General features: G+C 37.7%; 27 protein-coding genes and 2 long non-coding RNA genes across 64 annotated transcripts; 15 read left to right on the forward strand and 14 right to left on the reverse strand.

Annotated features, from left to right (window-relative positions):
* Nucleotides 1-1,974: 1,974 nt before the first annotated feature.
* LOC119782003 (rap1 GTPase-activating protein 1-like) lies at nucleotides 1,975-34,447 on the forward strand. Of its 18 annotated transcripts, none has more exons than XM_038282688.1 (25): nucleotides 1,975-2,077; nucleotides 5,033-5,126; nucleotides 14,012-14,047; nucleotides 15,125-15,172; nucleotides 15,582-15,620; nucleotides 16,674-16,865; nucleotides 18,238-18,341; nucleotides 18,687-18,765; nucleotides 18,853-18,906; nucleotides 19,645-19,728; nucleotides 21,856-21,956; nucleotides 22,111-22,240; nucleotides 23,781-23,936; nucleotides 24,024-24,095; nucleotides 24,192-24,278; nucleotides 24,363-24,503; nucleotides 25,587-25,709; nucleotides 27,302-27,379; nucleotides 28,139-28,248; nucleotides 28,756-28,869; nucleotides 29,019-29,148; nucleotides 29,275-29,386; nucleotides 31,570-31,646; nucleotides 31,746-31,793; nucleotides 31,940-34,438. In XM_038282688.1, the coding sequence occupies exons 1-24, from the start codon at nucleotides 2,043-2,045 to the stop codon at nucleotides 31,752-31,754; spliced, it is 2,205 nt and encodes a 734-aa protein (XP_038138616.1). In that variant the 5' UTR covers nucleotides 1,975-2,042; the 3' UTR covers nucleotides 31,755-31,793; nucleotides 31,940-34,438. The 18 variants fall into 18 exon arrangements, with proteins under 18 accessions (XP_038138616.1, XP_038138618.1, XP_038138615.1 ...); XM_038282690.1 differs by having other exon boundaries at nucleotides 1,976-2,077; nucleotides 29,037-29,148; XM_038282687.1 differs by having other exon boundaries at nucleotides 1,977-2,077; nucleotides 28,753-28,869; nucleotides 31,922-34,447.
* A 2,491-nt stretch (nucleotides 34,448-36,938) lies between these two features.
* aurkaip1 (aurora kinase A interacting protein 1) lies at nucleotides 36,939-38,980 on the forward strand. The gene is made up of 4 exons (XM_038282642.1): nucleotides 36,939-37,047; nucleotides 37,891-37,995; nucleotides 38,202-38,656; nucleotides 38,829-38,980. The coding sequence occupies exons 2-4, from the start codon at nucleotides 37,944-37,946 to the stop codon at nucleotides 38,943-38,945; spliced, it is 624 nt and encodes a 207-aa protein (XP_038138570.1). The 5' UTR covers nucleotides 36,939-37,047; nucleotides 37,891-37,943; the 3' UTR covers nucleotides 38,946-38,980.
* A 2,981-nt stretch (nucleotides 38,981-41,961) lies between these two features.
* On the forward strand, nucleotides 41,962-52,285 carry LOC119782038 (matrix remodeling-associated protein 8-like). Its single transcript, XM_038282780.1, has 10 exons — nucleotides 41,962-42,116; nucleotides 46,878-46,904; nucleotides 47,007-47,321; nucleotides 47,604-47,705; nucleotides 47,773-48,234; nucleotides 50,962-51,129; nucleotides 51,233-51,263; nucleotides 51,343-51,422; nucleotides 51,521-51,574; nucleotides 51,662-52,285. Exons 1-10 carry the CDS (start codon nucleotides 42,089-42,091, stop codon nucleotides 51,679-51,681), a joined length of 1,287 nt encoding a protein of 428 aa, XP_038138708.1. The 5' UTR covers nucleotides 41,962-42,088; the 3' UTR covers nucleotides 51,682-52,285.
* A 1,902-nt stretch (nucleotides 52,286-54,187) lies between these two features.
* LOC119781999 (segment polarity protein dishevelled homolog DVL-1-like) lies at nucleotides 54,188-82,477 on the forward strand. The gene is made up of 15 exons (XM_038282678.1): nucleotides 54,188-54,357; nucleotides 62,297-62,366; nucleotides 63,929-64,050; nucleotides 66,392-66,510; nucleotides 72,242-72,380; nucleotides 74,377-74,470; nucleotides 74,618-74,687; nucleotides 74,774-74,913; nucleotides 75,404-75,480; nucleotides 76,426-76,493; nucleotides 76,956-77,033; nucleotides 77,122-77,256; nucleotides 77,493-77,660; nucleotides 77,747-77,962; nucleotides 80,870-82,477. Exons 1-15 carry the CDS (start codon nucleotides 54,188-54,190, stop codon nucleotides 81,364-81,366), a joined length of 2,163 nt encoding a protein of 720 aa, XP_038138606.1. The 3' UTR covers nucleotides 81,367-82,477.
* An 8,193-nt stretch (nucleotides 82,478-90,670) lies between these two features.
* tnfrsf9a (tumor necrosis factor receptor superfamily, member 9a) lies at nucleotides 90,671-94,311 on the forward strand. Of its 2 annotated transcripts, none has more exons than XM_038282681.1 (7): nucleotides 90,671-91,045; nucleotides 91,704-91,823; nucleotides 91,915-92,052; nucleotides 92,140-92,212; nucleotides 92,323-92,444; nucleotides 92,533-92,703; nucleotides 92,819-94,311. In XM_038282681.1, the coding sequence occupies exons 1-7, from the start codon at nucleotides 90,910-90,912 to the stop codon at nucleotides 92,926-92,928; spliced, it is 870 nt and encodes a 289-aa protein (XP_038138609.1). In that variant the 5' UTR covers nucleotides 90,671-90,909; the 3' UTR covers nucleotides 92,929-94,311. The 2 variants fall into 2 exon arrangements, with proteins under 2 accessions (XP_038138609.1, XP_038138610.1); XM_038282682.1 differs by having other exon boundaries at nucleotides 92,536-92,703.
* Nucleotides 94,312-99,086: 4,775 nt separating this feature from the next.
* On the reverse strand, nucleotides 99,087-121,474 carry ccdc187 (coiled-coil domain containing 187). Of its 2 annotated transcripts, XM_038282679.1 has the most exons (13): nucleotides 121,103-121,474; nucleotides 120,701-120,792; nucleotides 108,189-108,251; nucleotides 107,732-107,870; nucleotides 107,526-107,616; nucleotides 103,617-103,695; nucleotides 101,679-102,980; nucleotides 101,117-101,238; nucleotides 100,365-100,427; nucleotides 100,133-100,267; nucleotides 99,951-100,045; nucleotides 99,770-99,864; nucleotides 99,087-99,687 (listed from the first exon to the last, which is right to left on the reverse strand). In XM_038282679.1, the coding sequence occupies exons 2-13, from the start codon at nucleotides 120,747-120,749 to the stop codon at nucleotides 99,539-99,541; spliced, it is 2,382 nt and encodes a 793-aa protein (XP_038138607.1). In that variant the 5' UTR covers nucleotides 120,750-120,792; nucleotides 121,103-121,474; the 3' UTR covers nucleotides 99,087-99,538. The 2 variants fall into 2 exon arrangements, with proteins under 2 accessions (XP_038138607.1, XP_038138608.1); XM_038282680.1 differs by lacking the exon at nucleotides 101,679-102,980 and having other exon boundaries at nucleotides 121,103-121,465.
* A 3,834-nt stretch (nucleotides 121,475-125,308) lies between these two features.
* LOC119782013 (urotensin-2-like) lies at nucleotides 125,309-127,381 on the forward strand. Its single transcript, XM_038282733.1, has 4 exons — nucleotides 125,309-125,547; nucleotides 125,925-126,014; nucleotides 126,168-126,208; nucleotides 126,941-127,381. Exons 1-4 carry the CDS (start codon nucleotides 125,442-125,444, stop codon nucleotides 127,052-127,054), a joined length of 351 nt encoding a protein of 116 aa, XP_038138661.1. The 5' UTR covers nucleotides 125,309-125,441; the 3' UTR covers nucleotides 127,055-127,381.
* Nucleotides 127,382-129,715: 2,334 nt separating this feature from the next.
* camta1a (calmodulin binding transcription activator 1a) lies at nucleotides 129,716-548,545 on the reverse strand. 9 transcript variants are annotated; one of them, XM_038282722.1, is made up of 24 exons: nucleotides 548,400-548,545; nucleotides 544,176-544,277; nucleotides 531,948-532,051; nucleotides 375,038-375,105; nucleotides 322,899-323,034; nucleotides 221,881-221,952; nucleotides 182,415-182,568; nucleotides 175,033-175,173; nucleotides 165,972-168,238; nucleotides 163,961-164,087; nucleotides 163,338-163,472; nucleotides 145,454-145,647; nucleotides 145,097-145,293; nucleotides 144,910-144,988; nucleotides 144,473-144,821; nucleotides 142,276-142,751; nucleotides 140,577-140,755; nucleotides 138,718-138,961; nucleotides 137,902-137,973; nucleotides 137,792-137,812; nucleotides 137,502-137,701; nucleotides 137,105-137,179; nucleotides 135,545-135,575; nucleotides 129,716-133,510 (listed from the first exon to the last, which is right to left on the reverse strand). In XM_038282722.1, the coding sequence occupies exons 1-24, from the start codon at nucleotides 548,422-548,424 to the stop codon at nucleotides 133,478-133,480; spliced, it is 5,481 nt and encodes a 1,826-aa protein (XP_038138650.1). In that variant the 5' UTR covers nucleotides 548,425-548,545; the 3' UTR covers nucleotides 129,716-133,477. The 9 variants fall into 9 exon arrangements, with proteins under 9 accessions (XP_038138650.1, XP_038138659.1, XP_038138653.1 ...); XM_038282731.1 differs by having other exon boundaries at nucleotides 135,522-135,575; XM_038282725.1 differs by lacking the exon at nucleotides 548,400-548,545 and adding an exon at nucleotides 547,440-548,351.
* A 2,529-nt stretch (nucleotides 548,546-551,074) lies between these two features.
* dnajc11a (DnaJ (Hsp40) homolog, subfamily C, member 11a) lies at nucleotides 551,075-565,331 on the forward strand. The gene is made up of 16 exons (XM_038282732.1): nucleotides 551,075-551,210; nucleotides 552,714-552,843; nucleotides 552,970-553,043; nucleotides 553,643-553,744; nucleotides 555,911-556,036; nucleotides 556,120-556,242; nucleotides 556,355-556,428; nucleotides 556,522-556,711; nucleotides 558,165-558,250; nucleotides 559,427-559,543; nucleotides 561,484-561,639; nucleotides 561,776-561,845; nucleotides 562,121-562,178; nucleotides 563,426-563,568; nucleotides 563,690-563,819; nucleotides 564,941-565,331. The coding sequence occupies exons 1-16, from the start codon at nucleotides 551,139-551,141 to the stop codon at nucleotides 564,964-564,966; spliced, it is 1,677 nt and encodes a 558-aa protein (XP_038138660.1). The 5' UTR covers nucleotides 551,075-551,138; the 3' UTR covers nucleotides 564,967-565,331.
* A 2,076-nt stretch (nucleotides 565,332-567,407) lies between these two features.
* On the forward strand, nucleotides 567,408-569,096 carry LOC119782051. The gene is made up of 3 exons (XR_005280628.1): nucleotides 567,408-567,671; nucleotides 567,805-568,087; nucleotides 568,203-569,096. It is a non-coding gene; the product is annotated as an uncharacterized LOC119782051 (long non-coding RNA).
* Nucleotides 569,097-570,427: 1,331 nt separating this feature from the next.
* LOC119782045 (F-box only protein 44-like) lies at nucleotides 570,428-578,094 on the forward strand. The gene is made up of 6 exons (XM_038282797.1): nucleotides 570,428-570,702; nucleotides 576,256-576,505; nucleotides 576,886-577,000; nucleotides 577,071-577,166; nucleotides 577,262-577,397; nucleotides 577,489-578,094. The coding sequence occupies exons 1-6, from the start codon at nucleotides 570,649-570,651 to the stop codon at nucleotides 577,633-577,635; spliced, it is 798 nt and encodes a 265-aa protein (XP_038138725.1). The 5' UTR covers nucleotides 570,428-570,648; the 3' UTR covers nucleotides 577,636-578,094.
* A 6,123-nt stretch (nucleotides 578,095-584,217) lies between these two features.
* Nucleotides 584,218-589,094, forward strand: LOC119782044 (F-box only protein 6-like). 2 transcript variants are annotated; one of them, XM_038282795.1, is made up of 7 exons: nucleotides 584,218-584,379; nucleotides 584,598-584,734; nucleotides 586,622-586,898; nucleotides 587,756-587,870; nucleotides 587,956-588,051; nucleotides 588,153-588,288; nucleotides 588,371-589,094. In XM_038282795.1, exons 2-7 carry the CDS (start codon nucleotides 584,678-584,680, stop codon nucleotides 588,515-588,517), a joined length of 828 nt encoding a protein of 275 aa, XP_038138723.1. In that variant the 5' UTR covers nucleotides 584,218-584,379; nucleotides 584,598-584,677; the 3' UTR covers nucleotides 588,518-589,094. The 2 variants fall into 2 exon arrangements, with proteins under 2 accessions (XP_038138723.1, XP_038138724.1); XM_038282796.1 differs by having other exon boundaries at nucleotides 586,649-586,898.
* An 865-nt stretch (nucleotides 589,095-589,959) lies between these two features.
* Nucleotides 589,960-594,575, forward strand: LOC119782006 (F-box only protein 6-like). Of its 2 annotated transcripts, none has more exons than XM_038282708.1 (6): nucleotides 589,960-590,183; nucleotides 592,102-592,351; nucleotides 592,438-592,552; nucleotides 592,660-592,755; nucleotides 592,918-593,047; nucleotides 593,113-594,575. In XM_038282708.1, exons 1-6 carry the CDS (start codon nucleotides 590,103-590,105, stop codon nucleotides 593,257-593,259), a joined length of 819 nt encoding a protein of 272 aa, XP_038138636.1. In that variant the 5' UTR covers nucleotides 589,960-590,102; the 3' UTR covers nucleotides 593,260-594,575. The 2 variants fall into 2 exon arrangements, with proteins under 2 accessions (XP_038138636.1, XP_038138635.1); XM_038282707.1 differs by having other exon boundaries at nucleotides 590,146-590,283.
* LOC119782007 (cell division control protein 42 homolog) lies at nucleotides 593,692-598,685 on the reverse strand. 2 transcript variants are annotated; one of them, XM_038282709.1, is made up of 6 exons: nucleotides 598,568-598,685; nucleotides 597,888-598,029; nucleotides 597,727-597,799; nucleotides 597,133-597,242; nucleotides 595,605-595,802; nucleotides 593,692-594,832 (listed from the first exon to the last, which is right to left on the reverse strand). In XM_038282709.1, exons 2-6 carry the CDS (start codon nucleotides 597,990-597,992, stop codon nucleotides 594,743-594,745), a joined length of 576 nt encoding a protein of 191 aa, XP_038138637.1. In that variant the 5' UTR covers nucleotides 597,993-598,029; nucleotides 598,568-598,685; the 3' UTR covers nucleotides 593,692-594,742. The 2 variants fall into 2 exon arrangements, with proteins under 2 accessions (XP_038138637.1, XP_038138638.1); XM_038282710.1 differs by lacking the exon at nucleotides 593,692-594,832 and adding an exon at nucleotides 594,928-595,437.
* A 6,728-nt stretch (nucleotides 598,686-605,413) lies between these two features.
* mfsd4ab (major facilitator superfamily domain containing 4Ab) lies at nucleotides 605,414-609,268 on the reverse strand. Its single transcript, XM_038282640.1, has 10 exons — nucleotides 608,915-609,268; nucleotides 608,633-608,831; nucleotides 608,247-608,492; nucleotides 607,988-608,150; nucleotides 607,701-607,816; nucleotides 607,383-607,556; nucleotides 606,130-606,277; nucleotides 605,979-606,049; nucleotides 605,748-605,868; nucleotides 605,414-605,634 (listed from the first exon to the last, which is right to left on the reverse strand). The coding sequence occupies exons 1-10, from the start codon at nucleotides 609,142-609,144 to the stop codon at nucleotides 605,531-605,533; spliced, it is 1,572 nt and encodes a 523-aa protein (XP_038138568.1). The 5' UTR covers nucleotides 609,145-609,268; the 3' UTR covers nucleotides 605,414-605,530.
* A 28,681-nt stretch (nucleotides 609,269-637,949) lies between these two features.
* lemd1 (LEM domain containing 1) lies at nucleotides 637,950-646,193 on the forward strand. Its single transcript, XM_038282646.1, has 9 exons — nucleotides 637,950-638,082; nucleotides 640,434-640,808; nucleotides 642,761-642,866; nucleotides 642,989-643,141; nucleotides 643,233-643,291; nucleotides 643,445-643,504; nucleotides 643,598-643,753; nucleotides 645,239-645,312; nucleotides 645,588-646,193. Exons 2-9 carry the CDS (start codon nucleotides 640,617-640,619, stop codon nucleotides 645,775-645,777), a joined length of 990 nt encoding a protein of 329 aa, XP_038138574.1. The 5' UTR covers nucleotides 637,950-638,082; nucleotides 640,434-640,616; the 3' UTR covers nucleotides 645,778-646,193.
* A 2,789-nt stretch (nucleotides 646,194-648,982) lies between these two features.
* Nucleotides 648,983-655,468, forward strand: pm20d1.2 (peptidase M20 domain containing 1, tandem duplicate 2). The gene is made up of 13 exons (XM_038282644.1): nucleotides 648,983-649,254; nucleotides 649,350-649,436; nucleotides 651,411-651,646; nucleotides 651,761-651,847; nucleotides 651,931-652,064; nucleotides 653,048-653,167; nucleotides 653,286-653,361; nucleotides 653,442-653,503; nucleotides 653,592-653,670; nucleotides 653,749-653,820; nucleotides 653,897-654,062; nucleotides 654,131-654,230; nucleotides 654,489-655,468. The coding sequence occupies exons 1-13, from the start codon at nucleotides 649,041-649,043 to the stop codon at nucleotides 654,616-654,618; spliced, it is 1,563 nt and encodes a 520-aa protein (XP_038138572.1). The 5' UTR covers nucleotides 648,983-649,040; the 3' UTR covers nucleotides 654,619-655,468.
* A 2,701-nt stretch (nucleotides 655,469-658,169) lies between these two features.
* LOC119781980 (acidic mammalian chitinase-like) lies at nucleotides 658,170-662,568 on the reverse strand. The gene is made up of 12 exons (XM_038282645.1): nucleotides 662,431-662,568; nucleotides 662,231-662,291; nucleotides 662,121-662,150; nucleotides 661,841-662,045; nucleotides 661,590-661,646; nucleotides 661,339-661,504; nucleotides 660,917-661,041; nucleotides 660,569-660,692; nucleotides 660,298-660,480; nucleotides 660,056-660,172; nucleotides 658,615-658,747; nucleotides 658,170-658,527 (listed from the first exon to the last, which is right to left on the reverse strand). The coding sequence occupies exons 2-12, from the start codon at nucleotides 662,253-662,255 to the stop codon at nucleotides 658,265-658,267; spliced, it is 1,428 nt and encodes a 475-aa protein (XP_038138573.1). The 5' UTR covers nucleotides 662,256-662,291; nucleotides 662,431-662,568; the 3' UTR covers nucleotides 658,170-658,264.
* An 11,842-nt stretch (nucleotides 662,569-674,410) lies between these two features.
* LOC119782019 (acidic mammalian chitinase-like) lies at nucleotides 674,411-683,164 on the reverse strand. Its single transcript, XM_038282744.1, has 12 exons — nucleotides 683,064-683,164; nucleotides 682,930-682,988; nucleotides 682,821-682,850; nucleotides 682,525-682,729; nucleotides 681,725-681,781; nucleotides 681,480-681,645; nucleotides 680,948-681,072; nucleotides 680,592-680,715; nucleotides 680,317-680,499; nucleotides 680,081-680,197; nucleotides 675,927-676,059; nucleotides 674,411-675,848 (listed from the first exon to the last, which is right to left on the reverse strand). The coding sequence occupies exons 2-12, from the start codon at nucleotides 682,952-682,954 to the stop codon at nucleotides 675,508-675,510; spliced, it is 1,506 nt and encodes a 501-aa protein (XP_038138672.1). The 5' UTR covers nucleotides 682,955-682,988; nucleotides 683,064-683,164; the 3' UTR covers nucleotides 674,411-675,507.
* Nucleotides 683,165-686,348: 3,184 nt separating this feature from the next.
* nfascb (neurofascin homolog (chicken) b) lies at nucleotides 686,349-703,903 on the reverse strand. Its single transcript, XM_038282800.1, has 27 exons — nucleotides 703,695-703,903; nucleotides 702,823-702,950; nucleotides 702,080-702,185; nucleotides 701,806-701,996; nucleotides 701,304-701,426; nucleotides 700,352-700,570; nucleotides 699,979-700,090; nucleotides 699,654-699,841; nucleotides 699,436-699,567; nucleotides 697,320-697,463; nucleotides 695,918-696,029; nucleotides 695,672-695,835; nucleotides 695,439-695,586; nucleotides 695,192-695,316; nucleotides 694,988-695,089; nucleotides 694,679-694,876; nucleotides 692,882-692,952; nucleotides 692,585-692,807; nucleotides 692,090-692,205; nucleotides 690,128-690,338; nucleotides 689,864-689,986; nucleotides 689,432-689,605; nucleotides 689,213-689,344; nucleotides 688,952-689,021; nucleotides 687,103-687,114; nucleotides 686,916-686,951; nucleotides 686,349-686,808 (listed from the first exon to the last, which is right to left on the reverse strand). The coding sequence occupies exons 2-27, from the start codon at nucleotides 702,896-702,898 to the stop codon at nucleotides 686,577-686,579; spliced, it is 3,540 nt and encodes a 1,179-aa protein (XP_038138728.1). The 5' UTR covers nucleotides 702,899-702,950; nucleotides 703,695-703,903; the 3' UTR covers nucleotides 686,349-686,576.
* A 4,480-nt stretch (nucleotides 703,904-708,383) lies between these two features.
* On the reverse strand, nucleotides 708,384-720,315 carry LOC119782046 (calcium-independent phospholipase A2-gamma-like). Its single transcript, XM_038282798.1, has 9 exons — nucleotides 719,720-720,315; nucleotides 716,770-718,169; nucleotides 715,451-715,603; nucleotides 715,193-715,350; nucleotides 711,908-712,002; nucleotides 709,975-710,146; nucleotides 709,815-709,872; nucleotides 709,516-709,710; nucleotides 708,384-709,257 (listed from the first exon to the last, which is right to left on the reverse strand). Exons 2-9 carry the CDS (start codon nucleotides 718,021-718,023, stop codon nucleotides 708,799-708,801), a joined length of 2,544 nt encoding a protein of 847 aa, XP_038138726.1. The 5' UTR covers nucleotides 718,024-718,169; nucleotides 719,720-720,315; the 3' UTR covers nucleotides 708,384-708,798.
* A 1,549-nt stretch (nucleotides 720,316-721,864) lies between these two features.
* On the reverse strand, nucleotides 721,865-725,177 carry LOC119782047 (uncharacterized protein At5g50100, chloroplastic-like). Its single transcript, XM_038282799.1, has 3 exons — nucleotides 724,864-725,177; nucleotides 723,579-723,767; nucleotides 721,865-722,373 (listed from the first exon to the last, which is right to left on the reverse strand). Exons 1-3 carry the CDS (start codon nucleotides 725,008-725,010, stop codon nucleotides 722,173-722,175), a joined length of 537 nt encoding a protein of 178 aa, XP_038138727.1. The 5' UTR covers nucleotides 725,011-725,177; the 3' UTR covers nucleotides 721,865-722,172.
* Nucleotides 725,178-732,644: 7,467 nt separating this feature from the next.
* slc16a7 (solute carrier family 16 member 7) lies at nucleotides 732,645-736,355 on the forward strand. The gene is made up of 5 exons (XM_038282648.1): nucleotides 732,645-732,782; nucleotides 732,892-733,122; nucleotides 733,280-733,423; nucleotides 735,037-735,888; nucleotides 735,966-736,355. The coding sequence occupies exons 2-5, from the start codon at nucleotides 732,906-732,908 to the stop codon at nucleotides 736,196-736,198; spliced, it is 1,446 nt and encodes a 481-aa protein (XP_038138576.1). The 5' UTR covers nucleotides 732,645-732,782; nucleotides 732,892-732,905; the 3' UTR covers nucleotides 736,199-736,355.
* Nucleotides 736,356-756,132: 19,777 nt separating this feature from the next.
* On the reverse strand, nucleotides 756,133-757,154 carry LOC119781982. Its single transcript, XR_005280623.1, has 3 exons — nucleotides 757,089-757,154; nucleotides 756,887-757,019; nucleotides 756,133-756,502 (listed from the first exon to the last, which is right to left on the reverse strand). It is a non-coding gene; the product is annotated as an uncharacterized LOC119781982 (long non-coding RNA).
* A 118,515-nt stretch (nucleotides 757,155-875,669) lies between these two features.
* Nucleotides 875,670-886,617, reverse strand: LOC119782025 (chemokine-like protein TAFA-2). Of its 2 annotated transcripts, XM_038282754.1 has the most exons (6): nucleotides 886,225-886,617; nucleotides 885,483-885,599; nucleotides 883,641-883,796; nucleotides 883,280-883,404; nucleotides 882,988-883,078; nucleotides 875,670-877,272 (listed from the first exon to the last, which is right to left on the reverse strand). In XM_038282754.1, exons 1-6 carry the CDS (start codon nucleotides 886,250-886,252, stop codon nucleotides 877,232-877,234), a joined length of 558 nt encoding a protein of 185 aa, XP_038138682.1. In that variant the 5' UTR covers nucleotides 886,253-886,617; the 3' UTR covers nucleotides 875,670-877,231. The 2 variants fall into 2 exon arrangements, with proteins under 2 accessions (XP_038138682.1, XP_038138683.1); XM_038282755.1 differs by lacking the exon at nucleotides 882,988-883,078 and having other exon boundaries at nucleotides 877,189-877,272; nucleotides 886,225-886,609.
* A 1,839-nt stretch (nucleotides 886,618-888,456) lies between these two features.
* On the reverse strand, nucleotides 888,457-895,401 carry LOC119782023 (NEDD8-activating enzyme E1 catalytic subunit). Of its 3 annotated transcripts, none has more exons than XM_038282750.1 (18): nucleotides 895,282-895,401; nucleotides 895,152-895,190; nucleotides 893,975-894,098; nucleotides 893,813-893,893; nucleotides 893,639-893,721; nucleotides 893,217-893,297; nucleotides 893,070-893,113; nucleotides 892,924-892,988; nucleotides 892,643-892,798; nucleotides 891,099-891,201; nucleotides 890,889-890,999; nucleotides 890,720-890,773; nucleotides 889,566-889,602; nucleotides 889,406-889,487; nucleotides 889,208-889,308; nucleotides 889,060-889,123; nucleotides 888,930-888,984; nucleotides 888,457-888,821 (listed from the first exon to the last, which is right to left on the reverse strand). In XM_038282750.1, the coding sequence occupies exons 1-18, from the start codon at nucleotides 895,299-895,301 to the stop codon at nucleotides 888,733-888,735; spliced, it is 1,389 nt and encodes a 462-aa protein (XP_038138678.1). In that variant the 5' UTR covers nucleotides 895,302-895,401; the 3' UTR covers nucleotides 888,457-888,732. The 3 variants fall into 3 exon arrangements, with proteins under 3 accessions (XP_038138678.1, XP_038138679.1, XP_038138680.1); XM_038282751.1 differs by having other exon boundaries at nucleotides 895,128-895,190; nucleotides 895,282-895,378; XM_038282752.1 differs by having other exon boundaries at nucleotides 895,096-895,190; nucleotides 895,282-895,378.
* Nucleotides 895,402-896,918: 1,517 nt separating this feature from the next.
* Nucleotides 896,919-901,894, forward strand: LOC119782024 (PRA1 family protein 3-like). The gene is made up of 3 exons (XM_038282753.1): nucleotides 896,919-897,143; nucleotides 897,408-897,625; nucleotides 899,924-901,894. The coding sequence occupies exons 1-3, from the start codon at nucleotides 896,962-896,964 to the stop codon at nucleotides 900,097-900,099; spliced, it is 576 nt and encodes a 191-aa protein (XP_038138681.1). The 5' UTR covers nucleotides 896,919-896,961; the 3' UTR covers nucleotides 900,100-901,894.
* A 316-nt stretch (nucleotides 901,895-902,210) lies between these two features.
* lmod3 (leiomodin 3 (fetal)) lies at nucleotides 902,211-905,535 on the reverse strand. The gene is made up of 3 exons (XM_038282749.1): nucleotides 905,037-905,535; nucleotides 903,360-904,928; nucleotides 902,211-902,660 (listed from the first exon to the last, which is right to left on the reverse strand). Exons 1-3 carry the CDS (start codon nucleotides 905,322-905,324, stop codon nucleotides 902,613-902,615), a joined length of 1,905 nt encoding a protein of 634 aa, XP_038138677.1. The 5' UTR covers nucleotides 905,325-905,535; the 3' UTR covers nucleotides 902,211-902,612.
* Nucleotides 905,536-910,244: 4,709 nt separating this feature from the next.
* frmd4bb (FERM domain containing 4Bb) lies at nucleotides 910,245-949,011 on the reverse strand. Of its 3 annotated transcripts, XM_038282757.1 has the most exons (24): nucleotides 948,792-949,010; nucleotides 929,769-929,834; nucleotides 929,087-929,181; nucleotides 928,901-928,993; nucleotides 927,688-927,772; nucleotides 927,332-927,388; nucleotides 927,222-927,244; nucleotides 924,945-925,028; nucleotides 924,550-924,615; nucleotides 922,009-922,066; nucleotides 921,842-921,928; nucleotides 920,503-920,579; nucleotides 920,174-920,312; nucleotides 919,936-920,077; nucleotides 918,811-918,944; nucleotides 918,523-918,639; nucleotides 917,978-918,206; nucleotides 917,843-917,896; nucleotides 916,817-916,961; nucleotides 915,692-915,859; nucleotides 914,746-915,530; nucleotides 912,185-912,323; nucleotides 911,858-911,977; nucleotides 910,245-910,596 (listed from the first exon to the last, which is right to left on the reverse strand). In XM_038282757.1, the coding sequence occupies exons 2-23, from the start codon at nucleotides 929,832-929,834 to the stop codon at nucleotides 911,860-911,862; spliced, it is 2,961 nt and encodes a 986-aa protein (XP_038138685.1). In that variant the 5' UTR covers nucleotides 948,792-949,010; the 3' UTR covers nucleotides 910,245-910,596; nucleotides 911,858-911,859. The 3 variants fall into 3 exon arrangements, with proteins under 3 accessions (XP_038138685.1, XP_038138686.1, XP_038138687.1); XM_038282758.1 differs by lacking the exon at nucleotides 924,550-924,615 and having other exon boundaries at nucleotides 948,792-949,011; XM_038282759.1 differs by lacking the exon at nucleotides 911,858-911,977 and having other exon boundaries at nucleotides 948,792-949,011.
* Between the last annotated feature and the right edge of the window lie 12,926 nt (nucleotides 949,012-961,937).

Here is a 961,937-nt window from a genome sequence, read left to right on the forward strand (position 1 = left end):
TATAGTAATTAAAAACCTCTCCAGTCAGGCCTTCTCATCCTGCACAATGAGCTTTATGGAAGTTGCAATGCTTGTTCAACCTCTGGGAGTTTGATGTTAAACATAACAGTCCTATTCAGGTCACATTGTTTTAAACACATTATACTATTATACTTTCATTGACAAATGTGGGGAAATTTTATTGAAGTTTCAGGTAAACACATGTAAAAGAAACCTAAAATCTTTTATTGCAGCAGCATAATCTCAATCTAAAAAATTTTGACATTTTCAGCCTTTCAACTGAAATCTCAGCTTGTGAAACATTCATTTTTAGCAGTTGACACATTTATTGGTGCCCTAAATATAAACATTTAACATAAATGTTTACATAACTTTTAAAAGTTCATCAGTTTCTAATTGGTAATAAGAAGTAATCTGTCTGTTTTACTTGAAAATGAAAAGATCAACTCATTAAGTGCAAATGTTATAGAATCGGCTGCCATGATATAACTTGCATATCATGGCAACGATCATATAACACTGCTTTACTTTCCTTACATGCTGGATCTTTGAAAAACTAATTTGAATCTCTTTCGCTTTTCATCCAAATCTTTCCTATTTTCATCTTATTTTCATCTTTGTGAAAAAACAAGCAAAAAAACCCTGATGAGAAAAAAATGTACAGCATAGTTTAACTGATCCTGATTTTGCAGAATGCTGTTAAGTTCATACCCTAACACCAACTTACCTGCACAATTTACACCATTTCTTTCCATCGCTGCATCATTCCACTAAGTCACTGTAAATTGCTGCTGCAGGCATCAACAGCGGGAGTCCATCCCCATGGTCAAATGTTCAACTTGACTTAACTTGAAATATTGCATTTAACTATATGTTACAATCCAGAATGCTTAGTATGACTTGGAAGTATATTGATATGTCACATATGATTTAATGAAATATCAATGAAAAATACAACTATTGCAGCGGTAAAAATAAAAGGTTTGGTAAACCAAATAAATACTTCAACTGAAACTGTTTTCTGGTTAAATTAGACTAAATTTGACTTTCAGCCACAAATCCTCTGGATGGTTCCAATTTCAATTTCAATCAGTTTATTTATATTGCGCCAATTCACAGCACATGTCATCTCAAGGCACTTTACAATTCAACCAGATCATACAGTCAAATTGATTCAAAGGTTTCTATCTAAGGAAAACCAGTTGATTGCATTGACTCATTGACTGGAATGCAATCCCTCACACTAAGCATGCTTGTTGCGACAGTGGAGAGGAAAAACTCCCTTTTAACAGGGAGAAACCTCCAGCAGAACCAGGCTCAGTGTGAGCGGCCATCTGCCAATGCCAGTGTAATAGGTGAAGATGGGGGCAGCACATTAATCCCACTATTAAGTACAGTAGAATGTTGGTGATGCTGTGGGCCAGTTTCACTTTAAAGTCCCCGGAGACCCTGTTAGTTTGCAAGGCTTCATGAACTGTGAGAATAAGAACTTATTGAAAGTGTCTTGTAGAGATGAGATTGACCCAAAAATGGGAATGGATAGGATTCTGCACAATTGTCTTTCTGAACAGTATAAACAGCAATGTGCTTATTATGCATCTCTCAATTTTGATAAAAAGTTTCTATTTTCCTAACATAAAATCCCCCCCATTTGCAAATAGATTTCCCCAAAGTTAAATTTTTAAAGAAATTTCCAATACAATGAACGGTTAATTTATTCCAAGGCTTTTTTACTTAACCAACCAGTAGTACCAATACATTTTGCTGTATTACAATCATCAATGTTCATGTATGTGTCTTTTTTATTAACATGTATGTGATGTTGGTTGCCCTAGCAACAGCTCTTACAAGCTCATGAGACAGCATGGGATTGAAAGCAAGCCCCTTTCCCTAAATAATCCCCACTTTCTCTTTCAGAGCTGCTGAAATGGGGGGAGGGTCGCTACTTTAAAGGGGATATGGGTTTTAGCGAGGGTTAGAGGCTCAGTGGGAGTGTTGAGCAGAGCTTCAGGTTTCAGAGATGAACGAAGGATGTACATGTTATGGAGAAAAGGACAACTAATGAGTGCAGATGTCTGTGAGTATAAGAGAGAGAGAGAGAGAGTGAAAGGGAGAAGTGGAAGGTTGTGAGTGGGAGGGTTGAGAGGAAAGGAGGAGAGTAAGAGAGGATGCAGGCTGGGAGTATATTGCAGTCTGAAGAGCTGAGAGTGGACGGCAGGTGAACGACGGATGAGGAGCAAGTGAGTTAGCAGAGAGGAGCAGCAGAGACAGAAGAGATAATCGAGCTCAGGGAGGAGGAGGGGGAGGCTTAGACGGTGAGTCATCAGTCCAGAGTGTAGGTCGCTGTCCGGACATCACTGGGAGCACCTGACGTTCAGCATCCACTCAGTGTGAGTAAGTTTGCAGCTCTGCTCCGTATAGAGCATCAGGCCGTCCTGATGATTCTCTGTAGTGTCTTCACTCGGATGATTTTTAATGCTGCTCCTGTTACCCAGCTGGGGTGTGTTATGTAATTTGAGGTGGTGTTTGTTCAGTGAACAAATCTGGGCTTTTGTGTGTCAGCTTACGCTAATGAAAAAGGAGCTTGAAGTTGAGAATTTTTCTGCCACTTTAACTCCTGCTGAATAAAAATTCTCCCTAATATTTCAAGAGATTTTGTCTCCAGAATGCCTGATACCATTAGTGCTCTGATTTGCAAGTTTTATTACACCAATATTCTTAACACAAATTATTCTCTAATTTGGCTGCTATGCACAATGTTTGTGTCTTTGTGTTCTCCATCCAGCATCAGTTTATTTAGTGTTCAGGGCAGCTGATGTCCAGTAGTATGGAAGTCCCATGTGGAAAACTAGTACTGGAAGATTTGGTTTTCTTTTATCTTGAGAACCGTCTCATATTCAGAAAGGCTCTCATTTCATTTGGATGCTTTTTTGATTCCATATTTTCTGGTTGTGTAATATGTTTGAAGCAGGATATTAATGATTCATGGCTGTTTTCATCACCTAAATCCAAATCTGAGTGCTCTCCATAAACGCTAATCAGATTTAAATCACTTTTTTTCATTTCCACAGCTTTAACAATAGCTCCAAACCTCCCCTCTGCAAAAATTCTTTGTTATCTTATTTAGTAACAATATGCTTTTGAGTCATGTTATTAATTTCTCAAGGGGTTATCACATGCTCTTAATATTACTTTTGCTGGAGTGCACCACACCTTTTACATGCAGAAATATTTTACACTTTATGTGCTACAGATTTTTCTCACATCAAAGACAAAAATATGTAGATTCAGTTTCTAATATATTACTAATGCATACGAATTATTTCAGGTCTGCATACATGCCTATATCTTTGTGTTTGAAAATAGTCTCAATTAATTAAACAATGTCAATGCAAGGACCGCCATTCATCAAAGGATTTGTGCAGGCAAAAGCCAACCTGGTTTAGTTTAGAACAAAGGATGTGTGACAAAGGCTTTTCCATTTGCAATTTGCAACTTGACTGAATTGAGGAGGAAAATATTTGAATAAACGTGAGAGCTATTTTAATTGTGTCCAGATACCTGAGACAGTTTTTTTTGTTTGTTTTTTAAAGCAGCTCTTTAGACTAAAAGAGATGTAATAGATTCCTCCTGGAAATGTTTTAAAATCATCTAGGTCATTTTATCTAAAGATATTTTTTGTGTGAAACCCACATTAATGAACACTGTTATTCAACTATAAAGGTCTATAAAGGTGATAAAAATTAAATTCAGACAGTCATCAATCAGATTTTTGTGGCTGATTTCTAATCTGCAATTTTCCATACGTTTCTGATTTCTCTTTTCCAACTAAAAATAATAGGAATTTATAATAACAGAAATATCTTTGTGCCTTTTTACCACAAGCGGTTATTTTAAAAGCAGAGGCAATATGACTCCACTGGAAGAACAGTTGCTGTTCTGATTTATTCTAAAACAAGTCACACCGGCTTTAGCATTTCCGTCTTTCATAACACTGCACAACATTAAGACAGCTCAAATATTGCAGCAATGATTTAATAACAGGTTTAAATAATCTGATGTAACACTTTATAAACAGTCCAGCTTGATGAAGATGAACTCACCTTAGGATGCATTAAGCTGAAATTGAAGTAAAGGCATCATCGATCCCTAATTAATTTAGCCAACAATTAGCTGACAACATTATAAAGCAATGGCATTTTATTTCCCAGCAGTCAGACAATCATTAATTATGAAAATATACAGGGTAACATTAAAGCAAGAGTGCTAAACAATATTCTGCCATAATTTAACAGTGAATTCTGCTGAAAGACTATTTAGATTATGGACTCAGTAACAACACAAACACTACATGTACACAACTTGATGTTTTACAAAATTAGCTTAATTGCCTTCATTTTTGGCCCATTCTTTTATATGCCATAATAGGAAAAATTGGAAAAATACGACTCTAAATGAATCCTTAAATCTAAAGTTTCTAATAGACTGCTGTCATTTCTAAAAGGATAAAACCAACTATATTCAACCTTCATGTCAAACTCTCACTTCTTTGCATTCTAAATGAGCAGCAGACATTTCACATGTTAGAGAAAATGCAGTTTTCTTTTATAAAGCTTGTTTTAATTTCTGGTGTTAACTCTATTTAATAAACCTCAGCGATTCTATAAATGTATGACTCTTCTTAACTGAGTATGTCCACAGCGGCCTGATGGGGCTTTCACTGTGCAGACTTTTAAATCTATGCCCAGAAGATCATTTTGGGTCATTCTAGTTCAAAATTGTAGGATTCCAGTCACCTGCTCTTTTCTCAGCATTTAGTTAACAATTTTAGATAGTTATTATTCGTTAAATAATTAATTATATGTTAATTTTATATTTTTATATAAATTAAATTCATAGTTTGTGTGCATACATTATAGAAGAAAGCACAAATGCCTGTTCTTGTGACCTTCCCTGTGATATTACCTTTTGTTGCTGGCTCTCAGACTAAGTGACCTTTTCTGACCAAATCTTTTCTTTATTCCGATTGTAGGAAACAAGATGGGGCTGACCCCCGACTTGCAGCACCACTAGAACCCCAGCTGTTACAGCCTGAATTGAGACACAGCACCTCCCCTCTCCACAAGGTAAGGAGTGGGGCATTAAGTTGCACTTTGACCTGCTAACCTTATCTAATTCCCATTTATGTGACCCTGTGTTTCTGTGATATTTGGTCAACAGTCTATTGATGTCCTATCTCATGTTCTCTTTGCTCAGGTTTTTAAGGTTATTGAAACTGAGCCATTTAAGCTGCATTTTATTGATCTGCTTTTTATTCTTGCATACAGGTGCTGGTCATAAAATTAGAATATCATGAAAAAGTAGATTGATTTCATTAATTCCATTTAAAAAGTGAAACTTGTATATTATATTCATACATTACATACAAACTCATATATTTCAGATGTTTATTTTGTTTAATTTTGATGATTACAAATGACAACAAATGAAAATCTCAAATTCATCATATCAGAAAATTAGAATATTGTGAAAAGGTTCAAAATTGATGGCCCCTGGTGCCACACTCTAATCAGCTAATTAACTCAAACCACCTGCAAAAGCCTTTAAATGGTCTTTCAGTCTAGTTCTATAGGCTACACAATCATGGGGAAGACTGCTGACTTGACAGTTGTCCAAAAGACGACCATCGACACCTTGCACAAGGAGGGCAAGACACAAAAGGTCATCGCTAAAGAGGCTGGCTGTTCACAGAGCTCAGTGTCCAAGCACATTAATAGAGAGGCGAAGGGAAGGAAAAGATGTGGTCGAAAAAAGTGTACAAGCAAGAGAGATAACCGCACCCTGGAGAGGATTGTGAAACAAAACCCATTCAAAAATGTGGGGGAGATTCACAAAGAGTGGACTGCAGCTGGAGTGAGTGCTTCAAGAACCACCACACACAGACGTATGAAAGACATGGGTTTCTGCTGTCGCATTCCTTGTGTCAAGCCACTCTTGAACCTCAGAAGCGTCTTGCCTGGGCTAAAGAGAAACAGGACTGGACTGCTGGTGAGTGGTCCAAAGTCATGTTCTCTGATGAAAGTAAATTTTGCATTTCCTTTGGAAATCAAGGTCCCAGAGTCTGGAGGAAAAGAAGAGAGGCACTTCATCCACGTTGCTTGAAGTCCAGTGTAAAGTTTCCACAGTCAGTGATGGTTTGGGGTGCCATGTCATCTGCTGGTGTTGGTCCATTGTGTTTTCTGAGGTCCAGGGTCAACACAGCCACATACCAGGAAGTTTTAGAGCACTTCATGCTTCCTGCAGCTGACCAACTTTTTGGAGATGCAGATTTCATTTTCCAACAGGACTTGGCACCTGCACACAGTGCCAAAGCTACCAGTACCTGGTTGAAGGACCATGGTATCCCTGTTCTTAATTGGCCAGCAAACTCTCCTGACCTTAACCCCATAGAAAATCTATGGGGTATTGTGAAGAAGAAGATGCAATACACCAGACCCAACAATTCAGAAGAGCTAAAAGCCACTATTAGAGCAACCTGGGCTATCATAACACCTGAGCAGTGCCACAGACTGATCGACTCCATGCCACGCCGCATTGCTGCAGTAATACAGGCCAAAGGAGGCCCAACTAAATACTGAGTGCTGTACATGCTCATACTTTTCATGTTCATACTTTTCAGTTGGCCAACATTTCTATAAATCCTTTGTTTTTATTGGTCTTCAGTAATATTCTAATTTTCTGATATGATGAATTTGAGATTTTCATTTGTTGTCATTTGTAATCATCAAAATTAAACAAAATAAACATCTGAAATATATGAGTTTGTATGTAATGTATGAATATAATATACAAGTTTCACTTTTTAAATGGAGTTACTGAAATCAATCTACTTTTTCATGATATTCTAATTTTATGACCAGCACCTGTATTTTCTACAACTTGTGTAACTAAAGCACACACACTTTAGTGGGAGCAATTATTATGTTTGACTGGCTAAATTAATTAAGGTCTATTTTTAGAGGGAAAAAGTCGGCCTCACTCTGATAAATTTTTACTCCAAGCATGATTTCATCAAAGCCCACAAATCACAGCTTATAAGAGTAATTGTGGTTTTATTTTCCTAAGAACAACTTCTTTCACCCATAACATCATCAGTCATGTGGAACCTAAATAGATTCATGCTGAGACAGATTGAGTTCAGAGTTCAACTGATTGTCAATTCCAAAAATATGTTACAAAAGGATGTGTGATGGTTTAAAATTAAATTGGCTCATAGCAGATTAACAATCTAAGAAAATCCTATCTTTAATTCAGGCAAAAAAAAATTTAGGGGAAAAAAATACATAAAGTAGAAGAAGTGATGCAATCCCTTTGGTCTTAGTTTGAATGTCAGAAAACAAACACTAAAAACTACGATTGTAAATAAAAAAAAAACTGAAATTTTTTAAACATTACTTTAAAAACTGATGTGTAGGTGGTAGAGTATAAACACCTTGGTTATCCCCTAGACTAGAATACCCTTAGTGCTCCTTAGGGACCCCATTCCTGCATGCTTTAGGTCTCTCCCAGCCACACAATGGGTGATTAACAGGTTTCTGGCAGAGGAGGAGCAGTTATTTGAATCAGATATAGAGCAACAGATACGCATCTAAAACATGCAGGGAAGGGGTCCCTGAGGAGCAGTGTTGGAACCCACTGCCAGGACTACAGATCAGGCTTCAGAGGTTCCACTTAAATGATCCACATAAAATAACGAAGCAGACTTGAGTCCTTTAATAAACTCAGGTCCTCTAGTATTTGCTTCAAGATAATGCAGATCCATTAAAAATATTTAATTAATAGTTATAATAGTTATGATACGTTAATAATATGTTCTGCAGTAAGCAGCATCAGAGCCCATTAAAAAAACAGAATCAGATCAGAAAAATGCTAACTTTTTTCTTTGGATTGCTCTGGGACCTCTTGTAATTATTAATAAAATGAAGTACATTAGAGGAAAAAGATGAGCATTATGTTCCTGAGATGGTTATACAACAGCAAAGTGTCTCCAGTCAAAATCCTTTTTATATCTATTGTAACACAGAGTACTTCTGCAGATATTTTATGCCCACAGCCATTACCATCTGTAATAGTTCAAAATGACTAAGATACTCTCACACACTAAAAAATTTATTTTTCTTTTGGGATCAAAGGTGTTTTAATTTGAACTTATCTTTTGGCACGTGCAATCGGCTATGGGGAGAAAATAAATTAATCCTGAGCAGCAATCCAAAAATAACTTCTATTGCTGTTATGCTGGTTTAGTCAATAGCAACCAGGGCTTTGGTAGAAATATTTAAAGACTCATAATGCATATACCAACTAGACATATGGTTAATCATAGGTTAACAAAACAAAGAATCACCTTATTCCATGGCCATATCACCCAACATACTGAATCCTGCAAACTCTGTATAATGAGCTGAAGATAAGTGAGGACCTGGACTGGGATTCTACAAATCATTGAGGGATACGATTTATTAAAACACTGATTCATTTGTTTAGAAAAAGTATTCATTAAACTAGCATTTTTTTTTAAATCATTATATAAAATCACTCAAATTCACTCAAAAAAACAAATAAAAAAAAACATACAGAAAAACAAAAACATGATGAGCTTCTGCAGCTGCAAACCTCAGGGAACAAAAATATTGAAATAAAGATTTTTACAAATTGTTCTTGAGCTGAGTAGATATATAGTGATATGCTGTAAGACTCGTAAATTAGCAAAGCCAGACTGCTCATTTTTATTATCAAACCAAACACAAAAGGAACTTCTAAGCATCTTTGACAGCAGAGGAATACTGTAACATGTCTTTGTGAGAGTAAACATTAATGTGGAACAAATATGTATGGAGATGTCATTTTTCAGTTTTACAGCTCCACGTAAATCCATCAAAACCGCTGATATGTCTAAGCTTATCTTTTGCACACTGAGTAAATGATATGTGGAAAATAAAACCTGCCAGGGGTATATTGGGAAAATAAATAAATAAATGGATCCACACTGTGCCTGGATCATAAGCGGATAACATCTCAGTTATGTCGGATTGGTTTTTCTAAAGGATTCTCACACTATCCTACATTTCAAAAAAAAAAAAGAAAAAAAAAGAAAAGGGATTATGATTGGTAGACATTTGAAACTGTTTTTTTTTTAACAGTCACTCTTGATCCATGCAGCACTTTGAAGGTAGCTCACACCTACTAGTCTGTTAGGTAAAGGGCAAATATGTGAAGGCTCTTCCTTATGCAGACTGATAGCAGTTATTTTTTTTTCCTGTGCAGTTAAGAAAAAGGAACAACTATAGAAGATAGTATTGTTCAAATTATATAACACGGCCTAAATAGCTGCTTGATTGAACGTGAGTAAAATGAAAAGACGGCACTGATATACGGTATAATAGTGTACAAAATCTGCACAGAGGATGGTATCAGTTTGACTACAGCCCTGTGAAAACCAGGTCAATCTGCAGTTAACCCAACCAGGTCGTACAGTCTCCGCCTAGTTGAACTACACTGCCAAACTGTCATGTTCACAAACTTGGACATTTGCAAGGAGACAAACACACCATCTGGTGTTTTCTTTAAGAGATGACATGTCAAAATCTTTGAATACATTTTCTTTTGCAAAGTTGAGGCATACATACGCCTTGGATTTTAACATCTGCAGTTGTAAATCAGGCTTTTCCAACCATTGTGGGGAAGTCCCTATAAAAACATGACTCATCTCTCTTTTATAGACTGATTGCACCTGATTAGTTTTTACAATCAATCTATATCAGATATTAGATAAACAAATTGCGGAAGCAGCTAAATATCTTTCCCATCAAAGAATAATATTCAGAATCAGAATCAGAAATACTTTAATAATATTATAATATAATGATATTATTATTATAAAAATTATATTAGAATATATTATAATATAAATTAATCATATAATATTCAACTGGATCCACTTCGGGAAGCAGCTCAGAGCCCTAATGAGCTATGTTAGGACATAGCGAGTCGCAGCTGAGATGTCTGAAAGGGAAGAGGAGGTGTTCTGCATTTGATTTGTGCGTTGTCATAATGACAATCCTATTAACTCTCATAATGAGAGGTCTCAGCTCTCACACCTGCTCTCTATGTCAGCCCTTACTCCCCAGGGACCCTCCCCCACTTCCTCCACCTTGTCCACTGCTGCAAATTGATGCTGCAGTACACTGAGTTTTATACATACAGTGCCTTGCAAAAGTATTCACACCCCTTGATTTCTTCTTCATTTCATTATATTTACATAGTAAAAAGCAATGTATCTAATGAGGATTTTCTTGTCAACATGAAGTAGAACCCAGTGCGAAAATTGTCTTAAAAATGGTTTTGCATAAAAATGTATACAGCCACTTTTATTCTAAAAACCCTGAAATTAAATCCATTGTAACCATCTGCCTGCTGAAGTCACTAAGTATATAGAGTTCCTGTGTGTTGGACCTAATTTTGGTATACAGTACTGTTAATCCAACTGTGAAGGCTTTGGGGATTGGTTAAGGATCATTAATCCTTCACCATCATGAATCCCAAGAAAAACACCAGACAGGTCAGAGATAAAACTGTTTAAAGTTTGTAAGGTATATTAGTATATAAATGAAAAATCCAAAACAAGTAAATCTCACATGCATTCAAAAGTACTTGTAGTAACTCTGGAGGAGCTGCTGAGATCCATTGCCCAAGTGAGAGAATTTCTTAATAGGATAACCAAATATATAACCAACCAGCTTCCAATTTGTAGATCTCCTCAAGTAATACAGGATAAAAAATTGTAAGACGATAAAAATAAACCTTTTTTTTTTGCTTATTTACAAAATGTTATCTAAAATGACACATCAACCCAAAACGCAAGATCTACTGTAAATAATGATGGTAGCACTACCATGCTGTCGGGATAGTCTTCTAATCACAGATCAACTGTAAAAAAAAAATCAAGAAAATAAATAAAAACAGGGATTCTGCGGACAAAACCTGTTATAATCTTTACTGGGTTAAAGGTTTGCCACCCAGCAGGATGAACCTTAACAAGCAGAGCGACAATGGAATATGGAGAATATTTTGAAAGCCATCAATCATTTTCCTTCCATGTGTCACTTTTTATTTACCTATCACGTGGATGTCTATATTTTCTTTGCAAGATAGTTTAGAATCTCAAAATTTCTAGTATCTGTTACATTTCTTCCTTCTTTTCTTGGTGGTAGAATATCTCTGTGCTTTTGTAGGAAGCAAACAGTGTGATTTTACAGCAGTTTATGATAGTAGAGAAATTGGACTCCACCTCCAGCTGACAGTCAGGATGCATGTGATCCTGATTTCATCCTGTAATGTTCCAAAGAGTAAAAGACTAGACGAGACACCTTTCACTTCAGGCAGAGGATTGCTTATCTAGATTTTTGCCAAGAATAATTGACTTTCCTCTGCAACCTGGCGGATAACACAGCGTGAATTTGCCTGAGGATCTCAAGTCTTTGTGCAGCCTAGAGGATGAAGCTTTAGTTCAAGATGCAGTTTCTTCTTTGAGTTTTCAGAGAAGCTCAGCAGTCAAGTAAAATTTATTGTTTTAAAGTCAGTTACACTGATGTGTTTGAGCTGCAGGATTTTAATTTACAGTGAGGCAAAGAGAAAATTATGGCTAAAAATCTTGACAAACAAAATCATCATTCAATGGTGACGAAGAAGCACTGGAAGAAACCCAGCAGTGTAAGTAACTTTATTTTGAGAACATTGAGAACAACAGAAATGAAAAGTAATTCCATGGATTACAAGTACAGCATGCCTCCCTACATACTGAATATATAAACATAAATAAGTGCATTTATTCTCTGTGAAAGATAATTTCTTCAAACTAGATGAAATTCTGAAGTTTTAAGGCTTTTAACGCTTTTATTTAAGACCAGCGAACAGGCAAAAGCTCTGAGCCACAGCTTTTCTACCCCTAATCTCTGGTTACAGCCAGAATTGTTTACTTTCAGGGTTTGTGGCAGACTATTGTTTGCTCATGGTGGAGGACTTTACTCAAACTCACACAAAGCTTAAACACGATTGCTCTGTACACAGAGTATTTGTGTCAGGTTTTAAGAGTTGAACCTTTCAGCTGTCTCTTAACTACACCCGGCTGATGCGGCCTTGCATGATAATGCAAGGCGTTGCAAGTGAAAGTTCCTCAGCTGCTTTGCATGAAGCATGTACAGGGTAAGGCAGCGCAGAGGAGATAGGACATTTCACTTTTGTTTCTAAAAGGTGAAATGTCGGCACAGATATTAAAAAAGGTTGTAGCAGTGTGAAAAACCATCTCTTTTTGATAAGGCACCTTTCATTAAATGTACTTTTTTTCTTTCTTTTATCCTTTCCTAAGTATTGCTACTGCTAACTTTTTTTACATTGCAAAAACAAAACTCATTGTATGTTAGTTAGATATAATGCAATAGACTAAAACACAGTATTGCATAACTGCTAAAGTGGAAAAGAAATTATTCAAATTCTTTAAATTCCTTCACAAATACAAAATCTGCATCGTTTGCATTTGTCTTCAGCTCACCTGAATCAATCCATTGGAGAGTCATCTTTGACTGTAATTACAGCTTTGTGTTGTTTGAGCTTTGTCTCTCTGAGCTTTGCACGTGCAGAGACGGAGATTTTTGCCCATCCTTTGTTTGAAACACTGTAAAAGGAGAGCATCTGGGAATGGTATTTTACTTTGACTAGAACATTGTAACACATGAATATGTTTTAATATGGTCCATGCCGCTATATTTTTAGGGTTATTGTCCTGCTGGAAGGCAAACCTCAGGCGTTGCCTCAGGTCTTTCAAAGCCTTTGATAGTTTGTTTTTTTTCCCATCAACTCTAACTGCCTTTCCTTTACTAGCTGTAGAAAAGGGTCCCCACGGAATCACGCACGCAACATTCAGACAGATGATGCATTCAGACTGCTAGTGCTGCCTTTCATGTTATCTACCTGGTTTTTGGCAAACAACATTTTTTCCATACAGTAATGTAGATTATTGAGGTACATGAATTGAAGCCCTTGCTAACCGCTTCTCCCACCGAGGTAGTGTATCACTGTTCATTCCTGTCCTTGACCCTCCAGCTGTCCTTTTAGTTCTACTTCCCGATTGATGGGAATTGATTCAGATAGTTGGAAAGATGCACTCCACAACTAGACTTCGTTGACCTGTCTGTGTGTGTTTTTGGATCTTTATGATGCTGTTTTTTCACTAGATGTATTCAAACTGAGTAGAAATTATACACAGGTTGACTCCATATAACTTTTATCTACTTTTTAATTAGCCTGCCACAAGCAATCCTGCAAAAGAAAAAAAACCCAAACACAACTTTTTAGGTGATTTCTGGTGGCAGTTGACCAGACTGTATAAATTCTGAAGTATTAGGGTAAAGGAGGGAGAATACCTATGCAGAATACATTTCAGATGTTTATTTTTCTGAAAACTATTTTTTTTCATGTATTTCTTGCTTTTAGTTGATTCTGTCTCATAAAATCCCAAAGAGTCAATTTTGTTATGCTTTTTTTTCAGTAGTATTAATATCAAAAGTTAAGGCACATATTAAAGTCACATGTGGATGTGACTGTTTCAATGTTTCAACTTTAAAGTAATTTGCAACAGAATATATAAAATCTTCACAATGCAATAACTTGGACTTAGACCACTTTACCAATCCCATCAGGGGCAATTCCTTTGAGCAGTAAGAGCCAATTATGCAACATTTTCTAAAAAAGGTTAGTAGCATTAATTTGCAAACATATAGCAGAAATAATGTTCATAACTCATGATTAGCAAGTAAAGGCAGAGCTTTTAAGATTAGATAAAATTTCAAATCCCTGAATCTTACATAATTCTGATCCACAATGGTACCATGACTCCTGTTAAACTCAAATTTCAAATCTATCAAATGAACTCAGACATTTCATCTCCTCTCCCCAGACCACAGATTTATTTGAAATGATTGAAAAGATGCAGGTAAGATGATGCACATATGGCTGTATTTTTTTCCCCGCCTCACTAAGCTGAAAAGACTAACAAATCAGTCTGTCTCTTTCTAATTCTGCTGCGTCTGTTGCTGGCAATGACACTCCTAATCTTTTCTTTTTTTGTAACTGAAAAGGAAATTGAGTCTTGGTGGTTTCAGGCAAACTGTATGTTTTTTCCTCAGCATCTCTATAAACGTTCTGGTTGTTGAGACATGGCTGACAGCAGTGTAAGCTTATCATCTCACTTCAAACACTATCTCCTGGTTTTCTGTAGGCTTTGGAAGGATGTTTTATGAAGTCATGAAATCCCACGCATAAGAGGCTAACAATTTTATGATGGAGCTTATCAAAAGACACGGCAGTTCTATGTGTTTGCTGTCTTTGCCCTAGTGATGGAGTACACACATAAGTCATCTTTTTTTGTATTAAAAATTACTGCAAAGCAAAGTTTCACATTTTTTAATTTTACTGTAATTTTTGTGCAAATCAATTTTGTAGTTTGTTTAGAAGATGGTAACAGAGCTGGATAAGATGCATTTTCCTCATTAAAATTTAGTCTTGATATGAACGCAGTTTCTTCTCTGCATCAAACTTCCCCATCTTATCTCTCTCTCTCTCTCTGTCTCTCTCTTACACACCCCTACGATTCACCCCCACAGAAACACACCCACACCTGAGAGGGAATAGTTGGGAAGTATTTCCACCCAACGCTGCATTTTTTTAACCCTCCACAGCTTATTTCCCACACTCCTGCAGTCTGTTTACAACACTTTATATCCACTCCCCACCCTCCACTGTCTTCCAGTCTTTCACTATCCCTTCTCTGTCTGTTGAGCGTATCTGTTTCAGTTTTTTTCCATCTGTCCCTCTTTGATGCTGCTTTGCTGCCTGCTCCTCCTGGGAGAACTCTGTTGTTATATAACGAATTTGATCCTTTTTTCCCAGTTTGTTGTGCTTTATTTTTAGACTATGATTATAACACTGCTCTTCGAACATTGTTTTTGGACATTTCCTTTTTTGTGATTTTTCTCCCTTGTCCTCTTATGAACCTTCTTACCTGTGACAGGGCAGTAGGATGGATGAGCAAAGGTGCACCTTTCCTCCTACTCTGAAGGTAAATTTCCTACTATTACTATTTTATTTTGTTAGAATCTAGATTAAAGTATATTTCAGTTAAATGCTTTAGAATAAGGCTGCTCAGTGGCGCAGTGGGTAGCTCTGCTGCTCGGCCCGGGATCTTTCTGCATGGAGTTTTGATGTTCTCCCTGAGCATGTGTGGGTTCTCTCCGGGTACTCTGGCTTCCTCCCAGAGTCTAAAAACGTAACTGTTAGGTTAATTGGCTTCTCTAAATTTTCCTTAGGTATGAATGGTTGTTTGTCTTGTCTGTCTCTGTGTTACCCTGCGATGGACTCTTAAATATACTATAAATAACAACAGCTATGTGGTTACTGTGTATTTGCATATTTTGAGATTTTTAATGAGTTCTTGTTTACAACTTTATTGTTTATTGTTTTTTTTACAGACTGAGGAGGATTACATTCCATACCCAAGTGTCCATGAGGTAAGAAAAAAAAAATCCTCCTATTAACATTTAGAAAAAAGACTTCCTGCTGATTTTCAATGTTTTTTTCTCTTTCATTGAACTTAAGTTTCTAATTTTCACTCTGATGTTTTTTATTGAAGAGAGCCATATCCGCCACCCACATAGTAGTGTATGTAAATGCAGTAACAACATCCACCCTTAGAGCTTCTGGCCAAGCATTTAATATTTGCTCGGGTTATCTTTTAAACACAATATAAAAGATATCTGAAAGAGCCTGGGCACCAGAAAAATATTGGTGTCCCTTTGTTTTTGCAAAAACTTTCTTCATCTCACCTGACCAAACTTCTGATGCATCAAAGAGTGAGAATAATTGTGAGAAAGGGACAGGCGTCAGCCAACACATTTCACATGATCGTCTTCACCTCACAAGGCTCAAGTTCATGTTTTAAATTCTAGACACAGCGAAATGATTATTTTTAATTAATGTATTTTATTATTTTTTTATATTTTCACAAAGCTAATTGCTGATGATCTTGTTGCCTATGTCATCTTGATGAAGTTCTGCTCCCTGATGCCTGACTTTCTTTAAAAGCCCATTTTTTGTCATAGTGATCAACAGGCTTAAAAGAAAGAAAGAGATTTTTTTAGCCTGCTGTGCTTTATATCATAACAAGTAGTGATCTTGTTAAACAAGTAGTGATCTTGTTAGATGGGAGCAACAAGTTTAAAGATGCCAGAATTATGGCTTTGTTTTACAGGACAAAACACTTATTTCACACAATAATATCTAAGACATGTTCAACCTTTCTTCTATTGTTTTTATATTCTCTTTGAAAGCTTTGAAAAAGCTAATATTAATGATAATGTCTCAAGAGACGTGTACTTCTGTTTAAGTGAAAACAGTAGCAAAATCGGCAGGAAAAGAAGTTATTATTTCCTCCTCAGTAAGGTGCACATCCATGTTTTTTCAGTTTTAACATTTGGAATAGAATAGAATTCAACTTTATTGTCATTACACTGTCACAACTACAAAGAAGCTAAATGTCTGAAATTTACCTCTCTTTAAATCAGGTTTTGGGGAGAAAAAGCCCCTTTCCTCTCATCCTGCTTCCACAGTTTGGGGGTTACTGGATTGAGGGCATGAACCATGAGTTGAGTGAAGCTGGAGACCCGGAGCACCACCGGCCTCCGTCACCCAACAGCCGCACTAAGCTGGAGTGTAACACAATGGCTACACACTACAGGAAACACTTCCTGGGCAAGGTCAGCTTAATAACATACCAATTGCTTTTGTCCAATGTGGTGTTGGTATAACAAGGATTTTAAAAAGTCATTTTCTATTCAGAATTACATAAATTAAATCTCATAAAAAAGATTAAAAGTGTTATAAATGCAAATGAAGTTAAAACATAAAAAGTTAAGACAAACTACTAGAGTTGTCCTGATCTGGATATTTTGTCTATGGGTCTGTTACAGATGCAAATCATTTGACAAAAATAAATCTCTTAATACTAAGCCTGAATTCCGTAAAAATTCAAAAAAAGCCTGAATCCAACCTTTAATTACAATCAATGCAATGTAAATGCTGAGAGAACCAGAGCTAAAAAAAACAAAACAAAAAACAGTATGACATTAGGTCTACCTCAATAACTTGACTGGGTAGCATTTAATCTAGACTCTAATTATATGCCTGGAGCTGTAGCCTTCAACAGGCTGACATCTTGTTCCAACCCCGTTTCTGCTGGTCCACCTCACCATGCTGATTCAGCATCGGGTCATTCAAGTCAAGGAAGTGCTTTAATTGTGTAGGCTTACTTGAAATGTGTTAATAAACAGGTGTTGGAAGTGTTGGCCTAGTGGTCAAAGCAGTACCCTTGTGCTCTGAGAAGGTTGTAAGTACCTGATTCGATCCCCACAGCATCCACTCTGGGTTCCTGAGCAAGACCCTTAACCCCACACTGCTCCGCGGGCGCCACACAATGGCAGCCCACTGCTCCCTAAGGGGATCGGTTAAGTGCAGAGAGTGAATTTCCCCATTGTGGAAAAATTAAGTGACTGACAGATTTTTACAGTTCTCCAGACTAACTAACTAACTAAAGTCAGCAGGAGACAAACATGAGTTTACCTTCAGTAAACTCATGTTTGTCTCCTGCTGACTTTGGTCTGATCCAGAGCAGTTAGGGTAACGTTAGCATGAAACTTGTTGGAACTCTATATTACAGTTTACTCAGTCAATAGCATGAGTAAACATTTGACATTTGTCTCTGCACTAGTTGGTTTTGTTTGACACCTTGCTGATTGGAAATTGGATTGAGTGAAAGTGGGAGTAGAAAGGAACAGCTTTTTCCCTATTTCCTTAGCTCTATTTAGACCTATCTAGATGTTTTCTATCAAATACAGTATTGCTGACAATATTAATCTTACAGCAAAATAATTTTCTCATAGATGTGAAAAATCGCCCCAAAATTATAGTTCATTCTAGCATAATCCAAAAACAATTGAAACAAATTAAACTAAAGTGTTGGTATCCTTAACAATCCCAAGCAGGATAAATTAAACATTTTTAGCTTGTGATTTTTTTTCAGGTCAGATTATGATGAATACCTACAATGTTCTGCTAACTCTGTATCCTCAGGAGCACTTTAATTACTATTCACTGGACAGTTCCCTTGGACATCTGGTGTTCTCCATAAAATATGATGAGATCGGTGACCAGGAACATCTACGCCTTATGCTCAGGTAACACTCACTATGCATATGTGACGCCTAAAGTTATAGTCAATAGCTGGAAGAGCTGCAGCAAATGCAGGGAAATAACTTTATCCTCTGAAATGCCCAGTACAGTGATAATGTGTGACTGGATGCACACATCCTCCCCAGGTGTTATTGCAGCAGTCATAAAGCTAAAGAGAGTGTCAACAGAAGTGTAATTTCCATGGCAGAGTAACAGATGGACTATTTAGGCCAGCGAGGGTGTGATAGAAAGGGAGACTGAAGGCAAACACATGGATGGGCGGGAAGTTTGATAATATCTATTGTTTTATCATACCTAATAGATTAATTATTGTTTAATGACCCCAACAGAACCAAGCTGAAAACCTATTATGATGTGATCCCCATATCCTGTTTAACAGAGTTTCCTAATGTGGTCCAAATGGCCAAGGTAGGATGAGATGCTCTTTGAACAATAACTGATCAGCCTCAACGGTCGTGTTTTGACATTTTCTTTAATTTCTCATCTTTACCAAAGCTTGTCTGTGAGGAAGTCAACGTGGACCGCTTTTATCCTGTGCTCTATCCAAAAGTAAGCTGGTAACCCTCGTCTTTTATTCCTGTATCTGTAACAGTTTAAAATCAGAATAGTTAAGGAACATATTTGAGGTTTGTTTGAGAAGTGAAATTGGTAGGCAAACTACTTACACCCAATGGACTTTTCCAAATTCTGTCATGTTACATCCCCAAAGCTTGTCGTACTTCACAAAATGTTCTATAATAAAAAGAATGTAATCTTAAAACAAAGTAATAAGAACCCCTATTAGTTTTTTCTCTTGTCAGATGGGACCAAGTTTGAACATTCTGGCCTAAATGCAAAGTTCTATCCATGGCAGTAAAACTAAAAACAAATAATAATAAAAAAAACACTGCAAACTTTCTATTAACATTATTAACACTTTCTATTAACACTTTATTTTCTGAAACACAATAGTAGAGGCATCATGCTGGGGAGTCTACTTTCCAGCTTGGGCAGGGATGCTGATGGTTTTGGGTTTACCCCAGCATTTTAAATTCGAATTATAGAGACCCTCTGTAAACTACCTGCTAAAAATTTCATAAAGTAGCAAAATTCTTATGTCATTGGAGGAAAATAAGCCCAAATTAACATTAAATAAAATGTGGGAAACTGTCTATGAATGTTATCCGTAAAAAATAACTAAAAAAAATATTACAGCTAATTAAGCTTGGTTAGCTTGTATTACACAGCCAAATAAAGCTCAGAAAGAAAATGATTCTTGAAAATATCTTTCTGCATGTGTTTCTGCAGGCTTCAAGACTTATTGTCACATTTGATGAACATGTGATCAGCAACAATTTCAAATTTGGAGTCATCTACCAAAAGTTTGGACAGGTGAGTTAGCGCGTTTTTATGCTGGTGGTCCTTTGCTACAGAAATGCTTAGAATTTCAGCTGTTGGACATGTTCATCCTATGAACAATGAATATTCACATTTAATAACATTTTTCATTTCCTCTAGGAAGCTGATATCGTCCAGCTTTTATTGTAATAAATTTGTGTTTCTATAAAAGTAATTATCTTGCCTTTAGCTCATCCTCTTATTTTTTTTCAGCCAATCGGTGCCTTTGTGTACTCTTGTCAGGTAGCAGAGCTGCAAGGAGATTAGCGGAGCAAATCTATATGTTCCAATAGCTCTGTTTATAAATGCTTAAATGCATGCCCCTATAAAATACTATGAGAAAAACCAAAAAGGAGTCGTTTTTATTTTGAGAAAAATTTGCAGGTTAAGTAGACATCCAGGGACATAGAAGAAGATTATATAATATTTCATCGACTTCTCAGGTATTTTTCTATCCTGCCTGTTTTAAGGCTGATATTTTTTAATAACATAACCATAATCTCTCACTAACTTTCTCACTAACAACTTATAATCATCTTTTTTAGCAAGGGTGATTGTAGCCACAAGCCTCCTGATCTTTGATTCCTCTAAGTAGTCTGCAATATTAAAGGTCTCTGGGTTATCTGATAGACTATTACAAAGCAGCACATTATTAAAAATAAAGAGAGAAAATGATGTATAGCTTCTATTTATTCCCAAATGGAAACCAATGAACTGTCATTTGCTGTAATGTTCATCCATATTTAATCAATTTCCCTTAAATAAACTCTAGTGTAACCTGTTGCCTTAGGACGGTATGAGTTTCTTAAATGCCTCAGAGGTTTTGTCAGAGATTAGTGAATATGGGAAATAAATCACAACACTAACTTTATAATTGGGCAGGTTAGTGAGAAAGTTCTGGAGAAGTTAAAGGCATAGTATTTGTTAATCTCCTAAAAATGGAAAGCATATGGTAAACTGAAAACCTTGAAAACATGGTCACCCACCTCGGCTGAGGAAGGGGACTATTACTCAGAGGAACATCCAAGAAGCCTGTGGTAACTTTGGAAGAGCTGCAGAGATCAATTGTTCATTATGGAGAACCTGCTGACAATTAATAGTCTCAAATCTTGCCTTAGTGTTAGATTGGAAAGAAGAAACATGTCTTTTAAGTTTATCAAATCTTCATTAATGCGGGTAGTCCAACTTAACCATTCGATTTTACTTAAAATATCTGTTTGATACATTTTGTACAGAAGAAGACTTATGACAAAACAGCATCGAAGTGTTAAGAAAAAGACAAAATTAAGAAAAAAATGTACATTTTGGAACAATAGCTAAAAATTTCTAACAATATTCCAAGATTTTTAAAGGAGAAAATAAATAACCCAGAGAATTTTAATCCAACAACTTCCTGGCGAAGATTATACCCAGCTGAAGGTGCAGAGAAAGAGAAATGTGCTTCGCTTAACTGTGTCCTGCAAGATAAATTTAGAACTGAGGTGCACCTTTGATTTCCACCAAGACAAACCAGAGCTACAGTGAAATGATTCAGTCTAAAGCAGATTTACATGTTAGAATGGCCCAGTCAAAGCCCAGTGCTAAAAAAAACTGCAATATTTGCTGCTATGTCACTTAAAGGCTGATCCACACATATTCAAGGCTAAAGATTTTCATTGAACTTAATATCCAGAACAATTTTAGTTTGCCACTTGCAACTGGTCAAGTTCATAGATATGTGTGATGGTGATGTCACAGCCTGTTAAAATGTTTAACCCTTTAAAGCCCGATCCAAGAATAAAACAAAACAGAAAATTACTTTTTTTGGTTTGAAGTCCTTATTTGTCCTTTTAACAAAATATGTAAAAAGAAAAAACAGAAATAAATTTTTGATATTAATAATTTATTATTATGCGATAAGTCAAGATTATTTTTTGTGTATTCTTCTGCCCTCTGTTATCAGGCATATCTGATTCTGTTCAATAGGATTTTGAGCAAAGTTTTTACCATTAAATTATGCAAAAGGTGTCAAACGCAAAACATTTCATAAACCGTATGTATTAAATATGATACATTTGGGATTACAGGGTTAATGGTCTCAATGTATGTTATTTCTTTGATTGATTTTTTTTTTGGCTTCAGACATCAGAAGAGGAGCTGTTTGGCAACAGTGAAGAAAGTCCTGCCTTCGTAGAGTTCCTGGAGTTTCTTGGAGAAAAGATTGAACTACACCATTTTAAAGGGTAAGAGTCAAACAAAGCACTAAACTCTACCATCATCACAAAGACACAACGTCATCTCTTATTGACATCCAGTCATGCACACTATAGGCATAATAGTCATGCTTCTGCAGTGACGGTGGAATATCCTGTTCGACATGCTTCTGTTTGCTTGCAGTTTCCGTGGAGGGTTAGATGTGACTCATGGGCAAACTGGCACAGAATCTGTCTACTGCAACTACCGCAACAAAGAGGTCATGTTCCACGTGTCTACGAAGCTGCCTTACACAGAGGGGGACACCCAACAGGTAATTCAACACCACAGAACAATGACACAGCTTTCATAATTCACAGCAAGCAGTCAGACAGGTTCCATCTGAGCCTAACAGTACTACAGCTTACTTGTTTATCCATGCTGGGCTAGAGAACAGCAGTGCTTAAAAAGACTACATTGGTTGTAAACATGAACTGTTAATGTGTGCTTAAGTGAACTCATTGTTCTTTTTGGTTTAATGCATCCTTCTGTTTCCTTAAACAGTGATTAATGATTGCTACTGTACGTCTAAACAGTCCATGATATCAAGCTTTTACAGACACAGATGGGAACGTCTGTCTTTACATGCTCAGCTTCCAAGCCAGGTGTAATGGGTGTTATATGGATATATGCCACGTTGACCTCAGACAGTTAACTGTTCTTTAAAACTAGCAGGGAAACAGTGCCTCTCTGTGGTGCCTTACAAATCCCCTCACTGTAAGCAGAATGCATATGATACTTATTGTCCTTAATCTACCATTTGTGTTTTTAACTTAGGTTTTCACATAAAAAAAAATAGTCATTTGTTTTCTAGTTTTACATGTATGGATATATTCAAGTTATGATAGCGCCTTGTCTCTGCATCAACAGTAAAGGCATTTTTTGTCATACTTTCTTATCCATATAAATTTGACAAATACACAGCCATTGATCTTTTGCTTTTTTACAATATATTTAAGCATTGTAATACAGATCCTAGCAGAACCTTTTCTCAACCGCCTTGAACTTCTCAATAGTTTTACAACAGCAAACCTCATTGTATATCATTGGGATTTGATGCATTAAATACGTGCAAAAAATTGAATAGCTTTCAATTTGAAGAAAAATGTTACATGTTTTCATGCTTTTCTTGTTCTTCTTATTTAGCGGAAAATGTTTAGGTGCATTTTTACCACTTACTGCTGAGTGTAACAGCTTCGTTAGGGGTTCTGGATTCAACTCATACATTTGTTTTTCTTAAAAGTAAATTAGTTATTTGTTTTTGCAAATTTGCAAAGTTTTAACTTTGCAACTTGTGTTCATAAGTTATGCATTTATTTTCTCGTAGATTAAACATCTGATGGCACATGTACATATGAATTGACAAGAGAAAAAAGTGTACAATTACAAATTCAAACACCTTTGCGCACATTTTTATTGACAGTTATCCTACTTCATACATGTCTGTCTTGCAATTATATTCTCCATCTTTAACTACATCTGCAACCTACTAAAAATTACTATGGGACTTGTATCTACTTTTCTGATCAATGCAGATTTTAGAATAAACATGGTCCTATCGGAAAGGGATTTTGGTTCACATTTCATGGCATCTTTATCCCTGACCTGCCTGTGTTCCTTGGTTTTCACTCTCTGTTCTCTAACAAAACCCTGAGACCTTTACAGAATAGTTATTTTTATGCTAGACACATTGAAGTCTTCATCTATAAAGTGACAAAATGAGATAGCAAAGTACTGTACTAGACTTGCATTTTCTCTTACATATTCACACAGAAATGTAACCATAAAGTTTTCCTGCTGATCTTCTGTTTTAGTTGCAGAGGAAAAGGCACATAGGGAATGACATTGTTGCCATTGTATTCCAAGAGGAAAATACTCCCTTTGTGCCAGATATGATTGCATCCAACTTTCTTCATGCTTATATTGTGGTCCAAGTGGTCAACCCCTGCTCTGACAATGTAGTCTATAAGGTAAGTCCTCCCCACCCTTCCTTTCCAAAACTTTAAAAAGGAAGTTTGAGCAACTGATTCTTCTTTGGCCTTTATGTTTGTTGCTAGGTTTCAGTGACAGCTCGGGATGATGTTCCTTTCTTTGGCCCAGCCCTCCCAAACCCTGCTATATTTAAAAAAGTAAGAGAAACACAAAATTTAATTATGATAAAATATCTTTGCCTTTTTTATTAATTGCAACTGCTTATTTTCTCCCTCTGCTTTGCTTTTCTTTAGGGTCCTGAATTTCATGAGTTTCTGTTTACAAAACTAATTAATGCAGAATATGCATGCTACAAAGCTGAGAAGTTTGCCAAATTGGAGGTGAGTTTTGGGGCATACCATTACTTGGTTTTGTTGTTCCTAAAAAACAATTTCCTTTCTGGTATTTGTGTGCTTGGGCGTCAGGAGCGAACACGATCGGCTTTGCTTGAAACCCTTTATGAGGAACTCCATCTGAACAGCCAGGCCATAATGGGAGTTGGAGGCGAGGATGACAAACTGGAGAATGGGAATGCAGGAGGAGGGGGCTTCTTTGAGTCCTTTAAGGTAACCAGAGACTCACATACAGAAGATTCAACACATCCTCGAACCGGTACCTTAAAAATTTATAACTGTTGGAATTTAGCAAATCTTTTCCCCAGTTGAACATACATCAGCATGGATTTTGTAAGATTTGAAAGTTTTCCTTTTACATTTTAGAATAAAGAATACATTTTCACCATCCATTTTGTATTGATCTGCAGGCTTTGGAATTGCTACTGCAATTAGCTATTTGCAGACAGCTCCATGTTTCTCATTATTTAAGCCTAGATAACCTGCTACTGCCTGTAACTTTGAAAGCAAACAGAATTAAGCAGGCCATTGATTTCCTCCATATTTTATACCACATGAAAGGAAAAACTTGTGTTTCTAAAAACGTCAGTCTATTCTGATGCTATCGGTTTTACAGGTATAAAAGTATAAAAACAATGTTACTCACAAAACACTGACTTTTTGTGACCTTTCTTTTCTACTTTCTGTTGAATTTTTCTTAAGAGACTTTTCTTTGGCAGTCAGGGTTCTTCACATTGCTCACAAGCTGAGCTATAAGAGCTTTATCACCGCCTCACAGTCGGTTTGAAATCTGAATGAAGCGGATTTCTGCAGCTCCGTCCTCCTCTTTGCTTCACAGCTTTTCTTCCTTGTGCATCACAACAGTAACTTGATACTGTTCTGTCTGCATGCTGCTGTGCCGCCACCCCTCGCATATTTTTCATGATGCTGTCATCTCTTTGTGTCACAAACTGGGGGTGAACAGATACATTTCAAGTGGCTTTACCTCTCCCATCGGGTTACAACCCAAGACGTTACACTTCTTTTGGCTACTTGGTGGTTTGACGTCTCCTTACTCTTTCTTTTCCTGCCACTTAAGTAAAAGCAATGATTCATCTGAACCACACAATCTGCACACAAACTCTGCAGGGTTCTCTGTAACTTTCTTTCCTGTCAGCAGTAGTCAGAGATGTGGTGCCTGTTCTTGTAGTGGTCAGAGTTCAGGGGAAAGCTCTAAGGCTCACCTCGGTCATGCAAAGAGGCTGAAAGTGTCAGTATCATCTCAGTGTATCTCCTCCTCCTCGTTTCTTTCCGTAGCGGGTGATTCGCGGTAGGAGCCAGTCAGTGGATGCCACGAGTCTAACTCTCAAGAAGCAACACTCAGTCTCCAATAACCTGAGCAGCCACAGCCCTGCAGAGAATCCTAAATTCCCTGGGATAGTAAGTAAAGTGCCTCTTTTCGCCCTAAGCAAGGCGCGCCTCGCTACCTCTGCCTCCTCCAGCCCTTCTACTAGAGTATTGCCTTCCTTCCTTACGTGCTTGCAGCATTAACTTCTCACACTGATGTGCCATGCCCTCGGCCAAGAGGAGCAATAACGGATAGCTTTGGTCTGGAAGCTGACTTTCCTGATAGTAATTAGTCGCACACTGTCTGCAAGATGGAGTGGGAGGATTCTGACTGGATTCTACACTAATGGTGATGGTTTGGGGTTAAAGCTGGTGTTTGCTTCTGATTCCTTTTCAAACCTAATGCAACTGCTTTCTTATTATAAGACTAACACAATTTTTTAATATGATCCAGTATTTTGTTGTTGTGCTTGTTATGTGTATGATACTTTAAGCATCGGTCTTGAAGGGATAATCACTAACAAATGTTAAATAAAGTTAGGAGTGAAAGTTTTTTGTTACTTTAATTAACTAATTGCAAATTGCATCATAATTGTTCTAATTCTTTAATCAACAATTGTAGTTTTTTTTTTTTTTTTTTACATAGTTTACATACATCCATAATGGGCCTACCTGTTTTGATAATGTACGGTTTCTTAATTATTTATTTGTACCCTATCCTTCCCTGGATTTGACAAAAAAAATTTAATGTTTTTATTTTCTGGGAATTTTGCTCAGATCCACACAAAGTTCACCCAAATGTATGATTCCCCTGCTAATATTTTGTTAAATGTTCCTTAACAATAGTACATCCAGTATTCCATTTTTTTAGCTATCAACACCACCTTTAGAAATTAATCTCAAGATTATTTATTAATACTATTTAAATATATGGTATAGTTTTTTTCAAGTGTGTTATTTGTTGGCAAAAAACAGGCTGTTTAGCTTGAACTTTATCAATAGAAACGTAGGAAGCCGGTTGCAGAGGCCTAACAAGTTAATCAAGGTTAAACAAGTTTTATTCTCTTAAAACAGTTGTATTCAAGAATTGTTCAAATGCATCATTAAAAACTTCATAATAATGTAACATTCATTGCCATCATGGCTGCATGCAAAACTTTTGTCCAGAGCTGTATGCTGTTCATGCTATTTTATAAATATGGGTTAATAATCAAAGAAAATGTATACATTCCATTGGATTTATTTTTAAAATACAGTAAAACTAACTGATTTCCTGTAATGCAATTACAAAACTCTTTAATGGAGTTTACCACGATAAATGTCCTATGTTGTTACGTAAAGAATAATTTATCGAGTTCATGTCTCGGCTGTTTTTTTAATCTCTTCATCATCGTCTTCCTCGCAGGCGTATGTGGCTTACATAACCGGTTCATCATTTCTCTCTCCCATTCAGCTGCCTGTGTTGAACCCATGGAGCCAGACTGTCTCCATTTGTATTCTCTAGTTAAATATTGTTTGACTGACATGACTTACTGCATGAAATCTCACATATCTGTATGAATCTCATGTTTTCTTTTCTCCTCCTCCTTCTTTTTTTGTCATCTGTCATTACCATCATCTCCTCCTTACTCTTTCTTCTTCTCTGTCTTTTTCTCTTTCTTTTTCTCTCTCCCTGTCTACCTCAGTCATTGCTTGTCCCAGGCAAAAGTCCCAGTAAATATGGACGCCGTGGCAGTGCCATAGGGATAGGAACAGTAGAAGAGGTTCATGTCTAATTACTAACTACCTTCTTACTTATGTCTTTTTTCTGTCGCTTTTATGTGTCTGCATGGCGCCACTGCATCAAGGTCAAATGAGTTTTCCTGCACATTTCAGCAGCTCTTACCATTAGTTCCTTTTTGTGAAAAGTGAAAGCCTTTACAATTTGCTAGAAATTTGCTATCTTAAACTATTTACTAATGACACACTTCAGTCAATCATTTTTAGACTCTTTTTTTTTTTTAGGTCTTCTATGCTTTAATGCAGCAGGTGCTTATTTTCTAGAATGTTTTATGATAATTATCTCCTTTGATTATTTCCAATTATTTAATTCAATTAATTTAATTCAATAAGCCCCCCCCCCCATGCAGAGGTTATACAAAGAAAACTGAATTGCTAATCTCTAAAGCCACATTAAAAGAATATCTTTGTTTCTAATTTGAGACCTTTAAATTTGAGACAGAATGAACAAAGCGTCTCTGGAGCCTTCAAATCCACCTTTTATCTCCTGCTTCAGGGCGCTCTGCACTGACAGGGGGGGGGCTGTCACCTGCTCTTGGCATGACATGCGTATTTCTCCTTTTTCTTTTCTCATTTTTGTACCAACTGAAAAGCAAGTTATCCTACATATTATCCCAATAACTCAGAGAGATGTGGTTTCAAAATCCTTTTTCTTTTTTTTTATTTATTAGCCTAGTTGGATCGGGACAGAACTTGCAAAATATTCCCAGAGTTTGACAATGCTTTTCTGCTCTCCCTGCCAGTCTTTGATTATCCCGGGAAAAAGCCCCACAAGGAAAAAGTCAGGTCCTTTCAGCTCTCGCCGAAGCAGTGCTATTGGGATTGAAAACATTCAAGAAGTCCACGAAAGAAGGTGAATGAAGAGTTTAGTTGATTTTTCACTTTGCCTTGAACTGTTCTACATTTGATCACATTACAACCAGAAACGTTAGTTTTATTATTGTGATTTAATGTTATAATTTGTGTAACAGTGAATAACTTTTAAGTGGAAGGAAAATGATACATGGTTTACAAATATTAAAAACTAATGGATGTATTTGTATTCATCCGTAATACTCTATTGCTCCTAGAAAAACCCAGTGAAGAACTGCATCCAGAATTCAGATATAAATGTTCTTGTGCTTTTAGTTTCATCTTGTAAAAAAACTCAGTTGTTTCACTAATGCCTCTAAGGTTGACTAGATAAAAGTAGTTAATAAACAACTTCATCAAGACCAAGGATCAGATCCACAGCTCTGGGGATTTTAGCACTTTTATGAGGCATTGTACACACATCACTGTGGGTTGTTTTGTGGGTAGGTAGCATTTTATAAGCATTGTGGGAAATATGTTATTTTTTGGTATATTTCTATTGCAGCAGAGATGCATCTCCACACACTCAGAAGACACCTGACAGTGGCCACGTTTCTCAAGACCAGAAATCTGACAACTCAGATCAGAGCTCTCCTGAAGTCCTCACAACCACCAAGAACAGGTAAGAGAGACCGACTGAAAAGAAATAAGATCAATGAGAATTTATACTGTCATGTGTTAAATTCAAGCAAGGCAGCACCTTCTTTTGTCGTGTCTGATGCATTTGAGGTCAGAATTAGCTGACCTCTATAGTGGTAACCCAGGGTGTAGCTCTTATTTCTGTGGCAGGACCCCTTCCATCCCTGAGGGCCAAGACCTCTCTCGCTCCTCCTCCAATGCCAGCAGCTTTACCAGTGTGGTAGAGGAAAACGAGGCTCCAGAAGACTATGACACTGGCATGGTTGGCACAAAATTTCTTTTCATAAAGTGCAAGAAAACAGAGCATGAATTTTAAATAAAACATATATTTTCAGTTGCCTCTTTCCGTTATGCATGATTCCACATGTCTGTTATGTATCATTCCCAGGAGAGTCTGTCTTCAGCTGGAACACCTCACAAGCGAGACTCTCTCACCTACAGCACCTGGTTGGAAGACAGCATGAGCTGCACCAGCAGCAACAGTCGTGGCAGCTCTCCAGGTTTGTAGGCATATAATACTTGTTTTACAATTTCTAGAAAACATGCAACACTATCACATTTTTCTGATTAATTTGCACCCTTTCATGAATATGAAAGTATGTTTTTTGGATCAGCAACAAGTTCATTTTGGATACTATTCTGTGTTATCATAAGATAAGATAAAACATCGGCTCAACAGTCAAAAGAAGGTGAAAAAAGGAGGAAAATGTGCATGGAGTGTATACAGTGCGCAGACATTTATACAGTGGATCGAGAGAAAAAAGAAACGAGGCAGAGATTTAAGGTGACTTATATACATTTAGGGTGACTGATTCACATTTGGATTTGGCTTTGATCATTAAAGTGCTACCAGGTAAAGAACAACAGTGAGGTGGTGAGATAAGTGTAATAGCTGAAGTTTCCTATTTAACAGGGTTATTGCACAGGCTATTTAACAGAGAATTGAATTGTTATTGCAGATTAGTTATTGTGAAAGTTATTGCAGTTATAGTGCCACATTGTAAAGTCTGATGGCAGCAGGGATGAATGGCCTGCGGTAGGACTCCTTTTTACAAACAATGTGCAAGTCTTTTACTAGAGGAGCTGCTCAGCTCCTCTACAGTCAGGGGCAGGGGGTGAGAGGTGTTGTCCATGATGGATGTGAGCTTGGACAACATCATTATATCAGCAAATATCACAATTTAAAAAAATCCTAGTGAGTCCTAAAGATTATGTAGCAAAGAGAAGAACCTTTTTCACCTGAAACACAGACAATGTTTTCACAGAGTCCCTCTTGTGGCATCATTATGAAAAGTTAGCAGGCTTCAAGATAAATTACTAACTCTGATTTCCTTTTAGAACCTGCAAAAAAGGAGAAAAATAAGGAACATTTTTTTCACAGCATAGATTACAAGTATAGAGTAGAATAGATAGATTTTTTATTGTCCTTCAGTGTGGAAATTCAGGTGTCCCAGCAGTAAAGCAAAAGGCAAAAGGAAGCATGATTATTCATACAAAGATTAAATAAATCATATCTCAGTCTTATGTTTATATTTGACCACCATGTTTACAGTTTATCACTGCTGCACTTTAAGAAATGGAAATGTCTTGAAAGCTGTACTGAACGAAATTTCGTTTTGTACTGTATACACCCTGTGTGTACAAAATGACAATATAGATTTTCTAAGTCTAAGTCATATCTACATTATACAAAAGAATAATGGACTGTGCAGAGAGGGATAAAAGGGTGCAGCTGAATAGGTTAATTAAAGAGAACTGTGTAAAATACACATATACGAATGTGCATACTAAACAGCAGACTATTTACAAGAAATGAAACTGAACAAATAACAGCAGGAATGCAAACTCACTGGGAGGAAGTATCTTCAATAACGATAATGACTGCAAGCAGTCTGTTGCTACAGTTATGGATATTAATTTCCAGTGTATCATTTTTCTACATAAGGAGAAAATGCCAAGATATGAAAGTTTACTGCACCTTCCAAACATATCTAGAAGCGTTGAATTTTCACATTGTGCAACTTGACAATAAACTCCAATATGTTTACTGAGATGTTATGTCATGGCTTTTAATTTCATTAATTTTGAATTTTTGTTTTTAGTAAAAATCAGAAACACGGCATACATACATATTCATATTCAACCCTTTTTTACTTCAATACAAATCAGTTGTTCTGTGAAGGAGCTGTAAATTCTTCCAGGGGTTTGGATCTAGCAGCACTATAGTGAGCTGAGAAAGTAATGAAATAATTTAGATTTTTTTATTCTGAGCAGGGATACTTCTAAAATATGAATATTGTCATGACAACAGAGGAGGTAAAAGATGATTGGGACATGATAGAGTTAGATTTTTGGTATTTCAACTGTAAGAAGCTGAAAGAAGACAGAAGATGTCTAATATTCATAGAAACATTTCAGCAGAGACTGCAGTCGCTTTAGCAGTAAAAGGTGTTTCTACAAAGTCTTGACTCAGGTGACTATGTATTTGCCAGCTTCTCATTTTTTAAAGAAAATTGTCAAAAATACTTGCCACTTTCTAATTTGTGGGTAATTGTTGCAAAAAAATCACAGTAAGATAGCATAGACTTTGCAGTTTTGTTGTGTTTGAAGGTAGTAGTAAATAAAAAATGGCGAATAAGAACAAAGTGAGTTTTTTTTTTATTCCTGTTTTCTTGATCCTCAGGGCATGGTAAATCTGATCGAGGGAAAGCCACCGATATTCGAATCAAACTAGAAAAATCACATGACCATCAGTCATCAGTGAGTCCCCCTGTGATTATTTTAGATTTTTAAACTCCATATTTCAGCTCCTTTCTGTTGGACTTTATTTGGTTTACATTTGTGCTTCCCTTTGTGCAGAACTGCTAGCCCTGCCCACAGGATTTTATCCTGAATCGCCATCTTCAGGTTTGACTTTCATTTTTTTCACTCTTATGGTTTAATTTAACAATCTTACTACAACCAAATAGACATATTTGGATGAAAACACGAGCTACCAAATGAAGCCTTTGAACATGTTTTATGTTTTTGACCAGATGTCTGTCTTCTTCCAGAAGCAGTCCCATAAGTCACTCCTTCTGAGACCCATGCTTTTGACATGTCGAGTGAAGAGGAGGAGGATGAAGCTGAGAAAGGAGCATCAGATAAAGCCTGCAGTCGGCTGCTCAGGGAGGAATGCATCCAGAAACCCAGAGGACACAAGAAAGGGTTATGCACAATAAGGCGCCAGCTTTTGGTTTCATTGCCTGTTCCCACATTTGTTGCTTGGTTGTACTTTTATTTTTTAAACCGACCCTTGGTTGTAAAAGTGCTTTTTTTTTTCATCTGAAAATATAAATGTTTGATCTTTTAAAGATGTCACTTGTTGAACTCATGTTGTGCTGGCTGTTTGAAAAGTACAGATTGTATAGGTGTCCTTGTGATGAAACCTTCCGCTTAAAGATTATGTCATAAATCTATTTAAAATCAAATTAAATCATCACATTTACAGGTATATCATTGAAATTGAATCAATTTGATTTGTCACAGTTAAATTAAGCTTTTTCTCTCAGCCAAGCATGCAGTTACAGTAGCCGAATGTGAAAACATTACACATTGAACCTTTAACACACTCCATCTTCAGTGCATGACATACTGGTCACCTAAAACATATAGTCTCCGGCTTTACCACAAGCCCAAAAGGCAAAGATGCACTAGAGATTTTTTTTTTTTTCCCATGAGAAGGAAGAAGTCATGAGAGAAATATGGTCTCAGAGCTGCAATGTGTAACACTGTTATTCGCCATTTGACAAAAATCATAAACCTAAAATCCTGGCAGCAATAAGGAGTCTTTGTGACTTCTGCTCCAGTTCTGAACATTTAAGTGCCAGCCTTTTCATTTCTCCAAACAGTGAAATTACATTAAAATACCTGTAAACCACACTTCCCTTAAATATTTGATCCACACTTAAGATGTAAGAGAGTAATGCAGCTGTCTAAATGCCGCCTCAGTGGTTTGCCTGCCGACTCAACTGCAACTATCTTTGCAGCTTGGGCAATAATTGTTTGTAGTCATAAACACTGCCAGAATTATTTTCCCCCTTTTGTAGACAAAATTTAACCTTTTTAATTTTATTGTTGTTGTTTTTTTTAAATGTAGCGACTGAATTTGGTGCTGACTGCATCCTCTGATGCTTGCAGCATCCTCATCAACGTTTCGTGCATGAATAATCTCATGGGAAAATATGCTCACTTAATCTTTACTGTGTTGCTATAAAGGGAGCAAACATTCGATTTTTTCATTTTCTGTGTGCACCAACTGGCTTTCACACTCAGGATCTGGAGGACATGTTTTCACTCTGTTTATGTTAGTGCCCATAAGGGTACTTTTTGTCTATGAAAAAAACTGTTTTAATGATATTTGCCTGTTTTGAAAATCATTGGTGTTTTCATGTTTTCTGGCTCTAAATTTTGGGAAATGTTGTCCTTTAAGCAAAATTTTTGGCTTAATTGAAATGCCAAAATTGAAAGTTTTTTTCCTAAAAGGTTTATCGGAAAATGTTTCACCTGTTAAATTGATAAATTTATTATATGGCAGGTAAAATTTAAACAGGAGAACATGTTAGCTGCACTAAGACACTTTCTCCGATTTCCATTTTTTCTCCAAGTTGTGCTTTTTAACAACAAATAACAGCTTACAGGAAATAAGCCTCTCAGCAAACAGCCTTAGAACTTAAACATGTCTTTTTTTTTAAGTATGTGTTACCTCAGTTTTCCCCTCCACATTTTTATCTACCAAAGCAAATCAAAGTTATTAAATTAAAGGCTTATCAAACTTTATAACAAGTGCTTCAAAAACAGGAGATGATTATTGGTTTAATCGCCTATTGAACTCAGTCACTCTTTGTATAACAAATATACAGATATGGTCATCAGTTTTATTATTTTTTTCCTAACTTCTCTTCTTCTTCCCTAACCTTTGTTTTTATTTATTTATTTTTTCTGGTAAGTGGCAGTTCTCTCTATGGTGATAACACTCAGTGTCTTGTTATGCAGCTTGTTTATGTTGCTTTTTCCCTAAATATGATCTTGACCTGTGACATCTGGCTTATTTCAAGAGTCAGATCTTGTTGAGTGCAGTAAGTTTGCAATGCAAATATGATCAAATCAAGTATATTAATTTGCTTTAAAAGTTACTAAATCCAAACTAAACAACTGGTGATGTGTAAATATAATATTAACTGAAGAAAATATATGTATAGCCAGTGGATTTTAAACTGGAAGGGACAACACAAAACAATTACTGCCAAGGTTAAAAGTGACTGTTGTTTTATGTCATGTATTCTTAATTTCAGACTTTATTTTAAAAGTTTTGTAGATTTTTAAAGGTTTTCAGACTAAAAGGGAAAATATCTCTGTACATCCCATTGATCATTTCAGTTGCCTTATGTCACACAGTGATGGTGTAAGTCGAGCCAGGAGAGCCAGTAGTTAATTCATCAGAATTTCCAATATAATGAATGTTTTGTTTTTGCTTGTTTTTACTGTAAATAAATACCCTCAGAAGTTCAAAATCTTCTGCACATCGATTTTTTTTTTACCATTCAAAAGAAAAAAATCCTTCTAAGGCACACTAAAAATCATTGTTATTAAATAAGAATAAAAGACAAAGGGGGGTTTATTTCCCTGTATCATTATAAAAGCCAATAAAAGATTATCCCAGAAGTCAGTGACTTGGTGATGCTCCGCTGTAAGACATTATTTGCGTGTTGTTGTAATTGAAGGCAAGTGACTTACTTTATTTGGGGTATCTGATGTATAATTACAGAGCTTTCTGTGACTGAAACATTTACTGCTTTTGAACTATTAGATATAAATATGCAATGATGTTAGAAAAATTTTCAGGTAATGCTCTTTACTTAGCTGCATTTATTTATTTTAGGAATAACTCTTTTTACCACACTTAAGTCATGCATTTTAGGAGTGGGATCATTGATATTGGGGGGTTACAACACATCCTAAAAGGCCTGAAGTCACCAGACCCGATTTACAATCCGATCCAACTTAAATTCTGATTACATGAGGTTGTGGAGCTAAGTCCCTGAATATTAACCTTCTTCAGATCCCAAACAAAATACATATGAACAAAGAAGTTCCAACAAAGTTAAAAGGTTGTTTGTGCCACTCCATTAGCCTGGAACTCAAACCCTACTCCAGACATTTTGAATTGAGAAAGCTTCCTGGATGGGAAGTGAAACATCTTCAAAATTGGAAAACAAAGTCCAGTGTTTTTAGTTTTTTTTTACTTTGTTAAATTTGTTGGAATGACTATGACCTGGATGAATGAGAATTTTCCCCAGTGGAGAACAAAGAAGTGGAATGTATACCACACACAATGAACAAAGCTGTCTTAATTTCCAGATTTTTGTAAATACTGACCTGGAGAGCATAAGAAAGAGATCCGATAATGGATTGTCAAGAGAGAATGAGCAATAAAAATAAAAAATCAGGAAAAACCTTTTTCTATTTGCTCCAAACTTGTAAAATGATAAGGGATGACTAACGGATGCTCTTTTGAGAAAAAAGTTTGTTCTTCACACATGTTTTGGCCGAGGTGCCAACAAATGTGTCATCCCCTAACTTTGAATGTAGTTTATACCAGGATGTAAATATTCACTGCACAGCTTTTCTTCCACAGATGGTAAAGGAGATAATGATGACACTGTGCCATGGTGTATAATAAAATAACTATCTTTAAGGACCAAATTATGACTCATTATCATGGAGACGAAATAAAAAATTAATACAAAAGTGAAATTTTGTCTCAAAATATAACTGAATAGCAATACTCAACATAACTTATTTGTACATAGTGTAAAAATAAGTAGCAGTCTAATGGTCAGGGCATAGAGCTTGAAATCCTGAGGTTCTGAGTTCGAGCCCCACTCCCACAGACTGCCACTCTGGGTCTCCAAGCAAAACCCTTAACCCTTGACTTGAAAAAAGGTGCACTCTGTGGCATTTAAAATAATTATTGGCCAAAGAGCTAAACAGTATGAGTATTCAAATAGAATGCATTCTGCCCGGCTGTCTCACTGTGTGGTGTGGAAGCTGCAGCGCCTCAGACTGGAAGAAGGTGAGAAGAGTACGGTGAGAACAGCAGAGAGGATCGTCCTCTTCCCTCCATTAAAGACATTTCATCCCAGCACTGCGTGTTCCGAGCCTGTAACATCAACAATGACCCTTCACACCCCCACCATGGACTGTTCTCCTTGCTGCCCTCTGGAAAGAGGCTTCGAAGCATCCGATGCAGGTCCCGCAAATTCCATAACAGTTTCTTCGCCCGTTGCCATTACTCTGCTAAATGTTATGTAAAATTGGTTATTTTATTTATAAAAATAATATTAAAAATTATAGAACTGTAAACATACAGTCATATGTTTATATTACAAATTTTTATGTATTTATTACTGTTTTCAAGGCTGCACTTTTAAAAATGAAATTCTATAGAGCTGTTTTAAACGGAATTTGTTTCTGTATACACTTGTGTATACAAAATGACAAAATAAATCTATCTATGTCTAAAGCTAAAGAAAAAAAGTTTAATTTTAGCAGGCTTTCTATCTGTTTTTATGGAACATCTGGATGTAATATCCACTACAAGAATATTTTGAAAATATATTTTTCTCAGCTTTAAGTTAAAAATCTTGGTGTTTTTTTTTTTATTTTTATTTATTTATCATTTATTTATTTTTCGTTCATTTGAAATCAAGTAATTCAATTTCTAGTATTTTGAGTATTTTCTAGTCGCAAAAAATACTGTGGATCTACATTACTGTTATATTTTAAAATATTATTTTCCTTGTCAGCAATATAAAACAAATTCAGAGAAACCTAAAGTCTAAAAAAATATTTAAAGCTCTCGTATTTAAAGATCTCGCAAAAGATTTGCGGGATCTCGTAAAACTTTATTTTTTCCCTGCATGTCCCTTTAGGGGCTCCGTAAGCAGAAATCTATTTATTTTAAATGTTGCTCGCTGTCTGATTAAAATAGTCCAACAGTTTCCCCGGAACCTTTGATCCCTAGGAGAAAGAGGAAACGCTGCATTAAAGTGTTACACATACCGGAAATTAGTTTCCTAAGTCACATTGAGTAAAAATCCACCGGTCACGGAAACATTTGGTAATGTAGTTTTAATTATTTTCTTTGTGTTATCAGTGTTGGCCTTCTCGTTCAGTTAAATCGGGTTTTGTTTCTCGTGTCTGTTAATATTTGGCATTATGGGAATTTATATGTCTGCGTTCACAATAAGCTGCAAAACTAGCAGAGAGGCATAGTATAGTTGATAAAAGACTTCTGCTTTCTGTATAATTTAATTTATTTATTGTCGTATTTTGTGCTTGGTATCACCTACCTGATATTTTTTGCAGTATTAAAGGACGTCCATTTCTACCTGTGTGTCATTTGGCTTAGTGGTCTAAATGTAACCGCACTATTCCAGCTTTTCTGTATATATTGCATTATCTTGTGTCCGTCAGTGTCGCCTCGATTTGATTTCTCTGCAATCTGGCTTATTTCATGCACAACCTTCATATCAAAAAACAGCTAACCAAATATTTCGAGGAAGAGAAATGTATTAAAACCAAGTGAGAGCTGGATCCAAAATGTGCTGGCCTTCTCATGTAAACCAGATGCACTCTTAATCGCCCTTATTGAACTATTATTTTTCTGACTGTTGATAAGTAATTGTTCTGTGTGTTTGGATGTTTCTTTTGTCTAAAACACTCGAATCAGATCAATCTTAAGCACATTCTTACTGAACATCAGGACAATCTGAGGAAGGAAGTTCAGCCATCTGTATCATCTGTGTTGCAGCAGGGATATATTTAATGCAGACAGGATGATGCCTTTTAGGATCAATTCAGTTTTACCTCTAATAACCTAATAATAATTATTTTTACTGTTCCATTGGTGTATAATTCTCTTACATTTGAGTCTAATTCAGCTCCATCTTCTTGTTTTCAGGACCTTTGATGAGTCACTCCAAAGCTGATGACTTCTTTATCTGATCATTGAAAATGTTTGCCTTGAGGATCGTCCCACGACTTTCTCTTCTCAGTAAAACCTCTTGTATGTATCAACAAAGAAAAATTATATATTTTACTATTCATTTAGTATATATTATTCTTATGTTTGATTAGAGAAAAGGATAGCACAGGGAAGCTGTATTTCTTTGTTATCCTCTGTAGCTAATACCTTGTAAGACCTTCACACTTCAGGTTTTTGAACATTTATTGGAAAACCATTATAAATTATTTTTTTCCTTCAATTTCCAGATGGACATGGCGGGATTCGAAATGCATACGTCTCATCAGTCCTCCCTTCTTCCTGCTTATCACTACAGCAGAAATTACGAAATTACTCAACAACAGCAGACAACACGTCTCCCCCGCGATGGGTCCAGCTTGAGCCAGAGTTGGAGGAGGCTTTGGTACCACGGAAGCTATCAGTGAGTCCTCTGGAAAGCTGGCTCTCGCTACGCTACTCCTTACCTCCCCTGCTGGAGTCTGCCCAACCACAGGGAGACATAGAGCTGCTGGAAGAGAAGTTGCTACCACCAATCTCTGAGCCTGTTTTGGAGGATGGGGAGGGTACAGCAACACCCATGAGATGCAAGAATGTTTTAGAGATCAGACGGCGGAAGATGAACCGGCATAAGTACAAGAAGCTGCAAAAACGGACCAAATTCTTGAGGAGAAGAGTTTTGGAAGGCAGAGGGAGAAAGAAGCAGGTGAGCGACAAACAAAAAAAAAAAACAATGTTTGAATGAAACTCTTATGTTCTTAGCTATTTTTTGTAGACTGTTGGTTTTTCTAATGTATTCTTATCAAGATGCTTTCAAGAGGAATTCAAATTATACATTTTGACATGTGCATGTCTAACTATGAGTATATTGTTTGCAGAAAAAATTTGAGGAGGATCTTAAAAGAATATGGATGCGAGCTGGACTGAAGAAGGCTCCGGAGGGATGGGCCACACCTAAAATCTTTATTAAACAACAGGGGAGCAGAAGGAACTGAAAAACACTGAAAACAAATGTTATTTCTGTTTAGCATCCCCCCCATTGTCTGACCCTGAACGCCACTCTTCATTGACCAGTGGAACAACTGCTCTTGGCCCGCCTCATCTTCAATCAGTATGTACAATAAAGTTTTGTGGAAAGATAATCTGAATAAAGATTTCTCTGCCAAACTTCAGTCATACTGTGATGTTCATCATTCCTTTTCTTTACATGCATACAATCATTAAGAACCCTCATACTTTTTTGTATTTTGTACCATTACAACCAGACTGTTAACTATATTTAATGCCATTCAGCAACACTAGGATAACTTTGATGTGGAAGAAATAAGGTTGATGGTGTGAATTTATTTTTTTATAAAAATGTTAAAAGTCATGACTAATCTATGTTCAGTCCACATTAGTCAAAATATATTGAGCCAGCTTTTTTTTTATCAGCTTTGCATATTTAATATAACCATCACTATCATGGAGGAAGTGGACAATAAATACCTTTGTGTTCACCTAGACAACAGGGTATTGTGACCCCCTTGTGTCACAATAAATTATGTATCACAGAATATAGTGTAACAATGGCTCTGTTCTGGGACACCCTCTTTGACCTCTAAAAGAGCTTTTACAAAAAATAATTGTTCAAAGAATAAAAAGCATTACTGACGGCCGATAAAAAAAAAAAAAAATATCAATTGGTCTTACACCAAATGAGAGTCTTCAGTCAGAGACTTCTTCAGACCTACTGTAAGGCAAACCCTACTGGAGATCGCTTTTGGACAACAACTGTTGGTACTCCTTGTTTAAGGAAAGGGAAAAAAAAAAAAAAAAAAACAGTAAGATGGTTAAGTTGATGGGAAGATGGATGGAGCCAAATACAGGAGCATTCTGGAAGAAAACCTTTTGGAGCCTGCAAAAGGCCAACTGGGACGGAGATTTCTTCCAACAAGGCCATGATCCAAAACATAAAGCAAAATCTATAATGGAATGGTTTACAGATAAACATATCCATGTGTTAGAATGGCCAAGCCAGTTGAGAATCTTGAAAGAACTTAAAACTTTACTAAAGCTCTCCATCCAACCTCACTGAGCTTCACCTGTTTTGCAAGGAAAAATGGGCAAAATTAAACCAATAGATATACCCAAAGCAACTTGCAGCTGTTATTGCAGCAAAAGGTGGTGCTACAAAGTCTTAACTCCAGGGGCCTGAATAATCTTGCACACCCAATTTTTTCAGTTTTTTAATTACCGTAGTTAAAGTGGAACACATCCCATATATTTTGTTCAACTTCACGATTGTGTCCCACTTGATTCTTCACAATAAATACAATTATATATCTTTATGTCTGAAACCTGAAATATTGCAAGACGTCAAAGTTAAAGGGGGCTGAATACTTTCACACTGCACTGTATGTCAGGACTCAAAGAAGACCGCCTTATCCCCAAACGAAGCAGTCCTGAAAAGCATTGTCTGACTTTTATTTGTTTATTTTCATAGAATGTTTGTTTATTAATACTTAAGTGAGATTTAAGTTATTTCTGTGACCACTGTTGTTTTTTCTTTCCTTAAACGAGAGGTACAAACAAAATTGTCAACGTATCCATTGTTCTACCTGCAGCTTTCAACAACCCATACAAGAAAACTATCAGTTTCAAAAACATTTAATTTACCTTTGAAATCAACAAAGTATACTTTTTTTTTTTAATTGAGCTGAATTTAGTCTAAAACATTTACAAATTCTTTGCAAAATAGCCTAAATTCAGTGAGACAGGGTGAAGTCCTTCTCTGAACAGCAGTAATTTAATAGTGTGGCAGATTTTCCATCAGGACTTTGGCTTTGCCAAAATGTTTTAGATGTGTTGTGCAAACTTCTTAACATTTCCAGATAATAGATGTGCGCTGTTAGATGTTTAAAGCTTGGTATAAATTGTTATGACCTAATCTTGCCACATATTCATTAAAAACTAATCCTGACCAATCTGTCATAGACTCTGCATACCATTGAAAACACCAAACCAAACTACCACATATTTGCACCATATATTAATGCTCTGAACTTCCAAATCAATTTGTTTTTTTCACCATGTTTTTTCTTCTTCATCACTGTTTACATTTGATCACTGCTGACCTTTATGGAATAGAAATGTTCATTTCACTGCTAAGCAAACTACATTTTATTTTGTATACACTCTATGTGTACGAAATGAGAATAAAAGTCTGTGTCTCTGGGGCTTCACAATGTTCATTTAATTGCAAATCTCAGGTTCCTTCAAAGATAAACTTTATTTATCCAAAATTCTAACTAAAGGGGATATTAGCGTACATGAGGCTAAAAAGATGCATGTAAAAAAAAAAGTATTGTTATGAGCTATTTTTGTTAGTGTACCTGCTCAAAACCCTGAAAAAATATTTGTAGCAGGAAGTAATTGTTTAGGTGATACACACTAGATGGCAGTATTTTACCGTTACATAAAATAATTAAAAATGACATGCGTTTTTGTGGTTCTTGGGAACCATCAAAGAGAATTGTGCTAATTCTTAGAAAAATAAATAAATAATAGATGTTGAAAAAAATCAGAGAAGCTTTTTTTCCCCTTTGATCTTTAGTCCTGAATTCCGTCTTGCTTCAATAAAGGGATACAGTGGGAAGAAGTTTTCCCAGAGGGTAAAACTTTTTTGATGGAAATATGCATAAAAATAAACCATTAAATAAAGCATGATTATAAACACCTATCAGGAAGATTTGCTGTGTATATATTTTAACAGACTCCACGCAGATCAATGACAGGGAACTGTCCTGGAGTGAATTCATATTTGTGTATGAACCCAATATCTAAAGAGCACAAAAGGAAATACATAGATGCCTTGTAAGATTTAAGCTGTTTTCATGTCTTTTCTGTTTAGCTAATTTCAGACTTTGTTTTTATTACTACATCCATTAAAAGGGCAGTCTGCATGTCTGTGTGAAGCTTAGCAGCCCAAAACTAAAAGCAGTGTTGAATTTCATGGCCTGGTGGAGGTGGAGCTTCTGAAGACTAAAGACTGCAGCAGCACGAAAGGACCTCAGCAGCAGCTTTGCAAACTTTTCAGGGGTTTAATAACTGATGTGAATATCACCACCTCTGACGGATCCACATATCTGAGAAGAAGATGCACCTTGATATGAATCGCCTGCAGAGTAAGTTTTCTGTATATTCTGTCATTTAAGAGCAATTCTATCTATCTATCTATCTATCTATCTATCTATCTATCTATCTATCTATCTATCTATCTATCTATCTATCTATCTATCTATCTATCTATCTATCTATCTATATCTATCTATCTATCTATCTATCTATCTATCTATCTATCTATCTATCTATCTATCTATCTATCTATCTATCTATCTATCTATCTATCTATCTATCTATCTATCTATCTATCTATCTATCTATCTATCTATCTATCTATCTATCTACCTACCTACCTATCTATAATGATGCCTTTTAATGCTTTAATCAGCCAAGTTTGCCTTTTAATGCTTTAATCAGCCAAGTTTATAAGTTCATAATAAGTGGGTATTTACCCAGACGGCATGACTAACCCTGAGGGTCACACATAAACTTGTGTTTTGCGTCTAACAATATGGTGGTTAGGAAAGCTGAAAATAATACACAGGAGGTTTCCATCACCTGATAACTGTGATTTAAAGCAACATGTTTAATTTCTATTTGCTCATAGAAGACCATAGTTTGATGTGTTAAAATCCAGCAGCTAAACATTGCAAAATACTAAAAAAAAGTGTAGATTTCTTTCTCTGGTTTATCAGTTATGGTCAAATACAAACTTTTTTTTATATTGTAAGCCATATGTTTTGAATCCACTTTGTTTTTGTAAAAGCTTGTGATTTATTTGGCATGTTTTTCATTCCTATTGCGTAAGCTTTTTTATTTAGCTTCATATGGTCTTGATCTAACAGAGAAATGTGGACATTAGGGTTTAAATTGATTTATTCGGTTCCCCTAAATAAACCTTATTTAGGGGAACCGATCTAATCAACCCCTACTGTCAGTATCCATCTTGAAAAGTTGTGCAGAAAATAGGAACGTTTTTCAATTAAGTTGTAAAAGCAAGCACCACTTACCAGAGCTGAAAAAGACAAACTTTGTTTACAAATAGAGGATATTAAGAGACTCAATTATTTGTTCAACCTTGTATTGTTATTTTCATTATTCATAAATGTTAAGATTAAATATAACTTTGTAAAGTTTGCAGAATCCTTGAATTCTGTTTATTTCTCTGGAAAATACTATCCTCTACTGATTTTCTGTTTTGAGTAGAAAATGGATCCTGTTTTTATAAACAGAAGAGAATTGCAGCCTTCGGATTGGCTGTACTGGCTCCATCCTGTTCAGGCAGTTTACAGTGATCTGAATGTGGCATTTTTTAATGGCTTCAGCCCAATGTGTTTCCAGTTAACTGCGGTCTAAGAGCAGGAGTCAGCACAATCCAGCAGCCCATCATTATACGTGTCAGTAATGAGCGTTTTACCACGAGTGGGACGTTTTGGGTCTGGGGCAGCGTGGAGCAGGGGGAGGGGGCTCCATCCCGAGCATGTTTATGATGGTTAGGCCTGTTTTAATGATCAGCCACAAACAGCAGTGGGGTATGGAAAAGATGAGAACTGTTGTTTTGATTAGAACAAGCATGGCTGCATGCAGCTTACTGTCGGAGGCAGAAAATGACAGGGCTTAAAGAAGGAAGAATACGTATGTTTAGAGTCGGAACAAACCAGTCACCTTTGAGCCCACTTTGCCCATCTACAGTAAGAATGGCCCACGCATTGCAGCTTGGTTTGGTTTTAATCTAGTTACACCAAGATTCATAAAATTATTAGCACACTTCTTAACAAAGTGGCACAACTGCCTGAAAATAATTGAAATAATCATACAATTGTTTATCTATCTTACTACTTCAATAAAGTTAATTCTATACACTTTACAATCAGTGCACATATTTCTGATATTTATTTCTTTAAAATCTGGAGATTGTAGGTTATATATAATAGAAATTAAAATTCAGAATATTGCATACAGTTAGACAAATGAAAATTCACTAACCAGTTATCTAGCAGACAGACTGTATGGAAAGACAATGGCATCATAAGACCCTTTTTACAAAATGCTGGATCCCAGCATATCGTTAGAAAGTTGAGGGGAAGAAAAAAATGCATGGATGATTGCAGCCTTAAGAAGTAAACCTTACAAATAAATAAACCTTAGAGTGTTTATAGTTTTCATTTGTTAAATGGGATATTCTATTTCAAAGATTTCCATTATTAAGCTGACTGTGCAAAAATATTTGACTTGCTTAGACTTGTGACTACATGCGAAATAAAGCAAGCACAAACAAAACACTCATGAGTAACAAATGTTCTGCTTACTAATCAATTGAATATTTTTTAGACTGACACACCTCACTTATTAAACCTTATAAGATTTCCTTTCTTCATGATACGGTTTGGACGCCAGCAGTCCTTTGCTAAATACCTATTATTATCACCGGCAATTCAGTAGCACACAGTTAAGTCCTAAAACAGTCAGATGAGTCAATAGCTAGCATGTGTTTTATAAGAGACAATTACAGGGGCTGAGGCACTTTATTTAAATGTTTTCAACATTTGACAGGAAAGTACCCAACAGTGAAAGAAAAATAAAAGTCACTCAAGTTTTCCAGGATGAGTTGTCCTCTTTGGAATCATTGTGGCTGAAAAAGCTAGAAAAAAAGGACCTCACAATAACAGAAGCAAAAACCATTGTAAAATAAAGTTTTATATGCAAAATCCACCATATCAGCATATTCAACATACTGGTCACACCAAAGTCACCAAAAATGATTCTGAAATGCATGAAAAGGCCTAAAATGATCTAGCTGTTGTTCTTTAAGCCTTGGGAGTGTCTAGACTGCCATATAAAACGTTACAATGAGGCATGACAGCTAAGAGGTTAAAGAAAACTCTATGAAAAAAAAAAAGAAAAAAGAAAAAAAGTATAAATATATATATATATATATATATATATATATATATATATATATATATATATATATATATATATATATATATATATATATATATATTCATAGATAGATAGGTATCTTTAAAAAGTAACTTTTTTTTATCCTTGTGAGCAATGGTAAAATAGCAGCAGTCTGCTTTAACTCAGCCGATTGGAAGCAACAATTGGGAGTCAGGCATTGATTTATTACTTATATACATTATATAGACCACTAAAACTCCAATCACTAAGATATGGAATCTTGCAGCTTATTAACAAATTTTCCAATGCTACCTGGAAAAACAAATAAAAACAAAACTTTATCAGTTTAGAAGTCCAATTCTTAAATAATGTCATTAAAAATGAGGTCAAAAAATGTATTTTGAATTTTATTGTCATTGTTCTTAGTTTAATATTTCTTTCCTCAGTTTGATCTGAAAAACAAACTTTTAATAAAAAAAAATGACAATTTTTTTTTCAAAACTAGAATATTTAGTTATTACATTTTAAATCTGCCCATAATCAAGCTTTAATGAGCCAGACTTTAACTACTTACAAAATTCAAAACATTTAATAGTTGCTTTACCTTTTTTTAGTATACATTGACAATGAGAGCTTCCATAAAACTCTCTTGCTTTAACTTGTTGTTTTTATTTCTAGTCAAGAGGAAACTCACAGGTGTTTGGTCAAGTTCCCAGACTTTGAAGACAGTGAGCTGAATTTAAACTTACCTCTCCGTCATCCCTCCAGGATCATGGCCCTGCAAAAACCCATCAGTAGCCATGATGAATAGAGCCTCTGTATGCTTTGGCAACATAGTTCTCTACTGCCCTTTCAGTAAACAGACAGCCAAAAAAACACTGAGGGAAGAATTATTAAAAACAGCAACGGGTGTAGGAAAGTCACCAGAAAAAGAAAACACAAACAAAAAAATTTCCATTAACATTGTCCTACACCATTGTGGAAAATTATTTTCCTCCCTTAAGAAAATCTTTGCTTTCATATCAGTCAAAGATAACTTGAGTAAATGCAAAGACTAGTTTGAAGAAATATACATGGCCCTATGTTACAATATGAATTAATGGATGATTGCATTTATTTCAAAAGTTGGATTCAGTTCTGCTAGACATTCCTAAATGCTGCCTGAACTATAGAAAATAGAAACTCCTTAAACAGAACGTGTCTGATAAGCTGATTTTATATAAATATATCAAATCATAACAAAATCAAAAAATCAAAAACAAAGTAATTGGCATCTGGAAAGAGTTACAAGGCAATTTCTGAGGAGTTCTACTTCTAGTAAAACCAAAAATAGAACCATCATCCACAAAAGGAGGAATCAAAAAGTGACCCTTCTAAGGGTTGGCCTTCCTGAATTATTCAGGTCACAAAAGAATTCAAAGTAACATCTAAGGTAATTGTGTTATGAAGCAGGAAAATTATTCAAAGCTCACCAGCAAATCTACAAAATGTCAAGGTTTTGGAGGGGTTTTATAAAGTCTGGAGCCAAATCCTTCAACATGGCTGGATTAAAAATATCATGTTAACAAGAGTGGGTCAAAATCTTTCAAAGGAATATAAACACCAATGGATAGTTATTGCAAATCCTTTATAGCAGTTGCTGCTGCAAAGGGTAGCTGGGTCAGCTATATAAAAGGCATTCACATTTAAAAATAGTTGTCAATCCATTAACTTTTAATGGATAACAGATCGATTGAAAATTGCCTTTTGTGCTGTCTTTGTCTGATTTTACTCTTTGATAACTGATGTTGAATTGATAAATGTGTTAAAAAAAGACCTAATTAGAGGCAAAAAGTTTTTCAGTGAAAATGGAAATAATACAGACAATTAAATGAAAGGAGCAAAAGCTAACCATTATGTCTTTGGGTTGTTTTTTTCAGTTCTTGCTGTGCTCTTCCTGCAAGGAGGTAAAATACTCATGTTACTATGAAGTGTCTCAATAAAATACCCATTTATACTGGAGTTTTTGTGCACTATATTTATTTAAATGTCTTTATGTGTTCTGACAGCTTGGGGTCAAAACAGCAGCAGCAGCGGTGGTGGTGGTGTGGTGGTGGAGACCAAGAACATTACCCTCCCTGCAGGCTCCAGGGCCGTGCTGCCCTGTCAGAGCCCCCGCATGGTGTGGACCCAGGACAGACTGAAGGACCGTCAGAGGGTGGTGCACTGGGATGTCGTCTATAGCAGCCCTCCATATTCGGTGGAGCGAGTTTTGGACATGTCACCTGGAGCTCGTCGGAGGGTTTACAACGGCTTTAATAAGGGCCGCGTTTCTATATCAGACTCTGCTTTCACTGATGGAAATTTCTCGCTTTTCATCAACAGTAAGATTATTTAGATTTCCTGTAGCAATAGTGTCTTGTGGAATTAACCATATAGTCCATGTTTGTGTAACACAAGGATAAAATAGATAATGTCACCTAAACTGCAGCTCCTCCGACCTTACCATCTCTTGACTGCTTTTCAGATTTATGCTCTTTTTTTTTCCTTGCCTGCCTGTTTAAAGCTGTCTTGTTTATCCTCAGAAGTCTTCTCTAAAAATCTGTGACATGAAAATATACTTTAGTGAACTCCCTACTTATCTATTGTTTTTCTTTTTTCATCAGATGTACTGACAAGCGACAAAGGAGTTTATACTTGTAATTTGCACCATCACTACTGTAAGATTCACCAGTCCATCCAGATCCAGCTCAATGTAACTAAGTCAGGTAAGGCTAACAAGTGCAAAATACTTTAATTTATTGGCTTTGATGCATAAGGATTTTTTTTTTCCAGCTCGGAAAGAGAAACGCTACTGGGATGGAGAGAAGACTGTGCTTGTGGTCCTGTTGGGAAGCTCAGTTATGCTGCCCTGTGTGAACCGGCTTGCCCTGTGGAGAGACGGAGTGCAGGAGGACCAGCAGCAGGTGGCCCACTGGGACTTCCAGCCTCCTGGGGTACGTCCCAACAAGGCGGACCGACTGGTGGACCTCTATGCCTCTGGAGAGCGAAGAGATTACGGGCCACTGTTTGCCCAGAGGAAGATGAACGTGGCAGAGGATGCTTTCACATACGGCGACTTCTCACTTTCCATCTTTGACCTGAAGCCTGCATATAAAGGCCTGTACTCCTGCCACTTGCACCATCACTACTGTGGTCTGCATGAGAGACGCGTCTTCAGGCTCACTGTGGGACCTCCGGTTCCACTCGAACCCACAACCGCTCCTAAAATCTATGTGAATGACGAGCAAGAAAAAAGTGAGTCTGACTTAAAAGGCACAACAATTTCACTTGAATTGTGATTTTCTTGGACATAGCTGATTGTTCTGTGCTCTTAGGTGAACTCAGACTGTGTTCCTGGCAATGTTTCTCTTCAGGCCTCCCTGTTTTTCAGTTTGAGTTAAATAGGGAGGAGGCACTATAGAAGGAATGTGGGGGCCAGTTGAATGAGGGAAAGAGGGTAAAAGAAAAGACAAAACTTTCCGTAGCTGGATGACCACTAATTCAGGATTTTTCTGGAATGCTTTTTCTTTTGCTTTAAACTCCTTGCAGTGGAAGTGGTATAATTATTCCCGCCAACTCTTTTATATTTTACAGCTCTTTGTGTAGCTGCACACACTGTAACTGCATCAGTTTATAGTAGACAAAAATGTAAAACATTTTGAACTACAGTAGGGAGGGGATATCTTGCTTTTTTTGTTCTCCTTTTACCCTGATTTTCCCAAAAGTCCCTTCCCACTGTCTAGACTGCTGTGGTATCTGCTTTGGTGTTTATTCTTCCTAAACCAGCCTCTGCTCTGCTGCTTTGCTGATGTGTATCAGCTTTTGGCAGGGCCATGTTTACTAGCAGCCTGAGGAAGTCCTCCTACATCTGTTCAACATCTGGCCCAGCTGTGACATAAAAGAACAAAGGTAGAGGGGTGAATGTATGTCAGGCTATTGATTTTCCTCCCCCCCTCGAGAGCTGCCATCCCGTTTAATTACACCGCACATTATTCAGAGAAGAAATGCTCACATGGAATGGTAGGATCAAGCTCATTTCAGTACATTTCTACACGCTATCCAGCTTCTTTTGTCATATTGTCGATCTTGTCTTGGACTGAAATCAACGCTTGTGTTTTCTCCAAGGTTTTGAGTGTTTTATAAGATAAAATATTATGCAAGCTTTTTCTTATTATGATCCAATTCCTCCTGTCAAGCAACCAACAGATTAAGAAAGCTGTTGACAACTTAGATAATATCTCAGTCTTTTAAAATGATGATGCTTTTCTTCGCTTCATTGAAATGCAAATGATTCATGGCCCACTGGGCGAAACGAAATAGCACAAAAAAAGAGAAGGTATTCTGTGAGCAGCATATGTGAAATACCTATTGACACGAACAGGCTTGTTTGATCCGTCAGGATGATGTTAAAGGGCTGCTGGTGTAACGTGGCTCTGGGCAGGTCGGTTGTCCTCCAGAGAGAGAGACAATGACCTAAGACATGTTTCTATTTACATGCATATTAGCTACATTATACAATGACAGCTGATAATTAGTCTAACCAGAAGGGGGTGCGTTTCTCCTTTTTTTCCCTCCATGATGCAATGTCTTTTTTTAAAGCATGGCCAGAGGAAATGAGTTATTCATTTTTTCCCAATTTGATTACTTAACTCTCTCTATATTTCAAAGGCAAAAGAAACAGATCTGTTCCACCATCTACTGATTTGTTTTCAACACAAAAATACCTAAATTTTTTTTTAACCAGTAGGCATGGCTGTTTACTTCTCAGCAATTAGCTAAATAATTTACTTTTTTTTCTACACACCAACTGGATTTTAGTGTTTGTGACAAGATCTGAAAACCGTACTGAGTGGAAAACTAATCCCGACATGCAGACAGACCACATTAGTGAAATTTCCTCGGCTTGCAAACACGTCTCCTCTTTTCTGGTCAGTGTGTGTTTTTACTGAGAGAAAGAAAAAAATAACAGCTGCATGACATCAGGTCTGGAAGTCATTACAGCCGAGCAGCTTTCTGACATTTCACTCTCTGCTTTCCCTTCTGTCTTTCTGGAAGGAACAAGAAATAGCCTTTCCATTTTCTTTCTAAAGGTATTCTAATGTTTTTCACTTATTTTCACAGTGCAGCAAAAATTCCTCTAAAGTGTATTTTTATAGGATTCTTTTAAATTTAACACAGTCTAGTGGAAAATTATAAATGAACAAACAAGATACATGATTTACTTGATTTTCTTAGAAGTATAGATAAATAGTTTACCATGCATTTTCATTTAGCTCATCTTAATCAATACTTTGTGGACCTACATTTAGCTGTTGTCACAGCTGTAAGTCTTTTGAATGGGGTCTCTACCAGCTTTTCAAATTTAGGCTTTCTCTTTGCACCCTACTTGTTTTCTAGTTTTTATGATCTCAGTTTTAAAGCCTTGCCACATATTCTTCCAAGGGTTTAGGTCTGGATTTGACTGGGCCTTACACAGGCTTTGATCTAAAGCATTTTATTGCAGCTCTGGCTGTGTGTCAAGGGGCATCGTCCCTGCTCTGTTCTTTTTTCCGGCTATAAGAGTTTTTTTTTTCTGAGAATCCTTTTTCTTTTAGGTTCCTTCATCTTCACCTCATCTCTGAATAGTCTACCAGGTTTCTCTGTGTTAACAACAAAAATAATAAGTAGCACAAGTTCTAATTTCTACCACAAATAAACTTTAACATATGGTTCTTGTTTGGTATCATCTGACCAGAGCAGCTTGGTTCAGATTTTATCTTTACTAACTTTTACACGCCTTTCTACTTATTAATTGACATCTGGAGGAAAGGCATGCCACATATTTCACAATGTATTTAGGTTTCAGATTCTGACACTGAAAAAAAAAGAGATCAACCATAGGGACAGGAGATTGTTACTATCATCACTTTATTGAAGGCTAATAAACATAATTTTACATTCCCTTCTTTAAACGTGTTGATTTTGTCCCTTGTTTGCTTCCAGAGCCGGAGGAGGTCTCAGGGGAAGATGGTCCACGCGTGGTAAACGTCTTCCTCCCTGAACAGCGAGGTTATTTTGTCCAGCATTTGGGCTACTTCCTGGCAACCTTCCTGCTACTGGCCTTCATTGTCTTCGCTGTCATCATGCTGACTAGGCGACGGAAGAAGAGAGGTAATTTGTTCCTTTAGCTGCTGTATTTAATTTGACAATTTTAACTTCTTTCTTCCGTATTATGAAGTGCATTTTCATTACGATCACTGCTTGTCTGTTTTAGGACTGGAGTATGAAATGGGTAGATCTGTTAGGTGAGATATTATTCTGTAAAACATATCAATATAATCTCCATTTTATGTTGCATCACTAATTTTGGTTATCCACATGCAGGGCCAGCATAATCAGTGGAGGTGAGATGGCATTAGAATGCACAGAGCTGAGGACTTACAATCAGGAACCTTTGAATTCAGGTATACTTAACCTAAAAACAACAAATGACAAGTAGTTTTTTATACCAATGCAATTTTTTTTGTCTAATTGCCCATTTTTTTTGCTCCCAACAACGCAGATTACAAAAATAACCTACTGAAAGAAAGAGATATGGTTAAAGAGTGTAATAAGGGTGAGAAGTTCTTCAGTGAAATTCAATGAATAGACAAACTAACATGTCATAAAGCTGAAGATTTTGCTCCAACTCTTTCTCTTGCAGAATTCGATGGCAGGATGTGAAGTGAGTGTGATATTTCTGAGATGCTGCTGGCAGGTCCAGGGCAAAAACCGGAGGCGTAGAGGATGACAGAGAGAACGGAGGAGAAAATAAAAAATAACACAGGAAATCAAGGAGAAAACACAAGAGGATTACTCCCTCTGCTGTAACATGAGAGAACAAAGCTTTTTCAGTTAAAGGCTTAACTTTTTCTTTTGACTTTTTCTTCCTTACACGTATAACTTGCAATTTCATCAGCATTACTATAGATACATTTTGTCCATATACCTGTATGTTTCATTTATTTCAGTTTTGAAACATTAAGTTTATGGAAATAAGTTCCTAATGTTAATTTTTTTTTGCACAAATTCAGTTTGCTACAACATATAACTCAAGATATTTCAAAGGCTATTTTCTTAATATGGGCAGTGTGGCTCTCAGCCCAGGGTGGGATCTATTTTGGAGCGATATGAGGACTTTGTCAATTCCACCTAAATGAGTTTTCTATTGCTTGTTTTGCTTGTACAGTCCACTGTGTTGTGAAGGCATGCCAGTGTCGTGCAACTACTTCTGAAACTTTGTTTCCGTTAATGTAAAAATAAAATAAATAAATCTTTCTTTCTCAAATGTGGCATCCTAGATTTTCCTATGCACTAATAACAAGCAAGACCACCATGCCTCACTCCAGGGTTTTATTGTTTTAATGACCTAGAATGCTTGGTTGTCCACAGTCCATTTTGTTGCAATTGCAACTAATCGTCCAGCCCTAATTCAGGTAAATAAAGCCAACTTCATTAAGAAGTTAAATAATCTTAGCATTTTAAAGAATAAGCTCACCTTATTTTCTTCTCCTACATTATTTTGTTTAAATCCACATACAGTCATATCTTTTTAATTGTTTATTTTATTTATAATGATTATGTCATACAGCTCATAAACTGTCATATTTCAGTTTTTTTGGAAAATATAATTTTTTTAATTAATCCAATAAAAATAATACATGCTCTCATACAAAAACTTTCATACAAATTTTAAGGAACACAGAAAGATGGGATTGAAAATATCCCAGCACACACGTTCTGCAAGTAGGAAAAGTTGAGTAGAAGAAAAATGGTGGGGGAAAAAAAAGCAACAGGCAAGAAAAACAAAGCCCATATGGTGAATTTGGAGGAAATGAACAAGATTTGGACTGTGTCCACCGGTCAGGGTCAAAAATGATCACCCAGAGAAGTAGCCGTGTCATGGGCTGCAAATGTGAGCTTCTTTGTGCTACTGTTGAACCAAACACAACATCAGGACTGTCTGAGATGAGTCGGAAAAGGACAAGACCCTTAACAAATCCTTTCTCAGTTAAATCAAAGTTAGCATTTCATTTGGAAATAAAAAAAAAGCATGGAAAAAGAGTGGAAAGGCACAAACCCCAGTAACACGAGGTTCTGCTGTGAAGTTTTTACACTTTGGGTTAAAAGCCATGGACCAGAGAGCTGAAGACATTAGTCTGGTAAGCTCTAATGAGATGCTGATTTCCATCCATCAATCCATCCATCTTCTCCCACTTATTCCATCAGGGTCACTATGGTGTGGGTATCTATCTCTGGCAGTGTATAGGCAGGGTACACCCTGAATAGATCACCAGTTTGTCACAGGGCAACACAGAGAAACACATACAAACATGAACACACACACGCTCACTGCTAAGGACAATTTTTAAAGATGCCAATTAACCAAACAGTTATGTTTTTGGATTATGGGAAGAAGCTGGGGTACTTGGAGAGAACCTATGCATAATGCCAACGTGCCCTTAATAAAGTACTTCATGCAAATATTGCACAGTGAATGGGATACTTTTGAGTCAGCTGATATATCTGCATTAAAACTTATTTCCATTGACTATATTAAGCATTTATATTTTCTGGAAAAAAAAAAACAATGTTTTTAATCAGTAAGCCACCATGTATGACTGTGTAGTGAATCTATATGATTTCAAATAATATATTAACCAAAATAAGTTGAAAACGATTTCATTTAATTATAATGTCTCTATGTATTTAAAATCTTTAAACAATGATCTATCTGTGAGCGTTATTAGTCTGAGCTCCCCTCCCTTTGTTCCCAGTAATCAGTGTGCAGCAGAAAGCTGAGGGTTGTGTAAGGCATCCAGAGGCGCAGCTCTAACGCACCACTAGATGGCAGCACTATCTAACCAATCAGACCAAGAGCAATATTCCCAACTCCCATATCGCAAGGATGTGGACTGTCCCTTCCTGTTTTAGTGCCGAGAGAGCCACCGTAGCGCCTCAGACAGTAGCAGGAACACAGGCGCCCAGAACGCGATTATGTCCGGATTTTGGCTGCGTTCGTCGCGCAAACGGAGCCGCATTACGCGCCGCGGGCAGCAGAGCTTCCTCTGTTAAGGAGCTATGCTGTTATGCTGATCTCCGGGTAGCTGGTAACAGAGCAGGCCTATTTATTGCGCTGCCAACCCTTGTTCCTTTCCTGTGTCAATGATTGTCCTCTTCTCAGTCTCTCATGGCGGAGACTAAAATAATATATCACATAGACGAGGAGGAGACTCCTTATCTGGTCAAACTGTCCGTTTCTCCAGAGAAAGTCACTTTAGCGGATTTTAAAAATGTCCTCAACAACAGACCCGTCAATAGCTACAAATTCTTCTTCAAATCCATGGATCAGGATTTTGGGTAAGTGGCCATCGTCGGTAATTGTCATTATTATTATTGTGTTAATACTAATAACCAGCTCAGGTTGTTTAGTTTCTGGGGCCAGACATTATATCAAAGGATCCAGGTTGCAGCCTTGTTACCTGCAGGTAAAGTGGAGCTGTGTGTGTCTCCATGTTCCTCCTGGCACCTGCTCATTATTCCAGGCTGCCCTGCGCGCAGCGGAGGAGGCACACGACCTGTTTGAAGTGATACCAGATCCGTCCGGAGCCCTAATGACGTAGCCCTGCACTGTTCACACTCACTCACACCAGATCTCACTTAAGTGACAATATTCCAATCAGCTGCAGCAGCCTGACAAAAGGTCCATGCCCAAGTTCTCAGGTTTCACAATATTTGGCCTTTCTTTCACTTTCTCCTGCGCGTTTTTTTTGGTCACACTATGTGGTATTTCCCCCACAATATTGCCAGAGAGGGGTTTGTTTTACTAATTAGTTATTCATGTGTCCTATATGTGAACAATAACCTGGCATCACATTTGTTTGCCTAAAATATTTTGAATATTTTCTGTTTTATCTTTATTTTTAAAAATGTGCTTTATTACAGCAATGGTTTTTAAAGCTGGATCACACTAATTTAAATATCTATATCCAGTTTTCTTTGAGAACCGACCTGCAGCTTCTGATTCTCACACTGCATATACATCGTTTGATGTAAAAACAAACAGATTTTGTTTTCAATTTCTATTGGAGCATTTATTCTAAATATAAACCTGTTTCAGACAAGAGTGATAAACACTAAAATAATCTGTCCTAAATTAAATGTGTGCCAGTTATTCTTGAATTGTATTTTGCTGTGTGAACCATAAATAATTTGTAAACTAATTTTGTCAGCTTTAGTTTATCAGAGCTGACAAAAGTTTTTTTTAATCTTTGCAAATTATAAAATTGGTTAAGATTGTCAATATTTCCGTTTTTAATTATTTGGACACAGTTTGTTTTTTCACCAGGACTGTTAAAAATGAGTGCTTTTAACTCCAAATGTGACTGAACCAGGAAAATACAATAACATTTCAAGGTTATAAACATTTCTTCATTAAATATATACGGTATATATTTTTTTCTGAATCTGAAAAAACAAGTGCATGATTTTTTTTAGTATGTTAATAGTGTAAAATATTGAGAGATTTTGATGTATCATTGGATAGGAGGAACAAATGTAAGTTTTCATTATTTGCTGAATGGTATAGTCTAACCTAATCTCATGATTCAAATGGTACAAATGCATGTTTGTTCTTTTTAAAGAAAAAAAAAAGTGTTGGATGCGCATCCCAGCTTTCTGCTTATTGTCTTTTAATGCTGCTCTGTAATCTAGTTACACCCTAAACACTATTTAATAGAGAGGAACCATTAAATGGATATAACATGAAGGATCTTGAACAGACACATGAGCAAATATAATGTAGAATCTCCAGTTTTGTAAAGCCCCTTTTAATTTCTCTTTATTAATCAAAGAAACATCTGAAATAAGCTATAAGTATATATATATATATATATATATATATATATATATATATATATATATATATATATATATATATATATATATATATATATATATATATAATTTTATTTTTATTTTTTTTATTCTTTCATTCCTTTAAGGTCTCATCAGTTCTTTGCAGGAGCAAATTTAATATCACTCTGCTTGGAAAGAAGAGTCACTTTAACGGACTGTTTTATATTTTTCTTAAAGCGAGAGTAATAAGTGATCGCTTTTAGCAATTAACTCTGCTAGCAGGGCCAGCCTTACTAGAACAGCTTCTGTGAAATGTACACCATTACCTTAGCTCTGGAATTTCTTAAAGAGTTTCCCAGGTTTTCTAAATCCTGCTTAATCCATAATAGAGCAGACAGATGTTAAATGCTTGAAGAGATTTTTTTCAGGCAAACTTTGTTGTGTTCAATTTAGCGTTGTTTTTGTTTTTTTGTCTGAAATTTCTTTCTTTCTGTCTGTCTGAACCACATACATGTTTCCACATATCATAGAAGACACAGATTCCTTGAAGATAGTTCTTAAGCTTTTGTGCTCTGCTGACTTTTTATAACACCTCAATAATACAGAAAATAACTTTTTCCATGCATATAGGTAGGTTGGACTATTCAGTAGATTGTCCTCCAATTTTCTGACTTTTTTTTTTTTTGCCTTGATATCATTAATGTTCATGAGCATCCTTCATAACTTCAGTAGATGCAGGTTGCTACGACAACAACAACAACAAAAATCTGCCTTCTTGTCCTCCCCCTGTAAATTTGTCATGGTTTTCAGGAATAATGCCAAGTCTCCAGTTTGCTTGGTCAGCCAACAAATGACATAATGTGTCCGTCCAGTTTGAACGGTCATCTGTTGGCCTGGCTCACATTTATATGTGGCATTGGGATCACGGGCAAGATCGAAGGAAATGATCCCACTGAGCCAAGCTTCACTCATTTCCACATTGCATTCTGACCCAGAGAGGGAAACTGGCTCTTCCTGGTTGGTGGACTGCTTTGTCCCCGGCTCTGGCTTCCTGCCTGTCTTGCATTGCAGGCTGGGGTTCTTGCTGGGCCTCAGGTGATCGACAAGCAGATTATGGAAACAAACAAAGCATATTTGCTCACTCCACATACTGTAGAGACATGACTCCATTTTCCTGAGCACCTTGCTATGAATGCCAAATGTTCTTGCAGGATTGTGCAGTGAGCGCTGTATTTCCACACTGAGCCGTTTTCCACTGATCAGAAACGCATCTCAGCATTCTCTGCTGCCTTTCAGTTAAGGGTGAATATTCAGCCACTCTGAGCTCCTTATGGCACTGGCACAGTATAGAAGCAAAGCCAGTCAAAGGCTAAGAAAAAAGCGGCACTTTGTGGTAGCCATACTGCCTGTGCTGCATCCAGCCAGACAGTATGGCTGCTGGAGAATTAGCAACCACGGAATAAGACTGCAGAGGAAGGAGGGAAAACATCAAATCCCTTGTAGTTATATTCAGTGTTTGAAATGTAAATGAGCAGTCAGTGCACGGTCCTCTGTAGTAGACCCCCTGTTGAGCGGCAGGGGAAAAAAAGCCATTTTCTTAAAGGATTTCTGGACTACATTCATGCTGTCCATATCAGCTCTTAAAGCAACGGCCACACAAATTTGATAAACGCTTTTTTGTGCTCCCTGAGCATATAAGCTCACCACGGCGAACATGCCATTTCAGTGGCATTTACATCAACACATCAGAGAACAGCAATATACACAAAACATTTTGTACAGACTTCATATTTTGATGTTTTCGCAGTCCCAGTCCTTTATTTGTCAGTATGCATGAAACAGAAACAAATCAAGCTGAGGTTTTAGTGGAACAACACCTCTTTTATATTTTGGAAACTTCAAGCGTGTGTTATGGAGCTTTTCCACCTCTGTCGGTGGTGAGTGGGTTCGAGACCTCACTATAATTCAAGTCACTGGTACTGAGGAAGCAGCCAAGCTGAAGGTCTGAAAGAAACAGGCTTGTTTGTGAATCAGAAAGTAGAGGGGCTAGAAGGGGGGTCTTTTTTTTTTATTTAGCTGAGACTGTGATGCCTTTGTAGTTCAAAAAGATGGGATTCTGCAGTGTCTTACACAGATGCACTTTGTCTCATTTGTTTTTGCTAAAGATGGTGACAATTATAAAGGATGTCCAGCAGTTTGCTGTCATGTTGCACTATCATCCATTGCCATAATAGTAATGTAATCACATTAGTGTTACACAGAGATGCCAAAACCATTGCATTTTTGAAATTGATACAGTGAACAATGTCATTATATAACTTATAAGTACAGATGCAGCAGCTCTATGTATATAAAGTGATTTTAAATGATTCATCTACCACATTTATTTTAATTACTCAATTTTTTATTCCATTTTCTTTGTTTCATTAGTTTAAAGGAAATGTATACCCTGTCCTTGAATTCAGTGCATTTATTTATCTGCCAACTTAGGGAAAAGTGTGGGATTTGTTCCCAGATTTTTAGTGCATCTCTATTGATACAGTTAAAACTAAAATAATTTGCAATCCTTGCAGATTTATGTGTGAATTGATTTTCTGTCTACCATAAAGTTGCTGTCAGGTTGGGAGTCACCAAAATATTATTAAAAATGTAAAGAAAGTACAGAAATATTTGGATGAATATCAGATTTTTCTATTTTGACTAATAATAACATGTTGATAATATATCCTCAACCGCAATAAAAAAAATCTATTACATTAATCATACTTTTCTCATAATTGCTGAACAACTTATTGCATGTTTCTGCTGATATTTAAGTAAGTCTGTAAGGCTGGAATGCTGTTTTACCATCACCTTAATATTTAACTACCTCCAAATATTTCTTTATAAGATGATCTGGACTCTAAATCTTACTTTATTTGCAGTCAGAAAGTTAGTCAAACAACAATATTAGTTAATATAAAAATAGTAATAATTTGGGCCTAACTGCCCTCAGAATGGTAAAATCTTTATTCGATAGTCTAATGTAGGTGTGATAAGTTTCTAGTCATGATAAAAAATTTTAATATATCATCTAAATGTTAAACTAGTAACTGGAGGAATTGTACATTTTTATCTTTCTTTTTTTTTCATTGGGACATCAATAAAGAAAAATTTAAGAATTTTATTAATTGTGGTTACTACAACTTGTTTAGGGATATAAATCCTACTTTTTAATGTCATTGGTGTGCTGAAGAAGCCACATTTAAATGTGCATATTCTATTATTTGTTGTTGTTGAGCTGCAACTGTGTAAAGCAGTCACAGCAATACAGTTACAACTCTATAGGTAATGACGTAACGGTGTTCGTTATCACAATAATATCACCCAATATTGTGATAAGAAAAGTGCATATCAACCCAGCCCTACAGGGGTCTGCAACTTTTTAAATACTTTTGCTCTTGGTCCAGTGAAATTGACCTGGTTTTGAGCCGATAAAAACAAACAAAAAAATTAGCAAAAGTACATCAATATGGGATGTTGATTTATATGATATTTGTGAAAAATATAAAGGACAGGAAAAATAAATTAAATTGAATATTACTGGTAGTTCTAGAGTCATTCTCTATTGGAAATTCTCTTCCATTTAATAAATTCCATAAAATTAGATTTGTTAGAATAGATAGATTTTATATCTTTAGTTGGTTCTTTACTATTTTTATTATGAAGTTATGAAGAGCAATTGCTGTAAGTCCAAAGAACAGTTTGCCACCCGGGAGTTTCAAACCCCTCATCTAATTAGGCTTCGGTTTATATCTGTTTTTAATTCTTTGACATAGAATTATTCAGCTTTCCTGTTTATGCTGTCATTACCTTCAGCCTACCTTAAACTGCCGACTGCTGCTGTGAGCTGATTTCTACCTCCTCCTGGTATTTGTTTCAGGCTCAAAGTTACCCACCATGTTCTCCTATCAAAGCCCAAACAAACACATTTAATCTTCTCCAGCCCGACAAATATCTGCAGCAGAATTTTTTAGAGTTGTTTTGGGTTTGTTTTGTGTTCTCAACCTGCAAAATCTGTTAAAGGTGTCCGCCTTAAGAAGTCAGAGCAGCAATGACAGCGCTGCACCTCCAACTGCATGCCTCAGTACACATGGTTTGTTTGTTTTTGTGTGTGAAACATTTTTAGTGTCTGAGCATGTTTGCAGTTTAAGAGGGCAACACGAACCGGTCCTGATATCAGATGAAGGTTGTTGAAGATGTAATCTGGTATTGATTGAGTGCTTTTAGCACAAAATGTGTCATGGCAGAAAAAACAAAAACAGCTGGTCATCTGTTTGAGTGGAGTAGCTCAATCCTGACAAACGAAGGGAAGAAGCATGTCTGCCATGTTATTTATACAGACCACTCCCACATCCTCACAAGTCACCTTATAGCTTTAGAGAAAAGGATGCAAGCACTTCCTACCTAGCAAGCCACTGGTCTAGGAAATTTGGGCCCTTGTCTCCCTCCTTTTTCCTCCTGTTTGCAGCCGCAGTCTTCGCTTAGCAGCTCCAGCCACAAGGCTGTTATCTCTGTCCACCACTCCCTGCTATACAGCTCCCACAGCAGCACACACATTCAAAAACCCATCTAACTTTTCTAATCATTTTAGTAAGCAGGAAAGTTCTGGCAAACATGGAGTTCTGGAGAAAAAAAACAAGCTGTAAAGTTGCTGCCAAGACACCCCTGCTTAAAACCTTCTTAGGATTTCCTGCTGCTCTCAAGTTGTGCCTCTCCTTTTTTATAAATCCTGTTCAAAGCAAAGTGACTAATGTGAAATCTCCACAGAGTTTTAGAAACACTTGGTTGTAACAGATCAGGCAAAAAACCCTAAAATAAAATAAGATAAAGACATGAAGGAGGAAACGAAAACTAGCAAATATATTGAGACCTTAGTGTAAGCCAGTGCATGTCCAATCCTTCATGTGTGTGACACAGACCAGGCAGGTGTGGCGACAGCTTGCTGCTGAACTGTGTCCCAGCAGGTCGAAGGGTAACTGTCAGGTATTTTTGTTGGAAATTTACTGCAGAATGCACTGAGGGAGCCTCTCATGCCGGATGACTCTATTAATACCCAATGGTGCTCCCTGACACCCTGCCGCCACAGCTCTGTCTCATCCATCTATCCATCCATTTATGACTCAATGAATACTCAGCAAAAATCTACCCGCAAGATTGAAATGATACACTTCTACAAGATAACTTTTCTTCTCACCTTCTGACATTATTTAAGTCACTGGTTTTCTAGTTTTATCTAGGATTAAACCTTAAGTTATGTGTATTTGCTAAATGTTAGAATAATGATTGAGATGGATGGTATAAAGGACTTGTTTGCCTGTCTTGAAATTAGGAGGTCTTTCTATTTGACAGAAAAGCCTTTGAAGCTGTCCTACTTTGGCCACAAGTTGATTCTAACTCTAAGTTGGCCGATATGTCTTTCAGTCTCACCCAAACTCATGTAACTGAGTCACGTTTGTATGCCATATTGCTTAAACTCTGCAATCTTTCTATAGGACTGAGGTCAAGCCTTTGAGAAACACTGAGCTCTCAACTGTTACCATTTAGGCGGTATAATTTGGATCTTTGCCCCTTTGGATGAACCAGTTGTGCCCAAGCTGTAATCGGATGGATGACTTGAGATGGTTCTGAAAGCTTTCTACAGAATGTATTTTTATTTTCATGCCATCTATTTTACAAAGTATGACTATCCTATCCTACAGAACTGGAATGGTGTGTTAGGCTTACATGCTTCCCCCTTATTTCCTTCAAATTCAAATTTAATTTCAGTTTGAGAACCAGCAGCATCAAATGAGAGGGTGTCTTCCAAGAAAGAGACTCTATAATTGATACTTTTAAACTTGAATTAAATATACAATTACCCACATAGATGAGCCAAAGCGCCTTCCCTGGAAAGGTTTGACGAATACTAAAGATTAAGCTGTAACACCACAGAGTTTAGAGGGAGTCTAATGTTGGCTCTTGATATTTGACCGCAGCAGTAAAGCATGGCAGTGGTAGCATCATTCTGTGGTGCTCTGTCACCGCCAAGTGCTCAGGTCTTGGAGTAAATATTATGTGTGTACAGGGCAATCTTAATTTTAACATTAAAATTCTGAAATAGCCTTTCTTCAATGGTTATGAAAGCTTGTTGCTACAAAAACACCATGGAACGTTCTTATTACATTTGTCCTGTAGGTGCATTTTTATCCATCTTCATTGGGCTTTCCTTAATTAAAGAAAAGTTTTACAGTTTATAATTTCTAATGTATGACAAACTAGGGCCTTTTACTTGAAAAATGTGCCTGTAAGAGTTTAAATGTAGCCCTGCACCTGCCGGCGGTGCAGTAAAGTAATATGATTACCTTACATTGCATGGTTGAAGTGATTGTGTATCTTAGCCTGACCTCATGTCTCTCCCCAGCGTTGTCAAAGAAGAGATTTCCGATGACAACGCCAAGCTGCCATGCTTCAACGGGCGGGTAGTGTCCTGGGTAAGTGAGATGGATGTGACAGCCTCACTGCCCCACTCTCCCTGTCTGTTTACTGTGAGGCCTCAGCTTTATGTAAAACGTAGATCATTCAGGTTATGAAATGTAACACCTCCTCAGAGGCTTTCCAAAAAATTATCTCAACTTTCAGCTGTAGAGTTCAGTTTAAGTGCTGCCATTAGATATAAACAGCCTTCCCTTTTACATTTCATGCTGTAGCTCTAATCTTATCAGCTAATGCTTTAGTGAATTAAGTACCCCTTTAGTGTTTTGTGGTCATGGATTATAAACATAGTCATAAACCAGAGCTTCCCTTTGGGAAGAAGAAAAGGCTTGCTACACCGGTGAGAGGAGGATTTACATCTTCATCATTGTTTTGTCCCACAGGAGAAAAGACTTAGGTTAAAGCTTTACTTTTTAATATCGATCTGAAACCAAACTCAAGGATGTATAATATAGTTTGACACTCTACTTATTCAATCAGCTTCATGGATTTTTTTTGTGTTGCTGTTGAATTTAATTTTATTTAGTTACTTTCCTTCATTGATTTCTGATGAGGACACCATTATTCTGCTACCCTGGCTCCATAGGGAGGTCAAAGGTCAAATTTAACCACAATGTCGTCTGTCACTTGTTAGAGACTGCCATAGTCAATAACCGTTAACTAGCATAGACGGCCACCGACAGCAGCGCATCAAGTATCGACTCTACCCTGAATCTTTGCATTTCAACGTCAGATCTCCTTCATTTATTTGACTTTATTTATGACAGGCCACTATGCTGCCACTGAAAGCTGAGTATTTGATGTGCTGCACATTGGCAGTCTAGACTTTAGTTTATATGCAGAATATTGATTGGTTATTAAAAGCTCTCAAGTTAAATTGAGATAAAACAATAAAAAAATATGTACAAATTCAAGTAAGTAAAAACTACACATAAGTACACTGGCTCTACCCATAAGCACTGCCAGGAATGAGTAATTTAATAAAAAATACTGCAGTTTGACAGTATATGCTGTGAAATGTAAAACCAAAATATGAATTATATGACATGATTTCTTATATTTATCACTAAGTAAACCTTAGATATGTTGTTCTGCTCCCGAATAGACAGTAGTGACCATTGTTTGTTGTTAAACTGACGAAAAAATTTAGCAGGTTTTAGTAAAGTAGCTAACCGGCAATCAGCTTCTTTACTTCTATGCTGCTAGAAGCTTGTCTAATGTAGCTTTGAAACAGTGATACCTTAATAAAATGATTAGTGGCACTTCTTTAGTTTGCACACCATGACAACAATAAACAGCCTAATAAGCAAGTAGAAAGTGGGCAGCTTAACATCTTGGGGTTTGGCATATTAGAATAATCATAGTTAAAGTTGCTGATCTGTGCATTGTGCTGGCTTCTTTTGAGTCTATAGTTTTGAAGCATTATACTGTATTTATTTTGAAACATTAAATAGATTGTAGCAATAGTGCTATTATAATTTTTGGCTACTATATATGTTACCTCAGTAGCTAAACTGCAAATCAAAAATAACTGATCATTTCTTTTTTTACTCCTCCCCAGCTGGTCCTGGCAGAGAGTGCACACTCTGATGGAGGGTCTCAGTGCACAGAGAGCCATCCAGAGCTTCCCCCTCCCCTTGAGAGAACAGGGGGTATCGGAGACTCACGACCCCCCTCCTTCCAGTAAGTAGGCTACTTGCCGTGTGTCCTGTGTGAGGGGTTACACGCAGGCGTGCTGGCAGATGTTTTCAAGCATGCAGTCACATGTGGTGCCTGAGCTGTTTCTGCTGCAGCCGGCCCATATGTGCTAATTAAAATTCATCATCATCATCCTCATCGACTCGTATGGGAAGTGTAGGTTGTGCTCATGCCGAGGTGTGATTATATCACAGGATGAAGTGTCCTGAATCTGCAATAGGTGTGAGAATTTCTCCCACTTGTTTGGCTGCTCCCACCCACCCATACACTCATGAAGCAGGGAGTTGGTCTACCCATCTAAGTAAACATGATGCGCTCGCCGTCAGTGCTGCCGATGCTTGAAATAGCCCCTACAGCATAAACGTCTTCAGGCAAATACTTGCTCTCAGTGAGGCCTATTGTGTTCAGTCACTCAGAGCATTCATCCGTGCACTGCTAATAAAGACATACAGGCCCCCAAAACACATGCTCCAAAGGTTAGAAATGGGGATTTGACTGCAGCCACCTCGGCTTAGATGTTGACTGAAACCTGACAGATTATAAAATATCACACCAGCCGCCAAGTAGAGGTCCCTTGCTAAATTTAGCTGGGAGGGCAGTAGAGGGGTTTGTTGCCATTACAACACTGCAGGAATAAGACTGAGACTCTATATTGAGAACATGCAATCTGTCATGTCTCAGTCTATGTCTTTATCCACTATTTGACATCTCAGCTCGCTTTTGCCCTCTATGGACTGCTCCCCACAGCCTGGCTGTCAGCCTTCCTGATGATTTTATTGTTCCCAGCCAGCTTTCACTGCTGCCACCTTGTGGAGTGAACCTGTAACATGCTGCCATACACCACTACCCCCTTCCGCTAAGCCTCATTTCCCTCCTCCCCCCTTCCTCCTGCGCTCTCCCTTTCTTTTTCTCTCTTTGAGGCATACCGGCAGGCCTTTCTCTCAAAGGACCAGTGTGGTGCGTTACCTATGCCAAAGCTACCTTCTTTCTGAAATGAATCCTGCCTATTCTACCCTTTTACCTCTCTCTATCTCTCTCTAGAATATTATTACCACTTCATTTCTTCTTTGTGTTTTATTCATGCATTCCATGTGTTTGTCTGGATGAATAGCTTTATTTGAAAAAATCGGTGTTTGGGGCTGAGAAGGGACAAGCAACTGATGTGCCTCCGCTTGCTAATCCGGATTAAAGCACGCATCTTTATTTCCCAAGAGAGAGGCAGTGACGACTGGCAGCAGTCTAGAGATGGAGGGGCTGGAGGGGGGCAGCATTTGTTCACCTCTGTAGCAGAGCCTCGCTTCTGAGATAATCTCCCTAGAGATCAGCGGCCATCGACACCTTTCGCTGCTATCTAATCGTCTCCCGATGGATGGGGTGCAACGCTCTCCATATTTGCATGCAGGCACTGACCTGTGCCAGGTGCACCCATTAGTCCTGTGCTGTAGTTGTGTGCAAACACACCCCATTGAGCTCTTCATTCCGCTAAGTGAACACAGCAGAAGCAGAGTACTGTCTGGCCTGTTACGTCTAATTTGCATGGATTATCCACACACCACCGCTGAGGTATGAGAGGATATTGTTTTTTAAACAAGGCTAGGTGATGTTTATGCCACATATATGAGTCTGTCATTTGAGAATAGATGCATGTATTCAACTTTGTGGCTGTTCATGCAGGTGTTTCTCACCTGTCTAAGTGTGTGTGACAGACAGAACGAGTTGAGCTGAGTTCTCACCAGCTTCAGGTTTCCAAGGAGCCCAGTGGCTGTTGAGTCCTTTAACCCCTGGTGCCTGAGGCCACTGTGTTTCCAGCCCTCTGACAAAAAAAACAATCTGCCTCGACACTCCTCCTAGACCTCAAGGACACAGGCCAACTCATTGCTTTGCCCACAGCTGATCTACCACTTCGTACTTTTTACACGACCTGTCAATCTAACCTCTCTTTCTCTCGTTGAATCATGCTCAAGGCACCATCTGGGCTTTTCAATAGGCCTCATTAATGCCACCATTGTCCAGAGCGGCTCCCTCTCAGGCTATCTGGTCATTAAGGACGCTTAGTGCAAAACACATCACATATCGTAAAATAACATATCTGCTACGCTCCCTTCTCTCCCCCACAGGAGTGAATTTGAAACAGTATAGCAATATGAGTAGGATATCCCCCTGAGCCAGGATGGCTGAGGAACTGATATGGTAACTGACAGAAGGATGCTGTAGATGGAGATTCTGGAAGGGAGTGTAGAGCTGGCTGGAGAGTTACTTCAAACAGTCTTTGTGGCAGTATTGTTGAAAAAAAATCCCCAGAAGTTTTGCTATGTGTGTGTTGCAGTGCCAATGCAGTGAGCAGCCGTGACGGCCTGGACACAGAGACAGGGACAGAGTCTCTGCTGAGCCACCGCAGAGAGCGTGAGAGAGAGCGAGCACGCAGGAGAACTCGAGAGACTGAGCGTAAGTATCAGCAGCCAAGACTGGACTGGTTTATATAGTTAAAAAATAGGATTTTTTTTGGTGTGCTCACCTATACTTACACAAATGGAGCCTTTTACCTTTTGGCATTTTAAATCACTACCTGTAATTTATTTCTTTGGTATTTGATGTTGTAGAACAAAGCCAGTTTGCCTGAGCCTCCAGACTACCTATCTATGTAAAGCTGTCCTTGCCAGTTCTGCTGGTTTAGGTTTGCATTTGTGCCATAATTGTCCCATCATTACCTCGGAAAGTGCTCCTTAAGATGTTAAAAGCAACTTGGTGCCTGATTCCAGTAGTCATTGGGCAAGATGGAGGGAAGACCCTGAACAGGTCACCAGCCCTTATAGGGGTGACAAAGAGTTACACAGTACAAACGACCAGGCTCTTATAAACTTACATTTATGGGGTACTTTGAGAGACCAGTTTACAGTCATAATTTTTTAACTGAAGGAGGAAGCTGGAGTACCAGGGCAAAGCCTAAACATACACAGGGAGAGCATGTAAATGAACCCAGTTTGATATTCAAAGTAAGGACCTTCTTCCTGCTAGGGTAGGGTAAGTCATTGACAGGTTCTCTGCATTGGATGTGTTAAGCTTTATCAAGTGGTATCAGGTTAAATAAGAATCAATACAAATGCCCCTTTTTTTAACCTTTATTTGTAAAAAGAACCACATATGATTAGCTTCCCAATGTTCCACACTACGCTACTTTCTATTGGCCACACAGGATGCTTTGAAATTAAATGACAATTTAGGCCCTTTTATGAGAAAACTGATGAAGCACAAAGAGCATTAATACTTTTACAAAACAGTGTGTGTCGTGAAAGAAGCCTCCTGGCATTGAACGGTTCATCTTGTGCAATCACCAGGGCACACCGAGAATCACATCAGAATCAGAAGTGAATGAGTTCACTGTCCTAAAGTTACTGGAATTTACTGCCTTGCCCGATAATCCTCTGCTTTCTCTATGTGTGTCTCAGGATTATGAACGGAGGGTGATTTCCTTCTGCCAGTCACACTCAACTCTGCAAGCATGGTTAGATGCTGTCATAGAACTGTTTTTGGGGAAATCTGTGGGAGTTGTTTCTAGAATACCGACCACTCTAAAATAGTCAGTTTGGAAAATATATTCTCAACTAAGGAGACAATGTAGTTAAAACATGTTTTCATGTCACAGGTTGGGCTTCTCCTACTCTGTGGTTGCTGTTTATAGCTGAACTGGATCTCCCTCTCCCTCTGTGTCTGCTTCCCCCTGTCCTCTCTTTGCAGTGAGCCTGGCTCCTCGCATCCTGCGCTGCTGGCTCATTAACCGAATACTCATTAATTCATGTGGTGCAATTAGTGTAACAGAGCTCAGCGTCAGTTTGGGGTTGTAGGAAGGGCTTTCATATGCTGAAATCACGTTCAGCCATATTCTTAAGTGTTGTTTTTCATGTTTTACCGTGTTTCAGCAAAAACTTCCCTGCATTTTATTTGAATTTTATACAACGAAGAAGAAATGCAGAGGATAATTGTAAAAATGGATAGAAAAAAACTTTCATCAGTTTTTATTAAAAAAAAAAATGTGGCTTGCATTTTTTACACTTTGATCTTATACCTTGAAAATAAAATGCGGTGCATTCAGATATTAGCTAGTCCACATGTGTTACTTATTGTAAGATCTTGAAAACTAAGAGAAGGTCTCCAAAGTGTTTTAGAGAAACTTACTGAACAAACAGCATAAAGGTACACACCCTAGGATAAATTTAAAGCAGGAACAAGTCATACAATCAGTCAAACATTTATGAAAAAATTATGAAAAAGACTTGCTTATCCACATCAACTGACAAGCTAGATAGGTAGTACATTACTTAAAGCCAAGAGACTCATGGTAACTCTGGAGAAGCTGTAGAGATCCACTGCCTTGGAATGTATCATTCTGCTAAATCTGATCCTCATTAAAAAGTGGTAAGACCTAAAACCACTCACAAAGGAAACCTTTAAGTAGTTTTGTATACAGCTTATCACAATCCATTTAGAGGAAACAGTAAATACATGGATGAAAGAAAAGTCCCATGTCAGATGAGAGCAAAATGTGTCTTTTATCATCTCAACATGTAGACATCCACTCCACTGAAAACATGGTGCTGGCAGCATCATGCTGTTGGTATGATTCTCAGCAGCAGGGACAAGGGAGATGGTTCAGAATTGATGGGAAGATAGATAGACTTGAATACGTATCGATCGTGGCAGAAATATGTTAGAGGCTGCAAAGGGATGTGGACAATAACAATACAGCTAAAGCTGCAACGGAATAATTGGGCTGAAAACGTTAATAACCTTTACTGTGTTTTGTTGCTGTAGAAGTATATTAGCTGTTTGCTATGGCCTACACGGGTTTCTCATGTTGTACAATTATCCTCTCCCACATGGTCTTGGTTTGTAGAAAAGAAAAGAGTTGGTTTATTCCATTCGTGTCGTAAAAGCAAAAATACAAAGATTCCAGTTTAAGCAACTTTGCTTGATAACATCTTAACATTCAAGACATGGTAAGAAAACCGCATGGCTCCACAGCTAAAACAACATCTACCGGTACTTGTTTCTGTTAAACACCTTGATGTCTTAAAGCCACAGTGCACAAATATCTAAGAAAGAATTAGCTCTTTTTTTAGTTTAAAATGTTAAACTCAACTGACACAAATGAAACTCTAATATCAAAAAGAAATACTTGTTTACTTTCTTTTATAATACGGATCAAATAAAGACAAAGTCTTAAATAGTACACAACATATAAATGAATACTAAATGAGTTTGCCTTATACACTATGTTACAGTCACATTCCAGCCCTAAATCTAATTAATAACATGTTGTAAGCCTTGAAAAACGTTATTCACAACTGCTGTATGTATAACCTGGCTGATTCAAAGCTATTTTACAGAGGATAGGCCAAAATCTCCTTCTGTAGAGCTATAAAACAAATAGAAACACCTCAATTCAGGACCATTTACACTTCAGATGTTGTTCTTATTTAAAAAATACAAAAATAAAATTTTTTCTTCATTCCCTTTAGGAAGGAATACTTCTATAGGGGCTCTTTATCTCAAATTTTTTTTCTTCTTGTTTAAAGGTTCCGGATTTGGCAGCAGATTCCTTATCACTTTTGTTGGAAGTGCAGTGAGCATCTGCTGTTTTGTTTTTTAAATGAAAGATAAGCAAGAAAAAAACAAACTGGACATCTTCCTGTGTCCTCGTATCATATAAGCCCCTCTTTCCGTCTTGCTGCCCCTTATTGCCTGTAAGTTTGTTAGAGCTAATTAAATGAAACCAGCAGAGGGAGCCAGGATGGCCCCTTAGGGCTCACCAGCAGCTCATAAATCTGGCGAGCAGGGTCTGGTGAAATGTAATTTAATTTGGCTCAGTGTAGAGATGTGAAGACATATGAAGAAGGAAGTCACGGGGCCCCGCCTCACTGTCCTGCTGCCTCCAGCATCGTGATCATCAGCAACAGCAGGAATTTCCCTGACACATTATCCTCATGCTTTAGGTGATTCCTCCTCAGATTGAGTGATCACTGTTTTACAGTGTTTAACCACAGTAAACATATCCCTTCACATCTGAAAATGAAAAATGCAACAGCTGACATTTTCACAGGTCATCTACATGGTCTGGAGAATACTCATATTTTACAGTTGTGAAAAAGTATAAACAAATAAAAAAAAGTTTGGAGAAATACAGTTCAGATTTATTTCCAGAATTATAAAGATGCTTTTATTTTTGCTTTACCCTTTTCTGATGTTCTTTTTTCTCTTCTTTTCTGCTTATATCTTTTGAATCATTCCTTTCTGCGTCCTATCCCCTTTTTTACTGTCCTACCTTCATTTTGTCTTTCATTCCCAACTTAAATGGCATTACTCTTCACCCTCGTGTTCAGACACATATTTTGTTTCCTTCTTTGCCTATGCCATTGCATGCTGCTTTTCTTCCTGCGATTCCATGTGTTCTTCCTCTTGCCCCATCTTGTGACCCTTCTTTCAGCTTTCTTTCCCTCCGTGTGTCCCTCCTTCCTCTTTTTACTCCTCCTTCCTTCCATCTTTGTGTCTTTCCTTCTTTCTTTCCTGTCCCTCCTTCATTTTGCCATGAATTATTTCCCTCCTCTCCCAGTTTATGCCCTTACTTTGTTCCTTTTATTATTCCTTTCTTCCAGTTTCTGGATCTTACAGGTGTTTGTTTTTTAAATTATTGTATTCTCTATTGGATTCTATTGGACCGAAAGATAGTGTGAAAGCACCGTGAGTTTAGGATGTGTCTTATCCGAAGGACAACGAGGGATCGGGGGGAGAATGAACCTTTTTAAGAGAAAAAAATGGTATTGAGAGTGTTTTTGTCACATTAACAGTAATGATTTTCCCTCTGCTATCTGGATTGAGGTCAAAGAAGACACAGCAAAGCCAAAGTACTTATGCCAGTATTAAAGTATTAACAGGAAGCAGAAAAAAAATTGCTGTTGAAATTAAACCTCTTTTTTTGTTTTTAATTGAATATTGTGTTGATTGTGATTTTTAGGATTTATGTGGTATGTAAATATTTCCACTAGAGTTGTTTTTACCTGAAGAACGAGGGTAAACGATACAAAGTGGTCTTAAATCCTGAAACCAATGTTCTCTGATGGTGCCTGGGAGAATCCTGTCATCTGATTGGTTAGAGGTGGATTAGTATGAGGGGCTACTGTATAGTTGCGTGACATATGAGGAGCTAGGGAGGAAGGGAGGAGAATTTATTTTTTTCACTTTGTCACTTTGGGATGGACTGTTGATGAGGTGAGGTCTCGTCTCGTTAAACCTTCAGGGTTTATTTACTGTGATAGCATTTTCATTATTTAAGAGTAATTTTTTTGTAACCTGTTAATCATCCTGTTTTATTTTAATATATATCTTAAAATTATGATTTACATTTTTAAAGTTAATGTCTTAATAAAATATCAATATTTGTTCGAGGGACATTTGATGATTTTAAATTAAAAGGGTGATCATTTAAACTTTGGTGGTTTGTTTAGTTGAAAAGTAACAGCCTTAAAATTCTCTCTTGTTTTTGGACGACTTTCTGCTTATTCTGTCTTACTGTCCCTGTCTCCATTGTAGATAAGCTGTGAAGGCTGTGAGCAGACAGCTGGTGGGCTGAGGCTTAGAGAGCGGCTGGCACCACAAACACACAGATTTTCAGGCTGGCTCCTTGAACTTGTGCATTTGGGTTTTTTTTTGTTTGTTTTTGTTTTCTCTGGCGGTAGAGAGAAATATGTCTTGGTGAGAAAGCTGGTGCTGTTCATGTGCAGTAGCTCAGTTTACATAAGGGTGGAGCTAGTCATGGAAACCCCTGCGTTGCTGGAATGTTTTGCTTGCTCAAGGCAAAAACAAGGTAGGCCACGCCCTTTTCGCCTTATCACACCTTTCCGGCAGATCCGCTGTCACCCTGAGACAGCGCCACGCCAAAGGCAATGTACGTATGGATGAGGGCAAGAATTCATTTTAAACTTTAGGGGCTCTACATTTCCAGCTTCCATTTCTGTCCGATTCTTAGTTTAACAGGTTAAAGCTTCTCCTCCTGCAGATCTAGATTTCTCAGCAACCTAATAAACCCCATCCTGTTCTCCTTCTCCTTTTTATCCGAGCCCACAGAGATCAACATGACCTCAACATCTGACTCACAGCTCTTCTGCCCTCTTTTTCTCTGCAGTCCCTCGCATCAACGGTCACTCTAAATCTGAGCGTACAGCGAGGGACTCGGCCATGGGTTACGACAGTGCCTCAGTAATGAGCAGCGAGCTGGACTCCAGCTCCTTTGTAGACAGCGAAGAGGATGAGGATGCCAGCAGGTAACATACTACATCACTTTAAAATACCTACTTCCAAACCCACAAACAAAAAAAACTTTGTGCTGAGATAAGAGTTTACAAAAGTAGTGTTTTTTTTCTCTCAATTTTTTTAAATATAAAAAAGAAATTAATATTAGACCAAGATAACTAGAAGAATATTATTTTTTAACCTCTCAAAACGGGTACCAAACGAGCACCAAAGCACAATTAACACAGCCACAACATTCAAGCATGCCTTTATAACTGCTGTTCAAAAAAGACCTATTATTTTCGAGAATTAAAAAAACTACTTTGAGTCTTGTTTGAACTGATGCAGCTTGGGCTTGATGCAGCTTGGGTGTTTTGCTCACCCAATTTTCATGTATAAATTCAGAAACTGGAGGGTGTTAGCTTTCAAATAATGTATCACACATGTAATTTGGGCTTACAGTCCCTAAGTTATTTGCTTTTCCATTTGGGTATGCAAATTAGGTGAGAATTTCCCAAAAACAGGTGGATATTAAGAAGATCAATAATTTATGAACAATTTCATTTAAATTTAGGAGCTTTCCAGAACAACCTGGTCGTGTATAAAAAGTAGTTTTCCCCCAAACCTAAGTTCCTGAGCTAAAGGCAGCACGACAAATGTGGAAGAATTTACCAGAGGATTTTTGTGATATGAATAGTCATGCCATTATTTCATCTGGATTTAAATCCAGACTAGGTCTCTCTTAAATCTTTTTTTCTTAGCCATTAAGAAGTAAGCCTGGTGAAGCTCTTCAGATCATTACCCTAAATCCAGGTTTGGGTCACAAGCTGATAGTCAAACATTCTCCTTCAGGGTTTTCTACTAAAGAGCATAAATCATGGATTCATCAGTTACAGCAAACTGCCGAGCTCTAAAGCAACAAAGCAGGCCTAAACATTCACACTGCCACCATCCATGCTTAACTGTCTAAATATGTTTTTCTGAAATGTTGTTACTTCTGCATGAAATGTTACTTTGTTCATATCTTGCAAAAGTTACCCGTTTTGTTTTCAGTCCATGAAATATTTACCAAAAACTCACAAGGATCACTAAGATGCTAAACATGAGCTGGGCCTTTGTTGGTTTTTGGTTCGGCAGTGGTTTTCTTCTTGAAACATGAGGCCATTTTTAACAATCATAAACACTGACATTACTAAGACAAGTGGGGCCTGCTCTAGATGCCAACCTGTGTTCTTTTATTACACAACATTAGAGTTGTTGATGCAGTCTTGCTGTAATTTTGGTAGCTGCTTACTCTATTTGAAGGTTCACTAATGCTAATAATTTGTTTATAAAGACTTTATTAGCACTTCCATAGCGATAGATTCTATTGGCTTTGATTCTAATTTAGTCTTCAATGTATTTAGATACTTCATGTTGTCAGTTAGGTTCCATTTTAGTGATTTTTGTTAATACTACATGATGTTTAAATAGTTGAATTGATCTTAAATTTTCAGAGTAATATGGTGATTAATTACATTTGCAAAGAGAAAGTCCAAAGCCTGGAGTCCAAGGGTTGTGGTGTTCTCTCAGTGCATTTCCTGCATTCTCTCCTGGTCTTCTTAGTTACTCCTAAAATGAAAATAAAGCATCTTCAATGATTGTCCTGTGTGCATGCATGTATAATTGTCTTAAATGTCTCCATGTTGCCTTGTGAAGGATGGACGGATGAGCTGTCCAGAGCTGGTGTAACATTTCTTACACACTGTAATTGTTTTTTAGGATCATCCAAGTTTATTGTTTTCCTGTGGTTTCTTGCAAACAAAACATTTTCATATGTCTCCTCACTATTGCCTCTCCCAATTATGTAATGATGGATGGAGTTTGCTCAGATACAAAATGTAGCTTAGGGACTTTAAACAATCTTAGGTTGACTTGACTTTTTCTTTTCTACTTCAACCTTGGTTTGAATCTGCTCCATCCAAACCCCCCCCCCCCCCCCCCCCCCCCCCTCTTTTTAACCTACTGTTTTCCTTCTGTGTGTTTCAGGCTCAGTAGCTCCACAGAACAAAGTTCTTCTTCACAGCTCATGCGCAGACACAAGCGACGCAGACGGAGGCACAAAATGGCCAAGATAGACCGGGTAGGCACTTCAAAGCCCATAACTGCCTGAGCAGAAATGAATGCTGATGCCGAGCAGCGGAAACAGATGAGAGAGTTGATCGATATAGACTTCATGCCGCTTTTTATTTACCCTGTTCTCACTGCAAACCTCCTCTGCCCTTTCTAGTCTTCATCCTTCAGCAGTATCACAGACTCCACTATGAGCCTCAATATCATCACTGTTACACTCAACATGGGTAAAATTAGTTGTGTACTTTGCCTTATTTCCCCACAAGAACTTACTTCTTTTTATTCATACTTGTATTTCTTTTGCTTTTTGCAGAAAAATACAACTTTCTGGGCATCAGTATTGTAGGTCAAAGCAATGACAGGGGAGATGGAGGCATTTACATTGGCTCCATCATGAAGGGAGGAGCTGTGGCTGCTGACGGCAGAATAGAACCAGGAGACATGCTTCTGCAGGTATGCTTCTACATTTACAAATTCTGGTCAAAAGTGCAAAATTATGATGAATACCAGCGTTTTCACGAGTAGGGATGACTTTTTTAGCTGTCACTGTTAGTGCGTCACAAAAGAGACTAGAAGATACTAGTTTGTCTCTGCCTGTGGTTTCTGAAGCACGTCAATAACCACATCTTATTCGCTTCCGTCACTAGACTTTTATGTTGAAATTTTCCTTTGTGCGGTTTTTTGATCTCTGTGTGACAGTTCTATTATTACACCTCATATGAGGCACGTGAAGGCTATTCGCATTTTCTGTGATCACTGCATTTACGTGCATTTGATACAAAAAGGTTTAGATTTATAGGACCTGGAAGTCCCTATAGCTCTGTAGAAATGATTGTAAGAAAAATAACAGCTTAGACATTTCTCTAACTCCATTAAAAATGATATCAAATTTCTAAAACCTATACAGTGTAACCTGACCATAATGTTTCTGTATGTAAACCAGGTAAATGATGTGAATTTTGAGAACATGAGCAACGATGATGCTGTGAGGATCCTGAGAGAGATAGTTTCTAAAACGGGGTAAGAGCATCAAAGTCACTCAGACCGGTTAACATTTGAAAAGATCACAGCACACTGTTTTGTTTGTGCTTTGTAATATTACATCTTAAAGACTACATTTAGTATAACAGGTTGCAGAATATCTACTTTGTCACAGAAAGTTTCATTAAAAAAGTTGGAAATGCTTTAATGTCAGCAGCTATGTGTCAGATTGTCATATTTTGTTATTTTTCAATACTTCAGTTGTCAGCAGCTTTATGCCACTTACATATTTAAGGCCAAGATTAAGATTTTGTTAAAAGGCTTTAAATTATTTCATCTTCCCTCCAAGCCTCTTGTTTTCTGTGCAACATGGCAAAGATAAATTTATTCTGGAGTTTGTAAGTTCCAGATATTTGAGCAGTTTTTTTTTTTTTTCTTGGAGCCATCACCTTATTCATCAAGATCTCATGTGTTTTTTGTTTTTTTTGTTTTTTACCGATATTTAAGAGAAATATATTTTGGTGTCCCACCATGTTTGTACCCTTTGTAAACCGTAAACAGTAATTTCCTTGAAACTATGATCCAAAAAGAAACATTTAAGTATGAACACAAAAAAAAGTTTAGTTATGTTTGGTTTATAGGAATTGTTTGAAGTCTAAATAATTTCAGCATCATAATTTTTCCAAAATTTTCTCTATAATGATTCTTCAGTCTTAAGTTAAGGTTGCAGCGGTAAGAGATGGATTTTTTTTTTTGGAAAAATAAATATGAAGGGAGCTGTTAGTTGATAAATCATTGCAGTTTGTACACTAGAACATTTTAAAGAATATTTTTGCAATTTACATGTCGTTATACTTAAGCTAATAATTGAAACGCCTTTTAAAAAGTATTTCATTAATGAGGAAACTTGTATGTTAATGCAGAATACTGTTGGGTTTTTTTTTTTCTCCTGCATTAATTTATTCTTAAACTCTTATTTTTTAGCCCCATTAGTCTTACTGTTGCCAAGTGCTGGGATCCATCTCCAAGAAGTTACTTCACTATCCCACGTGGTAAGAGCTTTTTCAGTCATGTTGGGGGTGATGATCATGCACTTCTGGCAAAAGTATACTCACTCCTTGAACTTTGTCACATTTCAACCAAGCAGTTCATTCATCTTGAATGTACAAAGTAAAGGATAAGTTAAGTAGTAGCAAAATAATGCAAACAATTCCAAATTGGGTCAATTCTGGTAGCTGTTTGGTGGCACTGGAATTTAATTAGAGGTAATATAGTAACGTGGAGTTAAAAAGAAAAATCATAGTTTTTCTACCGTGTATCATCACCCACTTTATGCTGGTTTATCATTAAAAACTCCAACAATATATATATCAAAGTTTTTGGTTGTATTGTGACAATATTTGAAAAAGAGGTGTAAATTCAGGCTACTGTATCGGATAAAATCTGAGCTCAGCAATGTTAGTGTCTGTCACCTTGAGTTTCTTATTATTTATCTGTTTGCTCATTGTTCCCAGCGGAGCCAGTAAGACCCATTGACCCTGCAGCCTGGATTTCTCACACCACAGCCTTGACTGGACCATATCCACATTATGGTAAACACTGCCAGAAACTTATTTACCATTGTATGACAACTTTGTGTCAAATTCTGGTAGATTTTTATTCCCTCCTCCTTTTTCTCAGAATTCGATGACCTGCCTCTGTCTGTTGGTAAAACAGACATGGCAACCATTGTAAAGGTGATGCAGCTTCCTGACTCAGGCCTGGAGATACGGGACAGGATGTGGCTGAAGATCACCATTGCGAATGCAGTCATAGGTGAGGAAAGCTGAGCAAAGCAAAATGTTGCAAGCACACACTTTTGTGGTTTTAAAGGCAGTTTACTGTAAGTCACACAGAAATGCAGTAGGTATACGCAGCACTCAAAGCTGGTGCCTTTTATGAGCTGGGGTAGTATTATTATAGTGCTTGCACAACGTGTTTGCTTGTACCTTTCTGAGTCACCTAGTTGTGTAAGCAGTTTTCCCACCTTAAATGTGTGTGTTGCTGTTTAGGTGCTGATGTGGTGGACTGGCTTTACTCCAGAGTAGAAGGCTTTAAGGATCGACGAGACGCAAGGAAATATGCCAGCAGTCTACTGAAACATGGCTACCTGAGACACACAGTCAACAAAATCACCTTCTCTGAACAGTGCTACTACACATTTGGGGATCTCTGCCAAAGTACAGACCTTTAGTTTGTGTATTAACAGTTTATCTCATGTTTTTTCATATTTTGTTATGCTCATATGATGCTCTTCTTCTTTAAGACATGGCTTCTCTAAATTTGAATGAGGGATCCAGTGGTGGGGGTTCGGAGCAGGACACTTTAGCACCTCTACCTCCCACCACCAACCCTTGGCCTCTGGGAGGGCAGCCATTCCCATACCCGCCTTTTCCATCTGCGCCCCCCTGCTTCCCACCGGGATACTCCGACCCGTGCCACAGTTTCCACAGCGGGAGCGCCGGCAGCCAGCACAGTGAAGGTGAGCAGCGAGGAAGGCGCAAGACGGGCCCCCTGGTTTTCCATCAACAAATCATGAATTAATGTAATCTGACTCAAAACGGCATCAAACCGTCTGTCACATGACATCAGTGTTAGCAGAGTGTGACTCACGCTTAACGTTAGCTGTTCTGGCCCTTTGCTTTGGATTTCCTTTTCCATCATTGAGTTTGTGTCTCCTAAAACGCATCCTGTTGTTGTCAAGGTCAGTCATGAGCATGTTGAGTCACGCAGTGGGCAGCTCTGCAGTACTGGGTGTGTAAAAATACTAAAAGACATCTGATTAACCATGTGATTTGGAATCACAAGCAGTCCCATCTCCTCCCCTATTAGTTTTCAGATGATCTTTTTGTCATTTTATTTTAAGTCTACATTTGACGGTGCTGCATGGTTTTTGCTTTGAAGCAGCGTTGAAAGATTGGCAGGGTTAAGTTATCAATTTGTGTTTTCATCATTGTGAGTGACTCATCCAAGCATGGCCACATCTTGCTTTCAGCCATTCCTTTCACCAACCTTTGCGAGGAAATAGATGGAAAAAAAAATGGTTTTAAAGTAAAACCCAATTTCTTCAATTATTTGCATGTGATCCTTTTATTGGAATATAAGCCATCCATTTTATTAAGCTTGATAAAAAAAGAAAATGACAAAAACGTGTGTTAGTTTTAAAGGTAATAGAGCAGGTTCAGAATGTCAGTCAGTGTGGGGACATCTGGCCTGGGAGGTGTGTGTAATTCTGTTGTTCCCTCTGTTTCTGCTGGGCTACGGTAGACTGAAGGAGGAGGTAGTCCCAGGACACTGGGGGAACCGGTAAGCCTGCTAACCCCCCTCTCCTCCTCCTCTGCTGCTCTTTTCTTTTCACTCACCATCGTCTCACTGTCCCTCTGTGCTCTCATCTATTTATCTTGCACTCAGCATTCTCCACCTATCATATCGCAGCTTTAAGGTTTCTCCTTTTCTCGTCTCCCCCTGTCTTTTGCCAGCTCCATGATTTTTTTTTTTCTGTCTCTGTGTATCCCTAACAGCCGACTCTCCCCCTCTGCACCTTTGGGCATGTGTTTGTACTTTGCTTGGAGGTGCATGATACAGGATGGTCAATCTTAAGGCTTGTGCTCATAGGGTACAATCATGCACCACTTTACCCAGTACTGTTGGGCTCATTGCAGAAGTTAAAATGTGTGTTTTGCAACTTTTGTTACACCTCCATCAGATACCACGATGATACTGAAACCGCCTGTTTGATGATTGACTAATATGTTTTTGTGTAATTTTACCAATATACATTTTTCTGATGCTGGTGTATTCTGTCCACATGTGCAGTAGCTTGCAGATGTATTCAAACCACTTGGACATATTCAGGTTGCATTACAGCGAAAGAGAGAGAAAAAAATAGATTTTACCTGAAAAAAGTAGCAATAAGTAGAATATAACTAATTAGGGATTTTCAGTTTTGAAGGTGTTCATTGAGAACATCAACCTCTGAATTAATACTCGGTAGAACCCTTTTTGCTCCACTTCCCGTACTGAGAGTCTTTTAGAGTGTGATTCTAGTGTTTCTATCAGCTTTTGTTTTCTAGAAAATGTATTTATTGCCCTTTGTTCTTTTCAAAATGGCTCATTAATATCATTTGGAAAGTATTTCCGTACATCAGTTCTCCAGCCTTGCCTCAGATTTTCATTTGGCTGTAGGTATGGATTTTGACTGGGCCATTCTAACACACAAGTATGCCTTGATCTAAACCATTCCTTCTTAGATGTATGTTTAGAGTTGCTGTCTGATTGGAAGGTACTCTGGCCCCTTTCTAAAGGGTTTTTAAAATTTTTCTATTCTGTATTCAGCGCTGACCACCTTCCACCACAGCACTATACTGCTGCCATCAAGTTTAAACATGCAGACAAGGGTAGTGAGGATGGTTTACTGTTTCCATCTCTGCGAAAACATTATTTTTTCATCTCATCTAATTAGAAAACCTTTTTTTGCATCAGTTGTCTCTACCTCTGGTACTTGAAAGCATTTGTCTAGATACCTTTAGATGCAGCACTGTTTTGATACACTGAGTCTCTCATTAAAAGGCCACTGCAGAACTTTGTATCAGCAGTTTGATCCATGTGTGTTGGAGATGGGATCATCTAGAAATCATAGGACAGTGGCTCTCAAGGATTGGGGCTGAAGCCACCTTTTTGTTTGCATTTTTCGGTTTTGTCTTCTTCACTCTTGCTGGATTTATAGAGCACGTATCTAACAGCTGTTATGTTGATAGAGTATCCCACCTGCGCTCTGAATAGTTGCAGCTCCTCCAGAGTTACCGTGAAAATTTGTATCATTTTCAGATGATGCATTCTAAAACTATTTACCACTTTCTCGCCATTTAACGTAAACTCATAATAAAATACAATTCGTTTTTTTGGTGGGAAATGTAACAGTATGTTAAGAAAGTTCGAGTGGTATGAATATTTCTCCAAAGCTCTGTATTAGCTGTTAATGTTTTGGTGTAGAAACATCAGTTGCAATATGATTGTGATTCTTGCGGTGGATCTTTGACTTAATCATTTGCAATCATGTTTCCTGACTGGTGGCTCTTTTCTAGATTGCTTAAGAAACAATCTGGTCACATCTTAAACAAAAAGCTTTAACATATTTTTTCTATGCATTATTCAAAGGTCTTAATGTGTCAGTTTTAGAGTTACAGTTAACTAAAATTCTGTTAAGCTATTGTTTAATGTGTGACCTTTTACTTTTTTTCCTTCGATCAGTTTCTGGTTCTGAGTCAGCTCTGGTTGATCTGTTGCAGCTGCTCTCAGAGTGTTTTTGGGTTGACTCTGCAAATGCTGCAAAAGCTCTAACTGATTCAACCCTTTTTTTCTTATTTTTATTTGTTTGCGTTGTCAACAGGAAGCCGAAGCAGTGGATCGAACCCCAGCGCAGGCAAAGACAGACACTCCCCACAGGAGAAGGTTCAGAAGCCAACAGGCCGCGAATCTGAGTCGGGCTTCCGTGGAGGGAAGCGAGGGGACAGGTCCATCAGCCAGATGAGCCATCACAGCCATGCTAGGTCCAGCCTCAGTCACAGCCACTCACACAGGAGCCACTCGCTGCCCCAGAGCAACCATCCCTCCTTCAGCTACAGCCACACTCCCTTCACCCAGCCGGGGCCGGGCTCCTGCACGCAGAGCGAGAGAAGCCATGCCTCCTCCTATGGCCCCCCAGGCTTGCCTCCTCCGTATTGTCTAGCTCGACTTGCCCCCAAAACCTCAGTGAGCAGTAGCACACCCCCTGGAGCCCCTCCCGGGAGGGAGCTGGCGACTGTTCCTCCCGAGCTCACCGCCAGCCGGCAGTCGTTTCAGCACGCCATGGGCAACCCTTGTGAGTTCTTTGTGGACATCATGTGACAGAACAGTGCCTTTGAAAACAAAGTGAGCACAAAACAATCCTGCTAGAACTCACTTGCATCTTTTTCTTCTTTCTCCTCAGTCTTTTGAGCACCCCCTAAGTTCAGAATGTAGATACTACCTGGCCCCCCTGTAGCCCTCTGCTCTACCTACGATGTCCACAGAAAGGAATACAGGCTGCTTTAGCACAAAGGAAGGATTCCTCTCAATCACAAGCACAGGTGCTCCACCTGAAAGCCTCTTTTTTTTACAGACATGTACAGTTTGTGAAACGTGAGTGCTGTTTGGTGTGGTGATGTCTTTGAAGCTGCCATGCAGACATTCTCGGGTACATCGTGGATATAATCTGTTCAGCAACACCTTTAACTAGGCTGGAACTGGATATCAATCCCCCAGACCCAGACTGAAAACTCTTGTCAAAACTCCTAGGCCCCTTTCTCCACCGGTTCTGGGGCTTTGTCTAAGCTCTTAGTGCCAACACTAACCCTGATCTGTGGATTCTTCAGCTTCAGGAGGAAAACCCCATCGCCTGCTGCCAGTTTTAGCGAGGCTGCACAGTGCATGTCTGAACTGCTTTAAAGAAATTTTATAATTTAATTTGTTTAAAGTATTAACTAAACCAGAAGAAGGAGGCTCCCTCTCGCCAATGTTCTAAAGGATAAATCCGTACACTGGATGATTTTGTGATGTTATTTATGTGGTCTTGTTGCGTCTATGATGTTGTCGCAGTTTGTCTCCTCCGGCTCCCTGACAGACAATCAGACGTCATCATTTGTGTGTCAGAGGCCAGTTCCTGCTCTCTCAGCTGTTCACTGTCAAACATACAGTGGATGTAAAAACTCAACACCCCTCTGGTAAATGACAGGGTTTTGATTGATATAGTTTTGATAACGTTTTCTTCCTTTATTTAAAATATTTCCTCTTTATTATTCAAAGGTAAAACAAATATGTTAGAGTGGGGAAATATACACATGAAAATGTCTTAAGAATAAGAGCCTGGCTGCATAAGTGTGCACAACACCTGTAATCAATTTCCGCTTTGCCTGTAGGATATTCCGCACAAATTTCCATCCTTTGGCTAACACAGCAGCTTAAGGAGTGAATAAAAAAAGTTAAAAAAATATATATATCTGGGTATAGAGAAATTAGTTAGGAGAGGAGTACCAAAAATTATAAAAGTATGTTTACTAGCACAATAAAGAGTTTGTAAAGTTGGTAGTAGTTGGAGAATTTATGGAACATTTATGGAGCTTTTCTAGGTGCAACAATAATGTCCTGTTTTTGAATGTCTGATCTAAGAAGAACTGAAAGACAGAAGCCTTTTCTCAAAGACACATCAAAACAATTAGTGAATCTACGCAACATTTGTTAGATTAAATCAAATTAACAATCTCTAGATCTAAGTGGTGGTGAAAAACACAACTGTACACCAAAAACCATTTACAGCACAATACATTAGTCAATTGGATCCAAAAACTTTAGGTTTCTGTTTTGCAAAAGCTGAACGAAGATTTCGTTTTTTTGTCTGTTCTGAGTTCAAGCATACATCAAAGTCAGAAATTAGTTTTAATTTGGAATGGCTGGGCCAAAAAAATTTAACAGGGAGGTGGGCGTCATCTGAAGAAAGCTATGAAGAAGAAATGTCCTCAGAATTAGAGAGATTTGGAGAACTTTTTCTAATATAATATTCACTATTACCAAAGAAGATCAAACCCTAAAAGATGCATTAGCAAAGTATTGCTTTCAGGGTGTGCACACTTATGCAGGTTGTTGAGCCTTTTAGCTTGAAGTGTTAAGGAAGTAAGTTATATTTAAGATGGAAAACATTTGGTAGTTGTTGATCATATTTTTTCTCTAAATAACTGAAACCTGGCTCTTTGCCAGGGGTGTGTAGACTTTATATCAAGTACCTCTATTCCCATCAGGTTAGCTGAGTAGCTGAGCTGATAACACTTTGATTTGCACAAAGAACATTAGCAAACATGTAAGCACAACTATCAGACTTAATGTGTCAAACCGGCTGTGAGAACATCGTGATAATTCAGTGGGAAGGAAGCCAAGACCTCATTTGTCATGGATCTTTACCCATGATGTCGGAGCTCTTTATATTGCCCTTTCATGTTTTCTGTTTTTTGTTTTTGTTTGTTTGTGATTGTCATCCGTTTTTTGTTTTTTTTCTCATTTCACGTAAGGTTAAATTACCTTCAAGGGGAATCCTGTCCAACAGCACAACCTTCCCCTTGCAAAACGACAGCAAACCCCTGTTGTAACTATTTAAGGAATAACTACAACAGGGAAATAACACTCTAGTTTTATGAGCACTTTCCCATTTTGTCTTTCCCTTTAAGTATGAAACACTGTTTTCAATCAAAGCTTTCTCTTTAATTTTGTTTCATTACAAAAGAATAAAATGTACATAGAAATTTATTATATATAAGAATTAAAAATATATCTGTTCCAACAGTTTGTCTTTATTGGTGGACGCTGTGTCTTTTAATGTTCTGCCCATAAAAAGCAAATCACTGGAAATCTCATCACCAATAACCACTCTGCCTTCAGGATTGTTCATGTCCCAACCAATTGGTCTAAGATTAAAAACAAACACATTTTCACTGCTAGAACAGACCTTATTCTTGTTTCCTAAATGTATCAAAACTAAAACTTCCAAATCTGAATGAGTTTAAAGCAATTACAGATGAATACATTTAGAGTGGGGCTTAGTAAAAATACAATAAAGACTAACTGCTAAATAAAAGCAAGGTTTAAAGAGATTTTGTCTGTGTTATTTCATTATTTATAACTGAATCAGCAGAGGACTGTTTTACAAGAAAACAAGATAATGGATGAAGCCATCAATTTACAGACGTTGCTTATTAAAGCCCGGACTCTTTCACAAAAGCACTAACATAAATCACAAAGGTGGTTTATTCTATGCAGCTAGCCTGCTCCAGACCAGGTTTAGAGCCTGGTTTAGTTAATCCAGGTACCGTAATTGCTGAGTCAACATCACACAGATCATATACCAAAATATATGTTTATGAAATGTGTGAGTATTCCGTTTTCTTATGTTTTCTGCTGCAGTAAAATACCAGTAAAACATATTATTTAGTCAAGTACTCTAAATATTTTAACATTATAATGGTAGTCTCTACCATTATTGTTTAGTTATCCATGTGAACATCGTTACTGTTGGATTATTGTTTTAGACATTTTGGTTTAAGTTGGACAGAAAGGCATTTAATAGACTATCACGTGTGTTGGGGCCGGTAATAGATAAATAGTTGATAAATATGCAAAGGTGTCCATTAAGGCAGGGCATAAAAGTAACTCCAAACACATGTATTTTCCTTTACAATGGTGGGTCTGCTTTTGATTTTTTTTTTCTCAAATTACCAGCAGGAAAATTACTGCTTTTCTTGGGATAACATCCACTATCTACAGACTGCTGGATACCAAGATTCAGCAATGCACTAAACAAAACCCTGCCTTGAGTGTTACACAGATGATCTCTATTGGGTGTTTTTTTTTAGCTATTTGTATGCTCCTGTATGCAGTAGGATGTGCTGAAAAATCTTAACAAAGCCACTATTTGCTGTAGCAACAGAAAATTAGCTACATCATGTAGGGATTCTACAATATGATAGGTAAATGGATTAGGGAACATATCACAAGCAAACTTAACACTGGCAAACTTTTCTTTTTTATTGATCCATGATTCCCAAATGTTAGAGGTGTTTTGGACTGCAAACACATTTAAAATAAAGGTGATTTTGTTAACAGAAAACCCCAATGATCAGTAGTCAACTTCAAAAATTTATTAAGAGCATATTGTTACCTTGTTGTTACACCTTATTGCTTTAGGTGATCTGTGATGCTCACTGCATCTTCAGAAGCATCAAGGCAAACTGGCCTTCCTCAAGCTATGACACTGACCTGTCCCCTCTATGACAAGCCTTCTAATTGTTTTAAGTTAAGGGAAAGCTTTTCTACCACCCCTGGTGCCAGACACATGAGCCTTTTTTAAAACCTGAAATAAATTAGATAATTAAATATGTGTGCAAGCACCATCTAAGTCATTAGTACAAAACATTTGTACATTGTGTTTAACACTTTATCCAGATATTACCAGTCTGTTCTGTATGAAAATTGACAGGATGTGTGAAAAAAAATAGTGATGAGTCACCCCCATTGCTTGACAAAATTTTATAAAACCACTCTTGACATAACTAGGATTTAATCCTGAATCCTGCACATTAAAGACAGAGACTTAATCACAGGAGAATTGAATGCCAAGTCATAATCTATCAATTGTCACATTTGAGCATGTTACAATACTAATTTACATGGTTAGCTTTTGTTTACAGTTGTTTATTTCAGAAAATGGCAAGCAAGTCCTTGAATTATGGTGTTTTCAGTTAAAAGAAGAGTTCAGTTCAGTTACATTTATTTTGATTACCTATCTGTATATGAGCCATAGTGGACCAGATAAAGTCAGGATGCACTGTAAAGCTTGGCTCTATCTCTTATACTTGATTTCTTAATTCTGCTTTTGTTATCAGAGAAAACTGGGAGAATAATCTAAAAGCTTTTGGGCCGTTAATTCATCAGTCCCGCCCTTGTTGCTGGTTATTCGAGGCTGTGTTGTCAAGGAAGAAAACCTAGATATCTTCATCCCCCAAAATACTATCAAGCTTTCTTGGGGACCTCAGGTGTTTCCATGCCAGAGAATCCAGACATCCATAGCAAACCTCCATGCACAGGCATCCTAGATGACCAACGGTATTTAGATGTGAGCAGATTATGCTAAAGTCCTTCTATAACAGCTCAAGTTAGAAAGGCTGATCCGGCAATTTATATCCAGGATCTTGATGAACATCTAATAAACACTAATGAGCATAAAAACAGATGATTTGATAAGCGATGAGATTTCTTCACATCACTGCAGAAGAGGCCCCACTGCAAAGAGTGATTATGATTATTTCTTTATTAGATGACATGTTGTATATATATATTAGTAAAAGGAAATTAGAAATATAAAGATTTATACAAGTTCAATGTTTGATGGAAGGATCTGAGCAAATGATGACTCCTCAGTAACATAAAAGCTGTTTTCATCTTGCTCTTGTTAGTATGTATAAAAGCTGCTCCACCAAAGGTACATTACTAGAGTTATGGCTGTTTTAATCTCATTGATACCTGGACTGATACCTGGATTGTCAATGAGCTACACTATATTTTGCGATTTGGCCAAAATAACAACCCACTACTGCTCGCATTGGTCTAGATAAATAGCTAAAGATGTTCTGACAAAAAATTACCAAAACACACACCACATTACAGCTTCCTTTTGTATGGATTGCAAAATCCCATACCACATAAGGTGTCTACTTTGATCCCTAATATTTCCCACAAATAATAACTTCTGCTTGCCATCGTTTGAGAATTTACTTTCTCATATATTTATTTCCATACTCAATTAATGCATTTTATTTCATACTCTCTTTCAAGCATATTTTCATGGATAGGTTGGCTTTAGAGGGGCACCAAAAATTCTAAGATCTTAGTCCAGTAGATCTGTAGGATCTAGAGTCTAGATCCTACAGATCTACTGGACTTAGATCTTAGACTTTTTTTATCTAGACCATTTTAGAATGGTCTAGATTCTAGATCAACATTGGATTCCCATTTTTATACCATTTCTCAGGGCTTAAAGCAGGGGTGTTCAACGTTTTCCAGGCCAAGGACCTCCAAACTGATGGCGAGATGGAGCGGGGACCCCCTAGTTATTTATATTGTATGAAATTGTGTTATATTAAACTGGTCCTATAGCCACTCTATTAAAAATTTTAGTATTGTAACGAAAGTAATTCCGTGCTGGGATTATTAAAGTATTTCTGATTCTGATTCCTGGTTGATGGGACAGGTGTTGTGAATGAAACGGTGCCCAGCTTGAAAGAGCTCCTGTGTGTCACTGAATGTGTGCATTGATGACTGAAAGACATCTTCTGCCTCCATTTATCTGCTTACTACATTGTGTTGAAGTCATGTTAATGTGGATTTAAAGACATTTCAATTAGTAGAAAAAAATAGAAGGAGGAATATAAAAAAAAGCCTAATAAATCAAAACTTTTGCGACCCCCATGCAGTACCCCCAAGGACCAGGGGTCACTGACCCCCTGTTGAAGACCTCTGGCTTAAAGGATTAATCTTTGTCATTTTGGTTCCAGAAACTACAACACACCTCAATGGGACCAAGGAGCGATGTAGTTCGCATTATCACCACTAGATGGAGACGTTGAGCGTTACGAAACCAGTAAAATAATTAATTTTAACAAATTTGTTTTGGGGGTCTTTAGAGGGTTATTTCCATTTGACACTGATCTAAAACGAATGGATGATTTATTTATGATATGTCATCAACTGTTGGTCAAAAAGGAGGCAACAATGTTCTCAAAGGTTTGACGTCTGAAACCGACTGCGGATAAAATGGGGGTTAAAAAAAAAAAAAACGTGCCACAACACCAAACTTGTCATCTTCGACAGTTCACGTTAACGCCCCCTGCGTGGAAGTTCCGAACATCAGCGACGTGTACTTTCCCAGTGGGTTGGCAGACGTTACTTTCACAATAGTCAAACAACACATCGCAAACTGACAGACCCCCAGCTCGGCTTGACCCCCCAACCACACACACACAGACACACACACACACACACACAGCTTTACGGAAGGTAACTCCACGCTCCCACTCAAGAGGGGCGTCAGAGGTCAGGAAGGAAATGACGTCAGGGCCCAATATTTTACCTCTGCTGAGGAGGCAGATTAAACAGCACATCAGAACATCAAAAACGACCTATTTAAAATGTTGCCTCTGAAATGAAATGCTCAAATAAAGAGGATGTCTATTTCTACAAATCATAGATTAAGTCTCTAACTACCTACATGTAGCTGCAGAGGATCATTTACCAGCAGGCTAAATACAGTATTACTGCTGCCTACCAAACCAGAGAGAAGTACTTCCCCAAGATGCATGTTAATTTGGAGGGGAGGGGGTTACATTCCCTTCATAGCTGCAGTCAGCTTTGGGTTGGGGGCGTTTAGGGGTAAGTGTAGGAGGTGTTTCTTGGCCAAGTGTGTTGGCATGCAGACCTTTGACATCATATATTTGTGTAATCTGTACAAAGTAGGAGATGAATCAATACTTGTGTGTTACTTTAGAAGTTCAAATAAGAGCCACGCTTAAATGTCAGGGAAAGGTTCTATGATGATATTACCTTGTGAAAATGACACAAAGGTTGTGTTGCAATTAAGGCAGTTTGCCTGGTCATGAGAGCTAGGATGAGCTAGAATATTTTTTTCTTATGTGATTATAAGTCAGTAAATTTTCCCAAACTAAGGGCACTTACTGGAAGGAAGCAGTTCCCCTTTCAGAGGAAATAGATAAACATTTGTTTTGGTTAGCCAAGCAAAGATTACTTTTCAATTTAAACAGAACGTGTTATTATTTTCAGTTTTGTTATTGGCTCCACAACATTATTTGTTTGTGATGAAGAAAGAAGATGGAAAGTTTTGTAACTTTTCAGAGCCCTCCAGCATTAATCAGTTACACAATGTTAGGAGCAGAGGTTGTTTTTTCTTTTTCACATGGCTAACCGGGATATATATTGTATATAAAAAGACACTCACTATATATACAATTTTATTTATTTTTTTTTTTTTTTAGATCTGTTTGATATTTTTTATGAAATTAAAGTCTTTAACTGCCTGTTCACCCAAATGGTTGACCATTTGATTAAACGCAGGCTGCAGGTTGACAAGGCAGTTAAAGAGTTAATGCAGTTGGACAGTTTGCAGGTCCATAGCCATAAAACATGGACCCATCCCTAACTCATACCTGAAGATAAGTAAGAGAGAATAGGGAACCAAGCAGTCATGTGATTGGACATTGGGAGGAGGCAGGTGAACTTTAAACTTTGTTTAAAGGAGCAGTTTAGGCATCCCAGCAGCAGGAAAAAAGCTATGTGTAGGCAACAGAATTATACATTTCTAATTGTTTTAGATTTCAATTATCTACAGTAAAACTAAAAGTTTAAGACAGTTATTTTTAGATATAAAGTATGAGGTGACTTGCGACCTGTCCAGGGTGTACCCCGCCTCTCGCCCATGCTGCTGGAGATAGGCACCTGCACCCCTCGCGACCCCACTCGGGACAAGCGTGTCAGATAATGGATGGATGGATGGATGGAAGTATGAGGTGGTAAGTTTGTCAAGTGAGTTCAGTAAATAATAATCAACAAAATAGGCTGAGATCGTAAATGCAACCTATAGTTCCAGGTATGCTTTTGAGGATAATCATCATAACAAGTGAAAACACAGTCCATTCTGGAATCTGTGTGATAAAAACTAGCTAGATACCAATCAAACGCTAGGCTGGCAGAGAACTATACTACTTATGTAATTAGCCCCACATCTAACATGATGTTAGATGTGGTTCTGTTAAATTGCTTTCTGGCATGACTGTTCTGCATGCATGGCTGTTTGCTTTAAAAGAAAATCTAACTGAAGTTTTATCTCAGGTCTCATCTTGGGGTAATGAGCACCATAAAGCTAAATAACAGCTCCAGGCTCTGAGTAATGTCTCCTGACAAATCTTAGGTGATCTCCAAGTGGTTTATGCAAAAGCAGTAATCTTATCATTTAGATAAGAGGTATATTTGATGCACTCAAAAGTCTTTTCATCTGAGAGCCAATTATGGTTTTATTACGATTTACAATTCTTGATGCACTTAAGTTGAGTTTTTTTCTATGTGGTGACACACAGGAATGTGACATCGGAACTTTCAGGTTAAATTATGCGAAGCTTTTATTTCACTGTAAAAGACTTGCAGGCAATGAGATCCTACATCAAAAAGATTAATGACCACTTTCTGAACTTTCCGGATGTTACAGGATACACAGTGAAACAATATCCATGCGGGAAAACCTGGAAGCAGAGGAAACTGTAAAAAAAAAAAACGTAATTTAAAGTTATAAGATTTGTCGCAAAGAATATGATCAGAAATTAAATTTCTTTTGACTACCATTAACCCTGCAGGCTGATTTGCGGTGATCTTTGTTCTGCTTTTTAAACTCCAACAAAGTTAGATATCTTTATGACTTTATTGGATTTTAACAGAAGGGGAGAAGAATTTAAACATGTTCAAACAAGTTACATTTCTTTTTATCTTATTGTCTTTTGGAGATTGAACCCTGTCAACCACAAAGGATACGCCCCTTTTGAACAGAAACTATGTAAAGCAAGTTCAGCTGGTGGTGAGCAGACTGCATGTCTGAGCATAGAGGCGCACAACTCAGACAAATGCTTGATTGCAGCTTCATCTTAGTGACAGGAATTAATTAAGCATCATTGTTAATTTAAATGACTTAAAATCTGATCTAGATAAACAGATTTATTCAGTAACAGCAAGGAATTTTCTCTGTTGATCTCCTGTATTATTTCTTGGATTTCCTCTCTACCTCTGAGGATTGGGAGCTTATAACTGAGGATGGCTCGGATCTTCTGGATGATGGGTTTCGTTCTGCTCCCTCAGGGGTTCTTATATGTCCTTGGAGAAACTGGAGTTGGCTGCAAGAAATGGCGTTCAACTGATGAAGGTGTTTGCTGCGATGAATGCCATCCTGGTAAGTGGAACATCAAAAAATTATGAATTATGTAAATTATGAATATAACAGGAATCAGGCTCTGAACAGTGAAACTTCCATATAGATCACATTTAACATTAAATGTATTGTAGATGTAGAGTTTATAATCTATCTATTCTTAAATATGTGTCAGGTTTGACTGATGATCTCTGCATAGGGATTATTATATACGCCAACCTATGTGTAATTAAAGGCGATAAATCCAAATGCTGAGAATGTTTGATGAATTTAGTAAAAAAAGATGAAGTTCGTCTCATACTTGAATTGTTCTGTAATCTTTAACTTTAAAAATGAAGTAAATACAAAGAAGAAGAAAAAAAACAGAATTCCTGCTTTGGGGAGTTTCTCTGTGGTGGCTGAATGCAACCGCTTATAGTTTCAGTGGTTTTTCATCTAATCCCACAGCGACACTTAGCTGATACAACTGATTAGTCCACTCATTCACAGTCTGGGATGGCTATGTCTGAGAATTTGGATACACACCAATTTTACAGCTATGACTACTTTAATTGCTCACAGCCATCATAGTTCTGGTTACAGCTGATTCACTGGCGCAGACAACCAGGAATGTGAATGCTACAGTAACATGAGTCAAGTTTAGAGCTTTCCGATTTTTGATGTATGGATTTCTTTGCAGGGAATCGTGTGGTGAAAAGATGTGGCCCAAATCCAACAGAACTCTGCACTCCATGTGAAAGGGACCATTATACTCTAAAGACTTTGTCCAGCGCATGTAGCATTTGCTCTCAGTGTGTTGGTATGTCATAGTATTGAGCAACAAAACCTTTCCTTTGTAGCCCAAACACAGCCTAAACTTACCTGTTATCTTCATCTCCATCCTTTTTCAGGCGCTCTTGTCCAATTGAAAGCGTGCACCCGTACAAGCAACACGCAGTGTGGGTGTCCAAAAGGACTGCTATGTGGAGACAACCCCTGTACCTTCTGTGTGGACGAGTGCTCCAAAGGCTTTGAACCTAACATATATCGTATGTAAATCTGCAAATATTTGATTGTTGTATTTAGAAAGCTGAGTGTATCACACATCAGCTTAACATCTCCTAAACTCATCACAGGTTCTTGCACTCCTTGCCCTAACGGGACCTTTAATGACAAAATTCATCAAAAGTGTAAACCTTTGAGTACCAGGTAAGTGATCTTTCTTTCTAGAACTATTTTGTTCTTTTTTTATTCAAGACAAATAAAAAACAAAAAACAAACCCAACTAATTCTTGTTTTACTTTTAATCAACCCCAAAGCTGCAAAGATCCAAACCATGTTATGGTTTTCAAAGGAAATGCTTCTTCAGACATTATATGCAAACCACCTTCAACTACAACATCTACAAAAACTCCACCTCTAAACAAATCCAGGAGACCTGGTAAGAAAAAGAAATGTGGCAAAGTTCAAAGTTCATCAGCTTTATAATTGTTTTCATGAAGAGTGATGTGCATCCTTCTTTTTTTAAGTAGAGACAACAGAACAGGGATGGCCAACAGTGTTATTTGTGATCATCGGAGCATTTATGATGTGCCTCATCATCTTTATCACCCTTGCATCTTTCCTAATTCATCACAAAGGAAAAAAGGAGAAGAAACAAAGAACTCTCTCGAAAACCCCTATAATTGGGACTCCTACAGGTAATGATTAAAAACTAAGAGCGCAAACGTTATTTTCAAGCCAATGTCAGGCAGCAAATCGCAAATCCGATACAGAGAAAGTACTAACTGTGTTTAATTTACTCCTCTTATTTAGATGATCCAAGGACACTGATTGCCATTGAGTGCAGTTTTCATGAAGCTCAACAGGAACAGGGAAACAGCACAGAATCATTAATCTCCAAGGACTCTGGAGGTACTGTGTAAATGGAATCGAACAAGACGGAACATGACATCGGCAGCTGAAGAAAACAGATTTGTCCAAAAGATGGGATTCTGCATTTTACTGAGCCATGAGCTTAAAGAGGCTTTGTTCTTGCATCAATGTCCCTGGTTCCTAATGCAGGAACTGTGATGCTCCTCTACTGTTTGCTTAATAGTAATCCTTTGATGTCTCTGTACACATAAACAGGAGGAAGGGGAATTCTGTGATGGTGGAAATAACCAAGTGGACTTCATTGACTTTGTTCATCATGTAAATGACAGCAGCCACTCTGTTCTTCCCCCAAATTACCAACCAAGCAGAGTTCACATGTTTTAAAAGGTCATATATGTTCAGTATGAAACACTTACAGTATTAGTATACTTAGTAATAAGTAGGAATTGTACATTTACTGAAGCAAGTTACTGTATTAATTATTATTTTAGTGGGAAAGAGAGTTAACGTGTTCTAGAGTGTTGTTCACATTGAAAGTACAGTGCAAGTGGGTTTTTCAGCTTTTAGTCATTTGTCATTTCAAGCCCACATACGCCTCCTGGTGCAAGCGCTAGCCTTTACCTTCGTTCCAATGTTCAACCTAGTAGTTTTTTTTTTTAAGTTTTCTTTTTTTTTTTTTTGCTGAGTGTGTTGAGCAAATTGTGTGGTTATTTATAGTGTGAGTACATAAATGAGGCCAAGCAAGAGAAGCGCTGCTTTCGGTTAGTATTTAAATATCTTCTATAAAAAGACAAGACTATTTTCTACAGCAGCCTGACAACGAAAGGAACATTTCTTGTTTTAGGTCAGTCAGGGTTGTTAATGTGTTATATATGTTAATGAGAAAATGTGTTCTTTTATGTGGCACCAAGATTCTATTTAAAGTATGAAGAATTGTTTTAAACAGTCAAGGGAAATCCAGATAATGACGGCAGGGCTCTGTCGGTTTCTAATAGGTTGACTCTAAGCATTTCAGGTGAATGGAGGTATACTTGTGAATGCCCTGTGAAGGATACCTCATACAGTAATTTATTATGGAAAAAAAAAAATCCAAGTCATCAGGAAGAGAATAATGAAACTTCAATATCGAAAGAAATCAGACAGACTTCACACTTTTGGAGCAAATGAGCCTTTTAAGAGGACAGAGGACCAAAGTAATCCTGTAATTACCTACAAAGTAGCTTATATACAAGAAATCGGTAAATCCCAAGACCATGATCTTAGCCCCTTAATTGAGGTGTGAAGAGAACCTAGAATGTGTGAATGTGAGCAGGATGATCTGCAATCCTCACTGTTTTAAACTGTGGAAAGATGATCGAAATGTTTGACCCAAGACAAAGTTTTAAAGCCACCTCTGCCAAGTATTAATGAAATATATGTATGCTGCAAAGTAAAACTAAAAATTTTTCTTACCGTCTGGCCTTAAATTTGAAATTTAAGGTCAGACGGTAAGAAAAATAAGTTATGTCTTTTTAAAACAATATCTGGTTTCATCAGTACAACTTGAAGACATTGTGTTTTTAATATAACTCTGAAGGGGTCAAATAACTAACTGTGAAAGTACTATTGTAGCTTGGTTTTATAAGCAATTGGGCAGCTTTGCATGTGATATTGATGAAATCTTGAGGGATTTCCCTGCTGTTGCCTAATGGGTCAAGAACAAAAAACAAAAAAGGCCTAGAAAAGGGTTTTCCCCAGTGTTGGTATTTTTATTGGTAAACCAGCAGGGATTTACTTAGTTGTAAGAGAGGAATTAAATAAGCAGATGTTCAAAGAGGTGCTTTTAAGCAAGCTGAGTCATGCCTCTTGCACAACTCTAAACGCCACAGGGCTACAGAGAAACCTTTAATAGCGTGTTTTCTGTGAAACGTATTTGTGCAACAGTTCAGTGGCCTATTGAGATAAGACTAGCCGGATGTATTATTTTTGTTGATGAACTGTAGCAGGCGTATTTCTTTACAAAATGGAACAAGTAAGAAGTATACAGTGTGGGCTTATGGTGGAAAAGATTAGCCCACATCTATTGTGATTTATCATACAAGCATGTGGACAATGAGTCACAGCTCACAGGTGTCATCCTGAAAGCAGCTAACAAAAGCATGACTGTAGCACTTTATTTTGTCTACCATCTGCTACCTGAAGCAAATGACACACTTGTTTGAAGAAACTTTTAATGTAAATGTATTTTGTTTCTGAACTGTGTTCAAAGTTTTACATTTTAATTTCATACATGTTTTAAACAGCTAATAAATATATTTTTTAATTGTTGTGCTTTTATACAGGACAGCTACAAAAAGGCTACACTCCAGCAAAGCGGTGGCATTTGACATATGTAAGAAAAAGAAAGGGAAGAGGAAATAAAAGCATAAAGCATAATCAGATAAGGAAAAAAAAAATAAAAAATTCCAGTCTTATCATCAGGATGAACGTTATTGTTTGGTATGAGGAAATTCCCCCAACTGATACGACTGGAGCTTATCCTGAGAAAAAGTATTTTCACGTTTCTCATGTTAAAACCATAAAAACATTAAAGCATGTTGAAGATATTTTACGAGCAAATAAAGTAGCATCTCAAGATATAATCTCCCCTTCACCTGGAAACTATGAACTCAATGGATTATCTGTAAAGTGTAAACTGAGAGCATGTTAAAGTCAATATACACAGTAGTCCCATTTTTATACGTCTTAATGCCACATCTGCTGTTAGTGATCTGGTAGAAATAAACTGCCACTCCCAGTCAAACGCCGGCTGAATGGCAGCCCTCTTCCCTCCAACTCCCAGCGAAATCCCCTCCGACTTCAAGCCACTGGAGTGACCCCTCTTGCATATTGTTTTACTCTGACTCCAGCCTTTCACTGAATTACAGGATCTGACCAGGAGATGATGCTTCTCTTTAGATCTTAATGTCCACAAATAAACATTTCAGTACAAATATAGATGTTTAAAAAGGAATTGTAGGGGACCAGCCAAGGGCCCATCAAGGAAAGTGGGGAAATATCGAATGACTACTACTGTGAAGTGCTCTTTTCAGCTATTGGTCCGCTTTTCCTGGCTCTGCTCTCTTTAAGCCTTCCTGATGGACTTGTTGCTGCTCTGCTGATGGGCCTCATCCATCATTTTTACTTTTGTACATTTAAGTTTTTCTTATGTGCTCTTTCTTAGCTTTTCTTGTTTGCCTCATTTCTACTAAATGCTATCCACCTTTACTTGTGGCATTGTCTTCCATTTTTGTTGCGATATTTGGTTTGAATCATCAAACCAAATAACATACTAGACCGATCAGTGACAAAAGTTGTGGAAAAGTTTAAAACAGATTTCTCCTGTAAAATAAGAAAACTATGAACATGTCAAGGGGCCGGATCTATCAAAGGTTTGCGTGTATAAAAACGTGAGCTATTTCACTGCGCACGCTAAAAAAATGTACAAACTGATCTATCAACAGCGTGCTAAAAGGATTTGATCTTTTAAACGTGCTAAATAGCGCCTCTTATCCATTTAGTACTTTTTCTGCAATGAATATGCAATATGGGGCGTTTACATGCAAAAGTGCGTCTTGTGGGAGGAGAACATGTAAATATATAAATTTAGCACTCGCAAAGAGATTTATCAAACCTGAAAGCAATTTTGCTAACGCTATCTGACTCTATATTTAACACGTTTCAAAAGAAGGTGCAAATGGTCTGTATGCGTAATTGCGCACACATGGTAGCGGTTATTGTCGCAAGAAGGAGACATCGGGCCGGATTTATCAAGATCAAATTTTGCGTGCAGTAATTTGCGCTCGCAAACTGGAATTTTGCGCGAGGGGCTGAACCATGGTTTGCGGGTGATTTAACAAGAGCGATTGCGTAACTGGTGGCAGGTGCAAAACTGTTGGAGACGCCCTATTTAAATGATGGTTTTGCGCGTTTGGTGGTTTGCGGCATGACGTGTTTGGACAGCAGAAAGCGCAAAAGGAAATTCGACCCCATGGAAATGGAGGTGTTGGTGGATGAAGCCAACAAACATTTAAGTGAGCTACAGCAAAAAAATTGTGACTGTCACACAGAGGAACGATATATGTGAACAAATCTGTAATAAAGAAAACGCTGTTGGTGAAACCTTGCGAACAGTGGATGAAGTATAAAGAAGATACCAGGATATTAGAAGGCGAACCAAAGAAAAACTGGCATATAACAAAACATCTGCGAACAAAACAGGACGGGGCACAGTAGATGAGATGCCTCTGACCAGCATTGAGGAACAAGTACAGCTGACGCTCTGTGAGGAGCAAATCACTGGAATTGCAGCTCCAAAATGGCAATGCTGGATAAACGATATGTTTTGATGATCGTTTCCTCGTTCATTCCAAAAATATTCACACGGAGTGAAAAAATGCGTTCTCTGCGTCTCCTTGCTTTATTTCCATGTCTCCTTCTTGCGACAATAACCGCTGCCATGTGTGCGCAATTACGCATACAGACCATTTGCACCTTCTTTTGAAACGTGTTAAATATAGAGTCAGATAGCGTTAGCAAAATTGCTTTCAGGTTTGATAAATTACTTTGCGAGTGCTAAATTAATATATTTACATGTTCTCCTCCCACAAGACGCACTTTTGCGTGTAAACGCCCCATATTGCATATTCATTGCAGAAAAAGTACTAAATGGATAAGAGGCGCTATTTAGCACATTTTAAAGACCAAATCCTTTTAGCACGCTGTTGATAGATCAGTTTGTACATTTTTTAGCGTGCGCAGTGAAATAGCTCACGTTTTAATACACGCAAACCTTTGATAGATCCGGCCCATCGAAATGAAGCAAGGAGACGCAGAGAACGCATTTTTTCACTCCGTGTAAATATTTTTGGAATGAACGAGGAAACGATCATCAAAACATATCGTTTATCCAGCATTGCCATTTTGGAGCTGTTGGGGGAACTCCGAATGGATTTGGAGCCAGGCACAAGGAGGACCCACGCAATACCAGATATCACGAAACTCCTTGCAACATTGCACTTTTTTGCATTTGGGTCATTCCAGCGTACAGTTGCAGCGAGAGCTGGGATCTTTTTCAGAAGTGCTGTCCGACGGGGTCGGGGTTCTCCCCCTGCGCCTGTGGAGCAACGTGCCAAATGCTGCGGGGATCTCATCCACAGTCACAGGCCAATACAAAACACCTGTTTTTTTTGTTTTTTTTTTTTTTTACTGCAGCACATACCACCTTAGGGAATAAAGGTTGTTAATTTATATATATATATTTTTTATTTTTTTTTGTTGGGGGTCACTGTAAGATTTAAATTTCTTAATGCACTAGTTTGTACAGACTACAAACTACTTTGCCACAAACCACAAAACGCGCAAAACCATCATTTAAATAGGGCGTCTCCAACAGTTTTGCACCTTCCACCAGTTACGCAATCACTCTTGTTAAATCACCCGCAAACCATGGTTCAGCCCCTCGCGCAAAATTCCAGTTTGCGAGCGCAAATTACTGCACGCAAAATTGGATCTTGATAAATCCGGCCCAAGGAGTACTGTTCAGTCAGTTGACTGAAAACGAAAGATCATGGCAACATTGCAAACCTACAAGGACAACAACTTCCTCTTAAACTGACAGGTCAGGAAAGGAGAGCATAAGTGAAAGAATCAAAAATCAAAAACGATAACTGAGGGAGCAACAGAGATCCAAAGCAAAGGTGGAAAATTCTGCTTAAAATGTAACTATCAGTTGTGTATTTCTGGCATCTTGCCTGGTTGTGCAGCACAAGAATGTCAGACAAGGAAAATGGCCACATTCAAACAGGACAACACTAAGGTACAGTCAGAGCAGGAACAGAAAGCCCTGTATTGGTCTGATGTATAGGATCAAACTAAGCATTTAAATCCAACTGCAAAACAGCAGCACGACTTTCAAGCTACAGCATACAGCAGCTTTCCATCAGATCTGCGCATGAGCTCTAGATATGTGAAAGATAGATGGCAAGGATGTATCAACTCAGAGGGGGGTAAAGAAAAATGGAAGGAATACCTTATAGGTTTGCATTTGTAAAACTTCCAGAAAGCTATGCATCATTTCATATCAAAATCGCAATAAAAACAAAGACTTTAGTCATGCCATCGAGACAAAAACCTAAAAATGTTTTAAAGAGGTACGGATACTTCTTTATAACATTCTATTTCAAGACAGTTTAATGATAATTTGTATTTTATTTTCATTTTGGGCAAATTTGTTTGATTGTCAATATACCATTATAAACAGTAAAACCTGAAACAAAGGTAGGTTGTTGGAATAAGTAAAACAAGCTCACATGCCATCAAAATAGTGTCACTTCTCTGTTCTAAGCAAATGGTGGGTTTGAAATAGACGGTGCAGTTTCTGGTTTTCTGAGAACTTCACAATGTTAATGTTATTATCGTTTAAAGACTAAATATACACAATTAGTAATTTCCCTTATAATTTCAGTGTTGAAAACATGATCATTCTTTATCAAATGAATCCGTGTTTGTTTAACTGACCCAAAGTGCCTGGCTGGGTTTTCCCTTTCATTTTTAAAATAAAGCAATACGCAATGAGAACTGTAGTTAGACAGATAATTTTTTTGTACATTAAATTATCCCAACAGCTCAGTCTGTTTAATATCATTGTTGCTTGCATCCTTCTCGTTTCTCTTTGGCTTTATTTCGTCCAGATTTATCCGTCTGTCTCTTTGTCGGTGGTATAAATGTGGGTTCCTCAAGGATGTCCTGTGAGCCAGATGGTGCTACAGGGAGTGGTCCACTGGTTTGACCTGAAAGGAAGGAAAACAATGTGAGGATAAAGCTATTGTTCTGACAGTATATAACAGGAGTCACGTATCCTGTTTTTAATACCAGTTTGTCCTGCTCGAAAGCTCTCTGGGACATGGCTGTGGGTTGGGAAAGTAGGGTCCAGCTCCTCTGCAATGTTTCTCATCTGCTGGGATTTTCTGTCAAAAACATTTTACAGTTGGAAAATGTATATTTCACAGGAGATACAGTAAATATATATATATATATATTTTAAATTTCTTACGGTATAGCATGAATAGGGCTGGGTGGTTGGTTCTCTGGGGAACATTCTTCAGTAGGTGATGGAAGACCCTCTGAGTCAAGTCTCTCTCTTTGGACCTGAAAATGAGGACAAAGTTCCTTTATTTCCTTATGATCGTTAAAATATCTTGCAGTTTTGTTTCCCAGGGTGAAGAGCACATTTACCGGTCTCTCCCTGGCAGCTCGTCTTTCATAGTGACTAATCATGGCTCTGTGCTCGTGCCAAGACCCCGGCCCTTCCAGTTCACGAGATCTTCGCTCTGCCTTCATTTCCTCCTTCTGCATAAAGTGTGCAATTTCCTTAAAAAAAAAATAAATAAATAAATTATCATTCATAAAGGTAATGCCACTAAATAATTTATTGTTATCGACAATTTATAGACTTTCACAATTATACCTCATCTTGTGCAACTTGAGCTACTCTGAAGTCCCCCTCTGGGTAGGAATTGCGTAAAGATGTCTGTAAGATTTGTAAAAAAAAAAAAAAAAAGAAAAAGTAAAAAATCATTTGTCTTTCCACTTTGCTCCTGAAACAAAATCTGTGTCTATGGCGCTTTTTAATTATTCCCAACCCTTAATCTGTCTTCACATTTTTTCAAGTCATCCACTCAAACTCAAACTTGATGTGTTTCATAGGAATTTTAGGCAAAACTCAATAGTGCAGAATTGAGGTGAAAAGATTTCAATACGTAGTTTAAAAGAGCTTCACAACCTTATTTCTGAAGCGTGTGATTTGTTCACCATCGTCCTTAGACAACTTCACAGAAAATCTCGATTTGTATTGAGATTCAATCAAACAAAAGTGCTCCGTTCACTGACTGAATGATTTCCCAGCGCATTTGGTAGAACATAGGTTTATTTGAGGGTATCTTTGTAAAGGGGCTTAGTAAACATACTGTGTTAAGAATTCTATTTTTTTAAATGCTAAAACATACAAAAAGAATGCTTCATTTTTAAAAACCATGGATATTTTTTCTTTCGCATTAATTATGCTTGTCCATCCCATAATACCCCACTAAAACATGATGTTTGTGATTATAGAATTATAGAACGTCAACATTTTTCAATTGAGTTGAACACATTCGCAAAGCACTAAATACACTAAATACAAAGCACTGTACTAAATTCAGAAGTTCTTGAATCACTTGCCCTCCTTAACTCCTTTTCTTCCTCCTCCTGAAGTTTACGAGCCAGTTCTTCATCTTGTAGGACCTGATGCAGCTCTCCAAGGTCCAGTCCTGCCTCTCTTGGTCCTGGTTGGAGTGAGGCCCCTAAGTATAAAGACTGACTATGTCATTTCAAAGGAGTTCAGTGCAACTTAAAAAAAAAAAAAAAAAAAAAAAAAACTAACACAAAGAAACAGATGATTTCTTTTTTTTTATAAAAGTGGTTTAAGTTCAATAATAAATTTGCAATCAAAGCAGCAAAGATCCACAAGCCCAAAAATTGTTTGGAATCACACCAAGAAATGAGAAGGTCATTTTGCAAATCAAGACTATTGCTAAAATGCCACAACCCAAGAGACACTAAAGAAGTAAGAGTTTCTAGAGTGAAAACAGAAATGTCCCACTGCAGATAAAGGCCAAAGTCAGAGCTGAAGCCAACTCCCACAGCAATGATTGAAGAAAGATTAAGAGACCGGATAGAAAGAATAAAGCATCAAACGTGTTCCCCTCTGCAGGTTACAGAGGGCTGCAGGTTCAGGTGTTACCTGCTGCTATGTGCTTTGACCTATGTGTGGTCGAACCCCTGCTGGTGCTGAAGCTTTGGCTACGGTGTAGGGCTCTTCTTCTCGGACGCTCTGCTCTTCTCTCCACCTCCTGCTCCTCCTCTGAACTTAATGTTTGCTCTGGGATCTTATGCCAGTGCCTGCGCTCACTTGTTGTCCTCCTTATCCGGGGTTGATTTGCATTTCTTTCTCTGTCATTGTCAGTGTTTGCATATTTGTGCTCTTTCCTCCTTGTATTGCTATCTCTTTCTCTATGAATCTCAGAAACCGCTCCGTTATAATGGTGCATGTCTTGGTCTTCTCTGTAAACTCTCCCAATGTTTTCTCCATTTGACAATCTCCTTCTCTGCCGGATATCTCCATGGAAACTATGCCTGGTGGTGGCAGCTCTGTAGAAGGCTCTCTGATGTGGTTGGGAGTCACCATAGGAGACCTCACTCCCATGAAGCACCTGGCTGTCTCTGCTTTGAGGCCTTATCTGTAGTGGTGCCCCGCTGTCACTAACCTTCACAGGCACACCCCTCTCCTGCAGGATTTGACCGAGCATCTCCCAAACCTTCCGGCTTTCATTGTTCTGCCTAATAGATCTCCTTTGGTCATCCTGGAAGTGGACGCGCTTATCAGGGTTCTCCTTGTAGCTCCAGGTTCTGGCTAAGTCCCTGTTTCTGTGACCTCTTTGGTCATGTATGCGCACCGATTCACTGCGCCGGCATCGCCTTTCAGAAACCTTCGCTGACCTCCTGTCCAATTCCTCATGTTCGTCTTCATATGTATTTCTGTTCTTCCTTTCAGTATCCACGTTTCTAGGCACTCTCCACTCATTTTCATAGCAGTCTTCTGCACAGTTCCCTGTCTCTTCCTCCCAGCTTTTGAGGTTCTGTGTGAAGCTGCTGCGAGTGCTGAGACTTCTGTAATTCCTCTCTTGTGGGGGTCTAGAAGAGGCCTGCTTTTGAGGGGGGGCAGTGTTTCTGTGATACAAGCGCCTGGCCCAAAGAGAAAGCTGTTCAGTAAAAACTGCATCCAAGTCGTCTGAATCTTCATTAATAGTCTCTCTCAGTTCCGCCCCCCTGGTGTCTACCTGTCCTTGATTTGACCATGAATTTGTGTTGCTCTGAGATACTGCTCCCCTGGGAGAACTAGTCTGAGTCCCAGTTAACACAGAGCCACGGTGAGAGGTAGAATGTTGCCACCTGGTGGTGACAGATAAGTACTGCTCCTCTCCTTGCAGAGGGCGACTGAACGTGTGCTGGTGAGAGGAGGGCAGCGCAGGGTCACTGGTGCTGCCTTCAGCATTGATAAACATGCAAACAAAAGCAATGAAGACGGGTGAGTCTGTTAGCGGATGGTGCAAGACAAGTAAAGTTAATACATTCTCTAAATAGCTTCAAGCAACATGAGTTATAACTAGTTTTAATTGCTTTAAAGGAATGTTTTTGGAAACCTTAAGGCTTTCCAAAGTGTTTGCATATATTAATATGCGCTAAAAAGTGCTGGCATGCTTAAAAAACAACTTTCTATAAAGAAAATGGATTTAGAGCGAGCCACTAAACTATAAATCTCTTTTGAAAAAAAGGGCATGCATTGTTAATGTTCGTGTGGAAAAAGGGATATTTTTATGCCATCACACTCCGATTCAGATTTTCCACAAAGAAACTGAAACAAACATTTGTACTCTGATAAAAAAACAAACAAAGTAAAAATAAATAATCACAGGATTTCTATTCATTTTTGCAGCTGAACATTAAACCAAGCAATATTGACTTAACTGTCTAAACCTAATTTACACCTAACCCCCCAAAAAAAGCATTCCATATTTAAATATCGGTTTTTACATATCAGAGAGCTTGTAAGGAGGTAACAAAAACACAAATAAAACAATGAAATCACTATTAAATAATGGCAAGAATAAAAAAAATGAACCTTCATGAAAATCCTCTTGGCTTTGGCTCCTTCTCCTGATCTCCTGCTCCTCCTCTTCCTGTAGCCGTTTAGCTATTTCCTGTAAAACCACAGAATAAAGTTTGCAAATTTACACATGGACACATAATATTTTTGGAGACAATATGTGTCAATAAAAACCAAAAATAATGTTTTTGGCCAAAAAGACATGCGTTGCATTTGGAGGAAAAAGAAGAAAGCTAGAAGCATTGTGTTGTGGAGGAGTTTTACTGCAGGAGCAACTAAAGCATCGAGGAGCGTAGGTAATACAATGAGGTGTAAACCTTACATAGATTTGGTAAACCAACATCCCAAGATGTGGAAGTAGAAGCTTGTGTCCAAATGGACAGAACTGCTGTGCCTCATTATAAAGGGATTTGGTAAATATACATCCTTTTTGTAATCCATACAGGAATAAATATATAGTTAGGTTCTCAATCCTGAAAAACTGGCCCTAAAAAGCTCCTAAAAAACATGTGGCAGGATTAGAAGTATAAAAAGCATGTCAGCCACAGAGCTAAATTTGTTGAAAAGTAAACAAAAATAAAGTTTTTTTGGGGGAAAATTTATTTTGATTTTGATCTAAATCTTAATTTTCTTATAAGTCACATAACTTCTTTAGTGTAAAGGATTTTCATGTTAAATAAAGGTTAAACAAATAAATAGATTTTGGGAGGTATTTTCACAGAAATTCTATTTATAAAACTGACTGCCTTTTTCATACTGACCACGAAAATTGCTAATATTTCAAAAACATTTATATGTATGTTCTATAAAACCATAATTCTCTGCTGCAATATTAAGGGCGTTTTTCTCCTCTATGTGTTTTTCTATAAATTAAAAACAAACAAATGATGCTACATAAGATTCACCTCACATTAAGATCAGCCAACAGGTGGCGCTATACTATAGACTGTCACAAGAAACCAACTTGATGTGCTTTATCTACTTTTTAAACAAGAACAAAAAACACATTATATATAATTTGTGTTGGGTTATTGTTTTACTTAACACAGAGAAGAAGCAATTTTTTTTCTTCTTTATTTTATATCTTCTCTGGAGACTGTTTTTGAAGTGCTGTGCTCTGATCTGGATGACGATCTAACCTTTCAACTCTCTTACTGCACAAGGGAGGAACTCACTTTTCACATATAAATATGCTGGATAGTTACAATAGACTAAAAAAGTTTAAAAAGTCCACTGTAGGGTCTCCCTATGGAAGACTGCATCAGATGTAGGTACAGCTTTTCAAAAAGGGAACCACTGATTATCTCCTAAATATCAGTAAATTGTATTTCTGCATTACATGAAAAAACAAACAGCAAGCCCAGCTCCTTTTTGTCTGTAGTCAGGGCAACTTTACAACATCAGCACATCATTAGCAGTTTACCATGACAGGCCAGGTATGCAGAGCCACAGCGATCTGGCATTTAAAACTGCACACCCCAACACCTTCTGTTTCTTAATTAAAGACAACCTAATGGGAGGTAAACATGTGTCATCTATTTCAGCCAGTTATTAAATAAGGTATTAACAGAGCACCAGTGCAGATGATTTGCTTAATTTCAAAATGAACACAAACCAGACCATAAGGAAGGAAAAAGACCAACACCAACAAATCTACTATTGCACACCACTGAAACTACATATTCAAATATGTATTTTTGTGAATAAAATGTATTTTGATTTGCTAAGGTCTAGAACAAGACTTGCTGAAATATTTTGTTTATCTTTCCTTATGCATTTTTCACAACAATTTGTTGTAATTTTGATCTTTCCTCCTGACATATCTACTGCAGCTGAGATAAGTGCTTTGTTGCACCCACTCCAAAACACTGACTTTGTCCTTCCCCAGCCACTTAGGAAATCATTTCCCTGTATCACAGGAGTCAATGTCCATTTGAAAAATCTATTTGTGTCAAGGTGTTGCCTTGAAATAAATCCACAGGCGTGCCAAGGGTTGTGAAAAACGTATCTGATGCTTCATACCTATTGCATCATCATCTAAATGTTCTAATCTTATTTGAAGTCACGGAAATAAGAGTGTTTGTAAACTTCTAATTTTGAAGGTAACATGATTAAAAAACTGATAAATATTTGCTCACTCTCGTAATTCTAAAATTAGAAAAAATTATATTTTTGTAACTATTTAAAATGCTTCTATTACGGCTAAATATTTTTAGCGAATTACGGTAAACTGAAAAGTCATTGAGATGCACCTGCCTATTCTGTTATTTGAACTTATTGAAATCTTAAAACAAGACTGAAAGAAAAATTATTTTAATGAAAAATACTAAAGTAGGACACTGTCATTAATATGTTTAGGAAAATCTCAGTTTTACTGAAGGCTTTTTTTGTCTATTTTAACATCAAACTAAGTGCATAAACACTAATCTAAAAAAAAAGCTCACAGTTTTGAAACAACACAGTTTTATATGCACCCCATAGAAAAAGAAAGAGAAGCATAAAGAAAACATTATGGTACAGTGGCCTTGAGGCACAGATTGCTGGGCCAGATGGTGAGGTTAACTGCAAAGATCACTCCTTTCTTAGCATCTTTGCTTCTTACAATGTAGCTATTATTTTCCAATGTGGGCAATATTTCTTTTTATAGAAGCTCTTTTAAATAATTAATGTGAACATAAAGGCAAGTTTTAGGATTGGCCATCAGCCAGAAGATGAAAACATCTGAGATGAGATTGATGGTTGCCATCTGCCTGCACCACCATATTCAGGCTGCAAGATCAAACATTCTGTCTCCTGTGGGACTTTTCCCTTTTTTTTTAATAACACACAAACTGTTAAGTTGTTAAAACTGACAAAGCATGAATTATTTTCTCACCATTAATTATTTATTAACGCAAAGGTTGTCCAGATTAGAAACATTGTGTAGAAGAAAAAAAATCAGTGTACCTAATTGTTAAGTTAATTGCCCACCAATGTACATTTAACTTTAAAACCTTGCAACACCAACTGAGAATACTCTGAATTAGCCACCAGAGAAACTGCTTCAGCCATCATTTAATGAACACCTGAACGGTTTGACAGCCAAGACCTTTACGTGGTTTCTAAAAAACTTAAAGCAAAGTTAATCGCTATTTTTTTTTTTACTTTTAGTCCAACTTTTAAATGTGTCTGGAAACATGAAAAAAAAAGATTTATTAAATGCATTGTTTTGCAGCTCCAATTTTTTTGTGTTTGTTTTCTAATATTAATAGCATAACCACTCAAACATCAGTTTCTGACTAAAGGATAATGTACTTTTAATCAGTGTTGTAATGCTTGAAGTCATGCTTAATAAGGTACATCTCAAAACAACCTTTTTTTGTACATTTTGTGCTTTGTCAGTAAAGTGAAGTTTGGCGTTTAGCATGAATATATTCCTCAGAGGAATTAAACTCTCCTCCATGACATGATGGTCAGAAGCGAAAGTTGCAGTTCATTAAAATTTGACCTGAGCTCAGCTACAATAGAAGCCCTTTCAGCATTAGTCTCAAATAGCATCTCTAAGCAGACTAAACACACACGTTTATCATGAAAGTCATACAGTTTTCTCCAATTTCTCTTTGTCACTCTAGGAAAAACCCAGCTGTGTCTGTACTTGAAGAGCCATCTACTGGTCAAGAGTATTATTACCTCTTCGCTGTCACAGAGACATTTTTATATTTTTTAAAATGAATCTAAGAGTCACTTTAAGTAAGGTTTAGGGGAGTACATGGCCTGGGGATCACCACCAGTTTCCCCCGCTCTAAAATATCTCCTCTCTGCATAAGATAAAAGTTTGTTCAACAATACGTAGCAACATAGTTATTTTAAATAAATAAAAGTATAATATTTGTAGGATTTAAGCATGCTTTGGCAAAGAACTGTTAGTGAGAACACAAAACTCACCTCATCATCTTGCTCCCTCCTCTTTGCCTCCTCAGCACAGCGTCGGAGGTCTTCTTGAATCGCCCGAGCATATTCAAAGTCCCGTTCCTCTCTGTTTAACAGGAAAGGAAATGGCTTCTTACACTGCTGATTTACCAAACAAATACACTGGTCTAATAGAAAGCATGCCTGTTGAAACATACATTTCAAAAGCTGTGGAAACTTACATTTGTCTGGAAACCTGTTTGAGGGCGCTCTGCTGAGCCCGCCGCTGCTGCTCCTCCTCATGCTGCAGCCTCCTGGCTATACGGATGTCGTTTTGCACCAGCTGATTCTTCTGGATATTGGTGGTATAGTATTGCTCAACTAAAGGCAATGCAAAGAAAAAGAATATATTATAGTAGTTTTGCCTGTCACCTTCAAATTCATCGTGAAATGTATTAAAACCAGACAAAAAGATCCTTTTAGTGCAAAGACTCAAAAAGTAAAAGCAAAAGGGAGTCAAACCAAATCCAGAAGATGTGCTACAAATGAATGTTAATCTAATGAAAACAGTTCAGTAATAAATTCTACTTCTTTAAAGCCTTTGTATTTTCAACTCTCGTTGGTATTGTAAAAGAGGGGGCCGTTTTTCAGGCACTTAATAAGAAGCTGTCAAACGGGCAAGACTCATTTTATACTTACTCTCCTGCTCTTGCAGGTTGTGTGCCAGAACGCCATCCTCCAGCACAGCAAAGGTCTGGCAAACTGAAAGAAAAGACATCAGCAAAAGTTCAGGTCTCTACGAAGAAGAACTAAATGCTCAACAACAAATGAAAGAGGGAAAAGATGAGAGATATTCTAAGAGGTATAAGTAAAACTGAACTGAGAAAAATTGGCAATGGCCTCCATTGATCCGATCTTTCATCTTCTTTAATAAGGGTTAGGTTATAGTCATAAACAAAAATACTCCTTAGGTAGATAAAATGTTTGAACTTTCCTCTGTAGTTCTCGCCCATTATGAAGGAAGAAATTCAGAAATTCTAAAAAGTGTGCGATCCTATTAAGACCCTAAATATATTTTAAGTCAAATCATTGTCAGAAAATTATGAAAATGAGTTTAAAGAAAATTGTTTGGAACACATTCTGCTGAGCCAGCATGGAGCTTGTCTTATAACATCTGTTAATCGGCCTACAGCCTCCTCTGTTGATTTAGTATGTGTAGAGATAATAAAATTTTGTTCAAACAATAAAAGATGCTGCTCACAGACTACAGATTAATTATTAATATAATCGACAAATAAACTGAATAAAGAGCTCTGTGGGACATCTGCTGATAAATGGATTATATTTGCAGCTTCATATAACAGCATATAATAACTTACCTAATGCTATGGTAGTTGTGTAAATAGGCCTAAAACTGACAAGATTAATAATTAGAGTAAGTAATAATTTTGGACATTCAGAACCAATGTCCATGTTTCATCTTAACATGATCACTGGAGAAGAGGGTGCAGTTTTACTCATAAAACAGCTGTGTGTGCTCTCTTCTCTGCTCTGCAACCCCCTATCAGCCAACTGGCTCTGCAGGACCCCTGCCATAGAGGTGTCCCTTGTTGGGACAGAGGACATGGACAGAGGTTTCAGGTCTGGTACAGTTAGGGACAGAATCTAGATAAACAATACATCTTTTAAAGACAAAGCTAACAGGATGGACTGCATGTTATGCTGCAGTAATAGGTTTTGAGCTGTTGTTGAAGCTTTGACAAGCTTTATTTTACTGAGGGTTTAAACACTGATACAACATTAGTGTTCATGTGTTCCTCAGATGCTCATTACATTTCAATTATCCAAGTATGACCAAGAGTCATTTAATAGAATCCTGATGTCTATTTGCTGCTAGCGATTTCAAAGGGTAAAGAATCCTTTGACTAAAGTTTACTGCTTCCTGATTAAGCAAATTATTTAATAAAATGTATTTCGCCAAATAATGTTTTATTCACCTCATGCATTTACATTGTGAATTGGTTTGAAACCATTCAAATCACTCTAAATTAGTGAAAAGCTTATTTGATCATATCCCAAATTCTTCCAGATAAACCAAAGTTTATCTGGAAGAGTTTATTTTAGTTTAGGTTTTTAGTTTTTAACTGAAATATGTTGTATAATATATATATATATATATATATATATATATATATTAGTCCTGAAACAATCAATCGTGATTAATCGATTATTGAAATAATCATCAACTAATTTAGTAATTGAATAATCATTAACTGGAGTGCAGAGACTCTAAAACGTGCCTTTAGCTGACAGATCAACCAATCCCTGAGCAGCAATTATAGCAAAATTGTAAAAAAAAAAAAAAAAATATGTAAACATTTTGGATTTAAGATAAACATATTTTTCATCTAGCAATATGTTATATCCACAACCCCTCAAGTGGAAAACCTTTAACACTTTTAAACTTAAAACTTTTAGTTTGACCTGGTTTAATTTCTCAAAAAGTCTTTTAGAATTTTGGAATAATTTTTTAACAGCAATTAAAATCATTATTTTATTTTACAAAATTATTATTTGCCATATTTTTATTCATCATTACTGTTAAGGTTTGTGGGTTTTTTTTTTAGCACAGCCGTATATTGTATTTTCTAAATGTCAGTACTTTACCATTTGAAATATTGTTCAACAAGAGCAAGTGAAAATCAATATTAAGAGTCTGGCGTTGCTTCAGGATAGCCTAAGAAGAGCTCCTTTTTTGCATGTGTCTAAGATTAGAAACCATCCTAGAGTCATTTACTTTATAAAGGTGTTTGTGGACTGCAGTTTCTCAATTTAAAACAATAATGTTTTTGCTGGGAAACTCCTGAGAACTAAATGATGGCAGAAACAATAGATTGGATAAACAAATGCTAAATAAAAGAACTACAACAGTCTACCTCTAAGAGAAATGTCTAATGAGGTCAATATAGAATCCCTCTAACCGTATAGGTTCTGCCTATGGCATAAAGGATAACACCTCTATAATTAGAATATTTCCTTTTTTATCCCCTTTGTTTGTTTAAAGATGTGGATGAGACTAAATACAGAATTTTAGCCAGTCTGAGTGTTTACACATCTGTCAAACAAAGTAAAGAGTAAGTCCAGAGAAAATAAACAAACAGCCCCATTGTTGTGTTTTCTTCCTCTCCATTTCCAAAAAACCTATAACTCACTTTGATCTAATAAAAGTGCCAAACTAGCTACCGGGTTTCAAGAAAGCAACCTCCAGGAGGTTTCCATCTACAATAGAGGCTTTGAAATACAAAGTGAGTATACAAATGACAAGATTCAATCAAAGGGTGATATACTGAGCTTATTATGTGCAGACAGAAGGACCCATCTGTGCAGTTCACTCAGGAGTGAAACATCAAAGATTGGGATTCATTTTCAACGTTTGGTTTTTGCAACAACGCTGGCTATGTTTTACACTTCTACATTCACCGACAACTACAGCGGCCCAATACCACAGCCATAAAATGCAGACGAAAAAACAGAGTCACATAAAACTAAATTAAAGAGAATGCACACAAAATTTAGAGGGAAAAGAAAACAACAACACAAAAATGGTCCAAGAAGGATTTTTTTTTAAGAATATCACATGTTCTTCCTGCTGTTATTGTTGCTTTCTGTTGTTTAAGGCCAAGCTTTTTTGAGCATTTTGTCTTTGGGTTTTAGCGGCCTAATGGTTAGGGCATAGAGCTTGGAATCCCGAGGTTTTGAGTTCGAGCCCCACTTCCAAAGACTGCCACTCTGGGTATCTGAGCAAGAGCCTTAACACCACACTGCTCCCCGGGCGCCCCACGATAACGGCCCACTGCTTCCCAAAGGGATGGGTTGAATGCAGAGGCAAATTTCTCCAATGTGAGATCAATAAAGTTCAATTAGTACCCCCTTCAGTCAAAAGTATTGCTGACTGCCCAGAAGTGGAGCGTGCCGTAACTAATTATAAAATAGAAAGTATTTTATTTAATCTTTTAACTTAAGCATTTAATTCTTTGGCATGTTATTCTTTCCAACTCAATTAAAAAAAGAACATAAATATGTTGCCCAGAAGTTAATAAAGAATCAAAAATAAATACAAAATAAAATCATATTATAAATCTGCCTTTATAAAACCGGAGCTCCTCTGAGTAACTCACATTTAAACTTGATAAATTGGAAACAAATTCAGAACAAAAATTATAGTCAGACTTGTTTTTATCATTTAATATATCTGACCTTTCTTTGATCAGGTGCTGAAAACGCAGCTGATCTCAGGCTGTTCTCTACTTCCAGCCTGTTCATCTGCTTGGTTTGGATGTGTGTCAAAGCTGAAGGTGAACTCAAACATATAAGAAAAACTTGCTTTTTGGTTGAAAAAGCTTTTTTTTTTTTTTTCTTTTTAGTTGGGTCCACAAAGTAGAACAGTTGCCAGCCCTATTTTATGATATTACCTGAGGGATAAAATATTTTCATGTACCCCTTGCAATGCACTCATGGACTACTAGGGGTACGAGTACCTCCTGTTGGGAATAACTGGTTTAAGGAACCATAAAAATGTTAGTTATTTCCAGATTCACACTGAAATCAGTTTCGACATCTTCTGAATAATTGGTTTTACATTTCATAGTCATCTCCTTTTAGAACTTTGATTAAAACCAACAGCAGATATTTGTTTAGAGATCAAGGTGAAGTATATAAAAAAAGAATATTAAAAATCTATGTAAATAGATTTTTAATATTAATAGATCTAAATGTCGTCTTATTTTGAATGAAAAATACTTTGCAGATCATAGTACCATAGAGGCTGTAGAAGAATAGATCAGAAAGGGAGGGGCGATGAACATATGGTTTAATCATAGATGTCTTTTTCATCCAACATTGCAGCTACTTTTCTAATCTTGTGTGTGCCTATTGTTGCTAAGAATGCATGTACACTTGCAAAAAAGCAAAAATAAAAAGCTTGAGCTGTGGGGGATCAGCCTAGGGATCTGTTTACATCAAAAATGAACCCCCACATGCCGTGGAAGAGTTCCACTATACCAACAGAGACATTCCTTACCATTTACACCTGTTGTGGGGATTAGGAGGATATCCACTAAATGGATCTCAAGTCTGTCCATCAGCGTTGGAGGGGGAGAATTAAAGTCTTAGCTTTATCTGACAGGGCAATGTGACACAGTTCTGTATAAATGCCAGGAAGACAGAACAGCAGCAGGTGGGCAGATGGAGAGATGGAGTAAAAAAAAAAAAGTTTCTGGCATGCTCCTCCATGAGGGTGTGGTTGTGTCTGGACTGCAGTTTAACTTGTTTTTCCAAACTCTTTGAAAGTATGGCCACTTTACTGCTTCTGTGCAACAATGGCTGCTGAACAGGTTTGGAGAGAAAGAAAGTGAGGCATGCAGGCCTGATGGTAAAAGAAGGAAAACATATGTCCAGGGCGACTACTGTAAGCTTCTTAACAACGGCTGCTAACAGGACTGCATCTGTTTTCTAAGAGGGTATTAAGTTAAAAAGCTGTCAGAAAACAGAAACAAGGTGTAATGTTTATACTCTAGAGATAAGGGTTAGACCCTCTTTATAGTTAGATAATAGCTGTATAGGAAGATATGCAGATGAACAGCTCGCCCCTATTGGGGGAAATCGATGGCAAATCATTCAGGACAAAAATATTTAAATTATGACAGGCATGCAGCTTGAGGGAGCAGTTTAGCACAGCAGTAGGGATATTTCTCTTCCACTGATACTTGCAGAACTGCAGTGGTAAGCGCCTGGCAACAAAGAAAGCAGCAAAAGGAGAAAATGACAAGGGTTCTATTTTCAGCCAAAATGTCCTGCTGAACGCCTACACTCTCTCTCTCTCCACCGCTCAATGTTCCTCCTCGCTTTTTCCTAATTCTGAAAAATAGAAAAATTCACCACAGACAGCCAGTCTGTGCCACAGCTCCAAGTATCTTGTTGAAAATTCTGCCTAAGCAGCTCAAAAAGTAGACCTCGTTGTCAAGAGAACAAAGAGGGGTGAGGGGGTAAGAGACTTTAGGGGTCAGCTGGTGAGAGTAAAATTAGGAATGAGTGGGCGGTGGGGGAATTCCTGTGGGAGCTGTGATCCCTCAGCCCATAAGAGCTATAACAAGGAGCCAGAGGAGGGCCAAAACAGGAATAGATAAGGGGGTGCAATGAAAACAAAGAGAGCTGACTTAGCCAAGACAGTGCTCTGCTGGAGAAAAAACACAATGTAGGTGAAAAAGGACAAGGCTCCTGGGACTGTCGAAACATAAGCAGCTGCTTCAAGATGTTAACCAAACAAGCCTGGTGCCAGCAGTGCAGTTTGAATGTGCTTGGTCTAAGTAGATAATAACAGAGGGAAAATGGGCCTTAACAGACATCTGATTTACATACTTCTATTGTTCCGCTGACAAGTTTATCGATGCTATTACCGGCTTTGTCCATGCATAAAAACTGCAGAGCTGCACAGAGTTCCCTTTGTGTGTGGAAACTAGAGAGGAGTGCTGAATTATCTCCCCTGATAAAAGACATGTAGACCTATTCCTAACCCATTCATTAGTGTAGACATGCCAAAGACTGAGCCAGCCATCTTTATCCAGGCCGCAGCTCAGAAATTCCTAACCACTGAATGTTTTCCTAATCACAGACAAGCAAGGCCAGCATTTTTTAAATCTAGCTTTTAACCACAATGTATTTCTAAATACTTTTAATCAGTATTTAGTCAATGTCTGTGCAGTGCCTTGCAATAATATATATACTACTTCAAAAAAGACACAAACTTAATCAGAAAAAAGAGTTTAAATTGTTCTTTATGTCATATGTGGTGCATATTTATGACATGGAGGTAAAACAATGGACAATTACAAATATTATTTGGGTGAAATAATCTGGAAGGTGTGGCACACATTTGTATTAAGCTCCTACTCACAAACAAAGCTATTCCATTGTAAATTTTACACTTTTTTTCTGAATTTTTCTCCAAGTTTTTAAACTGATGAAGATTCTCAGTCATCCAGGTCATAGTCATTTCGTAAAAGTTAAAAAACAATCCACTGGACAGGGTTTCCAAGGTCTGAAGATGTTTCACTTCCCGTCCAGGAAGCTTTCTCAATTCAAATGTCTGGATTCGCAGTGAGTTTGAGGCTTTATATAGACAAGACCTTTAATTGCTTGGAAACATGCAAATTGAAACCGGTTACAAACTAATACATAAAGGATGTGGGCCCTGGAGGACTGACTTTCTGCAAACTAAGCCATCCCATTGTAGCTATCAGTATGTGTAGGGTCACTTCCCAAATGAAAGGTGATCCTTCACACCAGTCTTAAAGGAATAGTACACCCAAAACATGATTACGGTAGCCTTTATTTTCTACTCACCCCCATGCTGAACAACACTCTGGAGTACTGTTTTGATATCTCAAATGCATCTGGAGATCTGAGAGGCTTCTTGCTGTCTGCCGGCTTCCGTAGCGTCGTGATCGCGCATGTGCGCGCTTTCAGGAAATCCTATACACTACTGTTTATGCTCTAAAAACATTCTAAATGACTTCGTTTCGAGTAAATTCTGGATGCTACCCACTCAGGACACTTGGAATACATTGGACGAGCAGTATGGAGGAATATTGACACGTTTTTGTGGACTTTTATGGACCTTTCTGTCTCGGATCACCATAGACCTCCATTATTTGAATGTCAGCAGACAGCAAGAAGCCTCCCAGATCTCCAGATGCATTTGAGATATCAAAAAAGTACTCCAGAGTGTTGTTCAGCATGGGGGTGAGTAGAAAATGAAGGCTAATCATGTTTTGGGTGTACTATTCCTTTAATGCTCTAAATTTGACCTCTATCTGGTTTCCTTCCAGAATTGCCATGAGTTTAGACGATGGCGTCACAACCAAGTTTCACAGTGTAGATTACTACAGAGTTATATGCACTTAAAGTTGTTCATTATCACTACATAGGCTACTTTACATGTAGGCCAGAAACTTCTTATCTCATTAGGGCAACTTTTTCTCCATCTTCTACCTTTTGTTGTTGCAAAACAGCCTTCTTGCTTTCATTCAACACGTCTCCTGTTTGTCGTTCTTTCATAAAGGCCATATTGTACTGCTCTCCTTACAAAGCAAGTCTCAGTATCCACATCTAGATAGATGTGCAGTTATGTAGCCTGGTTCTGCTGGAGGCTTCTTCCTGTTAAAAGGGAGTTTTTCCTCTCCACTCTCGCTACAAGCATGCTTGGTGTGAGGGATTGCCTTCGAGTCAATGGGTCGATGCAATCAGATGGTTTTCCTTAGATAGAAAACTTTGTCTCTGTAAAGTGCCTTAAGATTACATTTTTGTGAATTGGTGCTATATAAATAAACTGAATTGAACCAAAGCTGTGGAATGCCATTTGTATTTTTAGATGATAGAATAAACAGTTATCCTCAAGAGGGTCTGCATTTAAGCTAATGTTCGTAAGACAAAAGTCCTCTAAATTTCTTCACAACCTTATTCCTGATTGTATTGTTTGTGCTTTGTTGTGCATTGTGCTGTCCTGAAACATTGCCATACCGTGTTTCATTTAGGATTATCAAAGAAAAGGGATCTAAAAGATAGAGGAGAAAATAGATATTTGTACAATATTCCTTTGCCTCTGTATTTATAACTTAATTCAGAGGGACTCACATATAAGAACCCTTAGGTAATTTTTATCCAAAGCATCCAGTGCTGCAGAAAGTACAGCTATCTCCTAATGTTTATCTACCCTCAGCATACCAGTGATGTCAATGACAGACACAGTTGAATCAGTGAATGTCTATGTGGAAAATTCCCTCCTACTTGAACCCACACATATGAACTTCTTCCTGCATAGATGGAGCCAAAGACTCAATCCACAGCAAGTCTAAACTGTCCTTTGAAATTCGTCTAAACATGGAGATAAACAAGAATGCTTATGTCTGAAATGCATGCAAATCACTGTTAGTTATTTTAACGGTATTGTTTCATGTTAGTGAAATACTTAGACAACACATACACTGTGTTTAGGTGATAATAAAAGGTCAAAGTTAGCATGTCACTGTCGGCAGATGTACGTCTTCTTTTCGTGCTCCACTCATTTTAGTTGTAGCTCTGAAACTGCTGCTATTGTTCCTGTACAACTATTCCCGATTAATAACATTGTAGTAATAATGAACCAATTCAGCAATTAAACCATTTGGAGTATATAGACTTTAAAAAATTTTATTTGCTGAAAGAACAACTCACTCAGAGCAGAACTTAGGCACAAACTGTGAAAAAAAAAAACATACGTTTTTGATTTCAGACTGAAAACTTCTTGTCATCTAAAAAAACAAAGATCGGGTAAGTTAGTACTTATGTATATGAAAAGGGTTCTAAAGTATTTAAGCGACATTTTGCCTTTTGATGATAGAAAATTGTCTTCTAAAATCCAGAAAGCAGTATCCAACCAACACTTTTTCACACCTTTTTGTTTGTGACCTTTCTCAGCTGCCACTGTATTGATGTTAAGTGAGCCAGAAAACGCTAAACGTTTGACATGTTGATGTTAGAACTTTTAACTTTAGCTGTGGCTGCACTCATGACTTCAAATGCTATAGTTTACACTAAAGAAATCATATGTTACATATCATTTGTTATTTCTAAATTTTTTCATGCATTTTTGTTGTTCATAAAGCAAGCTGAAATAGATAAATACATATATCTGCACAAAGGGCCAGTTGTTTGTCCAATAACTCGATTTTTAACCTGAACAAAACTGAATATTTGATTATAAGAGTAATTATAAAATTGCAATCTTATATTAAAAACAGCTTTTTATTTAGTATTTATTGATTATTTTTAAGAAATCCCTACTGATATAATGAATTAATTTTGACTAATATCTGAGTTTAGTTTGATTTGTGCTTGATAAGCCTTTACAAGGTCTGAATATCATTTACAACTTGATACATTTATTTCAATTTTAGAGTTTAATCTTTAGTTTAACAAATAATCTAAGCTTATATTACATTATCTCGTGTTTTTAAAAAAGATACATTCTACAGTTATCATGTCACTTTGGGCTGAATGAAAGGACTATTAAAATACAGACACTGTAAAAAAACAAAACAATGTAGGCTGCTCATTAAAGATAGATACTGGGCCTTTTTTTAAGGAATTACAAAAAATGTGGGTATTCCACACATGCCTCTCACCCATAGACAACTGGAGATAGGCACCAGTCTAGAGCTCTCACTGCAAAAACAAACTAGAAATAAATAAAATGTTCTTGAATTACGTTTACATGCCCTTAATTTGTGTAGGTAAATAAGATGATTTGCCAATGGAATGAGATATTTTACTTTAAAAAAAAAGATAATTAGATAATATACACTTGAAATATGATGATGCAATTAATTTTCTTATTTTAATTTTGAATTGTCTTGTTCAATTGACAGTGTCTCATTTCCCTCAACTCAAGAAAAAAAGTTTCCTATTTTAAGAAAAAAAGACTTGAAGGCAATCATTCACACCAAAAATGACTTAAATTTAAATTTTTGCAGGGCTGTCAAAAAGTCTCTTTATTTGTTACCACCAAAATATCATATGGCAAAAAAAAAAAAAAAAAATCTATGTTTTTAGGAACTAGAAAAGGTTTAATACAGCCTGCTGAAGAACAAAGTGAGAGTCAGAATGTGATGTAACTGACTTCTGGATCTGTCATAGCTGTTAGTACAAGACTGACTAGTCCAAGTATTTCAAACGCTCCAGATTTCCAGATTTTTACACACAACCAACTCCTGGTTTTACTGAAAAAGGTCAGGAAATGGGATGATACCAAGAGAACTTCTGTTGTATGGATGGAAATGCCACATAATAGTTGAGCTCTAAGGAGATTGGGTATTCTGGTTAAATATGATAGAAGGCTGTAGTGGCTCAGGTAACATGAACAACAAGGTAAGCAGGAGGGAATCTCTAAATTCAAAATAGTGGAACTTTCAAACAGATACACTATATTGCCAAAAGTATTTGCTCACCTGCCTTGACTCACATATGAGCTTAAGTGACATCCCGTTCCTAATCCATAGGGTTCAATATGACGTCGGTCCACCCTTTGCAGCTAGAACAGCTTCAACTCTTCTGGGAAGGCTGTCCACAAGGTTTAGGAGTGTGTTTATGGGAATTTTTGACCATTCTTCCAGAAGCGCATTTGTGAGGTCGCACACTGATGTTGGACGAGAAGGCCTGGCTCTCAGTCTCCGCTCTAATTCATCCCAAAGGTGTTCTATCGGGTTGAGGTCAGGACTCTGTGCAGGCCAGTCAAGTTCATCCACACCAGACTCTGTCATCCATGTCTTTATGGACCTTGCTTTGTGCACTGGTGCACAGTCATGTTGGAAGAGGAAGGGGCCAGCTCCAAACTGTTCCCACAAAGTTGGGAGCATGGAATTGTCCAAAATGTCTTGGTATGCTGAAGCATTCAGAGTTCCTTTCACTGGAACTAAGGGGCCAAGCCCAGCTCCTGAAAAACAACCCCACACCATAATCCCCCCTCCACCAAACTTTACACTTGGCACAATGCAGTCAGACAAGTACCGTTCTCCTGGCAACCGCCAAACCCAGACCCGTCCATCAGATTGCCAGATGGAGAAGCGCGATTCGTCACTCCAGAGAACGCGTCTCCACTGCTCTAGAGTCCAGTGGCGGCGTGCTTTACACCACCGCATCCGACGCTTTGCATTGCACTTGGTGATGTATGGCTTGGATGCAGCTGCTCGACCATGGAAACCCATTCCATGAAGCTCTCTGCGCACTGTTCTTGAGCTAATCTGAAGGCCACATGAAGTTTGGAGGTCTGTAGTGATTGACTCTGCAGAAAGTTGGCGACCTCTTCGCACTATGCGCGTCAGCATCCGCTGACCCCGCTCCGTCAGTTTACGTGGCCTACCACTTCGTGGCTGAGTTGCTGTCGTTCCCAAACACTTCCATTTTCTTATAATACAGCTGACAGTTGACTGTGGAATATTTAGGAGCGAGGAAATTTCACGACTGGATTTGTTGCACAGGTGGCATCCTATCACAGTTCCAAGCTGGAATTCACTGAGCTCCTGAGAGCGACCCATTCTTTCACAAATGTTTGTAAAAACAGTCTGCATGCCTAGGTGCTTGAATTTATACACCTGTGGCCATGGAAGTGATTGGAACACCTGATTCCAATAATTTGGATGGGTGAGCAAATACTTTTGGCAATATAGTGTATATGACAAGCAGCAGAAGTCTACATCATGTAACAATTAAGAAGAAAAAACTGGTACTAAAATAGCTTGGCAGAACAAAACTGGACTGACTTTGAACAAGATTATATATATATATATATATATATATATATATATGTTGTTAAAGCAATGGTGACATATTGATGGAAAGATCAGAAAGTGAAACTGATGCATCCTGCTTTTGAATTTCTTAACACTTTTTGGCCCCTTTGTAACAACTGAGCCTTGTTTCAAAACCATCTGAAGATTATCTGATGCTGCTGCTATTTTTCACATATCTACTACTGTAAAAAATGTCCACAGCTGTGTATTGGCTATTTATTCTCCAGGAGCACAGTATCTATATTGTAAAAACGCTTTACAGTACAGTATTTTTTTTTCACCTCTTCACTAGTCTGTTATTTTTATACACTTTTCTAGGCTCCACAGTCGTGTGACCACTTTTGTTATAGTCTTTTGCTGCTGTAACAACACAATTTCCCCATTGTGGGACATATAAAGGGATTTTCTATTCTATTCAATCACCGCTGATGGTGTTCATCCTGCTGGCTCTGATGGCACCAAATCATCTGAAACTAAAGTTAACGTCTCTTTCAGTTCGCTGTACTCCAATGAGCTCGCTCCATAGTTACCGACTCAGTAGAAATAAGCACCATGTGGGGAGAGCGGTAGGTTAGTATCATGAGAGTGCGGGGGATTTGGATCTTCTGAAATGTAACAAAACCTCTGTTTTATCTCCATGTCACTAATAGTGAACTTCTCTGAAGGAGGAAGAGGCTCTGGTTCTGCAGTTGCAAGGTGTAACTAATAAAGTGGCCATAGCTCTGTCTGTAATTTTGGTTTCATTGCAGCTTGACTTCTTTCCAGCACCTACTTCTCATGCAGTTATGGATCTATGAAGGCTGAAGTGATGTGTTTTAGTGGGATTACCTTCTTGGACACGTGGAAGGTTGGATTGGTCAATCTCCAGCTCTGCCATCTCTGCCCCCTGTTCTCACTCCTTCATGGTGTTATAGAACACCCTGACACATTACAGAGATTACACATTACACAAATATGCAGATCAGACTTAGAGCTATAGAGAAATTTGGTTTAAAACAAATATATCTAGATTACATGGCTACATGGCTGTTTAGAGGTTACTATTTGAAATAGTTGGATGATCTTGTCAGCAATGAGAAGCAAAACAGAAAGGATTATATAAAAGCAATTTAAATATAATCAGGTGACTGGCAATATTACAGGAGAAAACAGATATTTGTAAGATATAAACAACTATATCCGCGACGTAGCAAGTTTATAATAGAAAGAGGTCAATTATAAGCAACCTACCAGCTTCCAATTCGCTGCCCTCACAGGCTGCAGTGTCGTTTATATATTTATAAACACGCTGCTTATTCAATAAGTCCCAAACATAACTAAAACTGTCAACTTGTCCAGGCTCCGTCCAGTTTCAGTCCTTCTTCCGCTTTTCCTCTTCAGTGGATCTCAGGAAAATAAAGTGCGCTCTTGGCGCTGCGTCTGGCCGCCTCTAACGCACCAACTTTGGCTGTGAATCCTTCAGGATAGAGACGGAGCTTCACCCTGACACAGACAAAGAGCTGTTGGTTCGGTGACAGAAACCAGACGGAAGAAAAGTTGATCCAGCAGTGGGTCCGTGGGTTGTTCCTTCACAGCTCCTGTTGAGCTGCGTGGGCGGTCATTGAATGCTGCCTTCACGTACACACCTTCAGGCTCCGTCTTTTTACTTCCACAGCACCGGGTGATATTAGTGTGAAGCTTTCACACCTGATTAATAAAATACCCTGGAATATTAGAAACCTGCATATTTATAGAAATATTCAATTTAACCGTGGTGGCAAAATCAGGCTACTCTATTGAGACTATTGAAGCAAACACTGGAGGTAGGGTTTGTCTGGGCTGAATTATCTAAATAAATTGTTTTAATTTTTTTATATTTACTTTATGAGCCTTTAACAAAAACATTACATACATCTTCCAGTCCTCGTCATTTTATAGATTATTGATTACGTCTAATAGTTTGTTCAATCTTTTTTTTCCCCGCATGTTTATATTACAGGCAGAGGCGTAGCAAGAACATTTTTATAAGGGGGGCCAAGCAATAACCAATGTACAGGAAAATTAATGAGCAAAACATCCATATTCTCTAAATAAAGACAAACTATCCCTTAGAAAAAAATAGTTTATTAAAGTATACTAAAAGTGCACTAATTTCATACTTAAAACCAGGCAGTTCACTTAGAGTTTACTTATTTTATACTATTGTTTTCTTTATTGTTTTCTAAAGTATACTTTAAGTATACTTTAGTAAACTCAAAAATGTCCAAATTTAGTTTGAAGAAGTATTACTTTAGTAATACTTCAAGTACACTAAAAGTACATTGTTCAGTATACTTTCGAAACTTACACTTATACCTAAGTATTCTTAATAGAATTTACTTCAAGTATACTACTTTTTGCAAAGGGACATTTTGCCACAGTCTTTGCTAACAAATAGGTGAATATATTCAAACATCGTGCTTTCTAGATAAAAGGTATAGTAGATAAAAAATTTTCAGGTTTCAGTTTTGGGTGAACATCTTTTCCATTGTCACTACTTACATACCTTTATTAGTAATCATTCTGCATAAAATTGATATTTACAAGCAATAATATCTACATAAATTGATTATTTAATAACTTTTTATTAAAATAGTTATTTATTTCACTGAAGACTCCTAGATTACTTTTCTCTTTACCCCATAAAAAACAAAATTTATTTCTGCTTGAAATCTGTAATTATCATCTTTGATGTTAGTATATTGATGTGCATAATTAACCACAGTGTTATTGATTACAGGTCACGTGAGACAGGCCTGTACAGGTGAATCTCATCTGACAAAACTTATAAATATAAAACTTTTGAAAAATCAATCTTTGAAATGTTTTAATCATAAAGTTTATCAGTTAAAGAATGACATTTAGTTTAAAATAGAAATATGCAGATCAGACTCAGACCTATAGAGAAATTTGGTTTAAAACAAAGATATGCAGATTACATGGCTACAGTTGTATTTGCACCCTGGTTACTATTTTTTGATCATTTGGGGTCTATAAGGTATTAGACCACATTCGCGGTTTTAAACTTGGATATAAAAGGATGAGAAACAAACAGCTGATCAGTAAGATAATCAGTTCTTCCGCATTGGAACTACTGGATATTTACTTTAGTTTCCTAAATAAAATGTCGCCCTCTGGTGGTTACATTCAACAAGCTTTTGAGTTCAACAGATAATTAAGTCTGCAAATGGAAAAATACATGAATAAATACATATGATAATCCATATGAATACATTTAAATACATACGATAAATGATAAAATTGTCCTGGTGTTCAATACCAAATGTAAGCAAATACCAAAAGTTGTGATTTAACTAGTACACTGAGATCATTTTAGGTTGTGTTGTCAAATCTAACCATACAGTATTATTTCCCATTTAACATCTAATTTTTGATGGAAATTTGATCCTATTCCATTGTGATACCGACGAACAAAAAAAAAAGAAAAAAGAAAAGAAAGGGAAAAGCCTTGATTAATAATTATATATAAAAAGAAAATCTTTCTTTAGAAATCTGTCAAACCTTCCTGTGGGTTTTTTCTATGCAGAATTTATTTGTTAAACTGGAATAAATGTTATCCTTCTGTTGTATTGCTGTGAAAGCATTCTATCGCAGGCTAAACTTTAATTTGTAATATGCTTAGAGGGCTATGGATTTTTAACCACATTGGAGGGGCACAATAATTATAAAAGTATTTGCAAGCAGTTGTCAAAAACAATTAATTTTTTATAGGAAAAAAATTATTTCTATCTTGTGATTTTAACCATTGTTTCTGTCTATTTTTGTGATAACCTGCAGTCAAAATGGAAAATGGTTCTCATTTTCTAGAATTTTTCATACCTTCAGAAGTATAATACCTGCATATTTTTACTACTTAAAGATAACTAGCTATACTATACATGTTATCTTCAGCAGCTATAATATTTTATCTATCTATGCTGAAAGTGAAAGTGAATGTCATAATTTCAGTCATGGAACTCATTATTAGACCTTGTCTTTTTCCATTTTTTGTGCATGGTTCACTTCAGGCAATACATAGTTTGAACAAGAAATTGAGGAAATTAAGGTGGTCTAGTAAGGTGTTTTTCATGTATGAATTTTAATTAAATCTTTCTTAAGTCATCAAATCAACCTGCCCTAACAGTGCCACAGCAACTTAATTTATTTGCCTCAGAAAGAGTGTCTGATACCAAAATAGACAGGCACAAAATATAAGATAGATACAAAAAAGCAACAAACAAACAAGGACAACCCTATCATTGAAGGCATGTTTTTTTTTCTTTTTTCATATAAATCACTTGGGATTTTCTTGCACCTTTATAAAAAAAAACATGTCTTACACATGGCTGCCTTCATAGTATCATTTTAATCATTTTCTCTTTCAGCTCCTTCTACATTTATTATTCATTAGTAAACTGTTTTGCACAGGATCAAGCTTCATATATCAACAGTTTTAAGATAAATCTAAATTATTGCAACTAAAACTGAGAAATCAAAAAGTAGAGCTTTATTTATATTATTTAATTTAAAGGATTTAAGAACATTGAGGTTTTTTTTTCGATAAACAGTAGATTGTATGAGTGAGATGTTTTTTGTGAGAGTTGACATTTAACCAGCGAACAGTAATTATAGCACAACTGATGTGTAACTTTCCATAGTTACACATTATTATATGGGAGTTCAAAGGCGTAATTTGTGTCGCTGATAAATATTTCAAGCACAGGTGGGAAATGTAACTTTTAAATAGCTGCTTTTCAGATTTCTGATCACTAATAAAGCTTCTATTACACGATGCAGCCATATTGGATGGACTCATAAAATTTGGTTTGTTGCATGACTAAGAGGAGGGGGAAGCACAGAGCGAGCAGAACATCACCCTGCCTTACCGAGGATCTACATTTTGTCGATCAATCAATTTAATTCAGTGACCTGTGAAAAATTTCCTGCTGCTTTAAATTGATTTCAAATGTCAGACAGCTCATAGAAAAAGGCTTATGATCATTTAAGCCTGCCCTGAACCTCTGATGAAGTCATTACTTTGGTTTATTAGAATCTCTCTCTGCTTTGTATGCAATAAGATTTAGGCGAAGACAAGTTACATGACCTGAGAATTTAACAAAGTGGCAGCATAAAAATAGAAGTGATTGGTCTGCACTGTTTGTATGCCACCTGCTGCCCTCCAATGTTGTTGACGTGACAGTCTACCATCTTGCTTTAATAACATTTATAAACTCTGGAAAATTGGTTAATCAAACCAAAGAGCTGCTAAAAAAAGAACTGGTGCCTTGGAACACAGGCCAGTGCAATGTCTTTTTATTAAGCCCGTAATTCACCAGATTCTCCCTGCTGATTTACAGCATCGACAATGGATGGGACTCGGCTACTCTGCCTACTGCTGATGGCTGTTTCAATAAAAAAAAGGCGTGCACGTCTCAAAGTGGACTCCAACTCGAAGTACATAAAACAGCTGGGGCCGCTGAGCTTTTAGAAGTCTTCACCACAGGACCTTCGTGCAAATCAGAACTACTCCTCACAACAGCATCTGACAGTGATGAAGCGGAGCCATCTCTTCTCCTGGGCCATTGTGCTTGTTGCCTCTGGCCGCCTGCTGGCCCATCCCATCACAGAATCTGCTGAAATACCCTATTCAGTACCAGGTAAGAAGAAGAGAATATTATCTCTATTAGAGTTTTTACGAAAAATAATCCATCAATTAGGATATCGGTAATTAGTCCTTTCAGTCATACAATTTAATTTCTAGAGATTAATGATAGCACAGTCTTAACCTGGAGCCATAGAGTAATTACCTGAGTGCTGCAATGCTCAGCAGTGATTTTTCTGCTAAAGTTCATACAGAGGTTCTACTAGCTGGTGATAAATGTGGGTCTTTCTACTAATGTAGTTAAATGTCTGTTGGTTAGAGGTCAATGTAATAGTTTGTGAAAATTATATTTTTTAATATATTTAAGCCTCTTGTTTGATGTTTCCTTTAATTATTATTAAATAATACATATTTTTTTGGCTTCTGCATCAGTGGAGGATCGAGTTATCGGCACGTTGGATGACGACTCTCTTCCTGAGCAAACGTATTCCAGTTTTTTATCCGGGGAACTTACCAGAGATGGTAAGGAGTGCTTTTAAAACTTGTATAAGAGATGCAGAAATGTGAAAATCTAAACATTTCCTTTAAAGAAAAATATGTCTGGCAAGATAATTATAATTACAAGGCTTTGGATAACTTGAGTAGTTTTAAATCAGTTACGATTCTATTCCTCAGGTATCAGGACGAGTCTGCTGCCAAGAGGTCTCAAAAGAGAGGTGCGTAATTTTAAACATTTATTCCAAAAATACTAAAAAATTATCAGCTAAATTGCATTTTGCTCTGATTTTTTTTTTTGGCAGACCAACAAAAAGTGCAATAATATAAGGTGAAAGGAAAATGATACACGATACATAGAAATATTGGGTCAACCCAAAATTTGTAGATTTCCCTTCTTCCCTGTGCCAAATTTCAGAGTTACTCAGTTAGAATAGACGCATGGATTTGGCCAGTCAAACAAAGGTCTACACTTTGATCCTTAAAAAAACATTCTCTAATCATGGTGCTCCACCACCATCACTCCTCGTTGGGATCATGCGTTAGATTAGAAGAACATTGTACATTTTGTCAATTGAAAACATACCTTTCAAGTTTAAATTTGACTAAAACTTATGTTGAAACTAACATAGAAGGAATCTACTAAAGGCAATTGTTTTGGTTAAGTATTAGAGGGGCACGAATGCAAATACGAGCCACACGTTTGGAAATGTTATTCTAGCAAAAATTTTTAAAGCACTTATCCTTTTCTGTGCCCCTTACTAGTCTGCATCATTATGTCTTTATCTATCACATGAAATCTCTGTATAATATATGGACATTCCTGATGGATAAGTGATAAATATTAGGTATAAATACAACCCATTATGTTGTAATTGTGAATGAAAACTGTGATACGTCCATAAATTAGGCATGGTACTATTGGTATAAAACTATTATTTTCTTGCTTTCAGGTCTTACTGGACAAACAAAGTCTTTTGAAACCTTACAGCCATCTGCTGAGCATCCGGAAGCAGTTCAGGAAGAGAAATGGAAATTCTGAGTGTTTCTGGAAGTACTGTGTCTAGAAGCTAACATATAGCACCATGCATGCATTACAGTTGACTTTCAGCTATCACACTTACACTTTAATTTAGCCAATCTAAGCTTTTCAATTAATTTACTGGAGGATTTACTTCTAAACTTTTAAACTGTACATATTAAAACATAATTTTAGATGTAAAAATCAAATGTTATAAAGAATAAAAAAAAAAGTAAACATGACTGTTTGTTGTTGTGTAACACTTTGGGAAAATGACAATAAAAGTGAAGGACGAAGCAAAAACGGATAGGAAAATAGGATCTCAAGTTTTCTTCATTTTTTCCTTTTTTTTATTATTTTACAGCAGAAAGAATATAAAGCATTCAGAAAACATCTTCCATATTTTAAGGGCAATTCAAAATGTTTTGCATGGCTTCAGCAGCAGAAATCTCATTTTTTTAAACATATCCATTGAGTCAGTGACGCTTGTACATGCACAATTACAAAAATAAAACTTACAAACAAGAAAAGGGGAGAAAAAGGAGGAAAGCGTAACACATTAGGAGAACTGAGAGCAGATGGACATTTTTTAAGGGTGGGGAGCAGAGAAAACTTGGATCACATAACAGGGAAAGACAGAGAGAAAGACAGCTATAGAGGAGAGGAAAAGAGATCTAACACTAGTTCACATGCAAAGTGTCGAAGACCCAAGACTTTCTATCAAAGCAGGGCCTTTTTTTCTTCTCTTCAGTTTGAAATTGATGAAAACGTGCAATTCCGTAAAGGGTGCCATATAATTGCTGTCAATAAACTACTGAATGCTTGTCTTGCAATACTGGCATTTGCATAAAGAGTAAGTTAACAACACGTGTCCCCGTCATTTTAAACTTTGCTAGGCCTGTAGGGCTCCACAAATTAGTATCTTTATTGCTCCATTTCTACACGTGGATCATTCTGCAAAAGTGGTTTCTGTTCTGTTGCCCCAATGTGCCTACCTTTCTGTGGTTTGGGTGCTTTGGAAAAAAAGAAGAGGAGGAAAGGCAGATTCTCAGGTCAATTCGCAGAACATCTTAAAACTGATAAATGTTAAACAAGTGTGCCTATTGTCTCACTGAGAAATGGCAGTAAAAACAAGATTTATAGTTGCAGTTGTCATTGTATGACTTTAATTATTTAATACCCTCTAGATTTTGCGCTTATATAAATGAAAGACATAAAGAAGAATGCATCTTTTTAAGAAAACAAATCATTCAATTCAAAGAGCCGCATACGAATAGACTCTATTTCAGGTTTCCACCTATTTAAGGTCACTGAGAGGAAATTCATTTGATTAATTCACTTTCAGGATTTTTTTTTAAGGAAATCATTATTTCCATTTACTTTATTTAGTTTTTTTCAGCTTCTTCTGATGTAAAACATATGTCCTGCTATGTTTCCTCCTCCCCATTTTGGCACCCTGAGTAAAATACAAAAGGGAGGTTAACCAACACTAAATGCTTACGTTTCCATTTATCCTAAAAGTGAATTTGGTGGTACACTGACTCAGTAAAAATGAAGAATAAAAAGCAAAGGAAACATTTAAGAAACTTGTTGTGAAATATAACTGTGTCCTCAAGCTCACAAAAACATCAGTAGCTACAGAGTACTGATCATTGCCTTAATTTGCAGGTTCCCCCCTCCTTCAGTCACAGTCTCCCTTCTGTGATGCTCTAAACCAGCTGCTAACTGTTTTGCAAACATCATGTCTCCAACAAGTCTATCTGACCATCAGTCCAAAAAAAATAAGCATGCTATAGTTACAGCTCTGTCACCCAGTTAACTAGTTTACCATGCAAACATTAAAAATCCATCTCCCACTTTGTCCCCAAACATAGCATTGGCTATGCATTCTAACCACAAGCTAGATGATGAGCGCAAGGCAGCAAACCCTGATCATGGTGAAGCTAAAAAAGTCAAGCTGTTACAGTAGAAAATGGAAGAAGCAGGGAAAATGAAAATAAAGAAATAGCATGGACAGGCTGGAGAGCTCTAATTCTAATGTGCAGGGGAGTGAGTGTAATGGTACAATGTTGGTGATTGTGTCACATACTCCCTCAGGTACACTGATTGCATTCTGCAACTGGTGTTAAGAGGACATGAATAGGCACTTTCTACATAAACACTGCAAATAAGGTAAACGCACCAGGTGACTTGGAAAATAAAAATACAACATCCAGTCCATCCAGGACATAAAATCAAAGATATCTAGCTATCTACCTATCCTAAAAAAATAAATAAAAAATAAATACATACTTAAATAAATATATAAATAAATGAAAATCAGGTTTTCTGTGGCACTTGGCTGAATTTTCACATGTTTGGATACAGAGTACACTTTCTGGCAGAACTATTTCATGAAATAAGAATTAGACAGCAGCCAATAGGCACCCAAAAGTTCCTTTTTTTCTAAGCACCCCATGTTGTTTTGATATTGTCCAGTGTAAGATACACAACTGCTATAATTTACACACAATATTTTACAGTCATTTTAGCTTATTGACTTTTCATGGACATGTATGGGATCTTCCAGTGCTGCCCTAGTATTAAATGAGCACCTTCAACAGTTTATTTTGCAGGTGTGCATTCAGAAAAACACATTCATGTACCATTCACCACCGGTCATTCAACTCTAGTGTTTTTGTTGTGTCTTTTTTAATATATATATATATTTTTTTTATACAGTGGATCATACATTTTACAAACCAGTTAAAATGTCAGGGTGGAGTGACGTGAAAGATTTTGACCATGCTATATAATTTCTAATCTTTTCCCACCTCTAACGTGACTCATATCCAGTAACATTCAACTGAAAAACAACAAAATCTGACATCATGAGTAAAACAAGATCGAACACCTGGGTCTGAATCCTTGTAACCTTGAAATAACATACGATATGGGTTCTAGGTAATCGAATTAACCTAAAGTAAAGGACTTCTGTAACATTTTGGCTACCTTTGTCTTTTAGCAAAGGCCACGATTTGCAGAAAGGTAAAACAAAAAAAAGATTGAGATGTTCCCGTTGAAATGATCCCATTGTATAAATTTATCAAGTAGGGTAATATTAAAAATAATTCGTAGCATCTTACAGTGTTTTAAGTGTAGGCTGCCCATGCAATGCCAAGCTTGTTAGCAATGTTATACTGCAGCAATATAAGGGCGCTTTTAGCTATAGGTTTGGGATTTTCTGGATGTTATCTGCATCTTTAGCCCAAGCATGCATGGATTCTCTCCTGATACTCCAAATTCCTCCCACAAACTGTTAGGTTAGTTGATTACTCTTTATTTTGAATATCAGATAGATCATATTACAGCGGATCAGCTTTTTGCATGTTTTACTGGTTGCCTGATGATTTATTACTTCCAGTTATAAGAAGCATGTTATTAAAACCTAGAAGATTACTTTTCACCTAATCTGTCACTGGTATGAATAATTTGAGCACAGCTAAGTATAAAAAATGGCACAATGAGGGCAGTGATCAAAAAGGGAGGAACTGTAATTTCACTCTGATAGGTTTTTTCAAGGCTTCAAATAATCATGGGCCTCCAAGAGACCTACAGGAATATTGAATAAATTTATGGAATTTCAAACAGAAACCTGCTGACTTCTACATGCATAAAAGCTTAAATAGACCTTGAATCGATTCTCTTTATTTTTGGACTAAGGATTGTTAAACAATCTTTTCTTTCAAATAAAGCAGTCAGTCCTGGTTAAAATCTTCTTAAAACCCTCTGTAAGAATATTAGTACAGTATAATGAGAAGAACAAAAAGAATTTCTTTACCTGATTAACAAATTGTATGACTTGCACAAAAACAACCTTACACATCACTGAAAGTACAGTACAGTAAAAAGACTGGATGCCTTTTCTTAAGATTTCCTAGATGGAGCTCTGGCCTGAATCTGAAAGAATGGGCAAATATGAACTCAAATTGACTTTTGATTCTGTTTCAGCATTCAATTCGGCACAATGTGCATAATATTGAACATCGGAAATTATATTCATCATGGTCCCAATTTATTTTTAACATCACAGAGACCAAAATCACACTGCAGAATACCAGATATGATTTTGCCAAACATTACTGGAAAAAAAAAAAATCTTTTACACACATGCTATGCATCATGTCAATCCTAATAAATACTGCCATAATTTGATGAATGTCAATCTACGAGTTGTGAATCAAGGCTTGGTGGACCAGCTTGCACAGGTGAGATGATGAATTCTATCTGGTTGAGTGATAGGGAGCAATACCGCGAGGATTGGTTTTTGGGATCAAAATAAGCAAGGCTTCCATTTACAATCTTTAAGTTCGAACACGATACCGCAATAATCATCACATTCTTTTTTTAACTGATGAAAATGAAGTACATACGTATTTGATATGGTATATTAGGAGATGAACAAATGCTCTACATATACAGATGGCAGAAACGCATTAAACTTACTAAACTAAAAGGCCCTCCGTTTGAAAATGAGTCCCTTTGCAAGTTCTTGTTTCTTCAATCCTCAGCCAGTTGTGATATTATGGTTTTCATTCCTTAGAGTGTATTTCACTGTATGATTATCTGTTCTGCAAAAATGAACTTAAATAAATTCTTAAGCTTCATAGCAATCGTAAACCTTGGCACCGTTGGCAAAAGTTTCTTGGGAGCCTAAACTTAACAGATTATGAAAAAAAAATGAAAGTAACTATAGTGGGTTTAAGATAACTTTTAAAGACCTCTCCTAACACTAAATACATTATTTTTTTTTTACTTTTTCATATGCAATAATATCATGCTTTAGCAAAATGTTTGTCTCCGGAACAATCAAAATAAATTAAAATACTCTAATAGTGAAATAGTTTTTAATTTTACAGAGCATAGCCACTACTGCTTTAGTTTCCTCCCCCCTTTTAGCTCTGTTCATAATTTTCATGCACTTAGCTCATCTTTATCCCAGATATTTACACTATATACAAACAATAGAACCATACTTCTTCAGCATTCAAACAAAACTATACAAATATTCTGTTTTTGTCTTGTACCTGTTTTTGACCCATTTTTAATGAATAAAATAATATATTTCTAAAATACAATCCCTGTAAGGGAACATGTTTATTTTTCCCCCTACATACTTGCAGCCTTCTTTTATATACAGAAAATCACTCAATTGTCAAACAATATGGATTTGTCAAACCCCTATTTTGGGACAAACTTAGGGACCCCACAGGGAATCTCTAAGATGTCAAGGCAATGTATGTGATCTTCCCCTCTAAAGCCTGCAGAGGCTCCGGAGTTCAACTTAAAAGAACAATGATAACCTGCATGGCCAAACGGGTTACAACACAGAATAAGGAGGTGCTTTCCTCATGTAGAGAGACAAACATGAAACAAACAAGTTACCTGGGAGAACATAGAGATTAATTGCAGAAATAAGAATGGCTCTTATGAGGGTAGAAAAAAAAGGATAAACAGAAGAAAGACCAAAAGACTAGACTATAATCACACAAGCAAAGACTTTTTTTGTCTAGAAGTCATGCATTTTTTTCTTGGTAGGTTTTAACAACATATAGCCTGAAGATACAGCTCACCAATACATTAGACATGATGGAAGGAATACATTGGACAATATGAAACAAATTCAAGTAATAAAGGGACTATATATATACAATAAAGCATAGTATCTTTTTAAAAGAAAATGTTTTTAATCCCCAATCATCTTCAGTATGAATGTTTAAACCCCACTACATTCAATTGTAGCTCCACCCGGATGGGCAGACTGGACGGGTAGAGTAAAGCAGGACTGGAAAGAACGCTAAGCTATAACGGATATTGTTAAATCGCCAGCAGTGGGTTAAAATAGACATGTCAGTATGGTAAAAAAAATCTGTCTTTTAGTGATGTGTGGCCATAAAAAAACTAAAAAAATAAGATGAAATACAGTAAGAGCCCAGAGTGTTTCTGCATGGTCTCCTTGTCCTTTAAGATTTCCTGCAACAGCCCTAACTTTCATCTTTTGAGGTCCTCTTGTTTGACCGACCACCTGTCCTCCGTCATCTCTCATCGCTGTCCAAAACTTCTTCCTAGCTTAAAAAAACAAAACAAAACACAGAAAACCAGTCCATGGAAAAGTGCAAAAAATGCCATGAAGCCAATGTTCTGCACCCGTTGCCCCTGTTCTTTCAGTTTATAATTCTGCAGAAGTCCCCAAGTCAGTGGAAAGAATACACATGTTGAAAAAGAAAAATTGCTGTTGTACAATGTAATAGTAGTCGAACCTGTAACACTGCTTTAGTAGTAATAATAACAGCAGTGCTTGAACTGATGTTTTTCTTTTTTTTCCTTTTCTTGTTCTGTTCTCTTGTAAAATGTCTCAGGTACAAACAAAAAAGAAAAGAGGAAGCAGGGGGAGTGATGTCACATCGCAAGGGAGCTCTTCTGAGGCGTCTCATGTTCCCTGGCCTTTTTCAATTCTTTCACCCTGGAACACAGAGAGGGATTACGATAAATTAATGTAAGAGGTAAATAGAGAGAAAATAATCAGTAGACATCCATAGGTAAGTCAAACACCTGACTTGTAACTGAAAAAAACAGAAGCTCAGGTCATCAGGAGATACTTTCTTTCAGGGGAAAGAAAACCAGCAAACCCTTAAAAAGTAAAGATCATTGCTAAACTAACGTTTGAACTAAAACATAACCAAGAACGTAAGCTGTCTTTAAACGTCAGTTGACCACTCTTCTTCTTGCAATCATTCTTGTTATTTTGTAAATGCAGCCTATTGCTATAATTATTTTAAAGAAAAAAACAAACATATTCTATACCTCTTTTAATTCTTTCTTAAATTGTAAAGTTTCACGTTTATAACTGGGATCTAATGTGACTGAAAACACAAGAAGCATCTCTAAACAGCAGCATTTGTACTATTGGATTTGAACTGGATTAAGATACAGTATTATGCTGAAAGTGTTACTGTAGTTTTATTCAAACCATTAGAATTCAACTGTGTTATGTTGGGTCACTGCTCTCCTGGAAGGGGTAAAACTCTAGAATCAAATGTTTTTAAGCTACTAACAACTTTTCTTCAGGGATTTCAGTGTATTTAACTCTACCTGTCTTCCCCATCACTTTTAAGCATCTCTATTGTTTTCATTGTTCTTTATCATGCTTTTTGTTTACTATTATTCTAAACAAAAATTACCTCTGAGACCTTCACAGAGTGTCTGTATTTATAGTAATTAAATGACACACTAGCAGACTATCTAAAAAAAGAAAGGTTTTCACTTAGGCGACAGACAATTGCACTGGTTTTTAATTAGCTGTACCAGAGTAAAGGGGCATGAATGTAAATGCATACAATAATCATTTGTGGGGGTTTTTTTTGTGTGTGAAAAATGTGAACCATTTATCACTGTCTTTAAGCCACTACTTTATGTTAGTCCATCAAAAAAGTCAAAAAAAATACAGACTGTTACAAAAAAAAACTAAAGGGATATGAAGAAAGTTTTCTGAGTGCACAAGCAAAACACATTCAACCTAAGATAAATAACAAATGCACCTGTACCTCTCAATAAAAGCTAATAGAGTCTACCCTGCTTTATTATTCTTAACAAAAGATAAATGCCACAATACACTGAAGAAATGTGAGCTCGCACACCAACAGAAAATGGGATTTTGTTTGTGAAATCCTTGAAACATGTGATGTTTATTCTCCAACCCCTTTTATTATACTTTATAAAGAGTACCTTATAATGGAGCTGTCTTAATTTTGATAAATTTCAATGAACTGCTTGACAGAAAGCAGAAATTGAAGGGGTAACAGTTCCCCTCGCAGTCAGTCGAGTGGCTTCAAACAGAGCATACAGTCAGTCAGTCAGCCAGCCAGCCAGAGAGAGGACTACTAGAGAAACAGCAGGTTCATAGCATGCCTAAAAGTAGAAATGCAAGACCTATAGTTGTCACCACTTGACATGCAGAAGGATAAAACAGATTTAAGAAAAGGCTTCCTGTAACGTAAAACTTGCAATTTGCAAAAACACAGAAAGCTAAATTAAAAAAGAAAAGAAAACAAACAAATAAGAAAGTGCAAATTTTTGAGGAGAGAAAGACAGAAAAAAAGAGCATAAGGCAAGTCTCTGGTAGGTGTTGCAGTGACATTGTCATTCATAAGCATTTTGTTAGTTAGGGAAGGCTCTGATCTATGTCTGAGCCTCTCAGTCCACCTGTGGCTCCAGTCGGCAGCCTTCATGCAAGCAAGCATCAAGCAAAAGTGATGGGAAATGGAAAAGACTGGGAGGGAGAGAAAAGACCATAAGAGAGGATAAAAAGGGTAGACTTCCCAAGAAAAAACTTCAGAGGGAGATAAGAGTTTTATTAAAGAGCGAGAGTAAAACATAACAGATGTTTAGGAAGAAAAGGTTTTACAGAATAAACAGGTGAGAGATAGATAGAGAGAGACAGAGACAAAGAGCAAGAGAGGAAGGGAGTCACGAACTGAGTTGCTGAGGCTGCACTCACCCGCTTGAACAGTCTATGGTCCATCAAGGGGCTTGGCATAAACAGCAAAACAATACCAGACAGCTATTAGCACACAGTAAGCACTGTGAAGGAGGGGCGAGGACAGCTGAGGGCGGGAGGTGGAGCTTAGGGCTGGGGGTATTTCCTATTATTGTTCTCAAGAGGATAAAGAAATACTAAATCTAACACGCTAAGCAACAGAACAAAGAGATGGATAACATTATCCGGTTAGAGCAGCATACAGTGGGTGAAGGAACGCCACTGTGCAATATCACCAAAGTAGGAAATGATTGAAAGTTAAGTGATATTAGACAGGGGTGTACTTGCTGCTGTTTTGTACAGCTAATCAAACTGTGGCTTATTGATGATTTAAATTCAAACTTAATTCATAAGGCATGATCCAGTAAAAAGATGCTTTGTTTTTTTTTGGGTTTTTTTTGGTGCATGGAAAATAATTCATATTCTTTCAAGCATTTTCAGTTTGTCACCTTAAAACCACAAACTTCAATGCTTTTATTGGGACTTAAAGTGATAAAGACAAAGAAGCTCAGAAGTATAGTGGGAAATGAAAACAAGAATTTATAAAAAAATATAAAATATAGGTTTTTTTTTTTTTTTTTTTTACATAATTCACTGCCATGACATGATGCACAGGGGAGTTTTTGTCCAATCAGGTTAAATGGAAAGTAACCATGAAGACTTTTAAGTCTTGTGTCAGATTCTAAATTAGATCAAAATATTCGATTGGATTCTCTTAAGAAGAATTCAACTTTGCTGTTATTGTCACAAGTACAAAGCAATTAAATTAACTCTCTGCATTTAACCTGTCCCCTTGGGGAGCAATGGATGCCATTGTGCCAGTGTATATATACTATTGAGCAGTGTGGGGTAAAGGGTCTTGCTCAGGGACCCAGGCTGGCAGTCTATGGGAGTGGGGTTTGAACTCAGATCCTCTGGGACCCATGCACAATGCCCTAACCATTAGGCCACCACACCCTTTCTCTCTGTATGTCTGTGGTGATCCTCTACCCCATCTCAGGAATTTTGCTGCATCAACTTTTCTACCTGGATTTCTCCTGATTTAGCTTCATAATTATTTCCTTTTTTTCCATACTAAGATGATGAATGATGGGAAATGTATTGTGTTCCTCATCTCACAGGTAGCATGGCAAGAAGACAATTTAGTTTCATTTTTGTGTAAAAAAATAACCAAAGCTTCTTCATTTGTTTAGTCCCAATATTACTCGCTGCAAATTATAAACTTAACTTCTGATAGTTTTCCTTTAACAATCTACAGTCTACCTGCCACTGTCTTTAAAACTTGTCCAGTTGTTAACTGGATCTCAGCAACTCCTCCAGGTCTCTTGGCTGCTCTGGGTGAACATTAATGCCCTCCACAGACTCTGATACTTAGTCTTGTATCAGATAAAATCCCAATAAATACAGTGAAGATGATGTTTGTAGCTTGGTAAACTACGAAAGGATTCAAGTGGTATAAATATGTTTGAAAGGCACTTGATGCAGAGTGTAAGTTAGTGTTGGCTCGGTGTTTGGACCTACCTGTGGCGGCAGCGTCGTAGGAACCTCATAATCTTCCTGGCAGCCTGATCCTGCCTCTTCGTGAGCAGACTCCCTCTGTGAAACAGCCAAAACCCTAAAGTTAATTTATCCTTCGGCAAAAAAAAAGAAATCACAGGGTGTATTCTGAATCACAAAGTATTTAATAGGCCAACAGAGAACGAATCATCTCTCCAACTTATTTTGCTAATGATTTTCTTTTTGATAAATGACCCAAGACAACCAACATTTTTCAGTCCTGCAGACAAGCCTCCTAATTTAACTGTCACTTTATCAGTATGCAGCAAGATGAAGTAGTTCCTCCTTCAGCCTGCAGTCTCTACCAGAAGTAATTTATCCTATTATTTGGTCCAAATACCCCCTGTACTACGGTGTTTACCTAAGTTTGTGCTGTACCAGGGCAGCAGCGGCCCCACGGTGATGGGGCTTCAGCTTGCCAAACTCCTTGTAGCTGCGGTAGTATTGCTGAATTAGCACAGCCGCCCTCCTGCTCTGCTGGAACTTCTTCTGTTCGTGGTAGCTGCGAAATTTACTCTGGATAAGGATGGCGGCCTGCGTCATCTTCTTATAAAGTGCATACTGAGAACAAGAAAACATCAATATGTCATGTTGTTTTAGATGAAATTGCTTTGACTTCATGCTGGACAAGAACGTGACCAAAACATTTACCTTTAGGGCTATCCATGTTAGCTTGTAAATGGAAAAAAAGACACATTTCGAATGTTGCTCTATAAATGCCTTAAAGCAGGGAACTATTTTTGTGGTTATTGTTGACCTACCTGTTTGTATTTCTTGTAGCAACGTTGTATAACAGCAGCAGCTACTTCCTGTTGCTCTCGGAGCGGCCGTCCCTGTTGGGAAGTAGAATGGGACAGATAAAAAGTTACAATAGGAGTTCCTGACGGCCACAAGGGATACTTGTAGGTTGCTGAGGTGTTGTCAGGGTTAGCACATGAATCGGCCTCAGAAAAAGAAGCACCCTTTGTGGACAGACCACCTGTCAAACAGTGGAGGAAGTGAGCTGCTGCCCAACAGAGAGCCACTTCAGAATCAGCTGGCAGATGGGCTAAAGGCAACTGTGGACGACAGTGAACAGTTTGTGATAATTAAACTTATTGAAAGTATCTCAGAGGTGGGTAAGAAGTTCAGGAAGGGACTGGGCAATGAGAAAGAAGACAAAGACAAAGTGGGAGCTCATTTGCTTCATAGATGTGTCTAAGTAATGCAGGGATACGGGGTCAGTGCAGCTCCCCTAAGCAAGGCCATGCTCTGCTCAAGCCATCCTTCCCATGCTGGAACCACAGGGACATATTTGTGTTTTTTTGTCATAATAGTAGACATACAGAAAACTCGACAAATATTAAGAATAAAATTAATCAATTGAAACCATGATGAGAAACAGTAGGACACAAGACAAAGTAGGTAATAAGGCACATTACATATGCTGAACTTCAATCCATAGGCAGATTTAAGTGAATCCATCATCCCTATAATCCAAAGAACAGATCCGTCCAGTTATACCAGCCCTTAGCCTGTAGCTCTGAGTCTGGGCTACAGAATAGACAGCTTTCAGGGCCTGAACACCAGGACTGTACCTTGTACTTGCGGAAGGCAGTTTGGACCAATCGGGCAGCCTCGTAAAGCTCTCTCTGCTCCGGATCTGACAGAGTCAGCTGGGCCAGGTCTCGCTCCACTTTACTGTTGGAGGCGTTGATGAACTCACTCCAGTCAGACGGAGAAGGGACAGCAGACCTCTCCAATGGACCCTCTCTAAGCGGAGATCCCCGAGGACTCAGGTTAGGGTTAGATGATGGTGTCAGAGGTTCATTGTACAGAGATCTATCCAAAAAGTAAAAAAAAAAAAAAATCTTTTTTATATTTTCTTATTTACAAATGTTAATCACTGTTTGTAAAAGTGTATGAAAATATTCATTAAAGTTCTTGCAAACTTAACATAATAGTTTAAATGTAATACTGTGTGTTTCCAGCTTGAGATCTCATTGTTTTTACCTTTCTTATTACTCAGACATGAATTATTCAATAAGTATTTTGTTTCAGTTTAGCTTGCTGCATGTTTTCCTATAGAACTCCAGCCCATTGAAAAAAGTATTTGCACCCTCACAGATTTCTTCTATTTGCATTTGATGATCTGAAACCATACATAGACTGTCACAGAAATAGACAAGTTTAAAGAAATGCTGGGACGGCTTTTTAAAGACGTAATTCACACATAAAATGCCAGACAAACCGATTGAAAAAAGTTGTTGAGCAAAGGTTGTTTTGGGAAGTTGATGGGGTTATCATGATAAGAATACAGAAATACTTTATAATAAAGGAAATCCCATGGATCACATTTTCGTGACCTTGGTTGAATAACACATGGTTTACAGGGCTGAGTAATCCTTGTATAATCTGATCTCTGAACAGCAGCCATTATTTCTCTGTCCGGAAAAACCGGTGCTCATCACCGTTCTATCTCAGATTAGGAAGCGACAAAATGCTTTGTTCCAACTTCTGCTAGAAGCTGAGAGAAGGTGTTTTTTTTTAGCATCAAATCTACACAGTGACAACAACTCCTTTTTCAGCTTTAGATAATGCCTTAGTAAGGAAAATGTGGTTAAGACTGCAAGAGGTCTTGGACATTTTTTTTTTCATTATAAAAAAGAATCTAATTGGCATAAGTGAATTGATATCAAGCTATAATGCTATGAGGGGATGTCATGAAATTGGCTGTCGAAAGGTAAGCAGCTTTCTTTGGGGTGAAGAAAATATCACAAGAACTAATGTTTCATAACAAATAAGTACACCTTTGTGTAAAACGCCCAAATTTCAACATATAAATGCCTATAGCGGTTTTTGGAAGGCTTTAAAAATCTTGATATAGCACCTTTAAATTAAAGCATCATTTATACAAAAGCAATTTGTTTATTCGTGGATTTGATCTTTGTGAGGAATTAAATTCTGCTTGATAATCTGTAAAATTGATGTGGGACAAAAAAGCAGACATAGAGAACCTCTAAGATGACCTCTTAGGTAAACTAACTCTACATTCTACACTCTACTTTACTCTACTCTCTATGGCAAACAATTAATCCCATTCTGCCTCTTACTTTAACATTGATTTTCTTCCTTTAAGTTGTAGAGGAAAAAACTCCTTAAATTACATCAATAGAAATTGTGAAACAACAATACAGTTTTTTTATGGTGACTGTTTAGTTTTTGAAATTTTAACTAGTTTGTTCATGCAAGATGGGTAGATGAGATACAATCTAAAATTTAATGCATATATTCTTTGGTGGTCTTAACTTATCTACAAGATTGTATTGATTATACAATGGATGTAAGAAGTATGTAAACCTATGACAGGTTTCGGCAAAAAAGAAAAAAAAAATCTTGTTTAACTTAGTGTGAACTTTGTTGAGATCTGTCTTCCCTCCCCAATGGTCCTCCTTACCGTAGGTGTATGATGCTTGGCAGCTGTTCTACATCTCCCAGGTAGCTGGCTAGCCAGTTCATGGTGGTGCTGACTGCTGATGTGTCTAAGGGCCCAGAGTCTGCAGTGCTGAAGTTCTCCCTTTTGATTCTCTCTGGTGTTGCTTCAATGATCTGCTCTGCCAGAGTTATCATATTGACCTATTGTTTTAAGAAAAACAAAGGTGACTGATGTTATCACCTATGTGGTAAAACTATATCTGCATACAGTCTACTTATGCTTGCTTTTATAATGGTAAGGGCTTGAGACAAATATTAGGGAGTTATTGCAGGACACAAGATAACAATAACTGCTGCAGGCTAAAATACTTCATTGAGCACTTCATCTGTTGGAGCAGTAATTAGACAGATATGGATGCCTGGAAGGAATTTCTTGGCTGTTGAAGAAGATCAATAAGCCCAGTTTATTATGCAGTGATGGTCACTGACAGGGTGCCAAGCTGTTTTGTTGTAGATCACCTATCAAATAAAAGGCTCTGTTCTGCATACAGCCTCAACCTCTGATAGTAAACAATCCTTGCAGCAAATCAATTTACATCTGCACCTTTTCACTGTGTTTTCAAGAGGTTGACAAATATGTTGGCACCACGTATAAAGAATTATGATTTAAACTGCTGGAAATACAAGTCATTTGAATTAAATTTGAAAAAAGGAGTTTACATTTTTTTTTATGTTACAAAACCAACCTTGATTTTTACTCTTGTAATGGTTATATAGTAGATAGGGCCAAACATACTTGGGAGCTTCAACTTAAAAGCAAACTTGATGCTGCCCTTTATTATACTTGGCTAAATAAAGAAACTTTCTTTATAAAAAAGGTATCCATATAAAGATTTGCTGGTAGATTGAAAACTTGCGCTGATTATTAACTTTGTTAATACAGCAGACGTCTGGGAGATATGGGTTTAGTGTTAGAGCAGCAGCCCTGTTTACTTTCATCAAACAAACAAGTTAGATATCACTAACATGGAACCATGTCCAACAAACCCAGACAAACACTCATTAGTGACACCATACAAACTCACCAAAATTATAAAGGAGGGAAAAAAATCTTTACTTAGTTGGAGAACTGAAGACAAGAGCGGAATCTGGGGGGTCAATATGTTTCCATAACAAACATTGACAGCAACTATATCCCAAATGGAAGGCATTCCTGGAAAAATATCAATTCTTACCTTCAAAGATTGCTAAACTCTACTGGAGCTTAAACCGTGAGGTTATTGTCAGATGAGACTAAAATTACAATGTTCAGAAACAAACTTTCCAGCTAGATTTGGGATGGTAAAAAAGACATATCAGAGGGACGGTCAAAATAATGTTCTTGAGGTTTCACAAAATATTGAATAGAAACAGTTTTGCCACCAGACAAAACAATTATATCTTAACATGTTTTCTTAGAAATCAAATTGAAATTTAATTTCCTTGGAGGGTACTTTTTTACTTCTGCACTAAAATATGAAGTTTATTTGAAGGATTTTCAACCATTTCTATCTGAGGGTACAAACAAATATAGTTTGCACTGTCGATGTTTCATTTGCTGTACAAGGCTGCCAATCAAATCTGATATAAATCTATATTGAAGCTGACTGATCTCTTAAAATTGTGCCCCTGCTGTGCTAGAGCCAGTCACAAGACGATTGTTGAACACTTTTCCTGCTCACCTGCAGGTTATCCATCTGAGTGAGACAGTCCTGGTTTTCCAGATCCTCTCGATATGATAGAAGTTCTGAATCTGCCATTTCTCTGTCCGCCATAACCAGCATGCCAAGCTGCTCTCGCTGCCGTAGTCTGTTAACCAGTTTCTCTTTTCCTAGACTGGTGCCCCCACTGATCCCCACAGCCTTCTTCCCCAGGCTGCTGTGGGAGAAGTTCTCTCTGGACGTCCATCTGGTGGTCCCAGTGCTGCCTCCTGTTGGTAGACCTTTGTCTGCACTCAGGCCTTCTGAGGACACACTCTTTGTGATGGAGGACAGTTTATGGAGCTGTTGCTGCTCCAGGCTCAGAGGGACAGACATGGGCTTGTCGGGCCGATTGTGAAATAATTCAGGGTTGGGTTTATGTTTCTTAGCTAATGGGAGGTCTCTTTGGCCATCACTGCTGTAGCAGTTAGAAGGCTCTGATCTTGGCCTTCTTAAATCTGCAAAAAAAGAGTAGTGATAATATTAGCTGAACACTTTGACACCATCTTTCACTTACAGTAAAACTACAGTGTCTTGCAAAAGCACTTCTGCATGTTTTTCACCTTTTCTCACTGACCTCTCTGTATAAACTTAAATGTACATATCAATGTGACTTTGAGTGGCTTTGTTTGACCTTTTTAACACATAAGTGCTCTGACCACAACATTTTAGCTCCAGTTTTCTGTTTAGACTTATAATCCTGCTGACAACCAAAGGAAACCATAATCTGAAGTTATCTTTAACTGATTTGCCCTGTTATTAAACTAATTCTACATCTATTCTGACCAGCTTCTCTGTCCCTGAAAAAATAAAACATTCCCACAGCATACTGTTGCCATTATTGTGTTTATCCATGATGATTTCCTGTTGGGGAGAGTGATTGACATTCTCTGCATGTTTTTGATGTCCCCTCAATGACTTTTGACAAACTACAAATTACCCTTCTTTCCAATAATGGGTGTCTTCTTAACAGTATTCCCTAAAGACCTTTTGAGTTGTGAAACATTCTTTAACTTGAGCCCTTCCTCTTTTATTCCCTCCTTGGCTGGTCTATCACTTAATAGTGTTTGCTGTGAAGTTCTGCCATATTCTTTGCATTTTGGTTACAGTAGTTGACTAAAAAGAGATTAATGATATTCCTTCATATCCCAAGCCTGCAACATTATCTCTGATGTACATGGTGTGTGAGTAACAAACTTCTGCACCATTTACAGTTCAGCTTTATTTTTTCTGAGATTAACTCAGCACACATATGGAATGTACTAAGGAGGCTAAATCCCCAGTTCCATTGGATCAATTCTCTCATTCAGTGAATCAAGAAGATGCAACGTTACCCTATTCCACCGGGAACGTTAACAGACTTTGCGCTGGTGGACTCAGATCACATCAGGACTGCATTGCACTATAGTAAAGCCTTTAGGCTTTAAATATTACAACATCCCACTAAAGGCTTAATTTTGCCAGTACTGCCAACGTCTACCTGCTCTTACCTAATTACATCATCTTTTGTTTTATCTATCATAGATGAGTTCAAATATTTAGTTTTACATTTTTTCCCTCATATAATGCCTGTATTTATTATAATTGCGGATTAACAGTAGGAACAGAATTTTCTATTACATAAAAGTCCAGAAAATGCGATCCAAAATATGCACATGTAGTCTTTTACTTGTGAAATCAACCAGATTCACTTTGCTTTTCATTAACTGACTTCCTGGCCAAAAAATCTGATCTGCTTTAGATTGATGTGGAGTTGGTGCAGCAAGGGGCAAAAAGTAGAAAAGCTGTGTTTGGGATGCTTCAGATATGCAAAGCTGCAAACCGGGTGGAACCACTCTGACTGACTATAATTACTGCGATCTGCTGCGGCGGCCCAGTGAAGCCGCACCGCTGCAATGGAACCAATACATAAAGAGGCTAAAGCAGGATAAAATGAAAAATGTAAAGACTTTTTTAGATAAATGAAAGCATACATTTTTCTTTATTGTCCTTTCCCTCCACTATCATTTCTACCTAATCACATTCAATTTCAAACAAGCACATTGGTTTTTGTGGCAGTAATGTGTCAAAATAAATGTAAAAGAAGTTTATAGGGACAGAAAGAACTTCTGCAAGGCACTCTATTCGTCCCACACCTTCAGGTTACACAGTATTATGCAGTTTAGTTTATTAAACGAACCTGGATTGGTGCTGGTGGTGCTGGGTGTGGTTATTGTGTTAGCAGGGCCTCCTTTCTTGCCACTGGGTGCTACTATGCTGTCGTTTGCCCAGCTGACCATCCAGCTGTCGGAGGTGGGCGCATCAGGGGTGGGGGAGAAAGACATGCAAGTTGTGGCCGGCAGAGAGGCTGGTGGTTGCTGCTCTTCCCTCTGCAGTTGCTCAAGACACTCAGCCAGCTTGGTATGGCCTCGAGAACGAGCAATTGACAGAGGCAGACGACCCAAAGAATCTGGTATGGCAAGGGCCCTTCTGTCCCATTTATATAGGACTACTGCTGCCTCTAGATGACCAAGTGCACATGCCCACATCTAGATCGAAAACAGACAAATGAACAGCAACAAACAAGTTAGAATATTTGTGACTCATATCTTCTTATCAAATAGTTTTGGCTCTTACCAGAGGTGTGCATGAAAAGTGATCAACATTTAGAGGGTCCACTTCCAGCTCCAAGTCAATACTATCAGCATGTTTAGTACTGCATGAGAAACAGAAAACGATAAGCATCTTTAAAATGTATTACGGTGTAGCGTTTTGAGCAACCACAGTTCTGATTAAATATTTTGCTGTATAATATCATTCTCACCGCCACTTGATGAGTGTCTGGATGAGGGTGGCGTAGCCCTGGCCAGCAGCCAGGTGAAGGAGTGTCATCCCTCTGAAGGTCTTAGAGTGGATTAAATGTTTGGACTTGGCCCAGCAAGCTCTGCTCATCATCTTTTCACAGACCACTACAACACGACTCTCAAAGGAGCTGCTGGCCTGCATCTGGCCAGATGCACACTGAAAGAAGAAAAAAAAAGAACAGATATTATAAATTATTTTAAAACTTATGTTTCTATGGTTTTCAGTTTTAATCAATCAGTGATATAAACATACATCAAATGGGCATGATGTTCTCAGATGTACAATAATAATTTTCAAGCATTATGTGGCTTTTTACCTGTGACTGATTGTTGTTCCCTCCTCCACCCCCTCCTCCACTGCCTCCACCCGTTCCTCCCCCACCTCCACCTCCTGTTCCTCCTCCTGCTCCGCCACTCCCTGTACTGCTCGTCTGCTGCTGGCTGGCCATCTCTGCCATCCTCCTCTCCATCTGCTCCAAGCGCTCCAGGATTGACATTCTGAACTGGTTGTCTGGACAAAAAAGTGGGAAACAGAACAAGAATGTGTCAGCACACATATGTAGCATCAGTTGTATGAAAACAAAACAGTTGTTCCACATCGCCTGAAACCCAGAAAATGCCTTAATCCCACAAGAACAAATCATCAAACAGTATGTGCCATAAGTTACTGTATGTCGATATGAACTAAAACATCCTCAGGCTTACTATCTATTAAGGGACAAATACACAAGTCTGTTTTTCATCAGCAGCATAGCTGATTAAGCTACGTTATACTTTAAAACAACAAAAATATCATTTAATAAATAATTTGTATGAAAAATATGCATGAATCATAAACCTCTTCAAAGTAAAACCCTATTGCACGATTCGATTTGACCTTTCACCTACAAGAACTGCTTTTCTCCAGGCTACTTTGAATATCTCTTTTAGCCCATACAAAGCAACTTCTCATTTCCCTGGGTGATGTTGATTAACCAAAATGTTAGCATATCTGGTACTGTTGTCTTACGTCTGTATTGAAATGCTCCAAGGGACACAGGCAGTAAAAAAGCAGCTCCTAAATTCCAGGCGTCTCACCTGCAAGCCTCCGATATTAACAAAAACTCCAGCATACAGAACAGGTGTTAAGAAAAAATAAGAAGAAGTTTGATTTTAAGCTTCTTGTAGTTGCGATGACATGTCAATGCATAAGACAATGAAAATTTCCCCTACATGAAAAATCCTACTTATCAAATTTCACAAGATGGAATATCCATCCTTATACAGTCATTTTTGTTCTTTCACAGTTTAAAAAATGCACCTTACAAAAACAATAGGAGTCTAATTTTTATTGGACATCCCTTTCTGGTCTCTCAAAATGCTGGATTTGTTTGGATAAAAGGAGTGGGGGAATAAATGTCATAAAACCATTGACAGGGTCTTTTGAAAAATTTTAGTTTTTAATTAGTTCAGATAAAAATATTTTAAACATTCTACTTTCTAAACATACACAGTTAGTCTGTAAATCCTTTGTTAAAAAAAATAAAATAAAATATATATATATAAAATATATTACAGCCACCCATTAACAACCATCAGAGAGCCTGTAATCATTTCCCCATTTACACTACTCTTTTGAAACCGTGCCAAAGATAACCAGTTAACCAAGATAACTGTTGGGTGTAAATGGCACGCAAATTGAACCGGACTGTGCCAGACACAACCAAACTACGCTAGTACTATTTCAACAGTATTGCTCGGTGTGGTTCAGCTGCCATAAAACAGAAGAAGAAGAAGAACTGTAAACAACAATTGAAATCTTCTCAACACTACATTTTATAAAATGGCTTCAAAGGGGCATGGTGTGACCTGGGATGATGCTGAGACTGCCTTCTTCGTCTGACTCTCCGCAAACAAAGAAATATCACAATTATAAACAAACATAAGGAACCGGTCAGCACAGTAAACTGATCCAAGCTCAATCTGAACTAGAAGATCACCCATTTATTGCACTTGCAAGTATAATGCTAAATATACAAGGGTGGATTCTGACTAACATATAAATCTTCATAAAATATTGCACAAAATCCTTGCTTTTATAAGGGAATAATAACAGAAATAAGAAAGAATCTATTCATCACAGATTTTGATAGAATATGTGACTCATTGATTTTTGAACATTAGAATAATCTGACCTAGGTTAGTCACACTACATCTAATCTGTCATTTGCTAAACACTTTCAACATTAAACTTTTTTTCAGAGCAGTTAAACCACAGTACATGGATAGAATCTGAAAGACAGGAAAGACTTCAGACAAAACTCTAGCGATACCACCTTACTGAAGGTCTTTTCCAGCTCATTAAATAGACCCTATTATGGCCCTGCTCCCTGCACCTGTTTGGAAAAGAGATTAAGAAGCTGGCAGCCCAAAATAAATCAGAACCTATTCGACTATCCCAGGTCCTTGAGAAAACAGTCTTTTCACAAATTTAGATGGATGGAGGTGCAATTTCGGACAAATATAGGTCTGTGGCATTGAGAATGGTTTCATTGCCAAGGAACTGCCATCTGCTCCAGAAAAATTATAATAAATAGTAAACAGATGTTTAAAATAAAATAGGACCAACTGTTAATTTCTATATATTTAAAACATCTTCAGAACTAAGATTGATCTACCAGTCTTTTTTCCATGTTTATCCTTTAGCCTTTACAAAACCCATTAAGTCTTCTTGGCTGTATGAACTCTTCAGGTATACATTTGTTCATGCAAAGTAGCCACAAAGTTGATTTTAACCTCCCAGCAATTCTCCTTAAGCAACATTTTATATTATTCTGCCTTTGATGAGTTAAGATAAGGCTTAAAAAAATCATATGAGTCCTATGAAATAAATGTCTTTTTAATTAAGATTAAAAGGTCAAAAACCTGATTTAAGTGCTTCTTAAATTACTGACATGTATAGTAGGCAAGTAATGGCTTTAGCATCATAGTAAAAAAAAAAACTTCACCCAACAGGAGACAAAAGGCTATATTTAGCACTTAACTTCTTCAAGATGAAAACATAAGAAACATAAAAACAAAACAAACAAAAAGAATATACTGATGAGATGTTGAATTACTAATCAATTTTATAGAAATGTAGGTAAGTGCTGAAAAAATATCTTCTTGTATTATATTGTAAATGATGCATTCACTTACTCTGCACAGATAAAGACCCCTCACCTTTGCATTCTACATGCATGAAGTGAGAGCAGCCTGACCTACGTTCTGATAACTTTAGCAAATAACTATTTGAAAACATGGGGGATCACATACAAGATGAAATCTTTTTTATAAACATAAAAAGCTCAGGCAGACTTTAGAACATGCACTCCACAAAGAACATAAATATTTGTGTGTGGGGGAAATACAAAAATACAATGGATGTCGATTAACATAGAGACAATAAAAAAGTTAATTGTCATATTTATGAATGAAAGTTATTAGAACCTATGAACTTTGTATCTACTGCAGAATCTCAGATGTTTTTTTCAAAAGAATGCTTTGTCATATGTTTAAAATTCTAAAATATTTGTTTTAACTCTTCTAAAGCACTTCAGTCTTCTAGACTTTTCATATATCGCAGTCTCAGTAATCCAGGCCTCTTTAAATACTCAGGTATTTCACTTGAAAACATCTCAAACTAACTTACTAATGACATGCCTACCTGGAGTTATTTGTTTAGATACATAACATTTTTATCTTTTTTGACAAAATACTATGGCGATTAGTGGTTGCAGGACATTTTGCTGCTTTGAAAATTGGTAGGCTATAGTTGTAGGTATGATTTTTTGTTCCCAACCTTTTTGTTTAGAGAAAAGAGCTGTCTGTTATTGAGTATGTTGCCCAGATAAACTTTCAGTTTGTGTTGTTTGGCAGTTCATGTAAATTCCTACAGGTTTTGACTTTTAACAGGTTGCAAATAAATGTAAGGACCTGCAACAAATGCATGGTCTCTTTACAAAAAGAAATCACCTAAACAAAAATAAATAAAGGCAGTCATGAGCATGAGTGTGCATTTACACACACATAAGGTATGCCATGTACAGACAGTGGGTTGGGATGGGCAGTGAGAGCCCACTGCAGCAGGGAGTATAGAAGACTGCATTAGCATTCCCCATTTAGCTACTATGAGGCCGTTTCTGTGGCAACCTGCTGCTGAGTGGTAACTAGGCGACAGGAGCATGGCTGTGTGTGTATGCCCTGCCTGTGTGCTATTGGCTTATTGATGAAGGAGAGGAGAAGGACCCAGTACACAAGACAAAAATGTGGATAGACAATGAACATAAGCTAAAAATCTTTCCATGCATCCCATTCACTCAGTGGTGATGCCACAGGTAGGGACCTCTAACTCAATGTGGGGAGTCTTTACAGCACAACCCGTTGACATTTGCGCTTTATAGTATCTTGGCAGCCCTGGCTAAAGGCTCCATAGAGAGCTAATGTCACAGAGAGAGACACAGAAAAAGAGGTCAAGTAGCTTCTATCATTGGAAAAAAAGCATAATGCCACAGGCTAATAAACTGCTGGTCTCTGTGACAGTATGCTTCACTGTGAAAAATGGGCCATATACCTCACAATGTGGCCCCAGCCTTTAATTCCTCTGTTGGCTGTATACTACCTCAGTGACCAAACTGTCAGATTAGCAGATCATTTTCAAAACAAACAACAAACTGTTAAAAGTGTTTGTAGAGTGTCCCATTAGGCAAAATGTATCTTTATCCATCAACATATTGGCTTTTAGATGGTGTGGGGGGGGGTAAGAGTTGCCTCTGGTCTGAGTGCATCAGTTGAGAGTGGAGTCAAGAGGTTGAGGTACATGCCTTCATATAAGGTTGCGCTCTCACTTTGCTCTTGCCTGATATGTGAGAAGATGCACAAACACAGAGATAGAGGGAAAGAGTTGGGGATAGTAAGCAGTAGGCTGACATGTCTTTGTTCAGACCCAGTGCTGCAGTGTGCTGCAGTGCAGATGATGTCATCTCCACCTGCTGCCTGCTGCTCCAAATGCGATGCACGTCCACTGCAGAGGGAGGATGGGGTAGAGACGAGTGGGAGGAGACAGAGAAGGTGAACAGCCAAACAGTACTGTAAAAACACTGTGACGCAGTAAGGGCCCTCCCTCTCTATGGTTTACCCCTAATGAAAGTGTGTGGTTGCAGATGTGATCCTTGTCACACATTAGGGCCAGATTTTGACAACGTATTTTAAAACAGCGATGGCTGCAAAAACTAAAAAAAAGACAAAAACAATTCACTGTGAGAGGAGTTTAAAGTTTGCTTTTTAAGCCAGATACATTGAACAACAATTCAATGTAATCTTTAAATATTCATAAGTTTTAGGCTTTTTTATGACTTTTAAAGTAACTACAATTATTCAAAAGTACCTTAGGGATTTGAGTGATATCTGAATCAAAAATCACTTGTTAATGGCTATGTAATCGCATTATGGATTAAAATTTGAGGCAGGATTTTAGAAACACCAGAGATTGGATAATTATCTAGTATTCTTTAGGTCAGTCGTGATTTCAATATGATACGGACATTGTTATCAAATAATAGATTCAGACCCAGGACCTGGGTCTGAATCTAATCTAAAAGCCAGTTAAACCATTCCATTCCCATTCCACATGTGTTTCCTGGGCCTGGAGAAAGCATTGGACCATGTCCCTCATGTGGCCTGTGAGTGATGCTCCAGGAGTGTGGAGTCGGGGGGCCCTTTACTAGGGGCCATCCGGTCGCTGTACAAGTGGAGCAGGGGTTTGTTCCATTAAGTCGAACCTCTTTCTAGTGCATGTTGGACATCAAGGCTGCAGTCTCTCGCCAGTTCTGTTCATAACCTTTATGGTCTTGGATCAGCCAAGGACCGGAGATGGTCCAGTTTAGGTACCATAAGATTATGTCCCTGCTGTTAGCAGATGATGTGATTCTGCTTGCTCCCTCCTGCCATCACCTGCAGCACAGCTTTTGATTTCTGCAGCCTAATGTGAAGCTGCCAGGAGGAAGATAAGCTCTTCCAACCTGAGGCATTGGTCATAGACTGGAAAAAGGTGGCTGCCCTATTCAAGTTGAAGGAGAGTTCCTGCCTCACGTGGAGGAGTTTAAGTATTTTTAAGTCCTGTTCATGAGTGAAGGGAGAAAGGTGCAGGAGATTACTGTAATGGACAGATTGGTGTGGCTGCAACTATAATGTGGACGCCGCAGTGGTCTCTTGGGTGAAGGCCAGAGCAAATATGCAAAGCTCTCGGTTTACATTTCTAACTTCCCTGATGGTCATGAAATCTCGATCATGACTAAAAGAGCAAGATCCTGGATAAAACCAGCTGAAATGGTGACTGGACACTCCCTTAGAGATAGGATGGGAAATTCAGCCATCCAGGAGAGGCTCGGAGTAGAGCCGCTTCTCCTACACACCAAGAGGAGTTGGCTAAGCTGACTCGTACATCTGCTTCAGATGCCCCCTGGATGCCTCCCTCATGAGGTGTTACAGGCATGTCTCACTGGAAGGAGGCCCTGGGGCATGGCCCAGGACAACTTGAAAGGACTTTGTCACTTGGCTTGACTGGGAACGCCTAAAGCTTCATGAATGAAAAAATATGTACCGTAAGGAATTATACTTTGAAAAGTCATGATTTATTAGAGGGAAGCGTATAACTAGTTCCAAATTGCTGCCATTTAGGTTATTTAGGATTTATAATTGGTTGTATTATAGCACAACTGAGGTAATGCTTCTAATAGTAACTTCTATCAAAACACAACTGGGTTGAGAGAAGCAAGGAAGAGAGAAGCATGGTATAATCCACAGAAGTCTACCGTATCTGATCAACAGTATCTCTAGGACATGACAACAGATCCTCATGAAGCTGCATAATGTACTCAGTGATAATAGAATGAAGGAAAGGGCTGCTTATTAAGACCAAGCAGAGCTTGATGTAAGAGCAAAGGAGCCATGAGAAGAAGGAAGATGGCAAGGGAAGGACCTAAGGCTACAAGAAAAGAGAAGGCAAGAAAATCATGGCGAGAAATAAGAAAGAAATAAATAAATGAAAAGAGCAGGAATCACAGAGCATGAACAGACATGCTCTGCTAGTGAAGCAGGATGGAGATTTTAGTTTACACTATTTAGAAATGTTAAGGATGAGGACAGGAGAACTATAAGTGAACTATATCTGTGGCATAGCTGCGGTGTCTAAGCACAGAATTAAAGATCTTGCCTCTGTATTATTTTACCAATGAATCTGAAATCAACCTGTTTTCAGTGCATAATGTCAAAACAAAACACAGAACAAAATTCCAGACATTCAAATTATCCCAGAGTCCCTTTAACTCACTCTGTCATTTCCTCTCGCAGAGAATTGGGTTTGTTAATAAGAAAGGCTTTTACCATTCATTCTCAAAGAGCGCACTTCTGATTGACCATGACAGAACATCTTTAATCCTCACGTCCCAACCTCTGGTCCCATTCATGCCAATCAAGTTCAGAACTGAACCTCATTATCTTTCTGCAGCTAGTCACATTCTCACATGGAATCCTATGGAAGGAGCAGAGGCTGGCCTCCCTCTGGGTCTTTGTGTGAGCTGATTGACAGGGGCTGGTATTTGTGACCACAGAGAGGAAGAGGCCAGGCCATCTGTCAACCACCTCCTCGCTGAAAGACATGGCCCCCATGCTCATCAAATACATACTATTGTTTCTTTAACATATTTTAAGAATTACAGCACTAAATATAACGTGCTGAAAGAATAAGTCTGTTTGCCATGTCTGACATGTATGTAATTTAGTTATAATCTGATTTTTCCATTCATCTGCTATTCGATTTATTTATGTACATCAGAGTCAGGATGTGGATGGGACACGGGCCACACAATTAAAGTGCTTTGCAAAAGGATTCCTGTCTTTAAACATTTTTGATTTTTTTTATCTAAATGATGAAAAATGGAAAACTTGAGATCTCGAGACCCTGCAAGTTTCCAAAATCTCCAAGCTGGATCACCTGATTAAAACAAATGAGATCAATCTTACCATTGAGACAGTCGTCTACAGTCAGGCATGTTGTATGGACATTTAAAAAACATGCAGGAGACCAGCCTCTAAAGACTATAGGCGTACACAGAGTTGTTTAGAACTGTGAAATGGAAGTGATACATGTTTTAATTAAAAATTCTTTTGAGGATTTAAATATACATCCCTCTACCCTACCGTATTACTGTACTTCTTGGATAAAATCCAGTGTAGTCACTTGCATTTAGATGTAAAATAATAAATGAGGAAGGTACATCACAGTTAAACTCCAGCTGCTCCAGGAAGCAAACCTTAACCTTTAAGCTTAACTAACATAATTAAGTCGACGGTGGACCAGAGAGTAGATGAGCCGTCATGCAAGGGCATGGTCGGAGGTTTGATTGCATTTTCCCCCTGGGTAAAAAGCGCCAAACCCCAGGTTGCCTACTTATTTACGTTTTGGAGTGTAGTTGAGAGATTTTGTCTTTAGTATAAAGCACTTTAGGTGATCAGTAGAACAATAAAATGTTCTAACATAAATTAAGAGCATTTACAGTTCGGTGAGCAACATTTTGAAGACACAGGAATACGTTGGACATTTAGGTCAGAGACAAAGTTGTAGAGAATTTTAAATCTGGGATGCATCACAAGGCAAGCGTCTTAATTTTCATCTCAAACTAACTCTTCTTACATGAGACCAAAACGTGGCTAGTTCACAGCACACATTTACAGTTGTTTTCACTTAATTAGATTAAGTGATTTGATGAGGATTGTTTGTTAGACTGAAGTACTTTTTAAAGTATATTTTAAAAATATCAAATAGTTGCCCTGTTGGCGACCTGTCCAAGGTATCCCTGCTTGGGATAAGTGTGACAGAAAATGGATGGATGGATGGGAAAATATCAAATAGTATTCACTTAGTTCACATTTCTGTTTTTAAATATTGTTTGGGTAGGTCTGTTGTAATATTTGTTGTAACATTTGTAATGTTTTTAATGCTGTGTTTTATTTAGTTGTAAGTGTGAATTATCCAAATTAACAGAAATTAAGTGTTTTAAAATTCTGTCCTTGAGCAATCAGTCTATAAAATTTGTTTTCTCGTTGAATGGATTACTGTAATAAACTAATCTTTCAATGATGATTCCAATTCAAGGGTTTGGTCTGTATGTAGGCCAAAAAAAAAAGACTAATAAGTCCAAAATTGTCCTTCCTATTGTTAAACATGGTGTGGAATTGCCAGTAAGGGTTATAGGAAGATGGATGCAGCTAACCAAGGGCATCCTGGAAGGAAACTTATCAGAACATTCAAACAACTTGATACTGCAGGAAAGATTTACGTTACAGCAAATAATAATAATAAAACAACACCCAAAGCATTAATGCAGAAGGCAACTAGAATTGTTTCATTTAAGCTATAATGTTTTCAAAAGGCCCAATCGAAGTCCAACACTAAGTACAATTGAAATTCTGTAGCTAAAGTTGATGCTTGAAGCTCATATAGTGTGAGCCCTCCATCCAATCAGAATTAGCCTGATAAAAAAAAGAAAAAGAGGAAAACATCTAAGTTTGTAGAAGTGTGAAGCTGTGCAATACAACCCCCAAAATGTGCTTTTTTACTTGAGCAAAAAGGGGTTTTAAAAAGTTTTCATTGATCTTATATAAACATATAAACACAAGCCTTGCTTTACAGGTAATTGGTAAAAAGGCTTACTCTTTTTTGCCTCTACACAGTTACAAAGCATCAGTGTAGGTTTATCACATGCATCTCAGTAAATTAATTAAAAGTTGTGACTGAAAAACTACAGAATACAGAAATAATTAATGTCAAAAATAAAGCACTAGAAATATTTCTGAACGGTCTACTATGTTTCTTACTTAAACATAACAATTATAGGACAAAATGAGTTTCTCTAACAAACAAAATGTACTGTTAGAATTGTTTTGATCCAAGAGAAAACCGATATTGAGCCACATTTGCTTCATTTCACTTGTGCATAAAAAACTGGATTTTTTTGTGTTGAGTTTCAAACACTCACTAATAATCCAAGATCAAAACACTAAAAAACATATTTTGTTCTTCTGACATTTATTTAGTCATACAACTCAATATGAGTGGAATCTGGACAAAGTGGATTGAGTGTGTCACACTAAAGGTAAACTGCCAAGAGAGGTGGCTCTGGGGATGTACTGTCATCTGCTCGTACTAATAGAGTAGCTGTATTGGCTTTTTGCCTTGGCCTGTCTGTAAGACAAGTTGCATTTTTCAGATGTTTAGTTTATACAGTAACAAGTGGGTTTTATATAGCTTCCCATTTGTGAAAACAGGGAGCTAGGGAAGATAACTGCGTAAAAAGGTAGATGCATACTACAAATATAAAATGCTTGAAGTATACATTAACAGAAAGAAAAGAGTGAGATGTGAGCAAATTTATGATAAGTGAGAAATTAATGAAAAAACAAACACAAACAATCGAAAAGCTCAAAGGGAAAAAACTTCTATAAACACTGCTAGTCTAAAATCAGTAATATATGTTTAATCCTTATAAGACTTTCAACAACTCATTTCAAATCTTTGCTTAATGATCTGTATTACTTTAGAACAACAAATAGACAAGAAGCGCCCACAGATTGTGGCTATTACACAAGTTATGTTTGGAAAATCTAATGAGTTAGCTCCTCATTTTAAATTAAATTACAATGATTCACAAAAGGAAAATGAGCTATAAGTAAAAGAAAAAAGAACCTAAGGAAGATTAATAAATCATATTTAAGTTTACTGACATATTTTAATTAAGGCATGTCCTAAAAAGCACACAACTACGGAGATAAAACCACAAATAAATGTGATAATCTTCATAGAAGATTATCCTTTAACCATAACTAAGTCAGAGCAAAAGTCGTCTCATTGTGCTATAGAGAAAATGTAAAAAAAAAACTCTATCTTTTGTAGGGGTGGTGCTATACAGTGACAAAAATTATGGACTATTAGCCCAAGAGAAGTCAGCTTTAGCAAGAAAACAATCTTAGACGAATCAGAGTTAGTTGGGCGCATGTGAAGTGAAACAGATCTATTTAAATTTATAGCACCTTTTAAGAAAGCTCTAATCCAAAACATACTCCTCCTCCTTTGCTGTGAGCTATTCCCAAATCATTGCTGCCGTCAGTGAATCTAAATCCACGTTTAACTCCTTTTATCAATACAAGTAAAGCCACGTGAGAAGGTCTATGAACTATTACTGCAACTGCTTACAATCCCTAAGAGCTTGCTAAAAACTCTAGTAAGCCATACAACTCTGGAAAAAAAGGTAAGAAACAAATGTCATTCTTTTTTAAGCAACATCTCTATAAAAATACTTTGTACTGTTCTGGTAAGTTACAACACTGACAAAGAGTTCACATAAACTGAGGAATTCAAAGGACTGGTGGAAAGCATGACAAGAAGCTTTTCCACCAGATATTTATTTCAAAATCTACCAAATGTTTTTTTTTTTTCTTCAAAATTCCTTAAAAAAGTACATGGACATCTTTACAGTATTTGCACTTGAAGATTTTTTTTTAAAATACCACTTAGAAAGTGGTTTATTTTTATTTTGAATGAAGGGTGTCAGTAGTTAATAAAAAAAACAAAAAACTAAAAAAACTAACAAAAAAAAATCAATTAGAATTTAGCAAGGAAAAAAAAGAAGCCAAATATTTTAATGATAACTTAAATGTTTTCAAAGCTTTGCTTTTAAAGATATCTTTATCTCCAGCTGGTTCTTTTATAGCAAGAAAACGGATTCTCCCCAGAGTCAAAGTCTATAAAGATTATTTCCATACTGAATTGATTAAAAAAAATAATAAGAACCATGCAACCTTGTTATTGCTGTCCCAGAGTAAAGTAAATGCACCTAGTTTACTGCAACATTGCAGATAAACATGACATATAAGCAACAGGTAGGTAATTCACAAGAACAATCTCCATTAAAATAGTTTGGTAAAAGTCTAAAAACACAACAAAAACTTTGGAGCTCAAGCTGTTAAAGTCGCTGTCCATGCCTCTGTGGTGCTGAAAGCGAGAGCATTTCAGCACCACACACATGGCCCAGATAAACTCAGCAGAGCTTTTGGATGCGACAAGCTTCCAGTGCGCTATATGGTTCAACAACACGTGAAACTGCACCTGGGTCACTCTGACCCTTTTGGTTAACAACACCAAAATACAATCACTCAAAGGGGGACGTATGTGGAAAAATCATTCAACCCCAAATATAACTTTATGAAGAGACTAAGGACGTATCTAAGTTTCGTAGGTCGCCCTTAAAGCACGAAGCGCAAGTCGTGAGTCAGGAGTTGTTTAGCCTGAGCGCTTTGACGCATGAAACAGTTGGTAAGCATGTGGCCGAAACAACTCCGCTACAACACGGGCACTATAAGAATACAGTAAGACAGAATAACTGCATGCGGTGCTTAAAGAAGAAGAAGAAGAAAAAAAAACGTGGAACTTGTGGCATACACAATAAGCAGCCCAAATACAACACAATCACAGACAGCAAAGCACTACACTTAGGGTTGAGCTCAATACTTCTAACCTTCTATTTTATTTTCCATTGGTAGAATCCACCTTAATGCCAAAAACACAGCCCCTTTGTCTGTTTGGAAATGCAGGTGTCATTCACTGGCATCCTGACCCAGAGAAGTCCAAGAAGGGCTGCGTTTCTTTCAAATTGGCCAGACTAAAGCATGCTGCTACACGTAGAAGAAAAAAAATATTTGAAAAAAAGAACAGCAAATATATCCTTGGTGTAGACTGAGTCTGACTCTCAACAGAGCACTCGCCAACAATAGAACAAAGTGAAGGAAGAGAGCGGCGCGCAGAAAGGAGAGGAAGACCGCTCATGCTCTTCCTCCTCTAATAGCCCTCTCCTCCTCATGCTGCTCTTCTCTTCACTTTGTTTCACCTCGCGCACATGCACGCTCCCCTCGTGTTTCTAGTAGTCGCTGCGACCCCCTGCCTGCAGTAAAATGACAAATACCACCGCGAGGAAAACGTTGTGCGCACGTGCAGCCGGTAAACAGACGCCCTAAATCCCGCTTTGTTGGTTCTTCAAGAGCCGCGCATCCTCGGCTCAACACTTCGCTTTTTCTTTTTCTTTCCAAAATTCTGGCTATTATCAACTTTTCTTAAATATTGTATATCGAATAGATTAAATCAACAGTGTTTTTACTTCTTTCATTAACAAACACACGAGGTCCCAAAACTGGAGCGAATGCATAAAAAGTGTATTTTGTAGCAGAGTCTCTGATGTTTTAAAACTGAACCACGTCTATCCGCGGGAGTTTTCCATGTTTATCCAAACACGCCCACTCTTCCTCGGCGCCTTCATTGTGTGTAAACGCTCTGCCATTTGTCATGCCCCGGTACTGTCAATAATTCCCTAATCACTGACGGTCAGCCCGATTCTATTCAATCGGCTACTCTTCGGGCAGGTGCATCTGGAATCGGGGGGTTTATGTGGCAGCGGCTCTGCGGCCCCAAGAGCTTTTCTGTCCTGCCTATGGCTCCGTACCTGCAGTGCTGCAGAGAAAAGGCGCCCCTTCCCCCACTCTGCATTATGACAAATCAAGGCAGGCAGGCAGCTGTGCCATTAGCACATCATAGCACAGTAAGTCTTCCATGGGAGAGGAAACCGCACACCGCTATGGACTCTTACTAAATACTGATATACACGCCGCCTCACCTGTCCATAACAGTGTATTAACCCAGAGGACTGACTGGAACCCTGAACAGGAAACAGAGCTGCCTCATTATCGTTATTGAAAGTCACAATCAACTAGCCCGTGCGCTCTAACTGATCCCTATAGTTGTAATCAGTGCAAATAGCGACACCCTGCCCTAATTTTAAAAGAAGTTATGCTAAAACTCGGAATAAATGGTTAGGGGAGCTTTATCATGTGGATTTTTAATTGCGCTCAGCGTTGCTGTCCATTCACCGTGGTGCTGAAACACTGTCTCATGCACGCTGCTTTCCAGAAACCTTTTATTTTTTGACATAGTTTTAGCAATTAAACATCGGCAATATCCCACGGTATACTAAATACATTTCTACCATATAATTAAAGGTAGTTTCAGCGAGATGCTACAGTAGGTGATTTTCTCGAACTATATGTAGTGCAATACAATGCCTCCAGTTGTCCTTACCCAAAATTTTACAACACATTTCCAGCCAGCAGACCTAAAGTAGGCTTCTACACGTTGCTCAAAGTTACAAGAGCGACTAATTCATCACCCTGGAAATATTTCAGGTAGCAAAAAAAAAAAAAACAGACAGTGGTGGAGTGGAAACTAAAGTGCAGTCCATCACACTTTTCAGGGGAACACTGTTTAAAACTACTTTGACACCAAAGTTAGTTACTAACAGCAGAGGTGTCAAGTAACGAAGTACAAATACTTTGTTACTGTACTTAAGTACACTTTTTAGGTATCTATACTTTACTCCATTACTTATTTTTCTTCCTACTTCTGACTTCTTCTGATTACATTTTCACACAAGTATCTGTACTTTCTATTCCTTACATTTTTAAAACAAATGTTACTTGTTAATCTTGGCTTTGGTTTAATGTTTATAAATATTTATTTCACGTCATGTGCGCCATCCAATGCAGTTCATTGGCGCCATCCACATCTATTGAAAACTAGTGTAATTGGATGAGTCATATAACGCTAAACAAAATCATCAGAAGCAAGCAGGTGTTCTTCAAACTGCATACGCGAATTCTCTATGCCATGCTACAATGTCGGATTCAGAAAAAGATGTTGAAATGTCTGAAAGGTCAGAAACAGGTGAGAGCGTATCGGGAGATGGAGACGGAGACCAACAAGACCTCCCTCATCCTTGGCTCTATCTCAAAGAATTGTTCGAAATAGTTTGGGTTCTTCCAATAAGCAAAACATGGGAAAAAAATAATAAAAACATGGTGGATATCTGTCCAGTTTTTAGGATTTGATAAGTTTAAAAACATGACAAACCATGCAAACTGTTGAATATATTTGAATAATTTTAGAAAAACACATTTAAAAATTTTTCTTGAGTTGATTCAGCTTTTAAAGATTATTGTTTCAAAATTTTATAACGAAAGAATCAAGCTTAAATAAAGAACAAAAAACTATTAATTTCTAATCATTGTTTATTATAACACACAGCTGTTCTAAAAATAGACAGAAACAGGATGTTACACAACGAGACATGGTGTTTAAGGAGTTAATATAAGTAAAGTAATAGTGTGGGTTGTGTGTTCCCTGAGACAGTCAGCTCCTCCTCAATAGCTTCTGTGAATGGGCAGTAAGGCAGCAGGCTATGAATGGCGGAGGGATATAATGGTGCTGCCATGTATGTAAGCTGTCATGCAGGTCTCTATTGCTCACTCCCACTCCTTGAAGGTCTGTCTGCAATGCAGCTGTCCTGTGAGCCCGTGGTTCATCGTGCCCTACTTTATTCTCTCAGTGTTCAAACACTGCAGCAGTACCTCTGCCAGCACCCCCCCACCCCCAAACCCGACGCACACACCTACACACAAATACACACATTTGCAAACACTAAGTGGCTTTTATGTGTATAACATTCTATTGCAAATGTCTACAGCAGGCATGCTCATACCCAGACATGAGGTTTTTAAATAAATATATATTTTGAATATATAACAGCAATCCACCTTATTTCAGATATTAAATGCATGCATAACAGATCTAGAGAGAACAAATAAAATAAGGTCCTTGTAAAATATGAAGAAAATCAATTTTCCTATGCTTCCTCTCTATTTTAAAGCAATTAATCAGTCAATTACCCAACAAGTTCAATTTGAGCCAAATACAAAGAGCTTGGATTTCTCTTTTACAGCGGTGTAAAAAGCGAAATACATCAAAGAAAGTAATAGAAAAAACAAAACAAAAAAAACACTGAAAGAATAACATAGATCCCTTAAGGTTTAGGGTAGCCCGCAACAATATATAGCTTAGTACACACCAGCACATGATAAAACATAAAATAAGCATTCTAACACACAATGTCAGAGCCAAAGCTGAGTATTGAATGCTAGAGCTAGTATATATTAGAAAATGCTAAAAAAGAAAAGGGATTTAGCCATAATGCAAATAAATAAATAGACATTTACTATTACAGACATAAAGATCAGAATATAACTATAGAAAATATGTTAAGAGCATAGATGGAAATAAATGTATTGAGAAACTGGTGAAATTGTAAGATTGAATGCTCAATAATTTCAGCATTAACATAAGCTATAATTAACAAAAAAAAATCTTGCCTACATTTACAATTGTAGGCAATGTAAAAGTAGGCAAGATCTTTGTTGTTGTTTTGATTTTTTTGTTTTGTGTTCTCCTCTGATGCAGGCTAAATAATCAGCTGAGGAAGGACAGTTAAAAAGTAACACAAAATAGATTAAAATTCACATGTAAACATGCCAGAGACAGCAGATAACAAATCAGGTCAAACCAACTTGCAATTGATTAGATAATAAAAGTTACAGTCAAAACCAAATTTTTTTTTTGTTGAATCATCAATTCAGTTTTTAATCCAATGACCACAAAATATTTTTTAAAGATAAAACAGGATAAAAACCCTTTTGCTGTAAAAAAATAAACAGCATCTATTTTGTATGGTTTGTGGTTTTGTTCTTGTTATGATTACAGCTGTATGCCCAACATATTTTATAGACAATGAGAATTTTCTAAGTCATAATGTAAAAACCACATCCAGTGGATTGTGGGGTCATGTCTCCAGCATCTGGACTCAGTCAATGCTGTACGCTCCTAGAAAAGGGTCAGAAGCATTGGTATACACCCCACAAACCCAGGCAATCCACTTCCATCAGGTAAACAAGCTTTAAACCAAAAACAAATAAAATACTCAACAGTGTTTCTCCTAAAGCTATAAAGGCAATGTCCCCCTGCAGTCACCTTCACATGGACAAATGGACAAACACACTTTTCTCCTCAGATAGACAAAATTCAATCACTAACACACATAATCACTCCTGCTGACGATCAAATAAACCACCAGTCCATGCATAGCACAGCTACTATTTATATAAATACCAAATGCTATATGTCTATACATGTTTTTTCCATGGATGGAAGAAAGAGTTTAATTTTTGATAAGTTTTGTTTTTCTTCTTAAGGATGTTTTTCTTTTCATTTCTGCAGTCTCTACAAAGGATTCTTACTCTTGTGTTTCTAAAAATGTCATTAAAGTTACATAATGACAATAAAGACTCTTGATTCCATCAGATGGACATGGTCAGCAACAGGTAGGTAGTGGTCTTACCCTTACAAGGTCACATAGCAGCTGGAGCCTGTTACCAATAATTATAGGATGAGAGGCAGGACTCACCCTGGGCAGGTTGTCACTCCATATAAGGGCAACACAGAGAGACACAACCATGCACACAGACACTCACATAAAAGGGAAACATAGAGATAAAGTCATGTTTTGAACTGTGGGAGTAAGCCAAAGTGAATGGATTGAATCCACACACACGGGCAAATGTTCAAACTCTATGTGGAAAGACCCCAGGCCGGGGTTTAAATCTAGGAATTTCCTTCTGTCAGATGTAAGACAACAGGGCCACAAACTGCTTCCCCTTGCACACCAATAGCTGATAAATCCATGCATTTATGTCGTTTAAGCCAAATTCTGACTCTACTATTTCAATCTTGTAGCTGAAGTCTAGGTTTTCCAATCAGTTATTATCCAACTTTGATGAGTCTGAGATGGAGCATCAATTTAAAATCTTGCATCCTAAATGATTAGCAGCCTCCATGTTCTTCATCTGTTGTCACCTACAAGCTTCAAAGTTTGAAATGTTTTCAATTTAGATTCTTATGTGCTAGCGAAGCTTTTTGTTACACTTTAAAAGTCTACTCTCCTCTGACAACAGTGCAACAGTTATAAACAAATGCTGCTCACTAGATAGCTCCTCTTTTTCGGACCATCTTAAAACATTATTCAACGCTATTAAGCCACATGGAAAAAAAATAAGAAAATGAGAAAAAAAGTAGATAGCTAGGACTTCAAAGGGGGTGTTTACAAAACAGGCTTGAACATTTGGAAATAATAAATAATTTTAAAAAATCGCTGCAACCAACTAATACAAAGGAAAGAAAATGTAAAAAAGACTTACCATCCAGAGAAAGCCAGTCATGCTGAGAGGATGGCAGTGATGGGAGAGCCCGAGCCTTGTACTCAAATACCACAGAATTGGAGATAATCTGATTACTGATGGCCACCTGTAGCGTCACCAGACCTGTATCATGAGCTGATCATGGAAGGGACGATAAGAATCTATTAGAGTATATTCAAAGTATCACAAACGCAATCTTTATCAAAAGAGCAAATAAACACTACCCTGCATGGATACTTCAGAGGTTTCAGATTTAATTATCTAGGGTTATTTTTACTGGATTCAAAACAGGATAAAGGTATCAATTAAAATGCTAAACATTGTAGCACCAATATACCAAAATTAGATATTCATGGAGACATCATCCAATAGACAAATAAAAAGATTTACTAAATGTACAACAGTGACTCTTTTTTTATAATGTGGACAGCTTTATAGTGATGGTTTTCAATTCATTTCTATTAAAGTTTAGCAAATTTAGCAAGCAAATTATGGCTTAATGCAATCTGCATTAAGAAGGGTCTCTGCAGTAAAAACAACAAATAGGTTAGATTACTGTATAGCAAAAACTGTAAAGATAAATATTGTTATTATAGAAATATTGCAAGTCTCCTCTTTGCTACCTGGGCAGTAGCAACGCAGCACTCCTGGCTGGATGAGAGAAGCAGGAACCGAGATCTGGTCAAACAAGCAGCTGTAATTTGAGCTGGCTTCCTGCCAGGGACCAGTGATCAGCACCTTCACTCCACCCTGAAAACACATCTAATTAAAAAGTGTGCAGGCGTATTTGGACTAAAATGTTGTACGGTTAACCTTCCAGCTAGAGTACCAACATGTAGAAACTCATGCAGGTGGGCCAGTCTATGGTATGGTCATTTTCTTTTCTTTTTAGAAATGCTTTTTATAAAACAATGAAATAAAAAAGTGGCTTTTTGATGAAGGATGTTGTTACTTATTTCACAAGAGCACCAAATGTGACAGGGTGCAGATATGACAAGAATGTCTGGAAGGAAGAAGATTTCTGCATGAAACTCAGGACCTAGGGGTTTATCCTTTAACCAGTGGGTTCCACCTCCTGCTCTAACCATCTCAGTTGTTGTGTCATTGGGCAACACATTTCACTGCCATGCCAGTTGGTGGTTCCAACTGTATAGCAGCACTGATTTTGTTAGTCTGTCCAATTCTGCTGTGGCCACAACGGAGGTTACCAAATCAGCAGGTGAATGTTTTTCAATGGATGAAGGCTTGATGGTAGCTGCTTAGCAGTCCTCAGTCTTGACGGAAACATATGCAAGTATATTTAATCAATTTTACTGAAAAATCTCCTCACGCTTCTTGCAGAACATGTTTGCAGTCTTCCACTTAATTGTGATATTTGCTTCTTTGGATGACAATCCTTATTTGCCATGTCTAAATTCACAACTGAGTAAAGTTCGGATGACATTTAATCCTTGGCTATAGCAACAATGGCTCCCTGTCATGTTGGTGCTGTTGTTAAGTAGGTGACCACATCTGGTCTCTAAAAATGAAATGTTTAATTTCTATTTTAAATTAAATTAATTTTATGTTAATCCAAATAAGAAAACAAACCATAACTCAAACTTGCTCATCCCTTTTTGACAAAGAAAAACAGAAATGCTTTGTGTTTTATTTCTGTATTTTAAAACAAAAATCATACAAACACGTCTTTTTTTGTTTTTTAAAATCAGTTAATAAAGAAAACATGAAATGACCAAAACATAAACTGACCCAGGTGGCTAAAAACTTCATTCCATTATTCTTTGCTGCCATCATGTGGAAATCCATTGATATTTCTCCCCCAAAATCCACCAAGTCTGACTAGATGGGCTGTGGTGCCCTCTAGAGTTTACATTGAGGTATTACATAGGCAAAGCAGCACCTTAAAATCATTCATAGTAACTAATCCTTGAGAAGCTATTGGTGAAAAAAATCCCAAATTTTGCAAATTCTACAAATTACGGTTTGCAACTTAAAGGTCTATCACCACTGTTACCTCTATATATTCTGTCTGTCCTATATATAAAAACATGCCCTCATTATGTAACATACTTTCTCTCTTCTCAGCACCCCACTCAGTTGGGAGAACTCTAGTTCTCCTGAAGCTTCTTCCCACCAACATGTTTTGTCAAATGCTTGTACAGAAGAAGGTATTTTAAAATCAATAACATGATGCATTGATAGGCTTCCTTTCATGAAATACTTTTAACCAGTTGGTCTCATTGCCAGAGTCAGAATGGCTGTTATTTAGTAAAAGATTAGAAGTTTCGTTATTAGATAATCTAAGTTAGTAGACTAATAGTGGAAGATAAAATTTTAAAAGTTAGTAAATGTATTATTAAAGACTTAATAAGAACAACTGGGACAGTGTGATCATTCAAATTATGGCTACTGCATGGAAAACTAATATTCACTGAGACATTCAAAATAAAAGTTTGCAAAAGAAAGTAAGAGTCAAAGGGGATGTTCACCAATGCTTTAGTTGTAAATCTGATATTATTTTAATTCCTCTAATACTGACTAAATAATTTGTCTTTGATTTCAGATAAGTTTGTTTTCCCATACAAGAAACAATGAAAGAAAGAAAAAAGAAAAGGAAAGAGTAATATCACTCACCTCAGGGTAAGACCACTCTGGGGAGTAGTCAGTGACCATGAAGAGGCGGCCAGTGGCCTGCAACATTCCCAAAGCCCCATGAGCAACAGCTGCAGAAACAACCTCTGCAACATTCATGTAGGACAATGATCCAGCTTCTCCAGTGTTGCCCCCTGCTCCTACACCTCCACTTAGAGACTGAGGGCTACAACAAGGTTGAAGGCAGAGCTCTGAAGGGCTGTAGCCTGAGCCTCTGGCTCCTCCATCCTCCTGTGTGGGCCCACTTGCTGTGTTCTGATTTTCAGTGTTGTGAGATGTGGCTAACTGGTGAGCATACAGGGCACTGCCAGCAGCCATGGCTGTTCCACTACCATCCACTGAGATGAAGTCATTGATAAGGTCAGAAAACTGGTTACCAAACGATATGTCAAAGTGGTCCAGACTGATCTCCATGCCACTTCCACCTGTTCCTCCATTATTAGTTGCTGCACTCAGACCTTGATGAGCCCCCACTGCATTGTAGAGTCCTTGCACCATACTTGTGCCATGGAGGAGAGGCTGTAGCTGCTGGGTGCGGTTGGCGCCATCACTATTTCCATTATGCATCGTAACTCCTTCACCTGTGGCTCCAGCCCCTCCAGTGGCACCATCTGAAGCCTGTTGCAGGTAGTGCTCCGATCTCCCTCCTTCTCTGTTTCCTGTGCCACATGCTTGAATGTGATCCCCTGGCTTAAGGAGGTTCTCGCCTCCATTTTCAGTGGCTCCAGTCTGAGCTGAATTCACATTACCAGATTGCTCTAAACCAACAACCTCTTCATGTTCTGATCCTAGTCCAGGAAAGGGCCCCTGGTACTGAAGCAGCTGTAGAGAACTTGCTTGGCCGGACCCTTCTGTGGGTGAACCTCCATTGCAATTTGCCCTGTGCTGTGTCTGGTTCTGGTGGTGATGATGAAGGTGGCCACTGCTACCAGGGGAGTCAGTCTTTACCACTTGCAGCCCCATATAAGCTCCAGAGTCATGGGTGTTGTGCTCCATCAGATGTGATTTCTGGCTAATGCTGGACCTGCCCTGCTGCGCTTGGTTGGTTTGAGAAGCCTCCTGAAGGAAGAAGCTAGGCGAACGATTCTGGTGTTGCATATGTGGACTAGGAATTGCCTGACCATAGCTTACTGGGGTAGCACTAGAAGTATATTCTTGCTTGGCATCAATGGCACTGAAATCCATCTGCTCCAAAGTGGTGCTAGGACTGAGTCCCCCTCCTGAAGGAAGCAGCGTGCCTGTTGGTGTCAGACTAAGACTGCCCTGACCTGATCCAGTACCAGATGACACACCACCACCACAGTTCACTACTCCTCCGACCTGATAACCACTTTCTTTCATCTGCTGCTCAAATGAGGTGTCTTCTGTCTTGATGTTTTTAACGAGAGCTGAATTGAAGGGGTAGCTATTGTCTGACATGTTCGGGGAGCGCTGGAGACTCCCATTGGTGCTACTGCTGCCATTGGAGGAAGAGGATGTTGAGGACGAGTTACCCTCTGTCTTCAGAGCACTGCCCCCATAGGTCTGACCCTGTTTGGGGTTGTTCAAGAAGCAGTCGGGATCAAAGTTCATATTAGTCTCTGGAATCTTGATGTTTCCAGTATCGAGACTGCTGGTTAGCACCAGTTCTTCAGAAACACCAGCTGTGGACAACATAGACAGACTATCCCCTGCAGTGGTAGTCCCAGGTTCCCCTACTCCTCCTCCTCCAGGGAAGGCAAATTTGTGTCGATCAGCAGTCATGGACAAAACCAACCCTTGTGAAGTGGCATCTGCACCCATCAGATGAGCATTTGGACCCCCAGCTGGAGACATGCTATAGACAGGTTCTCCAGTAACCTCAGACATGAAGACACTCTGAGACAGTCCAGACATGACAGAGGGAACATGGCTCATTCCTGTCACAACAGGGCTGTCAGCCATATCCGGATCACTGTTGAGGCCGCTGCTGATGGACACTGGGGAGTTCTGTGTAGTGTCAGGGACTTCCACCTGGTTGGTGGATGACACTTCTGTGCTGTTTTGGTGCAGGAGGACAGGCTTGTGGACCTTGCCATTGCGTTTCTCCCTGGCAGTGCCCCCTCCGGATTTCCCTCCACCATGGGCACTGTGTTCGGTCTTCCCTTCAGACACATCATTGTTTTGAACCTCAGAGTGTCCACTGCTATAGCCAGAACGGGGGTCCACCTTGGGGGAGATGATACGATGTTTGGCGCTGTTGCATTTGTGGTGTACACTGCTCCCTGCACCTATATAAAGGAGCAAAGAGTAAACAGATTAAAATCATCATATTTTAAATGTTGATCAAAAAAAAAAACATCAATAAGACAGCTACAGTACATGATCAAATTGTAGGATTATTGGAATTCATGAATTCTCTCTGTGAAAATGGCACAACCTGCATTCTGAATATAGCAGAGAGCCATGAGCTGTGAGCCGCCCGTTCTCAGCTGGAGGAGGGGGGGTGGGGGCTGGCAACAGACATCCCGGAAGTTCTGTAAGTTTCCTTGATATAGATATGCTGATGAAGGTTCTCAGTCTACGACCTTAGATAGATAGTTATTCACAAATGCCCATGAGTCGGATAAATTGTCCCGGATGTTAGACTATGCGAGGTGGTGTTTTTTTAATGCAAGTGAGAGCATGCAGGACCAACAATAATTCCTGCACCATGTGCGGATTTGAACTACTTCGATTGAGCAGACAACAAGAGAGGGAGGGATGTGGGGAGGAGGTTGCTTGTGAAACCTGTGTGTATCTGTCCAAATCGATGCTCTGTTCAACAAGCGTTTCAGGGGACTGGTTGTCAGAGAGTGCGCTGATTGGATTAGTCAGAAAAATAACCCAATTAGTTTTGGTTTCCTGTCTGACAGTCACCTAGTTACCACTCAAAGCTGTGAATCCCGTGAAATAGGTTGAATCCTCCAGGAAAAAACGAAAATGTATTACTCATTTTACAGCAGAATATACTAACGTATGTCCATGTCTAGTGACATACATTAGTATATTAATGATGACGTGTGTATATATGGGTCACGGTGCGTGGCGGTTGTCTTTGGCGGTGGTGGTGGGCGGTTTGTGGGGGTGTGGATGGGGGGTTGTTGGTGGGGGGGTTGGTTGCACTGTAGTCGACCAACATCCTAAAGTCGACCAACATTTTTTTTTTTGGCATGATTAATAGGACATGACAGGGAAAAAGAGGACGTCTGGTCACCGTACCATGAGTGCGTGTTGCTATGATGCATCTTTGCTCAACAGCTTCGCTTGTTGTAAACAAACCAATCAGCGCAAGCTCATCTAAATATTCATGATGTAGCATAAAAGGAAGTAAACCTATCCTTTCAATCTAAGGCTCTTAACCAGGCTTGCATTAGGGCTCATAGAACAGCAAATATGCCATTTTCAGGCCAACCAATGTTATACACCCTATTCAGAGACCTTAAGGACATCGGCGTCGCCAGACCCCATTTACTGGGGCACGTGCCCCAGTATAAATGAGCTGTGCCCCAGTATAAATCTCATGAATATTTGCAACAGTATTACATTTTTTAATGCATCAATTTAGATAATTCCAACGCGCAGCAAGTGTGTTGTTAACTCCAAATTGAGGATGAATTAGCGCCCCCACGTCAGCGCATGTCACTGCATGAACTGCAGGTAAACTAACACACTGCTCTCAACTGTTTTGGATGGGACACTGTGCGGCCGCGACGCATTTTTAGTTCTGGTAATGTTTTTTACCTGTCAATTTTAATATTTTCCCAGTGAAACCACATGATTTATAGGCTACTAACTGAAAATGACTGCATTGGTTTGTAGATGGATATCAGGAAATTCCTCACACGAAGCAGAGACAGGGAAGCAGTAAAACAAGATGAGAGAGAGGGAGGTAAGGTCCCATGATGAATTAGTGATTTAAGCTAAGCAGTTACATTAGGGACGTTATAAGCAATATGATTGATATTTACATAATTATAGATTTACGTTTTTTTAATGTTTGCTGTAGAGGATGAGAATGAAGGTGCTGGAGTAGGAAAGGGAGGATGAGGCGAGACTGACAGGCAAGGGACAGGTGAGAGACATGAGAGACAGGACCATGAAGGTGATGAGGATGCAACAACCAGCCTCCACAAATAAAAGGGGACATTAGTGACTTAGGGGGAAAGCATGATGGTCCTAAACAAGTGAAGTTGTCCCACTATCCCCAGCACAAATTTGGAGTAAAAAAACGTTTGTTTAATTCAAAATGGTTTGAAAGCTTTTTATGATTGAAAAAGAAAGCCTTGTCATCAAGGATATGCAGTGTGTTTTCAACTTGCTTGATAACATCATATTCCCAACACTAACGCAGGTCATCCAGATCTCCCTCACAATCCCAGTCAAAAGCTGTAGTTATGAAAGGTCATTCAGTGTGTTGAGAAAGCTCCACACTTGGCCAAGGTACTCAATGGGACAAGACAGGCTCCATCATCTTGCTATTTTATCAGTTGAAAAGGAAGAACTTTCTAAGCTGAGTCACAGTCTAGTGATTGACCGCTTTGCAAAAATGAAAAATAGGAGGTACACTTTAATGCTCAAAAAATTAACTCATCCTGAACTTAGTTCAGGATGAGTTAACATTTCCCCTGAACTAAAACTCTGAAACCTAGAAATTAATGATTACTTCAGAATGTGTATAAGGAAACGTTTTATTTTTAAAGTTGGTAATGTCTTATTTTTTATAGCTGCAATGTTGAAAATGTTCATGTTTGTTAAAACAAATATGCTCTTACACTTATTACTATCTCAACTGGTAATTTTGGTTGGAATGTATCAGGGTTGGGCAGTGTGCTTGTCTGTATTTGTGTATGGAAGGAGGGGCATATGCGATAGGGGGCCAGTGCCCCAGTAAAGCTTTGTGCCTAGCAACGCCCCTGCTTAAGGACCAGCACCAAATAGCCTATATAATCATTCTATGACCCCTTTAAAGATGAATGCATTATTTTGCTTTTAGAAAGAGCAAATACAAATAGAAAATGTTTTGTTAAATATTGATGGCACAGACCATATCAAATAGAGATGTTAAGTTAAGTTTAGTTTATCATATACAGGTGCATTGTATAAAATTACAAGTTATTAAAAAGCTGATATACCTATTTCAAGAAGCTCTCTAGTTTATTAATTTTTCTTTCAATTTAATTATCAGTTACAACTAATTAAACATTTAATAGTTGTTCAGCAGACAGCCACTGACTGTTTTACATAAAAGACTATTGCTTAATAAACTGGTGACTCACAGATCTTTTTACCCGAATAAATAAACTGAAAATTTAGTGGAAGGAAAAATGTAATAGAAAGTGTACAAAATAAATAGGAATAACCACAGCCTTGAGATTGGCTAAGTGGTCCAAGGCCATGTTTTAAATGCATGTGCATTTATGTCTTTTAATTGGAATTTAAAGGAATAATGCAATTTAATTCAAAGATAATTTATTAATCTCAAAGGGAAATTAAATGTTGCAGCAACTCCTAGGTTGTTTTTTATCCAAATGTTGTAGATGTTGATAGCTGTAGGCAGGAAGGATCTCCTGTAGTGGTATGTCTTGCACCGGGTCTGGAGAAGCCTCTTAATGAAGACACTCCAGAAGTTCTAGAGGAGTCCTGAAAACAGAGCTAGCCTTCTTAATTAGCTTGTTGGGCTTTTTACGTCATTAGCTCTAATACTGTTACTCCAGCAGAGGATGGCAAAAGAGTTCACACTCTCCACAACAGACTTACAGAGGTTATGTAGAATCTTCTTGCAAACGCCAAAGGACCTAAGCTTCCTGAGGGAGTACAATCTGCTGTGTCCCTTCTTGTAGACAGCTTCACAGTTGCATCCCCAGTGTACTATGTTGTCCTGATAAACACAAAGGTATTTATATTCTTCCACCACCTCCATTTCTTCTCCCTTGATGTTAGTAGGATTTATCTTGTTCCAGTTTCTTCTGAAATCTACAATCATCTGCCCTGCCTTGCCTTCAGAATCATCTCTGTATTTCTGCAGATGACAAGACTTGTTCTGGTACTGGAAGTCTAAATGAAAGTGGATTTTTTGAAGAAGGTGTATGATGGCATCTTTAACTCAATCAAAGCGATAAGCAAATTGCAGGGGGTCCTGCTACATACACAGTGTGTAGGCCCGGCTTATAGCCTTATAGGGTTTCGTCGTACAGCGTGAGTTCACAGGTCACGATGTATGTTCTCACACTGTGCAGCATGACGCTCTGATGTGATCTACCTGCTCACACTGTATGTCTAAAAACCAAGTCAGACTGAGCTCCGCAGAGAGATGACGCTACTTGGACTCATCTATCCCCTGTACACTACACTACACTGCACAATCAGGCTGAAAGTCGGGCTGATCGAAAAATTCTTGCACGACTGGAAAGTCGCCCCGAAAAGGGCAAAAAAAATCGTACAGTGTAAGCCCGACTATATCTGCTTGTTTGCTTGCTGACGTGAACCAACAGAAGTCTCTATAGGACCTTCATGATGTGTGATGTCAGAGCAACAGGTCTATAGTCACTGAAGACTGTTGGCTGAGTCTTCTTTGCCACTGGAACAAGGCAGATGGTCTTCCACATCACTGGACCTGTATCCAGAATCCCACAGAGATGCTCTGAATGAGTGACTTACTATGAATCAGCCTCTCCTGTTGCCTCTTTACTTGACTTCTAGAGACAGACAGGTGAAAGTCAGACGAAGCAGCACCATCTGCAGACTTGGCTGACAATAAAATCAGAAGTAGGATTCAATGCCAGAAGAGGGCAGGATGTCCATGTGAGTTTGGGCAGAAAAGGATGCTGAGGTTGTTCCTGAACTGAGTCTGTTGAATAATGTATTCAGTTCATCGGCTCTGTCCAGACTTCCATCTGTCTGATCATCCCTCTGCTTGAAGCTTGTGATCTTCTTCACGACTGACCACACATCTCTGATATTGTTTCCCAGCTTCGTCCTGTATGCTTCCTTGCTTCCTCTTATCTTGACCTTAAGTTTCTTCTGTCTACATTAAATTTATTCCCTGTCTCTGCTTTGTTTTTTTTTTCTAGTTGAACAGTTGCTTCAGATCACTTGTGATCTATGGTTTATTATTTGGAAAGCATTTTGCTGTTCTGGTAGGGGTGGTGTTATCTGCACAGAAGTCATGTAGTCACTCACACACTCAGTCCTTGTATTGATGTCCTCTCTATGTGGCTAACACAGGACATCCCTAAGCGGAGGGGCACTGAGTTCCAATTGCTTGAGATTCAATAGGAAAATTTAACCATCAGTTATTATCTGAGGAGGTATTCCATCCATGCAGTTTCTTAAGTCTAAGGTGATAGAAGCTTTCTGCAAGGAAAATGTAGGAACTTTCTGCTTCTCTTTGCCAACAAGCATTATAGATATGATGATTTCAATATCCAACAGGACTTGGCATCTGCCCATACAGCCCAAAGTACCAGTACCGGGTCTGTACTACCACTACCATGGTTAATATGCTTGACTGGCAAGCAACAGCTCTGACCTAAGCTCCACATAGAATCTGTATATTTTCAAGAGGAAGATAAGAGACAACAAGACCTATAATGCAGAGGAACTGAAGGCTGCACATGAACATACATATTTTCTAGCATGCCCATGTTTTTTAATTCAAAACCTCTCTTTAAATTTCTTTATGTAATCTTAAAATCAGTGTAATTTTTTTTTTAAATATATTGAATTTATATTAGGTATCAGCCATAATCTACAAAAAAATGTAATAAAAAAATGCATCTTCTGTTGTAATAACTATTTTCAATGTCATGCATGTTTATTTCTTCCAATTAAACCACTAAATACATTTCCATCTATGCTCCTGTACCCTTTAAATAGTGAAATGCTAAGCAACAATATGAAGCTTTGTCAATTTACATCAATATAACCTACATTGAACATTTCTTTTTACAAGTAGTTTGAGTGTAACTATAATGTATTTAATAACTGACAAAATAAAACCTTATGTTAAACACAGACAACTTTTTCTATCTTGGAGGCAAAATGTTCACAATTTTTTTCTCAATACCTTAAAATCAATAAGGCACATTGATGACTTATAAAATGATATATCTGTAGTATGATTTATGTATTGAGTTATAAACATTCAGTGTTTTGTTACATTACATAAACTGTGAAACACAAAATTGAATCTCAGCTGCTTTAATGAAAAGCAGCTGACAACACCTTTGACTAAGATGGAAGTTACCGTAGAAGCATGTCAGGTATGTTTTAGACAAAAAAGATGTTAGATAATAGAAGAAATAAAACAGTAAATAAAATTGCATCTTTTTTACAAAATAAAGATGTAACATGATTTGACTGTTTTATGTTTTTTCTTTAATCAAAATAAGTGAAATATGTGAAACACCTTTTGCCCCTCATGTAGTACTTCTTCTTTGTACTCTCTTTTATGCCTTCCAACAGCAACATCTCCTGTATTTTATACTAATAATAAAATTTTTAAGAATTTTCTTAGAATATATGCTTGGATTAGGCGACATTTTAGGGCCCAAGTAGTACCTTCTTTATCACCATTAAACGCATACCCGCTATTTCCACCTTCACACAGTGTGGAAAAGCTATGGCTTTTCAAGCTTTCTACATGTAGATTAAACTTTTGCTTCAATTTCTTCCCACAATTTGCTTAATTATCCCCAAATCGTAACCTTCTGGGTGTCCACTTTTTTAGATATATTTTAGATATATATATATCAGAGTTAGAGATATTTCCCTGGTTTTATGATAATCCCTGCTCCCACTAGGGCTGATTGCTAGAAGTTAGTCCCCCATATATATATATATATATATATATATATATATATATATATATATATATATATATATATATATATATATATATATATATATATATATATATATATATATATATATAGCTCACACAACACCTTTTATCTATCACACAAACCATTGTGTTGGGATTTGTCTGCAAATTATTGTTCTTTTTTTTTAATAAAAGGATAACGCCCCGCCCACTAGCCCTTACCCAGGGTACCCGTGCAGAGGCAGTTGTGAGTCCGGGGAGGTGGCTTAGTTTGGTGGCTGTCCAGAATCTGTTGTACTAGCTGCTCCACTGAGAAGCCAGAGCTGCTGTTCCCATTGCTGCAAGTCCACTTGATGCCATGAACTGCCGGGAGAGAGGAGGAGACAGAGATGTCAGCCAGTCCAACAGACCACCAGCCACGCCAGCCTTCCACCCCCACCCACTGCCCCTGTCTTTCTGCCAGTTGTCCCTACTGTTCAGTTACAACACCTTTCTTAAAGCACGCAGTGGCATAGTAATGCAGAGACCTCCAAGTGTCTAACTTGGTGTTGTGATTATGTTGTTTTAGGCAGTTTTATTTAGCTAACTTTTCCTTATAATAAGAAGCCTAACAGTTCTGGTAAGAAGTACATTTACTCACAGAGTTTAATGCTCTTAGGATTTTATCTAAAAAGATACATTTGATTGGATAGTTATTTTAGCGTGAAATGGTTTTACAACAACTTGACTAATGGACAATGAATTTTTAAAACAAGAACTGGCCCACCGTTAGAGTTCATAGTTGTGAATGTTCTCTAAGGGTCAGGAGCATACATACAGGCCTAAAAATGATCCATTCACTAATATTTGGAATAATGCACTTTAAAGAGTTGTACTACATTCACAGTTTTTGTAGCCAAATAGCTTTTGCCCTCATTCTGGATATTGAGTGCTATTATTGGTGATGGACTTGTAAGTAGGTTGATTGTATGGCACAGACCTGATTGTAAACCACATTAAACAAACTGTGAATAGGGTTTATGTTAGGGTATTGTGGGAGCTTATTATCAGACTATATTATGTGTTATGAAACCAGTTTTGTTATTTTAATATTTGCCTTGTTTGAATAGGTTCTATTACATCTCTAGTTAGAGTGTATAACTTCTAAGAAAGAAACACCAAAACTTACTCTTCCAAGTCTAATTGATGATAGAGGATGCCATCTGCACCACTCCTGGAGAGACTGACAGTAAAGATACTGAACATAGGACATCGAAGCACCACCTGCTGCTGACCACGTACAAACAGTTGAAGTTGGTCCCCATCTTTCTGCAGCCCCAATATTGGCAGTCCACATGATTCCTGCACCATCTAAGACAACTTAACCTTTAAATCAGCAGATGACACCACCTTATCTCCAGAGGTGATGAGACTGCTTACAAGGAGGGGGTCCAGTGGCCAGTGCTGTGTTCTGAGAACAACAACTTGGTCCTAAACAAATGGAGCTCCAATAACTTGGCTGAGGAAAAGAAGGCCAAACAGCGGCCCCACTGTCTGAGAATCCTTGAAGAGGGAGCTGATGACTGCTTCTACAGCAGCTTTATTGAGTGACGTACTATAACTCTGAGTAGCTTGTAACACTGTGGCACATAAAAAGTCACAACAGAGGGTTATTAATACCAACCAGAGGATTATTTTCCTTCCCCATCTCTCTCTCAGGGACCTCCAGAGAACCTACTGTCTCAGAAGGGGAGGCAGCATTCAGAGAGACCATACACATCTATGGCAGTGGGTGTTACAGCTCCCACCCTCTTAAAAGACAAACAAATAAAAAGATAGACTGTTTCTGACAGGTTTGCAACAAGGGGAGAACTACACCCTGATTTTGTTGTGCTTGTCTACACTTTACCTATGTGCAAGGACAAATTCAGGTGCCCAAATAGTCAAATCAAGTGCCGTACGAGGAAACTTCCTCAGCATACAAAGCGAGCCACGTGACTTTAATATGAAGCATTGTTCTAACAGGACAAAGATCCAAAACAGTATCTGAATTTAATACATTCAAATTGTGTGTTTAATAATTTAAAATAAAAAAAATAGGTGCATTTTATTAAATATCAAGCCCTATAAAGTCTCGTTCAGTGCTTTTGATATACCCATGTTTTGTATTATTTAGAATGATGAGTTTCATTATTCTGTTGCATCAAGTCGAGGTATAGGACTTTTTCCATGATACAATTGTGTCGCTTTATTATTATTTAGGTAGAATTCAATGACTATCTGAGGATTAAAGTGTAATCCACAATGAAAAAGCCCAAGTGGCCAAATTTAATGAACAAAACAGAAAGTTCTCTGTCTGATCAATTTATTAGGTACAAGGCCAAATTCTCCTCCAACCTTCTGACCTGCCTTATCTTTTATTTGTATTACTTCAGAAATGTGGAAGAAACATTTTTCAGATACTCTGGTTCATATTGATGTGACAGTGTCACACTGTTGCTGCATTATTGCTAGCTCTACAATAATGCTGAGGATCTCTATTTTACCAAAACCCACAGAATCAGATGACTACGAAGATTGCAGGACTAAAGTTAACTCATCATACTGGTAGCGGTTTCCCAGTCTGGTGAAAGGTTTGTTCCTCTACTGCTGTTTCCCATCAGATAGAAAACAAATCTACACAAAAATTTCCAATTATGCTAAGAGGCTTGCTGATGCTTTAAAAATGACACGCTCTCTGTAACTTTGTGAGGAAGATTTTGGCTAATGTTAGTTGAATGTGCGTATGTATTTTAGAGTGCATAAATAATATCAAGCCTGTTGGGTTTAGACTTATATTAAATAACCAGTATTTGGTTATCCCTCAAAATCATGGTTTTAACGCATCATACCTATTTAATGAGTTACAATTTTAATAAAGACGAAAAAAAAACCCTGTTCAAATAATTTACAGAAAACCCAACTTATATGGCATTGGCACACATCATGATGAAGAGTATGAAGGGTAAAGTGACATGTCTCATTGGGGCACACTTTTTAGTTGTAATACTTCTTTCTCCATTCACTTGTCTCAGTGTTTGCCGCTCTGCTACAGGATTCTGCACATAAGCGCTGATGAAACTGATGAAAACTTGACCTCATCTCAACCTCCGCCCAGATTTGTTACTTTGTTCTTAAAACCTGTGGGGAGGAAAATTACCAAGCAGCTGCTGCTGTACCAAGTGAGAAAAGAAGCCTTTCTCCAGGAAAGTTTACCTCCCTCCTTCAGTCATGGCTCAGTGGGACCTGCTAATACTTTCTATTGCTCCACTTGTCAAGCCGACATGATTTCTGATGGGATAGACAGTGCTTTTTAGTGGCCATAAAAGCCTGGTAGGAGACACCACTGAGTGCTACAGTGCTCAGGCTCTCAACCGTAGAAAAAGGTAATATATCAGAGTAAAAGCATATTTAGACTATCAGACAAAATCAAGCAAGCTTTAATTTAAGTTCTTTACACTTCAGCAGCTCTTTGGTTAAAAAAAGAAAGAGAAAAATATATTAGGAGAGAGAGAGGCTTGGAGTATTGAGAAAAAGCTAAGAATTAGCTGTTTTCATTTTAAGGCTAAAGGACACGGGAATCAGATAATAGGATGAACTGTATAGTGAATGAAAGAATAAAATGTTAAATTAGGTGAATAAATGGGGAAAACATTATTGAAGGCTGAGACGAAGATCAGACATGAAAGCTTTAAGATCTTCTGGTAGATTACAAATTATCACCAGCAGATGTAAGTAGAGCTGCCATGATCAAGCTGAAATCCCCTGATAATTCAGTGGGGTAGGTTATAAAAACACTAAGATTAATTTAGGCTTTATTTCTAAGTGATTGGTGAAAAAATTATAGATAACCAATGTGAAAGAGAAGTTTCATCTAATATCAAATTAATTACTGCACAAATAATTGTTTGTCTGGAGGTTTGACTAAACGCCAAGGATTCACTCACCATTAACCTTGTGACAGATGCAATGCAAATTGCACAAATGAGTGGATGCTTAAATCACTAATAAAGACATTATGGGAATCGCAGCATAACTAAAATGTTTCTGTATATGTTCATGGGGAAACCTGTGTGCATGCTGCAGATTACGGAAGTGTCCTTTCTGCTAATTTGACTCTAACAATCTAACAGCAAGTGCACAACACAACAAATTCTATACCCAAAGAAGAGCTATACCTTTGCCCTAACAATCTCATCTCTCTTTCCTAATCGCTAGTGCCAGATTGCCACAGTCCTCCTCATCTAGATGAGTGTCACCCCTGAAGGCTCTGGGTGGCTGATGTACAGTTACCCCCATGTCTGCCTGTCTGCTCTTCTCACTAACTGTTTTATTCCAAAGCTGACATGACAGGAGCAGCGCCATTACGCTTAAACTTAGGCAGAAAGAGTAGAGGAACCAAGCAGCAACCAAGTCTGATGATAATTTTGATGAGTGCATGATGTCATACAAATGGCAACATTTTACACAGAACAAATACATGGATACAACACTTCCAACAGAAGCTATGATAGTCCATCCAGTTTTCCTTTACATCTCTTAGCCCAAATCATCCACCCAGCAGGCTGTTCTGCCTGTCGCTGTTTGTTAGCACTGCTGTCAGTAAAGCTGTTGGGCATAGCTGTAGAACTGGGTGTGTTTGTTTTAGCAAATGTAAAAAGGAAATCAAGCTAGCTGTGTTGGAACTGATGCCAGTATATACTCCGTCTCAATCCCTGATGCAGCCTTTATTTAACCAGAGCTTGTACTTGAACTTCAAGGCGAGAGCATCGTTAAAACTGTTCACAGACAAAAAGCATAAGTGTTTTTACCAAAGTCAAAAAGAGAAGGATCCTGTTTATCTGGTGGATCAATTCTCTCACTTTTTTCTTTCGTTCAGTCAGCTATTTAATGTAGTTATGAAAGTCAAGATAATATATATGGTACAATATGCGATATGATAAGAACATTTTGGTATAAAAGCAACACTCTGTTCACAAACAAATAGCACCGCAGCAAGTAAAGAGAATTAATTAGAAACATATTAATACTTCCTAAATGTTATCATATCTATCACTTTAAAAATCACATCGAAAGCCCCCAATATGTTGTATTAAGTGGGATAAAATGACAAATTGATGTTAAAATGTCCATCCTTTAAAAATTAAAATGGTAAGTGTTTTGGGGTATTTCTCTACCACCTATTGTGTTGGGGAATACTTAGCCATTAATCTTTGGAAAATAGCTCAGGCTTAGTAAGATTAGAAGATGAGCCTTTATAAGCATCAGGTTTCAAGTCGAGCTCTCACTTTGACTGGGACATTCTAACACATGAATACTGTTTCAATCCAAACAGTACCATTAAAGCTCTTCTATAAAAGATTGTCTTCCAGGACTGATCAGTATTCAGTATATAGAGGATAGTTGACTCAGGGAGGTGTTATGTCTTAGTTTTCTGACCACCTAAAGGGTTTCATGTGAATGCTAAAACGTCTTTTTTTCTCTTGTGTCCAGAACATAGTGGCAAATAGTAATTATGTAAATATTTTGGGGGTTTATTCCTGCCACTGTTTCATAAAGTCCATATCAGTGGAGTCATGACTAGCTGATCGATGGATTTTTCCACCTAAGATGTCAATTTCTACAGCTTCTCTGGAAACATCAAGTTTCTCCTCACAGTGGTTCGTGTTCTTTAACAACTGGCTGATACTCTCACCGAAAAGCAGTTTTTAAACTTAGATTAAATTACACGTGGACTGTTTTAGGCAACTTCGAAAGTCTCTTAGTAGTACTATTTTTTTTCTCAAGGGTTCCAGAGTATAAGAATATGAATTTCCTTTTACTTTGCACTCATGCAGTTCTATGGCACTGTCTATTAAATACGACCTAAAGCTGTTATATCGTAGATAGTTGTGAAAATAAAATAAATGGTGTAAAAAAAAAAAAAAAAAAAGAAAAGTTAAAGGGCAATAAATACTTGTGCAGGATAGCATGACCAAAAATCTGATTCTCTACAATGGATGCATCAAGATTTTTGCATTTCATATGAACTTGTTAAAGCTCTAATAATATTGGACAATTCTGATAATGAAGAAGGATCTGTACTTTATATATATGTATGTTTCTAGCCTTTTTTAGAGTAAATAAACTATTTTAAAGCCAAATAATTACAGAAAATACATAATGTGTAAATTTGAAACAATATATTTCTCTGATAAAAGGTACCCTGTAATAAGGTTCAAGCTAAGGTTTAATATCAGACAAAGTAAGGCATGGTCAAGTTAATGCGCCCCAGGTAAAACTATAATTTGAAAGGGGACTTGATATATCATATCACCACTAGATGGCAATGTTTCTCCACGAATAAGAAGTACGTTGGCACGCTCTGTCTTTGAGAAGTAAGGGGTAAGGAAAGGGAACAGAGGAGAAGAAGAAAGACAGACAGCGAAAACAGAAATAAATCAGGAGAGGGAATTCTTGCTCTTTAAACCCCCCCCACCCCCATGTTGCCTGGCAGCTTGAAGGCATCTTACTCTCAGACTCTTTGTCCCAACAACCGCAAAAGTTAATGACTTCACGCATTATTGCAAATGGAGCTTGATTTGTACATTAAGCCACAGATGTAATGAATATAGTGGATCTTTGTTGCTCTGACGCTGTCCTGAGGTAAGACTTTATGTTGAAACATCTTAAAACTAATGCAGTGTTGAGGGTGACAATATAGCCGACATCTCACTGATGATGGCTTGGACTGCCTACTCAGTATGCTGCCGGCATGTGAGTGCACTTATAAAGCTGCTGACACCTTCCTCTTCACCTGGCCACATCGCCAATAATTGGCCATTGGAATATCAGTCACAGCTCTGCTGGCCCTTGACAGACACACCAGAATCACAGTCTGGTTGTTAAAAGGAATCTTACGGGAACTAAAAGTTTTTTAATGCCTCCATGAATTCCCCTTTTGAATATAATAATCATCATCAGACAAAACTCCTGCTTTTTCCAAAGCCATACATCAGTCTATGCCCAGATGTATCGTCATAAAAGCACACAGAGCAACTTGCTGATCTTTTGTATGGCTCATAACAAAGGGAAACAATCCATTCAGGAAGGAAGGAGACAGAAAGAGCCAAGGAAGGGGTGGCAGGGGATTTCTGGTGAGTCTAATATTCTTCCTCACATGCACTAACATGAATCAATAACCAGCTTGTTGCCCCTACTATGCCTTGCCTGCTTCTATGGTCCAGACAGAGGAGAGTTGCTGTCTCAGACTGGCCATACTGTTGTCAGAGGTCAAGGAAAGAGCTGAACTTTGACCCAGAAGCAGCAGAAAGCTCCGGGAACTGGATACTGTGATAAAGTATTTAAGGAATATCGGCTGGAGATGCTTGCTAGAGTTAGGTGCTAAGGGCACTTACTGTAGAGATCCAATTATAAGCTCATAGGGGTGGACATAAAATCCTGCTTAAAAAGCCAGTCCCTCTCCAACTGAATAGAATGTATCCATTAAGACTGTTCTGGGCATATTTTAATCAAATCGAACAGCTAAAGTCTACATTTCAGGTGACAGAAATTGGTTAAAATACGTTCTTGGTGCAAATACTAACACATGGGCTTTAGCTGTCCAATCAGCTCTTCTTTGGTCCATTTGGCCCATTCCTTCTTGTCTGTATTGATGGAACACAGGATCGGTCCGCATGGTTTCCCACAATCCTCGATGGCTGGAACATTCAAATAGTGGACAAGCACGATGTCTGGGTTCTAAAGTAAAAACAGAAGAAAACGGAGAGCAGATTACCCAGAGTGATCAAACAATAGTCTGTTGTATTGTTTCTTAACACATGTAAGATTAAAGACATCATATTATTCTCCTACTGTATAGGAAGGGTAACCATTCCCGTGTAGTAGTGCATAATTAACTGAGTAGAGATCTGAGTGCTTTTGTGGGAAAAAGAAGCTGAGTAATGTGAGGTAAATGTAGCTAAGTGTAAAACCCTACTCTGGTAAACCTCATACCGACAGAAAAGCCCAAGAACAAGAAGAGGAAATGCTGATCCCTAAAACCAAGTAGCAGAAACATCCAGGATCAGAAATTCTCTAGTATGTGTCTGGCTGTATCTCTGATTCTGCAAATGCATGTGATTGGACGTGCCTACCAGCGGGTGAACTAATGTGCACACATGTATTTGCACGTGTGTTAATTACAATGTGTGCCAGCATAACACACTTATGGCATTTTGTCAAATCCTCCCACATAGTGCGATGATGCCCTCAATTAACTCTGCCCGTATTTACCAAGTCAAAACTCAACAATTTACTTCATACAAATGATCACTGGGTTACCTCGACAACATTTTCTAAATTGACAGCTTATGAATAATAGGTAGCGTTTAAAGGAATGTTATGCAGGTGTGAATAACATCAATTCACTTTATCTGCCCAACACTTATGGAAGGTATGTCCCTTTTACAGTGTTTATCACATTTAACTCCCACTCAGCCAACTAATTTAAGACACATATACACCAAAAGACATGCGTTGTCTTGCAAAAGTTATGATTGTCCTTTGCAATATTTTACATTATGTAATGTTGTAACCACAAACCTCTATGTTTTCAGTGTTTCATGGAGTGTTTTATGAAATGGAATGTGCATCACTGTGAATGGATGGGGAAATGACAGATACTCTACAAAAAATGAAAGATAAATACATAAAACAAAACCAGAAAACTGTGGCATACATTCAATTCTGACACTTGGAGGAAAAACACTTGGTAGAATAACCTTTCACAGCATTGAATGTTGAAGTAAGTTTCCACCAACTTTGCACACCATTAGACTCACATATTTTTCCTCTTTCTTGTAAGTTGAATCTAGCCTTTCTATATTAGTTACACAGTCCTCTATTTCTGTAAACAGTACATTTCCAACCTTGTTACACTACTACACTTAATAAAAGGAGACCCACCACACAAGTCTCAATTCTTTTTGACACACTGACAAGCCTTCTTCCAGGATCTACCTACGTGGAGCTCCATCTAGTCACCACTAAAGAGAAAGAGCATTTACACAGCATGATGCTGTCACCATCATTTTTCACTGTGGGGATAGTGTGTTCTGGTTGACATGTAATGCTAGCTTTCTGCCATACAAAGGATTTTGTATGCAGGCCAAAAAAATCTGAAAGAGCACCTTCCTGCCATATGTTTTGTGTCCCCTATGACTCTGTTGTGCCAACAGATTCTCACACCTGATATCAGGACCTTTGCGGCTTTAGTTACCAAGGAGCATACAGCTGTTTCTTCAGTTAATGCTGTTCTTTCCTCTCATGTTTTTTTTTTGGTTTGCTTAGTGACATTTTCAAAGCTTAAAATCTTTCAAACTGCTGCAGCTTTCTGAAGGACTTTTTAGGCAAACCTATGAAGAAACTTTTGCAGTAATCAATTCTAGTAAAGATAATTGCATGCATTTTTTTCTAGATCATGCTTGGACATTAGTCCTTTAATCCCGGAAATGTTCTTCAGATGATAAAAGCGCTTTTATGTGCCTCTGAAGGTTCAGGTCTGAGTCCATCATGACACCAAAATTTTGCCTATAATCATTGGTTTCTAGCTGTAGCAGTTGAAGCTGTAAGCTAACTCTGGATCTTTCCTCATTTGATCTGAAGATTATTAAGTTTTGGTTTTATTCAGTTGGAAAGGTAAATGAAGCATGTAGTTGTTGAAGAGGGGTAGCCCTAGAATGGAGCCTTTAGGAACCCCGCAAATGATTATTAAAGGTCCCTACTTACACATAAAAGTCCCTATCCTTCATATAGGATTTAAACCAGTCAGATATTGAAAAGATTCAAAGTCACCCAGGAACACTTTTCTACACTTTAGTGAATGATTAACCAGAGTAACGAGTCTTCCCCCTTTTTTAAACAGTCTGTTCTGACGGAGAAGATTGTAATTGGGAGGTGTGGTCTCCAATAAAATCGGCATCTCCATATTTTCATTAAGCCATGTCTCTGTTGGAAATATAAAATTAAGATTTCGCTGATTAAAAAACATTTTCCTGAGAACACCTGAATTTATTCTGTAGTGAAATTATATGTACAGACAAAAGGTAGTTGGACTCTTTTCTTTCAGGGTATCTGACCAAATGGTTTTAAAATCCCAAATTTTCAGATAAAAAAATCTAGGACTGTTATATTAGGGACTACTTTTGTATGGATCAGTCATTTTGTAAGGTATTTTAGAAACATGGTTCAGATTATTTGAGGTAGATGTTGAAGAAGATCGAGTAATTTATGCAAGTAAGCACAAAATCCCCACACCCTCATGTGTGCACAGCCTTATAGCTAAACAAGATGCAGGAATAGATGAACCAACTTAGACATTGATCGAGAAAAATGTTGTGACAATGCATGTTAGTGTATGTGTGTCTGTGCGTGTGTGTGAGTGCAGTTTGAGGCTTCATCAGTACTAAGTGGCAAATAAATCACAGTGTTGCTACTGTAGGTCTGTGCTCCCTCTCAGTGTGAACCATTAATCTGAACCCCCCAACACACACACCTTCCGCTTCTCTGTTATATCAGACAGAGGCTGGGCTGTGACACAGATACCAAAGTATTGTAAAAAAAAAAATATATATAAATATATTTTAAAAATAAAACCAACTCCTGGCTCTCTGATGTGGCTGCGTCTCTCTGGCTCAGTGGTTTGTAAAGCAGGCTCAAGTAGATAGATGACCTTTCCCGCAACTTTCCAGCACGAGCTGGAGCTGGACATATCAGTGGTTTATGTTCCTGTTTTCTGTGTCCCCTGTCATCACTTTGGACACTAGGTTATGACTGATGCCCTGACTGGTTGGTAATATCACATACGGTATGTGGTTCCCCCAGATGGTCGCGCCAGCTGTGTCAATAGGCAAGAGATGCCCTCAATCTTTACTTGGATCAAAACTGTAGACAGCTTTGTTTAATTACAAACGGTTGTACATGTGTAGATGCAGGTGGGGTTTAATATGCACACAGACACATGGTCCATAATTAAGCATTTAAAAAAATACTAGTATGTAAGCACAAAAATGCTAAAAACTGATAAAACTATTTAGCGTAGCATAAAAGAACCTTACGCACTCATAGGATGGACTTGGGCTTGATGGAAACAATCATTTACTGGGTTTTCTCCATTCAACGCCCACTCTTCTGATTGTCTTCTACTTTTCACCGAGAGCAACACAGGTATACAAGCACACTAACAAAACTCAAAAATATGACCATGTGGCATTCCCATTTTGGATCTCTGTGTTTCACTTTTTAGAATCTTCTTTTATTTACAGGCCAATGAGGGAGCTAGAGGTGCATGACATCTGCAACTTTTCATTCTCTCTCACAACTCATTTTACTCCTCTCTCTCTCCACTTACTTTACAGCATATTTAACAGTTCTTTCCCAACTCAGGTGCACTTCCACTCGGAGACGAAAACAACACAATGAAAATGTAAAGCACCACATAAATCTATCAGGATGGTAATTTAATTTAATTTCTTGCAGCCTGCTTTCTTTTCCACATTGTACTACCAGGAGTTGGTTCTCCAGGAGCAGTGGGAGAGGCTGAGGGTAACTTTTTGCCTTGATAGTCTTTTTCCAAGGAAAATGAGATCTCATTAACTTATTTAATAATTGTGTAATGTAGTCTTTTGGTTGTTTTTTTCCCTCTCATTTCCCATGTGAATTTCAGGGCAGCTTTCCAGCCTTGCTTCTGCATAGCTGTGGAGAAGTGGGCAACAATTACAGGAATATGCAATGTGGAAAGATTATAAATATCTTTTTTTCAGCAAGGGTTTTTACTCTTAAAATGTTTTTAATTTCTTTTCTCTTTTTTTTTAAACTTTTTAAATAATATAAAAAAGGATTCCAGAGACAGTCATTCACTCAAAATCATCATATTCCAGAGCTAGAAAAAGACACATATCAAGCAGTCATTTATTCCTGCCTGTCTAAAATTGACATGCATTAACAAATGCTTTGTCATAGTCGAAATAAATCCCTTGATTAATTTCTTGACAATTAGAACATACCAATATGTTTGTGCAAAATCTAAGTGGCAGAATGACGACCCTTACCTGACATAAACAGAAATCAGGCTGAAGTTTATGAAAGCAAGAGGAAAAGGAAATTTCTTTTAAGAAAGGTTTATCAGGTAAGTCATACCTTGACTTTAAATGAAACAATAACACCACAGCAACAAGTGCTCTTGGAATGAATAGCTAAAACTTCAACACACTGGTAAGTAATATTTGTAAGCATTGAATATTAACAATAAGAAAATGCATCATTTTGGTAAAGTTTGTCATATTTTAAAGTTTCTGATGAAATGTTTGCCAATGTCTAGGGATCAAGTTATTCATTAAATCAATAAAAGCACCTTAAAAATTCTGTAATTAGACGCAGAAGTATTATTATTACCTAAAAGAAAAACACACACAAAGAGGAAAGATGGAGTATGCATCTAGACCTACAACAAACAGCTACAGTATCTAAATTCATCATATTTAGCCAGGGTATTGTGTCTAAGTCTTAACATATTTATTTGGTTAAAAATTTATAATTTGGCTAAAGACAAAAATGTTTTACTTATCGTTGATATTTTCTCTAGATTACAACCCTGCATTTCCTTAAAAAAGTTGCATTACCTTATGATCCTATGCCAGGTTCACACTGCATGGAAACTTGTTTGTCAACCATTTACATAAACCAAAACCTGGATATACCATGTATGCATGTGCGTGGTCAAAATTTCAATGTGGCACTGTTGTGTTTATGTTTACAGCACCTCCCTCGAACAGATGGATAGATGTTGAGCTAATTACTAGCAGAGTCTTGGGGAGTCAGCCACGGGGGCGGAAGGCCTGCTGAGTGGGTGGTGTTGCGCTTTCCTCCTTTTTACCAAATCTCACTCACAAATACTGGTAAACAAAGGCAGGCAAGCATCTTTAAGAAAACTCATATTTTGAATTTGCTGAAATCTTCAGAATAAAACACAAAATGCACAACATGCATAAAAGGTTTATGTGTCAACACCTGCACACACATTGAAAAACACACATCCATGAAGATATGCAAGACATCGCCATCGCAACCAAAGATAAAGGTGCTGTTGTAGCCTGGCAACCGGGTTTCTCTGGCATGCACACACTTGAAGGAAGCCAGAGCACCAAAAATTTGTCAGTGATTACCTACATCGTCCTGGATTCAAACTCCCTACTCCTTTACCAAAAAACACAAGCAGGGAGAGGAGGAACAGAATCACTTACTCTACCATGCAAAAGACAAAGACATGTTAGATGTTGGTGTAGACATATACTGTGACCTTCTCCTTCATGCACTCTATATCATAAGTTTGAAGGGATCTACCTTACTAAGAACTGATTAAGTGAACATTTACTGGTAGAAATGACACTGTGGTCAAGCCATGTCTTAACTGGCTCGTTAAATCTCTGTGACCCTGCCACTTTCTCAGAACTATTCTATGTAGCTGCTACCTCAAAGGCTGACAATAGCTCATTAACAAGAAAAAACAGCCAAAGAAAGGAGACAGAGTTTTAGACAGAGATCTGTAGAAAGAAAAAGACAGAGACAGAAAGCAGAATGAGGGTAACAGCTCTTATATTGTCGTTCAGGCGGTTCTGCTTCATGATTGTACTCTACCGTAGAAGGCCTCGCTTTCACAACTCGTGCACAGAAGAAATAAGAACACCATTAACATGAAAGGATCTTAATTGAGAGGGGATGCTTCATGGAACGTGGATGAGCCTGGGAGTGCATGGGGAAACCTTGTTCCAATGCGATAAAACAACCCACATGGGGGCTTCAAAAGGCCCATCCGTACACAGAGAAGACAGAGAAACACAGAGCAGACACTAACCCGGGTTTGGGGAATGCCTGGATTTTTCCACCTTAATTCAGAGCTAGGAATATTAAAAACAGAAAGAGGAAAGAAAATCTAAAAATTAAAGCAAACGGCCAATTAGACCCATTTCAATTTAAAAAAAGAAAGGAGGATGAGTCTATTGTCTCACTATAAACACTGCATCAGCTGAAGAGGAGGAATATATCTTGACTTGTGTTTTGTTTATGAAGGTTTATGTGCTTTTATATTTTTGCCTGCCTACATAAAATTATAAATAGCATATGAATGAGTGTCAAGAGAGAAATATCTGTATGTTAGCTGGTGTAAGTTCATCAGTATGCATGCAGAATGAGTGAAATGAGCTGTGAGTCTGAGGGCATCGACTGCATATTCATGCTGTTTATGTGCGTAATGCATATTAGAATTTTTCAAGCGTATCTCCACATATGTCTGTGTAGTTTTTTAGTGTGTATGAAACACCTGGGAATCACTTCAATGCATTTCATTCTGGTCTGCCGAATTCTGCAGATTCAAGACGTGATTAAAGTCTTGTGCACTTGGCTGTACAGGGGCAGTTGCACTGGCAGTGGCACAGTGATGGATAGCATGGTGTGCCAGTCATTAGGCTGCCTCCTGGCCTCTGGCACTGAGGTTGCACTCTTAAACACTGCCCTCCCCCTCCTGTCCCCAAACACCCCTGCTCATTTCAAGGTCAACTGCATCTGTGGTGCTGTAGGTTCACCTCTACAAGTCACGAGACTTCTTCTTTTTTGTAGGGAACGTTTATTGCTCGGTGCCCAAGGGAGTGTTTTGAAATGTGGGGGTGGCTGGCTGGCGCATTGCCTCGTGCCAACACACAGTAACAGAGTCATCCATATGCAAAGCATCAGCACACATGCACAAAGACTTGCATGGGAACTGTGGTAAACAAAACTGCATGTCAAACCTTCCAAAAAAAGGCAGCAAACAGCCTGAAGCTCCTGCTGAGGAGACAGTGCAAACCCCTGTTTGAACCCAGTTCTCTCAGGGTCGCCTGTGACAGTCTTTTTGTTTAAATGTTCCCAGTTTAAAATACAGACACCCTAATTGGAGTGTGGAGTCGATATGTTAAAGCTTATTGCAACACTTTTCCCTCTGCTGCACTCAGCTTTGCACCGTGCACAATACAGCTAAGCAACATTGCCCAGGGGTTACTACCAGGCTAGTGGCAAGGGATTGCTCAAAGATTTATTTTTTAAGGTAAACTTATTAACCACATTTTATTAGGTATATCTTGCTAGCACCAGGCTGGAGATCCTCTCTGCCCAAAGAATTGATCATAGACAAGGTTCTTGGGGTTCTGGTATATTTCGCTATGTAAATTAATACTCTGCTTGACAGGTGGTGAAGGTAACCAGTTTTGTGATGGCTTGTTTCTGTTTAAAAAGGAACATCTGATCAATCTTACTATCATGTTTGGGTTTAGCAGAGATGTTACATGCGTTTTTCTTAGTTCTAAACCTCTGCAAATCCTGGATGGAACGAAAGTCAGCTTCAATGATCCTCTCCGTAGAGGTAATTGTTTAGTGCAGTCTAGAGCTGTTCTGTTGGGTGGATGAGCCAACCAGACAGAAAACTTTGTATCAATTTGACTGTATGATCTGGTTGAACTGTAAAGTGCCTTGAGATGACATGTGTTGTGAATTTGGCGCTATATAAATAAACTGAATTGAATTGAATTGAATTAGATAGATGTGGACAAAAACAGACCACAAAATGGCAGTGTAAAAGACGATTAGCCGCTCTTATGGAATGTTGTCCTTCTTGGGTTTTTGTAAGGAGTACAGTCTCAATTGGGCCTTCTTCCAAACTGTCTCTGTGTGAGGACTGTCTTAAATCTCAGGAATTTAGATAGTAAACTCATTCAGGACTTTAGAATGCTTGTTTAATTGTTTTGATTGAGTAAAATGAATAAAATTAAATCATTACAAAATAAATAAATCTAATAAATTGCACCATGAGCATATAAGTGTATTAAAGTGTATGAAATGTAAAAGGGGTAACAATCAGACCATTGCTAAGTGGGGTGAGGCAGAGATTCGACCAGCATTAATGCTCCACCTCTTTTCTTTCACTGTTTCATGTTCTAGGTGGGAGACACGGGAAGCATTGCTCAGTACTTTTGAGGAACAGGAAGAGGCCAACATGTTTGAATGTGTTTCATTGGAAGCCAGGGGCTGAGGCCTGTGATGTTTAATTCAACAGCACATAATCACTCCGATGGAGCAGAGTGAGGCTTTAAATAACTCAGCTTAGAGGGGTAGAATTGTTTCACCCTGTGTGAGGTAACACAAGGCAGAACGTGCATGTGTATGCATGTGCAATTGCAAATGCAATGGGTAAAAGTGTTTTTAAGGGGTTGCCCTTTATAATTCTTGTGTTTGTGAGAGCACACAGGAGCAAGCAAAAGAGCTCTGCTATTTTAGTATGTGGCTCCTCCGAAAGTTGAAATATATTGCTTCGCAACACACAGCAGTTAAATGTGTGCATTTGTTGCTATGGTTAACATCTCAGTGCATTACAATAAAAGCACAAAAGTCCAGTACTTGCATCCCTGTACAAAGTGGAAAGTGAGGCATTGGAAGCCCTTTACCTGCCACAACTCAACTCACAGTTTACAGCCTACTTATTTATCCTAAAGTCTTTGCAGACCTCACTGGCTTCTCTATTAGCTGTGGTCCCAAGTGAGAGACTAGGCAGTCCAGTGACAAACTACGAAAGGGCCATCATGAGTCCATTTAGCCTGTCATACTGGCTTTAACACAGCCCATAACACTGATGCTAATATTCAGTGACTGAACAGGTGATACTGACTCACGCAGGAGTAGGAGGAGGTAAAGCAAGTCACTAATTCAACCGTACGGTCTCTCTTCATGCCTCCTATGTTTAGTCTCAAACTACCCTCTTAACCTCTGGCTTTCCTGGAGACTTTTTCCGCTTTCTTGCTTTCTCATTTTCATCTCTTTCTCTTAAGGCATAGTGCAATTCATTTAGTGAAGGAAACACAGCAAATGCCAAAATCTCTCTCCTTCTCTCTCTTTCCTTTAGCTTTCCCTCTTCTGCTCTCACTTTCTTTCATATCAGTGCTGAGTCTGATTTGTTTGTGTGCGTTGTTGGTCTCCCGTGTGCCAGTCGACAAGGCACGCTATTTATGTGCCTCTGCCCATGTCTGTGAGCGAATCAGGACTTCACAGGAACAGCCCAGGGAGTGAGATGTGCTGGTGCATTTCTAAACAGGGAGTCGCGGGGAGGACTGAAGTGTGTCCAGTTATGAGATAGGCCAACTTGGCCACTATCTGCTTTTGCATTACCTCACTGAACAACAATAGATAAAGCTGCTTGTTGGCAACAACAGTGGTAGGCCGAGTCTCTAACAAAACTCACCTGGTCATGACCAGGACATAAATAAAGAAATATGCAGATATCGGAACTCACAAAAAAATGCAAGAGGAAGCTGAACACAGTGGTTTAGTAAGAGTACAAGCACAGAAACATTTATACCAAACATATGCAGCAAAAGGACTAGAGAAAATTAGCTTTATTGCAGCAGAAAGTTTGGAAAATGTTACAGTTTTGAGTACATTTACTAAAATCTATTTAGAAAAATAATATTTTACAAAATCACCAGCAGCACTGTCTATGCTGTTAATACTGTAAACATTTCATTTGCCTTAATCATTTCCTGTAACATTTTAGAAACCTGGGAGCACACAGCAATCTGGATCTCTGACATTATAAATATTTCAACACAATCTTCTCAATCACCCAGACTTCTGGAACTTTCTGTATGCTGATAGAGATGATCATGAAGGAATGTTCACAGCTCTCTGATTCTCTGATTGACCATATGTTTTATGTAATTTCTCTGTGAAAATATCCAATAATTCATTTTTGATTTATTGTTTTAAATCTTCTGATATATCAAACTCTCTGTTTTGGTATTTTTACCTGTTAAAATGACAAAACATTTATTCCCAATGATTAGTGGGATAAAACTGTTTAAATAATATTGTTTTATAAATTAATGTCAATATATTGGAAAGTACAGAAACACTTACTGATCTGAGATAAGAGTGATTTTTGAGTAAATAGAAGTATTTCAACAGATAAAATATTTATATTTGCCAGGGGATTAGAAAGTGCACCTCTGTCCTTTAGGTGTGACTTTGGTACAGGGTTAAAAAATTAGGTGTAAGGGGTGAAAGGTGATACAGACTTAATTTCGCCTGACCAATGCCTATTGCTGAAATCGCAGGAGAGTTTTGTAAACTCCATATTTTTATTTATATATATATATATATATATATATATATATATATATATATATATATATATATATATATATATATATATATATATATATATATATATATATATATATATGTGGGTGCAGTGTGAAATCATGCTATTGCAATAAAATGTATTTTTTTTAACAGATTTTACACATCTTCAACCGTGGTACCAACAAATGTATCTGTTATGGTTTGTCCAAAACCTTCTGCTGAGGCTGTGTACTCTATCAAATGTGGCAAACACCTCATTATCATTACTGGGATGAATACTGGAAAAGACCCTGAGCTCAGCTTTGGTAAGACCTCTCTGGAGACACACACACACACAATATAAATGGGTAATCAAATGTCTGCCCTTGTGGCAAAAAATAAAGCCTGAATGGTTTCTAAGCAACCGATAGTGTATATTGGTTCCAGATGAAAAATGAAAAATAAAGAAAGCATGTGCGGTTTAGAGTGTGACAGAATAAAAGAATGAGTTTGAGATAAACAGCGCACATTAGAGAGAGATAGAGGCGTTTATGGGATGAACTACAGCGTAGTCAAAGATAAGAGACTATTTTATTTGGATATGAAAGAGACTGAGAGAAAAAGGTCTGCCAATCTGATGGACAAACTGCACTGCCCTGCTCCTCCACAGGGGCAGTGTTGACTGCAGGTTGAGCTGAGATCCACAGATAGTTAGGGGACATGGAAATATGTGATCACACAACTTAAGAGATCATCAGGGAAATAAATAAGTAGCTTACACTCTGTTGCACATGTGCAATGCTTCAGGGGGCAGATTATGCTAGAATCAAGGAACAGGCTGCAGGAAAAAGCTCTAAATATTGTCCTATACGTTACTACAGGTTCAATTGCAGAGGGACTGTCCTGTATCACAGGTGAAGGTAAAACTTGTGATTTGTATATATGTTAAAGAGCAGCATGTAAAGAGGTGACGGCATTTTCTGATCACTGTTGAGCTTTGTTACAAAAACAAAAACAATTCCACTATAAATATGATTTAACAAACAGAAAGAGTTGCATTATGTTTGTTTATCTGTGTGCAAGCGTGAGAAATGCAAGAAGTCAAACAGCGTGTAATAGTGTTTGTGTGTGTTTTTTCCCTCAGATACAAAATTGTGATGGCATGTGTGCATATTTTGTACATCTGTCAAGAGTAAAGTGTTAGCTGGAAAGGAAAGCAGTATCTCAAGTCAGCAGCTGCCACAGAAAGGCTTCCCAAAACAAGCGCCGGGACGTGACAGAGACAGAACAACCGCAGCCTTCTGGTGGTGTAATAGGAAATTAATTGAGACCATCAATATGGTATTAATCATTAAAGCACAGGTGCTGAGGTGGCACTTTGCTGATTACTCTACTGTTGGCAGCACTTATATACACAAAGAGTGAAAGTTTAACCTGCTGTTTTGCAAAGAAAATGTAGTAGGGGGCAAATTGAGAAAAGTAGGGACAAAGGGTGTGAACTCTCACTTACAGCTAAGAGTCACTATTTGCTTTAAAATGAGACAAATCACCCTTAGAACAACATGATCAGATTGCCTTCTTGCTCCTCTGTTGTTTAAAAAAGGTATATAGGCACATGCCTCTGGTGACATCCGATAAGGTGACTTTATATAGGTTGTTTGATTTCATCCTTTTTTTTCCTCCTCTTTATTCAAAAGTGTGGTTACATTTTTTTCAAGTGTTCTATTCGCTGCAGCACAATGTTGTGAGCAAGCCTAAATCTTCATTCATCACTTTATACCAAGTGGTAAAAAACATCTGCTCTAGAGTCTCCTTTAAATAAATTTTCAATGACGTCTCTTAGAGTTGCTGCTTTATTGACTACTTTAACCAGAACGTAAACCGTGTGTTCCAAAATAAACTCAATCTCACCACTTGGTCTCACCACGCTTGCACCTGCACTACAGCCAGTATCTGCCACCTGCAGCCTTTACCACTCAGAGTACATTTTTGACCAGGTCTGCCAAATAAAGTTTGTCTAATATGAAAAAAAAGCTCCTACAAAGCATTAAACAAAAAAACTAACAAAAAAAAACAGCTAGGCATAGAATTAACTATTTTTATGCTTTTCTTAGAATGTCAAAAATTCAAGGATTGGACTTCAATCCTCTGTAAGCACAAATACATTTAGTAAATTAAACAACTTATTAGAATTTTTCTTCAGCTATTAAATAGATTGGTTGATATAGAAAGGGAAAAGGAGACCTGAATGTTTATCCTAAATGTAATCAAATTGTCATGATGGGTTCACTGAAGGAGACCCAGTTATGCAGAACACCGCTGACGGACACAAGGATGAAAAGTAGAACAGTTTATTAAAGCACAAAACACACAGAATGTACTGATTCTGGTTCGGGCCTGGGAACTGGTTCACCGGAGTCTGCGTGAGAGACAGCACAGTTAGTGACTGCTGACAGGGTTTGATTTCCACTGGTTCACTGATAGTACCTTGAGGGTTCTTCAGGTTAACCTTGGGAGAGTCACTGTTGGTTCTGGAGAAGGGTTTGTCAGCAGAGTCCGTTTGCTGCTTCAGCGTCTCACGTCTTAGCTTGAACAGACCTTGGCTTAGATTTCCCAGCTCTAGTCCTGAGCTGCTTGGGGGTTCTCTGTGAATCTTCAGGGTTTGGCTCAGAGGGTCGGCTCGGCAGGTTAGCTCTTCCAGAGATCTCACAGAGGAGGCACGGGTTTCCTGGAAAACAGAGACAGTTGTTAGAATCCAGACTGGATTTAAAGTCATGGAGATACACTGAGGATCTAGGCTTTAGCGCTGACCAACTGGAACAACACTGCGGCGTTGAGGCAAGGTCTGAAGACAGCTTATATAGTGGATCTTCTGATGATCCTTGACGAGCTGCAGCTGTGCAGGAGGCTCCCTCAGAGGATCCACGGCGGACTCTGCTGGAGAAAGATGGAATTTCTCCAGCTCCCAACAGTACCCCCCCCTCAACGACCGCCCCTTGGCGGTCCGGAAGAGGTAGATGGGCAGGAACGCTCGTACTCCTCGATGAGTGCAGGATCGAGGATGTACGAGCCTGGGACCCACTGGCGATCCTCCGGTCCGTAGCCCTCCCAGTCGACGAGGTACTGCCATCCGCGACCTCGTCGACGGGAGTCCACAATGCGGCGCACTGTGAAGGCCGGATGGCCATCGACCTCCAGGGCGGGTGGTGGGGAGTCGGATGGTGGGCACAGAGGGCTCGAGGAAACAGGCTTGATCTGGGACACGTGGAAAGTGGGGTGGATCCGGAGGGACTGAGGTAACTGGAGACGGACAGCTGAGGGGTTGATAACTCGAGTGATCCGGTAAGGTCCGATGAATCTCGGGGAGAGTTTTCGAGACATCCCTTTGAGGGGGATGTCTCGAGTGGAGAGCCATACCTCCTGGCCCTCAGAGTACTCGGGGGCGGGACGTCTCTTGGCGTCGGCGAAACGTTTTGCAGATGCTGAAGACTGGTTGAGTGTGGCGATGGTTTCCCTCCAGATCCTCTGACAACGACGGATGTGATGATTGATGGACAGCACCGATATCTCTCTGTCATCTGCGGGGAAAAGAGGCGGTTGATACCCGAGACTGACCTGGAATGGGGATTGTCCAGTGGATGCAGAACGGAGGGAGTTGTGGGCATATTCAATCCATGGAAGAAATTGGCTCCAGTCCACGGGGTTATTTGACGTGAGGCAGCGGAGGGTGGATTCCAACTGTTGGTTCATGCGTTCTGTCTGACCATTCGATTGGGGGTGGTAACCTGAGGTGAGAGAGGGTTTGCAGCCGAGAGCAGAGCAAAAAGTCTTCCATACCTGGGAGATGAATTGAGGACCTCTGTCCGAGAGGATCTCTTGGGGGATGCCATGAAGCCGGAAAACATGTTTAATCAGAAGTTGAGCAGTCTGGAAGGCCGTGGGAAGCTTTCTGAGGGGAACAAGGTAGCAGGACTTCGAGAAGCGGTCAACAATGGTGAGTATAGTGGACATGCCTCGGGAGACTGGGAGACCGGTGACAAAATCAATGGCGATATGGGACCATGGACGCGAGGGAACAGGAAGTGGTTGAAGCAGGCCAGAAGGACGTTGGTGTGAGGCTTTGTTACGGGCACATGTGGGGCAAGCCAACACATACTCCTTTACGTCCCTGTGGAGAGTGGGCCACCAGAAGCGTCTGGAGATGAGAGCTATGGTTCTACTGACTCCTGGATGAGCAGAGAATTTGGCGGCATGCATCCACTGGATAAGACGGGACCTGACGGAAGATGGGACATACACTATATTGCCAAAAGTATTTGCTCACCTGCCTTGACTCACATATGAGCTTAAGTGACATCCCGTTCCTAATCCATAGGGTTCAATATGACGTCGGTCCACCCTTTGCAGCTAGAACAGCTTCAACTCTTCTGGGAAGGCTGTCCACAAGGTTTAGGAGTGTGTTTATGGGAATTTTTGACCATTCTTCCAGAAGCGCATTTGTGAGGTCGCACACTGATGTTGGACGAGAAGGCCTGGCTCTCAGTCTCCGCTCTAATTCATCCCAAAGGTGTTCTATCGGGTTGAGGTCAGGACTCTATGGAGGCCAGTCAAGTTCATCCACACCAGACTCTGTCATCCATGTCTTTATGGACCTTGCTTTGTGCACTGGTGCACAGTCATGTTGGAAGAGGAAGGGGCCAGCTCCAAACTGTTCCCACAAAGTTGGGAGCATGGAATTGTCCAAAATGTCTTGGTATGCTGAAGCATTCAGAGTTCCTTTCACTGGAACTAAGGGGCCAAGCCCAGCTCCTGAAAAACAACCCCACACCATAATCCCCCCTCCACCAAACTTTACACTTGGCACAATGCAGTCAGACAAGTACCGTTCTCCTGGCAACCGCCAAACCCAGACCCGTCCATCAGATTGCCAGATGGAGAAGCGCGATTCGTCACTCCAGAGAACGCGTCTCCACTGCTCTAGAGTCCAGTGGCGGCGTGCTTTACACCACCGCATCCGACGCTTTGCATTGCACTTGGTGATGTATGGCTTGGATGCAGCTGCTCGACCATGGAAACCCATTCCATGAAGCTCTCTGCGCACTGTTCTTGAGCTAATCTGAAGGCCACATGAAGTTTGGAGGTCTGTAGTGATTGACTCTGCAGAAAGTTGGCGACCTCTTCGCACTATGCGCGTCAGCATCCGCTGACCCCGCTCCGTCAGTTTACGTGGCCTACCACTTCGTGGCTGAGTTGCTGTCGTTCCCAAACACTTCCATTTTCTTATAATACAGCTGACAGTTGACTGTGGAATATTTAGGAGCGAGGAAATTTCACGACTGGATTTGTTGCACAGGTGGCATCCTATCACAGTTCCACGCTGGAATTCACTGAGCTCCTGAGAGCGACCCATTCTTTCACAAATGTTTGTAAAAACAGTCTGCATGCCTAGGTGCTTGAATTTATACACCTGTGGCCATGGAAGTGATTGGAACACCTGATTCCAATAATTTGGATGGGTGAGCAAATACTTTCGGCAATATAGTGTAGGTACGATTAGAGGGACCGTTACCTGGATCGGGTTCAGTGGCCAGAGCTGAGTTGATGAGGTCAGTTATTTCCCAGTTGACCACCCCTACGGTACAGGAAGCCGGAAGAACAGGTTCAGGAGTCTCGGGATGATCGACGGAGTAGAGACGAGAGAGAGAATCGGGCTTCACGTTCTTGGATCCGGGTCTGTAGGAGATGATTAGGTTGAAACGAGAGAAGAAGATTGACCACCTGGATTGGCGAGGATTAGCTTGTTTGGTTGACTGGATGTAAGCCAGGTTCTTATGGTCGGTCCACACAAGAACCGGGTGCTCAGCTCCCTCCAGCCAATGCCTCCATTCTTCCAACGCCAGTTTGATAGCCAGGAGCTCTTGGTCACCCACATCATAGTTTTGTTCAGCGGAAGAGAGCCTACGGGAGAAGAAAGCACAAGGGTGTATTTTCTGGTCTGAGTCGAGCCTCTGGGATAGGACAGCTCCAACACCGGAATCTGAAGCATCCACCTCTAGAATAAACTGCTTCGCAGGATCAGGTTGAATAAGGACAGGTGCTCTGGAAAACAAGGATTTTAATCTTTCAAATGCTGCTTGAGCCTCGGGAGTCCACTGAAATGTGCGTTTAACAGAGGTCAGGGAGGTTAGAGGAAGGGCGGTCTGGCTGTAGTTTCTAATGAACCGACGATAGAAGTTTGCGAATCCTAAAAACCTCTGAAGTTGTTTTCGGTTCTCAGGAACTGGCCAGTCTAAGACTGCCTTGATCTTGTCCTCTGAAGGTTTTACCTGGCCGCCCTCTAGCACAAACCCCAAAAAGGTGACAGAAGGTTGATGAAATTCGCACTTCTCGGCTTTCACGAACAGCTTATTCTCCAAAAGTCTCTGTAAGACAAGACGGACATGTTTCTTGTGTTCATCGAGGTTCTTGGAGTAAATGAGAATGTCATCAATGTACACGAAAACAAACACGTTGAGAAAGTCTCTGAGAACATCATTTACTAGAGCCTGGAAGCAGGCTGGAGCATTAGTTAAACCAAAGGGCATCACTAGGTATTCGAATTGGCCCAAGGGTGTCTTGAAGGCAGTTTTCCATTCATCGCCCTCACGGATCCTGAGGAGATGATAAGCGTTTCGTAAATCCAGTTTGGAAAACACTGTTGCACCCTGTACTGGTTCAAAGGCAGAGGCGAGAAGAGGCAGTGGGTATTTGTTTTTGATTGTAATCTGGTTCAAACCTCGATAGTCTATACAAGGCCTCAGGGAACCATCCTTCTTCCCCACGAAGAAGAACCCGGCGCCCAATGGAGAGGATGAAGGACGAATTATTCCAGCAGCTAATGATTCGTTGATGTATTTTTCCATAGTTTCTCTTTCGGGCTTGGAAATGTTATACAATCTGCTGCTAGGAAGAGGAGCACCAGGTAAAAGTTCTATGGCACAATCGTATGGTCTGTGTGGAGGTAGGGACGTCGCACTGACCTTACTGAAGACAGGGGCTAAGTCATGGTACTCAGAGGGGACTGAAGAAAGGTCAGGAGAGTCCATCTCCCCCCCACCTCTAGGAGACCCCAACACGGGGGCAGCAGAACGAAGGCATGTTTCGTGGCACCTAGTGGACTATGATTCCAGATGATGTTTAGTCCAGTTAATGTGAGGGTTATGCTTCTCCAACCATTCGAACCCGAGAACCAGCGGGGAACATGCAGATGGAAAAACAAAAAATGTTATTGTCTCTCGATGGTTACCTGACAGAAGTAGCTCGAGGGGCTGGGTTTGGTGGGTAACTCGATGGAGTCTTTTCCCGTCAATAGCGGATACACAGAGAGGCTGAGAGAGAGGAATGGTTTTAATCTGGAGTTGCTGGACGAGGTTAGAGTCGATTAGGTTACGTTCACAGCCTGAGTCGACGAAAGCAGAGAAGGAGAGGCTTTGATTATCACAAAAAAGCGTGGCAGGCAGTAACAGTCGAGGAGATTTCTTCGTGTTTATTTGGCCCGCCAGACTCCTCAGATCCTCTGGCGGGCCCCGGCTTTTAATTTAGCCGGGCAGGAGGCGATGAAGTGTCCACTCTCACCACAGTAGATACATAGTTTGCTAAGAAAACGCCTCTGTCTCTCCTCTGGAGTGAGCCTGGTGTGTCCCACCTGCATGGGTTCGACATCCCTTTCGCCCGAATGAGAGGCCTGAACAGGCAACGGTAGAAACTGGGGCTTAGACCTCTGAGTGGGCAACTGCTCTGTAGAGGGAGAACAAACAGTCACATTATGTGAGGCAGAAGAAAATGTACTCTGCTTCTTAGAACTGTTTCTGGCTCGAATTCTATTATCTAATCTGATGGAGAGGCGAATTAGATCTTCGAGGGTGGCAGGTTCATCGAGGGTTGCGAGTTCATCTTTAATCTGCTCGTTCAATGCCATGAAAAAGGCTCCTTTCAAGGCGCTTTGGTTCCATCCGGAAGCTGCCGCCTTAACCCGGAAGTTAATTGAAAATTCAGCCACCGAAGAATTTCCCCGTTTAAGGTTGAAAAGAGCTCTAGAATCAATTGTTTGGTCAGTTTCTTGGTTGAAGACCTGGGTAAATTCAGCAATGAAATCAGAGTAATAGCAATTTAAACTGTCGTCAGCGGCAAATCTTGCCTGAGCCCATTCCAAGGCTCTTCCTGTTAACTGAGAGAGAATGAAAGTTATCTTCTTGTGATCCGTGGAAAAACAGCCAGGGGAGTTCTGAAAGATCATCCGACATTGAAATAAAAATCCTTTGCAATCCTTCATGTTGCCTGAAAATCTTTCTGGGAGACTAGGACGGAACTCTGATGACGTCACAGCCTGTGACCTCGGAGGTGGGACTGGACCCGGAAATGGTTGCTGTACAGACGCAGCATTAGCGCTGTTCACGTAGTTAACATAGCCTTGAATGGCTTGATTTTGTCTTTCTATGTGGGTGTTTAACTCACGTAGAGCCAGGCCGTGTCCATGAATTTGGGCTGCCTGTTCCTCTAGTCGACGGAGATGGTGATCTGCTGGGCCTTGAGTTTGGCCGCAGTGTTCTGTCATGATGGGTTCACTGAAGGAGACCCAGTTATGCAGAACACCACTGACGGACACAAGGATGAAAAGTAGAACAGTTTATTAAAGCACAAAACACACAGAATGTACTGATTCTGGTTCGGGCCTGGGAACTGGTTCACCGGAGTCTGCGTGAGAGACAGCACAGTTAGTGACTGCTGACAGGGTCTGATTTCCACTGGTTCACTGATAGTACCTTGAGGGTTCTTCAGGTTAACCTTGGGAGAGTCACTGTTGGTTCTGGAGAAGGGTTTGTCAGCAGAGTCCGTTTGCTGCTTCAGCATCTCACGTCTTAGCTTGAACAGACCTTGGCTTAGATTTCCCAGCTCTAGTCCTGAGCTGCTTGGGGGTTCTCTGTGAATCTTCAGGGTTTGGCTCAGAGGGTCTGCTCGGCAGGTTAGCTCTTCCAGAGATCTCACAGAGGAGGCACGGGTTTCCTGGAAAACAGACAGTTGTTAGAATCCAGACTGGATTCAAAGTCATGGAGATACACTGAGGATCTAGGCTTTAGCGCTGACCAACTGGAACAACACTGCGGCGTTGAGGCAAGGTCCGAAGACAGCTTATATAGTGGATCTTCTGATGATCCTTGACGAGCTGCAGCTGTGCAGGAGGCTCCATCAGAGGATCCAAGGCGGACTCTGCTGGAGAAAGATGGAATTTCTCCAGCTCCCAACACAAATATTATCGTGTGTGAATTAGAAAACCAGACACTTAGACCATTTGCTCAAAAATATTTTCACAGAGATAATTTTTTTGCATCCATTTTATTTGATAAAATAAATAAATTATTTGTGCACTTAATGTGTGACATTAGTTCTCAAATTGAGAGGGGCCACTCATCTCACCTTATTATGAAAAATATCATATTCATGCAGTCTCACAATGTACTCGCACACCTGTGGCCACAGGGGTGACTGGGAAGCCCTGCAGCACTACAGATGCGTTTTAAGAGACAATAAAAAAACATCCAGACCAACAGTCATTTAGGCCTGTAACAGATCGGCAGTTTTTAGAACCCTCATGCATTTCTCTATAGCTATTCTGCATTTGCTTGCCAGAGTACCACTGTAATTGTTCCAGTCATCACACGATGGATAAAGTGAGAAAATTTGCCTGCACTATACAATGGAAAAGAGAAAAAATATTTAGCTTAGATAAAGAAGTCAGATTTAAGGGGATATCTCTGACCAAAAATACACTCACTGAGCAAAAATAGATGGAAAAGACATTGAAACGAAATCATGATTTACTTCAAAACAACGTTTACATTTGGTTGAAAAGTTAAACATTAAAAACCATAATTTTCAGATCAATGAAAAGTCATTGAAATCTGTGTTTGCAACGTCTTTTCAATGTGTTTTCAATGACTTAAGTAGGACAAAATCAGACCAACCAAACACACTAATGATTTTTGGACTAAATCAAGCCTATGACGGAACATACAGATATAGCCATAAAAAAAAAAAACGTTAAAAAAAACACATTGATGTCTGGTGTTTGGGGGAAAACAAAGCAGAATAAGCAGTTCTCCCGTTTCCTTTGTAAAAAAAAAAAAAAAAAAAAAGTAGTTGCAAAATGTGTCAAATTTTGCAGCTACTCCACCATTTGTTACCAAACTCTGGTTAGATTACCAGTGTACATTTGCTAATCAGAAAGGAAATACAGCAATACATAGTATCTTCAAAGGCAGTAAGGTCAGGTATACAAAGGACAAAAATACCTCACTATAATCAAATTATCCAATACAGCTCCTTAAACAGTGAGTCAGAAATGGAATGGTAAAGGCTAATCTGAAAGGCATTCATATCAGAAAATGTCAGGTAAACTCCCCAGGAAGCCATGTTTCTTACAACATCTAATCCTTCGTGAGGCAAAACACACTGAGGACTAGAGTGCCAGTGTTAATCAGCCAGAGGAGAACCAAATTGCAGCAACTACATTAAGCCGTTAAGCACACCACGTCTCCAAATTGTTGAAGGTGCCTTACTCAGATAAATGTTTCTTCTTATGAATAATACATCACACATATATACACAGATAAAACCAGGCGTATCTATGTTGTGTATGTGAGTATAGGAATGGGGGAACACACAAAGCGTGCGTCCGTCTCATTGACACAGCTTGACAGCTGAGCAGGATGGCAAATCGCCCAAGTGGCAGAGTTCAACCCTTTCTTCAGGCAGAGTAAAGCCCAGCATCAGTTGGCCTCCCAAGGTGGCCTGCAGCAAAGCACCTCTCCACGTCTGTCGGTGTTAAGGATGAGCTTATGAAATGTTTATGATTCAGGAAGTGTAGATAAGACGGAGATTGATCTGGACTGAAAGGCAAATAAGACTGCCAAAACTTAGAGTCAGCTGAAAGCAGGCACAAGGAGCGAAGTGGAGGGAGAGACTAAACTTAGAGTGGAAAAATGCATTAACACGGAGGGCGGGCCCTGAGAGAGTGGAAAGTAATAAATACTTCCTTTCAGCTCATGCCTTACTGGACGTAAAGAATAAACATTGACACATCATCTCAGTCAACTGACTGGTGGTCATGGAATGTATTTGAATTTTATCCTTTGTTTGATGGCTGCCATGTTTGACACATGCAGCTTTTTACTACTGAGAGAGCTAAAGTACCATTAGGAGCGAGTGCAGCAAGTTAAAGAGACCACTATATGTGTTTTTGTAATCTGAAAGGAAACTGTTAGAAAAGCTACTTATGCATGAGGGAAACATGCACTGCTTTGTTAAAAAAATTCAGTGTGAAGAGCAATTAACACTGCAAATCATCCTAAATACCCAATCCAGAAGTGAAACACAGTGATGGCAGCATCATGATGTGGAGGCACTGTTTTTTTATTCTATAAAAGCCGATAAATACACAAGATGAGGTTTTAACATAAATTAATGTGAGTTCAAGGAACGGGAATGAACATCTCTGTGAGTCACAGTATCTGTTTGAGAAAAAAAAAAACTTTTTTTAAAGCAAAAATGTCAGATGGAAGTGCCACATTACCATAGATATTTGTCTGAAGCAGATAATTGGACTTCAGTTGAGAGAAAGCAGGACTTGACTGTCTTTAGAATCCTGGTGCTAATATATCAACTTTAATTTACGGCCTGTAACACCACAGCGGAATGAGAAAGGATTTCATCAAATGGAGCATTTTTCAAAGGCCAGAAGTATGTGTATGCTTGCATTCATCTGTGTATTTGTGTGTCTGCAGCTTGGCCAGATAGAGGGATAAGACCCTTTGATGAATTTCCCAATGGCCCTGGTCAGCTTGCAGGAGCGGAACAGAGAAGAGGCCACCAGAGAGTTAGGGTCCAAGCTCTAGGGCTTGTTTGCTCCCTCCCTCTCTCAGTCAGCCTTCCCTTTACCTCCTCTGATCAATACTAGTTTCTAATCACTGAGGACAGTACGGTAGTCCCCTCTTTCTCTCATCTCCTCTCTCAGTTTTTTTTCTTCTCACTTTTACAACCCCTGTCTATGCCACAATATTGCCAGCTAGCATAAATTAGACGCACTGGCTATATGCGTCCCACTTTCAGTCATGCACTTTCTGTCTGTGTTTTTCTGCATATTTGTGAAAGGGAATCAGTTAAAGTCTCTGTAAATACACGAACAGGCTTATACAAGGCTCTTAAAGTGTTTGCACTTTTTTGTGTCTGTGTGCAACAAGATAAGATAATTTAGAAAAGCAACACAAACATAAACCCTGCTGAATAATGTGCAGCATGCATAAACTTGAATAATAACATCCTCTCATTTTGGTGGCTTTATCCTAGTTATCTAATTGCCTGCGTTTTTTTTTTCTCCCCTTTAATAAACTAATGAATGTTATGTGGTGGTCTGGAATCATGTGGGCAGGAATAAGACTAGCTCCTCTAAACCCCCACACTTCATCAGAACAGCTGAATAAATTGTGGAGGAAATAATTACGGGGCAGAAGAGCAGGCATCATCCTGGAACACCGACGGTGCCCTCGCTGGAAACTACCTCACCCATAAGCCAAGGCTCCATTAGGTATTGTCTGGGGCCTGCAGGCTAATTTGTTTGCATCAATAATACATTCAAAGGATTTATCTAACTTGCAAATGAGCATTCGTTTACTGGTTCAAGAGGCAAGGAGGAGGGTAGGCAGCAGGAGAGTAGGTGTGAAAAGCTGAAGCAGCTGGTCGGGGCTATCTGGGACATAGTTAACTCTTTATTGGGCTATAGAAAAGGGGTCCATATTTAGCTGTTTGGTTATATTTAAATGTTTGTTTCTGATACTCAGTGGGAACAGCTACAGTTTATGTAGGACAGGGATGGAGCCAGGTGTGAGTAGCCAATCCTTGGAAAGACATAAGAAATGAACCAGAGTCCCACTGTAGTCCCCTCATATTACCTGCTGAACCAAATGCTCTCTAATATTATGCCAATGATGCAATAATAAAGAAGTGTGTCCATGTCTCTCTTAGAAGAAAAGGTGGGGATATTAGTTGGACATGGTAGATTGTCCTTGGGGGACATTTTGATCCCCAGGGGCCCTTTGATCTCTCTGCTCTCATTCAGTGGAGCTGGTAGGGTGAGGAGGGGGTCATAGCTGAAATGAGCTAGCAAGAGAGAAAAAGACCAGAGAGACAAGAGATTGGAGAGGAGGAAGGAAGCTGGCCACAAACATATGCTGCCGCTCAGTGCCAAGCCTCGCTGGCTCAGGCAACCCACACATACGCTGCACTGCTGCTGCTGTTAGCACTCAGGCCCTCTCCAACACATACACCATGGCACTACTTAGTCAAACAAAGCTGGAGAGATGACTCTGGAAGGAGACAGGGTCTCCCCAGTCTCAGCACTGCCAGGACAGGGTGACAGAACACAGTCTGATCAAACACATGCTTTATTACCAGCTCAGAGTACCAGCTCAGAGTCTTTTACAGGCTCCTAATGTCTTGGCTTCTTCCCCTTTGATTAATTATTGGTGGAGGCTGCAAAATATTAATTTGTTCATACCAGACGTTAGAACTGAGCAATACAGTGGGAGATAAAAAATACATTCTGAGTTCTTCTTTTGCCAAACAGGAACTCAAAAAAGAGGGAAATCATGACCGTGTGGTGTCTCAGGGTTTTAAATTTTCAGACTACGAATCCCCATATCTATCTATCTATCTATCTATCTATCTATCTATCTATCTATCTATCTATCTATCTATCTATCTATCTATCTATCTATCTATCTATCTATCTATCTATCTATCTATCTATCTATCTATCTATCTATCTATCTATCTATCTATCTATCTATCTATCTATCTATCTATCTATCTGTCTGTCTGTCTGTCTGTCTTATTATTGCAGCACATAACGCTAAAGAAAGTAGTCTCAAACTCAACACAGTAAGATTTTACATAAATTATTTTTACATTTCAGTTAATTATCTTTCTGTAAAATAATGGCAGTAATGAACTGCTGCTTTGTGGCTGAGAGGTATCTGTAGAAATGTGTCCACTGAATAGTTTTAAAAACAAACCTCCATACTGGGATTAAAATCAAGGGTATCTTGCTATATGTAGTTAGTTGTGGGTTGACTGGTTGTTCACTCCAATTGACTTTGATTGATTTAATACATTTTTAACCTTTTCTATGCCCTAATCTTGACAATAACCCTAACTCTTTACTAGTTAATACCTCACCCTAACCATAAACTAAATCCAATTTACACCTTAGCTCTAAACTTAACCATTGGAAAAAATAGGTCATGAGGACCAGCAAGATGTCCTCCCTTTATAACAACTGGTCCTTAATGTGATGGTGAAATTGCAAAAATGGTCCTCATAGTGATGCCCAGACAGGAGCAAACTCACTCACACATTTCTATTCAGATTCTATATTAACCCACTTGTAGTGTAGAAAACACAACAGAATTCAGAAGTACAAACACCCTCAAATGCTGAGACATGCGATAACAAATTCTTGTATAACATACAAATCAAATTCAGGGTTCATCTTGCAATCTGAGCCTCACAAACCCAATTCTGCTCTGCTGCCTATGCACCGTGTGTTTCATGCCTTTTCCATGTGAACGAATGGGGTCAGTATCGTCACATAAACATCGTCCTTTGCTTTCCCCTCCTCCATTCTTCCACCCCCTTTCCTCTGTGAGTGGATGCTGAGCACTGGTGCATATCTACACAGGGATGGCAAGGGCACCAAGGAGAGAAAATCAATACTATATCTCACCACTAAGCACAATCCCAACCAAAAGCAGCTGGAGTTTGCAGGTTACTCCATAAACTGGATGGCTTCATCTGCCTCGCCACCGCTACAGTAATGCACTACAGCCCAATAGTCTGGGCCAGAACCTGCCAGACACAGAGGTGTATACACACATACACTCAAAAAGAAAGTACACACATACACAGAGACAAACACTCCCAGGGGTTTTGGAATTGCAACAGCAATGAGAAAAACTCTCGTGAGGCAAAAGCAGAGTTGACAAATACTCTCTCCTTCCGTCACATTGAAGGAAAAAGGCCTCTGGACCATTTAGCCCACCCTAGCTGTCCCTGTGTAAGGCCACATGTGCACACACATTCGCAGACGAGTCATAGGTTTACATCCAAACAATGAAACAGTCCCCAAAATACCTGTTCTAAAAATAACTGAGGGGAAACAGAAGTAGGGATATTATGATTGCACGCACGTCCTGCTTGGTCCCACCAAGGAAGGGGAAGAGACTAATGATTTTCCTGGTGCAAGCAATTAAAAAACTATTTGTCACCTGCCAGGCTGCATATGACGTTAGGAGTCTTGGCAGAGAAGCAACACCACGTAAAGAGAAACATACACACACACATAAAAGTGGGTTGCACCATGAAGTGGGTGTATAGAGATAAATTATGTTTTTGAAACAGTTGAAGCTGGGATGTGAAAAAAGGAAGCAGGGAAAAAAATTAAGTAAGGACAGAGGAGACAGAGGTTCCAGAAGATGGGACGACATGGGGATAAAAGGCAAATTTATTTGGGCAGGTTAATACAGGCCAGTCAGAACCTCAGACAGCACACTGCCATCAGGAAGTCATGTAATATTTAAAACGCAGCCAGTAAAAGTAATTCTCCTGCTGCTCGGCTTCCGGCTAAAATCGAAATGTATATTTCAACGACCCTTCTCAAACGTTATCAGCATAAACAGAAAAAAAAAGTTCTGCTACATACCTGTAAATTCTGCCATGTCTGGCTAGATCACACTTTTTTGGCCCCCCGAACAGCGCAAAATGTGCTTTATACTGAGCTGCTGAAATCAGTTTTATAAATCTTTAGAAGAAAAAAAAAATATTCGCATTGACAAGAAATTCTAAATTTTTACAATGTTTCACAGTTTCATAAGGCAACAACCCAAACCCATCCCTTGTTAGTTCAAAGATCAGTTTCAGCTGAAATATTGTAATTTCATTAAGAAAGGTAATAATTTTCATTGTTGCTGTGTTGTGCCATGTTGGAGTGCGTCAGGAGGTAGATTTGTTATCTGTACACTGTGTGAGGTTTAAGATTCCACACAATGGGCACTAAGGCTGACTAATATATTACAGAATTTCCTAAAAAACGTACTGCGCCATGCTACACAACAAAAATACTCTGCTCTTGTGCAATGGGGGAAAATAAATATTTTTTAAAGATAGCATTATACCTTCCTTTGCAGTATAGACATCCCCAGATCTTGCTTCAAGTGGCTGCCTGGCCACTGCAATTTAAGAGGCAGCTCGTTAACATTAGGTGATTTGCGCTGCTCATTTGCTCCCTCTCATCTCCACCAAATGATATTATCCTCTACTTCTAATCTTCTAATTCTAATCGCCATTCTCGGAGCACCCCGTCACCTCTTGTTTCTCTCCCCTCCCGCCACATCAGTTCTACCAGGCTCGCTTCCTTCCACCTCCTCGCTGGCTAGAGTGGGCGCATTTTGAGACGGGGGAGAGCAGACGGAGATGGGAGCAGAGCTCTACCACTTAAGGGTGTTCATGCATTTGAGTTCAGTATGGAATGTACTCACTTCAGAAAAAACTAAAAGAAGGCTGACTCTGAAGGCTGAATGTGCCCTCGCAGTAACTTTTTCCTGGGTCAAAAAAGAAGAGCTTTGTTTTTGTTTTCTTACAATTTATAGAGGAGAAACAGATCAACAATGTTAAGGATTTAGTCCAGTATTGCAAAATAAAAACAAATGAAGAGGTGGAATGGAGGTGGGGGTTGACTGGTAGAGAAATGTTAAAGAAAAAGTGAAAAAAGCAAAAGCAGATATTTTAACCATTTTACATCTGAGAAACAAATAGTCAATGTTTTTGCATCATAACCAAATACTGTTGAGCCCTGTTTGACTTTACTTTCTCTTCAGCTAGATAACTGATTGAGCTACATTGGCTGAGCTTTTTTTTTATGTATATCGTTCTAAACACAGGGCTATATCTTTATCGGTAATCCAGAGAGAAATCAGCCTATTTTAAAGCAAAATGCAAGTACCCTCAGAGACACAAATTTCCACAATAAAATTGGCAATTATAGAAATTTCAATCAGAGCCGGTTAAAGTGGTGGCTGGTTAAAGGGGAGCTGAGATCAATAACTGACTGAATGCAAAGTGGCTCTAGTGACTCCAGTCTTGCAAAACTCAGCTTTCATAGCAACACCTTTCTGCTGATCTTAATTGTTGCTCAATGCTCTCCCAATCTTCTGCCTTCACTTCACCATCCTGCCTCATCCCTCCCTCACATCCAAGTGATTTTGTCGGTATGTCGGGCCTCATCCACAACTAATTGGGGCTCAGAGGAGTAATCAGGGCAGGACAAATCAGACAGTTCTGGTCATTAGCTGCGACCAGTGTTCTCTGGGAAGCTGGGAGCCACGTGCGCAGCTCTGCCATCACGCCTGAGCGTGCAAAAATGACACAGGCAGACTAAGGGCTCGACATGAGCAAGAAGCAGCATAGCCTTGTGACACAGATTGTTTTTGGTTGCTTTATGAAACACACACACAGATTAATAAATCACAATAAAGGCCTAAGAATTTCAGGGTAGACATATAAATAAATATCACCCTGAGCATACAATTGATTCTGTAGATATAATTTTCTATAGAGGAAAAGATAAAAATAGAGTTGATGAAAAATAGATAGTACAGAATACATGGAGGAAAACAATTTTAGATGCTGATAAAGACTTGAGTCTGATGTAGAGGTTAAGTGTACAATGGAATGCAACAGAAGGCTTTAAATAAAAAGTATGTTATGTGTTAGAATAGCCCACTGGATTAGAGAGTTCTTCATAGGAAAGAATATGAATTACTATTTTTTTAAAAGCTGCAAAAAGTCAGACTTCAAATATCAAGAGCTTAGAAAGTAAAACCTCAAAATAGTTGCTACTGTAACTGTGGCATAAGGTAGTTCTAAATACCTTTTTTATTAAGGGGGATTAAAAAAAAGATGCACATGACACTTAAGTTGCAATAAAGATAATAAACACCATGCATAACTTTTATTTTCCTTTACAAGTATATCTTTAATTATAACAGTTTTAATAACTAATAAAATGGGGGGGGGGGGGGGGGGGGGGGGGGGGTCAAATTTGTGATTTAGGCTTTGGTCCAGTCCATGTTGATGGCTACTCTTACTGAAAGAGGAGCAGGACTCTGGAGCAGAATGAATGTCAATTTGCCTTACTGGCAGAGCCTTAACCTTTCAGGAGAACTGAATTATTTAAGAACCACATACCTGTTGGGGGACTGTTTTTCAATCTGGACCAAGGCCGGTTAGGAGGCTGCATGAGCCTTTGGCCACGCAAGCCTCCTTGGCTGCAGAGGGAAAATGGCAAGACAAATGCGATGGGGGATTTGTGATAATTGGCCGTGCTGGTGGGCCAGGCAACGAGCCTACAGAAAAGGTCGCAGGCACTAAGGAACAGATCAGACTGCCATAAAGAGAGAAGGCTCAGTATGCCTCCAGAGCTTTACCCAACTTCTCTCTCTCTTTCATTGTATTGAAACAGGGTGCATCAGCTGGGGCACTGATAATTAAGCAGGCTAGTGACATTCTGTTTGTTTGGAGGAGACACGGCCCAAAGTCACTGCTTTGGGAACAAACTAGGTTAAAACTAATCAAATGATTTTTAAAGTGTTTAGAGAAGATGGAAAAGTTTAGAAATAAATGCACAGGATGGAGAGGAGTAATGTTTGCATGATAGCGCATAACGAGAGGAAGACGGAGACATTGGAGCCACAGGGACGTGGCTCACACCCCAACATGCTCCGGAAACAGCTGTTCTCCTCATGGTAGAGAAAGAAGGGGATGCCAAAAGCAGCATGCTGCTGAGGCCTCTATGGTCTCCCACCATAGAGCAGCAATAGAGCTCCAAAATCTAAAACACAAACACAAGGATGTACAGACACTGACAGGTAGGCAAATACACAAGCATGTACCACCACCTGTTCTTATTCAGTCCAGCGTTGAAGTTCTGGTATCAACGGTAATGTTGACTAAAGTTAAAGTCAGACACTATAAATCTGAAACCCTTCTCCACTGAGGTGCATTTCCATTTGATGCAAACAACAGCCTGCATAGCTAAAGGCAATTATATTTCTGCAGCCTTCGTTTGCCCCGAGGTTTCAGACAGCCAGTCAAAACCTCGCCAGGCTTTACCGATTCTCTACCCTCTCAGTGAAATCAACAGAACAGTGCCCGGCCTCATTCATGATTTATCTTTGTGAAATATTCATTGTGTTGCCTTGCATAGTTTGGACGCATCTGATGTGCATCTGGACCTGACAGCTCTGCTCCGTCATCACACATCACCTGAACGATTCTGAGTCAGGCACCTGTCTTCCAGCGCTCAGCACAGAGGCAACTCAACTGAAAGAATAGAGGACTCTGATAGATATAAAATATCCATCTGTCTGCCTTTAGCCTGCAGGCATGGACCGCTTTGGATATCCTGCCAGCGCACCTTAACGATGGACCCGCAGAGCAAAGCAGCTTCTCAACATTTCTTATTCAATTAGTCAGACGAGAGAGGCCTCTGTCTTTTCTGGAGCAGAGGTGTGAAGCAAGATGAGCACACATGTTGGTCCCTGTTCATGATCTGCTGACTGGTTTTAGGTAGTTTGATAAAGTAATACAGCACAACATTCAGGAATAGGGGGGAAAAGGGAAAGAAAAAATGTGCACAATGTTTCAGCACCATGGACAGCAGTGCTCAGCTTAGAGCGCTAAAGGCTCTTCTTAATCACAAAGTTATCATTCTGCCTGTCCAATTAGGTAACCTTTGAATTAGTCTATGAATTAAAATTGCTGAAATACTGTCTGATAGTAGTGAAATGATCAGGAGGACAACAGTGACAAGTCATTTTCCAACATAATGCTAATTCAAGTAGTTCCAAAGTCATTATAGTCCGAAGGACTAATGTAATAGGACAAATGTAACTGCAGTGAATGATGGTATTATTAATGTATTCATATGAGACAGACTAGAGCAAAGTGGCCTAAGCTGCAAGGGGTAAGACGGGGAAAGTGATAGCTCTGAAGAAACAAGGTCGTCAGCATTCCCTCCTGCCTTACGAGTCATTTCATTATCTCATTCCTCTCTCCTCCTCTTTAAAAGTAGGGAAAGCAGGGATAGGCTATTGACCCCTCTCTGTGTTCAAGTCAGGCAGCAGGAAAAATGAAGTTTTTCCTTAGAACCACCCTCCATAATAATATCATAATTATCCTCCACCTTTGTGGCCCTGCAAGGTAGCACAAGAACACTTTGCTGTCTGTTTTGAAGTAGAGCCACGAGCCAAAACCTACATGCGATTAGCACTAAACAAGAGAAAGGGACTACCAAATCAGTCAGTCGCTCATAGACATACAGTTTTTTCTTCTTTATTTTGATTCTAAAAAAACAATATCCTGGAAAACGTAATTTGTCATCAGTATCTATTGATACATTTTAATTCATTGATTTATTTAAGACAAACTAATGTATTTCAAGCACTTACTGTACTTCTGCTAAATTTGATAATTACCCCCTGCAGCTAAATCAAATCCAAATAAGAGTTTCCTACAATTACCCTTTAAAATGAATGTTTCTATGTCAAACATCAACACTGAAAAAGTATTTTCAAGTACTGTGCAGTGTGTTTTGTCAAAGTTGGTCATTCTTTTGCATGAATGACAGCATGAATGTGGTGTAATGAAATTATTTTATACCTCTCCAATATCCTCCAGATGTGACGTTAATCCCCCACCAAGCAAAATAAAATTTTAGATGTAGTAAGGTAATTGATACCTTGTAAATCTCCCATACAACAGTTATACCTGATGCTTACACAACATTTTCTGCTAAGCCCTTTTCCTTTCACACAACCTTCTATTAATATGCTTGGATCTACAGTATCACCCTGAACAGCAAATGTTCAGGGTGATACTTTAGCAAATGACTATTGTAGAGACTATCATTTACAGACTGCAACTGCTTGACCATACAGTAACCAGTGTTGTGTTTGTCGACGATGATGAAATTATTTTGTTGACGCTTCTTTTTTTAAATAATGGTAATGAGAACTGACGAGCTAAATGAGGATCTTTGATGATGAAAACGTGACAACTCATGGGTTCTGTCAGACGTATTAAATGCATCACTGTGCTGTAACTTTTTAGACAAGCTAAGAAGTATAAGCTGTGCTGCTGCATCCTGTTTGGACCACAGATGGACCTCGGCAGCAGCTGCAGGGGTGAAATAAGCCGGAATGGTCTTGTACTGCATGCTTAACTTCTTCCAAATAAGCTTGTGCAGAAATGTGTCTCGAGAAATGTGCATGTCCTCAGTCTGTGCTTTACGCTCCACAGTCATGATTCGCTCTCAGCAGCATTGCACTTCCTGCTCTTGCTTCTTAATAAACTATGTGGCTGATCATAAAGAATCCTTTTGTCTAACTATCGATATTTTATTTCTTCCAGCTCACAACAGGTGATGCTAAACATTCTTTATTTTCTACCAAAAGGAATCACTAAAATATATCCAAAGAAAATATTTATTTGCACACTTACTATCTTTATATAAAGACCCAGATAAAAAGGTAGATAGATCTTTGAATATGTCTTTCTCATAGTTATTGTTCCTATCTATTTCAATATAATGCAAATGTTTGCCTTGTGTTGTGATTAAAACATTTTTTTGGTGAATATTTTTAAAACTTTCAGTAAGCACATTCTTTAACTGTAGGTCCAGATTAAAATTCCATTACAAGGCAATTATGTAGATTCTCTCTGTATTTTTTTTTATATATTAAACCCCTGTGAATTTAAAGCTATTTTGACCCCAGAGCAGTGGTAACAAAGGGGCAAATTGAAGAAATAAAGCCAAAATTGCCAAAAAGAAAAGAAGACTGTTTTTGTTCTTGCAAAAACATTATTCAATGAAGATTGATTGATCTCTGTGTAATGCATAATTCAAAGTAAACCAGGAATTGTTTGCTTTTGGATGGAAACCTTGTATGTCTGAACCATTCCTTTCTTGTACATTTTGTCAGCTTGTCCGCAATTTTAACCACTGAGATCTGTTGAACTAGATTTAGCTATTATATACCCAACTTTTGTGACACAGTTCTGTATAAAGAAGGGCATTAATTCATAAAGAAGTTTATTTTAATTCTATTAATGAAAGTTTTCTGCCCAAAAGCAATGATGAACTGCACGGCAGCATTGTATACCCAGCAATTGTAGTATCCTGGCAAGAGCTGTCAGTCTGGTAAAGAATCTGGCTGTTATTCTAAATTTTACAGGTTAGCTGTTTTATGATGTGCAAAATAAAACTACACTAAAACCTTTCTGAGTTTAGGCCGACTAAAACTGACTAAAACTATCGCATATAGTAATGACTAACATGCAACTAAAACTAATAATGTTTTTTTGTCCCTGAAGACTAAAACTAAGACTAAATCTAAGGTGTCTGTCAAAAACAACACTGACGGTAACGTTACATTTCAGTAATGAAAACTTTTTATTTTATAAAGTATGATACTTTTAAACAAACAAAAAATGGGGCTCACAGTATCACTGAACTTTGATAGTTGATTTGTGAAATATCAAACTTCTAATGTCTCCCTGTAAGTATATATATTTAAACAGTCTTCCTTTTTAATTTATTTAAATCAGTCTTTTGTTTAAATTCAAACGTTCATAATGCACCTGCGCATTACATTAATTCCTATCATGTTGTGCATTACATTGGCTGTATATGCACATTGCTGCTTCAGTTAAATAGATTTAACATGAGAATATGTCATAGTAGGATTCGTTTGCTTACTCCATTTTTTTATTTTGTGTTTTTGAAGGGGTCTATGGATCATGTTTCAGTTAAAAGCAAACCCACACAGACCATTACAGACAGATTTTCTTCGTAGCGGCAATTTGGGTTGATTGTTTTCAGCCCTGGATGTCTGCAGCAGTTCTTCTTTTTCTCTCTCGGTCATTTGCTGGGATGGGCCAAACATTCTGAAAGGGTCTAATGCAGTCAGGAGGTGGAGGTGGTGCAGGTGGAGGATGAGCATATTGAGAGTGAGAGGTGAAAAGAACAAAGACAATGAATGGGCTGAGAGAAGACCCCTTCACAGGTCTTTATTCCTGTCCCCTGTCTCATTACCCAGGCTTTGACTCAATAAAGAGTGGATGAGGAGTGGATAAAGAGGCATACACACCCCTGGTTAACCACCCCTCCCATGTTCCACAGAACACCTATTACTAACTTTCCTCTGTCTGTCTTGCTTCTCCCTTTTTACACACACTGTGCTTCAATCTTTAAAATCTACCCCCCAACTCTGCTTCCTTTGTATTTTTTTTTCCAGCCAAACTTTTTAAAAGTTAACTCCATGTGACTCTTCCATTCACAGTCTGCCTCTACCCTTTCTGTCCTCTGCATTCCCTCCCTGTCGGTGCTGTGTAATAGGAGTTATTTTCATCCCTTTCTCTCCATGACTGTGGCTGCTGGATGGCTGAATATTTACATTTTTCACTCACTGCTGACCTTTCCCTGTTGCCGCTCTGGGAGCTCCAGTCTCCATGCAGCTATGATGTTGACAGACTACTGCCTGCAAATCTCATATGGACACAGCAAATGGTACATAGGGACCTAGGAACAGAGTGGCTTTAGAGCTTGGTGGAATTTGGAAAATGAGAGGGAGCAAGTGAAAAAGACACTGTAGCTGAGCTGCTTGCACTGGCTTCTGAGGACAGTGTTAGTGGTCCCCAGCTGCAGGAATCTGTATTCTAACTCCTGTGGTTTCTATTCCAAGGCTGTATGGTCTGACACTCATCACGTCCAAGAAAATGTAAGTCTAGTTCTCATAAAAGGCGATATGTGTGAGAAAAGGCCTGTTTATGAGATTGTATTTGGCAGCTTTTAAAAAAAAAAGAAAGTATGTCTTAGTTACACATCTGCAGCAGCTCAGAGCCTTGGGAGATTCAACAGGAGATTCACTGAGCTGTAAGATTGGTGACGACCAAGGATATCCTAAGCATTTTATATTTGATGCTCCTTCATGGTAGAGGACAAACGAGGTGAATGCCCATTTTAAAGTTTAACAATTATTTGTGGGTGGGCAGTTTCCTTTGACATTGTTTGGGACAATTTTCCATAAATCGTAACACATCGTGAGGACCATCTATTCTAATGAGAAACGATGCCTGGTCCCCATCAGTACATCTGCTATTTTAGGGTTAGGTTTTAGGTGCAGGACTGTGTAAATTGAGTTTAGGTTGGGGTTAGGATTTGGTGTGAACCCGTAATGGTTAGATTTAGGGTAAAGGTCACGGTTAGGCAGTAAAAATGTATTAGAAATGAATGGAAGTTAAAAGAAAGGGTCAGCAAGGATGGAGAAACGTGATTGTGTATGTGTGCTGAAATGAAGATTGTAACATGACCCTGAGTGATCCCAAAACTCATTGCACTGGGTTTGAATATGTTTTTTTCTATGTTTGAGTGTCCCAGTGGACAGAGAAACTCACTACTCAGTACTTGGCTCTTTACTAAGCTTCCACACTTTTTCTGTATGGGTTCACAAATATTATTTCCAAGATAGCCATGAAAATATGTTGATCGCACAACCTTGCACCATTTTTATTAATGGACAACAGTTGTGTGAAAGTTTAGTTTTTAAGATCTGGATATGTTTTTTTTTATCTCTCAAAACCCACAGGGTCCACAAGATCCACTGATTAAAAGTAATCCAGAATATAATATTTTTTCATGATGAAAGAGTCACCAGTCTCACTATTTTTTAATAGATTTTTAAGTTATTTCAGGTTTATAAATTCTACATTTTGTTATATACACTGTTTCTGGAAAAAAGTGGAACAATACTTGCTTTATAAATGTTTTGTGTCCATCAAAATGCTCGCACAATTTGCTGAAATTTGGGGACACTGGTGACACAAAAAGTTAAAAGCCCCACAGCTCTGGAACTGTTGTAGCTAAAGGTCTGAAATTTTCTGAATTTGTGGTTGACATGATGTAGAACAAATGTAATGCAATGAGACATGGCTATTCTCAAGCATGTCTTTATTAAAAAAGACCTATTAATAATAAAAAAAAATTCTTTATATTTTCAGAAACTAGAAGGCTAATGGTAATAATTAATTATAATATTTTACTTGGGTAATTTGGACTTACAGTTCCTCATTTATTTGCTTTTCCATTTGGGTATGCAAAATAGACAAGGATTACTTCAATTGAGGTGGGTGTAAGAGCTTCGCTAGCACATTTACACTCACCGGCCACTTTATTAGGTACACCTGTCCAACTGCTTGTTAACACTTAATTTCTAAGCAGCCAATCACATGGTGGCAACTCAGTGCATTTAGGCATGTAGACATGGTCAAGACAATCTCCTGCAGTTCAAACCGAGCAACAGTATGGGGAAGAAAGGTGATATGAGTGACTTTGAACGTGGCATGATTGTTGGTGCCAGAAGGGCTGGTCTGAGTATTTCAGAAACTGCTGATCTACTGGGATTTTCACGCACAACCATCTCTAGGGTTTACAGAGAATGGTCCGAAAAAGAAAAAACATCCAGTGAGTGGCAGTTCTGTGGGCGGAAATGCCTTGTTGATGCCAGAGGTCAGAGGAGAATGTCCAGACTGGTTCGAGCTGATAGAAGGGCAACAGTGACTCAAATAACCACCCGTTACAACCAAGGTGGGCAGAAGAGCATCTCTGAACGCACAGTACGTCGAACTTTGAGGCAGATGGGCTACAGCAGCAGAAGACCACACCGGATGCCACTCCTTTCAGCTAAGAACAGGAAACTGAGGCTACAATTTGCACAAGCTCATCGAAATCGGACAATAGAAGATTGGAAAAACGCTGCCTGGTCTGATGAGTCTCGATTTCTGCTGCGACATTCGGATGGTAGGGTCAGAATTTGGCGTCTACAACATGAAAGCATGGATCCATCCTGCCTTGTTTCAACGGTTCAGGCTGGTGGTGGTGGTGTCATGGTGTGGGGAATATTTTCTTGGCACTCTTTGGGCCCCTTGGTACCAATTGAGCATCGTTGCAACGCCACAGCCTACCTGAGTATTGTTGCTGACCATGTCCATCCCTTTATGACCACAATGTACCCAACTTCTGATGGCTACTTTCAGCAGGATAATGCGCCATGTCATAAAGCTGGAATCATCTCAGACTGGTTTCTTGAACATGACAATGAGTTCACTGTACTCAAATGAACTCCACAGTCACCAGATCTCAATCCAATAGAGCATCTTTGGGATGTGGTGGAACGGGAGATTCGCATCATGGATGTGCAGCCGACAAATCTGTGGCAACTGTGTGATGCCATCATGTCAATATGGACCAAACTCCCTGAGGAATGCTTCCAGCACCTTGTTGAATCTATGCCAGGAAGAATTGAGGCAGTTCTGAAGGCAAAAGGGGGTCCAACCCATTACTAGCATGGGGTACCTAATAAAGTGGCCGGTGAGTGTATGTCCCTTGAACTAACTTGCACTTACACTTAATAAAATTGTAACAATTGTCTCAATGGTATTTCTTGAGCTATACTAATACAAACCAAATAATCAAGAAGTAATTGTTTATGCACAATCTAAAAGCTTGGACATCAATTTACTTTTAGCTCTGGTCACTCTCGGACACTCCTGAATTAAATCCTACCAAACTTTTTGCCCTTGGTGTAAACAAATGATTGTCTGTAATTCAGTCTCAGTGAAATGCATCTGTAAAATCCAATACCATTACAAACATTAGAGTTTAAAGCTGTAATTTGAAAAAATTTTAAACATTTCAAGGGTTACAGATGCTACATCAAAGTACATACTATTCAAATGTATGGGGCAAAGACATGACTGGAAGAAGACAGAGATTTAAAAGAATAAAAAAGATTTTTCTTTGAAACATTTCTTAATAACTCTAAACACACCGTCCAATAAATAAAACTTTATTACTTTTTGATATAATAAAATTATAATCAAGTGGATGCACAAAAGAGAAAGAAAAAAAACAACATAATTAGATTTGCATACTGAAATACAAATGCTTGATAGGGGAACACACAGGACATAAAAGAGAAAAAATATATAATTTTTTAGGGATAATGTAGATTCTTTGTGTTATAATTTTTCCTTAAAGTAATATTATATCCAATCAGTTAAAAAAAATGAAAATTTTTAAAATTTACCACAAATTTGAAACAAATTGATGCATTTTATATTTCCTTTTATTTTATCAATGTAAATCATGCCTAACACTTATTGTAGCTACCTGAAAACAACACCAATTACAACAAAATCTCTATGTAAGGAAAAGTGTGTTTTTGTTTTAAGATAACTTAAATACTATTATAATATTTCGATTAAATGCCCTTCACTTAGTCTAAATAGTGGCCTTACCTTGCATTTTGTAAATGTGGGGACTAATCGTTTTTCTGTGAAAACTTGTGTTTCTAATCCAGTGCAATAATTTCCACAACAAATCAGGTCCCTTTTTAAAGCAGTGCTGCCCTAAGGCAAGAAAATCACTACTATTCAGCATTGTTGGGAGGCTTTTTTGTCTTCTCCCTTGTGTTTTGCAGTTTCCCTTGGTACTCTGAATCTTTTATGAATTGCTGAAACAAATATATTGAAATTCATTATTTTTCCAGCAATTCTTTATCCAGAACATTTATCTCAATCCCATGAATAAGGGTATTTCTTTATCTAGCCCTCTGTAGGATCTGTTACTAGACTATAAGTGTGTAAACTTTTCAGAAGTATTCAGACAGGTTGACCTTTTGACATAACAACCAAAGAAATTTTGTTTAGAAAGACGGAGCTAATGTGATGCAAAGCTGTGAACTGGAAGAGAAAGCATACATTTGTGAAACATTTTGTAGTATAGTAGTGACTGAACATGTTGCTTATGTTTTATTTCAAGGAACAGTGAATCCAGCTACCAAAAAAATTACTAACATGTAGAAACTTGACTTTTTAGTGTTTGAAATATAATACTCTACAACATTTTGCGTTCAAGCAATGGGTTTCTGTTGTGACTTTGTACACACTGGTATTGTGATAATGACTGCCATTCAGTGCAATGTGCAGCCCATTTGCTTGTCCATCACATAACGTCCCAATAAGACTAAAAGGGAGTTGACTTTAATGCCAAAAAATGAGTTTGAAGGAGTTTGAACAATTATGCAAGTTATCTAAAGTTAGTAAGACCTCATAAGCCCTTATTCTTGGTGCGTGTGCTTACAATCTTAAAACTGTGTGTCAGTGGCTCTATCATACACTCCCTAACTGTAATGATTGCTATGCTAAAGGAGAATGACGAGATGTATTGGGGGGGATCAAAGGATTGCTATTTACAACCACTTTCAGGCTGCAGACTTGACGACCAACGGAACGCACCGTACTGTACAGGGAAAGCTCTTCCATCAGGCTTTTACTGCCCATCACTGCAGCTGTTAGGCAGGGGAGATGGCAGAGCTTTTAGCAGACTGAGATAGCGTCCTGCTGGACGGCTTGTATGGGCAATGCCATCAGAAAAGTGAATGACTGGGAAAGATAAGGGAAATGGAAGCCAGGGAGGGAAAAGGAAAGGAAGAAAGAGGGAGGTGGAGGAGGAATAAGTTGATGTCTGCCTGCTGGCTGTCAAAGGTAAACGCTTGGGCTTAATAGAAACTGATATCCGGTGACTCATTCAGGTTTTAGTGGATGGAAAGGAGAGTTTGGGAGTTAAATAAAACAGAGTGAGCCGTTGAGGACAAAAAGAGGGGTCCTTACCTGGAGCAGCCAGTAGCACCTGCGGTGGAATGTGGGGATGATAGAGGAGTGGACGTAGCAGCCATACAGACACTGGAGAGAGAGCGAAAAAGGAAACAGCATTACAGGAAGAAAGAGGCAATGGTTTGACCTCTCATCTGACCATGACATCTGGTACTTTTGAACCCACAACCTTTCCTTTCTATATCATATCTCCCAATAGAACCATTGTTCTTGAAAACAAAGACTATCACCTTGAGGTGGACAAAGGGTGAGTTTAAACTATGAACTCTTGAACTTATGTCCTCGTATTCTGCTTCTGACCTTGTATCTTTTCTTTTTATTCCTAAACTTATAACCAGCCTTTATCATATTTGTATTATAGTACTTTAACTTGTTGTAGAGGATTTTATTTCCCCCCCCCCCCAAAAAAAAAAGAAATCAAATCAGATCTTATAACTGAAGATGTGTGGAATCTTACAAAATTTTTATTTTTGGGTTCTGGCTACACAAAGACACAATGATGTGTAATAGATGAAGGTGTTGTCAGGTACAGTCAGCTTCTACCAAAAAGCTGGGTTGTGTCATTATTCTTAGGCTGTCTCTGTCAAAGCTACAAAAATCATTACTGTCCTTTTCATAAACTTTGCACCAACAGCAGAAAGCTTTCAACCACGAAAAAATACAACATCAAATTTATAAAGCATCTAACACAGCAGCACAGCAGCAATGTTGTGTAAAGGTATTAAACAGACAAGATCTAGAGAAGTTTGTCCCTGCCTGTGCCTTATCGGGATTAAGAAGCTTCAACATCTGCAGCTATTCAGTTTGACTGTTCATGCCCTAGTAAAGTTATTATTGTTTAAACAAAGTAAAATCAAGTTGTCAGAAATGAGTACATTCATTATTAGGATAAATGTTAGTTTTATGTTTGCCTTGTAAGGATGTATTAGACACCCAATTTAATAAAGTAGCTGGCATTAAAGGCTCTCCTCAAAGTCCTGATATTAAACCTGTGAACAAAGCTTAAAAGGAAAAATAATAACTGCATACACAAAATTCTGCAAATAAAAGTTGCTATTTTTCTTACCGCCCCCATTAATAATGGAGGATATATGCATATAACTAAATCATGTATTTATACTTTTTGACCCTGCATGTATTAGAAATGAGTATTTTGATGGCTGTGTACTCAGTTCTTGTTTCCAAATAATAATTGTAAACTGGAAATATAAACTGAATCAAAATACCAAAATTAATAACATCATGTATACATCATGTTTATGATGTATACTTTTACATGGAACATTATAAATGAAGATCTAAAGACTTTCTGAAAGAGTGTCTACTTAAAGGAACAAAACAAATACAACAATAGCTGATTTTATTACCCCAATTCTGGCTAAATCTTGTCCTGCTTTAAAAGACCTCTTAACAAATACACCCTGCAAAAGAGCCCAAAGCATAACTGAAGTGCAGTGTTATTAATATCCTTATCGTAAACAGATAATACTACGTCTTGGGGCTCATTACTGTGGAAAGAGCAAGGCAGGACTGATAACACCCCCTGGTATCTGGCAAAGAGGCCAGGAGACATTCTTCAGCAGCCAGAAGGAGAGGTGAGTGCAGTAAACCATCACACACCGAGAAAGAGGAGCACAGCTGCAGTGCATTCTTCTGTTTTCTCCCCACCTCAGACCTTTATTAGTTTTATGATCTTGACCCCACGACTTGATCAGGGAGCTTTTTATACATATATATCTATATCTATATATATCTATATATATATATATATATATATCTATATATATATATATATATATATATATATATATATATATATATCTATATATATATATATATATATATATATATATATATATATATATATCTATATATATATATATATATATATATATACACACACATAAATTAATTCATGCTGTGAATTGGCATTGAAGTTACTTGCCAAAACTTGAGCAAGTTTCAAGTTAACGTAATAGCTTTAGTGAGGTCATTGATGGACATTGACAATTCAGACATTCTGACATGAATATCGAAGCATTTTCATCAGGGCTGACTTTCCCCTGCAGACTACCGCTTCGATGGAGTAGAATACCACAAAAATCAGACAGGCTAAGTAGATCCGCTTAACAGAGTTTAAATGTTTGAGCCAAAATAGACTCAGATGATCCAGAGGCCATAGCTGATTCTAACACAGATGCAGATGAGGACAGAGATGAAGACGAGAATAAAAATCAACACAACAGTGTATGCACACTCTGCTGGTATTGACTCAGTTACCACTGTGACGGATCATTGTACTAAAAATTATTCATATCAGTACATATGGATAAAACATTTCTTTATCAACCAAATATTTTTGTATCTGATAAAAAAAAGAAAAGAAAAAAGAGAGACACAGATTTATCTCAAATGATAATGTAAAAGAAATATGAAGTATGATAAAAATCATATATATTTTTTTTATTATTGTTTTAATAAGACCTGGCCTCCCTGATAATCAGTGCCTGTTTTGACTAAGATTACAGCAGTAATCTTCTTCTTCTTTTAGAACCATAATAATGCAAGTTTCGACTGGTATTTTGAATACTCATTCAGCAAGGTTTTAAAAGTAAGAATGTCTCCTTCCCATCTCTAATATTAATCTTCCTCTACAGATAAAAAAACAAACAAAAAACAAACAGTAAACCTCAGACACCCATTGTCCTTGCTTGGCTTATCCCAGCCCATCATGCACATAAGAAACTCCCCACATGAATATCTAAAGCATTTTTATCCATACCTGGACCAAGCCAAGAAGAATATAAGTAAGTCATATGAACAACAAAAGTGGGGGGAAAGAAAAAAAATAAATAGTTGTTTTTTAAGTATATAATAGCTGTACTCAGCAAAAATCTGCTTGTGAAGACTCGCCTCTTAAAATGTGTATGTAAGCAAGTTGGCCTAAAACTGTGGTTTAGTCAAACTTGTGTCTTAACAGTAACGCTACAAAAACAATCTAAACATAAGTACAAATCTCCTAAATTAAATGTATTTACTCTTAATTTGAGTAGGTAAATAAGATGATGGAATTTGTATTTTTACTCTAAGATAAATAGATAATATGCAGTTGAAATTAGAAAATGCAATAGTTTTTTTTCTTTTTTTAAATGTAAATTGTCTTGTTCCATTGGCAAAGTGTCTCACTTACCTCCTCAACTCAAGAAAAAAGCACTTTTTAAAGAAAAAAATGACTTACTTAGATGTCATCATTTGCAGTGAAATGGGTTTATGATGGGTAACAGATGTTGAAAGAATAGGTATATAATGTTTGTAAATGTTTGGTTTAAACTGCATACTGACATGAGGTGAGTGTAATAAATTTTGCATCAAAACCTGTACAGTACTTTAGAGACAAGAGGTTTTCCTCCCAGTGCAGTAAAATTAAACAGGCGGAGTTTGACAGAATTTAGTTTCAACTAAATCTTCCTTGGTTTGAATGTTTGATAAGAATGTATTGTATCTACAAAGGTCTACTCTTCTCTTCTACACCCAGACTTGCAAATGGACTGACTAAAGCAAGCCTCATTATTCAGGAGCTGTACTGTAAATGTTCAATAAGTCAGCCAGGTTTCCTGGGGCCCTGGGAATGAGGGGCAAGGGGACAGGAACAAGAGGAGGAATAAGGGAGGGTGTTTTAATATTGGGATGGTGGGCTGCAATGCTTAGAGGCCCAAATGATAAATAGATGCCTGAAAGTGTTCTTTGTGCTTGTCTTGTTTAATTAAAACCTAGTTAAAATGAGAAGGGCTTGCTGAGGTGGATAAACATTGATTTGCTAACATCAAACCCTCTGATGAATGTACAGCTACAAAGGCAAGGCACACAAATGGCAAGACGCATAACACAGCTAAGAAAGGGCTTACAGATCTCAGAGATGTGCAGGTACAAACAAATGCATTTATGTGTGCATCCAGCTCATTCACAATAAAGAGAAAACAATTCTCAAACAACATCAACCCTTTTCTGTTTCTCCAGGTGTTTCATTGTTCTATTCACATCTATTTGTTCGCTGATTTCAATACCACCCAAAGTGTGTTTGTGAGAGTTTGAGATGCTAAGCTCCAGCAGACTGCCTCATTTTCTTATGTTTTCAGTGAACTCATCCATTACAGCTGTCTGGTATAGGATGTATGCCTCCTCCCACTCCTATAACTCTGCCATCCATTACTCTGTGCTGGCAATGGACAGAGGCTGCCTCCCACAACAGTGGAACTAACATCACGTTAGAACCACAGCAGCTACACACATTTGTACTTTGCAGCTCTGTGACTATTTATGTCATAAACTGGGCTTTGTGAGCTTTCAAGGGATTACCGATGCAAGGCTGTGCACTGATCTATGAGGCATAAACTGTTTCACTGTCATCATGTGCTGCAACAGTTTTAGGGAAGGTACTTACAAACAGAAATGCCAATGTTTCTCTTCAACACTTAGCATTATGTGCCGATGCAGTGCTGATACAACTCCAAATTTGATTTCTCTTCAAAGCAAATAGGCAATAAAAAATGTATGTTGTAGGTTATGATCTTTTATGCAATTCAAGTTTTTTTTTTGAGTCTTTTAAATGTATTTAAATGGTTCAATTTGTTAGTTTTATAAAGACACTGTTCTAAACGGCAGAATCTGGGTTCCTTCACATGTTTACATCAATTTTTTGCTAATTTCAGGAATCCAGTATCATACTATCCTGCTTTAAACAAGAAAAAAAAACAAACAAAAACAAATGAAAGGCTGGCTGGCTGGCTGGCTGGCTGGATTACATTACATCTCACAATATATGTTATGAAAAGGAGTTACAATTTTTCATTAAGTACATAAAAATAGTCTTAACTATTAATTAAAAAAATTCTCTTAGTCTACATATTTTCTTGTGGCAATCTGCATCATAGCAACTCTACAGAGACTTTGCATGAATAAAACACTAAATGACAAAGAAGGTTGAATCTTCTTTAGTTATACTAAGGGATGGAAAACTGCATTTTAAATGTTTTGTCTCCTTAATTCTGACTCTTGAGTAGTTATTCATAGCTCAAACCTAGCACTGTTTTAGCTATTCGGCCCCTTTGAGAGTGACCTCCAGCTGGACAGTATGATGCCACTTTGACATGCTCCTCACGACTGTCAGGTTTTCTGGAACAACAGGCCTAACCGACTAGTGTGACTGAGGGATTGAATATATTAGCCCCTGGGGCTGCTCTTCTTCCCCTCCATTTGCCCCCAAAAAGCAAAATGGCAGACAAACAAGCAGCTTAAAGCGTAACACAGTTGTTGAGCCTGTCAATGCCTATATACAGTAAAGCTTAAACAAAAACACCAGCCTTCATTGTACTTTATTCCCAATTTATGCAATATACCAACGCCAAGAAGCAAAATAGCCAAGAGGCCCACAGTAACTCTCAAGAAGCAGAGATCAGCAGTTCAGATGAATTCGACAAATGTAAACTTTTTCTTTCTTTTTTTTTTCAGCTTTGTATTGTCATTACACTGTCACAATTACAGAGCAACGAAATGAACCCGCTGTGTGTGGGAGTGGGGCTTTAACTCAGAACCTCTGGATTCCAAGCGCAATGCTCTAAACACTAGGCCGCCACTCCCCTGTAATGCAAGTAAATGCAAGTAGAAAGTCTGTTAAGAGAGTAGAAGAAGCTGTATTTCAGTTTACGACAATCTACCACAAAGTGACATATAAAACATGCCTATTCAACCAGACCAGGTGTTTTTCTTAGGTACAATGAAAACCCATTACCATAGATGATCTATTCCCACAGTGAAAGATTTTTATGCTGTGCCTTTCTTTAACAGGAAAAATGAACAAAGATGACTACATTAACTTCAGCAAAAGTTGGAGTTGACTCATTTTAAAATTAACAACATTTACGTCAAAAAGATATTGACTTATTCAAATCCATACAATACTACTCATTTTAGACTTTTACATAAAAAGAAAATAATTATCAGCACGAATTTCGTCCCTTCCAGTTAACATATATTTTACTTTGTTATTCTCTCATTTAAAAACTCAATATACTATAATAAAATGAATGTAACTCAAAAAGATGCAACAAAGTTCAAGAGCTACCAATCATTTTGCCATGCACTGTACAAAGAAAACCACACCCCCATATAAGCAAAGCTCATAAACCCTGGCACTTATCAGTAATTCAAGGCGCATATCAGTTGTTGGTGTTTTTGCTGCTTTCTGCATGCTGAGCGTCTGGGTGACAAATTGACGGAAGAAGAACCATCATTTGCTGTCTATGGGCTTTGACAGATGACAGCACATCGCAGGGCAAGCAATTAAACAATAATTATACACACACATATTCTCTAATAAAAGCTGCACTTTCCCAGCATGTAATTTAGAAAAGCTTCAGTACAGTGGTATAAACACACTGAAACAAATACATGTACGCTCAAAGAGATTATCCACACACTCAAACATCTCAATGTATTGTTAGTGTGTTATCATGTGTGCAAATGAGACACAGAAAAATGATTAAGAACAATTAAAATAATAATTTACAAGAAGTATGACCATAATGTATTTCTTACCTGTCAGTGCAGACAGAATGAAAAAAGAATTACAGTACTGGGTGTCCTCATGGAGCAAAATTCATTATACATTGCCACTTAAGCAAGTGGTCAAGGCAATGAAATGGTGATGAGACATGGCGTAAGGGTATTATTGCCCAGGATGAAGGTGTCCATTCCTCCTTCCTCTTGGGGAGTCATTTTGAAAAGAGCTGGATCCCGGTTCATGCAGTGCAGAAAGAAGCCTTAAAATAGAGCCAAATATCCTGTTTGCTACCTATAAAGACACTGCTACTCCAAGCCTGGCAAGCCCAATGCCCTAATGTTACTTCGCTTACATTAATCTATGAATGCTGGCAGGTGTCACGCACAGAGATAGGTTTTTAAAATGAGACATTGGTGGAGGGAAGTTGGCAAGCTAGTTAGCGTGAGACTGAAACAAGGGAAACTCTCATCAGACTATAATGATGTGAAAAGACAGTCCTAATCAGAGCGTGGCACCTTATTTATGTTGGTAATTTGTTGTTTTACTGCTGTTTTCTAAAACAAGTACTCTCAAATCCTGAAGCACATCTGTCTTTTGGGTTGATTGATCAGTTCATTTAACAAAAAAAGAGTAGATGCACTGATTTTATTAATACACAAATAAAAGAATAGCTTGTTTAACATTACAACCAACATGAACAAGACATAGCTTTGCAAAACCACCTCCTTCAGGATAGTTCTGCACTTTGAAACATATTTGATTTATGTCCAGCACATCAGCAGTATGAAATACAAATGATCCCAAGTGGATAATTAGAATGTTTTTAAAATTTACTGCATTGAATGACTTGATTTGCACCATTAGATATAGAAATGGACATCCAACTGGTAAATTCACTTCGTACTCACTGCTTCATTAAAGGCAGCATTTTGTTTTTGTGTGTGTGTGGATACCTCAGTGTACATGTTTGCATATGTCTGTTCACATGGATGCCTGGGGCAGGTGATACAGCCTGGGGCGCGACAGCATAAATAGAGCTTACACTGCAGCCAATCAGACGGCACTATCAGACTCTATCCGCAAAGGCAAAGCAAAATCCATACACAATAGAGATTCATGAACCATGCAAAATTCAAACCAGTCCGGCCATCGACAGCATCCATGATGACTATTGATCAGCCCACGATTTCTAGCTCTAAACAGATGTGATTAGATGACTTACCACAGAAAAGTGCCACTTCCAGTTTGGAGGATGAGCTCATTTTCGACTGATACTATAATGCTCTGTATTTCACCTGCTGTCTTTATAGTCAATACACTCTGATGTATTCTCTCCGATCGTTCAGCAGGAATCAAATTATCTATAGTGTCTGGTAAGGTGGCACTATGCCCAGAATGCCTATAATATGCAGGATATTGCTTACATTTTGATTTAGAGAGATATGGGCAGTTCTGGAATGGCTCAATGGAACTTAACCACCAACTACCTACTTATTTTATTTTTTAGATACTTTAAGATGGGCTACAACTTGTGGAATACTACAGTATAATTTTTCAATGCATCTTCAGACTTAAAAAACGGTTGATGAGACATTATACATTATAAATCAAAGGAGGCTTAGATTTATCTCTCCAGTCTTCTGTATCTGACCAGCTGCAGCCTTTAAATCAGTCAAGACTGTGCAAGCTACTAAATGAATTGGCAGGCTGCTGCTGATATGAACTGAAAGAAGTGGAGAACAAACCAAAATTCCTCAACAAAGCAAAACAGATTACACTTGGGACGGAAATGCATGTTTTATGGAAATGACTTTCCATACAAATAGAAATCTAATTGTAAAATAAACAGAAATGTGTGGTAAACAGACTCAAAGGAGGAGAATTAATTAGCCATGCTGGACATGTAAGCATAGCTATACATCAAGTTCAAAAAGAAAACAAACAAGGCGGACAGAGAGAAAACCCTGACCACCTGTAGAGCAAGAAACCATAATTCTGATTTACTTTGTTTCTGAGGCACAGAAAAAAAGACCAGCTAGTGAATAAACAAAATCAAATGGAGGCACTTTGGGTTAAGGAAAATAGTAATGATGGAGTTGTTTGGAGATTTTAATGAGCTGTGAAAGAAACATGACATATGAGAGATGGAGAAGAGGGACAGAGAGATATAGAAGATTGGGGGATATGGAGTTCACACTCATGCCTCTGTGCATGCAAGAGGAGGCTCATGCACAGGCCCATGAACGTCTGTCTCCCTGACTGAAGACACAGTGTCTGTTCATGCTAATGCTAGCCAGCTGGGCTCCCAGCCAAAGGCATTAAGTGGAATCGAATTCCACCAAACTAGCTTTAATCAGCAGGTTTTAAGGTTAGAATTACTTTCCCTCTCCTACAGCCTGCTGGCCAAGGTTAAAGCAGATACAGACCGGGGATAGCAGGCTGTGCCACCATTCACCAACATGCCAGTACATGCATACACAAAGATGTGCTTACAGTAAGATCAGAAATCAAAAACATTATAAGCAACAAAACAGGGAACAATATTTACAATAGGCTCATCCTGAAAACACATACCTTTGATGCTTCTGCTAGCATCATGAGCAAGGCAAGGAACAATTTTATCCTTATTTTAAGTATATGTCAGGATTAATGTCACAAAAACTGAAATACATGGATTTGTATAAATTCCTGGAAAATTCCACAGACCAGTGCCATTGCTAGTTCATATATTTTGCAGAGGAAAAATATTATGCGTTAGGGACTACTTCCTTACCTGCAAATTGTGTTTTTGATTAAGTAAAATCTAGTTTTTCATGAAAAATCTATGGAAATAAATGAAGAATGCTTTTCTAAGCTGGGAACCATGGGATCAATTAAACACGTTTTCCAAAATTAGTTGTACCATAGTGTATTTTGTCTCTGAGACTTTGTTCTAATTAAGTGTATATCAGAATGGTTATTGAGCACTATAACTATAATTGTGTATTGTTGTTAAGTCATAAACCATGATAATAATCTTTGGATATAGGGTACTGACGTCCATGCTGGTTTTATTAGAAAATTGAGAAAGTAAGATACAGTTTTATTGTATTTTTTCACCACCCTTCTCCAAAAATAAACCCAGAAAATCCTCCCTGGGACATGTCATGCTGCCCCCACCATGCTGCAGATAAAAGACTCTGCTCACAAATTGCCCATTCTCTTTGACCATGGGATTCCAGAGAGAGATATTAGGGAGAGGAAAGACAACATGGCTAAATCGACTTCATTCTTCAACCCCTGTTCAAGTTAAATAGTCCTCAAGCCACGTTCAGATCCAGATTGCTGCAAAACAGACTGTCTGTATCATTCTCCCTGAGTCAGTGTCTCTGAAATCCCTTTCCTGGATCCACAAGGCTACAAATGACAAAGCCCTCTCAGCTAAGCCATCAGAATAGAGACCTGTCCAGCAACACAGCCTGGGCTAAGCATTCGTGAACATTGGAAATGCCTTAGCTTACCAAAACAGTTATCAGCAGAGGTTATAAGGTCTGGAGAAATTAGTGAAACATTTTTTTGAGCAGTTTATTTAGAGCTAGTTTGACCTCCTTCCAAAGTCTTTGATAAACTTTGGTTCTCAAACATAAAATCCATGCTGTTAAATGATTATATCATTTTAATGATTAGGGATTTTAACCATTTTCATTTTTTCTTCTGAGTCAACATAATCTTATTATAGTTGAGTTTCACTAGTATAGTAAAGAGTTGTTTATTTAATATGTTTCACTTAGCAATTAATCGTTTTAATTATTATATTTTCTATAGATGTGGTTGTGAATTCCATATGTGTTTGGTTGACTGACTGTGAATTGTGCTCGATTCAGACTTTCAAAATTAAATGAAATATAATTCAAGATTAAAAGACTAAAGAATAAAAATTACAAGATATTAAAGGAAGTAAATGGCAAACACCCATCATAGCCCATAGTAGGAATCTAAATCACTGTACTTTTGTTTTAATTCCAAATGTTTAGGGTAGGGGAATGCCATGCAGTGTAATTTTCTAAAATGAAAAAAGACGGAGAAAGATCTGTTTATTTTTTGGTTTGTTTTTTTAATCTCCAGAGTGTGCTCAGGGCCTTTCAGTTAGTCAAAAAGAATCTTGACAAAGTAACACAGAAAGAGAGTTTAAACAGCTTCTGCAGACTAGTGAATATGTCATGCTGATTTCTTTTTTACACTTCACAAAGAGTCCAGTAAGGCCTCGCCTTGACCTCAGCAAACTACAGCAGTCAAGGCATTGATGCCTGTCAACAAAAGAAAGCACAGGAAACCTTGCAGCACTTCTGTCAGTTTCTCAAAAGTCAATCTGTGTTCTTCTATAGTGCCCACACTGTGCACAGGGTCTTATACATGCAATGGTAAGAAATGTTCCTTCTCCACTTTCCCCTCTCGTGTTCTTTATTTTATCTTTCTTCTCTTCTTATTGACTTTCCTTCACATGGAATAACACAGACTTACTGTAGGGATGAATTATGAACTAAATCAGCAGCTATGCTGCCATGGTCAGCATGATAATTGCTAAACCTTTTTCATTGTTTTTCAGTTGTGCAAGATATTTAAACCCTGAACATTATACAAAGCAAAATAGCTTTGCTTATTAATTGGAGTTTTAGAAGCCTATGAATTTGACAAATGTGGGATTTCAATCCAATATTAGGTTTATACTGAACATTTTGTGTTCTCCTGGTCTGGATTTTTGGTATTGTTAAAGTTTTTACTTTGTTTTCTGTTACACTTTGATTTATGTCTTTCTGTCTTTTCTGGTCATTAGTTTCATTTTCTTTTAGTGTCATTTCATTTCTTTACCAGGTATAGCGACGTGTGTCCTGAGCCCATAACATTATAAATGACCCCTCACACCCAAAACATGGACTGTTCTTCCTGCTACCCTCTGGGAAGAGGCTTCGAAGCATTCGATGCAGGTCCACCAGATTCCAGAACAGTTTTTTCCCCACATTAGACGGCTAAATGTTATATAAAATGGGTTATAAAAAATAAAAAAAATAACTCTGAATGTTGGAACTGCAACTATATAGTCGTATGTTTACATCACTTTTTTTCACCACAGTGTTTTTATTACTGCTGCTTACCTTTATTAAGACTTTAAAAAATGAAAAGGTCTAGAGAGCTGTACTAAAATGAAATTTATTTTTGTATAAACTTGTGTCTACAAAATGACAAAATAAAATTTGTCTAAGTCTGAAGTATATAGCTCTAGATTCTGTATTCTGTATATATATCTAATTTGTCTGCACCATCAACACCGAGTCAAATTCCTTGTAAGTGCAAACCTACTTGGCAATAAACTTGATTCTGGCTCTGATTCTTCTTTTCCTGATTAGTTATTTCTGGATTGATGCGTCTGTTACCACCACTCTGATTATTAAATATGCAAGAAATCACCTCAGCCCCTGTCTCTGTATTTGGATCCTTCTCTCTATTACAGAAAATATAAAAAAAAAACATACGTCACAATGATCTTGCCATTAATATAATACAAATTTTGGATGTTTAAGGATGTATTTCTATCATACACAATTTCATTGAATCCACTCCACAATTTCACAAGTTAAAATTCATTGTGGATTTTCTATTATCTACAGTCACTTGTATTTAGTTAAAAGTATAGAGAAAGCAGACACTATATTTAGCCATCAGCAAGCTTCAGGCAGTAGTTCTAGCAGGATAGTTGACCATTCAAATGGAAGGTCATTCAGGATGGATAGTATTTGTCTGCCAATTCGATGGTGTGTTTGGGTAAGTATTTCATAATTGCAACCAGCCCAACAAAATGATGTTACTGAAACTGTGCTTGTTAACTTGTACAATAGCCTTACATCAACAAGCCTCAACTTGACTCTTCTCAGCTCTTTTTCATTGAATATACAGTGCAAAGCCTGTGTTGCCTAATAAGGAAACTTTACTCAACGAGGCATTTAGATGCAAGACTGTGTTGCTTTGAAAGTTCTTCTTAGTGAGTGTGTTAGTCCATGGTAATGCTAATGCAGTTTATTAGTTGTTTTTGCACATTCAAACCAAAGCTGAAACTCACACATGGGCAAAGGTTGAATCCATTTAAATCTCTGTGGACTATAGTTAAAAGCCTGGTTAAGAAGAAAAGCCAAATACGCACCTTAAACTATGCCAGAACGTCTTTTTAATGGTTAAAAAAAGTATTTGCTCTAAAAAAAAAAAAAAATTATAATATTTCAAAATGCCACTAAAATGGAATCACAATATTTCACAATGCCCCTGAAATTACATCATAACCTTTACAAAAAAAGTGCAATCACCTCCACTTACCCATGTTAATTTGATAGAATAAATTGGTGGATATAAAAAAACAAAAAATGCCAATGTCTCCTAAACGGTCCTTTATACATTACAGTAGTAGCCTTTCAAAATTTCTGCCTTCTTCTAGTCAGACCCTTTGATTCAATGAAAGGATGGATTTAGAGTAAAAAAAATATGCACACCCAGGAGAAGGAGGGGGTCACTCGAGTGGCTGGAAGTTGGAGAGGATTTTGCTGGCAGTTCCAGGGAAGGGCCATTATGAATGGGTGCTACTGTACATTTAAAGTGCAGAAATAACCCCTGAAATTTTTTTTTCCCAAAACAATTTGTAAAGTATTAATAGTTTAATCTTTTATGTAATTTTGCCAATATATAAATTAACAGATAAGTCACAATAATTCCAAACTTGTGTGCTTAATTTTTGTACTCTAACATTTATTGAAATTTTGTGAAATTCCAGCCAAAAAGGTGAACAGTTACTGTAAAACAAATTCCTCACAGCCCAGAAATAGGAGCATTCCTCTCCATAGTGAGCAGTATACATTTGACAGGAACTGTATGTAAACGATGAAACTGCAAGAGGTTTGAGATTGCTATCTGAACCCAACCCTTCCTTATCATCTGACCTTTGAGCTGACCTACAGATCAACCGTTCTGAAGGTGACATGTGAAAAATGTCTTGCAGCAAAGACTTACGGGCATCTCTTAGCATTGCAAGCTAGGTCAAATACGACTGGCACTTCATTCCATTAAAAAGTTGAGTAATGGACAGAGCACAGAGGCTGCAGAGACAAGGGGTCAGAGGTCACGTTTTAGCTGTCATTTTTCAGCGGATGCTGAAAACAGCTGAGCATGGGGAGAATTTCCTGAGCCTGATATCTTAGTGAAACACAAATGCATGTGCTGGAGAACAGCCAAATAGATGTCAATGCAGAATCTGTATTCATGTACCTCAAAGAACAACAGGAAAGATGACTGCAGGTACAGATGTGTTCACAGTAAATCAAAAACTCAACAAAAGACAGGCATGTTTCTTATCTTAATAACAAATTAGTTACACCGTCACTCTGTGGGACTGAACCTGCTTATTAAACTCCAATGGTGTTGTCTGAGTCTGTCAGATCGCTGATTAACCTTCACTTCTGTTGGTAAAGGTAAAGATGGAAGTGTGAGAAGGGGAGTGTGTCCATTGCATTAATGAGAACAAACATCAAACTCATTTTTCTCCCCAAAAACACACACACACACCAACATATGGTGGAAACCTGCTGAAGATGACGTCAGGGACTTGGCTTCCCTGCCGCGTATTATACCAGGCGGACATGCTGCTTAATTGACAGAGAGAGCCCAGATTTGTAATGCTGCACCGCTCTGTTAGGGCTGATTAGCAGGCGCTCATGCCCTCTCCCCCCATGGTGATCTATAGGCACTCAAAATTTCTAATATCTCCAGTGTAAGCAAGGAGGAGCTGAGAGAGACCGTAAATCATGACAGGTCCTACTGAGTGCAGGAGTGAAAATAGAAGGAGACGGATGGAGAGAGAGACTCAGAGTGAGTTATAGAGAAAAATGTTCAGCCTGTATGGAAACATGAAGGAGGGAGAGGAATAGGATGGGGGGGGGGGGGATGCAACGGTGCACATATAGGTGGAGAGGAGCACACATCAAGGAGACATGAAAGAGTTAGGGAGGAGAGAAGAAAGAAAAGAAGAGGAGATATGATTACCAAGGAAACGGCGAGAAAAAAAAAATCCAGCTGGGGAGAAAGAGACGGAGTTCACGGAGTAGACAATGAGGAGAAAGAGCATGGGGGGAAGAAAAGGAGTAGTAGGACATAGAGACACAGAGACAGAGGGAGACGGAGAAAGAAGAGGATAGAAAGAATGCTAACAGGGAGCCCAAACCCAGTGCTGAGGCTTTATCCTTCACAGGCGGAGGAGCAACAATCGCAAACACATTTTCTCTCGCCCTGGCCCTAAGAGAGATAAAAAAGCAATTTGTATTCTATTCCTATTCAGCGTCGCTTGGCCTGTTTCTCTCCCTGCATATTTGTAAACACAGCTTTGTCAGAGCAGCTTAATCTTCCCAACACAAACACAGACTACAGGAAGGAGGGGCGAGGGAGTGTGAGTGGGGAAGAGCAGTGATGAGAGGGGGGATAGGTTTGGTGGATGAAGAAAAAAGAGAGAAACAGGATGGGTGAAAAGGGTAAACGGGGTGAAGAAAGCAGGTAAGGGGGCAGTTTTGAAGGCAAGAGAGGGGTCGTAAGACAAGATATGAATCATTCTTGTTACTGTCTGTGGAGCGTTGTGATGTCCTCATGTCAACTGTAACGAACCTATACTTGCACTCGCTCATTATTCTATCCACTGGACAACAATTCAACAGCCTGGATCACTGAGAGGGCCAATCCCCCCACCCCAAAAGAAAAACATGCACGGCATCTTTGGAAAAGACAGAGTACTTTTCCTTCTCCAACTGTCACCGTGACTAAATAAAGTGGTTAGTCTGCACATTCACCCTGACATCTAGCTTTCCAGGCTTGGACTCTGAAGCTTTCAGGGGAACCAGAGTGCATGCTCAATACAGAGTCATGTGGATGGGCAATCGCTTCGCTGAAACAGACTGGATATACACCCAAACACAGACACAGAGAGAAAGAGACCAATGCATAGATAGGGAGAGGGAGAAAGAGAGGCGACTTGGAAGTGGTGATCGTCTGGGTGAACATTCGCTCACAGAGGCGTGAAATTAGGCAGAGCGACACCTGCCAATACGCATTGCATTAAAGCCCGCTAGGTTCACTCCACTCTCCGGCCTCTCAAATCACTCCATGCACTCTCTCATTCCCCCCCTTTCTGCTCCGCCCCGCTTTCAGATCTCTTCATTATGGCCCACAGCGCCCAATTAAAGACTGATAGCCACCCCATTCACTTCCAATACTCCGTCGTGGGTGAGATGGTGCTACACTTCGAAGCGTTGCAACAACCCCCATCGGTTTCTGTTCAATTTTGTTACTATTCACACTCTATAGACCATGCCTTAGTTCAATGACAAGGCAGTTTAATTAGAAGATGTGAGATTAGTTATAATGATAATGTCAATCATGAAGGCATTAAATGGACAGTAGCAGTCTTGCTGAAACTGAATATGTACACTACCTTGCAAAGGCATTCATGTTCCTGCAATATTTTTCTGATGTATTTTATTGGAATTTTATGGAAGAGACAAAAGAAAAAAAAAACATTGCATCAATCCAAAGTAAAGAGAAAATGACACATGGTTTCAACATTTCAAAAACATAAAAGCATTCGGTATATTAGTATTCCTACATTTCAAATGATTTCTTTCCGATGTTACCTAATTACCAGATCCAAATGATGAGAAAATAGATCTCAAAACTCTTCTATTGTTTAATGAAGGTGTCAGATAGCATCATATATACCAGGAACACAGCACGCAGGTCATGAATTATATTATAAAAAGGTTTAAAACAAGTTTAAGGTTAGAAAATATATTTAACCACTTTCAACAACTGTATTAATGTCTTTCTGCTTCCTGTTTATTCAACATATAGAACCCAGATAATAAATTCATATCCACAGCAGCTACTAAGGATAAAACTTCTTTTTCTCAGTATTGACATAATGGGAACTGTCCAACATCTTGCAATCCCAATCCTACCTGCCTCTTAGGGAAAAAGATTTAAGAAAGTATTGGCCTAAAATAACACTGCACACTGTCCTAACCACATCACTTCCTCAGTAAGAAGGAAGGATAGGGAATGGGGCTTTTATTATTCGCAGAGATGGGAAGGAAAGAAAAGAATGAGTCTAATGCACAAACTTAGAACATTTTGAGACTGCAAAGGACAAGAGCTTTCATACTAGAGCCTTTTAGAAGGACATGGACACATGGAATGGACATCCAGGTGTTAGATTGGCCCAGTCAAAGTCTAGACAGGAAAAAAAAATAGACTCTGGGGAAAGACTTGAAAAATCATCTCCAGCACTACCTATTTAATTTTACTGAGCTTGAACTTCTCAGAATAGGGCACAAATATCAGTTGATATATTTGCGAAGCTGGTAGAAAAACTTCCCATGCAGCGACAGGTGTTTGAATAAAATATTGTTTTAGGGGGGCTAAACACAAATTCAGACCACAGTTTCGATTTGCATCATTTATTTTCCACTTGAAATATGCAATATGTTGTTTTGGTGTATTTCATTAAAGAGTAAAATAAATTGGATGAGGTAATCAAGTGAGAAATTGTGAAAATGTGCATGATAGTGTTGAAAACTATAAACCAGCTATAGAACTTCTGCAGACCTGTCTTCGTCTCAAAACCAAAGATGATATTGAAAAGTCAGTCCATAAGGTTATTTCTATTTTAAGAGATGTATTTTTAAATTTAGGCCTGAAATAAGGTCAGCAGCTCCGGTCTGAGCTATCAGCTAGTCGCTCTGCTACAAGCAGGTGTACTCAATATTGCCACAAACTTGTTAAGTCTGTTGCTTGTTTGCTGTGACAGCAGTTTCAACAAGTCTGGATCCAAGACAACTTTTCTCTTTTGTGCAATATTTATCTGTCTGTACCCCACTGTAGATAAGTAATGCTGGCAAAAATCTCTTAAACTTTCCCAGTGCTCATACTTATGCCTGTATGTGTGTGTGTTGAGAGGCCTGCAGACAGAGACACAGACAAGAAACAGATTTGGAGAGACAGGGATTGCCACAAACAGACAGAAATGAGCAAAGAAAGACATGGAGAACACGCAGCAGGCAGATGGGAGAGTCTGTGAGCCCCCAGGCAGGCCTGTGTTGAAGACTGTGGGGAACGCGACTGAACGAGACCGTATTATGTGCAGATTTTGAACAGGGGAGGAGGCTGGTTAAGCGAGAGAGGCGAGCAGACAAGAGAGAAGGAGAAAGACAGAATGAGAGAGAAAGAAAAAAAATCAGCCAGTGAGCCAAAATGAGGGAGAGGAAAGCAAATGAGAAGTGACACTTTAATTCAGGGGGCTTCTTCTGGCTGAGTTATTATGAGATGTTTGTAAGCTGACTTGTTCATGCATCTCCTGGCCTTGTGCCTGACTCGAGCTCACTGAGGAGACCTGTGGCGCTAACCTGTGTTTATCTGAGCTGCACAGCAGGGGACAGCACTCTGCCACCATCCTCAGCTTTGATCCTCCCACTTTCACAATGTCTTTCCCCCCTTGCATCCCTCCTACACTCTCTCCCTCATCCCCACTCATATGTAAAAAGTCTTTGTACCAATGCTTCTTTTGATATGTCCAGAGTCATCCGTGCTTCACTTCACTGTTAATTGCTATTTCTCTAATCTTGGAAGCAAAGGTTAGCTTTGGCTTCACTGAAACACTTCTGAACACAGCAGTGTCCACGCTTCATATGAAGATAACTACGAGAAGAGAGCGAAGCAAAATACATCTAACAGAGTGAGGGTGTGTTTGAGAGCCAAGACACTGAGAAATAAAGAAAGAATCACAACATGATAGTGTTAGAAAGACATAAACACATTCCAGCTCGGAAAATCTGGAAGTCTGGATGTGAGAACCTGACCCAGGTACGAGATTTCCACGACAAGAGAAGAGAAGACCCATAAGGGCTTTTCTCAGGAGGCAGCTACAAAGCAGGCAGATAAAGCAGACAGGCAGATAAAGGAGACAGACAAATAGAGGAAGAGTTGGAGCTTCACAGAGCCAAGACGTGGCAGACAGGTACAACCTGGCAGCCAAAACAGACGAAGATGGGAAGTGGAAGAAAGGGAGCTCTGAATGAAGGAAATTTAATCAACCAGAGGGATGCACACACACACACTTACAAGTTCAATACAAATACATGTAGAGCAAGAAATACTAGAACAGGAATAGATCCATTTAGGAATATGGAGAATAAGCATGATGAGAAATGCAACAGAGGAGCAAGAATGGATAAAGAACCTAGAGCAAAGTCACTGTAAACTAGAGAGAGAGGAAGAGATGGAGACAGACGGAGAAGGTGGTGGAGGGGGGTGGTAGTCAGCTGGAGTGCCGACAGGTCTCTGGAGGTTGTAATATATAGCAGCATTTCAATCTCTCAACAGCAACTCCAGCCCTCCTTTTTCATATCCTTCAACAGTCTGAGGACGGAGAGATACGTCTGTCCTTCGGAGCCAAATCGGCATTCGGGATGATATAATGTGCACATTTTTTAACATTATATCCCAAATCTGGATAGTTATTTATAACTGGATGAGCGGGCCGTCCCCATTCTCTTTCGAGATCTCAAGGTTACCAATGGTAAAGAATGGATATAAAATGCTTATGTCAAAAACGTTTCTATGTTTGTCTTGTATGTTTCCACTCTTCCTGAGATCTCCCTGATAGGCCTGAGTCCAAAGCTTGATTTATCTGCTGCATGCGCCATTAATCCTGCGACCATGCATGCCTCTGTTGAATAATTGATCTCTATGCTACTGTAACTAAATCCGTCAAAAGACTGACATTCCACCTCCATCCTCGATGCCTTCACTTCCTTTTTGGCTCTCTGGAAACAACTGAGCTTCAATATAAAACTCAAGCTGCCCAAACTAGCAAATATAGGTAACATTTCTACACATTTTAGTTAGCAACAGAACTATGGAGAAAACAGAAAATTATTTGTTGCAGTGATACTATTCGCTCATTATGGCTGATTGTTATTTTTGACTTCATTCAGAGGGAGATTTAAAGCTTTAGATATTCTACAAAGAAGCAAAACAAACTACAAACACACGCAAGTGTGTAGCCCTCTATCCTTGAGAGGACTTTCCATTGATTTTCATTCAGTGTGCATTTATTTCTATGGCAAAACGTAGACACTTAGCCTTCCCCGAACATTGCCAATACATAGCTAACCATAATCTCCAACCCAAGAAGAGAACATTTCCACAAGGAGACGAGTTGCTGGTTCCAACAAGTACCTGTAAGTAAGTCCCCAAAATGTAGCATGTTCCTTAGTAATTGCCTCCTCCCATCCACACGCAAACATAATATTCACATTTACAAGGCAGTTTTGAAGTTCTATTACCATGGCCAAACTGAGCCAGGGATCCAAGTAGCAATGGCCTCATGTGGTGGTAAGTTCCAATCCCTGTCGCTAGATCTCAACAAAAGCTTTCTAGAGCAGGAGAGGAACAGTAACCCTCAATTTATGCCCTCTTCTGCCTATTTCTCTGACTTATTTTTTTGCATACTGCATTTAAAGTAATAAGTACAGTATCTCCTTGGATGCCACAGCACTATAAATCAGGAGAAAATAGACCTGTCATCTTAGTAAACAACGCATGCGGTGGGTTATCATTAAAAAGAAAGAGTTCCGGCGGATGCCTAGCCATGCATGGGGATGAGTGTTAGACCAATCTCCTTGGCTTGCCCTAACTTTCAGTGGAGCTGTGCTCAAATATGGCCAGGGTTCAAATACAGTGTTACAAGGCACTTTGCTTTTATGGGCACCTATAGGAAAGTTTAGTAAATAGCCTTAAAATACACACATTTTAGGTTGCAGCACAGGTGAGACAACTTTGTTCAAATAGTACTGAAAGCTTAAAAAAAAAGAAAAGAAAAGAAAAAAGAAAGCATTTCAAACAAGGAACTTTAAAAAAAAAGGTTTATAATCAAAAATAAGTTTTGTGAATAATTCATAATGGTAATAATGTGCAAAGTTTAACAAATATGTTTTAATAGTTAAAAATTATTTCCTATATTTAGTTTTTTTTCTCTCTTTTTCTTAATAGCCAGAAAATCACTTTTTACTTTTTAGAAAAATGTATTTCTAGAGTGATTGTTTCTGTTGGTTAGCTTGGACACAAAGTGTGTATCTACCCAGATGAACAATATTGCCATGAGTGACAGTGCCGTGTCCAGCACAGTACAGTACTAAAGTGGTTGGTAAAACATTCCTAAAGGGCTGTATGTTCTCTTCATTAGCTCCACGGGGAAGGTATGAAGCAAAGTAGCTAAAAAAGATAGGTTAAAAAGTCACTCCATGGACCTGCAGCAAAGCTGGCACCTTAGGGGTCACTGGGTCTGAAAAAAATATGTTTGCATTTTATATACCAACTAGCTACAGTACTTGGAAGAAAAGCCTTTTTCTAAACCTCACGTTAGAATGAAAAAAATACCATACACTGGTGGAACTAACCAGTATAATATGCTGTAATCAGATAAGAAAAAGATCATGAATTTTGGAAACAAAAAAACTTAGGTGGCTGTAGTGTGAAATGTTTGAAAATTGTAAAAAAAAAAAGTAACATATGTCAATTGTTACACAGGATAATATGTGATACAACAGATCTATTTTTGTTCTCCAAAGGCCATAGAAATCATATCAGAGTGGAACACTCTAAAAAACACCTTGACATTTTAGATAAAAATGAGCACTTCTCCAGTAGGAAGCCTGAAACTTCGTCATTTGCTCTTTTGGAAGACTATCCACATATTTTAAATCAATAGGATAATGATCCAAAACATATGGCAAAACTGACAGAAATGGTTCAGCAGGCACAAAATTAACCTTTTCAATGGCCATCCTAGTTGTTTGTCAGACCTAGAACCGATTAAAAACGTGTGAGGTCATCTGATAGAGGAGACAATATGTATCTTGTAACATTGTGAAATGTTACGCAGGAAAATACATTTCCTGTCATACTGGCCAAATTAGAGTTAAAAAAATATATAACAGAAGGGGGTCAATAAATGTGGATCTAATAATTTTGTACAAAAAAAACAAAACATGTATTCATACTAACAGTTGCTTTTTGTTAAAAAGGTGTTAATCCTCATAGAAACTGTATTGGAGGAATGTTGGGAAGGTTTTTAAAGTAAAGGTCTCTGTCACACATACGGTATGTGAATGTGAAACCTCAAACAAATATTAAAGAAGAAAAATCTGATCTTTTGTTGAGCAATTCAGACAGCAGAGGACAGGAAGACATTCTACCCTTGTCTTGAAATGTGATGTGCAGTTATGCAGGGTGACTGTTCCTTAAAATGCTGAAAATGTTGATTTCCCCAGAGCTTGAAGCACAGATAAAGGCTTCAAAAATAACATTCTGATTATGATATTTACACTATATTATGACTTCTTACGACAAATAGCGCACAATCATAGACTCATTCAATCATAACATGTTGGTCGAAGTGACATTAGTAAGATTTAGGTCACTGCTCCGAAAATGAGCCCTGGATTCAATTGCAGAGACGACATTGTTCAATGTCAAAACAGTGCCATGAAAATTTAGAATCATTTGTTATGTTGAGCTATCAATGTTTATGACAGCCAATCCATCCCCAAGTAAGCTGTACGTCAACCTTTGTGGCAGCTTTATGACACATGGATCACATGAAATGTCATGGAATGTCATCAATGTGTTTGCAAACGCCAGAGTACACGTGATGGATACAAGGGTCAAAGAGAAAATCACAGTCTTAAACACATGTCTGCACAGCAGAATTGGTGCTGGTGATGTTAATCAAGCCTCATTGTCTCTGCAACCCTGTGTAAGGTGGCAGCTGGATGGCCTCTGGCAGCTATTTGCATGCAGAGCTGCATATCACACAATGATCGCAGTGGCCCATCAGGTGTAACCGACTGCAGGTTACTGGTGGCTTTTTGCTCTCTCCTGCTTAAATGTGATTGGTTTGGAATCCCCATCATTGGTGTGCATACATGTCCTATTTTTTTCTCCATAGAGGGTAAAGACAGAGAGGATAGAAATCAGAAAATCATGGCATCAAAAAAGTATTAGTTAGTAGAAAAATGCAAAACGTTAACAGCGCTTTGTAAAAGATTTCACACACCTTGAACTTTCATATTTAGCACTTCAGTTACTGTGACTTATTGATCCATAAGTGAAGAATTATGAAATAGATAGAAAATAGCCATGATTTAAAAAAAAATAGCTGAATAGCGTGGTGTGCTTTTAGTTATCTTTATATTAGTATCTAATAGGGTTTTGATCATTTAGTACCAAAAACATTTTGCAATGTCTGGTAATAATCACAACATTGTATATCACCTTAAACACCATGGCCGCAGTATGATGTGGTTGCATCAGCATCATACTGAGGGAAATATTTTGTTCTAGCTGAGGCAGAGAAGCAGACTGCATTTAATAAAACAGTGAATTCATCAAAATACAGGGCAATACAAGATATCTTTTAGGTGTCTGTAAAAGACTTGAACCTGCTGTGGAGGTTCACCTATCACAAAGACTAGGAATTCAAACAAAATTGTCAGGGATGCAAATAAAATGCTTTAGCTTAATTATATGCTTTTTCAAATTATCCAGTTAAGGTTTAGATCTAAGTCCAACCGAGAAGCTGTAGAGGACTCTGAAACTGCTGTTCACATATACTCTCTAAGCAACCAAACGGAAAACTTAAAACTGTAGAGACACAACTTAGCAGCTGCAGCTGCAAATTCAGCATTAAACTATAGTCTTGGAGCAGGTTGATAAAAAAAAAAAACATGATATACATAAAGCATGGGGGGGGGATCACAATTATACACTTCATCTTGGCTACAAATTTCTTCTATGAAAGACAAAAGAAAGTTTCAGTTTCTAAGTTGCAATATATTAATATTTTGATAAGTTCATGTACCCACTTGCCAATATTATGAAGCATAATTAACACTTGGGTAGGAGGTCCTCCTCTAGCAGAGCGTGGCAGTGACAAAGGCCTTCCACTCACAGTCCTCAAAGTTTCTCTACAAAGGGCATAGAAGCTACAGCCCATTAATTCCACGAAAACACGCTATATCCCTGAGAGATACTTGATGAGAATGAAGATGGCCACATCTGTGTATAGCATGCCTACAAACAGGCCTCCAGCACTAGTTGTCCTATACACTAATAGGCTTCGGTAAGGCCAACAAAGTGCTGCGACTGCACTTTTAAAGTGGGTAGAATTACTCTGTTAGAGATATCATAAAAAGAGGGATAGACAAGAGAGAGGGGGAAGAAATCTGAGTCTCAAGTGTGACACAGTTTGTCCTTTGGAAGGAAGGACTCATACACATATAAACATGTCTTTGACAAACACAGACATAATTAAATTTCCATTTCAATCAGATGTACATGTTTCATCTTACTCTGCCTTTTGATAATTCTATTCATCCTGCCTCATAAGAGCCACTTGAGCTACAGAATGCGTGTCAGCTTCTGTCTACAGCTGCCATCGCTCAGACGTACTTGGTGACAGAGCGGTCCGGAATGTCATCAGAAGCCTGACATCCGACAATAGACCCTCCCACCGTAAATCCTGCCTTCCACTTTAGCCCTTTTCTTGAGAAGCCCCAGAGCTCTTGCCCTGTCTCATTATGTGGGCGAGATGTTTGTGGGTCTCTCTGTGCCATCCTGTCGCTCTGTCAGATAGCATAATGCCTCCCAATGGGCGCCAAGCCCCAGCACCACACAGCTCGGTTCTGTTTGTGTGTCTGTCAGCAAGCCTGTCAGAATGGTCTTTTAATCCAAAAAATTCATTTCCTCCACCACTGGATTCTTGGCACATTTCTCAAGAAGGGAGATGGCACAAAGAGTAGCTATTACACTTTAGAGAGTGTCCACACTCATGCTCGGCTCAAATGTCACTCAATTAACAACTGACTGATGTAAATACAATACCTGGATTTGTCTATGTGTGTTTTCAATTTGTTCACAGCGTTGAAGGGTAAAATTTAATTTAGTAGGGATATTTACACAACCAGATGACAATGGGGCATTGGGGAGTGCTGGTGAGAGTTGCCTTCCAGCCTGCAGATTAATAAAAGCTTGAGCAAAGATCCAAAGGATGACAAACAACAAGAACTAACAGCACAAAACAGCAGCGAAACAATCAGCTTCCTGAAAAGGCTTAAATGACATTTAATATATTTACTGGCAAACATAAACATAAATTGACACTGGAAGGCTGGGAGGAGTGAATACAATATCTGTGATTGCTATTACTGGCATAAGCAATGACAGCGTGCACTAGATTGGAGTGGTATATTGAATTTCATGTTCTTTGAAATGGAGTCTGAAATGTGAGATTTGTCTTTTGCCTCTGAATAGTTCCCACCAGCCACCCCCACCCCACCCCATCATACACGCCGTATTCACTCTCATTTGAAGACTGGCACATTCAGTTAACTAATGCGAGGTGTACGGCAATGCTACACTATTACCCCATTCTCTCAACCGCCTGTCGAAGGAGTGGAACATCAGATGTGATTTGGGAAGCTTTCTTCTTGTTTCTGTTTCACATCAGAAACATACCTGCTGGGAAGATTTTCCCTGTATAAATTTTTCCTATCTGCAGCTGAAACGCAATTCATCTCATTACGGTTGATTGGGATCCTCATTACATTTGAGGGTGCACGCACCAGCGTGTGTGTGCATGTGTGTTTTCATGCATGTAAATAAAGACAAGAGATAATGAGGAGAGAGAAAGGGAATGGGAGAGAGGGAGGGAGGAGTGTGTTAATGAGTGTGAAATGTGCTGAGGTCGCTGTGTTTGTTCTGTAATAGTGCGTTGCCGCAGAGCACTGCCACCTGAGGTGGGTGATTAGAAGTAATTATATAATTACACAAAATGTGATAATAAACAGCACAGAGGGAATCGGCTTCATCTACTTTGCTACATCTCATATGTATATATTTTAATACTAATTTTCTTAACTGCAAACATATAAAGAAAAAGAAAAAGAAATACTTCAAATTTTTAAGTAAATATTATAAGCACATGTGTAACCTGTTTTCATGCTCTTTGACAGTAAATCAAATTAAAGCTTTCTGTGGCAAAATTAGGACTGCAAAATCTTTGATTGATTAATGGCAGAACAGTGAGTGCAATATCTTTTTTTTTCTTTTTACTTTTTATCACCTTCTTCAAAGTCTGAGGTTCTCCCTCATTAATGTAACTACGTCTTCATTGCATCAGGGCAGATTGTTGTCCTTTACCAAATATACTGTATGGCATCACAGGGGAAAAAAACAAACTATCTACATAAACATTAAAGAAAACCTTTCAAGACCACACTCACAAAGTTAGAGTTTGGAGACGAATTTAAATGATTCATATTAAAAACGACATTTACACCATCAAATTAGTTCTTAAGAACTAGACTGATAATGTTTTTCTATAGACATCACAGAGCTCTGATCTCTGTCTCACAGAAAATTATAGGCAGCTACAAAGGTGTGTGCAAGGTAACATTACAGCTTTTGCCACTGAGGAATGGGCCAAAATTCCTACAAACTGCAACAACTGAAATTACATCCAAAACGTCTGTTTAAAATTAGTAGTTTATATAAATGCTCTATTAAAAAGAAAGCGAGATTAATTAACCTTATCAATTATTATATTTGTTTTTTTTTATTTAAAAGGTTGGTTTTAGACAGTTGACTTGGATTCATATACTGACACAGAAAACTTCACTGCCTATTGTTAAAGAAAAAGGGTGCTAGAGCCACAAAACTGAAGAGACAAAAAGACAAAAACAATAAATCTTTTTTTTAAAAACAACAAAGGTTTAGCCAGAAAAGGAGAGAAAATGTTGTGTCTTTTTATTTAGTGTGTGTAAATATCTAATTTCAGCTATACACGCAAACTCATGCACATTTCTGCACCAGCAGAGAGGGACGGACAAACCCATTCACACCCAGATAATTCCAACCTGATACAAAAAGTAATGGAACACTCACACTTGTCCTCCACTCACACCTGTGAGTAAAAACCGATTTGCTTCGTGACACATAGTAACGGCCAATAAAACAAGTGCTGACTCGCTCCCAAAGGCAGTCGAGGGGAGCGGGGGGACAAATGAACACAAACTGGGAGTAAAAGCTTCTCTCGGGAGGATTTTGCCTTTTTTGTAGTCCTCATGCTTCTTCCTGCTTGAGTGAGAAACACTATCGGGAAGGGCCTGCAATTGTCCTTCTCATCTTTGGACCGGCTGAGCGAAGAAGCAAGTGTGAGGGGGAAGAAAAGAGGGCCTGGCGGCCTGATGCATCCCTTGGCTCTGTTTAAGAGCAAGTCAAATTGCTATTTTATTTTTAACTCCACTTAGAGTAAAAGCAGAATGTGACTGGGTGTCCATGAATCCAAGTATGAACGCTAGTGACCCTCTGCTGAAGTATGCGGTTTTACATTCACTTTGAATGTTTCACCCAAAAGGAGCATAAAAATACAAACAGTTTAGGGATAAGAGAGTCAAAGTACTTGGAGTCAACGGGGCTGCAAGAAGTAGAAAACAAATAGGCATGTGAAAAAAAAAGTCAGAGAAAACATTACAGCATGGAGGCAGAATAATTACTACTAATAAAGCTCAATGGAATTCAGGTCTCGCATCAGGTGCAAGATGATATGATTACCGGAGGGCGACAGAGAGAAATTGGGAACTGATCCGTTAATCCCACCATCTTTTTGTCTGTAATTCAGAGAAAATATGTCTATCTATATGTGTCTTTCTGTACAAGATGAAGAAGTATGCAAAGTTAAATTTGGCACAGCAAGCACATGAGTTTAATATATTTAACATTCATAGTTTCAGAGCATAGAGGGCTCCGAATTTCGAAAGTGAAGCTCCAAATTGTATTAGATTGTATATTGGATTTTACTTTATTATTAAATGTTGGAGTGCAAATCACACAGCAGGCTCTTTTAGAATTGCTCACTGTGACCTGCACTGTCCCCTATACAGAGCATGGGCCTATCATTTCTCGGGTTCTTATGCTTTGTCTCACAGAGTGAGCAATGCAAGTTCAAATATTGTAAATATGTTTGCCTACATGCACCCTGTGTGAACTTTTCTACTGATTCTCTTTCTTCAGGCCTCCTGCTGATGACCACTGACCTTAGCAGAAAACTCACAGCCTGCCAGAACAGACAGCCCTTCCAATGGCTGAACAGATGGTTCAGTCTTGACATGATGGGGTGTTGTGTCAGGTTTATTGTTGGTGCAGAAATTAAAAAGGTAGAAAAAAATTCATTAAAAAATTTAAGAAATGTATTAATTTAGTTTGTGTGATCTTCTCAAATTTGTGTTTTATTAGCGAAAATTATACTGCAAAATTATTGTTAAATTATTGTTACATTTAATGAGCCTATAATTCTAGCTAATGGTCTGAATGACTGGAAGCATGACATTGAAGGTGTATAAGATATGGTTTCACACAATGAATCATGTTGTGGTACCAGCAAGTAAACCGGTGTTCTAGAAAGCAATTGAAATCATGAATGAGAACAATATGTAGATTATTTACATTCCACTTATTTCAGGAACTCAATGCTTAAAATTGCAACAGCAATGAAAGTTCTGTGATAGCAAGTTAAGCTAAGTGAAGCTCTAATTTGCCACTAGAAGTATTGTTGTGATTGGAATCTGGCGGCAGCTCCTCCTTGAAAATAAATAACTTCTCTTTCTTCTGGAGTACTTCCAACCTCCACCACGCAGAAGACGTAATAGAAAAACATCAAAATGTAGTCTCATTTTTGTTTTACTTGCCTGTCTTAATCTGGCACCCTATTTTGCTATAGAAAAATGCCAATAAAACTGTTGCTGATTCTATCATTATGATAAACTCCGTGTCAGGAAATAAAGCAGTTTTATTAAGTTGAAATTCATGATGGAGGAAGGAGAGCTGACTTTATTATGATACTGTTGACTGCAAAAATTGTGTTGCGAGCTAAAGTCTACTGGGATCTATGTATGTATGAATGCATGTAACCCAATATCAACAATTTGAGCTCATTTTGGATTTTAAAACAAAAAAAATATATATTTTAGCACCTAATACTGGTTTTATATCTAAGACAATATCTCCTACTTAAAACATAGATCAGATTAATAAAGTTTACGCTGTATTCCAAAGCTAGGTTCATATAAACTTGTTTCTGTATGAGGACAAGCATTGTATCACAAAACAACCAAAACAATCTGTTGCACTGTTTCCAATTCTAAAAATACTCAAACTCCTTTTTCAGATCTCAAATCTACCATAACTTCCACAATGTTTTCTGCTCTCCTCTGGCTTCAACATGGCCGCAGCTGAAAAATTATTACAGCAGGGTGAGCAGAGAACGGAGCGGGCGTCATTAGACCGGGTGGAGATGCTTTTCTCAGCCATCCTCTATCTCCACATAGCACCTGCTCCTTCTCTAGATGAGATCGGGAAGGTGGGGCAGTGGAGGGCAAAAGAAGGGTGCTGCACAGGCACACTCAAAGTAGGAAGAGAGGCAGATGAGGGTAAAGAGAGGAGATTGGAAGGAAGAGGGCTGTGCATGGAAGATATCAGCCCAATCCTTAAACCAGGCTCGAGGCGCCCGTTATCGTGGCTTGATTTCTTGCTACGCTGCTCCACATGCTCGGCTCATTGTAATGGCTCTTGGGTGTGAACATGGACGTGGCAGCTGCAAGTCAAAAGGATTAGCCACTTAAAGAGGAAAAGATGTCTATTTTCAGTGAAGCAGGCTTTCAGCACATTTATCAAAAAATAGGCTTTCATTGCAACAGGGAAATTATATCCCCTTTAGGAAAAATCTGCTTTCTTTATTTTTAAAAAAAAGGTACCTCCAGTGTAAACAAATAGGAATAAACATTGTTAAGGTACAGGTAAAGTCACAACCTCCCCGATGGGAAAAGCTGTGATCAGTAAATCACACTTTGAACACACCTTCTAACAGAAAACTACCTTTTTTTTCGTAGCACATATGGTTGGCTTTCAGCACTTACAGAACCAAGACCATTTTTCATCACCACTAGAAGATGAAAGACCCATATGAATCATTATGTTTACATAATAGCATATTGACCTTGTGTTGTAGGAGATAAAATACACTTCATTTCAGAGAGCAATATGAGACTGCTGTTTTCTTTATTTTACTCTACACAAAAGAACATGTGGCCCTGTTGCCCTGTATTATATCCTTGGTAATGACATAATTTAGCACAACTGCGGCAATGCTTACTCAAAGTTGTGAAAATGTGCTGAAGTGCAGCCATATGATCTGACATTTTATATTCTAACAAAGATTTTTTTTTTCTGGTGAAGGGAGTCTGCATTAAATCAAAGTACAATAATCTATCCTAAGATGTTCAGAACACGCAATGTTTACCAATGGAATGATCTAATTCTGTTTGTCAGAATGCCTGTAGGTACATATCAAAGAAGTTAATAAATTGATAAATCTGATTCAGCTACATTAAAACTCAATGGCCAACAGGTATTACCTCTATAGGGTTTATATACTTCATTATATAGAAAATTTTCTTCTAGATATTCTTTTTAGATTATTATACTACATCTACACCTACAAGTTAGCACAAGACAGAAAATTCTATTTATTATAGTTAACTCCAGACTATGGCACATTTGGTGGAGCTGTCTAAAGGTAAATTGGACATTCACTCTATTTGTTGATCAAAGCTTGGCATTGTCTTTCCTTCCGTTAGTGAAGCCCAGCTTATTTTAAAACTACCCTTTGACCATTTGGTGCTAAAATCTATTTAGAGATTTTTTTTTCCACATCAAACCATTTGAATCTGTGCCAGAGTTTGTTTTCTGGAGTGGACCATGCTGGTGTGATCCCATTACACATATCCACCTAAGAAGGACCATGGAACCGTACCCTGGTACAGTTTATCCAAACCCTGTAGTGGTTCCTTTGCCATGTAAATATCTGTCAGGCCATCATACCAGATGCAGGGGAAAAGGCTGTGACATAAGAGCAGTGCATCTGAATAGAAAATACAAAATAATACATCTTCACTAATGAAGATGAAATAGTTTTAAATGTCACATGGGGTTATTTGGAATGACGCTGAGGTGCAGGTATAGATACAGTTGAACACCAAAGTAGCAGCAGAGATGCTATAAGACAAACTTTGTGCTTCATTTTCATTGTACTTAGCACATCACACCCCTTAAAAACAATCAAGACAACATTGCTTTGTCTGGTCTTAAAATCTCTAAATATCAAATTTGCCTTTTTACTTATTAATTTTCCTTTCTGTTTGCCAAAAGAAATACATTCATTGTATTTAATTTGTAAACATTGTCATCCTTAAACGATAAACAGATTTTTTTGTTGTACAAAACAAAAAAAGTCTGTCGCACAGATTAACATAAAATGTATTTATGTATATGACAATTAGATTCATGAGAAGGATACAATTTCTTCATTTATAATTTAATATGGTGTAGCTATTATCAGCTGTTAAACTAAATGTATCCTGTTTTCCCTGCAACACCTGGAGATATAGGTGATGATTGTTGCAACTGTATGGGTCCTTTATATAGTTACACAAAGTTTGTAAAAAAGGTTTTTACTGCCAGCCAATCTCAGAGCTTGTTGTGTTTTTACAGGGCATCATCTCTACTTTTAGTGTGAGGGTGGGATAACATACTGGATGTTTATTAGACCTCGAGTCAATGCCCAGGCAGGAGTACAGCTATAAAACTGCCTGCCATTGCTGGCTGGAGGAGGCTGTCAACTGGGTCGCAAGTCTGCTCAGGCCAGATGCCACTGAGCTGCTAGGAGCACTTCTGCCCCCAATGCCCATTATCACCAAGTTGTCCTGGAAAGGTCTAGGAGTCACACACACACCCCCACACACAGGCATTGTCTGTTTTGTTTATTGTGAGATTTCTCAACCACTATGTTATAAAAGTAATGAATGTTTCCATTGCTTAGAAGCATGCAAAAAAAAAACATTTGTGCAGTCTTGCCAAGCATGTCTGTTTTTTTTAAGTTTCATTTCTTACATCAAAATTCAGCAAGAGCAAACTTATACAGCTAGCTTGTGTGGCAAAGCAGTGTCTGCTGAACTCTGATGGCCCTTCCTCAATTTATTTTAGAGTTCTTTATTCTTTAAAGAGAAAACCGATCACTGACCAGAAGCACTTCAGAGACTGCTGTGGTGGCGTGTGTGAGAAGCCTCACAGAAATGCTCAGGATCATGTACACATATCACATCAAAGACCTGGGGAGTGTGGTGAAATGCTCGGTGCTTAGGACCTGATGGACGCAGCCAGTCCCTTTCTCATCGATCTTTCCTCAGACCATTTAGCACCTCTGCTACTCAGGGCTCGGTGCCACAGCTGTGTCTGTGTGGCCTCACCCCGCTGTGAATACCACGAAGATCATGAAAGACAAAATATCAGTCTGCATTTGGGACGCATCTGATGCACTTTTAGGGAATTGTAGCTGTGTTATGGAGCCAAGGGGAAACCAGCCCCATCTTTATTGCCCTTTAATCAGAGGAGTGCAGGCTGGGTAAAGATCAATGACCTTTGAGTGTTAACATTGACTTGGGCCTACAACTCCCAATGAAGGGCCCCTCTTCCACCTAATGTTACATTTAATGAGCCAATTAGTCCACAATGGCGTGGCCGGCATCTTAAACTGTTGTTTACTCTGCATTCATTATTAATATCTCTTAGTTAGGTATGAATAAAATTAAAAGGAGCTGGGAGACCATTAGCTCCCCATGGTGGATGCTTATTAAGATAGGATGCTTTGTTATCTGAGCTAGGGGTGGGGTAGTAATTGTTCGTGGAGGGTAGGATATGCTGTTTCAGTAGCAAGAGCACTGTGATTTATGCAACCTTGGAGATGTTGTTGCCTGCATGTATGAGACGAAGTGGTGTGGTATCGCTCTAATGCCTCTGAGAGAAGAACAGCCTGCGTTCAATGGCTTCAAATGCTGCTTTAGTTCCCTCATAAACACTCTCTGTTCTTGCTCTCCTCTAAATTCCTTCTATTCCATTCTATACCCCCCACTCACACTTTAACAGACATATCTGTGAGGGAATATGCTAATTTGTTTTATGTCCCCTCTCTGTCATTGTCTGTCTGATATTTATTGTTTCATGTCCTAAATTTAAATATGTAGTGTAGAAAGATGGACAGCTACAGTGCCTTGGAAAAGTATTCCGACTCCTAGAAGATTTTTCAAATTTTCCTATGTTACAAAGTAAAACTTCAAAGTGGAGCATATTATAGTTCAAAGCTGTGCAAATGTGTGTAGTGGGGGAAGAATCCTACCGCACTTACAGCTGCAAGTCTTTTGGGTTATAGCTCTAAAGTTTTGCACGAGAAGACATTGAGAATTTGCCTTTTCTTTGCAAAAATAACAAGCTAAGTCAGCTTGGTTGGGGAGCATCTGCGACCAAATCCTTTCATTTCTTTAGTCTTGTGGTAAACTCTCAGAGCTCAATCTTGAGTGGTTCATTCTCTACATTACATCATAGCTGCTGAGTGGGAAATGAACATTGTCTCTCTGCTCTTCTTTAAGAATCTCCTTGTATTTCACTCTATCAACCCTCCCACGAACTTTGATCTGCTCTTCTGTTTCTCTGGAAGAATATGATCCCCCACAGTATGATGCTGCCAGCACAGTGTTTTCTGGTGAGTGTTCCAAAAAAAAATATGTGTGACCTATGGAGAGATATTTGTGCCATCGGTTTGAGCGCGCAGGAACCAATCCGAGCGCGCAGTGAGACAACACGCGCGCGCGCAAAACCGGTCTGGCGCGCGCTCAACTCTGAAAAACCCTCTCAACACACTGTTCTCGCGCTCAGTTTCATCTCTGCGCGTGCTCGAATCCGTCTCTGCTCGCGCTTGCTCTCCTGCTCTCTCTCCGCGCTCAACACCAGCTGTGCGCTCGGCTGTTTCTCCGCTCGCTCGACTCTCTGCGCTCGCAACTTCAGCAATGTATGTAAATGAACCATACCATCAGCCAATCACACTCAGCTTCTTTTCATCCAATGAAAGCATTCCTTCCTTCTTCTTCTTTTCTATCATGGCGGTTCGCAAGCAACTTCAAGGTGCATACCGCCACCTACTGTTCATGAGTGTGTAGCAACATTGTTTTACATCTATTAAATTCTATTTTTTAATTTTGCATTCTGAAGATAACTAAATAATGCTTTCCTTAATCTATAAACATCCTTTATATTTCCTTTATTTCCCAATAATCCTTTAAGACTCCATTCTTGGCCTGTCATTTCAACTACTCTTCTCAATTTTTCCCTTTCAGGTTCATATGTTTTACAGTTCATTAATATGTAAGCATTCGTTCCAAATACTACATCCGGTTAGATGAAAAAAAAAAAAATAAATAAATAAAAACACAATCAGGAAAATCAAACTACTCTTACAGTTATTTTGTCAACATTCCTAAGATAGTACTATAAAATATCTTGAATTATCTCAAATAAACTTCAGTAAAACAGTTATTAGATCATTGCCTCATCCATCTCTTTTACCTGCTATTGACATGGATTTAAATTTGCTGTTTTAAAAGAAAAATAAGGAGGATATTTCAGGTTCAAGTATGGTTCAACAGTATATAGATAATGTTTTGGATCATATTGGCCTTACTCTTAGCTTTTGTGGCGGGTGTTTCTTCTTTTTGTTGTTTTTTATGGAGGTTGGCAAACCACCAACTGAAAAATCCTGTTTATCAAATTATTCTTTTTAATATATATAATAAAGAATAACCCTCTTATTTAGAGTCCATCTGTAAAAGGTCTTCTAAATAATAATTGTTAAATTTCAGATCAGGTCTGCTGTCTGAATAATTGCGTTTAAATTAATATAACGGTCGCTGATCTAAAATCAGAGCAAACTAAACTTCTTAATGGAACGATTTCTTCAATCCATTGTAAGGCCAATATGATCCAAAACATTTCTCCTTTGTAGGCTGAATTCCATCACTGATTCTTTTACCCGATTTAAAAATAAATTATGAAACTAAAACAAAACACCATTCCTAATATTGGAATATTTTGAAGCATCCATAAAAAATTTAACATATCCATAATATTTTTTATCTATATATTGTTGAACCATACTGGAACCTGAAATATCCTCCTTATTTTTCTTTTAAAACATCAAATTTAAATCCATGTCAATAGCAGGTAAAAGAGATGGATGAGGCAATGATCTAATAACTGTTTTACTGAAGTTTATTTGAGATAATTCAAGATATTTTATAGTACTATCTTAGGAATGTTGACAAAATAACTGTAAGAGTTGTTTGATTTTCCTGATTGTGTTTTTATTTATTTATGTATTTTTTTTCATCTAACCGGATGTAGTATTTGGAACGAATGCTTACATATTAATGAACTGTAAAACATATGAACCTGAAAGGGAAAAATTGAGAAGAGTAGTTGAAATGACAGGCCAAGAATGGAGTCTTAAAGGATTATTGGGAAATAAAGGAAATATAAAGGATGTTTATAGATTAAGGAAAGCATTATTTAGTTATCTTCAGAATGCAAAATTAAAAAATAGAATTTAATAGATGTAAAACAATGTTGCTACACACTCATGAACAGTAGGTGGCGGTATGCACCTTAAAGTTGCTTGCGATCCGCCATGATAGAAAAGAAGAAGAAGAAGGAAGGAATGCTTTCATTGGATGAAAAGAAGCTGGGTGTGATTGGCTGATGGTATGGTTCATTTACATACATTGCTGAAGTTGCGAGCGCAGAGAGTCGAGCGAGCGGAGAAACAGCCGAGCGCACAGCTGGTGTTGAGCGCGGAGAGAGAGCAGGTCGAGCGAGCGCGAGCAGAGACGGATTCGAGCACGCGCAGAGATGAAACTGAGCGCGAGAACAGTGTGTTGAGAGGGTTTTTCAGAGTTGAGCGCGCGCCAGACCGGTTTTGCGCGCGCGCGTGTTGTCTCACTGCGCGCTCGGATTGGTTCCTGCGCGCTCAAACCGATGGCACAAATATCTCTCCATAGTGACCTACAAATAACATCATGCAAATGAACGAACAGCACAAATACTTTTTTTATATATTGTTCTTTTCAGTCAGAACAGGGATTCCTTCATATGTGGCCCTGAAAAATTCTAAAAGTTTCACTCAAAATGGAGGACTTATATTGAAAATTGATGTGACAAAATATGGACACGTTTAAAGTAAAGAAATATTTTTGCAAGGTGCTGCACATGTGGTCAGGCTGAGCCATTTGTAAACGCATTTTAACCATATCAAACTATTGATGAATTATCAGAACAAGAGGAGACAAACAAACATTCCAAACAATCATCATCGACTTGTTCAGGCAATTCCGGATATGAGTAAGGTGAGGACCAAGACGAAATCTTGACAGGGCTTTTTGCTTGTTTTGCTGTTCCTACTGACAAAGATAGAGTAAGAATGTGTGTATGGAGGCTGGAGCAGAAAAAAATAAATCAAAAAATCAATAAAACATTAAAATCACTTCAGTCAACAGAGCAAGAGCAAGCTCCATCCACAAGATTCTCATTCCTATCAGCCTCGGCTGATAGGAATTGCTCTCAGTATTTAGCGGATGAAGGCAGATGCTCACCTCAAAGGAGCCCTTATGTTTTAAGAAGAGAATAACTAGATTATTACATTTTTTCCAGGATGATATAATGGTTACTGACTCCAGGCTTAGTAGTTAGGACCAATTTTTTTAATTTCCTTTTAAGAATTTATAAAATTAAATGATCAGTAAACCAATTTAAAATGACTTTTGCCATCTTCAAGGCATATGACTTGAAAGATAGTGGCTTAAGGGAACAGTGATTAAATTATAACAAAATCTGCTAAAGGCCATAATGCAAGTAATGACAAATGGCAACATTTGTGTTAAAGTCCTCTTCACCTCTCCTCTATTCAATCATTCCTCTGTTCCTTTGTGGGCCCCAGTTAGAGCAACAAGGCAAGCCTTTTTGGTTCCACTGCTCTATGCTGCCGAAGCAGTGCATAATAACTCAGCCTACATTGTGCTGGAATGTGGAAGCAATTGCTTTCAAGCTCTGCTCTTAAAATAGTTGTGGTGGTAAGCCTGCTGCTTTAAATAAGCGCCTGAGCCTGTCTGGAGAGGATCCTTAATCCCAGCGGTGAGAGACTCTCCAACAGGAAGACACTGGGGTGAAAAAAACAGTCCAGCACAAGATAGACTGGAACAGTTTACAGCAGGTAACTGTGGGATGCAGGATTCACAAGCAGGACGTGATAGAGGGTGCAGCACAGCGCATGTGGGGGTTTGGAAGGGAACTGTACTCGAAATGTAAATAAGATAGCGTACCTACAAATACCCTCAAACCTGCACTCACTTGCTTCTATAATACATCTGTCAGCAACACCAGAGCATACATCTAAAAATAAAAATAAAAACTGAACAAACAACTGAATAAAGATACTGCAAAAAAGAGAAGCACACTGACACAAAATTTTATTTATTCCTCAAAATTTGTCCTCTTCAATCTTCAATTCACATACTGGGAAACAACTCACATGTGTGAAGCAGAATGAAAATGATTCCACATTATCTGACAGCTGCACCTTAAGACAATGGTTCCCAACCCTGTTCCTCAGGGACCCCTGTATTGCACATTTTAGATATGCCCTTGTTGCATTACACCAGAAAAGAATGGATCTACAGGCTTTTGCAGCAATTGACTGCAGAGGACGAGCCCTAATTTGAATTTGAATCAGGTGTGCTGGAGGAGACATATCTATAGCTTATTTCCCACTGAAATTAGCAGGTTAACCCAGGTTTTTCAAACATGGGTCGAACGGACAACAATAGGCATTTGGCTTCCTTCCCATTGGCAAAAAAAAGTTATGGAGGCCTCTTCCCCCCCGCCGCAGCATGTCTGGTGACACTATCACGCAGGGTTAGCTTTGATGATGTCACCACAGTGACAGAAATCAGGAAACCGGGGCTTAATGAGTCAGTGTTGTTTCACGCTTTTATCTATCCGAATCCCTCTCACCAGCACTGCGCAATGTTTATGAAATGTGAGCAGAGTTGTTTCGGCTTCTTAGATCAGACGCAACTGCCGCAGTGTTTTGAAATCTGTACATTGTGTTCAATTAGCAGGTCAAAACAGGCCTGGTGTTCCCACAGCATGCCGATCAGAGCAGAGGCGATTTTAACACTCTCGTATTACGAGTCATTTGACCTGGGTCAACACAGGTCTGTGAGCTGTTCACTCTGCGACTAAAAGCCAATTATTCCTGGGTTTAACAATAGGACTCCTAGAGTTCTGATACTACTAGAACTCCCACTGGCCGTCAATTTGACGGGTGACATTTTTCCCAATGGAACGCATGAGTAGTGATGATGTCATCAACTGAAATGCTTCTACAGTATAAACCCATTGTTGATAGGTAAACTTTAAACTAGGTCTAATATATATTTTTGTATTAAATGCTATTGCTATTTGTGGTCTAAATTTGTATTAAAATAAATTAGTTAAATAAATAACTGTTTTACCACACAGGTTCGAAGTTTGAAATTACAATTTTATTTACAGAAATGTATTGATTACCCCAGAACATTTCCCCCACACCACCAGTTGACATTTATGACAAACATCATATAAGCATGGCTGGCTCTACTGCGAGGGAGTGGTTGGTAACTTGCGGAGCGCATGTGGTTGGCACGCAACTGTTTTACCTGGTCAAGGTAAAGCCACGTTCGCATTGGAGCTTTTACAGAATTCTTTCTTATCATCTGAGCCAACATATCCATGCAAACCTTTGTGTGGGTAGCCCATGGGCTCTGGTTTGGCTTTTGTCCCGCTCAGTGTGCCGGCTGAGGTGTGGGCAGCGCTATCCAAAACTTGAACAAAAGTTTCACTGTTGTCTGATTGGTCACTGATACGTTTGAGTTTTCCCGTGGGTGGGCGATCATCCTCGGACTCGCTGTCAGAATCTGAGCCACTTCCTACCCAGTAGTCCTCATCGGTCTCACCCTCTCCGCCCGAATCGCTATCACCAATATTTGGAAGCATTTCTAAACCCTGTTTTGTTGTTAGATTTTTTCTGAAATCCATTTTTCTGTATTAGCCAAAGAGTTCTAGGTAGAATGTTGGTTGCTAGGCAATTTCACCAAACGTCAATCAACCATGGGAAGAATTTACAGTACAATGCAACTAAAAGAGCCATCAAAATGACAGCTGTGGGAGATCGAGTTAAAATTAACCATATTTATTTTTTTACGTTTTTATTTTATAAAAAAAAGACAACGTGAAAATGAAGGAAATATACAAACAGACAAAGTCAGTTAACATGACGAACATATAATTAATTTAAATAAAGTTAATTCCCTTTAAAATCTCATAACCGTGAAAAATGCAGGCCTTGGGAGTTCTAGTGTTAAATGGTCTCTCGGCCAGTGAGAAAGGGATATAAAACATGTGGGTTAGGGGTCTCTGAGGACCAGGGTTGGGAACCACTGCCTTGAGAGTATTTCTCTGCAAGATTTGAATTTATAATGATATAATTTTTTTCCCTTTATCATTAATTAAACAGATCAAATTCAGTCCGTTTTGGGGGCGTATGAGAACAGCAGACTGTTTCATGTTTCTTCTGGGTTGTGTTGCAGTTGATGCGTAGTGACTCCGGGTTTGGGGTGTCAACTACATTGCTTGTGCAATAACCGGATTACTTTAAACAAATGGCTTTTTTGTTGTTGTGGCATGTCATAAAAGGTATATGCAGAGTGCACAACTAATAACTTTCCTGTCAATGGTTCTTCCTACCTGAACCATGGATCTGTGGAACTCCACAGGGTAAGGTAATATGGATAAGGTTCCTACCTTTCAGTTTAGGTAGATAGAAATGTCATGGAAGCAATGCAGATTTTCTGCTCTTTTCATTTCTTAATGAACAATTAACAGGTAAATGGCTAAAGGGGTTATAGAATGCAAAACCAAGTTTACATTGTCATAGATGAATAACGATGAGTTATGGTCTGAGTCAGTGGGTGAAACGGACGTACAGCGAAGTTCAAACCTCATCGACACCTCCTCTCTATGCAAATCTCACAATTCCACACTTCCACCATAAAACAGGCGAAACCAAACGAAGCCCCGGGTTGATGTAAACTCAGGGGTGGTGCCTTATTTGGTTCTGGCCTGTACTTTTGCCACGCCCTGAAATTTACATAGAGACCAGCCCAGGTTCACTGGCCCAAGAACATGAATAGAAGTTGCGAAGATGTAAGACACTAGTTTAGCCTACAATTGAGTTTACTTCTACAAGAATTACAAGGCAGGCAGTTTCTCTATTGAAAATGAGCCAGAACCACGGGCGTAAATGCAGTGTTCCAGGCTGCATGGAGAAAGGTAACATTTTTCAAAATCTTCCCAAGGATTCGAAGACTCGACAGGAATGGATTATTTTTGTCTATCAGAAGATCCATGCAAAGTTTGATTCTCAGCTGTTCATTTGCTTTAAGCATTTTACTGAAAACAGCTTTCAAAATCTTAGACAGTGTAAGTAGGATTTGCTAAACTAAATAAACGTCTTTCTTTCTGTTTTTATTTTTTGGGGGGAGGGTGTTATGAAGTGTCGACTGCTGGGCCGCTGACTGGACCGGACCTAAGCAGGTTGGGGGGAAGCACGGTTCCGCCGGTGTCCAGGCTAACATCACCGGGTCAGGTTCGGTCGCTCCGTCCCCCACTGGCTACCTGCCCTCCCTGCTGGGGTTCCCGGACCAGCTTACAGCTTGGTTCGAGTGCCAGGTGTGTTTCGCATACGTGACGCACTGTAGTTGATCCAAATCCCGGACAATTTAGAAATTCCCCTGGACATTTTTGTATGTATGAGAAGTAGGACATGTCCAGGAAAAATAGGACGTCTGGTCACCCTACCATATCAACAATTTCAATGTTTCAGTGAGTGAGTGCTATTTGCTATGATGCGTCTTTGCTCAGCAGCTTCGCTCATTGTAAACCAACCAATCAGCGCACAGCTCATCTAAATATTCATGAGCATACCATAAAAAGAAGGAAACCTGTCTTTCATTCTAGGGCTTTTAACCAGGCTTGCATTAGGGCGCAGAGAACAGCAAATATGCCATTTTCAGCCCAACCAATATTAGACACCCTATTCAGAGACCTTAAGGACCAGCACCAAATGCCTTATATAATCATTCTATGACCCCTTGAAAGCTTGGAGCATAAACCGGTGAGGCCTTTACAGAGCAGCTGGCATCATGCAGATGCCTATGGAATCTATTTAATGAGGGTGACTTGTGAAGACAGTTGACACCGGATTTTATGAAGGGGTGTCAAGGTACTCAGAGTTATAAAAAATGCATGCAAAATGTTCTATATTTGTATTTGGAACAAGATTTAAACACTTAGTATCCCTTTTCTTCACAGTTATGCACTATGTTGTCAAGGGGGATCATATGATTCAACATATTACACTGTACTTTCTCCTTCAAACCCAAAAAATTTGAAAAAAAGCTTAAGGTTTTTAAATATGTTTGTAAGGAGCAGCAGTGATATAAAAATAAGCCAAAAAGGGAGAATCATAGTTCAAATTAGTCTGCAGTCTTCAGGTTCTGCTTGTGCTTTTCTTGTGTTTGTGCCAGACGGTGATGTGATACATGCTCCGTTCCAGCTAGGTGACATAATCTTTGGCAGACAGGAGGGTGGGTAGGTGATGACGTCAACCATTACCTCAGTCAGATCTTGCTTTAATATTTATACAAATACACAACGTCCACCTCCTTTCTGAGAACAGTGTCCATTATGAAAAGATTTTGGCTCGTCCCCCTTACTATTTTCATTCATTTCTTCCGTTACCGTTTCTCTGTCCCACCCTTAAATTCTGATCCTCTCCCTGCTCCATCCTACTCCCTAACCGACAACCCCCTCTCCACCCTCCACACACACTTCTTTCCCTTGCTGCCTGCCACCCTATCACTTCCGTCCTGCCGCCTTCCTCTCTCCCTCTGTACCTGAGGCTCTTGTTCTTTTATAGCAAATTGAACCTTTCACTCTGAAAGAAATAATTACTCTCTGGAGAGAAAGGGGACTGCCACGGAATGCTGATATGACACACAATGTCACCTTGCCACTCAGAAGCTGCCTGCACACCCAGCTCAGAGGGTGGAAGGTGGGGTGGGGTAGACAGATTTGAGGGAGGGTCATGGAGTGGGGAAGGGTGAGACCGGGTATAGAATAAAAGTAATAGAAAAGTAACAGAAAAGCGAAAAAGAATAAGCTAAGAGAAGGGCGACTAAGAGGAAACTCCTTGCATTGGTTAAAGAAAACATGAGATGGAAGCAGAAAAAACACAAAAGGACATGGAAGGTAATCAAATGGGGTGAATGAGTGAAGAAAAAGCCCAAAAATTGAATAGAGATGGAAATTACACTGACTGAGGAGACTGACAGTTGTAGATGGAACTGTACAGGTGAAGTGAAAGGAGAGGACAAGCAGGGATACGTGATAAAAGAGAGATAAGTAAAGTTACAGGGCAAAAGAGTGAGTGAGAATAAGATTTTCTTTTGGGTAGAAAGACAGACAAAAGTGCGTTAGAAAAGCCCTGACTGGGGTCAAAACATGGAAAGTGTTCATCTTCATCCACTAGTAAAGGCTGTTGAGCAGGAATAGCAAGAGCCGTGAGACAGATCGTCGCCAATTGCACTTATTACCCATCATGCCTTTCAGCATTGTGGTCAAGCGGTCATGCCCTGGCCCTAAGAAACAATGAACAGTGCTCTGTATGGTGGAGGGTGGAGGGACATAATTTGAGGATGATTGGATAGGAGAGGCCAATGTGTTATCCTTTGAAAGGGCCTAAAACAAAACCCTTAGCTGGATGCTTGAGATGTCAATAATTATATATATATATATATATATATATATATATATATATATATATATATATATATATATATATATATATATATATATACACATGTATTCTGAACTAAGTCAGAAATTGCGTTTCAATCCTGCTTTAACAGAATGCTTAAAAAAAATAAACTAATGAAACAGGCCAGGTCATAAATGACGCTACCCTAGAAAAGAAGAATAATATGACCAAAGTACATGTTAAATCAAGGTGTGTCCATTCATTAGCATCAAATATATCTACAGTCACTGAGTGGGTCTGCATATAGGGTTAGCAGTTACTGTGCTGTTTGGTGACATGGTGTGTACCTAACTCAACATGAACCAGAGGTTCAAAAAAAAAAAAAAACATGACCAGAGGAAATGAAGGAAAGAGTTTGCCTTCATATATAGACAAACATGTTAAGATGAAGGCTATAGACCACCTCTGACTAGAGTTGCACAACATTTTCAGAACTGTAAGACCGTAGGACTTTAGCCAACCTCCATTGATGTGGCTAGAGAGGGAAAAATGATGATAAATCAAAGAGATGCATAATGGGAATGGTAACAAAAGAGCCAAGAAAGTCTTCTAAAAAGATTTAAGGTGAACTTCAAGATCAAGGATCATTAGTGTCAGATCGTAGTACCATCCGTTGTTGTTTGAGCCAAAGTGGACTAAATGGGAGGTGACAATGTTAACGTTCCACAGAGTTTCTGAGGGAATGTCCTGTGGATAGATGAAAAAAGAAAAGAAACTTTCTGCCTAGGCACATCAGTTCTATGTTCACAGATGGAAAAAGAATCATATAAACTAAGAAACATGGAGGAGGCTCTATCATGTTAATTCAATACTTTGTTTCCTCCGGATCAGGGTGTCTCGCATCTCCTCACGTTACATTGAAATATATCAGAGGTGTCAGGTAATGAAGTACAAATATTAGTTACTGTACTCAAGTACAGTTTTTAGGTATCTATAGTTTACTCCATTACTTATTTTTCTTCCTACTTCTGACTTCTACTTATTACATTTCCACACAAGTATCTGTACTTTCTATTCCTTACATTTTTAAAACAAAGATTACTCGGCTTCGGTTTAATGTTTATAGATATTTATTTCACATCATTGTGCGCCATCCAATGCAGAGCATTGGCTTCATCCACATCTAGAGTCATACAACACTCATTGGTTAGCTAAAGGAAATCATCAGAAGCAAGCAGGTGTTCTTCAAACTTTAAACGTGAAGTGTCTATGCCATGCTACAATGTCGGATTAAGAAAAAGATGTTGAAATGTCTGAAAGGTTGGACACAGGCGAGAGTGTATCGGGAGATGGAGACCAACAAGACCTCCCTCATCCTTGGCCCTATCTCAAAGAATTTTTCGAAATAGTAGAACAATTGAGCTTTCAATTTATATAGTGGGATCTGGCTGTTATTTTTAAAGGTTACTTTATAGTTTTATACTTTAAGTAGTTTTTGGAGCACATACTTGTTCATTTTTACTTGAGTAAAGAGGTCAAGTTGATACTTCAACTTTTACCAGAGTGATTTTATACTACAATATGTACACTTCTACTTAAGTAACAAATGTGTGTACTTTTGACACCACTGAAATATATAGACCATGAGGTGATTCTACAGACAAAAGTGCTGCCAAGTTTAAGTTTTATAACTTAAAGAGACTAACAAGTAATGTCAAGAAATAAACAGAGATGCTTCCATCCTTAATTGTTTTACATTTAAATTCTCTATAGTGTTTAATGATATACTGTAAACTATATTCCAGTGCATTTTCTTGTAAAAAAAAAAAAGAGTTTGATTGATTTAAGATACTTGAATTAAACTTAACTAATGCCAGCCAGCAAACTGTGATAATCTTAAAACCTGACACTCCCCTATAAATAAAAAGTAAACCCATAAGAATAAACAGATAAACAAACAAACATATAAATTAAACCGTTCTTTTGTTTAATAGTTCTGAATTTAAAGATCTTTCCAAAATAAATTTTTTCATGACATCTGTCAAAGGAAACAAGAAAATAAAATAATGAACAATGCTGCAACAATTTCCTTAACTGTTTCAGTGGGGAAAACTGAAGGTTATTAAACAGTGACAAGAGACATTGCATATTAAAGCAAATTGACACAAACTAATTAAACCAGCACTGCACTGATTATGCACATGTGAATATTAGTTTGTGTAGTGTACAGGGTATCGTTCTCAGCCTAGGAGAACAGTTGTAAAATCTATTTTGTGGATCTGATAAGAGCTTCATTAAGTCTGAAAGAAAGTTAAATGATACGTCACAAACTTGAGTAAATGTTATATATCATCTAGATGCCTACACAGGACTAAATTACCTCAACTTTTTAAATCAAATAAATCATTATTATCAAAACCTGTAAAACCAAATGGCTAAAATGTATTGCCTTCATTATGATTCAACATTTAACTGTATTACACTTTAAAAGGAGATAGGTTACTATATAGATGACATATTTTGTTATATAGCAGAGATAAGCTGTCACTACAGAGAAAAACAATTCTACACAAAAAAGCTGGTTGTGCTTTCTAATGGTTGGCAGTTGAATTTCCATGGTAGATTATGAGATCTAGTCAGTGCTGATGCCTTGTGGTATTTATACAGCAAGTTAATCCTTCATAAGAAATATCCCGCAGTTTAGTGTGTACCTATTAAATCTTGGTTAATTAAGGTAATAGTTCACCACTTAAATGTTTCTGGCTAAACTAACAGTCACAGCTAGAGTTGATAAAGTAGCTTATGTAGCTTCATAACGTTCATGAGATAAAATCTAATAGAAAAATGTTTTTCAATAATGGTCAGTGATGTATTAAATGTGCCCTTACATAAAAATCATTAATCTGTTATGATATCAATGATTTAGCAAGCTGAAACAAGGGTGTGAAAAGAGAGATCTCTTTATGCACAGTAGTAGCACTACAAGAACACGGTAAGGAAAATACTGTTTAAAACTCTGGATGGGTAGAATATATGAGGACCATTGCTAACATCAATGTGTGTGGTTTTTTTTTATTCCCAGGTAATTATGTTTAAATGTTAAATTTTTTACTCTAATGTTTCTTAGAGTTACCAAAATAAAAGCTGAAGGTTGCTAAACTAAAATGTTTGACAATCTTAACTAATCTAGAGTACTCAAAACTTCTAATCCAGATCTTAAGCTCTAGTTCAAAATCTAAAATCCAAGACCAGTCAAACTTATACTGAATGTTCTTTTACTAAAATGGATTCTGTAAAAATATGTAATGTATGAGAACTTAATTATTTTGATACTTTTTTGGTGAAAAGTTATATTATAATTACAGTAAACTACACATAGCTTAACAAATACATTTATTTTTGCAATCCCAATTAAGATCTTCAAATTAAAAAACATACTTTGAAGAATCTACAGTCAGTAAGAGGTGATCCATATAATGTTTAACATGTTTTATGTAGATTATAGAATTGAAGCTTCTCAAAGATAAAAGTCTTTTCAAATTCCAGCAGAAATATTATTATGCATAGGCCTGTACACAAGGCAAGCATGAAAATATGCTGAAGAACAAGCATCAGTAGTGAAAAGAGAGGAATCCCCCATGATAATAAAGGCAGATTATGAAATCTTTGACTCTTCAGTAATCTCAAAAATCGATTTATTAAAAAGGCAAAATAAATATCTTGCTGGTTAACATTGATAGGAAAAAAAAAAAAAAACACAGCAATGACTTAAGCAAGAAACTTCACTTGATGGTTTGGGAGGCACTAATGTTAAAGGAACAATATAGAAATGGTAATTGGTAAAGATAAAAAGATCTAAGGGTGTATCTTTAGCTGAACTATGGTGAGACCTCACACACCATCTCTGCGTTTTCCTGCAGTCTCTTGTTTATATAGGCCGCTTTTCTCTTCCTGTACTGATAAGTAACAGCATTAAGTCAAATGTTTGTTTTCATCTGTGTTGCAGTCTTGTTAGACTTGTGTTGCTATGTTGATTTAATTTATTGCAAAGCTACAATTGTGGCATTTTGGTTAATCATTGGAGTTTGACCAGCAATGGATCAGGTTTTACTGTTATGTGAGGCAAGTAGCCGGTGGCCCAGCTAACAAAGTTAGTACTGCTTAATGTAGCCTGGCAGTCTGTGAGCTGCTCACTGATCCTCACATATTGTAGTATGATGTGATTAAAGATTAGTAAAAGTGAAATACTTAAACTCAAAATACTTGTGGTCGAAAACCTTAAATTTAAGTTGGTATTCAGCTCTAATTAGTTTGCAGACAGTCCAAACCCTGAGGCCGCCATTGCCAATGAACAGCACTTCTTAACAGCTGTTGCCAGGAAAACAGTTTAGGTGCCAGCTTATTAGAATGGATTAAAGCTTCTCCAAAGTTTCAGGATATACCTATTTTATGAGAGTTTTATGCATCAACAAACTTTTATTTTTCAAAGATGAAACATAAGCCAGTTGACTTTGTGAAAGAAATGGAAAGTGGTTGTTTCTTATGAATCAGTTGTCAAGGAGAACCCAGCAGAGATATCTGCTGTGAAAGAGGGAATTCTCTATATTGATAAAACTTGCTTTATACTATAAGGTAATGAATGCAGCCGTATAGGTTTATGTGATATTGAATGACCAACGCTTGTAGGTTTTAGATGCAAATTAATGAGGATTGTTTGGATTAAGTATTTTCAAATATATGCTGTTGGCTGTGAACTGCGGAATAACTTAGCAGATCGTTTGTACTTTCTTTTGCATTAAGTTATAAATATAAAAGTAATGCTTTGTCTAATATCTAAAAGCTAACAGAAACTAAATAACAATAAGCCCATTTATTTAGCTATTTCTAAATAAATGCATGCAAAAAGAATCTTACAATTTCCAAGAATTTAGTTAAGCTATTAGTTGAGTCGTGTCTTTATTTGCAGATCACACCTACAGTTAAAACCCCATTGAAAATTGAGATCATCGAACTGGAGCAGGACGGGAGAGGAAATGTTAAAAAATGGCAGATTTAAAAGTAAAATTGCTTTCTTTAACCAAGAGATATGTTTCTTGTACAAAATGAAACAGACATCTTTAAAATAACCCAACAGCGTCTAAAAGAGGAGTCCACTTTGTAAAGTAATCCTTTATCTAATTTTTGACGGGGCGTTAACCATAGAAATGTAACATTGAAAAAAGAAAGAATACTGTCTTTAATAAGATAGGACTTCATGATGGCACCATTATTTTGATCCTGTTGCCTAACAGCAAAAAGGCCCTGGGCTTAGTTCTAGGCCTGAGTTCTTTCTGTGTGCAGTTTTCATATTCTTCCTTGGCATACGTGCTTTTTCTGAAGGTACTCTGGCTTCCTTCCAGAATAAAAAAACATGACTGTCAGATTAATTTGCATCTATGTATTGGCCTTAGGTGTATTGATGTTGTGTGTGTGTGGGAGGAGGGAGCCACAATGTAAGAACTGTTTTAATGGTTAAACTTCTGTGATTATGTCCAAGTCTTTAAGGTTGGAAGGCCATCTTACCATCACCCTAATATTTTACCAGATTCAGGTTGGAACTCTGGCTTGGTCATGTTAATGATACTGAAAGTCTCCCAAGGGTATGCCATTTTTTGGCTCTGAGAACTCAGGAATTGCTATCTTTGAAAGAGTGGAGTCTTGAATTTCTGGCTGTAAATTAAGTTTATTATTTCTCTCAAAATCCTAAGCTTCATAAATTCACTCAGAAAATGGTTAAAATTTAAAAACATTTTAGTTTATTCTATAAAAAAAAAACAGATTAAAAGTATTTTTATAGAACATATATGTATGTATGTATTAAAAAATGTTATTTTATTAGTGAACTGAGAAAATCTGCAAGATAAAGCAAGTTCTCAGTTGTCAGATGTGACTCAAAAACAAGAGACGAAGCTAACGATTACTTTAGACCATCTGTGCACCCAAAATGGCAAAGGCTCCCCCAAGGCTCAAAGAAAGAGCAACAACAACAAAAAAATCCTTAAAACTCTTAAGACTGCAATATGTCGAAGTCTGATAGCATCTATAAGAAAGAGACCAATCTGCAGGCACCCAACAACCTAAAGGAGTAAAAAATAAAAGCAGAAGCAGTTTCTAGTATGGTGCCATTAGACACCCCAGGACTTTCCCTGATAATCTTTGTTTACACCCTGGCTGGTCAAAGAATTTTTCGGGGCAAAATGCAGAGATGTTTGTCATTCAGATTTTTATACACTATAGACAATGAGTATACACGTAATGAATGTTGTATACATCTGCAAATACCTATATTATCTGAGAACCCCACCTCCGGCACACATTTTATTCATCTTGGCTTGTGAAATGAGAGCTATTTTTAATATCTGCTTGACTGCTTTCTGAATAATGGGCAAATATTACTCAAGGTCACATCTCATTTGTCAGCCTGTGAGTTGAAGGAATGGCTCAATGCACTAAGGCTAACATTCAGCTTTTATTCCGCTGATAAAATTCATATTGGGTTTACGACTTTAAGCTGTTAAAAACAGAGAATAAGGACATTGGTATGTAGCCACACACTGAGAGTGGTGGACATTGCAGCTTCCCCGAGGAAGACCTGTGTTTGGTTCAAATTGGCAAAAATCTATCAGCTTATTACCTTGTGATGTTTAACAAAATGCCAACGGTGGCAGGAAGGAGTGACTCTGGGGATAAATCACGCTGCCTCTGATCCCATGACAGCTTTATCACAGAGATGTTCGCTTAGTGGCTGAAGTGATCAAACAGGAACATTGACGACTTTATCCAGATGTCACACACAAGGTACTACAAATACCTGGATTTTCTTTGGGCGATTTGATCCTGTGAGACAGGCCCATGACAAGGTATAACTAAATAGTTACTCTTCTGTCTGAGACACTGAATGACAAAACACAGTTTGCCTACTGTGTTTATAATGAATATAAGAGAAATGTAGCAGAAAAAGAGGACAGCACCCTGTCATGCCTTACAGCTATATTATTAATCATAAGGGTCTGCTGTTTACTGTCATACAACTGTAAACTATTACAGAGGACTGCCCATGTGTGCTTGCAGTCTCACAACCCCCGGTCTTAGGTTATTAAATCCTATAGCCCCCAGCATGCATCTCCAGCTATGATGCTTCCAACTCTGGCCTGAGACTTTTATCTTCCTCCCCAGCACAGGCATGGCACCTCCATGATGCTTTCAATTTTCTGCTCTGTGCTTCTGTGTTTTATGAGCCTGAGCAAAGGTTCCAGACTGACTGCCTGGGCTGACCTGGACTCCCCGCTTGTCGATGCGTGTGCACTGGCTAGGGTGACATCAAGGCCACCGGCCAACCAAGCAAAAGGCCCCGAGGCATCATCAGCCAACCACAGAACACCCGGACACCCCATTCAAAGATAAATATGAAGGCATCAGGCTCCACACATGCTGTCTTCTCTCACTTCTCCTCTCACACACAAAGAATATTCATTACACACACTATAACAGACCGCTGTGACAGTTGCTTTAGGTGCAATATTTTCATGAGGCTTAATCTTTGCTCTGAACAAAATTACAAAAAAAAATATATTCATTGGCACATCAAAATATTCTAAACACATCTTTGTTTTTTGTTTCAGTTCTGAAAAAATAGTTTATGTGAAGATGAATTGGAGAAATCTCAGACCTCTCATTTCAGAAGAGCACAATCCTAGGAATAACTGGCATACTGTGAAGAAACCTCAAGCTCCTATCCCTCTGTAGAGGACACACGCCTGAGATAAAGAAGCCTCACAGATTGCCTTGGAATTAAAAAATATATAGAGCACTCGTTATTCTTACTGAGATGACCAAATAATATATTTTACCTCAAGCTAACATCACCAGCATCATACAAATGTATCTTCTGCCTCAAATATCAGTTATTGGCTCCTGGCACTCCATGGATTTGAATCAAATCATTAGATGTGCTAAAACACTTTTTAACTTGCTATTTGTAAGGTGTTAATACAAGTGTGATGGGGGGGGGGGGGGGGGGGGGGGGGGGGGGGGATTCAATAAATATGATATAAAGCCTTTAAGGGTCAGTGATGGTCTAAAGCCAAGACCTCAAACTGAAAGGGAAAAAATAAATAAAAAGAAAAATTGCACTGCAAGCTCACCAGGTGTCTCTTTTTCTGGAGCATGACTTCCTTTAGCTGTTTGTCATGCATTTGTACCTGTTGAAAGTGGTCTGGTTTAAGACCTTGTCAAGCCTCTTCAAACCTAGAGGTTCACGCACTATTAAATATAAATCTCATGTGGTCTATGAGACAAGGATAGAAGACCTTAGCTCTCCTGAAGAGGCTTGAATAGCAAGCAGAGGGTTTTTCTGTGTAGGGGAACATGGTGTGATGCATTACATTTCACTACCCAGCACCAACAGCCTACCGCTTAGCTGATCTTTGAAAGATATTGCTTATAAAAGAGATGACTCTAGGCAACGGCCAAGTTCTGTAGTTTTATTACACCTTGGGGCTACAGCGGCCTGTCTTTGGAGAGATAAGGTTGTACCCTTTTCATTTTGTATCCTCCGGCCGATATTTTAAGCTGGCTTGTTAAGGGCAGGCGAACTGAGCGCTGGAACAGAGTTTGATGCATAGCTTTACAACAGGAGCCGGGCCCATAACGCTCAAAGGCCGATCATTACTGACCTTAATAGCCCAGTCTGCATCTGGGCTTGATTGATCGTGCCTAGCAGGTTGTGAAATGCACCATCTGGAAGGAAGTAAGGTGAGATGGGCAAAGACAGGGAGGGGGAGGCAGGCAACACCAGCCGAGCACGGAAGAGGAGAGAAGGTGAGTAAAAAAGCTAATCTGGATCAACTTGTACAGGGATTGATAGGCAGAGTGGGATGTTGTGGAAACTTAACTGCACTAAGAGGCCAACCAAGCACCATAAAAACTATACCCGACATAAACAACGACACTTAGCCAGACTATATCTATACAATATTCAGGAGAAGAGCTGCTGCTTGGTAACTCTAGTTCACATGTCTGGAGAGCACGGATAAAATCAACAAAGCTTGGGTGGGACTGCTGCCTGGTAGGATAAGCACAATATCAGTTATATCAATACCTGTAATTTTGTATGCATGTGAGTCCACTCAACAGTGCGTGAGAAACAGGAGGGGGTTACAGAATGTGTCCTGCCACCGTGCTTTTTACGACAGAGCCTGCATAATGTATGATCCTCGATTGGTGCAGATTACAATACAGCACTCAATATTCTGCAGCACAGCTGAAACAAAAATACCATTAGGTCACCACTTTCACTGAACCATGTACCAAAGAGATGGTGATGACTTCCACAAGATGAAAATTGACTTCATCCCATTCAGAAGTTCTTTTCATTGAGTTTGACATCAACATAGCTATCAGCAAGAGCTGCATAAAGTCTGCACTAGAAACTAAGGTCATCCTTAGAATCAGCCTTACTCTAACCATCCATGCCTCTTAAAATTTACTGCTATAAATATTTAACTTTGCAGAACCCCACAGAGAAGCTCTTTTGCGTCAGCTGAAGATCCACAGAGCCCATCAGGTTTGGATTTTCCATTGCTCTCTGTGAGTAACTAATGGCAGCTGGGAACATGGCAAAGTGAAATGCATCAGGCACCTAAAAATGGGAGACTCTGAAAGACTCCTTTTTTGCACTTCATTAAACCAATTATTTAGCTTGCTGAGTCATTTGACCCGGCCAAGTCATGTGAGTTATGATAAATGCAAAGAGGGACTATAGCAATGAGAAATTTTTAGCATCAGTGCACAGTCCTGTATTTCGTATAAAAGCCAGCACATTCCATACCATGTCGAACATCATAACTTCCCCATATAAAATTGTTTAACTGCAAATTTAGGTATGCTGTTATCAGCAGCATAAAATGTCTTTGGGGCCAAGTGTACACCAGGGAGGAGGAAACATCTGGTATCAGCTAGATTAACGGATAAAACAAGGGAGAGATAGGGAAGGAGGAAGGTTAGATATCTGTACCTCTAGTGTTATAACAACACAGTTGTAAAAGAATAAATAAACTAAGTTGGGCAACCATAGAGTCAGAGAATTTTCGGGCTACCATTTACTTATGCTTTGAGTTATTATTTTATTATAACCTGTCTTATGAGCTGTGGTATTATAGAACAATAAATAACAGAAGGAGGGAATTCACACACTGGCATTCACAAACAATCCCTGCCCTGCATATATATATATATATATATATATATATATATATATATATATATATATATATATATATATATATATATATATATATATATATATATATATATATATATATATATATATATATATATATATATAATAGAATGGACACACAATATTGTTAAATATATATATATATATATATATATATATATATATATATATATATATATATATATATATATATATATATATATATATATATATATATATATATATATATATATATATATATATATATATATAAAAACAATTCAACCTAAAAAGCTAAGATACTTTAGTCAACATAATCTGTAACTAGGATTGTTACTTCAACTGGAAGACTAAAAATTAAATAAATAAGGAACTTATAGAATACAGAAAGGAACAAAAGATTAAAACTTAAATAAAAACCCTAATAACAGCTCATTGCAAATAAGGTTGTTAAAAAGCTGTAGTAAGGCAACCTTGTTTGCAACTTGAAACTTTGTGGTATTTTATTTATTTTTTATTCTGTTGTGTTTTGTGAACTCACAAATGCACACAAATGCATCATGTTCGACTCCGACTTAAATTGTTCGAGTCTAACACAAAACAGGTCTATCAATCAAGTTGCAGTACTATGTTTAAGGCAAGACATTTAGCTATGACACAAGCAGGAGCTGCTGAGCCCATAGATTACTAAAATTTGAGAGCAAATGTACACGAAGATGTTGCTATCGCATCTGTTTTGTCAGAATCAAATGTTTCATTTCATTCATTCAAGAAGAAAAGCGGGCGCTTGAAAGCGTAAGTTGTGTTTTTATTGTGATTCCATTTGATTCCATGTTTGGCTTTCCCTGAACAAATTCAATGGGTTCAGTCACAGATTATACCTAATAATGTATAGAACTAACGCCAAGTGTCTCACATTATTAATCTGACTTGCCAGGTTAGCAATAGGGAGAAACCTGTTGACTTGGCTTAAAATGTATCTCTCTGTTTTACAGACTTCACTCCACAGCTCCTCCCCAACAATGACCTTCTATGAATGCTAAGGCTTTTAAGGGCTACAGATGATGGTGGAAAAATCTGGACAAAGGATAAATGTTAACTTCACCGAAATGAGACCAAAAAAGAACTCATACGGATTTGCTTAGGAAACACTTAGTGTAGGAAAAAAAACAGGAAGCACATCTTCCTTTATTAACCATCCCTCAAAGAACACTGCATCCAAAAGTAGAGTACTCTGTTGTTTGTAAAGACTGTATCCTAGTAGAAAACAAAACTAGCTGTCTAAACATTACTATTCCTGAAGTACTACAGGTAGATTCCCTTAGAAGGTACAGCAATCACAAATTTAATTTCAGTTTTCAGTTTCTTATATAGCGGCAGTCACATCTATGAGTACTCCTGGAAGAGGAGTGGAAAAAGCTTTAAACATATATTAGTATATTAACCAGTAAAAACCTATCTGATTTAGGATGATCATTTAGGAAACTAGGATATATTAAAAAATATCCAGCGGTAACATTATTGGTATACCTACCAACATAGTTACTAGCCCAGGGTTTTGTGATCAAGCAACTTGGGGCTCAGACATACAGCTGAATCAGATCAGGAGAAGAACAAGAATGCTGTGTTTTAACTGAGCCAAAAATTGTATTAATAAGATGGTATGGTACTAAGGCAAGGGCAGGCAAAACCTGCAGCTTTTGCATGCATCCTTTCTGCAATGCACCATAAATAAATAAATGCTTGGTGGCCAGCCCTCTGCTAAACTTATGGACATACCAAGGAGGCATTTGGCATGTAGTTTCAGGTGTGCTGGAGCAGGAATGCAAAGACTGCAGGATAGTTGCACTCGAAGATCTGGATTAACCATCTCTGAAAATTAAGGTAACTATAAATGGATACAACTATAGACTGCCCTGGTGTCCGGTTGTCTGTCCTGTGTTGTCTCTGCATTGCCCCGCGATGAACCATCTATGTGTCTAAGGTTGAACCCATCTCTTGCTCAGCAGACAGCAGAGATAGGCACCTGTTCTCCTGTGACCATGCCTGGATAACAAGGTATGGATGATAAAATGCTTTATCCAAACACAAATAATGTGTTAAAAATAAATGTTGACATTTTCAACATTTTTTTGTGTGAAATGCTGCTCTCCTCATAGAAGTTAAATATTTAAACATCTAATATTCAACAGTTAAATAAGCATCTGTGACTGGGTTTGTCTTTTGATTAATAATGCTAGTGACATTGCAAGGTTGTTGTGGACCTTTAAGTTGTGCTAGAGTTACAGAGCAGATACTGGGGAGTATGGTTACAAGGCAGACCTGTCATTCCTGATGTCAAACTCTTATGGTGTCTTTGCAAGGGAGCAGATTATCCTGATTGACGGCTATAAGATGCTAAGGATAGAGCTAGAAGCACAGCGGGCCTGAGCGCTGGAGTGGAATGGAGTTCATTCATGAATTACGAGTCTGTTTCAGTGATGTAGTAAAAGACAAATAAATCCTCCCAACAGCTTGTGAAAAAAATACAACCTGAGGCTTGTGATGGAGACTCATACAAGACAACAGACTGAGACACTGACGGCTGACATAGATACAGTTTGAGAGACAAGTATTTTTGTGCATCAAGCTACCATGCTATTTTACCTTCCAATCTTTTTACCTCTACTAAATTGTACCTTTTATTCAGACCTAAGATATCACTGAAAACACATAGGAGATACAATGTCACGCTGTCCTGTTAGGTCAACGTCTCAAGGAGAGTCTCTCCTGAAGAGGCCGAGGGAACCAACATAAAATCCTGAATAGAGAAGGTGGAAATTGATATAAATACCAACAGTTCAAAGACCTCTTCTTTAGCTCTCAAGGACCCAGACATGCAAGGACAAATAAGTGTTCCAATTGCCGTACCAGAGTCCCTGTGCTGAAAGAGGCCAGGTTAAGGTTGAGAGGACATAAAACAACCAACCACCAATGAGATTATTTACAAAGTCTTGTCTCACAGGAAATCTGAGCAGGGATGTGTTTTTAGGCTGAGATAACCTACTTGGAAAAACAACACAATCACAGCAGTTTTAAAACATTAACAATCAAAAAAAAAAAAAAAAAAAAAAAAAAAAAAAACAATTACATAAAAACAAATTTGGTTTGAAGCAGTATATTAGAAACTAATCCAATCTAATTCATTTTCCACTGTCACAAAAGAATGTTTCAGGCAAAGCACTGTAGAAGCTCCCTGTGGAGACCAAGTGTTAGGGATTAACATGTCATCACAGAAGGAGCAACATAGACATTTTGACAGTTACACTTGTGAGTTGAGACTAAATCTAACACCTGCCTCACACCTCCTGTCCAAAAGCACACCTGTTCTGACACAGTATAAGGCTTAGAGCCATTCCTGGAGCTATGTTTACACCTGTCCTAGCCTCAGGGAAACACACTGCCATGGGTCGGACTGAGACAGCTGGGCATCAGGAAGATCATGCTCTGAGAGAGATGCAAAAAAACACAAACAAACTGAAATTGATGGAAATTTCAAGTTAAACTAGGATAGAGAAATGGCAATGCCTGAGCACGCTCAGCAGCAATGTGGTGTCGAAGTAACATTGATGCATGGTGTGACCTTACTTGTAATGCCAGCCTTAATCTACGCAAGTGGAATAAATGAAGTGGGTCCGCTGCGGACGTGTCACCCAGACTTATAAAGACAAATCCATCGCTGCTCAGAGCTGTGTACACGTATTCATAAAAGTCAGTAAGAGATGTGTCGACCGAGCAGAGTGCCCGGTACTCTGCTGTGCTCCTGGTGACAAACACCAAGTTCTGGCCATTATGGAGGCTGTCATAAAAATACACAAAGCATGATGAGCACAACTGAGTCATGTATGCAATTTGATCACACATAACATCTTTTTTTAACATTCAAGACATTCATAATACATAAATATTTGATTCCTTTTTTTGATTTTCCAACCATAGCTGAAGTGGAAAGAACACAATTATTTTCCAGATCTTTTACAAATACACCTCAGAAATATTCTATTCTAAACACCAAAAACAAATCAGCTGCATAACATTACAGCTTTAAATTATGTCAAATTTAAGCTGATGTTGAGGCACAATCTATTAAACAATGTCAATACTGAATAGGTTTAATATTTTTTGTCAACCTCCCTTTCCAAGATTTTATTTGTGAAAAACAACGCGCAACTGTGTTTTTATCTATCATGTCAAATCCCCATATTAGAGTATGTGGTTAAAAATGAAGGCAGTGCAGAAAAATTAAAGCAAGTGAGACGTTTTGCAAGGCAAAAAAGTAAGTCAAAATGTGTCCAGAAGAATTATCCTCTTTAAAAATGCAGACAAATTCATAAATAAGTTGGAGAAAGGACAATATTTTTGGCCTTGCGCTCAGTCAAGATAAACCAATTTATTGCAAATCCTAATATGCTGACACTAACGCATCTTGTCATAACTGCTCATTACGGTTTAACGATTGATATCCTGACAAACAATCTTTCCAGCTGGATAGCCAACTGGCTTTCCTGTTAGTACTCAGTTTATACTTGGCTGCCTTTGGGGCATGTAGTTTGAGTAAAATGCAGTCATTGATCACTGTGAGTTAAGTCAGATTTCTGGGAAGTCTGTGAAGCATGGTTGACAGGAGGCCCTCCACGATGGATGCTGGACTGACAGTGGACATATGGATGCTGAGACCTGACACATGCATTGTATGCTGGGATAGAGGTGTGTCTAACATGCCAACAAGACTGTGCACTCTTTTCTCTCTGATCTACCTCTGCCCCCTGTCCAGTTCTCGCTCTTACATGGCTGAGATTAATACCCCTAATCTAGGGTGATGATAATAATGATCATAATTAATCAAGGGTTCTTCCTACACCTCTAGGAACTAACAGTGACCTGAAAAAGGCACCCAGACCTCCTTTCCCATGGTCCCCTCCTTCCTCTCTTTCTTCCTCTCCTCTTCCTTTCTTCTTCGTCTCACTGACAGGCCTGAACCCCAGGCCCGGCAGAAAGAGCCATGCATTATCCTGCCATCACCACTTCTATTTTTATCACACCGTCCATCACTATCACTTTACTCCCCTCCACCAGCCTTTGCTCCGCCCGCCTTCCCGAAGTGGAGTTTTCTTGATACTGCCCCATATTTCCTGGAGGAATAATGCTGCCTATGCAAATCGCCGTGAGTCAAACAAGGAGCGCCGGTGACAGTGAGAAACTAATATCATCATTTTTTTTGACATGCACAGATACAACACGCAAAACAAAAAGGACACCACCTCTTGCTGCCGGAGGCCTGGGACTCTCCCTCTTTCACATCAGTAGTGCTTTTCAGAGGGTTTGCCATGCTGTATATACTTGTTTTAAAAGGAATGAATTCTATACAGGAGAGCCTCTGACTCCCACATTTTCAGCATATATGCAACTGCAGAATGATATCTGAAATTCCTTGGTGGCTGTCATGTAACAGTAGCCTGAAGCAATAGAGACAGTTTTGTTTTTTTTATTTTTTTGTATCACCTTTTCTTTATTTCCCCTGGTGAGGAGATACAAAGCTACTTTGCTCATCTGAGCTGTGCCAGGCATTTATTCAAACCCACTCCCTGGTCCCCACGCTTCTCAAATCCACCTTGCGTATGACCCCATTTTTTTATTTTCATTACTATCATGTCAGGTATATGATATCTAATGTTGCTAAATGTGATAAACAGCTAAGTGCAGGTGCTGACCGTGCTAAGGCACTGACCATGCACTGTATAATATGAAAGTTCAACAATGACCACAGGCAGCTCAAATCACCTCAAAGCAATAGCAAACATCTAATCTAATGAGTTGTTTTGCTTTTGACCAAAGCAATATAACCATCATAACTAGGATTTGTCTCTCTGTTTATACTTTCTATTTTTCAAGGTCTTTTGAAAAAAATATTTCACATCTTTTAAGCTCATGTAATAGATATTAGAATGAAAGTACCAGTGATCTTTACAAGCATTTGAGAAATAATGTTTGCAAATGCTTTTCAGATTTTTAATTAAAGAAGCAAAAGCAAGTTTTCCTTTCACTTTGTAATTGCAGTCAAGCCCAAAATTATTCATAGCCTCAGCAGATTTAGGTTTAATTTATTTTCAGTTTTTCTTTGTTTTTGAGAATGACTGAGAGGGGTAATCCTGAATCGATAAATGTTAAGGGAGTTTATATTTAAAAAGACAAATAACAAAAAATAATACTATATTCTGTAACCTTTAAATAATCATGAAGAATAAAAATATAATAAAATGCATCAGATTGTAACTGATGAGCAAATGGCTCAGCTGTGAACCGTGTTGAAATTTCTGAGGTAAACCTACTTTTGCAAGTAACTCTATGCTCATTGGCTTTGTTCTCAGATAGACAGTCTACATTCTGAAATGTTCTGGAGTCAATCAGTCAATATTTAGGTCTGCGATACATTTTGGGTCAAATCTTTCTTATCTCCTTGCCTTGCCTCTGTGTCAAGCCTCAGTGCTACTTGTAATAAAAAGAGCATGTGGCATCTTTAAAAAAGTGGCACAGCTACACCCAGCCACAATGATGTGTGTAGAAAACTAATATTTAATTGGTTTTAAATTGTGTTCATTGCATTGCTTTATATATGACATCAGATGACTTTGATCTACAAAAGGAAAGTAAAAAAAAAGGCCATATATGTGGTACACAAACTGTTTTTAATCATCGTCATTGCTGACGTTCTGTGTGTATGTGCTAAAAATTCACCATAGATCTGGCTCAATTTGAGTCATAAAGCACTTTGCAGATTTACTGCATTTTTTGTTTTGATGCCAGAAAGCACAGTAATCTTAATGAATTCTGAGGTAATAAAATTAAGCTCTTACATCTCACCATAAGCAAAAAGTGAACAGGATTTATTAAACACTGCCTCAATGTGGCTGTAACTGTGTGACAGAAAATGTTACCGTAACAAACGCATAGTTAAAAGTAATTACAACCTCTTTGGTTCTTTTTAAGGCGATACTAAAGAACATGATTTGTGCATTAATACAACTTCAAATGAAAACAAAACATAGCATTGACATAATTACAAAAAAAACTGAGTATTCTGTTTCAGTTGATTGGATTTTAATCGTATTTGTTTCAGCATAACTGCCTTAAGATTCATCCTCATAAAAGGGGATTCTACCGCAATCCTACATTTTGTTTTACAGATATTCTCTTACAGATTTGTTCCTGTTTGATAATATCTATTTAAAAATATATATTTCGGAGCAGTTCCTATTTTGCTGTCCTGAGAAATCAAGATGCGTTTATGTTTTTGGCAGGTTCTTCAACAGTTACAGGATTTAAAACTGACCTTTTCTCTAAGTCTTAAAATAAGATAATTAGATATCATGCACCTGAAATAGGAAAACAGTTATTTTTTCTCATTTTAAATGTAAATTGTCTTATTCCATTGGCAAACTTACCTGCTCAATTCAAGAAAAAAAAGGCACTTATTTAAAAAAATGTTATTATTATTTTTCCATTGATGAGCTTTAAAAACATTTTGGCTGAGGCAAGTTTTCTTACATATCATTTTGATGGCATGAGAAAATTGGTCAAATTTCTATGAATTCACTATTCTTAGGTATTAATTGGTATGAAATTGGTAGAATTCAATTTGTAGTTTTTTAGCACCTGTTAACAACAAATACATTTTAAAGATTCTTTACAGGCTAAGCAGATCAAGTTCATATCCTTAAAAACAGTTTATCATCAAATCAATCAAATTCAATTTATACATATTGCATGTTTAAACATAAAATATATATTACAATTGCATTTTGATGGAGCATAAATATCATAAAAATGTCACAACAGAAAAATATTGAATGTTTATCAAAGTTTTTTTTTCTTTTCTTGAATTATAAATCATTTAGAAATAAGGGGGAAAAAACTGCTGTTTTGAAACCATAACTTTAAAACCTTGGTGAACCATCTATTGTATATTTCGGTGAATCTCTTTATATGCAGTAATTTCAAGAAAAAAGGGAAAATATTATAATTTCCTCCCTAGATAAACTCACTTTGTTGGCTGCCAGTCAATAATTGTCAGAGCTGGCTTTGTCAAGAGGTGTCAGCACAGAGGGTTTTTATTATCAGTGTCTTCTGGCGAGTTGCACTTTGAATTAATCTTGGTCAGAGTTTATAAAGTCAGATAGCCTGAGGAGAAATGGTCTGATGTATGGACAAGCAAAAAGAAGCTAGAAGAGAATATCAACAAGCAAAAAGAGGAGGAAATAGATAAATATATATCTGGAATAAGGGTTACAGCTAAGTCAGGCGTTGCTAGAAGCGGAGCAGTCATCCCCAGTTATTGTGGTGAGGAATAGAAGAGCCTAGAGGCATTTAGTCTGACACTAGTCCAGCAGGTGTGTGCTGCAAAGAGCCTAAAACACTGGCTGCTTATCGCTAGCTCTGCAGTTAATTTCCAATAAACACTAAGATCCTGCTGATAACCTTGCTGAACCTTATCTCTCAGCAGGAGGCTGAAAGCAGTGAGGCAATATTGACAGAAATGTTTTCAGATTATATTCTCATGACTAAATCAATACACATATGAACCATCCCTTCAGACTTGAGTTAGAAAAGAAGTCATTGTGAAGGTCAAACAGTTAGCCCATTAAAGAGGCTGCTAGGTGCACAATTTGGCAGCAAATCTCCACCTCCTCCTGCATGGCGTGGAGGTAACAACCTTGAGGAGTTGATTAGCGATAAAGACAGCTCCCACGACACAGGAGAGCCCCACCTCATAAAATCTTGGGCTTGGCAGCAGAACAAGAGAGCCTGGGAGAGGCGAACTGGAGGGAATTCGAGGTGGAAGAGCTGCCTGCCTCATCTTTTACAGGACAAATTAAAACCACAGCGGAACAAGTCATAAAACAGGAAATAATGAATTCAATTATACTTTTTAGTGTTTAGCGGCTGCTGGTGAGATGTGCTGAGTGGGCAACATGAGGCAGCGGGTACAGGCTGATGACTGTGTTGGTGGCGCTAAGCTTTGCTGAGGGCTGCGTGTGTGCTGACTGCATGTCTTCATGCCCTTAGGAGCAGTTTAGACCTCGACAGGGCATTCATTAGCAAATGAATGACTCTTAATTGCCCAGCAAATACACAGGATGCTTGTTGATTATACAGATTTTTCTCCCCATTCTTTTTAAGGCCCTTTGACAGACATTGTTAGTATTAAAATAACAATTTTATTTTTTTCCTTTTCCTTGGTCTAACTAGTATCTTTATTTGAATTAATTTAATGACTGTCTAAAGGCAGGACTCTGTAGAGCCCACCTTCAGTTCCTGTTTTATTAGCCCAAATCTAATGTGATAAAAACAATAAATCTGAATTCATTTTATGTCTTCATTACCATAAATTCATGTTCAATAAATGTAAAACAAGACCTTTTATTTTCAGGCAGATATCTTCCCTACATTTTTGTTCTGTTATACATTATAAACATATTGAATAATATAGAATATGTTTTGGTGTAGGTCTAAATTATAGCTCTACATTCTTTTTCATTCCTGAATTGTATTTCCTCAACTCATCAGTGCATTGCATTCCTGTCTTTACATCTCTTATCGCATTATTGACCTACAACTAAAACAGAAGTATAAAAGACTCCATTACTAATAAATGTGGAGAAGCGTAAACGCCTTTCAATTGAATTGTTTTTTACCTTTTCTAAAACTGTAGATGCATAATTTCCCTGCTCTCACAGCAGAAGTTGGCTGCCATCTGTATGTGGCCTTCAAATATTCCTCCAATATTTGAAGGCTGACTATTATTATGATTTTGTTAACCTATTTTTTTATGTAAAACCCATGGTTACCATTTTTGCAACTTTACTCTCCCTTGTACATGGACGAATACATTTGTTGTTCAGTTATTGCCACACAGATTATAGTTTGCAGGACTAAACTGGATAGCTCAGACTTCAGCAGTACTAACTGTATCCACAATTTAGTGCAAAAGAGAAATTTTGAGAAAAAAAAGAATATTGATGACGTTTTGGTCCCCTGTTCAAACTGAGTCAATGATTTGGTAATCATAGCTGTTGTCTTTTGGTTTTTATCTAATGGTCCACTTCTCTGATGAACAAAAGCAATCATTAAACACCAATGTGTGATAAAACTCCCAAAGGGCAACCTTTTAGTTTAGGCTGTCTTGACCTTCATGTCATTAGAATGTAAGACAACGAATGCTTTATCGGTTCGAAAGCAAGAGTATGACTTTTAACAAAGCATTCTGCTAAAACAAAGTCTGGGACATATTCTCTTCTTTCAGCCTATCTATACTGCTCTTGACTTCGCCTTCCGCCTCTCACAGTCTATTTTTTACTCTTTCTCAATCCGCTCTCGTTTGTCCCATGGCAGTAGTAACACCTCGGCAGAAGGGAGAATCATAGACAAGAGTCCTGGTGTCCTAGATTCAGCAGCACTGGTATGAGCACAGCTCACACTGGCCTTTCCTACCAAACAGCACTGAAAAGAAATCCATAGATAGCAGCACAGATTAAGAACAGTGCACAAGAGCACACAGGACGTTTACTCTATGTTCACATGCACAAACAGATGATGATAAAAGGGAAACATGTTTTTTTTCAGGATTATTTCATGTTTGTTGTATCAGTAATGCCATCAGCACACTACTTTATCTTTGTGTACCAGTGTGTTTGTGTGGGATAACAGATAGCACAGGGGTATAAAAAGAAAACACTAAGTAAAAAGCAAACATAGATTTATGACTTTATATATGAGGACTGGAAATAAACTCATAATGAAAGGAAAAATAACTTAGAGAAAAAAAGAGTGATAGAAAGAGAAAAAAAAACAACAAATAACTAAGTCAGTGTCTCCTCCACGTTCACCCACCACCAGCCTGCCAATTAAAAGCCTGATTAAAACCGACAAAGTGTCTCCAAATGAAGAAAGAGCTGTTGGAGGTCTTGACTGCCGAAGCCTGTCAATTACACCGGCAGGACAAAAGAGTAATGGAGGAGCAAAAAGGGGATGACAGTGGCATGAAACCTCTCACTGAATCCTCTGTGACCTTTCATGCTCCTCTACAAACGTTAATATGGAAGGTTTTTTTTTTTTTTTTTTATACTGTTTTTAGAGTTAATCAGAAACTCTGCTTTGTAATAATTGGACAATGCAATCAAGCAGTAACTCAGCATATAAACAAACTTTCATTCATATTACAAATAAATCAAATAAAAAAGAAAAAGAGACGTTATTTAAAAACAAGACTGAAAGCAACGCCTTAAAGAAAATAGAATGGATGCGAAAAGAGAATATGCATGCTAAACAAAAACATTGAATAATTCAAAATGAGAGCCTTAAAGCTACAATTATTTACAACTTTTCACCTAAAGCAGGGTTTCTAAATGTTGTGCATCTATGTTCTTCTTTAAAAAAGAAACTGGTTAACAAAATGGGTTTGTTTGGCAGTCCATGAAAAATCTTTCATATGAAACACCAGATTTCAAATAACTTTCTCAAAGTCAATGTATCACACATCTTCAAAATGTTGCACTGATGAGATTATGCTTGCATGTATTCAGATTTTTTGAAAGGCCATTCTTTTCTTTTAAGATGCTAACCACATTATTTGTAAATGCTAAATTATATTTTACCTAAATATTTGTTCACACAGAGATACTGAAGTCCAATTACAATAATCTTCTTCCCACTCATAAGGAAGCAACTGAAAGACTATTTAAAATGCATTGCTTTGAGAGTACAGCAAAACCATAAGTTAAGTAATCTGAGATAAAACTTAAAAAGACAATCTCTTTAAAGACATTTTTTCCCCATAAGTAAAATTTATGACCGAATTTGCGTATATTTTGATACCAAGCTTTTTTCAGATAGTTGGGTAAATAAACATTTTCAAGACAAACAAGACAAACGTGTTCCTTCATTTTGAAGAAATTCAAGTAGAAAAGGTTGTTGAAAGTATAAATGTGTCAATAAAGATGACAGAGCACCATGATGAACGGTTCCAATAGCTTTTTTTATAGGGAAGAATACTGCACCTACAACACGTCGACCCTTATCAACAAAAAATTTTACGTTTTTTAAAGAAACATTATTAAACAGACGTACTCATACTTTATGCAGGAAAAGTGTCATATAATGGACTTGGAGCGAATGACAAATCACATAGAGCAATAACACAATGTCCTTTTTGTTTCTTCCTCTTTCATGTAGCCGTTGTAAGTCACAGAAGCCCCAGAGTGATGGGCTCAACAGCAAAGCCCTCAATCCCTGATAAACCACCCACGGTGTACATCAGCTGCTAAAATATGATGGTATTCGTGAGGTCGTAAATCTTGTTTTAGTGGGATGGGAAGAAAAAAGAAGCACCAGTCTCCCCTGTGTAGTTGCAGGCGTATCCCTGTAGCCCATTCCACCTCCATTTAAGCTAAATGTCAACTTTTCAGCCCTTTTCCCCTCCTTTTCTGCTTCCTGCCGTTGTCATTTGTTTTAACGCTGGGTGAGGAAAGTAGGAAAATAAGTCAACAGGAAAAAAACTAAAAAAAGACTGTTGGCATTGGCTTTGGAGGCTGAGTGGATGGCCTAAAATTCTATAGCTTACAAAGTGGAGAGAATCCTGTGGAGGGGTAAAATGGATTCCCAATCTGTCTGAATCTCTAACCTAAGAGCCAATGATATGAGCAACAGAGTCTGCTGTTTGAAACAACAAAGTTCTGCTGCTAAACCAAAAGAATAATGTCACATCCCAGTGGAAATATCACTCTAATACTTCATATTCCTTTATTATTATACAGATATGAATCATCATTAAAGTCCCTTATGACATTCTTTGAGTTTAATTAAATTTAATCAATTTTCATCTTTATTTTTACTTGCAGTGCCAAGTAAATGTATTTCAAGATGCTGTAGAAAAAACTCGGTGAACTGCAGCCAGATGGTGGTGGATTAGTAAATAACTCCTGTGCAATGTCATGAGGAATGAATGGAAACACTTTGGCTGTACTATTGTCACTGTCAGCTAACTGCAATAAATCATCAACAGGACTCATCCACAGCAGCACTGGATACTCCTCCAACCAATATGGTGCTTTTGAAGGGGAAAGAAACAATCAGCCTAAAACTGCACGTGTACAGTACAGCAGGAAATCAAGGCATGTGTTCAATTTATTCAAGCTCTTTGCTTTTTTTGCAACAGTCACCTTTAGAAAGTTGTCATCTGGTAAAGGAAACAACAAACAGATGACAGGCTTTCATGGCTCATAAAACAGATCGCTATACAGCAAGCATTTTCTTTCAGCATATGCTAGAGAACCAAGCAAGAAGTCAGATCACGGGAGAAGGAAAAGCAGCTAATGCACAGGCCTTTTGATAAAATTAAATCTACAGAATTTCTGAAACAGGCTAGAAAACAAAAAAAATGCTTGGGAAAAGCAGGAGACTGAAAAAGACATAAAACCAAATGCAGAAACAATAAAGACAGAAAAGAAAGAAAAAAAACTTGATTACGAAGAAATCAAGTTCAAAGTCTAAGGTCAAACATAGACCTTAAGGAACATTTAAAACACAGCCTGATGCAAAACTGACACTTTACTCAATCGACTTATTCATGGGCATTGTAACTGCTTTAAATATTTCATTGAATGACCCACTAAAAGAAATAAGAATACATGTAACCCTCTAAGCCTCTGTCATCTCCACAGGCTTTGGCTGTCATGCTTCATAGGAATTCAACTGGAAATATTGTGGATTTGTGCTGCGCATACATTAACACATGGTGTCAGTGTCATTTCCAAACCTTTTTTTCTAACAATGTACCATGTAATGCAAAGTGAAGCTAAGTGTGACTAGGTCAGTGCACCCATTTACAGAAATACCCATTCTCAACCTATGGCTCCTTGCTTATGGAACTGCACAGTCCTCCATAGTCAGAACACAGACAAACTACTAAATACAGTAAATAAGAAAATATTATTAAAGATCGTAGCCAAATGTACAGTACAGTACATTAAAGTGTCTAAGACACTTTTGATATAATACAGTTGTGAAACAAAATAGGGGTATTACTTTATTAAAATGTGACAGTCCAGAGTCAAGCACTAAGCATGACATTAATTCATTATATAAATGTCACTTATATTCAGGGTATTGTTGCTAGGTTCCTGTCATACTTGTTAGTGTCTCTATCTGTTAGTGTCTTTTGCTGTTTTTCTGGTGAAAGTGTGCTTCCTGTAACAGAAAGGATATTTGCTAGTGGCTTGGCCAAACTGTGCTGCTGCACACCTGAAAACATTTCTCAATCAAGATGATTAGCGTGTATAGAAGGAGGTGAAGAATCATCCTTTTTCACTGGATGATTACCCCCTGATGGTATTCCTGCCAAACACCTAACCAGGAATATTTTTCTTGCTGAAATTTGTCTTCTTGTGAATCTCTTTAACTTGGCACTCTGCTATTGGGACTGTCTACCTGGAAAAGGTATTTCCTGAGTGCAGCAGTTCCGATTTCTCATCACCTGCCTGCCCCCTATCCAGCACAACATCTCTTGCAAGAATTAACGCTATCAGATCTCACTCACATTCCCTTGGATCTTTGAGGTGCAGTCCACAAAGTCTGTTGAATCAAATACATTACAAAGCAACCTCTCCATCTTTCAAACAAACCAGAAGGTTTAACTGACTTCCTGCAGTTCTATGCTTCGAGATTGTTGTTGCTTGGTAAAGCCGGGTTTACACTGTATGATTTTTTTGCCCTTTTCAAGCCGATTCTCCAGTCGTGCGAGAATGTTTCAATTAGGCTGACTTTCAGCCTGATCGTGCGTTGTGTAGTGTACACGGGGTAACAAGGGGCGATCAGCCTCTCCCGACCACCTCTCAATCAGGAACAGTGAGAAAATCAAACATGTTTGAAATTCAGTTTTGTTTTCTGTTTTACAGTAAGGTGATTGTGGGCAAATCACTTTGTGGGCATGCGCAAACAAGGATTCTTCTTCCTCTCAGACGAAAACACAGAAGCACAGCGTAGGTGCGAATGAAATGGAGTTCTTTCTGTAAAATTGACAGTCCATAGTAGCCATGTGTGCTCAGCCATGTCTTAGTTCAAATATGCCTTTTCTTTTTAGGGCTTTCACCACAAAATTGCAGAAATTGTGAAGGCACTGAATTTCACTCTAGCGAGCTTCATATTCGTCTTCTGCTTTTTTGGCTTTTGGATAGATGAGTCCGAGTTGCGCCATCTCACTGCTGAGTCCAACGTGGTTTTTAGACATACAGTGTGAGCAGGTAGATCGCATCAAAGTGTCAGGCCGCACAGTGTGAGAACATACATCGTGAGCTAAATAGGATAAGTGCTGCCTTGAAAAGACAGTTGTGATCTGAGGATCTGAGGATCTTTCTTCAAACTGCTTCTGACAGTAAAAGTCTGAATCCACCAGAGAGGTTATGTCCCTTGTCTTGAAATTTTACAGGAAAAACAAGGATATAAAGGCATTCCTTTTCTAATGCTATATACTACATCTAATGTGAAAAGCTCCCCGAAAAAAAGCTTGCCGTCACATGGATAAAGGTTCAGCATGTAAGAATACATCCTCGTTGCAAAAGTAACCTTAAATATAGGCAGTTATTTATTACAATAAATAAGTATGATGTATTTCTAGAAAACAGTAGAAACTCCACTGGTAAGAGGCTCTGCTCATAGAGGTGTCTCAGGGACATAGGTAAGTACAGAAGTATATGTTATTTGCAATTAATTAATTGCAGTATGTTAATTGATATCTATCTATCTATCTATCTATCTATCTATCTATCTATCTATCTATATATCTATATATATATATATATATATATATATATATATATATATATATCTATATATATATATATATATATATATATATATATATATATATATATATATATATATATATATATATATATATATATATAACCTTTATTTTCTTTTGAAGAATGCAAGTCCAGTTGGTATTGGATATAAACTGTTTCACTAATACATGCTATTATATACTATAAATATATAATGTAGACATACATACTAAAGATAAAGATATGCGTTAAAAATACAAATTGTACTTTAACACCATTTTAAAGGGCTCTTTAAACACCCCCCTTGTATTGTATGTAATAAAAGCAAACTATTTAAAATGTTATTGCATATGATATCTAGAAATAAATGCATGTGTAGAGATTCTACAATTGAAATTATAAACCAGGTAGTTTCTTTAAATCCTTAAAAAATCAATTATGTGTGCTGCTCCTCCTTTCTGCTTCACCTGTGTTTGTTTTACTGCTGTGTGGCGATGTTAACTCTGCTAGCAACTCCAAAACATACAGAGCTTCCTCTCCCTCTGAAACCTACTGAAATACATCCACTCAAACATCTGATCTGACTGCCATACATATCTCTATCTTTTTTAAGATTTCACAAGTACTCAAAAGAACGTTTTTCATCATATGTTCATACCAAAAATGCCAGAATTTTAAAAGTATAAAACTTGAGTCAGTCATCCATGACATTGGTTGTCAAATAGGATACTTTATTTCAAAAACCTCTTGACTGAAGCCAACTAAAAGAGAAATACATTACCATTTGTAGATGATTGCATGTTGTCTGAACCTGTATGGTTCTAACATGTAACTGTATATATGTCTAGTATTATCTTAAAGTATCGCTTTGAGGCAGCACAACATGTTCAATCAACCTTTATTAATATAGCGCTTTGCTGAACCAAAGTGCTTTCCATAAGTGCAATAAAAACAGTTTCAACACAAAATTGTAAAATATATATATATATTTCACATGTGCACTCAGCAGTCAAAGGAGATCTAAACAAATATTTTCAACACAACTTTAAACAGTGTCAGGTCATTTATGGCTCATAACTAAAGGGGCAAAGTGTTCAAGAGCTGAGGATCAGCTACTGAAAAAGAACAATCACTCCAATGTTATGTTAAGACAAAACCAACTCGCTTGATTATGTACTTCGAGTTGTACAACAACCAGTGTTCTTAGACCAAAGTAGGATAACTATGCACGTTACTATTGTAAAGTTAAACTCTCAAAAGTAAAACACAGAGTTAATAAGGGGGAAACATTAAGAAAGATAAGAGGAGGCCTTGAACTTCCCTTTTATATAAGGTATATGGTTGCTCAACTTGGACATAGGGACGTTCAAATGTCCATAGGTATAAAGGCAGAAATACTAGCTGAAACTATAACAGAAACATTAAGGTCCTGAAAGAAATATAATGTTTGATTTGCAGCTTTTGTCAAAAGAGGTTATTTCCTAATGTGTTGAAATGATGAGCAGGCTTAGACTAAGGCCCTACAGAGTAATTCTAAATCCTGAAGGTGCAGGTTTGTTAAGTCTACATGCCAATTCAACCAGACAAAAGGTTTTCTTCATTTCTGCCTTGTAGTTGATATATTATCAGTTTTTAGCTTTACAAACATGAAATTAGATCTGGACACTTTTGCCTCTTTTTGGTTTATTTTCATATTTTTCCTAGGTGTACATTTATCACTTTTTGTAGACTTATTGCTGCATAATTGGCCTCATTCTGAGTGCTTTAGCTCATTCACACTTTTTAAAAGGCCTCTTAATTTTGGACAGGTAAAATGTAATATTTATGATGCTTATGTATGTCCCTTTAATGCCTTGAAATCTCAAACCTAACTTAATGCTTTTATTTCCTAAAATGCCCCTTGCCAACAGGTATAAAATTAGATATGCTTTTTGCCTCTGAAGTTTACCTGAAACATTCAGCGATACTTTTCTGGCACGCCTAAAGTGGTAGTGGAACTTTAAGAAATAAAAGGATAAGCTGAATAGGGCCTTCAAAAGTACAAAAAATACGCTGTAAGAGGCACTTTGCTGACTGTGTCTACTGTGTGCCAGAGCACGAGGACAGTCCTTTGTGTTGCAGAAGTCTTGGGCCATTGAATTCCCTGTGTCAGCATTTCTTTGCAGGGGACAGATCCCTAGAGGTGTTGATCCTCCCTAGGCACCCCCACTGTGAATGACGTCCACCTTCTGTTCACATCTACAGGGGTAGAAATGGGCCACAATCTGACCCATTTCAATGACTCCCTCCAATGTGTGATCCCAACTGTCCTTAAAAGCCTAAAGCGATGATAGGAGAGGTCATCTATAACCACTAGCAAAGCAGGCACACTATTATCAACAGAAGATGGTCTAAGAAAGAGTCTCAGACAGTAAGTAACTTACGGACAGAGGACTACTTTGGTGAAAAATGAATCTCTGTACTCTCACTCTACTTAAAATTATAGTTTTGTACTTATTTATGGTGTCAGACAGGTTTTCTTTAGTTTTTTGTTTCTAACACATTCTTTACACTACACTTGATTCATTCTTATTTGTTTTATTTCTTTGCCTCTAACTGTTTATTATAGAATAGGACTGTAGGTTATGAGATACTCTCTATGAATCGCCTATGCATGCACATTGGTCTTTAAAAGAGAACCTTTGTTTTTCCAATCTATCATTCAAAGTAAGTTTCTCTCCTTTACATCTTACTAGTAACCAAGTATTACAGTTTTCACTGCTTGTCTTGCAAACAGTATAATGCTATAATGACTCTTTGTTCCGTGATGAGTTTGTTTTTGTTTTTTGTTTTTGTTTTTTTATCCCCTGTTATGGATATCTCTATTTTCTGGGACAATCTCAGACATCAGCACTCACAACATATGAGGGACAGGAATCTAGTTATATGTATGAATCTATTATATTTATATAGCACATAATAAGTATGCCAATAATCTGTCCCAAGTAAAGACATGCTGGCACTGGGATTGATGAACTACAGAAAATATTGTATACTCAGGGTTATTCAAGAGGAACAAACTTCTAGACCAGGGTTTCTTAAACCTGGCCCTCAGGGCCCATTGTCATTCATATTTTAGATGTCTCTTCTTAAGCACTTCTGATTCAAATGATTGGATCACTTCCCTGGCAGCCATCAAATGCTGCAAAAGCCTGTTAATCACCTTTTCATTCTGGTCAGGTATATGGAGGCAGGGGAGCATGTAGGACAGTGGGCCCTGAGGACCAGGGTTAAGAAACACTGGGCTAGACTTATGTCAAACACAAGGGTTGTCGGCCAAATCCAGCCCTTATTAGGGCAGCTCTGTTCATTTCTCTTGAGAGTGTCCAATAGGTCTGATATTAGATCTCAAAGCAGAACATGGTTGAATAGATAAACTTTGAAGTGTTTCAAATGCATCATCTAAAAATTCCTGAAAAATGTCAAAAAAAAGGAGTAGATTTACTGTAGTTCCCTCTTAAATGATGGAGCTTTTCACAATTAGGTAAAATGTTATCTGAAAGGTCCTTTCACGATTGTCTACTGATTATGTATCTTTATGACCCAAATTTTCTTATCTCACTTTTAGCTTTCAGTTGGTCTGTAAATAACTTTGTAAGACAAATTTTAGAATATTTTCTTTGTCTTTTCATTGACATAGACGTATCACATTATTCCATTAACATTCATAAAATCGAATAGATTTCTGCAAAATTTTCATTTTATGACTTCATTTGCATTGCATTTCTTGATTTAAGACAACATATACAACTTTATACTTGCCCCACTCTACTCCAACCATGAACAGTGTCATTTCACTTGTTGCATTATTTTCTATGGTGAACAAGGGGTGAGTAGCTAACAGTTTTGCATAATCTCTGATCCAGGCTTTAACTGGCCACTAGTAAAATGGCCAGTAAAAGTATATGAATACAATGACATGTGGCAGCAGGCTGGTAAACTACATTCATGAAGATCCCCCAACACTATTGTGAGTCTTCTCTAAAAATACAAACACATTCTGGCTTATTGTGCATGTGCAACCAGTCATTCGACCAATACCCAGCTTCTCAGTCATTTGACAGAACATTCTTCAGCTAGGAGCACAAAAAAATTTGCAGAACAAGAATGGAATGAGGCTCAGCGAATGGTTTACAAGCTGGCCTCAGGCAGAACATTGTGATGGAGAAGGTTACAATACAGGTCTGTCCCATTGAAACTTTTACAGCCTGTCTGGATGGAAATGTTTTCATAAGCGTATCAAATTCATCAAGGGACTATTTTATGGGGGTCGTAAAACAAAGAGTGAAAAATACCGAGCCACAGGCCAGAGAGGGTTTAACTTCCAATGTTCCTGGTGTGACCAGGAACAGGGGATGAGCATCTCTCTGCAGAGCACCTTATTTTTCTCTGGAGTAATTTCATGGTCAACATGGGTTTAGTTGCAATACTTTAAGCGATCATAACATAAGTGGGATGGCAGTTCAAAACAGCTTCTTCACTAGTGTGATGTGTAAATGCACACAGTCACAAAGGACATCTCCTTGTCTCTAACAAAAATCAACTAAAACCTAGCTTTATAAAAAAAAAATCTAGCTGGCACACTAGTTAATAACAATCAAATAAAATATACCTGTCTAGGGAAAAAAAAACATAAAAATACCATGACCTGCTGTGTGTTACTGCAATGGATTTAAACTCTCCTTCGAGTTTGGGCTTAAGTGACTTCAGGTCTTGATGAATGTGTTGCAGTTTTTCTTAGATGTCCCCCTGATCGACAGGCCAGACGTTATAAGATGACCGTGTGGATAATATCTTAGATCAGAGTGCAGCTGTAGGGGTCAAATGGAGAAGCGAAAGATGAGGAGAAGAGAGTTAGGGAGACACAGAGCGGCAAATGAATGCAGAAGCTGTAGAACACCTTGACAGGCAGATATCTCGCCATGCACGAGATTCACCTCGGGGGACGTCTGGCTAATTTCCTATGAAAACAGCAGAGTAGTGAGGCAGGAGGCAGAAGGAGGCAGTATAACAGAGAAGAGTGAAGAGATAAACTATTTTCAGATCAGAGACAAATCTAGTAAGACTAAGCTCTGTTGTCTGTATTTTCAAGAGACACATTAATGTGAGTCAACAGAGGAAAAACAAAATAACCGAGCCCTTTTCATGATTAAGCAGTCTCTTTAATTGTGTAGGTTTCATTTAATATCACTCTTCCATATGGTGGCTCATTTGCATGTTGATTGGGGTGCCATGACTGGATTGTACGTCATCTCTCAGCAGTTTTTAAACAAAGCCCTAAACAAAAAGAAAACACTCTCACTGCAAATACAATATCACTTAGATTAACTTTTTTTCTCCATAATATACAGCCTCAACTAACATTACATATGACAGCATCTAAATGGACAAAAGACGTCTGCAAGACAAAAACACGGAACCAGTTTCCACAAACTCTTGGTGTACAGCTGCTGCAAATTAGCCATGAGTCTGTAAATTTGGAATTACTTGATATTGCAATCATCTGCACAATATCACAGCACAAAAAAAAAAAAAAAAAATGGGGAAAGTCATCCACATCGCCTTGATTAGTGTAGAGCCCAGGCAGAAGCACGCAATTGTCTGTCTCCACTAGAAACACTCTTGTTTTCCTCCAAAGGCCTCTGTCTAATAGAGGCAGCCCGCTGAAAAATGTACACAAATATTCCAACTGGAATAGAGGCTGCTTATCAGTGCAAGGTGCTGATCAACAGTGGTGGTATCTGCTCAGTGAAACTGGAAAGAATGAAGAAAGAAAGAAGAAAAGAGAGAGGAAGAAAAAAAAAAGGTAAAAGAGCGAAAACAGAGGTTGCTCCCAGAAAGGTCAGGCTGATTGTCTCTGCCCAAATATGCTGGCCTTTTCAAAATTTACTTGGCAAAGGCGATATTTTCCACAAAGGCGGCATCATGAATCAAAGAAGCGTCTATAGTTCATCCCTGAAAGCTAAGCAACTTGCCTCCCTGCGAGCTTCACCCTTCTGATGGTCCACCCTCCAATATAGCGCTGACATCTCCAGTAATTATGTAATTAACACCATGGCAGGCCTGATTTTAGAGAAAGTACATTATAATTGCATTCAGTCTTTCATTAGTTTGGCTAAACACTTAATACACAGTCTGCATGTGTGGCAGAGAGCCAAAGGCTACTTGTTTTTTTGGAATGCAGTTGCTGTGTCAATGTCTTGATTGGTTCCTGCTTGATAGTGCTGACAGTACAGGTTTTTTTCTAATTCACCAATAATTACCCCTACTCTCTGATACAATAACAAAGTCACTGGTCTTAGCTAAGATAAACCAATAGCTGCAGTCCTTTTGTCCCCTGCATCATGGGTCCGTTTTCTAGTGTGAACAATCTCCAACAACTGGGTTAAAACTGAAACTGATATCAGGGACGATGAAAACAACAAAAATAAGAGTAAAAATATATTCCTGCTGCAAGTTTAGCCATATAACCTTTTTAAAACATAAGGTATATGATAAGCTATTTGTAAGAGATTCAAAAGCAAAAAAAAGCAAAAGATGATTTAAAATAGAAGGTTATACTGTAACTGCACAAAGACCATAAAATTGCTTAGATTTGTTTAACTGGAAAATAGAAGTAAACTATTTGTAAGTTTAACATGTTACAACATCATGTCACATATTTCAAAAGATATTTGTTCTATTTCAGTATTCTATAATGAAATACTTTTCCTTAGATTAGTGGATTACACCACTATGATGTCTGGTTAAGCAGACAGAAAACTGTGCCCCGGTAATACCATGTCTATCCCCTTCCCTGTGATGATTTCTTCAATTAAGCCTTCTTGGCAGAGGAGGCCAAATGCTTAACTAGGCAGAATTGGAGCTGCCACTAGCTAGAGGTAGCAATGGGCTCCACTTCAACAGCTCATTCATCAGCCCCGGCACTACCACTGGGCCACCTGTTCTGACACCATGCCGGGTTGGAGTCATTTGCATTCTGCTCTGAACGTCTTCTTTTGCCCTCCTCACTTTCTCTCTCTCTTCCTCTCTTCGTACAAGTTTTAAAGTTCCTCAGTAGCAAGTCTGGCAGATAATTGAATACCAGGGTTTGATTTAGTTTGAAATCAATTTGGGAAGGGGCTTTTCATTCATTATGCACCTTGGCTTTGGCGTTACATCTGAAATCCCTCAAACTTTGGCTCAGGCTTCAATGTCGTCAATTCAAAGTAAAATTAAGTAGCTTTGAGTTGGATTGACAGGCAAGTGATCATGAAGGGCCAGGGAGGCTCTGTCTTGAGGTGAAATGTGTGGACTTTTGTTTCCTTCCCTCTGCTGGGGTGTCTCTGTTCTCTGTGCTCTTTGTCACCACCAGGTGTTGCTGTGAAATAAGGAGAGAGGTGTCGACAGGAGGCAGCCATGCACATAGCTTGACATTTTAGCCGTCTCCCTGCAGAGAAATAAGGCTATTGTGTGGGTGGATGTGCATATTCCCAAATGTATAACAATTTATTTTGTGAGCATACACATGGGAATGTCTACAAGTATGTATTTTAAGTTCCAGACCACAATTCTGACTTGTGATGCCTTTGAGAATCCTACTTTAAATGTTTTGAATATTGAATATGAATAGAAAGTTATAATAATTCTGCTCTCATACTATGTGAATTTTCTCTTTTGATTTGAGATAGCAAGGTAATTGTGAAAAACTGTACAGTGTATCTCTAAAGTTGAACAAAGTAAAATACAGCCCCATGGTTTAAAGTTCATTTGTCACAACCAAAAACTTCAAAACCTTGGTATTGTTTAAGACCAAAAAGTGACATTTAGTGTAAAGCTGAAGGAAGAAAATGTAGCATGTTTAAAAAGAAAGGTTTGGTGTAAATTGTATTTAATATTCCAGAGTAGATTCATAATTTATAATGTGTAATGTATAACCATAAATGAATAACTTCGACGACATTTAGGTATGTCTACCACTTGACCAGTCAAAATGAGTCAGATCAGTCAACTTAGAAAGACAGAAGTTGATTTAGTTTGAAGTTTTGGCCGGGCCATGTTATTACATGAATATGTTTGATCTAAAGAGCTGGTTTCCCCCTCTAGTACTACCATGATGCAACCCATACATGCATCCCTTCATCAAAACATATGATTCACATGAATAACACATTGATTAGTGAATTCAGTCATTTTATTTACATGTTTTGGAGAAGGGATGCATCTAAAGTTTTCAGCTTACTAGGTCTTGATGAGTGGACTTGAGCATCCCTGATCTATTAGATGCTATTCTGGCTCTGTTTTTATTTGTGCATTCCCAGTCAATATATCTTTGGTGGTACTTTCCAGCACATTAACTACAGCTTCATAAATCTAACAAGCGTCTGTATTTATTTGGATGGCACTAAAAAAGGTTGACTTGGTCAGTCAGGAAACTAACTTATTTTATTTTTTTAGTTTAGCTTAAAATTCTGGACTGCTGTTCTGTTGAATGACAAAATTAATTCTAGTTATGGTCTCGCATTTGGCTGAATATATAAACAAAGCATATACAGTTCCATATTCTCCAGCTACAGCAACACATCAATAACTGACGGTTTTCCAGTATCAATGCTTGTGCAGCCAAACAAACCTAAGCCATAACAAAGCCTCTTACACATTTAACAGATGAGCTTTCTAAACACCTCCCCGTCATCTGGAAAGAGACCGATTTCTCTTTCAGCCAGGAGAAACATCTGTTCCACAATACTACACAACTGCAACATATTGAGAACATAGGTGGAAATTATGCAAATTATTTTCAGATTAATCATTCACAAGACAACCTCTACATCATGTCTGAGCTCTTCCCAAAAAAAGAGACCAAAATAAAATAAAAAGAACAAATACCACTTCACAGCCAATATCGTGGACAAATGTGCTTTATTGCTATATGCTTTCCTAAGTCTGTCTTGTCCATCGACTCCCTCATCTTGCTTGGCTCTTCATTCAGTTGTCATCTGGCTAACTTTCGGCAGAGGTGGACGGCTAAAGCCCATGGATCTGTTGCCTGCTTTGACCTTGGTAGAGCATGTTTGCGTGTGTCAGACCCCCTAATTCATCAGGGACAGGCCATTAACTAACTATCCAGGCACACAAACACATGAAGGAACAGGAAGGAAAGTTCTTGGGGAAACAGCAGCAGCCCTCCTTCTGGAGACATCATTAGTTACTGCCTTTCAAAACTGCTGAATTGGGACACTTACCTGACTTGGCCTATTTTTTGCACCATAAGAGCTGAGATGTTGATGAATGGATGCATGAAACTGTCACTTGCAGGAACTGGGAAGAATAGGGTTAAGGATATATCCTAGCCAAACACTGAAACTGAGAAGTATAAACACTAACTGGTGCAAAATGCAGTCCATTTTCTTCCTCCATTTACGTCTGTATACAAACTTAATATTTATTTAAATGGTTAGGATTCTTATCCTTTTAATTTAAGGCAGGATTAGGAAATGCATGACGAGGTATGTAAATTGAGCATTTTCAAACATTTTCAAAGACTGTAAGGGTGTAAGGGGCTGCCTCATGAGGTCAGTGATTCTGAACAGCCTCATATATCTAGATGCCAAGAGATATGGAATGGTAATTACTCCTGTGCATCTCTGTGCACAGACACAGCCTCTATCTTGCAAGCACCAATGATTGACAGCCTCAATAAGAGACTTGCGCCGCACCCCCTCACCTCCGCCTACTGTGACAAGTGGTCAAACCCATTGTCTGGTGCCCCCCAGGCGGGGCATGGGTGACATTACCCCTCTGATAATCCTGCCCATCACATCCATCATGCCACCCTACTCACCCCATGAGAGGGCACAACTGAGGGAATCTAATCAGGTAGTCTAATTGCAGAGCAGGGGTAGCCAATACTAGGCCTGAGAGGCTGGCTGTGCCTGGGCAGGCTCAGAGGACGTCAATAACACTCAGCGGGTGTCGATTCATCAAACCTGCTTAATGTCATTAGCCCTGAAGGGCTGGCTTTCCCCCCACTGCACCACATCCCCACCTACCACCAACCCACCCCCCAAAAAACCTCAGTCTTATTCTTTTGTGCATCAAATTTTCTTTCAATCACCTTGTCTTCTTGTTGCTACATCTATTCATTACCTGGTCACATTCATTTTACCTACCTTATATCAAATGCAAGATGTTTACTCCATATAATGAATTTAAAATCTGCTTAGATAAAAAATGCATCTATTTTTCTATGTTTGTGTAACTTCTTTAATGCCTCTATGTTAGTACAAAACGTCCTTACTTTTGAAGTTCTACCCTGCTTTGCTTTTAATCTTCAGCCCTCCTCTTCTGCCCCAATATGTTTTTCCTCCTGTGCTCCAACAACATGTGGCGCATATTCCAGCTGTTTATTAAACAATGCCAGAGCTTCCCAGGAGCAGGTGATGCAGTCAATTACTCCACAATTACCTGGGTAATTATGCAAAGGATGAAAGAGAAGAGTGGCGTCAAAGAGACGAAGAGGAGTTTGGCACAGGTGGATTGGCTAGGCTGGCTGTGGTTTGGGGCCCAGGATGGAAAGAGATTGAGACCTTGAAGTGACAGTGCCAGAAGCAATGCATCTATAAAGGACAATGCAATGCTTATATATATATATATATATATATATATATATATATATATATATATATATATATATATATATATATATATATATATATATATATATATATATATATATATATATATATATATATTGACCCAGGCACATCTGATATCCACTGGAAGCTTTTGGTAAACTTTCTACACCAACAGATGTGGACTGTGAGAAATTTTAATTTCTGCTTAGACTGACTAAAACATTCTAAAACAACAACCAGGAATATTCCTAATTTAAAATTGATATATAGTATTGACATAGCATGTTGAGTAACATCCCAAATGATCAGTTAATATCAGGGTCTGATACCTCTATGGTTACTATGTATATAAACTGAAGAGAACTCAAAAATAATTTTTTCTGATAAATTGATTTTGGAAACCAGAACTAATTTTAAGTTTTAATAATTATTCTAACAATCATTAATATTAATACGATTATAATGTGTCAAAATCAAAGATAATAAATATTTTTCTCTTTTTAAATAAATGTCAAGAAAAATAGCTTTTGTTATCTGTTGAAACTGTGATGTTGTGAAACTTTGTTATTTCTAATCAAAGTCATCATTCCTGCTTTAAAAACATTTCCTAACTTCAAGCAACCCCTGTTTGGTCTTTATGAATTATAACCAAGATATTATGGATTGTTCATTGTCTTTTAATTGGCTGAGTTTTTTAGAACCTACAGTACTACCTAAGATAGTTACCATATGTCTTTCTTTGTGTGTATAACTTTTCTTTGAACATATTGGTGGCCATTTTTTTGGAAGTCATTTCAAAATCTTTCCACGATTGATGCACAGTATTAAATGTTTCTTCAAGGACCTCCTGACACTTTGCCCTTGGTGTTGTGTCAAAAGCAGCTGTAATATATATATATATATATATATATATATATATATATATATATATATATATATATATATATATATATATATATATATATATATATATATATATATATATATATATTTATTTATCAGACAACTGTGGCTAGGCAAGCAGGCCAAGTGGCAAGTCAAGCCCGTATAAGTACATGGAGATTGGTAGAGACTGAGGGGGAAAAACAACCTGCAAATTAAAGGTTAAATAAGATTTGGCAAGAAAATCTGTGTGGAATTGCATGTAGTGCATGTCGTCTTCAGAGCAGATTGAATAACTAGAGAAGCTTCCTTTTTTGTTTTGGCTTTAAAGATCCTTGATGGTATACATGAAGAGCAGTCAGAATAGGTAGCAAGCACATGCTCTTTCTCTTTAAGAATACTCGCTGCTGCTAACAACCAGTGCTGCTCTGCAATCATCCATGTGGACTGTTTAACACATTGACAGTGAAGCTCTTGTCAAGTATGCCTGGCAAGCAAATCTTGGGGTAAACTGAAGCATACAGTGGCTACTCTGAAACAAAATGAGTCAGATGGGAGAAGAGGGTCTGGCATATTTTCTGCCATGAGTATTTTGTGCACTTGGACTTAAGATATTTTCACTGGCAGGGTGAATACTAAATTGCTCTGTGTCAGCTAATCCCTTATGGAGGATTGTTGGTTGGTATATGGCTTGCCCACACATGGTTTCTCCAAATAGCCTCAAGTCAGTCAAGCCTTCTTAACTCTCCCCAGAAATCTCAATGTGATGATGAGTCTGGAATTTAGCTTGCCTTTAGTTATAACTCCTTCCATCGAGAGATTGGTGAAACATTTGTCTTCAGGTTGCTAATACATTTTTTAAATCTCTGAAACATATGCAGGTAGTGAGATAATCTTTACATTTAGCCTTTTTATTCATTTTTTTATGGTTCAGCTTTATGTTCATAGTTTATGTCCTATGTGACAAAAGTAGGTAGTCACATGACCCTCATGTGTTAGTTAAGAGGGAATAACTTCATATCGCTGTATCTCAAATCTGTGGGATTAGGCTCCATTAAACATGGAGCCCCGTTAAAGCTTTATCTCTGGATTTTCACTCTGAGACAGACGAGAGAGTGTGGTGGGGGGTGGTTTGGAGCGAGAAGCAGCAATGAAATGTCCTTCACCTTTATCGACCAAATTATATTTAAAAAAAAGAGGGATGAGGAAAAACTGCTTGCCTGGTCAATGGTACAATGGTGGATATCATTCGTGCATAAAATGCTTAAATGTTTAAAGGGACTCTGGCCAGTACTTCTACAGGATTCCTAACAAACACACCTGTTTATATTTCCCTTGGCACATTGGCCATTTCAAAAGAAATGACCTCTGCTGATTATCTGTATCTCTTTCTTTAGTAGATAAAGACACTTAATCTTCCTTATCCCTGAAACAAAAATACTAACAAGTCTCTTAATATCGTTATTTAATAACATATATATATTACTATATTTTAATGCACCTAAAATGTTTCAAGCAGAGTCTTCTCACCCTGCCAGGACTTTATTTGTGTCTGCAGTTGCTTTTTCTCTGTAAAATGACCTACAGCTTCCCTATAACTAGAGCCAGAATAAGGTGACCATGCTGGGAGGTTGCAGGGTGGTCTAGTGATGAACACCCTCTGCGCCCCCCCACCCCTATCCTCTTGCTCTCTCCCTCACTCCTCTCTCTCCTCTGGGCAGTTATCGATTGGATCTGCTCCTCTCTCAACTGGAGCCATGATTCATGTTGTTCCGACCGATCTTCACTCACCACACACAGACACAGCTCAGTCATGCTCTTTCGTATCTATGTGTCCATCTGTCTCTGCCTCCTCTCCCACTCTCTGCCCTCAGGCAAGTCAACCTGCTGTCCATATATAAGGCCACCATGGCCTGGTTTGCTCTTAAAAGTTCTGTCTTTTAGAATTTGGTTGTCATTAATGAACCTAGGGCGTGATCTTCAGAGGGTTTGCGCAGGCAAACATGTTTGTACACACAGAGATGTTCAAAGAAGGCTCAAAGTGATTCACTTTTGCAATTCAGCAGACGGTGCGCAAAACTTTTTTTTGCCTGTGCAGATCATATTTAAATGACCAAACCATGCAATTCATGAGAGGAGGACATCCAAATGTAAGGGAAGGCAAGGCAAGTTTATTAATAAAGCACAATTTAGAACAAGACAATTCAAAGTGCTTTATATGACTTAAAAACTAAAATCGAAGAGGAAAAAACGCTAAATAAAAGCAAGTCAAGAGAAAAACATAAAAGAAGCATGTAGTAAAACAAATAAGTTGGGGAACAAAGCTTAAACTAATGATAACTCAGTTCACACTTCAAAAGTCAAATGTAGTTCTAAAAGACTGTGTTTTTTTTTTTTACTTTTACTTAAAGAACTCAGGCTTTCAGCACTTTAACAGTTTTCTGGGAGTTTGTTCTGGATAAGTGAAGAATAGGAAATAAATGCTGCTTCTCCGTGTTTGTTTCTGGTTCTGGGTGTACAGAGTAGGCTTGAACTAGAAGACCTATGTGGTCCGGGAGGTTGATACACTGACAACAAATCTGTTATGTATTTAGGTGCTGAGCCATTCAGTGATTTATAGATGATCTAGTGCAGTTTTAAAGTCTACTCTCTGAGATACAGGGAGCCAGTGTGTTCCACTAAATGTCACCAGCTGGATGTTTAGCAATGTTAATGGTTTAAGATGAATCTCAGTTTTCTTCATTCTTAAGCCAAACATTTCATAGTTTCCTACATCAATATTTCAGCTCCCTTGAAAATATTAGATGAAAGGCTTTTAGTGACTTTTAGTTTGCTAAGAACAAATTGGTTACAGTACACCAGCTGCAGAAGGGCATGTTGTCACAGTCTTGGTTTTGTTATGTTTATTTATAGTATTCAGCTTTACTTTGCTCCTTGTTTTAGTGTTTAATTATTATTTTGTTGTTTTCTTGTTAGTTCCTGTCTTCCAGGTTTTCCATTTGTTGTCCTCTGCTGCCCCCTTGTGTCCTCTATCCCTAGCTCTGTTTTCTGCTCTGTCCTCACCTGTTTTCAATCCTCTCGTTAGCCCTCTCTTTGTCTCTGTCCCCTTTAAAAGCCCTTCCTCTTCAGTTCCTGTTTGCTGGATCCTCGTCTAACATCTGTCTGCTTACCTCGTCTCTCCCTGGCTCCTAGAGTTTGATTTCCCCTGATGTCTCCTTGTTTCTGGTTTGTTTGTTATTTTTGTTGGATTTTTTGATTCCTGCCTCTGTACCTGTGGACCTCATTAAACCCTCCTAAATTCACCTCTGCCTACTTGCCTCTGCTTTTGGGTCCTCAATCCAACACCAAAATCGTTTAATAGCTAGTTGTTATAGAAGGACAATAAAGGGTTCTGCAGCAAAATTGTGAATAATTATGGCTTGAAACCTGAGACAACTACGCCTGTATAGCTACTGGTTTAGAAATAAGGAGTTCTAGTGTTCTATTCTGTCTTGGCTATGCACAGCAGATTAAAAACGCTGATCAGAACCAGAGTAGAAAGGATCTGACTTTCACGCAAATGTTCTTAGAATTTGAGCTTTTTGAATTGATGTTTTTGATTGAAAATGACAGACTTACTACTACTACTACTACCTACTGAAGAAAACAAGCTTAGACCATCTTTTAGCTGTTTTTATTCTATAAGGATTACACTTTCAGGTGGTATTGGTTTATTAAGTCTCTAAAATACTGCTCTCGGACAAGATACTTCCTCCTTTAAAACCTATAGGTCTGTTTTTTAAATTAAGTTCATGAATTAAAGTACAAGCAAAAGAGTTTTCTGCAACCAGTCATAAATGGACATTTTAATATGATTGAAAGCTGAGTTTGGTGTTCAGCTCCTCAGCAACTTTAGAATGCATTTTGGATGATTGCCTCATTCCTTTCAAATGTCCTCTTACACATTTCTAAATTTTTTACTTTTAAATCTGTGTTACTATTTTACTCTACAACTCAGCACACAAGTGTAAAACCAAAAGTTTTAAAAACAAGCATTAATACCTTGGCCCTTTGCAACTGTAAATAGCAATTTCTACCTGCATTTTCATAAACTATATATGACTGCTTTTACTTATGCTGATTAGGTACAATTTATTGTTCCTGTATTACAAAGGGTTGGGATAATATAAGTTATATTTTTATGAAAGCAATGTGCTGTTTCCAAATGCACAATGTTTTTTCATCTCTCAAAGTGTTCCAATCCATTGCAATGCTGAACGAGGATAGTTTTGTACATAAATATATAAATAACAAATACAAAACAAAAAAGAGAGAAAGAAAAAAGCTATGTAGAGAAAGAGATATGTATAGGCCTTGCAGCAGCAGAAGCACATAAAAGCCTAGCTTCAGCCAAGGCCCCTGCTCCAATGTGTAGAAATTAATTGAGTGAAAAAAATCTGCTGTTTAAGGTTGAAGTGGGTTATGGGAGGCAGTGTAACAATTGTTTTCAGTTTGCCAGAGGCTATATATCGTTCATTCCAGCTCTCTCTCTTCTCTCCGCTCAGCACTCTCCTCTCCCTCTCTGCCCTCCTGCTTCCCTCACTATCCATCCACCTTCTCAGTCTCTTTTGCTCTCTTCTTTCCTTTTCATCAGTCCTCTATTTTGTCCCCTCTATAGTCTTTTTTAATTCATTTTTTATCTCCCATTTACATCTATCATATAGGTTATGTTTTTGGTGTCCTTGAAAATAAATTTCCAGTTATAACTGCATGAATAAAAAAAAAATAAAATTTGCTAAATCTGCATATATGTTTATCTTGAGTGAAAATGCATTTAAGGGTGCGCCGTAATTTCAGGAAATACATTTTACCTTCCTGGTTGTGAAAGTGTGTCAGAAAAGGAGAGGAAGAGCATGCGTTTGTTACAGCAAATTTCTACATGGGTACATTGTTATCTAGTGACAACGATGGTACCAGGGGACCAGTGTCAACACACAGTTCAGAGCTATCTTAACAAACCCCTTGGGCTTAGACAAATGACTTGTTCTCTCATTACATTTAAATGTGCAAAACACAATCTCCTGCTGCATTTAATTTCAACAACAACAAAGGCTAACAAAGTCATTGATTATAATCAGCAGACAATGTTAAATGAGTCTTAAAAAAGAAGAATTATTATAAAGATACAAGAATATATCCTGCTTACTATGAACAATGTTAAAGAAGGAAGAGGACCCGATGGTATGAGGGGTAAAACTAGAGAATGCAAATAAAGTGCTATTTTAGTTTCATTATGTGTTTTAGTATTTGCTCTGCAGCCTGTAGCGAAGGATTTTAAACCTGTTTCCTATGTTAAACTAATCATCACCACCCTTTTATGTAAATATCAAACCTTGCAATATCACTGTGAGGAAAGCAGAGTTGCTCAGCCCATATACGTCTATATAAACACTTCCCCATTCTCTTTTAACTTTTCAGTTCAACTCATTATATCTACTTTGAAGAGTAGATGCTTGTGCGCTGGGTACATTTTGATTTTGTCATTATTAAATGCACCACAGAAGCAATTTATGTCTAAACTACTGTTTTTCTGGTTAATATTTCATGGGATGAAGCGCAGTAGCCAGCAGAAACAACCAGAGTTTATAATAAAAGATATGCATGTAGCCGCCTTACAAGATGCTTCTGTGTTGCAAATTGATCTTGCAGCAAACATCAACACAGAATATAAATATATAGATAGGGAATAAGCAAAAATAAGAATTTTAGACATTAAGGTCTAATGTCCAGGTTGTTTAACTATGAATATTGGTGGAGGTTGATGTAGTTTTGCTCGGCTGTATTCTTGTCCCCTCAAACAGCTACCAACCCCCCCCCTCACAATACCATCAAGAGACACTCCCACAAGGATATGCAATCCTGCCCTCCACTGTGCTCCGGGACAAAGGCATCCACAAAAACATTCTCATCCTTTTTTGCAGTGGCTCCTTAGCCAGCCTCATTGTAGAGACCCTATGAATGAAGGGCCATGCAGGGCACAGGAATGAGAACCTTCTGATGTTGAAAAAGTTAAGCTTCATCTGAGAGAAGAGGACATTAGCTTCCCCACTGCAGGCCTGACACACTGAACTTTCCTGAACTTTGGAGATGCATTACATTTTCAAAACAGAGACCAATAGATGTTGCAGGACAAGCGAAGTTAAGGAAAGAGTTTCCTGCTAAATAATCTGGGTTTTTGATGATTTTTTGATAATTAATGTGTTTACTGTTAACTAGCAAGATACCAAAGATGACCACACTGTACTCAGTGTCGGCATGTCTATTGTTGTTTATAAAGCTAAAAAAAAAAAAAAAAAATATATATATATATATATATATATATATATATATATATATATATATATATATATATATATTTCACCAAATGTTTAAACACTAATATAATGTGTTTCTTGGTGTGCTTACTGCATTTGATTGCCATAATAGCAGCAAAGAGTCCTTTAAGTTAAGATTGTCTGTAACATACAAGATCAATTGTTTAATAAGCCAGGCCTAAAGAGACTAGGTGGGCTTTACCTTTAATTATTCCCTCAGGACGACAGAAGGTTAAAGATCAATTAACTAAAGGTTATGGATTTCTGATATGAAAAAATATAATTCTACAAAATAATGTTTCATTCACCTCTTGGTTTTGCATTGTGTATTAGTTTGAATACCTTCTATTTGTTCTTAATTATTCAAAAGCTAATTTGACCTCCTTCCAAACTCTACAAGATAAACTTTGGTTCCGAAATATAAAAGCAATGCCGAACAGTGATTTAATCCATTACTTATATTGATTATGGTTTTCAACCATTTTTTTTCATTCCTTTTTTGTTTGTGTATATTTAAACTTAGTGTATTTGAGCTTTACTTGTGAAGTCAAAGGTTTTCAACTGAAATGCATTTAACTTGGAGTTAAATGATTTTTGTCAATAATTGTTAATAAATTAATTTATTTTGAGTAGAAGTTGTTGTGAATTCCATGAGTTAACTGTTTGACCATAATTTTCAAGTCACAGTCAGCCAGTTTGGAGTGTGGTCACAAACTAATATGAAAATATGTTTAAATTGCCTTGTTATCACTATACCTTCTTATTTTGACAAAAAATTGATTCAGAACTTCTGCTATTCATCTTCAAAGCACTTAATGTTCTTGATCCAAGATACTTGTCAGGATAGATGGTAATGAATGAGCTAAGCAGATTCCTCAGGTCTTCAGAAACCTGTCTAGTTGTGGCTCTCAGGGCCACAAGTTATCTTTGTGAGGTGATATTTATTATTCTATGGCCCTTGGCTCTGAAAAAACATTCCCTGAAAACCAGAGACTTAGAGAAGCTGTTTGTTTCTCTGAAGTAGGACTAAAACAAAAGCTTTTTATTTAAAGGATCGGAAGAATCAGCTTTTTAGAAAACTTGATTCTAGTATGTCTTTAATATCTGCATTTCAAAAGTGGTTTCTTCTTTTCAGTGCATTTAGGTCTATGCTTGGTTATTTGTGGTCTGCCTTTGCTCTTATATTCAGTAAAGTACTTTGAATTGCCTAAATGATGGTACATAAATAAAATAGTCTTGCCTAAATAACAGTTCTGAAGTTCTGTAATGGTTATTGTGTTCTGTTTCACCAACTAAATTTTAAGTAACCTCCACCTGGAGACACCTTCCAAAAATGTTCATATTGTAATGAAATCAGACATGGGCAATAATGACAGATGGATTTTAGGTAAAGATTTGCCCTGCATATATATCTATGAGTCATTTCATGAATCTCTTTCAACTGCTCTGGTTTCAGCCAAAAGTCACATAATATGTGATTATTTGGTACTAGCTTCTAGTCAGAAAACCCCAGAAATTTATAAAACAGGCAAATCTGGATCTAGATTGGTAACCGCATATTTTACAAAAAACTGCAAGAGATGTGAGCGCTTAAGCAATGCAGAACCGACCTGTGGGGATGATCAACTGCCACAAGAAATTATTTGATGAATACAGCAGAGTGGGCTTTCAGTGCATGAAACTGAACACTTTTCACTTGCCATGACTATTTTATGTGGAATATAAATATCTGAGGAGTATTTTGGCCTGGCCTTGTAAAAAAAAAAAAGTGATGGAAAAAGACTCGGTGAAAGGCCCTCGTTACCAAAAAACCAGGGCCCAATTTTGCCCATGAGACTGTTCTTGGGTCATGAGGCCAAATAAAAGCAGAGTTGTCACTGTGGAGCAAAACACTGAATCTGTTAACAGTCCACAATTTTGTTTTGTTCACCCTTTCCACAAACTCTTGCCTTGAGATGTTGGCATACTGGCCCCCATTTCTACTCTGACACTCCCTAAGGGGGCTTCAAGCATTAAACTTTGTTTATTTGACATGATACATATTAATGATAATGAGAAACATAAAGAATTTCTGTTTCTTAAAGTCAACTTATGTCATCCCGTGAACCATTATTCTTTTGAACTTCAATATTTTTATACACCCAGAAGGAATCACCAGTCTTCCATCTTATGCCTCATTCAAGCCCAGCTAATAATTGAGATGCAAAATCTCAAGTTCTTGAGTAAATTAAAACATCTTCCTGTCCATTTCCTTGAGGACATGTTTCCCTCCCCTTCACAGTATGTAAGGACCCCTGGAGAGATGCCTCGGCATGACAACACTACACGAGGCAACAAGTGGTAAATTAAATTACCTCAGTTGCTTTTAATGCACAGCTTCTTGACAGACTCTATATGCTTTATACTCAGTCTCTACAGCAACCATTCTAAAATTAGCCTCTCAAAGTTGGCTTGAAAGGGTGATAGCTAGGCCAGTATGAACGGCAGACCAAGGGTTTAACTGCTGCTGAGTGATTTGGCAATTGTAAGATGGAGCAGAAAAAAACTAATTACAGTAGGCTTAAAGAAAAAGCACAAGTAAAACTGACTTTCCCGAGAATGAAGGTAAGATGCTCATGTGGGAAAAATTCATTTCAGTTGCTAATAAATAACAACCCTCATTAAAACTGGGCAGAGCAAAGCTGACCAAGATAAAAAGCCAAAACTAGAATCTGCAGAAACATATGTTTTGTTCATAGAATGATTCAGAAAACATCTAAACCCTGTTACTTCACCATCATGTTCAGCAGCAACCCCTGTGATTTGAAAGCTCAAGGTAAGAAGTTACAGCCATGAAAACAGCCTTTAAAATACCACCCCCAGATTGGCTTTAAGTCCTCCACAATCAGGTAATTCAAAAGTGAGGAGCTAGTTGTGTACTTCTGGAAAACGGGGTGAAAAAAGTCAATATAAATGTCTTGGAGAGGAGATGAAATGATGGAACAGGAATCAATTTGCTGTCTTTGCAGGCATTCAGCTGTCTGCACACGACCAGGCAGACTGGAAGTCTGAATAAAAATGTAAAATCTGAAGTTTTGTTGCTTTGATCATTGCCTGTATTAGTGATCGGATCTTAATTTCACAGCTCGCTTGGATCAGGGGCAGAAGGTGTCACCGCACTCACAGAAATCCAGCTTTGCTTAGTGGCTTTACTCTCACATACACTCACAATTTGGTTTTATCAGCCATTCATCTCTATAACAGAGCTACAAACTGAATACACATATGTACACCCAGGGCAACTCTATTTCACACGTATGCCTTCAGTTTAATTATAAGTTACCAGCATCAGTCACCCATGTGGATTTGAAAATACTAAATGTTATAGCTGCAACCAAAACTTTAAACAAGCAGACAAAAACTGAGTGAAATTATCCACCAAGTTACTCCTCTGTATTTAGTCCAACATATTTCCCCAAACAGGGAAAATATGCAAGCGTTTGATTGGCTTCAAAGCAAAAGGCTGGACTGCTTGAACACAAAGGAACAAAGAGTTGAAGGTCATGTGATATTGAAAGCCAATGTGGTGGAGCATCCAGTAGCATCCACTCCATTATAACATTAGCAACTAATGTTTTGACATTTGTCTTCATTATTATCAATGAACAGAGCCGATTGAGCCACCAGCATGCTCCATTACCTTCTTTCATTGCACAGTTGCACAGTTGAAATCACACATTAGGCTAGATCCAACATAAAATGACAAGTTACGGGCCTAAGGATGCACCAGCTGATTATTTACGTGTTGAAGGGTGAGGGAGAGGTTGGATGAAAGGATGGCGGGGTGAGGCAGAGGCAGGAAGGGGAGTTAGGGAATTGGCAAAGCACTGTACTGGCATTAAGATCTGAGAAGCATGGAGGCACAGAGCAACACAGCACACCTTAAGAAGAGAAGCTCATTTCAATCGGTATAATTAGCCTCTGATAATGAAATAAGTCAGAGGCACTGCCACCTTCATTTAAGAGAAAATCGATCCCTGTTTGAGGAAGTTTGTTAAAGCTTAGTAATAATGGAGAGAAAGGATAGAAGGGGGGAGGGGAGTGCAGTAGATGGTAGTTGAGCGTACATTAACAGAAAATCAGCTAAATCGAGTTGGAAGCATTGGTATACTGTAGGAGCTTAACAACAGGCAGAGTATAGATCTGTTAGACAAGGCAAGTGCATATAGTTATTTTAAAATCTCTGATGTTTTATGTTATACAGACAAGAAAGGCAAGGGTAAAATGTAAAAAAAAAAATTCTGAGTCATCTCACATTTTTGTATTTATATTCCTATCAGCAAAACTTTGGTAATCTTTTCAAACTGTTTTGAGAAATAGTTCTAAAGGCTTTTGAATTTCTGGGGGAAGGGGGATCTTAGCTGCTTTTCAGGCGTTTAGTTTTAATAGTATTTTTTTTTTCTGCATTTTAAGACGCTTAATAAAGACCTAAATCCTAGGAAAGAACAATACTCCTAAATTCAAGAGATGAACTACTGCTTCGTCGACAAAAAGATGAAACGGAATGCTTTTGCAGATTGGACCTTTAGGGGATTTTGTACTAGAAGCATAGAAATAAATTACAAAATATGTTCTTTTTTTCTTAGTTCTAAATTTCAAAAACATACCAAAGATGGTCTTATACTGACAAGTGAAAACTAGTATGTCGGCTCCAACAAGGGGATTTCCAAAGACCTATTTATCTGAAATCTTACACTGATCAACTGAAGAATGATGCATCTCTACAGTCTTTTGAGTATTTTTTCAAAGTTTTGATTTGGAGATACATTTATATTAGGTTGTGATTGTTTTTTTTAGACTAATGGTTATTCTGTCCTTTGCTTATTCACTTGTTAATTTTCTGAAAGTATCACTGCAAGATGTTGGGCCATGGTCAAGCAAAATTAATTTGATAAAATGAAGAAAAAAAAACTTATTTTTGTAGGCAAAATAGAAGATTTGAAAACTTTTTGATGACCAGAACCAGTTGGAAGGATTTCACCCTGTAATGAGTATTTTTTTTTGTTTTGCTTTGTTTTTTCATATGCACAGTACTATTCAGCATGGTAATGTAGTGCCATGAAAACAAATCACTGCTCCTTAAACCTTTTCACTGATTGTGACATTTCAGTAACATATTTTAATGTGTTTTATTTGAATTTTGACTACAGATGACTTTTATGAAACAATAAAAAAAAACGAAAGGTTGAATTCACTTGAATTTTCTACTTGCTTTATTATTACTCCAAAATAAAATTCAGTTTAAGTAATTGCTTTCACAAATTATCTAAATAAAAAATAAAGTTAGAGTACTCCTCAACAACATACCTACTCCTTAAAGGACCCAGAAGTTTGTTAAAGGCTATTTAGTCAACAAACATCAAAATGCCGACCAAGGAGGACATCAGACCAGGCAGACGTAAAGACAGAGACATCTAAAGTGGGTGAAGCTTCTCCTAAGAGTTTGACGTCACATGGACAGTTTGATTAATCCTCCAAAAAGGAAGAGAGTAGGGGTGTGGGAAAACATTTATTTGGCAATATACTGTGATTTTTGGGTGCCCAAATTAATATAGATTTTTTAGTTCCTAATATCGATTTAAAAAAAAAAATTGACCTAAAATGAGGGAAAATGGGCTACCTCTGCACCGCCACTATGGCAAATAGAGCTGTGCTTTTGCTGTGCAGCGCAGCAACATATCTGTAGTTGAGGCACTCACAGCGGAAGACGTGGACTGACTCAAACCACTAACAGCATGGATACCAAAATACCTCAATGGTCAATACTGTCAGGGTTCTGCCCTCTGCTTGAGTTTATTTTTAAGTTTCTTTGTGTTCTGTGTCTTTGTAGTTTATTTCTACCAGTGCTGAGTTACACTCTGTTTTCCCCTTGTACTTGTTTTCCTTTGCCCACACATGCTCCCGATCTGCTGATAAGCCTGTCTTGGTCTAGTCTCCCATATATACGCCACCCCTGCAGTCACTCAGTGCTGGTTTGTTGTTTGTTGTTCCCTCGTCTTTGGATTCCCACATGAGTTCTCGCTGATGTAATCTTATTTTTGGTTCTCAATATTTAGGATTTTTTTATTTCTGCCACAGTTGCCTATTAAAGTTGCAAGACTAACCTCTGCCTCCTGATCTCTGGATTTGGGTCCTCAAAAACCCCCACTAAAATTGTGACAAATACCTTCTCATGATACCTCTATACATTTCATTTTGATAGCTGGGGAAAACATTGCAATATAAAGTGATATTGCAATATCATGATACTATCATATCGTAACGTAAGTATCGTGACATGTATCATATTGAAACACCCATGCCAATACTCACCTCTAGAAAAGAGTATGGTGCACTAAATCTAATAAGACAGGGAGTGTCCACTTGAACTGAAAGACCAGATCAGGAGAAAGTTATTCAAAGGGACTATCAAGAGGCATGTCATAAAACTGGAAGGGCTGCACAGATCCATTGTTGATCTTAGGAAACTTGTGACATAATAACTGTTGGTCATAAACTCCATAAATCTGGCCTTCATGAAAAAGTCACAAGAACTCTTGTCTCCAGTTATCTATAAACTATGTAGGTAACATGGCAAACATTTAGAAGAAAGTGCACTTTCATGGAAGAAAATCGCTGCACATCAACCTAAATACATGATATCCACTTTGAACGTGGTGTCAGTATCAGGCAGAAAGAACAGTTTTGTTCAGAACAACAAACAAAGCGCGGAAGAGAGTAAATGTTAATGGGATAATAAGTTGAGCTAATCATGTTGCAATCCTAGAGGGAAATCGATTGGGGGCTGCTAAAGACTTGAGACCCGGGCATTGGTTCACCACGCAACAGCACAACAGTTTAAACGACACCACTTGATGTGGTTTAGGTTTAAATATATTTTTGTGTTAAAATGATCCTGCCAATTTCAGACATAAGCTAAGTTTGAAAATAACCGGTCATATACTGTATGAGCTCTGCCAACCTGACTGAGCCAGGCCTATTTGGTGATTAAACTAACAATAATTTTAGTTTCTGAAATTGCAAAAGAAGTACAGTCTGGTCTGTCTCTTTTTGCAGATACCTTCACCATTGTGTTATCTGTCTAGTTTATTCTCTTCGATAATGCAGACAAACAGTATCCATCTACAAGAAAGGACAGAGCAGACTGTGCTTCTTGAGAAAGTTAAGGGCTTACTTGCAGTAAGATGCTGCATATCTTCTAAAAGTCTTTTTGGAAAGTACTATCTCTTTTGCTATCATCTGTTGGGGTAGGTATCATTTAATTTATTTTTGGATAATAAAGTATATTTGAATTTAATTGAATAACATGACTAAGTTGGATCACAGTAAGGAGCTATGATTATTATAAAGAAAGCACAGTGGTGAGATAACCACTGATGGACGTTTCTTCTGTGGTTCCCCAAATGCATGCCAGTTGATGTGAGTTCTACTTGCTCATTTATCCAGCCGTCTGGCCAACTCACCTGGAGTGATGGGGGAGACGTCAGGAAGGCAGGCTGCTATTTCACGGCCTGTTAAGCGCTAATGCCGCAACATGCCCTGCGCTCCAATTTTAGGGAACAGGGAGCATTACTGCTCAACTCAAGGTTCTGTCTGTGTGGACAGTGGACTCGGACAAATGTGGAAGGAGGGGGCAGGGACTATCAAACAGACAGATATACATGGGGGTAATAACTGCACTGAAAAGTCTAGCAGGTAAATTAAATAAAACAGAGGAGAAGAAGCACAGAACACTGTAAAAGGTGGAGACTTTTAAAGAGTGTGGAGAAAAAGCGTAGGGCTTCTGTTTACACGGACTGCTGAGCCAGCAATGCACAGCAGAGAGGACAGCAGCAGCACACACTGACATCTACTTCTGCTATGCAAGAATGCATCTCGCCATCCCCAGAAGGCCCATGCCCCTATACTCACAGCCTCTACCCCGCCAGAGCTACTGAACATCACTGGTCTGACCCATCCACAACACTTGTCCCCAATGTGCACTAAACCTGGCCCATGTAATAAGCACAGAGCCTCTATTAAGCACTGGGTAGCTGGGGAATCAGAGCAGCAACAGCAGAGCGTGAATAAACACCATGAACAGCGGAGCAAGGTAAGGTATCAACTCTTCTTCCGCTTGAGAATACATGGCTTTAATTATGAGCCAGAAAAAAACTTCAGGATAAAGTCTAGTGTGGAAATTGATAGCTCTAAATCAACTGTCATTGTATTTATACAGAGGGTAAAGATCCAGGCATTTGTATTTGTTGACAGTTAACATGACTGTGCACGATGGGTCACAGATTCTATCAGAGGCCAGTTTTGATGGATCAACTCACTCATCCCAATGCTCTGTCAGTCTAAGGGCTGAGATGTAGGACATGAGTCAGATCCTCAGAGGTTACAAAAGTTTAATGTGGATGCACACACCCACACAGGAAAACATACAGTAACTTGTGAAAGTATTCAGCCCCGTTAAACTTTTCGACCGTTTACCATATTTCAGGCTTCAAACAAAGATATAAAATTGTAATTCTTTGTGAAGAATCAACATGTGAGACACATGAAGTGGAACAAAATTGATTGGATATTTTAGACCTTTTAAACAAATATGTAATGTGTTCCTTGTTCCTTATGATCTCTCTTTAAAGAGACCTCAGATGCTATCACAGAGCAGGTGAATTTAGACATAGACTGGATTACACACTGGTGGATTATATTTATCATCATCAGTCATTTAGTCAACATTGGATCATTCAGAGATCCTGACTGAAGTTCTGGAGAGAGTTTGCTGCACTGAAGGAAAAGGGGATGATAAAATTTTACTCGCCCCACTCTTCAGTTTTTAATTGTTAAAAAAAAAATCTAAAATATCCAATAAATTTAGTTCAATTTCATGATTGTGCCTCACTTGTTGATTCTTCACAAAAAAATACAATTTTACATCTTTATGTTCGAAGCCTGAAATGTGCCAATAGGTCGAAAAGTTCAAGGGGACCAAATATTATTGCAAGGCACTGTATAGGCTAAGAAACAAAATTCAGCTTATTATTGAGGCACACAATACACATACTCACACAATAATAGCATGTGATGCTGGGTAAAGAATAAATGAATAAATTAATTTCCTTTTCAGACATTAAATCATCTGACAGCTGATTAAAGTGGTCATGTATGTTTTACAAGATTTAGATTTCTGCTATTGCCAGTTGTTCTATTTTGCAAAAAAGAGTTTGGGAAAAAGCCAAAATGTAAAGTAAAATCTCAGTTATTAATCCAGGTTACTGCATTATTTGTTCAATCGAATTCAATAATAAAAAAAAAAGGAACCCTAATATTCAGTCAGCAGAACTTAAATTATTGCTCACCTATGACTGAATAAAGAGATTAGCTAGAATAATTCACAAGTTAATGAGTGTGCAGTCATTATCGAAAAAATCTTCTTTAGAACTTCTGTCTTGATGCAGATTTTATTTTGACAAAAGATGTTTGTCTACATGAGGGAGGATAAACCATCTTAATCTACTAACTAGGTGTAAAAATGTTTAATGCGACGGCACCACAACAAACCACAAGGAAGTTACTCCAAACAAAACACAGGTCTGCAGGAAAACTGAAATCTGACTGAAAATCATAGTCACTATGAGAAGCCTGAAGGCTCCCATGACAGTAGACAACACGCATTTTATCTGTGCACTCTGGATCAACAAGTCTCCTGTTTTTCCTTTAATCTTCTAACTGATGAGGATGCCACTGGGTAAATCTCAAAATAAGATTTTTAATTTGCAGCTGCCGTTTGAAGGTTGGAGAGGTCATTTGATAACGAAAACATAACCAGAACATTGTCTGTTATGTTTGTTTTACTCTGCAGGGTACCATGGCCAGCAGTTATTGTTGAACATTTAGTCTAAAAAACAAAGCTCTGTACCTATAAACTAAATATTGGCTGATTTGAGGCAAGGGCATGTTTAATTAACCTGAGCAAGGACTGGAAATAATATCAATCTCGATTTCAGAATTTAAGTATAAGGTTTACTTTCAAATAAAGCCTCAAATTAAACTCTTTGATTAAAGACAATATTCTCCTCAAAATATCACATTCTACAGTAACAAACAACGAATACAAAAGAACAGAAAATTCCCACAGCTGGTGAAGGTTTATCTCAGACTACTTTACAATTGGGACAACAGTATAGATAAGAGGATTACAGCAGATGTTAAAATTCAGCCAAAAACACTACAAATTCACTTGTAAATAGCGGAAAGACTTAATTATCATGAACACTCAAAAAGTATATGACAACAAAGATTAATTATTACAGCAAAATATATATATATATTTATATAAAAATCTAAATGAATCTTTTTTGTCATATCGGGTCCAATCTGACAAATTTTACTTTTTTTTTACTCAAATTTTGTTTGAATATTAGCTTTTATTTCAAGATCTTTCATTTTCAATAATATGCTAAATTAGAAAAAAAAAAACAGTAACTCACTATAATTTATTAATTTTTAGTGCCAGCTGTATAAAATACTGACTGACAAAAAAAAGAAGAAATAAAACAGTGTTCTTACATAATTAACTTACTATACACATATTCATAAGATAAAATAGGAAGCTATTGGGTTACTGAATAAAAAAAACAACTTATGAATATGCGAAAAACCTATTATTATTATTACTATTATCATCAAAATTATTATTACATTATCATTACTATTTTTCCCAATGTATAGAGATCATTGATATTGCTTCGCTTTGCAGCATGGCTAAATGTGCACTATTTAGATATCTAAAGGAGTTTGTCAAATGTTTATATTAATTAACAGAAGTGCTTGAAGTGCATTCTTCATCATTTTCAGCATTAAAACAGTGAATGATAATACCAGATTGGATCGATTCATGTTGCATGCCATGGCTTCTCCAAGCCACCCTATTACATCGGGAGCGTTTTTAGAGTCTAGCGACTATGTGGTTGAACTTGGATCACATCAGGATTACATCATTGTGCTCTTGTTGTCTACTTGTGGGCTTAAAACCACCAGAGTTTTTATTTTATCAGTTCTATATGTGTGTCCTGTACCTGGACTATATCTATTAACCTTTCTTTTTGTTTGTTTTCTGCAGATTTTTATTTTGGTTGTGTTTTTGGGGGAGGAACAAATTTGAATCAAATAAAACCATCAATCAAAAACAGATTTTTAGCAGGTTATACGTCTAAATCCCTGAAAACAATGCATCTGGATAAATACTAAAAATACTAAAAACCTGCAAATCATGTTAAATGAAAAGAACAATAATGCATATCATATTTTAAGCAATCGAATTATTCAATGATAAAATATTGTCGTGTCAAGTTGTATCTGCAAATGTATGTAGAGAACTGAAGACCAGAACCAATAGAAAGGCACCATTAGAAATATTTGAACTGAGAAAAACAGTGACATGTATAATTCCTATTTTTCCAACTATATATATTCTTAGTAAGCCTGCTCTTATTCACATACTGTAAAACTCTGCTTTAATTGTCAGACAGAAAAATGCGTAGCACATTTTGACTGAATGTTGGGTGAATATAGCTGCAGTTGTAATTACAGTACTATAAGGTTGGTGTTCCTCTTTGATTTAAAATTCAGATCCTGTTTGAGCACATCGGCTGACAAAATTATCACGCACAGTAATTAAAGAGAACATCTTTGCTGCTATGTCAGCTGTTCTTAACGGTACAATTGTTAGGCTGAATAGCTAGGGCTGACAAACTGTATCAGGCATCTTTGCTACCTGCTCACAGAGTATAAACCATAACTGCCTGGAACACACTACCACCAATTAAACAGCATGGGAGCTTAACCTACAGTAACACATTAAAAAACATGTATAGAGAAAAACAAAACTGCTGTTTTTATAGTTAGGTTTCAACTAAAGGAAGAAGCATACATTCGCATTATTATATATTAAGGATGCTGACAAGTTCCTAAAAAAATAAATAAATAAAAGTGTAGATTCAGATAGAATTTTGGCAAATTTCACAAAAATTGCTCTGAGAATTACTTGCTACTGGCCTCATCCAACTATAAACGATTCCATGGTCTTAGTTGGGGCTGTGTTTCATTTTCTTTAACCATCATTTCTGACATATTTTGTATTAAAATCCACTCAGTTTTGGGAGCATTGTGCCCAGCCTGGTCATGATGCCGGTCACTGGCCTGCAGCTCTGCTTTCTTTGCATTTAGGAAAAGTGCCTCTAAACACTTTTGATTTTTTATTTTTTTTTTCAAATGTGGGATTTGGCTTTGGTTTGTCGAGTGGAGGGACAGCAGTGAGAAATGCGGGATTACTGCACAAATCAGGACACCTAGTCACCCTAGTACTAACCTTTCAATGCATTTAGTTTACTAGATCATTGAATGTGTGTTGTGGGCTCTTGCACCAGGATAGCAGCAGATTCTTCAATACCTGCAGCTGTGAGATGGTCCTCAAATTCTTCCTTCTCAAATAAATCCTGAGGAAGCATCATTAAACTGAGATCTGGTGGATTTGGAATTGAAGTCAACACCTGAAACTGTTGAACTGCTCAAACTACTCCTCATCCTTATTTACTTATTCTTTGCTTTGTAGGAAAGGGTGTCTTTTTCAGCTAAATAAAGGCTACAGTAATCAGATAATACTATTTTAATGTGTATAGTCCGTAACCGTTCTTAGATGCATGGTAAATGGTAAAGAGGAATATTGAGGGAAGGACCCAGAGAATAATACCCTAAACATCTTGCTGCACCCGTGAACTTTCTAAATATGATGTAAACAGGAGTCATGAGATACCACACTTGGCAGCGTTCTCTGCTAATGTGCATCACTAAGCCTTGGTTGCCAGTCTACGAATCACAATTTATCTCACTTACTTAAATGACTGTTTGACTATTTTTCTGCTTTTAAAAATGAACTTTACTCTCGTTATAAAAGACAAAGTAGAAACAGCAGAGAGAAAGCAATATTATAGTGTAAATCTTTGTGTCTGTATGGCAATGCAACTCATTACACTGTTAACAATAACCAAACTGAGCAAACCTTAGACAATGGAAAATATCCATATGGAGAACATTCAAACAGATTGGATTACAAGCTAGCAAGAAGTGCTAGAATCCATGCCTCCCAGGCTCTAGTGTCTAATGTTGTGGTTCTTACAGCATTTGGTTAGTCTGAATGGCATAGTGAAAAGACCTGCTGGATGAGTGAAAATTGTTATTTCTAACCAAAACATGCAGATATTAACAAAAGATTGACAACGAAGGTCCCCTAAGAACTTCATGAGCAATGGTTCCAGTAGCTGGAGGGCCGGAGGGAAAGTCTGGCAGCTCAGAGCATTCAGCAGCAGAATAAGCTGAATGATCTGAGATGAGGCCCACTTGAGATACAAAACAATCAGTGCCTAAAGAATACTTTGTAATTAACCAGAAATTACTGGATCTAAGCCTACATGATAAGCTTTATCACAACCATCAGGCTTCACACATCTATTTAACAATGGAAATGTGAGCTGATTCTAGAAGTGTGACTAGCTAAAAATATTCGTCATAGTCCAGCAGGATGGATGTCTGTAGTCTAAGCAGGTATCAAAACAACACAGATAACACTGAACTGGCTTTACAAATAAAGAGAACATTTTCTTAGAGTGACAGATATGTAGAGGAGACAGAGACAAACCATGTAGCAGAGCCCTTGAAGTTAGAAAGCCCAAGCTTTGTCTTTGTCACACTCCGTGACACCCAACATCACTCCCAGATGTGTGGACCATGGGTGTATACTTGGTGCAAGTGTTTGTACTGAATGAAAAGAAAAATCCCAAACCCCTCTCTTATCTCTGGATTGGCTGTCCCTCAACTCCTGTTATTCTGGTATCGCTGCTTGTTAATAAATCTGTCACACAAACCTGAATCCAAACATTTGTTCTGCTGAATGCTTGAAAAGACAACAATGGTTCTCGATTTGTCTCATTAACAGGTTTATATCAGACCATGGTCTTACATTACATAAAGGCCTACAGGTGAGCTGGGAATGATACAAATGGCCATTTCATGGCAGGAGCTGGTTTGGGCAGTGACTTGGTCTGAGGTGAGGGAACACTTGCTTTACAGTGCTGCTTTGAGCCAGCAAGATTAATGTAGGCTCTCTGGAGCAAAGGCAACAACCACAGCTTTAATAAGGTACAAACAATCGGTTCCACTCCACTGGCTTCCCAGGGAAAACTATTGTTGTGCCGCATTGTTTCTTGGTGCGGTTCCTTGGAGACATGTGTCTACTGCACTGTGCGACTGTCTCAGTTACAGCCAGGGGAGAACTCAGTGTAGACCTTCGTTTGTCTATGTCAGAATAAAGGCTGGCTCTCTACCCCAGCTCTGTCCCCATTTTCTCCTTTTACTGTCACACTCTGCTCCCGCCCCTTACTCACCTCAACTCCCTGCACTTTCAGCTTCATGTGATCCTCTCGTGTGGTCTTCCCATCTTTCCTCTTCTTCCAGCAGTAGCCATCCTTTCTATACTTCACCTTCTTCCTGTTGTACAGTATCATCGACCCATTCTGTGGCCTGGAACCACAAAAGAGAAAAAGATTAAATGAGATGAGAGGATACGCAAAGTACAGAGCAGCTCAAGAACTCACTTCAGAGAGGAACAAAGAGACCTGACACAAGTTATGGCAAACAGAGACTGCACCAGTAAACTAGATGACAAGAATAATTCATTGTGATTCTCATCAGTGACATTTATAGTTTGACAATGAGCAAAGCGTTCCTCCACTTTTGTGGAGTGTGTGCACTGTCAGACGTTACGGTAATATTCTTCACAGCGTAACTTATATAATGATTAGTGAAAGACAAGTGGCAGAACGGTGTGGAGGAGTGAGGTTCTAAAATCATCTCTCATTCATCCAACCTAAATGAGATGTGGTGTTGCAAATCCACAGGGAATAAAAGATTTTTTCCTACAGTCCATACATAATTCAGTCTCCCTCTATTAGCCTAACTGCCTGTTGCTTCACTATGATATAGTGTTACTGTTTAAAGATTATTTGTCTTTCCATTTATATTTGTAACGGAAGAAGTTGGCATTCTGTGTAAAGGTGAACGGACTGCGAACATATAATAAACAAAGCTGTTTTGAGCAATTACAGCAGATACAGGCGTTAGTGGTTTATTGGTGTTTGCGGAATAGCTTTGTGTCATCACCTCAAATCCATTCATTTTGCATTATTGCCCAATTCCAGTTTCTTGCATCATCCAGCACAAATGCTAGCACTGACTTAAGGAAAGACAGTCATTCTGCAGGGACAAACTTGCACAGCATTTCAGCAAAAACAACTAAATATGCATAAGACATACAGTTTCAAAAGGCACTTACACATACAATACCACAAATTTACACCCGTAGCACAGAAGGAAATTCTTAAATGTACATTTTACTATGATTAATCTCCCAAAAGATGGCCTAACAAAGAAAAGGTTACAGTTCTGAATTTAGGAAAAATATATAGATTTTTACTTTGGTAGTTTAATTTAAAGTTATGTTGAGCAGAAATATATTCATACACTTCAAACACAACTGAGACACATTAGGAATGGAGAGAAAAACTGATCAAATGATTATTAGGTTGGATATTCAGATGGATTGGTAACCTGTCCCTATCTAACCAAGCTACTGCTGTAGATAGATACCAGCATCCGACGGTACCTTGTAAGAAAATGCCAGCATAGACAATGAATGGATGGTTGAGTGGATGATTTGGTTGGCATCAGAGAGCAGCAATGCTGCCACACAGCACAAAATGCTTGGGCCCTGCTATACTATACTAGCAGCTGCCCTGTTGTTCCTACAATGGACCAGTCCATCTGGTTTTCAATGAATTCAGTGTAGAAATATAAGACTACTTGAAGCACTCATGGACTGGTCATGTAATTGAACTTTAATCCCAAGATGATTAGTTGATCTATAAAGAAGAGACAGTGATGTCAGCAGAAGGAACTCCTTGTCCTGTTGCAGTATTATTATTACAATATATATCTACCCCATCCTCCTAATAAACATATTTTATTAATGTAAGAGAAATTGCTACGTTATAAAATGTTTATTTATTCATACATAGACTTATGTCAAATCAAATTTTTGATCTGGAAAAATAGAAACAATGCTTTGGAAATTTCACCCAAATCATTACATTTGTGTTACAGAGGGGTGAGCACAAAACATCAATGTGCAACAATGTGGATTATTATTAGAACACAATGTAGTTAACAGAATAAAAGGACAATAAAAATACTAATATATGTTTCTTTTTATAAAAGTTAAGCATAAAAAAAGATTCTTAAATACAGTATCTAATTAGTTTTTTAGGGGCTGGGTTGTGATTTTTCAGTTCAAAAGTATGTCGAAAAATGTTTTCACTTTTACAGTCATCAATGATTTTCTCCAAAAAACAAGAAAACATTTGTACAAAACAATATTTGCAAATGAAGATTCACTTTACAACAATATACAAAATTTGCAGACTGGTCAGATAACAAAACAAAAAATATTATTATTGATTCTGCAAAATGAGCAAGAGGGATGGACACCTGCCAGAGCTGCAGATAAAGCAGGGCAACCAAGGGAGGCTTAAGCATTCAGGAGGCCTGTGAGCCTTGTTAGCCTTTCACTCATTGCTCCCACGCAAATACAATGTACACGAATACAAGCCCTCCCCCAACCGCCAACACGCATGTATGGCTACTACAACTAGAAAGTAAGACAATTTGAAATTCTCATATCAAAGTACAAAAAAAACATGACTGTTTTATGTATTCTGTAACAATAAACAACATTTAGGGGGAAAAATGTTGTTATGCATTGTATGGCTGTTTATTGTAACATTTGCTTTTTTACAGTGTTTATTTATAACCCTGCATGCATCATTTTGCAGGGCTGCCTTTGGGGGCTGTGGCGTGTGTTTATCTTAGAATCACTCATCAATCATTTTTTTCTTGCAGGATCTCAGGGGCCAGTGGGAAGGGAGGAGAAAGGAGAGGTGGGGTCCCCATGGCCCCCGCTTTGTGGCCCCTGACAGCACCTTCTAATGAGAGACGCCACTCATACACTGATGTGCTCTCTCCTTGGTGATCTCCATGCCTCTCTCTTCCCCCTCCACAGCCCCTCTCTCCTCCTCGTCAGTCAGCTCAGGCTGTGCACCAGGGAATGTCTCTGCACTGACTTCTCTTCTGTTCTCTCTCCTCTCCCGCTTGTTTCATCTGTCTCTGGATCCCTCACCTCAACTCTCCCACACCTCCCCTCTTTCTTTTGCCATCTTCCCCTCATCTCTTGCTTTGAGCTTTGAATACTTTGCAGGAAACAGCTATTAAGAAGACATTTTATTGGCCATGCTTGAGAAGTTGTTCCCGACCAGTCAAAGGCTGGGGTGTACACAAAATATAAATTGTGTTCTACTTTACTGGATCCCTAATGTCATCCACACTGGGGCAGTGATCATAAATAGTAGCTGAGATTTTTACAGACTGTTGCAATCAGCATATTCTCTCCTAAGGATTTGCATCCCAGATTGCTCAAAATACACAGAAGCACCCAGTTCAGACTCCTTGGGTTCAATCAAATTTGAAAGTGACCCATCTAACGTTTGATTCTTTTTATTTGTTTCTTTATTATTCTGCTATTTGTCCTTAAGAGAAGCGTGAGCCTCTTAAAATGTAACCCAGCAAGACACAAAAAGATGGGCGCAGATGAGGTAGGCAGAAAATCAAATGACAGAGGGCAATCTGATCTCCTCCACAGCACTGGAAATTGGGGTGAAGCTTCGGTGTCAAAGGCTCAGTGGCATATGTGCAGAAACTTATTCACTCAGCTATTATGGGGGGATTGTTTATGTAGACCCATTTCAAAATTCAAGGCACTTTGAACTGAAGAAAGAATCCTTGGCATTTCTTCTGGACAGCCGGTTTTCAAAATCTTGGCTTTGTCAACATAATATCTCTCCCTCCCGCCTTTTCTTTCTCCAATCCTTCCCCACTATTGTTTACTTAGGTGTTTCAATTAATTTTATCAGAATTAAACATATTTATACATGAGAGGAAGGCTAAAAGCTGTGTTCTCATGAAAAGCTTGACAGGTGGCCCCTTTGTCTCAGATACTGAAATGTGGCAGATTAAAATGGAAATGCGGGCCTCTGTAAAAGTGTTCCACATCTGCTGCGCCTTTCACTTCTTTGGACTTTGCAGCGATAATGAGATTTACCCTCAGGACGGTGTTAGGCCTTGTCCAGTTCTTTCAGAAACATTCATTTACTCAGGTAATGGCATTCGCTCAATCAGATTTGTTCATTTGAAGAAAAAAAAGTCAAATGAGGGTACTTTTTCTTTTTTTTGAGGCATTTGGTGTGCTCAGAATGTGTAACACAGTAAAAGGAGAGAAAGAAAATATATGTACCCTGGGCTTCACAAGCTTTAGGCAGAAACAGATGATATAAGATGAAGGAAAACATTAACATAAAAAGGAAAACAAATCTGTTATGAGAACAGGTTGGTGTAAAAAAGCACTCGTCCCAGTAATGTCAAAATTATAAAAAAAACGTGTATGTACTCATAACACTGCTTTCACGTGTTTTCTTATCTTGCCTTGTAGGTTGGCATATCTAAAAATGCATTTTAAGTGGATTTAAATGTGAATAAATGAAGCACATTTTGTGAGATATCAAATCATATTACCACTATGAATATGTCTAGCTCTTGATGTGTACCAGTTTTGTAAAGTGTGTGGGTTGCAAGGAAAGGTGAGAAAATGTACACTGTAATACTGCATCATGTAAGCAGGCATCACCTTTTCCCCGACAAAAATAGAACTGTTTGTTTTCTTTCTTTGCTTAGCAATGACCAAATTCTATTTTAATTTGGCACCTGAATTCCAAGAAGAGTTAAATATCTTAATTAATAAAGTGATTAATTTAATAACTGAATCAAGTAAAGAGGTCAAACTGATGCTGGTGGTATTAACTTTAGGTAACTGCCATGTTAAAATGGGAGAACTTTCACCAGTGTAACAAAACATCCCCATAGCATAACGCAAGTGTTAGTAAAACGATCATTCACTTATTGCTGTGACAGCTGAGCAACACTTGCGTCAGTTCAATAGATGCATCACATAGTGTATGTAAAGTATATGAGGCAGCTCATTGACATTATGACCAGGTTGTTGCAGCAGTGATTGATCTGGTGAAGATGGCTTCATGAAGGGTACACTGTGACATCAACCTCAAATGATTTTTAAGAGGGAGGGGGTTATTTTCCTGTCAGACAGGTGTTGTGAACTGCAGCCTTGTCTTGAAAAAGACCCAGTGATTATCTCACAGACCAGGTTTGTCAACGTAACAAAATGGAGAATTGAATGTCCCTTTCTTGGGGCTCCCTTTTGATGTTAATATATGTTGCACAAGAAGAAATATGGCCCTTCTATAGGTCTTTCTATTTCTTTGATATCATTTTATAGATCTTGGGCTGCAGTAGGCCTCAGTAAGTTTGCCTAATTATGCTAGATTTTCAGAGTCTTCACATGCAGCTTTTCAGATTTTAGGATCACCAAAGACCAACATAACTGCTGTTTACCACTTAACTCTCTTATGCCAGAGACTCAAGATTATTTTAGAAATAAGATATACATTTGCTTCAGCATCCAATCTTCAGACTGGAAGTCTTAGGGATGCTTTTGCATCTCAACCACCCTGTGATGTTCAAACATAAGGAGCTTTAAATTATTTTTGCCATCAAGGAGATGAAAATGTAAGTACCTAACAGGAAATAGCAGTGAAGGCAGGTTTATGAGTGGAATATAATTTATTGTGGCAAAGGTCTTTAACTTTTTATTAGCTGATAAGCAGCTATTTGAGTATTCAAAATGTCTCCTCTCACATTTTTTCCTCTTTGCATCTGGTTTTGATAATCCAGGTACAGTACAATAAATGATTAGGGTTCTAATTCCAATATTGATCCAAAATGAAAAGGTTCTCAGTGGGTGTTGTTTTGTGAGCCACAGTTTTGCAAAAACTACAGTTCTCTCTTCCATGATATTGGGAAGGTTTAATGAAATCCAGAATATCTGCATCTCTACTAAGTTTTCTTAGGTAACTCTTCTCTTCTAGAAGGGGATTTTATATTTAGGAGCTTTACAAACCTGAAATAGAGAGTTTTGGGGCCTGAAGCAGCTCAAGTGGGAGGCGAGGCATGCTATTCCTAATGACCCATCTGAGCCCTTATTTAAATATGTAAAACACCTTCACATATTGTACTCATCTATTTTAAAAGTCATGCTCAAAGTTTCTAGTGTCTCTGCTCAATGAAGTGGCAAGTAAAATACCAAACATAAAGAAAAGCAGTGGTTCTGATCATTCCTGTTTCTGTCAATCACATGTGAAACATAGATCACCCATGTGAAAATAAATGTGCGCATCTCCGGCTGTCTGAACTGAGTAGTGATATTTCACACCTAATGTAATTACATCGCAACCAATGCTGCTCTATTAGATGGCACATCATCTGTGAGTTGTAGACGTGCAAGGAGAGAGGTGCCGGCTTTATATTGGGAGCGCCTATCCGAACGTATCACGTGCAATTGATGACTCGCAGATATGCTGCTCCTTTCAGCCCTGCAAAAGCATGCATCAGGAAGTGGGGCGTTAGCTAAAACTACTTTAAATGTAAATCTGCCATGGCCTCGAGATTGAGATTCATCGTCTGCACTGCTCCGGAGCTCACCATCTCCCTCCCTGCCAGTGCTCCTACGTCAAGACGCTGCCGGTCGGCTTCCTTTTAGACTGCAAATGAGGCCTCAGCACCTGGTCACTGCAATGCCCAGAGTTCATAGTACTTTGGTCTAGAGTGGTCTCAACTCTCTGTGACAAATCCCTAATGGTAAATGATGAGTAAGGGTGCAAGTGGAAATGTGGTGCATAACTCAGCAAAAGTGTCATCTGTTTTGCAGATATTTAAAAAATATTATCACAAAGTATCTTTAACAAGAAAGAAAAAAATAAAATAAATTGCCCTATTTGTGCTGTCTACTTTATCTAGAACATTATCATTATGCCCACAGTATTTGGAAGAATTAGGAGAAAAAACAACAACTGACACAAATTAGTCCAGTGAATCATCAAGTTAAGTTTGCCAAACATGTTGAAACATACTGGTTTCCAAGCCTGTGCAGATGGAGCTCGATGTTTGTTTACCCAGCATGTTGAACTAAATACTATAGTAATGATGAGAGGGGCGAGCCATTGGAGTTGTAATTCAGAGTAGGAAGACAGATCGTACTCCTCCCTTTTCTCTCTATCTATACTGCTTGTGATTGCCATAGAGCTCCAGCCTCAGCCCCCTGCCTTCCAGCAGGAAACAGATGTTCCCTCCACACTTATCTCAATGAAAAAATCACAGACAATTTACAAAGAATATAAATTACGGTTGTAGCTACACATCAGTGTCTCTGTCCCAAGAAGACCTTGTAAAGAGGATAAGGGTGAATTGGCGTGTATAGGGTAGGTGAATTGTTGGGGGCAACATAAAGCGAATGAAAGCAGCAGGGGGGGAGGGTGGCAACTGCTCTTATCTGGTCCCCAGCAGCCAGGCAGAACGACAGGGCAGCTGGTGACTGGCGGTGATGTGGTGCTGATAGCACTAAGCTGGTTTCATGCACATTTCAGAGAGGCTGCCATCACGACTCAGACTTGAAACTCTCAGCTGCTGCCAGTGGATGAGCCTGGAACGCTATTTATAAATAGCCCATGTCATACACTGGTTACAGCTCTCCATTCTCTGTGTCAATGCATACTATCACACACAGAACACTAAGGACGATGTGGAGGCATGATGTACAAGTTCGCTGACAGTGAATTCAAATTTCACAGTTTGTAAAGTTCAGGACTCGAGGTCATTTGTTATTCATTCGAAAGGCATACTGTCAATGTGTGTTTGTGCGTAGGACTGTGTGGGATGAGCACATACAATGTGCTTATTTAAAATGTTGATGAGCTTCAGCTTTTAACTCAAAACACTTCATCATTCTGTCCCTTGGAAAAGCAATACATAATTTTTTATAATTTGATATTTTACAAGCACAAATGTCAATACATTTTAATGAGAGTTCATGACCAATAAATTGTTGTAAGGCATTCATGGTCTTCTAATTCTGCCCAGACTTTGATTCAGCCACTATATCATATGTGAAATATATGCCAATTTTATCAGGACAACAACCTCAAGCAAAATGTTTAGTGTAGCTCTTTTTCATACTCTAAAAACACTTTCTTGCTTTCTGTTGAAGAAGTATCCCTATAGAATAATCTGCCGCCACCATGTTTGATAGTAGAAATGGCGTATACAGTAAAACAATATTTTTAGTTTCATCATCATCTGACCTGAGGATTCAAATAACCTTAATTTAATTATGTTTATTCATATAGCACCAATTCACAGCACAGTCATCTCAAGGCACTTCCAGAGACAGTTTAACTAGATCATACAATCAGATTGGTTCAAAGTTTTCTGTCTAAGGAAAACCAATTTGAATTTTACTCATTGACTCGAAAGCAATCCCTCACACCAAGCATGCTTGTAGCGACAGTGGAGAGGAAGACTCCCTTTTAGTAATAGGAAGAAAACTCCAGCAAGACCACAAAGTGGCGTGAGCCCAACTTTAGTTTTATTAGAGTCTTATTAACAGGACCTTTCATTAATTTCTGCCTTTTTAAGACACTCTTGTGAATCACAAAACCTTGTGTCTTGTTATCAGATTCTTACATCCAAGCTGTTGATATCTGCAGGACCTCATGAGTTAACATTGTTCTGCATTGCAAAACAATCTACAAATAAGTAGAAATGTCTTAAAATAAGTGCATATACCCATACTTTGAGCTATTCAATAGGATAATTTGCCAATGGAATGAGTATTTTTAACACTTAGAATAAGATAATTAGATAATATTCCATTCATTCATATTTTTTCCATCACGCTTATCCCAAGCGGGGTCGCGAGGGGTGCTGGTTCCTATCTCCAGCTGTCTACGAACGAGAGGCAGGGTACACCCTGGACAGGTTTCCAGTCCATTACAGGGCAACAGAGAGACAAACAGGGCAAACAACCAGTCACGCTTACACTCACACCTAAGCAGAATTTAGAGAAGCCAGTTAACCTACCAGTCATGTTTTTGGACTGTGGGAGGATGCCGGAGTACCTGGAGAGAACCCACGCATGCTCAGGGAGAACATGCAGAAAGACCCCCAGGCCGGAAATCAAACCCGGAACAGTCTTGCTGCAAGGCAGCAGTGCTACCCACTGCTCCACCGAGCAGCCCCATAATTAGATAATATGCACTTGAAATAGGACATTGCAATTGTTTTTTTTTTTTATTATTATTCTAAATATAAATTATCTTATTCCATTAGCAAAGTGTCTCACCTCGTCAATTCAAGAAAAAATTCACTTATTTTGATTTTAACTTTTTGTAGTGTGTTGGCTGCTGCTATAATTAATGATGGACTGAAAGTTAAGATATTCAAAGCTTGGAATAGTATTTTATAACCTAACGCTGCTTAAAATTTTTCCACAACTTTTTACTTTTAAAGTGACTGTTTACTAAGGTTCCAATAAAAGTGTAAAAAAAAAAAAGCTGAAAGCTGAAAAGCTGTATTTATACTAATGGTGTTTCCTTCATCTAATTGTTTGAACCATATTTTATTTAGAGTTCTCAGACTCTGTACCAGCAGGCAAATGTAGGCCACATCTTGTGGAATTTCTAGTCAAATAAATATGGAAAACACTCTAATTTGCCTTCCACCTCACATAATGCTTTTATTCATCTCAATACATCTTTACTGTAGTAGCTCATGCAATACTCGGGATTGTAGAATTATGGTTCTGCAGCTTTGTATTTAAAAAGGCTTTTCCATCATACTGTATGTATCTTTCCCATTGTTTTTTATCTTTGTATATTTTAAGATGAAAAAGGGAGAACAGAGCGAATGATGCATGCCTCACATCCCTCTGCTAGTCTTTACAAATCATCAACGGAGGGTCTTAGTACATGGTGAATAAAGGTGTCCTAAAATTGGAGCTTTTCTAGAGCAAAGCCTCTTGACTTTACATATTGTGTATTGTGCAAATGCATGTCCAGCACAACCTTATTTTCACACTTCATAAAGAGGGTGCTTTTGTGTTTTCAATAATGCATGGCCTGCAGGGAATCCCATTCAGCATTATTTTGATTCATCCAGCAGAGTTGCTGCTTTAACAGCGGATGTATTAATGCAGTTAAATCTAAAACTAGCCTGTAGTAACCAAATGTCAGCTCTTGCTTATAAGAGGAAAACTATAATAATCTCTTCTAAAATTCAAAGCTTCTACATTTTATTACAAAGTTCAAAATAAGTACATATATTTTAGAGGGGCTATTACCTAAAATCTGTCACAATGTCTAAAAGCATACACTCTTACGGTGCTACATAAAGTTTATTGGTACCTAATGGAAAGGATAGAAAGCTACATGCCAAACTATAGAGCTAAAATGGAAAAAGATCTTTAGAAGGTAAAATATTTAAACAGTGCATATTTCTTTCTCTGAGTCATGTTTTTCTTGTTAAAAAAAAAAGACTAATTTGGTAAAATATAGTCATGGTAGCAGCAGATGATGAAGCCCACGTGTGAAGAAGCAAACTGTGAGTCCCCAGAGACCTGGAAAGCAACAGGATGGCTTGAGGACACACCACTTCCCACGCATCATGGCACATGCCAAACCGAGCATATGGATCACCTGGATAAAGCCGCTCCTTATCTCTCCTCCGTAGCACTCAGTGCCACTGAACTTCCACTATTGATTCGCTCAGTGACGGAGCACAGCTAAGGCCAGCTATTGAACCACTTATTATTAATTCACAAATCCTGCCTTGTCCACAAAAAAGTGAGAGAACAAAGCACACGCTGTAAGAACAAGCAGAAAGAAAGCAGGATAAAGGTCAGAAAACCCAACTTTTTCAAGTGACAAAGCCGCTGAGGTAGAAGTGATGCTTTTCAGTCCAACAAGTTCATCTTCAAGTCCCCTTTGTAAAAAAACTAACTCCATATAATTCTGTTAAGGTTGGGGTTGAGTATTTCAAAATAGAGATGAATAAAAATGGAGGGAATAAAAATACAGAGATGGATAGGAAAACAGAGGAGCAAAAAATGAAGCTATTTTTTTCTCCTCTTCTCCTAGGTCTCATATTAGACTGGAGGATAGGCCGATGACGATGAGAGACTAAAATTGAGCCGTAACTCTATCTGGGTGCTGGAGCGAATCAAAAAGTCTATCCCACCTTTCACCTGGGAATCACAGCTCTGTCTGTGTCCTGTCTGGTCACCATACCAACCAAAGCCAGGCATCATGGCTTTAATTGGAGCCAAGGTCTCGTGGCAGCTCAGGCGCAGATAGAAGGCAGGAAAAAGGACAGACATTAACCATAGCTAAATGATGCTGGCCATGCAGATCGAATCGAATTTCAGGCTTTGCTTGCATTGCAGGGCTGATACGGTCTTAAGGTAGCACTAAATATATTGAAGTCACCTTGCTAAAATGCTTGGTTTGGATTCGAGCTTGAAGCAAAGTTCCCTTTTTCTCTGTCAGTAAAACCTTGATACCACATTGCGAGTATACATAACAATCGACACAATGTGATTCAGCTTTGTAAACACTTAAAGTGCCAAAAAACAGGGTAAAGAGATCAGAACAACTACTGAATAAAGACATTTTAGACAGTATAAGACAAACCTGAACAGCCATAATACCGGGGTGGAAGTTAGGGAGGATGGAGAGGTGGAGACCGTGGGCTGCACCTGTACAACTAGACCTTACCTGTCACGCAGCCACACAGCTGCACTCCTATCACAACAGACTCTACACTATCCCAATGTAATTTGAAAATCAAAAAGTCCTTGTTCATTCATAACTCTTTCTCCATATAATTACTGTAGATATACACACACACTTAAAGACAGTGGAAAGGGCATATACATGCCAGAGGTGTGCAGGCTCTTTGTTACATGACTCAGAGACGTCAGCCAACAAGCCTGATTAAGCTCACCCTGAGCGAGGGTTACCTTTACACTAAGTGGCGAGGAGGGGGGTCTGGTTCATATTTCTCATTCTATAATAGCTGGCTGCTTAAGGGAGAACTCTGGTATGACACCTTGTCACGTGACTCTTATGACCTTATCTAGCCCAATATAGAGTTCCTTTCTTCAGCCACAACTCAGACCACAAACCATTACATCTTCGACTCTTCCTTTCGTATGCCACTAAACATTCTCTGAAAGATGCCGCCAGGAGTTCTTGGCAGAAGCCAACCAAATAGTGACCCTTACAGGTCTTGCTGGTAAACTTCTTTACAGCCTGAGTTGTAAACCAAAGCAATGAATTGAGCAAAAAAGGGCACAAACCTACGGTAAAATTATGACCGCACGGCTCCATTTAGAGTAAACAAGATGCAGGCTTTTCACAAATATGTCATTATTTTTAAAACAGATAGAAGAGAGTAACAACAAACAGAAAAGGTTCGGAGAAACAGGAATGTCAATCATAAAGTTCAAATGTAAACATTAATTAGAGTCGGTAATTTTATGGTTTTATATCCATTACCTAAAAGCCAAAAGTTTGTTTTCTTCTCATTATTTTACTTCATCAGTCTAACATTTTGCAAGAACAGATTTAATTTAATATGGAATAATGGAATAAAGCTATTTTTTGGTGATCTATTCATACTATCTTTCCATTGGTTAAGTACTGTCCCCTGTGTTTTCTGGGAACATTTTACCAGCATCACCGTAACCTGAGTGTCCACAAAGAGTAACTATAACTCAGCCTTAAGTGCTCAAAAAAGAACATGACTGGAAGAAACAATAACAACAGTGGACTTTATAGACAGTGAGATTTTATAGAATAGAACAACACAAATGGTCCATACTTGTGAAGTGGAAGAAAAACCATACCTTTTACTGATTGGGATATTCTAAGAGATGGTATGCTTAGATCAAAACCGTTACACTGTAACTTTGGCTCTATGTTTAGTACTGTATGTCCTGCTAGAAAATGAACCTCAGAGTTGGTTTTCAAAATATTTGCAATCTCCAACAGATTTTCTTCCAGCATCCTCCTTTATTAGCATCCATACATCTGTCTTCCCAGCTTCTCCGACAAACTAAGACTCCAGCTTTGCTGTTGGCAATTAGAAGCAAGTCATTTTATAAATACAGCAATAGTTATTTTATAAATACAGTGAATTTCTACAATAATTTCATGCATCAATGATCAAACTGAACTAAGACTAAAATCAGCAGAGCTGTGTGTGGGTTAAAACAGTATGATTCACCTTAAAAAAAAACTAATTAAAGCGCTGGTCTGGTGAAATGATCAGAGTGTAGTTCAACTGGGAAGTTTCCAGCTGAGATTGTGGAACAGTATGAATAAAACCTCTAAAAATGGTAGACCATGTTTAACACCCTTTGTGTCTTGTGAAAATTGAAAGTAGAAATGCCTTGCCTTTAGATCTTTACATAGCCCTCAGAAAGATGGTCATTTGGCAATGACTATAATAATGGTCATTGGCCATTAAAGGAGTTGTTCAAGCTGGGAAGATGGATGTCTGTCTTAGCAGATGCTCATAAAGCTGGAGCAACATGAAGAAAACCTTTCATCCCAAGTAAACATAAAGCATAACTCAAACGCAAAATTAGATAAAGACAAAATATAAACAAGTGAATTAAGGGATAGCATTAAATTGTTTTTCTTAGGTGAAGGGTTTTTATGAACATTTTTGCTTTTTGACATTGTTTCTATTCGACTGTTTTCGTTATGCTGGATCCTCTTTATATCATGGTTTTTCAGAAGAAAAATTGAGGTAAATATAGAAGTAAGTTGAGATGGACATAGGTTTGTGTGTGTTTGCAACTGTGTTAGTCATGTAGTCCCACAGGTCTCAATAGTGTCTAACACTCCATTTCTCTGGGTATGTGTATATATCATGACCCCTAACCTTTGACTTGACACATGTCTAAGATCACTCTGCTGTTTCTGATGCCGCAGCTGGGGGCTAGGACCTAACACACACTCTCAAACACACAGCAAGATAGAGTGAACCACAGGTGAAGACAACTCTCTTTAAGCATCATATTTCTCACTTCCATGATACCATGACAGTAAAGATAATATAACATAAACTTCCAGGGCTGTCTATATTTGCATGTACATCCATGCAGTAGTCTGAAAGGTCAAGCTTCAAATCATGGACACCACTAACTTTATGGAAAGGAGAAAGCTGTAACAGAAATAGCGACCATCGTATTGCCTGACAACTCATCCCACCAATCCACACTCATTGTTTCTACTATATTTCCGAACGGTACAATCTTCAAAGAGAAAACAAGAAACATGGTTAATCAAAAAAACATTTTTTTGATCAAATATTTTACAAAAAGAAAAATATGTGGTTCTTTATTAGGCAGTATTCACACATTAGCTTTGAGCTTGTTTTAATTAATTTATGTATTGGGGGATAGGGAAAAAAACAAGCTTATCAAGCTAAATTTAACCCTTCTAATTTCCCCAATATATATGTACCCACTTTCGATATAGATTTCACACAATGCTTCATTTTAAATAAGACCCCTGGACTTTGACTCAGCTCAACATTACTTGGTCCTTCCATTTCATAATCGTTAAGCAGTCTTTGGTGGATTTATGGGTATATTTTAAGTAACCTTTTGCAGTATCTAGAAGACCCTTACTTCTAGTCTCCCTACTGAAATAGGCATATTTCTCTCCAATTAATATTTTTCTTATTGTTCTTATTGTTCTGGACTTCATGTTTTTTTTTTGGTTTTTTTGACAACAAAGGGTTTCCTTCTCACACACATTATCTCTACACTCCCTTTTTAAAGGTAAATGCTTTTTCTTCTCAGCAGTAGAAATACATTACATTTTTGTGTTTTTAGAGACTTCTTTTGGAATCTTCCAGTCTGATTTGGGTCTGAGAATATTTACTTTTCAGGTTGTGGAAATACAACTGAGCCGTGCTGATCCTTTAGCAGACTTATAATCTGCTACAATCTTCTTCCTGAAGGTTTTTTATACCACTGCATTAGGTTTACTTTGCCCTCAACAGTCAGGAACTCCACAGATTAACATCTGAGCTTTAATTAGGGTGAACTTGCAAACACTGACTAATACTTGTAATTTGCAACTGAGGCAAATGGCCTGTGTGTTAAAATTGGATTTGAGGGAAAGTTTAAAAATTCTCAATAGTTACATTATTTGAGTCTTTCAAACAGTGTTGAAATACATATTTAATTCTTACAGTTGTGCTTGCAAGTTTTACATACCCTGCTAATAAAGAAAATGATAATTTCACAGTAGTAATTCAATTAACATAAAACTGAAAAAGTAATATAAAAAATTACTAAATGATAAGTTGGTAAAATGAAATATTGACTTAGAATTTTTATTTAAAAAAAACAGCCTGAGTAAAGTCATGTAGAGTGAACCAACATTACTATCCACCAGACATGTTCACAAGTCATTTTTTGCAAGTCCAAGTCAAGTCTCAAGTCTTGAGAGCTCAAGTCCAAGTCAAGTCTCAAGTCTTGAGAGCTCAAGTCCAAGTCAAGTCTCAAGTCTTGAGAAGGCCTGTCGCAATAATCAATTAATCGCACAAAAATTCTAATCACTTGATTCATTTAAAAAAGTGCAATAATTTTCATGCTTGCTTGTTTCTCCTTCTGTTTTCATCTCCGTCACTGAGACGGTATAGCTTAAAGGTCGCTATTATATCTATGGAATTATCATTATCTTGAACTGCTAAATGAAAAATACAATAAAAAAAAGCACACGCAAAATTTTTTTCCCAGATAAATTTTGCATTTTCTTACAGTATTTACCTGACATTTGTGGTTACAACTTTTTTTAGTTTTAGCAATACATGTCTGCTCTTTTATTGAAAATGAGGACTGTGGGGAAAAAAAACAATCACAATCCTGCCGTCCACGTACTGTTGCGTCAGTGACATCAGTGTGTTGCACAGGGAAAAATATGATTTATGGTTTTCTTTCATTTAAATGTTAGTTGTATGCTTTGCATGTTTGGAGAGGAAGATATGATTTGTTTTTCTTTGTATTTTCTTCTTGAGCTTTGCATGTTTTGATGTTTCTTTTTTATATGATTGTTTTCCTTTATTTTAGACTTTTGAATTTTTCCTGCATGTTGGGTTGTTTTGGTTTGTTTTTCCCTTGTGACAATCCATGCGCACTGCACTGAAGTAGTTGTCTGAGGAGGCGGAGTGCATTAATTGCGCTGCGTAATGCTGCGCTCAGGTGTGAGCAAGGGCTGATTAAAGCCGACATAAAAGGAGTCTGAAGGAAAGGAGAAAGAGAATGGAATCTGCAGGTGACAGAGACGGACGCGCTGCCAGGGGAGATGCAGGTGGGATCCGTGCGCCAGGAGGGCGCACTGATGGCCCAGTGAGAAGTATTAGGGCAGAGGAGGAACCTCGCCTGTAAGTAGCGCTCCCCCTCGCTTAAAGCATAAACAGGCATATATCTTCCGACGGGGTTTTGGCGCGTGGATGCTGGCGTTCTCCTTGCTTCTCTTTTTAGCTGGATCGGTCTGGAAAGGGGTGTGGCACGCCAGGGAGTGGAACAGTGCTGGAGCGCCGCAGAGTCTGTGGATCAGCCAGTGGGTGCTCCAGGCCGATCACTCGCACCAGAAGCAGCATAACAAGCGGAGCCCAACTTCCAGCCTCTGATTTTTAAGGAAAACTCTTGAATTTTAGGTTTTATCAGGAGAAGAAAAGGACTGTTTTATTATGCCACTTTTGCTGTGGCTTTTTGTATAAATAAAACACTTGAACTTGAGTGCTTCACGGTTTGGGTTTTTTTTTTTTTTTTTTTTACCTCTTCTGTGTGCGGGTAAGGCGAGCGGCGATCAGTCAAGTTAGTAAAACAAAAAACACTTGAATAAGTGTTTTTACACTGGAATAAAATATTGTTCACAAGTCGGAAATCACGAGTCTCAGTCGAGTCTGAAGTCCTTTAAATGCAAGTCTAAGTCGAGTCTGAAGTCATTAAATATGCGACTTAAGTGCGACTCGAGTACGAGTCACAAACTCGAGTCCCCATCTCTGCTATCCACAGGTACAGAAGTCTTGCATCGAAGTGTTGCTCAACAAAATTTTATTTGCGGCGCTCCATCAGGCTTGTTTACTTGTTTTATTTATTAAGATATACATACAGTGGAAGGATGGATGGATGGATAGTAGATAGATAGATAGATAGATATTGCAAATCAATGTCATGATTTTCCCTTTATCAGTTTTATTTATCCTAACTTTTGTCAATTTATTTCCTGACAGCTGATTTTTTTTCTATCTTGGTTTGAAAGGTATGTAAACCTTTAAGCACATCTGTATATGTACAAGGTCCTTTGAAAAACAGACACGTTTTTATACTGTTATTTTTCTTTTTACATGACTGTATAGAAACAGTTCATCCATCCATACATCCAGCCTAAACTTAAATTCCAGTTGTGCTACAATAACTTTATATAACTTGGTAGGAGACTAAACACCTAATCAATAAACATTTATTTCTACCTCAAAGCGAAGTACGATTTGTAACTATCTAGTTGTTTAACCCTTAAAAACATTTATCCATAGTGTGGCACAGTGACAAAAAGTTTCACACTTTCTGCTGCAGCATATCCAATCCACACCAGCATCCAGGCCTGCACACCAACCGAGGTGATTAACCATTTCCCACATATTTGACATACCGCTGAGACTACTTATCTGTCACCTTAGCAAGGAGATTCTAAGAGCCAGTACTGGGAGTCAGGGAAACAGCCCAGTAAAAGTTGACTTCTGACTATTTGCAGGATACAGTGCCTAGCAACAGTGGTATAAATCCTTGAATTAGAGCTATGTTTTACCTGTAGTTAAACACAGAGGCTAAGTGGAGAATTCATTTAGAACTCAACAGCTACTCATATTTCTTAAAAAGTAAATAATATAATGTGCAAAGTTGTTGAATTTAAATGCCTTCATGTGTGCCCAGATGTTCTCCCTACTCTGTAAAGTTTATGGGGGACAACTAGACAGCAATCTGGCTAACCTCAATGATGTGGCGAACCACTTTTGGAAGAAATCAAGGGAAATGACATAATCTTCTGACATTTGACTCCACACTCCACACACTGTGAGCTTTGGAGGTTTTTTCAATGCTGGGTTTTTGAGTATGCCTGCCTAAAAGTGTGTGTGAGATAGAGTATGCGTAATTAAATATCTTTTCCTGACATTTACCCTTTCCGTCCACATGGCTCTTGGCAGGAAGAGGCAACCTGGGAATGACAATCTTGAAACCTGCAACATATCACATTTGTGTGTGTGTGTGTGTGTGTGTGTGTGTCTGACTGTTTGTGTGTATTTGTGTCAGAATTGGAATACACAGTTATTAAGGGGGAGGCCTGCCACTCATGTGTCTCTAGAGGGTAAGGAGACCAGACACCATATATAAAGGATAAGGGAAAAAGAAGAATAAGGCAAGAAATAGAGAAGCACAGCTAATGAAGGAGGGGAGGGAGTGGTGAGGGTGTCAAGACACCCATTGTATCACAGGCCAGGAGCAGTAAAGACAAGCTAGTGGCCTCTGCAACTTTAAGATAGCCATTAAACTCTTGCCTTACTGGTGTTTATGGTTGGCTTTGTGTGTCAGAGGAGAAGAGGATCATAAAGCTGGGCTTTGTCTGTCTGCCATTGATTTATTTCCTTCGTTAGGTTGATGACACTGCCTGCTTATGATGTCCTACCACAGACTATAATTACAGAGCACTTCTGTCTTTATTGATGTCACTTTGTTAGTTTAATTAGGCTATATTGGGTTTTAGAGTCATGGCAAGAGCAAAGCTATGATGTAGGGCAAAAATCATCAATGGAACATCCTCTTTTGAAGATGCTGGGTGCACCGAGTTGGGAGATAATTATTTCATGGACACATAAAGTAGACTCTATGCATCTCAAGAACTACAAAGACAGAAAAAGGTAATCTGAAAATTAATGACTATTCCATCTGTGTTATAAGCAGAGACAGGGGGAGAAGGTGGTGTGTGTGATGAGGGCCTGAATGGAAATGAAACACCTGGGTTCAACCTTGAAAGCGACTGTTTACACTCTCAGTCTCCAGGTGCAGGAAGTGACTGAGAGTCGTGGAAAACTGTCTGTGGGTCTGTGAGTGAGAACAAATGTGTGTGTATAGACATTGTAAATATGACGGGATGGGGCCCTGGGAAAAGCAGTGCCACGTCAAGGTGACCGTCGAGTGAAAGTGGAGGAAGGAGAGGCCACCTGCTTGATAGCGATAGCAAAATGAGGGTGACAGCCATCCACCTGTCTAAGAACACTCTCATTTCAAACCCCATCTGCCCACCCCCTTTGGGATACCACCTCCCAAGGGGTACTCATGACCCTCACAACGTTTCTACTGATGGGGCCTCCTGTTCACTGTCCCTGAACCTGGTGGGAACAGCAATTGCTCACCTGAACATAAGCCATCCAGGGTTACTGTAACACTGTATAGCAGAAATACGCGTTTGAGTAGTTTTATTCAGCTTTTCCTTTTCTTATTTCAAAGAGTCATAGCCCCTAGGCTTCTCTTGTAAGAATGGGCAATAAGTCGTCTGGCTTGACTAAGCCATCCCACATGGCCAACAGGGAAGACTTTTATTTGTTCTCTTTTTTTCTTCCTCCCTGATGTTCTCAAAACAGAAAACTCATTGTGTTCAGTTACACAGATAATAGTTGGCTAACAGCAGAGTATTTTGGCAAGTCAAACAATGGCCACATATAGCACGCTGTCTATTTTTCATATAGTTTTAGCTCCCTCTGTGCCCGTTTCTTATGCTGGAGAGAGAACAACAAATGACTGGTGTGCTTTAGGGGCTAATCAACCCTGCAGATGGATGGCTTTCTTCAAGGGTGACTGTCTGACTGAAGTCAGGGGCCATTGTGTGACTCCCAGGGTTTCTGACTCATGATCTGGACCTGGGGCTGTGTTTGAACTTCCTCAATAGGTTTCAACCACATGAACAAGTACATTCTATGTGGAAAAGACCCAGCAGACTTTTGACATGTATTTTGATCTTCTTCAGTCCTTAAGGGCTAAAAAAAACACAATACTTTTGCTCTCTTGGCTGAGAAAATCTGCTCATAAAAAGGACTGAACGATAATGCACAGAATTAGAGAAACGAGGGGACTTGAGAAATGAAGAGAAAAAGAGGTTAGAGTATAAATTGAATGCAGTTGGGAGAAAAATGAATTTAGCCAGGAAAAATATTTAATACACAATGAATGCTTTAGTTCAAAAGAAGAGAGTCATTGCAGGCAAAATGTAATTTTGAAAATGTTGCAAAGGTTTGTAATTTAGAAGTACCCTTTGGTGTCATCTCAGGCTTGTAGATCTGTTTGTATGTTCTGCGTGAGTGCAGAGAGATTTATGGGTTACACAAACTCAGAATTGTCTTGCTCACTTTATCACTAGCTCTCTTTAAAATTATACACATTTCTAGTGGATGTCAGAGTCTGAAACAGAAAACATGCTCTCTTCACTTTTTTAGTGAGTTGGGCTGGAGCAAGCTGGTGTGTTACAACATCTGTTTACTTAATAGACAGATTTATTCATCATTATGTTTAAGGATCCATCTACAAATCAGTTGTATACCACAATTGGTTAATTTTCAGGTTGATAAACTGAGTCCAGTGATTACCATATTAGAGACTTGATGACCCTTGTTATTGACTGAAGAAAAGTAGTTAGCTATTTACATAGGAGTCTACATTCTCTAGAAAAATTATTGCCAATCTCTTGTGCAATATTTTCAGCGTAGGGATGGAAAATGTGACCTAAACTTATATCACAATACTTTTATTAATTTCGGTCGAAACGATAAAAATTTCTATGTATTGACCAAAAGCAGTTCTAAAGATCATCACTATTGCACTATTTTGGCTCCCCTCATTGAAAAAAATCTGCATTTGTTTGCCTTGAAGGAAGACATTTCCCATGAGGGCAGAGCATAGCGGGGTAAAATCCTGATCTCCTAGTCACCTGCAGTTAGTACGAACAAATTTTCTGTTTCAAGAGGCAGTGTGAAGTATGAATAGCAATGAGTCAATAAATCTAATTGGTATTAAACAATGTTATATGACAATGTGAAAATGACAAACGTTTAACTTTGGTTTTGTACCACATTACTACACCGCCACCACCCCACCCCCACTCTCCAAAACCAAAGGCTTCTTCAACAATGTTTTACACAGCACAGACTAAACCAGACAACAATTAACCGAGAAATGTCAAAAGAAACATATTCAGTGTTTTGTTTATTTATGTCAGGGGCAAGAAAATGCTTCAGGTTTAAGGACTAGAGATAGCGTATAGGTCAAATCCATTTTTAGAATTAAATAAGACAATGAGAAAAGGTATCAAATTGCTTTTTCTACAACATACCAATGACCAGCTCTCTGCAATTAAAGGTGCAATCATTAAGTGCCAATATTGTTAGCTTGTATCAGATAGAACAAACCGAAAGATATGTTGCTCTCTGACTTTTCCATTGCTTGTGGTAACAATTAAGTTTCTTGAATGGGAGTATGAGACACCATCAGAGTGCAGAAAAACAGATAATCATGCAAAACTCATCATCTTTGTGCATTATGCTTCAGGTAATTAGCATTTCTCAGCCATTAAACCTGCCAAGAGATAGACTTCTATCCTGATATACAAGTATACACATTTACATTCTCGGAAGTGCACAAGCACTTACTGGAACAAAACATCAAAATGCATATAACCTTGTATAGATGATACCTATTAGAATAGATCTGTGTCTCACTGCAGGCCCATTCCTGTAAGCTATCACAAATCCAAGTGAACAGGGACACATTTCTGGGGATTCCTAGGATAAAGCGTGGAGAATTGTATTTCAAAACCAAGATGTGTTAGGTACCCCAAAGACTTCTTTATAGTGCTAGAAATGATTACTGCTGTACACTTTGATCAAATTGTTGCTCCTAACTTATGGAGGACCTCATGGGGAGTCTGAAACAGCTGCCACTCCTGTGATGAGTTTATGCTGCAGCTCAATTCTCCTATAATCATCTGCTGATCTTCACTGGTGATTTAAAAATACACTTCTCATTAATCTTTGCTTATCACAAAAGCTAAATTGTCTCCCACAGAAATTGCATTAGTGCGTGTTTTGGCCAAAGGCAAAAGACAGCAATAGATAGTAACAGGGTTTGCAATAGGAAGGCGGAGAGTGTGGGCGTGAAAAAGGACACTGACAAACTGAAAATAAAAGAAAACCTGTAAATAAAGAACTAAGGAGAAAAATATAGGAAATTAAATCTAAAGAGAGAATGTATGAGGTTAAGAGAGAATGGGGTAGAGGAAGAAAGGGGGCAACAGAGAGAAAAAAGGAACGGATGGTCTCATTATGAGACAACCTTTTCTCTCCCTCCAGGTTTAGGTGACCCCAGTTTTTTACCCCTCTGCCTTTACATATAACCAATCATTAGGTCTTAATCACTAGGATATTGTCCCCCTTTGTCCGTCCCTCTCTTCCCCGTTCTTCCTGCCATGCCCTATTCTGTGCCCTAGCCTTTGCCAAGGTCCAGTCAATTGTATTCTAATTGGCTATGCAGTAGGATTGGGTCCACTTTGCTGACTGTCACCATCCATGCACATATTCATCCATGCATCATGTCCCTCTAACTGTCCTCTTACTTTCCGTTCCTTCCATTACTATCCTGCTATCTTCAAATCTTCACAGCTGCTCTTGTTTCACCATCTCCTCTCTCTTTCTTCTCTGCCTCTTCTCTCTTTCTCTTTAACTTTTTCTCCTTACTCAAATGTTACCCCTTCAGTCCCTCCGTCTGTCTTCATGTCGTTCACTGACAATGCAGTTGTGCCGCCGTTTTCCAATTTCTGTTCTCTGTCTTTCTCTTTCTCTGCCGTTGACCTTACATTCTGCCAGACAAAACAAATAGCCTTGAAGTTGTCTGCCAACAAAAAGCTTAGTGTGGCGGCCTTGATCCACATACAATGGAATGAAAGAAAAGTGGAGCTCTTCAATTAGGTAAAGCTGAGGGCGGAAGTTCCACTTTCCTTTTGTGAGGGAGTGAACAGACATGACAGATGATGGTGGAAAATAAATGAGAGAGAAGCGTTAGCAAAAAGTACAATTAGATGCCTGCTGGCAAATATGTACAAATAATCAAGACCCCAGAAGACTTCTAATTTTTTCTCTGTGATGCGACAACATACATTTAGGGTTCTTTACAGCACAGGAAACAGAATATTTGAATTAAGCCCCGAAACAAAACTTTTAAACAACAGATTTCATTGAAAACCTAAGGTACTGTTAATTGTTGGGTCATGTTTTCTCTCAAAAATTTATGTTTTACATATGTTCTTTGTCTTTTTTTGTTGTTGTTTTTTCCTTCTACATAAACTACCCAAAATGTTTTTTGCTTGGTTCTATTCCCTACTTGTCAGATTTAACCCCATAAAATGTAGAAGGTCAGATAAAAATCCTTTGTTACAGCCACTTGCACACAAAAAAACTCAACTTTTCTTTTCTCCTCTGGATCAACAGCTCCAATAAATTTTCATTACACCTGTGTGAAGTGCTTCAAATAGAGCCACAGAAGCAGAAACTAATTACTTTCTAATTTATTGACTAATGGCTACAGCCCTGGGAGACAGCTGCAATTGTTCTAACAGTCCTGCTGCTCTGACTGCACTCAGGTCCACTTTAGATTCATAACCAAAATAATTTATCATTACAAGCACATTAAATTGAACTGTATAGACCATAACAGTGGTAATTTATATCATTTTGTTGTTAGGGATGTTTATTTTTTCCCTTGTCTTGAAAGGATGCAACCTAGGCAACTAGACTATCGCAGGCAGATGATACTGGTTTCCCATTTTGCTTCAAAGATTACTTTGTTTGGTGTCTCATTATCTACCTACAAAATCTTACAGAAAACAGGATTGAAAAATGTCTTCTTTATCACGGTGTTCTCTGTGAAAAACCCTGAAATTAATTTGAGCTTGATCAAAATGACACATTAGGCACATTTAAGGAGCCACATTTCCTTTTTAGCCACGCATTATCTGTGCTGATAACAGATGCATTTCCTGTAAGTGCCCTATCCCCTCCTTGCTGGGAAAAATGGCCTCCAGGATGGTAATGTCCCCATCATCAAAACTCAAATGGTCACCTAGTGGTTTGAACAGTGTGATAACAACATTAGCCATGTGTCAAGCATTTCTTAATCACTATAATGGATGCCATTTGTGCATAGATGGGATATTCTGTAGCTACTTTGAGACGGTATTTTCCATTTGTGTCATTAACATAGAATGCCCATATGATCATGCTAATTAATTATGGAAGCACTGATTAGCACTGACCTTGCCCTCTAGGAGGTGAATAGTCCAAAATAATGACAATAAATCCCTGAGTACAGTATATAGTCTGCATTTAAACTTGCATTGCATTACACAAAAAGCTTAAGGATATCCTAGGTATCATCAAGAGGGCATCCATACCTTCAAGAGTGTATGGGATATTTTATAATAATCGTTGGTCAATTCACCAACGTGGTTAAAAAGCTCCTTGGTGGCAAGGCCCAAGGGGTTGATGGGATTAACCCTAAGTACCTTAAGGCTCTGGATGTTGTGGGGCTGTGATGGTTAATACAACATTGCAAGGACATCAGGGGCACTTCCCCTGGATTGGCAGACTGGGGTGGTGGTGCCCCTATTTAAAAAAGGGGACCGGAGGGTGTGTTCCAACTACAGAGGAATCACACCCTTACTACTCCCTGGTAAGGTCTATTCCAGGGTTCTGGGAAGGAGGGTCCATCAGATAGTTAAATCTCGGATCAGGAAGGCAGTCTGGTTTTCGTCCTGGCCAGGGAACACTGGATCAGCTCTACACCCTCAACATGATTCTGGAGGGGTCATGCGTGTCATGCGTGTTTGCCCCTCTGGTTTGCCCAACCAGTCTACATGTGTTTTGTAGATCTGGAGAAGGCATTGGACCGTGTCCCTCAGGGGATCCTGTGGGGGGAGTACCAGGCCCTTTAATAAGGGCTTTTAGGTCTCTGTATGACTGATGTCAGAGCCTGGTCCGTATTGCTGGCAGTAAGTTAGACTCGTTTCCAGTGAGGGTTGGACTCCACCAAGGTTGCCCTTTGTCACCGATTCTGTTCATAACTTTTATGGACAGAATTTTAGGCCCAGCCAAGGTGCTGAGGGGATCAGTTTTGGTGGCCTTAGGATTACGTCTCTGTTATTTGCAGATGATGTGTTTCTATTGGCTTCATTTGGGACGTGATCTACAGCTCTCACTGGAGGGGTTCGCAGCCGAGTGTTAAGCGGCCGGGATGAGGATCAGTGTCTCCAAATCCGAGACCATGGTTTGAGCCGGAAAAGGGTAGAGTGCCCTCTCTGGGTTTGGTTAGGATGTACTTCCCCAAGTGGAGAAGTTTAAGTATCTTGTTCACGTATGAGGGGATGATAGAGCGGAAGATTGGCAGGCGGACTGGTGTGGCATCTGCTTTGAAGCGTTCAACTGTACCCGACTGTTCTGGGGAAGAGAGAGCTGAGCCAAAAGGCAAAGCTCTGAATTTACCCGCTCCAACCCCATCTATGGTCATGAGCTTTGGGTCATGACCGAAAGAACAAGATCCCGGATACAAGAGGCCGAAATTAGTTTTCTCTGTAATGTGTCTGCTCTCTCCCTTAGACACACTACAGTGAGGAGCTCAGTCATCAAGGGAGGACTCCGAGTAGAACCGCAACTCCTCCATGTCGAGAGGAGACAGTTGAGGCATGTGATTAGGATGGTTCCTGGACGTCTCCCTAGTAAGGTGTTATGGGCACATCAAACCGGGAGGAGGCCCGGGGGAGACCCAGGACACGCTGGAGGGACTATGTTTCTCAGCTGGCTTGGGAGCGCTTTGGGGTTCCCCCAAAGGAGCTGGCCCAAGTCATGGATGGATGGATGGATGGATGGATGAATGGATGGATGGATGGATGGATGGATGGACGGACGGATGGACGGACGGACATTTCCAAAGATAACGTCTTTCCTATCAGACACAATCTCCTTGGGTAAAGGAAAATTATCAGAACTCTAAATAAGCAGTTATGAATACATTTTATCTGTACTATAACCCATTCTGTTGAAGTGGTGGATGTTTGTTTGGGGTTTTCCTGTTTGAAGGGGAGTTTGAGCCCCTGTTTTAAGTCTTTGTGGCCTCTAAAATTGCGTTTTTTTTATTTATTTTTTTATTTCAGCTAAGCCTTGTATTTGACAGTTTTCATCTCCCAATAGCTTTAAGTATCTTTCCTGTCCACACTAAATCAAAGCATTCCTAAAGCATAACTCTGCCATTACATGAGGCATTGTGTTAAAGATTATGTGCATCAAGTGATTTACATATATTCCAAAAGGTCACTGTGATAAGAAGAGCTTCCTCCGTGAGTTTATTCTGGTTCCAGAGAGGTTTTCTTAAGACATTTGTTTTCTCTTTTGTGTACTTCCATAAACACTGTTGATAAATTCTACCACTTGAACTGAGGATCTCTGTAGCTCTTTTAGAGTTTCCATGCCATTTACATGCCTTTGCAGGTAATCTCTACATTCTCAGATGACAGATTAAACATGAACTTAATTTAGAGTGTTCCTTGATCTTATTGGCTACTAATGTTTCCTCACTAAACTCACAGGCTTCTATTCAACAGCTGCATTAATGTAGAGTAGAGAATGACACGGGAGTGGATTTTCACTCCTGTCCCATCCCACTCCCACATAAAAAAATGGTGTCCCGTCCCGATCCCGGGCCAGAGTAGAAATCTAAATCCTGTCCCGTCCCACTCCTGGTGAAATTACTCCCACGCCCATCCCGCTCCCATTCAGAATGACTCCCGCTCCTGCACCACTCCCATTCTTGTTGTTTTTGAGCGCGGGTGAAAAACTCAGAGCGGAAGCACTGTTGGTTTTTGGGTCGTGTAGTTTTTTTGACCCGCATTATAGTGTAGGCTGCAAGGAAAAAAACTAAAAAATTGTGGCGCCAATACTGGATTTTTTTTCTTTCTATTTTATTTTATTTTTTGGCTTCGATCCTAGGTTTTTTTTGTTACTATTGGTTTGCTCCCGCTCCCGTCTGCTCCCGTTAATATTTAATCCTGTACCGTCCCAATCACGTGATCGCTACTAATACTGACTCCTATCCCACGGGAATCCCACAAAAAAAAATGTCAGTCTCTAATGTAGAGGTTAAATTGGAAACGGTGGATTCTGTTGATTAGGTGATATCTTGGTTTTTGTAAAATTGGCCTGAAACAGGTGCTACTCTTTTCACATTTTATTTGTAAAGAACTTTGATAACCTTGTGTTGTTTTTTCTCAATTTTCAATTATTTTTGTTGAGCTTAGGAAATCCTATCAGTGTTTATAAATACCAACAAAGAATGCAAGCCAAAAAGTTTTGTTGCTCGTACCTTCTTGATGAATCTTGATCTTTGCTTTCACACTCATAAACACACATAAAATAAAATAAAAATAAAAAATACAGAAAAAAATACCACTCTGCTTGTTTTCATCTGTTTTCTTCTACAAACATCAAAGCTTTTTACCACCTGATCAATAACATTCAGCTGGCCACAAAAACAGAGAAGATGGTGTGTTTGGAAGGCACCTCCTGGGACAGACAATAAGGACACTGAGAATAAAACGGAGACCAGAGGCACACAAACAGAAGCACACGGAACACATATATCCAACCTGTCCTAAATTTCCAAGTCCTGCATTTATGTCAGAGTCCTGTTTAAGACACCAGGCACTTAGTGGATCACAGCCAAGGCAGGGCCTCTGTTTTTGTTTTTTAGTTTGAGCATTTATCTGCTAGATAATTTTGCTATGTTGGGCCGACACTGTTGGCAGGAGACAAACAAATATAACAATGAGTATATGTGCGTACTGTATAGGGATATTATAAAGATCAGAAGCAAAAAACTTTAAATGCTTGGTTATACTCTTAGCAGGTTAAAAAGTGTGTGAGAAAATGCATGACATTCAAACCTCCACACTCTCCTCACTTGTGTCAGTGTGTAAGTAGCAGGACTAAAATTCTGTGAATTACAGTTTTTGGCCAATAGATATAGAGAGAAATCAATTGCAAGGCCAAGCATGGTATCAAGGACGCAGAAGGACAAAGCTTTGTTGATCTGTTCATATCAATTTGTTCCCTCCTGAAGATAGAGAATTCCACAGCATACAGAGCTGCATCTTTAAGAAATATCGCGCAGATAACAGTGCCATAAAACACATCATTTTACAGTTAAACCAATGCACTTGGCAAGGAAGCCATTTTCAAGCAACATAAAGTTTAACATAGCGCTACATCTGCCGAACGGCTAGCTTTCACACTACATGGGATGGAGCAATTAAATTAGAGAACAAGGAAAAGCAAAAGTGGCATTAGGCAGAGCCCCACCCTATATTTGGACCTGAACCACAGAATCCTAAGGTAATTTCTGGAAAAGCAAAGTGCAGACTGGATTATCATAGCCAGTGTTTATTATTCAATGTTTGTTAAATATGTACATGATTTAAAATGTTAAAGTTTAGGTTCTAACTTTGATTTGGTACTTTTTTTGACTGTTCTGTTACATTACAATTACAAACTTACTCAGTTTATGATTGTGTCATAACCTGGTGTGTTCAGACCAGACGTGGTGGCCACGGCGGGGTGTTTGCCTCTCTGCATTTTAGATGCAATGTGTTTACACCTTGGACCGCATCATCAAAACGGAGGAGATTTAGCTGTGTGAAGCTGACACCCCACTGATGTGAAGTAAACAAATAGACTGAATGGTTATTGCTTCTTTAGTGCAAATGAAAAAAAAAAAGATGTGTTCTACTGTTGTTTCAGAGATATACAGTAAAATATTATTTTTTAGGTCACCCAGAGGTCACTTATCCCCCATTAAGCTCTGAATTGAGTCAAAATGATTCAATTTGTCAGTGCTATTATTTGTGCAGGTAAAATTATCGTTTGTACTGATTTTGTTTTTAAGATAGAATAATCTTAATAACGGCTGTTGACGTTTCCATCCCACAAGACACTAATTTCTTGATATAAAACTATTGCATAACATCACATGTCATTCCTGTGCTGCTACTGAATATAACAGTGGGCATTTTTACCTTATAAAGTGGCTCAAATGATTGTTCCATATTTTGTAAATCACCACCCTGCCAGACCCTCTGCTTTGGACCTGATGTTACCTCTGGCAACCCCATGTCATAGCCTGTCCAGGTCTCGCTGTTGGCATTTCACAATAATAAAACAGGTGAAAATTAACATCAAGGACTGCTGCTGGATTGTTCTCAATGGCCAACATTTGAGTAGCTTTGGTGAGAGTAAAATTTTTTTTGAGAAGCCCCAAAAGCACTGGAAAAAAAATATCGACTGTGGTTCAACACGAGCGGCGTCTGGATGACGGTCGGATTAGGTGGTACCGCCTTGTAAATCTACCCCGAAAAATCACTGATGCTGAGCAGTGGGGTCTAGACTTAACAGTCCTAGGGCTAAATTAAAACGGCTTTTTTTAAAGTCACTTAAATAGCCCTTAAGAGCATTCCTTGTTTCTACCTTTTTTTTTTTTTTTTGTACATTATTTTCTCTGTATTCCACTCTGAAGAAAAGCTTAATGTACAACTAGTCCCCGATTGGCTGCCATGTCGCGATTTCATAGCCTTGTCCAGCTTATTTCAACAAAATGAATCACCACTCCGCTCTGTGCATACGGTGCTGCTGTTTCACAACATCTAAGCTCTATCTAGTAGCACGAGGTGAGGTCAGAGCAATGAACTCTCTCACCACATGGAGTTCACCACTGGCTGCTTCCCCGCCCTTCACCGTGTGGTTTTTATAGGGATTCGATGTGAATCCATTGCACTTGCCTCGGCCACCACATCAGGTCTGAATGCACCATAAAAGCTTACAATTTATAGCTTTAAATCTTTTGTGGCTCTGCATTTACAAGCTTAGAACATCTTGTGATAACAAGTCTTCTTAGTTCCCCTTGTAAATTAAAAAGTTCAACCTCAGTCAGATTAGACAGAGAATTTCTGTCAACAATGTTTAAGTCTCAGTACTGATTCCTAAATGGATTTTGGCTTGGATTTAAGTGGGCCGTGGTATTATAGATTTGTTTTTTTGTTGTTGTTGTTTTTTTGTTTTTTTTTACTCTTCCATTGTAACTCTAACTGGACGTTTTTGCTGCCCCTTGCGCCATGTGTAACTTAAGGTAAACTTCCTTCATGGAGCTGTAAGCAATGGCTTTGTTCATGCTTTTCCTCCATAAAGGCCAAATAAAGATTTGTAGAGAACAGCACAACTTGTACCTGTGATTATAACCGAATCTTCCACTTGACCTGTGGATCTCAGCAGCTGCAGTTGGGTTTCTTGGCTGATTGTTTTGTTAAATATCTCCTTCTCTGGCCTGCTAGAATCATACATTTAACAGATGATGGATTAAACAATATCGAGTTGAGTAAAAGGGCCAAATACATATACACACATCAGTTTGTAATTATCTTCCTTAACAATTATGGTTTACTTTGAGATTTAATCACATAAAATTCACTTGAGTTTGTGGATGTAAAATATTAAAGGGTGTGAATTACTTAGCAGGCCATGCCATTAGTCAAATAGATAGCCTGTCTTTTAAATTTAAATTCCTATGACCAAATGCTTTTTAAAAATCCAAATACATCAATTCATTCAACACCTAAATTCTTAAAGAAGAGAGTAAGTAATTTACCACTCCATGCAAAATGGCACAAGGCTAACTGTAGATCTATCGGTCTGGAAACGTGTGGCAAATCTACAATTATAGCATGCCTTTACCAATGATAAACCCATATATATAACATCAGACTTCCTCTTAAAAAATAAGGAAATCTGGAATCTTTGTTGAGGTTTGTCTGATGTCTAATGGAGTCTCACTCTACTGAGCTTAACAACTACCTGAGAGAGAGAAAAGAAATCATTATTGCACCCTAATTCAGAACAGTATGGATTACAAATTGTCTAGGGGAAAAGTTAGATTTTTACCCTGACCATCTAGGAGCTAATTCTCAATATACATTTAATGGATCAATGGAGGATTCTAGGGACCATAAGGCTTCCAATAGCAAATTAACATGAACAACCAGGAGCACAAAGCTGTGTGAAGCCATATGAGAGTGAAAAGATCCATACACAGCTTAGAACAATATTTTAGTAGTTTAAACCTTTCTTGCTTCTTAGAATTATATAAAAAGATAAAGTGAAAAATGAAAATAAATGACTTTATATAAATGTCTCTTTGTAAAGTTTGAATCCCATCTTTTCTCAATGTCTGCCCTGAAAGCATGTGAGCTGTTGGCTTTTAGGTAAGAAGTGAATAGCCAGATGAAGGCACAAAGGCAAATCTTCAATTAAACCGTAATGGGAATCAATTTGTTTGCCTTAATTACTTTGTTAATTTGTTGAAGCATCGACTTCAAAAATTCCTGCATCATAGTTTCTGCTGTGATAATGGAGCCGTGCAGGCAGGGAGGGGCGCTTGCTTGGGTTGAGTGCTTTTTAAATGGCTCACCCTCTGCTTCTAAACAAAGTGCTTAGTGTGTCTTAACACCCGTCTTAGAGTCTGTTTTAGCAGGGTGTGTCAGTAATGAGGCCCTCCTGTAGTGTTGCGCTCCACTCCTCGGTTGGTGCAGAAAAGCACACCCCCGCCATGCCCTGACATTCTGACAGATAGACGCCGTGAAAAACATATGGCCAACGCGACAATGCCCCCCTATGTCCTCCAAACTGTCGTAGGGCTCAGGCATAATGAGTGCTAGAAATATGGGACCAAGTCCTACGCAGAGACGACATTAGACATCTCATTTTTCCACACATTCCACAACTCGGCCAGAAAAAAATAAAATAACTCTTACCTTATGTAAAAGTGTAGATTTGATATGAGTTTTAAAAGGAACAGACAAATAAATTGATTTTAAAAGGAGAAGCTAAAGAAAGAGTGAACTTTAGATTTACAAAGGTTTGTTTGAACAAAATGAGTTTTTGCATAAACATTTTCAATGTAAGTGGAACAAATTTGAATAGTTGACCAGTTTGTTTGTGAGTTTCCTGTTACCTGCTGGGTTTGGGATGTGATAAGACATAAGGGTAAACCATAGGACCCCAGCATTGTAGCATACTCCGTTAATAAGAGCTGTGGCAAACTTTAAGTCATAGATACATTTAAACAGATAAAGAGTTTACTTTTTCTCTTCTGCTGTACAGCAATATTATTTTCTCAAAAGAGATGTTTGTCTTCAACGAAATGGCTTGAGTGAAGGTCACACTATAATGACGCTGCGTTTACCAGTGCTGCCTAATTAGTTGTTTGGTTATCAATGGCATAAAAGCATTACCTTTCTTATCAATGTAACTTTCAGAAAATACAAGATCCAATTTTAAAGCAAGGATACTGCACTCTATCTAAACTCTTTAGTAGTTTAAATATAATTTCCACCATACAGTACTATTAAGGCCTTAAATACAAATAATCAAACTGGTTGGACAATTTGGCTGGACTATGGGAGCTTGTATAATAGAGAGGCATGGAGGTTTGCATGTAGCTTGGCCATAATGGATAAGCTGTGAAAACTTGTTTGGTTCTGCCCTATTGAAATTAGTATACAGGCAATTAGTATACAGGGTACTGCAGGCAATCTGGGAGGGCAAATAAAATAATGATGTTCTGCCATGGATTTAGACGTAATAACATTAATAATTAAAAAATATAATACCTACATTGATCAAATGTTTATTGTACACTATTAATTCAAGTATCACTAGTACTACAAAAAAGTAAAAAATATACAAAAGATAAAAAAGCTCTGTGATCCAAACCACCCTCAAGAATTTATGCATGTACAAGCAAACATCTTTTTCCCCACTGATATTATAGTACTGTTGTTATTTTTGTCCAAAGGTGTTCACATGCACACAGAGCCTCGCTTCTTCTCCCTCGATTTGCACTTGATTCCAAAATGTAATAAATACAGTAGAGATACAAAATGTTTAGGATTGGCCATCATTTTGCAGGTGTTAAATTATTACATCTTTATTCTTTACTCACAATAATAAAATCATCATATATATGAAGGCAGAGAAGAAAGATTGCATCTACTGTCCCTTGCATTTTACACATGCATATGAATCACACCTGCTTGAGAGAACAGCTTTGCATGTTTTAACTAGTCAATCTATGTTTTGATAATCCAAAATGTTAGATTAGGCGCTAAATGGCTGGTTATATTCCCGCAGCAGTGTGTCGCAGTCAGTTTGTCGCAGGTATGACACAGATATTTTTGATTTATGCCCAATTTTGAAGCTTGGTCTGTGCTATGTTAATCCGCATCACAACACAAAAGGGACAATAATGATCTACTGTAGCTAAGGGTCTAGATACGGCCGAGGCGGTGAGAAAGTGAAAAACGCAAGGGGCAAGTTTTTGCAACAACGGAGGGACATGAGGGCGAAATAGAAAGGGGAACCAGGTGGAAAAAGGGTGCCAGTGTTCTTGCACACCTCGCACTTCTAGCTGGTTCATTTTCACCAGTCGTTTTCAGCAATGGCGGTCAAACAAACAAAACAAGCCGGTAAGGTACCAGACATGAAATATGCATAGAGTAGAGCGGATGTAGATTTGACCAATCAGAGGCCTCCTGTCTGCAGTTACCTACAATTTTTGAGAGGTGCACCAGAATATCTGCAGAAGGGGCGGGGGCATATCTGCATTAACTGCGACACACACGCAGACGACCTGGTTCCTGAGTATAAACCAGCCTTAAGTTTGTCAACAAATGAAGCTAATATGATTTAATTTTAACTGTAACATTTCAAACATGAATAAAAATGTTCAGCATATCCTCTCTCTACTGACAGCCTTATAAAAGAACTATCTTAATTGTGGCGTTGGGGGAAAAATCTAATTAGAAAAATCATATAATTAATTGGGCTGGGTATTTTCGCCAAAGTCCTGAATCAATTCGATTTTGATTAATAAAGTTCTAAATCGATTAATTTTGATTCGATCTGTTTTTGCAATAATGAAAGTGGTTCAACTGTGTTTCAAAATAGTCTTCATTTTATTTTTTCCTGTCATATTAAACACAAAGTGCAAACTTGTAAATCAGATAGTTTAAACTTGAGATGTGAACAAAGCTGTCTCATAATTGCAAACTTGTTTGTGAAAAGTGAAAAAGTGAAGCCTCACTCACTCAGACATGCATGAGCTGCATTATCTTCACTGCACAAACCATATTTGCAGCGTTGTCTTTAACAACAACAGGGTGTTAGCTGATCAGCCCCAATTTGTTAATGTGTCCAGTCAACCTATTGGCTATATATGCAGCTGTCTGGCTTGAAGTAATCTTGAGAGCATCTTTCCTGCTCATTTGAATCTCAACGTCATGTACTAATCGATCTCATTCCCTAGACATCGATTTTGCAAAAATGTAAAGGAATCGATTCAAAATCGATTAAATCAATTTTTTTAACCCAGCCCTAATAATTAAAGAATATTTTTTCAGTATAAAGGTTCGGCAATTAATTACATGAAAATAAGGGTACTAAAGTTATGACAATGTTTTTATAACCCATAAGATGGATAGAGATATGGAAAATAAACAAAATAAAGAATGTGGTCTTAACTACAATTGGAATTGTCTTAGTTTTTATTAAGAAATGGTTAGTAATATAGAAGAATTGATGTGACCCAACCAAATTACCTACAACTTCAAAATAAAGTGAAGAGTACAGACAGGTTAAAAACAGTCAAAGAGAAATTCTTGTCTGAAGGGGTTTAAAAGACTGTTTGTTTGGGGAGGAATTGGCTGTTTTTCATGTCAAGTGTCAGAGCTGTTAGCCTCTAGAAGCTGAGGTCCACACCAAATAGACGTGATTTTAGATAAGGCGCCCATTGAGCCATGCCCTCGACATGGACTCCCTCTGGCCCAGATTTCTCTGCCACTTTCATTCCCCTTCTCTATCTGGCCTGTTATCCTATAATGTCTAGACACATCCCAACATGCACCGCTCTAACTCAGCCGATTGGGGTTTCTCACTGTTTTCTTAAGCATTTCAAAATATCAACAAAAATCAGAAAACTGCAAAGCAATGCCAAGAATATGTGTCCCTCTTTTTCATTCAAGGCTGCTCTGCATCAGATTTAATAGTGACTTTACCATCTCAATCCAAGTCTAAGGAATAACTTATCAGACAGTCTCAAGTCTTGACCAAAACTGTATTGGCGCAATGCACCAATCATTGATACATGAGGATTTTAGCATGTAAGGGCCAGTGGGAAACTCAGTAAGCTTTTATTTTAGCAAAGAATTTGTGAATCTGGAGGCAATGAATGCCTCCAGATTAACAATTTAGTTATGTGGCTACATTTATCAGTTACAGGAATGTTCTGTGTGTTAACCCTACTGACCAATAAGTGAAGGGTGGATGCAACAGATTAATATCAAAGCTAATGGGATATCCTTTAACCCTGCTGCAGTAGAGAGCACTGGTTGCAATGAATTATCTTCCCTACACACAAAGCCAGAGCTTCACAATTATGACTGATCTCTATTAAATTACATGGATTGAATCAGAGATCCTTAATTAGGCCCCAATAAAAGTGTCATGTGGCTTTTAAAACCTCTGAGCATGCCGTGATTGAATAAAAATGTGAAAACATACTAAATGAAATTGGTGTACCGCTGAGCCTGCGCCCCATGACTCTTGAGTAGAGCTGCAAAGCAGGGGGAAATAAAGTGAGGAAAAATAAGAGGGAGAAGAGGGATGCAAATGCAAGAAAGAGCGAGAGCAGAGTCTCAGAGCAAGTCACACCTCTTTGCCTCAGAAAAGCTCTTAAATTCCATGTGTGACCTGAGGGAGAGAGCTCTAAAGAGACAATCCACGATCCTGTGATACAGAATATGACTGTTGCTTTGAGCTAATACAGTCTGCCATAAGCCTCACTAAAAGGGCTGTTAAAGGTGTGGCACAAATACCCAGGGATAAAGGGAAAAACCCTGTATATGAATGTATGTTTGGCATGGCAACAACAATCTATAGATAAAAGATAACAAAAAAAAGAATCCTAATGGAAAATTTATATTCATGTAGATTAGAAAATTCGATGTTGATTCAACTGTGTTTTATGGAAACAACACATTTCTTTGTTACAATAAAGATAAAAGAGACCTAAACACTGCAGCTTAATCACTGTGTTCCTTAGATGTCATGAAATGTTGTTTATTATATTAAGCAACTTGTGTAAAAAGGCTCTTGGGACTGTTTTAGTCTCTTAAGCTGCCTCTTCACAAGACTGCTAAAGACAGAAAGAAAATGATGGCATGATTCCCATGACAACACAATGTTGATCAGGTAAAAGGAAAGTGCTCTGGTCAGATTAGACCAATATTTCTTGGACCACATAAGTAATGCTCTGTGTACCAGTAAATTGACACCCTAAACACAGTGAAATGGAAGAAACATTATGCTGTCTGGATTGCTTTCCTCAAAATGCACAGAATTGTTGGTCAGAGTCGACGGGAAAATTATAGTAGACAGCAAAAGACTTGAAACTGGAGCAGAAGTTGACCTTCAAGCAGGAGATTGATCCTAAACAAACAGCCACACCTAGAATGGGGCTAATTAAATCAAGGCATTACGGGCCTGATATTCAAAAGGTTTGCATGTCTTAAAAGAGGTGCAAACATGTTTGTACACACAGAGCAGATCTTCAAAGAAGGTGCAAAGTAGTTTGCATTTCAATACACATATCATATTCAAATGACAAAACAGAGCAAATTCATGGTTAGAGGATTTGCAAATGTTAATATTTACCAAAGGTCACTTAACATTTGCAAAGTTATTTCCCAAATCCAAAACTCTGCCACAGTTCTTGCGATTTTTTTAGTGCTTCTAAAAGTCAGGTACAAACTGATATACAAAAATATATGTGGTCATTGTTGCCACTTTAGAGACATTGGTACAATGACAGAGGATGGAGAGATATTCATTGCACATTTACAGATTTGAATCTTCAAAAATAACAATGGCAGAATTATATTTATAAAGAAAAAAATCTATCCAGGTGGGCACAAATTAAGGCAGGGGTATTTTGGGCATTATTTTTTATAATCAAACCTCAGTACTAAAATTACTGAAATAAAATAGTGTGGCATGTCTTAAAAAATATACTAAGAACACTTATTTCGTATATGTTTGCACCTATTTATATCTTTAGGCTCTGGTGGTCTTTATTTTTGTCATTTTTTGAAAGAACACATACAGGAAATGGGATTGGCGAGAATGGAAGACATGCAGAACAGATCACCAGGTATATGATGGCCATGTCAAGGACTGTACACATGGGTCGCATGCTTAACTGCTGTGTCACCGCTGCGCCCGATTATTTTCTTATTTATTTATTCTCTTAATCATTATTATGTTACATCAACATACAACTCTCTGTTGGACAAGCAATATCCTCAAAGCGGTTTGCACGTCTTAACATTTGCACAGCAATCTTTGTAGATTAGCTCTTACATCCCCACTTATTGCATGTACTAAAAAGATATTGAATGTGAAAGTAAATACCCCTTCTTTGGAATCTTTGAATTTAAAGTCCTATGTCTTAATAAAAGACAAGACATAAATTCAAATAAGAATTGTAGCGAGACTTTAAAACAAGAAGTTTTTGTAGAGTCTCTTCATTGTATCTTTCAGCCTGAGTGATTTTGCAAGAAAGAGAGGGCGGAGATGTGGGCCTCTAAAAGTGCAAATAAGGTAAAGATTTATACAAAAACACTAGCAGTTGTAACTACTGCAAAGAGTGGACCTACCAGGTATTGACTCAGAAAAAAAAAATGATACAAAACCACACTTGTTAGTTGTGTATTTGCACTAACTTTTTCAAATCCATGTTAAATTTAGAATTACATGTTGTTTGCATTGGTTTACTCCATAAAATAATAGAAAACATCACTCAAAGTCGCTTTCTTGTTTTGTTTTTTTCTTGCTGAAACCCTCCTTGCAATGGCAGCTTCACTTTAAAACTGCATGTTCACTCTTCAATAAGTTCCTGTCTCATTCTCAGAGGACCTTCTGCTCTATAATTTAGGACTTGCTACTGAGGAAGCAGCCCACTGTCTTGGTGAAGATGGTGTTCTCCAGTCAGAAGACATCCTTGTCTGTCACACATGCAGACACTGCTCTGATGCAAATTCTGTGTGACAGACGAAGTGTAGTCCCCTCCATTCCTTCAAAGCACACCCTCAGTTTTCTCAGCTTCCTGTGCCCTCCTCCTCACAGTTTCCTTTGGTCCCAGGTTGCCTTTGAATACCAGGTGTGTAAGAAGAGGTGGAAGAAAAAGATTGCGGTGTTGCTGCCTTTTCCTAGTCTTGGTGGGATGGAGGAGCTGCATCCATCTTTAAGATCAAACAGAATAAACTTAAACATAGCCTGTTCCAGCTTAAAAAACAACTGACTGGTTGGTATGGCTGCTCATCTTTATTATCACCAGGATTCAACTTATTATGCATCCTAAACACTTTGTACATAAAAAACGCATAAAAATAAAAACTTCAGTGAAAAAGATTAAATGTATAAAATCACTGCAGTGAGCCATTCTGGATTTTTTTTTTTTTTCTTGGACTAAGGCGAATTCATCTGAGACTTTCTTCTTTCTAAAACTGGTACATAATGCTTCCCCACTCCCCTGGACCCACGCATTGCCTAATGTCAGGATGGCCAAAAGCTTTTAAGTGCTTTGAACCTCTGATAACCCAAATGCTTGGTCTCCCTCCTGTGAGCCCTGTGTTTGTCATAAAAATGAAATTCACAGAAATAAAAAGCAAAGATGGGGTATTTTCCGACATTTTGGTTGCTGGGGATTTGACATCTATAAAGGCATTAACGAGGCAACAGAGAGCAAAGAGGCTCCAAGGATGTGTTACATGATGACATGAAAAAGGAAAAACAGGGAAGTGTAAAGCTGAAAAACACATTGTGGGGAACAACACACACCAAGATTCCTTTTTTGCCCTTATGTCGTCTTGTATATTTGTTATGTAGTGTGTGATGTATTCTTACTTTTTGGAAATATGCAATCCTAAATGAAAATAGAAAAAGAAAAAAAAAAGGAAAGAAAATCCAGATCTGCTGCCACAATATGAAATGCGAAAACAAAAAACAGCCCCCAAACACCTTCCCACTCGCCTCTAATCCTCTCATGCCCTAATTGTGGGTGCAATCACCCCTGATTCACTTCTTCAGGAAGAGAAAAATAAAAAAAAGCTAAAGCTCTAGCTGAAAACAGACCTCCCTGTCTCTCTTTCAATATGATTCCTCGCCAGAGGACACCAGAACAGTAGGTGGTACTCTCTCTCCATTTCATTTCACTTTTATCTCACTTCCCCTTTGCCTCTCCATCTTCTTGTCATTTCAAGCACTCTTTTCACTCCCTCCTTTTCTCCTACTGTAAACCGCCTAGGGTGATTATGGATTATGATGGCAGTGGGTAGAGGAGGCAAACCCTGTCCTTTGTTTCTTTAAAATAAGTTTAATATACTATTATCAAACACATAGAATCTCCTTTACACTGTTAGCAGTGGGTTGATGGTTCAACAAAACTGACCCTAGAACTTGGTTATATGAATAATAACAGATAATGTAATAATTTCCTATGACTATTACTGTTCATTTAAAAATTCCTGCATTTCAAGTATACAAAGATATGTTAAAACTCCTCTTTAAAAAGAAAAGATTTCCATGACTGCCTTTCATGTGCCTGGGCTTATTTAAGATATCAGAAGGAATTCCTAGAAAGCTGGAGTCTGTGTTTGAACACGCATTACTCTGTTGGAACAGAGGGATGCCAACCATTTCTTTTGGTATGTAAATATGTCTGTCACACCCTTGTGCTCTCTTTTTCAGGGACAAAAAGGAAAATGCACATTGTGGGCGATGGTCCATATAAAAGCTTTGGTATAGCTGCATCATTATCTGAAGGCATCTAGAGCAGTAAAGCTTAGATCAGTTGGTTGCATTCACCAGAACACTTTTTTTTTTTTACCCTTTAAGCGGTGTCAACTTGGCTGTGTCACTGGATATGAAAACATAACCATTACATAACATAACCTATTCTGAAAGTATGGAAGACACTAACTTTAAAGGGTGAGATCAGTCTACTTTAGATGGCCAATTTAAAGAAATATCAAAAACTGGTTAATAAAAACTGGTAAATTTTGGCAAGAGTTATATAGATTTACATAAAGGCAGTGTCGTTTGTCTTATTTAAAAAAGATATGATGTTGCTATGACTTAATTTCAGCTTTTCTTCTTACCACATCAGGCAATATCATTTTAGACCAAACTATAAGCATAAGGAAACTACTGTGTAATGAGAAATCAATCTGGAGAAAAATATACTATTATAACAGAGTATAACATTTATAATTAAGATATTAATTTAAAAAAAGACAGATCAAAAGTGAAACGTATGTCTTCGGACAAACCCCCAAGAATTTAGGGAAAAACATGTAGGAGTCACTATAACATAAAACTGTTAAAAGAGACTTCTATCAATCTTAACCATTTTAAAAATAAAATCAATAAATATTTTTTTTTTTTCTGCCTCATTCTGAAGAAGACATAAATATTAATTAAACCATCTGCAATGGTTCTCACCTTTCCAACTGTGCATTTCACTGGAATGTGCATGACAAAAAGGATTGAATAATTTATCAATTGTCTTATATTTGAATTGATTAATTCAGCTATGCAAAATTAATACATGGCTTACTTGCCTGCACCATCCTCTACCATCTTTAGTGAAGTAGTTGAAGCAGTTTGGGCTTTATCTTGAGTAAAGAACTCAGCTGGGAAGAGGGCGGAGGTGTGCTGGCCCCTAGGTATCAACCTCATACTGATGGTTCATCAGAAACAACTGACTATCCTAAAGGATTAAGTTAAGAACTATCTCTGAAGAAGCTTTACAAAGAACAAATAAGGAAAAAAAATGTATAAAGTAGCTAACACAAAGCTGTTTAATTGTATAGTGCAATTTAAACACAAGCTATTTCATAGTGCTTTACAGGAAACTGACAAAACACCTAACAAAAACATATTAAAAACAAAGAATACAATCTACTAATATTTGTAAAAAGAATTTTCTTCTGTTAAAATCATTTGAGCTAGTGATAGGTCATGCTTTGTAGCCAATTGTGAGAGCCGGCCACCCTTTATTTTTCTTTTACTGCTCAATCATCTCTCAGTGGTTCCAGCCTACTTGTGGCAGAACAATGTTTTGACTGACAGCATAGTGGTCTTGTGGACAATCACAGGTGTGGGATCATACTATTTTGCAAAACCAGAGTTGATCTCTATTTCGGATACAGTTTTGTTCGGTGAAATTGTTTTCGCAGCGATTTGTTTATTTGTTTTTTATTATTTTGAATGAAAGCTAAAAGTTTCAAAGAAACTACTAAACAGTGAGAATGTCTCGTTCATAAAAGAAAAAAAATATATATACAATTACAAACACTTGATTTATTAACATACAAAACATTCCTATTTACCATTGTAATGTAAAATAAGATCTCACTGATAATCAAAAAGAAAGCCATTTTGGAGCTGAAAGACCCAGATTCATTTTGGGAGTTGAGCCAAAAGAAAATAGCCAAACTGAGCATCACTAGTTCCAGCATCAGATTTAAAATAACAAACACCTTAAACTAAAAGTAAATTGTTAGAAATCCTTTTAAAAAACAATAGATAACTGCTTCTCGGAATATAAGTGTTTGGGCACATTTTAGTGTAACTTACCCAGGTAATATCACTGTCCCAGTAGCCTTACTCCCAGTGGTGGTACGTTTTTAAGATTACCACATAATTGTTGTAGGGAAAGGGTTGTAATAAACACTTACTATAAAATACAATAGCTTTAAGATGCTTTGAAATAAGACAGTGGACCTCAGAATGCATACATTGCAGTCACTTTATCAGGAATAAAATTATTTTGATATTTAATTTCAGAGATTTCCGAGCAGAAGAGCTCCAGGCTGACAGGTCGCAGCAGTTGCAGCTTCAGCCAGATGTTCGAAAGCTTCTCCCCTCTAACTGCCACTTGATTTTGGCCCCTCTGTAATTCCTTGTTATCTGTTTGTCTGGGCTGAAGGTGAGAAATAAAAGGTTTATTATGTGTGGTGAATTAAAGTGGGGGTGCACATTTGCTAATCGAATAACAGCTAATACTAAAGCCGGTCAGGCAACATTAGGTTGTGATAACTGTATGACTGATACACCATTTTGATTTGTTCCACGCGGCAGCAACTATCTCATCTGGGTGTGGATAGTGGATTGTGAGTTTAATACAAGTAGGACACATTAGTGTGAGACAGACGCCAAAACTGACACAGACATGGCACCTGTAATGCAGTTCAGCACTTGACCTCTGAAGTTTACAGTAAGCATTAACACTGCTTGTGGCCTTTTATTGTGGGCAATCTAAGGCACACCTGTGCACTATTCTTGGTGTCTAATCAGCATCTTGAAATGGCACACCTGTAAGGTGGGATGGATTATCTCAGCAAAGAAGAAGTTCTCATTTTCACAGATTTAGACTGGTTTGTGAACAGTATTTGAGGAAAATGGTTATATTTTGTATGTGGAAAAAGTTTTAGATCTTTAAATTCACCTCATAAAAATTGGGGCCAAATCAAATATGTTGTGTTTATATTTTTGATTAGTGTATCTTTTAGCTTTAATTTAAAACAATTTCTGTTACTGTTAAGGTATTTAGGTGTGACAAAGTTATTAAACTGGTGAGCTGAACATTTCAAGTGTTAGGAGGGGCATCTGGCATAAAGAGTTTTCCATGTCTGTTTTCCGGCTGTAGCAATTTGGTCAAGCAACCCCTGAATTAAGGAGCAGGTGAAAGGAGTCACACAGCCGAATATAGCATCGCAATACTTCCTCAACTTGTGCATTTCTTTTTGTGGTAATAAGGATTAAGAAGGTCTTGATGACAGGAGGGGTATAAATGGTTTACAGTAAATGGGGTTTCTTGTTTAGTCTTTTAAATTTGAATCTACATGAATGTCAATCACATTTTAATTGCACTTTTGGGACAAGAAAAGTTTTTCATTAGCCCTTTAGATTCTGACCATCTACTCATAGATATTATGGACAAATATTAAATGGGGCTGTACTTTATTTTTTCTGCTAGGAAGAGATAGATATTGAATAAAGCAGACTGACAGCAAAGCCTTGGGAACCCCCTATACAACCATTAGATGCTTTCCAAGTAACAGAGATTCACCTTAAGTTTGCCAAATTAGATTTAAACTATTCAACTTCTACCAGATGATCCTTTCTAAGTCTATTACCGATTAAAGACAAGGCTTAGGGGTAAAATGACAACAAATGATTGAAGGAAATCAAATTGATGAATAGCAAAGTGTAGCAGCAGAAAAGATCTACAAACAATAATGGTCTCAGTACAACACACCTTCATGAGAAGGACACGCCCAAGCCAGGTGTCGGCACTTGTCTATAGATGGGCCTAAAGCTCTGAGCTGCCATATTACATTTCTAAACCATTAATGATGCCACATGGCAACTTATCATCCCATGTACTTCCTGTACTGAGAGACTCAGAAAGGGCGAAGAAATGGGACAGAATGTGTGTCAGTGTGTGTGTGTGTGTGTGTGTGTGTGCATTTGTGTTTGTACACTCATGTTGTGCTTGTTCTTCACTGGTGATTCACCCAGCTCTCTGGCAGGAAGCCAGGACCTATTTTCTCTTCTTTACATAACAGCAAACAATATCATTGAAACCGTGTCCTTTCCTTTCTCTTCCTCCACCTCCTCCTTCTGCTTTTGTTCCCCTGACGTTTCTCTGTCTCCCGTACCCTACCTTCCTATCTGTGCAGGACCTTATAAAACCTCACTATGTTTTTACACTCTGCAGTTCCACCACAGTAACATCCATGAAATCAAGATGTGACGGGTAAGGAACAGGTGTTCTCTGACCACACCCAAAGCGTTTTTTGGTAGAGCACAGAACAGTGCGTGGGATGTAAACCTGTTTTTTAACTGAAATGCCCCCTGGGGACTTCCTAAAGGCCTAGAACGCACTATCCGATACACCATATGCCTTCAGGACAGTAACCAGCTGGGTACCAGGGCAAGATCAGCCGAAAATAGGGATTCAAACGCAAAATTCTTACTGAGCTGGCCAACATACTGCCATTTGGCCTCAAGAGAGTACCATTATGACGTGGTAGAGAATGCTACATAAGGGGTGGAGAACAGAGGGGAGACGGAAATTGAAAATCAAAGAGGGAAAAAAAAGAGGGAAAACAGAAAACTTGATTTTAAGGTACACTTGGAGAGGAATCAGAGTGTTGTGTCAGGGTTTGTGTAGGAGAGGTGTAGGAAGAGAGTAAAGCCGGGATGGCTCAGTGACTCAGGTGTGAATAGTCATTGGGTACATCTTACACTACATGAATAAGAGGGAGCCAGAAGAAGAGACTGGGACAGTATATAAGGCAGTGATAGTTGGTATGTGTTTCTCTAGGAGGTAGATTCAATGTACCAATGGTTTAGTTCATGACAGCCAGCTTGCATGCTGCTCACTGGTGCAGAAGCGCTAATTGAATTAAGTCTTTATTATCAGGCTGCAGAGGCAGCACTTCTCCACATCTATGCCCGTTTGGCTGACATTTTCTCCTTGAACACCTGCTTGACATCAACTTCCTCCTCTATTTATTTATCCCCCTCTCCTGTGGCCAGTTACTGGCTACATTCCTCACACTCATCCATGCCGTTCTCCAAATTGGCATACTAAACAAAAACAGAGGTACAATTCTTTTATGCTACTTTTTTTATCCACACTCCACAGTGCTATTTAACTTAGAAGGTCTCTGTTAGATAACGTTATTAAAAAGCAACAGTTTAGCAATAACTGCCACCCAAAAATGGCAGATGCTTAAAAACAGCCTTTCCTGATCTTGTATTCCCTGGTCTTGATCAGAAACAGTTTTGAGCAGAAAAGGAACACAAGCGATTAAACTAGATGATTTTCTCTGTTCTGTTGAATGGCTTCCAGTGGGCAAACCAGCCTGTGTAGTATACAGGAGCCTGGATGTGAACTAACATATATCTAGTCTACTGTTCATTTCCACTAGCCCCAGGCTAAGGCTGCTTCCCTGGGTTGAGATTGGGCATTACTTTAGAGGACAGAAATACAGGAGCCACTATTAAGTTGGCTAGCAGTCTGAGGCTCATGAACTTGGCACGACAGTCACTAAAATCTATTGACAGTTTGATTCCTCTTCTCAGGTGCCCCAAACCATAGGACTTTTGTCTATCTGTAAGTTAAATCCATTGCCAACCTCCCACTACCTCTATTTGTTGTTTACTCACTCTTTTTCTCTCCTCATTCTTCCATCTTGTGTCACCTGAATCTTTCTCCATTCCATCTCCTTGCTCTTTCGACTATTTGCGTGAAAACAGTTGTTCCCTCACTCCTTTCCCCCTCTGCTCATCCATCACCATCCCTCCTATCTTCATCTCATCTGTTTGCTTCTTTTATCGACATGTTTCCATTTTCTAAACTGCTCCTGCTCAATCAAATTCACTCTTCCACCGTAGGCCATTTTTCATTTTCTCTTTCATTCACTCTTAGCTTTATGCTCCAGGTTTGCCTCACTGCTGTCCACTCAGCTCTCCCTGGTGGGCTTTATTCCACATAGCCCACAAGGACACCAGGTGGGCCTTGCTGTCCTTGTCACGGCTGTTGACTGGGTGGAAGCAGCGGGGTACAGTGTCCTTCAGGGCCTAATACTTTGAAGCAGCAAAATGTCAGCAGTCCCTTAGTTTAACTTTTACTGGATGAGTTTGGGATAGTAACGACAGTACAGGTGAAGGACAGGCAGAGGAGAGAGATGAATACACTGACACCAGGCCACGTTACTAAACTGTCTCTTTTCGTTTACTTGACATGATGGATTTATTTCATAACTGCAGCTTGGGTCAGTGCCACCAGGCCTTCTGTCCTGAATCCAACATAATTTTATCAAATACCTCTTCATCCTTCTTGCCTTTGTTCATGTTTGCATCGCTCCTCCTTTGTGCCATCCCATCTCTACATCCTAGTCCCACTGCTCCTGTCCTTTCTCCCCTCTCCTCTGAAACTCTGCCAGTGAGCCAGCCAGTGCCACAATGCATTAGGACCAAACACTATCAGACAAGCTTCTCAGGCACATCTTACACACCAGTCTTTCTACCCTTCCACGCATACATCAACAGAAAGTCCAGCCCTTCACACCATCTGCCGGAGTGGGTGACAGAGATTTAGTTTACACATAAGGCTAGGGGAAGGTGTAATTCACATTGGCAGACTTTACCCAGCACTACCACTATAATCTAAAAAAAGATAAACAAAAAAATACACAGCTCTATCAAAGAACTTTGCTGTTTATGTCTTACTGCTGACATTTTCAGGTATAGTAACGTGATGGCCTTACTTAATAAATGTAATAATAAGAAGGTAAACAAGATAATTATATATACATATACATATATCTATATCTATATATATATATATATATATATATATATATATATATATATATATATATATATATATATATATATATATATATATATATTTTTTTTTTTTTTTTTTTTTTTTAAGGCAATGGAAAATAAAACAAGTTCAGAAATTGGTGTTCTTAATCCAAAATCCACATACCAAAGTCTTCTAGTTGCAGCTCTGAAGATGTTGTGCTGCTGTGATCTTCATATATTTTAGCCCATTAAGCAATTTATGACTGATGTTTTGATAATATCTGAAATCATTGCAGTGATCTAATCATAAATCAAGGAATGACTAAAACCATAACCAAAACTGGACAGTGGATTTTTTTTCGTAGTGATTTTGGCATAATTATTTTGTGAGGCAATGAAATGTAACAAGAACATACCTGTAAAAATGTGTTCTAGCCTAGGTGGCCCTCAATTTGATGCTAGATTTGATGTTCTCACTCACATGCAGTGAGTGAAAAACCATCTGATACTGTACTGTATAAGCTCATTCAGGTCCATAATCCACTCTCCGTGTTCGTAGTGATCTGGTCAGTTAATTTATTCTATTTTCCTTTATTTCAAAGTGTTTTTCAACCTGTGATAAGAAATCCAGGACTTGCTATTCTCACAGCCCATTGTTGTTTATATTTATTTTGGCCGGGGAGTTGCACACGATGGCCCCAAAAACTGGAAATGGCATGCATTGTGAAGTCTAGTCACAAGCCTTATTTCATAATTCATGTTATCTTAAAAACTAAAGCAGCACAAATAACAGTTTTAATGCCACAAATCCGCATAAATGAAGCACTTAAAGAGTAGACCACTTTGGTTCGAGTCAGAGATTAATGGTGATATCATCGATTTAAATTTTAAATGATTATATCTTAAAGATGCTGTGCACACCAGCAGACTTCCTTTAGGTTCCAAAGTTAAGCTGTTTCTGCGGATTGAGGCAGGTTCCTCAGGTAAGAGCCACCGTACCGTTTTGTACGTCAAAGTGACAGAGCCACTGCCTGACCAAGGACAGAGGGGAACATTTATGTTTCGTATTTTCTTGCCTCTACTTGCAGTGGAGTGAGCTTTACCATATGTATAGCAGCTTGATAAACTTTAAAGAACCATTATCATTCAGAAAGTATGGCGGGGTAAGGTGGGGGTGCATCCACAATACTGCAGTGGATAATGAAAATAAAGCAATAATAAGAAAATATTTTCCATAATGCAATAATAAAGCTGCATTTCTTTGCAAATATCTTTTGAATAAAATAGATAAAACAATATTTGTGGCCATAGGCGTACTGTATCAGTATACTTGCATTTCCAATAAAACCTATACACAACCTTGTGCCTTGTGTGAAATCTTATAAGTTAAGTTTTTGGTTGTAACCTGACTAACGTATGGAGAAAAAAATAAAAGTTTAACAGTCATACTTTGCAAGGCACTGTAAATATCAATACACAAAGAAAAACACAGTTTCCTTTATCCACACACTAGATTCTGAATAAAGTCATAGCCTCTTTACACAATAGCAAACAAAACGATCATTAGTAGATTTCTGGCCTTTTAGTTCTGCTTCTTGCTGCTGTTGGTGTACCGGTGCCTCTGGGGTGGCACCACAGCTGTAGGTTTTAATAAAAGCATTGTCTTTGGAAGCTGTCTGAAGGGACTGGGTTTCATTTTGCTGCAGTTGCCGTAGATGTGAGAGGAGAGGGCTATTGTGCTGGGACACAGGGGCTACGAGGTTCAGTGTCATTGTGGGACCCTCGAAGGAGAGAATCTTATTGTTTGATAGTTTCAATATACAATCTGTTGTGTGTGTGTGAGAAGGAGAGAAAGTCTGCCCCCCCTCCATTCATGTAAAATGTCTGCTTGTATAAATTTGGGTAAAACTCAAAGCACATAGCTGACACAGTCAACTACATCAGCTTTCTAATAGGTTCAGAGCATGTTTTCATAAAAGAAAAAATGGAAATCATATCAATCACTGCTCACATGCCCATTAAGATCCATCTTAACAGGAAGGTCGCAATGACTTCTCTTCATCTTTATTTTATTCCTATACTCTAACCCAGACCTTAAATCTAAATCACTACCTATGTATATGATCCATATGTGATATTAAACATGAACTTAACTCATTTCAGAACTGAATGCTATGGCCACCCCTTACCCAAAACAGCCGTTTACTCATGGAAACCAGGCTTTAGTCCCCATAAGGTGGGTCCACCCAAGTAGTAGTAATTATTGTGATCTTTCAACTGTAACAACTATTAGATCACAAAGCAATCATACAAACAACGAAGAAAAAAAAAAATATATATATTATTTTGGATTTGAAACAGACTGCATTTAACCAGTACCATTAACAAACAGCGGACGCCAGAAATAATAATCCTTTGCTGTTATTTAATGAAACCATGCAGCAGTTACAGGATGCTCAGCATAATGAGTTGTCTCGCCATGAAACACAGGTGTCCATTAGGTCTTTGGGCAGACCAATCTGTGACAACGTTCAGTCAACAGTTACTCCATCTGTCAGCACTCAAATACCTTGGAACAAGACCCTCAAGGGGACATTTGTGTCATCTATGATGGACAATAACTGCCTGCTCTCAACAGGAGCACAATGTTACGCCTATGATGAGGTCAATCAAATGTTAATGTCTAGATTTGAAAGCGCAATTCTTTACAATGCTCCTGTTTTACCTCTGTTCCCACAGGTGCCTTCAGATACCATCAGTAGAAGCAACATGGTGAAATCTTGAAAGAGGCAAAAGAAAAGAATAAGTATGGCTATCCAGAAATCAGCAGTAGAGGAAAATTCTAATTGTGGCTATAAGTGTGTTCCCTCCTGCAGAGCGAAGGTGCAAGGTAACGGCCATCTTAAATCACAGCCTGGCTGTGGCCTTCATTAAAGCCATAATGCCAGGCTCTCCCTTTAATGGAAATGGAAGGCAGAGAGGCTGTTGGTGTAAATTAAAGTGTAAGCCCAGAGTAGGGAAAGATTTCCCCAGCTCTGACAGGTGCAGCCTGAATTAGCTGTAGTGCTGTTCGTGCAGTCAGTGGGAGAACACTGATATTGATTTTAAGCACTGTTGCACTTCCTATCTAAAAGGGGATGTGTATTACTAGAGTTAAGCACATCAATCACTCAGCATTCCACCACTGTCCCCTAGCATCCTTCAGATTTTGAAATGATAAAGAAAGAACAGACCAAAACAATAGAGGAGTGTGGGGTGCATCATTGCTTTACAGATGATGGTCATAGACATCAGCATGATTCTCACAAAATACATCTGTGCGTGCAGGCCATTGGTCCACTTCATTTAATCTTCCTTGTGTTGACAGGATGCCATCTCTATTCAGGGCATGTCCTGCATTGTGTGTCACCTTGGTCAAACAGCTGGCGTCAGCTCCTTGAGCTCTGGCTGCGGCTCACTCCTCTGTTTATGACCTGCATGTGTCAGAGCAGTAGCATGCGTGCAGTGCAAGCAGTGCAACACTGTGCTTCTCTGTGTATGACCCCGCTGCTTATCTCTGCTTTCCATCATACCCCACTGCCCCAGTCTAGAGATGCAAGCTGGGGAAGAATTAGCCTTCTTAGCCTACTCCCCACAGGGGTAAACACACTAACAGACATGCAGACAACACAGCCACAGTCTGACTCATGCACGTACCTTACAATGTGCAATGCCAAATAATACAGCAGAATTAAACCATAGGTGTCCTATGTGTGATCTACCAAAGATGACCTTGAACATGAAGCTTTTCACTTAAAAGCTGGCAATCTATCAGCTCCTATCAATCACAAACAAGATGTATTCTTTCACCCTGTAACATTCATCCCTATGATCACCCTTTCGCTGAAATAAAAAAAATAAAAAAAAACACCTTAAAACATTTTTTTCCTGTACCTACCACTACAAATATATATATATATATATATATATATATATATATATATATATATATATATATATATATATATATATATATATATAAATAACAAAAATGAAATACAAACACACACACACTGTGTCATGGATTGGTGGTTGTGATAAAGCATTTGATGTGTGGTCAGGTGTTTTGTTATATCTGTAAGTAGACTTTAGGACATACTCCCTGGTGACACATCTGAGCTACCACAACACCTGCACCAAGACATGGTCAACATGAGCCACCTGAGAATTGAGTAACAGACCCTCAGTGGAGACAGGATGTAGCCAGGAGCATCTTGGAAAGACTTTGTCTAAGAAGTCACAGCATCAAACCTTAGGCATTTTCAGGCTGTCTTGCCCTGTGCCAGGATTGGTGACGTTTTGATGTTTGGGTTAAAAATAAGGCAGCAAAGATTTAAACATTCAATTCTGTATACAAATTACCATATTACTGAATATGTGACATAAAAAAGTGCAAATGGAGACTGAAAATTGTATAATACTGTAGATGGTGTATACAAGATATAGGGATTACAACCTTACAATTACAACCTTTTTATACGTTCTCTCTAAGATCCAATGCAATACTTTTTGGTTTGTGTTTGTAAGACAACAAATTAGGGTAGAAAAAAGCTTAAGAAGTATGATTATTTTTGGAAAGCACTGCATGCGGCCCAGCATCTGAAGATGTTTAAGCTTTACACTGAATTCTAATTAATTGAGCAAGCAGTTCTACTTGATTAGTAAAAAAAAACAAAAACAAACAAAAAGCAAGAGAGCACAGGGGTCTTTTAATCAGTAATTATAAAAGCAAACATTTTCTAATTGGCAATGGCTTTATGCAGGACTCTTATCAATGCCTCTCGAAGGCAGAAACGGAAAGGCCAGGGTGAGCCACGGGTTCTATGTAAATATACCCAACATACATTCATAAATGTATAATGATTGTCTGAGGTACCAACATAGCAAGAAATGCTGTCTGACAAAAAGTAAAAGGTGTTAGTTTTCAGAAAATTTTGAAAAACTGGGCGATGGGCTGCAGCGATGATCGGTCGGTCTCACAGTTTTGGCAATAGTCATGACAGCCTACAAAGGGGCCAAGGTTGTGAATCCCGCCGCTGTCTGATCTTAGTAGATTAACCAAAACAACTCAAACAAAGAGCAATCTAGTGCTGTCAAGTGACTGTCAAGTCACATGCATTATTAATATTCATCCTGGATTTGGTGCATGCATACATTACACATTTTATTGCCACTAACACACAGCCTAACATTAAGTTTTATGGGTTGAAGTTAAATGAAGAGCCAAGGGGATATTTTTTCATCTATATGCATAAATTAACGAGCTTCATGAAGTGCAATCCAGGAACCCCTACACATTTCCAAATATCATAGTTACTCTTGGCATTTGATTCCATATGTGGGTGTAACTTGTGACCTCAACTGCTGCGAGCTGAGTGTGCTGACATATCCAAATGTATTAACACACCACTCAAAAGCAGATGTTGTGCTAATGCCTGTTATGTTAATTGGCATGCTAAAAGGCAGTTATTAGTCAGTAATAATATTCTGTGATGTATTTGAAAACTGTGAACTTTTTAAAACTGAAATCAGAAGCATGCAAAAGGAAAGAAATCCACCCTGAACTTGAGAGGTGTTGTGCAACTGCCTTAAGAAAATATGCTAAATTAAATACGGTCATTTTAACGCCTTTAAGGTAATAGTTTGTGCATTTTAAGAAATGTTTGTTTAAAGGAGTGCAAGAGGTTCATTGTCTTACCTTGTTTTAGGGGATGTCGTTAGCCACTCTTCATGCTTTTCAAATGTTATCAAGTAAGCTGCAATCTCCTGTGAAACAGAGAGAAGAGAAAAGGCTTGAATATGTCATCTTTAATAACTGTTCTCTTGTGTTTGTAATACGTTTGTGAAACTGCTTCATTGATATTCAGTCTAACCGTCAGAACAAACACGGGAAAAGATGGAAACAGGGGCAGTATCGGGGAGTTCAGGCAGGTAAACGCACCCGGATAGAAGTAAAATGAAAGACAGAAGTGGGATGCATCTGAGGTCAGATCATCTTCTGAGACCATCTTTGTTATGAAAGCTTTGATCAAGTTCTCCTCTAAGGACATCAAGGTGCTCTCAGAGAGATTGACATCTCTGTGTTTAAGAGCGAAGAGCTTTTAACATTTTAGGTCCGATCCTCCCCCAAATCCCTTTGATCTGCCCTTGACACTCCTCCATGGATCAATCCTCTCTTTAACCTTTGAATAATAATTACATGCAAGTCTCACAATATTGACATGCATGCATACTGCTACTTCAGAAAAAGCTGTAGATCCTTTAGAGTCTTTTGTGTACAGATGCTATAAACACTAAAATAGTGATAAAAAAAACCTAAACTGCCACAGGCACAAATAGAGATACTTCAAACACTTTCTTCTTACCCAATTTTACCCTGCCTACTGCATCACTCTGAGTGGAAGGATAGAGCACGTCAGACCATACCCAGGCATTTTCCCACCAAAACTAATCGACGGAAATAAAGGAACATTGGATAATGGTTGACAACCTAATAATTACTAGTGACAGCCAGCAATTCAATCTTCCCTAGAACGTTGGTCGGACTCTTGAATAGAACAAACTACATAGCCAGACTTTATGCCCCCTTGTATGCAAAGTTTTGTCTAATTTATAAAAAAAACATGTTTTCCTTACCAGAAAAGATTTTAAACAAAAGCAATAAAAAAGGAACCTTGACTTTTGTTTGAGTAACGGGATAACACTAAGAGTATATTAAGTTGGCGTTCCAATTTTTAGTTGGAAGATTGCATCTTACGTGTAACCTGTTCTTTTTAAGTAAATTTGAGAATAGAGACATTGCTTTTTTAAACCTGCGTAAAACACCTTTTTCTCATTGATTGTTGGTATAAGCTCCAAGCTCAATGCAAACCCAAACAGTACTAAATCTGATATAACATATTAAAACTTAAGATAAAACATGTTTCCATGAAAATAAAAAGGTATCATAAGTATCAAACTGTGTTTCAAGAATCTCTTTCCAGTGTGGAGAATCTAATTTGGTTTGAGAATTTCAACTTTACATGATAAATGCAATCTAAATTCCTTAGTAAAAATGAGCGAGGCCTTTTATTTCCTATATCACTATAGAGTTTTCCTATGACATGTACATTGTATTTGGAGGACTCTGTTAGTAACCCTTTCAGAATAGCTCCCTGGATATAAAACCTTATCATCTTCAGAGATGGCAAAAGTACTCACTTTCCGTACTTGAGTAAAAGTACAGATACTTGTGTTAAAAAATACTCTGGTAAAAGTGGAAGTACTGGTTAAACTTCTTTACTCAAGTAAAAGTAACAAAGTACAGGCTTGTAAATTTACTTAAAGTATAAAAGTAAAAGTAGAAACCACTTTTTTCATGCCGTTGCCTACATTTTAAATGGATGTCTGCCAATAGGACTAGATCTCTGTTGTGTTCATTTTCAATCATCTCGTTGTCCATACTACTATGCTAACGCCACCGCCACCAAGCTGCAATGATTTGCCGCCAATGAATACCGCAGAATCTGTCGATTCATCTTGTAGTGGTGCGTCAAATGCAACGTAGATTCCCATCCAATTAGATTGAATTTGGTATTGATGACGTGAAAAATAATAACTGTAACTCCATTGAAATGATTCAAAACTAAAGTAACGAGCCATTTTTTTTAAATGTAAGGAGTAGAAAGTACAGATATTTGTGTAAAAATGTAAGGAGTAGAAGTAAAAAGTTGCCATAAAAATAAGTAGTAAAGTAAAGTAAAAATATCAGAAAAATCTACTTGAGTACAGTAACGAAGTATTTGTACTTCGTTACTTCCCATATCTGATCATCTTCCAGACAATTGGTTGATTGTCCATATTTACTGGGATTTCATGAAACAGACAAACAAAAAGTAAAGCACTCCATAAAACAATGGAGGACAAGCAGCTGCTGTGAACTACAACAACAAAAACATATCAACCTCATTGCTTCTTGGCAATCCTGAGACTCAAAGAGTCTTCAAAGAACTTGGGTATGCACCACGGCAAAAGGGTTCCCATTGGCTCATCAATGGTGTGTCACATGTGTGACCTGGCAACGACTCAGCCGACTGGTGATAGCCTGTAGGGAGGCTGCAGGGTGTTGCAGTGTGAAGGGTTCCCAGGCTGGCAGGCGTCCCAGTGGAAGAGGGGGTGCTAGTAAGACTGGAACTGTTTCCTACAGGAGCAGACTGTGAGATAATGCAGCGCTGATTAACTTCCTATTCTCTTGGCTTAATGACCAGAGGCTCAAAACCATAACGAGAAAGGAGTGACTTAAAAAAGATAGTAAGGGGATAAGGGCTTACCGGAGGAGGTTCAATTTAAAAGAAAAACAGCAATAATAAACTTGAAATTAAGGAAGCACTACAATTTTGTTGAAAGAATTAAGGTAAAAAGGGAACACTTGGGGAATGTGTAAAGTTAGCCCTGACATGAGGGGACAGCTAATTAACTAATAGCAACATTACTTTCCTCTGCGTATTTGTAACTAAATCACATCAGTGATTAAATTAAATCGTTTTCTTCCTCTGTGCTCATTTTGGGAAGGATAAATGGCAAGAAGAAACCTGTTCAGTGACCTCTGTGCACCCAGCCCTTTCATCACTCTTCCTTTAAAATTGAGCCAGAGCTTCTGTCTCAGCGGACAGTGGTAATATAGAGGACCACATGGCTTCGTATTATGGAGAATCCAAAACAACTAGGAACTACAAAAAAAAAAATACACATCTACCTTCAGCTTTTTTTCTCCCCCCCTCTCTGGCTGAACAGATGCCAGGGATTATTCCAAGCCCCCGATCAGCCATAAAGGTGCAATAATCTTATGGCGAGGAAACAAACAAAAACAGACGTGCAGCCATTAAACAGCTGCAAGGAGACAAAGTTTGCAACGGGCAGCATTATGAGAGGCTAGCGTACGTTCAGGTTGAGCAAACACGCTTGAGGGTTAGAGCAGAAGGTGGGGAGGGGGGATACGTAAGCAGTGCGCTGAACACTGATGGCTCATCAAAGTCAAAGAAGCTGCCGTCAGTGCTCTGAACTCTATCTCCTGACCTCGCTGCCTCCGGCCTGCTCTGTCTTCGGGGAAATATTCAGCAGAGGCACTGTGAACACACACCTTCTACCTCAATTGCCCCGTAAAGTAAGAATCAACCTTATGTAAGATTGTTTCTACTTCACTTTTTTACGCCTGAGTCCTCCCATCTGATATGAGACTAACAAAAGTTTTCTCTCTAGATATTACCCCCCCCCCTTCCTAAAACAAGGCAAACTCCAATTCAAAGCTGATTTATGCGAAGAAAAATCAACATATGGTAGCAATGATGCAGAATGGGGGACCAGACAATACATCCTCCAACTTACACGGGGATTTGCAAGAAATGTGGTTTTCAATTTGCCAGAGGCCTCATTAATATGAAACGTTTATGATTGCTATAAATATTTTTATTTAGTTCTGGTGTCCCTGCCAAAGCTACGGCACTGACAGAAGTGACCACACCTGAAGGCGTAGGAGCAGTTGATGACTTAAGGAAGAGGCACAAGTCTTTGTTCTTCTATCTGCCATGCAACAACCACAAGGTCTGATTACTGGTTACCTACCTGAACATGGCACTTGATTAATATACTTTAAGTAGCTGACACTCCAGCGCTTATAAATATGCTCTCTGTTGCCATATCCTCCAAAAAAACATCATTGAAAACTCTACTTGAGGAGGAGTCTCTTTCCCATAAACGCTAAAGTGAAAAGGAAAGCCACCACAAGAAAATTTCCATTCCAAGATGACTGACTTTTACTGTCTTGCTTCTCAGATGATATTTCAACTCTGAAGGTGCAGCATTTCCTCAGGAGAGAATCACCTTTTGAAACGTCTATCTATTTGAAATCAGAAATGACACTGAAATATTCATCCCATTTTATGTCTTTGCATCAATGGTGGTTGGTGGAGGAGCAAAGGGCAAAGAAAAAATTTGTCAGTAAAATGTAGATGTTTAAAATCTTCTCATATCGTAATGGCATTATATTTTACATTGACTTTAACTGTAACTGTTACTTTCTCATAAGAATAACCTGGAAATTTTCCTAATCTGGTTAGTTCATACTTCAACAAATGTCATTGAAACATGGTGTCTGTTTTAGAAATATATATCAGTGTAGATGGACTATTCCTAGATGACCAGAGCTTTCTTATCAGCACATACTTTGATTTTTGTAAAAACAAAAGAATTTGTTGAGAGGAGCCTAAGCATTTGGATGAGAAGCCTGATCCCTTGAAACAACTGCCACTGAGTCATTAGACAGGAAGAGATGAGTCTCTTGGCATTATCTCGTTAATGATCAGACACTCTTAACACCATCCGTAATGTTTCTGCTTTCCTTCTGCAATTTGTGACTTTGAGTCGATCAGAACAACGCTGAGAAGGCAACAAAACCTTTTAACAAAGATATTTCTAACAATCAAACATTTTGTTTAACAAAAACTACATAGTTGCCTTATAGTAAATAAGAATAGTATAAAATAGTTATTATATGTTGACATTTGATTTTGAATTTGTTGTTATAAGCCCTTCCTGAAGAAGACATCAAAAGCGTCTCATCTAGACCAATGAGAGAAAGGAATGAAAAACTTCTGCTGACCAATCTAGAGTCCTTTTTCAAATTAAATTTTTATCCTTTTTTATTTGTTTTTTTGGGGGGAAATCAAGGCCCCAGAGCCTGAAGTGTTCAAAGGCAGTTATGAATTGGTCAGCCAGGTCATCTTATGGTATTCCCTTTTCCCAAAAGTCCAAAATCAACACTGCTTTCTATTGGAAAGAAAAAAAAAATAGCATTAACTATTGCTTCCCTGTGCTGAAAAGCCCAATGTAGATGTCAATGTCAGTTTACAGCATGAGTTGGCACCTGTGCTCACTGTCAAAGGTATAGAGCTGGTTTAATGAACCCAATGTCACTGTGCTTGATGCGCAAGAAAACTGGCCTAATCCAAACCCTTAAAATAAGCTATGCCATATTGTCAAGAAAAAGACGCCAACAAGTAAAGACAGCTACCAAAGCAACCCAAACCTTGATAATAGCTCAGCAGAACCCAAAACTGCTCAGCTCCATGCCATGGCGCAACGATGCAGTAACTAAGTGTTGTGGCCATTTATGCTACATTTTAGTAATTTCTTATTTCTAGCAATTTAGTTTTTGTCTTTTGGTATATAAAATATATTTAAGTTCATTTAGATTCAAATGTGTTATTTATTTTTTACATTTGGAATTGTTTGGAGTAAGTTCTTAATTGTTAGACCCTCCCATTAATTAGAGTGATTAAGAGCACACCAGGTGTTGGAGGATGGTTTGGTAAGTGTCTAGTGTGGACGGAAGGTTTTGAAAAATGATTTTTTTTTACCACTTTTTTGGGAGCTTAAAACATTAAATTTGGTTTCTACCAAGTTCCAATACATTTGTAGTAATTGTTTTTATATATATATTTTATTGCTTTTACAATAAGTCAAGCTAGAAGTGCATACAAAAACAAAAATCCCCTGTTACCACCCACGGCCTCCGTTGGAAATTTTTGTATTTTATTTTTGTAGAAACAGAAGGCTGTAATACTAAGTATTTGGTAAATATACTATACATTAGTGAACACAATTTTAAAAAAGCTTATACGTTTTGTGTTTGTAATTGTTTTTTTAGAAGTTGTGTGCAGTTTTCTAAGAAACAGAATTACGTGTTTTTTTTATGTTATAAGAAACATCATCAATATTAGAAAAATGTATGTATTACTTTGGGTGAAATGTTTCAATACAATACTGTATATGTTCATTTTTCTCTTTTACATTCTAATTTATCGAGAGTTGCATGCCAACTAAAAACATCACAATTTAAGGAACTTAATAAAACAAAGAATAATCAATATTTTTTTAAAGCCAACCAAAATCAGTCATAATTACCTTAAAGGCAAAAATATGAAAGGATCTAAAAACATATGTTAGCCCATTACAGTGTTGTTCCAGTTATACTGGTACTCTAGTGACACTAATGAAAAAGGCACTTAATAAACAGCCATATTAGAAAAACTAAGTTTAGAAACATTATTGATTGCAGTAAAAGCTTGAGCTAATGAAATGAATATGAGAGAGCAGAGTGATGTGAAAGAATAGATGGAGAGAAAGTCTGCTTAGAGAGAAGAGCACAGCGCCTCCAGCCTGCCTTGTGGTGAAGTCTGGGGAATGCATCCTCAAAGCTTTGACCTTGCAGGAGGGGTTCAGATACAGTGAGAGGAGCCCTCCCTGATGACCTGGGTTTTTACTGTTGAGTGCCAGGTCATCTGATATTTCCTCCAGGGCAGCCCAAGAAACCTACCTGAGCAGGGCCAGGCACAAATGGACTGGTGATGTGTTTGGGGAGGGCAGAAGGGTTTGCTGAAGCACCAGGCAATCACCATACTACACACACACACACATACACAGACACGCATGCAGAGACAAAAAAAAAATGCAATTAGACACAGATGGAGATGAACAGAGGAGAGGAGGATGAAGGAGGAGGGTTAGGGAGTTACTGAAAATAGGGGAAGATAATCAAAAAGAAGAGAAAAGGAAGAACATTTCTTTTTTTCACCATGAAAAACGGGATTTAAAACAGCAGAAGTGTGAAGGTATGGTGATTAAAGAAACTGTGCTTTGGTTCGATTCTGCTAGCAAAAGCAACTAAGTTTAATATCATCTCTCATTTTTTTGTTTATACTTCATGAATTCTTAATGCTCAAAGAATGATGTATCACCCTCCATATCTTTGCAATCTCAAATGGTCATATTCTTCTTTTAGAATAGAGAAAGTATTCAGGTAGCGTGGAAATAATCCAGCCACCTGTAACCTCCGGCTTGCCCCGACACCGTTTGAGTGTGTGTTATGGGCAATGCAAAGGACTCTCTATTAAGACAAATGGTCAGGTTAGGGGGAAAGAAGGAACTTAATGGAGGTGAGGTAGAAGAAAGAAAGACTAAAAGTGAGAAAGTTTGGAAAGTAAAAGGAAGCTACAACAGAGTTTCCTGTTGACAGATGCACTTGGCATCTGGTGGAGAGGAATGAGGCTCTTCTACGAGTCCCAGTGCTAGGTTAAAAATATGCCCTCTACACCATGCTGCTCATAAGGATCTGCATGGGGCCTCCCTCTCGACAGGGAGGAGTGGAAGTCACACTGTGTACACTGTTACTCCTCTGTGAGGAGGAAAAGAGTTGTTGTGCACCATCTTCCAAATAAACGGTAACCGTCCTGCATTTTGACGGCTAGTGAATCAAAAATTAGTACAGGTTGAAATCACTAAGGAAATACAAAAATATTTAAAGACAGTTTAGATTTCACAGAAAATCTCATATGTGCACATATCTGCACCTTAAGTAAAGATAATTACTAAACCTTGCAGGACTAGTATTTCATGTAATTTCATGTAATTTCACTAGAGCAACCTGTAGTTGTAGGGTTTATGCTTCTAAGAACATAGAATCCCATTGTCATAAGCCCCTAAATGACACACCAGTCATTCTCCTGGGTTGTTGGAGTCTGTTGCTTTGTATGGGTTTTGTGTTTAACCATAATCATAAATGCTCTCAACATTTTGGTTATCAAAGGTATATATATCATAGTTTTGTTTTCAGCTTACAAGCATTTATAATGATATTCTAGAACTCATTTCACACCTTGACCATCTTTATCACGAGGTCTTTCCTATATTCTTAAAACATAGTTTCAAGCAATATTACTCTGTGCATCTGTTACTTTTGATCTCCTGCCTTCCAGCTTTCTTTAGAATTCCAGAACATGGAGGCAGCAAGGCCAACCGTCCAGCCCTACATTATACATAGTTTTGAGATCAATTTGGAATTGATTCTGGATACTGATGCTTTCCAGTAGACGCCCAATGCTTATCTTCACCTTTCTGCTCGGCATGTTCGTCACACAGCTGTTGTAAAATACAAAAACAATATGGGGGGGTGGGGGGGTGGTACGACTCTTAGTTCTTAACACCTCCCTGCTTCCACAATCAATGCTACCTACAGCAGCTGACCTGCCAGTACTCTATGTTGTCATTTCCATGCTGCTTTTATATGACACACACACATATATATATATATATATATATATATACATATACATACATACATATATATATATATACACATACATACATACATATATATATATATACACATACATACATACATATATATATATATACACATACATACATACATATATATATATATACACATACATACATACATATATATATATATACACATACATACATACATATATATATATACATATATATATATATATATATATATATATATATATATATATATATACATATATATACATATATACATATATATATACATATATATATATATACATATATATATACATATATACATATATATATATATACATATATATATATATATATATATATATATATACAAATATATATATATACAAATATATATATATACATATATATACATATATACATATATATACATATATACATATATATATATATATATATATATATACATATATACATATACATACATACATACATATATATATATATATAGATATTTATATTTAAATATATAGATATATATGTGCTAGTGTAAATACTTGCAATAAGGCAAGAAATTGCAAAAGAACATTTTAACTATATGAGGCTTTTGTGGGATAACAACTGTTTGGTGGTGGGAGATTAATTAACATCAGTCTCTTTTATTGATTCTAGGCTCTCCCTGTCATTTGTGAGAGAAGAAAAAAATGAAAGAACATCTTTTAAGGGAATTCATTTGAATTGTAAGCATATTTACTCAACCAAAATCTAAGTTATAGCACAAGCTACAAGAAGACAGCAGATACCCTACCCCATCCCAGTATACAAACTGGGAGGTATATATGGGCCACACTTAAAGGTTTCCAGTGGGCAGCAAGATGCAAATATGTTCTTATCTGAACAAAGAGCCTTCTCCCTAATCTTGGCTGCAAGCAATACTCAATTCTGATAGTATTTGTGCATTTACATCTTGTACTACTCCAGCTTAAAGCATTCAAAACTGACCCAAAACTAGTCGGCCAATCATGCTGCAGTATTAAAATTTAAGGAAAGACATACAGTATAGCTGTGATAAAAGCAAGAGCTGCTGAGCCCACAGCCGAAACAAAAATAAATAAGGCAGCGCAAAACTTACACCTAGCTGCTGCTATAACGTCTTATAATATATAATGTCAGAATCCATGAGTTTATCTTTGAAAGATGAACACTAAGAGCTGGATCTTCAACGATTACAAATAAGAGGTCCTAACGTGGATGTGTAATTTTTCTTAGTACATGTAATACTGTATGTTGGAGTGTTGTGGATGATTGACAAAGATTGCTGCACAAATGTTAACACCTGCAAACCGATATGGTTCAACTGATTAAATGGGCAGATTGTTTGTTCTATAGGCAGATGAGAATGGATGTAAAAGAATGATGAGGTTCAAAGCCATGAAGATGAAAGTAATACTGATAATTGTTAACATAAATAGCATTGGTAAAACAAAATTATGTTTAAAGCATACCTCATAGCCAATTTCAAAGTGCTATGAACAGTACTAAAGAAAATAAAAATTAACTGTGCTTCAGGTAATGTTATAATTAATTAGAGAGAGAATGTCTCTTTATCAAGCGAGAATGTTCCAATGTCTTTTTTCAGGCTTTTCTTTCTTATTCTTTTTTTTAAATAAAAGGACATGATATCTAGGTTTTAGTCACCCTGTAGAAGAGATCAGGCCCCGGGAGCATAAAGGCATAATTTGTGGTTTCTCATGGTGTCTGACACTATTTCAATTATTACCATGATTTTAGCCAAAATTTAGGAGGCAGGGAACCCACGCTTAAAAAGTTCTGCTCAACATTCATCCTTCCCCCGAACGGATCCAAGAGGAGAAGTACCAGAATAATAATGTGTAGAACTAAACCTGGAGAGCTGCATATCATCAATCTGGTTTGCCAGGTTACCAACTTCCACATGTTTGGGACTTCATTCTCCCAAAACTGGTTTTCCTCTTCCTACTATAAGAGAGCTTTGGCTCAGTAGGAGTCTTGGAATGAGAAAATATTTGGGATTGATTCGAGCCATGAGTAAATTACTTGGCCTTAAATTCCTTACCACTCCACATATTGGTGTTTGAATGTTTGGATTGTGGCTTGTTGAATTAGATGAAAATCTGAAACTGTCCTGAGTGGTCAGTATAACTGGGAAAGTATTATTTTCACATTTCTCCATTATTAGGGCATATTCTTTTACTGGTTTCCTTGTACTGCTTACATATTCTCCCATCTGACTTTTGCAGGTCTTCCAGAGTTACATTTAAGCTGTTGGCTGCTTCTTTGATTAATGCTCTCCATCCCCCCATATGTGCAGGGCCATATGAATAGCATGAGCTGACTCAGGATCTACTTAACAGTTAAGCAAAAAGAAAAAAAAATACAATAGTTTATTAAAAGAGCATTAATTGGATATACTTTAGCAGCCTACAGTTATACAGAATTATTAATAGAAAAACAGCATCATTACATGTTAGTGCTCTTAAAAGTTAGATTTAACTTAGCTCTGATTTTCACAGTCTTCTGTTTATCAGAATGAGAAGCTGTCGCTTTTCGCTGATAGAAAAGATTAGATAATAAGACGGATCAGCCACAAGACCTGATTTTGGTGTCATGGCTTCTGTCTTTGATGATTTTTCACAGACCTCTAGCACATCTCTAACTTTAAAAACTCATAAGTGTGAATAGAAATAAATCAGCTGAGGGACAGACACTAAGAGAGGAGTCATCATAAATTTAACTAAGATGAAATACAGTCATCTTCTTGTCATCCATGATTAGGATATGCTGTTACTCAGTGTTTGTTACTTTGCATAAAAGCCAGATGGGACCACCCATTGCTATATCCTTGAGAGCCTATGTATAGTGATTGTTTCATAAGTCTTTCACTTTTATTTCTCTCCACCTCTTTCCAAAGGTCTCTAACCTCTAACATGTCTCTAAGATATGATGAATTACTGACAGGAACATGAAGAATTACATTCCTTCGAAAGCAGAAAAATTGCATAAAGGGCTTTGCTGTATGGCATAGCACACCCTGACCAGGCTTGTTTCCTGATGGCCCAGGGCTGCCTGACCTCTTGCATCTGCACTGCACGTCCTTTTCATCAACTATGCAGCAGGATGTGTGTTTCGCTCTGTTGACAGCCAAACCAAGGAGAACAGAGGGTGGCCAAGTCTGTGTGATCCTGAACTCCCCACAACCCCACTACCAACACTTCAGGCTGTTTAGCTGCCTCCATTTCCCAACTTTCCACCATCTACACAGTTCACCAGAGGACAGAAACACCGCAGGAGGAGTCAAAATTACAACATGTGTCTCCCCGATTTCTAATTCTTTCCTATATATCTTTTCATCTGACATTTGCTTTTATTTTGGTAGACAGCAGATATTGGAAGTGCTATGTCTGATTGTAGTGCCAACGGCAAGATGGTCTGTTTGATTCCTATTACACTTTAAAGTTTAAAGCAGTGTGGATATATATGTTACATTTGTTTCAAATTATTCCTATGAAAACGGTTTTACAGTTAGAATCCAAAGAGAAGTATGAAATGTCACCAAAATATGATTAATATATTATGGGTTTTTTTTCTACAGAGATATTGTGGAAATCCATGATAAAATATTACTAATATGTTCCACAAAAGCCAAGGAGAAGCGGTATTATGCATAAATCATGTGATAGAGGAAACCAGAAGGTCAACACACCACTTATCAATCACCTGATGTCAGCTTTCATTTTAAGGCTAACATTGGACTAATGCAAAGAAAGAAGAAAAGAGGAGAGATTCTCACACGTTCAACAAAAGCACATAGAATTCAGGCTTGTGTGATTCTGAAAGCCTATTTATTTCAGGCTCTAAAATCAATTAATGCTGGCATTATCCTTTGAATTCCGCTATTCACTGCAGCCAAATGAGCAGGGCATCCTTGCATGAAAGCAATTTTGACTTTTAATCCAAGTACCCTCCCCAACTAGAACAACCTACAGGTCTATCTCCAGAGCTATGGCTATCTATGAAGCTGGAGTCATGCATTTGTACAAGCTGGGTTCTGTGACAAGAATGTGTTTATGAGGTTAGTATTATGCATAGGGTTTGGGTGAAGTGAAGACAAATGCCCAATTGCTACTGGTCCCACACTGGCACCACATAAAGAAATTGTAGATAAACACAAAAATGATGAAGCATGTCTCAGGAGAAAAAAAGATATGTAGGGAGAAAAGAGAGCAGGTGGGACAAAAGAGGAAATCCAAGTAACAAAATCACAAATAAGCATTTTATGCATCAAATAGCTAAATAATAGATGTTTCTTTTTGAGGAGATTTAGACAATTAATTAATTATAAATAAAGTTTAATAAATATATTAAATTAAGTATTTATAGCCGTTAAACTTTTAACTCATTCGCCGCTTTGTAATCTCCAACATTAACTAAATGCATCAAGCAGTTTATGACAAGCCAAAAAAGGTGTACAACTGTGGAAGAAAATGGAATTTTTCTTCCACAATTACACACTCCCCTTTACTCTGATATCACTAGATAAAATCTAGCTCTACAGATCATCTTTACATTTCACCTAATTATTACATAAAACACACAAGCCAAGGTGATTTTGGAGCAATTAAGTTAAGGTAGTAAAATAAAACCTGAAACTCTGAAAATCGCAAAGAAAAACTATAAATGTTTGATAAGAAGGTACTTGTTTTTCTGATACTTGTTGTGATCATGATGAAAAGTACTTAAAGTCTAATAATAGGTTTTAAGCAACAATATTGTATATATTATATGATGCACCAAAAACATAGACCAGTTAAAAAAATCAATTAAGACTTATAGTCTATGAAATATTCTACTTCTGAACGCAAGTTATAATATGAATGGTTATTTGTCCTGTATGTGTTGCCCTGCGATAGACTGACAACCTGTCCAGGGTTCATCCCCCCTGTCGCCCATTGACAGTTGGAGATCGACCCCAGCAGGGATAAGCGTGACGGAAAATGGGTGAATGGGTGGATATATATAATATGGAACTAACAAAATTGATAGTTTATATATCTCAATAACAAAACCACTTCCACTGTAGAACAAGGTGGTGGTAGCATAATGCTGTGGGTATGCTTTTCTTCACTAAATACATAAAAATGCTTAGAGCTACTAGGAGGATGATTGGCACTAAATTAATGTTTTCCTGAAGAAATATTTGGATGCTGCAGAATGCTTGAGACTGGTATCTGTAGTTTTTAGCAATGCTAAAATGATAGAGACATACCCAAAAGACCTGAAGTTCCTTTGTTACTTGAAGCAGAATGTTTTCCTATAAAATACTGCCTCAAGGAGGATGGAATATAAAAGCACTTTTCAAGTTTACAAAAAGACATACACAATTTTGTTTTCCTTTCACTTCAGAACCTATGCACTATTTTAGGAGGTTCTACTATATCACACAGAGAAACCCGATAAAATTTGTGCTTCCACATCATGTGGAGAACTTTAGCTGTAGGAACACCTTGACCTGGCACGTATAATTATAACCATCCTGTCTATCCAGAAAGAGTGACATTCTGAGATCTTGTAAGAAGGAAAAATACATGAATAAAGGAGAAGTCTGAAATTTCCACCAGAGAGATGACCACAGCCCCGCTCAGGCCAATTAGCCAGCAGAAACTCTTTCCTTCCCTGAACAACTTGTCAGCATGAAAGGATCACCCTTTGTCTGCCAGAATCTGGCTTTTATCCTCTTTCGCTACGTCTTCCACACAGTCCAGCAGCAAAGTACAGGCACAGATATGTAACCCTTTAATTCCAACCATGAACAACTTACATTCCTGCAGCTCCCTTCCCTGTTCCTGTCATCTCTCGGTTTGCCTGACGGCGCACATGTCTCGCCAGAGCACACACACTCATGCTTTACTGGAAACTATAAGCACAGATACACATACAGTGGAGTACCAGTAAAATCCTCGCATGAACAGCTCCTACTGTTTTTTTCTCTCCTCAGATACTGCCATTTCTTTGACTTATGTGTTGTTAGTTCTGGAGGAGGACTTTTCTTTAATTGAAGGGGAGCATGCGTGCATGAGTGTGTTTTGTGAGTGAGGAGTGATCTGTCCAAAGCATCCCCTGACCATGGCTGTATTGTTTGGCCTATCTGACAAGCTGTCAAGCACTCCGCCTCCCTCTCTCTCTCTTGGCTTTCTGCCGCTTTGTGTTGACGTTACAATAACGCAAATGTGGGACTGTGAAGGTCACGGTTGCCTGAAGCCAAACCGGCAAGCAAGCCGGCGTTCACGTTACGTCTCCTCATGCCGGACACACATTACATTCACAATTCAGCTAAGATGTAGTCAATGGCCACTTAGCATGAGCAGCAATCCTGTTAAAGGACATTTTTCTTTACAGAAAAAGCTGAAGTGCATCTGTATTATGCAGCACTAAAGGGTTTGTTTTTGCTTGTTATATCCTCACCGAGCAAACTTCCCCTAACTTTTTTCCATCTATTGGCATACTGCCATCTGCCTAGTACACATTTTCCTTCTTTTGCACATATCTCCCCTCTGAATGTTTGGCCTGTTGAAAGAGGGTCTACTCACAGACGGTCAAAGATCGATCAAACAAGACACTCCGGTGTCCTGCTCCCTTTGTGAGCCCAATCTGGCTCTCAGCAACTCTTCTCTGTTTATCTCACTCATGTCTCTCGCTGGCTGCATGCTCTTAATTAAACATGCGGCATGGCTATTAATTGTCAACCAGATTCAATTTGTTCCCTGGGCATGCCATGAATGGGCCTCTCTTCCAGGAACAAAGGTGTCCGAACAACCATGTCAGAGTTGAACAAAGGGCCCACGGCATCACTTCTATCTAAAGCAAGAGGGGTTTGCCAGTGAGCTTCAAACAGCCACAGAATGAGGTGTTAACTACAAAGGTTACCAAGAAAAGATGCTCAGAGAAAACTACCATTGACAAAGTCACAAACATTATTTTGTTGGATTTTATACTTTAACATGTAGGAAAAAAACTTAGCTAATGTGTCTTTTTTAATTCACATAATTATTTCATAGATATTTTGTTGTTTGTTTGTTCTTCAAGAAAACTCTTTAGAGATATTTTACAATTAGGCATGGCCCAGTTACCACCATGAAGGTACAATTACCAGCCACTTTGTTTTTTGTACATCAGTGAAATTGCTTGTTAAAACTAATGTGAATCAGCCAATCTCATTGGGGAGTGGTGCCCTAGTGGTTAGAGAGCAGGCCATTAGTGTCCTAGAGAGGTCTAAAGAGATTCAAACCTAAGACTGTCACTCTGTTTTGCTCAGCAAGACCCTTAACCCTACAATGCACTCTGAGCGCTCAAGCTGTTCACTGCTCCCTAAGGGGTGGGTTAGATAGAGAAGAAAACTGCTGTAATATAAACTTGCAATGTGAAATAAAGAGGATTGCATTTTTCTGCTTTAAATTAACTCATGGCAACAACTTAATGCATTACAACAATATTTGGTGCAGGATCACAGTGAAGAGGCCATACAGTACCTCGGCAGACAATCTGTCTTATCACCCTGATAACAATTGTGTTTTCTGTACATTGGGGATACGGGGATGGAAGATAATACACAGGCACAATAGGCAGTTGAAAATTTCAAATAAAATGTGCTGATTTTTACTCTGGTAATGATTGAACTTGATTTTTGCCTAAAAATATCAATTTAAGATTGCCATTTACTGTGATTGACAATATCATTACTATAATTACTAGTCTGTTAAGAAATTTCAGCAGCAGTATGGGTTATTGCCACATTTCAGTCTTTAAATAATTATCATTTTATACCTTGTAGTTTTTAGTTTGTCAAGAGTGTGATATTTTTCCACAAGGTTTTCATACTCAGAGAATCTCATACCGGCTCAAGTCTATTTTACAAACAACAAATAAATAACCCAGTGATTGCTGAGAGGTGTAAGCACTAGCCAAGGCACGGTATAATTTATAGCCATGCATCGACATTAAAGGAGGCGGCTCTAGCATTGAGCCAGAGCCTACATGGCCAACATATCCACCCCCTTTGCAATTTCCTCAGCTGTCCCACCTCCTGGTCAACCCAGCTATCACCCCAATCATTGCTCACGTTCCAAAGTCAAAAATCTAAAGGCCCAGGCTGGTGCCAAAGAGGTTTGGCTTAGGTTACCATTTCACATGCAGGCATAAACCAACACCTTCTAAGCCTTCCAAGTCACAAACAGAGCAGAGCCCAAATGAAAAGCTCATATAAACTCGCACCGGGACCTACACTCAGTTGTGTGGCGAGCCTTGTTCAAACACTGTGTTGTGGAATTTTTAATGAGAGTTTGACGAAGGTGCTGTAGCATACTGAGAGAGGAGATCTTTTCCCTAGTGGGCATCTGTGCTTGCCTTTTCAGCAATCCCAATTTCTTTCTTTTTCTTTAGCTGCTGGTGGAATTCACAGAGCATTTGAGGAATTACTTATTTAAAAGATAAGGTTTCCTCTGTTGTCAGCAAAAAGAAGAAACACTTCTTGTCCATAAGCGGAGAAAACCAATGCAGTGTGAAATCAAAGGTCACCCAGAGACAAATAGCACTAACAGGCAAGAGCAAAGGTGACAAACGCTCCCTCTATGTTCTCTCCAAATTAATTAAGACCGGAGGTTTAACGTAGCATCTCTCTCACAAAGGAGAACAAGCAGGCGTGTTATTGTTAAAGCAGGACTTCTAAAAGAACAAACACTCTTCCTTTTTCACCAAAGTAATCACAACATGTTTACCTATGTCTCCTAAATGACTACTTCACTGGATTTTTTTATATGGCAGCTTGAGAGGTTTTGATCTCTGTCTAGGCTGTGAGACACCTCAGCCTGAACCTGCTACAGCTGCATTAGTCCACATGCTTTCAGCCCAGAATCCTTGGGGCAAAGCATTAAATGTCTTACCCTAGGCGGCCTGCTAATCCGCTGCATTTGCAGGTGTCTCTGTCTAGCCATGAATGGAAGATAAGCAAAAGCCTAAAGGAGACAGCAGCGGTCAGTAGACAAGAAGTCAACAGAAGAGTGTGTCTTTGCACCAATTCACAGTCCGTTAACCAGCTGTAGATACGTACAGGCTGAAAACAGCAGACCGAAGACCAGGACCAAATACTGACAACCTATATCTGGGAGCAGCCAGCCAGAAACATCTGCATCCCCCAGCAACTTCACAATCAAAACGACAAGCCGATCATTTACTGGATTACTCCACACTAAGCTGCCATCTAATCTTCACTTACAGATCAGTGCGATGGAAGTGTTTACACCAAGCAAGGTAAGACAAGTTGCCTTATTGTCACAGATAAGCACGTGAAACCAGCACGGTGGCCTCAGGGATGGTTTACGCTGCACTTACCTACAGTAGCATTGATTCCAGCTAAAATGTTTAGTCAACCAGTGATGCCACACAAATATTAGTCCAGGGTTAAATTAGTGCAAGAGAGTAATTTTAAGACTTTTTATTGTAGAACACTATTGCTACACTTAATGTATTGAAACAGTACTAAGATGGAAGCACAATAGTCTTTAAATACAGTCAAGGGCCTGAGTCAGAAAGATGATTTTCATTTCAGTAAATGTTGAATTGCTCAAAGTTTGGGGCAATTAATTTTACACAAAGTAGTTGACTCCAGATAGAAAGCCTAAGAGAAATAAAAGTTTGGCTAATTAGATTTCCTATCAAGGGCAGTCATTCCGCACTACATAATATCCAACAAATGTATTCCTTTAACAAATGCTTCATTTATACTGCATTAACAATGAGGGCTCGATGTCCTTGATGTTGGTGAAATATGGAGAAGGGAGCTCAGATTGTACCAATCATGTGTAAGGGCAGGTTTAGTTGTACCTTTTGGCCTTTTAATGGTCATTTATTGTTCATCAAGTGTGCATGTGGGTGAAAGCTTGCAGGTTCCAAAGTGTGTTTTATGAGTCGTCTCCCCCAGTTGGGGGCAGCACTGCCCTGGCCTTAGTGCCTCCATCCACTCATCCATCCCACGTCTTGTCTAATTAAACATCGTTAACATTCATCCCAAGGTCTTATGCAGATGAGCACAGAGGGATTGTGGTGCACTGCGCATTAAGAAAACAACTCAGGGGGTGGCAGGGAGGTGAGCACAGGGATAAGATGGGGTTGTAACCGAATTGAGACGTGTCTGGATATCTCCGATTTGACCTCATTCATCAATTAATTACCACCATTAGTAGGAGGTGATGTGGAACCAAAGCTGAAATCACTGCACCGTGGTATCTCCACCACCAATTTGTTGTCTGCATGTGTGTGCACGGGTGTGCGCTTGAAAGACAGGATCCCATTAAGAGTGATCCAGGTATGTCTGAGAGTGTCTGTGTGTATGTGTACCTATTCTATGACCAGAAAGGCAGATGGGTAGACAAAGTGACAGGCATCAGGCCAAACTCTGGCATCTCCGTCTCCTGAACAGAGCCGTGATCTCAGCTCAGTCCTGTCATGTGGCTGTCACTCTATTATTCCCAGTCATAGAAACGCCACACCATCACACCTTACCACTCTGTAGGCTTGCAAACAACCACCATGGCCTCAACTTAAAAGGCATGCTTTCTACTTTACAGGACAGTTACTTATAGAACCTTAGAGAGGAAAAGTTGACAAAAAAACTGTCACCAGGCCCTTTCTAACATCTTGAGTTCCCTAGTTAATCCAAGGAGTCATAATCCTGGTATTTTGATAATGAAATCATTTTAAGAGACAAAAAACACATGTTATTAGAAATGATAAGTATCACATTAAACCTGTTGTATTTCATTATCATAAATAAATGAAATGACAGAAATTAATGAGACAATAAAATATTACAAAACTTCCTATAAAAAAGTAATTTATTTAAAAGCTGAGTGGCTACATTCACACATGAGGTCTTTCTGCTCAATATAATTTTTTTTGCTGAGACCCTATTTTCTCCATTGTCCATTTATTGAACTGGTCTCCCCCTGGTGTTGCAAAGGTCTCATTTGAGCTTGTCAGAACGCAAAGCATCATGAAAATGTTTAAATATGATTAAAGTCAAATTAGAGATTTGATTCATTTTTTTAGTATAATATTATGATTCTGCAATTAAAAAATATTTTTACTTCTCTTCTCTGACAAGTTGGAAACTTATGAAAAACTAATTTGTTTACAATATTTGCTCCAAAACACAGAGATAATCTTTAAGAGTTTGTGCTCACAGACTTAGCCTAAAGGAATACCTTCCCAAGACTGGTATAACAGTCTTGACTTACATATTTTCAAGGCCAACTTGATGGCTGGCCATGCATGATTGCACAGCCTAGCACTTCCAAAGATCTTGTTTGTGACTGTCTTTGGAACAGGAGCCCAAGGGAGGAGCCTGGTTAAACTCACTCACCTTCACCGCTGGCAGCAGATGCAACTCTGTGCACAGCAGGTATCCTATGCACAAGCACCAAAACAAATGCACAAGTAAAAAATATATATTCTAGCTCACATAGACTTGTCAAATAGAATGTGTGCAAACACAGCACAGGGTCAGCACATCACATCGAGGCCTTTGCAGAAAGAAACAGTTTTCCTCAAAGGACAGTGACAAATAGGCATGCATGGAAAAGCACAAAAAGCACTTTGCCCCTTCATACATATCTGATGCAGGAGAGCCAAATATTCCTCCCACCAAACATCAATAAAGTCACCTTCAAGGAATACCAGCTTCTATTTGGTGACATGTCACCTCTATGGATATGCATTTGGAGATAAAAAAGGACATAAACACATTCGAGAGTTAAGTATGGTGGGGAAATAAACCTAAAAGCAGGGGGCGCTGTGTAGACAGCCAAGCACTGGTAATGAGCTTGAGCAGGCGGGCTCAGGAAACGATGATGAAGTGCAGCATTAGTGCGGTGATTAACTCCTTTCCTTGCTCTTCCTCCTCTCGTTCAGTCCCATTTCCTCCCACTGTGAGAAGGAAGGGGAGCCTCTGATCAGTGTGTGTGAGATTCCCTTGACACACCGTCCATCTGTGAGTATGAGCTGGCAAGCCAGCATGCCTTCTTCACCAATATTCTGCTGAGATGCCATCTCAAAGACTCTCCATTACAAAAGCTTCCCTCTCATGTTCTCAGAATAGTAGTAAAACTTTTATATGATGCGCCCCATTTAACAGAACATGAAGCACACAACTGGTAAGGCTGTGATGTTTGGGCAACACTAATCCATTGTAAACATTTTTTTCTGGGATTGATATAAACATGTTCAAGACCTAAACTGATAATTTAATGTTTTTCAGGCCCTCTTTGATTTACAGTGTACACACAAAAAATAAAATGGTGCAGAGAAGTGATATAGAACAGGATAGTTTGTATTTAGATATATACACATCGCAACTAGATTCTCACCCATAGCCAAAACTGGGCATTTTATGTCTGCTTATACTAACTCATTGTTTCCTCGTGTGTTTGAACCACTGAGTTCAGTTTCTGTCCCGTCAGGCCACAACACCTCATTTCCAGGTAATACCCAAGTAACCTTTAGAAAACTAACTACAAAATATGTTTGGATTTTCCTAAAATGTCGATTTAGAGTACATGCTCCTGGAATAGCACAGCAGGCTAATAGCTTCAATGTATTTTAAAACTTCTTCCACACCTTTACCCAATAAATACAGCAGGTGATGTACCGCATCGTCTTGAAAACAAATGAGAAGGTAGAACTTTCCTACTGTTGCTACAGCATATCATCAAAATAACAAACAGGAAATGCCACTAAAGTACTCAAGTTTTTGACAAGCTATGCAGTTAGAAAACAAAATATTACTAAATAACTTTTTCACAAAGTAAAATTTCAGACTAGTTATAAAATGTAAGCAAAAGCAGGTATTTCTATTTTCACCTCTACTATTAACTCATATAAAGAGCTGTCAGACAATATCTATCTTCCTACACATTTGAATTATAAAGAGGATTGTAATAAACTATTTGTAGTACCAGATATACATGCAAAAAATTATGGTTGCTGCTTCTGGTACAAAAACCTAAACTTCCTTGTCTGGATCCTTAAGTGTTAGATTGTGGTTCTTTATTCTTGTTCTCACAAGTTTCTATTGTTTTTATTTCTCTCTGTTCTTTGTCTTTTTCTTGGTTTGTTAATATAACATAGTTTTTTGTATTAATTCTGTTGTGGATTTGCTTGTAGTTCATTGTTTATTGTTCATTTGTATAATTTCTGTAAGATTTTCCCCTTATGTTTCTCCCTTCCCCTCAGCTCCCTCTACCTTCTTTAGTCTAAGCTGTTCCTACTATAACCCTCAAATTTTATGATTTGGGCTGTGATGATTCTATGCTTTTTTAGGGTGCATGTTTAAAAAAATTCCTTCAAAGTTTAAGATTATATTTAAAATATTTAGAAGCTGATCATTTAGGATATTGACTTCCATTTACAGAGGATGTCTTTTTCTTTTTACTAGTTATAGAAGAACGACATATAACCTCTTTCACGCACACTTCTACAGGCAAGAGATAGGAGGAAGTCTTTGTTTATGTAAATATAGTTTTTATTACTAGAAGTTAATGCTGTTTAAGGAGCATTTATCCCTCTTTCATGCTTCAAATAATTTCATATGGATTTCAGCCTCCTCAATAGGTAATGGGAGTGCTGTTGAACAGAGGTCAAAATATCATTCAGACATGGATGTCTGGAAAGCACTCAGAGGCTCCTCAGAGATTCCACTCTTATGCAGGCTGAAAATGATGCCTTGTGAGCTGCACGCAGTGGGTGCATTTTTATAATAGTTCAATAACATTTTGGCACAATCTGCTCCTAGAATAATCTGCCTGCTTGTAATTCTATCAAAACTTTGTATCATTTGAGAATTATCGCCTCTGTTCTCTGCAGAGAAGGGATAAAACCCATGAAATAGAGAGGCACTCACACACACTGGCAATCAATGTTAATCACAACAGCATTTACAATGTTTGTGAGATTTTGTAGACTTTCACCTGTTGTAAGCATCATTAAGTGCCCTTCAGTAAAGGTGATTTTTACAGTGGGCTGTATATCTCCTCTTATCTCTACTTCTCCCCTGAGCTCTTATAAATACTCAACAATTACATGCCAAGGTTTTTTTTCCAAGAGTAGAAATTACCTCTGTCTCCTCTCCTTTCTCTCATCCTGGCATCGCTCATCTATTATTCAGTTTTTAATTTGGCTATTTGAGGTTTGTTCCCTCGTTTGGCGACAAGTAAGCCTCTGCTAAACAGGCACCTTATCCATTACACTAAATCTAGCACAGGGCAGACAGCATTCTGGAATTGACCATTAGTGGGGTTATTGATATAACCACCATTCCCTCTCGTCATTATCCCTCTAATTTATCCGTAATTGTATAGCAGCTTTTTGGAGTTATTTTCACCTTGGATGCAAACAGAACGTATCATCACTTTCTGAAACTTGGGGGGAAATAAGAAAGAGGTCATTTTATAGGGGAGCAGTTGGAGAAAATTCCACATCTAGTTGAGACACTTTTGTGTGTACTCACAAAAGTTTAAAAATTGCACTGAGCTTTTAGTGAGGGTATCACTTCTGCACTTCTGGCCATCATAGGCAGATAAACCTCTTCAGACTCCTATAATCATATGCCATTGTGGTACAGCAAAAAAGAAAAAAAAACATGGCTCTTTAATGGGATCTATGGCTCATTGTATCTTATGTGTCACACGAGCCAAGGATCAATAGCACTCAATAGTCTATTAATAGGCAAGTCCTGGCTCTGTTCAGGCTGTAGCACCAGTCTGTCCACTAGAGCGGGCCGTGAAAAGAAGACAGTGCAATAGAAACCAATCCTCACTCCTCTGTTAGCAGCAAAAGCCTCTTAATCATCTCAGTTTCCCATTGACTTACCGCTTCTCTCCCTCTTGTTGAAGGCCCGTCTTAGAGGACTACTTAACCGACCCTCCCTTATCCCCTCCTTGCCACAAAGAAGATGACTCTGCCTATTGAGAAGCTTGGAGGAGAGGTCAATGAGGTTTCCCTCAGTTCCAGTTGCCATATCATTTTATTTGTTGCAGACATTTTTGGCTAATTACTTAAAAATATGCACCACATCCTGTATCACTACAGTACAATACCTAAATGATTTCAAAAACAATGAATAAAACACATTTATTTCACATTGACCCCCACCTTCATTCAGCTCTAATGATAATAAGCCATAACAGGCAGCTCATGAGTACTCGGACAAGTGCAAGTACATCTTCACTCTAAGTATAAGTGATCCACCTAATAGACCGTTGAGGTTATGTGACAGAGACACCACAGAAGCACTGCACTCTATCAGTCATGCAGGCAATCAAAGGACACCTGAGCAATATAAAACAAATACTGATATTGATTCACAGTCTTTAATTTCCTCCCACCTCTGATAATGTAGAACATAGCAAACAGAAGTGTGGGTTTTTTTCCGTTTAGCTTGAGACATTACAGCATCAATTTGAATTGTCTTTATTTTTTTTCTGTTGTTGATTGTCTTTTATTTTGGGAGCTATCATTAAAACATAGAGTTACATTTTTGAAACAAGGAAATGACTGCAGAGTGAAATTATCCAGGCAGCCTACTAATTCCCTATCCGTTTTATATCCATGCACTGTTTTATGATGCCAAATGTGCCATTTTAAGTGGACGGCCATGGTACGCCTGTAGTCATATGAAATGTGGTTGATGGTGCTATACTTGCTCAAATAATACAAGCTATTATTATGAGACCCGACTTTAAAGGGGAATGCTTTAAGCTTGACATTGAGTACGGATATATGAGATTTTTATTTTGTAGTTAGACAGGAGGTAGTTTGCAAAGGAATCTGTTCATGAGGAAAACAAACTGGATTGTTAATAAAACTAGGCAACAAACAACAAAAGTGCAACCACTTTAAATTCATACATGTATGTGTGGTAACATATTTTAAACAAGTATAAAACGGAAATAATAATTATGTGATAGACAACATTTTAACTGTTTGAAAACACAAGGGGAATATTACCACTCAATTACCATTAGGGAATATGTTTGAAATTTTCATCTCCTACAGAGCTTCCAGTTGGTGATAAAACAAAATGGAAATTTCATAGTTTATAAGAAATGTGAGCATCATTTCTGGTTCACAATTCAGCAATGAATTTGCATTAAGTAAAGATGATGCTCGCTGTTAAAGTTTGAGGTTCACAGCGAAAACTGATCTAAAAAAAGCCAAATTGTCTCAAAATGAATGAATTTCCCTTTAATTTGAGCAAGTAAATAAGATGATATGCCAATCAAATAAATATTTTAAGATAATCAGATATTATGACTTTGAAATAAGATAATGGAGTGTTTTATTATATTAAACATGAATGATTATGTTCTATTGTCAAATTGTCTTATTTACCTAATCAATAAAAGGAAAAAACACATGGAAATTTTATTGTATTGGATTATTTTGCATTGTTTTGGAAACTTGAATGTTCTCTCCAAAACAGAAAAAGGAGCATTATGAATACTTATTTGGAGATAGAGCCATCAAAGAAAAACTCACCAAACCAAATTAATATACAATATATGGACCAGTTAAACGTGGTCTGAATGACTTTTGCAATAATTGCAGATTGTTCAAAACATACTTTGTAATCTGTAAAGTCTTTAGTATATTTATAAAAACAGGAAAGACTGGATTCTGGTTTAAAAAAAACATTGTTAAAATCTGGATACATCATCCCAGCCCAAGTAGAAACAAAAAGAACAATGGATAGTAGTAGTCTTTCAATATCAAGTTGTGATGCATGTATTTTCTTTCTCATCATTTCCCTCTCTTGGTTCTTCTGTTACCACTAGCACAGCCGGTAGGGGCTGAGGCAAGGAAGAGGAGGTGGTCAGTGTCACATGATCTCCCTTTGGTAGTTGAGCGCCACCCCCCTTATGGGAGATGGGGGCTGTCACATTCGTCTTTGTCACAGTGCAACATGCCACCCATTCATCAGGTCTGCCAGCAATGGCATCCCTTTCCTCTGTGTGCCCGGAGAGTGGGCACGTCTGGGCCTGACTGCTTCCCAGATACACACAGAGAGCAAAACACAGACACTCTGATGGATTCATTTATTAGGCCTTTCATTACCCAGAGGGCCAATGGTGAATCGCAATGCACTAAATGCCGCAGCTTTGCACAGCTATGCAGCTGCCCTATAGGCCTTAAGCTATCATGGACAGGCTTTCAGAGGACGGACTAATCTCCGGCACTGTGACTCATTAGACAGTGGAAATTATTCATATGACTGACTTAAATGAGTAATTCAGAACTAAAAACATTGCCACAAAAGCTCATTTGCAGGGTTGATCAGTAAAAAGTAAAAAGTCCTTCAGAATATTATCCTACATTAAAGAATAAAACAAACCAAAAAAAAAACTTTTCAATTTCTCGCTAACTTCTTTCATTTTAGCGTGAGTCACTGTAAACAGTTCATGGCTTTTTCAAACCTTCATTAAAAATATAGGGCTGAATCAGATCTTTTGTCATGACAGCCTGCAAATTCCAAAGCTACTGGAGAGAAACCAACCACCAAGTAAATGTGTGAGGATAAAGTTCAATACTGCCTGCAAAACTTAGTATTATTGATTGCCCCGGATGGTAAATTCAATATAGTCTAAAGAAGTTAGAATTGTGGATCTACAAGCCAAGCAATTCAATAGTGTTCATCTCATGCAATGGTGAGGATCCAGGGTCTGTCTGATTCAATCCCAGAAGCTGTGGAAAAGGCTAGCAGGGATGAGAGAGCCAACAAATGCAATACACTGCAGCTTCAGAGGCGATCTGATGAGTCAACAAATTTAATAGAGCCACTTTATCCCCTCGTATGTTCGTGCAACTAGATTTAAAGTGTGGAGGTTCCTTCTGTGAAGTTCTTAGGAGCTAAGCAGTTTATCTTGCACAAAATGACATCTGTGATGCATCTTTCAGAGAGTCCAAGGGAAGCCTTTGTTTAATTATACGAAATCCACTGCATGTGTTCACTATGCATGTTGGTAGCAAGGAATGCTTTCAAAACTAAACACAATATCTGTCATTAATTGTGGCTCAGTGGATAGATTACTGGCTTACTGAGAAAATATGTACAGTACCTTGGAAAATGCTACAGCCTTAAATTTTAATACATCTACAACTGACAACCATTTGGCTGATTGATAATCTGTTGATTGATAATAATCAGATGGTAAAAGGTGCTTTATGGGAAATTGTCCAGAGAATTTGAACTAAGTGAAGCTAAAGCTTTAGCATCAGGGGTTCTGGGTGGAGCATCTCTATAGATGACGTTTTTTCATTGCAATTTAATATATATATATTTATTTGGGGGGGGAGGGGTCATCTCTCTTTTTGGCAAATATGACATACTCGGTATTAGATGCAGTCTTTTGCCTAATCGATTTCTTTTCCAAAACATCCTTTCTGGAGATGCATGAGAACATGAACAAATGCAGCTGTGCAAAGATTTGTATAGCTCTATGATATGATTGAAATTCCAGCTGTGACTCTTTGGTAGTTGTCATAAAAATGGGATAATGCTTTGCATTCAGAGGCAAAGAGATTTTACCAGTCTGTGCAGTTTAGTCCTTGTTCACTCCAATAGCACAACCCAACAGGCTGTTATGTGACATAAACAGCGTAGTGTGTAAAGTTAAAGATATCCGTGGAAGATTTAAATTAAAAATCATTTTTTATTCTATTAAGAAGTTTGTTTTTTTCTGATGGGAAGCAAAACACACAGCTCTTTAAACATAAACAATTGCACATTTTTTAGAGCTAAAAAAACGGCTCTTGTGTAAAGCACTGTGAGTGTGTCAGATTGAGTGGAGGTTTTCATCGTACCCAAATTCAGAGACGGAAGCTGACGTGGTTCCTTGCAGGTTTAATGTCCAAAAAAGTGCCAACAGAAGCAAAAATACAAAAAAACAAAATACAGTAAACCAAAATACATCAGGGAAAACAGACACGAGGAGCCAAGAAACAACGAGGAACCAACAAAGAGTAACTGAACAGGAGGTGTGTATATATGGAAGACAGAAACAATGGGATAAATAATAAGCAGACGAGGAACAGGTGTGGACTAAAGAATCCAGAAGGGATCTAGGAGCTAGGAGCTAGGGAGCAGGAGACTGACACAAGAGGGCAACAGAGGGTAAACAAGAGATACATAAGAATTCAAATACAACTAAAAACAACAAGAACAACACAAAATGGAAATAAAACCAATGAAAACTCAAAAAGAAAACTTAAACAGAACAAAAACCATAAGAGTGGTCAGTATAATCAGAAAAGTGCCCCATACATTCAGCCTTTTGCAATAAACCAAAACCTGGACTTATTTTTACATTAGTCTTGCCCTCTAGTTAATTACTTTAACCTTGTTAAAAGAAACTACAACCTAAGATGTAGACCTGTTCAGTTCCTCTAGAATTACCAAAAAATTCTTTGTTAAACTTTATTTTCTTTAGGCTGACTATAGTAAAAAAGCTGAATAGAAACACAAAATAAAATGTTTATAATTAAACACTTTAAAACAATGTATTTTGTGGCATGCATCCTATTTCAGTTATACACTACATTTTGTTTGTCTATTAAATAAAATCTCACAAAGTACATTAAACTTGAATTCTGCATTGTGAAAAAATTTAATATTTGTGTTGAATCTGTATTTTCTTAAGTACAGATTTTACTCAGAGGGAGAAGAGATGGAAGGAAACTGACTTTTACAACAATAAAGAAGTCTTCATATCATGAGAGAGATGGTTATTTTAAAAAGACTGTTGAGAATTTAAAATCGTGTAATCCTGCAAGACTATGCTCAACTCAGACAAAAGCATAATGGCGACAGGACTCATCTCACCCCGGACATTTACAATCAAGGCCAAATTAAGAGTGGCATAAATTAGCCGTAGATAACATAAACTGGCACAGAGGGGATGGAGAAGGGATATGATGTACACCACTCAAGAGGATATGATACATGTCTTTTCAATTAAGAGTTTGAACAATGTCAAAGCTTGGCTTTAAAATGGGCTGTAATAAAAGAACTAATTTGAATATTTGCTGTGTTCTCTCAAGATATTAAGATGAGGAATAACCCGTTAAAAACTGAGAAGCACATGAAGAAGCAAGGCATCTCTAATTGCTGGCATGTTTGTTTCCTTTTATGTGACCCATGACAGTAAAATTAGGTTTAAAAGCAAACAAACAAAAGAAAAAGCTGAAAAGGCATTAAAGTATACTCCAGGAGGAGGAGCAGACGTGCTAGGAATGCTCATATACAAATTTATCTGTGAGCAACTCTGAGTAACACAGGGGCTGGTTGTAATCCCAACACTACGCTGTGCTGCACTGTCAAGCAGCTAATAAAAGTAGGCTGGTGGCAGATCAAGTCTGTGATTCAAATACATTCAAAGCCTTACTTAACTGAACTGCAGAAATCCCCTTTTCTCTTATTTCTGACCCACCTCTCCCCTCGGGTTTCTCCCTCTCCCTCAATGCTTTCTTATGCTTCTCTTAACATCTCTCCCCATTTTCACTTTATCTCCAAGTCCCCCCTCTCGCAGTATTATCGCAAAATCTATTTGGAGCTGCCGCTGGGAGCAATTGACCAAAAATGGGTCTGTGCACGTTCTGAAAGCCACGTCTGTCATAAAAACACAAAGGGTTTTGCACAAAGAACTGGTTAAATATCATGTGTCTGGCCACTGGTATCACCTCAGGTGTCCCCAGCTAGGAAAACTGTTGACTTGGAACGACATCAGAGCAGCCCACCCATTGTACTGTAGCTTTGCTTAAGCAATGTGTATACTGCAAAAATCAATTCCTTGTCTGTCCGGGACTGGTATTTGTGCAGCACATTCTATTACCACAGTCTGCCATACAGACAGCAAGCTAGGGTGACCAGCATGTACAAATGTACTGCTATCATAATAACAATACCTCTGAACCACCCGCAGAACAGCTGCGCCCAGAGAGACATCGCACTCTCTCCTTTTGCCGAATCAAGCCGTGGGCATGGCACCATGTGACAGGGCTGCTTCCATTTGTTGGAGTGAGATAATATGACTTCAGCTAAAGCCTTCTGAACCTCAAAGAGCACGTTCATCTCCATGACTTTGAATTCATTACCTATCAAAGATAAGTCTCCTTTTCACACACAGAGCTCTATTTGTCAGTGTCACTACACAAAGGAAAGGGGAAACTTATTCATGCCAAACATGCCTCCAGTTCAACTTTTGGTTGCCCCTTTGAGCACTGTTCTTTAATTAAAAAAGCCCCCCTTTCTCACTTTCTCCTCACCTTCTCTTTCTTAAAGGAATGTCTCTTTGATAGCATTTTCCAGCGTTTTGAAATAGTTATGATAACATATCTTTCAATTACAGTTTTATTGTGACTACCATCTGGTTGTCATTCTACTCCTCTACTCAAGGAAATGTATACCTGCTAAAAGGGAAAAGCGATTGGTCCACATAGAAACTGTTCTCATTTTCAGCCATCACACATGCACACACACACACACACACGGGAAGGAGAAGGGCTACCAATAGCTGTTTTATCTGTAAGCTGAAGAAAAACGCACCACCTGGAGGGACGCTGCAGGGTGGCGGCAGATAGAGGAGGGAGGGCCGCAGACGAGTTGAACACAATGTGAGGGGACGGCTCGGACCCAATTCCCTTCATCCCAAACCTCTGCTGCTTCCCTCTTCACACTGACAGGCGGCTAGATTGAGGGCTAAGATTAGCAGCCACTTTCTCACAGAAGGCCAGGGAGATACAGTATTGAGAATGAATGGCCACATCATGTTGTCAATGTTGTAACCTTGGCAACAGACGGCAGTGCTATTTTCGTCACCATCATTGGCCACCAGGATAGTTGGGTAAGACATACCGAATCATCTCTTGTCATTTTCAGGATTGCTCATAGGCACTTTTGTATAGAAGAATATTGACAATATTTTTAGTAGAGGCATCATTCATTTACTTCGACTTAAATTACTCAATAAAAGAAAAAAAAACTTACTTGGTTAGAAATAGAGCTGGGCTATATTGACTTGGACTTGTCATTGCAATATGGATGTGTGCAAAATCACATCTGCAAAGGATTGAATTGATGCAATATTGTGTAGGTTGATATTTGAAGTCTCAAGTACTCACTGTGCTTATGCCGCGACAGATTTTTACAGCTCTTATTTACCACAACTAAGATGGACTTTAGAGCTCATAATCCTAAAAAAATGGAAAGTTGTGGCAAAATTTGAATGATGAAAAAAATTTCAGAATGAAAATTATGGCTTAACTTTTATGCATAAATGCAATTACATGTTGTTCTAATACTGATTTGCCCAACTTGGAAGTTACAGTTAGTTTGCTTTTCTCAATGCTCTTAATGGTCATAAATGTCCTAACTTAAAATCTAAGGGTTTTAAAGGGAAAGAACTTTATTTACATTAATCATATGTTGATCATGTTAACTGACTTTTCCTGTTTCTATATTTCCCTTATTTTCACGTATTTTTAAAAAATAAAATAAAAATGTAAAAGAAAAAATGTGATTATTTTTACCTGGACTCCCACGCCCGTCATTTTTACGGCTCTTATTAGGTGCTTTGAGTGTTTCTAACCGCTGAGCCAAACCACTATTAAAATCACACACAAGTTGGCGTAGATATGTTGGATCAGATGATTAGAAAGTATTCTGTAAAAGCTCCAACACGAATGTGGCCTGTGGCTGTATTTTACGATCTCCTGAACATAGCAGCTATAAACGCATTGGTTGTGTTCAGGAGCTGTTTGAACGTAACCGTCTCCTGCAGAGATTTTACCTTTGAACTGGTAAAACTGTTGCAGTTGCGTGCAAACAACATGCACTCCGCAGAGCCACAAGTTACTGAAACCCCTGCCGCAGAGGAGGAGGCTTTGGCGAGGCAAAGAAAACAGTGCCAGGTGCTTCAGAGCTGCACAAAAAATGCTCATATGCTGTTTGTCATAAATGTGAAAAGGTGGAGTGCTGGAAATGTTCGGGGGTAATCAATTTCTGTGAATAAAATTGTAATTTCAAACTTCGAACCTTTGTAATAAAACAGTCTTATTTATTACACTGATTTGTTTTAATACAACATTTACATAATACATTAATATTACATTTACATTACAAATATTAATAGCATACAATAAAGCCTTTAACAATATATTTTATACCTGTTTTAAGGTCTACATACCCACAATGGGTTTATATCTCAAACTAGAAGCATTTCAGTTGTTGACATCATCACTGCTCTTGCATTCCATTAGTTAAAATGTCACCCGTCAAATTGACGGCCAATGGGTGTAGATGGACAGAGTCTATTTGCATATTTTCTAAGCCATAACAAAGCTTTGTTGGGCTACTCTATAAAGCTTGTAAGTCAAAACTATTACAGACATTTTGAATTGAAACAGCTTCCTGGATGGGAAGTGAAACGTCTTCAAACTTTAAAACTTGACTTTTTTTTTACTTTTTTGGAATGACTATGACCTGGATGACCTGAGAATCTTCACTTTCAAGTAAAACAAAATTCAAGTAAAAGATTTTCATTAAGCAGTCTAAAGACTGGTACAATAACAATACACAGTTGGTGGCATTGGTGTAGCCTAAATCCTTGCTGGAATAATTAAATAGGTGCATTATCTTTATAACTTGCAAACTAGAAGTGGGTAGGTAGATATTTGAGCTTGTATGTTTGATGCTTTGTGAATTAGAAAGAAAAGTTGAAAAGCACTCAGTGAGTTCAGATCTCCAACAAGCAGCAAATTTGCCTCACATTGTGACATACAGTACGTATACTGTAACTAGAACTCGTTTGGCCATGCCTTTTGGAGTCTGATGCTGAAGCTGTCAATAGTCACTCCTGCCACCGTCTGATTTAGGGGGGAACTGCTTGTTTCCTCCATAAATCAATATCTCACAATGTTAAATAATCCTTTTTAAAAATCCTGTTTCCAGATTATGATTTGGATCATCACCAAAATTTGATGGATTGTTCATTGGCATGAGGCGCTCATCTGGTAAAAATGTCATGAAAATCCATTCATAACTGTTCTAAGTGATCCTGTACAAAGGCAGATAGACAAACACACAGACTCTCCTAAAAATATAACCTCCTCGATGGAGGTAATAAAGAAAAAAAGAAAGTGCTCACAATTAGAAAAAGAAAATCACATAAATCCTTAGAAAAAAATAATATGAGATAAGACTAATTATAAGGGCACCTGAACTGCAACATGCAGAAATGAATATAATCAAAGTTATGCAACAAGTCAAAGAGTCAGTCAGCAAGATACTAATCAAACCAAACTAATCACGCATAAACTCCAGAAAACCAACTGCACAAAATTCATGAAATAGTGAGATGGATTTTCTAACTTTTCAGTCATTGGAATTATTTGCATCATAGCACAAGTGCTCATTAAACCAAGACAGCAGTCTGGAAATAGGAAGTATTTAACTCCATACATTATATCATATTACTATGGTTCATATTTGATCTTAATAATCATACAGAAATACTGCTAAAAAAGAAATGTTCTAGAGTTCAAATTACTTTGAAATATTGACTTATCTCCTGCTACATAACAGAATGCAAGTTTATCTTGCTAAACTATAGAAGTTTTCATTATCAAGGGCAAACTCGCACACAGGTTGGTGTGAAATCATCTGTTTGGGTTGCATGAAGTCATTTTTAATTTGCTTCTTTCCTGTGATTGTTTTGCGTGCAGAGTGAAGTCAAAGCACTGTATTAAAATCTAATCTTCAAACACCAACCTGGCTTCCACTGATCAGCCACAGGCTATTCATCACTGCTATTACCTCACCACACATTTTTATCCCTTCCCCCTTTGGTGCTGCTGGCCAGCTTTGCTCCCTCTCTGTCTCTATCTGACTGACCTCACCTCTCTCCCTCTCAGTCCTGGTTTTGATTTACAGCCTGCTGTTCTCCTCATTGCTCACTTTTTCTTGCATCTTTTCGTCAGTTCATTCTTTTTTCTTTTTTTTTCAATCACTGTGTTGTTGCTTTTGGTTTACCCATCGAAGACTGCATCTCGTTTCAACTCCATTAACATCATTACAATCAGAGGATCACATATTGGGTCACTTTCTGTTCAAATACTATTATGAGATGTTTGAGAATCAGGTGCCATAAAAACCTGGGGATTTCTTGTGCAAGTAAAATCTGCTCATTAAAGCTCCATCCTGTCTGATGATGCAAATATAAGCTAACATTATATGACTTAGTGGGGGGCGGGGGTCCTGTTTGTTTGTAGTTTAGTTACACCATATTTGTCTACAAAACAGATTGTGTTTCTTTTCTTCTCATCATTTTAATCAATGGGGTACTAAACCACAAACTGCAAAAATATCTCCCAAATTGAATCAACACTTTCTAAAACAGTTTAAACAATAAAACCTTTGTGAAGGTAGGATTTATTGCGGAGTGTGACTTTATTGCAGTGAAAAACATCTCAAAATTTTATAATCTAGACATATCATTCATTGCAGTACACCTCAAAACAAATTGTTGGCTTCACTGGGAATTGATACATATTGCTTATTAACATAGTGTTGCTGCCTCCACATGCAGCATCACATAGATGCTGTTCAGTGCCTATAAAAATACCATTCTCTTCTGCCCTAGTGTGGCTGTGTGCACTGTCAGCAGGGGGGCCGCAGTTTTTACTTTTTGAGAAACTTAAAAATAGCACCACTTCAGGGCAATTTAGCCGCAAGTGTTTTCCCTCTACTTCTTGTCGGCAACTGAAAAATGCTCAAAAAACAGGCTGACTGCTGAATCTGGCGGATTAGGGAGACGACTCTTTGATCAGAGCGGGGTGAGCTCTGAGACGTTTTTTTCTTTTACTCTCTCTCTCTTTGTCATTCCTCTGCCTGCCTTCCTTTTCTCTCATCTCACTCTCTCACTCTTTTTCACCCCTCAGACATTTTATTGTCAATCCCCACTGGCATCCGAGAGCTCCCAGACAGGAGGTGGCAGTGTTACACAGTTGGGACAAAAGGTTCTACAGAGGATGGAGTGTAGATTGGAGAGAGGGAGGGACGGGAATTGGGACAGCACATGAACAACACATTTCTTGTACAGATGACATGAGGAATAAGTAATCCCCAGCCATTTCAGGTCTGACTCAGCAGTCATTTCTCTGTCTCCCCCCACAGGAGATAAGTCTAATGGAATCACAGCATTAGAAGTGCTGCATAGCCAGGTTTGGTAAAACTCACAATACGCCTCTTTCTGTTATGACACAGATTTGTTTGCCTTTTCTGCCTACCAAGGGGCCTGTGTTGGAGGCTGCTGCCCTTCTTTACATTTCAGAGTGGGTGTGAATCTCAGCATGGCAGAGTTGGTCTAAGGACAAGGTGGTTGCAGCAATTCCTTTATCAAACTTTCATCTGATTCATCCAGTGTATGAGGATTACTATACACTGCTATGTAATGGAAGAGAGCTGTGGACTCATGAGCAGTTACACAGACAGCAGCACATCTGTGTGCTGATGAAATATTCAGCAGTAAGACAGCTCTCAAGAGGAGCCTGAGCTACAACTCCTCCACACTTCCTCCACCATCGTTAATGATTTATCAATAACTCTACCCTCCTGCAGACTTGCCTGCGATTTTGGGCACACCTCATTAAAAAGACCTGCCCGAAAAGGGGAGGGAGTCCACATCAAAAATAGATCTATACTAAATATAAGAGCGGCCGCAAGTGGGCAGGTCCTGCCCAAGCAGAAGCATTACAGGAGGAGATAGGGAAGTTTAGCAGCCCCCTCTGCCCCTAACCACCCACTACCCCATTCCAACTGCAAAAGATAGCCCACAGTGCTGTAGGAGTTGCAGCCACTGAGTACATCTCATACTTCCACCTGTAAAGTACACTCCATACACTTCTCTGGGGCTTTGAGTCAGAAATGCTCACATAGACAGCGAGCCTTGGTGAGGTAAAGAGATGTTACATCTCAACATTAAATAATTTCACTACTTTGAAAAAAAACAGGTTTTACCTTCAGATTTTATTTTTATTGATTCAAAACGTAACATGTTTGGCTCAAAAGGGGTATGTTACTACACTGTCTGGCATAGCTATTCAATCTTTTACATTTTCAACCACCTATCATATTGAATTCGGTGTTTAAAAACAACATACGATAGTAAATAATAGAGTGTGTATGACTTGAGCTGATGTAAATCCCCTTTACCCCTAATAAAATCCAACGTAACCATCTGTAGCTTGCATTTGGATTCAGCCCCCAATGAACAACCACCTTTCACTGCTATTTAACAGTCAATATTTTAGGATATGTCTCCTACCAACTTTGTAAATCTATAGGTTTATATATTTGCTATATTGTTATGTTTCCAAAATAGATCAAACTCATTCTGATTAGATTTAAAATGCTGGCAAACAGAGTCATGTCTGGTCACAGATTCAGAACTTCATTCAGATCTGGAAGCTAACTGACAGTAAGTCATGCATTTTCCTCAATTAACAAAAAAAGTGCTTTCTTGTGTTGAATACTTTCCACCCTATTGAATCCCAAAATAAATGCATTAGAACTAGTAGTTGTAATGTAAGAAAAAGGGAAAAAGGTTGAGCGATAATGACACTTTTGCAAGAAAATGTTTCAGTCTTTCTATGATTCAAAAGTTTTACCTAAATTGATGCTGAATTATTTGCTTTACTCTACCATGACACAATGATTACTGTAATAAATCAGGTAATGGTTCAAGTACCCTTCAGATTTTCAAGGCAAAGACAGAGCAAAGCTGTATAGTATTAATAACTCTTCAAAAGTCAATAGAAACATCAATAATAGACGGGGTTAGTCTCTTTGCCTAGAGGAGTGTCCAGGTACAGCTTTGGGGAAGGGAATAAAAATACCTGGGTGTAAAAGTGAATGTTAAAACGATAAAAGCAGTGGGTCGATTCACAGGGAGAATAAAGGGAGGGTCTTGCACAGAAAGTTCATAACCATAGAGGAAGCCTATTAACCTTGGTTGGTACTTTAAATGTCATTATTTTGAGCTGACACAATAAAAAGGTCTGCAAGAGCTGTTCTCTTAGCGATGCGCCATGTAAATCACTTTCGCAAAAAGGAAATTACTTCTCGGAGCCCAGTGTTATTAATCTAAATTCTCTGGTTAGTCAAATTGTTGCACATAATAAATATGGAGCAGCTCATGATGCTCATCCGCTGTGACATCCCATTCTCGCCAAAACATTTTTTCCCCCCATTTTCTCTTTATTCATGTCTCAATGGCGTTCCTGAAAGAGACAGCTCTACTAAACAGCTCTAACACTGAGGGGTAGGATGGGTGGGAGGAGGACAGGGCTGCAGAGACATTCTGTCTCTCGCTCATCTTCTCATCTTTTGCTTATATGATGCCTGTCTTGGCTGGCTTCTCTCTCTTGCATGTCTTCATCTATTCTCCGTCTCAGACTGTCTAGCTTGACGCCACATGTACACACAAAGATTCTCACACATACACACGCACACACCGAAACATCTCCTCTACCCTATACCCTCTAGATGGCAGCTGCAGATCTGGTTGCCAATATAGAGCAGACCAGATAACTCACTATGCTGTCATATTAGAATAAGCAGCCTTGACAGAGAGATCATTTGCATGCACCCCATCACCAAATACCAAACTGTCTCATGTTTTCCACAGAGGCCATGCCATCAGAGTGGAGACAGGAAGACCCAGAGACACATAAGAAGGATGGAAGGGGGGTAGGGGGTGCAATTAGGGAAAAGAAAACAGAGGGAGGAGAATCACACTCAGAATCCCCAGAAAAGTCCCACTTTCACAGAAACTACTGAGTTTGTGGTTTTTATCATCTTTAAGCATAAAATCAGTGCTAAATAACTTAACCGCTTCTTGATTCAACATCTCTGGGATTGTTGGGATTGTCCAAGGGGCCGTAGGGTTGTTCTTGATTGCATGCATGTGTGCTTACATATGTAAGTGTGTGTGCTTGTGTGTCCTGATTATGCAGGTATAATTGTATCGAGGTAGGAAAGTGAAGTCTCAAGGTCAGGGTGGTGTGGCTCATCAGTTCTAGCCTCTATCACTTTAATTAACTCCTCCGAGGGGCTCAGAAAAAGGCCCTTGTTAAAAATTCCACACAATGGAGCTGACAACCATTGTAAGAGAGGAAAGGGGCAACATGCAGCTTGCTAAAAATAACTCCTCAAAGCCCAACACGTGACTACAAAGATGGGCCATTATGTAATCTATGGGCCAAGTTAAATTCATGTCAACATGGTCATTACCTTTATTTGTGGGCTACTAGCATTGAAACAACATCAGATATTGCTTGTGTTTTATTGTATGTTAAGCAAATTAGTTACAAGACTACACTAAATCTACAAGAATTTTCTCAGAGGGAGGAGTAGATTCAGGCTCAAGCATGGTAAGCCAGTATGACATGAAGCGTAGTGTTACTTAAGGACAAGGCTGCTGAGAGATCCTTTGGAGAGGATGAAGACCAGCATCTCTCAGCAAGAGGCTCGCATACAAATGGGGACAAGAAGAAATCTAACAGGATTGTCTGTTTTTTTTCTTGAATTAATAAACAAAAAAAATTATATTTAGTTGAATGAAAGGAGAATCTACAAAACCTTTTGATAAATTATGGAAAATTAAACTCGAAGCTGGAAAGAAGCTATGCAGTAAACACTTCATCTCAGGGTCTAAGCAACACATGTATATTTGTTCAAAGGCCACTTGAATTTAGATTTTTCAATAATCTCTTGTATGGGCTGCATGTTTGAAATGGTAAGAAGAGTTAAAGAAAAGAAATGTTTAACGAAAACATTTAAACTGTGACTGCATCCAAACATCCTCCCTAACCCCTAAATCCTTCAATCACTATAAAGAGTGGGGACTATATACTGGACTTTATAGTGAACTCAGTTTACTGACCGTTTGGACGGATGATCACTACTTTTTGCTCCCCGTTGGTCATGTAACTCCCCGCCTCCCCGCATGGTGCCTGCGCCATCTTTGTTATCTGTCACCACTGTTGGGTAGCAACAGACAGGCGACAGCAGACCGCTGTGACAACAAATCCTATGATGCTTTGCGAGGAGAGCTCTCAGCGCAAAGCATTCCAGGATATATCTGCTCGTCTAGTGACCATAGATGATCACTACTTTTCAAGGTGCATTGTGGTAAATTTTGAGTCCAGTACTTTTTCATCCACTAGACATTCGGACACTCATATAAAATGGTGTAACCACAACTGTTATGCTCAGTCAGATCAAAACTTTTGATCAAAACAATCAGAACAAAAATTTTTTGGCCACAATTTAACCGTCTTGGGAAACAAGAATTCATATCTATTAGCATTTGCTTAATGAACATTGAGGTAGTAGCATCTTGATAGGGGGTTGCTAAATGAAGAGAAGATGGGTTGTGCCCTGAAGTCTCACTACACTATTGCTGCTCAAAAACTTATAAGGTTATAGTTAAAGTTATAGTTATAGTAAAGCTTGAAAACTGCTGTACTTAGAGTAATCTTCTAATAAACTACTCTACATTATTAGTGGAACAATACTTCCTGCTCATGGAATTATACTTTACTTTCGGAAGTTGTATTACAGACAAAGACAGAGGAACATATCATTAAGAAATCTTTTTTTCTTTTTTAGTTTACTCATAAATCATAGGTCATGTTAAATCAATCCATTCTAACTTTGATTATTCTAGTCCATGATTACCAAAGCTTGTAAGTCTTTTACTTATTTATTTTATTTTTGTCCTATGATCTTGGAGTTAAAAAAAAGTGTTTGTGAATTCTCATTTTTGGGGTCTCTGAAACAAAATACATTTTTCATGAATCTGAAATATAATATACTATTACAGCAGAATTATCAAGTCTAACCAGACTAAGTATTATAAATTACCCGGAGAAGATTGCATGCTTTATAATGGATCTTTATTAAAGTGGATAGGATTTCATTTTCAGTGCTTTTAGCAGCGGCTGGTTTGCAACTCATTTTCTTTTCAGTGTTTACTCTTTAGTTGATCAGTTGACTTTGGGGAACCAGGTACCCCTTTTACTACTTTTCAAAGAGTAATTAACGTACAGTAAATACAAAAATAAAGTATATTAAGCTTAGAGCAACACCTTTATGTCCTTAGCTCACAGTAATAGGTGAAACATCCAGACAGAACCTGGATAGCAGTGATTCTGCATTATATCATTCAGTGCAAGTTGTCAATTTAAATTACCATAATCTTGTCTCACTTGAGTACCTTGACACACAACAGCTCCAGCCTTGGATAGCATTATCAGAGTTGTTGAAGCTCTAGAACACGACAGCTTAAAAAGGCCTCTTGGTGATGCTCTTACCTCAGGGTATCTCCAGATATTGCTAGTGTGGTTGTTGGTTAATATTTATTGATTTATTTTTTGACTGACATCTTAAAATACTCTCTATAATTAGAAGAGTTTTTGCTTAATTGGTGAAAAAAAAACTTATATGGGGATTTCAAGCTTTCTTGAAATATTTCAAAAATATGTTTTCTCACACCTGGGTGTCTCATAGAATGTCTTATTTCTTGGGCTAAATGTATTAGTGTGATGCATTTAGATGAAAGCAAACAAAAAAACTATAAAGAACACTAAAAAAGGGCAAACAAAGTCAATATAATCAAAAAATATAGTTTTAGATAAAAAGTTAACTGAGTGATAATTTTGCTCAGAAAAAAAATGGGCAAGCTAATTGATAGCAGAATACAACCTATCAGGAAACAAGGACAACTGTAGTTCTTTGAGACCATCAAAGGGTAATTTTCACAACAAGATGAGATGTGAAGCGTGGCAGAGGACAGATCTGTATCACTGTGTTTATGGATCAATTTGAGAACTTTAATTAGCCAAAGGGTCAGGGCAGCCACTGCAGCAGGCCTGGGTAAAGCTCATCAGTGAGGAGGCTTACAGGTGGCTTCAGCCCTAATCTCACCACCTATCTAGCTGAAATTAAAGCAGCAAATGGGAAATTGATTTCTAGCCCCCCCACCCCTCCCTGTCCATGGCAATATCTTTTTTGTCTTAAGGACATTAGGTTGGTTTGCACTTGCCTAAGCTGTTCTTTAAAACGTTCATTATTGATACTGAGGCTGCAGTGGCAGACTGCCAGGGCAGCTGAAGAGAAAATGAACCCATAAGGAGTTACGTGAACTGCTGACATTTTTTTTTAATAGCAACAGGTCATTCATGGAAAATTCTTCAAAACAAGTTTGAAGAAGACAAAGGCTTTGACCTTTCCACTCAACGATCAACCTGAGCTACTGCTGAGACAGCACCTACTGCAAGATTGAGAAGATTAAACGAGTCTGAGTGTGCTGGGCTCAGCCCTTCAAATAGAACCTCTCACTATCATCCAGAAGATCAACTTAAATCAAACACGTTAGTTCTAAGCTAAAAGAAAAAGCCCATTGGCTTTCCAACTTGAAAGAACACAAACCACCCCAATTCCAATCCATGAAAAGCTTATAGCGGACTAAAAATACAATAAAAACAAAGATAGAGAAGTGAGTCAGCAGAATCTTTAAAATGATGCGATGGTAAAGCCGTGGCTAGTGATATCACATACAATCTAATGGAGTCTAATTCATTTCCCTCCCTGCATGTCACTTCCCTCAGATCGCAAGATCGCAGTTTCTGTTGTGCGTGTTGATGTTTTCTACTTTATGGCAGGATGCTATTTGTCATTCTAATGAACCTCTCTGTGGGAAAAAAAGATCCCAGGGAACATTTCTCAAGATGTCAGGGAGCAGAGAATGTAAAGTGTGCAACACAGTTACCGTATTTTCACGACCATAAGGCGCACCGGACTAAAAGGCGCACTCTCAGTTATGTGTCCCATTTCTGTATTTAACACACACATAAGGCGCACCGGACTATAGGGCGCGTTTTTTATATACAGGTACAAGTCCTCTACTACCTTTAAATACCTCTACTGCGTATTTAAAAATACAGCGGGGGCAAAACTGAGTATGACTGTGCTTTATTCATGTATTTATTACAAAGTATTAATCAAACCTGGCAGCTGGCCGTGAGACAGAGACATCGCAGATGACACAGCGCTGTGATCACTCCTAAATTAACTTAAAATCCTGAAACCTGCTGACGGAATATGTTCGCTTTTATTGCCAGTATCCTGGTGCCTGCAGCTAAAATTATTTAGATGAAAAACACCTGCCAGCAGCCGCGGTGAACCCCAGGCTGCCCAGCCTAGAGGCTGCTGATGAAGAGATTTCTGCTGTCAGCGCACCGCTGGTATGTGGGGGTCTGAGCGCCTCCGACAGAAATAGATAATCTGGATGAACTGACTGCAATTATTAAGTTTTCAGGTGGACTTTCTCACTTAAAAACATATTAAAACTACTTTATTCCCACTGATCACAGCAAATATAGCTGCAAGATTTAGATTATTTAGATGAAAAACACCTGCAAGCAGCCGCGGTGAACGAAAGGATTTCTACTGTCGGCGCACCGCTGGTATGTGGGGGTCTGAGCGCCTCCGACAGAAATAGATAATCTGGATGAACTGACTGCAATTATTAAGTTTTCAGGTGGACTTTCTCACTTAAAAACATATTAAAACTACTTTATTCCCACTGATCACAGCAAATATAGCTGCAAGATTTAGATTATTTAGATGAAAAAACACCTGCCAGCCACCGCGATGAAGAGGAGGAGACGCGCCGGGGATGCTGTTGAATTAAGTTTTCAGGGAGAAAAATACAGCGGGAGCAAAACTGAGTATGATTGTGCTTTATTCATGTATTTATTACAAAGTATTAATCAAACCCATCAAAGTCATCATCCTCTGTTTCTGAATAAAACAGCTGCGCTAAATCAGACTTGCCAATTTCCCCTTCTTCGCTGTCAGTCACTTTCCGTACAGCGCGGCTCCTCAGAAATAATGCCGGCTTTTGCGAAAGCTTGAACAACAGAGCCAGCAGACACTTTAGTCCAAGCATCAACAATCCATCCGCAAACTGTGGCGTAATCTGCCCGGCGCTGCCTTCTTATCCTGAAACTGTGGTCTCCGTCTGTCATCCATCGCTCCCACGCCGCTCGCAGCCTTACTGTGAACGGCTGCTTCACACCGATGTCGAGCGGGTGAAGTTCCTTTGTCAGACCTCCCGGGATAACGGCGAGCACAGCGTTCATTTGATTCACCTTTTTTTCACATCGGCTGTGAGATGGGCACGCAGCGATGGTGATGCGTGGAAAAAAACCACCTAGTCTTCTCACATACACCTGCCTCAGCCACGCATCCATCCAGCCTTTTCCATTTGCGTTAATATCATATGTCATCAGAGCGCTGTCTGTCTCGCTGGCAGCTCCCAGATCAGCTTCTCTGATTGGTTGATGCGGCGCGTCCAGCAGCAAAACTTCAATTTTTCCATCTCGAGCAGCAGAAGCGCGGCGCTTCAGATGCTTAAACGCTCCCGACGTGCTGCACCAAAATGCGCTGCGGGACCTTTTGCTGCACCTATATGCGCGTCAACCATTGACTTTGCATGTAAACTCGCTGCTTCTGCTGCACCTGCTGGGTCCGGTTCACACCGATGTCGAGCAGCGTTAATTTGTTTCCCCATGTTTTTCACATCAGCTGTGAGATGGGCACGCATGGAGTTACATATTAACAGCGATGGTGAGGGGTGGAAAAAAAACACCTGGTCTCCTTACATTCAGCCACTCTTTCATCATCTCCTCAATGAGGTGGTCTCAAAAGTCGCAGTTACAACACACATAAGGCGCACCGCACCATAGGGCGCACCGCACATTTTGAGGGAAAAAAAAGACGTTTAAGTGCGCCTTATAGTCGTGAAAATACGGTAATTCAAGTGGGCCTGCCCTGCAGGGAGGAGGCCGCTATTGCTGGATCCGTTCTTAAGCGGGGACAATTCCCGACAAATTAGAGGAGGGAAATAGAATATTTAGGAACAGGGGTTGAAGGGTCTGTTTCACTTCATTTGGGAAAAATCTAAAGTAAAGCACAGCAAGAGCACCACGCAGTAAGACGAACAGGCCTTGTTTATCTGGGGCTGTAACACAGAACTAATAGTTGTGTATACACAGTGTAGCTTTATAGTCCCAATTATTCACAAGCAAAAGAAACCAAAAGTGCACAAAGTTAGTGTGAGAGCAGCAGAGCTCATTCTGCACCGTAGAGGGAAAAGGAACTAGCTTAGCTGTTGTGTGCACGTGATAAATCTGCTGGTATGCCAGGGCTCTTTTCTCATTTGTTAGGCAGCCATGTGTGAAAATGTTAATGAAGGCCCATATAATCTAGGAAATTCTCACTATTAGAATTTCCTTCACGTAGCCAAGCTTTCTGCTTACACACTGACTATTGTGTGCATCAATCCTTCTCCTGTCGTACTAATAATAGACCTAATTGCCTCAGTCAGCCCACTAGCTTTCTATGCTCTTCTATGCATCTCAAAAAGCAGAAAGAGACTGTCATATGACATCTATTAAAGGACCAAGAGCATGTTAACACGTATATGTATCACTATAACCAGAAAGTAAAAAAAAAAAAGATAGAATAACCTTCTTTTCTCACTGTCTAAAATTCAATCAGACAAAACGTTTCCTGTATTAGCGAAACATGATAAGCTAAATTATATTTAATGCTTATTAAAGTGCTGAAAAAGCATTTAAAGCATCCCTTCACAATCTTTTTATGCCAGTTTGCTGGTGTTTGTCCGATCATTCATCACAGTCAAGACATCAATAAGCTGGGTCCCCTTACCTGTACCTACTCCTTCATGTCAGCCCACTGATTTTTTTGAGAGATTGATCAGAATTTGTAATGTTCACCCCAAAATGTAATTTTTTTTTTATCCTCAAGAGATTATGTAGCTTATTTGCTTGGCAACTAGGGTTAATTTTTTGGTTTGGTAGACCCTTTTATGCCCAAACTTTATATTCATCCATTCATATAACAACTCTCATAATGCAGAATATTTTGTGCAGAGCTCCAGCCCCTCCTGCATCAAAACACGCAACATGATGCTTCCATTCCTAAACTTCCAAGTTCAGTTGTAATCAGTTAGCTTTATTTGTTCATTCCATAAAAAATAAGGACTTTTTCAATAAGTGCATTTTCATAATGTAATCTGGCTTTTTGTTTTAATTTTTTGAGTAGAAGCTTACTTAGTGGGCTTATTTCAGGCAGGCATAGTTTCTTTTACTGTATAAATTAAAAGTTGTGCATCAGTTTATATCATCATTGTGTGAAAATCTGCTTTTACTTTGCCATTGAAACACAAATGTTCTCATGGGGTAAATACATGCATACAATTGTTCAATGGGATAAATGTGGCAGCTTAAGGTATTTTGACATCTTACCCAAGACAATGTCAAATTGAAGTCCTTATTCTTCCTGATATTTTGCTTAACTTCATTGGACTTTTCTGCCATGTGACTCGCAAAGGCACTGGGTTTAAGGCCATGAATTAAAATACTTCCATTGACAAGCCTCAGATTATTGACAATGGATTATGGTACACAATTAACATCTTGGCTTTCCCAGTATATTAGGCCATGTAACCTTAAAATAAAACTACATATATATATTTTTTTCTTTTTTTGTTGTGTTAATGGTGATTAACTTAAACCACAAAAACATTAAGTCTAGTTTAATTTCAGAAAGTGCAGAATAAAAAAAATAATGCCACTATATACTTTCAAGAGCAGAAACAGTATCCATCACCTACCAAGCTTACATCATATTTCGTTCTAAAACAAAAAGCATCCAGATGTAAAAATATGTGGTGGGGTTGTGCCAGACAGTGCAATACTTTTCCCCCCTTCATCTCATTTATTATAAATATGGCAGAATAAAAGTAGGCATTGTGACAGGACGTCCCCTGCTCAAAGACCTAGTCTCTTTGCAGTGCCTGTTCAACAGAGAAGTCTTTCGGAGCACTGAGCAGCTCCTTGCTTGACAATGTTTAGCTAATATTTCACTTCATCCTGTCCTTGTACACATAATATGAAAATATGTAGATCCCTTTTGAATTTCCTGCTTGAATTAGCATTCAATGAATCTGAGTGCCTCTTCCCTCTCGTCGCTCACAAAGGCAGAATTGTGTAATTACACTAAAAGGAGAGGGAGAGGTGAAGGTTTGGCAGTCTTAATCTCTCAGAGTAGAGCCTCTTTAAGAGAGTAGGGGCTGCGAGGCGAAAAACATCCATAAACCTTCAGGGAACTACTAACACATCAGATCATGTTGGTCCAAGACTTCGACACAGCACCTAGCTTCCACAAAAACACTTATGTAGAAGGATGATGCTTTTTGAAAAATGTGTTTTGTTTTGAATGAACTCCTGACACCCATCTATAAGAAGAGGATTGGAAAGTTAAGACATTTATTTATGCAACAAAATTCAGTAATTCTAACTATTTTAAATCAAAGGGACACAAAAAATTGTTCTGAAGGGTTTGATTTAACCTCTTTTTAAAAGATTCAACACTACTTAGGCCACTTCAAAAAATTCAGGTCTGCGACTAGATGAGATAAATGTTCAGGTTATAAAAAAAAGGGTTCAAAGGAAAAAAGAAAAGTATATTTTAAAGAAAAGTAATTACAATAATCAATTAATCTTATAATAGATACTATGATTAAACTTGTTAAAATCATCTGAATAGGATTAAATGATTGTATGGATAATCACCTAAGATCATGATGTGATGCTAATATTCTAATTTCATATTTCTTAAATAAAAAAATATTTCTTAGAACAGAATTTGAGAATTATGGTCTATTAAATCTAAATAGCAAACATGGTGTCAGGGGCAATAATCAGATTTTCTCTCTTCTAAGACTTTAGATGATGATAGATATCACTAAGCCACAGCTTAATGGCTGTCAAGAGAAACCATTAATTCTGATAACCCATATTCTTCAACTACAAATATAACTCAATCTTATCTGATCAAACTTATTAAACTTTGTCAAATGTAGTAATCTTCTTTTCTAAAAGAGAGAAGATAGAGCAAAAAAAGATCGACCCAAAAACATAAACTATATGGGGATGCTGTCTGACAGGACAGCGATGCCAAATTGATTTATGCCAATGCTAAAGGGCCTGTTAAATAGATGGGATATAAATCATTCTAAAGAAGTTTCCACATAACACCTCATTAAGTTATCTGTTTATTTAAAGTGCTGTGATGAACAGTACCAAAATTCTGAGTTGCTTGTTCATACAACCAAAAACAACAGAAATGTGTAACTCACTTTAACATTTCTACAAGGTCAGAGTTGGAAAATGCAACTCTAATACCAAATCACTGCATACGCAGATAACATTCTGACCATAGTCTCTTTTGAAAACATGTTTAAATTGTTGCAATATATAAAAATTGTTCTCTTTTAGTTGAAGTTCATCAACTGACGTCGCATTATGCATGAGTGAGCATGGAATGATGTTCTGCAACTTTAAGTTCATGGTTCTAGGACACCTTAATTAAAAGAAAATGTCCGTTATCTTGCAGCTAGAAGGTCCTGGCTCTAATACCCAACCTGGGGTATTTCTGCATGGAGTTTGCTTGTTTGTGTACGCTAGCTTCCTCCCACTTTCCAAAAACATCCATTTTAGGTTAATTGGCATCTCTGAATTGCCCTTGGTTATGTGTGTCTGTGCATAGTTGTATGTCTCTGCACTGCGGCAGAATGGCGATCTATCCATGGTGTACCGCACCTTTGGCCATAGACCACTGTAGATATACTGCAAAAGAATATAAATCTAGATACAGTTAGTCATTTATACTTAAAACAAGTGCACTTTTTCTTGATTTGAGGAGGTAGGTGAAACATTTTGCAAATGGAACAAGACAATTTACATTTAAAATAAGAAAAAACTATAGAATTACCTTATTTCAAGGGTATATTGTCTAATTGTCTTATTTTAAGAGTAAAAGTACTAATTCCATGGGCAGATCATCTTATTTACCTACTCAAATTAAGGGTTAAATAAACCTAATTTTAAAAAATTTTACTTATTTCTAGATGTTTTTTGCAGTGCACCAGCCCTAACGAAGTTCACCAATTAATACAGTGCTTGATAGGTGGGGTTCTTTCATATTTGAACAATTACCAAAGACGAAGAATGACAATAGCATTATTATAAGCCTAAGGTTTAAAAGTTAACATTCTCCAAATATAAGGAAAATAAGTGATGTACAGTAGTAAACCTTATATTATAATGAAAACGTTCCTTTGGCTTGCTTAGGCTTCTGCAATATAAGTCAGTGTAGCCAGTTACCACCCAGTGAGTTATAGAACATATAAACAGGGCTGTCAGTGCTGTCAATTATTCAAAGCAGCATAAACTCTCAAGTCACAAACATTGTCACATAAAAGACAACAGAGTACATGAGTGTAATTAAATAGTTTGATCTGTGATACCAAAAATAGGTTGAAGGGGCCAATATAAAGTATTAGTGAGAGAGGCTGAGACAGTATTCAAAGTGACATTTCAAATACCGGTAAAATAAAAGTACCCAATGTTTTTCATTAGTTTGCAAATAAACATTGCAGAATCTTATGGTAAATCATTAAATGAAACAATGAGAACTTAATCCATGCAGCTATAAACCAGGTAAGCATTTTTAAATTGCTTGTTCTGTTCAGCTTAACAGCCCAAAGTCAAGCCTTATGCTTTATCAAATCACTTAAGCTTTTATTTATTTGTTTTGCTAATTTGTTTTCCTCCTACATTTACAGATACAAGATATATGTTGTTGTTTTTTTACATTTATCTGCTCCTGATTGCGAGGGAATAATTTAGTTTCCTTATGCACATGAAATGGTTTCTTTTGGCTCATATCATTTAATTTGCCCTCAGAAAATGTTCAATCTGTAAATCCCAACTGTCACCTCTAAATTCTATGTCTTATTTTCAATAATTCTATGGACTTGCACAAACACACTAAAATGGATTCATATCCTTTGGGCTTGTTTTGGATTTTATGAAGGAGACTACCACAGCAACCAGAGATAGATGAGCAGGTGTGCTAACCTGGGGGTCCAGATGCCTTCCAATTAAGACACATAGAGGCAAACACATTCTTCCAGACTGACCTCACCTACAAATATGAATTTCATTGAGACACACACTGACCACCTGTCTCTCTGAGCCATCCCTCCTACTGCTCCACCTAGCAGCTCTATTTACCAGAGTTCTATAATGAACCTGCTTTAATAAGCATCCAGCTGTTTGCAGGCACGATGTATGCAACCTATTGTTTATTAGTGAAAAACTACGAGTTTGATTGCAATGTATACATTGTGCTAGTATCTCTGGATCTGTGGTTTGCATTTACACATGCTCATCAAATGCTATTGTTGTAGTCACTCATCAAGACTGTACTTGCTGTCATCATCTTGCTTCCTCTTTATGAGTCTAAGCAGAAAGTGAAGCTCATGCTAAGCTAAATCAATGTACTGACATCTCACCAAATTTATGAGGCAAAAGGTGAAGACTATTAATTGACACTACTAAGTTATTTACCACTGCAAATATGCAGTCAAAAAGATCAAACTCAATGCAAAGTTAATGAGCCAATATACTAAAATACTTACAGAATATGGGCAATGTAGACAGAGGCAGCATATTGGGTACTTCTGTCCCAGGGAAGCTATAAGCTTCCTGGTTTGCATCCCAAAATCTGCTGCTGTGGATCCCAGAGTAGCGGTACATTGGCCCTAAAATGCTCCCTGGGTGTAGCTGAGAGGCAGCCAGCTGCTCCCTCAGAGAGGGTTAAATGCACAGGACAAATTTCACTGAAATGCACAGAAAGTTAAAATGAACCTAAAGATGGCTATCACTATATTATGCAAAAGTAATATTATACTTTATTTTTTCCAAATTTACCTTACCAAGTCACAACTGCCAAACAGTGCAGTCCACCTTTTTTTGGATTTGTAAGTTTACCTCAAGTTTCTTTTAACACTTTTGAAATTTTCCTCACTTAAGAATTAAGTTACTTACAGATCGGTACATTCACTGCAAAAAATTTTAATCTTAATAAGTAATTCTTTCTTAAAATAAGTGCATTTTTTCTGGAATTGAGGAGGTAAATGAGACACTTTGCCAATGGAACAAGATAATTTACATTTAAAATAAGAAAAAACAATTGCATTGTCTTTGTTCAAGTGAATTTTATCTCATTGTCTTATTTTAAGAGTAAAAATACTCATTCCATTGGCAAATCCTCTTACTTACCTACTCAAATTAAGGGTAAATACACTTAATTTAAGAAATCTTTACTTATATTTAGATTTTTTTTGCAGTGTTGATGTGTAATTGTGTTTGGATGAAAGAGTCTCATACTGTTAAAGAAGTCAGAGTGGTTGGTACAGCTAAAGGGCTTAAGCTATACAAGGTCAGATCAAGTTAAAGGGACTTTAATGAGCTTCACATGAGTTCACTCATCGTGCCATCTGTTTCACATAGGAATTAACGTGTTTCATAAATTAAACCATTAAAGACTTTTAAAACAACATTTCCATTTTCCCAAATTCCAATCACATGTACTCACATGGGATTTTTTACATCTCAAATTCAGTCAGACAAGGAATAAGTCAAATTAGTAAAATGCAATCAGTCTGTTTTACAAAACATAGACTAAAATATATTCTAACTGTGACACAGCAACTTGTCTTTGATGATGGAAATTAAAATCACAAACATTTGCAATAGTTTGGACATTTGGGATATGGATGATCTTTTTTAGCTAATGAAGCAGCATATTCTTTATGAGGCAGTGAGTCTTTGTATCCTAATGCTTAAAAGAACTTGTATATTACTTTATGTCTTGTTTTGATAGGCAAGATTTTTACAACAAAATACTAAAACTACTAAATATATATATGAGGTTTATTCTATAATAAACATTAACTAGTAGTTGACTCTAATTCCTGTTGCTGATATTTTTAGGAACAGGAAGCCAACCTTTTTTCTTTTGGAGGCTGTGATTAAAATCAATCTTATCAAAGTAATTTGTCTCAGGATTTGTTGAACATCTGCAAAATGCTCTTTTGTCTCAGCTTGAGTGACACTGTTTTCTGAAAGGTTAATTGCTTCTTGTAGTAATAAAAGGCCAGATTCCAGACTGTGATTGACACAGTTAGAGGTTCTTTCCCTCCATGTCGAGGTTTTCCTCTACATCCATACTAAATTGCCAGGTCAGTTTCAAACAATTGTGATTTATTATTAATGACATTCAGTGCACTTCCTGTGACATTCCTTTTATAGGGTCTTGTGCCTTTATGTGGCCCATCTAAGAGAGATGCTTGTCCGCCCATGGCCAGCTTTATGGCCTTTGAGAGAATAAATTTTTCCAATGTCACAGCCGGAGCTAATAACGACTTATTTGATGCTAAAGATCAAATGATTCATTCTGCAATTGTGCATGAAAATTTACTCTTAAGTAACAACAATAGAAATTGCAGCATAATAAATCCTTTCCCTCTCCGTTATGAGATTTCTCTCGGCCTGCACAGTCCTGGAGGTAAGACACAGGGACAAAGAGATGACATGGCCATTTACTAACTCAGCCAGCTCTTGAGAGATTGCTTAGGATATATATTAGGTAGAAGGAAGTTTAAAACAGCAAGAAAAAAAGTAGCACAAGCAGCAGCTGAGAAAAAAAAAACAGTAAGGCCTGATTTGTATTCAACCCTCAGTCCAAAATATTTGCTCGAAGCAGTTTTGTGGTTGGGAGATTTTGAAAGTTTATGAGGGAAAGTTGCACATTACATATAGCTGCAGAGGAATACAAGGGAAGAGCAGAGTGAAGCAACACCTCCAATGGCTCAGCATTTTTTTTTCCTTTTGTTTTTACACACATTTGAAAGAGAGCGTGCCAAGCCTGAAGGTCAGCCTGCCTCTTCATCAGCCCTTTTCTGAGGGCCACACAACGCACAAAGCAGCTGGAGGTTGGATGCCTAAGGAGCACTGCGGCCTGTCATTGACCACCAAACCCTGCATAATTGCCTCTCTGCCCTCTCCCAGTTTCCATAATGCCGGACTACCTGTAGTCTCATTAGAGCCCCTCTGACTGAAGCAACAAGCAAACACTGCTGGGCACTATTGGAAACAAATGCATAAGCAGGAAGGCTGAGCCAGACATAAGGAAACACATCTTACAAACTCACATCTCATCCGAGGCATATTAGTCATAAAATTCCTCCTTCACAGGCAGGTGTTGTAGTAGTGATTCATGCATACTGCATCCAGGTGATTAGTCCCCTAATGGGTATACTAAGTACACAGAAACAGTATCCAGCACCCTCCCACAACAAGCTCTGATTCGCTCCCATGCCAGCAGAGTTTCCTCGTCAGCGTCTTTGCCACCACGGCTGAGATGGAAAAAGCTACTTCACTTAAAGGTCTTATTTGTTTGCCTGTTTGTTTCCCCATGTTCACTTTCATCTTTATCTTTTATGACGGCCCCTTCTCCCGTCCAAGCTCCCCAGAGAGACAAGCGTGAAGTGTGGGACTTAGGAAGGCAGACGTGTAGGCAGGAGATGTTGGGGGGGGCTCCTTTGAAGAAGGTCGAGGAGAATTGAAAATGGCCTGTGTTATGAATTAGGCAAGACGAAGAAAGGCAATCTGCCTGCGAGGGCAAAGAAGTGGGAGAACAAGTTCGGCGAAGAGGAATAAGAGTGATTTCTGATGGAGAGCAAAAGTCATTTGGTGCCTTTTTGTTTTTGACAATAAGGAAATTAAGAGTAAGTGACAAAAAAAAAAAAAAACATTGATGCACCTTTAATGCAAAAATCCTTCTCCAGGATACCATTGTTAATTTAACACCAAAGGGCCAAGCAGTACACATAGGGGCCACAAGGAGGGGCTGTGACAGAAGATGCTTTGACAGGAAATTCACAAGCAGCCCCACACATCAGGCACGGTCCCTCCAAAGAAAAAAGATGTTTTACAAGTTGGGCCTAAAAAATATATTTGTTTTGCCAAAGCAACAATGATAGATGGAAACTGCAATTTAAATAAATGCTGATTTTATTGCAACTTTTTTTTACATTTCTTAGCTAAGGAAGCTGGGCATTACCCATTCACATGCAGATATGTCACTGAGGTTTCCTTTACCCTATGAAGCCCCTCTTATGTTTTAAATTAACAGTTTTATTATGATCTCTTGTTTGTCAGTATTCCAGGGTGTGACTGAAAGTAGAAAATAAATACCAAGAAAGCAGTAAAGAGTAAAAAATCCACACTGCACAGTAATAAACTAAACAGGAATCTACTCATACAAACACATTTATTGGCTTGCTAGTACTAGTTTGAATCTCCTTTTGTTTTAAGGAATTCATTAATTATTCCCAGTCATCCAGGAAATAGTAAAATTTTTCTTTTTTTTTATTAATACATCTGGACCTCCATTGTTGTAGTTGTTTTTTTCCTTCATATGTACATTAAAGCTGTCTCTATTCAAAGCTGTTGAAGAAAAGGTTTAAGGTTTTAGGCTTTTTGGGAAGTTTAATTTAAATTCACATGTAGACTGGACTCCACTGACAGTAAGGCAGTAGAGCTGCAAAGAGATGTTTGCACACCGTGAGATGATTGGTCACATTCCAGAAGGTGGGAATTTGTTTGAGAGGGATTGTATCAGCATCATACTGTACCAAACAACATGCAGTGTTCAAAATACTGTATATTTAGCATGTCTGCATTTGTCTCCTTGAACCTCGAGTATTCCAGCAGACCGCTGACACTAAGCTGATTCTGCCGAAGTTTTCTTCTTATTAAAACTGAAATCTTCCTCTTCACTGTCGCTGCATGCATGCCCATGGTGAGGAATTGCTGCACAGTCAACACACACAATGCAAGCAAATGTCTATTTTCACTACAAGTTCACCCAGGAGGACAGAATCCTGCAAGTAAATGACTGGATTTAATCAGCTGGGTTGTCTTAGATAAAAAAAAAAGTTTAACCATTCTGTTTGTATGATTTTAATTGTCTCTGTAAAGTACTTAGAGATGACATGTTGAGAACTGGCACCACAAAAATTAAATGAATTTAAAAAATCCAAACGCAGTCTCCCCCATTCAGAAGCAATCTTTAAACTTGAACAAGCTCTTCCCATCTAGGTAGCCAAATGCATTGAGTTCCTACCATGTGATTGGCAAATACCCTACCTGAGTTATCTCTAGTTTAACAGGTTTACCTAATTCAGTGACTATTGAGTATATACTGTATGCACATTTGGACTTTCCTCCCTATGTCAGGCTGCGTGTCACTTATTCATTTGCTGGTTAATTTTTTGCTCTTGTATACAGTACACTGGGGTGACAGTGTTGTCATAACGACTGAGGCGATTTTTTTTTCTCTCTCTCTTCCAGTGGTGTGCTGCCTGTGCTGTCCCCAATGGTTTGGGCCATATAGAGCCTGTAAGATGGAATTCAGCATATTAATCAAGATGTTGACAAAAGTAAAGCAACCCACATCTTGCCAAGTCCCAATGGTCACCATTACTTTCTTTCCCAAAATTCACACTGCTACTGAACACACCTTTTTATATGAAGATGCAAAACATGGGCACCCTTTTCTAGCTGTATCATATAGAGTAAGATGACTAGAAGTGCTTGCAAAGGGACTGCTGTTATATCTGACCTTGACTTACTCTGACCCTCACTCAGAAACATCAATCGCAAGCACAGCTAAAGGTCTGGGTGGGACTTGACGTGCCGGCAATAAAATAATTTTTAAAAACTGCCCTAGAGCATGTCATATGGACAGTTTTCCACTTGTATTGGTCGACACAGAGCCAGAGTCAATGTTTTATAAGAGTCAGGTGTGAAATACTAGGCTAGAATGAATCAAACAATTTCTTCTCTACTGTTCTCTAAAACCGGAGTTTTTCTCTGTAGCTGACAACTTCCTCCTAAACTTTTTTCCTTCATAATTTCCTCTTGCTCTTCCTCCGTTTCCTTTTTTCCTACCGTCTCTGCCTGTGACCCTTTTCACTGTTTTCCATGCTGCATTTCTTTTCCTCACTCCCTCCCAAGCGCTTTAATGTCCAAGGCTTTTTGAGAGGACCATTCCCCCCTGACGTTTACAAATGAAATGAATGAAAACCATCGGTACGTGACTCCTCTACAGAGAGAGGCGCTCCATTATGCCTTGGTTTACTCAAAAAGAAGTCTCCTATGATTGGCTGAAAACCAGGATACAGCCCTGAAAACTGTTACCAAAGATAGCAGGAGATTCAAGGAAGTGGAATAATGGTGGGCTTAGAGAGAGGGCTTTACCCAATGTTTTTTAGCCCTTTGAAAATTGATTTATTCTTACCGATCCAACAGACCCCATGTATTCTCAAGCAATGGATGAAGGATGAAAGGTATCATTTGTCAGAAACCCACTGGTCCACTGAGGAGAGCAGGAATTGTTTGTGAACATGGATAAAAATCCTGTATATACGCACACAGTTATGTGTCATCTCAGTCGCTTTTTTACCTCAACACTCCAGCTCCTACATTGACAAATTGGGTAAAGTTTTTTCGGGCAAGATATATGATTGTGCTTCGTTGTCCCTTTCGATAGACTTTAAATCAAACTGTTCAAACGGGCCACTATGGGATTACAATGTATAAATACCTCTGTTCATTCTATTAAAATATCTGCTCATATGTTTTTCAGAATAGAGTAGACAATTTTAACAAGAATAGTTAGAAATAACATTCCTTTGCTGTTGTTTAAGAGCTTTTGAAAAAGAAAACATGCATACATTTCTTTTACATTCTAGATAATAAGTGCTACCCCCTACATTTCCATATGACAATAATTAATGATTATATAAACCAGAAATATTTCAAGTTGCAGTATTTGTTTTTTTGTTTTTTCTTTTTGTTTTTTTGGTATGTGAGGAAGTGTAGTTGTCATTTTTAAGCCACCTTACCTGGGGAGAGTGCAGCCTAATATTTAAAATAAAGATGTTTGAAAGATAAAATTGATAATATCACAAAGGTTTTATTCAAACTGTTAAGAGGAAATAGATGAAATGGTTGACTGGTTTGTTTGCTTGTTTGGTGTTTTTTTTTATTTTTTATTTTTTTTATTATCAAATATTGAAATTAGCCACTTTTTAGGACACAGAGGGAAACATTTTCAACAAGCCTTGATATAAAAAATATGATATGAGGAAGAAGATGGAAAATGGTTATAGACTCCATGTTTTTTTCTATCCTTCTCTCTTGTTTGTTTTTTTGCATCTGTTTTCAACACAGTGTTTTACAAGGCATAAGCCTAAAGTGGTAATTTGAACAGTTTAATTTTAAATTATCTAATTTATTTATCAGCTAAGTTACTGTCAAGCTATATTAGCTTTAAAAAATATAACTAACATCTTCATGTTGATCTTCAGGACCACGAGACCCGTTTTTATTTTTGAAAGCTTATCCTCTTATAAGGAGCTCACACTGTTTCACTGGCTTGAAAAAAAGCAAAAAAAAAACTTCTATTATCTTCTGACATCACTTGACTTAAATGCACCTTGCTTGATTAATTATTTATCACCGTTTATTTGTCGAGCCGTGTGATTCAACACATGGTACATAATATATGCACTTCTTGTATTGACTAACTTTGCTCAGCTGTGTAGGGCTTTTTACTGAAAGGTCAAAAATATTTTTATTCTTTGAAAAACAGGGATTGTTAGCTCAAATTTACAAATTCTACAGTGTTTTATATTTCTCAATTTGTGGCATTTCCCTTGTTTACCTCACTCGATTCAGCATCTCTTTTCTACATTGGGGAAATCATCAACCCTCAAAGGAAATCCTAAAAGCGCCTTTTCTACCAAACTTTTTAGTGCCTTTTTTTTGTTTGTTTCATTGCTTGAATGCTGTAGGTTACTAATTTAATGTTGATGGAAGAGGCCAGGTTCAAAGAAGGCCTGTTCTTTGTTGTCCAGTTTAGTTTAAGGTTGTTGTCAAATACATTAAAACCCAACAACTGTCTTCAATTACTAACATATCACCAGAGTAGCTTTTTCTTTTTCAACTCATTCATATTTTGTGTTTAACAAGTGTTTAGCTAAAACTGGCCCACAATATTCTGAACGCTTTTAACTGAAGATACATTCTGTCTCCTTGCAACTAATCCAGTTTTTTCTTTCCAGATTATGTAAAAATAGATGTAAAATTTGCTTCTGTTAAATGTTATACACCTGTAGCCAACCCCAACAGTGTGGTATCTTTTGACTCATGATAAATGTGCGCTGTTATACACATAACAGTTAGGACTTTAAAAAAGGAAAATGCTCAACCTAAAAGGAAAAAAAAAAATATGAACAGCTCTGTTTTCTTTCATCTTGTTTCCCAGGGCGGCTGTTATGTTTCTCTCTGTTTTATCGACCTTGAAGCTTTGTAAACATCGGTTCAACACTGGAAAAAAAGGTATTTTATCAAAGGGATATTTTCTATGACAAAAATATCCTTTATCTTTAATTTAGCACATACACATCATTTCATAAATTTATTTTTTTTACTTAGCGACAACTCTGTTCATGCTGCTAACTTGACAAACAGACCATTGCAAATGTTATGACGTCAATCATGATTTTCAGGCCTTTAAGTCACCATGACAATATGAGTAGGCATTAAAAATATTCCAGCAATAATGTTAGTAGAGGTATGCTGGATTGGTCAGGATTAAAACCGGATGCCTTTGTGATGGAAGAAGCCTGACCAGATGTCAATCAAATACTTAGTAAGGCAGCCCTGAGTCCTAGGAGGGGTGTAATGGAGTTCAATGTGAAGGCAAGGACGCTTTCCTTCGTAGACGTCAAAACTGTAATACACAGAGCAGAGTGCTCAAATAAAACCGAATCAATTCAACCAACAGCACCACTGTGCTGGGGCAACACTCCCCCCTCCATCCTTTAGAATCCTGCCCTGAAAGCTGTCCTGCCAGCATCCTATGTTTCCCTCTCTCCCCAGCTCTCACTGTTCACATCCAGCCTCACTTCCTTCCATTATACAATCTGGATAAATCAACAAACGACTGTCTGGCATGCTCCATCTGTCTTCCTCACTCATGTACTGCTAGACAAAACCTATCTGCAACCCTTGCCTGCCAGAAGCTTGTCCTCCAGGCTGAGTTAAAAAAAGAATGAAAAGACAAAAAAAAAAGGCTGGAAGATCATGCTCAAAGTATACTGTACAGACAGCATGAGGATTCAGTCGTTTCAGTGTCACAGCTGATATTCATCTCAGTCACACAATTTTCTGTGCCTCTGTAAAATCCTAATTGTATTCTTCTGTGCCACAGCACAATTTTAAAACTTATATAAAATGGATAATAAAAATGACTGCATGTGCAGCCGAAGCATTGCGATTAAGAATTTCTTTTAAAAGAGTTACTTTCATGGATCTTTTTTTCTCCACACTTTAGCCCAGTCTGATAAAAGAAATACTATTTTTTTTAATACATTTAGATGTTTTTGTCTATTTGGTGAAATTTGGTACCATGAAGTCATGGCCTTAGCTTAGGTCCAACACACATAATAGGAAAGGTTTTCAACTAAATTAGTTTGAGAGGATGACAACTTGTTCTTGTTCTTGTACTCTACCTCTAAATGTTCATCAATTTTCTGTACCTGCAGTGTCCCGGGGCGAGGTATAGTACATCACAAGGTCTACACAGAGACAAACTCACTCCTAGAGTCAATTAAGTATCTCCAATTAACCTAATGAGCATATTTTCTGTCTGCAGGAAAAGAACTAGAGAAAACCTTTGCAAATATAGGGAGATGAGTAATATACAGTGCCCTGCAAAAATATTAAAAACCCACAGAAAATGTATAATAGTTGTTGAGTTTTTAACAAATAAGTGCAATGTCTTTTATTTTGATTTAACATGACAAACACAAGCTAAAAGTCAATTGCGGTTAGGACATAAAGCAAAGCATATTTTGCAATTTTGTTTCTACAGTGCAAATAAAAATCAGAAAATCTGGTGTGCATTCATCTCCAGAGCCCCTGAGTCTTTATATAGGCCCTGTACTAAAACAATGCTGTTGCTGGTAAACAGAAGGATTTTGGGACCACATTGTCCAACTTGGCACATCTAGACAGAGAAAGTTTTGCATTAAAATGCCTTTTAAAATATCCTACGTTATTTTATTTTTTTTATAGGACTTATGTCTGAAGGTTGATGAGTTCAATCTTAAACAAAATGCTTTGGTCAAGCCTGCAGTTTTGGTGCGTTGTCTTGCTAGAAGGTGAAAAACCAAGCGAGGCTCAGGGGTTTTTTAACTTCTAGTAAGTACTCTTCAAGGTTTGTGACTTATTTCCTTGTCAAACATGATTAAAAGATTAAATAAATAAAAACTTCCCCAAGCACCACTCTGCCAGCAGCACATCTTACTATTTAAATATTGTTCTCAAGATGTTGTGCTGTAAAAAGTTATCTTTTTAACATATCTATCCAGAGCAGGATCCTCCTCCTTTGCTGAACCTTAAACAACAATAACCTGCAAACAGGAACTATTGTGGCCTTTGAATAGAACAGATTCCTTTTTAACTCTCCTGCAGAAGGCCAGATCTGTAGGAGCCCATCCAACTCCTGGCCTTTGTTGACAGGTGATAAAATGTGACAAAATGTATTTTATGTTACTAACAGTGCAATTGATAATATAACATAGCTATAATAGCTTAAACAGCATGTCCATTGCAAGGAAAGACTATTGCTGTCAGGTTTTTTTTTAAGCAGATTAGCTATTCTATAAAAACAGTAATCCCTTTTCTAAAATGTCTTGCTAGATTTTAAAGCTTAAAAAGACATTTGAGAATTGATGAGTCAAACTGAAAGTTACAGTTTGAATCATTAAAAGGATAATAGGAAAACTGCTCTGATTTCAAAGTGGCATGAGCATGGATGCTAGTTTATGCTTCCTTAGAGATAAAAGCTGCCCCAACAGAACACAGCCCAGCAGTCCAGACTGGGCTCATTACATCCGACCCACCCTTCCAAACACTACCACTAGGGTCCAGACCCCACAGTGGGTCGACGCCCTGCCATAGGGGTTCATGTTTTAGCATTCAGCAGCGGGAAGAACAACAACACCAGTGGGCTCGTATCATCATCTGCCTCTCAACTCTCAGGGCCTGACACCTCCTCGCGGTGCTATTGTTTCGCCTGAGTGCTGCTCTCTTGCCCTTTTCTCTCCATTACAGCATGCGGTGAAAGGGCTGCACTATCAGAGGGTTGGGGCTTGTTTAGACAGCAGGGGACCCCAGCGGCACACAGTGGCAAACATCAACTAGGATTGGTCAGGAGAGGCGAAGAGAGTTTGACAGGAAAATTATCGGACCGATCACGGCCCCTGAAGTATAATATCCTTTGAGTATAACACACAGGGTAAGTGAGAGAGGAATAAAAAAGCTTTACCTGTTGATGACCATAAGAGCCCAAGAGGAAGCACAGACATGGAAAAAAAGGAAGGAGACCATTACTTTGTTTGCTTTGATGACTCTTTAAGAAATTCCTGCAATGCTTGAGTGTTAAAGCACATAAAGACATAAAGGGAATATAAATATATTTTTGGATTAAGAGACATTTTGATGAAAGAAACCTGTGAAGCTTCATTCTTTGAAGCAGCTCTGTGAGTTTGTGTTTTCTTTTTAAGCCCCTGTGTTCTAAAGTGTTTGATGTGGAGATGAGTGAGAAACTGTTTTCTTGCGCTGCAGACTGGTGAAAGATGCCATTTTTTCTGAATAAAATATAATGTGAACAAAAACAATATCGGTATAAAGTCTTGTGTTTAAGTTAGCATGCAGTTGTGCATGTCTGGAATTATCGTTGCCTTTTTAGGGGGAAAAAGTATAGCGGAGTGACCTTGATTTGAACTTGCCACTGACAATGAAAAGCACTGTAAGAAAGACATGCAATATACTGTATGAGAGTGCTGACATGCAATGATATATGAATGCACTTCCCATAACTGTACTTTTAGTCACTCTATAAATCATAAGGTCAGAACAGCTCCTTTTCTCAAGCTTAGGCTTTAAAAAAATAAAACATGTAAACTTTCAATACATGAAAAAATAAAACCACATTGTTGAAAATGTCCCAAATTCCAGCTGCTACATTGTTATCCAAACAAAGCATGTAGAAAATATCTCTATGGTGACAGGACGACCTGAGTTAAATGGCCTGTGTATGATTAGAAATGGAAGGCTGTTGTCTTTGGCTATTTGCACTCAGGCAGGTCAGGTCTAATTACGATAATCACAGAAGAAGTCACTGATGAGCTGGCTTTTCCGCATGACTTCCTCATGGTAAAAGAAAAAAAAAATGTTTGTTTCGTATTTCTGGTCTCTATTTAGTGTGAATGATAAACTGTATAGCACTGTGATTCTGTTACTTTTTTATGCTATTACAACTTTAAATTGCACAACATTACAGTAAGTTGATGCATGTTATGACATCTGATTTTAATAAGTTGCATATGTTAAAAATATTGCAAAAATATCCTTGAATCACCCTGTGCTCTATAAATATTAATTATTTCCTAATTTCCCATTAGAAACACTAAACAGTTCATCTAAAAGCTTCATTATCAATAAATGACTGCTGTTTGGAATATGTTTTACCATTTTTGTGTTTTTTATTCTGAAAGTTTTAGTTTTTTCACATAAAAAAATTCCCAGCAGATAGATGGACATTGCTGACAGTCGTCCTTTAAAACTCTTAATTCTCCTTGTTGAATATTTGTCAGAAATGTTGCATCTGTCCAAATGTAAACTTTTTTTTTATATTTACCATGAACCATGAATACTTTAATGTTCATGTAATATTATTTTTTATTACAATAAACCCTAATAGAATGTCTGCCTCACAGATTGTTTAGCTAATTCGAGCGTATCCCTTCAGATTAGACTACTCACACTGCATTTTTGTAAGAATTGCTTTTTTCCTATGAAGTTGGTGCTCCCGCCAATCTACCCCTCTTATCCCTGAGACATTTAGTTATTGCTTACGATCTATTACTGCGTTCCAGCAGCCAAGATTTTTATATGATGTGTGAAACGGGTCTGCAGACGGAACACCACCTGCCATCAACACAAACAGGCTGCCATCAACAAACACAAACTAAAAACTGTGTCAAACCATCAATGCAGGCTACTGATGCAAAACTGCATGTCTAGCCACAATCATGTTTGTACTCTGATGCTGTAATGCTTCTGTGGGTTTTTCTTTCCCATGGTTCTAAGAAATGGAACCAATTTACTTCTCTTTTACACATAATAAAGAAAATCATGATGAAACTAGCGAGGGTATTTGTGTTTTTCGCCTCTTGGAAGACAGGAGACCCATTGAATTTCATGAATAAATGAATGAATTGAAATTCATCTAATCATACCTAAGGAATCCTCCCTTGCAAACACCCCCACACCACTAGATTTCTGAGGAAGCTCCATCAGTACGTAGTACCACAAACAAATTTAATCTTGCTCTACAAATGGAGCTGGGTTCACTATGGTAACAGCACGTAACACCTTTCTCCATTCTGTCTCTTTATGCATGCTTCTTCATTAGGATTCATAGATCGGCAATGAAAACAATGCTTCCTCTCTAATTTGGCAACACACGAATAATTGTTAATTCACAAAAACACAAATGACATAAGGATCTATTATATTAAGACTTAATAACCTGGCATTAGTAGTACTTTGCAGAAAGAGCTAGATGTGTCTGATCACCTGATCAGCTATAACTTTAGCTGCTTTAAAACAGGTTTGTTTCTTTTTCAATACATTTTGTTTCCCAATCCAATGAATCTTTTACCAACAAATCAATTAAAACAGTATTTAAGTGCAGTTGCAGATTTGTATACTTTCATTTTTTCTGACAGCATTACACAGCAAGCTGTTTCAGAAGTGAGTTTGGAGACCACAACATGCCCTAATTGATATGACCTTTAGTTGTTCATCCAGTACAGCAGAGAAGAGGAAGACATCAAGCTGGTCCACAGTGGCTCTGGCTAAAGAGGCGATGTGTAGATTGGTCTACACTCTCAGGCCCCGTGGGCATAATTAAAGCTGAATAACAAAACACTTAGACAAGATTTCTGCTCTCCTGGAAAATATTTTAAACCTATGAAGTACACCAGCTGAGTGGAGTTCAAGCTGGTTAGCTGGTCAGAATAGGTCTAAAATGATAAGATGCATTGGCAACTTGAAAGAAAACCACGCATAAAACTCGGATAGTTGCTAATGTTTAGGGAATCTACTTAGTTAAACCACAATGGATTCAATGTCTTCTTTTAGAACTCCTCCTGCAAAAACTGATAAATTTGTCAAATTCTACACAGAACTAATATGTGTGGAAAATAGTCAAATATTTTAGAATTAGTGAGGTACCAATCAGTCGGCTGGTGATCAAAATTCTTACGCTATCTCCTCATTGACTCTGATGGATTGTCTTTAAATAAACTAAAACTTTGAACAATTTAGTCTGTATCAATGGTAAACATGTTCTTTGACACATTTATATACTAAATAAAAGATGCATCAGTCAGTAAGCCAGACATTCAAATCAGCTTTTTTTTGTATATATATATATATATATACAGACTAATTTCCTCTGATAATGGATCTGCAAGGCAAATGCTAACAATATGGATAATATTTTTCTTTTTTCTCAAATGGATAAAAAATAACAATTTTCTGTCCACCATCAAATGTAGTTTAATGCTGAGCTATGAGTTCAGTGATTATCAGATAGAGGCAAGAGACATACAGTATGATTTGATGCATAAAATGGGTTATTGACATATCAGTTAGATATGAAAAGCCTACAAACATCATCACAAGTAACAACAGTTAAAAGCCATTGAATATTAAAGAATTTCTGTATCTAAATAAAAGCAGAAAGTATCCAGATAAACGAAAGATACATTCTAAAATCACTCTTTACTGATATGAAACAGAAACACAGAGTAAATTATGTAGACATTGTACTATAAACCTACAAAAAATTATTATTTCTATTTATTCTTAAATGGCGCACAAAGTTGATTAAACACTCTGGATAAAGTTTGCAGACTTTTCATGGAGACCCCAAGCTGGGAAACTGAACTTTCACATGGAACAGGACATCACTAATTTATACAGAAGACCAGAAGCTTTGAGTGAGTGCTCATCTTGGAGTAAGCCAAAGGTTCTAGTGGTCCTCTGGGGCTGTGAAAACAGTATGTTTAACTACTATGTATTCCGACCAGCAGACTGCTGGTCACCACACCATTCCCCTGGACAGGCTCGCTGCTGGCCTTTTGCAAACCCCCATCATATCCTCCTGCAGTCTACCTACACCCCAGAGAGCCCCTGCCACAGAAGCCATATGAATGCAGGTGCTGGCTGTCCAGACGAGGGGCTCATTAGCTTTCCTGTGGCTCACCAGTTAGTGATTGCAGAAGCCTAAGCTGCCTTGCCTTGAGGGCGGGGACAAGTCCTGATTGAGAGCGTGCTTTATTACAGAGGCTTAGGTGGGGGCTTCAGGATTAACACATAAGTCTTCCACCTTCATGGGTGCGAAGAGCACTTGTAGTGCTCCATGCAGCTGGAGGCGGAGAGCAGCCCAGGGAGTGAAACAGCTTTTCTCACTTTGCATTGATAGACTGACCAGAGGCTTAACTCACACATCCTGGAGGTCGAGATGGATTTATGTTACTAACAGCAGTCAGCCGAAATCTCCAAAGGGCACACAGAAGTTTTTGAGATGCTAATTCAAGTTAATTAGTTTTAATAACTTAGGTTCCCCCGCATAAGCCTGGGTATTTATGCGACTCTAACATTTTTAGACATTGCTATGCAAAAGACCCTGCAGCGGCCTGTAATTGTTTCACTTTTTCCACCACAGGGGAGAGCTGGTAAGGACTGGCAGCTTATTCCCTTTCCTCTCAGAGGTCTCCTACAAGTGGGCAAACCTTAAGCTAGCTGCCCTTCAAACTCATGTTCCTGAAGAAGCAACATGTGTACAAAATTGCAATAGCTATATGAAATGCCTCATGAAGTTTTTCATGACATTATTGTGGCTACAATCAGCAGTCAACTGAGCACCTGATACCTTACATCCTTATGTGCCTAGGAGCATGTTTTACTGCGCTAAAATGCTTATGAAATACCTCAACGTTGAGACTCAGTAGACGGGATCTGAATTGCAGAAAAAGTCATTTGCATGCCTTTGTATTCACTAAATATACATGTATTTCTAATTTAACTTTGGTTTGCTTTCATGCCTGGTGTTTATAGTCTTCAAAAATCCCACACCTCTTCTTCTTATATTACCACAGCCACTTTCCTCAGATGATTAAGTGATAAGAAAGAAATTCAAAACAATAGTGGAACAAACAACTTTCCTCTGCTGAGCCGTTTGCATAATTATGATGCCTAAGGGCCAACCGATTCACTGAAATCTGCTCTCTATGGGGAGAGGGAAACCTAAAATAGCAGCCTCTGATTGTCACACAATTGACTTAGACTGCACTGTGCAGCTGTGCTCTAAGCCTGTCTGTCTGTCATTTAACTGATTGCCGCATGACTGCCAAGCTATCAGGTGCATCCTAACCGAAATGTGGGCCTGTGAAAAAATTTACCAAATGTATCCTCGGCTCCTTCCTGAAACATGGGGGTCAAAAAGCTGAGTGTGTACGGAGCACAATGTGCTGCTGCATTAAACAGTTTCTCTAAATGTATTCCAGTTTTGATTATCATAATGCCACAATGGCAGAGTTCAAAGCATGGATTGTACAGCTGCAGATATGAACAGAGACAACTCCCACCTTTCTATTGTTGGAGAGAAATAAAGGCAGTGGGAGAGAGAGGAGAACAGAGAGTGAATTCCAGGGCAGTCCTTGTTAATTACTGGGGTAAGAGAGTGATAAAACACTCATCCACATCTTAGGACTATTACTTTCTGCCTGTGTATCAAAAGCTCAAAATAAAATGCAGATACATACTGTAACTCCTTGAAGAAACTCATTGTTTGCAGTTCATATCTAAGGGTTGCTGAAGGCTAATTCACAGTAAAATTAGTCAAATTAGTCCATCCTCAGTTGTTTTAGTAAAAAAAGAATAATTTATCTGACAGGTTGGTATGAACTGTGAATAAAACTGAAATGAAATTGCAGCTGAAATATTTTTCATTACTGTGTCCCCTCATCAGTTATGGCAATTTTCCAGCTTTGAAGAGCGATAACAAATTTCAAATTCACAATAATTTTTCAGTTATAGCTTGTAGAACATTTGCTATAAAAACAAAGCTCAGGTATAAACTCCATTTTTATTGTCATATCTTAAATATGTTCAGTTGGTGCAATTGCAGGTCTTTGTTTTTTTTTTTTTTTTAAAGGGCGCTGGTGTGTGATTACAGGCTGTATCTCAAAATATTAATTAGTCTAGCCTGTGTATCTGATCACCAACCCGCCTAAAGTGAGAGTGATAAAAAGGTTGTGTGGTTTATCTGCTGCGCTCTCTGTTGAAAAGAAGTAACAGATAAAACCGGTATCATGAGGTTCATGGATGATGAATCATGTCCACAGTATTTTCTCTCCCTTCCGTAGTCAATAGGCCTGTAACGTGAGCACAGCACCGGGCTGTCCCTAGGCAGGCTGACTGAGCCCGCTAATGAAAACAGAGGAAAGGAAGAGAGAGAAAAGGAGATGGAGAGCTCTGTGTCTGAACAAGCACAGTAGGGATACCTTCAAGGTCATTTCAAAAGAAGAAATAGGAGGGGTGAGTTAGATGTTTAGAGACGAGATGAGCAAAGTGACAATGAGACAAGAATATTGCTGCCAAAGTGAAAAAAAAGAAAACTTTTCTTCTGTATGTGCAGGACTTTTACAAAAGTGTTCATACGCCTCTATATTTTTTTTACTTTTTCTTTTCTATTGCAACCCATTATGGGATGACTAACAAACTAGCGCATAACTTGAAGTACAAGATGCAGGATTCAAGGTTTTGCCTTTTTTGCGAAACTGAAAAGTGTGGTGTGCATATAGATTTAGCTCAATTTACCTCTGAAAATTGTCACAGAACATTAGTAAATAAAAAAAAAATCATGAAGACCAAGGACATGACCTAACATCTCAGAAATGAAGGACTGGGGAAGACTAAAACAGGAATAGATTATAAAAAACAATCCCAGTAGATTAGGATATCTTTCATAGCACTGATCAATACAGTATCTTGAAATTCTAAAGAGTACTACATAATATTAATCCTACCAAGACATGGTCGTCTGTGTAAATTCATAACACAGACAGGAATACCACTGGGGGAGCTGCAGAGATGTGAACACTGAAAAACTGTCGGCACAACAACTATTACTGGTGAACACCACGCTTCTGACCTTTAAAGAGTTGCGAGAAGAAACCCCCTGCTGACATAAAGTCATAAAAGTCCCTTTTTAAAGTTTGCTGTAACAAACAAGTACAAGTACTGTATGCGCCAAGGTCGGATGAGACCAAAATGAAATAATTTGGCTTCCTTGAAAAATACAACATATGAAAATAAACAGTACGTTGAACATACATTACAAACAATGTCACATAGGGAATGTTTTTCTTCAGATACCCAAAGAAATTAGAACATTTCAACTTAAACCATCTTCATGTTAGAATGGAAACAGAGAAATCAGAATTTGTGGTAAGACAAAGATAATATAAAGAAAATATCTGCTAGAGGCATATAACCAGACTTAAAGCTGTAATGCCAGTGAAGGGTGGTTCTGCAGAGTAAGGAATGATGGGTTAAACTGAGTTTAGAATATGCATGAACACACTTGACATTTCTATTTACATTTTTGTCTGCTCTATCACATAAACTTCCTACGAAATACATAACAAAATGTGCTGATAACACAAAGCAAATCTGAAGCAATACCAGTCGTATGTATATGTCTGTAAGGCTCTGTAATGATTTGGGCCAGTGAATGCTGAAGAAGTAGAAATAATTCTCTAATATTTTAACACTTCAGTTATCTCCGTAAGTGCAGAGGATTACATGGGCTTTATGGCCATAAAACAACACAGCAAGAATAAAACAGGCAGGCACTAGCTAGTGCAAATAAACAGGCTGTGTTTCATTTTTATGATTACTTTAACATTACTTTATCAATAACAAATAAGACATTTTTTGATAGCTCAGCATTTGAAGTAATAGGCAGCGAAGCAATCCACAGAGCCAGCTGGAAGTGTCGGAGTAAAATGGGCTGCAGCTCCACAGATGTGAAGCAGGAAAAGAAACGGGAGGAGGGCTGTCATGAGGACATCAAAAGCTGGGCTGTTCCAATAATGCCGAAGTGTGGACACACACTGAGGCGTGACGTTACAGAAAACCTATTATCTACTTTTCTGTCATTTTGGCCTTTCCACTTCAAACTTGGGACCACATTCAATTTCAGCATCAGAGCTGTCTGCCTCTACGACCATCACACTTGCACTCTTTTTCACACCCTCACTGATTGGGTGTGTCCCCTCAGGGAGAAGATGCTGGTTTTAACGGCGCTTCACCCAACCTTAAAAAAACACTTAGCACCATAGATCTAGAGTTGACTTTTTCCCACTATTAAAGGTGTCAGTGCTGCTTGCCACTAATCAAAAACAGGCCGACAAACAGAAATGCAGTGCCTAACACAATATGTCACAAGAGATAGTTCTCCAAATGGGAAACTTTTCAAGGGGGATACACTCAGGAATTTATGGTAAGAGCGGAGCGTGTATGTGTGTTGGTAGGAGATCTTTGGGGTGAAAGATAACAATTCAGTTTCAGAGATATGTCAAATAGGACGAGACAGAAAATATGCTGTTGATCTAAAAACGGGAGATGGATGTTCTGCTAACTCCAGACCCTGATTCCAATCTTTTCGTTTACCAGACCTAAAGCACACCACCTTTTAGCAACACAAAGCAAAAAGCTGGGAGGTAAAGGCACTGTTTAGCTGAACTATCTGTAACTGGACAGTGTTGTTTCTGTTAGAATTCTGTAGTTTCTGTGGTCCCCCACACAACACAGGGATATATGGAATACATGTCCACAAACATAAGCAATTGTAAACACAACCTTGTTGTAGCTCTCTCTCATCATGTTGTTTAATACAGGGATCAGTAAGTGCTGAGATGGCATCTCCAGTCAATCCATGACAGCTTGAAGCCAAGAGCCTTTTATTCCCTGTCTCCACGCTCCTTTGTTTCCAGGTGTTGTCGTTTCTCATCTCTTACGTTTTGATAGCCCAACATCCCACTCGATCAGCCTTTTTGTCAGAAGGGACCTCTGTGTTCAGTATCACATTCGCAGAGAGGAAATTAAGCAAAGGATGTTACACTGAAGAAACCCAAAGACTCCTGGGCCTCTCATTCCACTCAATCAATATGCAGGATAAGACCGGACAGCATTAAGAGGCAGACAGGAAAGGACCAATAAAGAAAAAGAAAAGTTCCAACCATTATTGCAAGCATCATGTAACTATGGTTGACTGCAAATGTATATGGTTGGTTAGTTAAGAATATATCAAATAATTATGCTAGCCAGTGCACTGTACTTATGCATGAACAGATCGATGCTCCTTATGCTTACTTAGCCTCTGCATAGTCAAGTGTTTTGTATGGACAGTGTTCTGCAGTTTGCACACAACTATATCTGCAAAAATACATGCAGGCTTTTAGTTCCTAAAGGTTTTGCTACTTTAGGTAAGGCTGTGCACACTCATAACCTGACTCAATAAAAATCTGTTTCTTGGATTCTCAGCTGGTGTGGCCAATTAGTGTGAAATTTAGTGACAGAACATTGGAGGAACTGGGACAGTCCTTGTGTAATTATTGATCTAAGTTTACTTGCCTGCCTGGCTACATGTGGGGAGAGGACGACACAGCACAGGGTTGTTCTCCTGCAGCGTCTAATTAATCGTGACATAATCTGATACCATAGCTTAAAGTTGTTCAGGATTTGTGATACCCCCACTGGTGCGTAGACTTCAGAGTGCTGCTCGTTGCACCATAATTGCAAAGCTTTTTCTTGGTGCCACAATTAGAGTGGAACCCAGTATTATTATATCCTCTATTATAATCTCTTCCAGACCTTATTTATCCCTGCTCTAGTTTGGTTTCTTTTCTTCTGACACTGTGCCAGTCTGCAAAGCACACAGACTCTAAGCCTTGTAGGTTTTAACAAAGAGTCAAACATTGTTGTCTTTTTGGTCAATCAGTTTCGGCTACAGTATTTTGCAGCACTATGGTCGACGTTTGTTTTAATGTTCTATCCCATTTGAATCCCATTTGAATTGAACCCTGTTCAATTCGACCCCATGTCGAATTGAACAGGGTTAGGTTAAAGGGATCTGTAAATATTAAACAGTGCCTATGAACAAAAAGCAACCTTAACAGTGGTTTATATATTAAACTCTTTAGGATTTATCATGCTACGACCACAAATGTTTATGTAAATTGGGTTTTGTTACAGTATGGATCCCCTTAAAGTATCATATAAATATAATTATGAAGTGAATATGAGACTTTAAAAATAAAAAGCTAGAGGTGTTCATTAGTTTTACCCCCTAAATATGATTCTTCGAAATAAAATCCAGTGTTTCCAGTTATGTTTAGAAGTCACCAAATAGTCAGGGCAGCATGGTCAATTTACAGTAAATTATGGTTTTGAGAACTAATTGATATATAATCTAAAAGCTGAACAAGTATGTTGCAAACACAACACGAGGGTGTGTGTACCCAAAGAGACTGCCCGGCAGAAAAAATTGCTGATGGGAGAAGTCAAGAACTACCAGAAATCTATTTCTAAAAGACTGACATTAGAAGTCCTGTTTGTTGTTTAACACAAGAAATGCAAGGGACCAAAAAAGTGTGTAGAAGAAACAGCTTTTGTTATATGAGGGGCTTATTTTCAGTATAATGTGTGTCTGAAAACTAGCACGGCACAATGATCTGAACATCCCACCTTAAGAATGTTAGAATGATAAGAGTTGTAATGTAGGTAATGAAATCTGGAAATTTGCCCTAAAAATTCATCCTTAACTACAATGGGCTGATGTAGATGACAGCGCATCTGAGCTTTAAAATTACATAGTCATGGTCTAAACCTAAATTCTTTTAATACTGGTGCTCTTTCTATTTAATTTCTTGGTGGGCATGGATGGTTTATACATATCCCAACAGATCTGTAGCTGAAACTACTGCCAAGGATGGTTCTATAAGGTACTGACTAAGGTTGCTAAAAAAGAAAAAAAAGTTCAAGGGATATGAAAACTTTTGCCAGACACTGTTTCCTAAGAAAAGCAATTTCCCTTCTTTTATCTTTCAGTGCTCCTATTTATTATAGCCCAATCACAACCCATTTGGAAATTAGAATTGTTATCGTCTGAAAAAGAAAACAGGTGGAATTAAACAGTAACTTCTACTTTTGATTCTGTGGTATATCTCTGAAGAAATGCTAACCAGCATCTTTCCTTTTCCAACCTCTCTCTGGGATTACTTCTAACCAGTCACTCTCTGTAGGCTCTTCTGCAGTGCTTCAGTCAGAAAGACACATAATATTTATCAGAAGAACAGAGAGGGCTGCAAAGAAAAAAGAGAGAGACAATTTAAGTGGTGTCTTTGATAAAGCAGTGTTTTTGAAGCACAGCCCGTTTAACTTCAACAGGACAAGAGGAAATAAGAATGAGAAAGCGTGTCTCGCTAAGGTGCTCCACATCAATACACACCACAGGTACCTGGATGCCTCCCAAACAGAGGAAAGACTCTAAAACCGCCTCTCCTCCCTTTAAACGTGGACTCTTTGATCCTCTCCCTCTCCAATGTAGAGATTGTTACTGCCTGCACCACTGAGAGTTCAAGCACCCCACAACCTCCACCACTTTCACCCAGCTTAGTTTCTACAGTGTCTACTTCTTTACTCTGGGAAAACTTCAGAAAGAGGGCAGATCAACTTTCCCTCATAGTCATTTTAAGCTATAAGCTGGGCTGCGAGTTAGCAAACACGTATGTTGGGGGCTTAATGGTACCATTTACTGACCAAATTACCACTTTCCTGCACTTCACCTGCTGCCATTTCTTTCTATCGATTTGAAGTTTCTCCTTTAGCTAATTAGGTGTAGAGGTGACATGGTTTGCTTTTAACATAATCCCACTGGCTTTAGCCAATTAACACAGTTGCAGCAGTATCAGTTGAGCGGCTAAATGTGACCCAACAGGAAGCTCAAATAACATATTCAGTCTCTCTCAATTTTAAAAACAGACAATCTTTGTTTATCAAAAAAAATTTTCTAACCTTTGCTTCTGTTCACTCTGGTGTGCTTGCAACAGAATATCTTAAAAATGCAGACTAGTTTTTTTTTTTTTTTTTTGGTTGTTAAAAATGTTGCCACATATTTATCATGACAGTCATTCAGGGCTAATTAAATCAGCTTTTATTCCTAAATGGACGTGTTTTATCTAATGTCCAATAATACTCACCTTAATGGGAAAATCTAACTTTAGTTTTACTTAATTTTTTTTTTTTTTTTTTTACATCCATTTCACTTTGCCTTAATGGCCAGGTTTCTGTAAAAAAAAATCAAAGCAAGATCAAATAGATGAATAAAAAAAAAAAAAAAACAGAGGGTTGAGGCACTGTATATAAAATTAGATTTTATCATTCGTGTTTTAGGTTTAGGCATTTGTTAAATGCATCAATAATGTGGGAGGGACTTTTTTAAAGATTTATTTCTAACTGTTTTTGAAGTCATATATTCAAATACAAAAATATCTATAATTAAAACAATTTGGGAAAATAGACAAGGACATGATGGCTCTGGTAGATTTTTCTTACATAATTTAAATAAACTAGCACAAAACAGTTATTTTAAAGCAGCACCTCAAACACAACTGGTCCATGAAATTCTATTTAGTGAGAGAATTACCATTATTAAAAGTTTCAAATAAAAAGGAAAACCACTTGCAATGCATTATGTGGAAATGCTGAAAAAATATCTCAATACCTCAGCCAGGAATAAAATCTACAAAGTGACTTAGAGACATAAAGTCAAAGTTTAGAGTAAACTTCTTAAACTCCAGGTTTTATACTGCAAAAATAACATGAGGATGATTTAAAAAAGTTTTTAGAAGCAAAGCAGTGATCATATGTGAAATACAAATAATTTTGGTAATCCTAAAACAATTGAAATGTATTCAGATTTAATGTCAATGAATTACAAAATGATGTCCATGCATTACAATGCAACCTCTTGTGCGGCTGTTCGTTTTTGAGTGTGCATTTGACGCCCAAAGCAAACCAGTCCCTGAATCTGACTGAGACCACTGCAACCCAGTCTCAGTTAAGTAGAAAGCACAAATTAAAACCTGCAGTAGATATGCATGGATAAGTGTTCAATTATAACAACTTGTTAGAAATAGTTTAAAGATAATTTATTCAGCCATGTAGCATAAGGTTTTAAGTTGCTTCCGGAAAGTTCAGAACATGTTTCAAAGAGTTAGAATATAGAATTTTCACACATGGCATGTTTCCACTTCTCTCTTTCTAAGGTTATAATTATTTAGTCGCTCATAACTTCAAACTCTCTTTCTGTGGCTGCGAGATACATTTTTTAAGGAGTGTGGGAGTCATTTCAATAAAAAGCCTGAAAGTTAAAAAGAGTTAACCAACCAAAAAGCAATGGGACTTTTTAAGGGGAAATGCTTAGTATATGAATGCTTTTTTGGGGGGCTAAATAGGGATCTCTCTGTATTTACACCCACATGTCTTACATTTTGCATCAGATCCAATATGTCAGTTATCAGTATATCAGTTTCAACATATTCATCCTCTCCTTTGTCACTCTTTTATTAGATTATTTAGCACTCAGTGGCATGTTTACAGGATTTTTTTTTTATAGCAAAATAGTTATTTTTGTGACGGCCAATGTTATTGTATTCTGCAGCTGTTATACTTTGTGTGACAAATTGCTATCCGTGGACGTTGTGATGGATTTTCCTTCTAACAGATTTGCTAGAAGTTCAATGAAGGCTTTTGGCTTGGCTTTCATGGATAGTTTGGTTCTATTAAATGTTCAGCGGCAAAAAAGACAATCCTTGGCACCACAGTGCCGCCTAACAACCACTATAAAGAGGACACAGTGGAGTGGTTTCACCATTCCCAGCCAACTGGAGGTGGGCGACAGTTAGGGCTCCCCCGTCTCATGAGAATAGAAACTGTTAACACAGCAATGGCTTCGGCATTGCTGAGTGGCACGAACGCAGGGAGGGGCTGCATAGTGAGAGGACTCACCTCTCTCTACCCTCCAGTTTCGCTCATCGAGCAAAAAAAGCTTTCTCTTGTCTCATGGTTTTGTGTAATGTGCGTCAAGATCCCAGGAATTCAATTATTGATCCTTTTTAGCTGTGCCTGTAATCTTCCTGTTCCGGTCATATGCTCTGGGTGCCAGCCAGTGTTGCACAGCTTTCCCAAAAGGATTCCTTTTGTTACCAGGCACTAAGAGGGGAAAAAACTGTAGCCAGTTATAGAACAGATCTGGATCCATTCAGCCTGTAATTTGCCTAAACCTATTTACATTACATTGGGGCAATGCCTCTATAAACTGTGGAGGTATAACAGCATACTCCCTAATGACTGTTCAATTAAACAGAGAACACCAGAAGGCATTGCAGACCCAAAAATGGAATGCTGCATTGCTTTAAATATAGTCTCTTCTTAAAGGCCATACAAATCCTTTTGTATGAAATCCTACATCTTTACTAACCACCAAGAGCTAAAAAGCAGTCCCTGTAAATTCCAAAACAACAACAAACAAACTGTCTGTCCTGCTTGTTTTATTTACCCTTTTCTACTTTTTATTTATTTGTTATTAAAAAAAAAGAATTTGTCTGCCAAATGATGTCTTGCACCAAACATGTAATTTTACTATCAGTTGGAAATTTCATCTTTTGGCAACCAATTATTTAAAGTAATCACCTAAATTTTAATAATAGTCTGTTGTAGGAAAGGTGTTGTTATGGAGGAACAGAAAGTCACGTAAATTTTGAAGGCTTTCATCAGAAGAGACAATGTTTTATATTTTGTTTTAGTGAATAGTTTGAAAAGACAAAGATCGCAATGAATCAGATATGTAGAAATGTTACTTTCAGGCTGCATTGCTTTTTGTTCAGGTTAGATGAACTTTTGCTAAGTGACCTGATGCTTCAAACAAAGTTAGGGGAAGAGCAGGGGAGGGGTTTGTGGTCAGTGTTATCAGCTCTGACAAACATGCAGTTGTGTTTAATTATCAAGTGTTTACTTTGCTGCCCCGCACGTCAATCGCACGGACCCCCGACAACCTGACACACTGTGAACGTATGCTATTAACAAGAGTCAACAGAGCAATGATCTGTTGCTGGTGTTCCTGTCTTCAGTTGGGTGAGGATATGTACCCCCACCACTTTGCTCCACCTGCCTCTCCAGTCTGTTGGAGTTAATTTATCTGGGTGATAAGCAGGTGGACAAGGGGTGGGGTGGGGGGGCTCAGACTGAGCAGCACTGTCAGATCTGGCAGACTGAGTGACAATGCTAATAACTAGGTCCCATTAACCTCACCGCACGCTTCACCTTTATCTACCACACAAAAGACTGTTTGTTTGCTTGTCTGATGATAATATTTGCCTCATGATTTGGCAGCTGCAGACATGACAAATATATTTGTGCATTTTGAGGAGACTATGTGATTTAGGTAAAAAAAAAAAAAAAAGGTGGTAGTGCTGAAGGGAGGTAGTGTTCTCTGCAGCTTTGGCTATGATAAGGCGTAATGTTATTTTCCTAATCGGCAACTTTTTAATAAAAGAATGCTCTTCTTTCTCTTTAAGGTTTTTTAAATGAACAGGGTGCTGGTATGCTATTATTCTATCATGCTCCTGGCGTATCCCTGTGCAGTTCAGCTCCATAAAACACAATGCATCTGCACATTGCCGTAGTGCATTTGGGCAGTTTATTCTCATCTTGGGGCCGTAGACTTATAATGAAGAAGTTGGGTCTGAGTATATGGGCGAGTCCTGTGGAGAGCTTAGGGCTCTTGAGCCAGGCGAAACACAGAGATATTGCTTTAATTGGAGAGTTACTGATCCTGCAAGGCATTTGGGTGCCAGACGCTAGCATCAATGCTTCTTGCTGTATTCTGCTGTGCAATCACAAAAATGATATTGGGGGGACAGCAGGTGATCCATAAAAGCTGTGTTTTAAAGCCTTGTTAATTATTCTTTCAGAAGTCTAATGAACAATGGGGATAAAACCTTATGCGGGGCAAATCTATTTGTGGAAGAGGAGGAGCCGGCCGATGCAGTCAGAGCTTTTAACCTTGTATCTGTCAACAAGATTCTTAGTATTAAGTTTAAACATGCAGGCTCTAAGCTCTGATCACTGATACATACAATACCTCATAGGCTTGATTATTAGTGGCATACTCTCAGAAAAGCTGTCTGAATGGGGATAAAGTTATTGGAAAACAAACTATATCTCTAGTTTAAGGATTTGAAAGAATTTGAAAATGTCAAAAATAACCTGTTTATTGCCAGGCTGTAAAATTGTTGCTTCAGTTTAAATTCAGGTGTACAAAACCTATACAACACTACATTACCATGTCTCAAAGATAAAGCAGCAAATGGAAAAGCTTTGTGAGAAATTAAGTACACCTAATGATTCAGTAGTCTGTAGAACCGCATTTGGCAGCAGTAACTTAAAGAAGGTGAAAATAATCTTGTTATTCTCTCACATTCTTGTTTTTAGAATGTTTTTCCAGTTTACTGAGGTTTGTGCTGTAGGTATGGACGATGCTCAGGAACCTGAAGATCCCTGAGCAGGATTAAAATGTATCCAGGTGGACTGATAGGTATAACTAGAACTGATTAATTTGACTGATTGAACACCTAATTTTTCTGTTTATCAGGCATTCAGTTGTAGATGTTCAGCTTTGTTTAGGATCTTTTGCCTGTTTCATGACCAGGTTTATATCAAGCATCAGCAGTCAGACATATCTCCATTCAATGACTCCAGAATTAAAGGCATGGATGATTCAGTGCCTGCTGTGGTCCTGTACCAACAAAACAAGCCCAAATCATCACACTTTTAACATGTTGATTGACAGTTGTATGGTGATGCTGTGTGTTGAGGTCTCTTCTTTGCTCTCATTCACACTAAAAGCATTATCCCATAAATCTTGTGGTTCATTTAGATCAGGGATCTGCAGCCTGCAGCTCATTAGAACGCCCACTGTGACTCCTAATAATGTCATCTAAAAATACAAAAAACCCCACATTTTTCTAAATGTAAAAATAATAAATTCCAATGTTCGCTTTAGCAGTTTTCCCCAGCTGTTTTAATGCAATATATGCTTACAATTTCCACAAAAATAACACTTATAGTGACAGAAATATTTATCTGAAGAGGAATATTTCTCTTTCTATCTCTTTAGAATCCAACTACATTTTTATATTACTTAATTTTCTATAAAGACTGAGCATTTATTGAAAGACAATATTTTCACTACCTGATATAGACAATAGCATAACCACTAGGGGTTGGTATCGCCAAAGAAGTCACGATTCGATTCGAATCACGATTCACAGGCCACGATGCGATTCTATCACGATGCATCACGATACTTGAATTATTGCGATGCATTGCAATATTTTCTCCTCCATGTTTTGTTTTTGAATGACTCGGCACAGTATCCCGCGGCCGGAAATGCTTGTGACACAAGGCAGCGTGCGTCAACACATTTGCAGCGACATCTACTGGACTGGAAGTGGTATTGCACTTGTTTTTGGCTGATGTTCGCCAACTATTCATGCAATTTTATTTATTCATTTTTTTTTATTAATAATCGATTCTTGGCATCAAGAATCGATGCAGTAGATCACGAAAATTAGAATCACGATGCATCATCATCACGATTATTTTGCACACCCCTAATAACCACGCTGGTGAAAACAGAAATTTTATCTGAATGAGGGTGTACTTACTCTTTCCCTTCACTGTTTGTGTTTATTGTAATGCCTTTTATGCAAAATGAAGCAGATGAGGAACATTTATAGTTTGGCGAAGTAGCTGAATGTGCATAGATTAACTTCAATTTGATAAAGCAGCTGTTGTCTCAGTATGAAGCTGTGCAGCACATCCCAGACGTAGACCAGGATCTATGCTTCAAGAATTTGGTTTCAATGTAGTTTTCCATAATTCCTTGTGAGAAACAGACATTGTATTGCATCTTTGGCTGGAGAAGGCTTAATACATCGCAGGCCTGCCAGCTCTATTGCTCCGTAAGAGATATGAGAAGAAGGAGATTAGCTCAGCTACCCATCCATGACCTTGATATTACGATGAAGACTGATAAGAGCTTTCTTCCTCCACCTGCTCAAAGCCTGCAAGGCTGTTTAAACAGCCGACCAGGCAGTGATCATCCATTTTAAACAAGTTTCTTCTGCTGGGGTTACATTTTTTAGCAGTTCCTTACAGTGTCCGCAGTAAATTAATGATGTCATATGCTAGCAGTATAAAACAAAATCATGCGCTGTTCTGGTGCCTTGAGAGAGATAATTATGAAAAGATGAGAAGCTTAGAAAAATTGCTATAGGTTTTTTTTTAGGTATTTTAGATTAAAACTAAAATTCCATTTACACAAATTTCCTTTAGAAGTTTTAGCAAAATTTGCTCCACTGTTTCCTAAGAACTTTGACTGTTTTAGGTTGTGACAAATTAATTCCTTCCTTACAATGGAATGAGATTACATTAGAGCATAGTGTGCCTGACAGAAAACAGATCAGAACCCAAAAAGACCATAAAGCAGCTGTTTAAAATAATGAGCAGGCCTAAAGTAATCTGAGCCTCATCCTCACCTAACAAAGAGATTAGAAAGAACGTGGAGCTCAAATGCCCCGAAATTGCTGACTATGCAGAAAAGAGCTTGGTTAAGTTGTTGCATCCGTAAGCAGGGACAAACTTTGTGTTTTCTTTCTAAACCAAATGAACTAAGAGGCCTTATTGGACTGGGGAAATCAGACTTATTCTAGAGTGATAACGAGATCTATTCGTTGGTATTACGTTACATTTTTAAAGCTTTCAAACTGCAGTGTTGTGCAAGAACGCTGTCAAATACACAGCAGACCAGCACCTACCCAAAAACTACTGCATGTTTTCTTTTCTACATAGAGCAGCAGCCAAGAAAAAAGCTCTGCATGTAGTGTGGACCATTTTAAATTTGCAGAACAAAAATCAGATGATCTGATACATAACCTGTTCTAAATGACTTGAATAGGAAGGTATCAAAAGCGTAATTTTTTACCTTTATGTTTAAATGTAAATGGAATCATACTCATTTGCTTTGCACTTTACCAGACATTTACTGTCATATAATCAGCTTGTTTTTCTGAAGTATTCATTATTTTTCTTTTACTGGAACCTGTACCAAACAAAGTAAGGGATCCCGTCCTTCTCAGATGTAGATTGGGTATTCATGATTGAATATCAGTTTCATCCAATTATCCACAGTCCATGGCTGCTTTTCTGCGCTCTATTGTAAGCTTGTTTTCTTCTGTGGAGTTGAAAATATAGCTTGTGTTTGGATGTCTTTGGTTCAAAGCACATTTCCTTTGACAGATTTCTTATATTTCTAACACAAACATTGGCTCCTCTTTCTGCCCTTTTGTTGTAGATTTCTTTTGTGTTGTATTTCCTTTCTCACGTATTGCTTTTAGTTGTCTGTCCTAACGATTTGACATCATTCTCAGTCTACCTGTATGTTTTCTTTGAACAACTTCCCATTTTGTTTGTACTTTCTCAAAATTTTAGACATATCTGACTGGGAACTGCCAAACGTCTTGTTAAGTAAGTTCTAAAACGAATTTAATAATCCTTTTCATTGTTTTTACTGACACATTATTGTTGATGCCTGTATTTTGTCAATCAGGCTGCAACAAAGGCTCATTAGCGTCTACCAGCTTTTAAAAATGAGAATTTGCATATTTTATAAATATTTGCATAAATTTGTTTTAAAAGTATAACTCATCTGGTAGTCCTTCATACCTACAGTAGTAATCATATTTCTAAATCTTTACCTGTTTGTGAAAATTTAGTATAACTCAAATTAGCTTTTTCCAACTTCTTGGCTCTCTATAAGTGAGGAAGCTGAATGACTGCACTCAAAGTGTACTAATCCAATACTTCCTGCCCTGAGGTTTATTCTGTGTGTTTTTGTCTTTTTTTTATCTCTTTGTTTTATGAGCTTGCAGCTCAGTTGGCAGTGACTTTATGTAACCATAGCAGTTGTTTCCAAAATGACTCTGGCTTATCCAGATGTTGCTTTGCATACTTGACACATTTGTGATGAGGTGTTGATTCTCCCATGTGGTGCCTTTGTGTAGTAGCAAGAACGCTGCAGAATGCTGTTTTATTTAAAGCTTTGCCTTTTAAATCATGATTTCAACAGTAACTGTTAACTGGCATTTGTTTATTGATGTCGCAGATTAATCTCAGATTTTAAGCACTTTTATAGCCAGTGACTTTCTTACACACATTCTAAACCTTTCATTGCTCTCCTGTATAAGTAATAAAGGCAAAGCAAGATTCCTTTTACATTTAGTGTACACCATGATCAAATGGAGTTCAACATCATACTTTGACAATGTATTCATATATATATATATATATATATATATATATATATATATATATATATATATATCTTTTCAACATAATTATGTTTCTTCAGGAGGAGAGATTGATGGAAATTTAACTCAACACATCTTGGTGGCACTCCATAAATAGAGAACTGACTTTACAGCCAACTTCGACTCTACATGGAAGGATTTTTGCCTTAATCTGTCCTTCAGCAAATATGTCGTTCTACAGACAGACAGAGAGACAGACGGACGGACAGATATTGTTCAATTGATCTGGAGTTTGTTGCCAAAGTATAGATTTGATATATATCTGTAAAGCCCTACATAGCCTTTGGCTAAAATATCTTTCTGAGTTGTTCTGACTTAGTTTTCCTGATCCCCAAAGAGTAACTGACGGCTGAAAATAAAGAATACATTTATATTCATATTGACATTTGTCTCTTAACATTTGTTTTTAAATAATACTTTTTCGGTGTTTGACAAGTTGAGCTATCATTTGAAGCAAACTTATGGGCTTTTGGTTTTTCATTGTTATTCGTTTGACGTCATACAGCTGTTTAGATTTCCCCCCTCTAGCATTGTATTAGAATTAATTGGACTGATGAATTTGGACTTAGTTTCGCTATAATAAAGCAAAATGAGTGAACCTCTCCTCCTACTAAAGAGTGGTTTGATGCTGTTTTCAATGAATTACTGCTATAAAAAACTGACATGAAGCCAAACTACTTTAAACTAGTTTGTTTTCTAGTATCTGTACAAAATGGCTTTGTTTAATAACAAAAAACAAATACCAACTTAAGACAAAATACCAACCTGTTAATTCATCTTTATATTTTTTCCAACACTGCATACATTACTGACCTACTAAAGTAAGCATGCGAACCCAGCCTACTCCCTGGCCTAGTTCTTGACAGCAGTAATTCCTTCCTCTTGTAAAGCCTGTGCCCTTAGAAATAGTGTTTCCATGTGTCTCCACTGCTATGACACCACATGTCTTTTTAGTACTCATTGGTTATTCAGCTTGGATTCCATGTCTACAGCTTACTCATTACCGAGTTTCACTAAAAGCACCTGCAATTTTCCACACTGGGCTGGCATGTCACTAAGGAAATGCTGAGAGAGCAAACCTTTCTTTTACTAGAAAGCACTGAGAGTATTAAAGAGATGGCATTAGGACATGATGAATAAAAAAATGTCTCTCTTATATTGGGCCAAGGAGCTGATGGGATTTTTATGCTAGACTGAATCTCTGATGCATTCTGCAGACAACAACTGCTCAGAACATATTTGTTTGTTGCTAATGTAGCGGATAGCTAATAGATGCTACTGTGCTTTAAAATAAAGTAAATGTAATGAATTTTGACACGTTTTTTTTTTTCTAGCAGAACACATTATCTTAAGGGAAAAAATGAAACATATTCAAGTATTTGTTTAAAAAATGGTAAACAAATTACAGAAAGCAAAACGCCCGACTGTCCACTCAGTTTCTTTTCTGAATCTAATTTGCTTTCAAGTCAAGAGGAGTTTGTTAAAGTCCAGAATGCTTTTTTTGTTTTTATGTAAATTTATGATTATAGTTGCTTTATTCATGCCCCTTTTTGTTTGTATAACACACATACAAAGATACAGACATTTTTAAATACAAATGGAAGCTCAGAAAGCACTCATCATGTAAGCTTGAAATGCACAGCAAAAAGATTATGTACTGTCCTTTGCATGACCGATTTATTTTAATATCTTTTAATAAAGCAGAGAATTCCCTTTCACCATTAAAATAACTATTCTTTTTTCTTTTCTTTAAAAAAAAATGACCGGAGGCTCATAGAGATGGTATGCTTTAATTCAATAGCGGAAAAAGGGATGGGGAAAGGGGGAGCTTGGAGGGAAAAAAAACAGAGGTGTGGATGGAAAGCAGGAAGCGATGGAGACGGTGGTGTGCCAAAGTTAAGCACTGATCCATGCCGAAACAGATGCATTTGATCACAGCAAATCTCAGGCTTAGAGCATAAATACATAATAAACAAAAATTAATAGAGGCAAGCTCCATGCATGTGTTTCATCAGCCTGTGAGTTACCACAACAGTGACTGGAGCAGGGCAGAGGTATCCATATGGATGCAGCTCAGACTACAGACTTGTTAACATATCGCTGCCTTGCAATGCTTTACATGGATGGAATACATTTCCTCCACATTGAATAAAAACAATTCAAGTCTACATAGGAGGAATTAATAAATAACAAGAAATGATAAAAGGGAAAATGTTTCTGCCAGACACGGTGTTTAAGCCAAATTGGATCAATATCTCGGAAACACTGTTGCCGTGTAGTGCAAAGTAATTACTGTAATGTGCCGTACAGGATAGATACAGAATACAGTGCCTCACACTGGAACATTGATGAAGAAGGAAATGCAACAAAAGCATTCCAGTCGTTTGACAATCCAGTGTCTGTAAAGACATATGTATTGTTCAGTAACAGCAGCTCAAATTTAATTCTGTGAGTGGTTAGAGTGCTGGAGAAGAAATGAAAATGACTCTGAGCTTACATCTGAATTCTATGGCATGCAATTAAACCGCCATTTTTTCCCAGTAGTCCAGCCGAAAACACAGGGAAGTCAAGGATGATGAATTAGTCTAATGATTTCACAGTAATATTGCTTGGACACGGAGCTGCAGGAAATTGCTGTTCCCATGTGAAGGGCCTAAAATTACCCCTTAAGATATGGCTGAACTTTTGCCATAGTACTCATGTTTTCCGTCATTATTCTGTTAAGTTTTTTAGCTGTTTTCTTTTTACTTATTTTTATGTTTGGACATCAGCAGGATGTACCTCGTTCACTACGAGCACTATGGAATTTATTTTCTGTTGCGTAGTCTCCCTTAAGTCCTCTCCTGTCATTGTGATCACATGCTAAAGTAAACACATACAGTATACCCTAATGGGATACTCATGTTTGGTACCAACTTCCTCTCTAAACTCTTGTCTCCTTGCCAGAAAGTGAATGACCGTCCCATATGAGGCAGAGAGAGACGCGTGACAGAGTTTGCAAGTTAATGTACAGACAGTCTCAGATGTCTGGCCTTTGCGGTCGAGGAGAAAGGGCATTGAAAAAGTTGATAGAGACCACAACACACACCCACGCGTAATGCCAGGAGGCCTCGGGGGTGAAGGGCAGAGGAGTCAACCCGGCAGTTCGGTGGTGAACGCTAATTAGCGCAAAGTTTTGACCTTGACAAGTTATCCTCTCTGCTCTGTCAAGAGGCAATTGTTGCCACAATCCAACACAGACTGAAAGAAAAGCCTGAGCTGAATGAGATCCATTGATGGCAAAGCGAGAAGCAAAGAGGCAAGGAGACAGGAATAAAAACATGGTTATAATGTTTGACTCATTCCCTCTGCAACTTGCTGTGACTTTGGCTTGTTGAACCCTTATTTAGATGCATTACACAAGTTCAGAAAACAAAAAACTAATCTGGCTAAATAAGGTCTGGGTATTTCAGGCTGTGCTCGTCTGGGACAATCACGTCCCTTTAGCTTGTCTGTGTGATTAACAAAGGCTGTTAAAGTTTTGTTGGAGAGAGCAGGGTTACATCAGGAAGGAGATACATCAAAAAGGACATAACAATACATTTGGGTTACAGAAGCTTTTGTGATTAAAGAAAGTTTGTTTTCAGAAAAGTCCTTGTTACATCAAACTAAAGAGATTAGGATAATAATAAGCAAAGTGAGGGTTGAATCAACATTTGTAAGATTTTCAAATAAACATACATTTTTTGTCATCTTAGACTCAATATAAGGCACAATTCCATTTAAAATCCTCAACACATTTCATGCAGCATTGTCGCTATCATTAATTATTTAGGGTGTAACATTCAGAAGAAGATCCATGAGAGCCATAAAGGGTTCAAAAGCAGAAAAGCATGTAATTTAAGTAACAATTTAGAAATAATAAAAAAAAAAAACAAAGACCCCCTTTAATTTTTTAGAACAAAAAAAGGTTTAACAAACCACAAACTGTTTTAGAGAATTTGTTATCAGAGTAGACTACTCCAGCCAAGCTTAGATAAGTTCTAATGTCAAAAAAGTTATTTAAAAAAAACAGAATATTTGCTTTTGTAAAGAGCATAAAGATTTTATACAGTTAAAACTAGTTTTAAAGAACTCTTTTTGTTATCCAGGTTTGTTTAATCTATTTATTATTGTGAAAAAGGCCTATAGCGCTTACAGGTTGGTCTAACATTATTGTTTATAGGAGAGACTAGTTAGCAACTGTGTACTTGTATCACCACTTCAGTTTTCTTTATTATTATTGATAGAGAGTTCCGGGAGTATTCTTTATCAATCAACTATCAAACTTGTCAAACCAACATTGCAACTATATTTTCACAAACATAGATTCAGGATGTTAGGCTCAAAGCAAATACCTTTGCATCTTAGAACCTAATTTAATTAGATCAATGTATTATGACATCTGCATTGTTACTATAATATTAGCAAGAGCAATGTTAAGCAGCTACTAATATCACAAATAAAGCATAAAGTACTATTTTTTTTTTATCTAGTCCTTTTGAAATCACAGACAGATAATGGTCATGGCATTATGAATACTTCTGCTGAGAGGGGCAACAGAGATAAACCAAAGAAATCCGTTCAGGCATTGTTTAAAGTAACCATTCTGTAGACTAGAACATCTAGGAGTAACATGTAACTCTGCTACATTGTGCAGTACAAGAAATGTTTGGGTGATCTTGACTTTATGAGAAATATATTTGGTATGTTTGACATGAGCTGCAACATTGCAATCCAGCCTTATCAAAAAGGGTAGAGAGTGAACTGCAGGCTTCTGTGCAGACTATCTTCTATCCACAGATTAGTGTTCCTGTCAGTTTTGTAGCCTCCATGTTTTATTTTTTTCTTAAACTTCCAATATTTTTTCAGATGCAAGAGTGAACACGGCCGCAAAACTGTTACTCTTACAAACTTACATTAACATCACTGCCTGTGGGAGCAGAAGCAGACAGATACCCACAACTACTAAAGAGATATTTGCCAACCGTATGCTTTCTACTGACGACAAAAGCCAGATGTTCATGAATATTGGTGGGTTTTATTGGCCTGTGGGAAAAAAGAGCAATAGATTGGAAAAGAAACGTTGAAGACTCCAGTCTTCAGAATTATGTTCTCAGCTAAGCAAAACATAAAAAGCATTTGACTTTGAAATAATGTATGTAAATATGCCGGTGTTAAATGCTGCACTTTGCTTTGGGATGGAGAATTGTAAAAATACTTTGATTCTCTCAATGCTCGTCTTTTTTTAAGAGTTGAAGAAAAATATATCCTCAATCACTACTTTATAAACAAAAATTACCCCTGCTGTCAGGTGGCCAATTTCTCAGCAGGAGAAATCATAACCAATTGAATGTGGTTTTGAATGTTGATTAAAAAATAATAACATTACACAAATGAACAATTAAGTTTAAGATGTGAGTCAAAAACTAATCATAACTCCAAAACTGCAACACGATTAAAAGCTATATAAGTAAAATTGCTTTACATTCAAAAAACAATATCTTTATTATTATACTTAAATAACCATGGGCACAATTAGCAATGAGATTCTAACAGTAAGTTAGCTCTAAGTACAAGTACCTTAGTTCTTACACAGGAACATCAAAACTATTTTAATATGAGCTACAAGGAAAACCTATTCCCTCTGCCACAAGAATTTACATAGATTATGATAAACTGTATATAGACTGATTTATCATTTGTTTTAAGGAATTTTATTGTTAAATAGTGTCAGTCTGCTTTAAAATGACACTTGTATTTTCTCTTAGAGGCTCCATCAAATTATTTCAGGAATCAGGATACATGGGACCCTTTTCTTAGATATTTTGACTCTTTGAATCTTCTTGACCCTGAGGATACTTGAATGTCTAACATGATTTCTACTTATCCATCTACATTTACATTCATGTCTACCCATTTTGATCTGTTTTTCTCTTTATACTTATTATTTATTTATATATATATTTTTTCTTTATTCATTTGTTTATTTATTTATTTTTTGGCCTGTGGGTGGGGTGGGCGGTCAGGGTGGATTGGGGGTTGACAGAACTGTGACATTGAGATTGTATTGAGACCTTGAATTTGTTCCAACAATGTCTGTTTTATGTTCAAAATGTTCAATAAACAAAGTTTAAAAAAAAAAATGACACTTGTAAAACAAGGTAATATTAACTTGTTGGTTGATCATGGTATCTGCTCATGTAGCTAACGCTTGTACGATCAGACATTAAATGTTGTTTGACAAATGACAGATGCCCCATTAGCTTTTTTTATTTGTTGCTGTTTTGTATATTTAATTTTTTTTTTTACATGAACTGGACAGCACTGCAAAACAAGTGGTGGTAGAGGGGACTCACTAATGCTCCAAACAGAGCATTAGTGAGTCCATCCTACAGTCATTGCAGGATTGATTTGTGGCGTTTTCCCTTAAAGGACTTTACAGATGGCGCAGTGCACACAACTCATGTACGGAGGCCTAAGTCCTCGACTCCTCGATGCAGCAGATCCGGGTTCGAATCCGGCCTGTGGTCCTTTGTTGCATGTCTTTACCTCTCTCTCATACCCCCTTTCCTGTCAGCCTACTTTCAGAAAAACGAGCCAGTAATGCCATAAAAAGTAAAAAAAAAAAAAGGACTTTCAGTGTAGTATCAAATAAACTGTTGGAATTCTTGCAACAGTGGCTATTTAAAACCATGTTAACCTTAAAGACCAGTAACGATTAAAAATAGGATAAATTATGATACTAAATATAATAAAATCCAAGGATTTTATGATAGTCTTTTTATTTTAAGATAGCATACAAAAATAATGTTACAAACAATGGGCTATACCTTTGTGCATTTATGCATTTCAGACTTTTGCACATACAATGGAGGTCAGGCAAAGTGGGAGGAATTCAAATTAAGAGTCAACCTTGTTAAAAGTCCAGTACTATGAGAAAGCTGTTTACATACTCAAGTTGTCCTGGTTTGACCCTAGTTAAAAATTCATGGTGGAAGATTTTCTATCTTTCAGTCATAACTGGAAATAAAATCCCCCAGAGCAAATGCGTGGCTGCTTTCTCATGCTGTCTCTCAGCACTAACTCAGCTCCCCTTTTAAGCTGTCTGTTTATGGTATCCTCATCATCTCTATGTCAGTTTCCAACTTCCAGTGGAAAACTGTCTGAAGGTCAAAGCGACACAAAACTTTAGGCCAATATCACCTAAGAGAAATAAAACACATGCAATCTCAATCTCACTCTGTTCGAAAGTGACAGCAGTAGCTGTTAACTAAACACAGCTTGTAACAAGTACATCAAAAGTACATTACCCATTTCAGAACTTAACTTTATGCGCTTAAATATTGCTTGCATGTTTATAAAAGCCCTTCCAGAAAATGTTCAGATCTATCCTCTATTCGATTAGGCTCTTTCTGTAGAAGTTAATGGGTGTCTGTGTGAAGTACAATAGTAATGCGTGGAGTCAGTCTTACGAGTAGGCAGCCATCAGGGAACTGAGCCATGGCCATGTGCTCAGCAGAGTGTATCAGGACCGACAGCGGCATGAAGGAGTGGCGACAAAGCCTTATGACGAGCACCAAGCGTGCTTCTGTGTAGGTGTTGGGGTCACTCTCCAGTTACAGGGTTAATGACAAGCAGTATGGGGGAGGCCATCTAATTCTCCCGTTGGCCATTCACAGCACGGCATTTCCCTGTCAGCACGGCTGTGTCTGAGATGGGGGGTGTTCAGTGCCACAAATAATGGGTATGAACACAGGATAAAGATTTATCATGCATAGCAAATCATAAGACTGGCCTTAGAGTATATTGTGTAAAAGGATGCACAGAACGTGGCATGAAAACAAAAGAAGGGAAAGGAAAGCATAAAAAAAGGAGAGCTGGGGCCTGAGCCAGCTCTCCCCCAGCTGGGATATAAAGATGACTGATATCTGCTCCTCTTCCAATCCAATCTCTTTATGCTAAAATGAGCCAAAGATTGGAGCTAAGAAAAAGCAGAGGCAAAAAGCAGAAACTACTCCTCTCCCTCCTAAAGTTTGTCTCAGTTGAGTTGCAGACTTTGCACTCTCTCCCTCATTTTATTACTCTCCCTATTCTTCTTGTTACCCACTATTTTCCCAACTAACTTAATGTTTGTGGTGGCAGACAGGCAGACAAACACCAACATCAGGTCCCAAGGCAGATGTGCTTCCCAGTGTTCTGCACAGAAAACGGATTGTTCAAATGCTGAATAATTACAATGATAATCATCTCTATCCCACAAGGGTCTGAAAATGCATACCTGACATCTGACATTTGGTACCCATGGCTCCTTTCTCCCTTTCTCAATCTGCATAATCATATTCATACCTAATTTCCATGCATATGTTTGAAAAAAAAAACATTGTGAGTGTTCTGCATTGAAACATAGGCTTCATAAGAACCCAACCCCACAACAGGGCATAAACAAAGGAATTTATATTATTGGAGGATCCTTCAGTTTTAACTTAAAGCGTACAAATAATTGATTTTGAAGTGGATAATCGTATTCTGATATCTATCCAATTTTCACGTATTGTTGAAAATAGTGTTAGACAAACCAGTTAGCTTTTAACAAAACAGTGACTGTAGAAGATCTTTACAAAGACCTAGATGTATTGTGCAAAACATTACTTTTAACCTGAAAATTCAATAACTCCTGTCATAACTGTAATTTTCCATAAGCTCCTTCCAGAAATCCATTTTACACCCTAAAAATACAAAGTGGATTCCCTGTTTAGAGAAAGCTGCATTTGGCCTTTTAAAAATACCAACCTATTAGTATTTAGTACATGCCAGATGTAAGCATTCATAATAGAATCAAAGACAGGGTTATTAGAGAACCCAACACATGGAATATGTTTTGGATATCTAGCATTTTAAACACAAATCTACACTGTGTTGCTTTTCAACAATAAAGATTGATTATACTTAGTTATAACAGCCGAGGCCATAGACAACTAACCTCTTATTAGTGCTTCACAATGTGTCAAACTTAATACCTTATCAAGATTCACCATGTTGGTTCCAATACAGAAATTAACAGACAGCCAATTTGCAAAACCTCTCTTTTCATTTAATATGGTGACTGCAAGCTGGACTCCTTAAGCAGGGCCAGTAGCTTAATGCATTAGAAACTTCATCTAAAACAACAGATTATGTCAATGCTGTAAAAGACAATGGTAAACTGAGATTTTTCTAATTGCCTGAATAACATGGTCCAATGATCTCTTCTGATTGGCTGATCAGAACTTCCCCTGCCCTCCCAACCCTCCAGTAGCTGGTTCCTGGTGAGGAGCAATGAATCCAAAGATGTATCATGAGAAGAACAACAACAAAAACAAGAAGGCAGCAACTATTTTTAGCAGTTAGGCTCCATTACATATAGTTAAGGTATATGGTTTAATAAACAGTGTTGGTCAGTGAAACCAGAACAGGATCCTGTCAATGGTTGAATCTGTGTTTTCTGCATCTATCAAGAAAACCTAAGATATGGTTTAAAATGAAATGAAACAGCTGAATGAAATCATGTCTTAATAGCATACACATATCAAAAGTAATAAGCTATGTTTGAAATATATCATTATTAATGTACTTATCTAATGTTAGATTTTATCCACATGGTATTGATCAAATTTTCTAATTTTTTTTTCTTCCAACTTAGAATTTTACACTTGAAAAATCTGAAACGGGTTAAAACAGGCACAACATAAACTTAAGGCAGCAGAAAAGAAGTTAACTAAATTGGAATAAAAGGCACTCATGTCCAACATTTAGTTTTACTGAATGTTAGAAGCTGTTGGCATTCAATGCTTGAGTAGATATAGAAAAACTGTATTATTCCTAAAATACTACACACAAAAAATGGCTTTATCAGGGTTTATTTCTGAATCACACAGTTATAACATTCTTGCCTTCCTGGTATGTGTTTCACTGCTAAACAGGATATCAGCTAAAATAGAAATCAGTAAGCTTCCTAAATGCCTACTAAGCATGTTCTCTCCACACATCGCAGACATTCATATGACATCAGGAGATAACAAGTTAGAAATGGTGAGAAGTGATTAGGCAGAGCATTTGACAGATTTAGGAAACACTGTTAGTCCTTATTTAGCACTTGTAGAGAAGGTATCAGTCTGAAGGTACAGCACAATGCCCCCCTCCCCACCCTAACCTATCATATATCCTCCGTTTTCCTGGGTGAAACACATGGCCTACTGACAAACCAACAGCTCTTCAGAGCAGCTTGGCTTCAATGTGAGCTCCAGTCCCTCTCACTCTGAATCATGCATGCTGAGATGAGACAGCAGTCCAGCCACTCATATTTCCTCAAAAGCACAGTCACTGATACAAAGCTTGACTGGCAGCCAATATCCATCTCTGTAGCTTTTTGTTGCCTCCACCTGAGAGAAAAGCCCTTAAACTGTTATGGCCACTCATTCCCTCTGAAACCCTATTATGGCTTTTATTACAGAATGGCTCAAGCTTAGGGTCAGTTCTCAGTGGATCATCTGATATGGTGTACTGTGCGGGATAGGGGTTTGGGGGGTTTACTTGTCAAACAAAGCAGACTGAACAATGTCACGCCTCCCATGTATCAGTTCTTTGTTTTTTTATTATTGAGCTAAATACAAATCAGGGAAATTTTGACTGGGATTTCTCTTTTTTTTCCCTCCCTTTTCTTTGGCAGTTACCCTTTTAAACAACCTGAGGGGAATTTTAACATGCTATTACCCTTTGACACAGTGCTGGTTTTAGAAGTAGGAGAGTTGTGAGCTATTTATCTGGGACTTCAGACAGTAAAATGGAAAGCAGGGAAAGACCTGCACTCTCCTGCAAGAAAAGATGGAGAAGGCGCCCGGGGGCAGCAGGGTTGGAAGGCCCCAGCCAAGGCCCTGTCCACCATAACCTGCCAGACACCGTCTGAATCCCATTTATTCCCTGTGACCTTAAATAAAATGCTGGCTACCCCTGTGGGCCTCATGTGAGGCTAAAACCAAATGGGCTGTGCTAGCCACACTTTCTACCCCACTGCTAGAGAAAATGAGCTTTATCTGTGGGGGAACTTGGGGGCATGTGACTCAAATGGCCCCTTCCCTGCAGGAGTTTCCCCACAAACCCCATTTCCAAGTTAATCTGCAAAGCTGTCGGCATTTAATCACTGAATTGTGGTATTAGAGTCATCCAATGTAGCAAGTATTTTACATTTAGTTTGCAAATTCTCCATAACAGCTGTACATTGCAAGGACAGTCTGTCTGTTGGTCATGACTGATATATTTTAATTCCTTATCATGAACGCGTCCAAACATTCTCATTTCAAACACGTTCTCCAAGGTGACACCGGGGCTGTCTGACAAAGGTGCAACTTAATTACAGCAAAGGAGCTGATAAAAGAAATATGTAATCCTAGTTGATTAAGTAACGTTGTTGAACCAGTGGGCGGCGACAAGTTGTTGAAAGGTGGGAAACTGTTAGATTAAACTCAGTGTGAGTCTCTCTGTGCTGCCAAGGACTCACGGCAGATAATTCAATGCACCACAGATTTAGATTAAGCTCCTACATGTAAAGTTAAAACTGGAACCTAATTGTGAACAGTAAGAGACATGATGCATGGTTTTCATAAGTTTTACATCCTGTGAACATAGACATTCTTTAGTTATTTCCCTCCTATTGTTCCTCTATTTCTATCCATGCAATTAGGATGGAAATATGTCCTTGAGTTTTCTCTATTTTCTTTTTAATATTTTAATTGTTTAGTTTATATTTTTGTTAATTAAGTTCTGAATTGTCCTATTTTAGGCAGTCTTAGAGGTTCTCCGTGTAATGTATTTAATCAAGCCCTTATGAGGTGGTTCCGAAAATATTCAGGTGGATGTCATGGTAAAACTGTTGTAACCATGACGCTTTAGTTTGTGTTAATCAGGAGTAAAAATAGCTGCTAATTTTTCCATGTCTTTCTTTCAACTAAAAGTACTGCAGATGTTGCACCAGCCTGAGTTACAGATTGGCTAAAAAAAATATACTATCTCTGGTAATTTTTGTTGCCATAATGCCACTAAATCCAGTGCTTTCCATTCTATTACTGTAAAGCTTGTAAATAGTCACAAGGTATTTATCAATTTATATGTTAAAAATGAATGGGTAAGAGAAAAATGCTGGAATTATGATAGAAATTCTTATGATAAAGAATGTCTGTGCATTTTTAATAGATTATATTAATCAAATATGATCCAATTCTAAATACTTATTTTAATATTGTTCCTTATTTTTTTTAATAATCAAAAATGAGAAGCTAAAGGTGATACAGGTCTAAATCTGAGAAAGGATATCTTATAAAATGCATGTAGGATGTAAGAAAACAATATGAACCTTTTTTAAGATATAGCTAAGAATACTTTGCAGAATAATTCAAACCTACTTTTATCTCTCAGTCCATTGCAAATATTTTGTTATAGAATTATCAGGAAAGCCAGTAAACCATGTGTATATTATCTAAGCATAAGTACTATAGTTTAATGAATGCATCAGAGGCTTATTAAGGACAAAAAAATTACCAAACGTAGTTAGAAAAACCAAGACCAAGGAAGGATCAAGATGTTAAAAATTGGACCAAGTTAAATAGCAAACAGTGAACATATCTTTGTGAAACATTTAATGCTTTATCGAAAAAAGTATGGCAAAATTGCAAAAAAATTCTTTTATAATTCAGGCATTATTCATTCCCCTGTGCTCTACTTGGTGGAGGAAGCATTGCTGCCATTCTACACCTGTGGATTTTAAAGCCAGCCACAATCACACAGTCATGGTAACATTTTTCACTGTACATTGAAAAAGTGGGTTATGTATCTTGACATAATGTGTTTTGTGCCCAGGCTGGTATTCGATCAGGCAACCTTCTCGTTTTAGGGAAAATGTCTACCTTCATTTTCACATCCATGACAATGCAGCGTTTTTAAACCCGCACACCAATCTCAGTGTGAGCTTAGACAGGTAAAACACTCCACATGTATCCAGCCTGGGGGGTGTGCTCTAAGGCAGGCCTGTACGGCAACACCAACTGCACCAAATGATCACAATTATTCCACTTGCAACTAGCTCAAAGCAGCATATCATTACCTACTGTATGAGGGCTGAAGAGTAAAATTTTAGAGTATGTATGTGGGACAAAATAACACAAAAACTGCATTAATAACTAACCAACAGATGTAACAATTGGCCAAAGCTTTTACAGAAATTTAGTGATGTAAAAGTGATGTCTTGCAAAAACTTCTACTGAAGTGAAGTACAATTCTTCAAACTGTACTTAAGCACAGCATTCAATTAAATTTACTTTGTTACCTCTGTGATAAGTTATTGTTGAAAATGTGGCAAAAGAAGTCATATTTTTGGGAAACCCAAACACGCTAGAGATTAATGCAAATTGTGTGGAAAGGAGGTCCTCTGTTCTGTTGGAACCAATGCTGAACTCCCTGGAAAATTCTGTTCATGGTGGAAAACTAACACTACATATCACCATGAGTGACCTTTAGTGCGGCACCATCATACTGCAAGAAAGGGATGGAGACACTAATTAAAGCATATATAACTATAGCTACTATTGAAATGTTTAGATTAAAGGATATTTACCTGTAAAAGTTCTGCACAGAAGTAGAGAATTATTGAGAATCTCTGGCACTAACTGAGAGCATCACGTCTGAAAAGATGCTCACAGCACAAAGTGGTTCTACAATGAACTGATTATGGAGGGCTGGATTTAAATGTATGTTATACTTTCAGATTGCATAAGGAAATTATTTTGAGGTGTATGCACAATTTTCACTGCCCTTCACACCATGAACTGCTGTTTGTTTGTTGTTTTGTTCCAATATGCAGTTACAAAATGATTACTTCTGCAAGGCACCATAAACAGAAAAAAATTCTGCAGGCTTCAACACAAAATATACACATCTCTGTATGTTATTCCCCACACTTTTTTCCTTGTATTATTAAACATGTTCTTTTCAAGTTTCAAGCCCAAGCCCATAAAGTTCTCCATCCTCTACATATAACCATGCAAAGTACTGGTGGTTCTCAAGTGCCCATTACACGTCCATGTGGAGCCAAAAGTCTGCATGAGTGACTCTAATTAAAGTGGAGTTAATCACAAATAGCTGGATAGGTCCACAATTGAGGCATATGTTAAGAATGAATTACTAATTAGAGCGGCAAGCGGTGAGTGAAGTCCCAGGCTGCTTGAAAAATCTCTGCACGTTACTAATATATGAAAAGGTATAAACAAACAGCAATCTGGTTGTTTAGCTCCTCCATCCCACTTACAAGGATCCAATTATGGCAGATCCCTGGAGCCGCCAATACAATCAGGCAGAAGTGAGTTGGTGAGATGATTAACTGGGAAAGCATACTCTCTCTATGGCTGTTTTATCAGCCAGCAAGCCAGCCACCCAGCCAGTCAGCAAGCTCTATGGGACAGTCGGGTTTTGGTGCTGGGTGAGCCCCAGGGCTTCGCTCCCAGGTCAGACCAGTGGAAGTTCCAACATACAACAGCAAGAAAGCAAACATCCAATACTGCATTTAGGTAGTGCTGTAAAAGGTACAAGCTAATTCCCTGGATGGATGGCTTTTATAGCACCCTATAGGGTGGTTCTACCAACAATTAACAGTTCAGATTTCTTGAACAATGCTTATGCTACTGATCCGTTAGCAGTACACACCTGTTCCTGAGGCAAGCTGGAGCGTAGATCACTTACAGTTAATAATTGAGTGTTTTTGTATCACAGCAGAGGGACAAAATGCAGCTGAAGCTTCCCATTAGGTCAAAATCCCACTTACAAGCTGATGGAAAATGATCAACATTTTGGACACAGCTGGTCGGTTTTAAGGCACGAACAGCAAAAGCAAAGGCAGCCTCGGTCAGCACTATGGCTGTAAAAAACCCCTCCAGAGTACACTGCTTCCAATACATCCAACTGTGCTTTTCACAACACGTTCAGCGGGAATATCAGTGTGCAGCCGAGAGGTAAGCTGGGCGATGGATGAAATGTGCTTTTTTGCCATTTATCATTCAGAGCTGGAGGTTGTGTACAGTTAGCCATCTGGATTACAGGGAGCTGTAAAACATTTTCTCTCACACCAAACTGCAAGGAGCAGCTGACCGACAGAAAGGGCAAGGAAGGAAAGAGGGACTGAAGAAAGGAATGGAGAAGGAATAGACTTTTAATTTCCTTTTTGTTAGTTTAGAGATATCTAAATGCTAACTGAACAGTTAATTTTCTCCCCAAAGAAAAGATGGTGACTTAAGGCTCATCTGTAAACCTGTGCAAATACCTCAACTTTCACATTGTTTCAAAAACATTAGAAACAGGAATATTTAGGGAGCTACAAGTGTTTAACAAAGCATTTCTAAAGGCTAGGAATCTAAGTCTTGTATTAAATTACCTTATGCCTAAAATAACACATGGAAATTTCATAGATATTTGTATCTAAAAACAATAAGTCCAACATGAAAAACACTGCTTTGGCCTGTTTTAAATCATGTTTATTTAATATTACATAATATTTACCTGATTAGATTTTTTAGTATGCATTTATGTTGAATTAAAAGTTACTGACGACAATAAAAATTGTAATAAAAAAGCTTTTTATAACATATAGTCTACTCATTCATTATATACTGCAGTATAAATGGTTCTGAGGATTCTCTTTCTTTATATAGTGTGACTTTTCAGCCATTAGAGAATGCCCCACATAGAGCATATTCTGGAAGCTCACATTTACATGCGGAAAACATCAGATCTTCAGACAAGAACACTGCAGACAAACCACTGGAGGTAAACAGCTTGATTAAGCCAAATTATACACACAAATTTGTAAAGACACTCACAGACACAAACTCAGAGCAAAAATGAATCAGAGATTTAGCCTGAGCACGCCAGTCTATGTTTCAACACAGTCCACCTTGATTGCCTTTTTTTCTCCACTCGGGTGTTAAGAAAGGCCTTACCGCCCACTTCAATTAGAAACACTGATTGGTAGCAGTCCTTGTTCCAGCAGGGGGATGCTCAACCTTCAGCTCAGTCTAGCTTTTTACTATTTAATCAAATATGGATCCACCTACTGCTTTGAGTCTCCTTTGGTCTCACTTAAAAATCTGGCTAATATCAGTGCATCCAGTATGCCTTTGTGCTTGTACAACCATACTTGGCAGCAAAGTATTTGTTTCCCCTTCCCTGGTGATTAATATGTAGCCCTGTGGTGGGACTGCAGGGAGAGAAAGGGAAGTTGGACCGGGGATTTGTTTGTGGTTTAATTAGTACATTCCTGGCAAATTCTCCTGCCATAATTATGGCCAGTGTTCTTTCTGACCTTTCTATGTTGTTCCGTGCATGCTTGGTTTTTGTTTGATCATGTTTTATTCAGGCCTTTGTTTTGTACAAATTGTTTAACAACGGTCACAGTAGCTGCACAAAAACAAAAACACTTAACAAGATGGCCAAACAACATTTACAACCTTTATCAGTTTTCTTTGAATGATTATTTACCTCTGAAATAATAAGATTCCAATGTGAAGTGATTGGGGTCACTGTGGTGATGTCTAACAAGCCTATCCAAGATGGAAGAATCCATACCTCTTAACACATCATTATTTTTACTTTCATAAAATTAGTTTTTTGTAGATGCTTAAAATTCTAAAAGAAATACCATCTTCGTGTATACATCCTCCAGCTGCCTGTCAGAAATTAATGTAGCATTCATCTCCCCCCTCTGACAGGTTCTTGTTGCATGGGGGTGGAGATGAGAAGCAGAATGATTTAGATGTGCATGTTAGCTGGAGAAAGACAGAAATATGATGAAGCAAAAGCTTTACTTAAATCACACATGACACTTTCTGTCTTAAAAATGCTATGTATTTCTGCAAATTAATTTTGGCAAACAGATAATCTTATAGAATAACTCTTCTTTAAATCTGTCTTGAAATCACAGTTTCTCCTATGATTTATCAAAACACATACCTACAAAAAAACAGATGCAACCTCACCCTATAGACACTAAAGACTCAAAGTAGGAGTGTCTGCAATATGCATGCATATATGCATGCACGGATGCACACAGATCCAACAGTAAGATCTACGAGCTGTCCCTATGCTGGGGGGAAATGTCTGCCGCCTGAGCCCCTGTAGGGTAGCAACAGCTTCCTGTTTTCAGGCTTTTCTTTAGTGAAAATGCTTAAAACGAGCCAAACGAGTGCAGTGCTTATCCAGCAAAATTGCTGCTAGATGGAGCAGAAAGTGCACAAATTTTCTATGACACCCCAGTAATGAGGTTTTATATTGACCCAAGCATTGAGTGGAAGAGCTCTGTGCTCCTCTTATCCCGAACTCAGTCAGCTCTCCTCGCCCTCTGTTTAGCTCCACAAGAGCTAAAAAGAAAAAACAAGATTGGGCCCTGAAAAAAAGCAACAAAAAACAAAACTCAAGCTGGAATAATGCACTCATAATTTTAACCCTTCTTTAACTGTAATAGAATTAATCTTGCTGTGATAAAATAATGTTTTTTTCTACTGAAACATAAATGTATGTACTTATTAATTTGCAAATTGGCTTAAAACATCCTCCTTTTCTGTACCGGTTCATGGCAAATGGAAGCTGACAGCTATTTTAATGTTGGAAGTAGAATGTAAACCCTTCCTGTCAAATCATATCAAATCTACTTTAACCTTGTTAGTGTTTAGGTTTCTTTAATTTAGCTGAGTTTTAAAATGTTTTTAAAAAGCCCCAAAACATTAATTAAAGATGATATGATCAAGAGCTCCCAATACTGGGGCAAGACACTTAAGATTAGGTCTAAACTGATGCTAAATCCCTATCTGATCCTAGAACAAAATTAGGATAATCAACTATATGCAAAATCTATATGGATGACCAAGCAGTCAGACAGATGATAGATAGATAGATAGATAGATAGATAGATAGATAGATAGATAGATAGATAGATAGATAGATAGATAGATAGATAGATAGATAGATAGATAGATAGATAGATAGATAGATAGATAGATAGATAGATAGATAGATAGATAGATAGATAGATAGATAGATAGATAGATAGATAGATAGATAGATAGATAGATAGATAGATAGATAGATAGATAGATAGATAGATAGATAGATAGATAGATAGATACTTTATACTGTACTTACAGTTCCTCTTTGTATGTTTGTGCTCAGCGTTGTCAGCCACAATTACATTTACATTACCACCTCTGTAATTTTATGTATATTGCTCTATGATGTTAATGTATGTTTGGGAATCTGTTAAATTTGGTATATTGCTTTAGAAAGTAAGCACCCTCCAGAGAAATTGTTTTTTCTCCCCTCTGTGAAGCCAGACTCAATGTTCCTCCCCCAACCATTAAACTGTCAACTGATTTTAATGAACGTGAGAGAAGTTGATGTGATTGGCCAATACTTAGGCCTGCACCCGCCGCACCTGGTGAAAATATTCGTCTGGAACCTAATTATATATTTCTTATTAAGGACTGTTTCTAGCCTACACATTTGGCATATACCTCTGATAAATATATATCAGAGAGTGTTTTTCTATATACACTCAAACAATTACAAGAACACCTTCAAAATAGTTTGTTTTATAAGCCAAACTCACTGTGAACTATATAAAATGGTTTTCTCTGATTTCATGTATTTGATTTGTTGTTCAGTGACTGAAATATACTTTAAGCTAATCCATAATGTATGAAGGAAAGAGGTGTAATCGTTGGCTTGTACACAAAACTGTACAAACCAAGTGCAGCAGCTTTGATAACCGTGCATGCTCTCTGTTTGATCAGAATCTCCCAGAAGAAATCCCCCCCACCTCAAGAATCCTGAGTGCCCAAGGCATTGGTCCATGATGCACAGCTCCATATCCTACAGCTAGAGCCAGTAAAGGTCAGCCCCGGATATTTGTTCAAACTCTGGGCACTGCTGCTCTCAGCAACTGCATTATATGATAACATGAACAACTGAAACCCCATATATTTACATATAATCTATACAAAGACACATTATTTTACTCATTGACTCAAGTTTTCCAGAATAAACATTTATTAAATTATGAAGGAACAGAATAGTAAACTACTTCATATATTACTAAGAGTAATGAGTGACGATTTTCTTTGATAGGTTTTATCACTTTTTCAAATTCAGACGCTAACATGTATATACAAGCAGCATTTATCTTTTGTATATTGTTGCTCTAACAGCATGGTTAGAGACAAAGATTTTTACAATTTGCTGGAATATTGGCCCATTCATTATGACAGAAATAGCAAAACTTCTCTTGTAGACCTACCTCAATAACAGTGGGGAAAGCCTAGGAAACTGATATAAATATTAGGGGATTCTTGGTGTTTACCTTAACAATAAACTAGGTTGGAAAAACAACAGTGATGATCTTTACGGGAAGCGCCAGAGAAGACTCTACCTGCAGAGGAGAATAAGGTCTTTGGAGCACAAGGGGTGAACATAAAGACCTTATTTTAACTGTGTGGTGGCATCACCCAATTTTTTGGTGTTAATCTGCAGCTTAGAGGAAACGGTGGATTCAGAGGAACTTTTAAAAAAAAAGAACATCACTGCTGGACGAGTCTCCCAAACCAAATATGAAGCTGTTGGAAAGGTGAAAAGCACTTTTAGTGACAGACTGTTGCATCTTAGATGTACAATAGATCACCTCCCAAGATACTTAATTTCAACAGCTCAGCTTTGAGCAGTTCCAGTGTTTCCAACCATGCTACTGGTTGCACATGTTCTTGATTTGATAAAGAATTGTTTACACGGTGTCAAATTTCCTAATATAAACCATTCAGTCAGTGAGGAACACCGTTGTGGTCCATTTGCACATATTTTCACTTGTTCTATTTTACAATCAGTCTTTGTTTTACAATCATTAGACAGGTTTTGCTAATCGCCCTTTTAACTGACTGATTTTCTTTTAAATGTGAACAATTGTACTTTTTTTTTACCTGAACATGCCTTTTTTCCATTACTAACTGCAAATTATTCTAACTTAACTTTTACTTTTACTTTTTTTTGTCACGTTTAACTCTCATATCTGCATTCTACTTGTTTTCTTATCTTAAACAAAATCAAGTTTGTTGACAATGTGGCTCCCTCACACCTTTTCAGCTGTACCCACACATTTTCTACAGCACTGAGATTGGCTCTTTGTAAAGGGCACTCCGAAAAAGGCTCAAGGTCATCATCCATGCTGAAGGCTTGAATATATAATGCAGAGGTTTTACTAATCTCGTCCTCTGTTTCCATTCTCTTTTCATTTTCTGTTCAGTTTAAATTAGGCTATTTCATTGCTTCCGTGGGGATTCTCATTTCCTCCCATTCAGTCTCTAACTTCACCAACACATCTTAAAACACCCCCCCCCCCCCAGCCTGATACTGCCACCAACAAACTTCAAAGTTGAAATAATATTGTCAAGTCTTGAAGCTTCCCCTTTTTTTTCTCTAAAAATAGAGACATTTCTCAATTTCAATTTGATCAGACCACAAAGTATGTCTCCAAAAGTCTCCGTATCGTGCCTGTGTTAAATTTGCAAACTAAACTATTTCTCTCAAGTTGCTTTTGTGGTAATGGCTTTTAATTATCCAAGAGGCCTTTGGGTCCTCTAACTAACAAAAAATGTAAAGCTGCAGGTTGTGAGCAGAAAACTAGCAATGGTGTTGTCCTCTGATTACCTCATCAGGATAACATGGAACAGGCTAATTTAAGAAACTGCGTCACAAATGACTACTGAAAAGTCAGCAATCCTCGGATGAATTAAAAATACATGCTTGGGTGGAAATCATTTTGGTACACACCATTTAATATGGAAACTCACCATTTTAAGAGATGTTTTTTTAATTGAAATGATCTTAGGAATATATAAAAAAAAGTTCATTCAAAGTGTCATCTGCCTTTGGAACTGAGAGTCGCTGAGACTAGGGCAATTTGGCGCCTGTTTTCTATAAATCTGTCTGAGGTGCCAGGATTCAGCATGCGCTTTCTGACAAACATAAGCTTTAAAGGCCACTCACAATGCATTAAGAATGTTTTCTTTTTGACAACATATCAAAATGTGACCTTTAAATGATTCTTGTTATCAGGGACGCTGAACACAAAAATCGATGAGACGCAGCTAGAGAGGTGGGATTAAAGCAAGGCAAATTGATCATTCCATTTCATTTTCATCATGACTTGATGTGCCAGCCATACACACGTAATCTGACCACAAGCTGCTTTTAACACTTCAGAGGGGCATCCTTTAAAGCCCCCCCCCCAAACAAGCTTCTCTGTTACAAAACCATCAGGGGAGGAGCACGATTATTTACTGACAGTTAACCTTAATAATAAAGAGCCTGTGTTTTCCTTTTCCTTTTTGTTGAATTTTTCAATGCTTTTATGATGCGATACAGTTCTGTTGCCTGCCTTCACTTCAGGGAATACACAGCGGCAGAGCTCATTGTCTTTTTCACACAGTTTGTGGGTCCATCAAACTGCAAAAACAAATACATTAATCATCAGAACACACTGATAGATCATTAATTATTGTACCTCACTGTTGATGTCACACATTGTTGAATCCTATCACGGCTAATCAGAGCACTTTGGAGGAACTTCATTAAACATCCAGTTAATTTACAAAGCCAGGTCTGGACAAGCAAGCACAAAGTCAGATGCAAAAGACAGTATATTTTTTCCTCCTTTTCAAAAAGCTTTCTGTAAGCATTAAAGGGAATATCTGCCGAAGAAGAATTGCACTATTTCCCATCTTCCTGCATGCAGTTGAGATTGCGAACGTATTACCGCTGAAATGGCAGAGCTCAACAGATAACTGCGATAACAAAGATAGCAAATCTGGGAAATGAAAAATGGCACTTCTCTTCTACAAGGAGATACATCAGTGTTTATTAAATCAATGCCAGACAGAGAAATCTGAAGGTAAAATAATGAAGCACTTATAAATTATCCTTGCTTCCCTGGGCCTTACCTGATCAGGCTGTTCAGGGACCACCAATGCGATGCATATTAGGAGAGGTCTATTAATCCTTGTGCTTCCTCAGAGCTGACTATAAAACGGCCGAGTCCTCTGTGGTTTGCTATGCACATCCTTTATAATTTTTCATTGTAGAAAAAAAAGTAAGACACACAACTTTTATTGATTGGGTGTGAAAGTTTGGGCTGTATGTGTGCACGGTTTGCACGAGTGTGGGTATTTCATTATGGCGCTTTGGGAAACATTACACAACTTGGCTACCTTTCACACAGCATCCATGGCAACTAGAGAGGCTCCTCTCCCAGCAGAAATGTGCTTTTAATTGAGTGACATCTAATCAGACAGTGAAATACAGCAGTAGAGTTAACAAAACAGGTCAAAGAAGGACAAGGACTACCAGCTGCAAGCCCAATCACGGCGTAACACTTAACTGGGGTGTGGACCAACCCACGTTAGTCAGGTTTTAATGAACAAAATTATAGGGTTGCATGTATTCTTCACAAGATCCTTGGGTGAATTTGTAATTGGGGATGATGAGCCCTTCTAAAGACTACACCAGCTTTGGGAGGAGGCATGTCTTTGATGTGCAGAAATTAATGGAGCTGAGACGTCTCACAAGCTGCGCCCTAACACATAGTCGAAAGGCTCAAAAGGATGACATTTTTTTAACATCAACTGTTCTTCTTATCCCTGTTTCTTTAGAATGTTATATATGCAGTGCCAGGCATGTTTGAATTTTAGTTTCCTTCTTAAATATTACATCTACATGTAACCAAAAACAGCATTATCTCCATATTATGGTAAAACACTACACTGTGGGACACCATCAGCTCCTTTCAACTTGGAATTATCAGTGATGACAGCAGTCTGCAGAGGCACACAGAGACAGAGGGGGTAAAGGCACAGGCCCAGCAAACTGTCTCTCTGCGCTTTGGGGAATCATTGGAATTCATGATCTTTTCTCAGTATACTAACAATAATCTTCAGCTGACTCGGTCTCGCACATCACTAGGCATGGCAAACACTTGTCTTTGCCGAGTCCCAGGCAGCTCCCTCTTCCCATGCAAATTCCAGGGCTCTGCAACTCTCTTTGTATTACAACAATGTCCTCAACATTTTTCAATCACTAGCTTCCTCGCTCCAAGATGACAAAACTGGTGCTCCTTAGTGGTTTATGCAGACGCTCTTACAAAATATTTTACTTTGATAAACCTGTAAGCCATAAACAGCAGCTAAATGGGCTTTTTAACACATTTTAACAGGCTCTAAATGTCTCCAATAAACAAATGCACCATCCCAGAAGTAACTACACCCTCACTAAAAGAAATGGGTAGAGGATTCTTTCTTGAATATGCTAAGCAGGATGTTATGAATGTTTCTGTAGTAAAGTTTGCTGTGTAATTCAAATGCAAGCGAGACTGGACTGTATTTCTGTATCACATTATTTGCAAAACTGCAAAAAAGGACTTCTACAATAAACATCTTTAATGGATTACACAAATCGTGGCCCTGCAGGCACTAAAAAGCCCTGCAAACGTATTCATTTAAACATACAATCACAAACTATGATCTTTATTTAAATTATATGTGATGGACACACAGTTGCATATTAGTGAAATCAAAAAATGTAAATTATGGGTTGTTTTTAAAAAATGTTTAATGAATATGTAAAAATGTTTATTTAAAACTCTGTCACCTAATTAGTGTACTAATTAGGTTCACCTTTGTGTTATGTGGTCTCAGTTTCAATGAAGCTGCTTTGTCAATGCCATTTTAGAGAATACTAGTAAACAAAAATTCCCATGGAGATCGAGAAATGAAGAAAACAGGCTAATGGTGGAGGTCTGGAGAACCTTCCAATTATTCAACATTTCAGCAAGTGTTGTTTAACAATCCAATGAAACAGCTGCACATGTATGGAGGTAAAGGAGGAATGAGAAATAGTTTATTAATTTAGACAGAAAGAACAGACAGTAATGTAAGAAACTACATGTATCTTATTACATGGTCTGTGGTACGATGCACTCACTGTCTTTCTGTGTTCTTCTTCAGTCTCTTGTTTATGAGCCAGCCGGTTCTGCGTGCATGTATGGCCACTCAGTGCTTTGCCCCTCCCTACTTGCTATCATCAAAGCAGTGCAGCATAGGAGCTAAATGGGGGAGAGGCTGTCCTGCAGATTATTTGCAAAAATAAAGTTATATTGTGAACATGGAAAATAAAAATAGAAACTACTTACTTCTTTTAACATGGCAAGGAGTGAGGGAAGAGTGGAAATGGAGGTCAGGGTGGGAATGTAGTCGGAGTGTTGTTAGAGAGAAGGGTAGATTGACATACTACTTGTTTTTGCTCTAGAGTTGGAGCTCAACAGCCCCACCTAGTGAGAAATTTTGCTTAAAGGGAACAAAGTGAATCAGCCACGAGGTCTATGGAAACTCAGCACGACTACTAGTCACATCTGTATCTGAAGGGAAATGGTGTAGTGGTAGCATCATGCTGTGGGTAAGCTTTTCTTCAGGAAGGTCTGGTCAGAGTAATGGGAGAGTGTTTGTCAGGACAATGACCTCTAATATGGTAGAATGGTTTATATAGAAATAAAGCAATGCGTGTTGATGCTGCAGTCAAAGTCCAGATCTTATCTAGCTGAAAGAAAGCAGCAATGTTGTAATATTGCCGTTCTCCACTTCGCCCAAACCAATCTGACTGAGCTTGAGCTATTTTGCAGAGCAAAATCAGATGGTGAAAGTTGGTCGAGAAATACCAAATATGTGAAGTTGTAAAATATACAAAAGATGGGTTTTATAATGAACAGACTTTGAACTTTTGGTTTTCACATGAAAAAATGTTCTGTCTTTTGCAAGGCACTTCAATTCGGTTCTGTTTAAATAACTAGTTTGTGACTCTTCTACTATTCATCCATTTTTTTACAGTCCTTGTGACATGGATTTTGAATAATGAAATCAAGGAAGTTATTAGCATCTGCTTCATTTATTGATGAAATTTGTTTACTGTTTTATGTATCGCTCACAGTTGTGTGTGCATTTGAAGACAGATTTCCCTTTAGGCGCAGTAAAGCTAAAGCCTGAGAGCTGAGGTAAACAGTAAAGATTAGAACAACAGATGGGTCTGATATAGTCAATTTGCAGCCTACCACTAAAAGAGGTGCTGAATATGTTATGAGTACCACTGAAGACAAATAAAGATATAACCATAAGCTCAACTCAATAAATTGTTTGCTGATGTTTTAACGGCTTTTACTCAATTTGCTGTCTCTCGTGTTTTAAAGATTTACATTAAGGTATAAAATTGCAACAACTAAGAAAAGAAGCATTTAGTAAGAATGAGAAAATGTCTAAAAAACTGTGTCTAGTCTCCCACTATGTCATCTCAACGTTTCTTCATTAACGTTAAAGCGGTAATTTGGAGACTATTTTATGATTCAACCGCATCTTAAATGCTCTAAAGCAATGCGTCTTATCTTGCTCGACAAATTATCACAGAACCATTACATCGGCCTCACCTCCAGAGTGAGGCTTTGATGGTGTCAAGTGGGAGACGACAACCAATTAAAAGAAAATCAGTCAAACACCTCAGGGTCAGATCTCAAGATGCTCCCAATCACTCATAATTTCCTGTTGTTATGCTGCCTTTCGACTGCTCCTGATTAGTCTGATAAGTTTGTGTGTACGATGGTCAGTGTGTCGAAACTCCAACTGTGCCTCATCAAAAACAAACTCTAGTGAGGATTCCTTCACCGACTAAACACTACACTTATCTATCCTCTCTCTGATTAAGTTCAGCAGCCTTCTGAGTGAGGTTATGTTAACGTAAACAAACAGGAGCAAAGGTAAGAAGACTTCCAAGCAACTAAACAGCATTGGCATGATTCTGCTTGGTTTGAGGAATGCAAAAAAAGCTTGAAGATTACAGGAAAGGCATGTGTGGGGTCTGGCAGGACAAGGCAACGGTCCTTATCTGTTCACGTCCAGCGCTGTTAGTCATTACTGTGTGCAGACGAGGGGTGATGTTTACTCTGCTGAGACAAGCAAGTCGACTGCTCTGGGTTGCAACCTTGTGACTTGCTTCTCCCTCCTGCTGCCAGCTCTTCGAACATCTAGCCCTGGCCCTGCCAAACCAGTGGCCTGCTGGCCTATTGCTACCTCTGAATGCCAACCGATTACAGAGACTTTTTTCTGTTAAAAAAAAAGACGCCTTTTTTTAATCTTACTGTCTGTGTGGTGGGTGTTTGGGTGATATTTCAGGAAATAATAGCATAATACACACAAGGGATGCAATTCTGCAAAGCACTGCTGTGCCACATTGCCTCCTTTTGTCTTTAGTTTCCTTGTGTTGTCACTTTCAAACATTACCTCCACCCACACACTCACACACAAAGAGTAGAGGAAAGGGAGAGATGGTGACAGAGACTTACTGCATTACACAATGTGTGAAATGGGGAGTTGTAATCCTTGGTAATAGATTTAAAAAAAAATCAATGGAAATATGGTTAGATGTTTTATCATACAAAGATGATGAAAATAAATGACAGAATGAGAAAGAAGTGAAAGATGTTTGCGATCGCACAGGATAGCTTATTTGTGAAACCTTAATTGCTAAAGGACAATAAAGCTGAGATAAATACAAAATAAAAATACATTTAAATCAATAGAATACAACACTTGAAATTTTACTCAATAAACTTAATATGATGGATAACAAAAGGAAAAGAGGACAGAATAAAGGACAGTGCCTTGCAGGAGTGTTTATACTGTACCCTTTAACTTGTTTTGAAACATTGGCACATAACCATAAACCAATTTCAGTTTATTTAAGAAGGTAATGAATAACTGTGAAGAAAATGAAAAATAGAACTTTTAATATTTTTTTTTAAAAACAGATATTTGAAAAGATTGTTGAACATAAATATTGAGCCCCTAATTATTAGTTTCTTTAACCAGATTTAGCAAAATTCCCAGCTGCAAGTTTTTTGGGGTTATCTTTCTGCTGCTTTTTGACCCACTGAGATAGATTTAACCCTTGTGTGATCTAAACCCTTCTGCAGCAGCACTTAGGGTTTGGGTGGAGGGGGAACCTCGGCCCAGGCCTCAAGTCTCTTTTCGGCCCCTAAATGGTTTCATCCAAGGATTTCAATGTACTTAATTCCATCCGCGCTCAATTGCTTCCATGTTCCTGGTAAAGATAACCAAGAACGTGACAATTCCATAATTGCCACAAACCTTGATTATAGTCCAGAAGAATTTGCTGTTGTTTACTTAGCTTGAGGCATATAAGAGGGGAATCCTGGTGATTCTCTTTCAACAATTCACAATCTTACCATGCTTCCAGAGAAATTAAGATTGAAATTGTCCAAATTCTTAATTCTCTCACAATAGATGGAGAAGTGCTCCATTCTCCATCTATTACTCCATGAGATGTGAAAAACTGTTGGTGCAATTTTATAAACTAACATCTGCATGAAGCTTCTCCAAGTGGGGAGTGTTGGCCTAGTGGTTAGAGCAGTTTGCAGACCCAGTTTGATCTCCACAGCCTGCCCTCTGGGTCCCTGAGCAAAACCCCTAACTGCTGATTGCGCCCCAGGTGCCGCACTGTAGAGGCCCACTGCTCCCCAAGGGGATGGTTTAAGATGCAAAAGTGGATTTCTCCATTGTGAGATAAAATATGTTCAATTTTATTATCATTATTATTATTATCAAAACCCTAAAACTGCTATAATCCTTGATCTTCATGATGCTGCTTCTGTTTTGATGGCTTCATTTAAGTAATGACTCAGATGTTCATTTAGACACAACAAGCTCCTCAAATTTCATCCATAGTGATGGAACTTCCACGTCACAGTGATTCATTACTTTACATTTTTTTCTTAAATATCAAATTAAATCTTATGTCAAGATTTTTCATTAAAAAAAAACGGACAGTATGAAGTGATAATAATCCCTTTGCAAGGCACTGCAGAAACAAACGACCATGTGAGAGAAAATGGCAATGAGTGTTTCATAATGTCAAAAAGGTTCAAATCAATCATAAAGCACCAAATAAAAAATGAAATGATTACCAAGCTTATGCAGGAGATCAGGGTTCAGAGGTCAAGTTCAATATAAACACGGAAGCCATTATGGCGTCTGCATGGATGTCTCTGGAAGAAATAAACAGGGAGGTGAAGTAAGTACACTTCTGGGTAAGTGCTGTTTAAGTCCTACAGCTACTTGACAATATGTAGCACTCAAATATTAATGTGACACAATGCTGTAGTAAGCACTGATTCACAGCAGTACACAACTGGTGGTGCTCAGTTTCCTTAAGTGGTGCAGGGCTATTTTAGAGTTTAGTGTTTCGCAGACACACTTATTCCAGCTCTTTAAAGCAATAGAGGGCATCTTTTTTATCATCCCATAACCATGTCTAGGCAATAAATTTATGTTTGCTCATTCTGAAACCTCTCAGCAAAATTAGGCGGACTAAGAAAGCCTCCAATGCATTGCTAACACATCACTGGTGCTCTTTGTGTCATGATTTCAAACCCTTCATTTCAAGCTACAGTTACACACATAGAGGAAGAACACATACAGTGCAGACACTAGTAAAACAAAGCATTCTTGGTTGCACTAAAATAAATAAATAAATACCAGTCCTATAGTAGCAGCAAAAAACAGCCTGTGAAGCTCCAGCACACTGAAAACAATAAAGGCATTACTCTATGCCAAATGAGGAAAAACTACACAAACGGCTGTGCAGTCCAAGCAGAAAGTGTTCACCTGTTTAAGGTGGCACAATTTTTTATCAATGTTTTGCTTCAGTTCTGTTGGAGTCAGTCCAATGAAAGGTTAAACAAATGCACCAAATCAATATATTCTCTAAAATATTAAAATACAAAATGCCACAGCTTATTTTTGCTTTAAACTTTAGTGGATTTTTTTTATGAACCATAATATCAGCAGGTTGCAAACATTAAAGAGATTCAGTGACATATTTTTCCTCCGTTTTCCATGGATTAATCGAGGGATAAGGAGTACAGGCCCTAATCTTGTTAACTGAGTGCTTTGTGAACACACAACTAAATAATAAAATAAAAAAAATGCAAATATAGTGAAGCATGGAGCATTTACTCAAATATGCATATTCTAATTAAGACCCATCGAACTGTTGCTTTTTACTAAAACATAAAAATTCATGCAAAGGAATTCAACAGCTCTGTTTACACGTTAAAGAAGAAAGCATAACATATATTTGTATCTGTTTTGTCGGTAGAGATATGCTGCAAGGTCCTCTTCACTGCCTGAAAAATGAAATCTTAACAATATCAGATGTAAAACAGCAGCTCTGTACACATTAAGCCTGAGGCAACATATCAGCAATGAAAGAGGAAAGGAAATGCCTTTCAAAACACCCCTTGGTTTTATCGGTGTGTAACACTTTACAATCAACTCTCAAGTAGGTGTGTTTTCAGATTCCTCTGTAGTGTAATGAAAAGAAGAGGAACATGGGGGGACTCAAGGACTGGGAAGACAATTTAGATGATTCTGCATCTTTGTGTGATTAGTTTCACTACCTTAGATAAAACATGCACAGCAAGTCAAAACTCATCTTAATCTGCGTGTCACATGGGTGCTGGGGGGAATCCTCTCAGAGGAAACAACCAAAACTGCTGCATGGCAAAGCATAACGCTGTACAAATGCCTAAATGGTAGCCCTGCACGTGTTCTCCACCCATCATTAATTATCTGATCTTTGTGGTAAAGGAAATGGCACGAGTTTAAGCAGACGGCGGTTCCCACCGGTATTAGTTGCTAATTGCCGTCAACGTTTGGAGCAGCCCTTTCTGGGGGAAAAAACAATCTATTCTTCCTTTGCTGCTTTGCAGAATTTCTTGGGAGTACAAGATAAATGTTTATACCATAATTACTACTAATTGCGCAAATAATTGCAAATTTCTTTTGCCACCCAAACTCACAGTAAAACAAAGGCAATCTATGTGGCTGTTGGCTGTGAAATTGAAACAGTCCAATTTCTCCAGTCTGCCTTCCAGTCATTCATTATCTGGCATTTGTATTTGCTCTGTGGTAACAAGCCAGACTTTGCAAGGAGGGGAAGGGAGATTCAGGGGGGCTGATGATAGGGATTCAAGGATGCTCTGGATGAAGACACTCTGTTGCAAGCATCTCGCTTCTCCCAACAAGACATCGGAAAAGCTTCAAAGCCACATCTGCTGATTACCCCCGTGGCTCCTCCATTTTGAACAGAAAAAAAAGGGGAAACAAACAAAACAGCATCTGTAAAACTTAATAGGCTTTTTACAAAGGTACTCTGCACCTAATCACTTTCATTCAGGTCAGTGTTGTATTAGTGCTTTCATTCTGTCGTGATGGTCAAATCAGATATCAAAGATTCTGTTAGCCTCTCAAAAAGGGAAAAGGGAAAAAAGACGGGCCAGCAGGGAGCTCCGGCAATCCATCTATTAAAGACCAGCCAATCATCAAAGACAAATTACAGAACACTTGACTGGGATATGCAAATTCCAAATTAGATGCAAGTCAGGAGATCAGCATAGCAATATTTTGATTTGGCAAGGGGAAAATATCTGATTGAGGATCAGCTTTTAATATTATTATAGGATGAAAATAAAAAAATAAAAAATGTGTTACTTATTTCTGTGAAATGTATACTATTTTTATTCTAACTGTGTTCAATGTAAAAATTATTTATATGTTTGTGTACAAAGTACTTGATTTCCACCAATAAAAAAAAATAAAAAAACTTTCTGATATAATTTCATCCTTTTGTCGGGGTTGCGATGCTTTTTATTTGTGAAAAAAAAATCTGCATTTCATCTTCATGTAAGGGCAACCACATTCTATAACTAGTCTCATTTTTAAAAATCGCTCTCTTCATTTAAAAAAAAGTATTTTGTTTTGTTACCTTGTTGTAGAGCATCGCTGAACATTTCAAGAAACATTTATTGGGAGAATATTAGTTTTACCTGTATCCATTATTGATTTTTGAACATAAAATAGAGATGTAGTTCCTCAGCCAATGCTCTGCTGCTTTTGAGTTCAAAATGTCCAACACAACAGTCACTGCTCCTTGAGTTCTTTAAACAAATTAACCAACACACAACTGCAGAAAATGTTTACAGCATACATTATATAATGTATGCTGTAAACTGAACAAAAAATTACAAAAATAATGTTTAACTGTCTCAATGTTTTTTTTAAATATGAGCTAAGGTCCATTGTGTAATAATCAGATATAGATCAAATACAAGACACCAACTTTGTCCTGAAGCAAAACATTCCCAAAGTGTGCCAGGTCCTCCCCTGCACCTGACAGCAATGAATCATACCGTTATCAAATAAAACCCATGAACTTACTCTCCACCACAGGAGTCCAGTCCAGCCATCCTCAGTGTAATTCTCCTCTGGTTCACTTCAGTCTTTACGTTTTTTCTTAAAATGCATGGGGGCAATTTCTTTTAAGAAAGTCCGCTATGCAAGCTTGCTGCCTGAGGCCATTAACGTGCAGCTGATGCAGACACTGCAGATGGACATGTACCATTCAGCTGAGCTGTCAGAAGAGGAACAGTCAAGCGCCTGTCACACAGACAGACACATGAAGAATCTTATCTTTGCAAGGAACGATACCCTGGGCCCCCCACTGAGGGGCAGAACAGAATGTGCCCCCACTGTTAAAATGTAGAGTGAGTGCTTTCTGAACTGCATATAATGACCTCATTTAATTTCTTGGCGACTGAAAAACGTAAATTACATTTATTTCCTTTTTTTAATTTCTTCAAAAAAATTACAAAGAATTTAACTTTGTAACTGGCAAAGATAGAAAAAAATTTTTATTACACCCTTAACAAATAATAGTGGCAATCCCACAGGATCAAAAACACTGAGTGCTTTACAGAACCTGGTATAGCCAAGTATGTGGTTTATATAGAGAAATTTGTAAGTCAGTAAAAAAAACTTTAAATGATACATATAAATTATTATGCATTAAATAAAATTAGCCAACATTTTAATACAAGATGTAATTTTAACCCTAAACAGTGAATGGGTTCAAACTGTGCCGTACAATGTGAATCAGTAGATGAGCACTTTATTGACAATTGGTAAATTATACAACACTGTAGTCAATAACCAACAGTAATTACATCCTGAGGTCATCAACTGTCAATGTATAATAGAAGGTTAATGTGTAATAAAAAGGAAAGATTCATAACGTTTCCTACAAATGTAGGTAGGAACATAACACAGAAACTCATTTTAGTGTATAGAAAATACGCTGGTTTGCATTAAAACCTTTGTAGCGGGGCAAATAACACAATAGCTCACACAATAATATATTGTTTAATTATGTTTTTTTTTTTTTTTTACTGTAAGTACAAAGCAATCCATTTGATGATGAGTTCTCAAGAATACAGATAAACACGCAAAGATTTGTGAAACTACTGTCTCATCAGTGAGTTCCACAACCTTCCATCATTCCTGTTTCCACTGGGTATTTGAGAAGGAAGACAGCCAACTAGTTAGTTAAAACAATAGAAACACGGACAGACAATTACCCAGCCCACAGGGAGTTACAGACTAAAGAGCTGGTCAATTATTCTGTGCAACATATGCATCAAAAGGCTGGGTCAGCTCATTCTCCAGCCGCTCTCTAAGAGGATCTTCACCCAATCTATGTCACAGAGTTAGAACAATTGCCACCTCACTGAGGTGTGAATACATTGATGAATTCACCCTTTACTTTTGACACCTGATATGTAAAAGCACGGCTTGTATTCAAAAGCAATGAGTGCTGCTTTGACAATGTCAATATTTCTCTCCAACATGCAGAGTAGGCATGCAGACTAATGACAGACCCGGTATATCACCAAATGAGTGCACAACAGGGGCAGAGGACTGGAATTAATAGCTACAGCAACAAATGACCTGACAGGACAACTGCAAACACACAGACAGACAAAACAGCATAAAAACAAACACACACAACCATGTCCTGTCACATACAAAACCACGGGGTATTTCTTCTTTAAAAAATACAGCAGCCAGCATAAGGATACAGTAAATCCAGAGAGGACTGCCAGCATGTCACTATCTGTGAAAGAGAATAATATTTGCAAGTGCTGCTGTGATTTCAAGGCTCTTCCATCAACAACATATTGCTGTCACTCCTCTGTGATTTTCAACTATGACAGGTATTTTTTTGTTTGTTTGTTTCAGGCAGTTGTGGTCAGGTAAACAGATTTTTATTTTTTTCATGTCTTCAATAGAGCCGGTACCTCATTTAATGCCCCCCCTGACACATTCCCCTCTCACTCCTTATACTCCCACTCCACCCTCCAAGAGCCAAAGGCTTATCATGAAAGCACAACAAGGATATATTGTCAGGAATTTTACTTTTAGGTAGGCCTGATTGAAAGAGGCTGCATTTGTTCTCTCAAGTACACCCTTCCTCTATACCCTCCTCCATGGTGCACAGGAGTACCATTATATTTGCTGTGGACCTCATCCATTCATCATTCTTCTCACCTATAAAGCAAAACATACATATATCAACCATAGCTTCCTTCCCACTTCTCTAAATCATGCTTTGTTCTGTTGCGTGTAAAGGAAACTGCCTTGGCTTCAGATATCAACATTGGCTGAGCCAAGTGAAAAGAATGGAGCCTTTTCCTGCACTGACAAAATTAAGGGATCATATTTCTGTATTCAATATACATCTTAAAAAAACAACATATTTTTTAAATGTGTAATGTTATCCACAGGTTTTATGGCTAGTTTGAATAATAAACTCTCATAAGTAAGTTTATTTTTGACAGTTTGCAGCTGGTTGTAGTTGTTTTGTAATTGTATACCTTTAACAGGGTTTACCCCTTAAGTGTTCTTGTGATTCCAAAGTCTGCAGGTAATATCAGGTTTTAATACAATTATTAAAGAAAGTTTCAATATAATTCACAGGAAATTACTCAAACATTCTAGGAAATTGCTAAAAAAAATTGAGAAAATAGGAACCACCAAGCTCTTAAAATTAGCCTAGATATTGTTCTGAAATGCCTACCGCTGGCATTTTGTTTGCTTGCAGTCATCAGTTTGATAAGTCTGTCGATTTCTAACTTAAACTAAGGGTTGATTGTTACACAAAATCACAAAATAGAACTTAACTTTCGTATTGCAGGATTACTGGTGGTTCTGAAAGTTTTCACTGTAAGACTGGATGCAGCTTTATCTTTTTCTGGGTCCAATTAATGTGTAAATTGCTCCCAGTTTTTCTCCATCAAGCAGACAACCTGCCTACTTTTAAGACTAGACTTTGAACGTTCCTATTATCATCTTACAAGGGGAATAGCTTACTGTAGGTTCTACTGATCTACACTTAGTGACCTCAAGATTTAAGCCACTTGTCTTTGCACACACATGCACTTTATTGGTCCCCCCTGTCAATACAAAATCTTTAATATGATATTGTTTCGTCTGTTACTTCAACAACTTCAGCTATGTGTAAAAGCTTCAAAAAATTATTAGTGTTTTTATAGGAATGTGTAACCACTCTTGCAGTAGGGCATCTGATAGGTCAAGCACAGATATTGGACAAGAGGTTCAGCTTTTACTTACAGTTTCTCTTTTAAAGAGGAAATCATAAATTCGGACAAAAAAGATATAATAGCAGCAACGCATATGTCCTCCTGCACTACCATGTGTATTTTGGTTCAACAGTGATCTTAGTGGCTCTTGTTTTTTTCATACCTATATGTCCCATGTCAAACCATAACGGGTTGGTATCGAACAGCTGAAACGGGTGCGGGACGAGATGTTTTTTTGTGTTTCTGAACGCACCAATGGCACTAAATTCAGCTTTTAGGCAAGGTTAGTGTTCTCCTGGGAATTGAGAAATCCAGACTTGCCCACTGGATTAGCATGATTCTTCACTCCAGAAATCAAAAATGCTCTCTATTCCAGTAGTTCCTCTACTGAATCCACAGTTTAGCTTTGAAGATGGTGATGCAATGCTTGGGTGCAGCTACTTGGACACTGACATACATTACATGAAACTACACACCTTTCTTCAGCAAATCTGTCAGGTAATAGGGTTGTTTATTCATTCTCCAGACAACTGCTAGCCTTCCACTGTTTTCACACACCCAATCTGTGTTTTTAGTGACTTTGAGCCTTAGCTAACAGTTGTTGTCCATTCTGAATGTGTTGCATAACTGGCATATGGAATTTATTGACTCCTGAAAATGACACATTCTTTCAAATAGTTTCATCAAAAGTAAGGTTGCTGATGTACTTTCATTTATAGAGCTGTTAACGTGGAAGTGATGTGAACATCTAGAGTAAGATAAGCAATTTGGATTGGGACCCATTATTTTAAGCAAAATAATATATCTCTGTGGTTTTGCTGTTGTAAACTAAAGCTGATGGAGTATATACCAACCACTTTTCCTTATTTCTCCATTAATGCATTGTTTCAGGCTAAAGCTATCTTTTCTCTCTTCATCTTCATCTCACAGAAGGTTCTCCGGGAAAAATGCTAACCATTTCTCTGGTTTAAAAGGTTGCTATTGCTTAATCCTGATATTGGCTTTGTGGTCTCTGGGTTTTGCCTTTGATTTTGCCCCTGTGATTCTTTCTTTGGCCGTGTCTCTTTGATCGAGTCACTCATGAACAACTTGACTTTTTTCTGAATTTGGCTCCAACTTAAAACCATTAATTTCACAACTGGGATTATTTGTATGACATGCCATTAATGATCAATTTGGCTACATTTGACTTTGGTGTATGTTAAAAAGGATTGGACTGTACATAACTGGATCGTAAGTTGTAGTAAAGTGAATTGGGCTGTATATATTTGGATGTACAGTACAAGCACAACTGGTTATTAAAATATATGGTTTTCCCTTAAAAAAAATTTAAAATCTAGAATTGTAACTCAAGCCAACAATTTGAAGGCAATCTGAGCTGCCAGAAAAACAGATATTGACAATTGTTGAGAGTATAATACATTTCATCTGGCACATTGGCATTCAAAAAAGCAAACATGTAATTTTGCTATAAACCTAAGGAGTCCTAAAAATGGGTGGGTTTCTTTGGTAAGATGTCACAAAAGAAACATTAAAAACAGTCATGATGTTCCATAACTAAATATTTGATAATGGTAAGAATACAGATAATCTACTTTAAATGTCAATCTACGTGTGCATTACAGTGAAAATCGACCTCTGCATTTAACCCATCTTTAGGGAGCAGTGGGCAGATTGGAGAGTCTGTGGAGCAATGTGGAGAAAAGGGCCCAGAGTGGCAGGATTCGGGAATTGAACCAAGTGCTTCCAGTCTTCTCCGAACATAAGCACGCTGCTGCTATTTTTTACCCTAAAATGTATTTGCCCTGATACAGTTAAAAAAAACACTGAATACTCATCACAGAAAAGCATAGTGGTGGAACAAGCAGACTGAATAGTAAACTTTTGAGCAATGACTGCAATGAATTCTTGTTGCATTACGTAATTGCCCATGCATAACCTCGAGCCATTGTTCATTTCAGTTATAGTCACAGTCCTTGGTTAAAATGTTGGCTTTTACTACTTTGCTGGAATGAAAAAAACAACAACAAAAAAGCAACTTCTTAAGTTTGCAATTTAAAAGCAAATCAGTTTAAATGTTCTCTAAACTACTACAATTAGAGCTACCAGAATTTGCATTAGAAAAAAGGAAAATATATGCAGCTAGGATATTATACAGATGTTTCACATTAGCTACTAATTAACTGTTTCTTTTTCTTGTTTTACAACATGTATTGACATCACAGATTTACCCTTTAAAGTCTAGAGATCTCACTGAGGCACAATAACAAGAAACCCGTTCTTTTGAAAGCTTTTGAAACTTTAGTATATTTAATAATCAGAACAAGTTTTTTTTATTATTTAACTCAGCTGGGCATCTTTTACTAGTAGATGGAGGATGGCTAGTTTGCATATTGTATGTATGAGAGAGTTAATTGTAGTGGGATTATTTGCCATTTATTCATTACACAAGCTTTTTCTGTTGCATTATTCATTTTCGAACAGGATCCAGGGCATGTTTTAATCATACTGAATGCAGATTGACAGTGCTGTGTCACCACTCTTTTCTAATGAAAAGCCAGCAGAAAGCTAGCCCATCTTTGTTCGGTGTTACAAATGCTAAAGCTTGAACAGATTAAAAAACTGTCTATGTGCAAATATCACTGAAAGTTTAATGAAAAGAAGATGTTTACATGTTTTTTTTCTTCCTTTTTTTATAAAAAAGGGATTGAGAAATCCTATCAGAATGGAGCGCTTTGCTTGTGAAGCAAGTTGCATTGCTGTGTGCATTTCTGTGATATATTCAAGTAACGCAGTGGGTGGGCTCGGTCCTTTAAATCTTTAATCCTTCCCCCCCTCTAAGGGGGAGGAGAGTGTGAGGATCAGAGAGCAGAGAGAAGGTATCCTCTACTGGACACAGACCAGCGCAATGGCTCTTCTCTTGTCCCGTACTGAAGCTGTCACTGCCGGTGTCTGGATCCATGAGGCAGGCAATTTCAGCATTGTGGTGTGAATCGATACCCAATCACATCACGTTCACAGGCAGCACATCAACCTGAAGAGGCCATAGCGCAATTTACAGCATATTGTTTTTGGCCCTGGAAGCAAACAGGCACTAGGAGCAATAGAAGCATCATGGCAGAGCAAGACAAGGCCTTGTCATGGCCATAACAGCCTTATCTCTGACCACAGAGGTACTCATACTAAACAGCATAGCCAAAGAAAGCTTGGGAACACACAGGGATCATAATGCATCCTCTGTTTAAATGCAGCAGGAGGATTAGGAATCATGGTCTTAACACAAGAGTATCATCTTAACTAGGACCATTCATAGTACATCCTTCACCAGCTTTATAACAAATGCACCTTAATTTTAGTAAATTAATTTCACTGACAAAACAGCTCTATTAAGATTTTTCTTCCATTGTTAAATTAAAACAAGCCAGATCAAAACTCTGAAGGACATAAACGGAAGATTGCAGACACATCTATACCTATAAAACAATATTAATAATTGAACATCCTCAGCAATCAAGGGTTAAGGGTCTTGCTCAGGAAGCCAGAGTTCAGGCTGTGGAGATCGAACCAGGTACTTGCAACCTTCTCAGAGCACAAACACACTGCTCTAACCGCTAGGCCACCACTCCCTCTAAAAGCAACAATGTCTATGTATTGATTTTGTATGACTTAATATGAAGTTTAATATTCAAACATCAGGAGCAGACATTTTTAAGGATCAGAATTTCTTGTTATTATAGACATTTCTCTTTCAAGTTTTTTTTTTCTTTTTTTTTTCAGGTGGCATCTTTCCACATGTTGAAACACACACATGCACACAAGTTTTAAATGCATAGGACAAGATTCACAAATGTATTTAAAAAGTATACACACATATGCCTTGATTTAGGAACTGCAGGTCATCTGTGAAGCTCAATGAATGTTTGTGTTGATCTTTGAGACAGTAAGTTGACTCAATACACAAATGCAGTCTTTAACAGGAAATGAGTTGACATCTCAACACGGCCTCATGCAGTGGAGTGATAAGAAAAAAATAATACTAAATTATCCGTTTTAACCAGTTTATGATGCCATATGAGCGAAATCTATAGCTGTTAATGTTTTTCCAGTAGCATTATAAAATTTGGAGGCACTAATGTGGCTACCTTGCTTAGCTTTTTAGCGTATCTTTATAGTTGCACAATAAATGGATTAACTTCTTCATCTACTTGTCTAGAGAGTCAAGTCATGAGTCATTTAACAACTCTGCCACTAGGCGGTGTATTGTTTGAGCAACTGAGCCTTCTAAAAGACCACACGCCGATGAGAAGGAGGGCGGATGAGGATCTACAACCCCAGGGGCAAAGAGAACGTTTATTCAAAATTGCTGCTTTGTGGGAACCTGTTTTGTAATACACTGGTTTATTTATGTCGATGCTAAGCTAATGAGCTTCTCAGTGTGCAGCAAAAACGCAGAAAAGAACAAATACGATTAATTTGTCGCTTGCTGTCAGGGTATGAAACTTTAACCCATCCGTGAACACAAAGGCAGTAAATGCTAAATAAATTTGCTGGATGTCTATGTCTAACTGTGAGTGCGCTGATGGATATATCATCACAAACACATAAAGATTAAAATATTGTTTTGCACAGCCCATGCCATTGGAAGACAGGCTATCAAAAGTATTTTGCACTTTTTTTTAATGAAATTTAATGAAATTCCAAATGACAATTTTATTCGATAAAGCTACATTACCTTCTATTGTAACTTTGTTTGCATTTAACACATTGCTTTTAGTGAAATAATATTTTACTTAAAAATATATGAGAGTAAATTATCATTTAATTGTTTATTTTTTCTGGCTGGTAAAAAAATATGCTGAGCCATGTCAATCCTCCAGTTCTGATGGCCGGTGACTCAAAAAGTTAATTTGGCCAAAAAACGAAAACACAAAAATAAGCTATTATGTCAAATATTAAATCCTAGCATTTTTTGGCTATTACATGTACTAACCCAATTAAAAACGTCATTTTTTTTTTTAAACTGAAGACGTTTCAAAAAAGTATTAACCATTCAATAACAAATACCCAAATATTTATTAACCACTGCCATCTTTTTTGTTACGCCCTTTGCTCACTGGGAAAATGTCTTGCGGTTTTTTTTTTAAACACATATAATATGGGACAAAAAACAGTTTCTGACCATAGAAACAGGCTGAGAACATTGCAGGTGGTATTAAATGGAACCCACTCTGCAGGGGTTGGGGGGAGGGGCACGACAGGCTCATCATTCAGTGTAAAGAACGTAATGTTTGTTTGTCTGCATCTTGTCAAGCCAACAAGTGGCTTCTATGCACACCTGCAATCACTATATGGTTCCACAGCAGGGTGTTCTTCAGTGGAGCCAGCAGCCGTGCTGTGAGCACCGTGTGTTGCATGGATTGGAGTAGAGACCTCATCGTATTCTCAAGATAAACACAGACTGAATGAAACCGCAAGCAATAAAAATACTGAAAGAAATGTGCAGTTTTTACCTTGAAGAGCAAATAACAGCAGAAAAAAGTCCATGATTGGAATTGATATAACTAAAAGAGAATTGAAATAGTACAAATAAAGTAAGATGCAAATCTGTCTGCAGGTCTGTCAAGTAATTTTTAAGAATGTGTTCTTTACTCAGTTAAACCACTGTCCTTTAATATTAAATCAGGAACCGTATGAGGAAAAGACAACAGGAAGCAGCCCCATTATTGGTAAAAATGCAAGACATATCACAGCTGTTTGATTGATGCAGCTATTTCCAACAGAGATAAAGCCTCGACTTTAGTCTCTACAACAGAGGACGACACAGAACACTGTACCTAAGATGGTTGTTATGGCTACGTAATTCTTTTTAAATGGTGCTTTTATACAGTGTAAAACTGACTGAGGCAAGTCAAGGGCATAACGATTAAAGCTTTTCCCCTAACAGTTCAAAGCTAAGCTAAGATTTTTTTCTGTGTTGTCTATTTGAAATGCAGTCGTGACGTGGGTGGGTTTTTTGTTCGAATGGAGAATCTTTTTGTTTAACAAAATCTATAAAATAAACACAGTTAAAACAGATTGCTTTGACATGAGAAAAGTCGGATCCTTATTGTTATCGATGATGTAATTGCCAGTGAGTTTTTGTTCCCAAATTTAATCAAATCAAGATTATAAAAGACCCTTGGAGGTCGTAAAGCATACTGAAAAAAAGGTGTAGAGGTCGCAGATCAGCCTCTAGGAATAAGAAATGTATTTTCAAATTTATTATATATATATCCAAGTTAAAAAGTCTAAGAGAAGGACAGGTTAGTTTTCTTCTTTTGTTCACCACTTAGTGGATAGTCACTGCTCCTTCCATTGCTGTCACTATCGCTGCTTCCACCCACTTATGGCCTTGGGGGAGATGTAGACTGCAACTCGTCTCTGTCAATAGTCATGAAGCGATGCCAGCGACACTCTTTCTATCCCATTCCTGCATAGGCAGCCTACACCGGTAACATGAGCAGGAGTCACTGATGATGCATCAGAAACAGTTGTTAACCTGCAAACATTGGGAGAATTATTATATATGCTCCTTTTAAAATTAAATAATATCATGCCTGAAATTCATCCTATTCTTTATTTGAAGTACATTTTCCACCTGGCTGTTACTTTTCTCACAGTTTTATTTTTGGAAACAAGACCAGTTATGCCAGTTTTATTGCAAAAATGAAAAAAAGTAATATCTTCTTAGAGACCTAAGTTTCTATGGAGCTACTTGCAGTAGCAATTTTTTTTATCATAATATTGTAACATAAATATGACTAAGCTTATGCCAAAAGAAAACAGACTAAATCCAAGAACAAACGCACTTATTTTAAGAAAAATAACTTATCTAGATAAACCTTTTCTCCAGTGCAGTGTGTCGCACTGAGCTTGTTGCAGATATTTTTTATTTAGGCCCAATATTGAAGCGTGGTCTGCGCTGTTATTCCATGCCACAATGCAAGAGTGTGGGTCTAGAAATGGCCGAAGCAGTGAGGAAGTAGGGGCAAGTTTGTGCGACAACGGAGGGACATGAGGGCGAAAAAGAGCGGGGCTCCAGGTGAAAAAATGTCCCAGCGTTTTTTCACACCTCGCTTTTCTAGCTGATCCAACTTTACGAGTCAAATTCTGCAATGGCGGTCACAAATAGAAAACAAGCCAGTAAGGTACCAATCATGAAATATGAATAGTGTAGAGCAGATGTAGATTTGACCAATCAGATGCCTCCTGTCTACGGCACTGTCTGCGGTCACCTACAATTTTGGAGAGTTGCACCAGAGTGTTTGCGGCAGGGGCGGGGGCACCTAAAAGGGGAAATCTATGTGTTGACACCTACATTTTTTTGTTTTGTTTTTGGAGTAACCCAGCCAGACTCATGAATTGAATTGAATGAAAATCAATAAGGGGAACTGAAGATTACAGTGAAGATTACAGTATCGGGGCCCCGTCCGATACCGGTATTGGTATCGGTGCAACACTAGTTAGTACACATCAGAGCCTAAAATGTCCTAATGTTTCCATTTTGGCCAAGAGATTTCATTTCGGTTAATCCCTACTGACAAGTATGATCTTTGAGGGGAAACCTCTTTGATTTTCAATTAGAGAAAACTTGTAGACAAAATAAAAATCAAATCTTTAATGCATCAAAACAATTTTGAGTTACACTGTATGACTGAACTTGAGTCTCCAACAATGGTTATAAAAACATATTCTTTGGTGTTTCCATCAATATGAGTATTCATCTAATTCAAGTCGCTCCTGTACTTTATCTAGTTAATCAAACTAAAAGGAAAAGAAAAGATCATTTTCTGCTCTAGAACACATTGTATTCTCATACCAGACTCAAATAACACAAACATACCAAGATGACTTAAAGAATCTAAAAAGTAATGGATCAGTGCCTTAGTGCTGACATTTTCCTTTACAGATAGCAACAGCTATTACCTTTTCTCTGATTAGAAGCTGTAATTCTTCCATTTGAATATCATTCAATAAAGTATGTACACTTGTGTACAGTGTGCAAGATGGCCAAGAGCAATGTGAATGTGTCTAGCATTTGTACATGCCCACAGAACCCCCCCAGCAACACACACACCCCTTTTATTACCACATTACAGACCGTCCGTCTTTTACCGCCACGGATGATCTCCACACAGAGATCAGTGGTCGTGTAGATATATATAAATGTGCATTTTCATCATATCCTGACGCCAAGAAGATTAATCAGCGGTGCATTCCCCTGCCAACCACACCTCATCCATATTCCGGCTGGCTTATTGCACAGGGAGTGGCTGGTGATAAAGCAGGATCGATATGTAGGGATGGGAATCGAAAACCGGTTCCTGTTAAGAACCGGTTCCGTATTTTCCGATTCCATGGCATCGTTTGGCAGCTCACTGAACGATTCTTTTTTCGATTCCCGCAGCACCAGAGCCTAGAGCGCCGGCTCTGGGGAGCACGACTTACGTCACGTTTTTTACGTAAGTTACGTAAGTTACGCAAGTTACGCAAGTTGGAAGAACTATTCGAGGAGGAAGACAACGAGCTGCGGTCACTTTGTGAATCAAAGCCCCGTCTTTCCTTAGCCCAGAGGGTAGATCAGGAAATCCAGCTCTGTAAAAGCTTGCCCTCCATCCCCTGCAGGGATAGCGCCACACTGTGGTGGTGGAACAAGCAAGATGTGCTGCCCTTGCTATCTGACTGGCTGAAAACTACCTCTGTGTGCAGGCTTCCTCCACCCCATCTGAGAGGGTGTTCTCCACGGCTGGAGACACCATAAGCCCTGAAAGATCCTGTATCCTTCCAGAAAAAGCAGATATGCTCATCTTTCTGCAAAATAACTGTTAATTTTCCCTACTACTGTTTTATAATTAGTATTTTTTGTTATTTAAAATAGGTTATTATCCCATCATTTGTTATTAGACATTGTTGGTTATTAAGTTTGTTCTTGTATATTTATTTTTCATTTAAACACAGATGTTACTCCAGTTTCACATTTCCTGTGGACATCTTGATCTTGTTGAGTTTGTAAGATTGTGCAATAGTTAAGTAAACAAAGTTGATTCTGATAATCAAACTGTTTGTTCTCCTTTTTCCCCCAAATTGGAATCGAAAAAAGAATCGATAAAGAATCGAATCATTTCATAGAATCGAAAAGGGAATCGGAATCGTGAAAATCTTTTCAATTCCCAACCCTATCGATATGCAAAGCTGGTAAAAACACAGCAAGTACAACAGCATGGCACACAGGTAGAAAACTAGAGATGACATGACAGAGAGGAAAGGAAGCTGTTAAAAAACTTCATTCACATCATGTTAATAAGAGAAGAAAAGGCATGGCTTTGCAACCTGTGTTAAAGGTAAAGACAGCATAAAATATTCCTATATCACTCTTTAGGCTATAGTGGTTAAGGTAATTTTATATTCATTTTAAAGCGTGTGGCTAAACCTCTATACATGCGTATGAAAAATCCATTTATACGTCACAAGGCCTCTTGAAAAGCCAGCAATTGAAGGTTAACTCTTCAGGCACTGTGTAAATCTTTTATATCCACACAGAGGAAAAAACAGTTCATAAGTGCTCAAATTATTTTGACTGCAAAAGTCTAGCTGCAGTATAACCTGGGACACGGTACCTTTAAACCTTTCTGACAGGTAAACCTGGAAAGGCATCAAAGGTTTTCTCTCTTTGTCATATCCCAAAACTGCCACCGAGAGTAGAGTGACAACTTTATTTCTCATCTGTTACATAAATCAAGGAAAAATACTGTGAAAGTCAGCTCTTCAAACTAAAAAAATTCCCAGTGCTTTCTAAGCTTCGGAGGATTTCTTTAACAAAGTTTCACATAGGAGTGAGAGAAAGAAAAAAAAAAAAAAAAGTAATTTCTTTGACAGGTAGACATTATGTGATAGAGGAGACTTTTCACTGCATTAAAGAATGGGGCTCCAAACAACAAAGAGATAGCAGCTGTTTAAAAGGCCAATTTTCCAGTCCACATTGTCATTGTCACACTCTTAACTCCAAAGGCAGACATGCACTCTGGCATCAAAGGCCATTGATTTTCTAATCAAGAGCAAATGATGATTAAGGCATATCTGCCCCCTTATCTTTCCGTTTAAAATCCTCCTTTCTGGATTCAATTTGACTTTGGCTGTTTTGCTAGTGAGGGGAATCAGGACAGTCAAAGACAAAGACACCTTGTAGAGACAACGGGCGGTGTCATGAATGATTAAGGCTAGAAGAACAGAAAATAATCATCCACCCTTCGCCCTAAAGGTTATTGGGATTAAATTTTAACCTTTTTATGGCCATTTTTCTTTATTAATAAGAAATTAATCTTAAATGTTGTATAAGTACAACTGAAGGATAACAAGCAACATTAATGTCACGCACATATAATTTATTAGGAGTGTAACAGCAAATACATTTGTTTCCAAAATGTTTTATAAGTAACTTTGAGTTTGGCAACATGAAAAATATTTGGTAATATAATTTCTGAGACATAAAGAATGTGCTTTCCTTAAAAACTGCTGTAAAATCCTATACTTCGCCTTTTCCTCCTAATAGATGATCTGATTACTATAGGTTTTATTCAAAGATCAGAGATGGCTGCTTATACCTTCAAAAATACAGTTTAAACATTTGCTACAGCATCTTTTGGAGTGAAATGTAGGCACTAAATAATGCAAATTTAAAATTTAATGTAAATTTTCTAAATATGATCTATCAATTTAAAGTATATATTGCTAATCAAATATTAGTTTTCAATCGAAATTTCTAATAAACAATGGAGTTTTATGAAGCAACAGATGTTGTATCTTCTTTCTCAGGCCTTACTTTTAATCAAAACTTTAACTTGCAGAAATACTGAATATTTTTGTACAAGTTAAATCAAGTTAAAGCACATTTAGAGACAAAATAAATAAATAAAAATAACTGTATTAAAAGTACTCCTAATATGAAAATTAGTTACCATAAAAGTGTACTTTTTTAATTAAACATTTTGATGTAATACTAAAGGAAGTTTTTTTCACATGGCAGCTGCAACAGTCTGGAACCAGCCATCTACTTGAGTTTTATACAGACATATTAAACATTAAAAATGGGTTGTAACTTTTCATTCAGTTGCACATATTTTGAAAAGTGAAAACTGAAGAAACATAATAACAAAAGAACATGAAGATCAACACAGAAACCCAGAGCCTGAAGAATCCCACCATTACTGAGGTCTGCTATTTGGGAACTATATTCCCAGTGAACTATTGTGGCAATGGAGAGAGAAAGACGGATAGAAGGAAAGCTTTTTGTTGGCACTGATAAACAGGGATCTGGTATGTAGCTGCTCAATGTATGTTTAGGTTCATTTATCCCCTTCTCCATTTGGCATTTGTGCAGCTTTAGTCTTCTGGCCTTATTTTTTTTTATATTACAGCTAGAAAAACTGACAACAATCGAAAAAAACACATCACATATGAGTCTCTAGATGAGCAGAGATGCAATAGCTGAGGGTCAATTCATCCTTTTGCCAATTCATACCTGTTTTGCATTTGTGCTGCAATTTAAAACCGTATTCCATTGGCAAGATCAAAGGTTTGAAAAACAAGCTTTAAGTCACAAAGGAACGTTACAAATTCCCTGTTAACAGCATTTTAGCCAGATTTACAGAAGCAAGTAGAAGTTATAGTTCAACTTATGCAAGGCTTCCACCATTGCACTCCTTAATGGTGCTAAGGGTAATTTTAAACAAGAACAGATAAAAATGAGGTACTGCTGATGTTCGAGGTGGAGAACTATAACACTTGTCATTTCTGTGGAAAGTTTATTCATTGTTAAATGCAGTACTGTAAGTAAAAAACCCTTTTTTCTTCCGTATTCATTGAATGCACAAAGGTATGTAAGAACTATGATTTTTACGTACCACTACACCCCTAATATTTAAGATTTATGGGAAAAGCAGCTTTGTAAAACTGCAAATATGGCAGAAACCTAGTTATCCCATTTTCACTTCATGTATTCCCACCTCGGTGCTTGCCTAAATTCCCAAACTGGGTAGCAATAAACAATGTTAAAAAGGTGGGGAATAAAATCCCCATTTCTTACACCTTGATAACATTAAGAAGTATTACCACAAAGCAGAGCTTCATAGCCCTAAGGGTGCAAATGCTCATTTCTTAGCTGACTTCAATTATCCAAAACTCTCTTCCCTTGTCGGTCTTCCTATGTATATGTTTAGCCTTTGTGCTACACCTGCCTGAGGATGAGGGATTAACTTCCATCCGGCTCTCTAAGCTTGGTTTGGACTTTGGGTTTAGTTGTCCTTCAGGACCAGCCTGAAGCTCGGCTTAAGAAAGACACCCAAAGCCTCCATCGCCTCAGCGGCCTCTCTTCCACTCACCCTCTATTTTCACCGTTCCAGCTTCGACCGTAAACACTGAAATGGAGGCAGAGAGAATCAAAGACAGATGGGCATCATCAGTCCCTGACCTTCAGGCAATGTGAGTTGAATATGCAAAGCAATATGTTGCGTTTTTAAATCCTTTATTCCCATAGTGGAAGCAGGGAAACTGAGACACACACAATATAGACAGACGGAAAGAAACACCTTATAAAACATGCAAGGGCCAATATTTTTGATGAATAGGGGTCATTGTGTTACAGCTGTTCATACTCAATACTCAATTTTAATGAGTTATTACACCAGGAAGAATTTCCTCACAGACAAATAATAAGAAGCAAGGACACTCATTTCCAGATCCATAATTTCCAGCTAGCAACTTATAAGTGTTCATCACACCTAAACCAGAGCGTGATTGGAGGGTCATTCATGGTGGGTTTTATTCTCTGGTGCATTCATTTTGTTTCCTATTAGCCTTCCCACAAGCCTCTAACTCTGTGATGTCACTATACCTAAAGCGATTGTGAAGCAGAACATCCATCATGATGGAGATGAGATAATTGTGGGATATCTTTGGCTGCACTGTGAGAGCTAACTTGAGAGGAAGAGAAACCACAGAAACAGGAGGCTGTTGTGTTCACAAAGTCCTCTCCAGACAGATGGTAAAACAGAGGGAACTACTCTTGTTCTTTTACTAGTTTCCTCTATTTTTGATGCCTACATATGTTGCCTCTCAGAGAGTAAAGATAAAATTATCCCTTCAAGAATTTCCTGACCATATTGAAAGTACTGTTATCTCTTCTTTTCAAAGCCAATGGCCTGGGTTATAAAGAAATTCATAAGTATAAAAGATATTCACATTTTGTCACCAGCAACTACTTATTCAAGTGGGCTTTAGTCTGATTTACGCCTCTAACTGTAGAATGAAAATAATAAAAAATTTTTAGGGGTTTTCAGATATAAGCATTTGAAAAGTGTGGAACTTGCTTTTAATGAAGTAGCAATTGAAGATATTTAGATTCTGTATGTTTCTAACCAGCACTACAAATCAAGCTCAATCAGACGGCATGAAAACCTCTGCTTATATTCCTTTATAGCTACAGTACGAGGGTATGTTTATGTTCACTTTCCTGCTGGAAAATGATCTTCCAAATCATCCTTATATGTCTGACACCTCAAACTAGCATTAATAATTGCATTAAATTCACTTTCATCCATTTTCCCCATCAACTCTGAACCGCTTCAAGCCCCAGCTAAAAGAGAACCTGCCACCATGCATGCACCTTCAGTTTTGCATGCCTTATAGTGTTTGAATGCAGGAGAAGAAAAACTGAATCAGGGTTCTTTTGTAACCTGTTTGCTGTATCCTCTTGTCTTTCTTTCTGTCAAAGATCCATCCAAATAGAACACCTCTGGAGCTCCTTCAGTTAGCATGGTTTTCTTGGTTTCTAGTCTGAGTAATGCACATCTTGCCTATCTTGTCAGTTTAAGTGCACAGTCTGATCTCAGCAGGTTTTCTCTTTTAAAGTTACAGACAGATTTACAATGCTCTAAAAGGGATTCAGAGCTTGGGATAATTTCTTCTATGTTTCTTGCTCTAGGTGATACCGTTAGTTTACTAATGGTCTCTAGCAAACCTCTGAGTCAATTGCAGAAAAGCTGTATTTATTGCATTTATTGAATTACACACATAGACTCATTACTAATGAGGTGACTTTTGAATTAAATTGGCAGTATTGCATTTTGATTAGTGAAACCATAGTAAAGGGGTTTAAAGAAAAATATTTCTAAGATGCACAAATGTGCACAAATCAACTATATTTTGTGAGTTATCTGTTGCAAGTTCATGACCTTGAAATTTTGTTAAATTAATTCAGAATTTTACTGAGCGGGATCCTTCCATCCGGAAAGTATGGACATGTGTAGTTTTGTTATTTTCATTGACATACTGCTGAACTATTACAAGTCCCTAATGATTAACTCTACCTGTCCTTATCATCGAACACGGTGTACTGATGTAACCTGCACATTCACTAGAGGAAGATTGTGTTTTGTTATGGAGAGGTTTCTGTAGATTTTAACCTTAATCCTATCAGCTAATGTGAAGGCACTGATCCGCAGCTGTCTTGAAGGTTATCTGTGCATGTTTCACACCCGCAGCATTCATTATTTACATAGCTGTTCCCCTGAGGCACCAACCACCACAGGAGGTGGAGATGGGAAATCTACCTCCCAATCTTCCAGTGACACATCCATATCTATACTGCATGGCTCACTGACTCAGGAGAATGTCGTGTCAGGATTATCATCCATTCCCTGGAAACTTCATCATCATCGGCAACAGAAGCCCCGTCAGCGGATCGAGTAGCGAGTTTGCCTTTTAAATCTGGGGTTCCCCAAATGTGGCGCCTCAAGGGAGTGCAGTAGGGAAGAGGGACTAGGATGCTAAACACAATGTAACAATGTCGCAGTAATTAAAGCTAATATGATTATGATGAGGAGGAAGCTCATCTTTTTGTTCCTTGTTATTTAGTGTCTATGTAGTTTTGGCGACTTTATTCTGCCATGGGATGCTTTACACCTATTATTCAGCAAGTTATAGCCCCAAGGGGAATGTTTCGTACCAGCTTGGACAAATGACAAAGACATTTCCAATATTCTATTCAAAAGTCTTCTGTTTAGAAATGTAGTTTTATGACTCAACTAAATTATATCTTCTAGCAGGTGATTGGGAGTTTTTCTCGTTTGATAGACAGTCATAATCCATTGTGTTTCATAGGAGTCAACTGGCCTTGATGAGAAATTACATTTAGAGAAAATATTTTTATTTTTTTTTATAATTTTTTTATTTTATTGTTTTTTTATTATTTTTATTTTATAATTTTAATTATATAAAAAAAAAACGTTTAGAGAAAATATTATGCAACCAAAATAAATATTCTGGCAAATTCTGTTTTTATTTGTTTGGCTTATCAAAGTACTTGAGTTCATAGAAAATAAAATGTTACACACAGATTTAGGTATCTGAGTACAAAAGCAAAGTATTTTAAGCTGTGAAATAAAGTAGATAAAGACAGCATATAAATGTCTATGTATAAAGTGGCAATGGGCAAACTGACCTCAGCTTATTTGGTAAAAAAATAATAAATTCTAGAAATGCTTTTATTTCATTTTGAATAATCCAAATGGTCAAATTTTCCAAACTGAGACTAAAGTGATTGATTTCTTTTTATACTTTCATGTTAAAATCCAGGTAACATTCAGAAAAATGTGGTCAGATAAAAAAAGTGAGGATTTTTATTTATAATTTGAAGTTTCATAAAGTAACCTAAAACCAAAAATGCATTTAAATATACTGTAAAGAAACATGACTATCCATTCCCCAAAATAACCAAAGACATTAACCTTTTATGTAAGTTTTCATTTTTTAATGTCCTCAAAGATCAGCTGAGATATCAGTGGGAGTATATAGCAACAAAATTAAGGTAATTATATTTTTGTTAAGGTATAAATGACTCATTCACCTAACACCCATTCACTTATCTGGAGTGGAATAAATGCATTTGCAGTTTAATGCAGCAGTTTCATTGCCTTATCCCCTCCACCCATGGATAATTAATTCTAATGATACTTTTTATCTGTGACAGCCATTACGATAAACATCAATGCACAAACCCACTCATGCGGATGTGCTATTGAGCGTAAACGTGACCTTTCAGGACCCCCTCGGACCTCCAGAGACGCGTGTGAAAAACACCCTGAACACCTACGCCTACTATTTAGTGTTCAGAGGTTGATTTGATATTAGTGTGAAAGGAGTATTTATAGAGCAGCAGAGAGCTTCGTTCCCACATCCCTTCACCACTCTGAACTCATTCCAGCCTAGACACTATTGGCAGACCTGCTCACTTACTGGAAAAGCCATCATGTCAGCAAACTGGCAGTGGATGGCAAGTTTGTGCTAACAGGTCTGGGGACCGCATCATGAAACCCAATACACTTTATTATTTCAGTGATAATACACTTTTGTTTCTTTCTTTGTTGTGTGATTGCACATCAGCATGACAGACTTTTGAAAATGTCACTTTGTATTAGTGTTATTTTTCACACCAGATAAAAACAAACCTTTGCTTTATTCAGCATATGACTGCAGCTATTGGTTTAAACAAAATGATGTAATCTTGAAAATCTCTTTTCATAAGCTGTGTATTTGGGCCTCACTCTTAGTTTGCACTGCATCAAAACATTTTCAGAAATGTCTGTGAGCGCGTTAATAAATGAGTAAGAGGCTTGTGCTTATAAAATAGTTATGAAGAGGGTGATCAGCAATCTTTACACGTAGAGTATGATTCATCCATTCATGTTGAGAGAGTATTCTCACTGGGAGAGTCCTTTGGTCCGCTTGTTTGATCCAAACCAAAGGTCAGGTTTCAATGTGGTTCACTTTTATATTGTTTCTATTTAGGTGAAGCATAACTTGTAATAAAGTCACATATGTGTAAATCATTGCTCCCATTGGACAGCATTAACCAGGGAAATGGAGTAAAACTGTCATGGTTTTCCTGAGTGTTGCATTTCTGTTCTGCATATATGCATATATTATCATAGCCGTTAAATTATTGTGAGTGTCAATGGCAGCTCATTTAATGCATCCCTACCGCGCTCTTTTTCTAATTATGGAAACAATGTTGGCGTCATGGATCAAGTACAACTTCAGTGCCTTCACCATAACTGCAGCCCTTCTGGGGTGGCTGGTTAAGTTCAAATAGGTGTTTGTTTTCTCCTGTTGTGGTATCAGCGCTCAATATGGAGTCAAATCAGATGTGAACAGAGATCACCTCACAACGTTTATCTCCGTCAGTCATTTGGCCTGGACCAGGATTTGCTTTATTTACAACTGCACAAAATGTCCACACCAAGAGAGGAAAACTAAATCTGATCTATGCATAGATATGGAAGTGTACATTTTCTTTAAAAAAAATAGCACAATATGTGCCAAACAGACAGAAAGATTGAAATTAGCTAAATAAGCCAAAGACTGTCAAGGTTTACATAAACCTCATGTAAAAATGCACTATCACCAACCAGCCTCACTTCTCAAACAGAATTCTCCATTTGATTTCCAGGTGTTACTTTATAGAGGAGCTTTGATCAGTCTATCAAAACAATTCCCTCTTTCATCATGGCGAATTTAATTTGGCTAAAGGGAGACTTGGGATCAAGGTTCAGCTCACCCCCTTCTCTTGTTTAGCATTTACGCAGAATCTGGTCATCTGGTGTGGATTTAATGACAGTTAGTAATATACATTTTTCATTTATGAAGAGTACCGATATCCAACAGGAGAAGAAAGAAAATTAAAAAACAGAAATGTAAGAAGTAAAAAAATAATTTAAAAAAAATCCAAAAAAGGTATAAGGAGTAAGTCTCATTATATATTTGCTTTTTTCCCTTAATTTAAAAGTCAGCCTTTTACAGATGTGGTATTGTCAGAGAAATTGAACTACCTTTTGGCTTCCTCAAAGGCATGTCTACATCTGTTTCAGCTGTTTATCATAGAAGGTCCGACAAGTGACTGACTGTAATCCTAGCTTTTACTGTTATCAATAATAATCAATTCAATACTCGGAGCAAATGTCAGACAACAGAAAATGATATCCAGTTATTGTTTTCGGTTTTTTGTTATTTAAACTATTTGAGAACTAAGGCAAGATCTCAAAACGTCTTCCGGCCTTGATCCAGGTAAAAATCCATAGTCTGCTCTTGTAAATTTTCTTCTGCCAATATCAGTACTGTGTGCTGCTGTGTCGGTTCAGAAAGCAGTGTCCTGAGGCACTGATAGAACAGTTAACAACTGTGCATGACATAAATTATTGTACAGTTTAGAAAATCAGTGAAGTATAAGACATTCCACTAAATATGATTGTGTCCTTGCCTTCAAGCAAAGTTGTTTGTGTGTGTTTTCTGAAAGCCAGAAGATTGATTCTGTTTTCCGACCTACAAATGTGCAGGTGTTTTATTAGCTGTACACTCTGTGAGACAGAGTCAAACCACAAAGAAACGCTGTTCCTGACCTCCCAGTTTGACCTTTTCAGTATTTTGAGTGTAGCAGGGAGAAATGAAAAGTTCCACTCCACTTTCTCGGTTTAATACAGTGAGTAAAGGTCTATTCTTGCGTTTTTGTTGCTCTGTGTGGAACACATCCATCTAACTTGGTGGACCGGACTTGTTTGGATGCCACTGACTGAGTACCATTGCAGATTAAAAGCTAAATTATTAAGCCACCAAGTCCAGTTGATAAATGTTGTCCTGTAGCTCAATACATTAAAGGCAAGTGTGGACAAGACATTCCCTAGGATTTATTATGCATAGACAGAGATAAAGGCCATTGATTGTCTCCAACAAGGTCACAATAAGGTCTCTTTTCAAATGGAAAGGTCTATCTCTTTTGGCAAGAAAACTTTTGACTAAATTGGTGATTCTGTGCATAAGTTTAATCATATTTGTGGGAAGAAACTATAAACTGTCTCACGTCTACCAGGGATTCAGAGTGATAATAGGCTGTATTTGTATGATGGGATATCTCACTTTTACATTATTCATGGAGCTGTGGAAAATGCAATGGCAGTGCTAATATAATATTGACCTAACCCCAACACTACATGAATGGCAATGGAGACACACCTCGGCACACATACATGCACACACACACACAAACACACACACAACCATTTGCAGAAAGTCTTACTGGAACGTCTCTTCCAGTTCTAATCAATTCTCAAAATCTACATGACAAGTGTAAACCCAATAGACAGGAAACTTATTTTAATGTGAACTTTTATTTGGCCTCAAAGACGTGTTCACTTCATTTGGGGCAGTGCTGCTTTTCTCGTGAGCTGTGTTGCACTCTGAGTATTAAATAGCTATTAAAAAAAATTACAGTGCCTTGCAAAAATATTTACACCTTCGAACTTTGCAAAATGTTTGTATTGCAAGAAATATCAGAGGATTCTACTTGAATTTGATAGCAACCAGAAATGCAAGTTAGCAAATAAAAGTAAACTGAAAGGAAAATTGTAAATTTAAAAATCTGGTTTGTGATTCTATGGAAGTCAATACTGCGTAGGGTAGAGAGAGCGTGGTTGCAGGGTCTCCTGCATTGATTGTGACAAACTCCACATAACAAGAATATCTTCATTGTTACAACTCATCTTTAAATTCAATTATAAAAAAAAAATTATTTGTTAATCTGAAAGAGAAATATTTTTAATGATTAGATTTATATGTAGATGACTAACAGTTATCTTGCCAATAGTGTCACCAATCCAGTGCCTAAATCTTTGCATCTCTTGCAGAGTTGTCTAAATCACGTTTTCCTTCATGTCTTGGTGTTGTGCTTACTATACAGTGATCAATAATAGCATAAGCATTATTTAACCCTCCCTAGAGCATTTTCTTCTGACCTGTCTGTTTTATTTCTCGTCTTTTTGATTGTATTTTCTATTGTATTGATTGCATTTTACACACAGGATGTTCACTTAACATTTTCTCAATTGCTGAAGGTATAGATAGTAATATTGATATAAACAGACGCCTGATCAACATCTATAGAAAATAATTCCATTAAAATGTTTTAAAATTTCACTAAACATGGATCCAGAACTGCATGGCATTCTGGGGGATGTAGGCCAAGCTAAGCAATGTTGATGATCGGCATGACCTCTATTTTTAAGGGTTTAATATTTCACTTTGGTCTCTACTGCCATTTCTTATTTCAAAAAGAATTACAAATAATAATCAATGTGAAATGATGGCTTAAATTATGGTAACTTTTACAGTGGTATTGCACAGCCGAAACTAAATGATTTTTCTTTTGGATTGCGGGAAACAAGGCAGAATATAACTGCACACCAAGCTATAATTTTTTTTTTTTTAAATAAAACATATGGAAACCATAAATAATTTTCTGTCGACTGTATAATTATGTACTACTTTGATTTGGCCAACTACATTCAACCCCAATAAAATATATTTAAGTCTGGGGCTATAATAGAACAAAATGTGACTTAAAGCAAAGAGTTTGGAGAGGCGGAATAAAATATAGTTTACATTTGGACATTACTACCCAAAAAACTACTATTCGTACACTTTCTTGCGGTGCGTCTCACACCATTGCACACATATAGCACACTCTTAGAGATAGTGCATGAAATGTAAACATTTGAGAGTGTGCCCTATTGAAAGAGTGCATAAGGGAAACAAGCATTCATGCCTTGGGTCCAGTCGAGATTTCTAAGCATTTTCATTGTTAGATGCCATCAAAGCACTTTTACTCCTTTCTACTTATAGTATAAAAACATGACTTTGAAAAACACCCTGCAGTGAGAGAACAGCAGAGCCACTGAGGGTCCATGTTGCTTCATCAACAAAGATTTCAAAAGGCGCTACAGAATTTCAATGGTGCTTCAAGGTTTTGCTAAAGGACAGGCTAGGGGAGGAAAAGGGAGTGGATGAGGATAGGTTATAAAAGAGTCTCACTCTACTCAACACATCAATGTATACGGCTGAACCGGAACTGCAAAAGCTAGGTGCAAACAACAGTGTAATATTTAAATGATGGTCAAACAATTCTGATAAACAAAACATAATAGAAAACAAGACAAGAGTTTTTATTCTGTCGAATACAAGTCCTGCATGGGCAAAAAAAAGAGAAAAAATCCAACTTATGTCATAGTTTGAGGAAAGTACTAACAACCTCTGCTTAATGTGAGAGCGTCGGAGTGCTGTGGTAGACATTTTAGCTATCTGTAATGTACATTCATTCCAAAACGTTTCAGGTTCAGTGCTTTACAAGCTCTGACATACAAGGGATTAAACAAGCTGGGTATCTAAAAAATACAGCACTGGAAATGTTGAAAGTAAAAATCCTATCGGTGTACTCTGTTTAATTAAAAACTTGTTCCCATCATTCACAAGTTTTATGTCTTCCTTGTAATGTGTTTTTTTTTTTTTTTTTTTTCTTGGATGATTTTTTAAAGCAACAGAATCCGTATACTGCAGTGAAGTATGACAAACTTACTTCTGAATATTGCTCATAATCATCTCCCCTGCAGTGACTCCATCAACATCGCCTGGCAGAGATAGTTTTCAAATAAGTTGCAAAGATCAGTTGTGGAAGACAGAAGTTTGCACAAGCACCCCAAAAAAAGCAAATTGGAAAGCAAAAAATATAAATAAGAAACAAACAAACACATCATTTGATTTTTTTGAGGGGGGCAGAATTGGATATAGAGAATATTTGCGGCAAAGAGGCTAAGATTTCTCATGGTATTCAGGTTCCTAAAGCATAACAGAGCAAACGAGGGTTGATTAAATCATTCCTGTCCTATATGTGACTTTTAAAAGAAAAGATAATTGGGAACAGCACAGGTTGATTTTTTTTTTAACAAACACTTCATAAAAGAAGACTGTTAAGAGGCTTCCTTGTTTTAACCTTTTCAGGGCTCAAAGGGATTTTGAAGAACTTCCTCAGTCCTGTTTTCAGGGGCCTATGGGACGGATCATACGTCCTTGTCAGGTTTATGTTTTGAAATTCAAACTATTTTCATTGATGTGTAAACATCTTAAAGAGGACATGGACTTCACATGAACAAAGAGCTCAAGGACTCTAAGCTAAAGAACCATCTCAGTCCTTCTGGACCAGGATACTACAAGCCATCTGAGTTGGTTGCTTTGATTAAAAAAAGAAGAAAAAAAACAATGAACTTAGACTGGGATAACCTTTGATATTGAAAGACACATATACTATCCAAAAGGTCAGTGTGACCTATGTAGGAGTTATGTTACAAAGTAAGATACATATATATATATATATATATATATATATATATACACTATATTGCCAAAAGTATTTGCTCACCCATCCAAATTATTGGAATCAGGTGTTCCAATCACTTCCATGGCCACAGGTGTATAAATTCAAGCACCTAGGCATGCAGACTGTTTTTACAAACATTTGTGAAAGAATGGGTCGCTCTCAGGAGCTCAGTGAATTCCAGCGTGGAACTGTGATAGGATGCCACCTGTGCAACAAATCCAGTCGTGAAATTTCCTCGCTCCTAAATATTCCACAGTCAACTGTCAGCTGTATTATAAGAAAATGGAGGTGTTTGGGAACGACAGCAACTCAGCCACGAAGTGGTAGGCCACGTAAACTGACGGAGCGGGGTCAGCGGATGCTGACGCGCATAGTGCGAAGAGGTCGCCAACTTTCTGCAGAGTCAATCACTACAGACCTCCAAACTTCATGTGGCCTTCAGATTAGCTCAAGAACAGTGCGCAGAGAGCTTCATGGAATGGGTTTCCATGGTCGAGCAGCTGCATCCAAGCCATACATCACCAAGTGCAATGCAAAGCGTCGGATGCGGTGGTGTAAAGCACGCCGCCACTGGACTCTAGAGCAGTGGAGACGCGTTCTCTGGAGTGACGAATCGCGCTTCTCCATCTGGCAATCTGATGGACGGGTCTGGGTTTGGCGGTTGCCAGGAGAACGGTACTTGTCTGACTGCATTGTGCCAAGTGTAAAGTTTGGTGGAGGGGGGATTATGGTGTGAGGTTGTTTTTCAGGAGCTGGGCTTGGCCCCTTAGTTCCAGTGAAAGGAACTCTGAATGCTTCAGCATACCAAGACATTTTGGACAATTCCATGCTCCCAACTTTGTGGGAACAGTTTGGAGCTGGCCCCTTCCTCTTCCAACATGACTGTGCACCAGTGCACAAAGCAAGGTCCATAAAGACATGGATGACAGAGTCTGGTGTGGATGAACTTGACTGGCCTGCACAGAGTCCTGACCTCAACCCGATAGAACACCTTTGGGATGAATTAGAGCGGAGACTGAGAGCCAGGCCTTCTCGTCCAACATCAGTGTGCGACCTCACAAATGCGCTTCTGGAAGAATGGTCAAAAATTCCCATAAACACACTCCTAAACCTTGTGGACAGCCTTCCCAGAAGAGTTGAAGCTGTTCTAGCTGCAAAGGGTGGACCGACGTCATATTGAACCCTATGGATTAGGAACGGGATGTCACTTAAGCTCATATGTGAGTCAAGGCAGGTGAGCAAATACTTTTGGCAATATAGTGTATATATATATATATATATATATATATATATATATATATATATATATATATATTATATATATATATATATATATATATATATATATATATACACACCCTTAAAAATGAGTAGTAAAGTGCCCACGCAGGACTGCAGATGGATCCAGGCATGCTTGAGGAAAACAACATTAATAATTCAAGAACGTAGTATATCACTCAAAAGATAAAGCATACTTGATTTCCAAAGAGTTGGATTTTGACTCAAATTGTTACTTAAAGATTTAAGAATGGATTCTGATGATGTACCAGGGTCTTCTTTGATGCTCCTTATCACTTTTAAATGAACAGAGAATAACAGTTGTCTCAGCTGAGCACAGACATGAGTATCTGCCACATGCCCAGGTCCCTCGTCTGGTCTAAAGAGGTCTGACATACACAGCCGTGGAGGACAAAATAAAATTTCAACATGGCCATAGTGTGTTGCCATTAAAGCAGGTTTTCTACAAGACTTGTAAAAAAAAAACTGCATGCATCAGCTGAACAGCATTTGTTCAATACTATATTGTTAGGCGTTACTGTAAATGATTAATAAATGTAAGAATATTGTATCTGGGTTTTTTTTGTTTTTTTGTTGCTAAAAACAAGGTCAACATTAGCCTGTGTTCCAGCTACCTGACAGCAAGGTGGTTTATTTAGATGAAGGCCTGATGTAGCTGGGATATAGAGGCATGGCCATGCCTGGAGCTGTCCATCAGATAGAAAAGGGCTTGATGGGCTAGGATCCAAACGGGCCCACAGAGAATCCCAGCCTGCTGTTGTTGCTGGCTCCTCATTCTCAAGGATCTTTAAAGATCAAAGACCAACGCACAACAGGAGAGACAGTAAGGCAGGGATGGGGATACAGAAAGATAGACCAAAGAGAGTGAGTAAGGAAAGCAGGAAGGATGCCATGAATCAGAGGAACCCATGTAGCCCTCCACTGATTAGGCCTCCTACCGAGTCCAAAGGGAACATTCAAAGGGATTTCCTGAAGACCGTCTGTGGAACATAAACTCTGAGTGAGGGCAGCTTTCCTCCATCCGGAGCCAGATGAAGCATCTTCCGATCTCGGCTCCATCCGAACGTGTTACATTTTGTAGAGTGGAAACAATCTGCTTCTTTGATACTAAAAAAGATCCTCTTCACTCTAAGGAATAGCCGAAGTAGCCTCTCCTTGCCTTCACTCTCAACAAAAATGGGACAAGCAACAGAGCTGAACAAATGCGGACATTCATGGAGCATCACTGAAAAAAAAAACCTAAGGACATCTAAAAATGGACAACAAAAATACAGCTGAAATAAAAAGAAAAAAAGCTCCAAAATATGAACTCATTTGAGCAAAGGCACAAGTTTATTGGAGATCCCCACAAGGTGTTAGTGTTGATGGATGTGATCAATCATTACAGTCTGCAGAGAGTTGAGTCTGAAACGGATGTGGTCAAAAACTACAGGTGATGGATAAATAACGGGAAATATCACACAATAAGCACTGCATTCCCGAATTGGGCTGTAATGGGAATATAAACTGAAGTTCATTCTTCCTTCTTCACTATCACTAATAAATAATAATTACTAATAAATCTTGTTCTCAGAGTATTTTATTCAAACTACAAACATTAGAACTGCAATGATCACACGAAACTGCTCATTTAAAACTTCCCCTGGGTTTTAGTCTACTCAACAATTCATGTGTTCATGGACTCCATTTTGCTCAACATTTTTAAACATACAGTATTAGAGTTGGACAACACTACATAATTGAAAAAAAGCTTTTTAATATGTTAAGTGGTATAGCAGAATCCAAAACATGATCTATTCTCTGCACTTTAACTGCTGCTTAACCTTATTATGTGCAATAACCTCTGCAAAGTGTTTTGTATCTTCTTCACATTGAAGCTCTGAGATTACTCGTTTGAGATTACTTGAATATTTGACAACCATTACTATCAGACAAGTAAAACTCTAGATAAATTGTTTGGCCTCTTCGCACATATCCCATATTTGAGTACAAACATATTTTTTAGCAGGATTGAGATCAAGGTTATTGCAAAAAATATATATATATTTCAAATTATTGCTTATTTATTCAGTTTAAGTTGGAATTGCGCCAGGAAACCTGCAAATTTCTCCACCAATTCTAAAAAAAAAAAAACAGCCTTTTATTATCATTGCATCCTAAAATATTAAAGCTTAAATAAGGCATTTGAATTCCAAAATGTATTCAACCCTCCTTCACATTCTGAATGCATGTAAGCTCCTGACAGGAACTCATACATCCAAGCTATTTATACTGTTCATCCTTGACAAGGCTGTTGAAGACAATGACAAATGTCATGAGGTTATACATAGGGAACATACAGAACTGTCAATCAAAGATTTAGCACAGAGTGTAGACCCATAAGACAAGCAGACATACTAAGCACATGTCCGCTGCTGTCGGGTCACATCAAACAACTGCTTATGGAGACATGGAGAAAATCTGATGCATTTGATATAAAAAAAAAAAAAAACTGACAAAAAGTACCTTTTACATTTTATAGTTTGTTTATCCTAACATGTAGGTGGTGAAATCTTTACCTGTCAAACATGTTAGGACATCAACCTTGTCTGATACTACAAAAAAATGATCTTTTTCACGTTTTTTCAAGATATAATATATGCAAAATGTGATCAATTTTCCAAATAATAGGTAACTCTTGAACAAAAAGCTTTGTTATGGACAACATACTGCAGAACTTAAAGTCATGAATCAAAAAACAGCAATTTCGTGCTTCAGTATTTTAGCAGAGGCTCTTTTATATGCATCTATTTCCATATGCATTTGTGACAGAACGTTAAACCACTTCTTAGTATTCCACAAGGTAAATGGGACTCAAGCTGCTTTCAGCTGGGTTGGGAGGTACGTCTCTGTGCATCCTATTTGGGGCTTCCCTTTTTGCTGAAACATGCTAACCCTTGTTTTCTTGCATTTTTTTCCATTACTTTAAAATTAGTCTGATTTAGTTTGTATGAAGTGAACAATGATGTTGGACAGAACAACTGCTTGTCTTTACAGTCTCACGCTTTATTCATCCCAACATGTTTGCTTCTAAACTCGGGTTGGAGAAGATCTTGAAGAAATCTTAGGTTTCCCTATAAGTTCATCCACATTGATCTTGATACACCAATGTTTTTATAGCACTACATTAGCTTTTGTGACTAATAATAGAAAATCCATCCGATGATTGATTAGCTAGGACAATGGTCTAAGACATCCAAAACTGTTTCTGCATTAAAACAGTTTGAAGGGCATCTGCAATGACGTCCATGTCTTAATGTAATGCAGCTGCAACTATGAATCACAATTAGTTACTTATCATGGAAGTAAGGAAAGGCAAGAAACCACTCCTGTAAAAAACTAAAACACACAGTAGAATCCAAGACACTAGCGAGAACAAACATGTTTATTGTACACAAACAGATTCAGTCAGTATAAAGTAAAACTTTTCGCATGCACTATGATTGCAAGTCCGTGATAAAAAATTCCAGAAAGGTATCAATTGCTAGAGGAATGATATACTGCCATTCAACTATTCCTGGCGAATGCAGGTATCATTCACATGGACACCTCTATAATGGAAATAACAGTTTATTGAGCGTGATGCGCACATCAAACTGCAGAACTCACTTTTCTATCTGTCAATTAAAGTTAAACTCATTACAAAATGGTTCTGCAAAGAAAATCCTGACAGCAATTCATAAGAATGGACAGACTTCACTATACCTGAATAGCTTTGCGCACTGTTACCTGAGGGAAATCGGAAAGGACGAAGTAAGTGAAAGGAGGGATACTGGAGGAAGTGAGAGATGGGACAGAAATCGAAGACACAAGCTTGGTTCATTTGAGGCTTCCCACAGAAGGTGGAGTGACCTGTATACGCTACAACAGAGTCGTCAATTTTGACGTGGCTACCACTGTCTCAGAGGTACTTAGTGACCCCTGCTCGATGTCACATCCAGAAAAAAGAAAAAAGGTCCTTGCAAATAATGAACAGCCGAATGACCTTGACTGTGGGTTCCCATTAAGCTGGCTCATTACACCGAGCTCGCAATTTGAACTTGCACAGTACGGCTACAACACTAGCATCAGTAAACTTAGCCAGGACGCTACAATAGTCAACTCCATAGAACCTACCAATTCCTTTCTTTGTCTTTACCAAATTTGACAAAAAAGAGAACCAGAAAATCTGCATTAAGTAGCTGTAATTGTGAAGTTGACAACTGTAACGATTAAAGCTGTTAGAACAAATCCCAGCAATATCAATTGCTGGGTGAGTTTTAAAAACAGTTTGAGAAAATGCAAGTGTAATTTCAAAAGCAATGCAATTTCGTTTCTCTGAAAGCTTTTATAACAGACTAAAAACTCAAAGTTTGGGTGAAAAAAAAAAAAAAGGAATTGAATCTTAGGTCTACAAACAACTTTGTAAATGCAGAACTAAACTCAACATTCAGTACCTTTCAAAAAAACATGACAAATAATGAACTTGAAATGATATTACATAGAACCAAAGGAGGACAAACATGACCTTTTATTATCCATCTGATTGCCGCAGAAAAAGTAATGAGTTCTGTAAACATTGAATTGTTGGGAGTTATTTTAATTACTTCCTCAAGGAATGTGGACGCAGGAGCTCAGATGAAGATAACATTTATCAAGCGTGGACCTTGGAGGTACGTCTATGTGATCCATATTTGCGGCTTCCATTTATTGTGAAACATGCTAACCCTTGTTTTCTTGCATTTTTTTCCAATTTAATTTAAAAATTAGGTCTGAATTTGTTTCTGTATAGAATGAACTAATGAGTGCAGTGATCATGAACAACTGAAATTTTGTCTTTTAACATACTTCAACTGCTTTTTTCCAGGTCTCTTCAGACATTTTGCCTTTACTTGAAACTACTGTGGAAATGAATCCTTAGAAAAAATCATATATATTTCCCCTATATGAATTATCCAATTTTCTTAAATAAACAACCCAAAGTTTTTAAGCACTACATGACTTTTTGTGACCTAATTAATAAAAATCCATCCTGATGATTGATTTTAAGCTTAGACCAATTTTCTATAGAAATAATGAAACTGGTTTCTTGCATTAAAAACAGTTTGAAAGGGCATACTGCATGACGTCTCCTGGTGTTAATGTAATTGCAGCTGCAGATATGAATCACTAATTTAGTTATTATCTTGAAAGTGAAAGAAAAATGAAGATAACCTCTCCATGTAGTAAAAAGTTAAAACACACAGAGGAATCCAGAGACACTAGGAGAAAAATCATGTTTTGTTGTACACAAACAGATTCAGTCGATATTAAAAAAACTTTTCAGCATGCAGCTATGAATTGCAAAGTTCCGTGATTAAATAAATTCAGAAAGGTATCATGCTAGAGGATATGATAATACTGCCATTCAACTATTCCTTTGGCTGACATGCAGGTAATCATTCACATGGACACCTACTATATATGGAAACAATATAACAGTTTATTGAAGCGTAGATGCGCACATCAAATGCAGAACTCATTTTCCTTTATCTTGTAAATAAAGTTAAACTCCATTACAAAAATGGTTCTGCAAAGAAAAATCCTGACCAAGCAATTCAGAGTAAGAAAGGCACAGATCTTTCCATCTATACCTGAATAGCTTTGCAGCTCAGTGAACACATGAGGGAAAAGGGAAAGGACGGAAGATAAGAGAAAGGAGGGAAACTGGAGGAAGTGAGAGATGGGGAAGAAATCGAAGACACAAGCTGGGTTCAATTTAGAGGCTTCCCACAGAAGGTGGAGTGACCTGTATACGCTACAATAGAGGTCATGCAATTTTGAGTGGATACCCCTGTCTTCAGAGGATACTTAGGACCCCTGCCTCGATGTGCACATCCAGGGAAAAAAGAAAAAAGGTCCTTGCAGAATAGAGAACCCCCCGAATGACCTGACTGGTGGGTTCCCATTACAGCTGCCTCACTACACCGTAGCCTCGCAATTGACACTTCACAGTACGCTACAACACTAGCAATCAGTAAAGCTATCAAGCTCACGGGACGCTACTATAAAGTCAACCAACCATAGAAACTCTACCAATTCCTTTTCTTCTGTCTTTTAGCCAAATTTGACAAAAAAGAGAACCAGAAAATGTGTCATTAAGTAAGCTGTAATTGGAAGTTGGAAACTTAAACGATTTAAAGCTCTGTTTAGAACAAACCCAAGCAGATATCAATTAGCCTGGGTGTTTTTAAAAAAGTTGAGAAAATGCCAAAGTTGTATTTCAAAAGAAATGCATATTTCCATTTTCCTCTGAACTGCTTTTTAGTAACAGACTAAAAACGTCAAAGTTTGGTGTGAAAAAAAAAAAAAAAAGGAATTGAATCTTGGTCTACAAGACAACCTTTGTAAATGCAGACCTAAACACAAACACTTTTCAGTACCTGTTCATAGAAATACATGACCAAAATAAAGAACTTGAAATGATAGCTTACATAGAAAACCTAAAAGGATGGACAAACATGACCTTTTATTTCCACTGATTGCCGCAGAAAAAGTTAATGAATGCTTCTGTAAACATTTGCAAATTGTGGGAGTTATTTTAATTACTCTCCTCAGAGGAAGTTGTGGACGGCAAGGAGCTCAGATGAAGATAAACATTTAATCAAGCGTGACCTTGAGTTCGATTAGGTGAATGCCCATAAAAACAACACTCTCAGTTACGGTTCTGCAGTGAAATTACCAAAATGTAACAGAATAGGAAATAAAATGTTAATTATCAGCTTATTTAGAGAGCTGGGTGTTTCTAACACAGAGCCACAGTAATCCATAAAGGAAAGCTTTTATTAATCTAGACTTATTTGGGGGGGTCGGTCGACAGGAAACAGGGTATGAGAGAGGGGGAGAGATATGCGGCAAAGGACTACAGATCAGATTCAAACCCGGGTCGGCCATGTCAAGGCCTCCGTACATGGGTGGTGTGCGCTAACCACTGCGCCACCAGAACATGTCCCATCAATCCAGACTTTTAAGGAGATGTTTCCTACACTTTCAGTTTAGGAAAAATACATTAAACACTAAAGAAAATATCTAGTGGTTTTATTATTTAAGACTAAGCTAGTATGTTTTGAAATAAGTGCAGAAATAATGTAATTTGAGGTTCTAAAAAGCATCAACGATATAGTAAGGAGGACTTTGAGAGTCACTACGAAATAAAACGAGCCATTTAGATTTAACATTTGAATCATGCAACCCAATTTGAAAAGAATTTTCTTATTGCACATTTTAAATTGAATTATTAAAGAAGAATTGTAAATTGGGTTTATTAATCCAATATTAAATACTGGTCTTTGGAATTTTCAAAATGAAGATTTAAAAAACTAAGTTAATAAATCTGATTATAAATACCTTTCCTAATCACACATTTAAAATGATTATGCCTTACTTATTTCAAGTTTGTTTTTCAACTTGCAATTACAATTCCATTTTGAAGTTACATTTAGTTTTTGCTTTTTCCACTCCATTTAGCTTTTCTGTGATCCTTCTGGTCGGTGATCACACTGGAAACCAATTAAACGAATCACAGTTGCTCTTAAGATGTAACAGGCTGCTGCATTGGTCATTTTGTTAATTAATTGTGGTAGTCAAACCAACAAGAGTTTGACTGATTTCCAGTGTGCAATTAGAAAATACTTTTCAAATTGGATTTTGAATTGCCTGATTCAAAGGTTAAATATTGAAATGGCTGGTTTTCTTTTTCAGTTACTCACTAGGTCCTCCATAATATAGATGGGTTTAAGGTTTTTGTTATAGTTTGCATTTGGTTTCATCCATCATTTCATCCACCCTGACTTTAATTTCCCTCTGTGATTATTAAAGTATGTCTGATTCTGATTCGGACTGAGATAAGCTGATTTTGCTGAATATCATCCCACAGCATGATGCTGCAACTTATAGGTTATCACAATAAATGGTAAATGGCATGTACTTATATAGCGCCTTTTTTCAAGTCAGTAGACTTGACCAAAGCGCTTTACACTACATTCATTCACCCATTCACACACACACTCACACACTGATGGTGGCAAGCAACATTGTAGCCACAGCTGCCCTGGGGCTCACTGACAGAAGCGGGGCTGCCGTACACTGGCGCCACCGGGCCCTCTGACCACCATCAGTAGACAATGCAGGTGAAGTGTCTTGCCCAAGGACACAACGACACTGAAAGTCAGAGCCGGGGCTTCAACCTTCAATCCTCTGATTTCAGAGCAAACTCTAACATCCAACGCCACTGTCGCCCCAGTGATTCTCAATGTTTGCTTTCAACCAAATAAAGAGTTCTGCAAATAAACAAATTAGTCAAACTATTGATTTCATCTGACCTGAGCACTTTTATCTAAACGTTTGTTTCATCCTCTTTATGGTTAGTGGAACCATGAAAACAGGACTTACTTCTACTTTCTTATAAAGCTAACTTTCTTCTTGAGTCTCTTCCAAAAGGCCAGATTTGTTGAGCACACGACTAATAGTTATGTTTACAGATTTAACCAAATGAGCTGAGGATAGATGGACACTATTTTTAATATTAAACAGATTTCTGAAGGTAAATTATTGCACCTGTTACAATATTTTCTCAATGTAGAAAATGTGAGAAGTCATTATTATGTATTCTTCCTCCAACTCACAACTTTGCTTTGTGTTTTTGAATCACATTAAGTCCAAGAATAATTCAGTTAAGTCTGTGGATTTAATTTGAAAAAACAAAATGCAAAGAGGTTCAAAGGATAAGTATATTTTTCCAATGCACTGTACCAATTAATCTCCATCTGCAATTAAAACATGACATTAGTGGAAAACAGTGCAAACCAAACAGGTTGGCTTTGGGCGAAAAACTACTGCAAAGGCATATGTTACTGTTTTAGCATTTGCATCAGGCAAGATGGGACAAGATAAATGCATGATGACCAAAACACTTTTTTTTTGTTTTAGTTGGTATTTCCTGTTTCTTTTTCTTAGCTTTGGTCACTATCCTGACATACAGCCCACAAAAACATAAACAAATGAAAAGTAGAAATGCAGTTTTAGGATGTAATGCTGGACCGTTAAAAAAAGAAAAAAACAGACTCTCCGGATTGGTGCAGTATAATTTTCCAACAGACTAGAGATACTAATTAAATAGAGCTCTTCCCACAGATAAGAACTACCCCTTTGCTAACTGGGAATGAGATCCATAATGCATATATGAGATGAAGAGCTTTATTAGTGGTATCTTTTTTATTCAAAATGAAAACATTAAAAAAAAACATTGAAAGGAGATGTTTCGTTATCCAGGGAACAGATGCATTTAGGAAACAATGATAAGATTTTCTCCTGACTGGTTGTATTCACAGAAATGATAGATGTCTAAAATGAAAACACCAGGGCCCAAGATAGCAAAGTGGCATGGAGGCGGTTAACACAAATTATGTTTCAGTCAGAGATAAGGAGTGAGTGATTGCACTGCACTGCATCCAGTTGTATTTGTCATTATTGCACCTACCCTCTACAGTGATACTGTGGATCTATCTGATATCATCCTTAATTTCATTTGTTGTGGTTTTTGATCACTGCCACCCCCGCCTGTTCCACCCGCTGCCTGGTGAGTCCGCTGAGTGTTTCTACTGGCTCTCCTGCTCTGTCCTGAGCGGTGGCATATTGCATGTAGGCACCACGCGGTGCTGCTGCTGGCAGCGACGTGAGGCAGAGAGGATTATTCCTGACGACAAGGGCATTAAATGTGTAGCAGGCCGGTGGAGGTCTGAGCTGATGCTCTCTTGTCTGTTTTGGTTCAGCACCAGTTCAGAAGCAGTTCCCTCTGAGCTGAGAGGAGGCTCACGGTACTCAGAGCGTTGTGGCGTTTATTAAAGGCTGAGGGTGTCACACCAGCTTAGACCCAGTGTCCTCCTTCAACCACAGCTTCATGCTGTAAGACTCTGCTTCTCCTTTAAAACAGAGTGCATTGGAAAACAGTTACTTCTCCACAACTGACCAGTTTTTCATCGTAAAACCTGTTGTTAAAAGCCTGCTGGACATTTACTCATACCAAGACTGCAACAGTAAATGATCTCCTACAGCATGCAACACTACAGTAGCAAATAAGAAATGATAGGACTCGGACAGGATAATGAAACTGGGATGTACAAATACTTTAAAGTATTTCATTGGAGTATTTACATCCATTGAACCTTTTTAACTTTTACCATTTGCAAACATGTTCAGATGTATGTCAACACAAATAGCACATCATTAGGTGCGGATTCTCAGTCTTGTTTTATAATAAATACTTACTTGGATATAAGCATACACTAAACATTCACATTAACATGCTTTGATCTAAACTATTACTTTGTAGCTCTGGTTGTACAGTATGTTTGGCTGCTGTCCTGCTTAAACATACATCTCATCATTTTCTGCTTCGCTTGGCAGAGTTTAATCTCTATATAACTTAATCCATCCTTTAATAATCTTAATCTTTAAAAAAAAAAGAATCCCCATAGCATGATGCTGTCACCACCATGTGTTAATGTGTAGACAGTGTGTTTGGGGTGAGGTGTTGTGTTACCCTTTCTCCACATGTTCATATTTAGTCTCGTCTGACTCCAGTGAAATGTTATTTAATGTTTGTTTTGTACTCTGCTTAATGCTAGCATGAAGGGGACATGGATTATAATTATGTGGACTACTTAAATTGCTAGATTTGTCAAGTAATAGTTGTCCTTTTAAAAAAAATCCTATCAAGTTGTTGGTAGATTTAAAGGGTGTTTAAAATGTATCTATTGTTTCACAATCAAGCATTTCTTTTAACTTTTATGCAACCTCATCACTAAGCTGAATTGTGTGCCATAGGTTTTAATGAACCGCGTTATGCACTAATATTCACAGATAGAAATTATTATCTTTCATACCCAGCTGTATTTAATTAACAACAAACAACAAAGTATTAATAAACTGAATCACACAAAGATGAACTTCTGCAGAAGTTTGCCTTCACTGGAGTTTCCTTAAGGGTAACAGAGAAAAGAGGGCTGAACCAAAATGCACCCCACCTTCTTTAAGCAAAATTAGTTAAATTTAATTATAAGCACTTCAAAGCAATGCACTTTTTTGGGTTTATCACATCAATTCTAAATGAAAACCAGTAAACTTAATAAAAGGACTAAAACTGAAATGCATTAAAGAGGTGTAGATAGTTTTTAAAGCCCTGAAGCTGGAAAAGTCTTCAACTTTAGCCCATTTAGATAAACTATCTTCCATTGCTATATTTAGTTTAAAGCATGCTAATCCAAAACAAACCACACAGTTAAAGGATCTTAAAAGCAGTTGTAGGTAAAATTGTAATTCTCGAGCGCATCTCCAGTCCTGCATTTAAGCCCAACCAAACATCATGGCCGACTCTGTTTGATCTTGAGAGGGATATAGTTTTAAAGCCTTTCCTGCATGAGATGTCCTCTTTTAAAAAAGATCCTAATCTTAGATGAAATGTCTGGCAAAATAGAGGTCGCTGTACTGGAGCACCAAACAGACAGTTGGCTTCAGACCTGAGGGGAATGCTGTGAAGATTTGCTTGTATGTGTCTCACCTGAGAGTCATGATGACATCGACGGCTGAAAGAGCAGTGACAACAAACAAGGTAAACACAGACTCTGAAAGATTTTCTGTTTGCTATGGTAACTTGCCTACAATAAGCTCTGCTGTATCGCCCTGTCACATTGTGAACATTAGGGATGTTCTGATCCAAAACAAGGTATTTTCCACTGATCAATATCAGAAACCCAGACTAATTCAACTACTTTGCCTCATTGCTTTTACTGGTTGTGATTTTATCTTAGTAGCTAACTATAGTTCCTGTTTTGTTTTTCTTCTAGGTTTTTCTTAGATTTCTTAAATTTGTTGTTTTTGATGCAGCATTTGGCTAACTGCTCTGTATAAAAAAGGTGTCAGCAGCTGCTACTTGAGTTAGTTAAAAAAAAAACAACAATAAAAGAACGGATATTGCAACATTAAGAAAACTACCATTAGAGAGTTACATTACTACACTGATATCATTGTTCATGTAAATCTGATCAAATCTAAGGTATTATTCTGCTGCACTTTAAACCTAGAGAGTTTTCAATCAAAGATGTCCACACATAGGTTAATATACCAGATTATTTTTATGCAAGAATATGGAGCATTTGTTTAAAATATTTTACAAAAAATGTAACAGAAAACAGAAATAACCATTTTTTTTTTTATTAACCAGGTTTTATAACTGTGCTTGACAGTTCACAGACTGTATCTTGCTTTCTGTTTCTTCATCTTGCCTTGGTAAGATTCTTTTGACGTTGCTAATTTAAATCAAGATGTTTTTGTTTTTATGGAGCTAATCTTATCTTAATTTCATAACATCCTAAATAAATCTTGAAATTAAGCTTTTTCAGCTCTCTAACAGACAGAATCAGTCTTTGGCCAACATTTACAGGTCTCTGATCCACCTTAGAGCATGATGCAGCCACCACCATGTTTCACTCTGGGGCATTCATTGGTTTGTTTATTTCAGTTCAGTCTGATTTAGTTTGATTATTGGTAGGAGTGAACTCAAAAATACGCACTATTGAAAAAGAATGAGAAGGTGCTTCACTATTGGATAAGTCATAATTGTGGACTAATGTTTGACAGATTTGGGAAGATCTACAAATTCTTGGTCATGCCTCGAATGAAACAGACTTTTTTTTTTCTTTTTTCCTTAAGGCCAAAACCTTCACTTTAGTATCCTTCTATTAATCTAACTCCGTGTCATGGCTGCATTCATATTTAACCTATAAAAGTGTTTTTCTACTTGTTTTAATTTCAGCATTGCCACCTGTGCTAGTACGTGCAGAGAATGAGAAGAGAGCGATGAGAAAACAAAAAGGAGGAACATTTTCCGCTGCAAATATATGGATGGAAGATAAAATGCTTAATCAGTTACGTTTCTGATTCAAATTGTCGCCTTTATTCCTTATGCCTGCAGACAGACTTTACTTAAATGTTTGCAGCAACAGCTACATTATCATGATCACAGTAATGCCCTTAAAGATAGTCATTAGTCTATGTTTAACCTTCCTTAAATTCTGAGTCATTGCATGATTTAGGCATTAGGTCGTCTGGACTGGTGTCACTAGTTATGTTTTTTTTTAAATAAAAAGCCCCCCTCAATATAAAAGAATATGTTTTCAGTTAGATTGTAAAGAATGACAGTATAAGTGGATTAATACATCACATTAACTTGATATTTTAACAGGGTTGTGTATGGTTAGGGATATAGTAAAGATTTTTATCAGCTTTAATGTTTCATCGCTTTGGTATTAAGGACCAAAAATGCCAAATCTCAAGTCGTTAACATGGAAAGAATAATCCATTGGACTAGAGTCAACAAATCTAATGGATTGGCCTCCTTACAGAGATAATTTAAACCATAACTTACACTGTATTAAAGACTAGGGTTGTCAAAAGTATTGATACTTTTTTGAGTACTGAAAAGTTGTATCCGGATACAATACTCATTTTTAAAAGTATCGATACAGTGCTACCACCAGTGGCACCTAAACAGTCATTCATCTTATGTGCAGATTAGAGGAAAATGCACTTTCTGAACACTGTGTGATTGAATAATTCCGTGCACTTTTCGGTTTCAGACTTTCTCTGTAACAGGTGCAGCTGCTGAGAATTATTTTTGTTTTTTAACTAGTTTGGCTAGTGTCATTGTTATGTGTGTAAAGCATAGCCAAAGAAGGAAAACTTAATTTTAATTTTGTAAGTCTTTTATCAAGCTTAATGCTTAATATTGTGCACAGCATACAACCACAAAATATTGTTTATTGTATTTATTTATCTATTCATTGTATTTTGTTTATTAATTAAATAATTTCTGTTGAATTTTGGAGTCTTTGTTTTTATCCTTGTGGTATCGAAAATGACATCGAGTATCGAATATTTTACGTAGTATCGGTATCGAGTTGAAAAGTTTTGTATCGTGACAACCCTATTATAGACAGAATCCAAATTTAAATGTTGTTATTGAATGTGACAATACTTTTTGGTGGAATTGCACTCTTTGGTCGGATCATATTATTCCGGACTGCGTTATCTTGTAAAAAGTGCCTGAGGATGGGTAAAGATGGCGGCCCCGTAAGGCCAGCAGCTGCTACAGCTCTTAGGCCCCATCCACACGAAGTCAAAACGAACACGAAACGCTAATATTTTCCAGAACGTTTGTCGTAAAGACGGAGACGTAAAATAAATGTGATCGTCCACACGAATGCATGAAAACGCTGCAAAATGTATGCCAGGCCTTAGGTGGCGCTGTGGTGCCAAAGCAAAAATAGGCGACGAAATGTTGGGCATGCGCACTAATATTTATACATGGTTGCCCTGCGGGTCCATTTTCGTGGTTCAGTCAAATTCAGGTGCTGAACTATGTCGTCGATATTGCTCTGTTCTTCCTGGAGATATTCCAGAAGAAGAAGATTCTGTTGTAAGCCCGACAGCAGGGTGAGTAGCATGAGCAGCAACCGTTCAACACAGTACAGCGCCATTGTTGTTGTGATACTGTGTCGCGCATGCGTGTTTAGAGGCGACGCTATGACGCATGCGTGTAAGAAAAAAAATGCGGTTAGAGCTTACAGATGGAAACGCGAAAACGGCGTTTCAAAATCTTCCCACTCTGAAGGCTTGATAAAAAAAAGATCGTTTACAGACCCCGAAACGCCGGCTTCGTATGGATGAGAGGCTGGTTTGGTGAAAAATTTGTGCGTTTAGGCCAGGGTTTGGCTTCGAGTGGACGGGGCCTTAGACAATCTGCGAGAATTTCTTCATATGGCTTTTGCACCATGACTTAAAACTGGTTTTCCGTTTCTCCTACACGGTCTACGTTTTTGATAACTGCTGCACTTTATAAATGTTAATGTTCATTTCACCGTTATAAGCTGCTTGTTCACTGTTGCAAAGCTGTATACATCGAAAAAGTTTGTGTTAGTCTAAGGATGATAGTGAACTGGACTAAAAGTAAATTGTGTTCAACTGAACCATTTAAAAAAAAAAATTCTTTAAAAAAAAGGTCAATCCAGATGGCAGGAAAACTTACACATAATAATTAATTTACAAGATAAATTAATATTAATCAATGAATTAATTGATCAATCATAGTAGCTTTAAATATTTCACACTGTTATTTGACCTGTGGGTTTGCAAAACGACTAATGAAGACTGCCTGAGGAGAAAAATGATCTTAAACACAAAATACCATCAAAGAGGAGAAATAATGATGATATACAGCATATAATAATGTACTAGACGACTCAGGTTTCTGAAATATCAAAAGGGGGAAATTAGTGCATTAAGCCTGCTGAGCTGGTGCCAGAAATATGCACTGAATTGATGAGGTGTCACTTTCAGTAAGAGTCACACAATTGCACCGACAAGAGCCTCTATGGTCCCTCCCCTCCAGCCTGTCTGCCACCAGTGAGGCACAAACACTGAGATCTGCATGGTCTGCATAAAAAAGGAATTGCCCTTGGTTTTAGGGAAGGTTACCTAGCTCTCCTCGGCCTTGGCAAACATTATTGGCAGGCATAACGTGACACCAAGAAAGGCGCTTATTTCAGTCATTTTTACTTCGCCTGCCCGTCAGCAGGCAAACATCGGCAATCTGAGACAGAACGAAGAGACGGTTTCGTTCTGTAACCGACAACCTCGCACGCTAACCACTGTGGCCGACAGCATTCCCTCGCAAATGCTTAGACTTACATTTTGAGATCAATTTCAAAACCATGTTAATTAATTTACACCGCTGGCAGCACAATGCAGGTCAAACAGGGCAAACAAGTTACAACATCAGCCAATTAGAAATACACAAGCGTTTTACATTTTCTTCATAACTAGGGCAGGTCTAGTGTGAGCCCAGACATGACAGATGGAAACTTACAGAGGATGGAGACCTAGAGGGATGTAAATCATAAAGAACTAGGCAAACCCCTCTACGGTAATGAGGACTGTTATTTTGTTTTCTTTACAACAGAGGGTTTCATTTTTTATTGTTTGCTAAACATAGACAAAATCAATGTGAAAAAAAAAAACGTTGTCTTTTTGAATATCCTGTTTCTTAAGAACAACCTCTATCTGGTGCCTTATCATCTGGTTGTTATTCACTCAATTAACTTTCATCACTGCAGATGACTGTATTTATATGGCTGCAATTTGTTAATCCCCAAAGCACGGATGGTTGATTTTTGCGCATTGGCCTTAAGATTTGTCATTGAGTGTATTTAGGTCTAATATCCTGCCAGTTTTTCTCTGAATAGAAGAACAAGATTTTCATCCATCAATAGTGGAAATGAAAGCAATAAATTCATCAAGCTATCCCATGAGGAGGAGAGCGGGCTGACAAATGAGTTCTGAGGCAAATGAAGCAACACAAGTCCCTGTTTGGGAATTACAGTATACCATGTTTAATACTTATGTCAACTTTCTTCTGGGCTCTTATAGTTGGAGAAAATGTATGTTACTCATTGAAAAATTCATCATAAAAACTATTTCCTATATCTTAACTAAATGATTTGTGTGGCGTGATGCACATACAGCTGTTAGAATGGATGTAATGGGCAAAGCTAAATATTTTTTAAACCCTTTACCCATATAATGTGACATTTATCCTAAACTGAAAAATAACCCCTGCTAGAAGGAAGAACGGGTGCAATTAACAACCATTAAAGTACGCTTTAATTTGATTAAAGCATGCTATACTTTTTGTTTGGAGTAAACCTGCATAACACATTTTGACTTTCCACGTCTCTCTGATTGGGTGGGCATGTCTCTTTAGGTGATCTAACTACCTTTATTTACAATTTAGCTCTGGAGTCAAACATGGTGGTTAGATTGTTTTCAAACATGAATAAAACCAGGATATCAGAACAGTTTATTTACTTTTCCTACACGTGTAACTCCCAATGGGATATCTTTCTTTTCTTTCTATTTACAGGATGATACCTAAAAATAAAGGAGAGAAATCTGTCTTCACTCATTGTAGCAGGTATGTAAACGTTGATGTGCCACTTTCAGTCACATGTTTATAGAAATTCATCATTTTGAGTTTGAGTAGTCGATACAATTTCATTAGATTTCAGATTTTTCTTCATCTGAATATAACTCAACTTTTTTTTTACCAATAATAAAATAAAAAATGAATTTCCTTACAAAGAAGTAACAGTTTTGAGCTAAACAAAATAAATGAATTCCAAGGTTTTCTCTATTTATGCATAAATGCATTTGTGCCTAAACTTGCATCAATGTGCATCAAAGCAGATGGTTGATATATACACACAGATTTTAAATGCTGGGAGTTCGTAGATTTGATTCATTTGATAAATAAAAACAAGTCGACATCAATGTCAATCTGACTGATCTGTCCAAATGTATTTCTATTTCTCTTTTATCTCTGCACTTAGAGAATAACTTCAGCCTAAATGTACCTTTCATAAAAGCTTTCATAGATGTGCAGTTTTCCTTAAGACATCAATTTATGTGTTAAATGAAGTATGTTATTATTTTCTGCCTATTATGCAGCCAAAATGCTTAATTACAATGTTTGACGTTAAAACAAGATAAAGAAAAATATAACTGTCCTTTCACAAAAAACAAGCATTTAACTAATATGTTATGCCTAACGGCGTTCTCTTAAAGGAAAAACCCCAATGAGTGAATTATAATAGAAAAACACAGCTGTTTGAAATATATCAGGATTCAGGCTGATATAAAGGGAATTTTTAAGCATTTTTGCCTTTTGCTACATTGTGCTTTATTTTTAAAAGTAAAACTGGAAAACACACTAACAAAGCAATAGATTTTCTAAAATAAAAGGGGGATTTACTAAGAAACAAATCAGTTTTTCCATCATATCTTTATAAATAAAGATAAATAAATTATAAATGTATAAACACTGCACTCACTTCTAAAGATGTACATTAACAGCACTTAATTGTATGAACAAATTCTAAAAAATAAAATACTAAAATCAGCAACTCAGAAACAGAGAGAAAAAAAAACCTAAGTGTGGTGATGTGAGCAGGATGCCTCTACTGTTTAAGAACACTTAGTTAGCCTGGGGATCCTGAAAGACCGCGGCGACATTGCTCTGAAGAGAGTTCACATGACTTACAAATCTGTTTCAAAAATGGCCTCTGAGAGCAGCGTGTCTGCTGGAAGGATATCTCTGCGCAGAGATGGATTTAGTGGAAGCAGGACTGATAAGCAGCGGCGTCCTTACCTCATTAGTGTTCCACCGGTGCCTCTCCTTCGGCAGCGACGTGCATTTTGGTAGACATTCAAGTAGCTTCTTGGGCAGGTATATTTTCAAATGTCCATGTTCATCTGAAACGAGAGAGCAAAACAGAAAAGAATATTAAGCACAGGCTTCAAATCTTATTGACTTCCTCATCTCCCATCTTTATCAGTCTATCAGTCTCTCAGCTGTAAAATGCTGACTGTAAAATAACTATCCCCAGCTGAATTAGGAAATTAATTTAAGAACAGCATAATGCATATATTTTAGTTTGTGGTCGGCTAAATGATCTTACTGTGTAATGCATTCTGTCAGGGGAGATCACTGGGAATTTTTCACTGTCAACTTGGAAAGGCTGTGTCTATTCATTATTTAGACACAATAAACACCCTTGAGTGATTTTATGGTGTATGGAGATTTAGTGCAGGAATCTGTGCAGCCCTAAAGAATGTGGGGAATTATTCTGGGAAATAATTGCAGTTACCAGGCCTCACGCTTACATCACAACCCGTGTATTTCGAACTACAATTTTCAAAGAGATATAAAAGGAAAAGATGTACAACCTCCAATGCCTCCAGGTGCTTATTTCATCTTATTGCTATTTTGTTAAACAAACATGCCATCTTAATTGGAAAATGCAGTCAGTCACATACATTAGATGATTACTGAAAAGTTAATTTATGTCAGGGACCCAATTAATAACTGATCAGCATTATTTAGATTAATTAAAAAAAAGCAGACTGATATTATCAAATTTTTATTTCTGTTAAAAAGTGGTAACGTTTTCATTTGGAGCTAATAAAAATCACAAAGTTTAAGATTGGAATATTACCAACACATTTTTGGCCTGCTTTAAGTTTGTAATTTTCAAAAGATCCTTAAAATCAAACAACCGAGCCTCATCTGACCCATATTGTGATTAATGGAATATGACTGTATATCAGTTTAGGAAAAACAAGAAATTAAAAATGCGTTTTAAATGGTTAGGGGTTTTATTCCAGTAATATGCAGTTAAAGCACATTCCACCAAAACACGTCTTCTTTGTGACTGGTTTGATGGCAGCACATTCACATGGAGCTTATAATTGCATATAATTATTTGAAAAGATTAACACCATTACCTTGAGGCATCCCAGGCTGTAACTAAAGTTGAACCAGACTTGCCTGAGATTTTTCCATTAGATCCTACAACAAAGCAGAGTGTGTGAGCTGCTGCTTTAGAAGACACACATAGGTGCCACCATTTCGCCTACAATACTGAGATATCAACATCTGGGCCTTTCCTAGTTGCTTAAAAGAAAAACCTCTGGATTTGAAGAAATTAATAAAACATATTTAAGGAATTCTCCATCTTATGCTTTAGATTTTAACAAACAGAAATAAGTTTTGGAACCCTAACCTAACTGATAGAGAGGAAAAACTTAGTTCATTTTTTTTTTTTTACAAAATGTATGTTAACATTTGTTTTTGGTTGTAAATAGTAATATTTTATCCAAACTACTGTAATGTACAACCTTCAGGTCAATGGCAGAGGTTTGTATAGGATTCCCTGTTATTTGGCTCAATTTATCCTCCCATAAAACACCGACCATCTCCCTCCCACAGCATTATGCTGCCACCACCATATCCATTCATCTGACGGCGCGGTCGTGGCGAATCGATGCACTGTTTCAGTTTTCCTTCACTCACTGCATCTTGCATTTAGGGCAAAAGGAACAGCTTGTACTGATCCAACCAGAGGACCTTCCTCCACATATCTGCACCGTCCCACAACATGGCTTGTAAAAAATTTAGTGGGACTTCTAATGGCTCTCCATCACAATGGTTTTCCTCCTCCCTCTTTTTATCAAAGGCCAGACTTGTAAAACCCAGCCAACAGCTGTAGTGATGACAGGATTTCCCCCCTAACCTGTGCCTCCTTCAGTTAAGTAAGCTATTAAATAACACTAAATATCATATCACCTTTAATATGAATATTGTAAGGAAATGTGTTATATCTTGAAAAATATAGCCTGAAGTATTGTAGCATCAAAAAGGCTGATCCTAACTTCTTACTGCCAGATGAATTTCACAGCAAACTTCTAGTTTTTTATAGAATCACGACCAGATTTATAACAATAAACATGATAAACAATATAACAATGCATTTTCTGGGACTACTTAATCCATATGAAAATGAATCTATTTTTCAGTTGTAATGTCTGCGTAAGAAACCAAATGTAAATAGATTTACTCAGTAAAATGCAAATTACTATTTATCCGTAATGCAATGAGGCTTTAGAACGAATTTAAACAAGAGAACAAACAAATGCCTGAAAATGAAATGGCCTTTATATATGTGAACAATGGGAAGAAATAAGCAATAAAGTGAAGGACAGAAAACAGAATGAATGTCAGAGCTGAGCATGAATCTCTTGAGATATCAACGCTTGGCTTAAGGAAAAGAAAGACAAAAGTTTTCAAAATGTAATCACAGAGATAGAACCTCTGTGGTTTGCTTGCTGCCTATCACACAAATAGAGAACAGTGTCGCTGTCCCTGAACATCCAGGAAAATCCGACCTGGTTGATCCGCAGAGACAGAGCTGGCATGAAGCCCCTGGGTATAATGTGTAAGGTAGAACATCACTACACCCAAAGGAGCACCAATGTAGATTTGTAAAATCTGCTACATCCTTCTGTCCCCCGTAATACTACATGTAGACTCCGTTTTTTTTTATGAGCTGCACACGTAATCATTGGCTTAGCCCAATTAAGATTCACATCTAGCATCTGTTCTGAGGTACCGGCAGAGTGGTTTTATCGTCAAAACTGGAGAACATGCTGCTGCTGAATAACACAAGCTGAGGGAAAGGAAGAAGAATATGACTGCCTTTATGTGCAGACTACACTACACACATCCACAACTTCAAATTGGAAGAGTTGGATGGGGAGCATCTGTGACAGCAATGTTCTTCCCTTTCAGAGACTCTTGGTTGGACTTCTGCCTGTACTGATAAAGGCTTATTTTATAAACTGAAAACAGACGTCTTTTTTAGATTACAATATCTGTAGCATCGAGGTTTGTTTGTTGGTTGAAAAGCACTACTTAGAAATAAGATTAAGTAGGTTTTAAAACCTATTTATCATAAAGCTCATAATTCTATATCAGGGTTTTTTTCTGTGATATGATATTCTAATCTTAAATGTTATATTTCCTCTTTCTCTCAGCAGAATATTATCCTTTAAACACATCAATCTGCATGTAACTCATTTATATAATTTCATCCATTTAGTGATGGAGTTACTGAGATAAACAAACTTCCAAACAATACTATTTTTTTAGGAAGAGTCTAAACCAGTCCGCTTTAGCTCCGGTTGTACGTTTAGGTTTGTTTGAGTGTGGACCTCTACCCCCACCTCAACTATTCTGCAGCAACTAACAGCTTTCCTTCCATGACTGACCTTCTTTTATCTCCATCCATCTTCACATCAACTCTGACCAGATTTTGTGTCCTTCCTGAAGAAAACCATCCCCATGTCATGATGATGCCACAGATCTATGTTCTTAGATGGATGTACCGTGTTAGCTTTCCAAGATACGTTTCAGCCGAGTTGTGGATCTCCACAGCTCTTCCAGCTTTATCATGTATACTCTGCTCCTTCCATCTCAGATGATGTTTTGAACTGTGCTCTGTGAGCCATTCAAAGATTGGCGTATTGTTTCAGAACCTAAGTCAGCTTTCAACTTTTACTCAGTTTTATCTCTGATCTGTCTGCTGTGCTCATTGGTCTTCATGATGCTGTTTGTTCAGTAATATTCAGTAACAAACCTCTGAGGAATTCACTGAATAGCTGGATTTCAATACTGAATTAAATACAAGCAGGTGAACCTCTGAGGGCAGCAAGTTAAACTAAGGTGAAGGAGGGTGAATACATATAAGCACACTACAATTCCCAGATTGTCATTAGAAAAAAATGTATTTCATTTTCCTTTTATTTCATAATTAGGAAGATCGTAAGGATTAATTTCTTCACTATGGCAAACCCTTTTCTGATATACTGAGCTCCATGAACTTAAAGGATGATTTAAACCCTAGATAAAATTATAAAAATGTGCTCACTCTTCTCACTTGCTAAAGCATTTAAAGAAGGGGGGGATAAACAGAAATACAACATTCTTTTATCAAGGGTTGTAATATTGTCTTTGTTTTAATCATATAGCCTAAGCCTCATTTATGTGCACTTGCTTTGAATATCAACTTCCCTTTCTAAATACTGTGCAGTAAAAAACTTTACTATTAGGTGGGGCATTATAACACAGCTGCATTTTTTTAAAGCATTACATTTCACTAACTAAAGTCCACACTGCGGCCCCATCATGTTATTACTAAAGCTGGTTTTAGATATTTCTAGCGTTACGAAGACTCTTAAGTCCTACCATTGTGTAATTCCTCATCACTTTCTTATTTTACTCCACATATGCCATCAAAGATAACAAAATTTTGCTAAAAAAGTTGCAAAAATATGAAAACATAAAACAACCTCCTTGTCTCTAGCCTCCCTGAGATCATATTAGTATGTATTAAAACAAGGTAATGTTTTCTTTCATTTTGGTTAATAAGGCATAATAAGGTTAGGAAATAATAGATTACCACTATTTTGAAACTCCCTATCTGTGCCATAAAGTTAATCTCCACACATCAATTTATTTCAAGGGGTTCTTTATTTTTCACAGCTACCAGTAAAAATATAAATGTAAATTCTCACAGAATTTCCACTGTATTCTGTGAAAAGATACTTTTTACAATTGCCTGGGCATACATTGCAGGCAGTAAAATGCATTTGGTATGATAAACAAACCCTGGGTTTAAAATGCTGACTTTCAGTATTTTTATACTCTCTGATGCTCCTGAATAGCAAAGTCGGTCAGCTGACCTCAGTCCAACTGAGCATGTGTTTCCCTCGCTGTAGACCAGACTGAGGGCAAGAAGCCTTCAAAACAAGAAAGATGTGAGCATGGTTGCAGCACAGGCCTGGCAGAGTATCACAGGCGCCCATGCCAAGTATCTGTTGCAGTCAGAGGATCATAAATTAGACAATCAAAACAAAAACAGCTCAGTCTGCAACTAAATATCAGACATATATCTAATGAATTGTGATGTCTTCCCTTTAACGAAGCATTCCGTCAAATCAAAGGACAGTGTGTTTGAGACAGGAGTGCATTTCTCCTGTCAAACAGGGCATATCACACTTTTTGTTGTTAAATACAGTTCCGATTATTAAGGTTGTAATTTCCTAATCCAGGAGTCCTTGTCTAACTTTGAAAAAAAAAAAAAAGGGGTTAGACGGCCACGGTTCTAGTGAAGCTCAAAGCTCAACGTAGAGGAGGGCTTTCTTTTCACAGCGATTCATTCTCAAAGCTTTTTTTTGTTCTTTCACATCTATTTATCCCCACTAATAATATCTGAACCGCTGTATGTCTTTGATTTCCTCCACTGGGCATTTCCACTCGTGTGAAGAAGGAGCTTCCAACAAAGAATTGCTTATTAATTAGAGCTCTGCCCACTGTGGAATGGAAACTACAGCGACTTGCACATCAGCAGAAAACAACCCATAGGAGAGAATACCTTAGAAGCTAAATTTGGAATACACTTAATAAAGAGTAGAGCTTCCAAATCAAATTGTATGATCTGATTAGTGTTTAAAGAACAAATACTTACATTAGCATAAGCTAATAATGCACTGAAAGAACTCTGCTCCTCTGCATTTTGCATATGAATTTCCCTTTAAAGGAATAGTACACCCAAAACATGATTAGCCTTCATTTTCTACTCACCTCCATGCTGAACAACACTCTGGAGTACTTTTTTGATATCTCAAATGCATCTGGAGATCTGGGAGGCTTCTTGCTGTCTGCTGACATTCAAATAATGGAGGTCCATGGCGCCCGAGACAGAAAGGTCCATAAAAGTCCACAAAAACGTGTCAATATTCCTCCATACTGCTCGTCCAATGTAATCCAAGTGTCCTGAGTGGGTAGCATCCAGAATTTACTCGAAACGAAGTCATTTAGAATGTTTTTAGAGCATAAACAGTAGTGTATAGGATTTCCTAATAGCGCCCCCATGCGCGCTCGCGATTCTACGGAAGCCGGCAGACCAAACCAGCGCATTCAGCTCGGCAAAGAACTCATGCTCTTCCTCAACACTGAAGTCCTCAGACATTTTTCTTTCGTTGTTTCTTTCTTTGCACAGGTAAACAGCACATTTCTTCTTCTACGCTTGCATTATCGGCAGACCAGACGCTGAATGCGCACTTTCTTCCGGTTTGGTCTGCCGGCTTCCGTAGCGTCGTGAGCGCGCATGGGGGCGCTATTAGGAAATCCTATACACTACTGTTTATGCTCTAAAAACATTCTAAATGACTTCGTTTCGAGTAAATTCTGGATGCTACCCACTCAGGACACTTGGATTACATTGGACGAGCAGTATGGAGGAATATTGACACGTTTTTGTGGACTTTTATGGACCTTTCTGTCTCGGGCACAATAGACCTCCATTATTTGAATGTCAGCAGACAGCAAGAAGCCTCCCAGATCTCCAGATGCATTTGAGATATCAAAAAAGTACTCCAGAGTGTTGTTCAGCATGGGGGTGAGTAGAAAATGAAGGCTAATCATGTTTTGGGTGTACTATTCCTTTAAGGTTTAATATGAAACTGAGATGAAACAGCAGGCTTAATAACGGCCTGTAGCTGCAGAAAAAATACACTGAAAAATACAATTTGGTAGTAACACTAAAGTGCACAAAAGTCTGATACAAGGGTTTGTTACATGATGGGCGTGCTGAGCTGAGCTGGCACACTACCGCCAATTACACTGCAGGTCTTGATGAGCAAGCTCACATACAAAAGTCTAACCAGAGATGGAAACCCTTCTCCAGTACAAAGGTTTGCTGCTTTTATGTTCTAATCACAGGGCGTAGCGGCCTCCTGCACAAGCTGCTCCATAATTTACATCACCCCGGATATAAAGATATATTTTTCTCTGCTGATGTTTGGATTATCACTGATCCTGGCTCCTAAGCAAACACTTGGGCTGAATTTAAGGGTATTTGTCATGCTTGCTTGCTCCAGCCCCGCCCTAGAGATGAGAGCGAGGGTCATGAGACTGGAAAGGCTGACAAAAACAAATCTTTAATCAATATCTAAACCCTGAACGCAAAACCCTCTCTCTTCTGTCTCTGTCTGGGAGCGCTCTGGGAGTGACAGTTTTTCTTTTTAATCTGTGCCTGCATTGTGGAGAAATTGCAAGCTAATGTTTTGGCTATAGATCACTCAACAAATCGCCGGTGGCGGTGCATATCTAAGGCAACTGTTTGAATGCAACCATTTTCCACAAAAGCTAATATGGCTTATAGATGTCAGGAGCTCTGTAACTGTGGTCCATCCTGAACCACATCACAGATAAATCACTTCACAACTAAAGCTCTGGATATGGACACTTTCATCTTTCTGTAACATAACTTTAATTGTTTTGCTTTTGTTTTTTATATATTTTTATAACAGCCACTGATTTACTAAGGTATTCTTCTGCTGACCAATTAGAAGAATGGGTCAACCTGAACGCTTTTTATTAGTAAAGCTTTTTAAATATAAAAAAAATAACAGAGAAAGTAAAATATTCAAAGAAAATGTGATAAGTAAAAAAAAAAATTTTTTAAAACTGAACAAGGAACAGTACAGACAGGTTGAAGAGTCTTGGATAACTTAAAAGGTTAGATCATAAAACCACATACTTCATGAAGCACTACTCAATGCATCATTTGAAAATGGAAATCTAAAGCAGCATGCCGATCAAGACCTGGTGCTCCACAAAATGACAGACCAAAGCCCATACGGAAGAAAATGGCATACATGATTCAAATCCATACTTTAACATAAGCATGTGGAAGGTCTTCTGGCCAGAAGATACCAATTTAAAACTTGCTGACTTTATATTAGGACAAAGTAATGCTGTCCTCCCTCTTAATGCAGTATTAACAGTGATTCAGTAAAACAAACACTCAGGGGAGCTGGATAAAAAAAACAAGCTATACTTAACTGATATTTACTTGCAGATAAGTTAGAAAACCTTCTATTGCTTTTCTTCCACTTTACAACTATTCTCAACTTTGTTATGGTTTTTCCAATAAAACAAATAGAAGTTTCTTGTTGCAACAGGAGAGTTGCGGTCAATTTTGCAAGGCATTGCATTTGCAGGAAAGTAATAATAATATAAAGAAACTTTCATCTATCCATCAAATAACATTTTACAATCTGACCCTATGTCAGTATCAGCTGAGAGATTCAGTAAAGAAGAATATGAGCACTCTGCCAGCATGAGCCTAATTATCTCAGATAATTGTGTTTACACAGTTAATTGTAGCCTACTTATTTATAAACACTTGATTTAAACTGACCAGTGAGAGGTGCTGAGAAATTAGTAAGGCCTAACTACACTGAAGTTCAGAATCATTAAACTGAATGACTTTCGCTGCACAAAACTGTTTTAGAATTTAGCTTTAAAGATTTTCCGACTATATCAGCTTTAAACTGTGAAAAATAATTAGAAGACCAAAATGATTTTACTTTCAAATAACAGCATTTGTCAGTTTGCTAAATGCAGTTGCAAAGTGTAAAAATAATCCATGAAATACATAAATATAATGAGATTTATAAGAAATATCAAGGACTGCTCTACAGCAGGTCAGAGATCTGAAAATGGACATGTGAAAAGAGGCATAAAGCAGTAACAAGTTGCCGGCAGAGGAAAAGAAACATTTAAAATGTCAAAGATGAGATGAACTCAGACAACCAAGCAGAAATGGTCAGCTGGTGACATGCTGCATCCCAAAGCAAAAAAAAAAAAATCTGACAAAGAGACATAAAAAAATGAGGATGAAGTGCAAACAGAGGCTTTAACTTTCATTTAAAAAAAAATACTTAGAAAGGATGTCAAACTTTGAGGGGAATTAAATTTAAATGATTTCCTCTGAAACTATAAAATCCTGAAACCCCTGCAACAAACTAGAGCAGGAGGCAGAGGTGAGCACTATTTTTCCCCAACAAAATAAAACTACGCCAAAAAGTGAGCGAGACATTTCCTCACTTTTTATAACCATGTTTTATGCCTTCAAAATAACAAAAACAAAAACTATTTCTCTAAAAGTGCCCCAGCATGTAAACACTGTTTATAACATCCCCAGAATTTCAGTTTTTGGCTTTACTTTTTCATTTCCTGCAAAATGCTGTCCTGTGGCACTGTGGTGCCATCTTGCTTGCACTGCTCATTTGAGGTCTGCTCATTGATTTTCAATTATGTTTAGGTCAGGGTATTGTTCAGGCCAAGGCCAAACCTTCAGCCTCGGCTTCTTGAGGTTCTCCATTATGAACTTTGATATTTGGTTTAGGAGTTTCTCCATTTCTCTCTTCCACAAACTTTTGAGTGAAATACTATTTTTGTTTACATGTCGATTTGATAACTTTATGCTACTTAGAAAAAACAGTCCTCATACAAACTGGTGTAATTCTAAAGTTGCAGCAAGGACGGGTATAATTTAATCTAATACAGGCTCAAACTTTGTGCACAGCTCTCCTCTGCACAAAACATTCCAGTTACTTTAAATATGTTGCTGAAATTATAAGGCTGAGCAAGTTTTTACTCTCCTAATGTGAATCATTCATAGACATATCTACTTACTGAAAAGTTCACTGCTGAGTCAAGTTCTGCTTATTTTCTTGAAGGATTTTTTGCAATTTAGATGTGAATTTCAGTGTGCCTCAGTAGAAATCCATCAAAGAATTTCTCAAAATGTTTGTTTTCCCATAACCTTGGGTTGACCTTCATCAATCATGTTAACTCGTCTATTAAAATGAAAAAAAAAAAATGACTCTAAAACCATGTGTCAGCTATCTTTTCAGGCCCTTTTTTTCTGCTGAGGCTTTGCTTCGCTGTCCATGGTCCTGATTGCTGTTGATGGGAGTACAGGGGCGAGTAAACAGACTTGGATTTAAAATATCCATACATTAGTGTAAGAATTATATTATATTTATCTTATGGCCTGTGGTCTGTTTGATAACATACTTTTTTACTGTGAAATTAACCATCACCCATAAGTGTTAAAGGCAAACAAGGAATCAGTGAAGTGAACTTTTATGTTGTGTTGATACAAAGCAAACCAAAACAAAGTAAGCAGTTTCTGCCCTCTAGAGATAGTGTCTAGGATGAGTGTTTGACCTGCAATGTACACAACAGCTGTTGGAAAAGATGGGAAGGGAGAGCCCTCCCCTCCACCACCACTGGATACAAGCAATACAGAAACTTCTGAGAATCTCACTGCACGTTATTTGTTATTTGTACTCTAAAGAGACATGAAGCTGTGTGTAAAGTAGCCCCGGAGCGCTTGTCCATAGCTTTACTTTTAAACATTTCAGCAGTGTGGAAAAACAGGACACACTGTCGATTTGTGTAGCATAATAAGGTAAGCCTGTCAAAAAGTCAAACGGCTAAAAATAAATAAACAAATAAAAAAAACAACATAGAAACGCCTCGGCCTATTAATGGAAGTCCAACAAATATGCACACATGGTTAACTGCCTGCAACAAACTGAAAATGACTCTTTATGTGTTCTCAGCCCTCAGTGAGCTCACCCATCCATAAAAATCCCATCTCAAGGAGAGCAGAGGTGAGGTCTCTCTTTTTCTCTGCCTCTCTCCTCTTCTTCTTCTTCTTCTTTTTCCACTGTTCTCCCTCTTGCTTACAAATGTGTGCACAAAAGAGACCCTTCTTTTTTTGTATCATAACTACTCCCACAATTACTCAGACGATTACTCAGATCAATGGTTTGCCTGCCTGCATTCAGACTGCACCCCCCACACCCCCACCCTCCCATTGGTTGGCAGAAAAACCTCCAGGCTGAACACATTAAACAGAGTGTGTGACACAGGGGACAGGATAGTGTAATATCACGCAATAACATGAGGGAGAATAGCAAGACTGGCAAAACATATTGTCAGTCAGAGCTGTCACACATGAGGGGGTAACACAAAAGTCTATCAGCTATGTATCTGTTACAGACTACAACCCTGTTTCATAGATCTGCACAAGCGCTCCCCTGCCATTAAATCTCTCAGACATTCTCAGTTAAAGAGAGCAAAACAATGCGGTGCCGTGGAGCTCTTCCAGGGGCAGTTATCACTGGTGAAGCACAGAGCCTAACAAGGGGTTAGGGTGATTTCATGCTCTCTATTTAGAAATGACAATACATGAGCACACTTAATTACGCAGCCTCTAGTCAAGATCAACACAGTCGTCCAGCAGTGAAGGGGATGGTGTATTCATTAAGAATAAAGGGGGCTCCTTTCTGCTGAGGAACAATCGGCTTCACAGAGGGGGACAGCTTCTCATGTGGCAAAAGACAGAAGCCCAAAAAAAGATCAGGCGTATTTTCTAAAGAGAATGAAAAGAAAGTCATCCAATATGAAGTCAAGGCTTTGGCCTATATTTCTGACTGATTTGTTTTGGTAGTGACGAAATAAAACGCTTGTGTGCAGAACTGGGAGTGCAGTGAGGCGGTTCGCTCAGAAGCTGGTTTTTACAAGTAATAAAAATCCTCTGTGATGCTTTTTTTTTTCTTTTTTCCCCACGTTCTTGTTCTTTGCCCCTCGCTCTGCTGTTTTCCCACAGCACAAATGCAAGGAGACGAAGACAGAGACAAATATTCATTCAATTTAAATATCACAGAATATTAACTTTCAGGAAATGCATGAATATTTCACTCCCCTGCCACGTAACCTGGACAAAATTAGAATTTATGCAGCTATTTTCTCATTGATAAAAGAAGCTTTGAGAAAAGCGGACAAAAGGCAAAGACATAATTGATGGCTAAGAGCTCAAGCTTTGTCTCTGAGGGTCTGCTCAGGTCCTGATCCCGTGGCCTCAACCTGAAACAATCACTCTTAGTTAACGACAACACTTCAGCTATTGACAGCATGATCCTGTAAAGCAGACACTTCAATCAACAGAGCAGCCGCAGGAGGTGTTGTGTTGGAGGAGAAAAAAAAAAAAACAAGGAAGGGGGCATGGGAACAGATGAAATCAAGAAGTAAATAAATGAATTGATGGATGAATAATAGATTAGCCAGCTAGTGGCGACTTGCAGCGGGAATGCAGTATTAATAACTGACTCTTACTGTTCGTCTCTGTGTCATCACTGATACTCTTAGGTGGACCATGGCCAGCATAACACACTGCTGATCTGTACATTCGATCCGGATTACGAACTTTCTTCAGTCCTTAAGGAGGCAAAGAGAAAAGTAGAGAAAGATCGAGGAAAAGTATTCTCTCAGCCTGTGATATCTAAACACAATCCCCATGCAGCAATACACAGAAACAACACAGAATATAATAAGAAAACACACTAAAAACATTCAATAATGATGTGGAAAGAGGTTTAACAGAAACCTATATTTTACTGCAAGTATAACAACTATTAAAAAATAACTTAAGTATGTTTTTCTTTGAGTGCATTTACCCTTTAATTTAACAAATTTATATTATCTTTTGTTTCATTAGAATAAATATCATTTCACACAGAGGCTTACTTCTTTTAGGCAATAATAAAGAAAAGAAGCCACACAGATTGAAGAAGGTAAAGGAAGTTAAACAAATCGGCAAAGCTCACAGTAAGTGGAAGAACTGCAGCAGTGAATAACATCATATGGTCACCAAGACCTTGTCTATGTCAATTGGCTGTTTGAGAGGCATGTGAGGAAAAAGCCTTTTCTGCCTTGCCATCAAAGGTAAACAGTTTACGAAAATTACTGGGTCTCCCAGTGGATCTCTGTGTTTGCTCAGATGAGCTTAAAATCAAACCGTTCACAACGCTTACTTCAGGAAATTCAGCAATAAAATACAAAATAAAACTGTCAGAGAGGACCTTAGGCTAAATGTTGAGTAAAGTGGAGGATCTGTGCTGCTCTGGGCCTTTGTCATTTTAGACACACTGGAGATGCTTTTTAAGCTTTATGAACTTTGTACAAATATCAGGTCATTATAAATGAGATCTAGTGAGTTTTTGAGAAAAAATTTGCAAAAATGTTGAGACGGAAACAGCAATGGCAAAGGATCCCTCGCTGTAAGATCCCTTCTTTTAAAAGGTTATATTAGAAGATGAACCCTTGCTGATAAAGTATTGTCAACAAGGGTTCTAATAATTGTGGCATCAGATAGTTAAAAACAATAATTTCTTAACCTATGTGCAAAATTGTACTCAAATAAAAGGATGGATGCTTCGATATGTTTCATAACATTAAACTGAAGGAATAAAATTATTATTTAGAACAATATTTTTTTACTGTCCTAACAATTTTCAAAGAATTGTGTCTAACACCCAGGATCTGTTTGGCAAAACATAAAAACTATGGAAATCCTTATTTTATCACATTCTGTGTCACTAATTACTAAAACAGATATTCTGAATCCCTACAAGGTGAAAAAATTTATAACGAGGGTCAGTTTGGGCGTGACCCAATTTGATAAAGGTCTTATACGTGCAGGAATCAGGAGCAATGCGTATCAGCAACATCCAACAGACCTTCCTGGTCCAACTAAAAGGCAGAGCAGAAAACTGAGCACCTGATTCACTGAAACAACACAGAGCCAGGAGAGCAAGCAGCCCATTTGACATCACGAGGTTCAAAAATAAATGCCTCTTTTTACAAAACAGCAGAGATATGTTTATATAATTGCTGCAAAAGCATTTTTTTGCAGTTGAGAGCAAACTCTGTGCTTGCTTGATCTTTTGCTGGCGCTCCATACTGAATTCTGATCAAATCAAGAAACTTTTTCAAATCTAAAGATAAGAAAAGTAAGCCTAAGTTATAAATTGGCCACCTTAGTTGACTGTTTTGATCCGAACTTCAATAGACTGCTACTTCATCCCTCTATTAGATTTTTGTTTCCTATTTTGAAATAATTTAAGCATGAAACTTTTGGCATACAAAAATATTAAGACAGTATAAAGATCCAAAAGAACCTCAGGCTTGCCTATAAATCCCCTGTTTACACTCCCACTTATGACTCTTGCTCTAAAATATTTGTCGAAGGCTTTGTCCAGGCAGATGTTTAAGACCGCAGGCTGTAGTTTTCTCCAGAGCAGTTTCATTGTGAGGCATATCAAGCCTGTCCTTTTAGTGCCCTCCTAGCCCTGTGCTTAAAGTAACACACACACTAAGATTTTTAGGAGTGTGAAGGGGAGTAAAGATACCCCCAAGGGTGAGGCTGAGACTTTGAAGAAATACACCAGGATGTAAACATTACACCACAGAGTGAGTCCAGGTCATGGCCCCTCACTTGTTATGGAGCTTTTATGAGACCTGCCAAACAAGTGTGAGCCATCAGAACTGCCCTGATGCCACAAGGACAAAAGGTTAAAGAATTAGAAAGTCCTGCTTTTTCAATAGCTGCAAAAACAGGTTCACCCCTTATGTAAAAAATAAAATAAAAACATTATTAAAAACATAGGTTCTACATAAACAAAGAGCTAACTAAAAAAAAAGCCATCTGACAGCTTTATATGAAAGCTGAAGATCAAGTCTGCATGAGAAGACATGGCATTTACATAAAGGTGTGAAGTAATCTTTCTCTTATGCTCTCCGTCCTCCTCCTTCTTTTTTTCCACTGACCGGCCTCTCAGGAGCACTGAAAATAACTTGACCGGCTCAGCAATGGGACATTCAATCCTGGGTTTTCAGAGAAAAGCCCATTGCATTGAAGATGCTTTACTATGTTGGGTTTTTTTCAGCTATAACATGTATTTTCAGTTCATTTATGCTAAGGAATACATTTAGAAAACTACAATAGAGAATAGTCATTACTATCTCCAAACAGATGTCTTAATTTTTTTAGTCCAAGCCCCAGACTAAGTCCAAAGATATGAGAGCCTCCTTAGCTCAATAGCATCCCCTGGTGGGACTCCTTTTGGAGGTTGGCACACTGACATCCAAACCAACCAGAAACCACCAGTGTTTCATCACTACTTTTTATATGACCAGAAACAATTAAAAATGTATCTCCATTCTGTACTAAAAGAACATATCTTTCAAGTCACTGACACTAAAAGAGCTCTTGTCTTTTCATCTCTGAAAGACTAAAGGAAGCATTCAATATTTGGACCAAACAAAAGACTAAAGAATCTAAAATTATGCATCAAGTATTAAAAGTCTAGCATCTCCCTTTTGCTACACCCCCCAGGCTATGAAAATACCTAAACGCCAAAAAAGAAATATAATGAAGATGGTGTTTCAGTGCAACAACATTGCACTCATTAGCAAAAAGTTAATAATAACAAATATTTGCATGCAGTCATAAATCCTTTTTTAACAGCTGTAGATTTCATACACATTGACATTTTTCAGCACTATTTATTTGATGCAGGATTTAATTTAATTACTCACCCAAAAAATCCATGGGCCTTTCTGAATGGGCATAGATTTCTCATGCATATAAGTTGTGATGAAATATTCCACTTTATTTTTAATTTTTTTTTTAAAGAAAGAATTAAGCCTGATGCATTTGGTTCTCAGTGAGAGGAGCGACTGGAATCAGCTGAGAAAGGAGGCGAAAGTCATCATGCTGTCTGTCCTATGTGTAAAGTAATGTTATGGGCAGGCTGCTCTCCATCCTCCCTCTTCATCTGCTGGTGTGATGGCATTTCAGGCGCGACAGGACATCTTACAGAGCTACACTTGGTTCACATCGAATATAGGGCAAGAAAAGTATTGGAGAAAAAAAAACATTTAAAAATAGATCACTGCTCGCTGAATGGCATAGAAAATTCCTGCGCTTCAAGGGGGAACTGAAGGACCTTCTCTAACTTACATATTTAAAACCAGACGTACTTTAATTATTATTTCAGAGCAGCCGAAAGAAGCGCTTAGAAAATATGTAAACTAAAACAACACAAATAAAGGGAGAAGTTGGTCGATTAATGACGTGTTGTCATTAACTTAGCCTTGTTGGGAACAACTTGCACTGCGCCTCGGTTTGACAAGAATCCGGATCATAATAAGCAGTACACGCGGTACTTTTATCCACGCTGATAATGCGTTCCTGTGGCGTTTTTTTTTCTTTTTCTTTTTTCTTGTTCTTATTATGCTGGGAATAAAGCGACTGGCTCCAATGAGAGCTAATATTAGCTGGCTAGTGATGTCTCCACGTTTCAGCTGCCTCTGTGTGAAGAAAACAGCGGCGCCGTTCTCCGCCGGAGAAAATTCGCTCTCGCCCTCGCGCTCGTGACATCCCCACGCGGAGTTACGGCCGCTCTGTTCAAAAAAGATGGAGGGGAAAAAAAATCCCCCCCTTCCACCACACAACGGTCACACTGGTAAATTTAATCCCATTCTATTTCTTCTTACCTTCCGGCTTGTTTTCGGCAGCCATTTCCCCTTCACGCGCAACATCCTCCTCCTTCCTCACGACCGTGGGTACCACGCGCGTGCACGGCGAGGACAGCACGAGGAGGGACCGGGAGCGGCACGCGGCGAGTCGGTCCGACCGAGGCGAACTTACTATTGGCTGCGAGATGGTGAGTGACGGAGGTGGAGAAGGAAAAAAAACAACACATCGCTCCTCACTTTGGCACCTCCAGCTTCGATCTTTCTTTCTTTTTTTTTTCCTGACATTTTTCATGCATCTCAAAAAAGTAAGATGCTTGTTACTACAATGACGGTGAAACAAACAAATAAACACGTAACTGTTGTTTTTAGGCGTCCTATTAAGTTATAACTGCTCGGAATTCGTTTTATTTTGTGTTTTTGGCCGGATTGTTCTCCCAAAGTGACAATAAAGTTGGTAAACGTCATGATTGAATGGATTGATGTGGAATGTAAAGCTGTTAGAACAAACTACAGACAACATGGTTGATATTTCCAGTCATAGTTTTATCAGTTCAATTCAGTTTATTTATATAACGCCAATTTACACACACAGCTCATCACAAGGCACTTTTCCAGTTTACCAGATCATACAGTCAAATTGATTCAAAGTTTTCTATCTAAGGAAAACCAGTTGATTGCATGGACTGAATGCAATCCCTCACACTAAGCATGTTTGTAGCGACAGTGGAGAGGAAAAACTCCCTTTTAACAGGAAGAAACCTCCAGCAGAACCAGGCTCAGTGTGAGCAGCCATCTGCTGAGGCTGACTGGGGTTCAAGGAGACAGCAGCAGACATACAAAAAGCAGCTGTAAAAGGCGGCCCCGTCCAGGAAACACACAGCCAGTTAGAGGAGCCTGTTATCAGTTCCGTTTTATTCAGAAGTGTGAATAGGATTTGGTTAATTTGTGATTTAGGTAAATCAAAATATCTCTTGAAGATGCTCTTGAAACTGGTGATACAGTATCATAACATCATCTTCATAATAATAATTGAACTTTATTGATCTCACACTGGAGACATTTATCTATACATTTTGACCCATCCCCTTGGGGAGCAGTGGGCTGCCATTGTGCGGCGCCCCAGGAAGCAGTATGGAGATTAAGAGTCCTGCTCAGGGACTCACATTGCAGGCTGTCAAGATCGAACCGCGTCCTTGTTACTTTCATAGCGCGCACTGCTCTAACAACAAGGCCAACACTTCCCTCTATCAATGATTTCATATAGTATTAATATACTATGTATATTGAAAAAAGTTATCCATGAACAAAGGTTGAAACGCAGCTCATAGAAGTAGGGGTAGAGGTCAACAGTTCAAATGGAATTTTTAAAAAGTAGGGTCTTTATATGTAGGCAGGGACAACCAGAGAGGATAGACACCCATTTACACACAGTGTTGCCGTTAAGGTGGTGGTGCTGAAAGAACAGCTCCCCCACTGAGGCTTGTTACTTTCATAGCGCGCACTGCTCTAACAACAAGGCCAACACTTCCGATTTTATATAGTATTAATATACTATGTATATTGAAAAAAGTTATCCATGAACAAAGGTTGAAACGCAGCTCATAGAAGTAGGGGTAGAGGTCAACAGTTCAAATGGAATTTTTAAAAAGTAGGGTCTTTATATGTAGGCAGGGACAACCAGAGAGGATAGACACCCATTTACACACAGTGTTGCCGTTAAGGTGGTGGTGCTGAAAGAACAGCTCCCCCACTGAGGCTTGTTACTTTCATAGCGCGCACTGCTCTAACAACAAGGCCAACACTTCCGATTTTATATAGTATTAATATACTATGTATATTGAAAAAAGTTATCCATGAACAAAGGTTGAAACGCAGCTCATAGAAGTAGGGGTAGAGGTCAACAGTTCAAATGGAATTTTTAAAAAGTAGGGTCTTTATATGTAGGCAGGGACAACCAGAGAGGATAGACACCCATTTACACACAGTGTTGCCGTTAAGGTGGTGGTGCTGAAAGAACAGCTCCCCCACTGAGGCTTGTTACTTTCATAGCGCGCACTGCTCTAACAACAAGGCCAACACTCCCCTCTATCATTGATTTTATATAGTATTAATATACTATGTATATTGAAAAAAGTTATCCATGAACAAAGGTTGAAACGCAGCTCATATGGGAAGAGGTCAACAGTTCAAATGGATTTTTTTTTAAAGTCGGGTCTTTATATGTAGGCAGGGACAACCAGAGAGGATAGACACCCATTTACACACAGTGTTGCCGTTAAGGTGGTGGTGCTGAAAGAACAGCTCCCCCACTGCCCGCAGTTTATGTCATTCCAGGAAAAGACAGCTCTTTACATCAGTAAATATATGTAAAAATACACCGTATAGAGGATTTTGCAGACAGAAATATATAGTGAGCTGTATTTTTTTATTTTTTTTTGCGTGGTCTGTTATATAAAATACATGCATTAAATTTAAAATTAAAAACATACATGTATTTTTTCCTTCTTTATTTTTTTCTTGTGTGAAAAAACATAGGAGAATTTAAAACTTTTCTTAAGAATCCTGTAGGTTTTAACGAATGACTGATATTTGAAAAAAAGTTTATGCATAACTCTATGTGGGTTTCTTTTCTTCTTTTTTTTCTTCTTCTTTTTCTTGTATTTATGCTCGTGCTTAACACACGGGGGCGACAGAGAGCGTGAGAGAGCCTTTTTCCGCGTATGGAAACACACGAAGTAGAAATGACCGGGGGTAAACATGGCGTCTGCCTTGGACGATGATGAGATCTGCAATGATGATTTCTATTCCCTTCTTAATGTCCGCAGAGAGGTACGTGGTAAACTTACCAAGTCGATAATCATTTATACGGATGTATGCTTGGGGAACTCTTCATTTCTACTGCTGATAGTTAGCGGCGGCTTAATGGTTGAACTGTATCTGAACAGGTAGCTAGCTTATGACCCACGACATTGATTAAAGTGCAGTGACACCCAAGTTGGAAACCGAGTAAGACATTCCGTTGGTTGTTAGGTTAAAGTTTTGCTAGCGTAATTCTTGTTTTCCGTGTATAAGGTTGAATAGTTTTGTGTCGTTATATTATAGTGAAGCTAGCTGAAAAGCATGTCATCATGGAATGTGCTAACTTGCTAGTGCTACCAATGAAACTGTGAGCTCCAACATGAAGTTCAAGAGCCCTCATGGTACATATGAAAGTTTATCTTTGATTCGAAAGAGCGTTTATTCATGTTTCTCTAGTTATTTTTTTCTGACTAACTTGAATGTTATTCCATGTGGTTATGACATATGGTCACCGTGGTCTTTATGGTTAAAGATGGACTCATTGATGAAGCCATTCTTTAATTATTAGCTGATTTGTTTATTTTCATACAGGGCAGCATTAGGAGGTTCATTTTAAGTCGGTGGTTAACTAAAGCAGATTTAAAACTAAATGCCAACTGCACTGAAATCTCTATTTTTAAAAACTAAAACATGATTCATTAAAATAAATATAAATTATTGACCTCTGATTAAATATTGACCTCTGATCCACACAATAAGGGAAGATTTTATGTAATGCTCCAGTTGTCTAAAGCAGTAATTTGGGAGGGAAAAAGATTGATATTTAGATAAAAGTGCTGCTGTGTTGTGATGGAGAAAATGAAATGTTCATGTATTAGACTTACTTGAAAACTTTTAACACTGCCAACACATTTTATGCCAGAAGTCTTATTTTTTATTTTTTTATTTTTTTGCTGTGGTTTGTATATAAATATAATAGGTTGCTTAAGCAATGATGTGTGTGATACCAACCAGTCAAGGCATGTTTGTTATCTGGCAGGAAAAAAAACGATCAGCATTTTCCCAGCCTAGGGCTCCACTTTTCTTTGGCATCTGACCAACCAAATTCAGTTATCAGTTTTGATATTTATGTATTTTGTTGTGACTTTAAATAAGAATAGCAGGAAACGTTGACAACTCTATATTGAGAGTTTTGATTAAGTACAACCTTCATTTAATTGAATTGCATTCTTTTTAAATCAGATGATAGTCTCCATAATAGTCAGTTGACTATAAATTCTGTGGAATCACCAAATATGAAGCAGAACCTCATGGAAAAGGATGCTCAAAGGCCTTTATTTTAAGTCTTTACAAAAACATTCTGAAAATTGGTCTTAGTAACTAGAGAAGAAAAGAAACAATGCATTTTGTTGATTGATGCAATTCGCTACATACGAGTGTCAAAGAAATGTAAACCATGAACGTGTAAAATTAGTTCTTTCTTTATTTTTTGCACTTACATTTTTTATTTTTTTATTTTTTGGTCTGCTTCAGGCAACCCAGGAGGAGCTGAAAGCAGCATACCGGCGCTTGTGCATGCTGTATCATCCAGACAAACATCGCGATCCTGAGCTAAAGAGACAGGCCGAAACGCTTTTTAACCTTGTACATGAAGCTTATGAAGGTAGGTCAACCTTCATTCATCTTTTACCGCAGCTCAGCTAAACAGAAAACAGTGAAGTCAACCTCCTAACACTCAGTAATGTTGATGAGTTCTCTGTTGTTGAAATCTGTATCCTTCTGTTTTTAGTACTTAGTGACCCACAAGCACGAGCAATCTATGATATCTATGGGAAGCGAGGGCTCGATGTCGAAGGATGGGAGGTGAGTATAATGAATATTGTGGAGGCAGAAAAGGCCAAGAAACTAATCTGAAAGCAACGTATGTTTTGTTCACAATGCATGCAGGAGAAGCCCTATGAGAAAATTGACAACTATTTTAAAATCCTCATACATATTTTAAAAATGCTGCATGTTAAATGTCACGTATATTGGTTGCCACATGTAGACTTTTCCAAATTCCACACAACAAAAACTGTGGATTCCTGCTTGGAGCTTCCATCTAAAATGCAATTAAAGCTTTTTACACAAGAAGAACTCATCTTCAGCCATAGTTTAATAACACTGCCGAATGTATTTTCACTTTAATTAAACTGCCTACAGAAGTAAGTTTGCATTGCAAACAAGGATAACTACCTTTTGGCAAAATCAAGACTGTGTAATTATTGAAAGGGTTTTGGTATGTGCTTTCTATTTCCAGTGTTTTACCTCTCTACATTTTTATGGTTATTAATAACGCTTACAAAGATGGTATAGTGGGAAAGTAAACATTATATTGCTTGGTGATTTTTACATTATTTTATTTTAACAAATAATTATTGTTTGCACTCACTTTGTATTCCACTCCTGTTCTCTTCCTGCAGGTGGTGGAGAGGAAAAGAAGCCCTGCCGAGATTCGGGAGGAGTATGAGCGCCTTCAGAGGGAGCGAGAGGACAGACGGCTTCAGCAACGGACCAATCCAAAGGTACCTTAGTATAGTATAAGATGATGAGCCTGCCTTTAAGTGTTGTACCGTATTTTCACGACCATAAGGCGCACCGGACTAAAAGGCGCACTCTCAGTTATGTGTCACATTTCTGTATTTAACACACACATAAGGCGCACCGGACTATAGGGCGCGTTTTTTATATACAGGTACATGTCCTCTACTACCTTTAAATAGCTCTACTGCGTATTTAAAAATACAGCGGGGGCAAAACTGAGTATGACTGTGCTTTATTCATGTATTTATTACAAAGTATTAATCAAACCTGGCAGCTGGCCGTGAGACAGACCCATCGCAGATGACACAGCGCTGTGATCACTCCTAAATTAACTTAAAATCCTGAAACCTGCTGACGGAATATGTTCGCTTTTATTGCCAGTATCCTGGTGCCTGCAGCTAAAATTATTTAGATGAAAAACATCTGCCAGCAGCCGCGGTGAACCCCAGGCTGCCCAGCCTACAGGCTGCTGATGAAGAGATTTCTGCTGTCAGCGCACCGCTGGTATGTGGGGGTCTGAGCGCCTCCGACAGAAATAGATAATCTGGATGAACTGACTGCAATTATTAAGTTTTCAGGTGGACTTTCTCACTTAAAAACATATTAAAACTACTTTATTCCCACTGATCACAGCAAATATAGCTGCAAGATTTAGATTATTTAGATGAAAAACACCTGCCAGCCACCGCGGTGAACGAAAGGATTTCTCCTCTCAGCGCACCGCTGGTATGTGGGGGTCTGAGCGCCTCCGACAGAAATAGATAATCTGGATGAACTGACTGCAATTATTAAGTTTTCAGGTGGCCTTTCTCACTTAAAAACATATTAAAACTACTTTATTCCCACTGATCACAGCAAATATAGCTGCAAGATTTAGATTATTTAGATGAAAAAACACCTGCCAGCCGCCGCGCTGAAGAGGAGGAGGAGACGCGCCCGCGGCTGTTGAATTAAGTTTTCAGGGAGAAAAATAGAGCGGGAGCAAAACTGAGTATGATTGTGCTTTATTCATGTATTTATTACAAAGTATTAATCAAACCCATCAAAGTCATCATCCTCTGTTTCTGAATTAAACAGCTGCGCTAAATCAGACATGCCAATTTCCCCTTCTGCGCTGTCAGTCACTTTCCGTACAGCGCGGCTCCTCAGAAATAATGCCGGCTTTTGCGAAAGCTTGAACAACAGAGCCAGCAGACACTTTAGTCCAAGCATCTACAATCCATCCTCAAACTGTGGCGTAACTTGCACGGCGCTGCCTTCTTATCCTGAAACTGTGGTCTCCGTCGGTCATCCATCGCTCCCACGCCGCTCGCAGCCTTACTTCGAACGGCCGCTTCACACTGATGTTGAGCGGTTGAAGTTCCTTTGTCAGACCCCCGGGATAACGGCGAGCACAGCGTTCATTTGATTCATCTTTTTTTCACATCGGCTGTGAGATGGGCACGCAGCGATGGTGATGCGTGGAAAAAACCACCTAGTCTTCTCAGATACACCTGCCTTTCATCATCTCCTCATCGATCCAGCCTTTTCATTTGCGTTAATATCATATGTCATCAGAGCGCTGTACTGTCTCGCTGTCAGCTCCCAGATCAGCTTCTCTGATTGGTTGATGCGGCGCGTCCAGCAGCAAAACTTAAATTTTTCCATGTCGAGCAGCAGCAGCGCGTTGGCGGTGCGTCAGATGCTTAAACGCTCCCGACGTGCTGCAGTAAAACGCGCTGCAGGACCTTTTGCTGCACCTATATGCGCGTCAACCATTGACTTTGCATGTAAACTCGCTGCTTCTGCTGCACCTGCTGGGTCCGGTTCACACCGATGTCGAGCGGTTGAACAGCGAGCACAGCGTTAATTTGTTTCCCCATGTTTTTCACATCAGCTGTGAGATGGGCACGCATGGAGTTACATATTAACAGCGATGGTGAGGGGTGGAAAAAAAAACACCTGGTCTCCTTACATTCAGCCACTCTTTCATCATCTCCTCAATGAGGTGGTCTCAAAAGTCGCAGTTACAACACACATAGGGCGCACCGCACCATAGGGCGCACCGCACATTTTGAGGAAAAAAAAAGACGTTTAAGTGCGCCTTATAGTCGTGAAAATACGGTAAGTACTTCTGTGTGCAGCGTCAATCTATGATCACTTTCCAGGGAACGATAAGTGTGGGCATTGATGCCACAGACCTCTTTGACCGGTATGAAGAGGACTTTGAGGATATGGTTGGAGGCATCCCACATGTAGAGATCAACAGGATGCAAATATCACAGTCTATAGAGGTACACGATTGACCTATTATTGCCTGACTTTGTCTGTCAGAAAGGGGAATGATTGAGTTCATGTTCTGTGCGATCCTTTGTAGGCTCCACTCACTACAAAGGACACAGCTATTTTATCTGGCTCTTTGTCCACCCACAATGGGAACGGAGGCGGCACCATTAACTTGGCTTTAAGAAGAGTCACCTCAGCTAAAGGGTGGGGTGAGGTAGGAATCATCCTCTCTGTTTCCTGCTCTGTTTTTCACTAAACAGTTTTCTGCCTCTGATGTGTTGACATGTCTAGATGCTGAGTCCATTTTGCTGTCTTTGTTTACACAGGTAGAGTTGGGAGCCGGAGACACTCATGGACCCCTCTTTGGAATGAAGATATTTCGCAACTTAACACCTCGATGGTATCTTTAGTTATATAAAAACTTGAAATTCGTGGTTTATTTTTAATGGCAGCAAGTGGAAAGATATTTTATGTTTTTTTTTTTTCCCCTCAGTTTTGTAACAGCTCAGTGTGGGCTGCAGTTTTCTTCACGAGGTGTTCGGCCTGGGGTGACCACGGTGCTCGCTCGCCACCTCGACAAGAACACAATGGGCTATCTGCAGTGGCGCTGGGGAGTTAACTCCTCTATGAACACCAGCATAGTGAGGGACACAAAGAGCAGCCATTTTACCCTCGCAGTCCAGGTTATTAAACGTTTGATTAACCTTTTATTACTGTTGATCTAAAAAGTCTTTCCACCCTTGTAGAAATTCTCCCTTTGTTATATTTAGGGATTGATTATGTTAGAAGATTTACAATCATTGAAGTGACTTTGCAACTCATTTAGAGCAACATCCTGGTTGCATAAGCATGCATACCCTTTATTTTGGTTAAGTAGCTTTTGATTTCATTGCAGAACTTTTTTTTTTTTAGGTGCATTGGAGTCTACCAACATGACACATGTTGACTTTTCAATAAGAACAAGAAGATAACTTAAAAACCAGAATATGAAAGCATATTGGTTATCCACACTGGGAAAACGGCTAATATTTCGGTCTTGGATTATTATTATTATTTTTTTAAGCAGTTTTGCTGATCTGGCTACAATTTTCTTGATCTGCTGTGTGTTTGGTCCCATTTTCCCATCATGTCCACATAGCCCCCCAGTGAAGCCTAATGGGTAGATAGAGGTGACAAAAATATGGCCCCAGACTGTGTGATGGAACAGACAGTAAACTGGTTTTGGAGGTTTGAATAAGGCTTTATTGAGGCCCCACTTTCCACCTTAAGAGAAACTGTTTTTAAAGCATAATACCACCACTACCATGCTTAACCATTGATGGGGGTTTTTTGGGAGGGTGGGGGGATTACAAGAGCTGTAATATCTTTCAGCATTACATACATTCAGCTATCTGCAGCAGAATGTAATACCTTGTTCTAGACGCTTTTTGGAAAGGCTAAGCGTGTGGTTGCTAAATTAATTTCCCCCTGTATGTTTATCTGTTTTGATTGGGTTTCCATCCTGCCACCCTACCCTGTAGCAGCAATAAATAAAGATAGCAATAGATTGTTGTCAATTGTGTTGTACAGCAGTTCTATATGCCAGAATTTCCGGTAGCTCCTTAAATTTTATTTTGAGTATCTTGGCAGCCAGTTTTCTTCTCGTCCTTGTCTCTAGTTCTCAGAATCATTACCCTTTTGCTGTTTTTCTTCTTCCCTTTTGTTTGTCTGTCTCCTCTGTGTTTCATGGTATGTTCATGGGCTTTGGCAAACCAGTGTCCAGACTGATGACATTGGGATATCTGTGATGCTTTGGAAGCTCCTGTCACTTGATTTGGCAATAGTGGAAGACACTTTAAATGATGGATTGTGTTTGCTGACTCCTATTTAACCGGAAGTTTAATACTATGCATCAGCATTGTTTCAGATATGTCCTTCAGATAGGTTTTTATTTGTATGAGTAATACTGAAATGTATAAATATATAATACTGAAATATATAAATATTTAAAATTTATGTATTTTTATTTTGCTTTTTTTTTTTTTTTATCATAACAACCAGTTTTTAGAGCTTTTATTTCCACTCTATTCCTCCTTTATCCACAATTTCCTGTCAAAGTTGTGCTAAAATGAAAATCTTCTCATTTCTTTTCCTCAGCTTGGCATTCCTCACACCTTTATGATGATGAGCTACCAGTACAAGTTTCAGGATGAAGACCAGACAAAGATTAAAGGCTCAGTAAAGTATGTTGTCAGAACTCACTACAGGGGATTTAATGCAGCTGTGAAATCATGTGAAAGATGGGAAAAGATGGAAAACTGACACTGAAGTTAACTTTGTGGTGTTATGGTTGTGTGTACCTTCTTGTAACATCTTTCCAGCTGAATTGTGTGACTGCAGAACCTATAAGGTTAAGATTAATATGTTAATAGCATACGTTCCAGTTACCCACTACAATAGAAAGAATGTGGTTGCTCCTTTCAGCAGTTGGTTATGTTCTGCTGTGATGATACAAAAAGGTCACTATTTAATGCAACAGAAAACTGTAGAAGTCACCCTCCCACAAAGAGGAGCTTTATAAGGCCGCTTTAACAGCTTAGAAATTAAACCTTTTTAATCAAAGGTAAGTTAACAAGTCACATGACAATTAAATGTTTTTTTAAAGTCTGAAAAAATAAAATTAATATGAAAATACGGATCTATCTGTATTCCTGCTTCTTTTATGTTGGCTTTAACTTTTCAGAAATAAGGCAACACAGCGAACAAGTTTTCAAATAAACTGCTCAATTTCAGACCACTAGGTGGCGCTCAGGGAAGCTTATTTGTTTGTTCAGTGACTATTGGGATTATTATATCCTTCTCGATGCACATATTTTACTGTCATGAGACTCCATATGTCAAGGGTAAGTGTGAAAATATGTCAAACATTGGCTTGCTGTTTATCTACCTCTTGCTCCTCACTATCAGCATATCACCAGAGGCCTGAAACTTTTGTACACTGCTGATTAAAAACGAGCAGATTAGGGTTCTTCTTTCTGCCATCATTGCAAACCAAGCTTGAATTCCTGTTATTCTTTTTAAATTCTAAACAAAAACATATTCATACTTTTATTTTCTTTCCTGTCCTGGTTAGCACACTGTGTATTAAAATGTGGGCAAGAGATACTCACCCTGAGCAACAACAGCCTTATATATAAACACAATTTTCTAAAATATATAATTCTGTATGTATAAGTTTTACTGAGATGTTAATTGCAAATAAGGTCTAATTTGTTGAGAGGGTAAACCTGACTGTTTGGAAATAAGTTGCTGTTTCTATGTTTGATAAGAGGCTGTTTTAATGCAGAGGAGCTACCAATGCATAGTGCTGATATGTGACTTTATTTTCTGTCTTTGTTGGCAACTCTGTAATGTGACAGATCAGGTTTCTTTGGGACTGTGGTGGAGTACGGCGCTGAGAGGAAGATCAGTCGACACAGTGTGGTCGGGGCCACCGTCAGCGTCGGGGTGCCGCAGGGTGTCTCCCTCAAGATCAAGTCAGTGATGAACCCTGTTCTACTTCTATTACCACAGATCTTTTTTACTTTTCTTATTTATTTTTCCACCGTGCCATTACCATGACACTTTAAGGAGTAAAGGCAAAATTCTGTTAATATGTAAAAACATCTGTTTGTCTGTATGTGTATAAGTTACCTATTTAGGACCTTTCTGAGTATATTTACTAACCTTCTGAGGACATTTCGGGACCAAAGGCTGGTCCTGATGTGTTTGACCCTGATTTTTAATGTTAAAAAGTCAGTTTAAAGGTATCATTTGGATTAAGTTTACGTGAGGACTGTTCCCACTGATGGGTGTATTGATTGTGATTATACTGTAAGGCATGGGTGTCAAACTGGTGCCAAGCAATAGCACACCAGACTCCATTCATCTCATCAAGTCATCATGTTAAGACTGGACTCACTTGATAAGATGACTGGAGTCTGGTCTGCTATTGCTTGGTTGGAAAGAAAACCTGCAGCCACGCGGCCCTTTCTGGAACCAGTTTCACATCCCTGCTGTAAGGGAAATAAGTATTTGAACACCCTGCTATTTTGCAAGTTCCCCCATTTAGAAATAATGGAGGCGTCTGAAATTGTCATCATAAGTCCATGCCTACTGTGAAAGACGTAGTCTTAAAAAAATAAAAACTAAATCACAATGTATGATGGTTAACAATTTGTATGATACAGCTGTAAATAAGTATTTGAACATTTGAGAAAATCGATGTTAATATTTGATACAGTACAGTAAATGTTTGCAATTACAGACGTTTGCTGTAGTTTTTCACCAGGTTTGCACACACTGCAGAAGGGATTTGGCCCACTCCTCCACACAGATCTTCTCTAGATCATTCAAGTTTCTGGGCTGTTACTGAAAAAAAAAACCCAGAGTTTGAGCTCCCTCCAAACATTCTCTATTGGGTTTAGGTCTGGCGACTCGCTAGGCCACACCAGAACCTTGATATGATTCTTCCAGAGCCACTCCTTGGTTATCTTGGCTGCATGCTTTGGGTCATTGTTATGTTGGAAGCCTCAACCCTTCTTCTATGCTCTGAGGGAAGCAGGTTGTTCCTCAAAATCTCACAATACATGGCCCTGGTCATCCTCTCCATAATACAGTGCAGTCGCCCTGTCCCATGTGCAGAAAAACGGTAACCTTGGAAACGGTGGTCCCAGCTCTTTTCAGGTCATTGACCAGCTCCTCCCATGTGGTTCTGGGCAGAATTCTCACTTTTGTTAGGATCATTGAGACCCCACAAGGTGAGGTCTTGCATTGAGCCCTAGTCCGAGGGAGATTTACAGTCATGTTGAGCTTCTTTGATTTTCTAATGATTGCTCCGACAGTAGACCTTTTTTCACCAAGCTGCTTGGCAATTTACCCGTAGCCCTTTCCAGCCTAGTGGAGGTGTACAATTTTGTCTCTAGTGTTTTTTGACAGCTCTTTGTTCTAGGCCATGTTAGTAGTTGGATTCTTACTGATTGTATGGGGGGAACAGGTGTCTTTATGCAGCTCACGACCTGAAACTGGTGCATCTAATTTAGGATAATAAATGGAGTAGGATGGACATTTTGAAGGCAGACTAACAGGTCTTTGAGGGTCAGAATTCTAGATGATAGACAGGTGTTCAAATACATATTTGCAGCTGTAACATACAAATGTTTGTGATTTCTGGATTTTTTCTTTTTCAGACCCCTCCATGATTTCTAAGTGGGAGAACTTGCAAAGTAGAAGGGTTTTCAAATACTTGTTTTCCTCACTCTATCTGATTATTACTAAATTATTTGATCCTAAGAATGTTTATTTGTATATGACCTTCCAACAGTGAAAAATTGTTTAAAATCGTTGTTACAGGGTTGATATTTCATTTCCTTCCTCCCTCTTTCTGTAGCTTTTTACAGTCTTCAATGTAAAATATGAAAGAATTCTCTGTCTACAGACTAAACAGAGCCAGCCAGACGTATTTCTTCCCTATTCACCTCACTGACCAACTGCTGCCAAGTGCGGTGTTCTACGCCACAGTTGGACCTCTGGTTTTCTACCTCGCCATGCAGCAGCTTATCATTCGACCCTACATGCGGGCCCAAAAGGAGCAGTAAGAAACCTTCTTCTTTGTCTCGGATGCTTCATACAAGCAATCTTGTTGGAAAGGTCTCTCTTTCATTATTATGGATGGATTTTATGACCTAATTTTATTTCTTCATCATTCTTTTTTTTTTTTTTTTATTCAGGGAGTTGGAGAAGCAGAGAGAGAGCTCAGCCTCTAATATAGCCAAGAAGAAACAGGAAGCAGAGGCTGCTGTGAGTGCTTGACAGATTTATAGGTGGTTGTGGTGCCAGCCCAACGTTATACTTGAGCTGGCCCCCCGAGCATGATGTTACAAACTCATGGGCTTTGAGATTAGAGATGTCTATAAATGTGTCTGACTGTTGTGAAATATTTTGCCTATCAAACAGTAGGCTGAAAGGCTGAGATTGAACTAGATAACATCCAAATGAAAAATAATGGAATTTATTGGCTGCATCCATACATTTGGAAAAATATGTGTCTGACTTGTTTTTCTCTACCTCTGAAGGTTTTGCTCATGCAGGAGTCTGTCCGCAGGATCATTGAAGCAGAGGAGTCTAGAATGGGTGAGAAAAGTTGGATTTAAGCAGGGATTTAGGCCTTTGAATTTGATTTAAAGACGATTTTTATATTGACTCTATTTGTGAAGTTAAGTTTGATTTTTCTTGGTATGATTTTTTTTTTTTTTTTTTTTACTGGCTCTTTGTTTCAGAACATTTCTTACATTTAGTGGTGCTGTTATTCAGACCTATGGCACTCATACTGTATCATCCTCAGGCTGAACAGGTTGACCAAAAATCGAAATTATGATTATTTTTTTTACCAAAATTGCGATTTTATTTAATTTTCCTTTGCACCAACCCCTAGCTTTTAGATCTTTTACCCCAGGCTTTCAGTTTTTGAAAGCTTGCTTACCCAGAGTCCATTGTTGCAAAGCTTTAACATAATCTTTGGGTGAAAGGGTATTTAATTGAGCTTGCATGCATTGATCTACATGCTAGCTGCAACTCTCTCTACCTCTCTGTGTCATGAAAAAAACCCACTTCAAGTGTTTTACCACAGCTTGAAGGTCTGGATTGAGAAATTAAGTGTCTTACTGTTGTTAAATTGTGTAATTAAAAATTTGTGCCTCTGCAATTTGAAAATTGCGATTATATTGCAAATGCATTTAATCTCCCAGCCCTTATCTGCCTCGTCTGTTCCTGTTTGGCTGTGACGCCGTCCTGGAGAGAAATATCAGCTGTGCTGCTTCCATCAACAACTTTGTTTATAGATGTTGAAGATCGGCCTGTTTTCCAGTGTAGTCCTGTTTACACATTTTAGTATAACTTCTCAGCTTTTAGTTCTTTTTCCTGTACAGGGATAAAAGGCGTTTCTACATTTACGTAAACAATAATTAACTTATGTCCAGTCTTTCTTGTTCCACTTGGTAGTTTAAACTAACATGGTTTGTGTGTCATCCAGCTTTATCATCAGTTGTTTTTGATGATTGTCCTAAAATCTATTGCTTCTCTGAGATGGAGTGAGTGAGACATGAATGACTGGAGAGACAGCTGTTTAATGTTTAGTTAGTCTCAACTTCTAAATAATGAAGAGATGAAGTGTAGGATATTGCCCTAACATGTTTAAAAACTTTACTGAACTGTATGTAAATAACAAAAATAAATAAAACTGCAATGAGATCCCAGTAACGGTTCTTGCTGTTCTGGGATCCTTTATCTCAGAATGTTGTTAGTTAATTTTGTTTGCTAATTGTTCTCTAGAAAGCATCATGTAATATCTGTTTTAATGTCACTGCCTATTCTTTAATCAGGTCTCATCATCCTCAACGCTTGGTACGGCAAATTTGTGACTGACAATAGCAGAAAGCATGAGAGGGCGAAGGTCATCGATGTGACCGTGCCACTTCAGTGTCTGGTGAAAGACTCCAAACTCATTCTCACTGAGGCTGCAAAGGTAAGAACTGTGTTCCAAAGCAGGGGCCAGAAGTCTGTGCTGCAAATTAGGTTCAACAGCTTCTGTTTTTCAGTGTTTACTGGTGCAGCTGATGGTGCATTGCTTTAATTTGTCCTTCCAGTCAGGGCTCCCTGGCTTCTACGACCCCTGTGTGGGAGAAGAGAAAAGCCTGAAGGTGCTGTATCAGTTCCGCGGAGTCATGCATCAAGTCCTGTCAGGAGACACGGAACCACTCAGGATACCAAAGCAATGTAAGTTTGCTGGATCGTGCAACATCTGGCAAAAACGTTTATAACCACTGAACTTCATGAACAACTGCAAGCTTCAATATATTTTTATCTGATAGACCATCACATGGCAACGCATAAACAAGGAATGAAAGAAAGTATATTTTAAAAATGTTTAATAGATATAAATCTAAGATGTTTGTCTCACATTAAAGGATTTTTTTTATCTACTTTCTTCTTCTTCCACATCTTTACACTTAATTTCTTTTAAGAATTTGCACCGATTCTCAGTTGGACTTCGGCTTGACTTTGACTGGGCAATTCTAATATTACTGTGCTGTGATCAAAACCATTCCCCAATCGTTTTTTGGCTGAAGGATTCTTTATGCTTGCCGCACGTACAATCTGCACAGAAAACAAGCTGCCTGTCACCATTTCTGCATCATTTATACTCTGTGTGGCTTTTTCCCCATTCCGGCTGACTCCACAGGGAGAGCTGACAACACATTTTTTTTCCCCAAGAGATTTTACACAATCTGTTGACAGTGGTGATATTTAATGGCTAAATCTCAGGATCTCTAGATGTTTACATATGGGTTGTGGGAGCCAAAACGTACTACTTTTTGCCGCAAAGACGCATTAAGCGTAAACCAAGCTTAACAGGTTTTCAATTGGGGTTAACAGTGAATTTTGCCACATCTGTTTTTTTATCACGACTGACCACCTCAGAATACATCCTACCAGCCTGATGGTGCCACCGCTACTGTGTTATGAGAGAAATATGCTTAGGGTGTGTGAAGTCTGTTAGAAATTGGAGACTGAGACACAGCAGACTGCCAAGAACAAAGCTTCCTTTTAATTTAAACACTTGCAAATGTAGAGTTCACAGAATCTTTCAGTGTGCTCTGACTTGAATGGTTCATTCCCCCTCTACATATAGATCATGCGTAGAAGAGGTTACAAAACATTAACAGAAACTCTTTTTGATCTCAACAGAGCAAAGAATCCTCTTCAACGTGTTTGCTGTTTCCTTAAGCCAAGCATTTCTACTTTTCAAATAGAGAAAAGCTGAAAGCTTTAGATATTTCTACTCAACTTTTTTTCTGTCATGAGCCTGTTGTTAATTTTCTCTTCTTGTTTTACAGCTCACAGGATTGATACAGACACATAGGAGTGCTTGTTCTGACCAAAAAAGGACTCAACTCTAGACTGTTGGACAGAAGATGGAGAGACCTATGTTTTAGATTCGACTTTGAAATCAATCTTTGTTACAGAGAAATTATTAATTTACCTGTTTGTTTTTTTTGTTTTCAAACCAGGATGCATAGACAGAGTCTTGGCCTGCTAATGTGACAAAAATCAGCTGCTGTCATCTTAAATCTGGGATCTGCTCTCTGCATCAGTTTGTTTTTGGGAAAGGCTGGTAATTTTAGACAGAGTTCTATGTACTGTATTAAACATAAACTGCAGTGCCTGTTGGATTGAGGACATGAAAGTATCTCTGTTTATTTGCCATATTAAAATCTCTCCCTCTCATTTTGTTTACACTAAAGTCTTTTTTTTATGTAATGTTTGTGGTTTGGATATTTCATTTGCAGAAACTGAAGTCTAGATTCCTATTACTGAGACCAAAGGTTTTAGTCAGAGTTTTGGACCCACACCTCTTGTGTAACTTCCTTGTGTAACTAGCCACTCGTGATTCTCAAAGCGAAAATTTATGTTTTACAGTTGAATCAACAGCCATATGGTTTGCAACAAATGGACAGTTGCTTATTCAATGTATGTCTTAGAAAGTATCATGAAAAACACTTGTAAGCAGAGGGGGAAAAAAAGAAGCAATGTTGCACCAAAACCAGCAGATGAGACAGCTCACCAAACCATCAGGGATTTTTTAATTCGAACCTTCACACTGGACCTCAGGAAACTCTGTGCCTCTCAGCTTACCCAGATTCAAGAAACCTAATTTTCAAACAAAATTGTACTTTCTTTACATAAATTAGACTAAACCACTACACAACAATCTAATGTACTCTTTAGGTTATACAAGATGCTGCTAAGTTACCTACCATTTAAGTGTGGTTTAACACAAGGAAAGCAACAGTTGCAAGCTGTGTTTATGCGGTCGCTCTGCTGGAACTCTTGAACCCTGTGAACTTCCCCCCCAAACACAGACTCGTCTAAAGGACTGTTCATCCATGTTACTAGTCCATTCTTTTCAGTTTTGCATTCACTTAATTTCAGTAAATGATTCTGTGAAAGAGTTTATTTTTCAGGATATCCTCCATAGCCTTCATGAACTACCTCCCATGTATTTTATTTCTGTTCATTGTAATATTTAATATATCAGTTACAATTAGGTTTTTTTGTTTAGTCATCATACACGTCTATCAGATAATTATTGAGATGAGACGGGCGGGGGATGCCCGAATGAGGTATTCATTATCCGTTTTTCCTTATCGGCACAAGTTCAGTCAGAAATTTCTCACAACCTTTAATTTATATATAATCTGTTTTGAGGTTAACTGGATAAGTTTAAAAAAAAACGCAAGAAAATATCAAAATAACCCAGTTTTTCTATAGACATCTCTAATGTCTGCAAGTATTACATTATACTATAATACTAAATGTTATAGCATTATCGTTTGTGCTATGTTCTTACCTTTGCTGTTGGACCACATATATTTGCCAGTGTAGGGTTTGTGATTTCAAATTAAGAGCTTTGTGTACTCACAGTGAATTACTGAATACCTTCATACATGACCAAAATAGAAAAATAACCTTTTATTTGCCCCCTCCCCCCAACGGCACCAGAGAAAACAGTAGACACAAAAAAAGTAAATTTTCTATTTATTTTCTTTTCTTTTAAGTGCTTTCATTTGCGAAACAGCAGATTTCAAAGCAAGACATAAAACGTCTAACCTTTGGCAAAGTTCTAACAGAAGAGACAGAGAACAGACATCCCAAGTTCCAAAAACTAATTTCAGGGAGATGGTTATCCCCACCCAGGGAAAAATGGACCTGCACCGTGCCCCATACATACACACTTAAGGCCAGCAACTTTTCAACAACTGTTTATTAGCTAACAGTAATTTCTTAAACACAAAACAGAACAGTATTGGTCTTTTCTTTTCAATTTTCAATACTTTTACAGTTTTTTTGGATTGCTTACACACTAAAGTTAAAAGTAGTACACTATTAGCAAAACCTTACACTCAAGAAGCAAAACATCAGCCCATATTTGCACAACTATAAGCACATTGTCAACCTCACACTTGTTGCAAAACTCTACACACAGTGATTTGCGAAACACTAAACACACTTAACATACATTACACACAAAAATCTATTATGAAACCACTTCCTTGCAATACCAAAGCACTGACTGTCAAATTACCACACCTTCCAACCAATTGATTCAACACAGTCATCAGGTGTGCAAACACTTGTTTGCTTAATTGTAGACACACCAATCAGGTGTATAAGCACTATAAAAAGCAGCAGGTGAGTTCATCGGTCTTCAAGCACAATAGAAAGAGTCAGAGAAATAGTAAGACGAGGTGGAGGAGAAGGAGGAGGACAAGGAGGAGGACGACAAGGAGGAGGAGGAGGAAGGGGAGGAAGAGGAATCAATGGAAGAGGAAGAGATGGAGGCCATGCTGGAGGTAGAGGAAGAGGAAGACAAGAACGTGGTAGAGGTAGAGGAAGACAAGAACGTGCTCAAAGAGGACCGAATCTGGCAAATGAGATCCGCGCAACACTGGTTGACCACGTTGTCAACCACGGCCTGATGCTGAGGGAGGCTGGACTGAGAGTACAGCCAAATCTAAGACGATACACAGTGGCAAGTGTGATAAGAACATTTTGACTGGAAAATAGGTATTGTAAAAATATCATCATATCAAAAACATCTGCACAGTTTCAGCAACTGCTTACAGTACTATCAGCACTTCTGTTACCTTTTCTTGTGAAATTACTGTACTATTGTTTACTGTTTTTTTTTTCTACATAGGATTGAGGGTCAGGAACGACGAGGTGGAAGGCCTCCTATGTTCACAGAACAGCAAGAGAGGGAGATAGTAAACATGGTTTTGGCCAACAATGCTATAACCCTCAATCAGCTCCAAGCTAACATTGTCAATAACCATGTCGGTTTCAACAATATCCATCAGGTCTCAACATCAACACTGGCACGCATCCTAATAAAAAACCATATTCAAATGAAGAAAATTGATCGAGTGCCTTTAGATCGCAATTCCAAAAGGGTGAAACGAGTGCGGCATGATTATGCAGAGGTATGTATTCACCTAAGCATTGTGATCTTGCATACTGTCTCATAATCTTTTACTGTACAGTAATATGTATACTAGATCTACACTGAACACAATTTTGCCTGACACTGTTCTTCAGAGAGTTTAACAAATGGATGGAGAGGAGATCCAGCATGAGTTCATTTACGTAGATGAGGCTGGGTTCAACCTGACGAGAACACGAAGGAGGGGAAGAAACATCATTGGCCACAGGGCTATAATCAATGTCCCAGGGCAACGTGGGGGTAATATAACACTCTGTGCAGCCATTACACAGAATGGGGTCCTCCACCGCCATGCCCATATGGGCCCTTACAACATAGCACTCATACTTAGATTCTTGGACCAATTGCACAACATAACAGCAGCAAATGAAATCGATCATATGCAATACATTGTTGTATGGGACAATGTGTCTTTCCACCGCTCTGCTCTGGTTCAGAACTGGTTTCAGCAACATCCACATTTCACAGTCCGATATCTTCCACCATACTCTCCATTTCTCAACCCTATAGAAGAGTTTTTCTCGGCATGACGGTGGAAGGTATATGATCTCCATCTCCAGGCTGAGGTACCCCTCATCCAAACCATGGAGGAGGCCTGTGACCAGATGGAGGTAGCAGCAATGCAAGGATGGATTCGTCATTCAAGACGTTTCTTTCCAAGGTGACTTGCTAATGACAACATTGCCTGCGATGTTGCTGAAATTTTCTGGCCAGATCCAGCTAGGTGAAGAGACAATGTCTAGTTTTTGTTTTGTTTTTTACAGTTAACTTGCAGTACAATACGTAAAGTGACATTTTGTTACAGTATTATGAATCTCCATGTCAACATTTTGGGCGTTTTGAGAAATAAATGAGTTTCTTCAGTGTGCAACATTGGTCTTGTGTAGTGTTTGGTGAATTTACATTATATTTGTACTTTGTTGATGGTAGCCAACTCTAATCATAGGGAAGTAGAAGTGCTAAAAGTGTTTTAGGTTTATCACAGCAGAGTGTAACTCGTGCAAACAGAGTATAGTATTGTGAAACGTGTGTGTTTCATATGGTAACAAAGTGTGGTTTTTAAACAGAAGTGTATAGTTTTTACAAGAGTGTTTAATTATGCAAAGGATCTGTAGTGTTTTGCTAATTGGGTGTGTAGTTGTGCTAATTGTGTGTAGTGTTTTGAAAACACGGGCCCTGTTTTGAAAATCGTGCTTAAGCAATCCCAAAAAACTGTAATCTTGTAGCCCTGAACATCGGTTGTGCTTTCTGTTTTTCATGGGACTTCAGCATACAGTGCACCTCGCCACCGTATCATCATTCCTCACCATGGCCAAGTATAGACAGGGGCCAACGGGGGCCAGTGCCCCTTTAGATCATGTCCTGACCCCTGTTATGGCCCCTGTAATGAAGACGTACTCCTTAAAAGAAATTCTAATGATGATATGTGCTGGAACAGACATGGTTACTGATAGGTCATTTGTATCTATTTCATTCTTTTTCTTTACAAATTCTGTTTTACAAATTATTCAAAAACAATAAGGTGATAGCTTCAGTGGTATAGAGATAGGATCCCAGTTTTCAACTGCTAAATGTTTTTTTTTTCACAACAAAAAACAAAATGCTCTAATTTTTACAGATGGTTTTTCTTGAGTTCTAATTCCAATTTTATAGAAAACAGTAGTTTTAACTTAAATTAAGTTAAAAAAAAATATGTAAGATTCCTTATAAATGTATATTGACCTCATAAGAAACAGGATTTTTATTGAACCAATTGAAAAGAAATTTCCTTCATGCTTTTCTGTGGCCCCCATGAAAACACGCTGGCCCCCCTCCTAGCCCCCTGCTACATACAAGTTTTTGAAACTTTGGATGTCTGAGATAATGTTGTAATAAGTATAAGAAAATCACCAAAAATTATGATAAAACACGGTTTTTTGGTATTCCAAGTGGGGAAAAGTGGGGGAAATGAATATTTAAGTGAGCACTCCTCTCAGAAGTACGGAAGAGGATTAGGGCCACTAAAAAAAAAAAAAAAAGTTAACTGATTTTTAAATTTTATTTCAGTTTAACATGACTGAAATCCTGACTTTTTTATTGTCAGTATTAAGTCAGAATTCTGAGTTTAAAGTTAGAATTCTAAGAAAAAAGTCAGAATTCTTAGAAAAGAGTCAGAATTCTTAGAAAAGAGTCAGAATTCTTAGAAAAAAGTCAGAATTCTGAGAAAGAAAAGTCAGAATTCTGACTTTTTTCCCCATACTAAACTGAAATAAAATTTAAAAATCAGTTAACTTTTTTTCCCCACTGGCCTTAATCCTCTTCCGTACAGAAGTGAGCCCTCCTCTCAGATAAAATCCCACGTGCTGCGCGCGCTGATCTTTATAAATAGACATCCGGTCCTGATGGGGAAGCTCTGCAAACAGACTCTATAAAAAAAAGCAACGGATTTGGTATGAAGCGCATAGCTGGACAAAATCAGGACGAAACAACTGAGACCGATCATAGAAAAAACAAACCCTAGCAAATCTGCCAGAGAGCCCTCTACAGCCGCCCAGAGACAAGATGTCAGTTTCTCAAGTTAACGGGAAATTCTCAGCTCTGCCTCACGACGCGGAAGTAAGTGATGGTCTACTCACATGTTTGTTAATATGTTTATAAACACTTACATCTTATATAAAATTAATTGCTAGATTCTTTTGGGACACAGACCCATAGAAACGTGATCTACATTAGCAAATGGCACACTGCTTAGTGCGCACAGATAAGGAAGCGTATTGCTGACACTTGAAACATTTTTTTTGCTCATTATATTGTATAAACGTGATAGTATATTGTATAAACGTGATAGTTATATTGTATAAACGTGATAACTCTATCCAGATGGTTCCGCTAATACGCCTTTAGTCTTTAGCGACCGCGAGACTTGTAAAAAAACAGTTTTTATTGAAGTTTCACAACTCAGAGAAATGTATTACAAATCCCAGGCCTGGTTTTCATTATTCTACAAATAGTTTAGAACAATCTAGTCCAGGTTAGACGTGTCTAAGTGTTGTAGTTTTTTAATTAGAGTGGATTAAAAATGCTGAAAATTAAAGTGGAATTGCCCTTTACTCATGTCCCGAAGCGGAAGCTGCAATCGGAAGCCAACTTCCACTTTCGTGGAAGAAATGAGGTCCAGGATCAATATGCGCCGCATCAGCCTCCTCCTCTGCCTTCGTTCCACACCCCTTGGGTCCAGAAATGATAATAGACCTCTCACTGTATTCTGAGTCCCAGCAGATCCATGTTGAACACATTTAAGGTGGTGAAACGTATATCCGTGCAGGCTTCCGTATCTCTCCAGCTGGTCAACGAGCATCTAGAGGAACTAATTGATGTTTTCTTCCATAGAGTCCCATTCTGTGGAGGATTCTTCTCAATATGTGCATGCTAATACTGATCTCCTCCACTGTGCAGCAGCAGCATCAGGATCTCAACAGTCTTAGACCGACAATAAAGTAAAACTTGATCAACTCCAGTAAACTCGCCATTGTGCTGCTGAGGAGATGACATGCAGAGTGAAAACGTCCCACGATTACCTGGATAAGGATGTCAGGATAGTTCTCATGTTCGATCAAACATTTAATTGGAGCCCCACCTTCATGTGTGACAGACAGTGACTCTGATGCGCTGCACTTTGGAAGGAATCTCTGTTTAGCCAGCCTCTCTCCACTTCCTTCAAAAAACTACTTAGAGCGAAAACATCTTCATCTTAAATAAGTCTCGCGGTTACTACTGAATAAAGCATATAAGTTATCACGTTTATACAATATAATTATCACGTTTATACAATATAATTATTACGTTTATACAATATAACGATCACATTTATACAATATAACTATCACGTTTATGCAATATACTATCACGTTTATACAATATAACTATCACGTTCATACAAATATACTATCACGTTTATACAATATAACTATCACGTTCATACAAATATACTATCACGTTTATACAATATAATGAGCAAAAATGTATTTTTTCAAGTGACAGCAAAACACTTCCGTACACAGAGCTTCAGTAAACTACAGTAATATAGATATGTTTATTCTGTATAAAAAAATAAAACATTTTTAAAAATAGATTTAGGGACATTTTACAAAACTAACTCATGATGAGAATTTCCATGTGTGATGCGAGTTTGATGCCACTACAACAAAGTACAGTTAAGTTATCCCTTAGCAAAAAGTAGTTTATTCAAGTATACTAAAAGTGCACTAATTTCATACTTAAAATCAGGCAATGCGCTTAGGGTTTACTTATTCTAAACTAATATACTTAAAAATAGTATAGTCAAGTGTACTTGACTATACTACCGTTTACTGTATTGTTTACTAAAGTATACTTTAAGTATACTTTAGTAAACTTAAAAATGTCCCAATTTAGTTCGAAGAAGTATCACTTTAGTAATACTTCAAGTACACTAAAAGTACATTGTTCGGTATACTTTCTAAACTTATACTTAAGTATTCTTAATAGAATGTACTTCAAGTATACTACTTTTTGCTAAGGGATTGCTCAATTTATACTTATTTTAGTGATTGAAAAAAACACAAAGAATCAAAGTCAGAGTTTTAGTATAATCAAGGTCATTTGTCTTGTGTTTGTCTTACTTATTTAAAATGGAAGCCCTTTATTCAAAGCTACTGGAGCTCTTTTCCTTGTCAAAATGATGTGGCTTTTTGTACAATATGTACCATGTGTGATGTCACTTCACAAAAAAAATCTGACTTTCATTTACAGTTTTTAGACCCTGTATACTCTCACACAATGAGTTAACTGCATGTGTCACTAAAAGGGGAGGGGTGTTCTTGGAAAACAATGTTCAGAGAATAAAAATGAGTCTTAAAGTGAAACTTAAAATCCACTAAGCCTATACAACATTCATTATGCTGCTTAATAGACCACTTTTTCCTTTCATTTTTGGCAGCAGAAGGCCTACATCAGGCAATTTGCTATTATGAATTTCCACTATTTGATTAAAAAACAAAAACAAAGAAGATCTTAGATCTCTAATGAGATGTTGATTCACAGAGGACAGAAAAAGAAATACTAAAAATTTAATCAAGCTAAAAATGAAATAGTTTGTGGAATTTAGTGTTGTCAGAGGGTTAAATAGTAACTGCTGCTAGGAGAAGTTTTCATTATTACACATTGTTTGGTGTGGTCAATGAAGCATGTAAGATAACATATTAACCCCCCAAAAAAAGCCTAACAGTGAGAACAGGGAATATTGGAGACAGATTGGATAGCTTGATGTCTCTGGCAGTTCCTCCTTAACATTTGACTGTATTTTTCTCAGTCCAGTTTCTGCAGAGGTGTAAAAAGAATTAATGTTTATTACTTAAGTAAAAGTATAAATCTTACTGTTTAATTTTTTTTTTACATAATTTATTGTATTAATTTATAGTATAAAGTAATGCACAACAAATGCTTTAAACCTTTTACTGGTTGCTGCACTACCCTATTAAAGGAACATATTTCTAATTTTCTTAGTTTTATAACTTGTAATGGTATCAGTGACAAATTTAGCATTGCTTCATCTTAAAAATAGTTATTTTGGTATTTGGCAAACAAAAAGTTGGTGCAGTACTGTTTCCACTCACCTATTAATTAAATATAACAAATAAAAATAATATTTTATTGAAGGAAAGGTATGACAATTTACTTGATTTTGTCATGGTTGTTAGCTGCTTTACATTAGAAAATCAACAATTACAAACATTCCCGAAATCCTGTTAATTTCTTCTTCTCTTCTCTTCTTTTCTTCTTTTTTCCCCTGTTGTTGGTCAGTCCAAGAATAGAAGTGGGTCTCATCTTGAGTATTGCTGATTTCTTTCTTTCCCTTTTCCGCTTTAGTTTATCTATCTGACAGTATTCTTTCCATGGAAAACAGCTATGGAGAACCGATCCTGCCATGATAAAAAACAGGTACAGAATTAAAGGAAGGACTTTATATTATAAAATTGCTTGAAAAGGTAGCTAATAATATGAATTTGTGTGCCATAAAATGTGAAAAAATAATAAAAAGAAGATATTTCTTCAAACTGAACCAGGACCTCAGGTATGGTGGCACCGTCGAGATGTTCCGTTTCTGATCTATTAAGAGAGGCTGCCAACAGTTTGGATGAGTTAGATGAGTTGCCGCCATACCTAAGGTCCTGGTTCAGTTTACCAATAGAGGGAAAATCCAAGCGTGCGCACTCCAGCTAAGTAACCATGTCCGGGGAGCCAGGCCTTGGCCAATAGTTGTAAAGCTTTGCCGGTGACACCGCTCCGCGCCCCCTCCCTTCCCGGCATCGTTTAAACATTAAAGGCTGCAGAAGACCAAGTGGAAATAGAGCAAGTAAAAAAACACGAATTAGAAATATATGAAGTGGAAAAAGCGAAGGAAATAAAAGGGCAGGCGTAAGTCCTTCGGGTGAAAAAAAAAAAAAAACTGAAAAGTTAGAGGTACAAATAAATAATTGTTTCAGAAATAGAGGGTTAAAATAAAGTAGAAAGAAATATTTATGGTGGAGTAAATATTTCTTTTAAAATGTTGCTTTAAAATATGAAGGAGAAATAGACGAAGTGGAAAAAGAGCAGAAGAAATGAAAGGGCAGGCGAAAATCCTTTGGGTAAAGAAACAGTTAGAAAAGTTAGAGGCAGAAATAAATGACTGCTTAAGAAATAGAAGGTTAAAATAAGATAAAAATGTATTTTTATGGTGGAGTAAAAATATGCTTTAAAAATTTGTTAAAAAAAGAAGTAGAAAGAGAAAAAGGGGAGAAGGAAATAAAAGTGCAGGTAAAAATCCTTTAGGTAAAAAAAAACAGAAAAGTTAGAAGTTAGTTAGTTAAAACAAAATGAAAAGCAATATTTACGGTGAAGTAAAAACATGCTTTAAAAATGTTTTGGTGTAAATCATTATGCGAAAAAAAACAACAACATCTTTTTAAAATGTTGGTTTGAATAAATATGAAAAAACAAAAAAGGTTGCATTGGAAATACTGAACAAAAAAAAAACCCTTGCAATAAATACATAAAGACAAAATAAAGTCTTCAATAAAAATGTATAACAGAAAAGAAGTGGGTTAAAAATACGTCATCATAAAAGCAAGAAGAAAAGTCAAAATAAAAGTGTAAGTTAAAATATGTTTTTTGATGAATAATTGATCTATTGTTGAAGAAATATCTTTTTATTATTTTGTCACATTTAATGGCACACAAATTCATATTATTAGCTACTTTTTTAAGCAATTTTATATTATTTAGTCCTTCATTTATTTCTGTACGTATTTTTAATTATGGCAGGATCGTTCCTTCATAAACAGCATGTAGCTTACCCCATTATCCAAGACATTATGACAAACGTATTACTCAGGTTACTCTTAGGTCATGGTAACTCATAGCTGGGAGCTGATTTGCCAATGTTGTGAGGAAGAGGAAGCCACTGCTGTCATGTCAGCAGAAAGAAGTTGCCTTTAACTGAAGTGACCAAGGCCTCACTGAATGCTCCTGTTTGGGTGTGACTCTATCCTGGAGAGAAATATCAGCTGTGTTGCTGCCATCAGCACTTTTGTCTATAAATGTTGGAGCTTGGCCTGTTTTTCAGTGTAGTCCTGACATCCAGTCAGTCTCTGACTGTGACTGACTGGATGTGCTCTCTTCGTCCTCTGATGTGGGAGCTGGCTCGCAGCTCGTCTGCATGGCTGTGTGTTTCCTGGACGGGGCCGCCTGTGGAGCTGGTTGACAGTTGCCTTTTGTATCTTTGCTTCTTTTTCTATGTCTGCTTCTGTCTCCTTGAACCCCAGTCTGCCTCAGCAGATAGGTGCTCACACTAAGCCTGGTTTTGCTGGAAGTTTCTTCATGTTAAAAGGGAGTTTTTCCTCTCCACTGTCACGACAAGCATGCTTGGGGTGAGGGATTGCTTTTTATTTAATGAATGGATGCAATCAGCTGTATTTCCTAAACTTTGAAGCAATCTGACTCTATGATCGGGTTGAATTGTCTCTGTAAAGTGCCCTGAGATGACTTGTGTTGTGAATTGGCACTATATAAATAAACTGAATTGAATTGAATTCATGTTCGTGATAAACCACTGAACAACAAAACATTTATTTCTTTTTGCCTCATCAGGTCATCCCTTTTCCTTTGGAAGTCTGGGAGAAAATCTTCCAAAATCTGCCCCCCCATTTTGTAGTCTGTGTGTGTCGGTTGGTTTGCCATAAGTGGAAAGATGTGGCAGACAGCAAGTCTTTCTGGAAGGAAAGATGTAGAAGAGAGGGATATCATCTCAATGATCCTACCAAAGTACCCAGAGACTGGAGGATGTTTTACTTCTTATCCAAGAACAGAAGAAATCTCATCAAAAATCCAAGAGGAGAAGGTAAAAACTTTAAAAATGAGCTGCAACTTATGATTACTCTACTAATCAGTTGATTGGTTGACTATTTTCTTTTTCGACTTTACAATCAATAAATGGTAAAAAAGAGATTTTTGCATAATTTGAAAGAGATTAAAGCTAACACTAAGCCAGCCAGTGAGTTCTGAAAGTGCATATTCACAGACCAAAAAAGTTTTTTCATCTTAGATACAAAATCTTTATTTTAAATACAGCTCTGAGCTGGTATTTTTTAGAGTATATATGATTAATCATAAGAGGGTTGATTGTTTGAGCCCTACAAAACGAGCTTCACTAAATTTCATTTAGTTGCATTATTTTACAGCTCTATTTAAAAAAACAATCTCTCATCCTTTGATGCTTAGATGGATTTCAAAGATGGAACATAGTGCAGAATGGTGGTGATAAGTGGTCACTGGAAAACCCCAGGTTACCTCACCCAAATCCTGCAGTCAAAAAAACCTTTGTGACTTCATATTAGTGAGTATTCAGTAGCTTTGAAAGTTTTTCACCTTTAATTGTAGTTGAAAAATGTTTTCGTTGTTTGTAGTATGTGCACGAAAGAACAGCTGATTGATTTGGAGAAAGAAGGTTACAGCCCATCATTCATGGATGAGATCCAGCCACACATCAGAATCTCAGACTGGTAAGAAAAATGCACACAGCTGATGGATGCTCTTTTTGTTTTTTTTAGTTGTGTAAAACAAAAGACAACAGATCTCTGAATTTGGGTGTTGTTAGGTTCCAGCCACGATCGGATTGTGGAAGTTTCTATGAGTGTTCTGTGCAGCTGTTAGATAAGAGGAAACATGTACTCCAGGAGTTTCGCCCTGAGAGGGTTTATTTTCCTCAGTGGAATGATCAGAAGTGGAATCAGGTACTGTAGGTACACATTAATAACATCACAGGAGCTGGTAAGGTAAAACGATCCTTGAATTACTGATGGGGGTTTCTTCTCTCTCTTTCAGATGGTGCATGTGTTCAAGGACTACGGACCAGGAGTGAGATATGTTAATTTTTGTCATGGTGGTCAAGACACAAAGTACTGGGCTGGACATTATGGAATTCGTGTAACAGAAAGCTGTGTTGAAGTATGTCCAGCATTGGAAAACTAGCTTATTGATGTAATGACCAGAAAGTGGGTTGGAATATCTTTGCATTCTTAACCGATAAAAACCTATTAGGCATTTTCCTACCTTCTAAGGTACTCCCCTTCAAAAATATGCTTTTTTCTGTAACATGTTAGATTTCTAAATCTGTTACTCTGCAGCTAAAAATATAATTGATGTCCTGCTTCACTGTATCTACTAACCAAATAAAAAGACCATCACCTGTTTAACAGTCCTCGCTAATTTTCTATAACATTACAGAATCTATGTAAGAACTGCCTTAATATATGTGTGTAAATGTCTGTATTACCCTGTAACCTAACACTGCAATGTTCCTCTTTTGTCCTTATATCTGCACTCATTTTATACCAATTATTTTCCTTAAAGAGACGTACCTCCTTCTGTATGTCAGCATGGAACGTGTATTGAGGTTAAAACAAATAAAAACTCAAATTTTGCACTTTATGAAAATGTATATTCTTGGTTTGTTAAAAACTTAATACAGTGATACAGGAAGGCAGCTTGGAATATTTTTGCCTACTTAACAGAGAAAAACCTTAACCTCACTACCTTCTAAGGTCCTTTCTTCAGAAATATGCAGCATGAAACTGAAAGACAGTGTGTAAGAACGTACAATATTGTGATGTAAGCTTTTATGTTTACATTTCCCAGAAAACCTTTTTTTTGTCATTCTCAAACTACATTCCAAACAGTTATGTCATTGTAAACTTTATAGAAACGCTCTACATCTGTTGCTCCAGATCTAAAAACATATTTGACATCCTGCTGCACTATGTCTTCTAACCTAATTGAACAGTCTTTCCTAATATCTGTGTGTAAATTACATGTGCTGTAAGCCCACTCTGCTATATTCCTCTTCTGTCCTGATATGTTTGATGAGGAAAGCTGCGCATTCTTTAAGTATCAGCAAATTTCCTCCTGATTTCCCTATGCTTAGCTTCACCCATGTTCCATCAACTCTTGCATGCCCTGATTCTCCTGAAGCAAATAGTCATAATGTTGCCATTACAATCTTAAACTTTTGAGATTTTACATACAGGGTAATATGCATTGATTTATGAATAAACATACTGCTTTTGTATGTAGGCCATATATTCTATTTCGTCCTCATCTGATCAGAGCACATTTTTTCTTCTGTTTATTGTTTCCTGTACAGAGCTTTGGCAAACTGATAGCACATTCTCTTTTTTTTATTTTGACTTCTTGCCAAATAAAGAACTGCTATTTGGAGTTGACATTTATTTCAGTTGGAAACTACATCTGAGAAAGGAAAAATCACATGTGGGTTCACCAAGGCTCTGGGTAAATGAAAGAAATCAATGCAAGGATGTTTCAAAACCTTCTACATCTGAATAAAAACAAGTTGAAGCAATAATTGCTTTTGACCAAAAGAGGAGCAATCAGGCGTTAGCACACAGATTCAGTTTCTACAGCTAGAAACTAGTGGTAAAGCTTGAAATGATTCAGACCGGAACCTTCAGAGGCACATTAAGACAATTGATAAGCCTTTAGTCACCTGAAGAACATTAAAGCATGAATGTCCAGGATTTTTGGAAACCTAATTCATGTGCTCATCTTTGGTCAAATTAATTACAGCAACTTTTTCTTCATGGGTCTCCAGAATATGTTGATCTGATAGCTGCAGTTGATCTAGAATGCCCCCATCCTCACTGCATCAAAAAGGACATTTTCTATTTCTAAACTTCTTCCACTGGCTACATGTATCTCACAAAATAGACTTTAAAACAGCCATCCAGATGTATCAGGGTTTCTGGCACAAGTCTACTCCACATTTCCATACAGGTGATCACAGAGACAAACTCTCCCCTAGAAAACCTAAAGGCGAATTCATAAAAGAGCAAGCAATCTGTATTAGTTCTCTTTATTTGCAGTATATTGTTGTAAATATACAGCGTTTGGTTAATATACCAGAATTCAAATGTCAATGTAGGAAATTTCACCTGATGGTTTCACTGCTGCCACCATCAGGCTTACAAGAGAACAGCTTGTTAGAGGGGGAACAACAAATAACCGGGTAGGGGTGATCATGGCACCCCTGGCCGTCTCTAGATCCACCCCTATGAGTATGAAAAACAAAATACCCTCCACCGAATGCCACAGAAACCAATTCTAAATTTAATATTTTTCAGATCAACCACTCCATGACTACAGACCTGGAGTGAGATATATTTGACATGCAGGCATAGATACAAGGTCATGGAAAGGGTGGTATGGAGTTCTTGCTGATTTCTGTATTGAGATTTGTCCAGCAATGAACATCATAGTTGGATCAGGCTTTGGGAGAACAGGAAAAGACATATCAAGAAGAAAATATCTAATTTATGCTTCATTTCTACACGGATGTCTGTGAATTTAAGGTGTGCTGTGCCAGTGTCAACATTAGAGAGTAACTTAATAGCTTTATAAAATAAAAACTTTAGGTATTTTCTTTAAAACAGGAGGGTTGTAGAACCAGAAAAGTTAGATTTGAGGTATAAACTGCTTGGTTTGACATCGGCTGCAAATCCCCAAGCTGTCAGCTATGATAGAACTGATGTGCTAGTTAGACACTCAGATTTTAAATATACTAACCCTGTAATTTCAAAGTAAACTGAGGAATAGTTCAACCTTACTAAGTTGAAATTAACTCATAAAAATAGCCGGGGCAATATGACATTAGTAAACCACATAAAAGAAATGAATAAATTAAAAAGATGATCTAGAATGTGTCTTCTATCCTCCTAGTGAGGAGGAGAGTCTTGCTGAGTGTTCAATATCTATGTCATCAATATAGCATGTTTCTGATTGGAGGAAAAAGGATGTTGAAATGTCTTTATTTAACCTTTGGACCCAGTGCTTAAAACTAAATGTTAGAAAAAAAACACTGTAAGTGAGGAAATGGTGATATCACAAATATAAAAGGGAAAATTGTTTTGCTAAATCTTTATATTTTATCTTATTGCACTCCTGTAACTCATCCTTGGTGTAACTAACCAGGGGCGGAGCTAGATGGGGGGCCAGGGGTGGCCATGGCCACCTTTAGTTAATCATTGGCCTGTGGCCACCCCTACCATTTTTTCCCCCTTTTAATACAGGCGGTGGCAGCAGTAATACTCTCAAGTGGAATATTCAAAACATTTACATTTTTCATATATCAACAATTACTTGACAACAAAAACAATATGTTTAATTATGCAAATCAACATTAAAAATGATAATTCATGCTCTTTTCAGAACTAGATTTTGTGTTATAGGGGGTAAAGAGAAAATTATGTGTCTCTGAAAGACATCTAGGAGTCTTCAGTGAAATCATAGATAATTAACTATCTTAATAAAAACGTAATAATCAATTTATGTAGATATAAGTGCTTTTAAAAATTAATTTTATGCAGAATAATTGCTAATAAAAGTAGGCAAGTAATGACAAAGGAAGAGATGTTTGCCCCAGAACTCAAAACTGAAAGAATTGTATCCACTATACCTTTTATCTAGGAAGCACGGATGTCTGAATATATTCTTCTATTTGTTAGCAAAGGTTGCTATGATAATAGTTTGTCTTAATTAGAGAATATGGATGTTGTGCTCGTTAATTTTTCTGTTGCAATAGTGTAGATTGACCGTGAGGTTCTGGCGCCTATCTACTTTCGTCCTGCTGGAGCCTATTAAGAATTAGATTAATTTATTTTTTGCAAAATTATTAATGTTAAAGATCTAAGGTTGTGTGAATGGTAGAGCTATTGTTCATTGGTTTATGTATTGGTTTGGCTTTGACCTTCCTTCTTGTCAGTCCGCCTCCTGCTGAGATTAACAAGTAGAAGCAGCTGATGAGGTGGATCTGATTGTTTGTTTGAAGGAGTGAGGAGTGCCACAGTTTTTTCATTCTCCACGAGTGCTTTTTGTTTTGTGAGTCGAAAAACCTCCTCCTAAGACTACTCTGGCAATTTTTGATTTTTTGGGAAACTATTTTGATGCAAGAGTAGCCGTAACGATATTGGCATCTTGAGAGTTGGTGGTAGGATAAACAAAAGTGCAATATCAATCCACAAGAAAAACCCGATCATTCTACCTAAAGGTTCGCATTTATCTAACCCCATCTTACAACAAATTCATCACCAATTTGGACATTCATGAAGGAGCCACATGCTCTCCAAGCTAAGGCAGAAATTCTGGCTCCCTCATGCAAACTCCTTAGCCAGAAAAATCATCAAGAGCTGTCTATTCTGTAGACGCATGCAGGCAAAACCTGGTGAACAGAAGATGTCAGACCTTCCTGAGGACCGTTTATTTCCAGACCTACCTCCTTTCAGTCATGTTGGCATTGACTACTTTGGTCCTATTGAAGTAAAAAGGGGACGAGCTCAGGTGAAAGGATGGGGCGTCATATTTACCTGTCTGGTGAGTCGAGTTGTCCACCTAGAGATGGCAAACTTCTTAACAGCAGATTCATGCATAAATGCTATACGCAGATTCATCTGTAGAAGAGGATCAGTGATGAGCATCAGAACAGACTGTGGGACAAACTTTATGGGAGCACAAAAGGAATTACAAGAAGCATTAAGAGAGCTAAATCATCAGAAAATCCAAAAGAATCTTTTAGTAGAGCGAATAAAATGGATTTTTAACCCACCTTTTGGGGCTCACCACGGTGGAGTCTGGGAAAGACTAATACATCTAATGAAAAAGACCCTCACATCTGTCCTTAAGGAACAAACACTGGATGATGAAACCCTATCAACAGCACTATGTGAAGTGGAAGCCATCCTAAATGACAGGCCAATAACTTTAGTGTCGAATGACCCTAATGATTTAGAACCACTAACACCAAACCAGTTATTCCAGCTGAAAGGAAAAGCAACCATACCACCAGGAGTCTTTGAGAAAACAGATCAATATTCAAGAAGAAGATGGAGACAATCACAGTATCTTGCAGATCTTTTCTGGAGACGTTGGACAAGGGAGTATCTTACACTCATGCAAGAACGAAGCAAGTGGAACAGCAAAAAGAGGAACTTCAGCCCTGGAGATCTGGTTGTTATTGTGGATAACTCGGCACCAAGAAGCGCAGGGACAATGGGACAATGTGATGAAGATTTTTCCGGATGCCAAAGGTTTTGTTTGAAGCGTTTTGGTTAAAATCAAAGCCAATGTCATCCAGCGACCAATAGATAAGCTCTGTCTTTTAATGGAGGCAGCTGGATGAAATAAGACTTTCTATGGACTGCTTTAAGCATTAGAAATGTTGAGAAGCTCTAGGTTACATTTATGGACAAAAGGATTAAATTTATGTAATGTTTTTGCTAGATGTTAGGCTCCTGTGAATATTATTTTTGTAATTGTTATTTTGCTAAGGCTAACAATTAGGGGCCGTGATGTTGGAGCCTATTAAGAATTAGATTCATTTATCTTTTGCAAAATTATTAATGTTAAAGATCTACGGTTGTGTGAATGGTAGAGCTATTGTTTATTGGTTTATGTATTGGTTTGGCTTTGACCCTCCTCCTTGTCAGTCCGCCTCCTGCTGAGATTAACAAGTAGAAGCAGCTGATGAGGTGGAGCTGATTATTTGTTTGAAGGAGCGAGGAGTGCCACAGTTTTTTCACACACATCACTTAACTTTATATTTAATTTTTTTGTAAGTCAACTCTGAGAATATTTCTGTTATTTTTTTATAAGTAAAGAAAACACCCCTTTTTTGAAACAAGAACATTCCCCACAAGTGCTTTTTGTTTTGTGAGTCGAAAAACCTCTCTACTCTGGCAATTTTTGATTTTTTGGGAAACTATTTTGATGCAAGAGTAGCCGTAACACGGCCACCCCTCAGTGCACATTGGTTATTGCCTGGCCACCCTTATAAATATTTTCTGGCTACGCCTCTTTAACTAACGCTCTAATGAAGAAACTACAAGCAGCATTTCACGAAAACTTTAGAATCCTCTTCAGGATTCAGAGATGGATATCTGTAGTCTTATGAGCAACATTCCTACTTTTATGCATTATTGAGGAACTATGTGTGTCGTCTTAATGTGTCAAACAGCTTCATAGTTAGAGCTCTGTCAATTCCAACATAGGGTAACTGTGCCAGTGGTCAGAGCGCCTGGTGGCACCTGTGTACTGCAGCCTCACTTATGCCAGTGTGTCCCAGGGCAGCTGTGGCTAAAATGTAGCTTGCCACCATCAGTGTGAGTGAATGGGTAAATGACTGAATATGGAAAAAAGCGCTTTGAAATCCCCTAACTTATAAGTACAGACCTTCAAACCACATATAAAGACACCAAATATAGACAATTTAGTCTTTTTTTTTCTTTCTTCTTTTTAAACACAGTATTCTTTGATTCCTGTTTTCGTTATTCTTCTCTTATTCTTTTTCCTGTTTTTTTTTGTAGCTCTCAAACATAAGGACTAATCTATGTCTGGAATAAAAGTAAGGTAGAAATATAAAAGGTCCCTTTTTTGGATTTTAAGATGTATTGTAAAAGAACTGTAAATATTAAAACGGATTTTTTTTTTCCTGCAGAGACAAAACTAGGAACGAAGCTCACACGGAACGTTTCTTCAAGAACACTTTCAAGACGTATTTTCCTGTTACACAACATTCCGTTTTAAAAGCTGCTGTCACGTCTTGTTGACGAGTTGCATCTGTGAATACTGCATGGATATCTAAGGCTAATAGAAACGCATACATGGATGTTTCTTTCATTAATCGTATTTTCTTTCCTCTACGTCGCAAAGGTAAACATATGACTTGAGATAAAATAGCCTACATTGGTGACAGGAAGTTATGACTCACTTGTCTGAATAAGTAAGGCGAAACATTTGAGCTTTTATATAATAATATTCAGTTGGATAGTTATTTTGTGAGTCAGTTTTAATTTAACTCCAATTTACAACGATAAACGTTTTAAGTGCGCACTTCCTTTGTTCCTCATTGTAATACTTTCGGTTTGAAGGGGATCTGCTGTAGGTTCTGGAGTAGCAGGTCTGCCACACATCAAGCTTTGGTTTAGCGAAAGAGACGAATAATACCACCATGGGTGCCAATCCCACACACAACGTTAACCCAACTGCTCAGAATTCAGGAGAATTGGTAAGTTCTGCTGGGGGAGACACAAGGAGCCATACAGATGCGAATTCATATGATTACTTAGGCTGATCTATTCAAGGTTGTTCATGAACGAGAAAATCACATTAGCTGTTGATAATAGACTATTCTAACGATTTAATGATAGTTATTTTTCATGGTGACATACAGTTAAGCCATGTTCCATCTGTGACTCTATATACTGTGACTCTCTCTCTCTCTCTCTCTCTCTCTCTCTCTCTCTCTATCTCTATATATATATATATATATAGATACTGTATGTATATATACATATACTTAATCTACTTACTTAATCTATGTATATATACTATATATATATAATTTAAATTCAAAATCAGATTAGTTTTCATTCTATCCAGTATAATTATGACTTGCTCCACCATAACCTAACAATGAATGGAAAAAAGGGGTTATTTGTAACAAAATGATTGTGCAACTTTGTGCACATGTGGGGATGAACTGGCCCTTTTTCCATCCTTTAAAGTCCAGGGCAGTTATTCAGTCCAGGGCTGTCAGCCTGCCTACATTACACTAAGTGCCTCAAACAGGGCTCCAACAGATGTCATGGCTCATTTCAGAATGCCAAGGAGCCTCGTATTCGTACTCATTGGAGCAGGTAGAACTGGAATAACCAGGCTGAAGCTGGAAAAACAACCAGAATGGATGAATTTGAAGTTGCAGCTAAACACTTTCTTATCCAACAAGGCAAGAATTTGGAGGTTTCGTCTAAAAAGCATCATAAAGATGCTTATAGAAGAAGAGAGAACAGAGTAACTTCAGCTACCTGAGCTAAAGGTAAACTTAAAAGCTCTGGCTGATAAAAAAAACAGCAGGAACCCACCCTGGGAGTATTGAAAGGTCCTTTGGATTTTCAAATATGTTGTTAAAGCTGCATTTGGTCCAATTCTATATGTTGACAGGAAAACGCGTTGTACAATAAACTGAGAAAATATAATGTATCTTGTGCCACGGAGACATGCAAGGTTTTCTCTTTCTCTTTCTTTCTTATTCCGGTATCAAACATAGAACTCTGGTTTGGGCTAGGTATTTTCGCCAAAGCCCTGAATCGATTTGATTTTGATTCTTACAGTTCTAAGTCGATTAATTTGGATTTGGTCTGTTTATACAATAATGAAAGTGCTTCTACTATGTTTCAAAATACTCCTGTATTTAATTTTTTCGTGTCATATTAAACACAAAGTGTGAACAAAACTGTCTCAAAAGTGCAAACTTGTTTGTGAATAGTAAAATAGTGAAGCCTCACTCTAGCAAGCAGACGTGACACAGCGGGGACACAGCAGACATGCATGAGCTGCATTATCTCCACTGCACAAACCATATTTGCAGCGTTTTCTGTAACAACTACAGGGTGTTTGCTGCTCAGCCCCCATTTGTTAATGTCATCAATCAACCTATTGGCTATATTTGCAGCTGTCTGGCTTGAAGTCATCTTGAGAGCATCTTTCCTGCTCATTTGAATGTGAACTTCACGCGCATCACTATAAAACTAATCTATCTCTTTCCCTAGACATCGATTTTGCAAAAATGTAAAGGAATCGATTCAAAATCGATTTTTTTTTTTTACCCAGCCCTACTTCAGTGTTAGGTAATTCTTATACATTTTTCTAAGGTCCATGTTTGTCTGACCAATTTTTTTCTATAATCTTTTTGCTGCCATATCAACAGAAGTTCCCCATTGTGGGACAATAAAGGGATATTCTATTCCATTCTATTCCATTCTATTCTATTCTATTCTATTCTATTCTATTACTGCTTAAGTAGACATCAATACTGACAACAAAGAAACAACACTGTTAGTGTGTTAACCACCCTTTGAGTTTTCCTGCTAATCTTCTCTAATGTTGGCGATAGCCACAATATGCTTCTTTCTCGCATCAGGTCAGCACTGTTCCTTTGGACGTCTGGGAGGAAGTCTTCCTAAATCTGCCCCCCCATTTCGTAGTCTGTGTGTGTCGGTTGGTTTGCCATGAGTGGAAAGATGTGGCAGACAGCGAGTCTTTCTGGAAGGAAAGATGTAGAAGAGAGGGATATCAGCTCCATGATCCTACCAAAGTACCCAGAGACTGGAGGATGTTTTATTTCTTATCTAAGAACAGAAGAAACCTCATCAAAAATCCACGTGCAGAAGGTAAAACTTTAAAGTTAGCAGGGCTGCAGCTGACAATAGATTTACTAATCAATGGATCTGTTTACTAATTGTTTGTTTAACTGATTAATAATTGCATTGTAAATGTGTTAAAGCTAAAACTGCCAGTTTGGCTTACAAAACTAAAAGGCTTTTAATCTGAATCTCAAAATATGTTTTTTTTATTTTTATTTTTTTATTATTAATTCTTTCCATTAATTATTTCTTTGTAAACATTGTTCTTTAAAGCTACAGTGTGTAATAATTACAGGGATATACACTCCGAAATGTAATATATTATATATAACTATGTTATTTATCATCATCTACGAGCTCAGCCTCTTAACCTTAATATTTGCGTTGCCTTAGAATTCGTTATTTATAATTACATAGGAGCGGGTCTAGCGATTGCGAGATCGCCCATTACGCTCGAAAGTAACTACGGCAAGTTGAGAGAGATGAACTGAGACGGTACTGAACAATAGATGGCAGTATTATGCCTGAGAATACTATCTGTAAAATTATCTATGTAAACAAACCTCATCACTTGAGAAGGTAGGTGATGCGGACGTCGTGGAAGACATTTTGTCCTGTAACGCTCGCCGTACTGTTGGGGGGGAGAAGCGGTGGGGGGGAGATGTTCATGTTGCTGCAGTCTGCAGTCTGGACGTTAGATGTCGCTAAAAATTACACACTGTAGCTTTAAGCACATGGCATGAGTTCTTATAATGCCTTTAGTAAAAAATTCAATTTATAACTGATTATTTGTGAGTTGAATAAGTTTCATTAAGTTGTATTATATTCCATCTGTTTTAAAATAAATTCTGCAGATACTAAGTCTCTCATACTTTGATGCTTAGATGAATTTCAAGGTTGGAAAATTGTGAATAATGGTGGTGATAGGTGGAAGATAGAGGATCCTATGGTGCCTCATCCAAATGCAGCAGTCCAAAAAAACTTTGTGACCTCCTATCAGTGAGTATTGAGTTTTGAAACGTTTTCATGTTTATTAATTTAATTTTTTGTTGCTAATTATGTTTTAAACATTTGTTGTCTGCAGTATGTGCACGAAAGAACAGCTGATTGATTTGGAGAAGGAAGGTTACAGCCCCTCACTTATGGATGAGATCCAGCCACACATCAGAATATCAGACTGGTAAAAAAAAGAAAAAAAAAGAAAGCAACTCTTGATTAATGGATATTTTTTTGTTGAAAACAAACAAAAAAAAGATCTTGGTATTTGTGCTTTGATGTTAGGTATGCACCACGATGGGATTGTGGAAGTATCTATGAGATTTCAGTACAACTGCTAGATAAAAACAAAAGAATTGTGAAAACGTTTTCCCCTAAGCACGTTTCCTTTCCTCAGTGGAATGACCAGCAGTGGAATCAGGTACATCAATGTTACTAATATAGGAGCTGCTAAGCTAAACAGATCCCTACATTACTGATGTTAATTTATTTTTTCTTTCAAGATGGTGCATGTGTTCAAGGACTACGGACCAGGAGTGAGATACGTCAATTTTTGTCATGGCGGTAGAGACACACAGTTCTGGGCTGGACATTATGGAATTCGTGTAACAGAAAGCTGTGTTGAAGTATGTCCAGCATTGGAAACCTAGCTTATTGATGTAATGACCAGAAAGTGGCTTGGAATATCTTTGCATTCTTAACCGATAAAAACTTGTTAGGCATTTTCCTACCTTCCAAGGTACTCCCCTTCAAAAATATGCTGTAGGAAACTTAAGGAAAACATTAAGGACAAGAGTTTTGCTTATATGTATCATATTGTATTTAAATGCTAAAAGGATATATCTTCAAATTGTTTTATTTGAAGTTTTGTGTATGATTTTGTAACATGTTAGATTTCTAAATCTGTTACTCTGCAGCTAAAAATATAATTGATGTCCTGCTTCACTGTATCTACTAACCAAATGAAAAGACCATCACCTGTTTAACAGTCCTCGCTAATTTTCTATAACATTACAGAATCTATGTTAGAACTGCCTTAATATCTGTGTGTAAATGTCTGTATTACCCTGTAACCTAACACTGCAATGTTCCTCTTTTGTCCTTATATCTGCACTCATTTTCTGCCAAATATTTTCTTTAAAGAGACATACCTGCTTCTGCATGTCAATATGGAACGTGTATTGAGGTTAAAACAAATAAAAACGGAAATTTTGCACTTTATGAAAATGTGCACTTCTTGGTTTGTTAAAATACAGTGATTTTTCAATGTTTCCCACTTATCTTTGAGCCATATTTTTATGTAAAGAGCAGGGTTATAAAATTGTTTAAAGTTACACAGGATACCTGTATGATCAAACAGATTGTGTTAAACCTGCTACTGATAGTAGAACGGGTTTATCACTGTATTAATCAAGTTCTAGTGGTTTTTGTGCCATTACCCCAAAAGGGATCTTCATTATGGATCATAGTAAAAAACAATTTTAATCCAGGCCAAGGGTATATAACTCACAGGCCAATGGTATAATGTTTAATACTGCATCTCTTTTTTTTGTTCAAAGTTGGACATGCTAATGACAAAATCACAAAAAAAAAAAACCCAATGAAAATCAAATGTATTAAATAATAGAGGCCTGGATTTTGAGTCACACACAAAATGAAAGTGAGACTCAGTATTGTGTGGCCTCCGCGTGCCTCTATGATCCTCCTTACAATGCCTTGGCATGTTGCTGATGACGTGTTGGATGGTCTACTGAGGGATCAACTCCCAGACCTGGACTAAAGCATCTGCCAGCTCCTGGACAGTCTGTGGTGCAACATCACTTTGGTGGCCTAGATGTGCTAAATCGATTTAGGTCTGGGAAATGGGGGGGGTCAGGTATATATATATATATATATATATATATATATATATATATATATATATTTCCTTTGGGATGTCATTCTATTTAATTACATTTAGTGTAATTGCATTTTTTGTAAAATCTTAAACTTTGCCACAATGTGTTGTTGTATACCCAATCAGAGCACTTCTTGCTTGCTACAATCTAGCAACAGACAGTTCTATTGGTCGCCGAGTCAGGCTGCAAACACCGGATGTAAGCAGCGCAGTTCCATTTCTGCACAGGAACTCCTCTGACAGACTTTGTGTGTTGTATTGCAGGCTTTTAGTCGTTATGTGCTGATTTAATAGATACCAAAAACACTTCTCGAAAGACAAGAATAGCAAAGCTACAAATGGGTGAAACGTTCAGCTCTAATTTACCGGTCAGACGGACTGGTTCATTTCCTAAATCGGGTTGGGATTCAACTGGACCTGTAAGTTCAATTTAAAATGTGCATAATAACGCCTTTGATGCTGAGTCAGTCAACGGAAAGCCAGAATGATAAGCAAAAAATGGCAATGGACATCTATAAGGTCTGTAAGCTTAAAAGGCATCATGAGAGAAAGACACATTTCAGTGTTATAGAAGTATTCAACCCCCCTCATTTGGCGATGCCATTTTCAACCCTAAATACTATTTTACTATCTTATATAGTTCTGACTTTTATTAAGTTAATAAACAGTTATCAGAAATATTTTATAAAGGATTTTTTTCTTTGAGTAGAACAAAAACAGCCATTAAAATCAGACAGCACAGATGCTCACATTGGTTTTCATGTATGCTATTTAGCATCTTGTTTCTGTTTAATTTGGTTCTTATGGGTGTGTTGCCTACTCTTGTCTCCAATACAGAGTATAGACCTTTATCAAGCCAAAGAACTGTGATTAAATGTAATTAAACATAGTATTATTTTGCTTTTATACGTTTATAGCCAGTTAACATGACAGGAAACATGAATGTATGTCCCATTATCTATAACTAAAAGGGCAGAAATGTTCCCCAGAATCAGGTATTCCACTGAATAAGACAAGTTTTTCTTTTTTTTTTTTTTTCTTTTTTACAATTTTAGGGGTTCAGTCAAGCCTGAAATGATTAATACATTTGACTGATAAAGGAAGGGAAGGGAAGGATTCTCCCTGCATACTTAAAAAGTGGAGATAATTGTGCTCTGTGTTTAACTCATTCTTTAGGGAGCAGTGTCCTGTTAAGAGAAGGAGCATCTGGGAAGCATCCTCAGTGGAGGTCTAGCCCAGCCCAGCAATCCCAGTTTTCTCCAGGACACACGCTACCTGCTCCTTAAGCACATAGGCCTCTACTCCATTTAAAGTGATTGCTCTTTCTTCTGCAACATGGGTGTTTTCACTGGAAAAGTTTAGAAGTGGCTGACCCAGAGTTCTGAAACTGATAGAAATTTGTTGGATGGAGCAGGTTTCTTGGTTATAGTAAAACGCTTCTTAATCTGCCATGGGTATTTATCATTGTTTAAGGCTTGACTGTGTCATCATTAACAATAATAGAAATAAATTACAGATGTTTGCAGTTTCCTCTATAAAACAAATAACAGTGAGATCACGTAAACGCTGCCATGAAGCTCTTCCTTATAAGGTGCTACAGATGTGACATAGCTGGCAAATCACCCTTGACAAACCTCAGTATTTATAATATCCTTGCTTTCTTTCTTTCGAGAACACATTCAGATACTATTTAATTTCATTAAAAGGGATTTAAAACCATAATGAATATTATTTAATAGGACAGCACTGCCAAAATTCCATCACCAGTTGGTCAGAAACTGGCTACAGCTTTTTTTTGTATCTGTATTTAAAATGCATTTACATTGAATAAAATAGTCTATACACCCCTGTGCACACACCAGGTTCTTTTTAAATTCAATTCAGTTCAAATCTAAAAAAAAGAATACTCTATTAATCCCAAAGGGGAATTAAATGATATGGTAAACAGGTGTTGATAGCTGTTTGCAGGATGTATCTCCTGTAGTGGTCTGTCTCACACTGGATCTGGAGAAGCCTCTTACTGAAGGCGCTGTTATTGTTTAAAAATCTTCTGAAGGGGATGCTTACTGTTGTCTATAATGTTCTTCACTTTATGAAGAATTCTTCTTTGTGAAATAATCCACAGAGGTTCTAGATGAGTTCCTAGAACAGAGCTGACCTTTATTATTAGCTTGTCTTGCTTTTATTTTATTTTCCATAATGGAACATTAGAATTTGAACCGGGGATTGTATACTTATCAAACTGAAGTTATTGATTGAAAAATGAATGAGAAACCAGTGATATTTCCTCCTACACTTAGATGCTTGCCCTCATAATTCAGCTTTTTGTCTTGCCAGGACGTACCTATTCCTCTGGACATCCTTGAAGAAATCTTCCTAAATCTGCCTGCCCAACAGGTAGTCTGTGTGTGCCGGTTAGTTTGCCATCAGTGGAAAGATGTGGCAGATAACGAGTCTTTCTGGAGAGAAAGGTGTAGAAGAGAGGGCTACCACCTCCGTAATCCTTCCAAAGTACCAAGGGACTGGAGGTTGTTTTACTTCATGAACAAGAACAGGAGAAATCTAATAACAAATCCAAGAGGAGAAGGTGAACAGATATCAACTTAGAAGAGAGCTGGACACACACCAAAGAAATTAGCTAATAAAAATGAGTCATTATTTTTTCTTGTGCAGCTGGACTGGATGGTTGGAATATAATAAAGAATGGTGGTGATGGATGGAGAGTAGAAAAACCGATGGCACCGCACCCAAATGCAGAAATACAAACCAACTTTGTGACTTCTTTCAGGTGAATATTTACTTGTAGACTCAAAATGGAATTTAAATGCAATTATTTTCGGCAGTTTAAAGCTGAGCTAAACGCAAAACCGTCCAATTTCCCATCATTTCTTGCAGTATGTGTACAAAGTCACAGCTAATTGATTTAAAGAAGGAAGGTTACAGCCAGGCTTTCATGGATGAATTCCAGCCCCATATCAGGGTATCTGACTGGTAAGAAAAAAATGTCAGAGAAATTATCACACTCAGGTGGCTCTGGTTTATAATCTAGATGCATATGAAATTTCAGGGCTGTCCCCCAAGTTTTTCTTTTTTCAGTGAGGATGTTAATGCCAGATCTGGACTGAATCTAATATTTTGTTTCTGTATCGTTAGGTATGCACCGCGCTGTAACTGTGAATACAACATATCTGTGAAGCTGCTGAGAAGCAACAGGAAAGTTATTCAAGAATTCACTCCTGGTACTCTTTACCTACCTGAGAGCGAGAATCACAGGTGGCAACAGGTATGTACAAAATGAACATATACATCCGGACAAATCCTTTGACTAAATTTTTATCTTTCTTCCAGATGATCCATGTGTTTAAGGACTATGGACCAGGAGTGAGATATATCTATTTTGAACATGGCGGTAGAGATCAGGTGTTCTGGGCTGGATGGTACGGCATCCGCTTAACAGAAACATGTATTGAATTATGCCCGGCATGTGACACATAGCTTTATGAAGCCTTATTAAAAAGTGAAAAAGTTTGTGAAATAAAGATTATAATCCTTTTTTTGATCATCATGCCAAAATTCATTTGTCTGTAACAGAGATTACAGGGCACTAAGAGATGAGGTATTCTAAGTAGAAGCATGTGTCGTAAATATAAAGACTGCAAATTACATAGTGCCTGGATATATATGTACTGATTTTAAGAAATGCTTTTTGTATACAACTGTTTTCAAAATCTTGATTTTTAGTTTGTCTAAAACATTCATGTATCTATAACTGAGTCTGCATATATATATATATATTATATAATAGTTTGTTTTTTGGAAATTGGAAAGAAACCAAATCTGCTTGTTCTTTGAACTACAATTCTTAATTTATCCCCCCCCCACACACACACACACATATTACACAATGTAACATCAAATCACAGAATGTTTAATTTGAAGATTTTGTCATAATACTGGTTTATTGTTGTGCCTTTTATCGCAAACAAGATACAGTACAACGTTTTCAAGTTGAATACAATTAAAGACATTTTTTCAGGTTAATTTGACTTCGGCTTCATCTCAGCTTCTTAAAATCTCATGAGTAATGAACAATTTCATTCAGTAAATAAGTTATTAATATATTTACAAGTCACTTCACCTTACGAATTAGGAATGAAAAAGTAAACCCCCATCATTGATTGGTTCAGTCTTTGAACTATAAGCTGTTGCTGATGAGACGCAGGTATGTTAAAGTTACCCAGCAACTGAACAGCTTTTTAAACTTCATCTTGTAAAGAGATCATTCATGTCGTTACGATGGACATTTTCTAACTTTGAAATATATGCTGGGAAAAATTTCCTGTGGCAATAAATAAAAAAAATGTCTAGAGTGTGAACTGCTAAAATGTATTTTAAGCCTCGCAAGTCAAGCATTTATAAGGCTCGGTCTGGGGAAAATTAGGACAAGGGTGGAAATATCCTGCATTGCATGTCATAGATCATCCTAAAGGCCATGCTGAAATGACTGAAAGACATTTTAAATGTAAAGAAACACAGGGATTATTATTGCTTTATGTAAAAAGCTGGTGATAGAATGTTGAAGTCTTAACAATTTAAGTCATTTTCAATGAAATGCAAAACAATTCCAACACTATAACAATAACTATGTGCAGGAAACTTTTAGTTATTCCGAAATCCTTCCATAAAATTAACACTGAAGTTAAATCGAGACGTTTCTCCAGTTTGTGGTTTGTTTAACCAGGCAGGAGTTCGTGAAGTTTCCAACCATCAGTGACATCAAAATTTCTTGCACAGCATAATAGGATAATCAAGTAAAAAAAAAAAAAAAATCCTATAACATTAAACATCTGCTTAGGTTAAGTTGGTGAGAAGGCTAAAACTTGATGACATCTCAACTAACGGTGGAATGTGCTTGTGCAGGAAACTGTATCAGTACTATTAACCGAGTTTGGGAAAACAGAAGTAATAGTGAAGCATCTTAGAGCAGAATGCATTTACGCTTTTTCTTAGGTTCAGGAGGTTCCAGGGCAGCCAGTATTGCCTCATCAAACACATTCTTTAATCCTTTCTGTGGAAACAAAATGTCATTATTCAAAACAAAGCCAATAATAAACTGCTAATTGATGTCAACTGCATTGCAAGCAAAAGAAAGCTGAGTAGAAATGAAGGGAGGCAATTAAAATCTTCCTTTATTCAAACATTAAACAAAAGTCTCATGTTGAATCTCTAAGCAAAGTCACTGGAAACTTCCAATGGGCCAGGAGAGAAAAACCTTCACAGTCCAGCACAGAATACAGCTTAAATGGTTTTGTAGAATATAACAGATGAGCTCAGTGCTGAGAAAACAGCATGTGCTTTAAAAAATGAAATCCTAGAAATGTCCAGGTACAGATGGACGAAAAAAGATTGGCACTCGTGTATCATTTTTCGGCAGCGTGAGTAACTGTGATTAGGCCAAGTTGAAAACAGAGCACAGAAGACAAAAAGAAAAAAATAAATCGGCACAGAGTTTTAAATTTAGTGATTTCTTTACAATGAAAAAGCAGCAGACAATGAAGAGGCAAAGCAAGATGCAAGAAGACATCAGAACAAACAGCATTTTCTCTTTCTCTGAGTTTCAGGGGGCTCTAAAGCGGCTAGGATAGCCTCATCAAATACGTTCTTCAGTCCCCGCTACAGAAAAAGAAAAACATAAAGAGGGAGAAACACATGGACACACACAGTGTTAGATGGCGTTTTGAGCTAAAAGCTGTTAGCAAAAGACAAGCCAAAGTATTTCTAGCGTTACTGTTAGAACAATGGTAAATTCATGCAAGGCTCCGACTAGAAATAGACCTTACCTGAGTTAGGGCTGAGCACTCCACATATTTAACTGCCTTGAGGTCTCGAGCAAGCTTTTCTGCTGTCTCAGGGGTGATTGGCTTCTGTTTGTTCTTAGCCAACTTCTCCACTGTGGAGGGGTCATCACGGAGATCAATCTGTGTGCCTACCAACAGGAACGGGGTCTTAGGACAATGGTGGGTGATTTCAGGAACCCACTGGAGAAGGAAAGTGACAAATTAAAACTGCTATCACAGATAATGTGTCAGAGAAGGCAAGCACATATTCTTGTAGATGTTTGTATGTCAAAAATAAGTACATGTACATATCAATGATTTCAAATATTTTATAAAAGGTATTTTCTGTAAACCCCTTTAAACGTCTTTCTATTCCCTCACAGCTTTTTATATTCTAATAGAGATACCTAGACGGAGAAATTCTGAAGGACACAACACACATCCTTACTACTTATTGAATTTTGCCTGTTTTCTTTCCAGTAAAATTTGAATTAACAGGGAAAAGAAAATCAGTCATAACCAATGCTAATTTACCAAAAGAGTTAAAAAGTGTCCTCTTTTTATTATATAAAGATTTGAAATTGAACAGTACCATTCATCACATGTAGAGAAAGAAAAATGAAGCTGTAGATTATGAGTATTACAGATGTGTATTTCTCTCCACATCATTAGGAGAGACATTAGATAGCTAAAAAAAAAATCATATATTGATAGACTTTTCTTTTTTTTTTTTTTTAGTTACAATCTCCAGCAATATTAAGACGATTTATTTGGATCAATATTGGTTGGTTTGGGGATCCAAACTCAACTCAGCAAACAGCTGCTCAGTGGAACGTGGTAGCTGGCTGCATAGAAATGTTATCAGTTGAAGCCTTTAAGCATTTTTTGGGATGAGTCTGGCAAAGAGATTGGTGCAGCATAGCCCAGACAAAGTGCATGCAGCCAGACTTCCTCTAAGCAAAGCATTGCCTTGCAGGTTTAGAAGCTGCATTAATTTATTAGTCTAAGGCAAAACGGAACAATTACCGCATTGCCTGCAACCTACTTTGTCTTAGTGAGTTTTTAATCACGCACAACACAGCAAAATATAAAAATTACTTCTGCATATCCTCAGGAGGGTTTGGGTTCAGCTTAAAATAGTTAGGCCAAGCTTATTGAACATAGTTATTCATGTTGTCTGAAGGCACTTTAAATATTCTTATTAATTAAGTTTGGAGAACTAGCTAGCCAAGAGTTGACTACACCTAAACTATGCACATTGTAAACTTTCTCATTCACTAAAATCATGTGAAGCCAAGAACTGGAAACTGCAAACTTAAATAAAGATATGTTAATTCAAGTTGGATTAGTCCAAAAATAAATAAGCTGGATGTAAGCCCCGTAAAACAACGGAGTGAATTCTTTAAAAACTGTTTATAATATCTGTGACCAATTGAGTGTTTTTTTTTTATTTTAAAAAGTGTTTAACTAGAGCTGGCCTTAATGTTTCAAGTGCAAAAAAGCCAGAAAAACACAAACTTTGTGTACACACCTTTTCTTTAACATTCTCAAATGAGGAAGGTGAAACAACTGAGAAACAGACTAGGAAAACATCAGTCTGGGGGTAGCTTAGTGGTCGTAACCTGTCGTAATCCTCTTGACCTGTAGAGAAACGAGGCAGAAATTTACACTCAGTACCATATAGCAGTAATGCTGAAGATTCTAGCAGGAAGGAACAATAAAAATCAAAGATGCAGCAGTGTTACTAAGCCTACAACACATTGAAGAAAGTACTTAAGATTTTCAAGAAAGAAACAATACAGCTTTATTTGCCTATTGCAACACAGTACATTTAACTATTTTGATAGGTATGCACTAAATTATTTTATTTTCCTTTAAAGAAAACAAGGTAATTCAATTGTTTACTACTCTGTTAACTAAACTCTGGTTAAAGCCCCTCCCACCATATAACAAAACGTGTGCACTGCTTAACAGGAAGATAAATAAGATTCAAAGGAAGTTTTTGTGTAAATATTAGACTTTAAATGTGCCCTATTTAAACAAAGAACATTAAGAGCCAATTATAATTTTATATTTTTTAATTAAAACTTGAGTAAAAAAAAAATAATAAAAAAAAAGAATATACCTGCTGTATCAAATAAGCCAAGGGTGTATGGTTCACCCCCGATCATTACAGTTACTGCATAGTTGTCAAACACCTGCAATCAAAGAGTAAAATGCTGGATCACAGTCAGATCTTTGGTATTTCTCGGGTTTATCTTTTGCATTTCGCATTACAAAACTTACTGTTGGTACATATTCAGAAGGGAACTTGTTGGTGGTGTATGAAATCAATAAGCAGGTTTTTCCCACTGCTCCATCACCCACCACAACACACTTGATAGTCTGCATCTCTGTGCTTTCGGGTTGCTGCTGACAATTGCGTTAGCTGCAGGAAGAAGGGGAGGAGATAGGTTAGGCCATAAAATATGTTCGACATAAGAAAATATAAAAAAATATATAATTACGATGCATTTTAAAATCCTAATACCAAAAGAATACATTGGTGTAATGCCAGGGAAAGGCAGCATTTCTCCGCTTTAACTTATTCAGTCACACCCCACAATTATCAAAACTGTCTGAATGCTAACGTTAGCTAAATAACAATTACTTGCCTGCTTTATAACTTTACTGGATAAAATACTTCAGAGTATTACTATAAATAAATGTTATACATTTATATTAAGTCAATAAGTTCAACATAAGATAAATGTTAGTTGTTTTTTTAAAGTAAGTTGGATACTGCAGTGCTAGCTAACGCTCAACAATGCTAATAGGAACGTTAGCTTAACCACCAGTCGGTTAACGGTAGTTTGGGTGTTCAGAGTTTCCTATTGCTAGCAAATTACCATATTAAAAAAAAGGGTTTACAATAAACTTTCAATATAATAGCTTCCAATAGTTGGGTAGTTTTTAAAGCCACGTACCTCTGTGTTTTTATCTGATAAGTTGGATGTTTTCGCCGGGCGTTGGCACCAGCGAGCAGAAACTTGGTTCAGCCACTTAGCCCAGTCCTGACGTCCAAACAACAGCCAAGTAAGCCCGAGTAATCCCGGAAATGATTTTAGAAATAAAACTCACACTACTCATTGTAAATTATAAACCAACACTTTACATGAAGATACAGTGAAAGTGACAGCTAAGTTGGAAGACTGAGTGTAATTCCATATATTCATGCTATTTATTTATGGATGTATCTTGTTATTCCGAAAACTATAAATGTTTTCTCACTTAGTTTTATTTTTAAAATCAGTGGTCTTTGGTAATGTTGGCTGACTTTCTATAACGTCATCTGTGGTTCCAAGTGGTTCCTGCAGCAGGGAGGGAGATGTCACCCCATATCCCCCTGACCTTGCATCCGCCCCATACTTCAGTAAAGCTCTGCTCTTAGTCAGTTTATTTACATGATATTTCCCATTAACAACGTTAAATGTTATTTTCCATCCAACTTGGTGTAAAAGTGCTTGATCTAATGTAACAAGTTAACTACTGGGCATATAACTGATTGCTATATATTAGAAAGATAAGCATCATTAGATGTAAATATAATATTCAGCTATATTTTTTTTATTAAAGCAAATGTTCACTAACAATAAAAACACAGGTAATCAAATCAGTTTAAACTGCAGGAAAAATGATTGCTGATTTTTCTGTCTTTATGTTGATGACATCACAGGAGGCACACGAAAAGTTCTGATAATAACCTGATTTTAACAAATTATATGATATTGATTCTGAAACATCTGAGATGTGTGTTAGAGCCAATGGTTTAATAGTAAGTGCATGGGCCCAGGGGCAGAGCTAGAGGGGGCCACCCCTATAATTTTTTCCCCATAATGCTACGTTCACACCGGACGCAGCAAGAGCAGCAAAATTGCGTCTGCTGCTTCCTTTTGCTGCTTGTACCAGTTTAGTTCTGACGCGCGGGTGAAGCAGCTTTGCTGCTCTGGCTGCGCGGTGAAAAAATGGGTCTGACCGTGTGGGTCGGAGCTACTCTATTCTTTATTTGCCTTGCAGCTATATTTGCTGTGATCAGTGGGAATAAAGTAGTTTTAATATTTTTTTAAGTGAGAAAATCCACCTGAAAACTTAAACAGTGTAGTCAGTTCATTCAGATTACCCTCCTGCCTTCCAATATTATCTGTCGGAGCCGCTCAGACCCCCACATACCAGCGGTGCGCTGTCAGTAGGAATCCTATTCAAAAGCAGCCTCTGGCCCGGTCGCCTCCTCGCGGTTCACTGCGGTGGCTAGAAGCGGTTTTTATGTAAACTGTTTCAGAGGAGTGATCACAGTGCTCTGTGTCACCAGCGATGTGTCTGTCTCACGGCCAGCTCCCAGATCAGCGTCTCTGATTGGTTGATGTGGGGCGTCGAGCAGCAAAAGTTCAGATGCTTTAACGCTCCCGACGCGCTGCTTCAGCTGCTCAGACGCGCTGCGCCTGCGGCTCAAAACGCGCTGCGGGACCTTTTGCTGCGCCTTGACGTGCGTCAACCATTGACTTTGCATGTAAACTCGCTGCTTCTGCTGCGTCCGGTGTGAACACAACATAATACTGAAAGTAGCAGCAGTAATACCGTACTCTCAATTTTCAAAACATTTTAATTTTTAATGGATTAACATTTACTTGACAACAAAAACACTGGTTAATTATGTACATCAATATACTAACATTTAATAGAATTCATGCTCTTTTCAGAACTAGATTTTGTGTTATATGGGGTAAAGAGAAAATGCAAGTCAGTCTTCAGTTAAATCATAGAATAATTCTAATAAAAATATAGTAAATAAACAAATTTTGTAGAAATAAGTGCTTGTAAATATCAATTTTATGCAGAATGATTATTGATAAAAGTAGGTAAGTAATGACAATGGAAAAGATGTTTGACCCAGAACTCAAACCTAAGAGAACTTTATCCACCATACCTTTTATCTAGATGGATGTTTAAATATATGCGTACATTTGTTAGCAAAGGCTGTAGGAAAGTATAGTTTGTCTTTATTTGGAAAATATGGATGTTGTGGTTTTTCATTTTCCTGTTTGATCAGTATAGATTGAGACTGAGGTTCTGGTGCCAATCTGCTTTCGGCCACCCTTCAGTGTAAATTGGGTATTGCCTGGCCACCCTTATGAAATTGTTCTGGCTATGCCTCTGCTTTAACCCTGGTGACTCACAAACCATGACATATCTAGTTAAGCTGAACAAATTGGGAGAAATATAGCAGTCTTAAAAAAAAATTTCATTTCTTTTTTATTTAGTTTTTCCATCTAATTGATTCTAATTGACAGCTTGAAAAGAATGTAACTCAAATATTTTCCTTTTCATTAAATAGCTAGTTTGTACGAATATAAGTGAAGTCTGAAGACAAAAGCTTATTTGAACGACTCCTCAATTTTGTACAGCATAGTGATGGATTATTTTTTCCTCTTTCCCTCTTTTGGCAGGAATGATGGTGAACACATATTCTGTAATAGTTGTGGATGAATGGTGTTAGCTAAGTAGTAATAGCTTGTCATAAGAGTGGCTGCCCAGCATAATTTTAGGAGGAAGAACTAGTTGATGCTGCACCAAAATCAAAAAATTATGTTACAGGATGCTCAGTCTAAAGTTTAAACATGACATGACATATGAAGAAAGTAAAAAGGTTTTCATATTTTCAAGATACTATCAGTGACGTACCATTTCACAAATAAATGCACACTGAGTGTTTAAAAAAGATGGCTATTAGAATGAAGATTCAGAGATTCAACATTCCTGGCACATCTTCACTAAATTCTATTTGTAATTTCTAATTTTATATAGCAGTTTAAATATTTTGTAAATTTATTATTTTATTTTGGGAAGATATTATTTGTGGTTATTGTCAGGTTGTGTCGAGATTTGAAGGACCCAAATACAGGGATGGAAGCTCAGGTGGTTTCTTGCAGGTTTAACAATACAAAAGGTGGCAACAGAAGCAAAAATTCCAAAATAACAAAATACAGAAAACTGAAATCCAGGAGACTTAAAGGATAACACACATAAGGGACAAAGAATTGAGGAGGAACCAGCAAAGAGTGACTGAGCAGATGGAGTATATATGGGAGACAGAAACAATGGGAAGACCAATTGGGAGATGAGTAACAGTTGTGGAAATCAGAATCTAGAAGGGAGCTAGGAGAAGGAGACTGACACAAGAGGGCAACAGAAGGTAAACAAGAAATACATAAAAACTCAATTAAACCAAAAACAACTAGAATAACACAAAATGGAAGTAAAAACAAAGAAAACTCAAAAAGAAAACTTAAACAGAGCCAAAACCATGACAGTTATGCTTTTAGTGCTTGCTATTTAAAAAGCTGCACAAAGTCACTCCTTCATCTACTGTTCTACAATATACAGGTAAACCATAATAGACAGGTATTCACAAAACAATAATTGCCAGAAATACCAAAATGCTGGAAAAGGCATGTTGGATGGAGAAAACAGCAGATTACAGTAAAACTACAAAATGTGTCCTGCCTCACTTCCTGTTTTTACTTTAGGCTGTTGGATCTGTGTTTTGTGTTTGTTGCTTACCCATTACCTCACTTAGCAAAGTAGTTTTACAGGAGGTGTAAATAACTTTGACTTAAGAATCCTTCTGTTGGTCAGGGTAATTTAATGAACTACAGTCCTATATAGAAACTTATTTTCTTATATAAAACTAAATAAATATTTTCCAATTAAGTGTGTGAACATTTACACCGTAATGACCTTTTTGAAGAGTTTCAATCACGTTTTAGGCAAAACCATGCAAGTGGGCGAGACAAGGCAGATTTATTTGTATAGCACATTTCAGTAGCAAGACAAGTCAAGGTGATATACCTGATTTGAAAATGAAAAGTACATTTCAGTGGCATAAAGGCAACCCGAATAATAAAGAAGAAAAAAAATTTATAACAAAGATAGGATGATAATATAAAAAAGAGGAAATGATAGGCATCAACGCAGCACTGTACTTTTAAGTCAGTAGTAATATTATGAATATGATAGACTCAAATCTGTACTTCTTGTTATTTTATACCACAATATGTTCTTAGAAAGCTTGAATTTTCTGTAGTGATCCAGAGAAGAGCAATACGCAGATTTAAGTCTTATTTAACCATCGGATTAAAGGCATACCGTGCAAAATTTTTCAGTTAATTAATGTGTTCCATAACGTTTTGGATGGTTAAATGAGTCATTACAGGTTGAACAAAAGTATTCTCGGCCGCCCTGGTGGTCTGTGGGGGAAATAACGCACTTGCAATTGCAGGAGCCATCGGCCCGCACCCACAGGCTCAGAAGTCTCGCGAGAGTCGGTCTTGCTTTACGGCGAGAACTGCTACACGCCCCCAGTGAAAGGCATGCTCGTTGCTAGCGCAGTGGCGATATTTGTACAGTTATCATGGCGGAACCAGAGAGAACAGTGAAAGCCCATGTCGGAGCAGGCAAGAAAGAGGAAAAGGGCTCTGGACAGAGAGGAGTCGTACACGGGTGAACATCGGGCAAGCTTTTTCCGAATGGCGAGAGGTAAAAGAAAAAGAAGACTGCAAGGCTGACGCGGACCTTGCGTTTCTGCTGATGCGATTGTAAGTAACATTGGAATGGTTTCTCTCTCTCTGTGTGCATGTTCATGCTTTCACTGTGTTAGTCATTCGTTGCGTTCGCCTGTCTGCTAAGCTCAAAACAACCGCAACTGGCTTGACGGAGAAACCAGGAGAACAGCTGAGCATATTTACGACAGTGCACTTTTACTTTCGCCTTCTGGGGGGAGCCTCGCTGGAAAATCAACCCCGGTTGCATAGTATACCTTTACAATTTTTTTTTGTCCATTTTGATGATAAATGTTCTTCAAATTCCACGGTTAGATGTGGAGTACCATAAGGATCACTGCCCGGGCAAATTCTACTTACTACACAGTGGAGAATAGGATGGCATGATATTGGCCTGTGGTAATTAGGTAAAAAAAAATAGATGAATGAATAAACCTGCTATTGTTCATTAGAACATGTCATATTAATAACATACAGTATTAAACTGGTTTCTTAGGTTACCTTCCTTCATTTCTGGTTTACAGCCACTATTAAAAACATACTGTCCAAAAGTGAAGCTGAAGAATGTGTCCATGCATTTGGTATTTCAAGGCTGGACTGTAGTAATTCTTTTTATTTAGGAATCCCAACACCTTTGTTATATTCAAAACACTGCAGCCAGAGTTCAGACGAAAATTAAAAAGATAATCTTTTGCCATTTTTAGTTAAAAATTCTTCTAACATAAAGTCAAAAGTAAGTTATAAGTCTTTACAATCATGTTGTTTCAAGACTTTAGAACGACATGCTGTTGGAACATCAGACCCGGGTTGACAAGTTATTTTACATAATTATTGAGTGCGATCTAAAAAGCCAAAGCAACTTTCCAAAGTTTACGTTAGATAAACAAGGGGCAGCACAGGTGAGAAGGATTTGTATGGATAAAAGAGCGAAAAAATAAAGCACATTAACAATGTCCTGGCTTTACTTCTTTAGGTGATATAATTGGTCCTATCTCTTAATCTTTTCTCACTCATGGACATAGTTATTGGCTAAGCCTTTATTATAACTTAGTCTTTGTACTTTCTTTCTATCTTATCTATCTTCTAGATCTTGATTCTGGCTCAGAGCTCATCTGCACTGCTGTGTTTTTATGGTTGAAGAAGTCAGTACCGTTTACCTTTATCTCTCATAGAAAGCATAACAGGATTAGTGCTTCTCTATTCTTTTTGCATGTCTGCACAATAAAAGAATCCCCCACTTGGTCTCGGAAGAAGGCGGTTGACACTGTGCGTGGTACTGTTGAAGGATTCTTTCTGTTAGAGGGAAATTTTCCTTTCGACTTTTACCACACACAGGCTTGGTATGAGATTGCTGCAAAGTCAGGGACACAAGTGACTGTCTTCAGCAAGTTACCACATGCTCATCCAGGAGGAGTTAATGCTGCAAGGCAATGACGAGATACAGTCTCCTGGAAGTCCTTAGAAAGACACCTTTTAATCATCTGCACTTGTAATAGTTGCTTGTATCCAAAACGTCCTATTGTTACACAACACCAGGCAGTTGAAAACTTAAGCCCGTCACTGCTGCTGTGTTGCTACCTTATTTCATGTACTCCCTGAAATATATGTATAACTGAATCAATTTGTGATTCTATTATACATATAAGTAGAAGTTTGCATCATTTTATTATCTGTTTTTTTGGGCTGAAGTCATAGTTTCATTGTCACCCAATGCTGGGTTACCCAGTTTAGCAATAAAAAATAACAGATCATGCAATTCCTCTTTTAGAAATAGACAAAAGCTTTATCTGAAAATAGTTAATATTTAAACAAAAAAAATAGTTTTACTTTTCACCTTCATTACAATAACTTTGTATTATTGGTATTAACAAAGATAAAATAAATATTTAATAGTGCGGAAATCCATGCATGACAAAATCTACAGCAAAACAAAAAGGTTTTTAAAAGAGATAGTCTAGGATTTTGGAAGGGAGGTTTTGTTAAAAGATTATAATAAGGTTATTTCTTACCTCCAGTATATATTTCCTGTTGTGTTTTCATTTTATATAAATCCAGATTCCTAGAAGCTAGAACTGATAGGGTCTAAAAACAAAGGTGCTTGCGGTTATAAACAGCGGTGATGTAAATATAGTGAGAAGGAAGACCTACAGTATGGGTAAGAAATTAACTGGTTATAACATTTTAATACAGCGCCACTTTAAAAATCTCAGGCCATCCTTTTGAGCGTTGAATATTTATTGCATTAATAACAGTCAAGTTAAAAAGGTAGACACTCCTGTGATTCAAAGACTAAAAAATAATATAAAAAACAAAGGAACATTTCAAAAAGCTGAACTATGAAATGGTGATTGTGTTATCGTGCACTGTTTGCTCTGTTTTGGCCGACCCATTCTGATCTGCTGCTGGCTCCTCTACCATTGCTGACTTCTTTGATGTTCCTGTTCAGATTTTAGGAGGATAAAGAAAAAAATTGAATAAATAAGAAGGATGACATAATAACTCTTTGTAAACCATAATCTACCGTGTTTAAGGATTCTTGTCGCAGAGTTACCTGTGAGGTAATTTCTGTGCATTCGATGAAACAGCAGGAGACCAATGAAGAGGATAAAACCGATGCAGGCGATTATCATTCCACACAGCAAAAAGCTGTAGCTCCCCGCAGTTTGTATGATCTGTTGATAAGACAGCACCATTAAACATAAATCCAAATAAAAACCTACGTTTGCCGAAAAAGATAGAATTCTTCTTATGTGTAGATTATCTGTAAACAAATGAAACTTACAGAACCAACTAGAACCTGCATCACCATCTCTCCCATCCCTGCACTTGTCACCAGGACTGAGGTGGCACATCCTGCAAGAAAAAAAAAAAAGGTTATTATTTCACTTTCCTTTCAAGTAAAGTGTTATCTTTATTTAAATGTTTTTCTATACCCTGGTAATCAAGAATATCTTCAGTGTAGGCAAGCATACAGGGGAATATACTGCTCAGGAAAAGTCCACATAAACAGGTTCCAACAAAGAGAAAGATGCTGCTGGTGTAGAAAATGAGCAACATCAACACTGTAACAATAGCTCCTGCCTGAAAAAAAGAAAAACAATTTTTAGCCCATTGTTACTTGTAATAGAGTTTAAGCCTGTGTCCTTTATTGTGTTTCCTGTGTACCGGTATTTATTTTTTTCATCTGGATATATTAATGTAATTTGTTGATCAATGTGCAGTAGAAAACTAACTTCCTATACTGTATACGTTTTGTCTAATATTTAACATGGTGGTGGCAGTATCATGATTTGGGGATGTTTTCTCTGGCAGCATAATGACCGTCTTGTGAGTTTTTTTTTTAAAAGACAAACAGAGCTAATTACAGGACAGTCATTTAAAGAAAGGAAGTAGGGGCTGCAAAAGGCTTGAGACTGGGTCAAAGATCACCTTTCAGTTGCTCTAATCATACAGCCAGAGCTACTATACTCAACTGCTACAGCTCAATGTATATTTACAGCATATGAAAAAGAAAATTGGATGATTATTAAACAGTTAATAGTAATTAATTCACAAAGTGACACGTGTAGGTATGACTTTAGTTATTTATGAATATATTCCACTTACAGCTCATAAAAAATAAAACTTTTAAAATTAGAATATTACAACCGACTAAAAAAGCCTTTCAATACAGAAATGTAGGCTCAATGAAATGCATGTTCAAATCCCGCCTAGGGGTTTTCATTTTCAGTAAGTGCTGATTTATGAATAGGACAGTATAACCACAACCTATCTCTGACTTAGGTCCTGTGATTGCTCATGAAAATTAATCTTCACAGGTGTTCTTCATTCAGTCTTACTGAGGCATACAATATGAATGGTATATGTTTCTGTCTCTCGATGGTTGCAAGAGACAGCACCCAAAAGATTTACAGCTGTAAATGCATTGAGAACCATTTTACAAAGCATGAGCTCAGCAGGATGAAATTAAATGCTCATCACAGTTCCCAGACTTCCTTAGTGAAAAACCTTTAAAACCATGTATCTCTTTTTCTGCCACTTTGGAATTGCTAGTTTATGTTGGTTTTTTGCACAAAGAAGTTTGTGATAAAAAAAAAAAAAAAAAAGAAAAAACGGGGGGAAATAGTGCAAGGTGCTGCGCTGTATTATGAGATAGTGTTCCAATAATTTCTTAATTTCAGCTTACCAGGTTGAACATCAGTAGTCTCACTGGTTGGAAACGATATGAAAGAGGAATAGACAAGAGTCGTCCAGCAGTGATTGCTGCCCAAAAAATACTAGCCAGGTAACCGGCCGTCTTGTTCGGCAATGACATCGGTGGAGCCACTGCGTAGGTATAAACAAAGCCGGCATATGCTCCCTGTGAAGAAAATCCAGCATCTTTCATGTGCCTTGCATTCTATCTTTTATGGGATGCATATCTTGTAAAGACCAGTAAAAGTTTATGTGGAAAATAATGAATGGGAAATGAATACAGTGTAATTTATCAGCAGCCTTCACTCACCACAATGCCATCGGTCATAAAGAGCACCATCCCTCCAAGGATATGAATCATAAAGAAGGATACTGGCAATCCTCGCAAGTTATCATTCTGACAGCAGCTGAAGATACTCCCATGACCTGTGGAAAAAAAAAAAAAGTTAGAAATGATATATCTTGTGCTTGAAGTAGCATTTATTGTTTTCTTTTCATATTCCCTGATAGAGCTTTCAATGAAAGTGTCTGTAATTTGTAAAGGAATATGAGATGAATTATAATAAAAGAAAAACAAAAAGTCTTTCCAGCATATACCTCCGGCTTCATGTTCCTTCTGCTCCAGGTCCGGGCCCCCAGCCCCCTGCTGGGTCTCCATTGCTAGTTCATCCTTGTCTAAAAGACGTGGAGTGCTGCCAGGGCAGCAAGGGAGTAACTTCTCCCGATACATGAGATATAGCACAGCAATGGGCACAGGAAGCTGAAAGAGCAAAATAGAATTATTTCTATCAAATAGAAAAACATAAACTAAAATAAATATAAAAAGCCACTAATGAATGACTGCTGAGTCTCTTACATTAATAAGTGCCATGATCCAGAAAGCGTACTGCACAATGGGCTCCTCTTTCTCCCCTCCATCATGTGGCAGGTGGCTCTGAGTTGTGTTGTGCTCCATAATCGGACTGTGTCTCAGCATGCTCCTGAAATGATGCATGATCTCGGTCTCATTCCCCGTATGATTCCCACAGCCTGTTTCGGAGAGGAAAGGATCTGCAATCAGTGGGCTCACCAGGGCACCGAACCCAATGAAGAAGTGCAGAGCCTGCAAGAATATATAAGGACAATGTACAGTCAAAATGCTGGAGTTTTTGTAAAACAAAAAACAAAAACTGCATATCTCTATCTTCTATTGTTTAAACAAATGTCTCCTTGCTGATAAAAAAAATGGTAGATATATTTTACCTGTAAGAAAATAGCTGAATCCCTTTGATAGATGGTCACCAGTTGAATGTTTGCAATGGTGTCGATAATACCCATTGCAAAACCAGAAACAGCCATGGCAATAGCCAGTACAAGGACATTATTGCATACAGGGATGATGGCGAATATTACAGAGATGAGAAGAGCTGAGACAAATAGTGCAGCTAGAGCACTGAATAACCTTTAAGGACAAAAAGGGATAGAGAAAAATACAGTTAAAGAGAAGGAGAACCTCTTGCAGCTCACTTGTTTTGTGATACATACGTTCTCTTGAAAATCCCACCAATAGAACTGCCAATCAATAAGCAGAACTGCTGAGCAAAGAACACCCAGGTAATCTGACTAAGTGTTGAGTTTGTTTGACATTGCAAGTCCAAAATTGTAGGTCCAAGAAAAGCAATGCAGAGTCCAAAGCTGAAGAAAACGCTCCAATAAGTCAGCGTGTGATGGGCATTTCGCTTGAATAGAGTTACAATCCGCTCATCTATGAACATCTTGAGTATAACTGACAGCCAAATATATTTGTTGAATATTACAGGTGGAGTATGCCAATGAAGATCTGAGGTTCTATAGAGTTCTGCAGCGGTGAATTTGGTTTATGGATCTCTTTTAAAGCATCCAGGTCTCTCCCTTTTTACATTGCTCAACTGAAAAGGATGTCCTCGAGTTAATGGATGAAAGTTGTTTCCTCCAACAATAATATGCCAATCTGAAAGGTATCAATGATTGACTGAGAAAGAGGCTCTTCGTTGAAATGCTACAAGAAAGTTAACAATTGTGTGTCAGTATCTGAGTCATTTTGATGGAAAATCTGATACAGGAAGCAACAACTCAGATTTCTCATGTACTGCATGATCTGATTTGATAAATGTAAATAATTCAAAGTCTATATTTGGGAATGATAACCATCATGACAGATATGATCAAAAAAATTTTCATTCATTCATTTTAAATTTTAAATTTAAAAAAATCCATCTGTTATCTCAGTGGTATAATCCCTCAATAAAAGGGTGGAAGCATTTCAAAATGTTATTCTGTATTTTATTTCTTTGAAATTAAAACCTCCCCTTAATAACTAAATCTTTTTAACAACTTCCCGGTTACCACAACTCTTACATGTGCTGTAAAAAATGCAGAACAGAAGTTTTATTTTAATTCCATTTACTCTCATTTAATCTCAAATTTTCTGGATTTATGTAAGACAGTAATCCTGATGCTGGTTCACCTTAGCCATCTTTAAAATAGGAAAGGAAGAATAAACCATTTACTTAAGGTTGGTGTGGTTTGTCCTACATAAGTCAGAATAGGCTTAAAGAAGAAAGCTTATTGGCTTAACTTGCCCACATCTGTGATCAAAGAAACCACCTCAAATTTTGAAAACAATCATTAGTAAAGAAAAATGCTGAGTTCTTTATTAACATACAGTCCAGATGGATCCGATGTAATGTAGGAGTCCAACGCTACAGAATATCTGTGATGCTGTGAGCCTTTCTAGTTTCTAGCTTAGAGATCAGTCTTGTCCAAGTATAGGACAACAGCTCTAAATTCATCAGTCTAACAGGAGTCCTTAAAGTATAGGGTTGTTTTAGAGCATAGCTCACACAGTTTTATTAATATATATATATTTATGTACTAATAATTTATTCCTCAATGGATGAATGCATTCAAAGAGCTAATTGAGTAAAAAATTAAATCAAAACAGTGCAACCTCATTTCACTGCATAAATGAATCCTTTTCTAAGGTTTCAATACCTGTGAACAGCATAGTACTAACCCAAATGCAGCTCCAACGGAGCCAGATAAATAAAATCCACACCATAAAATCCAGTTATTTATGACTATTCTAAAAAGCTTGCAAAGCGGTTACACTTAAATAAAATAAGCTAAAAAAAAGTAGGTATTTTAAGTAGTGCTACCCAAAGGTTTATTTTTAAAGTATACCTATACCAGAGTTCAAGGAACTAAAATAATTAACTATTTAGCTGTTGTCTTACTTTAGATGTACACATTTGTTACATGCCTAAAATATTCATGAATCAATCAAAAACTGATTCCAATCTTCTAAAACATTGGGAAATCCAATTATAAATAAAAACTAAAGGTAACAACACAGTTTAAAATGTTTTCTTTTCTTGAAAGATCGTGTTTAATGACATCCACAAAGATCATGCTGTAAAATCAGCAATAGAGTAAACACTTCAGAGGTATTTCAGCCAACTTTGGTAAAGTACAGGCCGACGGCCTAACAAAATCCCTAACAAAATTACGTAAACTTTACAATAAAGAGTACATGTGAAAAAAACAAACACAGAAACAATATGAGCAAATAACGGTCCAAACAAGAGATTGAAAAAGCCTCAGGTAGGTTCTAGAGATCCTTAAGAACTATGTGTCTGTCAGCAATGATGCCGTACAGTAGACACTAAAGGGAGAACTGATTTCGACCGAGTAGCACATCTTCATGGACAACAGGCAGACACTTGGACCAAGGACAACTTTTAATTTCATGCTGTTCACTCTATATTTTCGTTAGAAAGTAAAATCAAGATATTAGATTCTAGATTACACAGTAATAGCAATGTAAAAAAAATATTTCATAGTCCCATTTCTGTCATCTAATACACGTTCTTCACATTTAGTGCTTCTTTATAACAAATACTGTAGGAGCGACATGCTGACTATAAATTCTAGATCTAATCTAAGATATTGGGCTGCATGGTGGGCCGGTGGGTAGAACTGTTGCCTTGCAGCAAGAAGGTTTCTGGGTTCGTTCGGATGCATGGCCCGGGGGTCTTTCTGCATGGAGTTTGCATGTTTTCCCTGTGCATGTGTGGGTTCTTTTCAGGTACTCCAGCTCCCTCCCACAGCCCAAAAAACATGACTCCTAGGTTAATTGGCTTCTCTAAATTGTCATTAGGTGTGAGTGTGTGTGTGTGCATGGTTGTGTGTCTTTGTGTGTCTCTGTGTTGCCCTGCAACAGACTTGCGACCTGTTCATGGTGTACCCTGGCTCTTGATCATAGACTGCTGGAGATAGGCATGTGGTGACCATTTGCTCTCTGTGTTTATTGTGCATATTTAACACAAATGTTATTTTGTACATCTTATATAATTCAATAAAAAAGAAGAAACTTATAACTGTGCATTACCATTACCACTACAGTGTAGTGTAGTTATTTTTGCTTCTTCAATTCAAATAAAGTCATATTTTGAGTTTTTCACAATTTAAGTGACTTTTACTTCTCCAGCACAAATCATAATAGCAAAATCTTACTAATCTAGTAAAGTTAATTCATATAGAATAAATCTGGACAGCTACTGTGTCTCAAAGCACTAGGAAAGAAACAGTCAGACAAACTCTGAGCTGGTCTTCATGTAAAAAAAAAAAAAAAAAAAGGATGAAAGAGACTGGATTGCCATAGCAGAAAGAGAGCTGAACCCATAGCAGAGGAAACTGTATCATCTATAATGGAAGTTGCTGATGGCATCAGCCCAGCTGATTCCTCCCTCCAGGAATGGGGTCCCAGCTAAACAGAGCTCCAAGAAAGATGGAGCTGAAATAACACAGAGAATGCAATGTTAGAAGTTGAACTAACAAATAATTCAGAAATAGAAAGTAGAAGAACAGTGAAACAGTATGATGAACAGTGGTCCCTATGTCCTCCAGCAGCCTAAGGCTATAGCAGCATAATTAAAGAGACAGCTAAAGATAGTTTAAGCCACTGTAACTATAAGCTATACCAAAAAGAAAAGTTTTAACCCTAGATTTAAAAGTAGATAGGGTTTCTGACTCACAGACTAAAAATAGTAGTTAGTTTGTTTGTTTAATTAAAAGTGCTTCCTCCATTTCTACTTTTAGAATTTCTAGAAACCACTGATAAACATGGAAATTGAGAACAAAGTGCTCTATTAGAACACAAGGAACAATCCGATTTCTGTTATAATATGGAGACTGTTTTCTTTCTGTATATGTGAGAAAATTGAATGTTAAATGTTATTCTGGATTTAATAGGTGGCCAATGCAGAGAAATGCTGGTGAAGATTCTCAGTCACTCAGGTCATAGTCATTCTGAAAAATGTAAAAAAAAAAAAAAACAATCCACTGCAATTTGTTTCCATGTTTTAAGACGTCTCGCTTCCCATCATGAAATTCTCTTTAATGCCATCCCTTTCAGAGACATAGACAGGTATGGGGTACAGTCTGAATTTAAAAAAACGTCCTCGATGGGAAGCGAAACGTCTTGAAACTTGGAAACAAAGTCCAGTGAATTGTTTTTGTTGTTTTTTTTTTCAGAAAGAGATAAATATGTTTGTAGTAACATAACTATGATATTTTGTTACTTGGAAATTATGTGTTACACAGGAGTAAATTGGCAAGTTTGTTTTTCAATAGTTAAGCAAATTAATTTATAGTTCCATTTGTGATAATGTATAAGTAAGGGGTACATTGAATTCATAAGAGATGGAGAATGGATGTTGCATTGATTAACCTGAACAAAGTTAAATCTATGTACATTTGTGTGATGGAACATGTATCACCTGTGGATACAGGGTTACTTTATCAGAAATGGTGTCACTGATTTGGAATGATTATAGTGCTCCTATGATGAATCAAGAATTTGATAGCCTTTGTTATGCGTTTTTATCCATTCACTGTTATGCTCCAATTCCAGTCTATCAGGTTCCAGTTTTTAACATTGCAAATTAAGTTTTTTTTATTTCATCTGGGTTGTTTTCATTTCTTTCAGTGAAAAAATAGTTTATTTAGTTTATGTTCCTTTTTTTTAATGTTTCAATTTTCATTAATCTAAATGTCTGTGAGAGAACATGTACATAGGTTTGTATTAGATGTTAATATGGCAATCACACCATTGCAAACTCGACTTTAAAAAGTGGACTTAATACCTAATCTATTTCATGACCAATAAAAGAGGAAACTCTTCTGCTGTTTATGACCAAATATGGGCATCTGCCTAACTCTTAAAAGAGGCAAAAAGAACCATAGTCCTGCAGTTTTTTTTCTTAACTTGGAAGTTTAGTTTATTCATCTTTTGGGTGATGGTTGTGAAAGATTGTTATAGCAAGTTATTGACATCAATCTTCAACTGTTCTGTCTGTGCATCAGGTAATTCTGATGCCAGGTCATTTCCTTATGCTAGTTGACGGGTTCTTATCTTGCTTCTGTGATTTAATTTGCCTAAAACACAATCGACATGAGTCTATCAGCATTTTTCAGCTGCATTAAAACACAACAACAACATCTTTGCTTTCATTTTATGCAAAATATGTAATTTTTTCTTGAGATTGTATCTCCTCCAGCTGAGATATCTTTCAGAGTCAGCCAAGCAAAGCCTCCAGCTGTGTAACTGATTTGCCAACAGTTGAACATGTTGGTTATGTTCTAAACCCTTAGAAATATGTGTATTTTTAAAACAGACATTCATTAACATTTGCTTCCTCCCCTGGAGATACAGCAACATAGGTAGAGCTGTCTTTTTAACTGTCAACCAACATTATCATGGAGAAAAGTGTTAAAAATAAACAGCAAATTTGGTACCTAAAGTAGGCCATTTGTTTCTGAACTGAAACATACCAGTTTTCAACATCTGGAATTTTAAAATTGAATGTAAATGAAAAGCATCAGTAATCTATAATTTAAGCTCTGCGTTAAATTCAAATTTAAGACAACATTAAACAGAAGAATGTAATGTTCCATTAAAAAAAAGGAACAGTTTCAGCTGTATGCCATGATTGTTTTTAGATTTTCCAAAATGATTATTCTCCAAATAAGTTAAGGAAGATCTGTTATTGTATTTTTTTTTTTTTTAAGAAACATATGCAAAGTTCCTGTTCATATATTTGTGGATAGTTTGAAAGCATTATAATGGCATTTCTCTCACATGTACTTCTCAAAATGCATGTTAGATAAATGAAAAAGAGAATGTTAAATATTTACTATGTGACACCTCTGACCACAGGGAAGTCAGTTTGATCACCTCAGTACACATCCATGCTGTTGCAGCATTCACAGAATGTATTTCCTGAAAGCAAACAAATGCTTTTAAAAACCCAAATCATTTAGAATTAATTGTCAAATAAAAAAATTACCATACCAAATATTACCCAGTGAGATAAATACTAAAATAAACATTGACTGGATGTGACTTATAAGCTCTCTTGATCAGCACAGAAGTTTTTCCCTCTTGGGTATTTTTCTGTAGAAAGACTTAAAATGACCAATAGTCATTAGTCAAAGTCTTAGTCTTCAGGATGAAAACTATTATTACTTTTAGTCACATTTTAGTAATTACGTTATGAGATAGTTTTTGTCAGTTTTAGTCTACTAAAACTTAAAAAGGTTTTAGTCTAGTTTTAGTCAAATTTACGTTACAAAAAAAAAACAAAAAATGTTACAATTTCAAATAACAACCAGATTCTTTACCAGACAGTTCATGCCTAGATACTACAATTGCTGGGTATAGAATGCTATTGTGCAGTTTATCATTGCTGTTGGGCAGAAAACTTTGGTTTATAGAATTCATATAAACTTGTTTATGAATTAAGGCCCTACTTTATACAGAAGTGTATACAAGTGTATACAAAAGATAGCAGATCTAGTTCAACACATCATATTGGTTAATATTACAGACAGACAACTAACAAAACTAACAAAGTAAAGGGATGGTTTAAGACATGCAATGTTTCCATCCCAGAGCAAATACTTCCTGATCTACTTTGAATTATGCATTACACACAAATCAATCAATCTTCATTGCACCAAAAACTTTGGCAATTTTAACTTTATTTCTTCATTTTGCCCCTTGGTAACTGCTGCTCAGGGGTCAAAGTAGATTTAAATTCACAGGGGTCTGATATAAAAAAAAAAAAAAATACACAGAGAACCTATATAATTGCCTTGTAAATCCATGGCAATCCAGACCTAAATTGAATGAATATGTTCCTACTGTGTTAACATATTTAAAGGAAAATGTTTTAAAGACAATACAAGGAAACATTAACATCATATCCAAATAGATAGAAACAAGAACAATTAGAGAGAAACATTCAACATTCAAATTCACCTGGCTCTTTAACCAAAAATAAACAATATGAAATTAAATATTTCTTTGGATATTATTTAGGGCTTCCTTTTGGTAGAAATTAAAGAATGTTTAGGATAACATCTTGTGAGCTGGAAGAAATAAAATCTTGATAGTTAGACAAGGGAATTCTTTACGCTTGGGAAAGGATGATCAGCCCCATATAGTTTATTAAGCAGTATTTTCTCCCACACTGTTTACATTTGATCACTGCTGCACTTTATGGAATGGAAAAGTTAATTTACTGTCTGAATAGCTGTACTAAATAAAATTAAAATAAAAAAATGTTGGGATAAAATAAAAGATGTCTAAGGCTACGTTCACACTGCAGGCCTTAATGCTCAATTCCGATTTTTTTGTGAAATCGGATTTTTTTGCATGTCCGTTCACACTTCCAAGTATATGCGACTTGTATGTGGTCTACTGTGTGAACTGAAAGCGTTCAACCGAAGTGTCCCGCATGCGCACTCGAGGACGCGATGACGTCACATGTAGCAAGCGTCCACAGTGTTTGCGGAAGTAAACATGACTCGTAATACTGCAGCGTATATTGCGTTCTTTAAGTTCTTCTCCAACAGGAGCAGGCACATTACGAATGAAATCTTTTTAAGAAGATCAAAAAGAAAGAGAGCCAGATTTCTTGCAATGGCGTTTTGTGGGGCAGTAATAGCAACGTCCGTACAGAGCTCTCACTTTCTCTCCATTGACTGCTCTCTGTGTTATCTTCCGCCATGGTTGTTAGTTTTTCCCACCTCCGCTTAGTAGGACGCAGATTAGTAACGTTTAGTAACATTTGTCAAGTATCAATGACGTGTAGGTCGGATGAATGCGACCTGGCCGTACAGACACAGGTCGCATTTGAAAAGATCAGATACGTATCGGATTCAGGACCACATATCCAAGTGGCCTGGGTCGCATTTGAAAAAATCAGATCTGTGTCGTTCAGACTGTCATAAAAAGATCAGATACAGGTCACATATGGGCAAAAAAATCGGAATTGGGTCACTTCAGGCTGCAGTGTGAACGTAGCCTAAGTCTAACCAAGACTACCCAACCACCCAGAGGCATGGGCCAGTGTTGCAGGCTAGCAAAGACCTAAATGACTCCCCATTACTAAGGGGCGGACATGTTCTTCCGGTTTAATTTGAATGGAAACCATAACAAGGCTGTTGTTGGGCTACTCTATAAAGCTTGGAACTCAAAGCTAATCCAGACATTTTGAATTGAAAAAGCTTCCTGGTGGGGAAGCGAAACGTCTTCAAACTTGGAAAAAAAGTCCAGTGGTTTGTTTTTGAACTTTAAAAAAAAAACTTTTTTGAATGACTATGATCTTGATGAATCTTCTCCAGCATACCCAACCAACCAAAAACAACTAACCAGTGTCATGGTTTTGGTTATGTTGTGCTTTACTTTGCTCCATGTTTCCTAGTTTTATTAGTTTAATTCCTGTTTTGTTGTAGTTTTTTAGATTTGTTAATTCTCAGGTTTTTCTGTTGTCCTCTGTTGCCCTCTTGTGTGTGTTCCTTTTCCCTTTGCTTCCTCGTTGCCTCCTCTCACACCTGCTCCTTATCTGCTCGTTAGCCCTGCCTTTGTCTCAGTCAGCTATATATTCTCTCCCTCTGCTTTCACTCCTTGTTGGTTCCTTGTCATTGCTGGCTTTTCATGTTGTTGTCTTCCTACCTCGTCTCTCTCTGGCTCCTCGTGTTTGGTTTCCCCTGATGTCTCCATGGTTCTGGTTTGCTTTACATTTTTTAGTTGGATTTTTGGATTTCTGCCTTTGTTAAACTGTTTCTTCTAATTAAATCTACAAGAACTCACCTCTGCCTCCCTTCCTCTGCATTTGGGTCCACAAACACCAACCAAAACGTGACAACCAGGTATTGTTTTTGAATTATGAGTGTGTTGATTTCAGTTTAAGACTTCTGAAGAAGGCAGTTTTTGTGGGTTTTAGCTGCCTTAAACAACTATATCCCTTGAAACATTACTTTCTTGTGTTTTTAGATTGTCCTTATTATTTTTAAGTAATCATGAGCAATAGGTATTTAATAGCTCTTAGTTAACCACCATAAAGATATTAAGGTACAGTATTATTGCTGTTTAATCATGTTAACTTTCAAAGTATTTTTTTTCCAGAATAGTTAAAAACAAGAATTTGACTTTAATAGGCAACAAGTTTTCAAGATACCTATAGATCCCATTAGAAATGGTATCTTTGTTGAGTTAATTGTAGCAGTATGTTTTACCTTGAGTCTGATTTATCCCTAAATCTTAGATAACAGATGCATGGTTGTTGGAGGCCCGTACCATGAAAGGACCTAGCAGTTTTACTTCCAGTGTATTCAGTTATCCAACCCACAACAATGGCAATCAGGATAAGCAGAACCATATAGCTGGTGATCATCTTGGTAACTCAATCCAGTATTAATATATGGAACACCAACGGTATTTATCAAATTTCTGCCTTCATTTATGCTGCATGAATGCAGTTAACAGAGGAGATCATACACTAGGCGCATACATTTGGACATGTAAACGACCACGCAAAACAATCGGATTTCACACACACACACACACACACAAAAAAAAAAAAAAAAAAAATCAGAATTGAGCATTAAGGCCTGCAGTGTGAATGTAGCCTTAAAGACCAACATATAAACCATAAAGAGTTGTAGAGGAACTTTACAAGGTCAGGCCATTAGGCAGAATATAACGTTTGTCTTTATTCTGCAAAAATCCACATTCCTGTCTTAAACATGTTGAGTTTTCAAAGAAATTATGGCACACAATGCTTAGCAAAAGAGACTGACTAAATCTCTTTAGATACTTGAAGGTTAAATACTACCCAGAATATAATGCTTGTTGAACCACAGCAACCTCCTTTCTTATTTAAACTGGATCTTGCTCCGTAAATAGAGTTCTAGAGTCAAACTAGTTGCATGTTTACTAAATTATCTGTGGAGAGATAGTCAAACATCCAACCAGGTCAACAAATCAGATAGTCGCATCATTTTCAATATTGTGACACACCTCCTACTTCACTAGCTTTCTCCAACACCAGATGGCGTAAAAGAGCTGCCTTCATGTGTTGTCTACAATCTATCAGACCTAAACTAAAATCAGTTTATTTAGGTCTCTCAGAAATGTTTTAAATAAATGCAAAGAGGGCAATAAAGAGAAAATAACTTATAAGCATTATATCTCTTATTCAGTCTCTGTTTGGTTATTGCAGCCACATAAATGTCCAGAGCCTGTATGCTATATCTTTCTCTTATTTGCATATGCTGGCATTTATCCAATTCACAATCTGAAACCTGAAGCAGAGCCAGTACAATGTGACAGGAATTATGAGATGATCACTGCTTTTTTATTTACTTTTTCACACCCCTCTCCCCCAAAATTTTATATCATTTATAACATTCCTTTCAAACTGCCTGCAGAGCTTGTGCTCTGCTTTAAACAATTTCGACCTATAAGTCCATACATTAGCATTATATTTATTTCCAAGTCATCCATTAGTCATAAACACAAGTGAAATGGATTACCCAAAGGAGATGTGACGCAGAGCACCACAAGATGTTTCTGTCACTCAGCCACATTTCTGCAGCCAGTCTTAGTAGCTTTGGATGGAAATGCCCTGCAGAGAAGCCCCCCTCTACATCTCAACTAGCCTGACATAGAGGCAAGGAAGTGAGGTATGCAAACAGACATGTCTGCAGGGCAAAACACTGCTACTCTTTTCAGCTTGTTGCATCGTAAAAGTGAGAAAGGTAAAGTGGGGGTTATTGTACTTCATTAAGAAATTAAATGCTGTGACAGATATGAATGATAAGCGGTCTCTAATAAACAAAGATCACTTGTCTAAAAATGATGGGAGGATGGGTCTTAAAGCACATATGTTTATATGAGGGCCAGTGACAATAGTGATTTTAGATTTCAAAGGACTATAACTTTTTTTTACAGAGGGCTAAGTTTTCTGAAAACTCTTTGGTTTAAAAGATGTATGTGTTATAAAAAAAAGAAAATATCTGTGAGAGGGAAAATATTTTTCACAGCTTTATATATTGGAGGGGGATTTTCTTAAAGAGGCCTTACCCAATTTTCTAATGAAAAACTTCACTGACCAACACATAGAACTACTGCACTCCTCTCATATATTTTTCCAGTTTTTGTTTAACCTTACATAGATTTGCCATTGATGTCTGAGTTGAGCAGGATGCCGGTTGCTTTTGAGTATCCACAAAATCCTTCTTGGATATAACCCTTAGATTGATTGCTATGTCGGACTCATTTAAAATGGACGTGCTTGATGTCACATCCACAGAAAATCGCGGGAACTTCTGACAAAGTCAAATAGGCTACAGGCATCTGCACTGAACTACCTGTGTCAGTCTGCTCATCAAAAAATGTTTTAGTTATAAAAGCTGAAACAAAAAGGCTATTTTTTTGGATAATTCTCAGTAAAAGCTTACATAATGTCTCTTTAATGTGCTATTTAAGTTTAAAATCTATATCTACACAAACTCACTAAGAATTTTTTACTGCTGGAACATTTGATTCTAAAATCACTTGCACAAACTGTGAAATCCCTAATGGTTACTGTAAAGTTAATGCAACTGAAGCATTTTTTTTTCTTTTCGATTTTACGGAACTAGTGGCTCCTTTTTTCGACAGTAGGCTTACAGAAAAGGGGGTATGAGAGAGGAGAAAAGACATACGGCAAAGGATCACAGTCCGGATTTAAACCCGGGGAGGCCGTGTGAAGGACTAAAGGGGTGGTTTTACTCCCACAGCAGTGTGTCGCAGTGAGCTTGTCGCAGATATTTTTGATTTATGCCAAATATTGAAGCATGGTCTGCGCTATGTAATTCCACACCACAACACAAGAGAGACAATCATGAAGTAGCTGTGGGTCTAGATATTGCCGAGGCGGTGAGGAAGTGGGGGCAAGTTTGTGTGACAATGGAGGGACATGAGGACGAAAAAGAGCGGGGATCCAGGTGGAAAAAGGGGTCCCAGCGTTCTCGCGTACCTCTCTCTTCTAACCGCTCCATCTTCAAGAGTTGTTTTCCACAATGGCGGTCATACAAACAAAACAAGCCGGTAAGGTACCAAACAGGCAATACGCATTGAGTAGAGCGGATGAAGATTTGACCAATCATAGGCCTCCTGTCTGCGGCACTGTTTGCGGTCACCTACAATTTTGGAGAGGTGGACCACAGTGTCTGTTGCAGGGGCGGGGGCACATTTGGATTCACTGCGACACACACGGAGGCGACCTGGTTTCTGAGTATAAATCAGCCATAATTCCATTACAGTTATGTATTTCATTACTTTCATGAAAAAAATTGCTTTCAAACAGACTAGGGCACACATAATTCAAGTAATGCAACTTAAAATGAGGTCATGATGTTTAGAGTTCCATGTGTCTAGCAGAGTTCAGGCAGACACACTCAGATGGAAACAGGTAGGCTCAGCAGTTGAGAGGCAGAAACATGACACAACACCAGGAAAACCATGGAACTTTAAATTGGCTCCCTCCTCTTAGCCAAAACAGAAACAAGAGCCAGAACTACAGATCTTTAAACTAGCTCTCCCCCATCAAGCCCAAAACAGGTACAGGGTGCACTCAGTGGAAAATAGAGCCAGGACACGATCAATAGACGACAAGATCAACACTAACAACCCTCTCTAACCACTGGCCTCCAAGAATGAAAACTTGAACTAAGGAAAGACGCAGAGCTATCAAACTCAAACACAAACAGACTCAAACATAAATGATCTGGCCCAGATAGCTGGGCGGAGCCGTATATAAAGCAGAAGGAGCAAGCGGATAAGAATAATAATAATCAGTGATCAGGGAGGGTTCGGCAGGTTAGAGAGGTGAGCAATTAGATTATGTATAAGGGCACCAAACATGACAAGAGTAGCTCTTGAATTGACAATAAAAAATGTTTACAATGTAAAATATGTTTAGTCTACTATTAGAGCAAACTGTAAAATAAATAGTGTTTCTAAAACTAGCTGATTATAGTAGCTGCATCAGGGATTGATTAAAGAGGATCCTCCTAATGTACTCACAAGGACATCACCCCTGCTGGGCTGCAAAGCCTGTAGTTTGCTTAAAAGGAGATTCATTCTACAGAGGATGTTAACGCCTATGTTATATGGCTGTTAACGGACCTCAGTTCAGCCTTCAACACCATCCAGAAGCTCCCAAATCCAGCCTTGTCTTCACCGCTTTGCTTCTGGATGAATGACTATAACCAAAAGACTTAAGGTAGTGAGGATAGGGAAATGCATATCTGTTCCACTAATGCTAAACACTGGCACACCACAGGGGTGTTTTCTCAGTCGTGCCCTTTTCACTCATCCTTTTCATTCTCCAATTTCTTTATACACAAATGCTCTACTGGCAAATCCTGGACAGAATCTCTATACCTGATAATTCGGCCTACTCAAGAAGTAAGCATTCAGAGAATTTATTTTAAAATAAATCGGTGTTGCTGGCACAGGAACTGACTGGAAACTTTGGCACTGTGGCAAGGAGAACAGGATTAGTTGCTGACACCAACTAAATCCAGAAAACCAGCAACCCTCTTAGAAGCCAGGATGTTACATTGACTGCAATTATTAAAACTGGTTGCCCTATTTGGATGATTCATCTTTTAGATTGATGGATCCCAATCTTGATGGCTAAGGCTAGCAGGGAGTTGTAGTCAGTCCAGAAGTCATTCACAGAGAAGACGTCCACAGGCAGAGGTTTTCAGAAGGGCTAGAGGAGAGGGAAATATAGAATCCAAGTGGGAGAATCAGTAATAGGATGCACACTAATCGGGGAGAGGTTTCCCGAGGGACAGAGACAAGAGGCATCCAAGGTGCAGGGTTGGGTCATACTGTACATGATTGACAGAATAATCTAGACAGCTGCAGAGGCAAACAGACTTGGTCAAGGCAGGGGGTCAATCTCCAGATATCACAAGCTAACAAGAGTATACCACTGGGAACAAACATGGAATAAACAGGGGATAAACAGTAATGAGACAGATCAAGATTACAGGGTCAAAACAAGGATTGCTGGATGGTCTATTCATACGAACAACTTTCAAGAAACTGAGGTTAACCACTGGGAGAGCAAGGAATATATAGTTCTCTCAGTGCAGCACTAATTGGAGCTGCATACAGAAGTAAATTGCTAATGGCTCTTTATTGAAGCTGTGCAATTTTCACAAAAACGAGCGGCTAGTCAAAGAGTCCCAATCACACAAACAGGCAAGTGTCACAACACTCACACTACACGAGGAGTTCACAACTTTATGGAAAGCTCTTCATGCTGTTGAAGACAACAGTCATTTCTTTGCAGAATTTTATTTTTTTTCAGGAAGATCTGTATAGTGGTGAATTTATGGAAATCACAGGATTACCTCGATATTTAAAGTAAAAGACACCAGATCTGGCAGCCACCTTTGATCTCCTATAAAGTTATGTTGGTCCAATGGTTCAGAACTGGCAATTTATTCATCTATGGCCTCATTGTGGATGTAGTTATATAGTGCCTAACCCAATGCTTTCCATGGGGCAACCCACGTTGGACCTTAATGAACCATGTACGGTAGGCTTTGATATATTAATGGGTCCGGGAACAATGGTTTTTATTAATGTGAAATTGATCCACTTGATGCTAGGGAATGTTCTAAACTTCTTGAATCGATGGACTCCAACCACTATCCTCTACAGTTCTACTGTCTGCATATTAGATGATCCTGCTGAACAGCTCAATTAACAATGACTGAATTAAACTCAGCATACATCAAGTGCAAAAGCTTTAATAAGTAATTCATTTAAATGAGTGTTGTGAGTGGGGTGGCATCTAAAGCCGTAGGACTGCATACTCTTGAGGCCAGAGCTGGAGATAATGTACAGGTATTTGCACCTGCACAATTCATAAACAGGAGGTAGAGCTTCTAACCTATTTAACTAACTGGAAAAAACACAAAACATTCCATAAAGTGTTAGAGCTCTCTGAACCTATTTAAAACTACTGAAAAACACAAAACTCATTAAAACACTTAGTCATTTGTAGCATAAAGCAATATCCGTTTAATTCACAGCTACAAGTCTACCTGTTGATTCTGTATTTTATTTTTCCTCACTTTGAACCATTCAACAGCTTTTTGGATATCATACTTTATATCCATCATCCATCCATCCATCCATCCATGCTCCACCATCCTCCATCCTCCTCATCCACCCGTCTTCATCCTCCATCATCAGAGGTCATCCATCCACCATCATCACCAACCAACCAACCAACCAATCACCAACCACCAATGCTAACCAACCGGAACCAAACAACTAGTCATTTTATGTTACATTCTGTCTGTGACTTTTGTTTTATGTTTTAGATACTAGACTGAGCAAATGAGAAAGTAAGGATTGAAACGTATTTGCTGTGGAAGTAAAAGTAAATCAGAGGTTTCGACGAACGAAAATCAGGGTCGTGAGGTGGTGCATGGTAAGTGCCAGACCCATGTATGGAGGCGAGACCATGTATGGAGAATATGCGACCCGCGGCACTGTCTCTCCCCTCTCTCTTCCCCATTCCTTTCGCCTACTCTAAAAACAGCCACTGAAGTAAAAACAAGCAACACAGAAAAAAAGATGTTCTTCTCCTCCAGGTGGGCCAGGCTCAGGTGAAGAGCAGAGGAGATGGCGTCCTCAGTGGAGCGGTTTCGCCGGTAGGCAAACTGGAACGGGTCGAGTGTTGGGGGGAGACTGGAGACGATGTGTTCCTTTACCAGCCTTTCAAAGCACTTCATCATGATGGGAGTCAGTGCGACGGGCCGGTAGTCGTTGTAGCAGGTGACTTGAGGTTTCTTTGGCACTGGGATGATGGAGGCAGACTTGAAGCATGCTGGCACTGTGGCTTGCTCCAGCGAGGTGTTAAAAATGTCCGTGAGGACACCAGCTAGCTGACCTGCACACTCCTTGAGCACCCGCCCAGGTATGTTGTCGGGACCTGGGGCCTTCCGCGGGTTGACCCTCCTCAGAGTCTTCCACACGTCGGCTGTGTCAAGGCAGAGAACCTCCTCTTCCTGATGTGGGACAGCCTTCACTGCTGGAGTGCGATTTAGTGCCTCAAACCTCCCAAAGAAGTTATTTAGTCCGTTTAGGAAGTCAGCATCAACTTCATCCACCGGGGCAGGGGGCGTGTTGTAGTCTGTGATCGCCCGTATGCCTTGCCACATGCTCCTGGTGTTGTTGGCGTCGTGGAACAGATGCTGGATTTTCTGGTTATGGTTCCGCTTTGCTAACCTGATGGCACGGTTCAGGGTGGCTCTAGCTGTCCTCAGTGCCTCCTTGTCACCAGACTTGAAGGCTGAGTTCCGTGCTTTTAGCGCGTGGCGGACCTCCTCAGTCATCCAGGGCCGTTGGTTGGCTCGGGTGGTGATGGTCTTTGTTGTGCTGACGTCCTCGATGCAGTGGTTGATGTAGGCTGAAACAGTCATGGCGTACTCATCAACATTGATCTTGTTGTCATATGTTGCTGCTGATTTGAACATGTCCCATTCAGAGCATTCAAAGCAGTCCTGGAGTGCATCCATGGCCCCCTCCGTCCAGACCCTCACCTGCTTCACTGTAGGTTTTGCTCTGATCAGCAGGGGTCTGTATGCAGGAATTAGCATCACAGAAAGGTGGTCTGAGGAGCCGATGTGGGGGCGGGGGGCTGCTCTGAATGCGTCTTTTATGTTTGTATAAACTAAGTCCAGAGTGTTCTCTCCACGAGTAGCAAAATCCACGTGTTGATAAAAATGAGGGAGAACAGTTTTCATATTCGCCTGATTAAAATCTCCAGCAATGATGAAAACGCCCTCTGTGTGTGTAGATTGCAGCTCAGAGACAGTCCGATAGAGAACACTCATGGCCTCCTTTGTATCAGCGCTGGGGGGGACATACACCGCTGTGATGGTAACAACAGTGAACTCTCTGGGCAGGTAAAAGGGTCTGCAGCTAACAGTCAGAAGCTCTATGTCCGGAGAGCAAAAACTTGAGACTATTCTAGCATTTTTACACCAGTTGTTATTGATGTAAACACAGAGTCCGCCTCCTCGGCTCTTACCGCTGAGTTCTTTGTTTCTGTCGGCGCGGAAAGTAGCTAGCCCCTCCAGGCTAATGGCGTTGTCCGGGGTTGATGATGTGAGCCACGTCTCTGTCAGAATGAGAGCGCAACAGTCCCTAAACTCCCTCTTTGCTGAGAGCTCGAGTTGAAGATGGTCAGTTTTGTTATCCAGTGAACGTACGTTGGAGAGCAGGATGGATGGAAGCGATGGTCTGTGGGGGTTAGCCTTTAGCTTGGCTGCTAAACCTCCGCGACAGCCGCGTTTCCTCGGCCGGCTGCACCGCTTTCGCTTGGCTCTCCTCCAGCGTGAGCCGCTCGACGGGTCCGCTGCATCGCAGGCCTCCGGGGCTTGATCCCGGAGCACTCCGGAGTCACGTAAACAGTCGAGCGTAGTGGTGGTTACAAGTCCAAATACACTGCATGATCGTAACTCCAGCAGGCGCTGGCGGTCCAGTGATGATCTGCTAGGTAGATAAGCAGTTTGCAGCGGGTTTGGCGGTATATTTTTATGAAAATCTCCGCAAGTTGGTCGGAGCTGTATGCCAGCCGCTGCCGCCAGGGGCGCCGCCATTTTAGGTTAACCACTGGGAGAGCAAGGAATATATAGTTCTCCTCCCAGGTGCAGCAACTAATTGGAGCTGATGCAGGAGTAAATGCTAAATGGCTCTTTATGCTTGAAGCATGTGCAATTTGCACAGAAAACGAGCGGCTAGTCAAAGCGTCCCAATCACACAAACCGCAAGTTCACAACACCACACTACACGAGGAAGTTCACAACTTTATGAAAGCCTCTTCATGCTGTTGAAGAACAACAGTCATTTCTTTCCAGGAGTCTTTATTTTTCTTTTCCAGGAGATCTGTTGATAGTGGTGATATTTATGGGCTAAATCACAGGATTTCTCTCGATATTTACATTTAAAGACACCAGATCTGGCAGCCCACCTTTGATCTACCTAAAAGTTATGTTGGTCCAATGGGTCAGAACTGGAATTTATTCATATAGGCCTCATTTGGATGTAGTTATATAGGCCTAACACCAAATGCCCACATGGGCAACCCACGTTGGACCTTAATGGAACCCATGTACGGTAGGTTGAATATTAATGGGTCAGAACAATGGTTTATTATTAATGCTGAAAATCTGATCCACTTTGATGCTATGGGGATGTTCTAAACTTTCTGAATCAGTGGACTCCAACACTTATCCTTAAGTTCTACTGTCCTGCATATTTTAGATGTATCCCTGCTGAAACACAGCTAATTAAAATGACTGAATTAACACTTCAGCATACCATCAAGTCTGACAAAAGCTTGTTAATAAGTAATTCATTTAAATGAGCTGTGCTGGAGCTGGGGTGCATCTAAAACCTGTAGGACTGCATATCTTGAGGACCAGAGCTGGAGATAATTGTAGGTATTTGCACCTGCAACAATTCCATAAACAGGGGTTAGAGCTCTCTAAACCTATTTAAAACTAACTGGAAAAAAACACAAAACATTCCATAAACAGGGGTTAGAGCTCTCTGAACCTATTTAAAACTTACTGAAAAAAACACAAAACTCATTAAAACACATTAGCTCATTTGTGCATAAAGCAATATCCTTGTAACATTCAACAGCTAACAAGTCTTAACCTGTTGATTCTGTATTTTTATTTTTTCCCTCACTTTTGAACCATTTACAACAGCTTTTTGGATATCATACCTTCTTATATCCATCCATCCATCCATCCATCCATCCATCCATCCATCCATCCATCCATCCATCCATCCATCCAACCAACCAACCAACCAACCAACCAACCAACCAACCAACCAACCAACCAACCAACCAACACATTTTATGTTACATTTCTGTCCTTTGACTTTTGATTTTTATGTTTTATGATACTTAGACATGAGCAAATGAGAAAGTAAGGATTAGAAAGATATTTGTGTGGAAGTAAAAGTAAATCAGAGAGTATCAGAAAGAAAAATCAGGGCGTGCAGGTGATGCAGTGGTTAGTGCGCAAGACCCATGTATGGAGGCGCACGACCCATGTATGGAGACATATGGCCGACCCGGGCCGGCCACATGTCTCTCCCTCTCTCTCATATCCCCTTTCCTTTCAGCCTACTATCAGAAAAACAAGCCACTAGTGAAGTAAAAACAAAAAAAAAAAAAGAAAAAAAAAGAAAGAAAAATCAAGTACATTACAAAAAAAGTACATTCCGAAATAATTAATATTTTGTGGTAAGACCTAATGATGAAGGGAGTTACTACTTTGATAAAAGATAGCCAACTTCCAAAATGCACGGACACATTAACGATAAACATTTGCAGCCTCTGCATAATCTTGAAGCCTAAAATGATGTAACTTCATCAAATGGACCTTGCGGACGCGTCATGCATAAACCAGGCTTAATTGCTCAGACTTGATTGGTTGTGCAACAGAGGGAGCAGTGAGTGATCTTATCTTCGAAGGCCGCACAGGAATGTCATAATATTTTATGTGATAATTTTATATTCAATCCCCCCCGGTGAGGATGGCAAATATGTTATTTGGTCAAATAACTTAGACTGCCAGGTATTGTTATGTTAACACATGCCAAACTGGCTGTATGTTAGAGCACCAAATTAAAGAGTTCAAATCATGGTCAAACAATTAACTCCTCACACATTTGGAATGCATTCACATCAACTTTCACTCAAAATACAAGAATTTATTAACAAAACTCATTCAGCATATATTTCAGTTAATTTTATGAAAAGTGTTTTTATTGGATTTTATAACATACAGCTGCACACAGCAGGTAAACATCTAGGAACTCAACAAGAAGATCAAATACCCTGTACACATACCATAAAATGTATTGCTAAATCCTAATAAAGATAAATTGCCCCAAAAGCTCTAGAATCAATCAGAGTAAGTAAAATAAAACAGGCAAAAAGTACATAATTAAATACATAAATTTATAATACAGCTGAAATAATTTAGTCGAAAGGGAGCTTCTCAACATATAGTAGTAAAACGACTGCCACAGCTGTATGAATTTTCCTTCAGAGCCTTGAGTTATACAGTATATCCACTTTGAGTTAATCCACCATGTCTATCACCAACCAAACATGAGAAGCGGGTACCGACTTCTTCTATTTACCAGATATACTGTGCCTGAAGTGTGGTGAAGGACAGTGTGGCATGGGGGGAGATATCCTACATCCCAATAGAGGAATCACACCAAATAAAGCTTTAACAGGGTATGGCTTAATTGCTACTACCCACACTGCAGAAATGGTGTCAAAACTCCCTCTCAAAGGTCTTTTTTTCTTGGACAGCCCTAAAACATATGGCAAAGAGTGCCAGGATCACATTTAGGCTTACATCTTGGACAGCTTTCCCTGGTTCCTGGAAACATTTTGGCAAAGTTGATATTTGATATTTGAGTTAAGGTCTGTGCAGGACTTCAAAGTCCAGGCCTGACCCAAATAGATGGATTATACACCCAGTGAACTGCTTTTTCCATTCTGTTGCATATTTATGTTAAAAACTGTTTTCAAAAACTGTTTTCTTTTAACAAACTCTAAGTTTTGAAAGGTTCTCTAAATATCAGAATCAGTTTTGCAACTTACTTATATTCATTCATTATGAATTTGAACACCCAATTATCTAGTATGCATTGATCAGTTTAAAGCATCTTTATCATCAAGATAGCACAAAAAAAATCCTATTTTATACTGCATTCAGTAAATCAAGTTCATCAACTTTCAAACTTAACCAGCTTGGACATCGGTCCTCATTGTCCAAACATTAATATCATGGTTTATGCCATTACACCACCACCATGGAACTACACACAGCAGCTTCTCAAGCAGGAGCAGGTATCATTGCACCACTATCCAGACAAGAGATAAGGTTATGGATTTTGTAGACAACACCACCTTGGTGGCTCTCATGAGGAGTTTTCTATTGACCTTTAAACATAGTAGAGTCTCCTCAGCGGCTTATAAACTTCCATAGGGCTACAATTAATAGCATCCTGTGTCTTGGCATGGCATTATAGTGTAAGAGCTACAAGGCCCAGGAAAAGGACTTAGCCTAGGAGACTGGAGGAAACTATCTTTCAGATCTGGACTCAGTTTATGTTGCATAACTGTAGAAAAGGCCCAGACATTTTGACAGATCCAACTCACACAGGCAATGCAAATTTCACCCCCTCTGTCATCGGCAAAAAAAATTTGGCAACATCAAATCCAGAACAGATAGACCTGAAAAAAAAAAAGAAAAAAAAAGGCTTTTTGGCAGAGTTCTAAAAGCAGCTACCCCACCCTGTACACTCTAAACATGATCTCATATACACAGAAGAATTCCCGCTGAGATTAAAGACTGAACTGGAACTCGCACAGGCTGTATTTTATGTAAATATTACATTTCTATGTACATATTTTTAATTGTGTTACTTTATACCTTCTACAAGTGTTTCTAATTTTTCTTCTACAAAAATGTATCCACCTTTATTTTCTACACACCACTTTGTCTTTATCTTTGCAAACTGTTGATTTGGTTTAATATTGATAATAAAGATTCCTTATTATTTGTTCCAAACATCGACTCTGATCTAATAAAGTTAATAGTTTTTGCAGCAAGGCTTTATTTTTTTGCTTCAGGTATCACAGTTATGATTGTTATTTATTTAAAAGATGACTACAAAGCAAAGCATAAGAGATAATTGCTTAAAATTATACTCATATATTGTTTTGTAAAATAGATGCGACATGCATGCTCTTAAAATAGAAAGCTTACAGTAAATGAACCCAACATGTGAACAAGAGAGGACTGTAACCATTTTAATGGAGGAGATGCTGGGTCATTGTGTGAACATAGATGATGAGTTGAATATGGGTGGGGCATAATCTGAATGGATTTGATGAATGGGAAGAGACTGATTAAACAAGCACAAACTGTCCTTATATATTAGGAACAGTGTCACAAATGGAAAATCTTTCAACAGGTGATTTAGAACAGAACAATCCATACATGCAGATATCTTGTAATATGTCCTTTTTTACAAACAGCAGGACTGAAAACCACAACAGTGATTCATCATTTTGTATTGCAGTAATGTCTTTTGCTTTTGCCTTGCTCTCTGTTCCACCTCTCCTGACACAGTTGTAGGGAGCAGAGCAATGATCCGTGTCTTAGTGAAACCTGGTGAATAGTAATGAACCACGACTGTGTGTCTATTTGAGGGAAAGTGAGAGGGAGACTGAGTGGGAATGGGAAGGGTTTGAGGCTAAAAGAGAGGAGGGGGGTCCATTGAAAGAAAGGAAAAAAAGGCTTTATATGCAGCACTGGCAGCAAAGAAGTGACAGAAATCAATACATTTCAATGTTTCTATAATCATCACGCATTCTAACAAGACCAAGGTGACATCCCTCGTAAAAACCTCAGGTAAAATGCTGCTTCTTTTCACTGAGTGGCTCTCTTGTTTCTCATAAAACTGTGGCATTTTCTCTGCGCTAACCCCCCAGCATTACACAAAACACAGACAGGGATTGGAGGGTGCATTAGTCGAGATAATAAATTGAGGGAGGGAGGGGGCTTTAGAGAGCAGAATTGGCTCCAACACAGTTCAGTAGCACCTGCTGTCTTCAGCTTAGGATCATCTGGAAAAACTTGCAACTGACTGTGAAGAGGACATAAACAATAAAAAAACACAAGACCAAGAAACTCCAGCCAGAAAAATTTCTACAGTATTTTTTATTTAAACTACAGGATAAAAAAATAATAATAAAAGTTTGTTTCATAGCTGAGTGTAGAGATTGGCGGTGAACTTCTTTTAAAACCAACCTAGAATTTAGTAACTGGGTGCACAGATCAACTTGAATGCAAAAGCAGAAAGGAAGGGAACAAGCACAATAGAAGCCCCCCTCTCCCTAACTCAGCCGCTCTTTTATTCCCTCCATCCAGGACCCATGGGCTCTTTGCCAACTTGGAATCTTAAGAACCCATTCAAAGGAAAACCAAAGAAAGAAGCGTCTTGTTTAAAACCAGAACCCATTTTTTTCTTCACAGTCTGTTGTTTTCCCTCACATTTCCCACGTGAGGATGGATTTTCTGGCTGCCGTTCTCTCTGACCCTACCTCTGAGAGAGAGGAGGGGAGAGCAGAATTGCAATTCATGTAACGTTCAGTCAGATGTGCATTTTGAAGGTCTGTTTGCTCTCTCTCTTTCAGTTTTCATTCTGCTTTTACTCCGTCTCCTGCTTACATAGTAACTCCTTCTCTGAACCTACTTATTGTCCCTCCATACAGAATCAGGCTGATGGGATTCAACCGTCGGTCCAGAGACCAGAGGGAAAAGAGGAGGTAAGAGTCAGATTTGTAGAAGAGTCTGTCTAGTATGCATGTATTACATGTCACTGTTAGTTTTAGAAGTGGGGTATAAAGCTGTGCTAAAGCCTGTTTCTTTACATCAGGTCTAAAGCAAGGATGCCTCAGTGGTGCTCTGTTACTGTGACTCATGTACTGAATACAGTATTTAATAGGGTTTTAGCTGTGCTACCTGGAATATAAAGATGCTTTAAACTGATCATTGCATACTGGATAATTGGGTGATCAAATTAATAATGAATGAATATGTCAGTTGCTACACTGATTCTGGTATTAACAGAACATTTCACACGGCTTTAAATTTTTTTTCAAAGAAAGACCGATATAAACGTATACAGTTCAAAGCCTTTGACAACAAATAAGAAAAAAAACATGATTTTCTAAATTGGCTTCAGGCAGAGAGGAGCCGTGTACGATGTTTAGGGATTAATACTAATCCTGCCTGTGGCTGAGATTCACCTTTTCGTCTGGACAAAGTCTGACAGAGGAAGCTGTACTAATTTATGCTGAGACATGCATGAGCAGAGGAACCCTGCAGCTCAGTGGCAGTGGTCTCCTTTGAACCCAGAGTAGGCTTATTAAGTAAATTCTTTTCCCTGAACTGATGTGAACAAGAAAACATAGAGTAAACTTTGGTGGTAGCATTAACCATTACCAGTTTGTAAAATATCACAGTTCATAATATAACTTTGATCCTTTTATTCAAATAAAAGGTATTTTGATATAAAAAAAAAGTGTTTTCTTTGCTAAATGTTAACAGGTGCATACAAAGATGTTTGTATCTCACAACTGGAATGTAACTGCATATTGTTTAGGAAGCTTTGTGTCCTTGTTCAACATGGAGGGAAAAAAAGGGAGACTCTCAAAGGAGCTTTTGTTGTATGAGTTTGAGACAGCAAAAGTCCAAGAAACACTGACTGACAAATACCTGGCCTTGCTAAGCCCCACATACCTTGGCTTTGCACTTGATACAATGTCAACAAATGCCTCCTCTGTCCTCCATGCTAGCCCGTTTCCTCTCAGTCTGTGAGGATTTTTTCATGTTTTTATAAAGGCTTCTGTTTTCTGAGCAGACATCTGGGTGTGCAGAGTTGGCCTACATAGCATGAGTGCTGACTCTCTGCTATCATGAGCAGCTTAAAGTGGCCCAAAGCACTTTCAATAGTTAGCAATGCTGAACATTAGGGTAACTGCCTTTTAATTTAATTGCATAGAAAGAATAATTACAAATTAAAATTATTAGGATTTTAACTAGATGCAATTTTAAAAAGTATATAATCCACATCCATGGGAATCAATTTATCTTATTTTGCTGGAATTATTGCACTTTCTAAAGTGCATTGAAACCTAATTTTGGAATATATTTTTTACATTCAAAACTAGTAAGCATTTTCTTTTGAGCAGTTTAACTGTAGTTCAGGATTTATCGTTTTATTTCTTTCTTGAGAAAGAGTATAGAAAGTGTTTATGTAATGTCTTTTAAATGAAACCCCTTGATTTGCGCTTCACATTTTCTCTTCTGAGATAGATTCAAAACTACATGTTAAATCAAAGCTTATTCCACAAGTCCCCTTCCCCTAGAACTGCACAGTTTTAGCAAATGTTGTTGTAAGATTTGGTGACTTATAAAAAAAAAGGTAAGTTAATGTGAGTCTGTTTTGTGAAAAATAAATTTTTTAATGTTTATAAGCTCAGAAGACAGTTTCAGTTTACTCCCCTGGGCTTTAGATGAACTATTTGAGTCTCTTTGGTTAATTATTCATGTAAATGCTGAATGCTGTGCTGCTTTTTTGCAACTTTTTCATCTGAAATGCATGAATACTCCGAATGCATCTGAGTGCACAATTTTGTACCATCACCTTCAATATTAAACCACACATGCGACTTATGGCTTTCTATTCCTATGTGAGTTCTTTCTGACATATCATGTAGGGTTTAAAGCCATTGGATGCACAGTGGACTATCAACTGAGCAGCTCTTAAGAATCCAAGAAATTAATTGGTTTTAGATGTGCCTTTAATGTGAATCTCCATTAGCAACAGATGGCATATTAAAATAAATGTCTATTGAGGATTTTTAGGTTTATCTATGAAGTGGTCTTCCTTTTAATAGATTGCCTTTTGTTATTTACTGTTTAGACCAGTAAACAATAAAATTTGTAGAACATGTATGCAGAGGGTGTGCAAAAAATATTTCTGTTGTGGAAATGATTCTGTAAAGATGTGTTTGATGAATTGAGAGTAGAATTGTTTTCATTTGGCTTTTAAAAAAATAAATTCCTTCCTTCCCCAGCCTGCCCTGTTGATTGCCTGGTAGTCCACTGTGACCAAATTAGAGCGTTTCCACACCAGTGCCTGAGGAAATGACAATGTCTAGTTTCACCTAGGTTAATTAAAGTTTGTGTCGTATCATTATCCCCAGAACATAATGGCACCACATGTTGCTGCTGATGATACAAGACTCTGTCAGGGGTTTATAATGTATCTATGCCTATGTGAGTTTTTTCTTTACAAACTAACTATGTTTACATTAACACACAAAAAAGAGTGTGATTAAAGATAAAAAACAAATGGCCTTGAAAATGCTTTACTGATAAAACTGTACCACAATTCTTATAAGATTAAACTAGGCCAGCTTCAATACCTCAACAGGTGATTTTGAAAGGCAGTTGTGGAAGGAGTAGATTTTATTTAAAGGTGGCAGAGTAAGGATGGCCCAAAGACAAATATAATGAACAGAATTTCATTGGTAAAATGAAGGAAATCTTTTTTATGTCTACTTTTCCTGGTTTAGCACAAATAAATCCCATATATAATATTTCTTATTTTACTGTAATGTCTCGAAATTTTGCGTAAAGATTAAAGAGTGGTGAATATTTTTGGGAGGCTCATTTCCAAGGTCCTGTTGGTGCATAAATGAACTAAACGTGTAATATCACTATAATAGGCTGGATTAAAAAGAAGATAAAAAAAAACATTGAATAAAAAGGTTTTAAAGGAAAAAAACTTGTATAACTTCTCTCTTTTGTAAAAACCTGATACAGTATAGTAACATACTTTTTTAAGTCAAACTATGTGTGAAAATATCCATTTCTTTTCTTTTAGTTAATCTCGTGGTCATTCGAGGAGCGAAATAACTATCAATAAATATTTATCTAATGCTTCAAGAACCAATCATTAACTCAGTTAATAGATGTTTAATGAGAGCCGTTTAGATGTTGGGATTTTTTAATAATGCACGATTATGGTTCTGTTTAAACTACTAAAAGAAAGTCCTGGATTGAAATCCCAGCAAGGACTCTGCTGTATCGAATTTGCATCATTTCCCTGGACTAAAACATGCATGTTCAGTTACCATGCATATAAATAGGCTTTTTGAGTGAGTGTTAATATCGTCTTTTGTGCCCTGTGCTTTGACAGGACTAACCCTGGCTCTTACTCATCTCCACTGGAGATGTGAAAAAGCCCCTTTGACCATAAAATGATAAAATGGGTAGAGGGAATGTATGAAAAGCTATTTATTACACATTTTATCAAATGTTTGCCACAGCTGATGTTTATCAGGTCTAAATTTAGCCAATAATGAACTTATAATACTCCCAAACACACAGGAAATGCTATGTTGATTAGACACTAGAAAAAACCCAGCATTTTGGAAAAATTGTCTGTATGGAAACTTTAAAGTACATTTAAAAAAAGATGTCTGTTTCGATCGAAATATGAATAAATAGTGGTTGGGGATAGTCAAAGGGGATATCCAAACCTAACTTATTTGTTCAGAATAAACTTGGACCGGGCTTAAGGGCTGAGGACGTTTGATGTTTAACATCTTCTTAAGAGCTCTCTGTAAAGTGTTTGCATTTTGTTTGCCAGTATCTGTAGCAAAGATTGTCTCAACATGTTCATCTTTGGTTCAGTTTGCAATACTTAAGCAAACCTGTGTTATCTCCAAACCATTAATCCAATATGTTAAACAACCATTTAGGTTAAATTATATGTGAAATCCAGGGCTACATCTTATGCACACCACCAAGGAGATCTACAATCCATATCAACAGTTTAGTAAGATTTGCTGAGAGTAAAGAGACTGAAAAGAAAGAAACTGGCCAGCTGTTATCCAGTTGATTGATAATTTTCCTTATCATTTATATTTTGACAGGGATTAAGTCTTAAATCTATATTATCATAATACATTTTAATGATCTAGTAATTTGTTTAATGTAACACCAATAGAAAACAGCCATTGTAAACGTATACAGTAAATACATTTATGTCACATTAAGGATTTAAATGCAAAAAACTGTAAATTGAACGTTTTTCAACAAGACTACTATTGATTAAGTGTTAAGATTTTTCCTTTAATCCACTGTATAATATTAGCCTAAAGGGATTACTGTGAACTCTGAAAACAGAGATTACTGTTAGTTCTCAGTCTCAGATTATACATGTTTAAAAACAGGTCCATATTATTTTGAACAGACAGAAGCTTCTAATTTTATTCTTTACATTGTAATGCACAGATACAGTGGATTGACTGATTAATTGCTGTTTTAGGAAAAATGAAACCAATGGACTAACTTTAAAAAACACTCTATATGTACGTATATTTGTGCCAACTCATTAATTCAGCAACAACATTTAAAGATATTGATAAAGGGGAAACAAAAATGTAAAATCTAAGTTAGGAGCATCTCAATACATTAGAATAATACATTATAGATAAATATCCTTGGCATTCTTGCTTTTTTCATTCAGAGATCTCTTTAGGCTGTGGTTATCCTTCTTACTTGTGCACTTTTTACCACTAAATGTTTTCTATCCACTCAACTTTTCTTTACCATTTTTAAATACAGCACAATATAACCTGCCTGTTCCTTTAGAGTAGTAATGCTGATGCAATTGTAGCATCTGAGGTGGAATGTGAAGTTATGCATAATTCGGATAATATTCTGAGTTCCGGATAATATACATTTACAATGCCTATAAGTCCTATCAAATGCAACCAAAAGCTTAAAAAATTCACTGTATTTAAAGCATCCATATCATATGAGTTTTAGTCGTTTTTAACTGCATTTTAATTAACATTTTAACTTAATGAATTGCCTCTGTATGTACAGCCGATATTGGATATAGCTCATAAGCAGTGACCTCCACAAGAAATTTAACAAAATCTTCACATGTATTTCAAAGCAGCCTTTAATAATACAGCAAATTAAATTAAAAAACAATTTGGGTTTAAACATAGCTTTAAGTGGGGGAGTAAATCAAGCAACAAATCAAGAGAGCTATTCTGTTTCACTATATTTTCTGTTTCGTCTGAATTTTTCAAGAAAGTTCTATTAACTATGTTCTAGATTAATTTCTTTTTTTTAATATAACAAGACTGCTGCCAGATAGTGTTTAATTTGGTTCTGTCTATTTTGTTTGAGCAGAAACACTTTGTTTATGCACCACTCACATTTCCATTTTAATTACAGCCTAACAGCTACTTTTCCTTATTTAGCTGTCAATAAACAACTAACAGGTAGCAGAGACCCGCTCCAAAACACACGCTGCATCTTGATTGCTGATTTTTACAATGATTTGTTTAGTTAATTGCCTGCTTTTGCGCTTATGGTGAAGAAATTGACATTATGTGGTTCATTATATTACAGCTCACTTTTCAGATAATTTCACACAACTTCTATGTTCTGTTTTTCATCTTTTTGCATTGAAATAAAGGACCCAGCTCACGCTGTTCATGTAATCAGGACAGAGATACAGCTTCGGTAAAAATGGATCAGCACATATCAGAAATAAATGCGATTGAAAGAATAAGGAAGGCCTTGGTCCAACCCGGAAGCTCAAGGTATTAATAATGATGTTTCTTCGATTGTAACACAGTTTGAGGAATTCCAAATTGCAGCTCCACTACCACAGCATGTCTTTTAAATTTTGGGGTATCTGCCTTTGCCTGAGTACAGAGAACTCTGTTATATTTCATGATAGTATTCGTATTTGAGAGGGGGAATTTCCATTAGTAAATAAAACCAACCATAGATTACAGATGCATCTCAGGAAAAGGAATGACTCACAGGATGTTAGGAGACCTGCTGCATCTCTTGAATTACAACTCAACTACTGAATTCAGGGTGGTGGTTTAGAGATCTTAGTAAAAAGATTAATATTAATATTATTCAATTATTTTTTCCTCTTTTCAGACAAACAACTAAGCGGCTTAGATCCTACACTGGAAAAGATCAATATCTAGATAAGTCATTTTTTCTTAAAATAAGTGCATTTGTTCTTGAATTGAGGATGTAAAAGAGACATTTTGCCAACGGAACAAGACCATTTACATTTAAAATAAGAATTGCATTGTCTTATTTCATGTGCATGATATCTAATTATCTTATTTTAAGAGTAAAAATTTTCATTCCATTGGCAAACTATCTCATTTACCTGCTCAAATCAAGTACACTTCATTTAAGAAATTAACTTATTTCTAGATCGTTTTTCCAGTGTAATAAGTCCTCCTATTGTTTTGATTGTTAATTATTCCTCATTATGTTTCCCTTCAAAAAGACATCAACTGCTTTAAAAAATGGTTGGGAAGATGAAGAGGACAGATGTTTGGTGTATTGTTATATGATGATGTTTACTAACCAACATTTGTTTTAAACTTGATTTAGTTTTTTTGCTGTTTAGATTTTTTTCCCCCCATTACTGGTTCTATCAGACAAGCCACCTTTATTAATAAATTTTAAAAAAGCAAGCACTGAACAAAATGCTGAACATAGAGAATGAAATGAAAAAAAAATTGAATATAAACTGATTAAAAGTAGAAAAAAATGCCTTAAGTTGACAATAATATAAAATTAGCTGGAGGAAAATATGACATAGACATGAAAAAAAATCCAGATCAAATTCACAACTTAAACTGGGTCCAAAGCCAAAGACAACATAATGGAGGGCCTTCAGACCATATCTAAGATGGTTATTTTATGCAAACTGTTCTGTAATTTGCCAGCTGCAATGCCTTGTCCCTCTGAGTATCACTGTGTCCTTGACAACTCCATAAACAGCTGTTTGGTAGATCTGAGTGACCTAGAAGGGGAGTGAAGGTGCAGCACTTCATAACCATTTTATCTGTCTTCTAATAACATGTTATTTAATAGGTTAAAAACCTATTAAATTATGAATTTAATAGGTTTTTAATAAAAGAGTTATTCACAGTATCTATGATTTCACTGAAGCCTCTTAGATGACTTGCAGAGAAACATCATTTTCTCTTTACGGCATATAACACAAAATCTAGTTCTGAAAGAGGATGAATTCTGTACTAATCATCTCTAATGTTGGTACATTGATGTGTATAATTAACCACAGTGTTTTTGGCTACGTTCACACTGCAGCCTGAAGTGACCAAATCCGATTTTTTTGCCCATATGCAACCTGGATCTGATCTGTTCATGGCAGTCTGAACAACACAGATCCGATTTTTTTTCCAATGCAACCCAGGCCACTTGGCTAAGTGGTCCTGAATCCAATACGAATCTGATCTTTTCAAATGCGACCCGTGTCTGAACGTCATTAATACCCAACAAATGTCACTATTATGCGTCTTGCTATGCAGAAGCAGCAAGAAAAACAACAAGCATGGCAGACGATGATGCGGACAGCAGTATTAATGTTTAACCTTATTGAAAAGACTGTGTTTTTATGGTTGGAAAAGACCACTAGATGCGCACCGGCACTACCATCCATGTTTACTAACAGAAAAAAAGAGCACGCTGGCCTGTGACATCATTGCGTTCTCTACTGCGCATGCGGGACACTTGCGTTGTATGACTGCAGTTCACACAGGAGATCACATACAAGTCGCATTCATTTGAAAATATAAACGGCAATGCAAAAATAATCGGATTTCACAAAAAAAAAAATCCAAATTGAGCATCAAGGCCTGCAGTTTGAACGTAGCCTTTGTTGTCAAGTAATTGTTAATGTATATAAAATTAAACTGTTTTGAATATTCTAATTAAGAGAAAAAAATTGGTAGGGGTGGCCAATGATTGTCTAAGGGTGGCCATGGCCACCCCTGGCCCTCCATCTAGCTCAGCGCCTGGTGTATTCATAATTTCAATTTTAAGTTGTTTTTTTGCCATGCATTATTGTTTTTTTTCTGTTTTGTTTCGTGTACGCCTAAATGAACAATTATAGCCGCTGCCTCCTTTGCCCATATGCCTATAAGTCTGCTTGCTGTCAATCAAGCCCCAAGCCGCAGCTGTTCCCGATCCGTGAATCAGGCTCTCAGACCGGGCAGCCTGTGCACCTACAGCTTCAAAGATTAAACTAAGACAAACAAAACGTTTAGTTCTTTATTCCTCTCGTTGCTCCTGTGAAATGTCGCGTGTAGAGGACACTGCTCATCTGTCCAAGTCTCGTCTGAGGTCAGATTTAGTCAGCCACAATGTGGAGCTGCCGCCTGCAGGGAGCAAGAAAGAGGTTTACCTGAAGCTGCACCTGGAACACGTGGATCAGGGAAACGCTGCGGGCTTCTCCAGCGATGAAGAGGATCAAGTGCTTTATGCGCCAGTGAGTCGATACATTTAGAGATTATTTTTTACAATAATTTATGGATTATTTTTCACAAGTTTGCACAATAAAAAAGGGAAAATTAAACAACACAAACATAATGGTCTATAAAACTACTGTCGGCAAGGACAGACTAGAGTATTGTGAGGGAGGGGTTCCAGACTTCCATTTTCTCTAGCTGTAAAGACATGGCATAGATTTACATGCGTCTCTGTACTTAGCCCATGTCTCCACAGACATCAGCACCTGTCACTCTCGGTTACTTGCCAACAACAAGGGTTCCCCTCAGTGGAGGTTCTAGACCAAATGTACCAGGGGGCCATGAGGGGGCAAGAGTGTTTTAATGGGGGCCACAGAAAAGCATGAAATAAAAAACAGGGCAAGGGATTCAAGAGATTTCTATTAATTTAGGTTTAAGTAAAATTCTATGTCTTATTAGGTCAATTTAGATTCATAATTTAGGAATTTTACCTATTTTTGACGTTAAGTTAAACAAATTAAGTTTTCTATAAAATCTGAATTAGAACTCAAGAGCTGAGAAATTGAGCTGTAAAAATTTGACTATTCTTTTTTTATTTATAAAAAAAAAAAAAAAACATTTAGCAGAGGAAAACTGGGATCCTATCTCAATACCACTGAAGCTATCACCTTATTGCTTTTAAATAATTAGTAAAAAAAAAAAAAAAGAAATTGATCCAAAGGACTTATAAGTAACCATGTCTGTTCCAGTGCATATCATCATTAGAATTTCTTTCAGTATTATGTCTTCAGCACAGGGGTACTGGCCCCCATTGGCCCCTGGTTCCCCTTATTAGCTGCAGAAAGAAGAAATTTGTTTCAATAAGATGTATGTGGATTCCAATTCAGACTCTTGCTGAGTTTGAATTCAGGGGATGTGTCCTCCGAAGGCCAGATTATTTGGCCAAATACGTCATAGCGGGTGTTTGGATTGGAAGACTCCTCGTTATGCAGCCGAGAAATGCAGCCTTTTATTTGGTGCCCATTTTGAAGGATGGGTCCGCCTTATTATCCTACATAGCCTTGGATATCCCTTGATTCACTGCGAGTCCAAGCAAGCCAGCTACTTTTCAGAAGGCAACATCCCAGTATTTAAACAGAAAATTAAGTGAAAAGAAAAGGCTGGACCGGACAAAGGATAATCACAACCTTCAGAGGATTATGAAGTTTTTAATTTGTTACGTGTATTTATGTCAGGTGTTTTAGAAATATACAGAACAATAGACTGACTAATTTGTTTTATAATACAAGTCTGCATGTGACACAACTTTTCTTGAAGCCCAGTTTATTTATTTATATATATATATATATATATATATATATATATATATATATATATATATATATATATATATATATATATATATATATAATATATATATATATATATATATTTTTTTTTTTTTTTATTACACTTTGGTCATTGGTACTTGGGGATGTGCACTTGAAGTAAAATAACAAAAAAGAAATGCATTTTATCTTAATAAAAATTTAACATTTTTGAGTGAATATGAAAAATAGAAGATTAACTGAAGTTCAATGAACTTTGAAAAATATATGTAGCTAAATGACTTTGACCATTAGGGTGGCTCTACCCCACACTTTAATTTTTTTGGTTGGATTTTTATCTGCATCTTTTGTGTTCACAAATGATACATGATAATGCCTTAAAAATCAATATATTGGCTTTTCTAAATATTAATATCATTAATAGTTGAGAGCATTACTACTCACTGATGTATTCATTTTGTTACCATTACTTCTTCCTGTCATTTCCACATTTTCCTTTGTTAAAATATGTCATTTTTATAGAGCTATACATATTACTGTTGTTTAAGATCTCAACAATGGTTCAAAATACTTCTTTTTCATGCTTTTTTTAGCCGTTTTTTTTTTGCTTCAAAGATCTGTTTTGTTTTCTTATGCTTTTAAAGGGTGGGGATCGAGTTGATACAAAGATTCCTGACCCAACAGCATTATCAGATAAGGATCTCAAGGACTTGCTACTTAAATATGGAGTTAAAGCAGGGCCTATTGTAGGTGAGATTGCTTTTAACAATATCCGTTGCACTCAAAATATTCACGTCAGTGCTAATTCTGTTTAGTGGTTTTAGTGCAGTCAGAGAAATTCATTTATTTCAAATCATATTCCTGAATCTCAGCCTCGACAAGGGCCGTATATGAAAAGAAGCTAAGGAAACTACTGCAATCTGATGGGAACGAGGGATTAAATGAAGCAGAGACTGCGGTGCTGTACTCAGACAGTGATGAGGAAGGTGAAGAAAATGGGGACTTGGAAGACGAGAAGGAATCAGGTGGGACCAGAATTATTTAACTTGATCTAGACATTTATGGTTCATTTAACACAATAATTATCCTATTGTTTTGTTGCTTGCACCGGTTCAGAGGAAGAGAAAGAAAGAATTAATGAAGCACTGGAGCTGAACCAAAAACAGTGCAATGAGGTGAGAAACAACAAACTGCTGGTCAATGTGTTTACTTTTTCCTTTACCCACCCAATACTTGAAACAGCTTTTTCTAAGGCTCAAAATATCCCAAATTGCTTCAATTTGCAATTTGGGAACATGGTTTGAAAAAATATAAATGTATCTTTACAGAAAAATGTGCAGAGGCGTGACTATCCTTATTCACAGTGCTTTTTCTTATCATCAAAGCTGGTAATTTAAACTTTTTTCTTTTTTGAACAATATCCTGTCAAACCCCATGCGCTAAGCAATGTTAATAGCTGTTAAATCTTTGCATGGTCCTAGCGGCCTTGTCCTCAGGAAAACACTGCCTATCATTCCAAGAGGAATTTAGGGAGTGCATTAAAATCATCAGAGTGGACTCAAGCTCATCGCTCACAGATTCCAGCAGGAATTAACAAAGTATCCTTAAAAACCAACCATGCAGGATTAAGATCAGGGGTAGGCTGGTGTCAACTTTTACATTTCTTCAAACATTCTGTTTTTATTTTATGGTAAATAACATTGATTTTGAAGTAGTATAAGGGCATAATAATCCATACTTGATTGTAAAATGCTAATATAAAGCCTTACAGGTTCCCTCTGGATCACAGTCAATGGTGTCAAATGGTTGCTCATCATTTTCTCCAAAGGCTTTCAGCATCACTCAAATGGTCGAAAAGGGAAGTTGTTTTATACCTTGTAAAAAAAAAAAAAAGATTTTATATATTTACCGTTTATTATGTATGTATGTATTTAATCAATATTCACTCTCACTGGATGCCCATAAACCATAAAAAAAACAAAAAAAACAGGTGGAGAGTCGGATCTCACCCTCTGCTTGCTCCGACAAGGAGCTGAGCCACAGCAGTAACCTGGAACATTGGTCACACTCCAACAGGGTCAGTAGTGAGCAGATTGCTCAGTCACACTTCAAGTTTCACTTTGGTGCTGGTGGAAGTGTTTTCAGAAGAGCACTTAAAGAGTCAAATTGAGACAACAAAAGTCTAGTGAGTCATGTTCCTATATTTCCTTTTCTATAGCTGGACAAGGAGGTTGAAGAAAAGGATATAAGCATGGAACAGAAACTGAACAACACTCCTAGAGACTCTACTGGTGTAAAAAAAATCAAGGCATATACATCCCCTTTGACTTAATTCAAATCACTTATGTTTTCAATGTTGCACATTTTCTGTCTTTAATGTGATCTGCTGTTTAAGCTATTCAAAACCCCATCAGTTCTAACAAATTAGAAAGTTTAGATATTTTTATAATGCTTAGGGGTTGTTATGCAAGTAATGAGACAAGGCAAAAAAATTCAGGCTCCTAAATAAAAAAAAAATGTCATTAAAATATGGGTTAAAATGTAGAATGGATCAAAAGATGTTCTTGGGATTCAGTTTTAAAATCAGCCTAAAGTAGAGCAGGATTGTGGATAAGAAAATTGAGGACATAGTAAGTTTGACCCAATTTATATTCAGCAGAACTTTGAAGAATCCCCTTTCCCTGCTTTATGATACTTTAGGGATGCATTTCTGCCAGTTTAGCACAGCTAGAAATTAAAGTTCAACTTTATGTTTAGGGTTTTTATGTTCAGAGGGGAACCTTAACCCCTACCTGAAAGTAAAATATTGCACCTAAGGAAAACTTTAAACATCTGGTAGATTTGGTGTCTTTAAGTGCATTGGATTTTTACTTAATATTACAGTGGATGACCTAGATACAACACAGCCATCGAAGGGTTTTGTTTAAAACTTTCAGGCACTTCTTTCCCTCCCTTTGGCTTTGACAGTTTAGGTGGTTCAACACCCTTTGAGATTTCCCTAACTTAACTCACTCCTCTTTTCTTTTCCTCAATATCCTGGTGAAATGGCTTTTCTGGCACACACAGTACAAGCAAGTGTGTCCTTTCAAAAATAATAGTATTTTCCCCCCCTTCTTTTCTAGCATCTTCAGGAACCAGTAAAAAATATTTTAAAGGACCTCATCCCAGAAGCAAAGACCACACCCACTGGGATCTAGTAAGTGTCGCAACCTAAATTTAAAACTGTCAGAGTTGGAGAATCTTTAAAATTGTTCATAACCCATTTTCTAAAGGCTTGATCTGGGATTTGACAACAATGGCCAACTTTAGGGATTCTTGTAGAGCTCTTACAGCGCTCATCCAGTTCCTTATTGTACAAGGGAGCACATCCTGGTCTTGCTAGAATGTTAACTATCTCCAAAATCCCTCTTTAGCTGCAATGCATTTGAGTTATATTTTTGGATTGTTTGCTAATGTTTTTGTATATTTCAGTGTCACTCCACGAAGACCCATCAAGGGTGCGGCACAGCGGCCCATCCTGTATGGATACCCCGACACGCCGGTCAGTCCTACAACCTTGGAAAGACGAGAGGTGGAGAGACGTCTTGTACCCATCTCTGTCCAGATTTTGGTCTTCTTTATTGTTTTGTATATCCTTTACTTCATTTCTATTAATGTTTAGGACAGCATGGCTTTTTTTTGGCCTTGCTGGAGTGTTTAAACCTGTCTTCTGGTAGAAAAGAGGAATTTCACCTTCTGGTTGAGACATGGAGCAAACGGTTTGTCTCTCTAGATCTTTAACTGTTTCATTCACCAATGTTTGTTGACACATATATGTGAGCAGGCCAAGACATGTCTGTTGGTATTAAGAATCTGCCAGTCCACTGCAACTCTTTTTGTATTTTATCTTGTTTGACCCTAATATTGACCATTTAGCTAATTGGCAACACTGTTTGAAAAAAGGTACGTTTAGTCCTATTTGAAAAATGTTATTTAAATTGCAAACTTTGATGTAATTCTTTATGCCTTGAATTTGTATTGTAATACTTGTATGTTTTTATATTTGATGTTTAAATAAAGACTGTTCTGCTTAATGTTTTTATCTGATTTTAAGAAATTAAAATGAAGAGAAATATTTTTAATCATAAAATCAACAAATGTTTTGGAACTTCACTCTTAAGTAGTATTTCCTTTTTGTGCATTTCTGCAAAATGTATTATTTGTATGTATAACTGATGAGGTCAAGGGCAATAAAGTGGATTCATAGAAAAGTTGAGCGCACTATGCATGTTATACATTTGAAGCCCCCCAACCCCTTTTGATTCACTGTCTATATGTCATTTAGCTCCTTTTTTGTAAACGTATGCAAATACCTATGGAGGGGAGATAAATATGTATTTAAAAATGCAATTAAACATTTCACTGATTCTTTGTGCCCTACATCTATACATGTTGACATTTGTTTCTTCATGCTGCTATATATGTATTTAATTTTGACTATGCAAATCAAACTGAAAATCAACAGTTAAATTTATGAAAAATATCAGATAAAATGAAGCAGCAAAAGACCCCAGAGAAACTTCTGAAGAGATTATAAGGTGAACTTCAAGCTCAAGGAACATCGATTGACAGATCACACTATTCCTCATTGTTTTAGCAAAGTAATGGGAGATTACCAAGGAGGATATAAATCTTGAAAACAAATCATGAAAAGGTCAGACTGGAATTTGCAAAGCTACATGCTGACAAGCCGAAGAGCTTCTTCAAGAATGTCAAATGTGACAAAAATGAAACTTATTGTCAAGGCACATCAGCTCTATGTTCGTTGATGGGAGAAATTAAGCCTATCAACAGAACACTGAACACTGTCCCTTCTGTGAAACATGGAGGAGGTTCTCTTATGCTATAATTCATCTGGCACAAGGTGTCTGAATCTCTACAGGGTTCCAGCAAATCTATAGACTATCAAGGGATTCTATAGAGAAATGTGTTGCTCAGTGTCAGAAACCTTGGTCTTAGTCACAGGTCAAACCCCCAGTTGAGCCTTTTTGCAGTGCTTAGTCTTGGCTCTCTCATAGACACAGCTATGGGTTCTGCTCATACTGCAACTATATACGCTTTCTTTCACCCATTTTACATTAATGCCAGCTCAGAGCTCATCTGCTTATCGATTTCTCTCCTAGATAGAGTCATCTATGGGGTTAATTTACCATCCCATTTTCTATAGTGCATATGTTCCTTTTGTGTTTCTGCTTCTAACTCCTCTAACGCTCCTGTTGGCCTTGCCATAAGGCTGCTCACATCCAGCCTGGTTCTGCTGGATGTTTCTTCCTTCTAAAAGGGAGTTTTGCATTTCTGCTGTCGCTGCATACATGCTTGATGTGAAGGATTGCTGCAGTCAACTACAAAATGCAAGTGAATACCTGCCGCAAAATCATGGTCTCAATGCAATCAGCTGGTTATCCTTAGGAAACTTTTATCAAAAAGTCTTAACCTAATTTAGTTGTCTCTTAAAAGTTTCTTGAGATGACGTGTTGTGAATTGTCGCCATTTAAATAAACTGAATCGAAAACTGATATATTCTATTCAATAAAAAATTTTTTGCTTTAGAATTTTTTTTATCATTGGTCATTGGGAGGCATAATAGTATGTGAAATATCCATTCATTTTCTGTTACGCTTATCCCAGCTGGGGTTACTGGAGCCTATCTCCAGCTGTCTACAGGCAAGAGGCGGGTACACCCTGAACAGGTCACCAGTCTATCGCAGGGCAACACATAGACAGACAACCATTCACACACTCACATCTAAGGAGAATTTAGAGAAGTAAATTAACCTAACATTTTTTTGGACTGTTGGAGGAAGTCGGAGTACCCAGAGAGAACCCACACATGCTCAGGGAGAACATGCAAACTCCATGCAGAAAGACCCCAGAGCAGGAATCAATCCCAGGACCTTCTTGATGCAAGGCAGCAAGCAGTGTTACCCATTGCTCTCCTGAGAAATCTACAGAAGATAGAAGTAGAGCCACTGAAAAAAAAAGTTAACTGATTTTAAAATATTTCAGTTTAATATGGGGAAAAGGTCATTCTGACTTTAATCTCAGAATTCTGAATTTAATCTCAGAATTTCTTATCTTAATGTAGATGGGCACAATGAAGGAAGAGATGTGGGAGCACTCAGCTTCACTGACAAAATATGTGAGTTGTTTGAGAGGGCCAGTGACACACATTGGTGGAAAATGAGGGAATCAGGTGACTTTTTACGTGCCTGAGGGGTCCCCGGTGATGATATTTTATTAATGGAAGATAAGAAGGTGATTAAAACAAGAGAGCTAGTTTAGTCTCTAAAACAGACATGGCTACGGCTTGATGCTGACATGTTTGTTAGCTGCAGAATTCATTTAGAATTCTGAGAAAAAAAAGTCAGAATTGTGAGAAAAAAGTCAGAATTTTGAGGAAAAAAAGTCAGAATTCTGAGATAAAAGTCACAATTCTGAGAAAAAAGATTAAAGTCAGAACTGTGAGAAAAAAGTCAAACTTCTTAGATCAAAGTCAGAATTGTGAGGAAAAAGTTAGATTTCTGAGATTAAAGTCAGAACTGTGAGAAAAAAGTCAGAATTCTGAGATTAAAGTCAGAATTCTATATTAGTCAGAATTTAAACTTTTTTCTCATATAATACTGAAATAACATGTAAAGATTGGTTAACTTTTTACATTTTTTTCAGCGGCCCTAATCTCCTTCCGTAGCAATCCATGCATAAACAAAATATTTAAATTCTATACAGCAAATAACAAAATGCCTAAAACTTTTATGGCTGAATTTAAATTGACACACACAAAATGGAGCTAAAGCTGTTCGCCAGTAGGTGTCTCTTCTTCACACTGCAGGGTGTCATCTGTGCTGACTTCACTCTGCAACTTCTGCTGTCACAACGGACACAACAATGGCAGACTCAAAGATCCAAGCGTGGAAGTTTTTAAAGATAATTGTTTTCACTTTCTTTATCACAGTATTGCTGTTATTCACTTCGGCAACAATCCGGACTCTGTCTCTGGACGTAAATGTCGGACTTCAACTCGCACGCTGGGAAAAGTCGAACAATATCTCCCTGGTGATTGATCAACATCAGAGAGAGGAGCTTCTAGCCAAATTTAAAGGTAGTGTGGGTCCGTTAAGCTTTGAAGATTGGTCTAGTCCACAGAAACAGGTGTGGGGTGTTGCTAGATCATGGTGTGTTTGTTTTGTCGTTCAGAGGCGCTGAGGATCCCCACAGTGTCATTCTCTGAGAAGGAGAGCAACACCACAGCTCTGCGTCAGTTTGTCACCTTCCTCCGCAAAGGTACGACAACAGGTGTCCCCCTCAAACATCACGCCTTTACCCTCTTTTTCTAAAGGTTTCCTCAAAGAAACCAGGATGGTACATTCCTATACATGCTAGTAAACGAGCGTGTAACTGATACACCTACATTGCTGCTAACCTTATTGTTAGCTGCTAGCAAGAGCTAACTGATAATCATTAGCTTCATCGATTTGCTCAGAACTTAATGTCGTATAATCATTTCAAATATAAGTCAGTGGATATATTTGTACAGAAGGGAAATATTAAAACTGTCTGCTTGGCTTCATCCTGATAATAAAGCTAATAGCAACATTTTAAAAGTGTATGGTTTAATTTGGCTTTCTACTTTATAATTAACCCCAAAATATATATATTCAGCTTATGTGATTTGTTCAGTTTACATTCTGAAATCAAGCTATAATTCCAAAATTATAGGACCAAGTGATAACGACGTGTGACTTTTTCCACTACAATGTTTTTGGGATGCAAAAATATCACTCTTTTGAACACATAATGTTTTGGGAAGAGAAACGTTTTATTTCGCTGGGTCTAGCAAACCTGCCGGACTACTTTCGGCTTGACCAAAGCTGGACGAGAACTCTGCTCACAGGACGCTGCCAGGGGTAAGTCAGTGTGATTGCATGACACTGGTGATGGGGATGCCATACAGATTCATGTCAAAAATCCCAAACTATCCCTTTAAGGAAACTTTGGCTTTCCGATTATTGATCAATTAATTGAAAAAAATAATCAACAGATTAATTAATTGCAGCTTTACTCTCAGGTTAAGACTCATCTTCAAGTTAATCCCCCCCCCCCCCAAAAAAAAAAGAAAAAAAGAAAAAGGTTTTCCAATTATTCTAGTTAAATTCCTTTAGGGTCTTTAATTTGCAGCAACTCCTCCTCAGCAAACATGGTCCCTTTGTTTGCTGATTGGTTGGATGAGAGCATATGTTTAGAAGAGTTTTGGCATTCTATGACTCTCCTTAATGTTCGGTTAATTGACCGCTTTGGAAAGATGATGTCCTGTCCAGAACTGGAACTCCACCACAAATGCTGCACTTTTTCAGATGCTCTGACCCAGTCTGCAAATCGTTAAAGTTCTGCCTTCTCAAACTAATGCAAATCCTTATTCTCCAGTTTTTCCTTCTTCATACAACTTTTAAAGCATGATGTTCACTTTTCCTCAAGCAGATTCGCCCAATGGGTATTACAATGAAGAGATAATCGGATAATAATGGGAGTGGTCACAATGTGGTGCCAGATCATTGTTTCATTCCATACACACTTTAGCTCATTCTTTATTCAGATTATATTTCCTTAATGAATAAAGCTATTAAACTGGGGTTACATTCTACTTGACCACTATCAATCGTTTCGACTAACTAATTGCTTTTTTAATAGAAACATTTCCGTCCTGAACCAAATTATAAAGTTTGTTCTTTGTTATTATAGACTAGAATATTAAACAGTTGAAAGATGATTTATTCATTAATTTTCAGGAATTAATCTCAGTGTTTTAGAACCCTCATTTATTTTTTCCTCTCACTTCATCTCACCCCATCTAATACTTTTTGATTTTATTGTAAGTGAAAACTCTCGAGATAATTTTTAGCATAATTTGATGGTCTACAAGCTCATCATCTCTCTGCTACATGGCATTGATCTAGAAACTCAAGCAAAGGAGACCCGACCCTAAATATATTCATATTGTCAATTAGTTTCATACTGTATTTAGCTATACCTTTTAGTTAGCTGGTGTTTCTATATTAAACATTCTTTGCTTATTGGTCTTATTTGATATCATGTTTATTTTCTGATAAACCGTTTTAGTTTTCAAGACCAGTTTAATGTTTTTTTAACAAAATAATGCAACAATTAAACTTTTTTAAGATTTTACAATTTTTTTAAATGGATTGTTTTTAGGTAACATAGTGAGACTGTGTTTGTCATGTTATATTTTTTCTTTGTCAGCCTTCCCCACCGTTTTCTCCTCAAGCCTGGTTCATCATGAGCTGGTGGCAGATTACAGCCACCTGTTTCAGGTGCAGGGATCTCAGCCTGACTTGGTGCCATACCTGCTGCTGGCCCACATTGATGTAGTACCTGCCAGAGAGTCAGACGGCTGGGAGGCGCCTCCCTTTTCTGCCCAAGAGATGGATGGCTTCATCTATGCAAGAGGGACCATAGATGATAAGTGCGCTGTAATGGTAGGAGAACAAGTGCTGATGTATTGTTAGAATATTCTAGAACTAAGTTGCATAGTTTTTATATATCTGCAGACCAGGTTCATTGTGTTGTTTTTCATTTTTATGTTTCCTCAGGGAATACTTCAAGCATTGGAGTACCTGCTGCTTAGAGGCTATGCTCCACGTAGGGGATTTTACATTGGTTTGGGACATGATGAAGAGGTATTTTTCTGCCCTTTAAACTGCTGTTGTTCACAAAAAATAAAATAAAAATTCAGCTGGGCTCTTTGGTTTGTCATTTGCAGATCAGTGGTTTCAATGGGGCAATGAACATTGTACGTTTGATGAAGGATCGTGGTGTGAAGCTGTCATTTGTCCTGGATGAAGGCCTGGCTGTACTTGATGGAGTAATCAGTGGACTTGATGGACCTGTAGCTCTGTGAGAAATCCCCACACTCAGTTTGAGCATGATACTAAGGTGGTCGCATTTGCTAAGCCTCATAGAGGCGATGGTAAAAAAATGACAAATTAATCTCTGTCTTTTGGGTGTAGGGAAAATGTACCTACTCATCTTGGTAAATATGTGCGTTACTATGAATGTTTTTTTTAAATACTATTTTAAAGACTGTTATTTATGGGTGAAGACAGACTCACGCACTGTAAGACTATTAAAGTTCACTGAAGTGCTGTACAAAAAAAGATAGTGATTTAAAGTACAAAACTGAATAATTTAGACCAGATGACAAATATAAACAAAATGCAGAACAATAAAAATAAATGGTCAACTAGATTATAAAGAAAGTAAAATATCAAATTTGTTCAAATATATAACAAAATAAATAAATAGAAACATTTTAGCCATTCCCAACCCAGATCAAAACCCAATGAGAATTCATATACCTTTTAATAAAGATTTAACTATTTCACTACGCTCAGTCTCTCTGCCCCGGTAATGATTTTTTTGTGAACATGAGACATGATGTGACTTGGACTCCGGTCAGTTACAGAGTTTGCTAACTTTGCCAAACAGTGAGGGGAGGGGTAGAAACTGAGGGCTGAGCTGAGGAAGGCAGAGAGAGATTTGACATGAAACCAACCAACGGGTCGCTGATACCCCGTTATGCTTAATAAAACAGAAAGAGAAATCATTCTTTCTTGCACATAGATTTTGTAAATTAAAACAGGCTTGGGCGTCCTCTGTTTGTATGAAAACGCAACATTTTTAATGGAACAAAACTTTTTTTTATTGATTTCTCAAAATTAAGAAGAAGTCCTAACCCTTACACACACACACACACACACACATATATGTGTAGAGCAAATTTCTCTAACTTCTTTACCATCATTTAATTTTTTTTCAGACCTATGAAGGTTTGATGAGTGTATATCAACTGCTCACCATCAGTGTTTTTATTTAAACAGAATTGGGGTAAGTGAAAAGGGCTCAGCCAATGTGAAGCTTAGTGTGTCTATGGCACCTGGTCACTCCTCGATGCCTCCCAGGGAGTCCAGCATTGGGATCTTAGCTGCAGCTGTCAAAAGGTGTGACATCTTATTCTTCAGCTTTTTATTGCTTTGGAAAATTCTTTGATCATTTTAGAGGTTTCTCTGGTATGAAACTATTTATATAGTTTAAATTTTGGTTTTATAATTTCTGCAGACTTGAAGACAACCCTATGCCGAGGTTATTTGGTTATGGTCCAGAACGTGATACCTTTGAACATCTGGCCCACAAGGCAAGAGGAATCAATGCTTGCTAACTCAAGGTTTTCTGATGTCTCCACATTCTTAACCATTTCTAATTTTTCTCTCTCAGTTTGGTCTTCCTCTGAAGTTCATAATGTCAAACTTATGGCTCTTTTCCCCACTCCTTGGCAGGTAATAACAATATTTAAGCTGTGGTGTAAAGTGGATCAGGTGGCAGTCTGCTGCTTCTGCTCTTTTATTGATGTGCTTTGTATTGCAGAGTACTGGAAATGAAGCCAGACACTAATGCTTTTGTAAGGACTACCACAGCCGTGACAATGTTTAATGCAGGAACTAAGGTATGCAACTTCTTTTTAAATTGATTAATTCACTTTTTTTTTTTCAATCTCAAATGAAAATATTCTGGGTTCTTTTAGTCCAACATCATTCCTTCGCTAGCAGAGGCTACTGTAAATCTACGAATCCACTCTGCACATTCACTACAAGAGGTAAGGAGAGAAATGTTGCTGTTCTTTCTTATGTATGTAAAGATCTGTTGAACAGACTGTGTTCTGCCTTTTCCAGGTCTTAGACTTTATCCAGGATACAGTTGGGGACCAACGAGTGAAAGTAGAGCTTATTGATGGATTTGACCCACTCCCCATTAGCTCTTCTGATGAGCAATCCTTTGGCTTTCAGATCATAAAGAAAACAGTTTTGGACATGTTTCCCAAACTTACAGTTGCTCCAGGTAAATCTCAGATCAATGTAGTTTCATAGTAAAGGCACTTATATCTAAACTAACTGTTTGATTTTCAGGTATTTGTGTTGGAAACACAGACAGTCGACATTTCAAAGACCTGAGCAGTGATATTTATCGCTTTGCTCCAGTTTGGTTTAAACCAGGTGACGTTCAAAGGTAAGAACTTAAAATGATCCGATCCTTAGAACAAAAAGGAACCTTTGGCATAAACTCATTTTTTTTATATTAAAAACATTATTTATAAATGTGAGGGGGGTTTAGATCCTTACTGATCAAACACTGTACGGATATTTTTTCCTTTACTTCTTCAGTTTTAATGACACAAAGCATTTATACAGAAATAATAGACAGTGGATCTTATAACAAGGAATTTTCTAATTAACAAACCTGTTTTCTCTTATCTTTACTTTTCAGGTTTCATGGGATAAACGAAAGAATTTCCAAAAAGAACTATGAGGAGCTCATTGTGTTTTATTTTAATCTGATTCAAAACTGTGACATTAAGAAGCTTCCTGATCCACACAGCTCTGTTCATGAACTCTAAGCAGCTATTTAGCTGAATGCTTTATTATATCCTGAGTTTACAAATGATGCAAAAATAATTTTACATGAACATTACTGGGTTGACTTGAAGATTGAAAAAATAAATAATTGCATTTCTGTTGGTCGAGTCAGTTGAATTGAGGTGTTTTAAATGGGCTCTTGGATGAACTTGTAGTTCAATTTAAAAAAGAAAGGTTTATGATCTTTTGTTTTTGGAGGAGTTTGATCAAACAGATGACATTGCTGCTGTGAACTAATTTTAAATAAAAAAAAAATGTGAGAGCATTACTTATAAATTACATAATGTTACGCTGCTTTACTTTGACCAAAGACTTGTACAATCCACTGAAAGAACTATTCATTGAGTTATGTATTGATTTACTCTGGAATGAACTGAGATTGCACTATCTATTACTATGCTTATGTTATAAGTTTATTTAATTTCTAATTATGAGCAGATTTTCTTGTTATTTTGTTTTTGTTTAAAGAGAAATTTCCCAATGTATCAATAAAATACAATTTGAGTTTGCAAAAGTAGGTTTATTTGCTTTCTGTGGAGTATTTGTCAGATATTGTATAATGATGCTAATGCCTTAAAATACATATTATGATTGTTTTTATTTTATTTTTTCTACCATGATACTTTCTTTGAAAGATTCACTACATGCTTTAGTTCCCCTCAAAAAAGTTTGGTATTTGGAAATGTTCTGTTCATGACCCATGTTAAAACCACATATTATACTTGATCACGTTTTTGTACGTTTATCATTACCAGTTTGCTGTGTTGTTATGCAGAAAAAAAAATCATTGTTTATGGACTCCTTAGAAATAAAGATCAGTTAGAATTGGCTCATCATGGTTTTATGGATGCCTTGAAAATTCAAACAATTGTGAAAACATCTTGATAGCTTTAAACGCAGATAAGCTGTTTTATCAGATTAAGGACACTATTGCAACATCCACATAAAACAGATAATGATGGTATGTGGACCTTTGAGCTCATGATGGAACCAAAGCACTTATCTCATAATTCTAAGTTGCTGCACTTTTTTAGACACATAGTATTTTCTTTATTTGCAGACTCTGAAAACTGAGTGTAAAATTTGTATGTTTTAGTTAATAATGTTTATGACAAATCCATAATCTTGTAGAGCTTAGCCATTTGTTATGGGTTTTATCATATCCTCTTAAAATCAGAATATGGTAAGATTGTGCTGAAAAAGGGACTTTAAAGTCTTTGCATGTATTTTGGTCAAATCCATAATTGCACAAAACCTCCACATTTATCAGGATAAACCAAGGTGGGGGGTAAATTCTGCACCGCTAGTCAAACTACAAAATGTAATTGTAAACCATCAGATGTAAATATCCCTTCTGATAGTCACATTTGGTTTTTTAATGGTCATCTTAGGTTAAACATTCAAGGTAACTAGGCAATTGTGGATATTATGTGGGATGTTAAATTCAGTGCTACAGTAAAGAAAAAGCTTATATGTACCTAAGACATATAAAATACTTTAAAACTGGCTATTAATAAAATTTTATTGTCTGGCAGAGTAAAAAAAACTGCCAGTTTGCTTCTTTCTGTATGTCTGCTTCTGACTCCTTGAACCCCAGTCGGCCTCGGCGGATGGCCACTCACACTGAGCCTGGTTCTGCTGGAGGTTTCTTCCTGTTCAAAGGGAATTTTTTTTTTCTCTCCACTGTTGCTACAAGCATGCTTTGTGTGAGGGATTGCTTTCATGTCTATATGTTGATGCAATCAGCTGGTTGTCTTTAGAAAACTTTGAACAAATCTCACTGTATGATCTGATTGAGCTGTCTCTGTAAATCGCCTTGAGATGTCATATTGTGAATCGCCCTTATATACATAAACTGAATTGAAGTTATTAGACCTGTTGGGGCACTTAAAATTGATAAGTCCAGGAGCAGCTGGGACAGATGTGTGATGGCTCTTTTTTGTGTCTCGGGTGCAACAGTTTCTCACTGACTGTATCACCTCATCTTTCCCCTTTGTCTTCCTTGGTCTTGTTATACTATTTGTTCACAGATGTTTTTATCTTATTTGAGAAAAAAAAAACATTAACAGGGCTATGAACAAAGGCATGTGACTGCTTTCAGGTTTCCATTTGTAAATAGCATTTGTGTATGACACGAAATCGTAATAGAATTATTTCAGGTTTATTGTTGCAATGTAACAAAATGTGAAACATTTAAGGTGGAATGAATACTTTTGCACAAACCCACCCTGCTTTTATACCTAAATTTTAATACAATTAGCACTTAAAGCTAATTGAATTAGCTGGTGAGTAACTTAAAATTCCTATAAGACCTTGTTATGGGCTTAGCAAATTGTCTTCTACTGTATAAATTCAATAAATAATAAAGGCACCTTTCAATTCTGTGTCTTATGTATGAACTGTTGCCAGATTGTCAGACACATCTGCATCTCAGGAAATGTGATGAGTAATAAAGTTAATCTTATTTAAGGTAGAAAATTAAAATAAACTTGTTTTCTCCAGTGCTTATAGGCTATAAGGATGCTGTTTTAGACTAAATTAGGATGAAACGGATGCTTTCTCAAGCAAAACTAAGATATGAAAAAAATTGTCTGTAGAAAAGTTTTATTGGGTTGTATATATGTTTATTGTTATGACTGTATTTTGGCTTCCATGTAGAAATAATGGAAAACAACCTTTCTGATGAAATTTTTATTTTTATTTTGACCAGTTCAAGCAATAGCCAAGAAGAAATAGCCATGTTCTAAGCTGCTGGGTTAAGTTTACATGCAAATTACTGTGCTGCTTATCCCTTGTAATGTTGCTGACAGTCTCTCAAGGTTTGGATACTAATCACATAACCAGAGGTTTCAGTTTCCCTGACATTTCTTTGGAATGTTTTGGAATTTTAGTGATGTGCTTTATGCAAAGGACAAGAGAAATCTAAGTCCTCCCCCTTGGTTAGGGATATTTGATGTAAATGGCCTCTTTGACTCCTCTCAAAAAATTTCTTTTTGGTGGTCTAAAAACAAGCATTAACACAAGCTAAGTATATGGCACTGTTTGGATTCAGGAATCCACCTTCATCTCAAGGAAAGGGGCCACAAAATTAAGAAATGTTACATTCAGTCAGGACTACGAAGGTTAATGGTCTGTAGTCATTTAATGTGTGAAGGTGGAGCTTTTATAGGAGAGCATGTTACATTGCTCCAGTGACTTGTTGAAGATTTCTATTGTAGTTCCCATCCATCTTTTAAAAGAGATCAACACATTAGCCTTGATAAGGTTTCTTTATGAACTGCCCAAACCTCCATAACTGACTCTGTTTGATCAAGAAAATCTTTGTTCTTTAAAAACATTTCTAAGTATATCTACAGATTGTCCAAATAATTTAATAACAGTGAAAATGCAGCTGATACATCCTGGGTCTTTTCTGATCTGAAAAAAATACACTAACTGCTTTTATTTGTAAATAAAGCTACACTTACAACACCAAAGCTAGTGATAAGCAGGTCTTCAATCCAACATTAAATTCACAAAAAAATGGGCCAAATCACATGCACATCAAAGTATTTTATTTTAAGGGGAAAAATCCCGTTGTCTTCATAAAACAAACTGACATTACAGCGTCGTTGATATATGATATATTTAGGGCCAGTCACAGCATAAGCATTTCTCACTGTAAACCAGATTAGAAGGGCATCTCTGCGTATATGTTTTTCCATTGACACACTGATAGAAGGTGTTTTTGTCATCATCATTTGTGTAAATCCCATCAATCTTTCCAACACAGAAATTGTTCCCCGAAACAACACTTGTGGTAGCTGTGGTAGGGGCCGTCCCGGCAGCTGTTGAAGGGAGGATTTGGGTAACATTTGGTGTTGTTGTTACCCATGCATTTGTTTGGTTATCTAAAAACAGAGAATAAAGCATCTTTAAAGTAAAAGAAAGGATATTTTATGTCCTTATGGGGAATAACATTGACTAATATTGTTTACCCGAGTCCAAAAGAGAGCGGAGATAACCAATGAGGGGATAGGGTCCCTGACCACAGCTCTGTCCAGCAAAATCATCAAGAGCCAGAGACCAGACAAATGCTCCCCCATATTTGTTATCTTTGACATATTGTGCCTAGAAAATATAAAAGTTGCCATTAAAAATACAGATTATAATTTTTTTTTTCAAAATTACAATCAAAATGAAACACACCAGGACAAAAAAATCACTTGTCACAGTGTTGTTTAGGTCAAGAGACGAAGGCAAGAAATAGAAGCTGGTTACTCATCTGCATAAAGATGAGAAACCACTAATACATGTATCGGTAGTAAGTATAGTCTATTTATAATACAGAATTCTGTACAATATAAATCACAATTAATTTGTACACAGCCTAAAAATAGATATAAAGAAGCACATTTAGCAAATGACATAGAGAGCAAATTGGTTCAAAAGTGGTTTACCAGCCATAGACTGAAAGGCTAAGTAGGGCTGAAAGGATTAAAGAATGCAAGATGCATTGCGTGGTTAAAAAGGCATTGAAAAATAACAAATTTCAGATGAATGGCCATTATGTGCCCTGGAGGTGAATACACGCACTATAAACTGAATTCTAAAGATCTGCTGTGAACCATTGTAGAAAACATAAGTGGTTAAGAGTATTTGCAAAGTTTGGCTGATGAGTTCTGAAAAACTTGATTGATTGGCCTGATTGTTATTCTAGATCAACAACCTTCACAACCCAAAGAGTCATTTTCCCCATTCAGTTCAGCCAAATAAAAACTTTAAAAAAAAAATGGAAACACCTGTTTATTTAAAGACATCTACATCTTTAAAGATCATCTTTGTTAATCCTATTTCCACTATAAGGTAAAAAAAAATAAAAATAAAATAAAATGTAAGAGTATTTCCTTTTTTACTATTATCTATTAGTAAAGCAAAATGTTTCTAAGCCAGGTGAAAAACATAAAATAGATCTTAAAGATATTCCAGGTATTTTTACTGTCAGCCGGCTGGAAATTTTATGAAATCACTCTAAGAGAAAAGTTTGTCAGAACCTGAATTTGTTATATCTACTTTTCATTTAAAACTATTTGTTGACTTCTTTTCATTTTTAGTAAATGCTATCAAGAGCCATCGTGTAAAGTCCAAGGAGCCACTTGAGTCTCTGGATCCCTAGGTTGCATCCACCTTTTCTGGGTAAAACCTTAATCACTAACCTATTCAGTAGGTGGTAAAACATATCAGGTCAGGGGTTATATCTGAAATATTGTAACTATAGTGCCATCCTCTGGACAATTTTAATAACTAAAACGTACGTGTGTTTAATATCTGTATCAATATCAAATGTACATAATGTTTTAATTCAAAAGGCAAACTCAAACACTGTAAAGGACAAATTTATATTATAGCTGTTATTTGTTTTTGGATTTCATACATTACCTTGATTTCAAAGCTCTGTTTGTTGTCAAATCCCACCCACTCATTGCCTTTGACTGCATAGGGTACCTTTTGCTCTTCAATCCAGTGTGTGGTGGCTCCATTAAGGAAAGCGCAAACCTGTAGTTATAAACCAATACTCTGAGATTTAGGCACTATCCGATGTGTTGTTTTGGTTTTCAGTATTAATTTTTTCTTAGCTTAAATTAGTAATTTGGTTACCTATGCAAAATAAGAATTATTACCTCATAGTAAGACATAATTCCTGCTTCTTTGGTGTAGGGCCCAGCAGAGCCAGGCCCGCTGGCAGGTGCTCCAACACCAGTAGCTGCTGTTGATAAGCGAAATGTGCGCCCATATGTGGGAAAACCAACCAGCAGCTTATCTAAAGGAGCTCCTTGGTCTCTCCAGTACTTCATGGCAGAGTCCTGTGACGAAAATAAAGATCACATGTAAAACTGAAGATACAAATGCTGTTACTAAACATGTAACTTGCCTGGGTTTCTTTTCACTTACAACATTGTTGTAGACTTGGTCACCAAGAAGGCCTGATTGGGTGTAAAGTGGGCTGTTGTGGCCAGTGAATGCATCCCAAGCTCCATTGAAATCATAGGTCATGACACTTATAAAATCTAGATACCTGTTAGATACAACAATATTGCAAGAAAATAAGAAGCTAAATAAAGTGAATGGCATTCAGTGTATTTTTTCATAAAAAAAAACATTATGGTATTTTTTTCTTATCTGCTAAGAATTAATATTCTAAATAATTGGCTAAACAATTTGCTTTGTTTAATTCAGTTTTTTTGTTTGTTTTAAACTCAGATTAATATGATATTGTAGCATTACATCTCATTAACTTACTTTGATACAGCAGCAATCTCATAGCCTTTATCAATATTCCCCTTTCCTGCCGACACTGCAGCTGTGAGCAGCAATCTTGGCCTGTTGGTATCAGCTACTTCCTTTTCAAAGGCAGCAAGTAATTCCTAAATAAAAAAAAGGACATTTTCTGTGTTTATGCTGCTTCCAAAATTTGACCATCAAGTATAAATGCTTTGAGATCAGCTGTTGACCCAAGTTTCCCTTAATAGGTGAGTCACAATCTTAAAAATCAAATCTTTTTTCCAATTTGTAAGAACTTGGAGGTAACACTGACAGCAAAACACTTGGGTGTGGAAGTTTGTCCAAAATTCTGATCAATGATTTTCCCTCAATATTCAGTGACATTAACATGTGGCAGATTCATCCGCAGGTGACAGATTAGTGGAGGAAATATTTCTAACCTGGCAGAGCAATGTGAACCTGTTCTTGTCCTCAGGAGGGCTTCCTCGTGATCCAGGGTACTCCCAGTCCAGATCCAGTCCATCAAAGCCATGCTGTCTCAGTAATTTGATGGCAGACTGAATGAAGACTTGACGGTTGGCTGAAGATGAGGTCATGAGGGTGAATCTGTAAATAAACACATATGTCCATAGCTATATAATTTAGGTAAATAAGAAATGCAGAAAAGCATCTGCAGTTTTTTTTTACTCACTGAGCTGTTCCAAAGTTCCACCCACCAACAGCTAACAGAGTTTTCAGTTTGGGATTTCTGTTTTAGAGATGTATAAATACATAAAGTGTATAAATCATTTAAATTTGTTAATTAAACCTTGCATTCTATCTGAATATATAACCATGATCTGACATTATGTTCTAAAACAGTGCATGTAAACCTTACAACTTTCACATAGGTTTCCTCATCAGTGATTTCACACAAAACACTAAAGTTTATAATTAGCTCACCTGTTCTTCAGGGCATTGAAGGATTTATAGAGAACATCATCATTCCATTCAAAAGTAGATAGTTCATTGGAGGGATTGATTACTGAGAAAGCGTAGATGAGGTGTGTGCAGAGGTTTGGATCGATGTTTTCAGGGGTGTATTTACCAACTCCAACTCTGTATTGGGACCAGTTGGTGAAGTAGCACACCAGTTTGGTGGAAGAAACTATAAAAAAAAGAAAGAGATTAGAACTAAATTTGTATTCTGAGATTGTTACATAACAAAAATAATCATTCATACCAGTTTGAAGACACACCAGAAGTGACAATCCTGAAAAAAACAACAACTCAGCTTTATTTATCTTAAACTTAAATAACACAATAAATTACGATATACAATAAATTACCTACCAGCAAGAATTGTCAGCTGAGCCATGTTCTGCTGGATAAAGCCTTTTTTTTCCAGATTGATCTGAAAATATAGAACAGGTTAATGTAAAAACTATAAAAAGTTATATTAGATGTTTTAGAAGTCAAAATTAAAGGTTGTTCAGTTAAAGGCAGCAGCTGAAAAAAATATATATCCTAAAGTAGAAATAAATGTGGCGTACCTTTTCTCAAGTAGTTTGTTGTATGTCTGGCTGCTGCAAACGTTCTCCCTTATATATGTGTGGAGATAGAAAAGTCTGACTCCCAGTTTATTGAATTATCTGCTACTGAGTTGAACATAAGCCAATCAACCTTTGGTCAGTCTAACACAAATAGCCAATGACTGCCAACATTGTTACAATGCCATATTATCTGTGGATCCAGTGTACGCCCACTTCACCAGACTCTAGCAGAACAACCCCTGAAGTTTTATTCAGAGTTTACTTGCCACAAGAGGGTGCTACTGCTGTTAGTGAGATGTCTTGTTAACATCCTATTTTACTGCTGAGCTTCGGTGGTGCTGTTCAGGCTATCTCCATCTGAACTAAGTTCTTTTGTTAGCTTACTCTAACTTTCCAGAAGCATTTTAAAACACAGCTTCTACTGCTGCGCTTTTCTACTTGGTACGTTCACACAGTTTTACTAGTAGTAAGGAATAGGTAGCCTAGGCTAGCTCTATCTTAAAACTGCCATGGCTTCCTTCTCTTTCTCCCCTGATTCTTTTCTGTCTCTTTCTAACCTTCCATGCCTTTCTTTTGCTCTCTGTAGTGGATCTTCAGTAATTCCACTGCCTCCATTAGTGATAATGGTTTGTGTAATAAATGTAGTATTAGAGTTAAGAGTCCTGGCTTTGGATAGTTGATGACCAAGACCAGGGATAACCCCACGTAATGGTCCTCCATCAATGCCTGAGCAACCAGTCGACTGGGTAACGGCATAGTCGTGAATCTCTGCCCACTGGTCACCACTAACCCGTCCACGTTTTTATCCATTTCGGCCGCTCAGTGATGCACCCACCGGGAAGCCCATTCTGGTAATTGGCAGCTCCAAAGTCAGAAATGTGGCATTAGAGACACCAGGGACCATAGTCAAATGTTTGCCGGGGGCCAGAACACGTTAAATGCAGTAAGATTGCTATTCACGCTTCAGCTTCGCTATTGTTGCCCACTCATACTCTATCCAGACAGTGGCCATTTCTCAATTCGCAAGAATGCGAGTACTGATTTGTGTTATTGCCAAGTATGTTCTGGACAAGAACACAGGAAAGTATGGAGTTGGGGAGGACAGGAGCATGAAGCGTAAATATGGGTCAGTTGAAACAGAAGCGTACTTGTGACATCACAAAACGCTCGGCTCGTCTGGAGCTGCATTTCACCTCCTTTTATTAATAATCCCTAGATAATAATAAATTCTTACTTTTTTCATTTATTTTGGGAATAATGATTAACAAAGTCAGATTAACACAAATCATATTAACATTTTGCCAAATAAAACAAAAAAATCAGCATCAGAGCCAGCTGTATTTCATACATTTGCCGAAAGAGGGCTGACTCCAGGCGGGTTAAGGATATCCCTGGCTGAGGTTAGCCTCGGAGGTTCGCTGGTAGCCATGGTCCTCTCAACATTGGAACTTTTTTTAAATCCCGCACTAAATGAGAAAATGGGCCATACAGTGAAGCTTAAAGGTATAACGTTCTCTCCTTAAAAGATCTCAAAACTTAATTTTTATAGAAGAACAACAACAGAAAAAAGAGCTTTTAACTTAATACTCTGAGCTCTGTGAGCGCTCCATAGGAAGCTGCTGCTGCAGCGTTGCATGCAGGGACAGCTGTCAATCTCGAGAACAGACAAGTCTGTTCTGATGCATACTTGGTGAGAGGGAGGTGCGACAATAACATCCGGGGACTTTGTCCATTCTCTGTCTTGTGTTCTTGTGAATTGGAACAATACCTGGGTTGAGGCTGATGACCTTTCCTGAGCACATGAGAACGCACAAGTACACATATTGAGAAACGGCTAGTGTCTTGCCCAACAATTAAATAAAATGAATAAAAAAATAATCCTAAAGGAGTAAATCACGATAATCGAATTAAAATACAAAAATAAATCCAATTAGGGAACAAGTTAAAACTAGTGTTTGTTTTTTTAACACATGATCTGTTTCTTCAAAAAGTCTGTTGGTTAATGACTTGATTTGTGGTAGTCAAATTGATTTATGAAGCAAAATGCTATGAAACTGGACAGAAAATGGCACTCTATGTGCCTGCGGGCATCCTACAAGTCTGGAAAAACAGTTTACTTTTACAAAAAAGGACCTTTCATAAAGCAAGGGCAGCATATTTTTCCTCATTAATTTTTTCTTTTAAGTTTCTTTTTTAATACAGCTGCCAAACTCACCCAGAGCCATAGCTCTGTTGACTGTCCCTCCTACCTGCTCTTAGCACTAATGATTTTAAAAGGATTCTTTATAAATAACATTGATTCCATAAAAAATAAGATCAATGACGTGAGGTAACTAAACTGTTTACTCCTACACTGTTTACATTTGATCACTGCTGCACTTTAAGGAATGGAAATATCATGGAAGCTGTATAAAATGAAATTTCGTTTTGTGCACACTGTGTGTACAAAATGAAAATAAAAGTTGTCTAAGTCTAAAGAATCTGAGCTAGGTTAAATGTCAACTGTTTTCAACCAGTTGACATTTCAGAGTTAGCACTTGAGATAATTGCTTCAGCAAAGGGCACTCTCACTGAATATGCTTGCAAAATGGTAACAATTATACTTCTTGATAAGTAAATTGAATAATCCTAAATGTCTCAGATTTCCCTTAGGCCTACTGGATGAAATCTGGTCAAAATACTCCCATATAGGTGAAATCTTCTTCCCTACCTACTCACTCCTCAATCTCCATACTACTGTATCTCCATTTCTCACCTAAACTCTTCAAATAATCTGTAACCTATCCACATTATATACAAATTCTGTTATCCACATTTTAAAAAATATTTTTAAAACATGAATTAACAGTAGTTCTGCAACAAACCTTCAGACTGAATACTGAGGCCATTTAGCTTTTTGTCAACTCTCAGGGAGAATCTAAACCTCTTTTTTTGCAAGGTACAGCTAGGTAGCAAGGCTTTAAATGAAACAAGCCTTGGTACTTGCTAAGTTACTCGACATGCAACAAAGCCTCGGGTTATCTCATAACATTACTATTACAAGCAAAGCAAATGACTACCGTAATTAAAATATAACGTTTTTTTTGTCTTCTTTAAGTAGTGGCAAAGCTGATCAATAGGGGAGAATTCAGTCCTAGTTTAGAGAAAAATATAATGTATGTTTTACTTCAAAATCCATAGACAAGTGTAAATCTTAATTTCTTTGAATATAAACACCATTTGACCAGGGATTTCAGAGATTAGCTTCTGCTTCCAAAGAAGCAGCAGAGAAGCTGGCTGAAGCTGTCCTCTCAGCTTGTTAATCTTCAAAAGATGCATTCATGTGAGCTAAGTCACTGTTCTACATGCCATCAAGTTAAGCACACAGGAAAGGGCTGCTATAAGACATATAAAAAGACAAAATAAAATCAATAAAGCAGGCCATTTGCGTGAAAAAAACAGGTCATTTTAAAGCAAAGTAAACAAAGATGTCTATTAAACTGTGTTCTGCTGTGTAAACTGAAGTCAGTGATGAGGACAGCAATATCAGCAACTAGAAAAGAAGCCTATTGAGGATAAACCCTGGATAGCTATGTTATATTAAGGAAGTAATCACATTTGTGTTCCTAGGGATGTATTTTTCAATAGTTGATGTTTACCATATTCATGCTGCTAATGTATCTTATCTCATTGCTGATCTTTTGTAACTGGCTGTAATCTCTACGTGTGTGAGCAGTAATAACAATAAAGATGTGATCCTAAAGAAGAAATAGATTTGTTGTAAATAAAGGAAACTGTAACCTTATACTGTAAATGAGATGCAGTTTTGAAATGTACAAACTGTTTAAAAAAACATCTCAACCAACTACAATACAAAAAAAAGTATTGTAGTTGGTTGAGATGAGAATTTTGGGGGACGATATGGACAAAGCATTTACTGGACATGGGAGAGGGAAAGCTAGAGAAGAAAAGAGGATGTTTAATCAATCAATAATTGAAAAACAGAGAAGTACTTTTAACATCAAACATTAGAAGGAAGAAAACAACATGTAAAAGTGATCATTAATTAAATACCAGATTTCTGTCAGCTACGAGAAACTCTATAAAAGGAGGTGAAATAGAGGAACTGTTGACTGCTTATCGGAGAAGACTCTAAGCAGGGCAATATTTATTAGGTTTAGAAATCTCTGAACTCTGCCTGGTTTGAGCAATAAATGTTTGGAGGTAGAAGTTAGAGGAAGGGTTTAGCACAGTAGGCAACAGTGCTACAAACTGCACCGACAGGCTGTCTGCATATAACAGATAAAAGACAACAGATATAAAAGTAAAATTAAGCTCAATCACTCTCAGACACCAAACTCTGCACACATGGAATGGAATAAAAGGAATACATCACAACAAATTATATTTAAATATCCTAATTTATTGAGAAAATTAATTGAAATTCAGTTTAAACATATTCAGTTTAAAAGCTTTAAAGCTTTTTAAAGCTCATTTAAGCTAGTAAGCAACTAAAAGGAATAGGCACAACAGGAAATGGCTGGAAATCATTACCGTAAAATGATGCAATAATGTCATAGGTTAGTATGGATTTTATGTTTGCGAACCAAAGTTTACCTTTTAGAATTTGGAATAAGGTCAAATTATGTATTTAACTAATTTAAAATGGTTGGGATTTGTTCAAACCAGATTGATTGTAATCTTAGATTTTCTGCAAATATTTATCAGTTAATTTCTGTCTGCTTCCAACCCATATCCGATGGCAGGGGTTGACTAACTGATTGATTGAGAAATGAAAACTTCTCAAAACTGTCAACCTAGGCAAACTCGACCTAGTAGACCTAATTTGCATATTTTCTTACACTAACTTGCTGCTTTTTTTTCCTAATTGCAGCAGTTTTTCCTTTCTGTATTACTCTCATTTTTATGTTTGCTAGTGTATCTGTTTGTGTTTCTAGCCATTTTTTCATTTGCAGTACTTGTGTTTGCTGCACAATTATGTAGTAGCATCACGTTAGCACCCTTCAGCGACTTTAGCATTGACAGGTTCCTTTGACAGAATCTTCAAAGGATCTAATGACATTTAGAGCATGAAGGGGATTGCACAGATTAACGGTCAGTTGTACATGGGAGGATCATCTAAAACATGTTTTGCACAAATGCAAAGCTTAATATTAATACCAAGAAATGTCCCATCTCCTTGTAAATGGCTCAGTACCTGAGTTATATGATTGAAGGTAACAGCATTTTCCCTCAGTTCAGAGAAGTGGATGCAGTTGCTGTCGCACCCTTACCAAATATGAAAAAAAAAAAAAAAATTTATGTGCTGGTACTGTGACTAGTCTGTAACTGGGATGGGGTCGATGTTTACAAAGTGGGTAAGAACACTATTTAGATAGTTCAGATTATCTTTAGTTAAAGCTTATAGCTAAATTTGAACTCCTCCTGGCTATAAAGTGGCACACCTGTGCTTACCCACTCTCCTTCAGTACTGTTTGTCAGCCCGTTTGTTAGTGCTAACATAACCAAACATTTAACTTAACAGTTCCGTAAACTTACCTTAACTACTCTGTAACCTCTGTGTGCCCTCTGATCCCCTTTGTCTCTTTAACTTGGCAAAAATGCCAAAAGGCTTCACCAATGTTCACCGTTGTTTTGCTTCTTTTTGTAAAGATATTTTCTCAGCTCTGTCACAGAGCTACTAGGAACTGGAAGTACCTGAGTGTCATGTCACTTGACTTAATACTAATATTCATATCGGTGCAGAATTATTTCCAGTTCATGTTCGCATAATCAGAAGTAAATTTACATATTTTGGACCTGTCAAAATATTAAAAAGTATTTATTATAGTATTAGTTCTTTCCTTTTTATTAATAAATTTTTTTTGCAATAATACCAATATTCTGTGAATGCATTTATTTATCTTTTGGATGAATTTGTTGTAGCTATTATCGTTAACACTCTAGTTTTCCTGATTTAGCCATATCTAATCTTTCCTGCAAAAATTTACTATTCCTAGTTTGTTTTTTAGCTAGCATTTTACAGACTATTTACCCGAACCTCTTGGTTTAAATCAACTCATAACTTGTGTTTAGTGCACATTTGCCTGCACTTGATTGCATTGTTTAGAACTGTGCATTTATATTGTTTTGAATTATCTTTACTTACCCATGTTCTAGAAACAAAAGGAGGAACTGCTTCTTCCTTAAATGTATTTAAAACTTCCTATGGAAAGCTAGAGATCACAGGAAGTGATCTGGTGATGATGGGGAACTACTACAGTTAAATGTGATGAAGTAATATGGAAGTTTTGCATTTATCTTTTGCAGAAGTTATCTATTGCATTGGATGAACTAAAAAAAAATTCCCTTAAATTGCTGATAGTAAGTAAAGCTCAGTAATTTTAGGAGTTTTATTTTTCGCATAACGTAAATCAGGAGTGAAAGTAAGCCGGAACAGTAGGATATTGTGTACCATTAAAACAGCTAGTGGTTGTATGCAGTGCTGAGAAGGGGGGGAAATACTACAATAATAAGTGTATTTTTTTTGTGCTACCAACTTAAATGCACAGTTTTTTTAATCTAAACACAAAATGCTGTGCAAACTCACTTTTATTTCTGGCTTGTACACTGACATTTCTGTTCCACCAGCTGTATTCATATTTGACTCCGTCCATGCACATATGTGTACATAATATAACTTCCTAAATTTGGAAAATCTTTAGATATTTAAAAATTGTTGTCAAGTGTTTAGGGTATTAAATGTCTCTGCCCCGCCAACCTTAGAGGAATTTATTAAAGAAATAATTTGTGACACTAGGACGAGAAGCATAACGAGGGGGATTGTGAGATCCAGTTCAGGAAAGTACCTTTGTACAGAACATTCTCTCAGTCAAGGGATGCACAAGTTGGAAAGCAATACCCATAGCAGTCAAGCACAGCACCACCTTTGTTTCATTTAAGAAACAACCTAAGCAATGTCTGCTTGTTATCCAGATTTGTAATCACTAGGAAGTACGGTAGACACTTTAAAGTGTAGAATCTGAAGTATTTAGCAGTACCTTCCCTTATTTAATACAATGCATCCTAGTAGCAAAACACATAAGCATTATCTACCTCAATATCCAAAGCACCTGAAAACATTAGCCTTCTTCAAGTATGGAGTCCTGTTCACTGTGTGTTATATCATCTGTGGGTATTGCATTGTTTTTCTTCTGAAACTGTATTGTTTTAATGATTTTTGTGTGTCTTTTGTCCTTGATACATGTATATTTTTAATCTTTTGTCTGTATTTTTGTTACACTTACTGCAAGTTTTTCCTTGTACCTGCTTGCCCCTATCCTATGGGACTATGGATGGAAACTAGCCTTGAGCTAAATCCAAGTGTATTTACAGCTCCTGAAGGATGTTGTTTGTCGATGCGCAGAGTACTTCGAAGGCCTTCTTAATCCCACCAACACGTCTTCCATTGAGGAAGCAGAGCCTGGGGGAAGGGTCGGGTTCTCCCATCTCTGGTAATGAGGTCACTGGGGTGGTTAAAAAGCTCCTTTTGGGGAGGGCCCAAGGGGTGGATGGGATTCGCCCTGCGTACCTTAAGGCTCTGGATGTTGTCGGGCTGTGTTGGTAATGTGACTCAGCAACATTGCGTGGACATTAAGGACAGTTCCCCTGGATTGGCTGACTGGGGTGGTGGTCCCCCTACTTATAAAAGGGGACCGGAGGGTATGTTCCAACTACAGAGGAATCAGACTCTTAAAGGCCAATTTATACTTCTGACGCATAGAGTCTGAAACCATCAAATCTGTCTGCAACCATCATCCCGCACCTCAAAAAAATCCTGACTACATGTTGGACGGTCACAAACCCGTGCAGACCTAAAAAAAAAAGTGCGCAGACGAAAAGCAGCTGTGATTGGTCCTTGACATGCTTTTCTGGCTGTCTGTGTGGTTGTCCTTCTCCATTCGGTGCTGGGGCACGGCATTTTTAAAAACCAAGGAACAACTACAATGGACAACTATAACGAAAGGTTTATCAAGAAGGTTCAGTAGTACAATCACTTGTACGATGCCTCAGACATGTTGTTTTGGAAAATAAACACTCCCGCCGATGCCACCAAACGCCGCTGTATGCCAAAATCATCCGTATAAAGACAATAAAAGTAAAAAAGTATAAAATATGCCAAGATTTTGAGAAGGACCTGTACATGGGAGCAGGAAAGAAAGACCAGGCTAATCAGCAGATTGGGAGCAGGTGTGAACAGAGGAATATAAAAGCCAGCTAGGGGAAAGGAGACTTGCATAGGAGGACCACAGAGGGAAAACAAGAAATACATAAGAACTAAAATACATGCAAAAAACACCACAAAATGGTGAAAAAAACTAGAAACTAGAACTAGAAAAAAACTAGAAAACACAGAAAATCATGAATCAAAGTGAAACTCAAAACTCAAGAAGAAAACTTAGACAAAACCAAAAAGTGCAGAATAACAACACAGAATTATGACACTGAACACACCAGACACAATTTGGCATCCTAGTTAATGCAGGCTGCACAAAGAAAGGGGAGAATTTTCACAGTCTTCCCAAGGATTTTGTCCAACAGAAGATCCTTGCAAAGTTTGATTCTTAGCTGTTCATTTGCTTTAAGCATTTTTCTTTTTCTTGTAATTTACATACTCTCTGTAGTGATCTACAGCTGCAGGGTACTTTTTTTCATCTTTCCTCTCTGTAATAAGCTCATAGTAATAAGCTCAGAACATAGGACCCAGAATTCCGGCAACACAGAGCTGAAAGAAGATCAGATCCGAGCTGATGAAAGAAGACCGGATAATCCACAGGGTGAAGTAAAGAGACAGGTCCAGGTTCCATCCACAGAAGAATTGGACAGGAGTCCAAAGACAGGCAGGCAGGCTCAAATGTCCAAGTATAGAAACGGATCAGGATCAGACAATCAGAACACTATAGTTACACTTGAGACCTCTCAACAGCAAAGGTTCAAGAATAAGGTTGTGCTAATGGCTGGGAAACAGGCAGCTTGAATAGGAACAGGGCAGAGCTAGACAGGTGAAGGAAAGCCAGCCAACAGCGGTAAAATCATGTCACTCTCTCCCTTATAGAGAAAGTTCCTCTGAACAAGACTTTTGTGTTTCCTTGTTATCTAAAGAAAGTAGCTCATATTTTCATCCTTTATCTCCACCCAATGGTAGCAGAGCTCCAGCTTATTGTTTTAAGGCGGCTTAAAGCGGCTGCGGAGAGGGGGTTGGGGGCCTCTGTTATTGCACCACTGCAATCTGGAAGAAATGTCAAAATCTAAAGGTATCAATCATCTATTTTCTTTTTTATTAGAGTATTTCAATGGTAATTTTTTGCTTCCTCCTTCTATGATGGTATTAAGTTGGTGTTTTGTTACAGGAAAAACCAGCATCCAACAAGCTAGACTTAACAAACCCTCTGACTCGACGTAAAAGAGGCTCATGATCACTTTGCTTAATGATTGCCTCTCTGGCATTGCTGTCTAATACTATTAACAGTGGCTCTACGTATAATAGCAATGGTGGACCTGGTCTTTTAAGAAGTATCAAAAAGAGGTATTGCTAGCCTTTTTGCCCTCAGATGGCTGCAAGGGCATGGCTGTTTTAAATTTGTGTGTCTGTGCCTCATTTTAATCTGCCTTCTTTTATCTATTTTGCATATTGGGGAATAATACAGTTGTGAAAATATTACAAGGCTAGATCAGGGTCAACGGGTTGTATAAGCTTTAATGTATTGTATTTTACTATTAACTCTACTTTGAACAACTTGTTTGCTGCTGTTTCTAATGGCTTGTACTTTGTGGGAGTTTCCAGAAGCTGCTGTTCTATATTCATTTTGTTGTTTTGGTTTTTTTTCTTTCCACTTTGTGCCTGGTGTGCTAGACAGGTTACCTTGTTACACCCTCCTTCCAAACTCAAGCTTTTAAAAACTGTTTTGTAATAGTATCTATATATATATATATATATATATATATACTTGGATAATAAGAGTTAAGGTAGTAGTGCTGTCCTCAGATTCAGTGCACCTCCCTCTTCGCTGTCACATATAGGTGAAAATTGTGAAAGAACCAAGGCCATATGTGAGTTTTATTGAATGCATAAAGAATGATGAATGTATTGAATGTAAGTCACCGGTAATGAGCTGATTGCTCCTCTTTATTACCTAATAAAAATGAATGTGAAGAAAGGGGTATGTGAACTCTCAGCTGTTTTACACAGGATTGCAAATCCTTTCTGGTTGATAAGAGCTGAAAAAAACTATTGGTAACCATGGTATTTCTTGGTACACATCTAACAATCTCTATGTAAAGTGACCTTTAGTTTGGTATACATCACGGAAAGCCTTTCTTTTTTAGATATTCAGTGAACACAGGAAGTTATACATTTGTTGATGACATTGAAAAAATGTTTTATCCATTACCCAATAAATTTAGTATAATAATAAATGACTTGGATCAAACTGTTCTACACATAGTCAAATGTGTATATATAATTGTATGAATTTGTTTAGAAATACCCTGTAAAATAATCAAGACCATCACATTGAATGCAAAGTTTTTAGGTTTCATATTTGCTGAAGGATTTAAATTTTTTTAGTGTAGTATCCTGTCAAATTCTTCAAAATATTTACTGAATTATTTTTCTGTTTTCTTTTTCACTTTTTCTACTTATGAACTGCAAATAACTAAAACAAAACCATTGCTCATAATCTATATGAGATCGTTAATCATATCTGTGATCAGAGGGGGGCAGCAATAAAAACTGAATGTTCACAACAACAGCTCCATTTAGATATACTGGACCTATTTCTAGAGATAAGATGTCCTTGACACTTGATACTTTTATGATGTCACGCACCAGAACTGTTGGGATCTGAACGTATTTATATGTCTTCGTTCATATAAACTCAGATTTTTTGGTTTTTGCTAATAGTTTGATTGGATTTTTCAAAAGCAGCAAATTAAAGTGGATTATGGTGAGGAAATCATAAGTTACCACAATATTTGAGAAGGGAAACTTATGTGAAATCTTCTTTCCTTCAATCTCAGCATCAAAATATTGTTTAAAAATGAACAATGAATACTTAATATTTAGTTTTACTCTAAACTTTTTCAGATCTACATATCAAATCAAATTTGATTATTTTTACATTTCTTCATTTATGAGATATTTTTTAAACTAGAAACACAAATCCTGTTTTATTTATAGTACACCTAGAACAACTACAGGGACAATTTTAATAGAAACAATACAGTAATCAATACATACCCTGCTTCATGTTCTAAGGTCCCTAAAGATGCTTATCACTGGGTGAGCAGCTCTCACTAGCTCTCAGCTAATCAGAACAATGGGGGCCTCCATGTTTAGGTTAATATTTTCAAACAAGCAAACCCCCCAAGGATAAGTTATTTTACCTAAACATCAAACAAATATCTCCACTAATCCAAATAAGAGAATAAAACATTTTCCCTTTCTGTTTTATTTAACAGCTACATACAAAATGTGTCCCACACACTTTATTTAATATAGTTTGACATAGTGTATAGGGCTGTGTAAATGTATGAATCATACATGAGTACTAGCTTTTTTTTTTTAATTAGGAATTTATCTGGGAGCTATAATGGGCTACCTAACATAGCCATCCCATATGGAAAACAAACTGCAAAACAAATTAAATGGCTGCACTTTTATTTTTTACACCAGATCTAATATGATGCGAAACTTGTGGATTGTTGATGCACAGAATGTTTTCCCAAAAGTCTGTGAGAGACAGGTTATCTTTCTGATAATTTAAAATATTTAATTGTGAGCAATGAGTAACTCATATTTTCATTGCAAAATGGATCAGATTGTCATCAAAAATACCACTAATATAAAAAATAAAGTGCATATTTTCTTCTTTGAATTGAACAAAGATAAACATATAAAATGAGAAATAAGAGAGTAAAAATATTAGCACAAGATACTCTGTAAATTCATACATTCACAGATGATTTATTGCATGTAATGAAGGAGTCTTATTGAGGTAGAGTGTATCATAGCAGCAGCAGTGGCAGTTACATTATTATCACAGTTTGCGGTCATGGCAGTAACATTATTCCATGACATGAGTTTAATGAGTAGTAAATATGATTTGGATCTGGTGGTGTTAACGATATGAATTTGCAAATGAACAATAAAAATGAGACCATGAACAGAATCTTGCATTTACTTTTAATGTTAAACATTTACAAAATTGTGTAAACATGTTAATGTTTCCTTCTGTTAAGTATGATATTCATTTTAAATAAACAAAATCTACACTACTGTTACATTGAGACTATCCATCGTTCCATCCATTTTCTTCCGAATTATCTGGAACTGGGGTCCATGATCCCAAATCGTATTGAGACTATATGTAATATAAATACAGCAAAATCAGAAAATTATTTAAGTACACATGCTTTAAAGTAACCTTCTCAGCTTTTTTCAGTGGGTTTTAAACCTATGAAAAATGTACAACCCACACAACATTGCTCAAAACTAGTATTTAACTTTGTGTTTAGCCTGATAAGAAAAGTGACCTTTCCTCCACAAAAATGAGCCCTTCCTGAGCTTTGACTTTAGTAAACAAATGGATCAAGATCCATTGATGTCCATTGCCTACCAAAATGTAAACCCAGAATATCACCCAGCCGTGCAGCAAAAACATTACATATATGTGATTTTGCTGAACTGAGATTTCAAAAAACAAAAACTAAATACATACAATGTAAGATGCATCAAACCAAATTAAATTTCTTACAATCATACAGTACTATAAGTTACCTCATATTAAATCATACCAGTTTCAAACAAAAAAAATTATCCTTTTTTACATGTTCTCTACAAATTAACCCGTATAGTCCTAATTATGGCTTCCAAATATCTTCACAAATATTATTATAAAATATATAATTATGTAATATATTCAAATCTAATAATGTTTTTTTATACAATTGTCTTTGTAACATTATTCACTTCTGACCTAATGCCCCTGGTAATGCTGTACAGCCCAGACATGGTGCCTTGTTTGAGGCATGAGATGTTTAGGGCCAATCACAGCAATTGCAACTAGTTTTATAAACCAGACCACCCGGACAACCTTGCACAAAAGTGTTTCCATTGACACACTGATAGAAATTACTGCTATCATTGGGATTTACATAATTACCATCAGGCATTCCAACACAGGAAAATTCACCCCCAGAAGCAGTTGTGGTAGCTTTGGTAGTAGTTGTGGTAGCAGATGTAGTGGTGCTGGGCCGGTTTGTGGTAATGGCTGGTGTTACTCTTGCAGTAGTTGTTGTTGCAGATGTTGTAGTGGTGCTGGGCTGGTTTGTGGTAACAGTTGGTGCCAGTGTTGTTGCAGGGGGTGTTGTTGTTGAATCTAGAAACAGAGATGAACTCAATGCTAAAGTAAAACAAAAGGTATCTCATGTAAGAGGACATAATGCCTCTGACTTACCTGCTACCAGAAGAGAGCGGAGATGACTAATGAGGGGATTGCTTCCCCCACCACAGGCACGTCCAGTAAAATCATCCATATCCAGAGACCAAACAAATGCCCCCCCATATTGGTTATCTTTTACATACTGTGCCTGGAAACAAAAATATTTTTACATTGCAGATTTTATTAATCTTTCTTTTTAAATACATATAAATTGAAAAGAACACAATCACTTGTCAATTTATTTTAGGTCAAGACCAGAAGTACTATGATACTCGGATTTCTCCTATTTGGATTTGGAGGAAACCTGATGTAATGATCAGCAGCGGTTGAAGCCCTAACAAAGGCTGTGAACAAGCAAGATCAGGAGATGAACCGCATGCTGGCTGTGGTGGTTGAACTCAAAGGTGAGATGGGATAATATCTTGGATGTGCACAATTGCTTCAAGGCGGAAAAGTCCAACAAATTTGAAATATCACTCTCGCCATGTAGAGCAAGCAAGAGACATTTTCCATTAGACTCTAGGCTAATGGAAAATTCCTGGACAGCCTGCTCTCAAAGCAATAAGTGTTATTCTGGGTTCGGCCTCCTCCCCTTTATCTAATCTCTCCTGGATGTTATGGCGAAAGGGCACAGAAGAACTGCTATCCCCCTCCTCTACCCGCCAACATCTCTGGATGTGCCCAGAACTGTTGTCTCATCAAGGAAAATGGACTGTGGTCATTAATGGACATATTGAAAGCACTCATCATACACCCACAACTAATGTCTCAAATGTCAGATTGACTTCATGTGACTCCGCCTCCGATGTGACCCTCTGCTGAAATGTCTGACTCGTGTTACATGTGCTTTTCTTGTGCTGAGGTGTTTTTGAAATCTTAAACTGTATCCTGTCAAGGATAAAGTGTGAAATATGCTTTTTTTCCCCTTTCTTCCCCAATGTGGCTCCTATCTTTCCACAGAGATAAAGGCAGCTCTATAGGTAACCACATGGGACCTGGGAAACCAGGTAAGCGGTAGGAATCTAGCAAGCCATAAGAACACACCAAAGGCAGTGTTCTCTGGCATGCATGGCCTCAGTAAATCCGTTCCAATCTCAGCCCCCCCACCCCAATGTATGCAATGTATTGTGATGAACGGTTTGTACTTAAACTGATATCTCGATTGCAACATAAATTTTAGTTGACATTAAAGATTTAAAGATTGATTGATTAATTGATTGATTGATTGATTGATTGATTGATTGATTGATTGATTGATTGATTGATTGATTGATTGATTGATTGATTGATTGATTGATTGATTGATTGAGAAGGCAACAGTTGGAGGCTGGGTACTTCTAATACACAGACAAAGGCCTAACTGATAGAGTTGTTAAAAAAGATTAAAAAGTGCAGTTATAAAGTAATGATTACAGTCACAAAATTCTCTATGATATAAATCAATTTAGTTCAGTTCCTTTCATATACGTATAGCACAAATTCACAACACATAATTTAAGGCAATTTCCCTAATTCAAAAGTTTTCTATCAAAGTAAAGCAGCCGATAGCATTGAATCAAACCACACTGAAGTTTTTTTTTTAAATATTCTAAATGAAAATATAAATAAGCACTGAAAGAAAGTAAAAAGTCTTATTTTGCCAGCAGATAGCTTAAACTGTGCACAGAGCCAGGGAATGGATGAACCAGGCATAAGTTGTTTTACAGTTTAGAGGCCCTTGATTGAAAGGACCTGTTCCACCTTTCTTTTAGGTGGGGTTTAGGATCTACAAGCAGCAGTGTGTGGTTAAAAACTAAAATGAATATTCAGGTCACTAAGGGCCTTGTATGTGAACACAAGAACTCTAATCCAAGTTCTAAATTCTACATTAAGTTACAAGTACAAATTGTTCTTAAAAACTTGCAGATGGAAAATTGATGATTTGTCCAGTCTGTCTAAATAATATTCTCTGGATTTGCTCAGGAGACCATGTCAGTAGCTCACTCTAGATTAATAGAGAGGCACTCTGATTAAATTAAGGCACCCTCTATTACTTAATATATTGCATATCTATGTTTTACACATTTTTGCTCCTATTTTTTCCATTCTTAAGCATTTTCTCTATTTACTATAACAAGGTCACTTTAACCTAGCAAAAATTGTGCATGCAAATAAAATAAAAAGTCTGTTGGCTCATAGTTTTTTTTCTATAGTGTTTGGATCAAGTCCAAATAGCTCTGTGTAGGTGCAATATAATGCTCATTTATAACTTAAGGCTGATAATAGATGCATACCAAATCACTATAATGATATGAATATGCCCCACAAATGTATATTAGAAATACATGATACACACTTTGTTTGCAATCTAGGACATGTCGAGAAAAAAAAATAATAAGAAAAAGAGCCTGCTTGAAGTCTTTTCAATTTACAATTACAATAACTTTACAGATGAAAGAAATCTTGGGCTGAATCTTGATTTGAACTACGTTTCTAAGCCCTGTTTTTCACATCATAAACATGGTGTACATGCTTTTGAATAAAAACAGTAAATAAGTTAATAGTTAATATCGTATAAATATTGTAATACCAAATTTGATCTTTACAGGTTGTGCCTTTATAGTATGATAGGTATAGTAGCTCTAATTACATTTGGAAAACAGTGCCTTCCTTCAAATTGTAATTTAATGTATATGTAAGCCCATTTTGGGGGTAATTTTATACATCTGAGCAAAACACGGATAAGGCTGTCCTATATGGTTGGCATAAGAACGCTCTAAGGGGGACTCTTAAATACCCAAAATGTCAACCACTTCCTTCTGAAAAACTGCATAGGTGAAGCATGGTTTTTATAATGCCCTCCTGTGATGCTGGGCAATCTAAACCAAATAATAAGCAATGCAGCATCAATTACCAGCAGGTCAGCAGGATCTCTGAACACACACCCCCTCCCTTCCACTGGCAATGTCCTCCAGCAGTGCCAAGGCTGCCATCCCTCCACAAATACCCACTCTGTTGTGCAGATGTATATGTGATATTGTGTTAATTTTTTCCACCCTATGAATATAATCCCACTTAACCAGATTGGAATTATTCTGCAGAACCACCAGACATGTTTTTAAGTTATAATGAGTGATTCTCTGCTCCTCTGCACCCAGACAGGTTTGCATTTAAATAAAGGGATACTTATAGTTTAAGTCCAACTGAGGTTGTTTCTTGAGGTGTGCTAAATTATTGTATCAGGCTAAATACAATTGATCTTCATTATTTTGGTTTAAATTATAAAAGTTCAAACTTATTAAATGTTTTTTTTTTTATTTTCACTTCATTTTAAATTACCCAATTTAATTTCTTTTGGGTAAGTGCTAGTAATTTTTTATCGTTAATTGAAAAGCTATTGCAAATTTGCATGGAAGGTAAACGTTTTGTGTGAATTTTCAGACACTTTACTTTTATACATCCAGAATTATGTCTAAAACTTTTTACTTTACTTTTTTGTGTGTTGAAGGGCCTGATACGCTAGGCCCCCAAAGGTGTATGAATAGAAAATCTACCAACTTCCAATGGTAATTGCAGTGAAGCATCGTTGATGCTGTCTTGTTAATCCTCTTCTAAAGAAAAACACATTAATTTGCTTATTGGGTTTCCAATAAATGTTGTGGGCTGTGTTGGTCTGAGACTTCAGATAAAATATATTTCTCCCCTTCAAATTGGTTGGAATTTTACCTAGATATATTTTTTTCCTTTAAACAGACTTTTAAAATTAAAATCCATACTTCTCTGCTTACTATTCATTAAAAAAAAGAAATATGGGAGAGGCTTGGTTTGGCTGTAAAACTGGTGCCCCACTTCAAAGTCCTTTTGACCTTTATACAGCTATTCAGGATTGAAAATTCAGTTTCATGCTTCCAAACCCAATCTACCTTTTGTGGGTAATTACTGTGAGTAAAAGTTTAATCACTAACCTATTCAGTAGGTGGTCATTCTGTAAGGTCAGGGGCAATATTTGAACTATTGTAACTATAGTGCCATCTTCTGGCCAATTTTAATAACTAAATGTATGTGTGTTTAATACTCATCATCAAATGCAAATAATATTTTAATTCAAAAGGCAATCCCACATACTTTGAAGGACAGTGATGGATACATTCTTTTATAGCTTTTATTCTGTATTGGATTTCATACATTACCTTGATTTCAAAGCTCTGTTTGTTGTCAAATCCCACCCACTCATTGCCTTTGACTGCATAGGGTACCTTCTGCTCTTCAATCCAGTGTGTGGTGGCTCCATTAAGGAAAGTGCAAACCTGTAGTTATAAACCAATACTCTGAGATTTCAGCACTATCTAATGTGTTATTTTGGTTTTCAGTATTAATTATTTCTTAGCTTAAATGAATATTTTGGTTATATTTATAAAATTGTTACCTCATGATAAGCCAAAATTCCCGCTTCTTTGGTGTAGAGCCCAGCAGAGCCAGGGCCGTTGGCCGGTGCTCCAACACCAGTAGCTGCGGTTGATAAGCGAAATGTGCGCCCATATGTTGGAAAACCAACCAGCAGCTTCTCTGAAGGAGCTCCTTGGTCTCTCCAGTACTTCATGGCATAGTCCTGTGAAAAAAATTAAGTTCCCATGTCAAAACCGAAGATACGACATTGTTACCATACATATAACTTTGACAAGACTGAATCTTTTCACTTACAGTATTTAAGAAGACATGGTCACCAGACAGGCCAGCTCGGGTATACAGAGGGCTGTTGTGGCCAGTGAATGAATACCAGGCTCCATAGAAATCATAGGTCATGACGAAAATAAAATCTAGATACCTGTTAAATAGAATATTATTTAAAGGAAAAGAAATCAACATAAAATAAGATCCATATAACATTCAATATATTTTGGCAGTTAAATATCATAATTCTTTTATACAGTTTTGATCTGTTATTCTTTTTAAGATTAAATGTTGAAAAGTGTTTGTTAAAACATGTTATTTAGTTCACGATTGTGTTTTTACTTCAAAATAAGATTTAGCTGTATAGTAACATCTCATTGACTTACTTTGTAACTTCTGCAATCTCATAGCCATTGTCAATAAAACTCTTTCCAGCCGCCACTGCAGCTGTGAGCAGCAATCTTGGCCTATTGGTATCAGCAGCCTCCTTTTCAAAGGCAGCCAGTAATTCCTAAACAGAAAAGACATATCATCTGTTTATTGGGCGTCTGAACTTACCTCTAAGAGGAAATAATATGGAGATTGACTGTTCATCAGAGTCCCTCCAAGAACATTGAAATTACATTTTTTTTTTCCCAATTTCTGAAGACTTGGAGGTAGCACTGACAACATATAGTAACACTTGGGTGTAGTCGGCTCTTTCACTTCTTTTACTTAGGTAATAAAAATAATTTGAAAATGCTCCATCCTAACTGATACAGTTAGAGGTATTTTCAAAAAAATCAAAGAAGCAATGTTGGCCAAAAAATTATTAGTGATAATTTTACTTTTTTTTAATGCTAAAATATTGATTAACTTTACAACATCTGGGAGATTTGTACTGAGGTGAGACATTAGCAGAGTGGAAATATTTCTAACCTTGCAGAGCAATGTGAACCTTTGCTTGTCCTGAGGTGGGCTTCCTCGTGATCCAGGGTACTCCCAGTCCAGATCCAGTCCATCAAAGCCATGCTGTCTCAGAAATGCTATGGTAGACTGGATGAAGACTTGACGGCTGGCTGAAGATGAGGCCATAAGGCTGAATCTGTAAATATTCACAGAAGTCAATAGCTATCAAAGATAACATATTTATATGTTTACACATAAGAGTTTTGTAGACTTACCGTGATGTTCCAAAGCTAGCCCCACCAACAGCTAACAGAGTCTTCAGCTCTGGGTTTCTGTGAAGCGATGTAGAAACATATACATAATCTAAACCTCATCATTATACCGGCTTTTTCCATACAGGATCATAGGGGAGCTGGTACAGACCTCTAGGGGTCTACATACAAAAGGCGGGAATATACTATAGACATGTCGCCAGCAGTCACAGGGCAATGCAGAGACTTAAAACCATGTACACACACACACACGGGGGAATTTAAAGACTAATCAACTTGACAGTCATTTTTTTAGACTTTAGGGCGAAACCATGGTCACAATCAGAAAGAAGCCATATATTCAAGGGAAGAGCTTTGAAACCATTAAAAAAACGTAGTACCTGGTGATACTCTGAGCTTTAAGTTTGAATAGGATCACATTCTTAAGTCAGATGATAATACTAAAATTGTCCAAAAAAAGACAATGTATAGATTCATGACTATAGTCAGGAGCAGTGTAGAGCTGCCGGCTGAGGAGCCATATACTGGGAAGTATGTGTAGGTTCTCACAGAATCATTTCTGTTCATCTTTCCTGGACTTTGATTCTCCTGGATTGGTGTATCAATCTGTAGTGATATTTTTCTGATTGTAATAAAGTATTTACATGTTAAATTTTTTTTTTGTGCTAGTAAGTATTGTTTTCTAAAAATCAAGCTCTTTTAAATTCTTGTAACAATACAAGTCAACCTTCATGCTAAGGTATGGTTTTCTTCATTAATGATTCACTGTTATACAACAGCAGTTTGACTGATTCAAAGCTTACCTGCTCTTGACAGCATTAAAGGATTTATAGAGGTTCTCTTCATCACAATGGAAAGTAGACAGCTGGTTAGAGGAGCTGATTACTGAGAAGGCATAGATCAGATGTGTGCAGAGGTTTGGATCTATGTTGTCAGTTGTGTATTTGCCATCTCCTGTTCTATACTGGGACCAACTGGTAAAGTAGCACACCAGTTTGGTGGAGGAAACTGCAAAAAGAGAAGAAAATTGTAACATTAAGTTTGTGTTCAAACTATTCATGTGTGATTGCCAGATACAAATGAATATAAAAGATGATACCAGCTTGAAGACATATCAGAAGTATGAATCCTGTAAAGACAAAAAAAAAGAGGATTTATTAATCTTTTTAACACTTGAAATAAATTATGATATAAAATAATTCACATACCAGCTGAGATCGTCAGATGAGCCATGTCTTGTTGGATAAAGTTTTTTCCCCAGACTAATCTGAAAATATAGCACTGGTTAATGTAACAAATTATAAATAGGATATATTGGACGCTTAAAAAGCTAAAAGTGTACCCTTTCTTAGGTGGTTTGCTGTATGCCTGGCTGCTCCAACCATTCTCTCTAATATATATGATGAGAAAGTTATTTCTTTGAATCCTCTGCAATTGGGTTGTCCCTTAACCAATCACCTTCTGCCTAAGACAGTCACCATTGTTACCATTCTAAAGATTTCAGCTAAAACACTCCCACTTTACCTCACTCTGCAAGTATCTATCATTTGCATACCATTCAGCCACTCCTCTTTAGAATTTGTGTCTAATAGTTCAACTTGTTCTCTCTGGGTACACCGGCTTCCTCGCACAGTAAAAAACATGACTATTAAGTTTAATTAGCTTCTCTACATTCTCCTTAGGCGTGAGTGTGTGCGTGAATGGTTGTTTGTCCTGTTTGTCTCTGTGTTGCCCTGCGATGGATGGCAACCTGTCCAGACAGCTGGAGATAGGCACCAGCAACCCCTGCAACCCTGCTTAGAAGGTAGATGGAAGATGGATGGATGGATGGACAGTTGTACATAGAGGTTCTTACAATACAAAAATATCAGAAAACATGCTGTGGCCCCTTTATTCCAATAAGCAGAGTTCTTTTAAGTTAAAAACTATGAGTAATTAGAATACAAAAAAATTACATTTTGTTAAAGCAAAATGAGTAAGGGACAGTTCTATAGGAATTCTAAAGAATAAGGGACAAGAACTACATAATTTAAGTGTTATTTTCCTTGCCGGCAAAACAGTAGACAACTGTATAAGTGTTAATATCCTTTATGGAAGTATGCAACTTTAATGCTTACCTTAAGTGTGCTTCCATTTGTCAATCAATTTCATTTTGATACAAATTTAAAAAAATAATCATTTTATACTTTATTTGATTATGCAAACAAGGTTTCAGGTCCATGTAAATATGTACAGCAGCAGACCTGCACAATTTCTGTCTTTCTCTTAATTTTACATAACAGTTTACCTTTAGATCAATTGCACCTGTGGGGTAGGGTGTTACTGCTTCTTTTTGTTTTTATTTGATTGCTAACGTCAGTCTGCTTCCACGAGAACCTCCCATCCAGCCAGAAACTGACTCACTTAAGCTTTCCAGCTTTTACAACTTAGCTTTAAAACTCCTTCCAAATAATTTGCAAAGACTATCTCATCAACAAGGTGAACAAATCACAGCAAACAATAGACTCTAATGGCCAAGGGAAGGGCTGGTATGTCATTTATTTTCAAATCTAACTTGGAATGTTTAGGTGGATATTCCTCTTAAAAAGATAGTAGATCCCAAACTAGTTTGCTTGGTGGCAAGCCTCCAACTGAAACATAATAATCCTCGAAAGGTAACAAATTGTATTTAAAGAAAAAATCAGAATAACAGTAGTTTCAATGACACAGATTATCAAAAATCGGCTCAGACATTCAAACAAGTAGCTTTAGTGTATTTCGTTTGAGACATATGCTGTTGCAGTTTTAAGAGGCTGCTCACGAACATAAATGTAACCGGGTACTGTAAGTGTGACATCCTCTAGTATTTCATTTTATTTTGTTTCAGAAATACAATTTTAGTACTGTTAATATTACTCTAATGTATTTATACAAAAGCTAAGGTGTGTTGCCTAACAATTACAGGGTGACGAAAATAAACAAGTAACTATATTTTGACCACAGATTTTCAGTAGCATTTAACATATAGCAGCTAATAAACCATTTGGTTTGGTGATGGTCGTCACATGCTGTCTCAGAAATGAATTGGAATTCAGCCATACTCTGCCTTTGCAGTTCTTCAGTGCTGGTTTCATTGCTTTGCTCCCCGTGTGTTGTTTCTTCCAGGTGTTCTGCTGGTTTTTTGCTTTCTTTTTAGTGTTCTTGGATTTGTGTCCCTCTGTTGGCATGAACTTACCATTAAATCAGCAAACTCAGCTCTGCATCCTCTTCTCTGCATTTGGGTCCTAAAGCAACCCCCACCAAACCGTGACAGGCAGTAGTAGCAGTGGGATTAGATTTGAGCCAGAAGATCTTAGACCTCTGGGCAGTTGGTAAACTTATAGCAAATCTGTAATGCATTTTGGTGCTATACCATTAAGTGATCTATGGACTAACAGAAGTATATTATAATCATGTTGTTATTCTGTGTTCTCTCTCAATGCTCAAGGCTGCTGTTGGATGGTTCACAGAGTAAAACAGGTTAGATATGAGATGTTTAGCACCTGGTTTCTTTAAACAGAAACCATCTTTACTGAAAAGATGTCTTTTACCCCCCAAGTATTAAAGTTGTCAATGAAGTCGCAGGTAAAGCAGCACACATGCTTTAAAAAAAAATGTAATAATCACCAGAGGTTTCAAAAGAGTGGAACAGGTCAGCTGACAAACACCTTGATTTTGCAGTCAACAACTTTATTCGGCAGATGCCGACGCATTTGTGTGGCCACTTTTGGTATAATCTTTTGCTGCTGTAACACCACAATTTCCCCAGTGTGGGACAATAAAGGGTTCTATTCTATTCTATTCTATTCTATTCTATTCTATTCTATTCTATTCTATTCTATTCTATTCTATTCTATTCTATTCTATTCTATTCTATTCTATTCTATTCTATTCTATTCTATTCTATTCTATTCTATTCTATTCTATTCTAATTGACCCTAAAAATGTGTCTGCTGTTTAAACATTCAGTGTTAAAGACTGAATTAAACCAACCTTTTAGAAATCATTTTTTTTATTAAGTTGAAGATATTTTTTTGCTTCATACAAAGCTGATGTTAGATGTCAAATCAACACTGTTACATATAAATCACAAAGTCACAGATTAAATAATATTAGGATAGAAGTTCAGGATCCTTTAGTGAATATTCTACAGCATGTCTTCTATAATAAGTGGGGTGTTGTTGGCTTTTTAGTTTTAATAAATAAAAACAAACAAAAAAGGTACTGAACTAAAATTTGAGTCAACATTTGAGGAAAGTATTTTCATTTTCAATTTGAATGCCAGTTGTTAGGAATGAAAGTCGGAGATGAAGCTCTTATTAGATTCTTAAGAAAGAGATTATACAGTTACTCCCCTGACAGTGCAAGTGTAGTGTACGGTATAACAAATATGGAAATGGCAAGAACTCAGAATAAATAAAGTGCTTAATTTTTGAGTTACCAGAATGAAAAACTTTAACTGACCTACCCTTTTTAACTCTAGTTAAGGAGGGTAGGTCAGTCCTTGTGAAGACATTAATAGAAAGCTCAGTCTTTCACTATATTTCAGCTTATGTAAAGATATGAACTATATTGTATGTACAAAGTAAAAGGTCTTTTTTTTTCAACAAATAATAAAAATATATCTACAGTAAAGATAGAAGAGCCCAAATTCTTCACGCTTTCACCAACAGATCCGTGAAGGTTGAGTCTTGTAAAGATTTAATAGCAGCTCCAACTTCAGCTGTTCCCTCCTCAGACAGAAACAGATCCTCACTCCCTAAGAAGGAACCAACAGAAGGAAGTCCAAGGGCAAAAAGCTGACACACAGAAGGAATCGGTTCTTGAGGTTAAAGTCTCATGCCAGAGAGTAGATGGTTTTGATTGGTGAATGGAGTTCTAGATTTCCACCAAAGTCCAAGTCCCTCACATCTCTCCTTGTTCCGGTGTACTGGCCAATGAATGAACCATCCTCATTAAACTGAATTTCTCCTCCTTCTCCATATTCCACGAGGCTGTCGTCGCTGTCTGATCGCTTCATTATCGCATCCACAGATGGCTGAGCTCTCTGAAGCCCTCTTTCCTCCTCTCTGCCACAGAGAATAGGAAAGCATGGGGACAAATATATTATGAGGAGTCTGCCTTATAATTACTAAAATATAGTTAAGGATGAGAATTAGTGCATTACTGCTCATACCTCCGAGGATAAAGCAGAGTTGAGACACGTGCTATCCTGAAATAGGAAAAGATTTAATCAACAAAACAGTATAATTATAACAATTAAAAATAAAATGAAAAAAGACATTTTATTTGTTCATAAAACTATTTATGCTCAAGAGTAATGTCAGTTGTATCAATAAGTTAACATTTAGTCTTTTTCATACCTTTCAAGGGATCTTGAGTGGTTCAGTGGAAAATAAAAGAGAAAATTGAGATTTGGGAAAGGAAAGGTTTCAATAGAGAAAGATAAGTAAACAAAAAATAACAAACAAAACTTTTTTAGCAAAGTGTTACAAAAAATAAGATCCAAAATCTGATTTCCACAGTATCTGTGCTCATATGTGCTTAAGTATAATCAACACTGAGGACACCTTGAGAAGTTTTTACTCATTTGTAGCCAAATACAATCCAATGTGTTTAATCACTGCTTGTTTTTTCACAAGGGCACAAAGCAAAACAATCATTATTGTTATGGTAAGATTAGATTAATACTGTTAATTAACTTTATATATATATATATATATATATATATATATATATATATATATATATATATATATATATATATATATATATATATATATATATATATATATATATATATATATATATGTAATACTCAACACAGAAACACATTTTTTATCATATATTAAACTTGCATAAAGAAAACAAGTAAGGGCTAGCTATCACCTGCTTACAAACTAATTCAATGTCTTTTTGTGCTCCTCAAGATTGTCTTTCATGTTTATAGCTTTATTAACTTTCTGATTTGTTCCCTACATTTTATTAGGCCACGTGAGTAAAATAATTTCTAATTTCACATCACCAATTAGACATCATAAGAATATCAAATTGAATAAAGAAAAACAAAAACATTTGGGAGTAAAGTTGACAAACTGCAAACTGGCTGTAAACTAAATATTTGGTCATTGTTAGTTGTGTCCCATTTTAAAGCTGGCAACTCAAGCCAATGCTTAGACTCCAATCAGACCTAAACCTCAATGATTTTAGACCTTATTTGGGAATTGAGTTTCATAAACAGTATTTCCATCTATCCGTCCATTTTCTATCATGCTTATCCCTGCTGGGGTCGCAAAGGGTGCTGATGCCTAAGTGGAAGTGCTCAAGACAACAAGGGGGAAATGATTATAGAATCATATGTGACTAGACACTTAAGGCCTTTCCTAATTAATGTCTACTCCCTCCCTCTTTTAATTACACACTGTGCTTGCTTTGGAGCACCCTCGGAGCTGAACAGAGTCCTCTAGATGAAACCAGAGATGCTTTTGAGATGGTGTTCCCTTGTAATACCTGGACAGGAACCTGTCATCCCCATGGTAGAAGTCCAAGCTCTGGCAGCGGCCGTTCCAAGAGGTATCTATTATATTTTGGTTCTTCTAAGTCTTTAAAACACAAAAAAATGTCCTGTGGTTTCATATCCTGTTTATGTTTTTACTAGGGATCTTGTCCATTGACATTGATTTGTAGTGATATCAACAAGTGATGTCATCAAGATGTGGTCAAGATTGTCTTCTTCTTGTGTTTCTTAGCACTTCTACCATGCAGGGCAAGAGTCTACCTTTTTTTTTACTTGCATTTGCATTTTTCTATTAACGGCATTTTCCTTTGACTGTGTTTGTGTGTTTGAGGTAATGATGTTGTTTTGTATTTGAAATACTTTATGTATTTACAGCATATTTGTGTTTTTTTAGTACATTGGGACCCATCAGCCACTGTTCTAGTCCTTCAACCGTCTGATTATACCAGAGGGATTTGATTAACTGTTTATTTACTTTTGTATTGCAATGTGCCAACTTGTGCTTCAGCTGTGATATAACAGATTTTTCTATAATTTCTCACAATTTCACAGGCTTTCGTTTAAAAAAGCAAGTCATAATGCACAGACAAATGGCAAATTAAAAGGAACAATGTTTTTTAGAATATACATAGCACTCGTACAGAGAACATGCTACGATGTGACAGAGCTGTAAACAACTCTGTAATCTACCTTACCTGTAATCAAATGATCCCTCTTGATCTTTATCATCTACTGGCTCCAATGAAATGTCCTTTTTGTCCCGCACTAACAGACAGAAAAAGTCATACATGGTCTGCCAAGGAAGGTAATTCATGTACATATCAACAGGAAGTGCATAGAATTATTTATTGTTCATATCACTCTGATAGGAAGAGTTGCTTGATTTTCTATGCAGCCCCACAAACTATGGAACATTTTATATGTACGAACTTTTCCAAGAATTTTAACCATTGTACCTGGATATTTCCCCCCTCGGCTTCTCTTGATGAAACACACTATTAGGAGGATTAGCACGATGAGAGCCACAGCGCACATAATACCAATGAACCACCCTTGAGTGGAAATGTCCACCTGGTCCTGAGCATATACTACAACACAGAAAGACAGGAAATCAAAGTTCACTTCTTAGACCCCCAAGGCTCTTATGTCAAATACTCAGGAAATGAGTAGATTACTTTCTGTGGTGTAGTGGGGAGACTCCTCCGTATGCCACTCTCCCAGTCCAATCCTAGTTTGCGCAGCCACAGAGAATCTGTAGCGAGTATAGCGGTCATATCGTCGAATAGAGAAACTTGTTACATTTGGTGGAAACTCCTCAACTTTCAGCTCCTCTCCTCTGGTTGCATTCACTGTGAAAATAAACCCCCCCCAAACAAAAATGGATGTTTAACAAAACCCAACCAACCTTTGATACTGCAGCTGAAACATTGAACTTTAAAATAACTTGTATGGTTTTGAGTGAATGAAAAAGTGTTTATTATCCCCTTCAAAATATACTTTAGTAGTATTTCAATCTCCGCGTGCAGAATGTTACCAGCTTTTCTGGAAACACTGGCAGTAATTGACTTAATTTCTTTGGGTGTGTTTGGTATGTGTTATAGTGTTACCTGTTTGGTATTTTAGGCTGTAACCAGTGATGACACCATTAGGCTCTTCTGGTAGATCCCAGTCAACATAAATACTGTCCAGGTGTCGTTGTTGGATCCTGAAAGCTCTTGGAGCAGATGGTACTATCAAAAACAAAACAAGGAGATTTAAAGGCATGATGATGTGAAGTGTATAGATAAACAGCAACTTAAAACCTGCAGGTAATTGCAGATGACATGTTTCTTAGAATATTTATGTATTTTTGCATTAGACATTTTATTTACCTCCTTCAGGAGTGGAGAAGTGGATGTGATTACTTGGTGGTCCTTCATACCGACTGTTTGCCACTACAATGTACATCTTGTAGTTGCTGTAGGGAATGAGCCCAGTGAGTACACCCGAGGGTTCTGGATCATCATTTAAAAACGCTTTGGACTTCATGCCTCTATTGACCCTGTGCCACCTGAGCTGGCTGCTGTCTCTCCAGTAGTAGACCTTTAAAATTCAGAAAAAACAGTAATCAGTCTAAGAAAAAAAAAGAGATCTGAGCTTCTTGCTTATGTAGCTGACATTCTGTGTTTCTGGCCAGACTTCAATATCAAACAGTGAGAACGGTAACAAAAACTGAATAGAGATTCTCATAACACCAAGAACACCAAATAAAACTATCAGTACCGCAACTACATATTCAAAGGCAGCTAAAAAAGTAAACGCTGATTTAGTTTACCACAACGGTACATCACTAATTTCTCTAGGTTAATATGTTGCCCACACCAAGAAGCAAACATTCATACTTTAAACCATAGGCAACTTGGTTACCTTGCCCTGGATAATATTGGTATTTTCAAGAGGATGCTGGTGTCCTCCATATAACTTTTAAATTCAAAGATAACATCCTGTCTTGCAGAGAGAGGCAATTTTACAATTAGCAGTTGCTTTCAGAAAAGTATGCAAGCACATTTTTAGCAGCTAACCACAGTCATTCACCTCAAATCAAAGCGTGAACACCTCAAATCACTGTAACATTGTAAAATCTAAATATAGAGGATTAGTCGGCAAAAGTCATTTGGTTCAATTCTATTTCAGCTAGTTTCTGGATTCCGCTTAAATATGTTTCGACAATATTTCTCAATAATTTACATTAAAACATTAAACTATAAAACAGCTGATTATAGTCAGGTAATGATGAATTGGTTTCTTAATAAGTGTTAGGTAGAATGTTTAACTTTATATGTGGGTTCTGAATAAACCCTGACAAATGATGTCACAGATTTTAATGCATTTTCTCTTTGGTAACCCAATTAGTGAAAAACATTAATAATTAGGAACCAAGGCTTAATTAGTCATTACATGACCATTGACAACTGTTTTTGTGTACCCTTAAAGGAGAATATCTGCTATGTTTGGTTGTAGTTTCCATTAGTCAATTTAACATTTCCCAAAGTCGTTCCCTTGTACGGTAGTTCTTCAAATGTTGTATACCTTGTGTAAAGTTAAACCTCTTCATAAGCTATATGTGTGCTGCTGTACGTACAAAACATAATAAATTTCATTTTGCTTGCACCTATAACAATCTGCATCTCCTAAATCTATTTTCAGTGATAAAAAATGATAAGGGCATGTTTCTCCATTCTAGGCATTCAAACAGCAACTGGCAGATGGAAGGAGAAATAACTAGCAGGGGCAAACCTTTGGCAGTTTACAGGTCAGTGGGGCCAATTGTTCATAATGAGATACAGTCTGTCACAGATCCTGGAGTTTTTTTTATGGATTATAATATATATATTTTTAATTGCACAGTAGCCATAGTATGTTCTTTGGGTTGACGCTTCCAGTCTAAATGGAATTAGAAACTCTCAAAAAGTTTGACAATGCTTATGGTACCCATATAGGCTTTTTAACTTGGGCTAGTCAGGAACCTCTTCATTTCTATGTTGGAACTCTAACAGGTCAATATATTTTATATTTCCTACTTTGAAATTCTAACTTTAATACACAGATAACATGAAATTTTATATTTTTTTTATCCTGAAAATGTCCAAAAATCAGTGTTTTGTTTTTTGTAATTTTTATATATTACCCTTAAAAATGTTTAAGAAAACAGGGTGGAGGAATTTGCTAGTTTTTTTCTTTTTCAAAAACGTTATAAAAAATACACTTATTTCATAGTAAGATAAAGATTATTGGCATATGCATAGCTGCTGTATTAACATATTTAGTTTTTTGGGCAGTCATCATGGACCCACCTTGTATTCTTTCAGTTCTCCCATAATCGATTCACGTGTCACTGGGTCCCAGTGTACTTGAACCTGAGTGCTCTCGATGTCAGAGACTCTCAGGTTCAGGGGTGCTGCTATTGGACCTTAGAAAAATAGAAATTAAAAATACTAACTTATCTTACCTGTTACTAAAAGACATCTCAGAGCAGTTTTCTAGGCATGAAAAAGAAATACAAAAAAAAAAAAAAAAATGTGTGTGGTGTATTTTTCTGTGGGATGGCATGATTGACAGCAATATAACATGTGCTGCCCTGGGCAGAAATTAAAATGTTTAAATTATTTAGCAAATTAGCTTAAAATATCTTCTTAAAGGTCTTGATTAGCATTATAAAGTGGAATAAAAAGTAGGAATATTTTGGGGATTTTGCCAAGGGCTATGTTTTAGTGAATTTAACTGATGTTTAGTGGGTACTTTTTAAAAACTTCTCATAATTAAGTTAAAAAGCAACAGACAGTACTCACGGTCTTCCCCAGAATAACCAATGACCACAGGTGACTCTGGTCCAAGCCCAAAGTCATTAACTGCCTGGACTTTGATCTCATAGGGGGTGAATGTATCTGCGTCATAAATGTAATACTTCAGCCACTTTGTGGTGGCGTTTTTCCACTCCTCCCTGGAATCTCGCCTTCTCCACCACACCAGATATTTCAAGTGTGGTCCATTCCACTCTCTCCATGTAAGAGGCTGGGAACACATGGAGTAATTGGTGAGGATAATAATTCTCTCTGCAGGTTAAAACACTTTAAAAAATTTGTTACCTCCCAGCTAATTTCCATGTTATTTCTCCAGGTACCCACACCTTTCACATTCTTTGGAATGACATCCGGAGCTGCAGGAGAAAACACAATCTGTAACTTTGACATAGAAAGATATGTTAAAGGATGTGGAACATTATACATTTTGTTAACCATTAATTTAATGCCAAATATTGAGGGCTTTGAATTTGCAAACTTAAAAGTAAGATTTTTTTTTTTTTGTGGTTTTCTTTGGTATCTTCATGTGGAGAAGAGTGGCTTAACTGGAATGTCTACTAACTCTGTGGTAACCTAAATTAATCCTTAAGTAGAGCAGACTGATTAAGAGCCTGAGGCATCCGTGCGCACCTTCTGTCAGAGGAGACGCATTCTTAAAATATAAGAAGGAAAGTACTAACACTGAAGAGTACAAATATAAAACTATCTTTAATATATTTTACTCAGAATAATAACATTGTTACTTTATTGCTAACTATTCTTTTCCTTGTAGCTACTTTTCCAGTTTTCCATTCTTACATTCCTGTACTGTGTCTAAGTTAAACTTGTATACAAGGTTCATCAGATCAAGTGATCAAAATATCACTCAATTTATATAGTAACTTTATAAAATTATTATATTGACAGTACCAAACCAAATTAGCAGGAATGATTTGTATAACAATGCTCAACTGTGCATCTATCACTTTCATGGGGTGCTTTATTTGGTTCTGATATCACAAGTAAAGTAATGCAGACTAATTGAAAAAAATGTCCTTAAAATAAGATATTGACAATTGATCTATGCAAAACTTTTTAATTGATTGAGAAATTTAACTGAAGGCTGTAGAAACAAAACTCCCGTCAAACCTTGTGTAGAAGAAGCAACATGTTATGATAACTTGAAACTTTTTAATTACATTAGAACATTTTTTTTTCTTACATAACATTTAACAGGGGTAGGTCATACAGAGCTGCATGTCTGTGCATTCTTTATTATTTCCTAATTTCCTTGGGTACTACAGAGGGACTCTATACCGTTTATGTCTAAGAAAAAAAATAGCCATGGAAGGATATTGATTTTCTGTGTGGTAACATTTGGATTTTATTTGACTATTATGTATCTTAAAATGATAAAATGAGGAATTTTCTTGCATTCTTAATTTAATTGTAATAATAATATCTGTCATTACTTATAAACATTCTGAAGAAATAAATTCTGGCAAGATTACATTTCAAATCCTTTACTTAACTTTTCAATGGTAATACTTTACTAATCTACATATATATCCATTTTTTATGTCGTGAGAGTTTTTTTTTTCCGGAAAAAACATTGTCTTATCTGACCAATATATTATGATCTCATTTAATTCCCAGGTAAGATTAAGTATTCTTTTCATTTTACATTAATCATTATAGGCCAGAGACAGCCTTTTCTAGAAGGCCTCTTGTACTACAGGTTGGGATGTGGATAATGGTTAGTAGTTGCTGATTTTAACAGTAGAGTGTCTGGTGCACTAATTACATTACATCTCTACCATAAGAAAAGAAGCATGCATTGCTCACTAAATGTCTACACAAACAAAGGTCCTAAAAATAAAATGTTCTTCAGTTCAAAAATATTAGAAACTATGCTGCAAATATTTCAGTTAAAATGTATTGTTTTAGAAAATGATTTAGGTGTAAGATAATTTAACACTGTTTTACTCATTAACCATATGAATCAATACATTTAGAATTAATTATTTTTCCTTAAAGCACTAAAAATGTGTAAAACAAATGTTTGCAAATTTAGAGGGAAAGAACTACAAGTGTGAAACCCACGTGCACCGCTTGTCTGGAAGCGCTTAGATGGAAGACTTGGACGACTGGACCCAATTTCATTTATAGCATTGACTCTAAACTCGTAGTAGGTGAAAGGTGAGAGATGCAGAATGACAGAGTTAAGGTTTCCTGGGTATGTTGATAGGTTTTTCCATTTTCCTGGTATCCAGTCATCATCATCATACTGCACTAAATACTCTGCCAGAAAACAGAAAATAATGCATAAGAAGGTCATGAAGCACACACATAATAAAAGAAAAAAAAAATCGCCAAAGTAAATTATGAGTATATTTAAATTAGAAGCCTTACCAGTAATGGGGCTGTGGTTGCTGTCTCCAGGAACCCAAGTGAGTCGTACAGTACGTTCATATGGATCTGACAGCACCAAGTTAGTGGGAGGATTTGGACGGTCTAAAAATAAACAGTCAGAGAAAAAACTAAACTATTGAAAAATTCAAAGACTAAAGCCAAAAGTAAACTTCTAGAATATTGTTTTCTTCCTCTGGGTCCTACCCATCACCATTAGGTGCGCTGATGCAGACTTCTGTTCGAGCTCATTTCTAATAACACATGTGTAATTTCCTTCATCCCCTCTATTTACATTAGTAATGACCAAATTTGATTCATCCAAAGTGACCCTGATCAAACAAGATAAAAAAAAAAATCAGATAGTACAATAGAGCAGAAAAAAATACTAAAATGCTAGTTATAAAATACTAAAAAACAAAAAGATAACAAATTGATTTAATTTGAAGATTACCTCCAATTAAGTTGGGCTTGCTTTTTGTTTTTCATCCATGTTGTGGTGATTGGAGTTGTGATATCTGCTTGTACGCCACATTCGAGGCGCACATCACTTCCGCGCATGACTTTCATACTCTGTGGTCTGGTGACGATTATTATGGGCTCTGAGATAAAAATAGTAAAACTGTTATCATGACACCTTTAAACTTCTTACCAACCTCAAGATTTCCCTTGTGTTTCTATATTTACCTTTGACCTCAACTCTGACTTGAATTTCATCTCTCCCTGCAATGTTGCTGATCACACACAGGTAGGTTCCCTGGTCTTCTATCTGAATGCGTTTGATCTCCAAAGTCCCATTACTGTGAGTGTTAAAACGATTTCCCTCAAGGTTCCCTTGTCCATATTTTGACCTGTGTTAGATAACCTTTAAACAAACTGATGCTGGAAGGTTCTTCCTTTGCATAAATTAAATCTCAACTAATGGAACCTTACCATCGTAGTTCAGGCACAGGAGAACCAAAGAAGCGGCAGTCTAAAAAGGCTCGATTACCCGCGATAGTCTTTATGAGCTCATTTCTTGGTCCGATAATACGAGGAGTTGCATCTAAAGGGAAACAAATACAAGAACACCGTGATTAATTTTGTGTATAGATGTCATGTTTTACCTGTTATTTATTTCTTAACAAGTTGTTCTTGGAATTTTTGAAGCAGATTGACATAAATATGTTTTTTAAATCTCTTCCAATAGGCTGCAAATTCTGCATATTGTTGAAGTGTCTATTTACATAAATTTTCCCATAAAAAAAGGACTCAGTGGTCTTTAAAATAGACTACTTTGTATCATATATTTAATTTTGTTGCAAAATATCCAGTAGATTTTAGCACTATTGACAGATTTGTATAAAACTGGATCAGCGGCAAAAATTTCATACTGGACTTAAAAGGTTGCTAACCCCTGATCAACATAAAAAAAGACTACATTGTGTTACAGTTAGCTTCTCTTAAACATCAAATGAAGGGGCATCTTACATTGGCTAAGGAGACCAAACTATGCAATTGACAATTACATTACATTATTTTAACAGCTTTTTAATTTGTGTTTTTGTTTATTATATCTGTTGATATAATTTTATAAGAATGAAGAGTGAATTTTGTCTTTTAAGTTGGTAAATTTTTGTTAACACTATTTTAACTTTACCAACTACTGATCTACGACTCCTGGAAAAATCCAATAATTATAAAACATCTTCTAGCTGGGAACCAGTGGATTCATCCCAGGTGAGTTACAAACCAATCAGCAAAGGTAGAGCTGTTTCCCTCTAATGTACAATTATATCTCCAATACAGGAAGATGGTGAAAATATAAAAATCGCCTTCATTTTAATAAGAATTCCATTGTGGTTGAAAATAAAACTATGTCTGAATAAAAAAAAATATATATATAATGATAATTTTGGCTGAATTTGAAGAAGCCAAAAGTTGCTAATTTAAAGCATACTTTTTGGGTTCAATGGCTAGTTGACCTGAAATATCAACTTAAACAGTTTCCAAAGATGTGGAGTGTTTTAAGGTATAGCCATAAAAAAATAAAAATAATAATTTAATTACCTCTCCTGAATAGTAAAACCTCTGAAAAAATTCTATATGTTTTGCTCATGTTATGACTGTAGGTAACATGGATGAGTGATGAGTGAATGAATGATTTTGCCTTTTGGATTGTTGACCTGACCTGTCCAGGGTGTACCCCGCCTCTCGCCCATTGACAGCTGGAGATAGGCACCAGCACCCCTTGCGACCCCACTTGGGATTAAGCGTGTTAGAAGATGGATGGATGGATGGATGGATTGTTGACCTTTGTAATAATCTTCCACAACTTATATTTAAAAAAACTTACGCAGCACATTGACGAATGCATTAGCCAGCAGGTACCCATATTCGTTGGATGCGTTGCACTGATAGACAGCCGTGTTCTCGGTGGTCACAGTGCGAAAGGTTATTGTTTCTCCAGAAACCTGCCTGTTTGGCTGAGGTGTAGAAGCTGAAAGAGAAATTACATGCCATTGTAATATCCACACACAGACACAAACAAAAATTTTTGCACCCCTACTAAATGTGTATTAAAAGCCTTGAAATATGTATTTCTCAAATGAACATGGTCATCTTAGATTTAAAGTAAAAAAAAAACTACAACAACATCCACAAATTGTTGGGTTTTTTTCTTTTATCAAATTTCCTCTTTTTGTTTTCTCTTACCAGAAACATTTTATGTATTATTTAGTTCTATGAACTGAATCGTTTCAGGCTTAAGAAGTTAGATTAAGGCTAGTCAACAACTTCAAATTTTCATCCTGCGTAGTCTGCAATGTGCATTTTAAGAGTAAAGAAACAATTTTTAGTTTTCAACCAATCATTTGGACCTTCGCTGACTTTTGTTTCTTAAACTAAAGCTAAGGCCAGGAGGTGCGCTGGAGGGGTTGCGTGTTCGGCTCTTCACAACCGCTATTGAGCATTTTCCTTTGGATAAACGTTACATGCACAAGTGCACTCATACAAACAACTAAAGGTGCTTGGTTCCAGGTACTTAGAGATTCACTTCCATACAGAAAGCCCATATTCTTATCTTGAGCTACCACAGTATACATGTCAGATAAAATAATACTACTTATACTTTAACGATAGTACCTCGGTGTTACTTTATTGTATCTCTTATACTATATCCATTGGTTTTGCTGTTCTTTTCACATTTCTTTGCAGGTGATGAAGCAAACTGAAGTTGTTTTATCTTTATCTCCCTTTTATCTCCTCATTCTTTAATCTTTACTCCTTTCTTTTCTGTTTTCCCTTTCCTGTTCTACTTACATAGCAGTGTCCATATAATCTGTAATACTCCCTACATGTTTTATAATAAAGCTATTTATATGCATAAATCAAGTGGATCACAATGGCGACAGCTGTACTGCTCCACTTGTGAAAGTAAAATCTGTTGGGCACATAATTGCCACTGTTAAAAAACAAAAAAAACAAAGCAAAGGCCTCGGAGATAATATTTAAACAGGTTGAGCAAGACATAGCAAAAGCATGACTACCTTTAAGGGAGTAACCTAAATGAAAAGGCAGGGAATTTTTAAAATAAGACGGAGCACAAAATGTAAAATTAGATCTAAAAAAAAAAAAAAAGAGAGAAAAAAAAGACCAAAAAAAAAAAAAAAAAAATCACTTACGATTTGGGGTTATCTTACTAATTTAAGAAAAATACTATAAAAAATAAAATAGAAAAATAATATAAAAGGGGACTAACTTTTTTAATGATCACTCAACAACTTCAGGTTAATTTATGTTAAAAAATTAAACCTAACACTTTACAAAAGTGAAAAACAAGCCCATGATGTACCCCACAGCACTGGACCATGAAGAGTCAAGGATGCAGACGAAGTCCTTGGTGTTGAGTCTTTAGCGTAAATGTTAAGGTGTCAGAGAAAGTTATTAGCCGGCCTTATTTAATAGTGGAAGATGTCTTGAAGTTCTAACAGAAATGAAGTTGCACATCCTGATGGACAATAAACTAACTGAATATAAACTAATGTAATAGGCCGAGCTTTTCCAATATCAATCATACTCATCCTGAAAGGAGTGTAAGAGCTTTAAGAGATCCCCTGCCACAAAAATGTCTTTTAGAAAACTACAATCATCTCACCTCCCTGAAGAGAAACCCTAAAAGACTGAACATTTTCAAACTGCCAAGTCTCAGAGCTCCTCGCTAATAAAAAAAAATAAGTGTATCTAATCTAATAACTATAACTAATCTTAAATAATAATAATTAATCTTATAACTAATCTAAGATTAGTCATAAGGAATCACTTACAATCAGGTTTTCTCCAACATAATACTTGTCTGAGATAATGCTGTTACTGCATTAATACATTAATTTAACCCAAAGCTTTTTGAGACATCTCTAGCAGGATGCCAACAACTGTGGATGATGGTGCACACGTCCTAAGCAAAGACCTACTCTCAATTGGTTCCCCATTAATGAACCAGCTTATCGTCGGTCGAGGAGCCCCGTCAGAGCGACACACCAGCTGTCCGTTTTCCTCAGGAGCCAAAATCAAATCTGTGGGCTTTTCCAACCAGAAAGGAGCCGCTGTTTAACAAAGAGTTAATTAGCTGTTACATAAATGTACTACAGCTCAATACTATACTACTCCTGTATAGTTTTGAATGTCTCACCTTTGACCCTGACCGTTATTGTGTGCTCAATATACCCGATATTGTTGGTAGCTGCACATATGTATTCTCCAGCATCTTCAAAAGACGCCTTTTGAATTTGAATCATTTTGTTGAAGTTTTTCAGTTTTATGCGTGATGTCACAGGGAGATCCTCTCCATTCTTAGTCCAGGTTATGTGAGGAGTAGGCCTTAATGATAAAAGTTGAAAAAAAGTTTGTTAACTTTAACAAAATAGGACACTTTATAGGCTTTTGTGTTGCTTAAATGAAAAAAAAGTTTAAGAAGCACTATATCAAAGGTCTAGAGTTTGTGAACTCGTGCTTACACCCCTGCGGCTATGCACTCGAGAAGCAGCTCTTCTCCTTGTAGAACAAGAATGGAGCTGGATGAACCTCTGGGAGACAGCCAAGTGGGAGCAGCCTCAGCTACTGTGCGAGCTGCATTGAAAACCATTCAGAGGACGTCAGCAGACACATGTCAGTCATTCAAAAACCTGATCTTTCCATTAAGCAAAAATCATTATGCCAGTTTTCTGTAAATATGATGTAGATATTTCTTGAATATAGATTATCATCAAATTAGCCTAAGTGCTAATATTTTTGCTTAAGAAGGCCAGTAATTTGAAAGCAAAAGTCACATTAATGCACCAGTTTGCTAAGACTTCAAAGTCAGTTCGAAATGAAAATGAAGGGACTCACTTGTAAGCACCTTAACAACCACAGGCATCTTTTGCTGAATCATATTCTTATAAGGAAATCGAGCATTACAGCAGTAATCAGCAGTGGAGTCATTAACCAGCACATTAGAGAAATAAAGATCTCCGTTGACCCCCATGGAAACTCTGCGGTCCTGCTGCACAGCCTGCATGGTGGGAAAAGCTGTCTGAATGGGCCAGGTGAAAGGCCTTGCATACGAACCTTAACAAAATAAGCATTTCCAATTAATTACAATCAGGTACTTTTTAGATGTACAGTAAAACAATTACCACATTTACTGGAACTGAGGCCTGGAGAAGACGTGTAAAGTGTCATACTTTAGTCAGCTTTATCTCATGTTGAAAACAAAATATTTAAAGCGAAAGAGTCTGCATATTTGCCAAGAACATTCTTAATTATTGAGTCATTCATTTTATGTTTTATAGGTCAATTCTTTTTTTAATATATTCTCAGCAACAAAACAGGATAGTTTCTGTATAATATGCTAATCATATTTAGCTTGTAAGCTAAGGAAAGTGCCAAAATCTGCTTCTGAATAAGACTCATTATTTCTACCATGAAATTAAAAGGAAAGCACCTATTAAAGTAAACAGGTTTTGGTGTACAATACAAGTTTAAATTGAGGTTGGAATGTCCTGTTCCATTTTAAGACGCTTTAATTTGCCTGCATCCATTTTCACATCCATTATAGCAGCAAAAATCCTGTTGGACCACATTTGTACCATTCTTCAACTGTTATCCGTTGTTGACGAAAATCGTTTTAAAGATCACGAATGGCCCTTGGGCCATACTTTGAAAATCCCTGCTCCGAATGCAGACTCATAGCTCGTGCCTTTTAATTTATTTTCCTCGGGCATTTTCTAAGGGTGTGTTTTACATTGTATGTTACTGTATATTTAATCCAAATGTTTGTTTTGCTTCATTGGACACTTACAGCTAGACATCCAGTATGTTTCAGGTTTAGGTGGGCCTGGTGGAGGGTCACAAGGCAGGACCAGAGGAAGGCCTGCACTGATTACAACAGGCTCTAGTATCTCCCGTGGCCATACAGGAGGTCCTGGACAATCACAAAGAAGCATTAGCAAACATTTAAATGACCTGTTCAAAATAAAGTGACTTCTGTGCCCCTTTGCTTCCTTTTTTAATTAAAAAAAAAGAGAATCATTTCTTTTGACTTGAGACTACTAGAATCCTTTTGTGTTGGCTTTGGTATTGTAACAACAACTACATATCTATAAATATATATGTATATATATGTATATATATATATATATATATATATATATATATATATATATATATATATATATATATATGGATTCCAAAGATATTTAAATAAAGTTATGTCCCAGGTGAACAGCATCAGAGTTCCTGTAGGTCCCTTAACTTTTCCTTAACTGTAGAACACAGTTCCATATTTCCATTTAAAGACTTACTGTATAACTGTAGTCTTATCTTGTGGGTGTATGCAGATCCATATTGATTGGAAGCAATGCACTGATACTCTGCAATATACTGTTCAGGATTGTTTCGGGCATAGATGTCAAGTGTCCCAGAGCGCCTGCGCATTGACACCTGGGGGTCACGGGCCACATTAAAATACTTCCCATTACGCCGCCATGAGAAACTTCAAGTTAAAGGAAAAGACAGGAGAAAATTAATAGAGTGGAGGGCTGATTAGGTTATTTGCTCTGTAGCTGCAAATCTCACATAGGATGAGGGTTGCCTTTGGCTTCACACTCTATGACCATTGTGTCTTTGGGATCCACAATGTGCTCCTGCAATGACTGCTTTATGATGGTTGGAGGTTGCCTGACTGAAAGGATGAGAGATAAAATTAGCTTGGAATTTCTACAAAAAACAACACACACAAAAAATTCATACCCTTTAAACTATGTTCTTATTTTGTGAATTAATAGCCACAAACCAATAAAAGTAGTAGCCTACTTCTACATTGCTGAAGGTAAATCCCCCCTGCCCCATCACTGTAAAGTTACATAAATAGTAAATAAAGGGCACTGTTGTACTAATATAAGCACATATAAAATTATTCTAAGTCAGAGCTATGATAAAAAAATTTTTTACCCATATCCACTTGCATAACTGGTTCAGTCAATGTCCAGACTTGTAAAAAAAGCCTCACCTCTAGACTTGCGTGCAACATCTGTGACCTGAAAGACCTGAAAATCTATTTTAATAAATGAGCAGGAAAAAAAAAAATATTGCTGTCCACAGCTGTTACAGACATAGCCCAAAATACCTGTAGCTGTGATCACAGGGAAAAAGGTTCTATCGAGTATTGACTTTACTCCTCAACAAAATGCAATACTTTGTATTTGTCTGTCTCATGAAATATTAATATGATACATTTAGATTTGTGATTATAGTGAAAGGCTCAGGCTGAAATTAAAAACACATAAGAAGAAAAGGGAGATCTGAGTTTACTGACTCACTTTCAAGAGGAACATCCAAAGTCCAAACACTCTGCCACAGTAATAACAGCAGCCCTGGTCCAGCCAGTGTCTTCATTCTTACAGTTCATTTAGTCCAGTAAGGGTTTGATTCCTCCAGTTCAAATGTTCTGAAATTATTACAGAATAAAACAAGCAAAAATACATATAATGCAATTTTATAATTTCTATTAAGAAAACTTAATAAAGGTTTTACAAATAAATAGTCCAATAATAAACAATCAAGCTTTAAATAAACTTCCCACAGAGAATATGTTTGAAAGATGTACAAAGCTGTACTATGAAAATAAAGAGACGCATTAAAAATGGCCTTTATTAACAATTTCATTGCAGATTTTAGCGTTTTGCTTTCGCTGATAATGAATTACTTTTAACTTGTAATTCATGGAATGTTTCTCTGGATAGAAAAGAGCTCATTCTTTGATAGCTTTAAAAATTTTGATTTTAGTTCATTGCTCCAGTAACAGTTACAGAGATGGTAAAAAATTTAAATGCAACGTTTACCCTAAACTTTTATGAAAGCGGATTAACCAAGAAATAACTATAAACAGTTTTTTTTTTTTACATTATAATGTCAGGTATATAACTACCACAATAGATATTTCATATTGGTTGTGAAAGTCATGGTGGATTTAAGGTACTGTCTAAACAAAGTGCATTTCTCGTTTTTATAAAAAAGGAAACACTGATTTAAATGCATAACCTCTACATGACTCTTTAAAATGAACTCTGGCACAGAACAATTCATGAGAAGATTAATCTTTCAGATAAAAGGATCCAATTAGATACATTTTTTAATGAATATGCAAATAACCTGTATTAGCTAAATTGGTTGAGAAGTTACGTAAACCTACCTTTCGCCCGTAAACACCTCTCTCTCCACACGTCACTGTTCTCATCCAAGCATAAATAATTCAATGAATTTTCCTCACAAAATGATTCTTCTTTATGCACTACAGTATACTTAGCAATTAATGCCCAAGTCCTTCAAATATCTGGTCAAGAACCCTGGAACCAGTAGATACACATCAGTAATTGAGTTTCTGTCCATCATTGCCACTTGCGCTCTGCCCACCCATCTCATGAATAATGAAAGAGCTCAATTCAACTCCTACATCTCACCCACTCTATCGTCAGGCTCTCGAAAGTTCCCAGCATCTTCATTAAATACAGAAACAGATTTATATAAACTTTCTTAAAGTGAAAATGAAAACTGTCTTCCTCAGCAGCTGGTAAAATATTGTCGTTTTTTTTCTTCCATTTTCTGCTTTTCTAGAAGTAACAGTTTCAAATACAACCTTTAGTTCAATGAAATCACAAACATATCTCAGCCCTGCACTGTTTGTTGTCTTGATGGTCCCGAAAACGTCAGAATGTGGGCTGAAGAAATGCGCTGCAGATTATGAATGAATAGTTTGTTTCTCTCACATGAATTTTTACATCACTAGAGTCACATGACATCCTGGACATAAACCCCACAAGAATGATTATCAGAATTTATACAATTTACCTAAAGGAATGCAGGGCAATCCAAGAGAAAACGCTGCAATATAAACATTGCAACTTTAAATCTATATAATTAAAACTTAACTTGTAATAAACATTTTTTTTTCGACCAAGAAATGATTTAGCTATTGAATAGTGTCCAGATACTCCAACCTTTGGAGATAAATAAGCAATGCTTTTCACAGTCTTGATATTCTTGCTCTGTATCAGTTACCTCCAGAATTTGTTTTTAATTTTTATTTCATATTATATATATTTAGCACTTTGAGATTTGAAGTCAAATGTAAAGTGCGTTACAAATAAAATTCATTATTATTATTATTATTATTATTATTATTATTATTATCATATATTTTTCTAATGGTAAAGACAATTTATTCCCAGAAAGGTGGCAGACTGTCATCTCTCAGCAATTCCATGAGATGAATGGATTCTTGTGTGCTACTGCTTGGTTGGAAAGAAAGCCAGACGCCAAATGGCTTTTTCTGGAACCAGTTTGACTCCACCTGAGCTGTGTGGGCCTGCAGAAATAAATAGTGTTGTTCATAAAGAACACCAGGGGCTGAATTGTCCTTTCCATCTCCTACATCTAAACATCTGAAACATTTCATCAGGTGTTTCACATTGAACAGGAAAGAAGATATAGCTACAATGAGTTCCTTGACTCTCAGAATGAGCTTTTCTGGACTATGGCATGTCTGTAAGTGAGCAGGGATTGGTGCCATGCACCAGATTGCACAGTGAAGAGGCACAGGGGCATGTAGGACCAGCTCAGTGACGACAAAAGGGTCTCTATGCCTGTGGGTCTCCTCGGGCACTCGTGCAGAGCAGATGGCATTTGAGAGGGGGTGTTAAACCAAACAGGCTTTCTGTTCAGACTCAGCGCTGCTATCACTGACACTTTGACGTCACATGATTGCATGAAGAAAAAGGAGGAAAAAAAAACCCTACTGCAAAAAAATGCTGCAATATGACATCATTACAGCAGTGCATCAGGAACATGATTGTCTCAGAATCAGCAGTGCCTTCCAGGACAGATTGGCTTGTGGCAGGGTAATTGCAACAGCTAGATTTTTTTTAACTAGTTTATGACTCAATCCTTAAGCCTATGTAAAAGCTATATAAAAAACAAAGGCAATAGATGCCAAAGTGTGAATAAATTAGTCTCTGTAGTATTTAGTATATTATCTAATATTCTGATTAAGTACTTTTTGCCCAGTTTAAATTTACAAAATTGTCTTGGCTTATAAAGGCTTTCTTATGCATTTGCACCATCTTTAATGTGTATGTTACTATAGGACCACTCTAGGAAGCACCATCCATACTATTATCACAATTGCACATCCTTATCCAGAACTACATCTGGATCGCCACTGAAGCTTTGGGAACAGTACCAAGTGGCCATAATTATCATCTTATCCCCAATATTAATGGCGAATCAAACTACCATGAACCAAAAGTCATAACAACTTTGCTGACAGAAAGGATGCCTTTGCATACTTTCTGTTGAATCACTTGTCACTTGACTGTAGCTTTGCAAATGCTTAAAGCAATCCAGTGAAATATGTTTGCACCATTTTTATCTGAATTTTTGTTATCTCGTCCTCTATGTTTTAAACTCTTTACATAGGTGCATTCCATTCAAATATAAAACTAAACAATACATGGTCGTGAGAGAACATTACAAATTCGACTTCTAGGAAAGACTGGTTTGTGGCAGGGAAGCTGTAACAGTTTGAAAGTTTGAAACCAGTTTATGACCCAATCAAATCCAAAACAGCTTTATTTATAAAGCACTTTAAAAAAACCACATGAATTTAAAACATTAAACAAAAATCAGCAAAACAGTCATTTACATAAAAACAGATAAAACTCTCTTAAAATATGCAGTAATATGAAACTCATTCTTAGCAAACTGATTAAAGTGAAAGGGAATAAAAGCTTTAATAAGGGTTTAAAAAAAATATGATGAAGAGACCATGGAGAGGCAATTTGTTCAACAGTTTAGGAAATTCTACTTTAAACTCTTGATCCTTTTGAGCTTAAGTCTTGTTTTCGTTATATCCCAGAGGAGTATTTAGCTGCTGGGTAGGTTTGTAAGGAAGTAGTAAAAAGGTTCAAAGATGTTAAGGCAAATAGAAGTTTTAGAATGTAAAATGGACAGACAAGCATCCTGATGATAAAGCAGGGCAAATGTGACAGTGTTTTGGATGGTCTAACAGTTGTCCAGTAGAATTTTGGATCCTTTGGTGCAGGTAAGTAGAGGAACTACTTACCAGTACATTACAGTAATCCATCTGGTGGACAAAGACGTGAATCACTGTCTCAAAGCCAATTTCAAACAAATGTCAGTTAAACCGAAGGAGTCCCATTTGACTCTGGAATACATTGGTATGAATACCACCTATTGAATCCCAGCTACCCATGGTAGATATTTAGCTAAAGATCTTTTGATTTGCTTGGTGGGTGTGACCAGGCATAACTGCTTATTGTGGCCAAGAATTTCCACCTTGCTTTGGTCTCATTTGATGATAGAATGTACTTCAGGAAGCCTTATGGTCGGTTCAGATGTGGTTTTACCAATGTAAGTCTATTTCTTTGGCACAGTGCAATTTGAATTAATAGTAATAGCTCTTAGTCTAGACTGGCTCAGTCTTGTTCTAATTAGGATGTTATTAAAAAATATAATTATAAAATAAACAGACAAAAAAGAGATGGGTTACAACAACAGTTTAATTTCCCTTTGGGATTAATAAAGTACTTTAAATGGAAATTAATTAAGTTAAGTCCTAAACAATACAGAAGGGGTAGTTCTTAAGTCTTATTTATATTGCATTTTTTAATGATGAGGGTAATAAAGAGTGATGTTGACTCCTGAGAAAAAAACTATACGTATGTTCACTTTTTAAATATACATTACCACGGCGGAAGAGTGGGCTTTGAAAAAAGAACCTATGACCTAGGCGGATTTATGGACAACGATAGTAGCTTTTCTAAAGGCATTTCAGTCTCATTGCTTTATCTGCTCTACTTGGCATTTTGTAAAAAAAAAAAAAACACAATTAGTATGTATGTTGTGGTTGTAACATGTAAAAAGTTTCTAATTTCCACTTATGAATCATGAACAAAAACAGTTTTCAAGGATCTTCCAGGGAGAAATTGTGGTAATTCTACATTAGAAGGTCCTACCTTTTATCAGTTTGTCTCTGTGTACACTTAATGCACCGAGGTCCAATCTCTTCCTCTTCTTATCTTCAGACTGTTTTTTTTTACCGTTTCTCCAAGCTGATGTTCATCTGTTTTCACTCCATCTTCTCAAAGCAGATGACAAAACAGAAGCCACTGCACACTGTTGGGAGGACTTCTTCTCTCCTGTGACACAGGCCAGGTAAACACAGCCTGAGAGACTATGATAATAAATCCATTGTGAAATCCATTCTCAATATGAAACCATTTTCACTTCATCAGAAACATAAAGCTAAATAGAACTTCCAATGTGTGTTAAAGTTAATCAAATGTGGTTCCCTTATGTTTACTGTTTCTGTCTTAAGTCCTACTGGACTGTGTTGGACTTTGTAGCTTCCCTCTGGCTGTCACGAGCTCACACTCTCTCATACAAAGACTTCTGTTTAAAACACAGTCAGATTGTTGTGGAAAGGGAAAGCACAGCTTCCAGACACACATGGGTGCATTTAACCCCTCATGTTAGGGTAAAAAATGAAGGTCTTGTTGTATTGCAGGCATCTTGAAAAATCTAATGAGGAATTGAAAGTAACCCATAATCCCAAATCCAAGCAATTGTTAATTGCATGTAATTTAATAACTAACCATAGAATAAAGTTAATAGTTAAAGAAAATGGATGGATGGATGGATGGATGGATGGATGGATGGATGGATGGATGGATGGATGGATGGATGGATGGATGGATGGATGGAAAGGCACTATATAATAAAGAACAATGATGGCCTGAAAACAAATTGGGGTTTTTTAACACAATACCTCTAGTGAAAAAATTAAATACTACTTAGACATTCCTCATCGATACATACATTTATTCAAAATAAATACTATGTAAGCCCTTCAAACAAATTTAAAATACATTTTACATATATTGGACAAATTTAAATGTTCCTTTATGGAACAAACCCTAATAACTAAAGAAATATGATGATGTGTAAATTATTGCTTTTTTGTCCCACTTCATCCTATTAAATTGTTTGGCACTTCTGTTTAAAAGCAAAAAAAAGGACAACAAAGATAATAGTAGGTGGTCATTGTTTTTCTTTGATCATTTTTCTAAACCAAGAAAGATTTAAGAAGCAAATGATGTGAATCACTTTGCTAAGATAATTGTGTTAATGTGCAAAAAATATAAAATGTAGAGGATGTGTGGATTTGCTTCACACCACTAAACACAAAATAAAATGCAGACAAGCTGAAGCACCCCAAATCACATCAGCCCCTGCTTTATCTCCCAAGCCCTCTCACTCATCCAGTCTTTGGCTTGGCCCACAGTGGAACGCTCTTTGCCCAGAACTGAACAGAGCTTAGCCACTTTAGGCTGATTTCTATCCAGGTAGTCCTGCGTATCTTTGACTAGCTGATCCAGCGTCTCTGGGCGATTCTCATCTAAGGAAACCTGCGCATTTAGCATGGGGTTGAAGCGGAAGTAGACATCTGGTGGAAGCAATTCATCCAGGAGAGTGTGGACCCCTTCTGTGTCCGTGGCGCTGGTGATCAGGTTGTTGATTTTGGTTCGCAGACTTGTGGAGGTAGTAGGGCCCCTCTTGACCCTGTCAAAGCGCCCCGTGCCAAGGGACAGCACACACTTAAAGGGTTGGTTGGGCCACAACAAACGGCTCTCGTGAATAGACAAGGCACAGGGATTGTTCAGGATGATTCCTCCATCCTACAGTGACAGAGGATGCAATGGTTTCACTTAGTGAAGCAGATTTAAATCCACACATATGCTTTACAGTTCATAGGAACCCAAGAAGTCAATCAAGCATTCATGCTCAAATTTTACCATAATCAGTGAAAAGGTATTAAAGGTAAGCATGTATGTCACTGCTTGCTAAGGAATTAAAGCAAAACAAAGTAATTTATGAGTGGTCTTAGGGGCAGGATAGATTCCTAAATACTACATGAAGAAATTAAATTGTACAACCTGGTGGATGTCACTTTGTAAAGGGAACTCCTCAAAGTATCCAGGTGCAGCTGAAGATGCACGCACTGCCTGCCACATGGCATGGCTTGATTCCCCTGCATAGCGGCTGAGGCATCCTGGTTTGTGGTTGTAGTTGCGAAATACAAAAGCCTTGGGGCCTGTACCCCAGTTAACCACTGCACTAACAGCTGAAACCTAAGAAGACAAATGCTTTGTTGTAAATTAAAAAATTGTCCAGTTTTACCTATAATATTGCTTCTGAGAGAAATTTTTTTTTAAACAAAAATCACATTTCTTACCTTTGGACTGAACTCGTATCTAGATGTTTTAATTAACGGCTTATAACCTAACGTCTCCCTGGTTCACATAAAACAGGAAGATTGTGAAGGTTAAGACTGAGATGACATTGTAAACTATTGTGCATTTCATTGTAATGTAAATATAAATATGATTGCATACTTTAGTATTTTCTCCCAGGTTGCAGTGTCATAGTAGGAGTGACTTAAACCCATCTTCACAGTGCCAACCAGGGGGTTCTGCCTGAAGACCTCAGATCCAAATCGACGATACATATGAGTACACTCCTCCAGAGAAAAACGGGCCAACCCCAACATGAAAGCTAAGATGGCTCCTATTAGTATGAAGAAGCACTTACTTAGAATATTTATACATTTATCATACAGACAGACAGACAGACAGACAGACAGACAGAGATAGATAGATAGATTGATAGATAGATAGATAGATAGATAGATAGATAGATAGATAGATAGATAGATAGATAGATAGATAGATAGATAGATAGATAGATAGATAGATAGATAGATAGATAGATAGATAGATAGATAGATAGATAGATAGATAGATAGATAGATAGATAGATAGATAGATAGATAGATAGATAGATAGATAGATAGATAGATAGATAGATAGATAGATAGATAGATAGATAGATAGATAGATAGATAGATAGATAGATAGATAGATAGATAGATAGATAGATAGATAGATAGATAGAGGACTAATCTAAGGTTTACCTTTTTTTCTTTTACTTGTGCTTCCAAAAAAGTAAAAAAGCTTTGGGAAGCTTTTTCAATTCAAAATGTCAGAGTTAACTTTATATAGTAGCCCAAAAACTTGTTGTGGCTTAGGAAAAATGCAAATTGAACCAGAAGATCAGGTTCGCCCCTTGGGAATGGGGAGTCATTTTGGGTTCTTTGTTGGCCTGCAATACCCGATACTGGGTTATACCTCTGAAAGGGGGGTCGTTAGGGGCAATCGTTCACTTGGCTGCCCAGGCGAGATGTTTTGTCCCCTGCATGGGGGTGGGGGGTTGAAATAATATAGCTGCATTGTATGTTCTGTTTAAGGTTGTTTTTTCTTTCTTAACATAAATGGCTTCGTTTACACCTCTTTCAATCAACTGTCTTCTTTGTCTAAAATGTGACCATTCTGGTCCTCAAATGAGTGTCCCTTGGCCTTAAGGTACAGGAGAAGAGCAGAGTCCTGTCCGAAGGAGGTAGCTCTTCTGTGTTGAGCCATGTGTCTGTAGAGAGGCTGCTTGGTTTCTCCAATATAAAGATCAGAGCATTCCTCACTGCATTGAACTGCATACACCACTCCACTCATATTTGGTCTGGGGGTTTTGTTTTTAGGATACACTAGTCTCTGTTTAAGGGTCATGTGGTTTGAAACGTCATGGGATTTTGCATTTGGAGAAAGCCTCCTGAGTTTCTCAGAGACTCCAGCAATGTTTTTGCGCTTAATTTTCTCACCGTTATGTTATGCTGCGTGTCTTTTGGATTTCCTTGCTGATTTGACAAACGCCCATTTTGGGTAAGAGCATCTTTAATGTGTTTCTGTTCTTTGTGCTTCCCTTCAGTTTTTGTAGGGACATGCTCAGCCCGGTTGTTGTAAGGGCCAAGCATGTCCCTAGTAAAACAAGAAATACATAAGAAAACAAATACATCCAGGAAACACCACAAAGTGAGAATTAAACCAATAAAGGTATAAAACACAGAAAAAACATCAATCAAAGCTTATTCTCAGTCAGCCAGACCAACAATGCCCCTAGCGACCCCCCTTTCAAAGGCATAGACAAGTATTGGGTATAACAGGCTAACAAAGAACCCAAATCGACCCCCCCCTTTCCTAAGGGGCGGACATGTTCTTCTGATTCAATTTGCATGTTTTCTAAGCCAAAACAAGTTTTTGGGCTACTATATCAAGCTTCAATCTCAACGCTAATTCTGACATTTTGAATTGAAGAAGCTTCCTGGATGGGAAGTGAAACGACTTCAAACTTGGGAACCAAGTCCAGATGATTGTTTTTCTTTTACTTTTTGGAATGACTACGACCTGGATGACTGAGAATCTTCACCAGCATATTTACCTGTGCTCACTCCGCAGATGTAGTCAAACAGCTGGTGGATCTTTTTTCCAGTATCATCTTCTATTAGCTTTAGTAACTGCAGGGGGACCACACCTCTGAAGAACGAAATAACATGAATATTTACATAAACTTTTTTACAAGGAGATTTTTCCATATATCTGAATAATATAACATATTGTGAACTTGATTTTACATTTTTGTGCTGTTATAACCATGTATTTCTGTTTAGTTTATTGTCAGCTTAGTTGATAGACCAACAATAGGCAGTACAGAGTCTTCTATGTCAGTGTCCCTCATATGCCTTCTTAGAAACTGACACAAAACTTATATGGGTGAGTAGAACATGAAGCAATAACGTATAATCAATGGCTCAATGTAAAAAAAACGGCGCTCCTCCGAAGGGATATAAAGGAGCAAATAAAGTTAGTTACAGTAAAAGCTGAACCTATAGCTATGTCTAGAAGAGAAACAGGACTAAGAATTGAAAACAGGCCAAACTTTATAATTGATAATAGAAATTCAAGGCATCAGCTGGGCTGCTGCCTCTTTCAAGGAGCACCAGTTCAGAAGCATCGGCTACTATATGAAGTGAAAAAGGGGAGGGAACCTAAGGTAAGACGTTTAACTCAAAAAATAATGCCAAACTTGAAAGAACAATAAGACAGAATGTTGAGAATTGTTCCCATATATTTAAAATGTACATTTTCTATGCTCTTAGTTAACATTTAGATTGGGTGACCTGTTGGATGTCATCAAGGATCCAGTCCCCCTTTTTTAAGAACTAGGCCACCTCTGGCTACCTTCAGGATATTGTTTGTCAGTACTTTGCCTGCACTGAATCTTTACTGTCTATAAGAATGTGAGATGTGAAGTATATGCACCCTCAGCCAGGTCACACTACCCCTCATAAGATTTGCCCTCTATGTAATGCTCTCACAGGCCGAGGAAGGACACAGCTTTGATCTCTATCTCTCTGTCCTGATTCTAACAAGAATTTATTTTAAAAGTGTGACAATGACTGTCTTCAGCAGCTCTCTTTGTTAACTGGATTCACTCAAGTGAATATTTAACTTTTCCATTTACAGGTCTCCAGCAGCCTAAGCCTACAACAGCATAACTGTAAGCTTCCATCCATCTTCTTCTGCTTATCTGGGGTCGGGTTGTGGGGGTAACAGCTTCAGTAGGGAGGCCCAGACGTCCCTCTCCCCAGCCACTTGGGCCAGCTCCTCCGGGGTAATCCCAGGGCGCTCCCAGGCCAGCCGTGAAACATAGTCCCTCTAGCATGTCCTTGGCCTCCTCCTGGGCCTCCTCCCGGTGGGAGGTGCCTGGAGGTATCCTAATCAGATCCCCGAGCCACCTCAACTGGCTCCTCTTGATGTGAAAGAGCAGTGGCTGTACTCTGAGTCCTCCTCGGATGACCGATACTGTAAGCTTGACAGTGAGAATAGTTTTAAGCCTAGTCTTAAGAGTTTACTGTGTGTCTGCCTCAGGACTAAAGCCGAGCAAAGGATTGTGGGCAACCATTTAACAGCGGCAGATAGGGACATCAGGAGGTCCCTATGCTATTTAAATTAGGGCAGCCACTATTGCCACTATGCCAATGCTAAACCTAAACATTTACCTTACCAGTTCAGAGAAAAGGCGGCAGCCTCCATGTACCTTCTGAGCTGCTTTGCTACCCTACAGGAACACTTAAAAGTTTGACTGATGTTCCCCGTCATTTTTCTTATTATTTTTGAAGAAGCCATTTCTAAGCTCTATCATCGACATACAAGGATCTGGTAATACTGCATAATACATATTTGCAGAAGTAAATATTTATATATTTTGGACCTGTCAAAATTTATAAAAAAATATTTGCATGCTCTAGTTTTCATCAATAAAGATTATACTTTAATTCTGTACTACTCTACAGTAGATGCCCCTTGGATGTATGATTTTGTTGTAGCTTTAAAGGAATAGTACACCCAAAACATGATTAGCCTTCATTTTCTACTCACCCCCATGCTGAACAACACTCTGGAGTACTTTTTTGATATCTCAAATGCATCTGGAGATCTGGGAGGCTTCTTGCTGTCTGCTGACATTCAAATAATGGAAGTCTATGGTGACCGAGACAGAAAGGTCCATAAAAGTCCACAAAAAACGTGTCAATATTCTTCCATACTGCTCGTCCAATGTATTCCAAGTGTCCTGAGTGGGTAGCATCCAGAATTTACTCGAAACGAAGTCATTTAGAATGTTTTTAGAGCATAAACAGTAGTGTATAGGATTTCCTGAAAGCGCGCACATTCGCGCTCACGACGCTACGGAAGCCGGCAGACCAAATCAGCGCATTCAGCTCGGCAAAGAACTCATGCTCTTCCTCAACACTGAAGTCCTCAGACATTTTTCTTTCGTTGTTTCTTTCTTTGCACAGGTAAACAGCACATTTCTTCTTCTACGCTTGCATTATTGGCAGAGCAGACGCTGAATGCGCACTTTCATCTGGTTTGGTCTGCCGGTTTCCGTAGCGTCGTGATCGCGCAGGTGCGCGCTTTCAGGAAATCCTATACACTACTGTTTATGCTCTAAAAACATTCTAAATGACTTCCTTTCGAGTAAATTCTGGATGCTACCCACTCAGGACACTTGGAATACATTGGACGAGCAGTATGGAGGAATATTGACACGTTTTTTGTGGACTTTTATGGACCTTTCTGTCTCGGTCACCATAGACCTCCATTATTTGAATGTCAGCAGACAGCAAGAAGCCTCCCAGATCTCCAGATGCATTTGAGATATCAAAAAAGTACTCCAGAGTGTTGTTCAGCATGGGGGTGAGTAGAAAATGAAGGCTAATCATGTTTTGGGTGTACTATTCCTTTAAGCTTTATTGCAATTTGCTGGCCTCCATGAACGAACAGTGCATTACCAAAAATTGCATACTGACATCATTAAAAAGCACGTATTGGTTTAAAATAGATATCTAAGGAATATTGGTCATAGCATTATTACTTAACTGATTACTTAATTTTTTGCTCAGAATTCATTTTTTTAATTTATCGGAGATATACACACCTTAAAATTAACTTTTTTTGCGAAATGTAATGATCTTTTTTTTTATTTTTTATCAAATTATCTCCAAGATTAAATGAAAACAGCCCGTCTACAGAAATCCTTTTATAAACGGGGTTTCACAACATTGTGCACTTCAATGTAAACAAAGTAGTTTCTTGTCTACTGTGTACCAAACAAATTTTGTACCATAAGGTATTAACAGTAAGGTTTCCGGTAGTTTCTCACCTGGTACCCCCACCGTCAATGGAGAGAATTCTGACACCACAGCCTTTAACTGGATCCATATAACCAATCAGAGCCAAGGTCTCTCTTAAAGCGTCCTGAAGTTCCTGATCATTTTTATAAGTTCTCCGTAGTCTCAGCAAGCTGACTACAGTTTTCTCCTAGAGGAAAAAGCAAAACACATATTGGAGATCTTTTAAATCATTTGTAAACTTTATATTATCAGAAAAATTAAAAATAAAATAAAATAAAAAACAAGACCTTCCAGATTAATGCCTTGCTTGATGGGAAGTAGATAAGATGTTCATTGAGTAAATCTATGCAGGCACTCAGAGCTTCTGGATTAGCAGCTTCTCCCAGTCTGGTTAACAACCTAAATGTGGTCTCCTCTGCCTGTCTCTGGGTCAAAACAAGCTGAAATCATACAACCAAAAAAATTGCAGCACTTTAGTAATTCTATCAACTCCATAAGGTAGAACACCAATAATGAGCTATTCACATGTGTATGTTTTCCACATTTTATGGTAAAAAAAACAACAAAAAAACAAATTTCAATGTATATATGGAATTTATGTGAAAGACCAGTACAGGGTACTGCCTAGTGATGCAATAAGACAAAATAAAATACAGTATTCAAATGATTTTAAGAAATAAACAGTTGAGAATGCTAGATGCATTTGAATTAAGCCTGCTAAGTTTGCATGGCTACTAGCTGTTTGCATTTTAATGTAGTAACACTATTTCTCCTAGCTTCACACATCCAAATCTGAACACCTTAATTATAAAAAAGTATTGCTGGATTGAATGGCTTCTGTGACAAACATTTTTTAAGTCTTGCTACAGATTTTTAAGTGGATTCCATTTGCACTTTGGGTTGCTTTAACACATGATTAACCTGGGTGTCACTAAACTTTTGCTCCAAATCTCAACAGCCTCTAAGTTTCTAATAGCTTTGAATATTAAGCATTCCCACAGCCTAATGCTGTCACTGCGTTTGTTGGACAGTCATGTTGATGTTTACAAGCAGTGTTTGTTTTTCAGCCCAGAAATGGTCTTGCATGTAACTCAGAAATTACAAATTTGGTGCAATATAACGGAACCACAATTTTTCATATGAGAAATTTTTTTGAACACTTGTTGCATTGAACAATTCTCCCACCAGGACTCCAGCTCTCTACAGCATCTCTAGAGTTACACTGGGTCTCTTTGCTGCTTTTCTTATCAATGCTATCTATTACTTTTAGTATCTTGGCTGGTTTTCAGTTTTGTCACATTTTTAAATCATAGATTTCATTTAAGCAATATTTGTTCAAAGGTTGAGGAATTGTTTTACAACCTAAACATGCTTTTGAATTCTCCACACTAACCTACCAAACTTGATCTTTATGTTACTGTTTGTTCTCCAAAAAATCTCTAAGGAATTAAATATTTAAAAAAAGACATTAAAAATATATCTAAAAAATTCACCAAATTCATAATAATGAGCTACATTGTATTGGTCAATTACAAAAATGGACAATGATATAGATAGTGCTAATCATGTATGGGTACTTTTATGTAAATGCATTAAGTCAACTTACCTTGTTATTTAGTATTGGCTCAGGTGAGGTCACAGCAGGTTTCGAATCAGTGCCCCTTGACAAAGGGCCTAGGTTCATAAAGGTACCAAGGATACCTGGAATAACACTAGTATGTTGGCGAAGGACATCCATGTAAGATGTTGACTTGGAAGGTGTTGGGTCCTTCTTTGTCGTGACATTTATATGATGGTCCTTCGGTCGACTTTGAGCTCTGAAATACTGATTTATATGACTTGATGTCTGAATATAGTTATCTTCCAAGTTAGAAGCACTTAAGCTGCTGTGAAAGAAGTTTGTATTTTCCCTTGCAGTGGGCTCTTCTTCCTTTATCTGGAACATGATACCACTGCCAGTTTCTGAAGTAGATTCTGGGAAGACATATTTCTTTTTTGATTTGTTCTTTTCTTCTAGAAGTTCTTTTTTACTGTAAGCTTCATCTGCAGATTTAGCCATAAAATATTTGTTAATGTGTCTTGCAATTTGATGATATGCTTCCTCCCAGCTGTTGAAAACGTTGTCATGCCCTACTGCTATCCTTTCATCATTAAGCTTGACTTCAGAGATTGCATCAGAATGTGTTTGTTTTTTTCTCCTTACCCTTCTGTTTGCTCCTCTAATGGTGGATAAGCCTTGAAAGATTTCCTGCTTGCTACGAGTGTAACTCTGAGAGAACACAGAGTTGATATGCTTCGCAACATAACTGTAACTCTCTCCAAAGGCTGTGGTCAAAGAGCTGATGTGAAATAACTGCAGTCCAGACTCTTCATTGATGGAGGTAACAGTCTCTGATTTCTCTTTGCATTTCAAAGACGGCACTTTGCAACTGCTTCCCTGTTCATTTTGATCTGCTTCTGACCATTGATTGAGTGTGCGCCTTTGTGATTGGTTATGATACTCAGGAACTGTAACAATAAAACTGGCATTTCCAGCAAACACACTGAGATTCCTCCTCTTAGGGTAAATGTTAACGTATCTGGATGGTACATTGAAGGATTGGCCAGGGTGATGATTCAGTGCAAGAACAGCAGAAATCCCAGCTGGAGGTTCACCTTTAAATAACTTATTATTAGATGAATCAAAAGGCAGACAATGCAAATATCTCACTTCTTTGGCATTTTCTTTAAAGAAGATTGAAGATGCAAAACGTTTAAGGAGCATTACCCTGCTATTTAATGTAGACAGCCTGTCTGAGTTTGGAAGAAGTGAAAGTCTAACCAGAGGTTGCACTTTTCTGAGACAGCTTATTTTATACATAATCCTGAATTATTTTAAAGCCTTTTCTATGACCCTTGAACATAAGGCAGGAATAAATGGATGATCCCTTCTTGATCTAATGTGGTATACAGCACCCAGACTTGCTGTGGATGCCTCTTGTCTGTAGCAACATGATCAACTGCAGCCTGGTGAGAATCCAAAAGACAATCTAAATTAACCCAACCGCTGAATCATTCATAGGCTAATGACAACTTTCTGTACAGTATATCTTGCACAGTTGCAAATATAAGGAAAATATCTTGCAAAACAAGAGAAAAAACAAAACACAGTGATTATTATTCTGGGAGGCCAAATCATTAAACGGTTTCTTGGTTCACAAAAATGTAACAAGAAATGTAATATCACATGCCCGTCCTTCACTACAAAAGAGAAAGAAAAGGAGAATGTTTTAACAAAAAAAAGCCAAAGGAAAAGACAGGTAAAAGAAAAGACAGGGAAAAAAAGAATAACATATTATAACTTAAATACAAGAATCAAAATTGTATTACTTCAGAATAACCTTATCTTACTTTTATGGCCACCCTCAAAGTGCAGTAGCACTTAGAATTTTCTTAATTACATTGACAAATTGCAGTACAAACTGGTTTTGCACATGTTCTCTACTGCTTTCAATCTAGATCATACAAAACAAGCCCACTAATTGAATATGCAATTCCTTTTTTTTTTGTTGACACAAACAAATTACTGCAACGTGTCTACCTGCCTGATCTTCAAAATTCCAAACCTGCACGTGTTTCCCTACACACAGACTTTTGAACAGCAGGCTAACAAAGATAAAAAACAATGGATGTCTCACTTTTAATATTTCAATCGGTTTAAAAACAATAAAAGATCTCATAATTGTGCTTTGATTTGGTGTTTGTCACATAGGAAAACAGATAACATATTGAAATATTCAACTGTAACAACTGAAATGTTAAGAAAAGAAAACAGCTGATGGTGTTGTAAGATTTTAGTAGAACAGCTTGTTAGATTACAGCCAAAGTCATAATGGTACTGGAAATAAAATAACTCCGATCTATCTAACAATCAGACAGATCCCCCCATTGAGCAAAATAATAGAAAAGAAAAATAGAAACACCTTCTTAGCCTGACCTTGCCTAAGCAACCTAAGCAATAGATCACTGCTTTGACGGCTCACTGTTTGACACCAAAATCACATTCAAAGAGGATCATAATCTAATCTAATTCTATTACATATTACACAAAGAAGCCATTGAAGTTTTCAGTTACTGTAAATCTGTAGCATATCGGCTCAGAGCAGACACTATCACTGTTATAAACAAACTGCAGCCTGCTTCTACAGTCAGCTGATCAGGGTACACATATCATGTTCCACTTCAGTTTGTGTCCTAGAACTGCATGATGGGAATGTATGCCAAGCCTCCAAATGGACTTGGTAGGTAATGACTGTCAATGCAGTTAGAAAGAAATCACAACTTTGACCTTGATTTTATGGATATCCTCTACATATAGTCACTTTGTGTTTTAAAAAATCAAACACCTTCTCCTGTTATATTCATAGACATGATTTAAAAGGAAATACCTTCAGCTTCACAGCAGGTTAGAAAAATATATTTACCTTAAAGAAATGATTGCTTTCACAACTCATCTTTGGGTTAGTTTCTGTACAAATAGCCTGAGTAAATGCCAGAAAGCAACTTCTAATGTTTACCTGTGTTACTTGCTTGCAGCACCTCTTCTGCGTTGAGTCGAGCTGGGCTTTATGTTACAGTAGTTTTGTTTGTGGACTGATGGGACTTTGGTCAAGTTCAGCAAATGGTCTCGAAGATCAGTCAAGCATAACGTTATGTGCCATCATTCCTGGTAGATCTAAAAGTAGAAAGAGGGTGTCTGTAAGCTGCTATGTTGGACGTCACACACATCACACTCACCTTCACACGGGGCTCACACCAGACATGTCCCTCAATCGAATAATCACTCTCTCTTTCTCTCTTTTTCAATGGGTACTGAGGGATTTTGAAATGTTTTTTTATTCCTAATGTTTGGCTTAGATTATAGCTGAAATCTTTCAATTGTTTTAGGATGTATTGATAAAATCAGGTTTCTTTGGTTTAGTTTTCTTTTGTCACAGAATTTAACAATTAGTCTGTTTCATTGGATATCAAAGGAGCTTCAGTAGCAAACTTTAGCCGACATGCATTAGTTCTGGTGCCTTTTTATATTCCTCTTGACCTTAAAGCCTAGAACACATCAGTGGATGTTAGTGTTGATCCACTAGTGTTAGCTTTTAGGTCACATGACTCTGATGACACCTAGTTTCAGAAGTACCTTAATGAAATGAAAGCAAAAGCTGTCGCCCTTTTTTATAAATATGACTGTGCTTACTGACTATTTAAGAATGTTTCTGTTTATGTCTTGTAAATCTTCCAAAAAATATTGTATGTGCATTTTCGCTTGTTAGTTTCATTGGTTGTGCATCTTCCACCACCTCATTTCCTTACGCTAAATTTTCCATACATATGCTTGATTTTAGCAAATGAAGAAATACTAAATGAATAAATGACTACTCTCTTTGAGAAGGGCAAAATGAGTTCTGATTGGTGCATGCTGTTAGAACATTTGTGTTAAAAAAGAAAAAAAGGTTTTTATTATTCTCTGCGTAATATATATATTTTTGATGATTGATTTTTACATTAGCTTTATGCCATAATAATAAAAATAAATATTCAGTGTATAATGAATAAGTACTAATGAATTATGTACCAAGATATACATCCAGCGAGAGGTACTTGTGCCTATCTCCAGCTGTCAACGGGCGAGAGGCGGGATACAACCTGGACAGGTCGCCAGTCCATCACATGGCAACACAGAAACAAACAGGACAAACAACCATTCACACATACACTCACACCTAAGGAGAATTTAGAGAAGTAATTAACCTAACAGTAATATCTTTGGACTGTTGAAGGTCAAAGTACCCGGAGAGAACTCCGTGAGGAAAGACCCTGGGCAACCTGGGAAACCTTACTGCACCCAGAACCTTCTTGCTGCAAGGTAGCAGTGCTACCAAGTGCTCCACCGTGCAGTGAAACACATTAAAATAAACTATTCAAACATCAGCTTTAATTATGCTTACATCTTCAAAATATTATTCGCATTCACATGTTTGACATCTCTTAATTAATAAGACATTATTTAAGTGCAAAAACTAAAATTCACCTGTTTTTCCCCCTTTTCTTCACAAATTTCAAGCCACTGTTTAACAGCATCACATTGTGTAATCTGTAGATGTACATGGAAGTAGCGTCTTACTTAAGACATACAGTAATGCTTGCATCTGCTCAAAAAATATATTTTAAAGGATTATTTAAAAACAAAATCAACTGCATTCTCTCCTCTGAGCAATACTTTAGACTTACAGTGACATCTAGTGGCAGCTTGTTGACAGTCCTCTTTATTTATCAACAGATACAAAAAAGCTTCAATCTGATCTGAGCATAACAGGAAATTGACTTTATTTTGCTTCAGTGACTTTAAGTCTTATCTGTGAACAACTCGTTTAACAAAAGAAGACAGGCATGAATGCAGAACTATTGTGGCTGTCTTTTATATGGCTTTATTGTCTGCTCTGCCATCTTTAGCTGCTTAAAGTTTTCTTGTTTGACTGTTTGTCATCTACCAGTCTGTGAGTCTAAGTACAAATGGATAGAAGACTTAACTCTTGATCAGTAAAATAGCAGGGATCCCAGTAAAATGGATCCAAACTTTAATCTGTTAGTGGTAAATGATTAAATATGGAAACATTTACTGTTTTGAAGTAGATCCGATCAGTATTGATAATAACAATAGCGTCTTTATAATAAGTAAATAATTTTTATTGTCTTTATTAACATGTTTACTCCCCCACCACCCATTTTTGCAGATATTTAGGTGTTTTTAAAACCTTTTTTTCTTAAACTGAATGAACAGCATCAACTCTGTACAACTCATATCATAATGGAAAAAAAACATCAAGTCTGTCTTTATAATACTTTTCTTTCACTACAGTAATTTTACCATGTGTCCCTTTGACACAATATATAACACAATAGCCATTAATTACAATATGAAAACCATTGCTTTTAATATGGTTTCTTAATATAAATATTTAATTCTGAAACGAGGTCAGGAATCAGCTGGTTTCTTTTTACAGCTTCCTGAGGGGCATTCCTCTGCCCTTCCAGTCCACTTAAGTCGATTCTTAGCAAAGACAGCATACGCCTTTTCCATAAATGGCCTCACTGGTGACCACATCATGAAGCGACCCAACCAACCAAGGCCAACGGCACCATACATGACTGCAAACGCTGGAACGCCACGGTGTACCTGAAAATGCAGAAAATAGAAATGAAAGTGTAGTTCAGCAATCAACTTCTTTAGGTTACACACAATCGGGTACAGCATCTGCATTCACCACAGAACAAATCTGGGAAGATCCTCAGTCAACCAGCTTATGGTCAAGCCTGAAAAGTTCCGTTTAGGCAACTGGATGTGAAGTTCACTATGGAACACAAACCTCTGCAAAATACAAATCCAAGCTGTACTGTGTCTAGCCCTGTCTGCTGATTGGAGCGCATCACTGATTGATGAGCAGGCAGACACCTTTATAGTAGGCCAGGTGATTGCATGTCAGCAGTCTGTGAGGCTACGATTTTGGATCTGGTCATCTGAGACTTTAGGCACCATTCTGTAATCTGAGAGAATTTGGGTTGATCTTTAAGCGCAATATCTGCCGTTTGTTTGTGCAGCCCTAAAGCTTCACTAGTGTTTCCAGCAGCAGTAGAAGTCCTTTTATGGCCGTATATGCAGGTTAAGGCCTCTGCTCATTTCTGACCTGCTAGGCCTTAAGCACCTTGGTATGTTGTCTTTATTTAAATTTACCTTGAATCTAGAGATAATGAGCATTTCTATCTGAGCTGTGCATCATGCTCCAGTGCACAGGGATGCTCTGCTGTTTTATTTATTTAGTCTTGATTTTTGAAAACTTTAAGGTTTGGGCTGCTTTTCCAATGCATCTGTTGCTGCTGTTTGGGCTGATGAGACCATGGATATCTCCTCTGCTGAAAGGGGGTGACTAAAGCCTGTCATTTTTAAAATAGAATGTCTGTCTTTCTTTTTTTTAGGTTTTTAAGGCACTACTGGCTTGTTTCGATAGCAGGCTGACAGGAAAGGAGGAATAAGAGAGGGGAAGAGACATGTGGCACAGTACCACAGGTTGGATTCTAACTCGAGTCTTAGGCTTCCCTACATGGGTCGTGAGTGCTGACCACTGCGTCACTGAAGCATGCCCAAATAGATAATTCTTTGATAGATGGTTTTGGGGGTTAGAGTGGACATTCAGGCACAGTAAGCTAGTATGAGCAATGAGGACAGCACCTTTTAAACAGAGCGTGCACGAGGAGAAATGGGCTTGTGCATGCTCTCGCACAAGCATTTTTTTAAAGTGGAGAGGGCGGAAATTTGCAAAAATCCTCCACAATACCTTTAAGGGGAATATTAGTCCTGTTTAAAGCTTGGTGTTGTAATTTTACCTCGTCTTTCTCGTCAATCACGGTCATCTCCTCCATGGCCATCTCATAGCTGACATCTTTGTATTTTGTCCCATCATAGCCTGGGTTAGAGATGTCAATGAAATTTACGTTCCCTGGTCGGTTTCTCTGCAGGAACTGGAGGAAGCGGATCTCCGTCAGGCAGATGGGACACATCCCATCATACAACACCTGGAGCAGAGTGGAGTTAATAAGACTTTAATCCATTAGATTTTACTTATCCAAAACAAAGGTAACATTTTGAAACTGTATTAGCAAAGCACTGGAATGCATTCAGTTTAAAATGAGCAACAGGTGATATATTTTTATTACAATGAATGGGAATACATTTTTTTGTTAAAATCAGGCAAAATTGGCAAAAGAAGGGTTGTTAGCAAGTTCTAGAGCATCTCCAAACCCTGCAGCTGTGTTGGCCGTTCCAAGTGTGCGTCAACAACAAAATGTGGCTAAAGGAAATAATAGTAGTGAACTGATGACAGGATCACTGATGCAAATGACCCCGTTGATCTGATCCAACAATGATCTAAGTCATTTAAATTATCTAATGATTAAATCCAGGCTCTGGTAGAAAGCTGACAACTCGAGAGAGAAATGTGTTGTTTAAAAGACCAAGATAATTAAATTCTGATTTTGATTATGATGCTTAGTCAATCAGAGGAGTGGAGTTTGAGTAAGCTTAAAAGGACTGTACATCTGTTTTACTATAACTTATGTGTATACTGCAGAAAAATAGTAAAACAGATGAACAGAAACTTGTAGAGTGCATTACAGTGAAGAATAATCCAAGTGCAAAAACAGGTCCCATATGTGCCTGATTAAGGAAGCATACTTTTCTATGACTGATCATCTACTTAATTACATCTTTTATAAATAAATGATAAATGTTTTATGTTAAAAACAATGCATCACTTGATGCACTTTGTTGTACATCATTTTGGAGTTTTTTCTTTCTACTGCAGCTTGTCATTGTGTGAGTATATCATCAATGTGCAATTATATGTACAATGTGCAAGTATATAATCAATCTACAATAAAACTGTGGTTTAGATAAATGTGCAAATTGTAAAACAGTATGTACTATAAGACAGCAGAAATAATACCTGATGGCTCTTCTCCTTAATAACAAGCTTTATTAAGTTTTTGAACTACACAAGGACTTGACAAGAATGAACAGCTTTGATCCAAATTGTATTTCAATCAACCCTAATTTTAATTGTTTAAATTAAAAATTCATTGTTAGAATAAGGAAGAGGAAATAAAATCTCACCCTGACAGCCGAAGAGTCGGAGCTGTGGTTCCTCCGCTGGTGTCTGCAGAGCCCAGGCGTCCCCAGCCTGCCTGTCCTTGGATTTACACTACAGGGGAGCCTGATGGAAGCCGCGGTGGCAAAACCAAGTCTAACTTTACAAAACATTTCTAAACCACCCAATGATGGCTCTGTTTAAACTAAGGTAGCCACTTGTGACTGGAGCTGTTATTGACGGAGCAATCAGCAGTAAATTAATAAACAATGTTTAGGTTACACAAGAAAAGGATGAACACATAACAGCAGGGAAGCGTCTCTTCTTCGTGAGATAGGACTAATATAACAGCGCCATCTTGTGGAATGTCTCTGTATTGAATGTAAAATAAAACAAAACTGATAAAAATGGGAAATCTTTATCAAATTAAAACCATCTGCAAATCTTTCTCTGTGGCCTATATTGAGTATGTAAAATAGTTACAATAACCCTAATTTCTTTGATCTAATAATTGAGTTTTCAGAGGTGTCAAATATGTAAGTAGAAATTTTGGCTATCTATACTTTACTAGAGTAATTCCCTTTTAGAAAACCTTTTACTTCAACTCCTTATTTTTTATTTTTTTAATCTAAACCTTACATTTTTAAAATTGCCTTGTTTATACTAGTTTTGTTTCATTTGAGCTCATTGTAGTTATGGCCTGTTGGTATTAAAAACTGTCACAGTCTTGGTTCTGTTAAGTTTTCTTTTGAGTATTCAGTTTTACTTTTTTCTATTGGTTTAGTTCCTATTTTGTTGTGTTTCCAGGATATATTTTAGTTCTTGGGTTTTTATTTGCTGCCCTTGTGTTGGTCTCCTTTTTCCTAGCTCCTTTCTAGACTCCTCTCTTCACACCTGCTCCCAATCAGCTCGTTAGTCTTCTCTTTGTTCAGTCCACCATAACTTCTCTCCTTGTGCAGTTCTTCAGAGCTGGTTCCTCATCTTACCTCACCTTTCCCTGACTCCACATGCTATTTTTCCTCTGATGTCTCCATGGTTCTGGTTTGTGTTCAATTTTTTTGTTGGATTTTTGGATTCCTGCCTCAGTTGTTTGCGATCATTCAATTAAATCTTCAAGAAACTCACCTCTGCCTTCCTGTCTCTGCATTTGGGTCCTTAAAAACCACAACCAAATCCTGACAAAAAAAAAAAAAGTTTTATCCAAATAATGCAAACCTAAATTTGACACTATTACCATTAGTTATAAAACTAAGAAAATTAAGAATAAGGGAAGTTATCCTTCAGAATTGTGTTCAGAATTGAAAAATGTTCCTTTAAGTGGCTAGTGCAGTACAGCATCTTTCCTTAACATTTTTTCCTGCATTACTTTTATACCTTAAAGGAATAGTACACCCAAAACATGATTAGCCTTCATTTTCTACTCACCCCCATGCTGAACAACACTCTGGAGTACTTTTTTGATATCTCAAATGCATCTGGAGATCTGGGAGGCTTCTTGCTGTCTGCTGACATTCAAATAATGGAGGTCCATGGCGCCCGAGACAGAAAGGTCCATAAAAGTCCACAAAAACGTGTCAATATTCCTCCATACTGCTCGTCCAATGTAATCCAAGTGTCCTGAGTGGGTAGCATCCAGAATTTACTCGAAACGAAGTCATTTAGAATGTTTTTAGAGCATAAACAGTAGTGTATAGGATTTCCTAATAGCGCCCCCATGCGCGCTCGCGATTCTACGGAAGCCGGCAGACCAAACCAGCGCATTCAGCTCGGCAAAGAACTCATGCTCTTCCTCAACACTGAAGTCCTCAGACATTTTTCTTTCGTTGTTTCTTTCTTTGCACAGGTAAACAGCACATTTCTTCTTCTACGCTTGCATTATCGGCAGACCAGACGCTGAATGCGCACTTTCTTCCGGTTTGGTCTGCCGGCTTCCGTAGCGTCGTGAGCGCGCATGGGGGCGCTATTAGGAAATCCTATACACTACTGTTTATGCTCTAAAAACATTCTAAATGACTTCGTTTCGAGTAAATTCTGGATGCTACCCACTCAGGACACTTGGATTACATTGGACGAGCAGTATGGAGGAATATTGACACGTTTTTGTGGACTTTTATGAACCTTTCTGTCTCGGGCGCCATGGACCTCCATTATTTGAATGTCAGCAGACAGCAAGAAGCCTCCCAGATCTCCAGATGCATTTGAGATATCAAAAAAGTACTCCAGAGTGTTGTTCAGCATGGGGGTGAGTAGAAAATGAAGGCTAATCATGTTTTGGGTGTACTATTCCTTTAAGTAGTTTTTACAAATGGTGTTTTAAACTTGTCCCTGAGTTAAACACTGAGCTGATACTCTAAAAGTGTTTTAAACAGTAGGATTTGTACTTCTACTTGAGTAATAAACTTTAATACTTCTGACACCTCTCTGACTATTAAAGTCTCCTCAATGGCTAACAAGGTATATTGGTGTACCATCCATAATTATTGGTACTTCTTGTAAGGATGATAAAAAAAAAAAAAAAAAAACCTTAAAATTAAGCTTTCATTCTATGACCTTTAATCTCACATTGAAAAGTTAGGGTTAGAAAAATACATTTTTTAATGAATTTGGTTATTAAGCATGAAAAATACTATGTAAAGAAATAATTGAATTGCACGATAGTATTTATGATACTCTATTTCAATTATAAGTAACTATTTAAAGTAAACTTTTTTCATAATCATCAAATTCTATAGATAAAAATAATGTATTTTTCGTCGTAATCCATGAATTATTTTAGTCTAGGAAATGTAACAAAGAGTAAAACAGGACATTTATTCTTTAAAATAAACCACTTTGTAATGATCCTGTCAAAAAATGTGGTAGATTAAAAAAAATCTTTAATGTTCACTGCAGCAAATAGTGCCCTCTTTTGGGGGGTTATGTCTCCAGAGCAATCTGCAGTTGATATATGGTTTGCAAGTTATGCCAGGAAAAAAGTCCAACCATATGGAGTTTGCTGTACTCTACTGGGACTTTAATTAAAAGTACACTATATTGCCAAAAGTATTTGCTCACCTGCCTTGACTCACATATGAGCTTAAGTGACATCCCGTTCCTAATCCATAGGGTTCAATATGACGTCGGTCCACCCTTTGCAGCTAGAACAGCTTCAACTCTTCTGGGAAGGCTGTCCACAAGGTTTAGGAGTGTGTTTATGGGAATTTTTGACCATTCTTCCAGAAGCGCATTTGTGAGGTCGCACACTGATGTTGGACGAGAAGGCCTGGCTCTCAGTCTCCGCTCTAATTCATCCCAAAGGTGTTCTATCGGGTTGAGGTCAGGACTCTGTGCAGGCCAGTCAAGTTCATCCACACCAGACTCTGTCATCCATGTCTTTATGGACCTTGCTTTGTGCACTGGTGCAGTCATGTTGGAAGAGGAAGGGGCCAGCTCCAAACTGTTCCCACAAAGTTGGGAGCATGGAATTGTCCAAAATGTCTTGGTATGCTGAAGCATTCAGAGTTCCTTTCACTGGAACTAAGGGGCCAAGCCCAGCTCCTGAAAAACAACCCCACACCATAATCCCCCCTCCACCAAACTTTACACTTGGCACAATGCAGTCAGACAAGTACCGTTCTCCTGGCAACCGCCAAACCCAGACCCGTCCATCAGATTGCCAGATGGAGAAGCGCGATTCGTCACTCCAGAGAACGCGTCTCCACTGCTCTAGAGTCCAGTGGCGGCGTGCTTTACACCACCGCATCCGACGCTTTGCATTGCACTTGGTGATGTATGGCTTGGATGCAGCTGCTCGACCATGGAAACCCATTCCATGAAGCTCTCTGCGCACTGTTCTTGAGCTAATCTGAAGGCCACATGAAGTTTGGAGGTCTGTAGTGATTGACTCTGCAGAAAGTTGGCGACCTCTTCGCACTATGCGCTTCAGCATCCGCTGACCCCGCTCCGTCAGTTTACGTGGCCTACCACTTCGTGGCTGAGTTGCTGTCGTTCCCAAACACTTCCATTTTCTTATAATACAGCTGACAGTTGACTGTGGAATATTTAGGAGCGAGGAAATTTCACGACTGGATTTGTTGCACAGGTGGCATCCTATCACAGTTCCACGCTGGAATTCACTGAGCTCCTGAGAGCGACCCATTCTTTCACAAATGTTTGTAAAAACAGTCTGCATGCCTAGGTGCTTGAATTTATACACCTGTGGCCATGGAAGTGATTGGAACACCTGATTCCAATAATTTGGATGGGTGAGCAAATACACTATATTGCCAAAAGTATTTGCTCACCTGCCTTGACTCACATATGAGCTTAAGTGACATCCCGTTCCTAATCCATAGGGTTCAATATGACGTCGGTCCACCCTTTGCAGCTAGAACAGCTTCAACTCTTCTGGGAAGGCTGTCCACAAGGTTTAGGAGTGTGTTTATGGGAATTTTTGACCATTCTTCCAGAAGCGCATTTGTGAGGTCGCACACTGATGTTGGACGAGAAGGCCTGGCTCTCAGTCTCCGCTCTAATTCATCCCAAAGGTGTTCTATCGGGTTGAGGTCAGGACTCTGTGCAGGCCAGTCAAGTTCATCCACACCAGACTCTGTCATCCATGTCTTTATGGACCTTGCTTTGTGCACTGGTGCACAGTCATGTTGGAAGAGGAAGGGGCCAGCTCCAAACTGTTCCCACAAAGTTGGGAGCATGGAATTGTCCAAAATGTCTTGGTATGCTGAAGCATTCAGAGTTCCTTTCACTGGAACTAAGGGGCCAAGCCCAGCTCCTGAAAAACAACCCCACACCATAATCCCCCCTCCACCAAACTTTACACTTGGCACAATGCAGTCAGACAAGTACCGTTCTCCTGGCAACCGCCAAACCCAGACCCGTCCATCAGATTGCCAGATGGAGAAGCGCGATTCGTCACTCCAGAGAACGCGTCTCCACTGCTCTAGAGTCCAGTGGCGGCGTGCTTTACACCACCGCATCCGACGCTTTGCATTGCACTTGGTGATGTATGGCTTGGATGCAGCTGCTCGACCATGGAAACCCATTCCATGAAGCTCTCTGCGCACTGTTCTTGAGCTAATCTGAAGGCCACATGAAGTTTGGAGGTCTGTAGTGATTGACTCTGCAGAAAGTTGGCGACCTCTTCGCACTATGCGCTTCAGCATCCGCTGACCCCGCTCCGTCAGTTTACGTGGCCTACCACTTCGTGGCTGAGTTGCTGTCGTTCCCAAACACTTCCATTTTCTTATAATACAGCTGACAGTTGACTGTGGAATATTTAGGAGCGAGGAAATTTCACGACTGGATTTGTTGCACAGGTGGCATCCTATCACAGTTCCACGCTGGAATTCACTGAGCTCCTGAGAGCGACCCATTCTTTCACAAATGTTTGTAAAAACAGTCTGCATGCCTAGGTGCTTGAATTTATACACCTGTGGCCATGGAAGTGATTGGAACACCTGATTCCAATAATTTGGATGGGTGAGCAAATACACTATATTGCCAAAAGTATTTGCTCACCTGCCTTGACTCACATATGAGCTTAAGTGACATCCCGTTCCTAATCCATAGGGTTCAATATGACGTCGGTCCACCCTTTGCAGCTAGAACAGCTTCAACTCTTCTGGGAAGGCTGTCCACAAGGTTTAGGAGTGTGTTTATGGGAATTTTTGACCATTCTTCCAGAAGCGCATTTGTGAGGTCGCACACTGATGTTGGACGAGAAGGCCTGGCTCTCAGTCTCCGCTCTAATTCATCCCAAAGGTGTTCTATCGGGTTGAGGTCAGGACTCTGTGCAGGCCAGTCAAGTTCATCCACACCAGACTCTGTCATCCATGTCTTTATGGACCTTGCTTTGTGCACTGGTGCACAGTCATGTTGGAAGAGGAAGGGGCCAGCTCCAAACTGTTCCCACAAAGTTGGGAGCATGGAATTGTCCAAAATGTCTTGGTATGCTGAAGCATTCAGAGTTCCTTTCACTGGAACTAAGGGGCCAAGCCCAGCTCCTGAAAAACAACCTCACACCATAATCCCCCCTCCACCAAACTTTACACTTGGCACAATGCAGTCAGACAAGTACCGTTCTCCTGGCAACCGCCAAACCCAGACCCGTCCATCAGATTGCCAGATGGAGAAGCGCGATTCGTCACTCCAGAGAACGCGTCTCCACTGCTCTAGAGTCCAGTGGCGGCGTGCTTTACAGCACCGCATCCGACGCTTTGCATTGCACTTGGTGATGTATGGCTTGGATGCAGCTGCTCGACCATGGAAACCCATTCCATGAAGCTCTCTGCGCACTGTTCTTGAGCTAATCTGAAGGCCACATGAAGTTTGGAGGTCTGTAGTGATTGACTCTGCAGAAAGTTGGCGACCTCTTCGCACTATGCGCGTCAGCATCCGCTGACCCCGCTCCGTCAGTTTACGTGGCCTACCTCTTCGTGGCTGAGTTGCTGTCGTTCCCAAACACTTCCATTTTCTTATAATACAGCTGACAGTTGACTGTGGAATATTTAGGAGCGAGGAAATTTCACGACTGGATTTGTTGCACAGGTGGCATCCTATCACAGTTCCACGCTGGAATTCACTGAGCTCCTGAGAGCGACCCATTCTTTCACAAATGTTTGTAAAAACAGTCTGCATGCCTAGGTGCTTGAATTTATACACCTGTGGCCATGGAAGTGATTGGAACACCTGATTCCAATAATTTGGATGGGTGAGCAAATACTTTTGGCAATATAGTGTACTTTTGGCAATATAGTGTATGTGCATTGTTGAACAGTCCATGTATATCTCCAGAGTTTATAGCAAAGAGTTTATCCATGTGGGGAAAAAAAGGATGTAACTCTTATAACCTGGGCTCCTCCAGGAAGCTCTTTAGATTTTATTGCACCGTAAGCTATTTTTTAAATACCAAATTAAATTATTTTCAGTTAAATCCGGTGGACCCTATTTTAACAGGATGATGATCTACAACATGTACAAAAAAAAAAAATAATAATTCCACCATCACTATTAAAGTACCCAGCACAAACGTTTTCAGAAAATGAAATTGTACAGATAAGTAAAACGACCTATAATTCTGGAGGATGTACAGATTTATTAGGAGAGTAAAAACAAAAACATCCTTTGTTTGTACTAACCTTATAATAAATAAATCACAGCCATCTTAAGTCTTATGAGGTATCTTCATAAGAGATGCGAACAAACGTAGATTGGACGATGTGTAAACAATTAACAATATTTACAGCAAACAATATGTTCTAGTTTGGACTGAGAAGTGAAGTAAGATGATTCACTCATCATTTATGTAACATATTGAGGTTAGAAATGTTTTACTTACTGCTGAACAGGCTGTTCTCTAAATGTAATTATTTGTATTTAATTTCCATCTATGTTTAACCCTGTTTTGTAGATTTTGGATCTGTTGCATTTTGTTGCTCATTTCTAATGTCCTCTGACCCAGTTAATTTCTAGTTTTTGGTTTAACAAATCTCATATTTAAATGTTTCTTTCAGTACAAGACTATATTTAAATGGCTGTATATTTAAAGTTATGGTGTTATTTAATAATTTGTTTAAGCAGCTGTTAATTGTTATTTGCAAACCTACACATCAGCATTTGCACACAGCTGAGAAGTGCACGAACCAAACTAGCAGATTTGATCAAGGACGCACACTGGAGCTTTTAAAGCAAATGTTGCATTGTATGATGAAACTGTTAAGACCTTTCACTTGATAATATTTGGGTAGACACTGGGGATTTTTTTGAGCACAGTGCCTCAGGAGGGGGTTACTGCTTTTGTTGTGAACGGTCACTGTGTTTTTGTGGAGGCACACGTGATGAGATCAAAAGCCTTGGAGCGTAGTGCTGAGAGAGGAATCCAAAGGTTTTTTTTTTTTACATTAGGAAAAGTTAACAGACTGTTCAGAACGCTTTTAAGGACTGCACAGAGGTGAGAGAAATGATCTGTTTATTGAAAAATAAGAAACATGAACTGAAATTATCTGGAAATTTGGAGTTGCATATTCTCTGTGCACATCTTATCTGTTCCCATTTCCCAGTTTGAGGATTGAGCATGCCACCTACAGCAGCAACCAATCTAGGCTACAAACCACCAGATGGAGGCTGGGGATGGGTTGTCGTCTTTGCCTCTTTCATCTCCATAGGATTCTCTTATGCCTTTCCCAAGTCCCTCACCATCTATTTCAAGGAAATTCAGGAATATTTTTCAGTTTCTTACAGTGAGATTGCCTGGCTGTCTTCAGTCATGTTGGCCTCTATGTATGCAGGAGGTCAGTGGCAGTCATAGGCTACAAAAATTAAACAAAGTCATTTAGAAACAAAATCTATTGGTGTGTACTAGATAATGTAATTTACTTAGCAAATCTGTTATGTGATTATTTCTTCTGATTTAAAGCTTTACTTAAAAAATGTTGTTTCCATGTGCAGGTCCTATCAGCAGTATGTTGGTAAACAGGTATGGCAGCAGACCTGTGGTCATGGTGGGTGGGCTTCTGGTGTGCACCGGTATGGCCCTTGCCTCTTTGGGAACCACCATAATTCATCTGTATCTCTGTGTTGGAGTAATTGGAGGTAAATAACATCTTTTTTTCTCCCCAAGAGTAATACTTTATTGGGGCTTAATCTTTTACTTACTGTATGTTGTAAACTTCTTGAAAAACAATTTATCTTCTAATCTGGTGAATTTTGAGTGTTGCAAAGGATCGCTTTAAGCTGCTTAGTTAGGACCGGCACTGGATGTGTCGAAATTCTCAGTGTTTCCAGTTTATTTTTTTATTTTTATTTTTTTTTACTATGCCCTACTGGGCTTTTTTTCTTTATCTGAGAGTTCAATGACACTCGGTCAATGGAATGTGTTAATGTTTTCCCAAACCTCAGCAAAACAGGGCTGAGTTTAGGGGCCTTTTCTGTAGTATTACTAAAGTTCGTATTTAGTTATGTCAAAATCACAAATTCCATTGTTTGTACTTGGGTTTGTTGATGACGAACCAACACAAAGCAGCTCATATAATCTAAGTGGAAGGAAAATTACATGGTTTTAAAAATTCTGTACAAAAATACCTAAAGGCTGACAATAACCTACTGTACTGTATGTGTTCAGCTCTGTTGAGTTGATACTTTGTTAAACTGCAGCAAATGCTGCAATTATAGATTGTCTCCTCCAGCTTTGCATGTTTAGAAACCATTATATTTTGTAATATTTGAAGCAATTGTAAACAGTAATGTAAAATTTTTGCCACAGATTCCCAAACTTAAGATCTGGGCTTTTACTGGATTTAAGCCAACTATTTAGCTCTAACGCTCAGCAAATCAGAACAGGGGGTGTAACAGAGGGCTGACACACAGCTTCCTGCAAAATCTGTTATTGGGGGGAGGCAGGTCTCTAGTGGACTATTGCAGGCTACAGATCGGGGATATAAATGTTTATTATTTTGTTAACTAGAGATTTAAACCATAGCTTTGTACTGGTTGTTTATTTAGTTTGTTGTCCTGCAATTGGGATGTTAAGAATAGATATTGGGTTCCAATGCCATAACATCTATCTAGCTGATAAAAACAGCAGCTCGGTTCCAGAAACATATCACAACTACTGAAAAACCTGAGGATAGCTTTGAATTGGACCTAAAAGTATCTTTTATTATCATGTTCTGTAGCAATGGGTTTTGAATGATTTTACTGACAGTAAATTCTCCCATGTCTTGTTTATTATTTTCTACAGCATTTAATCCTCTCTGCAACTTTAACCATGACTTGTCTGCTGCATTTCTGAGCCTTTACCATCAGTCTACTAATATTTTCTAACAATTATTCATTCACATAAATTAAATTATGCACATTTATACTTTATGTACTAATTAAGGAACTTCTGAAACCAATTAATTTTATTTAGGGCTATTATACTACAAAGGATAAAATAAAAAAACATGTTTATGATATTTCATAAAGCTAATTTTTTTTATCCTTTTAAAGGCCATCATTGCAAATATACAACAACCCCATTGACTTACATACTCTGCCAAGAAACAGCAGTAGTGCCAGGAGCCTTTGGCAAGCTCTTGTATTGTTATCATTGGCCATTATAAATGTTGTCATACTATATATCATAATATATTGGAAAGTCAAGAGTTAAAACCATGTATTCTTTTTCCTCTAAATGTAATGTGTTTTTTTTTTTTTTCAAACAGGTTTTGGTCTTGCCTTCAACCTACAGCCAGCACTGACAATCATTGGCACTTACTTTCAGGTCAAAAGGCCGCTCGCAAATGGACTGGCTATGACAGGAAGCCCAGTTGTTCTCTCCACTCTAGCCCCTCTCAATCAGTTCCTCTTTGATTCCTTCGGTTGGAGAGGAAGTTTCCTGATTTTGGGGTCCATTGTTCTGAACTGCTGTGTGGCTGGTGCTCTGATGAGGCCGGTTATTAAACCAGCACAATTTCAGCCTGATAATGACTTATCAATGAGCAGCAGGAAAGGCTCTGTAGAAGCCGCTGCTGAGAATGTTGGCTCACAGTCAGGTGAAAACAGTAAAAATAGGAGCACAGGTCAGAGTTTTGTTTCTAGGTATATAGACATCTCCCTCTTCACACACAGAGGCTTTCTTATTTATCTTATTGGTAATGTTGTCATGTTTTTTGGATTTTTTGCGCCTGTTGTTTTTCTGGCTCCCTATGCTAAACATCAAGGGACCGATGAATATTCAGCAGCTTTACTACTTTCCATTTTCGCTTTGGTAGACATGTTTATCAGACCAGTCACTGGGTTCTTGGGCAACAGCAAGTGGGTTAGACCAAGAATACAGTATTTTTTCAGTTTTGCAGTTTCATACAATGGTGTGTGTCACCTACTATGTCCGCTTGCATCTGGATATGGGGGTCTAGTTGTGTATGCAGTTTTTTTCGGGCTGGCATTTGGTATGCTCTCTGCACTCCTTTTTGAAGTTCTGATGGACCTTGTTGGAGCTCATCGCTTCTCAAGTGCAGTTGGACTCGTCACCATTATTGAGTGTGGACCAGTGCTTCTTGGACCCCCCATTTCGGGTTTGTTTTCATGTTCCTGAAGAATAATTTCTACTTTAATATAAGCAGAACTTCTAACTGTGCATTCTCTCTTTCAGGGGCTCTTGTTGACATTTTTGGGGACTACAAATATATGTACTATGCATGTGGTGTTTTTATGCTGGTTCCGGGGATTTTTTTCTTCATCATGCATTACTACAATTATAAGAAGCTCAATGAGGAGCAAAGACAGAGTGTGGTAGTGGACTTAATGACGTCTGAGGAGACAGTGGAGCTTAAAATAAGCCAGATTAAGAAACCATGCAATAAAACAGAAGATGGAAGTTTTTGATTGAAGTTTCAGTTTTGAAACTTGACCTTCCAGACTGATTTATAACACAGTCTGTCTATTTGTATGAAAAATAATCTCTGACACTTAGTTCTGTAAATTTCTAAACTCATATTTTTGTTGTTCAAGGTGTTCATTTATAAAGTGTTTTTTAAAAAAATGTTCTTGCTTTGTTTGAATATTTCTACATTTTGCCACATTAATATCATAAATCTTATTTAATTTTCATAGAATTTCATGATTGAAAAACATGGTATAGAAATTATCAGTCTTATTTTGGGAATAAAGGGGTAGGGATGGTGAGTGAGCAAGAAGTGGAGTGACTTAGTTTTCAAAGTGTAGTATATATTTGTAAAGGATTGGTTGGGTCATTCTGAAACCATCAGTGATGGTGTGAATTCATTTAAGCTTTAGTTTAGACAATCCAAAAAATGTGGCTGCAACTCCAAATTTCTATGCAATAGCTTCGATTGTCAGCAGCAGGACAGATTGACCCAGTATTCAAGTGAGACAGTGTTAAAGCATTTATTAAAATCAGAGCGCAAAGCTGTGGGGGAAGCGGGGCACTGCCCACCACTGGCAGCTCTGATTAGGGAGAAACACAGGTAAGTGACTATGATAATCTGATGGAGGATGATTATCCATGTGAGTCACTTACCTGGTTTAAAAGTTCAGTCCATCTCCTTAGAGCAAGGTAGGATCCAGCCAATGAACTGCCAAATGAGATGCGGTGGAAGTCGCCCAGGGTGAGCCAGATGCTGCAGCCCCAGTGACCAAGCATGAATCTCAGCCAGGTCAGGGAAACAGTTCAGAACAGGTAGGCTCAGAGATCCAGGAGTCCATTGTCCTGTAAGGTGTTCTGATCAGAACAGGAACAGGGCATGCTCAGTGGATAAGAGGCATGACATGATCAGGAACACTGACCTCTGAGGACGAGAACTATGGCATCAAAGTTAAACTCAGTATATATGGCTTATTCCCAGACTGATAGCTGGTATTAAGCTACAAATAAAGAGACAGGAGCAGGTGGATAAGATGAGTGGTAATTCGCAACCAGGCAAAGTTGGCCAGGTGAGTGAAATGAGCAATTAGACCAGCTATCAGAGTTGTGTTCATCACACAGATGTGGTAAGAATTGTAAAGTACAGTAGTAGCCATTTAAAATGTCCCCACTTTCCTTGATTGGCCCTTGGCTGGTATCCTTACAATTCTTTTTTAAAGCATCAAACTTTGTACTAAAATATTCTTTATGTCATGATTTGTGGACATTAAGATGTGAAGATAAGCCTCATCTCCTGGTCAGACTCTGTAATAGGCTCTATGCACAGCTCCACTACTTCCTGAATTTATGGCAGCTCCTTTGTTTCCTGTCTTTCATGATTGGATGCACTGATTAATCCATGTGTGTATGACCTAAGTAACTGGCCAGACACAACTGGATTAATCAGTTCGTCCAGTAATGAAAGACAGGAAACAAAGGAGCTGCCTTAAATTCAGGAAGTAGTGGAGCTGTGCATAGAGCCCATTCAGTGAAAGGGTGGAGTAAGAGTAAAAAAATGAAGGCCCAGGAGAAGGCCAGTGGCTGGAAGTTTGTTGGGAGTCGCAGGGGAGTAGGCTGCCATTCTGCTGGCATTTGATTTGGAAAGGCCATTTTGAATGGCTGCTATTGTATACTGTGAAATGTGATTCTATACCAATCTTGTGTCCTTTGTATTAACTTATACTATCTTCTCATTCATTTTGACCAGCTTTCCTGTCCCTGCTGAATTCGAGAATCCTCTCACCATAATGCTACCACCACCATGTTTCACCCTAGGAACAGAGTGTGTGGACAGTATAGAGTAGTTCTGTGGCCTTATCAGAGCACCTGGCGTGTCTGGTATGTTCCTTGATCTGTAAGATGCTTATGGTTGAGTAATTTTTACTGAAAAAACTCTGAGGGCTTCAAAGAACAGCTTGTTCCCGATAAATAAATTACCTACAGCTTCTATTAACTAACTGTTTGACTTCTAAAAGTAACTGCTAGTAATGCATTTAATTTAAGGTTGTTATGTTAAAAGGGACATAAAAAATGCATTCTGGACTTTAAGTTTATATTTTGCACAAAAGAGTACATCAAATACACAGTGGAAAATAAATTAAAAGAAAGGAAGAGGTAAAAAGACAGCCTGACATATCTGAAGCCTCCACCAAAAACAATTAAAACTTGTGCAAATTCAAAGTAATAGTGTAAAATCAAAGCTAATAAAACAATAAACAACAGACAAACAGAATACACATAGACACATACAAGTACATATGCTGGACACAACATTTTTACTATGAAACTATAGACAACTTAGGCTTGGTCAAAGATATAAGGAAGATTGCTGTTGTTACATGGTAGAATTAATATAAAAAATGTTTAAGCTCTGATAAATATACATACTATATTGCACATTGACTTATAAACATATTGAAACTAGTATTGCAATTGTCTTAATCTAGAGCTAATATATGTATGAAGGTTGCATCACATAATGTATAATCTTTTAACCACTAGGTGGCAATGAACCCTATCATGGTAAAGTAAAAGCTGCAACATAGAATATTGTTTTAACTAAGCTAGAAAGCTGTTTTGTCTTTACAGCAATCATTTCTTTAATACAGGTGATGACCCTCTCCATTAAGAATGATGAGTTTAATTATCCAATTGTTACTTGTAAAAAAATCCCTGCTCCTACCTCTCCACTTGTTCTGTCCTTAAATTTTAATCCCTCTAAAGGAGAAACAATATATATGTTTTTAGTGTTCTAGTACAATTCGTTTTTCAGTGTCATGGGAATCAGTAAAGCTGTTCTGCTGCTGCTCCAATAAAGTCATAAACATTCAGTCTGAAGTTAGTGAAATATTTCAGGATGAAGCTGTGAATAAAAGTTGAGAACTCTGTGTGCATTATGCATTCATTTATACATTCATCCAGTGAAAGGCACTAAGAAGCATTGTGCTTATAAGATTGAATTAAATTGCAGCACTGACCTGAACATATTCATGTACTTTTAAATTGATCTTACGATTTTTTGTTCTTTTAACGTCAAGCTATGAAGTACAAATTAAATTCTGACTCATACTGCACCAAAATTAAAAACTATTACCTGAAAGGAAATACAATTTGATCTTCAGCCAAGTCAGATCTTTTCTTCACAAGCTAACTCCTCTTTGCCCATACCCTATATGATTGCAGTGCTCCCCCTTTCAGTTTATACAGTATAGTAATTCACAAGCAAGAAGTCTGAAAGAAAAGCATTGCCATTATTACAGATATATCCTTAAATGGTCCATTTAGATTATGTCCCCGCAAGGTCTGTATTGACTAACTTTAGAAAGGGATAAAACTGTAGTATAAAAGCGAATCAATATGTTTATTCATAGCCTTGGATAGCACTGTAAATCCCTTTATCATGGATGGTTGGTGTTCTCTTTGGGATATGGCTTAATTTCACTCAGCGGTTCATATTGACCCAAGAGACATCGGTTCAACTGGATAGTTGTTTTGAACAGTAATAACATTTTTGTAAATTGCTCAAATAAACAAAAATGGAACTTAATACAGAAATATTCCATTTCAAGATACACAAATTTATGGTAACTTTAAATACTGAAACAATTTAAGCTTATGAGTGATTTATTTGAACTCTGCAGTTGACTCCATGTTAGTTCCCTCCTTCAAAATGACTTTGGACACACATAACCTTTTTGCTATTCAAAGTACCTCCTTTCCTAACATGTAAAACAAGAAAAAAATACCTGTATTCTTATATTAAGTATACATAGTAAGAAGTATTTATAACACTGCACTACTAACACAAACTTGAATGGCTAAGATTTTAGTCTAAGGTAAATCAATCCACATAATTGTAAATAGGAAGTTTAGTAAAAGGTTTTTAAGCATTTTTTTGACTAAGAAGCTGTAAAGTATTTTGTGCATTTACAATATGTTAATTCTGACTGACAAAAATAACATGAAATACAATTGTAGCTTTTATACTTTGAAGTTACAGTAAAAGCTTTTTAAATCTAGGCAATAATTAGAACATGACACAATATGACAAAAAAGGTCAACTGTTATGTCATTCCAGACAGACTCACATGAAGAAAAGCAATAGGAAAGTTTTACTGACAAAAAGAAATTAATATATCTTTGGTGCTCAGAACCTCTTAAAAGTTTTAGGTAGTGAATGGCAAAGAGAGTAAAGGGTAGGCAGAGGAGGAGGGTTACCCTTTAGTAGGACTGAGGATGCTCCCGAGTCCTGAACGATGATTGGTTGATTGGAAGGTATAGAGCTGTGCTGGTAAGCTCGATCAGAGGCACAGGATAAGGAGATTGGTGGTGGGTGAGAGCCTTCCAGTTTGAAGTTGCACCTGAGCTTTATTTGTACTTTGCAAAAAGGTAATTATGAGCTTATTTTTCTAAACAGGGAATTACTTACAATATTCATGTAAGTTTAGATTTACCTGTATTTTACTTCCAAATTAATTGTAAAAAATCTTTGTTTTCTACTGATTTTGGTCCTGATCTCCTTTAACTATATACTGAATCGAAGTCATGTTAAAACATTTAGATTTTTTTCACATTTACAGTAATACTTATTTTAAGAGTTGGGAAGCCAGAATAGTATATCTTTTAGATGTCTACAGTAAACAACCAACACTGAATTAAAACACAATGAATTGTTAAAAAATTTAATGTAATCATAAAAAATCAGAAAATAATAAAATAAAACGATAGTTTAAATGATTGTTTATAAAAAAAAGTTTTAATGCATCAACTAACAACCATCCACCTGTTATAAAGTAATGCAAGCTTCATGTCAAAAATATGTATGTCATTTAAACTAATTTAGTCTCACCCTATTCAGCGTAAATGTCCATCTTCTTAAAAAGTAGTAGTCTTTATAATCCAGTCCAAAGATTCCAGTTCTAAATCTGATGCCTTGCACATTACAGATAATGCAAGCAATAATAATACCCTTAATGCCGTATTTCTTCCAATATCTTGTAAAATAACTTGCAGATTTTCTATCTATTTACAATCTCATTGTTTGCGTAGGATCAACAAAACCCATAGGACTACAGTAATGCACTACAGCAATCTACCCAGAATACTATATGACATTGGCCATTCCTAAAAACTCCAAATGTCTGCAATCAAAGCTAGTAACAGTTATATAAAATATCATATTCTGCAGGAGGGGAAACATTTTTGTCCATTTTGAATAGCGTTTTGTCTGCATGTATTGTCCAGAAAAAAGGGTGTCAGAGAGCACAACTGAAACTTAAATCCTCCACCACACACTCTAGAAAGAAAATATAGCTCCAAATGTAATGAATTGCTTCACTTAATGACAAGTAATTGTTTAGTAATTGAACTAAGTTTTCCCACCTTAAATTAAGTTGGATCAACTTGATTCAGTTACTTGTTGCCAGTTGAAGCAATTAATTAAAGTGGGAGCAGCCTTTTCTTTTTTTTTTTTTTAGAATTCACCAATGGTCAATTTAGTCAAAAATTCTGAAAACCTTTGTGGCATTATCCCCACCCCTTATCATAGTGGCCAACTCAATGTCCTTTGTTTTTATTTAGGCTTGAGTAGCTTTTTCCCACTACCTCTAGAAACAACCAAACTGCTAACTGGTCAATTGCTTTACCCCACAGAGAAGTATTAGCTTTGTGCTTGTAATGTAATGAATGTTTCAGGAACCCTTAACTTATATCATGATGTTGTATTTAGTATTTCAGTATATTCCAAAGAATGTCCACAGTTTAGGTCTTTAGGTTTAGATTGCACTGTGTGTTTCCTTATTATTATTACAATCCTACAGTATATGGAAGAGTTAGGGGTTTTGAACTAGTCAAATGCCCTAAAGGTATTGTGCAGGATTTTTTCCACATTTTTGAAAATACCCGCCCTGTCCACTTTAAAAAAACATGCACATGCACAACCCTGTACCCGCTCCCGAAAGGGAACGCTAATAAAATGCGTGCAAGAGCATGCATGAGCCCGCAAAAGCCCATTTCTCCTTGTGCACGTTCAGTTTAAAAGTTGCCATTCTAATTGCTCATACAAGCTTACTGTGTCCTAACATCTACCCTAACCCCAAAATCCCTTAATCACTAAATAGAGCGGGGACTATATAGTGGACTTTATAGTAGGGTGACCAAACGTCCGTATTTCCCGGGACATATCCGTATTTCACGTCCTGTCCCGGGCGTCCCGGGTTTTTTTTAGAAAGTGAGGAAATGTCCAGATTTCACTGCGCACAACGCTCCGTGTGACGTAATCCCTGAGCCACGTCAGTGCGGGCAGCCCTGTTCTTAATCAGAGGCTCTGTTCGAAAACCTAGGACGCATCCTCCAAGGACGCGGTCTACCTAGACTGGATCCTTCGAAGTCCTTGAAAATAAGGCCCCGTCAACACGAAGCCGAACCCTGGCCTAAACGCACAAATTTTTCACCAAACCAGCCTCTCATCCACACGAAGCCGGCGTTTCGGGGGTCTGTAAACGATCTTTTTTTTATCAGGCCTTCAGAGTGGGAAGATTCTGAAACGCCGTTTTCGCGTTTCCATCTTTAAGCTCTAACCGCATTTTTTTTTTTTTACACGCATGCGTCATAGCGTCGCCTCTAAACACGCATGCCCGACACAGTATCACAACAACAATGGCGCCGTACTGTGTTGAATGGTTGCTGCTCATGCTACTCACCCTGCTGTCGGGCTTACAACAGAATCTTCTTCTTCTGGAATATCTCCAGGAAGAACAGAGCAATATCGACGACATAGTTCATCACCTCAATTTGACTGAACCACGAAAATGGACCCACAGGGCAACCATGTATAAATATTAGTGCGCATGCCCAACATTTCGTCGCTTATTTTTGCTTTGGCACCACAGCGCCACTTACAGGCCTGGCATACATTTTGCAGCGTTTGCATGCATTCGTGTGGACGATCACATTTATTTTACGTCTCCGTCTTTACGACAAACGTTTTGGAAAATATCAGCGTTTCGTGTTTGTTTTGACTTCATGTGGACGGGGCCTAAGGAGGCCAGAAGAGTTTTGGATGTAAATTCAAACAGGTCCTCCCTTCGGTGGGTTTTACCGCCGTATGCTCTGTTGCTTAGCAACCGTGAAAGTTGACACACAAAGCAGGAAAAGAATGAATACCGAGGTTTTCAAAACTGTTTGTTTATTTATTAATTTTTTTTTAAAGTTAAAGTGAACAAAGACTACATTAACAAGAATTCAGAGTGGAATAAAGATTCCAACCACCGGGAGCAGGAACAAATAAAATCAAATGTAATGATAGAAACCTTAGTCAGTTAAATAACCTGCTGCTGTCATTCTGCACATCTCTGATGTTGCTGCTATTTTCAAATATCCATTACTGTAAAACTGTCCATAGCTGCATATTGGTTATTAATTCTCCAGTTTTATATTGTTAAAACACTTTACAGAATTGTATTTTTTATATTTTAACTTCCCTATTATGTTATTCTTATACATTTTTCTAAGGTCCTCATTTGTGTGACCATTTTCAATAATCTTTCTGCTGCTGTAAATTTGCCCATTGTGGGACAATAAAGGGATTTTCTATTCTATTCTATTCTATTCTATAAAAGGGTTAGAAATATAAGTAAATCTAAACAATGTATCTACAAAATGTATCTGCAAAATCTCTAATATTCAACAACAAAAAATACTTAGTTAAGCATATTGTGCAAAACAACAATAAAAAAATTAAACTCCTATCAGATTTATAGTTCCCACTCTGCAGATTTATTAGAATCTGTCCTTAAATTACAGCCAAACCCATTTATACAGTAACAGATAAAAACCTTTAGATAAACCAAACATTACCGTCCGCCACATATCTGACTCATTAACCATTAAAACAATTAGTAACAAGTAACATTTCCTCTCATCACGGAGCAAATCCCGATGATGAGACATTTGTTCTTTCAATCAAACCCCCCGCTCCAAGGTGTCCTGGTTTTCCCAAATGAAAATATGGTCACCCTACTTTATAGCAAACTCACTTAACTTACTCTTTGGGCAGATGAGCACTGCTCTTAGCTCCCCATTGGTCACGTAACTCCTCCTTACGTGACTTTGCCATCTTTGTTATCACATTCCGGGATATATATATGCCTCTTTGTAGGCCTTTCTTTTCTTCTCATACACTTTATATTTAGAAAGTCAGGAAGTTGAACTTCAACGAGTGGCTGAAACTGTAGTTCACCACACATACATGCCTGAAAGTGTGCCTGCACAGAAAAAGATGGCTAACTGGGGACAGGCACGTAGGACAGCCTTATATGAACATAGAACCTGAATGATTGAAAATTAGGAGGACCAATTATTTAGATGATCTACCTGGAAATAAAAGATCATCCTTTAGACCTTTAATAGGGATGAAACACAATTAGTATTACAGATTATTAGTTTTCATTTGATTTTTTTTCCCAACACTTTGTCATGGAGTCTTTGTTAAAATGAAATTAAATAAACTTAGGTACCCAGTGTACAAGCAATAGATATGGACTGCCTGTTTCATTCAATCAGTATGGGGAAAAATGTAAAACTAAGTCTGCCGTATACATATCATACCTGATCAACAAAATATGTGCTATTTCTAAATCATGAAGGCATGAAGACTACAAAATCTTATTCTCAAATAGATTTTTGTGCTAAAAGGTCAATGTAGGCCAAACCACATGTTTTGGACACATAAGAGGAAGTTTAAATTATTTGATTTTTTTTTCATTAGGACATAATTTGAATGTTTATAGTTTAATGACAGGCACAAAGTGTAAATGAGATGACATCCAATTAGCGATAACTCCCATAAGCTCTGTCTCAACCCCTCACAGAACAGCTTGAACATCATCATCGTGATCAAGTGTGACTGATGGCAGTAAATCTGGAGCAGATGATTGAAACCAGGGATCTTTTTGACTAATCCTGATGAGATGTCTGGGTAAAATCCCACAGTGGTTTTATGCAGTCGAACTCAGGTTCTGGTGCAGCCAAACAGCTGGTCTGTTTGTAACTGAAGTGTCACTTTCTGGTTAGCTTAACATGTTTCTCAGTAATCTCTGCTAATCTTCCTTATCCATGCCAGCAGAACTAATCTTTCTACACAATGTTTGCTCTCGGAGGAAGGGTAATGAATACCAGAGTCTTTCAGAGACCTAATAAAAATAAACACTGATAGTTCGGGAAGCTAAAAGCGACGCACTGGGAATGTTGACATGGTTCAAAAGGCAGAGGTCCCCTAACGACTCAATCAGACAACAGACACTACCCCCTATCTGCCCTTCCTGATAGAACACAAGATTTACTGGGATGTTTAGTGGAAAAAAAGCACTTGCTCCCCTCAGCTTCAATGTCTCCTCAAAGTGCTACTGCAACTTATAATCAAGACACCCGTAGTCATTATTTAGAGGTATTGGAGATACTGACTTCCAGTATGTGCATGCCAATTATAATGAATCAGAGGGAGTAGATCTTTTAAAAAAAATCTCAGAAATGCCTGAAAGGCATCTTCTGTTCAATAAAAACTGTGTTTCCAGCAAACTGCAGTGGTTCTGACTTGTTGTGTCCACTTTGGCGCTAAATTAAATATTTTACAGTTTTTAAAGAATTCTGAAAGCATTAATCAAATCCCTCTCTGAAATGTAAAAAAAAAAACAAACTATTTCAACATTTTTTTTTTAACACAACAAGCTTGTGTTAAAAAAAAACAACAAAATATTCCTTCAGTTCAAGTAGTTCTTACAGATAGTACTACTGGCTTGACACTTTTAACATTTTCATCCTCAGTTTTTGTCCTCAGAGAAAGAAGTTAATTGAGCTAATGCTGTTTTAACCTCAGAGATGCTTTGGGCACGAGGCACAAGGGGAGTAAGTCAATGCTTAGGGACCCAAAACATAAATGCTTCACTTACTATTGATATGAAAATTTACATTTCTTATGAAAATGCTATAGATATGTATTTACATATATTCATATGATTTATCAGATGGTTTAAAATGTATTTTAAGGTTTAAATAACATAGGAAATTTACTTTGTAAAACTAATCTAAGAATTTTTGTTTATTTGTAAAGCTAACATTATTAAAATATGAAACGTTATTGGTGGAGTTGATGGTTACAATTCTACCAGGAGGAGGAGTCAGACATGCTTTCTTCAACAAGTACTCCTTTACCTCTGAAGCCGCATTTTCTTCCTAACACGTCCCAGACGGCTGGTCACATGGAGCAAGGTTCTGCTAAAGGTGTCTTTCTGTTAAAAGGGAGTTACTCCTTTCAGCTGTTGCCATTTTCTTTCCCAGACGGAGGGCTGGTTAGTAACAGAATTCAGTTGACCAAATTACCCAAGAAAGATGCGTCATCGTCTGGGGTGAGGTTGCTTGAGGACCAAAATACAGAGATGAGTGAGGCAGACATGAGTTCTTGTAAGTGAAGCAAAATCCAAAAATCCAAATACAAGAACCAAAAATCAGCAAACGGCAGTGAAAAACTAACATGGGGAACCAGCGATGAGGAAGCAACAAAAAACAAGGAACCAGCAAACAGTGACTGAACATGAGGTGTATAAATGGCAGACTGAACAAAGACCAGGCTAATTAGCTGATATGGAGCAGGCCTGGATGGAAGAGACCAGAAGGGAGCTAGGGGGAAGGAGACAGGCACAAGGGGGCAACAGAGAGCAACCGAAGACTGCTTAAACATACATAAAAAGGAAAATAAACCAAAGATCATCAAAAAAGAATAGCTGATAGCTGAAAACTAAAAACTCAAAGTACTTTTGAGTTTTACTGATTAGTATTTTAACTTTAATTCCAAAGTAATGTATTAGAAAATTAAATTATATCTTGTTTTGATTTGATTATATGTGGGTATTAAATTGAGCTTTTGCCTTGTAAAGTGTTGTAAATTAGAGCAGAACAAATACAGAAGATTGAATTAAATTGAAAATTTATATTGGGTATAAAAAATATGTACAGTATTCACAAAAGACTTTAAAAGTACTCTTTACAACTGTCAAGGTCAATTAAGAGGTTCAGTTTGCAGACATCTGCAACACACTAGACCAGGGGTGGGCAAACTTTTTGACTTGTGGGCTAGAATGGGTTCTAAAATTTGACAGAAGGGCCGGGCCAGGAGCATTTGGACAAGCAATGTAATTTATTAAACCTGGGGATTGAAATGTATTTAAAAAAATAGACAATTGAAGGTGCAAATTTAAAGAAATCAACATTTAGTGGAAAAAAAAATCAATGGAATCACTTTCAACATTCAGAACATATTATTACCCAACGAAAGGAAGGGGTCTTTAAAATGAGAGCAATGTGCGGCATGTTAATTAAGCTACTGTACCGCTGCTGTGCGTAAATGCGCAAGTTGCTATTTTTTTCATATCACAGTAGAAAAACTCACATTTCAGTGGGAACAGTGTTGTTGTTCTCCTTTTTTTGCCAGTGCATCAAAGTCTGGAGTTAGTTTCGTTGTGGCAATTCTGCGCCTCCGACAGAAATAGTAGGCACGATGATAATCTGGATGAACTGACTGCAATTATGAAGTTTTCAGGTGGACTTTTTTCACTTCAAAACATATGAAAACTACTTCATTCCCACTGATCACAGCAAATATAGCTGCAAGATTTAGATTATTTAGATGAAAAAACACCTGCCAGCCGCCGCGGTGAACCCGGAGGCGACCCGGCCCAGAGGCTGCTGTGGAATTAAGCTTTCAGGTAGAAAAATAGAGCGGGAGCAAAACTGAGTATGATTGTGCTTTATTCAAGTATTTATTACAAAGTATTAATCAAACCCATCAAATTCATCATCCTCTGTTTCTGAATTAAACAGCTGCACTAAATCAGACATGCCAATTTCCCATTCTTCGCTGTCAGAGTCACTTTCCGTGCCGGGCGGCTCCTCAGAAATGATGCCGGCTTTTCCGAAAGCTGGAACAACAGTGCCAGCAGACACGTTAGTCCAAGCATCTACAATCCATCCGCAAACGGTGGCGTAACTTGCCCGGCGCTGCCTTCCACTTTTTGTTAAACTGTGGTCTCAGTCTGTCATCTATCACTCACATGCCGCTCGCAGGATTACTTTGAACGGCCGGTTGACACCGATGTCGAGCGGTTGAAGTTCCTTTGTCAGACCCCCGGGATAACAGCGAGCACAGCGTTCATTTGATTCACCTTTTTTTTCACAATGGCTTTGAGATGGGCACGCATGGAGTCACAGATTAACAGCGATGGTGCTGAAAGCCACGCTTTCATCATCTCCTCATCCATCCAGCCCTTTTCATTTGCCTTAATATCATTTGTCATCAGAGCGATGTGTCGTCTCACAGCCAGCTCCCAGATCAGCTTCTCTGATTGGTTGATGCGGCGCTTCCAGCAGCAAAGCTTCAATTTTTCCATCTCGAGCAGCAGCAGCGCGTTGGCGGCGCGTCAGAACGCTCCCGACGTGCTGCGCCTGCTGCTCAAAATGCGCTGCGGGACCTTTTGCTGCGCCTATACGTGCGTCAACCATTGACTTTGCACGTAAACTTGCTGCTTCTGCTGCGTCCGGTTCACACCGATGTCAAGCGGTTGAATAACAGCAAGCACAGCATTAATTTGTTTCACCATGTTTTTCACATCAGCTGTGAGATGGACACGCACGGAGTCACAGATTAACAGCAATGGTGATGAGTTGAAAAAACCACCTGGTCTCCTTACATTCACCTCCCTCAGCCACTCTTTCATCATCTCCTCAATGAGGTGGTCTCAAAAGTCGCAGTTACAACACACATAGGGCACACCGCACCAAAGGGCGCGCCGCACATTTTGAGGGGAAAAAAAGACGTTTATGTGCGCCTGAAAATACGGTAATTTGGTAAGTTTGGTGGGCCGGATTAAAAAGCCTAACGGGCCGTATACGGCCCGGGGGCCGTAGTTTGCCCATGTCTGCACTAGACAGAAAGCAACTTCCTCATGTCATCCATCAGTGTCATGTTTCACAGCATCATTTGCTACAGTAGTAGAGAGACATAAAACTAAAAAGCAAACAGAACTCTGGTTAAGATACTAAACACAGAGGGTTAAAACTAGATTTAAAATGTAGTTTTAGATAGGGATATTCAGGGGAGAAGATCTACAGATTGGTTTTGTGAGCAAGAAAAAGCTATTTGAGAATTTCACACACTCAAATTGCCTTTTTCTAATCTCTGACACAAACAGTTTTAGTCTTAAGCTTAGAAGGAAAAATCCAGATATTAAAGTCAGTGCTTAGTCAATAGTGACTGTAAGGTTATTACTGGCTGAGTGCGGATTTACCTTATTTGTAAGGTAATCATGCAAGTTTATTATCGTAGGTAGGAAAGAACCATTTTTACTGTTAGGCTATAAACAATTATTGGCAACCTATTCAGCGTATACACCTCACCTTTCATCCATAGACTGCAGTAGAAAGGCAACAGGTTCATGGGCCTGACGGATAGGTGGAAGAGGGTGGATGGATGCATGGATGAATGAATAGATAGATGGATGGATGGATATAGAACATTTTCAATATTTCAAACTAAATTTTAAAACACAAATACATTTTCTCAAATAATTCTAATTAAACTGTGTTTAGTTTCCCATGATTTATGTTACTCTGATAAGCTGGGAGTTGGGAAGTAACTAGTTACATTTACTCAGTTACATTTCCTTAAGTAACTTTTTGAAAAAAAAAAGCTTATATGAGTAGTTTTACTGCATAACAATTTTTCCCCCTTTATTAAGAAAAGAAATATAAGGAAGAATCTCCACCCTTACTCGAGTAATATTTCTTGCTACTCTACCAATCACAGTTACCCTCACCTAATAAAGAACAAGCTTGTTTTAAACAAAAATGCACCAGACAAATAAACAGTTAAAGTTTCTGTTTAAGTGACACTTTTATTTTGAATAACTTACTGAAAGTATTGATTCCATAAGTTTCATAACAAAAAACAAAAAAAACTTTAAATATATTTTGGAAAGTGTCTCTTTATTGTTGTTTACTTACCATATGTTGAAAAATTGTCTCATTCTTGAAACAACAGAATAAACATGTAACCTCATTTGTTGTGTCAGGTTTCCTCATTTATGAAAAAAAAGAAACAATCAGATGCTATGATGATAAGTAGCAAGGAACCAGTACGTGAGAAGCCTTTTTACCCAGTACAATTTTACTGTTATTGAAACAACAATTGACAAAATACAACGTACAATTTTGAGGTACAATATAGTTAAGCATTTTCGTTCACTGCGACACACAGAAAACCAGGTTTCTGAGTATAAATCAGCCTTAAGTCAGGTAGGAGAGAACAGTTTATAGATACTCTGTCTGAGAATAAGTGTTTAAGGATACTCTCTGGCTTTAAGTCACAAGAGTACAACATTGAAACTAACTTTAGAGTGCACACAAGGAGACAATGGAAACTGCATCTAGAGAGAACGGAGGCAGGAATTTGAATCCCAGACCTTCATGGTGCAAGGCAAAAATACCATAATCTGTGCAGATTTTCCATTCTTCTCTTTGGAAAAAAAAAAAAAAAAGTTGCATTGTAGAATGATATCATACTGATGGTTAAAGAAGATTGTTGGAAATTAAACGCAAAGAAATTTTAACCAAGCTGGTCCACTTGTCAGTCTGCTTTGGCTGCTCAATCAATCTTTCTGTGTCTTTCTCGATATCTCCTTCATCATTCTTAATCACTGACCCAGTTCTACAGTAAGGAGCACACCCAAGGAAGTGTTCTTGCCACATCTACATTGAATACTCATTGCAAAAAATGTATCCTTTCAAAATGTTGTTTTATTTTATTTTTTCCATAAAACAGAGAACTGCTAGCACACAAGACAGGAAGACTACCATTGGGACTCAATGTATTTATCAAAAACCTGCAACAAGTTTCTCTTAGGAGAGAAGAGAGCAGAGAACCTTTGATAAGTATGCAAGTACTCTTTGTTAAAGAAAATGATCACTTATTTATTATGTTCATGGTCAGAATTTATGTTCTGTGTGAAGCTAGGGTAATCGGACTTGTTATGGAGACAGGGTGACTCCAGAGACCACACTTTGCTGCTGTTCTTGAATAGCCAATTTTGCACAACATGTTTGTTGTGCATGCCGCTGACAAGATAAATATAGATGCTTGTCCAACCTACTGGCAGGTGGCTATCAAGGTTTCTGAATCACTTTATATGTAGCTATATTCCAGAAAAGCAGAACTTTAGATATGTTATATTTAGCCTTAGAATTATTCCTGACTCTAGCATAATCAGATTCAAAATCATTTTCACTCAACCAAGAATTCTATTTTTGACAGCACTTAAGATAGACATTTCTAAAAAGCTAACAATCAATGTAAAAGGATTATAATTTGTGAAAAAAAAAAACAAGAAAAAACCCAATGGAACTGCTCTCATTTTCTCCTCAGGATTAATCTACAAACTGTTATTGTTACGTGGTTAAACCTAAATCCATTAGGGTATTAAAGAGTTTGTACTTAAATCTAATTTTATTTCAAATGGATATCTTGGTGTTCCAGTATCTCTTTTTTATTCAACCCTTAAGGAAATTTGCCTTAGAAATAAGTCCAATATGTCCAGCTGTATAACAGCAATCTAAAAATTAAACAAAATGCAATGGGGAGGCAAATACAGATATCATTTACAATAACAAACAATTATGACAAAGCGTTCGATCCCAATTATGTTTATAATTCATCTACCATTGTCCAATCTGTGACTCGGTTGAAAAAATGTTTCTTTACAATGGAGTTTTACTGTTCAGAAAATACTGTTAAGAGGTTTAAAGGTTGGAATTTTCTACTGTTTTTCACTATGAGATTATCAGAATCAGCTTCATTTGCCATGTTTGTGTACAAAGGCGAGGAATAAGACTATGACTGCACATGCTTTGAGGGAACAGACACTAAAATCTAAATATATAACAATGGAGAAGGTAAGAAAATTACATAACTGTATATATCTATATCTATGGTATTTTACAGCAAATAAATATTCAGTTATTATAAGGTACTTTGCATGTGTTTACCAGGATAACTGTAAATATAGCTTGCACTGTTTTTGGCTCTTTAGATATGTAAAGAAATGTGCAGCTTATTGTTTTGCTATTTAAGTGAAGAAGATGGGGTGCAATTTTTAACCCAGTTTCAATAGTTTTTTTTTTTTCTAAACCATTACCTGGGGGACATTTCTGGTTCTTTATGTGTGGAGCACTTTTCGGTGTTTATCAGATAAACTCTCACTGTGTCTGTTCAGTGCTCTGTTTTGTAAAGCAGGTTGTGTGTTTTTTTCCACCTCTGCAAACAGCTTCTGCTGTGGCCAAAAAGTGTTGCATAAGAAAGCAGTTAGTAAACAGAACATAAAGGATAAAGGACAGAGAGCAGAACAATGTGCTCAAGCTCACCAGCAAAGTCTTGCAAAGCTGCAGGTAGCAACAGATTTAGCAGATAATTCTCTATACGGTTGACAGTAAAAGTTAACTGCTTCATGCTTTTACAAAATATGTATGGTCACATTTCCAAGGAGTTGAGATTGTGGAGATTTGCCCCATCTTCCAAGTCAAGGTCTTGAGTCTTTCATCTTTTCACTCATCCTCTACTGACCCCATATGGCAGATAACAATTGTGCAAAAAAAGGTTCATTAATAAATCTAATGTCATCCATCCATCCATCCATCCATCCATCCATCCATCCATCCATCCATGCATCCATCCATCCATCCATCTGTTATAGTAGGGAAGGAAAGTCATTATCTTTTTAACTTGAACTTTACCTTTTTCCAAGATAATATGTTGCCATTACATTTTTTTCCTACAACAAATTCACCATTTTAGGGTGACCAAACGTCCGTATTTCCCGGGACATATCCGTATTTCACGTCATGTCCCGGGCGTCCCAGGTTTTTTTTAGAAAGTGAGGAAATGTCCAGATTTCACTGCGCACAACGCTCCGTGTGACGTAATCCCTGAGCCACGTCAGTGCGGGCAGCCCTGTTCTTAATCAGAGGCTCTGTTCGAAAACCTAGGACACATCCTCCAAGGACGCGGTCTACCTAGACTGGATCCTTCGAAGTCCTTGAAAATAAGGCCCCGTCAACACGAAGCCGAACCCTGGCCTAAACGCACAAATTTTTCACCAAACCAGCCTCTCATCCACACAAAGCCGGCGTTTCGGGGGTCTGTAAACGATCTTTTTTTTATCAGGCCTTCAGAGTGGGAAGATTCTGAAACGCCGTTTTCGCGTTTCCATCTTTAAGCTCTAAACGCATTTTTTTTTTTACACGCATGCGTCATAGCGTCGCCTCTAAACACGCATGCCCGACACAGTATCACAACAACAATGGCGCCGTACTGTGTTGAATGGTTGCTGCTAATGCTACTCACCCTGCTGTCGGGCTTACAACAGAATCTTCTTCTTCTGGAATATCTCCAGGAAGAACAGAGCAATATCGACGACATAGTTAATCACCTCAATTTGACTGAACCACGAAAATGGACCCACAGGGCAACTATGTATAAATATTAGTGCGCATGCCCAACATTTCGTCGCTTATTTTTGCTTTGGCACCACAGCGCCACTTACAGGCCTGGCATACATTTTGCAGCGTTTTCATGCATTCGTGTGGACGATCACATTTATTTTACGTCTCCGTCTTTACGACAAACGTTTTGGAAAATATCAGCGTTTCGTGTTCGTTTTGACTTCATGTGGACGGGGCCTAAGGAGGCCAGAAGAGTTTTGGCTGTAAATTCGAACAGGTCCGGCCTTCATCGGATTTTACCGCCGTATGCTCTGTTGCTTAGCAACCGTGAAAGTTGACACACAAAGCAGGAAAAGAATGAATACCGAGGTTTTCAAAACTGTTTGTTTATTTATTAATTTTTTTTTAAGTTAAAGTGAACAAAGACTACATTAACAAGAATTCAGAGTGGAATAAAGATTCCAACCACCGGGAGCAGGAACAAATAAAATCAAATGTAATGATAGAAACCTTAGTTAAATAACCTGCTGCACATCTCTGATGTTGCTGCTATTTTCAAAGATCTATTACTGTAAAAATGTCCATAGCTGCATATTGGTTATTAATTCTCCAGTTTTATATTGTTAAAACACTTTACAGAATTTTATTTTTTATATTTTAACTTCCCTATTATGTTATTCTTATACATTTTTCTAAGGTCCTCATTTGTGTGACCATTTTCAATAATCTTTCTGCTGCTGTAAATTTGCCCATTGTGGGACAATAAAGGGATTTTCTATTCTATTCTATTCTATTCTATAAAAGGGTTAGAAATATAAGTAAATCTAAACAATGTATCTACAAAATGTATCTGCAAAATCTCTAATATTCAACAACAAAAAATACTTAGTTAAGCATATTGTGCAAAACAACAATAAAAAAATTAAACTCCTATCAGATTTATAGTTCCCACTCTGCAGATTTATTAGAATCTGTCCTTAAATTACAGCCAAACCCATTTATACAGTAACAGATAAAAACCTTTAGATAAACCAAACATTACCGTCCGCCACATATCTGACTCATTAACCATTAAAACAACTAGTAACAAGTAACATTTCCTCTCATCACGGAGCAAATCCCGATGATGAGACATTTGTTCTTTCAATCAAACCCGCCCCCAGGTGTCCTGGTTTTCCCAAATGAAAATATGGTCACCCTAGCCCAGTTGTACTTTTTATCTAACAGATTTCCCTAAACTTATTTGTATGTTTTTTTTCCTCTTATGGTCACTGTAGTGTTTTTTTAACTCTGAACTTAAATCTGAAAACAAAGGGGATGAGAATTATTGGTAAAAGCCAGCAGAAAGCTTTAGCACTTGTTTGTTCTTTACTCAGCATGACTACAAGAATTTTGAAATTAATCAGATCCTCAAACTTTAATAGTATAATACACAAAGTTTGTTGGTTGTGTAAAGCAGAATATAGTAATTATTTATTCTGATAGCTTTTTTTTACTTCAACATAATAAGTCATGCAACTTAGTATGAAGGAACAGTTTAAGGTATATAATGAATGTCTAGAATTGAAATGAACTTAGCTATTTTATATTAATGTAGTTAACGCGTCTCTTCCAACTCAGTTTTCATCTATTATTACACCAAGAAATGTAGTTTTATTTTTTATGTTAATGAATCAATTTCTAAATATTAAAAACTTTTTTGTCAAAATTTAATAAGCCATTATGGAGTTTTCTAATGATACTGGTACCTGTGGCTAAAACACAAAACTTCAACAGTCTGCTGCTTATTCTCGCAATTCAGGCTAGCACTTGCGTTTTTATTCTATTTTTTTTACTTTTTTCATCTTATCTGGAGTTGCCATGGTGTCTGAGATGGGCTGGATGCTTCTGAGTATCCTCAAAATCTATCTAAAATATAACACCTTCATTGTTGTCTGTCACTCAGACCCATTTAACAAGAACACCCTTTATGTAACATCTGGTAAATAGCGCAGGAACTTCTGACCCAAAGTAATGTCAGGAAAATAGGGTACAGGCTTATAGATGCATTGGTGCTAAACTACTGAGGTATCAGTCTGCTCCTCAAACAATATTTTTGTTATAAAGTGTAAAATAAAAAAGCTATTTTAAAGATACTTTTCTGTAAAAACGTACATAATGTCTCTTTAATGTTAGCTTGTTAAGAATGAACCATTTCTAAAATTGAAAAAGTTATTTCTAAAAGCTTATCCAAATTGTCCCCAGAATTAAAATAGATTTGTATCATCTGTACACAAAATCATTTTTAAAAGACTAGAAATGTCACAGATGTTATTAATATATATATATATAAAAAATAAGTGTGGCGGGAGCGGTGTGATAAGATTTGGGTAACTTCAATTTAGAAACACCAGGTAAGAAAAGATTTAATAGATTTTAATGACTCCGCTTAAAATGTTACCATTAAGGCACACAGACCCGCTACAGATGAGGCTTGAGACAATCTCACCATTCAACTCTTTTATTATACAACTTTTAGTTTAATTCAAAAAGACTAAATTAAAACCTCACATTTAAAAATTTTTTCAAGCGTAACTCTGTGAGGAGTGAAATTCAGGGTAGGGTACAAAAAAGAAAAAAATAAACACAGCAAACAGAACTAGGCAAAGCAAAAGAAAATCATGCACCAAACCAGAAGAGGAACCACCACCCAGAAGTCCACCACCAACACCACGAGCTGACCGTTCCTGTAAAAAAAACAACATTCAGAGTACAATTCCCATAATACAGTTCAGTCCACAATTTAACAGCAGTATAGTCCAGAATTAAGGCCCATCCTGGGAGGAACCGATCCGCTGTGGCGGACGTCACTCACGCAGCACCAAAAGAGTAAGTCCGAGCTGATCGCCAATCAGCCACGCTGGACGAGTGTTAGAAGTCACAGCTTTATGCCGGCCGGGGCGGCAGGTATGAAGCCAGCAACAGGACGGCAGATAGGCAGCTGACAGATAACCCAGCTGACAGGCGAACAACGCAGGCGAACAGTCGGCTCAGGACAAACAGCAGCGGCTATCAGAAATAAATATTAGAAACAGAATCTAAAAGCATGCAAAAACTAGCACTGTGCTTACCACTGAGCTCTTTAAGTAGTGCCTCTTACAGGGAGGAAAGCGTGGGAAGCTTGTACTGGCAGTCCGAAGGACGATTGGTCCACAATCAGTATGCCGTTAAGCGCATTGTTTAAGTGCATGCATTCATTTGCAGCTGTTATACAAAAAATGAAAATAAATCAAAAGTAATAAACTTGCTCGAGAGAGAAGAAGCCTGCCTTACCTGGCGTGCAGCACCAACAAACGCAGAGGTCTGAACCGGAAGGAGAACAATGCAATGTCAACCCGGTGAGGGAGGGCCCCTTATATCCACAGGCAACCAGCGAGCGCCACAACCAATTAGAATTAGGCACCCGTGTGGTGCGTTCAAAGCCCACCAGGGCATACTGCCACATTCCACCCCCCCAAACTGCATCGACGCCCCGGCGATGATCCAACTTAACACCAAGGTCGAAATACAGCAGACATGGTACTAGATGAAGGCATCTCTCTTACTACGGGTCTTGGAAGATGATGGAGATTATGATGCTGGCCAGCAGTTGATCGTGCTGATCTGCGCACAGTAACCTCGCTGGGACCAGACTCTGCCACCGGTACCACTGCTAATGAGGTAGGTTGATTCAAGGTCATACCAGGGGGAGCCACAGCAGGTCCTGAAGCCCCAGGGACAGCGCTAGAAACCACAGCAGGTCCAGCATCAGAAACCACAGCGGCAGGTGAGGCAGGTGGTACCTGCTCCTGAGGCCAAGGCCTCAAGAACAAATCACCCTCCAGAGACAGCTCGTCCTCTGAAATGGAGTGATACTCAGAAGATGCACCCTCAACAGGAACTGAATTGGGTGCATTAGCACCAATCAGGACCTTCAGCAAAGAGCGGTGTACCCTCCTTACCCTGGTCTGGTCATGAACTGGTGCCACTGAATACACTACACCACCCTCCCTTGGGACTTGGACAACTACATGCGTCACTGAACTCCACAAATCCTGAAATTTCTGACGACCTTTGCTCCCCAAGTTTCGGATCAACACAAACTGGCCCTCCTTAAGAGGAGCTTCTTTGATGTTTCTATCATGATTAGCCTTTCTGCGTCCAGCAGAAGTCTTCAACTTTTCTCTAGCACCCTCAAATGCTATTTGCAAGCGAGTCTGATGTTCTTTGACCCACTCATGAACAGTTCCCTGAACTGGGTTTTCAACTCTTCCCAACAAAAAGTCAACTGGAAGACGTGGTTCTTGACCAAATATTAAGAAAAATGGTGACTCACCAGTTGATTGATGAGGGGTGGTATTATATGCATAAAGCAACTGGGGTAAACAAACGCTCCAGTCTCGTTTCCGGGACGTGGGCAAGGTTCTCAACAGGTTGTGAAGCGTCCTATTAAAACGTTCACATTGGCCATTACCAGCTGGATGGTAAGGTGTGGTACGAGATTTAACAATCCCATACAGACCACACAGCTGCTGGATCAGAGTGCTTTCAAAGTTGCGGCCCTGGTCTGAATGGATGCGTGCTGGTACTCCAAATTTTGCAAACCATTCAGTGACCAGGACCTGCGCTACAGTGGAGGCGCGCTGATCCCTAGTTGGGACAGCCAACGTATATTTGGAAAACACATCAGTCATCACCAATACATTTTCTATACCAGATGGAGTTGGCTCTAACAAAGTAAAATCGATTGCCAAAATTTCATTTGGTTTTGATGCAAGCAAATGGCCCATAAAGCCACGAGCAGGTGGCTGGTTATCCTTAGCAACCTGACACCGCTTGCAGGTTTTACACCAATCTGCAACCTCCTGTGACATACCTGGCCAATAACAGCGAGACCGTAGCAAAGCCAAGGTTCTTTCCACTCCCTGATGCCCATGTTCCTGATGGACCTGGGTCATGATATCCTTGGTGAGGGACTTTGGCAGGAGAAGTTGGTGCACTTCCCCACCACCATCTGGACGGAACACTCGCCGATACATTAGCCCATCCAACTCAGTCAGGCGATCCCACTGATTTAGCAATGCAAGAGCCGATTGTGAAAGCCCTTGCCGCTCAGTCCGATTTGGCCGCTCTTTTCTCTGCCAAAAGACAAGAACTTCTTGAAGGACCGGGTCAGCCTGCTGGAGGACATAGAGATCACCAGGGGCAAGAGCAGGAAAGACAGTTACCGAGGACTGGATGGTTTGCGTTTGCTCACTCTGCACAGCTAGCTGTAATGGCTGAGGCACAAGAGTACCTGAAACCAAAGAAGTCACTTCCGATGGAGCCGGCCACGGCCTACGAGACAGAGCATCAGCATTTTGATTGGATTTAGCAGGTCGATACTTTAACTCAAAGTTAAAGGAAGCAAGCTGGGCTGCCCAGCGCTGCTCCACTGCTCCAAGCTTAGCCGAATCCAAGTGGCTCAGAGGATTATTGTCTGTATAAACAATACATCTGTGGCCCAACAGATAATCTCTAAATTTTTCTGTCATTGCCCATTTCAGGCCCAACAGCTCCAGTTTCATCGAGCTGTAATTTGACATATTCCGCTCACTAGGTCTTAACCCGCGGCTAGCAAAAGCGATGGGTCTTATCTTCCCCCCTTGTTCTTGTGACAAGACCGCTCCCAAACCACTATGGCTTGTATCCACCTCTAGGATGAAAGGGAGGGAAAAATCTGCGTAAGCAAGGACTGGAGCAGAGGTGAGCTTGGTTTTAATGGCCTCAAAACTCTGTTGACACTCCTCAGTCCAGGCTCCAACAATACTCCGGGCAGCCTTCTTTTTAGATTCTTTACTCGTTAGCTCCGCTGCTCTACGATGCAAGGGGGCAGCCATCTTAGCAAACCCTTCCACAAACCTACGGTAGTAGCTAGCAAATCCCAAAAAGGAACGCAACTCAGTGGCCGTGGTGGGCACAGGCCAATTTGCTACCACCTCAATTTTAGCGGGGTCAGTGGCTACTCCCTGGTCAGAAATCACATGACCCAGGTAGTGCACCTTCTGCTGGAAAAAACGGCACTTACTAAGCTTAGCTTTAAGGCCCTCCTTCTGAAGCCGTCCTAACACCACGTCCAACCTCTCAAGATGTTGCTGCACAGAAGATGAAAAGACAACAATGTCATCTAAATATAGCAAAAGGGATTGGCATTGCTGGTCACCAAAAATGCGCTGCATCAAGCGCTGGAAAGTGCTCGGAGCATTGCATAGGCCGAAAGGCATGCGATTCCACTCAAAAAGCCCAAAAGGTGTACAAAAAGCGGTTTTATGGCGATCACTTGCTGTGACAGGAACCTGATTATACCCGCTGGCCAAATCCATAGTGGAAAACCACCGGGCCCCTGTCAAAGCATCAAGGGACTCTTCAATGCGGGGGAGTGGAAAAGCGTCCTTTCGTGTCTTGATGTTAAGTTGACGATAATCAACACAAAGCCTAATGCTACCATCCTTTTTGCGAACAATCACAATTGGTGATGCATAGGGGCTGGAACTTTCCCTAATGACATTTGCTGCCAACAGCTGATTTATGTGCTCCTTCACAAGTTCATACTCTGATGGAGGAATCCGACGGTAACGCTGCCGAACGGGAGCGTCATCAAGAAGGGGAATGTCATGGCTGATCAGGTTGGTGCAACCCAAATCCTGATCATTAGTGGCAAACACCGAAGTGTATTTACCCAACAGGGCTCGCACCTGACACTGTTCCTCCTCTGGCAAAGGTGATAAATCAATTGTCTTGATCCCATCTAAGACAGGAGCAGCAACTGTTTGGGAAGACACATTTACAGAAAATGGGACTTCAGTTACACCCGCGGGGAGACTCACCACGCCAACACTATTTAAAGATCCCACAGTGGTACGAGGGTAAAGCAGCACATCAGTGACGCCCACATTCACCACTGGGATATAAGCAGTTCCCCGAACAACCTGAACTAAAGCAGGAGATGCTAACAAACCAACTGGTAAGCCAGACTCTGATGGTTCGAACAAGACAGTGGTACCTGAGTATTGCTCACAGCAGGTAGTCGGCACAATCTTCATTACACCTCCTGGAATGCGGCAGGCCCTCCTGCCCTGCACCCTAACCTTACTAGGCTCCTTAGGAGTGTGCTGTCCTTCAGCTGCATGACATTTCTGCAAGGCCTTAACCAATGGTTTGGGAAATGATGCAGCAGGGGTAGTATTAAACAGAGCATTGCCATGCTGTCCAAATAGTTCTTGGTAACACTTATTTATGACGTTCATCCCTAACACGCCAGGTACTGAAGCTGAACCACTATCTGGGGGATTTCTCACTACCAGCACTCCACAGTGGGGCATCAACTTGCCGCACAGTTCAATAGAGACTTCCAAATAGCCGATGTAAGGAATAGGGAGACCGTTGGCGGCTTTTAGCTGTAGCCAGTGGCAAGCTCTCAAACGCTCTTCGCCCCAAGGCTAAAAAAATTCAATAAAGAAGCTCTCTGTAATAGTGGACACCATTGAACCAGTGTCAACTAGGCAAGGCACCTTCACTCCACCCATGTTCACTTCAATATGCGGACAAGAAGCAATTAATTTAGGTGCATCTTCTGAACACAACCCAGTCATTGAGCCTATGGATACCCCACCCGAGCTGTGGCTCTGCAACACGGTGGGCGCTAGTTTTCCGGAAGCTGGCTTCCCCCACGCTGCCCTGATGGCTGATTGGAGGGCACAGGTGGTGCCCTGCACTCCCTAGCAATATGTCCGGGTTGTTGGCATCGTCGACATATAACAGGACTGTAACGTTGAGAGCGGCTACGCTCTTGTGCAGTTTGGAGGAGAGTAATGCTTTGTGCAAGCTGATTAAGCTGCTCCTGTTGCTGTTTTAGCAGCTCTTTTATCTCATTAATCTCTCCCCCAGTGGGGCTAGCAATTGCTGGTGACCCACCACGCACCGCAAACTGAAAACTGGGCGCTGAAGGCAGAGAGTTACTCCGGCCCCTCAAACTAGCTGGCAAACCCTCTAATTCCCACCTCATTGCCTCACCTCTGACATCAAGCAGTGTTGCTGCCGGTTTCAGACGAACAAACTGTTTTAGCGCACGACGGAGTGCACCATCAAGGACATATTCTATGAACTGGTCACGCAAGAGAACTTCAGCATCTGGCATGTCCCTAGGAGCCTGTGTTTTTACTTTCTCCATGAGGCTCATCAAAGCAAGGGAGAACTCTTGTAATGTTTCCCCTTCCAATTGCTTTCTGGAGAAAAAGGCCTCCTGTAATGCAACATGTGACTCATTACATCCATAAAGCTCCTTGAGGATAGAAATGATTTTAGCTGGATCCCCTCGTTCCTGACTAGAGCGATATTTGATCTCATCCCTAGCCTCTCCTTCTAAATGGTCGTACAAAAAGAAGGCCTGATCTGCTGCTGACAAATTTCGTGCCCGCATACATGCCTGCACCTCCTCAACCCACTCGCTCACACTTATCCCCATCCGTCCCCTAAACATAGGACACTTACGATCGCGTGGGACAAACACTAACCTGTCCATTATTTGGGCAGTGGGGGGTGCAGAAGCTGAAGACGGCCCGGCACTGGAGCTAGATGTGGAAGGTGAGCGCTCTGCACGCAGCTTCTCATTGTCAGCCTTTAATTGAGCAATCAGGGTCTTCAATTCCAGTAGCTCTTCCTCCATTACTACAAATGATCAGCTCAAAAAAAACAAATGAACCCCTGCTGTTTGTCCTTAACACACCAAAAAAAAAAATTACTGCTTGCACACAACTGTCACAAAAATGCAATAAAACAGAGAAGAGTCTCAGCCTCACAACTGTAAACCGTCCTACCAGCAACGCCAAAATGTGGCGGGAGCGGTGTGATAAGATTTGGGTAACTTCAATTTAGAAACACCAGGTAAGAAAAGATTTAATAGATTTTAATGACTCCGCTTAAAATGTTACCATTAAGGCACACAGACCCGCTACAGATGAGGCTTGAGACAATCTCACCATTCAACTCTTTTATTATACAACTTTTAGTTTAATTCAAAAAGACTAAATTAAAACCTCACATTTAAAATTTTTTTTCAAGCGTAACTCTGTGAGGAGTGAAATTCAGGGTAGGGTACAAAAAAGAAAAAAATAAACACAGCAAACAGAACTAGGCAAAGCAAAAGAAAATCATGCACCAAACCAGAAGAGGAACCACCACCCAGAAGTCCACCATCAACACCACGAGCTGACCGTTCCTGTAAAAAAAACAACATTCAGAGTACAATTCCCATAATACAGTTCAGTCCACAATTTAACAGCAGTATAGTCCAGAATTAAGGCCCATCCTGGGAGGAACCGATCCGCTGTGGCGGACGTCACTCACGCAGCACCAAAAGAGTAAGTCCGAGCTGATCGCCAATCAGCCACGCTGGACGAGTGTTAGAAGTCACAGCTTTATGCCGGCCGGGGCGGCAGGTATGAAGCCAGCAACAGGACGGCAGATAGGCAGCTGACAGATAACCCAGCTGACAGGCGAACAACGCAGGCGAACAGTCGGCTCAGGACAAACAGCAGCGGCTATCAGAAATAAATATTAGAAACAGAATCTAAAAGCATGCAAAAACTAGCACTGTGCTTACCACTGAGCTCTTTAAGTAGTGCCTCTTACAGGGAGGAAAGCGTGGGAAGCTTGTACTGGCAGTCCGAAGGACGATTGGTCCACAATCAGTATGCCGTTAAGCGCATTGTTTAAGTGCATGCATTCATTTGCAGCTGTTATACAAAAAATGAAAATAAATCAAAAGTAATAAACTTGCTCGAGAGAGAAGAAGCCTGCCTTACCTGGCGTGCAGCACCAACAAACGCAGAGGTCTGAACCGGAAGGAGAACAATGCAATGTCAACCCGGTGAGGGAGGGCCCCTTATATCCACAGGCAACCAGCGAGCGCCACAACCAATTAGAATTAGGCACCCGTGTGGTGCGTTCAAAGCCCACCAGGGCATACTGCCACATAAGGGTTCTAAATAATAATGATCTCCTTTAACCTTTCAGAAGGTAATTGATTAATTTATCTAGATGAAATATCTGCATTCTTAAATGTTGGGGAACAAGTTTTCATTCAGCAATTAAATAAAATGCTCCTCTTTTCAGGGAATGTCCAAAAAATATGCTTAAAATTGTAGTTACCGATCTGTCATTATTTAGTTTGAAAAACAGGATCTTCTCCATGTTCTTTTTCCTCTTTTATCGAATTGGAATTGTGAATTTGACCAGTCCAATTTGGTGCTACAAGTCTTTCCTAAGTCTTTCCTAGCTGTTGCTGCTTTAGTACTGACTATTTTATCTGGAATTAAAATGGGCTTGAATGGAGACGGACATATCAAGAATGCAAACAAAAGAAGACCTTAAAACCCCAAAACTCTCAATCATGGCAAAAGCTAATAAAGGAAATTGAGACGCAAAGCAAAAGGACTTAATGAGATTATGGTTCCCCATAATTAACAATCTGTAAAACACATTTCCCAAAACCAGAAACAGAGCTGTTCTTTTCTGTTTGCTGTCAAACCAAAGAATGTACGATTTATCACGCAGACACACATTTAGCCCACTTTTTCAGTCAACAATGCAGAGCCTCTGACCAGTATCCTTAATCTGCCACTCAAAATACATTAGCTTTTGTGAGAACAAATGTGCATGCCGAAAGACTGGTTTTTGGGGACTCAACAGCTTATTAGAACCATTGTTCCTCTTTATCTGTTGAACACAGACAACCACTAAGCTTTCATGTCTGAAGACAGCAGTGTGGTTTTGTGCATTTTAAAGGAAGAACACAAGGATTTCCATGCGGATTATAATCTCTCTTTTGGATTATGCTCTGAATTACATTGCTACATAAGCAAATTTTGTTTAAGTACTAAGGGAGGGACTTTTGGCAGTGATATCACATTGTTCATAATGACACACAGATGTAATCTATGCCAATTGGATGCTAATACTGAAGTGTTATCACTCTATCAGGGGAAATACTTCAGTGACCAATCTCAGCCACGAGATAGAAATTGGGGGATTTAATTTAATTCGTCAGTTGTCCCCCCAGAGTCTCCCCACCCCCCAGGAATCCTGTAATAGGCATTCTACAGGCAGGTCTTAAAGGATCGACACCAGGCATGGGCTCAGACTGCGAGCACGACAGAGGCCATAGGCATGGAAAAGGGAGAGGAGCAGGAATAATTATAACAGCAAGTGAGGCGTAGCGGCTTGTCCGTGGCTCAAAATGAAAAGCAGAATGAAACACAATGGTGCAAATCAGCCACAAACCCATATACAGTACCTGATTCATTCACCACATCTGGATAATTACAAATAGGATTCCTGTTTTACCTGGATTATGTAACCCAAACTATGTAATTTATCCATTTATGACTAAGACCACACCAAATTAAGTGTGTCATTGTCTTGGATTAAAATTGCCAAAGAGAGAAGTGGAGACTGTTGCTTTTTTTGGAGAAGCTGGACACATTCATTTCTAAATTATTAGTGCTTTAAGTCATTTTATTGACGCTGGTCTCGGTTAGGAGGGAACTGGCCATTGTAACTGTGAATGGCTGCTGCATCAGCTGAAGTAAATTCATGTTTTCAGAAGGTCTTTGTGTTTCAAGGAAAGTCTGGCAAAAAGTCTGGTTAAAGATGTCTTTGTAATCCAGGTACAGGTTCACTCTCTATTTTTCTCATTTGGTTGAAATTGATATGAGAGACATCCACCTACAAGCTATTCAGAGTGGAATCAGAATAAAAGCGGATTTCACCACCATTGAATTATTATATCAAAAGGATCATTTTAGCTATTGCAAAAGCTTTTTTTTGTTAATCTTTAAAAAACTTCTAAATTTATTTTCTATTTCAAACATGCAAATTGGGATGTTAGTAAAGTAACACACTAGAAATGTATTCATTTAACAAATCACTTACTGTGATTTTTCACAAGATGCAGCTTATTTTATTGTTCCTTTTGTTTACAGAAATAGATATTTTCTTCCAACTAGAGTTTCTGCAGAACAGCCAGAACTGCTGATGATGTTCAATACAGAGGAAGTTGCTGCAGTGCTTGGTTACTGTTACCATGTTCACTCTGTTTCTTTTTATTTAGTTTTTTATTTTTTTATTTTATGAATGTTGCCATAAGGTTCTGCTTGGTATATGAAACTTTATTGAAAATTACTTTGGGAGTAAAAACAAATACAACATACACAAAGGCAGAAAGGGAGGGGAGAAAGATAGAGGGCGTAAGAACTAAGGAGAGAGAGAAAGATAGAAAAAGGAAAGAACGCATGAGAAGAGAGAAAATAAAATAAAACAGCAAAAACAGACAACACAGAAGATATAAAGTAACTCCTAGAAGTCTGCTCCACACATGTATGAGACAAGAGGGAAGAAAATGTAGAACATAACAACAGCAAAAAGAAGACAACAGACAAGCAAAGTAAACATCACCAAAAAGCATAAAGTGCAGCATGTGTGTGGAAGGCAAAACCTAAGATGATTACACAATATTATTCAGGGTGGTACAGTATGTATCTGTAGCGGCTTAGTATTTAGTAGTGAGTATCCGTGAGCATCTGGAGGTAAACTCCTGTGGTATGTATGCATGCACTGCAAAAAAATAAAATAAATCGAAACAGACAATGTTTTTGTTAAAAATTTTTTTTTTTTTAACTGAGGTGGGAAGTGAGAAATTTTGACAATCTTGGTCCACCTTGGGTGTGGCCAGTCACACCCAAGGTGGACCAAGAAATTAGCCCAGGGGGCGCACCATCCTCTAAAGGGGACCCAACAGGGCCAGGATGCCTGGGCCTGGCCCGACAGCAACCAGGAATGACACAGTTCCCACTGAAGTTTCCAACACTGTAGCTAGAAAACCATCAGCAGACACAGGCACCTCTCATTGGTGGGGGCAGGCAAACACTCCACCTGACAGGTAGACAAAGATAAATTAATATTCATCCAGTCACATTCAAAATACTGCCCCCTTACACCCTTACAGACATATACAGGAACTTAACGGAGATGCACACAGGGGCAGACACTAAACATATTACACTCCTCATACATACACCATCTTTGTTCTGTTTCTATATTACTCTTATTATTAAGCTCATAATGTCTTTCGACATGTACTGGGTCAATCATATGCAAAGAAAGCTAAAGGGTTGTTCTTCATTTGAAAATCGGCTGTGAAATTAGAAAACTTATGCATGGTGTTGCACAGACAGACAAAGAAACAATTGACCTTTACATAATTCTCACAATGGATAAAATAGTAAAAGTTGAGAGGCTTAGATTTTTTAATAAACCACAATCATATGTACCGGTATTAATTTGATACAGAATAGCAATCTAGCCCAAGAAAATATGTTTGAATTTTGAAGATGTTTTTGTGAAAAAACTAAATAAATAAATGGCATCATTAAAATATTGCTCTGCTGCTAGTCTAATCATGACTGCTTTTGTTATTGAAAAGCGCTGTTGCATTATAGCATGCCTTTAGTGTGTTCCACTAATAATATAGTGGAACACACTAATGTTATAGTCAATAGACTACATAAAATTTTTATTTATCATATTCAAAGGTTCATTCAGCATATTCAGTGTTTATTTTAATGTATAAAATTTTTTTATTTAACCAGGAAAAAAATATATTTAGTTTTTCATTTAATATATTCCAGTTTCATTGAAAACTTTCCAACTCTTATTCAGAATATTCAGTTTCATTCAGTATATTCAAGATTGTATTAAGTATATTCAAGTTTTATTCACAGATCATTCCATATATTTTTAATCATGACAACATATAAGTAATAGATCATTATAAAAAAAAAAAAGAAAATACATTGGACACATGTGACAGTAAATCCTCACTAGCTGCAAGTAACTTATTCTTGAACAAATGGATGACTGTCCTTCAAACAACTTAAGCAGATAATTCACTGCCTCTGTTTCCAAGAACCACACATTTTGGCTGTCCTAAATCTGGCTATATACCTCCACTTCATCCCCCCATCATCTTCCACACACCATTCATGTTTGTCCTAATCTTTACTCAAAGTAAATTGGAGTAAAGGATACCTTTATATAGTAACTGTCACAACAATAAAATGCTGAATTTAACGCTATTGATCTGCCAATGGCAGAGGTAATATAATCAAATAACCATGTGCTTCATGTTTGAGACAACATGAAGCCAAAATAATGTTACCCATCCATCCATCCATCCATCCATCCATCCATCCATCCATCCATCCATCCATCCATCCATCCATCCATCCATCCATCCATCCATCCATCCATCCATCCATCCATCTTCTTCCGCTTACCCGGGGTTGGGTCGCGGAGTAGCAGATTCAGTAGGGAGGCCCAGACGTCCCTCTCCCCAGCCACTTGGGCCAGCTCCTCCGGGGGAATCCCAAGGCGCTCCCAGGCCAGCCGTGAAACATACTCCCTCCAGCATGTCCTGGGTCTCCCCCTGGGCCTCCTCCATAATAAGACACATACAGTCTTATTTAAATCTAAGTTTAAACTTGTCTCTCATTTCGGTTAGCTGTGCAGGGACATGAAAACCTACTTTCTCCCTGAAAAGTAGGTAGGCTACAAGTCCTAAAAAAAAGATACTATTTAATCCTACTCATACATAAACCCTCAATCAAATCAAGGTGAGAGACATATTTTTGGTTATGTGAACTGTGCAATACAGTTCTGCAGAGACATTTAAAACCGTTTCTCTGTCTCTCATACAAACAACCTTAAAACAAAAGTCCACCCTTTTATCTGCTTCTTGCCCTCAAACAATGTCTTGCTGTCTACTTTCCCACACAATTCCACTTTTACTAACTGTTAAATGTCAGCCATGAGCAGATTCTGCTACATTTGCTGTTTTTGGCTTTAGGAAGAGACACAAAAGTCATTGTGTACTTCTAGCACCCAAAGAACGAACGACTAGGTGGATTGCTTTCATTTAAATACCATTATCCAAACAGGAAATGGCAGTTTTTTCATATTCTGTGGCAAATGATAAACCATTAGCTTTGGTAATATACTACATTTTCCACAGAGAAGAAATTAATAAAATTGTAGGAACTGCAACCAGTATGAATCTAGAAGACATAGGTTTATATAATGTATTTACATAATATAATATGTATCTTTTGACCAAAGACTCACCCAAATGTTTAGTGTCTCCTATACATATATATACAATATAATATATATAAGATTTTTGGCAATCGGCAATTAGAAGTTTTTTTATTGTTTGTTTTTTTCCCCAACAATCTCAATAAGCAGCTCTCCATTAAAGGCCAGATTTTTAGAATTCACAGCCATTAGAGCTCATACTGACGTATCCTCCCATCTGAGCAATAAATCTCTTCAGCTCTTACTATAGGCCTTTGGTTTCTTCTCTGATTACATTGCCCAGTGTTTTTGTTAAAGGAATAGTACACCCAAAACATGATTAGCCTTCATTTTCTACTCACCCCCATGCTGAACAACACTCTGGAGTACTTTTTTGATATCTCAAATGCATCTGGAGATGTGGGAGGCTTCTTGCTGTCTGCTGACATTCAAATAATGGAGGTCTATGGCGCCCAAGGCAGAAAGGTCCATAAAAGTCCACAAAAAACGTGTCAATATTCCTCCATACTGCTCGTCCAATGTATTCCAAGTGTCCTGAGTGGGTAGCGTCCATAATTTACTCGAAACAAAGTCATTTAGAATGTTTTTAGAGCATAAACAGTAGTGTATAGGATTTCCTAAAAGCGCGCGCCTGCGCCTTCACGACGCTACGGAAACCGTGGCAGACCAAACCAGATGAAAGTGCGCATTCAGCGTCTGCTCTGCCGATAATGCAAGCGTAGAAGAAGAAATGTGCTGTTTACCTGTGCAAAGAAAGAAACAACAAAAGAAAAATATCTGAGGACTTCAGTGTTGAGGAAGAGCATAAGTTCTTTGCTGAGCTGAATGCGCACTTTCATCTGGTTTGGTCTGCCGCGGTTTCCGTAGCGTCAGACCACTGGCTAGATAGAACAAGACTAATCTGGCCCTGATGAATGGATGCAGGCAGCTTAAATAGAGGCAGGAGCAGGTGGATCAGATGATCAGTGATGAGAAACCAGGCAGAGTTACACAGGTGAATGAAATGAGTAATTACTGTAAGAGAGTCATCAGTGCCAAGAGCATGACGGAGACTGTGTTAGAGTTGAAGGTACTGTTTGATAACTTAACACTGCTTTAAACTTCTCTGAGCTGCAACAATTAATATGTTTGTTCGTTAATCTTCTGCAAGCACTGATGTCTTTATAGACAAGTTGCATTCAAATTAAAATGATACCACATACAGGTGAGATTCAATGTACTAGGTTTTATTTAAAGGGTTTGCAGTTAAGGGGCTGCAAAAAAGCACACAAGAGGATATTTTATTTTATTTCTTTTTTTTTTTTTTACAAAACCGCACTTGGTATAAAGGTGTCTACAGTACATCCTTATTTAGACAACACACAGTCCAATAAATTTCAGATAATTTCAGATACAAATTAAAAGCAAAGGTTTATAGTTAAACACTTGCTTGATGTGATAGACTAACCATAGTAGATCACCCATCAACAACCAAATAAAATAATTCTACTTTAACCCCTTGAAATTCGTGGTGAAGAGCATGATTGAAAATGCATACAGCATTGTACAATTTTATTTTCAGGAGGCAGAACTCTTAGCTGTCTAAAAAGGATGATTGCTGCTGTTCTAAAGGGTCCTTCAATGAGAAGAGCTTCGAAACAGACTTAGAGGCAGCATATGTGGGAAGTGCCAAATAAAATATCCCTAATTAACTCGTTCAATATGTGCAGAAATTGTGTCGCTCATAATTACACATCTGTACACAGCTACACTATGTGTGCTTCTATGTTGCTCAAAATGAAAAATTCACTGGCAATTGGAGAGAAAATTGAAGAGTGTCTCAGTAGCAGATGTTCGCATTTTCACTTTCTGTCTTCAAAGTAAAAACAGACAGGTGAAGGGCAGTGGGAGTGCATTGAAAGTAGAAATTGGATGATCTGCTTTATTGTTTTACAAAATCATTATGTATATTATAAGATTATATATAAAAAAATGGTCATTTGTCCTATTCTGATAACAGAGATAAATTAAAATTGAAATCTCTATTGGCTTTAGTAGAGTAGAATTATGTTAATTAAGTTCCACTTAAAATAATAACAGGATATAAATTGAAAACAAGATAGAAACTAAACAGAAAATTAAAATATTATTCAGTAAATGAGTAAAAACACAATCATGAAGATATATATCAAAAGGGTTATGCTTTAGGTTTTCAGGTATATGTATGTTTTGAGAGTGCATTGGTTTTTATTGTGTCTTTGAGTTTTTCAGTTTCTGTGACAATGTCGGCACTGGTGCTGGTCTGATCCACAGATCAGCACACCTGCTCTACTCCTCACTCGCTGCAATTAGCTCTTACTGGTTCCACCTGTTTTCACCTCCATATAACCCCCCTGCAAATCAGCTGCCAGTGCCACATATCCTCAAGCCGCCCGCAATAGCATGCCAGTGTCCTTATCCTAGGGTTACCAGATGTCCTCTTTTTCCTGGACATGTCCTACTTTTCATAGATAAAAAAAATGTCCGGGGGAATTTCAAAATCTTCCAGGATTTTGGTGGACTACAGCCTAGCACTGACTGGACCGGAAAGGGCAGTCTAACCGAGCCGTGAGCTCCGCGTTCACCTTCATTTTGCTGCCGCTCCAGCGAAATTGCTCCACGCTCGCTCAAATTTTCAGGAGATGGCATTTACTGACGTTTTTTCTTCATGTAATTATGCCAGAGCCCTGGGAAGAAGCAGTATTTGATTTAATGATGTGACCAATACATGTGTATTGTCTTATTTAACTGGCTGTTACATTAACGCACTGTTTCCCAGCTGTGACGGTAACACATCACTTCATTCATGTTGCCACGCATTTCCTATTTATTTATTAATTTATTTTACTAGACACATTAAAAAAGTTCACTTGGCATCCCATTGCAAATCAGATAATAGCATATGATGCATGTAAAAAACAGGTTCTTACCACAACGATCACTTTATGTAAACACGCTCTGTATTTTTAAGTATAGTGTATCTTTTATGAATTTTATTGTAATTAAATTAAATAAATGTTATTTTACAAATTGTATAATCCAACATTTTTAATTGATGTTGTAAGCGCATCGGAGCGAACTGGAGTGGAGCAAAATCCTCGCTCTGGCCTTTGAATGGAAAACTGCTCTGCACTCCAACATATTTCGTCTGCTCTGCTGCGCTCACATGCTCTGAGCCTGACCTAGTGTTTCCTTCAAGGGTAACCTGACCCTGCTTACCACGGAGTACCGGATTCTGCCTAACCTGTGTGTTATCTCTGAGTCTGCCTATTATAAGACCTGGACGAGACCTGGATCTCCCCTCATGGAACACCCTTCTTGGACTGCCGCTGGGAATCTGCCTCTCAGTATACAAACCCGGACCCCGCTGGAGTATCTGCCTGCCTGTTGGCTCCCAACGGTTTCTCCCCCAAAGCTCGGCCCAAAGTCGGATCCCTGTACTGCACCAGTTAGCCAACATCAGAGCCGGTTCCCCAGGCTCTGAAGGTTAGTGATCCCGCTTCTCACACTCTAGTCCATTACCAACAGCTGTTCACTAACCTGTTGTCTCTGCCATAGGGGATTTCCTGTTTAGGAGCCAGAAGCACGCCCCGACTCCTCACACTTGTGATCTTTTCAATTAAATGTCACTGACCTGTTCTGGGTGCAGTTCCTGTACGTTACAGTTTCTATCCTTTTTCCATATCCAATTCTTTTGTGCAAGATCACAGGGAAGCTGTCTATATGTCTTCTATGGGAGAAGCAGGATACAAACCGAACAGGTCAACAGGCAATCTAAATTAGTTTAGAAAAATATAACAAATAAGTAGACATTACTGCCTAAAGTATACGTCCTGGTAAAAATATTATTGACTGATACAGTCACAGTTTAAATCTAAATAAAAACTAATATTTGTAAATCTAAGAAGATATACAGTAAGACTATTTACAACATTGAACAATTGACAGGTGATAAAAAACTGGCCAAATTTTCCTTTGATCGTCTCAGACTGGATATTGTCCCTAGATATTTTTGGATATTTATTTTAATACTTCAAAAGTGGACCAAAAAATACTTCACTTTTTCTTTCCTGAAAATGCAGACAACTTTTTCTTTGATGCTCTTTGTAGATTAGTACCTCTGAGTCTCTTGGTCTCCTAAACTGTTGTTTTGCAACCTGGCAAACATTAGACAAACTTTATTGTCATTTTGTATACGCAGAGTGCAGACAAAAAAAATATTCTATGCAAACTGCTTTTCAACAGTGAACAGCTTACAGCAGTAAAATTACCATTTCCATTTATTAAGTGCAGCAGTGATGAGAAGAATATGGTGCAAATCCAGTAGAAACACTGAGTGGAGGTCTGTTTAAAGAGATTTGAAACTACGCCATGTAGTGTAAATACAATTTACAAGTGTGATGCAGAGTCTCTATTTGTGACTTGATTCGATTTTCAACAGTTCAACGGTCTTATGGCAATCGGGGAAAAAGCTGTGGCAGAACCTGCATGTCCTGCATCGAATGCTGTGAATCCTGTTCGCTTATAATTATAAAATTGTTATAATTTTGGAGATTTTGGATTTTTAAAACAGCACAGTGGTCAACAGTGATTACTTTATATCTGCTCTATACGTCAGGTTTATTATAATAGGTATCTACTGCATTAATCAGGAGGATCATGTAGATCATTCTTTTTTTCAAGCAAAATTGATACGCCTCCATTACTCTATCTATGATGAAAAGTTTAGTGAGTTCATAGTAACTCTGGAAATAGCACATAGAAAAAAGAGAGACTAACTCCTAACATCCACAGTGTACTCTATAAGTTGTTTTCTGCTCCTGGGTTATGGCAATACCATACAATGGATGATAGGACCATGGACTTATCAATAATGCATAAGATAGTGAGAGAAATGACAGGCACTCTTGCTGGTAGGTTCTCTCTAGAAGCAAGCCATAAATTTGCAGGGCAATAATAATGACTCTTCTCAGGGAAATAAAGGCCACCCTCTGCTCCCCATAGTCATAAACCTGACTCACTCTTCCATTGGTTGGAAGAAAAATGCTTCCTCTCCTACCACACAGGAGTCATTCACCGGTGGTACTTCAAACAGCCAACTTGATGTGCAATCATATCTCTTTACAGAGGAAAGGATACAATTTCCGCTTTTTATATTAGTTATTTTCCTATTATGCTTGTGGAGGTGCAGAGAAATTGTGAACAAAGTAATAGTAACATAAAGGCCAATTTAATAATTTGGGCAGCACCTTTTTTTCTATTAATTCTTTTTATTTCTATTACCATGCAGTAGTTGATGTACTGTTTCCCACCAGAAGTTCTAAAGGAGCAAAAAGTAAGAAATTTACTGTAAAATATACCAAAACTCATTTTTATTTGTTACTTGGAATGTCGATAACACTCCTTAAAAGGAAACCAGACCCCTCCTTCTTCTCCTGTCAAACCTAGAGGTACAAAGCAAACTTCTTATTTAAACTTTTATTTTTAATTTAAATTAAAAATAATTTAATTTAATTTATTTTAATTTAAAACAATATGCAAGGTAAGGCAATTTTATTTTTATAGCACAATTCGGTACATGGCCAATTCAAAGTACTTTACATGAATTTGACAATAAAATAGAAAAAAAAAATAAAAGTAGAATAAAAGCAAAAATACGGTGGCCCAGAGGTGTCACCACTAATACAAAAGCCGCAACACAAATACAAGAGCCGCAACACAATTACAAAAGCCGCAACACAAATACAAGAGCCGCAACATAAATTACAAAAGCCGCAACACAAATACAAGAGCCGCAATACAAATACAAGAGCCGCAACACAAATACAAAAGCCGCAACACAAGAAACAGAAATAGCCGCAACGGAAATCTGAAAACTACAACGGAAGTGACACAACAGTTGGTCGTTATACATGACAGTAGAAGAAGAAGAAGCTGACGCAGCAGAAAAGCCAATGAAGAAGGAGAATAGTCGGAGTTCATCAATAGATAAGTAACTATGTAAGTTAATTTACGTAAAAACTTACCCCTTCCTTCCTGCAGATCCTTAAAAAGTCATGTGAGATAAAAAATCACGATCAACGTTATCCTTTCTAGAGCAGTGGAGGAACATTTTTTTGCTTTTCACAGAAATTTAAATAAGTAATTTTTATGACTGCATCAGAAATCACACAAAAAAAACTATGTAGCTGTGTGCTTCAAATGAAGCATCTTTACTTATTACAATTAAAAGTGATAAGTTCAGTAATGCAATGTTAGCTCAAAAGTGTTTATTTGCAAAATTTGCTAAAATGATAACTGCCATAGTAAAAAGATTGGTGACCGCTGATCTAGCCAATGCTCTGATGGGTTCGTAGTCATCTGGTGACATTGTGATGTAAAGCTGTGTGTCATCTGCATAGTTATGGTAACTGATCTGGTTGTTAGCTATAGTTTGAGCAAAAGGGAGCATGTAGAAGTTTAATAGGAGGGGCCACAGAATGGAGGCTTGAGGGACCCCACATGGGATTTTTCTGGCATCATTATTACTTATTGTTGCTTTAAAACTTTGATGTTTAATTATATTTTACACCATGGTGTGTGTAAATACTTGTGTAAATTTATTGATCTACAGTTTGGCTGTTAAAAAAATGTTGCAGGACACCTTTGAAAAAGTTCCACTCAAATACCTTGATTGTTCGAAATTATTACGCTGCTTTGAAGTATTGGCTAAATTATTTTTTTGTAAAAAACATAGGATTTTAAATTTGCAGAACCAAACATCCAAAGTGTTGTGAAGGACAGTTCATGTCTCAGAGGCATTCATCCATTTTCTGACAGTGGAATCCTTGTAGGACATTAGTCCTTATTTGTAACAGCAGTGCAAAAGAAGGGGTTTTTTTTGTTTGTAGAGTAACACTGATCTTTAGTTTTAAATCATTATTGCATAACATTTTCAAAGCCTTCATTTGTAGTCTACAAGCAAAGGATGAGGACCCTGGTGTTGACAGCGGAACATTAGTGAAGGGTTCTTTATAAAACCCCAAAATTTTATATAAAGATAATAAATTAAAGTGTCTTTCTTACAATATATATTTTTAAATTGCTATATATATTTGGCTAAAATGGTGAAAATTAATATCTGGCCTTAAGAATGTTCTTTTTATGACCTTAATTAACTGCCTTACGATTTAGTACTTTAATCAGTGATTAGCTAGGGTTTCTTGTTTCTAACATTATTTTATGGATCTAAACCAGAACATTATAGTAAACACTTGTTTAAAAGATTACATGTTCATGTTATAAATATGATTTTGTCTCTTTCAATACAAAAAAATCAAAAATAAAATTTATATTAGATCAGTTTGAATAAATCTAAAATATTTTTTTTTCATTTTAGCTGGCAAATTGATGATAAAACCAAGTCAGCTAACATTCTCATCATACCACCTGTTATACCCATACAAAATAATGGTCAGTTTAAAACCATTTTGTCTAATTCCGTTTTAAATCTATAGCCTTAGACAAAAAAATCGTATGCTCATGCTTTTTAATAGTTGGGTTACAGTAAATACTTTAGTGTTTTTATGGATTATAGCGACAAATATTAAAATATGTTCAAATTTAGAAATTTGTGTATGCTATTTTAAAAAGATTATACAGGTGCTGGTCATAAAATTAGAATATCATGAAAAAGTAGATTGATTTCAGTAATTCCATTTAAAAAGTGAAACTTGTATATTATATTCATACATTACATACAAACTCATATATTTCAGATGTTTATTTTGTTTAATTTTGATGATTACAAATGACAACAAATGAAAATCTCAAATTCATCATATCCGAAAATTAGAATATTACTGAAGACCAATAAAAACAAAGGATTTATAGAAATGTTGGCCAACTGAAAAGTATGAACATGAAAAGTATGAGCATGTACAGCACTCAGTATTTAGTTGGGCCTCCTTTGGCCTGTATTACTGCAGCAATGCGGCGTGGCATGGAGTCGATCAGTCTGTGGCACTGCTCAGGTGTTATGATAGCCCAGGTTGCTCTAATAGTGGCTTTTAGCTCTTCTGAATTGTTGGGTCTGGTGTATTGCATCTTCTTCTTCACAATACCCCATAGATTTTCTATGGGGTTAAGGTCAGGAGAGTTTGCTGGCCAATTAAGAACAGGGATACCATGGTCCTTCAACCAGGTACTGGTAGCTTTGGCACTGTGTGCAGGTGCCAAGTCCTGTTGGAAAATGAAATCTGCATCTCCAAAAAGTTGGTCAGCTGCAGGAAGCATGAAGTGCTCTAAAACTTCCTGGTATGTGGCTGCGTTGACCCTGGACCTCAGAAAACACAATGGACCAGCACCAGCAGATGACATGGCACCCCAAACCATCACTGACTGTGGAAACTTTACACTGGACTTCAAGCAACGTGGATGAAGTGCCTCTCTTCTTTTCCTCCAGACTCTGGGACCTTGATTTCCAAAGGAAATGCAAAATTTACTTTCATCAGAGAACATGACTTTGGACCACTCACCAGCAGTCCAGTCCTGTTTCTCTTTAGCCCAGGCAAGACGCTTCTGACGCTGTCTGTGGTTCAAGAGTGGCTTGACACAAGGAATGCGACAGCAGAAACCCATGTCTTTCATACGTCTGTGTGTGGTGGTTCTTGAAGCACTCACTCCAGCTGCAGTCCACTCTTTGTGAATCTCCCCCACATTTTTGAATGGGTTTTGTTTCACAATCCTCTCCAGGGTGCGGTTATCTCTCTTGCTTGTACACTTTTTTCAACCACATCTTTTCCTTCCCTTCGCCTCTCTATTAATGTGCTTGGACACTGAGCTCTGTGAACAGCCAGCCTCTTTAGCGATGACCTTTTGTGTCTTGCCCTCCTTGTGCAAGGTGTCGATGGTCGTCTTTTGGACAACTGTCAAGTCAGCAGTCTTCCCCATGATTGTGTAGCCTATAGAACTAGACCGAAAGACCATTTAAAGGCTTTTGCAGGTGGTTTGAGTTAATTAGCTGATTAGAGTGTGGCACCAGGGGCCATCAATTTTGAACCTTTTCACAATATTCTAATTTTCTGATATGATGAATTTGAGATTTTCATTTGTTGTCATTTGTAATCATCAAAATTAAACAAAATAAACATCTGAAATATATGAGTTTGTATGTAATGTATGAATATAATATACAAGTTTCACTTTTTAAATGGAATTACTGAAATCAATCAACTTTTTCATGATATTCTAATTTTATGACCAGCACCTGTACTCTCCACGACTCGGTATGGTCTGGCGAAGCGAGGTTCAGACCACTTTCTTTTGATGACCTTCAGGCGCACCCAGTCGATTTCCCGAACTGATCCCGAGCCTGGACGTTCCTGTGTCGTCTGGTATTTTGTAAATTCCGCTGCCAGGACCTGTAACTCATTGAAGAAATCTTTATGAGATAAATGTGCAAGCTTACCTTTCCATCCTGGAATGCGGGTAGCAGGTCCTGGAAACATCCGTCCTGTCTGGAGCTCATATGGGGAGAACCCTGTTGATTGGTTAATGATTGATCCGACACTTTATGACAGCTTCACTGTCTTCCTTTTGTATTATAAATCTGCTACTTTGGAGCTGTATTTTATCAATCCTTTGACCCTCTTTTTATATAAGGCTTACATGAGAAATAAATGTTTCCTATCATGTTAAACCCAAAACTTAACTGTATTTTAGAAGCAGTTCCATAATCGTTAATTTGTAAATCTCCAATTTAGACCAATTTAATTTCAATCATCATATTTTCTATTTTTTTTTAAACCTTAAAAAATGATCAGCCTGTTTTACATGAGTCACTAAATATCAAAAATGACCTACTTTATTCCAATCATATTTTAAATCCCAAAAATTTCAACCATTTTTACCTTTGATCCATTTATTCATTTGAAAAACAATTTATAACATATTTAATTGAATAATGTATTACCCTTTTTATATTGTTTATCAATTATCAATGCCTTTTCAGTTTTGGAGAGAGATTCAATACAGCTAAATTTATTAAATGATGTAAATCTTTAGTTTAGACCTTCCTGGATGTCTTAGTTAAACAACTTATTTTAAATCATATGAATAGAGATGCAACAATCCAACAATCACCTTCCTTAGTTTAAGAAACACTATTTTATGTAAATTATTTGATAGACAATATTTTGTTTAGTATATTCAATTTGTAAATTTTACTTATTTCATATCCAAATAGTTAGCTCATCTTTAATGCTGCTAATACACCGTAAAACATTTAATGTATTTTGATTTAACTTCAATAACCTCTTTTTCCGAAAAGTAAAGAGAGATCCACACTAAAAATTTGCTTATCAGATCAATTCCATTCATGTCCCCCTGTTTCTATAACAGAACAAATGTTCTGTCATAGAATACAATAAAAATCCTATACAACTCATTGAGATGAAATCCGCTATCACCACTAACTTTAGCCTCATGTAACACAGTTGGATGCAATTCAAACATGGTTTCCCAGTTACTGTTACAATCTGCACACCTCAATCAAAGAATTCTAATGTTTGATTAAATTTATGAAATCAACACAGAACTTGGTGTCATTTGCTCAGTAAGCTCTATAGACACCCATCAATCCACTTTAACACCTTAATTTTAAATTCCATTTAAATTTAAAATTTATTTTTACTGAATGGTAGCCTCTGTACTATGTAAATAAAATTTCAAAATCATCTTCCTTAGTAGATGAAGCGTAACACACAATGCAATTCAGCTATAGTTAAAAAAAAAATGTAATTGCAATAATTAGTCCCTGCCCATTCTTTTCAGGCAGGAAGGGAAAAAGACACATTAGCATTTTGTGAGACCAACAGAGTGAATCATGGAGGAGGAATGCAGTGTCGTAACAGTTGGTGCAAACCAACCCCCAAACTGCATTGTAAAACCTCTGACCCCAGGGGATGGGGTGTTCTTAACACTTAGAATTACACTGCAGGGCTTCAGGAAGTGAAGAAAACAGAGCGCATCAGTGCTATAACTAAAGTAAGAAGAGAAGAATGGCATCACACACTACAAAAAAAAACTTATTCACCACTACCAAGTATTGTTGGCACCCATTTCGTCTCCAACCTGCAGACTGAAGGGAACCCCAGGAGTGGGCTTTGGCGCCCAGGTCACATGATCAGAGGTGAGAATCCAGGATCAAACATGAGAACACACAACAGGACCACCGCTGAGCGACTTGGCATGCCCCAATTCTTTATCTGCTGAATCAGAAGGTGTCCAGAGTAGCAGTCATTCCTGCAGTGCAGAAACATCTGGATACAGTCCCGCTTTGATGAACTTTGGTCAGCCTTTCGTGGTCGACAGAGCAGGACATAGAAACCAGCAGACCAGTCATCTACTGAAACCCCCGTCTGGGTTTGTCTATGATCTTTGTGGTCCCGACTCACTGCTGATTCCCAGCCATAGAAGACTCCCACAGATAACGCCTGAGTCCCTTTTGTTTTCAGCCAGGCATGAAAAGCAACACTCAAAAGAGACATCTGTTGCCAGGTCCTATGAGCAGCACTTTGCCCTCACGTGCAGCATCATCATGTACAGCAGGAGAACAGTTCGCCTTCACTGACCTTCGTAATCGCTCAACAGCGTTTGGCTTTCATACAGCAGTCCAGCAGAAGATGGGCACAGTTCAGCATCATCATGTCTTTGTTCAGCAACAACAGCGGCCTGATGCGGTAATCAAGAAGATCCCTTCAAATACATCGTCCCATGATCTCTGAGATTAAAAGACCCTTCCCCCAAGATTGCCATCAAGTCAGAAGGAAGGAGAACTGCCAGAGAAAAAAATAATACAAAGTAATTAAAAAGCAAAACTTATATTTGCCACATTTTGTTACTTTCACTATTATAAATAAAATTTATCTTGTGATGCATCCTCCCGTGTGGCGCTAGATTTGTTGTTGTTATAGCACAAACGGCCAACTGCCCCAAATCCTGAACTGCAAAAAGAATAAACATAAAAATTTGTTAAAATAGTCCACAATCGGATGTGCCAGAATTAAGAAAATAATGACACTTACTGTTCAAAATCAATAAACGTCAATACCTCGATGACATTCACTCTGCTTGTGCCAAATATCAACTACAAATTCTAAAATCACAACCTCACAAACTCATTAAAGAATTAGAACAAACTCTAGAATGTCCTAGTACTGATACTTATAAAAGTTGTGATTGAATTGCCCTTGGTCAAATAATTATGAATTTCATATTGTTGTACTAAATACCAAACATCCCTATCATTGTCCCACGCTTCAAGACAAAGTCCTATTTTAAAATTTCAGAAATGATTTACATTTTATTTGAATTTCATAGCAGTTTTAACCAAAATTTTCCTCAACAAAGAATTTACACCCAACTGTATATAATCAAAGTCAGCAGTGATGCAGAAATCTATCAACAATTTTAAATGTAAATAAACATGGCATAGATGTTATTTGAAACCGTTCAATTTTAGATGATCAAATCTAATTTAGTAGAAGCTTTTATATCACATACACCATATTTTAGCAAAGCAGGAAGGCCATATGACTCTACATTAAAGAAATTCATAATTCACTATTGTTGAATGAAAAAAATCAAAATTATTGATTAACTAATTTACCATTAACCATATCCAAAAATTTACCAGGAATTAGAGTCTACTTCTCCTTCTCCCCCTGTTGATATAATAAAATTATCATTTTGAAAACAATTTGGAATCTATGTCACTGTTATATAATAATTTGCTGAAAAACCAAAATATTATAAGATGTTCCACCATTTCTCCAAATCTTCCATCTAGTATTCAAACTAGACTGAGATTATGTAAATTTCAAAGTTCCATCCGTAATATCTTATCTTTATAACATCCCCCTGTGTTTTCATATTTCCAAAAGAAAAACAATTTAGAGGTGGAAAAACAAAAATGGAAGAACTTTCCCCCATTATGCTAAAATTTCAACATGTCCAATCAGTTACCCATATGAAATATAAACCAAGTTTATTTAGTCAGAATTTAGGTTAGTGTGTTAGTGTTGTTAGTCAAAGTGGATAACACAATTTCCTAATAACTACATTTATCTGCTTTAAGCCAAGGCTGAATTCTCGTTTCATATTAAGTTCACTGCACAAGCAGATGATTCAGCTTTAACCAGATTGTGACACCAAAATATGTAATCGTCTTTACCTTAAAATTGTCCGTAAAGCAGTAATAAAAACATATTTATGAAACAAAACCTTTACTGTCCCTAAATAGTTTAAAATAAGAAAAATATCACACAGCTACACACTAAACTGAGGTCATATTTACACAGACCATCCTAAAACCCATCAAAGGCCATCTGCCTACACATTCACTCTCATTCACACTCAAGCAGACTCATCAACACCCCATTGTAAGAAAGATGCAGAATGTTACCCCAGATTTCAAACCAAAATTCGTCCTGTGAAAGTCTTAAACACAATCATTATAACACCATGGTAGAAAAAAAATAAAAAGACATTATTATCCAACAGTTCTAATATTGTTCAGTTTTGAGTGAACCCTTCTTTTAAAAAACTCCATATTATACACACAACCGTATTTCATGATAGCCCACTGTTATTAAATGGCTACCTAGACCCCCTGTAGGAAAACCCAAAAACCGTTCACGTGGTCATGTAATATGCGAAATGGGCTGCACACGAAGATCGTCCTACAAGAAACAAAGTCATTCATTAGTGTTTCAACATGTCCAACATTAACAGTGTAGAAAACACTGTTAAGCAGAAAAACATCCATATGTTCTCATTTTTGTTCTCCTGTTCCAATCAGTGAGGGTGTTCCCTCCTGTGTCAGGAAAACTAGAAATTGAAGTGATTGTCAATGTTACAGTATTATAAAAAACAATTGGATCATTCCAGTGCTCTAGCCTGGAACTGATGCAACACATTTCACCCGCTGAGAAAGTAAAAACATCTGTAAATCTGTTATTTTGTACTTTTCTTCTCAACACAAAACACAATTCTAAGAGTAATTCACATCAAAATCCAAGAATCCTGAAAAAGTCAGCTGGACATCAGTGCTAACAGAACTGAAGCACTCCCAAAATGCAAATAAGGGGGGTCAATCAGTCCCCCTGCTGTGAAACACAACTTGTAACCAAAATGGAGACACCTCTTTCCCACAGAAGCACATTTTAACAGAAAGTTAGTAATACAACATCCAGCAAAAACATTTGACAATATTTCATAACACAATCTTGAAACACAAATCACTTCCGCACAATCTCAGCACAATTCAGACACAGACAGACGAATAAACAGCAGCGCGTGGTGGAACATACAGTATAACGGGGGGAGACAGACACAGCAATAGATCAACCCGCAGCCAAGCACGCACACAAACACAAAGAAACTTACAAAACACAGAAACACAGACAACGTTGTAGTCAAGAAAAGACAGAAAAGAAAAGAAAATGTCAGGTGCCGGCTAAAAGAATGTATGACGCATCTTTTAATTTTCCAATTTCAATTTTAAAAATCCCTTTTATTCTCATTTCAACTTCTCAGTCCAACACTTCAGAGCTGGGTCAAGCTCGAGGCGAAAATAAGCCTCAATTTAGTTTATTCGATCAATCAATCCGCCCAGTGACAAAAGGGTTTTTTTTTTTTTTTTTTTTCAGCTGGGGAGAGCGATTGAACCCGTACTAAATCAAATAATCTATTTTAGTCCTTTATACTATAAGCAACCCGATTAAGGGTGCCAAAGAAAGGTGATCCAACCTGCTATTAGTCCTTTATTTTCCACGAGTGATACAACTCGGTCCAATTAACCTGCTATTAGTCCTTTTCCATGAGTGATACAACTCGATCCAATTAACCCAAATAATTATAAGTCCACTGGAGATGAGTCGAAATCTCCGGCTGATACAAGCCAAAACTAACCAATACACAAATTTCCAAAATACTTTTTTTAGAGGCCCAGGCATTGCTCCTCAGGGTAAAAAGAATATACATTTTTTAAAACCCAGCTTAAGTCAGAGTTAACGTAAAGGCTCTGTTTGAACTAGCCACAGTTCCCTGTAATGTGTATTTATTCAAATCCTTAAACAACCGACTCTTTTAGAAGGGATTTTATCTACCTCTGCAGCATCTGAATTCTGTGAGGCCGCACACAGCAAATCAGCCCCGGTCCGACCACACGGCGCTTCAGACAACTAAAAAATAATCAAATACTGTCTTACCACACCGAAGCGTCGGGCCGAGACGGATCAATCAGGACCAAACAGCCGCCCGCCGAGATTCCAGAACCGGCACGAGCCCCCAATTGTAAAGGAAGAAAATATTCTAAATAGTTAACTTTGGAAAAAGGTTGGGTGTTTCTCTTCCTCTCCCAGGTGCGCTCAGCGAGCTGCGTGTGGCCCCCAAGGAAAACCAGCAAGATATGCGAACGTCACAGAATCACAGAATTTAATCCAACAAAAAACAACTTATGAATTAACAACAAAACTGCAGAACAACAGAGACATACATTCCATTACCTGACATAGGAGGAAAGAAAGCAAAGAGTACAGAGACATCTTTGGAGAGTTGCAAGGGCAAATCTGATCTGTAACTTCTATTTAGAAAGCTTTATCCTCTTGTATCTAATCCATTCAAAAAGGGCTGGCCCTCGGTCCTCCAACCAAAAGCCATCTCTGACACTGCCTAAAACTTTACCTAATTTACTGCAAACATCTGGGGTCATTTGCTTCTCTGTTTTAACAAGAAAAGGCGGAAAGCTTGTCCTGGCATCTAGAATTCTTAAAGTCATAAAACACAAGATAAGCTTCCACAGACAGCTTGTGGAATGCGGGGGCCTTTTTCCTGATTCAGTTTCACACTATCCCTGGTTGTTTATTCTGGAAGACTTTTGACCTTCTGTAAACCAAGCAGAAATCTCTCCTGCAGGCTTAACTGTTATTCACCCCCCAGGAGATACTCATTCTATTGCCTGGTGCTCTAAATACTTACCCATTAGTAGTTTTAAATCATCAACCCAGCCTTATTCAAAATTAAGAAATATGTTCAAGTGAGAGTGTTTACACATGCCATAAGATTAACTGTATTAAAGTCTAAAAAATAATCATTTTTCTTTAACAGAACTTATAAAAGTTTAGATTCACTGGTGATGTAAGTAGCAAAAGAAGAATATTATTTCAGGAAATAATGAATTATTTCTATGGCTTCAATGAAAAGGATGAAAGTCAAAGAGGCAGCACAGAGCATAACTAAAATGTATAGCAAAGACCGATTGGGTTACGTTTGGACCCCTGCATGCAGGGTTCAGTTTGACTATTTATATGGTAATTTATACACTAAGGAAAATAAAGCCAGTTGACATGTGATCTGAGAGTAGTATGTTGCTGACTGCAGTTTCTTTGATACCTTACAAACCAGCAACATCCTGAGGGACAATATCCATTGTACCTGCCTATAGTCTGCTAAAGTGGCAAGTGTGATAAAAACCTTCATTCAAGCAATAAATATGGGTGACAGTAAGATAGATGCAATTTTTGTTTCAGTTCTGACTGACAATTTTTGTTTCAGTTTTGACGGTCATTGTTACTAGTGTGCTAGCCAACATGTTCCTCCTAACAACTGTGTCACCAGAGATTTCAAAAGTACTCACTTTCTTTACTTACATAAAAGAAAAACTACAGTATAAAATAAAACACTGATAAAAGACTAATAAAAGTGAGATTGCTGTATAACTCCTTTAATTAAACAAAAAAAAGGAATGTTTTTTCTCCCATGCTTAGAAACAAAATTAATATAATGGTTTTGCATTAAATTATATAGAATTTGTTTTTATGATAATGATAAAATGTTGTCTTTTGGACAAAAAGTATTATATATCCTGTTTTGTTACTGTGTTGGTAGTAAGAATATAAAAAATACTGACTTGGTCTAACTGTGTTCTACATATAAATTTCAGACAGGATAATATAGACTATGCAGAAAGGAAGTCCTGTATAAGCAGTTGAATACTTGTAGAGCTCGGATTTTCACAGCATTAAAGTTCTATAGGACTTGAAATATAAACACCATTTAATTGTAAATTCTAACAAAAATGAATGAATAAAAATGTTATTATTAATATGGGCAGAAAAGTAACAAAGCAATTGAGAAAAGTGAGAAGTGGATAATAAGCATATTTAAAATAAAAAGCATATCTTGGTACTTTGTAAAAGTACCAAGATATACAAACAACAGTATCTAAGTATTTTTATATTTAGTTACTTGACACCACTGTTCGTCACCAGCTGTGATATTCTGAAGACATGAATGACAGGAGTTTAGAGGTTTCAAAAGCTTTAATAAGACAATGGTGTGTTTTAAGTTGGGAATCAGAAAGACAGCTCACTTAATTAAGTGGCGTGTTTTACCTGCAATGTGGGTGCAGTGTTTTTTTAAAATATCCTACATTGTGGGGACTTACAGGTACATATGGGGTCATTCAACTGGTCCCAATATAGTAAAGTTCAGTCCTGTGAGCTGGGGTTAGGTTAGGTATATGCTGGTAATAGTTAGGGTTAAGGTAAGGGTCTGGGTTAGGCCATATAAAATGAATGCAAATCAATGAAACGTTCCCAATTGTTATTAAAACATAGTTGTGTGTGTGTGTGTGTGTGTGTGTGTGTACCTTTCTAGCCCTCAGAGTGAGGACCAATTTTCCAATTTCACCATCAAATTGAGCACCAGTTGTTTCAAAGTGAGGACATTTTGCTGGTCATCACATGCTATTTTGCTAATGGTTAGGTTTAGGGCTAAGGTGTCAATTGGTTAGGGTTAGTGTCATGATTGGTTCTCAGAGAAGCCCAATATGCAGAACACCACGGAAACAGATGGAAAGTTTATAATGTTTATTAAAAACACAAGCACATGAATTATGTGAACTGGAACTGGTTCTGGCCGGGGACTGGTTCACTGGAGTCTGTGGGGATGACAGTTCAGTTAGCGTTGGCACTGAGGAGTTAGAGTTTGGAAGTTTCAGAAGATTACCTTGAGGAGTCCGGGTTTCTCTTTGAGGAAGGAACTGTTGGGTCCAGAGACTGATTTGTTCAGCAGAGTTCAATAACCGCTTCAACGTCTTACTTCTAACTTGAATGCAGACCTTGGGTTTTGGTTTCCAGCTCTTAGCCAAGAGCTGCAGAGGAATCCAGAGGAAGGTCTTCAGGTTTGGCTCTGAGGGCAGGCTCGGCAGGTTAAGCTCATCCAGAGCTTCCAAGGGAACAGGTTTCCTGTGAAGCATAGACAACGGAAGTTAGAAGAGAGACTGATCACTAGGGAGATCACTAGAGATTCTCAGGAGGTTCTAGGCTTAGGTGCTAACCAAACTGGATCAACACTGCGGCATTGAGGCAAGGTCTGAAGGCCGGTTATATACTGCAGGTCCTCCTGATGATGAGATGCGCCTCAGGTGTGTTGGGGGCTTAGCTTCAGGAGACGGATGGTACTGCTCCAGATCCCAACAGTTAGGGTAAGGTATACATTGGTAATGGTTAGGTTTAGGGCTAAGGTGTCGATTGGTTAGGGTTAGGGTAAGGTATACATTGGTAATGGTTAGGTTTAGGGTTAGATTTAAGGTTAGGGCATAGAAAGGGTTGAAAATGACAAAAAAACAATAAAAGTCAGTGGGAGTCGATGAGAATCAACACATGGTCCTCACTACAATCTTTCAGTTTAAAACACATAAGCTGACAGTTTGTTTTGTATTTTTCGTTCTTTTTTATGGCTTAATCAGAGCAGTGGGCTTTATGCTGCCCTGCAAGGCTTTGGAAAATGGGTTTGATTGGCGACAAAGCCTTTCTCAAGCTCATATCAAGGTGCTCATTTTGAGCCTGGATCGATATCTATTTTTGATTATGTTCAAGGTGGGGAATCCTGCTTCACAGCAGTAAGTTGAGCCAAACATAATCAAAATGTGAGGGGTCACCTTTGAGCATGCCATTTTACTTTTCTTTTACCAGTTCACCTCAGTTCTTCCAGCAGTCCACACTTTCTCTGGTCTCTTTTTTTCATTGTCTTCTCCTTCTTTCCCACCTCCCGGCTTGGCAGAGGTTTGCCTGCTGTGTCTAAAACTGATACCGCTCATTGGCTAATTTGTAGCACATGCAGCCTGGTCCCGGACACTGCAGAGGGCTTTACCATGTTAACAGGAGAAGTGGGGCAATGTTTAAAATAAATATTTTAAATCAGGTTGGGTCCAGATTAGCCAGCTGGTGGGTCCAGATTCGGACCCTGGTCCGCTTATCTGTGACGTCTGTCTGATTGTTTTAGAGATGTCTTTGATTTAACACATTTTAGCAGCTTACAACCAATAGTAAACATATAAAAGGTCGAAACAGCTGTAAAGGAAGAATATTCTTACATGATAAATCTCTGTTTACATACAACAACCTTGCTTGTGTGGAGGATTACACATTGCCTAAATTATCAGTTGTAGTCACAGCACACTACTTAAATTCCTCTTTCTCAAGGTTTGGGAAGCATCCCACCATTAACCCCCTATTGTTCTATAGTTTTGAGATAAAAAGTCCTTCGAACAAAGAGACTGTTGTTTTGAGAGTGACAAGAAAATTTTTTACAACCACAGAGCACTTCTGTGATTCCTGAATATAGTTATAGCTTTTAAGTTAAAGTATTCCATCCTCTTTGGCCCAATTTGCAAGTGCTTATATCTCAGTTATAGATATTCCAGTTAAAAATAGCTTTTTTTTCTTTCTGTGGTTACTATGCGTTCTATTACAGGTGCCATGTTATCATTTTTTGTTCCTATCATTTTAAGTATACATGAAAACTGTGTTTTAGAACCAAATACCGACTTCAAAAAACAATTGCTGACTATATTGCAATTTATTCAGGTTTCTTCCAAAATTTACTTTTTTTTTTTTGTTTTTTTTTTAACCACAATGATTAATGTATAATGTAACCCTAGGTTGTCTAAAAGGTCCCCACAGTGATATAAACTGATGAAGGTCTTTTTAAAATTTCCTTTGGCATTTGACTTCATTTCTTAGCCAATAAAGTTGAGTGTGAAATGGTAGCATCTATATTATTTTTGTTGTATTTATGTTGTATATTATTTATGTTGTATTATTTATGTTTTTGTTTGCATTTCAAAACAGTTTGTGATGTTAAATGAAACAGCTTTGGAGTGTATGAACCCATGCACTGAAAATAAGGTTAAGATTAATGGTAAGCAATAAAAGAAAAAATGTTTGTCTATGTAAAAAATCTATCCATGCCTGCATTTGAATCCCTTTAAGACCAATATGAAGTTTTACAGGATAAATCTTTCTAATTCCTCATGCTAGAATGGGTACCATTACTGCCTATATAATAAAACACAAACACATTGCTGTTTTGTATTTTTACTGTTTTTGGAGGGGTTGGAAATGTACTAAGCTCTGATACTGTAATAATACATTGTGATCTGAGATGGGGGTGAAGGAGAGGAATATATTGGAAAAGAAGAGCTATGCTTAAAGTTCACCAATAATTTAAACTTTGAGTTACACTCATAAATAAATCTGGTCTTTATTGTGGTTAAAAATTAATCATTCTGCTTTTACAAAAAAAAAAAAGTCATTTTTGTTGAGGATTTTTGCTTTCTTTTTAGCCAACTCCTGCCAGTGAGGTTATTCCAGCTGTTCAAGTCATATTCAGTCAGCAGTGGCCCAGAACAAATACTCTGGGATAGAGAGTGCCAGGGCAGGAATCCATAATCAACTCCAGCCAGCTACTTTTAGAGTGCAAACAGCAGGTATCAAACAGTTTAGGGTCCATTTGTAGTGCTGAGTGCTTTCTACAAAAGGTTGCTGGACACACTCTGACCTTGTCACAAGGTTGGACTAAGGTGTTTTACTGAAAATCCCTTTCAGGCAGTAGAGGAGCAAAACAGATAATGCTTTTTCTAGAATCGTCTTTGATATATATGTATATGTATATATATATATATATATATAGCATATTATCATGTACTTATATGTAACCCTACAAGGAGAATCCTTATATCTATTATACACAGTGATTCGTTTTAGTTGCTTACCAAAGATTTCTAAGAAAATTAAGACTATATATAAATATAACAAAATTTACTTTTGAACACAGAAAGCAAACAGTAGCAGCCATTCAAAATGTCCCCACTTCTCTTTATTGGCCCTTGGCTGGTCCCCTACAATTCCTTTTTTAAACATCAGTCTTTGTTCTAAAATATTCTTTCTGTCATGATTTGTGGACATTAAGATCTTAAGAGAAGCGCCTTCTCCTGGTCAGACCCTGTAATTCAGTAAAAGGGTGGAGTCAGTGTAAAAAAAATATGCACACCCAGGGTAAGGAGGGGGTCACTCCAGTGGCTGGAAGTTGGCTGCCATTTGACTGGCGTTTGACTGGGAAGGGCCATTTTGAATGGCTGCTACTGTATGTTACTAAAAGTGCATCTGTGTATTATACAGGGTATGCACTCAATAATTGGTTTGGAGTTTCATGCATAACTGCAGCAATGTAATATGACATGGAGGTGATCAGCTTGTGGCTCTAATGAGGTGTTAAGGGAGGTCCTTTAATAGTGGCCCTTAGTTGATCTGCATTGTTTAGTTCTGGTGTCTGTCATCTTCCTACTGAAAGTACTTCATAGATTGCCTATGGGATCTAGGTCCAGTAAATTTGCTGGTCAATAAAATGCAGTGATAATATGGTCATTTAACATTTATTGGTCATTTTGACAAAATGAGCACGTCCTTGTGGAAAATGAATATTAATCTCCGTAAAGCTTCTCAGCAGAGGTAAGCATGAATTTTGTGGTAGATCGCTCTACTGACTGAATTTGATAAACTCTGTGCACCAGCAAATGCCTTGAGTACACAAATCACTGCTGAGTGTTACGTTCAAAATTGTAGGTTTATGATAAAAAAGAAACTGAGTCCACATAGAATAGGGTTCTTTGGCTCCTCCAAGAGGAGAGAGTCACGTTCAGCTACATCTGCCCTCCCTCTCTCTCTTCAGCAGAAGCCTTTTATTAGCAGATCATAACACATGGGTTGGGTTACAGAACAGTGTTCTTCAGACAAGGCAATTGATTGGATCATAGGACAAAATGCTCCTCTTGATTGAATCTCAGCAGGATGCAACCGTGTGACTTTGCCTCATGACCTAATGATTGAATCACAGGATGCAGGTCACAAAAGTCTGTGACCCTCTTGATTGATTCAGAGCACACAAATGTAGCATAATTTTATAATTATAACTCTAACACTGAGTGTGAGAAACTGTACACTTGATCTCTATGTTTGAATCCCTTTCCACTAGTCTTTCTCCAAACTCTTGGAGAATAAATTACAAATACAATGCCACTTTTTTTCTTTTTCTTTTTTTGCTGCTGAATAGAAGATGTAGGACCTGTGAGATGTGTTACCACATGTTTTCCTTCCACTTAACTTTTGATTTACTATAGCACTTTGTAAAATCAAAGCTTGTTTAACATCTTCTTTTTGTGGGGCCTTACTATATTTACTGTCTCTTGGACATGTGCCAAGGCAGCGGTCCTCCATGGTCATAATAAACGTTTTTTCAAGTAAAAAAATGCTTTTTAATAATAAACTTAGATTTGGGATTTAATTCAATTAATCTTTATGCATTTGATTACTAAAAAAATATAATCAATTCTAGTCAACTTATTTAGTCTATATAAGTTTAATAGCAAAAATGAATATGTTTCTACATTAGCATTTAATCAGTTGGTGTTTGCTTGGCATTTAACACATGGCTGTTACTAGTTCAGTGGTATGTTATTATGTTTGTGTCATTCATGTGTCGATGTAAATGTTTGAAGGACAAATGCAGTTCTATCTCTGGAGACGAGGCTACACCAAGAAGACTGACAATTTCAATTTCATCAGCAACCACAATTTTGTCCTGATGCATGATATGATTGAGCCAGCGTGACTTCAATGTGCCAAGTCAAGCACATGAACTAAGGTGGACGCCATAAAGACTCTGAAAATGATTGACTGTGACTTTGGGGAGGAAAATTCTTCTCACAAGATTTTAGAATCTTTTTGAAATCCCACCAGAAGCTGCAGTCTCCCCTCGCAGCGGCGTATCAGACTGCAATTTTTAAGAAAGGCTTTCATGTGCAAATGGAACGTGAACATTTCCTCTCACTTGTTAACACACCTGTGCATTCAACCCAGAAAACTGCTTGTGGTGTTTTTTTTTTTAAGAAGAGAATAAAGGCCTGCTATTGTAGTTGTATTTTTCTTCACCTGGATGCCACGTGAGAGAGCAGATTGTTACAATAGCAAATCTCAAGAGGCACAGAAGCACTTACTGGATTGGAACGATGCAGCCAAGAGCCAGAAGGCAACGGCATCTGCTCTCTCTGCAGACTGTCACCAGCAGTTTGGGCTAATAGTATGGCCACTTAAGCTGAAATATCTACATGTTAATGCTGTTGTTTAAGTCTGAGTCTGCAAAAATGTTTATAATGTGCATGAAATGACATTTGATTGACTGCATGCACCTAATAGAGTAGCTTCAAGTAAATGTCCCCTGGACTGAGGAAATAATGAGTGCAAAAGGCTTTTGTTTTCCCCGTTTTTGATCAAAGTGTAATCATCACAGAAAAAGTAATGGTTTATAAACAGTTTTTCCTTTTCATTATGTTTGTCTTCTGAGCTTTTAATATCCCACCTTAGTTTTGCATCTGGAAATTTAATGAGTTGTTTCATTTCATAGCAATATGCCTCAGTCTTACCTAAGGTATTACAGAAAAGAATAATATCCTTAAAAAAAATCTATTAAATGCTCAAATCAACTGACATAACTAGCACAATGCCCTATTTCCATTAAACGGTAGAGGCTCTCTGAACTGAAAAATTAAATAAATAAAAAAAAATCCCACTATTGACGTCACTTATTCTAATAGCAGTCTGGGCTGCTTCCAGCCACTGAGACATTAATACTCCTCTGAATAAGATTCAAAGGCCAGATTCTCACACTAGCTTCTGTAAAGATAATCTTATTTCTTACTTCGCTGAACTTGAGATTTGGTTCCAGCAGATAAAATAGACACCAACCGTTTCCCATTGACCTTTCCAGGGAGGAGCAGTGAACGCTTCAGAAAACAACAACACTCAATGAAAATGCAAATGAATCATTTGAAAAGCATTTATCACTTCTTGACTGTTTCACTTTTACTGGCAGTGATTTATTGATCTTCTGGGGGGAAAGGAATTTAAGTTCTTAAATCGATGTGAGATCATTTTTTGCTATTATCGTTTCTTTGAAATCATTTACACACTACTTGTATTTTTTGTGCCTGGCAAACAAACAGATGGGCTCATGCAGGGATTTTTGTGGCATTCTTGCAGGAATGCCTGTGGAAGTAGTTGACTTTTATCTGTAGAAATCTCCACTCTCAACCCCATGTGATACATGACATGATCTTTAATACGGCATCTTCTCCATGTCTGATAGAAATCTTCCCCCTGGGCACTGTGTCATTGTAATCAGCAGCAACATCATCACTAAATGTCACTTAATCTTTTTTTTTTCTTTTTTTAGGCTGTTCAACTTTTTTTGAGATTCCTGCTTCGACAAGGATCATACAGCTGTGGGGGGTAAGCTGCACAGGAAACTTCTACAGCTTTTTCATTCAGTCTCTTGCTCTGAGCAAAACACAACAAATTATTGACATTTTCGCTCTGCCTGACCACCCTCCGGACACAGCAGCTATAAACACCTCATCCTGCACACCACTGGGAACGGGAATTTGATGTGGAATCAGACAGGCGTTAAAACAAAATCTATAAAGATGCCATTATATGCAAGTAGAGCTACTTTAAGCATGTCTTTCTGAGAGCAAGAAAGGCATTTTCTTCTAGTATACAGTATGTCTTTGTAGAATCCTGTCTCTGTTGTGTGTAACATCCAGGTTGAAAGCCCACAGGACCCTAGGGGCTGTCTTTTCTGTACACACCATTTTAGATCCAGGAGACAACCCTTGTGATCTTTGCTGCTGAAATTGTCAGTTTTTTTTTCAGGGCTACTTCTCTAAGAGCAACCGTCAGAAACGTTCAAGGAGAGGTCCCCTGAACCGACTGTGCATGAACTTTCTTCAGACAGAAGCTGGTGGTCTGCAGTTCAAATGTTTGTTGTTGTTATTGTTTTGATTGGTCTGATGTACAGGAAATAATAGAGGATGATTAGGATATATGTTTTATGTTTAATTTGTTTTTATTTCACAGCTCTACTTATATTAAACCAGAAATAAATATAAATATTGTCCATGCTAAAAAAATAAAAAAAAAATTTCATAAAAGAAAGAACAGTATTTCTGCAAAATCCCTGCTTACCAGCATCACAAAAAAATCCAACAAAAATAAATGTACCATTGTTAATGGGCACCTTTTTAGTAAGAGAGCTTGCTTAGCAACAGATAAGGAAGATATTCTTACATTAAACTTGTCTGTGTTCGTTTTTATTTTATATCAACAGACAAGGCAGTAAGCAGCAAGAGGATTTCTCTGTTTCTCGTGCTGTTTTTATCATTGCTTTTTTATATAAATAAATTATAACACAAACAATTGTTGCACAGAATTAATATTTTAAAACTGAAAAATTACCCAAAAAAAGTTAGTTAGACAAAATACAGTAAGTAGTCCAAGGGGTGTGACACTATATAGTGCACCCTGTTAACTCTCAAAGTCAGCAAGTCAGTCAATTATTTTAACACAAAGTTTTTTTAAGAGGTCTTTAAGTAAGAAATTACGCCTCAAGACTTAAAATATGTTGTCAATTTGTCAAGACATAGCCTAATTCTAAATTGGTGTTAAAAGGTTAGAGCCATGAGTTACTGCAGGTGTGTGCTGCCTACTGAGCCGGGACGTGGAGCATGAACTCCGACTAACGACAGCTGTGATGTTGGTCAATCGGCCTTGACCCGTTATTTAAAAAGTCATTATATATAAATATATGCTTGTGTGGACTATAATGCTGCACAACATTTTGTCGAAAAACGTTTTCTGTATCCCCTTTTTATCATAATACAAAAAATAACTGTGACAATCAGTTTTTGTTTCTATTTCAAATGAATCATGCAGTTAAAACGCAACACTGGCAGATGATAAAAGATAAATGCCAAATAAACTTTCTAAGCTTCAGGATTGACTCATAGCTCATAGCTGTTAACCCAGGAAATCCGCCCCCCCACCAAGGGAAGAAGAGAGACCCGAAGAAATCCTCCGGCCGTGCTGGAGCCTCGAGGAGATACGGGAGCGCGTGCGCCACCCCAAAGTGGAACAGGCCATGGGCCCCGGGGGTCCCAAAAATAACATTTTGTTTCAACCTAAATAAATTAGACAATACCCTACATGTCAAACATACCCATTTTAAGTGTTGATTAGCCTCTACCTGGGAAAAAAAAAGTATTCCAAAATCATACACTTTGTTCTGTTTCATGTTACATTTTCAGGAGAAAGAGCAAAGTGAAAAAAATGAATGTGAATACTTCTAAAAGTTTTTATGTTTTTCAGTAAAAAATAATGAACTTCAAGTTAAATAAAATAACTCTGCAAAAGATATAATCTATGAAGCAAAATTCCTGTTGTAATTTTCAGATAAAAAAAATCCATATTCTTGATTTAAAAAGGTAACTTTCACTAGGAGACAGTGGTGTAGAATTCAGGAGGGTTGCCAGTTCAAACCCCTGCTAAATCCATCTCAATTGTTGTGTCCTTGGGCAAAACACTTAAGCCACTTTGCCTACTGATGGTCGTCAGAGGGCCCTGTGGCACCTATAGTGTTGCTTGCTGCCATAAGAGAATGAATGTATGCTTGAATATTTAAATATAATGTAATGCACTTTGGAGTCCCCAGTCCTAGAAAAGTTTCCATAGGTACAACTCTTTGATACGTAGATGGATTGTTCTTTCAAACCCCTTCCTAATTCTGTTTCCCCTTAAATGATTGGTAAAAACGTTCAAGCTCAAGAAAAACTTGGCTTCTTAAAAATGTTTTTTAATTTTTTTATTTGATTGAATGTAGTATTAGGTCTTGGTGTTTTCCTAAGATGGATAATATTTAACTAATAACACCTTAAGTTTCTGAAATATTTTACAACTTATAAGTTATGAAATATTTCAGACTTAATAACTTTATTTATATGTATGATATAAATAATAAATATGCCTGTCTGTATGGGAATTTGTGCTTACAGAGTAAAAATAATACACTCCTTCTGTTATGTATGGCTCAGTCAGTGAGTGATTGGTTTTATTCATGAACATTTTCCACACAAAGTAAACATACATTCAGTATAAGCAATAATGAGTAACATTATGGACAAATTTATAAAAGAAAGGTCGAGCTTAAACAGACTTTATCTTAAATACTTATCTAATATGTCAGCACTAGACACTTACAAAAGCAGCCTAAGAGTTGTATTGTGGCAGAGAGTGTCTTGATATAAAGGTCATCAACTATCTGAGGACAGACTTAATCTTTTCACACAAGATGAGTCCAATAATCCCTCAGAATTGAAAGCCTTTTGCAGTTAGAAGCAGTGGACTTCTCCCATAGGTAAACCGTAAGACTATTAGATGGGTTTAAAATAAGTTTACATGCTGACACACTTTTTTAAATGGATATTATGGAAGTTTGAAAAGAATACATAATCCTGTGACCTCATCATTCATTTCCTTTCTAAATTATTGATTTGAGCACTTCAACATAATTTTTGTTGCTGCTTTTATTTTAATGTACAATATTACCTTGTTTTCTCTAAAGAAGCTACAGTATGAATGAATTTAAGGACTTTAAGAAAGAGTTAACAACCCCTTTTTTCACAAATGTTAAACATATTATAATCACTCAATTCAGTGGAAAAGGAATAGCTGTAGTTTTAATTTTTTCTATTAATCTATTTATTTATTTTTCTTTGAGTATTGAGTGAAGAACAAAAAGGAGCTTTAGCTGTTTGTTGCTTTGTAATGTAAGTTCGAGTTGGCTGTGTTTATTGGCTTAATGTAGGAGCTGGGTTGGATTTAAGAGGATCTCAGTCCTTGGATCCCGTTTTTGGGCCATATTTTTGCACTCATTGTTTGTAAAAAAAAATAAAATAAATAAATAATAGAATAGATAAATAAAAATAGGTATTTAAAACAGCTACACATCCTTGGAAAAACGTCCACACAGTAAAGTCTGAAAAGTCCAGTCTCGGCCCCCAAATCCAACTTACTGCTCTGTATAGCCCTTTCTAAAGTGTGGGCTAGATATTTTACTCTTGGGAGCTGGAGAAATTCCACCTTTCTCCAGCAGAGTCCGCCGTGGATCCTCTGAGGGAGCCTCCTGCTCAGCTGCAGCTCATCAAGATCATCAGAGGATCCACTACTTAAGCTGTCTTCAGACCTTGCCTCAACGCCGCAGTGTTGTTCCAGTTGGTCAGCGCTTAAGCCTAGATCCTCAGTGAAACTCTATGACTTTGAATCCAGCCTGGATTCTAACTATTGTCTCTGTCTTCCAGGAAACCTGTGTCTCCTCTGTGAAAGCTCAGGAAGAGCTAACCTGCCGAGCCGACCCTCAGAGCCAAACCTGAAGAATCTCAGAGAACCTCCAAGCAGCTCTGGACTAGAGCTGAAAAACCCAAAACCAAGGTCTGTTCATTATAGATGTGAGACGCTGAAGCAGCAAACGGACTCTGCTGTTGAACTCCTCTCCAGATCCAACAGTGACTCTCCCAAGGCTAACCTCAAGAACCCTCAAGGTACAATCAGTGATCCTCTGGAAATCAAACCTCTGTTGGCAACGCTAACTGAACTGTCTCTCACGCAGACTCCGGTGAACCAGTATCCAGGCCCCGAACCAGAACCTGTACATTCTGTGTGCTTATGCATAATAAACTTGTTAAACTTTCATCCCTGTGTCCGTCAGTGGTGTTCTGCATTCTTGGGTCGCTTTTAGTGAACCCATCATGACAGAACACTGCGGCCAAACTCAAGGCCCAGCAGATCACCTCACCCGTCGACTCGAGGAGCAGGATGCCCAAATTCAAGGACAAACCAAAACGCTCCGTGAGTTATACCGCCTGGTTGACACTCATAACCACATGCTACAGAGCTATGCTAATTATCTGAACAGCGCTAATGCAGCACAACAACCATTTCCGGGTCCAGTTCCGCCTCCGAGGTCACCAGCAGTGACGTCATCTGGGTTCCGTCCTAGTCTTCCAGAAAGATTTTCTGGTAACATGAAAGATTGCAAAGGATTTTTATTTCAATGTCGATTGATTTTTCAGAACTCCCCTGGCAGCTTTTCCACGGATTACAAGAAGATAACTTTCATTCTCTCACAGTTAACAGGAAGAGCCTTGGAATGGGCTCAGGCAAGATTTGCCGCTGACGATAGCTTAAACTGCTACTACTCTGATTTCATCTCTGAATTTACCCAGGTATTCAACCAAGAAACTGACCAAACTATTGATTCCAGAGCTCTTTTCAACCTAAAACAGGGAAACTCTTCGGTGGCTGAATTTTCCATTAACTTCCGGGTTAAAGCGGCAGCTTCCGGATGGAACCAAAGCGCTCTAAAGGGAGCCTTTTTCATGGCATTAAATGAGCACATTAAAGATGAGCTCGCAACCCTCGACGAACCTGCTACCCTCGAAGATCTAATTCGCCTCTCCATTAGATTGGATAATCGAATTCGTGCCAGAAACAGTTCAAAGAAGTAGGGTACACTTTCTTCTGCCTCACATAATGTGACTGTTTGTTCTTCCTCTACAGAGCAGCTGCCCATTCAGAGACCTAAGTCCCAGTCTCTACCGTTGCCTATTCAGGCCTCTCATTCGAGCGAAAGGGATGTCGAACCCATGCAGGTGGGACACACTAGGCTCACTCCTGAGGAGAGGCAAAGGCGTTTTCTAAGCAAACTATGTATCTACTGTGGTGATAGTGGACACTTCATCGCTTCCTGCCCGGCTAAATCAAAAGCCTGGGCCCGCCAGAGGATCTGAGGAGTCTGGCGGGCCAGATAAACACTAAGAAATCTCCTCGACTGTTACTTCCTGCCACGTTGTTCTGTGCTAATCAAAACCTCTCTTTTTCTGCATTCATCGACTCAGGCTGTGAACATAACCTAATCGATTCTAACCTCGTCCAGCAACTCCAAATTGAAACCATTCCTCTGACTCAACCTCTCTGTGTATCCGCTATTGACGGAAAAAGACTCCATCAAGTTACCCATCAAACCCAGCCCCTCGAGCTACTTCTGTCAGGTAACCACCGAGAGACTATAAAATTTTTTGTTTTTCCCTCTGCATGTTCCCCGCTGGAGCTTGGTTTCGAATGGTTGGAGAAGCATAATCCTCACATTAACTGGACTGAACGTCACCTGGAATCATGGTCCATCTCATGCCATGAAACATGCCTTCGTTCTGCTGCCCCCTTGGTGGGGTCTCCTAGAGGTGGGGGGGAGATGGACTCTCCTGACCTTTCTTCAGTTCCTTCTGAGTACCATGACCTAGCCCCTGTCTTCATGACCTAGCCCCTGTCTTCAGTAAGGTCAGTGCGACGTCCCTACCTCCACACAGACCATACGATTGCGCCATTGAACTTTTACCTGGTGCTCCTCTACCCAGCAGCAGATTGTATAATATTTCCAAGCCCGAAAGAGAAACCATGGAAAAATACATCAACGAATCATTAGCTGCTGGAATAATCCGCCCGTCTTCCTCTCCATTGGGCGCCGGTTTCTTCTTCGTGGGGAAGAAGGATGGTTCCCTTAGACCTTGTATTGATTACCGAGGTGTGAACCAGAATACAGTTAAGAACAAATACCCACTTCCTCTCCTTGCCTCTGCGTTCGAACCCGTACAGGGAGCTACAGTGTTTTCTAAACTGGATTTAAGAAACGCTTACCATCTCCTTAGGATCCGTGAAGGCGATGAATGGAAAACTGCCTTCAAAACACCCTTGGGCCAATTCGAATATTTAGTAATGCCCTTTGGTCTAACTAACGCTCCAGCCTGCTTCCAGGCCCTTGTAAATGATGTTCTCAGAGACTTCCTCAATGTATTTGTTTTCGTGTACATTGACGACATACTCATTTACTCCAAGAACCTCGATGAACACAAGAAACATGTCCGCCTTGTTTTGCAGAGACTGCTGGAGAACAAGCTGTTCGTGAAAGCCGAGAAGTTCGAATTTCATCAACCTTCAGTCACCTTTTTGGGGTTTGTGCTCGAGGGCGGCCAGGTAAAACCATCTGAGGACAAGATTAGGGCAGTTTTAGACTGGCCAGTTCCAGAGAACCGCAAACAGCTACAAAGGTTTCTAGGTTTCGCTAACTTCTATCGTCGGTTCATCAGAAACTACAGCAAGACCGCCCTTCCATTAACTTCTCTGACCTCTGTCAAACGCATTTTTCAGTGGACTCCTGAGGCTCAAGCAGCGTTCGATAAATTAAAGTCCTTGTTTTCCAGAGCACCTGTGCTTATGCAACCTGACCCAGCGAAGCAGTTTATTCTTGAGGTGGATGCTTCAGATTCTGGTTTTGGAGCAGTCCTATCCCAGAGACTTGATTCAGATCAAAAGATACACCCTTGTGCTTTCTTCTCCCGTAGACTTTCTTCTGCAGAGCAAAATTACGATGTGGGTGACCGAGAGCTTCTGGCCATTAAACTGGCATTGGAAGAATGGAGACATTGGCTGGAAGGAGCTGAGCATCCGGTTCTAGTCTGGACTGACCACAAGAACCTGGCTTACATCCAGTCAACCAAGCAAGCAAATCCCCGCCAATCCAGGTGGTCAATTTTCTTCTCTCGGTTCAATTTCATCATCTCCTACAGACCCGGATCCAAGAATGTCAAACCCGATTCTCTCTCTCGTCTCTACTCTGTCGATCATCCCGAGACACCTGAACCTGTTCTTCCGGCTTCCTGCACAGTGGGGGTGGTCAACTGGGAAATAACTGACCTCATCAACTCAGCCCTGGCCACTGAACCCGATCCAGGTAACGGTCCCACTAACCGAACCCATGTTCCATCTTCCGTCAGGTCCCGTCTCATCCATTGGATGCATGCCGCCAAGTTCTCTGCTCATCCAGGAGTCAGCAGAACTGTAGCCCTCATCTCAAGACGCTTCTGGTGGCCCACTCTCCATAGGGACGTCAAGGAGTATGTGTTGGCTTGCCCCACATGCGCCCGTAACAAAGCCTCACACCAACCTCCTTCTGGCCTGCTTCAGCCGCTTCCTGTTCCCTCGCGTCCTTGGTCTCATTTCGCCATTGATTTCGTCACCGGTCTCCCCGTCTCTCGAGGTATGTCCACCATATTCACCATTGTTGACCGTTTCTCGAAGTCCTGTCATCTTATTCCCCTTAGAAAACTTCCCACGGCCTTCCAGACAGCCCAGCTCCTCATCAAGCATGTTTTCCGTTTACACGGCATTCCCCAAGAGATCCTCTCGGACAGGGGTCCTCAGTTCATTTCCCAGGTCTGGAAGGCTTTCTGTTCTGCTCTCGGCTGCAAACCCTCTCTCACCTCTGGTTACCACCCCCAATCTAATGGTCAGACTGAGAGAATGAACCAGCAGTTGGAATCAACCCTTCGCTGCCTCACTTCGAACAATCCCGTGGACTGGAGCCAATTTCTCCCTTGGATAGAATACGGACATAACTCCCTCAGATCTGCATCCACCGGACAATCCCCGTTTCAGGTTAGTCTCGGCTATCAACCACCTCTTTTCCCCGCAGACGAGAGAGAGATTTCGGTCCAGTCCGTAAACCAACACATCCGCCGTTGCCAAAGAATCTGGAGGGAAACCATCGCCACCCTCAACCAGTCATCAGAGTCCATAAAACGCTTCGCCGACGCCAGGAGACGTCCCGCCCCCGAGTACACTGAGGGCCAGGAGGTATGGCTGTCTACTCGAGACATTCCCCTCAAGGGGATGTCTCGAAAGCTCTCTCCTAGGTTCATCGGGCCCTACAAGATCACTCGAGTCATCAACCCCTCAGCCGTCCGTCTCCAATTACCTCAGTCCCTCCGAATCCACCCTACTTTCCACGTGTCTCAAGTCAAGCCTGTCTCTTCGAGCCCTCTGTGCCCACCGTCCGACTCCCCACCACCCGCCCTGGAGGTCGATGGTCATCCGGCCTTCACTGTCCGTCGCATTGTGGACTCCCGTCGACGAGGTCGCGGATGGCAGTACCTCGTCGACTGGGAGGGCTACTGACCGGAGGATCGCCAGTGGGTTCCGGGCTTGTACATCCTCGATCCTGCCCTTATCGAGGAGTACGAGCGTTCCTGCCCATCAACCTCTTCCGGACCGCCAAGGGGCGGTCGTTGAGGGGGGGGTACTGTTGGGAGCTGGAGAAATTCCACCTTTCTCCAGCAGAGTCCGCCGTGGATCCTCTGAGGGAGCCTCCTGCTCAGCTGCAGCTCATCAAGATCATCAGAGGATCCACTACTTAAGCTGTCTTCAGACCTTGCCTCAACGCCGCAGTGTTGTTCCAGTTGGTCAGCGCTTAAGCCTAGATCCTCAGTGAAACTCTATGACTTTGAATCCAGCCTGGATTCTAACTATTGTCTCTGTCTTCCAGAAAACCTGTGTCTCCTCTGTGAAAGCTCAGGAAGAGCTAACCTGCCGAGCCGACCCTCAGAGCCAAACCTGAAGAATCTCAGAGAACCTCCAAGCAGCTCTTGACTAGAGCTGAAAAACCCAAAACCAAGGTCTGTTCATTATAGACGTGAGACGCTGAAGCAGCAAACGGACTCTGCTGTTGAACTCCTCTCCAGATCCGACAGTGACTCTCCCAAGGCTAACCTCAAGGTACAATCAGTGATCCTCTGGAAATCAAACCTCTGTTGGCAACGCTAACTGAACAGTCTCTCAAGCAGACTCCGGTGAACCAGTATCCAGGCCCCGAACCAGAACCTGTACATTCTGTGTGCTTATGCATAATAAACTTGTTAAACTTTCATCCCTGTGTCCGTCAGTGGTGTTCTGCATTCTTGGGTCGCTTTTAGTGAACCCATCATGACATTTACAGATAAGGCTGAAAATAAATTTAAATTCTCCTCCATTTACATTACACCACCAAAAGATGGCATATAATATACAGAATAAAGATATACTAAGCAAGCTTTTTGCTAACAGCCCCAACTGCAACTCTACAGACTTTTTCTGCAACAGAATGAGTTCTGTGATTGGAGGATTGTTTTAATTTAAAGCAAAACAGCTTGAATGTACCAATAATGCCTAAATTGTAAGAATGCAACTTAACAAACCATATTCTTTATTAACTGTGTTTCAAGATACTGATTTGTTGCTGAAATGTGCAATGCAAATAAACCTGCTCATTTTTTCTATTGTTGAAAATTGACTTGTAATTATGTTGTGTCCCTGCATTGATACAAGGTTTTTAATTTCCACATCCAAATGCATCTAAGAATCAACAAGTTTCATCATCATCTGAATTAGTAATGGGTCTGGAAGGGTATAGTATTTATCAGCAATTCTATGTCTTCTATTATTATTAGTTTTTTCAATAAAGAAGAGTTTGTCTTTCCTATGTTAGCGATATTTCAGTTGGTTATGTTCTCAAAACAAACAGCATTAAATAGAACCTGCTGAATAGAACCTAGTTCCAACAAAACAGTTTTTCCCCATGTATTTATTTTTTTCCCCCCTTCCCTCAGATTTTATTGTCTGGATAATTTAATATATAACCAGACCATGGAAAAAACCCACATCTTACAACACATTGGTATTCCCAGGGAAACTTCTGTCTAGGTTTTAACTCTGCCCAACCTCGTTTAGCTTCAGAGATCAGTGGGCTGCCATTGTGTGGTGCCCAGGGAGCAGTGTGGGGTTAAGGGTCTTGCTTAGATACCCAGAGTGTCAGTCTATGGGAGTGGGGCTTGAGCTCAGAACCTTAGGATTCCAATCGCATTGCCCTAACCACTAGGCCGCCACTCCCCTTAATAAAAATTTAATACATTTTTTTCATTTCTTTTGTCTTTATCTGCAACAGAGTGAATGTATTTTTCAACTATTTCCTGAAATTCTTAGCTGTGTCTCATTAAACCAGGTGGCTAAAAGTTCAGTCACAAAAGGACAAAAAAAAACAACAAATATCTCCATCAAACAATGGAATCTGAACAATTAATGACTAGAGGTTCTGGAAAGAAATGCCCTCAAAAGCATCTTACCAGTTTATGTTGTTCAGTTTCTCCTGTACAGTTTGTCCTAATCCCCTCCACAGTGTTGCCAAACTCCTCAGACATTAATATTGCATTGTATTATAGCTTCATGGTGGGTATTCTTCACTCTTTCCTGAACTGGGGATGCACCCTGTTGTCCCTTGCAAGCAGCAAAATAAATTGTCAAGTGTTTATGCCTTAGAGATCTCAGTGGGAGCTGTGGGCCTTGGGCATGTTCTGCATGTCAGTGATAAAAAAAAAAAAAAAATCCCAATTCAAAACAAGAGCTAAGAAAGCAGTAAAGGTGGCTGAGAATGGGACAGATCGAACTGCTTCCATACTCATACAGTGGAGTTCCTTATTTATGGTGAGCTACACTCACCTTCCTGCATTTTATAGGATCATCTTTGTGTCTCTATGACTGTCTCTATGATTTTTTTTTTAACATGACTATAAATGCAATACATGATTCATGTTTCTGGCAGTTTTTTATATCATATGTTGACTATTCCTTTCACTGGTTTTTCACATCTCACTACACTCCATACCGCTCTCACATGCACACTTGTGCTTGTCTAGATATCTCAGCTTTTGCTCTGAAGTTAAAATCCGCTTTCAGCCACAGCATTAGATTAAGTGCAGTTTTATGCAGATGAAATCCAGTTACTTGTAGTCAGGCTGTCTTTGGGATCATAACACTGTTTCTTTAAACTCCTGCCCATTACCTAACCTGCCTGGTTATTCCTACAAACGATCTGCTTTGACGTTTTGTTTTATTTTTGACCCTCATTTGACCTCCGACTCCTCTCTGCCTGGTGAATTGTTGAACCAGTCAAACAGTAGACCCTAATGTGTCAGGAATAGCGGACAGATGGACCCAGTATTCAGGAGAGACAGTCAGTAGGAAAGTTCAAAAGGTTTATTAAAATAAAACAGAATCGAAAGCGGAGCTGTGGCTCGCGGACACTGCAGGCGGGGGGGCGGGGCACCGCCCAATCTCAGACACTCTGGGGGAGAAACACAGGTAAGTGACCACGATCATCTGACAGAAGATTAACTGTGTTGGTCACTTACCTGGTTTAACAGTCCAGACCATGAGTGTCCCCAGTGCTGCAGTCCCAGAGGTGATGGTGAAAGCTGATCCTGGTGAGGGATCCAGAACAGACAGGAACAGGCAGGATCCAGATCAGACAGGAACAGAGACAGGTGGCAGGATCCAGACTTCAATGCATCCACAGGCTTCCAGGAGGGTTCAGAGTCTTACTGGGACCAGAAGCATGACCAGTAGGTCACGCACAGGAGCAGACAGGATCAGATGCAGACAGGCAGGCACAGTGGAAGAGGGTAGCCGAGACAGGACGTAGGAACCGGAACTTGAAGCAGACTTTAAACTGGTCTCCACCCTGGAGCCAGGCTTACTTTGATAAAAACTGAACCTCCCCCCATAATGAGCCAAAAACCCAGAGGACTCCGCAGGGGAGGAACAGTGGACGATCAGGAGACGAGACAAACACTAAAACCCTCTTTCCACTGGCAGCTAGGATCCAGGACATGAACCAAATAAAAACTGAACAGAAAGACAAGCAATGATCTGGCCCTGAATGCTCAGGCTGAACTGAATATAAACCAGAGCATCCAGGTGAGGGGAATAAATTATAATTGAGGCAGGGAAAGAAGAGGGCAGGTGATAGGAATTACTAATTAGGGGAGAGCAAACAGGCCAGATCATGACATAATGTCCCTGAATGTATATAACCTGGGCATATTTTACCCCATGTTGCTACCATCTTAATTCAGTCACCCACTTGTACAGTATGGCTAAATGACAAATATTCTGGGTTGCTCTTTAAGCTCATAAGGAGGATTTGCTCACTTATCTCCCCTGGGATCTTCTACTCACTTTTGGAATGACAATCCCAACATGAGCGAGATTGTGGTAACATGTACTCATCTCTCTCTGCTTCAGATCTGTGTGAGGTTCCTGTGATACTCTATAAAAAACTGCTAAATTCCTTTTTAAAAACAACGACACACCTGTTTCATTCTGTATGTGGCCTAGATGTTTTTGGGGCTCCAAAGAATGCTTACCCTTTTTGGACTTGGTCCTGTTTTACTATGGCACAACAGTATAAGTAAAGATTATACTCCTCATCTTCTGCCTATATAGGACTGGGTTTGGGGAGCACAGGAGTCCAGGAAGAGACTTCCAGACTTCGCTTTCCAATTGCTGTGGCCCTCCCAGGCCAGCCGAATGACATTGTCCAGCCGAAAGACATGTGAAGGAGAATCACCTCTTTCCCAAATGACCAAGCTCCTCACTCTATCACTAAGCAAGTGACCAGCCACCTTGGGGAGAAAGCTAATTTCAGCCGCTTCTAACAAAGATCTTGTTCTTTCAGTCATGACTGAGATTTCATGACCATAGATGAGAGCAAGAATGTAGACTGACCACTGAAGGGAGAGCTTTTTCTTTTGGCTCAGCTCTCTCTTGGCCACAACAGAATAATGTGCCATCCATATTATAGCAGCAGCCACACCGATTTGTCCATTGATCTCCTACTCTATTCTCCCATCATTCCCAAGATCATTGAACCTTTTTCGTGTCTAGAACCATGGCCTCAGACCTTTTAGAGTTGATCTTCATCTTGGCTATTTTCCAATCAGCTGCAAACCATCCCACTGCATGTTGTAGGTCTCGGCCGGAAAAAGCAGATATCAAATCGACTGGTCACCAAACCAGACCACCCTCAGCCCTTGCCTGTGCATAGAAATCCTGTCCATAAAGGTTATGATTAGGACCAGTGACAGAGGGCAGCACCATCTGAGTCCAACATGCACTGAAAACCAACCGACCAAATGCCGGCAATGCAGACTAAATTCCTGCTTCGCTAGTCCAGTGATCGGATGGCATCTGCGAAAGGGTCCCTGATGCCGTACTCCTGGAGCACCCCCCAAAGGACATCATGTGGGACAGTTTCAAATGCCTCCTCCAGGTCCGAAAAACACATGTGGCCGAGTATGGCAAATTCCAATGAGCTCTTCAGCCTTCTGCAGAGGATGTAGAGTTGTTCCATTATTCCACAGGTATGTTGAAAACCACACTTCTCCACCTATAGTACGGCTTTAACAATTAGCTGGACTCTCCTCTCCAGCACTTTACATAATAAGTAAAGCTGATATTTCATATTCTCTAAATGCTTACAAAAAAAGAAAGAATATTCAGCTGATGCTTTTTTGTCATCCAAGACATCAATTTCCATAAGGTATTGTCATCTTTTCCTAATTGAATGTATTAAAATATGGAATCATACTTTCATTCAAATTATTTCCTAGTTTTATTCCTTAATTGGAATACAAATCTTATGTAAAATTATTTGTGCAAATGTATTTTTCTTTTAATTTAATTTGGTTCAATTTCTTTTGAGGTTTCTTTTCATTTTAAATTTACCCAATGATTAAATTCTCTTCATTGTGACTCAAACTGTTTTGTATCACATCTACATGTGTAAGCGCTGCTGTTGCCCTAAACATTTAAACAGCCACAGTGGATATAACAATTATATGCAACTATAATAAAATACTAGATATTTGTTTAAAAAAAAAAACATGAATGATCAGCTTTAAGAAACCACGATCCTCTATAACTTTATCAAAAAACAAACCCGTCGTTGAGGGGGGAAATTAATATTTGACCTTGCTCAAAGTGAATGGAATTATGTGTATCCAAATACTAGTCTATGATGGAACATGTGCAGGTTTTCTCTTAAAAGCTCAAGATAAAGGGGGACTTCAACTTTCAGCAAATAAAATATTTCTAAATAAACAAAACTGCAGCTTCAATAGAAAAAAAAACTAAAAAAAGTCAAAGTTAAAATCTAACTGTTATAGAACATATAATAAAAAGTGAGATGTGAAACTTTGCACAATCGAGATGAGGTATGTATGACTTTTGACACCAAATAGTTTAAGGGGTTTTACATTTGAGGTGTTTAGGTTACATATTAAAGGTGAAAAAAGTTCAAAAAAGGATTTGGCTTAAGACCACGTTCCAGACAAAGAAAATAAGTAATTTACTCATGTTTGAAAAACTTTTTATATCCCCTGCATAAGTACAATGAAGTATTAAACAGTTATTTATATCTTCCTTTTTTCTCCAGTAATCCTGCAGAGCTTCTTGGAACTCTTTTAATCACCTTTCATATTTCATGAGTTTTCCTGATGTGGGGAAACATGAAACTCAGAGGAGAAAGCTGATAGGATAATTCAAAAAAGGATGAACAGCCACAGGAGAAAAAGCTGTTCTAAATGTAAATAATTGTTAATCATATGGTCACGGCAATATGACTTGTGCCAGCTTCCCTGATTGGCAATTGTCAGAAGCACATGATCAGATGGAATCCCACTATGCCGTCTAATCCAGAGGCAGTCTGGCTATAAGACATGTGATACAGTTTTTACACTCAGCCAAGCTGCATGGGAACATTTGTCTCTCAGAGCTCGCTGAATGAGGAGGGACTCAGCGAGAGCCGCTGCTCGCTCGGAGGCTGCCTCACACCGGAAGGATGCAGGCGATGAAAGAAATGATTTCAGTACAGTTAATTAAGAAGCGCTCCACATGTGCTTTTAAGATGCGTGGGGGAAAATGAATTCAGAGTCACTGGGGCAGCTCTTCAAGGTGAAGAACTGAAGAAGATTTGAATTCTCCTTTTTTTTCCTGATTCCAGCTGGACTGTTATTTCTAAAACACTGGACTGTTGCTATCAAAGTGTGGAGCAGCGAGGCAGAGTCAACAGAGTTCTATCCTCCAGCCAAAATCAGAGTTTCTGATGGGATCAACATAATCAGAAAAAATGGATGGATTTATCGCATACTGTTGAGATATTTGCAAACTGATTGTTGGGTTGCTCAGGTAAGACAATTCAGACACACACACACACACACACACACACACACACACACACACACACTCACCTGTCTGGTTTCACTATTCCACACACACACATTATATATATATATATACAATATATACACAATACATATATATATATATATATATATATATATATATATATATATATATATATATATTGTTCTTCTTTATTAAAAAGACCATAAATTGTACTGAAAAAGAAATTATAATAAGAACAACTGAAGACGGAAATTAAACAACACAGAACAGTTGATAAACGAAATTTTTTTTTACTTAAGTGTAGCATCATAAAAACTAATAATTAAAATAAATGCATTTAATAGTGAACATATAACAGATCACTTTACAAATTACAAACAGTTAAGTATTCTTATCCTTATTTGCCCAGAAAAATTTCTCTGGACCTTTTTCTCACTGCTTCAACTGAAGAGCACGGTGAAACATTACTAGCCTTTTTGATTCCCGTTAACACCCTGTCACTGTCACATTATTCTGGCAGCAAGAGAAAAGGCTCTGCAGCTTGCGAGATCTTATCTTTCTTTAAGTTTGATTTTTCTTTTAGTTGTGAGGCAGAGGAGCACAGCTCAGGAGCTGGCGAGTCAGCCTGTCAGGGGAAATCTGTGCTGCATGGTAAAAAGTCCTCAGGGATCACACCAAATTTGCTGTGCTGTGGCTTGAGGACAAGACAGGGCAAACTGGGAAGAAAAGGTGAAGATTTTATACTTATGTAAAGATCTACATACATCTTACGGACAAAAAAAACTGCACTGAGGTATATACCAAAAAAAAAGTTTGGATTTAATATAATTTGTATTTGCACTGAGGACAGGATATCATAAATAAAGAACATGATGTCTTGTCTACATTCTTGTTTGTTGATTCCACCTCTGCTGGTCCTCAGCAGATGTGTCCGGTCATGTCCTGGCTGCTCTGTCTGTGCCTCTGGGTCAGTGTAACGGCCATCCTGCTGTGTCAGGCTACATTCTACGAGACCATACAGCAGCATCCTGGGACAAGGCCTGGCCGGACCACAATTCACATGATAGGTGAGTGCATTCTCTTTTTTCTCTGGTAACTAAACATTCAAAGAAAAACATGCATTTTTGGGTTTTGCTGTTATTATCTCTTTCTAATTACACTCTGCCATGAAGTGACAGTAGTATCCATTCAAAATTTCCCACTTTCCTTGATGGGCCCTTGGCTGGTCCATAGTTGGTCCCCTACAATTCCTTTTAAACATCAATCTTTGTACTGAAATATTGTTTCTGTGATGATTTGTGGAGATTAAGATCTGAAGAGAAGCATCATCTCCTGGTTAGACGCAGTAATTCAGTGAAAGGTTGGGATCAGATTAAAGAAAATGCACGTCCAGGAAAAGGCAAGTGGCTGGAAGTTGGAGGGGATTTTGCTGGGAGTTGCAGGGGAGTAGGCTGCTATTCGGCTGGCATTTGACTTCAAGGGCCATTTTGAATGGCTGCTACTGTATTACTTTTTGACCTAATGTGTTTGGTAGAAAGCAAATTAAGTAGTATATAACCAGCATTGGCTTGGAACCATATATTGAAGTTGATATTACATCACTCCTTACCTTGACGTGTTCTGGTGGTAAAAAATATGGTACACAGGCATGCTTCGGTGGCGCAGTGGTTAGCGCCCACATCCCATGTATGGAGGCCTTAGTCCTTGACATGGCTAACCCGGGTTCCAATCCGACCCGTTGTCTTTTGCCGCATGTCTCTTTCCTGTCCCCTTTCCTGTCAGCCCACTGTAAGAAAATGGATCGACTAGTGCTGTAAAAACCTCAACAAAAAAAAAAAGTGGTACATGTGTCTGTAGGAAATCTAGAGGATCTTTCTAAAAATTATTAGCAGTCTTTTCTTTATGCTTATGCATTCTGAGGAGTGCATGTATACCTGGATCAATGGTGGTAATTATATTGTTCAACTGTGTCCGGAGCACTTATGTTGCTTTACCATGACTTCATTATCTCACTTATTGAACTCTTTCAAATTAACTGAGCAATTAAAAGCCAGGAGTGAAAATTAATTTAATGCATGTCCTCACAGTGGTCAACTTTTCGTAAAATGTATGCATTTACTTTCAAGAAGAACGTTCACCAAAAAGTTGAGTTGATGACAAAGCGACTTAATTTTAGTCGACTTGCATCTTAACAACTCAAAAGTTGCGGGCCTGCATGAAAATGTGCATGCGGCATGCAAACCTGGTCTCGAATTGGCGTGGTCTATGGGCTCAGTATAGCCCACATCCTACAGGTAACCAATGAGCATTTCCTTTGACAAAAGCAAGCATGTAGCTTAGGTTAAACAGCAGGATGTCCATGTGTTTCTTTCCCCTCTTCTGCATGGCTGCACCCCCCGCCCGCACTCCCTATGATGATGTCATAGAACAAGGCATTGACTTTGACCAAAAAAATAAATAAAATAAAAATCACAACTCGTTAATTCTCAAGTTCCAGCGAACCGCATTAGGGAGTCTGCATAGCATAGATTAGGCAACATTAATATTGGGTCATTGCCGTGATATTTGAGCTACAGCTGTGTTAAAGGCAATAACACAACCATTCAGAGCCTATATCTTTTGATGAACTTTAATTGCAGTATGCATAGCTAGTCACACGCTGTGTTTTGGGAAAAATCTCCATGACAAGTTCCCTTCTGTAAGCCTGTGCTGCAGAGAAGCTGTTTGGTTTACAGAAACACAAACAGGACCAAGGTTTCCAGAAACTTATTTCTATTAAAGTATCAGTTCTGGTGGAGTAAGAACCAGGACTGATCGCCCGGTCTGGATGGCAGGTTGGGCTTAGGTGCTTTAGATATCTATTATTCATCATCATACTATAGGCCATGTTGTCTAGGCTTAAGAAAAGCTTTTTATATCCTTTTCCTATCTTTGAAGCTTTTGTTGCTGTGTTAAAAACCACCTGAGATCCAAACCTAGTATAATCACGTACAATCACAAAAGTTATGAAAATATTTGATGAAGTTTAAAAAGTTAGTGTTGGTTTGAAATTGTTGGGAATCTATTTGAAGTAAACTTTAGTATGCCAATGTCAGCTTTAATCATATTGAATATAATTTCCAGGCAACAACATTTTGGCTAATGAAAATCCTGAGTGGCTAGTGACTTTGAAAAACCTCTAGCTGCAGTGGCAGGTCAGTCCTATCGTAGTTCATAACCACTGTGGTTGCTTAAGTGATGAAGACTAAAATCTTTTAATATAGCTGAAATTACCTTCAGTTTAATAGATCCTTTTTCACACTTGGGTTGTTTATTAAGATTCAATTTTAATAGTAAGAGAAATGCTATTCAAAAGATCACACATATAGACACCGAATGCCCCTGTGCTTTCCTTTTTGAGCTGTCACAGTTGATATTCATGCTAGAATGCTTTCTCTCAATTTGATCTGTGCGATTGTATTCCCTGTGAAATTGCATTGAATGAAAAATGACCCAACCATTGCGGGCAAACTTTTGTTTTTCTTATGCAGGGACGTGGGGCCCTGCTTATATGGTAAATAATTACGATGTCAGCACTCGGAGATACGAACAAAGCTCAATGCTCTCAGAACTTCAAAGGCTGATGTTGCTTGCATATGTGTGCGTGCAGTTCCTCTGTTATTTCACATCTCAAGCATATCAGCAAGAGGTCTTTTCAATAGACTCAATATTGTGAGTCAGAAGTTTTCATGTTTCAACACCCTCATTTTATAAGATGTATAGGTGTGTGCTGGAAGAAGAAGAAATGTAATGGAAGACATTCACAAACAGGATGCATCCTCAAAAGTGGTCTCCTGTCAACAAAGGCAAATGGAATAAATATTTCAGATGTGCAGACAGGTAAGTCTGAAAGAAAAAAAAATCCAGTTCAGTACAAACAGTTTAAATCATTCAGGATTCTGTGTCACAGAAATTGTAAATGCTGTGTCATTATATTTACCATAGTCTTAACTCCTGGATAGATGAGATGCCAGCTTTATGAAAGGAGGATCGGGTGGCTGTCTGGATTGTTTCTGACACTGGAACATTTGTTCTGTGTCGTGTGTGTTGTGTGCCTGGTGGATTGGTGGGAGGATTGGGGTTGACGGGTCATGAATTGGTGGCAAAAAGGCCATTGGTTGCAGACCATTGGGCCAATCATTAAAGGCAGCAAAATGCCACAGGTTCACGGTGGCTGGTATTGCCAGAGGAAATCGAGATTACAGAGGGCAACAGATCAGTTGTGTCCTTGCCAATAGAAATTTAGTTCCACAGGGAGAAGTATCAAAGTCATTCTTCTGCAGTGTTTGGGGGAGCTGCAAAACTGTGACCTGGTATATGAACTTTTTAAAGGCATTGGCGATTTTAGGCATTTCTAGTAAATATTAGTTTTTATTATTTAGATTTACCCCCACAAAGAAAATTTCAATACATAACATAAATACACCGAAGAACAATATATTTATATATAACAAGGCTGCATGTTAAAAAATCAAGTAGTCTAGAGAGCTGTACTTAACAAAATTCCTTTTTGTATACTCTTGTGTGTACAAAATGACAAAATAAAATCTGTCTAAGTATGTCTGTCTGTCTAATAATTCTAATAATATGTATATATATATATATATATATATATATATATATATATATATATATATATATATATATATATATATATATATATATATATATATATATATATATATATATATATATATATATATATATATATATATGAATAGATAGACAGATATAGATATTTATATTGTTCTAACTGGCCTCCCTGTTACAAGGAAAGTGTGCTGAGAAGTCCATTAGCTAGATAACCCTCGAGTAGGTGCTTGTGCATGCTCAGTGATTCGGACAAGGTGCCCTGCTTTTCACCCTGCAGCCTTGCTTACAGATTGCTGCCTGCCACTCTCTCAGATAAGCTTTGGGCTGTTTCTCTGGCTTCCTGGTGCAGTCTGTGTTCCTCTCTGCGGCATGATTCAGAAGGTGCTGTATTTATTCGGTGCAAAGAGCGTGAACAGTGCTCAAAAGAGAACAGATTGTGCGTGTCGGTGCATTCACAAAGTGGGCAGAGACATTGCTTTTAGGGTCATGTATTTCTCGACCCTCAAACATGTGCAGAGAAAGACACATATGGTCAGTTATTTTCCTGTCTGAAGCACTGATTTAAAAACAAACAAATAAACAGAAATACGATTTTTAACCTCAGTATACCCCCCACAAAAAATATGCCTCGCGTGGTTGACAAATCACATTTTATTTGGTAAAGGCAGACATATGCTTTAAAACCAAAATAACAAATGTTTACTTTGTGTGTCAAGCAGCAGTGTTTTACCCAGAAAAGGAAACAAAGCTATTACTGCTGCAGAGCATGGTGTGTAGGTGTTGGGAGAAAGAACCACAACAATAGTGGCTGCCTGAGGTGGCCTTGCTCCTTTGTGAACTCCTATCCAACAGCAGTTGGCTTTGCGGGGTCAAATTGTTCATAACTCAAATGTCATTAATTCATAGCTCAGTGCATTTTACCTCCCACCTTAGTGTTGCTGTAAAAGGTGTAGCTTTGAATGATTGTGCATAACAAGGTGTAATATGCATAGCTCTGGACCTGAGGACAGGATCTGACAGCTCACAAGTATGCACCTTGTTCAGGTTTGAATAATGAATACTTTACCTAGACTTAAACCACATCCATAGTCACCATTCAGTGTCTGGTTTCTTAGCACATCTAACTGTTTCAGTGTTTGTTAATTATTTAATAAAGAGTTCTGTCGGAGCACTGTACTTTCTTTTAAGTGATCAGTACACAACACAAGAAAAATGTGGAAAAAAAAATATGTGTGTGAGTGTGTACTGGAATGGGTGAATGTAGTGTCTAGTGCTTTGGTCATGTCTCCGGACTTAAAAAAGTGCTGTATTAATACATGCCATTTGCCATTTAACATTCTTTTAAGTGATTAGTACACACCACATGTACTATACCTTTAAACAGTTTATGGAAGGCAAAGATAACGGTCTCCAGCCTTTGTAAGCGGATGTGGATAGACACATCAGGATCAGTTGGGAGGCATTCAGCTTGTAACCTCTCCAGAGATGAAGCTGACACACCTGCAACTCCAATCGTAAACATGATGTTGGTTCAAAGATTCATTTGCATGAACCAATATGGTTTTTAGATGGAAGAACTTGCCTTTGGGAAATTCAGATACGCTGTTAGTTTTAACGAATCTGAATTCATTGTAAATGAAAATGCTAGGTAACTGTATATGGAATATCTTGATCATTTTGATATCACCCATAGGCGGATCTACTGGGGTGGCATAGGGTGGCAAATGCCACCCTAAATGACAGCCTTGCCACCCCTGCTGCCACCCCAGTTGGCGGTAGGGGTGGCGAGGCTTATAAATTATGGATCGTTTGAGAATTACGACCCCTAATTTCCAATGTCGGACTGCAGTGAATGCAGCACGAGATGACGCGAGAGCGACTGAGACTGATTGTTTTGAAAACCGAGCGGGGCAAAGCGAGGGAGCCAGGGGTCATGGGGAGAGGAGACACAGGATGAAACAGGTAAAAACTGATTAACTATCTATCGAGAAATGAAATCATAATGAAAGCACAATGTTGCTAGCATAGCTGCAATGCTGATTTTGAGATGATAAAAATCAGAACGTTGCAGAACGTTGTTTCTCTATCTATGATGTTAGTTAGGCCTGACGTTTCAGGCTCATAAAGACATATTTGCGATCAACCATCGGCGTCGCCAGACCCCATTTACTGGGGTACGTGCCCCAGTATAAATGAGCTGTGCCCCAGTATAAATCTCATGAATATTTGCAACAGTGATACATTTTTTTAATGCATCAATTTAGATATTTCCAATGGGAGGAGACGTATATTTCTACTCAAATGTGTAGCAAGTGTGTTGGTAACTCCAAATTGAGGATGTAATAGCGCCCCCACGTCAGCGCATGTCACTGCATGAACTGCAGGTAAATTAACACGCTGCTCTCAACTGAGTTGGATGGGACACTGTGCGGCCACGACCTATTTTTAGTTCTGGTAATGTTTCTTACCTGTCAATTTTATTATTTTCCCAGTGAAACCACATGATTTATAGGCTACTAACTGAAAATTACTGCATTGGTTTGTAGATGGATAGCAGGAAATTCCTCAGACGAAGCAGAGACAGGGAAGCAGTAAAACAAGATGAGAGAGAGAGAGAGGGAGGTAAGGTCCCGTAATGAATTAGTGATTTAATGTAACTAGTTACATTACGAACGTTATAAGTAATATGATAGATATTTACATAATTATAAATTTGCGTTTTTTTTATGTTTGCTGTAGAGAATGAGAATGCAGGTGCTGGAGTAGGAAAGGGAGGAGGAGGCGAGACAGACAGGCAAGAGACAGGTGAGAGACAGGAGACACAGGGTTAGGTGAAGTTGTCCCACTATCCCCAGCACAAATTTGGAGTAAAAAAACGTTCATTTAATTCAAAATGGTTTGAGCTTTTCCTGGTTAAAAAAGAAAGCCTTGTTATCAAGGATATGCAGTGTGTTTTCAACTTGCTTGATAACATCATATTCCCAACACTAACGCAGGTCATCCAGATCTCCCTCACAATCCCAGTCAACAGCTGGAGTTGTGAAAGGTCATTCAGTGTGTTGAGAAGGATCCACACTTGGCGGAGGTGCACAATGGGACAAGACAGGCTCCATCATCTTGTTATTTTATCAGTTGAAAAGGAAGAACTTTCTAAGCTGAGTCACAAGTGATTGACCACTTTGCAAAAATGATAAATAGGAGGTACACTTTAATGCTCAAAAAATAAAAGGAAAACTTAGCTCAGGATGAGTTAAAATTTCCCCCGAACTAAAACTCTGTAACCTAGGAATGAATGATTACTTCAGAATGTGTATAAGGAAACTTTTTATTTGTCAAAGTTGGTAATGTCTTATTTTTTATAGCTGCAATGTTGAAAATGTTCATGTTTGTTAAAACAAATATGCTCTTATACTCATTAATATCTCAACTGGTAATTTTGGTAGGAATGTATCAGGGTTGGGCAGTGTGCTTGTCTGTATTTATGTATGGAAGGAGGGGCATATGCACTAGGGGGCCAGTGCCCCAGTAAAGCTTTGTGCCTAGCAACGCCCCTGCGATCAACTATGACAGAAAAGAGATGATCAAGTTTGGTTGTACTCAAATCAAAACGCACAAAGGCATTGGATCTAAATAAAGTTGTGAAGTGTTTTGCTGAGCAACATGGAAATCACTGCATTCAGCTGTTATAGTCATGGTAACTTTATGTTCTGCTCTCTGGTGAGCCTTTACAGAGCTGCTACATTTTGTTTTGGCACCTGAGAAAATCTGATATTTCCTTTAATAAAACCAAAAGTGTTAAAAGTTAAAAATGTGATACTGGTGTGAATCCTGCTTAATACGAAGCAGTGTTGATGTTTCTTTTTTTGTATATATAATATGAAACTATCCAGAAATGACCTGTATGAACCTACTCACAAGCAAAATGTATTTTTATGTTGCTTCTTTTCAGATTTGTGGAGATTTTGATGTAACATACAGAACCTGCCTTTTTGTTGATTTGTTGATACAGCAGTATGGAGGACCAACTCTGCCATATTTAAAAGTAAATACAGAAATAAATAAATGCTTAGTAAAAAAATAAGCATACAATTAATTGCCACCAAAAATACAAACAACAAATAAATGTAAGTAGAAATTAAATTATACAGCTAGTCATAAAGGTATATAACTCTTTTAATTGGCTTCTTTATTTCTTTGCCTTTTTAATATTTACCTTATTTATTTTTTTGTCATTTATTATCTTCAACTTCATTTTTTAATTACTTATATTTTTAAGTATTTATTTATGTGCATGTTATCATATTTTTGTCTGTTTTATTCTTCCTTTGTATTTTTTTACCCTAGTTATTTCTTCGCCGTTATTTCTTTCTGCCTGCCCTTTTAACATTTCTGCCTGCCATTATAATATAATTTCTAATTACATTTATTTGTTGATTGTATTTTTGGTGGCAATTAATTGTATGCTTATTTATTTATTGAGCATTTATTTATTTCTGTATTTATTTTTAAATATGGCAGAGTTGGTCCTCCATATACAGCTCTATCTACAGCATATTTACATGCATGAAATGTCCCTTTCATGTTGCGTTAACTGCTGTATGTCAAGTTACTGAGGAACAAATGGGGTAAATGTGTGTTCAGAGTAAACATTACATAGATGTCTGGTACCTTGTTCGGGTGCCTTGACCCATTTATTTCTACTGTCTAGTTCTGCTCACTTTAGAACAGCTCAGTCCATAGATCTCTGATCTCTAACTTTTTCTTTCTATAGTTTCTTCTTGTGCAAATGCTGCAAAGCTGCCTCTCTGACAGTCAATCTCACACATCTGCGACTCAGCACCTGTGTCTTACCTTAATACCTTTCCTGTCATAAGGCCCCTCTAGAAGTAGTGTTATCATTCTTCTATCTCCTATTAAGTGAGATCACATTGTACGATGTATTACTAATGAACTGTTTCACATGAAACACTAGTACTGTACATACTATTCTCACCAAACTGTGATAACTGTGATTAAATTCAGTGTAAACAAATGCCATATGTTGCCACCCCTAAAAAAATTCCTGCCCCCCTCTTGCCACCCCATAAATATCTTTCTAGATCCGCCCCTGATATCACCTCAAACTCCCTAGATTATACCTTTATAGGTGTACAATTGAAAATTATTCATCATACACATTAGATGATGATTATTTTACATGATATTGTCAAAGGCCTTTTTTCGTCCATCCTGGAAAAACAACAATGATGGTATTTTTGAATGTTCTTGTTTACTAAGTTGCTTCTTTAATATCTGCTACCTTGACTGACCTATACTTGATTTTCTGCTCTGACATTTTAAAGGTGTAAGTCTCTCTTTACATGTTTCATATGTTGTATTTCCTCTTTGGACAGCATTTTCTCACTTTTTGTCCATATAATTTAAAAAGTAAAATTAAAATCAAAATGAAATTCTAATGAAAGCAAAGGTTTTGCTGATATACTGTAATTAACTTTTCCTTCATCAGTAATTTGACACCTTTAATGTAATGATCTTCTCTCTCAATAAGTGTAACCTATTTAACATAACATGCAATGTGCTCTCTTTATTTCCAATTTGATAAAGCATTCACTGTGAAACATGTTCTATTTTAAAACAGAGAAATGATCATGGAGTAAACTTTTTTTTTCCCTTTGACATCTTTTAGGTTAGTATTGCCAAAAGTACAATGAAGTTGTGTGCAAATATATATTCTATAGAAAGTTCATTTTAATTTTACCTCTCAGACTTATAAAAAGCTGTCATTTCCTAATCCAGCCTTTTCTAAAACAGGTTTCCAATAGCTTTTTTTTTTAAATTAAGAAATTACGATTGGCAGGAAAGAGCCATAAAAAAGGAAGAGAAAAAAAATATAGAGAAACTGATCAGATGTGCTTGGTCATATGAATGTTTGCTGTTTAGGTGCTGGTCTTTATTTCAGTTCTTGTATCATTAATTCATTTTTATTTATTTGATTTATTTATTTGTGTTCATTATTATTAGAAAGGTATTGCCACACTTATTCCTTTGTGTTATTAGCATTAGAGGTTATATTTGTGTTTTGTCAGTGTTGTTCTATGTTTTTTGATCAGATCAGTGTAACTCTTTTTTGTTTCTTTGTTTTTAGTTTCTTTGCATTAATTATAATAATTCTTCTCCTGACAACCTGCCTGTTTTTGCTCTCTTGTTTTTCTACTTCTAATCTCCTTATTTACTTATCAGCTATTAATATAATTCTAAGTTCTGACAGTTTATAAGTTGTTGTTTGCTGGATCCCTCCTTTACACAGCCTGTGATTCTCTCTGTGCTTCATGTCCTCTTCTTCCTGCTCATCCTGGTGAAGATCTGTACATTTTCTGTTTAATTATAAAACCTTTACTATGCTCACCCAAAGTTCCACGTTTCAAATTTAGTCCTACTCACAAACTACAAAACATGACAACTGATGCATCTTTAAGAACCTCTCATGTAACTCTTTCTGAATAAGACCATTCCTTTTTTTTTCTTGTGCTCCAACAAAAGAACCACTTGCTGATAAATCTCATTCTGAAACAAACATGAAAAATGGATTTTCAGCTGTCAGAAACAAAGCTTGTATCCGCTCCACACTGTTTTAGACACTGACAATTTAATAGCCTTATATAATGTATCCTGGAGGCATATTATTTTGACATACATCTTCCTCCACCCCTCCCCTGGACTTCCTCTCAACCATGCTCTTACTAGTGTCATCCCTGCTCCGCTGCAGCGCCAATAAGAAGTGGCATTCAGCCTCAGCCTAGGGCCTCTCTACAGCTGGAACTGTAGAAACACACTTTGTCTGGATGCTTTTAAACATGGTCCTCAGATGATAAAGAGAAAATCTTTGGTTATTCAGTTGAATATCAGTATTGTCTTCTATAGGCTTTTAAAACGTTTTCCTACTTTAAAGGACTGAAGTTTATCAATTGTTTTTCTAATTTCAAGGGATAAAGGACATGGAAATTTGTTTCTGCTGGCTTTAAAAACATATACATTTTAACATAAATTAATCGAGACTCAATCATTAGCTGTATTATTACTGTATGCTCAGAGCAACACAAGTAGGTTTTGCACATTCTAGTATTTCCCATTTGTTCCATCTTGCAGGATGTGAATTATTCATAAGGACAATCTCCTCTAAGCTTGTGGATATTTGTTTAAACAGCATGTTTAATTGAAGTCTTTCAGCCAATTCAGTGTCGGGGCTATGGGTTGCCATCACTTATGTACAAAATGATTTTTCATGGCCCACAGCCTAATTAATTAGCCAGCTTTCACTCTCTGAGACTACAGCAGATGTTTTATAAATAAATGTTATTTTCAACTACAGCTACTGTCTAAATATCTTAATAATAACAGAGGTATTTACAGCACGTAAGTTAAAGATTGAGCTACTGTAAATCACTTTATTCAATGTCCATTATTCTAATCCTTTTTACTGCTTTGAAATCCTCCGTCCCTCATTGTACTTCTTTAAAATGTTAAGAAATCACTTTTAAAATTAAATTCAAGCAAAACATTAACCTTGAATAGAGTTATAGCTGGTAAGGCAACCAAGCCAAAAAAGCCGTTGACATTGGTAATTAAAAGAGGCAAGAGTATGATTCCACTGAGAAGGCTGGCCCCTGCTATTAAAAAAGAAGTCATCTTCTGCACATTTTTAATCCTTTTCCTTTCCTTTTTTAGGCAGAAAAATTAAGTATGATTCATCAAGGTCCATAGAAAAGCTAAAACAGTTTTTGAGTAATTTCAAACCTTCAAATATTTCCCAGATTAACAGTAGGAAAGTAACAGTAGTTGTATGTAAGCCAGTAAAGGAATTTCAGAGAAATAATACGTATAAAAACATCACTGATTATGTTTCTGAACAGAAAGCAGAGGTGTTGCTTTTATTCTTGTGTTTCTAACGTTTAGGTGGCTTAGTGATGTTTAAAGAATACATGATGGGCCTTTTGCTAGGATATTTTTTAGAAACATGAAATTAAGCCCAAATGTATTCATATACCTGGCAAATTTAGATTCAAAATGTTTTTCCATCTGAGATGTTTGATAGAGTATATATACTGGTTCTCTAATTTTGTCTCCATGTGTCGCGTCTGTGATGATGCAGCACTGGGATGCCAATTCCTTATTTATCTGTTGGCTGTCCTGAATTTCTTTACAATTTGCTAAATGAGAACATCAGCTAATTTGAAAAACTGACCATGCTTTGGCAGTGGCGTACAGTAACATCAGAGGTAGGATATTGAGTAAAAGCACCCTAAAAATAAGAGCACTAAATTATAGTCTTCATCACAATATTACTGTGTGCAATGTCCCATCACAATCTACACAGTTTGTTTGGGATTTTTTACACTGAGGGTCCATTCCCTCCTCCTTAACGAGAATTTGGACTCGGTCTCAGTGAAAAACCTGTAGGACACATGTTGGTCTTGCCAGATTTATTTTAACTGAAACATTATGATAAAATGATTGTAGAGTATTTTTATGAGCCAAGGCAGGATTAGCAGGACAGGACTACATGTGAGTGCTGTGGGGTGTGGGAGGAGCCCAAACACTACACTTTTTCTATTCATTTTTGCATTTCCCTCAGAGTTAGCAAAGAGTCGACCAAAACAAAAGGGTCTATTGACTGATTTGTCATTAATCAGTTTTTTTTCTCCAAACATTAATAAGTGTTCTAGTGTACAAAAAAAGAGAAAGGGGAAGGTGACTTTTTAAGCCAAAGTCTCAAACTCATATCCTCAAACCGTGGTGTCCTGAAACTTTTCGATGTGTCTCTACTTAAAGGTATAGTGGAGGTTGTTCTTTTTCCGGGTGGATCGTCAAAATAAGTGGTCCTTCTAATGTCAATCATTCTGGTGATATGTTTACGTAAGGCCGTCCTACATGCGTGTCCCCATTTTCACTCACCGGTAGTGAGTCTGACGTAGTGGAAAAATTGCAAATCCCCTTTGTGAAAGGAAGCTTGTATGAGAGATGCAAACAGCAACCTTTAAACAGAGCGTGCACAAGGAGAAATGGGCTCGTTCATTCTCTTGCACTCATTAGATAAGCGTTCCTTCTTGGGAGGGGTACAGGGTTGTGCAAGTGCATTTTTGTTTTGTTTTTTATATTAAAGGAGGGGTTTTTCAAACATTTGAATAAATCCTCCATTATTCCTTTATACACTTGACCCTACTATGAGCTCATTAGTAGAGCTTGGCTGCTGCTATTGAGGTAGTTTAACTATTTTATTTAGGTTCGTAGGGCAAGGAATACATCTAAAAGGTTGCTGGATACCGTCCCTCTATGATTTGAGTTTGTCATCCCGGTTCTAGAGCCTGGTAAATTAAAAAGGCCTAAATACTGTGAGATGTTATTTAAAACAGTGTTTGGCATGTATACCATATATCATCCAATTACCATTTTTTGTATGATTAGAGAACAAAGGGCCTTCTCAACCTTTTTTAAACATTATAGCTTCTGTAGAATACCTTTTTAGCCAAGTGCCCCTTAAACAATAAAAATAGAGAAGTAAATGCAGCTTAACTTATATACACATACATAGAATATTGTAAATGAGATTTATTTTTGTCATGTACATATTTCTTACTAACCCAGAGAGGGAAAATGTTGCCAGGGAGAGGCTTTCTGTTTTTTTTTTCATACTGGACCTGTTACAGCTACAACCTAATCTCCAAAATCCCATAGTCCCCTCTACCCATCCTAAATGAACAGCTTGTGCCATACATTCAATCTGTGTCCAAGGTTTGAACAGAGTTCATCCACATATTACTAAAGTCAGATGATGTAACCTTTAAGCAAAGAGTTGTTGCACTAGACCATACGGTTTGTTAGGAATAGACAGCTTGCTGTCACAAAATTATTACATTAATTCTAAAGTTTCAAGTGTGTGAACTGCCGCCTCTGGCCAAGTGCTTCCCCAAGACCTCATTAGGACTAAATATAAAAGCCCTAGAGTATAATGGAAAAGAATGAAGCACATTCCGCCTAAGAGTGACATTGTTAGTTATTTTTTTCAAACTAATTTGTTTTCCCCTGGGTATGTAAAGGGGAGCATCCTCCTGGCATCATCAGCAAGACTTTTGGGTGTTTGTGTTGTTTGTAATTAGATGCAGTTTGCTGAATATGTTGCTATGGCAGTTTACATAGCTCAAGGATGGTTGACTCTGAAACTCTGCATTCTGATGAAAGTGCTCACTTTTTGCTTTAATCCAGAAATAGTCCACAACAAAGCTCAAGCAGCTATTTTGTGTGCACACAACAACAAAATGGTTTTTATCCCCTGATTGCTGTGGAAAGGTACCCATTTTTTATGGCTGTAAATGTATTTGTGACCTCTAGTTTATGGATAATATTAATACTTTGGTTTTATTAAAACATAATGATGCTGTGTAATTGTTATTTCAAAATAAATGTAAATGCAATGAGTTGTTTCAGTGTTCAGCGTTAAGCAGATATGAAAGATGTTCTTGCAAATGTTACAGAGTAACATTCATTGGTTTATATTTATTTGCAAACTGAAATTACAAGGAATGATTAATTGAACAAATAAGAACTAATATTTTAACGCAAAAGCAAAACATATGGAATTATGTCCATTGTGAGAGAATGAAACAACAGAACATTTTATATACAGTGCTGAAAGATCTGTAGTAGTACAGCACTTAAGATTTTTTTTTATGTTGTATTTTAGGATTTTGTTGTTATTTCTAAAGTGCATGTAACTTAAACATTTTATGTAATTTGAATTTATCTAATGTTTAGAAATGAATGGTTTGGAAAAAAAAAAAAAAATTCTGATAGTGTTTGGAACCCCCTGCTAGAATATTACATTTGGTTAGTAGTTAATAACTCTGCTGATAACCATAGTCTAAATTACTAAGTTGGTGAAATACAACTGGGTTTTAACAACCGGTCCAGAAGTCCAACCTTGGGTAAAAGAACCTTGGTGAGTAAGCAGAAATCAGTCATAGTCATTTAAGTAATGATCATAAATTGGCTTTACACTTGATTTGACTAACCTATTAATTTAGTATCACTTCCAGTTTAAATTGTTTAATATATTCATAATCTGCTGGTAAAATTGCAGAACAAAGGTACATGTGTCAAACATAACTGCCTTTAGCGATGATGGAATGTTAGAGGGTTTTTCTTTTTTAACTTGATTAGAATAAGTTGTCCAGAGTGAAGACGGCGATGGCATGCTTTGCCCAGAGGCAAAGCTGACTAGACTGCAGAATTCTCTGGCTATTTTCAGAGTCCCTGAGAGAAATTTGATGGAAAAAAGCCAATCAGTTCTATACATGACCAGAGGATGCAGGATCAAATTTTTGCCAGCTTAACATTAGACCATGGTGGAAAACTTAGATTTGGATGATTTTATTAAACAGGTGGAAGAGGAGTGAGCCCTATCTAATGCTTACCCCCAAACTCTCAGACAATTATTCCCCAATGTCCACCTCCAACTGACATTTCACCTTAGACAGGGGTTCTTGGTTTTGTAAATTTAACTGGAAATACATTTACCCTTAACACTGTTAAGCTAGGGTATATTATCAAAATTGAGCCATTTATCGGGCCATTTAATGGACGTTCCCAGAGAAATAAGGGAGGGGCATCCAACCATAATGAGAATATATGTCTGCTACATGCTTTTGTATATTCAAGGTTTGTCTTCTTCGTAAAAAAAAACAATAGCTATCAGTATCTCCAGTGACAAAAATGATTTAGATAAACATATAGGAATACATTAAAAGACATAGAAATCTTGAGGGTTTTAAGGTTAGAAGGCTCATTTCTTTTTTATTTTGCAGTCTGATTAATATATATATATAGATATTTATTTATTTATTGCAGTATTTAGCTGCTTCTCTTTATTTACTCTCCTTGCAAAACAATACAACTCTATCAACAAAAGTGTGTATGAACATCACATTAGACAAAACGAATAAAGCTATTTATCAGTATAAGTTCTGATGCAGGATTACCTGAGAAGTGACACATACAGAATACCTGTAGCATTCATGTGTAATTCCTTAGCTCTTCTCCTGGTCACTCCAGGGCCATAGACGGTTCACACGGGAGCCTGGTGGTGGTCACATTAAAAAATTGATTTAAGCTAAATTTCTGATTTTTATTCAGGCCATATGTAGCTTAAGTCAAAGACATTAATGTAATTATTTTAAACTGTTTAACTACTTTGACTTATTTTTTCTTTTTTATTTAAGTGTTACTCACTTTGGTTGCTCCCCAGACTTCATTGACCTATTAGACACAAAGAAAAATAATATGTAATTCAATAGCCGTGTGGCGAAGTACAAAACAAACAAAGACATAATGAAAACGTATGAAAATTTAGACATAGTTCATCATTAGGGGTACAAAAAAACTTTGCCATAGATAGCAGGCCTTTTCCACTAACTGAATTGAATCAAATGGATATTTTCTTAAATCACAGCATAAAGGACAACGAAGAACAGAATTAAACTTACCTTTTACAACATTGAGACAACAAAATTCACACAAATGCAAGTGTTTAGGTGTACCTTCAAATAACTAATAATCAGCATTCGTTTCACAAATCGTCAACTTATTTTCCAAATAAGCTGATGAAGTCAATTAACTCAGAGCACGTTATCCTGTTATCTTTTCTTAACTGTGTCTATATATTCATATATATATATATATATATATATATATATATATATATATATATATATATATATATATATATATATATATATATATATATATATATATATATATATATATATATATATATATATATATATATATATTGGCAATAGAAATATAGCCAATAGTGCAATATCTTTTTTATAAAAAGCAAAATCTAAAAATGTAAACCTTGGATCAATCACTGCTGTCATACAGGGTTGTAGGGATTGACAGTAGACTGCAGTTTTAACAAGATTTCTTGCTCTTAATAAACTCTATGCTGGACATTTGATCTTCTAGAGATCCTGATATTGATACTAAACATTTTACTCTGACATTATTTTTTTTAAGCAATGCAGTTGTGATTAAGTAAATATAATTGTATCAACACCTGTCCAGCTGCAAGGGAATGAGCTTTTTATGTTTAAGTGGGAAAATTAGTCTGACAATTCAAAAATCAAGATGCATTATAATCTAACTTAAAGTTTAATCTTTTTTCTTTATTTATTTTGAGCCATTTTTAATTTAAAACATTTAAAACAATTCCCACTTGTACATGTGGGGTTCTCTTTGTATTTCCTCCATTATGACATCCTGGAGAGTAATATGTCAATTACCTAAAATCCAGTATAATTTAAAAACTGCTTCAACAGCATTAAACATCTCCTTTCCTTTCAATAACTCCTATGCTTGTAAGAACTCAGATGCATTCGTGTGTGAGGACTCTTGCTCTTTAATTCAACAATCTCTCCTTGGAACAAAAGCTCCTTCTGAATTAATGATAACTTATACCCTCTCTTTTTGAAAATGTTATGCCAGAAAGTTAAGATAACCTTGTCTTGTATGTACTGAGGACTTTCCTAGATGCTGGATTTTTTTATTGCCAGCATAGTATGAAATAAGCATGTTTTTTTGTTTTTTTTTTGTATTCATAAAAATATTATCTAGATAAAATGTTAGCATAAAAAAAGTTCTACAAACAGGTACTACCATCTGCACACATATACATTTACAGATCAAATGAAAGCCATCACACATTCTGCAAAGCATCTTTTCTGTTTTCCCATATTATGCTAGTTATTTTTGCACAAAACATAACAGCGTATTAATGAAACTAAAGTATTAGCTAAAATAAGAAATGCACCAATATGAGCTGTTAAATTGTGAATGTGATCACTGAAAATGCAATCAGGTTTATGGAAAGGCAACATATATTTGTTATGTTTACCTTTATGAGGATCTTTTTAACTCTTCAGGAATAATGTAACAATTTTATTGTCACTGTTGGTTGGAGGTTTTTGAGGACCCAAATGCAGAGATCGGGAGGCAGAGGTGAGTCTTGAAGATTTAATAATGCAACTGAGGCAAAAATCCAAAGTACAAAAATACAAGGAACCAAAAAAACAGAAAACCTGAGGGGAAAAACTCATGTGGGAAACAAGCAATGAGGAAGCAGCAAAATGACAACAAGGAACCAGCACTGAGTGACTGAAGAGGTGGTATATATATATAAGGGGAAGCGAACAAAGGATGGGCTAATGAGCTGAATAAGGAGCGGTGTGAGTCAAGGAAGTCAAGGGGAAAGGAAAAATGTGCAAGGGGGCAACAGAGAGAAACTAAAAACTGCTTGAGTAAAGTGGAAAAATAAACCAAAGATCAACAAAACAGAATAACTAATAAATGAAAACTAAAAACTTTTTTCACAATGCCAGTAGGGCATAAAGGATATGTAGACAAAATCCAATTCTGTTGATTGCTGTCTTTAATTCAGTGGACTCTTTTTCCACTCTAGCAGTATCATTGCAGCTTGTTCAATCTTGTACTATTCTGTTTCTGGCACAATGTCTGCTAACCCCCCGCTGAGTCTCTGTTCCTTCATAAATCAAATAAGACACCATCATTGAAATGAAAATAAAAAGTTATCAACAGACTCTACTCACCCATCTGTGCATCACTTCCCCTGAACTCATCTTGGTCTGAAGCCATGAAGTTGTTTTACCTATAATGATTTTACTCACAGAGTTGGACGGAGGCAGAATATAAACAACATTCAGGCTTTTTTTTTTTTTTTTTCATTTTTTGCATCTGAATTAAAAGAGTCTTAACCGCTTGGCAGATTAGGTTTTCTGGGGACAACTGTTTAGTGGTAACAACCACAAACACCCCCACTAGCCAACTCGGACAAACAAGCTGTCTTTATTTCAAAGGCAAACAACTTACTGCATTCCTGCCATCTTCTGGTAGCAACAATGCATGCATACAATCTGTTTAAAATAGTACTTATTTCAAAATTACAACTTATGTGCACTTATTGGTATTATTTGTTTGAAAATATGGATGTGAAAAATTCAGTCCCCTTCCTTAAGGAAGATCAATGTGAAAGGGATTGCAAACGTATTCCTACATCTTGAACTTTTCACTAAATGTTGAGATGACAAACTTCATTTCATTTTAATTACATTAAAAAAAACAATCAATGAATACAAAGTAGGAGAAAAACATATTGATTTACAAATAAAAATTAGAAAATGGAGTCATCTGATTAATATAATTTGTTTGTATATATGTTTCTCTGTATAAATCCAGCTGTTCTGTGAAGGATTTCGCTATAAGACATCACTGAACATACAGCATCATTTAGAACAAGGCACAAACAGCACACAGGTACACAATTAGGCTGTAGAGAAAATTAAGATTAGATTATAAAACATATCCAACCCTCTCAATATTTCCCCAAGTGCTGTCCAATCCATCATTTGAAAATGGAATAAGTATAGGACAACAGTAAAACTACCAACATTTGGCTTATGAGAGTATTAAATTCAAAAGTAGCTAGAAGCCCTCAAAAAGTGACCCTGCTTAAAACATCATCCACTAAAGGCAGTTATTGTTTGACATATACATTCTGATTTACGCAGTGTTTAGAGATAAACAAATTTCTAAAGCTGTTTAAACAAAGATAAACATTAAAACATAAAGTCTAAACTCTATCAAATAATAAAGCTCTGGTAATCGGTCAAATGAATACCAGTATTAAGGAAAATCAAATCGTCTCTATAATTGTATTGTTGCTTCATTAAAAATAAGAGACGTTTTCCTCATTTTAGATTTTCTCATCAGGAAAACAAATTCTTCAGAAACCAGAACTCTGATTATGAGGTAATTTCAGACATTCAAGCTTTCACTGTGGTGAAATCCTATTTTAAATGCTTGGCAGGAATGTGAAATTCATTATCATTACTTAGACCTCATTACTCTGGAAAGGAGGATCTCAACTTACTAATTGGTTCCAAGGGGGAGTGGTATCAGAAATAAGCAGTGTAATTAATATTGGGTTTATGGCAGATTTCATGTCTTTTTTTTTTTTTTTCCATCTTTAGCGTGCCATAAGTCTTAAAGCATATTTGCACTGCATGTCCAATTACGTTTTCTGCAGAGACTGCAGTGTGCATGTGTGAAAAAAGGGGAAAAGTGTCAATATTAAATTCTGACAAATATGAGCACTGTGATAGAGGTACTGATAGACAGCCAGTCATTATAAAAATAATTCATATTGCAAGAGAAAATCAGGGATATATCTAAACTGTATCCTGTAAAAAAAAATAAATAAAATTGCATGCGATGAAACACAAACGACATTCACAGCGTCTAAATTAAAAAAGCTAGAGATGTAGGTGCTAAAATATTCCCCAACCATTTACCAACATATGGTCTTACACTTTCTTTTTGCAGCTGATCATCATGTGGCCACACTGAATAGGATTCGTACCATGTTTCTCTTCCTGATCAGAGGTCTTGGATAATTGCTACCTTATTATTTTCATGAATCATGCCATTAAGTCTTCATACATATCACATTTGTTACCTTCACAGCCACATTTGCTCTCTGTGTGGAAGGCCAGCAATCACCTCAGAAGAAAGCAACCATTCTCTAAAGGCTTTGTGACTTTGCTCTCAGTCTGCTTCCAGTCTTTCCATTCAGTGCATCTCTTTCATCAGAGCAGGAGATATGAAAGCGCAAAATACCATTTCCACACATTTGCTAGTCAGACGAAAAGGGCCATAGATGGAAGGACAGGAGCAGCTTGACATTTGAAATGAATGACATCATACTGACAGGGGATGTATTTTTATGTTTTGCTGTTCTTGATTTTCAGAAAGCTGTAGAGCAAAGGCGTCCAACAAGATAATAATGCAGATAAAGTGCCTTTGTTCATTTGTGTTTAACAGACATAAAAGCCGCAAGCGGGACTTCGGCTCTCTACTGTGACACTCAGCAAACCACACATCTCTACCGTGAAAGCCAAATAACCACAAGCCTTTTTCATTAATGAGTACAGCTCCTTGAGAGACACAATAACATTTTGTTTAGCCTTGATCAGGACCAGTCATGTAGTGTCCTGTTTTTGTGTCTGTGCCTATATAAGACAAGTTGTTGTGAGGCCCCAATGCAAATGAGTAATCCCTCCTCCTATCCAACTATTTGCTGATTCCTCAGTTGAATGTCGTTTTGATGCATCTTAAAAAAAAAAAGACACTGGCTCTGCAAGTAGTCATTTTTGCATTTCAATAAAGCACCAGCCATCCTTGGCCCAGTGCACAGGACCAATCTTACTGCTTCCTTGTGTGACATGCTGTCAAAACCAGCAGCCATATATCAAGAATTTCTGCATTTTTATTTGTCATGGGCTCTGCTCCTTCAGAGTAGCATTGGGGTAGTTTTCTGTGGCTGCAAATTGTTTAAAACTTCTTTCTTCTGAATCACACTTGCACACACAACTGTAGGCTTCAGGTGGTGTAGAAATATATGTTGAAGCCTTAAGAAAAGCAAGTTCCAAATGCTATGAAGACACATCAGTGTTTTTACTGCACAAAAAGTATATAGAATATTGCTTATTTCAAATGGGCTTCTTGACATAAAATGTTGGTAATAATGGAAGTATTCTACACATTTAAAATAATCTATTCAAATATGTCAATAAATTGTGTAGAATGAGACAAAACTAAAAAACAGGCAATAGTTAAGTAAAAAGTAAAAACGTTAAAAAAAGTAAAAAGCAAGACTTTTGCAACAGCTTTTTTGCCAAACATCTTGATTAATTTCTATAAATATAAATTCCCAGCTTTTTTTTTATCATTGTATTTTCAATCATGTTTTTTCTATTTTGAAAACAAAGGAGTTTTATTTCCAGACACTTAACACAATTAACACAGCAGCGAATTTAAACAGCAGAACAAAACTCAATAGATTCCTCACCAAAGGAAACACTTATAAAAAACAAAACACTATTCGACAAAACTGTTTTTATCATGTTCTCAAACACATTGTTCACAATGTTGAATGCTGTTCCTGTAACAGTGCTGATAAGGAAAATATAAAACACATACAGATCTTCAAATGTCCTTGTTAATACTCTAGGTAACTTTTACACAGGAAGGCACACAACACTAAAGCTGCAGATTACAAGAAATACTCCTTATCACAATACACTCAGTAACATAGAATTTAGAATAACTCTGTGTGACAAATAAAAATTTTTATGTTGAGTAAACATACAGTAACTGAAGTAGAACAGTAACTTCTTATTCTATATTTGAGATGAACTATGGTACAATAAGTTGAGTATATCTACGTACATACTCAGATGGTTCACTACCTCTGAAATAATGATATATTTAGCAGCACGTCTCCTCATTCATAACAGATGCTTACAAAATAACTTCTTTCGCAGTTGTTAAAACACTAAAGAGTATTGTCTTTTTTTAAATTTCCAAGTGAGAACAGGATTATTTAATTGATCTCTTTTTTGGTGAAAACATAGACTACTTTCCTCACCCAGAGACATTTTTCATATTTCTATAATGCATTTTGCTGAATTTTATACTGACTCTTATGCATTAACAGATGTTTTCAAGTAATGCAACTGTAAAGAGTATTTTCAACCACATGGGGAAATAGAAATCAAAATATATATGCCCCTGCGATAGCAATAGCCACACATAGAGATCTCAATGTTATTATCATATGCACAAAGTGCATACAATACTACTGTGTGGCTTTCAAATACATCGTGTTAGTTTAACTGTCTCTTTTTGAGTTACCTGGTCTGGAAGGTTGGCTGCTTTCTGCCTCAAGGTCCGTGGCAAAAACATAAAGGTTGTGCTTGAAATCGCCTATTTGTAACCCCAAGCTCCTAGACTTTTTTATGCTCCTTTTCAGAAGGATGTACTTCCAGTTTGACAAGCATCATCCATTTGCACTTTCTTCACCTGATGACATTCAGAAGGCCAAAAGCTTCCAAGAATCAGGAATTTCTTTCAAACAAACAATACAGTTCTTACAGTTGACAACATGAGAGGAGAAGGAAATGGATCTAGGAACAGGCTGTAGGGCTGCTTTCAGAAAGAGTAGATTATGCATTTTGTTTCTTTATATTAGATACAGCCACTTCACGAGTCTAACCCAACAGGTTGATGTATTTGTTATATCACCATAAAGGTTAGATGTTACAACATTCCTTCATCTCTCCTAAGTTGGTCATTATTGCCCAGCTACAATGGCATCCACATTCTTTTCTTTTTCAGATTTATTTCAATTTGTTGTGCAGCAGAGATAAATGGCATACACTAAAGTTGCTAGTTACATTCCATGTGTCAAGATTGTGCCCTTTATGGACATCTGTTTAAGTTTCTTTTTCAGTCTTCAGTTACACTTTGATTTATGTCATTCTGTTTTGTTGGTCACTGGTTTTTTTTCCGCCCTGCGATGGACTGGTGAGGTGTATCCTACCTTTCGCCTGTAGTCAGCTAAAGATAGGCACCAGCACCAATCGCGACTCCGCTCGCGATAAGCAGGACAGAAAATTAATGGATGGATGGTTTCTTTTCCATATTGTGTTATATTTAAGCAGTGTTGTACTTTTTGAGTTACTCTCTGTTGCCCTTTTGTGCCAGTCTCCTTTGATCCCAGCTCCCTTCTAGTTACTTCTATCCACACCTGCTCCTTATCAGCTGATAAGTCCATTCATTGTTCTGTCTCCCATATATACACCCCCTGTGCAGCTCCTCATTGCTGGATCATCTTCACTGCATCACACCTCCTTTGTTCCTGGATTTGTGCTTCTGCTGCCATCTGCATTTAAATTAAATCTGAAAGAACTCATCTCTCCCTCCTCATCTCTGTATTTGGGTTCTCAACTAACTTCCACCAAACCTGACACCTTGTAATTTAGAAGTCAGCGATGATGTACACATTTCAAACTTGATGTCATAACAAAGACTATTCGCTTTTTACGCCTTACAGTTCATCATGGAATAGACATATATGATTGCTAAATATCCACTCTGAAGCCATTGGCTGATTTGTCCCTCAGTCACAAACCAGACACAACTCCTTACACAATGTAACAGTTATTTCTACTGATGGGACACCTTCTTAAGCATAAAGCATTTTCAGGCTTTAAATAGTGAAGGCTGTTGATTGATAACGGCAATTAAGAGACACCACCTCAGGTATAAAAGACACCGTCTCAGTTATACAGATCAAATATGTGTTAAGGTAGATACCACAAGAAAGAAGGTGGGGAAGGAAAACACAAGGACTTCTAGTTTTTAGAGGGGATTACAGTAGGGTGAGCCTCCCTAAAGTTGGTATATCCGAAAGATGGATAGCTTATTTTTTCCATGTTATATTTACTATTAATATACTTGAACTTTTTTTGTGGCTTTTCTTTTTTATTTAGTCATAAAAGAGCTTTCATTTTATTGTAAATAATAAACATCATGATTTACTTTATTTTCATTGTTTTATGTCCTGTTTAATGAGAGGTGTGCACTGTTTTCATTTTGAAGAAGGGAACATCATTGTGTAGGGCTGTCTTTTGGTGTATGATATTGGCAGACTACATAAAATTGAAAAAGAATATTAACTTGAGAAATGCTTTTCGACAATCTTTATTAGAATACAAACACAAAGCAAGAGTGGAATTGTTTTTTTCTTAGCAACATGATGATGATCCCAAACCTTTGTTTGGTTTAAGAGAAAAACAGTAAAGCTACTAGAATATTTTAGTCATCACACCTTTATCCAAGAATACAAACCCAAAGAGAGTGTGTAAGGAAAAACTGCATAGGAGATAGTTTAGGTGGTAAGAATCACAACTTAGCAATGGATTCAAGAGGGAGAATTTCGAAGTTGTAATTCTAATCAGGACTGCTGCAGTATTGAATACATTTCAATGAGCATTTTCAACGATCCCGTATAACATCCCACAGCTTAATTCATGGACTTTTCTATTAATTTATGTGTATGTGCTGATTAATGCATGTCAAAAGGCTAATTTAAAAAGAGGTTAATATAATTTAAGCATCTAGGCTAAGTATTAAAAAAGATTAAAGCCTTTCTAATGTCCTACACATTCTTTGTAAAACAGTTTTTAAAACAGTTGTTTTGTACTTCAATCTTTTAAATAAAGATGCCAGTCCTAAGTCTTTCCTCTCAACACATTTTTACACAGCTTATTGAGCAATATGTTGCTTGATTTTGACCCTATTGTTTCCATCTAAATTAAATACGGAGTTGCTGGGACTTCAGATGTTTTTACAGAGGGCAGGGAGAAAAATAGTTACTCGGTCTGACAACATGCAGTCACATGTCTGCTTCTCAGTGGTTTCCATCTGCATTAATTTGACATTCTCTAATCTGGCACTCCTGTTTCCAGTCAGCAATAGAAATGCTGCACCTTGCTGGCTTGAATGTCTTTAGAGGGCATGCACAAGGGGAAAAAATGGAGCCTATTATTGGTCACCTTGGTTGTGTTTTCCATTAAAAGGTAGCAGACGTGGTGCTCTAATACACAAACGGTATTGGTTCAGGGATCAGGCAATGCTGTCTGGGTTAAATGACTTTAAAGCTCCAAAATAATTAACAAGAGGTGTTGGAGGACTTGCAGGGGCTTGCGTTTGACATGAACTCAGCCCAGGATGTGTTTGGAGGCATTCAAATGTCACATTCTTATCAAGATTGTCACATGGCACTTGTCTGTGAGCAAACACATTCAGTGCAGGCTATACGCATAATGTCATTGCCTGACAGTCACAGAATCCAACGTCTCAGGAGAATAACTGGTTATCTGCTAAATTGAGTCCCCAAGGCTTTCCATTTCAAGTATAACTACTCTCCTTTCCAGCAGTGCTTGTATTTATTCATTTCCAACAATTTGGAAAGATTAATCAGCTTTAAACCAAATAAAATATGGTGCTCAGATTCCCTGTATGAATTGTTCATACAGGGCTTTTCTTTGTGAATTCACTGACTTGAGCTCCTGGAACAGATGGCAGAAAAGTGTTGCCATTCAGAGGATATACTTGCTATCAACGTCTCCAGAGACAGCCGCACAGGCTGGGCTCATTACAGTAGACAGCAAGTCATTGCATACTTATTGCATTGTGACATTTCTATTGAGACAGACTGACCATTTTCCTCTGTGCAATGGCTGTTTCATCACGTCTGAAGAACCATTTTCTGGTCCCATGTGAACCCTTTTTACATTCATTAAGCAGGCAGTACAGCAGAGCTACAGAAATTCTGAACCTGTGCTACATTTATGTCATGCGTGATTTGACAGCATTTGCCTTCATCTTGACTCTCTGTCTATCAACCTCCTTCTAAATCTTATCAGACACAGGTTTAACTGACTTTGACAATTTGTTGGGGTTCTGTTTTCTGAATAAGGGGTTCAGCTGACAGCAGGTGTTGTTATTTGTGTAAATGCCAACATTTCATTGATGTGCTCTAAAAGTATTGTGCGTATAATTAGAATAGATGTCCTTGTAAGTGAAAAGACTGAGATTGAACCTGTTATTTGACAATTCTGTCAGACAGACAGACCGACACATAGATAGATAGATAGATAGATAGATAGATAGATAGATAGATAGATAGATAGATAGATAGATAGATAGATAGATAGATAGATAGATAGATAGATAGATAGATAGATAGATAGATAGATAGATAGATAGATAGATAGATAGATAGATAGATAGATAGATAGATAGATAGATAGATAGATAGATAGATAGATAGATAGATAGATAGATAGATAGATAGATAGATAGATAGATAGATAGATAGATAGATAGATAGATAGATAGATAGATAGATAGATAGATGATAGATAGATAGATAGATAGATAGATCTGAGATTTCTTTTGTTGCAAATGCCTAATAGTTAGTGCTCTAGTTATTCAAGGACTACTTCCACTTTAAAATGTATTTAACCATTGCAGGCATTCTTATAATAATATCATTTCCATTTTCCAATATTCAGGAAATGTTGAATATTAGAAAATGTCGTTTTCTTTATTTCTCATTGCTCTTATTGTTTAAACACATGAAAAGGCAAGATAAATATAACAATAAAAATGCAGATTTTCTGTCAATATCATGTTGTTTAGACAAGTCTGTTTAAGGTGCTATGCTGTTTCTGCAAGTAGATAAGGGAGGGGATTTTTTGTGACAATGTCTTGTTGCTCTTTTTGGCATGCACTTTGGTGTTTGCTTTTCTCCCTGAGCAAATATTCAGCCAGGAACCAGCTTATATAGACTCTAAGACTGTAAAAAAAAATTCTGGTAGTTTGATCTTTAACCACCAAATAAATCATTTTGCCAGTGGCTTGCGGACATGAGATTTTTTTTTTCACACCTTAGATATGATTTGAATCTAATTACTGCAAGTACAACATTCCCAGTGATATATCCTTCCTTTTGACCAAAGGGAAGAAATATTGATGGCATTTGCCATCAGAACTGATTGGTTGTTTGGTTTATTTGTATTGATATCAGGTAAAAATTAAACTGTAAGAGATTACATTAATTTTCCAGCACAGGTTGTCATGGTGATACAGCATTGTATAAAAAGTAAAGCAGCTTTGAGACATAGAAGCCCAGTGTTGTATTTGTGTCTGATTCAGACTTTTAACCATCTTTTTAGTGTAAGCTCCTGAGTCAGCTGACAGAGGTTTCTGACATTAAAAATCCACATAGGCCCAAAATAATCAACATATGATAGCATTTTGTTAAAGCTCTCAGCCTTTGGAAATGTAGTTAAAAAATAACTACAGCTTTTGTATTTCTTCATTTTTTAGATCTGCAGCTGGAGGTCTTTTGAATTTAATTCTGCCATTTGAAGATGTAAGTGGTGGTGGGCGCTCTACAGTCAGTTGGATGGTAGAAATAAGTAACCTTTATTATGAGAAATAAAAAGCACAGTAAAAGTAGATGTAATACTAAGTCAGGCTCTTTTCATGTTCTGCCCCAGACCATACAACATAAGCTGAATGCTATGTACATTTTTCCAAGAAAATGGATGTGCTTGAGCTCCTAATCCTTTAGTAAGAAAGGAGGCAAGTCTCATGTTCGTGACTTTTCAGCACCCTGGCATACAGTATTTTTTTTTAAACCTCTTCAAACTACGAGAGGGAATCCCAGCAGGATAGTCTCTGCTGAGGCTGGAGCAGTTTGGGGAAATTCAGGCCAACCAAATGAAACCAGTGAGCCTTGGTAATCACACAGAGACTTCCAACAACCCTATTCAACCACAAGACAGGACTGACAGACTTAACAATACCAAAATCCCCAACTCCACCATTCCATTAATAAACCCAGGAATTGTTAGATCTGTTGACCTACAGTAACTCTGCTGAATCAGCAATGCCAGGTATTTTAACCGAAGCTTTTTGACAAGCATTGATTTTAAAGTATTGAGACTGCAATTTATCAGCAACACATCTTCCTTCAAGCCAACATGATGAGAGCTTTGTCCATATTGATTCTGAATTTCACATTTATCAATGCAAAGCTAACCAATATGTTTTGGCTGCTCATGTATCACAATATTGTTTGTGATTTTGCTTGTGAAGATTCTTAGTCATCCAGCTCATAGTCATTTCAAAAAAGTAAAAATAAAAATAAAAAAACTGGACTTAGTTTCCGAGTTTGAAGACATTTTGCTTCCCATCTAGGAAGCTTTTTCAATTCAAAATTTCAGAAGTAGCCTTGATCTCGAGGCTTTATAGAGTGGACCAAAACAAAGGCTTCCTTTGGCTTAGAAAACATGCAAATTGAACCATAAGAATGGGTTCACCCCCTAGGAGTTGTTTGGGTTCTTTGTTAGCCTGCAATAACCGAGTGAAAAAAGGACTGATGTTTTTTTAGTGTTTTATACCTGTAAAATATGCTTTTAATCCAAGAACTGAGTGTAATCAGAATGCATATTTGATTTTATTGAATAGGGCTGTATTTTGTCATTCAGTATATACCACTTTTTCACTTCCATTTAATTTTTTTTCTAAAAAAACTGAATTTATATATTTTATCAGATTGAGTCACAATTATAATAAAAATTTTAGAGCCTAACAAATGGCACATAACGTATTGGAAAATAGAACTAAAACTGGCAAAGTCATTAGTCATCATAATTTTTCCTGTAAAAACTTTAATATGACCATTTCTCCAAACAGGCTGCCAAATACCTGGTCTGTTATTCATGGCATCTGAGATATTCTCAATCTTTTGAATGATCAAAACTAAAACAATTTACTTATTAACAGACCCTTCTGACAGATTTATTCACATTGTATTTACTACACTTTTGGCAAATGGGAATTCAATCTATAATTGATTTTCTTTTGGCACCATCTTTTGATAGGCTATTTTTGTTTACTATTCTGGGAAGTGGGTATTAATTAGTTGTGTATTACAAGTGTTTAAAAAGTGACAAAAAAAATCCTTTACACATCAGTTACAGTCGTACTGCTCTTTTTTTATTTCTGGGATGTAGACATGAATAAATGATGATACATCAAGCCTCTAGGCATAGGCTTGTAAAATGCCTCCCACTCATCCTGCAGAGGTCTAAGACACCTTGACAGAAAAAGACACAACTAATCCTGGCAACTTGTTAATCTACAACTGTATATCTAGATGTTCAGCTGTAGTAAATGTTTTGAATCTTCAGTTACCATGTGGGTTTTTTTCTCCTTCTTTTGGGTATTTGTCTCCTATTTCTGTGCTTCTCCTGGGATATTTTTAATCCCATTGTTGTTGTTTTTTGTTTTTATCATTGACATTTTGTTTTTCACTTTAGTAATTGTGTGTCTCATGTTGCTTTAATCTCTACATGGTGGTTTTGTTTCATCTTTTACAGGAATTTTGTGTCTCTGTTGTATTGTCTTTTCCCTTGGTTATGATTATTTTTAGACTTTATTATAATTCTTGGGATTTAGAAATTTTCATTTACTCAATTGGATCTTTTGTATGATAGATCACACAAATGGGCTCATAATCATGACATATTAGGAAACATGTAAACATGATTTTTTTTTTTATGCAAAAAAAAAAAAACTTTAAAAAGTGTGTCATGCTTGTGGATTCACTTCCCCAAAGTCATGATTCTAGTAACCCGTTTTGCTGCACTTACAAGTCTCTAGTCTATGTCTGAGTAAAGTATGGTATTATTTGATTTCTACATCTGTGGTGTTCTATAGTGTCTGAGGACCTATTTTTTCTTTTTGTCACCGATTTCCTGTTACATTTTGGTCTGAACTTTGACTAGACCCTAATTACAGGCGAATATGGTTAGATTTGTCATTGTCCTGATGAAAGGAGAAACATTCTACCCAGACCATAAGTCTCTTGTAGCCTCAAAAAGGTTTTCTTGTAGGATTTGATCTTTATTTAGCTGCATCAAACGCAGCTGAATCATTATAACAATGCTTCTCTTCTTGCCAACTGAGCTAGCTGTCCTGTCAACAAATTCTTCCAGCTCATCTGTGGATCTATGTTGCTCCTTTGGTCTCTTGGCTGCTTCTCTGATTAACACGTCCTTTGCCCTGTCTGTCAGTTTAGATGCATGTGAAAGTTTGGGTTGTTTTGCTGATTGCACTTTTCATTTTTGAAAGATGGTCTGTCAGATAATTAACTGATCGTTTTATACTTCATGCCAGACCTTCTGTTATGGTTACGTTTTGTATAAGTTATGAACACACTGAAGTACACTAAAACACATTGGCACACATCAACATATGGCGAGTACGTCAAGAAATTTTGAGCGTGTTTCAGCGATTTGACGTGTTTCAGATGATCGCTTAACGTGTTTCTTACTTACAGCTACTGTATAATGGCGTATTGGCAGCGTTTTGGTATGAAAGGGGGTTCACAGGAGGAAACTGTCTGTACTCCTCCAGAATTCATCCCCATCGTAGGGCAAGAAGGTGACTGTCATGTATCCTTCCTGGGTTCACGCTCATGCCCACGGCCAAAAAACTTCCTGGCAGACATGATGCTGAATGTGCTACAACTGCAATCCTTCTTTCTTTCTTTATTTTTTTTCTTTTTTCTTTATTGGGGGAGGGGCAGTTAACGGCAGCTAGGTTAATACCCCGAACAAAGAAATCTTTTTATGCAGACCGGGCACCTCGATGATCAAGGCATATGTACATAGGTCATGCCTGCTAACCACTTTTATCTGTAAATAAATAAAAAAAAATTGAAAACATGTTTTTCTTATATATTAGAAACATATTGTTTAAGTAAAAAATGCAATGATAATATTTATGTGTCACTTCACGCAAAAATAGAAGAACCTATATGGAGGTGGAAACTTTTAGCATAGCACTATATTGTGTTACTCTATTTAAAGAAACACAATACATAAATATTTGTAGTGATAATATGAAAAAATGAAAATTTTATATTTTATAATTCATAATTTGTAGTTTATAATATTTCCAATCAGGTGTTTATATTAAAGCTAAAACAAAAAAAGAAAAGCTGCATTAAAGACCAGAGACAGTGCAACCATAGATAGCCTTAGTAGACACACAAGGCATTCATTTTCCTGTGGATTAAGTTTCTGAAGATCAAATCAGCAATAAAAAAATCAATACCAGGGGCAGATATGACCTAAAAATAACATGACAGAATAGCTGCTACATATAGCACAATGTCCTGACTTATCCATCTCAGTCTGAGCTGAAAATGAGCATGCTGTGGTTGGTGTTCACCTTTTTGCCTGACAGCATCTGTATCCACGCTCAAAGTAATGAAGAGGCAGGAGAAAGGAGCTAGGTAACAAAATCAGAGCGGCTCCACTGGTGACCTTCTGCTTTTCTTGTGACCTGTGAACCTATGAATGACAGTCTGTGCATGACCCTTGTTCTCTGTCAATTATAATGCGGCTGCAAAGGCAACACAAGCACACACTCGTACACACCCCGAAGGTGTTGGTTATTTGGGAAGTCGACTTTGTTCAATGTCCCTGATAATGGAAGAAATGGAAATACAGAAAACAATTATACCCTTGCATGGTTCCAGCCCTCACCTGAGAAAAGTATTCAAATCTATCCATGTTATTCTTCCCTTTACCCTGAAATATTCAGAGGGGAAAGATGGGCTCTTGGTGCATGAAGCGTGTTGCACTTGCAGGCTGAAATCATGGGTGAACTTGAAGAGCACTAATCAGTGTTGCATTGCTTTTGTGCGAAGGTACCCAATGCACCTGCCGGCTTGAAAATACTGAGGTGATTTGCATTTTTATTTGATTTTAATATATTCTTCAAAGGTGATGATTTCCAAATATAGAGTATCCCGCATTCGTGCTGTTTGCTAGCAACAAGCAATGCAAGTTAATTCTGTTGAGTAGTGTGTTTTTAATAGATCAAAGACGGAATCTGGGGCTGTCTTATGCAATTAAGGCGATGCATTAAGAAGAACAAACCCCTGTGGGCTGTTGTTTTCAAATGATGCCCCACTGCTTCCACTGGCGCATTACGATTAATGCTGTGCAGACATGCCCTTTTGTTGAGCGCAGCAGACAGCTTGCCATGTCCTAGCACACCGACATAAAGATCATAAATACTTCTTTTTTTGAATCAAAGGTTGATGATGCTTTTAGAAACCCAGGTAAAATGACTAGACTTACAAAACAGCCAAAAGCAAATATTTCTTGATTCAGTTCACTTTCCATTCTACCCTTTTTAATTTCTACCCTGACCCCACATCTAAATAATACCTTTTTTAAAAATATTCACTTGAATAAAGTTTTTTAGTACTTATCAATTATTTTTTTAACTGAGCAGAATGCTTTTGCCAAATTTTCCTTAAAAAACCCCCCAAAAAGTTGCAGAGTTGTAAAAAGTCAAGAGAAAAAATTTCCCTTCAATAAAAGGTTAGCAGGGGAAACTTTACCCCTGTGATTTACTTAGTGAAGGGGGGGTTGTAAACCCCCTTTTAAAACCCTGATAAAGCTTTGTTTAAAAGGGAAAAGCCCCTTCTCCCCCGGGACTCCCGCAACTAAATCCCCACCGGGGAGTGTTATCACCAATTTTGCCCCTGCGCGAAAGACTTTAAAACCCTTTCACGGGTTCCGAAACAACCCCTTTAAAGTTCAATTAGTTTAAATAAAAAAATTACTTTTGTCTTTTTTTTTTTTTTTTTTGTAAAATTCCCCCGGGTTTTTTTGAAATTTTTTTCACCTTACCCCATTGAAAGGGAAAAAGTCCCAGTTGGTTAATTGTTTTTTTATTCTCTAAATACAAAAACCAAATTATATTTTTAAAAAACAAAAAATGGGGGCATACAGGAAATTTAAACTTTTTTTAATTTCCTATCTTTTTAATTTTTTTTTATGTGGATCACTTCCCCTTAATTTTTCTGTAATCCCAAAATTTCCCCCAATTTGGGGGGAAAAAAAAAGGGAAAAAATTTTTTTCCCTATTCTATTTAATTTGTCCCCTTTAACCCCTTAAACTCCCAAATAATAAAATTTTTTTATCATGTTAAATTCTTCAAAACAGAAATCTCCCCTTTTTAAAATTTTACCCAACAAAAATTTTTAAATCTCTTCAAAACAGATTTTTAAAATTAAAGGGGTAAATCAGTAAAAGCCCCCTTAAAAATTAGTGATAAACCCCTTTAAAATTAGGTGCCCCCCTAAAACGGGGCAGTTTTTTTTCCCAAAAAAAAGGGGGTTTTCCCTGTGGCTATCATTATTGAATGCCCGGAATATGTTTTGGAGTTTCTTTTTTTTTTCCCCATCTTTTTTTCCCCCCCTTGTTTTTGTGTTCCCCTTGACAAAAAACCTTATTGCCATTTTTTAAAACCAAAAAAAAAACCACCCCTGCTTACAAATTCCGAAAAAAAAAGTCCCTTTTTAACAAGGGACTCCCAAAAAAGAAAATCTCCACAGAAAATCCCCATGAAAACCAAAATAAATGAATTTTAAATCCCAAAATTTTTTTAAATTCATAACAATCCCAAACCCCCCTCCTTTTCCCCTGAAATTTACCAGTGTAAAAACCCCTTTGAAAATTTAAAACTGTACTAAAATAAATGGAAAAATTGTAGAGCCCTCCCAGCTTGGATAAAAAAGGAAAAAACAAGGCCAAATTTTTGGGTCTTTCTGATTAAAAAAACCCATTTAGGTTTTTTTTTAAATATTGCCCCCCGGGGGGTCTCAAAAAACATAAAATGGAAAAGGGGCTTTTTGTTAACCCCCTTTAAATTCCCTGGGGAAAAGCCTTTTAAGTAACATTTTCCCAAGAGAAACCCATGAAGCAAAAAACCCAGGCTTGTCTTTTTTTTGTTTTGGGAAATGTGAAAGTAAATATGAAAATTTTTCATAAATTTTTCCTGTCAGAAAAGCAGATTATGCCCGGAAAAAGTTGGAGCCCCAAATTCCCCCCCAAAAAAAGAGCTGGAGGTTGTATTTAACTATTAAGGGGTTAAAACCTGGGTTTAAAAAAACCCCCAAATTTCTTCCCCAAGTTTTCCCCCCAAAAACCCCAAAAAGATTCTTCAGTTTTGGGTCTTTTTTTTTATTTTTGCAGTAAATTTAAAAAAGTAATTTTTTTTGTACATTAAAAAATTTTAATGAAAAAAAATAAATTCCCTTTTTAAAAGAGGGAAATTAAATAGAAAAAAAAAAATTTAAAAAAATTTTTTTGACAATTTTTGTTTAAAAAAGGGGTAGGGGTTTTGTTTGTCCCCTCCCAGAAAAAAAAAAAAATGACAGAAAAAACTGGTTTTCCTATTCTTTTTTTAAAAAGGACAGGTTATAAGGAAATTAAAGTATTTCCTTTGTTATAACCCAGCCCAAAACCCTTGTGCCCAAAAAATCTCCCCAATGCTAAACCGGGTAAAGACCAAAAGTTTGGGCAATTTAAAAAAAGTTCCCCCATTTTAATGTTTTTGGGACCCCTTTTTAAAAAAATTTTTAAAAGGAAAATGTTTTGGCTCTTAAATTGCACAAAAAAAAACGGGGCATACTGAAAAAGGTTTGCCCCTGGGGGGATGCTTCACCAATATTTTGGGACTCGGGTGGGTTAAATAGAACCCCTTTTTAAAAATTTTTTTCTTGCGGGGAGTATAATAGTTTTCCCTTTAAAATTTCTAATTTTTTTAAAGTTTTTCCCCGTCTAGTTGGGGAAAGGGTTGTTTTTTTAAAAAAACTTTTTTTACAGTCATTTGGGTTTTTGTATTTTATATTTTCCCAAATGGAGCCCTCCCCTGAGCTTCTCTAGGGGAAAAATACCCGGGATGGTTTTAGTTTTTAAACCCAGGGTCTTCTGTGCCCCTTTAAAAATTAAAAACCCTCATTCTTTGGAACTCCTTAAAAAATAAAAGGTAACTTACAAGTTTTTCCCCGGGTTTCTTTTTAAAATCACCCTCCCAGGGGTTTTTGTGCGGTTTATACTTTTTAAAATACAGCAAGGATTTATTTTAAGGCTGGGGGAAAAAGAGAAGGTTTTTTTCCCCCTTAAGAAAAACCCCGCTCAAAACCCAGACCCCTTTTAAAATTTAAATATTCAAATTTTCATAAAGTGATTTAAAAACCCGGGCCTGACGCATTCCAAAAAACCCACGCTCTTTTAAAAACCCATAATTTTAAAAATCATTTTGGGGGGTTGGGCCCCCCAATTTTTACCAAAAAATTACTTTTCCCTTTCCCCAGCCGCTGCGGGCTTCTCCCAGTTCCTTGACCCTTGTTTTTCACACTGACGGGTGTAATTGTCAGATGGTCCTTTACCGCAGAACTCTCATCTGTGGAGGGTCTGAGAGCAGTGGGTGGGAGAGGCTGGGGGGGTTTGCGGGGGGTTTGTGCCCAAATTTTGGTCCAGGCCTTGACCCTTCCCAGGACCCCCAACCGCATTTGGTAAAAAATTTTGATGGGGGGTTCCAGATTTTAATATTTTTTTAAAAAACCCCAAAGCAGCCCTTTCCCTTCGGGCCCAATATTTTTTTTTTTTTCTTTCTCTAACACAATTTTTTTTTTTTTTTCTTTAAAATTCTTTTTACACTTTCAAACTTTCCCGGGGGTCTTTCGCTTTTTCCCTCAAAAGTCGGAAAAAAAAAATTTGTTCCCAAAATTTTTGCGCAGAACCCCCTCCGGGAACTTATCCCCAACAGAAAAAGGGACTAAAATTCATGCTGTTTTAACGGGGCCAAAAAATTACCCTTCTGTTTTTGGGGTTTTCAAAAGGCTAACCTACAAGCCCCCCTCCCAATACCATCAGAAAAAAACCCTATTTTTTTCAGGTTTTCGTAAAAAAAATTGGTCCTAAAAAATGATTAAATGATTTAATTAGTTTTTTTTTCTATTTTTATGCATTTTTAATTTATTGTTGAGCAGTTTTTAAAATTATGTTTAAATCAAAAAAAATATAAATAGTATCTAACCCTGCCCTTTTTGAATTTTTTAAATCGGCTCTAAAGGGGGAATTTTTTTAGATGAGCATTTGGGGCTCAGCCGAAAAAAAAAGGGGGATGTTAAAAACTTTTTTGGGACATACAAAGAGATGTTGGGAAAATATGTTTTTTTTTAAAAAGGTTATGATAAAATAAAGAGAAAAAAAAAATTGATTTTGGATTCATATTTTTTTTTTTTAAAAAAAATTTTTTATTTTTCGGGTTTAATAAAATTGCTCTTTTTTAAAAGTTGCAAGGAAGGCTGTTATTTGTAAAAAGGGAGTTTTGTGTCCTCACAAAAATTAAATGTTTTGGGTTGTTTTGCTTCCCCTTTTAGAGGGTGGGACGTGGGGAAGTAATAGCCCCCCCGGTGCTGAAAATAAAAAACCGAATTAAGAACGGTCCCCCCAAAACGGGGGTTTTTTTGCTCCGGTTCCCTGGGGGGGTAGCTGGGGAACTCAAAAAATAGACCTTCTTTGTGTGGGATGGTTGGTAAAAAAAAAAATGACAAAAACCCTGGTCGTCTTTGTTTTGCAGTCAAAAACAAAAAGCTTAGACAATGTATGAGAGCATGTCTACAGTAAAACGATTATTGCATTCCATCATATGTGTAAAAAAAATCTGTCAATATTTTTTGAAAAAAATGCAAAGGGGTATTTTTTTTTATATCTTTAAAAATAAAAGAAACCCCTTTCCCAGTAACTTGTTTCCAAACAAGCCCAATTTTAAAGGATAATTTTCACATCCTCATGTTTTTTTTTCGGAAGGAAAACAAAAAATGTTTTTCTGAAAGCGGGGCTTTGCTCAAATCGACGCAAACGCAGCAAAAGAAGAATTTAAACCCCTTTAAAAGGGGGGAAGGGAAAGGGGAATTTAAAACCAACTTTAATTCAAAGAGTTTCCCGGGCCCAAATAAAAGGGTTTTTCCCTATAAATTTTGGGGGGAATTTCATAAAAATTTCTTTTTGGCTTTTTCAAATATTTCCAATTTATAGCCTAAACTCTTTGCGGGAAAAATGGATTTGGCAAAAAGGGTATAAAAAAACTTAAAAAACATTTTGGGCCCCGGGAAAAACCTCTACCTGCAGCTTTTTTATCTTAAATTCTTTTGAAAAATTCCCACCCAATCTTTTGGAAGCAGGCCCCGCGGGAAAATTTTAAACTCTTCTCGAGGGCCCGCTTGACAGATTTTTTCCCTTGGGTTCCACATTAAAAACCCAAATTACTGTCTATTTTCCCCTTGTTTTTTTTAAAGAAATTTTTTCTTCTGAGGGAAAAAAGTTTTGGGGTGTGCATTAAAGTAAGTCGGGAGCACAACCCCCCCTTTTCCTCTTTCTGAAAAGAAAACCAAAATTTTTTCCCTTTCTGATTAGGTTTTTAATTTGGGATGCAAAAAAAGAAATGCATTTCAGAACTTTTATTTTTATTTCCCTTTCCGGGCGATGCCCCCTTTGTTGTTTCTTGCAGAAAGCAGACCTGTTAGATTAAGAAACTGAAAATATTGAACATTACCTACTTTAAAGGTCAGACATTCTAGTCAAAACAATTTGTTTGGAGGACACAAAAAATTTTCCAAAAACCAATCATTTGTGTGCTTGAGCTTGTAACCCCCAGCCCCCAGAAGGGAAAAAAAAAAATTAAAAAAGGTTTAGGGGAAGGGTGAAAAGTAAACAAAGGGTCCCCAAATTTGATCATCTTTAAATTTTTAAAGTTAAAAAACCCCCCAAATCCACACAAAATTTTTTTCCCTAAGACCGATTTTTCTTTGGGGTTTTTTAAAAATAAAGGGCCCGGAGATTTTCCCCACACAATTGGTCAAGTGACTGGATGTACATTGCTAAAGGGGGGTGTGCATATTCTTTTTGTGTTTTGTTTTGAGAGGCTGGACTTCACTACTGGTAGTTTGGGCAGAAAAACTGTGTTTTGAAAGTCCAATATTGTGACAAAAACCTTAAAAAAAAAAATATCCCAGTTTAAAATTTGAAGAAGCTTATTGACGCCCTTTATATATTATTTTTTTATACAAAAAGTTTTTTTTCTTAGAATGTGTTCTTTCTTTTAAATGAACCCCAAAGAAAAAGAAACCCCAATTTTAAATTTTTTTTTCCATGTAAAATTCCCAAAAATTTTCTGTTTTTTTGGGCCTTTTTCTAAAAAGTTACTTTAAAATCAGCCCAAACTATATGTGATAAAGGTTTTTTTTTTTTAAACCCGGGCAAGTCATTCTTTTTAAAAAGTTTTTAAAAACCCAAAACTATTGGATTTGGTTTAAAAAAGGGTTCCCAAAAGAAGTTCCGGGAATTTGAATTGAGGAAAGCTTTCCCTGGAGGGGAAGGGGAAAACGTTTTAAAAACCCTTGGGAAACCTTTAACCCCGTGGTTTTTTTTTTTAAAAAAAATTTCCCAAAAACACCCCTAACTATCTTTATCCAAGTGGGCAGACCCTAAACTTTTGAAAAAATGGGGGGGGAAAAGGGTTAGAAAAAGGGTATTAGCCTGGCTGTATCAGTTGGCCAAGATGAAAGTTTAAAAAGGGCCCGGAAAAAAAAGAAAGGAGTGTTTATACCACCCAAAAAAAATTTTCCTTTGAATTTTTTTTTTCCCCCCTACCCAGCCGGCCCCCTCTTTCTGGTTTTGGACTTAAAAAATAAATTCGTTGCCCCAAGGCACCCCCCAACAGGGGGTTAGGTGAAACGCCAAAACCGGGGGGATGTAAAATAGCGGGTGTTTTCCCGGGGGAGAAGGATGAAATCGAAGAAATGGGGAAGGGCCCTCAAAAGGAAGAAGGGGCGTAATGCATTGGAGGAACCCCCAATGGGAAAAGTCAGGATGAAGGGGGTTAAGGGGCCGGGTTTTATTAAAAACCCAAAATTTTTGCTGCAGAATTTTTGCGGCTGCAAACTGGAATTCTGCACGGGGGCTGAACCAGGGTTTTTGCGGGTGATTTAAAAAAGAGTGATTGCTTTTAAAACTGGGGGGCCTTTTGGAAACCTTTGGAGACACCCCCCCTAAAATGAGGGTTTTTATGGGGTTTTTTGGGGTTTTTGAAAAGGCAAAGTATTTTTTGTAGTTATGAAACTATTGCATTTAAAAAAAAAAAAAAAAAAATTTATATAAAAAATAAATATATTAATTTTCCAAAATATTATATAAAAAATTAAAATTAAATTTATATATATAAAATTTTTTGGCAACCTTTTCCCTAAGGTGGTATGTGGCTGTTTTTTCTACCCCTTTCAGTAAAAAAAAATAAACAGGTGGAAAGGGCCCCTTGTAAAAAAGCCATACCAAAGGGTCACAAAAATGATGTGGTGACATTACTGGGCGTCCCCCGCCCCCAAAATTGGAAATGTTGCCCCAAAGGGCGAGGGGGGAAGGCCCCGGGGGTTCTCCGGTGGGGGTCAGGGCGGAAATGGATTTAAAACCCGTGGGGACAGCACTTCTGAAAAAACGAGATTGGGAGATCCCAGTTTGAAAAAAAGTGCAAGGGTTGAAAAGGAGTTTTTTTGTTATTGGTATTTGCGTGGGTCCTCCTTGGGGCTGGCTAAAAATTTTCCATTGGGGTTTCCCCCCAACCCGCTAAAAAATTCGGCAATTTGGGGAAAAACGATAGGGTTTTTTGGAATTGATTTTTCCTTTTTTCCTTTCCCAAAAAATATTTCCCACGGGGAAAAAAAAAATCCCTTTTTCTCGGGGCTCTCCTTCTTCATTTGATTGTTTCTTTTCGAAATCCCTTTTCCCATTTTGTGCCCCTTTAAACGCATAAAAGACCATTTGCACTCTTTCCTTTTGAAACGTTCTTTTATAAAAAGTCAGATCCCTTTTAGAAAAATTGTTTTCCCATTTTTAATGATAAATATTTTGCGATTGCAAAATTGTTAAATTAATTTACATGTTCTCCCATCCCACAAAAAGGCACTTTTTGCGGGGAAAAACCCCCAAAAATTGGGGCATTTCTTTGGGCAGAAAAAAGAAATTAAATGGATAAGGGGGCGAAATTTGGGACTTTTTAAAAGCCCAAAAAACCCCTTTTGGGCCACGTGTTGATGATCAGTTTGTAAAATTTTTTAAGCGGGGTGCCGTTCAATATCTCACTTTTTTTATAAGCAAACCTTTGATCCGGCCAAACCCGTTTTTTCCTCCCTATTTTTTTGGGAAGCAAATTTTTTAAAATATTCAGCTGTTTAAGGGCCCAATTTATTTCCCCCCCCGTTCTTTTGAAAAGTTTGTTTTTTAAGGGATTTTCACCTCTGTTATTGGCCCTTGCATCAGCCGAAACTACAACTGTGACAAAAAAGTTTTGTCCCATTGGGGGTGCCCCTATTTTTCCCCTTTTAACTCTCTTTCCCCCTTTTTGGGAAATTTGAAAGAGGACCCTCCCCCCAAATGTAAAATTTTTAACGATAGTCGTGGGGCAAATTTTTTACGTCCCCTTGGAAATCCCAATTCGCCTTTCCCACCAAAAACTATAAAATTTTTTTAAACTCGCCCTTTTAAAGTTTAAATGTTTACTAAAATATATATATTTTAATAAAAAATTATATTTTATATATATATTATAAATATATATATATAATATCTTTTTTTTTTTTTTTATATATTTTTCATTTTATAATCAAAATTTTAAATTTTGTTTTTATTTTTGTTTCCAAATACTCTATTGGCCAAAACCACCCTGGGAGAAGTCGAAAGAAATACGTTTTTAATTATGTTAGTGGTGCAAAAAATTGTTGCTTTTTAAAACACCCCCTGTAATCCCGGGGGATAAAGGGCCAATTTTTTTATTGAAAAATTTTTAAACTTTAAAAAAGCTTTAAAAATTTTAAAATTAAATTAAAAAAATGTTTTTAAAAATGATGTTTCCCCAATTTGAAATTGGGAAGAATTTTAGAAAAAAAAAAAAACCCCAAAAATATTTTAATAAATTTATTAATAGCTTTTGGATCATCATAGGAGACTGATTTGTTTTTGTTTTTTTTCTACCCTTGTGATTAGGTAGCATTTGCTCAATGCTTGGAGGTAAGGGGTTTTAAAAGCATAAAAGTCCATTTTAACCCAACCCGACTTAATTTTTTTAAAAAAAGATCCCTACAGTAAATTTCAGGGAAAAAATTAAAGGGCCGTCTCCCAAAGAATTTTTGTTTTTCAGGGGCCCATGATTTCTCTATTTTTGTTTTTTTTTTTGTTTTTTATTTATTTTTAGGTTTAAAAAATTTTTAATAATTTTTCCACAAACCCGAAAAATTTTACTGCTTTTAAAAAGGGTTTTAAATTTCCTGAAAAAAAAATTTTTTTTTTTAATTGGTGGAAAAATTTCCCCAAAAAAAACATAGAAAAAAATAAGGAAAAAATCATATTTTTTAAAGAGCATAAAAACCCAATAAAAAAAAATTTTCCCGGGTAACTTTTGGTTTAATTGACCCATTTTAACCCAAAAGGGAATTTGTGCTTTTTTTATTTAATTTCTATTTTGCTGGATTTGATTTTTTTTAGTTTTCAAAATTAACCATAACCACACGCTGACTTTCCTGTCTGCAGATCATTATTTTAATTTGGGGAAAAGGGGTGGTTTGTGAAATGGGGGTTTTCCCTGGGGGTTGGAGAGGAATGCAAAAATTTTCCCTGACAACTCGGGGCGGGAAATGTGTTTTTTTGGGGGCAAAAGATCAAAACCAAAGGGGAAAAGTTAAACACCCGGGTGAGAGAAATAAAAAATAATTTGTACGAACCGCTTTTTAACAGTTAAGAACTGATTTTATCCATATGCAAAATTCAATTCAGCTCGCTTCACAAAAACATGAAAAAAATGTCCCTTTAATTTCCTGTTTTTTCTCTCACTTTTTCAAAATATCAAATATATATTTGTACGATCGGGAATAGGTAAAAAACTTTGTTTTTTTCTAAATTTTTTGGGCCAGGAACTTTTGAATGTTTTTTTTTGTAAAAAAACGGGGCCCAGTAGTTTGCCCGATATAATGTGACATTTTTTATTTTATAAACTGTTTTTAATGTACTTGGATAAAGAAATTGTGAAATTAAATGCTTTTTTCCCCCTAAACTTTGAAACCTAACTCTCTTTGGGGGGAAATTTTTTTAAAAACCTTCTTGAATAAGGTTATTAAGTTTTCCCCTAAATAAAAAAATTTAAAAATTTTTTGGTTAAGGTTATTTTACCCAAAATTTTTTGGTTTTCCTATTTTCCCCCAAAAGAAAAAAAAAAATTAATTAAAAGTTTCTTTTTTTCCAAATTTTTTTTTTTTTGACTAATTTTTTGAAATTTAGATTCCATTATCCCATGGTGAAAAACCCGTAAAAAAAAAAAAAGGAATTTCAAAAAGGGAAGAAAAAATGCTTTTTTCAATGTATGTCTTTGGTTATCTCCACTTTTTAATCTTTAAACTACGCCAAAAATTTAAGTTCTTTGGTTTATCCGGTTTCATATCAAGCACCTTGCCCTAAAGTTTTGTATTTATGATTCATATCAAGCTATTAAAACCTCAAGCCCTGTATCAAAAACCCCCCGGGGTTTAAAAAACTTAAAAAAGGGGGGTAAATTTTTTGACCCGAGGGTGTTTTCGTGACAAAATTTGAGAAAAACTCCCCCCTTGATATAGACCCCAATGTTTTTGTTTTTGTTTTTTTTAAAAGCAAAATTTTAGGAAAAAAACCAGACTATCGGTTTAAGATTTACCCTTGACATATAACATTTTTTCATTTTATTTTATTTTTAAACCTTTTTCCTTTATTCAAGATTTTTAATGTCCTTGCAAAATTAAATTAGTTAGTATGTTTCTCCCGATTTTTCCCAAGCAACCCCCTTTTATTTGGAACCATACTAATTTTGAGGACATTTACTTTTTTTTTTATTTTAATACCATTGTTTGTATATACATTCAAGGGCTTATCAAAATTCAACAACATTGCACAGTTCTCATTAAAATAAATTTTAGAACAATTTCAGTCTGATCTTTAGTGTACTGTATATCTTTGTCTTTTTTAGAAGATGCTGCTACTCAGTAGACTTTTTCTGTTTGGTGCTCCTTTCTTTAGACCCACTTTTTAAAGGGGCTTTTTTCTCCCCCCCCTTTTAAATTTTTCCCCTTCTGTCCTTCCCCCTTTGGGAGGTAAATTTTAAGGTTTTGGTGAAGGGGGTTATTACAATTATTGTTATTCCCCACTTTTAAGAATTAGACATGAATGATCTAGCTTATCTTTCCACTGTGACCCTTTTATCCACGAAAACAAGGGGGGAAACCGCTGTGTCATAAAAGGGAAGAAAAAACACAAAGTGGTAAAGAATGCACCCATACTTCTATAAACACCCCGTCCCTCCACAAAAAAATAAAATTACGGGAAAATGTTTTTCGTATAGTTGGGAAAACTAAACTCTCTTCTTTTATAGGGAAGTAACCCTGGTTTTTTCTTTTTTAAAGGGCAGGGAAAAATTTTCTTTTTATAACATTGCATTTTATATTTTTAGCTGAGATAACATTTGGTTACCCCCCAGAAGGGAAGGATAAATCCCAAATTTAAATTTTTTTATAAATATATATATAAAAAAATATAATATATAATATATATATTATATTTTAATTAAATATATATATATATAATTATTTTATATATATATTTATTATAAAATATAAAACCATTTTTAATATATTTTTTAAAATATATTTAATATATTAAATTCAAACAAAATTTTTTCCCAATTTACCTGCTCTTTGATTATTCTTGCTGCTGACCGGCTCCCTTTCCAAACTGGGCTTAAGTAAAAATTTTTAGGCAGGCTTAAAAATTTGGGGTTTTTCTATGTCACGTCTATGGTTTTTGGTAAAAAAGGGGGAACCCCCCCAAATTCTGACCCCCTTTTTCCTGCCCCTTAAAAAATAAAAAAACAAAACCCCCCCCGGGGTTGCTTTTTGATGTTTATGAAGATGAAACCTTTCAGGGCTGTTTCCCTACCCTTAAATTCCCCCATTTTGCTGCTCCCTTTCCCAAAGTTTGGGGAGGTTTATTCCTTATAAAAGAAGTTGGTTTTTGGTTTTTAAATTTTTTCCTTACGGGAAAAAGCCTGAAATTGGATGGATAAACATGTCGTTGTCTTAAAGGGGGACCCCACTAAAACCCTTTTGATTTATTTGCGGGAGAAAATCTTTGGAGGTTTACTTTTTGACATTAGGTACCATTGCCTCAGGATCTTTCGGGAAAAATTTAAAATAAATTTGTTTTTGCTGGCCCCACCCTTTTCATGAGGATTTTTTGTGGGGTGTAAATTTCAAAAAAAGTCCAAAACATTAAGGAGAGAAACTGTTTTTCCCCTTTTTCCCCGCAGTTGGGGGCCCAAAAAAAAGGTGAAAGCCTGAGAGAAAATGACGTGAAGGCCAAGCTTTTGGGAATATTTTGTCTTTTTTAGACTAATTATCTTAAACATTTGATCTGCCAATTGAAAACTTGAGTATAAATCTGACTGTTTTTATATTTCTCTTGTTTCTTCTTTTGCTTAAAAATTAAATTTTGGGGTTTTTAAAAATTTTCCAAACCAAAAGCAAAACCTACCCCCCCTACGTTAAATTTGGAAACATCGGCTGGAAAGCCCAAAAAATTCTTTGAAGGATGTGAAGTTAAAGACTCCGGTGAAGGCTTTTAAAGTGTTTGAACCCCCATTTTTTAAATTTTGGGAAACACAAATTTTAAAAATTTTTGGGGGTTAATTGGTGCAAAAAAAAAGGCCCCTTCCGGCAATTTAAAACAGGAAATAAAAGGAAATTTGGGAACCCGTTTCCAAACTTATGGGTGCAGAAAGACATTAGACCCAAACTTCACCCTAAATTTCCCTTACGGTAACTTCAGTTTTGGGAAAAAACAAGAAATCCATAGAGGGATGGCCCCCCCCTTAAAACCCCTTATCTTAACATCGTAACCCCCTTCCCAAAGGGAATGCAGGAAGAGTTTAAAAGGATTAAGGCATTTCTTTATTAGGGATCTTCTGGGGCCCCAAACGGGTTGGGTCCAAGTAATGCTATATAGAGGGGTATGGCTTAGCCCTGCACCCCCCAAAAACCCATAACTGCACTGTCAGGCCCCCGAGCTGCACTTGAGGTCTACTGGGGCTTTTAAAAACCGGAAATTTTATTCAAGTTTAAAAAAAGAAAAAAGGTTTGTTTTGGGAAAAACCCTCGCCGTAAAGCTGTTTCCTTTCCCAAACAAGTGTTCTTTGCTGGAAACTTATTTCCCACGCACAAAATTTTCCTCCCTTTCAAAACCCCATCGGGAATTTCATAGAACTTCCCTTGTTTTTTGGATTTTTGGGGATTGCCCCCCCTTTTTGGGTTTTTAAAAGGGAACATTTTCAAAACCGCCAATGGGGGTTTCCCTTTTGGGATTTTTTGCCTACTATTTAAACTTTAAATTTTAACAACTCCCTTATGCTCAGCCCTAACAGGGCTGAAACGCTTTCCTAAGGCTTAAAATAAAAATTTCGGGAATCAATTCCTTTTTCTGCCCGTGCAGGAAGCCCCCTTTTTTGCAGGTCTGCAAAAAAAGGGTTTTCCTGACATGGGTCTACAGCCCAGGGACCCCCCCCAAAAGGATGCTGCTTCAGAGCAAAGAGGGGTTTCCCTCCCCAAACATTGATAAAATTTAGTTTCTTGTTGAAAGCGGGAAAAAAAAAAAATAACAACTAACATTTTTTATTTGTAAGAAAAGCAGCCCTTTTGTAAATTTTTTCACCCCTTTTGGGTTTTTTTTTCACATTTAAAACCTTTAAAAAAATATGCCCAATTTTTTAAGCTAGAGATTAAAAAACCCCATTTGTTGAATTTCTTTTTTCCTACTAAAAAGGGGAAAAACCAAAAACCTGATAAAAAGGGAAATTAAAAGGCGTTTGGGGATTTTGAAAAAATATTCAAAAGAAATAATGTGGGGGAAAGACCCTAATTTTCCCCCTAATAAATTTTGAAAGCATTTGTAAAAACGAAGCCGAGGGAGACAAATGGACAGTAATGCAAAGCTGGCTGTGCAATAACAAAACAGTGGTTATTGCTTCTGAATTTTACTGCAAATTGATTGTTAAAAAAACCCCGATTTTCCCCCTCTATTTTTTCCTTCTATTTTTTTCCCCGGGAACACTCAGCCTTTAAACAAAAAATTAAAGTATTAAACTTTTGGGTTTGGGAGTTTTATTTTACGGGGAAATTTACCTCTTGGTTTAAAAAGGTCAGTCTTTTTCTACATCCTGAAGCACCACTGTAGTAATTTATTTTTTTTTGCAAATTTTGGTACCCTCGGGAAAAAGGGCAGCCCCGCCCATTTTTTGCAAACTTCTGTGATTTTCACCCCTTTCCCTTTCTATTTTAGCTCTGTTCATTGGCCCAATTTAAATCAAAAAAGAGCCCAATAAGCCTATTGTTTATTAACCAAAAAAAAATGAACACTTTAAATTTTAAAAGGGTTCTTTAAAAATGTTCCCACATAAAGCTTTCCCTTTGGTTGTGGCCTGAAAATCCCGACACCCAAGAAACCCTGAAAGGGGAATTTATCCCCAAACTCTAATGAATCTTTTTCCCTTTTCTATTTTTTAAACCCTTTTGACAGGGAAAAACGGCTTTTCTTTTGCATTTTTGGAAAAATATTTTGGAAGTGCCCTGTTTTTTAGTGGGGAGGAGGGTCAAAAAAGGCCCCCAAAAAGGCCCAAAAAAGCTTAAAAAGGAAACAGTGCAAGTGGGTTTTAAAACCTTCAGGATTTTTTCCCTTTTTTTTTTTAAATTGGGGAGGGGGTTAAAATATTTGCATAAATTTTTTTTCCCCCTTTTTTCCCAAAGTGGGCAAAAAACCTTTAAAATTTAAGCGTTTTTAAAATTTCTCTTTTTCCTCTTACATTTCACATAAAACCAAAAAACCCAAAAGGGTTTGTGAAATCGAATAAATTTCGTTTTGAAAGGGATTTTTTGAAAAGAAATGTTTGTTGTCCAAAAACCCATTTTACCAATAGTGTGTGGGCTACATGCATACTTTCTATCACCTCCTAAATGGCTTTACGAATTGAACTTGCAACCATTCATGCTAGAACTGAGGAACCCAACCGAGCAATCAGTGGGTTGTTATCAATCCTAGAAATGCCTTATTTATGGTAAATGGTTCAAATGAAGATTTTGTACATATGAAACTTTTCATTGATACGTGCTGAATTCCATTAAAATTGTTGTTCCTGTAACTTACTTGCAGTTTTCCTTTCACTCTACACAATTTGAATAACCTGAAATGATATCAATATTTAATCTTATCTTCAATGTCCAGGGCTATGTTTTTTTGCTGTTTTGTTTTTGTTTTTTGTCTAAAAAAATTAAATATACTTCAAAAACTACAGTTTTGCTGATTCAAAAAAAGCATTTTTTTTTAAACCAAACGTAAAACTCCTTAAATATCAACCAGTGGGGTCAGTGTTTTTTTTTTTGTTTTTTTTTTTTTTTACTTAAAAATTGACTTTTTTCTTTTTCCGTTTGGTTGTTTAGAAATTAAAATGTTGAAAGAAATACACCACTTTTCACCCACCTATATAAAATGATTCTTCCTCATCGTAGCATATTTTAATCTGAGTAATTTCAATCTGAAAAACTCACACGGAAAGAAAAAGACAATTAGAAAAAGTTTATTTATAAAAATTATTTTAAGGCTTTGGCACTCAGATCTTGGCAGGAAACATTAACGCTGACTTTTACTTTATTATGCATAAGCAGGTGTATTAGAACAGGGATGTTTCCCCCCAGGCCTGAAACTGGTGGTGGAGTGGAGATAGATTAAATTGGTCACTCCATAGAATGCTGGTTGGCGAGACAGAGTGCTTGAGCTGTATTGGTGAGATCCAGTAGACAGTGTAAGCTAATTCTAGTGCTTCACTCAGAGTACCCGGAAAGATAGATGACCAGCTTAGATAAACACAGGTTTGAATGAACCAGTCCATGATGAGCAAGCATGAAGCACCACTAGAGATGAAAATACTCCCCTTTATGAAGAAAGCTCTGGCAGAACCAGGCTCAACATGGGGGTCTTCTGCCTGACCGGTTGAGATGTGACGGGGAATGCAGTAAGAGACCAGGGGGAATTACACTCTGATGGGGACGAAGTAGAAGAAGCATATTGGAAAAGTCAGATGAAGCTTAAGCTACGATGGTGGAGAAGGGGATGGAGGTGGGTTGAATCGAGGTCATCTAAGACAAAGCGCAACCACTTCTTGCACTTTGGCTTAGTAGCAGACTGAGTCGTGAATTTTAAAACCTTTTAGGATGAACTCTGGATGCTGATTGGACTTAGTGGAGGTATGGTTCAAAGCTGACTGGTTTGTGTCCGAGGCAGATGATCCTCTGATGATGAGAGCAAGTAATATAGTTACTTCAGCTGAACTTCTGCCTAGGCTTCATTTTTCACTCTTGCAACCTCTTGTTAAGTAAAAAGAAGACATCATTCAAAAAGTTAGAAGAAAAAAATGTTTTCATTTAAACCCTGGAAAACTTGGAAAAAATTTAATTTTTTGGGTAAACTGTTTTCCACTAAGGTACAAGGTTTCCCGGGAAGTTTCTTCAAAATAGCAGACATCCCTTACATTTTCTAAATCCAACCGGGGGAAAACAATATTCACCCTAAAATCCCCAAATTATTGCTTTTAACCCCGGGAGATTTTATAAAAAAAAAAAAGAAAAAAAAAAAATATTTTAACCCAACATGTTTTTGGGGCAGAAACAGGGTTTATTAAAAATTGGTTTACTCTAAAAAGCCCCCGTAGGAATATTGAAATAAAAATTAATAAAAAATTTAAAAAAAAAAAAAGTGTTCCACCCCAAAGGGGGGGGAGGCACTAGACCCGGACGTAGTTGAAGTGGAAGTCAACCTCCAAAGGGAAGGGGCCCCCCGGGGCCCCATTTAAAATAAACCCGGCTGGGTGTATAAGGGTGTGCCGATCAGGGTTGGGGTGGTTTCCCCAAAGATTTTTTTTTAACCCCCGTTTGGGGCCGAACCCCTAGTTTTCCCCCCATGCTTCAAGTCTGGCCCAAAAAAAATTCCGGGAACCCAAAAAACCTCAGGTCCCCCTAAATAAATGTTACCGGGCCCGTCGCACTTTATTTCCAAAAACCTTTAGGGGAAATTTCTTCGAAAGGGTGGTTAAAGAAACATCGTCGGATGCTGTTCCTGGACTTCCCGGTTTTATTTTCAATACCAAACAAAACCCCAGCATCTGATGGGACAAAATGGGAAAAAGCTGGGGTTTAATACACCCTCCCCCCAATTGGCCCGCTAACCTTTTCCCACCCAAAAGACCACCAAAACCCCCCCAAAAAGGTTTGGTTTAGGGCCCCCCAAAAAACCAAAGGCCCAGAAACCCTCAACCGGGGACTTATGAACCTCATGATTTAAAAGGGGACAAAAGTGGGTGGACTTTTTTGCGGGGGATGAGGGAACCCCCCTGCCCCCCACCCATCCCCCCACATTTTACGAAGACCCTAGAGAGCGTTCCCGAAACCACTGGTTTTCCTGTTTTTGGTGTGGAAAGGCCCTTTAGCGCCCCAGAATGGAACAGAAATGGGAAGAGTGGTGAGAAAAAGCAGAGGGAAAATTTTTTGAGGCTCCCCTTTTCTCCATTAAAGGGCTTTTTCCCAAACACTGTGTGTTTGGGCACATTAAAAATTAAATGACCCCCACAACCCCCAAACCCTGGGATTTTCTCCCTGCCGCCCTCTAGGGGAAATCGAAGGATTGGTGAGGTCCCGGGAGATTCCACCCCCAGTTTCTTCCCCCGCCAACTGTGAATGTTTAAAATAAAATGGGGTTATAAGAAAAAACCTAATTGTTGGAACTGTAACTATACGTCTTTAAATTTCATTTTGGGTGCTGCTTTTCCTTTTTCAAAAAAAGCACTTTGGGAAAAAAAAAAAATGTCTTGAGGCTGTTAATGAAATTAAATTTCTTTTTCCCCTTTCAAATTTTTTGTAATAAAGTTAATAAAGTCTGTCTATGTCTCTAAGTATAAGTCTAAGTAAAATATTGCACAGAAAGAAGATTGGGTATCAGAATTGGCTGCTGTAAGAGCAGAACACAGCTGGATACTAACCAAGCTTTTCAAATACAAAGCCTTCAGGGAATTTTTTTGCCCCCCGGGAAATGGGCCCGTGTTTCCCTGTTAGAGTTTTTATCCTATTTTAAAGGAAAAATTTCTAACTCCTTTTAGGAATTTTTTCACAAGCGAATAAATTTTTATATAAATTTTTTAGAAACATTTTAATTAAAAAATATTTTGTATTGACAATTTTAAAACATTTTCCACCCGCCAAAAAGTTTTAAGCCCGAAAACAACTTTTGTGAGTCTTTGCCCAGCAGTCAATAGGGGGGTGCCCTTCCTTCCCCAGGAAAATTGTCATGAGATCCCCAAACAAATTCAAAATTTACTATTTAGATTATTTCATAGACAAATGTCCAATGTCACTAGATAAATTATATTGGTGCATATGCCCCAGCATGTATCTGCAGTTTTTCACAAAAGAATTGTACATATTACAAAAATCTAGAAGTCTAGTCAGTTTGAACATTTGGAATATGTATGTTTCAATGGAATTTCACACTTACCAGAGAAGGAAAGGGGTGAGATATATTGTTTTCAATTTGATGCATTTGCCAACAAGAGGATCAGATAATTGAGTGGTGCGGCTTCCCTTAGTGATAATCATTCTCTCAGAGTGTTCCAACCATTGGACTTTTGATTAATATTGATATTCATCTTATCAGGGCCAAGAGCCTTCACCTCCAGCTTCTCTTGGTAAGTTCTCTGCTCAAAAGGTGTTGCTTAAAGGGTCTTCACCAATTTTTTTTATTTTTTTTCCCGCTATTTCTCTCTCTCCCCCAATGCGTCTACAACTCCCGTGACTTGACCTGCAAATCACCCCCAAAAGTGTCTAGCTGTGAAAGGTGGTGAGCAAATACACTTCCTGTCCCCTCAGGTCACTGCTCGTCAATGGTTAAACCTTCTTGCACCCAAGGGTGGATATATGTCACCAATCTGACGAAAAATGAAATCGCTTTACTCATCATTAAATATTATTTATATTTATCCTGCATATCTAAAAATATATATATATATTTTGAAATAGTTTAGATTTTTATAAAATATATATATATTTCTCTTTTTATGTCTCAATCTGGCTCATTGTCTGAGTGGGACGGCACTCTAGCGCCTTCTATTGGACAGCCGCCACTGCGACTGGTTATAGGAAAGGGGATGGATGGAATTCCTGATGTCGATGCAACATCCTAGTGTGCTATGAATAACTGTTTTGCTGCATAACTAAAGGGTCTAAGTGCTAAATGTCACAAATTGCACTGAGTTTAAACAAAAGTCATCCCAGTGCCATTGACAGGGTATTATTCAGGTATGGTTCTCTTTCTAAACATGTCTCAGTTTTAGGCCAGATGTACAAAGAATCTCCCTCTTGTCAATTCAAAGAATATTTTCCCAGATGTATTTGGTATCATCAAGATGGATTAAGTTAAATACCCTTTTTGGTGGATAGATTTTGTTATCTTTCAACTCACCCATGCTATAATTTTTTAGATTCTTTCTTAATGTAAAATCAATAATAATTACCATTATTAAGCAAAGTTATGCCTCCAGCTCTTTAGACCTGGCCTAAGGTGCTTTTTGTAACCTCATTAATGAAGTCATCTGATAATTTTGGTATAAAGGCTACTGCTGGGAATGCTTTCCACTATTTCGCCTTTTTCCCAGTTCATGGATAATGGCTCTGACTGTTTTTCACTGCATCCCCATAGCCTTAAAAATCGCTTATAGAAGTCAATGATTTTAGATCAAACATTTGAAAAAGTGTACTTCAATGTCATGTTTTCCGTCATGGAGTTTTTTTAGTCTGCAGGTCTGGGAGTAACCAGGCTTGGGGTTATCCAATGAAGTTGAACTAAACTTATCAAAAACGTTGTCCATTAAAATTGATTTAGGATTTAACCAGGAATAATTTATTTTTTTTCACGATTAAATGAAATAGATTATAGATTAAAGATTAGATTAAAGTATTTACTTTTACATTTAATCCGATTATTTTAAATCAAAGTTAGATATTTTACACTCTTAATTGTTGAGGCGAGACAAAAAACAAAACAAAAAATCTTTAAAGGGGGATTTTTTAAAATACCGCAGTATATGTGCATTCTTAACTTTAATGCACTGTTTCCTTTAAAAGACACATTGTTTGCCCTCTAATTCAATTTACTCTTAAAAAAAAAAAAAAAAAAAAAAGGTGCACCTTTACATAATATATGAAATGCCATCCAAGTGTTCTTGCTTTAGTTTGACATAACTCGATTTAAGCCAGTGCAACAGACACTGTGCTGGGTGTCATTGTAAATCTATCTAAGTTTGCCTTCTTGTGATCAAGTTGTTATTCCATTGCGGGGACCTAACGGCATGAAAGGCCTGGTATTCTCTGCATGAATCATTTAGATGAAAGCCTAAGGAGGAGGGGGGGAAGGAGCATGAGGCACCTGATGTCAACTTTAATTAGAATCCAGTTTGGTCCGTGCTACCTTGACTTTGAAATCCGAGAGTCCTGCAGGGGGAAGTGGAGACAGTTCTCGGTTACAGGATGTGATTAGACTGTGTAATCTTGGTCACTGCTTGATGCCACAGAAAACAACCACAAAAAGCAGCTGATAGCTTTAACTCTGTGAAATGTTTTATTGGTCAAGCCTTTGTTGTTCAGTCTTGTATTTGATTATAATTGCATTACTAAAAAGATATCCTCAGTATTGATAATTCATGCTAATAATTTTCTGTGCTTTGGGTATTGTGTCTCAATGGGTGTCGTTTCACACCCTACACCTTATCATTTTATACAGTTGCTCTCTGAAAAGAGACAACAACAAAAAAACATTTTAAGTACAGATATATGGTGCCTGGCCAGACTGTTTGGGTGTGTTGAGTGGAAAGTGTCCCATGGGAGCCTTGAAAAGCTGGATGTCCCCGGTGCGTCATGAAAAGAAAGTCAGGGCAGATCACCGTCACTTGTTTCTTAAATCTCCCTGCTCTTTGGCGTGATGTGAAACATCAGAGACCCACAGCAGCATATAGAGCCACTCAGGAGACTGATGGAGAAAGGATACTGCTTGCTTGCATCTTACACACATAGGCGTTTAGGAATCCTACGTTGGACAAAGGACCTTCAAGATTCTTGTTAAAAGTCTGGAAGCCTGAAAGAAAATAAAGTGAAACCTAACATGCACATCTGCTAATTCACACATAGCTACCACAGCTGCCTTTGTGAGGAATATTAGAATATGAGGACAGCTGATGATGGACAGCACACTGTAATGTGGCACCTGCTTCACTGCACGACTCTCAGAGCCCACAGACAGCACATCATGTGCAGGGCGAGAAAAACTGCAGGGGGAATGAATATTGAATAAATGCCATTCAGATGTGTATTGATTGCTAATACACCCACACCTGAATTTACAGTAAAATATCACTCTCATTAAAGCCAAACAAGTTGTTTCTCTTCTCATTAAAAAGCTTCAGCTACATGTAGCTCTCATATTGCCTGCACAAGGTAGAATCAATTAAACTGACTTTGTCAGTAACAGCCATGTGTCCTCCTGAGCTCTTGTGCATCTATGTGAGTACTGTTGCACGACTGAAAAATATTCTGGGTCCATGTTTTTGATTAGGTCATAAAAGTCAAATCGTTATTTTCTACCTGTTACACAGCACCAATTTCTTTAGTTTGTTTTATTTCAAGGACATTATTTTAAAGCTGCAAATGCATGTTGTCTGCCTGGGGCAAGAAAAAAAAAACATGACTGCAATATTTCTTTTGACAGCATTGGCCACTACTCTGGCCTGTGCAGTGGAGTGAACACTTAATCTATTATTTGAAAACTCCCTTGGTGAAAGCTGAGTCCTTTTAGACAAAGCAGATATCTGCAAGATTATGAATGTACCATTTAAGTTTCATCCCTCAGTAGATAATGGAACAGATATAATAACATATCATGTCAAGATTGTAAGTGGAAAAAGGGGCTTTAAGTTACCATTTGAAGCTATATTTGTTCAACACCACAAGAAAATGTTCTATCTTTTATCTTATAGAAAAAGGCAAGGTGTTATTTCTTTGCAAGAAGATATATCAGAAAAGCAATGTAATGTAACATTAACAAAGGACACAGTAGCTTGCCTGCTGACGTATTTATAATTGACATATTACAATCTTAAATTTAAACCTCTAAATATTAGTTTCTTTGTTAGATTTTTATAAGATAGACAAAAAAAAACATACACAAGGAATAAACAACAATCTTTTTTACTCTTAAACTTATAGAGGAGGATCTTTTATTTCTGGGTGGATCATAAGTGGTCCTCCTAATTGTTAATCAGTTTGGTGATATGTTTACATAAGGCCAACCTACATGCTCGCCCTGTTAGCTATATTTTCTGCACATGCGCATTTTCAGGCATATATCTGTGGTGAGCTACTGATTCAGACAGTCATTGAAGCTCACCTTTCTCACCGCAGGTCTTTGAAAATGGCTAAGAGTCATAAGAGATAAAGTGTCTACAAAGTGTATGAGAAGAAAAGCTGGACCTCAGAAGAGCCAGATATATCCTGGAATGCTTTGCGTGGAGAGCTCTCCTAGCAAAGCGTCATGGGATTTGCTGTCAAAGCGGCCCACTGTCGCCATAGGCTGTTGCTACCCGACAGCAGCTACTAATAACAAAGATGGTGTTGCGATCAAGTGCCGGAACCGGAACTACTCCCCTCTGAAGACACAGCCCTCTGGCTGAGGTTTTAAAAGAGATCAATTCAATTCAGTTTATTTATATAGCGCCAATTCACAACACATGTCGTCTCATGGCACTTTACAATTCACCAGATCATACAATCAAATTGCTTCAAAGTTTTCTATCTAAGGAAAACCAGTTGATTGCATCGACTCGTTGACTCGAATGCAATCCCTCACACTAAGCATGCTTGAGGTAACTTCCTGTTCAACTTCCTATTTTGCCGGTAGTCACCTCGACTGCCAAAGGCTAGATCCTAAAGCGCTTCCAGCTGAAGGCTACGCTAAGTAGTGACCAAATCCCTCCAGAGAAGTCTGCACTCGCTGGACCAAGTCAGACTGCCTGTTTCCTTAGATTCAGAAGGAGCTGAATGCAGTGAGATAATAATTGATTAGTTTTACCCTTGATTTGAATCACATATTAACTATAACTTCCAGTTCTAGTTATTTAATATATTCATAATCTTCTGGTAAACTCTCACAACAATGGAGCAGGCACTGTGCAGTGAAGTAGAAGTTACGTGACCAATAGAGCAAAAAGTAGTGATCATCTGTCTGAACGGTAAGTTAGAGTTTGCTACTAAATACATTATATATTCCCCACTCTAGTGAGTCCCTTAATAGTGATTAAGGGATTTCGGGGTTAGAGGGGATGTTAGGACGCAATAAGCTTGTATTAGCTAAGAGAACAGCAACTTTTAACCAGAGCATTGACTAGGAGAAATGGGCATGCCTCTGCATAGTGGAAAGGGCAGGTTTTCTAAAAAATGTGCGAAAATCCTCCACAGTACCTTTAAGTTGTATATTTCAACCTGGGTTAAATCCGTCAAGCACAACTAAATGCCTTTTTCAGTCATCTAGTTGGAAGTAGGTGTGTGGGAGAAAAAAATGAATATAGTGATATATCGTTATTTTTGGCTCCCAAAAATCGCACGATCAGGCTGAAAGTCGGCCCGATCGGGAAATTGTTGCAAGACTGGAAAATCGCCCCGAAAAGGGCAAAAAATCGTACAGTGTAAGCCGGGCTTTAGTCCTTGTCAGGGTTGCCGTGGGTCCGGTGCCTATATCCGGCAGTCTATTGGCGAGAGGTGGTACACCTTGGACAGGCCGCCAATCTGTTGCAATACAAAGACATAGAACCACACACACACTCACACCTAAGGACAATGTAGAGAAGTGGTAGATGTAGAGAATGTTTTTGGACTGTAGGAGGAAGCCGGAGTACCCTGGAGAGAAAACACGTATGCACAGGGAGAACATGTAAAACACACAGAAAGACCCCGGGCCAGGAATCTGTTTTTGTTGGTGGGGTTTGACTAGGTCACAAAACCTTGTCCCTGAAAAGAAACATGCAATGCTCCATCATTACAATACTCAGAGCCCAGAACATGAGCAATGTGAGCAAACTAAGATGGGAGCTCTAGTCAAAACTGTGTTTTACTTTTACTGGCATGCAACAGTAGAAAGCACAAACACTTTTAATTTTACCTCTCAGCGTTCCTGTAAATAACTTAAAATAGACTTCATAGACTTGTTAATACTTTTGTCACAGCTCATATTTACGCTTTTAAATCCTCTGGCTGTCTGTTCACATAAAACCATAGGTCATCAATTCATCGCTGCCTTAAACCATGAGGCTGGTGTGTCTCTACAGTATATAACAGCTGATGCAATTCAGTGACTACCTTCTTTGATGAGTAAAGGGTGTAACAGAAGTGGACTGACTACATTGCCCTACATAGTTAATCTCACAAAACACTTGGAGTAATGCCTACATTTCTAAAAGAAGGGATTCATGTAGAAGACTCATTGCTATGTGATGAGAGCTATCTCCAAGGTTGTTCCAGTATCAGTTTAAGGTAGTGATTCCCAAAGATGGGGGAACACTCCCTTGGGTAGGCACACTTTGATTGCATGGGGGTACAGTAGTTATATTAGTTAATTATACATTTTAAACATTAAATAGACAATTAATATAGATATATTTTTAGTCCATGATAAATTAAATCCTCTTGTGAGATCTTATGCTCAAATTAGTTTGATGCTCTAAAATGAACAGGCGTCACCAGAAAGCAAAATACTTGTGTGTGACCTGGAAAATACTTAATGTGACTGTGTATAGATACATTTGACAAGCTTTGGTTTGACCACATGTGGGTTTGTGGGAGAAAACTGAGCGCAAACACTCACTGTCACTCTGGGTAAAAGCATCACCTAAATGCCTATGGAAATGTAAAATTGAATGTTTCTATAAAATTGTCGAGAAACAGGTATGCTAAGTAATTGCTGAATGGAGAGATGAATACTTGGAGGCTTTCCCCCTCCTTTATAAATAGGAAAAGGATTTATCTCTTTGTATTGGAAGGAAAGAGAGAGAAGCTTTGAATTAAAGATGAGCTCCCTGCGCCTTTTGTTGGCCAATTGTGAACAACACGGCACGTAGTAGGCCATACACAGTTAGTTGGGTTTGCAAAAATAGGTTTGGTTAAGTGGTTGAGAACCTGAACAGACTAACTATGACACACAGGTGCCTCTGGGCTGAGGACGTAAAATGAGCAGTAAGTGACTCATGTCCAATCTCTCTCTGTGAGTGCAGTTTCTTGCTCGAGGTTATTTTCTGTCCCCACCTCTCATCCCTCACACTTACACCTAATGAATAGTGACAGTAAATCACAATTACCCATACAAAAGACTTTAAAAATAGTTTGAGAAATTAGGATGGAGTTAATTAAACATACAAAGGCACGGCCCTCCAGTCCTGCATCATACTTGATAAGCTGCTTTAACTATTTTATTTCAGATACTTGTTTACATCTGTTTACTTGTTTGTTCGCAAACTGCAGCATACATCTTGCTATGCTAAAAAAACTTCTATAACAAACAAATCTATAACACATAAACCACGACCAAAATCAGTCAGCTGGGTTCTGTGTGCACTGACTTAAGATATAAGATAAAATAGAAATCAGACTCAATTATATTTTCCAAAATTTTTCACATTACACAACAAATTCTGTGTATTGTTCTTGGATTTTTCAGTGACACCACTGCGTCAAGTTTTGCATTATTATCAAGTAAGAGGGAGGTGGAACGTGATTTTTGAAATACTTTACAGGTTAAAATGTGAAAATGGCACACCTTTCTTTAATATCATTAATTGATTTGCTTTAGAGGTCACCTTACTAGTTGATGATGTGTTAGGTATTTGTTAGAAAAGATTTGAAAACCAACAGCATCATCAAGACTAGCAAAGATGACAGATCAGAGGGAGGGGTTGAAGTGGGAAGCAAGTTGAATTATTAAACATTATCCCAAGTTTTAAAAATTATATGAGAAATTTTTGAATCTAACTTCTAAAAATGGAAAAAGTACAGTGATAAAGCTTACTTATAAAGACATAATATGCTTACCAATGAGTGCTTTAAGAAGCAAAGAGGTCCATAGCCACAGCTGAGGGGCTCTAATATATATGTATATAAGACAACTACTAATCTTTTCCTTACAGGTCTGACCTTTATCAGAAAATTTCCTCTAAAAAAGCTATTGTTTAAAGAAAGACATAATTGGTTATATTTAAAGTTAGCCATAGGCCATGTAGGCAATACGGTAAACATGTGGAGGAAGATACTCTGGTCAGATCAGACCTAATCAGAAATGAACTTTTTGGCCTTCAAGCCACATGCTAGGTGTGGAAGAAAATAAATGCCCTGAACACACCACTCCCATAATGAATTGTGGCAATGGTAGCATCTTGATTTGAGTATGGTCTTCTTTAGCAGGAACAGGGGCTCTAATTGGAATATAGATGATGCTAAATAAAAAGCAACAATGGAAGGACACCTGTTTAAAATTTAGGATTACCTTCCAGAAGCAATGATCCAATCAGAACTACAATTTATATCAATTTAATATTCACATATAGCTGTATCCTTTTAGAATTGGTGGCAAGTTTGAAAATGATTGAAATTCTTTATGCAGTTTAAGTGAACTTGAGATACTTAGAATCAGAAATAATTTGTCTCTAGGCGTGCAAAGCTGAATGTTCTGTGATATCTACCCAGGGCAACTGAAATAAAATGTATGTCAAACCAGAAAAAAAAAAATTAAAACTCTTTATACATTTTCTTTCACTTTATATTGTATATGTTATGTGAAAATAAAATAGAAAAATACAAACATATATAAATACTTTGCGACAGCACTGCAAACTTACGGTGTTAGAAATGTTGCTCTAATAAAGTCTACATTCTTTAAAGTATATAATAATTGTTATGGCAAATGTCTTTCTAACAGTTTTTAAAGATTAAAGAAAGATTCTAAGAATTTCTGCTTAAAGGTAGCTTAGCTCATAGAGAATTAAAAAAAGGGGAAAGAACTTGCTTGGAAAAAAATATTCACAAAAATGTACATCTTGGATTTCTGTTTTACAATACTGATGATAAATTATACCATGTGTAAATGAATAAACCTATATATGCAGACTAATTTTTAACTCAAGTCTGATGCAAAAAGAAGATCGTAGCATTAGCTAATAGTCTGTTACATTGGAAAAAATATCGGGAAAAATAAGAATGAAAATCTGACAGAGAACAAAGGACTATTTACACTAACGGAGGCAGAGCAATAACACAGCGCAGGTGGTGTGAACAGCAAAACAGGAACAGGTGGTAGAAAAAGAGCTGAATTTTAGACTAACTGAAATGAGACAGAGAAAACAAACAGCATAAAATTATATTACTGCATAAAACATAACAAAAAATCCTTAACCTATGTAACTCTAATAAAACCACACATAAAAATCCCCAATAACACCTTATTTTAACAAATTGCACATCATTACAGATGTCAGTGCTGCCTTCCTTGTACCACATAAACTGCCTCAAAGTGTCCATGTTGCAGTGTTTAGTAAAGTGTGATTTGAAATCTAAATCTAGCCTTTAAATGTATTCTGCATGGACAGTGGTGTTATTTTTACTTCATACAGGACTTGATTATGATGAATTAATGTGAAGTTATATATTGCTAAGGAAATAGATAGGTTAGGTTATGGTTGACAATAACAAAAATCCCTGCTTCACATATGGCCTTTCGTGTTCTGGGCTGAAATGTTAAGTTTTTCAATGCCAAGTTTTCACTAGTTTTTCATTGAACAAAGTAAATAAACTGTACCGTGCATTTAAAGAGTAAATTCAGTACTGTATTTGGTTTGAAAAGCCATTGAGCAATGAAGTGTGAATACAGTCAGACAGGTGGTGTTGTATATATATATATATATATATATATATATATATATATATACAGTGGGGCAAAAAAGTATTTAGTCAGCCACCAATAGTGCAAGTTCTCCCACTTAAAAAGATGAGAGAGGCCGGTAATTTTCATCATAGATATACCTCAACTATGAGAGACAAAATGAGAAAAAAAAATCCAGAAAAGCACATTTTCTGATTTTTAAAGAATTTATTTGCAAAATATGGTGGAAAATAAGTATTTGGTCAGTTACAAACAAGCAATATTTCTGGCTCTCACAGACCTGTAACTTCTTCTGTAAGAGGCTCCTCTGTCCTCCACTCGTTACCTTCATTAATGGCACCTGTTTGAACCCGTTATCAGTATAAAAGACACCTGTCCACAACCTCAAACAGTCACACTCTAAACTCCACCATGGCCGAAACTAGAGAGCTGTCAAAGGACACCCGAAACAAAATTATAGACCTGCACCAGGCTGGGAAGTCTGAATCTGCAATAGGTAAACAGCTTGGTGTGAAGAAATCAACTGTTGGATCAATTATTAGAAAATGGAAAACATACAAGACCACTGATAATCTTCCTCGATCTGGGGCTCCACGCAAGATCTCACCGCGTGGGGTCAAAATGATCACAAGAACGGTGAGTAAAAATCCCAGAACCACACGGGGGGACCTAGTGAATGACCTGCAGAGAGCTGGGACCAAAGTAACAAAGGCTACCATCAGTAACACACTACGCCGCCAGGGACTCAAATCCTGCAGTGCCAGACGTGTCCCCCTGCTTAAGCCAGTACATGTCAAGGCCCGTCTCAAGTTTGCTAGAGAGCATTTGGATGATCCAGACAATGACTGGGAGAATATCATATGGTCAGATGAAACCAAAATAGAACTTTTTGGTAAAAACTCTACTCGTTGTGTTTGGAGGAGAGAGAATGCTGAGTTGCATCCAAAGAACACCATACCTACAGTGAAGCATGGGGGTGGAAACATCATGCTTTGGGGCTGTTTTTCTGCTAAGGGACCAGGACGACTGATCCGTGTGAAGGAAAGAATGAATGGGGCCATGTATCGTCAAATTTTGAGTGAAAACCTCCTTCCATCAGCAAGGGCATTGAAGATGAAACGTGGCTGGGTCTTTCAGCATGACAATGATCCCAAACACACCACCCGGGTAACGAAGGAGTGGCTTCGTAAGAAGCATTTCAAGGTCCTGGAGTGGCCTAGCCAGTCTCCAGATCTCAACCCCATAGAAAATCTTTGAAGGGAGTTGAAAGTCTGTGTTGCCCAGCGACAGCCCCAGAACATCACTGCTCTAGAGGAGATCTGCATGGAGGAATGGGCCAAAATACCAGCAACAGTGTGTGAAAACCTTGTGAAGACTTACAGAAAACGTTTAATCTCTGTCATTGCCAACGAAGGGTATATAACAAAGTATTGAGATGAACTTTTGTTATTGACCAAATACTTATTTTCCACCATATTTTGCAAATAAATTCTTTAAAAATCAGACAATGTGATTTTCTGGATTTTTTTTTCTCATTTTGTCTCTCATAGTTGTGCTATTACCGGCCTCTCTCATCTTTTTGAGTGGGAGAACTTGCACTATTGGTGGCTGACTAAATACTTTTTTGCCCCACTGTATATATATATATATATATATATATATATATATATATATATATATATATATATATATATATATATATATATATATATATATACCGGTATATTTATATATATATATATATCATAGACAGCAAAGTGAGATAAACATGATTTTTTTTAAAACCTGCCTTGAAAAATGTTAGCATTGAGAAAAATTAAACAGACAAACCTCCCATGGGGTAAATAGGTAAAATTTGCATCAGAGACTCAGAACACAGACAGAGACAGTCATAATGTCCCTCCCACACTAAAGTTTTGAAATGCTGTTCATATTAATCATCACAAAGCCCCAAAAAGTATCCTGTGAGCTGAATTAGATTCAGTGCTATACATAATCCACTATGAACTACACCTTTTTAATTTGCCCCTGGATACTTTAGAGACCAAAGATGCCCTCCCACATATCATCCAGAAACTCCTCTCAAATGGACTCATAGTAATTACTCAGGAATCTTGTTTGTATTATAAAAATGAAGTGACTCATGACTCTCAAATGTCGAATAATTATTTCCATCTCATTTTGTAGGTATTTAATCCTTTTCTTTTCCTCAAACATAATTGTCAAATATTATTCACATTATTCAAACCTCCATTATTAGCACTCCCATTTCAACTTTGAATGTAGCTTTTCTAATACTCATGAACTTATTTACATTATTTTGGCTCCTGTCATCTCCCTGTTTAATTTTTAAAGCAAAGTCTTCTGAAAGCTGCTAAGAGCTTTTCTACCTGTAGTCATTTGAACGCAAGTTCCTACATAAATAAAACCTCTGTGTGACACTTGAGTGTTATATCACAGATTAAAGGTAGACTACCACACGGCATGTTTCCTGGACTTCTGTACTGTAAGACCCTGCATAAGAGTTTTTGGATCACAAACACATTTGAAAATGCTTTGAATGCTTCAAACCACCTTAAGAAAAAAAAAAAACAGTGTGATGGTCCTGAGTATTTTTGGGGCTAAAACACATATCTGAGGATGGCAACACTGACAAAAGCCCCCTGAATGTTAAAAGATTACCCTTTATTGCATTAAAAGAATTCTTAATTTAAAAAAAGTAAGAATAAAGATAACTCCATCCACTCTATGTGATTCACAGACTATTATTCCAAAAGTTACAGGCATGACAGCTAAAGTACATACATGCATGTACATATAAGTAAAGAGATTTGTCTAAAAGTAAACAGAAAAAAAATATATTGAATTAAGCCTTTGATCAAACATTTACATTGGCTTCACCTCGTATTCAGATTCTGTAAAGTTTTAGCTCATGAGCTTCTGACCTTTTCAAAGTTTACATGGCAAAATCCTTTCAAGCATTAAAAATAGTAGTGGAATCACTGGACCTTTAGGTTCAATTAACTTTGCATTTCAGAGGAATCCTACATATAAAACATCTCATCGAGGAAGAGTGGGACACAGGCATTTTATGAACTGCAGGGACTAAAAGGAATATTATCCAGCAGTTTAATTTACTTGCAATATTGTAGCAACCTCTGCTATAATTAGCACCCCTGGAAATTTCCAAACAGGTGTGGAATAAACTGATATGCAACACAAAATTATGTAAACCACAATTCTTGGTACCTGTGCTGTTGATACTTTGGGTAACTCACAGCTCATAATTCATTGCTTCTTCTGGGAGACACAATGATGACAAAATTCCACCATCAATCTGATTTTATTTCAAACTTCCACTGTCATATTTTGTGACTATTTTTGAATGAGGAGATTAATTTCTTACCATAAGGAATAAGGCTGTAGCAGTTCTAAATGAGGAACAAGTGCAACCTGTGAATGCGCTCTGGATGACCGGCAAACTAAGGCCTAAATATAAAAAATTGTATGAGTTCAAATTTAATTGCAACTGTTTTAATTAAATTCACTCTCTTTGGCATGAAGAAAATAATTCTAAATGTGTTTTTTTCTCAGTCGAACAAAAATACTGAAATGAAAAGTTGGACAATTCAAAAGATTTTATGATTTACAGATCATTACTACAAGAACTGCGTTTTTTTTGTCATGCTAACCAATAAAAACATGTAAACAGCATTTTGCCCACAACAGAGATTACAAAGAAAATGACAAAAGGAAAGGTGTTTTTCATAGTAAAAGTTAAAAGAAAAAACAATGAAGTGTTCTTATATCTGTCTAATTGAGTGATGTTGACGTCTTAGTCCATTAAAAAAGCAGCTCTATAATAACCTTTGTCTCATTCCCCTGCAAAAAAAGCATAATGTTTCAGCGCACTTTCTCATATGCTAATGTATAGGTACTGAGAAAGTGCCCTGAAACATTATAAACCTTCCATAATATAATATCATCCATCGCATTGTGCAGCAGAACACAGAACAGTGTGTTACTGCTTCACCTAATTGACTGATATTTTGAAGATTTTTTGTATTACTGTATTGCAGTTTTTCTCTTTCTGCCTTTTTTATTTTTTTTTGGAGTCTTGTCCAGAATAAACCTTTGTTTGCTGGGATTGGCTCCTAAACCCTAAGATGATTAACAGGGTATGGATACATTTAGAAATAGGTAAGACTAAAGCTTTCCAAAAGAAATATCCCACAGAAAATTCAGCACTTAAGGTCATGCACCATTTCATATTTTCTGCAAACTCAAGGGACCATGCTGTTTTAGCTTTATGAGATCTTTCATCTGCCTTTGATACAGTCAACCACAGTAATGTGAGTAGTGGGTTTAATGCTTCAGTAGTGTTATCTAGTACAGTTTTGAAATGCTTGACTTCTTTTCTCTTTAAAGTAAGTTTTAATGTTACATATCAGAAAGGCTTCCCTTTCAACAGACACGCAGAGTCCCCAAGCCTAAGTCACAATAATAATTTTTTTATTTTAAATAATTGTAGTAAAAAAAATATTTTTTTTCTTTAGGATTTGTGCTTTATTTCTGTTTTTTGGTCAAATTCCAGGTTTAAGATCATGATAAATTGTTTTAGTGTAGTCAGAGGATGCTCTCCTTTAAGCTGTTCAGGTGCTCAAATAGCAGCATCATACAACCACATTTGGGTGATTGTTGGTATCTTTAATTTCTTTGCTAGATTTACTTTACATGTATTGGAAGACACAGTTTGATCCTAAATGAAACAATTGAGGGTTGAGTTGGTTTAAATGTTGTTCCAGGTTCCTTTAAATAAAATAAGGATAGATCAGAATAATGGATTCCCCTATGATCCACTGAATTCCCCTTGGAAACCATTTCAAGACTAATAGATGATAATTACATATTACCAGTTCTTAATTTAAATCAAACGCTTCATGTTTTCAGTCAGGCTCTGTTTAACTCGTTTTTCCTAATGTGGTTTATGATCATTAGAAAAATGGCATATGTGGATTAACTTGTTTGATATTAAAATGTGTCTAATCACTTAAAATGTAAAGTAAAAGTATGTAAATACCTTTGGCGACACTGTATATGGACCTTTCTGTATTATTACAGTCTTAAAGAAGGTCATCAAGTCAAAAATGCATTGCTGTCCCTTTAAACTATATCATATCTTTTCTATTTAGATTCATTTAAACAGTCAAAGATGGGCTTCTAACTTAACATGTTTAAAATCTGTCCCTTGGGATGCAATATTTAAGTTTTTTTTTCTGGTAATGACTAATGTGGCTGAGTCTATATATATATATAATGTTTCTACTCTTGTTTAATTTTTTTTAGATTAAGAATTTTATAATTATAAATGGCATACTCACTTATGTACTTGCCAACCTTTACTGAAATACCTTCTACATAAGCAAAACACATGTTCAGCTCAGTTCAAACATCTTTTAACCCAAATGCTTCAGCAGTGCCTCAAGCTTTAGCCAAGTTTAGCCTTTATGTGACATTTGACAGAAACTCTGTCGTGCAAAATGTACTTTACACTCAGTCACCTCCCTGTTTTAGGGTAGGCACAAACATTTGGTCACCATCCTGGAGTTATATGATTAATATGATCAACATTCACAGTTCTTCAAATAGCAAATGGTACAGTAATTCTAACTTCAATGTTTACAAAGCAAATCCTGCAAAAATTCTTGAATGATCTGATAGCCCGAAAAAAGATCTTGTCTGAACTGAGACAATTATAATGGATAATTGTGTGATGTTGAGAAAGCTGCTTAAAATTCAGGTGCTTTCAGCCACCGCAGCATGTGGCCTTCATACAAGCATGATGCCTAAAATGAAGTGATTTGCAGCTGCTAAATTTGTGCTATTTAAAAAAGGGTGAAAAAAAATATTTTCACGAAGGTAAAAATGCTTGGTTTTTCAAGAGATAAAAGAGAAGCAATCAGGATGAGTCCAGGAGGAATATGTGCATTATGCATATTAAAAGCACAACTGATTAAGTGGTAATAAACATTCTGCTCTGTTAGAGGCGACGATTCGCTCCTAGGCAGGAAAACGCCAGTGTTTTAAATCATTACTATAAGAAGAATCTCCTCCATGGGTGCTCTCAGTTTAGAGAGACAAACAAAACAGCTTGGTGTAAAGACTGTCTACAGTTAAGAACCTACTTTTCTTTTTTTTTTTCTGCTTCTTTCTACTGATGATTAGCATTTCAAACAGTCCTTGTTTTGCGTCAGGACTTCATGCTTGTGTGCATGCCATCAAATCCTTGCAGGTGGTGGCTTGTGACCACTGGAGTAAAAAACTGCCTTTGTATGCATGTGCTTGAGTATGTGAATGTGTGAGAGTGATTCTTTGAGGTAAGGACTAGTCTAAAGGGACCTGACCTCGTTAGGAAGCTAAGAGTAAGGGACAGCACTGACTACAATTGCTACACCATGTAATCATAAATTTCTTAGTATTTGCGGTCTGCTGCTTTAAGCAGCAGCGACTCATGAGGCACATACTGGGTTCACTTTCTGCCACCTGAAAAATCCACAGAATCTCTTTTTAAGGGTCTGCCAGCAGCTCGGTCCAAACCTTGATTGAGCGCATCACAGTGTGCCCTGCATTTTAAGCACAGAAACAAAGACTTTAGCAGAAGCTGTTTGGATTGGAAAAAAAAAAAACTTCATCATTTAATCTTTACTTGAATTTAATAGAGTGTTCTCTATGGAGGATTAACACAAAATAAAACTGTTCAAAGAACATGAAAATTAAATAGTGAGTTTCTGCAGTTTTTATGCCAAGCCAAGAGGTATTTAATTTAATAGCCGTTATTTTTTTTCCTCTGCTTTGTCTGAAGTTGACTCCAGCATGTCAGGTGAGAATTTAATTCTTTTCCAGAAGCTTCTGTCTTGCTACCGTGCCACCTAAAAACAAATATCAAAGGAAAATGTTAGTGCTTCTTTACTTTTTGTTCAGGAGAAAATAGATTTGTATTTTTTGACACAGAGGAAAGCTCAATGTGTTGAAATGTGTTGGTTATTTTAGTGTGATATTCACAGGTTTCTATGTCCAGTTTCAAGCAATCATCAAAGCATAGCTTAGACTCAAGTTTCTATAAACTATGGAAGCTGAAGTCTACCAAGAGATAATGTGTTATAGGTGGTAAACTTATCCATATGCTAGTAAGTGTAATGATCCTGCTCTTTGTGGACAAATAATTGTGTGTACATTTTACATTTACATTCTGTTTTCCTGATAACTGTTTCTCTTTCATTTTGTGTCACTGAAGTTGTTTTCTAGTTATTTTAAGCAGTATTGTGATTCTTGAGTTACTTTCTGTTTCCCCCTTGTGCCTGTCTCTGCCCCCCCCCAGCTCCCTTCTATCCACACCTGCCCCACATCAGCTCATTAGCCCTTAATTTGTTCTGTTCCTCATATATACACCAATCTTTCTCATTGCAGGTTTCCTGTTGCTCCACAGTTTGCTCCCTGTGTGTTCTTTATTCCTGGCGTCCCCTGGTTTTTTGGTTTCTTATTTTGTTCCTGGATTTTTGCCTTTGTTGCCTCTGGAACCTCAAATATATCAGCTAAACTTATCTCTGCCTCATCATCTCTGTATTTGGGTCATCTAAAACCTTAACATAACCTTGACAGTAAGTGCACGACTCCATGTAATAAAACAGAAACTATCAAAAATGGATAACTCTTTATAAAGAAGGAATGAAAAAAAACTTACAATGGTGATCCTTGTAAGACTATTGGACAGAGAAGCTTTTCTACAGATTTTGACTGAAATCACTATTGTGACAATACTCATGTTTTATACTTCATTTTATTGTTTTGGCTAAAGCTTAATAGATCACATGCATACAATGTAAAGAAAAATAAAATTTAAGTTCTACTCTATTAGTGATTCACTTCAAATATCACAAACACAACTTATGAGGGAATCTGGAAAGTGAAATGAAATATTTTAAGAAGTATTAAAATGTTTTTAGTGACATTTGTCTACTAAAATCATTCCTATTCAGACATTCAAAATAAATCTATTTCTATCTTTGTACCAAATCTTTCCCTGTCCAGATAATAAAACTGGGTTTAAACTTGAGGTCTGGCTTGAAAAGCTAAACTATCTCTGGCTAAGAAGTTTATTTTTTTCACATGCAGAGCAATGCACTCTTCAAAGCTGCTTTATTCAGTATTCTTAGCAATAAATCTGTAAATGTATTTTGCAAATGTTAGGAAACACATTCCCTCTTAAGTTCACATGGTTCAGTTTATAAATATAATAATAATTAACTGGTTAATAAGATCTTAAATTATGTCCTTTATTGTAAAGCAGTTCATAACACACTTTTAAAAGGATTTAGATGTTAAGATGCTGATATTTCGACAACAGCTTGCAGGGACTGCTGGACAAATACTTTGAACTGGTAGATAAAGTGTCACACTGGATTATGAGTGTTTACTGACATTGAGATTATAAAAAAGAGCTAGGGAATTTTTCATTGGGGGCTTAATTAGATTGTTGGAAAATTTCAAAGCAGAACTTTTTGTCTTATTTTTCTCTATACACCAGCCCAAAATATTATGATTTTCCATTTATAGTAGCCAGAGACTCAACACAGAGACAGGTTCATGAACTAACTTTAAACATCTCATAGATAAATCTTAAAAGAATCCTCTGGTGCAAAAAGTTTTATGAAAAAAAAAAAAAAAAGGCAGTTCTTCTATAAGGAACCAAACTCCTTCTGTCTTAAAATAAACAGAAAGTCTCCTAACTACATCTGATTTGTTTTTTTTTAAAAACTGCTCTCAAACATTTTAGATTCTCAGCTGTGTCTGGTTTCCACAACCCTCAGAAAATTTCTTTGGTTTTGCTCAACAAAAAACTATTAATAAAACATTGCCAGTGGCTAGAAGTGGACTCAACAAGAGACAGTGGAACAAACCAGGAAGAAATCTATTTTGGAGAAAATCTATCCAAAGCATTCCAATGAATCAAACTAAGTTTTTCAAGAAAAATGGAATCGATTGTGGTCATAAGAAAATTCCCTGTTCACATGGTTTCCTCTTTGCCTTTACTTTTCAAAGGTTTTCCGTGTATATTTTATATTTACAAGTTTTTACCTGATCTCAATTTACTGAAGTTTGGTGAGTAAAGTATAAAGTCTCCATTACAAAACGAGCTTTGGCAAAATGAAAAAAAGAAAGAAGTCAGGCTGGCTCAGTATTATCATCAATCAACCCCTATGAAAAAGAGGCGAGATACACTATATTGCCAAAAGTATTTGCTCACCTGCCTTGACTCACATATGAGCTTAAGTGACATCCCGTTCCTAATCCATAGGGTTCAATATGACGTCGGTCCACCCTTTGCAGCTAGAACAGCTTCAACTCTTCTGGGAAGGCTGTCCACAAGGTTTAGGAGTGTGTTTATGGGAATTTTTGACCATTCTTCCAGAAGCGCATTTGTGAGGTCGCACACTGATGTTGGACGAGAAGGCCTGGCTCTCAGTCTCCGCTCTAATTCATCCCAAAGGTGTTCTATCGGGTTGAGGTCAGGACTCTGTGCAGGCCAGTCAAGTTCATCCACACCAGACTCTGTCATCCATGTCTTTATGGACCTTGCTTTGTGCACTGGTGCACAGTCATGTTGGAAGCGGAAGGGGCCAGCTCCAAACTGTTCCCACAAAGTTGGGAGCATGGAATTGTCCAAAATGTCTTGGTATGCTGAAGCATTCAGAGTTCCTTTCACTGGAACTAAGGGGCCAAGCCCAGCTCCTGAAAAACAACCCCCCACCATAATCCCCCCTCCACCAAACTTTACACTTGGCACAATGCAGTCAGACAAGTACCGTTCTCCTGGCAACCGCCAAACCCAGACCCGTCCATCAGATTGCCAGATGGAGAAGCGCGATTCGTCACTCCAGAGAACGCGTCTCCACTGCTCTAGAGTCCAGTGGCGGCGTGCTTTACACCACCGCATCCGACGCTTTGCATTGCACTTGGTGATGTATGGCTTGGATGCAGCTGCTCGACCATGGAAACCCATTCCTTGAAGCTCTCTGCGCACTGTTCTTGAGCTAATCTGAAGGCCACATGAAGTTTGGAGGTCTGTAGTGATTGACTCTGCAGAAAGTTGGCGACCTCTTCGCACTATGCGCGTCAGCATCCGCTGACCCCGCTCCGTCAGTTTACGTGGCCTACCACTTCGTGGCTGAGTTGCTGTCGTTCCCAAACACTTCCATTTTCTTATAATACAGCTGACAGTTGACTGTGGAATATTTAGGAGCGAGGAAATTTCACGACTGGATTTGTTGCACAGGTGGCATCCTATCACAGTTCCACGCTGGAATTCACTGAGCTCCTGAGAGCGACCCATTCTTTCACAAATGTTTGTAAAAACAGTCTGCATGCCTAGGTGCTTGAATTTATACACCTGTGGCCATGGAAGTGATTGGAACACCTGATTCCAATAATTTGGATGGGTGAGCAAATACTTTTGGCAATATAGTGTATTTGCTTGGCCTGTTATCAAGCGATTAAATTGCTTTTATAGGGTGTTATCACCCTTACAGATCTGAGTTGGAGGTGCTCCTTCCCCATCTCATCCCTCTGTGGCTTGGCAGGCCAGGTTTGCATTATTTTTGATCAGTGATAAACACAAAACAAGCCAGATTACACAGGGAACATCCCGCAGAAGCTTAAAAATACTGCAAGAAAGGTTACTGCGGGTGTTGCTAACTAAAAAGCAACCCCATTGCAAAATACTTGAGTTTGACTATCAAAGCTGACCTCAGCCACCATCATTATCTCCACCTTTAATTGCAACTAGTTTCACTGCATGATTTCAGATATTTGCCATAACTTTGTCCTGAATATGATCCTTTTTATTTGTAGTGCAGAAGAAGTCATTGCAAAGTATGAATTCAAGCCAAATTAAATGTTTTATCCTTAAAGTAATGTTAAAAATTGTTGGCCCACAGCAGTATGAACTCTATACCAAAGTCTTTTTCATTTTTTGCTTAATCACACCTTTATTCTAACCTTTCACTTATTGCCTCCTTATAGGCACTCCTTTGCAATGAAGACCTCTGTAACTTTGGTCAAAATTCCCCTAATACTTCACTAGAAAAAGAAACTAAATAAACATAACCAAAAAAATATGTTATCATACAGCTTTTCCTTAAAAGGAAATTGATAACACAGAAGCAGCTTTAGGGTGCATTCTCTATATATCTTTTTTCTCTTCTTTTTTTTCTCTTCTTTTTAATTCTATGTATAAGCCCTGCTCTTAAGTCACATCCTCTATTCCCTGGTTTGGTTCCACTTCGGGGTGATCCTCTCCAGAAATCAGACTGATTGGCTATTGGTTTGGTGTGAAACCATTTTCTCTAAAGTAACAGTGATTTTTTTTTTTTTTTTTTTTTCCTGTCATCAGAGTAAGGCAGAAGGAAATGTTTTATGGCACAAAGTTCTCCTTGATTTATTTTCTTTGGGGTTTTTTTTATACGGTGTAGGATTTGTGTTTAATGTATTTTTCCTTTTTTTTTTTTCTTTTCACTTATGATTTCTGAATATTTTTGGATGAATTGTTCTAAGCCAAAGGTTATCCTCCTTCCTTCAGTAAAAGACAACTGAATCCTGTTCTGCTTTTCCTTTGTTAAAGATTACAGTGTTGTGGCTGTACTGAGTTCATTGATCTTTTTCGGCATGCTTCCGTTGCCTACCTGCCCCACTTTCACTGTAAAATGATTCCCCCCTGCCATGAATAATGTATAAAAAACAGTTCAACAAAAAGCCAACTTCACAGACAGCGCATTTCTAAAAGCGGTGGGGTTTTCCTTTGGCCGTCAGATTTAATTACATGGGTTTTAGTGTGCTGAATTAGTTCACAGCTTATTTCCTGTTTGTCCTCTTGGCCCCATCATTCACCAGCTTATAGAATTAGGTTTTCTGAGCGCACTAAATCTGGCAAGAGAAAGAGGTTAGATACAGCCAATGGAGCCGTTCTTGCACTTTATTGTGGAATCCATCAAAATGAAGTTTTAAGACATATAAAATAAGTCAACAAAAAGAGGTATTTTTCTATAAAATACTGAAATGTAATGATATTCCCTGTTTTGTATTGTGTACGGCTGTTTTTCCATTTCTTTCCATTTCGCTAATGAGATCTGTTCTATAGTGTGCCCACATACCGACCCCTAATGTAAATGACTGTCATCTGTGACACAGTTATCTGCCTCATTGCTCTGTTTATCCTTCCAACAGTAACCTCATAAGCACACTGTATGCCCACTCAGCTGTTCCATAATTAATACTCTGGATGCTGGCTCTCCCAGTTTTATCCATTTTCATTCTTGTAAATGCAATGCAACATCAGAATTGATCATGTATGCAGACAATAGTTTGGCTAACTCCAATGTGACGTTGGTATGAATAAATGGGTTTGCCTTTTTGATCTCTCCCTCTATCTCCTTCTTCTGTCACTTTTTTTCTTTTCCGTTTGCATGGATATCTGGCTCACTTCATGCATATCAGTCCTCCACCCGCTATCCCATCTGTAAAAAGCTTGGCAGCATTCAAGGTTTCCTCCTGTTAAAAGGCAGATTTTTTGTGTGTGTGTGTGTCTTTCCCTTGATTTCTTTTCCTCAGTGCACGCTCCAGGGAGCTTGGGCAGAGACTTCTGTGTTGCGTCTTGAGACAATCTGGATGGCTATCGTATCGCTGCAATAAAAATAAACTTGAATTGAATGGCTATTTTGGATTGGCAAACTATTCAAGGTGTGCTTCAGCTCTTGCCCACTGTCAGCCACGATATGCCCCAGCACCTCCACAACCTTCTGAGGAATCTAGCGGGTAACACTAACAGCTGGATGGATGGATGAATCGAACTGTGACTCAGACTAATGCTGGGCCCCTCCTCACCTTTGTGGTCTTCACTTTGTTCCCTGAGATGCATGACCAACCAGTGAGGTCAGGGAGAACTCGACACTCCTCCCCCTGCAGACAGGGCTCCATTTTACACCACCATTTCTGACGCACAATGGAAGCTAAAGGGAAAAAAGAGCAGAAGGTCACTTTTCCAATTCAAGCTTCCAAAAAAAATAAAAGATGAGTTGTTTGAAAAAATAAAAAATATCCCAATCAGATGTCATGCTTCTTTGGGCTTTAAAAGCCTTGGAATCAGCCACCTTTGGTGAATGTGACCTAACTTTGACAGATGGTACTTTCATGTCATAACAAAATATTTATTCTTTAAGAGACGAGGTGTTTTCTGTAACTTTACCTTCAACACAAGAGGGCAGTGCCCTTGTTGTCCCAGCTACCTGTCCTGGGAAGCAAGAACACTTGACTGTTTGAGAGCGCTCTTCAATCTTGTTTTTATTGCAGCAGCGATGAGCAGTAACCACTTCACAAATCCCTGTCCTCTCCTGTGATGATCCTGAGAAGAAATGCACAATGGAAAAGAATTAGCACAGGATCAAACATTCACTATTGCAACAGTGGCACCACTAAAGGGAAAATGGTAAAAAAAAAAAAAAAAAAAAAAACTCCTGTAGTAATTGTTTAAAGCTTTTGTTTTTTGTGTGCCCATCCAACAGTCATCAGAGATCCCATCTAGCCTTTCACTTGAAAAACTTCCTTTTGTCTCAGTAGATATGAACACTGTCCTATCTTTAATCAGTGATGATTTCTAAAAATGATAAACAAATAACATTATTTTCATTAGCCAGTAAGAAAACAATGTATCAATTACTTGGAGCTCTTGTTATACCGCACCACTACTGATCTCAGACTTAAAAAAAAAAAAAAAAAAAAGCTTAAAACCCACTTTTTTAAATTAGCATTTAATTCTGACTAGGATAATGCTGTCTCTTAGATGTCCTCTTTCTGTGTGCTCCTTTCTATGCACCTCTGGAAGGCTTTTAATGTCCTGAAGCGCTGCACCACTACAGCACTTTTAATTGTATCTCTATGTTTTATGTATGTGTACAATACATAACACATATGTATGTGTTATGTATTGTTTTATGGCTTTGTTGTAAAGCACTTTGGGTACCATTTGGCTATTGTAAAGGGCTATACAAATAAATTTGATTTGATTTAATTTGATTTGTTATTGTTAGAGCTTAAGCACCACCTAGTGGAATAAAATGTAACACTTCAGCTCTTATTTTGACTACATGCTGCAGGTGATCACCAGAAATCAGAGGACAACAGAGATTTTACTCAGGTAAGGACACCACTACTTCAGCAGCATGCTTTAACTTAAGTAGAAGTTAAAACTTTAACAAATTATAGTTAAAAAGTATTTCGTAAAAAGGGCACCTAAGTAACATATACCAGTTAGGTCAAAAAAATGTCTTTCGATTCACAGACATTAAATAACAGGCAAACGTTGTCATTTTGGATATTACAATAAAGATCAGTCAATCTAAACATTTAAAATATATATATATTTCAGAACGTAAATCCTAATTTTATGGTGAACTTTGATTAATTAGAAAATGCAGTTTAAGTACAGGTTAAATTGTCTTAAATAATGTACTCTTTGAAAAGAATAGCCTTTGAGCAGGTAACAAATGTACTTCTTTATAAAACCCACATATCTGTCATAAAACGAGTTTTTAATGGGTCTGATATATCAGTCTATTCTAAAATTGTAACTGAGTGAATAGGATACATGAAGAATACATACACATATATATATATTTGTATACCTATATGTGTGTGTGTGTTTCAAAGAAATCACTGTTCACAGAAATAACTTGAATCTGACAAAAGCAATAAAAAAATAAAAATGGACAACTGAAAGTCAGCCATTGCTTTTCAACAGATACATTTTTTAAAATAAAATAGAGGAAGCCTGCAGGGACTAAAAAAAAAATGAGTAAACATTTTCATGATATTTTAAACACATTGAGATTCAACTGCACAGTATTAGCAGTAATCTCATTATCTGTATGTATTTGACATGTTGTAACTTTTGGCCTCATAAAAGATGTTTTACAGGTCTGAAGATGTTTTTGCTTCAATTGAGCTCTGCTTCAAGTCAGCAGGCCTTTGACCAGGAGAACTAATGAGTCCCACTGGGTGTATGAGTGGTCTGAGAGGGGCTGATGCTTACTTCTCGGTCCTCGAGAGCTTTGGTTGCCACTGGACACTTGCTGGATGCTTAGGTTTACTACACCGAGCAAAATGAACCCCGAGAGTAATTGTTTCAATTTGATCGTCTTCATATTACCTACACAGAAGACAAATAAATATTTATTCACAATTGTTAAATTAAACAAGCAGATCTGAACTATATGCATAAAGCTGTATTTCCCCTGGAAATGATATGCCTCCAATACCATTCCACCTAGATGTGAGAGCATTAGATTGTACAACAACAACACAAAAAAAAACAATTAGAGAGTAGATTTGAAGATGACAAGACCCAGACCTAAAGTCATTTCTGAGTCATACTTTCCTTTCAGCTGTGTAGATCTTTGCAGTCGTAGCTGTTTTATATAAAATTATATTCCAGATGAGTCACACAAAAAATGGAGCATGATGTGAAAAAAATCAGAGAGTGTAGGTTTCCTTGAGGCAGTTTTATTTATTACTTATTACCTGTAACCCTAATTTCTCTCACAATTATCAAGTAATGCTGTAATCCCTTAAAACTCACAAGTTAAATAAACATTGTGTTTATGGACATTATCAGTGGCATACAGTTTGTAGAAACAGGAATATTTCTATGTTTTTTCCTTTTGGCAAACAAACATAGATTAGTGCAACTGTGTTACTGAGGTTTAAAAACTCCATATATAATCTCCTGTATATCTATATTTTAATAGTGCCGATACTCATTGCTTTTTACTTACTTGAGCCTTGTCTCTTATTTATATGCATGGTAAGGCTTTTCAGGAGTTCCCATCAGTCTGCCTATGTAAAAATCAAGAGCACGGTTCAGGAGAAAAACAAGGTTGCATTAATACTTATCTCCATTTATGTGGTATTATCCCTTAAAGTTGAAGAATATCAAATAGTATGATGTAAATAAATAATCAAAGGTGCTCCAGCCTTTTCCGAAACAAAGAGCAGCTGACAGAATCAAAAAGTCAGCTCAGGAGAGAAAAAAAATAGCACTCTCACAGATCCGCTCTGGTCCCAGGAGTCACCCTGGAGGTAGCATTTAGACGGGAAGCAATGAAAGAAAGACGCTTGTTTATGACAGAAGCAGAAAAGTCTGTCAGTTCCATCCAAGGGGAAAATTAAAACTTAATCAAGATAGAAACCATCTGTCTTCTGGACAATAAGCAACCACTTTCATTAGTGCCTTAAGAAGCTTATAGGAAGTGTTGACATGCACACTAGCCATGCAGACTAACCCCTTTTTATTTAACTCAACATCCGTCTCATTTTTGTTATTTATTATTTGAAATTAATTCAAATTTTAATTAGTTAAAAAAATGTATAAGCATAAACTATAAAATAAAGTTATACTATTAAGTCAAGAAATAAAAAAGGATCATGCTTATTCCTCAGTGAAAGACCACTGGAAATAAAGATTGACTATAAATGTGCAGACAGCGTTTTATTTTTCTGATTTACACAAAAATACATTTCCTTTGTATATTTAATTATGCTTTGCATGAACTGCTTTTTTACATATCCACTTAAAATTGTGGACAGGTTGACAGATGTTGAGGATTAATGTTTTAAAGCTGTTTGTGCTGGTGGCCTTTAAAAAAAAACTCCAAACACATATTTGACCCAAAAAATGACTGTTTATTTCTTTCTATGCTTCCTTTCATTCAATGTACAGGTCATGAAACGAATGAGGCAGAGAAGAATGGATAACTAGCTATTTGCTCAGCTGGAATGATATGAGTGAATATAATATATAAAGTAAAATTCAAATAAGAGATCTGACTTACATTCTGTTGTCTGAAGCATACAATATAAACATGACTTAGACAAAATTTATTGTCATTTTATACACAGGCTGCATACAAAAGGAAATTTCGTTTAGTGCAGCTCTCAAGACATTTCCATTCCTTAAAGTGCAGCAGTGATAAAATGTAAACAAAAGACCGAGATATGATTTATAGTTTATCCTAAACTTCACTCAAATTCTCAGTTCCCAAAACTGAAGATTTGTGAGAAATAATGTATTTTCATCTAGATTCAGAGAAAGGTGCATAAACAATAGGGAATCACCTCTTTATTTAAGGGAATGCCAAATTAACTTTCTAGGGGTAAGAATCAGAGCTGCAAGTTATCTGGAAATCGAGGTCTTAAAGAGTCCAGAGGAAGAGTGGAAAGCTAATCGAATCCAAGTCCAAAGCACAGGGACTGGATTTGATGCTCAAAATATCATTGTACCAAGTTTGACTTTTTGAATTTTAATATTCTTATTTACACTAATTAAATGGGTGACATATGTTATCTCACTGAACATTTCTAGAAAGAAAATCTATCCTATAATTTCAGCCATTTTATTCTGTGGTAGTGAAAAAAAAATTACCTCAATAAATATTCTAATATTATTTTACAATAATTGTGAAAATCAGTGCTACACCACAGTTACTCTAGAATTTATGCATTTTGATGCATTTTAGTTCATTTCAGTTAGTATTTATTATCTTCCTATTCATAAAAAGCTATGCATGAGTGGAAATCACATTTTTGTGAACTTTGAATTGAACTGAAGCTGATCAGTTTTAGTGCATTCTGGCAACCTATACTGTTGATATGGGCCTATGCATCTGCCCTTGCTTTAAATACCATTATTCTATATTTGGCCTAAGATGTGCTTTAGACATAACAGTACTAACTGAAGGCTAAAGCCCCACATTTTAAAAATATATATAGATTAAACTTGATAACATATGAGTGGCAGAAATGCAGATAGAAGCTCCAGTTGCCGTCTGTCAGACTAAGAGGCATAAATGACAGCAGATGTCTTGAGTTTACATGAATTAAGATTGTCAGTTATTGTGCATTGAAAGAGTGAAAATATGCAAGAGCATAATGAGGTATTTTAACATAAAAAGGGACACTTTCGAATAAATAAAACTGTATGAATTATAGGTGAAAAAAAACAACTAAAGCAATTTCTCATGATAAAACTTTATTAGGATGGAGGTTACGTACATGATTATTCGAATGACAGACAATAGATACAATCCGACTCTAAACATGACAAATAGAAGTAAACAGTTTTACAAAAACATCTGATTTCATGTTCAAACAACAAAATAAATGTTTCAAATTGAAAACCTACTCGCCTTAATTACATCCTAATGTCAAATGTGCAACTGCAACAGCCATGATTAAACATCCAGTTCACTTTCAGATGCATCATAGTAGTTTAATCTGTTCTTTGCTTAAGCGGTGAAGTTGAGCTTGAACAGAACCGTTTGGGGGGTGGTGACATCAGCAACAGCTATTTCCTGACCATCTGACAAGCCCAGTTCTGCATTGGAGCAAAATAAAAACAATCTGTAATTATAATTTAATTGCAAATTAAAAAAATAAAAAATAATAATAATAATAAACAACAAAGAAACATATATTTGTATACCTTTTAAAGTTTTGCAGAGGTTTGGTCTTGTTCGTTCTTCAATGGATTTTACAGACTGCAATAATAATATAAAATCTGTTTTAATACAAACTAAAATTTTGTTGCTGCCGTCTACATTTTAGACAGTTACCTGCAGATACAAGGTCTTGTTCTTTCCTTCGAGTGTTGTTGTGATGGCAGGTGATTTCATTTGTCTGAGAGGAAAAAAATAGATTAATCGTTAAAAGTGATCAGATTTTTTCTTTAAATCAGCAATTGGTTCAGTTTTTAGAACTCACAAGGAGGCCGTCTCCGTCAGGTACTCTAAAACCTCCTGTAATTTGGCAGAGGGAGGGAACTGGAGGTCCTGAGGTACCTGACTGCATGCTGTACAATTTTCCTGTCAAAGAAAGATGTTTTAAAATAATGACCATTATTCTCTGCATGGAAACTGTGAGCACGCTACAGTTAGTAAAAAAAAAAAGAAAAACACAAACCTTTCTTTCGGCTTCAAAGGTGTAGGTGTATAGTCCATCCACGTCATTAAAGACCAGGTAGTTATTCAAGGGAATATATGCACTGAAAGGACAGATCTGACAATAATTCATACCCGCAATGGGAGAAAAACCTTGAAAGAAAGACGTTTCTATTACAAACCTTGTAGCAATTTTAAAGACCTCTGTTGCACAGGCAGCTGTAAAGAGCAAAACCAAGATTATTGAAAGAAAAGGTGAATATAATTGATTTTCCTTCCCCTGATAACAAAGATTAAAGCATTAGGCAGAAAGTTTTAACAGGGCATTTAATGAAAGCCTTAAAGACATTATGCCCCACTTCATTGTAAAGTACAAACAGTATAAACTCACAAATAACTTTTTTTTTTTTTTTTTTTTTTTTAGAAAAATAGTAAAGTGGATATTAATGCCAAGATGATAGCTGATGATGAACTCATCATCAGTCGATGAAATGATCTTCCTTCCTGCTCTTGGTGAAGGCGGACGCTTTTTTTCCCCTCCCTCAAGCTCCCTCATCTATCCTGCTTTGCTGCTTTTTTTGGAGCCTCTCTTTCGTCTAAAACTTAAAATTATGGACCTGATCAGCTAATACCTGTTTAAAAATAAATCAGTAACCTGACGGGATCTCCTGAAGCATGCCAATCCATTTTAGAAAAGACACCAATTCAGACAGTAACAAGGCCAGAAAAAGGAGCCGGGAAGATTATATTTTTAATGAGGCCATCATCACTTCAAAACCATCATCAGTCCTAATGCACTGATGCATCACTGCTAAATGGGGATGAAACACATGTGAGAAGGAAAAATGCACTTTAAATTGAAGGCTATACAAAATGTCCTGTAAACTATGCAAATGTAAAAATTAAGAGAAAATTTGAAAACTGTCTTAATAGCTCATAATGACAAACATATAATCATTTAAGATACGGACATCTCTGACCGTCTAAACCCAGCCAAAAAACCAGACCTCAGAGAAATGAAACTGATAGCACTCAACGATTGTGTCCTAATAAAAAAATGAATCTGTTTCTCCTTTACTATTCCAACAGAGACCAGTTTGCAGATGAATTAAGATGCATTTGTTTGTAGTCTGAAGACAATATGTTACTGAGAAAGTTATAACTTAAAGAAAAAAACAAAAAAAATGTAAGACAAAGCTGTTAAATTCAAAATGTCACTGCAAACACAAAGTTAGACCGATAGGCATGGTAATTATTTCCTAAAAGGCTGGATCCATTATCAATAATGTCCTAAACACTGTTGCACATAGTAGCTTTAAAAACTGAAGTTTCATACCAGCGATTACAGCGTTAGTTGATGCCACAGCAGGAATAATCCTCTTCACAACTCCTGCAACACAAGAACCCCCTGTGAGTTTAATTCCATCAGCTCCGACAAAAATAAGAAGAGGTGATACGGCAAATTAGCACTGTAGGATTTAAGGTGTTATAATTCCCATCTTCACCTTGCGTGAGTCTGTAGGTAACTCCTGTGATGCTAAACTCTGCTGCCCTTTCCTGTGATCTCTCAAACACCCACTGGATGTGTTCTGGATTGTCTCCGTCTAAACTCGTGTCTAGTTTAGAACAAAGCCAAGGGTGGAAACGTTTATACCAACTCAGTCATTTTCATAGCATCATGAAATCTTTGAAATTGTAGAAGTATGTCAGCAAACCTCCAAAAGGTCCATCTTTGGGCCACTGTAAGATTCTGACGTATTCAATGCAGTGTTCAGGTAGCCTCGGCATGGATGCAATCGTACACATGGGGAAATTTATCTAAGCATGAAAAAGTGAACACAATTCATTGCAGGAAGTTGAGGGTCATGTTTTTTTTGTTTCGTTTCGCAAGATAATGTTTTTTTTCCAAAATTTTCCTCTTCTGATTTGTTTCTTTAAACTTTTATTTGGACGAAAACCTACAGCAGGCCCGCCTCACTTTACACTAGACATTTCTCCTCAGTCTGAAAGTAATGACACATTTATATTTAAACTTTAAAGTTCACAATCTTTGAATTTTTATTGAAACGAAAGCAGTACCTGGGCTGTCCAGATTCTTCTTAATTAGTAAAAACCGAACAGTAACTAAATTCTGCCAATAGAATTCTCCTCACTAATTGCAGCTGGTAAATTAATCTGTTCACTGCAGTAGAAAATCTTACAAACCCCTTTATACTATATTTACTTTTTCATTTCACTAAAGAGTAGGAAGATTTTTTACCAACATTAGTTTTACTAACATTTTTTTTATATCAAGCTAAGCCCCTCCCCCAAAGACAGGAAGACAAAGTAATTAGAAAAGAAACAACTAAAAAGTAAAATGATTTAAACAGAGGCAATAAACATGCAAAAAACATCATAGGAAACTAGTTTCTAACAGATACTAGATGTACTACATATATTAATTGCTAATATCATCAAAATATCAAGTGTGAGTAATATTACTTTATTCTACATTTTCGTGTGGCAGGAGTTATCACTTTGCATTTTTATGACATATTTGTCCAGTTGGATGAATTATCCATGCTCAATGTATTGCACAATCAATGTATGTATTATTGCTGAAAAAATGCGTCCAAAAATAGGTTTTAATAGTAATGCATATTTCCATCTCTATTTTCAGCAATAGTATCAAATATGTTTTTTTTTTTTTTGTTTTTTTTTTCATGAAATTGTGACTCTAGAAATTATTTTGCCTCTAATTACATACAGGAAAATAAAGACATGCCTGCTGGTGGTTATGGTTGTAAAGCTGAATGTGTCACATAATCATAAAGCCTCAATAATCAACAACATTTTAATTATAATAATGATCTAATAATAATCTAAAGTGCTAAATGGTTGAAAATGGAGACAGCATAGCACTGTCGCATTAATAACTTTTCTGCACTTTTCGCACGTCTGTGCAAACCGACCCCCTGTGCTTCTCCTTCATGCCTAAAAATCCCAGAAAAACCCTGTATAGTGCATGAGCTTATTTAAGTATGTTTATTTTATAAAAAAATTCCTATTAAGTAAAAGTCCTAAAATCTCAGTTTTTAAAATGGCCTTCATTTTTCAGTGTGGGATTATGTTGATGAACTTATTTTAAAGCTTTTTAGACACCTTTACTTATCAGGCCAATCATTTTTGGGAATGGGCTTATTCTCAAAGCAGATCAAAAGGCTTTTCAAAGAAGATGTATAAAGTGAAGCTAGAAGGGGAACACTGAGTGGTTTACCTGTGGTGGGTAAAGCTCCAGAGTGCAATCAATACAGGCCGTCATGCCAGGCAGGATGACGCGGGCATTTCCTTTAAAGCCCTCTGTCCCCCCATCAATGAGGGGGATGATGGAGCTAGGATCCAGGACTCCTTCATCATAGCTCAAGAGCGATATCTAGAGATCCACAAGTAATCACCAAACATGGTAAGCTAAATCTCTTCACAAAGAACAGCAGCTAATGTAAAAAATAAAAATAAAAAAAGAGACGTATTTTATTCTCTCTTCCACTTATATCCCACCAGCATTCCATTTATCCAGCGTCTTGCAATAATGGAGTCAAGTCCACAGACAATGATGTGAAACTCTGCAAAGACAAACAGCTCAAAATGAAACCACTTACTTATGAAAATGATCTGCTAAGATTATGAGACATAAATTCACTTACGCCTGTAGAAGGAATCATTAAAGTCTTGAATCTTTTTAAAGTGACTGCGTGCCATCGCTAAGGAAAAACAGTAACATACAAGCAAGGAGCACATAATTAAATAAACATTAAGTGGTTTTATCTTTAGGGATGACGGGTGAAGGATACGGGACGACTTTACACCCTGCGATACGACTGTTGATGAAATCAGCAGCCACATGTGCCTTTGGTCTTCCAACGTCTTTGGGCCTTCACATAACAGAACGTTAACATCTTATTAATGCAACATGGGGCAAACTGGATAAACCATTTTGTTCAGAAAGCAACCTAGTGAGGGAGGGAGCAAATATTTTTTACATATTATGTGTTCTTTTTAAAATACTGATCCAGACCTAATAGATATCTAAATCAAATGTCTTGAAAATGGTTAGGAAATCTTTACGTTTCCACTAAAATGCATGCATTTCATTGGAAAACCTAAAAGAAATACAAATGTTTTGCAGTACAGTTCTTTTTATTTTATTCTGTTCTGCTGTTAAGGTTAAGAATGACTTTTAACTGTTTTTTTTAAATATAGAGGTAAAACCAACCTGAAAAGAAATTGCCTGTTGAGATTTGACACATCAATGGTATCCATGTCTACCACATGAATAAGGCGAAACCCTGACAGAGCCTATAAAGAAAAGCCCTTTCATATAACAATATATCTGAAAAGGTCCAGACAGAACATGTCATTATTGGAAAGATAAAAGCTATTTACTTACCAGATTTTTAAGAAGTTCACATCCAAGTCCTCCTGCACCAATGACCAGAATCTTACAAGTCTCCAATAAAAACTGCAGAGACTGATTTGAAACAAAGTTGTACATAAAGCTTGGTATGTCTGAACATTTGTGAGCATTTCCACACATTTTCACTATGATTACCTCGGTGCTAGGCTCAAAGTCAGGATGGGTGAAGGGACCCGGCCTCTCCAAAAACTTCTTCACATGATTCCAGCGACCCTCCCAGTCGCAGCCGCTATCTCCGTGTCCACTGTCAACAGCCATTCTGGATGCAAAACACAGCAAAAACAATAATTTCTTACTCCTTAAAGGAGGGTAACTAACTTTAGAGATCAGTGGGCTGTTACCGATCAAATCTCCATTACATACATGCATGCATGCATAAACTTGCACCTAAAGGGTAAGTGGATCAGTCCGTGCAGTTTTTAGACACCAAATCTATATGGGGAAAAAAAACATGCATACATGCAGATGACAAGCAAACCAAACACAGGAAGGCTTCGGCCAGAATTTTAATTAATCTACAAAATACTTGCTGTAATTTTTTGGAAAAATTCTCCAATTTACAGCCAAAGGTTTAAAAGACTTAGAGAAATCTTGATTGGTTTCAATTTACATCTACTCTAGTTAGAGGACTGATCAGACAAAATACTAATCATTAAGCTGATTAAAGTAAATGGAAAAAAAATATTTACATGATTTTGACTGACTAATAGTTAAAAAAATGATCAGAAAAGGATGGCTGATACTATTTTGTCATTTAGATGTAAATGAAGGAGCAGAATCAGTGCATTAAAGAGGAGCAGGATCTAAACCCCTTCTGCTGAAGCATCAAGGCTGAAATCAGCACTTTGCATCAAACTGGCCACAAAGAAAATGATGTTTCTACAATAAGAACTGCAAGAAAATCCACCTAATAAATGACTAGGGAAATTCAGTGGAAGGGGTTAAATTGCAGGAACATCATTTAGATGTTGAACTTCAGTAAACCACCTGCATCCTTTAATAACAAAAAATAGAAATCTAGTAATCAAGCAGTATAAACATGGGAGAAAAGGGCCTAGTTAATAATTAGCATTTAATCTCAGTAGGCTAATGGTGCTGTTTTGAAAACATCCTCATAGCATGCTTGCAGCTAAGAAGCACTTGCAGATCTGCCAAGCAGTTATTAGCTCTACTAGCTAATAACGTTAGCGAAGCTGCAGCTCTTAGCCAACATGTTTTATGTTTCCATGTCTGCTGGCCTAGCAGTCGCTGCTCACAGTGCAACGCAAACCTGCCGCCAGTCAGAGACCTTTATTTAGCATTCGTCACTAACTTCTCAGTCAGGTCCTCAAATCGCCTTCTTTTCTTCTCCCTGGAAATGAGACGGTAAAAAGGGGTATTTATGCGAATATGTCTGTTTTATGTCGATGATAAATTCATATTTATTGCTCATTGAGACTTACGGCTCCTCGGCATCCGCCATACTTTCAAGGTCCCATGTCCTCGATTCAGGCTGCGCGGTGTTCAGGGGCGTCAAAGCTGCGCAGCGCGCTGCAGTTCACACTTTATGACACTAGAGGGTACTGTTGCTTCCTGCGCTTTACTGTTGTTATATATTGAGAAAATGAACTGAAATATATTGATGGTCTGTGGCAATTATACTAAGCTTACAATGGGTAGAGGAGGTTAGACAGACAGGGTGGTGGTATGTACAGATTCCAAAGCAGTTTTAGAAAGTATTCAGGGAGACCGAAATGATAGAAAATATTTAGTATTAGAAATCAAGCACAGTCTATTTAGATTATATAGGGGTGGTATTGATATTTGGTTATGTTGGGTTCCAGACCATGAAGGTGCAAAAGGCAGTGAAAAAGCAGATATATTAGCAAAAAGGGCTTCAGAGGGAACAATAACAATTACAATTCCTTTTGGGAAAAGGGAAGGTAAATAATTTGGCAAAAGAGATTAAATGAAGATAAGAAAGGAAGAGGATTATATAAGGTACAAAAATCAGTATTAAATAGAATCATTAATGAGAGAAACTGAAGGGAAGAAGTAATAATCATCAGATTAAGAGTGGGTCATACCTATTTAAATGAAATTTTATATTTAATAGGCAGGAAAAATAATGATAAATGTGAAGGATGTCGAGAAAAAGAAAATGTAAGACGTACTGATTAACTGTAAAACTTATGAACATGAAAGGGAGAAATTGACAAGGATGGTTGGAAGGGCAGGCCAAGAATGGAGTCTTAAAGAAATATTGGGAAATTAAGGAAATATATAGGATATTCACAGATTAAGGAAAGCATTATTCATTCATCTACAAAATACAAAATTAAAAAATAGAATTTGATGTAAAGTAATGTTGCTACACACTCATATACAGTAGGTGGCGGTATGCACCTTAAAGTTGCTTGCGATCCACCATGATAGAAAAGAAGAAGAAGAAGAATATTGACGGAAGTTGGAAAATATTCGACTGGAGCTTCCGTACTTTGGGGTCTAATCCAGAAAATATAACGCTGTTGCTTTTCATTTGCCTTTAAAATACACATGGCACCAGGATGCTGTAAATCATTATTTTTCCAGATTAAATCTTACTGAGCTGCATAATATACATGAAACAACAATTAGATTTATATGGTGACATGTTTTCATGCGCTTTTGCATGTAAAGAACGGTAAAATTGATACATTTTTGTGACACGTTTATTTATATGGAGCAAATGGGACCGGAGTAAAAGTAAAATTCCGTTATCATAACGTTATTTCCTTTCTTTGTAAGAAAAAAATAATATGTTGGTTTTTGTTTCTCGTTAAATGTAATTTGTCGAGTTCTTATTTCTACAATGTCAGCAAACCTTTAGTTGTCCAATTTTCTTGTCGTTTTTATTTCCTTTCCATTCAGTTTTAACCCATGCTACGCGTTGTACAGCACGGGTTCATTTTGAAACCACACTCCAGTCTGGTAGGTGGCGGTAAATGCACCTTTAGTTGAAGAAGAAGGTTCATATTTTTTTGACTGATCTCGCGAGAGTTGCTTCTAGTATGCTCTGTATAGAGAGCAGAGAACAGCTGACCCGTCCAAAACAGTATTGTTTTGATTTTTTATTTTTTTTTATAACACGCTGAGCTGAAGTCATGGCAGCCAAAATGGAGCTCGCTCCTCTCAGACCGTGGAGTGACTTCTTTCCCGGAGCGGACAGGTTCTCCAAACCAGAGTTTGGAGATTTAACCAAGTGGAACGATAGAATGATCAGCAATTTGATGTATTACCAGACTAATTATTTCATCGTAGTCTTGATTGTCTTTCTCTTTGTGGGGTAAGTCTTAGCTGCAGTAGCTAATAGCATGCTACTAGCATCCGTCAGTTTTTCCACACGCCCATCCCGGATATGCAGCTTTTTTTTTCTTTTTTTTTTTGCATTACAGTAAAATATTTAGACAGTTTTTAACTAAATATAAATGTGTTAATATTCTTACTGTCGACTTTGCTTTGAAATATTAAATATTGATGCAGAGCTTTCAGTTTTACAGTTGCCATACATTCATGTTTCATACAGCGGTTTTTTTGTTTTGTTTTCCAGGTTCCTGAATCCCTTTGGCATGTTTCTGGGTGGTACTGTAGTTTCGTTGGTCTTCGCTGGTTCCGTTTGGGCCGGGGAGAACAAGGCCATAATCAAGAACTTCAAGAGGAAGAACCCCACTCTGTTTGTGATCGGGGTCATGGCCACCAGCTACTTTCTGCTCTCACTGTGTGGAGGTGTCATGGTCTTCATCTTCGGAATCACTTTTCCTTTACTGCGTAAGTCTCACTATGTGGGAGTGTGATCTATTGTCACAATCTACAATTCCTCTAAGGATTTAAATCTGCCAGAGTTTGTTTAAAGAGATAGATATTGTTATTATTTATATAGTAGATATGAAATGTAGTCGAATTAAACTGAGGTAACTGTCACATTTTTTTTTTTTTACAGAAGGTATTCTGAAAGTTAGCTGAAATATTTTGATCAAATAGTTTTGCACATTTGCAAAACGAGCAGCAATAGTAAATACCCTATGCACACACACACACACACACATATATATACACTATATTGCCAAAAGTATTTGCTCACCTGCCTTGACTCACATATGAGCTTAAGTGACATCCCGTTCCTAATCCATAGGGTTCAATATGACGTCGGTCCACCCTTTGCAGCTAGAACAGCTTCAACTCTTCTGGGAAGGCTGTCCACAAGGTTTAGGAGTGTGTTTATGGGAATTTTTGACCATTCTTCCAGAAGCGCATTTGTGAGGTCGCACACTGATGTTGGACGAGAAGGCCTGGCTCTCAGTCTCCGCTCTAATTCATCCCAAAGGTGTTCTATCGGGTTGAGGTCAGGACTCTGTGCAGGCCAGTCAAGTTCATCCACACCAGACTCTGTCATCCATGTCTTTATGGACCTTGCTTTGTGCACTGGTGCACAGTCATGTTGGAAGAGGAAGGGGCCAGCTCCAAACTGTTCCCACAAAGTTGGGAGCATGGAATTGTCCAAAATGTCTTGGTATGCTGAAGCATTCAGAGTTCCTTTCACTGGAACTAAGGGGCCAAGCCCAGCTCCTGAAAAACAACCCCACACCATAATCCCCCCTCCACCAAACTTTACACTTGGCACAATGCAGTCAGACAAGTACCGTTCTCCTGGCAACCGCCAAACCCAGACCCGTCCATCAGATTGCCAGATGGAGAAGCGCGATTCGTCACTCCAGAGAACGCGTCTCCACTGCTCTAGAGTCCAGTGGCGGCGTGCTTTACACCACCGCATCCGACGCTTTGCATTGCACTTGGTGATGTATGGCTTGGATGCAGCTGCTCGACCATGAAACCCATTCCATGAAGCTCTCTGCGCACTGTTCTTGAGCTAATCTGAAGGCCACATGAAGTTTGGAGGTCTGTAGTGATTGACTCTGCAGAAAGTTGGCGACCTCTTCGCACTATGCGCTTCAGCATCCGCTGACCCCGCTCCGTCAGTTTACGTGGCCTACCACTTCGTGGCTGAGTTGCTGTCGTTCCCAAACACTTCCATTTTCTTATAATACAGCTGACAGTTGACTGTGGAATATTTAGGAGCGAGGAAATTTCACGACTGGATTTGTTGCACAGGTGGCATCCTATCACAGTTCCACGCTGGAATTCACTGAGCTCCTGAGAGCGACCCATTCTTTCACAAATGTTTGTAAAAACAGTCTGCATGCCTAGGTGCTTGAATTTATACACCTGTGGCCATGGAAGTGATTGGAACACCTGATTCCAATCATTTGGATGGGTGAGCAAATACTTTTGGCAATATAGTGTATATATATATATATATATATATATATATATATTCAAAAGCTTCTTACTGCACAGAATGTTCTGCTTTTGCTGTTCTGCTATTTATGGAGTATTGTTAGCACAATAATCTAATATGAGACAGAGCAGCTGCTCGGAAAGAGCCTGCCATCAGTCGCTGAAAAGATATGCCACTTTTAGCTTGCCAAGTGTTGTTTAATAACATCATTAACTTACTGTTTGGAGGGGCTCATTTTAGTTTCCACATGAACACTTTTTTAGTTTAATGAAAAAGGAAATAATCTAAGAACAGAACTGGAACCCTCCCACACACACACACACACACACTATCTACTATATTTGCCAGATAAAAGGATGTGACAGAAATAAAAGCTTCAAAAGATGTGCTTAAGACTCCTGAACTTTCTCTCCATCCTGAGGCATAAACTGGACATCAGCCAAAGGATTTTAGCAGACTTTATCATCAGTAAACACAGCAACTCTATAACTCTGGCAAACAGACAAAGCTGTTTGATTACATCCCAGGAGATCTGCCCGCTAGCTGTGTTGACAGGTTGCTAGGGCTTGTTGATTTGGACAGAACCGCATTGGCTGCCTGATGTCATGCAATCAGTATCTGTCAAGGAAATAAAAACCTATACCTATATACTTCCCCACTGATGTGAATATTCCAAACAATAGTTTTGTTTTCAATGCAGATAATTTAGATATCGGACTAAAATGCATTCATTCTAATCTTTTTTTTGTTTGTTTGTTTGTTTGTTTTAGTTATCTTGATCCATGCATCTCTGAGATTGCGCAACATTAAAAACAGGCTAGAGAACAAAATTGAAGGCGTTGGGCTGAAGAAGACCCCAATGGGCATGCTGATGGATCTTCTTGACCAGCAGGAGGACAAGATTAACAAGATTCAAGATTTCTTTGAAAGTAAAGTGAAGGAGTAATCTTTAAGCAAGTTGAATGCCAAAGAAAGCAGGTGTATAAAGAAGGGTTCAAATGGTTAGAGCATTATCCTGAGAGTCAATATTTTCAGTCCTTGCACATGTAAAATTACTAATATTTACATTTCCCACTTTTGTTCCATTTTAGTTTTAGATCGTATGATAGTTCTAATAACCCTTACAATATTAACTGTACAGTTAAAGATTGCTGTGTGAGCAGAAAGATGTGAGTCGTATGACTTAAGTTTTTTTTTTTTTTATTGCTATGTGCAAAAATCCAAAATCGCCTCCCAAATTATGCGTGAAAACTAGAAAAATTAAGAAAAGAAAATGACTCCTAAACGCTTTATCCTTGTTTGTTACCTCAGATTTGCAATGTATAATGTCACTTAATAGGCCCATATTAAACTATAACTGAAATTACAGAGGCCCTAGAAGGTGTGCACAATCCTATAAACAAATCTATTATTAACCCAAGATTTTTTTTCCAATCCTCATTTGATATACATCCAGGAAAGTTCAACCCGAAAGCACATTTTGGTAGGAAAATATAGCAAAATAGAATAAAAGCTGTAATGTTATCCTCACATAAATATGTGCACCCTTGTTTTGAAACTTTAAAGTGTTCCATCTTCTTGGAGACACGTCAAACATAAGGGATTTAAAATATCTAATTGACCTGCTGTTCTTTTTATTTTTCTTATTTTTTAAACCCAGAAAAGCTAATAATGAGTCAGAATAAGTCATTTAACAGAGGTATTCATAAGGAAAGGAGCAAACACAAAAGGTCACATTGTAACATTTTCAGTCATAATTGAAAAAGTAATGTGAAAAGAGTGACACACATTAGAGAGTGGATATTAGTTCCAAAACTAACAAAGACAAAATGGGAAGTGGTCAGAAAGCTGCAGGAATATCTGTCAAGTACTGTTTGGGTTCTACAAGTCAGAACAACCTCCTCTATTCTCTATTTCTCTGGTCTACAGAGCATTTCTAATGTCTGGTATTTTCACAGAGCGTATTATATGATGAAACAGGATCCACAACTCATGGTCACACCATTTTTGGCCAAAGTGTTGAAATTATTTATCATGGAATAGATAAATAGTTGTTCTAAATCAGGAGTGTGTAGACATTGGAGAGCCACTGATTTAAAGCCACCTTAGTGGTTGTTTAATGGCAATCATGTTTGGAGGAGCTTTATAAATACTGATCTGAGACCAGTTTGTATCGTTGATAAATGCCCTTTTATTGCCTGACCAAATATAACAGAAATATTTCCTTTTTTTTCTCTGTTGTCAGTAAGTTGCCAAACTGACCTCAGTATATATATATCCTCTAATCGCAGCTATGCAATACTGAAAAATGAATGGCAAAAGTCTCTATTATATAACTATGAAGTCTGCATGTTGTATCTCAGTTTTTTTTTGTTTTGTTTTTTGTTTTTTTATATTAGCATAAAGAAAGCTTGAAATGGCAGCAACACCTGAATGAACACACCTTGTTCCCTTTTTTTACTGTCCGGTCCAATTAAGCCCGTCATCTGACACAAATTTATGATGTACTGCTTGTTTTGTTCTGTTGTTTTGCTTCTCAAAAATGCACTTTGAAGGCTATGCATGTTTTGTTTACAGAAGGCCTGAAGGAGAGATGCTACAAATGCAATTTTTATCTGTCTTTTTCATTATTTAAAATACTGTACACCAATGACATTTACTAGCACCAAAAATAAGTACTGTTTGTCTTGTGTAAATTGAATAATTTGCAGTCTTGGTGTGAATAAAGAGATATATAAACAAGTCTTGCTCTTGGTTTATACATCATATTTCAATATGTAAGTATCTGATTTACAGAAGCATTAAAAGATTTAACATTTATTTATGATAATCTAGATACTAAATTCAAGTCAATTTTTAGAGCTGGAATTTATCATTTATGTTAAGTTAAACCTACTTTCACTATCAGACTAAATTAGGGGAAAAATTGTAAAATAAGTAGATTTATCTTCCAAAGCAAGTAAATCTAATAAGAAAATAAAGATATGCCCAACTACATGTGTATTTTGCACGCATTCATACAATGCTGGTTTCATAGAAGAAAAAAAAATCCAGATGTTTCCTTTTCTTTCTTTTTTTACTAAGCAAATACATTCGATTTTTCACACTTTACGAAAGGCATTTTGCAGATCTTTTCACAATACAAGATTGACCTTTGTGTGCTTAACAGACATAATCCTTAAAGTATACAATTTTTTTTATTTTAGGATATTAAACTACTTTGAAAGGGTAAATATATTCAATAAGGTATGTTTTGTGGCTGAACATTAAATACATTCCATTAAGAGTTTATAAGGCTAACATTTCAGTGAAAAAGTACAGCTGAGAAACAAAAACTTCTTTTTTTTTCCTTGTGTGGCAATGATGCTTTTCACCCTTTTGGGCTGTGCAGGTAATTTACCAACATAAAGTATCAGTACAACAGACACACTCAACAGTGAGAACATAGCTGAGGTGGAGTCAGAGAAGACTTGTTTCACTTGATTCCAGGACTTTTGGGAGTGGCACCTGTGAGAAAAAAAAGAACAAATAGTTCACTTTTCTATGAAGGAATAATCTGGATTTTTTTTAATGATAGGTTTTGTAAAGATATAATCCCTCTCAGTTTGCTTTTTATTGCTATAGAAATAATCAAATTAGATTAAAAAAAATAAATCATCATTGTGGTGAAATCAAATAACACAGGATTGTGTTGCAAGAGAATCCTTTGAGAGAGGATATGGAAATACAGGAACGTACCATCTTTGTTTAGTTTGAACAAAATGATGGTGCAACCCTAAATCAAAAAGTTTGAACCACTTCTTGTGGACTTGGAGCTGAGTTTATAAGTTTGTATTACTGAGGTGTTTTTATGGAAATATGATTTTTTTCCTATCTGGCCATTTGATGTTGTTTGATTAGGAATATTTCCTTAAAATTGCCATAGCTCTGGGGTTTTCCACACTCTTCTAAGCAGCTCACAATACTGTTCAATAGGTAAGGAAACTAACAATGTCCTTGAACCTCACTTAAAATTATATATATACCTGTTCTTAAATTGTATGGAAACTGGATGAAATTATGTAGTGCCTGAAGATGACCCTATTATTTTCAGTTGAAAAAAGAAACTAAAGTAATAAACTTAAATACCTGTTCTCTATTCACAACAATAACTAACATGTGCTTCTGATCAACTTTCTCTATAGCCATATAGATTGGGGTACTCACAGATTTGAGATATGCCACATTGCTCTTTTTAATCTCATTTAGGAGCTCATCACGAGGTGTGAGATCAACTTTTGGAGGTTCTCTTCTGCGAGGGACGGGTTTCAAAGTCTTTATCACATCCTTTAGGTTGGCCTTTTCTTCCACTGTCTCTCTAGCTCCTCTGTCTTTTACTCTGGGAGTCTTTCTCAGTTGGAAACTTGGGTTCTCTGCTCTCCTGTCCTCCTTTGGGTCCAGGTCCAGGAAAGGATCCCGTTTCTTGGGAGTTCTCTTCAACTGAATGTCTTTTAATGGGTTTGCTGGTTCTGCACAAGGCTGTTTGGGAAAGCTGTTGCGTTTTGGATTCTTTTGTTGCTCTGGCTGCTTGTTCTGATGTGTCGTTTGAGCTACGGTGTTCTCTTCTGGTATGGTAGGGACAAGTCCATGCTCCTGTAGGAGCTCAAGTGGCGGTATATATCCCAACATCTCAAGCAAACCAGGAGGCAGATTGAGACTGTTCTCATACATTTGCATCATTTCTTTCTGCTCTTTGAGCTGCTGCTGCCTCTGTTCCTCCTTCCTCAGCTGCCTCTGACGGTCAAGGTTCCGCGTTAAGAGGTTGGTCACCACCATCCTGGGCCCAGGGAGCTCAAAGTGGTAGCCTATCTTCAGGAGGGTGTTGTTTGCCTTGAGCAGACGAGAGATCTCCATCTCTGCATGGTGACCTAACATGTGTCTCTGATTGTGAAAGCGCAGCTCTGTCAGAGTCTCATTGAACTGGAGGCAGCGGATAATGGCGACAATGCCCTTTCCAGTTATGAAGTTGGACTCAATATTCAAAGTTGTGATGCTGCGGTTTTCTCTAAGCATGTTAGCCAGGCTGAATGCAATGTTTTCATCAGCACCTGTGTTGGCTATGCTGAAGGTTTTTACATGTTTATTCTTTTTCAGGGCATTCACGTAGTCCAAAAGCATCTCCTTGGGAATGTTTTCAATGTTGTTCAGGTTTACCTCAGTGACAGAAGGATTGTTATTACGGATTTTGTCAAGAGTTGACTCCAAGTTTGTCTCGTTTCCTGATGGCCGTGATGTCATTTTGATATTATCAAAAGCCAACTTTGGAATTTTTAACTTGTTCACTTTTAGTGGCTCTCTTTTTGGAAAGTCATCATTGATTTCATTTGTATCTTGAGTCTCATGCGGGACAGAGCACTCTTTATTTACTTTCTCCTCTTTAGCTTCATTGTTAACCGAGGCTACCTTTGTGTCTGGAACAGACTGGCTGTCCACTTTGTTATTTTCAGCTGATTTTTCTAAGTTATTGGGAGGCTCTTCATCTTCATCTGCTTTTTCAGGTTTGAGTTTAAAATATACTTTCTCACTACTTTCATTGTTAAGGTCATTCACATTGTTCTTTTCCATCTCCCCTTCATCTTCTTCATATATTTCTTCAATTATCTCCTCAATGATTTCCACTCCATCTGGATAGTCAGCCCCATCTTCCTCAATAATTTCTTCAACCACTTCATAGACATATTTGGTATCTGAGTTCTCTTCTTTTTCTTTTTTTGCAGCCTCCTCCTGAAGGATTTTCTAAAAGAAACAAACCAAGACATTAAGCTTTGCAAAGGTATTTTCCTTCACTGACTTACATTTTACAACCTTACGGCTAAAGTAACCTACAAGGGTTTGAGCTCTTACCTCACTGGGCAGCAGGGTAGCAGGGACCCTTTCTTCTTCAAGCATACGTTTTGATTCTTTCTCCCAGTAGAGATAATCAACCAGCGATCTGTGGTCGAACGATCCTGTTGGAGGTTTCTCTGTCTGGTCCTTCTGTCTCTGTCCCACTGGTACAGTGTCATCTGGAGCAATAATGATGTCCATCTCACTCTGGAGCTCCTTTAGCTCCTCAGGTGAAAGCATTGCCAGGATTGCATCTTCATCAATGTCCTCCTCATTGAGATCCTCACAGTCTCTGATTTCAGACATACCTGCAATGTATTGATTCTTTCTGTAGCTGATGTTGAGGTGAGTAGTTTCTATTCAGTCCGGAGTTGAGCACAGAGCAAAGCGAGAAGCCTCTGACTTCAGCCTGAGATACGTTGCCTCATGTCTTGTCTAAATTTAAATGCTGTGAACCGTGTGGAAGATATTTAAAGTTGAAGCAGAGGAGAGACATGCAAACATTCCACCCAGCTGGCTCGGTCATGAGGATCTTTTGGGATGACAGCTGCTTCAAGTAAAGGAAAGCGGGGAAATGACAGCAGCAGGTGGTCCATTAACACAAGCCCAGTTTGATGACACTGGGGGAGGACTCCACAGCAAACAGACTCTCCTGGAACGCATGTGAAGGCATAACCTTTGGGGTGCTATATGACAAATTATAAACCAGAGAACATTGTTAGCCAAGAAACATTCCCTTTTTATTTTCCTTTTTTCCAAAGGTAGAGGTGAAATGTTAGATAAAGTTATGTTTTGTTTTAAAGGGTTAATGTCATGCAAGATCTAGATCGTTGGCCCTCTAATACATTTTGGTTTTTTATTGTGAGGCTCTTAGAGAGCAGAAAAGTTTATTTTTTTTCCCTCAAGGTGCATTGTAGATATTCTTTTTATTTCACATTTTTTCAATCTGGTTAGTTTTTGTATTTCCTTTTATGCTTTTCTGAACAGTTAACCTCACAGTATTTACTGTTTGCACAACTTCTAAATGACACCATAGAATTCCTGCTAACCAGTGTCACGGACGGATCCATCTTTTTATTTGTCAAAGCAAATTTGTTGCCAAAGCTCAGGTGGATAGGTAACAATGGTTGGTTGTTGGGTGTTTAAACCTACATAATTAATTTAATTAACTTCCATCTCTGCACTGCTATGAGCATATCTCAAACTACATAAATGGCCTTATTCGCCTGATCTGTAACCTGTGAGGGGGTTGAGTGTGAATTGCATTATTTGGAATTTCATAAGATGACACAACAAGTTGTTCAGACACACTTTAGAACAAGGGTAAAATGTTTTTTTTTTTTTTTTTTTTTTTTTTTTTGGGGGGGGGGGGGGGGGGGGGGTTGTTGTTTTTTGGAGCAATAATGAGGAACTTAAACCAAAGCATTGTAGTTTCAAAACTGAATGGTTGTCCTTTGTCATTTAGATATGCAGAAATAAAAACTCTTTGTGTCCTTTCAGCTGCTGCCATCAACACCTTTGTTTATAGATGTTGGAGATCGGCCTGTTTTTCAGTGTAGTCCTGTTTTTCTGACTGTGACTGGCTGAATGTGCTCTCATCATCCTCTGACATGGGAGTTGGCTCGCAGCTCGTTTGCCAGGCTGTGTGTTTCCTGGACGGGGCCGCATTTTACAGTTGCTTTTTGTATCTCTGCTTCTGTCTCCTTGAACCCCAGGTTGCCTCGGCAGATGGACGCTCACACTGAGCCTGGTTCTGCTGGAGGTTTCTCCCTGTTAAAAGGGAGTTTTTCCTCTCCACTGTCGCTACAAGCATGCTTAGTGTGCATTCGAGTCAAGGAGTTGATGCAATCAACTGGTTTTCATTAGTTAGAAAACTTTGAATCAGTTTGATTGTATGATCTGGTGAATTGTAAAGTGCCTTGAGATTACATGTTTTGTGAATTGTCGCTTTATAAATAAACTGAATTGAATTGCTCCCATATTCAACTCTCAACAGACTTGGCAAAGTTTTATATCTGGATGCTCTTCAAGATGCAACCAGCATAGGAACCTGTTACTTGGGCCCTTCACATTACAACCAAACTGCTTTATCATCAGGACTGATACTCTTGGATAACACGTTCATTGTATTAATCTGCTGTATTTTTGCAAAACAAACAAATGGATTCATCAGACAGTAGGAATGATCTTGTGGGGCTTCTGCTTCAAACTAATCTGTCTGGTTTTGGGAAATCCTCAATGCTAAAAGATTTCCAGCACTTCGGAGCAAAACTTGTAATGATGACAAGGCATGAATATTACATCAGATGTTGATTGCCACAGGCATATTAGCATGTCTGAGATATGAAATATGGAATGCTCACATTATCAAAGATGTTGAAAAAGTATGTTCTCTACTGACACAATTTCATACAATTTAGAGACCTGAAACCTCAGGAATCTTGATCAGTCTTACATTCACTATAGTTTAGGCAAATTACATTAGACTAAGAGATCTGTGACCAAACCATGCTGCCATTCAGTGGTAAAAAAAAAAAATGTTTGTTGTAATAAATAAGTTGCAAATCAACCTTATTGATGTGCTACTTATGTTAGGAGATGGATTAGGTTTTACCCCACTATTTCATTAATTTGAGATATTTTAAATGATTTTTCAGGTCAATATACAACACTTGTATGTGTACTGATGCTCTGTGGGGGCTTCTCCTCTTGAACATTCAGAGATGTACCGTGAGAGGATTGAATCATTTGTAGAATGAATTATGTGTCCCAGAGTGCTGCTTTACAGCAGTCGGAATACGAGAGCTAAGTAAGAAAAGACTAGCTGTGAAGCAACAAAACCTTACCTGATCAGATATATTTTAGGTCATATGATGTAGGATTGTAGAAGTATCTTTACAAGCAATTCAATTACTTCTTGGTCTGTTGAGTTTAACAATAATAAATTATTTTGTGATATGTACTGCGACATGTTCTCTGTATGACACATGAAAACTTGCCATGTGCGTTTGAGACCAGTAATGATGTTCATAAGACTGAAGGATGTCCAAATTCAGCACAGCAGTCCAGAGTTCCTCTCCTACCCTGAATTGTGTTGTTATGGTAAAACCCTCGAAAGGTGAAGAAATGAGCAAGGAACAGAAGCTTGACCTAATACGTAACCAGCCCTAAAAGTTACAGGTTTAACATTCTTATAGGCTTAAAGTTACACCGCATTGCTTTAAGACACTTTCTTCTAATTATTTTAAATGACACTGAAAAAAATATTTAAGTGTTTTAACTAGTGTTTGACTTGTGATGGCCCTTTCAAAAAATTAAACTGTCTTTAAAATATATAATTTTTTTTTACTTTTGGGTTATGTTCATTCTTTAAGCCGTTTCAGATTTTGTCTATGCTGTCATCTTGACCACAGCTCCTCAAATGAAGATATGCTGTATCTCAATAGGACTGTCCTGGCTAAATGAAGACCTAAATATTATTATAGAGGCAGGGCAGTGAGAAAGAGTCTAATAGTAGCCCTTCTAAGTTAGAGATAAGTCAACAATAGCAAAGTGTCAGGTTGTGTCGAGGTTTCTAGAGGGCGCAAATGCAGAGAAGGAAGTTGAAGTGGTTTCTTGCAGATTTAATAATCCAAAATTTGACAAGTGAGGCAAAAATAACAAAATAGAGAAAACCAGAAAACGTCAGTGAATAACACAAAATAGAAATGAAACCAATGAAAACGCAAAAAGAAAAGTTAAACAGAACCAAAACCAGGACACAAAGTTGTAGGAACTCTGGCGGGGACGCAGCCAGGCAAGTATGCCTCAAAATGTAGGTTTTTTTACTCCATGTGATAACACTCTGTTGTGTTTTCAGCAGATGCCAGATCTGATGGTGTGTGGTAGATTAATTAATGTGGTGTGCATTGATGGAGGCCCGGTGACAGACCAGCTTTCCAGTCTTGCCTTAGAGCATTAGATGCCGCTCCTGATATGCCCTTTCGCTTCTTATGTTCCCTCCTTGGATGATACGATGGTTAACTGCAAGTGTGAAGGCAACATTGACCAACTACTAAGACAGTGGTGTGCTTTTGTTTTTGACCAGCTTCTCAGAAACCTGTTGATTTTATAATCCAGTCCGTTGTGCTGGTACAGAAGCAGCCAATTTTGCTCCCACACAATGAAATACTGGCTTTGCTGCATGATTCTCTTTTGTTAGCTAACAGTCAGAGTTGTGACAGAGATGTTGAGGGTTGATTTTTTCTAAAATAAGCTAAAGTGGTCCTCTCTTCAGCAGAACACGTTCTCAAAAATTCATTCTCTTTTTTGCCTTCAGGACCCCGCTATGTAATGCCTCCCTGTAAAACAAACCGCTATGTAATTTTTTAAAATAATAACAGTCATTCAACTTTTAAATTCTATGTAGGGTGGCAGGTTTGTTTTTTTGTTTCGTAATTCTTCTAAAACAGATAACTGTGTTATCTTTTTACCATCTCTTTGTTTTTTTTAAACATTTTTAATGTTGTTCTTAAGCTCCCTGTCACATTTCTTTTTTTAATCATCTTATTTTTTATGTTATTAGATTTTTATTTTTGTTTGTTTGTCTCCTGTACTGCTCAAACGAATTCCCCCATGGGATTAATAAAGCGGTCTAAAGCGACATTTCGTTGTCAAGATTCACCTTGTGTTTTTTGTGCAATGACTAAGTCTAAAATTATATCTTTATTACCATAATTTTCTTGGAAAATAGAAACTGTTCCAAAATCTTCAACTATTTCTCAAGGACTTAATGACTCATTGACAATTAACCAAACCTGTTCAATACCAGTTCCTCTTGTCTTTAAAAACTGGCAACACCCATCTATGTATCACACATTTATTTATTCACCTCCAAATGAAAAATATTTTTATGACAATTTCTAACAAGAGAAAACTACACACTCACTGTACAAAACCGGGGGAAAATGAAGATGAGAAAATGTTTTTCATGGCAGTTTTTTTTTTTTTTTTTTTTGCTTTTTAAACAGAAACTGCACCAACATGACAGATGGATATATGACATAATAAAATGATACATTCTAATTCAACATGTAAAAAATTCTAATCCTAGGATATAATCAGCTGTTTTCAGGTCACAAATGTGAACATATTAGTTATTTTGATCATGAGATGGAGAGGATGATTGCTTTCCTTCTATAAACTACTGTTTTGTATAAGGCAGTAGCTAGTTCCTTTTAAAATATGGGGGACTGTTTTGTCGTTAATACACATTTAGGTTTGAATCCGGTTTAATTGTGCAACATCTTGACACATCCTCATCTGCCTGTTCAGTTCATCCAATCCAAGGCACATGGGGAAGCCATTCAAGAATGTCATCACGGTGTTCATAGCTGTCTTTAGCTTGAGGTCCCTGTGCACCTTTCTGCGCAAAATGTTAAGAAATGTTGCTATTTTCGTAGACTGCACTGGCAACAACAACAAGTTCTGTCTAAAGCTCCTTTCCCTCCATGTGCTGCTGGCTGTGGCTTGTTTGTGTCCATTGGTTCATTTTGGTCCTCTTCAGTGGATTCCCATGTAGCTCCCATCAAGATGAAATCTGAACAAGCAAGAAAAAAAGAAAAAGTCAGAACTACTGTTGTTCCAATGTTTTAAGATAAGAAATATCTAGAAGGCATTTTGGAGAAAAAATGAGATGGATGTGGAAATAAAATTCACCAAAATGTATGTTTATGGTAAATGGTAAGTGGCCTGCACTTAAATAGCACCTTTTCAAATCAGGAGACTTGACCAAAGCGCTTTACACTACATTCAGTTTAAAGGAAATATGTAACATTATCGCATTATGGTATAAAAAATAAAATAATTTTGTTCTGTCTGAAGGTTGTCAACTGCTAAATTGAAATTGCTATTTTATCCTATGACTCTGAGAAGGGTGTCACACCCAGGTTAGGAACAATTTACCTGCAAGTCCAAACAAAACCAGATCATTTATGATGTGGCTAGCGACCAGGGTAACTATAAACAACGCGGGCAAAATAAGTCCCTCTCTATTCTATGACATCAAAATCTAAAAATACATGTTTTAAGTTTTGTGCAGTGCCAGCATTATAAAATTTTGTCATATTTCCCATGTCAGGTCTGATATGTGATGCTTATCATCTCTCAGCATAGAACTTCAAGGTTACTTATTATTATCATTATGAGTGCTACACTGTTAAATAAACATCTACTAAATGCAAATATACTTTATTTTATTTAAGAAAAAACATTGTTCCAGACATAAGTGTGTAGTTAAAAGTAAACTTGGCAAGTGCATTAGGCCTTCATATCTTAGTTTTAATAAATGGCTATTTTACTATTAAAATTGAGCTTATAGTAAAAAAAAAAAAAAAAAACTGAAAATATATTTTAGTGCTACTTTGGCATTTGGACCATCTTAAAATAAAATAAAAAAACTTGATTCCTGCTATGTATTGAGGACCTGGACTAAAAATACAATCTAGTTCATGTCAGGAGGAGAAAAATCTCTAAAACTAAATATTATTAGTTCGAAACAGTGAAACGAATGTTTAGAGATGTATTCAGTTGCAGAGCAATTGAGGTAGCAATAGTGCATTAAATCTAATTTCTTATTACTGTATCTTGTTTTTTTTTCCCTCCGTATATATCTAATTAATAAATAGCTTAATAAAGAAATAAAAATTTCATTGTAAATGTAAAACTCAAGGGCTTGATGGTAAAACAAATACAGCAAACCATGATGTGAAAATGGAGTCTAATTTCACTAAAGGGCAAGACACATGAATGGTGAAATTATGTCAGAATGGTGATGACCAACATGACATAAACCGTCTCACCCTTAAGTGCTAGTTTGGTTGTCTGATGGTTCTTCTGTACTAGTGGCCTCAGCATCAACCACATCTACTGACTCAGATTTTTTAGTCTTTGTTTCAGACTCCTTGTTCTCAGAGGAAAATCTTCACATTCGAGAATTAATCATAAGCCAGGGAGGAAAAGAAGGCAGGAAGAGAAACAGATAACAAAACCTATAAGGAACAACTTATCTGCAGATCTGATTATTAAACCAGCAGAACACAATTCAAAAATAACCTGGGCTAAACAATGATAATCAGACATTGACTGATTGATTAGTGCTCAGAGCTACACTAAAATACGGTGCTCACCTGCTGTGTGTGGGACTGCGGTTGTACAAAGATGCTTGAGCTCCAGCAGGAGAGTATTGGGATACGTCAGGTGTATCAAACTCTGTCAGGCCGACGGCCAGCTGGTTGCGCCAGTTTCCTGCACTCTCTGCTGAGGACACTAAACAACAATTATAAAACACAAACACTCAGATGAAGCCGCAGCTTGACACAGCAGACGTTACAGTTTTTTTGGAGCACAACTCAGGCTGAAACGTACCTTTTATTCATATTTCTAACTACTCTGTAAATATAACAATCCAGTAGTAACTAATTAGACTCCATATTCAAGGTTTGATTGTTTATCTTATTCGCAGACCTACTGAAGGCTGAGTGGGAACATTTAAATTTAATCACAACGTGTAACATTATACAGTAGGTGTAAGGTGTCCGCAAATCTATATGAAGACAATTGTTATGAGAAAGATATTGAATTAAAATATTTTAACACATTTAAAGTTGCATGCTTGTCTACTAGTGATTCCTAGAGTCTTTAAAGCTCCTCCTGTGAACCAGACAGGGTGGAAAACACCCTTTCTACTTCTAGACAAGGTTTGACTGTGACACTGTCCTGGAGGGGGGTACCAGGTGGGCTATTGCTAGAAATAACTTTGGGTTTATTTTTGTCTTCTCTCTCTCCTCTACACATAAAGAAAATTTTTTATTAATTAGATTTAACAACCATGCCAGAATTTGTATGTTTAGCTATGCTTTCCTTTAATGTAGAGCAGGCATCCCCAAAGTCAGTCCTCGAGGGCCGCTGTCCTGCAGGTTTTAGAGGTTTCCCGGCTTTAGCACAGCTGATTCCGATGATTGCAGTTCAGCAAAAGCCTGTTAATTAACTATCAATGTAAATGAGCTGTGCTGGAGCAGGAAAACCTCTAAAACAGGGATCCCCAAAGTCGGTCCTCCAGGGCCGCTGTCCTGCAGGTTTTAGAGGTTTCTCTGCTTTAGCACAGGTGATTCTGATGATTGCTGTTCAGCAAAAGCCTTTTAATCTACTATCAATGTAAATAAGCTGTGCTGGAGCAGGGAAACCTCTAAAACCTGCAGGACAGCGGCCCTCGAGGACCGACTTTGGGGATGCCTGATGTAGAGAATAAAAATCCTGGAGTTGTGTTTCTTTTTTCTTTTTTTTTTTTGTTAATTATATAGAAAACATTTTATCCATCTGAAGTAAAAGATATATTTCTAGATGTACCATTGTTTAATAACTAAAATTGAACTGGAATGTGTTTAACTGACTTCTAAAACACTGAACTGAATGGACTGTATCTCTTTATACAAAATGGGGTTTCATAAAGTGCACAAATACAAGACTTGTTTAGATTTAGTCCTTTTTAAACAACTAAAGAGAATTTTGATTTAAAAATATACTTCATATTATTACTCAGCATTTTTAAAGAAGGTGGATCATAAAAATAACCGGTCCTTCTAATTGTCAATCATTCTGGTGATATGTTAACGTAAGGCCGTCCTACAACGTGCTCGTCCCCATTTTCACTTACCGGTAGTGAGTCTTAACTTAGTGGAAAAATATCCAATCTTCTTCTGGAAAGTAAGCTTGTATGAGCGATGCAAACTGCAACTTTTAAACAGAACATGCACTAGGAGAAATGGGCTTGTGCATGCTCTTGTTGTGTGTTTACTATTTATTTCCTCTCGGGATGTGCATGTGCATTTTTTCTTTAAATTGGAGAGGGGGCAAGCCTTTTCAAAAATTCGCAAAAATCCTCCCCTATAATTTTGAGGGTTCAAAGCAGACTCCAAATTGCTAATGCAATCTTCAAAAACCTTGACTAGGTTTTGTTGATCAGTAAAATGCCTTGAAGAACCTACTAAAAACACAGCTGCAGGGTGCTTGAACAAAATGTGAGTCCATCCGTCAAAAATTAAAGCTGAATGTTTATCGTAGAACTGGATTCTGCAACATTACAATGACTCAATGCATGCTTGTGTATTCACTAAGGACTGGCTGAGAATAAATGCAAAGTCATGGGCAAAGTCAAATCTAATTAAACCCCACCTTCAGAAGCTGTAGGGTGATTTAAAGCAATCTATGAAGGACAGCTCTCAAAAAGTGAGAATGACCAAGCTTTCTTCACTCCAGTAACAGAAACTAATAACAAGGTAAAAGTACATAATAAGGAGCATATTCTTAGAACAATTTTCAGGATATATATTTTGTTTAATGAATAATTCAGAATTAACTTTTGGAGTTGACTGTAGAAGAATTATTTTTCTTTTCTAGAGATAATTGTATGGATACCAATATATGGACATTTCATGGTATAAAAGATGCGTTTTGGTTTAGGGTTTTAAAAATTCTTAATTTTTAGAAGTTAACATATGGTACATTTTGTTAGAATTTGATAAATACACTCTATAAACTGAATAATTTAGGTTAAACATTGTGGATACTCTTCTACAAGCTTGTCACTATAGCTTGCTTCTGACAGGTGAATCTGATTTAGTGCTTTAGGCCCACCACTTGGTCACAACAACAAAAATTTTTGAAATATGAAAAAAATAAAACCATTTACCTGAGGAGAAAGAAGTAGCTCTACTTGAGTGGCTAAAGGCTGCTGGCATTGTTTGGTAGCCCAGGCTGAGCTGCGAGCCGCTGTCATAGTCATATCCAGCCATCAACCCTCTCCCACCCTCACGGTGGCCTTTGCTCCGGTGGTACCAGCCTCTCAGATGCTCAGCCACCAAGGCCTTATGCATGTTTTTAGCCAGGAGCTCATTTCTGGGGCCCTCTCTGTTCCTTGGCGGCCTCACCGTCGCATAAGGATTCTGTGAAAGACTATCTGCCCCATCACTACTGTAATGCCTGAACCTGTCATGTCCATGGTAGCCATTCATCTGGTAGGACGGGTTTACGTTGTAATGGCCTTCAACTTCATTCTCATATACATATGCCCCATTAGCATACGGCTCAATGTCCTGACAGGCGTAATTGGCAACATAGTAGGCACTAGGTGCATAGTGTGGTGAGGTCTCACATTGATAATTGCAGCCAGAATGGTGCTGGACCAAGTTGGGCATGCTTCCAGTGTTACCATACACTTCCACTTTTCTATGAAGACGATGCATCGTTAAGGTACGGGAGTCCAGAGTACTGTAGTGGGAGTTAGCTGCACCACAGTAGTCCAGGCTGGACTGGCTAGTGTAGGAGGAGCAATCCTCTAACACCTCTGTGCTGTTACTGCGATGGGATGGTGACAGGATAAAGACAGGCTTCTCAGGGTCTGTGGCATTTCGCAGCCGAGGCTGAGACTCCAGACTTCCACTGCGATGTCTGAAGCAATGAGGAGACCCTTCTGACCTGGAGAAAGATTACCAACTTTAATATGATTCCTAAAATAGGAAGATATTTAATGATTTAGGCGGAAAATGTTATGAGAAGAGTTAGGAAAGAAGAGGGGATACAAGTTAGAGAAATTATGACTGGAAGGAATGTTACATGCACAGCATCAAAGACCAGACCTGAGCTGGCTGCTGCTGTAGGCGTTACGGGTCATAACTGGGGTGGGAGGCATGCTGCGTGGATCTCTGGGAGGCCTAGGAAGTGTTTTATAGGGGCTGCTGTTGGTGGATGAGACCTCTCTTTGATTCTGGTAGGAATGGGGAACCTCTAGGCCATCAAAGCCTAATCTGAAAAGGTACAGTGTTAAAAAAAAAAAAGAAGGATATGAGGTGGGAAAAAGAATGAGGCTGCAAACAAGATGCAACAAACCTTCAAACATCTGCCAGAAGAAACAGTCAGCATCTATTCAAGTAATAACTTGTGAAACTACTTAAACCTAAAAAAAAATGTTTTGTCTTTTAGGTTTTGTCATAGCTAGGGTGAAGTTCCAAGCATTTTTGGTGTTTGGCAATGTCTGCGTATATAATGTAATCAGGGACTAAGGGTCTTGCTCAGAGACTCAGAGTGGCCCTTTGTGGGAGTGGGTTTCAGACTCACAACCTCAGGAATCCAAGCTCTATGCCCTAACCACAAATTTTCCACTCCCCACTTAATATAAGTATATAATTTAAGTTCCCATGCAGACTGGACTCCCCAAGAAATAAGGCATTGTTAGAGCCCTTGTTGGTCTGGATCACTGAAAGCTGTTTGGTCAAATGCAAGAAACTGACAATTGGAATTGTATGTTTATAAAAAATAAAATCTGAAGCCTTCTCTTTTTAAAATTGGTTTGTGTTTGACATAAATGTCTTCCTTGAATTCCTTCTCAAACCATCTATTTTCTTTGTCCAATATATTAACGCAGTGGTCTTTAAAACAGTTTGACGAGCTGCTCTCCTATGCTGATTCATGCATATGTGGAGTTCGGTTAATTTGGTTAGGTCACTTTGTATTGGGAGAAATGCTTCTGTGTTCTACCAACAAATGAGATGGCTGTTTTTGAGTTGTTTCTTTTCCTAAAAAAAAGCAAAAATAACCAAACCTTTCCTAAGGAAAGTACTTCTGATGAAAGATGAATTGCATTCAGCTACAAAAACTACATTCCAGTTACTATCTCCTGGAAGATTGTTCATCTTCCCCAGCATAGTTAAACCTAATTTAAACAAAAACAGAAAACAAACTGTGATCAATATTTTTCTACCTACCTGCTATGGCCCTTGTGATTGTTTCCTGGAGAAGATCCCTGTCTCTCCACATCGTATTCTGTTCCAAGTGATCGCAATGGACTGAGCTGAGGGGAACCTTGGACTGACCGTGAACGTGGCCTTTGACCTGCGCCGTCAGAGTCATCTACAAACACACAGTTAAACATTATACTATTAACATCAGTATTTTCCATGCAGTATTAAATTGTGTATAATTTGATATTAGTTTTTTCAATGAGTCAATGTCCATCCATCCATCCATCCATCCATCCATCCATCCATCCATCCATCCATCCATCCATCCATCCATCCATCTATCCATCCATCCATCCATTCATCCAACCATACATACATACATACATACATACATACATACATACATACATACATACATACATACATACATACATACATACATACATACATACATACATACATACATACATACATACATACATACATACATACATACATACATACATACATACATACATGAAGGCATCCATACATACATACACTCGTCCAGAATGTAGACATAAGTGATCTAATTGTTTTTTTTGTTTGTTTTTTGCATTCAAAAAATTTGATCAAACTTTTTGAAATGTCTTAAACCCCAACACGGTGCCCACGGCCACCAAGGGGCCCGCAAGGACCACATGGGGTGCCCTCAGAGTCTTCTTAAAAATAGAGCAACTCCCAGTGGGCTGTGTTTGAAATGTTATTGTATTCTGTTGCTCTTCTTGTTTAAATCTTTTATAGATAATTTCATCATATTAATGGTATATGAAATTTAAGCATTTATAGATTTCAAAATGAAAATGTCTAAAAGAAATTTGGAAGTTAACAGAAACAATAAAAATATGTTCATAATATACAAAGTTTTGGTGAACGCTGACCCTTGCAGTTCATGGGTCACCTTAAAGTAGCCCTCATCCGTAAAAAGGTTGGTGACCCCTGACATAAAGCATGTGCAGCAAGCCTGTCAGTATCATAGCAAATATGATGAAAATGTATCAAATTGCTCACCATCATCCAGTGGGAGACTCGATAGAGAGCTGCAGTTGGACCTGGCAAGCTCATCTGCAGAGACAGAAAATAAATTGATATACTTTGCAAATGTAGATTACTCATCACTATTAAATGTGTCAGCCTGCACCAAACCTGCAATAATCACAGAGGCGCGCTGCGTGGGCTTTTTCCCCTTCTTGATTCTATATTGGTTCATCTCATCCTCTATCTGCTGGAGTTTGTGCATAGCATCCAGACAGTTTCTCCTTCTTTTTTTCTTGACTGTTTTGCACAACTCAGACTCATTGGCGAGCTTCTTAGCCGCCTCAACGATCTTTCGCTGGAGAGCAAATCTGCTCTCAAGATTCCTCAAAAAGGGATCCTACAAAAAAAAAAAAAAACACTAAATATCTTTATCTTTAGCTAAATTAATCTAATAGATCCATTACTGTTATTTGGAATATTTTTGGTGCGGTCCTAAACATTGGAAGTAATCTTAAGGGTTGTCTTTCTTATCAGAATAGTGAATTATCCTCTTTATCTTAAATTATTTTCACTGAAAAACTAGTGTGGGTGTGTGCGTAATTCAAACAAATATGTAAAATTTAACAAACTGGCTAAGGTGAATTTAAGTAAGATGGGTCCAAAGGATAAACACATGTTTCTCTTTGTTTACAGTGCCCCAATAAAATACAGACCTCATGGTAGGGGAAAAGGTCATCCAATTTAAAAGCAGTGCCAACGCGCCGCCTGACCTGTGGTGGTCTTTCACCTGAGGAGAGGGGGTATTCTTTTGGCAGCTTTCCAGTCAGTTCCTAAATAAAAACCAGACAGAGTTTTATACTATAATGCAGCGCAAGTCGACACATAGAAAATCAACTCACCTGTGCAATAACTATGATTTAATAAAAAGAGCTGAGCAGAGAAAAAAAATGCTTCATTGTTTGAATGCAGCAGTACCGTAATAGAAAAAAAGGATTTCTCACCGCTTCTCTGAGGCAAATCTTCTTCAGCTCTTTTGTTTTCTTAGCCAAAATTTCCTGGAGCTCCTGCTCTTTTTTTCTCAGCTCAGATAGTTTTTCTTTCTTCTGTTCTTCACTCATTTCAGAGTCTGCAGAACCTGCAGATGAAAATAGTACTGTAACCCATGCTGACTTATATGTGTCATATCCTCTCCCTGATTATCTGGTCTGGCAGGGTGTGTAGAGTTCAACTCACTGAGTGGAATAGTTCTCTTGGATTTGGGTGCAAAAGTTAGTTCAATTTTAACATCTCATTCCACATGTCAGTGTAGTCCTAGGCAAACATTTTAACCTTAAGTTGCTTACTGCACTGTATAGTGTTAATAAAAAAAAGTGCAATATAAAAGGATTTAATTAACCTTTACTGTATTTTCTGATTTTTTTTAAACTATTCAGAACAACGTTTAACGTAAAACATAATTAGCAAAATAATTGCTTGGATTTCATATACTTTTTGGGTTGCTTTTGTATGGTAACGTTATTCTACTACTGTACATAAAAACTCAATGGATTTAAAATAAAGCATCTAATACATTTTAACTTACTGTATTGTTTGATGTTCTTTTATTCAAAAAGGTTTAAATACAGCTGCATTGATTTGGGGTCAAGTGGAAAGGGTAGGCCCTCATTATTCCCATCCATTTTATTGAGCCATACTACTGGCATCTATACAACCTCAGCAGGATGTGATCGACCCTATGATTGATGGTCGGTATAGTGGTTTTAATGTTTATACACCTTACTTTCACTCCCCTAAAAATACTTGTATCCATTGTACCCATAGAGCTAGAATTAGCCTACATGTACTGCACTACTGGCCAAAATGTGAATACATTCTCTTATTTAGTAGTTGTCTGTACTATGTATCTGGAGTGTATAAAGTAAGAAAACTAAGAAATAGCTATATAATTTGTTGTATAGCAGTTCACCTTGAAAAATGAATTGTCTACCCTAATCAGTTATAACTCTGATTAAATTTGTCCAGTTTCCCTGCCATTAATGAGGTCACGCAAACCTCAGACCTGATTTGTATTTCCCCCCCATATGTATAAACTTGTATTGCCCATGACTAAATTCAATAATACAAACCTGTAGACACCAGGCTTCCATTGCTAGCTGTTATACAGTTATTTTTCAGCCCCACATCTCCTAGTCTGTTCATTTTCGCTCCTCCGTGTTCAGTGAGCTCCATGGCGATTTCTTCCAAACTTCTAGCTGTTCCTAGTTTTGCCTTCAGAAATGAAGAGGACATTTGAAATGGAAAAAAATGTAAACAAAGCAAATAAATGGTTCTAAAAAATGTTAATATCTCATAACAGCTTCTTACTTTGCTTTGTTTTCTGTCCAAGTAAAACTGATGCTGACTAATGGCCATTACCCATATGGTCTTGATTAAAGAATGGCTGGCATACCATGTGTGGATTAGTAGCCCTGTCTGCCCAAACGTACGTTTTGTTACTGCTCTCCTACAATAAGTCCAAAAAACAAAATGAAAATTTTAAGCCAACTTTGCTGGAAATTCTGAAAAAGGAAAATTTCTTTACATTGGTAATTATTTGACACATGCAGAAAATATTGATCAGTCTGAGGCCAATCAAAAGTGTGAGTAATGTATGTCTTATCAACCTGAACAAACATTTCAATGAATCTGCTCACCTGTGTGGATCATTAACTTCTACAGCAAACTTTTTCTCACGGAAGTACAAGTTTTCCAGCTGTTTCCACTGGTAGAGCTGTAAGAAAAAAACAATGTGTGACCCGGAAGATATTATATTATACATATTTATACATATATTCTGGCTCACTTCACAACAAGTTTAGAGTTTAAACTCTACTAGTGTAGATCACTGGTGTTAAACATTCTAGTGAATAGAAAATGCACACAAAATAGTTGGTGCTTGGGCTGTTTCCCTCCCAGTCATTACAAGAAGCCAGACTCCATCATGAGCTATCATTACGCTATGAGCTGCCAAGTCTGCACTGGTGCAGGTGTTTGGGTGAGACAAACGCCACAAGGGAGCATTACAGGAAGATTCATGGCCAACACAGCCACTCTCCGTGGCTCATCATGTCCAACCTCTTGTCAACCAGGTGCTCACTGTCAGATCTGAACAGCCCATTAGGGTCGCTGACTCACTGCATGTCTCAGCCAAACCTGAATTAAATACTTTCTAAACAGCAAAGCGTTTGCAGGTTATTTTCCACCCAAATTTGCCTAAAGAATAATCTAGTACACAGATAGAGTTCATATATTTTCAAAGACAGAATTTGTGCAAGATTAGGTCATAAGATAACAAAAACATTGTGATTTTCTGTCTTACCAGTAAAGCAGAAGTTCAGGGTAAATTTTCAAAAAAGATTAAATCCATCGCTTCTCTGTCAGCCTGAATACATTCTTCACTCTGGCTCTTGTCAGCTCCTGACTTGTCTTTTCAGGTATTCTCTGAAGATTCATAATAAATGCCCCAAGCCCAGCCCTCTTTTCTCTTCAACATCACTCCCTCACTCCCTCCTCTTTTCTAAAGCATGCTGTTTAGCTGATTTCTTGCACAACTTTGAAATGCACCAGCCAGAGATTTCTTCATGCAGAGCAATAGAGTTTTAAAAGGAGGAAAAAAAGGAAGTGGACAACATAGCTGAAGGATAACTCAGGCGGGTGTTTCTCATGTCTGCTCACAGATCAAAATACTATTAATGAAGCAGGAAAAGCAAGTTCTTTCTGTTAGTATGATTCTCCATTTCGTTTTGAAACTCACAGGGTTCAATGAAAGGAGCTGACAGATTCTTTTAGGTTACGAACTAGCTTCAAGTCTGGCCTCGTCTGCTTCAGTTCAGGCCAAGATTTCGCGGAACTAAAAAACATGACGTATGAATCTCAGCTTGTGAATCACCTCACTCTTTTGCAACAGCAGCAATCCTCACTCCTGCTCTATGCCACCATCACACCCAGATTGATATGTGAGGCAGAAACAAAGGTTTCAGCAGCCAAGCTTACCTTACGAGGTTTTAATTTGTCCTGCAGATCATACTGACCGATGCCCTTATAGCTTATTCCCAGCCACCAAGGGATCCCTTGTTTATCCTATCAGGAACGAAATACAGATTAATTCTACTGAAGGTGTAACACTTGTGATTTTCAATGAGTCACGAAAGAGGACCAACCTTAACCTCATAATAATGAACCCCATAAGTTGGCAACGACTCCACTAATGTCAAATACCTGAAAGAAAATTGAAAGCATAAGTCAGTATATATATGTTTGTGAAAACCCATTTTGTCACATTCACAATCATAAAACCTTATCAATCTTTTACAGATTTTATGAGAGAGAAAAATGAAAATATTTGTAGAAGTAGCAGAAGAAGAAGAGGGTTACTCCTAAACAGAAGTTAAAATATGAGAAGTTTGATGTGCATTTGTTCTAAATCCAGCCCTAGATTAACCATTTGTAGAACCAATTTTCTTTCATTCACTTAAGAGGACCGTTTTTTCCCCCCCCCTTTTTTTTTAACCTCTGTTCCTCTTTACATGACTGCAGCAGCCTAAGCAAACGGGGTGGGGTGAATGAAATGGTTAAATTTTTCCACCGATTCTCATTTGGATTTAAGTCCAGACGTTGATTGAGTCATTCTAACTCATCAGTATTCTTTGACCTAGGTTAAATCACTTTAGCTTAGGGTTGATTTTTTCAGTGGTTGTCCTGGTGGACGATCTGATGATCTTTCCTTCAACTCTGATCAGCTTCACTGTCATTGGTAAAGGGAAATTAACCCCATATGATGCTGGCATCATATTTCAAGGTAGGGCTTCTGACTAACTTATAATAACTAAATACAATCTTTTTATCTGAGGGTATTATGATTCTCCCCACGTGGACTTCTGTTTGAGTTTCTTTTTAATTTTCAGTTCCACTTTGATTTATGTTAGTCTGTATTTTCTTGTTCATTGGTCTCTTTTCTATTTTGTGTTATATCTATGCAGTTTTGTATTTCTTGAATTACTCTCTGTTGCCCCCTTGTGCATGTCTCTTTTCCCCTAGCTCCCTTCTAGTCTTTTCTATCCACACCTGCTCCATATCAGCTGATTACCCCAGTCTTTGTTCTGTCTCCCATATATACTCTCACTGTGCAGTTCTTCAGTGCTGTTTCTTTTTTAGTTATTTTAAAAACAGACAAAAAGAAAAACAAAATCCCCTCAGCGGAGGTAAAAATCAGCATATGACTGAATGTACTCCTAATGTTTCTCCCTAGCAGGGATAAATTAACTGATTATAGAAATAAAACTGGCTTAGGAATAGTGTCTCCTGATGATAAAACTTAGCCATAAATTAGTTAGTATTGCAGCATCAAAACCTTTAAACATATGTTATCAACATCCTCATCCTTATTTTGACTTTCTTATTGTTAAATATACTCACTATACTGCCATTTCTAATACTTCTTTTATCTGACATTAAGTGCCTTTTATTTGGTTTATCTGCTCATATAAAGTAGTTTCATTTGACCAAATGACCATAACATAGAGGAAACGGAGAAGCAGTGCCTGATGTTTCCACTATAGAGTTGTCAGCATAGTGCTTAAACGAAAACGTTATCCCGGGAGCATGGAGCAAGCAAAGAAGCAGATTTGGGAATGTAAAGCCAAGTTGATCGATGCATCTTGTCCTCTAGTTTTAAGAACAGCCTGGATTGTGAAAAGAACGGGCACAGTGCTGCAGAAAAAGGCAAGAAATGAGATGCCAGCACACAAGAAAACTTACTGTATGCCAATGAACATTATCTTGTAGGATGCAGCAAATGCATATTCACCTCTTTTACATATTCCTTTAATGCCTATATGTGTCTATTATCTACATTATCTTGTCTAAATACTGCCTTTTTTATGTTTTTTTGTAATTTTTCCAACACTTTATAATATTTATACTATGAACATTTAAAGTATGTACAATTACTCTATATTATATTGTTTGTCCATTATCTGACCCTTTATTTATGGTTATTAAATGAATTTTCATTTTATCTTTTAATGAAATTATGTTTCTAGAGGTACCAATATAGCTGCTGAAATTGAATGAAATGAAATGAAAATGTTTCTCCTATCAGGGTTCCAAAGTTTACACTGCCACCTAATATTAAACAATGTGTGGTTCTTAATGACCTAATTTTCTTATTGAGAAAGCCAAACAGCTTTCTCTATTTCCTCCAGTTTTCTCATTTCAGACACTCTCCAGCTCACTAATGATTCTCATTGTTACTATTTCTTCTCTTTAGGAACTCTCTGAAGGAGGTTTTGAACCATCTTAACTTGGTAAAATTCTAAATATAACCAGGATCTCTATGACTTTCCTTAAGATGACATCACCAGTGGGTGTTTTCAGTCTTAGGATTCTTTGTGAATATAGGGCCTCATTTTTAAAGCACACATTTAAAAGTTTCTTATCAAGAGATTCCTCTAAGCTGTGGATCTCAGCTCCCCCAGAGTTACCATGGAGCTCTTATCTTCATGTCTGAATAAGACCTTTTTGCTGGGCCTCAAGTTTGGTAAGTTAGCAGTTGTGCCATTATGCCATTACTTGATGATAAATCAGAACATTTTAATATACTTCTTTGCTGTTTTACATCCAATTCTAGTAAAACATGAAATACAATAGCAATATTTTGTGCTAGAAGATTACAAAACCAAAGTGCACTATTTAACACTTACTGCACAATAGCCTGTCCCCTAGAAACACCTTTCAGCTGCTTATAATATTCGATAACTCGATCCTCACTGCAGAAAAGAAAAAAAAAAAGAGTAGAAGTAGGGAGTAGCATTGCTGTTAGGGTATACCACATTTCATAAAAAACTCTTCTATTGACAGAGCATAAAAATTCCTAAAAAAAAAACAAAAGATTGAATACGAATACGTAGCTTAGAAATATAACTTATCGAATCAAGTAAAAAATGTATATCTTAATTTTCCCACAATATAATTCAAAATGACTGTGCCACCACATTAACAACAATAAATGAATGCATTTCAAGCTTAATACAGTACTAGTTTTACCTAAAAGATGATACAAAGTCAGATTTATAGAAATATTTCCTTGAAAGCCTACCAGAAAGCTAGAGACGGATGCTCTTTGAGGACTTTGGTGGGGAGAGTTGGTAGCTTCTTCAGATCAGCTCTGGTGTTTTCATCACTGAAACAAGCCAGTAAAACAGCTGAGACACATTTGTTTGCTGAATTGGTAAACAATGACCTTAAGACGTTTTTGAGTAGTACACAATAAGATCAAATAAAATGTCATGTTTTCTTTAAAAACAAGCAATATTTCTTTACATTTTGGGTCCAATAATGTTGTTTTTAAGGATATTTTTATTGTCTCTCATTACTTTAAAATAATGTAGCACCATTAAAGTTATAAGACTCAGCACTTTGTAGACAAAACAGTTAAGAAACTATAGATTTGTGTAAATGGCAGTTGTATGTAGTTATACAGCACCTTTTCAAGCAGAGGACTCTAGAGAGCACACATTAAGGCAGAGTGGTGACCTAATGGTTAGGGCATAAAGCTTGGAATCCCCAGGTTCTGAGTTTGGTCCCCATTCCCACAGCCTGCCACTCTGGGTCGCCACACTGCTCCCTGGGTGCCTCATGTTGGCAGCCCTCTGCTCCCCAAGGGGGGGATGGGTTAAATGCAGAGGTAAATTTCTCCAGTGTGAGATCAGTAAAGTTCAATTATTATTATATTATTATCATTGACACTCTGAGTGTGACAATCTACATTATAGCCACACTGACTGAGGCTGCAGTACACAGACCTTCTGAACAACATCAGTGCAGTGCAGGAAGAATTTGTTGCCTAGGTATACGACTGAGAAGGACGGTTGTGTAATAAGAATAAAATATCAATATTAACTGGCACCCTTAAAAAAACTTTAAAAAATGTATTCTTTCAAGTAATTTCCCTCTGGGATTATTAAATGTCTGATGTCTGATTGACGGTTGAAGCCCCGACTCCGATTTTCAGTGTCGTTGTGTCCTTGGGCAAGATGCTTCACCTGCATTGTCTACTGATGGTGGTCAGAGGGCCCGGTGGCGCCAATGTACGGCAGCCCCGCTTCTGTCAGTGAGCCCCAGGGCAGCTGTGGCTACAATGTAGCTTGCCACCATCAGTGTGTGAGTGCGTGCGTGAATGGGTGAATGAATGTAGTGTAAAGCGCTTTGGTCAAGTCTCCTGACTTGAGTAAGGGCGCTATATAAGTACATGCCATTTACCATTTACCATTTGATGTTGATGTTTGAATATGAAATATAGCTTAAATAGTATTTAAGCATGAATTTTTCTGAATGACTATATAACGTTATGCTAATGAGCTTTAGTCCTATTGTATTGGTCCAGTCTGCTGTGTTTCAAAGCTGCCATAATTGTATTTCAAAATTTTCTTATGATTTAAACTTGATTAAAAAAAAATTCAAAGAAGGTCTCAGAATTATCCTTATCATAATTCTCATGTGAATCCCCTACCAGCCTATGCCTATTTGCAGTTTTATTATTTGTAGGTGTTTTATTGAAATGACTCTGACGCATCTTTACACCTCTGTTAACATTTTCCTTCCAGTTAATCCACTGTGCTGCCTAGATTTCTGGTCCAACAAACATATACACTTTTTGTGATACATCTTTTCATACTAATGGGAGACTAAAATAAGTGATTTAAAAAAAAAATTTAGGAGCTTACTTATTGTTTTGGACATCCAATCGATTCTAAGAATTTGTGAGGTTTTAGGAGCTTTGTGTTAAACAGCTTCCCTCTCTAACATCACTAAAAGGTGAAGGTGCAACATCGTAACATTAAAGTTCAAGATAACTTAACTGATGATGTCAATATATATTACCCTAAAAAGCAGGGTTTGGCAGGGATGCTCTGATATTTTCTAAAATTATGAAATACTAACGTGCACAGCAAATATCAAGGCAACCCTATCTCTATAATACATAAAGGATATGTTTCCAAGAGAAGAGACTAAATGAATAAAAAAAATAGACAAACTATTTTGTGTTTGCAGCTGGTCAGACGCAGGTAGTAATATCCAAATTGCCTGCAGTACATCTCCGAACACAGTATGCATGGTGCATTATTTAAACATGGCCTAAAACAGCTCCGTTCATCAGAAAGGTGTCTCTGCATCCTTGACATCATCACTGCATTGTAAGATTCATTAGCTGTCTGGTGCAAGCTTCACAGCAGTCTGTGGTGAGGCTCACAGAGTACCACTATTGATTTTTGTTGTCTGAGCTGGTGAAACAAGTGACCTATTGAGTAATGTTGTTTTAAAGCTCACTATTAACTCATGTAGTTAAATACTTCTACACATCATTTGCTCTTACCTTGTATAATCTCCTTTAGCCTCCTGGTAATAAAACAAAGCACATTATATTAGATAATATCCTTAATATACAGCAGTAATAATTAATAAGGGATCATTAATAGTACTAACCTGCAATGCATTAGCAGCCAACCTAAAAACATTCTCAGTTTCCACTTCAATGATCCCCTGAGAATAAAATAAATAAAAAGTAAGGAATATGTACAGAAAATTATGATTAGTTGAATCCAAACATTCCCTGCCCAGCGTTGCTCTAATCTCTGCCCATTTTTGAATCAAAACTGGTGTTTTTTCTGCTTTCACACAATGTGCACTTTTCATTCCAGCCAGCAGAGTGAGAAAATTGTGTCCTGAGGTGCAGGATTCAGAGACAGTGAATCATCATGCAGCTGCTACAAAACATCTGTAGCAGAGGATGGCTTTCATTCCCAGAAATCACAAACAAAGTAATAAAATAAAACACTTACATTGTAGACAGCTGATTTCGCATTCAGATAGAATAATTCTACCGTTATGATGTCCTTTAGCTGGGTTATGTTTTCCACATAAAATCTGTTGAAGATGACAGCACAGATGATCTGCTATAGTTACTGACAGAAATGGATTGTGCAAATATGTAATTTGTTCTTACTCATCTTGAACATTTTGCCACATTAAATCCACAAACCTCAAAGTATTTAGATTGGATTTTATGTAAAAGATCCACACATAGTAGTGAAAATTATAAAAGTGAACCAAAATGGTAAATGTTTTTACAAAAAATAAATAGAGATATCTAGTAAGAATAAAATCATACATTAAAAATCATCCATATTAATGTTGAGAACATCCATATCTTATCAACTCAATTGAAATCCTAATTTTATGCTCTTATAATCCATTAAAACCAGTTATTTCACTCTGAACCTGCTTTTGGTTCCCCTTATCCCAAAAGGTTGAAAACATTAGTGAACAAACATCATACAAATATAATAGGCAGCTTAAAGATAAGGTTAATCTCCTAAACTTCAGGAATCTAAATGTAAACTCCAAAGAGTCTGGAGAAAACAGTGAACCTAAGAATCCAAATCAACATCAGCATCTTAAATGGGGGAATACTTTACTATAAAAAAATTCTTGTGAATGAAAGAAAAAGAAAGTTCTATTTCAAGGTCTCAAGCCATTTAGGGGACAGTTCACACCACCCTAATGATGTTTTCAGAGTTACACAACATCATACTATGGAGGTACTGATAAAGGACAGATAAGCAGGTATGAACTTATGGGAAGATGGATACATGGAGAAGACTACATTTTTATGGGGCATATGAGACTAGAGACAAAGGTAAACTAAACCTTCCAGCAGGACAACGCAAAACATGATTGAAGATCAAAGCACAGTCATGTTTTACAATGAGAAAGAATTTGAGAGCTATAGCAAATTTGCAATAACTCTCTCCCTGTAATCTGAGCTACAGCTATTCCCAAATGGATAAAATAAAATAAAAAAAAATAATCAATAGAAATTTATTCCAAACTTAAATTTTATATGTCAAAAGCTTTAAACAATGCCTAATTTTCCTTGTTAAATATATTGTCTATCACATAAAAGCACTTTAAACTACCTTAAAGTTTCTGACTAGTGCTCCCTGCTGGTGAGTCAGAAGATTACACGAAAAGATGAGTAACAGTATTACATACCTGACCAGGAAATTCAGGGAAATGACTGCAGGTTTCTTAGAAAAATCATGTTCAAGAACCCTTCGATCCATCTGCAGCCATTTACACTGACCACTGTGAATACAAACATTCACAAACACTCAGAAAAGCATACCAATGCAAATCTTATCATTTGAATTGTAGAAAATAAGAGCATTGTTAACATACTTCTCATCAAAAAATGCAAGTCCAAAGAATTCCTTTTCTTTGAGGTTGAAGTGGGAGGACACCAAGTCGAGGAGCTCATATGATAGGAGCTTTGGCTGTGATGGAAAAATTTAGATTAAAATGAATATAGTTAAAACATCCTTGATCCAGCATACAGTCAGGCTGAAACATCGCTGTTTAGTCACTCCAAAAGAGGAGTGTGATGGTAGTTCTCCTCTTCATACTGTGACTGAGATCTAGTAATATAGACTGAAGGAGAACAGTTCCTTTGTGACTCAGACACATGGATCTTATGTGATACAAGTAGTACAAGATGCAGATTGTGTATCTTTTCTGTTAGTCAGGGGAAATTTTGGTGTAAACTGCAAGATGTATCCTTGTATCGATCATACGGTTCGGATGAAATGCACAGGAGAATATTTCAAGAATCCCTTATGAAGTAAACAATTAAGATATTTTTGGTAAGCTGTAATCCATTTGCTACTGAAAAGATATAAAAAAAATATAAAATAAACAATTAAGTTAAAAATAATTATCAAAATTTGTTGAAAAAGTATTTCTCCTCAAATATTTGATGTTTTACATCATATGAAGGTTGCACTGTGGGGCAAATAAAGTGCAAATAAACTGCTTGTTATTCATATATATATATATATAAAATATATATATAGCTGTATCATACCTGAACCAGCAGCTCAAGCTTTCTTTCATCCAGCAGATGAACCTGGCACAGTTTACCTTCAGTCATCTGTAAGGGGAGCAGAAGAAGGACAAGTCTAGTGGCAGATTTCGAGTATTTCATAACCAAACATGATAGGTACATGGTGTTGTCGCTCGTTCATTTCTGTCAAAGAACATCAGAGACAACCTAGAATGTCTAAAACGAGTTGTGCTATCTAGAAAGTGCTACTAAAAATGTGGTTCCTTTTTTTATTTTGTACTTTTTGTACCAGTGTTGGTCTTTCATACATGTTCTGGGGGCATTTTCTTTCAGCAAAACCATTAAGTATCAGGATAAATAAACTTAATCACAATAATTTAGTATATGTTTATGCAGATAATTCAGAATAACTCAAGTCATTACAGTTGGAAAAGAAATGGAAGTCCAACAGGGTGAACTGATCCAGAGTTGCAGACATAGGGAAAGGTTACTTTCAGCTACTAAATGACCCATTCGTTTGTGGTCAGATTTAAAAATGTGTTAATGACAGTAAAGCCATTGTGCTGAGGATTTGTTGCTGTGGTAACACAAAGGAAGGATTTGACATTTTTGCTTTTAGCCTCTTTACAGTATTGGGTGGTACAAGTTGGTTTTATTTCTCTACCACTACAGGCTACTTCATAAACTGCCTTTTTCAGCTCTTTCAGTGGGTCCTTTAGAGTGCAGTTTGTGCAAATTAGAACACAATTGTCTTGCATTTATTCCCTATTTAACCTTTTTTTGCATAATAAAAACCATTATTTCAAGAAAGTGAAGGTGAAATATAGTAATAGTCCAAATAAAGCCTTGTCAACATACTTTTTATCCAGATTTTGCTGATTTATTATAAAACAAATTGCTGCACAAAAACATATCTTAAAGTTCTGGATATTTCTTCTCAAGTTACCTTATACAATATGGTAATGCAGCTTAGACAAAAATAGTACACCTATACAACAGACAATTGATATAACCAGCCTTTAAAAAGTCTTTCTTGTTTTTTTCAAATCATTGTGTGACCATTTACAATTTATTTTTTCATTGTCTCTTCAAAACAGTTGTATAAAAAGTGTCCCATATTAGTTCAAGGCTATTGTAAGTTCTCAATTCTTGGTATGTATATTTTCACCATATTCCAAGAAATAAGTTCCAGTTTAAAAGAAATTACCAACTATTATGGCCATCCTGCTAACTCCATTTCTTTGGTTTGCTCCAAATCTTAAAATGCTGTCAAATTAACGTTTAAAGAATTCCATTAATTAATGATCAATGAATCAAATTACAGCTTCTAATGTAAATTAAATAGTGAAAGTCTTTTTTGTTGTATGCACCTGGTAACCAAAAAAAAAAAAAAATCACAGATATTTAGACTATTTAGACTTTCTTTGCTGCAAGATGAAATTCATGTTTGTCCTGCAGTTTACTTTTAGTCAGGACAAAGTGGCTGAGAAACTGGGGAACATGAAGTTCTCTTTACACCAGATAAATGATACAACCATGCAAAAGTGATAGATTGAGGTTAACCTGTTTAACAAAAAACAAGATCCCAAACTGGGAAAAATATCCAGCTTCTCAGTTTGACAGAATGAGGTTGATTGTAGCTTCTAACAGTTGCAGTAAGGCTAGCAGGTACTGTACCTGAAAGACCTCTCCAGGGAGAGCACAGGTGCAGATGCATCCCTGACTAGCTCTCATTCTTTGAACAGTTCCTCTTCGTAGATGCAGGCTGTAAAACTGCTGCCTCTGACTGACTGGCTGCTGGTGAACACAGTTAATAAGAAGACGACCCCATCCTGGATATCGACAAGAGCAGCCGGGCCTTTTCTCTGTGCACTGACGGCTTACACAGTCTGAACTTCACAGCTGACCTACAGTAATGGGGGCTGTCTGATCCATACTCCTGAGCAACCATTCAGGGTTTATTCCTTCTTAATGTAAGCAGTTAACTTCAGAGGTAGGGAAAAAATGTGTTCAGCCATGTCTGAACAAGCTGCTGAAACAGGATCATTTAATCATCATGTTATTTTGATGAAAGGGTTAGTTAATAAAATAAAGGAGGAATGTACAGTATACAAATTCTTCATTAAAAAATCAACAGAATTGAAAACAAAACAAAAATTACAGAGTTAGATTTTTTTTATCTAATATATGTTTCAAAACATTTTTTTTCTTACATAAGTAAAGTTGGCTGTTACTCTGAAATGCCCCCCTGCCTCCAACATGTATGGATTATGCATAAAAGGCTTAATCAGGAGCCCCAAATATTTCACTGATATTCATCTTTGCTGCCAAGAGGGATCAATTCAGCTAAGCTTATTCCAGAAGCTAAGCCCGCATGATTTTTGCAACGTTTTAAGAAATAATTTATCAAAATTTTAGTAGTGGTCAGCAATGCATAATTTTGTAAATTAGAGAAAGTTCTAAAAATGAAATATTATTTTAGAAAAAGGTTAGGGTCTTTGTCTGTCCCAGTCAAAAGAAAATATGCCCTGACTCACTGAACGATTGACATGCCTGCCAATCTTTTAAATTACATCATCTACAGTGGTTAACCTTTGCAAAATGCACTTAATCAATTGCTTCTAATTCAAGAAATTAGTCTGTCTTTTTATAACAATACATTTTCTTTTATGATATAAATGTGAAGTTTCAATTAAATAAATTCAAATAATCTAAAGCCAGCTTGTATGTAGCAGTTATAAGAATATGAATATATTTATTTGAGCTGGATTTGTGTTTTAGTGTCATGTCCCATAAAATGACCACTAGAGGGTGCATGAATAATTCTTTTCAAAGTGAGAAAGTACAAAGAGGAATGCAACTTTCATAAGCAATAATAGCCTCAGCTGATTTAAAAAAGGTAAGCAAAGTCGAGAAGCTGACCTTTTTTACAGCCCACACACATAATTATCTAAGAGCTTACATTTCCAGATATTGCTTCTGGAATCAGACAGAAAAGCACATCCAAGTCGAGGTGATAATTCAGTTTCTTAACAGTGGCAGGGAGAAGATGCTGTTCAATTAACACAGACACTACTGACACAAGATCAGAGTCCAATCAGACTACTGGACACAAATAATAAATAAGCCAATTGGGCTTATGGTATCTCTGAAAGAGTTATAAAGAGTCACAGCCCAGTTATGGATTCAACAGATTTGTATACTATTTGAAAAAAAGAGCTATTGTTAAGAAAAAGCCACAAGAAGTCCAATATAAATGTTGGTAGAAGCAATTATAGCGAGAGGGTGAAATGTGTTTTCCAAAGCTAATATGCATAAAATGGGCTACATGTCCTGTCACAGTAGGTTTCGAATTCATTCATTAGAGTAATTAATGACATAAACCATCATAGACTTTATGAATTAACATACACGGTTCTGACTTATTCTGGCTTTCCAGAACAATTCTTACCCTGTTTTCTTCAGTACAGTTCCAAAATTTAAGGTCATGACCAAAATCCCTAATGCATATGAGTTTTAATGTGATAGAGCCACACAAAGAACTGTAAATAAGGAAGAAAGGTGGAAGGAAAATGACACCAGTGTTTCAGGTAAACATGCAAAGCATGGTGTAATTCCCCTGAGCAGACAAACCTCAATAGATGCCTTTATTTACCAGGAAGAAGTGAATAATCATAATATTCCTTGTAAAAATGTTTCTAAAACATAATTGGTGGGTAAACTAAAAATTGACCCACCACTTTAATACCACATGCGACTCTGTGTCGGTTGATCACACACAATCACATAATTTACCTTTTAATTGTCTGCCTGTAATGTGACAAAATGTTAAAAAGTCCAAAGGCTATCAATATTTATTCAAGCAAAAAAATTATTAACTACTGGTTTATTTCATTATCCTACCTGATACAGCGCAATTAGCTTAAAACTAAAGGGCCTCAAGATTAAAACGAGAACTGCAACTCTAAGATGAAAGCATCCCTTCAATGACGAGACAAGGACTGAGAGAGTATTGGCCCCATGGTGCAAGTTCGGCTCTTTAGAAGATTGCCATTTGGTAAATTTATAAATACATTTTTGTTGAAAATGTCATGACTGTCCTGCAACAACTCATGCAATGTTTCATCCTAAATTATAAAATTCTAATGATTTTGCTCACAACACTAACTTCTATTTCACATTCTTCCCAGAGAAAAAAGGCCAACCTCCAGATGAACAAAAGGCTTAACTGGATATCTCTCTGCCTCCTGAGCACGCGTCTGTCAGTATTTAATACGTCACACTGGTTAAATGTCATGTCCAGACTGCAGCCTGTCTTATCTCGTTTTCCCAATAAAATGCATTATTGATGAGGGCCGATATCAAGTCACAGTCTGTTGGCTGCTTTTATGTGCTCTTTAAGGGACACATGATGTGATCAACAAGCATGATAGCTTTGACACTTTGAAATAAACTTTTTTGATTAAAGGATTATTTTTTGCATTGATATCAGCATATGAAACGCCTTAATTCACATCACAAGACAAAAACATAAAAAGAAAGCAAAGAAAACTGTATATAAATAATGTAATATTGTAAACTAAGATCAAAGATGGATGCGACTCTCTGCAATGAATGGTACACTTTTTCTTTAAATTATTTCTAACACGTAATTAGGGAATATCTTTCTGAGCTTTGTTATCCTCATATTGCGATAAAGTGGTGCTAATGGAAAGTCCAATTTTATTTTTTGAAGAGGCTACTGGGATTTTCACAGCATTACTAAGTACCGGTACTTCTCTAAATACTGGATCTAGAGCCTAACTTGACCTAATCAATGCTGCTGTCTGTGATAATCAATCAATAATTATTGATTGATTATCACAGACAGTTGTTTTTTTTTTACTTATGGTCTTAAGATGTTTATCTCTACTCTTTCAAAAACATTCGTTTTGTTTCAGCATTTCAATTGTTTTGTCTCTTGGATGTTTAAGATCGGCTTTTTTTTTCTATATTGGACAAAAGTAATAGCATGAATGCAAAAAGTATCATCTGGTGGAAAAAAAATTCCAAGCTATATATATATATATATATATATATATATATATATATATATATATATATATATATATATATATATATAGCTTATATAAAGCTCTGAAAGCTTGATCACAATCCTAAAACAAGGAATTGAGAAAAAATAAAAACCACTGCTGAACAAAAATGACAAAAACATCTGCTTTAGAAAAGCACGGATACAGGTTTTTAACCACTTAAGCCTGGCAGGCCTGGTACCAGGCCCAGCTGACACCAATGGGTCTTTAAAATTTCTAAAACATGTTTCAAAATTATTTTTTCAAAAATACTTTTTAATTTTATAACTGTGTAAACAAATAAAATGAAATTTAAAATTCCACCTGAGATGTCTGACTCTGCAGGACTAATGCAACAGCAGGTATTCATTTTTAGCCCCAACCCCTTTTGGCCAGCATCATTGGAAACTAGAGGCTCAGACCTTTCCAACGAGGGGTTGGAGGTAATTATGTGACCGTTTCAGGTGATGTAACTGGCATGTGTTACATAAGCTTGCTCTGTTATTCTTATTTTCTGTTCATATTTGTGATATTATTGGTACATTTCAATGAAACAATGGCTAAATCTTGGAAGCAAACCAGACCAGAACACAGAACTGCAGCACTCTCCTGCTCGTTCTCGTCGATTATGCTCATACTTGACAGGGTTGTTTTTTTCTTTTTTCACCTTACATGGAGTTGCCGTTGGTGTCTGAGTTGAGCTGTAAGCCGATGTCTTCTGAGTATCCAAAAAAATCCATCTTGAATATAAAGTTTCGACTGTTTGCTAGGTTAGATCAATTTAACATGGACATGCTTGAGGTCATATGAAAACAGGCTGATGCATCGGTTCTGAACTACTGAGGTGCTGGTTGGCTCATCAAGCGATTTTAGTCGTAAAAGGGTCACATAAAAAGGCTATTTTAAAGATATTTTTCAGTATAAACGTACATTATATCTCCTTTAACAAATCGAAGAAAAAATATTAACAATGGATAGCAAATGAAGGCAGAGACATTGCATGTACCTCATCATGATAAATCAACCAATGCATGCAAGTTTGGCTGATACCTACACAAAAAAACACACAAATATGAACCAAAAATATCATGCGAACAATATTTTGTGAATCTGCATTCTGTTTTACATTTTTCATTAACAACTTTTTTGATCAGAGACTTTTGAAAAACAATTCTGTCTACAAAAGCAAAGCAGTAGCAAAGCTGTGGCTCCTTTTATGTCTGCTGTAAAACTACCAAAGTATTTCAGAAAAAGAATATGATGAGTAAAATATGGTAGTATGAGTGAGACCTTAGATTGATTCATCAAGCCATGAATTCTGCCCTCTAAGAGGAAATCTTGAAGGACACAGTCCTGCCATCAGATCGTGCCCATAAACTCAAGGACACTTAGGTTAAGCAGCAAGATAATGTCCAAAGACTGTTGATCTTTGAAAAGCTCACAAAATAAAGTTTTTTTTAAAGCCTTGTTGAAAAATTAGCTTAAGTCCTACTGTGATTGTGTTGTATAATCTTAATCAGGCCATTAACATTTAAAAGACCTCCAGCTTGGCTGAATTAGGGCTAAAGACGATTGGGTCAAAATTTCTCCAAAGCAGCTAAAATATTCTATGATGTAGGCAGAAAATGTTTATAGTAATAACTTTATAGTAAAAAGAAGCTATTTTCTTGAATCATTCTGTGTGATCAACTACCTTCAGAAGTTAGTATATAGATTCATACAAATAAAAGTCATCAGTGGTGATATTTTCTGAAAATGTTCTGATATTTCTGCTCTTTGCACTATAGTAAATATGTCTTGAGTATAATAACCTATATTTTCATCTTAACATTAGCCCATGTGGCAGATTTCTGTGCTGGCTGGAGTTTGACCACAAAGCCTCTGCTGAGGGTCAAGTTTCCAACCAGCATTACTTGTAGATTTGCCTGTGTGTTGGTTGTGTGAGTTAACGGTTTTGTGGGTTTGTGGGGAGAATTCATTCCACTCACATCTATCAAAAATTACTATAACTCACTAACACTGGATGTTAGAAGAAATGATGTAGAGGAAGACTAAAAAAAAAACATTAACAGAGACAAACACAAGGCACAACATGACTAAATGTTGGTTAACATTTGAAGCATAACAAGCCTAAAACAACTTTGTTGAATTTATACTAAGCTGCAAAGGCATTTTAATCGAGTAAATCCCCCTACAGCATACTAAGCAGACCAATCAGATATCGTGGTCTATGCTTCTGCAATGGGAAATTGAATTTCTAAGGAAGGGCACATTAGGTTAAGAGGAAGCTGCAGTGTTTCAGTGTGTTACATAACACAAATGTAGTCTTTGTTTTAATCTAACAGAAGGTATAACTTTCAAATGTACCATGTTGACGTAATTTCCCTAAACTGTCCCTAGTTTGCAAATAGGTAAATAAATGCACCACAGGTTTTAGAGTTTTTGAAGTTTATTTAAATTTAAACAAATCAGTGCACTGTTAATATTTATATGTACCGGTAAGTAACAAATCTGGAGTGTTGCAGAAAGGGAAATACAAAAATGTAAATTAATATATTTATATGAATAATAAAATTTTTCCTAATAAATAAATCCTAATTTCAACCAAAGAGCTGAGCTATTGGCAGCCATGAGCTGAAGGATACAGCAGAGGTTTATCTCTTTATCTCAAGTCGCATCATGACTCATGCTGTCAGCGGTCAAAAGGTATCAGACTGCCGTCATCTCTTACAGAGACGCCCTCTGCCTGTTTGTGATATCCGGGAAAATTATGAGCACAAAGAGGGTTGGGATGTTATGGAAGCTGTCTTGTAGATGTGTTAATTTGGTGAATACAAGTCAAGATGCAGCTAGAATATGTGAGATTTCTGTCATTTTGCTTAACAACTCTTTTGCGTACTCAGGCTTATCATATATTGCAAAGGTTCCTTTTGCTATTTAAAAAAAAAATCTAATATATATATAAAAAATTAAATAACATAGTAATAATATAAAAATAAATAGAAAAAATAATTTATATTGAAAATAATACAGTATGTATTGGAAGTCATCACTAAATTTATCGTTTATGTCTACATTGTGTAAACACCTGTATTTAAACACCCGTTGGAGTATGTGCAAGCATGCTTGTTTTCCCATAAAATATTGCCCCTGCAGACAGCATGACGCAAAAGCAACAGCTCCATGTTGATGCCATAGCCCGACATTTTCCCCTAACCATAACCATTACCAGTATGGGAGTCTGCCACTTTAGGAACAGACTCTGGTCTCCATAGGGCCTGTTGATCCTCGGACGGGTAGTACATATACCAGCAATGATTTGCAATAATATTAACATGTATATATATACAGTGTATAGCCCACAGGTCTAGAAGAGGATGAATCCAAACAAGCCTGGTACCTGCAGCTTTGTAAACCCACTGCCCAAGGCCCAAAGTTGGCCCTTTTAAATCACATAAAGTGAGCATTCAAATCATCAAGCAGGATACAGGAATTAAAGGGGCGTGGCTGTTAGGCATTTTTCTAAAAGCTGAGTTCCATGTCATCTTTATTATGTCATTTTATTCACTGGGTTTTGCTAATCAACATCTTTTTTTTATTATTGTTGTGTTTTTTACATGCCCTGGTGCACAATTTCAGACACACTATATGGTAAAGCTGGTTGCCTACATGGATCAGGCTGGTTTTTCTCTAGAAAAATAATTTCTCAAGTTGGTATCCTGATTGCACAAATATTTCTATTAGATCCAGACTTGATCCAAGACCGAGGTAGGCATGCCATACTGTTATAAATGTAACATGCCTCCATATTACTTTTAACATTTTGGATCAACACATTTTTAAGACCAGACAGATCTTAAAAATATGAGGTCACTGCACTGAGCACACCCACAAATGAGAGGCTGTTTCAAATTATTTTAGTTTTTTACTACATCACTCTTGTTTCTCAATCCTATATCACAGCTATCAGTTCATGCAGGGCTTCCAAAAGTTGGCCCTCAAGGAAACTGTCCTGCCGGTTTTAGAAGTTTTCCTGCTTTATCCACTGGGTTATAGGTCTATTCAAGAGACTCTACCTGCAGACCTGCACTGTCAGAACCCACCTTCTGAAGTGGACCAGTGGGATAAAACTTGTGGGTCAGTTTAAACCCCTCCTTCTGTGTCAGGAACTTCCAGTACATTATAAGGCAAGAAGAACTATCAGCTTTCCCAAATGCAGATTAGTCCCAGTAAATTACCAGGTAGGTGTTGCAGTGAAAAAAAAAGCAGTCCCCGCCCCTTCCGCGAACACTCCGCTGTACCTCTCCCAAATTGTAACTGACCGCAGACAGTGCCGCAGACAGGAGGCCGGCTTGTTTTGTTTTTGAGACTGAAATTGCGGGGAACAACATGTGAAGTTAGACCAGCTAGGAGATAAAAGTGGGCGAGAATGCTGGGACCTTTTTCCACCTGGATCCCCGCTATCATGTCCCTCTGTTGTCGGACAAACTCGCCCCCACTTCCTCATCGCCTCGGCCGTATCTAGACCCACAGCGTATAGCACAGACCACGCTTCAATATTGGGCATAAATCAAAAATGTCTGCGTCAAGCTCGCTGCGACACACTGCTGTAAGAGTATAACCAGCCCTTTAGTCAGGTGTTACACCGTTTTTTGTGAGCCATCATATATTGTTACCCAAGGGGACACTACAAGTATTGACTTCATTAGTTTTAGATATTTGTTTCCTGACTTTAGGTTTAGGTTTTAATTTTTGACTTAGGTTTAGCTACGTGATGTCAGGGTTAGTAGACAGCAGACTGGTAAGAGAATCCAAAACAGTTAGCTCTCTAGTCAAAATATATGATGGGTCAGAGAATGTGGTGTAACACCAGCAATGGTGAGATATATATATGCCAGGCATATAGCTTTCACTGATCAAGCCAACCTCTAAAGAGGAATTTCAGCTGGAAAATAGCTGATTGGTGATAACAAACAATGGCTTAGGGAAAGCTGGCGCACTATTTCACTCTCTTCATGAACAGAGATTAGTTATTTTATGTAAAGGTCCAACCATTTCCAGCCAATCATTAAAAACTTACTTGTTTACTGGATAAAATATTGTCAGCTAGTTTTTCAGTTGTTTAGGAGGTTAACAGCATGTAGCAGGAGTCAAGATTCTCATTAGGCGAAGGTTCGCTATGAACGTTTCGAGTAAACATGCCAATGTGTGCATTTCCCAGTTATATGATGGCTCTATTTACACAAGAGCGGTCTCAGTAAATTAGCAGGTATCATACTTGGTCTTGACTCGGAAATTGCAGGTTCAGTTTTACCCACTAAATTATTTCTGTCTTTACTTAAGCATAATCCTGACCCAGTAAACAACTGGGTATGGTTGTAAGTGTGAAAGGGGCTTTAGATAACAAGCAGAATGGGCTTGACAAGAATGGCATTCTCACAAGCATTGCCACAGTCAATGCGGGTAATTTTATTCCTCTATGTTAGAATAAGCATGTGGTCATTGGAACGTGCTCCCTTGTAAATTTCATGGCAATGCATCCTTCAGCTTGACCTTTCATTAAGATTAGAGGAAGTATCGCAGGAGGGGAGGGAACAACATGGTGGCTTCATCTCTTTTGGAGAATGGCTAGAAGGAGCCACTAGAGTATGTGAGGGAATGCTTTTAACAGGTTATTTGGTCTCAAACCAATAACTGCAGCATCTAAGGGAAGTTTTCTCAATTTTGGAACTCGAGGTATTGTGTCCTGCACCTAAAAATCGAGTCATTATCACTGGATCATGAGGAGCAGAAAAAAGGAACCCTTCCCTAGGGTTAATAAATAATCCCTCAGATTCAGGTGGATGAAGGTGAGTTCATATGTCACAATGAAGGGATGGCCCCATATGTTGATAATTGGGTAAAAGTAAAATTTAGACTAAATAGAGGATTATAATTGTGCATGTAAATGTCAGTTCTTTGTTTTAAGCTGAATCAATGCTGTTACTCCTTCTGTACAGTAGGGGGTGCTGTAGCTCAGTTGGCAGTAAGCTGCATGTGAGTAAGAAAGTTTGTTACCTTCCTGTCAGTCAGTGCTCAGGGCTTAATATCCCACAGACGAGAGGATGAAAGAAGGCACCTTTTTTTTGTTTGAGATGAGGACTTGGTGTATGTTTGTCTGAATGCAGCTTGATGAGGCTCGTTAGCAGCAGATTTTTGGACCTACAGCTAAAAACTTTGCAGCCCTTGGACAGCGGAGCGAGGTACAGGTTTAAGACTTTATTTGTTTACAAATTTTGCACTTTATGTGATGTTTATTTTGTTCTGTGTCAAAGAAAGGTATCTAAGCAGATGTATTTTGTGTTTGTTTGTTTAGTTTTCACGGTGTAAACTGATTATGAATCAATTAAATGGAAAACAACTCCACCCGTCGAGGCTCTCCGTTTCTTCTTTGGTCTGAGGGACTGCTACAGTGAAAACTAGGCGCTGAGAGAAAGCTGGCCCCACTGTGGACCAACGCAAGCCACATGTCAGCCAAGAGAGACTACTCCAATCAAGAATAATTGCTACCATCACTGCTCTTCATATCAAACTCTTTGCTGATAAAGGCACAAAATGTTGTGCCCCACAGAAGAACCTGAAAGCATAGAGCAGCAAAAGGTGAGATCCAGTAGTCGTGAAAGACACTTAACTCAAAAGGGAAAAGAAATGCATGAACAGAACATGAAGAAAAATGAAAGAGCATTTAACAGAGCATATAATTCTTGGAAGGAGTCAGCTAAAGACATCAGAACAAAATTGAAGGCTTTCTGCTCATCTGAAAATTTAAACACTGTCAGCCATGAAATTAAAGAGAAACATACTAAGGTGCAACAATATTATGAGCCCATCCTCCGCAACCAAAACATGACCCCTGAAATAGTAAAAAGAATGGATGCCTGTACAGTGCTAACAACAGACATTTGTGAGATCATTGCTAAACGACAAGAAACTATTGATCAGCCCTTTAATGATCATCTTTAAAAAGAAAGGGTTAGAGTGATGCTTAACAAAAATGACTATGGTTCTGTGTTTGGTGATACAAAAACTGAAACATCGTTTCAAGAGGGCTCAGTTGCATGCTCAAAGACAGATTCTACAAGCAGTCGTGAGGCAGAGGCTGAATTTGCAGCTAAAATAGAAAAAGCAAAGACTACACAGGAAATACTTTCACAGCAAACTAAAGTCAACCAAATGGAGAATGAATGGAAATTAAAGGAAAACATGGCATTGGCAAAGTTAAAAGAAGAAGAAGTGGAAACAAAGGCAAAGCTTGAGCATGAAAAAATAAAGCTGCAGCAGTTAAAGGCAGAAAGTGAAGTAAAAATAGCAGCTGCACGTGTAAGAGCCTTAAGCGTATTAAATGACATTGAAAGCTATGATGCTGCATCCTGCCACAACTTTGAAAATGTTTTAAATGATCCTGTCAGGCAAACACAGTCCGCCTTAAATCCTCTGGCTCCATCATTTAAGCATCACCACACCATTGCAGGACGAGAAGAACCCAGCTTGGTTGAAGCTATTGCCAGTTCCCTTACTCTAAACCGACTTCCTGTACCAGAGCCAGGTATCTTTAGTGGTGACCCTCTAAAGTTTGTTGACTGGAAAATATCCTTCATGGCACTAATTGGCAACAAACCCTTACCTGTATGTGAGAAAATATTGTATTTAAAGAGTTATCTTGCAGGTGAGGCAAGAAAGGCAGTAGAGGGATATTTTTTCCGTAACTCTGAGCAGGCATACCAGGGCATCTGGAACGTTTTACAGGAGAGGTATGGCAGTCCATTTATTGTTCAAAGAGCCTTTAGAGCTAAGCTAACAAAATGGCCAAAAATCCCTGCTAATAACCCCTTAGCACTAAGAGAGTTTGCAGACTTTCTCCAAAGCTGCACAGAGGCTATTCCACAAGTAAAGGGCCTAGAAATCCTCAATGACTGTGAGGAAAATCACAAACTTCTCCAAAAATTGCCTGACTGGATAGTCCAAAGGTGGAGTCGCATCGTAGTGGAGGAGCTAGAAAAAACTCAAGAGTACCCCAGCTTTGCCCACTTCACTCAGTTCATCCAAAAGGAAGCAAAAGTAGCCTGTAATCCTGTCGCTTCACCATTTATGATTAATGAAAAATCAGAAGACAGATCATTTAGAAGAGCTAAAGCTTTTCAGACAGCTACACAGACAAAGTCTACCTTGCCAGCAGCAGTTACTCTTAAACCCAAACCTTGTCTGTTTTGTAAAGACAAAATGCATAGCATAATAAAGTGTCCTGACTTTGCTGCTAAGACCAGTGACGAAAAGAAAAAATTCATATATGAAAATCATCTCTGTTTTGGATGTTTGAAAAAAGGGCACATAACTAAGGAATGTAGAAGACGTCACTCCTGCAGTAAATGTGGTCGACGTCACCCCACATGTCTGCATGTGGAAAGGGTAAAGGAACCTGAAGAAAGGAGAACTGAGGACTCTGTTTTCCCAGCAGAGAATGCAAACAATGAATTGCATGAAGTGTTGACCCATTTACTCACGAGAAAGACATCAGCAACGTCCTGCATAGTACCAGTCTTCGTGTCAGCGGTGTCCCAACCGCAGAAAGAAATACTCACTTATGCCCTGCTCGACACTCAGAGTGACTCATCCTTTATTTTAGGAGATTTGGTCTCAGAATTAAACTTAGTAAATCAACCAGTGCAGTTAAAACTCAGCACAATGACCTCTGTTGATACAGTTGTGGCAAGTAAGCTTTGAATCTGACACCCATGTTAAAATAAAACAAGCCTACTCTCGTGATTTTATCCCAGTTGACAAGTCCAGCATTCCCACAAGAGAAACTGCACTTCAGTGGCCACACCTTAAAGGTATAGCCAACCAGTTACAGCCACTACAAGATTGTGAAGTGGGTTTGCTAATAGGCTATGACTGTCCATCAGCACTAGCCCCCCTAGAAGTTCTTACAGGACAACTAACTGAGCCTTTCGCACAAAGAACCATACTTGGTTGGAGTATCATTGGGTCTAGTAATCCCCACTTAGACAGAGAGGGAAACCAGAGTTATGTGCATCGAATCAAAGTTAAAGAAATGCCCAGACCCTCTACAGCTGATGTGCTAAAAGTCTTGGAGTCAGACTTTAATGAGAGAAACTATGAAGATAAGTATGTGTCTCAGGAGGACGTCTATTTTTTACAGCTTCTCAGTGACACAATAAAGCAAAGAGATGATGGACATTACCAGATGCCCCTTCCTTTCAGGGATAACAAGCCACCAGCCCTTCCCAACAACAAGAGGCTAGCTACAGTTCGACTGCACCACCTAAAGAAAAGGCTCAAGGCTGACAAAAGGTATCATGAGCATTACAGTGCCTTTATGAGAGACATTATCAGCAGTGGTGATGCAGAACTAGTCCCTCCTGTGACTGATGAGACTGTATGGTACATCCCACATCATGGGGTGTACCACCCCAAGAAGCCGACAAAGTTAAGAGTAGTCTTTGACTGTTCTGCCAGGTTTCTTGGTGTCTCACTGAACGATACTCTTCTCACAGGACCTGATATGATTAACTCGTTGGTGGGAGTGTTCTGTCGTTTCAGAAAAGAGAATGTGGCTATCACCTGTGATATTGAAAGAATGTTTCATCAGTTCTTTGTTTGTCCAGAAATGCGTAACTACTTACGATTTCTATGGTGGCCGGATGGGGATTTAGACACAGAGCCTAAAGAGTACAGGATGGCTGTACATTTGTTTGGGGCTGGATCCTCCCCTGGATGTGCCAATTTTGGACTTAAGTACTTAGCACAGCAGCACAGGTTAGATTACCCAAAAGCCTCAGAATTTGTGAAAAAGAACTTTTATGTAGACGATGGGCTGACAAGTGTTCCATCTGTCAAAGAGGCTCTCCGTTTCTTCTTTGGTCTGAGGGACTGCTACAGTGCATATTTTTGTTATACCTGTGTTTTCATAATCTAGATAGATTTGCAAATATCCCAAAAAGCTGCATAACAACATGACAAAAAACAGCAACACCACTATTCATATTACTTATAATTCTAACTTTCACAGTTTTTCATATTTTTATATTATTAAACCTGTCATGAGGAGGAGAGAAAACTAAAATTACACACTGCAGAGTTTTATTACAAAACACAGCAGTAACTTTCTGCAGAGCACAGGGACAGGAGGCACAGAGGCATGGATGTGAAATGTATGAAGAAAATGTGACATATAAATAATATCATACTATATTAGATTGAAACATGCTTGTGTATTTATTCTCCTTACTACCCTGTAAGAATAGTAATCTCATAAAGTAATAATCTTTAGACCTCTTGCTCACAAAATAAGAACAATTTCCAAGCCAATCCTCATGCGATTTGCTAACCTGTTACTGCCCTTCTATAGAATTTCATGTTATCCTAAATATCAGATTTGCTCCCACTCACCAGTATGCGAATACAAGATTACTTGCGCATCCAAATATAGATCCCTCTCAATCTGTCTTTAACTCATTTTTCATCAGGTCTCAGAAGGCTTTGATTCCTGAATGGAAAGTTTCCAACAGAGTGCTGAGAAATGACTTAAAAGCAGCATATCTGAAAACACCGTCAGCATGTTCATGTGTGTTGGGCTAAGACCAGTTCTTATATATTTCATCAAAAAAGCTGATGCATATATGTTGTTGGAACCTTACTGTGTCAGAAATGTACAAGAATTTTACTGTGATGATAAATGACAAAGGACATTCTCTCTAATGCATAGAAAGAGCAGAAAATTTAATATTGAACATGTGTTACACACACCTAAGAGCCAGACAACAATTCCTGTTTACTCTGCTTGGGACCTAAAATTAACTCTGACTGGTATCTCTTCCTGTAGCTCAGAGATAACAGCAGAAGAAGCTGCAGGTCAATGTCACCCACAAAGGAACTTGTTAAAGTATAAAATGATGGGTCAGTATTACAGTAAATAGTAAATAATGAAAAAAATTATATATTTTTTAGATATTATATATAATAATCTGAAGCCAAGGTATTTATATAATTCGTCTTTTTATTTCTTCCAGATAATGTCATTATTAGGTTCTGCAACCACAGGCTGAACTGTTTGCCCCTTCTTCCAAAATAGCTCAAACATTGTTGGATAGAAAGGAAAAGGTTGACAAACAATTTTAACAATTGCCAAATTTTTACAATGAAATTTTAACCTGAACTTTGAGTGAGCTATTGTAACATACATGTCCTGATGTTAGTCTCCCATGTATAGAGTTATTATCCTCCTAACATTTAAAACTACAATCCAGTTTTGTAGCCTGAACTGGTTTTATTCAGTATTTTCTGTAAAATATCCAACTCCATCAGCCTTCAGAGGAACATTCTAAGAACAATATGCTGCCACTGCTATGTATCACAGTGTGGATGTTTCACTCAGGGTGATGTGCAATGGTAGTTTTCCATCACACAATGCATTCTGAATATTGGCCAAAGCCTGGTTGTGGTTTTGTCAGTTCAGTGGCTCTCTGAGGTACCTGCAAAGATACCAGGGGCCTCTGACTGATGCTCCCTTGAATGGCCTCTTTGGATGAACAGTTGTATTTGTGCCATACTCTTTTGATTTCTAAAAAAAACAGTTCAAGCATCATTAGATCATAAAACAATATCCTAAGTCTTAGAACTCAACCTCAGATGTGTTTCCTTTTCTCCAAGAGGCTCTCTGTGCCAAAGTTCTGTTTTGTTCTCACTGAGATGGAATTACACAAATTGTCAATGTTTACTAACTTGATGATTTTCAAAAGCACTTCATTGCACTCAGTTCTATTAGAAAGTATAGAAATAAGAGGGAACTGAATAAAATCTGCACCACATTTAGATAGAAATAAAAGCAATATTTTTATTTTCTATTGACTATACAATTATGTGTTACCTAGTGTTTATGTATCAGAATAAAACCAAAGAAAATAGATCTAGGGTTATAAATCTTTCCGGGCAATCCAACTAGAGAAACCCATTGTAATATATACACTGTGTGCAGAATTATTAAGCAAGTTGTATTTTTGAGGATTATTTTTATTATTGGGCCACAATTGTGTTCTCAATCAGCCCAAAGACTCCTTAATATCAAAGTTTCATATTTTTGGAAGTTGATGTGTTTTTTTTTAGATTTGGCCATTTTATGAGGATGTCTGTGTGTGCAGGTGAATATTACTGTGCAGAATTATTAGGCAACCTATTAAAAGGAAATATATACCCATCTCACTTGTTTATTTTCACCAGGTAAACCAATATAACAACTCAAAATTCAGAAATAAACATTTGCGACATTCAAAAACAAAAACAAACCAGTGACCAAAAAAACAAACCAGTGACCAATATAGCCACCTTTCTTTACCATGACGCTCAAAAGCCTTCCATCCATAGATTCTGTCAGTGTCTTGATCTGTTTGCGATCCACATTGCACGCAGCAGCCACCACAGTCTCCCAGACACTGTTCAGAGAAGTGGACTGTTTTCCCTCCCTGTAGATCTCACATTTCATGAAGGACCACAGGTTCTCGATGGGGTTCAGATCAGGTGAAGAAGGGGGCCATGTCATTATTTTTTCTCCTTTTAGACTTTTTCTGTCCAGCACTGCTGTGGTGTATTTTGATGTGTGTGACAGAGCATCATACATTTCTTGAATGATGGCGACTTCTTCTTGTACCACTGTTTGAAGAAGGTGTCTTCCAGAAACTGGCAGCAGGTCTGGGAGTTGATCTTGACTCCATCATCAACCCGAAAAGGTCCCACAAGCTCATCTTTGATGATAGCAGCCCATACCAGTACCCCACCTCCACCTTGCTGGCTTCTGAGTCGATAAGGAACTTGCTGCCCTTTACTGATTCAGCCTGGTGCCCATCCATCTGGCCCACCCAGACTCACTCTCATTTCATCAGACCAAATCACCTTGGAGAAATCAGTCTTCAGATATTTCTTAGCCCAATCTTGATGTTTTGTCTTGTGTGTCTTGTTCAAAGGTGGCCTTCTAAATCTCGCTTCTAAAGCGTTGCAATTTCCAAACTGCTGCACCCCTCTGAAAGACATCTGGCAATTTTTGACTTTTCAGAGTCTGTCGAATCTGTTTTCTGACCCATTTGGCCAAAGGAAAGGAAGCTGCCTAATAATTGAGCACACCTTATATAGGGTATTGATGTCAGTGGGCCACACCCCTTCTCATTACAGAGATGCACACCACCTGATTTACTTAATTGGTAGTTGCCTTTCAAGCCTACAGCTTGGAGTAGTACAACATGTATGAAAAGGATTATGTGGTCGAAATACTCATTTGCCTAATAATTCTGCACACAATGTATAGGCCTACACCGGCCCACCTGCAGCAAGATTGTCACAACAGGTTTATATTAGTTGTACATATGGAAAAATTGGAGCTGTCAAAGATAATCACATTCGATTGTTTAAAAAATGCCAGGCTTAACTTAATCTATATATCTATCAACAAATGTAATTTAAAGCTCTGCAAAAGGTCAAATTATGATTCAGTAAGCATCTTATTATTCACCAATAGACACTTCCTGTATCCATTTATGTGATATGACTCATACAGCCTTTTAGATCCCATTTTATTAAAAAATTCCCCCCCTTCAAAACTGTCATCTGTCAGATCAGCTGCATGTCCCAATGTTGGAGCCAACTCTATAGGGCCACAGCTCAGAGAGAACAATGAGGCTGCTACTGTAGGTTACTGTACATGGGTGGGTTCCACCTGAGCCCTATGACTGAAACAAATATATCTAACAAAAGCACTCTCCATCTGTTTTCACATACGAAAAGGCAAGACACACATCTATGCAGTAGTAATTATGACTAATGCTCTCGCCACGGATCACATACATGACTGACTGATACTACTTTGTCTCCACTCAGTCCTTTGAGGCGTTTTAAGTGCGTCCAGACGCACCATGCATCGTCTTACCTTTAGACTTCCAGATATTTATATCCCGCTCTAAGTGAAGATAAGGCAGAGTCTCTCCGGCATATTGATCTGATCCGATCAGCTTTGTCCACAGTAGACCGGGAGGAGAGCCGCCGTGCAGCCGCTGCCCATGCTCATCATCCGGTACGAGGAGAGCGCACACACTCCCTCAGTCACCACGCCTTCACCCGCCGCCGGCTATTATGTGAACAAGCCCCTCTCCCCCTACTCTCCCCCTACTCTCTGCCTCCTCCTTTCGCCGCTCCCTCCCTCAGCGCCTCTCAACCAGCAGCTGCCGGCCGGCCTGGTTCACACCGCATCCCCATAATAATGAAGCTGATGGCATAAAGGCGGTGCCCCTGCTGCATCCCTCACTACCACGAGCTTCATTCACCTCATCTGTAATCACCTGGTGTTTGATCTTATAGCTTAAAAAAAAAAAAAAACAGTTCTACTTTGCTTTCTTGCTGCATTTTAATTCAAATCTGTTGTTGCATCTTCTTTTCTTCTATCTATCTTCTTTTTTATTTTTTACTTTGCATGTCTTCAGAATCGCTTTTGCATTCTTTGTATGCGTTGCCATAGCAACGTCTCCTTTTTTCCTGCAAGATATAACTCATCTATATACTTAACAGGGGAATAAAACAAGCAGATATTTACAATTGCCTTTACACATATTTTTACCATTTAAAATATATAGTTATGCATGTAAAGAGCTTTTTTTGCCCCCCGTATAATACATGTTCAACCCTAAGATTCAATGTTGCAGTGATTTAACATTATAGACCAAATTGGTCCTGGCTTCCATGGGGCCCTACGCAAAATTTGATTTTGGGGCCTTCTATTTCTTTCTTCAATCGCCGCAATCAGCAGTCTGATGATCAGATCACTTACACACCTACTATTAACTCATTGCAGCTCTGGGGGTGGTGTGTATGGCATCCCCCTTCTTTTAAAAATCTTAAAAATCATCCCCCTTCTTAAATCACCATCCCCCCATACCATCCCCTGTGAGATTTTATTACTGAATGTCTAAAATTTCTACTATATATTAACAGTAATGGCAATAATATTGCCCTTTTAACATTTGGTGGGCTGTGGGCTTACGTGTAGCTGGAGCAAAATAAATAAAATCAAAGAAATGGCCTAGGATGATTATGAAGCTGATCCCAGTGGGAAATGTGTCTTCTGCATTTGTCTCTAACTAGGGGCAGTGATAGCCATGCCAGTCCAAGGACTGACTGCAGTTCTTGGTCAAGGTCAATGACCAGCGTACCTGACATGTAACAACTATACCATGCATATTGCTTTAGGTTTGTTCAATTGGTAAGATGTACATAGGTCTGCCTCTCGAGGAAACTGTTTTTTTAGTTAGTCTCAAATGGTGATTAAGCCTCTCAATTATCTCATAAACAAATTAATATCCCACGTATGTCATGATTTTATCAAAAGCTTGGACTCACATGCAGAGAAACCAATTCAGAGAGACCAGGGGAAAGGTTTAACAGGTTTCATTGAAGAGATAATGCAGAGAGAGAAGTGTTGCTCTGAACACTGCTCAACTGGAACTGAAAAGTTAGGGGAAGACACAGCGATTAGTTCAGGCTCAGTGGGAAATTTGATTTGTGAACTTGGAGAAGAGGATTTGGTTGCTGACTCACGTTTCCAGAGAAGTTGTTGAATCTTTGACTCCAGTCTGTATGCTGTTGTTCCAGTGTTTGTCTGATACGGTGGAAGGCGGAACAGGGTTTACCCAGAATGCGGTTGTTTGTAGGTGAACGGAGAAGGTGACTGCCACTAAGATTTCCTGCGGTACTTGAACGGGTCCTAGTGGAGATGAATCCCTTGCTCAGTGTAAAACTCAAACGACCTATTGGGGAAAAGTGGATCCAAACCTCCTGTTTGTATCCCCAGCTCAGTTTGAGGCTCAGTTGATACTTCCAGTGAGAGAAGGTCTGAAAAATCCAGTTTGCAGGAAGACTTCCTGCCGAGAGGCAAAGACAAAAACAATGTTAAGACTCAGGTTGACAAGAACTCAGTTTGACTCAGCAAAACTCAGCTTGGCTAGAGTACCAAAAACTGGCAAACACTCTGGCGTCGAGGTAGTGGCAGTCAGCAGCTTAAGAACACTCCGTTAGTGAGGAAACCATCAGCAGGTGTGTGAGGAGGCGGACCAGAACCAGGCGCCTCCTGGTGGAGGAAGGGAGACAAACACAGAAACACAAACACACAGACAGGAGTCCTGACAACGTACTTAGAAGAAAATATATTAGGGTAAAGGTCTTACTTTAAATTGGTGGCAGTAATATATTTTTTCCTTTGTATTATAACAAGCACATTTATTAGTTTATAAAAATTCCAAATGTGATATAATAGAAAAAATAAAAATAAAAGGTAACATGAAGTTTAATTATTTATATTTTTATATTCATAAATGTTTTTTAAAAATACCTAATCGGAGAAACTAATGTTCCTCCTAATGTGATCTATAGGCTGTGTCCGAATCCACCGGCTGCCTCCAGGTTTGTTGGCCAATTATGTCATACCATACCCCGTCATATCAACATGGCCTGTTTGAATACTAAGACTCCTTCACATGTGGCCGACAAATGCAGGCTTCCTTCACCAAGGTGGAAGAACAGGTTCTGTGATCCTTCGTGGAATACCGTATCCCATGATCCATAGCAGGACAGCTGCTCCATGCTCAGGAAATGGCGACTAACAGTGGGGAAAATGGTAAGTACAGTTTAATATAATACAGGAATGTAAATAGATTTGTCTCAAATGAATGAAAATTGTTAATTTAAATGTTTAGTAAGTCAGATATGTTGCAGATAATGTTTGGATTAGTTAAATGTTTTATCTGTCCCTGGGCAAATGGGTTTGGCTGACATTAACCAAATTTAGTTTGGCATCCGTTCCTTGCCGGCTTTGTGCATCAACTGTCACAAATGCTAGGTGGCAGAGCTTACGCTGAGTTAGGGGTGGTGACAGTCGGAGAATGCTGGACCTGTTTGAATTTATAGCTGAACTCTTCCGGCATCCTAGTTTTCACGGCCTTCGAAGGTCCCAGTCCAGGTTAACTGAGTCCTTCAGAGGACGCAGCCACTGAATTCAGACACAGCTATAGTCTGTGCACCCTCTGCTGGAGCTTTGAATGAGCTTAGCTTATACCCTGTGCCCTCTCCGCCCAAAAAAAGAATCTACCTATCGTATAAATTGTATTAAAAATATTTCAAAAAACAATCACTGTACTTGTTTTTATTGCACTTTTTGTAGAATAAAGATATTTTGTCCTACCTATGAAACTGTTGTTACATTTTTTTTATTAATATCCCGCAGTCCATCTCATCAACTCAGGCATTATCATTCTGCACTGGTGGTAATAGACCATCATACCACTACATATTTACAATCTAATCAATTAATTCTTATTCACTTCATTGCAAATGGCCTGTATTTATATAGTGCTTTTCCTTGACCAAAACATACTGACAGAAGCTTCCGTACACTGGCGCCACTGGGCCCTCTGACCACCATCAGTAGGCAAAGCAGGTGAAGTGTCTTGCCTAATAATTAAGCCAGGGCTTGAACCATCAACCCTTCGATTTCATGGCAAACTCCTACACCCAACACCACTGTCACCCAAAGTAAAAGGTATATATCATAATAGATTATTTTTTGTTTGGAATCATTCATCACATATGTTTAACAATGATGAGTTGTTGTTTTTTTAACACAATTATACTAAAAATTAGATAGAAAGCTAATTTGTTTTGCTGAGGCAAAAAGCAATGTAGCAGTCTGGGTGCTGTTTTTCAGCCGAGCTACAACATACTGTTTATTATGGCAGCAGAGAGAGAATCTAACAGTAGTCAATGCTCTGTTCCTAAAGGAACTCTAAACCGGATCCTGGACAGCGATAAGTGAATCTTTGTTCAGCTCCCTCTCTAATTTTCACAGGCCGTCTCTTTTTACGGGGCTTGTTATACAGTACCTATTGCAGCAGGATTTCTACAGCAAATGTGGCCCTTCTACTACAAAATATTTGGGTGTATACAATACATACACTATATTGCCAAAAGTATTTGCTCACCCATCCAAATTATTGGAATCAGGTGTTCCAATCACTTCCATGGCCACAGGTGTATAAATTCAAGCACCTAGGCATGCAGACTGTTTTTACAAACATTTGTGAAAGAATGGGTCGCTCTCAGGAGCTCAGTGAATTCCAGCGTGGAACTGTGATAGGATGCCACCTGTGCAACAAATCCAGTCGTGAAATTTCCTAGCTCCTAAATATTCCACAGTCAACTGTCAGCTGTATTATAAGAAAATGGAAGTGTTTGGGAACGACAGCAACTCAGCCACGAAGTGGTAGGCCACGTAAACTGACGGAGCGGGGTCAGCGGATGCTGAAGCGCATAGTGCGAAGAGGTCGCCAACTTTCTGCAGAGTCAATCACTACAGACCTCCAAACTTCATGTGGCCTTCAGATTAGCTCAAGAACAGTGCGCAGAGAGCTTCATGGAATGGGTTTCCATGGTCGAGCAGCTGCATCCAAGCCATACATCACCAAGTGCAATGTTCAAAGCGTCGGATGCGGTGGTGTAAAGCACGCCGCCACTGGACTCTAGAGCAGTGGAGACGCGTTCTCTGGAGTGACGAATCGCGCTTCTCCATCTGGCAATCTGATGGACGGGTCTGGGTTTGGCGGTTGCCAGGAGAACGGTACTTGTCTGACTGCATTGTGCCAAGTGTAAAGTTTGGTGGAGGGGGGATTATGGTGTGGGGTTGTTTTTCAGGAGCTGGGCTTGGCCCCTTAGTTCCAGTGAAAGGAACTCTGAATGCTTCAGCATACCAAGACATTTTGGACAATTCCATGCTCCCAACTTTGTGGGAACAGTTTGGAGCTGGCCCCTTCCTCTTCCAACATGACTGTGCACCAGTGCACAAAGCAAGGTCCATAAAGACATGGATGACAGAGTCTGGTGTGGATGAACTTGACTGGCCTGCACAGAGTCCTGACCTCAACCCGATAGAACACCTTTGGGATGAATTAGAGCGGAGACTGAGAGCCAGGCCTTCTCGTCCAACATCAGTGTGCGACCTCACAAATGCGCTTCTGGAAGAATGGTCAAAAATTCCCATAAACACACTCCTAAACCTTGTGGACAGCCTTCCCAGAAGAGTTGAAGCTGTTCTAGCTGCAAAGGGTGGACCGACGTCATATTGAACCCTATGGATTAGGAACGGGATGTCACTTAAGCTCATATGTGAGTCAAGGCAGGTGAGCAAATACTTTTGGCAATATAGTGTATACTAAATTATTTTTCCATCTATATTTTCCTACACTGTGAGGTCTGATTTCTTTAATGCATGCAGACATATAAGCAACTCAATTTCTAAAAAGAAAAACGTGTATGTCCTATGTAACTTGGATAAACTGGAAAAATACAGGATATGGTTTTAAATCATTAGATATATAGTTGTTGCCTTGAACATTATATTTCACATAAGAACACAAACACCACAGAGCCAAAAATAATCATTTGATGCATGCTGCTAAACTCCTTGGCTTATTTTTAGCTCCATGTTTAAAGGAAATTTCCAGCTCTGCCTGTAGAACAACGCGACCTCACAGAAATATGGGTCAAACACAGTGTATTTAATAGCTCATTTACATGTGCTTGAAATACAGCTAAAATAAATGTATATAGCTAGCTTTTGCCAATTCTAAATGTGTTTAAAGGATAAATGCAGATGTTATGTGCATGGTTACAGCATTTTACAGAGGAAAAATAATGCTGAGCTACTATTATAAAACCGGATTCACTGAAGATCAATGGCGCTTTAAACCACAGTAAATATTCTAGACATGATAGGAGCTCAATGCTGCTGAACCTGATAGCTGGTGTCTGCTTTACCTGTGAGATATAGACCTGCTTAGGACTGACGAAAGTGATGAAAAATTTATTACGTCCTATAGGCTTGCTCAACTGGTAATTTCCCCCAATAGATAAGGTACCACCAATCAGAAAATTTAAATAAATATATTTATTTTTCTTCCATTATTTAATTCTGACATCATTTTGAAACATGTTTATAAAAATAGACCAAATGAGAAGCTCATACAAACAAAGTGGACTTCTGTAATGGGCTTCCCTCTGTGAACTTCCTACCTCAGTGAGTATTTCATTAAGATCCCCTAAAACCATCTGACCAATGAGTCCTTACAAAGAAAATAACAAAAATAAAAGAGGAGGATATCCTCATTAACTCTGTTACCCTCATTGGGAATTTAATGTTCTCTTCAGCAGAAAGTTTTCCTTTAAATTATGCTTTATGGTGTTACCTTCAGACACAGAGAAACCTTGTATATCAGATATATCAGAAAATTCACAGTTCAAATAAGTGCATAAAAAGTACAGACAACAGATGATTTGAAAGGCTAAAAAGTGAATGTCACAGAAGTGACTTACACTTTTATTATTGCAAAGGTGCATAAGTAAAGCCCGAACTTCATAAAAAGGAAGAAAGAGTAATATGAAAATAAAGTGCCTGCAAATTTTTCGAACGGGATTAAGATTGAAATTTGAGATTCATTCTTGTTTTTGTTTCATGCTCAGTCAGCTGTTTATGCAGCTACCGTTCAGTCTCATTTCAAACAGTCATATCCTGGTTGCCAGAGATGCCTTATGTAAATGCTGGTTAGAAACAGTGTGACTACAAATAGCATTTTGCTTTTTTATGTTAATTTTGGTTTTTACATTAATTCATAGGAAAGTGTTTTTTTTAATCACATGATTCACCATATAATCACAGTTCATATGTCAAAGTTCTTATATATGTATATATTTTAGTTTTTTTTTCATCAAACTTGTTATAACTTCAAATTCAATTACAAATATAGAATAATATTTTGATTTTGAAAACAGAATCGGTTAAACAGCTAAAGTACCTATAATTTTGTCAAATTTCTCAATGCTATAGGAAGACACAATGCTATACAAAAATAAGAATTAACTTGCACACAGTAACATTTACTACTGATACAGTAGTGACTGGGAAATCAGAGTGATGACCTAATAACAGTTATGTTAAATCTCATGCTGTCATGTTTTCTGCAGTGATAAAGATTCACTCTCATGAGCATTTCAGACGCTTAGAAAGTTGAAGTGAAACTTTTCCTTTTTTGCAGATCAGAAAATAATTAAAATGTTCTCACCACTTGTGATTTTACTTCTAATTGCTTAGTTGATTTCTTTATGTAATTATTAGGTTAACAAATAAAACATGTTAATGTCACAGCAAAAGTCATGTTCACTGTCATGACTTTTGTTTTTACAGCGTACCACTAACAATGGGCTTTATACCCAACTCCACTACTTCCTGAACTTAAGGCAGCTCTTTTCTTTCATGTCTTTTTCTACTGGATGAACTGATTAATCCAGGTGTGTCTGACCTTAGTAACCATGGCCAGACACTCCCGGATTAAGCAGTTCATCCAGTAATGAAAGACAGGAAACAAATGAGCTTCCTTAAGTTCAAGAAGTAGTGGAGTTGTGCATAGACCCCATTTCACACACCTATGTAGGCTTTATGGGATGCGCCATTTGAAGGCCAGATTCGAAGGCCGATTACTTCATAGCACAGCGCCGAGGTCTGGTCGGATTCCAGGACTCCGACCAGACCTACAAAGGCGTCCTTCTTTTGGCCTGATTTGAAGGATGGGTCCAGTCCTATCTATCCTTGATTATCCCAGGATTCTTTGCGAGACCAAGCAAGTCAGCTGCTCCGTGATCAGAGGAAAGGGGTACTTGGAGCCGAACAGTGGTGAATATTGGAAGTTCAGTTTTCATGTAATACAAGCATGTGAATAGTTCTGTCTGAAATTGATGAAAGTAGTTGTTTTAAATGGTTATTCAGTCAGCTATGTGGTGGGTAGTTTTATCTGTTACTGTGTAAATGGGTTTGGCTGTAATTTAAGGACAGATTCTAATATATCTGCAGTGTAGTGACTATAAATCTGATATTTTTATTTTTTAAATGCTATTTTGCACAATTAAGTATTTTTTGCTGTTGAACATAAGAGATTTTGGAGATATATTATACATACATTGTTTAGGGCTGCTTAGTAGCGCAGTGGGTAGCACTGCTGCCTTGCAGAAAAAAAGGTCCTGAGTTTGATTTCCAGGCTGGGGTCTTTCTGATTGACTTTTGCTTGTTTTCCTTGTACATGCGTGGGTTCTCTCCAGACATTAATATGTTTTGTTTGATAACCTAATAATTACATAAAGGAATCAACTAAGAAATTAGGAGATAAAAAAAACTTTTTAAGCCTCTGAAATGTTCATGAGAGTGAATCTTTATCAATGCAGAAAACATGACAACATGAGATTTAACAATACTGTTATTAAGTCATCACTCTGATTTCGGTCTCCATATTCTCAAGGACTTCGAAGGATCCAGTCCAGGCAGGCCGTGTTTTTGGAAGACGCGGTCCTTAAATTCCAACGCACCCCTAATCTTATAGACATGCATTATTCAAAGAAAAGTCATGGCCCCAGCAATGTAAAGGGTCCTTTTTCAATTACACTTCCGTTTATATATGGCAAGATAAGAGTATTTTATTTCTGTTTTATATGATATAGTGTCCATATTTTCATTGTGCTAAATTTCTCTCATTTATATATTTATTTTGCCTTTTTATCCAGGACTTCATGGAAGAATACTCTTTAATAGCAATTTAATGGGAACTGTTTTTCAGAACTGTTTTTATTGAGCTTGCTATTATACTGTTTCCCTACTAGCTTGAAACTGTTTGGTTTTCTCTTGTATTAAAAATACAAACATGTGATACGTATTTGTGAATGTCCTGAGGCATTGAAATAAAAAAAGCCACTGTTTACTGATGCTATTCTAAGTTCAGAGTTAGAGAATCATACTATTGTAAATGGATGTAGCCCACTCACCACTGACTGGCATGCATGTTTAGAATTAAAGCTCATTGTTTGTGGACACCAGAGCAAAACCACTTCTTTTTTTATATCAAAAACTATCATCAATGTTAGCTAACTCTGTTTGCACTGGCTTTCAGTTTCTGTAGTAGCTATCTGCACATCATTGTGTAAACAATGATGCGGTTAGGTCTGCAATCAAGCTGCTGTTTTCAGCTATGCTGATGTCAGTATAATTGTACAAATGAGTATGGTAGTGAGTGTGTTTTTGTGAACCAGAATCAAGCCTGATATTTACACTGTGGCAAATATATTATTTTTAATATTTATAATTTTAAACCCAGAACAAAACTTTAGAGGTCTACAGATGTTTTTTATTTCATTAATTGTGTGGTTTAAAAGTGATGATATTCATATTTAAAATAATTTGATCACGTGTTTAAAAATATTGCTTTCAAGATGAATATAATTTTTATACTGCTTTATATCACAGGGCTTTATGTGGAATAGGTGTTACAGTATATATGTGTTTGCTGTGTTTTTGCACCTCTAGTCCATTGTAGAAAAAGCCTTGAAATTGTAAACACTTTTTACAGTTTTAACCTTTAATTGGGGGACACTTATTTACAGGGGAACATGTCCTGTGTTATCAAAGAATATATTGGTGAACTGCTCACTTTGCTAACTCCTTTTTTTTTTTTTATCTGTGGCTCATTGTCACCATACAGGAGAGCAGTAAGATCAGTAAAAAGCACCTTTCAAACATAATGTCAGAGAACCGATGTATCTTTAGATTCCAAGTTTCCATAGAAATAAAGCATGTAAAGCAAGCTTTTTCACTTTACCTTCACAATTATAAACAAGGGTATCTTAGGTGGATCTGGCCTTAAACAAATAAAAAAAGTATTAACTCTTATATTGCCACCATTTAAGTATAATTCAACTGTCATTATGAGTAAGGACAAGAATATTTAACATTTAGTCAGAAAAGTTCAAATGGATAAACGTTATCTCGAATGTATGGCCAAACCAACACAGGAATGGTTCAACACACACAAAGCTTTATTTCTCCCCTGGCAGCCTCAATAATCCAGCAGCAACCCTATGTGGTTAAAATAAAGGCTATAGTTTCATTGAGCTGTGTCAAAACCATAAATCGAAGATGGAATACAGAGTAGAAATGTATGAAATATTTACATACGTACCCATTTAACAAATCACAAAGGGTATTGTTCTCCACACACTCTGGGGGTCTCACACAGTTGGGGGTTCTGGGTAATCAGAGCATCAATTCTCTAAGCTACAACAACCAGAATAATACATGTGTCTGGTCTATTGTCTGTTTGCAGAGGAGTCTTTAACTGAAATTAAAAGCCTGAAGCACAGGCTTCATATCTGACTAAAAGTGAGCTATAATTTCTTTTGTGTTTTCTAAATTATGGAGTTGGTAAAATAAACTTAAATGATGGTTGTACTGCGATCCCTGTGTGCAATAAAATACAGAGATATTTTATTGTCCCACAGTGTGAGAATTCAGGAGTGACAGTCCTGTTTCAGTTTTGTTAACTCAGGAATTATTTTGTGAAGCATCTGGCGCTCGCTGGACAATTCTATTGTAATTACATTGGCAGAATACAAACTTCATACGGGTTTAACAGGCTGAGAATAATGCAAATATTACATATCTACTAGTTGTTTTCTTTTTAGCACTATGCTGCCCCTCAGTGGTAGATAACAGTTCAACTGAGAAGGCTATAAACTAATACGATTACCTGCTTGTGACACTGTTCAGAGGATAAGAAACAGACATTCCAGTTAGTTTGGACCTCCAGAGGTTCATGTTTAGTCTCAGACTCAGATTGAACAAGATTTCACCAAAAATCTTCTTTGACAGAACATGTGTCTTTTTTGTAAGACATATGGTTTTATGTTTTTAGAGAAAAAAAAAAAACAGCACTGAAAGAGAAAAATAAAAGACACTGCAATGACAAGGATAACGTATAGGTACAAGTCAGGTTGCCAGTGTTCATTTTATTATCTTTCACTCATTCTAATTTTTTCTTTCTTGCATGCTACAATTAGTAGGGGCTTTTATTTATTTTATACCTATATGCTCCTGATGGTTCAAATTATAAAGTATTACTACATATTCTAAAACATAAACAAAGATCAAAACACAATTTTCTAGTTCTGTGTCAGAGTACATGACCACAGACAAAAATCAATAAAAATGCTAATGATATTAAAAAAGACGCTTAGAAGCAAATCACCTACAGTATTAATGGGGCTGTGCCATTAATAAGCATGCCTTGAAACTTTCACTAATCTCTATATCAAATATGTTTGATTTTAGATACACCTAAAGTTGCCAAAGCACTCACAAGTATATACACATGCAAAAAAGAGACTCTGGTATAAGTAAAAGTACTGACTGAACTTCTTTATTTTAGTGAAAAGTGTAGGCTCTATTTTTTTTTAAGCACAAATACATAACTAAGCTTTTTCCCAATATTATGCAAAATATCTTTTTTTAAAACTATACTTAAAAATGTTTTATAAACAGAAAAAGGTTAATTGTCTCTTTTTTTCAATGTCTTGGTAAAGACAATGTAAATATACCGACTCTGTCTACTGTTCTTAAATTAAAATGTCCTTTATTATCTGGTATTCACAGCATTAAAATGGGAAAGAACCTGAAACATAATCAACATTTAGTCGGAATATAAAATCTAACAAAGATGGAATGGATGGGGAAGTTCTTTTCTTTCAGATTCAGAACAATATTTTTCAGCCCCCTATACCCATCCATGTTGCCATCATTGTTTTTTATAAACTAACTGGGCTTCAATTGGACAGAGTCTCATAAAGCTCTTGATTTCCCCTCAGTTTTGTTCAAACTGTCACATATTGTTATCAATACGTATAAACCAAAGGAGTAGAAAGTAGATTAAAGATATTTGTATTTCAATTAAGTGAGTAAATGTCCACAGAGAAAAAATACTCTAGACAGACACACTCAGATAGTAAAGATATTAATACCTATAGTTACTTGACACCTCTAGTTACTCCTTTGTGGGATAATTACAGAGGCGTAGCCAGAACATTTTTATAAGGTTGGCCAGGCAATAACCAATATACACTGAGGGGTGGCCGAAATTGGATAGGCACCAGAACCTCAGGGTCAAGCCTAAGATGAGAATAGCTATAATAATTTTCCTACAGCCTTTGCTAGGACAAAACAAAACAAAAAAACGCATATATTTAAACATCTGTGCTGTGTACATAAAAGGTATAGTGGACAAAATACTTTCAGGTTTGAGTTGTGGGGCAAACATCTTTTCCATTATCATTACTTACCTACTTTTTTCAATACGGTAATAATTCTGCTTAAAATTAATATTTACAAGTACTAATATCTACATAAATTGATTATATAATAGGTTTTTATTAAAATAGTTATTTATCTATGATTTCACTGAAGACTCCTAGATAGGGTGACCATATTTTCATTTGGGAAAACCAGGACACCTTGGAGCGGGGGGGGGGGTTGAAAGAACAAATGTCTCATCATCGGGATTTGCTCCGTGATCAGAGTTTAATATAATACAACTCTATGAATAGTTCCGTCTGAAATTAATGAAAATAGTTGTTTTAATGGTTATTGAGTCAGATATGTGGCGGTAATGTTTGATTAATCTAAAGGTTTTCATCTGTTACTGTGTAAATGAGTTTGGCTGTAATTTAAGGACAGATTCTAATAGATCTGCAGAGTGGGAACTATAAATCTGATAGGAGTTTAATTTTTTTATTGTTGTTTTGCACAATATGCTTAACTAAGTATTTTTTGTTGTTGAATATTAGAGATTTTGCAGATATATTTTTATACATACATTGTTTAGATTTACTTATGTATTTCTAACCCTTTTATAGTATAGAATAGAAAAATCCCTTCATTGTCCCACAATGGGAAAATATACAGCAGCAGAAAGATTATTGAAATGAGGACATTAGAAAAATGTATAAGAATAACATAATAGGGAAGAGTTAAAATATAAACAATAAAATACTGTAAAGTGTTTTAACAATATAAAACTGGAGAATTAATAACCAATATGCAGCTATGGACATTTTTACAGTAGTGGATATTTGAAAATAGCAACATCAGAGATGTGCAGAATGACAGCAG

The sequence above is a fragment of the Cyprinodon tularosa genome, unplaced genomic scaffold, assembly GCF_016077235.1.
Source record: "Cyprinodon tularosa strain WSP-4 unplaced genomic scaffold, ASM1607723v1 ctg187, whole genome shotgun sequence".
Lineage (NCBI taxonomy): Eukaryota > Metazoa > Chordata > Actinopteri > Cyprinodontiformes > Cyprinodontidae > Cyprinodon > Cyprinodon tularosa.

Bases quoted from the DNA above. Each gene is read 5' to 3' on its own strand.
- lemd1 (XM_038282646.1), top strand. From the start codon at position 640,617: ATGTCGCGTGTAGAGGACACTGCTCATCTGTCCAAGTCTCGTCTGAGG. The intron at 643,142-643,232 runs GTGGGACCAGAA...GCACCGGTTCAG, and splicing joins GGAAGACGAGAAGGAATCAG to AGGAAGAGAAAGAAAGAATT. The intron at 643,292-643,444 runs GTGAGAAACAAC...GTATCTTTACAG, and splicing joins ACCAAAAACAGTGCAATGAG to AAAAATGTGCAGAGGCGTGA.
- LOC119782047 (XM_038282799.1), bottom strand. From the start codon at position 725,010: ATGTTTTGTAAAGTTAGACTTGGTTTTGCCACCGCGGCTTCCATCAGG. The intron at 723,768-724,863 runs GTGAGATTTTAT...ACTCTGCTCCAG, and splicing joins CCGACTCTTCGGCTGTCAGG to GTGTTGTATGATGGGATGTG. The intron at 722,374-723,578 runs GTAAAATTACAA...CTGCATTTTCAG, and splicing joins TGATTGACGAGAAAGACGAG to GTACACCGTGGCGTTCCAGC.
- slc16a7 (XM_038282648.1), top strand. From the start codon at position 732,906: ATGCCACCTACAGCAGCAACCAATCTAGGCTACAAACCACCAGATGGA. The intron at 733,424-735,036 runs GTAAATAACATC...TTTTTCAAACAG, and splicing joins CTGTGTTGGAGTAATTGGAG to GTTTTGGTCTTGCCTTCAAC. The intron at 735,889-735,965 runs GTTTGTTTTCAT...TCTCTCTTTCAG, and splicing joins TCTTGGACCCCCCATTTCGG to GGGCTCTTGTTGACATTTTT.
- nfascb (XM_038282800.1), bottom strand. From the start codon at position 702,898: ATGAAGACACTGGCTGGACCAGGGCTGCTGTTATTACTGTGGCAGAGT. The intron at 695,836-695,917 runs GTAAGGTTCCAT...TATCTAACACAG, and splicing joins CCTGTGCCTGAACTACGATG to GTCAAAATATGGACAAGGGA. The intron at 695,587-695,671 runs GTAAATATAGAA...TTTTTATCTCAG, and splicing joins AGTCAGAGTTGAGGTCAAAG to AGCCCATAATAATCGTCACC.
- LOC119782025 (XM_038282754.1), bottom strand. From the start codon at position 886,252: ATGCATATAAATAAGAGACAAGGCTCAA. The intron at 883,797-885,482 runs GTAAGCATCAGC...ATTTCTTCTCAG, and splicing joins AAGCTCTCGAGGACCGAGAA to GATCATCACAGGAGAGGACA. The intron at 883,079-883,279 runs GTGAGGAGGGGC...TTTTTATTGCAG, and splicing joins ACAAAGTGAAGACCACAAAG to CGATACGATAGCCATCCAGA.
- mfsd4ab (XM_038282640.1), bottom strand. From the start codon at position 609,144: ATGTTCATAGATGAGCGGATTGTAACTCTATTCAAGCGAAATGCCCAT. The intron at 606,278-607,382 runs GTAAGCTGAAAT...TCTTTTTTTCAG, and splicing joins GACTACTGATGTTCAACCTG to GCAGGAGCTATTGTTACAGT. The intron at 605,635-605,747 runs GTAACTCTGCGA...AAATCTGAACAG, and splicing joins GCACAGAAATTACCTCACAG to GAACATCAAAGAAGTCAGCA.
- LOC119782007 (XM_038282709.1), bottom strand. From the start codon at position 597,992: ATGCAGACTATCAAGTGTGTTGTGGTGGGTGATGGAGCAGTGGGAAAA. The intron at 597,800-597,887 runs GTAAGTTTTGTA...CTTTGATTGCAG, and splicing joins CTTCTGAATATGTACCAACA to GTGTTTGACAACTATGCAGT. The intron at 597,243-597,726 runs GTATATTCTTTT...GTTTCTCTACAG, and splicing joins TGGCTTATTTGATACAGCAG to GTCAAGAGGATTACGACAGG.
- tnfrsf9a (XM_038282681.1), top strand. From the start codon at position 90,910: ATGGCTCGGATCTTCTGGATGATGGGTTTCGTTCTGCTCCCTCAGGGG. The intron at 92,053-92,139 runs GTATGTAAATCT...AACTCATCACAG, and splicing joins CTTTGAACCTAACATATATC to GTTCTTGCACTCCTTGCCCT. The intron at 92,213-92,322 runs GTAAGTGATCTT...TCAACCCCAAAG, and splicing joins TGTAAACCTTTGAGTACCAG to CTGCAAAGATCCAAACCATG.
- LOC119782023 (XM_038282750.1), bottom strand. From the start codon at position 895,301: ATGGCGGATGCCGAGGAGCC. The intron at 894,099-895,151 runs GTTAGTGACGAA...TTTTGCATCCAG, and splicing joins TTTGAGGACCTGACTGAGAA to AATGGCTGTTGACAGTGGAC. The intron at 892,799-892,923 runs GTGGGATATAAG...GTGGATCTCTAG, and splicing joins GCTGGATAAATGGAATGCTG to ATATCGCTCTTGAGCTATGA.
- lmod3 (XM_038282749.1), bottom strand. From the start codon at position 905,324: ATGTCTGAAATCAGAGACTGTGAGGATCTCAATGAGGAGGACATTGAT. The intron at 904,929-905,036 runs GTAAGAGCTCAA...TGTTTCTTTTAG, and splicing joins CTACCCTGCTGCCCAGTGAG to AAAATCCTTCAGGAGGAGGC. The intron at 902,661-903,359 runs GTGAGTACCCCA...TTTTTCTCACAG, and splicing joins ATGTGGCATATCTCAAATCT to GTGCCACTCCCAAAAGTCCT.
- LOC119782024 (XM_038282753.1), top strand. From the start codon at position 896,962: ATGGCAGCCAAAATGGAGCTCGCTCCTCTCAGACCGTGGAGTGACTTC. The intron at 897,144-897,407 runs GTAAGTCTTAGC...TTTGTTTTCCAG, and splicing joins ATTGTCTTTCTCTTTGTGGG to GTTCCTGAATCCCTTTGGCA. The intron at 897,626-899,923 runs GTAAGTCTCACT...TGTTTGTTTTAG, and splicing joins AATCACTTTTCCTTTACTGC to TTATCTTGATCCATGCATCT.
- LOC119782044 (XM_038282795.1), top strand. From the start codon at position 584,678: ATGGGTGCCAATCCCACACACAACGTTAACCCAACTGCTCAGAATTCA. The intron at 584,735-586,621 runs GTAAGTTCTGCT...TGTTGGCGATAG, and splicing joins CTCAGAATTCAGGAGAATTG to CCACAATATGCTTCTTTCTC. The intron at 587,871-587,955 runs GTGAGTATTGAG...TGTTGTCTGCAG, and splicing joins AACTTTGTGACCTCCTATCA to TATGTGCACGAAAGAACAGC.
- LOC119782013 (XM_038282733.1), top strand. From the start codon at position 125,442: ATGAAGCGGAGCCATCTCTTCTCCTGGGCCATTGTGCTTGTTGCCTCT. The intron at 126,015-126,167 runs GTAAGGAGTGCT...TCTATTCCTCAG, and splicing joins CGGGGAACTTACCAGAGATG to GTATCAGGACGAGTCTGCTG. The intron at 126,209-126,940 runs GTGCGTAATTTT...TCTTGCTTTCAG, and splicing joins CAAGAGGTCTCAAAAGAGAG to GTCTTACTGGACAAACAAAG.
- frmd4bb (XM_038282757.1), bottom strand. From the start codon at position 929,834: ATGACTGAAGGTAAACTGTGCCAGGTTCATCTGCTGGATGAAAGAAAG. The intron at 924,616-924,944 runs GTAGGCTTTCAA...TCTTTTCTGCAG, and splicing joins CATCCGTCTCTAGCTTTCTG to TGAGGATCGAGTTATCGAAT. The intron at 918,640-918,810 runs GTGAGAAATCCT...GTTTTTATTTAG, and splicing joins AGATTTGCCTCAGAGAAGCG to GAACTGACTGGAAAGCTGCC.
- LOC119782003 (XM_038282687.1), top strand. From the start codon at position 2,043: ATGGAGAAAAGGACAACTAATGAGTGCAGATGTCT. The intron at 24,096-24,191 runs GTAAGAGAAACA...GCTTTTCTTTAG, and splicing joins ACCCTGCTATATTTAAAAAA to GGTCCTGAATTTCATGAGTT. The intron at 28,870-29,018 runs GTAAGAGAGACC...CCCAGGGTGTAG, and splicing joins CTCACAACCACCAAGAACAG to CTCTTATTTCTGTGGCAGGA.
- camta1a (XM_038282731.1), bottom strand. From the start codon at position 548,424: ATGGCTGCCGAAAACAAGCCGGAAG. The intron at 144,989-145,096 runs GTGAGAATGATA...TTTCTCATGCAG, and splicing joins CAGACACTCATCAAGTGGCG to TACTAAACATGCTGATAGTA. The intron at 135,576-137,104 runs GTAGGTCCAAAC...GTTTATGCCAAG, and splicing joins CTACGACGCTGCCGCCACAG to CCCCTTGATGGACCATAGAC.
- LOC119781980 (XM_038282645.1), bottom strand. From the start codon at position 662,255: ATGGCTCAGCTGACAATTCTTGCTG. The intron at 661,042-661,338 runs GTTAGAAATATT...TTTTTTATTTAG, and splicing joins GGTTCACATTGCTCTGCCAG to GAATTACTTGCTGCCTTTGA. The intron at 660,693-660,916 runs GTAAGTTAATGA...TGTATCTAACAG, and splicing joins GAGATTGCTGCTGTATCAAA to GTATCTAGATTTTATAAGTG.
- pm20d1.2 (XM_038282644.1), top strand. From the start codon at position 649,041: ATGGCAGACTCAAAGATCCAAGCGTGGAAGTTTTTAAAGATAATTGTT. The intron at 653,671-653,748 runs GTATGCAACTTC...GGGTTCTTTTAG, and splicing joins TGTTTAATGCAGGAACTAAG to TCCAACATCATTCCTTCGCT. The intron at 654,231-654,488 runs GTAAGAACTTAA...TTTACTTTTCAG, and splicing joins AAACCAGGTGACGTTCAAAG to GTTTCATGGGATAAACGAAA.
- aurkaip1 (XM_038282642.1), top strand. From the start codon at position 37,944: ATGTTTGCCTTGAGGATCGTCCCACGACTTTCTCTTCTCAGTAAAACC. The intron at 37,996-38,201 runs GTATGTATCAAC...TTCAATTTCCAG, and splicing joins TCTTCTCAGTAAAACCTCTT to ATGGACATGGCGGGATTCGA. The intron at 38,657-38,828 runs GTGAGCGACAAA...TATTGTTTGCAG, and splicing joins GCAGAGGGAGAAAGAAGCAG to AAAAAATTTGAGGAGGATCT.
- LOC119782045 (XM_038282797.1), top strand. From the start codon at position 570,649: ATGTCAGTTTCTCAAGTTAACGGGAAATTCTCAGCTCTGCCTCACGAC. The intron at 577,001-577,070 runs GTGAGTATTCAG...CGTTGTTTGTAG, and splicing joins ACCTTTGTGACTTCATATTA to TATGTGCACGAAAGAACAGC. The intron at 577,398-577,488 runs GTACTGTAGGTA...TCTCTCTTTCAG, and splicing joins ATGATCAGAAGTGGAATCAG to ATGGTGCATGTGTTCAAGGA.
- LOC119782046 (XM_038282798.1), bottom strand. From the start codon at position 718,023: ATGTATAAAATAAGCTGTCTCAGAAAAGTGCAACCTCTGGTTAGACTT. The intron at 715,351-715,450 runs GTCTTGTTTTTT...TTTTTCCTCTAG, and splicing joins GCAAGGCATTAATCTGGAAG to GAGAAAACTGTAGTCAGCTT. The intron at 712,003-715,192 runs GTGAGAAACTAC...TTCGTTCTTCAG, and splicing joins ATTGACGGTGGGGGTACCAG to AGGTGTGGTCCCCCTGCAGT.
- LOC119782019 (XM_038282744.1), bottom strand. From the start codon at position 682,954: ATGGCTCATCTGACGATCTCAGCTG. The intron at 682,730-682,820 runs GTATCATCTTTT...CTCTTTTTGCAG, and splicing joins TCTGATATGTCTTCAAGCTG to TTTCCTCCACCAAACTGGTG. The intron at 676,060-680,080 runs GTAATGTATGAA...TTTTGTTTCCAG, and splicing joins AACAGAGCTTTGAAATCAAG to GCACAGTATGTAAAAGATAA.
- ccdc187 (XM_038282679.1), bottom strand. From the start codon at position 120,749: ATGGCAGAGCTGGAGATTGACCAATCCAACCTTCCACGTGTCCAAGAA. The intron at 100,046-100,132 runs GTAAATGTGCTC...CCTCATTTTCAG, and splicing joins GAGCTGCCAGGGAGAGACCG to GTCCAAAGAGAGAGACTTGA. The intron at 99,688-99,769 runs GTATTAAAAACA...CCTTCCTTTCAG, and splicing joins CTTTCGAGCAGGACAAACTG to GTCAAACCAGTGGACCACTC.
- LOC119782038 (XM_038282780.1), top strand. From the start codon at position 42,089: ATGCACCTTGATATGAATCGCCTGCAGA. The intron at 42,117-46,877 runs GTAAGTTTTCTG...TGTTTTTTTCAG, and splicing joins TGATATGAATCGCCTGCAGA to TTCTTGCTGTGCTCTTCCTG. The intron at 46,905-47,006 runs GTAAAATACTCA...GTGTTCTGACAG, and splicing joins TGTGCTCTTCCTGCAAGGAG to CTTGGGGTCAAAACAGCAGC.
- LOC119781999 (XM_038282678.1), top strand. From the start codon at position 54,188: ATGGCGGAGACTAAAATAATATATCACATAGACGAGGAGGAGACTCCT. The intron at 74,914-75,403 runs GTATGCTTCTAC...TATGTAAACCAG, and splicing joins CAGGAGACATGCTTCTGCAG to GTAAATGATGTGAATTTTGA. The intron at 75,481-76,425 runs GTAAGAGCATCA...CTTATTTTTTAG, and splicing joins GAGATAGTTTCTAAAACGGG to CCCCATTAGTCTTACTGTTG.
- dnajc11a (XM_038282732.1), top strand. From the start codon at position 551,139: ATGGCGTCTGCCTTGGACGATGATGAGATCTGCAATGATGATTTCTAT. The intron at 552,844-552,969 runs GTAGGTCAACCT...TTCTGTTTTTAG, and splicing joins TGTACATGAAGCTTATGAAG to TACTTAGTGACCCACAAGCA. The intron at 559,544-561,483 runs GTCAGTGATGAA...CTCTGTCTACAG, and splicing joins GGTGTCTCCCTCAAGATCAA to ACTAAACAGAGCCAGCCAGA.
- LOC119782006 (XM_038282707.1), top strand. From the start codon at position 590,200: ATGTGCATAATAACGCCTTTGATGCTGAGTCAGTCAACGGAAAGCCAG. The intron at 590,284-592,101 runs GTCTGTAAGCTT...TTGTCTTGCCAG, and splicing joins TGGCAATGGACATCTATAAG to GACGTACCTATTCCTCTGGA. The intron at 592,756-592,917 runs GTAAGAAAAAAA...CTGTATCGTTAG, and splicing joins CATATCAGGGTATCTGACTG to GTATGCACCGCGCTGTAACT.